General features: G+C 31.8%; 4 protein-coding genes across 19 annotated transcripts; all 4 read right to left on the bottom strand.

Moving 5' to 3' along the window:
- Window positions 1-4,929: 4,929 nt before the first annotated feature.
- Window positions 4,930-434,747, bottom strand: UBL3 (ubiquitin like 3). 2 transcript variants are annotated; one of them, XM_085960848.1, is made up of 5 exons: window positions 84,279-84,320; window positions 52,382-52,451; window positions 18,755-18,863; window positions 8,760-8,927; window positions 4,930-5,118 (listed from the first exon to the last, which is right to left on the bottom strand). In XM_085960848.1, the coding sequence occupies exons 2-5, from the start codon at window positions 52,397-52,399 to the stop codon at window positions 5,054-5,056; spliced, it is 360 nt and encodes a 119-aa protein (XP_085816974.1). In that variant the 5' UTR covers window positions 52,400-52,451; window positions 84,279-84,320; the 3' UTR covers window positions 4,930-5,053. The 2 variants fall into 2 exon arrangements, with proteins under 2 accessions (XP_085816974.1, XP_085816973.1); XM_085960847.1 differs by lacking the exons at window positions 52,382-52,451; window positions 84,279-84,320 and adding an exon at window positions 434,406-434,747.
- Window positions 434,748-450,497: 15,750 nt separating this feature from the next.
- Window positions 450,498-472,448, bottom strand: Cpsf6 (cleavage and polyadenylation specificity factor subunit 6). Of its 11 annotated transcripts, none has more exons than XM_085960852.1 (13): window positions 472,379-472,448; window positions 471,919-472,140; window positions 470,204-470,419; window positions 467,672-467,795; window positions 466,708-466,934; window positions 466,305-466,508; window positions 460,706-460,934; window positions 458,148-458,320; window positions 457,401-457,601; window positions 456,610-456,815; window positions 453,757-453,804; window positions 452,936-453,031; window positions 450,498-451,381 (listed from the first exon to the last, which is right to left on the bottom strand). In XM_085960852.1, the coding sequence occupies exons 1-13, from the start codon at window positions 472,436-472,438 to the stop codon at window positions 451,159-451,161; spliced, it is 2,229 nt and encodes a 742-aa protein (XP_085816978.1). In that variant the 5' UTR covers window positions 472,439-472,448; the 3' UTR covers window positions 450,498-451,158. The 11 variants fall into 11 exon arrangements, with proteins under 11 accessions (XP_085816978.1, XP_085816976.1, XP_085816977.1 ...); XM_085960850.1 differs by having other exon boundaries at window positions 458,148-458,335; XM_085960851.1 differs by having other exon boundaries at window positions 472,376-472,448.
- Window positions 472,449-525,795: 53,347 nt separating this feature from the next.
- LOC147077830 (synaptotagmin-10-like) lies at window positions 525,796-750,724 on the bottom strand. Its single transcript, XM_085940143.1, has 10 exons — window positions 750,641-750,724; window positions 690,533-690,656; window positions 687,393-687,537; window positions 683,084-683,227; window positions 643,044-643,169; window positions 634,479-634,633; window positions 630,005-630,173; window positions 575,944-576,064; window positions 530,537-530,708; window positions 525,796-525,997 (listed from the first exon to the last, which is right to left on the bottom strand). The coding sequence occupies exons 2-10, from the start codon at window positions 690,598-690,600 to the stop codon at window positions 525,796-525,798; spliced, it is 1,302 nt and encodes a 433-aa protein (XP_085796269.1). The 5' UTR covers window positions 690,601-690,656; window positions 750,641-750,724.
- Window positions 750,725-796,051: 45,327 nt separating this feature from the next.
- Window positions 796,052-997,734, bottom strand: LOC147077831 (uncharacterized). 5 transcript variants are annotated; one of them, XM_085960860.1, is made up of 7 exons: window positions 997,487-997,734; window positions 997,158-997,400; window positions 929,594-929,815; window positions 927,199-929,315; window positions 821,012-821,245; window positions 803,394-803,459; window positions 796,052-796,360 (listed from the first exon to the last, which is right to left on the bottom strand). In XM_085960860.1, exons 4-7 carry the CDS (start codon window positions 929,110-929,112, stop codon window positions 796,187-796,189), a joined length of 2,388 nt encoding a protein of 795 aa, XP_085816986.1. In that variant the 5' UTR covers window positions 929,113-929,315; window positions 929,594-929,815; window positions 997,158-997,400; window positions 997,487-997,734; the 3' UTR covers window positions 796,052-796,186. The 5 variants fall into 5 exon arrangements, with proteins under 5 accessions (XP_085816986.1, XP_085816989.1, XP_085816990.1 ...); XM_085960863.1 differs by lacking the exons at window positions 929,594-929,815; window positions 997,158-997,400 and having other exon boundaries at window positions 997,644-997,734; XM_085960864.1 differs by lacking the exons at window positions 929,594-929,815; window positions 997,158-997,400 and having other exon boundaries at window positions 927,199-929,318; window positions 997,644-997,734.
- Window positions 997,735-1,038,925: the final 41,191 nt, after the last annotated feature.

Here is a 1,038,925-nt window from a genome sequence, read left to right on the forward strand (position 1 = left end):
GATTATACAAGGAGAGACCACTACAAAAGATTTCTTCGGTACCAATACATAATGATCGCTGTTTCGCCGTCTGACGACATTTTTGTGTAATGAGGTTTAATTTGACGTTTTGAGAGGTTGTGCGCGTCGCTGTCTCGGGGCGGGCGCCTATGTGCCCAGCTGACTGCGCAACATGAATGCGACATTCCTAAAAGGTTTGATTTATGACTGTAGCAGACGTGACGAGTTTAGATGTCTGAGCCGGCTAAATGTATCTATGACACAGATTAACTGAAATTTTTAGTTTAATGTATTTTTATTAAATTGCTATATAAATGTTGTTCCTAGGCCTCTAATGAAGATTGATACATATATTTTGTATCGGTTGTGCTGCAATCAACAAAGGCCCTGCTTCAGTGTTTCGAGCTCAGGAAGTCAATCCAATTTTAGAAGTCAAATTCAATGACATTTAAGAATTATATTTGGGAAACATTGCTATATTGAATTACTATTGACTGTATACAAATAGACATTAATATATTTATTGTTGAATAATAATCTCTTGACTTACTATTTGATCACTCTGTTAATTAACAATTAATATGTTTGTAGGTGTAATAGCTACTCACATCAACTGTAACAAAGTAGAGAAAACAACATATATGTATATTGTATAGCCACTGAATAGAACATAATAAATATTATGTATTTATTTGAACAATATTAAAACTTTTTTTAGTGTGTTATGTCAATTAGTTTATTCATCATTTAATCCAGTAGCTAGTTAAAATTTTAATTTCGTTTAGATTTACAATCAATCAAAACCCAGTTGTGGATACACTGCATTATTTTCAGCCCATTCTCATTGTATTCGTATTTCTATAGAGATGGATGTGTATAGAGTACTATGAATTGGGAAAGTTGCAAATCTTTCTGTTGTAGCTAAAACAACCATAAATGTATTTAAAATGTTATAATTTAGTGGTACGTACTACCCATATTATGTATCATAGTTAGCAATATCAGTGGACTTTTCGATAATTTTCTATAGCAACAGTGAATAGGTTAATTAGGTAGTCAGAATATATTTAATACTGAAAAATGTAATCGCTTTGAAACTATGCTAAACAAAGTAACGCAATTTCTGTTTCCGTTGCCAATAGTGATTCAAATTCTTCAAATTCAAATTGACTATCAATTCATTATATTATAGTCAATATTGATTTACATTCAGATGGAATTAGGCTTGATATAAGTCTAGCAATACTTAGATTTCAAAAGTTGTCTGGACATTTTAAAATGCCAAATTGTATTTATAATTAAGGCTCAATAGGAATTTTTGAACGTGTGTATTAGCAAATTACATAGTCTTATATGAATAGAGAGCCGATATTGCATGTACGTAGTAAGCTTTGTTTTAGTTTTGTATTACTCTGATTGATGAACTGCTAACGCGAATGCGTCAACTGTCTTTAAAAATATAAAGATAATACTACATTATGACAGCATTTTTGTAAGGTTATGTCTGCAACATTCAATGTTTTGACGTAGGCAAAAAGCTCGGTTGTAAATAGAATATAAAGCAGCTGTCAAAATTTATGATAGATGGCATTGTTCAAGATATATTCTCTCACATTATTTGGATCAATCTGTGAAGCTTAGAACGATTACAATATTGATGATTTACGTTTCTGACATTACAATGATTTAGTAGATAATAATGAAGAGTTATTGATTTTAAATTCATATCTATATAGACAAAGCAACACTTGTACCTAATATACTACTTATTCACTGTTGGTAGAGGTTCATATAGGTTATTTTAAAATATGATGTTACAGCTAATTTTTTTACAGTAGTAAGTCGTGCTAGGTTTTTCCATATTATTAATTTTACGCACCCAATATATATATATTATATAAATATTAACTTTGCTATATTTCTCCTAACGTAGTGATATTATCTATATTATATAAAGGATTTATTTTACTAAGCGAAAATCTTGTCCGATAAACTAAATCCACTATAATTTAACACTGTTTATTTATTATTTAAATACTTTTCATCTGTTTCTTCGATCTTTTAATACAATTCCGCTATACTCTTTTTTTCATATGAGACAATATGAACATCAGCTATATGAGATATTATTATATATATATTATATTATGTAGGAGAACACTCATGTCAACTTCATAAATGTCTGTTCACACTCTTTAGCACAATATACACTTTGATAGACGAATCGTTTATGTAAATATGTGATATTCTCACTAATTGTTTATTTTCATCTTGTATTATTTCAACTAACAACACACACCAAATAATGACATTCGTAATAAACACATACATACAGAGTCTCGTCGAAATCACCAAACATATTAATTATATATAATATTTATTAGTCACGATTACTTTCTTCCATAGAATATTATCTTATTAAATATACATGTAGAACCGAAAATTATTCATGAATACAATATCTAGACATGAATATTTTTATTACAAATATTAAGAATGATGGATGACAATATTTAAAACATTTAATTGGGCATTGCACCATCTTTGTTTGGGCATTGCACCATCTTTGTTAGTTATTTTATTGAGTGACTGGTGTGTAATAGTTATTTGTTAATTTTATTATTTTCAGATAGTCATTTTTTTACCAAATCTCAATAGTCTATGAATTCTCTTAATTGAGAAAACATTTACTCGAAAGAATTTAATTTTACAACAGTATAATATTAATAATTTCACAAATTTATTTTGTCAGTCGATAACTATTTTGGTTGAAATATCATTATCAAGATTATAATATTATACTATTGTATTAATTTGATCAATATATTTTGACTTTCTAGTTGTAACATTGCAGGGTAAATTATGTTATTTGTTGAATAGAATTATTTATGCTCTTAAACAATGTTTTATTTGAATAGTATAATTCATGGTATTTATAACAAAGCAATTATTTTATAATACAAATTATACTGTAAACACAAAACGAATACTGATAATAAATACAGAAAAGATAAAAATGAATATCAATCGTTAAAGAATTTTTATAAATTAATGAAATATTAACAAGAACAACTATATTATTTTAAAATTAAAGCAACGATGAAAATAAAATTGTATTAATTGTAGGTATTTGCTTCTACATTGAAGCTCCAATCATACCATACCACTCAAATGCCTATTATGCAATATAAAATAAATTTCAGAGTCTGGCAAATTACATTATGCCCTTTTTATTTAAAGTTTAATAATATATGATTTGATTTTAGTTTGAAAGAACTGATTTTCGAAGATATAACTTATTTGAACCATAGATAGTGGTAAAGTCTTACCACTATTTTCAGTGGTTGGAAAGCCATAAAGACACAATTAAACTATTTTTATATGTATAAATCGGAAAACAGTCACATTCGCAGATAATTTATTCAAATACATACTGAAATCCTGTCACACCTAATAAGAAATATGAAAAAAAGGTGGCATTAAATCAAAAACGAAATACAATATTCATTGTGATTCGGTTATAAATGATACAGAAATAATTTAGATAGTTTATAAACAAAACTAATACATATTACAACAAAATTAATACAGTCAGTTTCAAATCTTTCATCACTAAATGAGTTACAATGATATTAGGACGATTTTTTTAAAAATATACTTATCAAAAGCATCCTACGAGTGACAATATTTCATAAACAAGCCCATTCATCAATATTGTGATTTCATCAGAATCGACACTGCGTCACCGGCCCATGTTAAAGTCTCAACATCAAAAATGACATCGGTTTAATTTCAGTAGGCGATGTTATAACTCTGATGGACCACGTCTGAAAGAACACCTGCCGAATCGATGAAACACAATCTAACAAAAAAACTAGCTTAATATGAATAATGTTATGTACACCGAATACGTGCAAGCTTCATCAAGTACACTCATGTCAGTCTAGTTGTATCTGGCAAAACGATATTAAAAATTAAACTACAGACAGAAATTTAAACTGAATTGAAACGTCTGAACAGTTTTGTTATTATATAACTTTGCCTTCTCACATTATGGCAGCTAACAGATTGAGAAAGAATTATAAAAATGTTGTTCAGCCTACATTTAAATTTAAGTCAATAGTGAATTGTTAACACGATTGAGAAGCACCAAATTAATTTTATATAAATTCCAAGATAATGAAATTTTGCAGGAAACTTTAATGTCATTAGCAAATTATTGATATAATAATATGGATACACCATTGCATACAAAATCTCAATATTAAAATGGGGGTTTTTCAGAATAGGTCGAAGACATTTAGTGAAAATTTTCAAAATCAACCTTATTGTGATGTAGGTAGAATTCATTAAAAATATATTATGTATTTTAAGACAAACAATTGGCAGTTAGCTATGTTATTATTATTATATATTATATGCCTATACTACAAATCAGGGAGATCAGTATTCAACGCTTTTATCTGTTTATGAAAGAATATTATTTAAGGACTTGGGTAAACCGAGTTTGTATGATCACACTCGTTTACAAGAAGACTTTTATCTTTCACATGGTTCACTCAGTTAATGTATCAATATTAGTATGCAATACTATTTTTAACATGAAACTGAATCACAGATACATTTTATTTAGCGATATTATGCGACGTTTTGGTAATTGTAACTTTCAGTCTGATATATCATTTGCCATTTACATTGTTGACACCTATTCCAACGGTGGTCACGTTGAATTTAAATATTGCCATTATTCGGTGCTTTCAAATAGTGTCACACAACAATTAACTCATCAATCGTTTGCCATTGACCATTTCTGACATGCTTCGAACGGAGTGTCGTTGTGATATTCTGTACGAGGGATGCATCCCCGTCAGGTACCAATTGTCTTAGCGGAGATCCATACTATCCTAGCATGAGGGATGCGACCGCGGCGGCCGCTGCAGTCGTCGGTGTCGTCATCATGTTTGCATTGTGTTGGAGATCGTTGTGAAGCGGAGCGCCGCGCCCCGTGTGGGGGGCCCGGCCTCCGCAGCGCCCGTCCTGCCTCGCAGCCACATTACAATATGCAGCACGATGCCGAACAGCAACTGCTCGACCCGCCTTTGCTCTTTTGCCGTTGATCTGGAATCATAATATTCGCCATGTTAATCTTGTGGATAGTGAAATGGGTGATGAATAATATCCCGACGGGTAACTTTACGAAGTCAGATCAAAATTGACAGGAACAATTTGTATATACATGCAATGAAATAAGAAAGTTAATTTGTTCACACATCATAGTATACATTTTCGTGACTAATTAATTAGTTTTCAACACTTTGAACTGATAATCGTTAATCATTAGGATTTAAAATAGTTTTGATAAGGTGAACACTTTTCCATTGCCTTAATAGATTGTGTGCTATCCTTTTAGGGATCAAAAAAGATAAAGAGAGAGGGAGAGAGCAGAGGCGGAAAAAATGTTGTCAATCCAAACATACAGTGAAATCAGGGAACCAGCTAAGATTTGAATCATATATTTTTTTCAAAGAACATATAGGTTTGCCAATCTAGAAAAATTTGCGCAGATAGAGTAGAGGCCGGATATTTTTAAGGAGAGGTAAACTTCTTCATTATTTTCATACGACTTTACTCGTTAGCCCGCTAAATGCTTTCAGCCTTTGGTAACATTTACGAAAACAAAACTTTAAACATAAAAAAACGAAATTTCGAATTGACTCATAATTTAAAACTCGCGTAAAAACAAAAAAAGGCGAAACCCACTAATGGCCGAAAAAACATAATATTTTAAAAAGGAAACAAAGCGAATTTAAAAAGGTGCTATGCCCATAATAAAGACGTTAAATAACTCCTGAGAAAAAGTTTTCTTCGGGCGAACAAACGGGAAAAAATAAATAAATTTCCTGTGGGCCAAAAAGTTTGAGGAGATATTTAAAAGAGAAATAACGAAAGCGCCGCAGGAATTTCTTTGTAAGTCCGCTTTACTCGCCGCCAAACTTATTATTTGGAAAATTAATGGCCTCCGAAAATTGTTATAGTAACAATGTACGTGATATTTAGTAAAATAAAAATGACAAATAGATGACGGACAATAAAAAAAACATTGACCACAAAAAAGTTGAGGGTACCATTACATATTGAGAATTACTTATAAAATGTAGGTAATACGTAATCGAGAAATGAGTTACTGCAAAAATATAAAAATAATAAGATGTGTACAGTTTACGTAAGTAGACATATTAAAAATGGTCTAATATTTTATAAAAAAAAGTAGAACAGCAAACGAATCGACACATTTAAACACATCTATAAAAATATTTTTGGGGTGAATGAAATGAGGTGAAAGGATGAATGAGGATGATTTACAGAATAATAGGTTTTTATTGAAGTTACAGAGTTATAATACAATATAAATGAAGAGCTCAGGTAAATATTATGATATTTATGTTCATGTTAAAAAAAATAAGTAACATGACTGTAGTCTTGTAGAGAATGCATCAACCATGTATTTTATCTTCATTAGAAATTTTCTAAATTACTGGATGTTGCTGTATTTGATGACAACGTAAATATAGAAGTACAGCAATAAAAATAAATATTTATGCAAGTACACATTTTGGAGAGTTGCACCGTTTATTTTTGTTCTAAATATTTGTGCGAATTGGCATTCTCTTCAAAGAATGCAATCAAAATCAACGCTGTGTATTGAGAAATTGACTGCAAACAAATTGACTGCGTATTGCGTATAACAGAAAGCATGTGGGAGTATTTTTTATTGTCAATTACACAATAATTTTAATAATAAAACGAATCGAAAAACGCTAGATTTAACGCCATATGCCAGATGGATATTTTGTATGTTAGATGAGTATTAAAAATGCTAGATCTGGCAAGATGATTGCATGTTGACGCTGGTCAATCCAACTATCTACTTCTTGAACAGGGAATGTAATAATATGATTACCAGAAAATAAAATTGAACTGAAGTTTGATTTAATTAAGTAGATACTAAAATTTGACTGTGGTCATCCAATGTACGTAGCGATTTTATTTATTATTTTATTTTATCTATTTTTAACTGTAAATATGTAAGTATTTATAATAATTGTAAATCACTTGAATGTCTTCGGGGATCACGAGCGTGACATGCAAATATCACGAACATTCGAAACTGCATCAGAGAGAACTTGTGAAAGAAAATGTATGTGAAATAGAAGTTTTCTTAATTGGGGAGAAAAAAAAGTAAAAAAGGGCAACAGGAAGGTCAGGATGGGGCCGGGCCGCAAAGTGCACAATGCTGTGAAGTTTGAAGAGTCGGGGGAGAAAAGGAAAAAATAAAAAAAATAGTACACGAAACACCGCCTGTATTTCTCTCGGGGTTTGTATTGTATGCAATCTACTTCCTGTAAGGCCCTTCTCTGGCCGAGTTTCCCGCAACGAGCAGTGTTTTGGGAGAAAATTGCTCAGTAACTTGGCAGGAATGAGGAAAAGAAGATAAAACATATTATACAAACTACTAGGTAAATTAAAACCGTACAGATAGAATTTGTTAAACCAGAAACTGGTAAATCTTATGTAATAATATAATTTTACACTTTACAAAATTTTAAGCCTGAAATACGAACGGGTCTTCTGCAAAGTTCCATTTTAAAAAAAAATTTTTATTCAATGACAGTAATAAAACAAATGAAAATAGCGTTGCTGTTATTCGCATTACGCACTAAATAATATATTGATCAAATTAAACGTGTATATTAAATGTTGTGATGATTCCGGGATGTCCATACTGGGATCCATCCGTAGAAAAAACGGTTGAATATACTTAATATACATACACATTATAATGTAAGGCTGACTTATTTGATGGTGTAATAATGTTGTGTCAATTTATTGTTTAATTAATAAATGTTAATACTGGCTTTGTCAGCTTTTTCAACAGAGACATTTCGTACAATTGAAGCGTTAGTAACAATTGAGAATGTCCAGCTTAGCGGACGAAACTGGTGCTAATCTTTATTAAGATATAACGAATGACTATTATAATATAATATATTGTTAGTCAACTGTTGAAAGTCAATTATTGGTATCATTCTTGCGACATTCTGGTGGCAACACTTTTTTTTTTGCTGTACACACCAAATACTATTAATACCTACATACTGTTGTGTTTTTACTTTTATACAAAGTGGTAATAGATTTGTAAGTATTATTTCGCAAAATACATTTTTGTTAAAAACAGAAGATATGATTATTACTAAGCGGTTATTTGTTATGTATTTTACTGTAACCGGTAGATAGGCGAGTCGTGTAAATGCCATAACTTCAGTTGAGGCATGGTCTAAAAAGATCGTGGCTAGGCGATGCGCTGTTTGTGCAAATGACGCGTGCCGAACGAAATATAATTTGTCATAAAAATCCAACATGCGTCCATTTAATGCTATGTTTATTGTTATATTACTAATAAAAATAGTATATTCATTGACATATTTTCTTTTTTAAGTACATACGTGAAGTTTATAAGTCAACTTTACACGATTTAAGAATATTTTCATCCGAAGTCATGACAAAATAAATCGACGTGCGGACACCTCGACGGTCGGTCTCCGATTGGCGACTACTAGTGACAAATTTCGTCGCACATACTGTTGAAAATTATTTGCCGTTTCACTGAAGTACGCTCTTAACTAGGCAGCACAATCATCAGCCTAATGCGTGTGATTTATAATATGTATATAGTACGGTAAGGGAAATGAAATAAATACCCTGCGAATTTGGCTCCGGCAGATTTTCGCGCGGGACGAGGTGCATGACAGCCGTGCGACCCGCTGGCAGGCCGAGCGCGCCCAGCGTCACGCTGCTGTGGAGAAACCGGCCCTGGTATATCAGCCGCAGGATCTCCGCTCTTGCCACCGCCTCCGCATCCCAGTCCGCTGAAAGGTCAATTGGAAACATTGTTAAAACACACAATAAACAAAAGAAGTCGAATTATATGTCACGAATACACAAGTTTCAAAGTCGGTTACCTCCGCCATTTTTAATATATAAAGTTGTCAAGCAAGCTTAGAAATAAAATATTTTGTTTTTTTTTTAAACATATTATTAGTAAATAATTAGAAAGAGAAAATAGCGAAATAAAATAACCTAAAAGTCATTCAAGATTATAAACAACCACGTGTAAAGTTGCTCGAAAACTACAAAAAAATGACAGCTAATGAATATAACCGACTTTAAAATCAACCTCTGGTTTAATGCTATATTACTAATAAACTAAGCTGGATTTAATATTAATAGTTTATGGATATAAATATGGTGGGAAAGTACTTTGAGAACCATAATCAAAAAAATATATCAATGCATGTAAAAATGGAGGTATCTGACATTTTCCTTTAAACTGTTTAAATGTTCAATCATAAGAAGATCTCATAAATGGGCCTCCACGAAGTTGAGGGTGTATTAACAGATTTTTGTTTTTACGAGAAATGAATGTTACCCACTTGCTCAGGTCAATACCAATACACATTGAAAAACAAAAATTCGATTTTTTTGCCGATTTTTTATAGACCGACACGTTACCGCTCGGCCATCGTGCATTGTGAAATAGATCGGTATAATCAATAAAATAAGTTATATATAATATTATCAAGTACATCTTCAGATTGACACCCACGGTGGGCTACTACTGTGCCGACTTCAAAGTCACTCATGACTCATCGCGGATTGAAATCCTGCGTCTTACAAAATTCACAAGCCGTTTATTAAATGTGTGTTATTCAATCAATTCAACTTCGAAACGAGCTTAAACAGTTTTAACGAGCAGTAAAGTAAACCAAGTCACAGAGGCTGACGCGAATAGAGACAGCTGCTCCAAATTGTATTTAATACGAAAATTATTCTAGCTTATGCAATGGTAGTGAAAGCGGTCTGCGGATAAAAAGTGAGGCCGCACGAAAGCGTGACGTATTTGATCTTGCAGATGTCGCCAGGGTGTGGGGTGAATAAAGATATTGTTTCGAGCACGTAGGTGCCTCGGAAGCGGGTCAAGTGGTATGCACTCGCGACTTGCATGTAATATCGCACGTCATTGGACGAAATCGCTCAAAGTTTTTCGATAAAGAGGTCGCTCCGAACTAACACTTATCGGAAGGGATGACAGATAACGCGCCTGTGAGGTTGAGTTTGCAAGTTCAGCGTCATATGCACTGGACACGTCTCTGGTCATATGAGACCATTTCGTCGTAACTCGCTGTTAAGAAAACTCGTGAGACGGCCCAGATCCACAAAGGATTGTAAAGCCAATTAAAATAATATAAAGATTTTGAAACAAAGTTATTTTGGGCTATAAACCCATCTTCGGGTTCCGTTCCGTAGTAAGTTCTACTCCACTGACTCACCTCGTTAAACCCGTATATCATTCTGACCATGACAGTAAGATCTTCCGACCCTCCTTTTCCCCTTCTCTGTCCGAGTCCACGCTTGCCGTCTACATCGCAAACAGCTCCGAAGATCCTTCTCAATCTCATTCTTTAAAATATATCTAGCCTCCCCATATCTTTGTTGATAAGACCCAACATTCCGATCCACAGGAAAAAATAAGGTTTGTGGAGGTTTATCAGCGCCCTAAACGCAAATCACTGGTGTGTCAATAAAAGAAAATTCTCAGTTTGTAATAAAATAATATATATAAAATAATAAGTTAATCCAATGCCCACAGTTTTTTTTTTCAATTCCTGAACAATTTGATATTTGAGGGTTACGCCAATTGGCCTGTACAGTGACGATATGTACTGATAATCTTTTTAAACGCGATATTTATTCCCATTTAAAACACATTCATATTAGAAGAAAACTATTAAAATGCGATATTCTTTGATAACTCCAAATCATTAAAAATGAATCGTATGGGTGAAGGTGATAGGTATCGATTTGTTTTCTTTGCTCCCTTTCAGCAGAGTATCTTTCCCTTACCGGGTCTTTGTCTTCGAATACCTCGTCTACTACTCCGATGGTTACCAGTGCCGTACTTTAGTCTTTGAGAAACCCCAGGATAACATTTGGCCCCACTTTGAGACTATCTATATCGCACCTGGGGAATAATAGTGGCACAACTCGAAAAACATGTTTTTGCAGGAGAGCAGTTTGAATATCTTATTTTGGTGTGTTAAATCAGTTTTTTTTTTTTTAATTTACTTTATAATATTGTTAAGTTGGCACACTTGAGTCATCTCATTTTGAATGTTATCCGTAATAACAATGATCATTGTGCCACTGTTTCTGCTTGAATTCAAGTAAAATGTTATAATATGATAATGACAAAAATGCTCTTAAGGCCACCATTATATTTTTAAGAATTATGCCGCTATTTGTGTGGATAGAAATGATTTCTTGGAACATTTCTGCATACTTAACTAAAAATGACAATTTGGACTTGTGCCACTATTATTCCCCGGGTGCGATATATTCATAAACCTTGTGAATACTCAAGATTCACCCTAAAGCATACCACATTACGACGGCTCCCGAAAGTTGACTATATGAAAAACTAAATGCGCATTGTAAAAAAAAAACATGTTTACGGAAAATAGAAAACTTTCCTTGAGCCCATTATCAAAAACCATTCAATGACGGCGTCTACTAGCACAACGGCCGATATGCTTTCACGGAAATAGGTCCCTCGCCGTTGCGCCAAAGAACGTTGTGCAAGTGAAAAATGGAGTAAGTTCGGCTTACGAGGGCCGAGGGAAAAGCCTGCGAGGCGGGGTTCTAACTAACTGAAGGCTGTGGGATTTTCTCAACCGGATATTCCATTCTCGCGGGGAAATTTTATTTCCAAGTACAAGCGGGCTGGCTGGATTAAGTTACGGAAAACGTTGGCATCCTAATTTTTGTAATGAAGGAAAAGATGACCGATTCACTCAAACGTGTGCTTGTTGCTCATACTACTACATTCACAAATACATCTGTTGTTTAATTTTTTTCGGTACGTATTATAAATTATATTAAATTACACATTCATTTCTAGTCAATATCTATTTTGGTTGTTGTGAAGACTAGAGAAATAAACGACGTGTCTCTACTTAAGTACTTTACTCACATAAAGAAACGGTATCTATCTTCATATCCACAATATTTAAGAAATACTATGTTGTGTTTTTTAAAATAGTACTAACCGGATGTATGCCACACGAGCGTTCACACGTTCTACAATTCCTTGCTCACAAAGCCGGCCATATAAAATGAGCGTATATACACGCTGTATGTTACACTTATTCGGTTCTTGCTATGTCTTGCAATCATGATGAAATACTTAAGCGATATATAAGTCTTTATGATATAAAAGCAGCTTAAGCGTCGGCCTATAGCATCGTGGGTCCCAGGTTCAAATCCTGGATCTGGCAAGTACACATATTGTTTTTCAATTTGTGTATGAGTCAGAGTATGGACCTAATAACTTGAGCAAGTGGCTAACATCCATTTCTCGTAAAAACACAATCTGTTAATACAAACCTCCACTCTGTGGAGGCAGGCCCATATGATCTTATTAGGATCGGACATGGTCGAAAAAAACTGCATTAACATTTACGGAATGTTGGAAACAGTTATGTCTTCTTCTTCTTTTCAATAACTTTGAAGTCGATTTACTCAACATGATTACCAATGCACGTGAATTCGTCCACATATGATATCATCAAGTGGCGAAGGGTGGAGGTAGGCTGTTAAGATCCGACATACATTGTGCACACTAAACCTTGTCAGCCATATGCATAATGTTTTCATTGAACTAAGACTACAATATATAGATAGTTTTAGTTAATTCTTAAAAAATAATTAAGCCCTGCGTAAACCAAGCCATAATAATTGATAATAGACAAAAAACAGTTGTCTATCTTTAAACTATCTAAAATTATCCCATTAAATCACACATAGTTTTAGATATTTAATAGATATCACGTAAGTTTAATGTATTCGTTGAAAAATGTGAATGTGAAACATTGCCCCATTATGTTCAAAACTGCACCAAATGACGTCAACGTTTTTAGGCTATGTAGGGCAGCGATGCTTTAGTGCTTCTTTCGAAGCCTTCTGCCCTCCTCGCGTTAAACCGATCGTAATAAAATAATATCCCATTAACCTGCGGAGACCTTGCCCTCGAGAAACCTATCCGACCCCTCCCTGTAGGATAATATGAATTTTAGTTGTATAATAGAAGTTAATAAGATGGTTACCCAAGCGAACACTAACAATAGCATATTTCGAAAGGTCAGTGTCTATAAATATTATTTGGTATCTGTGAATAATCGATTCCCACTTCTTGGTTCACGTAACATATTATTCTTTATTATAGGTACATTTCAATTTTACTTTGGTAAACCCAACGAACTTTCCAAATTCAAATTAAATAGATATTACCTATCGTTTTACACCTTTTGTAAAATATTTATATAACTTATATGCATTTTCCTTTTAATGAATTAAATACTTCGTTCAACCCGATTACGTCGCTCTTTCATTTTAGTATAGACCGTAATATTTTCTTGTATCTATATTCTGGATAAAAAATGTAAAAGTTACTTATATACCGACCAAAGTTCCCTCTATTTTTTCTATTGTGTATGCGGAGCATCAACGCATCTGAGCAGTGGCGTAACTAGGCTTGGTGTCACCCGGTGCGGTAAATTTACACCCCCCCCCCCCACAAACACACATACAATTTTTCATTAAAACTTATATTTTTAAGGTAAGTATTTATTAATATCAGTGATTTTATATAATAATAACACTAACAACGATAATTTTTGAAGTAAATAAAAATAGGAAATAAAAAAAAAAAGTATTCATTGATAAAATATATTAAATACTAAACTTGCTAAACGTTTTTTTATTTATATTATATCTTGTATGTTGGGTTTTTTTTGTTCAATATGAACACTTTTATGCAAAATAAACATTTGTAAAAAAATGTGATTTTTTTCTTATTAAATTTTCAGCTATGTACGTAAGAAAATTCTTTCTCCGAATTTTGACGCATTTCTATTCTACCGACTTTTTTATACAGTATATAGGTACTCAGGACCAGTTGTGTGAGGACTGTGCGGGGGATGAAAACATGTGTGCGGACACATTTTGGTAGGTGTGCGCGCGCACATGCGCACACCTTACAGGGAACATTGATTATGGATACCCACTACTTAATTATTATTTAAACTTCTTGACGTTAATGCTTCTTTATAATCGTAATATGATCTTGTGTCTGGAAATTTGTACGTTTGCAGTTAGTTATCCGTATCACAGTTCATCATGAGCTGTTATATCAAGTATTGAGATCAAAGTCGAGTCATTAAATCACTTAAAAACCCACCCTTATACAAAGGAAAGACAGAAGAAAATAGGTATGTAAGTAAATTCGAAATACAGCCATATCGTAATTTTTTTTTATATAACTATGGTAAGTGTTCGTAGGAATCAAATATTTGATAATAGTGACGAGATTTATATTAGATATTTAATACCAATCATTCATTATAGACTAATTTAATGCTTTTATTGAATCTAATTAAATTTGAACATTACTGTCTGCAATGCTCCGCGAACAACACGTATTTTTTACAACATTTTTATTAGCTTGTATTCTTGTTTGTCCGGTGGTTGTTTGTCCAGTACAAATCTTGCAATCGATTTTTAACTAACTTCCCGACTAGCTAGACATTTGAAACTTTTAGAATATATCAGAATACGATAACAATGCCTTTATTTAATACTTTTAGCCATGTTTAAGCAGAATTGAATTAATTTTCAGTTAATTCTGTTTTGTATGGAAAGTTATTTCAGAAAAATCCGTAAAAAGTAAAAGACTATTATTGGTTATTAAGGGTGGTCCTAGCAACTAAATTATTATTATATACGTGCGTTACTACGAAATCAAAATGAAATGTCAAAATGACATTTCAGTATTCTATATTTGTTGGTTTGTTTGTTTTTTATTTACTTCATATCAAGTACAAGTTTGAGCATAATAATTCAACAGAAAATTTAAAAACGTTGTATATAAAAAGTTCTTATCTTGTAATTATTTTATTTCAATGCGCCATAATAAAGTATCTCTATACGGTACGACAGCTCATGGTAAACTGTGTTAAATGTAATACGTATAAATCCCATGTAACCATATGCCCCATGCTCATACGGGAATAATGTGAACTTATTTTCAATAATACGAATGGTAATAAAATAATCGAATTTAACCGTAATTCATGTTTTACGTTCATTAATTATGTGGCAATTTTAAATGTAATATTTTGAGAGTGGGTTTGTTGCCGGAAATAACCCTGAACATTTTAATGCCAAATATTGCAGAATCAACGTAACGTTATGGTTTACCATTCGATTTCTTGCAACGATATTATTCGCAATTAACTATATCAGGCATGTCCAAGTTCAAATAGGCTGAGATCTTCTATTCAGTATAAAACTGATGGTGATCTAGCATAAACTCCGTTGTCATTGTTTAATTGAAACAAACGTATATTTGGTTGAAAACACAGATGCGATACAAATTATACAACAACACCTTCGTCGTGAAAATTATAAGTTATAATTAGCCTACTGTACGATGATAAGGGTAAACTAAGCATCATTTTAAAGCGCGGGGATTCGCATCGTATCTTTTCTCACTCCTGTATAATAATAAAATACAAATCAATTGATATGACGAGATCACGTGGGCTTCTCATGATTAATTTGAAAATGACATTCATGTAAGGGCTCAGACTAGGGATTCCAATCCCGGGATCCCGAGCTATTTTTGATACCTATGAATCCCGGGATTGATAAACATAATCTCGAAACATTCTGGATTGATTTTTTATCAATTTATATGGAAAATAAAATAAAAACGAAAATATAACAGAAAAAATACTTTTAATAACAAATAGTAAAATGTAGTTACATTAGAAATAAACTGAGTTTGAATGAAGTTTGATTTATACCCATGTGTAAATTGCCGATTCATTATATTTTTTCACATAAGTTAATACAAATGAGAAAGATTGGAAAAAACAATGCTTCGCACTATTAACAAAGTAATTCCACCATGATCTTATACGGTAGTTGAATATTTGGCTGACTAATTAGATTTATGAAGCGGAAAGGCCATAAGTACACCATGATTTGCTTTACTATTTTAAATCTCGCTAACCCATTCATTAAGTCTTTACTTTCAGAAACAGCAATCTCATATTAAATTCACATTATTATTTATATTACAATATTACAATATTATTTACTCCATTAAACTTATGTATTTCCAAGATTGGACGTATACAATATTAACAATAAATGTCTTAAATAGTATAAATTATACAAGATTTATTTTTGACCGATTTTATCAATGTTATTTGTAAATATAAAAATTTTATATTAACAATGGAAAAAATGCCAATCCCGGGATTGTCAAATTGTAATCCCGAAATCCCGGGATCAGAATTTTGGCTCGGGAATGGATTCCATAGCTCAGACACACGATACTGCGGTAAGCGTGCGTCGATGCAGGTTTTACTTGATTCCAAATGCATCCGACTATAATCTCCATGTTTAGACAAAAAAAATGGAGATTTTAATCAGATGCATTTGGAATCACGTAAGACTTGCGTCGAAGCACACTAACTGTAGTGTCGTGTGTCCGAGCACTAAGCTAGCTAAGGAAATAATAAATAAATGGTTAATGCTTCTCCTTCAATATTACATTATTATATTGCCCACTGAATGTACCTACACACTTTTTACATATTTCTTGTCTCAATTCATAATATGGTCCTATGGCGCGATCGATGCGTTGGACATGTATGGACTATATAGGTATCACTTCATTATGATCAATTGGGTTTCTAGAACATTCGACTATGCGATAATTACTAGAATGAATAAAAAACAACATATCTACTACACATACGAATATAGTATCTATAATATAAGCAAGGACGATCGTTCATTAATACAGTACTGGAAAAAGTGTTACAACCGAAATAGTAATTATCGACTAAAAAATAAATATGTTTAGGACTATTATACTATTGTATATTTTAACAACGTTGATATTATGTTTCAATATTTTCTGTTCAAAGCGCCTAGGTTGACATTAGAATTATTTCTATCCACACATAAAATGCTTGGGAACCACGGTTGCCGACGATGACAGTCTTTCCAGCGAACTTGAAATTTGCATGGGCATGGCGGGATATGCATTTGGCCAACTTAGAGTCAAGTTTGTATTCTGTGAAAACCAAACGTCGTTTGTTCAACGCGTGCGTGCTACCTATGCTTTTGTATGATTGTGAGACATGGTATCTTCACATGGTCCACCAAGGGAAGTAACATATGCGCCAATACTGGAGAATAGGGAGATGTGAGTAAGGAAGTACCCACACATAAGTATATTTATTTTATGTGAAACTGAATAATTTGTCACGTGAATAATAGCTCGACCGTTTATTACAAAATGACGTCATTCTGGTTTTTTGAAAATGCATTTTGTTACGTGGTATCGTGAAACTTTTACACTTTGCTGCCTGCAGAATATTCGGCCTCTTTATCTATTAACAAAGTTTCAATGTTTACCTACCCCAGTTTCCTCTTTTCCGCTAGGCGAACTCTTGAGAACTGTCAAAGTAGTTTTTTTATGTGTCTCTTTGGTTGTTTAAAGTGAAATAACAGCCCATTTTAAATATTTAATGCGACATTCCTTGACAGTTTTGTTTACTTGCATTTTAAACTTTTTGATAGTGTTGTATCGGTGAAACTTTGTTTTGCCTTAGTGTTTAAAATAACAGCGTACTACGTATAGTTTTTTTTTTCATCAGAAATATAGTCTAAATATATTCGAGATTTTGAACTATATTGTCGTACCAGTATATCTTGTCTGCGTGTATAACTTTATGAACTAGTCACCTGGTAAACGCCGCCACGCTACGTTTTCAATCACACATTTTTTTAAATCGATATTTTTAAAAATAAATATACAATAGGTACATTAAAACTATGAATTATTCAAAAATAGTTTCGTTTCAATAGAGAAAATTTAACCATAAAATAAGTATTTTTTTTTAATTTTTTTCTTAATTAAACACATCACACACACAGCATTTAACACAATTAAGGAATCATGGAATTTTGTGTCGCAAAAGCGTACGCGATTGTCAGACGCAGCGGTTGATAGTCTGTGTTTTTTGAAATTCTATTTTAATAAGTAATGTTTTGAATTATTTTTGTTTTCCTACTTCTATTTTGTTTGTCTTCTTCCATAAATATAAAAAAAAAACATATTTTTTTGGAATTTCTGTTTTTACACTGATTTTAGTATTTTTACAGGTTTATTTTAAATTTCCCGATATCTCGAGAATTCTCGAGAATTCTTTTCTGGAAATCCCGAATCTCGAGAATTCTAATCCAACTCTAATCCATATTGACTCCAAACCAGCCAGCCAGACCCAGGATTCGAACCTGGGACCCACGACATTATAAGCCGACGCGTGAGATGGTAATGTAATAATACAAAGGGATTATCTAACGAATTCACATTTTATAACATTTTTTAATTGTAAATTTATCTTTGACTTTCAAATATAAAATATTTTGACATACCTACTTATCTATTAATTAAAACACACTAAAATGAAAATTCTCAAAAAATGTCTCCAAAGAGAATTATTCGTCTTGATCGATCGAAATGATAAAATAAAAGTATTGAAGTCAATGTTAACTGTACCTTCTGGCCAATTGTCGTAGACGTGTAACGCGATGTCGCCAGCTGAGTCGACAGGACTAAAAATGAACTCCTTCGTTTTCCCCGAGACAAGAATTAACCGGAGGTTTATCTGAAAAAAAAGTAGAAATACACAAATTAGCAATTGAAAAAGACAACATTCAAATATTATTTATTTTGCATTTATGTAGCGAACTTTACAAATTTAAAATGTTTCAGACTTGGCTTTAATAATACCAATAAATAATTGTCAGGAATATCTATAAATATTTAAACAAGCAAAAAAACCACAATACAAAAAGTAAATACAAAAATCATAAAATGTAAAAGGAAGTAGGTAAAGATACGGAATGAGCCGAAGAAGTAAACGATATAAAAAACGCCTAACTAAACTCATTCTCACGCAAGTGGAATATATAAATTGTTTGGACACTGTCATTGCCCGCCTAATCCGCATTATCAACTGCACGTTAGTTATGCGTCGTCGGAGAACAAACAACGGATGCTGCCGATTTCTAAGGCCCCTTAGGTACGCACTGTCGGTCAGTCGCCTGCAACCAGACAGTACCACGAAGCGTAATAGAACAAATCAGCATTTAGGGGAGCGTGGGGTAATGGGAGCCTGCGGGTAATGGGAGCGACTGCAAAACAGGTACCATCTAACACTAAAATGACTCGGAAATAACCAAAACATCTTCGTCAATCGTCGGCTAAGCCCATCGATCGGTGTCGGCTGTTTAGTGGCACGTGCACGCGCGTGGCGAGTGGAAGTGTGTTTTGGTCTAGGTGCTTATATAAATTTACAATACATAAACACCAACGTAAGTACTTAAAATTTTACTTATTTCATCATATTTTGTGTTCATTGTATAGCCAGGTGCATGTATTTTTGTTTAGTAGTTTCAGAATCAAGGTTTAAAATGGTTTGGTTACGTTATTTATCAACCTTCAAAGTGGTTGACATTCGGGTAATCGGAGCCTAGGTGGCTCCCATTACCCCTATATAAATTTCACACCTCTTTTACTAGTATACAAGATTTTAATTGTTCCAGATGCCCAGAAATAGAAAGCTGACGACTTTCAAGGCTGGTTGGACGATGACTTCGTTGGAAAATGCCCTCCGAAACCAGAAAGATTATATTTGTGTTTTTTGCTTAGTTCCATAACATGACGTGTTGATTCTTTTGATATTTTTAGTACTAGAGCATATTTTTGTTGAATTACATTAGTAAATATTTAACATTTTATTGTACCTATGTCTGTTATAATGTGTATAAGTGTTTGTAAGCATATTAAAATATGAAGCACCCATTACATATTTGGTAAATTTTTGGCTCTCATTACCCTACATGTGGGGTAATTGGAGCTAAATGTGTTTTTTGTTTTTTTTTGTACCTTAGTTTTAGAATTTTTGAGTGGAAATTGCAGTACTATTATTACTATGTAACCAAAGGACTCATTTCAAGTCTTACTAATAAACGATTAGAATGTTTTGTTACTTTTTTTCAACAATTTCCTTAGTAGGCTCCAATTCCCCCTTGCTCCCCTACTCACGTGGTAACCGTATGAGGCATGCGGTAGTTATCAGACACTACCACTACCAACACTACCAATAACGTTAGAGTTCTCATTTCGCGAATAAAATGCTGACGTACTATGTCATTTTAAAGATAACTATAAATCCTTGGCAAGACATAAAACAAAATCAGTGACATTCCTAACTAAAGTGCCACCCTTAGTGCTGGAATGAAGTGGTCGGCGGGCGGCAGCGGCGTGCGCAACTCAAACGTATAACCGTGTGTGAAATGTTCCTAGACAGTGTCTTTTGTTTGGGCATATCACACGCATATACGTTTGAGTTTCACACGCCGCTGCTGCGCCGCTGCTCGTCCGTCCACTGTGGCCAAGCGCTTAAGCAAACTTAGAATATCGTCCCCTTTTAGTTTCGTGTATGGCGTGAATATGTTGATAAGTCCACAAACATCAATTCTCAGGTCAGCTATTTGTAAGGTTGGTTTTCTGTGGTAAATCAGAAATGTATTTAAATTTTGAATTGTTGAGTTTTTACTAAAATTTAAAAACATCCAAAAACATATATGAAAGCCAAACGTAAAAATAGCTGACCTGAGAATTTATGTTTTCAGATTTCTCATCATATTCACGCCATACACGGAGTTTTAGTTTAAAACTGACTGAAAATTCGTTAGGTACCTACCTACTTAGATATTTTTAGGCTACAAAAAATCTTTAAATTCACTGATTATTCACTACTGGGAATTTCCACGGAACCTACAGTGGTGGTTTTAAGTACGTAGGGATATGTGGTGCTGATAGGTGTGGAGGGCACCCATGTGAAATTTTTTCCAAACCGCCATCATGATATTATGTATTACAATACAACACTGTCAGGATTTTATGTTTCGATAATTTTTAAAACTAAGATATCGATACTTTCTAACGGAGAAACTGCGTCGTCTGTTTTATGCAAAACCTCCATTGCTCTCAAAAGTTGTGATATTTATATTTGTTCCTTCATTCGTCGCCTTTTGTAATGTGCCATCCATATGCAACGCATGGTTTGCCTACCCCTGCAACACGTCAGTGAATAACAACTAATAAATATTTATTACACTGTCGGCTAAGGCCTTGTCCACATGGCGCGTATCTCGCCACGATTCGCCGCGAGTGACAGTCGTCAAGCGCGAGTGCTTGTGGACGGCTCAATGAGGTCTCGTGTACCTAGAAAGGGCGCGAGTCACAATGCGCCATGTGGACAAGGCCTAATTACCTACTATAGCCGAACACTACAATAATTTATTCGATAAATGACGTAGTATAAGTAAATAGTTTCTTATCAGAATTGTACATTAAAAAAATAAATGTTGAAGAGCGGACATGTGTTGAAAAGCTAAACAAAGAAACTAATATAGTACATAGGTACTCCAAGCAGATAATAAAATAATGGCAAATATTTGCTGTTTTGAAGTATTTACATACATTTATATTGAAGTACCTATGACATGGCATAAGCCCTATTTCGATTTAGTCATTTAGTTTTAATCAAGTGAATCAAATAATGCGGGCACATATTTTTCACAATCAAAGAAAGTAATTGATTAAAAAATAAACACTAGAAAACACTAAAGCGAAGCAAAACCTTCTTTATCAACTTGATTACAATTCATTACGTTTATTTTGAAAGCAATTAAAGTCAATGACTTCGATGGATTAAATATAACTAAATTCCGAAATGTTAAATTAAAGCTTTTTGTGATCAATTAGAGGAAATTACCAACGCGCCCCTTTTAGAGGCAATTAAACAAATTGCCTTTAATACTACGGCTATACAAATTAATCAAAACTTATTCTAACACGAAGTGGATATTTTGTACAAAGTAAAGCATCAATATTAATAAATAATATCAATTAAGTAAGTATTTACATGGTACAATTTCATATCGACCGGTGAGAAAAGTAATAATTCCACATCGTATGTATACCAATGATTGTCGTGTGCTTAATGTATCATATTGGAAAGTGGTCATTTCGATAGGAGCCAATGAAAAGAGTTGTTGGTGAAAGCTAGAACCCAGCTTGAAAGATTGTAATACTTGCGACGAGACCCTGTCCGATCCTAATAGGATCATATGGGCCTCCACAGAGTAGAGGTTTTGTATTAACAGATTTAAGATTAGATTTAGATAATAACAGAACAGCGACAACATTTACATAGGTAAAACCACTGTAAGAATATACTAGTATCGAAGAGGTACAAAACGTCCGCAAGGTGAAGAGAAAAAAAGTACTGCGGAAGTACGTGGTAACGCAACGCACAGGACCGAGAGAAGTGGAAGCAGCTTGAAGAGGCCTTCATCCAGCAGTGGATAGATTCAGGCCGATGATGATTATGAATTAACTTTCCAGTGACTCAAAAGATATATTATAGTGTTACATTATAATACTTAGTAAATTTAGATTTGTACTATATTTATATGACATTAAAACTGATTAGCGGTTAGCACGCCCTATTCCATCGTCGTAAACAATAGTTTCATATTCATATTGTATTGCAATATAACATATATTATATACGCTGCACTTCAGTGTTAACCTCGATACGAGATTTACAAGCTTTCAGCAGAAAATGGTGTCAACCAGTCCTGCCGCATAAGCACGGTTTAACCCTTTTAAAAGAAAAAAAAATCGCACAATAAGTTCGGAAGCTCGACATTAAATCGGCTTATGTTGCACTTATGCAGAAAATAGCTTTTATATTTGATTCATTTTCACTAAAATACTGTGAATAATTGTCACCCTCGAACGGCTGCCAAGCCATCCAGATACAAGTATTACGTGGTAATATGGCTTCAGAGGTCAACATAAATAAGTATCCTCGGTTTTAAACTGTGGGAGCCTGTAATGGGTCAGAAACTTTAGATTGTAATAATATAATGAAATAATAATATTTAACATGAAAAAAAACCTCTGAAATATACAAATTAGAAAAACCATTGAAGAATTTTTGAAGAGAATGGGATTAATACAAACGTATTTTTGTTGCCGGTTGAGTTCTTTAGTTTTAACGAGTGCTACCGATTCTATCATCATGACAAGCGCATTACATAAGTTAGCTATTGCAACTTTTTAAGATTCCGTCAATAATGGCTACTAACTTTGGAAATTAATCAATGTAATATCATGACCAAAGTGGCTAATAAATGTTAGAATTACTAAAAACTATCTTAACGTCCTCGTAATAGCTAATAATTATTAATTAAATAATAATGCATTCTTCATTGAAAATATTAACTTGGACCACAGAAATAAATTTAGAAAAAAACAAGAACATAATATGTTATATTGGATTGAGTGGGGTTCGAACACACCAAAACGATAGATATTCTTGCTCTGTAATGAGCAAATACTGGCAAATACACATACTGTTTTTCAATTTCAGGGTATCGGCCTGATAGGTTGAGCAAGTGGCTGACATCCATTTCTCGTCAAAACAAAATCTGTTAATACAAACCGCCACTCTGTGGAGGCCCAAATGATCTTATTAGGATCGGACATGGTTTTCATAAAACTTAAGTCGTCGATCATAATCCTCTTCTCCACGGTGATATTCATAACGTATAATAATGCACTTCATACTGATTAATAAAACTACAGTATAATCTTGACCAGAACAGAATAACTTTGAAATGTCACTATTAACCCTACCGCACTGTTCCACATCTGAGTGACGTAGCAGCGTCTTGGGGTGCAAAGAACCCCCGCAAATCTCTATAGCGACGGCTAATGCGCTTTGCTGAGGGGTACTCTAAACCCTCAGGAGACGAGGGGTGCTGCAATGACCCGCGTTTAATGCCCTCGCTCGCTGGAGCTGCCACCAACCCTCTCTCTCTCCCGGGGGAAATTGTACGATTTTTAAGTGATCGACTGTGACAATAGAGTACGGTTAGAATATTGTTTCTGGGTGAGTAGATTTGCCAAGGAAAAGTGGGTTTTAAGCCCGTATAAATATGTTTGCACTCGTGACTGTACATATATTACATTGTAAGTAGTCCAATGATTTCAACGATTTGACTATTTAAAATAACTACTAGACTATTATTTAAAAATAAATGATAATAATTATGACATATTCGTTTGAAACACTAGTTTCTAGACACTTAACTAGCATTATTTTCTACCATATAGCTTATTTTCTTACTTTATCTGACATATTTTTGTGAATGATAGTTGGCAACTACCGACATATTTCATCCGTGTAACAGGGCTCGAAATGGATCTGAACGCACCGGAGCGCCGTTCCGGTTCGTTACATCCCCAAAATTATCGCTCCGTCTCGTGGAAATATTAATTTGACCGTCTGAGCGACATATGCCATATAATAAAAAAATCTAACACACTTATTTTTTTAAAATACATATACAATTAGATAATAATGTTAGGTAATATTTTCGTAAAATTATCAAGCGCTCCGGTTCGTAAAATTTTACATTTCGAGCGCTGCCGTGTAATAATACCTATACCTATATTTAAAAAAAGTGTTAATCGGCTTCTAATTTCAAAACGAAACTTCAATTCATAGAAAGACTCCGTATGTTCAGCTTCAAAAACAGATACTTGTGATGGGTAGAGTATAAGCTTCATAACTTTGCACTCCGGCTCTAGGATGAAAATGATAAAATATTTTTTTTACATATGTATATTAATACAAGTGAATATCATTTGATCTAATTTTATGGTATACAGGCAAAGAGGCGTATCAGTGTAGTAAAAAGTGAAAAGTTATAAAACGTTTACTCTACTCACTACTGGGTGGTATGATTTTACAAATAACGAGGGGATAAGAGAGCGGACCATGAAGTCTTCTGTCTCATCTAATGTAAAGATGCGAATTTGGGCGTGGCATTACCACGTTATCTGCATACCTCAAGAGTCTCACTTTGGACACGTGATGAATGAAGAAAATTTACATTAATTTCATTGTTTCATAAGACCAAAACATTATTGTTCCGGTGAGCGATCTTAAAGGCGGAGATCACTTAGAATACTTAGATAGATGAATGCCAACTTTCGTAGAGAAGGGACGGGACAAGTCATTTTTTTTACAACGTTTTTATTAGCTCGTATTCTTGTTTGTCCGGTGGTTGTTTGTCCAGTACAAATCTTGCAATCGATTTTTAACTAACTTCCCGACTAGCTAGACAATTGAAACTTTTAGAATATACCAGAACGCGATGTTAATGCATTATTTTAATACTTTTAACCATCTTTAAGCAGAGTTGAATCCATTTTCAGTTAATTCTGTTTTGTATGGAAAGTTATTTCAGAAAAATCCGTAAAAAGTAAAAGACTATTATTGGTTGCTAAGGGGGTGGTCCTAGCAACTAAATTATTAATATATACGTGCGTTACTATGGGAATCAAAATGACATTTCAGTATTCTATATTTGTTTGTTTGTTTTTTATTTACTTCATATCAAGTACAAGTTTGAGCATAATAATTCAACAGAAAATTTAAAAACGTTGTATATAAAAAGTTTTTTTTATCTTGTAATTATTAATAGTAGTATTGTAATAAGAAAAATACATCAAAAATCTGAATAAACAATAAAGGGCGAAAGTACAAAGTACATATATGAAATTAATACTTATTATATCAAAATGAAAAATATTGACATACAAATAATATACAATGTAAATAACCAGTTCAAATAAAACGTTTACAACATTCATCACCATTATATACAAATCTATTCGGTACTGTATTATATAAATGACTTCTGTTCTTACATCAGCGGTAGACTGTCTAAGTACACTTGGGTTATTTAATCTGAAATTTTCCAAGATGGCGATAGGGATTTTGGGTGACTATTATTATTGCAGTGGAGGGCTTAAAATGTGCGGATGTCGCACACGCGGTACCCACTCAAGAGAGGAAAAATATCTCAAACACATCGACAACGGGGATATCAAACATAAATGTACACTGCGACAACGATTCCCGACATCAGCTTCGATTTACTGAGCACATCATGACCACCGAGAAGTGGACTCACTGTAATAATGTTTTTATGAAAATTGGTTGAGGAAAGTGTTCGTAATTATGCCACAACCCATTTCCACTATCCTGTGAGCGCTAGCCTAAAATGAAACCGATTCGACCTCTTTGACTACAAAACGTGTTGATTTATTTATTATTTGCAGTGATGGCTAATTTATGATTAGGGATACATGCCATTCGTCGTGAAAAATCTTCGATCACAAATAATTAATACGAACAACGGTTCAGGTACCAATTGGATCGCAACAACGCTTATCGCGTTGTGATTGTTTTACAACATACGTTTGTATCGTTAGTGTTAACAAAAATAAGACAAACAATCTATTTTAGTCAGCTTGGTGGATACTTAAAATTACTGAAGACTATACAGTTTTCCCACCCCGCGTACCTATATCGATAAATTGTCAATGCAAACTATTCGAGATTATGTTTGGACAATATATTAGATTTGTTAAGGATTATCAAAGTTTATTCAAATAAACTCTTTTTTTATTTACTGAACACACACGCTTTGGAAACACCTCAAAACATACGTACATACCAATTAGAAAAATAGTAAAAAAATAAATATATAATTGTACAATATTAAATTTAATTGTACAAGATTTATGAAGCCATACGTCCAGATGACATATACATAGTAGTGACATATTATGGCTAACTCACTCGAAAATAATTGTTGACCATAGTTAACGACAATGCAATCAAAAAAATAACCAGTATGCCAAGATTATAAACTAGTCTATTTCGATCTGGACTGTCTAAGCAGATTCAAAATGACATGATTATGATGCAAATTATTGGAGGACCGCATCGTTGTATGTAATAACGTCAAATTCAATAATATTATAAATCAATAAATACATATTACATTAATATTTTATTTTGTGTCAAAGTCGCTCTTTTTTGGATACACGTGTTAACTTCCAAGGAACTACTTATAATCTTAATATAATAACGGATATAAAGAAAGATATTAACTTCTCTGATAGGCGATAAAGAAATCTCTGTTATTGAAGAAGCGCCGTTTCGCAGCGTGTAAAAGGAGCTGTGAGTCTTAGGCGAGTCGTAAAAATGCACTTATCTCTGTAGGATTGCACCCGGGCACCATTAAATGGGGGGAGGGGTGCCGCACCCCTCCGGCGACACCCACGCATCAGTTACGCTGGGTTGATGGCCTCCGAATAATATCGACTTGTTACATTGACTTTTCAAATGCATACGAAATCTGGTTATTTGGGTTCATCTACATTTTAGGTAGAATTATGAAGAATCTATGGAATCCGTATAAATTGCTACTAGACAATGCTGAATAAAAGTAGTAAATTGGATTAGGCGAAAGCTACTGACGGTAATCTGGACACGACATACAAATAGATAAGTATGAGATCATTTTTTGACTTCTCCATTATACATAGTGACATGATCTCCCTTCGAGGATTAGGCCGGAATCTACTAATGATACTTTAAATTTTAAGATGTAATTATGAGGTATTTTATGTTAGATTTAACAATATTTGTTGTGAGCGCCTAGATACCCGGCAGTCGAGGATCGGTCCCCTCACCGAGCGGCCGCTTCATTTTAATCCTCTAATTTATAGAATAATTATTGGAAAATGTACAATGCTGTAAAAATAGATACCTCTCCACCGCAAGTTGTCGTTATTGGATTCGCCCACCCCAGTCAAAAAAATACAGTTTCGATAATCAATGAAAATATTAATACAGACACACAATTTATTAATCACTTAAGTTTTTGTGGTGCGGTTATGTCTTAGACTTAGTGTCTTTTGCCACATTGATTCTGGCTCTTCTATCACTGATAAGCCGTTGCCATAAAAGATTAGACTTATAAGGAACAGAGTTAAAAATACGTTCCTAACGGCTGGGAAATCTCCGAATTGTGACAATTGAGTCAGAGATCAGATGTGTAGAGAATGAAATAACGATATAAGTATACCAAACTCCTAAAAGTAAAGAAACATTGAAGAAGAAGATTTATCAAAATCATAGTTTCATCAATCATAACAAATTTCCTTGGAAGACTAGTCGCAGTTAAAAAGATTTTTTAAATTTGAATAATTTAATCTAAGCATATTAGATGTTTCTGTTCTCACCCCACATTGCTAAGGGAGTACATTGTTAAGGGAGCACCCGGCCAGCCGAGCCGGTTGATAAGCAAACGGAGGGTGACTGTTTCAAAGCCCTGCGAGACATTTAATTTCTTTGATTCGGGGTTTAATGCCCTCTCAACTCAATCCGATGCAGATGCACAGATGCAGTACGAGTAATGTAGGTATTTAAAGGGTAAACAGCCAGCTAATAGTTTGTGAGTGTAACTTAAAACTTTAAGTGCGAAATGCTGGGATATATTATAATATACGAAATTGTAATACAATATTTTTTCATCATTTATGAAAAAAAAAATCCGCTTGGTTATGTAAATACCATTGCTTGCCTTCATTGATATTATGGCATTACCAAAGTAAGATTCGACATCAATAAAAAAAATCAAATTATACACATTTCTACTTTTTAGAAAAAAATATGTTTTTTTGAAACTATGAGTTACTTATTCAGAATTGTTTTTAGTAAGTTCATAAGAGAAAACTTAACAAACTAAAATTCAATGATAAACGTAACCATACGATGGGATCCTTTTATGAATTAAAAACTTAAATCCATTAGAATTTAAATTCAAATTCCATCAAGTACCTTCAGTTGAAAGTATTAATATTATTAAAAATGTTTTCATTACATTGTACGTTTATGTTTGATTTCTTTTCTTTTTAATGTCTTAAAAAGGATTTCAAGTTATACACAATTATATTTTTATAAAAATCGATGTTTTTTAAAAATAAACATAAAAAATATTAAAACTATGAATCAGTAAAAAATATGTAGGTACGAGGAAAATTGAAAATTTAATAAACTAAATTTTAAAAATACATGTTACCATAAAATATAATGTAATAATAACGTAACTGTGTACATAAATATGTAACAAATTGACATTTTTTTTACAATTATTGTAAGTTTATCTTTGACTTAAAATTTTTTTTTCTTTAATCTTTTCAGATATGTACATATTTATTAATTAATACAGTTGAAATTATCAAAAAAATGTCTCAAATTGCAAGCTTCGTATTTTTCCGCTAGGTGCCTCTGGTAGGTAGAAGCGTCCCCCTTAAATGAAAATATATTATTCATTGTTGACTATATACCATAATACTTAATATTCAAAGAAATTTGTTTAACTTACACCGAAATCAATCATAATCACGCTAATGTTATCTATGTAAATAACAATTTAAATATTAAAATTACATTTCAGCGCAGTGTAATTAATTTCATAAATGAAAAACTAATATTATATCGCACTTTTCCGACGTGGCGCAATAAACGATGCATCATGAAAACAAACTAGGCAGCTTATAATATTCTATAAATACACTTGTGTGTGTGGTTTAATTAATGCATTTTGAACAAAGATGTTAAATCTTTTCCCAAGTGGAACCTTCACAAAAATATAAACGATCTAGTTCTTTTCAAAGTTTGCGAGAAAAATAGTTGTTATATAGGTTTTTATTGCAACGATTCATACGTTTAGGCTCCATATCTATAGTAAAACGAGGTTATTTTCAATATTTGTGATTACCAAACTGTGTGCCGCGTAGCGTAACGCGTCTAAGTATTTTTCATAACTTGATTATCAAATGTACAAAAAGGTCATCATTCTCTTCTCAAGATACGACGGTAGGTAGACACTATTAACAGTGGAAGAAAATTAAACACACTTGGAAAACGATCCTGTTCACAAAGTCCCACATTTTCTAAGCAAGAGTTGTCAGTATTTTACTATGTTTTTATTAGCTCGTATTCTTGTTTGTCCAATACAAATTTTTCTTGTTTGTCCAAAATTTGTATTGGATGATTGAAGATTTTTAACTAACTTCCCGACTAGCTAGACATTTGAAACTTTTAGAATATATCAGAACACGACGACAATGCATTCTTTAAACAGAATTGAATCCATTTTCAGTTAATTCTGTTTTGTATGGAAAGTTATTTCGGAAAAAATTCGTAAAAAGTAAAACACTATTATTGGTTGCTTAGGGGGTCCTAGCAACTAAATTATTAATATATACGTGCGTTACTATGGAAATCAATATGAAATGTCAAAATGACATTTCAGTATTCTATATTTATTCAGTATTTCTATCAAATACAAAAAAAGTATTTATTAATACATAGAATTGTCAAGTTTATATGATTCAACAGAAAATTTAAAAACGTGGTATATAAAAAGTTCTTTTTATCTTGTAATTATTTGATTTCAGTTTGGAACCAATATCCTCGATATCTACCACAGGCGTTAAATTTCTGTTGCCATTTGTATTTTTGTGAATTTGAGTATCATCTCAGCGCTCGTGGAAATGAAAAATAAAAAATCGGGAACGATTACAGATGGCACATGAGTAGTTACGTGTTTGTTTATCTAATATTTATAGTCCCGTTTAGACATAATTATTTCTTAAAATCAATTATAAAATTATTATCCATATTACCCACATAAATGTATAATATATTATATGTTGATTGTTGATACAACAATTTTATTTTATTATTACCTATAACTACCAAGATACAGATAGATTTATTCATATTAATGAAGCACCCATATATTTTTTAGGGATTTTTATTTGATGTGCCACGAAACAAATTCCCCTTACCGAGTGTGCAGTCACGTAAAAAAGTTTGACAGACACTGCTTTATGGCATAGTAAATGATAATCATTTTCACAGTGTATTTCAAAGGTGAATGTTTTTATAATCCAAAGTAAACCGTTTTTATATTTTTGCTGTTTCACCTGAAAACGAATATTTCACTTCATGTTTCCACATATAGAAATATAAAACAAACAAATTCCTGTTCGGCATTGGAGTAACATAAAATATTTTAACTACGTATGTATTACCTACGCTGTTTAGAAAGACCCTCTTTGACTTTGACTCTAGAAACGAAGAAGATAAAAAAAAGGTCGATTCGGCTAGTATGTTGCAAAGAAAGTAAAATAAAATATATTAGGATTACTTACGAGCTGAGTAGAAGTACTAAGCTACAGTTTTGAGAAAACCTTTGTTTGAACATTTCAGGCAAACTCAAACAAGGCGTATCAGTATGTAGATATACATTTTAGCTACCAGCTGTACTTGTGTAGTAGTCAAAACCAAAATATATAAAAAAAGAAAAAAAAACACCATCACAGCAAAACGCTTCATTTCGATTTGGGCCCTTCTCATCGTCATCTTTTCTAACAAGTTGCTTAATAATTTGAATGAATGCTATCTCAACCATGGCCATCAGCCATTTGGCTGTTGCTTTGGATCTTCACACATTAAAAAAACACGTGAATTTTTCGCACATTATCTCAGGCTTTTGGGTTGGAGGCATGTAAGATATAATGATTTCGAAATTTTATCCGACACCCGTTTCTCATTACAATAACCATATAAAATGCGGTGAATTTTAGTAAATAGCGAATTGGTGAGGTACATTACTGACGCAGCTTATTTTCATCATACAAGAAATAATTTGGTAGGTGCCTAATAGTGTTATTGTTTTTATAAAAAAAGCAAATGAGGGATAATTTCTCATTTACCAACGTGTGTGCGATAATGTGATATTTATGACCTCTTTTCCCTCTGTCAATGATTTAAATGGGGTAGGCCGAATTGCTAATAACGAGTTAACGTAAATCCGTACCTATAATTCGTCCAGCTACAACATAGCTCTCTCATTAGAGGTTATGGTAACGGTGTACATAATATATTATAATATACTTCAGATGGCATCAGATATGGTTTAGAACTTTAGAGGATAAATATATGTGTTGCCACAGTTTGCAGAACGCAGGGCCGCATTATATTGTTATTAGTGTTTGAGTTGAAGATTATTAATACGATGGTACGCGAGTGCTCGAAAATTGCAAGAGGGAAAAAATGAATTGAAAGCTCGCAGCGACGAACGGAGGAGAGCGGGAAGGATGAGTAACTCAATAACGAAGAGACAAGAAAATATGCATGCCGGAAAGTATGTAAATCCCCTGCTTCACAAAAATAGCCACACACTGTACGAAAAAGAATGACGCTTTTATAGATATTTTCAATAATATAATATACTCACTTATAGACAATAAATAATCCTGTTTAAGATCAATACGAAATGGGAAAAGATTCGATAATGCTGAATAATATACAGGAGTGATACTTAAACAAAAGGTTAATTTCAATAAACTGCATCGGTTCGATTTGTGTCGCACAAAAGTTAGTTTTGGCACAAAAATGTTTACGAAACAAAAACGAGAGTTCAAACGTGTATGTGCATATTGAAACACTGTTCCAGAAGGTACAGAAGGCTGTACGTACTATTAAATGCATATACTATATACAGATGACATATCACATAGGTAATGTGAATGAAATAAAATAGAGAGCTTGAAAATTATACCAGGACATCAATGGACGGTTTTGAAAATTTCAGGTTCCTGGAATTATTTATAGTTGCCATTGCCACCATTGCCTCTTGTCTTTTAGTGTCAATGGAAAACTCTGACAGAACTGACTAAATACAACGAGATTTTTCATGTTATCATCCTCCTTCATGGACTATAATAATCAAACAATGGGGAATCTGTCGCAGGCGGAGTCTGTCTCGAATCTGGATGACTCGTTTGTTCGTTTTTTGGCCGTCCACGATACTCTCAGAAACCTGCTCCAGCACCACATTTTAAATAAATCTGGCCTATGTTATCCTTTTGTCTTCATATTGAAGGCATAATATAAACAAATTGAGAAAGCTAAAGATTTTACTAGACGCATTTTAGTCACTTAGGCAATGTTTTTCTTCTTCCAAATTGGTTGCAGATTCTACATTTGTTTCTCATTGCTATTATCATTTTAAAGTCGAACCGATATAAAAAATTTCGCTGACCACTTCTGTCTCTTAGCAGAAGACTGAGTTGTTGTATAGTACTATTACGACTTATGGACATCAGTTTAGTCTTGGATTTGTTTAATTTTAACCAAATCGATTCACTTTCTTTTTCAACCAAGTACCTAGTGCAAGATAGCCCTCTCTTTTGGTAATTTTACAGTGAGAAATGTGTCGTCTAGATATTTTAAATTGGTAGGTTTACTTAGTAAGAACATATACTTTCTCCCCAAGAATATCGTGCTGACATGACCAATGTCTGTAGAGCTATGTTAGGTTAGAAATGAAAGCGCTCATATTAGAGCAATAGTCTTACCTGCTAGAGCTAGATGACGTATCTGGCACTTTAGGTGTATGAAGATTGTAGATATACATGCAAATACAACATTGTATATTTATATATCGCCTACCTACTTAGTTCATGCATCGTCCAACTATTGATAGCGGAAAAGATCTTATTAATGAAATAGTGCTAATTCTACAAAGTGAAGCACTCTTGTATTTGTATTTCAGTAGATGGATTGAATAAATTGTAACATTAATCCAGAGATTTAGAAATAAATAGTATCCACGTTTTTTTATACAATATGTACCTACCCACCAACATACAATTTAATAAGTACAGATATGCGTAGGACGCGATACGAGTGGAATTAGATGGATGGGGGAAATTTGTGAATCTTTGACGAAATATATCTAATTTATGTTTTTGGGGTTTCATAAGTAAAATACATTAAGTATTGTAAGAAAAGTAAATGCCTACAGTGAACATGTAATATCATATATTATGCTACTATGTAGTGGACACGTGATTGTCATATTATATATATTTAAATAGCGCAACGTGGCACGGAAAGGTGCATGTTGGGCATAACGTAAAGATCACACAATAAACCAATGGATAAGGAAGCAGACAAAGAGTACGCGATGTGATAGAGGTCGCTAAGAAGATAAAATGGCAATGGGTTGGACATGTCACTAGGCGAGTGGGCAATCGCTGGATAAATGCCGTCATACAGTGGTACCCAAGGGGTACTAAACGCCCAGCTCTTAAAAAACTTCGGTGAATGTACGTGGCAGCAACGAACTAGGGACTGATAAGAGTGGAGAGAGCTAGGAGAGGCCTTCATGCAGCAGTGGATCGGGCCCGGCTGATGAGGATGCGTTAGAGTCTATATACTCTATATTTATATAACCTCCTCGCATGTCACGCTGCCCTGGTTTTAGGTCTCATATTATTCCATTCTTCACGCAAGATTCGCTTTAATATACATCGTCACTGTTCTGGCAGAAGACACTAATTCGAAAAAATGACATATTGGGTTAGTTATACCAAAATGTTCCTTATTTCAAACTTTACCGTCTGGAAACCCTCTTTAGGGTCTTCCCAAGTCATCCTTTTTACGATTACTTAATAAACTCACATGATAGACCATTTCAAATATTTAAACAACTTCAAAGTCAAATTAATCAAAACTAGTATTCTCCAGTTAGTGTGTTCTGCCAGAAAAGAGACGACATGACACAGGTATAAAGTATATTGACAGACATTTACAGCAGTTTGCGGGCACAATATCACCGTGTCGGTGGAATGCGGGTATCTTTGTAGAGGCTATGACTACGTAGAGTGCAGTGCCATTATTTGCAAAGTGCATAAAACACCTCGACGATGACGTAGCAAAGTGGGGTGAGCTTAGCACCGCTTTCCAAATTCAGCGGTGGAAAACTTAACGACAAAAGGTCAAGGCTTCAACGTAATGAGAACGCGGCTGGGATGGGCATGTGAGCGAATTACGTATTAGATACATAGGTACACGTTTATTTTCATATATAATTTAAAAGCAGGGACGATATGAAAAAGTTAAACGAACACTTGTACATTATTTAGTAGCTAAGTTTTACTTTGCTGTTGTTCGGAATTAGAAATCATTTTTGCGCAGTCTCATTAGATTCGTTCGGTGTAATACAATAATATATATTTTTAATACTTACGACATGGCCCCCACATCCTGTAGGATCTATGACGGGCCCCCTACCTATCGCTAAGGATTATGACAGTGTGACGCTCCACAGTAGCGTTTTCCAAATGGTGTACTAAATTAATTAATGTGTATATTTTTTGTGTTTTTTTTTATATTTTAATACAACCATTTGAATGGAATTGTCGAGTAATCGATACACAAATAGAAATTGTATCGGACAAACACATAATTTTAAATAATAACATCATTTATTGAAGGAAAATAGCGCCGCAGGCGACTTTTTTACTATTAGAGAGAATTTGTGATGTGTATTTATATCACTTATCTGGTCGGTTCGTCACGCCGGGCCTTTCCTGAGCCCGGGCACCCAGGCTAGAGCCCTGTCAGCCCCCCCTTTGTGGGGGCCATGACTTACGATATTAACGGTAAGTGACTTACAACCAGAATTCAACAAATAAAATACAAATATCTTCTATAACAGGCATGTTTAACTTCAAGTAGGCTACATCCAATATCAAAATAGGAAGCAATTTAATACACTCCCCCATTGTTATTTTCACGCTGAACAAACAAAATATTATATTTGGCTGGGGTTATTCAGGCGTTACAAATTAAACTACACTAAGTAGATATACTCAGTTTCCCATTAGTCGTGAAAATTATGAGTTTTGGTCTTCTCTTGTGCACTCATTGTCAAATTATTATATTACCATGTAAATAACTTGCTGTACGAAGATAAGGGGAAATTACGTCTTCTTTTAAAGCGCATGGATTCATATTTTCTCTTTCTCTTACTCCTGAACCAGACCGTAATACGAAATTTGTAAACTACTCGCACACAAGCTGGTTAAGGAAATAAAACTAGGAATATTAAATGTTTTCCCTTCAAGTTCTAAATGAAATCGCATTACAACTGAATATATTACTTATACTTACACATTCATCACACACTTTCTTTAGACCTATGGTTTCATCGACCGATTGATCGCGATTGATGCGTTGGACACGGCTCTATAATATATGTTTATTATTCAGGATCAATGGTGGGTCTTAATGTTACCACAGTGCATTGTATGCATACAAACTGGGGAGATGGAATGTCTTATTTATCGGATTGAATTTGAAGAAAACTTTTAAACATCCCTTGGCAGGTACATACTGCACTGACATATCGCTAATAATAAATAAAGTGGTTAAGTCATAACCAAGTTGCCTAATGTATTCTCGATTTATTATAACCAATATTACTAATATTATCCAATTGAAAAATAAAGGAAACATAAGACAGCCCAAAAACAAAATACAATAAAAATTAATAGTGAAACTTTCACAATAAAATTGCAATCAAAATTAATTACAAGAAAATTTCAGATTCAGAAAGAATTTATATTGCCGTAATATGATTTTTTTTTTAATTACTGTAATAATAATTAACTATAGTGTATTTTTTTCTCGATGTGTTTTTGAGGGGTAGATTGTACAACTTCACGTTAGTTTCGATACGATTAATTTTAATTGTTGCTTCTGAAGCAGTTAGTTTCTGGATCGAATTCTACTTTTTTTGTATTTGGTTAGAATATGTACACAACAAAAAAAAAGTTATGAAACATCTTCGGGGGGCGGCCAAGATCAACTGAAAAGTAATCATTATCCAATTGTCTCTATGTTTCGCCTGCGGTGCCAGTTAGCAATAAGTTGAATAAAATAAAACGGCACTAACACCCCACCATGACCACAACTGCACCACGCTTGTCCGCGTAGTCACCATTCACCGCCACATAGCTTGGATGACGCGGCACACTGACGCCAAATGGAGCGAAATGCTTCCGAAGGAGCCTGGAGGGTAGGGGGCAGTTGAAAACGAATGAAATAGAACAACGGGGACAGAGCGTGGGGTGCATGCGAAAGCGTTTTAAGTGGCAAAAGGGTGCAATATAAAGAGGAGATTTATATTAGTTGCATTGTTTTAAATCTGACGTTACTCAAGCTCTCCCTTTTACGAAGGTGTTAAAAGTGGTTTAAGGGTTCATATGAACAATGTGAAGGGATTTAGAGCGGAGAAAGGAAAATGTTTCTTTCCTTTGAATGAGAATAATTGCTTTTACATTTAAGCATGTTATATTACTAATTAAACATTTTGATGACTTCAATCGAAGCATCGATGACGTCATTTTTTAGAAAAACCTAATTAGTCAAAGCGTAATAAATGCCTAAATTCCTATCAAAATCTTGCGAGAAAATTTTTTAACTCGTAATATTGTAACTTGGAAACGAAACGATCGAGGAACGCTAGACTAAAATAAAGAATTCCACGAATTTTGAATTAATGGAAGAAGTAGTTACTTTAACCTTCGCGTGGTTTGAAGAAAATGATAATGGTTAGTTAGCTGTCGTCAAGCCACAAGATTATGCTATTACATCATATATTATATTAGGTATATAGAGTGAAAAAAATAATGTTTTGCCCCTAACAACTAAGTGCCCGTGACATCTTGAGAATTATTAGATAAAATTTCAGCTAAGTTTCTGTTACTTCATAAGTATCTATGTCCTATAATATAGGACCTATATCTTGTCTGAAAGGTAAAATATACCCAAAATACAATTGCCCCGAATTCGTGGTTTTAATTTAAATCAAAATAAACCCCCAGACATAAACAACTCCAAGTCAATAATATGTATTATGGAATATATACGTTACGCTACGGGATGTAAGGTTATTGAATTTCGATACACAGGATTTAGATTTACAGTGTCTATTATCCCAATAGAAATTTACATGTCCAATGTTTAAGTAAATATATAGATAACGGAAACCGGACTGCTCGAATATTGGGGCACAAAGGAAGTGCTGTTTTTTTGGTGTGGCCACACGGCTAAACGATGACCCCCGTCCAGCAAATGTTATATCCGCTAAAATTAAAATGATCAAGAAAATCTGGCGATGTGTTCATTATTACTGACATTACAGCACAAAAATCTAGCTACTGAGAAAAATTATAAGAAAATACTTGCTTGGTCCAGAATCTCCCACATGATTGTGCGACAAGCATCTCACGTCTTATGTGAGTGTCTGTCCCCACAAGTCTATTGAAAAGTACGAGATGCTCAAGTATTTGAACTGCTTAGTTATTGTAACCTAGTTTCCACGAGGACTAATTATTAAGCTAGTAGTAATATTATTACGATAGATGTCTCATTTTACAAAGAATTAACAATCGGTGTAAATAATGTAACTATGAATTCTGAAGTGCACGGCATTAACAACCAGGGTCTTTTGAAGGTTTTTCTGAGTACAGTCTTGAAGGTTACCTATGTACAGGAGGACATCGACTTTCGCACATAATTGGTTCCTGAAAAGGTGTGCGAATGTTGAATGTTCGAAAGCAGAGGGAAGGTAAAAAAAAAATTAATTGTGTGTATTTTGAAATATTTATTTATCAAGTAAATATAAGATGTTTAAGAGACATGTTTAAGTGGGGTTTGCGGGTGTTTCCCTTAAAAAGTTATCAAGAGTTAACTGTTGCCACTCTTCTTTTTCTTATTTTAAATAAAATATTTTAAATGGTAAATCATTAACTTTACAATATTGCTTAACTGCTGGCACGAAATGTAAAGTGAACCAATCTTTTAATATTAACGCAGTAAACCCAGGCTTTTTTATTTGATTACTGGAAGCAATTCTTTATCCTTCCCTTTTAATGCTCTGGAATTTTCTGGTTGATAAATTAACATTGGGATCAATTTTAAATCACCAGCCAAGTTTCCACCAAGAAGCAATGTCAATCGGTTTTTAGAAGGTTTATGCCCAGGGGCAACTGATTCTTCCTTAGATAAGAATGTACGACTAGGGATTTTTTTCCAAAATAAACCTGTGTCATCTACATTAAATATTTGGCTAGAGGAATATTCTCCATCTAATTTTGTATAATGAGGAAATAAATTCTTTTGCAGCATCCTTATCCGCATCAGCCGATTTTCCAGTGAATTTAATATAAACCAACCGTTACTTGCTTGAAAAATCGTGTTAGAATCTTCTTTTTCTAGCCTTCCAATCTTTGTACAAACTAAGAGCCTTCGCTTGAATAATTGAAATATTCAGAGGGACATCTTTTTGATGTTGGTCGTCGATCCATGATGACAAATATTTTTCCATTTCATCCATAACTATGCCGTGTCTTTTGGAAACAACCCTTAAAGATAATATATTTCCACAATTTTGAACGTATTCCTTAATTTTATTTTTATTTTTCAAAATTGAACATATCGTAGTAGACCTGTTTGTATCATACGAACGTTCGATTGAAGCAAAAGATTCACCGCAATCATAACGTCATGTAAAGTTTATAAGTCCTTTATTTCTTTTTGTTCGTATCAACACTGCAGTTTTTCCGTTTCTCACTCATGTTTATAAATTTTTAGGGTGAAATATTTCAAATGAAGAAAATTAGCAAAACGCACAACATGACACGCCCGCACGCGCTCCTGCGCATATCTATCCTAGCTAGTTCACAAGCAAAGTGACGGGTGCGAGCAGGATGCAAGTGACGCAAGAAATGCACTTGCTTGTGAGCGAGCGAGAAGGGGATATCTTAAGCCACGGCCAGCGCGTCGTTTTAAAAAAACGATTTTTTTTGAAATGTGCGAAATACCGAATTGTGCGAAAGTCGAACGTTCGTAAGTCGAGGTCCGCCTGTACTTTTAGTTCGTTACGTCACGCAATACATACCTAAGGTTGTGGAGACGTCTTAGTAGAGGGAAAACATATTTACAATAAAATAGATAATTTGTCATCGTTAAGGCGTACAAATGTCTCTTATAATACGTAATACTAAAAAATGACAATACATCATAAGCCGACAAATTGGACTGTCGCATTAAGCTGCGGTAGTATGAATAGTGTGTCATATATATTATAATAGCATATACACAGCAAATATAAAGGGTCCCATTAATTCCACAAAGTAAACACCGTTACAAGCATCTCTAATATATTATATCATGTAGATATACGTATCTACGAGTACTGTAAACTGTGTATAGGCAATGAATAGCAGAGAAAATATAAAAATAAACTTTCACAGAAATGTAAACGTTTATTTCTCAGGTTGAAAATAAACTACGATTTGCCGTAACTTCGGAGAAATTTCCGCAAATAATATATTCACAAGAATTATAAATAAAAAAAGTGCAATTACATTAACCCAACCATGATCTAGACTTGCATGATTCGATACGGATTTTTGTAGTTAATTAAAAAGGGATTTTACACAAGAGAGAACGGGATCTCAACAATTAATTTTGATTTGTACGTAACCATGACTACAAAATGTCCACGCGCATTATTAGTTATATACATAATATAATATAAGAAAATAGTGCAAATTATATTTATTTAAAATAAAGAATTTAATTAAGCTTGGCATGAATTTCATTGCATGATTTAATGAATATTTTTTGTAGTTAATTAAAAAGGGATTTTATACAATGAGATAACTTGCATTATATCTACATTGCTTAACGATGAAATCTAATATGTAGGAAATTTTAATGTTTATGTTCATTATTAAATACACATAAAATATATCAAACTATAGCAATTAATTATATTGTATATAAAACACAGAATTTACGCATAGCTACCAAAACGCAGAAAAGCTGTATAATTAGACAGAATTTTAACAATTTAAAAATACAATTGACATACACATACGGAAATTTGGAAACTCTTGATTTTTAAAGAAAATAAGACTGTTTTGAATTAGTTCGCCATAGAATGACGCATTGCTGAAATGAAAATTTCTAGTTAAGTAAGAAACCAAACCCAAAATAGTGATCAAGTCCAGAAAAGGTTTGTGAATACGATTTGTGACACATTCGAATATATTTTTTAATTATTTCTTCGTTAGATTATAAAAAAAAAAACAAATCTTTCTGCATCAAGTGTCATCATTAACTTGGGTCTACGTAGAACCCGTGTTGGCATCTATTGCTGACAAAAATATGTCGAATATGGTAAGACGTAAGATAATAAGCTAATTGACAGAAAAAAATGCTGGATTTACCCAAAATAAAAAAAAAAGTCTAGACAGTAGCATTATTATAAAAAAGTAAGTCCCTATGAAATTTGTTTTTATAAGACAAATATAAAAGGAAAGGCAAATAATAGTAATATATAGGGTAAGAGGTACAATGATGGGCCAGTTAAGCGAATGGCTTGCTTTGATTGGTCAGAACAAGCCTATTAATGCGGTTTTATTGAAATGCAATTTTTTTTCGTGTTCACAAAGCATGTATATTGATATATATGTGTACATATTTTATAATACCAAACATGGTTATTACAAAAAATATAAATGAAAAAAAAATCGCAAAAAGTACAGTGATGGGCCACGCTCAGATAGTGATCGGCCACTTTCCAGACAGTGATGGGCCACCCGTCTTTTTCTGCATAAATTAAACAACTAAGGCATAATTTTCAATAAAATAATGAATCAACGTGTCTAATCTTATGATATAATCAACAAACATACTCCTTTATCTCACCGTTGATGTAATAAAAGAGGATAGAGTGACAGAGAGTGTATTCTAAAGTCTTAGAAAATTATCGACCTATCTGTTGAATACTTCATCACCTGAGTCACTAAATAAAACATCAATCTCAATTGAGACATGGACCTGCTGAGATTTTGGAACGCAATTTGAATGGAAGCTATCTTTTTACACTGAAAAAAAGATAGCTTCCATTCAAATTGCGTTTCACAAATCTCAGCAGGTCCATGTTCTCAATGAGATTGATGTTTTATTTAGTGACTCAGGTGATGAAGTATTCAACAGATAGGTCGATAATTTTCTAAGACTTTATTCTTTTTATCTTCCTCTGCACTTTTCTTGTTTTCCATTTTTTGATCTTAAATATCTCTATATTTTTGCGAAGTGATGGCGAATGGAACTCTTTGTTAAACTTGTTTATCGTTTATTTTTGGTATCTGAGGCCATGATAATGTTTGAATTAGAACTGTAGATATATTAACCATATGTTCATTTATTTCTTCCATGCGTTCAGTATCTATTTCCATGTTGCATTCTCTGACGGCACTGACACGTTAGATACATTTAATTGGGTTATATTTTCTATGCTCTTGCTGTTGTCAGATAATGACTTAATTTGATTAAGTTTTTCCGCAATCGGTAAGTATGGTATAAAAATGTTTTATCTGTTTACCTCAGCTAGTATTTTGAATATTTTTAAGCTTTTCTTCTGTTTAATTGCCCACTACATTCGTTAAATCTTTAAGGATGAAAACAGAATTTTGCGATATTTTGCAGCTTTAACTGGAGGGAAAACAGTTATATCTATAGGCTGAAGAATCCTAGATGCATTAGGATTATAGTGCTATAAGATGTATTTCAAATAAAATTTTAGACAAAGCTCACTAACTTGGTAGATAAGATGTGACTTATGCCTTTCGATAAATAATATAGGAAACTCTATTCACAGAGTAACCAGATTCGGATAGAAAATATTTCCAATGTATTGTGTATTGTGGCACTCCGATTTTTTTTTTTGCAACTTCACATAGTGATCCCCCATTTTTATAAAAGTATGCAACAGCATCATCTATTGTTTTAACATCATATTTAAACTTAAATTATTCAGTATTTTGATATTCTGAAAGAAATGGGAAGTTAAATGTTTCTAAATACAGTGATCGGCCAGTACAAATTCAGTGATCGTCCACGTGGCCAACGACTGTCTAAAATTAAAATAACATAAAAATAAAAACGGCAGGTACCATAGTGCGTTATAAATATTGTATTTAGCATAAAAAAGTTAACTAAAAGTAAAAAACCATTTTTTCAGTCATGGGCCAGCCCGGCCCATCATACAACTGCTATATATATTTAGTGCAGTAAATGGCCACCCAGCTAGATGTGTCATTTTAATTTAAAATTGTCGTAGACTTAACATAATTATATGTTTGAATATCCAGCATAACGATTATTAAATAAAAAGTATAATTAGTAATATAGTTAAAGAGATCTTACCTTCCAAAGTATGTTATTTCCTTAACAAAAAGATAAGCAATTGTCAGACAAAATGCAAAACGTGTGACTTGGTATACAACATGGTCACTTATAGGGTCAGTCCTGCTACCTATACAGGAAATAATGTGCTAGAACCGAAGTATATGATGTTGTGAGTCACATATAGGAACCAATACCCATAACTTAGGTTTTTAAATACCTATTTTTTGTGTTTTACTGCTGAGTGGCCCATCACTGGAGGGTGGCCCACGATTGTACCTCTTACCCTACCTACATAAGATACGCAATACATAATGATATGTTACATTTATTTAATCGTTCAGATTAATATACAAAACGCCAAATGCAAAAAATATTTTTTACCGCAACCTTTTCATGATAACTTGAATGGAATGTCTTTCTAGCAAGAATTAACAGCAGTGGCGAATACTAACTGTTCAACGGAGAACAATAAAACACATTTGGAGAGTGACCAATGGGTTATACTGATTAGAGTATAACTGCGGTACACAGCAGGAAACACGCGGCATTTCCTCTATTATATGCGGCTCAACTCGATAATTTATTTCAGAATAGGTACATGGAATATGTTTAGTTTGTATATGAATTAATGATCGTCAATATTTCTGCATACAAACATTGGTTACGATTACAGACACAATAATCTAACGGTATTTAAAGGTGGCACTAGTTTTTCGCGTTGTAATTTCATTAATTACCGATGAATATGTAATAAATAAATAAACGTACGTACCCTATTTAGATTTTTTTTATATTGTACACGTCAAAGTAAATGTGAAATACTTAATATGGAATATTCGCGACTGACTACTAATTACTAAAACATTACTAATTATTATTTATTAATTTTATAGGATAATTTTAATCACGATAAATGTTATGTGTACTACCCATAGATCCGAGATTGTTTTTATAAGGATGGAAAAATTGACCAAGCGAATTGGAACGGCACCGTTCAACGACGTTCCGGGAACGATATTATTTATCGGAACCGAGCCAGAATTTTGTGGTTGGATCTTTTGAATCGGTGAAAATAGAACATATATTTCAGGTAACGATGCGAATTGCAAATTTCTAGAAATGGATTGCAGTTTAACGTGGATAAACATTGAGGTAACTGTATTTAAGCTGTGTAGATTGTATGAAAGCTAATTAGATACAGCCTTATATTAATATATTATGGCAGTGGCGAGTAGTGCCTGCTAGAGGGAGGTAGCGTACGCTGAAAAATCATACAGTCATACTTGACGGACTTGAAGTTGATTATTTACTGATATACAAATGAACTATTTTTTTTTATTCAACGACCAATTATTTATAGAACAAACTTTGAAAACACCTATGAAAATATATATAAGCACTAGATTAAATCGTCACTATTCTGGCAGAAGACACTAATTCGAAAAAATTACATAATGAGTTAGTTATAACAAAATGTTCCTTATTTCAAACTTTATCGTCTGGAAACCTTCTTAATAAATAAACAGTTTTTATTTTAAAGTCATCCTTTTTACGATTACTTAATAAACTCACATGATAGACCATTTCAAACATTTTAACAACTTCTAAGTCAAATTACTCAAAACTAGTCTAACTTCTCCAGTTAGTGTGTTCTGCCAGAACAGAGACGAAATTATGTATGAAAAAAAACACGAAAATTATAAACAAAATCACTGAGGAACCGGCAAGGCATTAATTCAGTTTCAGCTAGGCTAGGTGTATGGTTGAAAGGCAAACATGTTGCATGATGTCCACGATGTGCTTCGTTGTTTGAATCTCGCATTCGCAAAGTGAGAACTCTGTCAAGCCCCATTTGTATTCATTTGAGCCATTTGAGTACCTACACGTGAGACAATCACATTTCCAATGAAAATGTGTTAAACATTTCAAAATGATTCATTATTTTAGTGATAACTAATAAGTCACGCGAGATTTTTGATTATTTAAATAGTTTCATTTAATTATGAAAAAACATGATAAGTTGCATCTTTTTGGAAGCTTTTGCAAATGCTTACGGAACCTGTTTGGGAATCAATAGTTCAATAATCACACAGTTTAATTTAAAGTCACCATGCAAGAAAGAAATGTGGATTGGCCGAATGATATCAGTGGTGATAAAAATCTAATACTCAACATACAATTCAGTTAGTCCGTTTATGCCTTGTTAATTAATAAAATATTTATTTCAAAAATCATTAACACCACAGGAATATTGAATAAATTTCAGAGATTATATTCAGAAATAGCTGCATTCTGCAGATTTCAGTATCAGTAGGTACTTGATTCTTTTAATAATTGGACAACAATCTGAATGCATAGACAAATGTTTCAGTAGCGTGAATTTACTATGTCAGGTAGGAAGGGAGGTTATCAATAAAACATGCAACAAAATGCTCAGAAAACCGACAGATAATTACACCTGAATCCGGTGCCTATGCCAAATACAGTGGCGTCCTGAATAAATTTGCTCCATTAACAATGGAACATTCCTTCCTTTTGTGGAACAGCGGGAGTTAAAACGATAGAGCTAATTAAAAGTTTTGCGACTAAACGGAGGATTGGTTTCCCCCTCCAGTTGAACCACCCCAAAGCTCTAATTTGCAGTGGCATGAAACTAATCAATGGGATAGGGAAATTAATGAAGCCAAAACACGCGAATAAATGCTAAAATTATTTAAAACGTTTCTATAGGTATCGCACAGTTAAAATGCAGTACGGTTGAATTGGTTTGAACATAATAATTCTTATATTAAAAACTAAAACTAAACTTCTTACAAACAATAATCGAAAATTATAGTGAACTACAATTATTAGTTCGAAATAAATCTGGAGTCGATTACACCCGCTACCGCCATTGACTTTTTATAATTGAGGTGCTGGTTAGAAAGGGGGTTTACGCAAAGTTGGGGTGTTCCGATTGAAATATTTTTAGAATTCCATTTCTTACGCCCACGATGGCTGAGCGGCTAACGCGTGGGCTTATAATGTCGTGGATCCCCGGTTCGAATACTGGGTCTGGCAAAATTGTACACATATTGTTTTTCGAGTGTGTTCGGAATCAAAGTATGGATCCATTAGGTTGAACAAGTGGCTAACATCAATTTCTTGTAAAAACAAAAATCTGTTGATACAAACCTCCGTACAGGCCCATATGATCTTTTTTATGATCAGACATGATCAAAAAAATCTTATTTACCATGTCATTATCAAGCATTTCAATTTTACACCAAAATGTAGTTATTGGTCAAAATATCAAAACGGGATGTTTTCTTAACTGTAGTTAAACACTTATACCATTCTAACTAGTTCCAACATGGGAAATTTTACTTATAATTAATATCCCTATTTCGTTTGTATATATAAGCATTTTGAACTACGTATAACGTTTTCGATTTTTTTTCTGGATTTAAACATTTTTTACGGTATTTTGTATTCGGTGTGTAAAGCAACTGGTAACAAGGCGATAGGCGACTCTTTAAGTTGGTACACATGATTCGCCCGTCGTACGAGCTCGCTCTTACGAATTTTGACAGTTCGAGGGCTTATCTAATTAACACGTCTGGCGGAAGCGTTGTTATTTTTGACGTTTAATAAACCCGAAATATGTAACGCTTGGAATACAATGAATACATAATAGCATTTATTATATTTTTATAGCAAATTTTCATGATTTCGGAGTTAAGTCTAACATTGTATGTGAGAAAATGAATGACAGTGTATACCAGTTTTATAGGGAAGTCAGGGCCGTTAATTGGTAGGCGTATTGGTATTAAGTAAAAACTGGAAATTACTATGCACAGTGCGTCTCCACAGAGCAGCGAAAAAATCAAATCTCATTGCTTTTTACATTTTTTTTTATTAAATAATAGGTATATTTAATATTCAATTTAAACTATTTTTTTATTCAACGAATAATTCACAAGATATATGAATGCAACATTCTTTATTGTACATACTTTGAAAGCACATCAGAAAAATATATAAAACATCTTTAAAAACAGTAGGTACTTAGATTTTATTGATGAATTAATAGGTATATTTAATATTCAATTTAAACTTTTTTTTTATTCAACGAATAATTCACAAGATATATGAATGCAACATTCTTTATTGTACATACTTTGAAAGCACATCAGAAAAATATATAAAACATCTTTAAAAACAGTAGGTACTTAGATTTTATTGATGAATTAATAGGTATATTTAATATTAAATTTAAACTATTTTTTTATTCAACGAATAATTCACAATACATATGAATGCAATATTCTTTATTGTACATACAAAATTTGAAAGCACATCAGAAAACTGTATAAACATCTTTAAAAAAAACACTACTTAGATTTTATTCATGAATAGATTGAAATTAAAATTTCACGAATATCTTTTTAAAATCGGGGTACGAAAATAAATTTCAATATATTGTTATTTCTCTATGAGTGTGTTTATCATTCTTCACTAATAATATTATTTATAGTGTTGTAGGTTAATTTGATGGGCTTCAAAATAATTTTTTACAAGTGGTTATATATTTCTCTGATGTATTTTCAAATTATATATGAATATAAATTCTAACGGATTTAAGTTTTGTACTATTCCATTTGAGTACTCCAGTTGAATACTCAAATGGAATATTAAAAAACTTAAATCCATTAGAATTTAAATTCAAATTCCATCAAGTACCTTCGGTCGATAGTATTAATTATATATTAATATATTTAAATGATTAATTATACGTATCGTGTATTTTCTATCACATTATGAAGAGGCTTAGTATTAATCAAATATAATAAAATAATACAGACGTGTTAAAATAAAGCCGAGAAAAAATCCGACGCCACAAAAACTAACAAACAAGGGGTGGAGTTTGAGCTAAGTATGCTCGTGACATTGAACGCTTGACCTTCCAGTGATAAAAAATACAATGAAAAAAAATGTCAATATCAGCATAGCATGTACATATACTTAGGTCGCTTGCTTTTAGAAGATAAAGACAAAAGCATGTTCAAAGAACTGCGCATCTTTAATCCTTAGTGACGTCTGTAGGGATTAACCATTTTTTCTTTAGGTCTACTTATATGAAAGTAGAATTCTATTAGTCAGGCAAACCAAGATAAAAGCAAGAACACAATACCTATATACTTGGAATACGCTGCCAAAGATAAAGGTTTTGATTTGAAAAAAAAAAGCTTTTAGAAAATATTACAGAATACAATATGACGAACAAAGAACGATATTATTTATGTGTTTCAACGTAATATGTTAAAATATACATAAGTATATTTCCAAAAAGAAAGAAGCGATGTTACTACCAGTGTCAATTAAGGGATTTGTTTACTGTTTTGTGCAAAATCGTGTATATTCCAAGTATTATTTTTAATAACTTATTAATTGTATTGTCCTACGCTTATTTATACTATTTTAAATATGTATGTATTTTTTTCATGAATTAGTACGTTTTAATCGTACTTACTTGGAAGATATAAATTGTATTCAAACTAGCAGAGTGCGAGTATATAGATATATATGTAGCCTGTGATAATTTACCTATACATAAATAATTGGAAAACTATCTTTTATTAAACGAAATGGTAAAAGAAATTATACGTATTCATCAAAATGTTATGTATATGTAAAGAGTTCCTAATATTCCCTGAAAATTACTTGGTACATCTTTATAATAATAGCCATATGCAGGCGTGTCCTGAAACATGTGCGTATGCAGCTCGCCGTATTACACTTCAACGTGAAATGTTGTATCGGAAATATATGGCCGTATATTTAAAGACCGTTCAACCCCTTTGGGTCGTATAGTATGTACCGACATAAAATTCATGTCTAAATAAAACACGGTTCTTGTCGGTTTACACTTTTTACTGTTTACACAGGAAGCCAGCAGCAAACAATTTTTGAAAATAGCTCGGCTGTATTACTGGATACTATATACTGGATTATTTGTTAGGTTATGTTAGGTTTTCATTCTTGAATTTATGAAATTTGCCAAAATCAGCTATGAAAATTATTGAATTAATGTTCATACCGTATAGTATATAGTCATCTCTTTCCGATAGAGAGCTCACGGCGAACTGTCCCACGGTAAAATGTTTTACGTACAATTTACATGTAACCATATGCAGGGTGTGAGGATGAATCGGGCGATGGTGGATATAGCTAGCTGCTTGTTCGATAATAGATTGAACTGGTGTTTGCGTAGAACTTCATTTGTTAATGCGTAGGGCGAAGGGTGTAAAAGATACCATATAATACGTCCGAGACTTGGGTTACTGTTTTAAGATATGACTGCATCATTAAAAAATTTAAGACCGATTTAACGGTCCGATCATACCTAAGACAAAACTATAAAATCGTCGAAGTTTACTTCATCTTGTTAACTTGAGTTAAGTATACAACATTATATTAAACTACATGACTTCTTCTTCCGGTGGCACTACAGCTCAACTCAAGTCTTGTCCTCAGTCATTGTGTAAGCCTCTTGATCTTCCCCTCCTCGCAGTACATCGGTGGCCTTCCCTGACTGGTTTCTTTTCTCTTGGGGCTCAACGAGGTTATATTTTAGTACCTACCCGTGTCTCTGGCATGCGCTGGACATGACCTGTCCAATTTGGCCATTTTTATGAAGGTGGAATGTGTCAAATATTTGCACGAATCATCATTATATGTACCTGATTCTCCACACCAGAACCTCACTTATGGTAAAATATCTCCGCAGAATCTGACTCATCTCTGAATCGATCAGTACAGCTAAACTTCTACATTAAATTTTGTGTTCACGACATACGCAATCACTACATACATACCTGTATGACAGTTTTTGAACGTTTATTTTTTACTGTGGACACGTCATGTGACCTTTAGCCGCAAAGCCATAAAATATAGTGGGGACGGTGCTGGTGTTAGTTTTGTGACCAGCTTAACCAGCTCACCAAAATGCTACACCTACAGAGTACACTAGAAGTGTTTGATTGCAGGCATTTTATTTTATCTCCACTTTCGTTCAATCGATCTGAAATCTTAGCGATCGATTTTTAATGGTTGGATTCCAGATATTGTAAATGTAGAAAAAAACATTGCGTCGATCTACTCTCCAAGATAATTAACAGCACATATTTCAAGACGGACAATGCTATGGCGAATTCACAACCTCGCCGTGCCGACTTCTGTGAGGTTTCTGCATTTGAATGGGTAGCAGTGATAACTATAACTTGTAAGCGGCGGATGTACTCTGTTTTACTTATTTGAAATAATTTTTGATGCACCTATTTTTTAATTCTGACATGAATTTCTAAAATATAATTTTAAATGGGCTCGTTCGCATAATTCTCAAGCGACCCAGCAGCGCCGATTGCAGCAGGATTCCGTACACTCGTGGGATTAATTTAGGCCTGCTTATGGCGAAGTGACGTCAGCATGCAGCGGCCGCCAGTCCCCGAGGAGGGATGTCACGCGCCCGCACTGGCGAAAACTCCAATTGCGCAATCATGCAAATTTTATGTGGCAACACAGTTTCGGGATGGCTTTGCATCGACTCTCTTACTCTAATGCTACGCCACTGCTTCCAAACTAAGTTGTTGTATACATTGTCAGAGAAAATGTAGCCAATCGTTTTCGGAGAAGGTACACTATTTAATGATTACTACCCCAGAAGATAATAAAAGATGTGAATAAATAATGGTATTATTACATAGGAAAACTACTTTATTGGTGTCAATTGTCAATTCATGACAGAGAGACATTGTATTAATTAAAATAAACTTAAATATACCCACCCTTAAGAATGTCAATTTAATATTATAATTGGAGCCTATTTTATAATTGGTTTTTACATATAAATCTTGTTATCGATAATTAATGGATTTTTCCTATATGTACAAGACTTTTGATCAATTGAACTTGTTATGACAATAATTTAGATTTAATTACCTATTGACTCATTTTTTAGCCTCAAGTGTCTACCTATTATTTTTAGACCAGGAATTTTCTTAGAATATCGCATTTCATTACAGTTTTCACTAGATATTTTTTTATCTAATTGATATTATAAATAAATAGCTGTAAGAATTTATTTTTCATATCTGTTAATGGTATATTTAAGTAGACGAAGACGTTTCTGATCGTTTTTAAATTATGTGGAAAAAGTAATATATTTGATTACATATTTATATAATATATACTTATACAAAAGTCAATATATATTTCTTTGATTCATTGTTCTTACTTGGCCTCAACTGACATCCACATTATATTATAAACAATAAAACGTTTGTTTGTTCAAATTATCTTTCGCGTCAATTCTAATGTTGAATTTTCACGACATAAAGTTAGCATATTTTGGATTCGATTTTAATTTCTTTTGTTTGACTTTAGTTTTGACTAGCAGAATTATTTTCGTATTCACGTGTATGTCTAAATATAGATATTTTAATATCGAAGGATATAATTATTGTTGTTTTGTTGAGTAAGATAAACGTATATCGATCAATGAAGCGAAGCGTAGAACTTCAGCTATTAATTAATTAATACAAGGAAATCTAGTAAAGTTTTGAAACTACGCAGGGTTTGCGAACAGATTTGGTTGCCATAGTTACGTATTACGATTAGTATTATAGTCCAGTACTTAATAATAATGTATTTGCACTACTGAGAAACGGAACTGATGTACTTAGTTTATTTGGTATTTTATATTGATAAATTGTACAGATAGATCGATTTGTTTTTGACGATTCCGATCAATGCAGGCAAAACTTTGTCAATAAAACATTGTCGAACTGCTAATATATACATATGTAGGATGTAATGTAATGGCTTAGATACAATTGTTTTATATTGAAATCTATACAATGTTGGTTCCGTAAACTAAATAAAGCGTAAATATTCACTAGATTCAACTAAGAAGGCAACTGAAAGACGAACAAGTAACAAAAAAAATGATAAAATGAATTAAAAACAGTGTAAACAAGTCGAATTATTTAACTGAGCATTCGATTTACCGATTCCATTGTTCGCATCTTGTGTAAGAAACAGAGCGTAGACGAGTCGATAAGTTGATCACATCAGTACCTGAAACAAAACAAAAAAAAATAATTAATTAAATGTGACTGTAAGATCCAAATTTGAAAATATTAATAATAATAGTTACAAATACAAAAAAAAACTGTGTTTTCCTCAGTGGAATTTAGCAGGCAGATTATAGACAATATGTACAAAATAGAGAATACTGAGTTTAAATTCCTGTCCATGATTTACAATACATTTTTATAAAGCGTCAGTGAAAGATTATTTATGCTATTAAGTATATAGAATATTATTGAAATCCAACATATGGATCGTTGGTGTCTGGCAACCCACAGAACCATTTCAGAGTAGCCGTGGTCGAAATTGCATACATATTAAATTCAGATTTTCTTTCACTATATTTTCGTATCTAAAATGTCGCCTGCAATAACATTTCTGTTTGGCTTTGATTATCATAATAAACAATAATTAATATACTTCTTTAAATTTTGAATAAAAGGGGTTTGGATTATTTGAATTCAAAGTAGTCTTTACCACCAAAAAGATAACACATAGTTGACGGTATGTGTTCAGTGTTCACTCAAATGGTTTAAACATTGTTCGTTTCTATTATTATATTGACAAAAATACGGATTAAATTTAATTAAACATGCAATGTAAAATTAGAGTTTGTAAGATTTCACGCATCTAAAAAGCAAGTATACCACATTACAAATGTTATAGTCTATATTTAAGGGCCACTGCGCGCTATCTACGACACCTCAGGCAGATGTGACGTCACAGCACGTAGCCTCGTAGAGCTCCGTAGCGGCGTAGATGCGTAGACCCGTAGTCCCCGCAGCGCCAAAAACTCAAATGGAAAATATATCCCTTTATAACGCAGTAAAAAAAGAGTAAGGCCTGGAGGGTTGTTTTAGTGACGAATGCATGGGGGAGATATTGTGACTTTTCAAATGCTCGGCGAAGGGCATTATATTTTTATGACACTCGGCGCCTTTGTAACTTCTTTTTTAGGTAAGTTTTCGACTAGAGTCGACGGTGTCATATTATATATAAACGCAATCGGGACCGAATATGCAAGATGTCGTATTAACTATTTTATTGTAGATAGGTATAATATTTTCTTATATAAACAGGCGCCATCTTAGTTTCATACGGAACTTTTCAATACAAAAATAGGCAAATTAGACACTAGATATGCTGTATCCACGAACGTGTCAATTTATGCAATTGACCACAGACTCCATCGTTAAATTATTTAAAATTTATTTTAACCAATTATAAAATATTTTAATAACGATCAGGGTTTTGCGAAATATGAAGAAATTTGCAAATAATATGATTACGGAACGCAATGTTGCCTCACTACATTATTACTTTCGTATTCGTCATTCTATTTTGATTATCACATTACATTGTGATGTTACGTCGATTTAACGATTTAATTTAGGTTTTGAATCTCGTCCATTACATACCTACATATTTTATTAAGTTCCAACACTTTACCTATTTCAAATAATAGCAAATAATTGCATGTTAATAGGCTTTCTAAATATATTAGCAGTGAGTACCTATCTAGGGGAATGGGACGACTGGCCTCCGGACAATTGGACGCCGCACTGTCGTAGACACATGTAGACGAGGTATTTTAATCAGTTTCTATCTACTACTTAGTAGTTTGAATTCATTTTACTCTCAACATAATGTATTCTTTATCGCGGATTGAGAATTACCATGCCTAAGGCTTTATATACAATAAAAAAACTCTTTTTTCGTTGGAACTTAAACATATGCACGATTAAATCATTGTTTACGTCTGCATATTTACATTCTTACTAACTATTAAATCATAATATAATCATTGAAGTATAAATAATAATATTGGATATTTTTTTTAAAAGTACCTATACGTACCTAACGTCTATTTATTTTCGAAATCCGTGGCGTCCAGTTGTCCGGTGCCAAATCGTCCTAGACCCCCTATCTAGTGCTACGATATGTCCAAACACTTCAAATTTCGAACACTAGATTTTAAACTTGTTGTTTTGGTTAGTAATGATCTAGTCATGTTTCTTTATTTTATTATATAAACGGGAATTAACCGTATTCAGTTCAGTGTGCATTTGTCGTTGGTCAGTGTGTATCAATAGCAAAAGGTGGAGGTAGGCTGTTACGATCCGCCATGCATAGTGTACATTACACTTTGTTAGTCATATGTATTTGTTTTTGTTGGATTAAGACTGTAATTTATAGATGGTATTGGTTAGTTTTTAAAAATCAATTAAGCCCCGCCTAAAAAAATCCATAATAGTTTTGGTATATTTTACGCGATACGACAAAATTGTGCACACTTTTTCATTCGTACTAATTGTTTTCGTTGGATTAAGAATAAATAATATTACACATATCGTTAGTTCATTTTTCTAAATTCATTAAGCCCTGCCTAACCAAACTATAATAGATAAAAATATTAGTCAATCTATAAAATATTCAAAGTTATGTGTGATTTAATTGTATAATTTTATATATTTTATAGATAGACGAGTATTTTTTTTAACTACTTATTATCTATTATAGCTTGGTTTCGCAGGGTTTAATTGAAATTTAAAATCCAACCAACACCATCTGTAAATTGTAGTCTTATTTCAATGAAAACAAATACGTATGACTGACAAAGTTTAGTGTGCACCATTTATGGTGGATCTTAACAGCCTACCTCCACCCTTCGCCATTGGTGTGTATACTACCTGAAAATGCCTAAAGACGAAACCCGGATCGCCAAAAATACTCAAATGGTAAAATTATAATTTAAATTCCGTTATATATCCCGAGTCAACAGTATTAATTTTCTAAATGATATTCGATTACGAGTATTTATTCCTGTCATGAGAATTTTTTTAAATGATAAAAAAAATAAAAATTGTGCACGGTTATTTATTGATATTTATGGGGAATCAACGCCGTCACACTAGGTTGAAAAAGCCTCACGAAATGTTAGTAAGAAATAAATAAATATGCAAGTTAAAGTATCGCACCCCCGCACGTATCCCTTGCTCTTGTCTGAGGTCCCGATCATGCAAATTTAATCAAGCAGGACCACGCGTGGGGGAGGCGACCCTTGTTTTCCATTACGACTCGCTTATAGAGTATACATAGGACTGTCAGCCCCGACGGGCGGGATTGAATTTATTGAAAGGGATATATTTATACATTACGCGACTGCAAAATAGATTATCGATATTATGCGGACAATAAAACACTTACGACTACATAAAACTCAAACGTATCCTGCTGCATAAAACAATGTCGAAGACTCCATACTAAGTGAGTAATTTAACGTTTATGTTGAATTGTAAAAATATGTTACTTAAATAAAAAAATATTAATTTAATCATGATCATCGTCATCGGTGGTTTTAACAACCCCTGACGGCTGGACCTGCCAGTGAAACTGTAACCAATTAACCTGCTGTAAAGCTCTAAGTTAGGCCCGTTTCAGACGGGACACCGGTGTTGCGCTCGTATATAATAAGGAAGCCTTTGTATTCGAATAAACGGGTCTTTGTATTATGTTTATGAACGCCCCAGAGATAATGCGTGTCCGGTACACTTTTCCGTCGGTCGCTACATTCTCAAGCCGCCGATACACTTGTTTTTACGACCGCAGCCAGTTTTATGTTCTAATTTATAACGCGAAACTATGCATTGACTCATTAGTTCTGGGGCGATCCTTAACATAATACAAAGGCCTCCTATCATATATCGAGCGCGACACCGGTGTCCCGTCGGAAACGGGCCTTATGCCGTATACGCTATTCACCTCAATTTAGTATTGGACCATAATTATTATAATAATCATTAACCGGGGTCGATCCAATGCTGGATGAAAGCCACACTTAGTTCCCTCCACACTTTTCGGTTTCTAGTTTTTCGCTGCCACGTACCTACATCCACTTAAGTGTAAGTTCGTAAATCTAGCGGATTTTAGAGCGTCCCTGTGGAAGTGCTTCTTGGGAATCATGACAGTTTGGCGACGTCTATCACATCGCGTATTTCGCGTTATGCCCAACACGCACATTTCCTCGCTACTTTACATACGTGAGCACTGGTAGCACACATTAGTTGAATACTTTACGATGCAGGTAGGGTGGAGCTATTGCACCATATGAATTATTCAGTCTACAGACGTAATCAATATTTGTGTGAATTTTAGAGTTATGCCGAATAATGATAGAACAAATCTGTAGACTATATTACCTACGTTTTATAACTTTGCACTTTTTTGCACCTTTTACTACACTGATACGGCTCTTTCCCTGATTACATCGCATACAATTAAATCAAATGATATTCACTTGTATTAATATAATATGTAGTACTAAAACAAATAGATAATAAATATAAAAAATATTTTTTTAGAATATATTACATCATTTTCATTCGAAAGCCGGAGTGCAAAGTTATAAAACATAATATACTCTACCAACTGTGAATAAGTAGGTAACTACACGAGAAGGAACTTTTCAGAGGAACGATTTAAGCTTTGTTATTTTATATTTAATTATACAATAATCTGTTTTTATTTTATTTAATTATGCAAATAGACTATAACTATATAGTTTTATAATTTAGTCGTATTTTACCTATTTAGTTAAATAATTAATAACTTAATTGATTTAGACGTTATGAATTATGATAATCTAAAAACAAGACTTACCTACTTATTTCCGATTGGTACAGAAATTACCCCGCGCTACGATATAGACACATACTGCATAATATGTATTATAAATTATATACAAAATGATTGTTGTTTATGTGCGTATTCGTTAATTTAAGTATAATGGTTTACCTTCGTCCAACAGGCAGTCTATGTCACTGGCACAAAATAACTTTTAACGGTCGTAGGAAGTTGAGATTTTAGTGCGGTTTCGTTCAGATAATTAATTATCCTCTTTCGCCCGAACTGTTGAGAATTCAAACAGAGTGCTGATACAATAGAAGTTGAACTACTTAGTAATTGAATAAGAGGTAAATTACAATTTCCATGCTGTGATCTATGCGTGAAAGGAAAATAGAGATAAGTTTAAAAATTTAAAAAATATGTTTCAATATGCTAAATTAACTATGATATTGAAAGGAAAGGGGGTTTGGAGACCATCCATAGACTGAAACCGAATATTGTGGTTTTAAACTGTCTGCCATACTAAAATTATGATTTCTGTTCATGGAAATATATTGTTACATCAAGTAAATGAGTGTATGTGTATTGCAGTGGCGAAGGGTGACTTTTGGGAAGAGGTAGTCTGTGGAGATATGAGAAAAAGAGCACACTTGTCAGGAATGTCAGGTATATTTCCGAGAAATAAGAAGATAATACGATATTACTACTAATGAATAGGTACACACCAATTCAATGAAACTTCAAAAGCTCAGACGACATAAAATTGAGCGATGAGTTTAAATTACGTATTTTTCAAAACATTTATACACATAAAAATTATTAATTATTTTTTTTTATTAAAAAAAAAAACATTCATTATCAATTTATTAATACGCGATTAAACGCCATATACCGATATATTTTTGAAATTATCAAATTATTAATTATTTTGGACAAAGTGCAGTCATGACAAAAATATTATGCACGAAGGTTTTAGGCTCTGCGATAGAGCCTACCATATTTCATACAATTCGATAGACCTACTGAGGTTACGTGACGTAAGGTTCATATGAAAAAATATCAGCATTCCTTTACACTCCGACATTTATTTACGTCAAGACAGATGGCGTACAGTGGTATATATATTTTTTTAAACCTTTGCAGATTGTTTTGTAATCTGTATAATACATTCCTACATATACGACATCTGTCGTTGGAAAAATTAAATTATTTTTATAGAACATTAATTAATAAACACGTGATTACTAGTATAAATATGTCAATATGCAATTAAAAAATATTTGTCTTAAGAGGGTAGGCTTTAAATAATCGCCTAGTATGTAGTATTCGCCACCGATGTCTTGTATACTGAATAATTATAAACGGATACGGCCACAATTACATTAGTAAACTTCAGAATCCATCCAATAGGTTCATATGTATTCTTAGGATCAGGCATAGTATAATAAAAAAATGTCTCTTTTAAAATTATTGATCATATACTTTAAGGCGAATTCTTCACTGAGCCTTTTTTAAAGAGGCACCTAGCGGAAAAATACGAAGCTTGCAATTTGACACATTTTTTTGATAATTTACAATTTCAACTGTATTAATGAATAAATATGTATCTGAAAACATTAAAAATAAAAATATTTTTTATTTTAAGTCAAAGACAAACTTACAATTGTAAAAAATGTAATAAAATGTGAATTTGTTCTATCGGTCCGCACCCTATTATTACATATATTTTATGGTCATATTTATTATTAAAATTTAGTTCATTAAGTTTTCTAAGCATCACCTAAGCGATTTTTGACTAATTCATAGTTTTAATATTTTTAATATCTATTTTAAAAAACATCGATTTTTATAAAAAATATAAATGTGTATAACTTGAAATCCTTTTTATTTATATCAAATCAATTATTTTTATAAAATATTTATATTAATATAAATAAAAAGGATTTCAAGTTATACACATTTATATTTTTTATAAAAATTGATGTTTTTTAAAATAGATATAAAAAATATTAAAACTATGAATTTGTCAAAAATCGCTTAGGTGATGCTTAGAAAACTTAATAAACTAAATTTTAATAATAAATATGACCATAAAATATATGTAATAATAGGGTGCGGACCGATAGAACAAATTCACATTTTATTACATTTTTTACAATTGTAAGTTTGTCTTTGACTTAAAATAAAAAATATTTTTATTTTTAATGTTTTCAGATACATATGTATTCATTAATACAGTTGAAAGTGTAAATTATCAAAAAAATGTCTCAAATTGCAAGCTTCGTATTTTTCCGCTAGGTGCCTCTTTAAAAAAGGCTCAGTGAAGAATTCGCCTTAAGAACAATGAAAGAGGGTTGAACGATTGGCTAGCAAACAATTATCGTATAAATCACAATCAGACATGATGGCCTGTGGGTCTATTCTATGCTTATCGACCGCTAAAGTGATAAAGTGAAAAATATTATCAAACTTAGGGAAGGTTTGTATCAAAATATTAGCACTTATTGTAACAATTACACGAAGCCGGTTTTTATTGTTGCAATAAGTGCTATATTTTAACAGCACCTATCTTGCTGCTGTTAAAATATCGCACTTATTGCAACAATAAAAACCGGTTTCGTGTAATTGTTACAATAAGTGCTAATATTTTGATACAAACCTACCCTAAGTTTGATACTATTTATCAATTTAGTGTTCGATAAGTATAGAATAGACCCACTGGATGTTGAACGAGTACTAAAACAGGATTGTATGAGAATTAGAGATATTAAAAAGACTGAAACGAAAATTCCAGTTAAGTTTTTGAAAACTTATTACGTGCATGCACCATTTATAAATAATCACAATATTAAACCGCCATGACCACGAGTGAGGAAAATAAGGAATAATTGTGAAACAATTTTTGATTTATATAATACAAAACATAGTTGGAAAACCAGCGCAGTAAAAAAGCAAATTTATTGTCTGGTTACTCTGTTCACCATACTTGATTGGGTAGTTTTAATTTAATGGCGATAAACGCTTTTCGCCCCCCACAAAATTGCGGCCGCACAATGCGTCGGTCCACTGAATACCACCCTGCCATGTTAATGCGTTTACATTTCGGTAAATAGTTTACACGCCGTAAATTATTAATATGTTCGTTCAGTAGTTTATATTATATACTGTCCGATGCTGTGTGGATAACATGTAATATTATTGTTATGAAATCATTTTAAAAACAGTATTTTTTAAATATTATAAAAAGACGTATGTATGATTCCTGATTTGTTTTGTAAGTGTAGAAGAACCTGCGTTTCAATTTCAATAATGACGATTTAAAGTACGCGGATGCCAGACGACAAAATTAATTTAATACTTTCCAGTAAAAATAAAATATCAACGCCTCCTTACGAAATTTAACATGTGCGATAAGTCGTCACTAAAATTAAATAATAATCGATTTGAACTTCGATGATTTTCTATACCTACTAAAAAAAATTGTGAAAAAAACGCGTATGTTTGTGTTTTTGGAATCTGACGAATCGAGTGTCTCCTTAGCCTGTAAAAAACCCCTTCACTGAATACTAGCCATTTAGAAATAAATTGTATCATCCTAGTATTGATTTTTCTCTGATTAATTATTAGCTCTATCTATTTCAATGCAGACTGTGGACCATGCTTAAGTGATTGTATACAATTAAGGGGTAAGAGAAAGAATCATTGAATAATTAATGATCGTTAAGCTCAGTAAGATACCGGAAATAGTTTGTGTGAATATTGTACAATAATTATTATTAGGGTCATTATAAAAAAATGTCGATATCTATGTTAGCATAAAAATCTAAAAAGGCAATTGCAGCCAGACTTAAAACTGTAGGTGTACGTATTGAATCACTACTGCTCGATAACCTATTGGTGATGGAATTTTGTAATGAACACTGAGCTTTATTTGTCCGGTTCGCACATCTAAACTCGTCTCGTCTGCAACGTGTCGAATACGGCGATGTGACGCAATGGTTGTTCACAAAACACACTTATGGACCTCGCACACTGCTGGAATAAAACATTTTAGTTTGAACAGGCGTTGCTTGCAATAAATTTTATGCGACTCCGCCTGCAAGTCGAACGCCGTCTGAGTTGCAGATAACACATAATATGTACACTACGAATTGATCATTCCTGTTTAGAAGTCGAAGCTCGCCGGTCACCGCATCCCATACATATCCACGTTTCCACGTATCCACGTAGAGGTAACGACGACTGTCGATAGGCGCCTATGTGCGCGGTCTTCATATGCAACACCGGTGCGACGTTCCTACAAAGTTTGATTTATGGCTAATAAAGACGAGGCGAGATAGATTCGTTTACTTTGGTCGATCCAAAATTTATTATTCTAGTATTCGACGAATATAACACATAATATTATGTATTTTTTTTTTTTTCGACCATGTCCGATCCTAATAGGATCATATGGGCCTCCACAGAGTAGAGGTTTTGTATTAACAGATTTTTTTTACGAGAAATGGATGTCAGCCACTTGCTCAACCTATTAGGTCCATACCCTGACTCACACACATATTGAAAAACAATATGTGTACTTGCCAGACCCAGGATTCGAACCTGGGACCCACGGCATGATAGTCCAACGCTTATGCCGCGCGGCCACCGTGGGTGGTATAATTGTATAATAAATAGTATTTGTGTATCAATGATAATACATGCATTGATATGGTTTGCCTTACAGTATTTACTTCTATATGGATAAACCAAGAGAGCAAATGTGTATGACGTCATAGTGCATGCGGCAGTGTGCATTCGTTCGACAATCGCCGGTTGTCTCTACGGTCTACAGTCTACACCAGGGGGGGGCAAACTTTTTGGATGGAGGGCCAAATTCAAGAATTCAAAATGAGTGGCGGGCCGCAAGTAAAATACCATTTTTAGATATACACTATTTATTATCACGAAAAATAAACATTACAAAAAAATTAATTAGAAGAACGAAACTGTTTTTTTTTTAACATTTTTTAAATTCAGGTGTTAATTTTGTAGTTGATATTCTCAAAACTGCTTGTAAATGGGCATCGGAGATATTTGATCGTAAAGAATTTTTATTGAGGTTCATGATCGAAAATGTTTGTTCACATATATATGTTGATCCAAAAATAACGAACATTTTTCTTGCATAATCTTTAAGTTGGTCGAATTTGTCTGAATTAAGGGCCTTGTAAAATTTGGAGATTTCTTCACGACGATGCAATTCTCTTAAATCAGTGTCACACTGCAGATCAATAATCTTAAGTTGTAGCTCTGTCGGTACACCATGCCCCCCACATCTTGACGCGGGTCCCGGAGCCAGGGTCTTGGGCGAGCCCCTTACCTATCGCTATGGTTAAAGGCAGTCTGACGCTCTCCAGTATTGTTTTTCAAATGGTGTTCGAGGTCAAATAAAATTCAGTGCAATTTAGCGATTTTTTAACACAGTATTTCTCAACACGTCCCAACAACTATATGATTTAAAATGGTAATAAGTTCGAAGTAAGCTAGCGCCGCAGGCGACTTTTTTTTGCTATTAGAGCAAAATTAAGATGTGTGTTTATCTCATTTATCTGGTCGACCCGTAACGCTGGGCCCCCTAGGCTAGAGCCCTGTCAGCTCCCCCCTTGTGGGGGCCATGCGGTACACTATCAATATCTATTGAAAATGGATTGCGTACTATTGCTAAACTTGTCTCAATTTTTTGGAAGTCACCAAATCTTTGTGAAAAATCGTCATTCAGAGCTTTAATAATTTTACCATATTATTCAAATTTGTATTCTGGTATATTCAGCAACTTCAAAGTTGGAAAGTGGTCCACGTTGTTATTCGATATTTGTCGAAGGATTAACTTGAGTTTTAATTGAAATCCAATCAAACTTTTTACCATATCATGGGCATATATTTTTTTTCCTTGCAACGCGGAGTTAAAAGTATTTAAATATGTCACGATGTTCAACGTCGAAAATATTGGTTACATAGTGTGAGACGAGACGCAAGGAAGACGTACCTACTGAGATAACACATTTACGAAACAACAAATTCTTCAAATTTTAATCTATTGTCAATATTTCTTAAAAAATTATAAAAAAGTTATTCGTAATCAGAAGTACAATTAATGATGGCGGGCCGCAAAAAAATACCCGGCGGGCCACATGCGGCCCGCGGGCCACAGTTTGCCCCCCCCCCCTGGTCTACACAATAATATATTGCACATTGCATTGCACTCTCGAATTATAATGATTGCAGGTCAAACAAGCGAAAAATAGCCGCATAGTTAAAATAGTGCATGTGTGAATCAATGGCGTACGCCGAAAGACACATAAGTAATAGAAAAGAAGAGATTTAAATAAAACTGTATCTAAAAAAATACAACTTATAAGCCGGAAAATAAATCAGTACGATTCCGATGTTTGAAAAATTAATGGAGATGACGAAAAACTTTAATGATAAACCCATCATACATGCATCACCACATAGACGAGAACCTTTCTTTGCTCAAGTAAATATGGTATATGGTCGTGTTTATATTCGATTCTAAATTTATACCACGCTTGGGGGCATCTGACCGTTTCCAAATTCAAATGAATAGTCATCGCATGTATTTTTGGAAATAGGAGATGGGCGAATGAGGCAATGACAGTTTAACGCAGTATTTCCTAAGGTGGGCGATACCGCCCCCTAACGCTGGAGCGACCCAGGTAGGCGGTCGTAGCCTTGAAGCAATCGGGGGGCGTTTAATATAAATAAGGAGGCGGTGAAAGCAAAAAGAAAACCGAAAGAAGAGCTCTCCATACTGGATTCAATTAACGAATTGATGATATTCTTACAATGAACACATCTGATTGGGGTTTGGAGCCCTTTTTAAGTACACACACAGAAGTTTCTCTAAAAAAACAAGTCGCGCGACAACTCGTTAAATTTTACGATAAGCATGATAATTATCGTAAAATTTAACGAGTTGTCGCGCGACTTGTTGCCGGTGTGGACCAGGCATAAGATTACAAAAATTATCTATACTTAATTAGAAGTAACAAAAATGAAGAAATTACATTTAAATTCAAAGACTGCTACTAAAAGTTCTAGATGCAAAGCCAGATACCTACACTTTATCTTGGATTGTGGGCTATAGCTTCAGTATATATAGTGTAATTGCATTTCTTTCAGCATATTTGGTGGAACGTGGGTTCCGCATGGTCGCAAATCTATTAACTTACTAAAAAAAGAAACCAACTGCAAATTAATTTACTTAAGGCTATACTTCAGCTGGGGCACGGTCTAAAACGATCGTGACTACGCGATGCGAAGATTGTGTAAACGACGCGTGCAGAACAAAACATAATTTGTCATAAAAATTCAACATGCGTCCATTTAATGTTATGTTTATTGTTCGATTAGTAATAATAATAATATATTCATTGACATGTTTTCTTTTTCAAGTAAATGGGTAACGTTTTTAGTCATCTTTACACGATTTAAGAATTAATTCCCCCGACGCCATCACGAAACAAATTGATGTGTTCACAGCTCGACTTTCGCTCTCCGATTGGCAGCGAGTCCAAAATTTCGTCGCACCTATAGTTGAAAATTATTTGCCGTTTCACTGAAGTATGCTCTTAATATATATTACCTATATTAATATTTGTAATTAAATTAATAATGAAACAATCATAATGTAAGCAAGACTGTTCAATTCAGGAATTCAAATATTATATCGCCTGCGGCCAATTTTTCGGGAATTATTAAAATAATAATAACAAAAATATTTTGATCATTCTTTGTGATGTTTTTGGTTGTTTTTAGAAACCGTTCTAGCAAACAATATTTGTGTAAAAAAAATAACATCTTTGCATCTGTCATAATACCCACAAATAAGTCCGACCACTGTTCAATGAGTGCAGGGCCGTACTCGGTTCAAAAGAACGATTAACATTTAATGGGTCGTAAAAAACTGAGAGTAATTTTGCCAACGGAACAAACGTTTGAAGTATCCATAATTGCATAGATACAATATAGTATATAGAGCTACTGCGAAATGAAGCTGTGTGGGTATCTCAAAAGCGAAAAGATTTTGTTTATTTCTTTTGAAAAGGGCAAATACATGTGGAGCGTATAAACAGAGCTTGCGAATTCTTGGTAGGTATGTTTATATTCCACGTATTTTATTACAGCCCGGCTGAATTCTGTTGGTAATTTCAAACGTATGTAAATAGAAAAGCGCAGTAGGTTAATCCTAATGTGTGCGTTCATGGCCCATGTGCGGAGCGAAACATGATCCGTAAATATACGAAACAGATGAAGGCCTCTAAAATATGTTTCATTATAAATCTAGAGGATGTAATGTGAACTTTTAGTCTTACAGCATTTCATGACAATTATTGCTCTACGTTTTTATAGTATACCCATTAATATGTGCAGATGCGATTTGTTCCCGTGCGCAGGAAGTAATAAGGGCTAATGTTACTATTGTCTATGTTTGCTTAAGTGTTTATATCGCATCAATTATGTAAATTTGTCTGAACGCCCAGCGTTCCCCCACTATGTATAATAGTATACAGTGTAGTTGAATTAGGTATATTGGCGTATTATGAGATGGCGGCTATGTACAATATTTTATAGCTACCACCTATGTGAGCCTATTCTGACGTTTCGTTATTGTGTATATTTTTTTATTTTTGATATAAGTATTCTAAATAATTCTTGTACTGTGTAGTTGGCTGCTTACCAATATCGAATATACCTACGATAATAATTGACGACGATCTGTCCAACTTCATTCATATGCAAGCTATATTTATATCCAGAACAAGTCAAACATGTTCTGTGTTTGAAAGGTGTAACAATATAATGAAGTAGGTATGATAATACAATGTCATCTTGGCAAGTAATAGTTTATGTGAATGACAGACGCGGACGATAACAGTAAGATCATTTCTACAAATTATATGCAATGCGAAATGCTTTACAAACATTTTCGCTAACATGAAAGGGTTTATCAATATCTTTGGTGCCATTTTAGAGTGAGCCGTAAGTTGTGAAAGTAAGAGAAAACGGTGGGTAAATGACATATAATATAACACTGCATTATTTATTTTACTTGCAGAGAAATACAAAGTGTCAATCACTCTGACAACAAAAGAAACTGAGTAAACTACATCTTCGCAAACGATATAATCCTTAGCATATTCAATGTTTAATCCCTATCAATAAGTTGTTATAAATAGCACTTCAGCAAACACGAGTTAAGAAAGTAATGTTTCTTCATATAAACAAGTCAAACATGTAAAGATATTAACTATTGTCAGAATTAAAAATCCATTAATGTCATGCAGATTATATACATACATAGTAGTTGTCTCATTTGTGAATAAGAAATCAAGTGGAATTGAACAAAGGATATATTCGACTGCAGTGAGATTCACGAATAGCTGAGATATTTGTTATAATTGTTAGAGATATCCATATTGTTCAAATTGTTCTGAAAGAAAGATGAAATAAATGATGTATAAATAAAAATTGATGTGTCGTATGTTCGTTAAAAATAATTAAATAATTAATTAGTGAAATGCCAAAAGGCGCATTAGAGGTGGAGATGGATTGACAAAATGTATGGACATTAAACGTTTTGTAGTTACGTCGAATATTTTAAATTGATAGCTAGGTTAATTAGTCATCACTGCCCATTTAGAATAATAATAGCCTTAACCCCAGATTGTGATTATGAGTTAAACGGTTCAAAAGATTTTGATATAAAAATGATCATAGGTATTACTGCAATTAATAGAGTGTTTAAACACATACATAAAATATTTATATTTATAAAGCAGCATATTACGATCAGGACGGATTTGATCCGTTTAGGATATTCTCAGTGGCTTTTTAAATGAACAGGTATTAGTGTTTTGTATTGAAGCATTATTAATAGTAAAACTATATAAAACAAAACACGTCATTTTGACAAAACTGAGATTTCAAGAAATTTATTTTGCAAGGGCTTAATTGTAAATGATTTATTTTAATCTGTATTCTAGTTGTAATGAGCGGATAGCTGCTTAACGGCAATTGTGTTTAATCGGGATTAACTTACAATGCAACTTACCAGAATATGAGTGAACTTACTATACGTAGGTATATTGAGGTATTCAAAACTGATCTGACTGCAATGCCGCTAGATTAGGTTTATACTGACGTCACAGGTCACAGTGACGTGGGTAAGTGTTCCACTCCCTCCAAGGTAAAGTATCGGAGTATGTAGAAAGGGTGAAACAGCGGCGGGGATACGTCACCGGAGTACCTGTACTGCCGGGGGTGAAGTGAGGTAGCGAGAGGAAATTAGTTTGCAACTACATTATAGATAAAGTATGCAAGATTCTGAGATAAGTATCTTAAGTGGAGAGATAGATGAAAGATCATGATGGCGTATGAGCAAGTCTGCATACACGATGTTGGAAAATAGAGATAGATATTATGTACCTATACACTTACTACGCAAGTAATGAAAGTAATTTCGAGTAATTTAATTTTACCGATATGTACGAACTTATTGGATTTTACTGTGAGATTTATTTTGTAAACGAAACATTGATCGATACAAATACAACAAAAATAAACCACATTAAGAATATTCAAACTAATAACTTTACTAATAATTGATGGCCAATCATATAAGCAAGGAGTAACTTCGTCAAATCTCTCAAGGCGCCACTGTAGCAATCGAGACCTGCAGCCCTATGTTATAACTTGTGATATGAAGTCACCCGACGACATGACGTAATTGTGACGTAGCCAATACACGCTCGAGACAAGCCGCCCAACGCACACGGCTCACCATAGATATTATTATGCTGAAACACCTATTTGTGTATGGGGACAATGGATAACGCCAGTATTAGAGTAGCGTTAATTTCTCTAATGCTATTGACTCACTCCGATAGTACGTCACAATGATGTCATATGACGTCTTGTCGACCGGGCGACTTCAACTCGCAAGTTACAACATAAGACCCCTGACGTGCGTAGATTGCGTATGGTTTACTCATACTGTGTATATGGACGTTACACCAGGAGATGTCACGGAGAGTTGATGGCGTTGAGGTTTTAGAGATTTCGCTGCATACATGAATCATTAATATTGCTTGGGCTAACCGGGTGATTAATATAATGTTGAAGTCTTCCATGGAATGGAAGAAGACCGATAAGTACCTACTGTGTAGTATCAAAATTAGAAAACTACAGTAGCTCACCCACGTTACGAGACGACAAACATTCAAAATAAATTATACAACATACTGCATTCCCCAACGTGTTATCCGAGGGAAGATCGATAGTAAACGTAGCGGAGGACGAACGTCGGATTTCGCGGATTAATAACGCAACGTAGTGTGGTTTTGACAGCGCGCAGGTTAAGTCGTTTACAAAATGACACGGACATAATAATATTATGCTGACAAATAATTGACATAGTGAAAACAGTGCGCTGTTACAGAACGATATGCTAAATACATAAATACAAAAAAGTACTCCTAGTAACGTCCAATCATCAGAATTTATAAAACACGTTGTCCGATCACGCAAGTAGAATAATATATTTATATTTGAAGCAATTTGATTGATCACCGTGATCATCCTCCCAATTGGAATCACCAATGGCAGGTTAGGTTTGCCTGCATATATAGAACAAACAATTATTGATGGTCCGTATTTCTCAGATTATTATCAGGGCCACACATATCCACACTAAGAATAGTGGTAAATATCCCATTTTCCTCGATAAAAATCTGTGCGATTACTGTCCACCAAGCAGTTGCAGTGGGGAGTGTAACTGTATAACAGTTTTCCCGTGTCGTGTCAGTGTAATGTGAAAGCTGCTACACATATCCACGCGCCACTGCAACCGATTGGAAAATTATCGCACGATTTCTAATGTGAGCGATAAAATTCGCTGCATGCGAAACGGGGGTTACAGTCATTAGAACCCGTGACCTGCAGTTTCAGAAGCGGATTTTCTCCCACTCATCCGGTACCTAAATAATAACACGAATGCCGAAACAAAAGTAAAATTTGAATAAATCAATATGAAAACATCACACGGAGCGATTTACGAGTAAGTAATTCCCTGAGAACAAGGGTCGTCTGATTTCCGGGAAGAATGGGTCTGGTACCGAACAGCGGGTATAGATAGATGACGCGGGGGTAGAGATAACGCACATATCCGCAATAATAATTCGGACGGAACGAAGAATGGCAAAGGAAAGGAAAGGTTCAAACAAAATGAATTTCCTTCATCAGCGGCGGGCGAGGGGCGGGCGAAGGTCGGCGGGACGATCCGTTTGATGTCCTGTCGCACGTGGACACGTGGATAATCTGCGACCTGCTGACAGATCGTGATTCGTTTTTAGGACGGCACTGATTCATGGTTTTATCTGCCAATTTGAATGATTTAAAAAATAAAGCGACGTCCACACGGCGAACGAGACGAATCTGTCTTTTAGTTTGTTAGAAGCTTCCTTTATAAAACAAATATTTTTCTAGTTAATCCACATTCTGTTTACTCTACTCTAATGATAGTATTTTTATAAATGAAACTAATGCTAAATTAAATTAATATCTACCACCGACCGAGGAAACTCGATGGAATTTGCATATAATAGATTACAGTTTTCTATTATTCCATTTTTATCGTATTAGCGATCCGGGGTTCGCCTATTGGCATCTTCGGTCACTATGTGCACGTTAAATACACACTGACAACGAATACAATTAATTCTAACTTATATAACAAATTAATACAAAAAAAGTAGGTAGAAACTTTAAAACTTTAAAAAGGCGAAACCCGGATCGCAAAAAATTATTCAAATGGAATAGTACAAAACTTAAATACATTAGAATTTAAATTCAAATTCCATCAAGTAGGTACCGATAGTATTAATATGACATGGATTATAATTACTCACTGTTTTATATAAAATTCACATATTGAAAGATTGTGAAAAAAGAACAATATAATGTATTTTCAAGATTTTTTATTAATTTAGTAGATAAGCAATAATCAACTACCTGTATAAGTTATAATCTGTGTCACTTATATAGGTACCATATGTGAATATGAGACATTCCCAAGCATACTAATCTGCAAATACCTCACCCTATCCTCTCACCTATCCGTGCGTGCCTCATGAACCGCCAGATAGACAAGGAATTTATTTGGTAGCCCTGATGAGTTCTGATTTTTTTTTTTTTATATTTTATTCTTCACCGCTTTCAATACGAATGAAGTTAGTAGTCCTGAATGTCCATGCATGCGGAATTCGCAGACTTTTTTAAATACACAATACGCTAAATAATTAATTATATAGGACACTATCAAAATTCAAATTCACAAAGAACACACAATCACATTTAATGTTGTCTTATATTTTTCACCTTTAAGTACATAACATTTTCTTAAATCCTTCATAGCATAAATTCTGAAGAATCTTTCCGGGACTTACTACTCAATATGTGTATTAAATTTACACTTCAATCATTGATATATTGATCATACATATCTGTAATATGGATCATCAAAAATGTTTTCGAGTATGCCAACGCTCCGTCGATAATGTACGAATTTTGTCCTGATATTTATTAAATTAGATATATTATGGAATAAGTAATATAATGTTGTATTTTATTTTAATAAACACAATGCCTCTCTAACAATAAGATACTATTGACACTCTTAAGCGATCTTGTGTACTCGTGAAACAGAAGACAAACAAATAATTCCGTCCTTATGTAACTATGCGTTCCAAATATAAATAAGTTATAGGATTTGGTTATGTTAGTATACCTCGAAGTAAATTTGAACATCATTTTAAAGAGCTTACATAATTTCTGCAAGCTGCTATTTTCGGAAACCTTGAGAGTGTTAAATAACACATAGGCCTGAAATTTTGAATAGTTTAAATTGAGTGGAATTAGAAAGGGAGATACCGAGAAGACGAGAGAGAGAGAAACTGCAGTGACGTAGGTATTAATAAGTTGTTGTTGAATTTGAATTTAACAAATCCTTCCAATTCAGAGACAGTTGAAATCAAAAAAATCAATTAAAAATCAAAGCACATCTGAAAACTCTAGTGGTGTAGGACGTTTACAGAATGAAAGTTTTTACAACAAGAAAGTTCGACAAACTTATTATAAAAACTACCAGAAACTCTACGTCTAGTAGAGTTGAGCGTTTGTATAAAGCTGTCTCTCTCTGATTTTAGACTGCTAAAATCTTTAAGTAAAAATCTAAATTGTTCATTTATTTTGTGAGAGATCGAACTCATTCAATTAGGTATACATATATTATGTGAAGGGTGTTGGAGAGGTACACTATAAAGATTCCATGGGCGGTAAAAGGGAAAAGTATCTTTGTCATTAAAGAAATAAACGTGATCGGCCGGCTCTACAGAACAATAATTATGTATATTTACAGGAAGTTTTGCAGTTCTTTGGTCACATCGCCAGAATGAAAATAATAATTTGGAAAGGCTACACTACCGTCCAATTAGTGAATAATGCTACAAGACTCTCAATGCCTTCAGCTATATGCGAACGGTGGAATGCAGGGATCGCTAGAGAAACATAACTAGGATATATTAAAATGCACGATTTATTTTGACACCGAAAAATAGATGATATACGGTACGGTACGGATATAAGTTTTTTTTGTTTTCATAGTAAGTAAACATATTTTTACAAAATGTTTACAATGCGCTATGTAACAGTGGCGAAGGCTCCATAGTAGGCGAGTATTTGAAGCCTACCTTCTGAGAAAAAAAAATGAATATATCGTCAGAATAATAATTAATATTTAAAAAAATAATATAAATGAGAGCCATCTATCGTCAGAATAATGTAGAATAAATAAATAATAAGTGACAAACCAGCGCCTCTAGCGAGTATTGAATTAATATCGATTCACTCGAGAATAATTTGCGGAGCTTATTGTATGAGCTGCGTCTCAAGGGCATTGGGGCAGTCTGCTTTTATTCATACGAATCTATAGGCTTATAAGGCAAAGCTTTATCAAGGACTGTCGCTTTGGCGCTTTATTCAAATAATAATTAGGAATGCGATAATTAAAATAAAATTCTATTTGTTCAATCACGTCATATAAAGATAGAATATTTAAAAAAATAATTAATAATTTTATCTCGTGATTATAATTTATCATTTAATTCAGTCATAGAACATATAAGTAAGTATATTTTTTTTTTCGTTTAGTTGTTTGTCATATTGGGCTGTTGATAATATTTACCGATGATATATATTTTTAGGCGTATGTTACATGTAGTTATAGGAAAATACATAATTTATATTCATTGCTTAATTATATCAGTGAGTTATTGAAATTTTATCGATTTACTGTGACGTTGACATTAGTGTGTACCTTTTCATCAGTAGTAATATCGTATTATCGTCTTATTTCCTGTGAGTATACCTGACAAGTGTGCTCTTTTTCTTTGATCTCCACAGCCTACTTCTTTCCAAAAGTCACCCTCGCTACTGCTATATAATCATACGCGAATAAGAAGGTGGACAAAAGGGCCTTACTTAGTATATAAATTTCGTTATTTTCATGAGATTTTCGAAACACCACTGAGTTAGACGCCTCTTGAAAATGTTTCAACGGAAAGATCCTCCTGGAGTGTTTACGGAGGGAGACGAATCCACAAAAGGGGAATTATTATTATCAAAATTTTAATGTTATGCAGTCGAGAGTTTTCAAACAATGGGCGCCATTTTAGTAGCTAATTTTCTGTATTTTAAGACGAGTGAAAATTAAGCATTCATATTTTCCGACGAAAATATGCCGAATAATTAATTACATATTCAGTGGAACATCATCTCGTCAACAATAACAGCAGAATTCATTTGACATTTTGGTGTTCAAGCACATCAACATGTAGATTAGCAATATTCATAGCGACCATATTTCACCCTCAGAAAACGAAGCAATAATTTTGAATAATCCCTTGAATAACAAAGATAGTGTTCAATGGTTCCAACGTATTTTTGAATAATCAGCACTTTGCCGCTAAGTGCCCTATTGGCAATGTGATGTGATAATATATAAATTTTGTATATGGGTCTCTAGGCATAACCAATATTAACTCGATATTATTTCGTAGTTGTTAAAATCAAAACGGCGAAAGTAATAATAATCTAACCAGAATTATTAAATCATAGACAAGGCACGAATTGAGATTATGGTAAAATGATATGACGATAATTCTATATAGATTAGTCTTCAAAATGTAGTTATTTTAAACACGTTTTAAACTATATTTTAAATATCTCCGCATCCAATTATCAATTTTATTATTCTTCTTATATATATAATAGATAGCAGTGGCGAAGGGTTCTGGCGGTAGGCTGTTAATATCCGACATAAATAGTGCACACTAAACTTTGTCAGTCAAACGTATTTGTTTTCATTGAAATAAGACTACAATTTATAGATGGTGTTGGTTAGTTTTTAAAATTCAATCAAACCCTGCTATAATAATACAAAACCAAGCCATAATGGATATTAGTCAAATTATACTCGTCTATCTATAAAATATCCAAAATTATGCAATTAAATCATACACAAGTTTGAATATTTTATAGAGAGAATAATATTTTTTATCTTTTAAAGTTTGGTTTCGACGGGGTTTCATGAACTTAAAAAAATTAACCAACAATAAAATATTCTTTAATATTTATTCTTAATCCAACGAAAATAAATAAGTATGAATGAAAAAAATGTGCACAATTTTGTCGTATCACGCAAAAGATACCAAAACTATTACAGGGTTTAATTGATTTTTAAAAACTAACCAATACCATCTGTAAATTGTAATCTTAGTTCAATAAAAACAAATACATATGACTAACGAAGTTTAATGTTCACTATTTTTGGCGGATCTTAACAGCCTACCTCCATCCTTCGCTACTGATAGATACTGTTTAAGCGAGTGAGTCACAGATTGTAATGGTTTTTTTTCTCGATTGTAGCTTTGCCGTAGAAATTTATTTAAAAAACTAGATTAAGATCGACACGGTTGATTGCTCCGTATCAGTTGAAACGACGAATGTCGAGGGTCGAGGATGAAGAAGACCAAAAAAAATGAGAACATTAAATTGGCAAACTTTGGCCACATTATGCGCCATCCCGAGAGATATCAACTTCCGGTTATCTGGATAAAGACTGTTTTGAGGTCAGCATTCCATCCCTATTTCGAGCAGCGACAGACAGACATAAAGTTGGTGAAATCGTCACCGACGTCCCATAACGAACGTTGTTCAAAAAAGAAGGTGCTTGATTTTTAAATCACACTTATTTGAAACTTTTGTAATTTCGTAATATACGAGGGTGGGTCAATAAGTCCTTAGAAAAGCCGACAGGTGGCGCGACTAGTACTGCAAGCGGTTTGTTTTCATGCAGCGGCACTGCCGATTCAGTATGCTGCGAAGTTTCAATCAGATTGGTCGGGTTGTTGTGTGTTTCTCGTACATTTAAAAAAAAAATTTGCTTGTGGAAAATGGAGAAAATTGAGTTTAGAGTTGTTATTAAACATTTTAATATAAAAGGGTTAACAGCAAAGGAAATAAAAAATGAGTTGGATTTAGTTCACGGCATATCTGCTCCTTCACTTGCAACTATTTATAACTGGTTAAATGAATTTAAACGTGGTCGTACATCAACAAAGGATGAACCACGCTCAGGACGTCCTGTAGAGGTGACTACACCAGAAATGATCAATAAAATCCACGATATGGTGTTAAGTGACCGAAGATTAAAGTTGAGTGAGATAATTGAGGTTACAGGGATCTCAAAAGGTAGCGTCATTTCTATTTTACATGACAAATTGGGCATGAAAAATATTTCTGCAAGATGGGTGCCGCGTTTGCTCATAGTCGACAATAAACGCAGTATGGTGGTGGCCTCTAAAGCCCTGTTGTCGCTCATGCAACGCAATCCGGATGAATTTTTTCGTCGCTTTGTGACTGTAGATGAAACATGGATACACCACTATACTCCCGAGACGAAAGAACAGTCAAAGCAGTGGATTGCGAAGGCAAACCATGTCCAAAGAAGGCGAAAACCGTAAAATCAGCTGGTAAGGTTATGGCTACTGTATTTTGGGATGCACGTGAAATTATTTTCGTTGACTATTTGGAAAAAGGAAAAACAATAACAGGGGATTATTATGCATCTTTATTGGACCAGCTAAAAAACAAAGTTGAAGAAAAACGGCCTCATTTAAACAGGAAAAAAATCCTCTTTCATCAGGACAATGCCCGTGTTCACACATGTTTACGATCAATGGCTAAAATTGAAGAATTGAAGTTCGAATTGGTCGACCACCCACCGTAATCGCCAGATTTAGCCCCCCCAGTGACTTTTTCCTTTTCCCAAACTCAAAAAAATGGCTAAGTGGACAACGTTTTTTTTCAAATGAAGAAGTCATCGATCGGACAAATGCTTATTTTGAGGACCTTCCGAAAACTTATTTTTCTGACGGTTTAAAAAAAATTGAGAAACGTCTAACCAAGTGTATTGAGCTCCAAGGAAATTATGTTGAGAAATAAAAAAAAATACAAAAATAAAACCTGTTTTAATGCTTTTTTCTAAGGAATTATTGACCCACCCTCGTAGTATAAGACATTTATTAGTAGTTATTTTTGTTTTGACCACGTCCGATCCTAATAAGATCATATGTGCCTCTACGATGTAGAGGTTTGCATTAACAGATTTTGTTTTTACGAGAAATGGATGTCGGCCACTTGGTCAACCTATTAGGTCCATACTCTGATCATACACAAATTGAAAAACAATATGTGCACTTGCCAGACCCAGGATTCGAACCTGGAACCCACGACGTTATAGACCGCGCGGCCATAGTGGGTGTCAAGTTATAGAGATGATAAAATACCAGAGTCATGGATACCGAAGAAGATCCTCGAAGGAAACCCAGGGGGGAAAGGCCAGTGGGAAAGCCACGCACACGATGTGTTGATAACATTACAAAATATGCCAACCAGCTGCTAAAAATTATGAACTGGAAAAGACGTGCGGAGGACCGTTCCAGCTGGAGGACGGCGGTGGAGGAGGCCAGGGCTCGACTTGAGCTGTAGCGCCATCGAAGAAGAAAATACCAGAGGTCTCATAAGTTATACAGAAGATAAATACCAGAGGTCTCATAAGTTATACAGAAGATAAAATACCAGAGTTTTCAAAATAACTACAGATTTTCTACGTCCTATGACATACTTTTAATGATTGAATATTACCACACTGTATAAACACTCCTGAGTCCGAACTAAATAAATATTTACTTCTCGGTGCAACATCCAATGGCGGGAAGTCTCCGGTTTCCATACCTTTCCATCCTGTTATAGTCACTTTTACTCTATCAAATCATATCAGGGTCAGCCTTTAGATGTTTTCACGGAGGTAACCATACGAGTAGGATCTTTATTGTCTCTCCATATAGACGGCCTATCTCCCTACCCATCTACCAATGGTTTGCTATTCAATTATGTCCTCTGTCTGTTTTTATTCCCATTTAGGTTTATGAATTCATTATAAGTCACACATACGATAAATGTGAGATCGTACTGATGCCACTAAGGATTGTAATAATGAAACGTTAGAAATAATTCCACTACTTACTGTGGTTTCAGACAAATTGTCCCACTAAAGAGTAGTATACAAGTTTCGAAGGACCGTTGTCGTTTTAATAGATCACGTATTTAACGAAAACTACGCACAGGTGAAATGTCTAAGAAACTAATAATAGATTTTGTTGTATAAAAGAAATACAATAATAGCATGACCTTCGTGACATTATTTCTAGCGAAGAATGAAAAAAATACGACTGTTAAGGGCTAATGGATTTCCTGAAAACAGTTAATGAATTCTAACTTTTTTCTCGTGTAACTTTTCAGGAAGACGAGATATATCACTTTTATTGCCTCCGTGGAGGAAAGGAAAATCGAGAAAACATTTCCTTGTTGCGAAACAAAAACAGGACCACGGATGTTTATGAATAATTTGCGAGCAATAAAACGATAAAAATGTGAGGGAATTTTTTTCGGGAAATGTATTGCAGCTTTTATGCAAAGAGGGCGATAGGCGAAACCGCTGTTTAAAAGGTGTTTTCCTATGATATACAGATGCGAGTTTTTTTTGTACAAGGCAATAATGGTCGCTTGTAGAGATTTATACGCGACAACCCCTGGTATTTTATTTTTAATGAAAAATTGTTGCACGGTTTTACGTGAAATATGCACTACTAAACGGTGATAAATTACCGAAGCAAAAGAAAAAGACGATGATATGATTTAATTTTATGTAAGACAGTAAATTTTATAAATTAATTAATATAAAATTAAACTAGACGCCCGAAATTAATAATATTTTAAAATATGTATAACACATTATTAAATTGGTAACTATGTGTCGTTGCTGTCATTTTGTGAACACTTGACAGCAGTAACAAATGAGATTTTAGTAGGTGTGGTAGAATTGGTAGGTAACTAATTAATAAATAATAATTGTCTAGGTTGGCACCATTGTTTGTAAATGAAAAACAATGGTGCTATATTTTGAAATATTGGAATGGTAACTTAAATATGTACGATTATTTGCGTGGTTGTCTATTTAAAACAATATGGTTAATTGCAGAAAAAAAGTGTTTTTGCAAAATGTTTTTTACTCTTATAGTAGTAATGGAAAATAAATATCGAATAATGTTATGTGTGAATCTTGATATATGCATATGAATCTTCAATGTGAAACTTCATTTTTTCTGTTACACTTTATATTCGAACTCAATCTACACAGAAGAAGATTTTGTTCAATATCTTTAATTATTATAATATATTATGTACTAAGTAACATTTAAAAAAAATAGTTTTTAACCTTTGAGTTGATACAAAATGATTTAAAACTCTTGTTAAATTTGATTATATCGCATTAATTACCACCGAGCGATGCCACTGGAAAAAATACAAAGGACTAAATCGAATAGTAACAAGGTTATATTTCACAATATCGGCTATCAATATACATTACGTAGAATTACCATCCAACGCCACATTATGAAGACCAGCAGCCATATGTTCTAACTAGTGATATCTAGTCACCCGACGAACACCTATTTGTGTATGGGGACAATGAATAACGCCAGCATTTGACTAGCGTTATTTTCTCGAATGTTACTATCACTCCGGTAGTACGTCACAATGATGTCATATAACGTCATGTCGACCGGGCGACTACAAATCGTAAGTTCTAACATAAGGCCCCAGGTGATATATTATATAATATTATGTCATGGGATTTTCTATTGAAGGATTGGTTACAGTCCGTTAGCGCAACCCCTTTCAAGCAGAATAAAAAAATGGATAACACATAATAATGATATATAATTTAATGCATACCTTATAGTACATGGGTGTTAAATAATTTTTACGTAAGATATAGGTACTTTGGAGAAGAAAAATTTTCCGCGATCTACTTTTTCTGAAATTAAGGATAAATATATAAGTATAATACATAAATATATATATATATATATATATATATATATATAATATATTTTTAAACCAAAATAGAATCTTACTAAGAAAATTAAAGACAGCGTCGTACATAGGAAATTTTTATTTACATAACTGTAGTTATTTTATTTTGAATACATAAATTATATTTTGTGCTTCTGGATGCTACAGAGCTTGAATTACTTATCCTACATTGTAAGGTGTCTACAATTTTTGTATAATCGGGAGTGTAATTAAGTACTCAAACCATTTCTCAAACATGCCACCTGTTTGATGGTTTTAGAATTGAATAATTACAAATTTACATAATAGAAATACATAATAATGTATAATAAATAAACTTCCAAATTATGAAAAAATAAATTAAATATTTTTGGCGATCGATCAAAAATCATTTCGCGATCGACGGTAGATCCCTATCAACCTTATTGACACCCCTGCTATAGTAGGTAATAGAATAGAATCCGTGTAAGACCGAATTAGAATAAGAGAGAATTAGTGGAAGACCTGGCAGCGACGGTGAGATGAAACAACCAAGGGCCGGCACACATATATGTTTTTTCCAAATATTAAACGGCGATTGGAGATAACCAAATATCTGACTCCTGACCATCACACCAGTCAATTTGTGACTGGACACGGTGGGTTCGCTGGAAAACTCTTTGAGCTTGGACTTGTAAGCCGTCCGACATGTCCATGCGGAGGGGAAATTCAGGATGCCAACCACATCCTCTGGGAATGTCTTAGAATGTGCTCCGAACGGGAGGAGATGCTCAGGTCGGTCCATCGGGCCGTCCGACTTGGTTGCTACTAAGGCCAATTATCTTCCATTTAAAAATTTTGCGGCGTCTTACTGCGGGCGTGAAGATCTCTTCACATAATTTTTGCTGTCCGTATGATTAGCTTCATTATTTTGTTTTATATACACTAGAATCATTTTTATTTTCATAATTTCCCTGTGCTCTTCTCTCCTCGGCACTTTGCATTAGAAAGTAACTTTAAACTCAGTCAGAGCTCACTTTGAACGTAGCAACCTTAGTCCTGGGTATCTTCTCCTAGGACATTCCCGGCCTAAAACTTAGCTAGATGCTTCACATCGCCAATGTAGGGCGACGTGATACGCTCGATTAAGACCGGGTGTGGTGCGTGGCGGGTTTTGGTTTGGAGGGATTAACTTCAATGATTAGAATTAACGATTTAGTAACATATTACTAGCTACCCGGTACTGCTTCCTATGTTAGCAAATTTGGTGCAGTGTGAGACTTGGTATTTGGGATTGGATTTAATAGCATGTAAAGTTTAATATTATTATCATATTAATATACCACTATTACACCAATTAACTAATTGCGGCTAAAATAGCTAAAATAAATAAATATAATTTTGCTTGCCACAAATGCTACACGCATTTGTTTTGAAAGTCTTATGTTGTAGATTATTATATAGAAATGTTCTGCATATTGGAATATCCGTCGTGATAACAATATTATGTATAAATATCCCCTGAGAGTTTTAGATATATATGTGTATATAGAGCTGAGTGAAGAAAATAGATACATTATTGTAGGTAATCGTACAATACATACGTACTTACATTATAACCAGTCACCAGGGACCATAAAAATTACTTATATTGTAGATAATATGACGCGATCTTGAGAGAGGTTAATACTCATTGTGACATTAACAAAACAATTATTGTTTGTAGTTACATAGAATATTGATATATCTTCATGTAGCGGTTTTCAACAATTCTTACGCAAATAAATTGTGATATATGCAGTATAAAAAATACCATACATAAGTAATGCCTATTTGCAATAATATTTATTTTAAATATTAGTATGTGCGGTTGCTTTTACTCTGATACGTTGATAGAGAAGGACTCTTAGAAGAAGTAGTAATAATATAAGTAAAACTAAGCGCAATTTGGTATACGTCACTCACAACCAGGGTCTGAAGAAGTTCTTCCTTGGACATTCTCAGCACAACATAGAATTCCACATCTCGTTCGTTACGACACGGTATACCTACGCATGAAAGAGTAGGTGCTGGAAGGAAGGTAAGTTTTTATTAGAACTGTAAGTAAATAAACGCCCACGTTGACCGCGCGGCTTAAGCGTAGATTTACAGCGTTCGGGTATATGGGTTCCAGGTAGGAATACTGGGTTTGGCAAGTATACATGTTTTTAAATTTGTGTATGAGTCAAAAGTATGGACCTAATAGGTTGAGCAAGTGGCTAACATCCATTTCTCGTAAAAACAAATTCTGTTAATACAAACTTCACTCGTGGAAGCCCATATGATCCTCTTAGGATCGAACATAGTGAAGTAGTAGTGGTAATAGTAAGTAAATAAATGAAAAAAAAACAATAATCTACTTCAAATCCCACTAAAAAGTGTGCCGGTAATAACGCGGATGCAGAATGCAGTAAGTATAAAACTATTCATCTGTGTATTGGATAGCCTTCCCGCCGGCCTACGGAGACGTCGCCCGCTGACCTGACCCACTTTCGACGCCAGCGACGCCTTGACCCCGCATTTTACTTAGCGGCAGTTTAGTACCTGCGAGACGTATGTTAGTGCTCTGGCTTGGAAGGTATCGCCGTCCCCAGAGATGAACGAACATTCAAATGTGTAAGCTAAGTACCAATTCCAGCAGGAACGCTACAGTATTATGAAAGTGCAAAGGGAAAATAAACATAATAAGCCATACTGATATAATAATATTCCGTCTTATTTTTACACATCTCTGTGAAAAGTTAAACCATTGATCCCGGATGAATAAATGTCAATAATTTCTAATGGAATTAAGTTTTGTACTATCTATCTGGGTTTCGCCTTTCGGCGTCTTCAGGCACTGTGGGCACTCACCAATGGTAAATACACATTGACAAAGAATTCTAACTTATATAATAAATTATATTTAAAAGATATTTATTATTAGTAGGTACTTATATTATTGATATATCTCATTAGATAACTTCATATAGATAATAATAACTCCAATACGTTAACCAATGCCATTGTTTACCAGTATTGACGATTTATACGCCTATTAAATATAATATTATTAGTGATTGTGTATCTAATTAACCATTGAATTTTTATAAACACTTCCAACTATTCATATTTTTATACTTGACTTAATAGGTAGGTAATAAAGTGTTTTTACCTACTTTATTTCATTAATTTATAGTATAAATTAAAATTAACTGTATTCTTTGTCAGTGTGTATTTACCATTGGTGAGTGCGCACAGTGCCTGACCATGCCGAAAGGCGAAACCCGGGTTGCGAAAAATGACTCAAATGGAAAAGTACAAAACTTAAATCCATTAGAATTTAAATTCAAATGCCATCAAGTACCCTCGGTCGATAATATTAATATTAAATGTCAATAAGTTTAAATTGTGATATATCAATTAATCAGTAATTAATATTTTAGAGATTTAAATTACAAAATCGCATACAACATAAATCGTCACCTCAATACTACAACTAGATAACTTGATTTTCACTGTTTTTGAGATAGCTATTGAATATGATTCTACATTTCCTTCTCTACAAAATGATAAAACTAGGTAAGTCAGAATCTAAAGGGAACTGTATTAATTTTGTGTTTGAATATATAAAATTACTTTAAAACCATAAATGCATTAAATAAATGAAATAATATATCTACAATATTTTTTCATACAATTGAACATTATTTAATTTTTCCAAATTAGACAAGCACAATTTTCCATTTTTAGTTTAAATAATAATTATAGCCTAGATTTATGTTATCAAGTAAAGTTTAAATTTCATTTTCCCAAAAATGACCAACCAAGAGTTATCTAGTTGTAGTATTGAGGTGACGATATAATATGATGTATTTACAAGCTGTGTAAATCGTGAAAAACTGTGATAATAATACAAGTATTATAATTAATTATTAAAATATACTACACGTATCTACTCGTACATATTGATTGAAACAGAATTGCAAGGCACCCTGGTACCAATGCACCGGTAAAGCATGCAATTTCTCTCTTTGCTTAATAAAAAGCAGCACTTATGTTTATACTAGACATTACAATATAACATATAAACATGGATACGCGAAAATTCTAGAATAAAAAGCGACGCAATAACATAATGTAAAGCTATAAGATCGCTTCTCGTATTTACAGTAAACAGCTTATGAATCGATATTTAAAAAAAACTGTTCAAGGCTGTACAAAGTCACTTTGACAAAACTTCAAAAGTATAATATAAACGAGTGCCTAAACTGGAACGACCAAAAAACTCTGCATTACTGCCAACTTTATCAGGCATATTTTATAAACATCAAACTGTGTACGTCATTTTTTCTGGGTAGGAAACAACTCAATCGGACATTAAATCTTTCGTAGGTATATGAAATATTAAGCGCAGTACATGATTAAATTAGTAGATAATATAGTTCAATTAATAAATTACCATTTTATTCGGTTTTTAATAAGGAATGGTTGTCAACCATTCGATCAACTTATTACATACTTATTCATCAGTTACAATATGATCATCGTGACTATGTATTATGCTTGTATTTTTGATGCATGACGAACTAAATTTATTTATTTAAGTGCAAACCGGTAATTTTCATTTTGATATTTTTTTTAATTTATAGATGGTCGAGCGTTTTCCGCTGTTGGCCGGCCGTCCGTCTGAAAATAAAATTAATCCACCTTATCCACCTTGGTATTCTCAAAATTGTTCACATTTTCTACGGCCTAAGCATTTGGTAATGTGTTTGGCTGACAACCGAAAGGTTGGTGGGCTGAAAAGCTGACCGTGGTCTCTGTTGGTGATTTTTTCGATTTTATAATAGACTATGATGATCTTCGTCGCACATCAGCAGAGTTCACTTTACCGCCAAAATTACTGTAAAAAAGTTTCGCTTCAATGATATAATAATCATGTATACAATGTTATTGTGTACAATTCAACAAAATATTGAATTAAATGTGTGGCACTAAGTATGTAGATACATATCTTATTATGTGACATACCCTTAACATAGGTGCACGTCGAAGTTGATGTAACAAGCACCCACAATGTGTCTTGCGAAAGTTAAAACAGTACATAATTCTCTATTACTTGGGAAAGTTGAAACCCTTCAAGTAGCGAGCACATGACCCAGATGCGTATAATGGACATACTGCATTTTGAGATTCTCCAAATTGTTTATGATGATTATGTGTCGTATAATTTAGCGGTCGCCCGCAGCCGGCCGCGCGGGTCATTAGCGTTTTTGCCCCGGCCGGCGCGTCCTCCGACCCCGGAATTTAATGGGTTATTGGGCGAGCGCGTCCAAAACGGTTTTTCCGGGGCATTTTTTCCCCGCTAGACACGACTTTGCGAGTTTCATCCCCACGTCATTTTGATGCGAAAAAAGCGGAAAGTAATCCTGCGGTTTCACAAAGGCACGAGATCTTTTTTGCGAATGCTGCACCGTCATTGTGGTGGGTTGGACTACTTACCCTAAAAATAACGACGCTTTTAGGAAACTTTAGTGAAAATGGAAAACGGCGACAAAATTAGATATGTTAAAATCACGGTAACACTACCGTTAAGTACCGGAACGTATCCGCCATGCAATCTAATATATGTATATCAATCACTTTCTTGTCGGTGGACGTGGTGATGGTGTGGATTCAATGTTGGTACCTGGAACAAAAAGAAAACTAAATATTAGTGTTAAAATTTTGATAGAGGAATGAACAAAATTAAATAAATAAGGAAGATTAGGCGAAAGTGTTTGCTCCACAAAGAATGTCCAATGTACATGGATTTACTTGCGCCAATAGTGTGTATTTTAAACTATCGCGGTAATAACTATTTACACGTAACAGTGATGACTGTCTCGTCAATCTTATTCTTCGAGATTAAGCGAAAGTCGAAAAGCGAAGATCGTGAAAATCGGTTAACATCATAATAAGTCTGCGCGGTGTAGGTAGTTCGTTTTTTTACCGACAGGTTCGCCGCTATCGTTCTAGTGCAGAATATACAGAATTTAATAACAATTCTGGAATATTTTTGCGTGGTAAAACTGGAAGTCTGGCAATATTGTAATCTGTAATTAAGCGCATTGGAACAATATAACGACATTGTTTATAAACGCAATCTATATCTTTGATGCGCGGAAAGACTATAAAACATATCAATGGATAAGAAGGCAAATAATAGTAGGTACGTGATATGATTGGGTACGCCAAGCTGATGGGATGGCAATGGGCCGACGACATCAACGCTTGACAAATGCAACCATACCCTGGTACCCAAGAGGCATTAAACGACTAGTCATCCTAAAACCCGGTGGAATTACGAACTTAAAAATTTCGGCAGTGAAGAAAACGGGACCGATAAGAATGTAAAAAGCTATCGGAGGCATTTATCTAGCAGTAGATCGACACCATCTGATGATGACAAAAAAATTAGGGGGCTTAAAAATAAATATACCAACACAATGTTTTAATAAACCAAAGTAGGTACACTGAGTAAGCATAATATGTCATATATTAAGAATTTATAAACCTAAGCTAAACTTCAGTTAAGTGGATTAACTATATCAATACAGAAGCAAATATAATATAGCAATATGTACTCCGAATGGATGGTGGACCAATATCAGGTTAGTTCCGTACCATGGGAGAATAAACAAATGATGATACTGACTTCTTAAATAGTTATCAGAGACATGCAGATCAATACATCCAAGAATTCTTATTTTCATCAAGCGTAAGTCGGAAATAATACGTAGATAATATAGATATAGGTATATATAATTTATAATAGTAACATAATATAATAATATAAACTGGAAAGCAGCCACTATGTATATATCTGTGTATTGTCCATGCATTTTATAATATATAATAATAATATTATTACTATCGGCCGAAGGTACTTGATGGAATTTGAATTTAAATTCCAATGGATTTAATTAATTTGTTTGTTGTAATAGTTTATCTTAATTTTGTATTTTTGACCCTTGACTTGATAGGTAGGTAATGGAGTTTTTTGCTACTTTACTGTATTGATTTATTATATAAGCTAGAGTTAAGAGTGTTCGTTGTCAGTGTATGTTTGCCTTTTGTGAGTGTACACAGCGCCTGAAGATGCCGAAAGGCGAAACCCGGGTCGCAAAAAACGACTCAAATGGAATAGTACAAAACTTAAATCCATTACTATATAATAATATTTCGTGTTTATGTACATTTCTTAAGCAAATTAAATAATCAAATAATTCTCTAGAAAAAAAATCTCGACGATTTGATTTGTGGCATATTATGTAACATTGTTAATCATGTGATTTTATTCTAGTTAAATTATAAATACTAATTGCAAGCTTAATAAGGCAATATATAAAGATGTAATATGCTTGAGAATGAATACACAAATATTCACAAAGAAAATGCTTTCGTAATATTGAAAAGTTAAATGGAGCGTTTTGATACGCTATGTCTTCAAGGATGTGTTTCCTCGTCTGCATTGCAGCTTTTCTTAGCTCTCTCTTCATAATATGAAATGACTTTGAGTGGATGTTGCGTTGTTAACAAAATAACAAATTATCGTCGACTCGGAAGAGAGAGGGAGGGCACGATGGGTGAAGAGTGAAGACTATAAAGCCAGCGCAAACAATCTGTCAGACTGGAAAGCTTTTTGTTCCAACGTGAACATCTTATAAACACGACGGGAGCATGGAAAGATATTATAATTAGCATCACGTATGTTGTATAACGTACTATGTAATAGGTAGGTATATACCTACAGCATAAAAAAATACCCATTAGCATGTGTACATAGTAATTTGTCTATGTACCTATTATTTGATTTGGTTTTGTAGTTTAAAAAGCTCGTCGAGTAATAGCGCCTGTACACGTGCATGGATTCACTGGCAACAATAGTGTGTAAATTCAACTATCGCGATAATAACTATGTATACGTAAAAGTACTAACTGTCTCGCCAATCTTATTCTTCAAGCGTAAGTGAGACGCATTGTTGTCATTTTATGGTGCTATTGGACTGGTTGTGAAAATTGTAAACGTCAAAATGCTTGCAACAGTGCAGTTCGTACTTTTTCCGTTAGGTTCGCCACTATCGTTCTACTGCGCAGGCGCACATATCGCACAGTCCAATTGTCGCGTAAAAATTCTGATAGCGCATAAATTCTTGTAAAAATGTAAAAATTCAGAAGCTTCTGAACATTTTTGATTTGCATTATGCATTGATATACATAATATATATCGTGGACACGTTTTGCAGAATAGATCAACAGTAATAATAATTATTGACAAGTATTGTTATTTAGTTTCAACAGATTAATACAATATAAATGCGAAAGCAAGTAGCCATAAACCAAGATTTTGAATGCCGTTTCAGTTTATGACTTAATGAAGAAGCCATTAAACGCAAGAAATAAAAACCCTCAGGAATATCCTCGAATATCACCAATATTTAATGCGCGTTTCGTTTACGTGACAGATTTTAATGAATATTATGATACATATAGGTATAACTAATAAAAATAACATATTGAAAAAGTGTTTAAGTTAATCACATATTTGTCAACACTCGTTACATCTACACCCAGAAGGTAACCCACTTCCCTTATTTTTGTATTCGCTTTTCTACATTTAATATCAATACCCCCCCGCTTGTTCTAAATAACAATAATAACACTGCGGTGAAAACGGCGTGGTGCAACTTTCACTCTGCTAGTATGTGAGTTGCCGCAACTGAAAGTAAACAATAATGTTAATTAATTCACAAAGACGGGGGAATCAGATCCTATTGTTCTTGGCCAAGACAAACAAACAAGCTAACTATCTGCTTCTCCAATTACGGCCGTTAACACCCGCCAGACAGAGCAACTAAGTGACTGACTTAATGTTCTGACGTTTCGCGTAGCGAAAACAGACTCTCGATGAGGAATTAGCATGATGCAAGTTGTGCAAAACTTAACCGGCGAATCTTAATATTACATTGTAAAATATAATACTAATATAGTAGTTCAAGAATTTATTATATTTTTATACTCATAGAGCAATTCACTGGAATGCGACAGTACCAAACCTCGACACGGCAGCGCACCTACAATTTCAATACTTAGGTAGGTACTACGATTTTTATAATGTCAATTTTATGTGTGTAGTAACTTGAACTTACTCGTGCAGTCGTGATCTGCCTTAGATTCTGTACTATTATCATTTTTTAAACACTGGATTTTTTCATTATAATCATTAAAATTCATTAAACTACGGTAGACGGTTCAAATATACTGCGGTTCTATATCGAGAACTACACACGACACCGCGGTTGTTTTTGGAACTAAAACCATTGCTATACCTCCAGCATGCTAAAAGCGCGTTGCGTAATACAGTACATAAGCGCATACAGCGCCATGACGTAGACGTCAATATATAAAGGGCGCACAGTAGATCACTGTGGAACGCATCCACTTTCAGCAAATTTCTAGATGTTCACTGGTCGGGAGGCCCACGGCATCTCTTCCAATATTATCTCCCCCAACGAAGTCGCTGTAATCCAACAGGTATTTCCCCCATTATGGTCGCCAAGCATATTCTAAATAATCCATTGCAAGCATTCTGCCTATCTTAGTTGGAGCATTTTATGCGTATGAATGGAATATTTTATTGTAAAGAAAGTACAAACAAATTAACATATGAACACAATATGAACAAAAGATAAAATAAATTGAAGCATGCAAAACTTACTACGTATGTCTCTACTTAGTAAGAAAAGATCTGAATAACTTATCCTTACATCTTCTGTAGCCAAACCACTTAAAAGGATATGCATACTTTGAAAAACCCTGAGGAAGAAATAATTAGGTACTAGAAAAAATCTATTAAAAAAAAATTGTTTATTCAGTTAAAAGGAGAACTCAAATTCGAACACATTTTCCTGGTTATTCTATAGATGTGCATAATATGTTCATCTAATATACCTCCTTTCCGCTTATTCGTTCCCACAAAATAAATAGCAGATGAACGAATAGTTGACAATCAATCATATACTCCGTTTTAATTTACCACGGTGTCCTTATCATCATTACCCTGGATTAACTCACCACTGAATGAAGGTTTATCGAAGCTGATTCCATCCCGCTCGGTCTTGTGCGTTGCATCAGTGCCTCGCAGAACTTAAGTAATTCGTCTATCCAGTGGCCTCTAAGCCTACATTTCTAACGATTACTGCCTCTTCCAATGACTAGACTTATCAAGCCATTTTTTCTCTTGAGATATCTACCCAAAGTTACGTAGCTTACCATTGTTCGTTATATTATGAAATTAATATTTTTTTTGAACTTGTGCGATATGCCCAGCATGCAACATTCCATATCACGATGTGATAATGTGCTGAACTTATCTTCCGTGACAGTCGATGTGTCGCATGAATGTGGGATTATGGGATGTACCTACCCAGTGGTTGAATACAGCGTTTTAAGCACAATTACATATTAATCATACTGTGAAGGTAACAAATACCCTTACTAGTGATTGGTTTTTTATTTAAACATCGAAGATATTTCTGTTGACTTGACAAATGATTGATTCGTACACAATTTATAAACACCTAAAATGAAACAGTGTGCAAACAAACGTTATAATGAATGATGGGTTGGAATGGGTTAACACGTCGCGGCCCGGAAATCAGCCAAGAGTTCCGTGTAACGGTAAGCGTTAACAAAAATAAATGAAGTGGAAAGATTTTCCCAAAAAAAAATCTCAGACTTTTAACACGTGCCGCGTACGTTTTTTGACGTGCATTTTTCCTCGGGCATTCCGCATTATGTAGGCTCACCTGCCTATGTATATGCACATAGCGGAAGGTGTCTTAATGGACATGAATAAATATCCCAGGGATGGTTTTGGAATTTCATATATTATAAATATATGAGATGTAAGAATGAAAGGTCCAAACCAAGATACATAGGTTTGGTGAAAGTTTTATAATTTTGTTTCTCGATATTTAAGTAAGGTAAATGAACATTTAATTTATGTTCTGATACAAACGATTTTAGATTTTCGTTGTCCGATGTAGTTGAAAAACATTGTTCATATACAGATGCTATTGATCTGGATCTATAAATGTACTACATTACGAGAAGCTTAGATGGCAAACAATAATGGGAAGGCCGCTAAAGAAGACACAGCGATACAATCGACGTGATCTAAGCACTGCAGGCGATAGAGATCAGACATTATGCTTACTTTATGTCACCTTAATTATTATGTGGTACCTACCACTAAAAATAATATCATCGAGATGATGGAATCTATATTTAAATTTCAATCCCTTTATATTTTACATTATGACATTTTTAGGCGAATCGGGTTTCGCCTTTCGGCATCTGCGGATCACGGAATATTGAGTAGGTTAAAAGCAAAAAGGCTTCTTTCTATCACCCACACATTGAGATATGAAGATAAAAACTATTACTTTATTTGTATTGGTATGAACATTAAAGAGAGTGGCTGCTGTGCGTTTAAGAAATAAGAAATTTAAGAAAAGAGCTCTTTTTATTCTAACCTACTCATATGTAGTCGCTTAAGGCTTATATGTATCTATACTAAATTGACACAATATAAAGATCGTGAAAATGCATTATTGAATTGCCAATCGATAATTTAATTACAATAATCACAACAAATGTTAGTTGCAACACGTTTCTAATTCGACTATGAGACATTTTGGCATTGTTTTGGTAAGATAAATAAAAGTTCCGAAAATCGTTTTAAAAAGCCAGCGAAAGAACATTATATTAATGAGTTTTATTTAACCCGCTAATATTGAAGTTCAAAAACATCAGAAAACAGGCATATTAAGCGAAATTCAAGAAAAAGGCGAACCATGTGGGTCTTGAACCAACCTCACAACTTTTCACTGACTACATAATATGATGCATGCGAATTAAATCTAATATTCGGATGTATTCTAAAAGTTTGCCATAGTGAAACCACAGGTTTTAATTAGGACAATAGCTCAATACTGGGAGAACTATCACACGGACAGCGAAAGGATGTAATGTGCTAGTCCCACTTGGTCGGACTATTAGTTAATATGTGTGTTTTCCGAGGTATTTAAAAAATAATGTATTTTAAAAATTGAGAATATAACAATCCATCCCTGTATATTAAAAGGTAAAAAACAACATAGGAGTTTGAGTCATATTCTGAGATAATCGAAAAATAATGTTTAAAAAAAAATCCATGTTTTTACTTAGTGTATGTCCATGTTTTTACGTAACTCATTTTCGTCAAAATCACCACATATGAGGTATTTATTACAAAGGGACATTCTTAAATCGTGTTGCGTATTTAGTATAGAATAAAAAGAAATATCAGATAATAATATAACAAATAATAAGAATATTACTATTTTAATATAAAATTATATTTGACTAATTTTCATCAAAGCTCTCAATGTTTGATACTAATATACTCATAAAATCGCCTAAATTATACGCAAGGGTAATACAATGCATTGGAATTAATCCAAAGTTAAAATTTGACTAGATGAGTCATTAAGAAGATGTTCAATTACATCATTCAAAATAATCCCGAGGGCCTATCCAAGAAAACGAAATACGCAAAGAAGGAAGAGCAATTAAAAAAGTTTGAGATGCGCGCCGGCAAGTTTCAGAAACAGTTGAGGAACGTAACGAGCCAAGGGCTAATTGGTCATTAAGAGAGGGGGTTGCAGTCTACACCAATTTGTGGATTGCCTTGGTGGACTTGCATTTCAACCACGATGGGTTGAATTAGGAGAACTAATTGGGCTATTTTTGAGCATTTAGGGATCTAATATCACCACAACTTAACCATTTGTTGTGAAATGTTATACAAAAAGGCTTTGCAAGGATTATTAATATTATTTTATTATACAACACAGGCATTAAGCGAATGGCTAATGGCCAATCATCACGTAAACGTCATAAACGAAGTGTATCGCTGGAAGAAAAGTATTAATATAAACAATGTACTTATGAGACGCATATCAATTAATTAGAAAAATATCAATACACAGTGCATACTGTTATACCTATTATCGTGCATTATTTTCGTTTTGTACAGGTATGGACGGTAGGGTACGTGTATGCTTAGGTACAATGGTGACTGTGAGAGAGAGTTTATCGTTATGCGTGGGAAAAAGATGAATATATAAGTATATTTTATTTATTGAAGGTTAATGGTAATACTTAAGCAAATATACAATATATTTTTGGGAAACGGGATGATTTCGTGCCGCCATGTGGACGCCAGGACAAAACTTTTAACTGGACAACGGTATCTAGGTGACGCCAAAGTTAATGAAACGGCAAGTAAGAAACGGAATTTTAATATAGAGTAGGTAATGTACCGATATAATATGTAGATATATATTGTTGAGGCGTCGTAGTTTTGATTTAATGTTTTGTGAAGCGTTTGGTAATACACATATTTTAATTTTATGATGTAGAATATTATTGATAATGACTCCTATACCAGACAAGAGATACTCTCAAATTGTACAATAATTCAGTTTTTATAAAAATTAAGTTTTGATGCTCGAAATTTATGAACGAAAATCGTACATTACACATTGTACCATCAGTTTGGGCTCACTGGCACATAGCGATATACCTACAATCTTTTTATAAATTTGCTAAACGTTTATACTACTCGTATAATTATGGTAAAATTAATGTTTCATACAAATATTTTATTACAGTCTTGTCGGTGCCGTTCTTTCACACTCGAATATAGATTGCGCAATTGTATCCACAAATGGACCAGCATTCGTCAAATATTGTGCAATATGTATTTATTTATTTATAAATGATGCATGCATATTTATAAAGTTTCAGACAAAACTTCAACATAACTGACAGATTATCAACAACATCACACAATATAAAATATTGCACAGAGTGTGCAAATAAAACAATGAATAGTTAGTAACTAATTGGCAGTAATTACGGATAGGAACTAAAGAAACATGTGACAAACTGGTGAAAAAGATTAGTGGGAAGAAAAAGATCTTAGCTACACGATCTAAGAGAGTGAATAGGGAAGCAGAAAAGACGCGGACACCATCTACAATGCGATGTGAAAGATGATGTCCGACCAGATAAGGTTGGAGAGGACCGAAATGATCTATTTTACGATCACGCTTATGTATTCTGAAAGTGTCTGTGTGAAACAGCGATAATGTCCAGTTTTAATAATTTCATTGGATCCGTATATCGACGTGACCACAAACTAACGTTTACCCGAAATCAAGTCCCTTTACAAAGAAGAGGGAAAAAAGCTCTCCGCCTTTTTATGGGAGGTATCATTTCCGGCGGCCACACAAGACCTCAATAAATCTTTATTTATGAGCGTATTTGTAAGCGGGAAAGCCTTCGCCTCTACATATCTAATGGTCAGTGGAGTGACCAGCGGACGGGAGGGTCGAAAAAAAAAACAGCCACCACTTGAAGAAAAAAGCTCTAGTGGCAGGGAGTTAATATTTTATTTTGAATGCGAATGAATACTAAAGGTAACGTTTGAAAGGAAATAGTTTTTTTTGTCTTATGTAGACACATAAGATAACACCATCCCATACAATATCTCGTCACTAAAGTCGACACGTTTTCCAAAATAGTTCAAGGACATCTGACGAACCATGATTGCAGTATATAGGTAGAGATTATATTTAAGTAAATATCATTTATGTATTTTTACAACAAACATTTAACGATGATTGTAGACGCATTCGCAGAATATAACTATTGATGTATACAGTTTCAAATTGAAACTTAGTTTCACGGTCATCTGTATTTATCTGTTTACGAAGAATACAATTTGTATGGCAGTACCTACTCGGATAGACTTATGTATGGGGCATGGTGACCTTCTATGATTCACATATTTGGAGAAGTTTACTACCTACACATTACCGATTTTCTTAATATAATTTTGGTACTTTTGTTTAACCTGTGTTCCTGTATGACTGTAAGAGGTGGTATTTTACAATGACGCAAGGGTCTCGGATTTTAGGGGTACACTGGTACGACCGTGACATGTGGTCGGGGCATGTGTTTCGCATGCCGCCCGAGAGTGCGACACTTTTGTTTAACAGGGTTTTGTCTCTATATATGCTACAACAGCTATTTATGTGCTGCAAATGGTAGGAGGCGCAGGACGTGGCGTACGATCGAGGGAAATGGCACAACTTTGTACTTGCCCTATGCTCCGATGCTCGACCGCGATAGGGTAAAGTTTGGAAGGAAACTTTTGTTTATGATTTACTTTTATATACCGGTTGCAATTTTTAAATAAAGTATTCGATTATCCAAAGCTACTACAATAAAAAGAGATAAGAGGATGAAAAACATATTATAACAGAATTTGAAGTAGGGATAAGCTTGAGGCATGCTGCATGTATGACCAACTTGATATATTCAATTAATCTCACCGATCGAAATAATTTTCCTTCTCTATGTTACCGATTTTAGATCTTATTAAATATATTATACTGTATGTATAGCGGAAGAATATCGCAATTATACTTATACCAGCATTATCATTAGGAAAAAATCAGTTAACAATGTCTCAACACTCTCAACTAGTGGAAGAAACCGGTTCTGATTGTTTTTGCACTATCTCAATTAAGTGATATATATATTAAAGTTTAATTATGTTTTATGCTTGACTGAAGCTGCTACTGGCGAACAACCAAAGAAGAGAAGCAGAGAACCAAGTGGTGAATTCACGAGGCCAAAGATAAATTAAGGCAATGGGCAATGAATATAGAATAAGATGAAGAATGTATAGTTACGAAAAATTTACAGTTGACTTAAAGATGAAATATGTCATGTTTTTTCCCCGGACATATTCAAACACGGCCACTCCACTGCCTACGCCGTAGATCTAATCAACGGGTCTGCGGCGCGAAGTGAGCACCGGAAGTGTTCGCATATTTCTTCCCTCCGAATAAGCTTTCTGCGAGTGTCGCAATTTCCGACTGCGGCGCTCTCTCCTCCCGCTCTTTTTGACCGGAAACAAATCGACCGGAGCCGTTCGGGGGGATTTTTTTCTTTTAAGTTTCGTGCCTCGGAAAATTATTTCCGCTCCCACTCCGGGGGTTTGTCAATGCAAAGGGGTAGGTACTCAATGTTTGTTATATAGGTTAATGCGGTCGTACTCCCTCAGCCTACCGAATGAATATTGCTTTGCAGCTGCTTTTAGCACAACATAGTACTATTCGCAAGTTTAATAAAAACAGGAATATTTTATTTTCGTAAAACTGAGGTACAGTTTTACGTTGATCATAAGATATTTCATAGCTAACACATGCAAGTTTTTGTATTGAGAAATTAAAAAAATATGAGAACATTGGTTACAATATTAATCATCAGGATGTAGGAAACTACCGAATACTGAATATTGTCCTTAAAAAAATAGTTTAATGTAATAGGTATTATTTAGCACTGAATTTTTGCATGTATGTTAGGAATTTAATCGTTTGTAGTATGTTATTTAATATTAAATGCATAATTTGATTTGAGCTTTGATTATTTTATAAAATTTTGAAGGCATTTGTGGAATAAATAAATAAAAATGTATCCTACCATTGGATACCCAGTATTGGGCACTATTCAATATTATAAAATTTTGAAGGCATTTGTGGAATAAATAAATAAAGTATTGGGCACTATCCAATATAAGGAACTATTTTTTCCAAAAATATTTATTTATTAAAGAAAGTGCTTCATATAAACAATGAAATATAATGAATAAATGGAAAGTTTTAAACTTCCGCCTGCCACCTTTCTCATAGCAGTACTTACATGCAAGTTATGCCAGTTGCTATCAAGCATTTAAAAAAATCTTTGCTGGATGACGCCGATCCCATAATCGGTAGTCTCCTAGCTAGAGAAACGCCAAATACCTACCTAACGCGCGGCAATTTGTGCTATCATGTCATTAACGACTGCCCAATACTAGAAAAGGAGCGATTGTATCGCGGAGCATTGTGTAGATAACAGTGGCGAAGATTCCATACTGGGTGATTATTTAAACCCCACCATCGTAAGAAAAATATGTTTGAATTGCATAATATTGACATATTTATAATATAATCACTTGATTATTTTATATTCTATAAAAATAATTTAAACGGCAGACGTGGTATATGTAGGAATGTGTGTAATAAATTACAAAACAAACTGCAAAGGTTTTAAAAAAATATAACAGTGCGTCATCTGTCTTCAGGTAAATAAATGTGATGGGAATGGTGATATTTTTTCGTATGGAGGTCACGTGATCTACGCAAGTCTATCGAATTGTATGAAATGTGGCAGGTTCATATCGGAGCCTAAAACCTATACCCGTACTGTTGTTGTCATGACTGCACTTTATTCAAAACAATTAATATTAATTAGATAATTAAAAAATATATGGCATTTAATCGCACTGGTACTTATAAATAAAAAAAATATCTTATGATTTTTGATGTGTATAAATGTTTCGAAAATACGTAATTCAAACTCATCGTTCAATTTCAACAACCAACAGATAATCGCCGACGTCCATAACGGATATGGCGCAGTAAGACAAGTCAGATGGTATGTTAGAATAAATCGAGAATTTCATGGCAATTTGTAGTTATTAAAATTCGCTGTTTAAACTATTTCACGTATCATCGTAAACATTAAATTATCGCTTTGTATCGGGTCATCGCCACTGGTACGCATACTTAAGTCTTAGATTCCTCGATTAATCTAGACCTAAAGTTACTAGCCGTAATGATATAATTCTCACATAGAATAGTCCAGGATATTAAACAAAACTGTTAACGGCTCACATGCTCAGCGTAGGTCAAAATTGAGTTTTTATTGTATTTTCAAACCATGATCCTGGACATTCCTTAAACGTTGTAGATAATCTATTTATATAATTTTGAAGCATTATTATCCTTTATATTTATTTTAAACATTTGATGACTGCATTAAGTATTTTTATTACATAAAATAGTATTCTTTTAAACCTCTCGCTCTAATGTTTTAGAATATAGTCATATTTCGGTACATGAATGTGCAGTGGTGTTAAGATTTTTTACGTTTATTAATTTTTAAACGCATTTATAAAACCATTAGTATGATTTATGACGAGATAATTTTAGTAAAATATTCACGATAAAAAATTATATTGATAATCTCTGTGATCCCAAATTTGACAAGAATTGGGAATTTTATTATTCCAAAAATGATGGATGTTTATCACACTTGAATGGTCAAAGACATAGCTTATAATAAGTATCTTTAGAATTATCTTCAAATGTGTTAGTTAATCTTGCCCATTTTTGAATAATAAAATGCCCAATTCTTGTCAAATTTGGGATCACAGAGATTATCAATATAATTTTTTATCGTAAATATTTCACTGTAATAATGTCGATATAAATTATACTAATGGTTTTATAAATGCGTTTAAAAATTAATAAATGTAAAAAATCTTAACACCACTGCACATTCATGTACCGAAATATGACTATATCCTAAAACATTAGAGCGAGAGGTTTAAAAGAATACTATTTTATGTAATAAAAATACTTTATGCAGTCATCAAATGTTTAAAATAAATACAAAGGATAATAATGCTTCAAAATTATATAAATAGATTATCTACAACGTTTAAGGAATATCCAGGATCATGGTTTGAAAATGCAATAAAAACTCCATTTTGACCTACGCCGAGCATGTCCCCCCTTAATGACATTGCAACACGGTTAACCTTCGCAATAATGCAGCAATAAATCTTACAGCGTATTAGCTTTGACTTGTGACTGGTATGCGGTGCGCTTTTAGAGCCGAATGCAGCGGCAATGCATAACAATAATTGCAAATGCATGTTGTGTGAAATGATTTAGAGTGACGTTGACAAAACTGCGCAATGTGCACGAGAATGCTCGCATTTGCTTCGCCCAGTTGGGCATATTTTACAAACACGTAAAGCGTACGCAAACAAACGCAAGTGAGTGTACTACATGTCAAATATTATTAAAATATATTACTTTGAGAAGTAAGCTGACATATAAAATGCCTGCATACAAATGCAGATACGCATACACATAAAAGACGGAGAAGTAAGTGGAAATGTCAGTGAAAAACAAAATAAAGCCGCGTTGACACGATCCGAGTACATTTGGTCCGAGCGCCATCCGAGCGCACTCGTACGAGACAGCTTCATACTAATTACTCCTATCCGAACTACTCGGACCGCGTCCTACTCTTCCGAGTTAGCTCGTATAAGAGTAATTAGTATGAAGCTGTCTCGTACGAGTGCGCTCGGATGGCGCTCGATTGTACTCGGATCGTGTCAACGCGGCTTTACGCAAGGTTTCCAGACACTTTTTACGGATCGAACGTCTAGTTAATAAAAGATGAATCCTTTGATATTATATTTTTGGGAATAAAAACCAAAAATTGTTTTTTTTTTTGTTTCGTTATCAAATATTAAGAGGTTTCTTAGGCGAAATCAAATTTAATGTCATAAGTTTACGTCAAAATATTGGAGAAATAAAAGCGGGTGCCAACTTGCAAAATCTTCTTGGATACGTGTTAAAACTGTGAACTAACATGCTCCGCCCATGTTTAACCGCAATTCCATTATAAACCAACAAGCTCCTCCCATTTAGTAGACAATAGCGCCTAGAAGCGTAGCCAAGAAGATGTTGCAGAAGAGTATCTATCTATTGTGTGTTTTTCTATACTCACTCTATCGAAATAATATTTAACTATTTGTATTCCTTGGTTTTTTTTAAATTATGGTGTAATTGCGCAGTTGAAGAATGCCAAAGCGACATGTATTTATGTGCCATTTTTTTCCGTTCGTCTGATTGATAGCTTTATAGCAAAATATCAAAAACAATACTAATAAAATATCGTGTGAAAGCAGACAAAAAATGATTGCACTCGATTGTGGAATATTGTGAACATGATATTATTAATAATTGCATATTACTTATATATTACCTTCTTATCAACATTGGATTTTTACGGCAAATTGCTTAATTTACCATACAAAGAGAAGCATACGAGTAAAATAAACATATGCGGTGCTGTGTGTGTGAGACGTTGCATAGAACATTATTAAGAATTTTATAGCAAAAAATGTGGGCAATAAAATATTCCAGAGACAAAGGCATATGAGCAATAAGGTGAAAAAATACGCATACCTACAGTATGAAAATTACAGATATTCGCGAAGAAAACATAAAAACAATACTAAAACGACTGTAGGATTGGTTGAGACGACGCCAAAAATGTCTTTATAGACAATAATGAACAAATAATGCAGGGACTTTATACTGAAAACATAAAAATATTTTCATTTGTTTTTTCGTAAACAGACGCCTGAGTTACTTGTTTATTTATGCACGTGTATATTCATGAAAGCACATCTTTCGATCTGTCGATATTTGATGGTGATTCAAAGTCTCTCAAAGAGTGGAGTACCTATTTTAAATACGTATAGGTATATGTCAAACATTAAATGTTCTCAAATTATATGTACTATTTATAATGTAACCTAGTCATAATGGGTAAAAATCTCAAGATATTGAAGAAAATCTTCTTCTATATAGAACCGAAATTATTACAATAGTAACTTTAAACTAAATGACCAATCTCGACGTTGTACATTCCACTCGCGGTGGACACATTGCAAAAAGACGTAGGTCTACCAATTGTCATATAAACTGAGAAGAGAAGGTTTGTTGTTGATGTTGCATATTAGACGGCACCTATTATAACAAATTGAAACTTGTTTCAGCATTTTTGATAAAGAACCCAGATAAGTCTTAATCTAGCGGAAGAAATTTTACTTCCACATTTTAGTGGAACGTACGTTCTGTAGTTCTTTAAAAATCCAACGTAGAAAACACAAAAAATAGTGAAAAAAAAACTTTGCATGTATTAAAAAATGTAATTTATTGTCGTATCAACATATCATTTTTTGCTATCCTAAAAGTGTGCAAAATTGGATTTTTTGCATTGGGAAATTATTTCTTTAAATATATAATAAAACTTGTTTGATCATGCATAACCTTTGTCATAAAATTGTAAATGATTTCAGAAAACGTTTACAAAATATCAATAAAAAACTTCAGATATTTAGGCCGAAAAGTTTTCAAAGTCAATTTTCCAAAACTAAGCCCGGTCGCACATAGAAAATCGTCTCGACTGGGATATGGTCATAAATGAAAATCGGGCGCATTGTTTCAACTCTCTTCCGCGCGCACAGGTGATACCATGCCGGCACAGTAAAAACGCACGGATAGTTGAAACGAATACGCAAGCAGCTTCTGCATATGCCCCATGTCGAGTGAAATTTGATACACGCAACAAGTAGATTTTTTTTAACAAGAATGTCTCACCGACGATATGCGTGACGGTACAAGAAGATACATGTATTTTGTGAATGCACAAAATGACATCGATTAATTCGACCTGTTGCAGTCGAGTTTCGATGTGTGTCCGGGCTAATAAATAAGTTAATAAACAACTTAGCAATATGGTGGCGATTCGTGCCATCATTAATGCTAATTAAAATATTTTTCAGTTGATACGCATGCATTTCATTACTATGACACTTTATATAACTAAACACAGTGACATTTAACGATTCACTCGGTTGATTAAAAATAAGCACCGTTCAAAGTTGTATTATAGTAATTCTGAGAATGCTTTCAAACAAAGTCGTGAACATTTGACATTTGTCTGACTTCAATACGTCGACGTCTGAGAGAAACATGGCGGAGGTGTGAGTATCAATTTTCTTAGCATGTTGTGTCTCCTGCGATAAAATCTGTCTGTTGCATTGAAATAGGGATTTAAGCGCCTCCATAATAAGGCGGTTCTCAATTTGCGGCCGGAGCACTCTCGCGGGATCTCCGTTAGATCCTGTCTAGACTACTGAGCTTCTGTGGGCGTATTCACGATATGCTACACCCCCCCCCCCATGGCAAATACGCTGGAGCTAATTGCCATTATGCACTAGGTTCGCTTGCTTACTGATGTAGGCATGTACATGAGTAATTAATTACAGTTTCTGAAAGCATGTTTTCATAATAATTATTTTGATATTTTACATTGCCAGTAATGATCGGTTTATACGTACGTACATTAATTTTGCTTAATGCTGATTTTTGTTTCAAGAATATAGGTACCAGTGGCATGCGGTCTATATATGGTGTGGATACACCGCATGCCTTAATTATTCTAAAAATAAAGCAAGATTAAATCATTGAATGACATACTAACTGTTCGGTACTGTTTTATATGAGAGCAAACATGCTGTGGTGTGTGATTTGCTATTTGACAGTATCTCTTTCATGCTTTGCAAACAGTTCTCCATTATTTTAAGATAGCGGTGGACGTGTATATTTCACACAAATCTGTCATCGAGTATTCAGTAGAAATAGTGTAAGGTGTAAGTATTTCAAAATTGGAATATCCGGCGTGACATTTAAAAAAAAATATCATATACCTACTCGTTGTGATTTCAATATAGGCATATTCTTTTGAAGAGCATGCCTGATCTCAAAAGACACCGCACGCCTTTTATAGGTAGGTACATACCACGGTACTACTTCCATATATTTTATTCTTTATCAAAGCTGATTTTTATGTTTTGAAGATACTTTTCATTGACATAATGAAGGCTCATTTGTAAGATTGATTGTTGATTATGTCATTTAAAATAGTGTAATATCTTATTCTTTTTTACTGGTATCGAACGTCGTCGATGATTTTTACTATCTTTTCCCTGTCTGTTCCCCAGTCACAACTCTGCACAGTGATGGAGTACTGGACTAAAAACGGTCGTTGGGATTCTTGTCGCAGAACAATCTTCTACGGCGGGTTCTCGGTGTCGCTCACCGGAAATTTTCCAATTAATGGTAATATCGTCTCTGTTCTGGCAGAACACACTAACTGGAGAATACTAGTTTTGAGTAATTTGACTTTGAAGTTGTTAAAATGTTTGAAATGGTCTATCATGTGAGTTTATTAAGTAATCATAAAAAGGATGACTTTAAAATAAAGACTGTTTATTTATTAAGAAGGTTTCCAGACGGTAAAGTTTGAAATAAGGAACATTTTGATATAACTAACTCAATATGTCATTTTTTTGAATTAGTGTCTTCTGCCAGAACAGTGACGATATGCAGAAGTGTTTACCTCTCGAGATACCGATGCCAAAATATGATAACTTTATAGTTTTGACTTATGTCTTATAAATTACTAGTTGACTTAATATCAATCCTCAATAAATCACTATGAAGTACACTTGCCAGATTGAATTGGCATTCTCTACGATCGCTATGGTTAGGGAAAAAGTCTGAAGCAAAGTCCACGCACTGCACGTCTTTGGACGCACATTAAGTATAATTGTCTAAAACGCATTTTAATGGAAATACCTGGTACCTCCAATAAACAATAGAGAATAAGTGCCAAATTTTCATTTATATATTCTACCTCCTGGAAGTCGATCGCCTGACCGTAGAAGTGCGGTCTACGTAGAAACAACCGTAGCAGCGTAGCACGGTGATGCCATAATAATTTGCCATCGTCATAATTTGTATGTTGCATGTTTATGTAAAGCGATGCATACATCCAAAACGTGCTTAGAGAGAGCCAACATATGAGGCATATTTAAATTTACATATTTCCTTAAGACTTATATTTCAGTTAGTCTACTCACTACTGTTATATTCTAAGATCAAATTCAATCACGTCTAATTTCTAATAAGGACATAATACTTTCCAACAGACGTGGGTTTATATCCGAGATATTCGTGCCTCCGATATAGTTTATCGTGAATAGGCTACAATAAGCATAAGAAAATGAATCATAATTATTTATCACGAAAAATGGTTACAGTATATGACAGTATTTATTGAAAATATGGAAATCTTCTGTTCAAAAATAAATCAATTGTTATAACATAAATATTTAGAAAATTTATATGAACTCTATTTAATTATTGTTGATTGAGTTTGAAGTACCTCAGTTAAAACGTAGCCATAAAGAATAATTCGCACGACTCATATGTGGATCGACACATTAGTGCCGAAAGCAGTCAATCGAAAAGTGAAAAACGTGAGTCCCACTCAGTCCAACTGTTTTTCTAGAGGTGTTTTAATATGTACGTTTCTTGTTGTCAATTTTCAACCCTCTAAAATGTCCCTCTGAGGCGGACGAAACCGGTCCTAATCTATTGATTAAAAGTGGAATAGGTACTACAAAAAAATTGCGTTTTATTAAATAAAAACAACAATACAATGCAGTTCCACCACGAATTGACAGTAAACAAAATAAAAGAAATGTACGTTTCAGAAGTTTATCGAAACTATTAGATATACTTACTATTAATACCATCGACCGAAGGTACTTGATGGAATTTGAATTCTAATGGATTTATTAGATATACATTGTACATAACGACAATAATTAATGTGCTGTCCATGACGTGTTCAATGCTAGTAAGGATAACGTGAAAAAACAGTACCTACGTACAGACACCTACGTTTTGAGTTTTAAACCAGAATCGAACTTTATTTGATATCTTCACTGGAACCGAATATTAATAAAAAAGGAGGAGTTCAACAGCTCTGCTTGAAGCAAACGAATCGCGAAAGAAAAGATGACTTGCAGAAATGATTATCATTATTCATTAATCATTGCATCAAGAAGTTTTCTCATAAAATGGACGAAGTTTACTCATCGGAAGTCATAATAATCGTACGCTGTTAGCTGTGATGTAGTCATAATAAAACTAACGTAATGTTACGATAAGAAGATGGCGGATAATAAATATATTTATTATTTAGCATGGATGATACTGCGGAGGGTGACGTCATAAATTGCGAATAATTTGACAGCGGGTTATTGAAGTTAGGGTATTATTAATATTATTATAGCATGGTAATCCAATACATCCCCGAAAGTTTTATTGGGATTAGGACAGTTTAGATAAATGCTTAGCGAAGATACTTCGTAAGTATACACAGGGCTTCCCCTGAAACTACAACGGATTAAGCTGGGGATAGTTAACGTTATCCGTGTTGTCGCGAAACTGATATATGAAAGTAGATGTATACATTTTTGGAGAAAGTTTCGCAATAACACAATAGTGGGGGCTATTTGTTACGATCAATTTTATTATTATGATTCGGCATTTATCTCATCGGGCCTTGACAGCATTATTACAACAAGAATCAGCGAGTCATATAACTATCGCACAATCATCGCATCTATTGTCAGCATATTATACAGGTGTGACATACGTCGGGCTTGGTAATCGAAACGCCACGAAGTTGCAAAAATGAAGCGGTCAGCAGATTTCCCATTTGAAAAATACATCAACAATAACTCTCGTAATTGACTGAATATTAATGTATATACATAGCGAGTCATAGTTGATGTGTTATCTTAGTGTCAGTTAGATCTCAGTCTCAGTTTCACTCCGCAGAGAATCTCTTCTACCAAGCCTCGTACCAGCGTACTCCTTCGTCACGTCTCGCCCTAAAGGATTCTTTCATCGTGCCTGGGACTACAGCATCACTTCCACCGAGCCTCTGATCGCAAACATAACTCCTGTATCATTTACTGTTGTACCAATTGTATACCCTTAAGCAGCAATAAAATTTTGCTCTTCCATTCATCTGAGCAACCTCCAATCCGGAATATATATTTTCATATATATTCCTGACACCACAAAAGCGGTCTCGGCCTTTTACAACGAGACTGTCAAAGTAGCAATGAAAGCTCTGAAGGGCGAACACGGTTGAACGTATGAAACTTCAGTGAGATGATAGTGTCAGCGTCGATGTTAGATATGTCGGTATGCAGGATTGTTACTGTGCCCAGACAATTGACTGCACACACAAATAAATATTACTTATATAAAAATAAAAAATATTAAATAACCAGACTTATCACTTTTGAATAGGCAATCTAATGTGAAACATATATGTATCTGGTATATTATAGTGTTTAAGTCTAGCAGTTTTGATACAATTCAAGCTCCAAAATTACACCAGGTCTGAAAATAACATGTTGACTTTTTGTACCTATAACCTTGTAATATTGTAGTACATATTACGTACGGTATTCAACCGATTATAAAATTTCGTACTCCCATCCATGTGCGTTGTTTGATTTAATTATGCATTGTAAATCAATAAAATATTCCTGTAAATTGTTTATTTGTTATTTCCATTAAACTAGTATTCGCAAAATATAGTATTATGGATTATTGGAATATTAGCATTTGGTCAGCTGAATGCAGAACTATTCTAACTCACAATTTAAATATTTTGCAGAAGAGTTTTTTGAACCAGCCTACTTCAGTTATTTATTATTTGTATGGACATTTCTTTCATCAATAATCCTACTAAAATTATGATGCATCCATTTATCCACAAAGATAATAAATAATTTCAGTAAGTTGTTTCAAAAAACTGTCTCCTCAAAAATTTCAAATGTAAGTTAGAATAGTTCTGCATTCAGCTGACGATTTATTTTATGCAAACTAGGTTATTTATTTACCTTATTATTTGACAGTTTTATCAACGCTGTAAATATGATTGGGATAATTAATAAAATTATTATTTAAGTAGGTACTATGGATATGGAAAATAAAATAATATCTGTGTGTAGAATACAATGTTTCATCACGAAAAACGTTTAGAAATACGGACTGGATCGTCTCCTTTAGAATATTAAATAATTCGAGTTTGCAAGTAAATTAACGACTTACGCCTTTGCGGTAAATTTTCGTAAATTGATTGCCACAGCGGAGTACGCTTGAGTTTAGGAACTACCTACTACATACTTGATGAAAACCCGCCCTGGTTCGTTGAGCCATATATTATACTAATCTCCGATTTCATGACGCACATTTAGTCCAGAATGTCGATTTTAAAAGGCATTCATAAATCTTCTTATTATAATTCTATAATTAACCGATGTCGGTAAAACTATGATATTACACATGCAACTAAGGTGTAATAGGTGTAGTCTAGTGTCTCTTTATAAACAATCTATAATTAATAATCAGAATAAAGAGTATTAATACCAACGTCCTCGGCAGCGATCAATTGACTGCCGTTAAATGTACGATGTACGAGTACTTTCTTAAATTTTGTGTTATCGACTTACATTTATCGATATTTTTGTTCATTATTTTCGTGGTGTCACAAATATTCAGTGAAACGCTTTCCTGTTCGAGTTCGAACGTACATGGTGCGGTGCGTAAGGCGCTGGCTTCCATCCGGGAGCTCCCCGGCAGCTCCAGGTTCGACCCGTTGAGGTCAAAGAATATATACATAACCTAATATGTAAATTCCTCAAGCCTGGGAGTTTCGCCACTGTACTTGGCCTGCACGGCCTGTTGCGGTGTTTAACAAAGAAACAAATAAATAAATAAAAACATACTGTATACTGTTATAGTATACTGACGTCTGACGTCTCAGCTTCGTCTGTTAGATCTTGGTACCTAACTTGATTAAGCCACAAAAGCAAGTCATGAATATTTGCACAATTATTAGTTAATAGCGTCATAATTAGGTAAGGTGCAGGTGGCTGAATTGGTGACACATGTTGGAAATCCGGCGGATGCGGATTTGAATCTCGTCCGGTACCATATTTTTATTAAGATTGTTTCTGAGTTGCTTCCGAATTATGTAAGTTAAACAAAAATATTATAATACATAAACATAATATACAAGTATATCTTTCAAAAGAATCATAATTATAATATATAGATAGATACTTGTAATGAAAGCATGCGTCTTTTTTCTATATACACATTACGATTTTTTGGTTACACTTGTTAACCTCCACGTTTGAATATTCACGTTTCCATTATATTGTCAAATATTCTGGAACGTATACTAGTCGTCATTAGGCATAGCAACAATAGTCAAACTTCAAGATAAGAAAAATATTTCCACTGGAATACGAAGAGTAGGTATTGCGGATAAAATTGTAAATGTAATTCTGCAAAAAGTGATGTTTTTTTATGTTATGTACGCATACAACAAAAGCTCGCAAAAATGTTCTGTGAATATGCTAATTTGGATACTTATAGATTTTCAGAGTGTCAAAAAGCGAGCCCGGCCGGCGCATAAAAATAAAACAGCCAAAAGCCTTATACAATAAACCACGCGAGGCGAACAATACAGAATGAGATTAGGTTGCGCTGGACACGACCAACATTTTCGGGGGTGAGAGAGACGGGGCAGGGAAAATGTTATTATTGAAGGTCGTCTATACATACTGGGGCGCACGCCACCCCCTCAGCTGTTCGACTCATGCGATGTTAAAAAAACATTGCTTTTATTATCGCCCTTTCAACGTTATGTAACGGCCGTAAAAATGTTATGCAAGAAAGACAATTTAATAGCGTTATGATTTCTAAAGGATGGTCACCATTGTTTTCTTTAAAAAATTTGTAGAGCAATCATAATAATTATTAGATAGCCAAATTCGTATTCCATATAACTCCAATCAAGGATTATGTGGTTACTGGAAACGATTATCTATCATTGTTAACAAGGGATGAAAACTAATGCATTATTATACTGACATTTTTTCCTGATCCAACACTAAAAAAACGTGTTTGTAAGCTCTGTCGCACATAGAAACTCGTCTTGACTGCAATACGTCGAATTTGTCAATGTGATTTTGTTTCAGTAATTAATGTACTTTCGCACATAGTGTCGATGGGACATTTTTGGTAGAAAAAAAACATCTACCTGTCGCGTATAACAAATTTCACTCAACATGGGGATCAGGGAGAAAAGCAAAATGTCACTCAAAATGTCAACTGTCCTGGCATGGTCTCGTCTATGCATGCAGAAGAGTACTGTTGCAACATTTTCCGTCGCTTTTATTTATGATCATATCTCAGTCTAGACGATTTTCTATGTGCGACCGGGCTAAAGTGTAATAAAATTTAAACATGCAGATTTACTGACTATTTTCTTCGGGAGACGCGGAGTTGAATTCCTACCCCTATCCCCGGTTAAGATATTAAAAGTTGCATTGTTTCTATACACAAATAATATTGTGTTCTTTACATTAATAAACCGTCAACATGGAAGATTTTGTTATCAATTGACACACCAACCGCCCAGTTGAAATCCTAGCGCGACTGGGCTATCGATGTTATCTAATCTTAGAAAGGGTGGTGACACTATATTTATTTAGATTTAAATAAAAAAAGTGTTGATAAACACATTTAAAAAAACTATTAACTAACTAATTATTGTCACACAAAAGTAATTAAATAACATTCGGATGATGTAAACGTAAACTAATATTACAATGACTGTAAATAATAACCTTATAAGAAGTATACAGGTTTGAAAATTAATAACTATTCGCGCTATAAACGGCGAACAATCACTCTGATGTCTAACATTAATTAATGTTACTTGGTATACTTACACATTTATTTATACAGTAATTTATAGAGTTTTTCTTCCTCGACATTCATAGCTGTCTTTCCAGCCGATAAGGAGTATAATACGTATGTATGCCCATAATATTCCGAAATAGGGAATCCAATCCCGAGCCAAAATTCTGATCCCGGGATTTTGGCTCATTGGCATTTTTTCCATAGTTAATATATATTGTTTTTATTTACAAATAAAATTGATAAAATCGGTCAAAAATAAATCTAGTATAATTTTCACTATTTAAGACATTTTTATTGTTAATATTGTGTACGTTCAAAGTTTAATGTAGTAAATAATATTGTAATATACATAATAATGTGAATTTAATATGAGATTGCTGTTTCTGATAGTAAAGACATAATGAATAGGTTAGCGAGATTTAAAATAGTAAAACAAATCGTGGTATATGGCCTTTCCGCTTCATAAATCTAATTAGTCAGCCAAATATGAAACTGCCGTAAAACGTATGAGATCATGGTGGAATTACTTTGTAAAAAGTGCGAAGCATTGTTTTTTTCCAATCTTTCTCATTTTTATTAATTTATGCGAAAAAATAAAATGAATTGGCAAACTTATATTTGAGTATAAATCAAACTTCATTCAAACTCAGTTTATTTCTAATTTCGTTATTTGTTATTAAAACTATTTTTTCTGTTATATTTTCATTTTCATTTTATTTTTCATAAAAATTGATAAAAAAATCAATCCCGAAATCTTCGGGATTATGTTTATCGAAAATAGCTCGGGATCCCGGGATTGGAATCCCTATTCCGAAAGCATCAATTTGTGCGTGCTTTCTTCGAGTGTCCATGCTTCCACATATAATTTTTACGCCTTTATTATTTTAGAATAAATCTTAAATAAATAAAATCCCTAAGTATTTTAAATGCATTATAAGTAAAACATTAGTTCTTTGATTGTTTTGTAAGACAAAAAGAAGCTGTGAAATCGGCTAAGCGCTGCTGAAAGTAAATCCAATAGAAAAACCAATTTTCGTTCACCGGAGATAAGTCGATGGGGGTTTTCTTTCTTTCTATAAATTGCGTTTTATTATTTTTAGTCGACGGACAAGCGCGTCAGATAGTGGATAAGTGATTAGTATACGGGAGCGATGAATCGAATTATTTAAGAAAAAAACAATATTCGTTCTTCTGCAGATTGCATACTAACGCATATATGATATCATCAATCGTTATGTTAATAATTTAGAAAATCTGTGAGAGCCAAATAATATTAGTAAAAAAAAGTTAAAATTTTAAACGTACTATTCACAAAAGTCGCATGCTAGTGTTAATTTGTGAGTTACAGCGATTTGCAGGCTGAAAGGATTCCGTCAATTTGTAATATAGAACAAAATTAAATATATGGCGCCGAGCATATACAATCGGGCGCGCGACGCGCTCGCGCATTTCTTCAGTTTGGGCGATGAATCACCAAGGGATACAATAGAGCATACACAGCGTATGAAGAACATAACGCCTCGCGCGCCTTATATTTCAACGCACACAGGGTTCAGTGCGGCGTCTTTTGACGTCATAGCACGACAATAATATGAAAATACATTGGATGTGACCAGCGAATGGGGCGCGACGGTCTCTAATTTACTCGGCTGTTGTGAGCGTTGTCGTACAGGCGCGGCGGGCGCGAGGCGTCATCGATCGACGGGCGAAAAGCAATTATTTAATTACAGAGAAGTCATTGTTTTATTTTATTCCGTGTCATTATATTTCGCTGGTTGAACAATGTCGTCGTAAATATTTATTACAAGCCCCGAAATAATATAATATTTTTATTGCTTTGTTATGAGAGACGCTGTAAAAGTAATTGTTTTGTGCTCCATGGGCCGCTTATTACATAGGTGAAGGGTAATGCGCGGCGAGAGACGTGTGATTATGGTTATGAATAAACACTGCATACGCGGACTTCACCCGCTCGACGCGTTCTATGAGCGCTATCGCTATGAGATAAAAACTATCATGTTATTTTAGCACTAGCATTTTACTTCCAATGGTTCATTTAAAACAAATGATTTTATTTCTCAACAGATTTCAGACACTACAACAAACCACGTGGCTCATTTACAACAGTAGTGCAGTGTAATATATTTACATCAACCTATATATTTTTTTTTTTTGCCAAACAGCTGAAATGGAGATGGGCGGGGCACATTGCTCGCCGAAAGGACGGCCGCTGGACAAATGCCGTCATTCAGTGGTACCCAAGAGGCATGAAACGGCCACAGGGCCGCCCTAAAAGCAGCTGGATTGACGAACTGGTAAAGTTCAGCGGAAATACGTGGCAGCGAACGACACAGGACCGAGAGAGTTGGAGAAAGCTTGAGGAGGCCTTCATCCAGCAGTGGATTGACCCCGGCTGATGATGATGATATAAATTAATTAGCAGTGTGACATTATCGACTTATATGTAACGTATTTGTATGTTGTAGGTAGGTATATGGAAACATTGGTAGAAAGTATAAAATTTGCAAAAACTAGTGCTTCAAAATTACATTCGTATAAATGCTTTCCGTCTTTCGGCGAATCGACGTTTCTGTCAGTTTTTCTTCGTAAAAATCACGCGTAACTGAGTTTTAGACAATATCAAAATATTTGGATAGCAACATAACCGAGAAACAAAACAATACATAAAGAATTTTTACTCCCGGTTTAATTCGAAGTATTTCGCGTCTTTGAGTTAAATAGAAGTTCCTTGTTCATAATCGTAAAAGGCAGGAAAAGAAATAAGAGAGACGAAGCGATTAATAGTAAAACGATTGCGGATTAAGAGGCCAGAGCTTTGAGAGTGCTCGGCAATGCGCAAACTTCGGGAGAGGAGGAGGGGGTGGTTGCCTGCGACCAACTTTTCCATACTTACCCAAAGCAGTGAAACTTTCACAGAAATTTGAATTTATTTATATTTTACTGATGACATCGATGTTGGTCACGTACCTATAAAGCCTGATGGAAAGATATTACAGAATACTAATAAAGTACCAACATTTATCATTATGCTTCTAACATTTAATAGTTATCTAATGATAATTTAAAATGTATTATGCTAATCAGCGTGGGTCTGGCTTGCGTGTTTTTTTTATGAAACAGATAAAAAGAAAGAATGCCCACGATTAATATTATATTATTATAATATGAATACTTCCGATGAATCAAGTTTCGCTTTACGGTAGGTATAAGAAAATATTTAATTATAGGCTACTGCTGTAAAGTTTTAGTCTGCGCGCCCATAAGACGGCCGGCCGGTGGCTGAGCATAACCACACACATTCCGTGCATATTGTCTACTGTCTGGGTATGGAGAGAGGATTAAGCGGGATAAATAAGGCGTGGTAAGGTACGCATGGAGGCGAGAGAGGATCTATGGGCGTCGAGAACATTTAGTCAGTTTAGTTTAGTAGTTAGCCCACCGACCGGGCGTTGAGTTGCACCGGCCGGCCATCTAATGGGCTCGCAGGCATATACAGGACCACGAGAGGTTCCACATTCAAATTCCCAAAATACAAGTTCATCTATCATTATAATACACGTAAGTTTTAATCTGAGTCATAAGTAATAAATAATTTTGTTATTCATTGAACGATGCATGAGATTAAAGAATGTAGCATTCTTTAATATACATTAATTACAACACACAATGATTCATTCTTGAACCTTAGCAAAGGAATTAAGCCACACAAATCACAAAGAATGGGCGCAGATATTAATAAAATTATTGAAATTGTTTGACCACTCAAATGAAATAGTACAAAACATAAATCCATTAAAATTAAAATTAAAATTCCATCAAGTAGGTACCCTCGATCGATAGTATTGAAATTATTGAACCTTGGATACACAATTATTGATTATTTTAGTCGTGAAGTAGGTGATTAAATTAGCAAATCACATTATTGTCACAAATATTTTTTTTCTAATAGGTATATTATATAGAACTGAGGTATTTCTGAATTACGTTCGCGTATGTGAGATATTTGTGTGGTTGTTTCTTATGAGTAAATGGATAACATTTTTTCATCTCAGAAAAATATAAGTAAGAGGTAAGACGATGAGTTACGATTTACAAAACATCTATTAACGAAGTGGACTATAAAAGGACACAATGAATAATATATGTATTATATTTAGATTAACCGATAACCCACGATGGCCGCGTGGCTTAAACGCCTGGGAATCCTGGGTCTGGCAAGTACACGTATTGTTTTCATTTGTGTATGAGTCAGAGTATGGACCTACTAGGTTGAGCAAGTGGCTGACATTCATTTCTCGTAAAAATAAAATCTGTTAATACAAACCTTCACTATGTGGAGGCCCATATGATCCTATTAGGATAGGACATGGTCAAAAGAAGATAATTTCAAACTTTAAACTTTTAAACCATTGTCGTGATATATAAATAATGTTTACAGAAACATAATGGCACTTAATTTAAAACTGTCTAAAAGTAACTATTTGCTTGCCCGAATCCCGGAATTACGAGATCAATAAATGGAGCAGAATTCCGAAATTACACACCCTAGTGTGGATAATATATTCTTTCAGAACACTGGAAACCATGCGAAAATCGCATACATAACATGTGTTGCGTGTGGTATGAAAATAATTATTAACCCAAATAATCAATACATCATATCGATCGCAAGCGCTAACAATGTGACGATATAGAAGATAATTTGAATAAGAAAACAATAAAGGGTGAAGAGCTGTGTTCGCGAATGAGTCACGTGTTTTATAAATTGCAAGGGTTGGGGGTAGGGGCAGGGTGGTTTCGCTATGTCTAACATTTCTACGGTCAAGTACTTAGTTCACTACACTACAGGACTCCAGTCGAGTTTCGCATTACATTAATGGGCGACATCAACTATTACATACGGCCGATCCTACTAAATTAATAATTTCCGTTAATTGCTACGATCAAGGAAATCTTTTTGTATATAACTTGTTTCATGATAAGTATGTTAATGCCAGGTATTGCTGTAATGGTAATAGATTCGAAATAAAATAATTAGAAAAAAATACCAGGTGGCAGTGTCAACATTCTTGTCGGTGCGCTAAATATTATTTTTATATCATACGCAAAGTAATATAGGGTAACAACAAAGAACGCATCGATTTTAATACCAATATAGATTGGTATGTGTCTATTTCGATATATACGGTGTATTTTACGTTCGTTTCGTTGTTATTGGCTTAATGTAGTTTTTTTAATTTATAAAAATAACAAACTTTTAATACAATATAGATAATGAATGGGTTGGGTTAAGAAGCGTGTGAGCGAAACGCATGTACGTGATTGAACACATTCGCGGACACGACGTCTATAGACGTATTATTTTGTGAAATGTGATATGACGTCCATAGACGTCCTGTACTGTGGAACGGACTACGACACGACATTTATAGAAGTCGTATTTTGAATTAAACCCCTGCTACTTATGTCACGGTGCGAACATATTTACATTAAATTGTGTCGTATCTTTAAGACGTAACTCATTTCTATATAATATTATCTAAATCGGAAATTTAAAAAAATAAAATTTTATTATATGTCATATCACTAACATATATTAGCGAACATGTGTCAACAAAAGTAGTAATTAGTGCAGTGTGCATGAAAGTGATGCAACTTGGGTGTTCCTATTTATGCGATCACGCAACAAAGATGAAAACTTTTTGGCATGTAAATTTACATTAAAACATTAAAAAAAAAACAAAAGTAGTGCTTATCAATAAAAATATAGCAATTAACATCTTTTGAAAATATTATTTATGGCAAAAACCTACATACCTACATTTATTATGTTGACATTTAAAAATATGTATTGATCATAATGAATATAATATATAATATATATAATTATAATATATAATTTTAACAAAAACCCTCAAAAGTTCATCAAGTGCAAACAAGTCCGGCTGCAGGAAAAGCTTCTTCAATTTAACGCTTGTACAGTCATCAATAATTATAGAATAATTGAATATTTTTGTCACGGATGTTTTCTATTTCAAAATATTATTATGATAATTCATCGCGACAATTACTTAGGTATATAAATATATTTGATGAAGTTTGTTTTATTATTTTTTCACCTCTATTGAATTCACTCAATATATTTGCATTTTAGCAGCACATGCATTTTTTTTGACAAGGGGTACTTAGTGTAGTTACGAAAATTATAGAAGGGGTACACAGATGTCGAGAGTTTGGGAAACACTAGGTACGTCAATAGACTATATTATTTTTGATATCTAGCGGTGACATGAATGTTTCGGGGAGACAAACACGACCTAATGCAAAACCTGACAGTACTATCGCATAACGGTATGTATGTAGATAGGTAAGTATCGGTAAAGGAAACTAGGTACACATTATTTAAAAGCTATATAACATCTCACAGGTTCGCGAGCGTGGGCAGATTGTCAAATAATGGGAATTTATTTTCTAGAATACGTCACGTTTAAGCACGAAATACGTCATACTATCACAAAGTAATGAATGACGACAGACACGAATACATTGTAAACGATTACTTAGGTAATAATAAATTAGGTATATTAAAATCAACAAATAACTGTTTTGTTTATATCATTGTCAAGACTCAAGAATAAACAATTTGACTCCGTGTAAATACTTTGCATCCAGAAAGACACGATCATGGCCCCCACAATGGGGGGGGGGGGGGGGTGACTGGGCTCTAGCCTGGGGGCCCGGCGTGACGGGTCGACCGCCTAAGTGAGATAAACATACTGTAAACATGTTTTGATACCATGAATTTGTGTGATAATATCCTTTTTTACTAAATGTCTACATATTCATAATTACCTTTAGATGTTTAGTATCCATTGTATGAAAGTATCATTGATGGCATTGGGCAAAGAATCATTGAAAGCTGTATCTTTAATATCGTCATACCTGAAACAAAAAATAAATAAAAACAAATCAGTAAAATTAATAACTTTATTTGAAAACTGAAAAATCATTATTTTTCCGTAACACTATGATTGGAAACGACTATAATAATAATAATTAATTGTCAATATTGTTTTTATTATAAACATCCATTCTTACACACGTTGTGGCTATTTGTTGGTGCATTACAAAACTATGTAAATATTAAAAAATGCACATACTTTGATTAAACATAGGCTTTCGAACAAGAACTTCTTGTCCACGTGTTAAAACTGTGGACTAAAAATCCCCTCCAGTGCAACTAATCGCACTTCCATTTTCAAATGAGGAACGCCCCCAAATTTATCATTTCATCGTACACTACAGTGGTGTACGGATCTGTCAATTTACGTAATTTGAAGCTTTTTATAATAAAAATATGATAAAACAATCAGCAGTGATGTTAAACCTATTATTAGTAAAACTTTTTGTTTATTGGGAAGAAGAAAGGGAATCGCATTAAAAAAAAGAACCGATATTATTTAAATATGCCTCTAGAACGCGTTGCGATATAGAAGTCTTCTATATGCGACTAGAGCGACATCCTGTTATAACCGATTTCTTGCTGTCGAACAATAATTAAAAACACTCTGAAGGATGCATAATACGTAATTATAATTATTGTGTTTTATTTTAATTAATACAATGCATTTCCATCAAGAATTGTCAGTTAACACTATACAAGAAAAAAGGGTAGTTAAATCAGCCGTGCAAATTGGTAATACGTATAAATTTTGAGTCCACCACCACCCTGTTGTGAGCTATGTTGCAATATGACATTTTAAGTACATATATCGATAGTCGCTGGCCTCATGTCACGGGCGCCAATAAATACATATTACATGTTTGGCTAAGTGATTTTTTTTTAAATTAAGGGGGGACATGCTCAGCGTAGGTCAAAATGGAGCTTTTGTTCTATTTTCAAAGCATGATCCTGGACATACATTAAACGTTGTAGATAATCTATTTATATAATTTTGAAGCCTTATTATCCTTTATATTTATTTTAAACATTTGATGACTGCATAAATTTATTACATACAATAGTATTCTTTTAAAACTCTCGCTCTAATGTTTTAGAATGTATCATATTTCAGTACATAAATGTGCAGTGGTTTTTTACGTTTATTAATTTTTAAACGCATTTATAAAATCATCCGTATAATTTATATCGACATTATTATAGTGAAATATTAACGATAAAAAATATATTGATAATCTCTGTGATCCCAAATTTGACGAGAATTGGGCATTTTATTATTCAAAAAATGGGCAAGATTAACACATTTGAAGAGAATTCTAAAGATACTCATTATAAGCAATGTCTTTGACCATTCAAGTGTGATAAACATCCTACGATTAATGATTGCTTTATAATAATTATTGACCTAAGAATAAGGTAGTGTTTTTTTGAAATACGCCATTTCTTTTGGCATTCCCCAGTGGTTAAGCTACAACATACGGCCGTAGCCATAAATTTACAAACTATAATTGAAGTAGGGAGTAAAATGATGTTAACGCGCGTGTTTGAACATGTACCGTTTAAAAAAAATTCGGTGCGTTTAAAAATTAATAAATGTAATAACCACTGCACATTTATGTACTGAAATATGATACATTCTAAAACATTAGAGCTAGAGGTTAAAAGAATATTATTTTATGTAATAAAAATACTTTATGCAGTCATCAAGTGTTGAAAATAAATATAACGGATAATAAAGTTTCAAAATTATATAAATAGATTATCTACAACGTTTAAGGTATGTCCAGAATCATGCTTTGAAAATAGAAAAAAAGCTCCATTTTGACCCTAGCTGAGCACGTCCGCCCTTAAGTATAATATTTAAAAAATATATTTCTATTAAGTGGCACTTTAGTATATAAATCACATTGTATATCCAGTAGTATTATGTATGCAAATGTAAAATACTGATCCATTTAGATTTAGAGGTTTATTTAATGGTTTTCGTCATTAAATAAACGTGAAATTATTCAGTGTAACTTTATATGTATACCGACATAAATAATACATTTTCTAAAGCGGCTTTCGTATAATAAGGCATAACAATAGCTATTATAGTAATACAAATTCTTCATAATATACGAGTCAGTAATAGATTCAACAAGGATGGTATCCGGGAATCATTATTCGCAAATGATACAGATAATAAATACATTATTCCCTAATCCTATTGCCGGCTTAGGAATAGCAAAAACTGAGATTTCTCTCGGAGCGAAAATAGACTGCGGACTTATATATTCTATCCATTTTCCACGAAAAGATTGATGAGCCGGTTTATCTATATTTTCATGAGAGAAATGAACATTATCTCATCAGAAATTTCCCGAAATAATTTCCCACGATATGGTCGTTTAGTTTAATATAATATAAATCTAGAAGATAACAATATGGTGAGAGCATAACTTAACAAACATAATTAAATTGCCTATGGGTACAACCAATGGAGGTACCAATGTTTAATTTTAAGACGGTACTTCAGTGAAACGGCTAATAATTTTCTACTATAGATGCGACGAAATTTCGAACTGGCTAACAATCGGAGAGCGAAAGTCGAGCTGTGAACACGTCAATTTGTTTTGTGATGGCGACGGGGGAATTAATTCTTAAATCGTGTAAAGATGACTAAAAAACGTTACCCATTTACTTGAAAAAAAAAAACATGTCAATGAATATATTATTATTAGTAATAGAACAATAAACATAACATTAAATGGACGCATGACTTTTTATGACAAATTATGTTTTGTTCTGCACACGTCATTTGCAAAATCTTCGCGTCGCGTAGTCACGATAGTTTTAGACCGTGCCCCAACTGAAGTATAGCATTAAATGATAAGAGTTTTGTGCTATTTTAAAGGATTTAGCAAACTGGTATTCGCCTCTAGGCAAGTTATTATAATATGGCGACAGGGTTCGAATCGAGAGAGCTATAGCTTTATAACATCTCTTCCAGTAAATCTTATACCATTTAGATACATCGCAAAAATCTATGGCTATTTTAGATTTACATAAAAACATTTTTGGATATATTATTCAGATATTGTAATATAAACGGGTCATAATATGCATCCTACAAGATATAGTGTAACAGGGGGGGGGGGGCAAACTGCGGCCCGCCGAGTATTTTTTTGCGGCCCGATTGCGGTTTTTTTTTTTTAAATATTGACAAAATTTGTTTAGCAATATTACGCGATCCATTTTCAATAGATATTGATAGTGTACCGAGTCTACAACTTGAGATTATTGATCAACAGTGTGACACTGAATTAAGAGAATTGCATCGTCGTGAAGAAATCTCCAAATTTTACAATGCCCTTAATTCAGACAAATTCGACCAACGTAAAGATTATGCAAGAAAAATGTTCGTTATTTTTGGATCAACCTATATAATTATTATGTGAACAAACATTTTCGATCATGAACCCCAATAAAAATTCTTTACGATCAAATATCTCCGATGCCCATTACTCAAAATTAACACCTAAATTTAAAAACGTACAACAGTTTCATTCTTCTCATTATTTTTTTTGTAATGTTTATTTTTCGTGATAATAAATAGTGTATATCTAAAAATGGTATTTTACTTGCGGCCAGCCGCTCATTTTGAATTCTTCAATTTGGCCGTCCGGCCAAAAAGTTTGCTCCCCTGGTGTAAACCCTTTGGTTTCAATCGAAAATTGGTGGTATAATATAAAAACTTACTCATTTTGTGATATTACAATATCGAACAATATTATCTACATGAGTATAAAAAATATTATAACTATATGCCATAATACGAGGTATGTAATTTATTATGGGGAAGTAGGTACGACGAAAATATATGACAGCGAAAGAAGCGTGATGAACATGTAGAAGCCCTCATCCAGTATAAAATCAACCCCGGTTGAACGATGTAAATAAAAACGCTAAAATAAAATATATTAAGAGAAAAATGCCAGGAGAGTAAATAATATTGAGTATGTTATACTGTCTCGGCTTTAGTGGTGTGCGACAAGGCGCCATGGGATCGGATACTATTAAACGAAATTATCCGGGGCGTTTTTACAACCGAAGATAATAATCAGCGCGGGGGGGGGGGGGGGGGGGGGGGGGCACGGAGGGGGTGGACCTTGAGATGGGAATGGTTTCAAAACAAATAATACGATTTCTTGGCAGTCCTCCAAAAATTGCACACTCATATATTTATGAAAAAATAATAAAACTGTCCGCATTACGACGGCAATTGCAATGTTTAATTAACCAAAGAACGAAGGCACGTGTTGAAGAAAAATAAACAAAAACATTACTTTATAACGCGGTTAAATGAAAATATGAAAAATAAAAAAAAATCTATTAGGTATAAAATGGATTGATAATGGAATCTGATTTTACATGTCTGAAAATATCCAACTGCCGACCGTAACAGACCGTCAATGAAAAAAACATGTCCTATTATAAAATCATATTTTGGATTAAAAAATACTCTATTCTCTAATTATTTTAATATTTTCTGAATAAGAAAGAAAGGACCTTCAGATAGTAATATATAAAACTGTCATGAAATATACATATCAAAGCAAATGCGAAACGCAAAATGTTTACTTACCGAAAAAAATACCGTATATATTTGACTGTAACTTGTTAAATTAAATGAAAATTATGTGTTGACAAAATATTAATTTGAAACCGTGCAATAAGCATGTACCAAATATAGCTCTACTCTCAATTTTCATCTTCTCCTTATTGTGCCATCCCCTAGCGGAGGTCCGCCACCATCAAGGCGATCTTAGCTTTGTCGTCTGCTACCTGGAACAGTTCAGTGGAACTGCACTCGTACTAATCACGGAGGTTCTTAAGCGACGAATTGCAGCGCCGTCCTCTGCTACGCTTACCATTGATCTTTCCTTGAATGACAAGTTGGGGAATTTTTATAGGTAGACGTTTACAACAATACTCTTTTATGTTATTATTATATTTTATGTACTTAGGTCATTAAATTTTAATTTCTACGACGAGAAAAGACAAGGCATCATAATAACATACTTAAACGTTTTTCCTACAAAGTCTAAAGATTATCTAGGCTTTGCTCGCAAAGATACCCAATTTTCTTCATTTTCGACCTTCACACAGCACTCCGGCCCTTAACTGTGGCGTGCCCAAAACAGGTCGAACATGAAAAGTTATTGTTTATTAGGGGGTTAATGCTGAATATTGAAGGATAGTTATTTGTATCATTATGATGCCATATTATGATATATTTCTATTCCACAAAATTGTATTATTCTAAATACTTTTGTTACAAAATTTATAATAAAAGAATTTCGAATCGTGAGATATCCTTGATTATTGCACTTTTGTATTTATATTGTTTTATGATGAAATTATTCTTATATAGGACGAAGTAATGTGCCATGATTCGCTACCGTAAAGGAGCACAGTCAAAATGCAAGCGTCAAATAGGTGAGATTACCTATTTATAATTAATTTTATATAATTTAATTAATGTTCAGATATCATTATTTGGAAAAACTTTATATTGCAGTAAATGCTAAACAAATTGAGAGAAAAATAATTAAAGCGTTGTTTCATTTACATATTTTTTGAGAAAATTTTGAAACAACGAGTATTGTTGGCATAAAATAGTTTCATGAAAAATATTATTTAACGAGAAACGGTAGACAAAGAATGCGCACGGGCAACAGTTAGATTTACAAAGCAAACTACCATCCATAATGATGGATATGCTGTTTGGATAGAACAATGTAATAAGGCGCGAGCAAGTAAGTCTACGATAGACGTTCTCGTGTGTAAACAAATCGAAGAAAGAACAAACAGTTATGTAAAGAAAATGTTTGAAGAAACTCTATAGGGCCTGTTAAACACCATGGAGAGGGTTCCGCGAAAAGGAAAATTGAAAAGGAGATGAAAAAATGGCAATTGGTACCGCCTGAAGGATTTCTCGGAGCGGCGGAGTAATATTATCTGGTTTAGGAATGATCGCTGGCACAATTCGATAAGGAATAACACAATCTAAGATGGAACGGAATATATTGTATCTGTATCCAATATTCAATTACATTTTAGTTTATACCTTAAAACTTGACTAAACCTTCAATATTCGATAAAAGAGAGGACTGCAATGTTATATATATATGAATTTGGCTGGTAATAACGTGATATAATATAAATATATCAATTTCAATTTTAGAGCATCAAACTAATATTTAGAAGTGACATTATAATTTTATATTGTCAATTAGCGAGATTGGTCGCAGAACCAAATCGGAATAGAGTGCATTTGGGCGCCTGTATAGTATCTTCAAAAGTGACCTCCCATTGTGTATAAGGTGATACATCAGTGAAACGGCAAATAATTTTCAACTATAGGCGCGACGAAATTTTGGACTCGCTGCCATTCGGAGAGAGAACGTCGAGCTGGAAACACGTCAATTTGTTTCGTGATGGCGACGGGCGTATTAATTCTTAAATCGTGTAAAGATGACGATGATTACGTTAAAAATAAAACATGTCAATGAATATATTATTATTGTTACTGATAGAAGAATAGAGCGAACATTAAATGGACACGTGTTGGATTTATATGACAAATTATATTTCGTTTGACATGCGTCAATTGCACCCGCGACTCGCAATCCGCGCATCGCCTAGCGACGATCTTTTTAGACCGTGCCTCAACTGAGCTATAGCCTTAAGCGTGAACCAGTACCAGTGCTCACGTATGCATGTAAAACATTGACTCTCAGTCTCAATATAAGAGAGTTACCCAACGGCCACAGGGTCGACCTAAAACCCCCTGGATAGACGAACGCGGTGAATCGACCTCGCTGATGACGATATTATCAATGAAAACCATTTTATAGAGAATGCGTATTATAGGAAGATTAATACGGAAGGGTTAGCAATGTTAATCGATTACTACAAGTATTATATTCGGGTCCGGCAAGTGTCTTAAGACCAGAAGTGACACACGAGCTTCAAGAAAAGCGAGTATGCCTTTAAGAAAGGTAGTCGGAAAATAATCGTTTGAAGAATTATCGAAAGAAAACAAGTTATGTGTTAAAATAAATACGCCGAAAACTTTTTTTCTCGACGCGCTCTAAAATAAACTTACAGAAAACTTCATAAAGGCTCCAGACATATATTAAAGAATAGGTAATATAGAATATTATGACAATTATTGGCCCAATAATAATTGAGACAATTGACAATTCATTACAATCTTCTTCTTTGTGCGTCACCTCAATCATCAAAACGATATCTATTCTCTTATGATCGCTGAATCAACGTCATGATCGTATGAAACCATATTCTTAAATTTTTCAGCCATGTAGGAGAGCAAGGGGGAATTGGAGCCTACTAAGGAAATTGTTGAAAAAAAGTAACAAAATGTTCTAATCGTTTATTATTAAGACTTGAAATGAGTCCTTTGGTTACATAGTAATAATATTACGGCAATTTCCACTCAAAAATTCTATAACTAAGGTACAAAAAAAACGTTTTCCCAAAAAACACATTTGGCTCCAATTACCCCGCATGTAGGGTAATGAGAGCCAAAAATTTACCAAATATGTAATGGGAGCTTCATATTTCAATATGCTTACAAACACTAATACACATTATAACAGACATAGGTACAATAAAATGTTAAATATTTACTAATGTAATTCAACAAAAATATGCTCTAGTACCAAAAATATCAAAAGAATCAATACGTCATGTTATGGAACTAAGCAAAAAACACAAATATAATCTTTCTGGTTTCGGAGGGCATTTTCCAACGAAGTCACCGTCCAACCAGCCTTGAAAGTCGTCAGCTTTCTATTTCTGGGCATCTGGAACAATTAAAATCTTGTCTACTAGTAAAAAAGGTGTGACATTTATATAGGGGTAATGGGAGCCACCTAGGCTCCAATTACCCGAATGTCAACCACTTTGAAGGTTGATAAATAACGTAGCCAAACCATTTTAAAAATTGATTCTGAAACTACTAAACAAAAATACATGTATCTGGCTATACAATGGACACAAAATATGATGAAATAAGTAAAATTTTAAGTACTTACGTTGATGTTTATGTATTGTAAATTGATATAAGCACCTAGCCCAAAACACACTTCACAGCGATCGACGGGCTTAGCCGACGATTGACGAAGATGTTTTGGTTATTTCCGAGTCATTTTAGTGTTAGATGGTACCTGTTTTGCAGTCGCTCCCATTACCCGCAAGATCCCATTACCCCTTGCTCCCCTAATCATGTTCTACTCTTTTGAAGTTCTCTCCTGTTGGTTAAACCGTAGGACATGCAGCACGTGTCCATAATAATGCAGTTTTATGCGTTTTAGTCGTATGTTGTGTAATAAACAGCTTTCGTTTTTTCTTTCTCTGTAATACCAAGTCGTTTATTTAATACGCATAAAAATGATTTAAATGTATTAGATATTTATTAAGATATTAAATATAACATCATAGCATTACCCTAAATAAGAATCCTGCTCAAGAGTCTAAGCTATTTTAATACATTTTTAATATAGGCAGCCTTAGAAGACATTAAAAATAAAAACTCTTCAGACTTCAAAGTTTTTATTGCTATTGTTTGGAAGACCGTTTGATTAGTTTATTGTATACGAACAAGCTTTTAGATTTGGTTATATTCGAAGGGAAAAATGTACAAATCCGAGAAATTTATTCAAAAAACCTAAGCTAAAGTATTTGATATTAGTCAATTTTCCTCCGTTCGCAAACGCATATTTGTAAAAAATCAATTCTCATTTTCCTTCACATAATGCGAGTTATATATATTAGCATATTTTTTCGAGCAATGGTTGGTAGTCATTGGGATGTTGTTCTGAATACATATACATTGAAAAAAATACCATGTATTTTTAGCCAGCCACGGGACGGTGTTCTAACTATACAATTAAATGTTGCAATAAAATCTGTGGGCACAATGCTGATAAATGATTAATATGCTTTCATATGACCAAATATTTTTTGTATCACTATGTTAATATACAGTTTTCGTGTTCTGGAAAATTTTAAGGGCCAACGTGCATTAAATCAATGATAAATCAAGAATAAACGATTAAATCAAGAATAAACGAATGAATTGATCTTAAGAATACTATAGTAGCCTATCATAATATAACATAGAATGGCAAATACGGATCCCAAAATATTGCATTTCTAGAATTGCAAACCCCAATGTAAAGTTCACCGAATATATTTTACTAATTATAATATAAGATAAAACGTTTAATTCGCATGTTGATGAAAGAATAATTTGAAAAAGTGCTGTAATCACGGATGTCTCATGTAGCAATATATTTTATATGATCATGAATTAATGTCGATTTATAGGATGAGAAAAGACATGGCATCATAATGACGTATACATATTTCCTACAAAGTCTACAGAACAAAATAATGATATACCTCTTTTCCGAACAAAGGGAGTCAAAATAGGATAAAACTTCACAATCCTCTCTTTATCATCGATCGACACCTTTCGCCACGCCAACTCATAAGCCGTAAATTTTTGTTCACGTGCATCGATATAAAATAGTTTGAATTTACATATATGTGATAAATTTTTGGCGGTAACTATCGTCACTGTTCTGGCAGAAGACACTAATTCGAAAAAATGACATATTGAGTTAGTTATACCAAAATGTTCCTTATTTCAAACTTTACCGTCTGGAAACCCTCTTAATAAATAAACAGTCTTTATTTTAAAGTCATCCTTTTTACGATTACTTAATAAACTCACATAGGCGACTCTCGTGGTGCAGTGGGTAAGGCGCTGGCCTTCCACCCGAGAGTTCTGGGTTCGATTCCCGGTCACGACAAAAACATTTATGTGTTTTTCTCAAAGCCTGGGTGTTTGTGATTGTTCAAAACTACTAACAACCACCTTGTACGAAAAAGCAAGGACATGGTTATTAATAATTCAAAAAAAAAAAAAAACTCACATGATAGACCATTTCAAACATTTAAACAACTTCAAAGTCAAATTACTCAAAACTAATATTCTCCAATTAGTGTGTTCTGCCAGAACAGAGACGATATATAGTACTTATAGTATATAGTATAGATGAGTGAGCAACAAGCTCACTCATTTCTCATCTCTTAATTGGTATTTTTGGGCGATGTGAAAAAAATATACACCAAGGGCGGCGTGAACTGAAATACTTTGAAAACCTATGAGTTAACCCCTTCCGGTCATATTACAACATTTCGCAGAATCAGATACAAAGCAATAGTGATGATGAAACACGTGACACGGCCCCGATATCTATAACTAAGTAGATACAATGTGAAAGGCCGCAATGTCGGTTTCACCCCGCAGCGGCGAAGATTTAAAGTGCCAAGGTTTTCCCGGAGCAAGTACGTGTATGGCGGTTTGCCAAAAGCCGGCGGGGGTGGCAGGGAGCGGCGATTTTTGGGGGATGGGGGCGCGATGGAAGCTACCGCAAATCTAGGCGAAAACGCGAGGAGGCGAAAGCGATGCTAAATGAGAGTAAAACGAGGTTTTCACGAGTATCCAACGTAATGCCTACACACCTATGTCTAATATGGATAATTAAACGTATATAACAAGTCAGATATGCATACTTTTAATTTAACTGCTATGAAAATTTGTACGTGGAAAGTAAAATTCAGTTTCATCACGTATGACTTAACCGATGCAGCGGGAAAACCGTTCGTTAACGCCTCCCGCCGCGCTCCGACCGCTTTCAGAATGTCTCTTCCCGCGGTTGGTAAAGCATTCACCAAGGCAGGCTCATTATAAAACAGTGGTTTTGTTTAATGGAGCTGTTCCACGAGACCCGCAATCCAACATATAGCTTTACCAGGAAATACTCAGAGTTACATAGCTGACCTACATATTGAGATCAGATTATACCAACAAGATATATATTTCAGCAATATAAAACAAAAGATAAACTTCAAGGCAAAAATATTAATATGTTGCTAATGAGAATATTAAAGCAAATAATATTTAATCAACTTAATAGCTTTAGCAATAATTAATCCTGCTATAATGTTAACATTCATACAAAAAAACAATGAAAGAATGAATGACTGATCAATATAATATTATGACATACATATTATAAATTATTTTAATTAGAAATAACAAACTCTTATAATATATTATGTTATAGTTACATTTTTCCCAACGATCGGTGTTGTCCTAAGAACATTGTTGACTCAATTGTTAATATTTTGCGGACAAAACCAGTCGTGTTATAAAATAATATACACAAAATATGTTCAAAAGTTTGTTATTTCTAATACAATGGCTTTTCATCAGATAATGATTTGAAAGTAATCATAACCATTGTCACTTATTAGCGGAATCCATAGTCTCGAGTATTGTTATTGAATGTGTGACAGATAAAAAATACTGTTATAAGTAATTTTCACGGCAATCGAAAGTATGAAAATCGTTCACGAATACTATGCATGATTTAAATAGGTTATTTTCGATATAAGTTATATAACCCCGCATGGCATGTTATATTGGGATACATAAAACAATATAAATCTTCTATTAAAACAAACACTTTCCCGAGCCCTTCATATATATTCTAATTCTGGGCAAAGGATCCAACCAAACCAAAACAAACAAGTGGGCTGTCGAAAAAAGGGAAATAACCAAAACACGACCGCACAAAGAACATTCGATCCAGCCCGCCGCATTTTTTGTGCCCCGCAGCCAGGATAGGTAATTCTTTCTTTTACCGCAAAATCCAACAAGCGCCTATTCAGAGCATGCTGACAACTCGGAAACACAATATTCAGTGACCAGATTTAAAATGAATTAAAAAATAACTAGAAATGGAATAACAAAAAAATCAATATAGATACTGATGTAGAACAGTCATTCCTAAAATTAGGGTAATAATTGTCCCTATGGGGGGGGAGGGGGAACTAGGATTCTTAAGGAAGGTAATAGGGCGACAGATGTAGGAAAATCATAATGTATATCTGAATGACTAATTTTATGCGTTTTGAAGACAATATGATGTTTCATGCACGTAAAAATGCGTAAGTACATACATTGACAGAGTTTTTAACTGAGTCTAACCTTCAGCGTGTTTAAATGGTGAAACATGATGCATAAGAAACAACAGTCAAATTATGATTCTTCTTTGAATTTATGGGGTAGGGGCGCAAATATGTGGTCCAAAAAAAATTGGGAAACTCTGAGTAAGTCATGACATGCATTTATCAAATAATGATTGGGGAAGCCCCGAAAAAAGATTAACTGTTGACCACTTAATGACCACATTCAATTATAATGTTAATTGCTACGCGCCAGGTGCGGTTTGCGCATTGAACGACTTAATAAAATATTAAAAATAAAATAAAACTAATATTTGCAACTAATTTAAAAAAATGAGATGTTTAATAGCTAATTATTGTAAACATGGTCATTTAGTTGACCGCTCAACCATCAGTATTAAATTGCTTATTAGGGCTCAACTAAGATTATTCACTGCAAAATTCTAATATAAAATCACTGTGGCATTACTTTCACAATAATAAATGTAAAATATGTAGGTACATTATTTTGTGCCATTATAATTTAGAAGAAATAATTATTAAATTGTCCATTATTAAATCAATAAAATATTAATCGATATTTTACGCAAACATTATAATGTAATTGAGTCATTAATATAATTAAGAAGTAAACGTAAGAAAAATACTCGAGAGCCAAATTGAAATTTAAATATGCCTCTACGCTGTGAGAGACGAATCATCCGAGATTCATATTATCTATCGCCCCTTCTACCGGGATCCTCCGAAATCCCCTCCCAACCCTGAAAAGTCACCCCAATGCCTGAACGTAGCGCGACCCCTTGCCTCCCGCGCGTACATCATATCGATCGCGTGTACGGCGGATTCGTAGGCAGGCCTCTACGTCACTGGGTCACTAAAACACTGCTACGGCGCGGCTAGCTACGCGTGGATACATCGACGGTCATATTTTATATGCGTGCAGCGCATTATTCGCTTTGCGGAAATCCTATATTACGGAGCACTGTGGCATATTGGCGATATTATTTTTACTTAGTAACAAGTTTTGTAAAATGTAAACATTAAAAACGTTTATCAACGATATCTATGTTGGCTATTATTTAACATCAAGATCCAAATAATTATAATCTCTCTGGTTTGATGTCAAAATAATTTTGAATATATTAAATAACTACAGCAGGTAGGTATATAATACAGAGAGTTTCTCCATTTATCTTTCAAATATATTTATTATACAATACAAAATTACAACCTCGAAATATTTGAGAATGGCAGGAAACATTATGAAGAAAATCGAGTAGGTAACCCACAGAACAGATTAATAAATATACTTCCGATAGGCTACGTTTTGCAGTGTTTTGTATGTGTGTGTGTCCTGCGAAAATGAACCACACATTATAGACGTGCAATAGTGTGTGTTGCAACCTTCAAATACACCAATATCGAATGAGCGACAATGAATAAACCGGGAGCAGTTGTCAGACAGGATAGGCGTATTCTTTAAACGTGTTTAAGTTTATCCCATATTCTTCCACACCCGTTAGGTATTTCATTTCCCATTATTTCTGAGTTCCCTGAGGTAAACCAATGAAAACAATGTGATTATATTGAAATCTTAGAATAAATAACTCGACCATTAGAAAATAAACACATACAGCACTTTTAGACATAACATGTTCACATGTATTCAAATACATTAAAAACGTGAATATTACACACTGAAATGTATAATTAAAATTAAGTACGTATGTATAATTCGCAGAAACGCATTGCTAACAGCAATTTAAACATATTTTTTTAATTGTTGAAATATGCCTGATTAATATTTTTGGTAAGAAGCATTATAAAACTATAGAATATACACAAGTTCCTAAACTTCATTTCCTTTTGACTAATGAAATTTGAGTTGAAGTTATTAATTTTATGACGGTAGTAGATCTCCTAAAACTTGGTTTGGTAAACATTGTAAAGTAAAGCGAGATGTAATAGTGACAATAGCTAGAAGCAGGATAGGGCATTACAGTCTCAACGAATCATTGTACAAAATTAAAGTGGTAGATAGCCCTCAGTGTCAGTGTGGGCATCCCACTCAAGATCTTAACCACATTGTCTGGCAATGTGATGCCTATGACCAGGAGAGAGAGGTGATAATGAATAAATTGGGAAAATGCAGGTTATACCCTCCTTTCACGATTAATTCGTTCCTGGCAAAACCAAATATTTCAGTTATGAAAATTGTACATGAATTTCTCCAAAAATGTAACGTAAATGTCTAGTATGTAGTGTAACAAAAATGTAATTCTGTATTATTGATAATGTAAGTATTTATGTCTGTAGTTAAAAAAGTGTATGTATACTTTTGTAAACCATTGTAAAGCAGAATAGCCCCCATTCAGAGAAGAGCTCAATTGCTTCCAAAAAAAAAAAAGAATAATATATACAAACAAAAAGGAAGCATTTGCAGTGATGAACAAAAATTAAAATTATGTTAAGAGTTTAAAAATGACTATCATGAAGGAATAATATTACTACCATCTATCCGTTTGTAAATACATTACAATATTTACAATCTTTATCCTGCCCACGTGAAAGCGGTGAGCCTTTTTATTAAAACTGGATATTGTCATATTATATTATCCGTTTTTTATTTGGTTAAAAATAATTGTATAAAGGCATATTCAAGGGATGAACTAGTTACTGAGGTGATTATTTCTGCAAATAATATGAAAACGAGTCTCTTTAACGAGGTGCGCATTAGAATATTGTAAAAAGCCGTTTCTTATTACTCAAAGTCAACCTCTTTATTTTCATATACCTACTTCGCATATATATGTGGTCGTTTGCAAAGGTGATCTTGAACCTCCTACGCAACGAACTAACGTAACATCGAATCTTATAAAAAACTCATGCCTTTAAAGGCCGTTCGAAACATTAACTGAAAATCAATAGACGACGTCTAAGAATACAGATGTTAAAATGGACGTATTTTAGTACTAAGAAAGAAGCTATTTTCAAAAAGAGGATACAATATTAATATTGATTTTTGTAAAAGATACGACGTATTTATATCATAAATACTATCTTTAAATTTAGACGGTACGTAGTTAATTATACTATAATCACCATCAGAACAACCTAATACGACTCCCGACTACTCTCAAGAAATGTTTCTACATCTACTGCCTTGGCCTCAGTTATTCTGTGTATTTTTCTACACAATACAATCAACTCATTTATGGTCTTTCGACCATCATTTTCCCTTCCGGTTTATTAAAAAGGAGCTGCTGGTGATCGGGAGTATCTTAAAATGCCGTCTAGGTAACGTATAATCTTGGTTTAAATTGATAAAAAAATATATATATTTCCTCACTCATGACATTATTGTCGGTTACCAGGGAATCAAGGTAAGCAAAACTATCGCCACACTCGAAGAGGTAGTCGTTCATTCGATCAATAATTTAATAAATAAGATTAATTTGTTAAATCTGATGGTTGATTAAATATAAAAATATTTAGAAAATTAAAAATATTTGCTAAGAGGGTTTGATGGAATTTGAATTTAAATTATAATTGATTGAAATTTTTAACTATACCATTTAAGTAGTTTATTCGGCATCTTCAGGCACTATGCGCACTCATCGATGTACACTGACAACGAATACAGTTGATTCGCGCTTATATAAGAAATTAAAACAATAAAATAAGTTAAAAATCTTATTCCATAAGCAAGTTCAAGAAAGTTACAACAAAAAATCTTGAGTGATTCGAGACGTCGGTTAGTAATTAAAGTAATTAATACCTACTTTGATTTAAAATACAAAAGCCGATTGCCAATAGTAACTATATTTGGAAAGCGCTTCAGAGAGTATAGTAAGAGCCATTAGTTAAATGTTAAACTTTGTCGCAATTAGTTAGGATGCTTATAGCATTGTGATCGCAGGTTCGATTCCTGCTGGGTGTCGTATTTTTTCAAAAAAGATTTTTTCGAGAAATAGAATGGTACAAACTTAATCAATATGAAAAAATATTTAGTATATTTATATAAATAACAATGATAACAAACAATACACGGTGGTTGAGCTTTTTAAGTGGACTGTAATTATTTTTAAGGGAAGATGAGGAGGTCGAATTTAGTGGTAAGGGAGATCGAACAGAGTGGCAGACACTGACCTTTGTGATGATGTATGATGGCTCCGTGGTATGGTTTCAACTTTCGCTGGAGCGGTATAGTTATTTTGGGTCACCCTGTTCGTACACTCCCGTACTTTATGACACAGTTTATGGATGATATGTGAGGGTGTATGAATGATGATGATAGTTTATGAATGAGTCTGTATCTATTGAGTTAATCACATATGCGACGGAAAGCTATTAGAAGCCCGCACTCGTCCGCTTATTCGATGCAACTGAATGTTCTTTGTAACACCGTCTCTCATGACCCCTAATTGCTTATTGATTATCTTGTAACAATAACACTGGAGATTAGGAGGTGGGTGAAGAGATAAGGAGTAGAATGGGACTATAAATGGCCCAACCACACGGTGATAGCCGAAAATACGCGTAGGTAGGTACGCTTCAAGATTTTCGTTAAAACGTTAACAATATTTTACAATAAATTTTGACGCACAAAGATAATGGCTGCGAAAACGAGTAGAAAATAAAGAGTCGTGTGGATAAAGAATCACTCTTTTAGTTTTTTTTTCGTATGGAAAATGAGCATGAATAAATTGCGATGGAGCGGCCAATAAACTATGGCACCCGCGGGTACAGCTTAAAATAGAACAGGCTTAAACCGCAAGTACTTACTTACCCATTTTGAACAGGTATTTCGGGGAAGGTAACTTCGGCCATTACAAAACAGCAGAAAGCACAAACAAACCAAAACACGAACACAAACAATCACAGACTACCAATATAATTATTTATATCATACTGGTTATGTCATCTTTAAAATATCGCCGATAATATAGGGATTTTAATATAGGGACACTAGGTAGGTATAGTCTGAGGTGGACCTTGGTTGCCTTAAAACGATTCTTCTACAATCATTATTTCCCCTAGCGCTCGCAAGTATCCCATATGCCATAATGTCGTGGTTTTCCCGCACTCTGTTATCTTTATGGAAATGTGTTACAGACGTTATGTTTTGATAAACCTGACACCAGCACATAAAGGAATTAATGGCAATGAAATTGCTGATCAATTGGCAAAAAAATCCGTAAAATACCCATCAGAAAATATTAGAATTCCATACCAGGTTTTAAAGCCCAGTTTAAACAAACAATGAGCGAAAATAACGGTAAATACTTAGAAAATCTTGGGAAAGAAAAGGGAACACACTACTATCAAAATTATTATAGTAGATCTCCTAAAACTTGGTTTAGTAAACATTGTAAAATAAAGCGAGATGTAATAGTGACAATAGCTAGAAGCAGGACAGGGCATTACAGTCTCAACGAATCATTGTACAAAATTAAAGTGGTAGATAGCCTTCAGTGTTAGTATGGGCATCCCACTCAAGATCTTAACAACATTGTCTGGCAATGTGATGCCTATGACCAGGAGAGAGAGGTGTTAATGAATAAATTGGGAAAATGCAGGTTATACCATCCTTTCACGATTAATTCGTTCCTGGAAAAACCAAATATTTCAGTTATGAAAATTGTACATGAATTTCTCCAAAAATGTAACGTAAATGTCTAGTGTATAGTGTAACATAAATGTAATTCTGTATTATTAATAATGTAACTATTTATGTCTGTAGTTAAAAAAGTGTATGTATAATTTTGTAAACCATTCATTGTAAAGCAGAATAGCCTCATTCAGAGAAGAGCTCAATTGCTTAAAAAAAAAAGCCCACATTTATAGCGACGTTATGGTGTTAAAGATATTTCGCAAATTTCAACGCTTAAAAACATGCTTTTTTGAATTATTGAAAATTCATAAAGTTACCTACAAATCTCTAAACCATAGTATACAACCGGTCGCAATAAAATTGTGGATATATTAGTGGACTTAGGTGTTTATTCACAATTGGATTATTTAGGGTGCCATTATTAGTATTCTAAAAACGTTTGATGAAAAAACGAAATAGCATACATATTTAATATGGACGAGTATATCATACTGTAGGCAATTCCAATAAAAGAGTGCACACATAATAATATTGTGATTAACATACGATATATTATAGTGGAACCATTTAACCATGAATAATCTTTATTATCGAGTGCAGGAATTAGGCAGAGGGACAAGGTGATTATTCTTACGGTTGCTATTCAGTCAACTACATCAGTCCTATTATACCCCCTTTCTCTTGCTAGGTCCTCTCCCCAACTGAGTTTTGTTTCGTGCCAAAACTATCCGACCTCACGGGAAGTTATGTACTATTAAATTTAAAGACAACCCTTTCGACAAATATTTTTTTAACGAGGCAAAAGAACAAAATAAATAAATGAGAGTGATATCATTGTGTGCAGTTATGTTAATATCCAATTGGAAAATAAATCCAGCAAGTAGAAGGTATAATTTTTAAACGTCGTTTTTCTCCTTTAAATAAACATGTACGGACATTTGTGTTGTGATCAGGGTATGGCGATTTGCGATCTTTTGCCATTGTCTTATTTTATTTTTAATATTAATATTAGGAACAATGATTTGAGTTACCCCATATCTACCCGCCATGTCTATGTAGCCGCAATTTATGCATGGCAGCCTTCCATGACGCTATAAACTGTCAGAATGAAAAGATTATAGTGACACACTTCCTTGTCACTGATGTAGCAACCACGCACTTTGGTGCTTAACGCTTTCGCTGCTGAATAGATAATGAGATTTTAATTGGCCCCTTTAAAATGCACGTTAATTACATCGATCGGCCGCCTGGTCATTACGCACCGTGTGCGTCTTCCGCGTCCAAAGTATTAAAGAATACTCCCGTGAAACGCTCGATTAAGACCGAGTGTGGTGCGGGGCGGGTTTTGTTTGGAGTAATTAACTTGAATAGTGCTTAAAGAAAGAGTTTAGAAAATTTAAAAAAGGAATATTGACTTGCTCTGCCGTCATTTATCTTTAGTGACATGAAGTGTCCTCTGTACCCTTGTACTGAAACAAAGTGCAGTAAAGTAAGTACCTAAGTCCCATCTGTTGGCGGAATTGAAAAACACTTGATGAGAAAATACACGCAACTCGAAATTGTCAAAACTTTCGCCCGGTATGTTTGAAATACACAATATGATTCGATCGAAGCTGTTTTGTAATATACATATTTTATGATTTTTCCAAATAACTTATCATTTGAAGTATTAATGTAATTAAAATCTCGATAAAGCATCGATCGTATTTATAACCTTTAATATGGTATATTTGCAACAGAGCATACCCGTTGAACGCCTTTCTGAAAACAATACACAAGGCTCTCGTATATCACAAAGAACATGTGGGCGAAACGAAATACCTGTCTACGTAATACACCGACTACTCTCGGGTATGTTTCGCAAGGTAATGCACCTTTTAGTAGAGCTTTTCTGATAAAAACGAAACAACGGTGATTACGTTAAATTGTACTAAGAAGACTGTTTAAATAGTATACCGTACATTGAACGTCTAGCAAGCCCACATCAGAGATTGAGGACATTTCAAGAACAAATATATATTTAATAAACCATTTTATTTATTCAACGAATAAATCACAAGATTTCAGAATATACCTAACATTCTTTTATTGATACCGGTTACTAATTGAGTGAGACGTTTGTTTGAATTGAGAATATACGGGCAACTTATTGTAACAAATTTATAATACTTCAATATATACATATGATAAACTACCGTCGATAGCCGCCTTGTTAGATATAGAATAGAAACAGACACAGAGTATTGTAAAGACAACTACTTAATTTTGTTAAGCAATTAGTTAGGACACGTATAGCTTAGTAGTCAGAGCACATGCACGTGCGTGAATCGCAGGAGTTGCATGATCGAATCCTACTGGGTGTCGTATTTCTTTCAAAGAGATTTTTTAGTGGTTACCTACCTATATATTTTTCAAAAGTGTTTTCAAATTATGTATGTGGGTATGTTAAATAGATATTTGTTTATTTAATGATTATGTACTTTGTAAGTAGATATTTTTACATGTGGTTTTTGCATTAAAAATGTTTTCAACACTTAATGTTTTCAATAATTTCAAAATGTTAATAATACGAATATATTTATTTAATTAGCTAGCTTATTAATATTGGTATCTGTTTTATTAAATAATGACTATGTAGTGTTAAATAGTTTGATGTTTGATTTGTCTTCTCCCGTTGTTTCGGAATTCGGACGTACAAGACATTGATGGATACGCTCATTCGAGAGAAATGTGTTGATATATACCTAAATATTAAAAGCAATGGAATGGCACATATGACACAACCAGGAGCTCCATATCATCTAATAAGAATATCTCCAAAATCATTAAAGCAGGTCAATTCCGTTGAGCAGATTATGTAGCAAGAATTTATAGTGTCAATAGGTATGCTAGAACCGTAACCCGGGAGATGGAGATAGTTCTTGAAGAGGGGTAGGACGAGCCCTTGATTATTAGCCACTAATGATGATGATGGTAGGTATTTATTTGTACATATAATAGAGTATAAGGTTCGCTATATACTTGATTTTAGATGTTCAACTAATCAAGTCAGTCAAATATTTTAAAGTAGGTATACCAAAGCGAGTTTTTCAGTTATTTTGATAGGTAGTCAGAAAATATGACGGTTCGTTAAAGAAGCAGCTTCTGTCAGTGAAAAAAAATGAGTTTCATCCCCTACGTAATCGTCTGGTCAAGAATGACGTTACACCGACCGTAAAAACTATGAAATGCACATATCAGTGAATACGTATAACGAGAGGGCTCCATTGAACAGGGAAAATATCCTGAACGATGATAAAAATTAACGGTTCTGTGATGTAAAGTTACGTTATATGAGGTTTTAAATACTTTATATTGAAAGTAATATGCACTGCACGATGTCACGTTCCTAGAATCATCTACAAAACAAATGCCGAAGATATATTTATAATAATTACAAGATAAAAAGAACTTTTTATATACAACGTTTTTAAATGTTCTGTTGAATCATATAAACTTGACTTGACTAGCTTAAACGATCAAAAAAAATTGTACTTGATAGAAATGATACAGAAATGTCATTTTGAGATGTCATATTGATTTCCATAGTAACGCACGTATATATTAATAATTTAGTTGCTAGGACACCAGACCCCTGCCAACCAATAATGGTGTCGAAATAACTTTTCATACAAAACATAATTAACTGAAAATGAATTCAATTCCACTTAAAGATGGCTAAAGTATTAAAAAAATGCATTGGCATCGTTTTCTGATATATTCTAAAAGTTTCAGATGTCTAGCTAGTCGGGAAGTTAGTTAAAAATCGATTGCAAGATTTGTACCGGACAAATAAGAATACGAGCTAAGAAAAACGTTGTAAAATAAAGTCTAAATACGTTAAGAAGACACACCATTAAACGTACGTAGGTACTATCTTATCATAATACTAGTATAGTAACGTAATGTGACAGCACATGACGGAACGGAAGGGACAGAGAGGTTGAATTAGAAGTTTTACGCAGAATAATTAATATCCGTTCTCCTAAACAGTTAGGTCTATTCTCTAGATAAATCGCACACAGAAAAAAAGATGTGATTTTTTAAAAACACGGAAACTAAACCCGAACTCACAGCTTCAGAGAAGAGTAATGCTTTATATCGCAGGTCTTATTTCAAAAGCAGTAAGGATTCACTTGGTTGAATTTAAAAGAAGTTTACCTGTCACAAATATCTGAAACACCTACATAATATGTATATATACATAGTTTTTCAAAGCACATCAAGGATATAATTTAAAAAATTAAAAATATTTACATTAAAAAATGTGACTTGAATCCATAAATATTGCAATCTGGGAACTGTGAATAAACCATTTATTATACCATCGTGCTCAATAATTACGATATTTATTAACAATATTGGTACCCAAGTTGATTCCTAGACGGCGCGAGGACCTATTAGTTGTTTTAACGTAGCTTAAAATAAAATCATGTCTTATTTAAATGAATAAAATAATATACAAGATTAGAAATATATATCATTATTTATAATATATACATAATTTTTATTAACTCATCACAAACTTAGGTACATATTTTTAAAAAAAGATGAAAATGTGTGCGTTTTTGATGCATCATGAAAATATTGCTTTGTATATTATACATAATAGGTGGTATACAAAGCAATATAAATGCCAAATTTAACAAATTATCGCGTCGGCAATAAATAACGTTTATTTATTCAAATGTATTGTTTAATACAATATCTAGTTATAGACAAGAACATATAAAAACGTTAACATCCAAGAGAACACATCCACGCCGTTACGTAAGACGGTGAACGTAATGTTTTCTCCAATGGTAGATTGAGAAACCTCGCGAAAAATGATAATAGTGGGAATGGTTTAGATTTTGCGATGGAATTCGAGAACCAAATTAGGCACGAGGGCCACATTATGCCCGCCACTGTTTCAGATAAAGGCGAAAGAAGAAAGAAAGAACATGAAAAGGATACTGTGTTGAGAAAGCTGTAAACAAAGAAGGGGTCGATTGAAAGACTTTCGCAAAGGTCGCCCCTCTGCTCGCCCACCTTTCTGTTTGTTACCTTGGTGAAATATTTCAATTAGTGAACATTTTCGGCGATCGATTTGCGACACTTAAGATATAATTTTGAGAATAAGTGGGCGCCAAGAATGCTTAAATTTTTTTTTATATAAATACTCAAAGAATTTAGAAATGAAGTCAAAAAATATGTTTAAAAAATCGTATAAAACGACAGCAATAACGAACTGAAGAGCAATTAATATAGATAAATATATTATATTCTTTTTATTGAAGACTGTATTAGACACAACGTAGCGTCATTATTATTGAAAATACAGAAAATTGAAACAAGTTAGAAACATACTAAAAAAACAACTGTGCCAAAGAAACATTACTCACTTTCCACTATACCTACATTAAGTCATCGAACCAACTGTTTTTCAAGCGAATATTTACAACAACTACGCTATCTGAGGTTGAATATCTATTATGAAGGATGAGTCCTCGTCTGGAAAATGGGATGTGTGTACGAATACAACTAGGTCCACTTTCTGTCTCGATTTTTTAAATAATAGGTATAATATGTTTCTGAAGTTTTAATAACAAGAATGCTTATTCTTATTTAGTATTTTTTTTAAATAATAAGAATTTTAACTACATTTTGGACTACTCCGAGTGTTAGCTACACACAGTGCTAGTAATATTGCCATGATTTAAATGAAAAAGTCAGTAGCCACTTTTTGAGAGAATTTGAAGTACCTCAAATAGTTTAATTATTAGAAATTTTTCGCAAGTACCTACAGTTGAATCGGTAACTCGCCACCACCACCGTCACAGTTGGCCTCTCCGTTACTACGCCACTCATATACCAGTGGCGAAGGGTGACTTTTTGAAAGAGGTAGGCTGTGGGAGTAACCATGCTTGTCAGATATATTTGCGGGAAATAAGAAGATAACCCAATATTACTACTGATGAATAAGTACGCTAAAACTAAGAAATTTCAAAAGCTTAATTGGTTTGTTATAATTAGTTCATAAAAATAAGCAATTAGTTTGGATTACTTATGTATTTTCCTAAACATTTATAAACGTAACATACACTCAAAATATATTACCTATCATCTATGAAAATATCCGTTGTTGTATACATATTATGTTCCATAACAATTTATAATTTAACCCGTAAAACTAGACATTTTAAAATACTTCTATATTTAAAACACAGACTTAGGTAGGTACAATAGCAGATATCTAAATTGTCTAATGAGTGAAATAATAAATAAATAAAAATCACGAGATAAATTATTTTATATTTTTAACAACAATCAATACATATTTATGTGATTGAATCCCGTAGAAATTATTTTTTAAATTATCTTCTTATTAATTATTTTGAATAAATGTGCTCTCGCGACGTAAGCGCTAACGAAACAGCTTGTACATTTGTATGCGGGACGCCAGACATTTTGAAATAATGAGAAAAAAACTTCATATTGAAAAACCCGTCGATTCACGAGAAAATAATCCTATACAATATGTGAAGCGAAACGCGGTGTGTTCTATTTTTTCAAACTTTCGAGAGATGCCATAGATGGTGGTTATTGAAATATGGGAAAAGATCGTAAAATTATGACAATTATACGATAGATGTCTTTGGGCATATTGAATATATTATTATTTGTGATTATATAAATACGTTAACATGAAAATAAAAATTATTTTTCTTAAGAAGGTAGGCTTTAAATAATCGCCTAGTATGGACTCTTCGCCACTGTCATATACATACTATAGTCATACTTTCTAATGTATTTCTACGAACTGCACATGTGTAAAGTCTAGTACAGACCTACGTACAATACAAGTAACAACCATGTATAATTGCGCGATGTTTGTTCATATAAGCAGAAGGTTTGATTACGTAAAACATATTATGAAATTTCATACTGACGAAAAATCATTTAAATGCGATGGGTGTTGTTTTATATGTATATGTAGTCATTTCTAATTCTAATTCTATTTCGACCACTGCAACTTTTATGGTACCATCTTTGGAAAGTCGACGTTCTATATCTGATCAATATTTTCTTTTTAAAATTATCAATGGTTTTGTTGACTCGCCAAACCTACTCGAAAGGGTGGGTTTCCATTGTCCATCAAGATTTATGCGAAACCAAACTTTGTACCATATCAGTCGTAGCGGTTCTAATTATGCACAAAACTCTTTTATTCGGCGTTCTAGTTTAAATTATAATATGTATGTATTTCTCCACCGTTGATCCTTTTAACAATTCGCCTGTTTCATTTAAACGCGCAAACTCCAAAATTTTGTATAAATAGATATATATATATTTTTTTATGTTCCTTTTTTTTTGTATATAATTTAATTATTCATTATTCTTCCGCATTTTTCTCATGTAATTTTCTTATGTAATTTCTTTATATTTATGTTATTCTTACTCTCTATCTTGTTAGGCTTAACTATATTATAATGAAAAACCTGAGGCAGGTATCGATTTGTATTATATTTCTCTTTAAGTCTTCTGAGTCGCATTGCCTTCGGCGTCCCCCTTGAATCTCCTAGCGACCTCTAGGGGAGCAATTGCCCCACTTTGAAATCACTGGTATACAATATTCCCACATAAACATTCCACACGAAGGTAGTCTACCGAATTAACCATAAAGGAAGACAATGCTTTTTGCAATACTACAGCTAATCTATCACTCTAAAATCATGTCTTAAAAAAATAAAACATTAAGTTCAAACGTCGTAAATTTTATTCTTTTGTGGTAATAAATGTTCTACGTCATATAAAAGCTTGGCGGCGAGCTAGAGAGCACCCCGTACACGTTTGTTCGCCTTTAGCGAACCGTTCGGTAGTCACCTACTAAAAATTCTAACCAAACTTATACTGAGCCCTCAATCGACAGGGTCTATAAATATTTAATTCACTTAAATCGATAAACTTCCAAGGCAAATGGTCTACACGAAATAAATATAAATAATACATTAAGATTGCCACGACATGAATAAAACTATTGGATGGATTTTCCAAGGAACGCCAAATGAGCGAAAAACTGTTGCAAAAACATAATATAAGCTTCGTGAAACACATTTTTGTTATTGATACTAACGATCGAGGTCGCTTTATGGAAAATAATGAAACTATACATAAGAGAAATATGTTTTTTTTATTAAATTAATTTTAAGTATGGCGGAAATAACAGGTACAATAATAATAATTGAATTGATAATTATTGAACAAGAGGTGTTGCAATATTGTTAATTAGTGTGCCGTCCAAAAATGGCGTAAAACAAAGATACTTTAAAACATAAAATACAAAAATAACAATTATTAAATTATAAGGCAGGTATTATATAACCGCTTATGATGTCAAGGGTCCCGTTCGAATCCCCCAGGTCTGCCAAAATTCACATATTGTTTTTCAATGTGTTTGGATCCAGAGGATGGACCTAATAAGTTGAACAATTGGCTAACATCCAATTCTCGTAGAAAATAATATATGTTAATACAACCTCCACCCTGTGGATGCCAATATGATCTTCTTAGGATCGGACATGGTAATATAAATATATATAAGTACCTATATTACAAAAAAATGGGTATGTAACGGATAAGATAATACGTCAGATTTTTTATATATATATATATATTTTTATTTATATATATATAGTCTATAATATAGTATGTATTTACGAGTAGTTATATTGTATAAAAATCTCTATAATGCTGAAATAAGAGATGGATGTTTAAATGAGCTTTTAAATTTCGTTATAGGGGTAAGTTTTTTAAAATATGAAACATTTTGAAAGCAAAATATCAACATAAGAAAATGTCTATGTATGAGCTTAATATGCTACTTTATAATTAAATAAACCAATCTACAGTAGGCATAATATGTCAATGTGGGCGATTCGTATTTAATTGGTAATATTTGCTAGCATTTGAACAGGTACGGTAGCAACAAATACGACAGTATATCAAAATACCAGCGAAGTGCCCACGATTCAACTGTAAAAGTGTACAGCACATATTTAGAAAAATATATTAACATGATGCATATTCTGGACAGTTGCATTGAATGAGTCCTCTACTGCCTTCAACAAATTAATTATTATATTGATAAAAATAAAGTTCTGTTTGAGACTTGTTTCGAGTATTAGTAGCATGGCCCCCCACAAGGGGGGTGGCTTACAGGGCTCTAGCCTGGGAGCCCGGCGTGGTGGATCGACCAGCCAAGTGAGACATCACAAAATTGCACTAATAGTAAAAAATGACGCCTGCGGCGCTATTTCACTTCAAATATGCCAACTATTATTTGTCGGTAATAGGCAACTTCATAATTCAAGTGAAATTCAATACAAAAAATCAATATATAATACCCTAAATTTTACCTCACACTATTTGGAATACACAACTGTAGATCGTCACACTGCCTTTAACCTTAGCGATAGGTAGGGGTCCGCTGAAGATTCTAGTTTGGGGGCCAGCTTCAAGATGTGGGGGCCATGATTAGTAAGACATAATTATTAATGATGTCTACGTTGAGGATTACTTCCAGCTATTAGAATCATGATGAAATTGATGAACGGTAAGTTTTTCGGATGCACGTAAATTCGCGAAATAGAAAATACTGACAATTTTTCCATTTTACCAGATTCGCAAACTGTATAATATATTTCAAATATTTGGACAAAGCTTAATGTCTTAAAAATGGCAATACCAGTTTGAGGCAGTTTCAAGTAAACGAGAGCATTATGTAGGTACATAAATATTTCGTATTTGTAATCTGATACGATTCGCCTACACGTATTTATAACATATATATCCAAACTCGTGTACCTAAGTAAATAATGGATGAATGTCAACAATACATAATAAGTAAAACATTACGAAATTAATACTATCGACTTTTGGTGGTTAACGGATTTATTTGTATAAGTATTTATATAAGTTGTATCATCATTTTCCCTGCAAAACAGAACGTATGACACAACTTATTTTCCGACGGTATGATCCGGGGTTGCGCCTTCGATATCTCATGCAGATTGCAGACTCTACCATTCTACTTGGTTTTTCGCTTTCTTTCTTCAGTTGATTACTCCCAGCACTACTGAGTGTATTTGTAAGCTATCAAGCCATCGAAGACGTTGTTTTCTCGCACGACAGTTCATCGAAGCTTGATCATTCAAACGTTTCACGTGGCTGGTCTATCGCAGGTGGTGGGTGATGACGAATTTGACGTCAGTTATTTTATTTATATAGATATATTTAACACTACAATATGCCATGACGTCAAATGGCTTAGTGCAGTGACACAGTATTTAGTAATAGAAACAATCACAAAATTTATCCAGGCTTTGAGGAAATCACATAAATATATTGTGACTTCACCAAGAATCGAACGGCCCCCCAGGATTAAAGACCACTGCGTTATTCACTGGACTACGAGTCAAATAATAGAGATCATCATCGTAGAGGAGTGACTTAGCACCGGTTGTCATACACACCGCCGTCTACAGGCATTTTGTTGTTCACGATAGGAATAGTTATTCACCCGAGGGCAGGTTTAGGGACGTGGATGATCGAGACACTGACTGATTTTGAGGCCCCCACGATATGAAATAAAATAACCACAAATTTCAATCTCCAACATAGGTACCTAGTAAAAATAACACCGTATCTACACCTGTAGTTAATAAAAATAATAATTATTATAGATGATAGTGATGACACATATACATAATATTAATAGTGGTTTATTTTTTTCGGTACGAGTTTCTCATATCTGTTTTGAGTGGTCATGTTATATGCCCCTTTGAGTTAGTTGCAGGGATTTTGTTACGCTTTAGTTAGGTGATATTTTATAGATACTCGATTTATGAAAAATTTGAATCTTTTAAGATTCTAGTATAATTTAAGTAATAATAATTACTGAATGACTTGAACGGTTGAATTACTGAATGGTGTGAACTGTTTCGAGGCCCTCTTTCGAATATTCTGACGAATCGAGTGCGTCATTTGCGTCAAATAAAATCGCCGCTGGCTGGATTTGGTAAGTGGCATTTGTGAGGATAACTCGTAACTTTTTTGTTTAAAAGACATGTATTTAAATGTCATTATTACTTATACGTGCTTACTGTGTAATTTAACGAGTTAAAATAAATTGAAAAAAATAAATAATTTACAAAGTGAAATAATCTTATTTTTTTGTACAATATTTTTAAAAATGTTACACTATAAAACGTAAGCAGTGGTACGGTACTGATCGATGCGCCGGAAAAGTATTAGGGTCACAGGAAATCGAACGGAAGGAATGCAATATATTGGAAGACCAAATTCAAACGTAGAGCTTTCTTTGAATTCACTTTGGACATTAACCCATTTATGGTTGGAGTTAAGTGAATTGAGCCGGAACGCTTTTGTCCCATTGCACTTTATTTGGTTATAGTGATTCGAAGCGTAAATAAAGCAAGCTAAATAATCATTATACAGGGAATGCTTGTGACTAGGTATCCCATTATTTGACGACACCGAAATACCGGTTTTTAACAATCAGACAATACCGATATATTGGGTATCGAAAGTGGAAACAAAATGTATTAATTAACATAAAAGGCTTAACATGACTGTATTTTTTTTCGGGTTATGCGATGTTTGGTTTACTTCCGTGGGCCTTCATCGTCATTGGTGACGAACAATGACACATGCTATAAAATATTAATATTTTCAAGAGATTTTCACATAATATATTATTATATTTGTTGGTAGATACTTCTGTTTTTTAAATTATTTTACGAATACCGGTATTTTCATTCGGTATTACAATCTCTACTTGTGACAGTATATAATATATAGTTAAGTTGTTTCAGTCTCAAAACTAAGAGTAGATAGGTATTTAGGTCAAAATACCCGCAGTTGCTAAGCTGTAACCTGTGGTTGTGACCATCCCAAAGAGCGATGTACGCGTTGCGGGGTCTGCTTGATGAAAGACGCATCCCTGGATAGTCCTTCAGATTCAAAATATCGATATTAAAATTGAGACGTTAGCAGAATAGGTTAAATACATGAACGAAAATCTGCAATAATATATAATAAGTTCCCTTTTCAACAAATATGCGGATATGACTATATAAGGAATATGACAGAAATTCAAAGACATGACGGCAAATTTGCAATAATGTTTTTTATTGCAATTTAAGTAGAGTTTACGTAAAAAATCAATTTGTATGAACAAGCCTAGATATTTATGATCTGGTTCGTTTAGGAAGGAATCTTTTATTGTTCATGTGCTATGTATATTATGTCGATGGCTCCGTGATATGGCGAAGTTGGGATTTATGATTAGAGTTGGGTATTTCCCGAAAAATCTCAATCTCGAGATTCGGGATTTCCCGAAATGATGAAATTCTGAGTTCTCGAAGATTCGGGATTTCCAGAAAAGAATTTTCGAGAATTCTCGAGATATCGGGAAATTTAAAAAAAAACCTGTAAAAATCTTAAAATCAGTGTAAAAACAGACAAATATGTTTTTTTTATTTACATAAGAAGACAAACAAATAGAAGTAGGAAAACAAAAATAATTCAAAACATTACTTATTAAAACGTACAATCGCGAACGTTTTTGAGACAAAATTCCCTGACGTTGAAAAATTGCGCTCATTTTGAGTGTTAAATGTGTTAAATGCCCCGATCAGTCTGTGAACGTTTTATGTTTTCTGTCTACTTTTTTCATATAGAAAAAACGTTTTTCAATTAATAAATATTTGATAATAAAGAAATCCCGATTCCCGAGAAAAGATTCTCGAGATCCGGGATTGAAAATCTCGAGAATTCCCGAAACCCTACTCTATGTATGATTATGTAGCTACCAGTCGCGTGCGGTGACTTTTGCTTTTAAGTGTGTGTTGAAGAACACTTAGGTAATATTAATTTACTAAGTATTATTATTTATTTAGGATATAGAATCTGTAGAAGTAGGTGAAGTTAAGTAAAATTTACCTAAATCACAATAAATACATTCATTATTCCTGAGGATGCGGAGTATCTACAGCATCTGTGAATCTAACGCCATGGGTAGATACCATTTAGATTAACAATGCCTATAACAAATACCTATCAGTAGATAAAATTTGTACCTCAGAGCTAGTGTGTCGTGTGTACGATTTAGCGATTAAGAACAGATTTTGTACCTAATGTATCCCATATCTTTCAGAGTCAACATTTTTTTGAGTCTATTCACAACAGAAAACTAAAATTCCGAAAACCAAAAACCCATAGGCATCAAGCGACTGTAAAATCATAAATTATTTTTAGACATACAATCATGGAAACGTGTATTATTTTAAATCTCTATATCACCAAAAATTAATTACGGTTTTAGCTGGAATAAAATACGCTGATTCAAGATCGATTCTCTAGCCTACGAGGGTTTCAATATTTGGTCTTGACGATAAATTTTAAAGTTGTAATCATTAGAAATTGAATGGTATGAAGGAGAAGGAAAAACTCGAAGCAGATTGAATTTCAGCAGTAGATAGCCTAGAGACGAACTGCTGATAATGAAATCAATTATTTTATAACAATGCAGCGCCGGAGTCTATATTTACGATTATGGGCATTAGGCATCGATGGGAGGTGGGGGTCGGGGTAGTAAAGCACCATCGGTTATTGAAGAATGATGGGAAAAGTTTCAAGAGGGGCGCACAACTTTGCCAATAAGAAACAATACTCAGGATTATAAGTCCGCAGGAACTCCATCCCGGGCCGGGTTAACGGTATGAAAAATAAATTGCAAATTGCCCAAGTTTTCGAGCAGTCTTTAGATGAATTGGAGTCATCCAACGACAACAGGACGTAGTTAAGTATAATAACAATAAATAAATAATTGTTTGAAATGATCGTTTTTTTTATATATTGACGATTCACTTGGTATTTTGCTGCATACTCGAAAGGGCGGAGAGAAATGTACCATCATATTATGTAAAAAACTGTGTTGAAAAGAGAGATACAGAGTGATCATTTAAGTTGTGACCCTCCTCTGACTGAAGACGAAATGAACTATTTACTTTTTTTCAGTAAGTAGAGTGGTGGGAGGGGGGTCTTATCGTGATTCGTTCGCACACTACTAACAAACTTTAAAATGGTTAGTTAAATATTCGCAAGTCTATCTATTAATTTCAACCCTTACGCTTCATTTTACTTTCAGTTTCTGGGGTGACCAGCAGGATGCTGCGAGTGGGACGGAATTTCAGTATCAATTTTCAAACGCTGTTCCCGGTGATACAAAACAGGACGTCGATATCGGTGCAAAGAGGGCCCACGTACAGATTATCAAAAAAAAAACAACATAGAGACGGTAGGAAATTAATTAGATTATATTCCATATCTTGAACAGCAAATGTAAACATATGGAGGAATTAATATCGGAATGTCCAGAAATTCGTAAAAAATGTTAAGCCTACCATTGTCTTCCTAGTGCTTGCAGAACATAGATATTAAATTCAAACGAAGTTCAAAAACACAACTAGGTATGCGAGCTGCATATTGGGCATAACGCACAGGGATTAAAAATAGATGTGGGAGCAAAACAAAAGTGATTGAAAAATCGGCAGGTTACAAAACTCAAAGAACACAATATAATCGGCGAGAAAATCATACACAGTGGCATCGATTACGGAAAAGGGATTTTTAAGTGATTTTAGTATCAGATAAATATTTTAAAATTATAATTTCCTTTATAAGAAGCTACCTAAATACTATTATATTTAGTATATACCTATAATTATTTCTATAATAATAATAATTATCAAAACGGCTATTTTATAGATTCAAACTTCTCGAATTTAAGTTTTGCAAACGAGAGAAAGCTTTAATAAAATATACCGAAACGTCATAATACTATAACAAAATACGAGTATATGGACTACGAATGACAATAATATTATAAGGGTACAACACTTTGTATGTAACAATGTTATCTATACGCATGAAGTTAGGTATGCATTATCGCGCGTTGTTAACGAGATCTCTTCATTTTAAGGACGGAGTCTAATATCTAACAAGATTCCGACACCGGATACTGCTGTGAAGTCAGAGCCTCTCAAGATCTGCTGCTAGCTTCACTTCACTTTCCTTATCACCTTGTTTGCATCCGCCGGAAAAGCGTTACGCCCTTGTTCGCGCGATTTCCTGATACTGACTTTAAGATTTCGTATGTTTGAATAATTTGCCATCAAGGTGACATGGGAGAATTTAATAAGACGTTAAATTTCAAATGTTTTTCTAATTGTATATTGTAGTTACTTAGCTAGGCAGTTAGAATAAGGAAGAAAAGTTTCTTAATACATACGTAGTTGTCATATTATATACATCAAGATTATCAGGTACGAAATATGAAGTAAATAATAAGAAGTAATTCGTATAAGCCATAAATTGAAGAAGGGTTGACATCTTAAAGGAGAGAGCACTCACCCGGAATGTGAATGATCTGACATTGAGTCCCAAATCAGTACAAACTTTTTTCTAGGATTTTTTCTAATAATAATAATATGTTAGTATCTGAAGCTTTGCAGCATTGAGTTTTTTAATACAACAAATAATTTAACATTAAACCACGTATGATATTATAATATTCAGTATAGAATAAAAAAAATGTATGTTTACAACTAGCATTTGAATGGGGGGATAAATTTTGATTGATCAAACCAAAGGCAGGTCCATAGTTATTAAGTCGTGAAAACGTCCATTCGCTTATAATACTATAATATGTTTTCATCGAAATTTTTAAAGGTAAGCATTATCCATTCCTATTTTTATTACCTCAACCAGCTTACGTGAGAGTAGTTTTCAAGTGAACCTTGAAAAAGACCGCGTGACCTCGTCTTATCACTGATTCGTAAAAATGGCGTGCTGCAGGAGTGAGAGAAAGAGAAAGTAAAGATGTGAATTCGCGTGCTTTAAACTGATATGTAGTTTACCGTTACCTTCACGCAGTAAGCTCTTTTCGCAGTATGAGAAAAGTTTGATGTTGACTGTAATGAGTGTTCAAAAGTAGACCAAAACTTATCATTTTCACGACGAATGGGAAATTGAGTATTTCCTCTGTCATGGTGGAAGACAAGTTTTGTTGTTTAATTTGTAACGCTTTAGTGTCGTTGGTCAAATATAATACGTGTGTTCAAGTTGAAGAATGACAATCCGAGTATGGTAGATGAGTAGATAACTGCCAGTTTTGATACTGTATAATACAGTGATGGCGAACCTTTTTACGTACGCGTGCCAAAATTTCCCAAATAATATTTTTCAACTGTCTGCCGTGCAAAGCAGTTTTTTTATGGCGATTTTTTTTGTTTTCTAAAAAAATACTTTTTAGGAATTCTATTAAAAATGTTTAAAATTTACAATTGAGTTATTGATATTCTATCTTTCACCGTATTTATAGCCGAAGGCATTTCTTTTATTCATTGAATATTTTTTCCTTGTTTTCAAATTACTCAGAGAGTTCGTGGAAGCATTTAAACCACTCTTCTTTCATGTTATATTCTCCATCACTGAGCGGTTTTCCATTTTTAGAGATTATGTTAGAGGTAAAATAAAAAGCTTATTAATAAATTATTATATTTGAATGACTGGCGGTAATTAATTTCATAAGGTTTGTTGATTGTAAATTTTAATTTTTCATTCCCCGATCCTAAGGACCGACCTATGCAATCGTATATTTACATTAAACGTAATAATTATTCTTTAAAATGATTTGCCTGCAATTTTTTATACAATGCGATGTGTCATTATTTAAGCATGAATTTCGTCGTTTCCGTTTCCGCATCGATTGGTAGGTACGCATGGCTATGTTGTCATTATTTTTCAATATTATATAGGTATCAATATATATTTATTTGTAAAACTTTTTTATAAAAAAACATTTTTAAAATATGTATAAAATACTAATATTTCTTTTCTCTTCAAAATTAAATATTCACGTGCCACTGATAGCACGCGTGCCATAGGTTGGCCATCCCTGGTATAGTATATGAGAACCTACTTGAAGTTTAACATGTTATTTTGTTTACTAATTATATTATTTATAGATTTGTTTGTTCTCATGCATATTAACCTCACACATATTTTCATAAAATTATACATATAACCTGAAATAGAGCAGCCGCAGGTAAAAGTTTGATCAAGAACTAAAATACTCGTACGTTGATAAAGCGTCGGAGGGACGAGCTTAATAACTTCGAAACAGTAACAGGAAAAACGTGCACGCGAAATCAGAGTTTGTCTTTTGCAGGCACATCATATTAACTTAGTACTATACCAGCGTTGTGAAACTTTAAATCAGGTTTAAAATGCAATTTCAAACGACAAACTGAAACTTTACGCGGGAGGTAGCTTTAAAAACAGTGAACCATCATAAATGAAATATGTAGGTAGATAATATTATTTTTCTAGCTGACTTTCTGAGTTGGAAAGTATCAATTTACTATTTGACCATCTCACGTGACAATTGTACCTTTGAAGCAGACGAAACTGGTCCTAATTAATACTAAACTAAGGTGAATTAGTCCTACACAACTATGTTTTATTTTAATTAATTAATTCATTTTATTTGATCATGGTACAAATAAAGAATAATTTACTATTTTATTAGGTACATTACATCACCATGATCGATCCTAAGAGGATCACATGGACGTTAACCACTTGCTCAACCTTTTTCCATACTGGGATTTGAACCCGGGATCCATGACATTATAAGTCGACACGTTACGGCCATCCCTTCAAATTAAAAATACTTGAAATATCACCGAAGTCATAGGGGCTTAGTCACAGGCGGCTTAATCGTTGGACTATAACGCCGTGGGTCCCAGGTCCCAGGTCCCAGGTCCCAGGCAAGTAGACATATTGTTTTTCAATTTGTGTGTGAGTCAGGGTATGGACCTAATAGGTTGAGCAAGTGGCTGACAGCCATTTCTCGTAAAAAAAAATCTGTTAATACAAACCTCCACTCTGTGGAGGCCCATATGATCCTATTAGGATCGGACATGGTCGAAAAAAATATTTTTTATTATAATCAAAATGAAATAATATAACATTGTGAATTATGTTTTTTTTCGGATTTTTGCCGCTCCTTGAATCCTGCCGCTCGGGTTTTTCGCACCCCCAACACCCCCGCTTGCCCCCCCCATGGTTCTAACACGAGACATTAATGAAAGAGAACTTATAGCTAAGGTATCATAAAAACGAAGAAAAGCTTCATACTTCAATGAGAAATAAATAGCATTGCCTACTCCATTTCACACCGACGGAAAACGTAACGGGCAGCAGAGATTCTCTTGGCTACACAACCTCCGTAACAACGTCCGAGCGGTGTTGAACTGTACGATAGGTAGGTACTACCTAGGGGCACTGAAATTTGGTTGGCAACCTTCGATAGAAAAGATGAAGAGATATTTAAGAAAGAATATTCATAAAATACGGTAAGTAAGTACTTCAAAGATTTTGTAATGGGAGAATTTAATGTAGTATTAGTTTTAAAATATACATTACCTACCGTTTCTGCAAAAATCTCCATCAATATAAATAGAAAGCTGGCAGCTTACCTGTAAAAAGAAATAAAAAACAATTACAAACAAGGCAAAACACGTTGGGTGGAGTGGAGAGTTTAAAAATAAAACTAATCTTGGGGTGAAAAACATAAATAAAATGTATAAGTTTTACTGAGTTCGATTGAAGGAATAAGAGCGTACAGGGTCTAGGACGATTCGGCGGCGGGACACCTGGCGCCACGCAAACGAATGAAATCCGAAAATAAATAGACGTGAATTATAAGTACTTAATACTAGATGAGAATTTAAATATGCACACGTAAATAATGATTTAATTGTGCATAAGTTTAAGTTCCAACGAGAGAAGAGAGTTCTTTTATTTTTATATAAAGCCTCAGGCATGATAATTCTCAATCCGCAACAAAAAACATTATGTTAAAAAGTTAAACAAATTAAAACTACTAGTAGATAGAAAGTATTTAAAATTCCTCGTTTACTTTCTGTATAAAACCATAACGAACGTCTATTTATTTCATTCGACAGTACGGTGCCCAATTGTCTTGGCGCCCAGTTGTCCCATTCACTGGCGTACAGACCAAACAGTAGCGCGTTTAAGTATTTTGGTACTGCTTTCGTACTTACGTACGTCATAGTTGCTCGCCTAAGTATTACGTAAGCCTATCTTCTATAAATGAATAAAGATTAGATTTTATGTAACTCTACATTCTGATAAACTGAAGCATCCTCTAACGGCTTTGTCGACTTACTGTTTTAGGAAGTGTTACGTTTGAACGACGATAACATAGTGCAAGAAGAAGGCAGTTTTTTAAGATTTTACTTTCAAGATTTTCATTTTGAATAATTCTAAATAGGATTTGTTTAGAAAACAATAGTTGAGCCATTTCATATTAAATTACAATCACGAAGAAAAGTAAGCAGTTGCTCCAAGAATTCTTATTACATTGCTCGGTATGTCTCGGTTTCTTTTACTACTACATACTTTTAAAACAGAAGTGCTCAGAAGGAAGCTTTGGTATGATTTAATTTATAATAAAAACACAAATAAACGCCTTTGCTGACGGTATTCGTAAGACCCTAGTAAAACATGATTTCCTTATTAAAGCGAACCCATTTCCATTACAGAGGTCCATCATTGTCGAAATATTAATATAATAACAGTAATAACTCCACAATTTCTAGGAAAATCAAATTATAATGTCTGACGGGTTCTATGTACTATTTTGATTGATGATGGGTGAGTTCTGGGAATGCTATATAGAGGTTAACTATACTAGTTTATTTTACTTTGACAAAAATTACGATTTCGCACAATATAATTAGTCAATTGAAAATTAATCAATGGCGTAGTTTATCCACTCTTCGCAAAAGTATGCAAAACTTTATTATCAAGCACAATAATTAGCCCTAAACTCAGTCCAATATTTTTACATATTTAATAAATTTAATTCTTCTGATTCAGTGACCAATAAGTTATAGGATGTGTTTGAGCATAGAATCTTCCGAAAGATCTTTGATCCTATCTACAAGGATGACATCCCTGTATCCCAACATTTCTACGCCACTGACGTAAATTACAATAAAAAATCAATTCGTGGAAATTAATAGTGGATATATCCATTAGGTTCGACTAATTACGGCGAGCTCATTAATACGGCATGCAAAGGTAAATAATACATTCTCAGTAAATGTTTCCAATTGCCGAGGTGCCTGTTTAACAAGTACAATAAAACGATTCAATTCGTGGAAATCAAAAGTGGTTATATCCATTAAAGCTATGAAATGTGAACTTATGAATACATGTTAGAGCTTAAAACTAAATAAATAAAATACAACATATCATGTCGCAATTATCCACATAGCTGCCCGGCGTGGAGTAGTGTTAGAAATTAATTTTTTGCGGAGTAGAAATTTAAAGCGTATTTGGATACCGATAAACCATCCCTTGTAGAATGTATGTGTGTTAAGGTTGTTTTCATGTAGAGGTGCGTACACTCTGCGTTGAAAAAAATATGGCAATTATTCGCATTGTACGTATATAATATATATTCTAAAGACTGGTCAGTATTGGCTTCATTAAATTAGACTGGCATAAATAACTGTAAATATATATCAGCCGATAGGTTTGAGAAACGGTCGAAACCGATTCATATATTTATTCAATATATTAAAGACCAATACTTAGGTGTTAAACTTGGGCCCTGGCGGAGAAACAAAAGAACATTATCCAAGAATTTGGAAATTAAAATCTCCAAAAGTTAAAGAAAAGCAAAGTCAGCGCATGCGTGCATGCACGGTGAAATTTTCGAGAATTTGAGTCCAACATAGTCAATGTATTGAGGATCTTAAGTTCTTGTGAAGGAATCTATGTCATTAGGTCCATGGTTTCTCTCGGAGTTGGACAGACAATGTCTAGAAGGATCCAGAGAAGCTGAATGTGACCGACTGGAGAGAGACATAACTCGGGAGAGATTACTGAAGGACGGTTGTGCAGTCGCCTATGGATCTGAATGGTCTGTAGCGCCAGCTTAAGTAAGTACAGAAAATTGTCCTATGTCGTACTAATAGTTGGATTTTTATTGTAACACGGTTGCTTTATGAATTTATTCATATCTAGAGAGATTTTATAGATTATTGGTTTAAAATATAATATAAAACATCCAAACGTACTGCACAAGTTGTGTAACTTCACTGTAACTCTACCGTATGACTGTATTTGTCCAATGGTTTTCATTGGCTCTACAATCTTGTGTGGTTCTTGACCGCCTTCAGGATATCTCTTTACGCCTGTCTATTCAGAGCTTTATTCACCCAGTGTTGTGGTGGCGTCTCTATTCACAAAGTCAAGCCATCTTCCAATAGGTATATCTTTTTCCTTCCATTTAAATTTTTTTGGGGGCAGTGTCTGCTCAATCTTTACGACAAGACTCGCTCATCCTAATCGTCCCGACCGAATTACCATTTTTTTTCTTCTCCAATCATTTTTGTACTAATATTGTATTGTAATTATTATAGATCCAATATGAACACAGTATTCATTTCACCTTAATTCGAATACATACTAGCTGTGAAAGTTTATTCAAAATAAAGCATAAATTGAGTGAAAATGTCACACATTTTACTACACTTTGACACGAGCGAAATTCAATTAGGGAAACAAAAGAAATTTGTGAACACTTCGCAATGCGGGTGGATTGTGTGAACATGCCCATTGAAAATTTATCGAAAGTGGGTAGATAGATAATAAATAATAATAAACGATCCATCAAGTGTGACGTCATCCGCACAAAAGCTCCCGCTGATTATGGCAAATTTCGTGAGCGAGAAAATTGATTTAGTTCCAACAAAAGATACTTTATATAACGCGAAAAAGCTACGGCGAAATCTAGCTATAGGAACTAATTAACACGTCGATTGACAGTAAACGAATACAGGCAACGCTTTTACAATTCACATGCGTGAAATCCGGTGATAATTTCAAAAGAGTTCTTTTAAATAACATAATATTCTAATAAAAAGATAAAACACACGAATTCAACTGAGTTCTATATGAATACTTGTAAATAGGTGTGTCAAAAAGTATCAATATTTTTTTATCGATATCACGGTAAGTTAATATGATACTATATCCACACCAAAGTGGTTTTAAGGGAAGAAAAAAAACAGCCTTGATTTGAATTTCAAAGAAAAAGATCTTTCTATATGGTACCGATATCAAATATTTATATTATTTCTGTAGCTATGATATACACTCTCTACTTATGACAAATATAATATATATGACATATAGTTAGTATAGTCCAAACTCTTTGGTACTAGGTCTGATCATTTGTTAGATAGCTCTATTATTCTTATCTATAAAACTCAAAATGCACAGCGAAAAACAAACAAGAAATAAAGGTTTTAATGTAAAGATTACAAGGAAAAATGATGGTTTACAAAGTAAAATTACAAAACTTAAAAAGTCCTACTTAAGTACATACGTATACGAATTTACATGTTAAATGTTATTTTTTTTTTTTTTGGATAATGTCAGCATTTAAAAATCTAGTCCGTTTTACCATTAACATCACCCTTTCGCTTATTCGTTAGGGCGGATGCTGAGGCGGAAGGGCGTAGGGGTGGACGGAAAAGCTAATAAGGAAATTGAAAAAGTTCAACTTTAACAAATCTAATTTTAAAAAGTTCACCAGAATGGCTTTCTAGGCACGCTTCGATCTTAATTGAAAAGCGTTCAAAAGAATTTCACCACAGTTTTATTTTTCGTTTGGTGCCACATTTTCACTTCACGAATACTTATATTATTATTTGCTGTTCGTCGATTTTCACAACTAATTTCAAACACCTTCAGTAGAAAAAATAATCAAACGATATTTAAATTTCTTCTGAAAAGGGTAAGGCATGTAAGCTGAAAACCAGCGATATTAAACTATTTTGTTTACCGCCATGTGAGGTGTTCAAAATTAAACGTCTATCATCTCCCGTACCCAGATTCAATGCTTCGAAAAACATTTATTGTAGGTATATCGTATTTTTATATAGGTTATGCATGGCTTGTTCTGGTGATATATGGCATATTTTTAAAATTAAGGGTTATATATTATTTTTACTAAACAAACGTTCATAAATAATTTTGAAAAACCACAGAAATATATATATACGTACAAGAAAAAATCCATCAACATAAATTGGACCGAATCGGATTCCAACTCACATCATTCAGTGTCTTTCAGTGCTTTTATCATTTAAGTAAGCTATCTTTCCGTCAATGAGAACTGAGAGTTATTACTAATAAATATATATACTATCTTAATGTGTTCTAACACATGTTTCTAAGGGTTTCAAAAAATATGTACGTTCAATAAAAATAATCTAACATTACCAAATCTTGTGTTTATTCAGTATTGAGTAAAACTATTTAAATAAAAAACAAATGTATATTAAGTGTATTGCAGATAACATACTTATAAAAAAGTAACTGTGTTGTTTCTTTGTTCAGAGTTTTAAAATGTTGCTATACATAAAACACTCATTCTAACTCAGTTTAACTTAAACTAAATAAAAATACAATGCAAGAGTTACGATGCGTTCCCCGTGCGAGAACGGGTATAGCTACTCGTAATTAATCATGCCGACAAAGTAAGCTACTTTATGAGTAAAAACTTAATTAAAATCAAAGTTTATTTAAAAAGCACCAAGAAAGACTAAAGGTTGGATAAGCCTGGAATTATGTATAATATATACCCAACGCTTCTTAGGCTTTTCTAAGATATGTACATATTTCCAAGAAAGAATGTTACATTCTTTAATTGCCCTGGTACATTGTATGTAATACATTTACATACATAAAATAATTATAGAATTGTTTGTAAACTTTTGTACCTACACAAATGTATGTGCACAAACATCTGTAGCTCGACGCGTGTCCACATCAAACATTGCTAACAAATCAAGTGAAGTTTGGACAGTTCACAGCTAACTTCTAAGCAAATTACACGAGACAACAAGAAACTACTTCAGGTAAAACAGTAAAAATAAATGGTGCATTAGTTGTACATTTTCCCTCCGTGGGGGAATACTAAGCCACTATTTTTATAGTTTGATTATATGTGTACCGGCAGATGTATATTTTAAAGCTTGTGTACTTATATTCATTCATTCTTGAACAGAAATTCGAAATATCATACTATTTTTTCAATTACGAAGTGTTAGAATGTATCCAAAGACCTGTATGAGATTTTTATATTAGTTATATTTGTTTCTGAGATTTCCAAAATCATATTATTATATTGTGTATATATAATATAATATTTTCCGTAGTAAAGAGTAGGTATACCTCTAACTAGGTAGTAGGTATATACTTATTTTATAAAAAGCGGCATATTCAGTTAGTTAGAATCACGACCATTATTCATGCATTGTATTGCGAGACAAGATCGTGATGGTGGAAGTAGGCGGGGCCGAATCTGGAATCTCGCGAAGGGTTAACGGCCCAGATCAACTTTACTCAGTTCGCTTCGTCGATCGAATCGACAGGTCGAGACTGTAATCCGAATTAACGTTTATTGCGGGTTGTTAAAAACTCACAAGACGTACAGGCTACACAATTCAAATACTATTATTATCATCACGTTTTTTATACATACGCATGATGTATCTAACAAAATTTCAAAAGCCCAAAACTTTTACGATTATTTTAATCACGTATATTCGACTAATCACTAAAGTAACGTTTTAAATATCGAATGAATACGCATATATTTTAATCAGGAGGAAAATTTAAAATTTGGTCAAATCGACTTTTGACAAAGTGAGAAAATACAATATTTTCACTCCTTCCCGAAAGGTTTGTGTTTACTAAAAACAAACCAAGCACGTCGTCTCTTTGATCACATTCATAATGTTTGACATTTAAGAAAATGAAGTCTGATTTTGCGATGACGTGATTGGTTGAAATGGATTTGACACTATTTGAAAAGAAACCTGCTGGATTTATCAACTATTGATAATTAGTCAAATATTTAGTAGGTGTTTTAAGCGATGTAAGGTTGGATTTTGGCGACTTCTGAAAATCACATAGTGTCTAGCACTCTAGACTATAGAGAGTGAATGATATCTGCCAATTACTCCATACTCCATATTAGGAGGTAAATACCAATGACTACTTTTGATATTTACCTCCTAATAGTCATGTCAATACTATGATGGGAGTTTTTATAATCAAGTAACATCGATAACATGCCAAGCAGCTCCAACATGTTCACTGTCTCTCGATTTATTCAACAGTAGCGCAGTGGTCTTCCTATATTTCGCTTCCCATCTGAATTTTCGGTGAAGATTATTTTTGGAGCTCGCGTATTCGGCAGAGTACGGTAAAGTGGACATGATCTGTCCACTAGATCAGCAGGAAGTGTATTAGCTGGTAACCTGGTAAGCTGGTACCGGGGAAGTGGGTAAGCGGTATGGAGAAGTGCATGCTAGGCATAGCACGTAAAACAAAAATTAGAATAATCGGATAATGGAATAAACAAGTGCATGCAGCGTAATAGTTTGCGTATGAAATGGGCAAGATACATAAAACAGATGATCTAGCTACTCAGTGGTACCCAAGTTGTAGAAAACGCCCAAAAGATAAACCTAGAGGCAATTGAATCGACGAAATAGATAAGTTCTACGTTCCAGTGCAATGCCAGGTATGTCCGTAAATTTGTAGATATGCAGTTGGACGTATTATAGTTCACCGTTGAGAACAGATGTTGTATTAGAAATATATGGCCGTATAGTATCGAGATAAATTCATGTCAGTAAATTCAAAACGATATATATATGATATGGCGAAGTGTAATTAGTTTGGAGGTTCTACATTCAACAGTCAATTGATCCAGACCGATGATGATAATGAATACTTACATCAAAGTTTTTATTAATTTATTTTTGTTTTCGTATTATTAGGCAGTAGAATTTTATGAATAAAAAATCACGAGAAAATGCAATAATTAATGAAACCTTTCATGAATAAAGCTAATCTGCTCATAAAATAAATCGGATTTTTAAACGGCTAAAAGCGGTTCAAAGAAAATAAATACATTAGTAGGTACCTACTACCTACTGCTGGTTCATTTATTTGAAAATATACGTTATTTTCATCTGACTTAAATAACATAATCCACGAAAAAAAATGGAAACCTAAGTTAATTGCGATGGCGACAATTATGTGTACTCATTGTCTTGATATCGTTTTTTTATTTGAAGTTGGCGACAAAACTGTAACACATCGATCTTCCTATCTTGAACCAGTTGAATTACCATAGATATAATTCTAAAATCTATCTGCCCGATTATAAAGAAACTATTGGTTATCCGACTGAAATTATATTGAATTAATTATATGTACATCTGCCATGCATGATACGGGTGACATATAAGTTATTATGTTAATGTTTTAAAGAAGGTCATCCACAGATGCGATCTCACGGGGCGTGCCAATTTTAAGCAAATAAGCACGTACCGGCTCTTTTAATACGACTGGTCACCATGCACCTGTATTATATTATTATGTAGTTGGATAATATACATACTTGCACAACACACACGTGTAGTGGTAGAGCTTTGGAACGGAGCTTAATAAAGCTTGCAGAATACAAAGGGTTTGTATTACCAGCGCAGCTTTTCGCCAGCAGTCAAAAATCATTTGTATGGAGTATTTTAAGTACATGCATGAAGTATATTAAAAACATTTTTCATCATTCTTCTACGCTTTTTCCGTTTCTGTTGTGGAGAAATACTTATATACATAAATACAATTAAATGGTAGGTACTCTGACGATATTCTGTCAGAAGATAGTTGAATTAAAATCTTTTGTGATGTTGACTGTTAATTCTTGCTGTAAAAATATAAAATAGTGTCTATTACAGTTAGTTTAATAACGATCAGAACTGATTACATCTGCTTCAAAGGGACATATCAACTGGTACAGAATATGTATACAATAATACATATATTAATTGCACTAACATTTCAAAGCCAAGCCTATTTATTGAAGATAAAAATATGATCATTATGAACACATGAAGAGTACCTATTACGAAACAAAGTTGACTTAGTATTACAGTCATATTGAGTTTTATTTTAATTAAGTAGATGAATGTGGTACAAGTTGATATAGAATATGATAAGGAGACATTGCATACAATGGGGTACAAATGGTACAATGTTCTAAATTTTAGTAACACAAAGCATTTGCAAATATCTATGAAGACGAAAAGAATTGTGAAGGTCTTCACAAGAATTGGAGGGAGGACCTGAACACCGGATATACCTCACACAGAGAAGAGGTGGTATAATAGCGGGGCACAGTTAAAACCGTGTCAAAAAAGCTCAATTTGCAAATTAACACAATATATTATGATATGTGTGGTAATGATGGGATTGACATCCACAGAGGCGTGTTTCTATCGGCTATGCATCCCCCGAAAATGGATCAATATCGAAGGTGATGGCGATCTGATGATGGCTCAGGATAAGAAGACATACTGTAATTTGGTTGCCCACCTTCGATACAAGAGGGCAGCAAGAAAAACGGCGAACTTAGGTCAAGCAACACTTTTGTAAACATAAATATTATATCAGACCAATTTTGCACAAGGTGCACAATAAATTCGGAAAAGGGCAAATAGGTATATCTAAAAAATAAATAAACGAAAAATGAATATATACCTATATGTATATAAATAAAACAGGCACACCTTACAGAAAGAAACCAGTTGCGAGCGGGAAAATTTAAAAGTATCTTAATGTCACAGTTCTGTTCAGCCTTGGATAAGTGAGAGAGGTCGGAAAATAGCTCCGTGAGCGGAGAATGTAGGTAGTTATGACGAGAAACAAAGAAAACCAAACAAAGGACGTGAGATGGCCAAATGGCAAAATGTATATACCTACTCGTCAGCGAGTTATCACACTACGTGGCCACAATGGAACGTAAATGCGACACTAGGAACAGTCAACCATCTGAAGGAGTTAAAAATTGTTATCAATGTAGAGAAAATATGTTATCTAGACTATTTTTTAAATATGTCTACGCAAGATTCAATAATGCAATATTGTTCATTGATACAACATGGATACCTATATTATGTTCTTACAAACTCAAAATCATTCATACTTATTAGAAACACTCTATATTTACTATAGACCTAATTGCTCTACCAAACATGCTGCTCTACCAACTAAGTCAATGTTGTCCTATCTAATTACGACGAAATTAACCAGTAGATTTTACATTTTTGAATTTTTATGTAGGTATGTATTTTAAATCCTTACTCCCAAATAATTTATTAAACTATTTTTGTACTCTAAGAATGATTCATAAGTCTTGAGAATGTGACATTCTTTAATGGATGGAAATATTACTTAACTACATAACATGAAAAAATCTTTTTGTAAAAATACGACGTTACGAAATACGATCTTACGTTAACATTCTCAAATCTTGTGAATTATTCGTTGAATATAAAAAATAGTTTATTATTTATTATAAAACGCTTATATTTGGTTCGAATAAACGAGATCTATATTCATAAAACAAACCTATAGGTCAGTGTTGCCATATTTTTCTATGCTGATTATAGTATAAAGGCGTAACAATTATAGTATTTCTGAAAAATATATACTACAGGAACATTTTCCGTCTTGGATCCTTTAAAATTATAGTATTTTGGTATATTTGGCGTAAAATTATAGTATTTTACATTTTTCGCGAAATCAAAATTATAGTACTGTACTATAATTATAGTACGGTCGGCATCACTGCTATAGGTATAACACGAGGCTATCGATGTTTGTAAAATCGGTCACGTGAATCGACAGATTTATCACCGGACTTGTAATAATTATAGGTAGGTAGGTACTTCTATCGAGTGACATCGTCGGTGCGTATTTTACACAATATGTGAATACTTATAAAACATGTTTGAATGCGCAATCTATCCATTTATACATGGAAATATATTATATATTATTTGGTTATATATTTCTCCGAGAATACAGTTATGTAGGTATGTGTGCATAATATTAATATGGAAAAGAGTTATACATTTCGTCGCTAAATGATTGGTTTATTGAATATCCGTTTTTGTCAAAATCGACCTTTTAATGCAGAATGATTTTTTGTATCTAAATGGACCAGAACCATCCTTTTCGTTAAATTACTTTGTAATGAATACAGCATTCATATGCTGTAAAAACAACAACTTAAATACCTCCATGTATTTAAATATAGGATAATGACATTTGTTTTTCGTCTCCTGAACATTTGGGCTATTCGACAAACCAATCCTACAGCGACGATTTGTTACAAGTAGATAATTCTTTCCTACGAAAGGATATTCCTACTATTTCGTGGTCCGCAATGCAATAGTTCTTTATTAAGCCATCGCAAAGTGACACAATGGTATAATAAATTAATAATACAGGTGTACACGGTAGTGCTCAGTTTACGACACCTGCATTGCATTAGGTAACACAATAAAAATAGGGGAAAGACATGACGGATACCTGCAATGGGAAATTGGGTCAGATCGATTCAGTACATGTATAGGTAACTACTCTCGAAGCTTCGATGCGAGAAAAATGTGCTTATTCTTCTCACCTGATCGGTAGATAGATAGGTACTGATTGGAAATAGGTTTCATGATTTAGGGGTACGAATCCAACGCGTATGTGAACATTGAATACACGGGTAAAAGCATATAATTTAACCGATTCATAAGTATGAAAAGATTACGGAGAATTATGAAATGAACTAGAGAAAGTGTTCATACTGAATGATTGCGAACCAAAGTGATTAATTAGGTAGATAAAATAATAAAGAATTAACTACTATGATAACGGTTTACAAATTGTCTTTGTCTTAAAAACCTGTTGTAATAATTTTACGGAATATATGCACAGAACCTGTAGGTACATATATATTATTAATTGGTTGGGCCAATCATGGTCGCCCTCATCCCTATAGTTCACCCCTATCTCATATCTTCAGTTATTGTCGCAAGTCCAGCAACTCCGATACGGGTCATCAGTCGACCGTGATTGAATAACATTTAGTTACCTCAAGATAACTAACCAAACCTAACCTAAACCACTGCTGACCGGCAAGTGCCGCGCAACGGGTGACCCAACAAACAATACCACGCGAGTGATAGTGCAACTAGGGCGCGGAATCAGTCTCGACAATATAAAAGGTCAGTGTCTGGAATCTTACACTTATCACCCCCCCCCCTCAGCATTTACATCCACCATCACAATCATTCCATCAAAATCAATTACAGCCTACTATAAAAAGCGCAACCATTATTATATAAATTTATAACCAGGGATAGTGAATCCCGATTTGTGTAAGAAAAGTACGAATATTTTATAACATTTCAATAGTTTGTTTATTTTATTAATTAGGTACGATTTTCTCCGTACAATAAATACTATCAATTTATTATTAGAAGATCGTGACGCGATTCGATCGACTAGAAATCTAACGTTTATCGGACTAAACAACGACTATTCGAAAGCCTCGTAGGTAGGTACCTACATACCGATAAACATCTTATCGCCAACAAATAAACATAGTATAGATACATAAACTGTTCTAAAAACTATTCCACTGCGGATGAAAAACATGTGCAAATGCACTGACAAATAAGCAGTCTCCCATGAGAAGTAGCGACGCGTGGCCTTGTGGAATGTTATTTTGATCAAAGCGCACCGATTTTTACGACGTGGACTATCCAAATAATAATCAATTTGACAGCAATGTTTGCAGGTTTGACATTTGTTGTGCACATAAATTATTTGTATAGCGGCAAAAGTTTACAAATAATTTATTATTTAATTTTCAAATATAATTATTTTCGGAAGGTGTATCTTGGTCTGTCTTTGAAGAAACACTCCACGAGATAGGTACATGTACATAGTCAATAATATATAATCTCATTAGGCATTATATATTTTAGGGTTTCAGTATAATTTACAAATTATTGCCAATTCAACGGGTAATACATTAAAACATTTTATTCACAGTTTATATAAATATCAAAACAATATTTATATGCAAATGTTCGATGACATATTTAAATTTAACGAGTTAAATAATGATATTATAGGCCGTAGGGGATCGAAAAATTAACACTATGAAAAAATACTAAGTATTTATATTTTTGATTACAGCCTCTCCTCTATCAAGTTTGTTCTTACTCTAAAGCTTAATTAAGTATTCTGTTGAATGTTTTTGAATTTAATTAATAATATAATCCTGGCAATGTCTTCCACCATTTTTTTCTGACACAATATTTTGTTGAAAAATTACCATATTTCATTAAATCAAAATAGCAGCTTGGGTAACTTAAATTGTCAACAGAGTTGATTAAAAAAACGTTTCTTATTGGCCGGCCACATAAGAATTTTTGAGTACTTAAGTGGCACATTATTAAGAAAGGAACGGTAAATTACCATTACCACAACAGAACAGTGACAAAACAGAACAGCCAGAGGAAAAATGTTTGCCATTGTTGTCGTATCTATTTATTAATTAAATATCTATTTATAAAACTTAAGTATATAAAAGAAATATATAAAAATATTTAATATATATATAATCACTGCATGTTGGCCATTCAGCGTAGAAACCCAATTTAACTGCTTGATTTTGATAATCATGCACAACTCCACAGAATTATTAAACTCGTTATTTCGTTGTACCTAGTCACCCAAGTATTTTGAACATATTAGATTGATTAAGACGAGATATAGGTACCTAGCTTGCCGGCAAAACCGAGTTGAGTCCCGTTTAATTGAGGCTTTCCAGCGATTAGGAATGCAGAAATTATATAATTTGATTTTTTTACCTGTGTTATTGTACTTGATAAGCCGTGTTATTAAAAATCTATACCTACAACATAATATATAGTTGATACGACAATTTCAATATGAAATGTTATACTTTTCCTGAAATGTCTAAGTTCTGTTTATCGGTGTTCTGTTTTGTCACCGTTATGTTTCTTTATGTTGTTCTGTTTATTCATGGAACCGTACCTACTCCAATGTTATTTAGATATATTATCCATTCATCTTTAATATATGATTTTTAACGCATTTTAAAATATATTATAAGGTTATTTTATCTTTAGATATAAAAAAAAATCGCCGCTCAGAGTATGCGGTCTTGCAATATGCACATTGTATAACCACCGTGCGGGTAAGGGTGAATTTAATTCCCAAACCAGGGTAGCCGGTAGAGGATTTCATAAAATTGATTTTTAAACGAACCCTATTATGTATTAGGAAGCAGGCAGGCGCTCAGGGGGGCGGCACAGGGTTTAGAACCGCTCCCGAAATTTATTAAAAAATATCTTCACTATTATATTATTATACTATTGACATTTTAAATACCTGTGAAATGTTACATATTATTTAATCACAAAATATCCGTTAGAATGTAAATGATTGTTTGACTGCATCTGAAATTGGTTCAAACGATTGCGGTTTTAAACAGATGTGAGATAGAAATATGTGAAGTTGCTTCAAATGAATCCGTAATGTGAAATAACTTACAAGTATTGTAATCGTCCTCTCACTTTTTTACTTTCATATATTTTGGCTCTGTCTTTTAAGTTTCTACAACCCCTTTAAACTTACCCTTGACAATATCTTTTCAAAATGTTACTAGCTACTGGCACATCTTCTTTCATCATTATTTTGGGTGTGAGTAGAGGCAGTATAGTTCGCTCTCATATCTCCTCGTTTTTGACAACCCCACTGCAGACATAGGAGCACAGCTAGGAGTCTTCATTAAGGTGCTATGATGTAAAGGAGTACGACCAAAAATGCAAGCGTTGAACAGCGGTATTTGGTTATAATCGAGTATGTACAGCTTAACGCATCGAATTGAATATTGCTCCAGGCATTCTCGTTCGATTCGCGAGCTATTTATTTTATTATACAGCGTCACATAACGAAAAATAATAATATTTCGTATTTATTACTCGGACGCAGTGGATGGAAAAATAATGAAGAACGAAAATATTCAACGAAAGCAGAGTTTGTTTTCGTATTTTGTCCTTTAGCGCCAACCTAAATATTATTCACTGTCGATATTATGTAAATTTTCTGTACGGAAATTGTCGTTATAATTTGGAACTTTCAGCGAGTATTTAAATTTCTAATGCGACAATATGCTTTCCCTCTCGATTCGCCCAGAAGTGATATCAAATATGTCCTCTCTCGTTTTTTTAAATGGCTGCTCGGTTGTCGTTATTATGCCATAGAGAGGCAATGAAAAGCAACCCCACTGAGAATAATTAAAAATCCCTTCCATGAAAATTAAGCCTTCGGAGAATTCGAGAGGGGAGAATCGGGGGGCCGGGAGGGGGCGCAGATGAGAATGTAAATAAACCAGAGATCAGAAACCTCTCCTGTTTTTGACGTCCGTTTTTTGTTAATTTGAAGGCAGATTTTCGTGGATGAATGACAAAAAGTGGGCTATTAAATTAAGTGAATAATTCATTTCATAAGGAAAGACGGTATTAGCTAAGTCAGTCTCAATTTTTCACATATCTATGGCTTATCGATAACATGTTAGTTCATGGTGTCAAATCCACCACTCATTTCACTATTAAAATTGGGTTGAAGTCGTAAGATAGTAGTAAAGTTGGTGATATCGTACATAATATTAATAAATAATAAGATATGGTTTTGTTATAATCCGAATATGTTTGAGGTCAATCAATTCCCACATTTGCATTGCTAATTATTTAATAACGGTACCTAATACAAGTTTTCCAACGTATTATTTGCGCTTTCGTGAATACCTCAGAATAACTGGTACCTCCAAATAAGAAAGAAAAAATTCAAAGTCATTTGGTAATTTTCTGGATACCGCATTGCAATATATCTAGAAACTGCGGCCATGCGTGCAAGTAAAAGGCGAAGAGGAATTGCATGACCAAAGCTTCGACTGAAGGTATCAGCGTCTTAACTAAGGTGTAACTGTAACCAGGATTGACGCTTTGTAGATGATGAATGTTGGGCATGGAATCTATCATACGAAGAAGCCGGAACCCCCCTGGATTGTGGGCAAGGCAGTGGAAATGTTTAAAAAATCCAATTTAATTTTATTGCCTGGCATTGTCAAAAACTCAAAAGTATACATATTATCAATTCTGAGCCTTGAGGCATATTAACATACCTTTAAACGAGGATCGGTAGTCAGTCAATCGCTCAAATCGTTTGATTATAGAAACTAATTTAAAAACTTTTATGGCTTGGGTGTAAAGCGAATTAGTCGAAAACAACGTAATCAGTAGAGCATTCTTGTGAACAAACTAAAAAGAATGTAAACGCCATAATGTCGCAGATCGATAAATCGAACCGATCGATCAATAAAACCAATTGTCAACAAACAATAATAATATGTTATTAAGTGTTGCTACCTTCAAAAGTTTATTTTTTCATCCCTATTTTAAGTGGTAAATAATAAATCATTCACATGATTAAATTGTAATAAATAACATCATTTGACTAATGTGTTTATACACAAAACTTATACAATTTTATTGAATTGTCAATACCACGAATTATGAAATTAAGTGACTAGTTTTACATTGTGGCCATACGATTTTTCAGTTCATTTTACACAGCTAAATATTTTATAAAGTATATTATTCATCGTAGTCATTTAGTAAAAATACAGGTTATAAAAATAAGTATTTTCCCAGCATTAAATCGGGTTCTAACGTTCTAACTATTATACAAAATGAATCAAACACCAATTATTGAGAATCGCTTACCATTTATTGGAATTGATACGGAGAGACTCTTTTTTAATCGAATGCTTCAAATTCTTTCGAGTTAAAAGTTTAATAATGAAATTGAGACGAAATGAAGTGGTGTCAATTATAACACAGTCAAATGAACAAAATTAAAAGCCCCGAAACAAGAGGGAGATAATATACATCTACCACGATCATCATCAGTCAGGGTCGATCCACAGGTCGGTGAAGACCTCCGCTACGTCCTTCCATTGTTCTCGGTCCCTAGTTCCATTCGTTGAAATTAAATTTGTCAATTCAGCGGACTTTAGGGCAGTCCTGTGGTCATTTAGAGTCCCTGAGTACCACTGTATGACTGCGTTTCACTACAAATGCTATATTAATTCTATGGGGAGCGTTTCAACAGTTACCTTTTTATTATCTGATAACAACTAGAATCTTATTTTACAATTTCTTATACAATATTTAATTATGTCATATCATTAGAATAGTAATAAATAATATATGTTTTAGATATAATTATGCTACATGTGTTTTAATGACTGTCAAAACATTGGTTTACTAGTTCATTCGTATGGTAACGATTTTATTAAAGACATTTTCGATTTCAGCTTAGCCGTCCCTATCTCATCGCTTATATTTATGCTACATGTATTTTAATGACTGTCAAAACATTGGTTTGTTCATTCGTATGGTAACGATTTTATTAAAGACATTTTCGATTTCATCTTAGCCGTCCCTATCTCATCGCGTATGGAGACTAATAAATAATTGTCTATTTGCCACCTCCTCACCGATTGTTTTCGTTTAGGTTTAGGATATTCCCTGATTTTTGTGATCGTTCATCTCAATATCCTAAATGGTGATAGTTGAGTATATTCTTGCCTATTTATGTACACTAATTGACGGGTCTGTCTTTTTACAAGCAGAGTATTACGATGTGAATGTTTTGGTTTCGGAACAAGTATACCATGTGTCATGTTCCAAAAATTATAATGGATTCAAGATTACAAATAACAATTAATGCTATTAAGTGTTTTAGTGAATTCAAAATTTTGCTCTGGAATGTTTGCCGTTATTGCCAGACGCGGTCGATATTTGTTTGCATTGAATGAATCTGTAATGCAAAATCACTTAAGAGTCAATTTAGTTATCAGTCCTGGTATCAATTTTTCGGTTTCATTCTCATATATTTAGACTACGTCTGTATAGATAAAGTTAGCTTCAGTATATTTTCTAACAGTCTTAATTATATTGAAGTTGTGTAATTTTGATTGGCCTCCTTTGATGGGCCAGACAGACCCTTTGAAGATTCAGCAAACTCCCGAAACGTTTCATTTTGGTTTCGACTTACAACAAAGCGAAAAAAATATATGACAGGTATCACAAAAAATCCCTCGTCCAGAAACGAATTTCGAGTCTGAAGCGACTCAAAGCCGATTCAGGGATAGTAGGTGCTGCAATAATTGAAATTTGAAGAAACATTAAAGCATAAATATGCTGAAAGGTTTGAAAAATTATTATCCCCGATAGTGGAAATTTCATTTTTTTTATTTTAATGTTACATAAAAGTGGAATAATACATAAAATAATCTGTAAATAAGAAAAACGTTTAGCTTGTCCACTTCATACGCAATTTTGTTAGATGGTAATTCTTATAATATTATACTATATAGATAGGGCGATTAATAATCGTGGCAAAACAACTGAATAAAAAAGCAACAGAAGTCGATAGAGAAAGTACATTTAAAAAATTTCAGGGTTCGTAGTAATCAATTAAAAATAATAAGTTTTAAAAGTGACGCTTTCTGGCATTAGATAATAAATTGTCATATGACGTATGTCGTTTATATAAACGAAGTTTTGTGTGCAAGTGACGGATGGGATGGTCGTTTGTTTTTTTTTTAAAAATTGTATAAAATGAGTGAATATCAAAATAATGTGTTTTAAATTTGGAATGGTTACATATAAACATAATATATCGGAAAACACCTAGTATGGTTTTAATATATTACCATATGATTGTTAAGCGGGTATGGCTTGATAATTTTTTTATACATAATGTGAAAATTACTTGACCCCACAGAAACCAATGAATTAATAATAAAACTTACTTTAAAGATAATTGCATTGATAGTGTATGTAGCATGCAGTACAGTAGTATTTGAGATAATATTTGAAGTTCGTGTTGTTCTATAAATACGTTTGCATATTCATCGCTTTGAAAAAAGCCAAGACTAGATGAATACTTTCGAATATAATTTCTTAAATGGTCTGCATTTGCATAAAAAAGTCATTCGAAGACACTGGATGTTTTAATTAACGTAAAGCGGATCGCTGCAACAATGGAGAGGAAAGTCGGAGAGGGCATCTTTCATCCTTATTGCACCGGTAATTTCAGTCATCAATATTATTTATTTTTCCTGGGGAGGGTGATTACCTACTCTGCGCCTATTTTTCATTCATTACTTCGAATCAGTAGGTACATTTTTCCTGTAGCTATCTTTCGGAGGTTTAAATAAACTTCTTCTTCTATCGTCCCATCTTTCCTCTATCATCCCCAGAACAGTTCAGTTTCGATTACGGATTTTATTAAGTCACGAAATACGACATCGTTTTAGGATCTTTCCTTGGATGACAAGTTGAGAATGATGTACCTACTCTTGTCTTTTCATAATGTGGCTGAGGTACTGTAGTTTTCTGGTTTTGATACTACGCAGAATTTCTCGGTGATGATGGCAGAAATAATGACGATGATACGTCTGTGGTATATCAATTGTTAAGCAATTCAATATAGAAAAAGTATATGTGTAATTAATCTTAGCGATGAAAAGAACTGACATCTCATCAGTTATCACAGTAGTATTGTAGGATCAGATTCATTGTAATCAATAATGTATTGTCCTCATCGCATGCAAGTTAAGATGATCTTTCACAAGAGTGACCGCGCCGCACCGCCTCGTGCGATCGGAACAAGACAACGCCGAATGAGTAAAAAGAATGAAGCAACAACAAAAAACACGAGCGGTCAATCGAAAGGAAGAAAAAGAAACAGAGTGGACGTATGCGTCGGAATGCCACGACTGCGAGGGATGGGATGCATCAGTGTTGTTCAAAACGAGGTCCAAGCGGCGTGCTATTTACAATTCGGCTTAATGGTTTCGGCCGATTTTCCTTCGTACAAATTATATAGATCCGAGCCGGACGATTTTCAAAGTGACGAATGAAAAAAACGTGTATATGCATTAAATTTGTTCCAAGGTATGAGTAAGTTTTAAAATAAAATAAATACATACACAGATATATTATGCTATGATAGTAGAGAAAAATAAGCCAGGGATAGAAATTTATTTTCAGCCAATTAAACACACGCATTACTAAGAATATGTACCTAATATATTATAAAAACTATATAAGTATTACTAAATCATATAGATCATTTCTTATCACTGATATTAAGCAAGGCGTGATTAGAGCTTGTAATTTCTCGGCATTTTTCGATTCTCAAGATTCTCGAATTCAAGAATATTTCCGTGTATTGCGTGAATATGTTGATAAGTCTACAAATATCAATTCTCAGGGCAGTTATTTGTACGTTTGGCTTTCTGCGGTAAATCAGATTATATGTTTTTAAATTTTAGTAAAATGTTTGTAAATTCTCATCAAACTGACATTTAAAGACATTCCTGATTTATCACAGAAAACCAACCTTACAAATAGCTGCCCTAAAAATTGATGTTTTTAGGTTTACTAACATATTCACGCCATACAGCATACACAGGATTCGATTCTAGAGAATTCGAGATTAGTTTATTGATTTTATAAGGTTACGCAAGCAATTTTCTGCGAATTTCCTCTTGAGACCCTTTTCGCATCTGAATTTCACAAACACACTGTCCAAAACGAAAGTCTGAATGAAATCTAGATCATTTTAGGTCTTCCATCTTCGAATTATTTAACGAGTTCCGTCTAAAATCAAAATGGAGAACTTTTTATATCATTTTAGATCTTCCGGCGAAAGTTTTCATCAGCAAGTGAAAATGTTGAAATTTATGAACAAAAAATGCCGAGAAATAAGTACATACCTAGACTTATCAACTTTTAGTAATATTTATTGAGTATTCTCGAGAGGTAACTAAAACGACGGCAAATAAAATTACAAATACGACAAAATTGTAAATGCGCGTACTCGCAATATACAATAAAAACAGGTGCTTAGGGAAAGTTTAAGGTATACTGTGATAGACGATGTATATTGTGTAGATATTATGTACCTAGATATTCCGTGAAATCAGTCGGTAGATATGTGGAATGCATTCACAGTTGGCCAGACTATGAGTTAACTGACATAGGGAAAGTAATGCTAGACAATTGTACGAATAGTATAATTATTATAGGATACGTAAACAAATCATTTATTTTGTTGAGCATCAATAATAGGTGACTATTTTCACCCCTTCCTCTTTCACTTTGAGCTAAGGCTTTAGAAAATAATACAAAATTTATATGTAGGTATATTACTTGATTCTTTCACGATACCCTAACACCTTTTCGACGCACGTATTTATTTGAGAGACTCATTCGAACGCCTAGCAGTATAATCTTAAAACTTAAAACATATCACTTGAGAATGGCTTATGCAATAAGCCCGAAATGTCAAAGAAGAAATGGGAAGGAACGAGAAACGGTGACACGCCAAATATAAAGCTTATAAGTATTTTATTTCTTAGATATTTTCTGTTTGCGATCAATATAATTGGAACGTTTGGATATATTATTTACAAACTACCTACTTTTAGTGTTCATATGCATACTTATCGTATGTGCGCTTTGGTGGAGACATTTCGCCACCCTCTTTAAGTTTGTAATGAACATGTTGCCTACCAGCATCTATTCATTGTGGTTCAAACATCCAACGCACGCGTATTATGATAATATTCTCTGTGGTCTGCCTGCATTTTACCGCTCTACAGCTGCATTCTATTTTTCAAAAGATCGCTCCAAAACAAAACAATAACATCAAAAGGGAGAAAGAAAATCCGTCCCGAAAACAAAACGCATCTCGAAATAAACAAAAGAGAGCGAATGAATAAAATAAAATGAAAAAGTGGTGCGTTCCGTGAAATTAAAAAGATGTCGCAGGAGGCGGGAAAAGGACGTGACGACTGCTGCAGATGGGAGCAAAAAAGGCGCCAATTTCATTCGGAAGCGCGCGCACGCGTTTGCCTGCCAACTCGTAATTGTCGCGGGAAATTATTCCAGTGCAGCAGTGGTGAACATGACGTGATTGGTGTTATTTTGATGACGTGTTGAAGAAAATTTATGAAGGGAGAAAGGATGACTATGCAGCCGAAGATATAATTTTAACGTAGAATACGTTTATTGACAGGACCAACGTTTATTGTCCACATCTGATTTATATACGAAAAAAGGTGCACTCGCTGGTGTTCGGTACAGTGCTCAGAAAACACAATTAATGAGCCGGTTCTAGGCACTCTGCCACTCCACTACTGGCGTAGTAACATTTCGGACGCCAACTAAAATGTGCAATAAAAAGGCTTGTCCCATTATATCATCATCATCATCAGCCGGGATCGATCCACTGCTGGATGAAGACCTCACCTATCTCCCTCCACCTTTCTTGGTACCTAGTTGACATGTCCAGTCCATTACCATTTCATCTATTTTTTGTGATATTTACGCGTTATACCCGCATGCACCTTTCCATGCCACGATGCACTACTCGTATTTTTTGGATTCAAAAGTCCTAAAACACAATGGGAGGTCATTTTTGAAGATACTATTCAGGCGCCCAAATGCACTTCATCTGAGTTTATTTCTGCGAGTAATCTCGTCATACATCCATTGACATTTTTGTTGTCTAAGATAGACGTAGTTGTTGCCCAGCTCGATTTTAGTGCCATTGATGAAAATCGCTTTTGGTTCAACTATTTATAATATATATATTAAAATATTTTTAGCATTTTGTCAATACAAATAAACATTATTAAATAAATTCATTTTTCCACTTGGAACTCTCTGTGACTTATAATGAAAACTGTATATTTATTATCTGCTTAAATTGGGAGACAACGGAAAATTAAAATAAAATATTTAATTCATACAATATTTCTAAATATATGGGCGACGTTTTACTTACAGTTGATACAGATCGCTGTGTGATCCCCTTTGTATTAAATATTTTTGTATGACGTGAATTAATACCAAATATCATAAAACAATTATCATATCGAGATACTTACCACTAAGTTAACAATACGTATCTAAAGAAGGTACATATAATTATCTATATTATTATTCGTTATTATTCTAGGTTGACCGGTCTATCAAATGAGATCATAGAAACTTATGTAGGTCTATATATTCTAATAACATGAGTATGCATGAGGATGGCATTAAGAAAATAAAATAGATACCCACAGGTACATTTATATGAATGCAGTCCTTTAGTTAAAAACGCCACTGGGCGTAATTTGGCGATGCAGTTTTTGCTCCCGCATTTTCGTCGGCGGATTAATAGGCGGTACGTGCAGCCCCTAAATAAAATTGAGGCCAGCAATCAGGCTGACCGACACAACGCAGCTTGGCGCGAATCGTTTGACAGTTTTAAAGTGTTTCCCGTGTGGCAAAATCAACGCAATAAATTTAATCGAAAAATGCCATTTCGTTTGTGTTAAAAACATAAAAAATAGTACTTAGCTACTGTCACCATAGTATGAAGTGTCAATTTACAACAATTTAAGTTTTATATGAACCTAATAGTAATTATTTATCTGACTATTTCCAGCAGTAAACGTGTCTTATGCCGGGTCCACACTGGCAACATGTCGCGCGACAACCTTGTTAAATTTTACGATAATTATCATACTTATCGTAAAATTTAACGAGGTTGCCGGCGACATGTTGCCAGTGTGGACCCGGCATTAGGCTGTACCTGAGACCTGAAGTTTCGTTGTACCATCGCAATCTCAACTTCCAATCATGGATTTTTATCAAGTATACGCTGAAGCTATTGAAAATATATACTTACTTAATTATGTATTGTAAATTTTAAATACTTTGGTGTCAAAATCAGATAACATTAAGATGTAATTAATCATATTGGTACCCACTAAAAAATAGCTAATGTAATATGTTACTAAATATGCTTACCTACCCAGTAACGTCCCGTGGGGGTAGGCAGATTGAGCGTCGCTTGATATATAGAAATAGCTACCTAAGCTTAGTAATAACGGAAATATCTTTCCATTAAACATTTCAGCTTACTAGTAATATTGTCTATTATAGCAGAGAGGCATTTAAATTAGATTTGGATGATATGGTTGCTGACTTTGCAACACAAAAGGGCAGGAATGTTTTTTTTATTAAATGGTTGAGTGTTGAGACTAATGATTAATAGTATATTTATGATTAAAAGTAGGATATTAAATTAATAATACTAAGGAAAATTATTTTGTTTACATGTTGTACAATAATAGCATAGAAAGAATGGCATGAAAATAATAAATCTGTGTATCGCTAAATGGTACAAACCAAATGTGTCAGAAATATCAATCAAATAGGACCTAAGACTGGTGATTGGGGTAAATAAAATATAACAAAAAAAATATTTTGTACGTATATATTTTCCAAGTAATGTATCCATACAACACATTGCTTAGATGTTGGAGTCTTGAAATGATGCTAAAAATTGGGCGGCATTTTGGCACTGCTTAGGGGCGAGATTTTGTTTAGGGACGTCAGTGTACGTACCAAATACACGATTTTAATGTATTTATTATAGTACTACTAGCTGACCCGGCAAACGTTGTTCTGCCATATAAATTATTTCTAGTGAATATTTTGGTTGTTAAATAAAAAATAACGAATGTATCGTAAGTGTGTGGGGATGGGATCTGTGACAGAAAGATGAATAGAGCGCTGTAGACGATGACCACCGATAAAAACAAAAAAACATCAACCATTCATTTTCTCTATTCAAAATGAGTAATGATGTTCATAATGAATGAATTACCTGTGACAGGATCTCGTTGTTTAATGTTTATGCAATATCCGTTTTGTCCCTTCCAGAAAATTAGCAGATATTGGAGAGCGTCGTATGAACGGTGTGTGTCAGCGATGAACTCCAGATTATTGTTTCTTCTTCGAATCACGATTTCTCGCGTCGATGTGCGGTCGCCAACCATGATTCCAGCAATGTCGTCAACAACAGGCACATTGAATCGACGCACGTGCTCTCCAGCTGGTGTTTTATCAGTATTGATGACAATAGCGTGATTGTCACTTTGCAATTCGTGCATGTGTGCTTTGAAGAATTTCAATAATTCATTGTGCTCATTCAACAGGGCGTCCAGTTCGCCGACGATGCGCCTGGCATTAGGCGAATTAAGGCTATTGTAGCCGCAACGTGCATCCACATGATTGATGTCCTCACCGCCCATGAAGTAGATTTGTAAAAATTTATGTGGTTCGTTTGGCATTGGCAGTAATGAGCCTACTTTGTGGTATACTTGGCCTTTGATTTTGAATGTAGAATGGAATTCTTGACCATTTGCCGCAGTATTGTGAACTATTTCTGTTGCTCCGAACGAAGTCATTTGGAAGCATAAATTGAATGTGCGAATGGACTTCAGGAACAGGTTTGAATCTGGAACCGTGCCGATGAGCAAGCCGTTCAATGGTTCTGGTGGTATCTCAATTTCTGGTAGTTGCACTTTTCCTGATGCGCAACACATCCCGGCTGACTCATGTTTGAATTTGAGGGCATGACAACGGGGACATTCTTTGTCCATAGCACCGATCAGCACTTTCGGATGAGCGGAATATTCAATATCTGGCTCGTACTCGAATGCGAGACGAAGGAACGAAGCGGATGTAAATGTTCGATGTACTTGTTGGCGTTGTCGGTCATTTTCTCTGCGTGTGTTAACTACGAACCGGCGCGCTTGGCTCCGTTCCAATTGTCGTTGCTGATTTCGTTCAGCTCGTACCTCTTGTGATTGAGATGCACGCAATTGCGACATGCTTACACGCACATTTTTGTTATCTTGTTGGATTTGTTCGTCTGTTCTTTCTGCTCTACTATTTTGCATGTTTGTTGCTTTATTCGTTCGACGGCCCAAATGGCCCCCCTTGTGTCTTGCTGGCATTGTGACTTTGATACACGCACATAAAAATAGATAAATTAAAATAAATCGTACCAAATTTTGCACGCACTGCGTTGTGAATTGCCGAATGAAATGTCAAAATGACGCGACGCTTCTCTTGAATTCTTCTCGGACGTAGCGCCATCCGTCATTCAACAACATAAATAATTTCGTTCTGTTTGAAATACGAACGACGGTTAAATTTGTTCATACAAAAATAATAAAATCGCGATTAAAAAATGGGAGGGTGGGGGTAGGAGAGTGAAAATTTGGGGTTATAGGTATTTTTTATGCCAAATAATAAAAAAAAAATACAAAAAAAAAATTGTCAACAAAATAAAAGAAAATTTTTCTGGATAGAGATACCCTAATCACCTAGCGATATGAAATATACTTGTTGACCTATTCTCATACCTAACAAATATACATTAAATAATTCATAAAAATCGGTCGAGCCATTTCGGAGGAGTTCGACCACAAACATCGTGACACGAGATTTTTATATATATAGAGATAGATTTTTAAAACTTCATAGAAGCCACTTTTTTCTGATTCCCCCCAAAATTTACATTTGTGTTCAGTATTGTTTAGTAAATCATCATGGAAAGATACACACACTTGTTCAGCGTATAAAAGTTATTCAAATTAATTACAACAATAATGAATCAATTCGAGCTACGATTCGAGCATCACGTGAAATTTATGGTCAAAATAATCTACATATAGAACTTACTATTCATAATAAAATTATTGAAAAAGTCAAGTCAAATGTTTATGATGTCAAGAATCCAACCCGTCAAAAACGTAAATTTACTGCTGTAAATATTGATTTTGCGAATCAAAGTGTAGTTGAAAATCTAGAACAATCAATTACAAGTCGATTTTAAGAAGTTGGACTTTCTTATTGCATTATATGGAATAGGTATTCTTCTTAAGGCTATACTTCAGCTGAGGCATGGTCTAAAAAGGTTGTAACTAGGCGATGCGCGGATTGTGTAAATGACGCGAGCCGAACGAAATATAATTTGTCATAAAAATTCAACATGCGTCCTTTAATGTTATGTTTATTATTATATTCATAATAATAATAGTATATTAATTGATATGTTTTCTTTTTCAAGTACCTACATGCGGAACGATTTTTAGTCATCTTTACACGATTTAAGAATATATTCCTCCGACGCCATCACAAAACAAATTGACGTGCTCACGCCTCGACTGTCAGTCTCCGATTGGCGACGACTGCGAAATTTCGTTCCACCTACCGTTGAAAATTATTTGCCGTTTCACTTATATATTTTCTTAAAGATTTGCTTTTGAAATGAAAAAAAAATGTTTCAGAACCATTACATAACGTCACTGATCTGGCAGAAGACACTAATTCGAAAAAATGACATATTGAGTTAGTTATACCAAAATGTTCCTTATTTAAAACATTACCGTCTGGAAACCTTCTTAATAAATAAACAGTCTTTATTTTAAAGTCATCCTTTTTATGATTACTTAATAAACTCACATGATAGACCATTTCAAACATTTTAACAACTTCAAAGTCAAATTACTCAAAACTAGTATTCTCCAGTTAGTGTGTTCTGCCAGAACGGAGACGAAAAATCTCAGTCTCAGTTCTATAAAAATAGCATACATATTTATTATTATCTACCTACATTGTATCCAAACAATTTGACGAGGAAAAACTGCGTAACGTTATCGCATCAGCTATCAGAACTGTAGTGGTTAATACAGTGACCGATATTCTAGAGACAATAATTACTATGTAGGTCAAAACTAGGCAAAATTACTCGGCAATCTATTTATCGCTAATTGGCAAAACCGGAAACTTGTCCCAGAAAATTTATCTAAATAGTATGACATTGTACAAGTACATGATCAAGTAGTGTACAAACAATACTGCCTTATCCATAGATAGACCAGTTTTCGCAAAATAACGCACACAATAAGTTATACTAAAGTGTTATTGAGTGGTAAATAGATAATATAGACAACTGATTAGGAGTAACTTAAGGCTATACCTCAGTTGAGGCATGGTCTCAAAATATCGTGGCTAGGTGATGCGCGGATTGTGCAAATGACGCGTGCCGAACGAAATATAATTTGTCATATAAATCCAACATGCGTTCATTTAATGTTCTGTTTATTGTTCTATTAGTAACAATAATAATATATTCATTGACATGTTTTCTTTTTCAAGTAAATGGGTAACGTTTTTTAGTCATCTTTACACGATTTAAGAATTAATACCCCCCTCCAATGTTCCCTGTAAGGTGTCCGCACACATGTTTTCATCCCCCGCACAGTCCTCTCACAAAAAAGAAAATTTCCTTTGCCAGATTTTAGTTTTGCTCGAATGCACGAAATCATCACATGCACAATTCTTTGACTCATTTCTCGGAAGGCGAAGATCAAGTGGGATTAATTAATACCTTAAAAATATAACTTTTATTGAACAACTATTATATGTGTGTATATGGGGGGGGGGGGGGTGTAAGTTTACCGCACTGGGTGACACCAACCCTAGTTGCGCCACCGCTCAGATACGTCGATGATCCGCACACACAATAGAAAAATCAGAGGGAACGTTGCCCCCGTCGCCATCACGAAACAAATTGACGTGTTCACAGCTTCGCTCTCCGATTGTCAGCGAGTCCAAAATTTCGTCGCACCTATAGTTGACAATTATTTGCCGTTTCACTGAAGTACCGTCTTAATGATTATATCAAGAGGAAAGGAAAGGATTATATTAAATCAAGTAATAGGTACATTCTAGTACACAGTAGAGTAGTGGCTAGCTAACATCTTGGTTTTCGCCTCGCGGGTAACCGCGCAATTCGAATCCTGTGTCTTTGATAAATTATCATAATGTTCTTCAAAACATATGTTTGGATTTAGAGTTTAGAGTTTAGACACTATCATTATTTAGTAAACGGCTATATTATGGTATATAATTATTTTCGTAAGAAGTACGTTAAGATACAACCAAACTACACCGCGGTAAATAATTATTTACATACTTATTTTTTTAGATAAAATATTATGAATAAATGCGTGAAAAATCGGTGGAAAATACGTTTAACACATAGAGGTGTTAAATAAAAAGAGGTGCAAGGGAATCGGCTTTCTCATACAACTGAATGAAGCAGGCCAACAATAGCCGACAACTTACGAGAAATAGCGACGCGATAAAAAAAATGCAGGCCATCACGGAGGATTTACTTTGGTCATTATAACTTACCCATATAATATAATGTTAACGTGGAAATTTTGCCGCAAATTGATTACCAGCCTGCCTCACCATACTTTTTCACCATACTTGCCTGCTTCACCATACTTTCATATAACCTGCCGCCCCTAGGTTTAACCTGAGGTACCCAAAAGACACGAGACAACCCACGGGCCACCGTAAAAGCCGCTAGAAGTCAACGATTATTTATATAAATCTCTATATATATAAAAATCTCGTGTCACGATGTTTGTGGTCGAACTCCTCCGAAATGGCTCAACCGATGTTTATGATTTTTTTTATGTACATTTGTTAGGTATGAGAATAGGTCAACAAGTATATTTCATACCGCTAGGTGATTAGGGTATCTCTATCCAGAAAAATTTTCTTTTATTTTTTTGTCAATTTTTTTTTTGTATTTTTTTTTTATTATTTAGCATAAAAAAATATCTATAAACCCAAATTTTAACTCTCCTACCCTCACCCTCCGATTTTTTAATCGCGATTTTATTATTTTTTATGAACAAATTTAACCGTCGTTCGTATTTCAAACAGAACGAAATTATTTATGTTGTTGAATGACAGATGGCGCTACGTCTGAGAAGAATTCAAGAGAAGCGTCGCGTCATTTTGACATTTCATTCGGCATATCACAACGCAGTGCGTGCAAAATTTTGTACGATTTATTTTATTTTATCTCTTTTTATGTGCGTGTATTACAGTGCACAATGCCAGCAAGACGCAAGGGGGGCCATTTAGGCCGTTGAACGAATAAAGCAACAAACATGCAAAATAGTAGAGCAGAAAGAACAGACAAACAAATCCAACAAGAAAACAAAAACGTGCGTGTAAGCATGTCGCAATTGCATGCATCTCAATCATAAGAGGCACGAGCTGAACGAAATCAACAACGAAAATTGGAACGGAGCCAAGCGCTCCGGTTCGTAGTAAACACACGCAGAGCAAATGACCGACAACGCCAACAAGTACATCGAACATTTACATCCGCTTCGTTCCTTCGTCTCGCATTCGAGTACGAGCCAGATATTGAATATTCCGCTCATCCGAAAGTGCTGATTGGTGCTATGTACAAAGAATGTCCCCATTGTCATGCGCTCAAATTCAAACATGAGTCAGCCGGGATGTGTTGCGCATCAGGAAAAGTGCAACTACCAGAAGTTGAGATACCACCAGAACCATTGAACGGCTTGCTCATCGGCACGGTTCCAGATTCAAACCTGTTCCTGAAGTCTATTCGCACATTCAATTTATGCTTCCAAATGACTTCGTTCGGTGCAACAGAAATAGTTCACAATACTGCGGCAAATGGTCAACAATTCCATTCTACGTTCAAAATCAAAGGCCAGGTATACCACAAAGTAGGCTCATTGCTGCCAATGCCAAACGAACCACATAAATTTTTACAAATCTACTTCATGGGCGGTGAGGACATCAATCATGTGGATGCACGTTGCAGCTGCAATGGCCTCAATTCACCTATTTCCATGCGCATCGTCGGCGAACTGGACGCCCTGTTGAATGAGCACAATGAATTATTGAAATTCTTCAAAGGACACATGCACGAATTGCAAAGTGACAATCACGCTATCGTCATCAATCCTGATAAAACACCAGCTGGAGAGCACGTGCGTCGATTCAATGCACCTGTTGTTGACGACATTGCTGGAATCATGGTTGACGACCGCACATCGACGCGAGAAATCGTGATTCGAAGAAGAAACAATAATCTGGAGTTCATCGCTGACACACACCGTTCATACGACGCTCTCCAATATCCGCTAATTTTCTGGAAGGGACAAGACGGATATTGCATAAACATTAAACAACGAGATCCTGTCACAGGTAATTCATTCATTATGAACATCATTAGTCATTTTGAATTGAGAAAATGAATGGTTGATGTTTTTTTGTTTTTATCGGCGGTCATCGTCTACAGCGCTCTATTCCTCTTTCTGTCATAGATCCCATCCCCACACACTTACGATAAATTCGTTATTTTTTATTTAACAACCAAAATATTCACTAGAAATAATTTATATGGCAGAACAACGTTTGCCGGGTCAGCTAGTAATCTATAATATACATATTGATGATTACATGTATTTGGCTCCATTAGTAACAAATTCAAGTTTCAGAATTTATTTTAGCAATACGTACAGAACGACTTTTGTATCGAGTCTTCTACGTCACCTCGGTCGTTTCTGGAACTAAAAGCCCCCCTCATTTACTTTCACCGCAACTACATTACCCGCGCCCGTGATTCGGTGTGTGTTCGATGTCGCGTAGAGTTTTATTATTATTAAAATGCCTAAACCTTTGCGGAAGCAGACGAAGAGTAGTATTTCAAATATATAAGTATTGTGAGGAGGAGAAACAAAAAAGAAAGATTTTTATTCCTCTCAACAGTGCCAGAGTATCTGCTATGACAAATCAATACGCAAAGAGCGCGTAACGGAATAGTATCAGCCCCCAAAACCACGTGACGTAACAGTGTCAGTGCATGCCGGTGTTGCCATCTTTTTCTATGTTGATTTTGCTATGAGTATTTCTGAAAAAACTATAGTACAGAAACATTTTTCGTCTCGTATCCTTCAAAATTATAGTATTTTTGGTATATCTACCTAAAATTATAGTATTTTACATTTTTCACCGATTCAAAAGTATAGTATTGTACAATAATTATAGTACGGTTGGCAACACTGGTGCATGCAGCGATATGACGTAAATATTTGATATCTATATAAGTTGGTCTATTCAATTTATACTCGTTTAATAATTTATGGTTTTGGTCGATTAAGTGAATCTAAAAATGTGAGAAAAGTTGAAGTGATTGGCGTTATTGAAAAAATAAACAGTGTGAACTTTGCCGTGTCCGGAAACTTGTACGTATGCAGTTCGCCGTATCACAGTTCACCATGAAATGTTGTATTGGAAATATATGGCCGTATATTAAAGACCGTCCAACCTCTTATCGGTCGTATAGTACTGACATAAAATTCATGTCTAAATAAAACACGGTTCTTGTCAGTTTACACTTTACAGCAAGCCAGCAGCAAACAATTTTTTAAAATAGCCGATATAGTAGATTATTTGATAGGTTAGGTTAGGATAGGATAGGTTTGGTTTTCATTCTTGAATAATTAATGAATTTTGACAAAATCGGCTGTGAAAATTGAATTGATGTTCATATTGAATCTAATAAAATTGGAGAATCGTATACGGTCATCTCTTTCCGATAAGAAAGCTCACGGCGAATTATGCCTCGGTGAAATTTTTCACGCATAATGTATATGTGACCGAACTAATTTAATAACCTTGGTAACCTTTTCCAAGCATCACTTTCATAATATGAATACATTATAATATTTAAATTTCTTTAAGACGGTACTTCAGTGAAACGGCAAATAATTTTCAACTATAGGTGCGACGAAATTTCGGACTGGCTGGCAATCGGAGAGCGAAAGCCGAGCTGTGAACACGTTAATTTGTTTTGTGATGGCGACGGAGGAATTAATTCTTAAATCGTGTAAAGATGACTAAAAAACCTTACCCATTTACTTGAAAAAGAAAACATGTTAATGAATATAATATTATTATTAGTAATAGAACAATAAAAATATCATTAAATGGACGCATATGTTGACTTTTTATGACAAATTATGTCTTGTTCTGTACGTGTCATTTGCAAAATCTTCGCGTCGCGTAGTCACAATCGTTTTAGACCGTGCCCCAGCTGAAGTATAGCCTTAACGTCTTTGGTAGGTATAGGAGGTTACCTACCTTTAATAATAAAAGATAATAAGTAATACAGGTAAGGATATTAAGATACAACACCAGGAAATTTATCATTGGAATGAAAAAAAATCTACGATGTACAATAACTCCACGATTTGACGTCAAGGCCTCTTTCTTGTGGAGCGTGCCTGAAAAAAATCAATTTGATAGCCCGCTGAGTCGGTAAAACGTATAAAGCTAACATTTTAATAAATTACTACGCTGTAATTGGTATGGTTAAAAAATGGCTTTTGTGTTTGTTACTTAATAAAAAAACATGAGTGCATATTAACTTAGACAACAAAAACAATGTGTTATATACCTGACGATACAATATTAGCTAGGTATGGTAATAATAATAATAATAAATATATGATAGGCTGGAAAACACAGAGTACAGCATTTGGATTAGAACTTTGTCTCAAAGAATAATATGATAAGTCCATAATTAATTAGCGACGTCAGTCAAATTCGCGCTAATGTCTTTCATTGTTTTGACAATGAATTATTATTTAAGCAAAATGATATGTCACGTTCTTTGATCACGTGTACACTATAACGTTTTTATTCATTTATTATTTGATGAGGTAAAAATATAATAATTGAATTTGTGCTTATACTGTTTCATGGTTACCAAATGTAAATAAAATTCAGTACGTTGGAATTGTGATAAGTTGGTAAGAATTCAAATATATAAGATGTTTTAGTATTTATTCAGAGTTCACAGAGATTAATCAATAATAACAGAGTTACTTAAATACTTTAAACGGTACACGAAAATAGATTAGCAAATTAAGATGACTCGCTCGATCAAATAACCAGATGAACTTGGCACATAATTAGTCCGGTTCAGGTAGGTATCACATTTGACGACTAGATAACTACACTTAATACTAGAAACGAGTCTCGATAGTGTAAGGTGCTTAGTTTCAAAATAGAGGACCTGTATGATTAAAAGGGTCAGCGCAAATCAAACCAAGCTGACTGGTTGTAAGATTGTGAGTAAAATTACGGTTAGGTTTAAAAGTTTAAGGTAAAGTCCTAATCCATCTACATAACGCTTGCGACATCTAGTCAATGGGCAGCCGCCAACCACCTGTGAGCCTCTTTTCGAACTCATGCCGCTACAAATACTATTTTTAAATGTCCATTATAAATATATATTATATTATTGCTTCTCAAATTTTTTCGCCACATGGCACACTATTAAGAATATAACATATTTTTAGCATTTAGTCTGAAAAAACGCAATAATTTCGAATATATGTTTTTCATAATAGCTGTCAAAAAATTCATGTCGTCAGGTACTTATACCTATTCCTTAACAATTAATGCTATTATGGATACTAATGGTGGTTAAAAGTTTATTGGAGATTTTACATACGAAATTAAATAAAGCAAAATATTTATTAGGACCAAAGAAATTACAATGTTAAATTACAGGTAATTAAGTCTTTTAGTGCGATAGTTAACATATTTTAGTAATGCTTGGGTCGATGCTTGAAAGAGCTACTCGTGATTCTTGAACGAATAATATAAAAGATGACGTATTTGAATTCTCGCTGGTTACCATCGACAGTTGTTTGCAACAATATCTTGCGGCACATCGGTTGTATTGGGATCTAGGACATAGGTGTTAATAATTGTCTCCCCTTCCTCTTCCTTCCTCCTACCCGCTGAGTTGTGCATAGTCATATTTTTTTTATAAATAATGTCTCGGAGCGGAAATTGTGATTTATCTTTTATTTATTTTTATACGGGATAAATTGCTTTGCTTTTATGTTTTTGAATGCCGGAAATAATTCTTTGAACTTTCATCAAATGTCATCAGACTTTTTTTAACTCGGCGTTAATGCACGAAATGACTTGCCAACTAAAAGCAAATTGAATTTCCGATTCTAATATATTATAAAAAAAGAGTAACGACTATCGCAAGGAAATGTGATCTTTATGGAAGAAATCATTGATTTACATAATATTATATGATACGCTTTGATCTAATATCGTATAGAATTTAAGCGCAGGTACTCGTATCTACAGATTTTTTGACAGGCAAGAAATTCACTCTTGTGGCAGCCAACTTGGATATCACTCGCTTTTAAAAAAACTATTCGTAATTACTTTTAATATGTAACTATTTAAATATTTTGTCAGTTTATTCGAAAGACTACCAAGTCCAAAATGGTGACATGTGTACCTGGAGGTAAAACTATAACTAGCAACTTGAATTCGGTTTGTGTTTTATAATTATATTTTTGTGCCTATATTCTATTAAAGCTAGCGATGTTTCGATCCAAATTTGTTTTAATACCAATAAATTTGCAATAGGTATACTGTAAAAACTCTCAAATACATCGATTATTTAGCCATTTAACATACTTATTATATTTAGGTGTCAACATGACTGACGACATTTCGTGAACAACGAATTTGTCGTGCAACTAAATTGACAGCAGTCAAAACTAATTAACTAACTACGATTCATGTTAGTAAGGGCATAAAAAATCAAATATACTTTGGCAGGAATATCAATTATAAAAACAAATAAAAAATACACTGTCAATATCGGATAATTTAGACATGAATACTAAACTATTAAAGGCGTAAAATAACACCTGTTAAAAATTGTAACATCAAAAAAGTGAATAAACCGGGTCAGCAAAATTTTGGCGTAGGAAATAATATTAATAAACGTCAGGATGGCGTGTGTTCGCGAAAGACGCGGCGACGAAGTTTCACGAAAAGATTTCCCCAAAAGCGGACTTGACTTTGATTTACGTCGCAATAAATAAGGTCATAGTTCAAAAATTCGTGAACAGGCGCATTTTCCTTCTACTCCGCCGTTATTATGAGGAAAATAAATAGGCTTTTATGCATATGGAAATCGAATGAGGTGGATTTTATTATTATCAACTTATATACAAAAGACTCCGCAGCGGATATTATGTATAATTTGGTAAACATCAAGCGGATCTAAGTGATATTAAATTTTTTGTATGGGAAATCTTTACAAGCATAGCTGTGCCGGTGCAAAACAGGGTTCGCCACGGGTGTATGTTCTCCCCAGATACTTTCAAGCTATATTGTGAACAAATGAGAAACGTTTTTGAGAATAAGGAAAACGTCGTGGCGAAAGTAAAAAGTTCGCCAGTATCAGATACACAGACAGACAAATAGTTTATTTCAAAACCATCATGAATGCCTCTTGATCTAGCAGGCTAGCAAAGAAAGTCAATATATAGGCTTACAGAATAACATATTCAAGATGAAACTGATGTTCATAGATATAGACATAGTCTACTCACGATATGTTGTAAGCGAGGTAGATAATAATTTAGGTAGTTAAAATTTGTCGCGATTAAGTATGCCGCCTTTAGCATAGTGGTATATGTGCATGGGCGCGAAACCCGAGAGATGCAGTTTTGATTCCTGCGGAGGTGTTTTACTTTTTTCAAAAAAGATTTTTTTCTATTGGTTATAATAATTTTCTCAGAAGTGTTTTCAAAATTATGTATGTTCAATAATTATAATGTTACATTCTTAAATCTTGTGAATTATTCGTTGAATAAAAAATGGTTTATTAAGTTAGATGTAAAAAGTTAAGTTTATAGGAAAAAACAAAGACAATTGACAAACATTAGTCAATTATCTTTTTTATATGTTTACCCGGTTATTTAATAATAAGGAAATAAACTGTAGTTGGGTGAATGAGGTAAGTTTATATTACAACAATTTTTTTTTATTATTTCGGTGAAGTGAATCGAAAAAAGACGCAGTTATGTTTTTCACAAGGAAATTACGTCAAATAATTACGAAATTACTAGAATCGTGCGGCCTCTGAGCCTGTTTTTTGAAGAATCTACACTAAAAACAGTTGTTGATTTAAAAAAAAAAGTTAATAATACAATATTAAGTATTAATAAGTACAGCTTTTCCGCTTCCGTTGTCAATTTCGGAAATCCCGCGTGTAGGAAAAATATGAAAACAGATGAAGCATTGATATAACATTTATTTGAGTTGTTAACCGGTAACTATAGATAAAAAGAGAAGTATCGATGCCAAAATATCGGTCGAAATTTACCGACGGCAACGAAATATCTTACACATCCCTACGCGTAAACAACAAATAACTGTGAATGCTTTCAAATCTTTTTCTAAGCTCCTCAACAAAGCATTATTTGTCGAAATATAATCGTCAATCGAAATTAAGGCATGTGTGTCTAATTTATAATACCGGATTCATAAAACCAATGCTTAACTCGGAATGGGGTAACTGCGTATATTATTTACGCTTTCGGCAGATTTTTTCATATTTGTAATAAGAAAGCAACACGAAAAAGTATTATGGTTGTAGCGAATTTTGAAAGTAGGTAATCCTGAAAAATAATATTACATCAAGTCTAATCCTTGTTATGGCACTGCAGTTTTCTCGGCTGGCGTTGCTTTAACCTCACATATGCAAATAATTTTAATGAGAAACAATATACAAGTTTAATGAATCGTTTAAGTCCTTAAATATCAAAATAAAGGTGTCTACATAACGACCATTTTGATTTTTGTACGATTTCCTACGCAATATGTTAATAAAATACATTAATTTTAATAACCAGTCGAAATACAAACTTATAAACACTATCGACTTAATTAATTATTAATCAGATAGCATACTTATTAAGGGTATTCGCAAGGACAGTTGAATCGATATCTTAATAATAGACAGAGATACCGCGCGGAAAGATACATAAAAGTGCGTGTGTTTGAGTTAAAGTGGGTACATTTTTTCTAGGTGTTCTAATATGCGTGTTTCTGAGATTGTACAAAATCAATTGTAATTTCAAGAATAGAAATGCCAGATTTTTAAACCTTTAGTTCATTATACAGTATAATTATTCAGTTTTGAAAGATATTTACAAAGATCGACTGTAAGTACGTGATACTCATTGATTTATAATTATTCAAGGGGGGTATAAGCTAGTATAAAAAGTTATTGACTCAAGAGTATATATAGAGACTCGAGAATAAGGTAAACACGCGCGTTACCATGATCTTACTCCCTACTTCATTTATCGTTTGTCAATTTATGGCTACGGCCGTATGTTGTAGCTTAGCCATTGGGGAATGCCAATAGAAATGGCGTATTTCAAAAAAATACTACCTTATTCTTAGGTCAATAATTATTATAAAGCAAACATTATTAGTAGAATGTTTATCACATTTGAATGGTCAAAGACATAGCTTATAATCAGTATCTTTAAAAGTATCTTTAAATGTGTAAATCTTGCCCATTTTTTGAATAATAAAATGCCTGATTTTTGTCATATTTGGGATCACAGAGATTATCAATATATTTTTTTACTGTACACATTTCACTATAATAATGTCGACACAAATTTTACAAATGGTTTTATAAATGCTTTTGAAAATTAATGGTACTGTTCGGTTAAAGCGGATACAGCGGAAAACGCATTTTGAAAATAGTCGATAAACTGGATTATTTGTTAGTTTGGGTTAGTTTAGGTTAGGTTGGGTTAGGTTAGGTTAGGTTAGGTTTGGTTAGGTTAACCTAACAAATAATCCAATTTATCGGCTATTTTCAAAATGCGTTTTCCGCTGTATCCGCTTTAACCGAACAGTACCCAATTAATAAATATAAAAAAATCTTAACACCACTTCACATTGACGTACTGAAATATGACTATATTCTAAAACGTCGACACAAATTTTACAAATGGTTTTATAAATGCTATTAAAAATTAATAAATATAAAAAATCTTAACACCACTTCACATGGACGTACTGAAATATGACTATATTCTAAAACATTAGAGCGAGGGGTTTTTAAGAGAATACTATTTTATGTAATGCAGTCATCAAATATTTAAAATAAATATAAAGGATAATAAGGCTTCAAAATTATATAAATAGATTATCTACAACGTTTAAGGAATGTCCAGGAGCATGCTTTGAAAATAGCATAAAAGCTCCATTTTGACGTACGCTGAGCATGTCCCCCCTTAAGTGATCTTATTAACTACATAAGAGTATCGGACGATTGCCGGATTAATTTAAGTGTTATGGCAATAATTACCGCTAGTGGCGGTGGGTTTCCCCGAAGAGTATAGGCGAAAGAGTCGAAGAAGTCAGCGAATAATAATGGGTACATAACGTCGAGAGGCGTTTGTTTGTAATCGAATCGTGTTTTGGTAGGCTCACGAAACCGTCTAGAAGAGAAATGAGAAAAATAAACAACGCTCGCAGATCTAGAACAAAGAAAATCGTTCGCTAACCTTTTTGAATCGCTAGAGATAATGTTTCTTAAAAAAAAAAAAAAAGAATTTAATAACATAAATTAGATCTTATGACAGTCGCTTTAGGTGAAGTAGGTTAAGAACAACAACGTCGAGATTGTTTTCTTAGAAATAATTTAAGTATTAAAATGAATAAGATATTGTGACAGATAGTTTCAACAGCATTTTATGGTAATTGTTTATAAAAATAGTAGGATAAGACCCTCCATAAGCTAGTATGTATATAATTTAAAACACTTACCTATAGGTTATTTTCCGTAAAGTAGCGTTTATTTTTCCGTTATAGCTATTGATTTTTCCGTTGTGTCGGATGATAGAACACTCACCTGAAAAAAAGAGAAAATATATATTTAAAAATGGCAGTATCAAAATATGACTGTATTAGGTCGTATGGGAGGAAATGAGAACGGACGTATAGTTTTTTTAATAGACATTTCTCAATAAGAATGAATTTAATACACAGTGCTAAAGTTGGAAGAAGGTTAGCAATGATCTCCATATATGGATGTGATTGTGTTTAGCGGATGTTCGCTGCGGTAGAAATCGTGTCACCCAGAAATCAATGTTTAAGCCTGAATAAACTATCTCAATTTGGTTCTAAGCTGGTAAAACAATATTATTTATACAGGAGCTACCGGGAAAACACTCCTGACGACAATGACTAATAAATATCACGTAACTATATCCCACATGAGGAAGGTTCGATGTGGGGGTCGTACCTTTTTTTATCCGTCAGTATAAATTCGTATTTAGCAACATACTGCCGACAAAAATAATTTTGGAAGCGAATTTAATTTAAACGTTTGGCGAACGTAAAATAATTAACATGAGTACAAAAAATACGCATTGGCAATGAATCGATACAAAATGTTTACCTTTTGTTGTAAAAAATAATTTATAGATATTATAACAAAATGTGCAAAAAATATGCAAAATTGACAACATAACGCGAAGAACCAGCGACCTCTATAAATAATATTAACTTTTTCGTCAACTAAAGTCAAGCTAAAAATCTACAAAAATCAATAACGCTGGGCAGAGGAGAAATAAAAAACTAAGTATATATTTTTTTCAAGCCGTCTATTAACTGCACATCATAAAGACAGTAGTGGCAGCCGTAGCTTATAATTGGGTGATAGTGTTTGTTGTTTATCAATCATAAATTGTATGTGTATACTTGTATTTTTAACTCCACCCCGACAACACAGTTTTGTGTGTATCTCATTAATCTATATTAAAAAAGACGCAATTATTGTATATTACCGGTGAGATTTTCATCGCATACATAGATATACACATTCACACATACACTGGTACAAGATTTTTTAGCATGCAACCTTATAAACGTGAAGACACATAAAATTATTAATAAGGGTGAAACCCTTGACGTATGGATTTGTATTCTTTGCATTTGACGATAAACCTAGTGTCATATTATGCCACCCCCTGTCTTGCAGCGCCCCACAGGAAAACAATTGATTTCACTTGGGCAATCACTAGCATTAGCAAACTCTTGCACGATACGAAAATACAAAAGAAAAATGTTAAATATACGAAAATCAATCATAGGCAGTGACTTTATATTTTAGCATAAGTGTTTCACTCGCTGTGGAATCTCCAAGGTCTTGTGTCGCAATCTAATTCGAGATTGAAAGAACGATAAACAAAGACTTTGCAGGTAGTTATGTGGGACTTAAGCGAAGAAAAACGATTTCGTGGAAACCATTCGATCACCATCCATCAACTACAGGCTGACAGCGTAAACCTCTCTCTGGAAAATCTCTCCAGCAACGGGAAAAAACGGGAGCTACAATTGTATGTGATAATTACGTACATGGAATCATTCGTACTTAGACAATTGACGGCGCGGATAAATTCACAAGCTTATTAAAAATTATTACGTATTTTGAAGAAAACTTATCATCTATCTTACTTATAATCACCATGAAATAGCTACAGAATAATTGTGTATTGAACCACTTGTTTTCATCACAAATGTTTGCACGCGAATGTTTCATTTTGAAGAGAAAAGAAATTACTATTTTATAGTTACATATATTTTTATTGTTATAGAACGGTATCAAGAATACAGACTGCCACTATACCTTGGTTTCATTGATTATGAGAAGGCATTTAGCCCTTAGCAACCAAGGAATTTCCAGACGCTACATAAACATATTGAACAGTAGGTATATACAGTGATGCCACAGCATGCGTGAAACTCCACAAACGGTCGTGTAAATTCCCCATTAATAAAGGTGTCCGGCAAGGTGATACCATTTCACCTAAACTATTCACCGCTACTCTTGAGGAAATATTTAGGAAACTTGATTGGGAGGAAAAATGTGTTCCAATTAATGGGGAGCACCTCAGTCACCTGCGCTTTGCAGATGATTTTGTTATACTTTCACAAGACTCGAAAGACCTCCAAGGTAGAATGCAAGAACTCGTGGATGTCAGTCAAACGGTCAGCCTAAAGATAAATGTGTCAAAGACAAAAGTGATGAGGAACTGTTTTTCGGACCCTGCGATTATCTGTATTAATGGCACCAACTCGAGCAAGTCAGCAGCTACGTCTATCTCGGACAGCAGGTGTCCATAGACGGAAGCATGCACGATGGAATTGCTCGAAGAACAAAGCTGGGATGGAGTGCTTTCAGACGTCTGAATAGTATCTTCAAAAGTGACCTACCATTGTGTCTTAAGCGTAGGGTGTTCGACCAATGTGTGCTACCCGTGCTCACGTATGGCTGCGAGACGTGGACGCCAACACGAGAGATGTCCAAAGGCTAAGAGTCGCACAGCGAGGAATGGAGAGGTGTATGATGTTGGGCATCACGCGAAAGGACCGTAAGAGAAACGAATGGGTTAGGAAGCAGACAGAAGTACGCGATGTAATAGACGTTGCCAAACAGCTGAAATAGAGATGGGCGGGGCACATTGCTCGCCGAAAGGACGGCCGCTGGACAAATGCCGTCATCCAGTGGTACCCAAGGGGCACAAAACGGCCACAGGGTCGCCCTAAAAGCCACTGGATTGACGAACTGGTAAAGTTCGGCGGAAATACGTGGCAGCGAACGACACAGGATCGAGAGAGTTGGAAGAAGCTTGGGGAGGCCTTCATCCAGCAGTGGATTGATCCCGGCTGATGATGATGATGATATACATATTTAAAAATTGTTTTTTTTTTTTTTAAATTACAAATAAATATATATAAATACTTCACTACTTATATATAATATTAAAAAATAATGACGACATAGCCATGAGTTTCTTCGGTTTTTCATATTATGTTTACCAATCGATGCGCAAACGGAAACGTCAAAATTCACGCATAAATGACAAATCGCATTATATAAAAAATAGCAGGCCAATCCTTTTCAAGAATATACATTATGCTTAAGGGCCCACATGCGCCACGTAGGTCAAAATGGAGATTTTATGGTAGAGCATAAGCCTGGACATTCCTTAAACTTTGTAGATAATCTATTTATATAATTATGAAGCCTTATTATCCTTTATATCTATTTTATTGATGACTGCATTAAGTATTTTTATTACATAAAATATTATTCTTTTAAATCTCTCGATCTAATGTTTTAGTCAAAATATAGTCATATTACAGTACATCCATGTGCAGTGGTGTTAAGGGGGGACATGCTCAGCGTTGGTCAAAATGGAGCTTTTGTTCTATTTTCAAAGCATGATCCTGGACATACCTTAAACGATGTAGATAATCTATTTATATAAATTTGAAGCCTTATTATCCTTTATATTTATTTTAAACATTTGATGACTGCATAAAGTATTTTTAATACATAAAATAGTGTTCTTTTAAACCTCTCGCTCTAATGTTTTAGAATATAGTCATATTTCAATACATAAATGTGCAGTGGTGTTAAGATTTTTTACATTTATTAATTTTTAAACGCATTTATAAAACCATCAGTATAATTTATATCGACATAATTATAGTTAAATATTTACGATAAAAAATTATGTTGATAATCTCTGTGATCCCAAATTTGACAAGAATTGGGCATTTTATTATTCAAAAAATGGGCAAGATTAACACATTTTAAGATAATTCTAAAGATACTCATTATAAGCTATGTCTTTGACCATTCAAGTGTGATAAACATCTTACGAATACCGTTTAATTTTTTTTTATAATGAGTATCTTTAGAATTACCTTCAAATGTGTTAATCTTGCCCATTTTTTGAATAATGAAATGCCCAAATCTTGTCAAATTTGGGATCACAGAGATTATCAACATAATTTTTTATCGTAAATATTTAACTATAATTATGTCGATATAAATTATACAGATGGTTTTATAAATGCGTTTAAAAATTAATAAATGTAAAAAATCTTAACACCACTGCACATTTATGTACTGAAATATGACTATATTCTAAAACATTAGAGCGAGAGGTTTAAAAGAATACTATTTTATGTAATAAAAATACTTTATGCAGTCATCAAATGTTTAAAATACATATAACGGATAACAAAGCTTCAAAATTAAATAAATAGATTATCTACAACGTTTAAGGTATGTCCAGGATCATGCTTTGAAAATAGAAAAAAGCTCCATTTTGACCCACGCTGAGCACGCCTGCCCTTAAGATTTTTTAGATTTATTATTTTTTAAACGCATTTATAAAACCATTAGTAAAATTGTTTACTATTTAAATAATAAAAATATGTACGATAAAAAATTATATTTGTAATGTCTGTGATCTCAAATTTGACAAGAATTAGGGATTTTATTATTCAAAAAATAGACATGATTACCACATTTGAAGATAATTCTAAAGATAACGATTATAAGCTATGTCTTTGACCATTCAAATGTGATAAAACATCCAACGAATAATGATTGTTTTATATTAATTATTGACCTAAGAATAAGGTAGTATGATTTTGAAATACGCCATTTATATTGACATTTCCCAGTGGTTGTTAAGCTACAACATACGGCCGTAGCCATAAATTGACAAACAACGACAACTGAAGTAGGGAGTAACGCGCGTGTTTGAACATGTACCGAATCGAAAAAAAATCGTTTTCTTATTTCTTTAATCTAATGTAATGATGAATACTAATCTTATTCATATTGTGCTGATACAGAGAGAGTACCACAAATATATGTATTGAATGTAATTTAGCTTGTTAATAAAAAAATCTACTTAGGTACATTATCCGACTCATTTATAATTGTATTTTTTTCGACATCGATGATAGGAAATGTAGGGGGAAAAAATAACACTACCTAGTATAAAAATAAAAATGATTTGTTGAAATTCTCGCACGACCGAGAAGAGTTGACGAGTAAAAGTCGAGCCTTCGGATATTGACAATAGGTAGATTCGTGCGCGCGGAATCGATTATGGACTCACCGTGAAAATCACATATCATGTTTTGAAGAAAACGTAAGGAAGATCCAACGAGTTTTGTAACAACCAACACTTCAACGGAACCTAAAAGTAGACAAATTCGTTAACTCGATTCACAGAATAATAATGGCTAAATATTATATATTAGAAAACCTTATTATAATATATGAAAATTAATTTGAAAAATATGAAAACTTGAGATTATCGGTTCTTCTTGTCTCGGTCACAAAAAGTGAGTTAGTCGTTTCATTAAATCAGGCGTTAATTATAAAAAACCGATCAATATTTGTGCCAAGCCGTAAGTGGATGGTTTTATCGATAATTTGATCACAATCGTAAAAATTATATTTAACAGTGAAACATCTAGTAAATACGTATTTTTAAGGTTTCCCATCAGCAAACAATAATTTACTCTACTGTTGTGTGTAGAGAGAAACATTGGAAAATATGAAATAGTAAAACGTCGTACGCGTCTTATATACGTTTTTTTGACAGATGGATAAAAAAATGTTGTGGAAAATTAGGATCGAGTTGCGCAGATAAATTGATTATCTAAACGAGTAATATTTTGCTGTGCATGTTATAAAAGTGTGTGACGTTCTAAATTAGCCCCCGACAAATGTAAATCGACAGTGTGTGTGTGTGCATTTGGTGAGTGTACACGGCGCCTGAAGATGCCGAAAGGTGAAACCCGGGTCGCAAAAACGACTCGAATGGAATAGTAAAAAAATTAAATCCATTAGAATTTAAATTCAAATTCCATCAAGTACCTTCGGTCGATGGTATTAATATTATATTTAAATAATTACAAGATACAAATAACTTTTTATATACCATGTTTTTATATGCTGTTGAATCATATAAACTTGACAATTCTATGTATTAATAAATACTTTTTTAAATTTGCTTCAATCAAATCAACTTGAAAGAAAACGATCAAATGCGTAATAAAGAGAGCAATTATAAGAATTTTTCAAACATTTATTAATTGAATAACATATATGAGATTTTAAAAATTTGTACTTTCTTGATATGAAGTGAAAAACAAACAAACAAACACAAAAGAAGAAAGCGAGTTCTTTTCAATTCTTTTTTCAAAATCTTCGAACGCCGTTACGCAAAAGTGCAAGCATTGAATTCGATCGAAGCGCCACCTTGCGGATTTTTTCCAAACTAACTTTCCATACAAAACAGAATTAACTGAAAATGAATTCAATTCATTTCAACATTCGAATGCATTGCCATCGTGTTCTGATATATTCTAAAAGTTTCAAATGTCTAGCTAGTCGGGAAGTTAGTTAAAAATCGATTGCAAGATTTGTACTGGACAAACAAGAAAACGAGCCAACAAAAACGTTGTAATAATAAATCGAAGTGAGGGTGTAAAATAATCAACAAATCTGGACATAACGAGTGAAGTTCATATAATGTTCAAAATTGCTTAACATACCTCATACTTACTAGGATCATTTAAATTTAACGTACAGTATAATTCGTACACTTAGTACACTACATATACTTTGCATTATTACTGAGAATGTTGATCATTGAAATTACAGGCGTTACCAACAATCTCCTTCCACCTAGAGTGATATTGATCTTGTTGTTTCAAATATTGTTGATTCAATTGCTTTCTTGGTAGTGTCGCTCCATCTGGAACCCTTCGACGCGGCCAGATATCACTCTCTAACATCTTAATACATAACATATTTGTTTACTTTACTCCTTGGACTATCTCAATCGTTTGTTATCGATTCCGTTTCAGATGGATACATTTGACAACATGCGGAGTGAGCGAAATCGGTCCTTATAATTATTACAGGTAAAAAAATCGCCAGAAAAATGAGTAACCGATGGACAAATAGGTACTTTCATGTGGATGCCTAAAAACTACTCCACCGTACAACTGATTACCTAAGGCGGAAATACATCGCGAAGAAAACCTACAACTTAGTGGAGTTCTTAATATGAATAGGACAGAATGATGACAATATTTATCATTTTTATTAATGAAAATACGGAAGCAGTACGAAACCATTTTTCACGATTGCATTATAATATGCCATGAATGACAATGCCGCAGATTGGTACAGAAAACTCTATATTATTATTAATCAAAGTACAGTCTCTTGCTCGAGTTTATTAAGTTTCATATTATAAAATAGTATATCCTCGGGGGCCGTGAGAAATTAAGTGTATGCAAAATGAAATACCGACGTTAACTGCTTTGTATTCGAACTTTGAGTGTGCGTAGGTAATAAATCGCAAAGGGCGAGTTACACTGAGCCTACATAGAGACCGCAGGGGAGGGTGTGACGTCACTCCCGTCCATCCGCTGCGGTATGTTTACAACCCCCAAGTGGTGGATGCGACGCCTTTCAGTGTTATCAATGTTAAACGTGGGACTTTCTCAACATTTTATAAGGCTCTCCGGGAAAAGGTTAATAAAATATACCTTCTTAGACTCCATTAGGTTATCGGGTAAGTTAGCCATGTGTAGGTGTGTAAGTAACAGCAATAACAGAAAATAAAAACGAAAATACAAAGTATTTGGCGAACATTTAACCTTCAATTTTAAAGGTAAGACCAAGGTCTGAACAAAAACGATGCATGAGTGCGAGTGAGAAAGTATTCGGCAGCCTTATAATCTCTGCGACACGCGCTAGAGTAAGATAAAAGGTCTACATATGTGTGAGTTAGTTTCCAAAAGTATCGCCGGAAAATCGTGGTGAATCGCTTCACGTAGCGTCGATAACCTGCGAGCTCGTGTTGCTAAAATTGCTATTTTTGTGTTAAACATAAAGTCAGTGGTAAATATTTTTAGTTAATTAAGTAGGAAAGATGGTTCTGTGTGTTGTATTAAAATATGGTAGCCGTACTGATAAGCAAAAAGATGGTATTACGTTTCATAGGTAAGTTGATACATGTTCGTGATAATTTATTTGTATATTATTATATATTTTAATATCAGTGACCTAGTGTTTCTTTAAAATAACTTAAATTATGGATATCTTTACCTAATGGTTGCATTTTGACAGCTTAAAATACTATATAACGTAAAAAAATAAAAAATTATATTTTAATTCTGAGCGTCTAGTGCGAGAACTTTGGGCGAGCACTAGCGAAATGGTCTATGGTCTCGAACATTTGTAGACGAATGCGTTCGCTCGCCCACAAACCAAACGCACGGCACGCAGCTTCATTTAGCAATGCAACGGGTGGCGTCTAGATGTATCTATAGTCTATGGGTAAGACAAATATTTCTCCATTGAACCAATAATTAAGGCATTGGAATAGGTTAAATAAAGATAAAACCCCAGACATTTCAAATCTTATACAATACTAGCGTTTGTTCCCAGCTTCGCTTGGGGGTGTTTCTTGGTGTTTGTGATTCTTTTGTCCTGAGTATCAAAACTCCATAGATTCTGATTGTGCGCGAGTTTGTTTAGATTACATTCTTCAACCCAAAGATAACTTTTCAGCCTTGATATAGGCAGTCCAGGGCTCGAAATGGACCGGAGCGTACCGGAGCGCCGTTACGGTTAGTATAATCATCAAAATTATCGCTCCGTCTCGTTGAAAAAATAATTTTACGGTTTGAGATAGCTGAGCTATATACCTAACAAAGAATCGAACATACTTATTCTTATAAAACGCATATAAAATTAGATAACTGTTAATTTTTTCAGAAAATTAACGAGCGCTCTCCAGGCTGAAAATATTCTGAAATGCCAGTAGGTTTATAGATTATTTATATTTATTACATTGCGACTATATGAGAAGCATTTAGCAAGTAAATTATTTCTTAACGCACTGAATGATTGATTTTATTAATTATTGTTAGTCAAAGGAATCAATGGAATTATGGGAACAAACATATTCTCGACAAATACTATCAGGTAACTTTCCGTTGATTCATCCTGTTCATTCGTTGCAAATGACCCAGGTGTTGGAGAATCGGAATGTGCATGGCCATGTCATTTTTTTTTGCTGTCACAGAGATAGCAACAACCGGTCTGTAGTGATCTACTGATTCGTAGTCTGTAGGTGACATACTTATGAATTGGAGTAACTTTTGACATCTTCCACGTTTCCGGAAAGATCTCTGTCTCCATTGTGAGGTTAAATATAGGTATACGAAAGTGAGCGTTTGTTGACATAGTCAATAGGTACACTCCTTTAAAAATGGACGGACATTGTCTTTTCTTAGCTTCCTTTGTTTTGCGAATGAGGTAGATTACCGAAATTTTGGTAATATAATCACCTATAATTATTTGATTGTAAAATTGTAGATAATTATAGACGTATAATCATGATGTTAACAGTAGAGATGGTAACATTAGAGAATACATATACAGATGTTTTCAGTTTCCACGAGCCCCAAATTTAGAAGTGAGAGTTGTTCGACGAAGCACTCATCCCTTAAAGCGGGCACCGAAGTGTCTGACCTTTTCACTGCGACAGCTTTATAAGCGAAATGGCTTAACCTTACCCAAGCCTCAATCGAACTGACTTCATTGTTTGTACGCAAATTTACTTTTACTCTTAAAATCCGTGCTTTTACGACGTTTTTAAGGATCGAAATACAGTGGTCACTTAATTGCTAAGTTCAATCTTGAAGACTAAAATAACTAAGTATGTTTTGTGATTAACGATATTGATTAACATAACAAGTGACTGTTTTATATTATATACTATTGAGAATACTAAGCCAAAACAGCATCGGCGATAATTGGAGATTTATATGTGAGAAATTTGAAAATAATTGTATTGGTTTCGTCATGTACTTTTCCCAAACAAATCCTATTAAAATACTCTCTTTACTTTCATATTAAAAATAAACTCTTACTGGCGCAATTTTTTAACACAATAAAAGAAATAATTTATTAAAAGAATCTCTAGAAATAAATTAAACATAGATAATTTGAAAACATTTCATTATATACCCACTAGAAAAAATGCGCCAATATGCTTTTGCAATCAAGCTACGGGCATCCTACTTAATTACGACGAATTTAACTAGTAGTTCTCACATGAAATACTTCTTACATTTGATCAAAACAAATCTAACTAAATTGCGTTAAGAATGTTAGCTATCGGATTTTGTATATTAAATCAAGGTAGGTATCAATTAAATGACTTTTACTAACCGATTCGTTGAATAAAAGAATAATAGTTTAATAATAAATTAAGTATTAATATTTTAAAGGCTAATTGCTCTCCATTCCTCCCGATATTTCCGGTAACAATTCCCACTCCCTCCACTCAATTATTACTTGAAATTTTATCAACTACCCCCTTTCAAAATTATAGAAAATAATTATAAAATTACATAAACTCAAACGCAAATGTTGGTCCTCGTACTTGATAAAGTTCACCATTTGAGCGAAATACGTATGCTATTCTAAAAATCAGTTACGATTCAATTAATAACCGGATGTAGCTACCTACCATCAATATGAAAAAAATCGTTAATTATTCACCCGTATAAATTTCAGAGCACTTTATATTATGAAAACCGCACTCACACAGTGTACCAAAAGTTTAATAATTATTTGACGCGGTAGGTAGGTAGGTAGGTAGGTAGGTAGGTAGGCACTGTCACCAAAATTCGTAATCTATCGACTGGAAGCGTGTAAAATTCAAAACGAACGGTTTCAGTCCATTATCAAGCAATAATGGCCAGAGCCGGCGCCGGGAAATGAAATTTTCAATTATTTTCACAACCGCGCGGAGCAATTAATAATATGGTCTGACTGCGGCGAAGTTTTAATGAAGTATGCAGTAATAAGAGCAATAAAATTATGAAATTTTGTCGTTTAGTTATGAAAACCGCAGTCGCGGTTACGGACATACATTGTATTTTTGCTATCATAAGTGGGTGCAATTATAAGTGCCACATTTAGTATTATCATATCTTTACTAACTAGAAATGTAGTTTATTTTGTAGGTACATCAATGACACTAATATGGACGAAGCATCTAGAAAATAAAATGACACTCACTTTGAGACGGGTCTGCCGGATGGCGAAATTCATATTTTAATATCGGTATCCTACGCTCAAATGAACATTCTGCTTGCAAGCGGTCTGGCGACACCGCTGGGTCTGCCCATACAAAATTTCTGAATGTCAGGTTTCGACTCCACCGTTATTATTGTGTTACAAAATGCCAATGTGCCTAGTTAAAAATTGTAAAAAAATCTACTAAACACTCCAAGAAAGATGGGATATCACTTTGCATGTGTTAGTATTATTTATTATTTATAAAATGCCATTTTAAGATATTGATGAATGTTTATTCAATGCAATTGAATGACAGGAACCATTGGACAGTCAGTCGCCTGTGATTCGCTGAGCTCACTGGCGTCTAATCTCCGAGAAGTCGTAAGTAACCGAGAATCTGTTTCTAACGCAATGAGTCATGACACTAATACGCCATTACAATAAAGGTTATATTACTATAAATTCTCGAAGCTTGTATCGCATAATGGAAACGGATACGTCAATGGTCACGTGACATCTAACTATACATCTGTGAACGACTTTCATGCACAATTTCTCGTGCGCGCCGGGTATGAAGTGAGTCGTCCATTTAATATGTCATTGAGGTACATGCTTTTGATTGATTAGTATCGAAAACGTTCTACAGAACTTTTTGAAAGACTGTGATTTGTGCCATTAGGGCAAAGGGATGTCATGCGGAGAAATGAGTAGGTACCGCACGGTCGTCAGTCCGGTGTCGAACGAATGCACGGTTATGAGGATGCGATCACATGTCGCAGTGCATAGCTGCGGTAAGTGGTCAGTTACATCCTGCATTCATTTTCTGCCCGATTGACGGGTGTGATTCCGCATGATAATTCCCAAATGCCATCCAAACCGTCCCTACATTGAACATTAAGCCTGCGATTTTCGGCTATGAATCCCCAAAAAATCACCTCAAAGCGGTCTCTGCATTGAACACTAAACCTGTGACCGTTCCGAAGATGGGGTTTAACCCGAGCTAGCTATAAATAAATGAACGTTAACAACTTAACGTAAAATTAACAAAAAAAATACTGTTCGAAATCATTATAACGGAGTTCTTCCACGTAAACGCCAGTTCAATTAATAAATAAAAATTTCGTTATTTTAGACTATAGTAGGTTCGTAAGCATGCAATATCTATATTAACTCCCGGGTCTCAAAAATATGGATCCCGGTAGCGCCTTGCCAAACAACCCTACTTATCAGAAAGCAGGACAGAGGCATTTTTCACACCTACATTGATGAAGCTTTTGGCGATTGTTTTCGACATCACCCATACAGACTACAGCTCCAAACTCCGATCGAAATCAGTACATCGCAGTATGCGCGAAAATTGCCTCTGGTTTGCTTTCTGATAAGTAGAGTTTGGTTTAACAATACTCATCCCGGCAGAGTGTGATTATTTTAACAGTATTGCTATGAATATTTATTAACATATCCCTGGATTTTAATACACACATTTAAAAAAAAAACCTAACCAATCAGGTGCCCAGCTATAGGGTATTCAGAACTCATATACAAAAAAGCTCCACCGTAAAACATTCGCATTTGCTTGTGTAATAAATATTTTCAAATTTTTTACAACATAGGAACGCAATGAAAAACAAATCTATGCGCTTTACATACATCGTGATATAACACAATTAGTTATGTCTAATTGAAAGCACACGTTTATATCGAATACAATGTGTATTACAATGAGAATTGCTTATACTTTCAGACCGTTTTGTTTCAAAAGCTTCGCGAGGTTGAGCGCGCTAATTGCAAACGAGAGATTGATTCGCCAGATATAAAGGAAAGAAAAAAATGGCGGGGTCGTAAGGAAAGGAAAAAGTGAAGCGAGCATATTATCGTGCGGAGAAGGTGGGGTTGAAGAAAACGGACGCAAAGAAAAATGGGAATAGGAGAAAATGAAGATACATTGGATGGGATATAAGTCGGGAAACTCCCTTACCCCCTTCTTGATGAGCATGCGCCGCCATGCGTGATGCAAGTCTTTATGTTCAAAGGTAGTAAACAAGGCATTGGAATACATAGGATATTTAATTAATTAAAAAAGAAACTTCAGTATGACTTATTAGTATTAGACACATATAAGACATTCTGAATTCAGAGATAATACGTTAATGCTGTATATATAGGTATTTGCTAACAGTTTAAGATTAAGGTAGTGTAAAATAATGCTGTGTTAATTAATACGTGGTACATCACGGTCAGAATAATATAACTGGAGAGTGGGTATTGTTCAGATATATATAATAATATATCGCCGTTTTCTATGCGTGTAAATGTGAATGTTCATTGTACCAGAGGCACTTAGCGGAAAGTGTTTTAAATGTATGTAAAACATTTTTTTAAATAAGTCAGAGATATTTTTTTAAAAATAATCGACAGTTGTAATATATAATACTTATATTGTAAGTATTTATTTTTAAAACAAGGGTTTTTGGAAAAAAATGTGTATAATTTGATTATCGAATCTAATTTCAGTATGGTCACAAACTCACAATATTGAAAAGATCGATTGCGATTTGCATATATGATTAAAACCTTATAATAAGACCAAAGTAAGTAGATACGTAAAGTACCTACCTATCAGATACGTAGTGATAAAAATCGCTTAATATAGAATTACTCTAGGAAAACATGGCAATATCCTGAAATCCAGTTGGAACGATAATAAGCACAAGATAATAAAAAAGACATGGCCAAATAACACGAAAAATAAATGTTTGCGTCCGTAGAAAGTATGTAAAATCGATATAATACCTATATCCGAGGCGGAAGAAGCACGTCCCGAATAGTATTTTTCAAGGGTTATAATATAAGCCTGCGACGGTTGGTCAGCACAAAATTAGCAAGGAGATGGTTATCATGCGAGGTATATTTGTTTACTAAAAAGACATCGAGATAAAAAAAAACGGAGTCACATGCGGATGAAACAGTGGATTTGCTCTCTATAACAATATACCGATTAATATCATTATGTACCTATTGTCAGTTCGGGTCGATTCACTGTTTGACTAAAGCCTTCGTATTTCTCCCTCATTCTTCTCGGTCTCTAGTTCTCAACTGACATGTACATCCGTCGAACTTGGTGGGCTCGTTGATCAGCGGATTTAAGGACGGTGAATACTGGCTGGTATCGCTTATGTTTGCATTTTTTAGCAGTTGTTCACCGGTTCACTAAATTGATGGCCTTCATCCAATGACATTAATATGGACGAAGCATCTGGAAAACAAAATGACACTCACTTTTTTGGCGGGTCTCCCGAATGGCATAATCAGTTCTAACGCCATTTACAATAAAGGTGATATTGCTATAAATTCCCGATGCTTTTTGTCGGGTTTGCCGAATGGTTCGGTTCGAACGGGTTCGCTCAAATGAACATTGACACTAGAAACACTGTTCTAACGCCATTACAATAAAGGTGATATTACTATAAATTCCCGATGCGTGATATCGCATAATGGAAATTGCATGACGTGTGCGAATGTCGCTATGCGCGAATTTACTTGCTAGCTACTGGACTGAGTGCGTTGTCCATTAATAATGTCATTGCCTTCATCACATCGCGTACTCTTGACGACATTCTAACATATCAGTTTATTTTGTGGTTTTTCCGTGTTATGGCTAACAAACACCTTTCCATGGCACGTTGCGCCACTCGTAACAAGGAGAAAATACACCATACACGTTATAAGAAAAAAATGTCGTATCTTTTATTTTGTTAACTGTCAGTCGTATATGTTGTGATATCGTTTTGGGTTGATCAATGTAAGTTGTAGTTTTTAATAAACTAAACTGGCGATGGTGTATGTAGTCACACCAACAGCTAGTAAAATCATCAACAAATACTCTATTTTTTTTTTGTTTTAAGTTGAATGAGATTGGCTATGAAATATTATATTCAGTATACAATACTTTACTATGGAAAAAAAGGTTTAAAAGAACTTCCAGGTTATATACAAGCACACAATACAACTATAAATTAGATATTTTTCAGTTGAACTTTATGATGATTTTTTAGGAAGTTTGTGTATAAAATGTCTTTTCGTAAGATATAGGTACTTGGTACGATATATTATATTAGGTATAACCTTTTGTAAAACCGAGAAAAGAGATTTTAAAGAATAACTGACGTCAAATTCATAATATGAAATCAATATTAGTTAAATCTAAGGAAAATAAAATAAACACAGTAAGTGTATGCCGCCAATTTATTTACTGTGGATATATGATTGAATTATATCATACAATGAATATACTGTGTAATGCTTTTGCTTATAAGCAAAGATAATGAAAGCAATTCGTATATAATGTTGGTTATAAATTAGCTACACAGTTGAAGAAAGAAGTTAATAGAATCAGCATTCAGGTCAAGAAAAGGGTTCACCCTTATGCCAAAACGCAGTTCAAGAAAAAAAATCTGGCATATCTGAGAGCCTCCGAGCCCAGCCAAGGTAGCGATGTTAAACCTTCGCTGAACCAATATCCGGTTGCTCGGCGGGCACCAGGGGTGGCGATGATTGAGAGGCTTCCATTCCAGCGCCGCAGGGGTCGCGACTCACAGCCAATACCTTTTACCCGGCCATTGTTTCAAACAATAAAAGGGGTTAATGCGGGTTGACCCACTTCCACGCACCGACACTGCTCCAGCCAGTTTTATTAAAATACCCTCCGACAACAATAACGCTTATTCAAAATCATAACTCAAAATATAATAATTGTGATTTTAAATTTCAATTGTTTTTTTTTTCACCTCGATACAATAACAAAAGAGGGGCAATGTCAATGGAAGGTAATGGGGTCGGTTTAGAGGTAGGAATTAGAATATAAATATTAATTTTTATTATTAATGAGTACATAGGACCACCGCGATCTATTGATAATATCCTTAACTAGATATCGAATTATTCCACACCCATCTTATATGATAAGATTTCTTGTGATTTATACAATACTACGAGTTTATTTGTGATTTCGATCATTTTTTTTTTCTATTTGCATGTAGTTTAAGAACACACAGTAGTTTTTTTTTTAAATGTGTGTCAGTTTCTTCTATTAGGTATAACACAAAAACTACTGGACCAATCAATGATGATTAAACTTCCTTAGCTTATAAACTACACTATTGGTACTGCAACAATAAAGCGGTCAGATAGCAGCGCTGGACTGGTGAGGTGAGGTGTGGGTAGACGAAAGCGCGCCTAGACCCAACCGCTTTCGATCGCGCGGTAAGTCGAGTTCTTGCTTACTGACACATGTATCTAAAGGCATTGATTAGATATAATCAAAATAGCGGTGGTCGTGCCTACATCCAACCGTTGTCTATCGCATTGGCATGAAAAACAATAAGGGATAAAAAATTACATTATAATTGACCAAGTCAATTTCTGCAATCTGTACATCCTGTCTACTTTTCCCGTATTTCACGTAGACGATCGCTTGTTTTTTACAATTTTATTAAAATACTACAATCATGTAGGTGTGAATACTACCAAGAATGCCACAGTTCTCATATACACCGCGTATAAGAAGAAAATACGTGGCCAAATAATATCTTCTAGGTTTATACTACAATAATAATGTAAGCATACTTTTAAAAAAGTCAGGTAGATAAAGCCAAGGACAGTATCCATACAGCCTCACGTCGACGAGTCTCGAAAATTTCTTTTGAAGTCGCTCCACCGTAAGGTCGTACTTCAAATGATACGGGACCCAACCAATCGACCCACTGCCGGTTTCGTACTATTTTTTTTAATACAGTAGTATCTGAAAAGACCCGGAAAGTACGACAGACGAAGCCCAAGCCAATTCAGTTTATTGTGTGAGGCACTATCCATTTTTTGATATTCTATTAATGATTTTATTTTTGTTACAACATATTAACATCGTTTGAAAAACATTGCATACATTTAGATGGTTCATCTCGTTGAAAGATAAAATTCGAAACAAGATTACATAACTGTGTAATTTAACATGTATTATAAAGTTGAATTAAAGCGGATATGTGAAAATCTACTTTATTAAGATTAGTACAAATTCCATACACCTTTTTTCTATATTGCAAATACCGCCATGTTGCCCCGGAAATTTTACATAACTAATCCTCCGAATGGAGCACACTTAAACCTAGTTAACGCTTCCCAGAATCTTATGTCTTATATTAATGAAGGAATTCAGTCGAAGAGACTTTAAAATTTACCAAACGCGAGACGACGGCAGCCACTCAATTCAATGTCTGCTTCACGTTCTAATGTTTCGTGATATAATATATTTAACACGCAAAGTCAGCGCGTATTAAATTTGAATCACACGAGTTTCCTGTTTAATAGAATTTTGTAATGCCTATAATAATTGTATCCACTCTTAAAAATGCAGTCTTTCCAAAAAGGACGATTATAGTACACATTGATTGTAGGTACATGAACTAGTCAATTTAATATCGATAACAGACTTGTGTTTTGTGTCTACATTTTCCAAGTTATGGATCTATTTTATTCTGTTTATGTCTATGTAAATCCTAATAAGTCCCAAATGCGTTTTTATTCCATACCTAGTCACGAATGATATTAAAGACCTTTTATACGCAATAATTTTGACACCTTGTCGTATTGTGTCTATTACATTTGTATCGCTCTCCGAGCCTTTAATATTCGAAAATAGGATTAATTTAGCTTCACATGAACGCTTTGTTAAAAAAAAATGTTAACTACACGTATGTAGATATATACTTGAAAACCAAATCCAATAATTAATAATTTTACGTAGATTAGCTAGAAAAAGATTACAGTACGCAAATCCGCGGATGCTTATGTAACCGATTTTCAAAAAATGTGATATTATTATAGGGACGCTACAGTGAAGGGTTATTTTTGGAGTCAGATTATTTAGAATGTCGTTTTGAACATCCCAAAAGTCAGTTATTCCGTGACAAAGTTACAACTAATTTCACTGAATAGGTTAAAAACAAAAGGGGTTCTATATTTTTTTGAAATTAACAACAGTCACTCTCAGAAATTATACTAAATAACAAAGTTATTTTAATTGAAATAATAGTCAAAATATCTCAATATAATATAACTTATAATGTAAGGAAGAACCTCTCAGAACTATTTCATTATTTTTATGCGCATATCTCAGTGTGTAAGTTGTGGAAAGTAGCCTTTTTTTGCTTTTAACCTACTCAACTATCAAGAGTAATTATTAGTTATAATATGAAAATGAAGCCAATAAATGTCTCTTTTCTAATTGCGCTCCTGCAAACTTGCAAATTGTCACAAACGCCCTTTTGGCTTAGCGACGTCGATATGCCTTATCGACAAAAAAAACTGAGAGTGTGGATGAATGTTGGATGATATTTTTTCTTCTTTCATTTCTCATTTAGGGATTTTTCTAGGCATCTTATCATTGATCAGCGTTGGCAAAGAAAGTGTTAGAGAGTGCGCACATTCCTCTTCGAATTTAAGCATACAAATTGAGCCTCTGTTAAATATTTATTATGCCCGCGCCCGCCTTCACCCCACCCGGCAACTAAGCCGCGCCGCGGAGGCCTAGCGGAGGATCGTCGCAGAATTTTCCTGCATTTTCCACGAAAAAGAGATTCCCGGGCTGAAAATTATAATTAACGCGAACACCTGTCACAACAAAGGGAATTGGAGGGGGGGGGGGTTGCGTATATTTGTTTTATTTTATACGGCGATCGGTAATAATTTAATATTTCAAACACCCAAATAAGAGCTTTTCCGGATATCTTACTTAAATATAAAAATAAACAGGTAGACATCCATTCCGGGTGTTATACTCGTATTTTAGACTGGACCAAAAATATTACGATGCAAAATTTATTTAAGGTAATAAGGTTCGCTCTATGTTTAAATTTTAGCTTTATTTGTATTTGGATTGTTTTGTATTTTAAATTGGTTTATCGTAGAATTACCTCTATCATTGATAATAATTCCCCAAATATTTTTTTTAGTTGATCTTTAGTTTTCATTTCAATTTATAAATTGAATATTGGTCTAAATATTGTCATGTTGACAGAAATATAATTAGCTAAGGCACTTTTATTGACATATTAAACAAGTTGATCCAATAATTTAGATGGTTAATAATATGGTGTTCATTGAAATTATGTTTAATTTTTCTTTTTGTTATGAAGATTTATTGATTTGCATTATTGAACTCTGAATTAATATTCATTTTATGCAGATTAAGTATCTACATAATATAATTATTAAACTAATGTTTGCCTTGTCAACAAAAAATATTTTGTATCATTTGCCGATGTTCCATTGAAACGGACGAAACCGGTTATCATTATTAAACAATGTAATGGGTACGTCATATTGTATTTCATTTTAATTAATGTAATATCATTATTAGGACTACGTAGAAAGACGATATGTAACTGTTTATAAAATGTTACTTAGCCGAGAACACAGAATTGTTCAGTTATTTACCGTAAATAACATTATAAGAAAGGTTAACCGTTTATTTATACTATAATAATATAGTTTTGGTCAGTGGCGCACCCAGGGGGTGGGCCAAGGGGCCCTGGCACCCCCCAAACATGAAAATTATCAGAATGATTTTAAACATTGAAATTGAAAGCCAATAAACTATACCTTTGGGCTTAGACAAATAAAAACACGGCAAAAAATGATTTGTAATTCTCCAGCACCCCTTATAGAAAAATTTCTTAGATTTTAATTTCTAACACAACACTAATGTCAGGTTTTTTAGAAACCCAATCCTTAATGGAACTGTCAAAAAATTCTCGGTGTCCACCTGAATTCCGGAGTGGTGTAGGTCATGGCTGGGGAGGGCTTACAGGGCTCTAGCCTGGGGGCCCGAACTGTGGGGGGCCCGGCGTGTCGCAGCGCTAATATACTTCATGATCATGAACATTTTCAATTACTTATATAATTGTGCAAAATATTTTTTGATTGTTATGTGTCGATACTCGACAGCTCCATTATTAAAGTAGATGTATTAAAAACCGCCAATAATTCACTGTATAAGTACCCTTAATTTGAACTAAAACACAATTTTACGTTAATGTAGTGTGTCACACTGCCTTTAATCTTAGCGGTAGGTAGGGGGTCCGCCAATCCTAGCCTGAGTGCCCATTTCAGGATGTGGGGACCATGGTGTAGGTAATAGACAAAAGACCGATAAACGAGAAGAAGAAAAAGAACCTATGAGACAAACTTACATTCTCCTTCTTGGCCCCCCCCAATATTAAATCCTGGGTGCGCCACTGGTTTTGGTAATGGTATTACAGACGAAATAGGTAACGACTAAGAAACTTAAATTTGTGGAATATAATACCCCGTTTACACGTGCATGGATTTATTGCTGACAGTACGTATTATCGTCCAAGTTGCAAGATTGCATGCATGTATCAAAATAGTTCAGAACATTCTGAATTTTCATGCAATAATTGCACTTGCACGGCGGTGCGCATGCGCGGTAGAACTATAGTGGCGAACCTACCGGAAAAAATACGAACTACGCCGCACATAATATTTTGACGTCTACCGATTATCCACGAACTTGGCGAACCTGTCTGAATCTGTCAAAAAGCACCATACGATGACAACATAGCGTCTCGCTGCCGCTTGAAGAATGAGATTGGAGAGACATTCAGCACTTTTACGTGGAAACTGTTATTATCGCGATAGTTTAAAATACACACTATTGCTGCAAGTAAATCCATGCATGTGTACAGACGCTATACTACTATTGTCAATTATTATTATTAATTGATTTATCATTTACGAACATTAGGTACCTATAAGTTCTCATCTCATCAGGTTTGAAATTAGTCATTTATTTAATTATAAATTACACTACGCAGAATTACAATTACTGGACTCACTTGATAATAGATTGAATAGGTAATTATTTTTCTGAATTTTATCCTAAATTTAATTCGGACGAAAATGTTGTACTTATGACATTTTCGTTTATAATGTCTTCGTCAGTAATCATTTTTTTATTTAAATATTCCAATGGCAATAAAAGAAAAAAAAATAACAGTGGTAGATATTTAAAATCCATCACACTTTAATATACGGCGAAACACATTGATATAATAATCATACGTGCCGTTTACATAATCTCTTACAATGAAGATATTGATCTCTGATCTGTCTATTCGGGGTGCTGAAAAGCAATAAAAACCAAACCAATTCAATATATACGTGGTGAGAAAAACCACAATTTGTTTTTCCCTCATAGCCACCGGATAGATAGGTATAGAAAAACTACGAAGCCGGTAAGTATGCACATGTACGAACATCGTTGCGCGGAAAATAAAAAAAAATGTGCGCAACGGATTCATATTATAAAAACGACCTAACCTCTTTCCTATCCGAAGGCCAGTGGTGTGGTATGCCAGCATTCATCGGTAGGGCGTGTTATTGTTTTTTTACATGTTGAGATATTTCTACGCACGGAATTATACAATAGATTGCATGAATTAACGCCGGTTTTGTTTTCCTAGACAATAAAATATTACGCTTAATAATTCATACCGGAAATATTTTTATAATACGCAAAAAGTAATTATCGAAAAAACATATAATATATTCTTATATTACATGTAATTTAAGATTACTTTGTTAATAGTGCGAAGCATTGTTTTTTTCCAATCTTTCTCATTTTTATTAATTTATGTGAAAAAATAAAATGAATCGGCAACTTACACAAGGGTATAAATCAAACTTCATTCAAACTCAGTTTATTTGTAACGTAGTTATTTGTTATTAAAAGTATTTTTTCTGTTATATTTTCGTTTTTATTTTATTTTTCATAAAAATTGATAAAAAAATCAATCCCGGGATTCACAGGTATCGAAAATAGCTCGGGATCCCGGGATTGGAATCCCTAGTGACGACTGATGAGTGATTAGTGATTCCATTACTGTACTCAAAATGGTCGACGTATATTAATATAACATTACTACATTCACAAAAAAGTTTCATGATTTGTATTGGCAATATCAGCACATTTAACAATAATTAATGGAAATTACTTATGTTATAACTGTCATCTATAGAAATTATCGTGGGCTTTGACGTACTTGATGTGGGCGATACCTGTATGAAGTTTACAACAAATGAATCTGAAACGTACAACGTAAATGTAATCATTAGTCGCGGTTATAATATACCTTCACTCTCATATATTATTTAGGTTATATGAATGTAGATAATGTTACACTGTTACAGTCAGCATCTTTGGAACAAATAAATATTATGCGTATCGCCCTAGAATCCTACCGAACGCCAAGTTCAGATAACAACATAAACAAAATAAATGGGAAGTTATTATTATTTTGTCTTCGGTTAGTTTAAATTTTAAGATGCCACTGCCCCGCGCACAAAAATGGAGTTCGCTTCTTTATCTTAGCGCCGCAGAGTGTTTGCGTGTCGTCATCCCTTATCGCCCACCCTTGGGGCCAAAAGGGTTGCTGTATATATTGACACACCCACACGGGCCGACACTTAGTGAGATTTCACCATAGGTCTATTGCGTTCGCCCACAGCAAGTGATGGAGTATATTCAAATTGTATAACATTACTCTATGATGGGCGGCCGTAAAAGTAGACGAGTAGGTACATCAACAAAAAGTTTACATACTTTTAAGGAGAACGTTAAAATACAAAACTAAATAAATTGTACATTTGTTACCGAGGGAGAATATTATGTTACGATGTAGGTATTTGCATTTATGTAACATTAAAATTGTTTTTAAGTATTGGACTAATAATAATCATAACTGAAGTTGTAATATCTATTGTTGTCGTCATGATAATGCGTTGGTGATACGCATATAAAACGAAGAGATAATTTGACATTTGGCGGTAGATGAGATGGAGGAGAGAATGTCGTGGTTGTTTGGATGTTGTGAGGAGAGAGTTTATTTATCGTTACAAGAATAGTTCGAATTAATCAATAGATTATATTAATGAACTGAGCGACTGGAAGCGGAATGACGGTTGACTATGTCGAGTGATCGGAGTCAAGTGTGAGAGTGGTGCGTCGAGTGACGGACTCGTGACGATAGTTCACTATTTCCTTCGATCTATTTTTGTAATCTGATTCTTCAATGATGCCGATAATAATTATTATCAGATAATTGAAATTCTTGAGAATTAATCGATTATATTTTATCTGAAGTACGCCAAATACTTTGTGATGTTCCTGCGCTGGAAAATACACGTACCTATATATCTACGTATATTATACGACGGGAAAACATTGCGGAATCTTGCCTGTGTGCCGCGTACGTCACTTAGGTAAAGTATGGTTATAAAACACGAACACTAAACAAAGGAGGACTGCGAACGTTCGATTTGTGGTGTTTTACAGCAGCGGTTTCCAAAAAGGGGTAAGCGCGTACCACCTCCCCCATTTAAAACATTTATAAAAGTACATACTATATACATAAGTTTGAATGTATATGTCCAATCGCCATTTCATTAGCTCGCATACTCTTGTATGTATCCTTATACATTGATAAACCCCCTATAAGTTGCAAATTATAATTTTCGACAACTTTATTTCCACTGAAAATTATTAAAATGCTGAAACGCGGATGTTTGAAGAGACGTTTAAACTTTTTATGTGCGCTGTGATCTGTTTGCGAAAAAAAGTTTTCCATTTTCATCGATCTAAAAGTTTTCCGTAATCTGAGTTGTTGAAAGTGTTCCGCGAAATTTCATATCGATTCGCAAGGCTTGTTTGCAAATCAAACACATATCCCTGCCTTTTCCGGGCGCAGAATCTATATTATGAAACACATTATTATGTATCTACGTACGGTTCTCTTATTAAATGCGAAATAAAGCAGGTAGTCAAATTTAGAGCACCGGTAATATTATGTTTAAAAGAGTTTTTCTATAAATCGGACTGTCAAAGGAGAATAACCGATTATTAGTATGAATATTATTCTAATACACAGTCTATTAATCTACAACCTACGAATGTAAAAAAGGGAGAAATTGCGGTTTTATTTATTATCATTTCTTTCCCCACTAAACTACCACCTGATAATCACAAAAGGCAGTAAAGGAACCAATTATGTTTATAATATTTTTCGCTGTACCCTTGTTTTTACAATAAAAACAAAGTTTTGTGTTTACGAGGTAGAACTCTATAACTGGGTAGTTATATTAATTCTGTACTGATAGTTATTGCTCATACTTAGAATGCAATGTGGTAGATTGTAGAAAATAGTGATTTTTGCATATTGAAATAAATTGAAAGTAATTTGAACGAAATGTGTAATCGAAAATCTTCATTCATCGCAAACAGGTTACCGTATTTCATTTGAAGATAACTAGTAACTAGAACTGTTATCGTAGTTCGTAATTCGGTGGCCTGTTTATAGTCGGTCATTTCAATTTTCAATTTCAATTTAAATTTATTTATTTTACATATTATTTACAAATTTATTACAAATTATAAGTTTAAGACGTTCACAACATGACATTTAGAAACAAAGAAATCATATTAAAACAGTTTTATGTACAGTATAAATGTGTAAATACAAAAAATATTAAGTATATAGGTACAAGGAAGTACCGGATGAGTTAAGCAGACCCTATTTTAAGAATTTAAAAAACAACGTCCACCTAAATTCACCCTCACGTAAGTGGAATATATCAATATCCGAAGCGATTTCATTAAACATGGTTATTGCCCTCCCAATTGGCATTACTAATGGCAGGTTAGTTCTGCACCGTGGGAGAACAAACAACGGATGCCCTCGATTCCTAAGGTAATTATCAGAGACACACAAGCCAACACCACCAAGAATGGCAGAGTTCACATTTACGCCGCGTATAAGTCTGAAAAAATATGTAGCTAAATAAAGATTCCTTCTAAATTTTAAGCTACAGTATGTAAGCATCCCTAAGAGAAAATCAGTCGGATAGAGCCACGGATAATATCCATACAGCCGAAAGTAAAGGAGTCTTAAAAAATTCTTTTGGAATCTCTAGGCCGTACTTCAACTGATGCGGGGCCCAAACGACAGACCCACTCTCAAGTCTGCTTCTAACTAAGGAGTTATAGAGAATTCATAAATATCATATTCAGAAAGGTTCATCGATACGTGTCGTGTGGTCGAAAGTATTGGGTTTTATTATATTTAAATCTGACGAGTTCATCAAAACGCTTATAGATCTTATGATAGTAGCAACATCGCCATATGCCGTCCTCGCAGATGGCGCCAAAGATATTTAGCAAGATTCTACGGCCAAGCAGCTATAACTTCTGGGAATCACTGGTAGCTGACTTTTTCATACAAAGTGTTTATTATAAATAAAGTTTCATTCCAAATTAAATGCAGTATGCAGTATTTATTAGATATAATATAAAACTATACGGACCAGTTTCGTCTGTTGCAATAGGACATTTCCAACTGATCTCAAAATATCCTATTTAGGGGACAAAATGAGTCCTGATCGTTATGAAATTATATGGAATAAGTACCTAATATGTTTTTATTTTAATTGATACAGTATCTTTTCACCAAGAATTGACAGTTAACATCAAAGTGTATAAAGTATAATGTGTGAAAAAAAAACGTGTCGTGTATAAATAATTTCATGTGTGGTGAAATATGTTGACATTAGGTCGATTATTTAATATTTTACCACATTAGTAGGTAACCTTATTATTCCTATAATACTAAGTACTTGTAGACTAACGATGGATTCCAGTGGGTCTATTCTATACAAAAAGGGGCTGTCGACGGTAGTTTATCATATTTATGACGTGTTAAGGCCGTTAATTGTTACAATAAGTTGACCGTCAAAAAGTGCTCTGTTTTAACAGCCCCTCTCTTGGCTGTGTTAACTTTTAGAGCGAGATAGACAGTTTTGACAGTTTAGACGGCTAACGTATTGTAACAATTATAACCCTCAATACATAATATGATAAACTACCATCGATAGCCGCCATGTGTAAAGAATAGACCCACAGGTGGAGTATTCTGTGGAGTATTCTATAAAAGTAACTGAATGCAATTTTAGTTTGACGTAAGCGCTATTTTTTGTACGGAAGAAAGAAATAATAAACAAGGCGATCGTAGGAATTTGTATGAACATTAGTGCAGTACCTATTCCCAGAATTAATTATTTGCCATCACTTTTATACGTTTGGGTTTATTACAAGACGCTTTCGTTGACTTTGATCCATTGAATTATCTTCGCACTCATATTATTATTGTAATCTTCAAGCTGGTACTTACCGATACTGCATTATCTATTTAGTACACAAAATACACCTTGAGTATATTATACCTGAAACAAAAAGAGAAAAAAAAACAGTAAATAATGAGAATTGTAAAGAGGTAGAAAAACATGAAACGCTATTTTAAGATACTCTTTTCGCCATAAACGTCCCGGCTTCGCATTCAACGAATAAGCTGCGATATATTTATTGGTGAGCACAAGTTAACCGAAGTAATAAGTAAGGCTTATCTAAATTAGTGAGGTGGGTAACACAACACCACCGCTCGCCTAGTTATCTGGTGGTAGGTAGCGAACGGAAGAAACGGTATTAGCGCGCGGGGTATGGGTACCTATTGCGAATTCCGCCAGGAGCGTGATTGGTTGGAGGACGTCAGATATTCTATTGTTCCGCAAAGATGATCAATCAAACGAATTGCTGCTACGTCAAAAACAATACAAGTAGCAATTCGTATTAGATCCCTGTACATAATTATTAGAAATTGCGATACCGGGTAGAATTTTCAATTCCGGGGTATCAGGATTAATATCTCCGATGGCAATAATGAAATAGCGGGTATTTAACATATGAATTTGTGCTAATGAAAAAAAATCACGTTTAGTGATAAGTATGTTATTACGATCAAATCTAAATGCATAGATGTCGCTATGTATTATTAGTTAACCTAATCACTTTGGACTCACATAAAGGTTACGAAGACAACGTCGCTTTTTGCGATCGAAAGCGCTTTAAAGCTCATATTTTAACTCAACTTTATTAAATATTTTTTAATTAAAATATTATCATGGAAACTGCATGATTAATTAGGAATTTACAGTTAACATACATTTTATGTTTAACGGAGAACATCTGGTATTGATATATAATATTATCTAATAATGAGAAATGAAAGGGATAATAACATAATACTTATATCTACATCTTTCCTAAAAAGTCTACATATTGGTCAGATTTCGATCCTAAAGCCCTGGTAAAAACAACGGTATTGGAGACGATTTATATACAAATTATGAAAGAATATTGTGTATGTAGGTACCTAATTCAATACCGGAAACTTAAAAGGGTGTAAGTCCCATTTTCAAAAAAAGAAGGTAGAGGGAATTTAAAAATACACTCAAACATTCAATTCAGACATCAACCATACAATTCGTACAACCAACGCCATCTTCTGGAACTTTTAAGAATTATTTCCGGGCATCAGTGGCACTTGTACCCTTCTGCATGCTATCCATTTCCTAAATAAATCCGTTTTCATAATTTCTGGCACTTACAGCCTTTTAAGTTTCCGGTATTCACTTAATTTTATAATAAAACCCCATATTATTAATGTATACCTAACGTTACCACAAGTTTAGTGTATTTGTATAACGTCTACTGAATTATTGAAAAATCAATCTAATATACTTATTCAATACGAAAAATATATTATAATCCCTAGTAGGTATACGTATACTGTGCTACCGGCAGACAATTGCAATATTACTGTAAATATCTCGTTTTGGTGATGGTTCACGTAAAATACCTCGAAATATCAAGGCACGGGACTCGGCACCCGTATTCGTCCAAGGAGTCAAAAACAGAAGGGAATGGACCGTCACAAAACTGGAGACTGTGTCGTCGTACTACAAAACTTTCATGGCCTGATCACGTCACCAATGAGGAGGTTTTAAGACGAGACCGTAAGTACCATCTAACGTACCGGCTGCATATTTCAGGTATATTTTCTGCACTGATAAATTTAATATGCTCCAAGCCGTAATGGTGAAAAATGTGAAGGGCAAGTAAAAAGAATTTGTCTCGACCAGGTAGGTATTCAATCTAAAAAATAACGAAATGTTCGGGATTTTGGAGACATGATTATATTATTAGTACCAACATATAAATGCACTGCGAATTGATAGCCAATGTATGATCGAAATCGGTAGGTACCGCAAGGGAATGCACAAAATAGTAGTAAATGATATTTTCATCATCTAAAAACAGCTGGAAAACCCTTAAGTAATTTCGGTTAGCACCATTTCTAAGAATATTGACGACCTCATTTCAACATTATATTTACCAATACCATTCAAGTCGATAACGAAATCTTTGTAGTACATCTACGTTTTTTAAATTACATATTTGTGTTTGACATTGTACTTCAACATTATAAAACTATGTCACGTTATCAGGTATTGTAACGAATACTAATTGAAGCGTTTTCCTCTTCACAGCTAAACATATCACTTAGTCAGTGTTGGTAAAGTGACGAAAAGACATGAATGTAGATGCCGCAGATACTTGCTTCCCCCTCCAACACCCGCCGTTTTTACACACATCTTATTATATATTCGCATACAACATGTGTTGTTATAAGTTATTGTAATGGTATGGCCAAGTCTTGAGAAGTGTCAATTTTTGCAAGCTGTTCACATACGACCATCGCCCTGCAGCCCTATGTTGTAACTTGTGACATGAAGTCACCCGACGTAATTGTAATCGTAATCGTAATTGTACAATCGTAATTGTGAACGTAAATTGTGACTGTAGATTGCGAGTGTTAAAACATAGACTACTTACTGAGACATTACACAACTCTGAGATTTAAAATTTTCATGGATTTATGCCGTATTATGCAGCGTATTATTTCTAGCTAAAAATCGTCAACCTTATTCCAACTGACAGTCTTCGTCACTGATGGATAGGATTGTTGATGATTTTAAGATAGTATGCAGGCAGATTTGTTGAATTATCTTTATGAGGCATATTCTAGCTAGCATTGTACTGAAATTCGTGAAAATACATCAGGGGCCTCATGTTGTAACTTGCGAGTTGAAGTCGACCGGTGGACATGACGTCATATGACATCATTGTGACGTACTACCGGAGTGAGTCAAAGCATTCGAGAAATTAACGCTACTCAAATACTGGCGTTATCCATTGTCCCCATACACAAATAAGTGTTTCAGCATAATAATATCTATGGTGAGCCGTGTGCGTTGGGCGGCTTGCCTCGAGCGTGTATTGCCCTATGTCACAAATACGTCATGTCGTCGGGTGACTTCATGTCACAAGTTATAACATAGGGCTGCAGCACCGCGATTTCCTAACTATCGACTCGTGTGGCACCAGATGACATGACGTAATTGTGACGTCAGCCAATACACGCTCGAGGCAAGCCGCCCAGCGCACAGTGCTCACCATAGATATTAATATGATGAAACACCTATAGTATGTGTATGGTGACAATGAATAACGCCACTGTCTGAGTAGCGTTATTTTCTCGAATGCTATTATCACTCTGGTAGTACGTCACAATGATGTCATATGACGTCATGTCGACCGGGCAGCTGGCACTCGCAAGTTCTAACATAGGGGGCCTGGTCGCCAGTTTGACCAAGTAGGCCACGCGCGTGTGGTTGCTGTCTACCTGTCCGAATTGTAAATTCGCTAGACACAAGATACGATTACAAAAGGAATGTCGAATCAGTATGAATTTAAATTTCACTTCAATAACACACGCATTCAATCTTAAACATTTCTTGAAATTAAAATAAAGTACCTACCCATTCTTAATTTAAATCATTGGTTGTGTTTTTAATACATATAATCAAAAACGAATTTAGCAGCCAATTAATTACAAAGCTTTAAAAGTAATATTCGTAAATGTGACCGTGAGTAGGCGTTCAGTTATAAATAAGGAAGCAAAGAAACTTCAATATTGATACAGTTAATATAAAGCAACCCTCCTAGTTCTCCCATATTTTACCGTCGGGAGACTTAGGTGCAAAGTCGAAACGGAGCTTCCGTTCTACGTGTGTGATAAACATCCTCACTCCATAATGAGAATGTGATCGGGCCGCTTCACACGCGAGCTCCGAAATAACATTTGAATCTAAAGAATCAAATTTATCGGAAAATAACATAGATTTTTTGAAAATTAAAAAAATTACTAAATATTCCGGTATTTGGATTTTTTTTTGTTAACCATGTCCGATCCTAAGAAGCTCATATGGGCGTTCACAAAGTGGAGGTTTGTATTAACAGACTATTAGCTCCATACTCTGAGTCCAAACACACATTGAAAAACATTATATGTATTTGCCAGATCCAGGATTCGAACCTGGGACCTACAACATTATAAACCGAAGGGAAGGGGGTTGAGAAAGTAACTATTTAGGCAAAATGTATTTTCATTATATTTTAAATAGTAAGTAAGTAACTTTATTCAGTGTCAGTTGTATGTGCCGAAAGAAAAAACCCGGGTTGCAAAAACAGTTTAAATGGAAATGTTAATCAATTCGAATTTAAATTCAAATTCTATCACGTTCCTACCCTCAGTATGAATTATTTAAATGACAAATTTAATTGCTGAAAACAAAGAAATGCGATAAAAAAGTTCACTTTAAAAATTTTATGGAATGCACACAGTAAAAATTAATTTCAATAAATCAGATACAAGTCCACAGGAGTGATGATTTTATGGAATTTCTGTTCTCCGCCATTCTAAATGTGCTATTATAAGATACATAGGTACTACCATCCACAGCATAATATGGAATTCCAGTGATACTCGTAGCTGATGCTATTGAGGCTAATTAATGTCAGTCTTATAGTTTATTACCCAATAAAATAAATGCCACAATAATTTTACCATTTTGCCACGGAGTTCGATTTAACACTGCAATTAAATTAGAATGATTTTATTAGAATTCTCTACGTATTATTATTATTTATATTATTTGATGACAGTAAAAATGCAAAGGCGTATATCTAGGAAAGTATCATATAAATGTGGTTAATAATAACCTAGATCCGAGCACATATGGTTGACGATATCAGGATACAGCTCGATTTATTGATTATGAACTCAACGGAATTTAAAATGTTGGAATCTTGAGATAATATCTAATAATTCATATTGTATTTACAGGATGCAAGACATATCTTCTGGGAATGTCTAAGAATGCGCTCCTAGAGGGTGGAGATGCTCAAGTCGGTTCAATAAGCAGTGGGACCTATCGGGACGTCCGACCTGGTCGCTACAAAGGCCAGAGCTTTAAAAGAAAATCGGTGTCTTATGGCGGACGTGAATTCATGCGTGACATAGTTTTTGTATGTCCGTATCGTTTTGTTATTATATTTATTATTAAATTAATTTTCTTTTGTGTTAGTTCTCAGTAGCTTTCTCTCCCATGGCACTTTTTATTAAATAATAATTTAGTCAATTCAGTAAACTTAGTCAAAGCTCACTTAAGAGTGTGGCGACTGCAGTTTAGGTTATCTGCTCCAGGACATTTCCAAGCTTAAAAAAACTGCTGATGCTTCACATCCAAACGTAGGGCCTTGTGATACGCTCGATTAAGGCCGAGTGTGGTGCGGGACAGGTTGGTTTAGAGATGTCTTTGTTTGTGCTGTCGAATTGTGTTTTGTATATTATAATGTAAAACACACAAAAATACCAAGTATTTGTCTAATTCCGGCATTGCAATCTCTACTAGCATAGTAATAAAGACTGAAAGATATTGCGCGCATCATTTATCCAACATATCCAATCGATTACTTGACCCAAGGTATAATAATTTCTCCACCGGAAGACGCACCATATACTTAATAAAAATAAAATAAAAACAAGTCCAAGGATTTTTCAGAAAGGTTAATAGCTTTCCTCTCTCACACAACCTCCAGGTAATAAAATAAAATTATGACGCAAGTTCTCAGATCGCGGGGGCAACGGGCCTCTAACGAATTTCGAAATCTTTCATTGGCAAGTTTACGTTAATTTCGTGGATAACGTCAAATACCATTGACTCGGTTAGAGTTTAAAATAACAGTGCGTGTGAAGGCCATTGCGTCACAATACTCTGAAACATCTAAAATAATATGCTAATTAAAAAGACTGTTAACTGAATTGTAAATATTCATTTTAACCTAATAAAGCGATACAGAAATAATGTAGATATTCATCTCTGTAAGCGAGAAGAAATAGTCACAGTTTATGGTAATAATTTTCTTAATATACCTACTGAAGTTACGCAGAATTACGTTACGTAGGTTCATGATATACCTAATTAATTTATTTTCTTTCAATCAAATGTAGTTGTTAATATTAAACATACAATAATAATTATTACAAATCATTGTAAAGGATCTAGTTAAAAATATGTGTACAAACTTACACCTTTTACCAAAAAGTTATGTTATTTAATTTTAATCTCAACACGTACAAAGCAATGGAGCTAGGTGTAGCGAGTAGGGACGCGACTGGGAAGGGCAGACAGTTAATAAAAGTAATGAAATGTGGTGATGTTGTCAGCGCATACGAAGCGTCGTTTCATCGTTGCCATCGTGTTATATGAAAAATATACCGACTCGCTACAGTGACATTTCATGATAAGTGTATTACATGTATGTTTTATCACATGGTATTCGCTAAATATAAATATATCATATAGATATGGGTATTTTTATCACATTTTAAACTTTTAAAACAACTATCCTTAGTCGATAGTATTAAAATTCATTAGTTTAAAAAGCTGTAGCAAGAATGCATATTTTGTATCAACTGAAAATGCCATACCTATATTGAAGTATGGAAGCGGGTGCTATCGGTTTTAATTAAAGTGGAATAAGTGCTGTGTTTTATTATACCAAAATTTTACGTAATTAATAAATTTTATATAAAAACAGTATTATTATTAAATAAAGGTGGAATAAATTATTGACTATGTATGCCTTTGGAAACTGTGTCTGAGCAGACGCTACTTTTCCGGGACCAAAGTTAGTGAAAACTAGCAGGAGCAATGCGGCTCATCACCAGAGAGGTAGTAAGTATCCAACTAATCGGTTTGAGCGAGTCAAGTCGCAAAAGTTTAAGTCATTTATGCAGACGTGAATCGCGGTGTGTGTGTGGAACTGAAATTAGCAAACTCTCGCAAATGTGTACAACTCCAGAATGTATCTACTCGACAATAATAATTAATGCTTCAAAGTCTTGCCGAGGGTAGAAGTTCGCTAAGAAACTTCACGGTTTGTATTGAGATAATAATATGTAAGTACCTAGTAGGTACTCATAATAGCGCCTAAACTATATGAAAGCTTTTAAGGGAGCTTTGGTGTGGGTAGCTTTCAAATAAAGTTTATGCTTTGACATTTTTACTTACAATGGGAACAGATAATAATAATATAGAAATTTAAATAGTTAAGTACTTACTAATTTCGTAATTATTATGAATTAAGAAATTATTCTCCGTTTAGGGTTTGATTGGTGTACTTAAAATACTACCGTTCATATTTCATGGCAACTTACAAAGGCTCTGAGCAACCGTCCACGAACGTCAAAAATATATGCTGATGTCGGCTACTGGGTGTGATAAGGAGATAAGAGAGCAGACCATGCATCATGTAGCCGCATAAAATGCGAATATGTAACATTGGGCGTTCAAGAGAGTTTCAACTTGGCCTACAGCATCCTGGACGCCGCTAAATGAGAGGTTGCATGGCCCGCTCTCTTCGCAAAAAGTATATAACCGCACACTCAGCCGCTACATACAATGTACATAATGCAAACGGTGAAGCTACTGGATGTTAGCATGTCCTGGGAAAACAAGATACTTGTGAGCGACAGAGCTTCGCGGAAACGCCGCGTGGTGCCCGTATGCTCCAACTAAAGAGCGGACAAGGATTAAGAAGAAAGAAGATTCGTAATACTAATTAATAATTCGGTCAAATAAAAAAAGGTTAATAACGTAGGTAAGTATAAAATTTCAAATGTAAAATATTCAGTAAATGTTCCCAAATAAATAACTATGTGAAAGAGTGAAGCAAGGTATTTTTTACTTGAAAGAATCTATAAAGAATTCACTTGACTGTGGTTGGTAAAGAATGTCTGAATCACGTTGTAAACGTTATAATTATGCACATACTTAAATGTTTGAATGTAAACAAAATTCGTTGAAATTGTAATCAATTTGTATCCAATATGTAATCAGATTTCAGCTCATGCACTCTGTAATTTAAAGATGGAGCGCACAAGACACTGAACTGTGACGGGGTGTTTGTAGCCAACGCCTGTCAAAGTTTATGAGTTCTCTAGAATTAACTCCATTTTTTATTTTAATTGTCCACACGGGAAGCGAATTTAGTTTGCCTATGATGGTCTGGAAGAATGGGTAATGTCGGCAAAGCGTTTCCCATCTAGAGACAGTCTCGAGTACCGAACAAAGAAACCCAAAAACATCTGGAGTAACACCATATAGCCAGTCATTGAAGACACGGCGAAGATAAATCAGAAAACATTAATTGAATAGTTGAATGAGTTGCTAAGTTTAGAATAATTGTTAAGAAGTACTTATCTACTTAGTAGGTAACAATAATAACATTGTTTTTGATATAAAATTAAATCGACTGATGACGTCTGAAACAACTTTTGAAATAATTTAATTATATAGCAAGTATTAGCGGTCAACATAATAATTCATATAATTTAATACGACAACTTGTATACATATAAATATTTTAAATTAAATACTAAACAAAATAAACTAAGTAACCACATACAGACGACGACAACGTAGTGCAGGATCCCACAGACTTTTCGTATACATAATATGCGGAACGCATTCTGAGAATTGGAATAGGTTTTAGGGGTCACAAAGATATATAATGTCGATGTTGCCAGGCGATATTAGTGGTAAATTTTTTTATTGAGGTTTTAATTTTTTTTCTTATAATCCACCAAAAATTGTTCCGAATTCTTCAATAAAGAATTCGGAATCCAAGACCAAATCAGGGATTGATTGAAAATGCAATAATTGTACCATGCCATCGGCATGGTCGTAGAACGGTTCGTCCCATTTGAAAAAATAAAAATAGCGGGTAGTGCAATGTGTTCAAAATTATCGATTCTTAGGATCCTCCTTGGCATAAAATATTTCATTTAGTAGAATTTTAGTATAGAATCACCCATATCGGTTTCTTTACCATATATATGCATGACATTAGTTTTAGTGTTATGGTTAATCCAGAATTAGAGTAGGTTGCACATATAGGTAGGTGAATAAATGAAATAACGATAACCACTAACCACACCAAGTACACATTTATTAAAAAGCAGTTAGAATTACATTTGCATGGTTTAACTAAATAATTTGGTAGAGGTTCATTCGTCATTTGTCTTGGATACCAATTATTTTCTCGTAACTCATAGCCAAGTTGTAGGAAATCAATAGGCTCAATAGTGGATCAGATGAGCTTTTCCATAAATAAACTTGTGCTGAAGCCCTTAAACAGTTCCGCATATTATGTATACGAAAAGTCTATGGGATCCTGCACTAGTATTACTTTCAAATTATATTAGCACTGTCAATAAAAGTAATATACTTCTGTAAACGTCATAGGTATATATATATGAATGTAAATTATGATCATCTCTAGAAGGATAGAACAACTAGGAATTAATAGTCGGTATTACAAATAAACATTCAAAGTTCTGGGGGAGTGTCCCGTCTTACCAGTTCTCACTACTGTTTGATTAACTTTCTAATATAATTTGATAACCCACTCATAAATTTTGCGCGCTAAAATACCTCTCAATCGTTAATAATGTTATTCAAATTAAAAGTCGTCAGAATATACCAAATCGCAATATGTACACACATTCATTAAAATGCGTGTTTGACACCCCGGTACAATAACCGCATAAATAAACGCAGTGTTTAACAACAATCTCTAAAATGAGACAAAATTAAAAATTCAAATATGTTCAAGCTAAAATTTGTTTAATGATTTCACATAAGAGATTGTTTGTTTGTAAATGCTTCAACTCACCTACACAAGTCTCCGTTACAGGTTTTTGAAAAAAAAATCCCCGATGAAACTAGTCGACACGTCACTATAATAATATTATATTGATTGCATCAAAACAATATAAGGAATGGTCATGGCTGAAGTCCGCATATCCCGGTCGTGAGTCAAGGCTTATGAAATTCGCTGTCAAAGTGATGATGATTTTATACATAATTTCCTTGTAGTACATATTCGTTGAGTTTCTTTGGCTACTTCGTATCGCACGATTTTAACAAATATGAATGTATTTGCAATACATACCTACGTCACAAGATATTGCATTTATTTCAGCTGCGCTATAACAGGCGAGTAGGTAGGTGTGAATGTGTTGTATTTAAATACTATTTTATCAATTCAAGTGGACCATTCTAACATACCTGCAGTTTTTAATTTATCATACATAAAAAAATACATTAAAATTGTAATTAAATCATATTAAAATATATCGAGTCACAGCGAAATATTGTTGGGTGTGTTCAAGCGTTTGGTAAGTAAAAGTCGTCGATAATAATAAATATGTGCGAATAATCCGATATGAAAACCAAAATCCTATCCAAACTTCTATGATATATTTCTATTGGAATGTTCAAAATATACTTTGTATATAATATACCTATAAATAAGTATACAAATGCTTCAAGACATAAAAACTAATAGTTAATTAGATAGGACACACGTAGCTCCACTGGTAAAGCAAATTGGCTACTAATTCAGTGGATACGGGTTCGAGTCCCGTCAGCCGTATTTTATTCATAGATTTTTTTCTAGTTGGTACCTATAAGTATATCTGAGGTGTTTTAAATTAAGTGTGTTAATTATTTACGTGTCGTGGGTTCCGTATTCGAATCTCAAGTCCCGTGAAAAAAATGTTCATTTTCAACATTTCAACGTGTGTTTGGACCGAAAGTATGGGCCTAATGCACAGCAAGTAGCTAACATCCATTACTCGTAAAGACAAAAAATATATTAAGACAACCACCCACTTTGTGGAAGCCCTGTGATCTTATTAGGATCGGACATGATTTAAAAAAAGTCTAGGATCGAAGAAAAGATAGATATATAAATTTAAAAAAAAGTATACACATGGAGTCCAAGTGAAGATAATTCTTCTTCTTTCACCCTGTCATGTCCCAACATTGGGGCTTAGGGCAAGCACAAGTTGGCGCCACTTCCCTCGGTCCATCGCCAACTCCTGCGCCTCCCGCCATGTCAGACCTGCAGCACGTAGGTCGCTTTTGTAGCATCGCTGCAGGGTGCCGGCCACGGCGACGGAACCCTTGAGGCTGTGCCACAAGGGTACGAAGTGCCGCACTCTTTGGCGGCATCCGGAATACATGTCCTAGCCACGTGAATCGTCTCTTCGTGATAACTTCAATCACCGAAGGCTGTTGTGTCTGCTCACGAACTCGGGTGTTTGTAACGCGGTCGTACCAATGTACCCCTAAGATTCGGCGGAGACATCGATTTTCAAAGCTCAAAAGCCGAGACTCTTGAAGTTTAGTAAGATGCCATGTCTCACAGCCATACAGGAGCACAGGTAGCACGCACGCGTTAAACAAACGACATTTGGTCCTCACAGAATACAGCCTTGACCTCCATGCGACTCCAAGTTGGTTGAACGCAGAGCCCGCCACACCCATGCGGATTCCAAGCTCACTAGAAATACCACGATCATCGGCAACCGTGGCACCCAAGTATTTGAATCTGGACACCAGCTCGACGGGCAGACCAGAAACCCGAAGAGGAGTTTCGGCGTCGATGCATCTGCACATGGATTTGGTCTTAGCGGCATTCAGATGAAGACCCACACGCATCGAGTATATAAGATAATAGGTATAAAGTAAGTAAAAAAAAACACCACAGTGGCATTCAGACAAGTCGGTGATATTATTATAAAATTAATAAATGCTAGTCAATGGGCAGAAGTATATTCATATTATTATATACACGTTAGTAGCACTCAAGAGGTATTTTTTGCAATGTATTACCGCATTTATAATATAGGACCTTGGGGTAAAATCAAGGCTCGAGATCAATACCACTCGAGATATCACGTCATCGAATAACACAACTCAGGAAGTCCTTCTCTCGAATTCGTACAAAAGGTGAACATTCTACGAGGTGCGGTATTCAATTTTTTTTTGCAGACCAATGGGCGTTTCTGATTTTTGTGAGACAACTGTATCACGATATTGGACTGAACAAAGCGTGGAACCAAGACAATTGCAAGGTAATCATATTGTTAATCATTCAATGATATAACTAGGTGGAAGGTCAAATGATAATACTATATTATCGGCGACAAAAGTGTGGGGTGGTTACTTTCTTAGCAACACAATCATAAACTATGACAAAATACATATACCATGGCAAATACACACGTTGCAAATTTCTCCAAAATTACGAGTGAATTTTAGTTTTAGTTAAAAAACGTTTTACCGAATATATTATATTATAATATTGTCTTCGTGTCTCGACGCATCTTTCGGGTGAACACTACACAAGAAGAAGAATAGACAATTAAATAAAATATTATATACCTATTACGCCTGTTGCCATAAGAGTAATTTGTAAAACAGCTACAGCCATGGATATAATATGAAATCAAATACACTTGGCTTTATTCTCAACTTTAGAAGGAGTACGTTTAAGATTCTTGTATTAAATTTAATGTATATAAGTATTTTATATATGATAATTAAATTTGCATGATGAAAAAGATCATAACGGCACTCCACAAAGTAATGTTTACGCCTAGATCCCAAACGTAACCGGAATTCTTCATGTAAATGGTTAGACCAGGGAACTCAGAAATAATGGGAACTGAAATACCCAACGGGTAAGGCGATAGCAGGTAACCGTCTCGAGTAAGGAAGAATCCGGGTTAAACTTACACACGTGTCAAGAATACGTTGTACGTTGAATACTAAAAACTGACCTCGGTTTATGCATTTACGCTCATTTAATGTTGGTGTATTACACACACTATTGCACTTGCATAATGGGTGCTTTATTTTCGTAGGACACTCACACATTCAAAAACCCTGCTTCAAGGTGCGGCGTATTGAATATAGGCTATCGGTATTCTATTTATTATCTGTTCTGTGGGTTAGACTGTAGTTAGATTGTTCGAAAAGTCGGGATCGCAAATTATGTAAGATATTATGTCATATTGTTTAATTTCGTGTGTTAACCAGAATGACTATTATTTCCTGTGTAGATTGCTCTGTTTGAAGACGGAGCGTTAAAAATACTCTTCTATACTTAAGAAGCCTAATAGTTGGGCATGGTGCCGACCCCTGAATTGTAAAACATATATGAGCCCTACACCATTTTAATCATAATCCCTGGGTTAGTATTGGTGTATATAATCAATCACAATAATGATTAGCAAATAGAGATAGTATACTATTATCTTTCTTCTCAGCCGTTCCCTCACGACTGAGGACTATCGTGACCATTCTGAAATGCAGTATTTTTTCGATTAGAATTGGTGTCCGTATAATCCGTCAAAACGATTATCAAATAGATACACCAAATACCTATAAAAATGCAGGCATTAAATACTCGTAGTTACATATTATATTATAAATTATATGATAATATTAATAACAATAACAAATGGAGAGATTTAGTCGTGAGATAAAAAAATAAATAAAAAGAATACTATATTAATAGGATAAAGGTTTTTAACTGAAAACATTAAGATCGTTATCCTGCACGGTTCATTCGATATCCCCTTTTCTAAATCACGGCACATTCTTTCGAATCTAACACGTCCAGTGCCAACCCTACCTACCAATGAAACATAATTATAAAAAGTAACTAGAATAAAAATTTACCTTTGTGAATCGAAAGCTTTTTAATCCAGATATCTACATTGGTAAATACTAAGAGAGTACGCATTACAGAGAAAATAAATAACTAGATAACACGTACGACACCCTTGCAGTATAATAATATGAAGCCTACATTTGAAAATAGACGCAGATTGTAGGTATTTATTGTTACATCGCTCTACTGGGCTCTCCTTGGAAAGAAAGGATATAGCATACTATGGGACAGGCATACTATGTGAAGATAAAGAATAAATAATATGGATTAATGTTGAAGTAGGACACCGGGGTAGATAATGTAAAATGACTGAGCAGCAAACGTTTATTTGGACATATTAATTATCAGAAGCTACACAATTATAGCAACTAAATAATATGCCGGCAAATTATATAAATGTAATTATTACTGCGTCTGCGAATAAATGCTACTTTGGTCTGTTAAGACATTTGAAGTCCCGCTTACTATCTCGTCGAACTAAAAGCACTCTTTACAAGACACTTGTAAAGACAGTGCTCACCTACGCATCGGAAACCTGGACATTAACTCTGCGAAATGAACGAGCCCTGAACATCTTTGAAAGAAAAATTCTCCGCCGTATATATGGACCGATCAGGGATGGCACCAATTGGAGGAGAAGATATAATGCTGAGCTCTACGGACTGTACGAAGATTGCAGCGCAGTTCAATCAATTAAGATTGGGAGACTGCGATGGCTACGTCATGTGCACCGTATGAATGACAATGAACCGGCAAAGAGAGTGATGTCCAGCAATCCAATAGGACGTAGAAGAAGAGGGAGGCCAAAGATTCGCTGGTTAGATGGAGCTGCCAGTGACTGCCGTATTCTGGGGGTACCAAATTGGAAAGCGGCCACAGTGGATAGGGACAGGTGGAGGGAGCTGTTGGAGGAGGCCAGGACCCACACCGGGTTGTCGCGCCCCTGATGATGATGATGAATTATTACTGCGGTCAGGTACAATGTTATGTTTACGCCGTGGTAAACGGTGGGGTTCAGTTATTTCTCAATATTAATAGTGTAGAAATATTCACGGCTATGGTGAAAGGTCTTGGCATAATTTTTGACTCAACATTATCATTTCCCTCGTACATCCCATTTACAGTTTTACGAGCAAGTATCTAAGCTTCTATGAATTATCATGCGATAGACTAAGCAAGGGGTTACTAAACTTTTTCGGTTTACGACGTCCTCGGTCTACCAAGATTTTCACACAGCACCATAAACCAATCACTGTACACACTTTGGTGACCCATATGGTAATAAAAGGTCCATCCAAGAATCTAAATGTCCGTACACTCTACGTTTAGTTAGTGTAGTAGGATTATTGAAAATGAGCCCTAACAATTTTATTGTCGTGCGTCGAGAAAAAAAATCTTCGATGTTTTCCATGACGTATATTTCTTCAAGGTTCGCGTTTCACTCTCTTGATTCTTGAAGGTCACTTCTGCTCAGCGCTTATGCGTGCTCTCACGTGGGATGGTTCCTTTCAATCACTTGCGTGGTAGCAGCCATGACATTTTCTGGATCAAAACTGTTCTCTTGTATTAAACTTATCCGGAAAACTAGTACCTACTGTGATATCAGTCAATACACTCCCCAGAGATATATATATGTGTGAGTGATACTGTGGATTTTGTCTAAAAAAATATTTAACGCCAATCTTTTGTTTTTCTCCCTTGTAAGATTAATCTTTTGTATTTGAACATACTTTATTGTAACCCTTTTTAAGATAGAGTTTATGTTGTGAACCTGAATTAATATTTTTTGTGTACCTACACAGCATGTTTTTAAATATATTGTATACATATAATTTTGCTGATGGTGTGTAAATTGTTGGAAATAAAGATTTTTTCCGCATTTGTATATATTTTGCGAATCCATTGAAATTCTGATACTACGCAAAAAAATAAATGAAACGAACAACTTGGGCATGGGCGGGTTTGAAAAATGATAATGAAACCCAAAACGATTTCCTTGGCCACAGTTCAATGCACCGTGAATATATTCCTAGCACAAAGGGAGGGGTAAGGTGAGCGGAGAAGGGTACGTTTTTTCCATCATAATAATAATATTAAGACTCCTTAATAAAATGTTTAAGGGGGGACATGCTCGTCGAAGGTCAAAATTGAGTTTTTATTGTATATTCAAACCATGATCCTGGACACTCCTTAAACGTTGTAGATGATATATTTATATAATTTTGAAGCCTTATTATCCTTTATAGTTATTTTAAACATTTGATGACTGCATGAAGTATTTTTGTTACATAAAATAGTATTCTTTTAAACCTCTCGCTCTAATGTTTTAGAATATAGTCATATTTCGGTACATAACTGTGCAGTGGTGTTAAGATTTTTTACATTTATTAATTTTTAAACGCATTTATAAAACCATTAGCATAATTTATTACGAGATAATTTTTGTAAAATATTCACGATAAAAAATTATATTGATAATCTCTGTGATCCCAAATTTGACAAGAATTAGGCATTTTATTATTCAAAAAATCGGCAAGATTAACACATTTGAAGATAAATCTAAAGATACTTATTATAAGCTATGTCTTTGACCATTCAAGTGTGATAAACATCTTATGAATAATGATTGCTTTATAATAATTATTGACCTAAGAATAAGGTAGTGTTTTTTTTAAATACGCCATTTCTTTTGTCATTCCCCAGTGGTTAAGCTACATCATACGGCCGTAGCAATAAATTGACAAACTACAATTGAAGTAGGGAGTAAAATGATATTGACGCGCGTGTTTGAACATGTACCGTTTAAAAAAAAATAAAAAAAAATTCGGTTAGGTACATGTTCAAACACGCGCGTTAACATAATTTTACTCCCTACTTTAATTGTAGTTTGTCATTTTATGGCTACGGCCGTATGTTGTAGCTTAACCACTAGGGAATGACAAAAGAAATGGCGTATTTCAAAAAAACACTACCTTATTCTTAGGTCAATAATTATTATAAAGCAATCATTATTCATAAGATTTTTATCACACTTGAATGGTCAAAGACATAGCTTATAATAAGTATCTTTAGATTCATCTTCAAATGTGTTAATCTTGCCGATTTTTTGAATAATAAAATGCCTAATTCTTGTCAAATTTGGGATCACAGAGATTATCAAAATAATTTTTTATCGTGAATATTTTACAAAAATTATCTCGTAATAAATTATGCTAATGGTTTTATAAATGCGTTTAAAAATTAATAAATGTAAAAACTCTTAACACCACTGCACAGTTCTGTACCGAAATATGACTATATTCTAAAACATTAGAGCGAGAGGTTTAAAAGAATACTATTTTATGTAACAAAAATACTTCATGCAGTCATCAAATGTTTAAAATAACTATAAAGGATAATAAGGCTTCAAAATTATATAAATAGATTATCTACAACGTTTAAGGAGTGTCCAGGATCATGGTTTGAAAATACAATAAAAACTCAATTTTGACCTTCGACGAGCATGTCCCCCCTTAAGAAATCGTGAGTTCAATCTAATTGGAAGAAATTTCTGTTATCTTACGCATTGAATTGATATTATCATAAGTAGATAGGTACCTACTGTGCATTGGAAAGGAAATATTCATATGAATGACGACCATCGTATATATATCTGCACGTTTCAAATTAAATTATTATATTTAGTATGTTAGTAGTAGACAAAATATTACATAATATTATATTACACTAAAAGTATATGTCCGTAATACATAATTATTTGGTACTGTGTTTAGTTAACTGTCTTGAATAGAACTCAATATGTACTTAAATAAAAGCTGTGTTAAGAATGCTACATTTTAGAAGTCGTTGGAAGACAATTAAATAATTACCACCAATCAAACCAGCTCCAGTCTTAATTTAGTGTATCTTGAGGCAGACAAGGCGGTGTGAAGCATGTTATGCGGTTGTTTAGGTCTGGGAATATTGCAGGAGTATTTACGCGTCACTCAAATTTGCGTGATTGTTTTTGTTTAAAAAAGGCTCATAGGATAAAAAAACAAAGTAAAAATGAAAAGCGAGCGAGTCAACTAAGAGATGAGATCCACCATCCACCCACTCGCCATACAATGTCACATTTAAAAAAATGCAAAAATGGCTTCTTTGGATCAATTTGAATGACTTTTCCCTTTCTAATCAGGACAAATCCTGAATTGATGACGTTGAAAGACTGTGGCGCTATGAATAATATATTGGAGTCATTAGACGTTGACGATGATGGTGTTAATCAGAATTACTATAGCTTATCAATACTGCAGGGCATCATAACATTTAACCCCAAAAAATTAACCCAATTTTTTTTATAGATATCTCGTATTCCAAGAGTTAATTATCTCGAGATATCTTTCAGGTGTAAGGCGTAACGGTTTTAACGCGGGCCCCGACCGACACTGGTTAGATATTACATTGTACAACGGTGCATAGCGTTTGCAATTTGTTGAACATATTTCGCATAATCAATGACATTTGATAACTTTCAGGCGTGTAATAGGACAACTCTGATTAAGCACACAGCGCGATGATACTTGCATCGAAACGTTAGTATTATTTTTTCAAATGCCTTATCTCAAGATATAATTTTATTGGTGTCACCTATCTTACTCTAACATACAGTACAAACGCTATAATAATACAAAAATAATAATTACTATGCGATATATAACGCAGATATAATTCCAGTTATTTTTTTAGGATAAACAAACGTAAAAGTGGCATAATAAAAAAAATCAGCGACATAGAGCATGTGCAGTGGGTGTTAAGTGTTAACTTGCGATTTACAAAAACCGCCTTGTACACAGAATTGATCCGAGAGTTATTCGTGTTATTTCCAATCAAGGAAAATAATGAAAAAGCTTTATCGTGTTAACTAGTTGGAATAGCCCTGAAAGAAAATGTATATAAGAGAGTAATAAGTTAGTGGAGAGTTTTAAAAGTTCTTAATTAAAACATAATTTGGATACTTAAATGTGGTAGCAATCTGTTATGAAAAGAATATTTGACATAGAAACAGATCCACTCATCTTAGACTAGGCCAATTATGATAACAACTACCTATATACTGAATATAAACATCATTGACATAGGTAAGTACTAAACATTATATATACGCGGTTCATAAAACATTATTTTTTCTTACCGACACGAAATCATAAATGTGATGTAGAATGTATAATGTCTGACGTAGCACAACCTTCGTTTATCTAACGTTGTTCGGTTAATCTTTGATCAAGTAACTCATGCAGTGAAGCCTTATCTCTCAGGTAAGAGTAATGTATCCATATCTCCTTCATTAGTTCAACTCAACACGTACGCAGGTAAGTCGATTAGATACGCACCAACACGCATACATTGACAATACTGATGCCCCGTAATGTCGGAAACTAGATCGTTTGATATCGCTCGAGAATGGATCTACTCCGCTTCAAACGTGCATACGTAAATACATAATATATATTATATATATATATATATAAATATAGTCGCAAATACGGCCTCCTTATTAATAGGAATAAAACCAAGTTAATGGTTATTGATCGGGCCAACCTTCTACCAACACCAAGTACACTCCAAAACCTCGAAACAGTCAACGAGTTTGTATATCTTGGATCGACCATCAGTGGAAAGGGCGGATGCGAAGCGGAAATAAGAAGGCGCACACAAATTGCAAAAAGTGCGATGACACGCCTTACCACTATATGGAAGGATCGGGGAATTTCGATTGCCACAAAAATGATGCTTGTGCAAACATTAGTGTTCTCGATATTCCTATACGGAGTCGAGTCGTGGACCCTGAAGGCAAGAGAACGGAAGGCAATTGATGCCTTTGAGATGTGGTGTTGGCGCCGAATGCTTCGCATTTCTTGGAAGGAGCACAGGACGAACCAGTCAATCATCCAGGGACTGAAGATAAAGGAACGGCTCTCGGCGATATGTCTGAGAAGAATTCTGCAATTTTTTGGACATATTGTCAGGCGCGGACCGGACAACCTGGAGAGACTGGTAGTTTTGGGTAGCCTCCAGGGAAGGCGAAGCAGAGGAAGAGCGTCTGCGCGATGGAGCGACCAAGTGAAAGAGCTGACTGGGGGCACCATCCATTCTGCCCTGAGAGAAGCGGAAGATCGAGAAGGATGGAAAGTCTCGGTCGCTCAAAGGATGGCGAAATTTAAATGTGGTCACGATCCTCAGCCATGAGTGCACGACCAAGAAGTGATATATATATATATTGATATGTTTACTATTTACGTATCAAAACAATTATTATTACAATCAAAGACGTTGAAGAAAACATCTGTATATACAGAATAAATATTTCTTTACCGTTAACTGACGCATTCCCCAATTTTTTTTATTAGGTCGTATTCTTATTTGTCCGGTGGTTGTTTGTCCGGTACAAATCTTGCAATCGAATTCAACTTCCCGACTAGCTAGACATTTGAAACTTTTTGAATATATCAGAACACGATGCCAATGCATTTTTTAATACTTTTAGCCATTTTTAAGTCGAATTAAATTCATTTTCAGTTAATTCTGTTTTGTATGAAAAGTTATATCGGAAGACATCCGTAATCTAATCCACTATTATTGGTTGCTAGGTTCCTAACAACTAAATTATTAATATATACCTACGTGCGTTACTATGGAAATCAATATGAGTGTCAAAATAACATTTCACTATTATTTCTATCAAATACAATTTTAATGATCGTTTAAGCTAGTCAAGTCAAGTTTATATGTTTCAACAGAAAATTTAAAAACGTTGTGTATGAAAAGTTCTTTTTATCTTGTAATTATTGAAAATATTGTTCGGTGTGGACAGGATAACCTGGAGAAACTGATGGTTTTGGGTAGCCTTTAGGGAAAGCGAAGTAGAGGAAGAGTGTCGGCACGTTGGAGAGAGGAGAGACCAAGTGAAAGACCTCACTGGGAGCAGTCTTCACTCTGTTCTGAGAGAAGCAGTGGATCGAGAGGGGTAGAAAATCTTGGTCACTCAAAAGATGACAGAATTTCAAGGTGGTCACAATCGCCAGACATTGTATTTATTAAAATAGAATACAATATATTTTACTTAGTACTTATTCCACTTAATTTAATATTTATTATCAGAACCGGTTTTGTCCGCTTCGATTGCACATCGTCGACTGATACTAGATAATATATAAAAATAAAGCATCAATTTCTAGTCTACGTAACCACTACTCATAATAACATAGTTGTATTATAACAAGCTTGCTAAGACCAGTGATTAAATTAGCTGCATGTCATTACGGATTATTAATAACCCATTAAAAATTCACTGAAATATAACTTGGAATTTTACCTTTTCTAATAGTTCCTTTTGTACCCTCACCACGGTATTGACAAATAATTATAACCATTGAAAAAATTAAACCTCATATAACATTACATAAACACAAATGTGTGAAAAGAAAAAGTCAACAAATACCTACGCAAAACATGTGGCGTAAAACGATTATTATAATACCTAAAATATTGTGGTGTACAACAAGTGATAAACTTAAACCTTAATCACCAGCCAGGGTCGATCCACTGCTGGATAAAGGACATCAATAGCTTCTACGACTCTTCTCGGTATCTAGCTGTTCGCTGCTACGCACATTCGCTGATCTTAATACGTTCGTCGATTTAACTGGTTTTAGGGCGTCTATGTGGCCGTTAAGTGCCCCTCGGGTACCGCTGTATGACTGATTTTGTCCAGCGGTTCTCCTATCGTACAGCGGTTCCTTCGTACACTTTATTAAAAGCTCACTATCTTATCTAAATTTAACAACGTACTAGGCACATCCGACTCTTGATTGGGCTAGAATCGATCGCATAGCTTAATATTCGTAAGGATGATGTTAATGAGCTATGCTTTTTCTTCACATTATAATATAATATATAAACTTTACTATGTTGACATATTTTACTGTTGGCTCAATCTTGATGAAACCTGCAACTGCTCGAAAACATGTTAAACGAGAAGTAGATCTTAACCTAACGATCAATAATTAAATCCAGAACATAATATTGGTTGAGATCACGGTAACTATAAGTCCTAATTTGAGCACTCATAGAGCTAATGGGTTTGCAATAAAATATTACAGAACAATATAGAATTAATCTTTGGATGTTAAAGGAAATTGCCAAGTCGAATAGTATTTAATAATTGTTTATAATCTGTTTATTTTATGAAAGTAACCAAAATTCTCTTTCATCATCAAATTTCTTATTCTGTATTGCAGTGGCTATCAGCAGAAGCAATTCGTGAGCAGGTATAGGCTTTCAATTTATTTTCACGCTCAATAAATGGCCATTTAAATGAGAAAGTAAACAGACCGAACTGAACGGTAAACGTTTTTGCTCCGGTGCCATATCAGAGCCAAACAATAAATCTAATCTTAAAAGACGGCCATTTTTTTTCTCTATCCGCACCAACAATATGCCCGGCACAACCAAGAAGCAACGGTACAATATTTAATACAGGAGCTCGAGAAGTGACTGCGAGATTTAATACAAGAGATTACAATCACCGCGTCGTGTAATTTTTACGGAATAAAATGATATTATAATCTCATCCAGGTGGTTATCACGCGCGCCACAAATTAGCCCATTAAAAAAAAAAGAATATGATCCCAGTGTTCATTCGTTGGTATTGTATTTATATAAAATTGCGTGGGAATGGCTGTGTAGCATTGTGAGAATACACGTGGACTTGTTTAAACGCTAAGCATAGATTATTCTTCTACCTACAATAATTTCGTTTTTCAGATCTGTTTTGCAATGTAAAACATTCACTTATTATGAGCAGCGGCGATTTTATTTGACGCTGACGACGCAAACGATTCGTCAGAAGATCTAAGAAGGAACCATGGAACAGTTAAAACCAGTCATATATATTTTTTTAAATTATACCAAAACCTTTAATAAAAGATACGCATTCCTCATAAATTCAAAATACTACCCAAAGCGTAAAAAAGGCGCCAATATTATACGTACACTCGAAGAAATACAAAAATTAATAAAACATTAATATTATTGTGTCATCACTGTTGTCATCAATAATAATAATTTTATTTACAATATTTGATTAAGGAAATGAGATCATGATATTTCGCTAGTCGGAATTCATGGTTTTTATTTATTTTTATCGTGGGGAGAGGCTCAAAACCATGGTACCTCGGGCATCCTTGTATATAAATCAACCACTAATTACCAGACTACCTACCTCAAGCGACATTCTACAAATTCGTGTACAGGTATATCTATACATAACACGAACAGATCTTCGCACTGTTTCTCCTTGATATTTACTCATATTAAGAGAGTGTACAATATGATGGTACCTAATATTATGTCCCACAATATAACTTGAATATTTAGTTTGTATTGAAATTCGGAGTTCTTCTCAATTTTGCTTTACTTACTAAGGGTGGTAAACTGTTAGCCCGCAAACCAAATCGTCACACGATCAAACTGAAGAGTTAAGTCTCGTTGAGAGACTGTCTTTTATATTCAGCTATGGATTTGTTAGTACCGTACAACACAAGCAGTCCATGTGATACTATAATCCACTGCTTTTTGATCCATTAATTGTGCGACTAATAGCTATATTGCATGACATTTAGTGAGTTGCAATCGGGCTAATAGCTCAATTTAAACCGTCGGGGTTGAATGGAGCTCTTGGCAGTGGCCAGTGGGTAAAGCACGAACCAAATTGAGGTGCATGTCGCCTACTGTCACGCCGTCGCGGCGACAAATTTAGTCTATGGATTCGTCATTTTGCAGAATATTTTGAACGAGCATCATCTCCGTAAATTCACTGAAGAATGACACTGATGAAGAGTGCCAACTACAATGTATTAATAATTTGAATTATTATTAATTATACATATTTTTTTTCCGACCATGTCCGATTTTATTTTTTACGAGAAATGGATGTCAGCCACTTGCTCAACCTATTAGGTCCATACCCTGACTCACGCATAAATTGAAAATCAATTTGTTTACTTGCCAGACCCAGGATTCGAACCTGGGACCCACGGCGTGTTTCTAGTTTCTACGTGTGCGTACGTTAAAATGACTTCCGACATGCTATCCATAGATAATATTTTAAACAGAACTCAACCTGCAGACCATAGATAATATACAACATTCTTATAGATAATACATAGTGCCAACCGCTAAAAACAAAAAAAACGTGATTTTGACATGACAGTCGAAAAGTGTAGGCATGTAGAATATGATAAAAACGTTCATTGAGTCATACAGGTGTCGATACAGTGCAGTTTATCGTGAGATGACTTCATTATTCTGGTGATTTCGGCAGATTTTTCCAACTGACAATGTTAGTTTAAAGGTTCAAAATATGCTACGGATGGGAGCAACGGTCTATTAACATTTTTAACACCAAGTAAAACGACATTACACACTTTTTTCCCCGTAGCGGCAGCTTACTGTGATGTCACGTGATAGTCCGCGACATGCACCTCAATTTGGTTCGCGCTTAAGCGTTTCTAATTAATTTGTGGTCAGCATGTCTACATCATTACCATTTGTAACAAAGCGCTTAAAATGTTGGGCTTCGTCATGCGTACTTCCCGGGTCTTTTCAGATGTTACGGTATTAAAACTTTTATTTAATTCTTTAGTTCGAAGCAGACTTGAGAGTGGGTCTATTGTTTGGGCACCGCACCAGTTGAAGTATGGCCTAATGGTGGAGAGGGTACAGAAGAAATTCTTGAGACTCCTTTACTTGAGGTTGTATGGATACTATCCGTGGCTTTATCCAACTGACTTTCTCTTAGGCATGCTTACATACTGCAGTCTGCAATTTAGAAGAAATCTTTATTTAGCTACGTAGTTTTTTCGACTTATACAAGGTATAAATGAGAACTCTGCCATTCTGGGCAGTGTTGACCTGTGTGTCCCTGATAACTATCTTAGAAATAGAGACCACCAGTTGTTTATTCTCCCAAGGTGCAGAACCAACCTGCCACTGGTAATGCCAATTGGGAGAGTGATAACTATGTTCAACGAAATTGCTTCGGGTGTTGATATATTCCACCTACGTGAGAATGAGTTTAGGTGGATGTTGTTTTATAAAATCTTAAAATAGGGTCTGCTTAGCTCATCCGGTGTACTTCCTTGTACCTATCTAATTCATCTACTGATATATCTCTTTTTTTATGTAATACTGTTATATTTATATATCTTTGTTTCTAAATGTCATGCTGTGAACGTCTTAAACTTATAATTTGTAATGTCCACAATATGTTAAAAAAAATAAATGAATTGAATTGAATGAATTGAATCATTCTCTCTTTAATATGAGACAGAAAGTATCATACCAATACTATATAATAAACATACTAGAAAATTATAATAGAATGCCAATGTTTACTGATGAGGTTCATAGGTCGCCACTTTTGCGATCACCTGTATTTTACGAAATGGGAAAGAAATAATGAAAGTAGAGCTCTGAAGGAAGAGAAATTAGTTTTAAACCAGCAGTGAGTGAATAAGTAGGTAGCTGCGACGGCAGTAGATACCCGTTGAAGCGAAAACTCGTAAACAATGCACAATGACCGAGAATAAAATTTTCAAATAACACTTTCAATTCGTTACTCCCTCGATACCTACAAATCTGCATGTCAGGCATTGATCATTTTTTGGCACCGGCGATACGTCAAATTATTGAAATTATGTCAAGCAAAAGTAACAAAGAGTGGAATTTTTATTTCGAATTTTGGTTATGTCAAAACTAAGCCACATTCCATACACACAGTAATTGATACTTAACAAAAGATTGTCTCGATTTCGTGCCGTTACCATTACATTAAGAGCATACATAAGTGAAACGGCAAATAATTTTTTGAAAGGTTTTTAGGTGGGACCAAATTTTGCACTCATCGCCAATCGGAGACGGACAGTCGAGGTGTGAGCACGTCAATTTGTTTTGTGATGGCGTCGGAGGAGTATAGTCTTATATCGTGTAAAGGTGACTAAAAAAGGTTACGCATGTACTTTAAAAAGAAAAGATGTCAATGAATATACTATTATAATTACTAATATAACAATGAACATAACATTAAATGGACGCAAGTTGAATTTTTATGACAAATTATATTTCGTTCGGCTCGCGTCATTTGCACAATCCGCGCATCGCCTAGTCACGATCTTTTTAGACCATGCCTCAACTGAAATATATACCTATAGCCTTAACCAATTAGAAAATGTTATTGTACAAAAAATACTATCTCTAGGCGTCTAGAGCTCTTCCAAAAAATAAAACAGTTTGCTGGAATTAGGAAAGATCTTTTCTAGGAATTATTTGGTTTGTGAATAGTGATCTTAAAATCTGTACTAATTATCTGCCAGTGATTTCAAAATATTTGCCTATTGATTCGCGATTTTACTATATATGATACCTAAGATCAAAATAAAGTTAAAAAAAAAACATTTGTCAGCCTGACTGTTAGTTCCAATATGACTCAAAAACTACTTAATCAATATTGATGAAACTTACACAGAATATTACCAATTCATCACAAAATGTTATGAATTTAATCCAACGAGTGAGTAAAGCGGTGGAGTAGTGAGGTGAGGTGCGGGTCGTCTACATCCAACCATTGCCAATCACGCGGGCTTACACAAGTGTGATAATGACGTATTTATTCAATGGTACTGACTAGTTATTTTAAGAGTTTGGATATATAAGCGATGGTGCCCACAGAACGCGTCGGGCGCCGCACTCGCGCAAAATTTCTACAAGTGGCGCATAAATCAAATACGCCAGCGCCCACTGGATATGGCGACGCATTATACGCGCGCGCCGCATGAATCATCGTTTTTTCGCGAATCACCGCTTCTCGGCGATACGAATGAAAGAAAATACAATGAGTCCATTCATTGAACACAGCGAGCAAAAACATGCTGCGCGAGGCATCGTCGATCGACGGGCGGAAAGCAATTATTTAATTACAGATAAGTCATTGTTTTATTTTATTGCGTGTTCAGTTTATCGCTGGTTGAATAATGTCATCGTAAATTTTAATTACAAGACCCGAAATAATATAATATTTTTATTGCTTTGTTATGAGAGGCGCTGTAATAATATTTATTTTGTGCTGCTTGGGCCGCTTATAACATAGGTGAAGGGTAATGCGCGGGAAGAGATGTGTGATTATGGTTATGAATAAACACTGCATTCGCCGACTTCGCGCGCCCGACGCGTCTGTGGGCACCATCGCTAAGAGGCGTGCTCGCCTAAGTCCAACCGTTGTCCACACTATTCAATATAACGCGTGCCGGTGATTTCTCATTTACGTTTTGGCGTGTGACATGTAACGCATAATTTATTTTTTCACACGAAAAAAACGCACTCGATTGGATTCGAACCACCGATTGTTCGTTTATCAGCCGAACGCACTACCTTTACGCCACAGTATGATACACCAATCGTGACGATTGTACAGTATAATATTATAGTTAATAATAATTGTTCCGTTGCCTAGACAGCGAATTTATTATTGTCGGCCATTTGCAATTCCTTACGTAAACAAACTATTAAACGTCATAGTGGCAGTTGTTACTTTAAAAATAAAAACAACGATAAATAATTATATAATTTAGTAATATAAGTTAAAGTGGATAGAAATAAACCAACGGCGTTCCAATAGTGGTCCTTTTTCTTGAGTGTGTAATAATTTAACAGGATAATTAAAAGCTAATCGAAGGATCTAGGTTATCACATTTTTTCTTTTTGTTTTCTTACGCCAAAGAAGTATAACTTCTAACGCGCGTACATAAGTACACACACCGATTTTTCTATTACAAATCACACATATATTGAAATTGTATGAACTCCATAATGGAATTTTTTAGTAATATAATACATGATTGATAACTCTGGGACCGCACACAATATTAGGGAATAGGACGACTGGCCTTCGGACAATTGGACGCCGCACTGTCGTAGACACGTGTAGACGAGGTATTTTAATCAGTTTCTATATACTTCTTAGTAGTTTGAATTCATTTTACTCTTAACATAATGTATTCTTTATCGCGGATTGAGAATTACCATGCCTAAGGCTTTATATAAAATAAAAAACTCTTTTTTCGTTGGAACTTAAACATATGCACGATTAAATCATTGTTTACGTCTGCATATTTACATTCTTACTAACTATTAAATCATAATATAATCATTGAAGTATAAATAATAACATTGGATATATTTTTTTAAAGTAGCTGTAAGTACCTAACGTCTATTTATTTTCGAATTCCGTGGCGTCCAGTTGTCCGGTGCCAAATCGTCCTAGACCCCAATATTATGCATCGGGCTGCAGGGGAAGAAAATATTTTTTAAAAATACATTACACATTCAACCACCATAGCATCATTCCGGGATAATTCACACTGGGAATAAGCACACCTCGAACGTGGGTAATAAAAATAATGATCCGATCGAGAGAGGCAATAATTTATTATGCTCGCAGAAGAGAAATGCAATTCGATGTGTTATGCTTTACAAGAAAATTTCGTTTTATTCTGTGTTGCCCCGAGGCGACCCGAGACTGCGGGAATATCGTGGCAAAAAGATAAGACGAGCAAAATGCGAAATCCAAACCGCAGGAAAAAATGAAACACAGAATTCAAAACGACAGCAGAGTATGGAAATTAGATTGAGAATTGTGATAAAAATATGCATAATAAACTACTTTCTAAATAGTTTGACTTTTGAATGAGAGTATATCTCTACCTTGATAACAGAAAAAATCATTAATACAACACGAACATATTATTATAATGTATGGTTTACCGTTGTTCGCGACTTTCGAGTCGACTTCCGGTATCTTTTTGCAACACTCATTAGCCGTTACTCACCGCATTATTCAAATTGCTAAAATGCTAAAAACAATGACAAAATTCACTTGAGTATCCTAAATGAGACCCAAGTTTCAAACGATTGTGGTTTAAATGGTTGTGCAGTGAAAACATATTACAATTTTATTACAAATTGTTAAATATACATAATTACAAAACAATAACGTAAATAAAAGAGCGCTTAAACGAGAATCTAAGAACTGCTAGTTAATTTCGTCACAATTAGATGGGACACACATAGCTTAGCGGTCAGTGCACATATGCGCGAAACCCAGGTTGGGCTGGGTGTAATTTTTTAATTTTTTTTTAGCGATTATCTATTTCTCACAGGTCTCTCTCTCACGATCTTGTGAATTATTCGTTGAATAAAAAAAAAGTTTATATATTATTACATATTAGTTTAAGCCGACGATTTCAACGAAAAATGGATAAGTAACACATTCAATGACTATGAACAGAAGCAAATAGGTACATAGATACATCGAGTGAGTTGAACGGATCCACAAATCTAAACGTAACCTCATACTCATTTCAAAACCATACACACAATACATAAATGCATTATATACTTATCATATTGACAATATTGATAAGATGGCATTTTATTACAATTAATTAAGAAGATTATTTTAGTAGAAGATAACATCCTTAAGAAAATTGGGAGGTTTTTTAGATTTTATCTTCATATTACGTAATATACGCATTTGTGCTGTGCGTTAAGCCTCAATTACATTGAGCTTCTTTACGAGCTGTGTGTTGGCGAATTTATAATCTGCCTGTTAAGTCGCTCAGTGTAATCATCGAACAAGCTAACATGTTCGATGATTACACTGGGCGACTTTACAGGCAGATTATAAATTCGCCAACAAACAGCTCGTAAAGAAGCTCAATGTAATTGAGGCTTTAATGTGGTGATGGAAGCGAATGCTGACAAGCTCGTGTGTGGTCACAGGAACCAAGTGAGTTCCATCACCAGTGTACTCCAAATTCTCTTCTGAGTTTGCCTTCGCCTGGCTCTCATTTTTTTCGGTCATATAGTCCCCCGGGAGAAAGACAATTTGGAAAAGCTTGGAGTCGAAAGTAGGAAAAGGCGAGCGGGACCTGACTCAGTGACGTCCCGTGGGGGAAGGCAGATTGAGCGTCGTTTGGGGGCGGCAGTTACTCTAAGGGCGGCAAATCGAGGAGAATCATTTGGAATATATAGAAATAGCTACCTAAACTTAGTAATAACGAAAACATCATTCCATTAAAAAATCAGGTCACTGGTTTTATCGGGTTCGCTATATCTGGTTTACTTCCGTTGCCCTTCGACGTCCTTGATGACCAGAAATGACATGTGCAGATTTGCGAATAATTAGTCTAATATTTTGTCAGTAATATATCCATACAACACATCTCTTAGATATAGGACTCATGAAAGGATGATAAAAATATTGTATTTCTATTTTAAAAAACATCGATTTTATAAATATATCAATGTGTGTAATTTGAAATTCTTTTTATTTAAGTATATCAAATTTTATTTAGGTATGGTCCCAATATTGAAGCTCGCTAAATAAAAAAAGTACATTATGTAAAACTGAGAGATATTTTTATATTACATAAATTATTATATCTAATACCGATTAGGTACACATGTTTGGAAAATTATCGAGCGTTCCTGTTTGCAAAATTTTCCATTTCGACCACTGGTTCTTTGTGAAAATATAAAAACTCGTTTCATTTGACTAGGAAATGACAATTTGGCTAAAGACTGCATCAATTAATCGGGAGAAGATGCATATCTAGGCTATAGAATCTGCGTCACTGTTCTTTTACACATGGCCCTTTTCAGAGGCGCAATGACAATGGTGAAGATAGAAATAACGATTAGAAGACGGTAGATAACGAAATGATCTATCAATAATCATTGATTTTAAAATATACATTCATACGTCAGTTGAACGATTTACGATACAATATATAATTTATAAACCTTTTGAATAGGTAGATGGAAAAAATCAATAGGCATGTCCCGAATTCAAGGATAACAACACATTCCTTAGCGGGATTGTTCGCTAGAGGTAGGTAGATGCAGGTAGGTGAGGTAGCCCAGGGATATAAAATACAAACACACAGGTAGGTACAGGTAGAAGAAGGAATCAGACAGCCGGCGGGATGCGCCGTCCTATTGATCAGTCATTCAAAACCCATTCTAGACGGAGAGGATAAAAAAAAAACAATACTATATAAGAAGATTGCGACGTGGTATTGTGCAGGGAAGTAGAAAGAATGTTTATCGAATATATTTTATTGATTAGTATTGATATAATATATTATATTATGTGTGAAACAGTGGTTTGAATTCAACGTCTATAAGAAAAGGCAAAAAACAACGATAAATATAACTATGACCTTTCAGAAAAAATATAAATTTAATATTGAAATTGTCCCATCTCTATTATGTTGATAGATTTTTAATAGTACAGATTTTCAATACGCCATAATAAATCAAATTGTATACCTAATTTCTGCATTCCTAATCGCTAGAAAGCCTCAAATAAACGGGACTTAACTCGGTGTTGCCGGCAAGCTTATGATATCTCATCTTAATCAATATAATATGTTCAAAATGATTGGGTGACTAGGTACAACGAAATAATGACCTAACCTAACCTAAACAGATTCCACAAAAATTAATGTTTCATTTTTCCCCTGGCTGTCCTGTTTTGTCACTGTTCTGTTTTGTCCGGTCACACTTTTCCCTTTTAAGTATAATGCTGTGTTAGGCTTAAGTGAGTCAGGGTAACGACTAACAATCATTTTTCCTTAGAAAGTAATAATATGTTACTGTAACATTACTATGTGGAAGCTCATTTACGTTGATCAGTGCTGAAAATGGTGTAAGAATTGATATAGTATTCACTTGTAAGGTTTATGGTTTACTAATGCATAATTTTATATTACAATATTTAATTCTAAAAAATCATCAATTCAAAAAAAATCTAAACCTATCTATTATTAGAGTTTCATCAAAGATATTTCAGAACACTATGTCAAACCTATAGCATCCGCAGCGGCCGAACGGTAATGTATCGGCTTATAAAGTCGTAGGTCTCAGATTCAAATTGTGTATCTGGTAAAATCACACGTTGTTTTTCAATGTGTGTTTGGATCCAGAAAATGAAACTAATAGTCTGAACAGAAGTGGCTTTCGTAAAAAACATTGAATTCCAATATAGTTAAGTATGTATCTATTACCATAAAGCCAGTGTATTTTCCGTGAGTTTCGTTGGCATTGTCAAAGTATTTATAATAATAACGAAACTTTAATACAATACAGTGAATTTGTTAAGAAGTGTATGAGCGAAATACATATACGTAAGTGCAGCACGCATAAGAGGGATGCAACGCGGGTGTTTAATTTATACGATCGCGCAACAAAGACGCGAACATTTTCACATTCAAATAATGTATGTATATGTGTGTTGCGTTACAGACAGATACATCAATACAAATAAATATTGTACTAAATTACCGATCAATTCACAACAATTAAATCGTTATTTGAATTTATGTGTAATACAACGATTTATGGAACAATAACTTTACCACGTACTTGTAAAATGTGCATTGCAAACGCATTGTCAACTACAGACGTTATTGCACATTTTTGCAATCTTGCAATTCGCCGGTTTAGTCCATCTGATATAAAACATCAGACGTGGAAAAACAAAAAAAAAACGAAAACCGAATCGAAACGATCGAGTCCGAAATGGCCTCGAGGCGAACACAATAAAATCGCTTGGCGGAGATCAGACCACGAGAAGAGAACTTCGTTTCCATACTCGGAGATATTGTATCGATGGTTGTTATGACGAATATTAAATTAGTGCGGTTAGCTTAAACGGGAATGGAATTTATTCGATTTGATTGATGGTATGTGCTACTATTATAAAACAACAAAAAAATCATCTGATGTGTAAGTAGGTATATTTAATGAAAATACCTCGCCATCTTTTTTAGACTGTATGTACCTACCTAAACCACCCACCCAGGTCTTCAGACATTTAATTATATATGATGTTTAATTCGAAATGGAAGAACGATACATTTTTAAATCTTGTGTATTGAATAAAAAAAATAGTTTAATTAAGCATTTATCTATTACTCCTCCACATTTTTCTGTCTTACATATAAGTACGTCGTATATAATATAATTTATTTATTTTAGAAAAAGTATTTTTTTTAAATTGATTTTATAACTTATTAATACCAGTGGGTCTATTCTATACTTATCGACCGCTAAAGTGATAAAGTGATAAATATTATCAAACTTAGGGTAGGCTTGTATCAAAATATTAGCACTTGCTAGCATCTTGCTGCTGTTAAAATGTCGCACTTATTGCAACAATAAAAACAACTTCGTGTAATTGTTACAATAAGTGCTAATATTTTGATACAAACCTACCCTAAGTTTGATACTATTTATCACTTTAGTGTTCGATAAGTATAGAATAGACCAACAGGTGGCAGTGTCAACTGTCAACAATATTGGATGTGACGATATGCTAGTACCGCACTGTAAGCATCTGTCAAACTATTACCAGAGTATCCAATCATTTTCTTTCACGACCGGATTAAAATAATTACATATTATATTTAATAATGTGTGTGTATATATAATGCGTACAGGAATACCGTTGAGTAGAAAGGTGCTATGTGCCAAAAATCAAAAGTGTGGGAAATTAAGAAAAGCATTTTATTTGTTAAAAACTATTCATTTTTTTCAGTAAACTTACAACATCTCCGCAAACACCTCCGGCTCCGGCTAACAGCTCCGATATTACGCTTCATAAGATGATACAATACTTAAAAAAGCAATATAATACTAATAGATATGAAAAAAAATAATAAAAATGAAATTTAAAATGGTGTACAATACGGGACACTGCCATTTGTTGATCGATCATAAAATGTTTTCTATACTTATGAAGCCATAGCCCTTTTGCAATTTAACGCATGATAGTTACTTGGCACCCATTCCACGTAAAATATGTTTTTTTGTATTTTTGGTACTTTGCACCTTTCTACTCAACGGTATTTAGTTGTCTGCCTCGTTATATAATAATATATAAGAAGGCAGACAGGAGTACGCGAAGACAATTTCTGAACTTGTCGCTCGGCAAGTAGACAACCGCTGAACAAATGAAGATAATCCAGGGACACTAAACGACCATGAGAAAACCCGCTGGATAGAAGAACGTATAAAGCTCGGTGGATGAATGTGGCAGCGAATAACTAGGGACCAAGAGGAGTGGAAGGAACTAGGGGAGGCATACAGCCAGCAGTGGATCGATCCCGCTTGAAAATCATGACGATATAATATTATCTAAATTTTGGAATCTGCTTGTTCGGTTTACTGTGCGAATGCGTGTAGTTTTAAATACGCTTTATGTGTGGTGAATAAATACAAAGTGCTTGCAAAAAAAAACCGTCTGTCCTGGGAAAATAATAAACCGTAGAAATTGAATCAAAGCGTAGTTGGTGAATTTCCTGTGCATTGTGACAGCGTCATCACTACGCGTCGATACGGTGAATTCGGCGAAACTAAAAAATGAAAAACTACAATAAACTGCAGAAAGCGATAAATTTAGCCAATTGTCGATTGTTTGCCGAAAAGCGATCGCTCGGCACATTTTCTGCACGAGTGGATCCGTGTCTTTTATCACGGCAGCTGCGTTGATTGACACCGGATTGCAACGTTTGTTTTAGTGAAATTACGAAGAGAGATATTATATTTTTCATACTCGGACTTTTTATAATAAATTAGACATTCATTAATAGTGGATTGGTGTAGGCACTTACGTATAATAAAATTTCAGTATGCCAGAAAAAAACCAGTTGCGTACCTGAAACAAAAAGAAGAAAATAATTAAACATTTGTATCAATTCGAAATTCATATATGCAAGATATTCTATTACCAGTATTCCTGTTTGCTATTACCAAGATCATTACAGTAGAATTCCGATTATACGGAATAGTTAATCGGCGGTAGGTATAATAAAAAAATGATCATTTAAAGGAGGTTTCCTGTGCGTGGAAACCTTATATAACAATATAAATCTTCTACTACTTAACTATAATCTCTATATATATAAAAATCTCGTGTCACGATGTTTGTGGTCGAACTCCTCCGAAATGGCTCGACCGATTTTTATGATTTTTTTTATGTATATTTGTTAGGTATGAGAATAGGTCAACAAGTATATTTCATACCGCTAGGTGATTAGGGTATCTCTATCCAGAAAAATTTTCTTTAATTTTTTTGACAATTTTTTTTTTGTATTTTTTTTATTATTTGGCATAAAAAAATACCTATAACGCCAAATTTTCAGCCTCCTACCCCCATCCTCCCATTTTTTAATCGCGATTTTATTATTTTTGTATGAACAAATTTAACCGTCGTTCGTATTTCAAACAGAACGAAATTATTTATGTTGTTGAATGACAGATTGCGCTACGTCCGAGAAGAATTCAAGAGAAGCGTCGCGTCATTTTGACATTTCATTCGGCATACCACAACGCAGTGCGTGCAAAATTTTGTACGATTCATTTTATTTCTCTATTTTTATGTGCGTGTATTACAGTGCACAATGCCAGCAAGACGCAAGGAGGGCCATTTGAGCCGTCGAACGAATAAAGCAACAAACATGCGAAATAGTAGAGCAGAAAGAACAGACGAACAAATCCAACAAGATAACAAAAACGTGCGTGTAAGCATGTCGCGATTGCGTGCATCTCAATTACAAGAGGCACGAGCTGAACGAAATCAACAACGACAATTGGAACGGAGCCAAGCGCGCCGGTTCGTAGTTAACACACGCAGAGCAAATGACCGACAACGCCAACAAGTATATCGAACATTTACATCCACTTCGTTCCTTCGTCTCGCATTCGAGTACGAGCCAGATATTGAATATTCCGCTCATCCGAAAGTGTTGATTGGTGCTATGGACAAAGAATGTCCCCATTGTCATGCGCTCAAATTCAAACATGAGTCAGCCGGGATGTGTTGCGCATCAGGAAAAGTGCAACTACCAGAAATTGAGATACCACCAGAACCATTGAACGGCTTGCTCATCGGCACGGTTCCAGATTCAAACCTGTTCCTGAAGTCCATTCGCACATTCAATTCATGCTTCCAAATGTCTTCGTCCGGAGCAACAGAAATAGTTCACAATAGTGCGGCAAATGTTACGTTCAAAATCAAAATAAATGCTACGTTCAAAATCAAAGGCCAAGTATACCACAAAGTAGGCTCATTGCTGCCAATGCCAAACAAACCACATACATTTTTACAAATCTACTTCACGGGCGCGGCGGTGAGGACATCAATCATGTGGATGCACGTTGCGGCTACAATAGCCTCAATTCGCCTAATGCCAGGCGCATAGTCGGCGAACTGGACGCCCTGTTGAATGAGCACAATGAATTATTGAAATTCTTCAAAGCACACATGCACGAATTGCAAAGTGACAATCACGCTATTGTCATCAATCCTGATAAAACACCAGCTGGAGAGCACGTACGTCGATTCAATGCGACTGTTGTTGACGACATTGCTGGAATCATGGTTGGCGACCGCAGATCGACGCGAGAAATCGTGATTCGAAGAAGAAACAATAATCTGGAGTTCATCGCTGACACACACCGTTCATAGGACGCTCTCCAATATCCGCTAATTTTCTGGAAGGGACAAGACGTATATTGCATAAACATTAAACAACGAGATCCTGTCACAGGTAATTCATTCATTATGAACATCATTACTCATTTTGAATTGAGAAAATGAATGGTTGATGTTTTTTTGTTTTTATCGGCGGTCATCGTCTACAGCGCTCTATTCCTCTTTCTGTCATAGATCCCATCCCCACACACTCACGATACATTCGTTATTTTTTATTTAACAACCAAAATATTCACTAGAAATAATTTATATGGCAGAACAACGTTTGCCGGGTCAGCTAGTATTATATAATATTTGCTAAGATCAATGCTGGACAAGGCCTGAACAAAAACGAACCATAAGTAAGAGTGACAAAGCATTCGGCACGTTTATATCTCCGCAATATGCGTTAGAGTAAGATGGAATGACTACGGCTGAATTAAATATTTTTTGTCACGTCGCCGGTAAATATTGATTTGAATGACTACAGTCATTTAAAAACTGCGAGTATAGTTGATGAGTGACCGCTTGATATTTTCGAGAAGAATGTGATGCGTAGGCTATAATATGGACTAATACTAGACGACGAAGAAGAATATCGTATTCAGCATAAACTAGAGGTCTGCAACCTCTACCACGGATAATGTATCTCCGCATTCGTTACACTTGGTAGACTTCGATAGGCAGGCCATATAGCAAGAATGGGTAGTGCTCAATCGCCGAGTTGAATCCTGGATAGCAGACTGGGCATACGGTCTCCAATGTTATTGGATTCAAAATAAACAATAATTTAATTTTCATAGTTTATTTTGGCAACATTCATGAATTCAAGAACGAAAACGTAACCTAACCTAACAGATAATCCAGTATATCGACTATTTTCAAATTTTGTTTGCTGCCGGCTACCTGTTAAGTGTAAACCGACAAGAACCGTGTTTTATTTAGACATGAATTTTATGTCAGTCAGTACTATACGATCGAAAGAAGATGGACGGTCTTTAATATACGGCCATATATTTCCGATAAAACATTTCACGGTGAAGTGTGATACCGCCAACTGCATACGTACAAGTTTCCGGAGTGGACACGCCCAGAATAGGGAAAGGTGGGTGAGGTTAGGACCTGCCCGGGTTATTGGGCCACTTATGATGATCATAATGCCTGGTCCACACCGGCAACAAGTCGCGCGACAACTCGTTAAATTTTACGATAATTATCGTAATTGCTTAAGAAATTTTACGATAATTATCATGCTTATCGTAAAATTTAACGAGTTGTCGCGCGACTTGTTTTCGGTGTGGACCCGGCATAATGATCACAGCGTATTGGCTAATAGCTGTAAATGTAAGCGATGGTGCCCACAGAACGCGTCGGGCGCGCGAAGTCCGCGTATGCAGTGTTTATTCATAACCATAATCACACGTCTCTCGCCGCGCATTACCCTTCACCTATGTAGTAAGCGGCCCAAGCAGCACAAAATAAATACTATTACAGCGCCTCTCATAACAAAGCAATAAAAATATTATATTATTTCGGGGGGCTTGTAATTAAAATTTACGATGACATTATTCAACCAGCGATAAACTGAACACGCAATAAAATAAAACAATGACTTCTCTGTAATTAAATAATTGCTTTCCGCCCGTCGATCGACGATGCCTCGCGCAGCGTGTTTTTACTCGCTGTGTTCAATGAATGGACTCATTGTATTTTCTTTCATTCGTATCGCCGAGAAGCGGTGATTCGCGAAAAAACGATGATTCATGCGGCGCGCGCGTATAATGCGTTGCCATATCCAGTGGGCGCTGGCGTATTTGATTACGTTGTATTTTCAATGATTTATGCGCCACTTGTAGAAATTTTGCGCGAGTGCGGCGCCCGACGCGTTCTGTGGGCACCATCGCTAATGCTTTTTTTAAAATAAATAAATAATTATGTACCTACCTATCTAATACTACATAATAGTAAATGGATTTGTGAAAGCTTGAAAATACATACCTACTTAAAAGTATATTAATTTGTAATAAGTAGGGAACGACGATATTATAAAATAATACTCATTCTAAACATCATTTGAAATTAATGTAACATCTCAATTTCAATAATGGTGGTGATATGGTAGGTATCTATTCTTATAAAATAATGTGAAGAGAAGAGAAAATCTTGATAACGTGTTAACATTAAAGTAACGTGTCATTTAGACATTGAACACCGTACTTTGATTTGTGTACCTGCGTTACATTGTTTTGTTATATCGCATCCATCTTTAGTTCTTAATTTCACTTATCAACACAGCACTCGCAGGTGGACGTTGACTGATCGGTACCTTCATTTTTCACATGGCGGGGTGCTCGAGTGTACTTCCTCACGTGCACGCCTGTGTCTAGCCCTTACTCCGAAGTAAATAATTGACTTTAGGGAATTCTCGCTACGTCATTATTCGTAGGGAACGAACCGGACGAATTGACTATGGTATAGGTCTTGGTAGAACTGGTAGCCGTAATAAGCTTTGAAACTAAATATTGTAGCGAGCTTCAATTACATAAAACATTGGTTATAATATGCTGCATATCTACGGTATGGAAAAACGAGGCTCTTAGCCAAGACAATAAATATTTGTTATACAAACTACTAATTAAAAATAAACAACGAATACAACAAAACATGTGTTATCTAATATTCTAATGTATCTGTAACTTAATTTTTCTGTAGGTACAGTCGACTGATAAAATTTGAGAGTTGAAAGTACAGCAAAACCTCGATATAATAGAATTCGAATATAACGGATAAAATATATACACTCAAATGTGAAAATTATTAAAAACATTCTGTTAACGTTAGACATGTTTCAATCGAAGTGTCATCGCTTGTAAACAATGTCTTGCGCCTATCGCACTCGAATCCGAGTCATAATGCAATCCCTATCGTAGACTGAACGTAGCACTGACGTTTGCAACGCTGGCTGCTAAGTCAGACAGCTGCACAGCAGATTAATTTGTTTACTAGAAGTGAATGGATGCCATTCAATAAGTGTGCAATGGTTACAAGTAGATGAAGGTGACCCTGGGTATCGCATCATGACTGAAAGTAAAATAGCAGACGACGTTATGATCTTGGAAAATGAGGATGGGAGTGAAGATAGCGAGGAAGAAGAAACGACACGAAAAAAACAAAGTTATCAATGATAAGATCACATCTCAACGATCTAATAACATGTTTTTTTTAGAATTATTTCCTTGTTGTTGTCACCAATTCTTTTTAAGAACTCAAAACACATAAATATTGTGTCCTCACCGGGTCGAACCCGGAACTCTCAGGCGGAAGGCCAGAACAAACAAAAAACCAAATACATCGACATACAAAAAGACATCGAATGTTAGCCTCACTCCATAACGGATGTATCTGGATATATCATCCGAAGAAGAATAAACAGGATTTTGTTTATGTTTTAATATAACGAACTATCTGATTTAACGGACACTCCCTCACCCGCATTTGTCCGATATATCGAGGTTCTACTGTATGTAATACATCCACGGTGGCCGCGCGGCTTAAGCGTTGGACTATAACGCCGTGGGTCCCAGGTTCGAATCCTGGGTCTGGCAAGTACACATATTGTTTTTCAATTTGTGTGTCAGGGTATGGACCTAATAGGTTGAGCAAGTGGCTGACATCAATTTCACGTAAAAAACAAAATCTGTTAATACAAACCTCTACTCTGTGGAGGCCCATATTATGATCCTATTAGGATCGGACATGGTCGAAAGAAGAAACTGCATGTAATAATCGGGTAACAAACTATTTTTAGTCACTATAGTAAAAATCATGATTTTGAAAGTATGGATGTATTTTTTTCTCTTAAAATAATAAATAGGTAACCCATTACGGTATAATTTCGAATCATGCCAAATTACGTTCGGATTATTTAAACCAAATAAATATTATGTACGATGATTTTTTTGTTACGAAATACATTAAGCCTTATACAATAATGAATAAAGTGTCCATCGGTCCGTGGTCAATTCATATAACAATAATTGCCAAATACCAATTTTGTATTTAATGTGAACTATCTGGTCAATTATATAAGTAGGCATTAATGCCTGACTATAGCGATGAAGCGAAAAATCGAAGTTACGTAATAATTAAATAGGGGAGAGTAGATTATTATACTGTTTTTTATTGCAATAGTATATCGCACCCCCAGTAAAATACTGTAGTAATCCAATAAATGGCATTTTGCAGGAGAGCCATTTGAAGTTTCAAATATTCTTTGTAAATACAGGAAAAGTCTAAATGTAAAAATTATTACTCATTTTTATGGAAAAACATGATCTATTTTCAACTGTATTCATCGTTTTTCTCTAAAACATATACAAATAAAGATATTTGAATATTTCTGAGTTACGACAGTATTTTATTAGGATATTTGAAAATTTCATGGTAAAATTTGAATCAACTCAATACTTTCTATGTAAATTTCCCTACCATCACTCTAATAATTTCAACTAATTTGTTGGGCACTGTAAATAAATGTTTTCAAAATATTAAGTTATGATACAATCTTTAAAGATTTATTGAAAAAAACAAGAAAAATACAATTATTAGTTCAAAACAACAAAAAAATACGTAATTATTTTATTTAATGGGCAAATAAAAATTCTAGGTACGATTTGTAATTTTTAAACATCACTTGAAAGAGAAGCAAAAAAATCATAATATAATTTACGATGTTTAGCAGTGCAGAGAGAAAGCAAATCCTTCTTTTTAATTGTCGTTATTTTTGGCCGCTCTTGATAATATGCTTTGGATAAATTGAGACCATCCATTGGTAACGGTTTACCTATTTGCCGTTGATGAATATCAATTTCCTACATTCTTCATGATAACTGGTTTTAAAAAAAATATTGTATGGATAGTCTCTGTCTACTTTTATAACTTTAATCTTCTGCCACAAAATTTTTTCTCCATTTTCATCCGTGTTGTAATTTTTACCGATTTCATCTGCTAGTTTTTTCATGTTGTGAAAATTATTTGTCGTCATGGGTTTAACAATGTATGATTGTCCTGTTTTCTTACTTGTTTGTACAATGGTAATCATTTGGCTGGGCACAAGTATTGGTCCGCTTTTTAGAGCCCTAGTCTTCTGCTGCTCAATTGTAGAAGGGACAATAAATCGCCTTCATTTTGGATATGCCCGGTGACCAAAAACTTATGAGAGATCGTTTTATTTGTTTGTGAATTCCTGATGGCATTTAAATACATTGCAGCAATGTATTTATTTTTATTCTACCTCACTGTAAAAAATAAAATGCTCAATGTGGTGATATTTTTCACATGCAATGTAATCGAGTACACAGCTACCAATTTCATTGGATCCTCATGCAGCTTGACTCTCATCCCACATGTATCAGTTTGCAATATTTTCAGTGATATTATAGACTGTAAGATTGTACATTGCCAACTTTCGTTTATAATAGAAAGTTGACACATTTCCGCAAGGAAGCGGTAAAACAGCCTGCAAATCATATACAGCTACGTTAATGATGCTATTTTGGCCATTAGTTCGGGACTCTGCTACGTCTTTGGTCTTTTCATCCCTTGCCTCTTTTTTTCCAGGTTGATGTGTCTCATACTTTACTTGAAGTTGTTCTTTTTCTTCTGGAGAAGAATTATTGTATAGGTCGCATTCAACGCACAAATCTTTTTTAGGCTTAAAGAAGCCAATATTAAATTCGTCATTAAATATGGATGCGTATTATAATAGTGTTCTTTTCCAAATGGCATATTGCTGTCAGCTTGTTGTTTTTTGTATAACCGATACATTTCAACAATTGTTAATTTACCGTCTAAATACAATCTAGACGTCTGTGCACGCAAATAATGTTACTCGATCACTAGGAGAGACTTAATCTTATATCTTGTCTTATATCATTTTTTAAATCATCGTCAATTTTTTTGTGATTGCCATGGTGACCTCTTTGTTCTGGAATTGGCGTTCCGGAAAGGAGATCCCTTGTTTTCCACGCAATGGAGCAGTACTTTTCACTCACCCCAAATGTGTTGATAAAGTATTTTTTGCATACTTCTTGTATTTGACTTCCATTTAATTGAAGTTGATAACAAACATTGTTGCCTCTGGTGGTTCCAGTTTTTTTGTTTGAATACTTTGGAACAATAATATCCATGCAACTAGTGAGAAAATTACGCTGTATCTCAAGATCTTCCTGAAGTAACAGAGTTACAACAGTATTTTTTTGAAAAATATTGTTTTAGTTTTTTAGAAAGCTTCTTGTAAAATACTGTCGTAACTTAGTTACAACACTATTTTATTATCGATTTAACAGTTTTCGGAAAGTAATGTACTGTATTAAGTGCTTTCTCTCTGACAATATTTGAGTTTGAGATACGACAATATTTTATTAAAATAGCAAAAAAAAAATACGAATCCAACCACATCCATAACTCAAAAACGCCGATTTCAGACTTACGACAGTATCTTACTGGGGGTGCGATATGTACTATTGATAATATTAACGTAATGATTTTTATACCTCAGAGCTAGACTACCTCATTTCCAAAAAATAATACCTTCGGAAAAATGTACATAAACAAATTTTGGGTATTGTATTATGATTGACTCAAATTGTGAATTATACAATATGACAATTTAGGTACCTACTTACTATTATACTGTTCGGCAACATTGGACTTACGACACTCTGAGTCTGAGGTACACAATTTTAAAATAGGTTTTTACTATTGTCTGTCAGAATTTAATGAATACTGTTTTTTACTGTTAAGTTCCTACATTTTATTCCATTACTTTATAATACTATACTTACATATATTTTGTCTTGTTATAGCTGCAACGCACGAGAGAAACCATACATAAACGTGTAGGAGAAAGCGAGACAGAGAAAAGACGCATTAAATGGAGTAAGGTGAAAGAAAAGACATACGTAAACAAAAGTTCAAATTTGAAAAATAAACTGACAAAAAATAAAGAAGTCGTTTATTTCTTACGGGTCGTGAAAGGATACTCACGAAATAGTTTGATAGATGTTTACAGTGCAGTAGTAGCATATCGAATAGGTACCTATATACATTGCAATTAATTTGCGGCATTTCTGTTGCAGAACTAAGTCATACCTATCCAGGAACGTTGACGGGTGGTACTGCCACCGGCAATGTTTTTCTAATTATAATATACTAGTTTGGCTAGGTACCTACAAACCTAATTGGTCCTTAACTATAATTTAACATATTCGTTATCTATATATACATATATTATTGTATATATCATTACGTTGGTGTTAGGTTAGGTTAAATCTGAAGCCATCAACCTAAATGTAGTAGTTTATAAAACAGTAAGTAATATTTTAACTACATATTGCAAATAAATATAATTTAACGTAATATCATGCACTTCCACGGAGTAGAGTTTTTCTTAACGACTTCTCGGGGGAACGGTTATTGGTAACTCGTCTAAGCCATCTTTGCTCTGAATATAAAGAATATAATTATATTATTTAAGTAAATCGCAGTAGAAAAAATATATTTGTAGGTACAGCAGAAACAGCCGAAGGCAAAACTCCCTGCAGTGTAAAGTGTATTATAATATATACATGGAACAAAGATCATAGTGCCGTATCCCCAATCGTGCTATACATCCATATGTGAAAGACATGCATATTTGAAAGGTGAACACGAGATAAATTATTGCTCCCTCACAAGAGACTCCAAAAGCATTACAGCCAAGACGAATGGTCTGTCTGCGCAGACGCGGTATCATACAGACACTTCAGAGTTCAGACTATGCGGACTCGCACATAAAAAGTAAGTAATAATATCCTTGGCATAATAGACCAAAAATATTTAATAATCAAGATTAAATTAATTGCAATTTTTTTCCGAAATTCTATGAAATAGTTTACAGCTTACGAAACCATTTTGTTCCAGTATATCATCGTTGATCCGTTAAAAGTTAAAACCAATGACATTAATATGGAGGAATCATCTGGGAAAAAAAATTACACTCGCTTTATTGTCGGGTCTGCCGAATGGCATAATCTGTTCTAACGCCATTACAATAAAGGTGATATTGCTATAAATTCCTGATGCTTTTTGTTGGGTCTGCCGAATGGTTCGGTTCGAACGGGTTCGCTCAAATGAACATTGACATTAGAAACACTGCTCTAACGCCATTACAATAAAGGTCATATTGCTATAAATTCCCGATGCGTGATATCGCATAATGGAAATTGCGTGACGTCTACCTATACATGCGAATTTACTAGCTAGCTACTGTATTGAGTGCGTCGTCCGTTAATAATGTCATTGGTTAAAACCTCTGATGTGACAATGTCGTAAAATTGGTTTTTATTTAATATTTTCTGATCGTTTTTATGAGACTACATAGTTTAGTAAACCCATAATTTGTTACCCCAATTATAACCCAATGTACCTACATATATATAATAATAATAAACATTAACACAACAATATAACAAACTATAGAAACCTCCAAAACTGCCACATACTGAAAAGACCGTAATACCACCAATATACGTAGTCAGGGAACACAAAAATAATGGAAAGTGGGTCGCCTTCTGGGTGAGGCTGAAACAAGGGTTAATTTTCGAGTGTGGAGAAATAGGTATACGATAAAGAAACACATGGTAAAAATATATTACTCTCGCCTATAGTTACGTCTGTGTCATTTAAGTTTGTCACGTAAACGAAACGCGAATTCAATATTGGTAATATTTAAGTTTTACGACCTAACCGTCATTAAACCGTAAGCCGACATTAACTTTCCTTTCTCTATCATAGGAATCTGTTCAGTGTACGTTCGATTCGACAACACTCGATTATGAAGAGCAGTAAGCGCACCCTTCCTCTATAGATAAATAAAATTATTCAGAAACTTAAAACAGAGACGAAACAATGTAAGTCTTCCTTAATTTTTCAAATTTCAATTTTGTCACATCGAAGGTTTTAACAACGACGATATGTATTTTAATTGTACCTACCCGATTTTAATTATTTTTAAAAGTACTTACAATCATTAAATTTATTAAATCGAAAAGATAAATTTCAAAACGGTAGGTACGTCACTATCCAATATCCATAGAATGTGCACCACGAATTCACACCGTCTTTGAATTTCGAACGATTTCTCATACCTACCTACAGCTGACAACTAATTACGCTGGGAATAATTTACACCCTTGGATGAAAATAAATAATATTTTCTCCCTACCTAGTCTAATAAGAATTTGAAATGGAAAAAAATCATATCTTTTTTTAGGGTACAGATGCAGTGTTGATGAAAAGAGATGAAAACGAGGTTCATTTCCCTCGCGGCAGGTATTTTGATTGCGTTGCGCTGCATTCGAAGAAGGTGATGGTGTTCTGATTTGGAATGCGAACGCGACCCGCAAACATAGGCAACGATGTTATTTCTGATCATTTTTTTTTGTCAAATAGCATCATGGAAGATTAATGAGATACGCCACTGAGTGTATTATATATTTATATAGGTACATATATATACGGATTATGGAATTACTTCTTTACTTAATGTAATTTAATTTGGTATATCTGCAAGAACTAACTGTATTCTCTGTCAGTAGGCATGCATTTGCCATTGGTTAGTGTGCATAGTGCCTAAAGATGTTGAAAAGTAAAACTCGGGTAGGTAGCTAAAAAATACTTAAATTAGAATAGTATAAAATTAATGATTTAAAACAATATTTGCAAAAACGTCGTACATGAAACACCAGTCCCCCACTAATATTTTTTTGATGTCACCGAGAAAAAATCTTTGGACACAACGGGCAGTGTGAAACGAAAAAGTTTGTAAAAATTTTATAATTACCGCTATACAGGATTTAAATTTTAATATTTTCTTTATTTCACGGTCGAAATGCTACGCAATTTAAAATTATAGCTACGTATTATTATAATATATTAATAATAATTGATTTAATTTTTGTTCTATTCTATTTCAGTAGTTTTTTGCGACCCGGGTTTTACCTTACGGCATCTTCATGCACTATGCGCACTCACCAATGGTGAATGCACACTAATACGTTTATTTAACAAATCGATAGTAGATAAAGTAAATAAGCATTAACCATTAGAATTTTAAATTATTTTTATAAACCCGTAGTAGATACAATATATTATACTAACACTAACTATTAATACATTCAGTAAGCGCAATAAACTGTCATTACATACTCATAAACAATGTTACTTATTAGGTAACGTGTTGGGTTGGGAATTTAACAAAATTAGCTATTGAGAAATGTCACTAAATATACATAAATACCAACCAGTACATTCTTTTGCAGAGTGAACCTCCTTGTCACATTTTTAAGTTTCGTAAAAAACTGGTTAGGTCTTTTGCTGCATGCAACAAGGCAGCGATGGAAAACATTTATATTAAACATCAACTTACCATGCTACAAATCGTATGAAGCCACGGTGATATGGAAGACAATATCATGACCAGAAGATTTGACAATACACGTACCGACGAGTATAATATTATGCTATTACAAGTCGACAAATTAAAGAAAGATACATTAAAGATTAGCATAGTGTGGGACAGAGAGATGCATACTGGGCAAAAATATTGAACTAAATGATTGGACAAAGGAAAACGGACAAAAGGGACACTTAAAAGATTTTCTTCGAAATTCAATATTGAAATGGGCTGGACGCATAGCTCGAAAAATAGACAAATTTTGTACGAATCTAGTATTCCAGTGGTAGTCAAGAGGTAAAAAACGTTTGAAAGGTAGAGTCAGGGGTTGCTGCATCCATAAAATAGTTAAGTTCTAAGAAGACGTTTGGAATCAGCTTGGGGAATGGAGCACGACACGTAGATATATTAAATTAAAATAAATTTGCCTTTCTATCGATTATTTCAAAACCATTAAGATGTTATCAGAATGAATATTGAGAAACGGCTCGGTTTAACGTTGATTGCCACACAGGTTATACTTAATCAAATTGTAGTTTCATGATTCTGAAGGACATTAATAAGAAAGAAACGGTTATCTAAAACCTAATTTATTAAACTGAAGCACGCTTACCTAATTAACATTCACCAGATAAGTATCTACATGCAATATACCAATGGTTTAGTATTGCTGCATTATAGAACTTTCAATTGCCGAACAAAAACGGTGCCTGGCTAAAATGCCCGGCGCTTTTGAATTACGGCGTCGTTGGGCGTCGGCGGAAACGGCGCCATCAACACCACTTCCGGCAGTTACATTTTTCATCCACATCACTTCCACGCCACCCATCCATTGTTTGCGAATATTTGTTCCGAGTTATTGAACGCGACGCAGCTTCCCTTTGTACTAAAGAGATTTTTTTAATACAGCCAGCCATCTGTGCCGGAGGGAATAATAATTACGGTGAGGTAAAAGAAAAAGATTTTCTCCACTCAAACTGCATTGTGAATTTGTTAGATTAAAAATGTATACTTGGGTAAGTTAAAAAGTTTTTGTACCTATCATAAAATATTCATCATCTAATTAATCTACATCCATTTACTCAACCAATGACGAATCTGGTGAAAAATCGTATTTAGAAGAACCCAATAGTATTATTAATTAATACATATAGGTATATTAAAATATCTTTTAAAGTGGATATAAAAAAAATTACGTAAAAAAATATGACCACTGCGCTCTTCGGTACCGATTATTAAATGCAATAATTCAACGTACACTGTGGGGAAAAGGTTAATTTAATTAAATTAACAGTTGTATTCAATGTATTCAAACACTACACACTACACTAATATCATGATCTGGTTTAATTATTGCATTTAACATGTATTGATGCAGTAGTAATAAAATAACACTAATAACGAACCATTTGAGAACAATATCTCATTTACAGAATGCTGACAGCAGTTATAACAAATTAATCTTTGAAATCGATTTACTCAACTTGGTCACCGAAACACCTGCATCCGTTTAATTCTTAACAACTGAAATATTAATGTGTGTCCATTATATTTTGTTGTCGGATTCTGTCCTCATAATATTCTATCAATGTGAGCAGTACGTAGCGTTTTAGTAAAATTATTAGTTGTAGGACTTGTAGGTACCTTACCTTCTACTTCTATGTAAGAATGGAAATTTATTTTTAAGTTTAAGCTGTGGAAAATTTTAATGTGTTAGTTAGTACTTCTTCCTTCCAATGTATATTTTACATCAAACCAATTGATAAAATATTAGGGTTTTATTTTATAATGGTTGTGCGGTGAATAAATGTTCGTTATATCAATTGACATAATATATTATAAACAATCTCCATTTCAATATAAGTATTATAAATGTGTTTTAATTTTTGCATTTTTCTATGTTCCATCCCGATTTTCATGAGGCTTAAACTGAAGAGGAGGAAATAGACAATAAATAAATACTTGGCGTAAAACTCAACGAAATATGGAATTGCAGAACAAGATGGGAATCATCAAAGTCTGCGGTTATTCGATACATTCGACCACGGGTTCCCAGCCTATAGATAGATCGACAGCTACTTCAGTATATAATTTAATGCAACGATACAAATCCTCGTAGTAACAAAACAAAAACCGACCGAAACCGGTAGAAAAGATACAAATTAGTCTTAAAAACTATATTCAATACATATATACTAAACCTGCAAAGCGCGGTTATTTAAAATCACATAAGAATATCCGATTCAAAAAAGTGTAATGTCAATAAACAAATGAAAACTAGTGACTATCCGTGAAGTCCATTTTTTTTTTAATAATATGATTATTTCTAAACTGGATTTACACCTTATTAAGGTGAATGCAATTTGAGATAATTTGTTAATAACCAACAATTATAGTGTTTAAATAGTGAACCTATCTAAAATCATAAAAAAAAAAACAAAAAATCTCTCATTTGAAGTCAAAGATAAACGTACGATTTATAAAAAGTTATAAAATGTGCATTCGTTTTAAACTTTTTTAAAGGATTCCATCTCATTATTGCATAGTTGGTGATGTTTAACATTAAAATTTAGCTAAGTTTTCTCGAACACAGCAAAAATAATTTAGAATAATTTATAGTTTTAAAGCATTTTATATTTATTTAAAAATACATCCAATTTTACAAAAAATTTAAATTTGTATAATTTAACTTTTAGCGGTTACTCCTGTTACGGCTGTTCTATGCGGCAAGTGTAGCCATATTCACATGCTATTTTACCACGTTTTTGTTAGCTCGTATTCTTGTTTGTCCAGTACAAATCTCTTCTTGTTTGTCCATGATTTGTATTGGACGATTGAAGATTTTTAACTAACTTCCAAACTAGCTAGACATTTGAAACTTTTAGAATATATCAGAACACGACGACAATGCATTCTTTTAATACTTTTAGCAATTTTTAAGCAGAATTGAATTCATTTTCAGTTAATTCTGTTTTGTATGGAAAGTTATTATTGTTGGTTGCTAATGGGGTCCTAGCAACTAAATTATTAATATATATGGAAATCTATTCTATATTTATTCAGTATGTCTATCAAGTACAATAAAAAGATTTCATTAATACATAGAATTGTCAAGTTTATATGATTCAACAGAAAATTTAAAAACGTGGTATCTTAAATCTATCTAAAAAAGTTCTTTTTATCTTGTTATTATTTGAATGAGTGTTTGGACCACATATCAAATCGAGCTTCAAAATAGTGACCACACAGAAATTAGAATCGATACAAATAAAAATGATGCCTTTTTAGGCAAATGTCACGGGAGGGTCGCAGGTAACTTGAAAAAGGTTGTAAACCAGTGGTATAGACAGATATGTACTTCATTTTTTTTTCTTAAATGAGATCTGTAAGCCAGCAATCGGAAGAATTTCGTAGTACTGAAATAACTACCGGGGGTGCATATAAGCAGGAGATAAAGGTATACAACAAACACGTCATAGTCAGCCCATCGCGAGTGGCGAAAGGGAAGTAATGCGATTAGTTCTGCGTGGCGGAATCCGCTTTCGACAATGAGGCGATTAGGAGGTGGAAGAGGTGATAGCGCGTCGTCGATAATTCAACGTGTTTCGTTCCGTCAATGGTGAGGAGTACACGTGTCAACACGGAATCTGGGGATGAATCCGCGAGCGGATATGTCGACAGGATTTGTGACTGGGGCGTGGAAATTTAATTTGATTTCAAAACGAGAGTGACATTTTCCGAGCTATAAAGTAAGGATTTCTGAACATGACAATATGCACAGTAAAGAATAAGATTTCTATACATATTTATGATCAAATATAATAGAATAATTACAATTATTGAGACTAGACAATGCCCATGTGAGAAAATAAATGCGTCCAATGCTAATTAATATCTATTCTGATCAATTTTGGTATGCTATTCAATAGATACTATATAGCTACTAATAACTAGTACACATATATTATATTTTAATTAACACCATGCCTTTTTAAGAAGAATTGACAGTCAACGGTGGTAAAACACCATGCGCATACATTATTCAGCTGAGTTTCTTAACATTTTTGAGCCGCGACATGAGAAAGTCTAATAGTATGTGCTCTTATAGGCGGTACAAACGTTCGTTTATTCTTTCAGCAGCGAATTTTACAAGGCTAGATAACATTTTCACAAGTTAGCAAACAACTGCGTAGTATCTAAAGCCGCAATCAACGGAGAAAAGGCTGTGAAACTGTGCCGCACGATCACTTCAAATTTGAGGTGACAGGAAAAAACACTCGGTAATCCCCGCTAATCCGCGTACACCAAATGGCAAACGGAGCAGTTTCGCGCCAAAGGCGAATTCGGCTCGGCCGTTTGTCGTCGGATTGCTACGAAATTAGAACCCGAAAAAATGCTTTCGAGGGTCGGCAGCGTGTATTTTCGCGCCATCAGGTGGATGAATAATGAGATTAAATATATTGCGGATGGATTAACCTTTCGATGTACCTACTCTGTTTTAGAAGAATTCTTAATCCTTCTACTTTCTGGCAGGACTGCCCAAAACTGATTCCCTCCAGTTTTAGACGCCCAATAATTTAAATTCGATACTATGCATCCATCTTGTACAGGGTCAATCAAGTCTTCGTTCGACTTTCAGCTTCCCGAATGTCACTCATGCGATACATGGCCCAGTAAGCAAAGGCAGTCCAGTTTGATAAACTATAATTATGATGTGTTAAGAAAAAAATAATGGGAATCACTGGTTTAATACACAACAGTTAAATTTAGGCTAGGTACTTAAAGATTTTTTTTTGGATATCAAAGTGTTAATTTTAAAATCACGAAAGATGTGCCAACCAATGCAAGAATAAAGTGAAGCAATACACTCTACGCTAGGTTTGCTGGAAAAAATAATTGAATTGTAAAGCCATAGTAGAAATATAACATTCTTACACGAGTCAGTTGCTTAATTGGTGAAGCACTTGACCGAATTTAGAGGGATTTTAAAGATTTTTCTGATGTGTATGTATTAGTGGCGTGTGGTAACTTTTGCTTGTAGATGTGCTATTAAATAAAAATCATAATACATACCCATTATTTGCTACATGTTAATATCTACTTAGATTTTCGAACTAATTCAATCTTGGCAAATGAAGTAACATGGTGTGTGTTATTTCGATTAGATATTGAAACATTTAAGTAATATATAATTATACAATAAATACATAGTACTTTATCGATTATTTCTGGTGATACATGCTTCGCATCTACAGCATCTGTGGAAAGCACGCCACTGGTAGGTTAGATAAATATCTGGTGCTGTTCCAAATTATGGATAAGTTCATCTTCTCAATCCATGAGTGAAAATCTTCTTCCCGGTATTGAAAGAGTCTAGCAAAATCTTCATTCTAATCGTAAAAATGTGACCGAAAGTCTTACATAATTCACGCCGCATCGGGATGATCAGAGTTGTGAAAAAAATGCACTTACTCTAAGTATCTATTCTGTAGTCCAGACACATCTGACGTGATAGGGAGTAGAGTGACCAAACGTTTTACGACTGAATTACGCAAAGATTTATTCGGAGTGGGTGCGGTTCATTGGACAAATCGAGAGGTTGACACTTTTGACGCTTAAGCGGGCGTGTGAGAATCTATTATGCAGAAAAATATTTTCATGTCCGCGATGACATTCTGGAAGCATTCAACCCTTTTCAAAGCAACAACAGCAAATATCTTATTTTAATAGCAATATCAACATTCCCCAATCTGCATTCGATTGGTATCATTATCACACCCTACTTATTTTTAGACAGGTTTCATTCCATTAAAAATGTATCTCCATTTTGTCTATAGTGACCCCAATCTAGTTATGTCATGCATACACCTTTTTCGCATACTATTGTACGTTAGATTGTGAACAATAATTTCTTTATAATTAGTAATGTTTTTGTGTTTGAAGATAAGTGAGGCTAAAATATTTTATTATTAACACACACATGGACCCTCCAAACCAACCCGCCCCACACCACAATCGGTCTTATTCGAGCGTATAACGGGCCTCTACGTTTGGTGTGAAGCATCAGTAGTTGCTTACGCCTGGCAATATCTCAGGAGCAGATGCCCAAGTCTTGGTCTGAGTTCGCCACGATCTCAAGTGAGTTGACTGAGTTTACTGAAAAAGTGTCATGAGAGAGAAAGGCACGGAGACTTGAAAGAAATAAATGAATTTAATGATATATAAGATAAAAAATATCAAAGCTAAAACAATACGGACAGAGAAACTATGTGGAAGAGATCTTCACGTCCGCAATAAGAAGCCGCTTTTTTAAATGCAATATAATTATTGGTCTCTGTGGCGACCAGGTTGGACTGCCCGATGGGCTGCTGGTTGGGCCCACTAAAGCATCTCTTCCCTCTCAAAAAAAAAATTATATACATACGTAGGTAAAAATATTTATATCTAACTACCGATTTATACAAAACAGAATCATATTGCGTGCATAAATGGCAGTCCAGGTTGAGATTCTATTGAGGCATTCGTAGCACGCGGACGAGCCAGATCAGTGTTGCCATCTTTTTCTATGTTCATTATAGTACCAAATGGTAAACATTATAGTATTTCTGGAAAAATGGAGGTTCTGGAGGTACAGGAACATTTTTCGTTTCGAATCCTTCAAAATTATAGTATTTTTTGTATATTCACCTAAAATTATAGTATTTTACATTTTACGCGGATTCAAAATTATAGTATTGTACTATAATTGTAGTACGGTTGGCAACACTGAGCCAGATTTAACATTGCTTCTATATTTTCAATCTGACGGGAGATTACATTTTTTTCTATTCGTATGTATCCGTTTATGATGTAGAAATAATAAAATGGTGAGTATATTAAAATTTTATAAAATTTGACGTTGGAGCCTAGTACCTAAGGGCGGCAATTTGAGCCTGCTTATGATTGGCACTTGTAGATATCACACATCTCACTGATTTACTAAGTGTATTTTGTAATTTACCCAACTGGATCTTAAAAGGCGATCTAGGCAGGGGTTCCCCAAGATATTACGAATAGATCCAAGGGTTCCGCCAAGCAAAAAAGGTTGAAAATGACTGCATTAAATAAAAATAATATTTTCTTCAAATCGCCACAGACACCAAATGGGTTAGTATTCTACCAGTCTTACCCTCTATGTGCCCTTTCTTTTAACTTATTATTCAGGTCAGACCTGGTTTATGAACATCTCTCTTCATAAAAAAGAAAAATATCCCACATGGCAATGAATGACAAAGAAAAATGTTTCAATTTTTGGACGAAAAAGATTTCTCTTGAATTTATTGCAAAGAAATGCACAAGCTCTCACAATGCTACCTGACTTCAACATGACAAACAGAATGCAAGAAAAAGTTAATTAACATAATATTAATTTCAATAATTTATTAAGCTATAGGTACCTACATTAAAACAGAGTTTATCATGGTTGACAGAGTCGATGGAATGTCAATATTGTGACTGACTCAGTCATTTATAGGGGATTATTCAGGGATCATCATCATCATCGTCTCCACGTACTTGTAGGTATATAACTAGTTTATATAATTATTCATCTTATTGCCTGTTGGTGTGTACAAGTTAACAGTGTGTGCAAGTGCAAGTAAATAAAAAACAAAATCTAGTTTGTTTTAAATTTACACCTAGAAACTTCTTATTCTTTATCCTGTCACTCGAGTATTTTCCGCACCACGGCAACTTTAAGCAAATTTAATTGCCGAGCGAGATCGCAAAGTAACGAAAACAAACGAGTGCATTAGAACAATATGTATCTCCTCTATTTACCGATACATTTTTTAAACCATATGTACGCCTCAAGCTCGCTCTCGCTCGTGAAGTTTTGCATTTGGTTTATGATGCTTAACACAGATTCACAGAGTTCACTTCCCCCATTTGAACAGTGTTTTTCAGATTAAGTATTTGCCTTACTTGCCTTACGAGGATAAGTCGCGTTCTTAACTCAATATTCCTCTCATGTACATGCGTTTTATAAGAAGTTAAATACTAGCGTAACACATTGTTCCAACGCGCAATCTTCGTATCGAAGCAGTTAGACGTCTCCTAAATACTCAAAACTCATTCCCAACACACGCGTAGTATAAATAAAATATTATATAATTATCGTTGTAATATTTTAAACTGTGCCTCAACAAATCAGTTTGTATAAATAGTCTTCATCGTGAAGCAACTCCGACTCCGCAAAAAAACATTCCACTACCCGCGATCCACACACCCTATTTGTCCGGAGCCAGGAGGGCGGTTTGTTACTATCTTCTATAAAACAAACGAAATTGTGTTATTTATTTAATTACCCATAACTCATTTCGGAAGTTTCCGAAGTTGAGTCTTAGATTTTATCAAATATAATTTAACTAGACTACAAAGTACTGCTGTTGTAATACTATACGTTAATTTTATTAGGTATGTAGGTACTGTAAGTAGGAAATAATTGTGAGTGGCAGATTGAATCAAGAAACTTCCGTATTAATTTCGTATTTAAATGGAACCACGTGCACAAAAGAAGTACGTAGTCAGAGTGGTTCATTTTATAAACAAGTTATCGATTTTTGTCATTTTAACCAGGGTTGTCATCACTACGCATAGAATAGACTCAATAATTGTTTAAAAAAACGAGGATATTTCTTTTTGTCTGATGACGAGTGCTAAATCTGTTATGCAGAAAAAATAAATGGCGCCCAAATGATCGCACTTACGATGTTTGAATTTATCAATTTCCAATTGTCAATATGATACAAAACTGACAGCATCACATTCATATTTCGTTTCAATTATATGCATTTGTTTGTTTGGAAATTGATAATATGCCATCCAGTATAGGTTTAATCCTCTTACAATAAGGGACATTTTGAAAATGTCGTTTTATACGGACGAACCCTGTACCTATTGATCGTTTTTTTTTTCAATATTGTGGGTTATATACTAAATATTTTGATTTAGATACAAGTTTTAACAAAGTTACTTATCTAATGATTAATGTCAGCCAAATGTAAGCTGATTAATATTTAAACAATGTATTATTATTAAAATTACATTAAACTAAGGAATCCCGTGGTGTACAAGTAATTGTGACCGTCTATAAAATCGTAGATTGTGCGTTCAACACGGCGGCTGGCAAAATTGTTCTTTTATTTTCAATGTCCAGATATTTTCGAAAACTTATTTCTAACACCAATTATAGATGAATTTGTTATATAGATACATATACGAGAAAAAACTTAATCTGTGTCAGTGTGCATCTGCCATTGGTGAGTATGTATAAGAATGACGTGGAAGACGCCAAACGCCAAAACCCCAGTCGAAAAATGAATCAAATGGAAAATTACTAAAATTAAAAAAATATAATTTAATTTGAAACTCCATCAAACACCGTTGATAGAGTTAATTTTCAAGGTTTGTAACATTTGAAATTAAATTTTTAGGTACTTGGCTATTTACAAATCGATATGCAAATCTGTAGATATGAGGATTTGATAAAAAAAAATTTGTAGAAAAAAATACGACAGCCGACGGATTCGCGCTAGTGTGCTTTTCAATGAGGCTACGGAGATCCTACTTAATTACGACGATTCTAACTAGTGGGTGTTACATGAAATGCTTATCGAATATAAAGTCCCATTGGGTGTCGTATTTTTTCTACAAAAAGATTTTTTCTAGTATGTGTATGCACGAGATGTTTTTAAATTATGTATGTTATAGAATGTTACACTTTCAAATCTTGTTTCTTGTTCGTTGAATAAAAGAGATAGTTTATTAAAAATTGCGTGTTAAAATAACAACAACATACATTTTAAAAATTGCTAATGCGAATTGCCTACACATAAAAAACCAGGACAGTTCATCGGATTACCCTCAATAGCAATGGATTAATAAATACAGTAACAAAAGAACAAAACACGTATAGAGCATCAACTGGCAATATTAACTTGCCGCGGTGTGACCAGTTTAAAAAAAGTGCACCTTATTTGGCACATAACCTTCTTCACGGCGAGCACGCATACGCGAGTTGAATACCTAATTTTGTTAACCCATTGCTTTGGAAGAAGTGAGCAGTAAGTAGCAGCGAGCAAAACAGCGTATATGTGTCCGCGAGCCATGCGCAAAGTAAACTATGTGAACAAGAGAACCGTAAGTCCGCAAGTATCGGATAACGGGATGTTACGTATCGCCGCAGAACCGGGATTTATTGTAAATTTATATTTTATTACCGTGATCCAAATAGTGTTTGCGCGAGGTCGACAGTTGGGCGAAATTTAATATCTAGTGTGCCTATTGGATTACCTACACGCGACGTGTCGATGTCTTTTACAATAAAATTTCATTACTATAATTTGGTTGAGAGGAAGCTTCTCAAAACTATGTTTTAAAAGAATGATAGATAATTATATTTCCATGAATAGTCTAGTCCAGTGGTTTCTAAACTTTATGTTACTACGCCTCATGCGATGAGTGTGCTTGTTTATTAGCACAATCAATTTTAATGGTAGTCAATCCTTTCCAGATTCCTAAATTACACGGCAGTTAAGTACATAATATATCAATGATCATATAGGTATCACATCAAATTGCAACGCACAACCACATTTTTAAAATATTTAATAGTTCTGAAACAAAGCAGCAGACTTTTTTTATTATTACTAACATATTAATGTGAAAAGTGCATTAGCAAACTAACCAAGACCTCAGTAAATAGATTTTAGTTTGCTTCAATATATATCTGGCGCAGAAATCATTTAAAAGTGGAAACATGGAGAACTTATTTTTTAGTAATTTTGATTTCCAAAGCTCCGATTTTTTATGAATGCCTTCACTTTGTCTTTTTAAATCAGTGAATGCATTAGTGGTCCTTGCATTGATTTATTGACTCATTTTTTTTATTTCAAGCAAATAGACAAGTTTAACAACAAAATTATCGTTCCTAATCAAATTTGCCTCAAATTTCGACATTATGATTTGACCCTTTCATTTCATTTTTTCAACATAATTGTAATCAATTAATTATTTTCGCGCACCCTTTGCAACACTCCGCGCCTTCCAGTTTGGAAATCGCTGGTCTAGTCTTTCTCTTCTTGATCGTGACCACCTTAAAATTCACTTATCTTTTTAGCGACTAAAATTCTCACCCCTCACGGTCTTCTGCATCTATCAAAGCTTGTTGTCCCCAATAAACTCTTTTGGTCGCTCTTCCCCTGCGTCGCCTTCCCTGAAAGCTACCAAAAGCCACAAGTTTCTCCAGGTTATCCGGTCTGCGCCGAATAATATGTCCAAAAACCTGCAGAATCCGCCTCAGACATATTCTCGAAAGCCGTTCATTTATCTGGAGTAGTTAGATCATTGACTGGTTCGTCATGTGCTCTTTGATGTCGCCAAACTGCTGATATGTTGAGGCGCTTGACATGTTGATGATAACCTTTGTAAAAATGCCGTCATACAGGGATTCCCAGAAACCCGCCGGATAAATGAATTGATAAAATTATTTGAATTAATTAAAATAAAAATGCAACATGCAGTATCTACCACTTAATACATATACTTATGTAGAATTGGTACCTAATACATAATATTGCGGTTTATTTTTTATAAGAATTATTGAGAGTTAAGCCACCACTGAAGGGATAAAAGTTCTTTTGTTTTTAACTGAATATATTTCAGAGACAGCTTCATTTGAATATGGTTTGTGGTGAATAAACAATGCTGCAATAAAATATAAGCGGGAGTGTAAAACACTATCACTGAATATTACCAGGAAAAAGCCAAAAAAACGTCCTTCGTCATCAAAGTCGACATTTTTTAAATGTGAGCATATCGCGGAATGATACGGCAAGTAGAACTTCACGTGATTATGAATACATATTTTTTTAACATTCCCAATAAAATATAAGAAATATGAATGTACATAATATTATTATTATGTTTGGTTAGATTGGCCAAAAAACTGAATAGACATGCATCATAAGTCGACAACAAATAATTTTAAGGGCACCCAAGTTATTTTGCTGAACCAATCCATGACATTACATGCCTGCAGGGAGGTGCAATGCAATCACTACACTATAATTTCATAGTATGCTGCTGTAGTGTATTTGAATGTCTTTGAAGCAGCTTGTTTACCCTGCCCACTCCACATGCAATTTTGTTAGATAAGCAATATTTATTAGATCTAGGTACTAAGCTCGAAAAAAAACAACGACAATTTATCATAAATAGACGAGAGAAAATACATTTTAAAAACTCTCAGCCAACCCAAGTTGTTCCGATAGATTTAAAAAATCGTAGCAATCAATAAACATTTTTAAAGCTTGTATAAAATTTGTGCATATCAGAATAACGTGTTTCGAATTTGGGAATGGATTCAATATAAACATATGTCGGAAAATACCCCTTACGAATTAATAATATTAGATTTTTACATAGATAATATTTTGAAAATTTACAATCCCGATACAAATGATGATATGTATGTATTTATGAAATGAATTTATGAAAACAAAAATATTAAAGCGAATATCACTGTACGGTATTAGAGAATTGCTTATTTTATTAAGGCTATACCTCAGTTGAGGCATGGTCTAAAAAGATCGTGGCTAGGCGATGCGCGGATTGCGGGTCGCGGGTGCAAATGACGCATGCCGAACGAAATATAATTTGTCATATAAATCCAACATGCCCATTTAATGTTCTGTTTATTCAGACACGTTTAAAGCGTCATAGAAAGCGGCCGTGCATATCTACGGCTGTGCATATATGACGGGTGGTGGTGGGCACTATGTTCAATTAGTAACAATAATAATATATTCATTGACATATTTTTTTTCAAGTAAACGGGTAACGTTTTTAGTTATCTTTACACGATTTAAGAATTATTACCTCCGTCGCCATCACGAAACAAATTGACCTCGACGTTCGCTCTCAGACTGCCAGCGAGTCCAAAATTTCGTCGCGCCTATAGTTGAAAATTATTTGTCGTTTCACTGAAGTATCGCCTTAATAAATGAATTAATTATTAAAATAAATTATTGTTGCCTGTCCCTTCAATCTTTAAGATATTCTTATTCATTAATAATAAGGACCCACTAGGTTGCGTCGCATCCACCCCCACGGGAGGCAGCAAGGGTAGTCGAGATTGACGGGCGTCTAACTTTACGCCCCGGGGGAATGTCGGTAAAGCAGACATCTACAACAGAGTTCGCCTTGTAATATCGAAATACTAATATCGCCCGCCCGACCCTTCGCAGCGATCGGAAATGTGGACGTCTCAAATATTTCAGATGCCAACTGAAGGGGAAGGAAATAGTTCAAATTCGGTTGATTGATATATCTATTCTGATACCTAATGTGGAATTGGGAGTAGGTACAAGTGTTAGCATTGTGTTATATTTTTTATTTTTAAAACTCTCGTGATCGAAATAATATATTAAGAGTTCGGCTATTTTCCGTACCTATATTAAATTCGCGAACTTATATAGAACGAATGAGAAGATCACTTCACGTGGAAAGCGTTTTTTCATTTAAATAATGAATAATTAATATGTGGTTAGTCTTGTGGCTAGTAACTAGTCTTGATATATATGTATGATATATGAATATCTAGGTGCAATAAGAGTAAAAACGGATTGCGTAGCGCAGGTTTGAATTAGGTACCTACATACCTGTGTTATCTGTGGATAATACCACGAAATAGGTACAAACACAATGTAATGTTTACATATAATGAGGCATATCGGTACAGAATTACACATTCTCTATAACAAAATTGATGACAAAAGAGGCTACGTTCTATTATTTATCTACTAGTAACTAACATTTAGACATTTAGAGCATTAACTAATAAAGAAATTACTTGGTTTGTGAAAATTAGGAACACATTGAATTACATTGATGATTCAACTACCTACTCATGAGTCTGGTAAATGATTAACTAATCGGTAGGCAGAGACATCTAGGTATTTCATTAGTGTAGCAACACAAACCCCTCCAAACCAATCCACCCTGCAACAAACTAGGTTTTACGCCATACGTTTGGATATGAAGCATAACCAGTTGTTTATGCTTGGGAATATCTTAGGAGGAGTTACCCAAGACTGAGGTCGCTAGTGTCATATGTGATTTAACTGAGTTTGCATGACGTTAAGGTATTAGTGCCCATAGCAGAGAGAAGCACGGAGAAGAAGAAATATAAACAATAAAATATAAATCAAACTGCCAAACGATCCTAGTGAAGAGATCTTCACGTTTCTAGTATGACGCCGCATTTTGTTTACAATCAATATCCTTATTGGTATTTCTGGCGACCAGGTCGGACGACCCGATGGGTCCAAGCCTTATTGGATGGATTTGAGCAGTTCTTCCCTTTCGGTACACGTTTCAGGGCATTTCCAGAGGATGTGGTCTGTATCCTGCACTTCTCTGCCACATGGACATGTTGGCCACAAAATTAGTCCAAACATAAAAGTCGTTATTGTAATAACCAACTAGTGGAGAACATTCTCCGAAGACGCAAAGAAAGACTCACCCCGGTTTGTCAGACGATGTTTGACGAAATCGCCATAGTTCATTCGTTATAAACAGAGCTATTCGAAGCCCGAAGCCATGACGTCACGTGTGGTTTTCAACGCCTTGCACCGAAAGTCGTAAGTCCTCAGTCGAAAGCAGCATTACTTCGTGAAACATAACACGCGCAGGTTTTAATGAACGTAGGTATACCAGATATATCTTCATACAGTTCTAAAACGATGCTAGAATATTTGACAAAAGAAAATGGTACTAATACTTCATTTTATTGTGTATCAATACATTAGTTAAGTAATTTTATCTTTAATTACTTAGGAACGTGCCTCATGTAAAATTACAGAAAAAGATTACCTAAATTACGCCTATTAAATTGGTACCTAATCCCAAATCCTATCATCATCTTATGACAAGGAAAATGACTTGCGTATCATACAGGCCAGTCATTACGTATCAAAAACGCAGTTTACCTAGAAAATTTAGCGGGAGTTTTTATACTTTGCACTTTTGTGTATTTTGAGGTGCTCTTTTCGAATTTTCACTTTGGAAACTCGATTTTTTCCGCTCGTGCCGTTGTTGGTTAAATAGTCGAAAAATAAATGCTTTTAAACAATTTTCTGATAATAACTCCATTCTGGTGTACTTTATGATGAAATTAGTTATTTAGTAAAATAAACTGAATAAATTTTTCAATAATTTAGATCCCAATACTAGGGTAGCCGTTTATATTTCGGGAACAACAAACAAAACCGATTTTTTTATAAATGAAAACAATTTTATAGTTTTAATAATATCGTCCACGATAATTTATACACTTTTCCATGCGTTTGAACCAATCTGGAAAGCATTTTTGCCACTTTGCAGAAGGTAACTCCAAAACATGGTTTTTGAATGCATCAACCGCCTCTTCTGGTATAGAAAATCGTTGACCACGCAATTTATCTTTGACTATTGGGAATAAAAAGAAATCATTTGGTGCCAAATCGGGGCTGTACGGCGGATGACCCATAAATTTAATGTTTTGAGTGCTCAAATCGGCGCTTGTTTCAGCCGATGTGTGAGAGCTCGCATTGTCTTCATGAAGGATGATTTGACGCCGACGGCTACTTTTCCTTATTTCACCAAAAATTTCTGGCAAAAAAATGTTTGTGTACCATTCAGAATTGACTGTTCTACAATTCTCTAAAGGCACAGTTGCGACATGGCCCGTTTTCCGAAAAACAGGCGACCATTTGCTTCGAAGTGCTTCGAGCGCGAGCAACTTTTGTTGGTTTAATCTCATTTTGGAAGACCCATACGGTCGGTCGACTACTGTTTACTTTTGGGCTCATACGTATAGATCCAAGATTCGTCACCTGTAACAATCTTGTAAACGTTTTTTGAAGCACCTCGATCGTATTTTTTGAGCATTTCCTTGCACCAATTGACACGCGCTTTTTTTATGCGATTGTAAAAATTATGCGGGATCCAACGCGAATATAGCTCCTTTACGTATAAATGTTCATGCAAGATCATATAGATGCTAGTGTTACTAATGCTCAGGGATGCTTTAATCTCGGGGTATGTCACATGGCGATCTTGCATTATCAGTTCACGCACAGCATCGATGTTTTCTGGGAAATCAACCGATTTTGGACGATCTTCACGCGGTTCATCTGTGAGCAAACGACGGCCACGATAAAATTCATTAAACCAGTGATATACCGTAGTTTTTGATGGTGCTTTATCGTCATATATAACAATAAGTTGAGCGATGCACTGTTCCCGCGATAATCCACGTCGAAAGTTGTGAAAAATAGTCGCACGAAAATTTTCACGATTGAATTCCATTTTTTGGCCGAGATAAATTTTTCAAATGAATTTAAAAAAAAAAACAAAAAGCGTCCGTTTACTAAAACTTTTTGAGTACTTTTGCCGTTAAAAATGTCAAACTTCTAAATATAGAAGTCAAATTTCACCTAGCAACACCAGTGTTGCCAATTCCCGAAATATAAATGGCTACCTATGTATAGTATTACCCTAAGTGAGTGGTTCAGGCATAGGAGCACGACAAATATTCGGCTCCATTGTGGCTAGTAGCGAAGACTTAACATTATGGAGTCAATAAGCAGACTTCTTACCCTCTTCCGAGAGTCTCAATATGTACAGTCCAAATAAATTATATCAATTTATTATAACCTGACTAACAAAATTAATGACACGCCCAAAAAAGTAGATTCGATTTATTACTAATTTCTTGATCGCTTTACCAAACATTGGCCTGATACTGGTCTGATTTATCTTGTACTGAGATTATTCTTCGACAATTTTCTATTACCTGCCCACACACCCCCTACTCATGCACAGCGATACTAGAAATCGATTAGATTATTATTATACCGCAAACAGATTGCACGTGTAGATAGAGGAAGATAAATGGCGATGTATACAATTATTTATTATTCAACGTAAACTAGAATGTATAAAATGTACATAATGTGTAGTAAATCCCTCACGATGTTAATCTGTTATAGGCGAATATTTTGTGAATACCTAACCAATATTTGTTTATAAACAATAATTTTCCTAAGTTGTCCAAAATTCGCGAAATGATTCGTAATCCCTTGGCGACAAAAAATTATCAATGTAGAAATGTTAAATGCATTATACCCATCATATTATTATTCTTATGGTTTTCACAAAATTCAACTTAATAGCAGTTTCATAACATTATTTTCGTGCATGGAAAAATGTTCATTGGAATGCTTTCTTTTTCGAGTGAAGGGTAGAGCTTTTAGTCATGTTTTTTTTAATTTATAGCACGGAGTTAACGACATGCCTCTTAATCACATGTCCTAGCATGAGACGCATCTGGTAAAATTGAGGCAAAAGGATATTCATCCTAATTAGTCAGGGCATATCGCAATAAGTTAGACCAGCAAACAAATTCTTTGTGAAGTGAAAGAAAAATTAAATTATATACTTTAACGCAATGACATTATTAATGGACAATGCACTCAATACAGTAGCTAGCAAGTAAATTCGCGCATAGCGATTTTCCATTATGCGATATCACGCATCGGGAATTTAGGTATAGCAATATCACATTTATTGTGATGGCGTTAAACAGTGTTTCTAGTGTCAATGTTCATTTGAGTGAACCCGTTCGAACCGAACCATTCGGCAGACCCGACAAAAAGCATAGGGAATTTATACCAATATCACCTTTATTCAAGGCTCGAAATGGACCGGAACGCACCGGAGCGCCGTTCCTGTTCGTGAAATCGGTAAAATTATCGCTGTCTTGTGGAAATAATAATTTGACCGAATGAGCTAGATAAGCCATAAAATAGAAAATCTAATACACTTATTTTTATAAAAAAACATAGAATTTGATAAATATGTGAATATCTTTAGAAAACTGTCGACCGCTCCGGTTCGTAAATTTTTCCATTTCGAGCGCTGCCGGCTTTATTGTTATGGCGTTAGAACAGATTATGCCATTCGGCAGAGACCCGACAAAAAAGTGAGTGTCATTTTTTTCCCCAGATGCTTCGTCCATATTAATTAATGTCATTGCTTTAACGTTACTGCGATAACAGGTATCATAAAACGTATGTTTAGCGTTTTTATTTATGAAATAATTCGATAAATACTTCATATGTTTCTTTACTTATTCAAAACTAAACGTAAAATCGGATAATAGATAATTTGTCGAAACGAAACAGATTTTAAGTGTATCGGAGCTTATTTGCAGTGAAGATTTTTCTAAACTATGTTAGGTATATCAAATTAAAGCTTTCTAGAAAACACATTACTTACTGTAAACATATCATTCAATATTGATCACGATAACGTTATCTCCACTGCCTTTATATTATAAATCTGCACCCATCGACGACTTACCTGAAAACAAAAGAAAATTACAATTAAAAACTGGAATAAAATCATAAGAAGTAAATATTTATTTAGTACCTAATACTTACGATAGAAGATAATCTTCTGAGAAATATAAGCAACACCAAAGCCGGTTGAATTAACATGAAATTTTACACCATGGAAACTTTGTTGTTAATTAGAATTGATACGACTATTAATTACATTGTATACTATATTTTCCAAATTTCAAGTTCACAGATAACTTACTAATCTTTATGAAAACTAGCTAAGTTGTAAGTACTCAGTTTCGACTTAGTAAAACTTATATCGGCTTATTTGTCTGAGATCATAATACCATTGTTTCTTATAAACCTATTCAAGAATATATTTAAGTTTAGTTTTAAGACCAACACAAAAAATTGTTAAAAGCTTATACCTGATTTTAATTGTATCAAGATATACACCGCTGTAGCGTTATCTATATTTTGTTTTACTTAAGTATAATAAATAGCTATATCTATACTAAAAAAACCCAAAATATATTGGATATTTTTAGTGATATTATTGATGAAGTAACCCTCCCCAATCTACCCTACAGCGTCAGTTAATGCGTTCGAATTGTATAAATATTAACGATATGAAAATTGGTGTTTGCTCTGGAGGATATCGTACCCGAGGGATGATTTTTCTACCCCAACACTGTCGCTCATAAACCTAGCCAGATAGAATAGACAAACAAAGAAAAAATCTAAATGAATTCGACATCCACGTGGTACTTAAATATCTAAAGCTGTGATATTTTAATTTGTGGAATACCTACGTAAAATTTACTTTAATACATTCTAGTATAAATTCTTATAGAGCTTTCCAAACATAACATACCCACATACCTAAATATATAGAAACAATGAATTGCATAGTTTATAAAGTACTACTTTTTATTTATTGTATTTAATAGATTCTTGGGTTGCCACCGCGTGTTCTTCCTTCTGTCCTCGACGTTTCGAACTCGTTACAGAGGCTCTTCTCAAAAGATAAGTATCACGTCTTACAGATGATTAGAAGTGTATAAAAAATTCTTAATTTTACTGGTGCTTACGTGGTACAACTCTATTATAATGGTTAACTAAAATTACTAAAACCACTACATTTATACTCTTGATTTAAATTTTGTACTATTCAATTAGTCGTTTTTTTGTGGTGCGTGTGCGTTTACCATTGGTGAATGCGCATAGTGCTTGAAGATGCCGAAAGGCAAAACCCCGGTCACAAAAATTACTCAAATGGAAGTACAAGACTTAAATCCGTTAGAATTTAAATTCAAATTCCATCAAGAACTATAGTTATAGTCGACCCATCTGAAGATGGGTCTATAGGCCGAAAAGTTGTCAATGTAAATAACTAAATAAAGTAGAGTTGATAAAAACAACTTCGTTGCATGACCATTATTAATTTTTTCATTATATTGTCACGAGAAACTTAATTGATACAAATGATCTATGTAGCTAATTATAATCGTACTTCAATTAATTCATAATATAGTCACTAGTTGCAATTAAAATTTTCAATTAATATCGATTTTATTAGATACGAGGGTGGGTCAATAAGTCCTTAGAAAAGCCGACAGGTGGCGCGACTAGTACTGTAAGCGGTTTGTTTTCATGCAGCGGCACTACCGATTCAGTATGCTGCGAAGTTTCAATCAGATTGGTCGGGTTGTTGTGTGTTTCTCGTACATTTAAAAAAAAAATTTGCTTGTTTACAAAAATGGAGAAAATTGAGTTTAGAGCTGTTATTAAACATTTTAATATAAAAGGGTTAACAGCAAAGGAAATAAAAAATGAGTTGGATTTAGTTCACGGCATATCTGCTCCTTCACTTGCAACTATTTATAACTGGTTAAATGAATTTAAACGTGGTCGTACATCAACAAAGGATGAACCACGCTCAGGACGTCCTGTAGAGGTGACTACACCAGAAATGATCAATAAAATCCACGATATGGTGTTAAGTGACCGAAGATTAAAGTTGAGTGAGATGATTGAGGTTACAGGGATCTCAAAAGGTAGCGTCATTTCTATTTTACATGACAAATTGGGCATGAAAAAAATCTCTGCAAGGTGGGTGCCGCGTTTGCTCACAGTCGACAATAAACGCAATAGGGTGGTGGCCTCTAAAGCCCTGTTGTCGCTCATGCAACGCAATCCGGATGAATTTTTTCGTCGCTTTGTGACTGTAGATGAAACATGGATACACCACTATACTCCCGAGACGAAAGAACAGTCAAAGCAGTGGATTGCGAAAGGCGAACCATGTCCAAAGAAGGCGAAAACCATAAAATCAGCTGGTAAGGTTATGGCTACTGTATTTTGGGATGCACGTGGAATTATTTTCGTTGACTATTTGGAAAAAGGAAAAACAATAACAGGGGATTATTATGCATCTTTATTGGACCAGCTAAAAAACAAAATTGAAGAAAAACGGCCTCATTTAAACAGGAAAAAATCCTCTTTCATCAGGACAATGCCCGTGTTCACACATGTTTACGATCAATGGCTAAAATTGAAGAATTGAAGTTCGAATTGGTCGACCACCCACCGTATTCGCCAGATTTAGCCCCCAGTGACTTTTTCCTTTTCCCAAACTTAAAAAAATGGCTAAGTGGACAACGTTTTTTTTTTCAAATGAAGAAGTCATCGATCGGACAAATGCTTATTTTGAGGACCTTCCGAAAACTTATTTTTCTGACGGTTTAAAAAAAATTGAGAAACGTCTAACCAAGTGTATTGAGCTCCAAGGAGATTATGTTGAGAAATAAAAAAAAAATACAAAAATAAAAACTGTTTTAATGCTTTTTTCTAAGGAATTATTGACCCACCCTCGTACTTATAGAATACCTTTTTGTACGTATGAACAATAAATGAAGATTTTCACAATACTATATAATTATTATTTAACATTGAATTGCTCGATAAAAACATAACTCTCACAAGAGGCGGACAAATGCCGAGTACATAGTATTATGTATTAGGTACCTATTCGATAATCATTGGAAAAACTGTTGAGTTGTACATGTGCGTCTAATTGAGATAGTTATAAAACAAAATAAAAAAAACAAGTTGTCATAATCAGATCAAGGCACATTTGTCCATAATTGCGAGTAGCGCAACGTGGCATGGAAAGATGCATGTCATAGGGAGCGATAAGAGTGGAAGGAACCAGGTGTGGGCTTCATCCAGCAGTGGATTGACACCGGTTGATGATGATATTTAGGAATTCTTAACGGGGGACATGCTCAGCGTAGGTCAAAATGGAGCTTTTATTGCAATTTTCAAAGCATGATCCTGGACATTCCTTAAACGTTGTAGATAATCTATTTATATAACTTTGAAGCCTAATTATCCTTTATATTTATTTTAAACATTTGATGACTGCATAAAGTATTTTTATTACATAAAATAGTATTCTTTTAAACCTCTCGCTCTAATGTTTTAGAATATAGTGATATTTCAGTACATTTTTTACATTTATTAATTTTGAAACGCATTTATAAAACCATTAGTATAATTTATGTCGACATTCTTATAGTGAAATATTTACTATAAAAAATTATATTGATAATCTCTGTGATCCAAAATTTGACAAGAATTAGGCATTTTATTATTCAAAAAATGGGCAAGATTAACACAATTGAAGATAATTCTAAAGATACTAATCATAAGCTATGTCTTTGACCATTCAAGTGTGATAAACATCATGCTTTATAATAATTATTGACCTAAAAATAAGGTAGTGTTTTTTTGAAATACGCCATTTCTTTTGGCATTCCCCAGTGGTTAAGCTTCAACATACGGCCGTAGCCATAAATTGACAAACTATAATTGAAGTAGGGAGTAAAATGATATTAACGCGCGTCTTTGAACATGCACCGTTTAAAAAAAATCGGTTATAAAAGCTCCATTTTGACCTACGCTGAGCATGTCCGCCTTTCTTAAGGGTTATTAGAAAAAAGTCGTCATTCAGCTGAAATTAACTTACGTTACACATCCGATGGTCGATCAATTTATTTAAGTAGGCGCACAGTTATAGACCAAAATCAAACTGAAAAAGCCCCGAGCGAAATGTTCTTGACTTCATATTCCGGCCGGGTCAACGACTGAGCGAGATGCAAATACAGTTTGTTTGACTAATATATCAAAAAATAAATGTAGGAGTATCCGATGTATACATGAATAATCTATCTATATCGTTCGATGTTTACAAGGCGTCCCCATATCATCATAAATCCATGAGAAGAATTTTGATCGCGGAAAACAAACGGGGACAGTATCACCCACTTACATAGTTGCCTGGATTTTCAATTTACTTTTGTAGCAGATGGAATCATTCAGTTGGGCGAAAGAATACTCATTTTTTATATAAGGGCAGTTGATTCGGACTACTTGCGTGTCGCAAAGCCGAGGAAAAATAACAGGGGATTATTATGCATCTTTATTGGACCAGCTAAAAAACAAAATTGAAGAAAAACGGCCTCATTTAAACAGGAAAAAATCCTCTTTCATCAGGACAATGCCCGTGTTCACACATGTTTACGATCAATGGCTAAAATTGAAGAATTGAAGTTCGAATTGGTCGACCACCCACCGTATTCGCCAGATTTAGCCCCCAGTGACTTTTTCCTTTTCCCAAACTTAAAAAAATGGCTAAGTGGACAACGTTTTTTTTTTCAAATGAAGAAGTCATCGATCGGACAAATGCTTATTTTGAGGACCTTCCGAAAACTTATTTTTCTGACGGTTTAAAAAAAATTGAGAAACGTCTAACCAAGTGTATTGAGCTCCAAGGAGATTATGTTGAGAAATAAAAAAAAAATACAAAAATAAAAACTGTTTTAATGCTTTTTTCTAAGGAATTATTGACCCACCCTCGTACTTATAGAATACCTTTTTGTACGTATGAATAATAAATGAAGATTTTCACAATACTATATAATTATTATTTAACATTGAATTGCTCGATAAAAACATAACTCTCACAAGAGGCGGACAAATGCCGAGTACATAGTATTATGTATTAGGTACCTATTCGATAATCATTGGAAAAACTGTTGAGTTGTACATGTGCGTCTAATTGAGATAGTTATAAAACAAAATAAAAAAAACAAGTTGTCATAATCAGATCAAGGCACATTTGTCCATAATTGCGAGTAGCGCAACGTGGCATGGAAAGATGCATGTCATAGGGAGCGATAAGAGTGGAAGGAACCAGGTGTGGGCTTCATCCAGCAGTGGATTGACACCGGTTGATGATGATATTTAGGAATTCTTAACGGGGGACATGCTCAGCGTAGGTCAAAATGGAGCTTTTATTGCAATTTTCAAAGCATGATCCTGGACATTCCTTAAACGTTGTAGATAATCTATTTATATAACTTTGAAGCCTAATTATCCTTTATATTTATTTTAAACATTTGATGACTGCATAAAGTATTTTTATTACATAAAATAGTATTCTTTTAAACCTCTCGCTCTAATGTTTTAGAATATAGTGATATTTCAGTACATTTTTTACATTTATTAATTTTGAAACGCATTTATAAAACCATTAGTATAATTTATGTCGACATTCTTATAGTGAAATATTTACTATAAAAAATTATATTGATAATCTCTGTGATCCAAAATTTGACAAGAATTAGGCATTTTATTATTCAAAAAATGGGCAAGATTAACACAATTGAAGATAATTCTAAAGATACTAATCATAAGCTATGTCTTTGACCATTCAAGTGTGATAAACATCATGCTTTATAATAATTATTGACCTAAAAATAAGGTAGTGTTTTTTTGAAATACGCCATTTCTTTTGGCATTCCCCAGTGGTTAAGCTTCAACATACGGCCGTAGCCATAAATTGACAAACTATAATTGAAGTAGGGAGTAAAATGATATTAACGCGCGTCTTTGAACATGCACCGTTTAAAAAAAATCGGTTATAAAAGCTCCATTTTGACCTACGCTGAGCATGTCCGCCTTTCTTAAGGGTTATTAGAAAAAAGTCGTCATTCAGCTGAAATTAACTTACGTTACACATCCGATGGTCGATCAATTTATTTAAGTAGGCGCACAGTTATAGACCAAAATCAAACTGAAAAAGCCCCGAGCGAAATGTTCTTGACTTCATATTCCGGCCGGGTCAACGACTGAGCGAGATGCAAATACAGTTTGTTTGACTAATATATCAAAAAATAAATGTAGGAGTATCCGATGTATACATGAATAATCTATCTATATCGTTCGATGTTTACAAGGCGTCCCCATATCATCATAAATCCATGAGAAGAATTTTGATCGCGGAAAACAAACGGGGACAGTATCACCCACTTACATAGTTGCCTGGATTTTCAATTTACTTTTGTAGCAGATGGAATCATTCAGTTGGGCGAAAGAATACTCATTTTTTATATAAGGGCAGTTGATTCGGACTACTTGCGTGTCGCAAAGCCGAGGATTATACGCGACCTGAAAGTATGAACACACACTACAGCGACATGAAACCGTGGAAATAAAATTTATTCAGCATAGTCCGTGTTAAATTTTCCAGTAGACTGTCACGTGCCTGAAGAATTGTATTTGAGCACATTAAAAACATTCTCTCGCCAATACGCTACAAACATTAAAGCAGAACTTGCCCCAGTAATTTGAGCAAAAATGACGCTGTTCAGTAATGTATTTGTCGCCAGTGTGCGCGGAGTTGGCAATAGGACGACTTGCCTACTATATCCTATATCCTCTCACCACATAAAATAGGGTTGAAACTGTCTGAAGTGCCAAGAATGTGAAAGTGAGATATAACTAAAAAATAATAAAACCATAAAGATATGAAAACTTACATTTTTTATTTTTACAAAGTTACAGAAGAACATCAGTATAATAATATGATAAGTTTACATAATTCTAAAGATAAAATAAACAAAGGAAGAATAACATATTTAAACATGGACAATATTGAAACGTGCTGTGTAGAGGGGTATGTAGGGGCACATAGACCCCGCCCATATTTCAATGTATTTGTGTGACAAAAATGGTAGAGTTGGGAACTTAGACCCTTCATAATATCATTAGGCTTGGAATATAGATTGTATTGAAGTAAAAAACTTGGTATAGATTTTGTTGGCACTTACACCATATAGACTTTTAACCCTTCAATTAGTGAAAAGTAAACGATATCCACAAATTCATATAATATGATAGTGAAAAGCAGGGGATGATGACGACGAATATGTGGCATGTTGGGGATGAATAGATCGTACTTGGGCATCCCAAAAACTACTGGCAACAACAAAATGACGCGAGCACCACGCGACGGCTGCGTCTAGCTCCACACTCCAGTTTCGTAATGTCTTTGGATATAATAGTTAGGTACTTATTATTATTATAATAACACATGTTTTACGTGTTCTAGCTAGATTATGTAAGAATATTGGGGGGAAACGGTGTAACAGCAAAGCTGTGTTTCAATAGAGCAAATCAATATAAAATTAGGTCCTTGATACTAATTTACAAAACCAAATATACTGTCAGATGGGTAGGTAATTAAAAATGGGAACGTAGTCCTTAAAATAAATTTAAACCGTTAAGAATGAACCGACTTTACTTATATTTTATTTGTAAAACTCACATTTGTTCATCACATAGGTACATACGATTAGTATTTTTTACATTTTCAAATAATATAGAAAAAAATACATTAAAAATTTTGTATTCTGAACGTATACGAGGAAGAACGTAGTCGAATGACAAGGCGTAATATATATTTTAATATTTCATTTTACATCGCATGAGTTGTTATTTCTGCAAATGACAGCCATGATATAAAAAATCCAAATATAATAATATACCTATGAAACAACTTGTGTTTATCGGGTATAATACCATACTTCTAATAGAACTGTCGTAGTCGACAATGAAATGAAGTATTTTCGATCAATGGTGGAAGAAAATGAGTTAACTTTCGCTTAAGCAGGTACATACATAACTAATATGTTCCTAATCATGACCGAAGATTATTTGTACTTAGGTACATGTACGGTACATCAGAAAAATCGTTTGAACGAAAACAAGAATTACTTACTTACATAATATCGTTTCCGATGACCAACATTCATCATTTTCAGCTGGGGTCAAGCCACGTTCGCGTTCTTTCATTTATGCCCGCTCAATAAGTAGGTACGTTATTAATTAAAATAAATGACAAAATATATGTAATAATAATTATTACCAGTGGCGGGGCGGTTTGAGGACGTGTAGGCTGATTTTGAGACCTTCCACGATAAAAAAAAAACACAAATCACATCACATAACTAAAATAATAATTATTGAGGATGACAGTAATAGGAATAGCACACAATAATATTATTGGTTTATTTTTTGTGATGCTGTGGGTCACTTTGATCTGAGTTGCAGGGATTTTGTTATCCTTATGGATAATATTTTATACTCAATTTTGGCACAGTTTAATAAGTGTATGACTGATTTGAACTCTTTCTAGGTCCCCTTTTAAATCTTCTGACGAACTGACTGCGTCAAAGAAAATTGTTGTTGCTTAGTACACACAATTGAAATGAACAGGGCCGGTGCTGTCCGATTTCATGGGACATTTTCAATTGATACAAAATAATATACAATTTATTTTCACCACGAACCATTGATATTTAGATTTAGTTATAAGTGCTTTGTTAAGGTGTGGTAATTATTCTAAAAACCATACATGTGATTTTTTTCTTTTCAATAAATTCACCAATCCACGAAGTTGAAATCCTCGCCTGATAACTATCATAGGTGACAGACGGTGACAGGTCAGTGGATATATTTATCTATAATAAAACAGTTGAAAAATCATTATTCACAGTTACTGTCAAATGACGCCGCGATTCACGCAAAAAGACAGGGCACAAATCACAACAACCGATCGATATTTGACATCGAGAGAGTCTCAAGTCAGAAAACAAATTCAGCAACAAAAAAAGTGATTTAAAGTTAGACAGCAAAAGGATAAACAACCAATATAGTCGTTATTTCACATTGTCAGTTCAGCAGCGTAGTTTATTGCTTTTCATATAGAAATTCCGAAGCGGAGTTTACGAACACTTTCGCGTGCCGTCGACGGACGCGAATCCACGGAAACGACTGCGCGATTTTTCATCCCCTGCAAATTTTTCACATTTCATTGACAAATAACACGGTTTTTGTTTCATCCTGTCGGGTTTCTTTCAGCAACATATTTTTGTTTTTTATTTTTGCCATTCTGACAGCAAGATTTATTATTCAATATGTAGAATCGTAGATCAATAAAAACAGAGCTTTGCCGGATGTATAGGTACATTTAAAAAAGGTCACTGAATACAACCGATGGAAAACATTGCCATGTTATTTATATACATATAGCTGCATTCTACGAAAAATTCTGTGTGCGAAATAAATTCTTCTTAATAAGTGAAAGAAATATACAAAATCTTAATTTTCCTTGTACACACAGAATTAGGTAAATTACATATGTCGATTTCAGCTTAATATACCGTTAGTGCATTAAAATATCTAAAGAAACCATAGTGTTACCGATCAAAGTGTTTCAACTACTATATTTTCAAGCGTAGCCATATAACAGTTGTACACAACCTATCTGACAGAAGGGCCACAGTGGGTGCTTGTGTTGAAAAATAATAATATAATATATTATACTACACTAGACATACATTTTAATTACTTTGAATTTAATAGTTAGTTACATATCAAATACCGATTTCGGGCCGCGGGTTGTGCATCACTGTTATAAAATAATTAATATCATCTACGTTGGTGCATTGAAAGATGGCGGCATGTTTAGACTTATGTTGATGTTGTGCCGTTTTATCGTAAAAATAATATAAATTATGATGGATCGATGTATTCGTCTCCCAGGCAGCCGTAGCTACAGCGTACGTTTTATAACTTTACACTTTTTGCATTTTTTACTACACTGATACGCCCCTTTGCCTGATTACCTCGCATAAAATTAGATCGAATGATATTCACTTGTATTAATATGTTTAGTATTCAGAAAATAAATAGATTAAAGGTATGTATATGTAAAAAACATATTTTTAGAAAAACATATTACATCATTTTTGCCGGAGTGCAAATATATGAAGCGGCAACTCTATAAAAATGGTTTAGTTTCGGTATAAGTCAAATATGTTTTGTGATTGAAATGGTTACTGTAAGTACTAACAATATTCAACAGGAACATCAATTAATAACAACTTCGTGTTTCAGCGATTATTTTATATAAAATGTGTTGAAAAGTCTGAGGTTTTTAACAGTGTGAAGTTTTATATAGTTTGTCTATATAAAAAAAGAGTTTATTCAACGCTCTTGCTATTATCGACAGACTTAGAATAATATAATTTAAATTGGTGAACTGTCAATTTACTGTCAATAAGTAGTACCTACTTATATAAAAATATGTTTTGAAAATGTTATTATAAATATGTATTAAATGATTTGGAAATGTATCTTATATTCTTGTACAAAAACGTACCATTAAATAAATCGTGGCTACTTGTGTCAGCGAATTCTATAAAATTAAGACTTAAATAATTACTCCCTCTTGTACGAAACTAATACAATGTACAATACGGTGAATATAGGGTAAATTTATGATGTGCCGTAGACAAGTAAACCTCCCTATGTATAATACTTCTTCCACGAAGTTCCACTCGCTATCTTTCCCTGCACGATTAATTAATGTAAGGTAGGTATTGTGGAATACGCGACACAATTTCGTATGCAGCTTTTCGCCGCTTGTTGATGACAACTGACAGTTTTCTTGACTTATTTGTTATTAGCGCCTCGTCATTAAACATATTGTTATCCCCTAACACGATCTTCAATATTCTTGGACGGACACCTGGCTTCTCAAAACATGCTTTGTCTTCTAATGATTATTTCGTTTAGCGTCCAGGCTTCATCTATGTACAACAATCCCGACTAGATAAGAATAGTAAAACCATTAAATATTATTGCTTCATGGTATAAGTTAATTGTTAAAACGTTCAGATATTTTATGCAGCTATTCTAAAACAAGATAATGCTTTAATATTATTTTATATCACCTAGATTGCGAGTAATTTGATATTTATTCTCAATGCTGTGCGAGGCTTCAATGAAAAACCTTCAGTAATTAATATTGTGTAGCTACTCATCAATTTCATTATTAATATAATCAATAATAATCGAAAATTCCAATGCATTTCACGTACATACTATTAAATCATATTTAATTTAATAGTTTCATTATCAAATCTAAGGTAGATACCATTGATAAAAGACTCTAAGTACTATTAGATTATTAATTAACATTTATAACCGTAATTACTGCTTAGTAATTAATGAAAAATGCTACCGTCGTCCAGTGGTAAAATATATACATATTAACTAGCGAACTGAAACTGAATGATTTTAAATAAAGACATCATAATGTCTAAAATAGTATACATAATATTCGACATTTGTGACCAATTTTATTAGTGATATTTGTACCTATATTATAAAAAAAATCCCGGGATCAAAATTTTGGCTCGGGATTGGATTTCCTAGTTGTCAGTATTACTATTTTGCATATATATAATTATATATATATACACCGCATAAACCGGAAGATTTAATAACTTGCCTGTCCCATTTATTAGCGATTTTTTTTACCGGATGATGAATTGAATTCACTATCTTATCAGAAAAACGCAATAAGTATATACGGCCACGAAAAATAAACACAGAGGAAACTGCAATATTAATTAATGTCGTTCTCAAATAATTTTCAGTATTCAAGAGCAATCATTCATGCTAAAGACACTAGGAAAATGCAAACACTTGACTAAAATCAGAAGGCAAGCAAACATAGATAATATTCCTTTGGGCATAAGTACAGATATTCTGCGGACAAACCGAGCTTCAAGTCGCGTAACAATATAAACTGGTGCAAATGAAAATGGCTGAAATATAATAACAGCTAAATATATATAATATAGCGTAATAGCTGTATCTATGTTACAAGTCTTGTCGTGCAGCTCGCTACTAAACGTATAACCTACTTTACTCTCGACAAAAAGGAGAATGTAGTCGTGATTAGGGACTCTCAACCAACGCACAGCGACTTGGTAAAGTATATAATGTAATGATATATAGAGAAGTGATGAATATAATAAGTATGTCATATTGTCATAAATAATACACAGTACAGACTATAAAGACTAATACTAATGCTCGCCTGGTGTGTGTTTGAACCGCATGAATAATTTCTTTAAAGTGACCTTCCATTATGCCTAAAACGCAAAATTATTCTACCAGTGTTTATAATATAATAATTTAAAATATAACAGCATGGTATGGATATGTGAAAGCTGGTCATAACGAATAATGACAAAAAGTAGCAATTGGATAAGGAAATAAACAAAATGTAATAAAGTTTCCAAAATACCTTACATGAAATGGGCAGGACACATTGATTGGAGAAGAGACAATCGATGGATAAATTTAGTCATCCAAGGGTAAGAAAAGTGCGAAACTTGAAGTCGCTGGATCTACCACATAATACGTATAAACACAATGCACAACATTGAAAAGAATGGAATCAACTTCGAGAGGTCTTTATCCAGCAATGGCTAGATCCAAACCGACGATGAAAAATATATTAATCAATTCAAAACCCTTGCTTTTTTAATATTTGGTTATTTTTTCGCGATACAATCGCAGCTGGCGTTCGACATTTCATGGTTAATTTTTTTTTAATAACAATATGATTTGGATCTGATCGGCATTGCATCCCATTGACCTTTCTTAGTCTCTTCTATGCAGAGCGGAAGACAGAACAACCAAACATATTTCTTCATAAGATCTTCGTCTGTCAACTGGTCTCAGGCAACCACGGTTGCCAGCGGCCAGAAAGTGGGAGACAAAAGACGAAAGAACAATAATTAATAGGGCAATGGCGCATGAAATACTTGTTAGTACGCGACGGCTGTGCCTTTAGTTTAGATGGTCTGATCATGATAAATCCTGGGTAACCAGTGGTTGGTCACAACGATCACCCTCTTAGGTTATGGCATCTGGTATACTGTTCCTCAGAAATAGTAATTGATTGTAGATAATACTTATAATATGTACCGGCCCTATTTCTGTGATAAATCTGTCTTCATAAAAATCGATCGTTTTTTTAATGAAAAATAAGATGTGAACAAAACGAGATAACGAGGCTGGATGCTCGTGTGGTGCGGAACGGGGGTTAGCCTTTACACAGCTCCCACTCCAGTTACCGAATGAGTTGCTGTTGTTTTCTTGGTCTTCTGGCTGGCTGGTAGCCGCAACCACGTACGTATATGATGATTTCCTTTCTTCTACCCCGTATTTGCTGAAAACCTGGTTGCCGGATACCGGTTGAATGTGCGTAAACTGCCTTATATGCTCAATATGCAATCCGATATAAAGGGTTAAAGAATTTTGCAGGCACTGACACGTACCCGGGATAATCGAATTAAGTATTTAATGTTAATATTGACTTGAGTATAAGAGATTACGAATTCCGAGAATTTCTTAATGTCACAAATACTGCGAATGAATGTACTGCACTGTTTATGTTTATATTTTCTCATTCACACTGCTTACTAGATATAATATTATCATGGTCGCTATTACTGGCTACTTGTTGAACGATATTACCGATACAAAACGATAGAAACATAGAAAACAATATTATTTACAGTCTGTTGAGAGACAAAAGTGAAACTCCCCTGTTTACGAACAGAACAGTACTAGAATTGCAGGGTCACGAACCCATCTTTGTCTCTACCGGGAATCATTTATTATTTGGACCTTTTATTTGTTATTCCGGGACTTTTGTCTATGCCCGCCCTTTTTCTGTGGTTAGTAGGCATTATTTTGGTTCTCGGATGCTCCGTATTTAATCAAGTGTAAATAAACATAAAGAAAAATCACCGTTTGCCTACCTACCTCTATAGGCCTTAGAAATTCTAGAACATTAACGTAATATAATAAAATTATTTTATAAGGAAATACAAAATATGAGTGGCTCCTTCAAAAGGTTCACTCACTTAGTAATTATTCCTTAAATAAAATGTGTAAATACTGTAAATTCAAACGATTTTTAAATTCTAAGTGACAGTCACTTGGTTCTAGAGCAGGTTTCATCGGATTACGTATTTAATTGAAGAACAAATACCATGCTTTATTTTATTCAAAAAGGATAAATATGATAACAGTTTGTAATTATTTGCACTGATAATTCACTATGACAAAAAGCGATCGTTTTATTTAAGTGTAAATTATTTATCATGTCGACTAAGAAATAAACGAAATTCATTTCGTTCCAATTCGAGTACTAATAAGGTGTTGGATTGAGTTCCCAGTTGGCTAAAAAAATATAGGCTTATATTGAATGCAGCAGAAATGCACATATTAGTTGCCGTATTGTGTTGCTTTATAATAAAGAATGTATTTTTCCTAAACGAGGAAGACCACAGGAGGCGGCGTGGCGCGGTGAGGAATTCACGAGATTTACAAGGTATTGCTCATCTAACACCGCTCAACGCATTATATATGTACTAGCGAAGTGAAATGTTTGTAATCCGTTAATTATATTGGAAAGTAAATCGGTGACACATTTTTTTATGTTTCTATGTGGAAATCTACTATGAAAAATCAATCATTCTATCATTTCAAATGCGGCATTTGATTACGTTGTATTTTGGTTGAGCGGGCACGCCGCGTCAAAATCGTCACGCGCCCCGCGCCTGCTGTGGGCTTTGTGCATAATTTATTGATTAAAACACCCTGTTTTAATTTTATGCCTTTTTAAAGAACTTTTTACAAGCCAATACTGATTATATTAGGGTGTAAAAATTTAGGGCTTGTAATTAGATGTAGGTACCTATGTAGAAACATCCCAGTTAACAAGATAGTCGATTTGTCTTTCTGGGAAGCGCTCTAGTAATTTAGAGACGTCAGAGATATCAAATCATTTTTTTTAGATAAATATGTTAGGTAATAAAAGTGGATTCTGTTGCATGATCAGTAGGTAATCACTAATTTGAGAAAACATACAAATTCATGGAGCAACAACATACACGTGCAAACATAAGTAGATAGCCACGACAATTTTATTGATGATTAAGACGGCATTACTTCATTTACCAAGTCACCAACCGGAGGAAAAGGAAGATGTATTAAACCTTTACAGAAGAGTTTCCCATGACGTCTTGGCTGAGTAGGGTAGTAGTACGTACATATTGTATGAAATAAGGTAAGATTACGACCAGAAGACGAAATAAAAGGTAAAAATAGCAGACACCTACTAACTATAGTGATAAATAGTTTAGTATTATATAGGATGTCCAAACGGCGATACGGGGCAGGCAAGAATTTTATTGTACATTTATCACGTGAAAATATACATAACTATATACATGCCGACATTAAGGTGGTAATGTCCACCTAAACTCAAACCACACTTGAGTAACTGCTATTGAGACATTCTCAGCCATAAAATATACTGATACTGACACACAAAACGTAGGGTCCCGGTCCCATGTTATGCCCGAGTAAGACCCGTTGTGGTTTGGCGTTGTCATAAACTTCAATGTCCACCTAAACGAGTGAACCCAGTCGTGAACGTTATGTAATTTTGTGGATTGAGTAGGTACTATAATACATTATTGTGTTTTATTTTACATTTAAAAGGATGAAATAATTATAGTAACTTAGTTCATAACTGGTAACATGTTAAATTTCTGTACAACGTTGCGAATGGCTATTATTATCAGACTGTCAAACGAAAATACTCAAAATGAACTAATTTTCTGTAAACTTAAAAAAAATCTCCCGCGTACTCTGGTTTGGCTGAAACATTGTCGACTTTTAACCAGGTCTCACATCTAAACTCGCCTCATCTACCGCACAGCCATAAATCGAACCTTCTAGGAACGTCGCTCCGATGTTGCATATGAAGACCGCGCACATAGGCACCTAGCGACAGTCACGCCTAACCTCTCGAAACGTGGATATATTGGGATGCGGCGACCGGCGAGGTATAGGAATGACCAATTCAAAGGTGTGCGTACGAGTTCTGGCGGCTTCGACTTGTAGCCCGACGCATGCGATTTGTTTTGTTGCTAGCAGCACTAGACTAAAAAGCCGCATTCCACCAATGCGCAGAGCTCCATTTGGCAGCGTGTTTTGTGAATAACAATGACGTCACATCGACGTATTCGACACGTTGCAGACGAGACGAGTTTTGATGCGCAAGCCAGCTTAGTGGGATCTGCGATTTGTGCATCCGTAATTAAATACATTAAAAATAATAGTGTACCTAATAGCAATAGCGACTGTTCGAACTTATCGGCTCAAACGGATAACGGTCTATGTCTATACGAATGTAACCTTACGCTAAAAGGAATATTTGATTATTCCACACAAAGGACTTGACGAAAACAAAAACAGAATAGGTACAAGTTTCTCGCAAAGCGAAAAAAAAATTAAAAACAGGACCCAAAACAGCACTGAATCCTGATAAACGAAGAGCCTAAGTGCGAAATAAAGTAAAGAAACGGGCCGGTATTAGAGAGAGATGCGAAGGGAAAAAAACAAACATATTCGTACACTGGGGTGAGATAAGCCGACTTAAGCCTCCGACAAAACTGACAGTTTTACCGTCCCCCGTAAAGCAACGCCCGGAGCAACAAGGCCTGTGTGCGCGAAACGTTTTGGATGTGACACGAGCCGTCTCTGGCGAAAAAGTTTCCCCTTAACGTCGGCAAGACGTAGGAAAGTCGAGAAGGTTGATTGTTTTTTTTAACAGGGAGGAAATTAGTGTTTTGTGTTTGAATATTTATGAATCATAAAAAAATATGATGGATAAAAATTATACAACAAATTTATACTTTAGAATGCTTCGACTGTTTTCCTACGATTAAAAAGATTTATTACAAGTGAACGCGGGGGGGGGGGGAGGCACTAAATTATGCGTACCAGAGAGGGTATATATAATGTAAACACGTTGTATTTGATGTTGGAAAACTCATAGCTATCATATTATAATCTCCTCTAGTTATAACTTGAAATGTTACATCGGTACTTCAACATGATAAAAGAGATGGCCCAGTCAAGAGTCGGCTTACAGTCTCATGGCTTTCAGGATCGAATTCCGGGTCTGGCAAATTCACATGATGTTATTTCAACGTGTGTTTGAACCTATAGCATGGGCATAGGTTAAGTAAGTGGATAATAACCATTTTTCGTAAAATGACAAAAATCTGTTGATACACGCTCCACTCTGTGGAGGTCCATATGCTCCACTTCGAACATGGCAATTTACTTTTGTATGCAGGTGTCGTGAATTACATTACATCACCATGGTCCATCTTAAGAGAATCACTTGGGCTTCCACAAAGTTGTAATCAAGGCCGACTATATTATAAAGGCCGTGGCACTGAATTGCGAACTGCGACGCGAATGCTAGTTATTGATCATCTTCAAATGTAACGGCGGTAACCTGTTTGCAATAAATCAAAATTTTCAATTCTATATTATGTTGTACAAATCACTACATTTATTAAAATTTTGCAACAATTTTCTACAATAGTTTACCATATTGCATTCGATATATTATGTGCAGTGACTAAACTAGCAATACGATCGAAGTTTACAGTTTTGTGTCACAGCCTGACTGTAGTGGGCCTTGTTTTGCATCACAGTTTTTTTTTTACGAGAGATGGATGTTTGCCACTCGCTCAACCTATTAGGTCAATAAATACTCTTACTCCAAACACACATGTGAAAAATTATCTGAATCGAACCCGAGATTAAACCGAGAACCCGGCATTATAAGCCAACTCGATACCGATCAGCCATCGTGGGCGTTAATACCAAATGATAACTACTCTTTTGTGAGATTGTTTTTTGGTCAAATACTGTTTCAATTCACTCTAGCATATTTCTACGTAACGTTTGATCATCCGTCATTGAAGTATTTCCCGGTTTGGGGGTATTGCACTATCGGCCGATTAGCGTAGGAGTATCGACCTTCCGGGGTGACAGGACAGGGCGTTGTCCGGTTGATCCCAGACTTCCCCGATCCAGCTACAGCTGCCGACCGGATTAAAGTAACGTGGCTGTACCTCGATTTACGGCGAGATTCAGGCGGTGTTTCGGGACGTTATGCGCCGAACAACTTTCATGGCCAGGGGCCTTATGTTAGAGCTTACGAGTTGTAGTCGCCCGTTCGACATGACGTCATATGAGATCATTGTGACGTACTACTGGAGTGATAATAGCATTCGAGAAAATAACGCTAGTCAAATGCTGGCGTTATTCATTGTCCCCATACACAAATAGGTGTTTCAGCGTAATAATATCTATGGTGAGTAGTGTGTGTTGGGCGGCTTGCCTCGAGCGTGTATTGGCTGACGTCACAATTACGTCATGTCGTCGGGTGACTTGATATAACTAGTTAGAACACAGGGCTGCAGGAAGAGAAATGAGTGAATCCAGAAATGGGCAAACAATGTTAGGTAGATACCTAATGTACTGAAGAAGATTTTTGAGTTCAAGCGGAAATGAGATTTTTGATACTATTGCTGTAAATCTATTGATACAATAGAGCAGCGTTTTCCAAATGGGTCAACGAGGAAAAAGAAAAAGTTCGTGGAAAAAAATTATGCATTTGAATCATCCGGTTTAATAAATATTTTTGTATAAGCACTAATAATAATAATAACCATTGTTCAGTTAAGAATAAAGCCATGTTATTTATCCATGCATTATCATTTACAGGGCATCAGCACTTACTAACTTATGGAACCTACAAGACAAATAAATTTGTAGTTTTATGCTTGAAAAAAAATGTATTTTGAAATTTGAAGGTATTTGATAAGGTAACACATGCCCTACTGGGTGTGGTATAATGGTACGTTTACATTTGACACTAATACTATGTATGACACCATATTCACTTAAGTGTAAACAGTAAGTATATTTGTATCTGCCACTTATTTTGCGTGTGTCGACTCTCACCTACCACTTATTCAATCTACTTATATACGCAAATGTAAACACCGCGTATTCGACAAGTTCGAACTTGGAGCGATATATCACCGAAGTTGGACCACCGTCTACTTTTATGTCAAGTACCTGACACAATATTTGTAGTTTGACAGGTACCTAGTGAATTGCATATGTATATTTCTAAAACAACGGACAATCAATAATGATAGGTACACCATGAATGTATGCCCAACGTTTACGTTAATAAATGTACTGTAGCGATCTGTCAAAAATCATAGACAATGAGAAATAAATCGGATGTGCCGTGTTCTATGGATTTTGTTCGAAAATAAAATATCGCTTGTTCTCGGCACATACGATTAATTCTGATGCACTCTGTGAAGAAAAAATGCGCTTCAAATGGTATTACCTAATTCATTTTGGCCCACACCTGCACTCGTATTAGGTACGATAATATTATATTGAATATGCAATGACGATCAAGTGCTAGATATCGCAATGTTACTGTTAATCGTTCTTCTACGCATTTCTGAATTGTGTGTCTTGTTTTTTGGCAAAAGGTCCAATCTTGCAAACTAAAGTTCACAAATTGAGTTGGATCTTCGATTTTAAACTCTGACATTAAACGGAAGGCACCTAGTTCTTCTCGTCGCTGAATCCATTCCCGCACCCATCGAGACCATTTTTTCCTCCTTTTTGTTGCCAAAAGACTTAAAATAATAACACTCGCTGCTTTCTTTTTTAACATTCCCATATTGACAACTGACATAACGTTTTTGAGAAGTATACAAAATAAGTGTCCGAATAAATTACAATATCATATGTAAACACCGCATATATTTATTCCAATGTTGCCATTGAATAAAGTGTCGAGACTTTATTTCAACGAGAAGTATACCAGAATTTTATGTCAGATCCATGCAGGTGTAAACAGTAAATGAAATTTTATGTCCGACACATAAAATAAGTATAACGGTATAAGTGTCAGATGTAAACGTACCATTACAGGCTAAATATTTTGAGTGTGGAAAAATATGGGTTAAACCTAAAGACGTGTTAAAGAATTTGCTATTTTCAATAGTTAATAACATACATTTTAATATTATTAATACTATCGACCGAAGGTACTTGATGGAATTTGAATTCTAATGGATTTTACTTTGTCACGTCAAAGTAACGTGGTATCAATTTTTGGGTGGTATCAACAGTCGACGCGGTCTTTTTACTTGGGTTTTCTGGCATTCAGGCCATAAACTACCTTGCTTCTGAACTTTGCTCCATCGCGATGGTTTTTGCTCTGTGTTTTTGACATTAAACAAAAAAAATTTCACCTGCGGCGTTACGAAATAGTCTTTCAGGTGTTAAATGTATTGATATAAAAAATATATAAACGCAAAAGATCATGGAATGTAAATTAATGTTGAGGATTAATCCCAATAACTTTCCATACAACGCATTTTACTCGATTGAATTCTTTTAACAAATATTTCAGTAGTAGAGTACTACAGTGTACCTACTAGTGTACATACTATGAGTCAATCCTCAACCACTCAATTAAAATTTTATTATTGAAACAACTGCCATGTTTCTAATGATTATGATTATGAAAAGACATCGAATATACGATAGCACTTGCATTATTGACCAGAATTCTCTGGTGAAACGGTCTCTGTCTTATGTTCCGTTCCGGCTGGTGGCGTCGGAGCTGATGTCGCAGGCGGGGGTGGATTAGTGCAGTCGATTGCTTTTCTCCAGTGGACGTTTGACGGGACGGTTACGTATGGCGAGGAAATGGAATATCTATCGGAACGACACTAAACTCAGAATCGATTTCTCTTTGAGGTAAATACAATGTATAAGTAATATATAGTCTGAATTATAAGAATTTTTATTGAAAAGTTCCATTGGATCACGTCATATTACCTACTTGAATTAATCGAATTGTGTTGTACATTTTAAACACGTGACAGTTACAAATGATAATATAAATTAATTAAATTACTCACTTACAAGTCTATAGTTATTGCGGTTGTTGCGGACGAACACACAATATAAACAACTTGTTTACGCTCAAGCATAAAAATCATGGAATAAGTCTAGATGATCTTTCTCCCACACCTCTACCTCAAAGTCCCAATTTAAAAGAATGAACTTTGAATAACTTTACTGTCGTACAGGTTATTAAGTAGTACCTACACATTTCCATGAACTCTTCAATGTCCTAAGCCAGTGGTCGGCAAACTCATTAGTCAACAGAGCCAAATATCGACAGTACAGCAATTGAGATTTGTTTTGAGAGCCAAATTTCTTAAACTTTAACTATATATGTAGGTACACTGCTTATTAACTTAATTAACTTTAATTAAAGTTGTTAATCTTAATTAAACTATAAGTAGGTACACTGAATAAAACTTGGTATCATACGTAATAATGATCTTATTTATTGATAAAAATTAAATAGTAAATAAGATTTCTATACAATTAAATCATGACAAACACTTATCCATTTCCTTAAAAAGTTTGGGGAAGTCAGGTTTGTATGTTGTTGTTTTTAATTTTAGGCGCGATCCCAGGTTCTCATCAATAATACAGCTTCTCAATTTATTCTTGATAAGATTCATGCTTGAAAAAGATTGTTCGCATGAAAATGTAGAACTGGAAAGGGAAAGTACAGCAAACGCTAGTTTTTTCAAGTGATCATATGAGTCAGGAATACTATTCCAGGTGTTAAAAATCATCATGTCTTCCTTCTCCAGGTCTTTCAAAGCAGACTACTTGTGCTGTGAACCATGTTCATATTTGTTTTTCTCCAATATGTCCATATCAGCATAGAGACGTTCAAATTTAGAGCTCCATAATTCTTTATTTTTAAATACAGCAATAGCATTTCAAAGTTGCAAATGTCAACATAAAGGGGAGAAAAAATTAATTCTGTTACCGCAGCATTAAGAGGTTTTTTTAAAACAAAGACTGACGTCGCTTTGCTGTTTCTGAATTTCTGAAACCTGTTGAGAAAAGCTTCCCTCTTATTTAAAATTGTTGTAGTTGTAGTTGTAAATTGTTGGAAATAGCAAATGTCAATATCAGAATGATTTTCTTGGCAATGTTTCAGCAGGCTTAGTTAGCAAAGATTCTCTTTCGAGATCTTGAGGAAAAAGGGATAGTTTGTTTTCGAATGAAAAAACTTCTTCTAACATCGAAAAAAATGTGTTTCCTTCCCCCCGCAGTTTACGATTAAGCTGATTTAGATGAGACGTAACGTCTACCATGAAATAAATTTTTTGGATCAACTGATCGTCCGTTATTTCTGGATAGTGAACACCCTTCTCAAGGAGAAATAATGCTTCAATTTCTGTTAATAAGGAAGCGAAATATTTTAAAACGTTTCCGCTTGATAACCAACGTACCTTGTTATGCAGCAAAAGATCTGCGTACTCACTCTCCATTTCAACTAAAAAATCTTTAAATTGGCGATGATTAAGAGCTTTAGCTATAATGGAGTTGATAATCTTAATCACAAATTCCATAACTTTGCAAATTACTTCTGGAAATGTCTGCGCACAAAGCGCTTCTTTGCGAATGATGCAATGGTAAAAAAGTACATATTATTATCTCGTGGTTATTTTTATCTTTCAAAATAGTAACAAAACGTTTTCTTACTTTGGTCATAGTTTTCGCCCTGTCTGTTGAAATTGACATAATTTTATCGAGTGGAATATGATGTTTTTCCATGCACTCAATTACACCATTTGCAATATCCTCTCCACGTGCTTGATCTTTGAGTGGCAATAATCCTAAAAGTTCTTCTTTAAGACCAGTAGATGAAATAAATTTGAAAAAAATTTATGAAATAAAGCGTAAAAATTTGTGCTGTATCATTTATGTCACAAGACTCGTCAACTGCTGCTATTGATAAAGCTGAAACCAATTTAAGATCTTCGACTTGCTGGTTGGTTATATTCGAAGACATTTTGACTGTTCCATCTTTTACTATTTTAGTTCGTACGTGGTCATTTGTGGTAGAGCCACACTCAAGGGGCCAAAGAGCCACACATGGCTCACAAGTTTTTAAATGCATAACGTGGTTCGATATTCAATATCATTACTTTCGAATAATTCGTTATTATTTTCAACCTGTTCTAATAAATTAAACTTGAGTTCCTGATTACAAAACTATAGATATTGGGGTGATAGATTAACCGTCATGTTGTGTAATTTTTTAATCGCTTAATGCTTATTCAAGTATATATCGTTATTTTGTAAACAAAGAAAAAGAAACGAATGTGGTTGAAATATTCTAAATTCAACCTATATTGCAATAAGTGATTATAGTAATAGTGCGTCCATGTCCTTGACGTATTGTCGTTATATCACTCTACTAACGTGTTTGCAGATCGTATGTACATAATTGAGAACTGAACTCTAAATTATAATCACTTAGGTCTTAGAACAAAGCTCGAAACATAATAAGTAAAATAGAGGTAGATATAGTCACTGGGTATATTATATGAAAACTAGACGAGGGTCAGGCTGTTCTAAAGCATCTTTAAAGGTGATAAGTTATAAGCATGCGTGTATTGAATGGGAGAATCTTATCCTTTGTTATAAATATTCAATCAGTTATAAACATTTTTTGTTGTATACGTCCCAACAGACAAATTGGTTACACGGTTTTCTTACAATATTATATTCATGATCGCGGATTATATATAAACTATATTATGAAACTTGAATATTACTATTATAAAATAATCCGGAAGGTAACACAAGTAAAAAAATAATGACTGCAAAAAGCCTCCGCGGCGAAACTTTTTTTTTAGTAAGAACACGTACCGAAGTAAATTATTCAAAAACTTTTGTGAAATAGGTTTTTTCCAGATTTAACAGGGGATTTGCAAAGTTATAATGGTGTCGTTTTTACAGAATTCCGGAATGAATGACACTTTTTCTTATTTCGTTCAAATACGCATAGCCCGGCTTAAGGTCTTGGCACCATGCTAATATCGGAAGATGGCGTTTCCTGAAGCGAACACGATAAACGGTATTTATTTAAAAGCGGCGCATTAGAGGTGAGTTGGAAATACTGTCACCAGTTTGTGTACTCAAGTATCGGATGAAACTATCTATACTCAGTACGTGTGGCCCAATAAACTTGTTCCAAAAAACTTGTCACGATATCACAGCGAGTCGCTGGCTAGTTGGTAGACTTTCAATACTATTGACATTAAATGCGCGCGAGCGAGATATACCTACTTGAATACAATAATTATATTTTAATTTATTAGTCTATGCATGCGAATAACAAATAGGTGATACATTTTCTGTAGCAGCATATTCCATCAGAAATGTGGTGAGGTGATGGCAGTTTAAAATTAAAAAATCATTGTTATTCATTTTATGTTAACAAGAATATTATAACATAACATAAAAACAACTCATAAATTTAAAATGTGTTTAAAATTTTATAATAAATGGGACATTTCGAAAAGCCCAGCTGAGTCTACTTTTAGCGATTCTATTGAAGCCGATATTTCAATTACTAATATTATTATGGAGTTAAGTTTTAGTTCCAGTTGAGTATGAGACTTATGTCGCATACGCACGCCAAACGCTCTATATAGTATTCCAAATACTAGTAAGTATTTTGGAACAAGTTTTGATACTAAGTATTTTTTTATACTTAGTCTTCAAAATCGACCACCTCTCACTTTTCCCACCACTACGGCGCATACACCTTAGAATGACAATTTGAAATGTTTCAGATACAAATGAGAATGACATAAGTATTAAAATATTACAATTAGTCAAACTAATACATACTTAAAAAAAAACTAAAATAAAACGACATAAGGGATAAAATTATACATTACAATTTGAGTAAGAAACAAAAACAGTTCGTGCCTGTGCGACTAAACGGAGGTATTGAACATGTCAATAGACAAATCGAAAGATAATGCATTATTGTATTGGGATATTATTAGGACATCATTTATGCAGTTGGGCATGTAGTTACTTTTTATTATATTTGTATACCTACTGAAATTCTACCATGTACCAAAACGGCAGAGAAATGGATCAATACAATTATTGAATGATAAACCATTAGTATCGCATAATTTAGGTGTCAGTGGGCCAGCCACATCAGTAGATGATAAAAAGGATGGTTGATCAGTACGAAAGGTTCTAAAATGAAGCCATCGAAGACCCCTTACTAAAATGATGGGTGGCATTAGAAGAGTCATCGGACTGGCATGGAAGCACATGATCGCAACAAATGGATTAATATGAGAGTGCCCTACGTTCAATACTGCACGTCCGCAGGGTGAAAAAAGAAGAAGGTTAACACGTGTGGCACTAGGGTCGATAGCTAGGTGACAAGTTCCCATAGTTATGTTTTTAGGGGTTTTATAATAGTATGGAAGATAAAGGAACTATGAAAGAGGAGGTTTTTGGGTAGTTAAGCGTCTTCCATTCTTGGAACTTGGCCTGCTTAACAAGGAGGCTTACTTTAGACACTCCACACATGCTACGGCTCCGAAAACCGTACTCGATATCTTTATGTATCTCGGTTTCATAAATATCCAGCTTTCTATAATATTTTTTGAGAAGCCCAACATGGCATTGATCCATGGATATCTACATATGGGCCAGATATGGGTGTTGTAGAGCTGTATATTAGATTTATATGGGTTGATCTAAATTAGTGTAAGCCGTAGTTGGATTTGTCTGTCTCTGTAATTCTTCTACTAACTTATTGGCAGTTGTTTTGAAGAGTGAAGCGTGGTCGCCTCCATTGATCATGACCCATGAGTGACGGGTTTGATGAAGTCTCCCTCGCAGCGCAGGGATATATGTAGGTACTTCAGATCGGGATGATTAACAATCCATTATTTTTAAATCTTCAAGTTTAATTACGATAGTAAAGTAAACGAATTCAATGTACGAGGCAACTGAAAGAGACGTGTTCTCCAATTCTTCTGTCACATTGTGTGAAGAGATCCTAGCAGCCATGATACAAGAATGATCCTTGAAAGGGAGGAGGTTGCAACGGCGTGTCTTCCATATGGAGCGACAACATCAAGAAAGCGACTGAATTAACAATGACTGAAGCAATACAACCAGTCCAGGGTCGCTCTAGATGGAAGGATATTGTTGATAACACCTGTAATTTCAGTGACCACCATCCAAAGGATATGAAAAATAGAGTATATAGATTCAAGAGATACTTAAATATACGAATAACGTGAGATATTGTGCAACATAAACCGAAAATTAAAAGATCAGAAAAAGTCACGTTTCAGGCATTCGAATGCTATAATAGCCTCGGAGTTTAAGCTATTTTCGACAAGTGTCAAAGTTTTCCGACGTGGGGGTTGGAGGAGGGAATGGATGACTTGAGCGAGGTTGTGAGAGTCCCCGGGGGCGTGTCGAATGCTTACGACAGGTGATTATGAATTAATCACAAATACACGGGGTTAACAGCCAGGTCATCCCACCCCCACCCAGAATTTGAAAATTGATCACAGCCGCCATTGGCTGTGGTTATATACTATCATATATATTTATTTATATACAGATGTATATTCGTTTCTCATATTCTTCCACACCGTTTTCTAAAATGTAGTAGTAAAGGCGATTCATTCAAAATTTGTTTCAATTTTGATCGATAAACTATTCAAATTCACACACATATACGTATTTTTATCAATGTCTGTCAGTGTACTATGTATTAACTTATTTAATTAAAAAAAATCGTTTACCCAATCACATACGATACAACACTCATTTTCATTATTTGTTTTTCTAGTTATCAGTCGGTTACCTGTTAAAACATAGTATCATATTCTCCTCGGTATTCTTACACGATTTAGTTTAAAAACTATATATAATATAAGGTAGAATATAATATAAGGCAGAAAAAATGCATGATTTTCAAAAAATATAAAATATCTAGGGAAAGTACAATTTCAAAAAAAAAAATCATGGTTATGAACATTGTTTTCACAAAGATTGAAGAAAAATTTATTGTTTTGCAACTAATAAAATAAAATGATTATGCAACTAAAAATAATGCAGGTAGGTATGTACGCATTTTGGTTATCACTTAAATATATAACATTTAGGTTGTTGATAAGATAAAGGTTACTAAAGGTCAGCATATTAATTTTAAAGCAAATTGCGTGTTGCGTTTAGCTTATTTATGAGAAATTTTAAGCTGTTTGCGGTGTTGGAAAACCATACGTGATACGACAGTTAGATACATATTACAAATACTTGATCTGGCAAGAAAAACGAAGTTGGAAACATCAGCTGTTTGTTCTCCCGAGGTACAGAGCTAACGTGTTGTCGGTTAGTATGTTATAGTTAGTATACCAACTGGTAAGGCACGTGTCCGGAAACTTGTACGTACCTATACAGTTCGCCGTATCACACTTCACCGTGAAATGTTGTATCGGAAATATATGGCCGTATATTAAAGACCGTCCATCCTCTCTGGGTCGTATAGTACTGACATAAAATTCACGTCTAAATGAGACACGGTTCTTGTCGGTTTACACTTAACAGGTAGCCAGCCGGCAGCAAACAAATTTTGTAAATAGCCGATATACTGGATTATTTGTTAGGTTAGGTTTTCATTCTAGAATTCATGAATTTTGCCAAAATTAGCTATGGAAATTGAATTAATGTTCATATTGAATCTAATAACATTGGAGACCGTATAGTATACGGTCATCTCTTACCGATAAGAAAGATCACGGCGAACAGTGCCACTGTGAAATGTTTTACGTACAATTTACATGTACTTAACTGGTAAAGGTATGACTTTAGGAGCAACGAGGAGATAAGAGAACGCACCAAGCAGCCTCTCATCACGCTGAAAGTGAAGAGGCGACGTTGGACCTGGCTCGGCCACGTGCTGCGGATGCCAGAAGAGAAGTTTAACCTGGCTTGTCTGTTCTTCAAGCCGACCGGATTCCGGCGACCTGGAAGGCCGCTAAATACAATCTACAGAGTGTATACGGCGGAGCTACGGGATGCTGGTTTGACCTAGAACGAAGCAAGAAGACTGGCGAGCGACAGGGATTCTTGGAGGCGCCGCGTGGTGTTCATATGCTCCAGTTAAGGGGCGGATATGGCCAAAGAAGAAGAAGAAGAAGAACTGGTAAAGCAATAGCCGTGCTTATCAAATAGCTTGGGATATATATATATATATCTACCTTCAATTTGAATGGATGACGTTTTATAATTACTTTTAATATGTTATATTTGACTGAGTCGGTAGACTTATTGTGTTCCTATGTATGTACCTACTTTGCTTTATAGTTTTAAATAAAGAAATACATTGAATTATTCGCGTCTATAAAAGCGATATCAGTTATTCGCGCGAAATGACTACACTGCTGTACAAAGATTCGATTCCGTTAAAGGTTAAACTGATCGATTACTAAAAACAAACGCGAACATCTATCTACTTGCCTTAAGAATAGTCAATTGGTGGTTTTGAAGCATTTACCGGAATCAGTCAAAATCAATAACATTAATCCAATAATGCCTCAATCAGAAATACTCACGTATGGGAAACACCAAACGTGGATAACAAGGGATGACGAAATCTGTCAGTTCACAAAGCGAGAAACCTATACAACACGAGAGTGCGCGTTACCGAAGTATCGCATTTCATTGTTTCCCTGCAGTAGTGATTATACGGGAGCTTTGATCTGGCGGTCCTCCGTGTTGTTTGCCGAAACGCTTTGGCTCTCTCCAAACACTTCGAATATCAAACAAACAATGTAATGATATCACCAAGAGGCAAATGAGTGTTTTGAATTGTCGATGTCGTGCCTTTACAGTAATGTATAAGTTTTGTACTCATTTTTCCCGTGATGTTTATTGGTAGTATCTTGAAGCGGAATGTTCTTGTTTGATATTTAGAATACTGTGATTGAATGATTGATAATTATGTAGTACGTAAAACTCGATCAAAAGTTTGGCCAAATGGTTAACGGTGAATCCTCGTGATGATATGTTATTATAACACTTGATTGGGAAAGACAGAAGACAGCCTCAAGAAAACATTTTAGTATTGATGCAACAGATTATTTTCTTACACAATTTGATTTTTTTTGATTTGAAAAAAGCACACCTATGTCTATACTCTAGAATTCAGGGATGGGCATACATGAGGTTAACGAGAGCCACATTCTGGATTTTAATATATATAAAGAGCCACACCATAGTCACGTTCTCACGTAGTACTAAATACGAAAATTCAAATTTAATTACATTTCTACACAAATCTTAATTGCTCTATAAAGTATATAAAATACATATATTATAAGAAAATAAAAATTGTGCGTCTTTGACAGTATCATTCATAATACACGCGCATCTTGTCACTTACAACATTTAGAAAGGAAAACTTGCGAAAATACAAGTATAATGGGGAAAGAAAATACCTAAGTATATTTTTAACAATAGATATTGGTAGCCGCACTTAAGCGAACGAAGAGCCGCATTTGCCCACTTCTGCTCTAAATATTAGCTACTGGTTGCATCCTTGATCAATGTAAAGACATATTCCTATACGGGTCTATATGTATTTTAAGAATCTTCAACAATTCGAAGGAATCTGTTATCTAAGTATTATTAGTCGATTCTCAATATGTACTTAATTTAATTTCAGTCTGTCTCATAAACACTATTTACAGAATAGGTAGGTAGCTACGGAAGTTGGAAAAGGCAAAATGATTTTCATTAGCATGTAGGATCTGTTTAAGTTGAATTCTTCTGTTGAAAGCTTCTGGAGACGCACTCTTGGCGTTACCCATTCTATTGAAAATTTATCTTTAGAAACAAATTTGAGACTTTTTTGTTTTACTTTACCTTTCCGATCTACAAATGAATGTAGGTATTCCTATCAGAATCGGGCATATAAATCTTTCTTCCATATCAAACGCTGCGCTAAGTGGTATTATATTTCTGTAGTACAACATTTCAAAGAATAGCATTAAAAAATAAAGGGCAAAGTTTTTGAAGTATAGAGTAGAGATAAGGGAAGAATATGTTGTTATCGCCCGAAGAAAATGCACACCGAGGCATACGTATCTATCATTGTGGGAGTGTAACAGCGCAATAAATTAAGATTTTTAAGAAAAATCACTGAATAATATCGCCATGAGGAGAGTAGGTCTTGTTCATGAAGGTGTGGCCGTTGCCATAGCGCTTACCAGAATGTAAACCTAGTTCTAGATATTTTGCACTATATTTAATATGGCGATGGGATATTTTATAGTACCTAAGGTATAATAAAAAAAAACTATCTTTCTTTTTGTTGAAATACTGAATTGTGTACATTCCTACTCGCAAGCTAATGAATAGGGCAGTATTAAAAGCTATTCCGTTGAATTCAGAAACAATCGGCGAAGAAAGACTATTTCACGCGAAACGCTCATCTAGCCCTCCCTACCTGCGGCTAAAACATAATACAACAATAAGGGCGGAAGCACCCCCGTCCATAAATTTAGAGGTGTTTGTTCACAGTAGCAATGCAAAACAAACCAAGTTAGGCAACTGTTTACGCTGCAAAAGGGTTTGCTTTGTATATTAAATAGATGCAAGTAGGTACGTGTTCCCACCACTTGACACCTGATTTTTAATTCGTTTTAAACATGACCAAAGCGGACAAGATAGTAGACATTTTCAGACAGGTGGAAAACCATTATTGGTAGGTATTATTATTTTATGACAGATTGTCAGATAATTTAAATTTAATATTTGTCAAATGACATTTGAAATTAACATCTAATTACACTACACCAGAGAATTTGGACTATAAACTATTGTATTACAACATTTGACAGCAATTCTCGCAGCTGCCATTTTTAAATAAAGTCAAGATTGTCGCTTGCTGAGTACGTTTCACTTTGATTGATTACTTACTTAAGCAGACACAATTATTTACGATGTTATGTGATTATTCATCAATGGCGAAGGGTGGAGGTAGGCTGTTAAGATTCGACATAAATAGAGCACATTAAACTTTATCAGTCATTCGTATCTGTTTCTATTGAACTAAAATTACAATTTACAGATGGTATTGGTTAGTTTTTAAAAATCAATAATTAATCCTCACCTAAACCGAACTATAATAGTTTTGGTATATGATTCGACAAAATAGTGCACAATTTTTCATTCATACTAAGATACTTGTTTTCGTCAAATTAAGAATACATATTACACGTGTTGTTGGTTAGTTTTTTAAAATTCATTAAGACGTGTCTAAGCCAAACAATAGTAGATAATAACTATTAGTGTATCTATAAAATATCCAAAATGACATATGATTTAATGACATAATTTGAGATATTTTATAGATGGACGATTATTTTTTGACTATTATCTACCATGGGTTTGGTTTTCGCAGTGTTTAATTAAATTATAAAAAAACTCCACATGTAAAATTTGTAGACTTTGTAATTTTAGTTCAATAAAAACAAATACGTATGACTGACAAAGTTTAGTGTGCACTACTTATGTCGGATCTCAACAGCCTACCCCCACCCTGCACCACCGTTATTCATATAAATAAACTTCTTTTAGATAAGGTTTAAATCTCTCGGTGAATGGAAAAATTGCCAATAAATCTCGGTACGAGTTCTCCTCCATTTGTTTCTGGACTGAACTGAAAGGATTGCCAACGTTAATGAAGAGCCAGTCGCATACTTGAATAATTATTGATCGATACAGCGTGAGGATATTCTTCCTCATTTTGTAAAATGACTGGCGCCCAACGTGGGGCATTACATAGTATATGACTGCTGATTATTATTGAAGTCAATATAATTTAATAGCTGTTTTAAATAATCGTACGTACATAATGAAATATGAAATAATAATCACGTCAGAATTTTCTTCTTACAACCGCAAAACTCAAGTCAGTTTTATACTATACTGCGTTTCGGGGAAGTAATAATTTGACGGTCCCCAAAATCGGGGTTGTTGGCTATTACACATTCGCAAAGGGGAATTACCGACCTGCTCGAATACGCCCTGGAAAGAGTACTGAGTGACTAATGTCCTCTTTCCCCGCGACTTCATATTATATTTGCAATAGGGGTGGTATGGATGCACCAGCTAGTCGCGGGAGACTGGTGGCGCCACAGTCGCCAAATTCCTGTTAAAAATATATGCAAAGCCCCTTCACGAGTAATGGGTGTATTCATGATGGCATTAACAATATTGCGGTGTATCCGTGTGAAAGAAATGTGGCAGTCGATTGTGGAGAGAATGTAGATGTAATAGGGGAGGTATTGTTCGAGTTGTTCTACAGTTTTTTTATTGAGAAATTTATAATATTTCACAATTTTCCTTGTTTCCATGGAATTGTAATAGTTTTAGTAAAGTAAGTAATAGTACTATGTAGTTAAATTAGGTGGAAGTTAAGTACCTAGCTATTGTATAGTAATTACTAATTAGGATACTTTTTAAAAGTCAGTAAAGGATTGAAAACATTTATATACTTATTGGTAACTAAAATCGACGACAAAATTATATCTGAATAGGCCGGAATGGTGTCCTGAGATCGGGCCTCGGATTTTTTTAGTAAATCATAAAAAAAACAATACAGTATTTACATGGAAATGAATACATTGACGAATATTGAACGGCTAGGAGGACGACAGAATTAATAAATAATAATTAATTATATTGTTAATATCATAAATAATTACAAGATAAAATGAACTTTTTATATACGTTTTTAAATTTTCTATTGAATCATATAAACTTGACAATTCTATGTATTAATAATTTAGGACAAATAAGGCAATTGTCAACAAATCATTTTTTTGTTATTTTACAACAAACAAATACAGAATACTGAAATGTCATTTTGACATTTCATTTTGATTTCTATAGTAACGCACGTATATATTAATAATTTAGTTGCTAGGACCCACTTAGCAACCAATAATAGTATTTTACTTTTTACGGATTTTTCTGAAATAAATTTCCATACAAAACAGAATTAACTGAAAATGAATTCAATTCTGCTTAAAGATTGCTAAAAATATTAAAAGAATGCATTGGCATCGTGTTCTGATATATTCTAAAAGTTTCAAATGTATAGCTAGTCGGGAAATTAGTTAAAAATCTATTGCAAGATTTGTCCTGGATAAACAAGAATACGAGCTAATAAAAACGTTGTAAAAATCAAATTTGCCACGGCCTCGATGATGTGAACTGATAAGTGATAACAGTGATAACGCTTTCGTCTGACAGCCGAAATGTTGGTGGTTCGAAGCTGACAGTGGGTGTTTTTTTGTTTTTCGATTTTAGAATTACTGTGAAGGGGCTTCATTATACAATAGCCGGATTCACTCTACCGGCGAAATTAATGCATTGCACGTAAAAAAAGTTTCACTTGATATAATAAAGATGACACATAAAGTTGCCACACGTTGACACAACTATAATAACCATGCCAGTCCAGTAGAGCGATGCAGCGCCTCTACAGGGCAGGGGTGGAAATTGCATTCGTGACAAATCTACAAATTATGCCGGCAAGGAATAATAACACTACGTTGCGAGGAGGGTGGGGGGAGCTAAATTTCGACGCGAGTTTATTTCGTTAATAATGTACACGGCCGTAATATGCGACACATCCGGTGAAATATGTCTGGCGATTTGTAACGCGAAGCGATCTAGACGTAGAATAATATGTTTTCATAAATTTTCATGAAAATATTCACTGAAACAAATGGATGGCTATGGTGGAAAACCTGAGATAGATTTGTCTTAATTTTATATTTGAATATTGATGACAACGTGCCGTTTTAAAGGCATTACGGGGAAATAAATACAATTGGCACGCGTAGTAATTACCTATTATTATATCTACATATCGTTTATAATGTTTTTCAGTATTTCAACAGATGACAGCTGTATTCGTGGGCACCGCATCCTTATATAATATAAGGACGCGCCTCTTGACCCCACTGGCCACAACATGGTTCGGTGGTCTACATGAGCGATTCACATTCAAATATTAATGTCAGATTCTCATCTACAAGTAACTACCCAAACAAAAGTGAATGCGTTGTCTTAAAACATTATTTTCTTTAGAAGACATCAGGTTAATTTACATTTTAATTAATATAACTTTTAATAACATAATGTGCATTTTTATAATTGAATCTATCATATGCTACAGATATTAATTGAACGTATTGGATTTTGTAAAACAACACTTGAGATACATGACGCTAGATTATTGAAGTACGCGATGTTAATGATTGGTAACTTACTAATGTTAATATATATCGGGTTTATTATTAGTAGGTATATTGATTCTACCTTAGAAGAGAATTTATTTCGCACTACGGGGGTACAAATTTCGTGAAGGCCTCGGCCACAGCTTTGATTGATTTTGAGGGAAGATTCTAGGAGAGGTGAGGATAATTTATAAGTTATAAAAGTTTGAAACGCGTTGTTAAGTAATCTCGTTATCGTCTCACTCGTACGGGTGAGTCTACTACGTTGAGCATGCCATGTCTAAACTATGGAAGACACCCAACCACTCAAAACGCTGCTCTTAGAGAGATAAAGAGGCTCGGAGATAAGACTGAGGTGGTTGCACAGATGGGAGTAGAGAAACTGGCATGATACATGTTAGCGGCACAGGTCCAAGACATGAAGGCCAATGTACAATAGTCACTCTTATTGGAATGCATGTAAAGAGTATTATGAAATTTAATGATAATGGCAGTATAAATTACAATATGCGGAAACAGAATGGAATTACAACACATTTATCTGTTTACGAAATAATGAAAGTTGTGTGAGAAGACCCATATGTCTCTAAGCCGACCCGGCTTACGAAGTTTACAAGGGTGCTACCGAAAATCATTTTAAATCAGTCAGTTGTGTATTTATTTACCACAGATGAACGTGCATAGTAACAGTAGATGCCAAAAAAGGCGAAACCCGGGTTACTAAAACGGTTCAAATAGAATAGTACAAAACGTACATGAATTCGATTACTTAAAACGTAATTTTGTTCATAATTTCAGCATTCAGAAGGATGAATATTCTAACATCTAAATTCTACCCAGTACGCTTAAACGAATTATTGTAAACAATATTTCCGCACATAGGAATAATGGGCATCATTGTATGCTTGGTAATACCGGTACTGCAATATCTGGTCATATTCAAATTGCCGTCAGAAATGCAAAATTAGTATGAATTCGTCCGTATCAAAACATCCCTAAAATCACGCCTACTATATTTGCATGCATCACTACACCAAATCATTCGCGTACCTACTTCATTTGGCCAGTGCAAATTTTGCACAACGTCGATTCGATGCGTGGAAATCTGTTGTAGTAACTAAAACTGGTTTAGTCGAAACATTGGTGTTTGGCAGTGGTGGATAGTTCGATAATTTAACATTTACCTAAAGAATCATTTAAATACAAATAAAATAATATGCTACAAATGATGCAAGTCGATATATGTGTGCGAATATAAATTCGGCACGACGAGAGCACTCAGTGACATCTACATAATTTCAATGGCATCTATGGATTATGTCGGGTGTAATTCACGCGTTTAAAACATATTATGAAAACCATGTGGCAACGTATGGTGCGAAACTAATCTGAATGTCCGCAATCGAAAAAGCCTCGCCATATCGTGCAAAGAGAGATGGTGACTAGTACCAATACCTCCTACTGACATAGCGTATGTGGGCTTATTTACTTATATTATTATATTAACATATTATGGACTTTGAAAAATATTAATTTAAGGCGTTAACACCGAGACAGTTAGTAAGATAACAAAAAACACGACTGTATAAACAATAAAATAGTAAAAAAAAAAAAAAACAGTACATCACTAAATATATCTACGTCTATATAGGGAGCGCATTGATGGGTCGTTCAGTCCTCACTATTGGTCCTGATAAGCCTGTCACGAGGATATAATGTTGATGCAAAGGACACGACTGCGCAGGTAATTCGTAGATTTCGTATCGAGTATTCACTAATCAAACGACTATATTCAGATACATATAATTGCGAATTACGATGGTAGTTATCTTCAAATTTATTTAAATATGCAACTATCAATATTTTCAACTCACAGTTTACCATATTGCATTCGAAGTATGATCAATAACTAGCACTACCATCAAAGTTTACGGTTCCTTGTCACGGCCTGTCTATAATGGGTCTTGTTCGCCAAGGTGTGTAGTAATATAATAATTATGAATTTCAATAATTGCTTAAGTTTCGTAGATACACAAGTATATAGGGAAGCCAACACAATTTTACTGCACATGTGCATAACTAAATGTGTTATTTTCGCTACAAATCGTTTACATCAAAATAGCAGTATTCGCCACTGGAATCGGTGATAAATACTTAATTAAGGTTTGTGAATACGGATCAGGAATCAAACAAGCAAACCGTGATGCATCCGCTCTCCCCGTTCGCAGATGTCGCCCTTTGTGATTAACAATTTAGGTGTTGTATCACGAGCTCTATTTACAAAGGGAATGTATGCATTTGTACATATTCATTCAGTGGGGTAACACGGCCCAAGTTCAGCTGGCTGTAAACTTGATTGATAGCTACTGTCATATATCAAACGCGATATATGGTAATAGTAATGGAATAAGTGTGTAATAATACAATTAATATTATTAATTATTTTTACAGTAACTTGTCCGCATTTATAAAATACCTTAATCGGTTTCGTTATAGCACATTATCATTACCAATTGAAGCATTTTTTTTTATTCAAGATTAAATATGACAATTCAATAGTGTAACATTTTTTATTTGAAAATGAAAACATGTATCTCCAAGTACGATAAAATGAGTGAAATTATGAATTACTACCTTATAAATTCATATTTCACCATAACTGGAAATCGCACAGAATAAAAACCACTTAATATTATGTGGTAAGTACCTATCATATTATATTATCCTTTAATTCGCATAATCCTTCGGTGGGAAAATTGGGTACCTCACTGTTGACAGGACTCCTATGTTCCGCCCCATGGACATGTTTGCCTTGATGTTATAAATCAACGGCTCTGTGGTGCACCGAACAACCAATACGATTACCACCTACATGACAGGTTTGATTTTGGGTGCACGCCACTGTCCTCGCACACTGTACAGAAACAATTACAAAATGCCGTATAAATAATAACACCCTAATGGAAAAATACTTAGTAAGTAGATACGAACATTAAAATATTTCATTGTCAATATTGGCGATATCTAATTCAGTATTCACTCAAGGCCTAGTCATGCCTTCTATAGGGGTGGAAAAACCACACACGCAGTAGGTACTTACAGTCTAGACAAAATAAAGTAAATTACATCGCACGGACTGGGGTTCACGATGCCGGGACGTCACTTAATTTTGTGGTATCGAAATCCAGGACAATGGAAATGCTGGAGTCCCGATACTTCGGTATCAATTTTTATGTTTTTTTATACAATAGTACATATTCGTTTAACAAAGAAAAATAAGCTAATCAGTATCCGTTTCTAAAAAAAAACTAATTACATAATAATCGTACTTATTTAAATTCCTAATAATTAAATGTCTATGGCAATATTTTACGGGCAGTTATTCTAATTAATAATTTAGTCTCTAGGTAACTTTGTAACATTTAGAAGCGTTTCATCATAATACCTATCGTATAGCGCAGGGTTGGCGAACCTGTGGCACGCGTGCCACAGGTGACACGTATGAAAATTTAGCTGGCACGTGAACGATTTACAAATTCAATTTTGTTATGCATAGTATTTCCGGACTCTTAATTTATTAATGATGAATCCTGTCTATCTTAAGCTCATTTTATTTCAAAAATAAGTTGAGATTTCGTACCTAAACAATAATTATAATAATCCATACTCTGTTTCTATTCATAACAGAAATCCGAAATTATTTAAAGAATAAAGCTATTTACACTAACATTAAATTTAAATTTCATTTTTCCGTACACTTATATATTACTTTTAAGCTGGTAACACTGTCGTTGACATTGAATATCAATAGCAGTGTAGCCAACAAATTTCGTTATCATAAGATCCAGCTGGTGTTCGCCGTAGCCAAGTGTCAGTGAAGACAATTGCATGCATATTATTTAATTTAATAAATCCTATTTAACATGGCTAGTGGAAATTTAAAAAAAATATATTAGAATCAAGCAGCACACACACACACACACACACACACACACACACAGAAGTTGGTGGACTAAGGTCGTATGGCATGATTAACGAAGAAAATAAAGCAAGATGATTTTTTTTATTCTGGGACAGTTGTATGTAAGAACCTCGTGAGTAAAAAAGAAAATAAAGCAAGATGATTTTTTTTATTCTGGGACATTTGTATGTAAGAACCTCGTGAGTAAAACGTCATCAAGAGACAAACCGTAAATCACTCCTTGAGAAAATCAAATACGATTAAAAAAAATATTGATCGATTAAAAATTAAAATATTCAATCAACAAACCTAATGAAATTTAGCGGCGGTCATTCACTTATAACAGCTGCTTGTTATTTTGCCTCAAATATAATCGCTAAAAATGGAAAACTGATCTATAGTCCCGATACCCGACCATCGCTATCGTCATTTGTATATCACAACTAAGGCGATATGGATAAATAATATAACACTAAATATGGTTTGAGTATTTTGCATTAAGAGTAAGTTTTTAACCTGTGGGTATTTATGAATATAATATTGACATGTCTATACTTGAGTTGAATCTTGTGATAAAAGGATAAAACTACGAACGTGTTAAAAAATACTCATTCCTATGAAAAAAAGCTCCATATACAAGCTTATTCTCTTCGCGGATTTTTACGTTGTTCACGTGTAAATAATAAAAGTATCTTTGAAAATTTTGTACATAATGATTGTGAATACATATATCACAAATCGTAAATAAGTTAACTTAAATTGAATGTTATACAATCCTACTCATAATTGGATACTATCAGGTTCCATTGACGTTTTCGACCCTCCCTCACCCGCTGTGGACCATGCATGATCACATGCAGGAAGGAGGTACGGGACCTACGGAATGAAGTAAACTTATGCCTGTCCAATGAACTGATGCTGTAGCCTGATAATGTGAATCAATGATCATAGTCATAAAAAATAATCAATGTATGTTTTTATATCTAACGGTAAAGCGATGTTTTCAGAGAACACGTTTTGAACACAACTTTTATGCTACCTAAGAATTTAGACGGAATATATATTTTTTTGAATGTGGGTATAATTTTTCATATATATTATTTAATTGGCTTGCGATTTTCGTTTCGTAACTACCGCGAAAGGGTAAAGTTTATGCAAATACCTGTCTGCCGTGAGTATTCATTCGTGAATCGTGATTCACCCGGGCTGGGGGGAGAATTTTATCTAAGCATTCGTAACCGAGCGTGCAAACCACTCATTTATAACTGGGGAGTCCGGTAAACACACCGGTTATTAATTTTATGGATATGAAACATACGAAGCTATTAAAAATATTTACTCATAACTTGAACAGGTTTAAATGATATAGAATGAGTTGGTAGGTACTACCGTTTATAACAGATGGTGCGGAATAGGCACAGCAGCAAAGCGCTAAACCCAAATAATTATAAATTATTACTCCCGTTTATCTTTCTCCGCGTGTCTCCACAAATAGCTACATACAGACTTATTTCAATTATACTTTGGTACGATCAGTTAAACACGGTTGTATCTATACGTTTGTCGTAATATAACACCGGGTACGACATGTAGCAACGACTTGCAGGTGGGCATCCCATCAGTGACTATAGCTGTAGGTCAGGTGTTCATTCTACAATCAAACCGCCGAGTAAATGGCCATGGGGAATGTACCCGGGAAAGCGCAGGGGTCGCGACCTAAAAACTAAAGCGAGTCGCATATTATACTTCCGCGGGGCGTAACTGTCTCGTCATGCCAGCGGCCTCGAAATCTGTTTTCCTTTAAGAAGATTTCTACCTATTGGTTGACTAAATTTATCTAGCGATTGCCTTTTCTTTGAGTTTTATAGCCAGATTTATTAATAAAATTTAATAACAAAAAATATACAAGTACTAGAACCAAAAAAAAAATCGTTTTTTTTCGGATAAGTAAGTACATGTTCAAACACGCGCGTTAACCATAATCTTACTCCCTACTTTAGTTATCGTTTGTCAACTTATGGTTACGGCCGTATGTTGTAGCTTAACCACTGGGAAATGCCAATAGAAAGTGCGTATTTCAAAAAAATATTACCTGATTCTTATTTCAATAATTATTATAAAACAATCATTATTTGTAGGATGTTTTATCATATTTGAATGGTCGAAGACATGGCTTATGATCAGTATCTTTAGAATCATCTTCAAATGTGGTAATCTTACCCATTTTTTGAATAATAAAATGCCTAAATTATTTAAATAATATAAATATATAATTAATAAAATTATATAAATATAACTATAATAATGTTCCAACATAAATTTTACTAATGGTTTTATAAATGCATTTAAAAAATAATAGATCTAAAAAATCTTAACACCACTGCACATGGATGTACTGAAATATGACTACATTCTAAAACATTAGATCGAGAGGTTTAAAAGAATACTATTTTATGTAATAAAAATACTTTATGCAGTCATCAAATGTTTAAAATAAATATAAAGGCTAATAAGGCTTCAAAATGATACAAATAGATTATCTACAACGTTTAAGGAATGTTCAGGCTAATGCTTTGAAAATATCATAAAAGCTCCATTTTGACCTACGTTGGGCATGTGCCCCGTTAACTAGGAAATCGAAAGAAAGAAAGACATAATATGTAAGGAAAAAAAATAATTAATAACACACGCAAATTTGAAAGATATAAAGAAAAAAAAGTTGTTTAAGAGCCATTTTGACCCTTCTGCCAAACCAAACTTACGAGTTTTGTTCATATTATCTTTCCATGAACAGAAATTATAAGTTAGGTATGACACATGGTAAGAAACCACATAGGTACATTGGTTTCTTTCCATAAATTGTTTTAAACTTTTAAAGTATGGTAAAAGCACATGGTGGAATTCTATGGTTGCATTTTTGATACTGGTACCGTGAAATACCAATATTTTTTTTCTAATACATATGAATGTTTCTAAAGTATTCTAAATTATGTACTTATGTTTAATGAAATTTGTAAGTTTTCAAATAATGGATAATATTATACAACACACTGAGTTTACTAACCTATTAAAACATACTAAAATACGCAAATTGTTTGATACGAAGAATATGTGACTACTCAGTTTCGATTTCATTCAACTGATGATTGAATAACTATAGGGTAGTCTGCCTGCAATAAGAAAAAATTCGGCGCCGCGACGCCTGTCTACTCATACCGCCATAACGACGCCTGTTCGCCGCTGTCGAATTAATTCGCATGAATCATAGATTCAAAAATACTATAGATAGATACGAAATATTTCGACAAATAAATATTGTTTTAAATCGACTTATGGATGTAATTATTGATTGATAAGATAATGCATGGCATTATGCAGGATGTTATCTTGCAATGATTAGAAAATAAGTTGTTACTAGTTATTTAGGTTTGAACTAGATAAAGCATGCATTAGCAATTGTATGTATGTTTCTTTAAGTATTATAAAATACTTAATACCATAATGAAAAGACGGAGGGTCAGTCTCAGTGGAATTTGCTAATACAAATGGGTGCGTTCTAGTAAATGCTAATAAAAGTCTCATATACAGCTCCTAGTCCTGGCCTCCAATCCGGTGTCTCCCGGGTAATGAAGATAGTATGTAAATATGTGTACCTAGCTAATAGCGATGGAATTTCCGGATGAGTCTCCGGAGTCCAAAAACCGGACTCCTTGGATAAGGGAAGGAAAATCTTAACAGGATCCCCCAGGTTTGGGTTTGGCCGGTTTGAGCACAGGGCTAACAATCCCACTCAGTTAAAGGAAAACTATCGTTATGAACGGAGGATTTTAAAAAACATAAAAAATATTATGGGATACATATTATGAAAATGTTTTTAATTAATTCTATAAAGATATGTAAGTGGATTAGGAGGGAGGGATTGGAGATTAGTTGGTTAACGTTTTGTCGATAGCTAATTAATTTTTTTACCCAATTATCAAGAATATAATATTAATCATTGATTTGTTAAATTTATATTATAATTTCACGGTTTTTTATATTAAGTACTTACCTATTTTTATTTAACTATATTATTTATGCCAATTTTTCTTATTTCTCGATGGATGACTCGCATCTACTATCAAAGATTCTTTAAGGAATTTGGCACGCAAACTATTCTACTTGATGCTAAATCAAAGGAAAATTATGCCAGTTGAGAAAAATGCTTTATTGAAAACAATCTGTCTACCCGCATCGGGTATTGCTGATTTTGATTCGACCAAGGCCTATCAAAAACCCTGGATTTTGTTTTGAAGCGCAAGGCGGTATGAGTATTTTGTCATATTCATTGATTGGGAAACGAGAATTGTTTTCTCCAAACTGCGATGTATAGCCGCATTGTTTGTAGTGTGACGTATGATGCTGCAGAATTAAGATTTTAATATATGTACTTATCTTAACTAATATGACTGTAATCACTAGATCTGAAAGATATGCACCATTTTTATTTAACCCATGTTTTATACGTATTGATTTTATAATTTATAAAAAAAATGAATAACTCTGGCAAAACATACATGTAAAAAGTCACGTATGTAATAATTATTTAATTTGGGTAAGGCACGCGTTGATTTATTTTGAACAGCTTTTGAGTCATGTAGCAAATAGTAGGTACCTACTGAAGAACTATGAATCAGTGGATTCGTTCGGCGAGTAAATCGTCCGACTGCGGTTCGTAACCCAGTGGGCGTGAGCCTTGAAGAATGAGAATATTCCGGGAAAGTGCCGCGTTAGACAAAACACAATAATAATATTATGATGACACACCGAAGTGACTCGGTCATCTTTGTGGTGCTTTGAGAATACCGTACATAAGATCAGCATGGCGAAAACGTAAGGATACATGAGTGGGTTGATATCTACAGAATATAGGTAGGTACTCAGCCAAGTGTTTTCGAAAAACGAGGTTTGTAATTTGCGCGTATTGTGCATTTTATTGTGTGACTTCACACACGTTGATAACGCGCCAAAGCTTTCATAATTGAGTATCATTCAAGGTTACATACACCAAGGGATGAAATGTCACATGGGTATTGTCAAGTATGTTCGGAACCTTCACTCAAAAATTGCTTACCCATCAGATTTTTTTAAAAATATGTTGGGCCTAGTTTATATTCAACCCTTGCTCTCATGGAGAATAACGGCATGGTTCCTTAACCGGTATACAACAGTCCGCTAAATTGTATTTTAACAAATCATTGTGCTTTAGAGATTAGACTGATTGCAATAATTGCCAACGGCTGTAAAACGATGTATTTAAAAATACTCTTTTAAAGATATCCTTTGCTTGTGTTTAACTGTACCTAACAACACTAGATAATTAAATTTCATATATACTGAATCTACTTGCACTAGCGAACTCAGCATATGCGTAGTTAACTTTTCGACGTGCCTACAAATGGGGTGGTATTACTACCTTTGACTTAAGTGCAAGTGTGAAAATAGCTATAAAAAATAATTGAACATTATTCAAAATAGGTATACAAACTGAAATTGCAGTTATTAAGGTTGGCAAATGACACACAGAGTTTCAGTACGTTTTTACTACTACTAGGTACCTACTGAATCACATCGATCTTATGAATACAGTACTGTACGAGTCATTAATCGAGTCAGCATTTACTTGGTAGAATTCAGTATTATAAATTATAATATACATTATATTATTAAATTCTACAGATGTAGTTTTATTAAAGTCATAGTCTTGACTCTTGACAATGGTGTTACAACCGAAATAGCTATCGACTTAAAAAAAAAACATTCCGTAAAATTTAATATAAGTACATAATTTATATTATTATTTGTCGAGTCATACTTACATTATTTGTGTTTGGGTATCGGTAGGTACATTGTTTAGCACGTAGCAGGTGTCTTAATAAAAAATATACTGGACGTTACCTGAAACAAAAAAGAAATTCAATGAATTAGTTGAGAATTTTCATAATATATGTAGTATGAGTATCTAGAAAATTATATGGGAAATAAAATTGAGACGTTAAAAAATAATATTCTCAATTGACTAAATAATTGGAGGTAGGTACATAATAAAGACTGTCGTTTTTATCGCAGCGATGCCGTGGAAAATAAAACTCAGATGAAAAATGTGAATCTTACTACAAATGAATCTGCAATATAAAATTGCTTGCAGCCATAGTCTTAATATTGCTTTGCATGTGAGTACATTTTCACATATTTACGACTATTTAGGCTCCATCATCACAGAAGAAGTCTTTTTCAACATCTTTGCAGGTATACCTACCTACATTATATTGGTAAAATGACTATTCGAATTCGAATCAAATTCTAAATTCTAAATTAGGCGGTGCTATTTTGAACTCCGAATAGAACATAATACACAATACATTATATGATTAATTAATCCGACTTTCGAATAGTAACACAGATAGTGGCGCCATCGTTAACTTTACTGCAGTTTGATTACTTATCGAACATCATCCTACGGTGAGATGAGAAAGCGAACATTTGAATAAAAATCACTGGTCTCGTATTCGATTTTCAAATAAACATTAGCGCTGGGCCGGTTGCAAACGTGGATGTTACGTCATTGATCCATTCCATGTTCACATTTTAAACTTCGCGTTCGAGATTCGAAATCGGTGGAACACATAAAAGATTGGACAGCAAGTACCTAATACTCTCGGATTCACGAGGTGTGAGTAGGTAAGGGTAACGCGTTCGAAGAAAAAGTGAAAATGTATGACGGGCATTTCATATTCATTATTTTTAGTATGTGAGTACGTAGTAAAAAAAATAGAATTGTTGTGATAAAAAAATAATAGCATTACTTTACTATAATTTTAAATTACAAAAAAATATTTTTACTTCACGACAATTTCGGTTGGAACGCCATTATCAAGTGAAAGATAAAAAAATATTTGCGGAATATAATATTATCAATAGTGACATTAATTTATTGAATATTTCTAAAGACGTTGAAATTTGGTGAGACGCGTATTGCTAGACTCTCACATGACGTATAGAGCTAGTAAGAATGTTCTGTGAGTTCTGTGTAATTCAGTGGTTACTGGGTCAAGATCAAAAATAAGGATATATTTTTTTAAATTGTGTTAAGGAAAACAAACAGTTGCATTGATAAGCAGTTTGCTTTTATCTGAATAAAATGACTATTATTTTTTCATGCACAATCGCAGAATATTTCCAGATGATTGAATGAGCAACACGGAATTTAAAAAAAATGTTGCTCCTAAACGGAGTATAATAATATGGCTCTTCATACAGTGGAGGTTATATTAATATAATTTATTACAAAGAATTACTCAGCCATTCGCCCTAACCAAATCATTTGGAGCTTGCAGTTGATCAAACACATCAAAAACGCAATCCACGTCACGGGAAACGGGCGCTCCATCAACCATTGAGAGTATTATTAAACATACATTTCTAATATTAATACTTTCGACCGAAGGTACTTGATGGAATTTGAATTTATATTCTAATGGATTCAAGCTCCGTACTATTCGATTTAAGTCGTTTTTTAATGGGTTTAAGGGTTTTTACTAATTAGGTTTTTACTGACAATTCAACTATTCATAATTTGTTTGTTGTATTTTTTCTCTCTTTTTTTGTAACCTCTGACTAGATAGGTAGGTAATGGAGTTTTTACCTACTCTATTGTATTGATTTACCATATAAGGTAGAGTTAAGAGTTTTCGTTGTCAGTGTGTGTTTGCCTTTGGTGAGTGTACACGACGCCTGAAGATGCCGAAAGGCGAAACCCGGGTCGCGAGAAACGACTTAAATGGAATAGTACAGAGCTTGAATCCATTAGAATGCATATCTAAATTGAACAACATATTAAGTATATTTATATGAAAAAAATATTTATGTGGCTTGAACTCACACCCGTCACATTCCGGTTGTGTTCTGGTGTTGTTTTCAATTATGCATGTTAAATAAAAAGTGCTTCATTCTTAATAACGTGAAATATTAATTGAAGAAAAAAATTGTTTAATTAAGCTTATTATTAAAGACAATTAATTACTCTAGTTAAAAATCGCTACAGTTTCTTGGCTGGAATCATAATGCTGTTTGCGAATGTTGCAAGAAGCGCTGAGGAAATGAGAATAGAATCGACCAATCCCATTGCAGCGTTTTCCCGCCAAACGGAATAAACGTGAATGCAGCGGCGAGCGCATTTTGTTTTACGGTTTCCAAATAATGGCATGCTGTGTAATTTTATAATAATGTACTGTCTTGCAAGTAACACGACGTATTGTAAACAGATAATTTAGTACGGATTATTATTTCGCAGTTAAAAAGTAGGTAACAGAATATAAACTAAATAAATCTCAGTTTTAAATTCAAATTATAATCATTTAGATTTTAGAATCTCTTCATAATACCTATATATTGCCATTGTGTAGTTGTGGCATATTACCATATTAGATAATGGTAGATATAGAGGTAATACGTCGAACCGGAGAATCAACAATGAAAAGAAAATAATTACAAGATAAAAAGAACTTTCTATATACCTACAACGTTTTTATATTTTCTGTTGAATCATATAAACTTGACTTGACTAGTTTAAACGATCAAAAAAAATGTACTTGATATAAATAATACTGAAATGTTCATATTGATTTCCATAGTACGTATATATTAATATTAATAATTTAGTTGCTAGGACCCACTTAGCAACCAATAGTAGTTTTACTTTTTACGGATTTCTTCCGAAATAACTTTTCATACAAAACAGAATTAACTGAAAATGAAATCGATTCTACTTAAAGATGGCTAAAAGTATTTAAAAAAATGCATTGGCATCGTGTTCTGATATATTCTAAAAATTTCAAATGTCTAGCTAGTCGGGAAGTTGGTTAAAAATCGATTGTAAGATTTGTACCGGACAAACAACCACCGGACAAATAAGAATACGAGCTACGAAAGACGTTGTAAAATAGAGAACATTGTGAATTTAATATAATAATCAACAGGCGAAGTATTTTCAAGGCTGACTGATTACTGAGGAGGACGATCACTGAAATTACAAGCTTTGCCACCAATCTACTTCCATCTTGAACGAACCTGTGCTGATCTGGTTGCTTAAGTCCTGTTATTGATAGCAGGTCCGGTCTTAGCAATAATTGCGAAGACCGATCGGAATAGTTGCGTGAGGTTTATGGGGCGCTAATTATTCCCCTCCGATTAACGGTCGGTGCTTCACAGTTACTTGAAAAAACAATTACTTGAACATTTTACAGGACATTTTGATAAAACATAACATACATAAATAACAAAACTTTTTTTGCCGTTTTATCAGAAAATCATTTAAAAAAAATTCAAATTTTAAATTCTTATCTGTTTAGAATTGCAACGCAGCAGCAAAACAGCTTCTGTTATCTACATAACAATATCGTTTCGTACTAATCGCACTCCCATATCTCGTGGTGTCAATGAGCTCATTTATTGTTTGATTGTAGGCTCATATTATATGAGTATACAATCTTGTGGACATCCTTCTAGCGATTTAAGTGTCTTCAAATAGATTATTGATTTAATTTTAAAAAAAAACTTATTTCTTGCCTTCTTCAACATTTATTTTCTTGTTGCGCCCGAAATCACCTAGGGCCATACATGGCCCCAATTGGCCACGCCGACTTGACATGAACCATGGTCGACTTTGAGGCATTTGAATAGTTTGCGGCGTTGTATGGATGACGGAATAATTTCGAATCCTCCTAGGCATAAGGCATAAAGTCTACTAAAGCAGGCTTACGGGGCGCTCGCGCATTTTCTATGTGAATCATCGAAAATACAACGTAATCAAATACGCCAGCGCACACTGGATTTGACGACGCTTTGTGCCCGCCTGCCCCGTGAGTCACCGTTTTTGGCTTCTCAGCGATACGAATTAACGAAAATACAATGTAGTCCATTCATTGAACACGGCAAGCAAAATCACGCTCCCCGAAGCGTCGTCGATAAACGGGCGAGAAGCCATTATTTAAGAACAGTGAACTCTTTGTTTAGTTATTGCGCGTCCGATATTAATTACAAGCCCCGAGAAATTTAATAATATTTTTATTGCTTTGTTATGAGAGACGCTGATAATAATAATTATTTTGTGCTCCTTGAGCCCCTTATTATATAGGTGAAGGGTAATGCGCAGGTGGGAGGGGGCCTACTCAGTAGTGAGCGCACCGAACGCTTTTTTGGTGGGCTTTATGCCTTAGTATCATCACTTTAACCTCCTGACTCTATTTCGGCAGAGTTTCAGTACAGGGCTATAGAGGACACTTATTCATGTCGCTAAATTTAATATAAATGATGGCAGACCAATTAAAGATTATATTTTATTTTCTAAACTCTATCTTTGGGTGCATAGTTGCTACATCAGTCCAGTGTAGCTTTGTCTCAGGACAGGGAAGTATGGTACTATTTTTTTTTCATTCAAACACGTTTATAGTGTCATGAAAGGCAGCCGTGCATATAAATGGCGAGTGGAGATGTGATAACTAAAAATAAGAGTAGGTAATAGATATACAAAATGTGTAATATTCTAAGCTAGCGAACATAGAGGCGGCGAAGATTTATATATAATTGTAGATTTAATAAAAAAGCGAACATTATGCAAATGTATAGCTCTGTGAAACACTTTCGAAAGCTCAAGCCTCAAATCCCAAATGCAATCAATTTGAATGCACTTCGGCGCAATGCACCTGCGGAAGAAAATAAAACAATACGTAGGTAGCGTGTTTCTACATACATTATTGTCATTATTTGCAAAGTGAAGTGCAATGCGCTGAAATGTCTGCTCAATTCTCGATTCGACGAGTCGAAGTGCACGTTTCGTTATTCTGTTTATATTTTAAACGTATTCAATCATACAATGGCATTTTGTGAAAACTATACAGAATAAGAGATCCAAAATTAGTTTTACATTAATTTCTTAATTGACAATTTAATGTTGAAAACCATTGAAATGCATAGACGACACGATAATATTATGATTTGGAAGAAAAATCGGTATGCATGTGGGTACGCATTGTAAAAAAATATGTACTGGATGTATCAATAAGAATGCGTACCTGTCCAAAAGCGCAAAAAAGTAATCTTAGATATTCGTGATATTTATAACATTATGGTGTTTTAGTATTGGTAGATACAACTTTCTGCATAGTCATATATTATATATTGCTTTGTTACGAATTAATTGTACATCTACTATCCGTATACCTACTTCTTAGGACTTTCGTAAATACAATTTCATCAATATTTGTAAAATATACAAAACGTAACAATTACCAACATATATATCTATAAATCAGTAATTTTTATTCATTTCTGTTAAAAATATATTTTATTATATACTTACCAACTTTGGTGGCGAAAATAATATTAATGGTAAGAAACCCACCCCAAAAACGTAAAACCCTAATCGTTAAACGAAAGAAACCATTACATACGTAATATAGAAGAAAATTCTGATGAGAGATTTGCATTCAAAATTGAAAATGTATTTATGAATCAATGAAAATTAGTCAACTGAAAATAAGCAAATTTTCGATAAACAGAATCATGATCACTATTTCCGAGATTCGTCAATGGAGCTTTTCACTCCCGTTCGAACGATTTGTCGCGGTAGTGTCGTCATAAATACAATTAAAAAGCTCGCTGTTTCAGAATAAAACTATTTAAATTGAGCATGCCGTGTTCGTTATCGAGCCAGAGCTTCGGGTAATGGATTGCTTTCGTTTTTTCAGGCATCCGTAAACCTAGAAAATCTATCAAAGCGAAAAAGAGAGATACGGTTCGGCCATAATATTCCATCTTATACCTACATTTATTTGTAATGTAGGAAGGCGTATTAGACGGGACTCGTAATGTATAATTGATTTGAGTATTGTGGTAAATAAATACATTTTCCTTACATACTAATACTAGGTTCCAATTATTATAAAACAAACAGCAAATTTCTCCAGTAAGTTGATACTGAACTTTGAGGAAAAATATGTCACTAACTTAGGGTTAGTTTACGGTAACTTACTCGTGCCATGTGGTGGAATTTGACTGGGTCTGTAGAGCGATTTTGTCGACTAACTAACGCGATGAATAATTATTCTTTAATGTGTATACAGTCACTCTTTATTTAGTGGCTCGGTTGCCGATCAATGATTTAATAGAAGTTACACCTAGTAAGCATATATTGAATATTAAAACATATGATTGAAATCAGTAGGTACCTACCTGCCTATTAAGCGATTGGGTTCGACGGTTCAATTATACCGACTGGCGATGCGGTCAAAATATTTTTCATCTACAATGATAATTTTACGTGACTTGAATTCACGTTTTCCCGTGCATGTAGCTTCCGTATTTCCATTTTATTCAGCACATTTGATTCCCGGTTTTACGTTTTAATTTCCCATAAATTACGATAAATTTAATTCAATGGCTTGTCATAATTAAAATGAATTCCAAACGCAGGCTATATTAATATACGTAATGAATACCTATAGTGCCCGAGACCAAGGATTGTTGAAGTTAGTTTTTTTTTATACCAATTCAACTAATGTCTCAGCAAAAAAAAAATCGCCGGCTTAAAAGAAAAGAGACATTCTCGAAAATGGGCTCAATTGTATGACTTTTAATAAAACAGAAATTTATATTTTAAAAGTGTTTAATGCCCAACGCTTTCCCTTTATTTAAGTTTTTTTTGTCAGCCATTTAACAAAGGAAAATCGAGGTTTCATTATATGGAATTATTTTTTAATCAATTCACGGTAAAAGAAAAGGTTTCAAAATTGCTGTATAAAATATGCCATACATTGATATCTGGTTTCGAAACATATCCCCTCTGTATTCCGAATACATACACTCGATGCTCGAAGTTGCTTCACTTGATTAAATATAATGAAAAATGCATGGAAAAGTGATCAACCTAAAAGGTATTACACGAACGAGCGACGGCGTTAGCGTACATTATCTTTTCCAGGTCTTGTTTGTTTTTCAAATCAAATGGCTTCAATTCTAGCATAGCTTCAAAACGAATAACTTTTATTTTAATATAAATCTTTTCCTAGCATAATATACGGAATGTATCATTAATACAGAGGTCTGAGAAGTGTTTATTTTACCATTTTTACTAACACAAACTTCGTGTAATTACAACAAAATATAACTAATGTATATGTAAGACTTATATCATGTTAACAACCCCGTAACTGTAATTTCACATTAGGTTACCCAGCTCAGTAAATTGCAAATATTTCAGTTAATATGCACTTTGTCATCTTCATATTTTCGGCTACGTATTCGTATGGTATTATTTTCAAAATCCATAGTTTTATCCAGTAAATACCTGTAATAATTGATATATTATCCGTTACATTTTATTTACCTGTCATAAGTTATAAATGCACATATACAGATCGTCGCATTTTATTACGAACAAAAGAGATACCATTAAAAAGTATAAGCGAGAGAGACATACTCAATTGTAAGAAAGAGAGATGAAAATAAAACGTGAGATCAAGATAGTTTTATGACTTGTAGGCTGTAAAAATATATATAAATACTCGTATGATTGTAATTTAGTTTTTTATGACATTTTGATAATTTTATAGATAAAACAAATAGCAAATAATGATGATGAACCCTTATTAGACTTATTTATGTTGCCAAAATATGCATTTCCCTTTTAAATACAATTGTCAATCTCGTACTGTAACCTATGGAGACATCACCGAAACGGACAGAATTTACTAGCATCGTAGAGGGAAGGTTAAATAAAATGCAAAACAAAGTATAAACTATAGCCATGGAAACACTGACTAAGGTAATAGATAAACTAGGTAAACTTATTGAGTCGTTACCTGCTAAACTGGACGACCTTACGGCCATGCTATACGAGCAGGTAAAACGCTGCAGTTCACCCGCTACCGACGGCGCCAACCACATAACAGAATATTAATAAATATAATTCCGATAGTCTATACTCCAATACACTACATTTTGACTCAGGATTTTGTATATGTGAGTGTCCTATGAAAATGAACCACACATCATATACGTGAAATAGGTAGTGTGTTTTAACCTTCAAATATACCAATATTGAATGCGCGTCAAGATCTTTGGCGGCCCCCTACCTATTGCTAGAATTAAAGAGTGTAACGTTTTCCAAATGGTGTTCTACGTAAAATTAAGGATATTCAGAGTATTTTTAATGATGATGTATCGACAGAAAAATAATCAAAAAATACATTGCAAAACCAAGTATTTCAAATTTCCGAGATTCGATTTCAAAGATCCGCCACGTCGGACCCCCAGGCGAGAGCCCTGTCAACCCCTTCCTTTGTGTGGGCCATGCCGAGAGCAGTTATCATAACGAAGAACAAGTATACTCTTGGCATGGGTTTAAGTTTATCTCATATTGTTCCACACTCAAGATCGGTTGCCTGTTACTCCACACCCGTTATGTATTTCAGTTCCCTGGCGACTCCAAACAGAACAGTCGGTTTATATATTTAACCTGTATACACGAACGTTGTATGTAATATTTGAGTATGTATTTGCCTATTTGTTTTACACTAATTAATATTGTATTTGCGTTGAGAGGGTAACAACAGAAACTCATCGAGTGTTGAACTTTATATTATGTGTGATATTGAAATAAAATTATAGCAAACGTAAAATTTTGAAAACATCCCCTGAAATAGTGTGGCGAATGCTACACACGGATAATAAATAAGTTTTACCGCTAGCATGCAAAAAAGCGACATCTCGCTCGATAAAAATATGTACCGAGCGGTAGAAATTTTTGCGCTCCACCTCCGGCGAATATTTTCATCGAATTTTCCTGCAGCATTTACGTAAGCCATCTCATTGTACTATATCCACGAGAATGTGGTTGAAAACGTATCTACATAGCAAGGGCGTATCAATTTTGTATATGCATGTACGCACGCAGATGAGAGAAAACGGTAGGTAGGTGAATATAAAAATGGTTCCCAAATCGGACATATCTAAGAGAGGACGAGATTACCATGTTAACCTGCCAATTATCGTTCAGTTCTGGAAGCAATTGCCGACGACTTGTTTGCTTTGGACTATCATCGTTTTTAAAAATCACCACAGGTTTGTGCGATTATAATCCATACTTTAGAATACAGCTTTTATGTGCCAACGTTTGTGGATAGATTTTCACCATAGGGCATCATTAGAAAAAGGGAAATGGAGTAAGTCTATTCTACCATCACCACGAGAGGTGCCCTGGTTTGTAGTCTTCTTTGACGAGAAATGAGCTTAAGTTAATACTGAGGCTAAGAACAGGGCACACCATGGGCAAAAGATTTGATGTCCTCATGGGAAGAAGCGAATCGCAGCTCTGCGATGAATGTCATGTTTTAGAGGACATTGCACATATAGCTCTGCAATGCCCCAAATATGAAATTCACAGAGTACAGCTGCGAATTGCGGATATCTATGAGAATGTCGACGAATTGAAGGGTGTCCTGGCGGTGGGTAAGACGGAAGAGCTAGGCAAAATTGTAAAGTTATTTAACAGAATAGGAGTGAGGACCTGATCGACGGATCCCCTTCTAGAAGAAAAGAGGCAATATGACAGCGAGTCGCAGTCAAAGCCTCGGTAAAATCACAAAAAAAAGAGCTTGGGGTACGTCGCGAGCGATTGGCAAGTGTGTTGCAAGATATTGTTACAAACAATAATGGTTAGTCGATAGTTAGGTACTACATAATATAATCTAGAAGGGGTAATTTTTATCTCAGACTCTATCCCCAGACTCAGATATTTAAAAACATATGTTCTCAACCAAGTGCAATTATCTCATTTAAATAATATAAATATGTAGCAATCATACCACTCAGCATTAAATTAGTGACACACTTTAATACATATATTTTGTTGTCAAACAAAACAATATAGCGATAATGATTGCTAGCATTTCCTCAAACATTACTAGAGATCAGTAGGGTCTGTTATGATTTGTTAATTGCGACAATATCTCTTGTAATATATGGACTGCATTTGGATAAATTGGAAGGACAATCCATGAATCATCACTGACTCATCGAGTCCGTCAAGCGACCCACTACTATCGTCACGAGTCCTTCACTCGACGTAGTCAACCGACGTTCCACTCGAATCAAGTATCTCAGTTTATTAATAAAATCAATCTCTCGATCACATCGATCTCACCAGTACATCCGTAACCGCGATTATAATCTCACGCTGTCATCTTTATTGTCATATGTATTTAATGTAAATATTGTAAAAATAATACTTTTGTATGTTATAAGTATTATTAATTCATATTAATATATATTAATTTATTAATTTTAAAGATTCGAGTCGATCCATTGGACACATCATACATCCCTAAATCAATAATATGTGACAATAGTCACGAAGTCAGCGAGTCGATCCATTGGAGACATCATACATCCCTAAATCAATAATATGTAATAATAGTCACGAAGTCAGCATGGCTGATCAGTTACAGGGACGATTGAACTAATTTTAATAATTCCTGCATTTCTTTACTGATCGCAGAACATCTCAAATAACCAGCTCAGCATTATCAATTTAATTTACTTTACGAGTACCTTAAAACATAAAAAGGTAGTTTTCATAAGACGTCAACTTGAACTCTAAACTTCGTACAAGGCATATTATATGGGTAGTGGCACTTTACTCGGGCGCCCGACCGGCGAGCAGGTGATATTCTTTATGTATTATTTAAATTTAAAATATAGTTTTCCGCGAGGAGCAGGGCGACATTTTTATGTCCACGCCACTGAGCGACATAACGTACCTACATTATGTGCAGATGGGATTCCTCTAGTAAGCACTTGGCGACTCAGGTTGACAATATGGAAAGAATTAAAGTGAAGCTTTGGATAGGGATTACGAATTTATAGGACGCCTTCATATTATATTGATATCGTCGGCCTACTTTAAGAATATTCAATGTCTATTTCATGAAAACGTTCAGGTGAGTATAAAAAAGTGTATAGAAAACATTTTTCTTGACGATATTCAATGATTTTTTGTTGGAAAGAATGTCAATTGTATCCATTTTACATTCCCGCCGTCCAACCAAACCCTAGATCTCCGTATCCACATTATCCCCATAAACAGTCCACTCACATTTACAATCACATAATATGATGTTTAAACATAAATTATTAAACTGTCAGTTAAGTTATAAGGCCGTATGAGACATGTACGTATTTAATGCGACTCATAACGTAGAAGTTTTTGTTATATTCAACCATAGATTATTCAACAGATACCACTATACCAGTATAGTTTACTGATTGCCTTAAAACAGTCAACATAGTTTTATAAAGTCATATTTTATGAATTATTTCAAATAGTTATTTCAGTGATTTTCAGCAAAAAGCGAAATATATAAACATATTAGGCTTTCATAGGTAAAATGACGATATGAAAAAATGATAATAATTAAAGTAATCGTGAATCTATAATAATTTGACTACAGCTGTCAGACGTTTGCATCGATCATAATTCATAACATAGCGATTTTGTTTAATATACAATTCACATGAACGTAAGTGTTGATGTTTATAAAATAATGAGAAATAAGTACTACGTATTGTGTTTTATTTAAATTAAAACACTGTAGCTTGAAATTATTCGCCCACGTGAATAATCTATCATGAGACCAATTTATCGCCTGTAAATCGGGAGGGAATTAGTCATTACATCAGTTATCAGTGTTATCACTGTTATCAGTATAGTATATCCGTGGATCAGTACGCAGACGTTAATGTCAGGTTTTGTAAACTTTGACACGGGTATTTGAATCGATTGAAGATCGAAACGAAATGGACGTATTTTATATACATATTTGAATAAGACAATACCTTCTCAAATAGGTACCCTATTCGGCCATACTATATTTATTAATACATCAATATATGTATGGTATGTCTTACAATACATTTATAACCCATAAAAAATTTAAATGTGTATTCTCAGAGGGGGATTTACCGGAGAGTAGGGCTCCGCGGAGGAACCCCAAATTAAAAAAAAAACCCTTAGCAACGAAGTTTGAAAATTATGAAAATGCTTTCTTTAGAATAATATGGAACCGTTTATTGGAAATAATTAGCGCAGTGAAAGTGGATAAATTTTTATTAATGACTTTAGAATTATATTCTTTTCTCAAAACACTGTTAATTTAGAAATCTTTAACAGCATTATTTTTTAGATAATATTGATAACGACTCAACATCCAAATATGCAGTAATAGCGCCTGTACACGTGTATGGATTTACTGGCACCAATAGAGTGTAAATTAAACCATCGTCATAATAACTGTTTACACGTATAAGTGCTGACTGTGTTCTTCAAGAGTGAGACGCGATTGATTGTATGGTGATATTTCACTGGTTGCGGAAATTCGTAAACGTAAAAATTCTCCAGCAGGTTCGCCACTATTGTTATACTGCGCAGGCGCAGAATCACAGAAATTTCAACTTTTCTAATCTGAAAATTCATAAGCTGCTAAACTGTTTTGATCCATGCAAGCAATTTTGCAACTTGTACGACAATACGTGTTCACGCGTGCATTTTTTTGTTATAGCCGCGATAATAACTACTGTCAACTGTCAGCAGTAAATCCATGCACGTGTAAACGGGGTATAAAACATAAAAATATATTCAACGATACTGAAGAGTTAGGCTTGGTAAGGTAAACTATTTTAGTAGGTAAATTTATTAAGTAAGTGTATTTTGGTAAAAATTAACACATACTGACGTGATAGATTAATTATGGAAATGGAGAACAGAAAATTAATAATGATAAATGTAATACATTTTATTTCCTACGGGGCCTTCAATCGATGCTGCAAGTAGAATACTGGTTAAATCCGCCCATGTGTATTCTGATAGTGGTGGTGAAATAAGTACAATCGATGGAAAATTCAATATATACCTGTAAACAATCTGCAAGCTCGTGATGTATGTACCCGTGTGGTATTAGTGCAAAGCCCAAATAAATATTTGCTGAATATCCCTATGGGTCACGTAGCGAGGAAATGCATACAAATATTCACCGGCAGCGAACGATTCTTTGGCCAGAGCTAAAAGCCCTCCAGGAAATAATGCCGAAGTAAACACAATGAAATGTCAGAGTTTGTGGCCTGTGCCAACATCACACTGTCGATATATAAATATTAATACAAAAAAAGATGTTTTACATAGACACACAAATATCTACCCGTAGTATTGTACCTGCTAAGTATGATGTTATGATAGGTGAATCAATATCGATATTTATGTATTATTGTAAATCATCATCATCATCGAAATTGGATCCGTGAAACATGGATACAACGTGGCATGAAAAGGTGCACGTAAAATAATAAATATTAACAAAAAATATTAATAAATATATTTGTATTCAAAATTAAATTGTCTTGCTGGCAAGACAAAGGCACGTCTCATTTTCTTGATATTCCATTCGGGTGTTTTATTTTTTAGAGAAACTTGGTTTTCGCGATGACAGGCTGGTTGTGATGGAGCCTTTCCTTTCCAAGAACTTTGTAGTGATAAGATTTGACTGAAGCCTTTTTAGTTGTGTCATCCATTTACTTAGTTCTGATGTGGTCGCAGACCAACGACCACGGTTTGTTCAGGTCAAGTGTTGGGCAGAAATTCCAAATATTTCCAAAGTAACCTGGATGATTTTTGTGATTTTATTCTATGGTAGTGCATGCCACCAGCATTACCTCAAGCTTCACGGATGCTAACAAATAATTCGACTATTTTAATTGCTTTTCGTAATGAGAAGTGCCCTCATTCGATAGTGATAACACGTACCTATTGATAAAAAGCGTGATATTTTATACCTGTTTGATAGAATGAGTTTTTTTATATTAGTTTTGCGCTGTAACATTTTCATCCCGATCCACGTCATACGAGTCATCTCTCGCGTATCATCGTAACCCTAGTTACTAGTAGATGACCGCTGTTCTATCGCAATGCAATTTATGTGAATGGCAGGTAGTTAAATAGTTCCACAGAGAGTTTAATGAAAAAATGTACTGACATGTTTCCATGCTTTCTCATTGTATATTCTGTTGAAAATTACGTCGCGCAAGATTATAAAATTGGCACTAAAAGTTTAAACTCTGAAGCTGCAGGTATAGACAGTTTTTTCGCAACATATCCATTACTGGACGTCAGCGATGGGTCTGGCCACCATGTTCACGCGTTGACCTAACAGGTAGGTATAAATTGTCAAGATCATAAGCGTCTGTGAAATTATTGAGTTCGGGCGATTTTAATTTATCGATAAATTCTTATTATTCTCGTGCCGTCTCCTATTGGATTTAAGTCGCCATTAGAGCGGTATTCACTACATCGTCTGCAACCCGAAACAGTTGCAGTTGCACTCGTACCAATCATAGAAGATCTTTAGCATAAAAATGCGGCGTCGTCATCTGCTACATTTACCGATGATCTTTCATTAGCCAACGAAAATTGAACTCATAATTTGGCCGACGTACCTACTGTAGTTTTCTGGTTTTGATAAAGGAGTGCAAACGTGCAAATGAATAACTAGAATATCTATCTTTAAATTTAAATTTAGGTAATAATAATAACCAAACTAATCTTGAGCGATATAATTTTATCGCGATTGAAATGTTCGGTTGAAATGTTCGGTTGAAATATAGACATGTACTAAAATCTACATCATAATGTTTTATCGAAAGCTTTTTACAGCTTTTGGCAGTCGATGGGACATTATTTTCGCATGATCGCATGAAGAAGTATTTGGCAAATATCCATTTTTTAATTACCTAATTAGTTCCGCGCATCGATTCCACTTTCATATCAAGTACGTGGGTAGGTAGTCACGTTTATTGACATGCACAAATAGTAATTAATTAAAAAATAATATTTACCGATTCTTTTTAAATTATAGGGAAAAGAAACAGACCTACCTACAAAACTAATACGTATGTGAAACGCACTATTACTGTGCTCCCAGTAGGGGCAATCGTGGATCCAGCTAAATTTCTTGGTCCCGAAATTCCGGGATTCCATTATTTTCAATAATTTATTTTTTTAAATAAAAATGCACGTTTCTGATCAACTAAAGAAGTGTTATTTAAAGAGAGCAATTATTAGTTAAAAATATAATCTTGGAATAATATAAATTTAAGTACCTAATAGGTATATTAGACATATATATTATTTTTTATCACTATAACAGATCATGAAGCCCAATGACAGTAGTGTTGTGAAACAGTAGTATAGTAATTTAGGTGAAAAATTCACACAGGCTTTGAAAACATCACATAAATAAATATGTTGTGACCTCACCGGGAATTGAAAACGAAGCCCCCTGATGAAAATAAAGCGGACTACGAGGGCCACATCATATCATATAAGTATGTTGAAGTATTTCAAACAGATCCGAAAAATATGCATACCTACCACATATTTATAAAACGTCATACAGACGATTTCAGAAATCAAGAATGTATGTAGGTACGTAAATGTAAAATGTCTTTAGGTATGTAATTTTTGATGGTATAAATAATTTATATTATGTCGGTAGCAATGGAATCGGTTTTAGTCCGACATAACAATCTATATACCTCCTACCTAATTACAAATAATAATAGGTAATATAAAGAAAATTGTGAGAGTATATTTCTTGGATTTGGGTACATTATAATATATTATTTATTTTGTCCTAAGTGTTTATGTTTGAAAAAATACTACTAATGCGAAGGGGTTTAGCGCCTAACCACTTACATAACTTATTGTCTAAAAGATTAAGTTTAAAGTCGCTAGTACGTTAATAATTTGGGCCTAGAAAAGCGAGAATATTCAAAAAAAAACTCTATCGTTTTCAACAATAGCCCAGTGACGTATCTACACAGACGTGCCAGGAATGTATATAGGGGTAGACCTAAATTAATGGAGAATCAATAATGATTCCAAGATGGAAAATCAGTTAACCCAAAAATAAACCTATATTCAATATAAATGTATCCAGTATCATAACTATATCAAATATAATGTCCAGTATTATACATAATTATATAATATACAGTATGTAAATAGTATTATCTCTCATTTGGGAATAACCCGATATATTATTTCATTTGAAATGCTCAAAACACTATGGTAATAATATGATGATAATATGTAAACAAATACAGCGGTTAGTTTGGTCAAAACTTGACCAAAAACCTTATTTTAGTTTGATCACGGATAAGTGACATTATTTTCCCAATTGGAGGAACAATTGACGATCTAATTATCGTCATATTATCTTCAGTTATTTATTTTTAAATGTTTTCTTAATGTTAGACAAAAAAATTAACCGAGCTTTATTATTAGGGCAGTTCAGCGCTTAAAATAGTTCTCCTATAAATTCAACATTTTGCAGTTAACAGGTTTATAGGACAGAACAAAACAGAATTATAGGTAATATCAATAAATCGATGTATTAATTGAGTTTGAGGATTTACTTGATAGTTGGTACAAGTCACGGCAGCGGCAATTTTCATAGCCGATTTCGACATAATTCATGAATTCAATAATGATAACCTAACCCCACCTAACAAATAATCCAGTATATCGGCTATTTTCAAAATTTGTTTGCCGCTGGCTTTCGTTAAATGGACAAGAACCGAAATTATTTCTAATAGAGTGTTGTGTTATAATACGAATACAAAAATATAAAGATTAGCGGGTTGTATTTGGTTGTATTACAAACACATCAACCTAAATTTGTGTAATATTATATTTTTATGAGTGATTGGTTATAATTACAGGACGCCACTGAATAAGTAATACCCGCAGGAGACTATTGAAATAAAGTCTTCTCTATCTTCTTTACATAAAATAAGTCGCTGCTCAAAAATAGTGCCACATTTAAATACTTTGAAAGCTTTTCTTCCAAATCTCGAGGAAAACAGTTAAAGGAGTATAAACGACTCCTATGTTATGAGGATAATACTGTTTAACTAACGTTATCTTTGCTTTATCCTGGACAAAAAAAAGCATAAGAGAAGATTTTTTAAAGTAAATTAATTTTAATATATTTGCTGTTCAAGAAGTTCACTACGTACATATTATTGTGAAAAATATATTTCCATGATTATAATATATACACAGTAACTTCAAATATTCTAATATTTTTTTTGCGATGAAGACGATTCACTTGAATACGCATTTTTAAATTGTAGTAAATTAATATGTTATGTATATACATATATATTTCGAGTTAACACAAAATGCGAAATAAAATTGAACAGAATGGCTCGGTTAATAAAAATATAAGATATCTTGAAAAAACATATGATAGATACTAAATACTATAAAATGGTACCTATTGCTTTTTGACAGACACGATGAATGAATGTATTAAAAATTAGACGTAAATTATTTATTGCTAATTCATAACTAATTTTAATTCATGAATCAGATGATTAATTATAAAAACACATTGTACGAATGTTGAATATAAGATAAGTATTTTAATTTTCATTCACATGAATACTGTTTACATTAAAAAAGCAAGTATGTACTAGTTTATTCACGTTAAAAAAAAACAAGTTCAAAAGACTGCAAGGTCATACGAATAACATTAAGAATAACTCGAATATATTAGAATAGACACATACACCTACGTGTTAATATTTGTTTTTCGATACATTCCTTGTCATGTGGAACAAAAACACTCTTGATATATTTCGAGACAAGTTGTAGGAATTTAAGCCTTACTTAAAATATATTTATAAATTGACATATAAATCGTTCTAATAGGAAGCATCGCATTATCACTTAGGGCGAAGCATTTTCTCTTAAATGCGACTACAAACAAATCGTTCCTTTCAAAAGAGTAGAAGTGTTTTTATTTCGTCTATTGTACATTTCTTTTGTTAAAACAAAGATGTTAATAACGACAGTTTGGTGGTGCAACAACGATTATTGATTACTCGGGATTGAGAGACTATTATTGGATCTGTTCAACGGATTTCTTCACAAATTTAGCAAACTCAACAAATATTGGATTACAATTTCGTTGCTAGGTATATTTTAATTTTCGTTTTAGCGTACTTGCAATCGCAAGTGTCAATATTTCTTTAAATGGCGTTTCTTTTATGCAAGTTTCAACTACGAAAAATCTTAACTCAGCGGTTGAATTAATTAATAAAAAAATAACTAAGTACTATACCTAATATTGCAAAGGTAAAAGACACTATTGGTTATCCAAATAATTTATTCTGCAGGATCAGTTTCGTCTACTCATATAACCATTATCATATTGAGTATATACGATGTCATCAAGTTTTCGGAACCGAGAATAGTCGAATAGGACCTAGGGGAGGCCTTCATGTAGCAGTAGATCGACGCAGCCTGGTGATGATTACGAATCAATATAATGTATTTTAAATAACAACTGTGCATTATCAACACAAGTAAAGTATTGAATTTGTTTAAAACCAGTTTATGTATCGATCACTTGTTAGCATTTATGGATGTCAATAAATAATGTATAAAATAGAATGAATAGATAGATACATAGGAATGCGTCAAGTATTGCTGCCATCCGGAAAATTGCCCCCCTCCCCGAATAAAAAAATTATACTTAAGTGTAAATATGACAGTCAAAGAAAAGTTCAAACAATAATTTTATTGCCATTATAATACAAAACAAAAAGTTATGACACAATTTACATATTAAGTAAATAATTTAACATTCTGAATTAGGTAGGTATAATGTGAATCATCTGAAATCGATAGATATATCGATGGAGAAATTTGCGATTTTTATCGTCATAATGTTCATTTAATTTAATTAAATAACAAGTTTCTTTTATAACATGTGTAATAAAAAACGTTTTTGCCGCCTCCTGAATCTTACCGCCCGGGTGTCTCGCACCCCTAACACCCCTGCAGATACAGTTGATTAATAAAATGTCAAGGAAGATCGTTGACTTGCAGTTTCATTTTATTTTTGAGAAATCAATATTCAAGTCAAGAAGATTAACAATCTCAAACAGAGACGAAAACACTTAAAACGAGGGTTCAACGAATTCAAAAAGAATCAGGTCGAAGTCATTTCTACACGCAACGCTCCAAAATAACAATTACAATAATCGCTGCTTGCTGTTAAGTCGGTAAATAATTTCACGAGTAATTGCGGCAAATCTGTTCGATCAGCTGACGGTGAGCGGCCATGACAGATGACGTGCGACGTCAGTGACTTGTCAAATTAGTGTCTGCATAAATTTATATCACATTGCACTATTGTGGCAGCCGGCTGATGTGACCTTTGTGGAAACTATGGGTGGGAGCTTTATTAAACGGTATTCTTGTTGGATTTTTAAAAACCGTTTCAGTAATGGATAGCTGGACACGATCGAATCGAACCTTATCTAAACTGCCTTCTGGTGAATGATATTAACACTCCCGTAACTGGGCGTTTAACCAGCAGCGTTGCCAACATAGCGTTTTTCTAGCCAGATCTAGCATTTTTCGATAGGCATCTAGCTTGCAAAACATGCATGGCGCACTTACGGCGTTTTTATTAGCTTTTTTTAATACCTTCATCAGCTTTAAATGTGCTAAAAATAAGCAAGATATTTAATTTTTATTCAGATATTAATTAATGAATGTTGATCGGTACTAAATAATCTAGCGGTTTTTCATGTCAAATAACTTGCTTGTGTACTCCGTCTAGCATGTTTTTGTCAACGACAGTTGGCAACACTATTAACCAGCCCAATAAAGTGCAAATATTTCAGTTAATATGCACTTGATCATTATCATATTTCGGTTATTCCTAGAATCATCAATATTACATCAAATTAAAATATTATTATTGTCAAAATCGATAGCATTGTCCACTAAATACATATAATAATTGATATGTATCCGTCAGATTTCATTTACTTTTCGTAAATTATAATGCACATTACATACATATTGTATTCCATTACGAACAAAAGAGATTGATCTAAAATTATAAGCAAAAAAGAGAGACATACTCAATTGTGAGTAAGAGATATGAAAATACAGCGTGAGATCAAGATATTATTAATACTTGAAGGTTGTAAAAATGTATAGAAATACTAGTATGATTATACTTTAGTTTTGGTGACATTTTGATCATTGTATAGATAAATAATGATGAAACTTTATTAGATTTTAGGCATTACCCTTTTACATACTGTAATATTGTCAATCTCGCAATGTAACCCAAGCTGACATCACCGGAACGGACGGGATCCACTAGACTTGCAAAAGTGAGGTTAAAATTCATCGTATGTACTAGGTACGATAGCCGTTATAGCGAAATGGAAGAAAGCAAGATATTTAACTAATAACTTCGTTTTGTTCCCAATTCACATCGGCACGTTTTAACACGATTGAACTACCGCCCTTTTAGTGAATACGTATGTTATAATAGTGATAATGTTAATTGGAGTCAATGATTTGGGTGACCCCATCTCCACCCGCCAGGTATATGCACAGATAAAATTAAAAGTTAATTCTTAATAAAAAAAAGCTATGTGCATATTTAAAATGCGATGTTTGTTCTTATACAGGCAGAACGCATCATCGCTCCAAAACACGTGCTGGTTAAATATCATTTATATGCGATGTTTGTTATTTTTATGCATGCTTCCACAATACATACAATGATGTTTTTGAATTGTATTCTTTAGCCCTCTCGGTTTCTGCCTGCAAAGGGGGAAATTGCCTCACTTCGGAAGTCACAAATGACGATTCATTGTACAAAATCTCTTAGACGTTTTTTTTTAAATTTAGGACGTGGAAAATAAATCTCAGGGCACGTGTTAATATAGCTACACATGAATATGTAATGCGAAATGACTTGCAAGTAATTACATATATCACTACATAGTCTTATTTAGTAATCATACATTCCATCCATTTATCTAGGATCTATCTTTACTTCATTAAATAAATTTTCTAGGTGATTTCGGAGAGGAACGTTTATCACCAATCATATATTTCGAGAAACATTAGTGTTAAGATACATGATAATTAATTTTATCACAATTCATGGTGAGATGGCCGTATATCATTGAGATTAAAAATGACGCGTTGTTTAAGGAACATTGCAAACAGTACTATTCTAATTATATTAGATTCAATATTTATTGATACTGCATATCTGAATATATACTGACTACTTTATCATATATTTAATAGGTACAACATACTTACGAGCAACTACTTTTGAATCATTCAAAATTGATATAAATACGATATGATTGTATTTTAAATTTACTTACCACTACATATTTTATTCTGTGTTTCCCTTTTATGACGATGTAATTCAACATGAATTTGACCTGTATACTATACGACCATCTGTTTCCGACACAACATTCTACGGTAAACTATGATACGGTCAACTGCCTGTGTCCAATTTTCCCGACATGGCATTATAAAACGAGTATGTGACACAGGGACTAAACGTGGTTGTTTTACTAATAAAACTATTACACAAAAGCTAATTATGTTTTCATTACATTGTTTATGCTCGGAATGAGAAAAAGCTATTATGAGTGACAAAATTCGGGGAATACGGGAGCCATGCCCGGCTGGCGGTAGACTAAACATCTAAAGGCCCTTCAAAAAAAGCAACAAACCCATTTCGAATAAAATTATCTCTATCTGGTTATATTAACTCACTCTCGACTCGAGCAGATAGAATATGGGGGGGAAAGCAGTCAGATAGCTAAGTAATGTTGAACCACGCGTATCTTTTTTTTTCTATTTCAAAGAGTTGAGTATTATTATTCGTCAGCAAACATACGAGATAAAACGAAATATGTAGGTACTCCATTATGGCTTCTAAGAGAAAAGCCAGTCTGTGTTTGTAAACATCTACATACTGGAGATACAGAAGAGAAACTAAATAATATCAAAGCACAAAGTGTTTGTTTCGGAACAAGAGGGTGATATTAGTTAGAGTTGGACTCATGGAGTTTATGTAGATAGGATATACCTTCACCGACATGTTGAACGAAAGATACATTTTTTTTCACAATTGACATTTTAATTATTTTTACCAAATACCTTACGTTGGGAAAAGCGTGTTCTAAAATCCAAAGGTATGTGGAGTCGGGCGGGGCCAAAATATAAACCTACGAAAGTGAGTGAATAGTAGGTACCATTAACTGTAAGTCATTTCTAATTGTAAATTCATTTGTTCCATCCAGGGAACTCAGAAATAATGGGAGCTGAAATACCCAACGGGTAAGGCGATAGCAGGTAACCGTCTCGAGTAAGGAAGAATCCGGGTTAAACTTACGCACATGTCAAGAATACGTTGTACGTCTAATACTGAAAACTGCTCTCGGTTTATGCATTTACGCTCATTTAATGTTGGTGTATTACACACACTATTGCACGTGCATATTGCGTGCTTCACTTTCGTAGGACACTCACACATTCAAAAACCCTGCTTCAACGTGCGGCGTATTGAATATAGCCTATCGGTATTCTATTTATTATCTGTTCTGTGGTTCCATCCCTACATTATGCTTTGAGATTTAATTATCAGGAATAACTGGGAAATAAATGCGGTAACGTGTCGGCTTATAGGGTGGGTCTCGGATTCGAATATCGGGTTTGGCGAATTAACATGTTGTTTTTCCAGAGCATGGACCAGTCGAGCAAGTGGTTAACATCCATTTATCGCAAAAATAAAAATCTATTAATAAAATTCACACAACTTCCACCCTGTGAAGATCCATAAAGCGGTGTCTTCATTGGCAGCCTAATTAAATTTCGATTAAAATATTTTATGGTCATATAAATTATGATAATTATCGTGAAATTTAATGAGGTTGCCAGCAACTTTTTGCCAACGTGGACACGGCAAGATCGAACTTTTATTTATACAATATATTTATTTATATATTAGATAGGTATTTATTTAATCACAAAAAATCACAGGTACCTACATTATAACCAAATGTCAAAAAAGTCTCAATCATGTATTTTCAACGCCCCAACAATATTATTTTTACCTATGGCTACCGATTCAATCTTAGGTAATTAAAAATATCTTTTGAATCGCCATAAAATTTGAAAGAATGCAATAATTGACAATTTTACATTGTCGTGGTAATAAGACACATGTTTCGAGCCACAAATCCATCTTTAGAATGAAATTTCACTAACTAAAATACATAGGTACCTAAACGGTAATAATTAATGTTCGCAGAGAATAAATAACAGCACCTACATGTTCCTTCTACCAATTATAAGTTTTATACACGTATGGCAACAATATGTAGATGGTATAATGTGTTTTAAATAAAATTGTAAAAAAAAACATAGTAGTTGCAGCTTGGGAATCGAGTTGAATTCTACATTCCCGAAAGGCGGGAGGTCGGTAGTCTGAATTATTATACATATAGCGAACATGCGCTAACATCCTTTCCTGTAGCATGCATGCACCTCGTATGTGAGTTGCTCGTATAGTTGGTACCTACGAGCCATAGGACCGCATTTTGTTTACCGAGTCGGTGCATAGGGAAGAGACGCCGAAAAGTTATCTACACAGTTACTGCCAAAGCATTAAAATAAAAGATAACTATAGGTAGGTACTTACATTTTAGTAAACAATATAGAGCACATTACAAGCAATGATTTAAATGTAAATTCAGTGTCAAAGTCAGTGGTAATTAATGTCTTTAAAATATTTTTATATATAGGTATCAAGTTATTATTATGAAAAGTGTATTGTGTACAATTGTGCATAGTAATCATAGTACATATATATACTTAAAATTAAGGGCTTATACAAATGACAACGCAGACGTCGTTGAGCCAAAGCAGATTTTACTTGATTCCCTAAACCTTAATTTATCCGTAAGAGGATACCGATATGACGAGAAAAAATGATGAATTCAATATTTTCCGAGTCGTTGAGGGGGGAGAGGGGGGTTAAATATCGTTAGGAGTACATACTAGCAATGTTTCCTGTAAGGTGTGCGCGCGCACACCTACAAAAATGTGTCCGCACACATGTTTTCATCCCCCGCACAGTCTTCACACAAAAATATTGTAAAAGAAAGTTTACTTTGCCACATTTTAGTTTTGTTCGAATGCACGAAATCATCACATGTACAATTCTTTGACTCATTTCTGAGAAGGCGAAGGTCAATTGCGTATTTTAGTGTTTATCAATGACCACCTATGGGTAGTTAATATATCTTATAAACATTATTATACATTATCGTTGTTAGCGTTAATATTATATAAAATCACTGAAATATATAAATACCTCAAAAAGTTTTAATGAAAAATTGTATGTGTGTGTTTGTGGGGGGGGGGGGGTGTAAATTTACCGCATCGGGTGATGGCCCACTGCTCAGATGCGTTGATGATCCGCACACACAATAGAAAAATTAGATGGAACGTTGAGTACTAGTTGACAAAGTCCGTCTGAACCGGACGAAACCGGTACAGAATAATATTTAAAAAAGTGGAATTAGTACCTACTAAGAATTGCGCTGTATTTAATTATTAATACAATGCATTTTCACTGTGAAATGACAGTTAACACCTCATTTTTTTTAGAAATTCAAACCAATCTAAAGGAACCAATACTAACGAATGTTGGATAAGTAAGTTAACAAAGGTAACCATAAAAAAAACACCAACACCATTACCGTGAGTTTTAATAGTTTTGGCACGAAAAAGACAGTATGAGGTGCGAGTATGCTTGACATAATTACAGTCAATAATAGCACTTGTAACAATAATAACACTAGACATGTTTAATTCCTTACATAACTTGAATTCCACTAGAAGAAATAGCACCTGCGCATATTCATTGTTAAAATACTGTTCCACTAACAAACTAACAAATAATATCTTTGATTACTATACTTTGGGACGTCATCATATTAGTCGATAATCAGTAGGTACTCCCTGTATAGCGAATATTGTATAAGTAAATACTTATTTAAAGTTTATATGTTTAGGAAAAACACAGTATTGTAGAACTCAGTCTAATTTAACGCGAAAGGGTTATTAATAAAACAAAATGTCAATCTGGTTTGGAATCCGTTATCATAATAATATTATCTAGTTGAAAGTCAATAGGTATTTCTGATTTATTTTATCGGGGAGAAAATTTAGCACACCGTTGAAAAATAATCAAAACAATCTACGGAGAACGGCTTGATGTAAATCCTAAATCTATAAAAAAGTAAACAGTGAGATTATAATTTAAGTACATTATAATTTGATCTCAGTTCACGAGTTCTAAGATAGTAAACTTTGGAATGTCTAGTAATATAATATGGCAATGGTTTTTAATGAGTCGAATGCTTATTCAAATAGCATTAGAGGAAAGTATATCTTGTAAAGCTTATAGCTTCAGGATCCAAAGTTTTAAGCACCTTTGAAGGAATTAATATAAACAAAAACAAAGAATGTTTTTAAGCTCGCGAGCCGACAATTTGCCGCTAACATTCGGGAGCAGTCAGTCGCTATGCATTTTTGTGCACATTCCGTGCACTAGGAAGCGACACCGCTAAAACTTATTTGCATTCCGCCGAGGGCTTTGTTTGGTTTGCTGCAGCTTGATACAGTAAGGTTTATAGATACTTATGATTATTATAACAAGAACAAAAGTCGATAGTTCGCACGATACAAAAGGGCAGAGAGAAATATTATTTAGTCAATGAAGCACCACAAAAAAGACCTTATCATACTAGTAGAGAAGACGAACCTACGTAACTAAAAAAAATACCTGGTAATCACTAGATACCATGTAACATTCGTAGTAAACGCCCGCGATAGACAAGTGGTCCACATTTGAAGACGTGGGATTCCGCGACCGACAAATCAACACGAAGTAGGTATTCTGAATGTGCGTTTAGATCCAGAGCACAGAGCATGGGTTTAATTAGGACACATGTCTAAGACCCAATAGACAAAATATTCTCTTCGGGATACGGTCAAGATTAGAACTTGTGATCTCAATGAAAATCTCGAAAATTTGAGAAATTTTTACTACTTAAGTAGGTACTTACTAATAAATGAAAAAAAATCTTCACCGTCAATTTGAAGCATCTATTTATTATTGACATTAATAAAAAAATAATATTTATTGCGGTAAAAATAATTGACAAAATCGTATCACCATTGATTATAAACGGTTATTATATTTTTTTGTATGGCTGTATGGTGAATACATAATAGTAAGTAAGAGTACAAATAATGCTTAAGTTTCATATTAAATAGTGAATAAGTTATTTATTTATTTTCTTAAGTTTTGTTATATTTTAATAATATCTTCGAGTGATTTTATTTCCCTCGCATTTCGACATCCAATAATTGAATGGTGGATCAATGAATCATGCTCCGTTGTTTCAGTTGCCGCCATCTTTGTATGTCCATATTACGAGAAGATTTTTTGCGAGGATCGGACCAATCGAACGGACTGCAATGAGAACCGCATACAATTATGTTTATTATTAGATTTTGATAACACCGTCGAATATTATCTAGATAAAAATGAAAATAAAACTAGTACTTAGGTAATTAAATTTATACCGAGAATTACAATACATATTTGTCTTGCTCAATCTATCTGTTCGTCTGAAAGGCATGAGGGAAAACATATTATGTAAATCAGCAGAGAGAACGACACAGGGAGAAGTATTAAAAGGGGTATGATTAGAGAAAACATACACGTATACACAAATCAAATTTTTGAAAACTAAGCTGACACCCAAACAAAGGAATTGTTTATTTTAATAGGGTCGTGAAAGAAAACAAATTACAGGATACTCTCATAATAGTTTGACAGATGCTTACAGTACTCCCGTTATCAGGAAATGCCCAATTATTTTATATATATTTGCTAAGTTGTACCCAACATGACTTCTTCAAGAAATCTTTTTCAAATTTTACGATCCATCGCATAACCTTTTATGAAATTGAACTAATACCAAATAAAAAAAGTAAATTACCATATTCGCTTAACGCCGTCGCGTATATGGATCTCCATACAGCGGAATTATATTAAAGATTAACATAAGACCGCTCTACCACCTCGGCTTCCGTATATATCACACACCAATAGTAAGGGATGATAAATATATTACGAAATCAATATATAGATTTATCAAAAATTCTTTCTAATTCCTTAGTTAGAAACATGCTTGAGAGTGGGTATATTGTCTAGGTCCCATATCAGTTGAAGGGCTTATGGTGGAGAGGGTTGAAATGAATTTGACTCCTTTATTTTTACTTAACGCCGGATAATGATAAATATTAGTATGAGATTGAAATGTATCTGTCCGTTCATAGTCTCAAAAGACCGAGTGAGTGACTCCAGCACGAAGTCCGAAAGCGTATGCCTTGCGGATATCCTTCGGTGCATCTACGAAAGGATTCGCGTCTGCGAAATCGCTGCGCTGCATTTTCCATAATAGTATGAAGAAGATTTATGTGATTTTAAAAAGCTGGAGAGAGCTTTTCGAATGCAGAGACTGGGAGATTTAAAATAATGAATGCGCACATCAAACCCATATAATACGATGAAAATAATGGCAAGTTAGTCAGTTGTTCTTTGAAACGAACTGTCTGCATGTACTAGAGTAGTTGCACGATTTCAAATTGCAATACTATTTTTTTAATAGTCAAGTAATAATTACACAAAATAAAAATTCTATGGATAGGTATTAGAAAATAATTATTTGTTGATAGCCCATCTCGGACATCTCGCCATTATTAGAAACCTGCTATTGAAAAATACGTTGTTGGAACCAACTTAATATTACCTATTTTTGGCTAAATTTTATTAGGCAAAATTGAACTTTTTATTAAATATAAGTACAGCATTATTAGCCATAAAAAATAAAAAAAGATATTTTGGTTGTCATCCTCGTAGGTAGATAGCGGAAGAAAGAGAGCAAAATTTACATTGCTGTTATTTTAAATTTCGTAATAGTCGAGAACTAGTAAACTAAAAAAGAGAATAAATGTCAATAAGTAAGGATCTACTTCGTGTAGTTTTGAGTGTAGATACGTATATTTATTTCATGAAATTTATATGACTTGTGCCCAAGAGGCACGAAATATGTGAAGACGTCCTTTAGCCGCGTCGCACATTTAAACTCGTCTCGATTGCAACACGTCGAATATGTCGATGTGATTTTGTTAGTATTCACAAAACATTATCACGTGAATCACCGCATAATGCTCGACTCCGGCATTTTAGTTTGAAAACAAAACAGCTGGTGTCGCAAGCAACAAATGTCACTCGACATGGGACGCATGAATAATTCCAAAGTGTCGCATTGGCACACGTGTAGAAGTGGCATTTTCATTCGTTTCGGCCTGTCATGTGCGCCACTGTCACGGCATGGCCTCTCCCATGCGCACGGAAGCCAGTTGCAACATTGCGCCCAATTTTTATGTATGACTATATCACAGACGAGACGATCTTTATTCAATAATATGCGATAGGACTAATATTGATCATTAACTATTTCTTTTATTCAACGAATAATTCACAAGATTTAAGAATGTATCATTCTAATTATTGAACATACATAATTTTGAAAAACACTTTCTGAGAGAGTATATTATAACTAGGGATTCCAATCCCGGGATCCCAAGCTATTTTCGATACCAATGAATCCCGGGATTGATAAACATAATCCCGGGATTTCGGAATTGATTTTTTTATCATTTTTTATGGAACATAAAATAAAAGCGAAAATATAACAGAAAAAATACTTTTAATAAAAAATAACTAGGTACATTAGAAATAAACTGAGTTTGAATGAAGTTTGATTTTTATACCCATGTGTAAGTTGATTAAATTATTAAAAATGAGAAAGATTGGAAAAAAACAATGGTTCGCACTTTTAACAAACTAATTCCACCATGATCTCATACGTTTTACAGCAATTTCATATTTGGCTGGCTAATTAGATTTATGAAGCGGAAAGGCCATAAGTAGGTACGCCATGATTATTTGCTTTACTATTTTAAATTTCGCTAATCTACTAAGTCTTTACTATCAGAAACAGCAATCTCGTATTAAATTCACATTATTATTTATATATATATATTTAATATTATTTATTATTTATTCCATTAAACTTAAGTATTTGCAATACGTCTTAAATATTATAAATTATACTAGATTTTTTTTGACCGATTTTATCAATGTTATGTGTAAATATAATATTTTTGTATTAACAGTGGAAAAAAATGCCAATCCCGGGATTGTCAAATTGCTATCCCGAAATCCCGGGATCAGAATTTTGGCTCGGGATTGGATTCCCTAATTATAACCAACAGAAAAAATCTTTTTTGAAAAAAGTAAGAAGTAGCACGCCGTAGCATATTGGTAAATGCGACGGATGGGGCGTAACTCCGGGAGATACAGGGTTCGATTCCCCGTCCGGGTGGCTTACTTTTTTCAAAAAAGATTTTTTCTGTTGGTTATAATATAAAGTGTTTTTCAAAATTATGTATGTTTAATATTGATCAATTTGTATGCTTAGCGAAAATACGAAGCAATGAAGAGCCAAACACCGAGACGAATTAAAGAAACTAAGAAAGACCTTCATCAGCTCTTGATTGGTTTAGTTAATTATTACTGTAATGCTGTTCAGCTATTTATTGTGCGGGTACATAATTAACCACAGTATTAGTGTAGAAACTGAACACATTCCAATATGATGATTGAATAATACTACTTAAATGGAGAAAGTATTCTAAATATGTAATTGGTTTGGTTTGATTAAAATTAATAGTGTAAAAAAAATAGCTTCAGTTATAATTATCAAATTATTTGTTATGCTTTTACTCGACAGTTGTTTCGGCTTTTAATATTAATTTAAACCGATACGATACAGTACCAAATATCGTATCTATTTCTTTCGATATGACATTTCTAATAGTATGTCATAACATAACTTATAATATCGACGTACACGCACTGAATACTTACTTACAATGATTTGGGATGTATTATATTGTATCACGGACTACGCAAGTTTATATTTAGATGAGTAGTCAATAAGTAGACCAAAATACTCGTTAATGGGTAGGTGGTGGCTACCTAATAATATCTTCTACTACAAGTTACAGAGTGCATCGGTGCGAATTTATCAGTCCCCAGTTGCAAGCGAGGCCATACTACTGAACCCACATACATTAACATTACGCTAATAAATACTCATGTTTACCGGTTATAACTGGTCTTGCTTCATTAGTTGACCAAATCGAGAACGATTATGGTTACTAAAAAATAGATCACATCTACGTTTAATAATGCGAAACAAATTGTTGTTAATTGTAGATATTTTTCGACATTCTAGATGAGAGTTGTCGATGCATCTATATATCTATATGTTTTTTTAGTTGGGGGCACGAGTTTAGAGCAGCTGCAAAGGACACTATTTCACACTTACACTATAGATACAATTTCACACTATTATTCTTCTTCAAAATGATGTGTTACTTATTTTAGAGTAGCCGATCATCTTGGTGATCCCAGAGCATGATGCCCAGAACAGGGAACTAGTGTTTTCAGTAAAGCATTCTTTTAACCATTGGCTCATTTTCCTTTTACGTAAGTTTCCCTTTGCTCTGACAGATATATTCGAAGTATCTAAGTTGATTGTATTATAATGTTTTTTTCCTTACGTGGTGCCTACTGGGTTCCTCGCGTTTCACTCGCCTTATAACTAGGGATTCCAATCCCGGGATCCCGAGCTATTTTCGATACATAAGAATCCCGGGATTGATAAACATAATCCCGAAACTTTCGGGATTGATTGTTTTATCAATTTTTATGGAAAATAAAATAAAAACGAAAATATAACAGAAAAAATACTTTTTATAACAAATAACTACATTAGGAATAAACTGAGTTTGAATAAAGTTTGACTTATACCCATGTGTAAGTTGCCGATTCATTTTATTTTTTCACGCAAATTAATAAAAATGAGAAAGATTGGAAAAAACAATGCTTCGCACTATTAAAAAAGTAATTTCACCATGATCTCATACGTTTTACGGCAGTTTCATATTTGGCTGACTAATTAGATTTATGAAGCGGAAAGGCCATAAGTACACCATGATTTGCTTTACTATTTTAAATCTCGCTAACCCATTAATTAAGCCTTTAGTATCAGAAACAGCAATCTCATATTAAATTCACATTATTATTTACTCCATTAAAATTATGTATTTTCAAGATTGAACGTATACAATATTAACAATATATATCTTAAATAGTATAAATTATACTAGATTTATTTTTGACCGATTTTATCAATGTTATTTGTAAATATAAAATTTATATTAACAATGGAAAAAAATGCCAATCCCGAGATTGGATTCCCTACTTATAACCAAATTATACTAGGTATATTTCAACAATCTTACATCCCATTTTTCCTATAAGCCCCACTTTTGAGTGTGGGTCCAAAGATTCTTCTATCCAAGACATCTTCTTTCTTTCATTCTGGGCCAGGCACCATGTTTTACTACTATCGTCTTATTAAGGTTTTTTCATATCAAAAGATTGCTTCTTCGACCCCAGAAGTCACGCTTACAAGCAATAAATTCAGCCACACTAAACACGTGATTGAAATGTCATTAATTGTTCTCCCTTTAGACATTAAAATGGATCTTATGAAGTATTCGGGCTAGTCCAAACTTATTGATTGCATCAAATTTCTATGTCCAGACTGTCTTTGCAATGAACATCTGACCTGCAACCTGTCGTATCGATAAGTGCTATTAGATATATATAGGTGTCGATGACATTTTGGAATGTTTTTCTTTTGTTATACTTAATTGTGTGGTGCAATGATGCACATATTTTAAGCAGAAATGTTCTTTAAAAGCACTGTCGAATAAAAAGAAAACATAAATGACTAAAAGATTCCTAAGCGCTCGACCCGATCGATCGTAAATAGCGTAGTGGAGTCGGAACACAGAAGCGGTTTAGATTTAACATTGAATCGCATTTCGCTCTTTGTTTTTTTTCTTCCTTTCTTTCGGCTGCGACTGTTACGTAAACATCGTAACCGCGTTTGCTTGTGCCACTGCCGCCGGTGCAGCGGAGCGGACCTGGCCCGGTGCCAGAGCTCGTGGAAATAGACGATTCTTCGGTGCAACTTACTCAACGACTGGCTAAGCTATTCACGCTATGTCCGATCTGAGGGAATCTCAATCGGGCTGGTTTTCGCCGGTTACACGCGTTGAAAGACACCAAAATTTAACACAAAACATACAAATTGAAATAAAACAATATGCATAGGTGTGTAATAATTATTACACGTAATTCAATGAGGATCCGGACCGATTTTCAGACATTCTCAACTGATGAAAAATACATGAAGAATCTGAGGAATCTCCCACTAATTATTGTAATACGATTGAAAAAAACTAATTTCAACTAAGTAGATGTCATAATACGTTCATAAGTCCTTCAGCCGTAAGTCTTAATAATTATTAACCAATCTACTAATGTAAGTCCTGCGTTCAAAACATAGGTATTTTATATGGAAATTGTATCGACCGGTGTTTCTTAACCGGTGGACCGTGGGCCACTGGTGGTCAGCAGAAATATTCTGATGGTCCGCGAATTTTTGGCGTCCAAATGCATATGCTACAAACCTCAATACATTTTCAAAACCCGTGCACCCACCCGCAAGTGTTTCTGTTCTTAAAATATAATAATGGTTATATGTGACAAAATCAACCGCGATCAGACGTTATTATAAATTACGTTATAAATGATATTTTTTATTTCTGCGTTAACTCAAAACGTTTCTATTTTCAGTGGTCCGCAAGTGTAAGAAGGTTGAGAACACTGGTATAGACCGCATTAGCGAAACTACGCCATACGAATGTAGGGTACGCATTGGATACGGTTTAATGACTTAACTATACTTTGCATTCAAAATAAATATCTACATTTTCAGTTAAGCTATTTTTTACCAGGGATTATGGCAACATACTCGTATACATAAGTAATATATAAAACTAAGCATTATCAGGCCGTTTCGATCTTGATTACATTAATAAAAGATAGCGGCTGTCTGTCAACTGGCTGCCAATATTAAAATACATCATGATATTCATGACTGGCAAATTATTGGCATTTTTATTACTCATTTACGTAGGCTGTTCATTATAGTATCTACTTCAATAATATAAAAGAAGTCAATGAGTGCACTGAAACAAGTTTATGACTACTTGACTTAGGGTGATACATGATAATATACAGTTTCAGCTCAGAGCGATTCTAACAGTCGAAGTAACGTGGCAAGCGGGTCCACATGTGAACATAGTCTAGTAACAAATTGCTCGATTCGTAATACCGTTCAGTGACAAGTTGTTTTACCAAGGAAGGGATGAAGCCGAAAGAGATCAACGTACGCATGGTAACTACTTGTTTACGGAGTCTGCTCTGTCAAACTAAAAAGACAACTTTTCGAGTACGTAGTAGATATAACAAGAGCGGAGAGTCGATTAAAAATACCCTTATACCGAAAGAAATATCTGAAGAAATATATCGTAAAATTCTGGCCAAGTTCGAGATGTATCCAGTGAATGATAAAACATTTCAGAAGGACACTCTAGGCGCCAAAGTTTATATGAGAGCTTGGAGCTGCTGGGTGAAGATCCAGTGAATGATAAAACATTTCAGAAGGACACTCTAGGCGACAAAGTTTATATGAGAGCTTGGAGCTGCTGGGTGAAGATCCAGTATTTTAATTCATCGTGATTGGAAATGAGACATGGGTGTATTAAAGACATCCTAAATTAAATCATAAGACTTCGAATCTGCAAGCAAGGTTATGTGGTGATGATCTTAAAGGATAACGATTCACTTTTGTTCCTGCAGTTAAGCCACACAAAACAATCATAACATGAATAATCACTTAGCGGTAGTTTTATCAAGGGGAAAAATCGTGGAAAGCTGGCATTAAGCACGCTGATCCTTTTTAGGAGAACACACCGATGCACACGTCGGCAAAGGCACATACTGCCATCCGAGGATGTAGGTTTCAGCATAAATTATCAACTCGACAGTTTTGAAAAGACAGCGCTTTTTAAGCGATAAAGAACACATCGAGGCAGTAAGGGCTTATAATATTTTAGAATAGATTTTTTTAGAATAGATTTAACGTCATTGCAATAGCAGTGGACAAAGAGTTATCAGGGGAATATAATAAAATTAATAATAATATTGGTTTGATCTGCCATCGGTTTCACACTTGGGTAGTTAATATAATGAACATCCCTTGTGCCTGTATCAAGCTTTAATCTAATTCTGCACATTATACAGATATTGATCACTATAATATAACATAATAAATTATATACTTAGTTATATGTTACTTTGGGTGTCTACATACACATATCAGCTATGTAGTTATATGAAGCGCTTAGTTTCAAAAGCCCCTAAAACGATTTTAGGTAGTTCTGAGAAAAATGAGAAAAAAACATATTTATTAAATCTGTGAACTTTATGTATTTAGTTTTTAATTAGTAACATTCTAAAGAGTATTTTGGCTTTCCATTTTAGGGGTATTTGAAAAGCACAGCCAACCATTTTAGCGGGGTTTGAAATTTACCGTAATTTTTGATCATACGTATTGACGGTTTTTGGCGTTTTTTTAAGCTCAATTTTTGGCCATCATCAAGGTAACAAAAATATCCATCTAAATACATATCTAACTCAAAAAATTTCAAAAACCGTTTTAGGGGCTTTTGAAACTAGGCGCTTCATATGACTAAGAGAATGGTTAAACCAATATTTATATAAAAAAAAAACAGATTGCAATAGTACATTATATTAATGAATGATTAGATATCGAACATGTGAAAATACAGCAACTATGCTGGATTAGCCACGTACCTACGAATCTTCCGAGGACACAAAACTTGGACAGTCATCCAACGTTGGATGCTCAGTGCAAACAACTGGGAAACGGCGACACTGGATCGTCCAGGATGGAGAAAGCTTTTGGAGGAGATTCACTATGGGTTGTAGTATCAAAAATTCAATGCGAAAAAGAAATAAAGACGAAAGTAGTTTTTTAGGGGATAAATTGTTTATAACAAAATTTTCTACGTCTTAAAAGTTATGTTACAAAGATCCAATAGCGAAATTACATTTTTTTGGTAAGACGCTAGTGAAAATTATACACTTATGGGATATCAAAGAGGTTTGAAAATTTGTCTGCGATACTATACGATAGTCCACATTTAATCTTAACTTACCTGCACCGTAGCGATATACAACTTCATTGGTTGTAAACCGATCCATACGAATGGATTGACATTTGATTGGCTGCACGTCGCCAACCAATGAACGGCTCCGATTGCTTTAGTAAATGCCGAAAACTATGTACGCGTTGATATTAGGTATGCTAATTTATCTAAAATCATATCCCTCGTGGTAAACCAATTTGCACAACCAATAAAATTATTATTTCATTTGCTCTCTTGTAATATTGCAAAGTAATGGTCCCTCACGACACTTGGGCTTTCAAGCTCGATATAATATAAATGACATAAACTTTTAATCGACTTTATAGGTAAATGCATAAATTATAAACTCAATATAAGTAAGTAGGTGCGTATCTATTATAAACTCGGCAAAAATGCTAGTGAAAAGAAGCTCAATGACTTTTTGAGAGGCTACAAAGTCCCTAATACAGATAAAAATTAGGTTAATTTTATATGGACAAACTTGATAATTCGTTAGACTTTTCTTAAATATGTTTGTGTAAATACATTGCCAATGTAATCGTGTCATTTAGAATTAGGTGGCCGATACAGAAATAACCGCTGCCAAAATAATTCGCGGACGATTTCGGCTTAATTTTATATATTAAGTATTTTAAGGTATTTTAAGATTAACACAGATTCAGTAACCACCAATAACGATCACACATATTAACAACAATAAATTAGTATGCATAATGTTCGCCGCTGATAAATGTATCTATAGATATTCCAGCCGAATATAATAATTGCATTATTGTATCAATACTGATGTCCATAGAGAAGAGGGATCGAAAAACTATGCGTGTGCACTGGTCAAATGTATGCCCTTTCTTTATTAACGTGGTAATATTGTATGCAGGGACGGCTCTAGTAAAGGAGCAAAGTGTGCAGTGCACTCCCATCATAGATTAAATACAAATATATAATATAAAACCCCCATGTATTCAGAAAAATGCGATATCGAAAACTTATGCGAAATCACTCATTTTAAATTCCGCGCGTTTTCGAACAATGGTAAAGCAAGCGCTTCAACACTTCGCCTCAGTCACCCATACACACAAATGTCGAAAAAACAATGTCGATGAGACGCGACCAATACACACGTAATAGTTCCATCGATGTGACACGCCAGGAGCATAATTCGAAGTGTTCCTTGAATTTACGCACATTTTACACGCACACATTTATAGCGGACAACCACAACGACAAAAGAAATGAAGCTTGTAGAATCAAAATCACCAAAGTTATATAAGACTACATGAGTCTTCGTTGGAAACGATGTTTTTCATCTTTTTTTCATTTCAAGTACAGTGTACCGGTCGAAAGCACGCACACATAAACTAGTCATGTGGACTTTTATGCACAAACCTCACTAACCAATATGAATATTCCTACATATAACTCAGGCGACGCGTCGAGGTACAGTTGGAAGCCTAATTATTATAATGAAATGACGAACTTCATGTCGATGCATATTGTGTCAAAAATATAATCATATTCACGACTGTTAGTTTGGTTGATATAGTCTATGGGTTGATCGTTCGACAGTTGGGTTTATAATATAGATTTAATAGTATTTACAATGAGTACCGTGTATTCAGTTGCATATATTAAAGACAATCGTCACGATTTTTCTAAACGAATTGATATTAAAGTGGCAGGCCGTCCTTTGCCATCTATAAATTTAATTCAAAAGTGTACAGTGAAAACGAAGATTGTTAATCGGAAATTTAATGTGCAAATGTACTCAAAAACACAATGGCTTTGCGGATGTAATATTCTTAATACCCTATTTTGTTTTCCGTGTCTGTTGTTTGGCGGAGATGTTAACTGGACGGTCCATGGGATTCAAGACTTGGTCCACCTGTCAGTAAAAATCAAAAAACACAGTGGTTCAGAAAAACATATTTTAAATGAAATGCAACTTGCAGTCTTGGGAGAAATAGATATACGTTCACAATTGGATGCAGGGTACCGTTTATCTGTGAAACAATTTAACGAACGTGTCGACAAAAATCGTTATATTTTATCCAGATTGATTGACTGTGTGAAGTTCTGTGGTGCATTTGAATTAGCTCTTAGAGGACATGATGAATCTGCAGATTCAAATAATCCAGGTGTTTACCGAGGGCTTATTGACTTTGTCTCGGAAATTGACATAGCCATGAAACAGCATTTGGAGAGCAATAGTGTTTTTAAGGGTACATCAAAAACGATTCAAAATGACATTTTAGATTCGATTCTAGAGGTGTGCCGTAACGAAATTAAAAATGAAATATCACAAAGCAAGTTTGTAGCTATACAAGCAGATGAAACAACGGACGTATCTACTACAGAACAACTTGTTTTGGTCATAAGGTATGAACTACGCGGACAGATCCATGAACGATTCTGGAAATTTATGACGCCGAAAAACCACACTGCGGCAGGTATTGCATCTGAAATTTTGAAAGAACTAGAACTTCTCGACATTAAACAAGCACAACTAATTGGCCAGAGTTATGACGGCGCATCCGTGATGAGTGGCCGATTAGGTGGTGTACAGGCTTTGATAAAAGCTTCGTATCCACACGCACACTTCATACATTGTTATGCACATCAATTGAATTTGATAATGGAAAGAAGTGTTTCAGCTAACACCATAGTCCGAAACTTTTTTGCTAATTTACGAGCGTTTCCAATTTTTTTTTCGAGGTCTGCGAAGCGAACTGATATCTTGAAAGAAATAGTTCATAGAAAAATACCAGCAGCACCAACAACGAGGTGGAATTTTAATATAAGAACAGTTACTGTTGTCCATACTTATCGAGATCAGTTAAAAGAGTGCATGGAACACATTTTAGAATCTGAAAATTTAGACGCCGATACCATTAATCAAGCTGGAATGTTGTTACGGTATTTAAACGAAGACAATTTTAACTATTGGTTAGATTTCTTTGCGAAAATTATGCCAAACTGTGATATACTTTTTAAACAACTTCAATCGAGGTCAAAGGACGTGTTGGAGAAAAATATGGACATTGAACACTTTACGCGTGCTATACAATGTATTCGTCAAAATAATCATATGTCACAAATTCAACCATCGAAAAAACGTCGTCCCAATGATTTACCTCATTCTGTGATATGCAATGAAGTATGCGACATTATAGTGAACCAAGCGAAAGATCGTTTCGAATATAAAGGTCATTTAGTAATAGCCAAATTGTTTTTTAGTGAAAAGTTCCGGGATTATCATACAAATTTTCCAACTACAGATTTTAATACGGTAACATCATTATACGACATTATTGACAAATTTAAACTTAAAAATGAACTAATAGTCTTATACAGTAGAGAAGATTTCTACGTTACTGATGGAGCATTGTCGATACTTCAACTTTTCACTAATAATAATTTACTGGAAGTATTTAGTGAAAGTGTTACCATATTAAAAATAATTTGTACAATTCCGATGACTTCAGTGGAAAGTGAGCGTTGTTTCTCAACTTTAAAGAGAGTTAAGTCATTTTTGAGAAATACCATGTCTCAAGGCAGGCTAAATGCTCTTGCGATGCTAAGTATAGAAAAACAATTGATATCGTCAATACCGGACTTTAATATATTTTTGCACTCCCTCATATTCTTGTCACCGGCCGCCACTGATTGTATGTAGGTAGCTACGTGATAAATTCAAATTTAAAAATAAACGTGACAACTAGAATAGTCCTCCCTAGGGACACTATATCAAATGTAGGTGACTAAGTAACTGGCAACATTTGAAAATAATTAATACACCAATTTTTGGGGGTCATAATCACATGCACAAATCCTAGCACGAAAGCAGTAATAAAGCTATCCATACACGATTAGAATTACTGTCAGTATCATAAAGATTTATTGACAGTACTCGTAATACTGACGGGGTGGAATGAGAGAGTGACGAAATGAAATTACGAATATTGTGATATTTGACCATCAGTGTTGGCAGTACCATAGATAATGTAAAATAAATTGGTATCAAAGATGAATATAAATTTGTTCGTTTCTTATCCACTTCTACGATTAACTAGTATATTTAAGGCGAATACTACACCTAACAGAGGAACCTAGCGAAAAAATACGAAACTTGCAATTCGGGACACTTTTTGACAATTTACATTTTATATAATATATAAATAAAACGGATTTCAAGTTATATACATTCACATGTATTTTTTCGATGGTGGAGAATTCACTTTAAAATGATATTCAAAAATGTATATCGTTATAATCTTTTAGTTAAAATTTAATACGAACACGTTAAAAGTGGTATTTTTAAAATATAAATATCAGTAGATACCAGTGGCGAAGGTTGGAGATAGGCTGTTAAGAATAGTGCACACTTAACTGTGTCAGTCAGACGTATTTGTGTTCATTGAACTAAGACTACAACGTGTAGTACTAGTGTGTGTTGCTTTTTTAAATTTAATTAAACCTTGCCTAATCCAAGGCACACTAGATAGTCTAAAATTATTCATTTATCTGTAAAATATCTAAAATTATGTTATTAAACCATACATTATTTTAGATAGTTTATAGATAGAAGAATGTTTTTTTATTTATTGTAGTATGGTTAGGCAGGGCTTGATGAATTAAAAAAAAAAACTAACCAACACGATCTGTAATATGTATTCTTAATTCAATGAAAACAAATAAGTATGACTGAAAAAGTGTGAACTATTTTTTTCGGATCGCTCATAGTATAGTTAAACTATTATAGCTTGGTTTTGGCAGGGTTTGATTGAATTTTAAAAACTAACCAGCACCATCTGCAAATTGTATTCTTAGTGCAATGAAAATCAATAAGTACGACTGAGAAATTGTGCACTATTTATGTGGAATTTTAACAGCCTACCTCCATCATTCGCCACTGGTAGATACCGAAAGTAATAGTAATTGTATAAAATTTATGTAATTTTCAAGAATACAGCCGGTATTACTAATGTGGCATTATTGTCAGAAATATTAACCGTGTAAGGTTACCTTAAGATTTCTTTTAATTTAGAAATAAAAGTAGGTAATGTTCAAAATAATTGTCATAACCCATTAAAAACATTTAACCTTTTTACGCTAACAGCAAATGGGTGCCTATTTATAAATTAATAATAATACGAGACAGTACATTTCGATCAATCCATTTAGTTGTGGTATTGAACGTGGTTAGTTCCGGTCGATTGCACAACTAATTTTGACACGCTTCATGTATATTACATTATTATTTTCATTGTTCCTCTATCAAGGTTTTTATGCAGAATAATATGAATTGTGTTTAATACTTGTAAAATAATCTAAACCGTGAAACATATTTCCCTGTTCTTTGAACTGAATTTTCCGGAAAACGTAGCAGACTCAGAAAAGGTTGGATTTAATTTGTTACCGACATGGTCGATGGGCTTCAAACGTTGTAATATAATTTTAATTTTACCGTTTTTATGTTACTGAAGGACAGATCTGACAGCCTTAGCCGGCTCTCACATCTAAACTTGACGCACAGCCATAAATCAAACTTTCTAGGAACGTCGATCCTATGTTGCATATGAAGACAGCGCACATCTACCAAGCGACAGTCGCACTAAACCTCTCGAAATGGATAGATATTTGGATGTAGCGACCGGCGAGCCGGTATAGGAATGACCAATTCGTAGTTGTCTGTATGCGTTTTGGCGTCTTCGACTCGCAGCCCGAAACGCATGCGATTTGATGATAACAGCACTAGATGTTTTTCTCAAATTGAAAAGTCGCATTCGACCAATCTGCGGAGCTCCGTCTGGCAACGTGTTTTTTGTGAATAACGATGATGTCACATCGACGTATTTGACACGTTGCGGACCAGACGAGTTTTGATGTGCGAGCCGGCTTACAGGAACGACTGACAGAAGTAGGCAACAACTACGGCTTTACCATGGTGGCTTTTGAATGTTGGTAGGCTATGTTAGCCATAGTGCATACTATGTAAGTACTTATCATATGTCGTATGCCACAAATTTACTCTAAAAATAAAAAAAGTCGCCTGCGGTGCTATTTCATAAGTTTTAAAAATATTTGACTATGCGATGCAATTTGATGTGGTATGATGATTGATGTACCTAATTAAATGTATGTACATGTGCAGAATTAATTATTTTTTATGTGTTTATGAAAAATGATTTGATGAAAAATGGCTATTTAACCAATATCGCAAAGGGTCTCATGTTATTTAGCTACCACAAAAAGGGGTCGCGATCAGTAGAGGTACTTCATAATATGATGACAAGTGCCGACAACTACACGGTAATGTCAAAGTAGAATAATATCGTAGAATTAAGAAAATAGATGGTGTTATGTAGTTATTTATTTTTTATTTTTAATAAATCCTTAACAAAAAACCATAAGATATAAAATACCAATATTTAAATTTCAATATTTTAAAATAACTTAAATTAATTATGATTTGACGGCTTAAAAATGGTTTTTTGAAATGATTCAATATTTTCACTGGATTTTGAATACCTACTGTTCTAAACAATAGTTTTTTTTTTACATTTTATAGCATATGAAAATTTTATTGATTGGTATGTATGGTAGGTATGCATATTTTCCAATGACGTGAAGTTAGGAAATTAAAAGTATCCACACTTCTCTAGTTGACAAAAATATACATACATAACTAATATTTAAATCCCGGGATTACATTTTCAAATCCAGATTTCGGCATTTAAAAAAATACCGGGATCCCTGGGTTATATGCATTAATAGCCACTATGTCACTAGACAAAATTAATACGAAAAAAAAAATGTTTAATAAAAACACTTGGCAACATCAGCAACTTTTTTTTAAATGACACAAACTTGAAAATAGTATCTTACCTCGAAGGTGTGTCACTTTTGAAGAAGATGCTTTTATCGTACAATGTAGATTGTATGTAGTAAAGCTATTAATCACGTCGACTGAATAACAAGTATAGGATAATATATCACCAAAGCCTTAACCTTGTGAGGATACTAATATTTATTTGTAAGTCATGGCTGTTCGCAAATGTTAGGAGTAATTAATTAACGTGCTCGTACTAATATGAACAGCATTGAGGATCTCAACGGCGACAGGTGTGCAAAAATAAATGATATTATGCACACAGAGTGCTTTGACACTGTAGTATTAATAATACAGCTTTGTTTACATAAAAACCTGTCTCGAGAGGCGTAGTAAGTTGTATTTTTATAAAACCATTCAAGAAATCAAGATACCAAATAATAATTAATAAATGAACGCTGCCAGCAGAACTGGTTTTGCAAAATATAATTTACCTCAATGTTGCTATTATTGTCCGCGAACGAACTTTCCATTATTTTTTTTTGACCTCCACCTTGAGGTGGAGCAGCCTTCGCTCAGTGATTTTGTTATTCCTCACCTGAAACAAGAAAAATAAATTTTATTAGCATAAATTATAATAATGATATTAGATTCTGAATGTTGATTTTGCTACGGAGATAATTTCACCTTCAATTTTTATTTTTGGCGGATTTCCTACATCTAAGCATTTACCATAATTATTTTAAGATGCGCGTAAATCTTTACGCTTAAATTAGTTTCTGCATAATATAATCTATATACCTACGTATCTAATATTTAAAAGTCAAAAATAATGTTTCCTTTTCCTACTTAGCCCCAACTGACATCTATCTCAATATAATAATTACAAGATAAAAAGAACTTTTTATATACAACGTTTTTAAATTTTCTGTTCAATTATTATGCTCAATATGCTCAAACTTGTAATTAATATGAAGTAAATAAAAAACAAACAAATATAGAATACTGAAATATCATTTTGATTTCCATAGTAACGCATGTATATATTAATAATTCAGTTGACAGGACCACCCAATTAGCAAACAATAATAGTGGATTGGATTACGGATTTCTTCCGAAATAACTTTTCATACAAAACAGAATTAACTGAAAATGAATTCAATTCTACTTAAAGCTGGCTAAAAGTATTAAAAGATTGCATTGGCATCGTGTTCTGATATATTCTAAAAGTTTCAAATGTCTAGCTAGTCGGGAAGTTAGTTAAAAATCGATTGCAAGATTTGTACCGGACAAAGAACCACCGGACTAATAAGAATACGAGCTAAGAAAAACGTTGTAAAATACAATGTTTGTTTGTATTTTGCCTTTCATTCCAATTCCTACTTTGAATTTTCACGACAGATAAAGTTTGAATACATATTATTTAGAATTAGATTTTAATTTCTTTTGTTTGACTTGGCTGTCAGAATACAGATACATATTTTAATATTGAGGATTGCTATTATTACTGTTTTGTTATGTATGATAAACGTATATCGAATTATTTTATAATATACCTACTCCTTTCTTCATGCATCAGTACCTATTTTAAATAGGCGGGTTTTGAAGACATAATCAAAATATGTAGGTATAAAAGTTTATAAATAATTCTGCCATGAGAGATGCAGATGACAGTGCAAAGGTGCAATGGTAGGCCAAAATATTACTGTATTTCAGAATGGTCATGATCACAGAATCATTTTTTTTAACTATTATAATCTAGACATACATTATTGGTACATTGGACTCGTCTATAGTCTATGAGATACATTTTTCTTGGAAGAGATTGTAGGGCTCCAGGTAATGTCGTATACCTACTTCTATCATAGTTGCATATCTTCGCCCCAAAAGCAAAAGGGCACTTGTGCATAAATTGAGTTTAGGAGAAAAACGCATTTTAAGTGTTTTTGGAGTGAAAAAAAATCGTGGAGAGGTTATTACTTAATATTTTGAAATGAAATTTTGATCACATATGACCTAATTACTCAAGATTGAAATGCAATTTTTTTTTATATAAGTAATTTGTCAATTTTTTTGAGAGAGGTTTTCAGTCACTGGTTAACTTTTTCCTATATGCATTTATGAATAGCTTTATCTTCATCTTTTGATTTGCGAGCGTCCACTTTACGCTTATTGTGATCTTCCAAAATATTTATTTGGGCCTCTTTGTCCGCTGCCAACATGTTTTTAAATTTTTCAAAAATTTCACAAGTGCCTTTTTTGTGTACAAAGGCCCTTTCTTACTCACTTTTAAATAATGACACTTGTTACCTTTATCCTATATTATTTTTGTAAACATTGCACATAGTTCCTAAAATCGTGTACATGTTACCTTTTTCTTATACATTAAATGAAGATCAGTTTACAAACAGTTTACACAAGTAACCTTTATTTTTTTTGCTCAATTGTGAATTCATGGGGTTTGCTTCACAAATGCCGTTTTGCCCATAATGTAGAGAAAAAAATTATGAAGAAAACTGCATTCATAACTCAAAACCGTCAAAATTGCACATGTGCCCTTTTGCTTTTGGGGCGACGATCTTATCCTCCGCAAGGACCTTTCTCTCGAATATATCCAGCGCACTCATTGGCCTTGGCGAAATTCCGACACTCCAACTCATATGTCAATACTAGTCGGATCAACGACTTTTAAATGCATCCTGAAACCAGATAGGACGGTCAGAGGTCGACTGTTAGGCCCCAACTCCAGTGGTTGGACGGTGTCAACAATGATACTATCGGTTTAGGATACTGGCCCAAGAGGCAGAAAAACGGCTTCTATAGCTGGACAATACCGTAACTCTTTAGTATTATTGCTCTGACGTGTGCTCCTTGGTGAAAAGAAGTGAAAGCTATAAATCATGGATTATTTTCAATGATACAAATACAATGCAAAACATAAAGACAGAGCAGTTAAACGTATTATTCTTATGTGCATTGTAAAGTATCCCACAATCCTTATAACGTTATAACTGTAATAAAATCTTACATGTAAGTGAACAATGCAGAATGCTTGAAATTCTAGGAAGGTAAGTAGGAGTTATTCTCGTGGAAGACAGAATTTAATTCATTTTGTAGGGAACGTCTTCTGAAAGAGAATCATTTTCTTTGTTTCAAAGAGAAGCTCGAATACAAGATCTTCTTGACTGTAGTGGTGATTTTTAAATGCATGTGTGTGTGTGTGTCAGCTTTACCTGTGAAATATTTCACCTCAACCGCATTAAATGGGGAGAAAGAATTTACGGTGACAAAGTGCAGTTGGCAACGGTTCTTTAACTTTTTACATATACTAGGAAGTGTTGATTGATGTTTGCAATAAACGCACACATCGTCAGAGTTGTTGTGTAGATATTACATTTACAAGCAAAGAATAAATAAATATATAGGTAGGTAACTACTAATTTCTTTGTTAACAGGTGTGCGCATTGTAGAGATGTATAATTTAATTATTCAATTTCCAACCTAACACTAAGTACTTAAAATCGTTGGGCCACATTGTGCATATTATGTGGCTGTGGGTGACTCAAATAACGAAGTGTCTGGGCATTAGAGATGTACGCGGACAGGTGCGGGGGTCCACGGTGAATATTAAGAGGTACGGCAGTAGGCAGTGTACGAGCAGTTAGTAGTTAGCTGTTTGTGAACTTTCTCGTCTCCACAGTGAGTCGCATCCGCCCGTCGTTTGTTACGCAGCGTATCCGTATGGGTATGCCCATGCAAAGAGTACCAATGATAAATGCAGTCCTCAGCGTGTGGTTACCACACGTGGCTATGTTTAATGTCTGTTCACGGCGTTGTTGATAATTAGTAATTATTAGACACTATCCGTTTACCTAATAAACAAATTTAATACCAATCATATTTTTTATAATGAAGCTCATTCATTTTGAAAGATGTTCAACTAAAAATCTAACTGCATGCCAGTGTATGATAACTGTGACGTTTAGGTAATTCGTTAAACGTAATAACGAATACTGACATTAAATTTAGTATGAAATTCAATATAAATATTTTTGTCAAGTGGATCAAATTTATATTTTGATTGTGCATAATATAGATTTAATTGTACTACGTATGTATAATGGTAATGCTAGAGGATGACGAAAGTGGGGATGTATGAAAGTATTTTTTTTAAAACCTAATACGTTTTCCAAGCTATTCTTGAATAGTCCCGAGATGAGGGAGAGAGATGAGCCTGTCCCATTCTTAGTTTTATACATGTAGACAAGTCGTTTATTTTTTAGTCTTGATAACTACGTTACAATTGAAATAGCCATCGACTAATAAAACAACATACTTTATATTATCATTTTGTAATCAATAATCGTCTGTACATAGGTACACGAAATCTCTGAAATATAATAATACACAGGTATCTAGGTACTAACACCCTCTTTTTATGACAGCACCAACAAAACCGATTCGTCACACATTTCGATTTACGCTTACGCCGCATTCACAGGGTCCATTCAATTGCTTTGAACTGGATAGTATTTTGAAATTCAGTTCCGATCTACCTGTCAAATCAAGATTAGAGAATTATTCACTAAATATGCCAATGGGGCGGTTTGTTACTACCTATTTCATCCGCAAAGTTATTTAATATATATATTTCTTGTGAAGATCTTCCATCTAATGATTACAACGAATAGATGACTACTTTAATATAAATTTATGTATTTTCATAACAATAGAAGATAACGATAGTAGGTACCAACCATATATAAACGAGACAATAAATTTATATAAAATTTTGCACAATTTCAAAACGGAACTCAGCTATGAATGAGATAATAATTGAATAAGCAAGCGCATCGCAGGTTTTCGAATCGGGCACCGCTTCCGCGCCACCCCCGCGGGCGAAACTTTGAAAACAAGCGGCAAATAAGTGGAAGATAAGAGTTTTCTGGTGTGCACCGGAGTCTTTTGTGGGTGGGCAATTTATGAGAATTTATGCATTTGACGTCAGCATCCAACCGGAGACCGGCCAACGCTATCTGTCTGCCACTGGCCTAACTATCGCTTCTTTCCACTTTGCAAGCAATCCATTACCAGTTAAGTTGGTAAGTCTTGCAAAGTAATACGTACGAGTAGCATCTCATTTTTTTTATCTTATCTTTATTTAATTACAAAATATTAATCATAATCTTATAAAGACTTGAAGGTAATTCGTGAGCCAACTATAAGTATGAGCCACCCAACAGTCACCAATGGTCGATTGAGTTATGAGTGAAAAGTAGGAATTATTCTATTTTGCCCACGACTCTAGGGAACGATCTAAAATGACATTTCACGACCAGGTCAGGACAATCGTTTTAAGAGTCTGTCGGTGTAATTTGAGCTTTAGAATAAGGAACGATTGAGGATGTTCATTAGAATGAGGTTTGTTTGTAGACACGAACCATTGGTTCAATCTCCATTTAAGTTGGTAGATTATACGTTTTATAACTTTGCACTTTTTACTACACTAAAACATCTCTTTGCCTGATTACGTCGCATAAAATTAGATCAAATCGTCGGTCCCTATAAAAAAAGTCGGATCTGCAAAATGCTTTTTTTTCAGTACGAGCAATCAAAGATGTTTCATCAAATATCCTTTGTGACCTATTGCTTGCCATAATAAATACAAATACGGGTTATAGAAACTTTTCTAAACGTTTATAAAAACATCCGTCTGTCCGGTGAACATAGCAGCAACTGTCAGATCCGACGCATCTTGCTCACCCACGCCCAGCCAACAATGTCGGTTGGTAAGAACCGACATTGTTATTCGGACACTCTCGGTAGATCCGTCATTTTTAAGTTGAATATCTCGAAATTTTTCAAACAAACAAAAAAACTATGATTGTGGTATAAATGTTTAAAGTGTTTAAATAACTTTTACGTAATAATCCAAAAATGACAAAATTTCAGATCCGACTTTTTTAATATGGATCGACGAAATGATACTCACTTGTATCTATATAATATGTAGTACCTATCTAATAAATAAATAGATAATATATTATGTGAAAAAATATTTTTAGAATATATAACTAGAGCCGGAGTGCAAAGTTATGATGCATATACTCTACTGAAATTAAGGTTAAGAAATTTGACAGTATTACAAAAAATAATGTTTCAGAACCCATTGAATATCCACAGAAATAAACATATTGATTGCAAAAAAAACCTGAATCACACTGGCCCTTCAGATCTATACATAGAGCGCAATTTTACCAACTGGATCACGGACAGCCGTTTATTATTAATATTTCTTTGTAACTCGTTTTCAAATTAAATATGAGGGAGCCCGAGTGACCTGTTGTGTTCTAGTTGAAGAATGAGAATGAGAGTGTGGTAGATTACTGACAGTTTTGATACTGGATTGTAGATAACAGCCTACTTAAAGTTGGACAATGCCTCGTCTAAATAAATCCAGTGCTGGATGAAGATCTTTCCAAGCTGATTCAAGTACTCTCAGTACTGGGCATTACGTTGCCTATATTTCCGTAGTGGCTTAACCTTCTCTGCGATTAAGCGGGCCCTCTATTTTACCTATTAATTTGGCACCAGATTTGTGCAGCGATTGCTTATGCATGCAGAAATAGTAATAAGAAAGCTCGTCATAAATGACTAACTTCGTTCTAACTTTGAAATACAACAACATCAAAGCACATTCACGAATAAATCAGTGCTGTAAAATCACGTAGCTAGGTATAACATAATTATAGTTTATATTAACAGAATATTAAAAGATATCTTCTTATAATTTTGTATAGACTAAGCTAACTAACGTTTGTATGTAATAAATAAATGTATGAATCGATGTAACAAAAATACAGTAAATTTAAAAAAATAGTTAAGTTTAGGTGACTCCATTCTACAGAGTTGATTGTTTGCAGCAATGTCTGTTTCAACGCTAGAGGCAAATCAGTAAACATGGGCACGATAAAAGCGGCTTGCAGTTGTAGTGGTATTGTTTGCTAGTACATTTATTGAAACAGGCATTGTAGCGAACAATTCTAATACACCCGTGAATCACCAATTGTGATACTGTATTCTGATTTACATATTCCTATTGGAATTGGTTTGAAAGAGGATGAAAGCGTGAGAGATAGGGAACACGAGAGAGAGGCTGGGCACGAGAAGAACACGAGAGAGATATAGTTTTCTATATAAATCGCAAATCTTAAAATGATGAACCGGAAGAAAAATAAAACATTAAATGATTTTCCCACGTATTTAAATGTCAATTAATAATTCAAGAAAACTGATAAACAGAGCATGATTCGTCGAATGTTCAAATTGATGAAGTTGTCATTTTAACAAACACCTGGCACAAGACATACAATTATATTGATCAATATACGCCGCTAGATGCGAATACGCATTGTCAATAATATAGTATTTCAATATTTGTTCAGGCCACTAGATAACTTAAAATATTAATATGTACGCTCATAAAACACTGTAGAGTGGGTCGCTTCCTTTGAATGCTCGCCCATCATTTGATCCGATCACCGGCCGGTGCTTAATATACTCTCGAGTCAACAGTTCTTATTGTACAAGATGTTTACACGCTGCTAACATTAACTGACAATTTAATTGAAGAGTCAACTTTGAAAGTTGTCAAACGGCGTGCGACCGGTTTTAAAAACAGCTGTTCGCTTGCGGTTTTCGTCGTAAGCGTGTCTCGAGCTTCTCAATTTTGTATGACACTTCAAAATATTACTTAAATAAATCCTAAGTAGGTATTTTAACTACTAAATATGTGACTTAATTAGATATGACTCATTTTAATTGTTTGTCCAGCTTCTCGTAGCATGGTTATCTTCTACGTCGACCCTCGATGTGTCCAGTTGTCTTTCCAAAATATTGCTTTCCCTTCTGGCTGTGGCCTGCAGATCTATTTAAACTTCTTAGAGTCATATCTTACAGAGCCGATCTTTCACGTGTATTTCTGTCAGGAAATCTTCATCCTTTACCTTCTATGATGATTAGTCAATCACAAAACGACAGAATAAAATCATAATTTAAAAAATACGACATGGAATTGAGCATGGCGTATTTTGTCATACTATGTGTTGGATATCATGAAGCTTATAAAATCTAGGACATTTTTGGGCGACGATGAGCCGGGAGACCATGACTCCAACGGCAGGAAGGAGTAGAAAAGGACCTCCATACTCTCGGTCTGTCTATCTGACGTTCTTGGTCAGGGGTGAGGGGCTGACGGAGAGCAATGTTTGAGGCGGCCAGGGACTACCACGTGCTGCAGTGACAGTGCGTATGATGATGATTTGAATTAAAAAATAATTATTTAAATTCTAATGGATTCAAGCTCTGTACTATTCTGCCCTTCTTAGGAAGAAGGCAGTAACTCACCAAATTTGTGAAATTGAGTTATGAATGCCATCCGTTAGGTAATTTTGAAAGCTATATGTTCTGTTCACTTTAAAATCAGTATTATCACTAAAATACCGTTAAAATCCTTAGTGAAAAAATAGACATCTTCTAAAATAATAGATTTTTTTAGCAATAAGGCAGTAATTGCACATATTCATTGCAGTTACTGCTTGTTTATTATTAATTTGTTTGTATTTTAACTTCCTATTAATAAAAATTACAACCGTTTTTTATTAATTAACATTACTTACTAAAGTTTGAGAAAAAACACATTATGTCATTTATCTCGAAAGTGTGTGAGATTCAGTTACTGCCTTCTTCCTAAGAAGGGCAGAATTCCATTTAAGTCATTTTTTGCGACCCGTTTTTAAATTCAAATTCCATCTAGTACCTTCAGTCGATAGTATTAAAATAATTATTTATTAGAAAATAAGTTTTTTAATCATAAATAGGTTGGTATCAATTTTTTAACAATATGAAGAGAAATAGATTGTTTACCTATTCCGAGAGGCATACAAATATGTTTGATATCTCGACAGAAGTAATAATACATGAGTTGGTAGGTAGGTACTCTAATCTAATTCACAAGTTTATCTTACCTGAAAGTACTAACCTCCAACAAATTTAACTGATTATTTTTGAAATATCAGTCACATTTTTTTAAATTTAATTTAACCGCTGTAGTCTACCCACTGTTAAGATTCCGTTATTCAATTTAAACGGACCTGACATATTAAAATGTTGAGAAGCTATAAAGAATGCAATCCAACATCGGATATTGTCAAACCGCAAAGGAAGCGTATTATCCGTTTGCCAGCATTAGATACTTTTACATTTTTTTTTCATAAAAAACTTGTTTTTGTCTGTAATTAACAAAATATTATTATGGCGTTCACATCCACATGCTTATTACTTCCAAGCGAAGAACAATCTATGCTCAGATCTTAGATTTCAAGATTTAACGTAACTTAAGATTTTGTCAAAATAGTTGTTACGACTCTGCTGAGTATTTGGAGATAATTAATTACCATATTATTATGTATCCAAATAGCTACATATTATAATTTTGTTAATAATCATAGTTTTGAAATGTTAAAATAATGCAGGTATGTATAATCTATAATAAGTGAAACATTGCGGACTCAAAAGGAACCTGGTAAATGAAACTCAAATAATTCGAAAATTACGTAATTTGTGCCTCTAAATAAAATATTGATCTCACACTTTTTCTAAACCAATTTCTTTCAGTACCTACTAAATATGGGTGAGAAATATGGATCTAGGGTTCAAAAAATAAATGGGTAAGAAAGGAAGCAAATAAAAATATTGGACATAACACAAAGCGTAAAGGCCTATATAAGTGGAAGCGGGCAGGCCTCATCGGTCAAAAAAGATCATCGCTGTTCAAATAACATCATCCAATGGTACCCAAGATACATTATAGAGGGGACTGAGAGCTGAGAGCTGAGACTGAGGCTAATCAAAGTTAGCAGAACTATCAGTTAACGAAAGACTAAGAACCGTGAAGAGTGGAGTAGAGACCGCGGACATGCGAAAGTTACTGAAAATCCACCTCAAAAATAGCTCGGTTTTACGCACTTTTTTTAAAAAAATGTGACAACGAAGTGTCATTTAACTTATGTCACAGATGATTTAAAAAATCTGGCTTTATAGTGATATCTTACCTACTAATCAATGTCCTAAATTTGGGTTTGTAGCCCGAAACGGTCATCACCCACATATAAATTGTAGAAATAACAAATACTTGCTCTCTATGGCTTCCAATTAACTACCCGGTTAGCGTTTTTTTTCTTACTAACAACAAACCGATTTAAACCGCCGGGATTTTGAAAATATTTTGCATGTTTAAATATTATTGATCTGGTACACGAGTGATACACAAAAAATTGCAAGTCTACGACACAGAGTTTTCATAACAAATATTATAATATTATGAACTAGTATAACATATAGTTTAATCGACATTGGGCAAGTTCGATACACATACCGTATGTAGGTGTATTTATGTTGAGCTCATCAATCAGCTGATCGGGACATTGGGGCAAAGCCCCCGCGATATGAAGATTAATTTACTTAATTGAAAAGGCGCGACCGATGCACTCTGGCGTGAGTAACAACTCACCCCAATCAAAAACACTTTATCGTGAGAAATGATTCATATCTGCGCGCTAAAAAAGGTGAAAACAACTATACAAGGCTTTATGAGATGAATAATAGGTGAAAGTCATTACGATTACACAGTCGATCTAATGTATTCAGTGAATCACGATTAAGATGAGATGTTACTTAATTGCAAATTTAATACTTTTAGTAGAAAAATGAATAACTTAATCGTACGATTATTATTAATCAGTTTTTAATGGTATTTTAAAAAAAAAAAACTTAATTATATTTTATATGCGTTTAAATCAGGGGTTCGTAATCTTTTATATGCCTCGCATTCCCAGGAAATCTTTGATAACTGTTCGCACCCCTTATTATAAGTAATATCACATTTTAAAATGAATAAGTTTTTTTTTATTTTCCGAACAATTGATTCTACCACACCCAGTAGCTGTGGGTAGAAAAATTGAACGCAACCAAAAAAATAAGCATAACATGCACATATAAATTGAATAAGTAGAAAAACATTTAAAATTTAAACAATAAAAACAATCCCGATTGTGAACGCCAATTCAACGACTGTTCTTGTTTATAAATCTTATCATTCATTTATGTACCTACTGACTCTGTTTATTTAGAGTTTAGTCAAACACAAAAATATGACTAATAATTAATAATAATGCAGTGATATCCAAAATTTTTGCAACAGATGGTTGGCAGACCTGGCTTTAGCTATTTCAAAAAAAGTCAAAAATATCCATTATTGCGCGAGTATTTTTGTGTTAATTTAATCACCGTGACAGTTATGAGAACATTGAATGAAAATCTCTTTTGAGTTATTCCAGTTTAATCAATTTTCATTTCGGCTGATTCTCGTGATTTTAACGCTACAACCAGATCACATTCAAGTTTCTCTAAATATATTTTTTCTTCCCGCATGCCAAAGAAACGGGGACCCTGGACTTAGAAGACAAAATATCAAAGCTTATTTATTTTTCTTTCGAATCACCCCATAATAGGCTCCCTACTCGAGCAAATGCGCTTGATATTTTTTTTTCTTTATTTGGAAGCAATTGAGCTCTTCTCTGAATGGAAGGCTATTCTGCTTTACAATGGTATACAAAACTATATATACACTTTTTTAACTACAGACATAAAGTTGAAAGTTGTAAAGTAGGTAGGTATAGATGTGTTAACTAAAGTTGAGGCGAAGCAATACTCACACAGACACATTGTTTACAAACAGAACATCAACGTATACGCATGTTATCCTCTATTCGCTATAAGCGCAATAAGTAGGTGTACGCAAGACAATCGGCTATTTCTCGTAGACGTTATGCAATGTCCGTTGCCTCAGAAATGCACCAATACACATAATCTTTCGTGTCTGTATTCGCTATGGCTTGCCTCAAATCTGGCTGAGAGACCTATACACATCAGCGCGTCATAATTTTCCACAAAATTTTCCATCAATCATACTGATCGGATAGTCAAACTTGGCCATCGAGTGACGGCACTGCTGTGTCCCAATAGTTCACAATAATTTAGTGTCGTGCAAATATTTCAGCTGATTCTATAATTTTTCCATTTGTCAATCAATTACAGGTGTTTAGTACCGTTTTATACAAATGTGCCCATTCGACGTCCTTCACCAAGAACTTATCTAATCTATTTTTTTTAAATAACTAAAAAATATATCGCGAGATAACGATATTATATTCATTCTATAATTATATCGTTATTATTTTCATGACAACCGTACCTATATTATAATATGATTGTTTTGACCTGACTTGTCCTCATTTAAACATTTATAAACATCAAGTCGCCTTAATAACCACCAACACCAATGTTCAAAATGACACTTCTGCGATAATCAAGTTTAAACATTTTTAGGAATTCATTACCTTATCCTAGGATTATTATGAGCCTCACAATTTTGATTTATATAATAATATTACTTATATGGGGTCTTGTTTTCTATTATATATTGTCTTTGGCACATCGAAAAATAACGTACATTCCTACAAACTTATCTAAAGAACGGTCAAAAATGGAACTACGAACTACCATATGGACGCCACTTTGAAAACGTAATTCGAATGTCAGATTCTAGCCAGTTGCGAGTCTTGATTCGGTAGTTTTCGACAGTGGCTCCCCCATATATTCTTTAGACAAGTTTGTAGGTATGTAGTTTTTTTATACGACATTAGTGCCTTTTTGGTTAATTATTTGTATTCTGTATTTAGGTGCGCAGTTTAGTGAAAAGTAAGGTCATTATTTCGCCCATTTCTAGATTTCTAGATCCAGTAGCACTTCTGGTCTTTGACATATTAAAATTTGGTGTATTTATAGCATATCTATACACTTAAGTCAAATTAACCAAAAAGGCACGTTCGTGCCTTTGGCTCCATTAGGACGAAGGTGATCAAAACATTCTGTGTGGAATTCAAATTCAAATATATTTATTAACTTATAGTGAATTTTACAAATTACAAATTCAAGACGTTCACAAAGTGAGATTTTTAAAACAGAAAAACAAAGAAATGGTATTAAAATTTTATAAAAAAACAAAGATATAGATGCAGTACATATTATAAAAACAGTATAAAGATTAAAGAGCAAATACAAAAAATATAAAATATACAATACTATACATATATTATAAATTATAATATGGAAGTACGCCGAATGACCTAAGTAGGTAGAATAGTATTAAAATTAAAGGATCACTTGAGAACCACTTCTCATTTACAAAATGTTGAAAACAGTTATCGCATAATTTGACATTGCAGTCGGTATATTCAAGTTGGTCACAAGTCCAAAAACAAAATGATAGGTAGTATACGTAATACATATTGTAATAGTAGATAAGTACGTAGATAATTAAATTTCATCTTCAGTTTCTTAGTTCAAAATATAGAGAACGATTCAGATGGAGATTCCGTCAAGTGGACAGCACTTTTTTACTTTAATAATCGAATTACTTCGCAAAGAAACACTAATTTTTATCATTATTTTAAATCACCAAATAAAAGTTATCACATTTCATAAACTTGAAAATGCACTTCTCAAATGTGTTGATATTGACTTATAGGTAGGTACCTTCACTTAGTATCTATGCATATACTATACAGTACTTATATACTATATATATATATATATAGCATGATAGATCGTTTCCCTCTTGCTTCATATGAGCCATATCTAAGCAATATAGCGTGAAACTGACTTAAACCATAGGGCGTTCAATAAATTGTAGTACCAAAGCTTTCTTGTACATTATACGTTTGTTTGAATAATACGCTAAAGGCAGGGGATTCACCCTTGATTCTTGGGAGTCTGATCCGTGTATGTTTTGTGTACACAGCGAGCAGCAGATACGTTCGCACGGAGCGGTTTAATTGGCAATTTAGCGGTTAGGTGGCTCTCGCAGCAAGTAAATTAGTCGACTCGGCGTCTGCAATTAGCGGGTTCGCAACCGAACACCGACGTCGGATATCGTTAGCGTTAATCATTGCTTACTGCTCCAGTATCGCACCTACGCGATCTGTACACTGTTTACTTTTAAAAGTGTGCATCTTTTCCGTGTATACCGGTCAACTATGCATACACGTCTCAGACCGGGTATTTTTTTAGGGTGTGTCAGTAGTGAGTTTACATGATGCAGATCAGATGGTCGCTTCGTCAGAAACTACAGAAATTTAAAAGATATGCGTATTTGCTGTGTTTTTAACACACACTAATTGAGGTTTACGCACAAACAAATTTTACTCAAGGGGGATTCCAAACCTAACAGCGTCTCCGGGTTTTCGTATACGCTACTAGGTGTGTACATGAGAGACATAGAAGGGATGGAATTAATACCAATAATACCACTGAGCTCGACAAAACAACTCCGCTTCTAGAAGAAATACAACAATAATAGGTTAAGTAAGTAAAAAAGCTCAAAGCGTGTCAGTATTTAATGTCAATAGAAGTATGGTGATTGGTAGTATCCGGAAACGACAAAAATACTGTAAGATCCGCAGTTAACTCTTGTAGTTCACGAATCGAATCACATCGAGACCAGACTGGAAAAGACTAAAGAAGAAAAATAAAAGAAATAATTGCTGTGTCTATACAGGTTCTACAAAATGTATATTTCGTATATACGCACACATGGTGCCCTAGTTGGTAGAGTAGCCGTCTCTGAAGCCGTGCGTCGAGGGTTCGAATCCGTGAAGCGCTCTCGTTTTTAAACGAATAAAAACTCATAATAATAATCTCACATTACTAATTAATCAGCCTTACCATTTCTCATGATGAGTATTCAAACAACTTAGTAATAAATTACGTAGGCGGTTAATTCGAGTATAATAATTATTTGCATTAGGTGAAGTAGGTGAAACGGGTATGCTAAGCCGCGTGAATTGTTTAGTGATAATTAATTTCATATAAAGTACCTATTTACTAATATTTTCACGTTCTCGATTGTTTTTTTTTTATCAAATGATATACATTTTCAAGTAACAGAATATGGTAGGTTAGGTTAGGTCACGTTAGGCACGATCAGGTTAGGTTAGGTTAAGTTAGCGAGCGAACGAACGTCGTCGACGAGAGCGCCGTTTAAAGCGAGACATCCATCGACGACGAATGGTTATGGTAATAATTGGAAAATAATAAAAGTTTGCAGCCACGACGAAATCACTTTGGAACGGTGTTAGTATCATTTGAAAGTAACGATACCAACAACAAACTGAGTCACACTGCCAGAAGAATCTGACACCATTCTACCTGGTTTGTGTATACTTAGTAGAAATTAACAAAAGCCACATAAGAGCAGAAATGCCGTTTAAAGGTTGAAAATTAAGAATTTTAGGAATGATGCGATCTATGTCTGAACAATCGGTAAAATCTGTAGGAAAGTCAGATTTTGTGACATCAAGATGGTATATCTTTTTTCACCGTGGGAATCGACATTTAATTATTACATAGCATACTTTCATACCATAAAAGAGTATTGTACCGAGAATATTATAGAACAAATACATTTAATGTAATTGTTCTAAATTCAGAATAAAGCTATAGGTAGTAGTACCTATTTTGTTACATACGAGATCAGTGTTTACTTTTTGAAATGATCATTCTGCCAACAGGCGCATTATACGTTGAATTCATTTTATTAAAGTATATTCGTTAAAACTTTCTATTTGAGTATGCAATCGACTCATCATTTTAGAGAAATTATAATATTATATACCTATACATTTAATATATGTTATCATGGTTTAATATGTTATTATACCACGGTCCACTCTGATGGTAAAGATGGTAAAATAATTGGAGAAAAATATAACTAGGTGCTTATATAATTTATGATTTATAATAGGTACGTGCATTACACATTAAATAAAATCTAATTCCATTATTAAATCCTATTTTAGAATCAAAATCAAAATCTTGAAACGAAAGTGATACATAGCCGTATTGTTTACATTAAAATAAGTGGAAGTGCAGTTATCGAGGTACAGGGCTGACGCACTGACTGATTTTGAAGACTCCACGATTTAAAAAAAAATTAACAATTTCGTGACTGTGAAACCTACTAGGTATAGAAGAGAAGATGTACGTATATATTATTTGCAATTGCTCCCTTAATTTGCTGTCTCTTAGCAACGCATGATCTGCCTACTCTCACGTGACAGCGCTGATTTTAATATTGTTGAATGATAGTTGAGTGTTTGTTCTGTGAACTCCAAATCGATATAATTAAAAAAGCAAATCATCAAATTGTGATAAATAAGTACTTTTTATAGATTTTGGAAACTACAACCACTGCAGGGGAGCCAAACTTCTCGACAGAGTCGCCGTAATATTTCATCATACCTGTCTGCAAATGAATATCTGAAGTTTGGTATTTGAACAAAAAATACACTGCCTTTATTGAAATAGATATTATTGTGAAGCTTGAAGTAGACTGGCTTGGCATCCTATGAGTAGGTAATGTAACAAAGCGAACGGAGGCCGGCAGGAGAAAGTGGACAACGCTCTGTTGCGGTGAGGTTCGCTGGATTGCTTTGGTACAGGTACCAACTTACCTATGCCACGAAGCGGCTCTAGCCACGTAGGTACTAGTTTTGTACTGGTTTAATCAGTCTCTACTCACTAGTCACTACTATAACCTCTGGACGGTAAACATTGCTCTTGATTCCGCCATTACGCTGTTTACGTCTCGCTATTATTATTTTTAAAGATTAATCTTACTTCTATGAAAGGCGTTGCATTATAAGTAAAATCTACATTTAGCCCAGTCGCACATCGTCGACTGGGATTTACACATAAATGATAACTGGGCGCAATGTTTCATCTTTCTTCCGTGCGCATAAGCGATGTATTGTCGGGATAATGACGTCACGCGGTTACCCAAAACTAACGATATATTACGACATTTTGGTATAATACTTGCGCCACAATATGTCAGGTGAAATTTGTTGATAGCGACACCAGCTGTTTTTTTTTCAAACTAAATGTCGCATTCGAGCTGTCTGCAGAGGTACATTAAATTTGCACATGTTTTGTGAATACCTACAAAATCACATCGACATATTCGTCGGGATAGTTTAGATGAGCGACCCGGCTTACGTCTGATGTCAATAATTGACGATGAAAGCAAAAGAGCTTTTCCAATACCATCTACCCAATTCGCGTCGTCTTATTAATTAATTAATTATAATTAAATACAATATAATAAGTAATATGTATTTCACAGTAAATATTAATAGTGTCACCATCTGTAAACCGATGTATTGTTGTGATCGTAATTAATTGACCAAAGCAATGTCATTAGATTTTTGTTTTAAATTCGCGCCTTTCAGTGAGAAGGACGAGACGAAAACGGTCTAAACAAAAACGCAACCCCCTTTTGCTTCTTTGAGGCGCCGTGTGGTGTCCATATTATGCTATGACTGAGGAGTGGATGGATTGGACCCAATGTTTTAATTAAAAATCTATCCCATACACAATTTAGATACATTGGGTATAGGTTGTCCGTTGTAAACAATCAATGCATAATATTATCAACACATCGCTTCATTTTATTGTATAGTATTCGCTACTGATTGGTACGACTTGAAATTAAATTCGTATAACTTGTCAGTACGACATCGTACATTTATTTGTACAATCTTCGCAAAGGGAGACATGATTGAATACGGTATGATATTTAATATTATACTCATGATACAACAGCTGACGATAATGAGATTATGTGATTCGAATGAGAGAAGTGTGTGTAATAACATGAGGTTTTGATTTTGTGGAGGTCTAGCTCTCTAGCCCGTCCCAACAATGCCGACGATGATAAAGGGAACCGTCCGAAACCGGTTTATAGTCAGATTTTTGTTCAAAATAACGATATAAGAGAGATGATCGGCAATATTTACCAAGAAATTATTAACAATATTGAGATATACGTACATATTATGTAGGTAGTGATAAAGAAAATAATAATATGTTTAATACTTTACCATTTCTAAAGCCTTGTACAACAGTTAATTATTAGCGTTCAATTGGTAGATAGATACTCGTATATATTCGACCCATTCTTTCAATTCAGGGAACTCCAAAATAATGAGAACTCCATTACCTTCTGGATGTGGTTGTAACAAGATAGTATTTTAGAGTGTGGAGAAATATGTATGGGATAAATATTTTCAATATTTACGTCTGTATTATAACATGCATTAAATTTTGTCATGTAAACGCAAGGCCAATTCAATATTGGTAATATCTGAGAACATTCACGGGGTTTGTATTTCTTGCTTTATTGACTTTCCCCTCTTTATGTCATGAATCAAAACTGCCATATAAGTCTTGGTCTATTGCAAGTGGCGTTCGTTTTTTATCATATTATTATTAATCTGTTCTATGCAATGAAATTTGTTATATGGTTCAATTATTCATATATACATGATAGCAGTGGCGAAGGGTGGATGTAGGCTGTTAAAAACCGCCATAAATTGTGCACACTAAAATTTTACAGTCATACGTATTTTTTTTTCATTGAAATAAGACTACAATTTACAGACGGTGTTTGTTAGTTTTTTTAAATTCAATTAAACCCTGCGAAAGCAAGCCATAATAAATATCTAATAGTCAAAAATACTCGTCTATCTATAAAATATCTAAAATTATACAATTAAATCATAGATAACTTTAGATATTTTATAGATAGAATAATATTTTAAATCTATTATCGGTTGGTGAAGGCAGGACTTGATATGTTTAAAAAAAACTTACCATTACCATCTGTAATGGTGTATTTTTAATTCAACGAAAACAAATAAATATGAATAAAAAAGTATGCACAATTTTGTCGTATCGCCCAAAGTACTTATACCAAACTATTATGGTTTGGTTTAGTCAGGGCTTAATTGATTTTTAGAAACTAACCAACACCATCTGTAAATGGTAGTCTTAGTTCAATAAAAGCAAATACGTATGACTAACAAAGTTTAATGTGCACTAATTATAGAGGATCATAACAGCCTACCTCCACCCTTCGCTACTACATGATAGCGCTATCACTATCGGATGCGACTCGTTAGAAAAGTCCACCCGTATCTGTCGTGACTCAACACTGCTCGCTCTCAGCCTACTATCTTAGATCTCGTCGCTTCCACGGTACTGTTGGTAATGTGTTTATAGCATTAATGACAAATGTCTTGGATTTGGGATAAGTATGTGTTATAGTCTTCAAGAAAATAGCCAAAACTGAAACAGATAATTTATTAAAAGAACAAGGTCTAACAAAAGGGAAAAAGTACTTTCAAAGTTATTACAATTCTGAAACCAAACCATGGTATACCAATAAAATGCTAAATAGGGAAACAATCGTCACAATCAATCGCTGCAGAGCGGACCATTATAATCTTGCCTCATCCCTGGCTCGCTTGGGTATAATAAATGACCCTGGGTGCCGGTGCGGAAGTGAGACTGAAGATGTTAACCACGCTGTTTGGCAATGTTCTCTGTATGACACCCCGAGACAGCGGCTTCTTAAGATTTAAGTAAACAAAAGTACCAATTGCCACTGGATCTCACGATATTTTTGGCTCGGCCGAATATCAAGGCGTTCCAGTGTGTCTAAATGTTTCTGAGTGAGTGTGGCCTACAAGTTTAAACTGTTTTTGTTCTTTTTCTTTTTTTTCCTCTCCTGTAAATTTGTATTGTAATAACTGTATGAGTAATTATTGTAATAATATGTATTAATAGTGTATGTTAAAATGTAAAGCTAAATAAGACTCAATTGAGACTTCGGAGCTTAATAAAAAATATATATATATATATTATATCGAGGGCTTAGTGTCAAACAACACTATCTACAAAAGTGCAACTTTACAGGAGAGCCAAAAATCATTATTTTAGATTCTTGTAACTCAACAAGGGAAATGTTTATTTAAAACCTAATGTTAATATTTTATAATTTATTGTGTATTGTACATTTATCTTGCTTATGATGATGTTAAAATTTATAGGGATAGTTTAAAAAAAATATGAAAACAAGGGTAACTTATGTAGTTAGAGTTAAACTTTACTGACGATTTAATAAGAAATTAGAAAAGATTGACATAACGTTGTTTGACTATCATGTAGCCGTAAATGTAAAATAACGTTATCTCAAAAAAAAAAAAAAAGCACTTTTTTGTAGATAACGTTGTCTGACTTTAAGCACTCGATATACAATATAATATACACAACCATACAATTTCCCGGTTGATCACCCCACTTGAAAATAAAGTAAAACATTACGATGTCAGTACTATTAAACTATTTTTAGTCTTTCACCGCTCGTGAATCTCATTGGTAGCAGGAGTCTATCTATAATCTATGGGTAAGCTGTTGTACGGCGGTAGTAAATGTATATCCATAGGTAACTGGCACTGGTACGATGTGGCACTTTACAATCTACGATGCCACTCTGTCTATTCTCAATCTCCACGAACAAGCGGTAATGAGTGCCGATGACTTGCATCTAAATAACACAGGGCCAGGTAACTTCCACAATTTACAAAATGAGACTCATTATTACAGTAACCGGTGTATCTACATAGAACACCCAAACGAGTGAATTACTACATGCATACCCTTGGCAGAGATGCACTCAGAACACGCATTTATAATACATTAATCATGATTATCTTCAGTAACCATACATTAATTTTATCCCGTATTTCTCATTAGTGTGGCACTGGGATATTTATGTATGCCACGCTGTCCGAGGCGAATAAAGTTTTATCCCTTATCGGCCTTATCCGAATGCCATACGGACTCAACTATGTACCAGTAGCGAAGGGTGGAGGTAGGCTGTTAAGATGCACCATAAATAATGCACATGAAGCTTTGTTAGTCACACGAAATTGTTTTTATTGAACTAAGACTACAATTTACAGATGGTGTTGGTTAGTTTTTAAAAACCAATTAAACCATGTCTAACTAAACCATAAAAGTTTTTGTATATTTTGGGCGACATGACAAAATTGTGCACACTTTTTCATGCATACACACTTGTTTTCGTTCGATTAAGAATATGTACAATAATATTATATTGTTTTTTTAATTCATTAAACTTTGCCTAAACCAAACTGTAATAAATACAACATATTATTCTATCCTTAAAATATTCAAAGTTATACATATATTAGTATTTTTTTGACTATCAAATTCTAGTATGGCTTGGTTGTCGCAGGATTTAATTTAACCAATACCATACATATCAAATACCAAATAAATAGTCTTATTAGATTCAATAAAATGAGAACATTACTCTCTGTATGGGCCCCATGAACAACGCGTACCTAATTCAATCTCGATGCTATACGGTCATATCTTTCCGGTTAGACAGCTCACGGTGAAATGCGCTACGGCGAAATCTAATCTAACGTACGAGTTAAAATCCTAATAAGTATCAACTCTCGTTAGAAATTTTACAATATGAAAAAGTTACTTTATCAATTTTCTGTCGTGGAGATTGTGGTTTATTCAATTTTACAATAGCAGTTCCTAACAATTGTTCGCGGAAAGATGCTATATTATTGTTTTATTTTTATAGTTTAGATATCAGACAGGGCTTTTAACATAAGAGACACCCGTGACTCTTACATTGGTAGTTTCTGAATTTGTTTATCACTATTTATAGCACACGTATGACTTCATACTTCCAACTAGCTAGATTATTATAAACAGTTTTGATTTTATCCTCAAGATATTATTTATTGTTCCATATTTAAACATTCTCCCTATTGCACTAAATCCCGAAAGCGTGTCTCATAATCATCAGAGAGTAGATAAAATACTATTACATATTATAACAAAAAATGATTATACTGTGTGTTAGTATATCTTGCTGTATTCATTTTATAGAAATACTATTTATTCGATACAACTTCATTTTAATACACTTACATTGTTGTATTGTAATTTTACAATAATTGTATAAAATTTAACCACAACGAAACTGTAATCTATCTGTGATCTGGGTCAAACTGCCAGACAGTGAGTTAATAAATCTTTAAAGTGATTTTTTTATTATTTAAATGAAAATACCCGTTAATGTTTTCAATCTCTGATACGGCGCGTTTTAGTGCTTGCATTTTAACTTCCCGGTGAAGGTAACCTCCCGTTCATATCCTCGACGCATTCATTATGTTAGATTACAAAGATTTCTCCTCTATTCAAAACCGAGACGCAATACATTAACTCAATGTATATTAAGATAAACGATCAAAGGTATCTATGCTCTATTGTAAATTGTATTTTAGACATTATACGATATTTTAAATATATAATTATGATAAGTATGACAAAGTAGAGTCCGACGTGCAATATAAATCACAAAAGAATGAGGTAAATAATATAGAATGTCAAATCGAGGCCATTTCACAGATAATATGTAATTTACGTCCGAGGCTTTATTCAAAAAATTCACTATCACGGAGACAAATTACTGCATATGTCTAAAACAGATTTAGAATTAATTAGCCAAGTACCTAAATGTTGTAATATTCCCACAGAGTTGCGTAGTATTCTAATATCGAAATTTATCTACACAACGAGCACTTTCGATCTTTTTAACAATGCGATGCCAATCTGTAAATCTACCAAGTGCTTTTAAGGCCTATGGGTTCATTCGTAAGAATCAAATTTGACGTAAGCGCCTCAACAATTAGCCATAAGCTTCAGCGCATATCAAAGTAAAAAAACAAAAATCGCTTCGCTCGGCGTCTCCGGGAGTAGATACGAAATCAGAGGTTTTAAAAGTGTTGAATTAATAATATTTTTTTTTCTAACATATTTTATAAACATTTTTGTGGTAGGTAGAATAAATTATAATAATAAAAATAGTAGATCTCCAAATAAGAACCTCGTATTATTGATATGCTGAATTTGTGAAGTGACACCTTTTCTTGAACCTATCATATTGTAGGTTCAAATTCAGTCCAAATATTTTTCAAAAAAAAATCTAATACTTATGTATGTTTCTGAGGTGTTTCAAATTGGTATATTATTTATATATATCGGTGTGTATGAATACAAAAGTTATTCATTTTTTCATGAGCTAACATTACAAATTATAAGTTTAAAACATTCACAAGATGGCATAAAAGATGTCTGTTATTATTGCGTTTTTATTGAATTATAAAAACATGACTCATAAAAGAAAGCAATTCAATGAATATTTGTCGAGGCACAATTTTTTTTAAATTTAGTACGCAACAATCAAGATTTAAGAAACCATTATTATAATAACGTGTATTTGACGGCAGTACGTTTTGGTCGCCGCGGAGGATTTCGGAACATTAGTGTATATAAAATTAATAATTGGTTCTTTAATTAGTGTACAGGCTTAACGGTATGTAATGTATTAGATAACTATTATAAATTATTATTTTTTAATTTTTTTTTCTTCTCTATTGATAGCATCTAATATAATTATTATATTGAGGGTTTCTTATATCCATCAACCGTGTTAGTCTAGGATCAACGAGTTCAGGCAATATACAATTCATATACATCTTGTCAGTTGTGATGTAAAGAGTAATATTGTTTTTATTATTCAATGAACTAGGTTCTTACCTCAATATATTTTTTACTTGTGTTAAATAATTACTAATAAATGCCTAAGGTGATTCCATTCAATTCAACTCGGCATTAAATATATTAAATTCTAATGGATTTAAGTTTTGTACTATTTCATTTGAGTCGTTTTATGCGATCCTGGTTTCGCCTTTCGACATCGCCAGGCACTATGCGCACTCATCAAATACACACTGACAACGAAAGCAGCTAATTCTCACTTAACAATAAATTAATACAATAAAGTAAGGTAAAAACTTTATCACCTACCTATTAAGTCAAAGATCACTATGAAAAATTTAACAAACAATTAATTATGAATAGTTGAATTGTGGCAGTATGAAAAAAAAGATTTTACCACAAACCATCTGAAAAATACATATATCATAAAACATACACGTGATTTTGTGCCCCAAAAGACTTTTTTTATTATTATTTTAACGATTAATAAAATTGTGACACATGTTTCAGTGGCCATTACGATGACAGCATTCGAAAACGTATTTTACTTAAAATTTTCGGTACTGTTCGGTTGAAGCGGATACAGCGGAAAACGCATTTTGATAATGCCAATAAACATACTCCTGGATACGTACGTCCCTTTGAAAATAACAAAACATGGCCACCCAGGTACATAAAAACTGTATTAAGTACATGCAAAGTTTTTCAAATCGCTTAAAGCCTAACCAAGTAGGTACATATTTATCAAAACAGTTAAAGTCCACCTATATTTTATCTAAACTGCTCAAAACCAAAATATTTTTTTTTTATAAATGGGTCACCGAACGAATACCTTCAGTACTTCCTTGTAGCCACCGTGGTTATTAGATTCAACTACGAGTATCTTACAATATCTCACATGCTGCAACCATTTCAATTACAAGATAATAAAAAATATAATAAAACTACATTTTTTTCAGTTTGACATTCAGTGGTACTATAATTATGATATTTGATATTTTAGTCAACACAAATTATAGCACCTGGCATGCGTCCTGTGTTCGGAATAGAACAATACAAATAATTGCGACTTGCCAATTTGATTGTTACTGCAAAGAGAGTAGAGGTCATTTTTCCATGAGTCAAATAATATTGCTTCGGACTAAATTTTGGGAAAAAAAGACGTCCTTACCCGTTGAAATTCCAGATCGTACTAACGTTAGAAATAAGAAATTAGAAAAACTGTATGGATTAATCGATCAAATGGTCTCTTTTTGTTAATTTTGCAAAATAATTATATTTCTAAATTGTCTGTAAACAGGATAAATACATGAAAATGTACGGCGTGTTTTGGTAATATAGCGTCACTAATTGTACCGAATTTATGGGGTTTTATTTATTTTTTTATTATAAATTACTATTTATAGTATTACGGAAATGTTATATTATAATAAAAAAATATTTTTATTGTGCAGTATATATTATTTTGTGAGAAAAAATCATTCAAAATTGGCTGATGTATACTCAAACTAAAATGGCTTTAAAATCTTTATTTTTCTGAAATTAAAAAAAGTACGTGGGTTAATCAATGAAATGTATTGTTTTACCCATTTCTCTCATACAATATATACCTGCAAAACTATTATTAAGTTCAACATTCATTGTGGCGTGACAGTCGTTTTGACCAATTTCGAAAACAGGACTTACTATTTGTCATTTATTTTAAAAAGTAAAGCGATTCGAAAAATTTTAATGACACAGAACGTTTTAGTTGAATACGATTTATTAGATTTTAAATAAATAAAGAGTTTATTGTGTATCAATTCGTTTTAAATATGCTTATCATTTCCGCGATTCCGAGAAGACAGGAAAAAACGGGTCCAATGGCCTTCTACACAAAATACAGTTCATAATATATAATTTTGAACATGTATGTAAAATAAAACCTACGTTTTACCTATAGCGTGACAGCCCGAAGTGGAACTAGTCTATTCTGTTCTGACTTCCACACTCATTTCCCCGCTGTTGATATCCATCGTGAAGCGGGCCCCCAGGCTAGGATATTTGGCGGCGCCCCCCTACCTATCGCTAAGGATAAAGGCAATGTGAAGCTCTACAGTAGCGTTTTCCAAATGGTGACCTACGCGGTAAAATTAATGTGTATATTTAGTGTTTTATTGTATAATATTAAAATACATCCATTTGAATTATGGAGATGTCGAGTATTGATACACAATTAAAAATTGTACCATACAACCACATAATTTTAAATAATATTATTGAAGAAAAATAGCGCCGCAGGCGACTTTTTTACTATCAAAGCAAATTTGTTATGTGTGTTTATCTCACTTATCTGTCGACTCGCCTCGCCGGTCCCCTCCTGAGCCCGGGCCCCCAGGCTAGAGCCCTATCAGCCCCCCCCCCTTGTGGGGGCCATGTTGATATCACAGAAATCAGATCGAAAGTCTTTCAGTGTGCCATCTAATCATCAAAGTCTTGGACTTCCTGCGCACTGTTTTCTTTCTGGTCCACTAAATGCGAGGTTTTTCATCACCCATAAATGGTATTGTTGTTTTAATTTAATAAAACGCATTTTTTTTGTAGCACTTTTAATCAATAGATTAGGACCGGGTTCGTCCGCCTCAGAGGGACTCATAAATGGCACATGGCTGGCTCATCTCACTCATATATCTAATCATATTACAAAAAAATAATACTATCTTATCTATACAAGATCTAAGAGAGCATTTTTACCAATAATACGCTATATTTAACAGCGTGGGTATTTTTCACTTTTGACATTTCAGGAATAATTATTTTAAAGCTTTGTGAGTCGTGAAGAAGCCGAGTGAAACAAATAGGCGGGGTACGTAAGTACGAGACGATCATAATAATTACGACGATGCTGCACGAGGAAGCCTCGGCAGATGTTCGCCAACTCAATTTGATGTCGCAATTATTATTATCGTAGATGTAGGTGGTTACATACATACATTTCGGTGAGTCATGCCAACACAGCTGCAAGGCGACACGAATTGCAGTAATTTTACCAGAAGAACGACATGCACGCAGAAAACGCTTGAGCTAATGACACCGTTTTTGATTGTCCAATAATTAACCTCAGCGGTTTTTTATGGAGAACATTAAAAAACAGCAAATAACGAATAGATCATTTTTTTCATCCACGTTCACCCGATTGATGATTAGTTATCAGTTTTAACTTTAAACATTCGCAATTTAACTTTAGGCAACACCAATATCCGCCCTCCACATCTGGAGCATTCTATATTCGAGTTTTATTTCATATTTCATTCATTCATTTTTTACGGGATTTTTTTAGGAGAAATGCATGTTAACCATTAGATGCTCAGCGTGTCTCGAAACACATCATGAAAAAAAACATGTGAGTTTTTCCAGACTAGGGGTTCCAACCCGAGACCGTCGACTTAGAAGCAGATACGTTACAAGACGGCCGTTCTGGGCGTTTGTCATATTAAGAGCCATTTTTTGCAACAAACAATGAATGCCTGTTTGATGTTATAAAATATTAAATAAAAAGGATGAATCAATAAGTAAATTTATAACGGACTGAATTCCCACAGTATGTTACCTATATTGTTAAATATTATGGAAAGGAATGTTTTTATATAAATAAATAAGGGGTAAGTACTGATTAGACTAGATTACGATTTATTGTGTATTCCCACAATATTGTAGAGTGTGTAGTATCATGAATTGTAATGTTGACATCATAAAATCGATAGTCTATGATGTTGTTGTGGAACATCTGTTTTATACGGGACCTAGATATTCAAATGGAAGACGCAAGTACAATAAATGCCTATTCAATATTCAACCTAATCTATTGAGCATGTAGCTAATATAAGGAGACTTTTGATTCAAACGCCATACCGATAAGTTATGTGAAATACCCGATTTTACAATAAATTGTCAATTAAATTATTATAATTAATTGAAACCAATACTTGAAGTATTTTAATAAGATAAAATTGTTAATTAAGTACTAACTTTGGATAATCATAGCAACCTGGTTAAGCCGTGCTCCCAGGTGTAACCAGGCGTCGTTTTTTTCAGCTTAATTTTAATACATTTAGGATTATTTTCTATAGAATATGGGTTTCTTCAACATCTTTGATACATATTTATTTCCAGAGCCGATGCGTCGCGAGTCATTGAGGCCATAATTATGATGACAGTGAGGTTAGTTGGTATATATGGAAAATGTGACCTCACGTTCCACATTTGTATAAAGAACAGTACACTACTATTTTATTGTGCTTTGATTTACCGTTATCTCATTTCTACAGCAAAATAATACGATATGAATACATATTGCTATGAAAACTAAACCGAGCCGAACGCTAATTAAAACACGTAATTTGGATTTTTTACTACAGATAAGGCACGACCGGATATAGGTTAAAGTTCCACATGAGGATTCCCAGAAAAATGACAGAAACCCGCTGATAATTTGAAAGGAAGTAAACAGGCCGAATTTCTCTAACCTAACCGAAATCTATACTTTAGTAGTCTTGGATTATGCAGGGTCTAATTGAATTATAAAAACTAACAAACACTATCTTCACATTGTTACACTTAGTTTAATGAAAACAAATACGTTTAACACTGACACAGTTTAGTGTGCACTATTTATATCGGATCGTAACAGCCTACCTCCACTCTTCGCCACTTATTCGTGCGCATGATCGCCTCAAGACTGCGGAGGGTTTGTCAGTGTTAGATCACAAGAGAGCCACACGGACAAGTAATGCCGGTGATTATAATGAAATGACATTTCGGGTTGAGAAAACATATAAGAGCAGATAAGAGTGTTAAAAATGAAGTTATAGTTTTGAACTGCAATGATTTTTACGGTTAAAATCAGGGAACACAAAATTAATTTGAATCGGCTTACCCCAACGGGTGTTGTAGGTATAACAGGCTTTCGACTGATTTCGAGCGTGGAGAAGTATGGGATAAACGTAAACACATATCAAATAATATGTTATTTTAAATAGTTTTTTATCAAGCATTGTTTGTCACGTAAACGAAACGCGCATTCAATATTTGAGGACAGTCGGCGCGCTTTGTGTCGTTTGGGTTGGGTCATAAACTAATAAAGATAACAGGCTTCAAAACCATCGTCCATGGCAACTGGCTTTTACATTAATTTCTACCTTATTAACCGATTCAGTGGTTAATATACAAATGAAAAATACACATCTGTCTCGAGATTTCTTGAACTGTATCACGAAGTAAGCGCCTCATGTGATTCGTGGAAAACCGCGACTGAAGTTATCAGAATTTATATTGTGTTTGTTAGCAACCCGGGTAATCAGCATTAATCACTGTAATACTTACTGAGGTATTGAAGAAATCGCTTTTTTAATCTTGTTAATGCATACCTACCAAATAAATTGATTAGCAAAAAATTAATATACTCTCAGAAAAAATACTTACCTATATTTGAACTTTATATTATTTTATTATAGCCTCGCCTCGCCCACGAACGAAAGATACAGCGAAAACGTCTCGGAGGCTTTTATGACCGACGCCTGCCAATGGATAATGACTGCTACTGCCAACGTTGGAAGAACTATTATCGCGGGCGCCGCGTTTCGTTTTTATTGCATCGTTCAATACTGTACCGCATGAAATAACCCTGTAACACGAGGGAGCTACTTTATTATGCGTGACTTAACTAGGGGTGAGTGATGGATGAAATTGACAATATATAACAGACCACGCGCATATGACAAACAGGTCTCGACGACTGGTATGTGAGCGAGCATCATAATATCAGTATTATGACACGCTAGAATAAAGCCTGATCATGGGAAGCGACGGTGCGCGGTAAGGTAGCGGTGCTAAGCCGGTCCCGCTAGCAGTGGACTCCATAGCGAGTCAAGCAATCCATCTACTAATACAATAATTACTTCCAACCGGTGAGGTACACCTCGTTTACTTACTAAAATGGCTATAGATAGCAAACAATAAATAAGCTCTCATTAATAACCATTCTCACAGACATCTGGGCCTGCTTATATAAACACAGCAATATATAAATAGAGATAAGTAAATTCGATGGAAAAATAACTATGTACCTACCTATATCTATCTTGTACCACTACATCACGCCACGTGATCATTAAGTTTTACAGTAGTGACATAATCAGAGAAACACCCTAATATTAAAACACAAGATTTAAGAATCTTATTATATATAAGTCTTATTGAAAATACATCATTTTTAAATTCACTTATAAAAATCGCAGAAAACATATACCCACTTACCTACCTAAGTATATTAAAAATATGGTTTTGTGACGACACATTTTTTACAACTCGTCCCCCTCATAAACACAACTTCATAATGAACGTCGTCTTATATGAACGACCACCATGTGGCAACGTAAAATTGTATAGTAACCTCGCCGACAATCGAACCCAGAACCCCTGTTATGAGAAACTAGTTCCCTACGAATTGGACATAATATTGGATATTATGTGGTGTATTTATTTATGTTTTGTTAAATGTTAAAAATAAAGATACACTCATCCGCTAACTTAATACATTCTTATTTAGATGACTCCAAAAATGTATTACCTAATGCCAATGTCATTTGAAAGGATTAGTAAGAGCTCACATTTGTGAAATAGTCCTGCGGCAGAACTTACTAAAGCCTGCGGTACATAATAACGTGTTCGGATATTATCTGGCACATATAAATTAATTTAGCTCTCGAAATGTTTCTATATCTTGTCTTGTAAGAACAGTCATGCTTTACGGTTCATATTTCATGAGACTAAAAATAGGAATAAGACAATCCGAAATAATATTCTGGATAAGAACCTAGATATCGTTATTTAATACACGGGTTCCCAACGCATGGGTCGCGACTCCGGTGGGTCAAACGGTGCATTGTAGGAATAAGGAAAAGGAAGGAATGCTGGACGGAATCCTGAAGGACCGATATTTCTCAAGAATTCATGACATCCCGAAAAATCGATAAAAACAATCTCGAACTCTCGATAATCAAATACGTATTCTTGAATTCGAGAATGGTCAATTCTCGGGAATCGAAATAAACGAGAAATCACAAGCTCTAAAGTCTAAATTTAATGGTAGTGTATAATCAATAGTCGCGAGCGATTAGTCGCAATGGAACATGCATAGGACGATGATGCCGACTGCAGTAGTAATATCTCAGTGATTGCAGCGTGCGCGCAATAACGAGTCATCGATCAATCAATTGGAATGACCGACTGCGCAGAGGAGCTGCGGTTCGATTCCGGTCCGGTGCAGGCAATTAACGCGATTTATGATTCGTTTATGTCGAACGGTTACTGCGGTGGAAATTTATGACACCGGTTATTATTTCGAGTCGGTCGCATTCTGTGCGAATTATTGGTGCAGCGTAGGGTGACCAGACATCCCATATTTACGGGACACGTTCGTTTTCTAAATATTTTTTTATTTTATTATATTATTTCACGGTTCAAAACCATAATATGCGATTTCAACATTATATGTATGATCTTTTAATAAAAGTTGTCGTGGTACTTAAATGTACCGTAAACATCTGTATTTGTAACATACCTATATGGGTACACTTGTTCGCCTTTACAATACTAAACAAAGCAATATACACATTATTTAATTATTGCAAGCTATACAACTTTGGAGGTATGAATGAGGTGGTGATAGATGAAAAGTCGTTGTTGCTTGGCTGTTGAAATGAGAGTTTCTAGGTAGATACAAGAATATTATACTCAATACAATAATAATGATGATAACGTGAGATTGTGATCAAGAGATTGATTATAAGAATGCACTGAGAGACTCGATTAGAGTGGAATATCGGATGTACTATATCGAGTGTGACGATAGTAGCACGTCTCGTGACAGACTCGATGGGTTGAGTGAGGATTCATAGATTATCCTTATTTATATTAATGTAGTACATATATTACAATAGATATTGTCTTAATTACCAATCAAAACAAACAGTACTGATCTAATTATGATTGAAGAAACGCTGACAATTATTATTGTTTTAACAAAAAAATCTACAAACTAAAGTGTGTCACTGATTTAATGCTGAGTAGCATAATTGCTACACAACTAAACTACAAAGTATGTTGTTTTAAACGTTATCTTTAGCTTTCTCTGTAAAGGGATTATCAAAATTTATTGATAGATATTTTATACAATAAAATTCTACTGAACAAAACAACATAATTTACAATATACCTAACTGCATTATTTTAAAACAACACAATCACGTCTGTCAACAGTTTTCAACAACAATTTTTAAAAAGATTCCACAACTGAAAAATAAGAAATCATCATCTAAAAGTCCTATAATATGGTTCTTGTAAAACAAATTAATGAGTTGAAAAACGCACTTTTTCGTGGATCAATGGATGATTACATTATAATGCTGAAAAAATGGTTCTCACGGAAAATACAGCGTATTCGCAATTACGATATCTCGTCAACCTTGTGCGGCGGCATACATAATGCCGGGTCCACACCGGCAACAAGTCGCGCGACAACTCGTTAAATTTTACGATAATTATCATAATTGCTTAAGAAATTTTACGATAATTATCATGCTTATCGTAAAATTTAACGAGTTGTCGCGCGACTTGTTTTCGGTGTGGCCGAACTTTAATACTCGTATTATAAACAATGTGTTGACAATTTGACAGAAGTATACCTACATCTTAGCTTAGACTGTATACATACATAGTACATATTTATACCAGTGTCAACAGTAGGTAGGTATCTACATATTGTTCTCCAATTTTGGATAAATTTGCCCTACTTAGGTATAAAACGGTTGTGTTTATTCTAATCGATAAATTTACATCATGTCAGTGGCAAAAAGGCAAAATAATATGTCAAATAATATTCGATATAATATAGGTACTACCCATGTTTCCCTGTTTCATGTTACATTTCACACTAGCTAGATCACACTAGTTGTGTATTTACATAGGTAACTAATTACATCAATTAAACATAGCTAATTAATAGATTACAATTAATTCATATTCACAGCCGAAAGCGTCGACTGAATACGTAGGTCTATCTACACTCTCTACACCTACATACTTATTTTCATTATTAATGGTTTTCCCAAAACAGTGTCTGATGTGAAAACTATTTAGCATGTTATCAATTTTACATCTACGAGTAGTATAGATACCGTGAAATTTTGTACATACATAATAATAATTATATACCTAAGCATTTAGTCAAGTAATTATTTACTTACTGAAATAAAAGAGTGCGTATACAAGTACTCAAGTATAATATATTTCATACATTGATAATAAGTATAAGACAGGGAACACAGAATTAATGAGAACTGAAATACCTAACGGGTGTGGAGTAATAGGCAACTGATTTCGAATATGGAAGAATATGGGATAAACTTAAACATGTGTCAGGAATACGTTATTCTAGGCTTGTTCAATATTGGTGTATTTGAAGATTGCAACACACACTATTGTACGTCTATAATGTGTGTTTCATTTTCGTAGGACACTCACACATTCAAAACCCTGTTTCAAAATGTAGTCTATTTGGGGTATAGCCTATCGCTATTTATTAATATGTCCTGTGTTCCGCTTATACGTAGATAATAATATCTAAGTAGCAGAAGGTTTCATTTCTGATACTGTGGATTGCGAGTATGGATTTATTAGGTTGAGCGAATGATTGATAAATGATAAACTATATTTCGTAGGTATATACTTAATATACCTATCGTATATATTTCTTACCTACTTAATTTTATTGATTCGTTCATGTTGTCTTGTAAAAGCCTTAAATTAACATACTCATAATAATTATAAACAATTTAATTTTAATTTTAGATTTTTGTTTCACTATTCGTGTTTTTGACAAACTGCATTAGTTGCTAATCTCCTACTACGTCTTGTTACATTGTTATGTCGTTTTGTGGTAATAAATAGGGGCATTTTAACTTTCTCTGTGACACAGTGCAATTATTACTAGGAAAATAGAATCAAATTTCATACATCACTGATCAATACTGTGTACCCCACCCCGCTTTAAATAATACTTAACACAAATAATCCATTTAAGTAATTCGCTATCCAAAGTATTGCTGACTGTAATCCAAGATCAACAAAATCACCATGTTTCACGAGCGCAGGAAAGAGAAACGTCTATCCATTATCCGAAGGCCAAAGCGAGAAAGGACTACATTTCAAAGCGAAATTACAAAATCACGATTACTGACTAACGTAGAACAAAAGTGACCATTTTCCACGGTAAATCACGGTAAGGCTGGACGCAATTAAGTACGCCAAGATCAAATTTTATATAATTTTATGCTCAATAGTTTTCACAATATTTTTTTAGTAATGAAGGAACATTTTAGAAAGTCGAATCGAAGAGAAAATTTTACTCAAAGGCCATGTACGAGACTAAGCACCGGTATGAGAAAAACGCGCGAATTTTGTTTTCTGTTTTCGTTGAAACTGTGGCACATGATATATAGGTGGTTACTAACGAGTTTTCAGGAATTTTCGCGTGCTTAGCGCAATCGAGGAACTAAGGATTGAAATAATATAAAATCTAACCCAAGTGCGACCTAACATGCGGAATATAATATCACTACCCAAACCAACCTGGTTGAATACAGGTATTGCCTTACCAATAGGCTTCACCAAATGTGAGGTTAGCTCTGCACATCAGGATAACGAACAACTGATGCTACACATGCCATAGAAACTTATCATGGAGACAGATTCACCACCATTAAGAGCTACATAGCTCTTATTAACACTACATATGTTTAGTAGGACAAATACGTTTTCAAGAGCACCAAGAGCAAGAACATAATAATATATAGGTATAAAACCACAGTAGGTAGGTATATACCCACTAAAGCATGCCCAAGATCTATCATATTTCTGCAAAGTAATGTCGCTACTTAATAACCTATGTATTGTGAATAAAAATAGGTATTCGATAAGTACGACTAACTTTGATTCTTAATTTATAAAGGTGACGTTAGTTTTCACATATTTTTTTTATTAAGATGTTTTAATAAAATTATTATTACTACCTATATATAATATTTTCTTAGCGCCGCGGTGCCACGATGGCTGAGTTGATAAGACTACGAATCGACTACGATCGCGATTCGATTCCACCATTGGGCAAACTTTAATTATGTTTAGAAAATTTGTATTTAAATTATTTTAACGTGTGCAGGTAGGTAAATTATTGCTTAATATTGAATCTTTCACCACTGCCATTAGGACACACGATAGTAATGGAGCATTTTTATAGACATTGAATTGAACTAAGAAGATTGTAATTTAGTAGTGGAGTGACGTCGGATGTTGATTGTGATAATATAATTTGTGCTCAACGAAGAGTGGCGAAGATTTACCATGCGTACAACATTTTTTGCGGATGTCCCGCGTATCAGTGCATCACAAAACGATGTAAAAGTTCCGCAATTTCCTTTTGTTAGTCCATGGGTTTCCAACCCATAGATCGCGATCGCCAACAATTAAACAGTAATCTAAGTTTTTTTACCATAATGAAAACATCAGTACAGTGTATCAAAAATATTTAAATGTAAAAAATGAACCTTCTTATTTGGACCAAATTTAATATTAAAATTTGTTTATTTTGTTGTATAAAACGTATGTATTAATAAATAGAGACACTCGATTTAAAGTCGTCGGCCGAAATCAGAGAATTTGTCTTTTTGCACTTTAGAAGGAACGCAAACGCCAATGTGTAAGAAGTCTTCTGCTGAACGTGATGAACAGTTTCGGTCTACAATTAATAACTGTCTAACAGTCTGATGATTGCGAATTTACATGTAACCATAGACATGGTGAAAGAAATTGTAATGAGTGATAATACAGATTTAAAAAATTACTTTAACAAAATGCATTTTTATACAAATGTGGGGCGGGGTAATCGCGATTCAAAAAAGGTTAAAAACCTGCGTGTTAGTTTATTGTGAACGAGAGTAGATATAACTCTGTATCCCCCAGGTTGGATTACGAGCGAAATTCACAAAACATAGTCATAAATCCCACAGAAGTATCCGATTAATAGGGCCGGATTATCATCGGGCGAATTTATTGCTTTTCCGCGGCACAAGCGAGCGCACCGATCGATTTCGATTTCAAGCGAAACCTTTTTATTCGGAAACTTCCAACGACCGCATTATTTATTTTTTATTAGAGAAAGTTTCCATGTTAGCCTTTTTTCACATGGCTGACTTCGGTAACATTCAGGACGTAAAAGGTTTTCGGTAATGATAATTCAATATGTACGTACCTACCTACGCGGAGAGGTATGTGCATAAAATTCGGGATAAAAACCCCAAATGAAACGACCAGATTTCGTATTCGAGATCGCTTCAAGATTCGAATAAGTATCACAAGCTTCCGCACGAAAGACGACAGCAAAAATATTTTTCAAATTTTGTATAATAAAGACTTCCTTAGTCCCTACTTATTCGTAGATGACACTACGTTGATTGCTGCTGATGAAAGGGAACTCATAGGGTTACTCCAACCGGTCGAGCAAGAGAATCGCAAATGTAGCATCATTATACAATACATAATAATATTATGATCTATGAACATATGTCCATATGCTTATATTATAAGGTACTTACTACATTGTCCGCTGTCTCAACTCTACAGAGCGCTCGAGTGAAACTGTTTGATTCCTTGCCTCTTTCAAATTAAGTTGCTCCAAAACTTGCCATTCATTATAACTGTATTAATTATTGTATTATTTTCTTATATTGCCTGTGCAGTCATAATGTTTTATTTTTCATATTGTTCATATTATATTCTTATAACTCATATTATAATATATGTAGGTACCTACGCGATTTGTCACAACTGTAGATACTATGTATTGTTATGTTAATTATGCTTTCTGTGTCCGCCTATTATTGTGGCCATTAGATATAATTAGCATGTTATTTAAATGTGGTAATTAAATATTAATTAAAAGGTCCGCAGTGAATGGGTTAAGACTGCGTTAATGGTAATTGATCGAGCCAATCTCGTACTCGGGGTAAATGAGAAACAATGGATGCGTTTAATTAGGATTAAACAAACTTACAGTTGCTTTGTGGTTACTTGATAGACACCAGATTCATAAATATTGCAGGAGATTCGTTGGTTTATGACGTACAAAAGTAATTGAAAATCGATTATAAAATCGTCGATAAAGTAGACTAATAATTATTTGGATAGATACCGAATTGCCTTTTATAATTATTGCCTTAAAGAACAAAACATCGTGATGGGTATAAGGGAGCTTCACGTCATTAGAAAAGGTCACACAGAATTGCATTTACCCTCGAATTTCATCTGATCCCAAGTGTCAGTAGGGAGGTAGGGACTGACACAAAGGCCAGTAAGATGTATTCGGATTGTTCTCATAAATGCCGCGTTTTTAGGGCGATGAGAGAAAATTGAGAAAAATTGCTATTTCTTGAAAAGCGGCATTAAAAACTAAGAAGAACCATTATTGAGGCGACGATTTGTTGGAACGACCAGCGAAAGTGAATAAAAAGGAAACGTAAAAAATAACGCACTCTCTCTTTTGTCACAGCGAGAATAAATCTCCTAATAAAGCCGGTCGGAATTTCCACCAAAAAGGTCGCGAGAAAAAATTACTTCACAAATTTCTCCACGAGGCAGACAATACGATGTAACGTTGTCGGGTGCGTAATTTGAAAACGTGTGAAAAAGTTAGATACACAATCGCTGTGAAGTTTTCTCACGTTTTTGTTTTTCTTCACGTTATACCCGCGTTACTTATTTTGTTATGCAATGATTTCCTTACGTGCATAGTAAGCATTCAAATGTTTAAATTGCGAATTTGCAACTTACATGAGATATTTTGCCAATAAAATAAGATTTTGAAACAATCGGTTGCACATTAGCCACAGCTACGCTAATTGCGTTTTCTCAGCTGTGCTTGTTAACTTTTCTTTCCACGAACGAGCTGTTTCAATTTTATATCGTAATTTGTTACCTATCGTGATTTTGATATAATTAATACATATTCGCACTAGACGACTCAATAATGAGATATAAATTACAACTACGTATTTAATATTATTACCCAATATCATTAAACTATCAATGAAAGCTAAAGAAAAAAATGAGAAATATGATCTGAATACCTATATCTATACAAATTAACCATAATCAGTGACGGCACTGACTGATTTTGACGCCTCATTAAATCCTACTATATACTTACCTACCAACGTAGGTAGTAACCTTAGTAACAACATCAATATATATTATCTATTTCCTAGAATCACATCCTGTAACTAAAAATAACCATTACTTATTGACAATAACAGTGACAGTGATAACACACAATCTTTTTTTTTCTTGGTCGTTCCCTCATAGCAAAGGATCGTGACCACCTTGAAATTCCGTCATATTCTGAGCAACCAAGATATTCCACCCCTCTCGGTTCTCTGCCTCTCTCAGGGCAGAGTGAAAGTTTAAAAGACAAAGTTTAGTGTGCACTATTTATGCCAGATCTCAACGGCTTACCTCCACCCTTCGCCACTGATCATAGCAATCAATAGCCTTAATTAAACTTAGATAGGTGCCTACCTATTACCTAAGCCGTCCTAAGCGATATAGGACTGATGGGGCAGAGTCTTACCCTTAAAGAATTAATGTAGGTATGTACTTATATTATGTAAGTGCATATTATTTTATTTATTTATATCGCTGTTTTTATTACAGAGTTGTAAGTATCATTTTTTTTTACCAGTCATTTATCATTGAGTGCGCGTTGGACGAGTGTCCCCTTCTTAAATCGAGGGTTGCAGACCTCAGATCAACGTAGATGAAGATTGTTATGTCATTGTATGCAACATCCTTTATGATTATATTGTCGTCGTTCTTATAAAAGGGTCTGCATTTCGCCGAATCTTAGAGGTATGTTGGTACGACCGTATTACAAACACTAGAATTCGCGAGACCACTCGGTGATTGAAGTAATCAAGAGACGCTTTACGTGGTTGGGAGATGTGTTCCGGATGCCGCTAGAAAGTCCAGTCCGTACCTCTGTGGTACAACCTCAAAGCTTCTGTCGCCGTGGCCGACCCTCCCTCATGGAGTAGCGGAAGTGATCCACGCGATGCACGTCCCATGTAGCGGGAGGTGCGAGACGTGGCGATAAACCGAGGGAAGTGGGCGCAACCTTGTACTTGTCATATGCTATAATGCGCACGCTAGACGGCAGCGACTTGCCTGCGCGATATAGACTTCTACGGCGCTTTTCGTTTTCCGTTTTCCCGTCCATACTCACGGGCTTCCCGTTGCAAACCAGTTTGCGCATGTAAGATTGTCGTAAAGCATGAGCGTCTAGCCGGCGCTTAACACTGAGATTTGTCAGGGTTAAGTAAGTAAGTAAGTACAGATGAAACTGATTATCAACAGAAGTTTGATATCTCAAAAATGATTTGACTTGTATTGTTGTAGTACTGTATCTAAAAAAAGTGTAACTATCTATGTAACTTTTATCCAATAATATCTTAAAAGATATTTTGTGAACTGTGTTACAAAAAGTAAGATACTACGTTATAATAATGAAGCAGCGACATTCGTGTAGATTGTGAGTGAGATGAGTACGATTTTGGTATGTTGTAACCGTGTTCAACTAATCAGTCATGAATTGATTGCCTCAGAGGTTAGGGGTCAGTCAAAGCTTCGTTCGCAATGTTCATCCCATACATCATCTTCGCATTTGGAGTGTTAATAGCAGCTGGACATATTCTCTTCACATATTACTATGATGGGTGGCGGGTAGCTATGTTCTCAGTTGAGACATCCGACGGTTGAAATTGCTTCCGTAATCATGTTATTCCGCAATAAATTATTACAACTTTGTAAGATTCTCTCTCGGAATCCACCCGTTCCACTGACTGAGATTACCAGTCGCATGCTGCTTGTGGCATAATGTCTCCACTTTCACACAACTTGGTAACACTGTTCAGTTTTCTGATCAACTTTTGCAGCCATTGCCAAATTCAAATAAACATCTTGACTATCATGTCTGTGATTAATGTGGTGTAACAAGTTTCATTTGACCGATCCTGTTATGTGTCTCAATAAAATACGACAAATTATTTACATTGTAATCGATTTAGTTTTGTAGGTACTATACAATTTGAGTCATTTTCTAGCGGCCCGGGTTTCGCCTTTCCGCATCTTCAGGCACTAAGCACACTCATGACACCAAAGGAAAATGAATATTGACAACGAATACGGTTAATTCTCGCATATATAATACATATATTCAATAAAAGATGGTAAACACCTTTTACCTCCTATATAAATGACCAAGTATGTGTATAAAAACAAATTTTGAATACCTACTTGTTTGTACTTTGTGTTTGTAAAAACTCGTAAGTAAGATACATTTGTACTTACTCATACATATTTTAATTAAATTGAAATGCAAATTCCAAGACTAGCTCGGTATAAATTTTGTAGTTAATTAAGTTACGAGGGTGGGTCAATAATTCCTTAGAAAAAAGCATTAAAACAGTTTTTATTTTTGTATTTTTTTTTTTATTTCTCAACATAATCTCCTTGGAGCTCAATACACTTGGTTAGACGTTTCTCAATATTTTTTAAACCGTCAGAAAAATAAGTTTTCGAAAGGTCCTCAAAATAAGCATTTGTCCGATCGATGACTTCTTCATTTGAAAAAAAACGTTGTCCACTTAGCCATTTTTTTAAGTTTGGGAAAAGGAAAAAGTCACTGGGGGGGCTAAATCTGGCGAATACGGTGGGTGGTCGACCAATTCGAACTTCAATTCTTCAATTTTAGCCATTGATCGTAAACATGTGTGAACACGGGCATTGTCCTGATGAAAGAGGATTTTTTTCCTGTTTAAATGAGGCCGTTTTTCTTCAATTTTGTTTTTTAGCTGGTCCAATAAAGATGCATAATAATCCCCTGTTATTTTTTTTCCTTTTTCCATATAGTCAACGAAAATAATTTCACGTGCATCCCAAAATACAGTAGCCATAACCTTACCAGCTGATTTTACGGTTTTCGCCTTCTTTGGACATGGTTTGCCTTCGCAATCCACTGCTTTGACTGTTCTTTCGTCTCGGGAGTATAGTGGTGTATCCATGTTTCATCTACAGTCACAAAGCGATGAAAAAATTCATCCGGATTGCGTTGCATGAGCGACAACAGGGCTTTAGAGGCCACCACCCTATTGCGTTTATTGTCGACTGTGAGCAAACGCGGCACCCATCTTGCAGAAATATTTTTCATGCCCAATTTGTCATGTAAAATAGAAATGACGCTACCTTTTGAGATCCCTGTAACCTCAATTATCTCACTCAACTTTAATCTTCGGTCACTTAACACCATATCGTGGATTTTATTGATCATTTCTGGTGTAGTCACCTCTACAGGACGTCCTGAGCGTGGTTCATCCTTTGTTGATGTACGACCACGTTTAAATTCATTTAACCAGTTATAAATAGTTGCAAGTGAAGGAGCAGATATGCCGTGAACTAAATCCAACTCATTTTTTATTTCCTTTGCTGTTAACCCTTTTATATTAAAATGTTTAATAACAGCTCTAAACTCAATTTTCTCCATTTTCCATTTTTCCATTTTCCACAAGCAATTTTTTTTTTAAATGTACGAGAAACACACAACAACCCGACCAATCTGATTGAAACTTCACATCATACTGAATCGGTAGTGCCGCTGCATGAAAACAAACCGCTTACAGTACTAGTCGCGCCACCTGTCGGCTTTTCGAAGGACTTATTGACCCACCCTCGTACCTAATAGTTTAATAATTAGCCCATTTTCGTTAGCGTTATCCTGAAATATTCATCTTACGGTGCCATATCGACCCTTAATCGGCAGAACAACGTAAGCGACACTTTTTGGTAAATTGCGTTTTAAATTGAGAACTGTTCAATATCACCTAGCGCGTAAGTGACAAAAATATTAGAGCCCGATCTCAATCGCGTGACATTTTTTTAGGGTTTGTGCCTTTTACCGTTTTAACTTGTATCGCATTATAAAGTAGAGCCAGAGTAGAGAACGTAACCGACGTTATTTGATAGTGTAAGCTACGGTACGGTTTATTCGGTGGTCCGTCTGGTAGTGAGTTAGTTGTGCGAAAACCGATTTGGGAGCAAAGCTCGCGCCGTCCAGTAAAACTGGCTGAGATAAAATAAACCTGGTAATAGAGTTTATTAAAAAATAATTACCCGCCGTTCCATCTCACTACTGTCGGAATAGTCTACGAAGAATAGTATCTTCCTGTAGATTTTTGAAATGTTAAAAATGTATATAAAATTTATACTAAAAATTTGGATTCTTTGAATGAATCCACTAATGTCGTGATTCGGAATGTTTTCAGAAACGTATTTAATAGACAGTAAGTTCAACTTGGGTTTTCATCTACCAAAAAAGATAATAGTGTTATTTTTGCGAGAAAGTAACAAATATGTCTGGTGACGAGAGACTTCGGCTAATTGAAACGGATACTTACAAATGTCCCCTTACCGTAAAGGATAAATGCAAGAAGATGTTCGTTAATGATCTGGCCAAAAGTAAAAATCACAATGACGTTTTGTGCGCAAGATTTAACCTCGAGAAGGTGCTAAACACTCCCTAGTCGAAATACGCATACTATAATGAAAGTATCTACGAAAGTGGAATATATTATATTGTGGAGATTGCATAATGATTTTAGCTGGTACACAGACAATTATTGTATCGCGCAACATTCTTTTTTTTTTTGTTATCGCGGTGACGCTGACTTTTCTTTATAGAAGAACTATCATACCAGACATACATTATGCCGGGTCCACACTGGCAACATGTCGCGCGACAGCCTCGTTAAATTTTACGATAAGTATGATAATTATCGTAAAATTTAACGAGGTTGTCGCGCGACAAGTTGCCAGTGTGGACCCGGCATAAGATTCGAGCCATACACAGAACAGATTATTCGGATGCTTCCTGGTGCCATAGATTTGTATTCTTACGTATAATAGATATGATTAATGCGAATTTAAAAATAAATCAGAGCTAAATCAAGACGGCAAAACCTGTTTAATTCAGCATTATGATTAATTTAATAACCGACAAAAACTGATTAATTATTTACATGTATCATATCAGCAAAAAATATAAATAAAATAAACATAATTATTGTTGTGTGCAAAGCACAATATAAATGAAGTCACTTGTATTTGAACCATCTAGACCTGGAATAATTACTAACCCCGCGCCCGCTGAGCGATTTGTATTCGCCCTCCACTATTTGACGACGATAATGCGACAGAATTTTTTAAATTTTTTTTTTTACGAGTTTCATAAATACTAATATAATTATTATTATATAAGTATTTATGATTTACGATTATTGAACAGGAACTTTTTTTGTCTATTATTTATTATGTTCAATTCATGTTCAACTATAAATTTACATTGAAAACATAGGTGATGCCCGCCGCCCTACCGATATTTGAAAATGTGCTCTACGCCTAGGGTAAATAATGCTGGGAACCCTGGACTGCCTAGAACTAGATTATGGAGTAATCTAAAAACAATAGGTACTTAATGTTTTTCAACATAATTCACAGCGACAGTGAAAATTAAATATTTAGTTATCAAACAATTCTGAATAAAAACGTTATGATAATGCGATAGGAAACGATTAATCGGTCAGTAGTCGACGTACAAATGACTGGCTTTTTATAGACTGATAAATGACCATTATGATAAAAGTCATAATGAATTTATTTGTTTAAACTATGCCCATTTTCCGATAAAAAAAAATGATAAACACAAAAATAACGCCTCACGTAGGCCAAATATGATAAAATATTCTTTAAATACAATGTTAGACAGGAGATACGCATTTGCAGTCACGATTGAACTATAAACAAGTGAACACCGCGTGGTTATAAAGAAAATCATAATACTAGAACTAGGACGATGTATAGGTAATATACATTGTAAAAATCTTAAAAGGTAATATAGATAGCGTTTCAAAGATATTTTATTACAAAATGCACCATAATCTTATACTGGAGGGCCTCTTATACAAAAGGGGCAACCGCGAAAGCAATTTTATTTCAATTTAACCAAGGCATGCCGTGCAAAAATAATTTGAATGCCAGACTGATGAATCCAATCTCGTCAGTTATACGAATTATTATATTTGTATATTTTATGGAACAAATAATTAGTCTGATCTCAAATGTCAACTAAAAATAGCTATGATAATAATACTATTTCGAAACCTATGTTAAAACGCCTATATATTATAAGTATTATAACTTATAACAATGATCATCAATGATTTAACATATATTTCAATGATCTTATAGTTTATAACTAGGTGTTAGATACAACATCATTATAAATAATAATATAATCGAATAACTTCTTATTGGACACACTGTAAGGGAACCTGAAAGAAAACCTTCATTTTACGCACGATACCTGAGTTGAGTTGTTTGTGGCTGTACGCGGTGGAGTAAATGTTGTCGAATTTTGAGTGTCGTCCAGACTAGTGCCATCTTTTAAATCTCTGTGGCCTGATTGAAATTTTCTGACACACCGAAAAACAGTAGGCAGGTATATCTTAAAATAAAATTGCCAATAAAAAAAATGCACAAACAATCAAGTTAAACAATAGTAAACGAAAAATCTTATTAGGTTAGATATTGGACAAACAATTAATTTATTGAGGAATCATAGAAATATTGTCCATAGCGCAAGAACATTGAAAAGGGATCGGTAAAGTGAACAACTTTAAATAACCAATGAAACTGTGAGGTTCTATCATAATATCCCGAGGTTTTCTTCTTTGGGTATAAGGGAGAAAATATTTAATAATGTGTGCGATATACAAAAATAAAAACACCCTAATTTAAAACTGGCACTATCTCATAAAAATAGAGTTGAAAAGTTGCAAAAGCGATAAGAAATAGTTGTCAATAATTTTATTGCAGAAAATAATAGATTAATATGCAGGTAGGTACCTACTAAAATATGTTCGGTTTAAATAAACTCAATAAAATACTGGATGTCCGGAAATGTGTACGTGTACAGTGAGCTATACCACAGATCATCGTGAGTTGTTGTTTCAGAAATAGATGGCCATATAGTACTGAGATCAAATTCATGTCTAAATAAAACACTTAACAATACAATACGTAATAAAATCCATAGGAATACAAGGAAGCCGGAAGTAAAATTAGAAATAAAATCATATAGATACCTACTTGGTATATTTTTATATAAAATTCTGGTACGCGCTCGTATCAAGTCGAGCCTATTAAATTATCTAATAATGATGACAGCATCATTATCAGATAAATATCTGATACCAATCAATCTCAAATCAATGTTCTTATTAATTCTAATAAAATTGGAACATTACCGTCTGCAATGCTCTAAGAACAACACGTGATTTTTTTTTATTTCAAAGCTATATCGCCACCTCTTTCTGGTAAGATAGCTCACAGTGAATTATTGTACTACAGCGAAATGTCTATTTTCACATGTAACCAAAAAAGTGGACTTCTCTCTGGTATAGGTAAATCATTCTACAGTGGCACCATAGGCGATTCGGGCGTGTATTGAATTGCTTGCGACAATGCCTGTTTCAAGCAAACAATACCACTACAACTGCAAGGCGCATTTGCTGTACCCATGGTGCCACTGTAAAACGATTTACCTATACCACTTATATCAGGGGTGGCGAACCTTTTTACGTACGCGTGACAAAATTTCCCAAATAATATTTTTCGACTGTCTGACGTGCCAAGCAGTTTTTTATGGCGATTTTTTTTTAGTTTTCTAAAATATAGTTTTTAAGAGTTCTATTAAAAAGGTTTCAAAATTTAAATTGAGTTATTAATATTTTATCTTTCACCGTATTTCTAGCCGAAGGCATATCTTTTATTCTTTGAATATTTTTTCCCTTGTTTTCAAATTACTCAAAGATCGGTGGAAGCATTTAAACAACTCTTCTTTCATATTATATTCTCCATCACTGGGCGGTTTTCCATTTTTAGAAATTATGTTTGAGGTAAAAAAAAAATAACAAGCAGTCATTATATTTGAGTGACTGCCGATAATTGATTTCATAAGGTTTGTTGGTTGAATATTTTTATTTTTAATTCCCTGATCCTAAGGACCGACCTATGCAACCGTATATTAACATTAAACGTAATGTATATTCTTTAAAATGATGTGTATGCAATTTTTTATACAATGCGATTTGTGATTATTTTATGCATGAATTTCGTCGTTTCCGTTTCCGCATCGATTGGTACCTACAGATAATATGAAAAACCGAAGAAAATACGCATGACTATGTCGTCATTATTTTTTAATATTATATATAAGTAAGTAGATACTTACTTAGGTATAATTATAATTATTTGTAAACCTTTTTTATAAAAAAAAAAAACATTTTTAAATAATTATAAAATAGTAATATTTCTTTTGTCTTCAAAATGAAACATTCGCGTGCCATGCAAAATCATCTCGCGTGCCACTGGTGGCACTCGTGCCATAGGTTCGCCATCCCTGACTTATATAATATTATAGGTAGGTACCTAAATATGTCACAGATTGTTTGTATATATTTTATGTGTCATAAATATCGAAGACATTACTTACATAGGTACCAACTGGGGGAAAAAATCTTTAAATATTTAGAGTTAGAGAGTAAAATACTAATTCATTTAAAATTGTAATCTCATAATAATCGCAGGAAGTGAAAGTGAAAAAAGTAGAAGCACGGCATTACTTAGAATTTTGTTTGTCGCAAATTGCCGATAAATTAGCTTGTGCAATTAGAGAGTATTCCTAGAATGATGATGCTGTGAATCAATTGTTTCAATTCGCTAAACATCACGTCATTAGAAGCCATTATTTGCAAATCAATAGCAATATATAAAATTGTTATATCAATAATATGAAACCATTATTGTTATATGAAACTAATAATATGAAATGCCGAACTGGGCAGACACCTATTTTTGCTATTAACTAAATAATGTAATTAAGACATTATTAGGTAGGTACTTAAGTACTTGAATAATTATAATTAGTGTCTTTATTTTTAAGCATTACCTAATAATGAGTCGAATATATCGACACCGTATTAATAGGAATAAATCTGCGTAAACCAAGCCATGAAAGATAATAGTCAAAAAATACTTAACTATCTATAAAATATCTAAAATGATGCAATTAAATCATACAAAACTTTCAATAATTCATAGATAGAATAATATTTTTTAACTATTATAGTTTGGTTCAAGCAGAGCTAAATGAATTAAAAAAATGAGCTAACAATATTATGTGCAATATGTATTCTTAATCCAACGAAAACTAATAAGTATGAATGAAAAACTGTGCACAATTTTGTCGTATCGCCCAAGATATACCAAAACTATTATGGTTTGATTTGGGCAGGGTTTAATTGATTTTTAAAAACTAACCAATACCATCTGTAAATATTAGTCTTAGTTCAATAACAACAAATACGTATGACTAACAAAGTTTAATGTGCACTATTTATGCCGGATCGAGCCTACCTCCACCCTTCGCCACTGGTGCATACTGTAGGTAGGTAGGTATGGGATTTTTCTTTGGACGAAAAAAAATACTTTCACGAGGAAGATAGATGATATTGATCGAATTACCTACTTGAATTTTATAATATGTGCGTACACATTTTATCAACATCTAGATTCAATATCAATATACCAACTTGATTTTAGTAGAAGGAGAGGATAAGTATGAAGGTAGATACATACATAATATCGTACCTAAATATGTTTTCCCAGCTGCCTGTGATTCAACAAAATTAAAATTTTCGCCCAAATTGTTTCGGTCCTTCATTTTGATTGACGACGCCTCGGGACTAATGAAAATATCGCACGTTTGGCTTGCTCGGCGAACTAATTAAAAAAAAAAGATTACAAACAAACAAGAGCTTGCTATAAAATATACATGGAAAAAAGTAATAGACAAACAGGTATAATTTATTACCATAGCGGCGCATAACTCAGACGGGACACTGAGAAAATTAATTCCCTTGCATCGAGGGTTTTCATGCGACGTGAAAATGATTTACAAAAAAACCTACTGCGCGACGATAACGGTAGGATAAGCGTGGGGAATCACGTCTTCTCTTTCTCTCACTCTTATGTCAGGTCATGGACGCAATACGAATTAATCGCGTGGGCTTTTTCGCGATTAATTTGAACGACATTCAGGTAAGTCGGTTGAAGAAATAAAAATATATCAATGGTTAAAGTTTCCCCTTCAAACTCAATGAAATCATATTATATTACGATCTACAAGTACACACGTTTTATATTTTCACTACTCTATCAATATGGGCCTTTAGTGCGATCGACGCGTTGGACATGCCTGCTACACACAATAGTGATGAGTAGAGGTTCGTATAGAGACGTGAATACGTATCGTATAATATAAGTACACGAAAACCATAGTGCCAGTCCCGAAAGTGGTTGTGGCTTCCACTCTTCATCATTTTGTTTTGGTATTTCAAGGGCAACGCTTGCTCGCATTCAAATTATGTCAGTCCTGATCTGATCCATTCATATAGCTTGGCCTCGTCCTCTTCGACTTTGACCTGAACAAATATCATAGATATTTTCAACTTTCTATCCTCTGTGCATGGTATGTGATCAAAAACAGGATTGTCCAGCGCAGGCAAATCAGGTAGAGTGTAGACGATCAAGAATAAAAATATAAAATAAAAGTTTAATAGTAGATATATTTTAAACGTATTAGTTTAAAACACAGTAGGTATATTTGTTTATTTATAGGTAAAGGTGTTCACATCATAATATAAAGAAATAAAAGTAGGTAGATATACTTTGTTTAATTGTGAAAGTACTTATTGACGAAAAATGGGTTAATAATGCATACACCTATTATCGAAGAGGTTTTTTTTGCAAGAAATGATGGTTAGCCAATCGCTCAACCAATTAGGTCCTCTGGATTAGAACCAGTTACCCACGGTTTCCGAATTTGGTGGATTCTGAAAAAGTTTTAACTGAGTAATTATGTTTTTTTCTCTCATCGACTAAGTTGTTGCATTAATTGTCGATTCGGATAATGATAAAACCGCGTATTTAGCGAGGGTGGTTTTATTGTCTGCTCCCATCCGCCACCCCACCCCTTCTTCGGTCAAGGTTATCAGCCATCGCAGGCGAAATGCAAATGAATGTTAATTCGGGCAGTTTGTTCCAAATGTACGCCCAGGGAAATGCTTTTAAGCCGCAGTAAAAGAATAAAGAAATTAGATTTCGCAGCACATTTAAAATCTCTAAATAGTAAGTAAGTAGGTAACGGTGAAAAATATTTCAATTCATCAATTTACCCATTAGATACATTATCGAAAGTCTTTAGTTTTCTAAGGTAATAAAATGACAGTTCAAGTTTTCTCAAATTTTATTATAGGTATGTACTAGAGGTGAGTTGGAAATACTGTCACCAGTTTGTGTACTTAAGTTTCGGATGAAACTATCCATACTAAGTATTTGTGGCCCAATAAACTTGTTTCAAGAAACTTGAAACGAATTAGATGTTCGAATTCGAACGCATTCGATGATGTCATCGCAGTGACTCGCGTAATGCTGGTTGACTTTCAACGCTATTGATATTAAATGCGCGCGAGCGAGATATCATGATACACGTATGTCTAGCCGTGATATTATACTCAACTGTCATTGTTCTCCCTTTCTCCTCTGTTGTAAAGTTGGTATAGTGAAGGACAGAAATGGTCACTCGTTTTATAGTATACTATTTGAGTTCGACTTAGTTTTAGTTTTAAGAGTTTTAAGTTTCAGTTGAGTATGAGACTTTATCGAGTTCCGTAGTTCGACGCATGGTATGTGATCTCGCCGTCCGCTAGATAGTTCGTAGTCTTGCTACGTATGAAATCATCACACCTTGGCGCCGCGACTCGCGTATGTTTAGTATGCGACTGGTTTTAGTTTTAGTTTCAGTTGAGTAAGACATTTACATCGAGTTGACGTCAGCCGCAAGCCGGAATAGCGGAGTTCTGATAACGCTAACTGACTACGTGTTTATCTGGTTTTGTCACGTCGAGTTTCTCGATTTTTTAGTGTTATAATTGGAACTTATAAACATAAACTGAATTCAAATTGTATGCGTGATTGTATAAATGGATAATAATTATATTATACTTAATAAACAATTTGTGTAAAAATGGCTACTAAAAGGTTAAGTTTCGTGTGGAATCGTTCCAAAGAAATAGTTACAAATTATGCCATCTGTAATGTTTGTAAAATAAAAAATTCATACAAGGCAATGTCAAATTTGAAGAAACTTTTACAGCGCAAGCATCCAACTATTCATATTGAATTTGCCAGGCAAAATATAGCTCCACCTGTAAATGAAAATGCTTTACAGATAAATGAAACCAGTGCTTTTAATGCTCCAGTATTTTCTACTGAAACAGGAGTGACTAGTGCCATAGTTCCAACTATACCTGTCTCGAAAATGGGACTTTCCGAAAAGCGGATGTATTTTTAACGATTCTATTATAGCCGATATTTCAAATACTAGTAAGTATTTTGGAAGAAGTTTCGATACTAAGTATTTTTTAATACTGGTAGTAAGTATACTTAGTCTTCAAAATCGACCAGTTTTCCCACCTCTAGTATGTACTTGTCTCAAGTCTCAAGTCTCATCTTTTCGAGGAATTTTCTTTGTCTTGTCTCATGAAATATTATACTCATAGCTGCTTTATCGTGTAGTTTTACTTTGCGAAAACAAACCATGTGTGTATTATCTAATACGATGTACCTATATCTTTTTACTCGAGTAGGTAGGTAGGTACTTAGGTACTCTAAACATCAATTCTATATAAAATATTAGTTAATTTTTTATTGTAATATTTATTAACTGTGTTTAATAAGTACGCGGTCAAAAAAATTCGATCAAGAGTTTTTATTTTTGGTGACGCATCAGTGAAACGGCAAATAATTTTCAACTGTAGGCGCGACGAAATTTTGGACTCGCTCGCATGCAGTGAGAGAACGTCGAGCTGGAAACACGTCACTTTGCTTCGTGATGGCGACGGGCCAATTAATTCTTAAATCGTGTAAAGATGACTAAAAACGTTACCCATTTACTTTAAAAATAAAACATGTCAATGAATATATTATTATTGTTACTAACAGAACAATAAACAGAACATAAAATGGACGTATGTTGGATTTATATGACAAATAATATTTCGTTTGACAGGCGTCATTTGCGCCCGCGACCCGCAATCCGCGCATCGCCTAGCAACGATCTTTTTAGACCGTGCCTCAACTGATGTACGGCCTTTATTGCATTAGATTAGTCGCGCAATGATCCACTAGATACTAGAATCTACCTCGGCGACCAAAAGGTACGATGCACAATATAATAATATAGTTTCTTGAATCTGAACGTTCGTTTATCTAATAAGTAATTTAAAAGTTATTGCTAATATTCATTGGAGCAATAATACATCGGAATTGGAGAAAAATAATGGAATGCTTTCTTTTTCGTGTGCACGCAAAGTCCTGTTTTTGTAACATTACTATTCCATTTTATTGCAATCATACACATGGATAAAAATGGTGCATATCAACGTTTGGCATCTCCGTTCCACCAAGCATTACTGTAGAACATGGGAGGAACCATGCAATTCTATATACCTCGCAAGCAAATAATTCCAGAATATCGCAAAACTATAATAATGACGTGGACTGATCTAATTTCGAAGAGAATCAAAAAAAGCTTAATCAATAGTTAATTATTTCGAAGTATGTGTGCAGTTGATTCTCGTTCTCATTTTCCTCCATTAATCTATGAAGACTGGATAAAGAAACAAATAAATATTTTATTTAAATATTATTACATAATATTAAATACTCAATATTCACATAAATAATTAGATAATATTTATCTTTTGAACGAATCATACATACTATTTTAAGCATTCATAAAAATATGATTGTTTTGAAAAATAATTTCATGAAACCCAACATTTTTTCTGTTTCTTAATAATTGTTTGTTTCGTGTCTACTCGCCCCACTGAGTTATGTACAAGCTCCCTTCCCTTATCACGATGGGGGTGACGCTACGTATCAATATTAATAATTGGATAACTACTATGTCGCAACAAAATTTCAATATTCGCGATAGTGGTATCAAAATACTCGTATAAATGAGCTTTTGGTTTTTGTACAGAAACAATTTGAAAAAAATAATTTAGACAACTTGAGAGCCAAAAAGCCCATATGAAATTTTACAAACTTTCAAACAAAACCAGTTTTGTACAGATCCATTTCGAATTGTTTCCATTTAAAACTGGCGATTGACCATACGTTTCAATATAGAATAGATACATTCTGACATGTATCCTTTTAAAACTTGTCAGATCTTGTGTATTATAAAATATTAAAACATGATTATCTCAAAACTACGTTTTTTGAGTTGTTATTGTTTAATAATGGATCATCGAATAATAAATCCATATGTATAAAGATCGACGTATTTCGTCGTTTTGGAATTCAATTGAAAATTATAGGTATTATCCATTTAGAATCAAAAATCCAACCTGCAAAAACCTGTAAAAGATTTAATTTAGTGCCAATGTTATACAAGTTTACTATTAAATAATAATAAGAGATTGGTAATGGTCTCGCACCACCGAGTATAGTTTACGCGCCGTGCTCCTAATCGGTATGCCATGGGTTCAAGTATCGCCGACGGGGTGAAATGCACATACTTAATGTGTTTTTTTCACTTTTCAATGTGAAATTTTAACCTGAGACATCGGGTCGAGTGATCAACAGGTAATTTATATGTAAAAAAAGGCTTAAAATTATAATATATTAACAATTCTTTTTAAAGTGAAAAGGATTACATGGAAATTCACAAATCTCGTAAGTAAATGAAAATAAATTGAACAAACATGATTTAAAAAACTAAATGTTTTTGAATATCATGGAAAGATAAGGTAAACCAATCAAGAAGTTAAGAATCGCATTAGTAAGCAACCGGAGGTAATCAAAACTATTAACTGCAGAAAACTTAGTTACTTTGGGAACAGCCTGAGAAATGACATAAGTATAGGTAAGTACTTACTAAATGTCGCAACTGATAATTTTAGATAAACGGAAGATGTGCATAAGAACAAAACGATACCGTGGTAACAATTCGTCACTGGTTTCAACACAATAATAAGAATGGCTACATCAGAGGATGAAATGGCGGCGACCATGTTCTCTGGTTCTAAGAGCAGAGGAACCATAATAATCTGACAATAAACCTACGAAATCATTATCAAAATACCGTCATACGTAGAAATCTATCTGAATAATTTAATGAACGTATTTTCAGAATAAAACAGCCCAAGTAAGAACCTCATAGAATAAAGGCATTAAATTAAGCCGACTAGGAAGATGATGTTTTGCAAATAACGAGATCAAACAACCACAGGTAGGCACGGTGTACCTATAAACATAAACCGAAGTAGAGCCTATCGTGGAGTGTATTGAACTTAGATTGTATTGTATGGAACCGCAGCATCGCGCAGATATTCGATACCATTGTTTGGATGCCACAGAAATAAGTAGATAATAGGGTTTGGAATACCGGGATTATACTCGTTTGCTTGATACAATAAAACGGTATTGAAAATGGTGGGATTCCGGGATTATTAGATATTACAAATAATACACATTTTCGTCAACTAGAGAAGAATTATTTAGAAAAAGCAGTCGATTTATAGATAAAAAATGAGTGCGTGGTTAACACACGCGACAGAAATGAACATTTTTGTTTTGCTCTTCATTATCGGACACGTATGTATTTAGCTATCAGCCACAGTGAATTGCATAAGTATGTATATTTTCCTTCTTGGGTCTGGCAAATACACATATTAGTTTTCAACGTGTGTTTGGAGTATGGACCTAATAAGTTGAGCAAGTGGCTAACATCCATTTCCCGTTGAAAAAATCTGTTAATACAAACCTCCATTCTGTGGAGGTCCATGTGATCTTTTTAGGATTGGACATAGTAGTTAAAAAATATATAATATACTCTTTCATTAAATATGTAAGGGCTGCTATTTACTTGCAAAGAAAACCAAAATATTTTAAAACTAAATGAAAATATTGTTTGGTTAATTTTTTTATGTGTTTTAAATTGTAGTCGTCATTTTATTCTAAATCCAATAAATAGGTAAGTGCTTATCTTCTTTGTTTAAAAACCATTTTATTATTTTTCAAAAGATTTGAATTCTATACTTCTTTTTCATTCATCTAAAATTAAATAATACCAATTGTATATTGCTATCTGTAATCAGTGTTAATTTAATACTAACACTCGGAACACATCGATAATTTATTGGTTTGCGTCTACAGCAATAGTTTTCTTCTATATAACTACTTACTTGAGGGTAAAAAATTGACATTAGGTACTTGTATTGCCCGATGCCTGGAATGGCGCAATCGCAGCTAATCGAAAGGTCTACTTATTATAAATCGAAAATTTCAATTATTTTTGTGTAATCCCTGGATTGAAAAAATGTAATCCCGGGAACGGAATCCCTATTGTGTAGATATTTGTAGGCACGGCGAAAAACAAAACAAATTCGATGAATTATTTCCACCGGTTGTTATGTACCTACCTACCTACTAGTAAGAGAATACAGCATGATGTGTAGTAGAACTGTAGCTAACTGTTAATATTTAGCGTGATCGAGTTGAAGACAATATAGCAAATTCGGGGTCGAAGTATTTTTCGCACGCTTAAAAGCGAGTTAGAAAGTCGTAAATAATAAAATAAGTAACGTTGATTATTTGACAGGCAAACGTTTTTGTCCGTCGACTGTCAAAGAAATACACGATACTTGCCCACTCACTCCTAATCTTGATGATAATGTGATAAATCAAACGAAGGCTTATAATATGTTGGCCATAATGAATACATCTTTTCTGTGGTGATAGATAGAGCCAACGGTGCACGGCCTAAAATTTAAAGTCTCCTTGTCATTTTGCCACCCTATTTACTTGTAAACCCAACTATATTTGTGTTATCTCACCCTTCCAAGATGTTTGAATTCAGCCAATTGGTAAGTGCCTAACTTAATATGAACGGTTTAGAATGTTTAGTTAGATTGTCGGAGTCACATTCAATCATAGTTTTGCAAGACACCAGCACTAGCAACACACGGTCTCCGCTCTGATATAATTTGTGTCCTACGAATAATTACGTGTCCTATGTCCTACGTCCCCAACCTTTTTTGAGTCACGACGAAAATGTATAATGAAGAAAATACATTAAAAATAATCAAAATAAAATTTAAGTCTGAATAAGGTATCAATATTGCATAACAAGAAAATTTTTCTCTCATATGTAAATTGGAGTTATCATATATTCTTTTACGTTAATGTTTTTTTTAATGTCGAATATTAATAATTTGTTTGTTGGTTATCAAACGTTACACATTTTATACACTCTTGAAAAACATTTTAAATCTTTTCCACCGGCAAATGTATTTTGTGGACATAAAGTCGTTTATTAATTGTATATGTAAGTACTAAACTTGTATGTTGTCGTTTTCAGCCGAACTCTCCAATTATCGATCGACGGGGTTAATCTAGTACCTAACACATGAATACTTCAATATGTGGGTACGCAGAATTTACACAACATAAATAAATGTCAAAATTCCGCTAAACAAAGTGCATATCCAAGAGGATCGAGGAACGAATTGAAAATTAATTTAACAGTATTTTTTGCACCATAATTAGTCGATGTTGTGGACAACCTTCAAAGTAGATGCAATTGTGTTACAAGTGCGATCTACATAATGCAGAGACGTCACCCTGTACCCTGCACCGAAGAAAGTGGCGCGACATAGAGCTTGGCGCATGGTCGGAGACTAAAGCTTAAAAAGCTATACTTAATTGAGACAGATTCAAAATGAATGAATTGATATATTGTAATGTCGATGTCCACATACCTAACATAACAGTATCTAAGTATATTCCTCTATGCAGTTATTACATGGCTCATTGAATTCTGTGAATTTCCTAGTATACTATCTTACATGGCCGTTAGTAAATTTGAATAAAAAAAATAAACAGGCCCACAGGCGGGTAAAGTAATTATCATACTATAAGTACTTAATAATATAATTGAAATGTTTATTTCAATAGAGGAATAGAAACTCGGAGATGGGTCCGAGTAGAACCGAACATGTTTCTTCCGTTTCCCGGGCGTTTCGTCAGCTCATTTCGCATCATAAATATTACACAAAATCCGTTTGAATAAATGTGCACTACACATGCATGCATAGGCTATTATATAGATATCAAATAATATTTAAGTTGGTATATTATTATGGTAGATATTCATTAACGACGCCATAGTTATAACTAGGCCGGTATTGACTAGAGTCCACTCAGTAATGAGTAGACTCTAAAAGATCTTTCATCAATTCGCAATTCTGATATCAAGTTATTTATTCCAATGCGCATACATACGTTTAACTTATTTCTAAACAAAAATGCATACAAACTCAGAAAAGATAGATAGTGAGAGTTTATACTTTGTTTGCATACAGAAGTGACTAAGTTATAGTCAATTATGTGTTTGGAAATAGGGAGAGAAGTTTTATTCCCAAGAATTTGAATTTAGGTAAGTTTGGCTGTCACCTATATCATTTTAAAATACTATACTATTAATACGTAGGTAAAGATCTAAGTAAATATTTTATCAATAATTATTAATTGAAAGACGAAGGAATATAAAAAAAATATTGGTATCGTCACAAATAAATATGGTAAAGTGTGTTTCGTGCATAATACCCTGTTTACACGTGCATGGATTTACTGCTGACAGTACGTATTATCCCGGCCACATAGTATATAACGTATTATCGTGAAAATTGCAAGATTGCATGCATGGCTTAAAAAAGTTCAGATCCTTCTGAATTTTCACGCGGCAACCGGACGATAGTGGCGAACCTGTCGGTAAAAAACGAACCACACTGCGCAAAGAATTTTGACGTTTACAAATTTTCACAACCAGTCAAATAGCACCATATAATGACAATATCACGTCTCGCCTCTTGAAGATTGAGATTGGTGAGACAGTCATAACTTTTACGTGTAAATAGTTATTATCGAGATAGTTTAAAATACACACTATTGGTTTAAGTTTAAGTAAATACAGGCACGTGTACAGGAGCTATAATACTATTTTTTTTAATTAAATTGCATGTATTAGAAAAAAATGTGTATCTACAAAACGTGCTTTACAAATTAAGCACCAAGTATACCAATCACATCGAAACGTACTTACTAATAATTCAGCGTCCGAGGTGTTAGATAATAATGGTATCTAACCTAATATAACGTGGAGTAAGTACCTATTCTAAATCTATGTAGGTACTTACTACTCGTGGCGGTAGCAACTTATCGGTTATCTATCCAAGGCTACACTATAATGTTGGTTAGTAAGAATCGTCACGACAAAGGGAGTGAAAATTCGAGGAAATGGGGTGGAAGTATGGAGATTGTAGGTGGAGAAAAGCGGGGAGTTAAAAAACAGATTCTTATTAAATATTTATTGACGAATTTCAAAAGTATTCTTGCCCATAATGTCAATTTAAGGGCGGACGTGCTCAGCGTGGGTCAAAATGGAGCTTTTTTTCTATTTTCAAAGCATGATCCTGGACATACCTTAAACGTTGTAGATAATCTATTTGTATAATTTTGAAGCCTTATTATCCTTTATATTTATTTTAAACATTTGATGACTGCATAAAGTATTTTTATTATATAAAATAGTATTCTTTTAAACCTCTCGCTCTAATGTTTTAGAATATAGTCATATTTTGGTACACACATGTGCAGTGGTGTTAAGATTTTTTACGTTTATTAATTTTTAAACGCATTTACAAAACCATTAGTATAATTTGTGACGAGATAATTTTAGCAAAATATTTACGATAAAAAATGATATTGATAAATCTCTGTGATCGCAAATTTGACAAGAATTAGGCATTTTATTATTCAAAAAATGGGCAAGAATAACACATTTGAAGATAATTCTAAATATACTCATTATAAGCTATGTCTTTGACCATTCAAGTGTGATAAACATCCTATGAATAATGATTGCTTTATAATAATTATTGACCCAAGAATAAGGTAGTGTTTTTTTGAAATACGCCATTTCTTTTGGCATTCCCCAGTGGTTAAGCTACAACATACGGCCGTAGCCATAAATTGACAAACTATAATTGAAGTAGGGAGTAAAATGATGTTAACGCGCGTGTTTGAACATGTACCGTTAAAAAAAATATATTTTTTGTAGATTATCTACAACGTTTAAGGTATGTCCAGGATCATGCTTTGAAAATAGAACAAAAGCTCCATTTTGACCTACGCTGAGCATGTCCCCCCTTAACAAGAAAAGATACCTCAATTGTATGTTTTCACAACAACCCATAAGATAGATAATTCCAAATACCTATCAGTATTTCAATAATTTGGATTGATCAAACGAACGAGCCTTAACTTAGCAAAACTTGTACACATATCAAGACATTACTAATTTGACACGCGATAATATAGCAAATTTATATGACAGCAAGTAGTAGATATACTCGTACCTATATAGATAATTGTATGATGCACAGAAGTATCAGACCCCTTTGGTAAGTACATCAGTGGTTAGGTTACGATTTTATCGACATGTTATTTCTCACGTATAGCCAATATCATTACTTATTTTGAGTTCATCTAAGTACTTAAGTACTATCAACTAAATTCGTCTTATGTAGGTGTAGTTAGAGTTGGGTTTCGGGAATTCTCGAGAATTTTTTGAGATTTTCCATCCCGAATCTCGAGAATTGAATTTTTTAACATTTCGGGAAATCCCGGATCTCGAGAATCATTTCTCCGGATTCGGGTTTTCTTTATTATCAAATATAATAATGAAAAAAAAAAACGATTTATATGAAAAAAGTGGACAGGAAACACAACACGTTCAAAGACTGATCGGGGCATTTAACACAATTATGCCAACGTTGACTCAAAATGAGCGCAATTTTTGCAATGTCAGGGAATTTTGTGTCTCGAAAGCGTACGCGATTGTCAGATGCAGCGATTGAGTCTATGTTTTTTGAAATTCTATTTTAATAAGTAATGTTTTGAATTATTTTTGTTTTGCTACTTCTATTTTGTTTGTCTTTTTATACAAAAAAAAATCATTTTTTTGGAATTTGTTTTTACACTGATTTTAAGATTTTTACAGGTTTTTTAAAATTTCCCGATATCTCGAGAATTCTTTTCTGGAAATCCCGAATCTCGACCCAACCCACCCAACTCTAGGTGTAGTTCTACAGATCGACGCTATGACGTCCGCAATATTATAATGGTAATTTTGGTAAGGGTATGAAAATACGAGAAAACATCCACAAGAAAAAGCTGTGTAACCACAAGGAGAAAGAATTCGACATTAGGTGTCGTCCATATATGTCGTTATGTCCTTCTAAACTAAAGGGTGAATGTAAATATTTGCGACGAAGGGGTTGTGACGTGACAAACCAAAAAGTAAACCCATTTTCCTGAGGAAAACTATATTTCATGAGTACTTACTGGAATCGATCATTTTAAACGTTAAATCTATTTTTTCCGGATGGACTTCAAAAATGTGACGAATTTTAGACGGTGGGGTAAAAATTTTGGTGTCCAAGTATGGCGCTGGGGGGAGGAGGGCTTCTCAACAATAGCGAACGTCGTAGGACGCTGTGTACAGACGACCCCCTATAGGTACTAAGATAAGTATTGCAACTTATTACAAGATAAGTAGGAAGGTGCTCAAGTGCTTGTTGACTTGTTTAGATTTAGGTTCCACGTTGAAGAGTAGCAAATTGTTACACCGATCAATTGTATGAATCAATGGTCGATCCATTGGTGGATGAACGCTTCCCTCTATCTCCATCACAAAAACAGTAAAATCACATAAATGTGTTACGACGTTACCGAAATTGAACCTGGAGTCCCGAATTAGAAAGCAGTGCCTTACGCATTGGACTACGAGGACCACACTACCAGTGCTCACATATGCATGTGAAATATGGACTATCAATGTTAGGGAGATCCAAAAACTAAATAGTAGGCCAACGTGACATGGAAAGGTACATGTTAGGCATAAGGATTCTAGTAATACACACTATTCTCGCGTGGTAAGTATTATTTCAAATGGGCCAATTAATAAATTTACCTCTATCAATTTGCAGGTCAAAGATTGTGCGTGCATGGTCAAAAACACTATTGTTCTCCATTGTAAGCTAATTATTTCCCGTTACAGGTAAAAAATACTAACGTGCCAGCTAATTTTTTAGAATACAAATTCAACTGTAAATCAACAAACAAGCGTGGGAAACAATAACAGATTTAATGGCACAGTTATTCACTGGCCGGTGGAACAAACGCGAGGATAGGAACGCTCAGCGGACAAGACAAGTAAATAAAAAGATGCAAAAAGTAGTGTTCAATTATTTTAATGGCGGCAGTCGCATCTGAAGGCGAGGGACGCCAGCGGTATCGCGGCGACCGCTCTGCATACTAATCGCCGCTCGAGTTCCGGAACCGGTTCCGGAAGTTACTCCAGCGATCTTTACGGGTCATGTTATTTAATACCGACCACCTGGTTTTGGTGAACATGCATGTCACTTATTAGTCAAAATGCAGGATGGCAATCACAATATATTCTGTATGCAAAAGGAAGAAGGTGTAATGTCTAAAATCGCTACGTTTGAAGAAAGCTATAAGAAGATTGATTATTGGAGCATTTAATACTGTAACTTTAATGTTTCTGTGTGGAATTTTCTAATTCAGATGCATTGATTCGAATCGAGCATAAATACTTAAGTAATTCATTTGTCTATGTTAATGCTTATTTGCCTTTCGCTCACAGATTTATATTCTAGGAATTTTCCTTCTTTTAAGTCTCGTAAAGAACTACTCACGTCCGTCCTAACTTCAGTTGGGGCGATCAGTCATATGACCAGGTTTCCAGATCTAATAAGGCGAGCGAGCAGTGACGGTTTAATTAAAGTACGATTTTTAGTAACAAAAAAGTTTTTATGTATTTTGATAGATTTTTATCACAGATTAAAGATTTGTGAGATTGATAAGCCGCCATCAAGTGATAAAAATATTATAAAACAGGTTTTACAGCAAAGAATTTTTACAAGTAAAAACTTCACCAAAACTGGTTAAAACCAAATGCTGCCTATTAATTCAACGCTTGCGCTCTGACAGTGCTAATTCAATGGTACTAACTCAATGAGTCATGGCAACATACGAAGGCTCAGAGCAAGCGTATGTCTATACTGAGATTCGAAAACAGATGATGCGACGAATACTTGGTGTGCGATGGATGACTTTAGGAGTAATGAGGAGATAAGAGAGCGAATCATGCAGTTTCTCATCACGCTGATAGTGAAGAACCGAAGTTGGACCTGGCTTGGCTACGTACTTACTACGTACTTAGAGAATTCCCATCAGACTTGCCTGATATTCAAGTCAACCGGATTCCTGAAAGGTGCTAAATACTATCTAGTATCTACAGATTGTTTATGGCGGAGTTACGGGAAGCTGACATGTACTGGAATGACAGGGATTCTTGTAGGCGCCGTAAGTATGATGTCCATAATATTATGCTACATCTAAAGAGCGGAAATGGTTAAAGAAGAAGAAAAACCTCACATTGTTACACATCTCTAAAGCCGATTTGCTCACAGATAGGAAAAATTGAAAATATCATAAAAAAATATAAATACTTGTGTTTATGATAAGTATAACAAAAAATATTTTACCATTCCTACTTACTGTTTACTCAGGGTACTAGAGTGAGGAAGAATACGGAATAAACTTAAACACGTGTCAAGAATACGTCATACGTCGAATACTGACAACTGCTCTCCGTTTAGGCACTGACGCTTATTTGCATTGCACGTCTATAATACGTGGTTCATTTTCCTAGGACACTCACATTCAAAACCCTGCGTCAAAATGTAGTGTATTGGGATATGATATAGCCTATCGGAATTATATGTAATAATTTGTTGTGTGTGTTTACTTATTGTTTTAAAGACAAGAGCGCTCTAATCCGAGATAATAATATATTATATGAGTCAAGACGGCTTGTCGGTTTTATAACATTGTTACTAACCACCGTGTACACTACAGTATAATTTTGATCTTTCTTACGGAGCGAACGCCTCCTGCACCTGAAGAAAAACCGACACGGCGATTGAAAACGGCATGCTCAAAAAGGGGTACACCTGAGGGGTACACAGACAAATTATTGCGGTTGAAAAATACAAATTTTAAGTACCTACAGGATTTTTAATAGCAATAATTCTTTAGTATTGTATTGTAAATGCAAGAATAAGAAAAATCCACTGGTGTAACTCATGTATTGGGTTGTAAGTATGTAGTCTTATTTAAATATATAGGTACTTACTTACTTACAATAGAATTATTGAAAATTATGAGTATTATGACAATCCAGTCGGTAATATTCACTATTACTTAAACTTAAACGGTAGGTACTTAAAATGTTTTTGTGGTGAAACGAATTTCATATATTTTTTTGTAGTCATAGTGATATATACCTGTTACCTTCAACATCGCAGTGAAATAACATTTTTTGTTGTTAATGATGTTTTAGTTGTAAATTATTGGTGGAAATACCTACATTGTATTCGTAAATTAATAAAATACACTATGTAGTAGGTACCTACTAGTTTCTTTAATCACTTATTTTAATACCTTAGTTAAGTAAGTACTTAATAACATTTTAATTACGACCGATTTCGTCCGCTTCAAGGAGTCATGTCAACTGGTAAAGAGATGACCCCTACAAGGGGGGGGGGGGCTGACAGGTCCGTAGCCTGGAGGCCCGGGCTCAGGAGGGGCCCGGCGAGGCGAGTCAACCAGATAAGTGAGATAAACGCACATCACAAATTTGCTTCACTAGTAAAAAAAAGCGCTATTTTCCTTCAATAATATAACTGTTTAAAATTATGTGGTTGTACGATACAATTTGTAAGTATGTGTCAGTACTCAACATCTCCATAATTCATATGGTTGTATTAAAATATACAATAAACCCTAAATACCTACCTATACACATTAATTTTACCGCGTACACCATTTGGAAAACGCTACTGAGAGCGTCACACTGCCTTTATCCTAGCGATAGGTAGGGGGGACCGCCAAAGATCCTAGCCTGGGGGCCCGCTTCACGATGTGGGACCCATGGGTAAAGAATAATATATAAGTAAATACTTACAAAATATATTTAAGTAAACCAATAAATTTTAAAAGGAACATTTATTTTGAAGATTTTAAGTAATAATTAATTAGATAAGTACTTAAATATAATTTCTAAGAAATTCTTTGTTCAAAATTAAAAGTAGGTAAGTAATACATTTATCTAGCTTATCAGAAACTATTATTATAATCACAATAATATGTAGGTACCTACTTAAGCTGAAATGAATATTATTATTTTAATAATGAAAGTTATTACAGAAGGAATTCAATAGAATTGAATACATTAATTGGAAGGCATTCATTAATGGTTATTAACAACAGAAACCCTCAATTGTTAACCACAGATTAAATAGTTACAATGAATACCCACTTACCACTTGTCAGCTGTACTAATACCAACAATTAAAAGCCCTTCCTCTTCAAGTACCTACCTAGTAAGTATGAAAAAAATTACTTAAATGAAAATGGTTAGATACTAATAAGTATAAGAGATGCTCTGAGATTTAGTTGACAAGGCCGCACCGAGATATAAAAACCCCTGCATTAGTTTGTGTCACAAGCCTAAAAGATGTCTTGTACACAGTTATCCATTATTACTTAGAAGAAAACTTAAATAATAGTACAACGTCTTAGGACGCCGACATCGGGTTGGCGTTTTGTTTTTGTTTACAAACAGTGCATGCAATCAGATTGCAACGGCATTTAGTGTTCAATAGGTAGTTCAATTTCAACACTACAAACGTCCTGGGATCGCCATGACGTGTTGTATCAACATTACTAACAAATAACCGCCTTACTTGTTACCTACCTATATAATATTAGTCTTGATATATTTAATTTACAGTTTGTAAGTATATATTGTTATTATTTATAAAGTCTGAGCTTAATCTTTTTGAGAACCTGGGACACAAAAAACCTTACGCACTGTCGACCAGTTTCCGGCAACCACGAGGCTGAAGAAAGGAAATCAATAGATTACACACGTGTATAATGTTTGAGGCTTTCACAGTTGTTTTTTTTTTATCGTAATAGATTTTTGGGTTTCCACCGTGTGTCCTTCTTCCTTATTTCCTCGACGTTTCGGGCTCGTTGCAGAGGCCATTATCAAGAGATGATAATCATATATGAGATGAGATCATATCATATCTTGGTAATGGCCTCTGGTTCGAGCCCAAAACGTCGGGGAAAGAAGGAAGTACAAACGATGGAAACCCAAAAATCTATTACTTACAATAGATTACACACGTGGTTGCGGCAACTAGCCAAACTTTCTGCTCGCTGGCAACCATAGTTATCTGAGACCAGTAGACATCGATCGTATCACGAGGCCCTGCTGTTGATGTGAAGCATAGACAATTTTTACGACAGGAAATGTCTCAGAACCAGTTACCCATGGGCCAGAGTTAAATTAAAGTCAAATTTCTTAAAATGCAGCATGTCAATGTGGCGAAGAAACACAGGAAGCAAAAACCACATCTTCAGGGGATGCCCTGAAATGTGTACGAAAAGCGAAGAGCTTCCCAAGTCGATCCAATCTTTTACAAGTCAACAGTGGTAAAGTCACAATTCAAAACCTAACGAAATATTCTATGGATACCATCCAACTAATCCACTTGTAAATAACTAATCATATTCAAATGATATACGATTACGTACGTACCTACGCCGAGAGTGGTAGGTACATGTCGGTGGTTGAAGTAATAACATCATAAGAAAAAAACGGCAAATCCTTTTATAAAAATGATTTAATTACAATGAAATTGTTTAATCTAGCACAAGTAGGTACGTGAGCAACAATTAATATAACATACCGAATAACATGTTAAGCAATATAGGTACAATACAAGAAACACAACTGATACCTAAGTACTTAAGTTAAAAGTAATAATATCATGAGTTATATTATAATAGTTATATGACAGTGATTGGTAAATAAGGTTTGTGATAATTTTTGTTCTTGACAATTAAATTGATTGTATTGCCTCTCCACCAACACTTTGATACACAAAGTTTAAAAAAAATAGTATAATTTTGTGTTGAATGCATAGATTTTTTCAGTGACATAATTAGGTGGCTTAATAAACATGAGATTATGTAGCGACGTTAAACGCGGGGGATATTCCATTACCTAATAATTAATATAGGTGATGGATACATAATAGTTACCACCATACCAATGTTTTCCCTAATTAAGTACCTACCTACATAAATTATGATGTACCTATGTAGCATTAACCTATCAAATTCTCCTTTCTTTAGTTGACACTAATAATGATTAAACTTTCCCTTATCCACAGTCGTTAATCTTAAAAACAAAAGTGATTATTATAAGTGGGGTGCACAGATCTCACACGAGAAAATTTTCATTGATTTTGAAACACAATAAATTAATAACATTCGTAATATCTTATGACCTCTTCGTGGTATTAATGTAGGAATATAAAAAAGTAGGTCGAATTGAATTCAGAGAAACGTCAAAGAGGGTGGGGCGAAATAAGCCATGAAAACAAACCTTATCTGCAGGGATGTTTTTAGAAGCCATCGTGGAAGATGTCCAAGACGTACTCCAAGTCAGAAGACAACGGGAGGTCGATTAATCCACGTAAAATAGAAAACCTTCACAGCTGTGACAGCCAAACACTCGACACAATAACACTGTGTCTTCGTCACTTTTCCATGATAGTGGGTGCACACACAATATTTAGGAATATGGAAAAACTGACAACCACATCGTTGGGTTTTTGATTCAACACATTTTTTGATGAAATTAATAACCTACAGAAACTCTCGAATTTTCACAATCACAACACACAAACACAGCGACTGTCAGAAGCAAGCACGTAAAATGGCGAGTGAAACAACCCCCACTTTTTTCGATTTATAGTTATTATATCTGTTCAACGATGGCAGCACTCAAGTTCTAGTAAACTTTGTTTACAGCAGATGACAGCAACTGTGTTCATTCCAAATCCATAGACAATACGTTGCGTTAATGTTGCCTACTACCGTGGCTAGATGTGATTGCTAATAGTATTATTGGAACCTCTTTATTTCGTGAAATCATACCAAGATGGTCACTAATTTAGGTCGATTACGCACTAGCGTACAAATTAAAAAAAAGTAAGTAGGTATAATATGTTTTGATTACGAAATCGTATCTACATCATTAAAACCTGCATTTTGACCTACCTACGTCACAATATATAATTATTTCACAGGATAACGATAATAATGTTCGTCCAGTTGCAAATTAGTAAAGTGCCCAGGATATAGTGTCATCAGATCAGAAGTGTTTCGATACGCTATAGGTTTGAAAAAAGAAATCGTAACGACAATATATTAGTACTTATAGGTACGAAATTTGCGAGCTGTTATCATACGTCTGATTTTAAACTAAAGTTGTACATACCTACCTTTGACTTCCTTTCCTAGAGAAGACAACGTTGGGTCTTACAATAGTTATCTAGGTATACAGTTGACTTTTTATGATTTGGGTAGGTAGCTACAAATATCTTAGGATGGTCAATAATCGAAAACAAAGTATATAATTATGTTAATAGTTGTAACTAAACGTTGACAAAAAGGGCATCCTAGTGCTATAGTTTATATAATTCTTGTTAAAATCATCCAGCCATGATCAAGCTTAGGATAGAAGTTATTAGCATTTCAAAGTAGGTAGGTGGTACCTAGGTGTCGGGTTGAATTTAGTTTATTAATAATCATAAAACATGTAGTAGGTACGTACTTTTTATATTATAATAAATTATCTGGACTGGTTTCTTTCATTCAATGGAATATTGTCAACGTTGTTAACCGACAATAAAGTTCCATTGAAGCAGACGAAACCAGTTACAATAAATTTAATCATTTGTGGAATAAATACTTCATATTTTGTTTTATTTGACAAAGCTCTTACGTCAAGGATAATAATTATTCTATTAAAATTTTATCAGGTCCGGTCCATTCTACCAAAATTAAATTCTGACCTAAGTAGGTACCTAATATAATTTTCATATGGCAACTTTAATTTATAAAGGTTGTTTATGGTAGAATTCTTTACACTGGTGACACCTAACCGCTTGAACCGTCACAATATGAAACGCGGCGGAAATATTTATTTAAAAATTACTGTGACTTAGTCTATTTTCAATATTATCCAGATCATGCAATAGATTTAATCAAGAAACAGATAAAATTATATCCGGCCAGTCGGCAGATTTCATCCGCAGCTGTTAATTTCCGTACAGCTCATAGCCTGTCATTGATCAAAGATGTTGACATATAAATTCTGAAAATGCATACCTACATGAAGACAAGAAAAAATAAGATAGAATTCTTATGTTGCCCTGTACTGTAAAACCATGGTTATTCCCTTGCTTTCCCATCTATCAGTGCATTATAACATATTATATAACTTTAAACTAGTGTCACAACCTTCATTAGGTAGTTGTTTTCTGGACTTAAATCATAAGCGTGAGAAAGACTTAATTGGAGGAAAGTATTCAGAAAAAATGCTATTTATTTATTAATATCTATTTAATAGAATATAGTTACTAATATGTATAATAATCAGGTATTTTTGTGTTTGTATATAAGTAAATTTACTATCACAGAAGAAACGAAGTAGTCATTAATGTTATTCTAGCTGCAATGTAGTGTAAAATATCACAGAATTTGATAAATGTTTATGAAAATATCTAAAACTTACACAATGGATTGTAACAATAACTCTTACCGTTTTACCAACATCGAAATCTATAAATTCCTTAATAATAATTATTAGTTATAAACTAATTATTTTAAATGTCATACAATGGATATAAAATGAAATTACCAGAAAACTACCAGAATTGAAACAATGTTCGCAATCTGTATTACTGACGCTGTATGAAACATTGGTTCCGTGGCTTTCTATTACAATTCTCAATATGAGAAAATAATTTAAACTTAATAATAATGTGTATAATAAAATTCTGTAACTTCATAAAGCAATATGAATATCATGCACCGATTTGGAAGACGTGACACAAACAGAAATAGTATATTTTACAAAATGTTTTTCTAATTACATTTGGCTAAATTATTAGAATTGTTGAGGTGAAACATATTGTTTAAAAATGCATTATGTTACCGTTACAATAATTCAATAGCCATAACAAAAATTTAGCTTTAAATGACAATAATTGTATTTAAATTATTATAATAGAAACAAAATTACAACTGGGACATTGTACATAATTTACAGACAGTTCAAAGAGATATATAAAAGCATGCAACTGTCAATTTAGACAACTATTCAGAAGTGTCTCCGAGCAATTGTGGGAAATAAAGCTAAGAAATATCACAGCAGGTATAGATTTCTGGAATCTACCCACGGGTCTTGCCATAATACAATAACCAAATCAATAATACAGATTTATTTATTATGCGAGAAGTATAGTAATATAGTTTCCTGAAATTTGTCAATACAATAAACTACCATTACAAGGACAATAAAATTTCTACATAATAACATAAGTTACATCCACAAAAAAATATAATATAATGTAATTACTTACCTTCCTTGTTGGTTCCAATGTTAAAATTGGTGAATCAGCAGAAACACTTAAAAAATACTATAGTACACTTCAAATATGTTTCATCTTTAGAACAAGACAGTTCCATTTAATATTTCCACGGATGAGTTAAATAATGTTAAATATACATTAGGTATTTTTTACTACAATGAAAATCTAAATCCACAATTTCAAGTGACAAACTAAAAATAATTGATTCTTTACAACTGCTTTCTTTACACTGTATCCAACCTACTTGCTATATAATACAGATTTTATAATTCACTTTCATTATAAAAATGTTTTGAGTGAAGATTATCAAATATATTGCAGAAAACATCATAAAAGTACCATATTTTTGGTGACCCTTACAAATTTAGTCTACCATGAACATATGTATTGCTTTATTGAATTTGTAATAAAAAAATAAATTAGAATAATCATTGCGATCTAGGTATTAAGTATGTAGTAACACTATCAATATTTAGTATCAATCCGTCAGCTCAATGCATTTGACATATTTTACAGGTGTTCTTTGAAACATCCTATTTAAGTTATTCAATGCATCAATACTCCTCTTACTAAAATATGATGTATACATTTATCTATACAAATAATTGAAGTAGATTGTTTCAAAGAACACCCTTCCGAAATATTTCAAAAGTGAGTTAGAATAGTTCTGCATTCAGCTGATGAAATGTTTTGATGAATACATAAAAACTATAATACTCCAGATAGATGTCAAACAGTTCGACAAATGACCATTCTTAGAAACAGCATTACGGAATTAAAAAACTAATTATTACACTCTGCTCAGGCAGATTAAAATAAACCATAATATGAAAACAGTACAATTTAATTATAATTTACGCAGCAGAGACCTCAAAAATTTTGATATAATATGGAGGATTTTTGACCCATCATTAATTTATGCTAGTGAGAAATATTGACGTTTGTATTAGATAACCAGTGCCAGATACTTAGTAAAAGTAAATACCATTGATAACTATAAACGAACCACACAACCAGTAATGCTCAATAAATTGGACAGGAAACGAGAGTCAGAGGCGTGTCTCAACAAAGACTGCAATAAAATAGCTGACAAACATGTTAGTCCCGTATACGGGAAGAAAATTCATTTGCACATAATGGTTAGGCAGTTCCATTATAGCGTTCAATCTCTTCAGTCACATAGTAACAAAAAAAGTTGGCAAATATCATAACCATTTAGTTTCAGTTAGGACACACTGTGCTCCCTATGCTAACAGAAGTGAATAACTCATAACATAACAATAATTGTTAGTAAATCATTGCAGATATTTATTTTTAATTTGTCAAATTACAATCAGACCATTTTTATTAAATTGCATTAGTTTTTTATTTATGAATTAAATCATAAATGGTAATGCAGTTTGAAATAAACCAATGTGATGTTTCAAAAGTACATAGATCTTCTGCAGTTAAAATTGGTAATTAAATAAATAGAAACCAAATAGTTAATATTGCTATTTAACATTACTTTGGTTTATTTCAGTCTTGTTTGGTTTACGGGAAATATGCCATGCAATACACACAAGCCAATTACAGTCTGTCTTTTGGAGTAGACATACATTTATCGATATTAAAAACTACAATGTCTGCAATAAACGAAAAATTAAATTATATACAGTTTTATAATAAATAAACACAAATATAATTTAATAGTATCTTGGCAGAAGTATATTTTGATAAAATTAATAACGGAAAATGAGCATAAACAATTGAAAACAGGATAAATGTATGACACTCAGTTACCAATACACTAAAAATATAGTTACATAATATATTACATACTTAAATATCTTACCATTGCTTTATTATGTAGTTCAAATCTTTCTTATTAGTCTATAGACAGTCTTTATGTTTTCTTAAGTCTAATTATTAATATATCCTTCGCTGATGACGCTCTGCATTTGCTGTCTCGTTCACCACTTTCCTGGATCAGCAACTCTTAAATTTCTAACATATTTTTATACTATATATAGACCTTCCTACGAAGTATATTCGATAGAATCTTAATTTAGTAAAATGATGTAACAAATAAATACAGAACAAATTAGAGGGGTGAAGGAGTAGGAACAATAGTTTAGATATTGAATATGCAAATTAATAAACATTTTGCAGTTGGTAATACATATAAGATATTTGCCTATGAGAGATGGGGTAAATTTAAACATTAACGGAGTTGAAATGACAATTTTGAAATAGTGACATAATTATCGCATTGACATTTTGCATCATACAATAGAACCTTGTCAATTCAATCATCCAAAATTAGAATTTTTTCCACAAATCGTTTGGTAATGCAATTTTATTTATAGTTAAAAATTGTGATAACTTTTGTATTTTAGTCAAACATCTGGTGAAACCCAGTCATTTTATTGTAAGATTTTAAATATTTTTTATTTATTTACAACTTACAATAAAATTACAAATTGATTTATATTTCATTGGAATTTTTTTTCCCAGTATTTTAGTTCCCTCAGTTTAGAATGACAAGGTTTTTCTGTATTGTGCAATGATTTGTTAAAATATTATTTTTAGTGGTGTTAATAAAATTTAAATTGTTTACATTAAAGAAAATATATATCTAATTAAATAAAATTGACACTTCAATCCAGAAACATGTTCATTATTTAAGAATAAACAAAAAAAATATAATTGCTCGAGACTGAAACGGTGAATATATATAGTGCATACAATCAGTGACGTCCCGTGGGGGTAGGCAGATTGAGCATCGCTTGGGGGCGGCAGTCACTCGAAAGGCGGCAAATCGTGGACAATCATTTGGTATAATATACAGAAATAGGCACCTAAACTTAGCAATAACGAAAATATCTTTCCACTAAAAAAATCAGCTTAGTGGTTGGCAACAAATTGTATTAATTAACATACAAGGTTTAACAGTTGTCAGGTGTATCGTTTAAGGACCTCAGACTCTGGTGATTTGTGTAAGTGTCTAACTTAGTTATATTATATTTATGCGCTTTTTATATCTAAATTTAATTTTGTATGTTATAGTGGTATTATTTTGTTAGTAATGTATACAAACAAAACATTTTTTAAATATTGGAGTCATGAAAGTATGGTAAAAAATACTGCATAAAAATGGGGCGGAATTTTGGCGCTGCCTAGGGGCGGCGTTTTGTCTAGGGACGTCACTGCATACAATTATTAACGTCGCTAGTGATAATCGTCAAGATTTAGTTCACCCTATTTATGTACTATAATATGTTAACATAAGTTATATTGAAGGTAGCTTAATAATTTTAAATAATGATGGTTGACCATAGTTTGTTATTACATTTTAGAGATTTAAAAATTATCAGTAATGTTTTAATATTACCAATAAGTTAAATATGTGATGAAAATTTATAAGTAATGACAATTTTATACATAAATTTGCTGTCTTTTATTAGAACCAATGCAACTAATTATCAAAATAAAGGTTATAAAGTATTAGAATATGTCATTTAAAAGGTTATTAATTATTAGAATACGTATTTTAAAGCCACGTAGACAAAAAGTGCTGCCTGTATATTCATATCTTTGCAGCTGTAGTTTGGCATGTCAATGAATTACACGAAAGATGGTTTCTTCATTAGGTGCTTGTTTTAATTTCATTTATATTAAAATGCATTAATTAAGAAACTACAGTACACTCAGTAATCCGCAGCTCGATTATCCGACAACTACTATAATCCGCTGTTATTTTTACTAGTTGTAAGCACAAAATCAAGCTCTATAATTCGCTGGTATTCGATTGTCAAATTCAGTAGTCCGCCGCGTACAAGACGTATACAACGCAGATGAGACGGGTTTATTTCGGAAACTTACGTTCATCGCGAAGAAAGTAATGTACCAGGGAGGAAAGTGTCCAAGGACCGCATCACAATTATGCCGTGCTCCAATGCAATCGGGACACACAAACTGAAGCTTTTGGTCATAGGGAAAGCCAGGAATCCTAAGCCATTCAAAAATATCTGCCTCACTGAACAACTGGTTGTGTTAAGTGATTTACTTTTTTTAATATTTAATCAATAAATTTAGTTTATAAATATGTATAATTTACTAAATACTTGATTTTGATTATAAATAAAACCGTAAGTTGCTAGTACAAATTTCTAAAAAAAAACTATTTTTATGAAATACTTGTTTTAATTTTTACCAAATTTGGATGTATGCACTATAATCCGCCGCTTTCTCTAATTGGACACTTGTCTGGTTTTTGGGGTGGCGGATTACTGAGAGAGTACTGTAAATACAAAATCAATAAAAAATAAATCGAATTCTGTTCGAACAGTTCTTCCAAACATTGTCTGTTCATAATTGTGATAATGTAGACTTGTTTATTAATCTAAAATTACCACGTGAGTATGCAGAATATATTGTATTAGATCCATAGAGACAATCGATTGACGCACACTTTTCGAGCATATACGAAGATACTAGAGACCGCTTCAAATTATTAAAAAAATAATTCTACCGGTAATGTTCAACATGATACAGTGGAACCTAAACTTTACATGCACACAATTCATAATTTCCTGTTTTTTGCGTGTAATGTCTGTAGTCCTGTTTCATTTTAATTAATACTATAGATCAGTGGTCTTCAAACTGTGTTCTGTGGAACCCCGGGGTTCCACTAATCAAAAAAAAATTCGACAAATTGTGTAAAATGGAAATAAAAAGAATGGGATGGGGTTCCCCGAAAAAAACTTATAATTCTAAGGGTTCCGTGAGTCGACAAAGTTTTGAAGACCACTGCTATAGATATTCAAAAATGTTACTTATCATTCTAATTGTTTACATAATTACTATGTTTTATTCGTGCATACTAGCATTGATGACGTGCAAGACGAAACTTTAAAATCAATCCATTAGAAAACGTAAAATTGGGGTTTCATATATTAATTATTATTATTAACCCCTATTTTTAGTGAAGTCTACTTAGCGACGCTTGGTGTAATTATTTCACATAACATATTATTAGATACAAAATAGTTGTTAAGAGATATTCAGAGAGACGATAAAATACAAACATTGTATGTATACAGAATTGTTGTGTGAATGCTGATAGGAGATTGGTAATGAGGATGATGTTTATTGATACAGTGACAGGTGAATGAAAGTAGTAAAAATAATGCATATAAGAAATAATAATGATTCTATTCTAGTAGATAAATAAGTGGGGATGATCCTATTATAACGTTAAATAAACCTTCCAATACCAGGAAATATAAAATTTTAAACAAATATTCCACTGACCTGAAGATTTTTACTATAAACCCAATATGCATGTGTTTAAAAACAATTTTGTTATACCTAATGTACTGCAACCAATTTAGCAAAGCTCGCTCTGCTTGGCGCTGTTAGCAAATCACATAACTTGAATTTTTTCGATGCAGAAATTACAGTTATAGTGGCAACAAGCGTTGTTACAGTGGTCGCAGTGTAGAATGATTGATTAACTTGCATACCATCTTGGTTGGAATGAAAGGCACATTCCCCCCCCCAATCATTCATTCTATATAAATGTCTTTCCAATCTATAACACACATTTATAAGAATTATATAGAAATGAACGTAAATATCAGAAAGCAGAATATTTAATAAAAAACCATATAGTATTTAGAATACTACTACTCGTTAAAGAAACACTCAATATAATTAACTAAATCGGAGAAAGATTTTCAGTTATAATAATTTTTGGTGGCAAAACAGACCAACCCACTATCAGTAAGTTTCATAGAAAAACCTGAGTAGTCCATGAAACAACATAAAATATGTTTGTTGATAATATAAGAGTAATTTTAAAACATGTTCAAATTAGCTAATTTAATTATTAACACTTTTCCTATCTCTCCCGCCAACGTTGCATCCTATAGTAGCCAACGGTTACAAACCACATTCGTCCCACCACACCACCGTCTTTAGAAACATACAACTTACTTTGCTATACAAAAAAAAATGATTTTCAACTTTAACCTTTCCCTTACCATGGTAAAAAAATTACGTCCGTTCCCATGCCGTCCACTCAGTGTTCCGATAGAAATTTGGCATTTTAAGGCATTTTAAAAGCTAATTGATTGCTTCAAAAGGTAAAGTATGTTTTTAAATACTATTTAGCCATCGTTTAACATGTTATTCTGTGTATATCACATGCAATTATCTTATAATCGTGTATAATAATCGGACATCGATAAATGTACGTCATAACCAAACCACGGTGTGTCTCGATCTGTTTTAAATGGAACAACGAACACACGCTGGCATTTCACGGAGAGTGGGGATGGCTAATTCATCCGAAGCGGACGAGGGTGTTGTAAGGTAGACTAGCACGTGTGCAGGCGTTTGTTATTACGTTCGCCACATAAAATTATAGATACCAAGCATATTATGAAATAATATTGGCTTCGATATATGTTAATGAACACATTAAGTTTTATTGCTTACATTTTGTCCAATATATAGTGGACAAAAACATATATCTAAATATATATCAAACTCAAAATTTTATGAAAACCTTTTTAGGGGCTTCTCAAACTAGGCGCTTCACTTGAAGAGTTAAAAAATACCAACAACATGACGTGTAATAATAATATGTATTTTATATTCAACGAAAAGAAATAAGTATGAATGAAAAAGTGTGCACAAAATTGTCGGATTGCCCAAAGCGTACCGAAACTACTTATTATGGTTTTATTTTGGCTGGGTTTATCTGATTTTTTAAAACTATCCAACACCATACTATGTAAATTATTGTAGTACTCGTTCAAGAAAAACAAATAGGTACGTATGACTCAATGCACTATTTATGTCGGATCGTGACAGCCTACCTCCACACTTCACCACTAAGAAATAATAGTATAATATTATGTATATACCTACATCAGATTGAGTATGATCATATTTATTTATATAATAATATTATTTGGTAAGTACTTATGAAATTAGAATGATTCAGTAATCTTAAAATGAATTTCTTGTACCTACCTAAAATCCACCGATCTTATGGACATATTATATTATATAAGTAGTTAATAATATATAATATTATAACACAATATCATGTAAAAACAACAGGTTCACTATGATTATTTATTTACATATTAGGTATGTAAGTAGGTACCTACTTTATAATTTTATTATTGGTACTTATAAAATTAAGAGATACAAATGTAAAAAAAAAAAAGTAAATATTCATTGTACCTACTAAAAGATATTATACCGATTTTTCCGACGGGAAAGTTTGAACATAGGTAACTGCAAACACTATAAAATATTTTTTGCAACTGTGTGTCTACTTCATAAACAAAAGAAACTCCACGTGTACTACCTAGTTGCACTTGAATTGCATTTGCTGACTCATTATTATTTTCGGATGAAAACTATTATTAGTGATTTACGACGACAATACAATTTATTACGGTTCAACCATGGACCAACAAAATAATGTCTCATTTATAATCTTTTATAATTAAAAAAAAACTAATATAGGTAGGTATTAGTAATATCGTCAAAAAAAGGATATTTTAGAATATCGTATTAACTACACCGCACCGCAATTTACAAAGCTACAGTTAACGATAATAAATAAATACAAATATATTATTATTGATGCCAGTCATTAGAACATACCTACATTTTCTGTAGCTGTCTGATTTCAATGCAGGGTATTTATTTAAACGGGTTTAACATTTGGGTTTGAATACAACATTTGAATGGGTAGGTACAACAATATTATGAAATTTATCGCATTGTATTATTTTCCTAAAATTCTAAAACAGAATGAAATAATATTACCCTCGCCAATATTTAACATATTGCATTGCCTAATATGATAATAGTATAAACATGTAGAACATGTGAATACGCCACGCCACATGCTGTTCTGTTTTTATTTAGCCCGCTCGAGATTTTTTTCAATTGCTTGTGTCCCACAAACTGATGTAATCCTTACACAACCTTGCAACAAGGGTCCGTATTCTAAATCCGGGGAGAGAGATTTTATTACTTTATTATTTTATTACTAGAATTATGGTCAATGGCAATGGACCCTTTTTGTCAATTGTTTATGAAAAAACGCCACATGTAGCGAAGTTAACACGGAAAAATGAACATTAATAACATTGCGTTAAAGGTTGCTCTGGCGTTTATCGTCAGATGTATTTGAAAAATGTAAACTTCAAGGTTCGATATATTATGGGAGGCTATCACTGAATGCATTTTTCACAGAATTATGTTGAACAAAGACATACATTTCTATCTCTGACTAACAAATGACATTTTAAAATAGTGTCTCATGTTTACATTACTATTATGCGCGTTTCTCTAACGTATATCTTTCTAGATAGCCCTGTCACTGTCTTATCAAAATATTGATTAGACTTTTGAAAAATGATTAATTTTACATATAAGACATTCAATTCAACTACCTACATATTTTTATTTTTATGCCTAAATATTTTCTCTACAAATAGCTAAAAGTAGACGTTTATATACATAATAATAAGTGGGGTATCTATGATTTTAGGTCATTTCTAAACTGCGAGACCATCGTGGCAACGGGAGTGTTAAATGTGGGCCATGAATTACTTGCATTGTAATTTGGCAAGCTGGATCAATGTTTAAATTTTCAAGCTCACAATAATTGTAAATATTTCAAGTGGTGGGTGGGCAGTGAAAAGTGGGTTGTAAATACTCATAAAAATCTCTTCATGAATAGGCATAGGCATAAGTGTATTGAAACATTTGGAGGTTTGATTCATTATTATCACTGTAATAACTAAGAAGTCATAACAATAAATTATATGTGATACTAATACAGTAGAACCTCGATTAACCGGATTTATATAAATGTATAATTTTCATAGGAATATAAGGACCAACATTTGTAGGAAAATGTAATGAAAAATGTAGCAAATAAAGATTTTTGCATGAGTTTTCCATTACATAGCTTTATTGTTATCCGGACTATCTTCTTCCCCATCAGTTTATAATCGAGGTTTCTACTGTACTTATTCAACAGTGGATAAAAACTTTTTTTTAAATAGACTGATTTAAATCACGAAATCATTCAGTATAATAGTATATACTTCAACCCCAGAGTGATAAACATAGGCAGGTTGTTTTATTTGATGCATTGAAATATTTTAAATACATGCTGAAAAATTTAATGAAATTTTCTTGCAAAACTTTTCACATTAGGTAGCATTAATATAAAATAGAATTATAAGCTTTATTGTGTAGTTCAATAAAACATGAATTGAAGGGCTCAGAAATAAATAATGTTTAGGAATCATTTTGAAAAATCAATATAGAAACCTTGTTTATTTAAATTTATTTAACAAAAGTTTTTTTCTTGTAAAATTTGACATGATAAAGATGTGCGTTATGGAAAAATCACTATAAGTTACAAATTAAAGTTTAGTTTTTGGATATACAGACGATTCCGCTCAATTGGGGTTGCCGCTTCTGAACCAAATTATAAGGAAAAGAAACCAAATTAAGGAATTAACAGTAATTTATATTGCTTAATTGGGACAGTAAATTTAAGATCACAATACATATTATTGTCAGTGTTTAGTATAAAGGGTGAATCAACCATTTTGGCGAAATTGAGATTTTAATGAAAAAACAATATGTACCTAACTAGCTTTGTAAAAACAGCAAATTTGTATCTCCACAGGAAAGTACTTAAAAACGGTAATCGTAAGGGCGAATATCCACTTGGTGTTACGGATAAAAAGCGAATGTGACATATTAGGCCTTAAATATTATAATGCCTATTATAAGGACAGTATTCTTTCTAAGTTTTATTATAAACCTGTTGGACATTTATAATCATCCACGGTAATTAATAAATAAATATCAAAAGTTAAAAATCCTCCTGTAACATAGCATTTTGGTTAATTCACCCTTTTTACAAAACACCGACGATATTATGTTACATATAAATATCACACAATGTTTTCCTCCGCGCCAGTCATTAGGCCTGTACTGTACTGCATTTAATTACCGCTACACCACCTCGTGTGTGCAGCACAAGGGTAAATTTGTTTTTTTTTTTTTAAATTTATCACCATTGCCAAGATAGATTGGAGTCTATTTATTACTATATTTTAGAATTTATCATTCTCCTGGTTGTGGTATATTTTTTTTGAAAGTAACGTTCATTGTTAAATTTTTACATGGAATTCGCTTAATTGTCCTAATATGTCCCAATAAAGCGGAATCGACTGTACAAAAACATTATCCAGAAAAATAGTTTAAATTCTTGAGAAAAACATGTCATCCAATTATTTTGAAAAATCTGTAGCCTGTATATTGGATCCTTTAATATCATTTACTCCTGACACCCACAATTGGAAGAACCGACACAATATAAACACCAAGATACGTAAAAAAAGATGCATACTTAATTATTTGACAACCATCACTATATTCGTATACTTTGCTGACTAGACAGTAAATTTGTACTAATCATGTTAGTATTTTCTAAGATTTCCAATACTAAATTTACAAAAATATACTGCACTTGAGAAAGTCGATAGCACATTGATATAAATATTTAAACTTCGCATCACCACCAGACATTTTCTAAAATTTCACCCTACTAATTTATTGTATATAAATAAGACTTTCGTAAAATCACTGGACATATTATGTTTTATCCCTCAGGTACAGATATCCTTTTTGCATTAAGATTTTCGGACAAAACATTCCTAATTTATTGTACATATTGAGAAATCAGTACAATAATTAGAGACTAATGTATAGGTTAAATTTTATATAAATTATGATTATTGTATAAGTTCGTTAATACTTACACTGCAGTCTCAGATTTTTAATACTGATAAAATCACACCTAGAACTAGATTCTTATACTATATCACCTATAAAGTAGAAGAATAATATATACAATTAGATATTGTTAAACGTAGGTTGCTAAGTTCATACCATATCATTAAAACAATAGGAAAATAGTTTAATCAATACCGAAGTATTGTTGAATTTAACCCTGCTCATTCCATTACTGATAATAAATTTTGTAAAACATTATTAGGAGCCCTCTACAAATTTCATAAATAATTCAATACTGATTATCTTATATAGGTATTCGACTATTCTATGACAAATAATGTTTGTTTTAAGTTTGGAAAGTTCTGCCATTACACGTATATTCCCAATAACCTTCAATTTTACAAAATCTCAAAATTCCCACTTAATGTAGTCGTACTATAAGAAAATGTTATCTTCCGTCTAAAACGTAATCAGAGATGACAATCTTTCTGTATCATTTAACCAATGATTAAGTTGCAAATGTAAAATTGTTCATGGAAAATTCTGCCATTACAAATATATTCCCAATAACCTTCAATTTTACAATATCTCAAAATTCCCACTTAATGTAGTCGTACTATAATTAAGAAAATGTTATTTTCCGTCTATAACATAATAAGAGATGATAATCTTTCTGTATCATTTAACTATTGATTAAAATGTAAAATTGTTTAAAATATTTCCTCATTGGGATATACTGTACAAGTATTTTTAGATCAAGCTGTTTCGGATTTGCAAATTAAGCATTTAATCAATGATATCATTTGGACTGTCAATTATTTGAAATGTGATTTTTCTGTTCAGAGTCCTACTGATACATTTTTAAATAATTCATTTATAAATATACATTCCTGACCTCTAGAAAATGAGTTAAGGATTTCTCTTACATTCATTCACACACTAGTGATAATGAAAAAATCTCTTTTGCACGAAGTATAAAAACTCGTCCATGAATTAGGACTAGTTAAAAATAAAATAGAATTCATGCATTAATGTAATAATTAATCATTTACAGATGGTATACTAAACTTATGTTAAGAGCTAATATTTTTTTCATAAAAATTTCATATTAAACAATCCAAATTATTGTAAAAAAAACTTTGTAACAAATAGGTTTTATAAATTATTTTATTTCTCTACATATATTAGGTAAAAACGACTTTTATTCTATCACTGTAGAGCGAAAAGTCACTAAATAAAATAGAAGACATAATTAATTGAAAACTATTTTCAATGTCCATATATAGTGGTGTCAGAGGTAAAACTAACTAAGTGCAAATTGTTATTATTGCACTTAATGAGTTTTACCTGTGATAGGTACGGCGATAGTATAATGCATCTTATTTGTACGATACTTACAAAATAACTAATGTTGCTAGTTTTAGTGATTTTGCGCTCTACGGTGCCGGAATGCTCGATATATTAGTGCGAATAAGGTAATCACTAAAAATATAACACCTATGTAAAAAATAACAAATATTGTTTTCTTTGCTAGATGTAGGTAGGTACTCAGATAAAATTTGCAGAAATACGTTTGAATAATATATTTCCACCCATAGCAGAGTACAAAAAATTCTATATCATTATTGGGCAGGACGAGCTTCCATTTTTTTTTTTAAACTGGTGTGTAAAAAAATGACTGCTGCACAGGCACGGTGAAAATAGATGATTCATTTGTTCTGCAAGTTTATGGGTTGTATGGTAAGTATAATAAAATAGGACCTATAAATATATAGTAAGATCACATAACAGAGACAAAAATTATTTACTGCTTTTGATGAAATAAGCTATTAGGTATTTCAAAATATGATTATTTGTACATTGTTGATCTGTTAATTCTCAATAAATTGAGAAAAACACAAATGCTTTTTTTTCTATATCCAATGTTTTTACTATTGACTGTTTAGAAGCTCAAGTTGAGTTTGGAGAGAAATAAATAATTATCGAATGGAAAGCTTCAAACTGTCAATGTAAAAAGATTGAATAGTGTTAGTTAGTATTATTGTCTCTTCTTAAAGGTAACAGTTTTTTTCCCGCATAATAATATAATACGATTGTCGATAATCGGATAGGGGGGTATAAAAAAAAAAGTTTATAAAATCATACTAATAAGGTTCAAATAACAAACAATAAAACAAAAATACAATAGTAAAATACAATGAAGGTTTTTCATAAAGATATAGCTTTACTTTCTAAATACACAAGAGTAAATGAAATTACATTGGTTTTAATTAAATGAAATGTTTCGCCAATCTTCGTATTCTTCCAGTCTTCTCAGCGCTCAGCTGCAAATCCGAATCCGACATTCCCTAACACCTAATAACAATAAGCTTAATTCTAGGAGTTAATTGATTTGCAATATGCTTACTTTCATAAGTTCATACTAGGTTCTTAATACAAAGTGAAATGAAAACAAAAAGTAATGGAATTGCTGGCTCACTATAGAAGCAGCGAAAAGATTTCAAATCTCCCGACAATTTAATGTCAATCGTCAAAACTTGCAATCTAACCTAAAATTTTGGGTACGTATTTATACTATAAAAAAAAAGTATATTAAAAGATATTTTCAAATGACCTACTTAAAAGGTTAAGTTTGAAATATAAAAATACAGTTTTTCCAATATTTTCTTGGTTTTACAATGAGCAAGATTGAAAAAAAAAATAACACGTAAAACAAAATATAACCGAGGAAAGAAAAATATTGTGGGCCACACGATAAAAAAAATGAGAACACTCGATGTTTCAAAAGTGGCAATAGTCAAGGAGCGCGTGGACATCTTTGTCCTGTTAATAATAGCCAAAGCGATGGAACACACAAAAGCCAAGTTAGTGTCTGGAGCGATGTTCCCTCTCTCTCTCTCTGTCAGCGGGGACTTCCCTGTCTCTTTCCCTACCGCTGCCGCCCCCACCGGCTCTTTCGCGGTATCTTTCTTCATAATAACTTCCTGTTCCTGAAGACGCAGCGGCTCCGGAACGAGATTTGGAGACGGATTCCACGACCGGGAGGGACTCTGCCCCCGCGCCTACTTCAGTGGGAGATTTGCGAACTCTGAAATTTTTTCCATATTGATTGATGATGTTGAATGAGACAAATGCATTATGGTGTTTGGATTTCCTCAATGTGTATTTCACTGCAATATGTTGACTATTTCAAGTCAACTTAGTCAATAACTTCTACTATGTATGCATTTGGGAGAATAAAAATAAAATAATTGTCATAATATGTTGACGTTGAAAGGAAAATACATATTATTTATGTCATTGGCTAGGTGTGTAAAGTCATCAACTACAAAAGTCAAACAATACAGACGATCATATTTAAAGTGCTAATTAAACCAACACCCACGATGGTCGAGTGAGTGTCCCGGGTTGGGCATATTCACATGTTGTTTTTAATGTATTTGGACCAGAGTATGGACGTAATAGGTTGAGAAAGTGGCCAACATTCATTTGTAAAAACAAAAATCTGTTAATATGTACAACCTCCACCCTATGGAGGCCCATATATTATCTTCTTAGGATCGGACATTGTTTAAAAAAAAAAATGTACTTTTTGATTCAGTAAAAAATGTATGGACTGCTAAGAAAACAAAAATTTTATATGAAAATACGTGTAGTATTTTGGAAGCAATGAGGAGAAGACAAAATGAAGATATTGTTTGGTTAATTTTATTAGGACAACTAATTTGTATAGCTTTATCCTGAAAGTCAAACAGACCCACCGCAGATGACTGATTTGTAGTAAGCAATATTGATCTACTTTTTTAATGACACAATCGGACACAGCATTTTGATACATTAGAAGACATGAGCTGATTTTAATCAATTGAGGTAATATTTACTTATATTAATTTATGTAGTAGATAACAGAAATAAATTTTATATATTTTTTGTTCGTTTAACGGCTGTTCCGAGTGTCGCCATATTTATAAAATTTAATACAATAATTATTTTACTTCATATCATTATGAAAATGTGTAACATTCAACATTCGTCATATTGAGATGAATCTGAAACATGAGAATATTCAAACTTTAGGCATCCTGAATATATATTCTGCATCTTCATCCATTGCCCAACGACTGCGTTTCGATTTAGAAGACACATGATTTTTTGTGATTCATATTGGCCACATTATATTTGTTGACTCAAACCTACTAAAAACCGGTCACAGTCAGCAATAATCTCAAAATTTCTCAGTCAGCCAAATAATAAATACATATGTGTAAAAAATGCATGGCAAAATGGTCACGAGATAATATAACGAGGGCAAAAGTGCAGAACCTCGTATTTGAGATTGTCAGAATGATTTGGGGGTACTCAAAAATGATGTAATGCACTTTTACCCTTGAATTAAACAGTTTTAATTATCACTTACAGAGCCTATGCAAACTAATTTGTACAAGTTTTTTGATCACTTAATAAATTTCTCTATCCTAATTTATTTTGAATCGAGTTTGTGTTTTTTATTAAATGTATGCTGTAAAACTTACAAAAAAAAAAAACTACATCAAAAGAGTTTACTCAAAACTTTGGATAACTATGTAATAATAAACCAAAGAATAAAAGTAGTTAACGATTGATTAGGCAAGCAAAGGATTACCTTTCTTCGCGGCTATGAGCTCTGTAATGATCTGTTCTATCACCTCGTGAGCGAGACCTCTCCCTTTCTCTGTCTCTGTAACTTTCCCTATAATATCTGAAAAAGGAGAAAAGTTATTATCTAAATATCGCACAGAATTCTTTTTTTAGGATACAGTCAGAAAAACTTGCAACCCACAGGGATGTTACGTAAGAAAATTAAAATGTTTTTTCCACCGCATTATGCAGATATTTGTTACTGGTAATGCTTATGTATTGTTAAAGAAACCAACGGATTTTAATAAAAAAATAAATAGAATTTCAAGGATTAATTTGAAATAAAATAATTATGATTGAAGTCAAATTAAATAGATCTATTAATGCATTGCAGGAGACATTAAATTTGCCACCACAGCAGCTAGACCTCTGGCAAATACACGGCTGTAATGATCTCAACGAGACAGTATTTAGTGAAATTGTATTGGCTCTCGGGACAGCAGACAGTATACTTGTGATCGCCAATGGCCTAGGTGTAGAGTGATCATGCCCCGATATAAAACATGTGTGAATACATATTCGAATGATACGGTAGCATGAGTTTAGCAGGCGTCGAGTAAATACGAATAGATAAATGGGAAAACAGTCTGTGAATAGAAATGGACGGTTGGTTTTGGTAAGAGTGTAGTATGTATAATGAATGTGGAATGAGATGAATAAAAATGAAGCACATACACGAGATACAATATAATAAAATATTAAACAGTTCGGCGTTTAGTAAATGCATTGTGGACACATCTAAATAAAAGTAGTCGAAACATTTATTTGGTGTATGCAAATACTTACGCGTCCCTATCCCGATCTCTCTCCCTTTCCCTAGATCGTTCCCTGTATCTGAAAATTTAACAAGACAAATGGTCAGAATAGCCATTTTCAAGTCTTTTACCAACAAGGGGTCACCGTGAATTTGTTTTGAAATAGCAATTTTGTATGTTAATACATGCAATATTTAACAAGTATCCGCATTAGTAAAATTAATTATCGCCACTTTTAATTCACCATTGGATGAATACCTACATTTATTTAAACTGTGGTTAAAATATAATATTATATCGAAAGGTAATGTAGTAAACAATATAATATTTTAATAAAAGTATGATTGCTTGTAGGGGAGTCTGGTAGAGACAACAATTATTCATACAATGGTGAAAGTCAATTATTATATACCGAATTTGGACAAAATGGCTTAAAAGATAAATAAAAAAATATTTAATGATTACTTATTGTACTTTTCTTCAGTTTGTGCGATGGATTTGATGAATGATATTAAAATATATATTGAAATGATCCGTCTAATCTAAGAGCGTAATGCATAGTCAGTCATACTTAGGCACATAAGTTCAACAGTTAAATGCTTAATGCTGCCAAAATCGGCGATTTAGAGGAAGAGAGAAAAACATGTGACATGTTTATTGTTATTATTCTTATTAGAGTGTCTTAGTTGAGGCTAACTTAGTATCAATATATCTGAATTACGCTCTAAATATCATACCTCACTTACCTTTAAATAAATCTTAGTACAGCTCCGTAGGTTTTTAAAACCGATATCTTGTACAATGTAGATAGAAACGTGCATTTATTTTCATCTGGTTTGCAGCATTAAAAAACTGTTATCCTTGTCTACAATAGTGTTTCGGAAGTGTGTAAAGTTTAATGCAGAAAATGTTATTACAATTTTTTTCAGAAAAGTTAACTACAGGATCATTTGACATACTAATGGACATTGCAGAGAACAAAGTTGCATATTGAAAATCCGTTATTCATAATCTTTACAGCATTGTTGTCCTACTTTACTAATACATAGGCTTACCATACATCCCGGCCAGTTTGGCATGTTGTCCCGGTTGTTGTTCGCGTATGAACGATTGTTAATAATAAATTGTCATTGTTGTGAAAATATATAAATATTTTCATATCCCAAATCGAGTATAGGCTTAATTACATTGGCAGACACACAGATCCAACATCTAACATTCCACGCCGACCGTCGTGGCCAACGTTTTTACACTATGTATTTGCAATTACACGCAACGATTCAATCGCTTTGGTCCTTGTTTTTGATTGGTTTAGTGTTGCTATTATTAAAAATATAGGTTGACCGAAAACTATTTCTTCGTTAGATTGGTGGCAACACTGAAGAGTATTCCCGCGCAAATTAACGTCAAAACTGAGCTGTCAAACCTAGTGGGCGGTGTTCTATATCTTCGTACGTTCTCGGCAATCTTCGCTTGGATCGGGACGACGGAAAATAGAAATTATCCCATTCTACTCACGATCGCTCCCGATACTTGAAAGAGTACATAGAAAGAATACATAGAGAATAGATTTTGACAGTCGTGGCAGATGATCGTGCCAGACACAATCTGCCAATGTAATTTGAGCTTTAGTTGACAAGTGGGTCCAATTATTCAAACATTTTCAAGAGCAACACATCGATGTACCAAATCTAGTAAAATTGATTCAATACAATATTATGTTATGTCTACCAGGAAAGTTCGCAGCTTTGGACCGTGTTTTCTCAATATTTGGTTGCATGACCGAGGCCGCATGCAGGAGTCTACGGTACGGGCGCTATTGTACTGCAAATTGAACTTATTTAGCATTCATTAACTTGAACTTTATGAGACAATTTAAAAAATGATAAAGTGTTGAAAAAAGTTCATTCCAGCGAGAAGCACGACTGGTACAATAAATAAATTAATTTAAATTTCTGATGCAGCAGATCTTCTGCATTCTACTTTTGTACATACTTTTAATAATAAAACATAGTTTATGTAATGCCTACTAATATGTCACACTGTGCCTACTGTAGAGCGGCGATTGTTCTTCTATAAATGCGAAGGTTGCGAGTTCGAACCCGCGGCTGGTCAAACTGCATAGTTTTTAATGTGTATTTGATCCAGTGACAGGCCTCAATGGGTTGGGCGAATAGCTAACTATTCCTCGTTAAAAAGTTTGTTAATCCACTCTGTGAAGCATAGATATTATGTTCCACTTGGGATCTAACATGATAATTTTTACTTACAATACATTGCATAATATTGTATGTGGTCAAAAAATAATTCTAGCTACATTGCAATAGTGTGCATATTACAAACTTGTTTAGATGTCTTTGATTTATTGTCAAAATCTAAATTTAAAGCAGTATCCATTAGTAAATCAATGTGCAGGATCACTTCAGAAAATGATGGCAAGGTGATACATATGTGTAGAATTGAAAGAGTATTTGTTCCGGTTGTTTTTAATGATATGCAATGAGGGTTACTCAAGTATTCATTGGAGTGCCTGGATTTTTAAAATTAGATTACTATGTATTCCGAACTATACAAATTTGGAGTTACAGATGGAATTACTATTTGAGATTGATTAAACTCAACTATTTTCTGAATAACCTATGGGGTCCGACCCAAAATACTTTCAGCAATATAAATGTAATGAGAAACCAATCATTTCAAAAACATTTAGTCTCTGCGTGGCGAAAGCAACCGGTTTATGGTATTCAAAATTCACTAAAATTTATAGAATTAAAATATAATGGGTATAAATGACACTTCATTTTGTTGAAAAATGGATATGGTACAATGATGATGAAAGGTTCTTATAGGACTTCTCTAGCGACAGGTTTATTGGAGTTATTACCGTTCACGTTCTTCCCGCTCTCTGTCCCGGCTGCGATCACGATACCGTGATGCGGATCTCTCTCTGCGGCCGGTGCGTCGGTGAATTCTCTCGCGGGACCGGGAACGGTCCCGCCGCGATGCAGAGCCGTAGCTCTTGGTCTCTACTCCGTGAAGTGTGTCTTGTAGAGACGAAATTAGAATCTTGCAACGGTCATCATTGGATACCTTATCGGGTTAAAATAAAGTTATTACATTTCCAATCTAATGGATAAATGAAAAGACCTGTGCATGAAAATATCGAAATATACATTTGGTTTTATCATGTTGGTTTTAATGTGAGCTGAAATTACCTACATGTCATTTTTGAAATAAAATTTTCTTTGCATCTATTTGCCAGAGTATGGCATATGACGACCACACGTCCCCAAGTTGTTCACAGATTTTCTTGTTTCATCCCAGATCGTTGATGGTGGCTCCCTGAGGATTGTATTTAGTGACCATATATAGTATGCCGGAATGTGATCAGTTTGAAGAAACCAGCAATATTGTATCGTATACGGCAGCCGTGGTAGGATGGTTGAGTGACGTCAGCAAAGAGAGAAGCATTCCATTTATAGTAGAACCTCGTTAATAAGAACATCGATAATTCGAAATTCCCTTGAACAAAAAGTCTTATTTAAAAATTTCCCCCCCATACATTTCATAAATCGTAATTCGAATTTTTTTTTTTGATTTTCGGTCCTGTGGAATTCGTATTAACGAGGTTTTACTGTATTTACCTGAATCATATAAAATTGGCAAACAACATACTTTGCTCTGTTTGATGAGGGAAATGGCAGTGACGAGGGTCTCAATGGCACTCGCATACTCCCCAGCGGCCGCATCGGAGACGGCTCTGGCGATGGCGCTGCTGGACACTGTCCTGTTTCTCCCCATTACCTCTTCGAACTCTTGCTCACTCATGTGGGTAGGGGGGACTAGGGGAGCCTCGGTTCGACCATCATACGCCCCCTGGGAATTAAAATTGTTATTTTTTTTTTACATTGCTGTATATAGCCATTACATAATCTGAGATTTCTGAATTCATAAGGCAATTACCGATTTTCTGTGATCGCATTGGACTTTGAGGTAAATTGATTTTTAGGAAGGGAAAAAATTCCTGGTTCAATGCAACCACTGATGACTGCCAAAAGCATTTTATATTACAAGGAAATATCTAAATAACATTCGACTATTTGACCGTGATCGTGATGTTGCGTTGTTGATAGGGTGCAATTTGTTAGAAGATGTTAAGTTATCAAAAGTGCTGAAATGACCTTTAGTTTGTTGTAACTGGCAGTTTTAATGTAACTTCTTGAAGTTTCAGTTATTCTATGAAAAATAGAATTTATTTAATAGCCACCTCATAATATGTGTACTTATGAAGCTACCGAGCTACTGATTATCTACTTACTTACAGGGAAAAATGCATGTAGTATTAGAGTGTGACTAAGCTAAAAGTTAACTGCCTATAATTTTGGTGTACAAAAGTGGAGTAAGGATAGAAGCATGACTTACGGGTGGTCTCTGGTAAGGCTGAGGCCTGGAGTGGTACTGTTGTCCCTGTGGCGGGAGAAGTTGAGGGGCGGCAGACGGGGCCTGCGGCGGAGGGCCAGCTCCTGCGGTGGCACTGGCAAGCGGGAAGAAGGCTGGGTTCACGTGCGGAGCCGGCTGCCCCACGCCTGCTACTCCTGGAACGATGACGCCTGTTAATATATACACGATTCCTTTTTCTTAACCAGTATTTTCCAGGAGGAACTAACACGTGTTCCATTACAATGACAATACTTTTCAAATAATATATTACAAGGTGTAAAGTCGTGAATGTACTTATGTGATCATTGATAGAAATATCAATTTCAATATTGATATTTCCATGCGATGATATCAAAGGAGAGTGATTTTCCTTGCAATGATTATCGCACTCGATTTTAGATTTTATGCATTTAGGCTGAGATATTGTAATATGATGATCTCATTTAACCGAATTGAATTTGTACATTCAAAATAGCAGTGATTATACTTGTGTGATGATCACACAAAGAAAAAATGATAGTTGCCAGCCATTTTGGTCAAATGTCCTAAAAAAAAAACCTGATCAGTGCCACGGACGAGTTAACTCGCCAAAGCATGTATGTCGCGTCAGGCCACGGACGAGTTAACTCGCGAGTTCTAGTAAACATCATAATTTCTGAATAAACTATTTGTGTATGTTTTCTAAACAATATTTATCATTTTAGTGTGAAAATATTCACGATAAACATGTTGATTTGGTAAATTTTCAGAAATATTTATCATTCTGTTCTTATTTCATATTTTTTAAGGGATTTATTTTATTCCAAAAATAGCTGGCCTACAAGTGTCCACCTGGTAAAAATTGGCTGGCAGTGATAAGGTTAAGTTAATAGAAATGTCTTATTTTTTTACAGGTATAATAACTTCTTTAATTTCTTTTATTTTGTCAACTGTCAATTCATGGTGGAACTGCATTGTATTGTTGTTTTTATTTAATAAAACACAATTTTTTTGTAGTACTTATTCCACTTTTAATCAAGAGATTAGGACCGGTTTCGTCCGCCTCAGAGGGACATTTTCAAAACTGAGTTGAAAATGTCCCTCTGAGGCGGACGAAAGCGGTCCTAATCTCTTGATTAAAAGTGGAATAAGTACGTTTTATTAAAAAAAACAACCATATAATAACTTCTGAAAAAACTATTCTACATATTTTTTATTTGTATGTACACATACAACATTTTAGAATACCTTTCTTTGGAAGATAATTATGTACATACATAATAATATATATATGTACATACAAGAAAAAAATTGTACATTTTTGTTGACTTGCTAAGATTTTATGAGAATTTAAACTTCCATTTTTCTTTCTAGAGCCTTTAACTGCAGTGCAATAATCGCATAAGTAAAATCACCACTTTACTGCAATTCTGCAATCAGCTGAATTAAAAAAATGCGACAAATTAATTGGTGTTCTGAAGTTTCAGAATCATGAACCAATAATTTACTTGTTATCGGCTTAAATCAATACGGTGTAGAAATTGTGCGTATAACTTGCTGTAAAAAACAGCAGATCGACTATATTACAGTATTACCTCGTTAATACGAATTCCATGGGACCGAAAATCGAAAAAAAATCGAATTATGAAACGTAGGGGGGAAAAATATTAAAATTTAGAATTTTTTTTTTTTTTGATTTTCATTAATTTCGTTTCTGATCATAGATGTGCCTACCGAATTGGGTCATAAAATATCAGGATTATTCGTAATAATATGTAAAATAAGTAATTTTTGATTTTTTAAGAGAGGTCTGTCACAATTTTCAATGACCGGCTCATGAAATAGTGTACTTGATTACGATTTATTGAATATTTTTGTATGCCAGGGACTCTGAGTTTACAAAAGTCATAATTGTCAAAATTGGTCAAAATTTGAATTAAAGGTATGGTTTTATACGAAAATAATGTTACGGCACTTTTTTTTCGGGAAAATTTCGAATTACGGCGAATTTCGAATTATCAGTGTTCTTACTAACGAGGTTTCACTGTATTATGTATTGTCAAAAACCTTTTAATAGGTGGGTTGGCTTTTACGTAAATCCATACAATATTAATTAATTGATATTGTATGCTTGTGCAGTAGGTAACAAGGTTTTTTTATCTCGTAAATATTTTCAAAAACGGTATTGTAGTTACAGTGAAGACATTATTTTTACACTACAACACAATATCTTATTCTCAAGCTATTTCTCGAGCAAATTCTCAAAAAAAGGATTTAATGACACGTGAGTAGAGACTCACCACCATAGGATAGCTTATAAGGGGAAGCACGGCGACAGGAACAAGGGGGAGGTGCGCGCTAAATGGTGATTAATTGAAATGGGTTGCTAGACATGAATGAACCTTTTCCACCTCCCTGTATGCGGCGCCTGTATCTTATGGCAGTGAGTCCCAGTTCTGTGGTATTCCATTTTACAATAGTACAATAATAAATCAATTAAATCTGACGAATTAATTAAGTAAAATTTTGTTACCATGTTCATATTAAAATAGGAAAGCTACCTGGGGGCATGTGCTGTGGGGGCGGTCCCCTTGGGGGGCCTTGAGGCTGCAAGTGTTGCTGGGGCGGGGGAGCTCCTCCAGGGAAGTGGTGTGGCTGATGCGGTTGATGCGGCGGCTGATGGGGGGGCTGTTGCAGAGGTCCACGAACGCCTACACCCCCTCCCCAATCTCCGGGACGGCCGCCACCCGGTCGAGATTCTCCAGGACGACCCGGACCGGGGCCTTGGAACTAAAATGACAAATATGATTAGAGTGTAAATATCAAACAGCTGGCCTCCTCCCATTAACGTTTGCTGCGCTTATGGAGACGTTCTAAACCTTTTCTATGCCTGACAATATTACTATGGCAGTATCTGACAGGCCGCAGATTTTTTTATTATTACTATTTTTTAGATTATGCAAATCAATCAACAGTGGCTAGTAATTTGAGTTTAAAGTCGGACGAGATAACTCGCAAAAATTTTCATGTGGGGCCTGTCGACCACGAGTGAGAAAGCTCGCTGAAGGCATAGAACTGGTTAAAAATGAGAATCGCATATTGCCCACATCAGTATGGGCAAACACAATATAAAATCTCATTGGTTGAAAACCACAAGATACTATTGATTGCATTGTCTGTATACCGTTTAATACCAATACACCGACCAATGTATGACTCCGAACGGTTTTCGTACTGTCGGGAAATGTGAATGCATCAAATCTAATGTGAATTAAGGCCCTTCATACCTATATATCAGGGATGGCCAGTGCGTCGATCGCGATGGTATTTTTGGTTGATTGCGGACATAATAATATATTCTACTATTTCTCGTGAATTCTTCTATATTTCTTGTCAATGAATGAATGGGAAGAGGATTTTTTCACTATGGCAAAAGAAAAATATATTAAATTTGTATTATTTGTACCCTACTTCGAGTGTATCAATTCCGAAAAGAGGCAACATTGAAAGACATTTTCGAACCGTCCATGGAAACTATGATGGAAATTATCTGCCTGGTACATACTGAGCTGCATAAAAATAAAGTGAGACAATTGAAATCACAATAGTCTGGTCAAGTCTTTTCTCACCAAGTTTAATGAAAAATCCAAGACAGCTACCGTGGCTTCTTTGGTAGTAGTGGTTAATGAAACATAAGAAACCCTTTGAAGATGGTGAAATATGGAAAGAGGGTTTTATTGTAAGCCGGAGGGAGGCATTATTTAAAAATTTTGAAAATAAAACTAAAATAATGTCTTCAATCAATGACACATCATTATCAACAAATACAGTCATGCTAAAAATACAAGTGATGAGCTTAAACTTGGAAGAAATTCTACAGGAAAACATTAATAAATGTAAATTCCTATCCTTGCAATTTGACGAGTCTGTAGATTAAAAGGATATTACATAACTATGCGTTTTTATTCGATTGGTTTTTGAAGATATGTAATATGTATGCTTCAGAAGAATTATTAATAGTTTTACCACTGAAGAAACAAACCAGAAAACTATATTATTCCTATCCTATATTATTCGTACTCGATTTTCTATTCATAAACTAGTATCGGTAACGAATGATCGAGCTCCTGCTATAATAGGGAATTATGTTGGGTTTTAACTTCATGTAAAGATGATGAAGCAATACCAACTTTTCTCAGTTATTATTGCATTATACTCCAGCAGGTGTTATGTTCAAAGGAGTTCAACCTGAATCACGTGATGGAGGTTGTTTTTAAAATTGTGAATTCAATTCGTGGTAAAGTTTTAACAAAGAATGCAATTTCGATCACTATTAGAAGAATGTGGATCGGAAAATGGTGAACTTTTGTTGCATACGTGTAAGGTGGCTTAGTCAGGTTAAGTTTTTGAAAAGATTCAGAGATATGTTATCTGAAATTAAACAGTATTATAAGAAGGTAACAGAATATCATCAACTAGATGACAAAACGTGGTTACTTGATCTTGCCTTTCTCTGTGCCTGTGACATTACAGAATGATGGACATATGGATTCGTATGAAAATAAAAAATAAATTTTAACCCTCGTCCCGCTAACGGCATCTAGAAGTGCCCATAAGTTTCTACCTCCATATGTTCGTCATTCTGCGAGTAACACAGTCGAAATTTGTTTGAAAAACTAGCTGGGTTATTCCTTTACTGACATCTTTGATATTTTTCAATAAGACTTTTTAAATAATTCGAAATCAAGCAAAGACACATACCCTGTCGATATTGGAGTAAAACAGATTTCCAATGATTGGTTTCAAAATTTACCACTAGTTCTTTTGCGCAATTTGCGCCGGCGCGAATTGTGCAATATGATCTCATACATGAAATCGGCTACTGCGGTGATAATTTTCAACAGTCGATTGCTTTCGTGTTGTGATTGATACATTTCAAAGTTTTCTACGGTTTTCTATAAAATTATTATTGATGCGCCATTCTGTTATTAATTAATTATGTACGTTAATTCTTTAAATGAAAAGTGATTTTATGAATTAAATCAGTGGCTGTAAAGTGAAAACGAAATTATTAACACATAAATAATTTAAAATTCCTATAATAAATCTTTTGTACTGTATGGAAATACATACGAAAAATTGAGAACAGGTAAATAATAATCAGTAAAATATTTAAATTTAAATTAAAAACTGTAAAATAGATTATCAAAATTCACGGCCACTCATTTTTATTTCAAGGAAAGTGATGATTAAAATTCTTCTCATTTCAGTCGAATAAAGAACTAAGATTAAAATTTAATATTATTGTGTAGTGAATTAAAACTTTAAATTTCCTCAAAACTGTTAAGTTATAATAGTATATTTAGTGTTTAAATAAAAATGTCTATCCCTGACGTTGAATGTTTGGATTCGGACTATGAGATGGAAAGTGATAATGAAGAAGCTGCGCTAGTAGAACATCCCGACGATGTTGACGAGCCTTCCAATATAGGCAGTGATGAAGGAGTGGCTGAACCGTCTACCAGTGCAGCACCAGACAGTTTACTCCAATCGTGGACTGCGGGTCCTTTCATGCCGATCACATACGATTTTGATAGTTTCAACTCAGGCGTTAACCCTAGTGTACAGCTCAATGAAAATTCCACAGAAATGGAATTTTTTCGTCATTTTCTTAAAAACAATAATGAATACCATAGTTAACCATACAAATAATTACCACAACCATATGCTAAGAGATAAGACACAGGCCCACACTCCGAATGCAAGGATCCATGCCTGGTATGATACATGCCCAGAAGAGATGTATGTTTTTTATGCTGTATCAATGTTGATGACAAGAAATCGCCATCTCACAATTGAAGAACATTGGAGTGCTGATCCATTATTAAATTCTAAAATATTTGGCCAAACTATGATAAGAGATCGGTATGAGTTGATTCTACAAATGCTACATTACTCTGATACCCAAACCCCTACTGGAGATCGCCTTTATAAAGTGCGCTCACTTCTTGACCACTGCAGAAAAATATTCAAAGAAACAATGCTACCAAACGAAAATCTCTGCATCGACGAAAGTATCATTGTTTTTAAAGGGAGATTAATATTCCAACAATTCATACCGTCAAAAAGACATAGGTTGGAATCAAATTATTTGTGATTTGTGATGTGGAAACCGGTTATATTTTAGACTTTATTATTTATTGTGGTGTAGAAACCGAAATAAGTGATAGTGAACTTTTAGGAATATCTGGGGCTGTTGTCACCACTTTGATGAAGGATTATTTTGGTAAAGGGCATAAACTATTTTGTGATAATTGGTACAGCAGCCCAGAATTATTTCAGTTTCTACATAAAAAAAAGACAAATGCTTGCGGCACGGTACGTAAAACACGAAAGTCAATGCCAAAATTTGATAAACTGAAGAAAGGACAAGTAAAATCTCTTAACCGTGGCCCATTGCTCGTGTTAAAATGGCATGATAGGCGGGAAGTGCATATGATCAGTACCATGCACGATGACTCCATGGTACCGACAGATAAAATTAATAGGGCCACAGGACAACCCATTATAAAACCACAATGCGTTGTGGATTATAATAAAAATATGGGCACGGTAGACAAAGCTGACATGATGTTGAGCAGCCTCTCGTGTATGCGAAAGAGTCTTAAGTGGTATAAAAAGGTTGGATTCCACATCATAGATTTATTTTTATTAAATAGTAGCATTCTTTACAAAGTTATCACCGGTAAAAAAATTAGTTTAGCTGAATTTCAATTAAACGTAATCCGACAATTAATCGAAACATATGGCAGTGCCTCAAGACCATCGACATCACAAACTACTCGAGTAGCTAATAACCCAAAAAGAATTTTAAAAACAGAGCTCCTAAGACATTTACCCCGTAAAATTCCTCCAACAGTAAATAAAACAAAACCATATCGAAGATGTCGTGTGTGTATTGCTTCAACTACTAAAGATAAAAAAAGAAAAATGACGAACATTATGTGTGAAGCATGTGATGTCGCTTTATGCTCTGTGCCCTGTTTTTATGACTACCATGACAGAATCAATTTTTGAAATATAGTTAAGCAATAACATTAACGATTGTGTGCTTTCTGTGTAGGTGTTAAAAAACGTGTGAACATTAATCATCGGCGCAAGTGTCTACCACTTATCCGGTATCATAGAGGCCGCTTCACTCTGCGGTATGTACTCCAAGCGTGCTTTATTATGTATGACAGAATTTCTTAAAGCTCTGTTGCTTAATTTACGATCTTTTTGTTTATTTTCACATGCTGTAAAATTAAAAGGAATGTTTTATTATAGCTAGAGCCACTCAGTGGATTTTTAGGTACATTTTTAATGACGTTTCGGTATGATTTATGAATCGTAAAAATCGCAGCGCGCCCGAACAAGTACATGAGCGAAATTATGTCGATAAAGATTTCTAATATTCGATATACTTGTACAAGTAAATTGTGTAACTATTGTCGAAATAACAGTTAATGTGTACTTATTTTTTTTAGAAGTGAAATACATAATAATTATATTATACTCATCAATTCGATTTGTTCCTATCTTTATTTTTTATATTGTATAAAATATCTGTTTTCAAAATATATAAATACATATTCGAATTATAAAAATTTTGTTTTTATTGTTCTCACGTGATATAATAACAAGCGAAATCAGTCGATCCCATAAATAATTCTATCAACTACAGTAAAACCTCATTAATAAGAATACCGATAATTCGAAATTCGCCGTAATTCGAAATTTTCGCGAAAAAAAAGTCCCTTTATTTTCATAAGAAACCATACTTTTAATTCGAATTTCGTATTTCGAACTGATTTTAGAGTCCTGGCATATAAAAATATTCAATAAATCGTAATGAAGTACACTATTTCATGAGCCAGTTCATTGAAAATTGTGACAAAGTACTTATTGTGGGTGGTTTTAGAGGAAAGGGAGAGGTGTATGATACATGTCGGTGTGAATCATTCAGTGTACACTATTTTGGAATATAAATCGGTTTATTCGAAGACAACTTTTCAAAAAATGGTTTTCTATATTTGTTGGTTTATAATTTCTATTTGCATATCAAAGATTTAAGCTTCAAAGTAACATTAAATTTAGGAGAAAAATAATGAATTGACTCACTACATAAGGTGGAGGCTGTGGGTGATGATGCGGGTGGTGATCAGGCTGGTGCTGCATGGGAGGCGGGGCAGGCCCCGGAGGTCTGGCGGGTCCAGGTGGAGGTCCCGGTCGCGGTCCCTGCCCGCCACCTGGTCCTCCCCACTGTTGCGGAGCATGTTGAAAACGTGGAGCTCCTGGACCACCTTGTCCATGCATCGGAGGGCCCTGTAATACGTTTTTTGAAATTTACAAGTTTTCACTATATTGTATTTCAAAACTCAAATCGTTATGATAATGCTTTCACCTGTTGGGTGTTCATGTATTGATTAAAAACATTTTACAGGTTAATAATATTTTCAATTAGGTAGTTATTTAGTAAATATATCATTCTACAAGAACGAATGAAGTGAAGAAGTTGGTTTACCTGCATAGGCAGTCTCTGCGGTTGGTGGTGTCTGGGCGGAGGGCCTCTCATGTTCTGCTGATGAGGCGGGGGCAGCATCATTCTTTGTCCGCCACCAGGTCCCATACCTCCCCCGGGACCCATATTGTTGCCGGGGCCCATACCCCCTCCAGGACCCATGTTCCCGCCGGGCCCCATGCCTCCACCTGGACCCATTCCGCTATTGTTCGGCCCACCAAAGTAGTGGTCTGGAAAACAAACCACATTATTTAAATAATATGTCCATATACATTTAACGTTGAACCAAATTGAATGTTTTCCTCAAAATGAACATAAGAAGGCTTGCACATCAGAACTCGCCACATGCGTCTTACGACGAATTCGTCGATGTGATGTCATCATAAACCAAGAAACAAACGTTATCAAATGGAGCTTCGCAGATTGGCCGATGCAACTGCGACGCTGCTGCATGCGTCGAGTTGCGTTGACCAGAGCCTGCATGTCGACATTGGCCAATATCGACACCGCGCATGCACACAGCCGCACAATCGGCCATTTCTCTCCAGACTGTCACCGCGTTCGGAGCAGCCGCGATGCGGCGTATGTCGATATCGCTGGGCAGATGCGCAAGGTTGTATCATGGAACACCGGGTGCCCGTTCTCGGAAGTTTTGATTTATGGCGGTCAGGCACACGAGGCGAGTTGTGATTTGCGAGCCGGCTAACATTAATAATATAGATTGATAAGCTATAATCTAAATACATACTATGCAAGAGTATTCATCAGCCATTTACTTATTACTGTTTACAAAATACAAATTTGGGAATCACTGCTCTAAATAGTGGATAAGAGAATCTTTAACAACCAATTATCTATATTATGTCTCAAGGAGGCGCCATATTATGGTGACTGGTGCATATAATTATTGGAATTACATTTTGTAGATTGATAAAAATAAACATAGCTGATGATATAAAAAATTCACCTCCAGGGTGTTGATGTTGTGGTCCGGGAGGTCCACTAGGATGAGGTCCTCTCATTCCTCCTTGGCTGTTAGGACCGGGAGGAGTAGGCCTGGTCTTGGATTGGCTTTCAAATTGGTTCAATGCCTGAAATTATGTTACAATATAATTATGTCAAACTGTAAACCATTTCTTCTGTGGTCTCTTATTCAAAATATCTGACAATAAAAAAATCCAATAGAATGTAAAGTTTTGTAAACAATAAGAATGAAAAATGTCAGCAACAAATTGAACACAAACAGTAACCACCCCTAATTGGATAAAATAAAAAAAATGCCACCAATCGATTTGTGTTATTGGGCATTGCAGTGTGCGCCTGCAATTCATTTCAAAGATTACCACGCATTTCATTGAATTTTAGACGTAAAATGCGGGAAATAAAAACCTACAACCATAAATTAAATGTACTAAAATGAAATGGACCTGTAGAAACTACACACAACTTGCGGGAAAATGTGATTCTGAGCATGTAAAATCAGGGTTGAACTGTATTATAAATGTAGGGTTTAAATAAGTGTATCAGTGTTGGCTTTTGACATTTTCAACCAATCAGAATTTTTAAAAAATAGGATTGGCTGATTTATATATTGTTCATGATCGTTATTGTCGACAGTGTTTACATCGAGCCTTTTGTATCGGGCTGTCTTGCTTGCCCCCCATTCCCATTCTCTCTTGTTTTGCTCCTGAATTATTAAACCTTATTTACAATGTAGTAAATTTCTAAGTAACACTCCCCCCTACCATTAATTTTAAATACAGTTTGATGATAATCTTTCCTCCTAAATATTAAATTGACTCATTATACAAGCAGTGCCCTCTTTCAGGCTTTGCATCTAGTAATAACATTATTACAAACGTTAATAATATATTATTGAAGCCTTTGTGGCCTTGGGAATACACCTGTATAAGCCGATTGTCATTTAAAGTGTGTTAGATTTGTTGGTTTGATTACGTAAGTCACATACGGACAACTAAGTTAATGCCGGCTCCACACAATATGTTGATTTCTTCACATGTTTTGCAACTGGCCAAAAGTTAACACTAACAAAATAATTAATATAACATTAGAACCATCTTGCTTCTTACGGTGCAGCATAACCATTGGTTTTGGAGCCTGGCACCGGGCTACTATACAAGTATCATAAAATGTTCTAAATTATGGTAGAAAATAAATTTTTAATACAAATAAAAACATTTAAAAATTAATCACTCGGAACTGAACCGAAAACCGGAACCAAACCGATATACAGTCGAACTTGGTTATTACGAGGAAGATGGGACTGACTGAATTTGCTCTTTATGAGCGTTACTAGTGATACAGTAAAACCTCGTTAGTAAGAACACTGATAATTTGAAATTTGCCGTAATTTGAAATTTTTACCCGAAAAAAAAGGCGCTTGAACATTATTTTCATATAAAAAAAAAGGCCCTTGAACATTATTTTCATATAAAACCATACCTTTAATTCGAATTTCGTAATTTGAAAAATTTTTGAGTCCCTGGCATATAAAAATATTCAATAAATCGTAATAAAGTACACTATTTCATGAGCTAGTCATTGAAAATTGTGAAAACTTTTCTTAAAACATCAAAAATTACGTATTTTATGATGGTAATACAAATAATCCTGATATTTTATGACCCAATTCGGTAGGCACATCTATGATCAGAATTAATGAAAATCAATTTTTTTTTTTCAAAATTTTAATATTTTCCCCCCATACATTTCGTAATTTGTAATTCGAATTTTTTTTCGATTTTCGGTCCCATGGAATTCGTATTAATTAGGTTTTACTGTATCAGAGAATAGGTATTTTTAAATGAGCGATCACATAACACAAAGTCGCAATTCAAACAAAAATACACAATTAGAATTTTTCCCCAAAACAAGCATGGCATTCATAAACTAGAATAGTTTTTTATTGTAATGAACGCTGGTAGGTACCTACTGACTTCACAAACCTTGGATTTTTACATGCAATCTAAACCATATGCGTGGATACTTCTTCAATATTGTCAGCGAAAACACCAATTAGGTAGCTACTTAAGACACTTAGCTAGTGTCGTAAATGTAATCCGTTCCCGGCGGCATCCCGTCCGGTCGGATTTTATTGCTTAGGGTTGAAATGTTTTTAAACGATTGACACATAACAGTTTTAAGAAAATTTTTGATGATATTTTAGCTCGGTATACCCGATAAGTAGCTCGTTACAAAAGTGAATAAATGTATGGAGAAAATCATAAACTAAAATGTCAACGAACGTTTCCTCGTTACATCCGAGATCTCACTATATCCGTGATCGTAATAACCGAGTTCGACTGTATTTTTTTTTTTACTTGAGCCGGAACGAAAAAAAAAACGGTTCAAAGGCCTGTTTAAATTGCATGTAAATATGCTCGTCTTATGTCTGTCAAATCACCATACTTCGATAAGCATACGGATCAATGATGTTTCCGAAGGTGAATTAAAGCTCGTGAAAGAAAAATATATATACCTGTTTAGTTGGTAATGTGACAACTGGATTTTGTCCATGTAGTTCTGTCTTGGGCATTCGGTCCAGACACATGCGAACTGACATTTCTGACCCAAGAGATATCACGCAGAAACCTTTTGACTGGCCATTAGCACGGTTCTCGAAGAATCTTACGTCTATGAAGTCATTTACTCCGAGATTCTGTACTGCCATAGTTATATCTTCATCAGTGGTCCACTGTAAAAACAAAAATAAGAGTTATGGCACGAATTTATCTGCTGCCGCATTCCTTTCGTGGTCGCAAAGTTCACGAGGTTATCTTTAAACATAATATAACTCCTGTCTTATTGGTTCATCCCGTTTGCCCCCCCTTCCGGTATATATTATTACCCGCCCCAACTACCGAACCTTATTTTCAAAAGGGTATAGTTTTCTTTGGTCACTAATTAGCTATATTTCAAAAGCAATATTTTGACCGATAATGATACAGTACTCTACTCGTCAAAAAAATACTTGAAAGCGGGTCGTAATTCACATATTTTAATGCAAAAATTATATAGACATGCAATACAATTGTTTTTCATGAAAACTAAACATGATGACAGAAGCAAGCGCAACAATGACCAGTGACAGTAGGTGTATTTCACCATAACGATCCGACACATTAACAGTTTTGCTCGGTATACCCGAGAAGTAGCTCATTATAAAAGTGAATAATTTTTATTATGGAGAAAATCATAAACTAAAATGTTAAAGAATATATCCTAATTACATCCGAGATCTCACTATTTCTGTGATCGTAATAACCAATTCAACTGTATTAAACAGTAAATCACTTAACGCAACCACTTATTCAGTGTTGTTAGTTTTTTTCTGAATATGATTGGAAGATTATGTCATTTCGTAATTCATGCACCATGATGAATGTACCTATGTGTTGACGGTTGCATTATTTTCCACTACCCATTTAATGGTAACGCGCCAGTCCTTCCTAGCTAGTGCATCTTCTGATTTGACTGTATGAGCTGCGGTCGGTTGACAATTATTGCCTTCATTCTCAGAATCCAAGCGTCTTGGTGTATCTATGAGCTCGTCTTCAGTCGGAAGTGGCGCATACTCCTCAGAACTTTTTGCTATCTATTCTTCTAAAACATTTCACGTTAGCTCTCTGAATTTTCAGTCGCCCTCTGAATCAATTCTTCTAATGGAACTAAGTCTTCCGGTTCCCAGTTGTCATCATCTTGATTCATCGAGGGCCACAGCTTTTTTTCAGGATAAAATTATTACTCGTCCTGGTAGGTTGTTCCATGCCTCAGCTACGTTAAATACGACAACGGATAGCTGATATAGGCACATAGCGGACTACTGAATTTTACATACGAATACCGGCAAATTATAGAGCATGATTTTGTGAGTTTAACTAGTAAAAATAACGGCAGATTATAGTAGTTGTCGGATAATCGAGCGGTGGATTACTGAGAGAGTACTGTACTATGATTTTACCATAATTGGTAATGAAATATATTTTATTAGTGTTTTATATTGCATAAACTGGTGTGGTACCTATTTAAGTTCATAGTGATATCAACATAATATATGAAAATGTAAATTACTGGGTGTTTTTTTTGACTATATGGAGTACTGTATCTTTACCTCTTCGTCAGAGAATGCTGGTTTTTGGCACATTTACCCATTTTTATACAACGTTGGTAAACAAGTCAGGTTCAAAATCTTACCCATGTCAGATTTCCCACGTAAAGCTGATGCCTTCGGCCCATGTGTCCGTGGTGACCCTGATTGCTATTATTGCCGTGGTATCCTCCACCGCCATTAGTTTCTTCGGGTGGGTGATGTTGGGTCGCCGGTTGATGCGGCGCCATGTCACCATCGTCAGTTTTGCTTTGTGGGGCGGAGAGAACATCATCGTAAAGGTCTACATTTTCGCCGGCGAATTCATCCTAAAAAGCATAATTCCAATACGTCAAAACGGGTGCAACGTTGCGGAATGATTCTCACGTAAATTTACATTGCAGTCACACGACTATGCCAATTAAGGGAAGAATCGACAACCGGCCGATAAAACAGAGGATTTCGCTATTATTAAAGATCTGTTGTGGGGGCTCAGAATTAATTTTTGTATAAAAGTGGTTTAGGTGTCTTATAAACGGTATAATAGTTAAAATGTATACATACTACCTGTGAAAAATCTGTTTCATTGTCTTCGTTATAGATATCTATATCGACGCCGTCCGCCATTTTCGACAACATGTTAAGCGACAATGTTGCCAATATGTATTTAAAAAAAAATCTGTTTCAGTGTTGTTAATTAAAAAATCTATTTTTCAATATTTGTATAGATAATATTTAAAATACTTCATACTACGAAGGGTAAAAACTCTTTGGGAAAACAGGTCCATTTACCTGGATCACCCAATGTTAAAACTCCAACTGTTTTTGGGTGCATTTGTTTGTGCATCGTTAGTGCACGTTTGTGCATGATTTTTTTTCGTTTGTGCACCTATAATAACCGAAAAATTCCAATTTCAAATTGGGTGTTCCAGCTAAACGTTGGGTCACCCAATGTTAAAACTCCAACTTTTTTGAGTGCATTCGTTTGTGCATCGTTAGTGCACTTTTGTGCACGCATTTTTTTCGTTTGTGCACGCACATTAAGGGGGTTATTCGCATTTCAATTTGGGTGACCCAGCTAAATGCTGGATACTTGTGTCACTAAGCTTAGATTTTTTTTTAAAAATAAATTGTAAACTCTTGTGCGTCGATAGTAAACGTTAGTGCACGATTTTTTTTTGCCTTTTAACCTATATTGAGCGCGCTATTTGATTTTTAAGTTTGTATGCAAAACCTGACTGCGTGAGTTTAAAAAAATTTTTATTTGTGAATTCTCTTGTCGCGTAACTAGTGGAAAATTCTGCATACTTGTTAATTTTTTTTCTTATATAGTTCGTGAGATATTTGATATGAAATATTTGATGAACGTTAACTAGAACCACCCAACAATTTTTTTTAACTTTTTATTAAGTCATTAATTTGTCTATTATTGGCTTACGTTTGTGCACGTGCTTTTATTGTTTTCAAGATTACATCGTGAGAGATATTATTTTTTTTAATTTAGTAACTTGATACTTAAACCAATAAATTTGCCTTAAAATTTTTTTGTTAAATGCATACGATTATGTTTATTTATTTAAACTTTTTTCACGTTTTTTCAAATTTTTATCTCTTATATTAAGCTAGAAATTTGATTTTGAATGGCCGTCAAGTTTTAACATTTCAAAGATGTTTTTTTCACATTTTTTAAATGCATTCCTTTGAGTAATTTAATTACATGATTTTTGATGAAGTTTTTATTGTTTTTCCATTTGAATTACGCGAAAAATTCGCATTTTTCCATTTTTACTAAGTACCGCGTCAAAATATCCAGAACAAAAACAACCGCATCTGTATGAATGGTCCGGTCAAAAGAGTTTCGTAACAGCCAACACGGCCCCTACCTACCTGTTTTCCATTTATGTACTAATCCAAGATTATCAACATCTTCGTGCTTCAATTTGGAAAGGTGCGTTATTGGTGCGTTGTCAAAATATCCTTTGCGAAGCCATTCGCAACAGTCATAGCTGTCACCAAAAACTGTTTTCACCACTCCAATGTCACAATATAATAATATTATATTATTTTTCTTACAAATTATTGATGGCTTTCACTATATTATCTTTAGACCTCGTGCGTTCATAAATGTTTCGTTGTGCATTAATTTATGACGAGCAAGCTTTATATCCAACGCTAGTTACTTTAAAAATCTCTTTTTATTAATTTTAAGTACGTTTAATAATAAGACAACCAATAAACAAAATTATAAGTAGTTATTATCCACCTTATCGTTTCGAATGACAGCGAATAATTAGTAATAATTATTTAAATATTAGTATTTTGTCATATATTGTCTATTAATATATATTAACAAGTTTGTTGTCGTTGCCTATCTAACGTCACAATCATCTGTCACATGAGATGCGCCTTTCATGTTTAGGGTACTGGATATACTATTTAATACACATTTATCCATCTATTTACCACATCCATGTTTAAGCAATTATAGTGGATAATAATTATTGTTCTCCCTAGAATTTTCCCAGCACCTATTAAAAGTGCGAAGTGCGAAAACATCTTTTTGGCTACATAAGGAAGCGCTGTTGGCGACTAAATGGGAGGAGCTTGTTAGTTTATAATGGAATTGCGGTTAAAAATGGGCGGAGCATGTTAGTTCACAGTTTTAACACGTAGCCAAGAAGATGTTTTCGCACTATACATTTAAGTATTCTATGGTATTAATGTCACGATAAAGTCAATATTTTTTTCATTTCCTCATACCTATCATTTTCTACACACCCAGTGCCGAGGTCAATGTTGATGGATGAGCCATAATGCACCAGCACCTATGCCACGTACGCTCCACGAAAATAACTAGGATGCTGTCTGAACTGAGAGAATCTTACACTGTTTAACACTTTCATGAGACTCTATAGCACACCGGTGCGCCGTGAGACATTGCTAGGTGTGCTGCAGTGCATAGCTTGCAAAAAAACAAATAATTTTGTATATTATACCATAATTACTTAATAGCCAAATTTGCGTACATGGCTGGTAATATATTTTAGCACCTGCATGAACTTAATAAAACAATGCAAAGTCAGAATGAAAATAATATATTGATATGCTCTGATAAATTAGAAGGAGTTAAAACAAGGATCTCTACAAATGTACCAAAGGACCTACCAGACCACCATTAAAAACAAACAATTAATTTTGGATCTGTCTCAAAAACAATTAACTTTGCTGCAAAAGAAATTTCATCATTATATTCATACAATCAATATGACTGGATTCGAAACCCTTTCGCAACCAATGCCGAAAATTCTATAGAAGCGCGTTCTCTATAAATTTGAGAGGAATTAGTTGAATTGAGAAATGATGGGACTCTTAAAACTGAACTTTGCCGATGTTCCATTGTCTATTTTCTAGATTTCGGTTAATAAAGAATATTTTCGGATTTCCGATAACGCTATTGCAGTTCAGCTCCCATATCTACGATATATGTGTGCAAAAGTTTTTCAACTCAAGTTATAATTAAAAATTTCGAGAATATAGTCAGCGCTCGAAGTGGACTGGAACGCACCGGAGCGCAGCTCCTGTTCATGAATTCCTCGAGATTATCGCTCCGTCTCGTGGAAAAATGAAAAATTGCACTACAATTCGTGAATTATTAAAAAGTAATATAATTATGTACATATTTAAATATAATTCTTAAAGTTTATAATATGAAACTTATTGGAATCATATAAAAAAATAATGTTTATGACGTGACGTAAACCTCAATTGTCATCTACCTTGCTGCTTATGCCCAAATCTCGCATGCCACAAAACTGGCCCATTAAACCGTCTAATCTTGGTAGGAAGATAGGATTCGAATCTGTATACATCGAATTCTGGCCGATGCGCTTTACCAATTCCAATTTAGTCACCAGTGTTATATCCAATTACGGTGTAACTAACTAGCCGTAATGTGACTGAAGCTTTTTACAAATTATGCTAGTATTTTTGGCCTTTGCGGCTTGGTCAGAATAGACACCAGCTTCGAGTCCTGTTCAGCGGTTCCATTAATCGAGCAGATATGTTTCAGAGGTGTTTTAAAATTGTGTATGTTCAATAAAGAATATCACCTTCACAAATATTGTGATTTAGTGTATTCTATAAGATCCCTTTAGAGCACGGTGGACTCCTCCAAAAGTGCAATTAGTAATATTATGCTCTCTGCGAATATAATAATATTTTATAACATAATAGCTGAGCGAAGGAAAAGGTGAAAAAATTAAATTCAACATTTACCATAAAACATCAATTATTTTTATTAAAATACTTAAAACTACCTATCTATTAACAATCATCAATCCAAGAGGTACTTAACTGGGTAGTCGACAAATGTAAAGCAGGTGTAACGTGTAATTTCTTTGCTTGGTCGAAATATACTACAATAAATCATCAATGTTATAAAGGAAAAATCATGAAATTTATGATACAAAAATTAATCAATTTTCTGTGGGTAGGTAGGTACATAGGTAAGTATTGAAAGTAATAAGCTTCTGTGACCAAGCAAAACGTGGGCGGCCATTCTTCTCAGGATGAGCACCATGCTGTAGAGTAGAGAGCCGTTACACGGCCCAATTCAAAACAAAAAAGCATTGATAAGATTAAGCAAATGTGATATAGATTTTATACAGAATATTACTTAAAATATTTGCTGTATAAACGTATATTACGTTGTCAACAATTTATTGTTTTTACATTTCATTGATTGTTTGACCATTAGATGGGTGAGCAGCACACTGCATAGAAAGCCTTGGGACATAGATAGCAGTGGTGAAAGGTGGAGGTAGGCTGTTAAGAACTGCCATAAATAGTGCACATCAAACTTTGTCAGTCATGCATATTTTTTTCATTGAAATAAGACAACTTACAGATGGTGTTGGGTTAGTTTTTAAAATTCAATTAAACCCTGCGAAAGTGAGTCTTTTACAGGTTAACATCCACATAGACATTTTTTTGAATACACTTTTTTATCTCAAATTGCTCCATGAGATTTAGTCGATCACCCTTGTCATATAGAAACACATATTTCGGACCATGAATTGGATCTACAATATGGCTGCTGCTCTCTATAAAGACATGCTTAGTGAATTGTGAATCTGTTTTCCATAAATTGATGTGGTGTCTATAACTATTATTCCGCCTACCTGACCCAGATAAACTGTTTTACAAGTTTCACATTGCAGAAAATAAACACCTCTTTTCTGAAGTGTACATTTTATCTATCTAGTACATATCTAGTATCAACGATGAAACAAAGACAGATGACGAGATGATTATACATAATTATTATGTCTTTAAAAATGAAAGTTTATGTCTAGTATATTAACAAAAAATGGGATGATGTAACTGCAAATCAGACTGCTCTAATTAAATCCGAGCTTCGATGCCATCTGGGAATTGATCGGTCACTCTCTTGAGATGTGCACTAGCTATATCTCGTTAAGATTAAAAAGTAGATGCAGCGTATAGGGATCCAAGAATTTTCATTATCTCATAGTTGTTTGGTTTAGCCTTTAAGATTTTTTTGAAACATAGGGCGACCTAATGAAGGAATATTGAAAGCAATAAAACAACTTAAGATATTTATACATTGTCTTTGCATGAATTGTCTTTGCATACATATTTAAATTTGCACATTATAAAAACTTGAACATAAATTTCAGTCCTCATACTTGATAAAAAAAAAAGAATAAACTCAGCAATAAAGTTGGATTGCAAAGGATGGCAAAATTAAAAAGTGGTCATGATCCTCAGCCATGAATTAACGACCAAGAAGGATGTATGTTTCAGTAAAAAACTATGGACCGAGAATAATGGAGGAAACTAGGGGAGACCTTCATCCAACAGTGGATCGACCCCGGCTGATGATGGCTTGATAAAAAGCTTATTGAGTGAACAAAACAACTGTTGTACAGCAATTTTCATATGTGGTGAATACCAGCTCATATTCTATTACATATATACCTACAAATTTTGATTCATAGATGGCATAAGGATCTCTTGGAATTTTCGTGTTGACATACTAGTACTTTTTAATAGTTTAAATTAAATTATAGTTTCTTCAAGATGTAATACACAAGATTTAAGAATGTAACATTTTTCAATCTTTTATTACATAACTTGAAACAGCTTCAGAAACAAACCTATTTGATAAAAACGTTAGAACATGACATGGTAATCAACCCTAGATCTATCGCATACCAGCTGAGTACTTTACCAGTTAAGCTACCCAGAGATTGAGAAGATCAAAGATTTATCGAATGGGTATTTTACTGAGGCTGTTCCAAGTTAAATATTTTCAATAAAGACTGTTACATCCTTAAATCATGTGTATTATGTATTATTTAGGAATATCAACTATTGAGCTGTGGACCCAATAGGTTGAGCAAACCATTCTCTTTGCCATTTTCTTGTGAAAAATATCTGTTTTGAAACCTTTTCGTGGAGCAGCTGAGATCCACATCGGAATGTAGGGTCAGTAAAAAAATGTTTTAAACTGAACGCCTATACAAATCTATATCTAATATATAAAAAATAATATTTGTTTGTGTGTTTGTTTGTACGTATTGAATGCACTGCCATACCGTTCATCCGATTGCGATAAAACTTTGTTAACTTATTGCTTGCACTTTCGTGAAGAGTATAGGCTATATCTTATATATAAAAATGAATGTCTGTCTGTCTGTATGCCTGTTTGTCTGTCTGTCTTTCTGTCTGTCCCGTATGCGTTCCTATACCATTCATCGGATTGCGATGAAATTTTGGTAAGTGGTTGTATGTACACCCGCAAAGGTTTCTGAATTAGAAAAATCATCATCTTCTTCTTCTTCATCATTCTATTTTCTTTTATTCGTATGGTTCCTATACCATTCATCCGATTGCAACGAAACTTTCGTCAGTTATTGTACACACACCCGCAAAGGTTTCTAAATTAGAAAAATCATCTTCTTCTACTTCTTCTTCTTTTATTCGTATGGTTCCTGTACCATTCATCCGATTGCGATGAAACCTTCGTCAGTTGTTGTGGTAACGCCCGCAAAGGTTTCTCAATAAGTACAACTATCTTCTTCTTCTTCTTCATCATTCTATCTTCTTTTATTTGTATGGTCCCTATACCATTCATCCGATTGCGATGAAACTTTCGTTAGTGGTTGTGCCAACATCTGCGAAGGTTTCTGAATTAGTACAACCATCTTCTTCTTCTTCTTCACTATATCTTATGGTTCCTATACCATTCATCCGATTGCAATGAAACCTTCGTCAGTTGTTGTGGTAACATCCGCAAAGGTTTCTGAATAAGTACAACCATCTTCTTCTTCTTCTTCATTATATCTTATGGTTCCTATACTTTATACATTATTCTTTATACTTTATACATTATTCGTATGGTTCCTATACCATTCATCCGATTGCGATGAAACCTTCGTCAGTTGTTGTGGTAACACCCGCAAAGGTTTCTGAATAAGTACAACCATCTCCTTCTTCTTCTTCTTCTTCATCATTCTATCTTATTTTATTTGTATGGTCCCTATACCATTCTTTCGATTGCGATGAAACTTTCATGTGGTTGTGCCAACACCTGCAAAGGTTTTTGAATTAGTACAACCATCTTCTTCTTCTTCTTCATTATATCTTCTTTTATTCGTATGGTTCCTACACTAATCATCCGATTGCGATGAAACCTTCGTCAGTTGTTGTGGTAACACCCGCAAAGGTTTCTGAATTAATACAACCATCTTCTTCTTTTATTTTATTTTCTTCCATTCATCCGATTGCAATAAAACTTTCGTCAATAATTGTGCCAAAACCTGCAAAGGTTTCTGAATTAGAATAACCATCTCCTTCTTCTTCTATTCGCAATGAAACTTTGGTGAGTTGTCGTGCGCATGCCCACGAAGATTTCTGAATTAGAAAATCATCTTCTTCTTCTATTCGTATGCGTTCCTATAACATTCAACCGATTGCGATGAAACTTTTGTGAGTTGTTGTGCGTACACCTGCGAAGGTTTCTAAATTAGTATTATATAAAATACAACGTTTTTTGTTTGTTTGTTCCATGCAATTTTGATTTTTTTACTACATATTAATAATGTTTGCATCATAGACTATAGATACATCTAGACACCACCCGTTGCATTGCTAAATGAAGCTGCGTGCCATGCGTTTGGTTTGTGAGCGAGCGAACGCATTCGTCTACAAATGTTCGAGACCATAGACCATTTTGGTAGTGCTCGCCCAAAGTGCTCGCACTAGACGCTCAGAATTAAAATATAATTTTCTATTTTTTTACGTTATATAGTATTTTTAAGCGGTCAAAATGCAACCAATTAGGTAAAGATATCCAAATTTAAGTTATTTTAAAGAAACACTAGGTCACTTATAATATATATAATAATATACAAATAAATTATCACGAACATGTATCAACTTACCTATGAAACGTAATACCATATTCTTGCTTATCAGTACGGCTACCATATTTTAATACAACACACAGAACCATCTTTCCTACTTAATTAACAAAAAATATTTACCACTGACCAATTTAGCAACACGAGCTACGATGCTACGTGAAGCGATTCTCCACGATTTGTTGGCGATACTTTTGGAAACTAACGAAAACATATGTAGACGTTTTATCTTACTCTAGCGCGTGTCGCAGAGATTATAAGGGTGCCGAATACTTTCTCACTCGCACTCATGCATCTTTTTGTTCAAGCCTTGGTTTGCATACTTTGGATTCGATTTTAATTTAGTGGTCTTTTGTTTGACCTATACTCCTATTAGAATTATTTTCATATTGCCATATTGTATAACACAGATATTTTAATATTAAAAAAATAATTACCTCTTATTATTTTTTAAATATCTAAGATAAATATAACCACGAAGCGACCCTGTGCGAAGCCGGGTACTTCAGCTAGTATTATATCGAGGGCTTAATGTCAAACAACACTATCTACAAAAGTGCAACTTTACAGGAGAGCCAAAAATCTTTATTTTAGATTCTTGTAACTCAACAAGGGAAATGTTTATTTAAAACCTAATGTTCATATTTTATAATTTATTGTGTATTGTACATTTATCTTGCTTATGATGAGATTAAAATTTATGGGAATAGTTTTTAAAAAATATGAAAACAAGGGTAACTTATGTAGTTAACGTTAAACTTTACTGACGATTTAAGAACAAATTAGAAAAGATTGACATAACGTTGTTTGACTATCATGTAGCCGGAAATGTAAAATAATGTTATCTCAAAAAAAAAAAAAAAACACTTTTTTGTAGATAACGTTGTTTGACTTTAAACACTCGAATTATATAAATGAATGTAGTCTGTCCCGTGTGCGTTCCTATACTATTCATCCGATTGCAATGAAACTTTGGTGAGTTATTGTGCAAACGCCCGTCAAGGTTTCTGAATTAGTACAACCATCTTCTTCTTCTTCTATTCTATCTTTTTCTATTCGTATGTGTTCCTATACCAAATTTGGACAATCCTTGCTTCTCACATGGACAGCTGAATGTGCCCTACTTCCTTCTCTGCTCCATAAGATTCAATGTTGCCTTTGAAAGCTTGGTGGGAGGTGTGACTTCCGAGCTTTTTACGCCTGTTTTTTCTGCACATTGTAGAATGATATTCGTTATATCCACCGCGTTGGATAGGGAAAAGGTTTCGTTCTCATCTAAGAAAGCCGATAGTGCATTTTTGAGTTCATCTTGGAATTCAGTATTGTTCTGCAAGTATATGCGAGCATTTGACTTCTGGAGTTTGGATCTTTCTGATTTGAAGTTCAATCTTATCTTACATCTCACCATCCGGCGATTGCTGCCGGTGTTAAACCGATTGATCACCTTACAGTTTAAAAATGTATATTTTCTGTCAGTGAGGATGTAATCGATTTCGCTGGTCCTACCTGACGGGCTTCTCCATGTCCACTTACGTGTAGGTTTATGTTGGAAAAAGTAATTCATAATGTGAAGATTGTTGGTTTCAGCTAACTCCACAAGCATGTCCCCTCTACCATCCTTTGAGCCATGTCCGAAATGTCCGACCAGTACGTCATCTCTTTGGTATGATCCAATACGTGCATTGAAATCTCCCATTATGATGTTCAAGTGGCATTTACTTTTATTTTTCAAAGATTATTTATTAGATAGACAAAGATTAGTTATTTCTTTGTAAAACTCTTCCACTTTTTCATCAGGATAGCTCTGTTTCAGAGCATATGCTTGCAAAATCTGAATCCGGTACCTTGCATTGATTTTGAGTATCAGGCTTGCGACCCTGTCAGAAATGCAGTTGAATTCGACTATGCGGTCTTTCCAGGTTTTGTTGACAATAAATCCAACACCACTCGTGCGTCCTTCATCGGTTCTTTTGTAATACAGCACATGTCAGCTTTGTAAAGTGATAATACCCTCACCTTTACGTCTTACTTCGCTGAGTCCGACAACATCCCAGTGGATATTCGTGAGCTCTTCTTGTAACTCTACAAGATTTTATATTATAAAAAATTTTAATATTTACCGACATTAAATATTTTACTTTTTAATTATGTTAAATCAGGCTTTAGTATAGGTTCTATATGTTTTAAAATCTTACTTTTTCCTCCAATTAATTGATGAATATTTTTTCTCTTTAGTGTTTCCCTATATGTATTTATTGATAAATTAAAACACTGTTGAATGAAAATGCTTGATAAATTATATCAAATTACAACATGTTTCGTTATCCTGTTACTCTTGGGGGATGCTTCTACCTACCTACCAGAGGCACCTAGCGGAAAAATACGAAGCTTGCAATTTAAGACATTTTTTTGATAAACTAGTAGTTTTATTTTAGGTCGAAGATAAACTTACAATAATTGTAGAAAAATGTGAATTTGTTAGATATTTACATATATTATTACATTATATTTTATGGTCATATTTATTATTAAAATTTAGCTTATGGTTTCAATTTTTCGTAGTGTAGATTTTTGACTAATTCATCATTTTAATATTTTTATATTTATTTAAAAAAACATCGATTTTTATAAAAATATAAATGTGTATAACTTGAAATCCTTTTTATTTATATGCAATCTTATTTAGGTATGGTCCCAATATTTAAGCTCATCAAACTCATAAGCTAATCAAGTCCAACGTCGCCTCTGCACTCTCAGCGTGATGAGAGGCTGCTTGGTGCGTTCTCTTATCTCCTCGTTATTCCTAAAGTCATGCCACCGCACACCTAGTATTCGTCGCAAACATCTGTTATCGAAGCTCAGTATACAGTTGCTCTGAGCCTTCGTAAGGTGCCATAATTCGCTACCTACCCGTCAAGAAATTTCATAATTTTTGATGCATCTAGGCGTGATATGGCTCTAATAGCCCAACTTAAAATCAAGCTATACCATCAATAATAGAATCGAAATAAGATTCAATAGTAAAGATTATATAAGAGAAACTTTTTTTTATATTTCATTTGTACTAATGTAATTTTTCAATTTTACGTGATAAAAGAAGACTTGCTGTAGACAGAATGGAGAAGGAAAACATCTCAGCTACCTTTTATAGAAGATGCGAAGCTAGTGATCTCATGGGTGCCAGTGATCCCGAACCAAGTCATTTACCATCATTAAATTCTCTGCGCGTTGCAAAGAGTTTATATTTAAAACAGAAGACACTCCACGATGATCCAATAATTATTGCACTTTCCATTATGAAAAACCAATCGGCTACTAATATCATAAGAGACAGTGACGTCCCGTGGGGGTAGGCAGATTGAGCGTCGCTTGGGGGCGGCAGTTACTCGAAGGGCGGCAAATCGAGGAAAATCATTTGGAATATATAGAAATAGGTAAGTACCTTAACTTAGTAACAACGAAAATATCAGCTCACTGGTTTTGTCGGGTTCGCGATATCTAGTTTACTTCCGTTGTTCTTCGACGTCCTTGGTGACCAGAAACGACACGTGCAGATTTGCGAATAATAAAATTACTCTGATATTTGGTTAGTAATGTATCCATACAACGCATTTCTTAGATATTGGACTCATGAAAGGATGATAAAAATAATGTATGAACAAATGAGGCGGCATTTTGGCGCTGCTTAGGGGCGTCATTTTATCTAGGGACGTCACTGATAAGAGACATAGGGTATGATAGATTATTTGTCCATTATTGGAGTCCACTATAAGCAAAAGTTTACAATTAATCTTATGCGTCAAATTCTGAGACTACTTCAATTAGCATTGACGCTACTGGGGACTTAGTGAAAAAAATATCTTCATTGTGGGGAAGGCAGACCAAAAATATCTATTTGTATGAAATCATAGTACATGATCACGTGTTAGATTTACAGTATCCAATTGCACATATGCTTTCTGAACAGCATGACAACAACAGCATTTCCCAGTGGTTGAGAGATGTTGGTCAGGTGCCAAAAATTGTGATAACTGATCAGTCAATTGCATTAATGTCCGCTGTAGTGCGTGCATTTACCAGATACACGTCACTGAATGTGTATTTACAAGTATGTGCTACTATTATAGATGGTCAAGAAATTGCGTCAATAATATCGCGAGAGATGGTGCCACCGCACAGGCCTACAGAAGACGTGGGTTAATTTTAACCAAGATATTACCATTTGCCGAGTTGTTTAATGGTATTCGACAAGTGTCTTGTGAAAGTACGTCTGAAGAGTTGATTAAATTACTTTTTAAAGATTTACCTTCTTTTATTCACACTACTGTCTGTGAAAATGTATGTGTATGAAATAAAATATTGAATTTTCACGTATTGAACACTGTAATTAGTGGCGATAAAGTGGGTGATTTATAGAAATACATTGATAATACGCTTAAATCTGAGTGTGCACTTTGTGAGCTATGTGAGCTCTGTGGACAAATCAAAAAATCATCATTTAACGACTCTAAGGGCCATTTATTTATTGCACTAATATCGATTGACTTCAACCAGAATAATAGTTCAGAGATTATACCGGACATAATCAGTTTGTTTAAATGATTCCAAACAGCATAAAATTTGAAATCAACAAATATAGATTGTGGGGTGTAATAGCATCGGTGAATCTGAATTCTCGCATGTACTATAAAAACATTGGTCATTATGTTGCATATTGCAAGAGAAACAATGGGCGATGGGGATTGTTTGATGATTTGAGAGACCGTTGTATGGTAGTTAATGGGAAAAAAATAATCACGAGTCGAATATTATTTTATATTATTTAAATACTTAGATACGTACCTAATTCAATTCGAACAGTCCGATATTCTCGATCCTTATTTAGGTCTTGGAGAGGATATTGTTTCTTCACTCTAGTTATAATTATCTCGATCAAAATAAATTATGTATCAATTCAATTCAATTCAATTTCAATTCAATTTATTTATTTTTACATATTGTGGACATTACAAATTATAAGTTTAAGACGTTCAAAACATGACATAAAAAAGAGATAGATAGTATGTTATTAAACAAATATGTACATACAAAAATATTAATTATATAGGTACAAATATTTAATATAAAAAGCAAAAAATATTTACCACTGACCAATTTAGCAACACGAGCTACGATGCTACGTGAAGCGATTCTCCACGATTTGTTGGCGATACTTTTGGAAACTAACGAAAACATATGTAGACGTTTTATCTTACTCTAGCGCGTGTCGCAGAGATTATAAGGGTGCCGAATACTTTCTCACTCGCACTCATGCATCTTTTTGTTCAAGCCTTGGTTTGCATACTTTGGATTCGATTTTAATTTAGTGGTCTTTTGTTTGACCTATACTCCTATTAGAATTATTTTCATATTGCCATATTGTATAACACAGATATTTTAATATTAAAAAAATAATTACCTCTTATTATTTTTTAAATATCTAAGATAAATATAACCACGAAGCGACCCTGTGCGAAGCCGGGTACTTCAGCTAGTATTATATCGAGGGCTTAATGTCAAACAACACTATCTACAAAAGTGCAACTTTACAGGAGAGCCAAAAATCTTTATTTTAGATTCTTGTAACTCAACAAGGGAAATGTTTATTTAAAACCTAATGTTCATATTTTATAATTTATTGTGTATTGTACATTTATCTTGCTTATGATGAGATTAAAATTTATGGGAATAGTTTTTAAAAAATATGAAAACAAGGGTAACTTATGTAGTTAACGTTAAACTTTACTGACGATTTAAGAACAAATTAGAAAAGATTGACATAACGTTGTTTGACTATCATGTAGCCGGAAATGTAAAATAATGTTATCTCAAAAAAAAAAAAAAAACACTTTTTTGTAGATAACGTTGTTTGACTTTAAACACTCGAATTATATAAATGAATGTAGTCTGTCCCGTGTGCGTTCCTATACTATTCATCCGATTGCAATGAAACTTTGGTGAGTTATTGTGCAAACGCCCGTCAAGGTTTCTGAATTAGTACAACCATCTTCTTCTTCTTCTATTCTATCTTTTTCTATTCGTATGTGTTCCTATACCAAATTTGGACAATCCTTGCTTCTCACATGGACAGCTGAATGTGCCCTACTTCCTTCTCTGCTCCATAAGATTCAATGTTGCCTTTGAAAGCTTGGTGGGAGGTGTGACTTCCGAGCTTTTTACGCCTGTTTTTTCTGCACATTGTAGAATGATATTCGTTATATCCACCGCGTTGGATAGGGAAAAGGTTTCGTTCTCATCTAAGAAAGCCGATAGTGCATTTTTGAGTTCATCTTGGAATTCAGTATTGTTCTGCAAGTATATGCGAGCATTTGACTTCTGGAGTTTGGATCTTTCTGATTTGAAGTTCAATCTTATCTTACATCTCACCATCCGGCGATTGCTGCCGGTGTTAAACCGATTGATCACCTTACAGTTTAAAAATGTATATTTTCTGTCAGTGAGGATGTAATCGATTTCGCTGGTCCTACCTGACGGGCTTCTCCATGTCCACTTACGTGTAGGTTTATGTTGGAAAAAGTAATTCATAATGTGAAGATTGTTGGTTTCAGCTAACTCCACAAGCATGTCCCCTCTACCATCCTTTGAGCCATGTCCGAAATGTCCGACCAGTACGTCATCTCTTTGGTATGATCCAATACGTGCATTGAAATCTCCCATTATGATGTTCAAGTGGCATTTACTTTTATTTTTCAAAGATTATTTATTAGATAGACAAAGATTAGTTATTTCTTTGTAAAACTCTTCCACTTTTTCATCAGGATAGCTCTGTTTCAGAGCATATGCTTGCAAAATCTGAATCCGGTACCTTGCATTGATTTTGAGTATCAGGCTTGCGACCCTGTCAGAAATGCAGTTGAATTCGACTATGCGGTCTTTCCAGGTTTTGTTGACAATAAATCCAACACCACTCGTGCGTCCTTCATCGGTTCTTTTGTAATACAGCACATGTCAGCTTTGTAAAGTGATAATACCCTCACCTTTACGTCTTACTTCGCTGAGTCCGACAACATCCCAGTGGATATTCGTGAGCTCTTCTTGTAACTCTACAAGATTTTATATTATAAAAAATTTTAATATTTACCGACATTAAATATTTTACTTTTTAATTATGTTAAATCAGGCTTTAGTATAGGTTCTATATGTTTTAAAATCTTACTTTTTCCTCCAATTAATTGATGAATATTTTTTCTCTTTAGTGTTTCCCTATATGTATTTATTGATAAATTAAAACACTGTTGAATGAAAATGCTTGATAAATTATATCAAATTACAACATGTTTCGTTATCCTGTTACTCTTGGGGGATGCTTCTACCTACCTACCAGAGGCACCTAGCGGAAAAATACGAAGCTTGCAATTTAAGACATTTTTTTGATAAACTAGTAGTTTTATTTTAGGTCGAAGATAAACTTACAATAATTGTAGAAAAATGTGAATTTGTTAGATATTTACATATATTATTACATTATATTTTATGGTCATATTTATTATTAAAATTTAGCTTATGGTTTCAATTTTTCGTAGTGTAGATTTTTGACTAATTCATCATTTTAATATTTTTATATTTATTTAAAAAAACATCGATTTTTATAAAAATATAAATGTGTATAACTTGAAATCCTTTTTATTTATATGCAATCTTATTTAGGTATGGTCCCAATATTTAAGCTCATCAAACTCATAAGCTAATCAAGTCCAACGTCGCCTCTGCACTCTCAGCGTGATGAGAGGCTGCTTGGTGCGTTCTCTTATCTCCTCGTTATTCCTAAAGTCATGCCACCGCACACCTAGTATTCGTCGCAAACATCTGTTATCGAAGCTCAGTATACAGTTGCTCTGAGCCTTCGTAAGGTGCCATAATTCGCTACCTACCCGTCAAGAAATTTCATAATTTTTGATGCATCTAGGCGTGATATGGCTCTAATAGCCCAACTTAAAATCAAGCTATACCATCAATAATAGAATCGAAATAAGATTCAATAGTAAAGATTATATAAGAGAAACTTTTTTTTATATTTCATTTGTACTAATGTAATTTTTCAATTTTACGTGATAAAAGAAGACTTGCTGTAGACAGAATGGAGAAGGAAAACATCTCAGCTACCTTTTATAGAAGATGCGAAGCTAGTGATCTCATGGGTGCCAGTGATCCCGAACCAAGTCATTTACCATCATTAAATTCTCTGCGCGTTGCAAAGAGTTTATATTTAAAACAGAAGACACTCCACGATGATCCAATAATTATTGCACTTTCCATTATGAAAAACCAATCGGCTACTAATATCATAAGAGACAGTGACGTCCCGTGGGGGTAGGCAGATTGAGCGTCGCTTGGGGGCGGCAGTTACTCGAAGGGCGGCAAATCGAGGAAAATCATTTGGAATATATAGAAATAGGTAAGTACCTTAACTTAGTAACAACGAAAATATCAGCTCACTGGTTTTGTCGGGTTCGCGATATCTAGTTTACTTCCGTTGTTCTTCGACGTCCTTGGTGACCAGAAACGACACGTGCAGATTTGCGAATAATAAAATTACTCTGATATTTGGTTAGTAATGTATCCATACAACGCATTTCTTAGATATTGGACTCATGAAAGGATGATAAAAATAATGTATGAACAAATGAGGCGGCATTTTGGCGCTGCTTAGGGGCGTCATTTTATCTAGGGACGTCACTGATAAGAGACATAGGGTATGATAGATTATTTGTCCATTATTGGAGTCCACTATAAGCAAAAGTTTACAATTAATCTTATGCGTCAAATTCTGAGACTACTTCAATTAGCATTGACGCTACTGGGGACTTAGTGAAAAAAATATCTTCATTGTGGGGAAGGCAGACCAAAAATATCTATTTGTATGAAATCATAGTACATGATCACGTGTTAGATTTACAGTATCCAATTGCACATATGCTTTCTGAACAGCATGACAACAACAGCATTTCCCAGTGGTTGAGAGATGTTGGTCAGGTGCCAAAAATTGTGATAACTGATCAGTCAATTGCATTAATGTCCGCTGTAGTGCGTGCATTTACCAGATACACGTCACTGAATGTGTATTTACAAGTATGTGCTACTATTATAGATGGTCAAGAAATTGCGTCAATAATATCGCGAGAGATGGTGCCACCGCACAGGCCTACAGAAGACGTGGGTTAATTTTAACCAAGATATTACCATTTGCCGAGTTGTTTAATGGTATTCGACAAGTGTCTTGTGAAAGTACGTCTGAAGAGTTGATTAAATTACTTTTTAAAGATTTACCTTCTTTTATTCACACTACTGTCTGTGAAAATGTATGTGTATGAAATAAAATATTGAATTTTCACGTATTGAACACTGTAATTAGTGGCGATAAAGTGGGTGATTTATAGAAATACATTGATAATACGCTTAAATCTGAGTGTGCACTTTGTGAGCTATGTGAGCTCTGTGGACAAATCAAAAAATCATCATTTAACGACTCTAAGGGCCATTTATTTATTGCACTAATATCGATTGACTTCAACCAGAATAATAGTTCAGAGATTATACCGGACATAATCAGTTTGTTTAAATGATTCCAAACAGCATAAAATTTGAAATCAACAAATATAGATTGTGGGGTGTAATAGCATCGGTGAATCTGAATTCTCGCATGTACTATAAAAACATTGGTCATTATGTTGCATATTGCAAGAGAAACAATGGGCGATGGGGATTGTTTGATGATTTGAGAGACCGTTGTATGGTAGTTAATGGGAAAAAAATAATCACGAGTCGAATATTATTTTATATTATTTAAATACTTAGATACGTACCTAATTCAATTCGAACAGTCCGATATTCTCGATCCTTATTTAGGTCTTGGAGAGGATATTGTTTCTTCACTCTAGTTATAATTATCTCGATCAAAATAAATTATGTATCAATTCAATTCAATTCAATTTCAATTCAATTTATTTATTTTTACATATTGTGGACATTACAAATTATAAGTTTAAGACGTTCAAAACATGACATAAAAAAGAGATAGATAGTATGTTATTAAACAAATATGTACATACAAAAATATTAATTATATAGGTACATGGAAATACACCGGATGAGTTAAGCAGACCCTATTTTAAAAATTTATAAAATAACGTCCACCTATACTCATCCTCACGTAGGTGGAATATATCAACACCCGAAGCAATTTCGTTGAACACAGTTATCGCCCTCCCAATTGGCATTACCAGTGGCAGGTTGGTTCTGCACCTTGGGAGAATAAACAACTGATGTTCTCTATTTCTAAGATAGTTATCAGGGACACACAGGTCAACACTGCCCAGAATGGCAGAGTTCTCATTTATACCTCGTATAAGTGGAAAAAAATACATAGCTAAAGATTTCTTCTAAATTGCAAACTGCAGTATGTAAGCATGCCTAAGAGAAAGTCAGTTGGATAAAGCCACGGATAGTATCCGTACAACCTCAAATAAAGGAGTCTCAAGAATTTCTTCTGAAACCTCTCCACCATAAGGCCATACTTCAACTGATGCGGTGCCCAAACAATAGACCCACTCTCAAGTCTGCTTCGAACTAAAGAATTAAATAAAAGTTTTAATACCGTAACATCCGAAAAGACCCGGGAAGTACGCATGACGAAGCCCAACATTTTAAGCGCCTTGTTACAAATGGTAACTATATGGCTAATAAATGTCAGTTTACTCTCAAACGTAATGCCAAGATCCCTTACAGATGATATTCGTGACAGAACTCTGCCATGCATCGAGTATTGGAAAAACAACACTTTTGAGGCTCTGGTAAACGACAAAAGATTGCATTTATCAATATTGAATTCTAGTTTGTTACGCCTGCCCCAATCTAATATTTTATCTATATCAAGTTGGAGCTGACGACAATCGTCCAAGGTGACAACTTCCAAAAAGAGTTTCAAGTCATCAGCGAACAACAAAAACATAGCATTTTTTATTACCAATGCTATGTCATTTATAAAAATCGTGAACAGCAACGGCCCTAAGTTTGAGCCCTGAGGGACACCAGAAAATGTGTAAAAGGTCTGTGACTGATAAAGGCCGTACGATACGTATTGTTGACGGTTCCTAAAATAACTCCCGAATAGCTTCAAAAATCGATCAGACAATCCAATAAGTTGGAGTTTTTCCATCAGGACATCATGATCGACTTTGTCAAATGCTTTCGAGAAGTCATTGTAAGAACAGTCAACCTGGTGGCCTCTATCCAAAGCCGATGACACATAATTGGTAAATACCATCAGGTTAGTTTCCGTTGATCGGCCTGCTCTAAATCCATGCTGTTCATTTATTATAAATGACTCAATTTTTGGAGAAATCATGTTGTGCATGATCATCTCAAGAACTTTTGCTGGTGCAGAGAGAACAGCTACCGGCCTGTAATTTTCCACTGATGACTCTGTACCACTCTTATGGATTGGAGTAACCTTCGACATCTTCCACGTTTCCGGAAAGATACCTGTCTCCATTGTAAGATTATAAATATATGCAAGTGGGCCTTTGACAAAATCAACACACCCCTTTAAAAAAAATGTAGGGACGTTATCAGGTCCCAAAGAGTGAGTATTTTTTAGTTTTTTAATAAATTTTAATACATCACTCTCATCAACTGGAAAAATATCAATGGACTGGGCACCGCATGATGGCTGTCTCGACGCAGAGGCAACATCCAAATAAGGAATACTACTTGCGTAAACAGACCTGAAGTGACCAGCAAATGCTTCTGCCACTCCATGTCCGGTCACCTTTTCGCCTTTCCAACTCATCGAATCGGCATACCCGCCATCCCTTCTCAATGATTTAATATAATCCCAAAACGATTTGGGATTTTCACGAATGCAATCTTCTACCGATTCCATATATGTTCGATAGGCCATTCGAACAGCTTGCCTCACTCTCAAGCGATAAAGGCTAAACATTTCATAGTCGCATTGACCATGCTCAGCCTTCCAAGCTTTGTGATAGCAATGCTTGATCTGAATGTCCCCAATAATCTCTCGAGAAAACCACCTCGGGTATCGCCTTCCACCACGACATGGCGAAGTCCTTGAAAAACATTCATCAAACACATTATATACAGTATTATAAAAGAATTGTACCGCCTCATTTACATCACAAATCCCGAGCAACTCACTCCAATCTACTTCACTCATTAATGAGTAAAGTAGCTCGAAGTTTCCACCTTCAAACTTCCATCCCCTGCACCGATCGGTTTCATGTGAGGGTATGTCAGTTCGCAGCGGGCGAATCGACCGAAACCTGAGCACAAAAACCAAAGTAGGATGATAGTCATCCTCCCGTACAAGAGGGGACATGCATCGGGAAACTGACAAATTGATGTTGCTGAATACCCTATCCAGAAGCCCATTACTAGAGTTAGAAATATCATTGTACTGAGAAAATCCAAAAATCCAATACCGTAAAGTTCATGGATTTTCTGTGGTTAAAATTTTTTTACTTCTAATAACATAATGAGATATAAGTAAGTGTACTTATTATAATATTTTCATTAATATTTTTGAAATGTAAACATTACTTAACATGCGCTGTGTCATGTAAGTTTTCATTAAGACACATGTTTTTCCGTTGTAACAGATGCATGTTTATCAAATTAGGTTTTCACAGGTCTACCGCTTTGTACCACAAATTGATTTATTAATACTGCTTTTTTCAGATTAATTGTCGGCTATGTATGTCATTAGTTTTTTTAAGTTATGCCTAAATTTAAGTACTACATTTTAATTTCTGTGTTTTATTAAATTAAACAACAATACTATATTTTAAATATTAATTGTGTGATGATGTTAACACTGTGCTTGATTTCTTGGTAGATTTCGATGGAGGTCGTGGGTACCTACCCACCGATCGTAGGAAGGTATGGACTTATGATGCCGTGCAGGGCTAATGCTTACTCATAAATGATGACATTGTTGTATTTTATTGGCAAAATTATATCTGATGATTATGTGTTGAGGATCTCAGATTGAATTTATAATTATTACAATTGAACGTTGTCAGTTTTGTATGATTATGAAAAAAGGTATGAAACGAAAGAAATGCTTTGGAAAATGTTTATTCCGGAAGTAAAATGGAGTTTTCATTATGTTTTCTGACATGCGGCCTCTATATTCATCCCCACCTATTCCAGATAACTTAGGTTCTACTTCTTCACTACCTAATTCATTTGTATTTTAAAGTGTAATGATGTAAAATACATTCTGGTTATGTAAAAGATCAGATTTATTATGTTATATGATCACTTTTGGTTGTTGTTTGATACCACTTTAATCGGAGATGGGAGAGAAATATCTTTTAGAGTTATGACTTTTAATATTGACTTCTTTTGGTAACTACATAAAGTTTATATTACTTTTTCAATACTACTTGAAGGGTATGCAGACGGAAAGACCACTGTCCGCAAAAAAAAAAATAATGATGGCATTTAGTGGAGAACTTTGTAAGCTATTAGAGACCGTCCACATTGGCAACAAGTTGCTAGCAACCTCATTAAATTTCGATTCGACAACAAATTTTGATAATTATCATGAAATTTAATGAGGTTGCCAGTGTGGACACGGCATTTGATGGCATAATTAGAAGTAAATAATAAAAATAATTGTCCAAACACTGACCTCGGAAAGAAAACATTGATATTCAAAAGATAGATCATTATCACAAACATTTGACTAGGAAAATATTATAGTAAGTATATAATATGCAATTATTTTTTTTCAAAACTATATTTAACTAGAGTGAATTATTGTGAATGTAATTAATATTAATTTAACATGTAAGATAACTTTTAATTCAAGCTTAGCAGATAATATACATATGACCAGTTTAAGTTTTTTCACTTAATCTCAAAACTGAATTAATGTGACGATGATTATTCTTTTCGCTTACCCTTCACCTATGTGCCAACAGAAAATTGATTTAATTTTATATCGTATATTTCATGATTTTTTTAAGACGACTACCAAGTTACATAAGTACCACTGGAGTTAATAATTATTGTTAATAGATATAGGTAGGTACCTAGTTTTAAGTATTTCAATAAATATATGTTTTCAGGATGAATGTTGAATTTCAGTTTTCCCTTCTTTTCCTTTGATATTTTTAAGTCTATCTGCATCAGTTATCAAGATATACAATGATTTTATAATAAGCATAATATTATTAATTATTACACTTTTTGGCATATATCTGTGTGCAAGGAATCCACCGTGCTCTTATACAATATACTATTTCACAATATTTGTGAAGATGACATTTTTTTATTGAACATGAATAATTTTAAAACACACCAGTTGGATTAATATTGCACCGGACAGGACTTGAAGTTGTATTTTGGCCAAGCTGCGGAGGCCAATGACCAATATTAGTGAATCTTGTAAAATGCTTCAGATGAATTTTGGATAGTTAATTACACCCTAATTTTTTTTTTTTTGAAAAAAAAAAAAAATAAACACCCTAATTAGATAGGTGACTAAATTGGTAAAGCACATCAGCCGGAATCCAGTGTATACAGGTTTGAACCTGTCTGGCGTTATATTTTTTCAAGCACCAATGTCTCTGAGGTGTTTTCAAATAATGTAAGTAGGTATGTTATGGTGAGTATTGTCATGTCCTGTCACGCATTCTATTAGCATAGGTATAAATAAAATATTGTTTTACACTGGCTGGCTTGAAATACTTTTATTAATAGAATTTAAATACAATAAAAAAAACAGAATACATGTTGCAGTTTTTAAGTTCATTAGCTGAATGCAGAGCCCCAAGTCTTATGTCGGTGTTATCATATCGTAAGATACTCCAAGTTCAAACGGTGTCCTACCTAGTTATCTTCGTGGAGCGCACGTGGATTATGGCACATCCATCGACATAGGGTGTGTGGAAAATGATGTGGTGTATGAGGATATGAACAAAAAAATTACGTTATCGTGACATTAGTCTCATACAGTTGTCTTCAATCTCTTTGTACGGTTACCTATGTGCCTAGGTGCTGGGAAAATTCTAGGGAGGGTAATTATCCACTCTAGTTGCTTCAACAGGGATGTGGTAAATATATGGAAAAATCCAGTTCCACTTTTGACTACAAAAGAAAATTGAAATATTTTTATTATTTTTGGCGGTGACAACTGACAGATGATTTTGACGTTAGCTAGTATTTACATAGACAAAGACAACAGGCATTCATAGACTATATTATATTGCCGGCCGAAAACAATATTAATAAATTAATTTTATTTATACGCTGTCACGATAAAATGAATAATAAGTACTAATAATTTTGTTTATCGTTTGTCTTTATATTGAACGTAGTAAAATTGAGATTTTTAAAGTTTAACTAGCGGAATATCAGCTTGCTCGTCATAAATTAATGTACAAACGAAACATTTATGCACGCAGGAGATCTAATGGTACGTTTACATCTGACACTTATACCGTTATACTTATTTTATGTGTCTGACATAAAATTTCACTTACTGTTTACACCTGCATGGATCTGACATAAAATTCTGGTATACTTCTCGTTGAAATAAAGTCTCGACACTTTATTCAATGGCAACATTGGAATAAATATATGCGGTGTTTACATATGATATTGTAATTTATTCGGACACTTATTTTGTATACTTCTCAAAAACGTTATGTCAGTTGTCAATATGGGAATGTTAAAAAAGAAAGCAGCGAGTGTTATTATTTTAAGTCTTTTGGCAACAAAAAGGAGGAAAAAATGGTCTAGATGGGTGCGGGAATGAATTCAGCGACGAGAAGAACTAGGTGCCTTCCGTTTAATGTCAGAGTTTAAAATCGAAGATCCAACTCAATTTGTGAACTTTAGTTTGCAAGATTGGACCTTTTGCCAAAAAACAAGACACACAATTCAGAAATGCGTAGAAGAACGATTAACAGTAACATTGCGATATCTAGCACTTGATCGTCATTGCATATTCAATATAATATTATCGTACCTAATACGAGTGCAGGTGTGGGCCAAAATGAATTAGGTAATACCATTTGAAGCGCATTTTTTCTTCACAGAGTGCATCAGAATTAATCGTATGTGCCGAGAACAAGCGATATTTTATTTTCGAACAAAATCCATAGAACACGGCACATCCGATTTATTTCTCATTGTCTATGATTTTTGACAGATCGCTACAGTACATTTATTAACGTAAACGTTGGGCATACATTCATGGTGTACCTATGATTATTGATTGTCCGTTGTTTTAGAAATATACATATGCAATTCACTAGGTACCTGTCGAACTACGAATATTGTGTCAGGTACTTGACATAAAAGTAGACGGTGGTCCAACTTCGGTGATATATCGCTCCAAGTTCGAACTTGTCGAATACGCGGTGTTTACATTTGCGTATATAAGTAGATTGAATAAGTGGTAGGTGAAAGTCGACACACGCAAAATAAGTGGCAGATACAAATATACTTACTGTTTACACTTAAGTGAATATGGTGTCATACATAAATATGACGATATTAGTGTCAAATGTAAACGTACCATAACGATAAACTGAAATGTTATACTATGTGACATTGGAGTGGTGAGAATTGTTTTTCGACACAGCTTTGACTGTGTGAAAAGCTTCGCAATGGATATTTTGACGACACATTTATAAAAATACATACAGGTGCTCGCCAAATTGAAGCACGAATATGTCAGATTGGTAAACGTATGGAGAAGAGGTAGGAAGGAAGCATTACAGTCGGGTTGTCTGTGTTACGAGACTCTTTTGACAGAACCATCCATACTGATAATGTTGTTTTTTTTCGGGATATTTTGACTCAGTACTTAGTGAAAATACAAAATTGCGAATTTTTCGCGTAATTTTAATGGAAAAACAATAAAAAATACATGAAAAAACATGCAATAAAATTACTCAAATGTATGCATTTAAAAAATGTGGAAAATAAATATTTGGTGTTAAAACTTGACGGCCACTCAAAATCAAATTTTTAGCTTAATTAAAGAGATAAAAATTAAAAAAAAACGTTGAAAAGTTTAAATAAATATACATTACCGTATGCACTTAACAAAACAATTTTAAGGCAAATTTATTGGTTAAAGTATCAAGTCACTAAATTTAAAAAAATAATATCTCTCACGATATAATCTCTAAAACAATAAAAGCACGTGCACAAACGTAAGCCAATAATAGACAAATTGATGACCTAATAAAAAGTTAAAAAAGTTTGTTGGGTGGTTCTAGTTAACGTTCATCAAATATTTCATATCAAATATCTCACGCACTATATGAGAAAAAAAATTAAAAAGTATACAGAATTGCCCATTAGTTATGCAAAAAGAGAAGTCACTAAAAAAAATTTTTTTAAACCCACGCAGTCAGGTTTTGCATACAACATTGGTTGTCCCAACGTTTAGCTGGAACACCCAATTTGAAATTGGAATTTTTCGGTTATTATAGGTGCACAAACGAAAAAAAATCGTGCACAAACGTGCACTAACGATGCACAAACAAATGCACCCAAAAAAAGTTGGAGTTTTAATATTGGGTGATCCAGGTAAATGGACCTTGGGAAAACTGATATATTTTGTAATGTAGGCGCTCGATCGATGAGCCAAAAGTACCTACGCGGAAATTAAAATCGCTAGATTTGACCGCACTCTGCTGCTGAGCAACGAACTAGTAAAATAAGCCAGTTTTGAAAGTTGCGATAGATAAAATGTAATTATTTAATAATAATTATGGGTTTTCTAATGCTAATGTATTGTGATAATAATTCTGAAACATTATGTTGTTTTTGGTATTTTCGAAAGTCATTTCAACCTCTTCAAATTCACATAGGTATAATAGTAAAGAACTGAAGCCAATCTCTTTGAACTGAAGACAATTCAAATAATTACAAGATAAAAAGAACTTTTTATATACAATGTTTTTAAATTTTCTGTTGAATCATATAAACTTGATTTGACTAGCTTAAGCGATAAAAAAAATTGTATTTGATAGAAATAATACTGAAATATATACACTCATATTGATTTCCATAGTAACGCACGTATAATTAATAATTAAATTTAGTTGTTAGGACACTAGCAACCAGTAATAGTGGATTGGATTACGGATTTCTTCCGAAATAACTTTTCATACAAAACAGAATTATCTCAAAATGAATTTAATTCTATTTAAAAATGGCTAAAAGAATTTAAAAAATGCATTGGCACCGTGTTCTGATATATTCTAAACGTTTCAAATGTCTAGATAGTAGGGAAGTTAGATCGATAAAATCGATTGCAAGATTTGTACCGGACACCGGACAAATAAGAATACGACCTAATAAAAACGTTGTAAAAAATGTTCTGCCTTTTAAGAAATATTTAAAAATTCTAAAGGCCTATCTAGGTAATTAACCAGTAGACTCGCAGACCCAACCAGATCCTACGATCGTCGTGAGCAAACGTCGACTTTAAATAGCAATTACGAGGAGCCGTTCCCTGGAATCGTGAGCAGTCGTGAGTGAATTGGAACAATTTTCGCACCTATTAATTGTGAGACACGTTTCACTCACAATTCTATCGAAGATTGCCGAGAACATCTCAAAATATAATATTGAAAGGAGTTTTACCTACCGATAAAACTCTTATTATTCATGTTGACTTTGAAGTCCTTGAGATAGGGTTTGTTCTTTCTTCTTCGCGTGAGGTTATATTCTACTAATTTAGTTTCCTTTTTCTTGTCGTTGGTCATTCCTCCCTTTTTATTTACTGGTCATACCCGCGCGTCCATTTTTTTATGTAGGGAGTTTGGGACCCCTTTGTCTTCATTATGATGTGGCTCAAGGAACCAGGTAGAAGTTACCTGGACTTCAAAGTCAACATGAATAATAAGAGTTTTATTGGTAGGTAAAACTCCTTTCATTATTCGAATTTGACTTTGAAGTCCTTGAGATATCTGTTTGTTATCACCTGGTGTTGGGTATGCCAAATTCCTGTATGTGGCAATGATTCATTGACGAGGTATAGACCATCGTGACTTTCAATGTATATGGTTGAATAGAGAAGTTAATGGGTTCTTTTCCCCTTCTAATGGTGGTGTGTCCATCGTTCTCTGGTAGTTGTCGTGAAAATATGTCGACTCACTACGCCAGTTACCTCTCTTTAAGATATCATCTATTGGGTATATTTACAGTTTAAGGAAGCCACCACTGAGCGGACACTGCCTGGTGGTTCTTGTACCCCTGCTTCCAACAGTACTGACCGTATCCAATTCCCTATAACTGTCCTGGTGGCTGGTTTTGGTGGTCCTCTTGAAGATATAAATAATTCCGAAATATCCCCACCTTCCTCTCTACTTGGGTTTGACATGCAGGCGAGTTTCTGTAACCAGAATACTGGCTCGATGTTTTACCACGTGGAAGCGCTTAGCTTCCATTCCGATTGACGATGCTTGGCGGTATCAATCTGTCTTTGCGCCAAACATTGGTCATACGATTATGTGATCACCTTTATCCACTAATCCATTGTCTACTATTACTGAGTAGTGTGAGGTCATGAACCCTTCGTCCCGATGCGAGAAGCAGCCGAGTAGGTAGCTGTCCTGCGAGACGTTTCGAATAGGTTGTACTCCACCGGTGTTGTTTTCCTAAGATGATCTACCACTCGTCCTGGATCCTAAACCGGTGGTTTGACGGGTTTCGTTTTATGTACCGAAATTGTCTGTAACATAATTGTGTTGTACTACCACGTTGATGCTGATATCTACAATGATAATCGGTTTGCAAAATGTGGCTATGGCTGACTTATGCACCAGGATGGTGTTGTACGACAAACCCTCCATGTTGTGCCATTAGCCTAGGTATCTGGCCAATTCCATTGGTTGAGGGCTATTATGATCCATTAGGTTCATGTTACACCATGTCATTGTCTTCCATTTGTTCCAAGCTGGTTTGTAAGATTTTAGAGTCGAAGGCCGCCATCTGGAAGTAAGGAGTGCCCTTTCTTCCATCATTCAATTTGATGTTATTTCACCCAACCCGAAATTATCCATAGCTAAAGGGACAGGTCCTGGGTCCTTGGAGGTGGACGGTTGGTCTCCATACCTACTAGTGTCGTATGTAGGTGAGGCATTGTATAAGGAGGTACTATCGCCCTTTTTTGTAAGTCCACTCCCCAAAAGCATTGTTTCCAGCTCGGTGCCACTATCAAGTACTTCTCCTTTGCTGAGTTCAGGTGCGCTAGGACTCGTGAAAGTGAGTTTGGTGGGGTAAATATCCACGCCAGTCTGAAGTCCTATACTCGGCTGAAGGCGTCGTGAAACAGCGCGCCACTGTCTGTAACGTCTCGTGACACATACGTTGCAACGAAATGTGCTGTTTCGCTTGCGAATAAATCCACCTCGGGAACACCCCATCTTTGAAACAGGGGGGTGGTTGCGGTGTTGATGAGGTGCCATTCGGGAATGAGTTGTCTGCGGGAGAGATGATCTGCCACGCAGTTGTAATTTCTGCGGAAGTATTGTGCAGTAAACGTGATGTTGGCTCGACTGGTAAATACTAGTATCTGTCGGCATAGGTTTAGGAGGGTGACAGATTTTGTGCCGCCCTCGCTGTTGATGACGTATGCCACCACTGTTTTGTTGTCTGTCCGCAGAAGCAGATCTGATCCTATGATTGATTGTACCAGTGCTCATTCATTATAAATGACTCAATTTTTGGATACATCATGTTATGCATGATCATCTCAAGAATTTTTGCGGGTGCCGAGAGAACAGCCACCGGCCTGTTAGTAGTTCTCCACTGATGACTCGGTACCATTCTTATGGATTGGAGTAACCACTTCCACAATTCGGAAAAGATATCCGTCTCCATCACAAGATTACATATATATGAAAGCGGGCCTTTGACAAAGTCAATACACCCATTTAAAAAAAATGTTGGGAGATTATCCGGTCCTAAAGATCGAGTGTTCTTTAGTTTTTTAATGAACCTAAACACAATGGCAACATCGATCGGAAGGATATCAATAGATTGGGCACCGCGTGATGGTTTTCTTGACGTTTAGGCAACATCCAGATTCGGACTACTACCGTGATCGGACCTAAAGTGACGGGCAAATGTGACCGAGTCGTGAGGGCCGATGTTCCCTCTTTTAAAAATGGCGACCCTAGACTGACTTTTTTCTATCGAACAGTGTTGCCATCCTTCCCTTACATACTCCTTACTATTAAACTCCTTTGGCTTTCGTCTCTTTTATTCGGCAAATCACATTCTTCTCTGACATACTATTATTATAATTAGATACAATTCTTACGTGCTAAGTACATGTTGAATATTTGGACCTAGGGGCGGCAGGTTATATGAAAGTATGGTGAAGCAAGCAGGCTATATAAAAAAGTATGGTGTGGCAAGCTGGTAATCAATTTACGGCAAAATTAACGCTAACATTAATAATTATATGGGTACGTTATAATGACCAAAGTAAATCCTCCGTGATTCCCAGCATTTTTTTATCTTGTCGCTATTTCTCGTAATTTGTCGGCCATTGTTGGCCTGCTTCATTCAGTTGTATGAGAAAGCCGATTCCTTGCCCCTCCTTTATTTAATACCTCTATGATTTTGACAGTTAATCAAGGAATTTTGGACATACGTACGCCCATTGTTGACTAGAGGTCAGGTGACATGGTTACACCTAATAATTACGTAATTTAGACTATCGGGAGAAGCCCAATAATCATGGGTGCAACAGTGCCTACCTACCACAGTAAAGGGGATGTACACGTGAATGGATTTACTGGGACAATTATTATTAATAATTATGGTGTGTAAATTCAATTATCGCGATAATAACTGTTTACACGTAAAAGTGCTGACTGTCTCGCCAATCTCATACCCTGTTTATTTAGTACGTACTGTCAGCAGTAAATCCATGCATGTGTACACGGCGTATTAGGTATGACAGCTGAGTTTTGATGTAACAATGCGAGGAAAAACTGTTCACTGTAGCCACCAATCTATCGAAGAAATAGGTTTTGGTAAACTTATATTTTTAATAATAGATGATAACACTAAGTTTATTGCAAACCAATCATATAGCGCCTGTAAACGTGCATGGATTTACTTGCACCAATAGTATGCATTTTAAACTATCACTATAATAACTGTTTACATATGTAAAAGTGCTCACTGTCTTGCCAATCTCATTCTTCAAGACTACTTAAGCGAAACGCGATGTTGTCATTTTATGGTACTATTTGACAGGTCGTGAGAATTGGTTAACCTGAAATGAGATTCTGCGCAGGCGCAGATATTGCACGGTCCAATTGTCGCATGAAAATTCAGAAGCTTCTGATTTTTTTTCATACATGCATGCAATCTTGCAATTTGCACGATAATACGTGTTTACAGGTGCATTTTTTTGTTATGGCCGCGATGTACTCGGGTTGTCTGTAAAATAAGGTCTCCATTTTTTTTACAAAGAAAAACACATTTGGAATCAATAATACATTTTTGGAAAGCCTGGACTTTCTACTATTTTTCTACATACAATCCCCGTTGCGATCGATGCATTTTTGCATGCGGCGTAGCATTTTTTGTATACCCGTGTCAATCGTGTCATATAACTCTCCCGCCGCGCCGTGCAGATAGCGTATGACCTATTCTTTCAACTTTTCGTCGGTCCTGAAATTTGTCCCACCCAGGTGTGACTTTAACACAGGAAAGAGATGATAAACACTTGGTGCTATGTCCGGGGTGTAAGGGGTGTGTGACGTTATCCCATCCAAATTGGTTGATGAGGTCGGTTGTTGCACTTCAACTCGTTGGCGTTGGTGATCTTCGGTGAGCATTTTGGGGACCCACCTTGCACACATCTTGTGATAATGCAAATGTTCTTGAACAAATCTTGTCAATATTAGTGTTACTGACATCAGGGATCAATTTGTACAGCTCCCGAATCGTCATCCGTCGATCTTCAAGCATTACCCTCTTCACTTTTGCAATAGTTTCGTCGGAAACCGATGGCCGTCCGGCACGCTGTCCATCATGGACTCTGTAGGTCCGTTTTTAAACTCTCTGCACCATTTTCGCACATTACACTGTCGTCCATACATTTCACATAGGTAACTGTCAATAAATTTCTATAGGTGAAGTGTCCTTAGCACACAAAAAACGAATAACAGAACGTAAAATGGTACGTTTACATCTGTCACTTATATCGTCATACTTATGTATAGGTACATAAGTATGTACTTATACATAAGTATAAGTACGTGAATATAAGACACTATATTCACGTAGGTACTGTAATTATATTTGTATCAGCCACTTATAGGGCTTGTGTCGACACTCACCTGTCACTTATTACAGCCACTTATATGCGCAAATGTAAACACCGCGTAGGTATACGACAAGTCCTAGCTTCCAGAGATAGGTATATCACCGAAGTCGAGCTGCCGTCTACTTTTATGTCGGTGTTAGACAGCTGGTGAAGTTAATATTATTTCGGAAACAGTATAGTGCAGGATCCCATAGACTTTTCGTATACATAATATGCGGAACGCATTCTGACAATTGGAACAGGTTTTAGGGGTCACCAAGATATATAATGTCGATGTTGCCAGGCGATATTAGTGGTAATTTTTTTTTTATTGAGGTTTTAATTTTTTTTCTTATAACCCGCCAAAAAAGTTCTTCAATAAAACCAAGATCGAATCAGGGATTGATTGAAAATGCAATTATTGTACCATGCCATCGGCATGGTCGTAGAACGGTTTGTACCATTTGAAAAAATAAAAATAGCTGGTATTGCAATGTGTTAAAAATTATCGATTCTTAGGATCCTCCTTGGCTTAAATTATTTTATTTAGTAGCATTTTTGTATAGAATCACCCAGATTGCTTTTTTTACCATATTATATGCATATGACATTAGTTTTAGTATTATGGTTAATACAGAAACTCTGTAGGTTGCACACATAGGTAGGTGAATAAATGAAATAACGATAACCACTAACCACACTAAGTACACATTTATTAAAAAAATAAACAAGTCAAGTGTTCAAACTGCTTTAAGTATCATGATCACAGTTTTTACAAACACTACTTACACATTTGCACAATGATATACATGTCAAATGTAAATGACGGCGACGGCAACATCATCCTTGATATCAACGAGAAGTTAACCAGGTGGAAACAATACGTAGAAGAACTCTTCAACGATGAACGACCCACTGATCACGGGGTGAAAGTTGCCGCAACTGGACCTCCCATACTGAAAAGAGAAGTTGAAAGAGTCATTGACAACGCCAAAACCTGAAAGGCTACAGACCCTGATGAAATTCCAGCAGAAATCCTAAAGCTTTTGAGAGAAAATGGAATACAGCTCATGGTCAAACTATTTAATTCTATCTACGACCAGGGAGTCATACCATCCGATTGGCTGAAGTCCACATTTATTGCAATATCTAAAAGAACCAATGCCAAAGAATGTAGTGAACACCGAATGATCAGCTTAGGCTGCGCGCACACGGCAAAGCGAAGTTTCGGATTCATCCGCCAAACGACGTTTGCGTTTTATTTGCGAGCCGATTGCGTTTTAAATGCGTGTCAAATGCGTCAATATTTCGACAATGCTGTCCAAGAGAAAACACGGTTTTCAAGAGGATTCATAAACGCCTTTTTTTGAAACTGCACCCTGCTGCGAGAGTATTTATCTTTCATTACAGTGGCGTACAAGGGTAAATAAATCAATATAAAATCAGTACGTAATATTGCATTATACCTACATTTATTTTCCCACTATTGCTTCTTTTGGAGCTGGACTGTTTTATATCGAAAGCGTTTTGAAAATTACCTATTGTTGAGCCTATTATATACCATCATCATCAATACTATCGACCGAGGGTACTTGATGGAGTTTGAATTTAAATTCTAATTGATTTAAGTTTTGTACTATTATTATTTATTAATACAATAAAAAAAGATTATAAGTTAATACACGAAGAAAGGGTAAAAACCTTATTACCTAGATACCTACTAAGTAAAGGATTAAGTACAAAAACATAATATTTTGAATAATTTGAATATTTGCAGTATTCTAAAAACCTGTTGTAAATACTATTAATACATTCGGTAGGTAAGCAGTTTTACAAAATACTCGTATTATAAAAAGTTGTGACACAGCACAGCTATGAGAAGAAGTATTTCACGAGAAGAAAGGCTCGCCATATCTATACGGTAAACTAAACTATTATTATTTATTTTGTAGTATGTACTTATTTAATTAATTTTTTTATTAGTTGACACTGTCATCTTCTATAGATACACTAAAATGGAAACGGGTACTAATAATAATATATTGAAGTGAGAATAATGAATACCCACCTACTACTATTGATAGGTATGTGCTTGTGTACTTGTATCGGTACAAGTATATTTATATTAATTATTGTTTTTTTGTTATAATATATTAGTTGCGATTAATTGACAATAAAATTTTGATAATTTATCTATTTAGCCGCTACAGTACCATATTATTCAATTACATATTCAAAAAAAGTTGGTAGTTATGAATTCAAAACACCTTTCATAAAAAATAGATTGAAATATTAGTAGGTACACTAACACGAAATTACCTGATATAGTCTCATTACAATAGCTATCTTTTTAATATGTAGCTATTGAATTCTAAGCAATAATATTCTATTGGAAATATGAACAGATTTTAAGAGGAGATATTTCAAATGTTTATGAATAATATGTTTTAAATGTTTATTTAATAAAAGATACAATAGGTATAATAATATATTACATTGTTCTAACAAATTATATACAAAAAACCTATAAAATATTTTAATTAAATTATATCTGTTTTCCCCATTGCATTAACGCCACTGTGAAATTCTTGATGACACAAATTAAGAAAGAAGGAAGATTTTTTTAATTTTTTCGGACTAAAGTAATAAATTATGTCATACAATATGTGCCTTATTGTGTTCGCCAACTTATAGCTATTATGGATATTAGTACTTTTTGTTTTCACCGTTAGTGTTATTATGTAAGAATTTATTTATTGCACTATCCGAAGAATTAAAAAAAACCTTTTTTTGTCGCCAGTGGCGAACTAAGATAAATAAAATATAAAAATATAATATGTAAACATTACCTACATAATTATTAAGTATTTCTTTTTTACCATTTTACCTATATTTATTTTTTCCACTATTGCTTGATTTGGAATAGAATTCTGTTATATTATATCGAAAGCGTTTTTTAATTTGATGATATTTTCATAGTGTAGAAATTATTTTTAATGACTTTCATGCGGATTTTTGTTAGCTATACGCAAATGCAGACATAGTCCAAATAAGCATTAATCATTCAAGTGAATCTTTCTGGTTGCAAACAATTCATCATGACTTCGACAACAATAACAATACCGTCGAATGGGGTGGATAGAGACACTTTTTTCCCTTGACGATAATGTATCTGCATACTTATTCCAAATTATATCAACACGATTAGCTTAAAACTTGTTTTTATAGTCCTTCTACATGTTTATGGACATATTTTTCAAATATCCTTTAAGGTTATTAAAGAACAGCCAATTTTGTTCGATGTCTCTATTTAACTTGAATTGGGGTGAATAGAGACGAGAGGGGGGTGAATAGAGACTTGGAAGGTGAATAGAGACAAAATGTATAGGGAGGTAGGTAGATGTAGGTCATTTATAAACATTCATACATTTGAGATTATTAAATCGAATTATAATGTTACAAGTGCAATTTTATAAAACATAATATTTATCAATATATAAAATATATAAGCATTTGGTTTCCTTACACTAACTTTACATACATTTATGGAATTTATAAAATCAAAATATTTATTTTACAATTATTGCACTAGGTTTCTTTTTGAAAGATAATTATCAATCAATTATGAAAATATTATAAAATAGGTAGGTATCTAGTTACATAAAATTAATATTGTGAGTTTATTAGGTAGATGAGTAGGTAACTGAAAATTAAAAATGCTCAAATCTATGGAGTTTAGGTATTAAATGAAATTATTAATTTTACATGTGCACTATTTAAAAAGATATTTATCAATGAATAAAATCATTATTATTTAGTTATTAACATTAATTAGTATTATTGGAAGTTTTCCCAATATAATAGCTTGTACAGCATTCTTCAAAACCTATGGGTTGTCTTTGAGGTGTCTTTTGGTGCTTCGGGGATCTGGTTTAAAACACTTGGCATGTTTATATTGTACAGTGATCTTTCTAAAAAAAGAAAAAGAAGAAATATTATACCAAACATAGTCACTTTTCAAACTATTTAAATTTAAGTTTTCTGTATCATCACTGTCTCTATTCACCCACAGGCTGTCCTTATTCACCCCGTATTGCGTCTCTATTCACCCCTTATGGCGTCTCTATTCACCCCCTTCTCGTCTCTATTCACCCCAAAATATGTGAAAATTTCAAGTTCTGTAAAAAGAGCCCAATAATGCCGAAATTCGATGAAATACTATACAAACTTGTGTTTATAGTATAAAAAACACTTGCAGTAAATGTAAATTATTATGTTAACACAGTTATACTTACGTTTTCTGGAATAATATCAAAGTTTTTGAGCAGTCGAAAAGTAACGATTCACGGACACCGAAGTCTAACGCAGTTGTTTAAATTTTGACAGATTATAGAGTTGCTTTGGTGTTGTCATCCAAAATATGAGATTACCAGCAGTCAAAAAATATTCACATACTCATGATAAATACGTAGGATACTTATTAAAGTTGTGTTGAAATTCATACCATGTTTTTGTCTCTTTTCACCCCACAGTCTCTATTCACCCCAAACGACGGTACAGAACATGATAAAACAGAACAGCCAGGTTTTCTCCAGGTGTTCTGTTTTGTCATGTTCTGTTTTGTCACTGTCCTGTTTTGTCATGGAACCGACTGAGATTTAACATTCTTCATATTATTATATATGACAATGTGCTAGGTGCAGATTGCGTAGGCTTAAACCTTTACATTATACCCAAGTTTTTAATGAAAAATACCCACTCATCCGGTCATGAGTTTGTCATTGGTAAATAAAATTTATTAGGCCTTTCTGAACATAATTATGTGGTTAATCAGTAATATTTCTTAATACGCGCCCCCATAAATTTCAGCTTTCAAAAGTTCGGTCCTGGCCTAAATGGGAAGATTTAAAAGAACATGTGGTAGGTAGTATATTCATGGCACGTATTGTATGACATAATTAATTACTCCATTGCTTCAATGGTGTTCATGAAATGTAGAGCAACAGATATAATTTAATTAAAATATTTTATAGATTTTACTGTAGCGGGTGAATAGATAAATTATCTAAATTTTGTTATCAATTAATCGCAAATAATATATTATAACACGAAAACAATAATTAATATAAATATACATGTACCTACACAAGTACACAGGAACATACCTATCGATAGTAGTAGGAAGGTATTCATTATTCTCACTTCAATATGTTATTATTGGCACCCGTTTCCATTTTAGTGTATCTATAGAAGATAAAAGTGTCAACTAATAAAAAAAATAATTAAAGAAGTACATACTTACTACAAAATAAATAATAATGGTTTAGTTTACCTTATAGTTATGGCGAGCCTTCACGCTTAAAAACAGATTAAATTTAATAAAAATATTTTATAGATTCGATACCTACATAAAGATTCTACTACTAAAAAGGAGGCATGATTCTATTAAAGATACATACTTATTTAATATCGAATATAACCAAATGCATACCTACTTGTATTCTTCCCAAAAGAATGGTGTTATTTTAAATATGTATTTCATATAATATGAATAGGTAGGTGGGTAATTCAATACGTATCTATAGGTAATTATATAAATATTTTCGGTATAGGTATATAGGTTTTCATCAAAAATTATTTAAATTTGCACATTACGAACTATACCTTAACATTGTTTATTCGTTTTTTTTTTATTTAGTGAGTAGTTACAGTTGGTGACATCTCTCATTAGTTAATATTATTAAACTCCCAACATATTGCACAACGAGAGAACTATTGTTTACGAGAAATGACATTTTAATACGCTTACCTACCGAATGTATTAATCGTATTTACAACGGGTTTTTTTAGAAACACTGCAAATATTCAAATTATTCAAAATATTATGTTTTTATACTTCATCATTTACTTAGTAGGTATCTAGGTAATAAGGTTTTTACCCTTTCTTCGTGTATTAACTTATAATCTTTTTTTATTGTATTAATAAATAATAATAGTACAAAACTTAAATCAATTAGAATTTAAATTCAAATTCCATCAAGTACCCTCGGTTGATAGTATTGATGATGGTATACCTACTAATATTTCAATCTATTTTTTATGAAAGGTGTTTTGAATTCATAACTACCAACTTTTTTTGAATATGTAATTGAATAATATGGTACTGTAGCGGCTAAATAGATAAATTATCAAAATTTTATTGTCAATTAATCGCAACTAATATATTATAACAAAAAAACAATAATTAATATAAATATACTTGTACCGATACAAGTACACAAGCACATACCTATCAATAGTAGTAGGTGGGTATTCATTATTCTCACTTCAATATATTATTATTAGTACCCGTTTCCATTTTAGTGTATCTATAGAAGATGACAGTGTCAACTAATAAAAAAATTAATTAAATAAGTACATACTACAAAATAAATAATAATAGTTTAGTTTACCGTATAGATATGGCGAGCCTTTCTTCTCGTGAAATACTTCTTCTCATAGCTGTGCTGTGTCACAACTTTTTATAATACGAGTATTTTGTAAAACTGCTTACCTACCGAATGTATTAATAGTATTTACAACAGGTTTTTAGAATACTGCAAATATTCAAATTATTCAAAATATTATGTTTTTGTACTTAATCCTTTACTTAGTAGGTATCTAGGTAATAAGGTTTTTACCCTTTCTTCGTGTATTAACTTATAATCTTTTTTTATTGTATTAATAAATAATAATAGTACAAAACTTAAATCAATTAGAATTTAAATTCAAACTCCATCAAGTACCCTCGGTTGATAGTATTGATGATGGTATACCTACTAATATTTCAATCTATTTTTTATGAAAGGTGTTTTGAATTCATAACTACCAACTTTTTTTGAATATGTAATTGAATAATATGGTACTTTAGCGGCTAAATAGATAAATTATCAAAATTTTATTGTCAATTAATCGCAACTAATATATTATAACAAAAAAACAATAATTAATATAAATATACTTGTACCGATACAAGTACACAAGCACATACCTATCAATAGTAGTAGGTGGGTATTCATTATTCTCACTTCAATATATTATTATTAGTACCCGTTTCCATTTTAGTGTATCTATAGAAGATGACAGTGTCAACTAATAAAAAAATTAATTAAATAAGTACATACTACAAAATAAATAATAATAGTTTAGTTTACCGTATAGATATGGCGAGCCTTTCTTCTCGTGAAATACTTCTTCTCATAGCTGTGCTGTGTCACAACTTTTTATTATATTTTGTAAAACTGCTTACCTACCGAATGTATTAATAGTATTTACAACAGGTTTTTAGAATACTGCAAATATTCAAATTATTCAAAATATTATGTTTTTGTACTTAATCCTTTACTTAGTAGGTATCTAGGTAATAAGGTTTTTACCCTTTCTTCGTGTATTAACTTATAATCTTTTTTTATTGTATTAATAAATAATAATAGTACAAAACTTAAATCAATTAGAATTTAAATTCAAACTCCATCAAGTACCCTCGGTCGATAGTATTGATGATGATGGTATATAATAGGCTCAACAATAGGTAATTTTCAAAACGCTTTCGATATAAAACAGTCCAGCTCCAAAAGAAGCAATAGTGGGAAAATAAATGTAGGTATAATGCAATATTACGTACTGATTTTATATTGATTTATTTACCCTTGTACGCCACTGTAATGAAAGATAAATACTCTCGCAGCAGGGTGCAGTTTCAAAAAAAGGCGTTTATGAATCCCCTTGAAAACCGTGTTTTCTCTTGGACAGCATTGTCGAAATATTGACGCATTTGACACGCATTTAAAACGCAATCGGCTCGCAAATAAAACGCAAATAAAACGCAAACGTCGTTTGGCGGATGAATCCGAAACTTCGCTTTGCCGTGTGCGCGCAGCCTTAATGAGTCATGTATTGAAAATATTCCTACGCGTACTTCATAACCGAATGTATAAAAAAACTGGAACAACATATAAGCTCAACACAATTTGGCTTTCGCAATGGCGTAGGGACCAGAGAAGCTCTTTTTAGTATCCAAATTCTCATACAACGATACCGCGATATTAACACGAACGTTTTCTTATGTTTCATTGACTTCGAAAAAGCATTCGATAGAGTTCAACACTCAAAAATGATTGACGTGTTGAAATCCACAGGAATTGACGATAAAGACCTACTGCTTGTTGCAAACCTTTACTGGCAACAGAAAGCCACCATTAAAGTCAGCAACAAAATGACAGAAAGCATCGAAATTCAAAGAGAAGTGAGACAAGGCTGCATACTATCCCCAATGATCTTGAAAATATTATATTCTAAAAAGATTTTTGACGAAGCACTGCTGGGATCAAAAGAAGGGATCAAAGTAAATGGAGTCCTTATCAATAACTTGCGGTATGCAGATGACACAGTGCTCATCGCAGACAGTCGAGAAGGCTTACAAACTCTCATTAACAAGGTAACGGAGGCCTGTGATAAATACGGTCTCAATCTGAATTCTAACTGCCGTACATTATCATGTAGTTATAAGAAATCGGCTTTGACATGTATATCATTGTGCAAATGTGTAAGTAATGTTTGTAAAAACTGTGATCAAGATACTTAAAGCAGTTTGAACACTTGACGTGTTGCTTCTTTTTTTTTAATAAATGTGTACTTAGTGTGGTTAGTGGTTATCGTTATTTCATTTATTCACCAACCTATATGTGCAACCTACACTGTTTCTGTATTAACCATAATACTAAAACTAATGTCATATGCATATAATATGGTAAATAAAGCAATCTGGGTGATTCTATACACGAATGCTACTAAATAAAATAATTTAAGCCAAGGAGGATCCTAAGAATCGATAATTTTGTACACATTGCACTACCCGCTATTTTTATTTTTTTAAATGAGACGAACCGTTCTACGACCATGCCGATGGCATGGTACAATTATTGCATTTTCCCTGACTCGGTCTTGGTTTTATTGAAGAACTCAGAACAATTTTTGGTGGGTTATAAGAAAAAAAATTAAAACCTAAATAAAAAAAAATGACCACTAATATCGCCTGGCAACATCGACATTATATATCTTGGTGACCCTTAGAACCTATTCCAATTGTCAGAATGCGTTCCGCATTTTATGTATACGACAAGTCTATGGGATCCTGCACTAGTATGCAATAAATTATTATCCATGATGAGTGATAAAAAGACATGGTTAAAAGCAGATGTCGACGAATTAATTCATCGATATTATTTAATATTATTATTAGACTTCACGGTAAAAGTGCACTATTCGGAACGGCTCTCAAAAGTCAAGTTTGTTTTACTAAGTAACACTGCTATAAACACTAGTGGGTCTATTCTATACTTATCGAACACTAAATTGATAAATAGTATCAAACTTAGGGTAGGTTTGTATCAAAATATTAGCACTTATTGTAACAATTACACGAAGCCGGTTTTTATTGTTGCAACAAGTGCGATATTTTAACAGCAGCAAGATAGGTGCTGTTAAAATATAGCACTTATTGCAACAATAAAAACCGGCTTCGTGTAATTGTTACAATAAGTGCTAATATTTTGATACAAACCTACCCTAAGTTTGATAATATTTTTCACTTTATCACTTTAGCGGTCGATAAGCATAGAATAGACCCATAGATATGGATAAAATGACATTTTGGCTTTATAAATTTAATATACTCGTACTTACTCAACTTATAAGGAATAAGGATCAATTTCACGTAGAAATATAGATTTTTTAAGTGGACTCATCAAAATGATTGATTTTTGAGGGACGTTCCAAATAGTCCACTTTTATCGACTTCACATTTAAAGTTAATTTATGTGGGTAGGTAGGTAGGTATGTAAAACTATCGATTTAAAAAAATACACCTAATTTTTTTAAAGTTTATATTTAAGTAGTATGTACCAAGTATATTTTATAATATTTTATATTGCCAAAACACGAGCTTTCCTTGACCTTGAGAATTGACAACATATTCTCTAAATTCTTCTCGTACTTATATCTTTTGCATTTAAGGAATAATTATTACTCCGTTGCTGTTCTAGAAGTAATAGGTTATATTGTGTTGATTCCTCATTTCACCAGCTTCCTTTTTCTATTTCACCTGTTTCGATATTCTCTTTATCAAATAATCCTTCGGAAGCATACAGATTAGCAGAAGATTTCTCAGAAAATAAGAATTTAAATTTTATTATTTTATCGACACATTCTGATCTTTTGTTGTCATTTGAAGTTTTTTGTTGCCAAAAGACTTAAAATAATAACACTCGCTGCGACTTTCTTTTTTTTTGACATTCCCATAGTCACAACTGACACAACGTTTTGAAGACGTATATTATGAAATAAGTGTCCGAATAAGTTACAATGCCATATCGACCGTGTTTAGGAAAAAGGGGGTAACCCACACAGAACAAATTTTACAGGAGAGGCAAAAGACGTTTTTTGAATGATTTTGCTTCAATATTAATAAAAAAAAAATAGGCACAGACATTGGGTGCATGATGATTGATGATTTGGTGTAATATATTTTCTGTCTACTAATAATTCAAGAAGTTATTACAGAAAAATCATTAAAATTTAGAGTAAATGCTTTTTTCCTTAAATTAAAACTTAATTAAAGCTCAATTAAAACCTGAATCTAGATAATAAATCGGTATTTGCGGCTTACTTCCTTTTGACAGAACGTGTATATAGTTGTATACATTGTTAATATCTAATAAAACCACTTTTCGAAAAATCGAGGGTTACGCTGTTTTTCCTAAACACTGTCGATATATAAACACCGCATATATTTATTCCATATGTTGCCATTGAATAAAGTGTAGAGACTTTATTTCAATGAGAAGTACACGAGAATTTTATGTCAGATCCATGCAGGTGTAAACAGTAAGTGATATTTTATGTCAGACACATAAAATAAGTATAACGGTATAAGTGTCAGGTGTAAACGTACCATAAGACCCGTTTCAGACGGGACACCGGTGTCGCGCTCGATATAATATAGGAGGCCTTTGTATTCGAATAAAGGGCCTTTTGTATCATGTTTATGAACGCATAATTTCGCGTTATAAATTAGAACATAAAACTGGTTGCGGTAATAAAAACAAGTGTATCGGCGGCTTGAGAATGTAGCGGCTGACGGAAAAGTGTACCGGGCACGAGTTGACTTATTAGCTCTAGGGCGTTCATAAACATAATACAAAGGCCTCCTATATTATATCGAGCGCGACACCGGTGTCCCGTCTGAAACTGGCTTAACTCATACCTGGCGGTAGCGGCGACTGGGAGCTCCATCGCGAACGGCTACCAAACCAAGACTAAGCGTCGTAGACAGTTCGAGTTGTAGGGATTTGTAAACGGGAAACCAAGCTAAACGTCAATGTTGCCGGATCTTGCTTTAAAGCATTCCTTGTGACTCCAGCGCCTTGGAGACCTTATTTTACGGACAACCTCCTAATAAGCAAGGGTCAAAACGATCGAATCGTTGCGTGTAATTGCTTATAGCATAATGACAATAATTGTTCACGACAGTCGGCGTAGGTATATATTATCTATGGTTGGCGTGGATTGTTGAATCTGTGCATATATTCTATACACAAGACTGCTATCGGCTGCGATCGAGGGTAGTTTATCATGCTTGTATTTGAAGTATTAAAATTGTTACAACAAGTTAGCCGTCTAAACAGTCAAAACTGTCTATCTCTCTTTAAATTTAAGCCCAGCTAAGAGAGGTGTTGTTAAAATATAGCACTTATTGTAACAATTACAACTAACTTGTTGTAAAAATTATAATACTTCAATACAAAAATATGAAACAATAGCGGCCGATAGTAGTCCTGTGTATAGGATAGATGAGCAGGATGGATCTGCACATCTGCTGGTGTAATTAAGCCTTAACTGAGTTCGGGGAAAGGTGGATGGAGAGGCACAAGTACCTAGGTATTGTAGTGTCGCACCTATTTCGATTTCATTTTACGCTTGTAGAGGAAAACCGATTAAACGAATCAATTAATTCGCGATGAAAAAATCGATTTTAATGAGAATCGATGTTAGATTATCCAGTGGGTCTATTATATACTTATCGATCGCTAAAGTGATAGAGTGATAGATATTATCGAGATTAGGGTAGGTTTGTATCAAAGTATTAGCACCTATTGAAACAATTACAACCAATGTATTGTAATTGTTACAATACGTGCTAATACTTTGATACAAACCTACCCTAAGTTTGATAATATTTATCACTTTAGCGGTCCAGAAAGTACAGAATAGACCCACAGGTGCTGCTAGGCAAATATTTTCTGCGCTTCGACACATAAAAGGATTCAACTACTTGATAAATTGGGAAATGATGTACCTACAATTGAAATTAAAGACGTTTTCTTTTACATAATTTATTTCAACATAGTTATAATCACTTGTTTGCTTTGATAGTAATATAAATATTTTATGCAGAATCAATTACTATTTGTTAGGTAGGTACCTCAAAGTACAAATTTTCAAAAGTTATATGGTTGTTTATACAATCATTTCTTTACATTTTATTAATACATATTTCAATATCAACTGTAGCAGTAGGTATACGAAATGATAATTCTTTCTGATATGAAATATACACAGTCATATTATAATATTGTATGAGAAGGTGAGTACTTAGATACTACGTAGGTATATTATGTAAGTACATTGATAAACAGAGATTTATAAATTGGGGAACTAATTTTAACTTAGGTATTTAAAGGAATCTCTATACCTTAGGGACAATACAAACATACATCCCTTCTAATCAAACCGCCCTGCATCATACCCGGTCTTAATCAGGCATATAACAAGGTCTGACATTTGTATGTGAAGTATCACCATTTGTTTATAGGTACACGGGAATGTCTCAGAAGCGGTTACCTAAAACTGAGGTCTAAATGCATTAAGTGTGGTTTGAATGAGTTTACATGACTTAAGATTAATAGTACCATAGAATAGAGAAGCACGAGGAACAGATAACAATGAATAATAAAACGCTAATTTAAAACTGCCAAACAAACAATCAAAGTGTAGAGATCTTCACGTTGGTTTGCAGAATATGATATATATTAAGCACTAAACAGTGACGTCCCGTGAGAGTAGGCAGGTCATGCGTTGCACAGGGGTGACACATTATAAAGGGCGGCGAATGAAGGAACGAATACATATTTGTTTTTAATAAAGCAGAAGATGCGGTCGCTTCATCAGAAAGAATCTTAGTTAAAAAAGATCGAAGTTTAAAAATCCTGACAGTTTATTGTTGTATTGTAATATCTATTGTAATTCATATTGTAATGGCAGTTTGTCGCACAGGCAAATTTTTCACAAGGGTACATGTCAGCGCCACAGACATCCACGTACATAAAACTACCACTGTTTGAGAGTGGGAATGCTTTAGTTCTCAATATAAATTATGTGTAAGTCAATCAAAAGTATTTTCGTGTATTTGTCTGTTTATGATAGCCTAAGATAAATAATAATATATGTAAGAATGTAGGGTACATAGCGACTTTGCAGAAATTTGTAACAAAAAATTATTGGGGGAGGGGTTGATTCTACGCCTGCTTAATGGTGGCACTAGGGACGTCATTGTCCAAAGATAACAGAAGGACATACCAAATGATTAATATCAATTTATAAGTGAAAATGATTATTAGCTTCAGCTCCAAGACACCTTTTCTAAGATAGGTACCTAAGTACCAAATCAGGGTCTCTTTTTATGATAATTAATTGTATTTAGCTTTAACTTGTAAAATAAGGCGATCAAAGTTATAATAATCAAATAACTGTAGGGAGCAATGTTTCATAAAAAGTGTCCATAGGGTACCTGTGGGTTTTCCTCTATATTATTTTATTGTAGGTTTTAAGTATGTTTTAAATTTAGATGAATAATGTTATACACCAATATAAAATAACTTATATATTCCGGATGGATAACATCCTCAGCCATTATAAATTTTACTGATAAAGCCACAACATAAAATAACACATATTGTGTAAGACGGTGCTTATTACAACGTTTTGATTAGCTCGTATTCTTGTTTGTCCGGTACAGATTTTTTCTTGTGAAGTACAAATTTTTTAACTAACTTCCCGACTAGCTAGACATTTGAAACTTAGAATATATCAGAACACGACGACAATGCATTCTGTTTTGGCCATCTTTAATCAGAATTGAATTCATTTTCAGTTAATTCTGTTTTGTATGGAAAGTTATTATTGTTGGTTGCTAAGGGGCCCTAGCAACTAATTGTTAACAAACTAATTTCAGTATTCTATATTTATTCAGTATTTCTATCAAGTACAATAAAAAGTTTTTATTAATACATAGAATTGTCAAATTTATATGATTCAACAGAAAATTTGAAAACGTGGTATATAAAAAGTTCTTTTTATCTTGTAATTATTTTTCTTTTTTGTTGTGGTATTACAATCCATTGTGGTACTTGGGGCCATCTATGGAGGTTTATTTATTATAATGTAATGGCGAATAGCCATTTTCTCAACCCATTGACGTTTTACTCTGCAACCAAATCCATATACACAGAAAAAAATAACGAGCGAATTGGATAATAGCCATGGGGTTTGAGGCTGCGACTAATGGATTAAGAGGAAATCGTTAGATGCACTACACCCAGTGACGTTCCTAGATAAAATGCCGCCCCATGGCAGCACCAAAAAGCCGCCTCATTTTTATACAGTATTCTTTATCATCCTTTCATGAGTCCAATATCTAAGAAATATGTTGACATTACTAATAAAATATCAGACTAATTATTCGCGAATCTGCACGTGTTGTTTCTGGTCACCAAGTACGTCGAAGGGCAACGGAAATAAACTAGATATCGCGAACCCGATTAAAACAGTGAGCTGATTTTTTTAATTGAAATATATTTTCGTTATTACCTCGTAGCTATTTCTATATATTCCAAATAATTCTCCTCGATTTGCCACCGTTCCAGTAACTACCGCCCCCAAGCGACGCTCAATCTGCCTACCCTCACGGGACGTCACTGACTTCTCCACAGCAATGTTACCAAGGTTGAATTAGATTTCAATGGCAAGTAGGATGTTGCAGTGGTCCCACATTTTAGTGGTAAACCCAAGGTCAAATAGATGAAGCATACATGTATTATATAATACATAACCATTGAATGTATGTAATTTTGAATTTAAATGAATGGTATCTAATTATACCGCGTTCTCACGTGGCGATTTTTATTGGTCATCTTTGTATTGAATGTTGAAAAAGAAAGTGAAAGGAGTGTTTCCACTTATCAATTTAAGTTGAATCGACAGTTGCAGCAAAAATAGCGTTGAGTGAATTCGTTAGTTCGTTAACGTAATTTCCTCCGATTTTGAATTAAGATGCCATAATTAATTCATAAACTAAAACAATATGCATGACAATTAACTAATCGCATGCAAGTAAGAAACACGGTTCATGTTCCGATGACTTGACTTGAATGATGATACACTGTTGAATCAACTAAACGTAGAAAGGAGCTCGATTTCGTTCCATCTATCGGATTCAACTTAGCAATTGAATACTTTGTTGAAATATAGTTCGCACTTATCAATTGGCTTTCAACTGTCATTTAACATACTTACAGTTGAATGACAGATATTGCCACGTGAGAACGCGGCATTATAAACATATTGATATTGTATTAATAATAAATAAATGAAAATAAGTAAAAATATTTTTAAAAAAAGGATGAAAATTTGAAAATGGGTATCGACATCTAGTGTCATATATGCGTATTAATATTGGAACTGGAGATATATAAAAATGTCACAGAATACTTGAATACATGATTTAATTTAAATGGATATAATATAAAATAAAAGTTATAAGTATAATAGTTTTTTTTTTATCATAATATACCTATTTCAATGTTATGTTTGATATGATACATCAATAGATATCGAATATAAATATTAATTCCGTCGAGGATAGAATCGTTAACCAAATGTTTATAGTATTTAGTTAAAATGATAGTATTATCAATCTCGTAGGAAAGGTACAAAAATAATTTCATTGTCCTAAGAACATTGAATTGAGTGTGATTTCTAAATGGGGATAGATAACGAGGATATACTATTAAAGGCTCTTTACAATAATTTAAGTCTATACTATCTTAAGAGAGTATGGTTATTAAAGCATTTTCGTAACATTATATTTTGATAATACATATATTTCAATAATAATGAATACCTACAATACCTACTACAATTATTTTCTTATTAAAAGGAATCTGCATAATTCCAATACGCTAGACACAATATTATCTTGTAGGTAATATTATTCGAACATACAAATGAGTGCTTCTTATCATATCACATTATATTATGTTATTAATGAATAATTAGTACTATAATATAACACATCAACAAGAATGATTTAACACAAGAAGTATTGTAATATTTATGGCATGCCGAGTATAGTATAATATATTTGATACATTGCTATATCAAGTTATAAATATATCGATTTCTAGTAAATCTTTCAGTTTAGTTATATTAATATTAGGCCAGATGGTCGTAAAGTCGTAATTATTACGCTACTGCGTTGAACGAATAACTGAACATTTCGTTTCTGCGTACTGGGCAGTCGACATTACAATACAACGCCTTCGTTTTATAATAATATGCATATTGTGTAGATTGCGCGTGTTCAACGCAATAGGGAAACAGGGACCAGATTAGAAAGTAAAATATTTTTCATGTAAAACTGTACAGTATGTTGTCCCTCCTTAATAAAGCGTCTTGAATCGGTTGCAATAAATTATTTAAAATACATAATTATATTGTACTGACCATTCGATGACCCAGTATTGAACAGTAACAAGTCAGAAATTCGACATTTCACGATATTGGTATCAAGATACTCTGAAAAAATACGCTCAACAATGAGCTCTTGTCGGTTTTGTACAGAAACAATTCGAAAAAAAAAATTTAGATACCTTGAGAGCCAAAAAATCCATATGAAATTTTATAAACTTTCAAACAAAACCAGTTTGTACAGATCCATTTCGAATTGTTTCCATTCAAAACTGGCGATTGAACATACGTTTCAATTTAGAATAGCTAAATTCTGACTTGTATCCTTTTAAAACTTGTCAAATCTTGTGTATTGTAAAATATTCAAAATATTAAAAAATGATTATCTCAAAACTACGTTTTTTGAGTTGTTACTGTTTAATACTGGGTCATTGATATATTGATTTAAATATACACATTGTTTAAAACAAACAAACAAAAAAAGGAAAACAGTGGTCACAAAAGACACTTTCTTCAGAGCTTTTGGAAAATCTTTATTTGAAGTAATTTGGACGGCGTTGAGAATTTGTTACAAATCATACGATATAATACAAGATAAATGGCAACTGCTTATAAAATGATTTAGGGCCACTGTCCATGACGACCAGAGGCGACGACCGGTAGTTGAGTATACCCACATGCAGTTCGTGTAGATTGTGTACCTACTGTCTGAATCAGGGAGCTCAGAAATAATGGAAACTAAAATACCTAACGGGTAAGCAGAAGCAGGGAACCGATCTCGTGTAGGGAAGAATATGGAATAAATTTAAACACGTGTCAAGAATACGTTATACGTCGAATACTGAAAACTGCTCTCGGTTTATGCATTACGCTCATTCAATATTGGTGTATTAGACACACTATTGCACGTGCATAATGCGTGTTTCATTTTCGTAGGACACTCGCACATTCAAAACCCTGCATCAACATGTGGCGTATTGAATATACCCTATCGGCATGGTATTTATTATCTGTTATGTGGTCTGAATATTATGGTGAGTCAATGCAGGCTAAAGTAGAAATACCGCTGAAGGATAGGAAACGGAAGGGTTATATCCGTGGTAAGGTACACGCGGATGCGAGAGGTGATCACTGTGCGTCAAGAACGTTTGGTGGTTTGTCGACCGACCGGCGGTGGCTCTTAATAATGAAAAATAAGTAATATAGATGTGGTTTCAGTTTTAAATATAGCACTTTTGGATCAATTGCGTCACTACATTTAAAGAAAAACGTAGATGCTAATATTTTCATAGTTTGAAAAAAAAAACCAATGTTTGACCAGTAAACGGATGATAATTGCCGAGTCATATTAATTTCAAATGTTGGTAGTATGTATTAATTTGGTCTTTTTCAAATCCGCTTAAATGGATGTTAACACAATTAGCACTATGCAGTAATGATAATATAATATTAATCAAAGTTTTCGTGTTATGGTGTCATTCGTTGTCAACTCTTTTCACGTAAGTAGTCAAATTCTATCGATTCTCTTTAAATAATTTGTATGATTATGGAAGCGATTCTATTAAAAAATATTATGTATAAACGGTGTAAAAAATATCTTGAAGCGAAATAAAAAAATAGTATTAGATTAAAGAGAAAAAGTAAAGTTCATCTTAGTAAATATAATATACCCAATCACACACCACTGCAATTCATTATTTAATATTCAGTTTATCTTCTATTTCAATTTCTAATTTATGTTGAATTCAAATATTTTATACAATATAACCACGTCTAACGTAAATACTATGTACTTATAACCTACAATATTTTGATTCTACAAAAAAGTATTGAGAAAGGTTTAAACAAAATATTTTTTGTAGAAATGGAGTAAGTAGGTTTGAACATATGATTAAATTACCAATAACCGATAATAATAAAATATTCAAAATGATATTTCTAAAATTGATTATTTATTTTGTAACCATATTTTGAGCATTTAACATTAAGTATAGTAGGTATATAACATTCAGATAGCTGTCGTAAATAAGGTAATGAAGTATTTTTTTTATCATTAAATATTAAATATAATATACATTATAATTGATACAAATAGATAACTTTGCAACGTGCGTGGAAAAATACTGATTTTTAATTTTATTATTTCATCTTACAATAATGTATAGAGTGGTTATATAATTTTAAGGATTGATGGAATGAATAACATTTCAAAATACGTATTACATTTTTATTGTAATTATTAAAATTATAAATGTTATGGGTATCAACCCCCGCAATATTTTTTCATACATGTAGGTACAAAATTAAAATATTTAAATTTGGATATGAATAAATTTAGTAAATATTATGATGTTTTAATTCGATTTAAATATATATTTTGTTTGGAAATATGTAAGAAATTATACTTACCAATGGTTAAGATTACATTGACAATATTTCTTATTTTGTTTATAATAACACACGTATAGAAAAACACTGAAAGTTTTAATTAAAACATGTGCAGCTTATATGCTAACATAATATTTAACAATATTTTTTTATATATTATATAGTATGTTAATATAAGTCCTATAGCCTTTGTCATGTACATAGATATAACGTTGACTAACATTCTACATCCCGAAAATAGTCTTCAATCTTATTATAATACAATACAAATATATATATGTATGATATATAACATATTGTCCAATCACGAAATCTTTGCTTTCTCAATCTATATTTGAATATAAAAGCTTTGAATTTGAATATAAAATGGACTCACATTTGTAAAAAAATAGCAACTAGAAATAGCGGTATCTCGTAAAAAATACAATATAATTTTAAATTAACCACAAGTAAGCTCAGTAAAAAAGGCTCTATTATATAAAATGTGGGATAAGGAGTCTAATTTAGATATCATTATCATGTTTGATAAATGAAAGAGCATGTCAGCCGATTGAATGAAAATACAAAGTATTTTTTATAGTTACTAATCAAAATATCAATTTTCTTTCAACCCAATAAATGAATCAGTAAACAAAAAATATTAATACTTATTTTAGATTACAATAATTTATCTTGTTAATGACACAACTTATGCATGTGTTTTCACTTTAGAAACAATTTTAATTAAGATATCACTTCATTCTTTGGCGTAAATATTTTATATAGGTATTTAATTTATATTTTTACAATCTTACTAATAATGATAAATAGTTTCTACTCAATTATGATATTAAAATAATTAATAATACATGAACGTCCCATCATAATATGCAGATTTCTAAATATCATGCATACGACTATGGATGTTGAAGAGCCAGATAGATTTTTTTGTAATTATCATAGACAATATTATAATATCTCTCCAATATTCAAACAGCCAATAGACAATTTGAACTATCCGCTGTATTATTATAACAAAATATAACATATAATATATATCATATATCAATTGGATAGTCTACCATAATCAAGTATGATCTGGTAGATCTTAAAAAAAATAATCATACACTAGGTAAATACTGCAATAATATTATTAATACAAATTGACCACAATAAGTAATTATAATTGGAAGCTTTTATAAAACTTCGCATAACGTGGAATGTTTGTTGCTAGGCGACAAACCTACAAATCATTTTTATTTGTCTTCGGCTGTACCTATACGTCAAACAACCAAAACGTTTAACTAAAATACAAGATTCTGCCAGATCCATGTTTTTGAGCCTAATCGAAAATGGTTTTCATTCCATCCCATATCTTGAAGCAGTGAGTAGATTCAACATAACAGATATCCAAGTCATTCACTTCGACAATCTCTTCACCTGGAATGATAAAAAAATACAATTGAGGTAAATATGTTTTTTTCTTGTATGTTTATGAAAGAAATGAGGTGCATATCAGATAATAGTGAACCATAGATATCTGAAGAAAAATCTTTTAATAATTATGTAGACTTTATTAAAAAAACACACACACACACAATGTGTGGTAGTTATTCTATACAATGCAATAATCATCAGGATTGGTTTCGTTTGTATCAAAGGAACATTGTCAACCGACAAAACATAAAATACAAACTAACTAACAAAAATTATCTACTTTATAATATGTACAGTGATTGTATAATATGGAATTATATGAACTTATGTATCTATTAAAAAACATGTATACAATTAATTATGTAAACAGTTAATAATTATTATGTTTTCTATTGTGCCGAATAATTCAGAGAAAAATTAACAAAAATGACAGATGGCAGAAAAACAATTGAAGTCGAATGGAATATAATTATCGGCCAGTACATCGTCGAAGCGGTAATTCGAATGATTTTTTTTATAATTTGAATTTTGTTCCATTAAGATTACATTAGATAATTAATACTAATTCGAAGAAAGTTTTGACAATGATTATCAAAGACACACACTTAGTAGATACGTACGTACTTATCCTTTAGTAATTCTAAATGCTCATGGGATTTTAATATGGTTTTATTTATTAAAAAAATCATCAAGTATTTTCGTAAAAAAATAAGGCAAACAATTAAAACTCTAATTGAACGTAGTTATGCAGAATGTAGCCAGTCCACAATAATGTCGAGCTGAGATATTGGCACTTTAGCAACTACATGATATTAAAAATGTAACATTGTAAATAGTATTTTATTTCAAGAATATTTTTTTTGCGGCTTAGCTATTTTCAGCAGAACGTAGAGAAACCTTCGCGCATCTGATCCATATCATATCTCATTTTTTTATTTTTTGTGGACTAGCTACTTTCTGCATAACTATGTCCAATTGTGCCTCCAAACCTGTCAGCACCACAGAACTCCACCACAGTTTGTGGGTAGGTTTAGTGGAAATGCTCTCATTATTAGTATACGTAGAGAGTAGTTGTGTACTTATGATAATTTAAAGATTTTTGGCGTATTTGTCCGTTTAACCTAACCTAACCTGACAATTGTTCATGCAATATGAAAGTAAAAATGAAAGAGCTTTTTATGTCGGCTTAAGGGCTGCAATTCGCCTAGGTAGGCGGCTCGTGGTGCAGTGCGTGAAGCGCTGGCTCTGGGTTCGATCCCGGTGAGGACACAATACATGCACGTGATTTTCTCAAAGCCAGGGTGTTTGTTGTGATTGTTCAAAATTACTAACAACCACCTTGTACGAAAAAGCAGGGTCATGGTTATTAATAATTTAAAAAAATACCTAAGTACGTCACTGGTTGTAATAATGTTTGAAGATAGATACACATTTTTTTCAAGCCAGTGAACAAACCTAGATGATCGCTCTAAAGAATTATTCAGTTGTATTACCAGTGAAAGAGGTATTATTTACCTGCCGTTGAGACAACTCAAACTGACTGGCTGGTCAGAATGGGTAAGAGGAACACTGCCAGGAACGCTCTCGGCCAGCGGGTACCATTGGGCGACAGGCTTGCGAGGGTTGTCCAGCATCTCTAACCAGTGGTCTCGCCCCACGCCAATGTAGCCGGAGCCAATTGCTGTGCAGCCCATCAGTTCATTGGAGCCGATTCTGGAATGGTAATACATATTCAATTTTTTATTTTAACTTAATATTTTCTTGGGCGATGTTTATACTGACATGGCGTAATAACATTTTATGCTTTATTTTTAATATTAAACACATAGAAGAGGCCGAAAAATGATTATGATTATAATCCTGTACCTAACTTAGTAACCCAGTGTATTATACACCGTCTCTTCCGGCTGTAACTTACTCTTTAATCGGAAGTAGCGATGCGTCGTGGCTTGGAATGATATTTTGATTAAAGCGAGCAATTTTTTAAGATGTAAATTATCCAAACTCCATTTAATTTGATATCAAAGTTTGGAGGTTGAGTTTCAAACAAATATTTTCGCACGTAGCTTTGAGTAGCAGACAAGTGTTTAAATTATTTGCCAGTAGGTGTATGTTATTTTGAACTAAGCTTTAAAGCAGAGATTTCCAAACTGGGAGGTGGGAAAAGGTTAACAGAAATATAACCACTGGTTTACAGTTGACAACTGCATAGTTCATACAACGGCAGCTAAAATTATAGAGCCGCCGATAACAGACTTGTGTATAAAATAGATGCGTTAGATTTGATAAACTTTGTGGTAAGAAAGATGCATATCTATCACGTTAAAAAAATAATGTAAATGCAGTAAATGTTATTACTATTCTGTCAATAACGTTTTTTTTTTTAATTTTTTGTAGTCATACATTTTTTACCATTTAAAAATGTGTCGTTAATATTTTATGAAATAAAAGGGGGGCAGTCACATTTTTTTTAAAAAGGGGACGTAGTAACATAAAGATAGGAAACCATTGGCTTAGAGTGAAAGAGTATAGTGTTCATTAAACGTATACGCCACCAACAGGGAGATCGCTGAAGAGCTTTGTGTAGCAAAAACATCGAGAAAAAGTAACAAATTACTTCGCAAGCTTTAGAACGGACTAGTCTGTCCACGTTGTCGTTCCGGTGGTAGAGGTAGATACAGTACTTAATGTTTCGACGAACATAATATTGCCACGGTCAAGGTTAGTAAAATAATAAAACAATGGCTCAGTTTGTACGCGTGCAAGTTCGTTTGCTTCTTTTCAAATCTCTGGTAAATTAATATAAATTGCCAAGGCTTAAACTTTACTGTCTTGCGGCTGGATTTGACAGCCTTTGGTCTTTGATCTGTTGAAAGGTCGGGCGAGACCATGTGTGCCGGCTTAATGTGCATTACGCTATGCTCAAATAAACCCAGTCGCCAAATAATACAATTAATTATTAAATATAGTGTCTTGCAATTTTTAAAATTCTATGATCATTGTTGTACTAAACAGGGGTTATAAAATTACAGCTCGCGAGTCACATAGAACTCTTTTCTTTTTCTTTTCGAAGTTCTTTAGAAATATTGAATATACAAATTGAGTGATCCTGTTTACATAACTTGTCAAAGTATTGGCCATAATTTGATAATACCTGCTGTAATGTATATTATTTCAAGATACACATTTTGAGCTTAAAATAGCCATTTTTAGTAAGACTTCTATAATTTATGAAGAGTGTGGAGTTTATTTTTTTTCATTCCATATTGATAAGGGCAATATTAAAATGCAATATTAATTGTTGTAGGTACGTACTTAAAGAGAAAATAATTATGGATCTAAAAATTTATAAGTGATTTTACAGAATATGAATATATTGAGAATTTGATTTCACAACGCAATTGGTCTGTTAAAAACATGAGTATGTTTTTCCTTTATATCTTTTACCATTTACGCTGCTAATCAGTATATCAGTCTCTCCATGCTTTCACCCCGGCCCCATTTAAAAATACAATTATGACTCTTGAAAATAAGCTGAATCAAAATTGTCAATCCTATGTACAATAATAATGTCAACTCAACCATACCTCAGTTATCATAAACGGGAAAATACAATCAATACTTCTAATATGCACGTCTACTGATATTTAAAGAAGATAATTTTATAAGAGCCGCAAGAGAAAAAAACACGTCCATAAAAACTACTCCCAAAAGTTGTAGGTATTATTTTTCTTCTTTCTTTTGTTTGCCTACTCTTAAAGTGTATCTTAAGGAGTGCATCGCATGTGTAGGTACACTCACGGGACGTCACTGCATGAATAAACTGTTATAACTATAAATTCTTTAAACCTCGTATGTAGGAGTTTCAGTTATACACCATGTGGAACCGGAGGCTATTACGTAGATGATTCCTTGTCGGTACCACTGTAACTTTTTATTTAAAATAATTTTTTTCTTTATTTTTAACCATTTTTGTCTTACTATCGCCATATTATGATTATATATATTGCGTAATTTTCAATTTGTCATAAATTATTCTGTGGTTTATATTATTTCCATAGGTACCTACGATAAATGATATTTTGTGACTATCTTGAGATACCTATTGATTGGCTGTCAACATAATATATTTTTAATAATAAATACGAGAACGCTGGAATACTTCGAATTTATTTAAAATATGACTGAATTTTCCATCAATGCGACATCATGTGGTTCAGTTCATATGACGACGTGACGCGTGTTGCGTAATTTTTTGTAATCAAATATCTAATAGTTTTTTCTAAAAATTCCCATACCAACATTTTTCCACATTCCTTCATGTATAATAAAAATTGTAAAGTAATATTTTGTCTGACTGTAAAATAGTACATGGAATAAAATATATTTTGAAAACAAAAATGCCAGGTAACTACGGTGTTTATTTTCAACGTTTTTTTCCGAAAAAAGTGTAGCATTCGTGTTGAAAGTAAAAGAAAACCTCGCATTGTAAAGGAAACAAAATACGTCTTGTTATCGAAGTAATAATACACGCACAGAGAGCTGGATGATTTCCCCAAAGCCTTAGAAAATGGCGGCGCTAGATAATAATATATTCAAGGTAAGGTATATTATGACGGCAATGAATAAGGTCTTCATATTATAATTTTACACAACGCTTTCTAGAGGAAAGATTATAAGGTTAAATTTTCGTGGAATCATTTGCACAGAAAGCATGGAATAATTCTGAATATGATAAAGAATTAAGAGAGCGCACGACTTATCATGTTATTTATTGAGCCAGTTTTCATATGAGGTTGAATATATATTAATTTGACTAGGCTTAGGATAATTTGGTTCCACCATCTGTACGTCAGGATAACTGGACGATTGTCTTGGTTTTGCTGAAGATTAATGAAATGCCTATAGACTTAGTTACAGATTTAAATGGAAAATAACTAATATACATTTAGCATAGAGTTCCTACTAGTCCAATTATCAAACATGGGTGGAAAATGGTTTATATTTTACAGAGAATGCTAATTTTTAAGAAATAAAATCAAGCAATTTGCTCCGATCTCATTTGCATTGAGCGGCGCACGGTTTTTTTTTACTACGTTTTTATTAGCTCGTATTCTTGTTTGTCCGGTACAAATTTTTTCTTGTTTGTCTAAGATTTGTATTGGACTATTGAAGATTTTTAACTAACTTCCCAACTAGCTAGACATTTGAAACTTTTAGAATATATCAGAACACGAGACAATGCATTCTTTTAAAACTTTTAGCCATCTTTAAGCAGAATTGAATTCATTTTCAGTTAATTCTGTTTTGTATGGAAAGTTATTTTGGAAAAAATCGTAATTATTAAGCTTTGATTTCTCTGAATATGGGACCAACTAAAATGTTTGGTGCACACGTCTTTATAGCTAATTTTGAACACTATTTAATAAAGCGTACTACTATTTTTTTTACATTGCAGCTCCGACTAATAAGATTGTCAGAAATCTTAATTAACTAAATGTTAATTTAGTGGATGTTACTACCTAAATTACAACACATAAACGAATTCTAGGTTTAAGTGCTTTACATAACACTTGTTTAGCTATGAACTTTTATTTCAAATCGTAAATTTTTTGAACGAGTTGGTACTTACCTATTTTTTTTTCAAATTTCAATAATATTTACCGGGACCAAGATGGCACTCGTTCAGCTAGCAGCTATCTACTCGTCATGGCGTCCGGATAGCGAATTCATTTTGATCTACTTAATGAATATTTTATAAACGGTTCTTGAGTCACAATCATTCATAGAGATTGCTCGGCCATATGTCTTCTTCCAAGAGCCAAGCCATAAAATATATACCTACAACTATGTAAACAAATGGGGGTCCCCTGACGGTAACAATCAAATTTAAGCCACTTGCTGCGTTTGCTTAAACTGCATTCCAACGGCCATTATATGCGCACAATTCCATTATATCTCAATCGATACGCAGGTACGTTACGTTCTCATTTTGAAACAATTCATTAATTCAATAAACAAATTTTTTCAATTTCATTTGTTTTTTAATTTTTTCCAAAGCCTCCCTCGAGTCAATGTCTATGATTCGACGTCATAAATAGCGAAGCCAGCCAAATATTAATATTATAATAGCTTTGAAGTGGATTTAATTGTTTTATTTTTTAATCAATTACAGATAAACAATGAAAAAAATAAAGGCGGTATAAAAGTTGTTCATATTGAAACAGAAGCTCGTTGTAATCGAGGGCTTACCTGTCGTAGTCGATAACTTTGATCAGCAAGCTGACTTCTTCGACGTTTCCGGCAGGAACATCAAAAACTAGAGCTTCATTGTAAACTGGACAGAGGGTATTTTTCTTCACCGTCGTCTTTTTCTTTTTAATTCTCTTTCCTTGGCAGATGAGGTATACTTTCACGTAGGGATCTGGAAAGAAAAAATAAAAGCTTAGATTTTGAAACAATCATGTTATCCAACAAACATTGAGAACGAGTTTTATTTATTGTAAGAACACAGATATATGTATTTTCAGGATATCTTTGTAATTGCGTATTGAATATTATTAGTGTTGTGACCAGAGGCGGTTTGGTGGCCTGGCACGGTCCGGGAAAAGTTTTAATCGATCGACCAGAATTTAAATTAAGTACATAAATTTATTACACATAATAAACATTTAACCTTGAATAAAAAAAACATACCATGGGAGATAAATAATTCGTTAAAAAAGGAAGATTACGTTTCAAAACGGATAATATGACGCGAAGAAAAGTTGAAAGCAATAATTAATTATTGGAGTATAATTTTGAATATAATACATTTTACACTAAGTAAAATAATTATTTTGAATTGTAATTATACATATTGTATTTTTTAAATTAAAGCCTTGAAAGATAATATTGTGACAGAATGTTGGCTACAACATGTTTCATTAAAATTTTGAATTTAGAAGTACAAGAAAAATCATCTGGCACGTTCCTTCCACGTTCTTAAATTATTAGAATATTTATTGAAGTATGATAAGAAATCTTTGTGATAGGCAGGCTTTCCCATTCCGATATTACTTTCACATTTTACCATTACATTTAACTTTCCATTTCGATTCTCGACAGCAGACAGACGTTCGAGTTCGTTTTACCGAAGTCTTTGAAAATTCTTCAATATGTATGCAACGACTATCTAACTTTATTCAAATCTCAATACTGTAGTTTCCTTGCATTAAATAAGGGTTAAGAAACTTTAAGGTCAACATACGATTTCATCCTTGCCCAAGGCGTTTGAGAAGAGATATTTAATATTAGCTTTGTTCTTGAAGAAGTTATGTAAATTCGAATATACCCAATGTAGCAATATGTCCTTCGACTTTTTCCTTTCTTTTGATAATTCGTATGATTCCACCGTTTTGTTAGCTGTCGTCATGGAAATATCTTTATTTTCCATATTTACACGATATTTGCTTATATCACAAAATATTATAATAGCGTACAGAAAAGATTTTGAATTTGTTTCTGGTTGAGTAATTAAAACTATACCTGTGATGAGTTATACGCGTAAAAATTTTAGCATTTAAACCACAGATTCTCAAACTTATTTTGGCCACCGCCCACTTTGAGATTTCAAAAAAAATCTAGTGCCCCCATATTTTTAACTAAAACCCTTAACTTCAACCAAAACGCCATTTTGGTCAACTTTTGGAGATGCCAGGTTCATGAAATAAAAAACAGGAACGAGACTAGTGCATGCGCAAGTGACTCTAGTTTTTTCGTCTATACGGGTCTCCAAGCATTCAAGCCTAAAATTGCATCTCAAGAATTTCGGATATGGATGGGATCGCCGCGATCAACCAAAAATTTTCGTATGAAAAAAAATATCACAGACAATTTTATTTAGTTTACTTAACCATGGACTACGTACATGAAATATAAAGCTGCATCCACATTATTACATGCGTAAGTGACTCTAAATTAACCGTCTACACGGGACTCCAAGCATTCGAGTAGTAAATCGCATCTCGATCGTCGTGTCGTGTCTAGATTCCGTAGGATTTTTATAAATAGAATTTGTCTGCCGTCGCCCCTCTGGATTTTGTTAACGCCCCCTAATTTTCATTGAGCCTTCTACTGCCCTCCTGAAAGCCTCCAGCGCCCACAAGGGGTCGTTATAGCCCGTTTTGAGAAAGACCGATTTAAACGATTAATAATCTTTTAATTGTCATTTCAAAATTATCGGAATATTCCGAGGGTACATTTTGGGAAGCGTTTTACTATAAAAAACTAAATTCAACTTTGCAGCAATTAATTATGTCACCCATCTCATAAACTTGGAAAGGATCCAAGGTGTGCTAACACGTCATGTCCCACAACAGTCCTGGGACTGTTATAGCAATACTATGTACTCTTTTACTATTTACAATTTATTATCAATGTAGTTTTTACAAATACACTGAAAAAAGTCACATCTGTTTTCGGATTTGGTTCGCCAAAAATCTCAAATTCCAAGTTGATAGTACATTTAGGGGGGTTCGGGATGAATGTCATGAATGATAATATGTTATAAAGAATCGTACGCTTAAGGTGAACGCTCCACATACCAGAGGCACGTAACGGAATAACGCGAAGCTTGTAATTTGAGACAATTTATTTACATTTAAAGTGTTTTAATTAATCAATGCGCAGCTATCTAAAACACTGTTTTTTATTGAAACTTACAATTATTATAAAATGCGAATTCGTTAAAGGATTCCAATTAATTATTGCATTATGACCTATGGTTACGTTTATCATTAAAATTGAGTATATTAATTTTTCTCAAATCTAACGATTTTTTTTATAAAAAAAATGAAACTACGTATAACTTGAAATCATTTTTATTTATATCAAACCGAGCTTTAATAAAGTGAACATTCAAATATTAGAAATAAAATATAAATTGTTCTAAATTGCAAGCTTCGTATTCTTCCACTCTGGTAGGCGGAGCATTTTTCATTTTAGAGTACTTATATAAAAAAATACGCTAATTGAATTTTAGTGTAAACTAACAATATTTGAATTAATTTCTCATAATGAATAATACATAGGTACCATATAGGTATGTTTTAAGTCATAATTCAACTTTTTTTTAAAACACTGGTAGGTACCTACCTAATTAAAAAATTAAACGAGTATTAGATTTCAGATAGTTTCAGTCGTCATTAAAACATAAAGATTTATGTCAAGATACTGAAATTGATTAAAAATCATTTCTATTTAAAATGGAACAATTGAGAAGTTCAAGAATATAATTCACTCTAGTTATGGTATTATAAGGACATATAAATGGTCCGGAACCTAAATGAAAATTTATGGTCTTGACATAGATAACTTTATCAAGGACCTTTAGTATATCTTCGTGTAATTTAATGCAGGCCCGTATATTAAGGATGTCAGTACTCAACTGCTGACCGTTATATAGATCAAGTAGATAAGGATTAATGCCACTGAACGGGATTATATTAGATACTTTCATAATATCCTTGAAGAACATTTACTCACAATATACCTACTAAATGGGGTGAATAGAAACACTTTAGGACTATGTAACTTGTTTTTTTTTGGTTTTTTTATGAGAAGAGGTCCGATTACAGTAGTAAAACACTATAAAGCCACTTTTTATATTGATATGATCTGTACATCAATATTATGTCGACTGAATTACAGAAAGCCTTTCTGAATGGCAGGAGAGGAGCTTGTACAACGGAACGATGAGTGACAGGCATCTGGAGGAAAGATCTTATACCTCGTAATATACCCAAGTGGTAGAGATTTCAGGGTCTCAACTCCCCACAACAGATACAGTGTAGCTCGTAAGCCTAAGTCGCATACGTTGAGGACACATTATTATCTGATTAAATCCCTCTCTCAAATCACTGTACATGAGTCTTAGCGGACTATGCCATCCACCAAGTCGATGAAAATACGCTGGTGCCTCTCTAGTATTGTTGTCTTGACAAAGTGATTTTGAGTGTTGTAGGTATGATTGTGGTTTTATTTGAATATATATAATATATATGCTCAGTAGTGTACAAGTGAAAAAAATACTCATTCTTAAGGAAATCACAGGTATTGTAATGTAACCCAACCGGGAATAGAACCTGTACCTTCCGGTACATATTATAATCTTCACTATTGTCAATACCTAAGGCTGCGCGCACACGGCAAAGCGACTGCGCGCAGACGGCAAAGCGAAGTTTCGGATTCATCCGCCAAACGTCGTTTGCGTTTTGTTTCCGGGCCGATTGCGTTTCAAATGCGTCGATATTTCGACGATGCTGTCCAAGAGAAAACACAGTTTTCAAGGGGATTCATAAACGCCTTTTTTTTTGAAACTGCACCCTGCTGCGAGAGTATTTGTCTTTCATTACAGTGGCGTTTTTTTTTTAAAATTTTTATTATGTCATCATCATCATCACCAGCCTGAATCTATTCACTGCTGGATGAAGGCCTCGCTAATCTCCAAGCTGATTCCACTTCTCTCGTTCCTGTGCGTTGCGTTGCCAAGTTTTCCGCAGAACTTTATCATTTCATCGATCCAGCGGCCTCTAGGTCTACCTTGCGGATGTTTTTTACCTCTTGGATATACCACTGGATGACTAAATTTGTCCAACGATTGTCCTTTCTTCGAGCCATGTTCCAGCCTATTTCCATTTGAGGTTTTTAGCAAACTTTATCACATCATTAATCCGTGTCTGTTCCCTTATCCACTCATTCCTTTTTTTGTCCTTTTGCGTTATGCCCAGCATGCACCTTTCCATACCATATCTCTCTTTTACTTAGGCTCAATGTTTCACATGCATGTGGTTACGGGAAGTACACACTGGTTGAACACTTTGCGCTTTAGGCATTTTCGAAGAAATTATTCAGGTGGCCAAAAGCACTCCAGCCTAGCTTTACTCTGCGAACAATTTCATCAAATATACATCCATCTATAGACACTTATTGTGCCAGATAGATGTAGTTTTTCACTTGTTCGAGCTGAATGCCATTGATGAGGATTTCTTCTTGGCCCGCAAAGCAGTTTAACATGACTTTATTCTTCGATAGATTCATTTTCAAGCCTACTTTGTTGCTTACTCCAGCGAGTTACTGCATTCTGCTTTGGAGGCCTTCTGAGTCTTGCAAACTACTATTTATTGTTATCGGCAAAGCGTAGATGACTCACGTATTCTCCATTTATGGGGACCCGTGTCATTCCAGTCAAGTTGTCTAAATAAGTCTTCAAATGTAGCTGTAAATAGTTTAGGTGAGATTGTATCACCTTGTCGGACTCCTTTGCTGATAGGAAATGCGCGATGGTTTATGGAGTTGTTGTTGCGCTATTGTATATATATTATTGAAAATATTTATATAGCGCCCGGGGATTCCTCGATTTCTGAGTGCATCGAGTATTGAAAATTTCTTTATGGAATCGAACGCTTTCTCATAGTCTATAAAACCCATGGATAGCGGCAGATTGTATTCCTGTTACCGCTCTGATTTCTCTGATGACTTGGATAATATGGTCCATAGTGCTGTATCCTCCTCTAAAGCTCGTTCTCCTGGCTGGTTCTCGTCTAGTACATATTGCAGACGGTTTGAGAGAATTTTATCTTAGTGTATTATTGGATTTGCATCCTTCTGCCTCTAAGGTAGGTATGGCACTTGCATCTTTATTCTATGCATATCTTGGACTAGGACTTTCATCTCTCTGCCACTAATAGATAAAGCCTTTAGCATGACGATTCTTAAAAAGACTCATTTTCCCCAAAAACGGAGTTGCATCCGTCTGCCTCTGAGGTACAGATATTATTATTAGTACCCGTTTCCATTTTAGTGTATCTATAGAAGATAACAGTGTCAACTAATAAAAAAATTAATTAAATAAGTACATACTACAAAATAAATAATAATAGTTTAGTTTACCGTATAGATATGGCGAGCCTTTCTTCTCGTGAAATACTTCTTCTCATAGCTGTGCTGTGTCACAACTTTTTATTATATTTTGTAAAACTGCTTACCTACCGAATGTATTAATAGTATTTACAACAGGTTTTTAGAAACACTGCAAATATTCAAATTATTCAAAATATTATGTTTTTATACTTAATCCTTTACTTAGTAGGTATCTAGGTAATAAGGTTTTTACCCTTTCTTTGTGTATTAACTTATAATCTTTTTTTATTGTATTAATAAATAATAATAGTACAAAACTTAAATCAATTAGAATTTAAATTCAAACTCCATCAAGTACCCTCGGTCGATAGTATTGATGATGATGGTATATAATAGGCTCAACAATAGGTAATTTTCAAAACGCTTTCGATATAAAACAGTCCAGCTCCAAAAGAAGCAATAGTGGGAAAATAAATGTAGGTATAATGCAATATTATGTACTGATTTTATATTGATTTATTTACCCTTGTACGCCACTGTAATGAAAGATAAATACTCTCGCAGCAGGGTGTAGTTTCAAAAAAAGGCGTTTATGAATCCCCTTGAAAACTGTGTTTTCTCTTGGACAGCATCGTCGAAATATCGACGCATTTGAAACGCAATCGGCCCGGAAACAAAACGCAAACGACGTTTGGCGGATGAATCCGAAACTTCGCTTTGCCGTCTGCGCGCAGTCGCTTTGCCGTGAGCGCGCAGCCTTACACGTAAAACAACGGGGATCGTCTTTAAGCTCTATAGTTCACCAAAGTTATATTCTTGAAAAGGATTGGTAACTTGTGAGCCAATTTTTTTTTACTAACAATGGTTTAGAATTATAGATTATTTTTACACAAATGGGGTAAAACCGTGTTTATTTTGCTCATTTAAAGGTTAATCACAAGAATTAGTGTAAGATTTAATTTAATAAATAATTTGAAAATATCTCGGAAAAATATATAACTAGTAGAAAAAATCTTTTTTGAAAAACATACGAAGCCTAGCGGGATACGAATCTGCGCGATTGGGATTCGTGCCGATGTGCTCTACCAACTAAGCTATGGGCGTACTATTTAATTGCGATGAAATTTACAAGTAGTTTTCATTTATTTTTAATGATGTAGGTACGTTCAATAAAGAAAATTACATTCTTAAATTTGAATTATTCGATGAATAAAAATTTTAAATAACAAATATTCATTACACGTTCAAAGATGTTAGAATGTTAAAAATAATTACAAGATAAAAAGAACTTTTTATATACCACGTTTTTAAATTTTCTGTTGAATCATATAATACATACATACATACAATTCTATGTATTAATAAAATTGTACTTTAAATTTTTTATTGTACTTGATAGAAATACTGAATAAATATTATGGATTATTGAAATGTTATTTTGACATTTCATATTGATTTCCATAGTAACGCACGTATATATTAATAATTTAGTTGCTAGGACCCCCTTAGCAACCGACAATACAAAACAGAATTCACTGAAAATGAATTCAATTCTGCTTAAAAATGGCTAAAAGTATTAAAATAATGCATTGTCGCAGTGTTCTGATATATTCTAAAAGTTTCAAATGTCTAGCTAGTCGGGAAGTTAGTTAAAAATCTTTAATCGTTCAATACAAATCTTGGACAAACAAGAAAAAAAATGTACTGGACACACAAGAAAAAATCTGTACCGGACAAACAAGCTAATAAAAATGTGGTAAAAATATGTTCACTTGCTGCATGAAATTAGATTCCCATACTAATGAATAATCGAAATTCAACAGAAGAAGCTTTGTCAACAATAATTTCAAATTTAAATTTCAAAAAAAGAATATCACAATATTATTACGTCAAAAACATGTGGCCTAAACAAAAATCAGCTGAAGGAAATCGTTCACTTTCATTTGGTAAAGCCGTTGCTGAAGTCTGGTATAGTCTAGCGTAAGTCTAGACAATTATTCTAACCCCATTTACGATTGGTGGAATTTTCTGCAGATGATCCTAAAAGCTCATTTAAAAAGTTATTACTCCGGATTGAAAAGTTTTCACGAGAAGCCCGATATTAAAAGAATTTTTCATAAGCTCCGACCTCGAAGCTATTAAGATAGCGGGTAGTTAAGGTTAAACACGTTAAATTCGTGATGGAATAATCCATGAACGTATTATTGACATTCTGTTGATGAAATGGGATTTAAAATTGCTTCATTTAAAATATATTCTCAATACATAGATAATCAATTTTTATTTTTGACGTAAAACTTTCTTTGTAGTACGTATCTATGGGGTGTCATGACCGACGAGATCGCATCACGAAATTGGAAGTTATTTAAAATACGGATAATCTCAAAACTATTTAAGGTATTCCTATAGGTGCATTATATAGTTAACTGTTTCTTTTCAATTTTAAGGAGGCGGGAGGACTCGCAGAAATAAATCTAGCAGGTAAAATTGACTTCCGTATTTATCCCGCCTAGGTATTACTCATAGCTTCTCGTCGCTTCAATCGCCTTCGACCATAGTAAATTCCCCATACCCAGGCACTCTGATTTTTGAGTCTATAGATGAACACCTGGCCTGCAGCTATAACTACGTGTGCTCACATACGAGTTATGCCATATGCCACAAGTGGTTATCGAATGCGCCCGGTCTAACGGTCATAATTATTAGAATCGTTAGTGTCCGTTCGTGTCGATTGCTCTGTCTTGTCTTTTAGACATGCAACACCATACTGTTAAACCGACATTGGATGTCTCAGATAGTTTCAGCAATAATTATTCATGAGTTCACTGACATTGGCGTTGTGTCTCGTATAATGCTAAAATGAAAAGGTCAATCCGTTGGGTAGGCTATTCGACAATCAAATCATCCGAGTCACGATCATGAGATCTTTTCGATATTATATTCACATAAAGAAATTGTATTTTTTTGTTTCTGGGGGGGGGGGGTCCGAAATGGAAACCCCCTTTGTGTGTGTGCCTTTGGGAGATATTCTACGCAATTAAGGGTACGAATGTCGTCAGTCGCCGAATGTGAATTGACTTAAAATTAAGTAATTCTTACAGCTTTTCTTTCATATATATTTAGGCTTCGTCTCCATAGAAGATGATTTGGTACTGTTCGGTTATACGAAATACAGCGGAAAACACATTTTGAAAATAGCCGATAAACTGGATTAATTGTTAGGTTAACCTAACCTAACCTAACCTAACCCAACCTAACCTAACCTAAACTAACCCAAACTAACAAATAATCCAGTTTATCGGCTATTTTAAAAATGCTTTTTCCGCTGTATTCCGTATAACCGAACAGTACCGATGATTTTCTTCAACGTCTTTTTTCTGTATGCCTTCACTCACTGACTCGAATCCATTTTTCTCCTAAAAAATCTGTAAGGTGGTCATAATTTGTGTGTCGGATAGTAGAACCAATGAAAAAAAGAAGATTATTTTTGTTACATACGAAATATGGATAAATTTCCGAGAAATTTTGTAATATGCAGCACATATTTGTGGTGTTTAACATCAAATGTAAACATTTGCTAAATCCTACACGCGCTGTGGCTATAAAATATTTTATGGTCAGATATAATAGATGACACCAGCGATTACTGAATATTATACCTGTTTACATAATGTTAATAATCGTATTTATTTGCTGGTCTGTGGGAAAACTTGTACTATTATTAGTTTAGAAGTAAACAAATATATTATTTTGTAACAAAATGTATTATTTTTCTATCCTCGCTTGCAAATTCACTCTGCTTTCTTAATGTCAACCATTATCATCATTTCAGCAATTTGAAAAACGATCATAGTTTTGTCTTACTGTGTTCTACAAAGAAACAATATGAAGAAAATTAGGTACCTACATAAATGTACATATCTCCAGTCTGAGTCATTATATAAAGTTGCTTCAATATTTTTTCACATCCAATTCTTTCAATCAATGCATTGTAAATAAAAGTGAGGTCGTGTGGATGTGCCAACCACTAGATGATACCACACAAAACACGTCGCAGGTAACTGACCGGACGCTATTTCGACTCACAAGTTAGTACGTGTGGTCGGTTACATCTCTCATTCCACAATATGTGTCCCTGAATCCTGGAGTGATAGACGTACGGTCCCCGCACAATATATCTCTATGTCCAAACCGGCCCTGCATTTAACACCAAATCTGAGACTTTATTTGTGAACTAAGATTTAGATAGAACATAATTAATATTGGTGTAGTTACTAATGTACTATATTTAAATATTATCGTATGGATTTTTATCTTAAAATCGAAAACCTCCGCGCATATCATGCTGCCTTGACGATTGCGACGAATTTTGGTTTCATATAATTTTCCTTATGCGATTTTACGACACTGCGATGAAAATGGAGAGATATATACATTTTAAGTCTCGATATATTTTTGGAATAAAATTAATGTCCCTACTTTATCCTTTTGACGATGTATGTATACAATAGTTTATTATATGCATCAATAAAAAACTCCATACTCTAATATCATCGCAACGAGATGACGTATAGTATTTTCATATTTTCATTATATCAAAACTATTTGTATCCGTCAAAATGTCAAACTGTACCTATTTGGCATATGATTGAATACGTCCTTGCAGCTTTTAATAAAATGCATGGATGCAACTTCTTAAAATTCCACCAAGCGTGCAATTTAAAGTTGAGCAAATATATTCATCACTCTTCTTTCTCTTATCAAAGTCAACAACCCTATTATTCCAAATAGACAATGTTTGTGTAGCATATTGGTTGGCAACCTGTGGATTAAAATTATTACATAATTTTTTTCATGAATAATTCGTTAGATATTTTAATATTGTATGGGAACAATTAATATAATTTTGAAGTGAAACGTCTATATTATCGTCTATTTATGGACGATATACTAAACTAGCTGGTAGAGTGAATCCGGCTGATGATAAATGAAAATGCCGACTCGGAAAACCACAAATCTGTGCTTTACCATTAGTTATATTTCCAGGTCCAAATTCTCAAAAATACCCGTTGATTATACCTATTATTATTTAACACAAAAACGTCGAAAAATAGCACCCCCATTTGGTCTCCAACATTCTGATCTGAAATCAAATTTTCAATCAAACAAATTCCGAGGTTTAGATTGACGAAAATTATATCCTGTTTTTATATATGATTATTTTAGTTAATATATACTAATGCAATAAACAAAGAACAATCCTAATCTACAAGTATGATGTATTCTAGATCGGTTTATTATTATTTAACGTCATATCGAATGTCTTAATCTTCATTGAACTTATTCTGATGCTGTAATCGTACTTATTGATTCGGGGACAGATCGGTGACCTCACAGCGGCTGGGGAAGGCAATTGGTTCAAAATAAAATTAAGTGTACGCTTTTTCTATACAGGGTGTTTACCTGTATTGAATACCGATATTGAATGTTTCAGATGGCGATGAAAATATGTAAGTTTTTCTAAAAGAAAATTATGCATAGCAAGTAAAATCGTTGCTATTGCAAAGCATGCAAAAAGTGCGCCACGAAATACTGTCATCGCATACAGTGCCATGACGTGGATGTCAATATATAGAAGCCGAAAAGCACCGAGTAAATAAAAAAATGTAAGTATATTATTAGACTAAAGTTCAATCATTCCGTTATGGTTATATTATTTGTTTAAAAAAGAAAATGTATTTTGACTGTCATGATATTCAATAAAACGATAGTAAAATCTCAGTTAGGTACCTACCTGCATCAGTGCATTTATTATTATTTGAAGACAATATGTTTACCTAGAGTAAGTACTAAATAATATGGTATCCATTTACGTTGGAAAAAAGCCCCAGATATATTATTTTCCACTCAAAGTTCAAGTAAACATTGAAATTATGTTCCCATGTGTAAAGAAAGATGACGTTTAATATTGACACCCATATATATGGTGACATGCGACACCTCTCGAGGGAAAAACCAAATTCAGAGAAAATCTTTTGGCGTTCTCTTTTTGAATAAATATATATAAAAAAAAAATGTAACGGAATCTTAGCATCATCTCGGTTCGATAAGTAATGGATATTGTGATTTGTAAAAAAAACACAGACCTATCTATAATAAATTGACAAAAGATTTTCAGACAAATGACCATAAAGACGATTGTAAAAACACAAAATTGCATTCTTTGTTATTTATATTCATTCAATAGCAATATTGACTTTCAGATGAAAATCCTTATATAAAGCATGCGAGGGTAGGCTGATAAATTTGCAGTTTTGGAAAAAACAAACATCAGATTATGACTATCAACTACGCATTGCCGTTAGTTTACAAATTCTTTTCACGGAATCCAACAATAACAATTTCCAAACAAGTAGTTATTAGGTATTAATATTATTTTGATTGTGGCGTTCTTTTACCTAAGATTATGGCAATATTGTTGGATTATAGCCACACTTTGATTTGAAGTAGACTTTTATTTCATTCAGTATGATACTGATAAACATGCATTTATATGTAAATACACATTCATGTATAACATACATTCATATTTTATTAGTTTAACTTAAATATATTTAATGAATGATTTTAAGGTGGCATATTTCTTAGGGTTTTTTTTATTTTCCCACGGTAAGTACACAGTTCTTTGGAATTTTCTTCTTGAATTAAATAAAACTAGTAATGAAATTTACCTGCTACATATATTATTCACTTTAAATCAATATTTTTTAAAAATTATACTCGGTTTTCATATCAAATATATGTAGTTACTGTGTTTTCAATATAGGAACCAATTAATTCTTATAATCTTTTATAAAAAACAGTTAAACATTGAAAAAACCATGGTTTTATTTTATATCTCACTAGGAAATTAAAAAATATTCTATAATATTAAAATATAATTGTATCACTTTATGATTATTTTGGCAATGGGATTCATAAAAAATATTTGGTTTTCTGATACATTTTTTCTTCATGACAACCGATTTGTTAATGTTTCCAAAATACTGCTCAACGGTCAATAGTAAATTTTATAGTAGGTACGTCAATATTTTTATTAATGTTAGAATGATATAATTTAATAGAAGAAGATATTTTGTAAGATCATTTGAATGCATCCAAAATATCATCAATGACGGGGGTGCCTATTAGGATTTAAATTCAAAATACATAAACAAGGAAATCTTATAATATGTCGTCAGTTGGCGTGTAATTTGTTTGGCATCGGATTAGCCTAATAATTACATATCATGTTGAATCGAAAGCTTTATGCGCCTGAATTTATTGTGGTATGATTTAACTACCAACCCTCAATCTTGTATATAGTCAACAATAAATAATTATTGTTAGATGTCGTTACTAATTGACATTGCGGGTTCAGCAACTCAATTATATTGAATGTTTATAGAAAACATTAGTACTGCCTGACTTAACATTCACTTTAAGAGAGTCATTAATGTTGTATTCCCACCAAGAAGCTAACGAAATGTGACACTATGAATTTATTCATTATTTTATTTAATAAAGTACGATTCATTTCAATTAATTTTAACTGACTGGTTTTAAAAAGTGCATACATGTAGATTTTTTGTATTACTGAAGATGCATTAGATATAGCTACATAAAAACGGATATTTTGTACCTAAATAAGATCTGGTTTATGATGTAATAAATTAGTTAAACTTGTCAGCTTTTTGTGTAAAAATATATGATCACATAGGTACTTCTAAAATAATGGCGCTATTATTATAGCTTTCACCGAATTGGCCTTCACTTTTCTTTCGAAATTTGAATTTTATGTTTACAAAATACGCCGTCAGATATCGTATTTTTTCGTATATTTACAACTTTCCCGCCAAACTGTGTTGGCGAGCTGTCAAAAATGATAGATGTTTCAATTTATTGAGGCAAAAAGGACTTGAAACAATGCGGCCATTTTAGCGATGTGCAAACGAGTGAATTACTATGTAACTAAGATTTATTACTACTATAATAATATGTGATTTATGAAACAGTTTTTAATGGAAAACAGCAGAATGCACAGAGTAATGAGTTGATAAATGGACGACTCTGAATGTAGTTTTATTGAAAATGCTCGTATAAAGAATAGAATCCGAGAAAATGACAGTTATCTTGATTTATTGCCCAGTATTATGCATTTGGACGACTAGATTCGAGTTGTAAATAGTAAATAAAATACTGTTTTAAAATAAACAGCCAAGTAAAATAGACTGGAACTGAAAAAAAATATACGTAAGTGATGAATTGTTTCATTTATTATTTAGTAATTTTCTTATTTATTTGGAGAAACTACATATGTATACTATGTGGAATGATGAGGTATATATGTGTATGTAAGTATTGTTTAATAAAATAAACTTCACAACAGTGCAACCTTGGTATATTTATGATTTTTTGTTATTTTATTTAGTTTCAGTTACAGCTGAAGTTAACGTCTTATATTTTTTCTTCTTCTTTTTTCAGATGCAGACGCTTATGAGATAAATCTGGTAAATTAACGTACAATTAAAAAATAGTCAGTGAACATGAGGAAGAATATCGGGTAGATATATAAAAAAAATGTCAGTGTTTGCCTTGCACTTCATGGATACAGGTCACTTTTTAGAGACCAGGATAATTGTTACTTGGTGGTAAAGAAAGCCACTGGACTTGTTTAGGGTGACTAGCTACGATTGAAAATGTTGTGTCTTTCAGAAAAATCCATGACCTGGGACTCTGTTGTTTTCAATTAATAAGGAAATTAGAGTCTGTTTACATTTTTGACACAGTCAACTCTTAATGCAGCACTCGAATTCATACACATAACGGTAAGTACACTTAACCACACCATTTTTTCAGAATGGCCTCTGCGAAAGCCTGAAATATCGAATAAACAAGAATGAAGATACAATAATGGTCTTAAAACCAAATATATTAAATCTAGATGACTATGGGTTTGATTATTCTACTTAAATTAATTACGAATCAACACAATTACTATCCCTTAGTCGGATGAATTATTTTATACAATATATACTTACTCTATCTTCTTAGGTCACTGTATGTATAATAGTATTGATTTAAGATGAGACAATATTTAAAGACAATTATTAAGTCTACAAGATAGCTTAACTTATTGACTTTGATAGTATTGGAAAGTTCTGTAGAAATTGAACATCACAACATGAATATTCCGATACGTATAGGATAAATACACAAATAAATTTATTTAAAATATACTATGTTAATCTGAGTTAGTGATTATAATATTATAGTACCTTATGCGATAGGTGATTGGCAGAGTGTCTTATTCTGAAACCGTGAATCGTAGGATCTAATCATGCAACTGGCAAATTCATATGTATTTGGATCCAGAGTATGGACTTGTTGGACTAAATCAGTATTCTACAGAATGGAGCGATTCAGGGGGGTTGAATATGAATAAGTGGATGATGGAAGCACAAAAAAGACATTTAAAAAAATTGTTCATACATATTTCATCTGTTGTTTAACATACAATTAAATGCGTTGTATTTACTATATTTGCAAATGAACACACTCAATGCAAGTTATATGAATATATGTTAATGTTCGTGCCAACAGGGGTCTGAATAGGAAATATCTAATAATATCTAATATCTAATAATAAAAATCAATAGAAAGAATATAAATGCACGTTACGAATATATTGCTTACATGGCCCCCACAGGGCGGGGGTTGATATGGCTCTAGCCTGGGGGCCCGTACTAAGCAGAAGCCCGGCGTGATGGGTCGACCAGATAAGTGAAATAAACTCACATTAAAAATTCACTCCAATAGTAAAAAAAGGCTATTAATATATAAATAATATATATAAATAATATATATAAATATATATATAGAAAATATTAACGTTTTAAAATATGTGACTATGCGATATAATTTTTGATTATTGTGTGTCAATTCTATACTCGACAACTCAATAATTCAAGTAGGTGTTTTCAAAAATACAAAAATCGCTAAATAATTTCACTTAGGAAAATGCTTGTATAGTGTCACATTGCTTTTAACATTACCAATAAGTAGGAGGGCCCGCCAATGATTCCAACCTAGGGGCCCGTTTCTGGATGTGGGGGCCATGGTTGCTTATTTACAATACAAGACTTATAAATTCACGACATGTAATATATTTTAGATTGTTTCTGATTTTTTTGACACGTATTTAACAATAGTGCAAGTACAATAAGTATTTATAATTTTAATTTACATTCAATATTTTTAATCTTTTCGGGTTAAATAAGACCCGAGACACACAGCATCAGGGTAATAATAAACAGACGCTATTTTGGGGTCCCGTCTTAGGTCGTATCAGTATAATTATTACAGTTAATAGTTATGAAGTGTAATTTTGAAGTAAGACCATTGTACCCTTTTACAGCTACGCAGTTGAGAAAAACAAGACACATCCATACCAACCTTGAGATAAGGTGATAAAATAATACGAAATACATTCCATCTACAAAAGAAGATGTAGGGTTGTTATTGAGCGAAACAGAATTGTCATACCTATTCCAAACAACGCCACCGTATTCAAAAGATTATGAGGAATTCTCCAGATGAAGAATGTTTGCCATTATCAATCCAGATTTCCAACAAAGAGGTCGCATTTATTACTGTCACAATTTCTTCTCATATAATACACACTAGCTTAACCTACGTCATTTTATTACAAAATATCACGCCAACGTTTGTGGATATTCAAGTGAATTGAATAAGCTCGAGCGTATATCTCAAAAGGTGTTTGCTTGAGTGGTTTCTTAAACAAGGATTGATATTAATTTAATTATCTATATCTATTAATGAAAATATAACAATGTGTTAATTATCATACTATCATACGGCAAAACCAAAGACCATGTACAGATGTCGCGATTTGACTTGCGCGTAAAAATTTATTAAAATTATTAGCAAGTATAAGTAGGTACGTTATAAAAAATAAATAATGGTGTAATCCGCGACGTCGGTTAGTAATTAAGGACCTTAATTTAATATACCAAAACCGATAGCCAACCTTAAAACGCAATTCGATATTAATTTCATGTAACAACTACTAGTTAAAATCGTCGTAATTATCTAAGGCGGCCGTAGCTTAATGCTAAAACATACTGGCACGAATCCAGCAGATACAGGTTCAAGTCCTATCGGGCGTCGTATTTTCTTCTTCTACAAAAACGATTTTTCATTTCAAATTATGTATATTAAGTAATATTCTTTATCTATTTTTTCAAATTTATTTATATTTCATGTTAGCAAATTCAATAGCAAATTCTTTAAGTATATACATTTACTGTCTTGCTAGTTTTTATTATAATATTATCATGGTACGTATTTATAATTCAGGTAACTTATTTCCGTAATAAAATAAATAAATAAATTCACATACGTAAAAAATGAATGTTTCGAAAATATGGCTGTCAACGGCTCCATGTGATCCAGTTCTCAAATTAATATCATTTATTCATTTAATGATTCACATGCCGTCAGCAGTTTTGAATAATACTGACTCGATGAGAAAGGCAAAAAATAAGTTGGTCATAACATATTATATTCTTTTACATACAAAAACTCATACAGACAAATTAATTCTTGCAAGTGAGCACCTTTTCACCTCAGTAACATTATTAATGTTTATCATATTAAAATGATTTTCTCACCAAAAGCCTGGAATACTTGTGTAAGCATTTATTTTAACCGTGTTGGGTTAAATAAAAGGCTAGAACGATCGAAAAAATGTCTAACTCGTAATAATCACTCGAAATAGCTCACTCGATACTCACTTCGTAAACTCACTCCAAATTGTGCCATGCTAGAGAACTTAGTGCCTCAGGCAATAATACCTACCTTAAATTATACCATTCACTATATTACTGTACTTCTGTCACACTCGCAAATAAACACGCCATCTACATCATCGACAGATTTCAGTTCTTCAATCGTCCATGGTCAACATCCAGCATCTCCTACTGCCAAAGTGGTGACTCCAACTACGCCGCCAAACAAATCTATAAACTTGATCGAGTTAATGTGTGTTTTGTATACGTTGCAAAATCTCATGACCACGAATAAAATCACGAGTGGTCTTGAATAATACAATTTTCAGAAGCTGTCATGTCGATATAAGCATCGTTTTGATTAATGATACAATCGATAAACGAAGTAGGTACTAAATTGTATAACAGCTATCATAATGGTAGTGATATTTGAAGCAAATTTTTTGACGAGGATCGAGATATTAAATTTCTAAACATTTCTGAAAATTTTCTTTAAGGGTTAATTATTTTATTTGAATGCCAGGTCTACTGTAAATAAAAAGACCAAACATATTATAGCCTTTATTATTAAATATATTTAATTTAATACAATTGAACCTTTCTACACAACATGTTCATAATATTCAAAACTGTTTTGGCTTGAACAAAAATAGTACATTTCTCTTGACTAAAATTATTGTGTATATATTTTTGATATACCTATCAACATAAAGAAAACTGTTTTGCATATTGCCTGAGGTTTTCATTTTGGTGATTTCATGCAAAAATTTCTTTGTTATATTATCATAGTTAAAAATAATACTATTTCAATTAGAATTGAATAAATTTTAAATAGTGAGCGATAATACAAATGAAATAATTAAAAAAAATGTCTTAATCACTTTTTATTACTTATAGTAAAACAAAAAAGTATTGTATGTGTATTTCATATTTAATTATCTCACTAAATTTACGAGAAGAAAATAAATAAACATCAATTTTCAAAACAATAATATTATAAACATATCTACATGGTCCAAAAATAATAACGAAATAAAAATTTCATAAGCCAATTGATCATGAAATTCAGTGGGTATCTCATATCAAATATAATATTATATATTAAAATAACATGTAATTGACAATAAATGATTTACTCATCGTCATAGATGAGCGTAGTTTTTTTGATAATTTATTGTGTATGTGTAGTGTTAATTTAACATACTATAAGGTTGTCGTATTTTTTTTATTAAAGTCTGATATTGTCAACTCACGATTCAAAACCTACTGTATATAAAAATACTATGTTTTATCGTATGTGGTTTCTAACATATCGTTAGAAATTTTACCCATGCCTAATTTAAGAAAATGTGTTTAATTTATTCAATGCTAAAATGATTAAATTTATTATAGTATTGCATCATAGATTTAGAAGAAAACATTATTTATGTAGATGGACCCTAAATATGTGAAAGTGAAGCTATAAAGGTTACTAATATTAATGATTGAGTTTAAGACACGAATAAATCGACATAAATATAGGTTTTATTCAATCAGTAAAATTATTAATTGATTATATACTACCAAAATAAACCTTAAAATTTTATTCTGTTATGAATTTTAATGAACCATCGACAAATAAATGAATAATCATTTAAAAGTATAAAGAAACATCCAAGCAAAGTGTAGAGACTGTAGACAATCAAAAGTGATTTTTAGCAGCCGCCACCTTTCAGATGTGTCAATGTATAGAATACTATTTTCTGTAGTTTTTTTTCTACGCTGTGGTGAATTACTATCAAATAGTTTTAATATGAACAGTTATATAGGAATGACTCAAACGTTCCATATTTCTTCTACGAATTTTAATTTATATCGAGACCAGTCATTTGAAACTGTTAAAAATGTTTTAACCAACATCGGCAAATAAAGATCTATGGAAGAAATAAGAATATACTTATAATCCGAATTTGATTATATTTTAATTATAATTATGGCCTTCTACCAAGCATCATAGATAAATCAAATAAGGTATATTATGTGAATAATAAACAGATTCACTTAAAGAATGATTACCTTCGTTTCGATGAGGTATTTGTAGATGTTATTCAGGTATACGCTTCAACTTGAAATATAAAGCTCGTCATTCAACCCGTGGAGGATTGTCTCATATGGCTGGGATAACATTATAGAGACAGGTATGGAAAATATTGAAGTACGTGGAGCGTGAGGCGTTTTTATACACTGGCTGATTTTTATATCAAAGGGAAAATTGGTTTTTGGACGTAATAATATGAAAAATAACGTTGAGAATAATATTATGACGTCATGAATTTTGTTTTAAAAAACGCTTAAATATCATGTGTGTTATCTAGAATATGGAAAAGCGTTTCTTTATTCACGGTATTTAAAGTACTTTAAAGTCTGAGACACGATACAATTGAATCAAATTCTATAAAATATACAATTTAGTTTACACGTGCCTTGCGAGCCGGTAAGTGCGGTTTTTTGAATGATAAAAATTTTGCAGAACTATATTATTTTTTTCACTTTTAAAAAAAATATTATCGTCTTAAAATTAAGATATTTACAATTTTATATGAACCGGTAAAAGAAGATTCAATCGAAACATGGTACGCTTATTGAGTTAAAATGCAAGGTTACAATAGTTAATGCGTATGTGTTTCATTGAAAATATATATATTATATTTTAATACATTACACAAACCATGACATTCATTCGTTAGGCTATATATGTAGGTATGTATGCATCACAACGGGTAAGAATAATCATCTGGACAGTGAAAGTGGACAAAACGGACAGCGAATATTGTAAGTTTGAATCCCACAGGATCCCAACCATATCTACGGATTTTTTTTTTAAATATCTATGTTTCTGAGGTATTTCAAAATTATGTATTTTATAAAAACAGTGTTAAATTCATATTGTATTTATTAAACTCACTAAAAAGCCATAAAAAATATGTAACAAAGAATATCTCATAATAATAACATTATAATGATCAAAGAGGAAGTCCTTCGAATGTACTTAAGGTAAACTCAAACGTGAAATTATACACGAGTGTTTGTTTTGTGGTAATCTTAAAGCTTATTTCATTTGATTAGACGGTATCTGAAGTGTGCTACAAAGCATCTCTGCTTGATATCCTGTTTACCTCCCCGTGATAATGGGGGATTCCCTCTGTGAGAATTTGGTATTTTTTTTGCGCCTGACAGAAATATTTTTAAAGCTGTCTGAAAAGTAAAAAAAATGTAAAAATGCTACAGCCACCAGAGTATGTTTGGATTTTTTGACGTTTTTGTGATTCCTTATATTATTGCGTAAAACAGAATTCCCTGTCTTTAAAGGGTCATGGTCACAAACATTAAAATAATATAATAATATGTGATTTTGGCTTATTTTTAGCTTTATTGTACTGTAATAAGATAATTATCATTTTTGTTTCAAGCCTGAATATATGAGGCTCTCCAGAGTAGATGAAATGATAACTATACCTATAACACGTATTTTCATTATAAATCTTAAACCATTCATTAGCATGTTCTGAGTTTCACCGTATATTGAAATAGTAAGAAATATATTAAACTGAAAGATTTAGATTATTAAAAGCATTTGCTTACTGTATTGAAATAAAAATACAGGGTTCAAACAAAAATACATGGAACACAGAGAATGTACTACGTAGACCAGTGGTCGGCAAACCACGGCTCGCGAGCCACACGTGGCTCTTTGGACCTTTGAGTGTGGCTCTTCCACAAATGACCACGTACGGACTAATACAGTGAAAGATAAAACAGTCAAAATGTCTTCGAATATAACCAACCAGCAAATCGAAGATATTAAATTGGTTTCAGCTTTATTAATAGTAGTTGACGAGTTTTGTGACATAAATGATACAGGACAAATTTGTACTTACAATTTATTTCATCTACAGGTATAGGTAAATTATTCTACAGTGGCACCATAGGCAATTCGCGCGTGTATTGAATTGCTTGCGACAATGCCTGCTTCAATGCTAGCAAAAAATACCACTACAACTCCAAGCCGCATTTGCCGTACCCATGGTGCCACTGTAAAACGATTTACCTATATAAGATATAAAGATATAATATATCTATAATATATAAAGAAGAACTTTTAGGATTATTGCCACTGAAAGGTCAAACACGTGGAGAGGATATTGCAAATGCTGTCATTGAGTGCATGGAAAAACATCATATTCCACTCGATAAAATTGTGCCAATTTCAACAGATAGGGCGTAAAGTATGACCGGTGTAAGAAAAGGCTTTGTTACTATTTTGAAAGAAAAAAATAAGCACATTGCATCATTCGTCAAAAAGCGCTTTGTGCGCAGACATTTCCAAAAGAAATTTGCAAGGTTAGTATTCTTAATCATCGCCAATTTTTTTTTAGTTAATTTAATACGCAGATCTTCTGCTGCATAACAGGATACGTTGGTTATCAAGAGGAAACGTTTTAAAACGTTTCGCTTCCTTATTAACAGAAATTAAAGCATTTCTCTTTGAGAATAGTGTTCACTATCCAGAAATAGGTAACGGACAATCAGTTGATCCAAAAAAATATTTCATGTAAGACGTTACGTCTCATCTAAATCAGCTAAATCGTAAACTGCAGGGGAAAGGAAACACATTTTTTTGATGTTACAAGAAGTTATTTCATTCGAAAACAAATTATCTCTTTTTGCTTAAAATTTCGAAAGAGAATCTTCGATTCACTTTCAAAGCCTGCTGAAACTTCGCTACGAAAATAATTCTGATGTTGACATTTGCTATTTCAAAACAACAATTTTAAATATGAGGGAAGCTCTAGCTCAAGCGCGTCGTAGTCTTTGTTAAACAATTTTTTTTCTCCCTTTAATGTTGACATTGGCAACTTTGAAATTTTGAAATGCAATTGCTGGATTTAAAAAATGAAGAATTATGGAGTTCTAAATTTCAACGTCTCTGTGCTGATATGGACATATTGGAGAAAAACAAATATGAATATGGTTCATAGCACAAGTAGTCTACTTTAAAAGACCTGGAGAAGGAAGACATGATGATTTTTAACACGTGGAATAGTATTCCTGACTCATAACATGATCAATTAAAAAACTAGCGTTTGCTGTTCTTTCCCCTTCCGGTTCTACATAATATTCATGCGAACAATCTTTTGCAAGCATAAACCTTATCAAGTAAGAGTAAATTGAGAAGTTGTCTTATTGATGAAAACCTGGAATCGTGTCTAAAATTAAAAACAACAACATACAATCCTGACTTACCCAAACTTTTCAAGGAGATGGAAGGCAATTGTTAATTTAAAGAGAATACTTGATGTAATTTATATCTATATGGACTTTTATAAGTATAATTTATTGATATAATTTTATGGATACATTACTTACAATTTAATTTTTATCAATAAATAATATCATGATTAAGTAAGACATCAAGTCTTTTTCAGTGTACCTACCTATAGTTTAATTAAGACTTTAAACTTTAATTAAAGTCTATTAAGTTATTAATCAGTGTACCTACATCTATAGTTTAAGTTTAAGAAATTTGGCTCTTCAAAGAAATCGCAATCGTTGTACTCTTGATATTTGGCTCTCTTGACTAATGAGTTTGCCGACCACTGACGTAGACCATACCTTTAACACTTATAAAACAACGCCCACTTAAACCTATCCTCACGTTTGTGAAGCGATTTGATTAAGCATAGATATTCCCCTACTAATTATTATTACCAATGGCAGGTTAGTTATGCTCAACTTTATTTGTGGACTGAATGTCTTTTAGGTTACCGCAAGCTCATGTACACAGAATGTACTAGAATATAATATAGTTATATAACCTATTGTGGTTCTTAGGTTAAGTAAACTAAAAAAACGGAAAGCAAAAAAAAATCACGTTATCGGTGGTTTTATAGTATACAAAAAGACTTGCGAGCTCTCGGAGTAATTAACTGATGAAGGAAAACGGAATACCGAACAGAATAGAAAGATTCACTGCTGTATCTCAATATAAGAATAATAAAGCTAATGCGCGACTTGTTTTAACTTTAAAAGGTTTCAGACACAGACAGGCATAACAAATAAAAGCTCCTGTTTCTTACATTTTATGCAGGTATATGAGAACATAATTAAGCTGCATCAAATCCAGATAACAAATATTTGAAAAATATTCACCACACTTTTCCTATACGTACTATAATACACTAACCGTGACTAATTGTTCCCCGTAAAAACTATTTAAAAACATCCAATTTTGTCTGGAGAATCGGACGTCGAATAAGGTTTAAATACTTACAGGGTTCTTTACTTTAGTACCAATAAAATATGGAACATTAAGTACACCTAATTTGTTTTTGTCATAATTAAAAGAATTTATGTCTTTAGCTAATTTATTATTTTATGGAGGTTTTAATAACACAGAAATATAGACTAATTATTACTAATGTTTTTCTTTAACGGAATAAATATTAAGCATACTACATAACTTGAAAATACCTCAGATATGTACCTACTAGAATACATCACATTTGAAAAAAAATACGACACCCGACAGGATTTGAACCAGTATATTCACTGGTATCGCGCCAATATGCATTAACCAATTACGGGCATCCTACTAGTAGATCCTACATGAAATGATTATTAAATTGCGTTATTTTTGACTATCCGTTTATGAGTTATTAAATCTTAATGATTACGGGACGCACAAATTTGTATTTTTACTGATCGATTTTCAAATGCAAATAACACGTTAATTACAAAATTAATTAAAAGTGCCCATAGTCATTATCAAGGAATCATTAAATATCTTAATTACTAACCGACGCCCGGCTCTCGCCAAGTATTTAGTTATAACGTCTCGGGTTATACGGTTACAAATCCCGTAGTGTGTCGTATTTTTTTAAAATGTATTTTGTTGTAGAAGGTATTTATCTGAGACGTTTTCATGTTATATATGTTCAATGTGTAGAATATTACATTCTAAAATATTGTGAATTATTAAAAATTGATGAAAGTAAAATAAATTGAATCGTACCCTTCAAATAATTTAACATAGGTAAAATACCCTAAAAGGTCATTCAAAGATGATTGGTTTTATACCAATTTTAATAAGGTATCAGTTCCACGTTTCACCACATAATAGCCTCATAGTATGGTACAATACAAATCGGAGTCAGTCAATTCTAAAATATTGTGGATTATTAAAAATTGATGAAAGTAAAATAAATTGAATCGTACCTTTCATATAATTTAACATAGGTAAAATACCCTAAAAGGTCATTCAAGGATGATTGGTTTTATACCAATTTCAATAAGGTATCAGTTCCACGTTTCACCACGTTTCACCACATAATAGCCTCATAGTATGGTACAATACAAATCGGAGTCAGTCAATTCTAAAATATTGTGGATTATTAAAAATTGATGAAAGTAAAATAAATTGAATCGTACCTTTCAAATAATTTAACATAGGTAAAATACCCTAAAAGGTCATTCAAGGATGATTGGTTTTATACCAATTTCAATAAGGTATCAGTTCCACGTTTCACCACATAATAGCCTCATAGTATGGTACAATACAAATCGGAGTCAGTCACGAAAATAAGATTTACCGCAGTTTGATTGAATAGTGGTGAGATTGCGTGTTTCTCATATCAACCGAGGCTGGCTTGAATCCCAAGCAGTTTGCTTGTATCAATTCTATACTCGCCTTACCACATTTAAGAGCACAACTTTTGATTGAGAATATAAAACCATAGATAACATAGTAGTACTGAGAGATTTCTTCATCTTTCTTTTTCTTTTCTCCTTTTGTGAAGTATATGGACATCAAATGGCACGTCGAATAATCACTATCATTTACAAGTCTTTACAGTTAATGACAGTATCCCATGGCTTCGACGTATACGTCCGGTGAATCGTATTTTTCAGCCCGTTGGGTTGACGATAAGGTAAGCCTTTTTTTGGCTCTTTTATCTCCATGTGACCGATGGTATGATGAGACATTGCATGATCTTCCTTCTTATCTTTTCGTTACCTTTGAAATAAGCAAGAATATGTTCTGTAAGTTTACCACATGGTTATTTTAACTCTTCATAAGGTGCCGAAAATCATAACCGTCAGAATGTAAAATTTAAACAAAGTGAATTTAGTTTAATCATTGATATACTAGTATATCAATGGTTTTAATCGAGTACAGGTAAGTGAAAGCTTCTCCAACTATTTTTATTTAGATACCGAGGTATCTTAGTGAAGTACCATCTCCCATGATCTGCACTACCTTTAAGAATTTAAATTCTTGAAGCTTTAAAGCTGTCATTAGTATCAATCTTATGGTCATTGCTAATTAAAGGGATATCCAGATGAGACAGGTGCTTTTGCATTAAAAATGATAATTCAAAAGATTGCCGTTTCTTAAATCGTATGTATAGTCAATATTGAATAAATAATAATTTTGAAGTCTATGAGGGTCAGGCTTATAATGTCGTGGGTCCCGGGTTCAAATCCCTGGTCTGGAAAAAATGTCACGCGTTCTTTTTCAATCTGTATATGGACATAATAGGTTGAACAAGTTACTAGCATTCATTTCTCGTAAAAATAAAAATCTGTGAAGAAACCACTATGTGAGGCGGCCAAAATCTACATAGGATTATAATAAAGCCAATTAAAAAAATGATCACAAGTATAAAGACTTCATAAATAAATAAATTAGACCTCACCGCCTAGCACCGTCTATAAATCGTGTTAGTAACTAATTATGTAGGTAACTCGATTTAATTACAAAGCCGGCCGCTTTGACTTGGCGAAAACTGTAATACCTCAAGAGCGCGTGTATATAATAATATAAGATTTAATTCGCACGAATCTTTGTCAGGCCAGTAACTCAGGGAATAGAGTATTTACTCGAATATACAAAAATATGAGGTGTGACTCTCCCACTTGGTCTAGTCTTCTCTAGGATATTTTTTAATATGTATGTATTCTGAGGTATATATTTTTAAATTATATATTTAAACATGAATAATGTATCATGCTTAAATTTTTTGTCTATTCAATATTGAGTAAACCAATTTATTAATAACAGAGCATAAAACATTGAAAATGGACTTATTATTTCCAGCTTACTACACAAATCGACGGGTCATTTACATATGCTAAGTAACTAAGATCCATATTTTTTTAATTAATGGTTTTAATTTAATTTATAGCATATACACAGAAATTAAAACATACATACTAACGCAATGTTAAGTTATTAGAAACACACCATTGGAGCTTTTTAATGCTAGTGCATTTTCATTAGCCTGGTGGATGGTGGTACGTACCCCAGGTGATTCGTACAATACTCAGATATCAACAAGGTACTTTGAGCTGGATTTCACGCATTCACATAAAGCAGACGGATTTAGTCACATTGTCTGGATGTGATAAGGTGATCATGAATTAAGTGCGAATGAATGTGAAAACTTAAATTTACTACATTTTGATAACATTTTTTTATAATCAATACGTAGGTATTTAAAAACATTGAAAACATTTTTTATTTATTTTAAATTAAAAAAATAAACGTACCATAAAAAAAACTTAGATTTTTAGTAGTAAATCGTGTTTTCTCAATATTTTAATGTCAACAATATGTAATTTGATAAATCCTTTAAATGGTAACAAATCGTTTTTTAGTGATTTCATAGTTTTAAGAGATTGTTTTGTAAATTTAAAAATATTGAAATCGCAGTTAAATTCATATCACATAATATTGACTACATTCGTATTGCTAATCAGAACTCCGGAGTCAACATAAGAAGCAAGGCAAAAATTTTGAAGACTTTTAATTTTTTCATTGATTTATTATTACATAAAATTAATCTCACGTTTTATGATGTTCACATCACCGAACAGATACATATTGTTTTTACTTTTATACGGTTTTATGTATCCGCTCAAATGGATAGCTGGTCTAAAATTGTATTGTGGAAATATAAACTCCAGCAGTTATAATCTTTCCAAATTAATATAACACTCTTTCCAGACTACTCAGCAAAGAAATCATTACTTGAATCAAGCTGGACTGTATTGGGAATAATTTATATCCAAAACGCGTATCTATCTAAATATAGAAACGCGAGCAGGCCTACATAATAAATGAAAAGGTAACGAAATGGTGTGAACGAATAATTGAAATTGGCTGCAAATAAACCAATGAAAAAATAAAATTATTATAATAATTAAGAAATGTTTCATATATGTTTAAATTAAAAGTGATTCTTGCATAAAATTGTTTTTAAAAATTAGATTCAGTTTTGCTAACGTAGACTTAGTGACCGGACTTTTATCTTTACCTTTAATAATGACTTATCTCATTTTTCTTTATAAATATTATTCTTTTTTGTTGATAATCAATATAACGTATCATTCATTATTCAAAATTATTAGCAAGTTCAAGTAAGTTACAACAAAAAATCTTGGAGTGATCCGTAACGTAAAGTAATACTTCCGTTGATTGAAAATACAAAAGCCGATGGCCAATAGTAGCTCAATTTGGAAAGGGTTTCAGTGAATATTAAAAGCCATTAGTTAAAATTTGTCGCAATTAAGTATGGATCCTTTAGCATAGTGGTATATGTGCATGGTCACGATACCCAAGAGATGCAGGTCTAATTGGAATGTTACATTCTTAAATCTTGTGAATTATTAGTTAAATAATGATTATATTATTATTTAATACTTTGTGAGAATTTGAATATACACACGTAAATAAAGATTTAATTGTGCACGTGTTTAAGTTCCAACAAGATGACAGTTTTAATATTTTTATATAAAACCTCAGGCATAATAATTCTCAATTCCCAATAAAAAATTTTTTTGTTAAGATCAAAATGAATTAAAACTATTAAGTAATAGATTGATTGAACTGATTCAAATTCCTCGTCTACTTTCTGTATAAAATTGTAACGAACATCTTCTTCGTCTTAACGAAGTCTCATTCGAAAATGCGGCGTCCAATTGTTCTGGCGCTCAGTTGACCCATTCCCAAAAAATCATTTTGTGCGTATGGAATTTCAGTAACTAAATTATTGGTTTCAATCTCTGATAGTTTTCTTACATAACACTTAAGGTGTTTTCAAGGAGAACATGGCTATATTTATGAAATTATTACTATCTTTGGTCTGTTTCAGAGACAAAGAAAACCACAAATTATTTATTACTAGGTACGCGTAAGTTTGCTGCCAAGGTTTGTAAGTTCCAATCGCGCAGCATAGTTTTGGAAGAATGCTTCGTGTGATATTGAGAGAGATATTAATTATTGATGAAGTGATATCGGGATATCAGTATCTTAAATTCTTTTCTATATATGTTAACGAATATTCTGCACGAGTTTAGTAAAATATTATAAAAACATAAAATCAAAAAAATTGGAACAAATTTATGTTTTTTCAATCTTACATTCTTAAATCTTGTTAATTCTACTATAAAGTTGAAATATGCAATTTCCGTTAGTGGTGAGTAATTCGTTAATGTAATGGTAAATGTGTGTATTAAATCATAAGAAACCTGATAATTATGTGAGAAAATTACGTAAACGTCATATGTTCAAAGACTGCTGACTGATACGCGCTCGACAGCACGTAGGTATGATATTAGCATTCATTGTGAAAGCTGAAAATCAATGCATTGGCGTGCTGCCTACGTGATTTCATTGTATCACCATTTTAAATGAATATGTTATTAAAAAATAATTATTTTTCTCACTGTTATTTCTTGAACAATTTAAACAATTATTTTTGATTTACGTTTATTTTATTTTTTGTACTATTTTCATATTTTTTATTGACAAGGGATTGGGTTCGTCTTTACCAATTTTTACAAATAGTTTTACATTCCACTATTTATACACCCACGATGGCCGCGTGGCTTAAGCTTCGGTCTATAGCGTCGTGGGTCCCAAGTTCAAATCCCGGGTCTGGCAAGTATGGATACATATTATTTTCAATATGTGTATGAGTCAAGTCAAGGCTGTATTCTGTGAGGATTAAATGTCGTTTGTTCAACGCGTGCGTGCTACCTGTGTTCCTGCATGGGCGTGAGACAAGGCATCTTACTAAGTTTCAAAGGTCTCGGTTTTTGAGCTTTGAGAATTGATGTCTCCACCGAATCTTAGAGGTACATTGATACAACTGCGTTACAAATACCCGAGTTCATGAGCAGACACGACAGTCTTCGGTGATTGCGGTGATCACGAAGAGACATTTTATGTGGCTGAGATATGTGTTCCGGATGCCACCAAAGAGTGCGACGCTTCGTTCCCTTGTGGAACAGCCTCAAGGGTTCCGTCGTCGTGGCTGGTCCTCCCTCACCCTGCAGCAGTACTACAAAAGCTATACAGCATGCAAGATCTACGCGCTGCAGGTGTAACATGGCGGTAGGTACAAGAGTTTGCGATGGATCGAGGGAAGTGTCACGAACTTGTGCTTGCCCTATGCCTCAATGTTGGGTCGTGACAGGGTGAAAGAAGACGAAGAAGAAGTATGAGTCAGAGTATGGACCTAATAGGTTAAGAAAGTGGCTATCGTCCATTTTTCGTAAAAACAAAAATCTATAAATACATTCTGTGGAGGCTTATAACGATCTTATTAGGATCGGACATGGTCGAAAAAAAAAACAAATATTCAATACCTATGACAATATTATGTATTTTTTTGTAATTTAAAAGTTAATTCTGTATATTTAGAGTCAATGACAGAAAATAATGCTTGACGTATTCAAGATGTGGTGCTGACGACGACTGTCATGGGCGAAACAAAGACGCGGATATACTCTTCGCTATGATGTGTCAGATGAAACAGAAGAAAGTAAGTCAATGGAGTGGAGTGACAAAGTCAAGGAATTCATCGAAAAACACAATCACAAGGCTTTCAGATGAAAAGGGGGTTCTGAGAAAGCTGATCAAAATTTTCGCAGTAACTATTGGAGTGACGGAGGAAGAGATATAAATATTTATAAAATACTAGCTGAAGTACCCGGCTTCGCACAGGGTCGCTTCGTGGTTATATTTATCTTAGATATTTAAAAAATAATAAGAGGTAATTATTTTTTTAATATTAAAATATCTGTATAATACAATATATCAATATGAAAATAATTCTAATAGGAGTAAAGGTCAAACAAAAGAACACTAAATTAAAATCGAATCCAAAATACGCAAACGTTATTAATGTTATTAATATGCACTAACAAACCAAAATTGGATTAAACGAACTTTGTATTTTATATAATACTAATTTAGAAACCTTTGCAGGTGTGCGCACAACAACTTACAAAAATTTCATCGCAATCAGATGAATGGTATAAGAACGCATACGAATAGAAGAAGATAGAATAGATGAAAAAGAAGAAGAAATGGTTGCCTCAATTCAGAAACCTTGGCGGACGTGAGCACAATACTTGATCAAAATTTCATTGCAATCGGATGAATGGTATAGGAACGCATACGAATAGAAGAAGAATAAGATGGTTGTACTAATTCAAAAACCTTTGCGGGCGTGCGTACAACAACTGGTCAAAATGTCATCGCAATCGGATGAATAGTATAAGAACGCACACGAATAGAAGAAGATAGAATTGAAGAAAAAGATGAAGAAAATAGTTTTATCAATTCATTAACCTTTGCGGGCGTGAGCACAACACTTGATCAAAATTTCATTGCAATCAGATGAATGGTATAGGAACGCATACGAATAGAAGAAGATAGAATATAAGAAGAAGATGGTTGTACTAATTCAGAAACCTTCGCGGGTGTTGGCACAATTACTGACGAAAGTTTCATCGCAATCGGATGAATGATATAGGGACCATACGAATATAAGAAGAAATAATGAAGAAGAAGAAGAAGATGGTTGTACTAATTCAGAAACCTTTACGGGTGTTACCACAAAAACTGATAAAGGTTTCATCGCAATCGGATGAATGGAATAGGAACTCATACAAATAGAAGAATATAGAATAGAAAAAGAAGATGGTCGTACAAATTAAGAAACCTTTGCGGGTGTTATCACAACAACTGACGAAGGTTTCATCGCAATCGGATGAATGGTATAGGAACCATACGAATAAAAGAAGATATAATGAAGAAGACGAAGAAAATGTTTGTACAAATTCATAAACCTTTGCGGGTGTTGGCACAACCACTGACGATCGGAATCGGATGAATGATATAGGGACCATACGAATAAAAGAAGATATAATGAAGAAGAAGAAGAAGAAGAAGATGGTTGTACTAATTCAGAAACCTTTACGGGTGTTACCACAACAACTTATGAAGGTTTCATAGCAATCGGATGAATGATATAGGAACCATACGAATAAAAGAAGATAGAATGAAGAAAAAGAAGAAGATGGTTGTACTAATTCAGAAACCTTTACGGGTGTTACCACAACAACCGATGAAAGTTTCATCGCAATCGAATGAATGGTATAGGAACAATACGAATAAAAGAAGATAGAATGAAGAAGAAGAAGAAAATAATGATTTTTCTAATTTAGAAACCTTTATGGGTGTGCATACAATCACTTACCAAAATTTCATCGCAATCGGATGAATGGTATAGGAACCATACGAATTAAAGAAAATAGAATGAAGAAGAAGAAGAAGATGATGATTTTTCTAATTCAGAAACCTTCATGGGTATGCATACAACCACTTAGCAAAATTTCATCGCAATCGGATGAATGGTATAGGAACGCATACGGGACAGACACACAGACAGACAGACATACAGACAGACAGACATTCATTTTTATATATTAGTATAGCCTATACTCTTCGAGAAAGTGCAAGCAATAAGTTGACAAAGTTTTATCGCAATCGGATGAACGGTATGGCAGTGCATTCAAAACGAACAAACAAACAAACAAACCCACAAACAAATATTATTTTTTATATATTAGATGTTACGACACTGAGTTGAATGTAATGCTACGAGTACCAAAAAAGGTAAATAACCGTCGTTATGGAGACAGTGTTAGTGATGAATACTCAAACATATGAAAAGTGAGTCACCGTCTGATTATTGTGTAGAATATTATGGTACGAGTATAATACCTACGAATAGTGTATATATTAATTTATGTCATCTTTAAATAAATAATCGTAATTAAATTGGCATACATAATATTATATTATATGCATACACAGAATTTATCTACTTCATAATATACCTACAAAATCGCCAACGACGGCCTAGCGGTAATGTGTCAGTTTATAATGTCGTAAGCCACCAATTTCTAGTTTAAAAAATCTGTTAATACAATCTTCACTCCATGGATGGCCATAATATGATCCTCTTAGGATCAAACATGGTGATGTAATGCAACCTAATAATAAAAAAAGGTATGATTAAATATGTAACGATTTTCTATCAGATTTTTGTGTAGGTATGTCACATTTTTACGCACAATTTTAGCCTAATTTTCGTATGCCCAAAGAAAATAGTCACACAGTTGGGACTGCAGTAACAAAACATTCTATTGAAATTTGGAGGCGGTTTGGTACTCAAAATAAGGTATCTCCATAGAAAATATTAAAAAACTTATTTTTTTAATAACGCGATCGATCTGAAACCATCACAATAAATTCCTCATCGACGGTTTCTAAATGCAAGCATAAAAAACCTTGGATATTGTTGATTTATTTATCTAGATAATGTAATTTGAATAAATTAGTTCGCGTTGCCATTTTATGCATGTAGCGGAGCTATATTATATAAAATGGCAATACGTTACCTTAAATAAAAAATAAAATACTGTTATCACGGCAATAAATGATTAAAATAGTATGCTATGTCATGCCTCAACATATTTTTGTGACTTTGGAGATAACAAAATGACGACATCTTTATGGTTGAAGGAAAAAATAATTCAAGGCTGTTACTTTCTATACAAAAAAGTAATCTCTTATAGCACTGTTTGATGTAACAAAATGTCCAAAATGATGTAGTGGTTTTTGATCAACAATATACCTGACTATACGGGAAGGGTGAAAAATATGAAAACTCTATGCAATGCCGAAAAAATGTTTCGCATTTTCATATTCCTCTTTAAAAACCTACCACAAAGTAAGCATTTTTTTGTTATTACTTATTGTTTTTATCATCGTTCTATTAAACGAGATAATATATTATTTATATTTAAAAGACTGATTGTTGTGAAATGAGAGCGAAATCTTTAATAAATGTAATAATTTTTCCTTGATTATTTTGAAGTTTACATTTCAACAATCTGATGACATGTTGAAATTTTAACAATTATAGTGAAGTTATTGATAATAAATAACTAATAATCAAAGCCAGAGATTTACCGATATGATTAAACTCTACGGTTAAGTAGTTACAGTCATATCTTGAACAGTAGGTGCCGGTTCGAATCCAGTGTCTGAAACGTGTTCGTTCCAGACCCAATAGGTTAGGCAGAAATGACTCACAACTCAAAATAATTATTCATAATAAGAACAGTTTGTTAATATAAACTTAAGAGCGTGCATAAGTGAAACGGCAAATAATTTTCAACACTATGTGGAACGAAATTTTGGCCACGTTGCCATTCGGAGAGGATAGTCGACCTGCAGCCGTATTTTATAACTTGTGATATGAAGTCACCCGACGACATGACGTAATTGTGACGTAAGCTCAAACACGCATTGAGGCGAGCCGCCCAAGCACACCGCTCACCATAGATATTATTATGCTGAAACACCTATTTGTGTATGGGGACAATGAATAACGCCAGTATTTGAGTAGCGTCAATGTCTTGAATGCTATTATCACTCCGGTAGTACGTCACAATGATGTCATATGACGTCATGTCGACCGGACGACTTCAACTCGCAAGTTACAAAATAAGGCCCCTGTTTGCACGTCAATTTCTTTTGTGATGGAGTCGGAAGAATATATACTGAAATCGTGTAAAGATTACTAAAAAACGTTCCGCATGGACTTGAAAAAAAACAGATGTCAATGAATATACTATTATTATTACGAATATAATAATAAACATAACATAAAAAGGACGCATGTTGAACTTTTATGACAAATTATATTTCGTTCGGTTTGCGTCATTCGCGACCCGCAATCCGCGCATCGCCTAGTCACGATCTTTTTAGACCATGCCTCAGCTGAGGTATAGTCTTAACTCTAAACTCTAAAGCATAAATATACGGCTTCATTAACGATCTATAATACCTATTATATTTTTATGCTTGTATATAATAAATACTTAACAAACGTATGTAATATAAACGTATATTGTAAATTGATTATATGGCCTATGCATAGTTTTGTTTTAGGAAGTAGTAGGCACTTAATTAAAATCATTTAATAATTGAAATAGTATGGGTAGAATTTAATTTTACAATAGTATTTCATTATTTATATTGTGGTGGAATATATATATTATATATAAATATATGATCATCTATTACTCGTATCTACTTGAATGTGGAATTGATGAAATGTAAATATTTCAAAGTTGTTTCCACATTTTTGAATTTAACTTCGTAATTACAAATGAAAGAAAAAGTTAATAAATAACTCTCTTGTCAACAATTTTCATTTTATTTTAGTTGCCAACTTTAAAATTGAGCAATATAATTTGAAACGTAAGCTCATTATAAATAAACCATATCATAATAAATTATAATTATGAAAAATGTGAATTCAAATTATGTATTATGTTCTTTATAATCCCCTGGTTACAGGCAGGCTTGAGAGTGGGTTTATTATTTTGGCCTAGCATCAGTTGAAGTGCGGCCTTATGGTGGAGAAGGTACAAAAAAATTGGGACTCCTTTACTTTAGGCATGGATGGATATTATCCGTTGCTCTTTCCAACTAATTGACTCTTAGGTATGCCTACATACTCTAGTTTAAAGTTTAGAATATATCTAAATTTTGCCACCTATTTTTTTTACTTATACTGATATTCTTGATAGTATTGATTTCCCTGATTATTATTTTAGAAATCGGGAGCATCCATTGTTTGTGCTCCCAATGTGCAGAATAATAATTAACCTTCCATTAGTATTGCCAATTGGGAGAGAAATAACTGTGTTCAATCAAATCGCTTTGGATATTGATATATTCCACTTACGTGAGGGTGAGTTTTGGCGGACATTGTTTTATTAAATTTAGTTGACCGGGTGTAATTCCATGTCATTTTTTTTACCGATATTATTAAATTTTATTTTTTATTAAAATATTGTTAACAATTATTTTTATGTTATGTCATGAACGCTTTAAATTGGCAATTTGTCATAAATTTGAATTTGAATAAATTAATAATGAAATATAAAGTCATTTACATTTATAAAATTTCTTACAATACTCATTTATAGCGTTCATTTAGAATACAATACATGGCTAAACAGATACAATAGGGATTAAAAGGTTTAAGATCTTCAAAGATGCAAAAAGGACGAGTCAGTCGTTTAAATTCATTTCAAGGACCATGGGAAACAAACACCTTTGGCGACCCACTTTGTGAAGATCGCCCCTACTATCTGTCTCTTTCTGTGAAAGCCTTAAAGCGGGGCGGAAGTCAAACAGAGCCTTCCGAAAGGGGGTCGCTGACCTTAACCTCTTCAGATGAAAGTCAAATTTTACTCGTAACTGAGATCAGAAATTTAATATAAAGAGGAAAGTATTATCTTGTTTATGATTCGAAGAGAATAAATTTGAAAATTCCACGAAGATTAAAATTTAATTCCCTGCCGTTGGTTTTAACAAAATAACATTAGCATTTTTTTTGCGTAGTAATACATATATAGTCAAATGAAAAATATATCTTTATGTTGGATTAAAAAGATTATATAATATCTAATATTGATAGAAGTATTTAGTAATCATATTGTAATAGTTTGAAATAGGATTATATTATATTTTACAAAACATTATTACTAAATAAAAATACTTTATTATGTTATGTGGTTTATTATATAATATGATTTATGTTTTTATGAGAGATAAAATCCCTTTAACTCAATATCATCATATTAACAAAAATATTGGCCAACACTTGGAGATAGTAGTACATATATTCGAATTTTTACTTTTATACCATCACTCAGTATGAAACTGTAGAAGAGAATAACTTTTAATATAAAACTAGCTGAGCCAGCTGGCGGTCGCCAGTCTGTCTTGTTAGGTCTTGCAGACGGCTTGGCGGTGTTGAATATTAATATAATTGTGAAGAATGCATAGACGGTTTCTGTCAACAAAGACACAAACTGTCCGAGGTGAAAGACAAAAGAAATGGCGTATTTCAAAAAAACACTACCTTATTCTTAGGTCAATTATTATTATAAAGCAATCATTATTCATAAAATGTTTATCACACTTGAATGGACAAAGACATAGCTTATAATAAATATCTTTAGAATTATCTTCAAATGTGTTAATCTTACCGATTTTTTGAATAATAAAATGCCTAATTCTTGACAAATTTGGGATCACAGAGATTATCAATATAATTTTTTATCGTGAATATTTTACAAAAATTATCTCGTAATAAATTATACTAATAGTTTCATAAATGCGTTTAAAAATTAATAAACGTAAAAAATCTTAACACCACTGCACAGTTATGTACCGAAATATGACTATATTCTAAAACATTAGAGCGAGAGGTTTAAAAGAATACTATTTTATGTAACAAAAATACTTTATGCAGTCATCAAATGTTTAAAATAACTATAAAAGATAATAAGGCTTCAAAATTATATAAATAGATTATCTACAACGTTTAAGGAGTGTCCAGGATCATGGTTTGAAAATACAATAAAAACTCAATTTTGACCTACGACGAGCACGTGGGCCGTTAAGACGCTTTATATTCAGAATGTTATATTATTTAATTGGTGACAATAAATTAATATTGTTTAAATTTTTCTTTGCCTTTTATCATATTTCCACAAAATTTTATTTGGAAGGGTCAGCAATTTAGGGCAAGCATCTAGGTGGTTATAAACCTTTGTGCATCCCTGGAAAGAATGTCGTTAGTAACAAATCTGAAAATATTTTGTTAATATGTATTTGAAAAAAAATATCTGAGAATGATATTTGGATCCAAGAATTATTAAGGTGAAGTATGGCGCATATGTATGTCATAACCACGTAGTCTATGAGGAATAAGAACCCAACAATATCCAAATCATCACAATTTACGACATAAATGGGCTAGTCATGCCTTGAATTGCTCAGTCCGGAAAGTTTTCGATGTTAAGCCGTCTAGTCGGTCTGGGGTATTGAGAGACTGAAGTTCTGGTGGATGGATGGCATAGATTGGATGAGCTGATTAGCAGACTGTAAGACGATAACGAAAGATACATTGAAATAAGGATGCTGAATAGTTGTGGCCAGCGACCATACACCACGGCCGTTTGCACCACGAATGCTGACGATGAGGTGAAATAAATTAATTAGGAAGAATTTTGAAATTTGTATGATGAATTCAAATCCATAACATTCATACATTGAAATTAAAACTAAAATATCATTTAATTTTTTTGTAGGTAAATATTACGACGTAGATTATATTAAGCATTTAACCTTTAACATGGAACACGCTGGTGCTCAGGAATTAGGCAGGGATTATTGTTACGGTTGCTATTTTTGAATGTACTTTCATCAAGCCTATTAAGAGCTCTGCTTTTTTGCGACCCGGGTTTTGTATACACACTCCCGAATGATGCACTCTGTCATTAAATAGTACAACACTTAATCGATTAAATTCGTAATACTATTAACATCTTAAATATTCCAGCAGTCTGTATTTTCACTGGAAAATGTGTTGGTAACTATTTTTCATTTTAATTAAATACATATTTTTTTGTTATTTATATATATAAATACTACATCTGTTTATTTGACTTAATCTGACGTCCAATTAAATTTAATCATGCTGTTATTGATTAATTGAGAAGTTATGCTGTATTTAAATAATTTTTAATTTAACTAGTAAGTCTCAGTTTTCCCGAACCGACCCCCCGCCAGACCCTTACCCTTTTCTATTCACGCAAACTAACGACGCGTACTAAAGCAATATTTAAATTTTATTATCTCGAAAAGTAAATCATTATAGCGAAGAATATTGTACGGAGATCCCATATTTGGAACACTGGATCGCCACCAAATTTTATTATATTGCATTGTCACCTGTGTGTGAAAATAGGCGAAAACTGAGCGAGAAAGAAAAACTAAATTAAAGGATAATATGTATTTTAGTTTATCTTTTTATGTTATAGAGTAGATAATTAATGTTTTAATGGGTCAGAACAGAACATCAAAAGCGCTGACTTTTATAAAACGGCGAGCGAGACAGACATGTCATTAGTTGAAAGGTCGAGTAAGCATTTTCCAGATCACAAATTAAACAGATACAAAGCAATTCGTTTCGGGGAGAATTACACGGCGAATGAAAAATAATTATAAAGTGGATTGACCTTGTATACAAACATTAATTCTGTTGGCAACTGCTCTGAACCTAATCAGATCTCGTTTATATCATATGTATAGGTATATTACACACGGTGGGGTGTCGTGCAAAATAAAATACTGCCAGGTCACAGTTTTTACACATTCAAATTCCTTGCAGCTAGAGTTGGGTTTCGGGAATTTCCCGACGGGAATTCTCGAGAATTTTTCGAGATTTTCCGTCCCGAATCTCGAGAATTGAAATTTTTAATATTTCGGGAAATCCCAGATCTCGAGAATCTTTTCTCGGGATTCAGGATTTCTTCATTATCAAATATTAATTGAATTAACGATTTTCTATACGAAAAAAGTGGACAGAAAACACAAAACGTTCAAAGACTGACTGGGGTATTTAACACAATAAAGCCAACGTCGACTCAAAATTAGCGCAATTTTTGCAACATCAGGGAATTTTGTGTCTCAAAAGCGTACGCGATTGTTAGACACAGCGATTCACAGTTTGTTTTCCTACTTCTATTTTGTTTGTCTTCTTACATAATAAAAAAAAACATATTTTTTTGGAATTTGTCTGTTTTTACACTGAATTTAGGTTTTTTTTTTTTAATTTACCGATATCTCGCGAATTCTCGAGAATTCTTTTCTGGAAATCACGAATCTCGAGATTGAGATTTGTTCGGGAAATAAGCAACTCTACTTGCAGCCCATTTAAATATAATCAGTTAATCACAAACCACACACTTGTATCCTAATGTACTTATATAAATGAGTCTTCAATGCAAAATTATAACAGATAGGCATTTTAATCATTAGCCATATTCCGTCTAACATGTTTGATGAATGTATAATGAATGCATTGTAGTAATAGTATTAAGAAAATATTGAAATGTGTACTTAGGTGAATAACATAAATTATAATATGTTTCATTCTAAAAGCTTGTGAATTATTAATTAAATAAAATAAATATTAAATGATTAGCAAATGTAGCAACTAAAATTCGGAGTGACCCGGAGGTCGTTTAGTAAATAGAGAATTTAATAATTGATACCTTGATTTAAAACACAAAAATCGATATACAAAATTAACACAAATTAATAAGCATATCATGTAAGAATTATTAGATAATTTCGTCGTAATTGAGTAAGACGCCTGTAATTTAATTGGTAAAGCACATTGGAGCTAATCCAGTGGTAACAGGTGCTAATCCAGTCAGGCGTCGTATTTTAAAAAGATTTTTTCTAGTAGGTATATATCTGACGTATACATAATAAAATATATTCTTTTTTACTCGAAGAAAAGTATTAAAACATAAGCTTACGTATTACAAAATAATTAACTTTACAATGAAAAAAACTATACACTGTAGGCTGACAAAGTAAAAACACGACACAACTCTAATCTTGTTTTTGTGTTTTTTATTATTTAAGCTCATAAAAAGCTCTGTTAATCCTATCTTAGGAACGTATTTAAGCGGATACACGTTCTTTATGTTTAACGTAATCGGTATATTCATATGATATATTATTATATATCCAGCGTATATTTTGTGAGGATTTTAAAAGTTAATATAAAAAGTAACAACGAACAATGTTTTTTTAATTTTTGCTTTTTTGGGATTTTTAATGAAAAGGGAATTTAAGGGAAAATTTTATGAAATGTAACTATTTCACAGAATATATTTGTATTGTTAGTTGTTCATATAGCAGAGAAGTTCTGGATGCACACCATATCCTCTGTCAATACCCTGAAATGTGTACTGAAAAGGAAGAGCTATTCAAGCGACAAGGTGAATGATCAAAACTACAAAGAATGTTAAACACCTTTGAAGAGAGGGTACTCTGTGATATTTATGAAATTCAATGAACTAATTACAGTCCGTCAAGGTGGACAAGGATATGACCGAAAAAGTAATAAAAGGATTCATATTTAATCAAAACCATATACGAGACGTCTTAGATTAGATAGATTGTACGAGATACCGAAGGTATCTACTGGTAGGTATTTTGAAAACCAAATACTAGAATGATTATTCATTAGTATTATATCCAATATAAGATGGGTAGATCACATTGAGCGAGATTTCAAGACACTGAAGTAGATAACTGGATGGAAGTTTCTCATGATTAGGATTGCGGAGAAGGTCAAGGCCTACTCTATGCTTAAGTACAAGGAGAAGAAAGTAAGTGTTTGTGTTTAGAAAACTTATTGAATATCTAAATTTTAACAGTCGTGTAAATTTTTTATAGTCCTGTTTTATGTTTATCTGCCTTTGCGTCAAAAACACAGTTTCACCTTGAAACACAGACATAAATGTATAAAGATTTATTGTTTTATTTTATGACCAGAACCTCAAAAAGGTATGTCCTGGAGGCAAGATACCAACATATTTTGTAAAATATTAGTTTTTTTGGCGAAAATTATTAAAATATCAAAAATATATGCGCCGAAAACCGTTTTAAAAATAAAATATTATGTTTGTCATTGAATTTAATTAATTAGAACAAAATTTTCTAAAATGTTATACTATTTATTCGATTGGAAGGAAGATAATAAATACACACACGTAAGTACAATTCCTTCCGCTTAGTATAATGTAACAAACTATAAATACGATTATAATCGTTAATACATGTGCTTATGAAATCTATTGACTCTTCACGAATGTGGGTAATAAAGTTACAAAGAAAAATAGGTTGAAGTTTTTCTGAATAAAAGCTTCTTGAGCTTTGGTTTGGTCACAGTACCAATAAACTATATTAGATTCAATTAAATAGAATTTCAATTATTTTTTTTTGTATAAAAATCAATATTACTTTGATTAAAAAATACATTAAAATTAGGACATTTCAAAAAAATCCCACTGGTATACCACAAAGCATTGTTTATACTATATCTTAATTATAAAAAAAAAACCATTACTAAACAATATGATGAAAGTGTTTAACGACTGCATATTTTACAACATTTTTCAAGTTTATGGTTGAATTTTATTATATCATATAATTTGATACACCAGTGAAATTATATTATATTGCATATTTCGTAGAGTTTTAGTTAATCTATGGCAGAACCGTTTTTTGATTTAAAATACTAGGTAAATAAAACTACTTCACAGGTTTCGTCAATTTTTTCCTAACTTATTAATTAAATTAAAATCAGTCGAATGAAAGATTATGTTTTGATATTTTTTCAGTCAAGACATACTGTTTTCAAAATAAATCTAACCCACGAGAGTTTTATAAGCTTGTGTACCTATATAAGTAATATATAGCTATAAAAGTTATAATATAATTCATTTAGGTTTGTATCAGATTTAATTTTTTATAAGTAAATATTAAAATAGTATAAAAGTTAGATATACATTTTTACATAATTATATATTTTTTTAGATTAAAGCATATATTATTATATATTTATTTATTAATATAAATATACATGCATAAATAATAATCACGGGAGTTACTCTCATTATTTCTATGTACTGGCGATAACGTGTATAATTCACTATGCGCCATTTAATATAACTAAAATTTGTTACTTTTCTACGCTTGTTTTTATTAAAATATATTGAAATAATCACTGTAAAATAATTTAAAATGAAAATTAAAAAACAATGAATAATATAATCCCGAAAAAAGTGAACGGATTTAATGCATACTTCACGTCTAATGTATGTATAATTAATCATAAATGAAAGGTTAAATAATATTATATAGTACAGGGTGGATATTGATAATGCTGAAGATATAATAAAAGTGTAATTACAAGATGAATAGAGATCTATCTAATAGGGCGAAATAAGACGGATATTATTATTTCAATACAATTATTCGCACAAAACTGGAAGGTCTGAGAAGTTTCAGAATTCAGTAGAACGTTCCGTGGCGAAACAGAAGTTTATTTCTCAAGGCTGCGACTCCCCCTCTCGCACCCACCCTTAGTATGAAGGGGGTGGGAGGAGCGCAGTAAATCATGGGGTCAGTAACATTGCCACCTGTTGTCGGCGGAAGTAATGTGCCTGGGAAAGCCTTCTACGCTTTGTACCTCCCCGCGTAGCAAACACTCTAGCAATGCTACGACGCGTCTACGGATATCTACGGAAGAGAGATTGTTAACAATTCTTCATCGCAGACATAATAATTATCGTCATAATAAAAGTCTATCTTATAGTATTGTTTAACTAAATATTATATTAGTGTAATTTGATTCGTAAAACATACCAATTTTGTATTGATATTTCAAGGTGTTCAAGGTTCAAAACTATATTGAATCAAAAAATAATAATTTCATAATTCATAAATACAAAATAAGATAATCAAATTTTATTAGCATCAAACGTATATTACGATTATGTTAGTAATATCATTTACCATAATTGATCATAAAGCAGATTGCTTCCTGAATTTGAAGTACATGAAAACTTAAATAGAGGAAATAATTCGCACAAATCATAGACAAATCGATACCTTAGAGGCCAAAGCACTTACCCGGGAAGTGAAAGAAATAAGTTCAAGTCCTATTCGGTCCAAATTGTTTTCTAGATTTTTTCTAATAATATGTATGTTTCTGAGAGATTTTTATTCAAAATTTTAATATAACAATGAGTTTGTTGCAACGTAGACACATTAATAATAATATAAATGTCCAAAATTAGCTATAAGGTGTGTTACAAACATTTTACCTGGTTCTATAATCCGAAATATCAAGGAATAGCAAAAGAGATTGCAAGTAACGGTGGTTGGACATCGTTCCTTAAAACAGCGGGTCATTTGATTTTAATTCGATGAATAATATTATGTATAATGGATTTATAAAAAATATATTATAAATTATACGCTGTATGAACTGTAAAATATATTACTTTTCTCCACCCAAGTTGTTAAAAATCGGATTCCATTTTTCGAAATTACATATTTTTTATGTTATATAAGTACGTAATTTTTTCTTAGTAAAGTTTTAAGATAAAAGTGTTATCATCATAGATTGCCAAGCCAGCAGAGAGAGAAAATGATTGCTGCTATCATAATAGAAATTTTAAAAATGTAAAGTAAAATCTCTAGGTGATGTATTATTAAGTTAAGTATGATTATCTGCCAATTAATTTATGGCGCACAAATAATAGACCTAGAAATGATAAAATATAAAATATTACAATTGTTTTAAAGACGGTGATGAATCTGTTTGAAATGTCTAAGAGGACTAGTAAGAAATAATAAGTCTTCGTTTTGTAAGGCCTTGTTTTCCGGGATTGTAGGCTTTAAGAATCGTTGACGCACTGGGAGACTGTTTCAACAGTAAAATTTATTGCGTTGGGAAATAAATATCTGTCTTGTTTTGATTATTTTTTAGACGTAGAAGACATGCTCAGAATTCAATAACTTGTCACTTATAAAATAATCGGGACCAAAAACATATTTAAATGTATTGTATTGGCAATATAATGATATCTACCGTTCTTCAGTGGCGAATGGTGGAGGTAGGCTGTTAAGATATTATGTATGACTGACAAAGTTTAGTGTGCGCTATTTGTGTCAAATCAGAACAGCCTACCTCCAATCTTCGCCACTACTGTTTTTATATCTAAAAAATAAAAAATAGATCTGATGCAAAGTATGATTTTATTAAAAATACACGAAAAACAGCTCGGAAAACCATTCATCAAATAACATGAACTGTTAGCCAGTGCAAGTACGTTATAACAAAAAAGTGATCCTGACATCGATTAGTAATTAAGGTATTTAAATACTTGATTTAAAATACAAAGACTGATTCCCAATAAAATTAGTAACGTGATTTATAAAGCGCTTTAGAGAATACTGTTCAATTAGTTAAATTTGTTGCTATTATAATATAAGATATCAATAGCATGGCGGTCATGCACATGGGCACGATTATCAAGGGGCGCAGGTCCAAATCCTGCTGGGTATCACATTGTTTTCAAAAAGATTTTTTCTAGTGGTTATATATTTTGCAGAAGTGTTTTTCAATTTGTATGTATCATCAAATAACATTAAAATTTTAATTAAAGTTTTTTCATAAAAATATCAAAACAACCAGTAAAAATATTATTTAATTTTTCTTCGATGTGTATAAGTAGTATATGGTATTATATTCTTTATGGGTGGCATTGAAATGTAGATGTGAAGCTGTGATACAGCCAAGACTACTCCGCTGCCTAACTGGTAGATAAACATGGTTTGGCAATACGCGATCGGGTGAAATCTATGATTTTTTAAATAAAATACCCCACATTAAACATATAAATTGGATGAATTACCCTAAACTTTACGACAGTCATGTCGTAATAACAACGTTTCATATTAAAATATTTTTTCTAAACCAATATAACAGATTTCTACACAAATACATCTGACAAACCACCGAATGAGACAACGAGATAAAATAATAATATTACCTGATGATCCAGTTATATCCATTGCCTTTAGATTTCTCCCTTTAATAATGGTGAGGGTAAGTCGTCCAGCGGTAGGAAGGTAGCAGAGAGACAGCATTAGTTCTCCAAGTCGAATTTTCTCCTGAAAAATAATACACAAATTTCATTAAAATAATGAACTCGTTTTGGTGGATAAAATAATATTGTTGCCCAAGGAATTTGTATCGTATATTTAATTTGCTACATAATATTTCGTCAACTTAGACACAAATGCGAGTGTGATATTACGAGAGAAAACAATGTCAGAACACCGTTTAAATGTTTATGTAACAATATTACATATTATGATATTATATTTTTTACTATAATAGTCAAAAAATATAAACAATTAACCTAAAAATACATTATTATACTTTTTTTATTCAATGAATAATGGAGAAGAATTAAGAATGTAGCGTTGTAAATTATTTGTGATATGTAGTGAGGTTGTTACTTATTTATTAATTGATGTTAACGCTACTACGACGCTATGTTTTTTTAACTATCGGTATTGAATTGATGTTTTCATTTATAAAATATATTATGTCATTATGATGCCCTATCTTTTTTAAGGTTACAATAACATGAAATAGTATTACATTTTTAAACGTCGTCGTTTTAATATGGGAATAAAACCAGATTTATTTCCATAATATTATATTCTGATAATACAACGTCCACTCTGTGGATGTCAATTTTATTATGATATTATTAGAATTGAAAATGGTTTTAAAAAAATACATGTAACATTTTACGTTATGTTTCTGCCATTTATATATATTTCATAGTAGTTTAATGAATTAAAAAAATACCATCATAATGGAATAATAATAATATATAATTTTCTACAAAAATCGTACATTGCACCTGTATCAATAATTATAAAATTGTACATTTAACAACACGATTGTTTCAAAATCATGTAATAATTGGGTATAAAATACCATTATCACGTACGTTGGACTAGTTGGTATAGAAGCATTTTTTTGTAAATACATGAAGCTGTTGATCAGAAAAGTATATCATGTTTATCAGTGTGTATTATTTATTCTTTGCAAAAATCTAGTGGCTAATATCTATTCATCGTAAAAAAGTTTAACCCGCACTTTGTGGATGTCAATAATTTCGCTTTGATCCGATCATATTGATTTGACTGTTTACTTTCATATACATAATTACAAGATAAAAAAAACTTTTTATATACAATGGTTTTAAATTTTCTGTTGAATCATATAAACTTGACTTGACTAGCTTAAACGATCAAAAAAAATTGTACTTGATAGAAATAATACTGAAATTTCATTTTGACATATCATATTGATTTCCATAGTAACGTAAGTATATATTAATAATTTAGTTGCTAGGACCCCAGAATGGTGTCGAAATAACTTTTCATACAAAACAGAATTAACTGAAAATGGATTCAATTCTACTTAAAGATGGCTAAAAATATTTAAAATGCATTGGCATCGTGTTCTGATATATTCTAAAAGATTCAAATGTCTAGCTAGTCGGGAAGTTAGTTAAAAAATGATTGCAAGATTTGTACTGGACAAAGAAGAATACGAGCTAAGAAAAACGTTGTAAAAATACACTACACATTACACCCTATATTTTATTTTTCTTCTTTTTTAAAACATAATGTTCTTTTAAAGATTGTGATAAAGTAGTGAAGGTGAGACGTATAATTTTTATAGGGGTAAACAGAGACGTAAGTAATACAAGTTACTCAGAAAACACTTCAATATAAGTATGCACATCTGACTATACTATACGAGTGAATTTGAAACGTATTACTTTGAGTGGTGAAGGCAGTGGCAACGAAAAAAAACATCACAAAAATCTAATATCTCAAGTGTTTCTTCTATATAGGCGTATGGAGCAGGTGTCAATAACCAAAAGACCTTTTACTTACTATATGTGATAATATAATCGATAAATACTGAAGCAATAATGAAACAAAATGAGGTTATAGAGACATCTGGGGAAAATGTATTATTAATTAAGTAGTTGAAGTAAATCTGCTCGTGATTACTTCGGAATTTGTACTGACATTTCAGTTCCAGATCATCTTTCTCCAGTTTTCTCTATCATCTGTAAGTCTTGTGGTTGATGGTATCGAGTTTCTAGTAAATTCTTTCACTTGGTCATTTTACGTTAAAAGTGTTCACTCTCTGCTTCTTTTACCAAGCGTATTTCTCATTTTAAAATAATTACAAGATAAAAAGAACTTTTTATATACAACGTTTTTAAATTTTATGTTGAATTATTATGCTCAATACGCTCAAACTTGTACTTGATATGAAGTAAATAGAAAACAAACAAACAAATAAATATAGAATACTGAAATGTCATTTTGACATTTCATTTTGATTTCCATAGTAACGAACATATATATTAATAATTTAGTTGCTAGGACCACCTCCTTAGCAACCAATAATAGTCTTATACTTTTTACGGATTTTTCTGAAATAACTTTCCATACAAAACAGAATTAACTGAAAATGAATTAAATTCTGCTTAAAGATGGCTAAAAGTATTAAAAGAATGCATTGGCATCGTGTTCTGATATATTCTAAAAGTTTCAAATGTCTAGCAAGACGGTTGCAAGATTTGTACTGGACAAACAAGAATACGAGCTAATAAAAACGTTGTAAAATATATCATTAGCTATTTTTTTATTCAACGAATAATTCACAAATTTAAGAATGTAACATTCTAATTATAATAATTATATAATAATAATTATAATAATCATAATATTGCATTAATAATACGAAAAAAAGTTAACTGTATTTCAATCAATGAGTTTTTATAATAAATAATGTTCATAAATGAGTTTATGATGAAACTACGCCAAGTGTTGTTGTTCGGATATAAAATATATTAAGATGAAATTATGTTTCTCCATGGTAGTTATCGTCAAAGTAGTTAAGCTCTGAAGCAAACCGTTCGACAGTAAACCGGGTCAGTTCTTTGAAACTTTACTCATTTACTGCAGGTATAAACTTTTGAAGTACAAAACTTCAGATTGCTTAACTACTTAAATACGCAATCCGCTGGTTATTTATCGCAGCAGAAAAACCACTTTCACACTTTGTATCTAAAAAAAACCGACATGTCTTTTAAGCCGGCAAGCATAAAGAACTTGTAAACGTAACTGGTGAATATTTTTTCCGATGAAATGTATTTTTAAGGATTTATTAGATATTTTGTAAAAACGCAATGGGAAAACTAGTCAACGATTTGAACTAAGTAATGAATCACTATGTCATGAAATAAATAGTAAAATAATATTCAAAGAGGGTGATACGAGTAATATTGTAACACTTTTGATTAGTACCGACTTGTTTTTATTTTTGAATTTAAATCTGAATATTAATTAAGCAGTTGTTTTAACAGTAGCTATTTATTTTTTGATACATCAGCTTTGATACGAGTATAACAATATGTACTACTGACTAAAAACCTCATCTTGCAGTCTTTACTCTCGTATGTATTTTGTTTTAGTTCTTACGTCATTTTATTATACTAGTCTTAATTATCTTATAGATTAATCACCCCCCTGCTTGGGTTTTAGACCTTATAATATCTCTTGGGTATCACTAGCTGATGAAAGTTGTCCAACGACGTTTGGTTCTTCAAACATTATGCGTATCCACTTCCACTTCAAGGTTTTTACACTTCATATTAACGCTTTCGCTGCTGAAGAGATAATGAGATTTTAATTGCCCCCTTTAAAATGCACGTTAATTACATCGATCGGCCGCCTGGTCATTACGCGCCGTGTGCGTCTTCCGCGTCCAAAGTATTAAGTATATTATAGTGTTTTCAATACTTTTATTTGCATTATCCTTTATTTTTTCCTTGTTATACCAAACATCCATTTCTACACACCGTGTGGTGTCACCATTCGTTTTTTAATACAAATTTGCACTCATACGTTAGTACTGGAAGAACACATCAGTGATAATGAGGTATATTCGTTGAATAATTTACTCAGTCTTCTAAAATTATATTTATTAAATTAAATTATATATATTAATTAAATATAAATTATTGTTTGCAGGGTTAATACTACAATGGCCGAGCGACTTACGCGCTGGCTTATAATGTCGTGGGTCTCACGTTCGAATCATAAGTCTGGACAAATACACATTTTGTTTTTAAATATGTCAGATTATGGACCTAATATATTAAGCAAGTGGTTAACATATATTTCTCGTAAAAAATCTGTTAATACAAACCTCCACTCGGTGGAGGCATAGATTATCTTATTAGGATCGGTCATGGTCAAAACAAAGAAAAATTGGTTAATATATGTGATGGAATGTTAGGTACTAAATTTTAATGTAGTTTATGATGTTAACTGTAAATTATTGGTGGAACTATATTGTATGAATTAAAATCAAATACGAAATTTAGTAATAATTCTTTAATAATAAATAAGGCCGGTTCCGTCCACTTTAATGGGATACTGTTAATTGGTACAATATATACAATATAGATATAGATATTTAACAAACTTTTCAATTATCTAAATACCATTATATTATTGTTTTCTGAAAAGTTTGTTCTCAAATATCTATGTTATTGTATATTCTGTAACAATTGACAGTGTCTTTTAAGGCCGGTTCGGACCGGCCGAGTAATTTAATAGAGTGGCAAGTGATTTAGTGAATTAGTAACTGAAAAGTGTCCGAACACAGTGCATTAGTGAGTGACGTGTCAAAATGAACAGAGCAACGAGAGCGACAGATATTTTAAAACGGACACCATTCACGCGATACGAGAGTGCTGCCGTCTGTCAGATAAACTTGTAATTTCAAAAATAATTCAAATGACACTATACAAAAACGGCGTAGTTGAATTCAATCAATTTATGTCCAAGATTCCTATTGATGAATACTAATTTACATAGGATACCTACCTATTACATTTTTGTGGTTACATAAATTTTTGTATGCTTACCTATGTATTTTTGTAGTTTGTTTAGGTAATAGATAGGTACTTTATGCACACTATTAAAACCACACCAGGCATCTATCGAGTCGCCAAAGAAATGTCTTGCACATTCCCAAATGTAGAAATATTATTGAATTTTTTTAACAATCCCCTTATCTAATGCATCAGGTGAAAGATCGTTTTCTGTTTTAAAGCGTGTAAAAAATTATTTGAGAAATACTATGGGAGAAGAAAGATTAAACAGTATGGCCATTTTGTATATAGAGCAAGAAATTTTAAACCGAATTGACACTGCCAAAATAATTGACGAATTTGCAAAGCAAGACGAAAATTTATTTAAAACATGTTTTTTATTTTATTTCTATTACCTTTGTTATATTTTATGTTAATAAATTAATGATAGTTTCTACGTATAAATTTTTTTTTTCTAACTTGAATTTGGGGGCCCCGAAATTTTTATCGCTCAAGGCCTCCGCTTGACTTGATCCGCCCCTGATTTTATGCTCCATTATCCTTACTGATTATAAAAAATAAACGGAATGATAAATGAATATAAGTAACTTATAATTATTCTTATGAACACTAGGATAATGTGTACCTACCTCTTTACCTACTCTCAATAACAACAAGTTTTCTGTGAAATATTGCCAATATTTATCAAAGTATTAATCAACAGATTATCCACACTACCTACCGACATGACATAATATCCTTTATACTGAGTGTACAAAGTAAACGGAATAATAAATGAATATAATAATTATATATAATATATAATAATATAATATATATAATAATTATAAGATAATGTGTACCTTTTTACCTATCCTCAATAACAACAAGCTTTCTGTGAAATATTACCATTTATCTACCGATCTATCAACACACGTTCGCGACGGTTTGTCGCATTGAAGTATAATAATTATGAGTTATATTATTTCGAGTAGTAAGCTTCGTTTAAACGTTGTTCCATTCCTACGGCAGTCGGCAACTAATGAACTCGCCTGCGCTCGCCTGTTCAGACTTGTTTCGTGGCTTGTTTAGTATATAGTGAGAGTTGGTGGGGATCGCTACTCGGTCGAAATAATAGAATAAAATGGATCGGCTTGACTGACCATTTTACTAAACTACTCGACTAAATTTGTCTGTTCAGACACGGTTTTTTACCAAATCACTCGCTACTCGACTAAATCACTGGAGCAGTCCGAACAGGCCTTTAGAAGTAGATGAACTGGTCCTATTTTTTTATATTACACTTAAAATTAAATTAGTTTTATATTCATAAAATTTTAATTGCCTTTTTTTGTTATTCAGTTTTGCAATATTTCCATTTTTTTTTGTTTAAATATTTTATCCGACAGGAAAAATTAATATTTACATAAGTTGATATGTCTGACATACGACGGGTTAATTGATATTTTATGTAAATATTTAAATTACTTTTCTGAAATAATAAACATAGCATCTAATAATCCATTAGATGTTTCGACCCTTCGCAGACCGATTTCAGACGGATCGATTGAATGCGTGCTTACCTTAGCGTGATGTTTACTCACGCGTTAATGGAAGGATTGAAATTGTATAAGTTTTGATGTCATTCACCCATTGACTATATCACTGAGTGAATTGACTCTATGATTTCTCTAGAATCCTGTTTAATTATTTAACTTAAGCTTACATTATTATGATTTTTACCATATCCGATCCTAATAAGATCATATGGGCCTCCACAAAGTGGAGGTTTGTATTAACATTTTTTTTACGAGAAATCGATGTTAGCCACTTGCTTAACCTATTAGGTCCATACTTCGACTCAAAAATAAATTTAAAAACAATATCTGTATTTGCCAGATCCAAGATTTGAACCTGGGATCCACGACATTATAGGTCGACGCTTAAGCCGCTTGGCAATCGTGGGCGTTAAGTTATCATTACTAACTATTAACCAACGTGTTTTTTGTTACGAAAAATGATTTAGGCATATTGTAGCTACTAGCTTGTATATATTCAGAAGGTTAAATTTCTGACTTATAACACATTGTTTTATGTTTTCTCTAATGTTATTCACCGATCATAACTTTTTCTGTATTGTATTACTTAGGAAAACAAACATAATATTATTGAACACACATAATTGTTGTAACATACATATTATGTACGTTCTATAAAATAATGTTACATTAACAAATCTCGTGAATTATTCGTCGAATAAAAAGATATTATTGCTTTTGTTTTGTATTACATTGTTTACCATGCTCACTGATTTTCGATGTTCTTTACAAAAATGTCAACCGTATTTTTTTTATAAAAGAGTGTATAATATGTAGGACATTGACCAAACGCTGGTTTGCTACCATATTACTGAATAAATAAATAAATTGCTTGATAAATATAAAAAATATATATATTTATTGAATTGGAAATAAAAAATTGGTTCAAGGCTACAAAATGATTGCGAAGCAGTAATAAAAATGAAAAAATATTACGTCAAAGAGAATCCAACTACGAAACATAAGTTTAGGTTGTTTTATATTATATTTTAATAAAGATGAAAAAAAAAGTTATTATTTCATAATATCTACGCCCTTGAACGTTAACATTTTCATATATGTATGTAGAAAAGTAATATTAATGCAGTATATTAGATTTGTATGCGTTTTAATAACGCGCTAGTTAGCACATATTTGCTTTGAAAATAAATTAAATTTCAGAAGCTATTACTTAGAAATACTAGCTTGAAATATATTAAAATACGTTTGAAGTACCTAGGTACACATTTAATTAACACAAATTGTTTTAAGGTTATATTATATTCCATTGTTAAATCTATTATGAAGTTTGTTATTAATTGTTACTGTTGATATTTCTGGTTAATGTAAAAATTGATAATAATTAATAATGTCATTTATGTATCAGATAATTATTACAGTTTTATAGGCATCATATTTATGGATTTTTAGGTTTACACCGCGTGTACTTCTTCCTTCTTTCTTTGAAGTTTCGGGCTCATTGCAGAAGCCATTCTCAAGAGAAATGTTATGATGAAGTATGAATTCGAACGCCGCTCTAATAATGTCAAAAGGAATTTGATCGCGTTCAAATTCATTTGCCCTACACTACCTTACACTACACGACTTCATCATAACATATTGAGAATGGTCTCTGCAACAGTCCCGTAACGTCGAAGAACAAAGTACACGCGGTGAACACCCAAAAAGCAATAAATACGATCACAAACAACCCTGAAAGTCTCAAACATTATAGTTTTGTAAGTAAATTTTAATTAATATTTTAAACTGAAACTTCCAAATATGAGTTTGTATAGCAAGTGAAAGATTTAAATTCAGTTGGAACGAGATTATACTATTTTTAAATCATCTATGAACGATATTATATTTATTATAGGGATATTTATATTAATTAATTTTAAAGTAGGTACATAATCATCATGAAAGCCTGCCATAATTATTGGTCCCTAGTTTTTTTGTTGCCATGTACATCCACCAAAATTTATCAGTTCGTCTATCCAGTGGATTTTACGGTGTCTTTATGGTCATTTATTGTCACTTGGGTACCACTATATTCAATATTTTTTCTTCACTTACCAAGTGACATGTCCAGCCCATTGCCATTTCATCTGCTTAGCGACCTGTATCAAATCGCGTACTATTTTTTGCCTCCTTATCAATTAGTTTATTTTGTGGTTTTCCGCGTTATGTCCAATATGCAGCTTTCCATGCTACGTTGCGTTACTCGTAATTTTTGGTTAACGTAAATAATGATAATTTGAAGTCTTAAAAGTCAAATATTCAATATCATAATTATTGGTATTAATCTCCAGTATAAGTATTGGCCATTGTCAACTCTATTCAGCTCGGAGCACTGAATTGGGAATTAAAATGGTAGTGCGATTTTTGATTGGATATTTCGTTCAAATTATTAGCATTTAACATTATATAATTTAGAAAAACACTTTCTGAGAGAGTATATTATCACCAATAGAAAAAATCTTTTTTGAAAAAAGTATGCCAACCGGCCGGGAATCGAACCCTGCATCTCCACGAGTAAACGCCCCAATCGTCGCATTTATCCAATATGCTACGGTGTGACATACTAATAGCGACAAATTTTAACTATTGGTCATTTTAATACCTTCAGTTCAATAATCAAAATGATATTATATTCTTAAATCTTGTGAATTATTCGTTTGAATAAAAGAAATAGTTAATTATTACCATTTATTTCACTATGCAACAATCATCATTTTCTACAAAAATATTACCATATTGCATTTGATTTATGAACAATAACTAGTATATATTATAAGGTTAATGTTTGGAGGAAAGAAATAAAAAAAATATTTTAAGTTATATTTCATAAAAGGTTAACAGTAGAGTTGTGATGTGACTTTAAATATTAGTTAATTATTAATTTCAGTAAAAATATTGTACATACGTACTATATTAGTATTGATAAAATCTATTTGCAATAAAAAAGTATGTGATAATATATCAATTAGTAATAATTAATGATTTATTAGGGCAATAACTAGTAAAACATTCGAATTACATAACGGTATTTAATGCAGGTATTACCTGCATAATGTTTTCTAATATGGCTGATAGAGCATGGTAATGACATGTTGGTTAGCTAGTGATAATAATATTATGATTAGCGGTGGAGCCAATGTTAATCCTATTGTAAACGTTATGTCCAATATTCCTCGAATAATGGATTACAAAATGCAACATTGAAGTCAGGTGTGTGAAACTTAACAGGATATACTTTATTAAAATGTCTATGGACACTACGTTGCGCTTCTAAGTCTCTATATTGCTAATCAGTCTTCTCAGCTCAAGCCGGCATCCCGTAGTTCCACTGTATACCAACATTCAACAAAGGATTGTATTTAGTAACATTTCAGGACGCCGGAACTCACTTGGTTCTTAAGAAAAGATAGATTGAAATTTTCTTAAGACATCCGTAGAACATGGCCCAGACAGCTCCAACATCGCTTCTTCACATTTGATGTAACAATACCGTCTTCTTATCTCCCCATGTCGCTCAATAGATCATAATAAGAATTATTTTGTTTCTAAGAAAATATGTAAGCAAATATTTTTAATTCTAGAATGTTTAAAACTGAAACATAGTGGTTGAGCTTTTTAAGTGGACTGTAATTATTTTAAGGGTGATGATGGGAGGTCAGATCTAGAGGTGGAGGCGATGGAACAGAATGCCAGACACTGACCAATGTGATAATGTATGATGGCTCCGTGGTCTGGTTTCAACTTTCACACGCGCGGTATTGTTGTTTTGGATCACCCGGTTCCTTTGTGACACAGTTTTATGGATTATTTGTGAGGGTGTATGAATGATGATGATAGATTCTGAATGAGTCTGTATCTATTGAATCAATCACTTAAGCGACGGAAAGCTATTAGAAGCCCGCTCACGCCCGCTATCGAGATGCAACTCCATGTTCTTTGTAACACCGTCTCTCATGACCCGTAATTGCTTATTGATTGTCTGGTGACAATAACACTGGGGAGTAGGGGGTGGGTGAGGAGATAAGGAGTGGAATAGGAATATAAATGGCCCAACCACATAGTATATGTAATAGTTCTCAGAAAGTAAAATTATAATATATGTATTTATATAAAAAACATAATTATTTATGATATAATATAATCAACGGTTTCCGGTATATTGTATATTATTATTATTAACGTATTGATTTTTTTAAAAATATATATGTTGGAATATCGAGATAATCCGCAGACCAAATCTAATTCATCCCCGATAATCGGTGAATCGATAGCATTGAAATTGCATTTAATTAAAATACGGTTAAATAATTTGCCTATCAGTATTCGGCGTAGTAGTTTCTGTTAATGACATGTAAAATATGAATTATTTAGTAAATTACCACTTTTAAACAGAGCATATGGCCCTACATAGAGAGAGGAGGTATGTAAAAATGTTTTGTTTGAATACGTGGGATAGTATTCTCCGCCATTTTGGAATTTATATACCTACCTCAAAAATGACCCTTAGGATGTGTTTATTTATCATGCCAAAGATTATGATTTTATACAGAAGTGTACAATTTGTTGGATTTTTCTAACAATGCCGTCTGACTGTTACGTAAAAACTGTAGTATTTTATTCAAGTTAAAATTTTACTGGACATGTAGAGTGTAAAAATATGTTAAAACGTGTCTAGAATAGATAAAGAGGAAATACCATCAAAAATCCTTGTAAGAACACGGTTTCTTGGATTTTAAAGCCCTGCTTATTCAATTTGAGTGTATCTCAACCTCTCACCAATCTCATCACAGCCTGATGTAATACGTTCAACGCTATTCACGACTACGCCGTACTACGTACAATATTGTGGGACGAAAAACTGACAATATGACGTAGCTCGATTCAAATGCGATGTCAGTGTCACGTCTACGCTACCCTTGGAAAACGTGTATTTTCATTGAATAGCATTTGTGCGTCGACATAATAAAATGTAAAGAACTGATGTACAATAATTTATTGTGTACCTATATCAGATTGAATTTATTCCGCGTACCTACTTGTATTTGCACGTGGTACCAACCTGGGATCTCATACAGAATTAAAAAAAAATATTAGAATTTTTTTAAAATCATTTTTTACTGGTTTGGTACCTATTTACCAGTAGCCTGCGGTAAATTTCGAGATGAAGGATGCTCATCAAAATAATTTGTTTTATTTTAAAACCAGATTGTAATACAAGAATAATTTATTCAACATATTTTTATGGTAATCAAATCAAATCAAATTTATTTATTTTACATATAATGAACATAACAAATTATAAATTCAAAGAATTCACGACATGACATAAAATAAGTGTTAATAATTTTTAAAAATAAAAATACAGAGAAGTGTGAGTTAATAATACAATAAATAATAAAATATTAAATAAAATATGAAAATAAATAAAATAACAAAATAATAAAAAAGTGAATGGAAGCACACAGAGTGAAATTTGATAGACCCTATCTTAAAAACTTATAAAACAACGTCCACCTAAATTCACCCTCACGTAAGTGGAATATATCAATATCCGAAGCGATTTCATTAAACATGTTTATTGCCCTCCCAATTGGCATTACTAATGGTATGTTAGTTCTGCACCGTGGGAGAACAAACAACGGATGCCCTCGGTTCCTAAGGTAATTATCAGAGACATACAAGCCAACATCACCAAGAATGACAGAGTTTACATTTACGCCGCGTATAAGTCTGAAAAAATATGTAGCTAAATAAAGATCCCTTCTAAATTTTAAACTACAGTATGTAAGCATCCCTAAGAGAAAATCAGTCGGATAGAGCCACGGATAATATCCATACAGCCGAAAATAAAGGAGTCTTAAAAATTTCTTTTGGACTCTCCCCACCATAAGGCCGTATTTCAACTGATGCGGGGCCCAAACGACAGACCAACTCTCAAGCCTGCGTCTAACTAAGGAGTTATAGAGAATTTTTAGTACCGTAACATCCGAAAAGACCCGGGAAGTACGCAAGACAAAGCCCAACATCTTTAGCGCCTTTTTACAAATGGTATCGATATGACCACTAAACGTCAGTTTACTGTCAAACGTAATTCCAAGATCTCTTATAGATGCTATTCACGAGAGAACTTTGCCATGCATCGGATACTGGAAAAACAATACTCTTGAGGCTTTAGTAAACGATAAAACATTGCATTTATCAATATTGAAGTCCAGTTTGTTACGCCTGCCCCAATCTAATATATTATCTATATCAAGTTGAAGTTGACGACAATCTTCCAAGGTGACAACTTCCATGAAGAGTTTCAAGAAGTCACAGCAAACAACAAAAACATAGCATTTTTAATTACCAATGCTATATCATTTATAAAAATCGTGAAAAGCAATGGCTCCAAGTTTGAGCCCTGAGGCACATCAGAAAATGTTTCAAATGTCTGTGTGAATATTTTTGGATAATAAAAGGATGCGGCGCATTTATAGCATCTATAGACTACACGGAACTGTTACATATATAAATTGAATTTATATTGACAAAAAAAAAGTTGAAATCTTACATTATTAGTAGGACGCTTTTTTATGGTTTCGTTTATATGATTTTTCACAATTTATTGTGGTTTGTTGGGACAATGCCTACGGTATAGAAATACTATCTTGGCCATGTTTGTTCACCTATTTTTATTCCATATTTTGACCCTACCTAGGTACTACACTCATTGTTGTCATCCAAGCACTTAAATCAATTAACGAGAGACTATTCAACTGTGTTTGGCAGTTACCTGTAGACCACGAGAGCGTCATTACTTGGACTAGTTTGACCGCCATAGCGTCATCAAAACAGTAATTCAATTACAAATTACAGTTCTACCAACGTCGCGTCAATCAACGTAATTCATAAATAATCATAAACTCATTACCCACTCATCCGCCACAAATAAAATGTAACCGTAAGAATGATCGTACCAGTTATGTGAGTGCGTGAACACGGAACCAGCTTCAGCGCTCCAGTCATCTCAACATTAAAGGTTGTTAACTGGAATCAATCCCTGTGTAACTACTCTACCCCTGCATCTAAATCCCTCTTCCTACAGTGTAATAAAAATCATCACCAATGAATGCTCTATAATATTGTGGACGATACTAGCATAGGACCATGGCCCCCACAAGGGGGGGAGGCTGACACGATTCTAGCCTGAGGGCCCAGGTTCACGTGGGGCCCGGCGTGGCGAGTTAACCAGATAAGTGAGATACTCGACAACTCCATAATAATTAAAATGGATGTATGTATTAAAATATACAAAAAACACATTCATTTTACTGCGTACACCATTTGGAAAACGCTAGGTACTGTAGAGCATCACACTGCCTTTATCCTTAGAGATAGGTAAGGGGCCTGCCAAATATCCTAACCTTGAGGCCCGCTGTAGGATGTGGGGGCCATGCATAGGATGTATATATACATAAACGATATTATAATATAAAAGTGCCAGAAATATACTATGTCCCATCTAAAATAAGAATCATATACAAGCGAGTAGTCTGAACGATTGTCAAAAACTTAATTCGCCAAACTAGCCACGTACTGGTTACTTTTATTTATTAAATTGTAAACAAAGGAAAGTTTAAATATGTCGAATATCAATAAAAGTAATATTATCGAGTAGATAAGAAGCAACATTTAAATAAATTAGATCAAACGACTTTATTTTTTTCTAATTTAAACGATGACAATATAATATAAGTTAAAATGTAGATAGGCACCCAAAAACCCGTCAAAGCTGTGTTATTATTTTAATAAACATACCTGAATATGTTGATGTTGAAGAGAAATCGTTTTGATTTTGATATACTAAAAGACATTTAACGGCCCACATGCTCAGCGTAGGTCAAAATTGAGTTTTTATTGTATTTTAAAACCATGATCCTGGACATTCCTTAAACGTTGTAGATAATTTATTTATATAATTTTAAAGCCTTATTATCTTTTATATTTATTTTAAACATTTGATGACTGCATAAAGTATTTTTGTTACATCAAATAGTATTCTTTTAAACCTTTCGCTCTAATGTTTTAGAATATAGTCATATTTCAGTATATGAATGTGCAGTGGTGTTAAAATTTTTTACATTTATTAATTTTTTATCGCATTTATTAAATTATTAGTATAATTTATGATGAGATAATTTTAGTAAAATATTTACGATAAAAATATATTGATAATCTCTGTGATCCCGAATTTGTCAAGAATTAGGCATTTTATTATTAAAAAAATCGGCAAGATCAACACATTTTAAGATAATTCTAAAGATACTTATTATAAGCTATGTTTTTGACCATTTAAGTGTGATAAACATTTTACGAATATTGATTGCTTTATAATAATTATTGACTTAAGAATAAGGTAGTGTTTTTTTGAAATACGCCATTTTTTTTTGTCATTCCCCAGTGGTTAAGCTACAACATACGGCCGTAGCCATAAATTGACAAACTATAATTGAAGTACATATAAGTATAATTGAACAATACAAATAAATATAAAGGATAATACGGCTTCAAAATTATATAAATAGATTATCTACAACGTTTAAGGAATATCCAGGATCATGGTTTGGAAATGCAATAAAAGCTCCATTTTGACCTACGCCGAGCATGTCCACCCTTAATGATCTAAGAATACTAATTAAACACTATCAAAATCTTAAATATAAAATATGTTAAATCGTATAATAATAAATTGGAAATTTTTTTTTTGGTTCCTGGAAAACATAAAATTTATTGTAGTATCAACGATAATATGATATGTTAATAATACCCATATGTTGCGTAATATAAAAATTAGTAAGATAAATTTTATAATTCACGAAAAGTATTTTTGTTTATAGACAGTTTTTTGAACTCACTCTCATGAGTAACTTTATGAATGATTAAAATCAGGTACGCAGCACACAGCCTTTTCTGAAATAGCCTGACTCGTTTGCACGCTCATGTCAATGCCATACTGGGAACCTGAAAATAGACCCAAGGCTTTGGGATCCGGGAAATACTGTTAGCGGGAGAGGTGATGATGCCGGGTTTTCGAATCGCACCGACTGGAAAATCTTTGTGAAAATTCTAGCAGCGCATGACCTGGGGCTATACAAAAAAATGTTCCTTTGCAAACCGGAAAAATGCCTGTGTTGGTGTTTTATGCATGCATGTGACATAAAATATGACATTCATCGACTTTTGGAAGGTAAGTTATGTTATAATTTTATACAAAAAATAGCGAAATGATAATGTAAAATGTATTTTAATTCATTTTTTATTAAATTATTTTTTCGAAGATTTAAATATACCTACAGGCAAGGTTTATGAATTTTAGATTCTTAATATTGGAAATCCATAGTTTTTAAAACCTCAGAAACAATGTTAGAACAACAAGGGTTTCAATTTACGCCATTTTATGATCATTATCACATCGATTAAATTTAGGATTCGACTTAATTATCTAATTACTTAATTTTGAATTAAAACTATTGACAACATTGTTTAAAATTATGGCAAAATGCGACCAGATTTTAAATTTATATCAAGATATTGATATTAATAATAAATACATATTATATCTAAAACTTCTTCACTCCGAAGAGCGGAAAAATTCTGGAAAACACCTTATTACCTCTCGACTGTACATTTAGACGTATTTTTTTCAAATGTTATTAAAAAAAGTTTCTCGCTTAATACTTAAAATTAATATTTCTCGAAAATGCTCGAAATCTCAAAAAAATCATTAAAACAAACACGAATTCTCGAGAAAAAATATTCTTTTACCAAGAAATCATAGCTCTAAGTAAATTGATATAGTATTTAATTAGGATTTTGTTTAATTAATACATAACGAGTCTAAACATCGATGTTGAATCAACCCTAGAACACACAGGCATAGTATTAATCAAAACATAACGCAATTATTCCAACAAGTTTGATATTGATCAGGACCTAATATGACATTATTAACTGCTCAATTATTTAAAGACAAACTTTATTAATTGAAAACATGAACACAAATAAAATATATATTATCTGTTTACAAATAAGATAATTATTATATATATTATGTACCCAGCTTCACAAAATACATGAAGCGGATGAAACCTGTCCTGCTCATTATCAAATTAAGTAGAATATGTACTAGATAATATTATATTTTATTGTAATTAATACAATGTTTCGTTCCATAAATTTTTGACAGATTTGAATAAACCTCCTGAAACTCTATTGGGGATTATAATAATTATCAAATCAAATAGTAGTTGAGGTCAGGCATATAGTTGTGGAATAATTATATGGAGAGATTAATGCTAATTTATATACCCTATCTATTTACGCTTGCGGTTCTTGGGTCAAGGTGTTATCGTAACTGTGGTTTTTAAATATGAAACTTTATTTTAAATTAAGTTAGTTGGGTCGAGTTTTCCACATTGCCTCCAACCGGGATTACTGTCGTAAGTGCAATTATTGTTAATGGGTAACCGCCATTTATTTTGCTGTGATTGTTGCAATAGAATTTAATAAGTAATATAGATATTTCCTGTAATTAAATGTAACATTACTTTAAAAAACTGAGTATGTACGGCAAGTACATGTGACAACAAATAATTTTCAAATAACGAGTTTTCATATTTTTAGGATTTTTATTTCTATTCACTCCGTTTCATTTGCAATAGTTTTTGGATCATCATGCAGGTGGTTTTGCTATAAATATGTCAGTGAAACTTAATAGTTAACAAAAAAATATTTTTAAATGTTAAAATGTAGTTTAACTGACTTATTTTATAGTGATGGTGTGTTGTCAGAACTTTTCGATGAAGTTTGATAGTCGTTCGTTTTTAGTGATGGTTTTTGCTTTCCACATAAGCAGGAATCACATAACCATGCATATTTTCTTTATTAATAATACACATGTGTGTTAATTATACGAATGTGAAAATGTGATTTTAAAAATTACGCCTTGTCCATAATCTATTGCGTATAATATGTAACAAAACACTGATATTGTTTCAGTCACTTATAAAATAATTCTCCTTTATAAAAACGTAAGATGTTTTTAAATAGTTCGATTTCATGTTAATAACATTATTTCATCATCTCTTATACCATAAGCCGATAACATATACTTGCTCTTCAAAGCTCAACTGTCGTGCAGTAAAATGCATTATATGAAGATTTGAAAAGATCAAAACCCACGCTTTATAAGATTAGTTGATAACGACGTTTGAAAAAAGTTATATTTTATATTTATAATATTACATTATGAAACGAATGTCGGCACGAGACATTTATATAATTACTTTTTTAAAGGTCTCCGAGGTAAATCTTATGAACTGAATATCTGTCGTTGACACTCTAACTACCAAATAAAATATTTGAAATTATACTTTTTATTAAAAATGATATAACTATCGAAATGTGTTCTGTCTTCTTCCTTATTCGAAATTTTCTGCAAAATTCAATATCTGATCTGGTATCACTGGTCTACACAACTGATACAGGTTTCATCCATTTTTATTTTAAACAGCGTTTAAGCTCTCAGCTAAAAAAATCCATTTTAGCAACACTTGTAGCGGTGTTCGCATTCATACATCTTTCAGTAGACTTTGATAGATTATCTCTTGAGAATCGCATCTGAAATGAGCCCAAAACGCCAAGGAAGAAAAGGAAGAACAAACGGTGATAACTATGAATCTATTTTGATAACAAATAACTGTAGAAGTCTCAAACATTATATGATGTACCTATATGTATGTAAAATCAATTGGCACTTTTTGATATGCTAATGTTATGTTTTATTTTGTTATACTAAACTTAGACACTACGAGGATGAAAACTTGGAAAGTCTAAATGTCATCAGAATAATCGAAAGGATCTTTAGATAAAATATAGAATACAAGGATTGGTGGAAAGATATAACGCAGACAGGATTTTAATTGAGTTATGTTGTTTGAGAGTGAGGAACACGACGGCAATTAATACAGATGATAATATGAAATAAAAAAAAATACCATTATAATAAAATGCATTTTAATTTATAATATCGACGTCTGTAGAAAAGGTGTTATGCATTGGCAAAGAAATAAATAAGAAAAGAACTAGTGGTCTCGTTACTTAGCAATATTAGTGATTGCTATGTGTTTTTGCTATCTGACTATCTTTGGAAATACTTTATTCCTTTGGTGCCATTAGTCAAATTAGTGCATTACACAGATTAGTTCGAGAATTTGTTCTTTCTGGTTACAATTAACTTGTGTTTAATATACGTATGGACGTAAAGTCATAATGACAAGCTTGTATTTTCTTTATAAATTAACTATACTAACGAATAATTTGATAATCAGTTTATAAAATCCCAATATTATGTACTCAATTGAAAAAATATATTGAATTAAATAAAACAGTATGATAAAATTTTGGGTAATCTGCAATAACTGTACTAGTGTGAAGCTCAATACTTTATACACTATAAATACAAAATTGAATATTCCAATACCTGGGTTGTTCTTGTACTTATGGATATCATTTTAATCCTTTCCACGCGGACGGCACACCTGTTGTGCCCGCATTATTTGACCATTCGATATAATTAGCATGCTATTTAAATGCGGTAATTAAATGCTCCGTGGGCAACAAGTTAATATGTAAAAAACTATTTTTTTATTCACAAGATTTAAGAATGTGAAATTCTTTATATCGAACATAAATAATTTGAAAATTTCTCAGATAAAAAATACGACGCTCGACGGGACTTGAACCCAAAAAAATTGGAGGGATCCGGACGTCGGTTAATAATTGAGGCATTTAATCGATACCTTGATTTAAAACACAAAAGCCAATAGCTGTAAACATTTTTTACGTCAAAGTATAGAAAATAAATAGCCTTTATTTTATATTAATATATATCATAATAATCAAAAATATTTGCATGTTTAACAAATGTAAACTATAAAAATAATTACAAGATAAAAAGAACTTTTTATATACCACGTTTTTTAATTTTCTGTTGAATCATATAAACTTGACAATTCTATGTATTAATAAATACTTTTTTTGTACTGTTTTGATAGAAATACTGAATAAATATAGAATAAGTACTGAATTGTCATTTTGACATTTCATATTGATTTACATAGTAACGCACGTACATATTAATAATTTAGTTGCTAGGAACCCCTTAGCAATCAACAATAATAACTTTCCATAAAAACAGAATTAACTGAAAATGAATTCAATTCTGCTTAAAAATGACTAAAAGTATTAAAAGAATGCATTGTCGTCGTGTTCTGATATATTATAAAAGTTTCAAAAGTCTAGCTAGTCGGAAGTTAGTTAAAAATCTTCAATCGTCCAATACAAATTTTAGACAAACAAGAAAAAAAAAATGTACTAGACACGCAAGAAAAAATCTGTACCGGACAAACAAGAGTACGAGCTAATAACAACGTGGTAATAAACGATTATTGTACCTAATATTTATTATTACAGTCACAGTATTAAATGGCAATATTTCGCCTTTATACCTGCGGTATCATTTAATGGATATCTGAAATCCGGTCTTTGACAACTTGGGTACACTCTGGTGTTAGTAATTTTCAATCATTAGCGGCCGTCGCGTGAATCAGATTCCCAGACCGACAAGGGAATATCTATCCTTTATATTTCAAGGATTTATTGCAGGAGACCGTGACCTGTTTACAAAGCACAACTCAATGTATTTGTATTTATAGACTGCTAATAAACCTTACGGCAGGATGTATTTATACACAAACACAAAAGTGAAGAGAAGGTAAACAACGGATATTATATTCAAGGAATAAAATAACAATACAGTTGTCGGAAATAATTGTTTGACGGTTTTTTTTTATCAAAGTAAGTATGATTTAATTAAAAACAAGTAGTTTTATCATATTTTTAAAATAATGTAAGTATGTGGATATTGAAATTAGTGGCGTTTAATTTAATTATGTATTATACATCAATTTAAACATTTCAGAAACACTTCAGGTATACAAACTCGCATACATCAAATTTCGGCCAATGTTCTTTACAAATTTAGCCACTTAATTACCAAAAAAATAACTAATACTCATGCTACTGAAGCGTTTCAAATATCGTTTATATTGGCGACTGGTTTTTGTGGTTTAAATCAAGGTACCAATTACGTCTGGATTTTTCCTTTTGCGCTTGCCAATAATTCAACAAACTATTTTTTGTATTCAATGAATAATTCAGAAGATTTTTGAATGTAACATTCTTTATTGAACATACGTAATTCAGAAACACCTCTGGTGCCGGGCGGGAATTTCACCCACATACATTTCCAATATGTTTGTGTCTGAGGTGTTTTAATTATGTAAGTATGTTCAATAAAAAATAGTATATTTTTAAATCGTTTGAATTATTTATTGAATAAAAAAATAAATTATTAATTTTATTACAGTTCTTAAACATTATATTCTTTTATATTTATAATAACTGTATATATTAATTTAATTTATCTATACACATAATTTGGTCATTTTAATAATTGGGTTAGTTTTAACTTAGTATGTTTATATCTTGTAATAGTGGAATTAAAGGGCCTGAAGGGAATAAAATTGTGTCAAGCCTCATTTTAGTTCAGATTCAATTGAGTATGCCATTAATGAAAATCGGTTGTAAACTATTTGAAGAAAAAATATTTGAAATTCGGCGGTACCTATCTTTAATCTAATAGTTTTTGATAGACAGAAAACGCAAAAAAACTGGTAAATGACAGAGATTCAGGGACATCCTATTTATTTTAAAATAAATACATTGGTTTAAAATATAATCAACTGCATATTTATGACAGTATTATTGGGAGGATAATTATTATAAATTTAATTGACTAAAATAATTCCATAACCAAAGCGAAACATTTTGTATAGTTATTGAATACAAACTTAGAGAGACGCAATTCATAACGAATCAATAAATTATAAACACGGAGCCGTATTCAAATTAATATCCGTTACACATGCCGATTTCAAATCGTACTTTTAAATGCGATGAAACAATTTCAACAAAATGGCAATGTGCTGAGTGAAATTTTAACTGCGGTTTTATGAAAACCGGATGCGAATGATATCCTTTGACGAAGGCAAACACAATATCTCATCGGAATGTTATTGATTGCGAAGAGTACGCAGTTTTGGAATTCACCAGGTCAAAGTATTCAGTTATATTTGTATTTGTGCAACTCTATGTCTCGGTGTTGTAGCATTTATAACGGGTTGATTTTAGAAACATTGTATATTATAAATGTGTATTATAGTAAAGAATCAATAACTCGGAGATCTTACTGTGGTGCATATTGAGATAAACATGAATAATAAAATAATCAACTATCATTATCACCAGCTGGGGTCGATCCACTAATTAGCTCATTTCACGCATTTTAGTTGCTAATTCTTTGCTGCTACGTACATCCAGCAAACTTTGTCTAACCAACGGGTTTTTGGGCATCTTTTAAGTAATTTTGTGTCCCTTAGGTACCACTATATGAAGGCATTTATCCAGCAGTTGTCCACCCCATTTAACTCAATTGCATTTCAGTATTAATTACATAAAATATATTGCGTGTAAATTAATTTTAAATTATATTTACGTTGCAGAACTTCATTATAATGGCGTAGAATAGTGTTATCTAAGCTGTGAATTAAAAAAAGCTACACATTTGAGAGAATTCATCAAAATACGATTTATTGATAATAATTACTCATAAAAATGTAATTATTAGATGTAAGCATTGATTTTGTAATAGTCTTTTTTAATTATAAGTTCATTTTTGAAAAAAAACATTAATTTTAATATCTTTAGAGATATATTGATAATGTACATAATTAAAAATCTTTTGAAAGATATATTTGCATTATTAATTTATTATTATCACGGTTCATTTTAGGTAGAATGGCATTATAATAACGGTATATTTTCGTTGAATTACATATTTCATAATTTTGCAGCAGATGATGCTTATGAATATACTCGCATTTAAGAGTTATTAATTATTAGTGAGCGACTGATGAATGTAGAAAGCAGTAAAATGATGTATTGAATAATAATTAGGTATTTTCCATAATAATTTAGAGATCATATTAGGTGACAGTGGCGAAGACTTCATACTAAAACTAGGCGATCAGTCTCTAAGTATTAAATTTATGATATACACATAAATATTCTATCGAATTTTGGTATACTTAATTCAAAGTTTTTTTTTTATATGAAATTTGATTGTGTTTAATCTTGAGATCTTAAAACTGTCTACATCATTATAATATGAAATGGCAAACGCTTTCAAGTCAATGCCCACCTAGTTTTGCATATATCGTGTAATGGCTATGTTATTTTGCGCACAAGAAACCGGACTAACGAAGCCGTAGATTTTTAATGGAAATTCGATTCCCGGTTTGATATCACTTTTTTTTGTAAAATATATATTTTAGTACACGTTGTTTTTTTTTGGTAACACATTCTTTTATAAAAGAGTAAAATATAATACTGTTCATTCAATTATATCAGTAAAATATTGAAAATGAAACAAAATTCAAGTCCCGTAAATAAGTCTGTCGTAGGACTTTTTTCATAACCCTATTACCTAAAAGCCTACCCCATTTTGCCACCGTTATGTGATATATGAATATAATTTTAAACAATTTTATTTATATACATTAAAATATTATGATATAATATTTTTCTATGGGTCGAAATACTAGATCTTATAAAACATAAGAGAAAACTGTATTTCATTGAAAAGAAAGCGTTAATAATAAGAGTCTTCGAAATAGTGTACATCTATGTGACGAGAAATAATATACAATTATTAACCATACGAGCTTTGTAATGGTTCTTTAGTCGTATCAAAGGTCAACGTGAAGCAATATCGTTGGAAATATTTTATACTTAATTTGTGAAAAATACGCATGTTTTAATGACTTTTGTATATTTTCATAATTATTGTATGACTGCTTTGAACAATTTGAATGCCCTATTTTGTAAACGGCTCCTTTTCAAAAGACCGGAAGCAAAAATGAGTATCGGAAAACGTAGACAGCAGTTGATGGACTGTGGAGAAACAGGTAGAATATCCTCGAAAAAAGACAGTGGCATAGCTTGCAGTAGACAAAGGCGGATAAAACCCACATTAGTTTGTAGTATCAAATTAAGATGATGATATATTTTTGGATACAATCTTATTCTTCCACGGCGCTACATCCCCGGGTGGGATTTGGCCTCCTCCACAACCGCTCTCCACTCACTCCGGTCTCTCGCCATACTTCTCCAGTTACCGGGTCTTCCTTTATGAAGCCAGTCTGCTTCTACGGCGTCAGCCCATCTCCTTCTTGGACGGCCTCTGGGTCTCTTCCGTTGGGGTAGCCACTTTGTCATGATCCTTGGCGCTCTAACTTCAGGCATTCTCTCCACATGTTCCGCCCATCGTAGTCTTTGGGACTTATAGTATCTTATGATTGTTTGCTGTTCAATCAGCTCTTCCAACTCGTGGTTCATTTTTATTCTGTAGTTCCCATTTTCCAACGTGGTTCCAAAGATTTTGCGGAGTATTTTGCGCTCGAAGACAGCTAATTTGTTTTCCTCGTTTTGAGTTAAGCACCAAGTCTCACAGTCATAAGTGACCACTGGCCTTATAATTGTTTTATAAATTAGAAGTTTCCTTCTTCGGCTTAGAATTTTTGAACCCACGAGTCGCTTGCAGGCATGCCAGCATTTATTCCCGGAGATAAGGCGGATTTTTATCTCCTCTGCTGTCTTATTTTGGGTATTTAGGCTGGATCCGAGATACGTGAACTTGTCCACCCTTTCATATGCATGCTGTCCTATGTCTATATTCTGCAGTGGTACCTGATTGCGTGTGCAGACCATATACTTAGTTTTTGACTGGTTTAATTGCAGCCCAGCGTTTTCTGCTTTTATTTTCATAGTGCCACCATGATCGATCATCCTCTGATTGGATCTGCTTGTAATTACTATGTCGTCAGCATAAGCGCACATTTGCGCTGTACTGTTATCTACCCATCCTTTTATGTTGGTTTCACGAGCTATGGATTCCACCACAAGGTTTTTTTGGATACAATACAGGTGAATTTATCAATCGTTAACTTACCCTTTTATTTAAAATTTTTAACGAACCAATTGTGATATTCAATTCAAAATGATTAAAAAACAATATATGCATATATGTGAAACAAAATGTATTATATATATATGCGCGAAAAAAGCAATTGCGGAAAAAGAGCTTTGGAAAATGTGAAATTTATTGAAAAAGAATCTACTGATGATTAAAATTTGGATGCGATTGTTATTTTTACTTTTAATCCGAATGGAAGGATTGTTATTTTTGGGTGTTTGGATTTTGAGCGTAAAGTTCTCTTTCCATAAACAAACGTGCCATTGGTACGTTTGTTTATGGAACACCAGTGGCTTATAACTTAGATATTGCTTATAAACCACCTTATTATATTTAAATTTTGATTTAAAATTTATTTATTAAATACATATGATTATGTGTTGTAGTGAATATATAATATCTATATAATATTATGTATAAACAATTTACTTACGTATGTGTATAGTCTTCGATCAAAATTACACTCAAAATTAGCGTATAATAAAATATTTAATATAACATAATTATTATGCTAATCTATACAATTGTTTTAAAACCATTAAAATGGAGTTCTATTATATAAACGCCAATATAGTTCACATACCTAGAGTCAATATAGTCGTTATTACATCTTTTCACTTCTACATTAAAACATATAAAACAAATCTCGGGTACTATGTATTGTCCAGTAGCTTGACTTTGCAGATACATAAATCATCATAGTGATCTAATAGAACTGTTTTGTTCTCTTGGCTCTTTCAATTTAATATTTAATATTATTTATGATTCGACAACCGATTGTATTTGATTCGTATTTTGCCTATCCTTTATTTATATATGTATATATTTATATTGTTTTTTATAATATCGTTTTAATTTCTTATACTATTTGATTGTTTATATTATATTATACTAACATGTAAAATAGTTGTTTGATTGAATTATGGTTCCTGTGTCCGCCTGTTATCGCGACCATTATTCTGTAATTGTGCTTGTTAATATATAAAATAATATTTTAAAAATATTCAGATAATTATTAAAGAATGGTTTGACTTTGCTGAGAATTGCGTTCGCTATATGGGAGCAACTCAGCTTTGTTATTTTGTCATTTGCAAAAAAAAAAACAACAAAGGTAACGATTGCTATCAAAATTCAGTGGGACAACAGAATTCATAATTTTAATTTGTAAGTGGAAATTCCTATACGCTGCCGAATCAAGAGTGGGCACAAATTTCAAAGGAGTCAGCAGGCTGCAGTGTGGGACGAAATTGAGGGTGTAAAATTGGCACTTATAAACAAAATGGGATCTGGCGTATGATAAAATGTTCATTATTTATTAATTAAAATAAATCACAATATATTTTATGTATATTCTGGTTTATCATAATTAATATAATGTCTATCCATCAAAAATTGAAATATATATTCATTAATTATGATTTAGAGAAAATTTGATTCTGGGAGAACACGGACCCTATAATTAAAAACCCTAATAAATTAAAAAATTAATACATGTTTATTAATGATTATAGAAGATCATTAGCAGGATAAACAAAAATAATTGGAGAAATATGGGATATACTTGAACTGCGCTAAAGAATATGTTATTTACAATAATTACGTTTGTATCATAATATGCATTAAAATTTATCGCATAAACAAAACGCGCCTTAAATATTGGTAATATTTCAAAACACGCGTTTTGTGTATCTTGCGTTTTATGGCCTAACCGCCATAAATCAATAAACCGAATCCAGTTTCAAAGCCTTGTTTCATGGTAACTGGCGTTCACATTTCTATGTTATTTATCTAGTCTGTGTTCATTACCTAGTATTCTATCCTAATCATGGCCCCCTACCTATCGAAATGGTTAAAGGCAGTAAAACGCTCCACAGAATTGTTTTATAAATGTTGTTTCAGATAAAATTAAGGAAAATCGATGTATTTTTAGCGATTTTTCTGTATTATTAAATAAATAAATCCACTTGAGTTATGTAGTTGTTATATATATATATAGATACATGTTAATCAAAAATTGTATCATACAACTAGAAATTTTAAAATTTTAATACTCTCCAAGTAAAATATTGACTTTTTTTCCCCATTAGGGCAAATTTGTGATGTGTTTATCTCACTTATCAGGTCGATCCACCACGCCAAGCCCCCCAGAATCTGGGCTCCCATTCTAAAACTCTGTCAGCCCCCCCTTGGGGCTATGATCTTAATATCTGTTAATGTCAATTAGTGGGTAAACTTAATGTGAAAAATCAAACCATTAACACTTAAGTTTCTCAAATGCTAAAGGAAATTCAATAATGCCTTTTTCAGGATATTTTAATATATCAATTAAGTATATAATTTGTAAATAATAATACTCCATTTCAATTGAATATTTACAAGTGAATACGCATAGTACCTGAAGATGCTGAATGGCGAAAAAAATAACGAAATGAAATAATTGATCGTATCAATAGATTGGTTTAATATCATAAAGTACACGAGCAGTAGGTATATTCCAGGAAAAAGGCGTCGTTATTCAAAGACGTGTCCGAGTAAAAAATATATATATAATATTCGATGATGTAAGTATACGGCTAAGGTATATATTATCATAATGTTATTATGAAGTATTCATGGCATGTAAATCTATATGATATTATGTACTAATTAGTATCTGATAGATTCAATACAGTATAAAATGAGTGAAAGCTACATTTTACGTAGAAATGTATAATAAAATACTTGACGATTGAAATAAATGAATTTATAATAAAAAAAATTCATAAAAAAACTTTGATAAAAATTCCATAATTATTAAGTTTTTGATCAAAACTTTTCTATATTTATGGCAAAATTAGTACATTTAATATCGATAAATGACAGATACAGACTAAAACATAATATCCGCTACATAACAAGTTTCCAAAATATTATTAAACCGTTTAAATTTACGATTCATAATATTTCGTTTTCAAAGGACGAAGAAATACATAAGTTCAATGCGTTTATCTAAAACAAAATAAATTGCTGTAAATGATATTCATATTTATTATTAATGACTATCATTTTGTAATATTGATGTGCTTATTTCAATACACTAAAACTCTATCGCTTCAAAATACTTACGTTTAATATTTCAAATATAATTAAATTTAACATCATTTTTACATCTCGCAATAAATTATTTCAATCCTGTCTAAAAAGCAAAAGAAAAAAGCGTTTAAACCAAATATAAGTAAAGATATGTTTCTAACAAAGTATTTTAAGAATTGATAGTGAAATTATTTAACATCAGATTAAACCGACCTAAAGTTTTACGTCCGTAAAATATGATATCGCACATTTCGGAGGTGGAAAGAAACATTGATATTTGATTTTGCGAGGTGACAAAGTATGCTGTGGGTACTATAAATTGCGATTAATAACGGTTAAAATCGCATTCACTATTTTCTATTATATAGTTATGTTCCTGAGGTTGCTTCGTTATGAATGCTCAATAAATAATATTGCATTCTGAATATTGCATATTATTTCATTGTAAATCAATATTATATTATCAGGTGAAAATACTTTCAAACTAAGGTTTGGAGAGATCCTGATACCATCTAAGAATTTGGTGATTTAAAAGCTACAGATGTCCATTTATATTGCGATGGATATTCGTTCAAGTCCCATTGGATACCTACACCTTTTTCTAGTGGGCAAATTTCTGTGGTTGTATTAAATTCTGCAGATAAAAAATATTTTGTAGCTCTAAAGTGGTTTTAAAATAAACGATTATACTTATAATAAACTTAACAAAATACTAATGAGACAATATAGAAGAAACATGTAACCGAAAAAATAATAATACAGTAATTATAGTTTTTACTTACATCTATCTACAAGTGATGATAAGTAATATTTCTTTATTAATATACGTCAAACATGTGTTGTAATATTGTAGTTTTTATTATTATTTAAAAATGAATAAAAAACATTTTTGGTTGGGTAAGTTAAGTATATGACGCACTCACAATTCGCAGATGTGCCGAGAGATAGCTGTGGTAGAAAAATATTTTTTTAAAGCAGCGACAAAAAACGGCGATAAGTCAAGATGAAAGTGGATCGTTAGAAATCTGAAGATCTTTTGTTTTTCTTTAATAACCGAGCTTCTTAAGAGAAAGTTTTCGTGAGTACCTTCAAGTTTAAGTGCCTACATTTTAATAAATTATTCATCTTTAGACATTTAAAAAAAACAGGGTGTAATAAAAATAATATTTTTTTTATATAGAAGTACTTAAATTTTTATAAAATTATTATTTAAAAATAAATCATTTTGTAAAACCTCAAAAACATAAGTATTAAAACAATCTCTTAAAATAATCATCATCACACATATTTCGGACGAAGGCTCGATCCATTAAAAAACCGATCTAATTGTTCTACTTGTAGAGAATTCCTAACGCCAACGCTACGGTATTTGAGGTTTTTTTTTAAAACCATTTCGATCTTAAGATTATATCGGCTTCCACATAGTGGATTGATAGATTTTTGTTTTTTTTACGAGAAGTCGATGTTAGCTTTTTCATAATTTATTTAATCCAAACACACATTGAAAATAAACTTGTCAATAATTGGCCAGACACGGGGTTCAAACTGGGCATCCACGACAATATAAGCCGATGCAGTAGCCACTTGATCACTGTGGGCATTATTACTACGTATGATATTCAATAAAAAATGTTGCATTCTTAAATTTGGTCAATACTTTATTTATATCTAAAGCATCTAATACGACTATTATTAAAAATGAATACAAAATAATGATTCATCTCAATTTCTCAGGACAAAAAAATTGTATTGATATAATTATTTTTTCTTAGGCATAGAAAATTTTAGAATATCTACTAAGTTTTAATAAACAATTATCATATTGATATATTATGTACACGTAATTGTATATATTACTGTTATTTAAATACGGTTAAAATAATCATATAATACTCATTATTTTGCAAAGTATTCCTGCAATTATTTTAATTAGATCTTAATATAAAAAGTTACATCATTCAGTTCATAGCCTCACTGTATATAATAAAATCCGGTGTCAAGGCTATTCAAGGTGGAAGGAAAACGGCTTCCTCCTTGAAAAGATTCCCATGTCGAGTCTATTTTCAAATGCTTAGCATAATAATTGCTTTAACATTGAGACAGCTTCAGATGAAGAGATTTTAAATGGTTGCATCTGTGAAAATAATGACGGTAACCAAAACAATGAGATAAAATCTAGGTAAAAGATAATAATGCGTCATTCAAAAAATATGAAAGATGAATATATAATTATGTTATGTAAACAAAGAAGGCAAGGAAAAATTACAAGGATATTCTGACTGATCTTGACCTACTACGTCAATCGATGTTTATATTATTATATTTATCCATAAATAAATTTAATAAGGGTTATATACCTACTACGTTTAATGTATGTTATCGAAAGCTTTTAATAGCAATATACAAAACTTTATTATTATCTCTTATTTGCGTATCAATATTAAATATCATTTATAATATGAAAGGACAAAAAGAGGAATGAGTGGATAAGGAAGCAGACAAGGGTTTGCGATGAGTTTATTAAAAGCCTTAAATGGAGATAGGCTGGACACATAGCTCAAAGGAAAGGCAATCGTTGGACAAATATAGTCATCCAGTGGTATCCAAGAAATATAAAACGTCCGCAAGGTAGACCTAGAGGCCGCTGGATCGATAAAATGATAAAGTTCTGCGGAAGTACGTGGCAACGCAATGCACGGGACCGAGAGAAGTGGAAACAGCTTGAAGAGGCCTCCATCTAGCAGTGGATAGATTCAAGCTGATGATGATGGTGATAATATGAACTGATATTAATAATTATTAATGTATGAATTATTTTTTCCTCAAAGTCCATTTTATAACTTCTTCAGTCGGGTGAGTTAATTAATTTTTCTCTGTGGGGATCGTCTCATGGGTGACATTACTCATGTCGGTCAGTCTTCATAACGGCTTGTCTCCACCTAATGGATGTCATATCAAAGTATTGACACTGAAAGAAAACTATCGGTTTCTAGAGATATAAGATGGAATCATTTAACGAATTCACATTTTATAAATTAAAAAAAAAAATTAAAGTTTATGGTTGACTTTAGATAAAAACAATATATTTTTTTAATGTTTTTAGACACCTGTATGTATTAATATATATTATATATTAATATATACATAATAATACTTTAAAATGTAAATTATAAAAAAAATATCTGAAATTGCAGGCTTCGTATTTTTTCACTACGTACCTATGGTAGGCGAAGTATTCACTATACGTATTAAAAATTAAATTATTAAAATAAAACCCACTATATAGTAGGTACTCATTTCACTTACTTTAATAGTAATGAGGACCGGTTTTGTTCGCTTCAATGGAATAACTGATATTAAATAAACAATATAACAGATTTTTATACAATTTAACTAATTTTAAAGGCAAAATTATTGATTGAAGATCTCATTAATATTTAAATAATAATGTAAGAAAATCTCTGTTCAACAATAAATTAATAAATTTAACTAGATCTGTAAGACTCATCTGTATCTGTATCAGCAGATACAATATATATCAAAATATTACAGGTCTTGCTACATTATTAATTGTCCATAGTTATCTTGAATAATTATTTTTGCCTTTAAAATCAATTAAGTAGAGTTATTATCTGTAATGTTGTATATTTTGTATCAGTTGTTGAAACCCTTTCTGATTATTATTGAACTGTGTTAAATAATTATTACTACATCATATGATTGTGTTTTATTTAAATTATAACGTTGTCTTTCCACAGCTAATAATTTTAGTGTTAATTGACAGATAATACCAAAAAATAAAGCAGGTTCGTTAAATGCGCTTAATTTTCATTCTTTAAAGCTCTAAATCTAACTATAAATATTGTGATGCAACATACAATTATTAATTTAATTGAATGCAACGCAAAAATGTTATAGTACTTTTCCAAATTTTAATAAATAAATCTGGATCGGTTTCGCTCCGGTAAAATTTTTTGCGGTTTTTTTAAATAAATTAATAATACAATGCATTTCCTGCATGAATTGGCAGGTAAAAAAATAAAAAAAAAGCAACATACAATAAATGACTGATAACAATTTATAAAAATATTTTAAGTATGTAACATATTATTATTTGAAGATTTCATTAAATGATTGCATCTAATCGTTTGAAGAGAATCAGCATATTATTGATTTTTTTTAAAAGCCAATTACTATTAAATTTATTCTTCAATACCAAGGATTCATTCTCTTTATGAGTATTATTCTATCGACATGTTTAATACGTTCACAAAATCAAATATTGCAATTTTTTTCTTCTTCTTCTTTTCCATAATTTGATATAAGTAATGTTTTTACGTTATTCTATATTGTCTTCTATTTTATTTAAAATTTAACGATAAATTATATTTTGTTGCTGTTGTTGTATAAATTGTACATAACTGTGGTATTTATCAGTATTCTATTTGCCCTGTTTTACTGTTGAATTTTATATATGTTATTTTCATGCGCCGTTGATAAATAAATAAATAAAACTTTATTACTTTCTCACGTGATTTTTGAATACATTTACAAATAATTATGTTAATAGAACTAAATAAAAACAAGCTCTACGTTTATTGCAACGTTAAGATGATAAACACTCATTTCCGGAGGCATTTTGTTCAGGTGACTTTTCAGTTTTTCATTCCGGCGTAATGTCTCGACAGGGCGGGGTGGGTAATTTAAAAGCCCGACCGCATTGGAAAGTGTCTCACAAATCATTGTCAAGGAAAAAAATAAAACTTCGCGGCAAAATTTAATTTCACCCAAGTGGTGGTACTGTGGGAAATACCTATAGGGTGACAACAAATCTATTTTGTAGTCTGTGATATGTATTTTTAATATCTTTTGTGAAAGTAAATTCTGTCTCTGTTCTGTCTAGTATAAGTTTGTATGGTAAAATAGTATTGCCATTTTTTTAAAATTTTATATGGTGATTTATTACTTAAATAGAGTGAATGTCTGATCTTCAACAGAAAATGTTATACAACAGTTTCAATGTGTTGTTTTAACAAACAATTTCCATCAAGTTAAGAACCTACATGCCCTGTAAACGTCTGGAAAAACTGTAGACTTTATCGGAAACTTGAGTATTTTGTTATTAAGCACTGTCATTCATTCTTGAAACTAAAATTTTGTGAACATATCATAAAGTATATTGATTCCATAAAAGGTACTATTATAAGTCGTTTGAAATTGAAAATAATGTCATATTTTAGTACATCAAATTTTCGTAGTTATTGCACCATTTTAAATAATTCATTTGTCAATTCATAAATTAACTACATCTATTAAGTTTTTGTGATAAATAATATTATGTAATGTACACGGTAAACATATTTCTAGTGCAAGAAATGAAAATATAATTAATATTAAATTCTACAGGTTTTTAAAAGATTTATAGATAGCTATTTCGGTTGTAACTTGTAATTTTGTAAATTTTGATAACCATAAGTATTAATAATATTACAATTAATAATAAGTATACAGAGTCATAATAATATTGTTTGAACGAATAAGAAAATGTATTCTGTCTCTATATATACGTATAGTATTTAAGCAAAGGTAAATGGCTTATCTAAATAGTCTTGATAATGGTGTTACAATCGAAATAGCTATCGAAAAACCTTTTAAAAACCTGTAGAATTTAATATTAATTATATTTTTATAACTTGTAAAATGGAATTCTACCAAGTAAATGCTAACTCAATTAATATTTCTATTGGTTGAAATTGACTCGTATTTTTAGAGAAATTGTAACATTTAGTGTTCTGTATTTACATGTATTTTTATGATACATACTTAATACCTCAAGACTCAAGAACCATTCTTAAAACAAGAACTATTTAGAGTCAGTAGCCTAGATATCGTATTCATCTTTTCATATCGTGTTGAAATTATGATTAATTTTAGTTATTATCATTTGTTTAGCAAGAGCTTTACATATTACGCACTTAAGACATACTACCCGTGAGAGGACGCCCTATTGACTAAATATTCTTGAGATTCTCATATTATGTTAAAATCGTTTCTCATGTTTTCATATGGTCAAATTGCGATACTTGCATAAAGTTTCTTTAGGATTTAATACATGTTAGAAATATATATTAAATTTATTAAATATTGAAAATATTCAATCGGAAGATACCTGAAAGTTTATATTCGCTAAATATATGATCTGCTCTAAGCTTAAAGTTTCAGCTATAAACTTTAACAATAACCTAAAATAAGTTATCACTAGATGATTTCATTAATATATAGATACTGTATTAATTAATTATTATATTTATAATTATTAGTCTTATTTAACATGATATTTTTAACTGGCCACATTTGAGACAATGGAATGGTATAGTAAGCCTATTACTTTAGAAGCATAAAGTATGCTTAAATACCTATTTTATTATGTATTATTTTATATGAAAAAAACGAAGATGTTGCTTTAAAATAATAAAACTATGGTCACCATAACTGTATCAGAGTATCTCCTCTCGCCTTTGTTGCCAGACGTTGAGATAATAAGCAAATTATTTGTCGTCTGAGACACGTCCAACTCGAGTTTTCATTAAAAAATAAAGCGCAGTAAATATCACTGAGTGTACACAATATTCGCAATAAAAATATCTTAGACAGGTCAACGATAAAATTTAACTCGAAAACTTTTTCCTCGCAGAAATGTTTGGCACTTAGGCTTTTATTGCTCCGTTTCTGGTCATAATACGTACTGACTCAAAGTGACAGTATAACGGCGGGAGTTACGGTTATTATACTCCGTTAATGTGAGGCGAAAGCAAAATAATTAATGGTTACTCTCGATGGCATTTTTGGGTGAAACTAAGTCTACCTCTATTATACAGGCCGGATACGAAATTTGGCGCCAAAACTCAGTGATCCTGATCCTACTTCATATCTGTCAAAATCAAATTTACATAGTTACAAGATTATATATATATATATATTTGAATACTACAAAATTTCTAGAGGCCCAATGCCAGTAGTGTACTTTAGTGATATTAGTGAAACAATCGCAAACACACATATTGTGTCTTCATCGGGAATCGAACCCGGATGAAAGGCCTCCGCAAGAACCGCTATAAGTACTATCGACCAAGCACAGATAGTGAAATTTCATCATTCATATTCATCACTAGACATTTAAAAAGTAGTAGGTATTCTTCAAAAGTTCCAAGAATATATTATTATGTACCTATTTTTATTATGTATGACAGATTTATATAGTCTGGTTAAATATTAAATGATGCATTTTTAGTTCAAATAAAATGTATGGAATAATTATCTTCAAACAGTTTTAACAATAGAATTAATTACCTGGATTTAATTAAAAAACCAGCCCCTTCACCTCTGCAAATATTATGATATTTTAGATTCAATTTGCATTAAGGCTTTACTTCAGCTGGGGAACGGTATAAAATGATCGTGACTACGCGATGCGAAAATTACGCAAATGACGCGTGCAGAACAAAACATAATTTGTGATAAAAAGTCAACATGCGTCCATTTAATGTTATGTTTATTGTTCTATTACTAATAATAATAATACATTCATTGGCATGTTTTCTTTTTCAAGTGAATGAGTAACGTTTTTTAGTCATCTTTACACGATTTAAGAATTAATCTCTCCGTCGCCATCACAAAACAAATTGACGTGTTCACAGCTCGCCTTTCACTCTCCGATTGCCAGCCAGTACGAAATTTCGTCGCACCTAGAGTTGAAAATTATTTGCCGTTTCACTGAAGTACCGTCTTAATCATAAGTAGGCCAATAGTTCAGAGACTAGAGCAATCATCTGGATAACAAAAATATGTGAGCTTTGAGGCTCACTAGGATTTTTTCTAATATGTATTGATGAATGATGTTTTCTGAGTTTTTTTCAAATTATGTACTTTGAACTGGACCACCTAGTTTTGGTTTGGACTTTGTGTCAGCCTGTATACTAGTGAAGACTGTGGTGGGACTCAACAGTGATGTCCGCTAATTGTGACATAGGATCAAAATGATTATCTAATAAATATCCGTCCGCAATCCACCTTCTAAATTGGTAGATAGGAGAGTAATTAAGAACTATTATACCCTAAGGCAACTTTATTGCTTAGGGCTTATTTTTTTAGAAAATTTGAACTTCATTAAATGCCGCATGTCAGATATCTTAATAGTTTTAAATAACCAAAAGCAAGCAGTATTCTCATATAAAGCACTAAATTTTGTTTAATTTAAACAATCTGTTTTGTTTATTGAAAGCACTGACTTTTTTTTTTGAATTATTAATAACCGTGTTCATGCTTTTTCATATAAGGTGGTTGTTAGTAATTTTGAACAATCACAAACACACAGGCTTTGAGAAAAACACATAAATGTTTTGTCATGACCGGGAATCGAACCGAGAACTCTCGGGTGGAAGGCCAGCGCCTTACCCACTGCACTACGAGAGCCGACAGCTTTGATCATCTAGTGATATCGCGACGTGACATTTGTTCCTCATAGTTGATCTGAAAATAAATTCCATGTAAACTGGTTAATTATATTATTTGATTAATTATTTGTTTAATTAAATAAAACACAATTTTATAGTACTTATTCCACTTTTTTAATTAAATTTTGGACTTCATTGTTGATATTGTCCCTTTGAGGAGGACGAAACCGGTCCAAAATTTAATTAAAAAAGTGGAATAAGTACTATAAAATTGTGTTTATTTAATTAAAAAAATAATTAATCAAATAATACAATGCAGTTCCACCATGAATCGACAGTTAACACTATGAAAGAAATTTAGCTGGTTAAGAAAATAAAAAGAAGCATAGTCAATGCTTTCATTTGAAATTATCAATGAATTTATATTATATAAAAACTAAATGTATACGTTTTTTGCATTTTGCAAGACTCAATTTGTATGGTGCGATTGACCAAAATTTATCTTGAAACCGATGCATTGGACATTACTGAAATATATATAGGTAGAATTTATATTTTAAGTCCATACGAATATAGAACTGTTATAATATAATATACCTATATTTAAAATATGTCTTTTTTTAATATAACATATTATTATAAAAATAAAAATAGTAATTAAATCGAATACAGCAAATATGTACTCCTGGTAAAATGCTTCCGATAGATTTTAAATGTATTTCATTTAACAGTAAATGACTGTTCTTAATGAAGAGTCTCCGTAGAATTTATATTATATTCACAGTTTTATTTACAATAAATGGTTGTTAGTTTTCCGCACAACCCATTACGTTATTGGTCTGGGATAAACACATATTAGAAAACTATAGATTTTACAATCGCACTTATGATTTCATAGATGGGTGGTTTATTAAATAGTCAATCGTGGGGTGTCTCAATGAGATGATTTACTAGAGTTCATGATACATAGAACGATAGAGAGTTGAATGAAATTCTTTTGGCTATTCGATCTCTGTGAGTGACTCAATGTCCAAGGTATTCTGATGTGCCTGCCTCAGGATAGGGCGGTGCTCTGCAATTTAGTTGCACCAGCAAAATATGATCAAATGAAGACAATTTAAAATAGATAGATGAAAATCAATTTATTCTTATTGACCATGTCCGATCCTAATAGAATCAGGTGGATCTCCATAGAGTGGAGGTTTGTATTAACAGATTTTTGTTTTTACGAGAAATTGATGATATCCACTTGCTCAATCTATCAGGTCTATAATTTGATTCTAAAGACAAAATGGAAAACAAAATGTGTATTTTCCAGACTCAGAATTGGAATCTGGGACTCATACATGATAAGCCGATACGTTAGCTGCTCGGTCATCGTGGGCGTAAAATAAATTATTAAAGAAAAATCTTAACATATTTTAGTATTTATTGGGTATACTTTAGTTCGATAAGTAATGCAAATATTTAAAAAAAAGTCTCATTATTGTAATGTAAAAGTACCTACATATATTCGTATATTCTAAAAAAATCCACAATATACGAAAAATAATACCAAGCCCAATTAAACAAAAAAAAAAACGAAAACATTTATTTTGTTGTTTGTGTAACGACATTATAATCCCAATTTTGTTTGATCATTGAAAAAAGGAACATAGTGGATATCAAAATATTTTATAAAAAAAATGTGAACGAACACAAAAGAATATTAATTTTTAGATTTCCCATTCTACACGTGCATGCTAATGGTAGAGATGGAAAAATTACATTGTGCCTCAAACATCTTTGTTTAAAATGAAAATATTTACTGATCATTAAGTCAAAATATCACATGCGATAATATTAAAGTATTTAACTTTTAGACTGAAAAAGTTAAAAATAAAAAAATTAATATTTAAAAAATATATTAGAATTCAAAAGTCAGTTAAAAACTAAATTTCTGAGAAATATAGAAAACAAAGTTAGTAACCATTGTTAATACTTTGATTCAGATTTACGAAAGATAGTCACAAATATTAACAATGATGTGTTTTGACATCACCGGAAATCGAACGCAGAGCCCTCCCGTAGAAGAAGTCAATACCTATCGCACTAGAAAGACCACATGTCTATAAAATAAGAAAAATGATAGCCTGTAAAATTACCAAATTACAATTGAGTGGCAAGGGTTGGAATTTTTAACGGAAAAATTGTGAAAAAAGTGTAGAGCAATAAAATTATAATTAAAAAAAATGTTAAATAATGTGTCAGTTCTGGTAAAAAGAAGTGTTTTTTAAACATTATTTTCATATTTTATTATAAAAACTATATTGCATACACGGTGAAATATCTGAGTAATAGAAAATAAAGAAATCTTTTCTTTAAATGTAGATATAAATACTTGCGCAATAATAATAATTATATATATTGCAAGCCACCACACAATCGCAAGTAAAAATAATACAACTAGGTATTAATATAAATTCATTCATAGTAATGCGACCCTTTGCGACCTTTCTTTTGCAAACACGGAAAGTCAATATACACACAAGCTTAAAAGTTACTTTGGACTATAAAACTTATTTCCGGCTATTCCCTTTATTTTATTTATATTTATCCATGAAAGTAGCTGATATAATTATAACGTAAGCGACTAAAGAAACTTTATTATCAACATTGGACATTATAAATTAATTTATAAACAGCTTTTAGAACGCTGTAACTGTAGATATTTTTAGTCTTCAATCATTAGTAGGTATGTAACGTGTTTTTTTATTATTTAAGTATATAATTATAACGGATTATTATTGTATTTATGTATGTGAATTTATTTTATATTTTTATATAAACAATTTATGTAATAAGTTATGCAAGTTCATAAAATTACATGAAAAATAGAAGGACATTTTTACATACATTTTATGAGGTAAAACATAACAATATAAATAAGGTATGGTAGTATAAACCGGTGGTTTGAAAACTTTATGTTACTACGTCCCCTTTAAAAAAATCTAATCCTGGCGCCCCTCTTAAATTTATAAAATAATATAGACACATTTTTAAATGGTAAAAAATGTAGTAATACAAAGAATAAAATAACGTAATTATTGACAAAGTAATAACAAGGTTTGATTATATTCATTTTTAAATTAGTTTGTTTTTAGTGCGATAGATGTGCTGATTTTTTATGAATATGTACTTGCAAATTGCAAACCTGTAGCTACATTTCTGTTAAGCTTTTTGTGCCTCCCTTTGCACTAGTCCGGACCTCCCAGTTTGGAAATCACTGGTATATACTATAACATATTATAACATTTATTATTTACACAATATCACCAGTTAATCGAATGAGTTCTAAATAATTCAAGTTTAATATTTTCCATCGTTTAATAATATATTCAAAATGCTCACCAATATGATTGGTACGAGGAACTTAGAAGAATTTTAAGGACGTAATATATTTCTTGGATCACATTTTGAAGTATGGAAATTTTTCGTTCATGCGCCAAATGGAAAACTTTTCTTTTATTGGGCGCTATCGAAACTTTTCTCAAAATATATGTAAATACGAAGGCAGTCCATAAGACAGAAGGCAGACATAATAATTGACATTATTACTGAAATTTCACATTTCACAATGGTATTAGCCGCAAGCTATCTGATGTTCTATGCTGATTCCAGCCATAAAGTTTCCTAAAAGTTGTGACTTGCCGATTTAAATAACGTAGATTTTAACATTTAGGGTCATGATTCACTGTGCAATAAATTATAACTAATTTTTAGTTTTATCGCAGTACTTTCATTACGCAAATAAATATAATAGTCCTCTTATAATATTTAATATCTTTTTTATAAAAAATATCAAAAATATTCTTTAAATCCTTTTAAAAATCGAGCTTCAATATTAGGACCATACCTAAATAAGATTTCATATAGTTTAAATTATTGTAAATTATCAAAAACGTGTCTCAAATTGCATGCTTCGTATATTCCACTAGGTGCCTCTCTCTGCTAGGTAGAGGTATCGCCTTAACGAGGATTGTTAGAAATAATTTCAACGTTTTTGAATTTTCTGTTGAACCATATAAACTTGACTTGACTAGCTTAAACGATAAAAAAAAATTGTACTTGACATGTCATATTGATTTCCATAGTAACGCACGTATATATTAATAATTTAGTTGCTAGGACCCCAGACCCCTAACAACCAATAATGGTGTCGAAATAACTTTTCATACAAAACAGAAGTAAGTGAAAATGAATTCATTTCTGCTTAAAGATGGCTAAAAGTATTAAAAGAATGCATCGGCATCGTGTTCTGATAATATATTCTAAAAGTTTCAAATGTCTAGATAGTCGGGAAGTTAGTTAAAAATCGATTGCAAGATTTGTACCGGACAAAGAACCACTTGAAAAATAAGGATACGAGCTAAGAAAAACGTTATAAAATATTAGGTTAGCTTACTGGCCCTGTACGCTAAATCAAAGCACATAATATTATATAACTTACAGAAATGACAGAAGAAATTTGACTCCGTCACGGGATTTAAACAAACGATTAAAGAAGCGAGTGGTCTAATCTGTTCTCCACTGTAGTACATACATAGATACACGATAGGTTTTTATTGTAAGAAACAACATATTATTAAAATCTCACTATCATCACCCAGAGTTGATTCGATACTAATGAAAAGCCTTCCATTGGTAAGTACACTCTTTCCGGTTCTTAGTCCTACTGTTGAGTACAATTATTGTATAGATGAAGTAGTTCAGTGGTTGTTTACTCGCCGAACTACGTACCCAGAATATCGTAATTGATTTGTTTAGTGCCTTCTGTTATCATACTACACAAGCATAGTTAGCACGTTAAAACGCAACGTACGACGTCGAGAAAAAGCTTGTAAAGGCCTTTATCTAGCAATGAATTGCTTCAGGCTGATGATGATATTAGTATAGTCTATTAAATTGTAAAAATACTGTTTAATTATCTCATTAAACATTCTGTAGAATTAAATTAAAATATACTTACACAAGTACCTTTAATAATAACAGTATACTCATATTATGTTGTTCTAGTTTTTTGCTTATGTAAACATAATATTGAACGTTTTTAGTGATTTTATGGAACTTAATACTTAATATTATTTTTCTCTCAAGTTTGTACTTATAAATTATTTGGAAAAAAAATCTTTCACACACTATTATTTTAATGGGTAAAATGATATCTCTGTAGGACAATTTAATACGGCGTAATATGTATTGTAGACAGACATTCTGTATAATTTTGATAGACTTTGTTGAAGAATAATATTGTCATTTCATAATAATGTTGCCAATGTTAAAGTAATATTTTTAAATTAACTATTTCTTTTATTCAAACGAATAATTCACAAGATTTAAGAATATATCATTCTGATTATTGAACATTATATAATTTAGAAAAACGCTAACTGAGAGAGTATATCACAACCAATAGAAAAAACTTTTTTGAAAAAAGTAAGCCAACCGGTCGGGAATCGAACCGGCATCTCCAACGGGTAAACGCCCCAAACTCGTCGCATTCAACCATTATGCTACGGTAAGACATACTAATAACGACAAATATTTTAGCTATTGGCTATTAAATACCTACCACTCAGCGCTCTTCGAAATCATGCTATTTCGGCAATCGATTGTCGTTTATTAAATCAAAGTAGGTAGCTATTTTACTATTACTAAGATTACTAACCGACGTCTAGGAATTTCTCCAATATTTTTTTAAGTAACTTCTTGTACTTGCTAATAATTTTTAATTAACTATTTCTTTTATTCAAACGAATAATTCACAAGATTTAAGAATATATCATTCTGATTATTGAACATTATATAATTTAGAAAAACGCTAACTAATGTTAATATTGGAGATATTGTTAAAATTATTTATGGTTTATTTTTTGAAGGCCTAAAACCAATGACATTATTAATCGACAACGCACTCAGAACAGTAGCCAGCAAGTAAATTCGCATATAGCGACATTCGCACATGTATAAGATATACGAGACGTAACAAAATTTCGCAATATCCATTATGCGATATCACGCATCGGGAATTTATAGCAATATCACCTTTATTGTAATGGCATTAGAACAGTGTTTCTAGTGTCAATGTTCATTTGAGCGAACGATATTGATATTAAAACATGAATTATGCCATTCGGCAGACCCGATAAAAGACATCGGGAATTTATAGCAATATCACCTTTATTGTAATGGCGTTAGAATAGATTATGTCATTCGGCAGACCCGACAAAAAAGTAAGTGTCATTTTTTTTTTCCAGATGCTTCGTCCATATTGAAAGTCATTGCCTAAAACTAACCTATTGGTAATTCCAATTGAAAGAGCAATAACCATGTTCAACTAAATTGGTTTAGAGATTGATATAATGTCACTTAAGAGAGGGTAAGCTTAATAGGACATTGTTTTACAAGATATTGCATATACATTTGGATAATAGATATTTATATATTTTTGTTTCATCTATATCAGGCCTGGGAAAACTTTTTGGATGAAGGGTCACATTAAGGCTATACCTCACTTGAGGCATGGTCTAAAAATATCGTGCCTAGGCGATGCGCGGATTGAGCAAATGATGCGTGCCAAACGAAATATAATTTGTCATATAAATCCAACATGCATCCATTTAATGTTCTGTTTATTGTTCTATTAGTAACAATAATAATATATTGATTGACATGTTTTCTTTTTCAAGTAAATGGGTATGGTTTTTAGTCATCTTTACACGATTTAAGAATTAATACCCCCGTCGCCATCACGAAACAAATTGACGTGTTCGCACCTCGACGTTCGCTCTCCGATTGCCAGCGAGTCCAAAATTTCGTCGCACCGATAGTTGAACATTATTTTCCGTTTCACTGAAGTATCATCTTAAGAATATAAAATGAATGGCGGGCCGCAAGTAAAATACAATTTTTAGATATACATTATTTATTATCATAAAAAATGAATTTAAATATAAAAAATAAATGATTCTATTATAGCCAACAATTTAATGAGAATGATGAAACTGTTTTATATTTGTCAACATTTTTCAAATTACAGGTGTTAATTTTGTAGTTGAGATTTTAAAAACTGCTTGCAATAAATGTTTGTTCATTCTATGTAGGTTGATCCAAAACTAGCCAACATTTTTCGAAAAGTATGGAAAGTGAATTTTTCATTCCATTTAAAAAATGAACCGCATTAAAAATATGGTTACCATATGACACCGATAGCACTAACCCGGTAAATATAATAATATACGTACTATCACATGATATTGTATAATAGTACGTATCAAAGACTAGATTTTCTCGACTAGCCTGTTTCCAGAAAGTCACGTTGGTTTCGATCGTAATGCAATTTGAAAAGGTGTCTATATGGAGTGTTTGAGATGCCTAACGATTTCAGCACTGATTGCAATGTATCCACTCATCTACTTTGATAAAAAGAAATTGAAAAGTCAGCATAAATACGATTTTAATGAAAGTAGATACTGTGATGAAATTAAAAAGGTCGTAGATGAGATGAGAAATCGTTATATTGAAGAAGAAAGTTTTTATCACTATATCTATTGTTGCTATTCTTAATATTTATAGCCTAAATAAATAATTGGTTGACTTAAACAGGCCTAATTTAATTTAATTTAATTTATTAAAAATTCCCGACCTTTCAGGACGTAATTTCAGAATATACCGATAGAGGCGTTAGCCGCACGGTCACTAGATTGGTAGTACAAATTACCCGCAGTAGTGTCTTTTTTTTTTTTTTTTTTTTTAATTGCAGTTGAAAAAGACCAGGCGAGCGTTTACGCCATTTTTATTACCAAACCATAACATAAACTCACGTTCAAACAACATGTAATCGAATAATATTATATTGTAACCGGACCTCAATGTCCGTGTCGTCCATTCAATAGCAATATAAGTTGTAACTGTATGTAATATTATACCTTATACCCAAATGTAAGTTACTTGTCTTGAAAAACAAAAGTATCTCCACGTGCTAAATGCAGTGTTAAAATACGTCAAACCAAAGCTCTTTCCAAGGAATCTCACTCAGGCATTTGCTGTTATATATTATATATAGTATAGAATGATAAAAAACTTTCTTTTATATATATATAGTTTTTTTAAGTGACTAACATCCATATCTCGTAAAAATAAAAATCTGTTAAGAAACCTCTTCGTAAGGCGGCCTAGATCCATATAGGATTGTAGAGCCAATAATAATAATAATTTAGTTATATGAGGTGGAATAGTGGACAGAAAGCCTCTCTTCAAAATCTGTAGATTAGAATCCCATAGCCTCATAAAATCTACAAGATAGTTACAATTGTTTTGATATTATAAATTATGAAGCCAATGAGTTGAACGAATGTCTAATCACCATTTATCTTTAAAAACATGTGTTGAAATAGTCTTTACTCTGTAGAATGGAGTGCAAGACTATCATATTTTAAAATAAAGAGATAAAAAGCTTCATAGTTTTTGGTAAAAATAATTGAGTAACGTTTAGTACAAACATTATTTTCTTAAAATAATATTAAATGTTTGCATTATTTTTATTAATGTCTTTTCTTCCTGTAAAAGTAGAACATTATTCACAATATGATAATAGTCTTGGTTTTTATTCTTTTTTTGTTCTATTTACAATTTTATTCAAATGTTTAATTTATAATTAACTATTTCTTTTATTCAACGAATAATTCACAAGATTTAAGAATATATCATTCTGATTATTGAACATATATAATTTAGAAAAACACTTTCTGAGAGCATATATTATAACCATTGAAGTTAATCCCTCCAAACCAAAACCCGCCACGCACCACACCCGGTCTTAATCGGGCGTATCACATGGCCCTAAATTGGCGATGTGAAGCATCTAGTTAAGTTTTAGGCCGGGAATGCCCTAGGAGGCGATACCCAGGACTAAGGTTGCTACGCTCAGAGTGAGCTTTGACTGAGTTTAAAGTTACTTTCTAATGCAAAGTGCCGGGGAGAGAAGAGCACAGGGAAATTATGAAAATAAAAATGATTCTAGTGTATATAAAACAAAATAATGAAGCTAATCATACGGACAGCAAAAATTATGTGAAGAGATCTTCACGCCCGCAGTAAGATGCCGCAAATTTTTTAAATGCAAGATAATTGGCTCTTAGTAGCAACCAAGTCGGACGGCCCGATGGGCCCAACAGCTGGTTGGACCGACCTGAGCATCTCCTCCCGTTCGGAGCACATTCTAAGACATTCCCAGAGGATGTGATTGGCATCCTGAATCTCCCCTTCGCATGGACATGTCGGACGGCTTACAAATTGACTGGTGTGATGGTCAGGAGTCAGATATTTGGTTATCTCCAATCGCCATTTAATATTTGGAAAAAACATATATGTGTGCCGGCCCTTGGTTGATTCATCCCACCGTCGCTGCCAGGTCTTCCACGCCGCGTCAAGCGTCATGAGACGTATTGTCCGCTTCAACGAGGTTACTTTTTCAGCAACAAGCCGAGGAGGCGGGGCTAGGTGAAAGTCACCAACAACGGCCTCCTCGCCTTTGAAGAGCATCGTTGACGCGCCGCTGACCTGTATGTGCAGATCTAGTGGGAGAATGCCGGCCAGGACCGTGAGCGCGGCTGTAGAAGTTGTTCGGTAGGCCTTTTTTTATTTTTTATGACACTCTTGTTATCTATCACTTATACATACACATTTGTCATAAGTGTCATAAATACGTACTATACATACACACTAATGTGTGAAATATCATAAGAGATTATACATGTTATGAATTCAAGAGGATACGATACTGTTTGATAGTTAATTAGCGCGAAAAAGAGTAAATATTATGGATTTATAATAATTTCTTCTCATTCCATTGTCATTTTTAACAATTGATTTTCATATATCAACTATAATAATATGTAAATTAACTACAATTATTCAATTTATATTCAAAACAAATTCATGTAAATGCTCGGTAAAAAGATACTAGCTTTATGTAAAATGAAGTGTACCATTTTTCATTTTAAATTTGAATAATGTATTACGACAAAGAGAAAAAATATGTAAAATACTATAGTTTATTGATTTAAAATCCTCGATAAAACTGAATAGTCTGATGTGATGGTATTCATTTCATTAAAGCCCTTGCTAAAGGGTACTTACTTAACGTTCAAAAATTCTCGCACAAAGTGGCTTTAAATTCAAGTCAAATTACAATAGAACATTGAATAAATAATGAAGGTTTTATGGGCTCTTCAGAATTATAATGCCTTTCCAGTTTTGTCAAGTAGGCTGTACCTAACTAAGGACGATTAAGCTTAAAATTTAAATTGAGGTTATGGGTACCTTTGCAAAATTGTTACCTTTTTTGTTATATATAATAGGAAATCTAGCATGAATTTTATTGGGCGTAAAAAGGAATAAAATGATCACTAAATTCTTCGTAATATATTCGTAATGTAAGTGAAAGAGTTTGAGCGTACAGTAAAATAAATTGTCACTTATTCAGTCACCATAAGAAAAGCATAATATGGGTAAAGCGCAATGGTTTTTGTTACTTCTTAATCCTTTCTTATCACTTTCTGTCTTAAACTGTCTTATAGTAATATAATCAGAGTTGCAAATGACGCAAAATTAGATATACGCAGTTGTTTTTTAACAGTAAGTGTTTAATGTTAAAAATGTCCCTTTTGGTTTTAATTTAAATTGTAAGTTAGGTTCAAGATTTTTGAATCATAATTTGTTACAATAAGTATAAATTTACTTAAGTACAATTTCTTGCAAGCCAAGCAGTGATAGGTACTTTGAAATGGGACCAGCCCTTCAACGGGGGTGGTTTTAACTTCACTTTTGAGTATTTATCTACATATTTTATATAATAATTATTATTGTAAATTTTCAGAGTATTACTATATTCGCCGGTCACACTCAGAGTTGTTTATTTGTGACTGGAACACACCCAAATCATAGGTTATCCACCATGCCATAATAGTTCCTGGCACCGGATATAAAGGTGCGAATTTATAATTTATAATATTCACTGCTTGCAAAATAATTAAATTTTAATTCAATATTACATAGTGTTGTTCAGTATCATTCTGTGGAGGCAGGCAGGTTATGTGCTGCATAGAGGCAGTACATTAGAAAAGATACCGAATGTAGTTACGAATACAAATATTACAACTTTTGAAAGCAGTGCCGGTTTTCCATGAACTAACCGACGCTGTCGCTTTATTAGAAAGTATCGATATCTTAGTATAAAAAATAGTTGAAACATCAAAAACTAACTGTTATATTGTAATAGCTACCTATTGTAATGCATACTGTAATGGTAGTTTATCGCATAGATAACATTTTCACAAAAGTGCCTTTAAATTTGTTAGAGCCACAGACCTCCACGTAGGTACATAGATCCACCACTGTTTGAGAGTAGGTTTCATGAAAATGCTCTAATGTTGTGGTGACAATTTAAAGTTTTTGGTGCATTAGTCTGTTTAAGATAACCTGACCTAACGAGTTTGCAGACAATTTGAAACAAATAATGAAAAGGGATGGTATTCTAAGTCTACGTAAGGGTGGAACTTTGCTTAGGGATGTTACTGGTCTTATATAGATAGAAAATAAACATGATATGAGTACAACCGTTAAAAAATGTTCGGTATATTTGATTGCGTAGTTCAACATAGCATTATTTTTATTATAATGGATATGTACAAAATGAGGTAAGTACTAAAATTGACGTTTATATTATTATGAAGATGTTTATTGGAGAATTTGTTTCATATTATCTTGAGTTGTTCTTGCCAAACGTAAAGCATTTTTAGTTGTATTCCCTTGAGCGTGTAATAATTTTTACTTTTACGGGGTTTTAGGGGCTGAGTTACAAGTCAATACGTATAAAGTGTCATAAAATATTTATAAGCTTGAAAATTATGGAGTCAGTGGCATATTATATTATTATTTATGACCTGAAATATGTAGGTATGTAACTAAGATTAATAAATTTCTGCATTAAGCCAAAAATTAGGTATACAGCAAATGTCAATTGATGGTGGTATGTACGACGAGAATGCTTGCAGAACTAAACTGTAATATAGTGAATTTGGGCGCATGAATAGTATCTTACACATATTGTAAAATTTTATTTGTTGTTCATTGTTTATTAAATACTGAAAATACACAAGATTTATAGAAAAATCCTTGAAGAAATCTTTGACCGTGTAGTATTATAGCACATACTTCAATCGTCAATAGTCACTGAGATATTGATACACTGATTTAAAATACAAAAGCTGATCGCCAATAGTAACTCAATTTGGGAAGCGCTTCAGAGAGTACTCAGAGCCATTAGTTAAAATTTGTCGCAATGAAGTATGGCGCCTTTAGCATAGTGGTCTTTGTGCATGGGCGCGAGACCCGAGAGATACAGGTTCGATTCCTGCGGAGTGTCTTACTTTTTTCAAAAAAAGATTTTTTCTATTGGTTATAATATATTTTCTCAGAAGTGTTTTCAAAATCATGTGTGTTCAATAATTATAATGTTACATTCTTAAATATTGTGAATTATTCATTGAATAAAAAATAGTTTATAATAGCAATGTAATCATATATTAATTTGTATGTTTCAGTAATAAAATTATGTGTAAATATATAATATGTGTGCGGTTATAAAATAAATATAGTTAAATACTATCAAAAGTTTTATTAAGGTAGGCCCTGTGAAAATTCAATACATCTAGATCTCAGCGGGATCCTTTTTGGGTTACATATCATCCACTTGTAAAATTGGGTAGCATGTGGTCTTTTTCAGCTTGCCTGTGCGCGATGATACGCAATTAGTCTGATGGTTTCATGTCATACACTTTCCATATAATATGGTGTATATGCTTGTAATATATATATATATATATACACCCGTTAACAAAAGAGTAGTGATATTTAAGTAGAATTAGTTAACCATTATCTGATTAACAATGCTAGTTAATTTTCTTCACTATTCATCTTTGATAATATTATAAAACCATTGTTATAATATAATAATTGAAAACAGACATCAATTATTATTATAAATGCTCACTTGATAGAGAAAACAAGTATGACAAAAAAATAATTACTGCTGAATATTATCATGCGTCAATTATATTACTAACAAATGCTTTGTCCATCTACGACCTACGTAAACAAGTGAGAATCTTTTTCTATCTGCGAATCCTCTGTTAGCCTCTACCTTTTCCTGCATTATGAATTCATTGTAGTAAATCGTATTTTCTTACGTATGCAGCTTTTTTCATGTGTCGATAGCTATACATTGTTTTGGATTATTTGCTTAAAATTTCAATGATAACATGCTCAGTTTAGTAAATTAATCATCATTGTATAATATCTATATATAGTATAATATGAGTGGTTCACAAGCATAGTGAACCAAGTCCATTTTGGCTATTTTTGAGTAAGCTAGGTTCAAACATAATTTTTTAGTATTTCTTATTCTGTAAGGGAATTTTTCTTACACAATGACTTAAATGTACTATAAATAACACTTCAGAATTGCATTCACACCGTTACATATTGAGAAATACTCAAATATTATATTTAAACCTAGCTTACCCAAAAATAACCAGAATGGACTTGGTTCACTATGCTTGTGAACCACTCGTATCCAGGTTTTAGTGCGCTGACTGAGTTTTATTGAAAATAAAGCAAAATTACTAAAGTAAATAAATACTTGTTTTATATTAATTTGACAACAAATTCTATATAAATGATAATTGCGTAACTGTGGGGTGTTTAGTATAATATGTAAATGTAATTAGTATATTTTATATAGTAAAATTTAGTATATGTAGTACCCTAGGTGGTTTAATATAAAAGTGAAATACGAGATATATTAAAATTGCTACGGTTGGCGGGACGGAAACAAAAGACAGGCGAAAGTTGACTGCAATATCACAAATGAAGTCTCTTAGCTTTTAAACGCTTATTTAATAAGAAATGATAAACTTCATGACGAAAGAAAGAGAATCGTTTATATTTTATAATATAACGGCACGTGACGTCTTTTATAATAAACTGTACGTGCTTAACTATTAAGACGTTTTTAATTATTAATAATTCCTCATTAAAAATAAAATTATCAATTTAAAATTTTGTTGGGATGATTGTCCACTCAAAAAATAAAACTATGAAATAATTTATTAATACATCTATTATAAAAAAATACGTAATGATACATATTTATATAACCAAATGTTAAATTTAAACACTTATCCCATTAGGGCATTAGGGTTTGCAAACCTATTCTAACATATCACTTAACATTAAAAAAGAGCTAATTATCACATCTTTATTCTGGCGGTTAATTATGTATTGTTGTTTAATTTAATAAAACGCATTTTTTTGTAGTACTTATTCCACTTTTAATCAATAAATTAGGACCGGTTTCGTCCGCCTCAGAAGGACATTTTCAACTCAACTCAAGTGAAATAAGTACTACAAAAAAAATGCGTTTTATTAAATTAAACAACAATACAATGCAGTTCCACAATGAATTGACAGTTAACAAAATAAAAGAGGTTAATTATGTAAAAAAGTTAGCCGTCTGAACTGTCAAAAGGTGATATCTTTTAACAGCCTCTCTCTTTGCCATGCTAACTTTTAGAACGAAACAGAGTATGTCAATTTTACATAATATTGAGAATTGAGACGCCAGATCTGACTATTTTCCTGCCATCGCAATGACATGACTAATACAATTGTAGGTTATGTTGATATGTCTGACGTGTCTATACAAAATTCTTGTGTTCGGCTCACTATCGAGTGGATGGCGCTGGTTTGGCTTTATCTGCTTGGGTTTGGCAGTACGAACATATCCAAATTTGACATGTCTACCAACCTAAATTTTTGCTGTATTATGAATTAGAGATGGCCGCCGCTAAACGTTTTGTGTAAAGAATACCTTCCGTGTTAATTTGGAAGAATGAAAATAACGGAAACGTGCTAAAGTGATAACCGTTAAGAATAGACCTGCTGGCGACACTAACAGTGGCGAAATGGACTTAAGTCAAAGCTTCTTTTCAATTTTACTATTGCTAACATTAATTGGGAGGGCAATAATTATTTTCAACAAAATCGCTTTGGATACTAATTTATAAAATTCGCATGCGTGTGAAGTTTGTTCAGCTGGACATTGTTTAATAAATTATTCTTAAAATAGGATCTCATTTGGTATGCTATTATAGTTTCTTATGATTAGTGTTTTTTCTTTTATTATTATCTTCTTTTTTTATTTAAATATTTTGAATATCGTTACAATCCTAGATGGCCGCTAAATACAATGTACCTACAGAGTGTATTCGGTGGAATTACAGAATACTGGCATGGCCTGGAGACTGTTGAGCGACGGGGATTATGGTGTCAATGAAGTAAATACTAATTATTCTTTTTGTTTTTTTTTCATGTGATATTATGGACGTCTTGAAAATTTAACGTGAATTTGAATTATTATATTTTGATCATCAAGGGTCTCGTATTCAAATTCCGGGTCTGGAAAAATTCACACATTATTTTTCAATGTGTGTTTGAATCGAGAGAATGGTCCTAATATTTATCCTTACCCATGTCCTTGATTTTTTGTACAAGGTGGTTGTTAGTAATTTTGAACAACCAGGCTTTGAGAAAATTACATAAATATATTGTGTCTTCAACGGGATTGAACCCAGGGTTCCCGGAAGGAAAGCCAGCGCATTACGTACTGCACCACGAGAGCCGTCGATCCTAATAGGTCGAACACGTGGTTAATATCCATTCCTCGTAAAACAATGTTACAAAACCTTCTCGTGAGACGGACAAGATCCACACCAGATAGTATGAGTCGATCCAATTTATATTATAAACATCACGTATTCAATATAACGAAAATCGTAAAATTAACGTGTATTTTATTCACGCTGGTGTAAAGCCAAATATTATGACAAGCATATTTATTATAATATTAAAAAAACATGTAATATAATGTTTCTGAAATTTTACGCATATTAAATATTATAATAATTATAATTTATACAGTTTCCATCATTTAAAGATAAATGTATACTTACGTCAAACGTTTGCAGTAGTGTGTAAGCTACATAAAGCTTTTTATAACGCGTAAACCAGAAAAGCCTAATGGGAGGCAATTAAGTTTTTATCGCGGGTTTAGGCCGTTATTGTATTTTTTATAGATACAGTATTATTATCTATTTACGGAAATATTTTTTTTTAATCTAAATAAGAGTTTTGAAAATACAATTGAATCTATTTTGAGAAAGACCAAACATAACACGTTTTTACTCTTTGTATTATCTGGGGTTTTATTTATAGCACTTAAACGATTTAAATGTCAGTCACGCATAAGCTATCCTTGTTTATTTGTAGCCATCCGTAAAAGTGACTTGTTAAATTCTCGCCAAGACTACATTAATTTAACTAAACTACTATAATTTAATGTTATCACTCTATTTTTACACTGTGTACTATGTAAATACTGTTTTTAGCTTTTATAAAATACTTATACTAGTATATTTATTAAATATAATACTAATTTATTAATATTAATATATACATGGTACTGTTGTTTGTGTGAATATATTTGGTTTGGCAAAAATAAAAATACTTCCCCATTAAAAAAATCGTTGAATATATTATAATGTTAACATGAATCAACTTTTCAGTACGTAATGCAAATGACAGCAATACTGGATTAACTTTTCATTGAGTATTTAGTAGAAATACTGTATTATTGGAATATCCAGCGTGGCAATAAATTTACGGTAACCGAACAAAACAGAAAATGACAAAACAGAACATGACAAAACTGAAAAGTGACAAAACAGAACAGCCAGGGAAAAAATGAAACATTAATTTTTGTGGACTCTATTTAGGTTAGGTTAGGTCATTATTTCGTTGTACCTAGTCACCCAATCATTTTGAACATATTATATTGATTAAGATGTGAGATATCCTAAGCTTGCCGGCTACACCAAGTTAAATCCCGTTTATTTGAGGCTTTCTAGCGATTAGGAATGCAAAAATTAGGTATATAATTTGATTTATTATCGCGTATTGAAAATTTGTGCTATTAAAAATCTATCAACATAATAGAGATAGAACAATTTCAATATTAAATTTATATTTTTCCTGAAAGGTCATAGTTATATTAATCGTTGTTCTGTTTTGTCACTGTTCTATTTTGTGATGGCACCAAATGTACATGTCAAAATACTCCTTACTATTTTAATATCCATGTAATTTTAAGCTATTGTAAATTTGTCTAAATTCTTAGACACTCCGTAATATATTGAACATACATAATATGAAAACATCTGAGATATAGATATATCTTCTACGAAAAATCACATTTGAAAAAAATACGTTGCCCGACGGGATTTGAGTCCGTATATCCACTAGTATCGTGCCAATATACTTTAAACAATTAAGCTGCGGGCCTCCTACCTAATTTCGATAATTTATCTGAGGTATTGTCAAGTTATGTAAATTGAATTAAATATATGGAATGTTACATTCTCAAATCTTGTGAATTATTTTTTGAATAAAAGAAATGGTTTCTTAGACAAATCGGGTTATCCAGCGGTGACCAAATATGTAGAAACTTATATGTAGACCGTTGGATATATTTTATTTCTGCGGAAGTATATAACATCATAACGCACATGACCAAGAAGAATGGAATTAACTTATAGAGGTCTTCATCTGCAAGTAAATTGTACAGTGAGAGCATTATGGAATTAACTCACCTGGGGCGCGCACAAGACGTTCATGGTGTATTCAATTTCCTGCTGCAGATCTGCGCTCTCAAGAAGTCCTCGGAGAGATACGTGTCCGATCAGGTCATGTCTGCTGAAACGGTCGAAGTCGTACACTGAAAACTGTAGTTGTCTCTCGCGAAGTTCCTCGTAAAGCACGCTGGAAAAGGTAAGAAAGTTGACACGTTAGTTAGATAAATAAAAATATATGCTTCTGAATATTGGATACATTTTTAACATTAATTTCTTAATTAATCGAACTGCCGTTTACGTGGTGGGACTCTATTATAATATAATAGTTCTGAAACAAAGTTATTTTTATAAATTCTATTTAATTGCGTCATTTATGTTGACGAATGTGTCAGGCTATAAAGCTATCTACGGAACGGTCAACCATAGTCGGTTACTAGTCGTAGGTAGAAGATACAATAAATATACAACAAACAGATCCAAATTACTATGCTGGCATATAGCTCTGAGTATTTGATACTCGCAAATATGATAAAAACTATATATATATTCAAAAGGAATACACTGCGAATATTTTCAGAGCCATATAAGAAAATGTCATCTGGCGAATGAGGTAGAGATCGGAGCTCTGTCAGAGGAGCCAAGAATATTTATTTAAAGTGAAACACTTAGTGTGGAGTAATGTTGCACGGTTGAAAGAAATGGAGGCTTCAAAAATTCGAATAACAAAAAAAGAACAAAAACTAGAAAAAATATTACGTTCAAAATATTTTGTAGAGATGCCAGTACAATGTGCTTTCAAAACTGAAGAACAATATTTTAGGAAATATATATTAGAAATGGCTAAGGTCCTTAAAATACTGTATAGGTAATGAAAAGGTCTACTATAATCAAGTCGTGACACGAAACTGTACATTTTGATTGTAGTGCTAGTTATTGTTCATAGTTTGAGTGCAATATGGGAAATAGTTTGTAAAAAATGATGATTGTTTTATTGTTTCTATGTTAATTGGTTTGAAAGAAATATATAATTAAAATTATTTATGTACTGTGAAAAAATTATCTTATTGTATTCGAATAAACAAAAAAAATATGCAACGATAGCAATACTGAAAATAAAATTGTCATTATGATAATATATTTTATATAGTGAAAAATTATATTAATTTTAGTTGTATCGGTATAGTTACTGTTGTAAAATAATTTAAATCATATGTTCCATTAAAAAGGACTAGGTCAAGCGGATTAAAAAAAAAATAACATTTTACACAATTCACGTGTTAACTAACTAAATAAAAATACACACTGTCAAAAATGTTTTATTTCCTGTCGGAATTATAGCGCCATTCGTCGGAAGTAATCAGTTTGCGTGAAATAAACTCTGAAATCATTTTCAATTAGTCGCCATTAAAAAGCTCTCGGTGGCATCCGGCTGTAAACAAAATGGCAGCATTGTATTGCCATTATTATCATTTGAAAGTTACTAATAAATCGGGCGTGACGGAGAGAAAAGGCAGGTACTAACCGGATGGCAAATTGGGGATGTCCCGTTAATAGTGTGTACATACATTTTGAACGGTATATTAAGACACAAGGCCGGAAGGAAAAATATATAAAAAACGACAATGGTTCGAATAAGTTGATCGTACTACAGTCATTAATCATCATCATCAGCCTGAATCGATCCACTGCTGGACGAAGGCCTCTCCAAGCTGATTCCACTTCTCTCGGTTTATCTTGCGGACGTTTTGTACCTCTTGGGTATCACTGGATGACTAGATTTTTCCAATGATTGTAATTGATTGCAACGATTATAATAAAAATTCAATAAAATTGTTTTTAAAAATCACATTTTATAATATGGGATCTAAGAAATCAGAAAGTTGGAAGTGTTTATGCAAACAGATATTTTTGCTCATCGAATCGATAGTATAGATTGATTTCAGAAGTTAAACCAAGAAAAAGATACATTTTAAATATAATACAATGATAAACACGGAACGCCACAAATACGTTATCGTCATATATATGGGCGTTTATTTGCCCATTACCTCAGTGATAGAGATGTGATTTTTTGAGATTCGAGAATTATGTAAATCAAGATTTTTTTATTTTATAGAGAATTCGAGTTTGGTTTATTGAGAAATCAACATTATAATCAAACTATTAATCTATTTTTGCTTTAGGCTTTTCTGGCAACATATATTTTCACCACTCAGAATTAAAGTTGAAAGCTTTTTTAAAATCAGATAGCTATCGACAGCTCTCTCTTACCATTTTAACTTTCACTAGTAACAATTTCTCGAATTCTCGAGAATCTCATCGATGGTTTTTCGAGAAACGTTCATTAATTTGTAATTTTCCAGTTTTATAAAAATAATATCTACATATTTAAAAAATACGTCATATAACTTGAGTTATGCTAGAAAATATACAAAATGATAATGCAAATTATATTAAATTCCACAGGTTTTTTTAGGTCGATGTTTATTTCTGTTATGACGCCATTATCAAGACTATAAAAATAAATGAATAGTCTATGCTTAGTATACAACTCGTAGAATGAAACGTAACAATCTCTCTCCCTTACCTGGGAAAAACCGAAAGAGAAACCATATTAATTAACATGATTTTTATTTAGCAGGTGTTTTATTTTTGAAAGATGTAATTAGGTACTTTAAGTTGAAAAAAAAACAATTATTTTCGACGTAAAGAGTAACCCTAACAGACTATACACGTTAATATGCTATAAAAATAAACGACACTCAATAAAGCAAAATTAACAACACGAAAAATGTCATGTAAAATAAATAAATATTGGTGTAAATTTTCTGCGTCATAAATATGTGGTTATATTGATAGTGAAGTTTCATCGATTTATTAATGGTAGTTCAGACAAATGCATATACACGAGGGAGTAATGAATCTATTGTAAAGTTTCCTACTGTCAAAGTGCTAGACAAAACATTTATTTTAGATGATTGGGGCAATTGGATGGCTTCTAGAATGAATGTTACAACGGGGTTGGAACATTCGTAGAATAATCCAATCAAAAAAATAAAAATTAATAAGTTATTAAAGTATTACTAAGAATTTTTTGCTTACATTATTAGGCGCGTACTGACTGAGGCGAGCAGCCTCGAGCATATGATTCGCAAAAATCGCTGCGCAAGACAGCTCGGAAAAAATTAACGTCACGCGAGGCAGCCGCGCGTAGCACCTTTGAGCATCGATAAACCGACAACGATTGGATTGGTCGTGGCGACGCTCGGGCGAGACGTGCGTTTGCCTCGGTCGAGTACTGACTGACTGAACATTTTGCCTCGCGAGGCTTTTACGTATATTATCTTTGGCAAAGCTGCCTCGCGACCATGAGAGGCTGCTCGTTCAGTCAGTACACCTATTGGCTGTCAATATCTACTACTATGATTAAGCACTTATAAAGGTTTTTATTCTCTATCGCAATATCGTTCAATATATTATTATAATATATATAGTTACATACTTAAACATAAGTAGTTTAATTTTGTAACCTAAAGCATCTGATGGATATTAAATTTACTATCTTACTGTTGAGTATCTTACGTATTTGTGTTTTATTTTGTATTGTAAATATCTTGACCTTATAATGTGCAATGTTAACTCTCGTAAATAAATTATATTGAATCTTAACATTAAATAGTTTCATATAGTGATCTGATGAACATTGAATGCTTGTAATGTTATTCTTTTCCTCTCTTATATTTTCACATTCTGATTTGACTTTCAAAAATGACAATTAAGAATAGCTCTTGTACCTAATAAATCTGCTAAGATAACATCCAAACTGTAGTCAAACTATGGAAAAAATTACTTAATTAGAATATCGAAAAAGAGCCACATAACCTTTTTACAACCAATGATTATATTACGGCGTAACCTCTGGGCAGATTTCGTAATTGAGTGATATGTAAGTTGTAGAAAGTTGTAGATTCCGACATGGGGCAATAAATTGACAAGATAGCAAAGTTCTGTGGAAATATAATATGGCAACGTAATACACGATTGCGATGAATGGAATCAACTTGGAAAAGTCTTCATACAGCAATGAATTGATTTAAGATGATGTTTTTGATGATAAAATACACTATTATATGAGTGGTTTACAAGTATAGTGAACCAAGTCCATTCTGATTAGTTTTGAGTAAGCTAGGTTCAAACATAATTTTTGAGTATTTATTATTCTGTAAGGGTATCCACATTATGTAAAGAAACTGAAAAATATTAATAAAATATATTAATTTACTACGTTGTCAAAAGACCATTATAGTCGGAAAGAGAATATTGTCCGCAGATACCCTACATTTTCAGACGCGACATGTTGATAATATAAATTTACATTGGGCAGTGAATCGTTTATATAGACTGAAAATTATAATATGTATCTATCTAACCTCTTTGTTTCGGCAAATGAAAAAAGACTGAAAGAAAAGTACAAAAATAAGTCGATACTTACCTAAAAATGAATGTCTCGTTGAACACGGGGTTGAGATTTTTCCTGTGTACTTTAGTCTGGAATTTCTTTTTTCGATCAGGAAGTAAGAAAACCTTGATGTAAGGGTCGCTGCTTCCTGTCACGTCTTTGATGGGAAGGTCGCGAGCTTCCAGAACCTGTCCAAAATTTAAAAAAATGTTTTTATGAAATTTTATATTTTACACAAAACAAAAAAAAAAACTCTAATACATCCAGGACGCAATATTATGTCTTCATTTTTATTATAAATAGGCATCTTATATTAATAAGGATAGTCATTAGTTCACACTATGCGAAGATAGACATATTATTATCTTATGAGCGAATTATAAACCGATTTGTTAAATATTTAGTTTTACAGTGTCTTACGAAAGTCAAGAGAGTGAAAAGCAAGCAAGTCTTATAGAAAGGCAGTCGGAATAATCTTTTAATGAATTATCAAAAGGAAAACAGTTATAAGTTACTTTTTAACACGATAATCAAAAAATGACTATTATTAGAGATATCACGAAATAATATAATATTGAAATACAACCTTGTGTTAAATATGTTATACATATTATAAATTTAATATATTCTAATGAATATAATATAAATATTGTATAAATACGTAAGTATGTTAAAAATGTGTTTTTGTAAACCTGAAATTTTCTAATATAACCTTTACAACCACAAAACTTTCATAACATGTAGCAAATTGTGTTACATGCATAAAAATGTGCATGATTTTTTTTATAGCAACAAATTTAAAAAATACAAGTTCTACCCAGACTGAAATATAATGTTATTAAGCGCATTAAATTAGGTAAAGACTTTGTAAAGTATTAAGACATCATGTTTGTCTGAGCACACTTTGGCTAAGATATTTAAGATATTTAACCGCACGGTGAGGACAAGTCTGGAATATGTTATTATTTTGTTGTCCAAAAATTCCTAACGAGATTGAACGAAGGCCTTACTCACTTATCGATTTCGCATTTGTTCGTGATGGCCTATAAAAACAGTCTTTCGATATTGGTAAGACGAGAGAATGATGAAAATTGGTAGTGTCAATTATTTTTTCATATACGCATGTATTGAATAATGAATACACTCGTATATTTCAGTGCAATACTGTAACGTTGTGATACTGATCTATCATTTCTTTATTTCTTATTTTATTATAAGTAATCATGTAGAAATACCATCCAAGGATGTACGAAAAACTATCTAATTTATTGTTAATTATCTAAAACTTTATGTTGGCCTCATGTAAATCAATATAAAAATATTACCAAAAGTCCACTTATAATATAAAATTGCTACCGAATCTTATCACCATTTTTTGCCATTGCTAAAGAAAATATCTTGCATAATATGTAATGGTATTTTCACAATATTGATAATTAATGAACTCATACAATTATCAGAATATCTTGTAAAACCTTTCATGCTCTGCCAAATGTTCTCCATTATCTTAAAGACGCACAACAATATAATATGCACATATTATATTTTAATTAAACAATATTGCCATTGTTTTCCACATTAAATTTTTTGAAAAATGTACGATTTATTTAAAATCATAAGAAGTATTTTCAGATGAGTGTACATGTTACGTACTATTTTTTTTTTATCACAACAGATATTTTGAAATAAACTATTGATGACAGAAAATTTTCAAAACAAAATAAATGTAGCGTTTAGTGTTACTACATACTAGCGAAGAATGGTCAAGGTAAATAATTGTTATATATACAAAATTACCTTATACGCGTTTGTTATTAATGGCGGTATATGATAGTACTGGTCTAGTAATATGTACATTCACTACCATATAACAAGTCTTATACCGAACTACATTTGCTTACTTAGGATTAGGGAGTAAGCAGTTCTACCAGCTAGAACGTAATTAAGGTAATAATCTACATAAAATATATTTACTGATCATAATGATAAATAGTCATTAAAAATATATTTATTTCAATGTGATATTTCAACAGAAATTATAATCTAGCAGAAACACTATATCTGCCGATTTTTTTGCAAGTTGTACATAATAAAATATTATAATACATACTCATTTGAGAACTTTAGAGCGCTATAGAGCATTAGAGAGAAAAATGAGTAAATTGAAACCTAACACGGTTATATCAATGTTAATTTATAATAATATAGAATAGCAGATACAAAAAGTAGAATAAGTATATTTATAAATTGATAACGAATAAAAATATATGGTTCTCATAACAAGGTTAACATAACAACACTTCGTTTAGATTTATACAAATTAATAATTGACAATGTTTTAATTTTATATCGAAAATTTTCTACACGATAACTAGATGCATCTGACATTTAAAACAAGTGATGTAAACCGAAGAAAGAGTATTAAATATATATAAAAATATAGAAAAATAATTTATACTACTGCTGTGTACATAGTTTTGAATATTACCGTGTAATAGTTAGAAAATATGAAGTATCAAAATATTGTGAGCTACATTGAAAGATTTTTAACAGTAAGCTATAAAGCTGCGGAAAAGAATGAAGCTTTATGAAAAAGTAACTTTTTGGATGACGTCGATTTATGTAAAGCTAAGAAAAGCTTTTCCTGACGTGAATAAATCGAACTGAACGTATAGGCAATCAACAACTGTGGTGGTGATGCATAAAATGTATGCGTTATTTAAAATGTAGTAATAATATTATTTTGAGCAATATATATAATTATAATTCCTACATGTTTTGATGTATGAATAATAGAATGCGTTTAATGTTACCTTATCTTATCCAGTTTATTATTATATTGATAACCCTTTTCAGAAGGCAACCAAGATCTATATCGGAGTGTAGATTTAAAGTTAATGATAAGATAACTAATAATGAGTAAATAGAACGTTGAAAAGCTTGGATATTTTTTTACGAGGATTTATTGTCAGAAATCCGCTCAATCTAAATATATGACATATTAGTTGAAAGAAAAATCCAGCCAATGGATATTCAACTCGTGACCTACAAAACAAGATCGTGGTATGATCAATTTCATACGATAATAAGCGGAGTATTATATACATATTTGTATAAAGTTCATAAATTGGTAACAGTAATAAAATTTTCTGTTAAATCAATAACGTCAAAATGTTACAATTACATTTTCAAGAAATTTCCACAGATAACGTACGACTATTTCAAATTATATAAATACTCTCAATAATAAGTTGCATGACAGTTAAGCTATAAGTATGTTTCATATTATTCTAAAATCTACGAAATTCATTTTCATGTTTACATTAATTAAGAATATTTACTAATAATTGGTAGAAATCGTCTTATATTTAGAAACCGAGATAAGAAAAATCGAAACATTGTGTAATTAAAGTTAAGGTAATTTTTATAACAGGCTTTTAAATTTTCTAGCAATATACACGCAATTTTCTAACTGGATATGTTTTTACCGGAAGTGACAAAATATTAATGACAAAAGCTCAAATAAGGTTTTACCTGAAAGGCTTTGCGGCGTGTTAAAGTAATCATATATGTTAATTGTGCGGTCAAAGGCAAACAAACTCTAATGCTATGATTGCTGACGAACAAAATGTATTTCTAGAAAAGAAATTACTACTGAAACCCTGAAATAAAGCTTTGAAAGCCGTTATAATTTATATTATATGTTAATAGGTATGTTGTAATGTCGAGAAAGAAAAATATCAAAGAAATGATTATTAGTCAACATTAGAAAGCTATGTTGAAAAGTATGTACTTTCATGGGAAATATCCGGAAAACAACGCACTGATAGAAGAAAAACTTTCAGATACTGATCTGATTTCCTCTTACCATCACTATTGAGGATATCAGCAGACATGAAAACGATTGCCAAGACCACCAGCTACTTCCGGTGATGGATTTATAACTTAATACCTAACTATTATATTTTGTGTACATATATATTTTTCTGCGTTTAATTACTATAAATATCTGGTCGTTTATAATAGCTTGAGTGGACATATTATGAATACATTTTAAGTTGGCTAGAAGTATCTAGAATATTGAAATTATGATTAGTTGATTAACCATAATTATAAATATTTTCTTTTAATAAGCTTTCAAATAGACAGTCTGGTCAAGTTAGAGAAATATGAATAAGCATCGAGATAAATTGAATATAATCTCATAACTAATAATTTTTTGGGTTGTCACCAGAGCGTTGGAGCAGTAGCACGGAGCACTAGAGCAATGGGCTTTTGTCCGGAGTAGGAGCAGAGCCGGAGCACCGAAAATTTGTAGTGCTCCACTGCTCCGGATATTTTTTTTATTACATTTTCGTCCTAAAATCAAATGAAAATAGTAAATTTTGACATTTTGCAACACTGAAATTATTTGAAATATGGCAACACTGCCGAGTGATAAATACCTTCACTTTTTTGACAGAAGAGGTAAATGATGAGAAACGATTTGCAGTCGAGGATTTTTTTTAATAGAATTAATAATGAAAATGTCGATTATTTTAAAACTACTTATTTTATTAACATTTATATACCATAAAAACTTTTTACCCGGAGTGGAGCAGACCCTAGAGTGAAGCCGGAGCAAGCATTAAGTTCCGGAGTGGAACTGGATCGGAGCAACTAAAAAAAAGGGTCCGCTCCAACGCTCTGGTTGTCACCATATGATATTCCTGCTTTTTTCCTTGAAGTTTCGGGCTTTTTCAGAGGCTATTCTCAATAGAAAATGTATTTAAGTGTATAGTTGAGATAATGTAATGTTCTCTGCAATAAACGAAGGAAGAAACACACGCTAAAAAACGTCGGATATATATTAAAACCCGAATAATTTTAACTTTTATAAAAAAAATATTCCTTGGTGACATTCTTCATCTGTTCGTGCCATGTTCTAATAAAAGGCACCATCAAGGCCATATTTGCTTAATAATCTTCTACCCGGAATAGTTTGGTAGAGCTGCAGTCGTACCACTAACAGAAGAACATGAAATGCGGTGTCATACTCTGTTACGTTTTCCATTGATTTTCTTATATGAAGAGTTGGAAAATGGTGTTCTTTCGTCCTCTCGCAATATGGACGAGGTACTGTAGTTTTCTATTTTTTACAAGTATATTAAACAAAACTTTTCAGTACTTTCCCATTCGATTGAGAACGTCAACAGTTGTTAATCGGTTAGCCTAAGGAATTTATGTGTCACACCTCAAAAGCCTCAACTCTCTGTGACATCTGGTTTATCGTCCATATCTCCATACCGTTGAAAAAGATCGAGAGAAAATAACAGTGAACTATGATTACAGTAACTTACGTTGATTATATAGCTTGAAAATGAGGTTTTTTTTAAAGTACACTATAAGTATGTAACAATATCAGATCAAGCTCGTTTGTTAATTAAATACAGATAGATTATAATTATCCTAGTGATGTTGATATATTGTATAATATACCATATGGAATTCATACTAAATAATAGTTACGTTGGAAGGTAAAATTAATATTATTTACATAGAAATCCTTCTATTGAAATACGTAGTAATTTAGTTCACGGAAAGTTCCAGAGCATTTTGAAAGCTCTGAGTATATTTTGTATATATTATGTAGCTATGGAGTTATTCTGAGAAATGATATTTTAAATATTTGAATGCCATATTTTTTTCACTACTCAGAACTCAATTTCCAATCAGATTTATATGGACGTCGAACATTTATTTGAAAAGTCTTTTAATATTACTCTTAACATCTGTAAAATATTCATTATACTTTAGGGAGTTAATTTATAAGGTTGAAAAAAATGAGAAATGTATTTTTGTTATTTTTATTTTTAATATACATACGATTAGTTATATTATTAAACACTGTTAAATCAATAATTAATTTTAGTTATTATTACTTTCTCAACTCTTTTAAGCCACCGCAGTAGCCATCAGTGAATATTCATTCAATTCATTTTCTTATGCCATCTCCTGTTAAGTAGATCTGCACTGGTAGCAATAATGAAGATTCATTAGTCAAGATATGCGGCATATTCTACTGGCTCGGATGCGGGCGAGACGCTGTAGTTGTCTATGTTTCATGCTACGCAGAAGTTTCCGATCAATTTTCATTCGCTCCAAAACATCACCATTAGTCACTCTGTCAGTCAAAGGGATTTAAGGAATACTCCTTTATTACCATATAAAGAACATCTCAACTCTTCCTGATATCGTATATTATTCGGTATAAATACACTATTATTATTTTCTCAACTATATATTTATAAAGAAACTTATACTATACTCAATATATTATATTTTTAAGCACATGGCTTGAATATGATTGTAAAACTTGGTATGCACATATTATTAACAACGTCGTTACTAACGGTAACCGTATTAAAATAATGATTTAAAAAAAAGAATATTAGCTTATATTATGATAAATAGACAAGATATGCATACAAATATATTATCATGTTGAATAATTTTGATTTTACATGAAAAACTCTTTAATGAGGGTACGATCATTATTAATTGTATATTACTATAATTATTTAACCATTATTTATGAAATATTCATAGATTTTATTAGCTTGTTTCATATAATATGATAATTTAAATATATCTAGAGGCTCACATATTGTGATTGATTCCACGATCTTTTTAGATAAAGGGCAATCAATCAAGATTTGTTCAAAGGTATCCGTTTAACTTGAAAACATAATTAATTTGGGATACCTATTCGATTGTTTTATCCAATATTCATTTAAGCTGTCACAGTTTCCTGTTGAAATCGTACAAATATTATTGGTACAAATATTTTTCAATTTATATATTTTATTTGTTTTTACAGTTACCTAATAATACTATTACCTAACAACCTGCCCTAAGTAAGCTACCCGTGAGAATTTATTAAACTATGTTTTTCACATTAAATTGTCTGAGGTAAATAAAATATATTATTTATATTTGAAAGAAATTGCTAAAACACAGTTATTGCCCTTCCGTTTTGTGTCACTATTGGTAGATAAATTATACAAATTGTAATAGCAAACAATCAATGTTCACAATATCTTCACTTGTTTTTATGACAAAAATGGCAGTTTCTGTTCCGTATCTATAATTTCGAAAATTTATTTGGATGTTTGTATGTACCGTCGCATCGGGTTTTCTGTATGCAAATCTACACGCGCAGTCAGATTTCGACTTTGGAGGGTAGACGGAGGCCAACGAGCCGGAGTACGTGGTTGGGGTCTCAAATTTCAGATTTAACCCGTTGCACCCCAGGGACAAACGTTTTTTGTGGGAAAAGGCCGCCGCGTACAGGTCCTTGAAACGCAGAAGTTATTGCTGCAACCCCCATTGTTTATTAAAAATGTCGCAAGGATGTGTAAATTTAAAAATATTGGCGTTTATTTCAGCTCGATCGGAGGTCAAATGGCAAAGTTTGATGCAAATATTTGTGTTATTAGAATCACTAATCGGTAGGGAGCCAACCGAGCCAGCGCGGCGTGGGCGACGCAGTGTTGCTAAATTTTCTAATGAATTTAACCCAAAAAGATTCACTCTATGTGCAATTTTTAGCTCTGACAGATTGCATATAGATACTCTGATGGTTTGCGTAAATATTTCCATAGCGTTCCCGTGTTTTATAAAATTCAATCCTTTGCACTCTACGTATTGAATTTTGAATTTTAAAATATTAAACCATTCTACTCCCGGGCAGCGCCGGGTGATACGTAGTGCTAGTATTTTATATACATAAGAGTGAAATTAAATGGATATTATTTTGTGATTTCTTAAGATTGCGTCTGTTTATTTCTTTTAGTGATTCATCACTTTACCACCATATTTATTATTTTTTTAACCAAAATGTATTTTAGATATCTTGAATTTATAATTAACATACCTACACGTGTACACGATGACTAATACTATATAATATTATGTAAGATACAAAAATAGTTGTTTATATTTAGTTTTACTTCATAATAATTATGCTATTGTAATAATATATTTTACCTGATATAAGATAGCAGGTCTAATATAACCATTATCATGCTATCGTACCTACTCTATATTAATCAAAGATAATAAATATATAAGTTAAAAGTAAAAAAAAAATGGTATCAGTGCAAAGTCATCTCAATAAATATTTAAAGCTATCTCATTCGCAACCATTGATAGTTAGTATAATCATCAGTATTCGCTACAGGTCACACCTTCAACCCAAGTGTTCACCTCTCGTATCACAGTGGCGAGTATTTAGACAGGGTTGGTGTTTATGTACTTCAATAAAAGTAACGAGGCCCGGAAGATAATATGTATGTGGAGAGATATTGGAGGTCAGTAAAATCGACAAGCTGTAGATTTAATGACTTCCACTGCGAGTTGCAGTGTGAGACGTATGTAATAAAAGTGATTGTGTCTGCGCCTGCATTAATAACTGGTTCCAGATTAGTCGTTATTCTTCCAAATATTCATTTACAACTTTGGAAAATGATACGTTTTAGCATATTATTTGAAATTATATTACCGTCTATGGTAATCAATACGGCATATAGTGAAAATAATTAAAATATATAATCATACCTTGACGATGAGCCCTTCAATTTCCTGGTCATATCTCAGGGCAAAATGAAGCTTTCCACAAAACTCGAGGTCGGCTGAACTATCTGTAGACGATTGTCTGGCAAGCTCATTTTTGTAAAGCTCCGGCTGAGAAAAAAACAGAAAAAAACAACATATGAAAGCAAAAACGGATATCAACACAGAAATAAAAGTTATGTATATTGACACAACAATAATTTATTTTAATTTAAATATACTATTCGAAGAAAGTAGGTTATACATTTTTTTCTAAACTAAACCTAGCGGAACCTAACGATTATAAGTATAAGTTTCTCGTAAAAAGAAGTTAGATAAAATGAAGAAAACAGAGGATAATTTATAACTTAATCTTACTCAGTGGTACTGTAATGATACGGGATCTATAGCTATATAAAGTATCAAGAATGGTTTATATTGAAAACCGGATAAAGAAATCTTTTGTGTCTGATTTTACAACCTACAATTCTTCTCACGGGGTTAACCGCGAATACGAAATTTTCTAAAAAAAACTACTCATTTATTTATCATGAAGACTATTTTCTAAGAAAAATGATACTTAAATCTTATTAAAAATTAATTTTCCAAAATATATTCATTTAATTTATATGCCATCAGTTATAATACAAGTTTTTAAAGCAGTGCCGGAAAAATCTGCGGAAACTTGATTGCAACAAAGAAATATAACCTGTCAATTTCCTCGTTTATACCAAAGCAAGCGAAAGATCAGAGGGTTATATAACAAAAATTTCTCGTGCGTAAACAAACTTTTCCCCGAACCTTTTCAATATGACATGTAGTAAAGTTTTCATAGCGCCGCAGTGGTATAATATATATCTAGAAAAAATCTCGCAATAATATTACGTTTACCGAGAAATTAATATTATTCTCATGAAAAATCAACGCCACTATTTATTTATTCTTTCAGGGAAAGTGAACATTGTTTATTTAATTTGGAGATGGAATATTTTTATTAACCAATATTATATATTTTGAAAATGTTTCACAAATAAATCAAATTATTCTTCCAAAAAAGGAAAATGGAAGTCTATTCTACTATCACCACAGTTGTTGCCCTGGTTTGTAGAGTCTCCTTTGAAAAGGAACGAGCTTAAGCTAATACTGAGGCTAAGAACAGGGCACATAATGGGTAAGAGATTTGATTTCTTCATGAGAAGAAGCGATTTGCAGCTCCGCGATGAATATGATGTTTTAGAGGATATTGTATAATATATAGTATATACTATATAGTGTATATAGTATTGTATAATATATAGTAGTAAAATGCCCTAAATATGAACGTCACAGAGTACAGCTGCGAATTGCGGATATATGAGAATTTTGACGAATTGAAAGGTGCCCTGGCAGTGGGGATAAGACGGAAGAGCTTAGCAAAATTGTAAAGTTCTTTAACAGAATAGGAGTTCGGACCTGATCGGCGGATCCCCTTCTAGAAGAGAAAAGGCGATATGACAGCGAGTCGCAGTCAAAGCCTCGGTAAAATCACAAATAGATTAAATTATCGTGTTCTAATACAGATTTTTGCTAATTTGAATAATATATAACATAATAAATGACTATGTACTAGAAATGTAATAATTTCAAATAATTTCAGTAAAGTAAAATAGTTGCAAAATTCCTGACTGATAACCTACCTACTGGATATTATATTTAATAAAAAATATTCACCGGTATACTATACACAAGTACTTTAAGTCTACCAAGATAGCTGGGGCATGTACATAGGCTGGATGAGTCACGAATGACAAAGAAATTTACATTTACAAAACCAGAAGATAAACGAAAACATATTCAACCTGTACAAGATAGAAGGATAGTGTCGAGTTGTATTTAAAGACCTTGGGAATCTTTTCTAGACAGACCTGGATCCCAAGATCCCTGCAGCTTAGATCCACATACGGTTGTAGTGCCAGAAAGAAAAAAAATGTTAATAATGTTACCATAATGAAATTGCATCGATAAAATCTGTAAATCAATGCATTATTATGATTGTGATAATAAATACGCGTCGTCCTTGAACGACCAGCGTTGTCTCAGTTGAACCTTTTCAGATTAGTCTTCGCTTAGCAACGATTTCATCCATGTAAATGTAAAGTATACCCCCAGCATTTTTCATTATTTTGTAAGCTACGAGGGATATCCAGTCACCCTAATAGCTAACATTTTGTAATAAAATATGTGTTTTCATATTAATTTTCTGGATCATGAAAGCATACAAATAATTTCTGTGATAAAATTTATAATCCTACCCTTTGAAGGAAATCCCAATACTAAGCCTTCTGCTTTCCATTCGAAAGTAACCATAAGGTTTGAGATGTCAATACATATCTACGTATATTTATATAAACATGAAAATATTTAATAAAGGGCCGGCCATAAATGACATCATTCAATTTTCTGTATATTAGCCCCCGCTTCCCCATTATCACAATCGGTTACAAAATCTTTAACGTCACATTGTTAAACCCCCTTTTCGTTAAAATAATCCGTTAAAAATGATTGATTGTAGTATAATGTGGTCACGGAATATTTTATTCTCAGAAAAAAATTAGTTTATATCTTATTGAGTTTGTGATGTCACATTTTAAAAAACCTTCAATTCCCTACATTAAAAACATCATAATTATATTCGACACTACCCTTATATAAGTGCGTGACGTCATATATGGACAAGTTATTATACCGAAATTGTCACCCTGTTATATCCCAAACGAGCTCGACGACAAAATATGATTTTGTGATTTTTTTCATGTTCATTATTGACCGATCAGTGATTGCTAAACGAGCCGTATATTTCACACTAGTTTGATAATTGTGTATGATATAATGCAGTGATTTAATAACATTGTTTGAAGAGAAAATATGCATTGACCTTCTTGATTAAAAAAGAGCAGTAGTGTACTGAGACGCTCACTCAATAAACTATTGAGTAACTGATTACTTGTCAATAATGTTAAGATTCCTTGAACCATTATAATATTGAAGCATCAGGTTACGAAAACATTTCTCCTTACTTATATTCCGTATGTAAAAATATAGATTCGTAATAAAAAGACGCAAATTTTTCACTGTTACTTTTTGTTTATTGTCAGGGAGAGTTGAGTATTTTTTATGAGCTAAGTCTGGGAAACTCTGACGGTTATGTTTTTGAGATGTGGTGTAAAAAGTGCGTATTAGAGATTCCAAAACAAACAAATGAACAAATATCGACATTTTGGATGAAATACAAGTGAGGAACCGGTTTTGTAAAATATGTTCCTACTTTTTTAGTTCAGTTATAACAATAAAGCCTCATTATTCGTGAAACAATCGAAGGTCGACGCAAAAAGAAGATCATCTATTCGATGGTCACTGTAGAAATTTTAATAATATTAGTGATGTAAATATCGGAATTCAGTGAGATATGGCTTGAAAAAATATAACGAGGATATCTAAAAGTAATCTCGATTTAAAAAAAATGAAAAATACTAAATCGTTGACTTGATCATAAATTACTATTCAGAGCAGGGAACTCAGAAATAATGGGAACTGAAATACCCAACGGGTAAGGCGATAGCAGGTAACCGTATCGAGTAAGGAAGAATCCGGGTTAAACTTACACACGTGTCAAGAATACGTTGTACGTCTAATACTGAAAACTGCTCTCGGTTTATGCATTTAAGCTCATTTAATGTTGGTGTATTACACACACTATTGCACGTGCATAATGCGTGCTTCATTTTCGTAGGACGCTCACACATTCAAAAACCCTGCTTCAACGTGCGGCCTATTGGATATAGCCAATCGGTATTCTATTTATTATCTGTTCTGTGATTCAGAGTCTCGAAATGTAGGTATATGTATTCTACCGTGTTATAAATATATGGTTTTATGTGAGTGAAAAATTTTATGATGTTGCCCACAGCCTGCCGCTATACCATTGGATGAATGAGTAAAGGTTGGTCGTAAGACATTTATTTAATTGTTGTTTTTATTTAATAAAACGCATTTTTTTTGTAGTACTTATTCCACTTTTAATCAATAGATTAGGACCAGTTTCGTCCGCCTCAGAGGGAAATTTTTAACTAAACTGTCCCTCTGAGGTGGACGAAACCGGTTCAAATCTATTGATTAAAAGTGGAATAAGTACTACAAAAAAAAATGCGTTTTATTAAATAAAAACAACAATACAATGCAGTTCCACCATAAATTGACAGTTAACAAAATAAAATACATTTACTTAACTTCTACAAAAGGAATGGATATGTATAAGCAATGATATAGTATATCACCTGTACATGAAACATAACGTAATGTGACTTTTTAACCAGATGGAATAGAGAAGTATAAATTAAATAGTTAGATGAATATTACGATACTGAACAAATTATTTTGTGTCAGTAAAATTACATTATTATTGAAATCGCTCGTTTATAAAGACAAATAGACGGTACAATATGCCATGTCATAGCAGAAAGTTGTAGGTTTCATGTACAATTTAAAAATCGCGTATTCACGGCTAAGATTGTTCTACCAATAACAGATATTCCTGAATTTTATCATGATCAATCCTTAAGTAGGCAATGTGTTTTAAACTGTGTATTTTTATTTAAATTTTATTACAGTTGTCAAAGTTACTACGCTGAAGATATTGAAGTATCTCAAAATAATAATTAATGAAACAAAATAACTGTTTTAAATTTACTGCTCGATAATAAATTATCTTGTGGTTCACCGCGCGATATCTTTAAATGTCTCCAAACGTATGACTCCATAAATCACCGTTTGTTTATTTGAACAGAGTGACTTTCTGCGTGAAGAAAGATTCGCGCCATATATCGTCTTTGTTTTGAAAATAAATCGATCCTGTTCACACTGTACCTAACCATTCAAAGTGGAGTGAAAAATGATTTTCCATACATCACCAAATTGCTTTTAGGTCAAGGGAAACTCCCCATTGTTGGGTCCGCGTAGATAATAGTTTGTGCACTTACACATAACAGCCATTAGAAAATATGTACACTTCAATATCTTGTCCATCTCTGATAATTGAAAAAGAAAAGTTAATATATCCCTAAAATAATAATAACAAAAAAAAATGTACATTAATGCATTTTGTTTATCGTATTAACAGTTATTTAATAAATACGTGAATTAATTTGTAATTTATTTATTTTGACAAATTAAATACAGGTACTCATGAATTTTTAAATAAACATAACAATAATTTCAATTAATAACATATGCAAGAACGTCAAAGATATCTGTCACAATTAAGTAAGTAATGCCATTTGCTCATAAAACAGATTGCCTTGTGATTAGTATAGTTGAGTACTTTAATTAAAATGTAGTTAAAAGAAATAATTCTCATAAATCACAGAATGATCAAAGGCAAAAGCACTCGTCCGGAAAATGAAAGATGTGTCCTACTCGATCTCAATTTTTCTAATATTTTGTGAGGTTTTTCAAAATTTTGTTTTTTTCTATAATACAAAATCTTTACTGAAAAAAAATAGTTTATTTTAACTATGTGCAGGAAGTAAAATAATGTAAGGTATACCTACAATACTGCTTATGTAAACTATGTTAAAGTAAATAACAAAGGGCTGCTGAAAAATGAAACATGTTTTATGTTATTAATTGTGTAGACTCACGACTCCTATCATAACAAATGATGCTGAGTTTCAATTTGTCTTGGAATATTTCAAATGTTTTTATTTCCATGAGCGACGACTATACGTTAGATTGTTGTCGTTACACATGTCGCCATCTAATGTTTGTCTGTTCAGAGAATCCATAAAACACTTTAAACTTTCCACGTTAAGATGACAGGATCTAAGGTTTCTATTTATTGAAAAGTATAATAAAAAGATAGAAATAAAGTTGAAGTCTTTCTGAATGATGCTTTTAAGATGGAGTTTACTTTATGATGTAGCTCGATTAGATATGTACAAAGTGAATCGATATTGTTTATATGAATTTTTTAGCAAAATGCTAACGTCGTATATAAGATTTATAATAAAAACATGAATAATAACAGTGGCGAAGACTCTATACTAGGCGATTATTTCAAGCCTACCTTCTTAAGAAAAATATTTTTAAATTTTATATTGACATATTAAATATTATAATAATATATTCAATATGCCCAACGACATCTATCGTATAATTGTCATAATAATTTTACGATCTTTTCCACTATTTCAATAAGCACCATTTATGGCATGTCTCGAAGGTTTAAAAAAATAAGCGACATCTCGTTTTGCTTTACTTATTGTATGGATTACGTTCGCGTGAATCGAAAACTTTTTTTATATGAAGTTTGTTTTTCATAATTTCAAGACGTCTGCGGCGGCCCATATAAATTGGTAAGCTATTTAAGGAGCGCTTACGCTTACATATTACGTAAGTTCACATTTATTGAAAATAATTTATAAGATAATTTAAAAAAATAATTTCTAGGGATTCAATCACATATAAATATTGATTGTTGTTAAAAATAATAAATAATTTATCTCGTAATTTTTATTTGTCAGTTAGTTTATTCATAGACTAAGACAATTTATTCAGCCAGTTATATAAGTTGAAATCTGATATTGTATCTAAGTCTGTGTTTTAAATATAGAAGTATTTTAAAATGTCTAGTTTGCAGGTTAAATTATAAATTGTTATCGGACAGATTCACAACAACGGATATTTTCAATATATTTTGAGCGTATCTTGCGTTTATATTTAAGAAAATACATAATTCAAATTCCATCAGTGAGTTTTTGAAATTTCATCGGTTTTTGTGTACCTACCTATTCATCAGTAGTTATGTCGGATTATCTTCTTATTTCCCGTAAATACATCTAACAAGTGTGCTTTCTCCACAGCCTACCTGTTTCCAAAATTCACCCTTCGCCACTGAATAATAATAAGTGAGGATTTTATTGTGTGACATTTTTATAAGATTATTAAAATAAAGTAAAACAATCCTATCTAGTGTTGATCAATATATTTCTGTTAACTATCTAATTCTGCAAATTCGGGAACATTAGCTGTTATTTGCTATCCCAAGGTAGAGAGTTAACTATTGTTACAGCAAAAAACTTTATGATCCTTAAATATTTTGTAAAACATACGCAAATATTGTTGATATTTTAATTATACTATTATTGATTATTTTAAACTTTTACTTCAATTTATACACTCGCGATATCTACAGGTTAAATCTTGCACATTATTAAGAAATTTTGTACTTAATGTTAACAATTGGCTCTTCTATGAAAGTGGAAAATTACATTTGATCCTTTCGATACTACAAAAAATGTGTATTACATAAAGTAATTAAGCACCCAAATTATTATATTATTTCATAGATTTATTCGATGATAATATAAAAATTCACCACTATGTGGTTTGGACGCAAATCTGAATCTAATTGTCCAGAAAAAAAGCCGGCTATTACCAAAATGATTCCGATAGTATTGAATACCATGAAGAAAACTAACTAACTTGTAACTCGCATTTTCCGTGCGTTCCGAATATATCCGTAGATATAAATTATTCTTAAGATTTTATTTAAATAATCAGTCAAAATTCAAACAACTTTGTGAATAAATAAAAATCGTGAATTACTTCGGTGAAAAAATCCAGAGCTTAATTTTGTGAAAAGTTTTTATCGAAAGCACGTGTCTTAGAAAAATTAAGAGAAAACCTTTTATAAAAAAATATGTTTGTATTTTAGATTCCTTCTGGCTCAGTGTATGTATATGATGATGTACGTTTATAAAATACGTCGAATAAATTATGTTATAATTCCTTACAATAATTACATAATATATAAGTATCTTCTTATAATTTTCGTAATTAAATCTCTGTTTAAATATTAAGTTTGCAAATGAAAAGCTTTATAAAAGAGCAGTCTAAATAAATTTAATATTTTATTATTTCATGATAAAATAATAAATACTATAAATATATACCTTTTAAATACTGCTTCATTTTGAAATCTCTTTGGAATATTTTACTGTTAAGTTAGTTATTTTTTAAATTGAAGTGAATGTTCTAACAATATATAATAAAAAAAATGGTAGAATGAAAACCTTGTTTGAAAATCTTAGTCGTTAGAAAATAGTCTATTTAAAATAGCCTAATAACATGTATCAGATTTTCAATAAAAAAAAAATATCATTTGCTGGATGAAAAAAGTTATATGTAGGTATTTAAAAATTAAGGATACCCAATATATCACAAGTATTATGCATATTTAATTTAAAAACTATTAAACTTGAACATAACAATAGCTTCCTAGTTTCAGTTGAATTTAGATAAATTCAATTAACAATGTGCAACATATAATATAATATACCTTCTAAAGTATCATGTCAACACTGTTTCTGATGACTGTTGCATAAATTTGTTATAATTTTTATATGTTCGCTAATGTCAGAGTAGTTGGCAGGTAATTTTGGAGTTATGTAAGTACATGAACAATGTTCCCCGGAATCTATTTTGAATATCTAGGAATAGAAATCACTTAACTGTTATGTCATGTAGTTTGGTTTAAAATAGAGTATTTAAAGACAATGTAGGTAACATAATATGTACAAATACAAATTATATTTTATTCACATTAATTATCACTGTTAAAATATGGTAAATATTGGCTTATACAAATTATCACACATTACATTGTTTCAAAGGACAATAAATATAAATATAATTTATATTAATATTTTCTAGTTAAATGTTTAGTTTTATATTATGTAGGATTGTATATCAATAGTGATATTTATAACCATTATAAAGCTTTATTTTCACATAACTTACTATAAGTACTCAGAAGTGATATTTCATTTACTTCTAGAATCATAAGTGTTTTAGACTTCCTACATAATAATATGGCCTCCGTCTAACAATCATCGGGGAACACTTGTATTTTAATAATGTTATGAGTGTTTCGGTAGGTCAAGAGAGATGTTTCGAGAGAAAGACTTGACCATAATATGAGCTTTTAATAATAACATAAGAAAAATATGAAAATCTTACATATATTTTAATAATTTAAATATATGATAATAATGTATTTTTTTTCCTAAATTCTTAATTATTAGTGCAGGATTCACGCAAAGTTTGTTTCTCTCAGATTCTTAAATCTAGGTATAGAAAACAATTTCTTTTTAAAAACAAAGTAAAATATGGATGTTTACAGTATGGAAGTAGTATATTAACACATTGTTTTGAAATAATTGGTTATTTTATTATTATTTAGTCAATTAGGTACATATTTTTTTCATACAAATTTTAATATTCATTATAAATCGAGTATCATAATATAAACCTTGTATCGATTTTCAAACCCCATTGTTCACAAAGTCTAATTAATAAATCAGACCTGATCTTATATAATAAATAGAATTTTAGAATTTATTTCTGATAACCGAACAGTACCGAATTACTTATTTAATTTTACTTTTCAAAAAAAAAACATCACGTAAAATGCGCATGGGTCTCATGCGCAGTTCGAATTAAAAAAATATATTGTGAAGTAAATTACAGATAAACAACATAAGTGAATATAGCGTTGCTGTCATTCGCATTATGTGGTGAAAAAAAGTTATTAATATAATTTTTTCATTAAAGTAATGGGGAACATTTTTAAAAGCATATAAAAGGCTTTAGAAGATATTCAGGCTATTTGATCGATTTCGCTGATTATTAATTCTAAAAATAATACTTCTACATACATAAGATATTTTCTTAAGTTAAGACATTTTTTGTAGAAAAAATGACGATGGGATTAGGTAGAGTTCCTCAATTATAGATGCCAGTATAACGTTCCTAATAAGAATTGAAATAATCAAATTATTCTACGTTCTTAAATGGGCTTTCTGGTATGGTATAACTTGTGTTTGTACTATATTATTTTTTGTTTATGTATTGATCAATTTTTAGTTATAAGTGACTTTTTCAGTTAGCTGTAATAGTTATCATGCTTACTATTTTATATGAAAAAAAAGATTATTTCAGTATTATATATATTGTATTACCTACTAAATAAATACGGGGCGGTCAACAGCCCCAGGCTTTGAGTTACAAAAATATCGCACATGACTTCATTTAAGGATTTGAATTTGAACTCTAATTGACGAAAGTTTTGTACCATAAGAATCAATTTTAGTAATCCATCTTTGAGTATCTTCAGGCTCAAAATTTATCTGCCTATACTCATGGTTAATAATTATTAACGTAAAAGAAAATCTTGTAAAAGAACTGATTTCTATAATTATTACGTAATCATTAAGTATGGTGATTTCTGACTTTAAAAATGACGATTGTACCTACTACAGTTGGCATAAACAAAGTCAAAGCTTTGATTTATAAAAATGCAACTTAAAAAATGCACACTTATTTTATACACATTTACGAACATGTTAAAATTATTACTAAATTATTTAACTGGAATGTCATAAGTCATTTATTATGGTTGTAATTTAGTTTTACTTAATTACAATGTGTCGTGTTTTGTCTGATGGTGATTAAGCGAAATAGCTAGCAGTTGGCGACTCTCTTGTTTCCAGTCACGTCGCCACATTACTTGCGACCGGACAGTCACGTCCAAATACGATTACATCCTATTAGGCTTTTGCGGATACAGGTTACCAGAGGCAATCAAAATTAATGACTGCAAATTGAAATTAAGGAACGAAAAAATATTGTTTGTGTCTAATTTTTAAGTTTATATCTCATTAAGTATAGTACTCGTAGTTTAATAATTACACCGAATCAATAGATATTTAGGCATAACAAGATTGGAATATTCCGTAGTTTGTGGAGAGTGAAAACTAATGTTGCCAATTAACCTATAGCTTACGGGCCGCACAAAATTGTGTTTTTGCTAATTACTTTTCAAATGCAAATTAACACGTTAATTACAAAATTTATTAAAAGGGCCCGTAAGCATTGTGTTAGGATAAATGAAATATTAATATTACCACTATTACAAAAATTTCTACTTAACATAATTTAAAAAAAATATAGAACTATCGAGACTTGAGCCCACATCCACAGAGTTCACGCGAATGTGTTTATGTACTATGGATTATTATTGTGCATCCTATATAACTACGACGAAATCAACAAGCAGTTTATACACTTTGAAGCGCAACACAAGTTGCGTCAATTTTTGGGAGTAAATTTTTGTGTTTTTAAATCAAAGTATCAATTACCCTAATTACTAACCGGTGTCAGGGCATCTCCAAATTTTAGTTATAATCAAATAATTGGAACTGAAATACCTAAGGGATGTGGATAAGCAGGCAACCGATCTCGAGTGTGGAAGAATATGAAATAAACTTAAACGCGTGTCAAGAATATGTCAAACGTCAAATACTGACTATTGCTCTCGGTTTATGTATTGACGCTCATTTAATATTGGTGTATTGAATGTTTGCAATATACACTATTGTACGTCTATAATGCGTGGTTCATTTTCGTAAGACACTCATATTAAAAACCCTGCATCAAAATATACTGTATTGGGATATAGCCTATCGGAATTATTGATATTAATATGTTCTGTGGTTATAGCGTATTTGCATTTGGTAATAATTTATTTAACTATTATTTTATTCAATGAATAATTCACAATATTTTTTCTAGTAAGTAAATATCTTAGGTAAATATAGGTGAATCAATCTACAGTGGCACCATAGGCGATTCGTGCGTGTATTGAATTGCTTGCAACAATGCCTGTTTCAACGCTAGCAAACAATACCACTACAACTGCAAGCCGAATTTGCCGTATCCATGGTGCCACTGTAAAACGATTTACCTATACCTCTAGTGATCTCAAATAATCTAGTTTAAAATAAGAATGTTACATTTATAAATATTGTAAACTATTCGTTGAATAAAAGATATATTTTATTAGGCGTTATAACTAATATTTGGAGAAATCCTGACACCGGTTGGTTATTAAGGTAGTGACAAATTTTTGCATATTATATAAAAAGAAAAATAGTTGAACTGAATTGATCAGGGGCTCATTTGTATGGCTTATATTATTACTCCTGAAATACATTGACCAAATACACAAAAGTTAAATACGAGGAATAAACCTTATATTTGAACGGTTGCGTATACATGAGTTTAATTTAATATACTGTTACATTCCCAAATGATCCCTCATTTGGGGATGTCTCTGTAAATCTGGAGAGGCCCAAATCGATATCAAACCAACAAATAGTGGGTTGATTACGAAAATAAATATTAATAAACCGGCAACGTTGTATATGGTTGCCAGCAAAATTTCATATTGGGGAGCTCCGCATTGTGTTGGTTCGCAGGCGGCCGTTGTTTTTGTTTTGTTTGGGCGCGGCAGAACGTGGCCGGCGATCAGACAGAAAACACTGTTCGCTCGCGCTACGTACATTTCGTCCTCCGTAAAATAAATTATATAAAATGTAGTAATCTAGTATTTATTAACATCAAATCAACTCGTCGTTTCCATCATAATTCCGGTGTGTTAATTGTCCACCTTCAAGTCTTAAAATCCAGACAAAAAACTATACTAAAAATAAAAGTGACAGCTTGCTATTCACTTTCGAAAATGGAGGGATGTGATAATACTTAATGTAAAAAATATAATACTTTGAAATGAAATTTTTGGTTGGTAAAGAAAATTCTGTTAATTATTAGCATTACGATCTTAGGTGTTAATTCCAAATATGATTTATTAACATTTTTTAAATTGTTGGCATGACAAATTTCCATTCTTTGGATCCAAAAAATATAATATATAGATTTGAGATTCGGACCAGTGTCCATTAGCTCACTGTGTGCACTGTGTAGTATGTAAGATATATAATTTTTAGAAGGACGCTTCATACAAGAAAAAAGTATTTCAAAATATGACATACACGAAAATTTCTATGGAAAAATATAGAATATGTTAAGATATCTCGTTAAAAATGTCCCTTCTCGGAAGCAGACAAGACTGCCGGAAATTTAATAATAAAAGACTCTTGACATACCAACTTTCTTCGTACATATTTTAAATAATTAATATTGCGTTTATGTATTTACATTATTTGTTATTTTTATAACATGCTCGTTCTTGATACTTGCAGCGATTAATTAATTACTTACAAAGATTATATTTTAACCAAAGCTAATTAGGAGCATTTGAAGACTAAAATGTCCAAAAATAAAAATAATAATCAATACTTATAATATTCCTTATTATGGATGCGAAGAATTTCTTAATAAGAAGAAGAAGAGTCATTGTAAGTCATGAAACATTTTCATAAAAAATAGCTTTTCTTATAGATTTTGCATAAAAATATGCTTTTGTTCACCCTATTAACAAAATATTTAGGTATGAGGATTATAGTGTGACAAATTTAATTTATAAATGATCTAAAATATATCAATACAGATGATTATAGCCATCATTTTTTTATGAAAAAATATAAGACATAATTATTTGGTTGGGCCAATTATGGTCGCTTTCTTCTCTCCTACCTCAAATTCAAAGGCTAGGCGACCAGCAGTTACGGGTCATGAGTCGACCGTGGTTAAATAACATTCAATTATCTTAATTCATCTCAAGACAACGGACGCGTGTAGGTTTGTTATAGCTTTAACGTCGTTTACCGAGTAATTCCAAGTATATAGACTGATTTAAAAAGTTAAGTACACACCACGAGCGTGTCCAGTATAACCGCCGTGGAAACCATAATTCTATCCGAATCTCTGTGCAAACTCCGTTTATCAAACCACCTGTATCCGTGTTACCGGCACAAGGTGTCTCCTCATGTATCATTCATAAAAAGTGTAACGTGCAAGTGCCTACTAGAACTTTAAGGTATGCCCCAGAGACCAGCTTAAGCCAGGTAGCAGAGCATCATAAAAGATTAATGTCTGGCATCCTACGTATAATCACCCGCAGTATCCACATCCACATCTACCATCCCCATCATTCCACCATTCAATTACAGTCCACTATGAAAAGCGCAACCATTATTAATTGATTAATTATTGGGATGATAATTATTATTTGATAAAAATCTGGTAGAAAACGGGTTTTATAGAATGTGTCTACCACATATTTTTTTCTTAGTCATTCAATGAATCCAAAAACAATTGTTTTATTTTGCATTCCAAATAAATTATCTAATCTCAATATGTACCATAACTATTACCTAAATAATTATTCGATTAAATTTATATCTTTAAAAGGCTAGACGCCGATAAATTTACCTTCGTAATTGAATGACATTGAGTTTGTTAAATTAATAGTGTTTCTTTTGTATTTGCCTAGCAGCTCCATCAACTAACAGACGGAGTGCTTTCCCAAAGAATTTATCTGATCATTTAAAAAGTTATAAACAACATAACGATGATTTAGTATAAGAAATATTATTCAACGTAAATAAAAAAATGCAATTTTACATAGAAAATTGTATGTCATTATTAAAATTCATTTCAGAACATATTTTTTATATTGAAGAATTCCATTTAATATTTCATTTCAATTATTACAATAAACACACCCTTACCGTGAATTTAAATAAAGGTGACCCGACCCTACTTTAAAAAAAGCTTCTTACATATATTATTATAGTTTGAAAGAATTTTTATAATTTATTGTGTCAATTCCCATATTTTTCGGGCTTAAATGATTGTTTTTTATATCTAGTTTATCAAAACGATAGTGCTTTATTATACTGAAAAAATATTTTTCATTAATTTACATTGTAAATACTTTTTAGTTGCTTTAGAATCCAGTCGGTATCGTACTTATCAGTGTCAGTTTTACCGTTTTGTTTTGGGATATATTGTATTTCCTACCCTTGTAAGCTTTTAAAGTCTCCTGTAATATTGTGCCACGCTAGCCGAGTGGTAACTTGTCGATTTATAGATTCGTAGGTCTCGGGTTCGAATCCCATGTCTGGAAAAATCACATGTTGTTTTTTTTTTATTATTTTAATGTTTAGACTTAAGTGAGCAAGTGACTAACATCAAATTCTCGAAAAATAATCTGTTATAAATGCTTTTCATGAGGTGGCTACATCGGGTTATAAATGCAATGAAAAAAATATATGTTAGGTGTACGGGCGTTATAATTAAACATTTAGATTAGTTACAACGTGAGCTATAGATCATGTTCGGAGTATCATTATTTATATTAGCTTAAATTACACAATTGCTAGCTTTTATTTAAACACACTTTGAAAAACTGATATCATATAAACGGCCAGAACCGACATTCTAACCTGAGACCCACGACTTGAGAAATAAAAATGCATTTACCTTTCATTTGTATTCCAAAGTGCAAGTTTCTCACAAGAAAAAAAAATGATTATCCTTGTATATTTTGAAATTATAATATATAATTAATTAAATAATATTATTATGTGACTAATTTTAATCATTTTTAATTCATTATAAAATGTGTTTTCTAGACTTAACGTTCGTATTTACAAAAAAAAGTTGGCTTCTTATTTTCATTTGAGAGATTATTATTTCGTAACATTTAAAAATACTCGAAGCAAAAAAAGTAGGGGCTAAAGCACTTTTATCTAAAATGAGAAATGAAAAGTTTAATTCTCTGTTCGCCGGACGTAATTTTCATAACTGTGAACTTTTCACCGGGCGAAAGGACTCGCTGCCCGAAATCGTTTATATCAAAACTTAAAAAAAAGAACTTTTTTTATTTCGAAAGCTGCGAAACTCAGTTAAGCGCAAAAGTTTAAGAGCATTTTGTTATATTTATATTGCTCCTTTTATATGAAAAAATAAGTGGCTAGAAGCTAGATTATTAATTTACACATCTGAGACAAGACTTTTTGTAACAATTAAATGTCAGTTAAGTTGGAATACACTTGGTAAAATTTAATTTTGCCATAATTCATTGTACTAAAAATATTATCATATTTACAATAACTTTCTAAATCGACATATTATTGTTATTATTATATGTTTCTAATGACATCATATTGTGTTTGATAGAAGTTATTGGACAATATTATCAATAAGATATAACAACACTAAAATTATAGCACATTACAATTTGAAGCAAATGAGAAAGTATTGTTTCACACAATTTTACACTGTGTATCATAAATAATATGATACGGGTAGCATTGATGAACAATACACGAGAAAGCAAGATGTGTACATAATATAAAGTTCTAAAAGAGCCTTTAGAATGTTATATTTAAAGATACTTGCATATCTAAATATATTTTTAATATTTTGTTGAAATATTTATACATGGCACATGAATTGTAAACAAATAATTATATAATAATATTAAGTTTCCTCAATATGTATTTATCTCACTTTGTATTCAAAATAGTCTTGTGATGGTAAATAGTACCCCTAAAGTCGGCGAGACGGCTGAGGGAAAACAGATCTTGATAGCTAGCGTAACTAGTTAGTGTATTTCGGCAGCCATGTTATTATATTGTACTTTGTTAAACAAGCTAATTTAACTGACAGATAATATAGATCTTTAACCATACAGTCTCCGGCTTACTTAGGTAGCGAACCACTGAAACGTATTTATTTTATAATGCTTAAGTCTCTCTATAAAGCTGGTATTTTAAAACATGCTTTTATTTATTATTCTTAGTTTTAATGAGATATCCACTTCTGTATATATAAAGAAAATCAAGATTGAAATAATACGTAAATGTTCACTTTAAATAAATTAAAACATAGTTAAGCCAATGGTATTTGATAACATATATTATAATATTCCTACGTAACGTTAATTGTGAACTTCTTCAATTAATCAAAATAAATGATTATAATATATTTAAGCCATGGTAAACAACCTGTGGCCCACAGTCCGTATGCTGTCACTTACATAAACAAATAGATAACTGATATCTATAATTGATATACTCATATTGAATGTTTAAAAAATTAAGAGTATTTTTTAAATATCAAACTAATGCGAAGTCGATTGCCTTCTGAGTAAGACTGAAACGAGTTTTAATTTTTGAGTATAGAAAAATATGGGATTAATTTAAAACACGTGGAATATTATGGGATTAATTTAATACACAAGGAATATTTTTTTTATGATTTTACAGAAGCTTTGACTGCGACTCGCTGTCATATCGCCTCTTCTCTTCTAGAAGGTGATCTGCTAATCAGGTCCTCACACCAATTCTGTTAAAGAACTTTACAATTTTGCCGAGCTTTTCCGTCTTACCCATAGACACCTTTAAATTCATCGACATTCTCAAATATATCCGAAATTCGCAGCTGTATTGTTCATATTTAGGGCATTGTATTGATCAACATTATATTCCTCGCAGAGCTGCGAATTGCTTCTTCCCATGAGGACATCACATCTTTTACCAATTGTTTTTAGCCTCGGTATCAGCTTAAGCTTAGCAGACTACAAACCAGGGCACCAACCGCGGGGATGGTAGAAGCATTCAATATTGGTAATATTTGAAAATATTCCGGAGTAAATTTAGCTTTGAATCCTTGGTATACATCGTCTGAATTTATATTTTTAATTATTATATTATTAATTATAATTAATCTGTTCCGAAGTTTTACTTTCAACTTCGTAAATAATTCATAAATGCGAGAAAAAAAATGTATATTTTGAGTAGATGTGCAGCAAGTTAGTGACTTAAGTATTTAATTTAAATTTAAAATATTGTCTAGACCCAAGAGAAAATATATTATTATTTATTATCCGCGACACTTGTAGCTTGTGTAGCCACAAACAAAAAAAAAAGAATGAATTGGCCGAACCTACTGATAAAAATTTCGTGCATCACTGTACGAATGCCTCAACAAGTTATCGAAGAGGCGTCGTAAAAGCTCTTGAGTGTGTAGAAACAGCGCGAAAGAGCTTTTTATTAAACGAACAATAGACACGATATAATATTTTATGCTAAACATGCTTTCGAGAGCATCAAATTTCGGCATACAATTTTACAGCGTATTTATTATTTATACGACACAAACAAAAAAGTCGACAGTAAAGCACAAGAAAATAAGAAAAATATTAAAGTCAGTCGCGTAAAAAGAGCACATTTTATTGCACATATATATATATATACATATATATATATACATAATATACAGGAACGGCAACAGATTGGTATTAACTAAAATATTTGTTTTCCTGTATTTTATAAGAACATACGAAAAAGCAGTAACATTTTCACGTTTGCTGGCGGCTACTTAATCATTTATCCGGTGAATTCAATTGGCCTGAAGATTAATCCTAGTTTCAGACTGCAAAACAGAAATCTTTCTTTTCTGTCATTGAGAATCGTGATAGTATAAATTCAGCTGTCGTCTAAGACCTAAGTTAAATCTTCACTACTTCTTTCTGGTCAGAGTGAAGTCTAGCCTCAGTAACCTATATTTATTTGGAAAGTTTAGGTTGGGTGTATAATTTAAAATTAAACATTTTTTTATTCAACGAATAATTTATAATATTTGTAAATATAATAATTATCATTGAACATACATAATACGGAAACACCTCAGAAGCGACACCGGTTGACAATGTTGATGAAATTTGATAAAAACTTCATTATAGATAGATATAAGTTAATTTCGTCGTAATTAGGTATTTTGAGAGTGGCTTAATTGGTAAATCACATTGACCGGTATTTGATAGATATGGGATCGACGTGTTTAATTTATTTTACTTTTCAAAATTTACTCATATATTGTTACATTAAATAAGTACCCATATTATTATAATATTACATTATAATATGTTAACATTATAAACATATTATTTTGTGATGTGACGAATAATTCATGCTATTATTTTGTAATATACTTTTAAAATTCTTCAGTATAAGTTTTTGGTGGCGCTTTTCAGTGGACTGTAATAGGACGGGTATGATTCGAATGCTGGGAGGGGGAGTTATACCTAGGATTCTAGGTACTGACCTTTAGTGATGATGAAGTTGGCTCCGTGATCTAGTTCTCACTCACAATCACTACCAATCTCACGTGATAACTGTTTGTTGAGTCACCCTGTGCGCGGTGATTGACGCTCAAAACCAGCATAGGTAATGAAGTACATATTATTACTATTTTACAGGTTAAAGGTATTTACACTAACACGGTTGAAGAATAATTGACTGTTAATAGTATGCCTGTCGTGCAAAGATAATGGTCTTAGGTGGGTAAGACATTTATATGTGATTTGCGTTACCATGGTTGGCACAACCAGTAGTATATGACATATCTTGTGAAATTTCTATTAAATATAATTTTATCAATACTAAAAAGTGTAGAAATCCTATAAGTATAGTACCTAGTTCAAAGTACTACTATTACTATATACTATATATACTACTATTTGATATTATAAGTGCAAATTTGTCTTTTAATATGAGTTTGTTTTATTATTTCAAAGCTTATCACAATATTGACATATTAAATGTTACCCATTAGTCACAACAAAGCGTTGAAACAATTATTTATTTATCAAAGATCTGAGAATTGATCTCTTTAAGCGACCCAATTCTGACGAATTTAAATATTTTTGTAAATTGAAATCTAATACTGCGTAGTTGTTGTTGTTATTCGCCAAAGGAATATAATATATTATTGAATAATTTAGAATTCTAAGAAAATGCAGACACATTACAATAATTAATATAATATGTTCATTAGTAATTTGTGTATACATTAGAAAATATTAATAGGAAAACGATGAAATTATTATGAAAAAGGATTGTGAAGTTAGCATAATAAGCAATCTGGTAAGATTGAGATTGAAATTTGAGAAATCGTAGAGTTGAAATAATTACAAGATAAAAAGAACTTTTTATATACAACGTTTTTAAATTTTCTGTTGAATCATATAAGCTTGACTTGCTAGCTTAAATGATCAAAAAATGTGTACTTGATAGAAATAATACTGAAATATCATTTTGATTTCCATAGTAACGCACGTATATATTACTGGCGTATGCATATAACAGCTAACTGCATTCAAGATATTTAATGCAAATTTGCATGCATAAACCTAAATAGAGTCGATTGCATAGTGACGTCACGTCTCTGACGTAATACGCGTCATGCCGAGACTAATGTTACCAATTTTTAAATTTTGATTGCCCGATAATTAATTTAAAATATTGAAATTGTGAATTGGTGTAAAAATGTGCAAACGGTACCATATAAATTTATTAATTATAAATGAATAATTATCATGTACTTTAAATAATTTATTAGTTATGACATCATATTTATTTTATACTTCTAACAATATAAATATTTATTTAGGAATCGAGTAGCCACACTTTTGTCTCGCAGCTAACTTCATTTATGTTATGAGATGACGTGTATTGACTGCGAGAATTCCGTCCTAATGTATCATACGGAAATGAAACGGGATCTAATTGATATCATTTATACCAATTAGCCTATGACAGTCTTACCAGTGTGTTTGAGATTTTAATCTTGTTTATTACAGTTTAGGTGATATTTTGAAACAATGCAGACTGCTTCCAATTGCATATATAATATCTTAAATAAAGCAGTAACTAGTAGGCTAATATTATTATGTAGTACCTATTTTATCGTAATGTACACGTAAATCCATCTTATCCATGAAAAATACTGCGTTTTTTATGACGTCTTTAGTAAGTAATTAAACCACGGGAGCATTGTATCTAGCTAGACTATGGATTAAAATTCATGATGTGTTTTTTTAAACGGCACAATTACTGTTTAAAGTTCAGAAATGCTCTACCAAATCTACAAAATTCATGGGTTCTCAATTATAATTATATATATTATAGTATAATGACGATTCTAACCAACAAAAAAACTAGTAATGAATTCATTTTTGCCGATTCTACGTATGTGTGTATATAAGTATGCTCCTGTCATGTGTCAGGCTGACAGGAGGTGGACGGTCATCATGTTTCATTTTCGTGCGTATTCCTGTACGTATCTCATTTTTTATAGTTTTTTTATTCGGCCAATAAACCACTAACTGCGTTGAGTGTGCTTCAAAACTGTATGAATACGGCTGTTAGTTGCTAAGAACATCCGCTTAGCAACCAATAATGGTGTCAAAATAACTTTTCATACAAAACAGAATTAACTGAAAATGAATTCAATTCTACTTAAAGATGGCTAAAAGTATTAAAAAATGCATTGGCATCATGTAAAAGTTTCAAATATCTAGCTAGTGGGGAAGTTAGTTAAACATCGATTGCAAGATTTGTACCGGACAAATAAGAATACGAGCTAATAAAAACGTTGTAATATAATATGTAGTTTTCACAAAAACAGTATGCGTAAAATAATATAATATGTTTAGTTTGATACTCGTATTATAAATATGTTGGTTTGCGTCATTATTTTGTTACGTTAACCAACTGGTGGTTAGGAGACTGACTATCATGCGCATTCCATGCAGCGAGGTTTTTGTAAGCACTGACGTGTTTGAAGCTTGGCAAGCACTCCAAAAATATATCTTTATTTACGTAAATTAATATTTTCCACACGAATTATTCATATTATATGGGATCATAAAATTGATATTGCCAAAAATATCATATTTTCGAGTGATATCTCAAGGTTATGATTTTTTGTGATAGATTCTGCCAATAAAAAAGATTTTATACCTACGTAAAATTAATGACGTTAGGAACCTTCCCATTAATGATGATTTCTATTTTATTCTATAAAACAAATATCTATATTTTAATTGCATACGGAATCGATTACTTGATCTATAGGTATGCATATTTAATATTGAAATATGATATTTATATCGGATATTAAAATTAAGCTTCTACAATATAATAAATAGTAAATATTAAATCTCGAACAATATTCCATCGTTAATAATTATTAATGACAGAGATTTATAAGGAGCTATATACATTAAAATTAATATTAATCACACGTACATTACATTTCAAAAATATATTTGCTATTTTCATTAAACTAATCCGCCCGGTCTGGGATATTTTTTGGAAAAATGGTCTTTGAAAATGGAAAAATTAACGACTACATAATACAAATACTTCTATCGCCGTGAAATATGATAAGAAATTATAATATTATTCTACATAAATTATGACATCGGCACATTTTATTTAGAGTCAATATAAAATAAGTAATTTATAGTTTGCTGCATTTAACTAAAATGATAATTATCTTTAGCAAAGCATCATCTATTTTTGGGGGTTTTCAAATATTTAATATTGAAAATATAATTTTTTGTTGCTTATAAACTTGTTCACAGTTACACTAAAGTTAATAATATTTTATTGAATATTTGCAATAAAGCGTTATTATATTTTTTAAATAAATTTAAAAAAAAATATTATTAAATATATATAAAAATGAGCATCAAAAGTGAAATAGCGCACACCTATCAAAAGCCGTAAATCTTTCAATATAATCATTAAATTAGGTAGATACATTATTAAATACTTACAAATAATACTAGGTGGTAGCACCACCTGTCAATATTTTCATACGTCTTTTCCCTGTATTCCTCTTACGCGTATGTTCTGTATTTATTGTTCTGATGTTTCAGACATAATGATTTTGTCTATGAACGTCTTTTGGCTTTCATCCACAATGTTTCTATTTTTTGATTAATTGTATATTATGTTGGCTATGGTTATAGTAGGTTATAATACCATGTTTATATTTTTTGATTAATTGTATATTATGTTGGCTATGGTTATAGTAGGTTATAATACCGTATTCCTATTATAAGTACCTACCGTTAAATCTCTAATACGACATACTAACGCACTGTTAGCATCTGTCAAACTGTTATAAAAGTATCGTTTGTTTTCTTTCATGACCTGGTTAAAATAAACGATTCCTCCAATTTTTCAAATTTAGAATTTTTATTTATACATGTATGTTTAATATTATATCTCTTTCCTGTCGCGCTCTCTTTGATACATTATCATATATTTTTCTCTCAGGCATTGCAGATAATTAAAGACAAATATAATATCTCAGGTAATGCAGATATTATATAAATAATTGTTGAAATTTACTTTTATATTATTGGTTGGTAAATCATTACGAATAAAAAGAACGATTACATTAAATTGCAAAACTATTTAAAAATAACAACGACAAATTTATTTACATATGACTCACTTTAAAGCTTTTTATGAGTGTTAGGATCGCAATACAAGTTGTCATTATATGATGAACAATCATTAGTTAGAACATTTAGATAGGTAACATTTTTTATCAATACACAAAACCACCTTGAATGCGTAAGTAAGTATACAGATTATTTTTATTATATGCTTACCATTTCAACTAAACTAAATAAGCTGTGGAATTATCATATAATATCGTTACGCAGAAAGTTCATATAAATACATCTTTTAATAGTTCAAACTCTTTAAGATTAACTAAGTTAGTTTATGAACACAAACAATATCAATATTGTACAATAAGAGGAATAGGGTCGAGTTTAATTAAAAGACTTTGAGCGTCCAAAACTGGGACGAAGCGGTTTTTGATAGACATAATTTGCACCGTGAGTGTAAAACCAAGGGATCTGCAAATTTTTCGATTTCGATATTAAATGCAAAACAACTTCAAAAGTCGTGAATTTGATAATGTAAAAGTGAAGTAACTGAAAGAACATGCAATATAATGTAGATGTAAACCAAATATTATGTTTTTTTTAGAAACTCTATTGTTCCTAACAACACAAAGACTTCAAACCCTAATATATCCAAAATATGTCTTTTGCAGATGCCTTGGTTTTACTCTCTTGGTGCGATGGGTGCAGAATTTTATGCAAAATTATAACAATTTTTTTTTATTAATTAAATGTTGTAATTGTGGTAACCCTTATTGCGAAATAGTCTATTTGAAACATTAGGCCAACTTTTAGTCAAATTAATATATTACAAAGGTCTGGGTGCTGTTAACATGAGCAATTCTTGCTTTTGGAAAAGTTATTCACCTGGCGGTGGAAGATCAAAAGACTCGATTGAGACTCATTCATGTGTTTATAATGTTAGCAGCGAACTGAATTGGAGCTTTGGGCGCTAGAAGCTTTTGGCGGTTTCGATTTTATGCGTTTTTTTATGTAATATAAACATAAAACGCCATAGACTTTTTTAATTTGTTTTTCAAAGCTTTTATACCAATTATAACACTCGAATAGGTGTATATTTGTATATTTAAGATATATAGAGTTTTTGAAAGAAATATTTCACTTGATTGATCACTGCTATAAAAATGTATTATAGTCGTTGATCATGTGCATACATTTTTACACCTTTCAAATGTGTTATTTTTAACTAATCCATTATAATAATACGTCAATGATTCCATGTTATTGTTGTACTTGTCATTTATAGGTCATTATCGAATTTTAATAAAATATTTTTTTTTCTTTCATATTCGTAAAATCACCAGGCAATACATTACATTATGCCAGCGTTTCCCAACCTTTTTTTGGCTCGCGTACCACTTGGTAGTACATCACGCTTAATTGTACTACTTCGTAAAATGATTGTATTTCGAGAAATTTATTATTCTATTTGCATTATAAATTTTAAAGGGTGACTATATTTCCCAGAACTCCATTTATTTAAGTTTAAAAAAAATACCAAAGGTTTTATTTTTTCTGATAAAAATGAGACATTTGAACTTTACATAATATCACAATGTTTTTTTTTAATAAAAGGTGCCGAAGCTCATTTCTTGTCGAAATTCAAAACCAGGACATTTGAAGAAGTTTTTTTTTAATTAATTTTTGTTAAAAAAAAATTTACATAGAATTAAAATAAATTATTTGTATAAAAAAATGAAATGCGCCGCAGGCAATTTTTTCCAAAAATTACCGATATTAATAGAAAATATATGTATATAAAATTAATTAAACACGATAAATGTAAAAATTCTTCTGATGAAAACGAGACAATTCACACTTTCATTTTTACAAATTTACAGCTTTTTTATTAGAAATTTTTGATTTAAATATAATAATATAATGAAATTGTATTTAAAAATATTTTTATTACAAAAATTTTCAATTTAATATCGAAAATAATAGTTATAAAATTGTTGCTTAAGATTATGATACATTTTTATCAAGTTATAAGTTTAATTTTTAAACAAATTTTACAAAAATATAAGCACAATAATATTACCTATAAGCAAAATAAATTTAATGAGATCCTTGTGCTTGTTTCGAAGAATATAATTTTTTGAAATTTGGTTCAAAAGATGTGAGATATACCCTTAAATCTACACCTGTGTCCAATTTGTTTCGATACTATTTTTTTAAAATAACATATGAAGAAAAAGCTCTTTCTACTAATTCCGTACTAGTGACGGTAATAAGAATTTGAGAGCTTTTTCAGAAAGTTCTGACATGTCCGCCATTACTGATTATTTTTCGCGTACCATCAACTATCCACTCGCGTACCACCGGTGGTACGCGTACCACAGGTTGGGAACCGCTGCATTATGCTATTAAAATTTATTATATACTCAAAACTTATTCATCGAAGCGAACTCATATTTACTTATTAAAGATATTAATTATCGTATTTGTCGTTTGATTAAAGCGTTTTTATACACTTTTTTGATTTTTTTGGAAAAACACATTGGGATTGAACACAAGTACCTATGCAAGTATAGTACTTAATGGTAATTTTTTTCGACCATGTCCGATCCCAATAGGATCATATAGCAGAGGTTTGTATTAGCAGATTTTTTTTACGAGAAGTGGATGTCCAGCCACTTGCTCAACCTATTAGGTCCATACTCTGATTCATACACAAATAGAAAAACAAATACTTGCCAGACCCAGGATTCAAACTTAGGATTTAATAAATATTAGCCCTAAATAAATAACTATCTCTTTTATACGAGTACTATAACGTTTAACATCCATGAAAATCCATGATGTTTGTTCCACGCCATTTTTAGTTCATAATCCCTGTTGTCAAAGTTCCTGTGATTTTTTTCGGTTTCCTTTACTAAGAGTGAAAAATATTCCTTAGTCTGGTTTGTATATTTAAACATATTGCCTCTTGAAAACGACCTTTGTAATGAGTTTGAAATGTAGAACAAAGAAGGAAGAAGAATACACTATTACAACTGAAAAATCTAATACGATAACCAACTTTCGTTAACATACGTTCAGGAAATTTTGGAATCAACAACAAGGATATTCTAACATATTATTATCACTTAACATCCAAAGAAGAGCTATATATTGTGATAAATATATCATAGTAATCACTTTATGTATTCTGGCAGATAATTATTATAATAAGCAAACCGTTTAAACTGTCAAAAAGTGCTATCTTTTAACAGCCCCTCTCTTGGCTGTATTACATTTTGGAGCACGATAGAGTACGTCATTTTTATATATTGAGAATTGAGATGCAAGATCCGACTGTTTTAAAAAATAATAACATCACAGCCGCCACCTTAATTTATAGTCCTCCGCAAGCTGTAAAATATCGAGTGGCTAGTAGCAGCTAGTAGTAACATAATATTTGTTTTACTAAATGCTGCAATCGTCATGACGAGAATCGTTTCAATACAAAATTTTAGGGTTCGAGCATATCCGTCAGCACGAAGATACCCAAATTTAACCAATATGTCTACCAACCTAAATTTTCACCGTTTTACGAATTTACCAATAATTATTATAGATAACCGCTGACAGCTGTCGATAACCGCCTTATGTATATAATGCATTCCATTTTAATTTGGACCAATGAAAATAACGGAAATGTGCTAAAGTGCTAACTGTTAAGAATAGCCGCGCAGGTAACATTTTAATAAAATTGATTTGTGTCAATTTCAACTTGTAGCTAGGTATTGGACATATTATAACGGCTTAATGTGATATAAAAAACATCACAAAGTTAGTTAAAAACGAATTGTTAATTTATTTAGAAAAGTACTAGCTTTCCACTCATTTTCAGTACATTTATAAAATTATGTAAATTTAAAACTGATTAAAATCGCGATAAATAATATTATATACTGTGAAATAGTTGGTCAATTTTTGCTGATAGTTTTTAAATACAAACATGAAATAATATATTTACCGTTAATGCAAATTAAAATTTTACCTTAATATCTATTAAGACAGGCGGTTAATAAATAATAACACTAGTGTAGTGGACTTCTAAATATAAACCTTGGGGTATTGATTAGTACCCGGGTATCATTTATTATTAATGACTTTTGTCAGCGATTATACTGTGCATACATTTACTTGTAGCAACTACAGAGAATGATTATTATTCAATATGTTTTGACAAGACTATTTTTGATATCACCAGTGTGCTTACCGCCCACGAAATTTTAGCTTTTCAGTAGGCGGAAAAAGGGGCTCACCGCCGCTCTGATAGGATTGATAGAAAACTCATTTTTCCAAATAATAAAATAATTATTATTCACACTCAAATACATTTGGGATGAAAATCGTATTTATATCCAAAGTTATTGAAGGTAATTATAACATAATGTTATGACACGTAATGTTAATTGATTATTTTATTTTTAGACTTATTTTAAAGATAATATACTGTGTACATTAACAATAATTTTATGGCAAAATTTAACAAGATCAAATAAAATTGTATAATTGATATATATTTAAAATAAAACATTGCGAGTTAACGACTACCTCTAAATTATAATCTCACAATGCATAACATACGGTGTAGAGGTTTTATAAACCTAACATGTTCTTGTCGATGCTCATTTCTAGAGCATAGACAATAGCGAAACGGAAATGACACAGTTGTCATGAACGCTTCCAAAATGTAGTCGATACGAGTAGCTCGTTCGTTCTCCTTTTTAATACCTATTCCAAAAGTATTATAAACCTTTACTCAAAACTTAATTTAACATACTGTCTTTTTATATATACAACTAATATTATATTGGTACCATAATATAAACCTAATAAATACCAACTCGTGTTATCCTTCAATGCTGCCCATCACATGTCACATACATAAGAAGCCTTTTGATATAAAATAATAACGGTGATAGTTGAATGAAGCAATTAACAACTACACCTCTTATAACATCTAAAAAGTAATTGCTCTTTTAAAGCATTTCTTTTTCATGTGTTAATTTACGATCAGTCAATACGGGAAAGTATCAATTTTCATGTTCCCGCCAATATCACTAATAAGTCTGTAGTCTCCCATGGTGGATGTGATGTTTCATCATGATGTATACCGTAGGTACGATTAACCTATTTGATAGCACCATAAATGTTGATTTATTTGTTTATCACTTTACAATATTTGTGGACGTATAAGTTAAATTTATAATTGATTTTATTATTTTTATTTTTATATTTACATAAAAAATTACTGTATCTTCTTCTATTGTGTTTTATATGACTTTATGGTTTATGGTCTGGAGGTGTAATTGGATCATGTTTTTTTGAAAACGAAAATGGAAATGCAGTCAATGTCAATGAAAAACGTTACAGAAACATGATTACTGATTTTTTTGGCATGAATTAAATGATTTTGATCTGGAAAATTTGTAGTTCCAATAAAATAAACTACTTAATACAGCACGTGATACAATCAACTTATTGAGATTTAAATTAAGAATATATATCTTTTCTTTGATAAAACTTGTATTAGTGACATTAATAGTAATAACATAACCTTTAAGTTGCAATACTTAAATTTGAAAAATCCACTGACTATATTAAAAGTAATCTTTGGGATTATTGTTGACTAGAAATATCAAAAAAAATATTATATCACACTTCAAACCGTCTTTTCTTTGGAAACACTTAAGATTAATTTATTAATAGAACAGTTAACCGTTCTAAAGAAAAACGTTTTTGTATCTAATTTTACTTAATCATTCTAATAATATTTATATTTATAATCCACATAGCGTCGTCAGTGTTCTAAGAATAAAGTACAATTAAATAAACAACTGTCTTAATTTTAATAGCCAAAAAATTTGAGCTTAATTTTAGAAAGAATTAAAAAAAGTACAGGTTTATTTTTATCTTAATTCCACAAAGTAAACAGCGGAAATCTTGTAATAACAATAATTGTAACAATTTTAATCTTTCACTCGTTTGAAATACGTATATACTATATATATAATGTGATTATCTGACAAAAAAAAAACGGCAGTTTATAATTTGTTGACATGTCAAGAAAAAGTTATAATATTTAGCTTATGATAAAATAATATACTAATGCATTCTAAAATGTTGTATGAATATATGTAAGTAACAAGAAATGAAATTGAGAATAGTTTTTCATAAAAAAATATGCCAATTGAAAGAAATAATACAAATTCAACATTAAACAAAAATAGAAACATGCGTTTTTGTTTCTATTGTTTTCAAAGCCTTCATATTATATTTTCTTATATTAGGACAAAGTGTAAAATTTAAAAAAAATCCAGATGCAAGTCTATGAATTCGTAATGAAAATGTATATATATGTCAATGGAAATTTAATGGAAGTTTTTATTAATTGTGACAAATTTTAAACGCTGTATTTTGTTGATAAAAATAATTTCTTATAATTGCGAAGTGGAAATAAAATATTTTTTATCGAAAATATTTTCCTAATGGTCGAAGTAAACAATCTTTTGTGATGAAATTGTATTCAGAGGGGAACATTTTATGATGGGTGCGATTATCTGAAGATCGAAAGAAACAGGATGTATTTGATAAATAATATTCAGAGAATATATATATTTTGTTGACACAATGATTTTTTGTATCACAAAGTGAAATTGAATACATATTTCATTGTGAATAAGAAAGATGAATTTTTCAACGAAGAATATTGGCCTTAGTAGTTTAAAATAAATAATATAAAATTATTATTATAATTTTATAAATCCCATGTAATCAAAATTTTGTAAATCAAATCGATCGCTAAAAGTAAATATTAATTAAAATAATTCTTCATTTAAAATATTCTTCAAAATTAATAAAATATGTATCCTTAAATAAGGTTTAATGAACATGTAGAAATGGTAGATAACTGTTTACATATTCAAGTGAAAAATAAAAGTAGATTGAAAATATAAAATATAGAATATCGTTAAGTGTAATAAAATGAACAAATAATGGAGTCTAAAATAAACATTAACTGTTTGTGTAAAACAACTGAAATGGCAACCAGAAAAACAATATGAAATTAACCCTTTCGCCGAGTTTACGTAACGTTTACAATTATACATTTTGAATTTTGATAAAATTATTTCATAAATAATATAATTATTTAATGTTTCCACACCCTTCATAAAAATACACTTGACTAATTTAAAGCTCTGGGTGAAACTATTTTCTATTAATTGAATTGGTGTTTACGAGGTATAAATTAATTTTAGTGCTGTGGTGGTGAAGTCGTTTCTCTTCTGGCGATGATTATAATATCTGTTTTCACTATGTCTTTGATGTAGTGTAAGCCTATAGAAAAAGTAGTAATGTGGTTATATTCCTAACAGATCTAATAAGAACTATTGCGAATATTTGTCATCATTATTATACGTATAAGAGTAATACGTAATTGTTGACTAAATCCTAAATACAATTTTATTATAATAGTGTATTTTGTTTTTGTAGAATTCATACTAGTGAAATAAATTAGTATGTACTTTTTATATGGTACTAATTGATTTTTCTTTTGTCATTTGTACAATTATTAGTTATTTTAATATTGTTACACTATATCGCCAAAAAATAAATAGCATTATGTTCGCTTAGTGTAAAATATCTTGTACATTCTCTGATTTTATGTTTTAATATTAATACTACTCACATATTTTATTATAATCTCTATTATAGTAATTATTAATGCTTAATACTCGTACTAAAACGAGTAAAGTAAATATGCAAAGCAATAATTCAGAAAAATAGTAGATTGTAATAAAAAGGAAATTTTATCATTTTTTTGATAATAGTTTAACTCAAATTCCTATAGATGAAATTTTCATGGATTAGAAAAACATCTTGTAATTTGAAATCAAAATAAAATTGTATAAATAAATAAATAGGAAGAAACATTATATTTAGCATTTATTAAGCATACATCTATTTTCTATAAAAAATAATGTTTAACCAGTTACCACATGACTTTTTACTATTAATTGTGAATATTTTACAATGTGGAAAATACAAGTGGGTATATTACAAAAAAAACTTTAAACTGCTATGTAGGTGGTATAAGTTGAAGTGAAGAATGATATAATATTAAAAAACATAAAGCCTTAAATCCAAGTACAAAATTTGATTTAAAAAAATATATTATATGCATACTATCCGATGGGACTAAAATTTTAGTTTATAGTTCAACTCAACTGTTATAGTAGTGTGTATAATGTTTATTAAATACAATAATAATGTTCACCCTTTAGTCAGAAACAAAGACAAATGAAGATTTTTATATGATATACTTTGTAAAAATAGAAAAAAGTTTATATCATAATTTGGCATGTATATTCTTCATCCTACAAAATATGGTGTAATTTACGTAAAATGAGCTAAAGGAACTGTATCCAATATACAATCTTGCGAGGCTTATTTGAGCTCTTACAAAGAAATATAAAAAAATACAGAAATGAAATATGTTATTCTTAGAAGATAGATGAGCTACTCACAGCGATGAAAGTGATAATATCAGTTTTATTAAACTACCTTCAGAATAAAACTACACATTTATTTAACCTCTGTATGTAACTATAAACATCATAATAATATAATTAACTATTCTGATAAAAAAAATATAAGTAATAATGAATAAGCTTATGTAATATTACACCATCTACAAATAATTTGGCTTAAAATGCTACAGGTGATACATTATATAATATAATATTGTACTATCAACACAAAAAACTTAATTATTAAAGTTTAGATGACAGACCATCGATATAACGATTGATTTACCATATAGGATAGGCCTTCAGTTAAATTCATACATATTTGATGCATAAACATTTTCTGACAGTTTGACAAGTATTCTAAGTCATTCATTCGTCATCGTATTGATATTAAATGGTATGGAGCCAATGATATATCGACTGATTAGTTTAGAGTAGTTTTCAATCAATGAGATTTTATATCGGGTTTGCCCAAACTGATGGTGGGGAATGTACGATTCTCGTTTGCGAGAACGTCTCTATTAGCGCAGCAAAAAAACAGACGTCATTGGACAGAACTTATTTATACTTTATAGCCATGTTTCGAATCACACATCTAGAAAATTTATTTGTTATTTTTTACCCGTATTTGATTCAAATAACGACCTAATAGATTGAATGACTGGCTAACAATCAATCAATTAACTCTTAACTAAACTTCTACGCAATAAAGTCAGTAAATGTGGTATTATATATTAATTTTAAAATTAAATACCTACAAAAACTTATTTATTATTATCAACCATTTTCTTTGTGTTAGTTTCAACGAGTTAAAATATAAAGTAATAATTATTATAAATGGTTATAAAATACGTGAAAATAAATATGCGTGAAATAATATATTGCTTAACTTTTGGTTACTATGAAGCCAATTTAACCGGAGTTAACTTACAGGGTTTCGTTTTTAAATAAGTTAATATTACAGGCACCTATTCGAAATTATTACATCGTGAATTTTGTTAACGCTATTTTTAGCACAAAGCGTTGCTAAGCAACCACCATGTTGCTATACGCCCCCGGTATCCTTAACAGGTTCTAGGAAAACACAAATTATTTATACTATTTTATGTTGCTTGGAAACACTACGTTTCATATAAAGATTCCAGTAGTAGCTGAATAACTCATAAAATATTAGGTTAAAAAATGAACTTTTAGCAGAAATGCAAGCAAGTATAGGCTTTTCTGCAATATTGATCATGTAAAATCAATTGAGGAATATGCATTATATGTTCACAGAAAAAGTAAATTTAATCCGTTCATACCTTAATTTATCAAGTCATATATTAATAATTTATTATTACCATGGTATAATTAATTGAAAGTAAGATTATAAAAAGTCACTTGTAAATTATTGATGATGAAAAAAAATGACGCGTGGTAGGTAGAAAAAATAATAATGAGTTTAGACATAAAACAATAAAATAAATTCTCATGTTATTTTAACTTCACATTAATTGTCATATTATATGACAATTATTTATCATGCTCATCAGCTGGGGTCAATCCACTGCTGAATAAAGGCCTCCCCGTAGCTCTACTCATTCTTCTCGGACATAGTTCTTCGCTGTCACGTAATCTACCAAACTGTATGGGTTTTCCTATCCAGCGGGTTTTAATACCATTTGGGTACCACTGTTTGACAGCATTTTTCAAACGACTGTCCACTCGTTGAGCGACATATTCACCTCATTGTCATTTTATCTGCTTAGCGACCTCAATAAAATTGCGCACTTATGTCTGGTTCTTTATCCATTGATTTATTTTGTGATATTTTTGTGTTTTGTCCTGGCCTACATGCACTTTCCATGGCACATTAGGGTACTTGTAATTTTTGGATTTCTCTTACATTAAAAACATGTTTCACATGCACACGTGAGCGTTCCCAGCTCGCATTAGTTGGACCCTTTACACTTACGATGAAATGGGAGGTTATTTTTGAAGATACTATTCAGGCGCCCAAATGCACTGTATGCCAATTGGTTTTGCGTGCATTTTGTCGTTAGTACCACCGTCAATTGACATTTGTTGACTACAATAGACGTGGTTGTTAACCTGTTGAATTTTAATTCCATTGTTAAGGATTATTTTTGGTTTAGCAAAGTCTATCATAAAATATACATATAAAATGTCTTTTGCGATATTCAAATATCTTTTGATAAACGGCTACAAATTTTGAAAAAATATTGAATCATATCCTGATTTTTAAAATCTTTAATATTTAAATTGATTGAAAATTTGGTGTAAGTAATTACTAGTCTGAAATGGATATGCAATATAATATGAAAGAAAATTTAAAAATGACTAAAATCATTAGGCGAAATGGCGCCTACACTCTGTGATTCGGTTCTCGAGAGATAGTTTTGATATCATTAATGTTGTTTTAACCTTGCAGGGATTTTTTCGCTAAAATTCGTAACTATTTTTGGAATAGGGGTTGCCTAAAATGTAAGAGAATATTCAATAGAGTGTATTTGTTTCAACAATCCCGATGTAGGAATTTTTGATTATTTTCTTCTTACCTTGTTTTGATAACATTACTCATAACTGTACATTTTTATGCTAATGTGTAGAAATATAGATTAACAATAAGATTTTATTATACAGAAATATCTTGATTTTAGGTTTTCCAAGAGACTGAAAAATATGTGAATACATAATATATAGAATGAAAATGTGAATTGGGGTTAATACAAGGGCGCTTACGTGTTCTTTCATCTTTTCTATTAAACTGTTAATGGTTATATTCGCAGTGATATCATTTGAATTTATGTTAACAATAAAAAAACTTAAAAAAAATGACAATGTTTTAGACAATAAAACCGACAAATATCAGCAACAAGCGACCGTATATTTTGAGCTTACATGCACAATGGACACGCGCTAATTTTCCAAAATAAAATATCGCACACTAATTGCGTCGATCTTGGCTTGGACACTGAAGACAATATGTTTATAAATATAACGCACACTTAAATCTGCAACTTAATAGTCACGATTGCTATGCATTTGAACTTACAACTGAATGTGTTAAAATATATTGACTTTTCAATTTAAATAATTTGTATTCCAAATCAGAGTTAGTTTTATTTTGGTTTAAAATTTACGTCGTTTTAACAGTTTTAACAAACCTTATAAATATTTCAGACGTAAATTGCTAGAAACCGGATATTAAATGTACTAAAATAAAACAGACAATACTACAGAAAAAAATTTGGCACAATTTATTTTATATATTTGAAGAAAAATAATTTTATTATAAAGTTAAAATATTTTATTTTTGATTCAAAATTATTTGATTTACATATTAAGTACCACATATCATTGAAGCAATTTATTCGAATAGCAAAAAATAAATCACATTATAATATTGAAATATCCAGTTAAACAAAAATAATGTGGAAATTCAATTAATATTATAGAAAACATTATAAAAAGAGGTTTTAATAATAATTTATTTCGATTATTTTTAAACGTAGTCTTGCAAAATGTTATTATTATATCTTTTTCACCGGTACTCCTTGAAAATCTTGAAACCATCATATTATGCTTTTTTATCGGGATGGGTTGCATTTGAAGGGAAAAAATGATAGCAGCAAAAGTTATAGGCATGTCAAATAAGTGATCTGGGAAAAAAATTCCCGCTTACAAACAATAACAATTCAGAGTTATAAACAAATTAGAAAATTAAATAACAATTGAAAGTGACGAAACCAGTCTTGAAATAAATTAAAAATTGTGTGAAAATAAAAATTAAATAGTTTACGTGTTTGTTAATTTGTAATAAAGAAATCATACTAACCGGAGAAAACTTATTGTAACATTAATATGTTATAAACATTATACCGGTAATATTATAATGGTTACATTTTTGGAGGGTCGCGGTTCCACCACAGTAAAAGAAATGACCCGAGTGAAGGTTAGGCCAGATAATTAAAAGTCATAATACATTGCAGTTAAAGTGGTGGGCACGGTTTTTCAATTAAAGTGTGTATATGGGATTTCTTCCCATGCGCAGGAGCAGAAAGTATCTAGTCGGAGCTAACTTGTTTAATGCCTCTAGTAGGTATGGTTGATAATATTAATAGTATACGCAACAATAGAAAAATAAAATAATCAATAAAATCCACCATTAAGTAATAATTAATAAGTAATTACTAAAATTTCTAAAAGCTGTTTCAGAGGTGACCTACTAATATTTCAAAAGGTCACATTATCTTGTACGTATTTAAAAAAACATCTGGTTAATTTTTTTTTTTTTTTTTTTTTAAATATATTTTTAAATCATTAATCTTCGTGAACTGATTTAGATTTGTCGCGAAATATGACAGGCGGTTGACGTCATTAGCGCCTGTGATAAAGCTCAGCAAGGCTAATCAATAATGGCCGAACAGCGTGTAACGAAGCAGAACTTTTTAATTGAATTAGATATTATATCTTCAGAAGAGAGTCTACCGATAGCTTATTGAATATATCCTAAAGGGATTCAACTTAGTCGTGCCGTAAGTGGATTTAGTATAATTCCCTGATAGGCTTTCTATATAATGCATTAGTAATTGGTTTGAGATTGATTATCTAGAAAATGTAACATCAAATTCATCTAATTTGTGGATGATGTAAGTTTTATATTGGATTTTTTTTATAATATAGTACAATACCAATTCTATGGATTAATTTGTACCAAGTTGAATGTTTGATTAAAGTAGTTCTTTCAAATTCATATGCTAAAATGGGTTAATTTACATGATTTTAATTATATATTTTTGATTAAACAAATACATAATATTATTACCAATATTAATAGTTTAATATTGATAAAAATATTGCTTAAATATTGGATTTGGTCATAATATATTCGTAAAATATGCTGGATTCCTACCAAGCCGCTCTAAATTATCTTGGTAACATTGACACCTGGTATATTTATTTATCAAATGGTATCACTGTTTTCATTATCCATCTTACACTGACATTAGACATGGATTATTTTATAAACGACATCTGCTAAGATAACTATTTCTTGAGTTGAAAGAGTACCTTTAGTTTTATTGTCTGGCAAAATGGTACCTTTGATTCTTTTGGATGTTATTTCCATGGATTACCCAAAGTGAGGGTAGTTTTTTTTTTGTTTTTAATTTAAGGTGATAAACTTTCTATATACTACCACCATACATTAATGGACATTCTTAATCTAGACAAAAATCTACTTGTCATGTGAGTTTCCAATTTAAATGTTACAATCTCACTGATCTGAAAGTGTACACAATTTTCCTCATGATAAATCAAAGCTTACACAGATTTGTTTCAGTATTATCATTATTTTTTTTCTCATTATGAGATAGATAGATAAAATTAATGATAGTAACTCGTATAATGACTATTAGTTTCTTTTAGTTTTTGGTCTGAAAACGACTCAAATAGTAAAAACTGACGCAGTTTTGAAAAACTAAATTATTTTTAACAAAATTATATTCAAAATATTATTTCACTGTAAACGTTTTCATAAGTAGATTAGTGAGAATTCATAATTTATTTTGTTGTATTTTCTTAAACTGTACGAATATGAAAAAAATCTGAAAATATTATGGTTGAATACAATTTAAAAAAAAAAGAAAATTTGCGTGATCGTAAAAATCATGAAACATTATGACATGTCACATGAAAGTCAATTTCAAATTTTAATACTTAAAACAATTTATTATTTTACAAAGAAATATATTTCTAAAAAGAGGAAATATATTTTATTAGATATATAGAGTAGTTGGGTATCCTAAAAATACATCTATTAACCATATGTTTACATGGCTTGTGTACATTTCAGATTGTATGAAGTTTAGAGAATATTCAAAAGCTAACTTGATATCCCAGAGGTTTAGAAACTAACGACGCTACTTTATTTGTTGACGGAGTTTTGTTGTACTCCACGAGGAAATATTATTATTTTATGTAATCGAAAAGACAAAACGTGATTTTAATCACCCACGGTAGACGAGTGGTATAATTTTTGCTTCTGGTATGGGAAAATTATTTGTCTATCAAATTCACGTGTTATTTTTTAATATGTGTCAGAGCATTGATATATTTCGTTAAAAAATGACTAACTATTTTTTTGAAAAAAAATCTTTAACGAAATGAAGATGATACTACTGATAATTATTTAGATTGTATTATCTTAAAGCTGAGGTTTTATTTTATTCATATAGGCTTTTCCGATATTCAAATGACCTAGTGGTTACTCGTAAAACTAATAATATAAAAATACATAATTTTGAAAAACACTTTGCGAGAGTATATTATAACCAATAGAAAAAATCTTTTTTGAAAAAAGTAAGCCACCTCGACGGGGAATCAAACCCTGTATCTCCCGAGTTTACGCTCCATCCGTCACATTTACCAATATGCTACGGCGTGACATTCTAATTGCGACAAATTTCAACTATTGGTCAATTTTAATACCTACTCATCAGCGCTCTTCCAAATCAAGCTACTTTGGCAATCGATTTTTGTTTCTTAAATCAAAGTAGGTATCTATTACTTCGATTACTAACCGACGTCGTGGATTTCTCCAATATTTTTTATGATGTAACTTACTTGCACTTGCTAATAATTTATAATTAACTATTTCTTTTATTCAACGAATAATTCACAAGATTTAAAGAATGTAACATTCAAACACGTGCGTCAATATCATTTTACTCCCTACTTCAATTATAGTTTGTCAATTTATAGCTACGGCCATATGTTGTAGCTTAACCACTGGGAAATGACAAAAGAAATGGGGTATTTAAAAAAAAACTACCTTATTCTTAGGTCAATAATTATTATAAAGCAATCATTATTCATAAGAGGTTTATCACACTTGAATGGTCAAAAACATAGCTTATAATAAGTATCTTTAGAATAATCTTCAAATGTGTTCATTTTGCCGATTTTTTGAATAATAAAATGCCTAATTCTTGTCAAATTTGGGATCACAGAGATTATCAATATAACTTTTTATCGTAAATATTTTACTAAAATATCTCGTCATAAATTATACTAATGGTTTGATAAATGCGTTTAAAAATTAATAAATGTAAAAAATCTTAACACCACTGCACATTCATGTACCGAAATATGACTTTATTCTAAAACATTAGAGCGAGAGGTTTAAAAGAATACTATTTTATGTAACAAAAGTACTTTATGCAGTCATCAAATGTTTAAAATAAATATAAAGGATAATAAGGCTTTAAAAATATATAAATAAATTATCTAGAACGTTTAAGGAGTGTCCAGGATCATGGTTTGAAAATACAATAAAAACTCAATTTTGACCTACGACGAGCATGTGGCCGTTAATACTACCTCCCCGACGTGATATTTTTATGATCCAACTTGGTAAAAAAAGTAAAAATCGACATATGAATCTTGAACATTTAAGTGTATGCCATTCGCGATCAAGGCTTTGGAAAGTTTTTCCTTTTACGCTCATAACACAGTTTTGAAGAGAACTTATCGGTTGTTATGCAACATTATAATACTTTAAAAAGTACGGAGACATGGTGGTTAGTAAAGGAAATAGAAGTGATTACTTTAATATTGTTTGATCCAAAAATTTGAAAATATATGACAAAAATTAATGGCAACAAGATAAATTACCATTTACGCTTGAATATAAAGCCAATCTCTGCAGTATGGTGGTATTTTGAAATAATTTTAAATTTATTAGTTAATAGCTTTCTCCTTAACATATTGAATTACTTAATTAATTGCCAAAATTATTTACTTAGTAATATTAATGTTGTGTAATTGAATTGTAGCTAGGAAAATTAATCGTTCTTACAACTCTAATGAGTAAGTCTTGTAAAGCGTAATGCATTTTCAATGTATGTCTGCCTAAAATATTATATAAACTATTCTTTAAAAAAAATATTCTTAATAAACTAGTTTAAAAAAAACTCACTGTTACATTGAAATTCGCCGCAATTTTTAAAGGTATTCTTAAAATATATCTGACAATATTAAATAATGGATTGGATACTGGATACTCTATTTAATTATTTAAAGTGTGACAAATTCCAGCTGTGATGTAAGTCAATAAACAATTAAGTTGAAAACTTTTTGAACGTGTCAACGAATTAAATAACAATTTCTGTGATTTATCATCATTTTAATTGGCTATAACTATAAACATAATTGAAATATTAAATTAAATTGAGGATTGCTAAATCATATAAATAAATATATTGAAACCATCACGTGTTTTTAAAAAAGGGTTATAAACGAAAGACGAAATAAAATTATTTCAATTTTGAAGTAGGATAATAATTTATTATTGACTAGGAACAAATTAAGTTTTTTCTAACCTTGATAAGACCAATTGAAGAGTCCTGTCGTTCTAAGCTGCAGATGCTGAACTGGATCGAGGGAACGTCCAGTCGGTGAGAGAGCTGACGCTGGAAAGTCTGATGGCGTGTTGGAACTATAGGAAGAGTTGTTTGCCGAAGTACCTGCTAAAAAAAAACATTATTTTATTAATATGTATACTTTAAATATCAGACAATATAAGAAATGACACGGTATTAGAGAGAGACATAAACTTGTTATAGCTGTCACATAAATGCAGAAAATTGAAGAATTTTGGACAAGTGATACGTGATAAAAAAAATATGAAGGATACGTCCACAAAGATAACGAGATCGCATTCAAATACATACGACCTCATTGTTCCGATCTACGTTCTCAAAAGTGAAGATCGATTTAATGATTTTCAACATTTATATTGGACACAAATCTTAAAAAAATATTGATAATAATAAATATATTTTGTTTATTTGTCTTATACGGAGGCAGGTGCGGGTTGTGGTAATGGACAGAGAGAAGTGGGGCGACTTTGTGTTTATCCGCTCCAATGCTGAAGCGTGACGAATTAAAATAAGTAATACTTGAATAAAATTTATTATTACTTATGTATTTTTAACTGTCTATATAAAGCTGTTTTATTATTATATAATAAAAAAGAGCATTTTTTTATTTATTAGCCTACTAATATCTAAAATAAAAACAAAGCCTTGGGACATAGGTTAAAACTTGCAGCTACTTAAAAAATACATGTCTTTTTCAAAATATATTTGATTCAATGCATGGAAAAACTAAATAATTAGGCGATTGGTATTCTTCATAAAAAAATCTGTTATAACATGCACATTGTAAAAGCTCATAATATTATGCTTTGTTTAAACACAAACGAAGTAATTTACTTTTTTACGTTAACTTATCAATTGTTTTATTTTAGTGTTAAATGTAATAAACTATCTTAAATTGGTCAATTTATCAAACTTGGTATGACATAATAAAAGATAATACGAAAAAACTATCATATTTTTTAATAGTGTTGATTTTAATCCGCTTTGCAATTCAATGTCAATCTTGGTCACCAACTGAAAAAGTTCCATAACATTTTACGATCAATTAAGTTAACCATTTGCCACGCCTATTACTTCCACGATTCGAATCCGAATACACAATGAAAAACAACATATATATTTGTCAGACATATGATTCAAACCCGTGATCTATGATTTCATAGATGGATACATTACGTCTCATCCATAATTGATTATTAAGCTCATAATCATAGAGAAGGAACCTCAGAGTTCAGACCGAAAGCTTTTTTTCTGTTCGACTGTTTACTTTAAAATTGTATGTAAAAGCTTGACATTATAATGTAGTTGAAGGTTAAGGGATCACGAATCATTATAGTTCGTGTGTCTCCGGAAATATAAAGGAAGTCCCCGAAGATTCACGAACGAAGTCTCGCGTTACTGAAACCAGAGAGGGCAGTTTATCATCGTGGCATACTTAACTGAAAATAAAGCTTGCTCCTTGATTTACAAAGCTTAAAAATGAGGTGTGCAATTAGGCTGAGCTTGAATTTCTTCGTAATACTTATTAATTAATACTAAAATGCCAAAATAAAAGCTGTATTCTTGTTGTAAACAAGAAGATTTATTATTTCCTATGAACTGCTACAAAATAAAAATAATTATTTTTAAGCTTTATTTACCATTCCTCGATTTATAGACAATTGTTTGACATAGCAAAAAGCGTTTGTAAGTTTTGGTAAATAAAACTACATCTTAGCTTTGTGATTTATTATTTAAAAAAAAATTTGGATTCAAAAAATGAGTATTTTTTTTATCTAGAATAAAAATATGCGCATATTAAGAAAAATTTAAGAATAAAATCATTATTATAAAATTAAAATTACGACATAAAAATAATGTATTAATTGAACTGGCGTTTATCATAAAGTATATGTTAGGTCAGGTTAAGCAGACGATGGCTGAGCGCCTTATGTGTATTACTGTAGAATCTATCTCTTTTATCATGTACCTAATATTGTTTTAATAATATTTCGTTGTTTTTAAATGTCATGTTGTGAACGTCTTAAACTTATAATTTGTAATGTCCACAATATGTAAAATAAATGAATTGAATTGAATTGAATAATATCGCAAGTCCCAGGTTCAATACTATTTTTCATCAACTACATGCCCACATGATATTATTAGTTTCGAAGATTGTCAAAAGAAATAATATGTTAGTTAAAATTTCATATTATTATCAGGATTTATAAAAATTGTGAAATATTTTACATTTCGTAATATGTATTTACAATGGAATTTATCGTATAAAATATTATTAATAATATCCCTACATTTCACTGAGTTTTACGTGATTTTTTTTAATGAAATACCTGTAAATTAAAATATAAACAAGTGCTATTTTATTTCAAAAATTTAAATAGTAGAGTGAACGTTATTTATGAATTATTTTGAATGATATTATAAAAGTAAATCAAATTACTTTTACGGTTATATAATGTTTGAGACTTTCACAGTTGTTAGTTATCTTATTTGAACTGTAGAATCTCTTGAGAATGGTCAAAACGTCGAAAAAAGAAAAAGAAAGAATACGGGGTGAAAACCCAAAAATCTATTACGATACTTTTAAGGTTGATGGAATAATCAAAATGGTGTATTGTAACATTTAATTGACTAGTGGATTTAATACCTAAAAACTTGTAGTTTTTTTTTTCCTTTGTTCAAAACAAAGTATTGTCTTTATAATGACGTATATATTTAAATAAATTTTCCATCGGCATTCAATGGATTACATGTTGTAAACGTAAAAAAATATCGTGATTACGGTGGAATAATAATTTTATTGATAATTAATGCAAACACACTTTAGAAGGACTTAAAAAGATGATTAAAAAGATCTACAGAGAAAGTTTCCAGAATCTCTAATTACTCTTCAGTCCATATTTTCTGCGTTTTTCAAAGGAAAAATATTTTAAAAGAGATTTTGCAACGCACCTAATATTTTATCAATCTTTTATGTCAAAAGGATATCTTCAATGTTAATTAAGTGATTTTAATATGACTAAGTATTTGAAAAATACGAGTATCTTGAATACTTTACATAACTATGAGAATTTTTAATAGCATTTTTTGCAATTTTTTGGTCAATTAATATATTATTTTATTTCTACAGATGTTTGGCAATGTCCGCTTGATGATAGTCAAAGACAAACGCTCATTGACAATGTATGTAGTAAAAGTTCATTATCAATTAATCTTTGGATGTTTTTAGCTCAGTCAAACATCAAAGTATAATTGTGTATATTTCTGAGAGGACGTAACCTGCTAATATAAATATTATAATACGACATGGTTGAAGCTAACATGTAGTATAATGCACCTACCCATTATTAATACTTTGTATTTTATATTTTTTTATGTCATTAATCTTACGTGCATGTAAAAACAGTGTATATAATATAACCTTTGTAGCTTTAAAAAAGATATATTTTATATTATTTGGCTTAAAAAACCACAAAATAATTTATTACAGATTTAAAATTCTTTGACTTTTTAAATATTGAAATCTGATAAATATAAATTAATAGTATAATAGTTAATTTAAGGCAATTGAATATAAAAAGCATAAACGTAATTACTATTAATATAAATGTTATATTAAGTAGGTAACAAGAATTTTATTTTACTACACTGAGAAAATCTGTGAGAATTTTTAAATATAACACAGCTTATTAATTAGGACTTTCTCGGTTGTTTGTTGTTCTATTTAGTTTTTTATTGTCAAAATGTTTTGTTCTTTCTAACATGTTTTGGAATCATAGCAAAAGCCATTTTCAAGCCATAATATATTGAGGTATACTACTAAATTTCATTGCTACTCTAGAGTTATTAAAAAGAGATCCATTTAGAAAGTTTTGAAGTACTTATAAAGAAGGTGAAAGTTTACTATGTCAGTTACAACCAGAGATTGGATATTGAATTTTGCTGAAAAATTAGACGTAGGTACTTTAAATAGCGCTAACATTCATACACTGAATAATACACAACATATTAATATGATTATTTTTGATTGATACTTTATATTATTAATGTGTAGATTGTACTAGAAACGTAAAATAAAATTGTCTTTACCATTTATATAATATAGTTGATATCCCTTCTTTAGATTTCTTATAAAAATCGATGAAAAACAATTTTATAATAACGTAGTATTGTAGATATTTTGTATGTAAATAGGGCAAACTAATAAAACCCCAACCTTTTATTAGTATAAAAAATTGACATTTACCTTTTTGGTACTATTTTCTTTATGTTCCTGCACATATTCTTGCTTGAGAGGTTCAGTTTGAAGATCGGGTAAGGAATGGCTGATTCTTATAGCAGCTTGGCGAGACAGTGAGTCACATTGACTCTCTTCAGATGATCGGCGTGAACTGTAAATATACGAAAATGTCAAAAACACGCAATAAAATATTTTTTGTCAAATAGATTATTATTACTCAAATAAAAAAATATAAATTTAAGAGGTTAGAATATAATATAGATTGGCCTAATAGTTGATACCTACTTTGGTTATTTTATGATAATGATAGAGGTGTTAATACGGTTTCTTTAGTGGTTATGGTACTTATTATGGTTATTTTGGTACTTATATTTTTTTCAAAATGGCTACTGTAGTGGGAGAGAGAGAAGTTTCTGCCTCTTTATGTATGTTGAGTATTTAAACAGAAACAAATTGCTTATTTCTGTAGTTTTGTAAAATACAATTATTATATCAAGTAAATCGATAACTTCGTTCTATTTAAAATGTGAAGGTGCTAAGTGAATGATGTCATTCAATGATAAATGATGTATTCTTTATAATTCAGTAAACAATTAATAGATATTTTTTTAAAGTGTCATAAAATCGAGTAACCCTTCCCGTAACTAATTATTAATTCAATTATATATGGAAAGTATAAATTATGGATTTTATCTTTATTGAACTTGTCTAAATTCAATTAGACTAAATAAAGAAAATCACATTTTCTATACAAAATCAGGGTTGAAGGTGAACACAAAAATCATAATAAAGTAAAATGGTATCAGACTCTTATGGCAGTGTAAGCGACTCATTCAGGTATTAGTATTGTTACTTTCAAATGACACTATCACAGTTCTAAAGTGATTTTGTCGTGGCACACAAAGTGTGGTAATTAGATACTATATCAAGAAACTATAAAATATCGTCCTTATGTCATCAATCTTATGTAAGCATAATATAATTATCATAAAATTTACGGATGCCAAAGGCAAAAATCTGACTGAATAACGTACAGTCACATTTGGTAGTGTATAATGTTGACAAAATTTTTAAATTAAAATAATACTCTATTCGGTACAATGGGGCGTGGTTGAATAAGTAAAGGTATACCTTTTCATGAATTATTTGAATGCTAATGTAATGCTACTTAGGCAAAAAAAATGGTAAAAAAATATATGAAGTCTTAATAGAATAATAAATATAAAGCTATCTTAGATGCTTTCTATGGGTTCTTTAAACCTTGGGTTAGCCAATAAATGAAAAAGTTAGGCTAACATACTCTCGCATCATAAAATTTATTCATATGAAGACTGGCTGATGTTTTATGAGGGTACATTTTATTAGGCCTTTGTCTTAAAATATGGATGTCTCAAACGTGCAGAACATAATTAAGTATGCAGTTCTGCGTAACAAAAAATGTAACACATGAAACGTTTATGCACGTGAAAATATGAAATTCAAATTATATTTTTAAGTACCTACCTACCTATAAATAGAGTTTATATATTTTAAAATGAGAAGAAAATAAAAAAAAATATTTCATATTACATTTATTACAGTAATAAAAATAAAAATGGGAATAAGAACTCATAATATATCATAATACAACATATGTATTTATGTTTTGTTTACGCGAAAAAGAAAATAATTCAGTTTTCCGACTGATAGAAAAACTATTTGCTCGAAATAATCTAAAAGAAAAGAGCCCACTGTTAGAATTAAGTTATATAGCATTTGATTAAACTTATTTTATTTTTCTTTTTATTAACAGTTTTAGCGAATTGAAGTTGACAGCTAGGTATTTTGTGAAATTAAAAGTATAGTATTTATGACTGTACTGAAAAAATAATAGCACAGGTGACTATAATATGCGAGCATAGATTCGCGTATTCAAATAATTATTATTTAACAACTGCGATATTAAAGAAAATTAATAGTTATTCTCATATTACAGAACAATTATGGTGTATATTGCCAATTTTTTTTATAACAGATAACTTTTATTACTACAGATTGGAGTGTTTCCTTAAGATTTTTTTAATAATTTGATTTTACAGTCAATTAGATATGTTATTGAAGAAAAACTTTCTTATTATTCATTTCTATATAATTGAGAAACCATACAAAATGTAAGAAAGGCTAAATCTTGGATTTAAAATATACTTAACTTAGTTTTTTATTCCCAGTAAATTTTTTGTGAACTTTTTACAATGTTCTGAAAACTAAAAGTTTCTAAATTGCCAAAATACTCGTATTTTGTGAAAAACGAGGTATGCATCAATGTAATGATATGATATCTACTCAACATATGACATAATAAAAACCTATGTTTAGTTAATGCACGAGAAAATAATTTTTAATAATTATTTTCTCGTATATTATAATTATCGCAAAAAATAAAATTAATATCGAGGTGTGAACCCACTGTACAATTTTATTTCATAAAAAATGATCAGAATTTAGTTAAAAATATAATTACAGAACATTGAATTCTACAAGTTTGTTTGGAAGTCGCTTTTTGTCTAATTAAGATTATAGTCTGAATAATCATAACCAGATAATTACATAGCCAAATACATAATTTCACGATAGATTTACATGTTTATTAAAAAAACTATTATCTACCAAGTGTGTGAAAAATTGCAAAAAAAGATAGTATGTAACTATATACCTAATTTGGACATTATAGAATAAATTTTCATATAAACATAGTTTCTATATAAGTAACAGAAGATAATCTTTTTTAAAATGAGTAGATAGTATGCAAGAGATAATACTTGCTATCTTCTTTTGTTTTTTATAAATATTGTGTAAACTGAGTCGATTTCAGAATAATGCGTTTTGAATTTGGAATGGTTACATTTAACATGTCAGAAAATATCCCTTACACATTCCTTAACTATTGGTGAGTGCTGTTTTAGTACCCACCTACTTATGGACATTTTTTATATTCTAGTGGATTTATGTTTTGTAATTTCCATCTTAAATACATTAGAATTTAAATTCAAATTCCATCAAGTACCTTCGGTCGATGGTATTAATATTTTTTTATATATATACGAATGAGTGCGTTAAAAAATTAAAGGAAATGTGTCAGTTAAGATTAAAATAATAGTGAAACTTACCGTCCTCGAATCCACCTCCAGGTATTGGTGCAATGGTAACTAACAGCAGCCAGCAAGACCAAAGCCATCGCCACGAGGGACACTCCACCAGCAGCTTGGTACACTACCCAGCCGTACCAAGCGCCTGTAACAAAATACATTCCTTATATTATATTTGCAAATAATATTTAAAATAGGTATTTTAAAGCATTCTATTAAATCAATATATTATTATGGTCGCTTTTATCCCTCCTACCTCAAACCCCCAGTTATCGTCGAAAATCCAGGCGACCAGTAGTTACCGGTCATTAATCAACCGAATAACATTCTGTTATCCCAAAACAACGTGCTAATGTAGGCTTGTTACAGCTAGACTGTCGTTTAACGAGTTATTCCAAGCGTATACAAACTGATTCAAATATCATCGTGGAAACCATAATTCTGTTCGAGTCTCTGTGTAAACTCCATTAATCAAACCACCTGTGACCATGTTAACGCCACAGGGTGTCTTCTAATTTATCATATTATTCATCAAAAGTGTATAATGCGAGTGCCTACTAGGACGTGAGAGCATGCACCAGAGACCATCTTCAGACAGACCGCTGAACATCGATAAAGTTAGGGCCTGGACTAAGTCCCATGTAACCGCCCCCAGAATCCACATATTACACCATCACAATCATTTCACCAATCAATTACAGTCTCACTATTAAAAACCGTAACGATATTGTTTTTTTTATTATAGGTGTCCTATTATTGCGATCTCACAAGATGGCTTAATACTGCTATTTTTCGATGACGCGTGAGCAATAGTTTTATCGGTATTTGACTATTCGATAGATTGAATCAGGAAAGTGTAATCATCTAAAATCTACTTGAAATATATATGCAATAAAGGAAGAACTGTATGTTTTGTTAAAATTTAATTATCGTCTGAAGCAAACAGGCATCGAAACATAGCAATGTATAATTGTGACATATCATTGTATTAATGTTATCTGATTTTTTTTCGAATATCCGAAGGGATCCCAGGGTACAGAGATGCACTCTTTGAATACTTCTGACCTAATAAGCCTCCGTATTGATCCGTGAACTACATGAATGTGATTGATTTACAAAGATTGTTTTTATTGGAAATAGCTGAAAGGTCTAAAATGTTCTGTTATTAAAGTTATGCGTCAACAGCTGATATTTATTTTAACCTTAATTCTAATTATATAATTAAAAATAATAATTATGTGATTATATATTGTACAATAAATACAATGAAGGAAACTGATAATAATTCGTATCGAATTAATTAAACCTTCACCGATCAATTTAATAATTGACGTCAACACAGTTTATCCATTGAATAACTTGATAATTAAATTTAGATTCATTACGTTACGGTATAGTTTAAATTGACGTCAGGTAGTTATGGCATTCTGACGTTAATTAAGTTTGTTTCCAGGAACTTAATATCATTATTTGTTGTCATATAGAGGATAATAAATAAAATAAATAACATCTGTGATGCGTAATCAATAATCAGTGTCGAAATGTTAATAATAATAAGTTTTCATTCGACTGATGTCATATTATAGAGACTACATAAATGAAAAATCTCTAAGATAACAGCATATTATGTAGTAATTCATAGATATTCCTGATTAAGATATATTAAATGAAATTTTGAATGTAATTTTATTGTAAAATAATGTAACATCAATTATACGTATATTAGTGTCATCTAGATGAGAAATTTTCTTTTGTAATTGCAGCAGCCCTATGTTGTAACTTGTGACATGAAGTCATCCAACGAAATGACGTAATTGTGACGTATGCTCAATACACGCATCAAAGCAAGCTGCCCAATGCACATGGCTCATCATAGATATTATTATGCTGAGACACCTATTTGTGTATGGGGACAATGAATAACGCCAGTATTAGACTAGTGTTAATTTCTCGAAGACTATTGACTCACTCCGGTAGTACATCACAATGATATCATATGATGTCATGTCGCCGGGAAACTTCAACCCACAAGTTACAACATAAGGCCCCAGGTGACAGTACGTACAATAATTGGTTTTTGTGTATGGTGGAGCCAGGGAACGCAAACTTTACCATAGGGGTATTGTAGTAACAAGGTATTGTTGTATTAATTGTGAAGAAATATGAAATAAAAATAAGTTATTTTTATTAATTACATCTATATCATAATATAAATTAAAGTTTGTCATGTAAACGAAACGCGCATTCAATATTGGCAATATTTTAGGATACTTGCGCTGAGTACGGTTTAAAAACTAAATGACAAAATGGCTCAAAATCAATGGCGACTGGCTTTTACATTTATATCTTATTAATTTGTTCTGGGGGCGGTGGGTTGTGGCATTTATATTAAATTATTACAATTTTGTTTGCGAATAGAAATTTGCCACAGTTTATACTACTAAGTGCTGACGGAGACATATGTGTTATATAAATCGGACAAATTTGATTAATCCTTACAATCTGAAATGAGCACTATGCAGATTTCACTAACCGGTTCTCATTAACGACTAACCAAAAGCTCTGCTGATAGCTAGAAATATCCCCTAATAACATCGTCCCTGAAAGTTTACATCGTAATGCCTGAACAGGGTCAAATGTGTGAGCTGAAGAATCCCAGAAGGGCAGTGAAAGATTGGATTCATTATAGAAATGACCATAATATTATACTAATGTAAAATAAAGCAGTTAGCTTATTTATCACTATTAAAATAATTGTTTTTTTTTAATATTAATACGGTTTTATGGACCGTATTTCAATGTATTTTATCATCTATTTCACTGTTTTATTATCATTTTTGTTAAAAAAAACACGTAAAAGAAATGAGTTCAAGAAAAATTAAGCATATGAAAAACTAAGTAATATTTTAATCCCACGAATTTTACTATTTATTCACTAATTTTGGTATGGTCACAATATTGAAAAACGATTTGATATAAATAAAAATGATTTCAAGTTATACACATTATAATTTTTGATAATTTTTTTTTAAATTAACATAAAAAAACTATAAATGAACAACAAATAAATGAAAACTTTATAAACATGACCATTAAATAATAATACGATAGGTTTCTTTAAAAAATTCATCACAGAACAAATTAGTAAATATAATTCCCAATACACTACATTTTAACGCATGGTTGAGTGTGTGAATGTGTGAGAAAATGGACACATTAATGACGTGTAATAGTGTTTGTTGCAACCATCAAATATACCATTATTGAATGAGCGTCAGTGTATAAACCGAGATTAGTTGTCAGAACGAAGGACAAGCGTATTCATGACATGTGTTTAAGTTTATCCCATATTATTCTACATTGGAGATTGGATGCCTGTTACTTCACACCCGTTAGGTATTTCAGTTCCCATAATTCTGTGTTCCCTGAAATTCATATTTTACAACGTTTTTAAAAAAATATAAAATTGCAAGTTTATATTTGACGTTAAAGATTTTTTCTTTTTTTTAACGTTTTTAGATATGTATTTAATAATTAAAACATTTTTAAATATAAATAATCAAAAAAAATCTCAAATTGCAAGCTTCATATTTTCCACTAGGCATTCATTCACATTTTAAAAACTTCCTGTTATGCGAAAAACGTTATTTTTAATCGATGTATTTGTTTTTATTTTTCTGATGATTTTGTTTACTAAAACAAAATCGTTGAAGTATAAAAAAGTCTCTACAGGAAATGTACATAACTTAAATAAAAAAAAAAACTGTTGAAGCCTGGAACGGTCTGAAATAGATACATCATTTATATTTTTTGCAATACAAAAAAACATGTTTGAAAAACCTTAATTGGTATCTTGTGTTCAACGCTGAAAGAACCAAAGAAAATATACTAAGGAAAGAAATATTAAAGAAACGGATATTTCAGTATATTATTTTGTCTGCGTTTTTCATTAGCTTTTTTAGCCACTTGGGTAATATTTCATCGTACTTGCCATGCTTAGAGATTGTTATACCAAAGAGATAATTTAGAATTTTGAAACTCAAAGTGCATACTGTACATATCTTTATGATTGGGGTACTTTATAAACTAGAACATTGTTTTTTTGAAATTAACATTTTTTTATTCAAACGTATAGCATATTATTATTAAGTTTAAAAATGTAATTTTTTATTGACTATAAATAAATGATTCCGCATCAAAATGTTTTAAGAAATTTAATTTTAACCATTAACCATCTTATTCCAGTTACTTCCATAAATTTTGTCATTACAATAAAAAAAAATGTAAGTGCAAGTACGTTAAACCTAAAATTTGGAGAGATTCTGACGCCGCCTTGGAAATAAATTAGCGTAGATATACTATCATAATATGGTCATGTGTTCAAATTTAGAACTAAGCTTATCACAGTATAAAAAGTATTGAATGATATATCAAATGTCAGCATGTGGTGCCCTTGCTCAGTATAAGTTTATACTGGTGGATCTATACCTATTGTTAATCTCTCTTCATAGTCAATACTTCATATCTCCATAAGAGCATGGAGACATAAGTCTTAGGTAACCGCTCCTGAGACATTCTAAGTCATAAAATATTACTGATGCTTTATATCACAACGTACAGGGCAAGTATGGTTTGGTGGAGTGTTTTAGTGAAATCCCTATTCTTAATACTTAGATTTAAAATAACAAAATATGGTCACCAATAAAACAAACTTTTGTTTTATATTGTTTGAATATTATTATTTCATCGTAAAGAGTATTGACTTCGGTAGCTAAATGGTAAACCACTGATGCTTTATTGAGGTTTTGTAGGAAAATGTTTTAAATTAGGTATATAGAATGTAAGATATTGGTTGGGCCATTTGACGTTTTTAGACATTAAGAATATAAACGATGTAGGTAGACATATATTTGAATATACCGATAGACGACACATTATCACCCCATTTACTACCCTTCTACCTTGAAAATAAAAGTTTCTTTTTTGAATTGCTACCCAAATATTATAGTATGTAGTTTTGATCTCTCTCCAGTGTGATTTATTATATTTTTTCAATTATTGACTTTGCTATCCAAAATTTTACTTTGCCGCATGTCATACATATATGAAAATACAGTCTTAAAACTCAAAATAAATATATCCTGGAATAAGATATGGCAAATAGTAATATATACCTACAGAAATATACATATTTCAAATAATTTTAAATATTTATTTTAAATATTTTTTATGATAGGATAATATTTTTTTTTTTAGAATAATTAATTATCATGTCCTTGCTTTTTCGTACAAGGTGGTTGTTAGTAATTTTGAACAATCACAAACACCCAGGCTTTGACAAAAACACATAAATGTTTTTGTCGTGACCGGGAAACGAACCCAGAACTCTCGGGTGGAAGGCCAGCGCCTTATCCACTGCATCACGAGAGCCGCCGATGGAATAATATTAGTTTTATAAGTTGATTTACGCCTTTATAACAAATTTTATTTAATAATCTATCATCATCATCATAAGCTGGGTGAAGGCTTCACTTAGCATATTCCACTTATCTCGGTCACTAATTATTTACTGCTACGTACATCAGTCGTTTACTACCACTTAGCTATGACTATCTGACGACATTTTTCCAATAGTTGTTCACTCGCCGACTGACATTCCAGCCCATTGTCATATTGTCATCTGCCTAGCGATTACTATCAAATTTAATACTCTTGTCCGATTTCTCATCCATTGGTTTATTTTGTGATCTTTCCGCGCTATTCCCAACATGCTCTTTTCATGCCACGTTGTGTTACTCATTATTTTTAGATGTCTCTTATTTCAAGGGTCTTTGTTTCAAACGCATATTTGATTACAGTTAGTGAGTACACATTCGTTGGAAACTTTACGGTTAAGACACAATGAGAGGTCACCTTTGAAAATATTAAGCACCTAAACGATCTCATCATTAATATTGTATAAAATGACGTAAGTATATCTTTATTGCAATTTATACTTAATTTATATGAACTAGCTATGCGTAAATGTTTTAATTTAATTAATTAAGATGTATAGCATATTTTTGCGCAGTATACGATCAAAGAATTATAAGTATTCTATATATAAAATACATGTAATATTATTTGAACCTAAAAACATTTTCTTTGTTCTCAGTATTTTTCTGTCTTAGGCCAAATTGGAGCTTATCCATGTTCAGTAATAACACGTGGAAACCGAAACACGTGGAATTTTTTTGTCGTAAGATTGAAACCTGATTTTGATTCGAAAATTTTACGTAATATATGAAAACAAAAGCTTCGCATTTCATTTCGAGCAAGAGTATTTTTATATATATTTTAATTTGTATATGTATATTATTAAGTATTATATTTTATATTTAAATTCTCTGAAAGTTACTGATACCATGTGAAATGGAAAAATATCTTGACGTGTGATATATTATAATATATTTAGATTATTGTGATAAATATTTAACAACGATGTCGACCTTTTTGAATCTAAGGTCTACTTTTCCCATCTCAAACATGTCACAAAAGAACTAAAATATTGACATATTATACTAGGACTAGATCAATTGAAATTGAAAATAACGTTTCAGCAAAAACTGCATTTTAATAGATTTTTACTGATAACTTTTATTTTAAATATGTATATACTTTATTAATCTGTGGATACTTTTTTAAAGCAAAAATAAACTTACAATTATTAAAAAAAAATAATTTTAAGTGTGCGTTTTTTGGAAGTATTTTTTTTTGTTAAATATATCGGATTTTATAAATATTTCGATCATTAAAATATTTTTTTCAGTTCTTTAGAGCGTGACATAATAATTGTTTTTAACACATTTTGATGTCCTACTAGAGGCAACTAGCAGAAAAATACGAAGTTTACAATTTGGGACATTTTTTTGATAATTTACAATTTCAACTATATTCTAAATACATATGTATCAGAAAACAATAAAAAAAAATATTTATCTTTTTAATGTTTTCAGATACAATTGTATTTTTTTATAAAATGTAAATTTGTCAAAAGGTCCCATCTTAGTATAACATATATTTTATGGTCATATTTATTATTAGAATTTAGTTTTCTATGCTGTACCTAAAAGATTTTTGATTTATCATAGTTTTAATATTTATTTAAAAAAATCAATTTTTATAAAAATATAAATGTGTACAACTTGAAATGCTTTTTATTTATATCAAATTGAGCTTCAATATTGGATCCATAACTAAATAAGATTTCATATAATTAAAAAGGATTTCAAGTTATACACATTTATATTTTTAAGAATCATAATGTCCTATAATGTCCTATGTTCAATTTATAAGAGAATCCGATTTTAAGTTACCGATCCAAATTAAAAACAAATAAACCATTTTTTTTCAACGAATATTTTACAAGATTTTAGTTATTGAGCTCACATACATTGGAAATACCTCAGAAACACACCAATTAAAAAACAACACCGGACAGGATTCGGACATAAAATACATTTTTTAAGATTTTTTCTATGTATAAGTGTAAACATATAAACACCTCAGATTTAAGAAATTATTTCAATCATTTAGACTGGCTATTGAGCAGAGTTTACCACTTTTTTATCCTACTAGTTTTTTAAAATTACAATTTCATCAAAAAGTCATGAATTGAAAATTATTTAAGAAAAAACTATAACAATTATGTTTGTTTATATACATGCCATAGATAAACACAAAAAGTTATAACATGTTTATTCTCATACAATCTTATACATGGCAAAAATACTAATGTTTAAAAACACGACTACATAAATTTAATGTTTTTTCTAATTGCAAGATATTTAAAAAAAACTTCAGTAATCCCGGAATTAAAAATTCTGTCTAGGATTGAAATCCCAATTTATGATATATTTGTATTCTTACTTGTAATACGTTCCACAAATAAAGTTTCTAATGAATAATATAAAAAAAAACAATTAATAAAGTTCGATTGCCCGTACTATACCTACGTGTAAAAGTCATGATAATAATTAATATCCAAGGCGTGAATCGGAAGAATACTTTTGTTAAGTCTAGGTACTTCCTCGAAAAAAGAGGTCAGGAAGCGATTATTCGTAGAAACGCGGAAATGATTCGAAAGAAGCATTGTGTCCTAAATCCTCGACGTGACACTGACAAATTCTCTTAGGATCTTTTCTATGAAGTGGAATCCCCTTTACTGTTTGCGTCTGGCTGAGGGGGTTTTTATTAGTGCGAAAGTGACACAAAAAAAGCTTCTTCCTTATCGTGGATACACAGTTAAGGTGGGTATAATACTTAGAAAGGTAACATACTTTTACAGTAATTAGGTAACCCTTATGATAAAGTTTTTTTTTTTTAAATTAATAAATGACTATTTATTTTTTCTACTCTCTTATAAATACTAAAAGAAAAATAATCACATCAAATATCCATTTTATGAAGGTGGAAAAAATAATGATTTATTTTCCAACTAATACAACCTTTCGATTATGTTGCCAGTGCCAGAGATTTAATAATAACTATCTGTTTGTATTTATGTATTAAAGTGACTGACAGGACCTAACTCATGTTTTCAGATCCCAAATTAATATAGATTCTTTAAAAAAAAAAAATAATAAAGTAAATACTTGTCTAAGTTAGACTACACTTGAAGTTTATTTAACAGTTGGTTTAATAATCAATTTTAAGTAATATATTACATATTATTAAATTATTTATTTATTTATTCAAATACATATCATGAGATGGTGCTAAACCAGTAAAACTATTCAAATTAAAAAAAAATCAAAGTCGGTGACATCCATATTTCGTAATTTTGAAATAATGGAAGATGAAAAAAATGCCAAACACAATATTTAGGCTTTCAAATAGAATATTTTATTTTCCCACATGTATAAGAAAACAATAAGAAAATGATAAAAGTGAAATAAAATATTATAAGATTCATTAAAATGAATAAAAAAATCATACTTAAAGTTAGTATAAAAAATAATATAAGTAAACGAATTTGAAATTTTTTGGTTTAACGAGCAGAGTTGAATTTGATATAGGTATTTCATTATATTTTATGAATTTATATATGATAGAAAAGTACTTACAAAGTCATTATCAAGAAGTATCACTATAATAAAAGTAAAAATTGAGGTTATAAAATTACTGAAACTAATGACTAAATGAAATAAGAAAGAATCTGATTTTGACACATTTATAACTTATAATATTTAAAGTAAACTGAACATACTAGGTATCATGTTTCTCTGAAAATGCCGTATCTAAATAATAAAAAATAAATAAAAATACTTAGCCATGTTATGTAGGTATTATTTTTAATACTATAAAAGGCCATGTGGCTCAATAACAATAGTGCAGTAAAACAGTATTGCAGTAATAGAAGTAAAAAAATACGTAAACAACCAGGTTTTAATAAAATTAAATAAATGGTTTATGACCTCAACTTACGCACTTGTTTACGAGGGCCACCAAACTGCACCCTTTTTAGCATTACTGTCTATTATGTAATAATATAATCCAGTGTTTTACTACGCTGCCCGTTTTATCAAATAATAAATAATATGAAATCCATTTAAATGTATTTCAATATTTAAAGATTGGATTAGATTAGTCCAGAGGAAGAAGAAGAAATAAATACAATTCGTGATACTCTTGTTGCTAATAGTATACAATACAAAATTTATATAAAAAGACGAAGTCCAAATAACAATGAAGTGAGAAATTAAATAAACTTACGTTAGGGATAGATAAATCACTTGTTGTTACACAGTAAATGTACAAAATTAAATATTAATCAACTTAATAATGACGTAGCCTGCCAAGTGTGAAAATAAAGGAAATTATAATCAGGATATTTCACTTCACGTACACCCGAAAGGCCATTATCCTTTCTCGTCGAGATCCGCATCAATCAAATTTGACACCGAGCCGTCTCAGAATTCTACCGCAGCTTCTGAAACGGAAACCTTTGACTGAGTTTAAGATTAGTGGCAAACGAGATTGTTACGGGTAGGTTAACTTTACTCACATTCTATATATTTTGCTTTGATACAGAAAAAATAATTGTTTTAGAATGACACCTAGACAGAGATCCAATTAGAGAAACAATCTCATTTATAGTTATTAAAGGTACTACGAGTGGTATCACAAAAAGTAGAGTTGCTTAATTGCATTATAATATCCTCTAATTATGTTGTTTATTTCCATTGGCATTTCCCAGTGGCTAAGCTACAATATATGGCCATGGCCATAAATTGACAAACGATAAATGAAGTAGGAAATAAGATCATGGTAACGCGCGTGTTTGAACATGTACCGTTTTTAATTTTTTTTCCGGTTAGGTACATGTTCAAACACGTTTGTTAACATGATCTTACTCCCTACTTCATTTATCGTTTGTCAATTTATGTGCTACGGCCGTATATTGTAGCTTAACCACTGGGAAATGCCAATAGAAATGGCGTATTTCAAAAAAATACTACCTTATTTTTAGGTCAATAATTATTATAAAGCAAACATTATTCATAGAATGTTTATCACATTTAAATGGTCAAAAACAAAGGTTATACTCAGTATCTTTAGAATTATCTTTAAATGTGTAAATCTGAATGAATAATATAATGCCTAATTCTTGTCAAATTTGGGATCACAAAGATTATCAATATAATTTTTTATCGTAATTATTTCACTATAATAATGTCGACATAAATTTTACTAATGGTTTTATTAATGCTTTCAAAAATTAATAAATATAAAAAATCTTAACACCGCTGCACATAGATGTACTGAAATATGACTATATTCTAAAACATTAGAGCGAGAGGTTTAAAAGAATACTATTTTATGTAATACAAATACTTTATGCAGTCATCAACTGTTTAAAATAAATATGAAGGATAATAAGGCTTCAAAATTATATAAATAGATTATCTACAACATTTAAGGAATGTCCAGGGTTATGCTCTGAAAATAGCATAAAATCCTTATTTTGACGTACGCTGAGCATGTGGGCCGTTAAACTATCGGCTGAAATACTATCCACGAAGAAGTGTCATTTATAATTGTTTCAATATTACTTGTAATAATATTTTACATACCTATATACTAGCACTAACTCTTTTTTTAATTTACGACTGAATATAATAATGAATTTTCAAATAATAAAATGAATCGACAAGATATCAGAATAAAGCGTTCTATATTGAACACAAGTACATAATTTAGAACAACTTTTTTTTTAAAGTTTTTGGTAGGTGTAAAGTTATTTATTAAATTGTGTTTATTTGTGAGATTTAATTAGTGTAGGTACTGAAATTCAATTGAATTTAAAATTAAATTCAAACCTATTAACTGTTTTATAACACTTCCGGACTATGCTTTGTCTGTTTGATTAACTAATTATGTATTCAAGAGTTTGAGGCAAAACTTTAGGCCCGCTGCTAAAATTAATATGTGTTGTCGTGAGGTTATTCGTAATTGTTAAAACCAACCCTGCAGAAAATCTTCCTTTCTCTAAGAGAATAAATATTATAAAGTAAAAAATTATTTATTAATAATAATAATATTAATAATAAATTATATTAAATGTGCTGCAAGTCATTTCATATAACATGTTAATTTATAGTTAAAATCATACTATATTTTAATATTTTTGAAATTATACATCTTTTGGCGCGTTTGAGAAATCAGATTAGAGTGTATTTTTGGCGTGTGATATGTAACACACAATTTATTTCTTCACACGAAAAAAACGCACTCGATTGGATTCGAACCACCGATTGTTCGGTTATCAGCCGAACGCACTACCTTTATGTCACAGTATGATACTGCAATCGTGACGATTATAGAGTATACTATTATATTTTAGAATTGTTCCGTTGCCTAGGCTGCGAATTTATTATTGTTGGCCATTTGAAATTCCTTACGTAAACAAACGATTGAAAGTCAGATGCCAGTTGGTACTTTAAAAATAAAAACAACGAGAAACCATTATATGATTTAGTAACATCAGTTAAAGTGTGTAGAAATAAACCAACGGCGTTCCAATAAGCGGTACATTTTCATGAGTGTGTAATTTAACAAGAAAATTAAAAGCTAGTCACAGAATCTAGTTTATCACAAGTTTTGTTTTTGTTTTGTTACGCCAAAGAAGTATAACTTCTAACGCGCGTACATAAATACACACACAGAGTTTTTGCAATAATTTCACTTTTATTTACATGAAAAAATCTCACAGATAATCGAAAATTATTATGCCTATCAGTAGACAAAAATCGTCAAAATATGCCACCATTTTCTATTTTTATTAGCACTCATTATTAATTGTAAAAGAAAATAATTGTTTTTTATTTAGTTATTAATAATTAATTCAATGCACTATTTATATCGCACACTATATGACTTGTTATTATTATTATTTTTAAATTATATTATTTCAAAATGATAGTTTTTGCTTGAAATGCGTATTTTGTCAAATGTCATTTTCAGTTCTCTTTTGTCTGCCAGCAATAATAAAGTTTAAAATATGACTGTATATATTTACAAGTAATTGTATGTACCAGGAAACTCAGAAATAATGGGAACTGAAATACATAACGGGTAAGGCGAAGCAGGTAACCGACTCGAGTAAGGAAGAATCCGGGGTAAACACGGTAAACCGGGGTAAACACACATGTCAAGAATACGTTTTACCTCGAATACTGAAAACTGCTCTCGGTTTATGCATTTACGCTCATTTAATGTTGGTGTATTACATACACTATTGCACGTGCATAATGCGTGCTTCATTTTTCGTAGGACACTCACACATTCAAAATACTGCATCAACATGTGGCGTATTGAATATAGCCTATTGATATTCTATTTATTATCTATTTTGTGGTATGTACACTATATTAATACAGTTGATATACTTCGGAGCAGAGCAATACTTAGGGTAGCTTCAACTCTTAAAGAACTACTTATATGTACCTATATGTGAAAACAATAAATTAAAATGTTTGTTTGGTGGAATAGTACCTTTTAACCCCTGAATAATGCCTTCAAATATGAAATTACATTTTTTGTCATTTACCTGTCAATGCGTATTACTTGTAATTTAATATGCATACGGAAAATGGAGCTTCAGTAAACCTGTTATGAAATAGATGTCGATAAATGGGTGAAGCCTGCATCGAGTTTTCCGCTCGAAGCCGAACATGAAAAGCCGTCAATAAACTGATAATAATAACCACCACGGTAGGGCAAACTCGAGGCAATATAGTGAAATGGTGATTTTCTAGTGATCAAGTCTGCAAGTGTGGCGAATTGTAAAGTATGGAGCACATGGAGAGAATTTACAGTCAAACGAGATTTTCAAGCTAGGTAAAAATATGTTACCTTTGCTAACTTTAAGAAAGATATATTGTAACTATTGAAGACTCGATATGACGAAAAAGTAAAAAGTAAGACATATACAAAACTGTTGAATAAGCTACTGAAATAAGGTATGTTGTGTATTATGATACTTAGTACATTTTGCTTATAAGAAAAAAGATAGTCATTTAGTGATACCTATGATATGGAAATCATCAAAAAGAGGTAAGAAGTGTTGGATAGACGAGGCAGTTAAGTTTTGTGAAATTATGTGACCAATGACCAATAAGAGTAATATATTAGGTTTGGATAAATCTCTTTCCAGTAGTGAAGTGATCTAAGCAGATAAAATGATACTTTGGGATTTTTATTGCCACGAAATTTTATAGGTAAAAACAAAAGAGTGAGAAAACAACATTTTTACAACGTTTTTATTAGCTCGCATTTTTATTTGTCCGGTGATTGTTTATCCAGTACAAATCTTGCAATCGATTTTTAACTAATTTCCCGACTAGCTAGATAATTGAAACTTTTAGAATTTATCAGAACACGATGCCAATGCTTTCTTTTAATACTTTTAGCCATCTTTAAGTAGAATTGAATTCATTTTCAGTTAATTCTGTTTTGTATGGAAAGTTATTTCAGAAAAATCCGTAAAAGTAAAAAACTATTATTGCTTGCTAAAGGAGTGGTCCTAGCAACTAAATTATTAATATATACGTACGTTACAAAGAAAATTAAAATGACATTTCAGTATTCTATATTTGTTTGCTTGTTTGTTTTATATATACTTCATATCAGGTACACGTTTGTACATATTGAGCATAATAATTGAACAGAAAATTTTAAAAACATTGTATATAAAAAGTTCTTTTTATCTTGTAATTATTTATAATATCATAGTGTTACCATGAAATGTGTAACGTAAGTCATAAATTAGGTTATATTTTAAAATGTCTGAAAATGGTAAGTATAAAAATGTGTAATAATATTATAATATTACTAATGTACGAATAAATATTGTAGGTACCTAATGATTTTTTTTTAATATACTGAAATGTATAAATAAAAAAAACATGACAGGCATTTGGAACACACTTACCATCAATTGAACGAATATTTTATTTTACTAAAAAAGTGTGTTTAATTTAACAAAAACAGCACGTGTTTGAAAAAATATAAAAGCCTACAGCGATTCACTCAAAAAATGTCGGCATAACTACATAAAATATTCAACAGGTAGATTATCGCATTTACATTATAAAAAGCTAAATGATCACAATATATTAGAATAGAGTTGGTTGTTATTTTAGGGAACATGTTCTTAAAATACGAGTTTAGCATCTGTAGTAAATATTTTTTTGTTTAAGTCTTAAAAAATACGCGTGTATATAATAGGAAACCTTATTTTTTATAACTATACATATATAATTATATATATATATATATATATATAAATATATAATTTTCTGTTTAGTATTTTACGTAGGATTTGGTATTGGTTACAATTTATTAAGGTTACTAGCTCTATACTAGAATCTTTTCATTGAAAGAAAAGTATTAATTCCCATTTTTTTTTTAAATAATGTAGTTCAATTAAAATTCATTGACGCATATCGACTTTAGAAAGAGAGTTTTTAATGAAAAAGGATGGAACCCTCAGGTTTTTCAAAATTTCTTTTATTGCGTAATAATTTTGTACACTACTAAACACAATGTTGTGTCCAAAAGATATAAGCTTCAAAAGCTGATTTATTATATAAATTTAGCTAGATTTTTTAAGAAAAGGGAGGAAGTGACGTGGGAAAAACGACTTTTTGTAATCTTTTTGTTGATTTTGTTAATTAACTCAATATCAGATTAGGAATATAATAACCAAATTATTAATTATCATGCACTAGAAGGTTATGTCTATTTTGTATATTAACTTTGACCGAAAACCAAAGCAAAAACGTTTTTGTTTGGATTACGCCCTTTTTTCCAAAATCGAGATGTTTCAAAAATAAATATATTTTATTATTCCTAGTATGATATATAAATACTTGAAATTATGTTGGTTAACATTTTTTTACAATTTAGTTTAGAGTTTAATATACTTAATAACATTTTTGTTCTCTAAACTGAAAAGTTACCTACCGAAATTAATAACGGATTTAACGATATAACGGATATTTTTTGAAGCGCGTTTAGTATTGATATACTTACGCCACACAGAGAAAAATAATATATTTGAAAATAATAGTACATAAATTATTTTTTTTTTGTTCATATCTAGTTTTACTTTAATTTTCTTTGACTTTAAGAAGTCAACGAGATATAGTTTTATGTTCATATCATTTCATTGGTTTCTCACAGAGAAATATTATAATTAATAAATACCTCATGTTCTCATATAATAGTTACAAAAACTTATCAAAGATGCGAGATAGAGAAATGCAACGGCATAAATCACACAAGTCAACATTGTTGTGACATTCTCAAATTGTATATTCTACGTGTGACTTCCAAGGAGATATAAAAAGTTTTACGTTCTCACGTGGAAATTAACTGTTTACAGTAGGTATGTTTCAACATTGTTGATCAAATTTCAAAATGAATTGAATGAAATTCAGGTCATTTCTACTTTTAATCGTTCAATATTCGAGTCAATATGTTGCTTATTTAAGCAATCAAGGTGATATTAATTCGTATTGGCACAATAAACTTATTTGTTTCACTTAACGCCATCTTGATTGCGACTATTGATTCAACTTAAATCGATACGTGGCTAAATCGGTTTTAACGACGGTTGAACGACAAAAATTACCACAATTACCTTAATGTTAATAAAAGGCATCAAATAAATGTAAATTTACTCAAATACCTATCCTATAATATGGTAAATAAATTTACACTGTCTAGATTTATGTTGTTCCATTAGTTAGCGGTATTTATTTTGAGTTCACTGAATGGAAAAATTGGTAGCGGTTTTCGAATTTTAAATTAACTCTATATTTGAAATAATACTCTTCTTAACTATTGCGGATGCTATGAAGTACAGCCTTCTCGTACTTTATCCAGTCTTGGACCATTTTTGTCGACATCATGAATATTTTTAGTATGTAATACGAAAATATATTTTTCACAACAATTTTTTTCGACAATAACAAATACGGTACTCGTAGTTAAGATTAAAATAATGTTTTTAAGTGAATACATTTAAATTATATTATAACACAATCGATCAATACAAACAAATACAAACATCAATTTTAATACTTGCTATAACACTCCGTTTGCATGTGCATGGATTTATAGGTAACAGTACGTATTATCGTATTATCGCAGTCATAACAAGAAAACGCACGTGTATACACGTATTATCGTGCAAGTTGCAAGATTGCATGCATGCATCAAAAAAGTCCAGAAGCTTCAGAATTTTCACACGATAGATATCAGCGTCTGTGCACAGTGGCAAACCTGTCGGAAAAAACCAAACTACACCGCACATAGCACTTTTGACGTTGAATATTTTTTACAACCAGTCAAATAGCACCATAAAATGACAACTCCTTTACGCTTGAAGAATAAGATTGGCGAGACAGTCAGCACTATTACGTAGTAACAGCTATTATCGCAATAGTTGAATTTACACACTATTGGTGCCAGTAAATCCATGCACGTGTACAGGCGCTTTAATTTAAGTTGTTTCGTGTCTTTTAATTGAAATAATTAAATTCAGATACTTATATAATTTTATCGCCCATATGATCCCAAAACAAGACTTGTTTGTGTCTCATACAATTATTTCTGCTGTTAATAAAAATCTATATTTCACAAAAGAGAATGAAATATATAAATTTCATTAGCGCGTAGCATTGATGTATTAATGGTGCGAATAAAACGTATCCTTACGTTTCAGTTGTAATATTATATTTTATATGGAATGTATTTCTGCGAATTTATTTATGGATAACATATTATTGCAAGTGATTTTATTTGAGAAAATCAAATCATACAGTGAAAGAAATATTACCGTTTTTGTATTAATAACCATGTTCTTGCTTTTTCGTACAAGGTGGTTGTTAGTAATTTTGAACAATCACAAACACCCAGGCTTTGAGAAAAACACATAAATGTTTTTGTCATGACCGAGAATCGAACCCAAAACTCTCGGGTGGAAGGCCAGCGCCTTACCCACTGCACCACGAGAGCTGCCAATATTATAATATTATATTCACTATAGGCTCATAAATACTTGTCTAACATCGTTTTATGATACAGAAATATTCGTATAACTACTCGTATATAATAAATAACCAAAACTTGTCTATAGATTAAAAAAAAATTATAACTGTGGAAAGAAAAAAACTACTATTTTTATTTGATCATGTCTGATCATGATGGAATATAATATTAATGCTACCCGTTGCGTTATATTTAAAATAATATTAAAATGTATTTCCACCATAAATTGACAATTAAAACAATAAAAGAAATCAATTTTATCGCATTTAAAAAAATCTCGTCACTTAGGTTTTGTATAATATCCATCTCCGATGTCCGCATTATTTTAGATTAATTTTGTATACTTATTGTTTATTAACTCGACTCATTATTTTTTTTAGTTCACCGCTCCTCTCTCCCTAGGGTATTTATTAGAAAGTTTCTATGAAGTCAGTCAACACTAGAGTGTGTGGTCAGTCTTGGGTATCTGCACCTGAGACAAGGCATAAAAACCACTGATGATTCACTTAAATCGTAAGATCTCGTGATATATTCGACCAAGAACGAGGCGGGTTTATTAGGATGGGCATATATTTGAGTTGTTCGCAGAAAAAGAAGATTTATGATTTAAGTACCGTTTTAAAAAAAAATTGGTTAGGTACATGTTCAAACACGCGCGTTAACATCATTTTACTCCCTACTTCAATTATAGTTTGTCAATTTATGGCTACGGCCGTATGTTGTAGCTTAACCACCGGGGAATGCCAAAAGAAATGGCGTATTTCAAAAAAACACTACCTTATTCTTAGGTCAATAATTATTATAAAGCAATCATTATTCGTAGGACGTTTATCACACTTGAATGGTCAACAACATAGTTTATAATGAGTATCTTTAGAATTATCTTCAAATGTGTTAATCTTGCTCATTTTTTGAATAATAAAATGCCTAATTCTTGTCAAATTTGGGATCACAGAGATTATCAATATAATTTTTTATCGTAAATATTTCACTATAATAATGTCAATATAAATAATACTGATGGTTTTATAAATGCGTTTAAAAATTAATAAACGTAAAAAATTTTAACACCACTGCACATTTATGTACTGAAATATGACTATATTCTAAATCATTAGAGCGAGAGGTACAAAGGAATATTATTTTATGTAATAAAAATACTTCATGCAGTCATCAAATGTTTAAAATAAATCGTCACTGTTCTGGCAGAAGACACAAATTCGAAAAAATTACATATTGAGTTAGTTATATCAAAATGTTCTTTATTTCAAACTTTACCGTCTGGAAACCTTTTTAATAAATAAACAGTCTTTATTTTAAAGTCATCCATTTTACGATTACTTAATAAACTCACATGATAGACCATTTCAAACATTTTAACAATTTCAAAGTCAAATTACTCAGAACTAGAATTCTCCAGTTAGTGCGTTCTGCCAGAACAGAGACGAAATATAAAGGATAAAAAGGCTTCAAAATTATATAAATAGATTATCTACAACGTTTAAGGTATGTCCAGAATCATGCTTTGAAAATAGAAAAAAAGCTACATTTTGACCCACGCTGAGCACGCCCGCCCTTAATAAAAATAGGTAAAACGTAATACCCATAAAATGGTGTAATAAGAGCGAGTTTTTTTGTATATATTTCATAATATAGTAACTTTAATTAGTTACTCTAAAGTAGTAATTTGAATCTAACCTTTGAAATGTAATGCAAATTAAAGGAAAGCACATTGAGAGGTATTTAATTAATTAAAAGTTAACAAAAGAATTTATTCCAAGAACAATTCTTTTGATGCTATATATTTGGTAGTAGATAACATCAGCTGAATTTCATTGTAATGAAATGATTCCATATATATTTTAAATATTATAAAATATTAACATACATACTAAAAAAAATGTTAATTATTAGAGTTAGTAAGCTTTAAATTTCAAAGCGCTTGCGATGCAGTAGTGAAAGGTACATTTAATCCATAAATACATCTTACAAATCTTGCGACCGGATCATCATTTTATACCTTGTCTTTTTTAATCATATTAGGCTTCACGATAGCATAATGATAATAATTACAAGATAAAAAGATTTTTTTATATACCACGTTTTTAAATTTTCTGTTGAATCATATAAACTTGACAACTCTATGTATTAATAATTTAGGACAAATAAGGCAATTGTCAACAAATCATTTTTTTGCTATTTTGCTATTTTGCAACAAACAAATATATTATAATACTGAAATGTCATTTTAATTTCCATAGTAACGCACGTATATATTAATAATTTAGTTGCTAGGACCACTCCCTTAGCAACCAATAATAGTGGATTGGAATACGGATTTCTTCCGAAATAACTTTTCATACAAAACAGAATTAACTGAAAATGGATTCCATTCTACTTTAAGATGGCTAAAAGTATTAAAAAAATGCATTGGCACCGTGTTCTGATATATTCTAAAAGTTTCAAATGTCTAGCTAGTCGGGAAGTTAGTTAAAAACCGATTGCAAGATTTGTACTGGATAAACAATTACCGGACAAACAAGAATACGAGCTAATAAAAACGTGGTAATAAAATGGGTAGTGAGCATTCCTAGTAAACAAAAGAATGTGACGAAGAAACCTCTACAATCTACCTACATAGACGTATATTTTCCAAATCTAACAATCATGTTAGTAATGCAATTTAATGAAACAAAATAAAAATGCAGCTACCTTGTATTATTAGTCTCTAAATGTATGTAAAGTCAGTACATACTCTAATATCCCGTAAGCTCAAATTTTTTGTAAGTTATCTAAATAATATTGTAATTTATTTTCAACTACATTAAATGAACAATTCAATAAAAGTCTTCAGATCAATTTATTCCATTCTTATCTACTGATGTTTATAATAAGAGCATTTTTGTTAATGCCGCAGATGAACAGAATTTCTTGTTCTTAAAAATCTACTCCAAATATATTATTTTTTCTTTCATTATTTGAGGATAAGACCTCTGACCTGCATATTTTTAGCACTCGTTACTGTGTAGAGTACATAAAAAAACGTAACCGAAGCTTATGTACGGTGGTAGATTGAGATATGTGATGAGTGGGTGAGAAATCATTTTAAATACACAAACCTTAACACAATCGTTGCAGACCTTTTAATTACTTTTTATTTGCCGTATTTAAATAACATGCTAATTCAATCGATCGGCCGCTTAACGGAGACAAGGCAGCCGTGTCATCTGCGTCGAATGAGATAATTATTAAAATATATATTGATTTAAAATATACATTCTGAAAAGATAACTTCGCCATTTCAATCTGGATTCACCAATTAAAAACGTAATGCGTCAAATTTTTCTCTGTGATCAATTATTGGTGATAATGATCTATCAATGATCTAGAGCATTGAAAAAAACTATGAATGGTATATCACTGATTTCCATGATTTTTAATATTGTTGTGGAAGCTAAAGTTAATTAAATGAGTATACAGTTGAGCTAGATCAGATAGGTTCCCAAATATTCTGACTGGGACATAGAGGCAAACTTCAAAAGAGATGTATTTGATGTATAAAGATGATCGGAGTATGGTAGAATGGCCTGAAAATCAAGTGCAAGCCGAGGAGAGAAAATCCTTTTCTGGGAAAAGGAAAAAATATAAAATTATGTATTATTTTGTTTTTTATTCAAAAAATTATAAAAAATATATTTAGTACAAAAATATAATATGTGGCAACGCGTAGTTAAAATCAATGCAATTTATACATTCCTTTTATAATAATTTTATGGGTAATTTTACTTATTAAGCTTTCCTGAATAACAATTTAATGATGTATCTGAAATTGAATAAAATATTCCTTTCGATAATGTTAAGCAAAATAATTTGAATTGTAGACATAAAAGTCTTCGTCGTCAGTTACGGCAATTATGGCAAGGTTCATTTGGGCTGCTTTAAAAATATTTCTAAGAGCCATTATATGAAACTCGTGGTAGGCCTTGGGAATTTTAATTGATCAAATATTGTTTCCTGACATATTTGAGTGAATTATTGGGAATATTAAATTATATCTGCGAAATAATATCGTGATTGTTGATTTTCGTAAAAATTGTATACATTAATAATATTATTACATGACATGTTATTGGATATATTTAATGTTTAGCAAATTAATGAGAAAAATTTTATATAATGTTTATAATCACAGAAAAAAGCTTCACGATGAAAATATTTTATTAATTTGGAAGGGTTTATGTTATATATTTTTAACATTATTATAAATTTCATGCCATCGACATCATTTAAGAGTTATCGTATTATTTTTCAAAATTATAATTTTATATATCTTGTATATTATAATTATCTAATATTACACTAGTATTTCAAAATATGTCAAATGACGTATCAACCAAGTTTATTAAAATCCTAAATCCCTACAAGTAATATTTTGTAAAGTGATTGAGTTATTTTGATGGTTTTATAGATTTTTACTATGTGCTAATTCGAGCAAATAATAAACTATGCAAACAAGTGGTTTGAATTTTACACGGTTCTACAATTTTTTGAGTATAAACAGCATTTTTCTACCGGACAAACGTAGCTGTAGGTTTACTACCGCTGTTATTTATATTTATGCTAGGTAGACGTTATATGAAAATAAATAATAACAAAATATTTGTTAAATATGAATTTAATTTAAGTATTGCTGATTGATGATGATTATTTCATTGGTGCTTATTATGTGATAGTTAGTTCATTTTGTTTCATTTTGTTTCATTTTGTTCATTTTGTTCATTTTTTCTATTTTAATTTTTAAATTAAATATTTTGTAATGATTATTATATAACATATTATTATTATATTTACGTATATTAATTTTCCACAATTTTCTAATAAACCATGACCAGTTGACTTTAAAACATTGTCAATCATTATACTGGTCAATTAATAATACCATAACGACGAAATCGAACTTAATTTATTTAAAAAATATATGGAAAGTACGGGGGTGGGTCAATAAGTCCTTAGAAAAGCCGACAGGTGGCGCGACTAGTACTGCAAGCGGTTTGTTTTCATGCAGCGGCACTACCGATTCAGTATGCTGCGAAGTTTCAATCAGATTGGTCGGGTTGTTGTGTGTTTCTCGTACATTTAAAAAAAAAATTTGCTTGTGGAAAATGGAAAAATGGAAAATTGAGAAAATTGAGTTTAGAGTTGTTATTAAACATTTTAATATAAAAGGGTTAACAGCAAAGGAAATAAAAAATGAGTTGGATTTAGTTCACGGCATATCTGCTCCTTCACTTGCAACTATTTATAACTGGTTAAATGAATTTAAACGTGGTCGTACATCAACAAAGGATGAACCACGCTCAGGACGTCCTGTAGAGGTGACTACACCAGAAATGATCAATAAAATCCACGATATGGTGTTAAGTGACCGAAGATTAAAGTTGAGTGAGATAATTGAGGTTACAGGGATCTCAAAAGGTAGCGTCATTTCTATTTTACATGACAAATTGGGCATGAAAAATATTTCTGCAAGATGGGTGCCGCGTTTGCTCACAGTCGACAATAAACGCAGTAGGGTGGTGGCCTCTAAAGCCCTGTTGTCGCTCATGCAACGCAATCCGGATGAATTTTTTCGTCGCTTTGTGACTGTAGATGAAACATGGATACACCACTATACTCCCGAGACGAAAGAACAGTCAAAGCAGTGGATTGCAAAGGCAAACCATGTCCAAAGAAGGCGAAAACCGTAAAATCAGCTGGTAAGGTTATGGCTACTGTATTTTGGGATGCACGTGAAATTATTTTCGTTGACTATTTGGAAAAAGGAAAAACAATAACAGGGGATTATTATGCATCTTTATTGGACCAGCTAAAAAACAAAATTGAAGAAAAATGGCCTCATTTAAACAGGAAAAAAATCCTCTTTCATCAGGACAATGCCCGTGTTCACACATGTTTACGATCAATGGCTAAAATTGAAGAATTGAAGTTCGAATTGGTCGACCACCCACCGTATTCGCCAGATTTAGCCCCCAGTGACTTTTTCCTTTTCCCAAACTTAAAAAAATGGCTAAGTGGACAACGTTTTTTTCAAATGAAGAAGTCATCGATCGGACAAATGCTTATTTTGAGGACCTTCCGAAAACTTATTTTTCTGACGGTTTAAAAAAAATTGAGAAACGTCTAACCAAGTGTATTGAGCTCCAAGGAAATTATGTTGAGAAATAAAAAAAAAATACAAAAATAAAACCTGTTTTAATGCTTTTTTCTAAAGAATTATTGACCCACCCTCGTACTATAAGTAAATAAAGAATAATAACACATGCAATACTGATAGTTGTGTTAATATTTTTTACCATCTGTATCAAAATTACAAGATAACATCATACATATGATGTTAAAGATAGTTTGTAGAAATAATAATCGAATGGCAGTCCTGTAATTTATGAGTTTTAAAAGTGTGAGTCCCTTGTAAAGATTCCGTGTCTGGAAAATTCAATATTAATTTTCAATATATGTTTGGAGTCAAAAGTGTATACCTTATAGGTTGAGCAAGTCGGTAACCTACTAACATCAATTTATCATAAAAAAAATCTTTTAACACACCTTTCATTCTGTAGAGGCCCATTTAGGATCCTCTTAGAAATAGACATCGTAATGTAACATCTATCAATTTTTTTTAGAAAAATTAAAGCTATATTATACTAAGTATACATAATTTACATAAACGTAATAATATAACACATAAAATAATAATATAACTTTTGTGATATAAAATATATATATACCAAAAAGTTAAAATCATTTCTCTTTAACGAATATGGTAAAGGTGACAAAACATTTTCAGTCGATCGTTCTTATATATTACAGGTAAATTCTTATCGCTAACCATGTCAGAGCAATGTCTCTTTAGGGAAAAAATGCCTCAATAATACTCTATTATAGATAGGTGCCCAAATTCATACGGAACTTCTTTTTGAAAACCAAAAAAGTATAAAAACCCTTTTATAGTATATGTATACACGTATCTATTCTGTTATATTTTTTGTTATTCTAATATTTGAGAAAGTTAAACTAACCTTCCAGGAAGGTTCATTGATTTATTTTGAATCCAAATAAATGATCGACAGGACTATACATGGTGTATTAATATTTTCATATATTATAATTCATGGAAAAATATTATTAAGCATTGAACTATGAAAACAGATTGAAAATGTAGATTATATAATAAATAATTTTGGAAAAAAGTTATTCGACAGGGTGCTGATTTTATTATTATAATATTAAAAAAGGTTAATTGATTTACCTACATGGCAAAATTACATTTTACAAAATTAGTATAACAATTTAATATTAAATTAATTTTCACAAATTTATTTCTTAGCTCATACAAGTTATCACACTATTATAGAGATTAATTCCAAAGTTTTATTTTTATGCACTTATTACAATATAATACTGTGAGAAGAAAAACTAAAAATTAGAAAATATTAAAAAAAACACACGTTTTTTCATATATGAAAATAGCACTATTAAATGATGTAGAAACTATTGTGTCGTCGGATATATATTGTATGAAACACTACATATGGCTTTGATAGCAAGTCGGTGAACTTAACGATATAGATTGGTTGCCGAAATAATGGACATATAGATTTTGATCTAAAGGTTTTGATGTTTCTTAAGGTTATAACAGTAGTCATAAAATAATCCGGCGTCGCTAACATCTGGCTGTAAAACTACACAATATTATAATAATATATTATATCATGAGTTGTTTTTTACAAAATTAAAACGGATTGTGGTTTTTCCATTATTATTTTGGTGCTGAGATAAGTATGAATTGGTATTTATTAATTTTTCAATGCTAGCATTTTTAAACCATACTTTAACATTATAGTAATAAAAATACAATTACAATCAGACGCGTAAAAATGTGTGATGTTTTGTTAAACCCACTGTCGAATTCGACACACACTTGGACAGACGCCTCGCACAGCAACCTTTTAAATGTAAGTTATGGAAATAGTCCCGACACGTAGAATACATTTTGTATTAACAATTTAATTTATGAATAAATATAATTTACTAAATTGGTGTATAAATAGTTAAATATCGTGTGTATAAAAAACCCACGAGCACTGCTTTCATTTCTTCAGTATTTCGCACCAAATTTTTGATATATTGGTAAAAGGTCAGTCACCATCCGCATGTGCTAACAAGTAGCCAATCCAAAAATATTACTTCCCGAGGCTGATCAACCATATTAAAGTGATTTTATATAAGTTAGTATTAAAATAAATATGTTTTTTTGAAAACCAAGGGCCCATTTTCAATTACCTATCCTTCAAATCATAACTACATCCAGTTTCCTACCATTTCCTATAAAGTACCATAAACTTTAGTATTACAATAGGTTCATAAAGTAGAATTAATATATAATGAAATACCGTAGTTTTATAATGAATAAGATTTTAAACTCGTCAGTATCATATGAAATACTGAATAAATCTTTTCAATAACTTATTCATCTAAAATATCATTTATCAAAAAATAATATGAAAATTAAATGTTTTTGAGAAACATATTTGAACTTGGTATTTTATTGGTATTACGACTACACCACAATCTTATTTATAACATAAATTTTCTAATATGAATATTTCTGAGATTTTTTAAATATTGCTTTTTCCGTATATTATTCTGTATTGAGTAAAATTTTATTAATTAATTATTTTTAATATTAAATTCGGAAAAATGTCGTAATGTAATAATATTAAATTAAAGGCATTTAAAGTTAACATAAAAAAACTTGGCTTCATTGAAAAAGAAAATCATTTTACCTGTCCCTGTTAATTTTGGAAGAAAGTTCATTACATAGCCTTGCCATAATAAGAAATATGTCATAATAAGAAATATATTATATGTCATATAAAAAACGCAAGGTACGTCTAGAATTAATTAATTAAAACAATACCATAACCGTTAAAGTGAAGAAGGCATAGAAATTTAAAATGACTGAAACGAAAGAGAGAAATCATAATCAACACTGAAATAATAAAATTTTTGTTGAAATTAAAAATAATAAATATTGTGATGCATAATATTTAGGTACCTATTTGTTTCTGATCTTCGGCACACCAGTAATTCAGCCGTATATCGTGTGGTTAACCTATTTGGTGGTAATATAATTATAGTTTTATATATTATTTTTCTTGAAGTATTTAATTCTACATTTTTTAATAAATAACTCAAGTTATTGATTATTTTTAATTTAATTTTCTTTAATAAAAAGGCTTTATCTGTGCCATTAAAATATTATTTTATGGTATTTTGTTGTCATGGTATTTCGTATTATCTACTTTATTACTATTTTTAATTACATTTTTTAATTATATATTTTAATAAAATATATTATGGCAAATAGGACAATAACTGTAATGTCATAATACTGTTTATTTAAATAAATAATTATATATTATGTACATAAACCTTTCATTTAGAACAGTATATAAAAATATAAAAATAATGACACAAATACATAAAAATTTATACCGAAATATTTTATTTAATAAATATAAGAAATATTTCCATGTTAAATACAGATCTATGGAGAGGAAGGAAATATCTTCAGTGATTTGCTTAGTTAACTTCTATAATTATTACAAAGAGAATATTTTATATAAAAATCTGTATATTATTATTAATAAAAAAACTGAGAATCGAACCAAAATTCCGTGTATGAAAAGAATAGTACTATATTCGTCGTACGCTGAGTGACAAATTATTAAAAAACAGTTGTTACTGTGACCTCGTGTATGTAATAAATTATATAAATAGGTACTCTACAAAATAAACAATATAATATTAGTACGTCTTGTTGATCTGCCCTACACAATTGTTTCTCGATGTAAAGTTGAAGAATAATGAATTAACTTCATTTATTAAATATAAAATGTTTGAAAAACTACGATCGATAGCTAATATTCAAAATATAAATATTAACTTATTCATTATAAGAAAAATGTATAATAATAAAAAGATTTAAAAAAAACATAGATCATCGATTTTTCAATATTTATACTTAAAACAATCTTCAAAATATTCCCAGACAATTTAAAAATTCCACGAAATTAATTATATGGAAAACACTACATTATAATAAATACATGGTCTAATTTTACTAGATTTTTTTTAACTACTTAAAAAGTTACGTTGCTTGCAAAATTTATTCTCACCTTAGCCCTAATATTCTAATAATCAAAATTGCTATCACACCACTTCAGTTCACATAATATCATGTTGACAAATATAACCGTGATATCATGCTTATAAATACACTACTGACATGCTTTAATTAATATTAGATTATTAATATGGATACTTTGTTTGATTGAGCATCTTATAAAAAAAGTGTTTTAATTTTATTTATAAAATCATAGAATACTTAATTTGTATAATATAAATATTTAAATATAGTAAAAAATACACATGCTAAATGAAAATAATTTTGTGAAATTACATTTACAATATTAATTAAAATACTGCTTTCTTTAAATAAAATTGCTGATTATAACTTTATAATAGGCTCGATGACAAATAATGTTTTAATTACTGAGCTTTTGATATTGTAAGCCTGTCATTTATACCAGGTAATGTCCAAAGCAGAATATCAATATTTCACAAAATATTAACGATATTGTTGAATCTTTTAAGATATGCCAGTTTGACGAGATAATGCCGTTAGAAATTTTATTTGATGAACATTTATTCATTATGTATCTTACGAAAATTCCCCATCGAATTCCTATTGTACAGTATTTATCTATACATTTTGAAAATTCTGAATAGAGAAACTTCTTTATATTGCTCAGACACTAGAAAGAAGTAGTTCAGTAAAATTCTGTGAAGTGTGTTTTTGTTTATGTGTAAACAAAGATTATAGATTTTATCTTAGTTAAATTGATTGTATTTCTTGTGTTCAATTACTTACTGTTTTTAAGATGTTTTTATGAATAATAAAAAAAACAATTTGTAACATTGAAATAATAATATATTTTTGATTTATTTTATTGTTTTATTAATTTTTGTGTAAATGATTATACTATATTATTTTTCTGGCTTAGTTACTTCAGTTGAACGACAAAATTTTGCACTTGTTTTTGTATTCAAATAAATTCGGTTGTTTTGTTGGTCTTGTACAAGTATAAATGACCTGTTGAGCAATTCACTGTGTTAAAATGCAAAGAGATTTTTGCAAAGATAAAATAATGCTTTTCAAATTTCATTAGCAGAAGATAATGAGAGTTCTTTCAATTAGAATTTTATTTAAATGAGTTTTTTAGCCATCTCCTTTATTACTCTGTCTAGCGATTTGAATGAACTGATGATAGTTTAATGTGTAGTAAACAAATCGACATAATCAGCTTGAATCTATCTACTGATTCTTTCCAGCTATGTGTCATGGGTTGCTACTTCCATATAACTTAATAATTCTAATGATTCAGCATTCTCAGGGTATCTATATGCTGATATTTTATCGTATTTACTTTCTAAGTGTTTTTTACCTTTTGGATATAAACAACATATTTTTATATCGATTATCGCTTCATCAAGATTAGTGAATCAAATGATTTTTATTAAATATTTTCAGAAAATTCTATTAAATAGCATACAAGGGTATGCTATCTTATTGAATTGATTTTTTATTCTTAAGTTTTTAATTATAGCTTGCATTTATTCATAAAAATCTGTATTTCTGGACTACTAGATATGTGATTTAGGAAGTACATCTGGTTAAAGCTTTCCGATTTAGATACGGTGGGGGGTATTTTTTTAAAGATATTATTCAGGTGGCCAAAAACACTCTAAGCTACCGTTTCATGGATTATACATTCATCTATATACACTTGTTGTCGCAGATGTAGTTTTTCCTCTGTTCAAGCTGAGTGCCATTAATGGAGAACTCTCTGGAGCAATTAGCCCGGGCCGTATATATAAAATCGTCTCGGTGTGATTTTATTGCCATTTACAAAAAAACATGTAACCTAATTTACATCTACACACAGCCCGAATGCGACATTTTAGTTTGAAAAATAGCTGGTATCGTAAGCAAAAAATGTCAGTCGACACGTTGCATATCTTTGGTGTTGCAGTTACGCACGCGTAAACGCTACCAGTCAGCCATTTTTAATTAAACTGTCAAACTAGTCTGTCAGCATATCTCTTATTTTATACTGTCGCATATGTGGCTATGTGCGCGGGGGAGAGTTGCAACATTCCTTAGATGTTTGATTTATGGTTGTGTTGCAGCGAGACGATTTTTAGTGTGCGAATCGCCTAAACGGTATCGTCTTTTATTGTTTATTTTTAAGCCTAGTTGATGAAATAGCAATGGGCTGGATATGTTACTTGACGAGTGGATAGCCGTTGGAAAAATGCATTTAAACTCGTTCAGTGCCAACACCGCGACTGGCGCGTTTGGAGCAGTTGGCCATTATATGCAATCAACGTGTTATTTAAATGTGGTAATTAAAAGTTCAGCAGTGATATCTGGTGAATCGACGAATGTTGAGTTTGTTAGATTACGTGGCAGCAAAAAACTTGAAACCGAAAAACGTGGAAAGATCTAGATACATAGACAATTAATTTGAGAGCGTGACATCATTTTGTCGAAAAAATGATTTCGGAAAAATCTATTTATAAAATGAATTGGACCAAATGGGGTGTTTTGATAGAATGTTTGATTTTTTGATGAAGATATTTTCACTATCTCAAGAAAAGGTTGAGAAAAAGTTGGTAACTTTATAATTTAAGTCAAAGCAATATTTGTAACATTATTTATAACTAGCAGCGTCATTAGCCAACCAAATTACTGTTAAATTATTGTTAATAATTATATTTCGTATGTATTTATTATATTATAATGTGTGTAGTTATAAATATGGACAAAATAGTGGGAAACCACTTATGCCAATAGACAAGAAAGTACTATGGTAAAATAAAGGCGAAATAGCTGAGATTCCTCTAAGTCTAGACTCTAGAATAATAAATCTTGAGGAACTATCCCATATGGTGTAGGACAAAAATACTTTGAACTAAGTAATTGCTAACGTCATCTTATATTAGTAACAAATACTATAATTGTTTTTTCACTGCTTTTGCTTTTGTATGTTTATATTATGTTCTCTTTTAATAGTTGTATCCCTTTTACTACTTTTCTTTTTTTCCTTTCTTCTTTATAATACTGTTTCATGTCATGTTGTGAACGTCTTAAACTTATAATATGTCATATTCACAATATGTTAAAAAATAAATAAATAAAATAAAAAATGAAGCAAGTGTACAAATTTATTTAAATAAAATAACATTTTTTAAAAGACGTATCTAATAAGATAAAAATTAGTAAGGGAGAAGTAGGAAAGAAAATAATGCTGTATTGCACCCATAAACGTATGCATAGCCAGCCAGGGGTCACGAAGTAAGCAGGCAGTAGAAAATAATGCTCAACAGGCAGTAAATTGACTCTTAAATGTGAACCTTTATCTTTAATATGACCTTCCACGGTTATCTTGCATAATTTAAACGTCATATTGCTTCGGTAATGTGACAGTAAAATTGACATAAAAGCCCACGTCGTAAAGATAATCTTTTACTTCTTATGCAATAAATGCTAAGAATTATTTAACTGCAAAAATACTATTAAACTTATATAATGTTGCATTTCTATTTTCTATTAAGAAAAGCTGTAACTATTAAAATACTGGCTTTAAAATGAATATATGAGAAGATTGTCATTCTGAAATATAAAGTTATATAATAATATATTTTTCACAATAAATTATTGTGCCTTCGATGGCCAAGTGGAACGTATCGTGGATCTTGGGTTTGAATACCGGGTCATAAAAATTCACATTTTGTTTATTAGTGAATATTTGGGACTAATATATATATATATATTGGTACGAGTATTGACCTAATAGGTTAAGAAAGTGGCTGATAATCAACCTTCACTCTGTGAAGCCTTCAAGATTGAACATGATAATTTATTAAACTATATTATCTTTTTCTTCTCGTGTCATCTCCTATCGGAAATCAAATAAAATCAAGTCGATCTAAACTATATTGACTACAAATAACTACATGGAACAGTTCTATAGAGCTACACGTCTTATAATAATCACGGAGGATCTTCAGCCAGTCGCCAATCGAGCCAAGTATTTCCGCAAATTCAAATTCAAATTTATTTATTTTACATAATATAATGAACATGACAAATTATAAATTCAAAGCGTTCACGACATGACATCAACTAAGTGTTAACAAATTTCAAATAAAAATACTGGGTAATGTGAGAAAATAATACAATAATAAAATTAGAAAATTAAAAGTACATGGAAGCACACAGAGTGAACTAGGTTAATAGACCCTATCTTGAGAACTTATTAAAATAACGTCCATCTAAAATCACTCTCAAGTAAGTGGAATATATCAATATTCGAAGCGATTCAATTAAACATAGTTATTGCCCTCCCAATTGGAATTACTAATGGAAGGTTAATTCTGCACCTTGGTCGAACAAACAATTATCAGTGTAATTATAAGAGATGCAGTATTTTAATGATTGTATGTCCTTTTAAAAACTTGAATGGATATTTTTTAAGATTTCGTGCATTTGGTAATTTTCAAATATTTATAATGTAAAAAGTCGACAGTAAGAACAAACAAGTCAGTTATTCCTGGTCTGTTACACCACTTGGAGGTAAATGTACTATGTAAATGTGGTGCAGATCTTACGCTATGGTGTAAGAAACATGGTCCGAGGAAAATTTTATAACGTCATGCTAATATTATGCTTCAATGATGGAGCTTGATAAGGTGCAGTAAATAAGTAATTCATGAAGCCCGAATCAGTTAAATAACATTTTAAAAATAATAAAGCTAATATAAAGTAAACTTGTTCAATAGGTAAAATATTATTTTACGTAGGTATCTATAATGCATGTATTATATATTTAAAAAAATGTATTCATTTATAATGTCTTGGCAGACACAATAATATAATAAGTATAATATATAACATAATAGGTACATCAAGAAAAAGAAAGTCATAGTTACCAACACAAAATCACGAGAAGTAGTTATCATCAAAGAGGTACCGGTATAACTTTAATCTGTACCTAAGAGCTTTAATCAACTTAATAGTGGGTAAAAAACATACAGGACGCATGTCTTAAAGAAATGATCAGTAGTTTGGATTTCTCCGTATTCTAAAAGATGACCACATTCATAATGATATATTATATTGTAACTAGTCAGAAAAGAACATTTTCTACGCGGTTATCTTAATCTGTGTTGCAACACGCTTCACATAGACACAAGTTGATGATAATTATTTTGTGTTCATCAGCTTTAGCGGTTCGCGTTTATATATCCACATTGTTTCATATTTAGAATTTTCGAATTGATAAATTTTTTACATTGATATAACATCTAAATGCTGTAAGATTTGTTGTGAGAATTGACGTTGTAAAGCTAAACCTTATATGTCTAAATTCAATAAGTATATCTGCCGTAATGTTATTTGCCATAGTATTATAAAAAAATTAGGATAGGTTAGTAAAGATCAAGTGAATGCCACATTTCTGAGTGTAAGAACCTCCGTGATTGGTACGAGTGCATCTCTACCAAATTATTATCAATAGCAGATGATAAAGAAAATATCTACTTCCGATAGATAGTGATATGAGAAAAATAAGTGATATATTAATTTTGTAGATAGTACGATTTTAATATATTCACTATAACAATAGGTTAATAATATTTCAAAAATGAAACACAATTGATAGATTTTTCTTATAAACAATATTATAAAGAATTGTAATAATAAAACTCCATTATCAATCCTTGAGGAAATATAATATTATTAAGTATTCTTTTTGTACTTCTACTGAGGTCCTTGTGTTTTATCTTCGTAAATAAAGCTCTCCACAAAACGAGGTAAATGGAATATATATATATTCACCGCAAAAAATTATGAATATAAAAACAGTACGCTTATTAAGCAGTATCTCAAAGTAATTTACATTTCGGCGGGAGCTTCTAAAAAGCATAATAATAATCTGTTGCCCAATGGGCGTGTCCTTGACACCGGATACGGAAACCTTGACACTTCCTCCTTATGGAATCGCTCTCTACGTGAAATCCTCGCATATGTGTAGGGTAGGGTTGAACATAAACGTATTACGTGTTTTAATGCCGTATTTTGATGGTTCTTTTAAGATTAATTCTTAACAGGTATGTAATTAAAATCATGTTATAAATATGGATAAAAAATATTAATATAATTTTTTAAAAAATCTCCTGTTTAGAGTTAATACAATGGAGCTGTATTTTATTGAAAATGTTGTCGGCATTTTTTGCGTTAAATAAATTAATTTCCTTTTTTAAGGTGACGCATCAGTGAAACGCCAAATAATTTTTAACTGTAGGCGCGACGAAATTTCGGACTCACTCGCATACAGTGAGAGAATGTCGAGCCAGAAACACGTCACTCTGCTGCGTGATGGCGACGGGCCAATTAATTCTAAAATCGTGTAAAGATGACTAAAAACGTTACCCATTTACTTTAAAAAGAAAACATATCAATGAATATATTATTATTGTTACTAATGAAACAATAAACAGAACATAAAATGGACGTATGTTGGATTTATATGACAAATAGTATTTCGTTTGACAGGCGTCATTTGCACCCGCGACCCGCAATCCGCGCATCGCCTAGCAACGATCTTTTTAGACCGTGCCTCAACTAATGCACGGTCTTAAATAAAATGCTGAAACTAAACATTAAATTTAGATTGCGCATATTGTCAGCTATAATATCATATTTGTCATATTATTATAATGATTTAAATTAGACAGTTGGTAGCCATTTATTTTACGAATTTTAACTGTTCATCTAGAAAGTAAAATATTAGTCTAAAACATACTCGATCTAAGTATTCTTTCTATGGTTTTACTCAATTTATGCATTTTAAATAAAAAAATGTCGCATTATAAATCTTGTATACTAAATTGACTTATAATACTATATTCACTCTTAAATATTTACATTATTTATGAGTAATTAGCTGAGCCAGCTGGCTCTCGCCAGTCTGTCTCGCTAGGTTTTGCAGACGGCTTGGCGGTGTTGGATTTTAATATAATTGTGAAGTATGCATAGATGGCGCCATAGTTTTCACTTCGGGATGGGTTTTTTATTCACGTCAGACAGTTTGACATTTCGCTGATAGTAGTAGAATGAGGTTGCGGAATCCTTCATCCAGCAGTGGATTGATCCTAGTTGATGATGATGATGATAACGATATGAGTATGTAGACAAATATAATATCACCAATTTTGATAAATACAGCAATTCAAATGACAGATATGAGTAGAATATGGGTAGGGAGGCCTTTATCCAGCAGTGGATTGGATCAGGTCGATGGTGACGATAACGATATTAATATGTAGATAAATATAATATCACCGATTTTGATAAATACAGCAATTCAAATGACAGAAAGGAATAGAATCAGGCTAGGGAACTCTTCATCCAGCAGTGAATTGATCCTAGTTGATGATGATGATGATAACGATATGAATATGTAGATAAATATAATTTCACCGATTTTGATAAATACAGCAATTCAAAAGACAGAAATGAGTAGAATCAGGCTAGGGAGGCCTTTATCCAGCAGTGGATTGGTTCAGGTCGATGACGATAATGACAATATGAATATGCAGATAAATATGATATCACCGATTTTGATAAATACAGCAATTAAAATGCAGAAAGGAATAGAATCAGGCTAGGGAGGCCTTAATCCAGCAGTGGATTGGTTCAGGTCGATGTCGATAAGGATGATATAAATAGGTATAGTATCCCAAATTCGTTTAACTGCTAGTAGTAGAATCAGGTTGCGGAACCCTTCATCCAGCAGTGGATTGATCCTAGTTGATGATGATGATGATGATAACGATACGAATATGTAGATAAATATAATATCTCCGATTTTGATAAATACAGCAATTCAAATGACAGAAAGGAATAGAATCAGGCTAGGGAGGCTTTTATCCAGCAGTGGATTGATTCTGGTTGATAATGATTTAAATAATATGTATAATACCAATTATTGTTGAATACCTTTTAAATATTTTTGGGTTGTATGAGCTAATTGAATGTATATAAGTTTCATTGGTTTAAAAAATTATCATTTAACAGCCATAAAAAAATGTTACGTTATCAAATTTTGAAATAATATTCTATGGTATCCAGTGTTGCCATATCTACTGAAATTTCAATAGATCAACTGATATTTTTTTTCGAAATTCAAGAAATCTACTGATATTTGTGTTTCTCCATAATTGTAAATTAACTGATGATTCTTTTAATAATAAACTTGTAATGATTTATGCATAACCTTTTTTGATGTTATACACTTCTAATTTGACATAAAAAGCATTGTAACTCTACCCAAGAGCGCCATTTTACCCATTAATATCATCATTGCTTACAATAAATTAGTATAATTAGTTATTGTTATTCTTATTAGTTTTAAATCATATCTAATAAACCACATTTTTCAAAATCTACTGATATTTTATGAAATCTACTGATTTTTTTGTCAAAATCTACGAAATTTTAAATTTTGACTTGGCAACACTGGGTTGATCGCATAGTCAGTGTTGCCGTGTCTATCTACTGAATTTTTAAATTTTGACTTAGCAACACTGCAACCCAGTGTTGCCAATTCAAAATTTAAAATTTCGTAGATTTTTACAAAAAATTCAGTAGATTTCATAAAATAGCAGTAGATTTTGAAAATGTGGTTTATTAGATATGATTTAAAACTAATAAGAATAACAATAACTAATAATATTAATTTACTGCAAACAATGATGATATTAATGGGTAAAATGGCGCTCTTGGGTAGAGTTACAATGCTTTTTATGTCAATTTAGAAGTGTATAACATCAAAAAAGGTCATGCGTAAATCATTTCAAGTTTATTATTAAAAGAATCATCAGTTAATTTACAATTATGGAGAAACACAAATATCAGTAGATTTCTTGAATTTCGAAAAAAAATAAAAAATTCAGTATATTGGCAACACTGCTGGGTTGATCGCATAGTCAGTGTTGCCATGTCTATCTACTGAATTTTTAAATTTTGACTTGGCAACACTGGGTTGATCACATAGTCAGTGTTGCCATATCTACTGGAATTTCATTAGATCTACTGAAATTTTTGTCAGGAAAAGAAGAAATTATGATATTTGTGATGAACAAAAGTCACTTTTTACATGATTTTTTAAAAGACACTTGTAAGATTGTGTCAATATGCACGCGTTCACCAAACACAATTGTTGAATTTTATACATTTTTGTCAATCTACTGATATTTTGAGGAAAAAATCAAAAAATCTACTGAACTTTGAAAATTTTAGTTGGCAACACTGGTTGATACCTTTTAAATATTTTTGGGTTATATATTGAGCTAATTAAATGTATATAAGTTTGATTGGTTCAAAAAAATCATTCAACTGCCGTACAAAAAAAAGTGACATTAAATTTGGAAATATTATTCCTTGGTTACGATAAAACGCCGATATTTCGTGCGCCCGCGTTTCAATGAAAGTCGTATAAATGTTATTGTTTATTTGAATAATTATAGTTATCTACGGGTACTTGTTATAAATGTGAGTTTTTATATAGTGCTGTGCATTTTTAAATCATTATAAGACGTAAATAGTATCACCTGTCGTTTTTTACATGAACAACAAATGACGGATGGTACCTAGTTTTTAAAAGTGATTTTTTTGTGACTGTGTTAAGTTTTACAAAATTGTGCTCACTTCAAATTGTAGTTACTCAAATGCATCTGATAAGTAAATATGTGGTGAGTCAATTGAAATACCGTAATTTAGTATACATAGCGTGATAAATACGCGCAGTGTCAAAAGACTTCCTTTCCGTCAGAGGTGTAGAAACTTAACTTAAACAAAGAACTTAATTTATAAAAATTTAAATAAATCAGTTCTAATATGTTTATCTGTTAATCTTATTATGATTAGTTTGTGAAAATTGATTGTATATATCGGTTAAAACGCATTTTAAATTTAAAGCGGCCATCTTTGGTTAGTCGGTTTGAGTGTTGCAAACATTGTGAAAAAATAAATTCCCGACATAATCAGTTGTCAATAAAGTGGCGTGTCGCTGGAAAATGTATCGGGAAATGAATAAAAATCACCGACTTCGGGTGGAATTTCGTCAAACGGCTGTCAACTATGGTTTATCGATATTTCACGATCCGAGAGCCGATTTTTCAATTAAACCTATTGGACATGACGAATAAGGCACACAATCGCTCGCAAAAACGGGCAAAGCTGTAGGATAATAATATATAGGAGATGATTGTTAGTCTTTCAATATGTTCATGTAATTCATTCCATATATTTAACTATACATATTTATTTAAAAATAAACAAGTAAACTTGCCAAGAGAGAGATTAACAAAAAATTGTGCACGCACAGTTCTACTTCATGATTTATTTCCGTTTTTGTTAATATCAATATAATGTATATATATCGTTTATACCCATATTCATGTTTAAAAATACTTGTATTAGCATACTCATATGCCACATGATCTTTTCACCCCTATAACTGCACGTTTATTATACCACCTCGACCTATGAAAGTCATTATCTTTAATAGCCTACATATTTGTTATTAAACTGCGATAAATAAATGCTTAAATAAGAATTTTAGGTGCAGCACATATGAATATTCATAGCGTAAACGTGTGTGTTATGACATACTCTTTATAGATGTTTGATTATTATTTATTATACAGCCTCTCAAAGCTAAATTAATAACACGTACCTATTATTAGGTTATATCGAATAATAAAATCATGTCTATTTTTAAATATTTACTAATGCTACAAAATAAATATTATTAAAACAAATATATAATCTCTATATATATAAAATTCTCGTGTTTGTGGTCGCACTCCTCCGAAATGGCTCGACCGATTTTTATGAATTTTTTTATGTATATTTTTTAGGTATGAGAATAGGTCAACAAGTATATTTTATACCGCTAGGTGATTAAGCTATCTCTATCTAGAAAAAAATTTCTATTATTTTTTTGAAAATTTATTTTTGTATTTTTTTTATTATTTTGCGTTAAAAAATACCTATAATCCCAAATTTTCATCTTCCTACCCCCACCCTTTTATTTTTTAATCGCGATTTTATTATTTTTGTATGAACAAATTTAACCGTCGTTCGTATTTCATACATAATGAAATTATTTACGTTGTTGAATGACAGATGGCGCTACGTCCGAGAAGAATTCAAGAGAAGCGTCACGTCATTTTGACATTTCATTGGGCATTTATCACAACGCAGTGCGTGCAAAATTTTGTATGATTTATTTTAATTTATCTATTTTTGTGTGCGTGTATTACAGTGCACAATGCCAGCAAGACGCAAGGGGGGCCATTTGGGCCGTCGAACGAATAAAGCAACACACATGCGAAATAATAGAGCAGAAAGAACAGACGAACAAATCCAACAAGATAACAAAAACGTGCGTGTGAGCATGTCGCAATTGCGCGCATCTCAATCACAAGAGGCACAAGCTGAACGAAATCAACAACGACAATTGTAACGAAGCCAAGCGCGTCGGTTTGTAGTTAACACACGCAGAGCAAATGATCGACAACGCCAACAAGTACATCGAGCATTTACATCCGCTTCGTTCCTTCGTCTCGCATTCGAGTACGAGCCAGATATTGAATATTCCGCTCATCTGAAAGTGCTGATTAGTGCTATGGACAAAGAATGTCTCAATTGTCATGCGCTCAAATTCAAACATGAGTCAGCCGGCATGTGTTGCACATCAGGAAAAGTGCAACTACCAGAAATTGAGATACCACCAGAACCATTGAACGGCTTGCTCATCGGCACGGTTCCAGATTCAAACCTGTTCCTGAAGTCCATTCGCACATTCAATTCATGTTTCCAAATGACTTCGTTCGGAGTAACAGAAATAGTTCATAATACTCCGGCAAATGGTCAACAATTCCATTCTACGTTCAAAATCAAAGGTCAGGTATACCACAAAGTAGGCTCATTGCTGCCAATGCCAAACGAACCACATATTTTTTTACAAATCTACTTCATGGACGGTGAGGACATCAATCGTGTGGATGCACGTTGCGGCTACAATAACCTCAATTCGCCTAATGCTAGGCGCATCGTCGTAACGCCCTATTGAATGAGCACAATGAATTATTGAAATTCTTCAAAGCACACATGCACGAATTGCAAAGTGGCAATCACGCTATTGTCATCAATCCTGATAAAAAACCAGATGGAGAGCACGTGCGTCGATTCAATGCGCCTCTTGTAATATTATAATATAGTGAACAATTATTGAAACTGTTTATTCTCAATCGTTCTGCCATGGTTCAGAAACATAATTCTCTGAAATACAGACATAATGACGTCTGGTTCAATCGAAACACTTTACCTATCTATCATATATTATATATATATTCTTTTTAACACTACAACACGTTTTAATAAAAAATTGTTTTATTCAATAAATAATTCACAAGATTTGAGAATGTAACATTCCATAAATATTGAAAATATTATATAACTTTAAAACATCTCAGATATATGCCTGCTAGAAAAAACCACATTTGAATACGACGCCCGACGGCATTTGAACCCGTATTTCCGTATCGCGGAAATATGCTTTAACCAATTAAACTACAAGCCTCCTACTTAATTACAATGCGTAATTGGTTAAATCATATTAGCGTGATACCAGTGGATATACGGGTTCAAATCCAGTCAGGCGTCGTATTTTTTCAAATATGATGTTTTCTAGTAGATACATATCTGAGGTGTTTCAAGTTGTGTATGATCATTATAACAAGTGAAAGGACCTAATGGCAGTAGTAACTTCTTAGTCGTACACTCATGGCTGAGGATCGTGACCACTTTTAAATTTTGTCATCCTTTGAGCGACCAAGACTTTCCACCCTTCTCGATTTTCCGCTTCTCGCAAGGCAGAATGAATGGTGCGCTCAGTCAGCTCTTTAACTTGGTCGCTCTGGCACGCTGACGCTCTTTCTCTGTTTTGCCTTCCTTAGAGGCCACCCAAAGCCACCAGTTTATTCAAGATATCCGGTCCGCACCGGACAATGTGTCCAAAAGAATAAAAGAATTCGTCTCAGGCATATTGTTGAGAGCCGTTCCTTTATCTGCAGTCTCTGGATGATTGACTGGTTTGTCCTGTGCTCCGTCCAAGAAATGCGAAGCATTCGGTGCCAACAACACATCTCAGAAGCATCAATTGCCTTCCGTTCCCATGCCTTCAGGTTCTTTAGTGATAAAAGCAAAACAATCACAAAAACCCAGGCATTAAAAGTATCAGAAATTTTTATTGTGACCTCACCGGGAATGGAAACTGGAGCCACTACATGAATATGAGGGACGAATCATTATATTTCCAGTTAGCTATTCTACTCAATCCCTCCAATACGTGGAAAATCTTCTTTACGTAATTCTTATTATTATTCAGTAATATTATTCGAATTATAAAATATTTATATTTTACAGAAATATATTCTATAATAATATTCCAGAATTTTAATATTTTTTTCTTCCCTAGCTTATGTTTATAAAAATGTTATTAAAAGCCAAATCAAATCATTTTTTTTCTCATTATTTTACTAAAGTAATAATTTAAGATTTACTTTAGAGAAATTTGTTCATAATGTACGTATTACTATTAGAATTCGCGAGGTTGGAAACTTGGTATTGATTCTAAGATGTTTATGTTAATAACGATTTCAACTTTAAACCTGTTAGAAATAATGTTGGCTTAGAACTCTCACTGGGTAAGTTTTATTAAATGTCTCATTTTAAGTAATAATTAATTTAAGGCTGTTGGAAATAATTAATGCATAACATAAAGTCAAATGTGTTGGCATGTTTAACAATTGTTCTGAACGGTTTTATTTAAAATTTGAAATTATTAAAACAATGTACTTAAATAAAAAAACGTTTACGCAGTAAAAGTAATTTATAATTTCCTATTTTATATTATCTAAATCTAAGATACACCTATTGCCGTATCATACTCTTGCCTAGACGTTACGATTTGGCGCCGGGACAACTGGGCGCCACGCAATAGAATGAAATTTGAATTTAAATAGACATTCGTGAATTATATGTACTTTAAAAATATATAGTTAATATTATTATTTATATTTAAATTATTATATAATTATTTAATACTTGGTGAGAATTTAAATATGCATACGTAAGTAATGATTTGATTGTACATTTATGTTTAAGTTCCAACGAGAAGAGGGTCATTTTATTTTTGTATAAAGCCTCTAGCATGATAATTCTCAATCCGCTATAAAAAAAACATAATGTTAAGAGCAGAATAAATTAAATCTATTAAGTAGTAGGTAGAGACTGATTAAAATTCCTCGTCTATTTTCTATATAACATCGTGATGAACTTCTATTTATTTCATTGGGTAGTGCGGCGCCCAAATGTCCTGCCGTCCAGTTGTCCCATTACCCTAACACTTGCCCTCGCTCGGATAGTCTCGGCAAGATAAGATATGCAATATTTTTTTTTCTGAATAATTGATTAAAAAAACATTAATTATTCTAAAAAATAGAAATGTGGAACATTTGAAATTATTTTGTTTATAACGAATTGACATTCGATATAGAAAAAATAACACTCAACATATTATATAATTAAACTTTTATAATTTGACTACAATACTGCATTAAGAGAGGTTTTATATATCAAAATGAAAAATATTTTTAAAGCAATATAATTACTAGCATTACTAAAAAAATGTTTCAATAGCATACAAAATGCTAGAGATTAAAACATCTATAAAAATATTCGTATTGAAATATTTTATTGTAATTTATATTCAATTCGTTCCATGCAAAACAATTAATGCTGAAGAATTTATTCGTTTATTTAATTTGTTACGTAAATGAACTGGTAATTAATACAAATATGCAAAACAATTAGAAACAGTTTAATTAGCATAGTGTATACGGAAACGTCTACGCCACAATCTCTACGACAAACCAAGTTCTACCACTATACAAAATACAATGGTAGAGATGTTACCACAGAATGAGTAAAAACAATTTATTATGCTTAGGAGTTCTTTAAATTTTCTCTTAATGATCACATGAAAATAAAATAAATGGCATATTGAAATATGTATTCAATATTTTGATTTGGATATAATTATATTTTATAAAAATAGTATTATCAAAAATGACTAAAACGATAATAAATCTGGTAATTAAATAACATTGTAATTAATTTAGAAAAATATTTTATTGTCATTATATTTCAATTAAATAATTAACTGTATTTAATTAAATTTATGAAGTGGTATTTACTATATTCAATTCTATTGTATGAAATAATTTATATTATATAAAAAAATAGTTATTTAGTCGAAAGCTATTTTATAGAATTAATAATTATAAGTGATATTATACTATTTATATAATTTACAAAACATATTCGTTAAAGGCAAAACCTTACACTCTCAACTGTATTTTTTACTGATAAAAAAAATATTTTAAGGAGAAAATTACTTAAAAGAAGACTATTTTTCTTTTTATCTCAAAACCATTGTTTTGTAGTTTCGCCTTTGTCACCTTAAGCCCCCAAAATGAACGTATATAAACACATAAAAGTTGCTTTCTTATTATGGATTTTTTTAGGGTAAACATCCCAATTTAACTCATCACGTACTGTATTATAATATAATTATATAAATAGGATATTGGTTATGATGGTAAGTAAAAGCGGCATAGGAATACGTATTAACACGGTATTTAAGAGTGAAATAAAGTAAAAATGACGATTATATAGAACTTAATAATAATATATAAAATACAAAAAATGGATTGATAACCATTTTTTAAATAAAAATTAGGGTATCAGAATAGGGAAAAGAAAGACAAATATTAACAATCGTGCCCTGAATCCCGTGATTGAAAATTAACAAATTAAGTACTTAGTTCATCTAGTAAGTGGAGTTTAATCCACAATTATTAGACTAACGTTTTGTGGCCAGGTGGTGAAAATTGTAGTATTTCTAAGAAAACAAAAAATATATTCCATATTTAATGTTATAATAGGAAGAAAAAATATCAATCGACAACAAATCTTTAATATTAATAATTCGCTTTTCACATGGTGTGGCAATTATTTTGTAATTTATTTCTCCTTGCGAAAGTTAAAATGGCCGGAAAATGTTTGTGATTCAAATGAACTATGACATATCACTCGCTCGGATTTTCCGCACAAAATTTTTATCTCAGCCATTAAAGCGAGTGAAATGTTTTGCCTGCGTGTATAAGTGAATGAGAAATCCCGTTACAGAATTTCTTGGGAATATTTCATTATTTTACGGCAGTTTAATGACGAGCTAATGAGAGTTAACAAAAATTAAGAAAATTTGCTTTGACGTTCACGTAAGAGAAAAATTAATTTTGCAAAAATAAAATGTTTTTACAAAACGATGTAATTAATAGGTCCTATTTAATATTTTTTTAAAAGAAATTTAGTAAGCTAGTCTAGTATTTTATTATAAATATTTTTACATTATATAAAAGGTAAAATTATTGCAATAAATGGACCGGGGTTTGAATGCCCATATGTAGTTGTGAAATTAAATCAATATTTTTTCGACCAGTGTGTGTTTACTTTGTTAGATACGTGTATTCAGAAATCTTTCGTCTGTTATTTTTTTAAATTGATAATTATTGAAAATCTTTGAGAATAGCTAATAATAATTAGATACTCGTGAAAAAATCTTCGTATTCTACTCGTAGAAATCCATATTATACTTCATATTACAGAAAAGATGTATTGACTTTTGAGATTATATAATGCGTATATATAATTAAACGCATCCAAAACTTGACGGAAACAGTTATAGAATATGGAAATAAATATAATAGGGAGCTAATACCGTAGCGCTAAGAAGAAAAATCAGAAAAAGCCATAACGAATTGCTAATAACCAATATATACTTATAAAAAAGTCTATTAAGGAATTTTCATATTCTATAAATTAATATAACACCATGCATATAAAGGAATTTGTAATAATTGATTGGATTAACTATAATTTAAGTTACTTACGCAAATAGTTGAAAAAATATGATATCATCATTGCATAATAAGCTTATACTAACGTGATTAGCTCAATATTTATGGGGAGTGAAAGATTTTGTTTAATTCTCATAAATATTTTAAATTTACAAACATGGTATTCACAACTACAAAATATACAACATAAAGTACACTTTTGCAATATTAAACTACTATTGTTATAGTCGAATTCTGGTTATTTTCGCTTTAGAGTTTGAATTTCATAATTCCGGATCCCGGAAAATATTATCTCCAAATTTCCGGAATTGAAATCCCTAAGATATGTGACTTAGCATGAATGTATGTCTAACCTACATCAGTCAAATAAGATTATTATATAACTGAAATATTGAATCTGTAAATGAGTTTGGAAGTATGCAAAAAAATATAACGCCGGGGATTTGAACATCATATTATTATGACTGAGAGGTTGAGTAGAGATTTTGTAATATAATAAAGTAATTTCTTTTTACTGATGTTTGACTGTATTTTAATAATAAAATAGCAATGGGTAATCCATGACTCAGGGATAAAATAAAAGAAATAATAAATTTAATATCTAAATATTTAGCTTTAACTACTTATATAAGTACCTTCATAATATATGGCGATGGTAGACAAATATTTGGTACAAAAAGAAAAATCCATTACCTTCATCAAAACCACAAAAATAAAATCACAGAACTAGTCATATAACAAGTTAGAGTCAAAATGGTCCCATGGTCTGGTGGGGTGGTGGTGAATCCATGCAACGGCCTCAGTTTTGCCTCATCACACTCTAGCAGCGTGGTGACTCTTTCATGTCCTACCTATGCATCACATAAGCACATTTATAATGTCCACACAGAATAATTTTTCACGTATATTGTGTGGGTATATTATTATTATTCTGATATAGATTACCATTATAATATATAAAATAAAATATGTAAGAATATTTCCCTTTCTTTTAATTGTTTTCATACTAAAATTGTATAGACCTACTTCTTTGTGCGCAAAAAAATGGAGATACGATAAGACTTAAATAATTACAAGATAAAAAGAACTTTTTATATACTACGTTCTTAAATTTTCTGTTGAATCATATAAACTTGACAATTCTATGTATTAACAAAAACTTTTTATTGTACTTGATAGAAATACTGAATAAATATTATAGAATACAGAAATGTCATTTTGACATTTCTTATTGATTTCCATAGTAATGCACGTATATATATATAATTATTTAGTTGCTAGGACCCACTTACCAACCAATAATAGTGAGTAGTAAATATTACTTTGAACGAATTTTTTCCGAAACATACAAAACAGAATTAAATGAAAATAAATTCAATTCTGCTTAAAGATGACCAAAAGTATTAAAAGAATGCATTGTCGTCGTGTTTTGATATATTCTAAAAGTTTCAAATGTCAAGCTAGTGGAGAAGTTAGTTAAAAATCTTGGACAAACAAGAAAAAATTTGTACTGCACAAGAATAAATCTGTACCGGACAAATAAGAATACGAGCTAATAAAAACGTGGTAAAATAGTTTAAGATGCATAACTGGCCATAAGGTATTGAGTGAGTAAAGAAACGATATGAATAGATGCATTTACTTAGTAATTTTTATACATACATACAAATTTACATAGTACATATTGTCCAAAACACAATAATCCATTAGTTCTCCTGCGCATATATTCTTTACTATTATAACTATTCTTGGCTGTGTTAACTTTTAGAGCAAGATAGACAGTTTTGACATTATAAACGGTTAACATGATAAACTACCCTCGATAGGTACCTATAGCCGCTTTGTGTATAGAATAGATACGCTGAAAAGTAGTGATGATAGAATTATGTCCCATTTCATTTTGCACAAAGAGAATGGAATGATTTGGTGCCACCATCTGAGTTAATATATACAAGAAAAAAATGGGCTTTTGATTCAGTATTACAAGTTCACTATGAAGAAATTAAAATAATATTGATTATTTTGTTTGTACAAAATAATGGTAAGACTGATATTATGCATCGATTGAAAACTGTGAATGTTTAAAATACGAAAAGAAACTTATTTTCATTTGAGAAGCCATAGTTGCGTCTTTATATTGTTATCTTTTGACCTGTAGACGATACAGCATTAAGCTAGTTTTTCGAAGTCAGCAACCACGATATAAGATACGAGTAGCTACACACAAAACTACTACGATACATATGTGGTATCGTATTTGGCTCAATGTGTTGCATGTCACTGTTGTATGTAGCATTTTCCAGGCTTAAGGCGAAGTCTTCACTGAGCCTTTTTTAAAGAGGCACCTAGCGGAAAAATACGAAGCTTGCAATTTGAGACATTTTTTTGATAATTTACAATTTCAACTGTATTAATGAATAAATATGTATCTGAAAACATTAAAAATAAAAATATTTTTTATTTTAAGTCAAAGACAAACTTACAATTGTAAAAAATGTAATAAAATGTGAATTTGTTCTATCGATCCGCACCCTATTATTACATGTATTTTATGGTCATATTTATTATTAAAATTTAGTTTATTAAGTTTTCTAAGCATCACTTAAGCGATTTTTGTCAAATTCATAGTTTTAATATTTTTTATATCTATTTTAAAAAACATCGATTTTTATAAAAAATATAAATGTGTATAACTTGAAATCCTTTTTATTTATATTAATATAAATATTTTATTTATTTGTCAATATTTCTGACGGTTTTAACACTATTAAGTTAAAATAATATAACAATAAGACAGTATTGACTAAATAATTCGATTTTTAGAATTTATTGTAATAAATGTCTACTATCCTTTTTGTGGTGTAGTACAGTTTATTAAAGAAATACAACGAGAGAAAAATATTTTAATAGTAATCTAAATTTTTAACAAAATAAATAAGAAAATAAAGAGGTTGGGTGTTTTTGTTATCTTAATTAAAAGAAAAATAAACGAAATGTTAAGACAATAGACAGGGATTAATAAAAAGAGTCTATTTTATTGTAAATAGGATTCTACTTAACCAGTTTGTATTAAACAAAACACTTTAATTAATTATAGCCATTGTCAAAGAATAAAAGCCTTATTTATCTTCTAATTTGTAAATCTACTAATTATATAGTATTTTTTATTGTATTGAAATTCATCGTCATAAAAAGTAATGTTCAATAAATCTATATAAACCTGCATTTTCATAACCTAAAGACCGTTATTCTAACTATAATAAAACCGTGTTTTCACACGTTTTCCTGTTGTCACACGTTTTCCTGTTTACTTTTTATATTATACTATCAGAGTATTTAAATGTACACTGTGATGCTATAATCTGAGGTAGTTTTATGCGAGGCAGTGTTGTGAATTTTAATGTCATTCGAATTGACACCTAAACTTCCGGCTCGTCAGACGTCGGATGTGGCGCGTCGCGATGCCTGTTTATGTCATGCCTACTTCCACCGGATACTTTCATGTTGAACAATTTTAAAATTAATCGTAGTTAACACTCGAATGAATATAGTCATTATCTGAATAAATGAATTTTCGCTTCAAAAAGTTTAATAACGAGAATGCCAATCTTTGATTCATCAATGACTATACTTTGTGATGTGAATCTAGACTACAACTCGAAAAAATATTTTAACATATTTTTTAATGAGAAATCTTTGCTACTTATTAGATTTGTACCTACTCTGGGTCTAAAAATACATTGAAAAACAGTATGTTAATTTTTCCAATACGGCTTTCAAATCCGTAACCCACGGCGGATATTGTGACATCTGGACATCGTGGACTCAATAAATTTTATTTTAGAAAATAGGTACCATTTTGTGATATAGTTCCTATAATTTTATTATTATTATATGATATAAAAATATCTTGTAGAATATACGGCCAATGGGTAAATAACGTCAAGAGAGATGACGAGAGATTGTCTGCCTGATTTGAGAAAGAGCTCGGGATAGCAATCCTCGAGAATGATTATGCAGTCGGCTATAAACGTGAATCGTCTTTAGCGTGACAGCTTAAGTCAATATATTAAATAAATCCATAATGTAAAATCATAAAAACAATTTCGGTATTTTATGGCTTGAAAGAATGATCCATATCCAAAGATTTGTGCAGAAATAAAAATGAATATTGAAAAATAACTACAAGCTAATCAACTAAAAAAGGTAAATGCACTCTAAATTAGGGTTATTGTCCCAATACGCCACTTAGTAGTAATCAGAAAAAATTCAGATCTAGGGATCATCCCCTGAGTCTTATATTGATTATTGTAGAGATTGTGATACACAACACATAAGTAAATTGTTACATTGCATAACTGTTGTAGGTACTTATATTCGTAAATGATGTAGTTTATAATAAAATTGTTACCATAGCAACGTCTAGAAATATTTCAATGTATGTAAAGTACGAGTATGTTAAAAAAATATTTGGATTTTGTTCGTTTGAATACAGTACTTCTGCACTTGGACAACGATCAAAATTTGAGTAAATATTTAATTTTGAATTCGGATATTGAAAGAATGATAGAAAAAATAAGAATTTTCCGTCAATATTTTTCTTATCATAATAAATAAGACTATTTTATATTTTGTTTGTTTTCATATTATTATGGTTTCAAGTGAAAAACAATTTCTAATACCATTAAAGTAATAAACTAACCGCGAATATTCTACACTGAGATTTCGACAATATTTTATCATCGTTTTGTGCTTGATATAATAATAAAGAAAGATGTTTTATATTAATTGTTAGTCTATTTTTCGAACAAAAAACTGTTTGGTTAACAGATTGTAAAATATATTTTGTAATTCGTTTTTATATTACAATTGAGATCTATTATAATATAATTCGTTAAAATTTAAAATTCATGAAATATGATCGTGAAAATAGGTACTGGCATATAAATCTGTTGTGACGGATGTGATTATGAAATGATATTTAATGTGACTGAGATATGTAGGTATTTAGAATACCGTTTGATAGCATGATATTGGCCTTATGGAACTTTTTGATGCCGTCAATTTATTGAAGTAATGATAAAAGAGAAATTTGCGTTGCAAGTTTGACGTAACACGAAGCAAAAAGTTTGCTGCTAGGCTGAAAGAAATGGTATGGCTGTTTTTGTCTTCTGCTCCGATGTTGAAACGTGACGGAGTGAAGTAATAATTATTATGAAAATAAAATTAATCAAAGCAATTAAAATTTAATAAATAAAATTGTTAGTAGTATATGTCACGTTAATTGAAGTATCAATTAACAAAAGTGAAATTATTCAAGTGAATCATTTAGAATTTTAGATTGGTAAGGTCAATCGCTATTGTGTAGCATATGGTTTTCTATACTCTGAAAATAGATAGAGTTTTTATGAAGGTCTTTTATCTACATTATAAACACACATATAAAACGTACATAATACACTTTTTTTTCATCCAAATAATGGAATTTAAAACCAATACTCACTAAAATGAGAAGCAGATCACCTTAGACTATGACCAATAATCGATGGTATTGAAAACCAAAATATAATTTATTTAGCCAACATATTTCGATGCATCAACATATCTACAATATTCACCATTTTTTTTTCTATTTAAATAGAAAAATATTTCAGACGCACAATAAGAATGTAACGTATGGCCATATATTTAAAAGAAACTTTATGGATTTTCCACAGTTCTGAGGATTTAGGAAAGTCAACAAAACACAACAGTTACTGTGATATATACCCATCTTTAAGTGTAGAGATGAAATAAAAAAGATTTTTTCGTGAAAACTTGAACAATAAAATAAGTCTAATCTTTTACCGAAATTCCAACTTTTCCAAGAAAATGCTTTTTTGCTAGTTGTATTAAACAATTCTAAGATAAAGAATATTTTTTTATATTTTGATTTAAGCTAAAGTGTTTAGAAAATAATAAACAGAAAAATCTTGAAACACATAAAAACGAACGACTCTATTGGTATTCAAAATGCTCTCAGTTCCCAACTACCTGAATAATAAATGAACCCGCATTTCAAAAATGTAATATGGTCTGACCATGACCTATTTAACAAAATACATTAAACCTTTTTAACGCACAAACTTGTCAATAGCCCTAAAATCACACCTCACCTGAAAAATATTGAAACGTAATACAAATTCCCACAAGCAAATTTAATTATTAACAATGATAATATAATTTATATACTGTCTATCTATACCAATAAAAAATATGGTGTACTTACAGGTATTGAATATTAAATTATATAATTATTTAATGAGTATTACACACATAAAAAGTATTTGATTAGATACTGCGATTTTAAAATAATAATTAAGCAATGAGAGACTTTAATAAAATATGGAAACATTGTACCATATTATCATGAGTGACGAGGCCTTTTCCACCTTTCTCTATACTATACAGTCCTATAGAGTCTATAGTATTGAAATTTGAATGATAAAATTTAAAAAAATGACGTAAACTTTGATATTTGGTTTTTGGTAGTTAAGGATTCGTAATCCAATGTGTAAGGCACTGGCTTCTTATCCGGGTCTTCTGTTTCGATTCCCGGTAATATCACAAACTATTAATGTGATTTTATCCTCAAAACCTTAATTCATGTGATCTTTTCATCTCTACTACTACACTACTGTCATTGAGCCTCATGGTATGTTGTAGTATTAAAAATAACATAATATATTCCATTAATGATAAAGACGAAGAATATGTCCTTTCCGAGTAAGTGAAAAATCTCCTTGTCATACGTCTCCTAAAAGTTTTGTAGTTTTCTGGTTACATCACCAAACCGGAAAACAATAATTATTTTAAAAGCTTAAAGAATAAATACCGAGGGTCAGTATTGCTTAATCATTGTTTCTGCCAAGTGAAGGATGCTACGAGCTTCTTATGGCTCTTTCTATACAAAAGAGGAATTGCTGGAGAGCAATAGAAGATTTCAAAGGAGTCACAATATTTGATAAAAAATAAATATGTCTTTATTATATTATATTATATTCTGCTACGGTTCCAAAAGCACTTTAAAATCTTTGTAGAAATATTGTTAAACCAGCAAAAGTAGTCGTATCACTTTGACATAACATGGCTTCCTGTGTGGGTTGCTTGTTCAGTTTTCATATTTTCTTAGCAAAATAAAATTGTATTGCAACTGAGCACGTCATTGCATTTTCAACGAAAATAAGTAAGACCAGGAGTGGAAAAGCTTTTATAACGTTATAAATAAAAACACTATAAAGTCGGAGCATTTTTAAAGACACTGAGAAGCTTGCCTGTGTATAGTTTTAGGTAGTGCAGAATAGCTAGGTTTATGCTATTAATAATAAAATACAGTGACTACTATATTAGAGAGAAAAATATTAAATATTACTACTTTCCCGTCTCTGAAGCCATGAGTATGGATTCAATACCCACGTCTAGAAAAATTACATATTAATTACATATTATATAAGTTCTAATGATATTTATTGTAACTAACTGCTTTAAAATATTTTGATAACTTTGTGATATGATTCCTTGGTCATATTATGTATTTAAAACTACTTGAAAAATGAAGACATATTTTCTATTATAAAATAAATTACGAATGCTTTTAAAGAGAGAATTGAAAAAACGATAATATTGTATTATTATTATAAGATATCTGATTTATTTTTTAATGTGCTTAATTATGAAAAGAAAAAGGTATAAAACATTTTATAGAACTCAATTTTTTAAATAAAAAATTACAGAATTTACGAAGGTCGAATGTCTTGTGAAATACGTCCACGTGCTGAAAACTGTTACTTACATTATATTGTTATGTTTGCACGTCAAGATTTAACACAAAAATGCTATTCTCAAATTAAAAACACTCCAATATTTTATAAACGTAATGGGAAAGTAGTTAAATTGTTATTGATGAATGTCTTATATAATTCTATCGGAGTATATTTTTATAACCCAGGTTTTGTCTATGGGCATCTTCAGGCTCTATTTATTTTGACATATGCGCATCTATTCTATCGGCCGCTATCAGCGGTTATGGAGGATAGTTTTTCATATTTTTGTATTGAGGTATTATACGTTATAAGGAGCCCTGTGTAAAGAAAAGATGCGATGGTGTGCACTAAACTGGCGAAGATGATATTTTTAAGTGTTTATATTCCCTGAAAATGCATATTTACACTATTAATAATTTTAATAAAACATATTTTTTTTGTAATGAATACACCTTTTTTACACTACAAACTACTATAATTGTGATCTAAACTAAATGTCTGCTATGCAATTCAAAATAAAGAACAATCGATACCTTGGTTTGTATAATATACTTGTCACATGTTATTATAATATATTGTGTCACTTGTATACATAAATTATTTTTACATATTAAAATTTCCCGTGTATTTATTTAATATTTTTGAGGGAATACAATTTATCTTGAAGTAATGTGAATTTATAATGATTGTTGTAAGAAAAATATTATTCATATAAAAGTATGAAAATTTATATGAAGTAATAATTTCTACGACCTTTAGAAACATAATCAAGAAAGCCTTTTCGCAATGTTCTTCATTATTTTTAATTCTGCTATTTTCACAAAGAGGCGATGCGATTATTAAAAACGTTTTTGCAAAAAACTTTTGCCTTGGGTCAGCAGCCACAATGAATTATTAAAAAAATATCTATAAACGAAATAAAAATATCAATGACTAAAATAATACTGACATTTATGCATGCTTAATTAAACAATACAATTTTATTGAAATATTATTGATATGTAATGACTGAAATAGACAATACTTTGATACGTTAAGGCTATACTTCAGCTGAAAAAAAGATCGTGACTAGGCGATGCGCGGATTGTGCAAATAGCGCGAGCCGAACGAAATATAATTTGTCATAAAAATTCAACATGCGTCCTTTTAATGTTATGTTTATTATTATATTCGTAATATTATTAGTATATTCATTGACATGTTTTCTTTTTCGAGTACATGCGGATCGTTTTTTAGTCATCTTTACACGATTTAAGAATATATTCCTCCGACGCCATCTCAAAACAAATTAACGTGCGAACAAGTCGACTATCGCTCTCTGACTGGCAATGCAGCCGAAATTACGTCCCGCATACTGTTGAAAATTATTTGCCATTTCACTTATGTACGCTCTTAATAACATACCTAGTTTCTTTACAAAAATTAAGATTCAGTGTAAGTATTATTACATATTGGAATGCCATTTGATAAAGAGCCAAAACTGTGACGTCTCCGGGTAATGCAGAAAGTGTCTGTTTTAAGGTAAGGATAAACTGTGGAGACATTAAAAGAGAAACCTGGGATAAGGTAAATTGTTACAGAAAACCACCTGAACAATATTATGGTGACGTATGTTCAAACATCTTATATGGAGACCAAATTATTACTGATTACGACAGCAAATACAAAAAAAATTAAGTATTAAGAAAGCAGACAAGAAAAGTCGATATGATATAAGCCACCAAGCTAATAAAACGACGATATATCGGACATCCTACTCAACAATTGGAAAATAGTTGGATAAATGCTTTATAATATATAGGTACAGTGGAATTAAATGATAACTGAGCTGCTTTATTACTTGACAGACTGATGAACCAAGTTTGAAAAAATTATGATATATGGCAGCAAAGAATTATAGATTAAATGAAGGATAAGATGCTAAGAGATACCTTCATTTAAAAGAAGACTGATCGAAGCAGTTGGTGTACAAGTGCATGTTGATGAAAATATATTATTAACAATTTAAGCTGATGTAATCGGTCTATTAGGTATATTATTTGGTTACGATATTCATTGAAGTCTAAAAACTTTGCATAGTTAATTGTTCTATCAGAGCATCGGATATAAAGAGCATAGGGTTAATAAATAAATTTGTTGTATAACCTATAGAATCTGACACAAGGGTTGTAGAGGATATATACAGAGAAAGCTGATTCGCCAGAATTTTAATATGATCATGATTATTATTGGAGTTGTTCGATATAGGCAGTATGGCTGCAAGTTGGTGACAAAATTTGTGATAGGTATATAGGTATTTTGCAGCCGTATTGACTGCAAATTGCAATCCGTGTATTATTGCCTTTATCGCAGTAAGCTTCACTGATGATGTCATTATAAATGAGGCTCACGATTGCAAAGGCCATGTTATTTGAGGTTTCATCTCACGTACGAATTCAATAAACTACAACTTTTTCAAAGCCGTATGCGGAGAAAATATTGAAATATAATTTTTCCGTGTACCAAATTGACCAAAAGAAAGACTTTTCAGTGTCTTTTATTATTGCGGAACGAGAATATTAAAAGAAACGTAATACCTACAAAGAGATTTCCCAGAAATTCTCAATGTTTGCTCACTTGAAAAAAAAATGTTTAACTTTAATTACAAAAGACTTACAAAATAATTACAGTTGTTCTCTGCAAAAAAATAAATAAATTCCACTAAATAGGTAAGTTTGCCTCACGAAATTTAATTCTGATGATAAAGATAAGTATATTATGGTCAAAGAGCTTATGGATATAGAGTTTATAGAATAGTCTTTTGAAGAACATTTCAAAATTTTGGAGAGATAAAAAAATTAAAAACAGTATATAGGTACGTTTAAAATTTTGGTATTAAAAAATAAAATATATTGAATATAACACTAGTAATGGAACTAGAAAAAATTACAATAACAATAATTATTTGATATTAAAATAAAACATGAAACTTTTGGATTTTATTAAACCTTTAGAATATCGACTGTAGAAAGGTAAAAGGAATTAACCCTCAGTTTTTTCATATTTGCTTTTATCAGATAATAAAGTTCTAAACTACTAAATATACGTTATGTTCAAAGAATGTAAACGGAAAATGTAAAATTATTTAGATACCTACCTAAAAGGTAAGTGATAAAGTTTTTAGCTATTTTATTATATTAATTTATGATATAAGTTAGAATTAACTGTATTCATTTTCAGTATGTATTTTACCTTTTGGTGAGTGCAGATAGTGCCTGAAGATGCCGAAAAGCGAAAACCTTGTCGCAAAAACGAGTTACATGGAATAGTAAAAAACTTAAATCCATTGGAATTTAAAGTCAAATTCCATCAAATACCCTCGGTCGATAGTATTCATGTTATATCTATTTATGTTGACTTTGACCAAAAATCGTAACAAAAATGGTTTTGTGCCTTTTGTAAAATTTTAAATTTAATAAATTAGAAATGGATGTCCACTACTTGCTTAACCTATTAGGTACATACTCTGACTCATACATAAATTGAAAAACAATATGAGTACTTGCCAGACTTAAGATTCGAACCTGGAACACACAACGATATAGGCCGACGTTTAAGCCGCTCGGCCATCGTGGGAATTTTCTACACATTTCATATTATTCATTTCAATTTACTTATGAAGAATACAAACATGATTTATGGTAAATATTTTTTAACAAGTAAATTAACTTTAGTTTATAACATTTTGAGGCCATGTTTTGCTGTTATATATCGTTAAACAGATTGTTGATTATATTATGTTTGCACAAAAAAAGATTTAAATTATTCCAAAACTAAATTGCAGACTATTAATGTTCATTGAATCATTTTCGATGTGGATTTAATACAATCGGAATAATAATATTTTACGGTACCTACAGAGAGATAGTTTGAAGTTTAATAAGACATGTCAACGTTTGAATTATCTAATAGTATTGTAGAGTAGGCATCAAGCTAAAAAATGTATGGGATATTGAAACTATAAAGGCAATCCTTCAAAAAAGTCAAAATATTATATTTTATAACACGCTTTGAGTGTAAGTTATACATAATATTTGCATTATTTCATTTTTCAACTTTATTAAAAAAATACTTAAATTATGTAAGAAATAAAAATTTGTGATACTTTAAAGGTATATTAATAATTAATGTAATAATATATTAAAATATGTGCTTAAAATTCCAGACTATCAATACATTGCTGTAAAATACTACTTAAATATATGATTCACGCTTGAATTAATCAAAGCAAGTAATCAAAATAAAAATGCTAATAAATATTCGTTCTTAAAAAACTGTGGAAGATGAATTTAATAAGAGTTTAAATTTCATTATATTAACATTATTCATGAAAATATTATACTTGATTATTTAATCTCAATAATATTATTAAATAAAGTGAAAACGTAATGGGTAATTGTATACATTTGAAATTTGAAGATTTGTGAAATATTATTTCTCGCGAAACGAGATATCAATAAGGTTTCCATTAATGTCAGACTGTCTTCAATACGGTTTTTATTAATTTAAAAAAAAAATGAGAAAATGTTCGAGGATAATATGTCATATTTTACTTTGAATGTAAACATATAAATACACAGTGGATATTTTTTGGTAAATAACATTATATAAAATAAAAAAAATAACTTCATAGGAAAAGTCATCATATAGTAAAATAATAATATATTACGTTATTGATTCAGAATTTATGTATATTATACATTTTTTGAACAATTAAAATATTAGAGATTTAAAAATTATGAAAACAATATATTCCATTACTTTTGTTTTATATTATTAATATCAGATTTTGTATTGGGTTAATTAAGTGATTTGTGTTTTTCAGGAAAATTATATATTATGTAGTACCTAACGAATGTCAAGTATATCCGATTGTATCAGTGCACTTTATATTATCAAACAAAGGATAAAAATATATAAATGATTTTTCTTACAAGAGAGTCTAAGTTAAAAAGTTGAATACCTACTTACTTAATTTTTATATGATTAAAAAATATTAGATTTCCGTAACACATTTACCATTGCCCTGAATCTTTTTTATATTTTTGCTAAGGTACTTATCGTAAAATAGTTAAAACTTAAGTTTTACTAATAATTCTTTCTATCAATGTGATGACTCAGCCTTAATATACTATAATGATTAAGGGTTTTTGTATAAAAATATAATTCATATATACCTACTCCCTACTCTTAATCTTATAATATAATAATTACAAGATGAAAAGAACTTTTGATATACCACGTTTTTAAATTTTCTGTTGAATCATATAAACTTGACAATTCTATGTATTAACGAATACTTGTTTTTGTACTTGATAGAAATAGGTACTGAATAAATATTAGAGAATACTGAAATATCATTTTGACATTTCATATTGATTTCCATAGTAACGCACGTATATATTAATAATTTAGTTACTAGGACCATACCCTTTAGCAACCAATAATAGCATTTTACTTTTTACGGACTTCTTCCGAAATAACTTTTCATACAAAGCAGAATTAACTTAAAATGAATTCAATTCTACTTGAAGATGGCTAAAAGTATTAAAAGAATGCACTGGCACCTAAAAGTTTCAAATGTATAGCTAGTCGGGAAGTTGGGTAAAAATCTATTGCAAGATTTGTACTGGATAAACAATCACCGGACGAATAAGAATACGAGCTAAGAAAAACGTGGTAAAAATGTTTGAATCTACATATTAAAATAATAAGCCGTAGCATAAATTACAAGAGATTATAATAAACCAAGATTTTTTTGATATATAAAGATAGTTTAAAATAAAATAAAAAATATGTGCATGATTAAATAATTGTAAATATAGATGAAAAAAGCTAAATTATTTACTCATAAAATATAAAACTTATTACTAATATCAGTTATGATCATATTTCATCCAAATAATATATGACGCTGATAAGTCAAGGCAATGTAATAAATTATGGATAACGCAATTGTTTTCCGTTACAAATTGAATGTCGGCTTCATTTTCAATGTTAAGTGCGCAGTATCGACGTGCGCTTTCCTGAATGAAGTGACCGCAAAAGCTCGGGCAACCTTGCACCTGAGTTCGCTGCGATCGATTGCGCTGCCTCCTCGCTCAGTATGCTCGCCTGGTAGGACCATATGCTAAAAGCTCGCACCGAGATGAACTTTTCAAGTTATTTTATGCATTTATTTACATTAAATAAAATTATATAATATTCAGATATTTTAACTCTCAAAATATTACCAGATATTTATTGTAGACAAATTGTGATAAAATCTGGCATTTTCAAATAATATTTTTAAATTTTAAATTAGGGTACTCTTCGGTTTTCAGGAATACAGCGGAAAACACATTTTGAAAATAGCCGATAAACTGGATTATTTATTAGGTTAACCTAACCAAACCTAACCTAACCTAACCTAACCCAACCTAACCTAACCTAAACTAACCCAAACTAACAAATAATCAAGTATATCGGATATTTTCAAAATGTGTTTTGCACTGTATTCCTGATAACCGAACAGTACCTAAATTAGTTTTCTTCTAGTTAAAATAATTAAGTAAATAAATTTAACTGATTTACATATTGTAAAAATATATGTACTGTAATAGAGTAGTGGTGAAGCGTTCATTTACAAAACAATGGCAGCAGGTTAGAATATGTGTTTCATCCTAAATGATAGATCGATGGATTAAGCAAATGATTAAAAATGAAAATTGTAATTTACCTTTTAAGACATACATACGACGATATTAAATATAAATTAATAAATATGACAATAAAATTGCATTTTCTTGTTAGAAACAGTTGGATTTAAATGCATACAAAGAGCATTCACAGACCTTTTCATTATATATAGTAAATTTTTTGAACATTTATAAGAAAAAATGTTATTTAATACCTAATAATTATTATAAACGTATAAATCACTTAAAAAGTATTAGCAGTCATATCAGACAGTGTGAAAAGAAAATGCAAATTTTACGATATCAATTTTCATATTTATACAAGAAGTAATTACTCAATTAATATTCTTATGAAAAACGTAATACGATATTATTTTAAAGCTATAAAAGTCGTAAAAAAACTCTGAAAGCACAAAGCAAAATATTTTTATACCACGTTCATTGTTTGCTAATAATGGTTAATTAAAAATAATATCAACGTTAATTTGTTTACAATGTGATTTTATGTCACTATGTAAATATGCCATATTTAATGATAGACATACAGTGAAAAATATTTGCTAACATTACATACAGAAAAGTTTAGTCATGGTTTTGTATTTTTTTTAATTGTATTTAGTTGCAAATATGTATTTTACAAAGTTAACTATATAATTTGATGAGTCTGTTAAATTTGACGTTTTCTACTGTTGTAAAGGAAAATTTCTGTATAGAAACAGTGTTATCGTGTATACAAATAAAGTAGTTATAAACTATGTAGTTTGTCTACATACCGTCTGTGTTGAATTCTTCGCCGAGCAACAGGTCAGTGGAAGGCTCGCCCAAAGCGCCCGTGGAGTTGTCGAAGCCCACCCCGTAATCCGTGAAAAACCCACCGCGATCACTTGCCGAAAACGAGTCAACGGTCGTGTCACCACCTAGAGCCGCCACAACTTTGAACACTTCGCCGCCCGTTACGTTGTGAGGCAACGCTAAATCGTACTGACGGAGCACGCCCATCACGAAAGACTGCCTTAACCCGAATGAGCGTCGGCCGTAGAGCTTCTAGCCGTCGTAGCCTGGCTGGTCTGGGCGGAGGACGCCGCGTAGATACTATGCTACGATCGAGGTACTACGGGATAATAAGGAGCTACGCTGTGTGAGTTATATTATTATTATTGCTCTGTCTTTTTGGCGTGCGATGTATATTCACGGTCGCAACGGCGAATTAATTAGCGACGGTTGGAACTTTGGGTGATCTAAATTTCTATGGTACATCATGTTACTGTTCTTTGTACTTATTTAATTAAAATAAAAATGAGTATGTACATATTTCAAAATACGAACTTCTAAAAATAATTAGATATAATATGTAGTGATATATTGTTTATTATTGATTTCATCTGTATCGTATAAAAATTTCATGATTCGTATACAATGATACCATTATTTATAATAAAATGTCAAACCAGATTTCCACGGGTATAGTATATTCAATTATATAATTAATTACTATGATAGAATATAACGACATAAACTTTGATAAAAAAACTACTTTCTTAAATAATAAATAATCTTTTAAACATTTCTGATAACGTTCTTGATAATGTTTATAAATACTATAGGATAATAAACTAATATATATTTTTTACCTACATATAATCGATAGTAATAAATCAAAAACCATTATTTTTAAAATACATTAGGAGGGATAATTAGAGTCATCTTATTCTAGGAAAAACTCGTAGTATAAATAATATAAGTGGGGGTTGAAAAATATTTTTATGGCATTATCGCAGAGCCCTAATAAGGTCATTCTTGTAACTGAGTTAGGGTATATTGATACAATATAAAATATATTGATTATAATATTTTCAGAAAAAATACCAAACCACCGATTATAAGTAAATCATAGAATAACGAGAATTTGTCTGATTGTGTATACATTTTAAAAGCTTTATAAACGATATTTATTAAGTGATGACTGTTTTATAATCGGAAAAATAAAGCTCACTGGTTTACAGCAATTAAGGGTAAATGAAAAGAAATCAATAATATAATATTTTTTTATAAATTGCATTTTAATATTAATATTATTATAAGTACAATTATTTGTTGTACCTTAAAGCTTTGAATATATTCACAAAAGAATAAAATATACATAGGAATCATTATAGTAATAGTCATTATGTTGAATACCTTAGGAACGAATCTATTAAAAAAATAATTTTGATATCTATATTATTAAATATTGTGTATTTGAATAAAAGATAAGTTTAATTCAAAAAGAATAAGTCAGTAAACATTACTTTTCAATTACATCTTATAATCCATTGAGCTGCATGATAAGTATAATATTTAAATAAGTTATAATCAAAATTTATCATAAATATAAATTTTATAACAGTTTTATATTGGTTTCTTGATCATTATTTCATATTAAGATATCTGGCAATAGGGTAGACATCATTTCAAAGTGATGTCACCACGCCAATACGATTCGATTTCAAGTGCCAAGCGGTGACATATTATGCAACTTTACTGTGAAACAGTATGACCGGTAGAAAAAAATATATTGTGCTCTAGTGCGCTGTGCATAATTTTGAAAATAATTATCGAGTACCTACCTATATTAAAACATTTTTAATATAATTTTTGCTCCCGGTAAAATGTAAAAAATATCGAATAAAAGCCGATTCTTAAAAAAAGGATATGTTTGATTGTATTTGGATTGAAAGCTCTCGCAAAAGTAGATATATTAAAGCAAAAACAAGTAACAATTAGAATGGTTAAGAAACATATTAGAAACATACCCATTAAAAGAAGAAAACAGCTATTATGCTTTACGAATATATCCACTTGCACCCTACCTAATTACGACGCAATTAATTAATAGTCATGCAAATGAAGCGCTCCTCAAATTTTGCTTGATTGATTGCTCCTCAAATTGGTAATTGACTTTTGTGGATTAAATAACGGTATACTTTTCCTCGCCAACATAGGGAAATTTGCATTTACTCATAATTTAATAAACTATCTTTTTATTCGACGAATAATTCAAAAAAAAAAAAATTCATAGAGCATAAGAAAAAATCTCGAACCGATTGTTATTCTACGAACCACACTTTGTTCGATAGGTCAGTGGTAAAAAGCGGAAAAGATTTTTATGTTATGACTTAATGAAAAATATTTATTTAATATTAATTCATGCAATTTCTAGGATTTTCTATTCGCTTAATTTTTTGAACCAAAGCATTGATATAATCTAAATATTTCCGGAAATCAGATTGTACAATATATTTGTTTGCTAAGTGAAAAATTATTGCTTGATTAAATCGATAACGGTGGTAAGTAAGCGTTATTTTCTAGTGATATAAATTGTATAAGATTCGTAAGAAAATTGGATATTGGCCACAAAAAATGTTACATATAAAGAAAAATGTAGGAAAAAATCACAGACAAACAAAAATCATTCACTTTTACCGGTAAGTAGGTACTTCCTATATATTACATAATATTTTCTTTATAATAATATTGTACCTTTGTTTCGTTAAATTTTTGAAAGCCATTATTTTGGTATATTTTTATGTGTATTATTTAGATTTTATTTATGACGTTCGTATAAAAATTGGATTCAGTAGGAATAATGTTTGCATACGTATTCATTTTGTTGAAATCATGTTCTACGTTTAGTCTTCTAATTTTTTTTTGTTATAATAAAAGTAAAAGTAATAAAAAACAATTAATATTCACGATAATTGGTAATAATTTTCAGTTAATGCATTTTGACAGCTCTTTTGCAACATAATTATATCATCTAACAATATAATACAACACGATAATATCTTTTGAAAACAATATAAAATTAATTCATTACTATTATGAATAGATGGGAACAAGTATTTTTGAAAAAATTAAACATCTTTTCTTCAATCAAAACATAGCTCAAGCTAGACACTTGATGGAGTGTAATCAGATGAAATATGGACATTTAAGGAACAAATAATAAGAATATTGAAGACTTTCAAGATGTGGCTGTATCGGTATACCATGGAGATATCCAGGACTGAATTTATTACCAATAAGGAGGCTTAAAGAAGAGTGTATAAGATAAGAAAACTTATAGCTACTATCAAAGTTGTATACTTTGGCCATACGATTTAGTTAATTTATAATACAGAGCACAGTGAAGGATAGAAAAAGCGTTAATAGGAAAAAAAATTTTTGGCTACGCAATCTCCAAAATTTGGTCAATATTCACGGCGTTGGGAGCTGATATGACTGGTATAAGATAATAATGGTACCCTCGATAGAAAACGATACCAAAAGAAAAAAAGTGGTACATATTTGAATTTTTTTCGAAATTGCAAAATACGGTCGCCAATATTAACGGTAATTGAAATAACACTTCATTTATGAGTATTATTAGACATTTTTGGCTTGATTAATAACTATATTCGTAACTTTATTCCTAAATGTGATAGTTGCGTGGCACGTTCCATTCAGTTCAAATTGTTTACATATTTTTTTTCTAATAAGTTCTCACGTTGTCCTTGATTATGTATTAAATTTATTTTTGCACTGTGATAACTATTTTTTTCCAAGCGTTCATCACAGAATAAATTTGGCTTTTGCAAACTGCAAAATATTATGATACTCGTAGTTTTATTGGTAAAAAAACAATGCCAAAAGTCTCATTAAATACAGATATGTTTTGTATTGTATTATTTATAGGTACATAACTGAACCTCGAAATGCTATTTAAAACTGAGGTTTTTTCATCAGCTGAGAGTAAAATAAAACGAAACTGGTCCTAATCATGGAATTATATGACATGGATATTACCTACACACTACTGTGTTTTATTTTAATTAAAACATACAGATTGATAGAAAAATAAACATGTGATATTAATTTCATTCAATACTTACACTTGTACACAAGTAACAAGACAGTATTAATTATTATCATAACGTGTTTGTTGAATGGAGAAAAAATCAATATAAAATTGCGCGTTTGAAATAATATTGTGTTGGACGGAATATTTTCCATTCATTGTAATATGATGTCAAAACAAATACCATTTTTCATCAGTGAAATATGATATCAAAATACAAACAATACTTTATGCACATTTCAGGTAAACAAATACGTATTATCTTAAATACCTACAGATATTGGAAAATGCATCTTGAATATTAAGTAATGTCGTATTTGTGAATATTCTCCGCGAGTATTGGAAAAGTTTCATGGCGAAATGAAAGAAAGCTCTGGTGTACTTAAAAATCTAATGTCAGGGTGAAATGGATTGCTTGTTTCAAAATGTCTCCTTTGTCAAAGTTTTATTGCCAGCTGCAAACAATGCCTTTTATTTAATACTTCGATAAGAATTACTTTATAGTAGGTACTTACGTCAGTAATATCAACATTATTATTACTAGACGATTTTTAGAGAAAAATAAAATTAAAAAAATAAACTGTACTGCACCATTGTAACCTAGAGACTGTTTCTATTTCTACATTCCAGCCACTGTAGTCTAGATCTCCAAAACTCTTTAGCTTTTTTAGAAGTGGTTATTCGATACTCTTTGGTGGTTGGATACCTTGTGATACGAGTTGCCCAAGGAGTCACTTACTTTTATGTGTAAAAAGATCACCTGACAATGATTCTAATTCGTGGTTGTTCCTTCGTCACCATGTATCATATTCATCTTAAACGTTTCCGAAGATATTTAAAAAATATTCCTTTCATGAAAATGGTACCTAATTTATATTCAGTTGACATATAAATCTATCGTACTTAAATGGATTTTGTAAAAAATGTAAAACATTATAAACCATTTTCTTCTTCGTTATGGATTCATTTATAATTCACAAACCGATGGTAATAATTTTGATAATACCTACTACTTACATTAGTGCAAGCAATTCTGAAATCTTTAAAAAACTCTAAATATAAATAAATGATCTTTTTGATGACCCTGCTCTATACTTTTTATCTAACTGAAATTTATTATTACATTATAAATATTTGTTTTGATTTATTTATGTCATTCTGTCTGTAACATATAAGTCGTCTATATCTGATGCATGTACATTTTCACACAAAATTTTGCGTCTTTGTTGCACAATCTCATAAATAAAACATCTTCATTGCATCCCTCCCATGCGTGCTGCACTTACTGCGCTCACACGATTAAATCCATTGACTCATGAAACTCACCTAAAATACAGCGGATTTATCGAAAAACATGCCTACTAATCTATATTAGTATTCAAATCGACACGCGTTATTTGGCTTTGAATATTATTGTTACCATACATTGCTTTGTTTTTGATATTATTGTTAGTTAGATAGTATTACTTTCAGTATTTCTAGTGTCATAATAATATATTATTCAATCAATGAATTTACTTTTAAAATAAAATAATGCAAGCCATCGTGTCTTGTAATATTTATGTTCTCTAGAGTTCTTTTGACTATGAATGGAGATCATCAGTCCAGAAACAGAAGAATACATTAGACATCAGTAAATAATTGATAATACTGTAAGTGTTGTTTGTGAGAGTACTTAAAGTGAAAAGTAGTTACATATAAATCGATCTAGTATAAATGGAATCATTTTTCAGGACATAATTGATTTCCCACAATCAAAATTGAAATGGAATTCAAATTCTATATAATACCTACGTGCTTCTTTTGAAGGGTTTTCAGAATACTTATAATCGCAAATAGTTACCTAATTTTATTACCATTATCTTATAATTGAATAATGAAAATGGAATTATTATAAATGAATAATGTACATAACACAATTTACATGGAAGTCACAAAAGCATTTTTGTGACAGCATAAAAATGCTCAAACAATTTTGTATTTACAAAATTCTTTGAATTTATGTAGTGGTATGTATGAATCACCGCAAAAAGTCTTTGTGTGATTCAAACTTCAATTCGTCGTTCAATAAATTATTAACAAGCAAACAAGACACTGTTTGCGACTTAATGCTCTTTTCCCAAGGTAATCCTTGACCGAGAATGTCAATCAATTATTCATAATATAAACTAACTTTGATTCCTTTGTTGACACAAAGAGATTTTATCCAAGTTATCTATTATTTTCATCAATTTTAAAGACGGCATTAAAGAGTCTTTTTATGAGTTATTAATGAGAATCTACGTTTAATAGTATAGTAGGAAAAACAGTGTCGATCTTAGGCCCGTTTCAGACGAGACACCGGTGTCGCGCTTGATATAATATATGAAGTCTTTGAATAAGGGGCCTTTGTATTATGTTTATGAACGCCCCAGAGCTAATGAGTCAACGCATAATTTTGCGTTATAAATCAGAACATATAACTGGCTGCGATAATAGAAACGAGTGTATCGGCGGCTTGAGAATGTAGCGGTCGACGGAAAAGTGCACCAGACATATATTGACTCATTCGCTCTGGGGCGTTCATAAATATAATACAAAGGCCCCTTTATTCAAATACAAAGACCTCCTATATTATATTGAGCGGGGCACCGGTGTCCCGTCTGAAACGGGCCTTAGTATACACCAATAATAAACTTAATTGGTTAATTTTTGGATAGCTGCCTATATTATGTACTTTTTTACATAACTGATAATAAGAAAAGACTGTTAAATATATGTAAAAAAGAAATAAAATAACCGACGACTGCATAATAAAATGATACATTATTTAGTATATAGTATTTAGACAATATTACAGTATTATCTAATTGACTTGTGTTCGATACTATCATGGAATATAATGCTATGGAAGGTATTTTTTTTCTCTCCAAAAGGTACATGTAGGTACTATTGTGACAAAAATATACAAGTATGTTATAGAAATAAGATAGTTTATACTAATTAGGTAAAATAATTTATTTTTTATAGATTTTAGCAGCCCTGCGCGTTTATTCTATACACAAGATTGTTATCAGCCCCTATCGACGGTAGTTTATATTATTTTATTTTACAACGTTTTTCTTAGCTCGTATTCTTATTTCTCCGGTGAATCTTTGTCCGGTACAAATCTTGCTATCGATTTTTAACTAACTTCCCGACTAGCTAGACATTTGAAACTTTTAGAATATATTAGAACACGATGCCAATGCATTTTTTAATACTTTTAGCCATCTTTAAGTAGAATTGCATTCATTTTCAGTTAATTCTGTTTTGTATGAAAAGTTATTTCGACACCATTATTGGTTACTATCTGGGGTCCTAGCAACTAAATTATTAATATATACGTGCATTACTATGGAAATCAATATGAAATGTCAAAATGGCATTTCAGTATTATTTTTATCAAGTAAAATTTTTTTGATCGTTTAAACTAGTCAAGTCAAGTTTATATGATTCAACAGATAATTTAAAAACGCTGTATATAAAAAGTTATTTTTATCTTGTAATTATTTACAATTGTTACAAAAGATGCGGTATTTTACCAGCATCTCTCTTGGCTGTGCTAACTTTTAGAGCGAGATATACAGTTTTGACAGTTTAGACGGCTTACTTATTGTAACAATTATCATACCTCCAATACATAAATATGATAAAGTATTGTACATAAAATAGATGCACTAGCAGTGTTACATAAATAATGTGATTATTTTTATTATAAATTATTCACACCCAATCTCATTATTAAAAATATCCATTATCGTGGCTGATCTTTTGTCGATCGTTCCATTTAAGCTGTCATCACTGAATATGTCCATTCTACTGGGATCCATTGGTTTATACAGTCAGTAATAAATGTTAGCAAGGACGATTAAATTCTATTGTCACCTGTGTTGCCCAATTCGATAAAATAATCTCTTACCTCTTGTTTATGTATCGTAAACCATAGACCAAGCTGAGAAAGTTTAACAAAATGGTATAAAATGCTGGAAATAATAAAAATTAATTTATATATCCATAACAACTAAAGCATTAAATGACAAATAATAAAAAATCACATTAAAATGTAATTACCACTTTAAAAGGTCTGCTACCACATTTTTAAAATTAAGTCTGCTTAGAAACGTATTTATGTAATAGGTCACAAGATATTTATGTAACTTCTGTAACTTCGTCACAGAATAACTATTGTTAACGCACCTTTGAGATAACAAAGACACCTTTCATATAATACCATAACAGCACCACATTGTTCCTAACGTTTTTTTTGTTTAAGTATCCTTGTTATTATGAAAGGATTTGTGGTTCCATTGGATAATTATGTAAATTTCATAAAAAATGAGTTAAGTAATAAATACTTTGCTAATTTTTGTGACATCACATTTTTTATACAATCTACCCAAGTTTTTTGTCACATATTATATCAGACCCTTCCCCCTATGCAGGCTTCTCTACATATCAATTTTACTTGTTTGGCATTTGGTTTATTGTTAACCAAAGTAGGTAAATATGGTGAAATAGTGATCATGATATAATGAATAAATACTCTTAACACTGGGTATGTACTTATAGCAATGACATTAATATGGACGAATCATCTGGAAAAGAAAATGACACTCACTTTATTGTCGGGTCTGCCGAATGGCATAATCTGTTCTAACGCCATTACAATAAAGGTGATATTGCTATAAATTCCTGATGCTTTTTGTTGGGTCTGCCAAATGGTTTGGTTCGAACGGGTTCGCTCAAATGAACATTGACATTAGAAACACTGCTCTAACGCCATTACAATAAAGGTCATATTGCTATAAATTCCCGATGCGTGATATCGCATAATGGAAAGTGCGTGACGTCTACCTATACATGCGAATTTACTTGCTAGCTACTGTATTGAGTGTGTCGTCCATTAATAATGTCATTGACTTATAGTGATAATAAAGACGTTGAAAATAGCCAGAATTGTTGAAACCTTTTAAAACCAAAAAAATTGTCTACTGCAAAATAAGAAAAAATACCAGTTGCTTAGCTGTAAAATTTCAGATGTGCCAAACTGTTGAAAAAACCCAAATAAATAATGTATATCCATTACAAAGAGTTCGTTTTGATAATAATTAGTGTGAACATGAACGATTCAACAATATTTTAATACACATATTATGGTATTTATATTGTTGTATAGTTCTTCAATTAATACTATTGTGTATTTGGCGCAACCTTGATTGCGTTACGCTATAATGACGAGATAGCCACTATTTATTTTGTTGGTGTATTATTACAAAAAAATCCACGTGGATGGTTTATAAAGTTAAAAAGAACATACAATTTAGTATGGAAGAAACAATTATTATTAAAAGCGTAAACGGCGGCCCTAAAATAATTCAATTCTGTGTCCGAAGAAAAATGGCGGATGGGTCAGCATTTTGATTTTTTGGCAGAAAGAGGTAAAAAATAAGGGTCTCGATTTGGGTTAAGGGCGGAAAAAATATGCAGGCAGTCGACATTTTCTATGTGCGACCCAAGAGAATTTCTCTTAACTCAATGTGTAAATGCTTTAATAAGTATACATTGTATACTAATCGATACTTCCGACGAACAAGGAATAAAAAAACGATTTAATATGGCTAATCTTCATTTCGTGCTGAAATATAAATACATATGTGTAATGCATATGTACGTATATCGAATGTATATAATATTATAATTAGTATATATACGATAGTATTATGATACTCCAAGTATTTAAAGTATGATTTAGTGATATTATAGAAATTAAAAAAAACGAAGATTTTGCTGATAGGTAGTGAATATGTATTTTATTTTATTTTATTTTATTTATTAAGGAAAACAAACAGTTACATATTGATTACAGAAATTTATAATATAATAATAAAAAGTTAATGCAACCAGCAAAGTTTCCATATATACATTATAATATAGTTAAGCCTAACAAGATAGAGAGAAAAATAACATAAATATAAAGAAATTACATGAGAAGATTACATAAGAAAAAATGAGAAAAATGAGGAAGAATAATGAATAATTAAATAATATTCAAAAGATAAAAAAGAAAAATAAAAAAGTAACATAAAAAATAAAAGAATTAATATATATGTATAAGTAAATACATTATATATCTATTTATACAAAATTTTTGAGATAGCATGTTTAAATGAAACAGGTGAATTATTAAAAGGGTCAACGGTGGAGAAATATATATTATAATTTAAACAAGAGCGCCGAATAAACGAAATATAACGAATAAAAAAATAAAAATAAAACGAATAAACGAATACACGAAAAAATCAAATACGAGTAATATGGCAAAAAGTCGTCAGTACATACTATTGAAATATAATATGACAAAATAAATTTGATCGTGGAAAAATATTATTTTATTCGCGTAGACGACAACATACAAATAATATCCACATGAATAAAACCATTGTCACAATATCACATTGTCAAAAAATAGTTATCACTAGAGCGATACCGGTAGAGCTTCAGTCCATTTCATATCAGCGTATTTTCATACGTTTGGTAGATTATAAAAAGTCCCCCAGAATCAGCGTTGCCAGACGTCACAATTTTTGCGGGGCAACTAAATTTACGATTATTCAACAAATAAAAATAAGACGTTTAGGTGAAGACAAAAGAACGCGGTGAATGGGTGATGCACAAAATATTTTCAAGCTTATTTAGCATTTAGCGTTACTGATACTAAAAAATTGTCTGAGAAGCGCGAGGTTCATAAACCTCCAGCTAAGGATTGCAATCCCGGGAAAAAATAATCTCGGGATTATTGGATTAATATTTTTTCCACGATTACAGGATTTTAAGAAATACAAATTTTTATTAGTTGAAAAAGCCTCAATAATATACCTATTAGAAACATTCGAGATTTTGTGCATATATATTTTAATTACCGAACGTGTGCTCTAGCCATTAAGCTACCAATGTAATTTACAAGTGTCATTAAAAAAAGGTAATTTTTAATAAAGGATGTTTCCTTATTAAACCTTATATTATGTGCTGCACTTATTGTGCCTTATTGATGGTACTTTATGATGAACGGTACAAACTCGACACGATTTTGATTTAAAGGGTAGGTACTTAATCGATAATAGGTAGTTAAATGGTGGAATCCAACTAAACCGACTTATTTCGATACTAATTTAAACATTTGTCAAAGCACATTTATATGATAACTATACGTGTTAAGAAATTGATTTATATCTTGTTAAAAGCAGCTCAATAACACACGATATTTTGCCAGAAATAACAAAAATAGTAGGTGTAGTTAAAATTTTACTCGAAAGCTCGCAAGCTCGGCTGATTGTCGAAGGACAATACAGTACTAATCACTTCTCAGGAACTGAAATGCGAAAGCGCCTACGTTGACCGCTGTCACTGAAGGGCAGCGTGTCATATAAAAACATTTAATTTTGTAAATAAAACACGATTTCAATAATACATCAGTTTACACGTATTCCCGGTATACGTTATTATTACGATGTTAACAGTATAATAACAGTATAATAATACAAATAAATTTTTACTTTATTATATCTATACTCCGCCTATAGTAATAGAGAACGACTCTACTTACGCCATGGCCGGTTCCAAGCCTGGATAAAGGAGGAGGGTTCGTCGTAGGGCTAATCACCCAACACGGTAAAAAAAACCCTAATTTCGAACACCAAAACAACTGCCTTGGACCCCGGACTCCCCATAAACCAACGACCTAAGCAAAGAATTAAGGACAAACGATTATATATACAATGTGGCACATGGAACGTACGCACTATGTTGCAGCCGGGCAAGATGGAGGAGGTTGCAATTGAATTGCATAAGTATAAAATGACTTTATTATATTTAAAAAAGAAATTGGATATTATTTTCCCTCTTACACTGGAAACTCATGTCTTCGTTCTGAGTTATATATCAGATTTTATATTCAGTAACTTTTAAGTTATGTTATTATTTTCAGCATGTGTGATTAGAGTTTTTTTGAATCCTGGCACCTCGGAATCAAAATATTGCAAAATATCCCGAGATTGAAAACCTTATTTCTAGTGGATAAAATAAAACAAAAAAACTGTTGATATTTAAAGTTAGGGGAAATTAATAATTTATTATTATAAAATTATTTTAAAACAATATTATTGTAGTATATACATCTGTTTATGCTGAATAACGTTACGTGGAACGAGACGTGGAACCTCAACACGAGAGATGTCCAAAGGCTAAGAGTCACACAGCGAGGCATGGAGAGGTGCATGTTGGGCATCACGCGAAAGGACCGTAAGAGGAACGAATGGGTTAGGAAGCAGACAAGAGTACGCGATGTAATAGACGTTGCCAAACAGCTGAAATGGAGATGGGCGGGGCACATTGCTCGCCGAAAGGACGGCCGCTGGACAAATGCTGTCATCCAGTGGTACCCAAGGGGTACGAAACGGCCACAGGGTCGCCCTAAAAGCCGCTGGATTGACGAACTGGTAAAATTCGGCGGAAATACGTGGCAGCGAACGACACAGGACCGAGAGAGTTGGAGAAAGCTTGGGGAGGCCTTCATCCAGCAGTGGATTGACCCCGGCTGATGATAATGATGATGCTGAATAAAATAACATTTTGTGTAAATTCATGCGAGCTTCCATATACTCGTAATATAAATTTTAAGATCCTGCAATAAAAACATAAGATGAAATAAAATCATATACTCTAATGGAAGACCGTTCATTGCCTTGCCTCTGCGAATATTTACGAGAGATTTCCAGTTTCAGACTAACCATGCGTTAATTCTGAATTAACTTGAAGATTTGATTTATGGCGTGTGAATAGAAAGTTACGCCGACATATGGTGCTATTAATACTTCAATCCACTCTTGTCTCTTTTGACATTAATGCTTTAAATGCCACTTCACGGTATCAATACATATATATTAAAATAAAGTTTGGAATATTTTTATTACAGAAATTGTCTCTTTAAATTATAATTATTAATTATGAATATTGAAATTTGTACTCTTGTCAAATTTATTGTTTCAATTTAATTGAACTTATCTTATTTTAAACGGTAAATTTATAATTCTGTAGTAAGATGGCAATACCCAATATGTCCGTTTTTTTTGGCAAATTGAGTTATGTATACCACCAGACTCGTCTAGGTGAGATCTACAAGCTGACAAAATATGGTATGTCATGACGTGACTTATTTTGGCTTCCTACAATTTTACACTTTTATCCCAGATAAAAAGGCAATTTATGACATGTATGATAATATATCATATTTAGTCACCGTTTTTGTAATTCTCAATTTGGCAGAATAAGATATGTTTCTAAGCCTGTACTCACTACCTTGTAAAACTACCCACAACGGAAGAGGCTCCAGAGTTTAACGAGTTGGAAGATTTAGATTCAACCAGTGGTGATGTTTAATGTACAACAATTGTAAACTTTTTGTTTTTCGCGTTATACAATGTTTTTTTTTTATTACAATACAATTATATATTTGTCAGAACATGCAGTCTTCTTTCTTTTAAAAAAACTTAAAAAAACAACTTAAAAATACAATAAACAACTATGTAATTTGATTAATTGCCATAACATAATAATATCATGTTTTGTCACCTGGATTAGATGGTAAAATATGATATGTCATGAAAACCTGAAGATATTTGGAAAATTTCAGCATTTTACATTATAAGCATAATTAAAAAAATATCCCTCTGTAAACAACTATTTTATACACATTTAACAATAAAGTATGGCTTTGAAAATTAAAACTATGATTTTTCTGAGTCCGTGAAAATTTAAAATTGCTCTCTTGAACAATTTAGAAAAGGGACCTATTGGGGATTGCCATCATACAGAATTGGTAAACTGTGATATGTATTATGTACATATAAATGCTAAGCGGACTTAGACATGTATGGGGGGCATAGTTATCACGAAAGCTTTTTTATTTTACAAATACTCTATCCATTTAATATAATATAAATAAATATCGCTAAAATAATAATTAACGTAATGAGAATCAAAATCATATCCATATATTATAGAATATCCAATAAAAGGTCTCGTTAATATGAATATAGCCATATCTACTACTAATATGCCCTGTCAAAATCCGGCATTAGTGTATAGGGAAATCATAACATCCTTCAGTCTAACGTAATATATCGCGCTTTCCGTCATATTGTGATACTTGTAGCATGTAGATACCTTTTGTAGCACCGTTACAGGTGACACAGAATCGAGCAAAGCGTCTCTTTGTGACTCAGTCAACTACCGAAGACTGACGTGTCAAAACTCACAAACTCGAGTGTTTACAAAGCGGTTGTATAAGTAAATCACAAATATTAGGCGAATATATTGATTTTGAAAGCATAGAAGTTTGAACATATAGATCCTGGTAATGTATCACGCCTCACAGTCACGGTAAAAAAGGCATTATTTGGTCCTCGTAAAATATGGGGTTGATCTCCACGCAACTTTAAGTTAGCGAAATGCAACCCCCGCCAAGCCAATGCAGATTCACAGAAGAGATTATCATCAGAATATCGTAGTGCATTTTCTATAATACGGATTAGGTCTTCGTCACATCTACACGGTCCAAATTTGCGGCGTGTGTGATCACGGTGACCTTTAATCATTATAAATATATAAATTAGTTTTTTATGTTTAAAAAACCTTAATTCTAAAAGTTTGTTTGGGATAATGATATGAATGATTGTTTAATTGAAATTGGACATTATTTAAAGATGAATAAAAATAACTTTCTTTTGTATTTAGAACAGCATATGAGAAATAGAGATTTCAATAATATTATGATACAATGTTTAGTTCGAATAAATGAAAATTGTTGAAAGCGATAAAGTATTAAAAAAAAAATGTTATTTTTCCGCGTGTCTGGCACGTGTGTCTACATAAGGGAAGGATAAGGGAGAAGGTACCTGTCAGAAGCAAAAGGTTGCCATGCGGTATCGCAGTAATAACTAATATTTTCAACAGTATGACTAATTGGACAATGTATGATGTAATAACGTATTACATAGACTTTATTAGATAGGTAAGCTTTTTCGTTAGGGAAATTTTATATTTTAATGTAATGAAGTTGATTGTCTTGTTTTAACTACACAATAGGATTATTTTATTATCTACATTAAAGCAGTAACAAAGACCCGTTATATATAAATGCTTACCTATATAATACTGCGCTCGTAAAATGAAAAGCTTTACCTCACATTTTTGCTAAAATAGAGGTAAAGTTGGGAGGTTGTTTGTTTTCTATAGATTTACAATACTGCTTACCAAAAATACCGAATATATTATTACGCATGCCTTAACACAAAAAATAATTCCGTAAAATAGCTGATGCTGGTATTAAATTATGCGAATTCAATACCAATACAATTAAAGTACCTATTTTATTTTAATTAGTTGGTTGGGTAATCTATTTTATAAACATAAAATACAACGTATTTTTTTGTATTTATTTGTTTATTCCTTCTAATTTTGAATTATTATTACATATTAAATTACAGTTTGTATGTTTTTGATTCCATTTTGTTTTGATGTGTTTTGTTTGATTTTTACTGCTGTCAGAGTTATATGTTAAAACATGTAAATAACTACTTATTTTATTGTATTAAGTTAAATAAATATATTATATCAATCATAAAAGCAACCTTGTGCAGAGATCGGTACTTTAGCTTGTTAATTATAATCTTATCACTTTATCTCGTTATTTATTTCCTCCTTATAAGAGAACAAAATAATAGACATTTTTAGTTTTAATTTTATAATTTCCTAATCATCTTATATGGCATGGCATATACATTTTCATGACTATATTGGATTCATTTTATAATAAACATGTATGTTAGAATATATTTCCAAATAAAGAATAAATTCTCAAATTCATGTTTTATTGGCTCTACATATAATCCGATTAAGTTGGCTAATATCTTAAGAGGGTAACAAGAAATTATTATTAATCACTCACCCATCCCATTAAATCTATCATGTGGATTTAAAAACATACATTGAAAAATAACACTTAAATTTGAACCAGTGGCCAACGACTTTAGAAGCGAATTATCTAATAGCCGTGATTTACCATCGGACATCTTTCGGCAAATGGAAACACAAAATTAACTACAAGTTAACATGTAAAATCATAGTAAACCCTCATTTTTTTAGTAATAGATATACCTTTATCAAATTTTATAGATATTTAATATATTTTTATCCATTAAAAATAAATGCATTATTGATATTATTAATCAATAAATTTCACTAGTTTTAATAATTGTGATTTAAGATAACAATGATTTCACTCAATTAACATGATTCGCATACAATGACTGAATTAGTCACATATAAATATTATATTGATTTTCTAAAAATCTTTACTTTTCTGTCCATATACTTATTCGTATTATTTTAATTAAATATATCTATATGTATCACAATCTCATTCTAGCTTCATATCATAATAATATGTACCTACAATATATTATGTTTAGTAGCAAGTCGTGTAATGCACTGTAAACCATACTATAATATAGTACAATATCGCATATATGGTATATAATATTATTTCAAAGTCTAAAGAGCATAAAACATGTATTTTTGAGTAAAGACGTGCAAGGTATCGTATTAAGTATAATTTGAATAAAGAAAGTTGAATATATTCGTGCTTTGTTTGATTTTATGACTGTAATGTTTAAAAGAGAATTTTCAAGTAACTTATCAGACATTAATTTGGTTTCTAATGAAATATATAAATTTGAAAGTTTGTTTATTAATTGTTCAACAACAATGTTACAGAATGTGGTTTTAAATGTTTAATATTATAGTAAGCTCTTCCATTTGACTGGCACCGCTGTAAATTGAAAATTTATTATGTATGATTATTTTTTACATTTTATTTTAATATTCTTTTTCTAAAATAATATTTTTTAGTTATAAATTCGTTTATAAAAATATCGTACTGAGATAACATAACATAATTACGTTAGTCATCTGAGTTATAGTATAGTATGTAATAATCTTAAATAAAATACATCAGTGATGAACAACCTTATAATTAGTAGGCTAATTAAAATTACTTTAATTACATACAATTACGTGGCTCAGGTTTATTCTGAGCCACACATATTACAAGTGTTGCGGTTACATATTCTCTCATTTCTCATTTTACACCCACATTTATCATTATATGAGTCGAATACTACAAAAACAGCACTGTTAATCGACAACATATGTTATTTATTGGAAATGAGAACTTTTGCAGTACAATATACATTAAAATAATAATTATATGATAAAAAAAATTCATCATGATTCAATAAAATCTAACCTATGTAATTAATAGATATGCTCAAATATTCATGCATATTTTACTAACCATGTCCGATTCTAAGAACATCATAATATAGGCCTACACAGAGTAGAGGTTTGTATTAACGTTTTGACGAGAAATGGATGTAGGCTACTTACACACATTGAAAAACAATTTGTGTATTTGCCAAATCCAGGATTCAAATCTGGGACCCACGATCTACGAACCACCGGATCGATGTGTTTGCCGCTTGGCTATCATGAGCGACATTTAGTCGCTGCCTGAACTATAATTATTAAAGTATAATATTAGTTAACCAATTACTATTTGGTTATTAGTGTAGGGGAAAGGTGTACAAGATGGCATAGTGGGGCAAAACAAACTATCGCTCTACTGCTGAAATGGTGCAGTCGAACATGATTAAACTTGTTCAGAAACAATACATGACACGTCCTTCAAATAAACAGCTATATTTAGTTCACTTAAAACAGTCATAAAAGGAGGTCATGCGGTGGAAAGATTTTTGAAGCATACTAATATTTTTGTTATATTACACATATTTTATATATCAAATATAAATATAAAAAAGTAGCTAACGTAGCGGTTATTAGTGTTCATGTTTGATATGAATTTATTACAATTACTAAAGTGTTAAGTGCCTTTTTTAATGAATTTCTAAAATCCGCTGATTGAGGGTAAAATAGCATACACTATGGTAGGGTAAATCGGCATAGTGTGTCATTCACAGAAAAATGTTTCTGAAAAACATAAACAAAGTGTCACATAAAGATTGGTGGTCGATTCGGATACTGAAGACATTCTACTTGAAGACATTTTACTGTCAAAAGAAGACAATTGTGCCTATATTTATTGGTACACAAGATCTAAATATGGAGAAACTTAGCTAAGATGCATGAAATGTGAAAATGGGCTCATGCTGATTGTGCTGGTTTAGATAAAAAAAGCAAAAATATATTCCTGCGAAGTTTGTTCTCCGTAAAACATGTCATTTTTATTTGAAATTATACTTATATTCTATTTTTTGATAAATATTTATGTTGTATGTATGCCATTTTGTTCAACAGGGGATTAAAATGGTTTTACAATGGTTTCACTTATGTAACATTTTGTTAATATAAATATGCCAATATATTAAAAAATAGTGTTACCTTACAGTCATGCTCCATTTTTATAATAAATTATATGTTTTGATATTATTTTTCTCAATAAACACAACCCCATGCCATTATGTACACCCTTCCCCATCACAATTTAAATGTATATATCAATCGAATATGTTGAATCATCTTCCAGATGAAGGTTTCTATGGTGTTTCTTAGAAAAAATCATCAATTTTAATCTGACGGAAATGAAATTTTTGTATGACAGTAAAAACCATCAAGTAAACTGATTCTGAGTGTCTGTATAAAATTAGTACTCCTAGGGGTCGTTTTTTGATCACTGCCACCCAGTCTCTTTGATATCAACTTTATTTAATAATTATTCTTGTTAAATGATATGATTTAACTCGAACATAATATTTTGTTCTATATATATATATATACATTTCCTTTGTGTTCTATTTACGATCGTAATATAATACATAACGCATATCAACGCTGTATTTATTTTCTTCTCTTGAAATTTGAGGTTTGAACTTTATTAAACACGTGTAAAGACGGATGACTATAATAAGAATCAGCGTTACCAAGAACACTTCTCTTGCCAGATATAGGTTGTATCTTAGTTCAGCTATCAGTTTGAAAAATAATAATTTGGCCAATGATTTTAAATATAGTGTTTTTCGATACTACGTACAACGAACTTTTATTTTTTTAGAAAAAGCTAAACAACGTCGAAACATTCTGGATAAAGTCTGTTAAAAGTCTTTCAGTTCTAAAGACGCGCTAGGCGCGTAACCATTAGTTTTCCATTAGATTAGCATGATATTTAAATGTGGTAACTAATCAGTAATTATATGGTCAGCATCGAATGTGTTTTAAATTAGCAGTGATTTATACATTGATCGTGTATTATATATATCTCTTTGGATAAATAGTTCAATTTTGATAATTTCGAGTTCTTTCATTTGGTCAATCGTAACTAATGAAATGATGGTAGTTTTTTGTTAGTTTTTCGTAAAGTACAATCCCAATTTACTTACAGGACTAAATTAAAGTTTCTTATTTTTCAATAAAAGTATCAGTTTGACGTTTATTGTCAATTAAGTCTGTAAAATTTGAAAATCACATTTTCCAATTTAAGAATATTTTCATTCTTAGAAAATGCATTCATACGTTTTCTTTCGATAATTCTGTGACTGATTTTGCCATAATCCAGTCAGCAATAATAATTCAAGTAAATGTAGTTTTACTGGTGTATGATAATTTATAATATACGTAATGTTTACATTAAAAAGTGTATAAATCTCAATATATGGCATCGTCAAATAAACTGATCCCAGACCTTAAGAAATTTACTATTGCGCAAGCAACATATAACATAGTACTTAATTTCAAACCTAGAATCATTTTTTATACATATTCTATATGTTTGTATCTTCTTCAATTGTCATTTTGCTTTAGTTCCAATAAAAGTAGTCGTTCTTCACCATTTATGTTAGCGCACAGGTCAAAAGCTCACCTGCAGCTAGACGGCAATTGCACCTCTCAATTAGCGACTGCGGTTGCTTTGAATTCCCAAGTGTACATTTTCAATTGGACACCAGAGTTCGGTATTCAATCGACATTAATTCATGAGGTGGAATTTTGATTGCTTCGAAGATACTAGGTATATAATTGAAATATTTTGTGCGAAATAATTGTAAAAAAAATGTTCTTTATACATACTCGTATTATAATAATATGTAGAGAGACTTCAATAAAGCACGGCAATTCAGTATTATACAGTCGAAATCGGTATTTACAATCACGGATCTCAGATGTCATGAGGAAATATTCGTTAAAATTTTAGTTTATAATTTTCTCCATATATTTATTCACTTTTATAACGAGCTACTTATCGGGTATACCGAGCATAAATAATGTCAATTTTTTTAAAACTGTTAATGAGTTGATCGTTTAAAAACAACATTTTCGACTTTAAGCAATAAAATCCGACCGGACAGGATGCCGCCGGGATCGGATTACGTTTATAACACTAGTTAAGTGTCTAAGTAACTAATTGATGTTTTCGTCGACAACATTGAAAAAGTATCCACACATATGATTGAAATTGCATGTTAAAAATCTATGCTTTGTGAAGTCGGTAGGTGCATACTGGCGCCGGCGGCTCAGCACTTATTTACAATAAACATTTTCGTTTGTAGTTTATGAATGCCATGGTTGTTTCGGGAATTTTTTCGATGGTTTTTAGATTTTTTTAAAGTTCTATGCTTAAATAGAACGTGACGCGAAATGTAATACCTATAACGATATAACGAGTAATGCTTAAACAAGCAAATTTAGTCGGTCCCATCTTCCGCGTAATAACCAATTGCGACTCTACTATGTTACTATTACTACTGCGTTATAATGTTGAATATGCACGAGATGTTTTCAAATTATGTATGTTAAATATAGAATGTTACATTCTCAAATCTTGTGTCTTATTTGTTGAATAAAAGAAATAGTTTATTAAATTATTTACAAGTCTAAGTACGTTATAAAAACTAAATAATGGAGTGAACCGCGACGTCGGTTAATAATAAGGAATTAATTGATACTTATCTTATTTTAATATACTTAAACCGATAGCCAACATTATAACGCAATTTGGTAAGCATTTTATGTAGAAACTACCAGTTTTAATCATCGTAATTTAGTAAGATGCGCGTAGCGTAATTACTAATTAGAAAAGCATACTGGCGCAAATCCATCAGATACAGGTAGGTACAAGTCCCATCGGGTGTCATATATTTTTTAACAAAATGATTATTTCTAGTGTGTATATGCATGAGATGTTTTCAAATTATGTATTTACAATAGCTATTTTTTTAAATTCATAAGTAGCTAGCGTAAGTATCTCTCTATTTATGTATGTATGTTTAATTTTTTCTGAAGAAAATTTACTAATAAAATCAACCAAAATAAGTTAAAAAAAAATTACCCAAATCTCTCTATTTTGTAATTTAGTGTCCGCCAGGTATCTGACTTTCTTGCTGACACTGTCCAACCACCGAAATTTTGGTTTAACACTCTAACTATTTATTAAACATATTTTTGTAATATAGAATCAGATTAACGACCATATACCTACAACTAGAATAATCTAATGTTGATATATGTCATACTATTTTATTGATTACATTTTTCACTATTTTATAATAATATTATAATATAATTCTACATTTTTTCAAAAAAATCAAAAAAACACAGATTTTTAACTCAGTTTCAATTAAAAATATTTTAAATTCGATGACAGGTAAATAAAGCAAATAAAAATAGCAATACTGTCATTTGCATTAGGCACTGAAAGAATTGTTATTACCTATATTATACCTCCGTGCATATTTAAATATATTGTAGTAGTTTTGTAAAATACTGGGAAACATTTATTTTTGCAAAGCACAAAAAATAGATATTGGTAGAAAACTCTGGCCATTTGGATGACTTATTCATTTATCAATTACTGTGGAAATAATAGTTTTTATATGCAAAACGGGTTCCTTCGTAGTAGTAAAAAAATGATCATGAGATTAGGTATTAACTTTTTTAATGGGATTTAGGGTAATCTTTTTTGTTAAAATACATGGCTGAGGATTGTGACGACTTACATCACAAGGCAGAACAAAAGCTACTCTCAGTAAATTCACTTGGTTTATGACGTTTTTTCTCTGCTTCACTCTTTATTAATGCTATTCCAAACCAACAGTCTCTCCAAAATCTCCAATCAATAAAACAAAATGTTCATAAGATTGCAGAGTGCACTTATGTATATTGCATATCAATAATTTTGCAATCATTATATTATAATCCAAAACAATAATCTTTATACGAGCGATAAACGTTAATATGTTTTATTTATCGTGTGTTTTTACATATCAATGGATCGTTTGAAGAGTAATGGAGAGATAGAGCAGATGACGGTACTCATCCGGTGACATGTCTCTTACGCACAATTTGACGCAAACAATAAAGCCAACGAGGGAATAACATTCCCAGTGGCTATCAAAATATTTTACCCGCAATAAATTTTAACGAAGTATACTGATATTGAAGTCTCATTATTCCAATAAACGTTGTTAATTACTAGCGTCATACCTAGTTTACACAGGGCCTTTTCTATTAAATTTTTATATTATTTACACTATATTTTTTTAGACAAGACAATTAAAGTAAGATTGACAAAGTACGTTACAAAATTAATTAGGCAATATTTATTTTATTCACAATATAAACTTTAAATTATTGATATATTTGATATAGTTATATCAACTTGACGATTGCTATTTGGTGATCAGTATGCATTTTATATGGAAGGAGGTAATATAAATTATCTGACAAAACATACGTAAATATTATGTAGTTACCTGTATTACAACAGAACAACGTGAAATTTGTAAAGGTATCTAACTACTTGGATAATTAGCAATACCTACTTAATATCGTGGGGTGGCTAGTAAAAGTCTGTAAGTCGATTTTTTTGATATTAAGACATATTTAGACTACGGATTATGTGTCTATATAATTATAAATATCTGAGCTGGAAAACAAATTCAAGATCAATAGAATATGCACAAAAAGCACAAAGAAATTTGCATCATGCCTGATTTTAGCGAGCATGTCAAAAATTCAAAATGCAATTATTGCTCCATAAGATGATTTCGAGACTTACAAACTTTTTTTTATAATTATTAGTACTACATATACAATTTACATAATGTTAATATGTGTCTACATTAAATTATTATCCTAATATGAATATCACAACAATTTGATATGCCCACCAACATTATTTATATGAACCTGGCGGTCTCAATTCGATATTTGAAAATCACGATATTGTGGCAAATTTTTGTTTTATTTATCAATGCGAATTTTTTATTTTATATAACATTTTTACATAAATATCGTGAAAAATTATGACGTTAAAATTGACTTGCTAAAGCAAAATGTCATAAGAGCTATTTTAGCGAAGATAAGTATCGATACCACAGTTCAATAGGGGAACAACTCACAATTTAAAGGTTTTGAGTTAAGGATGCCATTCGATGTAGAAAAATCTTTTCTTTATAATTCAGCAAAAAAAATAGTCATAAATGTCTTCAATGTGTCATAAAATCGAATAACCCTTTCTGAGATTAATTAGTAATTCCGTTATATAATCAAATTCATTGGTGAATTCGTTATTAAAATGTATAATTTCATTGTGCATTGATGAATTCCACTAAATTAAATATAAAAAAACATACACTTTCAACGAAATCAAGGCTTTAAAATTAAAATGAGAATTACTGCAAAAAATTCAAACGCCATTATCTTGGAACAAGGTTTTATGAGTTTTTGGTTTTATTTTAAGCATCCCGACACAGGTATAATATTTTGATAGGGCATTTTTGAAAAATATATCAGATTCTACGAAATCAATACCATTATACTTAATTTTTCTCTCCTGTAAAGTTAAAAAACAGTTCCTTATAATGCAAAATGCGAAAACGTAATTTTTAAATAACTATTATTATTTACGGAAATTTTATTAAAAAGGTACTTGAAAATCAGAAATGTTTAGAACAAGATGGTAACCCCGGGCGGGAAGCTCACATTGACTGTTCACGTGATCGGAAACGTGTTGTCTCGTTCTACAGTCTTACATCTTTCCCTTTCTAAAAGTTTCCGATCCTCTTCCAACACTCTGCGTGCGATAATGCCTGCGACCACCACCATTATAATATTATTATCAACCCTATGATGCTAGATGGTTACATCAGACTCCGTCATATTGCATACAAATAATCATATTGAAATATGCAGACTACGTCATATTCAATAGAAAGAATATTGTTTCGAATGTTACCTTATATTGATTTAACTTTCATTTTGTTTATCAACTAGCGATAACTCACACCTTCTTCTGTATGATATACTTAGCAACCTATTGATTACAAAATTAAGAAATATAATGATTAGATTAGAATAGACAACAGTTTACCTATACCTCACCACACTACTCCACCGCTGCTATCGGAGAACTGAACAACTTCTTGATGAATTATTGCAGGTGTGTTATTCGACCACTATTGGATTTATGCGTGTACCCCTCTATCTATACCCCACCTTCCTATTCCACCGCTAATGTATGACCACTTTATCTAATATTTTATATCGTAATTTCAGAACCTCTTCAATAAAACTCTACTAAGCTGTTTAATATTTGTAAATTATCTAGTTTTGAGCGAGCAAAAGAAAACGGATAGACAAACGGATAGTCCAATTTCAATAAGTATATGTTTTATAAAAAAAAAATCAATGAATAATTCACAAGATTTAAGAATGTATTAACATTATTTATTGAACATACATATTATGGAAAGATCCCAGAAACATAGTCTTGTAAAAAATATAGTGCTGGGCGGAACTCGAACTCGCATCCATCGGATTTCGGCCAATGTGATTTATCAATTTAGCCACCAGCGGCCTATATAATTACGATAAAATGAACTCATCATGCAACTGAAGTGATTCCCAAATTTCCTTAATATTCTCTTAGAGCTTTTGTGGCTTGAATCATGGTTGGTACTAATAATAAGTATATATTAACCTTGATTTATAGCTTGCTATTGATATATATATAAAAGAGAGATCCAGAAACGTGGTATGGAGAGGTGCATGCTGGGCATAACGCGAAAGGAAAAAAAGAAGAATGAGTGGATAAGGAAGCAGACAAGGGTTTGCGATGTAAAAGAGTTTATTAAAAGCCTTAAATGGAGATGGGCTGGACACATAGCTCGAAGAAAAGACAATCGTTGGACAAATCTAGTCATCCAGTGGTATCCAAGAAGTACAAAACGTCCGCAAGGTAGACCTAGAGGCCGCTGGATCGATGAAATGATAAAGTTCTGCGGAAGTACGTGGCAACGAAATGCACAGGACTAAGAGAAGTGGAAGCAGCTTGAAGAGGCCTTCATCCAGTAGTGGTTAGATTCAAGCTGATGATGATGATGATGATGATAGCCGGTGACACGGTGATATCATTCTAAATTTTAATTTTAATGCAGATACTTACACTTAATTTAACACATAACTATTCATATTCAATAAAAATATTCAATGATAATAAATATTCATAATTACATTGAATACTTATTTAGTAAAATAAATTGTTAATACAAAAACAAACGTAGGTAGATGAAAAACATCATGAAAAAATAATAAAATAAAATGATATCCTACATAGCTATAATACCTTATATTAAATAACATACCTATGTACATTATAACAATGAACAACTTCAAGATAGACCTTTCCGGGTACCTATATTATCATAATACTCAATATGTATATATTATTTACACTTTTATTGTGTCCCATAATATTAGTTGAGATAATACCTATCTGGCTACCTACATAAAATCTAGATTTATTTTCAACAAAAGGACCCGCTTATTCAAAATAAGTAAATAGACTTATTTTTTTGAGTAAGTAAGTGCGCATGGGATATTATGAATTGCTAAGAAGGTGGGATTTCGGGAAATTCCATTGTCATTCGAAAAATATTTATCGGTGGTCACTGTGCTACAATACCTCCCAGCAATAATAAGGATTATCATTCAGTTAGTTGTAGAGTAATAAACAAATTTTGTAGGTAGGCTATATTTTATTTTTCCCATGCCGCGCTGCGAAATGATTGCGTGTCTTTTTGATTAATTCTATTTTTTGTTCGTACAAAATATACTTACTAAGATATTGACCGGTTAACTGTGTAAATTTATTCGGTTTTCTGTTAAATTAGAAATTAAGGTTACCCGGTTAACCGGGCTCGAATTAGGCCGGATTGGATGCTTCAATCAATGCACTCGAAGAAGAAAATGTTAATTTGAAAATCTTAGGAATTCTGTGATTGGTTGACGTAAACATTACATTATTCTCATTTTTGAGCTAGCGTTGCAAAAATATTTATCAATATTTTAAGAATTGGAAAAAAAATTGTATTTTACATCTAATAAAATAAATCATAAAATTTAACATAATTGCTGGTAAGAAATTTACTCATTTTGTCTGTAAAATTTTGTTTATTTATAAGGTATGTAGAAATGAGCAACATGTTAATTTTCGTGGAAATCTGGTTAATAATATGAAAAAAATTAAGGTAGGTTTACAAGTTTTTAGAACGGTCGATTTAACGCTATACGCCAAATGAGATTCTTAGTTGTAGTTTAGTTAGATAGGTTTACAAAAATGCTAGATCTGGCAAGATACCAGTGGCGAAGGGTGGAGGTAGGCTGTTAAGATTCGCTATAAATAGTGCACACTAAACTTTGTCAGTCATATGTATTTGTTTTTATTGAACTAAGACTACAATTTACAGATGGTGTTAGTTATATTTTAAAAATCAATTAAGCCCTGCCTAAACGAAACCATAATAGTTTTGGTCTAATTTGGGCGATACGACAAAATTGTGGATACTTTTTCATTCATAGTTATTTGTTTTCGTTAGACTAAAAATACATATTACACATATTATTGGTTCATTTTTTTTATTTCATTAAGCCCTGCCTAAACCAAACCATAATAAATAAAAAATATTATTCTATCTATAAAATATTCAAAGTTATGTATGATTTAACTGCATAATTTTAAATATTTTATAGATATACATGTATTTTTTGACTTATTATCTATTATGGCTTGGTTTCTCAGAGTTTAATTGAATTTTAAAAACTATCCAACACTTTCTGTAAATTGTAGTCTTATTTCAAGGAAAACAAATATTTATGTCTGAAAAAGTTGAATGTGCACTATTTATGGCGGATCTTAACAGCCTACCTCCACCCTTCGCCACTGCAAGATACACGCTTAGTTGGTAACGCTGCTTACATTTTATACGTCGAATCCAGAAAATAGTCCAGGGGGTCATTTAGTTTCAAAACGTTATTAACAAAAAAATATATTTCAGTTGAAAATGTAATAACTTTTAGTGGGTCTTGATAATTATTAAAATATGTAGAATAAATAGTACATATTGTACTATATTTTAATTATTACTATGTTTTCCCACTAAGAATTGATAAATAAAAGTAAGAAATTTTAAATAATGTCGACATTGTGTCTAATTATCATAAGCATTTTTATTAAGAGATACATTTAAAACATATGCGTTTATATTATTTATTAGTAATCGCAAAATCAAGAAAACTGCGCCGCATGCGAAATTTTTGGCGTTTGCTAGAATTTGCTGAAGGTCACCCTTACAAATATGGCTAACTGAGATGTGTAAATTACACATCATGATATATTAAGCTACCGGAAGCTCACGAATAACGCGATGGCATATTAACCACTATACTAGATATTATTATCAATTCTGTATTGTATGACAATGGCTTATAATATATTTGACTAATTTTAAGAATATATTTTGTCACGTTTTTCTTAGCTTGTATTCTTGTTTTTCCGATGGTTGTTTATCCAGTACAAATCTTGCAATCGATTTTTAACTAACTTTCCGACTAGCTAGATATTTGAAACTTTTAGAATATATCAGAACACGATGCATTCTTTTAATATTTTTAGCCATCTTTAAGTAGAATTGAATTCATTTTCAGTTAATTCTATTTTGTATGAAAATTTATTTCGGAAGAAATCCGTAATCCAATCCACTATTATTGGTTGCTAAGGGGGTGGTCCTAGCAACTAAATTATTAATACATAGAATCAATGGTCAAGTTTATAATATGATTCAATAGAAAATTTAAAAACGTCGTATATAAAAAGTTCTTTTTATCTTGTAATTTATTTATTTCTTTCGACATTTTAATCCAATACAGCCTTTTCTAGATTAGTTACGTATTACTTATATGGAGAAATTTAAATACTACGATATAAATATTATTATTATTAAAATAGACGGAAATAGGTACTTTTCGCAAGCGGATCACAAAAAAATTCTCATGAATCACCTTACTTGTATTCCGCTCCATTTTTTCCTTTGAACAGTATGCAGGTAGATTCAGCAGGTGGGTGATTAAGCTTTGAACAATGTAGCGCAAAACCGACGTCCTCCGGGTAGGTTTCAGATTACCAGTATAATCTTCACCCTCAATAGACATCGATCTGTATGCTTCGAGGCTTTGTGAAAAGAGTTCAAACAATCTTTGAGGAGTCCTTGTTGCGGTTGTAAGACTTTGAAAGTATTATAATAAATCGCTAAACTTTAGCTATTCACGGAGACTTAGGGCAGAAGATAATATTATAAGTAATTGTCATTTCATCATCATCATCAATCGGTACCGATCCACTGCTATATGAAGATTTTTCCTAGCTGCGTCCACTCTACACTCGGTCTATAGGTCTTCGCTGGCACGTACATCCACAGAAAGTCTCCCTGTGGACGTTTAGACCGACTATATGACGGCATTTGTCCAACGGTTGTCCACTCGCCGAGTGACATGTCCACCCATTGCCATTTCATCACTGCTTAGCGACATGACATAAAATAAGTGTTAGTAATTTTTCAGATAAAAATACAGAGCAATGCGAGTTGATAATACAATAAGTAATAAAATAAGAAATAAAATAAAATAACAAAAATACAAGTAGATGGAAGCACACTATCTTAAAAACATATAAAACAACGTCCACCCAAATTCACTCTCACGTAAGTGGAATATATCAATATCCAAAGCGATTTCATTAAAAATGGGTATTGCCCTCCCAATTGGCATTACTAATGGCAGGTTAGTTATATACCTTGGCATAACAAACAATGGATGCAGTCGATTCTTAAGATATCAGAGAAACACAAGCCAACACCACCAAGAATGTCAGAGTGTCCATTTACACCGCGTATAAGTCGGAAAAAATATGTAGCTAAATAAAGATCCCTTCTAAATTTTAGGCTACAGTATCTAAGCATACCTAAGAGAAAGTCAGTCGGATAGAGCCACGGATAATAAATAGCCATACAGCGGAGTCTCAAAAATTTGTCTGATTCCTTATGCATTTGTTAATTTTGCGTTCTTTCGGCGTTATGCCCAACTTGCACCTTTCCAAGCCACGTTGGGCTACTCATAATTTTTGAATATTTCTTATATTAAGCGGCCATGTTTTACACGCATACATGAGCGTTGATAGCACACACTGGTTGCACTCTTTACGCTTAAGACATAATCATAGGTTACTTTACTATTCAAACGCCCAAATGCACTCTATGCCAGTTTGGTTCTGCAAGAAATTTCGTCATATATTTTATTTTGTTATCCGAGATAGATTTAGTTGGTGATCTGCTCGATTTGAGCGCCATTGATGAGAATCACTTTTGATTTGCAATTGGTATTTATATCAAATAAATTAAATAATTATAATATACTTGAGTTGTATCTGCGGGCATGACCACCAAGATGTTGAACACATTCTCTGGGATTGTCCGCTTATGAAACTCGAACGAGCAGAGCTATTTACCAGGGTCCGTCCTCACACGGGCCCAATTGGTCATGGAGATCTGATAGCAACCGAGGCCAACTTTGCAGCATTCGAGAAATTTGCAGCATCTTATGGGGAGCGGGATAGTCCCAACTCATCTGTAGACTCGTCCATTTCAATTCCTGACACTCAGTATGTGACACTCAGTCAGTCCAAAAATCAAAAATAAAATCTTTCTTGACTTTCTTCTTTAAGCACTACGGTGCATGGTTGGAGCATCAGTCCCGTACGGCTCCGTCTCGGGACGGAATGAGCACTTAAAATCACTTCTTTCAGACACATTTAAAGCGTCGTGGAAAGCGGCCGTGCATATCCACGGCTGTGCATATATAACGAGTGGTGGTGGGAACTTTAACGTATACTTAGCACATTTCCTAATTAAAAAGAGTAATGTCAGGCTATTATAAAAAATATGTTCTTAATTAGAGGTTCTGTGTCTTTTCTGGGTAGTTAGTAAAATTAGATGCATTAGATTAGATTTCATGACAAAATGACTAACTTGCAACAGTCTAGGAATCATACATATTTAAAAAATCTTGGACCGAGCGGGATTCGAACGTACCCCTGTCGAGTGCTATTATATTCTTTAAATAAGTATAATAAGAATAAAACTAGTGAGAATCTACCCCCCTGGCCACCTTCGGCTCCAAACTTTAGCCATCTCTTTAAGTGAAGGTTTTAAATCGATAGGATCATTAACAGGAAAGTTAGTTTTTTAATAACGTTATATGGAGAATCCATGTAAGTACTGGGTCGCCCACAAATTTTAACAGTTTGTATCGTCACTGTATTAAAACCGGTTCATTGATTTTTAAGTCAACACGAGAGGTATGTAGAATAAAATTGTGCCCAGAAACATGGTAAGAAACTTGACTTTAATTGATATTTTAATATTTTAAAGTAGACAAATAATATGATGTGTGAAATCCTTTAAAAATTGGCTGTATATATTTTTAGTGAATATTATTATATACCTACATTATTATTAATAATAAATATAGTAATGATTGCCTAAACAATACATTTAAATATAATACATACATGTCAGGATTTTTGTAATACAAAATTATTTTAACGCAAATAAATAAATTTTACAAACTTCAGCAGAATACATTTAAAAAAAAATTTTTCAACCGAGTAGGATTCGAACACACACATATCGCATTCTAGGTAATTAATTTATTTATCCTTTGAGCAATAAGTAATTTTAATAAGGCTTAAGAATGCTACATTTGGTTCTGTGTAAAATCTTCATGAATAAAAATAATTAAATTAAAAATATACTTAATATATACGTTACCTATCTTAATATTACGAATAAGGATGGAAGGAAAATACCCACCACAGAAAATAAAATACGAAATATCAAAAGCATCCTGAAAATGTATGTAAACAAGTAATCAGCAACATTTTAATAACACGTCCAAGCAATAAAATATGAATCCGAGCTTTTAACTAGAAGGAAAAACTCTCCCTAATGAAAAGTTATCGAAAGCCCTTCCCTGAAATGCTACAGTAATGAGTCCCATTTATCCCTTTCTATTGCACGGCGCATCAACACGGTTATCTCTTTCATTCTTCCTCTGGTTGAGAGGCAGCTACCCTCGCCCCTCTTGCGCTTATTGCCCCGCTGGAAATCGCCTAACGGTGGTGACGTCACGCGTGACCCGGCCCGTGTTGCGTTGCCCCTGAAACAAGGCGCAGATTGGCTGCGAGAGTATGCGTGACGTCTGGGTGTGTGCGCTTTGCGTCTGCGTGTATCTGTTGCTTGTGTGTGGGTCTGACACTTTCAAGGTGAACTATGTGAAAAGCCCGCGTGTAAAATTTTACTCTTTGGATACTTCTTAACGCATCGTTGGAGAAATTTCATATACTTAAGTGCAAAAAAAATAAGCTCAGCTTGATATTTTCACACACTGTCAGTTTGACCACGAGAAACAAATTAATATAAAGTTAAATAGATCTTATATTTTATTCTATATTACCCATATTTAAGAAAACAACAGTCAAGTAGATTGATTGGGAAATAGTTTTCCTTAAATATGTGAAAATTGTCATCAACATTTCTACCAACTACTACGTATTCAACACAGAGTGATAGTTCGTGTGTTGTTTCCAGGCACGCACACAGAACAATAGCAAAGGGGGAGGGAGGGGGGGAGGAATCCAGTTTGAAAAAAATATTTATTATAGTTTTGATTGATTGGGGATAGGGAAGGTGCCACACTTATCGCTTCTAGCTTCTCCACAGCATTTATGAATGTATTCTCCATACTCAAATACTCCGCACTTGAGTTTTTTTAATAATTGAAAGTAGTTATCGAATGCACGTGTCCTAACGGTTATAATTAATACGATCATTACAGTCCATTTATATTATACACCGTGACTTGTCGTTTGAATATGCAACGTCAGAATATTAAATCAAACGGATGCACCAGATGGTTGCACCAATTTATGAGTGAATTCAGCAAATATATAAGTAAAAAGTCTAATTATTATCTGTGAATAAAAGATAACTAACAAGTCTATTTTTGTAATTGAATAAACGATCATGTAATAAAAACTTCGAACCTTTAAGAAAAGCAAAGAAAAATATTATCAATTTTTTAATTAAGTATATGTACACATAATAAACACCAAGTATTTGATTACAATTGAATCATCACCCTATTCCAATCTACTGCTAGAAGGCGTCCTCAAGCTTTCTTCATCTTGGTTCTTTGTTTTTTAGTGCAACGTAATTACGTCAAACTATGGATATATTTTGTTTATAATTATTATTATAATAATGTTAAACTTATTTATTTTGTATTAGTTTCAAAAATTTGTTCATTAATAGTAGGATATACAATACTTACATAATGAAATTATTGTTTACGTTATAATAGATTCAGTGTATATCCATGGATAGGTTTAATGATTATACATTGCATTTTAGACAGTGAGTTTTACCTATACACTTACTATTCTTGCGGAAACTTCCCAATAACTATGCATGTAACAATTTGATTAAATTCCTTGACGTCTCTAAGTTATTTTTTTGATTTTTTTTATCTGACGAATAAAAATATAAAAGATTTAAGAATGCAACATTCTTTACTGAACGTTCTTAATTTAGGACAACTTCAGAAATATGCTTTTTAGAAAATATAGTGGGAAGATTTTTTATAGTTAATTATATTAACGTCATATTTTCTTATAACGTTACTATCAGAGCACAGTAAAAAAAGTAATAACTCATTATAATTAATCAACAAAGATTCTGTTTATTATTAAAATGGCTTTCTCCGTCAGTTTTCCATATCCTTGAAAGGATTGAATGGAAATGTTTGTGCGCGTACCGAGCGTTTTAAAGTGTAAGTGCGCTTTAATGGTCGTCGGTATTGACGCAGGTAGCTGTGTATGTGTGTATTGACTATGGAAAAAAGTTGGAAATTTTATGCAACGTAGCATCATAACAATTTGTTGCATGTCTATTTACTTTTTCATAATAATGAGCTGATAATCTGAAGTTTTTCTGAATGTGACTATGTTTACCTAGTATATCATGTAGATACATAATATATATTTAAAATAAATATTCTCGGCTGAGGGTACTTGAATTAAAACTTTAATTGAACTGAGAGTTATGTTATATCAGTAAAATCGTTTTAGTGACTCGGGGATTACCTTTTGTTCAGGTACTATGTACACTTACCGATGGCAAATATGTAATTGATAGATGATACAGTTATCTTCAAAATTATAATTAGGTAACAGTTTAACAATAACGGCGTCGACTTATGATATCGTGAGTCTCAGGTTAGAGTCCTGGGGTATGGCAATACATAATATATATTGTTTTTCAATGTGTGTTTGGAGTCAGAGTATCGATTTAATAAGTTGAGCAAGTGGCTAATATCGATTTCTCGTAAAAAAATCTCTTAATACAAACTTTCATTCTGTGGAGACTCATAATAAGATCTAGGATCGGACATTAGTCAAAAACGTCTTACGTCACTTCTTTTCTTAAAAACCATTTATAATCTGTTTCTTCTTCCTGGAGATACAATCCTATGTGGGTCATAGCCTCATCCAGTACTTGACTCCATTCAGGTTTGTCCAAAGTCATTTCTCCCCAGCTTAGGACACTCAATGTATTTAAATCCAACTCAAGACCGCTCCCCATCTTGTAGGAGCTCGGTCAAGTCTTCGTTTGGCCTCCAGCTTCCCGAATGTTCGTGCTTCGTGCATGACTCCATAATTGTATCATCGTTTCCACCGCAACTGTGTGTTGTTGATGGATCCAAAAATACCACGCAGTACGCTCCGCTTAAATGAGCCCAACACTCTTATCATGCTTTTGGTCATGCACAAAGTCTCGAGCCAAATGTGACAACTGGTCTTATTAGTATTATAGTATATTCTAGATGTGAACTGTACTTCATGTCAGACTAATTAAGCTTAATATTATTATAAAGGCAAGGAGATGGATTAAAGAATGTCTAGTGACATACGCATTTAATTTTTTGTCTTATAGTATGTATTTGAATTTTTTGTTTGTTATTTGACGAATTTTAAAATGATGTATTGTACTTGTGTAAATACACTATTGATGGTAGATCATAATGTCTAATTCTTTATAATTTTCACTACCTATATCTAATATTATTTCTCCAGAATAAATTTAATATTCTATACTTTTAAGCAATGTAATATTATGCACAATACACAACTACAAAACACCTACAATACTAAACAAATAAATAATATTAATGCAAACTTATCATGTAGCATAGCATACTAAGTTAGTTCACCCGTATTATTTACCCATACCCGCCCTCTCCGCAATTATAAACCCTAACCTTATTACGGGAGAAGTACGAAGGTTGCATTAAGGGGTTGCCATTGAAACGTAAACATTTTCGAGACACTTTATGTGGTGAGAGATAGTCCTCGCTGAATAATGAAATGCGGTCTTCCTACCTGTTGGGTGGTGTGTTGCGTCAGACAATATTATACAACCTTAACACTTGTCATATATTATTTTTCTCGTCGTATATTCAAATATATGTAACTATTTGGATTCAATGCCCGTAGAGTAGTATTAAATTAATTTAAAATATTACATATATATTTACAATATAATACCACTGGGGAATGCCAAAAGAAATGGCGTATTTCAAAAAAACACTACCTTATTCTTAGGTCAATAATTATTATAAAGCAATCATTATTCGTAGGATGTTAATCACACTTGAATGGTCAATAACATAGCTTATAATTAGTATCTTTAGAATTATCTTCAAATGTGTTAATCTTGCCCATTTTTTTAATAATAAAATGCCCAATTCTTGTCAAATTTGGGATCACAGAGATTATCAATATAATTTTTTATCGTAAATATGTCACTATAATAATGTCGATATAAATTATACTGATGGTTTTATAAATGCGTTTAAAAATTAATAAATGTAAAAAATCTTAACACCACTGCTCATTTATGTACTGAAATATGACTATATTCTCAAAAAATAGAGCAAGAGGTTTAAAAGAATACTATTTCATGTAATAAAAATACTTTATGCAGTCATCAAATGTTTAAAATAAATATTAAGGATAATAAGGCTTCAAAATTATATAAATAGATTATCTACAACGTTTAAGGTATGTCCAGGATCATGCTTTGAAAATAGAACAAAAGCTCCATTTTGACCTACGCTGAGCATGTCCCCCCATGTCTTTTCCTACCAGAGGCACCTAGCGGAAAAAATACGAAGCTTGCAATTTGAGACATTTTTTTTGATAATTTACAATTTCAACTGTGTTATTTAATAAATTTAATATGTATCTGAAAACATTAAAAAGAAAAATATTTTTTATTTTAGGTCAAAGATAAACTTACAAATATAAAAAATGTAATAAAATGTGAATTTGTTGAATTGGACCCCATCTTATTATTACATATTTATTATTAAAATTTAGTTTATTAAGTTTTATAAACATTGCAAAAGAGGTTTTTGACTAATTCATAGTTTTAATATTTTTTATATATATTTTAAAATACGTCGATTTTTATAAAAAATTAAATGTGTATAATTTGAAATCCTTTTAAATTATATTTTCATATATTATAGGGCGTTTTTAAAAAAGATGAAATAAACACATTTTTTTAATAAAAATAAACTTTCGATTCAAAATAAAACAAATAATTACGAGATAAAAAGAATTTTTTATATACAACGTTTTTAATTTTCTGTTGAATTATTATGCTCAATATGCTCAAACTTGTACATGAAGTAAATAAAAAAACAAACACACAAAGAAATATAGAATACTGAAATGTCATTTTGACATTTCATTTTGATTTCCATAGTAACGCACGTATATAATAATAATTTGGTTGCTAGGACCACCCCCTTAGCAACCAATAATAGTTTTTTTACTTTTTACGGATTTTTCTGAAATAAATTTCCATACAAAACAGAATTAACTGAAAATGAATTCAATTCTGCTAAAAGATGGCTAAAAGTATTAAAAGAATACATTAGCATCGTGTTCTGATATATTCTAAAAGTTTCAAATGTCTAGCTAGTCGGGAAGTTAGTTAACAATCGATTGCAAGATTTGTACTGGACAAACAACCACCAGACAAACAAGAATACGAGCTAATAGAAACGTTGTAAAATTCTTAAATAAAAATAATGTTATTTATCATTTAAATGTATTTTGATGAATTCCATAGAATGTGTTTATAGAGTTGAATTTTGATTAGTTTAGTATTTTTACGTCAGTTTAAAATCGATTTTTGTTGAATATACGAACATTTTAAACTAGAAACCTTTTTTTATTTATATCTAGTCACAATCGTCATTAGGTTCATTATTATAAAAAAATAACATAACAATTCTTGCTATTCGATTGTATTGATCTTAACCCCTATGCAAAATTCAGGCAACTAAACCTACCTACCCTTCTCTCTTTGCGATTTAGAATAGAAGATACTATATTGTTTGCCCGTATAATTTGTATGATCAATTTATTATTAGTTTGAAGTTAAACATGTAGAATGATTGCATAACTGTATCCGAAAATTTGTACGTAAACAGTTACCGCAGGCCACTTATTCGTGCGTCGCAATACGTGAAACATGAGTTCGTATAACATTTTTAATCAAATGACGAGTTCTTCGTTGAACATTTCACCGTGGAGTATATTTGTATGTATGTTACAACATGTGGCAAATTTTATGAGATGTCGTTACTAGGTTAGGTTAGGTTGGGTAAGGTTAGTATTGATCTAATTGGAACAGTACTATTTGCAAACTATCGCCGCATTTTGTAAGATACGTACAAATGTATTCCACGGTGAAATGTTCAACGAAGAACTCGTCATTTGATAAAATGTTATACGAACTCATGTTTCACGCACTGCGGCACACGAATAAGTGTCCCACGATGAACTGCATACGTTCAACTTACATGTATCCTTCCATAACATTACATGGTCTTTTTGGATCCTAATCCTATTTGTTTTTACGAGAGATATTAGCAACTTGTTTAACCTATTAAATCGACACTCTGCGTCCACACTGATAATAAAAAAAACTTGTGAATTTTCCAGACTCAGGATTCGAGCCCAGGATCTACGAAATTGTATGCCGCTACATTACCACTCGGCCATCTTGGGCATGTAGCATACTTCAATGACTTCGAATTGTTGTGCATTTTATTTTTAATCAATCTTATAATCCTTTGTAAACGATATTACTGTAAAGAGGATTTTCATTCATCAAAACCAAAATATCAAATGGAGATTTAGGACCTTATATTTAGCTTTACCACAATATATTATTTTTTTAAAATCATTAACATTATCATCGGTATTACAACTCTAAGTCGCTTTTGGCCACCACCAGAAAATGTATTTACTCCTCTCCGTCTGCCACAAGCTCCTTTCAATGCTTTAGCCACAGGTTTGCTGATATAGATATATAGATAGATCTTCCGACCCTTCAGCCTCTATCCTGGTTTATCCAAAGCCGCTTCTCTTCAGATTTGGACAACCAAAGATTATAAATCCGATTTGATAGTATCCCTCCATTTTGAAAAAAAATCGAGTAGGTCTTTGTAAGCATTATACTGTAGTTCGTTGTGTTAATCACATTTTAATTCGGCACTACGTACAACTGTTAATTTAAGTTTTTATATAATGGATATTAAATTTAGAATAATCGTTCTAATACTCAATGTCTTTATATTTGATTGTATACTATTAGTAATAACAGTAATAATTCGTTTCGTGTTCGTTGCAATCCGTCTGTTTTATTCTTGTTGTTGTTGATTTTGGTTGCTATGGTTTTATACTCTTATATTTTCCGCCTGTCGCCGGTGTTGCCATCTCTGCTATTATAGATACATATTTTATTGGCAAACACAGAACTGTTTTTTATGGTTGTTTATTATTTCACTAGTGAGACTCGACTATACATTAAAATCTATATATTATTATAAGTATTGTAATCTTTTAATATATACTATTAAGATAAATCAGTTTGTCAGTTTATATTGACAAATGTGTTGTGACAGTTAGTTTTCTTTTATGTCAATAGATGTTATCATAATAGCTTACGAAATGTCAGTCGTTTTGTCACTTGTAGCTTATTCATCCTATGTATATAGCGGAACCATCTAAGGCAGTAAAATTTGGTAAACTATACGATATGTGGACTCTCGTAAAAATCGCAGGGCCTAGTTATTGTATATCCGGTCTCTAGCCTGACTGTGACATGAATATATCTGAAGATACCAGGTACCTAGCTTAAATGTTTTGGAACATAGGACATTGGTATAATAAAATGATATGTTTTACGTAGCCAATGACATTAATATGGACGAATCATCTGGGAATAAAAATGACACTCACTTTTTTGTCGGGTCTGCCAAATGGCATAATTTGTTCTAACGCCATTACAATAAAGGTGATATTGCTATAAATTCCCGATGCTTTTAGTCGGGTCTGCCGAACGGTTTGATTCGAATGGGTTCGCTCGAATGAACATTGATACTAGAAACACTATTCTAACGCCATTACAATAAAGGTGATATTGCTATAAATTCCCGATGCGTGATATTGCATAATGGAAATTGCGTGACGTATACCTATACATGTGCAAATGTCGCTGTGCGTGAGTTTAATTGCTAGCTACTGTATTGAGTGCGTTGTCCATTAATAATGTCATTGTACGTAGCATATAAAACTTTTCTGTATAGATTATTATTCATTGTTAGATAATCCCAGACAGATGAAGTTGTTGATAATCTCAAAATTTTACTATATTAATATATATAACTATATTTTGATATATTTAACATTACTATAATTAATTTAAATTATGCAGTTAATAATTTGACTCTCAATGAAAATTTATTAAAAAAAAATATTTTGATGCCAGTTTCAGTGCAAAAATATATAACATATTTTCACGTTGATTATAACGTAGATAAAGCGAATAAAAGAAATACAAAAATATAAATATATATATATATATACGCATATAGAAAATTTGTTCGTCCTCAGTTTGTGGTTGAACGTCGGATGTCAATGTCGAGGTTAGAGTGTATAATCGTGTCCTGTTAAACCTTTGTCATTTTGGTAATTAAATTTTAATTGTGAATCTTTAATCAGTAGAGGTGTTTACGTAACGTTTGATACAGTTTGTATATTATTTTTTGGTGTTTTTTAAAATATAAAACAATGTTATTTATTAAATTATTTTATCATATAATATTGAAATGAATTGAAAATTTAATACTTCGCCTTTATTTTTCGATGCCCAGGACACATTGTTTTTTTTTTATAATCGTATAGATAAACATAATACAAACATACGCCGTAAGTCAGAGATTCAAATTTTGATTGTTGTTTACTAAATCCAATTTAACTGGCTGTATAAAATTCACATGTTGGTTTTTCAATCTTTATGTCATTATCAAACTGCAGCTTGTATTGAAAAGTGATGTCATATAATATGTGCATTAAATTAATATAAAAATACAAATCTTAAATTTAACAGATGCTTTATGGTGACTATCGTACCTTTAACCATCTCACCCGAGGAGGTTCGATTCTCCACATGGAAACCAAATTTAAATAATTTTACCTACCGTAAATTCTATAGATTTAAGTTTTGTACTACTTCATTTGATACTACGTCTTTGTTTGCGATCCAGGATTCGGCTATTGACATTTTCATGTACTATGCACACTCGCCAATGCACAACAACGAAATACAAAAACGATTTAAATGGAATAGTAGACATCTTAAATCCAATATAATTTAAATTTAAATTCCATTAAAACCTTAATTTTGATAAGTGTGTCAATTTAATTGTTTATCTAAAATGTTAAATATACTATAATTTGAGTTATTAGAAGCAAAGTTGTTTTTTTGGAAAACAGTAAAGTTTTAATAATGTATATAGTAATCAGTTGCCATCAAATATATACGATAGTAAAGTAATATTTCTCTAATAATTCTTTCTTAGGATATTTAAGCTTGTTAACCATTTGTTAACTCACCGATATTATCATTTTATCAAACGATTATTGAATTATCTAGATTGCTTTTTTTGTCTAACCTATGAACTTTGAAATTTATGTTTATATTTAAAAAAAAAATCTAAAGTTATATTTCTTTTTTAGAGTGAAGAAATAAATTGAGAGAATATTATAAGAATAAAAAAATAAAAACTATACGGAACATCCATACATTTACTAACAAGCGTAAATATGATTTTTTAGAGACGTTTTTCATTATATTTTGTCAGAGATTATGAATATGTAGTTTACATTAGAGGTTTAATAATGTGCGTTTATTTAACTAATCAAAAACTTTTCAAAACAAATAATAAATGCAGAAAGACAGGTCAAATAATGTAGGAATTGAAAAGCAGATGTAATCTTCAAAAGCTTTCGTGAAATGTCTTTACGTCATGACTTGTAAACAAACATCATTCATTTATTTTTAAATTGTGAAAGCAGATTAAAAAGCTAACATCTCATATTAGCAATGAATAGGAATAAAAGATAGTAATTTAGTAAACTAACATCCATTTAAATTTAGGCGATAGCTTTAATAATTAAACTACCACAGTAAGTGCTAATCAGGTTAATATTTTTAATACCCAAAAAACTAAAGTAACTAGTCTTAATTTTGTAAATTTATGTCATTTTAAATCAACTTTAACAAAAATGTACTAATGTTTTGCTCGTAAGCATGCTTGCAAATTCTCTATTCCTTATAATTATTCTGGAAACGTCATTTTTTAATTACTGAAGACAGACTTTCAGTTTAAATTACGAATATTTTAGCTTTGGAGCATTATGTGATGTAAATATTAGTTTATTACGAGATGTGACTACTGTTAATTTCAGAAGGCACCTAAAACATGCATTTTTTTAATTTACCTATTCCAAAAATATGTTTTGAAGAAGTCGATTGTGACTTGTTTTCTTATAATCAGATTACCTGAACTTTTATTCTACTAGCGTTGATATTTTTTCAACAAATTATCATGAAACACTGGTATTATCATAAAAAATATTTGGTTTTTTGCGTTATTTGTGTTTATTTCATATCTAAAAAATACAAGATATTCAAAATTTGGCTATCAATGTAATATGTAAGATCGACTAAAAATTCCCCTCTGGCTTCAAATGATAAAAAAACTATCAATATTTTCCTTGTATCTTAGTAATAGTCATTTTGATTTCAAGTAAGTATAAATAAATACTTTAATTGAATTGAAAATATAACTATTTACTTACAAAAGAAATCATGAATATCAAAGTCATGTCATTTTAATCATATGAAGTTCCTTTTGAGCTATCTTGTAAAAGTAATTCTAAATACATATTAGTATGTATATCTGCATATAAATATATTAATTTTATAGTAAAGCAATTATATTTAATGTGGTAGGTACTTAATGTTTTTGGTACCGTGTAAATACGTATATTACTATTATCAATTTAAGCTTAATCATGGATGTTAAAAATAAAATATCGTGATACGTAGGCCTTCGACTTACGGTTAAAAGAATTTTCTGAAAAATAATTAATAATTCTCATTAAGTACGGAGTAAAAGAATTTTATTTTATTATTTGGCAAATATTTATTTCAAAATTATATAAGAATACATGACATTAAAGACTACTGAAAGAATTCAACATTTATTATGGACCAAATGCTGTTTATATAAATTTGTATACATACTTATTTCACAAACTTTATTTTCACGAGAAATTCAAGCTTATATCGACTGTACAGGTTGAAGAGGTTTTAAGTACACTAAATTCTTATTTATTAGTAAGTACTAATTAGTAAATTCATATTTTATTCACTATTATGAAATACGTGTTAGTACAAGTTAAAAATATAATAATTCAATAACTTTTACGCGTGTTCGTAAACAATATTTAGTAGGTTCTTTATTTACTGTAATAATGTTAACCATACATTTTATAATATATTAATTAAAGGTGTTTTATTTTTACATAACTATTTGTGTACGCATGATATTTTGTTAAGGGACTTCAAAAAAATATTTAGAAACGATTGTTTATTTCAATGCAAATATCAAGAAAAGCTAAGCTTTTCTTCTTTACTTCTAAAAATAAGAAGGGAAGAGAAATGCATTTTGATGAACAATTAAACCTTGACATAGCTCTTCTTATGATTGATTAATTACAATCAGAATGGAGGCATACATACATAAAATGCACCTTATTTTTGCCCATATATATTTAAATTTATGTTGATAATAATTGTTTTAGCTTGAAAAATTGTAATGTTTATTTTAAAGACAGTAAATTAAGGTCAAACTGTATATATATTAATTATGTAAATAAAAAGTGAGAATATTAACATTATACAAAGAATGGTAGTTTACAACAGAAATATTAAACCAATTTAGAGTGTGGACTTGATTAATAAGTAATTAATTATGCATACTAATTAAAATAATAGATACATCAACTGATAGTAGAATGCATACAGATACAACCCTCAGTAAATATTAGTATTTATATAAACAAATATATGGGTTGGTATACACTATAAAATTAAAATGCAGACATTGCCTATAGGGTCTGGGTAAAGTAAAAGAATATAAAATACTTCGTTTTACATAATAATTATTAAATACTTCGCTGTTTTGCTGTATAAAATATTCAAAACTTAAGTGATTTCGATGTTTTATTAGAATTCTAAAAATTAAAAAACTCCTAGAATATATTTACATGTATTACAGCTATTTCTTTCAAGCAATTAGTCAAAGTCTCATAAATTAATATGTTAATTTTTGTTATGTTAGTCATTCAATTTTCAATATAAACATTTATAATTTGCTACTGTTTATACGACAATTATTGTTCATAATATAAGTGGGTACCTATTTTTAATAAAAAAAAATACTCTTATTTACTTTCCATTGTGTGTTACAAATATAAAAGATAACGATTTATTTAAAAACAATAAACAATTTTTGAAACCCATCGGTACAATAATTAACAGATACACGATTATCTTATTTAGGTCATTGACAGATACACTCCATTATTTTTAAATGACAGATGACAATGAAATTAATTTTTTTTTGTGTATATTGTAATAAGTACAAAAAATATTTCTATATCTAAAAAGTTCTAAGTAGAATTTAAAAGTTTATTATTATATATTTATATACATACTGCATTGGTGTTTTATAATAAAAATACTTAAATATAATATATATGTATTTATTTATGCGTCTTTATTAATTAAAATATACATTTTCAATAGTAGGCTACGCATAAAAGAAAATCGTCAGATGTCATACATTTTTGTCAGCAGTAACAAAATTTTATATATATACGCTGTCTTAATTAACCTATAGATACTGAATATAGATACTTCAATGTTTTTAGAGTAAATTTGTATTTAATTTAGCTTGTAAGTTTTATTTTTTATTGAAAATCTCCCAAAGTTGCTTCGTCCACATCACTATCAATTATAATCACATAATATAAATTTAATTATTTACAAAAAAAATAATAAGTGGCACATTAATATTAAATTAATATAATAATTATCTCTGTATGCATTATAATTCAAAGGAAAATATGCATATAGTTAATAGTTATTTTTGTAGAGTAACGAAATATACATTTAAACTAACAAAATAAAAATAAAAAAGCATGGAAATACATGTTTGCATATTTTATTCGTAAAGTAAAAAATATTGTTTGATGAATCTACTTTATTAAATAAATGTTTATCCACTATTTTTTCTTCTATTTAACACCGAAAGTCAATTAATTTATTGAATATGTTTTTTTTTAAATATTATACAGTATAACAAATAATTAATGTACAGTTATAAAAGAAAGAAATATATTATACACACTTAATAAATATTATAAAGGTTTGCCGATATATTATGTTCGTTGTATAGATTCAAGCATAGAACCCCCATGTCATACGCAGTTAATATGGTAATAATAGTCATGCGATTTTGTGTTGTGCAATAATATACGCTGGGTATGACACGGGGATAATTTTATATTTTTTTAACGAATAAAACAGTTATTTTAAGAGTTTTAACAATTCCTCACCTCGACTATGACGAAAGTATGATTTTATTAGTTTTTAGTTCGGAGATAGAAGATTTTTTCAAATTATTGCAATGCTGGTACATACGGCCAATTAGAATTCTACCGACTGGTATTTCAATAAAATATGGCAATTACTACTGTAGACATGTCAAAACTACACACATCTGTGATTAAAAATAGGAATATATTATTATATATTTAGAACGTTGAAAACGGGGTAGCAAAATAACTAAATAAAAATGATTAATTGAAAATATTAGAAACTTCATTCAAGGTAATCATAGAACATAATAATGGTATATATTAATGGGGTAGCAAAACATTTAAATAAAATTTATTGTCGGGGTAAAAACAGTTATAATTATTCACAAGAAAAAGGTAATAATAAAGAAAATTTAAATATCACGTCCATCGATAAAATTACCCGAACGTGATATATTTGTATAAAATACAAAATTGTATTAAATTCAAATGCATTGATTTATGTAGGTACTTATAAACTTACTAAATATAGTGCCGTGGTCAATTTGACGCCAATAAAGCGCCGTTACATTTGTTACATAATACTATAATTATAGTATTCTAATAAAATAATAGAATAATTACTTAGACATGAAGAATAATATGGCCGCCACTATGTGGGGGTATGTTAAAGAATTTATAATTATTTTGATAAGGGTCTATACGTTCTAACGTATGCGAAGGGAAAAAAATCTTATACTAAATTGGAGGTAAGCATACAAAAATATTTTTTTTAATGAAATATTATTTACATTATATTACATTTTCCTAAGACGATTTTCAACAAGCTTCGCACTTGACCAGTCCGACCTCATCGCAGTTCATACATTTAAGGGCCACGAATTCAGCGGTGAAGTGATTTCTGTGGACACTCTTCTTGGATCCAGAGCAGACCTGGCAGGGCAGAAGTCTGTAGCCACCGCACATCTGACAGGTGGTGCATGCGTCTGCGCTCTGGAAAATTATGAATAAAATGATTAAAGACTAGTGATTATGTTTCTTTCATTATTTCGAGAGCTAGGGTACATTGGTAAATTGTTAGGGTACATTAATAAAAAATAAAAAATCCGAACGTAATAAAACAATTTGGTATATGTATGCTGTTATATGTAAATATTAATGTTACTAGACCAACATTTTTTATATCATAGCTAGAGTAAAATCCCGTATTCGCTATTTTTTTTAATCCCAAAATTTCGAGATCTATTTTCTTATGATTGAAAAAATACTCAAAAAATTTCATTAACCTCTTTAAATGTTTTCATATAAATAAGGGTTGAAATTATTCATAGTATTTGTTAAGATTGTGTAGTCAAAGTTAAAACTTTACGTAAAATTGGTTGTATAATGCACTATATATAAATATAATATGTATATTATATAATATCGGTATCAATTATTATAATATGAAAAAACAAAATTTTACCGTCACATCTAATCTCAAGTTTTAAAATATCTACACCAGTAATCCTGAGAAAATTCTAGTCATAAATATTGATTCTAATAATTGAACATACATAACTTGAAAATATCTCAGATGTATTATATATAATATATAGGTACCACAAAAAATCACTTTTGAAAAAAATACGACACCAATTTATAGAATGTTACATTCTCAAATCTTGTGAACTATTCATTAAATAAAAAATGGTTTATTAGATTCTAATAAATAATGTATAATGGGGTGTTTTAACAAGTATATTGTTAATTATAGCAAGCACAATTTGATGCAATTAGTATTTTTTCAATAACTATATACATATATTTTAATTATATATTTTTATTTTTTCAAACACAGATTAAATAGTTTTTTTTTCGACCGTGTTCGATCCTAATAGGATCATATGGGCCTCCACAGAGTAGAGGTTTGTATTAACAGATTTTGTTTTTTACGAGGAATGGATGTCAGCCACTAGCTTAACCTATTAGGTCCATACCCTGACTCACACACAAATTGAAAAAAAATATATCGTGTACTTGCCAAACCTAGGATTAGAACCTGGGACCCACGGCGTCATATTCCAACGATTAAGCCGCGCGGCCACCGTAACGGCCATACAAATTATTTAAAAATATATATATTGAGATATATTACACATAATATTTTATAACGTGGCTGGATGATGTGAAAATGAATGCTTACTTTTTTTTAAACTTTAAACATTCCTATAAGAAGTTAGACAATAGTGTATGATATTTTTAAAATATTCTGTATTATAATGAATTTAATTAAAACTACATATTCATTGAATTATTTTCATTCATGATAGATTGATTACGTGCACGATATTGATGAATGAATTACTTGGTTCACATTAAAAGAAAGTATCCCGCTCTACATTTTGTCGACTCTGCACAGTACACGTGCAAGTAAAGTAAGCTACACTCAATAATATATAAAAAAAAATAACTGACGGAGTTGTGGCAAGTTTATTACAGAGGTGTCTTTAAAACCAGTTTCTTTATTTACTGCTTCTGAGACGTGCGTCTTTCGTTTCGCATTGCAGTCGCTACCGTAACAATTGCACTGTTTTACCGGACAACGACAATTTCAGTTGTCGCATTGTGTGAGACGTAAATAAGTAATTTGTCATTTAATGAGTAACATTTTAGATTGTTTTCTATTTTACACATATTTATCTAGGTCTTTAAGTCAAAGGAGTCAACGGAACATTTAGTTGAAAACGAGTAATGTATAGAGTTATTTTATTACGAAGCTACACATATTTTTGTGTAATTAATTATCAACATAAAAACACACAACAAAATTAATAAAATAAGTACTACTTAAAATTACTTCATATAAAGTTGGAAGTTGTTACGTGTAGTTACCTACGTTCTTCGGCCAAAAAAACATCGGATACTACTTGAAAAATTGTATTAAAAATTGTATTGTTGTAAATTAGTATGTAATCTATTAAGGTAATAATTGGTTATATAAAACAGAACACATTACTCTAAAAAGATTGACAATAACTATTCAATCTTAACTATTATGCATATAATCTGATTGGTCCACTACTAAATATAGATATTTAAACTTGGTAAAAGTGTATACATATTTTACATGATATCGTCAGCTGGAGTCGGTTCACTGTTTGATGAAGGATTTTATTGGCTTTAACTCTCTTCAGTCCTTAGTTCTTCACTATCATGTAAATCCACCAAATTTTATAAGTACGTCTAATTGGCGGGATTTAGGACATCCTTGTGGTCGTTTAGTGCCCCTTATCTTTTGGTTTATTTTGTGGTCTCTTTGTTTTATGCCCAACAAGCACCTCTTTTGAAACTTTTGAAATTTTTGGATATATCGTAAATTGAGGAGAACATGTTTTATATGTATACGTAAGCAATGGTGACACATATTGGTTGAACACTTTACACTTAAAACCCGGTGGAAGTTCACCTTTGAAGATACGTTTTAGGTGACTAAATGCGCTTCATTCCCATTTTCATACATTTGTATATGCAATTATGTCTCGTACTTATGCATAAAATAATAAAATACGCATTATTACTAGCAACAAGCTCCACGTATATAATAATATATAGTATGAAGTATAAAATCTACAAATATTATGGCGCTGTTGTCAAGTATACTATACAAAACTAATCAATCAAAATATTGCAAAACGAAACTCCTGTTTTGGTTGCGAAATTTGTCAATTAGAATTTAAAATAAATTTTAATCAAATACAATTCCCTATGTCAATCAATTATATTAATTGACAATTCATCAGTAAAAAGTAATAATAACATATGGGTGAGTAGCCATATAATTGTATTAAATACTAGTGATCATTTACGACTTTGTATACGTGAAAAAGGAAGAGAAAAATTAATCAGATGTACAAATTAAAAATAGCCAAATTGGTAGTATTAATTATAATTGTTTGTTTTTTAAACCGACACCTTTTTTCATATTGGTACACAGTTTGTAGCATTTATACTAACGCCCATTTTAATCTGCACCTTATAGCGCCTGGATTTACTGGTACTAATAATAAATTAAACTATCGCGATAATAACTGTTTACACGTAAAAGTGCTGACTATTTCATTATTTCAGCGTAAGCGAGACGCGTTGTTATTATTGTTTAGTGATATTTGATGGGTTGTAAAAATTGATAAACGTCAACATGTTCAAAGCGGTGTAGTTCGTATTTTTACCAAAATTTCTACCAAAATAGTTTTACTGTAAAGTCGCAGAACTATCTGAACTATCAGAACTATCTACTGAACTATCGCGTAAAAATTCAGAAGCCGCTAAACTTTTTTGATCCATGCATGTAATTAATTTGCAAGATAATACGTGCTTACAAATTGTGTATTTTCTTGCCGCAATAATACATACTGTCAGCAGTTAATCCATGCAGGTGTAATGAAATATAATCTTATATTGTTGTAAGTGTGTTCTTGTTAAGAAATTTATTTTGAGATATCGAAAGTTTAATAAAATATATTTACCAAAAATTATATCGCACCCGAAGAATAATACTAGCACAATTCAAAAAACCTGTTTTTGTAGGAGAGCAGATTGAATATTTTATTGAATTCATGTAAAATATTATATTATGATAATGATAAAAATGCTTTTAAGGCCACCATTATATTTTTAAGAATTATGCCGCTATTTGTGCGAATAGAAATGATATCTTTGAACATTTCTGCATACTTAACTCAAAAATAACAAATTTGGACTTGTGCCACTATTATTCTCCGGGTGCGATATCTAGTATATAAGCTGTAAGTAAAATTAATATAAATTGTTTTCAATAGTTTTTGAGTTATAACCAAAACAAACAGACAATCATTTTTATATGATTATATCTAGTTTTAAAATACAATACAAATGAATAAATAATTGTACATAAAAATTGTTCATTTGTTGTGAAATATAACAGAAATCACACATAGGCATTGGATGAAAAAAGAGAAAATCTCTCCTAAGGTGTAATTGTTTCATTTCCTTCTATTTTAATCGGCGGAAATAACTTGTCGCAATATGAGTATAAAATACTACAGTATACAGTGACTATGGGCATCACAGTGCAAAGCAACCAGACACTGACAGAGACGTTAACAAAGTAGGACGTCCTCTGAAGATCAACAGCCTTCGTAAGTGTGACTCAGCTTCCGCCGATCGACCCTGTTTCCGTAACCGGGTTGCATCATTTGGCGAACGCATTCTCGATGCAAATCATTAGACACTGTAATATTCAATAGAAACCTGGTAGAATCTTGTAGGAATATATCGATTAATCTTTGTCAGTGATTACTATGCATAACCGTAATGATGTAACTGGTTTATATAGTGCATAGAATTTTAGGTCAGATGTTATTAAATATGATGAATAAATTACAAGAGAAACGCATTATATTATAAATAATTATATATAATGTTACTTAAATTTCTAAATGATGCATATTTATACCATTCCGGATAAATTGATTTTGTCAAGTCACATTTTGCATTTTGGCATCTTCTGGGTCGGATTCATTTTGAACACTACAATTACTATTTAAATTTAAATTATTTTTTCATCAGACTAATCTTATGTCGATAATATTAAATAATGATATTTAAATATGTATGCTTTTTGTGGTAGAATTTAAAAGCATATAAGTAAAATATAACGATCTAATATTAAATTGCGAATTATTAATATATAATACATAACGTGTGGTTATTTTATAATTTAACTTGTAATACTTACATGTAATAAAATGGCTTTTTAATTCATAAAAGTAGGGAATAATAAATAAACAAGGTGTGATTAGGAGACATCATTTTAAATGTTCTATATTTGTTCTAATTTGTAAAAGTTAATTTTGAAATCATAATAAATAAATAATGTTACCTTTTTCTACAAATAGTGCAAATTGATCCCTTCTTCCATCTTTAAGAAATACAAATACAATGCAAAGAATCTGCAACGACTTTAAATTGTTTGAAATTATTCTACCATTAATCGTCACTAAATTTATGTGATAACAACTTGCACTGTACTGTACCTATTGCAATAAAATTGGCGCATAGATTTTGGACTTTGTTACCGTATCTTGGCATAACTGTTTATTGAATCAAGCACAATGCCTCACTGTCAAACTATGCATAGTTGTTCTAATCGTTTATTTATATAAACAAGTTATCTTTGCCAATAACAAACAATACAATTAAAAACAACTAAAAATTAATTATCGTTAATTCTGAAGGCTTATTCACCAAAAATATAGTTCAAGGTGATTGACGTCCGAATTATATACATTTTGATAAAAAAAACTTTACACTGTTCATTCTAGATAATTAATATACTTATTTGTTATTGGAAAGTTGTATGAATATGTTAACGTAATTCTTCACATTTATTCAATTACTGATTGTGTACATTATAGTATTAGGTAAATTAATGTGGTGGATTCAATTGAAGCTTGTGAGTAAATTACTGTCTATAATGGCACTGTATCTAATATATTTAATAATTATTGGTTGCAATCTGTTATCGAAATAATATATACTTATCAGACTATTAGTTAGATAGAAAGATACGACGATTTAACGTGTTGTAAATTACATTATAATTAACAGGTATATTTGGGTCAAATATGTATCGATACTTACTAACCTGAATTTACAGTATATTACTGTTTATCGGCTAAATAATAGTTGAAAAAAAAACGGTAAAAATCGGAAACTAAGAAGAAAACTAAATCTGTCAATTTTGTTATCAAATGTGGAATAACAAAGGTGTTGAAATTGTGTTCTTGGGTCGGATTTTTGTGTTCTATAAAATTCATAAAAGAAATTCTATAGAATCTATAAAATTCAAAGCACCTGTTATTTTTAAATTTATATATATTTTATATAGGTACAGCGTATAATACTCAAAATTTTATTTGAATGGTTAAGAATTAATATATTTACATACTGGAGCGACGTAGGGATTTCTATTATATAGCAAAAATCTTAAAAATAGTGTCTTTTGCCATGACAAAAAAGTAATATATTATGTTTGCTTATTCGTATAATATGTGAGTCTCCATCATAGGTAGCAGGTCATATTAATAGAATTTAGGAGGAATACTAGTAAGTCATGCGCTCAATGTATTGAAATCTTTTACAATGAAAAAAGCACAATGAAAAAATAATTCGTCAATTTGCCATCCACAGGTATTGAACTCGTAATACCAAAGAGCTTAATACCAATACCAAACGACAGTCACGCCCCATTATGTCGAAAAAATGTGACTAGTCTCAGGAATTAAAATTGAGAATTGAGATTGCAAAGAGTGCCATTCTCAAAATGAGACACGGTTTGAGTCTGCGAATGATTTATTGTCATGTTATCCTAATTATTATTTACTATGGTATGGAAGTATCAACGCTAAATCATATGTCACGGAAAGTTGAGATTTTCGAAATGTGGCTAAATAAACGCACTTTAATATTCTTTGGACTGACCGGCTGACAGAATGTTGACGTTCTCAATCGAATAAAAAAGGGGCGAGAGGTTCTGCGTAGTTTCAAAACCAGAAAACTACATTACCTCGGCCATTTATTATGAGAGGACAAAAATACAGCATTCCTCATTTTATCAGAGGACGATGTTGTATTTTTTAGCTTAAGAACCTCCGTGATTGTTTCGATTAAAGCTCCATTGAACTAATCCGGGAAACAGATTATATAGCAAAAATCGTCCTGATGGTGGCCAACGTTTACTAGAGGATGGCACGGTAAGAAGAAGTTTGTGAGAGAAGATGAAAAAAAAACAATTGAATGATTGAATGAATATTGACAAAGCTGACCTTTTATCTAATGGTTCAAATTTTTAATTCTGTTAAACGTGTAGGTACTTTATGAGATACAATCAAAAATATAATGTAAAATTTGCGATTTACAATAGCATTCATTGAATTTTTATTTTTATTGAAAGAACAAATACATGATAAAACATTTCTTTAGGTAAGTTATTTTTTGTACACACCTTGTATGGTTTCAACATCCTCCTGAGCTCTCCTGCCTCGTTTAATATTTCCACAGTCTCAGCTCCCTGAAAAATATAAATACAACTTATAGGAAATACTATGATAGACAAAAAGTAATATAGCATCGCTAAGAATACATAATATGGAAAATCTATGCATTTTATTTCATTTTATGGATGACTACCTACCATTGAAAAATCAATATAATTATTAATTTTACATTATAAGAAGAAAAAAAGAAGGCAATTAAGATATGATATGTATTTCAAAGCTTTGAATTACTTAGGAAATAAGTAAGATTCATTAAAACTTTTAAAAATCTACCATAAAGACAGACGTGATAATTTATTTCTGAAGGGTTCGTCGAGCGTTTTTTAATGAGAGAAGTGAGTAAAAGAAACTTGTTTTCTGAGATAGGTACTGAATGCAATTAGCAAAGTTTTTAATGAAAACAGAGTAAAACAATTTGAGACAATAGAATCAGAGGCACTGCCGAGAAGACATAGCGACTTAATTCGTCACAGTAAGTTTTAAAAATATTTTTTAAAAAATATTCAAGCATAAAGAAATTATATAATATTGAAGATTTAAAAGCATGCTAAGTACGCAGTAAACACTAAAAAAATAAAAACTGAGACATTAAAAAAATACAAAATATATGCTGTTAATAAATATGTTAGGGTTTTTCTCTGAGAGATTCAAATTATTTGCATATTTTTTCGTGTTAAAATTGATTGGAGTTCAATATTAGTGTCGTTAAGCTAGTTAGTTATTAAAGTTAAGAATTATTAGCTTTAATGAGTTAACGCAAACTTTTCTTCGTGTCAATAAATATTTAATTTTCATTAAAAAGTTCTGGATTCCTTAAGTGCGCATAAATCTTATCACTTTCAGTATTTTTTGTATTTATCTAGTGTATCCATATGTTAGAATTGCTTAGAAATTAGTACCTACCTATTTCATTATCAATAAATTTGCAAAGAAATATAAATCTTATACTTTTATGAAATAAGAAAATTGATTCTGTTATTTCGGTTATCGCAATTATCCATCATATCGTATCGTAACAGCGCTATTAAAAGGCTTGAAACCCTTAAAAAAGAAATATAATATTTATTTTTTGCTGTGTTTTATTATAAGAAAAGCTCTTTCTGGCTTTACGTTGAAATTAAAATCAAATACAATCAAACATAAGAACGATTTTCTATGAAGCCAATAATAATAAAACGGTCTTTCAATAAAATAAGATTGTTTGTATTTTCCACACGTGTTGTTCAGAATTATGTGGTATAGAACAATTTTATATAAAAAAATAGACTTGATAAAAATTGCTTAAATAATTTATCATTATTATTATTATAGGATATTTTAAAATGTAATAAAAAATAGTACATCCGCATAAAATATTAATGATCTATTCGATAAACATAATCCGATATAAAGAGGTTGTGAAACAAATAATATGGAAGGGAAATAAAGACAAAGAAAATTAATATAAAAAATTACAACTCCTACATACTAAATATTCAAACAATTTGCTTACGATACATTAAATCACCATGTTTAATCCTAAGCGGGTCAGATAGGCCTCCACAAAGTGTAGGTAGTAAACACATATTTTTATTTTTAAGAGAAATGGATGTTAGCTACTTGTTAAATCTATTAGATCCATTGGGTTCAAATATACATTGAAAAACAACATATAAATTTTTCAAACCCGGTATTTGATCCCTGAACCTACGGAATTATAAACCTAACACGTAACCGCTCGGTCAGTGTGGTCACCTCAAATTTAGTGTTGTAATTTTTTTGTAATGTGAATTTTATGTTGTAAATAATGGATGTTCACGTATGCATGTATGTTTGTACACCTTGTCTGATTTTGTTCGAAGATTTATTTTTAATTATTTTAATAAAAAGGGTATTCAACCTTTATTGAGTCGCATCCCTCTTACTTCTGGTAACTTACAACTCCCACACATTTTACGTACGAATTACAAAATATTATATTTTCTCTCACTTTTTATTTATGTTAAAAGTAAATTCGCAATCATTATATTTTTAGATTGTTTAATTCCGCCTTCTGAGATCGTAGTAAAATTATATAGCCGTGAGATTTTGAAAAACTGTTGAGGTATATAAACCTATCTACCCGGTGAGTACCTCATACGTCATTTAATATAACTAATTAAATGTTTTTTACAAAACTTTTTTAAATATTATATAAATAAAATATGATATTTTAAGTTTACTGTTTAGTAATTGCCGCTTCATGGATTGGGAACCCGTGCTTATTATATCATATATTATATATTTTTAATACTTTGACAGTGTTATTAAAAGTGTATTAAAAATTAAATATGAAAATCTATGTTTCGTAGTCTGCTTCTAGTACGTGATATTTTTATTTTAGAAGTGATTGTGAAGAATTTATTGAAACTATAAAATCGTCACGTTGTTTTAAGTAAGCATTGGAGTAAGTTTTTTTTTGTAAAAGAGCACTCTTGTAAAATAAGATTTGAAGAAATCACGTTTCTTGCAAATACTTTATAAAACCTTAAAAAAGTTCCAACCATAATCAAGTATATCTACACAATCAATTTTTTATTGAGTTACTATATTAAACTAAAGATGATATGATATTATCACTACTTATAATATGATTTATTTAAAAAATATATTGAAAAATACAGTTATTAGTAAGTAGTGTAGGACGGATAATATTATGTCATGTTTTGAAGATTTTATAACTATTTATTTGAAATAATATTATATAAGTATAGAGGAACAAGAAGAAAAAATGTTTAGTTCAACACAATACTGATAAAAATATTTAAATATCAACTATTATTATTTTAACTATTTTTTATTCAATAAATATTACATAAAATTTAAAAATTTAGCAGTCGTTACTATTTATATATTAACGGCCCACATGCTCAGCGTACGTAAAAATGGATCTTTTTTTCTATTTTCAAAGCATGATCCTGGACATTCCTTAAACATTGTAGATAATCTTTTTACATAATTTTGAAGCCTTATTATATTTTATATTTATTTTAAATATTTGATGACTGCATAAAGTATTTTTATAACATAAAATAGTATTCTTTTAAACCTCTCGCTCTAATGTTTTAGAATATAGTCATATGTCAGTACGTCCATGTGAAGTGGTGTTAAGATTAAAAATTAATAAACATAAAAAATTTTAACACCACTTCACACGGAGCTACTGAAATATGACTATTTCTAAAACATTAGAGCAAGAGGTTTAAAAGAATACTATTTTATGTAATAAAAATACTTTATGCAGTCAATAAATGCTTAAAATAAATATAAAAGATAAAAAGGCTTCAAAATTATGTAAATAGATTATTTACAACGTTTAAGGTATCCAGGATCATGCTTTGAAAATAGCACAAAAGCTCCATTTTGACGTACGCTGAGCATGTCTCCCCTTAATATTCAAATATAAAAGATTAATTTAAAAAAAAGCAAGGTTATGAACGCTAAAACTAAAAATTTGGAAAAATCTTAACTAATTTAGGAATCATGATAAATATTCTTACCTTAATTTGAAATCACGAATGATCATCGCAAAATTTAAGATAATACCTCGAGATGCATTGTTAAATCAATATAGTACAGATGATCTAGAATCCTAATAATACAGGTTTGTATCCTGCTTCGTTCATTAATTTTTTTTTTAATATGTAAGATTATGAAGTGTTTTAAATTATCTACATTATATTATAATTTTAGAGACAAAATAAAGGTTTGATTGTAATACATACTACGTTATTATTCTTCAGAATAGTTGTGCACATATCTGACGTGTTTGCTAATACCAGAGTACATTGTTTATCTAAAAGTTTTCAATGTTATCTGACGATGTACACGTTAGTTTTTCACTATGGCAACATAGCCATTTTAAAGGGTGTATTCCCACCGGTTTATTTTGTAAAGTAAAAGCCCTTGAAATATTTTGAAAAATGTCCAAGTTGATACATATTAAAGTCAACGAAGGTAAATGATGAAATTTACGCTAAAACAGTAGGTAGTACAGTGTTGCTTAGGGGCGGCAAGTGAAAAAACAAATGCGAAAACCAATATTTCAACTTTAGAGAGCAGTGACGGTTTTTCATGGAGCAGAAGATGCGGTCAATTCGATACAGTGCTGACATATTAGTTTAAAAATAAAAGAAACAGTTCAAATTCTGTACTTATTCCACAAATATGTGTTGTATATGAAAAACTCAGCGCAGTTGAAGGCTTTCTTAAAATATTTGTCAAAAATTGATTTGTATGGCAATATAAATACACTTATAAATAAAGAGTGTACCAATATAATGATATCTATGCAAGCTATAAATTTTAAATGCTTCATTATTTAAAAAAAAAAACAGGTCACGTTAAACATTCTTTTCCCGCAAGCTTTTGCGAATTCTCGTGGAACCCCTGATACAGCTAGCGGAACCCCGGTTTAGAATTACCACCTTAGCATAATAGCGTTATGTGCATATATTCAGTTTATTGTTAAGAATGTATTACGGGCACGTGTTTATTTTCTGTATAATATTATAATAATACTACCTACCTAAAAATGAAAAATATATTAGTTGAAATTAGATAACAGCCAAAAACTTTCGTTTAATATTAATTGGCAGAATAACCAAATAAAAAGTTGCTATAAAGCATAAAGCTCACTATTTTATAAAATAGAGCAATTAAATATTTATGGCTAACACAATGTAAGCTTTAGCAAGTACATTAAGAATACGTATGATACAAGTTAATACATGTTAATACAACCACCACTCTATGGATACCAGTATGATCTTCTTAGGATCAGACATTTAAATTTAATTAATTAATTAAATATATACATATGTGCATATTAGAAATAACAGTCACCAAAGTTGTATTAATTGTATATTGCATGGTTATTCTGTGTAAAATTGGAAAAAATATTCTTTATTTTCTTATAATGTACCTAAATATTTTTCAGAAATAAATAAAAAATATATCATCTTAATATTGATCATACATTCACATGTCATCTCCATAATTTTATAAGCTAAAGTAATCACTGATTTTCAGTTTAATAATTTTCTTTTCTCAGCAAACGTCAATTTTCCCTAAGGATAAAAACATATATCAATACAAGAAGCACTAAAAATTTCTTTGCATTGTCTTATGATTATTTGTTTAAATAAAAAAAACATTTGCAAAATTCAATGATTCAAACAAAAAAAAAATCAACACAATTCATTTGTGGACAAAGCTTACTGGATTTATGATACTTCCAAAACTATATTTTACGTTTCTTTTTATTATTTTCGTATACTGTCTTTGTTTCGTTTATTTGTTGTAAGGCAACCCATCTTTAGGTTTTGTCATTTTCTTTATAATTCAGTGACTGCCAATAAGCGTTATCAACAAATCCCCGAAAAGGATTTTTTCCATGTGAATTTCAGCTATTGAATTATTAGAAAAAAACGAAAAAAAATATTACAAATAGTAATGCTTGCATTTCATAATACGTATTTTTTATATGAATTTGAATAATGGAGTAAAACAGCATGGAAACTACTTAATAGATTTTTTGAGCGGGACTTGAACCCAAAACCATTGAATTATGGGCGATATACTTTATTTAATTAAACTATTGATGTGATCATTAATCAGACTAAAACTTCACATGCACAAATATGCGTATAAGTAATTCATTAGTAGTGACTATATTTTGTTATTTCGAATTACGCTTTGACAGTTTTATGATCTTTCGAAATAATCAATACACAATATTTTAGAATGTAGCATTATTAATTAAATAAACATAATTTTTAATACCTCAGAAATAGGTTTTTGAAAAAAATACTCTGAAATAATATTATTTAAAATAAAAATATTTGCATAACCTGGGACGCAACATTTTAATCAGGTACGCGATGTTTTTTGCCGTCCTCTTAAGTTTGAAAAAATACGAAGCCGATTTTACAAAGCAGAACGACGATTATATTTAATGTTAAAAAATAATTAAATGATGTAATAGTCTCAATAAGAACTCAAAAATACCTTAGAGTATTAAACCATTTACATACGTTGTGTAGGGAAGAGAATATTCTTTGGACAATCTCTCTATCTTTCCATGGAGCTGGAGTAAATCATACTTTTTATTGCGGAAAATATAACTGAAGTATGTAACTTTTCTGTATATTGTTACTACACTTTTGTTTAAAATGTGATCAGGTGCTTAGTATCACTACTGCTTTTAGTTTGCAGCATTTGAAACTTTTAAGAGTCATTTTCTTGTCGATTTATTACTCTTGTTAATTGAATTATTCTGAGTGAACGACCTGTCTCTAACCAAGAATATCTCTGAAAGCCAAATGCAGCTGTTGTTAAAGGAAATAAAATAATAGCTTGCGAACGTAGTGGAAACTCTTTGATTTCTGACATTTGCTATTATTTTTGCTCAGTTTAGAAATACTATACGTATTGCGTCAAATAACAAAGGATAAAGGGTTATAAAAGTAATAATTTAAAAATTATTTTTCAACATAATTTATATAAAATATATAATTTATGAGATATATGAGTACTTACAAATAATGTGGTCAATAATTGAATTCAAAATTTTAAGAACTTATTCATCAAAAAATTAATCAAGTATTAATTGTAAATGGGCAGGATAGGCTGAAAAAATATAACAATGACGGTTTATGTGATTTTAAATCTGTCTTTAAATATTCAGTATAAATGATGTACGTATTGCAAAATTGAAATAATGGCGTGATGTTTTTTTTTACGTATGAGCATTATAAAATGCTTCATTATAAACGAACTATTTTCTTTACTGTGCCCTATCCTAAGGATATCATAATATGGGCCTCCACAAAGTGAAAGTTTGTACTAATACATTTAACGTTAAAGACGCACCCAGCGCGTAACGAGTAAGGTGGCTATTTAAATGTGGTAATTAAAAAGTAATTATCTAGTCATCAGTCAATGTCAACGAGAAATGGATGTTAGCCACTTGTTCAACTTATTAGTTTTATAATCTGATTATAAACACACATTGGAAACAATATGTGTATTCGTCAGAACCAAGATTCTAACTTGGGATCCACGACATTATAAGCCAACGCGTTAGGCGCTAAATCCGCAGATATAATATATACCAAAGTACCTTTAAGAGCGGCCAATCACTCGCCTTACATCCCTTAATATTATGATATTAATCCAAATTAAATAAAATTTTAATATATGTGCACTTTGAATTCTTGTTCAGTTATATTTTTTGTAATTGTCAAAAACTCAAAAACAGATGATTTTAATCGTCTTCCAAAATAAACAGTGAGATATCAATATTAATTGAAAGCTACTGTTCGATGAACCTTTTTGTTTCAGCAAAAACATATCGAGACTTTGTTTTCAACTATATTAGTAAAATAAATGTAGAAAATAAAGTAGATCTAGATTCTAGCTAGACGACAAGCAGTTGCAACGATATTCCATTTGAAATCGCAGAAATAATTAAATTCTATGTGGTAGATTTTAAGATATGCGTAACTGAGAAGCATTGTTGAGAAATCTTTTGTTAAAAAATAAACGTTTCTTGCAGTAGGTACTTAATAATATTTTTGAAAAATAATGTACATAAAAGTATTTTTAACTAAAGATTTTTGTTCTTATATATTTTATAGAAAACGTTGCTTGCCGAAAAAGTGAGGAAATACAAATTATAAAATAATTTATTATTTAGTCAATTATGAAATAAACGTCTAATGATTTACATACAATTCTAAATAAATATTGAGTAGGTAGATCGAAAGTAAAAGAAAATATTGTTTAAACTAAATCTAAACACAGTTTTGAGGGATTTTTAGGTATAAGTTTTCTTATATTATAATAATAAATTGTGCCAAGTCTAGCTACTTTGATCATTATTTATTTTAAAATAATAAATTTATTAAGTATTACAAATATGGAGAAATTAATTAATACCTACTTAATGAAAAATGTAATTTTAATTTATTTATAATTAAATGATAGATTTTTTTAGACCCGATTCTATGGATTCGATAGATCAAATTACTTATTATTATTGTATATAATTACGTGTTTACTTAAAATTATACAAAAACTATGGTATTTCGATAGATTTCGGAATTTATCTTGATGGCTTCAGTACAAAACCTGGGTTGGAGTGCAAAAATAAAAATTATTTTAAAGATATCAGTTCTTCTTTATATTCTATGTCACATAAAATGCAAAACAGTCGCAAATTCAAGATGACATAAAAAAGTTGTAAAACATAACAGGAAGACCTGATAATTTTAACGATAGCGTTAAATTCAAAAGATATTTTATTACATATAAAATGAATAAAACATGAAAATGTTTATTTTCCTTTCCATTTATCGGCGAAGGTGGAAATTGCTTTTGGTTTATCAGCAAAATAGCGCTTTTAATCGGACACAGCACACGTGTATTTGGTCTGGAGCAAAAGTGGCGCGACATTTCTCCTATCGGTCGAGTGTGAGAGAAATCGATACAACCAGGAGAGCTTTTACAAAAGCATTGCTCGTGGGTACGTTTGTATAGTGAATACTTGTTGCTCATAGTGCAGTAAAATTTGCTACGCCACAGAGAAAGAACTTTACTGTAAAATATATTACAAAAGAATAATAAAGTTATAGATTTTAAAATCTATATACTTGATCAGGAAATAATCATATAGGTATGCACATGGTTATTCTGAAGCATCATATACAAATAATTATTAATCACGTGTTTTACATGTTTTCCATTTTCAAAAAAATACGTATAACGAACATTTTTCTAAAAAAAATATATCAGGTCAGGGATTGGTGAATTTTTTTCGGTATTCTAACCCAAAATATCTATATATATTAAATCATATAATTTTGACCAGATTTAAGAGTAAGAAAAATAACTGATTGTTTTTAAGTCGGCTCACATATCAAAAGTCGTCCATATTCAGTGTTAATTTGTGACCAATTTACAACAATTTTAGGTACGGTAGTTAATGGAAAATATATATTGTGTAAGTACTGCATTTTTTTGTTAATTATTAATAGCATCTATGCTTTTGAAGTTTTAAAAACTACATAAAAAAGAAAATTTAGACACTTAGTATACATGATAAGAAACAAAAAAAACTAAATGCTACAATTGATCATTTAATGAAGAATAGAAAAGCGTCAAAGTATCGGTAAAAGAAGTACTTTGTAGTTGATTTTGCAACAATTCAGAATAGCACCATCAACAAATGAAGTAACGATCTTGGTGATCAACACCCAATAAAATTACACGTATAGAGAGAAGAGATGAGTTTAATAAAAAATATTTTGAATACAATAATTATTTAGTCAATAGTTTAAATGATTCGTCATAAATGGATTAACGAAATTAAGAAATAAATTCTTTTTTATAGTCACCAATATAATATAGTTTTTGTCCTTTAAGTGTGGAAGATTTTTCATGCATCTGATATAATATCATGGCATATTATAATAATAGCATATTTGAAAAAAGGTTCTATATAGTTGTCTTTTCAATGGGTCTATCCACGACGATAATATTAAAAATATAAGAGAGAAAAAAGGGTATATTCAAAATGTTCCTTTAGGATTAGTTTCGTTATGGTAATGTAATGCTGTCAACGCTTGGTATACAAATATGTGAACATCATTCAAACCTTTTTATGCATCACTAAATATGAATATAAATCTAGTTTATTTAAAGGATATATATAAAAAATCTCAATATGAATAAAAATAAATAAAAATAAATTGCGAATTTATATTATATTTTTATCCACTCTTTGTCAGAGCCCTTAACCACGCTTCCACACTAAATGCAAAACACCAACATGAACTAATGAAAATTATCCATTATCCCAAAAACTAGATCGACGGTACCATTATATATTTTCATTTTTATATGGGACTGTAGTGGATAATGTCCTCGGGACTTGTCATTATTATTTCGAAAACGTAAGAATTAGTCATTTAACTATCGCATAAATTGTCCCATATACAGTCAGCATATTCTGCACGCGTGACTTTCTTTGATGAGATTCGACTGCTTCGGGCTTGATCACCGAAACGCTCGAAGTTGCAATAATGCAGATTTCCCAATTGTAAACTACATCAACAATGACTCTCGCAATTTACCGAATATTGTAGAATACAGGATTTTAATAGAATTTATTGTTACCACTTCAACACTCCCTGTGTATATAGGAAGTTGGCAAAAATTGAGCACGTGAGAAAAACGTTATTCATTTCAGTTTCATAAGTTATTAAAAAAATATTAGTGAACACTTGATTTAATCGAGTTGCTCATTTATTTTTTATAGTACATTCACTTCTTGGTATTTTTTGAACCATAGATTTCATAAGATTGTTAAATTATCTAATATTAAGATATCGTCATAATTAATTTAAACCATTTTTATAATGTTATCAGTCATTTAGGATATTTTAATTTTATAATTTTTACCTCACTAGGCTGCTGGTACTAAAAAGCTTCATTTAACTAACATATTTGAAAAATGCACAAATCCCCGGTGAAATTGGATGAGTGTTGCAACAGGTTGAACGGAGCTTTTATCGATTTTCGCAAAAGCTTTTCCTACTCAGGGTTCTAAAGCTTAGCATGCAAAGCTTCTTGAAAATTACTGATTATTTGCTCAAGCACTGACATTCCCATTTTGAAATTAGTGCAATATTTAATTATTAGAAACCGATTCGATAATCCCTGATCGTGATTAGTTTATGTCGTAAACTAAAAAGGTGAATTCATTGTAACTGTATAATATGCTAACTAACATCACCATGTTCGATTCTGAGAGGATCATATTGGCCTCCGCAGAGTGGTGGTTGTATTAACAGATTTTGAGATTCCAAATACAAATTGAAAAACAATATGTTTATTTGCAATATGGATTAAAACCTGGGACGACATCATAAGCCGACGCTTATATTCTACAATAATTTATAACACATGACGTTTAGAATAATATTATCAATATTTTGCGGTATGTCTTTTAGCATTTATTTTGTAGTGGAATAAAAATATATATTGTTTTAAAAGTAACTATAGGTGGCGTTCTATACATTGATACTGTGGATGCGGAACATACCTAAAGCTATTCGTAGAACTAGTATATTTTTATACATTATGTATTTATTGTGAATTTTAGTAGTAAGAAAGAAAAACATATTATTTAAAAACATAAACCTTGTTTCAAGAGATTTAATCAGTTACAAACCCCTTAGTGACCCAAGTAGACAATAATATGGTAGGTAATTTGTATGTATTTTTTTTGACAGCAGCCCACAGCATGCCGCACGCTACTTTTAAATACATAATACATGTAAAGATAAATCAAACTGACATAATAAATAAAATTATTCAGAATGTAGTATTACTTGCTAAGTAAACACATATTTACAACCAGAATCCAAAAAAAATGTCATACACAATTTTAAGCAACTCAGCAAAGCTATTCTATCGGATATCGACGGTAGTTTATCTTATTTATGTATTAAGACGATACTTCAGTGAAACCGCAAATAATTTTCAACTATAGGCGCGACGAAATTTTGAACTCGCTGGCAGTCGGAGAGCGAACGTCGAGGTGTGAATACGTCAATTTGTTTTGTGATGGCGACGGGGGTATTAATTCTTAAATCGTGTTAAGATGACTAAAAACGTTACCCATTTACTTGAAAAAGAAAACATGTCAATGAATATATTATTATTATTAGTAATAAAACAATAAACATAACATTAAATGGACGTAGGTTGACTCATTATGACAAATTATGTTTTGTTATGCACGCATCATTTGCACAATCTTCGCGTCGCGTAGTCACGATCATTTTAGACGGTGTCTCAGCTGAAGTATAGCCTCAATACAATATGATTGAAGCTTATCAAAAAATATGACAGGCACCTGAATATTTTTGAAATAAAGATGTTAAAAAAGTTTTCCGATTCGTATCAGAATTCTCTTTTAATGTCTCCACAGTTTATCCATATCCTAAAACAGACACTTTCTGCATTATCCGTTACAGTCTTGGCTCTATATCAAATGGCGTTCCAATATGTAAGAATACTTACACTGAAGCTTAATTTTTGTAAAGAGACTAGGTATGTTATTAAGAGCGTACATAAGTGAAACGGCAAATGATTTTCAATAGTATGCGGGGCTTAATTTTGGCTGCGTTGCCAGTCAGAGAGCGATTGTCGACCTGTTCGCACGTCAATTTGTTTGTGATGGCGTCGGAGGAATATATTCTTAAATCGTGTAAAGATGACTAAAAAACGTTCCGCATGTACTCGAAAAAGAAAACATGTCAATGAATATATTATTATTGTTACTAATAGAACAATAAACAAAATATTAAATGGACGCATGTTGGATTTATATGACAAATTATATTTCGTTCGGCAGGCGTCGTTGCATAATCTTCGCGTCGCATAGTCACGATCGTTTTAGACCGTGCCCCAGCTGAGGTATAGCCTTAAAGTATTGTAATTGTTACAATAAGTTAACTGTCTAATTTGTCAAAAAATGCTATGTTGGTCCTCTCTTGGCTGTATTAACTTTTAGAACGAGATATAGAGTTTTGACAGTTTAGACGGTCAAATTATGTAACAATTAACCACCTCTATACATAAATATTATGATAAAGTGATAATATTTATCACTTTAGCCTTCGATAGCCGTCTTGTGTATAGGACAGACTCACAGAAACAATTAATAAAAATATTTGCACTGAATGGGACATAAGTCTAAAACCATCGCAGTTTATTACCTACGTTTTTACCATTTAAGCTATTAAAACACTCATTAATCATGCTTTCATTTATTATTAAAACATTTCGGTGTCATTTTGGTATATTATTATTTTGACACAAAACAAGTCTTATGTAAAAAAATAAAAGTGAATACCTATGATAAATATAAAATCCACATAGCGTATTGATATTCAATAGAAACGTTAAACATATTAGCATACCCTTAGGCTGCTGAATAGTAGGTACTTTCTGAAGATAATATTTGCAAAGCGTGCGAAAATGATATTTACGCAAATAAATAGGTACAAGTATTATATAAACATATTTGAAAGAAACATAGAGCGGCCATAGAATATATTGTATATTTGTCAGACCAAACATATTATGTATCTTAAAGCCAATGTATCTTAAGTTTGATTTTTGCCGAAACTTAATTGATTATGAATTTCGTAGGTACCTAAATTATCATATTATTCAGAGCCAATTTAAGACGAATGATACGCGTACTACTTTTTGGCAGAATGTGAAGATATACTTTAGAAATCTGACATAAATAGTACACACTAAACTCTGTTTAGTCTTAGATCCCTATGCACAATCGTCTGTCATAATTACAACAAAATTACAACAAAACACTATCCAGAAAGCCTTTCATAGTTATGATCGAGTTGTCTATGGTCCACCAAATCTGCAATAGCTTTGTTCTGTTTTTCTATTGAAAATATTACCATATATAAAAATTCTCTTTTTCATAATTTAGGTAAATTATTTTGTAATTGTTAAACGATGACAAAAATATGAAAAATATACAAAATAAATTCAATAACTATAAATACACAATTAATATTTAATAAAAATGATTAAATGTCTCCGCAATTAGTGAATAATATAAGTTATTTTTTGACCATGTTTTTCCTGATACGGTAACACTTGCCGTTGAAATGTCAGATTTTGTCATTTACAATTATTACAAATATATGCCATGATGTGAATAATTATATAGAGTGATTAAAACTAATATTACCATGTTGGTGTGTAGGTAACTAAGTACTTATATATTTCAACTACCTATCTATTGGTTTAATATTACACAAATATAAAATCTGAATAAGAAAAGTTAATTCATAATTCATTGACACTGACATTTCAATTCGATAATCGGTTTACTAAATTAAGACATGTACAGAATCAAGAAAGTAAAGGAAAATATGTCGTATTAAATGTCACGGATATTTAATAGTTGTTCAATACCCATATTGAGATCAATTGTTAAATGAATTTGAGTGTATTGGCCGTTTTAAAGACACATCAATTTATTTTGACAGCAGCTGTCAGTGGTAAATGGCAATACAGTAGGGGGGCAAGGGGGCGAGTTCATAACAAAAGTAGTCTATGGTTAAGGATTCCTTATCTCTATAATATATAGTTAACAGATGGATTTCGGCTACTTACAATTTTTACTATTATTTTATGGTAAGTACGAATTGAGCATCGCGCTCTTAGTCTTCCTTACCGTAATAGAGAACATTTTTCACCTAATATCTATTACAATTTGGTCTACGCAGGGCTTAATTGAATTTTTAAAACTAACCAATATCGTCTACAATTTATATCATTAGGTCAATAAAAATAAATTTGTTGATTATTTACATTTTACAGAATTTTAATTAATCAATTTATGTATTCAAAAACTAGTTTTCAATAAAAATGATTTGTACAGTCAAAGATATATTAGAGATAATTATAAACGACATAAAAATGGGTATTCGTTTAAGGATCCCATCTTATTATTAACTGTTTAACATTAACATATAGTGTATTAATGTTTTATCGAATGCAATGAAAATATTTTACATTTATTATATTTTGAATGCATTTTTTGAATGAATTTCAAAATATTAATTTAAATAAAAAGCAAAAATGTGTATGACTTGTAATCAATTTTATTTATAACGAATCTAATTTTGGTATGGCCACATCATATTCAACCTCAATTTGAAGTCTTTTCATAAGTTAAAAGCAAAATTTCTAAAACCATATAGTCGTAAATACTATCCTGTTATCGTGGGTCTCTGGTTTAAATCCGGGGTCATTCAAATGTATATTTGAATGCATAATACGGACCTCATTGATTGACTAAGTGGCTTATATCTATTTCTAGAATATATTATATTATATTGAAATGGAAAAAAAATGATTTATCGTACATTAGATTACCTAGGTATTTATTTTTTATAAATTCTATACATGCCGTATGTGCATTTATATACAACATATTATTTAATAACGTTGTATTTAACACACATAAATGCAGTACGTGTTTTGGCTAAATATTATTATATTATCACCAATAATTGTTTTGTGTCAAATGTCTATTTCCTCTTTATTACCCTCACGAGCGTACAACAATTATCATAAGAATCCTCGCGCAAGTACAGTGTAAATAATTACAAGATAAAAAGAACTTTTATATACCACGTTTTAAAATTTTCTGTTGAATCATATAAACTTGACAATTCTATGTATTAACAAATACTTTTTTCTGTACTTGATAGAAATACTAAATAAATATAGAATACTGAAATGTTATTTTGACATTTCATATTGATTTTGATAGTAACGTACGTATATATTAATAATTTAGTTGCTAGAACCCCCTTAGCAACCAAAAATCGTGTTTTACTTTTTACGATTTTTTTTCCGAAGTAACTTTCCATACAAAATAGAATTAACTGAAAATGAATTCAATTCTGCTTAAAGATAGCTAAAAGAATCAAAAGAATGATTGTCGTCGTGTTCTGATATATTCTAAAAGATTCAAATGTCTAGTTAGTCGGGAAGTTAGTTAAAAATCTTGGACAAACAAGAAAAAAATTGTACTGGACAAACAAGAATACGAGCTAATAAAAACGTGGTAAAATACTATTCTATCAACAGTCAACGTGACAGGTACCTGAGTCAAGCAGTCAACGCGAAAGTTATCAATAGAGAGATTCAAAATTTAGTCCGTCTTTGACGACATGTAGTGTAAGTGTTTTTAAAGTCCGCCAATAAACCGGTGACTTTTATATACCACGTTCCGACCTACCTACCCACCTATCAAATTTTCAACCACCAATATGCATAGTATGTATTAAGTACGATTGTTTTATTATTAAGTTTAAGGGAACTCTGTGGTGTTATGACATATGGGTTCGGTATTATGATACCGCTTTATTGAAATATACACAATGGTCAACGGTGCGGAAAGCGAAAAGCTCTCTGTGACTTACACTGGGAATAGGGAATACGACGCATAAAATATTCCAGTTTTGTGGTCGATACTGTTCAATATACAGAACGGAAAGTATTGTGAATTTATCGGGTGATTTATATTTTATCTCAAAAACGCTAGCGATAATCTTAAGCAATATTTACAATTGTTACAAAAACATTTATATATTTAATATAGATACATTCTTTAGCGATTAAGTGAGAAAATATTGTAATACAAAGTATCATAGAATATGATTAATGTGTTTCCTTTATTGTTAACAAGAGTTATACTGCCCTTCTAAGGAAGAAGGCAGTAACTGACTCTCACATACCTTCGAGATAAATGACATAATGTGTTTTTTTTTCAAACTTTAGTACTGTGAATTAATATGAAATGGTGATAGTTTTTATTAGTAGGATGTTAAAATACAAACAAAATAATAATAAACAAGCAGTAACTGTAATGAATAGGTGCAATTACTGCCTTTTTGATTAAAACAATTGTATTATTTTAGAAGATATCTATTTTTTCACTAAGGATTCAAACGGTATTTTAGTGATAATACTGATTTTAAAGTGAACAGAATACATAGCTTTCAAAATTACCTAACGGATGGCATTCATAGCTCAATTTCACAAATTTTGCGAGTTACTGCCTTCTTCCTTCGAAGGGCAGTATATTATACTGATACCGTATGGTATTTGAATCCGCAAGTAAAAAAAAAATGGGTGCCGCCTAGGAATTAAGGTACATAAATACATATTATTATTTATACCTTGATTTTAAATTAAAAAGATTGTAGTAAATATTGATGAATTATAATATATTATATAATACGTCAGACAAATAGTTATTAATTCATTTCGGCGTGCTTAGGTTAGATTGGTTAATTTTCTAACTAAAGTTATTCCGAAGTTTTATTTATTTTACATAAATTGTCAGATAAAATTATATTATTTTTCATTATCTAATTCAATTTAAAATATAATTGGGAACAAATAGTTTTTAATATTTTTTTAATTATAAAGCTCTAACTTCCCTTTTATTAAACTTTCAGATGGTTGACACATTATATAATATTATTAGTTATCTTCATGAAGGTATTACAATGACACTGTCTTGAATATATACGCAGTTCGTATAATATAACTCGCAACTTTGTAACCTCTATTCATCTCTAAGCTCTAAGTACAAGATCAAATAGTTAACAAGAAGTCTTGTTGAGACAATATTGTTCCTCGAGGAAGACCAACTCAACCCAATAACAAAAGGTTTCACGCTAATTATGGACTCCATGTTTATAAAAAAAATATGTGAAAACGTTTGTTTAAATATCTTTGTATTTGAGTAAAGATTTGAGAATAAAGTCAACAAAATCGGTATGAGTTTATTTAATTAATATATTTTAACTAATTAATATAGTAAATAGCATATCTATATGAAATGATTTGAAGTTCTGATAATATATATAATAATATCATGTTTAATAAAGTTTGAAACAATGAATTTGAAATAGCTTACCCCGATATACTGCCCATCAACAAACAGCTGTGGCACGATGACATCTGACGTATGCATTCTATCCTTGATTTCCTCCTGGTATTCCATGCTCATGAAGACGTCTCTTTCTTCAAATTTGACCAGCAGGTTACGCAGTATCTTCTTTACCAGGACACACTTCTGGTACGTATCTCTGACTATGCCCATAGACGTGGTGTAAAAGACAATTTTGCCGGCATCTTTTTCTTTGTAGCTCTGTAAAAGAATAAAAAATAGAACTTGAAAGTTGTCATTTCAAAAATTGAATCCAACTAATAGTATACTTTAATAAAATTTTACTTTTTTAATACTGAGTTTTATGATAGTTATGTTAGTATTATACATATATATATATCTAAATAATTACAAGATAAAAAGAACTCTTTATATACAACATTTTGAAATTTTCGCTTGAATCATATTAACTTGACTTGACTAGCTTAAACGATCAAAAAAATGTGTAATTGATAGAAATAATACTGAAATGTCATTTTGACATTCATATTGATTTCCAAAGTAACGCACGTATATATTAATAATTTAGTTGCTAGGCCATCCGCTTAGCAATCAATAATGGTGTCGAAATAACTTTTCATCCAAAACAGAATTAACTGAAAATGAATTCAATTCTACTTAAAGATGGCTAAAAGTATTAAAAAATCCATTGGCATCGTGTTCTGATATATTCAAAAAGTTTCAAATATCTAGTTAGTCGGAAAGTTAGCTAAAAATCGATTTCAAGATTTGTACCGGACAAATAAAAATACGAGCTAAGAAAAAACGTTGTAATAAAAAATAGGTAAAAATAGGTAAAATAATCGGTAAAGATTAAAACCTATTAGTGAAGTAAAAAAATAAGAATCTAACAATAATTAATACTGGGGTAAATATTTAAAAAAATAAATTCTATTCATCTAACTAATTACAAATAAAAAATAAAATAAAAGTTATCGTTTATCAATATTTTTATAATAATAGTACAGATTTTTGAAAATTGCTTATTAAAAATAAAATAATTCCTTTGTCAAATAAAAAAAAATACCTGCATACATACAGTTTCCAAAAAACTATTTCGCTTTGTCATAAAATAATGTTGTTCAACGTGATTTTTGTTCAATAAGTCTGACGTGAAAGGGTGGGTATTAATTAAAATGTGGTCTCTGTCAAATTTTATACAAAAATGAAATGGCGTTAAATTGCACAGTGAGGCATTAAGTATGAATTCAAAAGCGAGAGTGATAATTTCGTATTCTAAATAGTCACTTATTGCGGCTTAAAGTAGGTAACCAATAATTAAGTTTATTATATTTTTAAATAATTCATTAAAAAATATCTGTATTTCACAATTAGATGAAATGCATTGTTATGCAAGAAATACCTGTCTTAATATAAATCAATGTGTATTAGAAAAATATAGTAGTTTGGCATTATCTCATACACGTGTTATTGACACATAATATATACCTATATAAGTTAACCTGTGTGTCCCTGATAACTATCTTAGAAATAGAGCCCATCAGTTGTTTATTCTCCCAAGGTGCAGAACCAACCTGCCACTGGTAATGCCAATTGGGAGGGCGATAAATATATTCAACGAAATTTCTTCGGGTGTTGATATATTCCACCTACGTGAGAATGAGTTTAGGTGGACGTTGTTTTATAAATTCTTAAAATAGGGTCTGCTTAACTCATCTGGTGTACTTCCGTGTACCTATCTAATTTATCTACTGATCTATCTCTTTTTTTATGTAATACGGTTTTATATTTCTTTGTTTCTAAATGTCATGGTGTGAACGTCTTAAACTTATAATTTGTAATGTCCACAATATGTTAAAAAATAAATAAATTGAAATTGAAAGTACGTATTAATTGAAAGAACATATTTTTAATGGTAACGCTTTTAGTATTAAATAATCCCATCCCAGTATCACGTATTTGAGCTATGATGGGTTTGCCTTTTGAAATTATTTTTACAATGAGGTCAAAAAAGATTGATTGGTTTCCATTATACATATTTCATTACAGCAAAACATAATTGTCATATTACCGAACAAAGCTCAAATATTGTATTTATCTAGCCATCGCCACTTGCTAATCAATTGCACTATACAAAAGTTAGTTTTGCAGGTAACAAAAGACATTTCATGACGTGCATTGAATTGAAAGCTCTCGCGTGTAAAAGCTGGCGCGCTTCCGTCATATTCTGCGGTATGTTCGTTGCAGTGAGCTTTTTGTGTCGATCGGCAGCTGTATTATTATTTATTTATACAATGATATTACTATATGTTGCTTTGTGTACTAAACTAGTTACATAAACCAGAATAAAAATATAATAATTATAATGACGGTATTGATATTTTAAGAAGGTGTCTAGCTAATTGTGCTAACTGGAATTAAAACGTAAAATTATACAATGCCAATTGAAAATAAAGCTTTGTTTTATTAATATTAAATTAAAGAGCCTGGTATATTACCACACCATTATCTAACCTACGAAGATAAATGATTTGGCTCTTCTTAAGTATTTAATTCATAGAAATAAACCAACTCTTTTAAATGTGTCGCTACATTTCAAAATCAGCCAAGTCCACCTTTGGGTATTTTTGATTTTTTTGTGAATTGCTGAAGAACTACTGCTTTCTAACATTTTTGCATTATCAAAATGTGTAATTTATTCATTTTAAATATTCTATACTCGTAATAATATAAACTTTCACCCTTATGACTGTATTTGAGAAAACAAAAAGCTGTTCTTCTCCTATTCATCTATCATGGACTTGGCTGATTTTGAAATCTAGCCACACAAATATTGTCACTCCATTCAGGAATAACACTTAGCGATGGTGCCCATAGAACGCGTCGAGCGGGCGAAGTCAGCGTATGAAGTGTTTATTCATAACCATAATCACACGTCTCTCGCCGCGCATTACCCTTCACCTATGTAATAAGCGGCCCAAGCACCACAAAATAATTATTATTACAGCGCCTCTCATAACAAAGCAATAAAAATATTATATTATTTCGGGGCTTGCAATTAATATTTACGATGACATTATTTAACCAGCGAAATATAATGACACGGAATAAAATAAAACAATGGGTTCTCTGTTATTAAATAATTGCTTTTCGCCCGTCGATCGACGACGCCTCGAGCAGCGTAATTTTGGTAGCCGTGTTCAATGAATGGACTTCTTTGTATTTTCATTAAATCGTATCGCCGAGAAGCGAAAAACGGTGACTCATGCGGCAGGCGGGGAGCAAGGCATCGTCAAGTCCAGTGGGCGCTAGCGTATTTGATTACGTTGTATTTTTGATGATTTACGCGCCACTTGTAGAAATTTTGCGCGAGCGCCGCACTCGCTGCGTCAATGGGCTTTATGCCTTAGAAACAGTATCAACTTTGCAAGCAGGCTGTAGGATGAAAATAATGTAATATATTCTGAAAATATTATTTTATATATATTTATTTATTACTACATAATAACATGTGAATATGTGTAGTATATAAAGAAGTGAATATCATTTGATCAAATTTTATGCGAGATAATCAGACAAAGAAGCGTATCACTGCAACGCAAAGTTATAAAACTAATTAACTTTAATTTAAATCAGGTTATTAATTAATATTATATACAAATCACGTCACGATTATGACATAAAATAAAAATAAAAGCAATACATAGTAAAATTCAATAATAAGCACGATTTAAATGTAAGCGGTCATGTGTTCAGTTCAAACGATAGATTATACTGTAGCTCGTCTATCTTATCTACGTAATTTAGTTGACGTTCATAAAGAACAATATATTTGTATACATAACAGTAGTATTATTATGCTATTAGTACTGCACTAACGCATACAGGCTTAAATTAGTAGTGATGAGGCTTTTTTGTTACATTCAGCTCCTACTATTTCCGTCCGTAAAGCGCATGGAACAATACTGACTTGCAAGCATACATCGTGGGTTCATTTGCAATCCGTATAGGTATACTGGCAAAAATTAATTTTCATGTTCCCACCAATATCACTCGTAACTCTACGGTCTTCATGATACCCCGGCGCAGGACGGATGTGATGTTTCATGATGCTGTGTATCGTGCGATTAACTTATTTGATGGCACCATAAAGGTTGATTTATTTTTTATTAACTATATCATGTTTGTGGACATGTTAAATAGATTACATTTATAATTTGTATTTATCATTTTACTTTAATATCTAATAAATAAGCACAAACTTTCTTATTTATATTGGTTGTTATTTGTAATTAAGTCATTTTTTATAATTTGTATTTATTATGTATTATGGCGTATTGGCCAATCGCTGTAATGCCACAACTTCTACTCTTTTCTAAATAAATAAATCTTTTTCATAAAAGGTATCTTTTCAACACAAAATGTACCATGCATCGATATATCTCTCATTTATGCCGATTTATTATTTAACAAAACTCAGCCTTTTTGCATGATGATACTTTGTTTAATGCTATTTATTTGTGTGAGTATTAATTTAAAGTTCTATTCGATATTATTGACCTTTTTATTCTATAGAATAAATCACGTTTGTGTACGAGATCTATCAAACAGTTGTCGAGTTGAGATTAAGTATTTATCACGTATTTTCTGTGTCTCGGAGTATTATTATAGCTAGATATGTAAATATTTAAATACGTGTCGTTAATTTTAATCTAACGGCATTATGCCATATTGAACAGAAATACAAGGATAGTTAAAAGGAGTTTATATGCACCATACACCATAAAAACCCACATAAATAATAATATCCAGCAATAGCGTACGGCCTATTAATGTTATAAATAGAAAATCACCAGAAATATTTAATCAATTACTAGGTTGGAAATATTATTATCATGTATTTATTACACAACTAACTACACGCTAAAGTTTATTTAACTATACTTCTTCTATATACGAGGGTGGGTCAATAAGTCCTTAGAAAAGCCGACAGGTGGCGCGACTAGTACTGCAAGCGGTTTGTTTTCATGCAGCGGCACTACCGATTCAGTATGCTGCGAAGTTTCAATCAGATTGGTCGGGTTGTTGTGTGTTTCTCGTACATTTAAAAAAAAAATTTGCTTGTGGAAAATGGAAAAATGGAAAATGGAGAAAATTGAGTTTAGAGCTGTTATTAAACATTTTAATATAAAAGGGTTAACAGCAAACGAAATAAAAAATGAGTTGGATTTAGTTCACGGCATATCTGCTCCTTCACTTGCAACTATTTATAACTGGTTAAATGAATTTAAACGTGGTCGTACATCAACAAAGGATGAACCACGCTCAGGACGTCCTGTAGAGGTGACTACACCAGAAATGATCAATAAAATCCACGATATGGTGTTAAGTGACCGAAGATTAAAGTTGAGTGAGATAATTGAGGTTACAGGGATCTCAAAAGGTAGCGTCTTTTCTATTTTACATGACAAATTGGGCATGAAAAATATTTCTGCAAGATGGGTGCCGCGTTTGCTCACAGTCGACAATAAACGCAATAGGGTGGTGGCCTCTAAAGCCCTGTTGTCGCTCATGCAACGCAATCCGGATGAATTTTTTCGTCGCTTTGTGACTGTAGATGAAACATGGATACACCACTATACTCCCGAGACGAAAGAACAGTCAAAGCAGTGGATTGCGAAGGCAAACCATGTCCAAAGAAGGCGAAAACCGTAAAATCAGCTGGTAAGGTTATGGCTATTGTATTTTGGGATGCACGTGGAATTATTTTCGTTGACTATTTGGAAAAAGGAAAAACAATAACAGGGGATTATTATGCATCTTTATTGGATCAGCTAAAAAACAAAATTGAAGAAAAACGGCCTCATTTAAACAGGAAAAAAATCCTCTTTCATCAGGACAATGCCCGTGTTCACACATGTTTACGATCAATGGCTAAAATTGAAGAATTGAAGTTCGAATTGGTCGACCACCCACCGTATTCGCCAGATTTAGCCCCCAGTGACTTTTTCCTTTTCCCAAACTTAATGGCTAAGTGGACAACGTTTTTTTTCAAATGAAGAAGTCATCGATCGGACAAATGCTTATTTTGAGGACCTTCCGAAAACTTATTTTTCTGACGGTTTAAAAAAAATTGAGAAACGTCTAACCAAGTGTATTGAGCTCCAAGGAGATTATGTTGAGAAATAAAAAAAAAATACAAAAATAAAAACTGTTTCAATGCTTTTTTCTAAGGAATTATTGACCCACCCTCGTATTATATCGTCTCTGTTCTGGCAGAACACACTAATTGGAGAATACTAGTTTTGAGTAATTTGACTTTGAAGTTGTTAAAATGTTTGAAATGGTCTATCATGTGAGTTTATTAAGTAATCGTAAAAAGGATGACTTCAAAATAAAGACTTTTTATTTATTAAGAAGGTTTCCAGACGGTAAAGTTTGAAATAAGGAACATTTTGGTATAACTAACTCAATATGTCATTTGAATTAGTGTCTTCTGCCAGAACAGTGACGATATATTCCTGGAGACTTTCATGGTTTGCTACTATTGTTGCTCGTATCCGAAAATTTGTACGTAAACAGTTCACCACAGGACACTTATTTGTATGCCGTAGTACTTGAAACATGAGTTCGTGTAACATTTTATCAAATGACGAGTTCTTCGTTGAAAATTTCACCGTGGAGTATATTTGTACGTATGCTACCATGTGGCGCTAATTTGCTGTTCCAATTAGATTTAATACGAATTTTATGAGATGTCTTTACTAGGTTAGGTTAGGTTAGGGTTAATCTAATTGGAACAGTACTATTTGCAAACGATCGCCTCATTGTGTAAGATACGTACAAATGTATTCCACGGTGAAATGTTCAACGAAGAACTCGTCATTTTATAAAATGTTATACGAACTCATGTTTCACGTACTGCGGCGCACGAATAAGTGTCTACGATGAACTGCATACGTACAATTTACATGTAACCATTATATATTATGAATATTACGAAAATATATTTAGTATATGGAAAAGTCACCATTTCGTAACACCGCACACTATCCTACGCGATAATATTCAATTAGGTACGAGACTCTATGTAGGTAATATGCAGCAAATAGTGGGTACATATTTATATATTAGAAGATATCTATATTATATATTAGAATTTTGTCATTAACAGCAAACCAATCGAACGTATGACTCATTATAAATATTTAGGTACATGGGTCAATGAGAAATGGGACCAGTCTCAGGAAATAAAAACTAGAATTGAGATCGCAAGGAGCGCTTATCTCAAAATGAGACGCCTTCTTAGCAATCGAGATCTTAACCTAGGTCTGAGACTGCGTATGGTACGTATGTGCTCTCAATTCTTTTCTATGGTATGGAAGTATGGACGCTAAACCAAGAGATGTGACTTGAAGCTTTCGAGATGTGGCTGTATAGACGCATCCTCAAAATTCCTTGGACTGACCGGGTGACAAATGTTGAAGTTCTCAATCGAATGAAGAAGGACCGAGAAGTTCTACGTAGTATCAAAACCAGGAAACTACAGTACCTCGGCAACATTATGAGAGGACAAAAATATAGCATTCCCCAACTTGTCATTCAAGGAAAGATCAATGGCAGCAGAGGACGGCGCCGCATTTCGTGGCTTAAGAACCTCCGTGATTGGTGCGAGTGCAGCTCCACTGAACTGTTCCGGGTAGCAGACCACAAAGATAAGATTGCCTTGATGGTGGCCGACCTCCGCTAGGGGATGGCACGATAAGAAGAAGAAGACGATATCAATATTTGGCCACGTAGTTTTTTCGACTTGTACGTGGTGTAAATGACAACTTTTTAAACTTGAGCCATTATTGGTAGTATTGAATTGTGTGTCCCTGATAACTTTCTTAGAAATCGAGAGCATACGTTGTTTGTTCTCCCGAGGAGCAGAACTAACCGGCCATTGGTGATGCCACTTGGAAGAGCAATACCTCTGTTCAACCAAATCGCTTCGAATATTGATAAAATATTCCACCTACGTGAAGATGAATATAGGTGGACGTTGTTTTATAAATTCTTAATATAGGGTCCACTTAGCTCATTCGGTGTGCTTCCATGATTTATAGTTTTTTTTTTTTTTTTTTTTATAATTCTGTACTTTACTTTTCATACTGTTTTGTGATACTGCATAATATATTAATTTCTTTCTTCTTTACACTGTTTCTTTGTTATTAAATGTCATGTTGTGAATGTCTTATATTTATAATTTGTAATGTTCACGGTATCTATGTAAAAGTAAAAGTTACCGAATGCCCATGATCTCTAAGATTACCACGCGCGTTATATTATCGACTGTGTTTAGGAAAAAGGGCGTAACCCTCGATTTTTCGAAAAGTGCTTTTATTAGATATTAACAATGTATACAACTATATTATACACGTTCTGTAAAAAGGAAGTAAGCGGCAAATGAAAAATTATTATCTAAATTCATGTTTAAATTGAGCTTTAATTAAGTTTTAATTTAAGGAAAAAAGCATTAACCCTCAATTTTAATGATTTTTCTGTAATAACTTCTTTAATTATTGTTAGATGCACCCAATGTATGTGCATATTTTTTTTTAATATTGAACCAATATCATTAAAAAACCGTTTTTTGCCCCTCCTGTAAAATTTGTTCTGTGAGGGTTACGCCCTTTTTCCTAAGCACGGTCGTTATGTTATATAAGTTATTACAAGCCGATTGACCTAAGCAAACTATTGTGCGGGAATTAATTCTTTCAATGTTAATATTGACTATAAGTATATATTATTTATATCCTGTAGTAACATAGAAATGCGTAACATTTACGGTACCCACTAATAAAGATATTGGGTATATTTTAACAGCTTTAAACTTTGAAAAATATAGACAAGGTCCCTAATGTATCTATATCATTTTTAAAACATAACAGAAAGTGTATGTACAATCTCAATTTACATTTTACTTCCAAAACATGATCACGCATTTACTTTTACCTTTATAAAGGTCGCTTTATGAATAAAATTAAAATTCACCGGTAAATAGGTTTTATAATACGTGCTAAGATTAAACCTCAATATTCGATAATGAATAATTAATAATGCCTTGCAATATCATATCTACAAAGTAAAACAAAATGAAATTTCGCCCGTATAAATGTTATTATGATAGGATTACTGCTATTTTATGCTTTCATTATAATTATGTATTAAATTCAACGTTAATTAAAAATGACAGATTTTTCGATTTTAAAAATGATTTTTTATTATCATTTTGATTACTATATAATAATATACTTAGGTATAAATCTGTTGTATCCATGTTTAGTTTATGAATTTTATTTTAAATAAATAATCGGTTTCATATTTTATCATAATAAACAGTGGTTGGGCCAATTATAGTCGTTTTTCCCACCTACCTCAAATTCCCAGATATTATCACAAGACCGGGCGACCAGCAGTCACAAGTCATGAGTTGACCGTGATTACGTTACATGCTGTTACTTCAAAACAGCGGATGCGCTAGGTTTTTTAAAGCTAAGCCGTCGTTAACCACACAGTGATACATCCAAAACGCATCTGTTTGACCTTCGTTGCACTAAATCTGATACGGTTTGAGCGAACGTCGCGTCTATCATCTATCCTGAACTTGTCAAAATCATTTATCCCAAAATCAAAATGAAACCGTGAGGATGACATTCCGAACCGCCCGTTTATGAGTGCGTGAGTGTATGTCCAGTGCATGCCTGAGTCATAGATACCGAAGAAGATCCTCGAAGGAAATCCAGGGGAAAAAGGCAAATGGGAAAGCCACGCACGCGATGGGGTGATAACATTACAAAAAATCCCAACCAGCTGCTAAAAATCAGGAACTGGAAAATACGTGAGGAGGACCGTTCCGGCTGGAGGACGGTGGTGGAGGAGGCCAGGGCTAGACTTGAGCTGTAGCGCCATCGAAGAAGAAAAGTATATGACACCAAACCAGCTCCAGTGCGAGAGCCCTCTCAACATCAAAGGTCAGTGCCTGTTTTATTTTATTAAATACTTTTTTAATTTTTAATTTTTTTAATTTATTAATTACATTCAGACCAAATGAGTTTCCACAACATGAAGGTAATTTATTAACAGAGGTTCTTAAGAGATTTTATAATTCACGTAACGAGTAGCTGCTAATAATAATATTATGTCAAAGAAGTTGCTAAGTTACGTTCAAAATAGCACACATTTGTAGATAAATAGCTACCTACTCAAAGATATTAAAAGATGTTTGATACGATGTTTTTTTAAGCTTACTGAAAGTTGAAAAAAAATATCCGTGCAGATTTATTATCTTTGTGATACGATTTAATAGAGATTTATGAAATATATTTTTCAAGTAGTCAAGAGCTTTACTTTCATCACAACTAATGCTTGTTTTTCAATTGGCAAGGTATTTCGCAGAATGAAAGACTCAACGCGATAAACTTAAAGCTCCAACGTTTTCTATACAGCGTCCCTCGCCAAGCGGAGCTTTTCTAATAAAGACACAACAGGTGGAACTTTAAAGCTCTATGCCGTTCGTGTCCGAATTAATTATTGTATTCCAACTCAAGCCATACGGTGAATTTAAGATAATCAGATAAACGTAATGGAATACAATGCATAAACTATCATGCTATATTATTTAATGTGATATATTATTAGATAACTTTATTCTATTCGTTGAATGATATTTTCGTGTTGTACTTATATTGTTAAGGCGTATTTTATTATGTATTTTCAACGATTTTCTAGTGAATGCGGAAGTTATGAAATGTGTAGTTTTTAATATATCCATATAATCTGTCAATTAATATAATATAATTGTTGCTATCTTTGAAAAGTATAATTATTATCAATTAACATGATATTATCAAATCTTCATTATTTGCTTATCCTCTCCTTATCGGCAGTTGTGAGATAATTGTTGGTATTTCGTTTCTTGATTCTTTCATTCAACGGGTATTAATTTTTAACATACAACAATAGTATGTATTATATTGCAGGCAACTGAAACATAACTTTTTGAAACTATATACGTGCCTATACATATTGTAAGAAGATCACAATATGGGCCTCCACAGAGTGGAGGTTTTGTGTTAATAGATTTTTGTTTTTAGGAAAAATGACGTATGTAAGCTGCTTGCAGTACCTAATCTGACTCCAAACACACATTGAAAGATAATACGTATTTGTTAGACCCATGATTCAAATTTGTGATTCATGAAATTAGAAGCCACGTTACTATATACTATGTCTGTAACCAAAACGTACAGTCGTAAAATGCACAATGTACTAAAATTATTTCTTCCACCATAACCATCTATGTAGCGGTTAAATTTAGAATTTTCGCTGTATTTATCATTATTTTTATACTGGTATGAATATTTATTTTTCTATGTGAGACATATATAGCTTTTAAGTACTTATTATAGTGTGAAAATAATTGATGCGGATTGAGGTTAGATGATTTTTCTCCTCCAAAAATTAAAAAATAAACAGATTTAAAAAAAGTTTTTACATAATATTTATAGAAATATATCTATATTTTGAATAACCGATATTTTGATTTATTTACAGCGTGTTTGTTGAGAACACAAGAGTCTCAAAAACCGGTATTTTTGTGATTAATCCAAGTTTCGTCTACTGGCATTACATTTTACCTTACACAACAGTTGCAACGATTTGGTATTCGATTATCAGTACAATATAATAATATATTAAATAACAATTTTCTTCATAGTTTTCAAAGGTTTCAAATTTTCTGGTTATATTATGGTAGTCTTATGTTTCTACTGCACTATGTGCCTACATGTTTCAAAACCATAACTTTTTAAATTTAATGATTATTATCTTCTTTCTATGCTTATAATGTAAGTTTCCATACAATAAAACGTCTAGCAAGATAACATAAATTGTTACTAATGTATATTATTTAATTTCACAGATCCTTGGTATTCTCAAAAATGATAAAATAGAGAGATAGAATATAGAAAATTTTGACTCTAAATACTAACTATTCGAAGATAATAAGAAATTTTAGAGAAACTTCGGTTTGTATTCAAAAGATTATTTGAATCTAAAGTAAAATCTAAAAAATAGCCAATGTAATGATATTACGATTAAAATCCAGCCGACGAATTCGTTGAAAGGTGTTTTCTTTCCACAACAAAATAATAGGGGGTGATATTGGGTGGTAGATTTTTAAACAAGGTAGAAAAGGGTATTGCTAGCTTAGAATTAACTAGAGAAAAGTGTTACGACATAGTCACCAGCGAAGAATTGAATATATTGCAATAGTTATTATTTTTACAATATTTATTATTATTTTTTTTAAATGTAATTAATGTATTAAAAAAGTACGGCAACTCGGAATTGATTCACAGTAAAATGAATTTTTGCCTATTCTCGTTTCACATATAATTGTATTTAGTTTTTTACAACTAAGTATATATTTTTTTTCTACCTAAATCAATTTTCAGTACCTTATAGGTAGGTAGAAATATATGGTTGCAATTGTCCAGTCGATATAGTATACCCCTCAGGAAAAGTATTATTTTTCCCAAGCGGTATACGGTGTCCATTTTTGTTGAAGAGCTTGATACAAATATATAAGCATGTATGCTACTTATTCGTAAATTGCTCTATACCCAACATATATCTAGCTACATTTCTATGAATCTTCGTATATATTATACATTGAGAGTTCGTGTTTTGCTTCACATATAAGAACTTGTAGAATACATTGAATATATTGAATATATTGTTATGTTAACTAATAATAGTTAACATAACAACACTCTTGCGTGGTATATACAAATGTTAAAACTCCGCTGAATTGGCAATGTACATATGCAAAATGAGCTACCGTCGAGGAAGCCTATGGACATAGTCCTACGAGGGCAAAATTTGACTGACGTCCGACATCAAAATGGCTGAACTGCTCTGAGATGCTCGAATAACGTAATTGGAAAGCGAGGCAATTTCTGGAGGAGGCCAAATCTACTCTAGGGTTTTAGAGCTAAAAATAATTAATGAAACTCTTGATTTACATTAATTAGGTAAGTTTTTAGATGTGTTTATCATAGTATTAGTAAACAATAAAAATAAGTACTTACAGTCAGAAAGAATTTCGATTACAGACCTTTCATTTCAGATTACCAATAGTTATAAATTATAGTTAATATTATTGATTGATTTTTATGTACGACTGTGATGATATTGGATTACTTTCTGTCACTTGGCGAGTGGACAACCGCTGGATAAATGCCGCCATGGTACCCAAGGGACATTAAACGACTACATGCCTTAAACCCGCTAGATAGACGAATTCGTAAAGTTTGGTAGATGTAGGTACATGGCAGCTACGAACTAGGGACCGAGAAGAGTCGAAAGATCTAGGGGAGGTTATCATCTAAGAATGAATCGACCCCGGCCGATGATCATGTAATTTATAAAAATATATTTTGTTAAATCTTGCTTTTTAATAATTATTAGTTTATTAGTTTAATGTCATGGGTAAAGTTCGTCAAAACAAAATGGCTAGATTTATAAACACCATTTATTTTGATATCGCGTGTAGATAGAAAATTTTTCTGACAATGAATGGATAGACAAAAATATTTTATTTACTGACATCTGCCGTTATACAAGTAACCGTTTTAGATGTCTAAAACCTTACGAGAGTAAATTCTTTTCAAAGGTAGGAACCTATACAATAATAAAAAAGTGGTGTGTGTCTGAGCTAAATGCAATAGAGAAAGTTGAATTGGACACTCGCCGCCAGATTGCATTATTTAAAATAATGTTATTATTACCATAATAATAATATGAAAAATGCAATTATATATAGGTAAGTACTATAAATAATTTACTTACTCTTTTTGCAACTTGAAAAACAGGATAATGCGCGTCTATATTATAATATTGTAATCATTCGAATCGTTCCTTTATGATTAGAGTTATTATTTTTTTTTTGATTCATATTGTGACCATTCTACTTAAATATTTAATAATTATTTATTTTAAATATAGCTGATACTGAACATATATTATTTTGAAAAAAAACACTTTCTGATAGAGTATATAATAACCAATACAAAAAAGATTTTTTCTCAGAATGATATATTCTTAAATCTTGTGAATTATTCGTTGAATAAAAGAAATAGTTAATTATAGCTGATACTGTTAATTATTTCGTTTACAGAAGAAACAATGTACGGGGTTGAGAAAATCAAAAGAAAATGTTTACGTACTCGTATGATCAACGTATTTGCGGAAAATAAACATTGTAAGTATTTAGATAAATTAACATATTGTTATTAAAATCTATTTTTATTTATTTATGTTTAAGAAATACAATTTTATTAGATACACATGAAATAAACATGACCTAAAACAGAATTATTTTGTGAATTATTTATATTTTGTGAAAAATAACTTAAAAGATTTTTTGAGTATCATACAAATTTTAATGCGCACTTACTAATTCAAAATTTTCTTGAAAAGAACGTAAGACAAGCATAAATTTAGAAGTATACAATAAGGAAAGATAACTCGCTACATAATAATATATCGTCATCTCAATTCTACAACCAGGTAACTCTGAATTGGTCATTGTTGGGAAAATGAAATTTTAACTTTATTTGTTTAACACAAATCTAGGCTATAATTATTATTTAAAATAAAAATGGAAAATTGTGCTTGTCTAATTGGGAACGATTAAATAATGTTCAATTGTATGAAAAGTATTGTAGATATATTATTTTATTTATTTAAGGCTATACTTCAGCTGGGGCACGGTCTAAAACGATCGTGACTGCGCGACGCGAAGATTGTGCAAATGACGCGTGCAGAACAAAACATAATTTATCATAAAAAGTTAACATGCGTCCATTTAATGTTATGTTTATTGTTCTATTACTGGTAATAATAATAATATCATTGGCATGTTTTCTTTTCCAAGTAAATGGGTAACGTTTTTTAGTAATGTTTACATGATTTAAGAATTGATACCCCCGTCACCATCACAAAACAAATTGACGTGTTCACAGCTCGACTTTTGCTCTCCGATTGCCAGCCAGTCCGAAATTTCGTCGCACCTATAGTTGAAAATTATTTGCCGTTACACTGAAGTACCGTCTTAATGCATTTATGGTTTCAAAGTTATCTAATAATTTCAGACACAAAATTAATATAGTTACCATTAACTTCTGACTTACCTATTTTTATCATTTTGTAGATTAGGGAATGTAGAATCATATTAAATAGCTATCTAAAAAACAATGAAAATCAAGTTATCTTGCTGTAGTATAGAAGTGACGATGTTAATATTTTGGTAAATTATAATACGTGATACTCAGCTGTCAGACTGGGTAATAATATATTGCTAAGAAAGCATTCATCTTTGATATTGAAATGTATCTAGAAAATAGCAAGTCTGCTAGAACCGTAAAAATAAATCCTATAAAAATACACCTTGCAAGTTGCAAAGTGGGTAAGGTGACCAAACGTATAAACGAATCATACATATAAATTATAAATCATTATACGCTTAACAATATTTTTTATAATAATTTGGTAAGTCGACAATGAGATATTTACAATATACAATGTAGAAAAAAAACAATTTTAAAAAACCTCAGAAATATACATTAAAAGAAAAGAAGATGAAATCCTGCCAGAGTGCCAAGGATTTTTTTATATACTATACCTACAGGCAATCTGTGCTGCTGACAGGAATGAAGCCGAGTCATAGAGATAGCTGAAGCCTAATGGTCCCGGATTATTTTCTTCAATTATGACGAAGAGGAAGAAAAATATTTACTTTGATATTTCGAAATGTAAATAGAAAATATATTTATTGTATGATATGATGCAAATTTTATTTGCATAATATACTACCAAATTTAATATTTATTTTTGAATGAATGCCAATGGAATAAGTACTAATATAAATTTAATGTGTGAAATACATAACTACTATTTTTATGTCCTAAAATAAGGATGACCAATTCATTTTTACTAAATTTATAATTTACGTGGGCCTCAAAAATATGGTCGCATTAATTTTGTATTCGCTCATGACCCGCATTAATATGAGTGGTGTTGTGAAATGTTTTGTGTTTTATACTTAGCGAAAGTGAAAATAATGAAAAATTGATAGCCCGCTAAGAAAAAAATACAACAATACCACGCATTGATGGCTCATAATAATTAATAGATTCTTCTTAAACAAAAGAAAACTGATGCAATAATGACCATCTTGAACAGGTGGTTCATTGATTGCATGAATACATAAATCATGCATGGATAATAATGTTATAAGTCGATAGGTGTATCCGATTTATGCAATCAGTTGAACATGTTTTTATGTAAATATGAAAAAAAATAGACGAAATTATCAGGTGGCCGTGGTGGTATCAGCGCATCTATTCTACACAAAACTGCTATATGCCACTATCGGCAGCTATCGAGGATAGTTTTCATTTTTTGTATCGAAGTATTAGCACTTATTGTAACAATTACAATAAGTTAGCCGTTTAAAGCAGGGGTAGTCAACCTGGTACCTATCGCCCACTAGTGGGCGTTCCAGCTTTCATGGTGGGCGGTAGGGGTTTTAAAAACATTTTCATTATATTTAAATAAAATTGCCCGTGACAATTTAAATTTCAGAAAATATACTATTTGGACTATCAATGCGTTTATTGTATCATACCTACAACATTATCCAATGAGGCAATGAAGCCAAGTTGATTGTGAGAACATCTTTCTACAAAGCATCCGAATGATAAGGACAAACCCATTGAATATTTTCAGGAAGTAAGTATATAAAAAATTTCATTTATAAATCACCATACTGTGGAACCGGTAGGCGGTTAGAAAGTTTTACTACTAACAAAGATACAAAAGTGGGCGGTATGTATAAAAAGGTTGATTACCCTTGGTCTAAACAGTCAAAACTGTCTATCTTGCTCTAAAATTTAATACAGCCAAGATATGTGCTGTTAAAACATAGCATTTATTGTAACAATTACAACCAACTTATTGTAATTGTTGCATCACGTGATAATACTTCGATATAAAAAATGAAAAACTATGCTCGATAGCTGCCGATAGCAGCCTATAGCAGTCTCGTGTATAGAATAGATGCGCTGGTGGGAATTTGCCGTTTATAAGTACATACCTACATAAATAAATAAATAAATAAGCAAGGCAATATAGGGTAAAAATATTCATAACTAATGAACGCGTCGATTTTAATACGAATCAGCGTTGCTAGAGTTGCATTTTAATAAATCGGGATTTTTGCCATGTGAAATAAAATCGCGAATTAGGAGTAAAAACTGGGGCAATCTTAAAATACATATTTAAATATTTCTAATGGTTATTTCTATAATATCAATCATAAATAACATTAACAAGCTATAGAACTTTTATTTTGTTAACTGTCAATTTATGGTGGAACTGCATTGTACGAGTATTGTTGTTTTTATTTAATAAAACGCAATTTTTTTTATAGTACTTATTCCACTTTAATTAATATTATAAGTTAATATTAACAAAGCTATAGAACCTTTTAAATATCAAAATACTAATATTAAACCATATTTTTCCTGATATTTGCTTATTTGTACTAGGATGAGGATTTTATTTCGCGAAGAGTCATGTTGAATTGAACAAGTAATTCCGATTTTATCAACTCGATAGAACATCTGTTTCTTGCATCTTATGATTTTCAATTTATCTGAGAAAATAAATATTCAGAATAGCAATTAGAGATGTTGGCATGCTCTGAAATGACTCTCCACAATATGTTCGAGACGCATTTTGTTGTTTATTGGACGTTCGGCGCGGACCGAGTAACAAGGAGAGATTGGTGGTTTTGAGTAGCATTCAAGAAAAGCAAAACAGAGGAAGAGCATTATAAGTTATAACTAAAATTTTGAGTGATATAAGCATCGGTTAGTAATTAGGGTAGTTAATTGATACCTTAATTCTAAACACAAAAATCGATAGTCAAAAATTAACGCAATTTGATAAGCTATCCATGTAAAAACTACTAGTTAATTTCATCGTAATTTTTTAATTAGTAAAAAACATTAGCATGAATCTAGTGAATACATATTCAAGTCTCGTCAGGCATAGTATTAAAAAAAAAGATTTTTTCTGGTACTTGGTGTTTTTGATGTGTTTTTAAATTAAGTATGTATTTTCAAAATATATATTATATTTTAGGTATTTCCACACGAAAAATATCCAGATTCAATTATTTCTATTAAAACTATTCGATTATGGTAGTTATTAAAATTATATGACCATTTAATTTTCTCTACAATCTTGGGTGGATCTTGGCCGCCTTTGTTTTACGTGAAATGATGTTAGCCACTTGCTCAACATATTCGATTTACGCGCTGGGTCCAAATATAAATTTAAAAATAACATACGATTTTGCCAGATCTAACTAAGAGATTCGGACCCAAGATGCACGACTTTACAGATATGTTATTCGTGTTTGAAAAATTTGATATATATTCATCAGTATGTCGCAAAAATGTGTATATAATCTGAATCGTATGCCGTGATGCAAAAGAGGTTTGAAACAATTAACTTACAGTAGGTAGTAAATGTTATTAAATAGAAAAACACTTTGGCGTCTTGTAATAATAAGTAGCAAACCGCATACATTGCGAGTTTTGATATGAAAAAAAACAAGGTGTCATGAAAAAGTCAATTCGGAATGAATGTGAAAATGTCACAACTGCTGCGGCCGATTAAGTTGAAATAAATTCACGCGATTACACCATGACAGTAATTTATGTTTCTTTTGACATATTATGAAAAAAAACGCATGGGAAATATACATATCACTTTAAGCGTAAACAAACCACTGCGTGCGATTATTGTATGTAGTAATTTTATTTTATTTCATACATAACGACTTGGACAATTGAATAACAAAATTTGTATTCTGTTGAGAGTTTTGGTACAGAATAAATTAATAAAATAAAATGTAATATATTATAATACCCATATAAATCAAGATTTATTTCACAAATTGTTGGATATTCTCAATTGATACGCACCCTCCAGAAAAGATGGGCGGACTACGTCAATGGGGATGCAGAAAGGTTTAATATGGCAAACTAGAGAGAGAGATAGTTAAGAATAGTGATTCCTAAAGAAGTATTATACTATTGGCCACTTGGTACTAGAGTAAGTAAATAAGTTATATTAACGATTTAATGATTTGCATTATTGATTCGTCATAAATATCAATTAAATTTTCTAGATACTACTTAACAATCGTATGATTGTTATTAAATTTGGCACCGTTTAATTAAAACTTTTATTTTCCACCACATATTGGCACTTGACACCACTGTGATAACTAAATAACGATATTATAATATTTAGGGGTCGAGTAATAGAGTACAAGGTTAATGAAGGGGTTTCCATATTAATATAGACATATTTATGGTTCCAACCATTTAGAAGTTACAACATTTGGTTATGTGTATTTATTTTTATTAATATTTTTATAGAAATGTGCATAATTTCAAATTTATTTGTAACCATCCATTAATAATAATTTAATTTACAGAATCTCGAAAACATTTGTGTATAATTTATAATCGCATATTATTTACTTTTATAATTAAAATGGATATTTTCAATCCTCAGCTTTTCAATTATGTATTGAATTTAAATTACATAACATGTATTCGAAAAAATATTTATTGTGTTGCCTTAAGTACTTATATTATTTAATTCTTATCTCCATACTGGATATTAAAAAACATGTACACAAAAAGATAAGAAACTAGCCAAAGACATTATGAATAGCCAATGGCCAAAATTATAGTGGTTTGCAAAATATTTTTTGTTGCCATAAAAATTATCCACACTAATCATGTATTTCTTGACCCACTAAGTATACATTTTAATTTACTTATTGCGTGGAATTGTAGCCAACATGTGGATATTATTATGAATACATAATGGATTTCAAGAATGATAATAAATTAATATACTAGTTACTTAAATGTCATATGATAATATTGTTTGTATTTTCTATATAATACTGGGTATATTATATTATAATGTACAAAACATGTTTATTTAATTACGTATCGAAGAGTACATCTCTATAGTGATATAAAACATGCAGATATATAAACTTTAATTGATGTTTTTCTGAAGCTTTTCGAAGTGGACAAGTTTAGTATGTTTGAAAATTTTGGTCAAAACCTACAGAAGTGAAAAAAATGGTCGATTGCTAAAGTATGTTGTCACGGTACTTGACAAAATAAACCTCGAGTTGAGTAAGAAATAAATAATAATTACATACTTAAAAAATAGTCGAATAAACATGACAGAGAAAGCTGGTTGTTATCAACAGACCTACAAGGATAAAATAATTTAAACGAAAGTTTAATGTTGACAATAAATGCATGAGTGGCATTGCCCTATTTAGATTTGGTAGACCTCGTCGGAATTACGTCAACTAAAAAAAACATAGGTAATGACTTGTATTTGATAACATTATACATTACATTAAGTTACATAGACAATAAAAATAATATACAGCTTCAGTATTTTATCACAAATTTATTATCTTTAACTCAAGATCTTAAAATACTGCATTAAAACACGGATTTAAAAATCGTTCATTTAACATAACTTCACAAAATCATATAAATATACAGTTTAGAAAGAGTTTAGAAAAATCTTCGTCCGAATAAAAATATTATTGCCATCATAAAAAATGCTTCTAGCACAATAAAAATTAGTATAATTATAAATCTTATAATATTTATAAAGATTACAATTAATATATTATAAAAATCTCTTTTAAAACATTCAAATAACATACATTACCTATTAAGTTAGATCATTCAAGACTATTACGTATTGTAACATTATTTTGTAACAACGTTTTATTCCTAAAATAATTTCCGATGTAAAATTTGACTATTGTTTCTAATTTCTGACGTCACGCTTAGATAACTGTCCTATCTGAGAGAAAGAGTTAATTAACGTCAATTTGAAGAAATTTGTAACGCTACCTGTGAGTGTTAAAAGTCTTTTGTACAAACTGATAAATAAGTATTACGGGACATTTCTCAAATGTATAACACTTTTTTCAACAAAATTTCTGCAATTTGACCTACCTACGTGTATTGTTTCCATAATTTCAATAATAGTAGTGCAGTATATTATGTCGATTTGATGTAGAAAACAATGTTTTTTAAAATAAAAATATAGATAATTCATGTTAAAAAAAATATTATAATATCTCTAGCACAGGCTGTAAGAAATGAATTGATAGATACATTGTGGCCAAGAAAAGATAATTGCTGAAAAAATAGATAAAAAAACGGCCCAAATGGCAACGAACTAGTAAAGTTCTCCGGAAGTATACAAGTAGTTATGCAATGTATAGGACCAAGAGAAATGGAATATGCCTTATTTAACCCTTAAATGCATACTACGTATAGTACAGACTTTAGTTTAGGTTTTCTGAGCAAAACAGAAATCGATTTTACTAAAAATTTTATATTCAATGATAAAATAGGAATCATTATTTTAATTTTGTCCATATATGTCATTGTGATTTGTGGTTGTTGGATATAATTAATTGTAATCAAACGATGCGGCCGTAGACGATATTATATTATGTATGGGCCAGAATTTGGCAGTTTTCCAAATTCAGTTTTAACCACAAAAACATTAGATTTTGATCGGGAAAAAATATTACTGGAATAAGGTAAATCGATTGATTATTTATGATACTACAATTGTTAAAAAATTTCAACATAAAAAAATTAATCCAGCATTTTTATAGTACAAAGTGTTTTTTGATGAAAATATATATAAAAAAAAACTATGAAATATTTTATGAGTTTGTATTTTTTATTAAAAAAAATAGAAAATCATGCATTCAGGGGTGTTAGTGAATTGGTCTAGCTTGATGATAATAATATGACAGGTGACATTGTAGAGAGACGTAATTAAGAATTGATATAAGAGACATGTTACCAACAGACAAAGTACAAAATGTTTTGACTTACTTACATAAAATCCGATAAAATAATAACAGTTCCATTAAAACCGCGATTTGTTAAAAAAAAATCATTGAATAGAATAAGAAAAGATATCTTCTTAAATGGTGTCTCCAATATACGTTTGATTTCTTAAATAAATTGGAAACTAAAAGTTGCAATGTCATTTAACTTCACGTTTGAAATGTTACAATCTTCTTTTTGCACTATCTGTTAAACTATTTTTTATTATTATTTCATAATTGAACCTGACGTTATTTTTTAGCAAATTCATGTCTAAATCTGACATAGGTTAACTGTGTAGTATTAACAAACTGTTAGTTTTTTTGTTACTTTTATATTGTTTAGTATTATATTACATCATGTTTTTTTTAAACAATGCATTTATGCATTGCAGATTGACGCCACATATTTTGAAATATATAAATAATTTAAGTAGGAATAATTAGTAATTTGTTGTAAAATAATATTTATATAACTGCATAATTAGAATTGGCGATAAATTGAGTAGAGAAAATGGATATTTAACCAAATTATATTTACTTATTATCTAATGCCAAAATGTTCTCAGCATTATAAAAAAAAACAAAGTCATAAATTACAATCATCAGAGATTATCTATGTATTTCTTGTTACAATATTAAAATCACATATATCGGGGAGGCTGTGTAATAATATGAAAATATTACAACGTAATATCATAACACTGCGTACATTGAGTAACGATCTGTATTTTTTTGGTTGAGTTATTAATATCAAGGCATTCCAGGTTGCGATATTAACGCGTTGAAATATTTTTCACATTGCAAAATGTGTAAGTCCATTATGCAAAATGGACCGATAGCTGCGCTGTGGTGGGCTTGTATATTTTGCACTCGTTTTTCTAAGCACATATAAATATTGTATTTAATTCAGATGCCTGTAATAACGCCTACTAGATTTATAAAATATAAGTGTAAAATATTGTATAAAATAATAAATGCTCCCATTAGATATACTAAAGTCATTGATTGAAAATAGAATTATTGTTATAATTAATGTCCATTCGTATCATCCGCGCTGTTTAGACATGCCACGTCATAATATTAAAGTACACATTGGATACCTCGGATGTTTGTATCAATTCATTAGGTCCTCTGACACAGTCCATGCATATTGTAGAATGACAAAATGAGAGAAGCTAACCAGTTGAAAAGATTGTTTGACAGTTAAATCATCTCATTCACGAGTTCTTGACGAAAGAGTAGAAGAAGTAATAATTCAAATCACCGCAGTCATCTAAATAATTTAACCGGAACCGAAACCCCCTCCCTCCTGCTAATCTATAAGTATAACTTAGAACCAAGTCTTGTAAATACCATCGTCATAACTCTACAAAGTAATGGCTTTATTCTTTATTTGAAATAGATGTTTACGAAAATACTTCAAATTTCAGTACCCTGTTGACATTGGGAATGATTGCCAATATGTAGTGTCTTTCGCTGGTTTAAATAAACTCATTTTTAAAGCCTGGATGATCTTCGTTTTCCAGTTTTGGCACAAGCATATCAATTTTTTTTCTTATCTGATACCTTGTGTGTCTTTTTTCAACCTCGACATTACCTTGTTGTTTGTAATATTGTCGCTACGCAAATACATATACAAAAATAACTTAGTTCAATTAGTTCAATATTCAAAATAAAACAATACAGTTTTTACCTTGTCTGTTGATTACGGGTAAGTATACATATTTTGAAATATTTCCAGTGTTAACCATTGTGGGCAATTTTCATTCCCGTGATTTTTTTCACATTTCAGAAAATTCGAAGAATTTCACAGCAATTCCAATTTCACACTCATTTATGATTTATTTACGCGATTTGAATACTGGAGATAATTGAACGCCTTTTTTTGAGATATGGGAACGTAATTACGAATGTTTTTAGCTACCTTTATCACAAAGATAAATGGTCTTTTATTATTTACAATAACGCAATGTAAACACAGTTGCTTAACAAACATTTTTGAAGATTTTTTTTCATTGATCATTGTTAAGAAAATTGACAAAGCATTTGCATATTATCTTAAGAGGCTTGAAATTATAAAATGATTTATGAGGCTTATAAAATTTAATCTGGTAAGGAAGAATGATTCTTCTATGGTAAATTGTATGAATAATTATATTTTTTTGAATTAAAATTTATGTATTATTTATGTGTATATAAGTATATCGACTGTAGGGCGTAACCCACACAGAAAATTTTTTACAGGAGAGGCAAAAAACGTTTTTTGAATGATTTTGGTTCAATATTAATAAAAAAAATAGTCACAGACATTGGGTGCATGATGATTGATTATTTAGTGTAATATATTATTGTTCTACTAATAATTAAAGAAGTTATTACAGAAAAATCGTTAAAATTGAGAGAAAATGCTTTTTACCTTAAATTAAAACTTAATTAAAACTGAATTAAAACCTAAATTTAGATAATACATCGGAATTTGTGGCTTACTTCCTTTTTACAGAACGTGTATTTAGTTGTACACATTGTTAATATCTAATTAAAGCACTTTTCGAAAAATCGAGGGTTTCGCCCTTTTTCCTAAACAAAGTCGATATAGATTTTAAGCTAAATACCTACTAAAAATATAAAATTGCAGCAATCATGCTACCTGCATTAAATTAGTGACACACTTTAATAATTATGTGGGTTTTTTTTATTAAAACAAAACAATAGCAATAATAATTGTCAGGGTTTTTTCAATCATAACTAGACCAGTAGTATTTGTTTTGATTGAGAATTACGACAATATCTATAGTAATATATGTACTACATTAATATAAATCTATGAACTAATACTCCAGTCATCGAGTCCGTCACGAGTCGTAGGTGCTGCTATTGTCATTCGATATAGTAAATCCGTTATTCCACTCGAATCAAGTCTCAGTGCATTCTTATAATAATTAATCTCTTGATCATGTCGATCTCATCAATACATCATTACCTCGCGTTTATAATCTCATCATCCCTATTACCGTATTCAGTGTATTCTTGTATCAACCAATAAACTCTCATCTCGACAACTAAGCAAGGACGACTTTTCATCTACTACCACTCACCAGACCTCCAAATATTAATATGCATATCAACTTAAAAAAATATATAATACATCAATATTTATTTTATTTGACGAATAATTCACCAGATTTATTAATCTAATAAATTTGTGAGAAATATATAACCACCAGGCGCGTGGGTACGAATTCTGCTGGGTGTCGTATTTTTTTTGAATTTTTTTTTCTTGTCGTTATATATTTCTCACATGTATTTTCAAATTTTGTATATTATAATATATCATTAAAATAGCAAAACACTGATGTCACTGAAAGAAATCTATAATAATAGTTTTAAGGTGTTATAAAAAACTTATTTTTTAAGCAAAACTTACCATATCTAAGGTTGAAATTACATATTATCTAGATTAAATTATACTTGATGACTCAATTTACCTCACGGAAATGTCTTCAAAGCGAGCGTAAAAATCGGATTTCTTTTAGAAAAAATATTTTACAGGTAGCATCATTACACCGCAGTCAGTCATCGAGATGAAAAAATCTCTTACCGAGAAGTCGAACTGAAATTGCTCAATAAACACTGACGATTTTATTTTACAAGAGGTCAATGATTTGTATGTGAAGTAGGAGTAAGTGAGTTCATGACATTTAATATTATTTAATAATATGTTTTCCGAAGTGAGTATTAATCTATTAAAATATTAATATAAGGTGTTTGAAATAGTATTATATGAAAATTATGATATTATATTTGTTTTTGATTTATCTGTCTGTCTATATGTAACGCATAAGCTATCTCTCTTTGATGGACCTAAATTTGCATGCGAAAAAGTTTGCGTTTTTGTTACGCGATCGCATAGATAGAACATCCTATTGCAATCCTCCCATGCGGATTGGACTTAATCGATTAGTTGCATATGCTTTTCACTCATACGTTTTTTAACCATTCAATGTATTGTATTAAAGGATGAAACTCACGTGTAATACACCGGGTTTATCAACATAGATATCTACCAATCTAATATTGCTTTTATATATATTCTTTAGCTATACATATTGTTACCTTATATTGCTTAGATTATGATATAATATAACAAAGCGTTATTGAGTTCATCGATAATAAATAGTGTTGAAAAGTGACGCTGTCACCTGCTATTTTTTCTAGTTTTATAATATTTAGCAAATAATCTATCCTAATGGGACTTTTTTACAACTAAGTAAAATAAATTTATGAAAAATTTAATATAATGACTTAGCACATATTAAAATCTGCTTATTCATATCTAAAGATGACATGGAATAGGTGTGCAATATTTCAACATGAGCGATAAACAACTTCAAGATTCCTTGAAGCAGGCCCTCATCTAGTACTCGCCTGATATCAAACACACAGTGAATGAAATGCAGACTCAGGCGTTACACTAACGAAGGAGGTAATCAAGTATTATGAAATAGATGATTATTAATGAACCTTTCAAGTTTTGTGGAAGCAAATATTATTTGTATCATAATCCCAACCAGATATATACTATGTTTATGAAAATTACAAATGACAATGGGAGAGTGTTATATGTCGTATCAAGTTTTGATCACAGCCTACTTGAAGTAAGATATTCTTGATTTATATTATATATATTAAAAACATTTAAAAACAAAAACTATCCATCGCTTTGCTTATCTCAAGAGAAAGATTTTTAGTCATTTGCACACTTTTTTTCATTTTGTGCGATGGTGCTTGATACACATAAGTTCTTTTTATTTCTGACACTTATGTATAAATATATTTTCACAACATGAAAATAAGTAATGATTTTTTAAGAAGGATATATTATTATTGTAACTAATACCGTAAATCCTTGTAACTATGCCCCTCCAATACACAAATTGATTTGAACTCTCGATTTTTGGATTATAAAAGTATCGTACTAACCTTTGTTACATATTAAGTGATACGACCGTGCAAACCACATTTAAATAACTAATAATATTTCCCGGTTATACTTCATGTCGAAACAGACATTGTGTGAAGTCATAATACCTATTTCTAATAATTAACTGTGGTTTTAGCGAGAGTGATATTAGTAATCTTGGATGTAAATCATGACGTAATAAGATGTTTTCTGTGCCACTTTCATAATTTTTAATCCATCATAAAAGTTTTAGAGACGGAAAAAGTAAAAATTGTTGACAGAAAGTAGAAATTGCATGACGTATTGGAAATGAATTGTCATGATGAATTATCTCAGTATTTGCCATGGCAAGTTCGGCGTTTGGTCATGCATCCAAGAATTTACAATATTGCGGATGCACTGACTCTCTCTCTAGAATATTTGCCACGGAATATTCATATCCCGGAAATGTATCATGTAGAATCATAATTAATAAATGTTTTTACTGATTATCATCGATGATCAATACATGATTCATAGAAATTATTAGTCATTTTATCATAATTAAATAATGATAAATTTGTGGCTAATGAATTTTCAATAAAATCAAGTAACGATATTTTTTTAAAGTCTAGAAACAAGATTTAAGGATGGAATACTTTTATTTAAATATTTATAATTTGGGATCACAGCAAAATCTTTCATGTTTGATATTATTGTCGAGTTTTCTCAACATTTTAAAAAATTAACAATAATCAATAATTGACCCTTTTAAAATATCCAACAGATATCTAAAAATATCAAAATACCTGAAAGCGTGTAAAAATAAATAACATAAAATTATTTTTATTATTTAATGCACTGCATGTTTTTTCTATCGCAACTAAGTAAATAGTCCCCCAGATCTCCGAATCAATGACTACTTCTTTGAATGAATCGATAGTTACCTCTATACTCTAGTTACCTGGGAGCCTACAAGAGTAAGAAAATAACAATATATAGGGTTATAGCAGAAAACCAATGCTAGTTTAGTCTTCAAAATCAACTGAAATCTTGCATTCTCTCCCTCGTACAAAAATTCAGATACAAAACGCTGATTCGATCAATAAAAACCTACGGGTCGGCGTGTTGGACTCTCACTCTGCGCTCAATATATTCAAAAGGAAGGTATATAGACGTAGGGTATTTAGACAAATACTGGAAAGAGAATAATTGTTTATTCTGCATAAAATAGACCTCTACAATCTCTTTCAAGAAGAACATTTTTCCGCATTCGTTAAACTTGACAGGCTCTGATGGGCCATGTAGAAAAAATGGACAATGCTCAACTGCCATGGGAAATTTTGGATACCAGACCAAACGGTCGAAGATCAATTGGCAGGCCCAGACTCCAGTGGTTTTTTTTATCGACCATGTCCGACCCTAATAGGATCATATGGGCCTCCGCAGGGTAGAGGTTTGTATTAACAGATTTTGTTTTTGTTCAACCTATTAGGTCCATACCCTGACTCATACACAAATTGAAAAACAATATGTGTACTTGCCAGACCCAGGTTTCGAACCTGAGACCCACGGCGTGATAGTCCAACGCTTAAGCCGCGCGGCCACCGTGGGTGCCAGTAGGTGGCCAATATAAAAAATATGATAGTGAGATCGGTGCAGATACCTGGAGAAGATTGAATCATGATAGGGGGAGATGGAGGTAGTTCTTGAAAAAAGCTAGGACCCGTCTTGGGTTTTTGGGCTACTTATGATAATGATAATAATGTTCCGGTAATATGTATCAAGTTGCCATAAAAGTCTCAAGTATAAATCTACGTTTGTAGAGAGAATGAGCTATGTAATTTCATAAAATGAGAGTAAATGTGATAAAAACCAAGTAATATGTACATAAATATTATAAAATTATTGTGAATTATTAAGCAGATACTAAATATCTTGATAAAACATAGGTATGTTTTGCAATATCACTTAAATTATCAAATGAAAGATTTTTTATATAATTATTTAGAAATAAGAATAAAAAATGAATGTTAATGATATTTTGTCAAATGAGATATTGACAGATTTGAATACATATTTTTAGACGCGACACTAATTTTCTCTTTACATTTAAAAATTCCATTGTGAATAAACAGTAGGTATGTGCATTCAAAAGATTTACTAAAAAAAATAACTACACCATTTTGCAATCTCAAGTGAACTGTTTACTAAAGAAAAATGCATAATGCAAAACGTTCGCTGTTTTTTGTTGACGATTGCTTCACATTTTTAGATATTTCAATTGCCATGACGATGCACATGTCGACATATAGAGATTAATGTCAATTGGACATATTTATGAATATATCACAAAGAGTTCAGATTTCACTTAGGTGTATACATTTTATAAATTCATTTTAATATAATATAATATGGTGTACGAAGTCTAAAACTGAACGTTAAATGAATGAAACATTACAAGACTGGATACTTCCAATCCTGCACAGTAAGATTTTTTTGGTATTTCGACATCAGTCAATAAGATATGTACTATTTTTATATAAATAATTAAATGCATACCACATAGGGGAAGGGGTAAATCTTGTACATTTGGAAAAAGTCGCTAACAATTGCAATACGCAACCTAAAATTCCCTCCAAAATTATGCATGCTATTATAGTTTGTAATATAGTGTGATTTTATATTAATTTTCAGTTTTATTGCCTTCTTTAACCTGTTTTTAATAAGCATGTCCACAGGTACAATCAACGTCTAAAGGTACATTTACTCATGTCAAAAGGTACATGCATAAATTGTACCTATGGACGAAAGCCTTCTTTTTAAGAAAATTGATGTTTCTGAAGAGTAGGGTAATGTTTTAAATATTAAAAAATTTCGAACTTTATAAACGATTGACTGATAAACAAAAATATAAAAACATTTTTCTTTTATCATGTTTCGTTGTTGAGAATTTTTTTTGAATGATTGAAGAAAAATACAAAATGTTCAAAGGTACACAACTTGCCCCTATTATTGAAATCGTCGTCATTTAAAATCCAGAGTAAAAATACAATTTGGCACATTAGATTATCCGTGGTTATAAAAAATAACATTTATAGTAAAATATATTTGTTACTATTTGAGTTTGCAACTGCCTCGTAATTTTTGATGAATTGCAGCATTTTGTATTCTATATTTGCCATGATTTATGTATTTTATATGGTTTATCTACGGTGGTGGATATAAGATGAGAATTAATATATAAGGCAATATAATGATATAATATAGATCAAAAACAAAGAATTTGAAAATACCATCTGAATTTTCTTTCTTTATACGATACTTGGACCCATTTGTAATAAGAATTTGAGCGGTGCATTTGTTTATAAATGCATATTATTACAAATTGTTTGGATATAAAACTGATGATCAGAATATCAATACTTACTATATTTCAATATTAATATAATGTATTAATAATAATAAATAATATTAAGTTAAATATAAATGAAACATGTAAATGAATTGGCGTGAACAAAGACTGAACTAAAGACAATGCCAAGTTTTTTTATCTTCATTAATTTAAAAAAATAGGCGATTCTAGCACGCATGGTGTTTTTTTTAATACTATTGGTAATATAAAATATTCTCACCTTTTTGTACAACTGACGAATAACATACATGGATTGTGAATAGACCAAGGCCGCTCAGTTTTAAATCCGTAAGAGAATTACATAAAAAGTGTCAGAAAAAACATCGTGTCATTTTGTTAATCTTGACTTTAGTGTAGATTAATTGATTATTATCAACTTAATGATATGTCAGTTGATGATTCCATTGTTTACAAATATATCTGTGTACAAAAGAAAAAGGGAGATCATTCTTTTTTCTAAAATTTTAAACGTGACACGTATATCCCAAATCACCATGAAACATACATACATAATATATGCATAAAAGAGAAAATGGACGAGCCAACTTAATGCCGCTTTGTTAGTAAATTTCAATTGAAAAAAATAACGTTATTTTTATTACACTACATCAATGATTTAAGTACTTATTAAATAAATAAATAAATTTCATTTATATAGGTATCTCTGTGAAAAGAATAGCCTAAAAATCCGCCCTAAATTGACAAACTAAGCGACAACAATACATGGTAGCGAATAACTAAAGACCGAGAAGAGTTTATGCATCTAGATTAAGCATTATATATTAAAATCAATCTTCTCCGATTGATGATAATAAATTATTATATTTTGAAAGTGGGGGTGTCATAATAATATATTTCTATTATATTAATATAATAAATGTCGACAGTTAGTGGAACCATAATGTCGTGTTCTCATACGGCGAGTTTTGTCTTGTTGAATGTTGAACAAGATATCAAAAGGAATGTTTCCACGTATCGATTTTAGTTAAACCAATAGTCGTTATCAAGATGGCGTCGTCTGGTTTTGTTTTTGTAATACTTTAAGTGACAAACTAAAGAAAATATTGAACGCCTCAGATACCCACTATAGAAATAAATATATTACGCCGACGGGACTTGAATTCATATACATGGCCTAATAATTGGTAAACCACACTGGCGTGAATTCATCAGAGACGAGCTTAAGTTTTTTTCTAGTGTGTATATTTATGAGATGTTTTCAAATGATTGAAAAGAAATTGGTTTCTTAAGACATGCCCAACGTAGGTTAAAATGGAGTTTTTATGGTATTTTCAGATCATAAGCCTGGACATTCCTTAAGGGTGGACGTGCTCAGCGTGGGTCAAAATGAAGTTTTTTTCTATTTTCAAAGCATGATCCTGGACATACCTTAAACGTTGTAGATAATATATTTATATAATTTTAAAGCCTTATTATCCTTTATATTTATTTTAAACATTTTATGACTGCATAAAGTATTTTTATTACATAAAATAGTATTATTTTAAACCTCTCGATCTAATGTTTTAGAATATAGTCATATTTCAGTACATCCATGTAAAGTGGTGTTAAGATTTTTTAGATTTATTAATTTTAAAACGCATTTATAAAACCATTAGTAAAATTTATGTTGACATAATTATTGTGAAATATTTACGATAAAAAATTATATTTATAATCTCTGTGATCCAAAATTTCGACAAGAATTAGACATTTTATTATTCAAAAAATTGGCAAGATTAACACATTTGAAGATGATTCTAAAGATACTGATTTTAAGCTATGTCTTTGATCATTCAAATGTGATAAAATATTCGGTCAATAATAATTATTATAAAACAATCATTATTCGTAGAATTGTCTGTAAGTCGAACAAGTTTGATGTGCCAGAGTGAATAAATTCTTATTACGTTGGTTACTTGCCTAGGCAACCAGTTGAGTCAAGAGTTGAACGGCTAAAAATAGAAAGAATCTCAAATTTAATTTATAATTAAAGTTGATTTACACTGTTAACTTCTAGTTCCTACTAATGATTGGCGTTCAACTATGTTTTGAATGTGCAAAAATTGTATTTTTAGAATGAGGCATAATAGCAGAATTAGTATAGAAAGAGTTTTATAAAACACCGTTGTATTTCTTTTGTTTTCAATAAATTACCAAAGAATTTTAGAAATACCTTGAGAGAAATGATTGTTAATTATCCGTGGTGAACGAATGCATAACCAAAGTTTGATTTCATCATCATGTAACATAATTTGAGACCTGAATATAATCGCATCCGTAACTAAATTGAACGCTAAAATAACGTGCGTGTCTAGCATGGTGATTAATCGAAAGATTGATTAGAATACAGAACACGAAAGAATGTTAACTAAAAAATCACTGCAAAAAACCATTTTTTTAGAACTAGTCTGATCATTTTTTAAGTATGCAGCTAATAAACGTTGTATTGTACTTTGGTTTGTTAATGTTAGTGACTGAAAATATTTAAATGGTGACTAATGAACCAAATTTTTAAATGCCATATATCAGCGTAATAAAATAAAACAATCGATATATTCGAGAATTTTCAACACGCCTCGGCAATCAAATGTTAAAGAATAAATTGATTCGACCTCTAACTTCATCACGATTTATAAAACCAAGTCATGAAGCAGTGATGGTAAACTAAAATAACCATTTATTATAAATCACATTACTGAATGTCTCTCAAATTGTAATTATATTGTTTATATGGACATAACAGTTGTTATTTTATCTATCGACACCTTGTATTACAATAGAGTCATTATGTAGGTAATATTATTATTAATTACCTGAACTTACCTATACGTAGTAGAACTTAATTATATCGCTTTTGAAATTCATTTATTGTTATAGATACTATATTATATAATGTTGTCAATTATTTGGGTCCAAATCACTGGAAATATGACCCAGTGGTGGTGAGGGTTCAAAAGATTTTTTGATTGAAGATGTATGAAAAGCTTTATTCGAGGTATTTTTACATACTGTAGTCTAAAAGTTAGAAGTGATCTTTAATTGACTATTTCTCTTACGTATAAACTGTTCATATAGAAAAAAATACGATTATTAATGGTATTGAACCATGTATTCTATCCGATAAATCGGAATTAAACGTTTTTTGTTACCCCACAGTGCAAACGTAACCTATCATTGGCAATGCGCATTGGGAGAGTAATAAATGTATTCAACCAAATCGCTTGCGTAAGGGTCAATTTAGTTCAGATCATAGTTGTCCATTTTTTAGGTCACCGCCAATTTTTCGAAAAAAAATCAGAGCATGCATTTTGGTTAATTTGGCATAATCAACTCATATTGCAGTATTGAAGACTTAGATATCTCCCCTTTAATGAGTAATCGGCTAATAACGTAAATATATAAGTATCATAATTAAATTTAATTCTATTTTACAACGTTTTTATTAGCTCGTACTCTTGTTTGTCCGGTGCTTGTTTGTCCAGTACAAATCTTGCAATCGATTTTTAACTAACTTCCCGACTAACTAAACATTTGAATCTTTTAGAATATTGTCAGAATACGATGCCAATGCAGTCTTTTAATTCTTTTAGCCATCTTTAAGCAGAATTGAATTCATTTTCAGTTAATTCTGTTTTGTATGGAAAGTTATTTCAGACAAATCCGTAAAAAGTAAAAGACTATTATCGGTTGCTAAGGAGGTGGTCCTAGCAACTTAATTATTAATATATACGTGCGGTACTATGAAAATCAAAATGAAATGTCAAAATGACATTTCAGTATTCTATATTTCTTTGATATTTGTTTTTATTTACTTCATATCAAGTACAAGTTTGAGCATATTGAGCATAATAATTAAACAGAAAATTTAAAAACGTTGTATATAAAAAGTTCTTTTTATCTTATAATTATTTAGCTTATTTCGATTGTACATGGTATTGTCTTTTCAGCAAGAACTGGTAATTATCAGTCACTAAAATATTGATTAATTAATGAATTAATGTTTTGTCGATATCTTTCATTTGGGAAATTACTCGTAATTTAAATTTATTTGGTGCAAAAATAAATCATGTCTTAAATCTACAGATTATAGATATTATCTACTTCATCTAAATATGCTAGTGCACACTGTTATAATATATCTTTAATATTATATGGGTATTCTTTCTCTACTGTACTTTAGTAAAGTATATATTCTTTGTGCTAAATTGAGTTATTTATTCTGAAGTAATTCCAAGTAGGAATTTCAATATCAACGTAATAAACGTTATTACAAAGTTAACTATTTTAGAATGAGATATTGATTTTATTAAATTTTAAATACATTTTTTATTGTAGGAGAATGGTATCATTTTGTTATATTTATCTGTAAGTAGGCACAATTGTGGTAATGTTGTATTTTGAAATAATGTAAAAAGCGATTTTAAAACGTGAATAAAAATATATTTATGTACTTAACTATTTTAGCCACGTATAAGTAGGTATCGTCTTCGAAAATATTTAGACGGTCTATGTAACAGCAATCTTACCTGAAAAAAATAGAAAACATAAAATTAGTTTAAGTTAATAGGTAAAAATAATACATAAAGCTGATTTCACGTTTTAAATTGATTTTTCAAAAAAATATTGAATTTCATTAATGTTAATAAGACTGACGATTTAACACAAATAATGATGAATTAAAATTTTAATGCTTTATGGTGTATTTGCAAAGTAATATCTTATAATGACCATATAGTATTAATTTTAAGAAATATAATTTATATACCTATTCTCTTATATCATATTATATTTTATATGTTGCTATTTAAATAACTTACGACGTTTTCACTTATTAAATAAATATTTATTGGTTTAAACTTTCGTTTTTCGCACGTGATTATTATTAAATTACCAACAAACAATAAGGTGTCGACTGTTGATAGACTTTCAAATATGCATGCGGTTTTCTACTAAATCGATTAGCAGCATTACAAACACATTTAACAGTGGTTAATTCACTAATCACCGTTTAAATGCTGTAAGTAGAATTCAGATACATGTAAATACAATTAGGTACACTAGATCTATATTTATTTTTGCGGTTATACGCAAATATAAATCGTTGTAAAAAACCAAATTTTACAGCTGTATTGATACTTTTTTTAACGGAAGGAAATTGTAAACAAGCATTGTTTCTTTTTGTTATTTTGAACTACCACCACATTCAATTTTATCAGGTTTTATTTAAGCTGATTTATCTCGTAAGACATTTCCTCTGTTAGCGGATCGTTATACAAAACAGGCGGAACTAATAAGCGAATGAAAAAGACCTTCAATTGTTTGATTTTTTACTGTGTTGCGTAATATGGTGAACATTTTTGGGCCATTTAAAGTGTGCTAGGAGCATCTTTGTTTTTTATTTCTAACATAACGCAAAATATAATTGATGCACGGGAATCCGTAATTAGAATTTAGCAGATATACAAGAATTGCATATAAATCGAAGGCCTTGTAAACAATGGTTTGTAATTTTGGTATTTCAATATGCGTAAGTAATAATTATCTTAGAAGATAACACATTAATAAATTCAGTACCTACTTAGTATTTTGTATTATAAAAAGATAACTTGTTGTACTTTAATGTTACGTTATAATATGTTATAATAACTAACCCAAAATCAATCAAAATGTAATAGTAGAATATTTGCATTTAAGTTCTGAAATATACCTAGTATTAAAAAAACTGACACGTTACGAAGTAATTTTATTCAAATTATTTTTTTTAATAGAATGGAAAATTTTATGGCCTATTTTAATTAATATTGTTAATATATTATCTTGACATTAAAAATTATCGATCGACCTATTGAAATGTCTTACAAAAAAAGAATTGATTTATTGTTTTAAAGAAACAGCATCTATTGGAGTATTAAACGTAGAAATAAAGATGAAAAATTATAATTGGTTGTTTAACAGAAATTGTGTAAATAAGAGTAATTGTATCGTAGCGACAAGAAAATTAATATAATTAAAGAAAGTCGGAAGGAAAACCGAATATCTTCTTCATTTCAATTCAATTTCTGTTGAGACATTTCCGCGGTACTTTTGTCAGAATGCGACAGCCGCCGTTTAAAAGAAAACTATGTCGGATTCGAAGTGAAAGTCTGTCAAATTGACGGCCTTAATAGGCATTTTATCGATTTTGAAGTATTGCTCGCCGACAGTGAACAGTGTCAATCAATTTACGCAGTGAATTGGTAATTATTCATGCATAGCTAACATTATTTGATTTATAAACAACTCAAGACACTTAATAAATCTCACTGTAAATAAACAGCAGATAATCTGAAGTCTGTCAATGGCTATTATAGGTGATTTATTAATTTCATCACTTATGCAGTTAATAAAGATGTGCGACATTTAAAATAAATAACATTTTTTATATCATTAAAACGTGTTTATTTCTCTCAGTAAAATAAAACGATTTTAATGTCAAATTTTGCAACAACTATTACAATATATTAATTTTGACATTTATAATATTAAATAAATGTAGCATGATATCAGCATTTTATTTTAAAACATACAAGTAGCAATAAAATCCATATAGAAAGTCATACATAATTGTATATTTACTAGTCTCTCTCATTACAATTGATTTTACAAAGTTTTGTAGGAATACAATAATAAAATTAGCTTTATGGTGATAATCAATTTGGAATAGCTAACTCGTCACCATGAATATAGCCTTGTCAAGGTAATAAATATTTACTAAAAATGATTAGACCGAAACTATCTTCTGCCTATCTTCTCCCAATTAACTTTATATCGGAATACCCACTCTGCCAGTGAGCCATTTTCAAGATGGTTACACCGGTGTTTGACATTAAAAGGAGACAAAGATTTGATATTATCGTCAACAGGAAATAAATGCTCGCAGTGAACTTGGTCCTCGTCGGGCGGGTAGTTTTAATTCTCTATTACTAAGAAAAAATATTTTAAATTGTATGTTCTCTGCCTTGATTTTTAAAATATAAGACGTTCTTTATTCATTTTTTAATTATTGGATTCGTAACCCTAAGTAATCAATACGAAAAAATGAAAATAAATGAATATTTAAATTGATAATTAAGGTATTGTAAATATTTGTAATTTGCAAATAAATATATACATGAGGTAATTATTGAGTTATTTGGAATTTTTAATTTGATAAATAATGAATTAAATTTATAAAAAATAATTACAAGATAAAAAGAACTTTTTAAATACAACGTTTTTAAATTTTCTGTTAAATTATTATACTCAATAATATGCTCAAACTTGTACTTGATATGAAGTAAATAAAAAACAAACAAACAAACAAATATATAATACTGAAATGTCATTTTGATTTCCATAGTAACGCACGTATATATTAATAATTTAGTTGCTATGACCACCCACTTAGCAACCAATAGTAGTGGATTGGATTACGGATTTCTTCCGAAATAACTTTTCATACAAAACAGAATTAACTGAAAATGAATTCAATTCTTCTTAAAGATTGCTAAAAGTATTAAAAGAATGCATTGGCATTGTGTTCTGACATATTCTAAAAGTTTCGAATGTCTAGGTAGTCGGGAAGCTAGTTAAAAATCGATTGCAATATTTGTACTGGACAAACAACCACCGAACAAATAAGAATACGAGCTAATAAAAACGTTGTAATAACAATGTATAAGTTATTATATATATGTAGGTACTAAGTCTATATATTGTATTACTCAGTCAAACACGAAAGAAATATTTAAATTTCACACAAAATGAAAGCAGTTAATAAGTTTTATACTTATCATAATTTTAATATGAATGGAAATTTTATTATTAAGTTGGCATTAACTTCATGCAGACTTTGTAATATGTCTGAATATATCTATTTTTATAATGTCCTTTGCTTTTATAACAATTTTTCATGCACCCAGATTTTTAGAATTAGGTACATAAGTGCTCAGGTGGTTACTATATAAGTATAAAATCATTTTGTAATACTCATTCCATCAGTAACTACCAAAGATAAAAACTGTGGTGTTTTTAATAACGTCATAATTTAATATAAATACTATTTTACTTTTTAGAAGGGATCATCCGAAGTATCATCCACATACAATACGGATAGAAAAAATGGGCAGAATTAAAAAATTAATAAAAAATAAATACTTTAAGTTTAGTATACCTGTTGGAAGTTATTTTTTTTTGAAAAGTTTCTTTTAAGATATCAAGAATCAGGATGCAACTTTATTAACTACTATTAGTTAGATTAACATAAAAAAATTCTTGGACTATAAACTATGAAGGTTACCTCAATTCGTTAATTAGTTTATAGTTATAACCAAAGTTTAGTTATAACTGAACAAATGGATAGATAGACATTTTAAATTTATTAAAGATTTAGTCTACACTGATTTAATAAGCAAATAAAAGTTCTCACAGATGACAATGAAGTTTTACGATGTACCTAATCATATTTTACATTACAAATGTAAATCTGTCTTAATATTTTTTTTAATTTATAATGATATTGTTATAATCATAACTATTGATTGAATGAAAAAATATAGTTTTTTTGTTATTGAAAGTTAGTATTTTGAAAACTTTAGTTTGTCAAAAATTGTAACACTTTTGTTGACTTCTGTACTTAACCAACGGTTTTAAAATCTAAGAAAAAAATAATTGAACATAATACGGCAGTATAACCTAAATAAAATGATGAATACCTAAGTAATACTCAAAAAGGCCATAGACAACTACTGCATAATAAAATAACTTTTAGATTGTGTTCCCATTTTTCCTATTGAAGTAAAGTGTAACGCAATTTATGTAGGAGAGTAAAAATAATGGAAGAAGTGAACCGTGTGTAAGTCGGAAAACTTGACTGATGGAGAAAAGCGGCCAATACCCAACGGAAGCCAATCACCGTATCAATTCAAGCGAGCGATTGACTGACGGACGACTTTACTGACATATGATCTGTGATTGACGATCACTGCATGGCTTTTTACGGGCGATTTACGATTAGAAAGAAGATGTTTCAATTTACATAAAATGTGAAAATGTCAGCAGAAAATAATTACCATTTATGGGACGAGTAACGCTGTTTTTTTGCATGGAAATATATATAATATTGATAACATTAGTATTAGTTAAACAATTTAAATAAGTAGGATCAAAGATAAGTAACAAAATACTTTATACACATTCTCTTGGTATAAATGAAAAATTTTCTTATAATTTTAACTGTTAATTACTATAATGCATTAATTATTAAAATATAGATTATCCATAGACTGAAACCGTATGCAGCTTAGAACCTTGTACCATAATAAACATATGATCTGTTCATAAAAATATATTTTTACTAGGTTTGTAAGTGTAAGTATATTGTATAAACGGATAAGATCAGATAGTTATAATATCTTCTTCTTTCTCGGCACTACATCCCGGGGCAGGATTTGGCCTCCTCTACAATTGTCCTCCACACGCTCCTTTCCCTGGCTGCTCCTCTCCAGTCTCCAGCCCTCCCCATCTTTCTCCAGTCCTCTTCGATACAGTCAGCCCACCTCTTCTTTGGTCTGCCCCTAGACCGTTTCCACTGTGGGATTCACTAGGTCATGATTTTTAGCGTTCTGTGCTCAGGCATTCTCTCAACATGTCCAGCCCACCTTAGTCTTTGGGATCGACAGAATTTCACCACCGTTTCATGTTTTATAGTTATAATATACTTTGTGAAAATATATTTCGATGAACAGATATCATCAGTTTAGTATGGTACACGGTACTAAACCGCATACGGTTTCAGTCTATGGATGGCCCATCAGTTAGGCTTTTTCATAATTTTTATTTTTGTTGTCGAATAATTATTCATTTTACGTATTGGTTGCTAAAATTATCGGTAATTATTAAACCTATCGATAAATATATTATTTAAGAGTTAAAATCTATTAAATATATAAGCGTCGGCCTAAAGCGTCGTGGATCCCTTTTTCGAATCCTGGGTCTGGCAAGTATACATGTTTTTCAATTTGTGAATGAGTCAGAGTATGGACCTAATACGTTGAGCAAGTGGCTGACATCCATTTCTCGTAAAAACAAAATCTGTTAAACAAAAACCTCCATACTGTGGATACCCATAAATGATCTTATTATGATCGGACAAGGTCTAAAAAGAAAAAAAATATATAAAATATTGATAAGAATACAGCATGAATTTTATTAAAATATGTAATTGTGAAAAACTCCAAAAAATATAGCGTTTATAAATAACCTATTGTAAAGATATATTATTTTTCTATAGTAATAAATACATTTGTCCTCATGGTCGTTATAACGAGGAAATAAGGAGGAGATACAATGTGGTTACAACTCAAAAAACTAATATGATAACAATAACCGTTAAAGTTTCAACGTTATAATTATTATGTCTGCTCTAAAATTATACTGTAATCGAGTCATATAATTTCAAATATATTCAACCCTTTAACCAAAAATATAATAAATGAATTCATTTTAATATATTTAATTTAGGTATTATATTATTGGTCAATGTGAATAATTTTATAAGTGAGTAGTATATACATTTAATTAATAGTCTGATACAAAAATAACAATTAAATTTTCAAAAGGTTTAAGTTGTTAACTGTTGAATTTTTAAAGATTTAGTTAAGTAATATAATTAAAAGTATAGGTACTGTGTTAGGTTAGGTGTAGCTAAGTATTAGGTTAGATAGTATCAAAAGTTGCGGCCTCTTTTATAATCGATTCTGTTATAAAGTTTAGAGTGTAACGGATCTTTGGACAGGTGACGCTACTCGACCGAAGTTACAAAGTCAAATGAGTTACAATAGTGCCATGAATAGGTAAAATTTGAAGTCACTCTAAAATTAATAGTACGTTGATTTTATTTAACTATTTTTTTCTAATTTCTAAATATACACAAGATTTAACAGTGTTAGATCGATTTTATTATAGAATATATACAATTTTGAAAAACCTAAGTAACACATTCATTTGAAGAAATTCTACAAAAAAATTGGATCAAGTGACACTCAAAATCACGCCTTTCATGTTTCGGATGAGAACTTTTACAATTTAAAACATAACTTTTTTATTATATATAATTTGTTCCCACGATATGGACTAATTAACTAAAGTAATAGGGCATTAAGAATATTGTCAATAATACTCATGTCAAGACAATTTATGTTAACATTTAATGTCGCAACAATTTTAATATTCACCCATAAAATGGATATAGTTTAAAGTCTTCTAACGGAGTTCAATGTGTTTATACATTGCTAATTTTACAGGATTTTTTTTTAGAATTATTAATAACCATATCCTTGTTTTTCCTTACAAAGTGGTTGTTAGTAATTTTCAACAATCACAAACACCCAGGGTTTGAGAAAATCACATACATATTGTGTCTTCACTGGAAATCGAACCCAGAACTCTCAAGTGGAAGGTGGAAGCGCCTTACGCATGGCACCACGAAGCCACCAGGTTTGTTATGGAAATCAATATCTTCGCTGAACCTGAGTGATGTGATGTGATTACGAAGAGGAGTTTCAAGTAGTGTACTTCGGATGTTGGACGATAGTATGATACTCCATGCCCATGTGTCACAGTCACAATATTTACGTAAATTATATATATTTTTAAGTATTTTTATCTAATTTAGTATATTATAATATGTTTGTCTTGATTTATCTGCCTGTAACGTATTGCAGCACAGCAAATACTCTCTCTCTCTGCCTCGTTTGTCAATTTTTTATAAACACAAAAAACTATTTTAAAATATAATTAAAAATAAAAATTAAAAATATAAAATATAACGAAATTTACGTAAAATACATCGGCTTTATCGAATTTTATGCGTTCTATAGCTGTTAATGTTATTGTTACTCAATATTGTTTTGCTTACGATATTATAAAAAAATAGTATTGTTATTATCTAAATATTATTATTGATCGTATCGACTGGAATGTTGACAGGTGGAACTACCACCCAATATTTTTTCTAGTAACAAGTGTTGAACATAAAAATTAAAATTTTCTATAAGAAACATAAAAATGTATTACATACTATTGAAGAAACTATAATTACTTAACCAAAGTGCTATTTTAAACTGTTAATGACAATATCCTACATTTAAATGAATGAACCCACTATATTATATTAAATTTTGTTTTATTTCAATTAAAATAATACAATTTTTCAACATCAAAAATTAATTGACGATGTCATATATTAGTTAAAATCTAATTCTATATTGAAATTATGTTAGTAGTTCCTATCAGTTAAACTACGTCTGTGGATATATTCTATATACGAGGCGGCTATCGACGGTGGTTTATCAAATCTGTGTATTAAGGAGGTTAAATGTTATAATAAGTTAACCATCTAAACTGTCTGTGACAAAGAAAAAAAAACGATCGGTTCACGTAGAATTCACATTGATTTAATTAATTTAACAGAAATGTATCGTTTATATTACGTAAATAATATATAGTAACTTACTTTAATGTAGCCTCGAGATGTGACCATAATCGACACGAAAGCATTACCAACACATAGTATTTTGATTATGCAAATAAGATTAATAATTGAAGTATATACAGCAACTTTCTTGCGTCAATACCTTGTAGGTATACAGTCAATTTCACAAACTGTGAATGTAGACCACGTAATGTAATATTTAATGCATAAATGTAACTACAAGGGCTACCTGAAACTGTTCCATATTGACGCAAGTGTGGTATGGTGTAAGACTTTCTATTTGATAGTGAAAAATAAAGTTAGCACTTAAACTGATCTATATAATATATAATATTCACGTAATAAATGTCTAAATCTCCCATAAAATATCATGTCATCAATAGAGATATAAATAAAAATATTATACTTAACTCGTATGTAATAATATTTGTAACTTTTAATTTAAATGAACGAGGAATAATAAACCGGGATGTACGACAACAAAAATAAAAAATTCCGCGAATTTTAAAATAACGGAAGAAGCACAGTTACTACTACTCCTGTCGGGCTGAGCTTTGTTTTAAATATAAAGTTAGTCGAGAAGTAGTCCATGTAACCACTGCGCTGCTTAGGTACGTTCCTCTACATTTTTTACGCCAAAATAGACGTAGGTACCTAGTTTTGGCAATAACGTGTAATCTAAACGTAAAGCCTTTAACTAATATTAACCAGTGCGAAAAGAAATAAAACAGTGTTCCATCCTTAATAATGACAATTAATTATTGCTAATATCATTCACTTATGTTTTTGTTACTTTAATCAATATCTATTACCCCATATCTCGTGTAAAACATAATATATATATAAAATATTCAATTGGGCTGAATCCGTGGTTTTAATTAAAGTTGAAACAAACCCTCCGACATAAAACGATTCATTTCAATCTGTAGGTAGGTACCTGTTTAAATTAATTAGGAACTAAATTTTCAATGCGTAATATGAATGACAATGACACTGAATTCATTTGTTATTTTTTAATCTCTCATTGAGAATTCGGTTGAAATAATGTAGATATTTCAAAATTGTAATTTATGATATAACAAAAATTATTACAGGCTTCTAAATATATAATATCCGTTTAAATGTTACTATTATTATTAATAGAACTGGCATTTACAATGGTTTTGATGCAAAGTTATTTGTGTTAATTATATTTTAATTGAATAATTTACGGTGACAGTTGTTTGGGCTATAAATAAGCTCACTTAAATAAAAAGTACTAATTATAAATTTAATAATATAATATATATATTGCTCTATCATGCTCTCGCTCAATCACAAACTCGAGAGTGGTAACAAGCTATTCGAATCTTTATTTCAGTAGTTATAGTCGACCGTTCTGAACATGGGCGTATATCCCTATACAGCTGTATGACTGAATTAAAAGAGAATTATCAAAAATATTATTATAATTTAAAATTATATGTAAGAAATACTATTTTACCTACGTTTAATATTATAATTTTACAGATTGGTTGTTGAATAGATATCAGTCAGATTTTAAATTATTGAAAGTAATCTTTATAATTGGATAATGCTTGGTAGATTTCTCAACATAATTATCGATTTGTAAACTTATTAATTAGGTTTAACTTAATAATTACAATATAATTATATTATGTACATAATATAAGACGTAATCAAATTAACTTTGTAACTGATTTAAATATTATAATATTAATATTAAACTGTGAATGCAAATTTAAAGAATGAAAATAATTCATTTCATTTGAATTCTACTATGCGAGATAAATAACCGGTTGTTAAAAAGTAAGTACCTAATAGGACGCGAGAAATTCCATACAAAAAGTAGATTGGATTTTATTTTGCTATAATTATTGCATCTTATTATTATAAGCCGAGATACTTTACTTATTATAATAATGCTCATATGAATATATAATGGAAGGTTTAAATTGAAGTATTATTAAGAGTTAGGCAAGCCATATTATATTAGATATTTGGTAAGAAGAACAAAAAATGTGATTGGCAATATGGTTACTGAATGAAACAGATTACATTGTTAAATAATTATACAAACTACATTTTTAAGAAGCCAAGTATAGGCGTGTGTCATAATTGTTTGCAATATTATCAATATAAATCAGTTTTTATTAAAACCGTTAAATGTATTTCATTCATCGTTTTGGTGTGGTGGCATATTACTCTTTCGATATAAATGTCAAATCTAGTTGACCTTTCATTTAAAAAAAATATATAATATATTACGCAATGTTTTCTTATTTCCATATCTAAATAATTAAAAGCCAATAGTTTACAAAAATCAGTCTAAATAGTTCTAATAGTTAGGTAAATACGTTATCATGAGTAGCAAAAAATGTATTTAATTGTAACCCATTGGTAATTAATTATAAGTAATTATAAAATATTTTCATTACTAAATAGTTTAATATCGTGAGTCCCAAGTTTGAATCCTGAGTCTGGGAACTACACGAATTGTTTTTTTTTTAATTATTATTTGGAGTTACAGTATACCTAATTGGTAGTGCAATTGACTAACATCCATTTCTCGTAAACACAAAAATCTGTTAATACAAACTTTCACTCTGTGAAGGCCCATAATAGATATGATCTTATTAGAATAAGACATGGTTTGGTTTAAGATAATTTTAGACTGTACTATTTTTTACAAGCGTAATAAAAGATGTATGTATATAGAAGCAAACTAAATTTAGTATCTGCATTTTTGAAATCCGTCCACTATTTTCTTATACAGTTTTTAAAGTATTTTCATAATATTCTTTTAGGAGGTTATATTGATGGATATATGATTAAGGTTACACATTTTCATTTACCACTCCTTATAAATCACATTGGTCTATCATTAGAAATTGAAAATAATACCAAAGGTGCGACATTGACGTCAGTCAATCATAACCAATATTTCACTTAGCATAATTTTGCATTTTACAAAATTGAAGTCCTTGACCTGTTATTCCGATGGTAGGATGTTAATTATTATCAACATCATTACCCACACATATTCTTAGCTGTTGGGTTCAGAAGAATTTTACCGCTATGAACTGTTGAAGGTGTGCTTAGAGCAAGGTCGATATCGACCAATGCAGTTATGTAGTCATGTTTATACTATCCCCGAGAGGTGACGCACAATAGTTTGAAATACTCAGATAGTTAATTAAATGTTTATTTATGACAAAAAACAGGTGTAGTTCCTGAGTTTCTTAACTACCTTTAAAGGAATATCGTATTTTTATGATACATTGATTGACTCCGTAACATATTGTAATCAGTAGCAAAAAGTACCTTTTGGAAGAAAATAACAGATCGAAATAGTGTAAACTTAGATACGGGACCTAAGTAGATATTTACATAATAAAAATAATAACACAAAATCGATGACATTTTTAATACAATTTCGAGACAATATAAAATGGCTGATTAATTTATATATAATTAACTAGCTGACCCGGCAAACGTTGTTCTGCCATATAAATTATTTCTAGTGAATATTTTGGTTGTTAAATAAAAAATAACGAATGTATCGTAAGTGTGTGGGGATGGGATCTATGACAGAAAGAGGAATGGAGCGCTGTACACGATGACCGCCGATAAAAAAAAAACACCAACCATTCATTTTCTCAATTCAAAATGAGTAATGATGTTCATAATGAATGAATTACCTGTAATAGGATCTCATTGTTTAATGTTTATGCAATAACCGTCTTGTCCCTTCCAGAAAATTAGCGGATATTGGAGAGCGTCGTATGAACGGTGTGTGTCAGCGATGAACTCCAGATTATTGTTTCTTCTTCGAATCACGATTTCTCGCGTCGATGTGCGGTCGCCAACCATGATTCCAGCAATGTCGTCAACAACAGGCGCATTGAATCGACGCACGTCCTCTCCAGCTGATGTTTTATCAGGATTGATGACAATAGCGTGATTGTCACTTTGCAATTCGTGCATGTGTGCTTTAAAGAATTTCAATAATTCATTGTGCTCATTCAATAGAGCGTCCAGTTTTCCGACGATGCGCCTGGCATTAGGCAAATTGAGGTTATTGTAGCCGCAACTTGCATCCACACGATTGATGTCTTCACCGCCCATGAAGCAGATTTGTAAAAATTTATGTGGTTCGTTTGGCATTGGCAGCAATGAGCCTACTTTGTGGTATACTTGGCCTTTGGTTTTGAACGTAGAATGGAATTGTTGACCATTTGCCGCAGTATTGTGAACTATTTCTGTTGCTCCGAACAAAGTCATTTGGAAGTATAATTTGAATGTGCGAATGGACTTCAGGAACAGGTTTGAATCTGGAACCGTGCCGATGAGCAAGCCGTTCAATGGTTCTGGTGGTATCTAAATTTCTGGTAGTTGCACTTTTCCTGATGCGCAACACATCCCGGCTGACTCATGTTTGAATTTGAGCGCATGACAATGGGGATATTCTTTGTCCATAGCACCAATCAGCACTTTCGGATGAGCGGAAAATTCAATATCTGGCTCGTACTCGAATGCGAGACGAAGGAACGAAGCGGATGTAAATGCTCGATGTACTTGTTGCTCTGCGTGTGTTAACTACAAACCGGCGCGCTTGGCTCCGTTCCAATTGTCATTGTTGATTTTGTTCAGCTTGTGCCTCTTGTGATTGAGATGCACGCAATTGTGACATGCTCACACGCACGTTTTTGTTATCTTGTTGGATTTGTTTGTCTGTTCTTTCTGCTCTACTATTTTGCACGTTTGTTGCTTTATTCGTTCGACGGCCCAAATGGCCCCCCTTGTGTCTTGCTGGCATTATGCACTGTAATACACGCACACAAAAATAGATAAATTAAAATAAATCGTACAAAATTTTGCACGCAATGCGTTGTGATATGCCGAATGAAATGTCAAAATGACGTGACGCTTCTCTTGAATTCTTCTCGGACGTAGAGCCATCTGTCAACAACATAAATAATTTCGTTCTGTTTGAAATACGAACGACGGTTAAATTTGTTCATACAAAAATAATAAAATCGCGATTAAAAAATGGGAGGGTGGAGGTAGGAGAGTTAAAATTTGGCGTTATAAGTATTTTTTGATGCAAAATAATAAAAAAAATACAAAAAAAAAATTGTCAAAAAAATAAAAGAAAATTTTTCTGGATAGAGATACCCTAATCACCTAGCGGTATGAAATATACTTGTTGACCTATTCTCATACCTTACTAATATACATAAAAAAATATATAAAAATCGGTTAAGCCATTTCGGAGGAGGACCACAAACATGGTGACACGAGATTTTTATATATATAGAGATTACTACAAATACTAAATAATATTCTCTCCAAAAATACATAATTAATTGATTAGGTGAGTCAACTTGTAAAAAAAGACAATAGTCTCTGATTGAAAAGGGATGCATAAATAGTGCTTAGTATTTCTTTTTAATTATTATTGCTTCGCGTAGTACTTACGAACTGTTAAATATGCCATAGAGTAGTCAATTATCTTCTTAATAAAACAGAGTAAAGCGTTTTACATAAAACATTAGTCAATAATTAAATCCCAATAGTTCAATCGACAGAAAAAAAGAAATCTGAATAATATCATTATTGGTTGCGGTAATTTAAAATAGAACCAGAATAGATTTTATTCGATCGAAAGGTAAAACAACATGTATGTAATTGGGTCAGGTAATACTAGGTGGAAAGTATGGAATTATCTACGGAATATTACACCGAAAATGCATTACAAGAAGACGCTTATCATTATTTACGTTGATGGTACAATAATTATAACAAATCTCATACTCTGATTAAAGCATACGTGAAGTGAAAATATATCGAAAGCATAGTAGTCAATCTTCTACATTTAGAACAATATTGTATATTAAACAAAATAATATTTTTCCTTTTTACAACGTTTTTATTAGCTCGTATTCTTATTTGTCCGGTACAAATCTTGCAATCGATTTTTAACTAACTTTTTGACCAGCTAGACATTTGAAACTTTTAGAATATATCAGAACACGATGCCAATGCATTTTTAAAATACTTTAAGCCATCTTTAAGTAGAATTGAATTCATTTTTAGTTAATTCTGTTTCGTATGAAAAGTTATTTCAACACCATTATTGGTTGCTAGGGGTCTGGGGTCCTAGCAACTAAATTATTAACATATACGTGCATTACTATGGAAATCAATATGATATGTCAAGTACAATTTTTTTTGATCGTTTAAGCTAGTCAAGTCAAGTTTATATGGTTCAACAGAATTTAAAAACGATGTATATAAAAAGTTCTTTTTATCTTGTAATTTTTTTTTTTTTTTCGTGTATTTAATATTTTTCTACCAATCTTAGTATTTCTATGATACCTAAGTATTTTTTTGTTTATCCTTTTGTTCCATTCTTAGCTTGCATAGTTTATACATACCACACTGAGAGTAACAATCAAACTCACACTCAAAGGTTACCAAGTTAAATAAAATCTCATCACGAGTAGGTAACGTGGTGAGATGTGTTGCGGGTAGAGGGGCGCGCGCCTACACCCAATCACTGTTGATGTCGTGTGTGATACTGACGTACGTGTCTAAATGTACAGATTAGATTAGTTGTTTATAGAAATGAAACAGTTAATAGGAGTTCACGCAGATCTCCAATCGTTGTCTATCTCAATGATTTAAAAAAAAAACCGAATGAGTCTATTTATTTATTCTGTGAATCCGTCTTCTTTTTATTCTGTATTTAACGCAAACGAAACTGCAAGCTATCACTAGTGTTTTATAAAATATATTTAAGAACATTTAAGACAGATTTAAATTGTTTATACCTAAGTATAAAATATTATACATTGGGTTGAATAAAATAAAGTCAATCACATCTCTCGAATCTGTGTTGCATAAAGCTACTTGCAGCTAAACGACAGTGCATTCATTATACAAGTATGTATGTATGCTAATAAGCACAGAGTACAAAGTGTGGTCAAACTACGACATATTTGTATTACGTGAGACAGAATTAACAATTAGATGATTACTATAACAAGCAATGTGTATTGGAGAGACATACACAATACAAATTGTAGAACGAAAACTAAATTTAAAATATTACGAGAGGCGGTATTATGCGTTGAAATGATTTCTATGTTAAAAAAAAAACATTTTTCAGTAAAAATAGAGCCAAGTGTGAAGCAAAAAAGTCTCTTGTGTACTAATTTGTATATAAATTTATTATAAACGAGTATCTGAAGCATTCATTGTTTATTGTAATGGCATACACGACGGACTAAAACTTGCTTCAGTAGTTTTAATAAATGAAAATAGAAGGCAAATAGATCTTCTTGCAGAAGAAAGGTTTCTTCACCGTGTTTATTTTAATGCTATTTTAATGTATAATAATGTCAGCTATGAAAGCAATATTTTGATGAATGAATGAATTTCAGTAAACATAATATATTATTGCAAAAAGGGTATTAAAAATATAAATTTATGGTTTAGAACTTCACAGTTTATTGGTTATCATAAATGCAATAATAACGATTTAAATTATGCAAATATATTGAATTTATGCGATATTAACTAGGCAATAATTATTATAATAGATAACTTTGAGGCATATCTACAGTGAATATTAATATTATACCGTAATATGAAATAACCAGTCGGATATTTGCAAGATTGCAAGATCACAATATGAGTGTTGTTGGAAAATTATCGTAAAAAATTTATGATATAATTATTATAGTTAATACTAGTAGAAATAACAACTCTAAATAATAATGAGAATTTTTAAATACGCATAAGTTTGTGTACACTCTCCAATACACTAAAAGTGTGTGAGGGAAGGCAAAGTAGCCGTATTTTATTAGCAAGTTTGTTGACAAACGTTTTGAACGTACGAGTTTTTATACAGTGAAAATACGATATTTGGCAGTGCTGTTTTATTTCATTAGGTCATCTTTTCCCCGTGGAACGATCAAATCAACAACTAACACTCGAGTAAAGACACATCTACATGCTGCGACTTGTCGTTAAATCTGTGGACGGCATCCTTATTTTATTGTGGCGCTATTTAATTGAATGTATTTGAGGCTATGCACCACTTTAACATAAAAAGTGAAAATTCATTATTCATTACCTATGGATAACATTATTTTAATATTAAATGAATTTTAAAATATTTCATTAATAGTAAATAACGGGAATCGGACGACTGGCCTCCGGACAATTGGACGCCGCACTGTCGTATACACGTATACAGAACGTAGACGAGGTATTTTAATCAGTTTATATCTACTACTTAGTAGTTTGAATTCATTTTACTCTTAACATAATGTATTCTTTATCGCGGATTGAAAATTACCATGCCTAAGGCTTTATATAAAATAAAAAAATCTTTTTTCGTTTGAACTTAAACATATGCACGATTAAATCATTGTTTACGTCTGCATATTTACATTCTCCCCAACTATTAAATATTAATATAATCATTTATATATAAATAATAATATTGAATATTTTTTTTAACTACCTATAAGTACCTAATGTCTATTTGTTATTCCGTGGCGTCCAGTTGTCCGGTGCTAAATCGTTCTAGACCCGTAAATAACACACACATACGCAATGTTCACATATAACCATGAGAGTACTACTACGTTCAACCGTGTGGACAGAGATTAAGAAAACTATTGACATAGCAATAGGCTTTTTATAATACTATCGATAGACAAGTCATGTGTCATGAAGTTGAAGGTACCCAAAAAATGAAATAATTAAGGTTCGTCGAAAAATCGAGTTAACGCAATGCCATGAACGACAATAGAGAAATCTTCACAAAGCAGTGGATTGCCAACTGCTATTGGTTGCTGATGATGAATTAAATAAGACCTTTGAATAAAATACTTACAAAAATTAAAATGATATCGCTTTTTATTGTAAGTTATTATTTAATTTTGAAAATTCACAGTAAGATTAAAACATATGATAACCACAATATAATCAGATGGAAATCTTTAACCACTTTTGTGTACAATTTCCATATACGATAACCTTACTACGTGAGACATTCTCACACTTTCTTCTTTCTTCTAACTTACTTATCATATTTTACAAACAATCTATTCAACCTTTGTTCGTCTTTCTACTTTGATTGATGCTATCTTCATAGAGAAGCTAATTAATGTCATTTTCAACTGCAATTTTTCTCGCCCTGTCAGTTTTAATAATCTAAAAAATTGTTTCGTTTGAAGTAATACTGAATGGTTTTCTTAAAAGTATTAAAACAATACAAGGGAATTTAATACATTATTTTAAAGCAGGCACCAATTTATTTAATATTAAATTATATAATATATGTCTTGATTGATCTGTAACGCAGCGCAGCACACACACAGACACACACGCACACAATCTCTCTTTGTATGCCAAAGGCGCGCACAGCTAACAATAAACTGTCTCTATATGAGTTTCCGTCTTTGTTGCGCGATTGCACAAAGAGAACACCACGTTACTTAATCGCTTAGTCACGTATATACATTTTGCACGCATTATTTGTAATCCATTTACTGGGTTGCATTAAAATTGACGCGTTTTTTAGCTATGAATATTGTTATTCTATATTGTTTCACTTATGATGTAAAAAATATATTATTGTCAACTAAATAGTATTATTGAGCACATAGACATGAATTTTGACAAGTGGCACTGCCATCTGGTAAGTTTTTCTTGTAATCTATTTTTTTTCCTTTTTATTTTGTTAACTGTTAATTCATGGTAGAACTGTTGCATTGTATTGTTGTTTAATTTAATAAAATGCATTTTTTTTTGTAGTTTTTATCTGAACTCTGTCATAATTATTAGATTCCAGAGCAGAATTTCCCAAACCTTTTCAGAGTACCGGCCTCTTTTAAAGCATGTTTATTAATTAGTCTCTACACTAGCTAGTTGCTACACTGAAAATTACATTTTATAAAAAAATACTTCATCACGATGTTTTTTTAATATTTCAATTTCTCAAATAGGCTTAAGAATTAACAATTAACTTAAAAAGTCTGTTACTATATCCGTATCGTGTTTTCATACATCTCATATGAAGTAGATATTAAACGATTTACACTCTAAAATCAAACAAAAATATATACGTAAGTACTTAAATATCAAATAAAAAATATTTTTATCAGAAAGAGTATCACAAAATCATTTAGCTTCAAAACATTAAAAAACGGTTTGTTGGTTAGCCTACCGGTTCTAACCTTTAATAAATTATTTGAATAAATACTATGGAAATATAAATTAGTATGTACTATTTAAAAATATTATTAAAGCGTTCCACGAAGAATAAATTATAAGACTTCGACATTAAAGTCAATGTTACCATAGTAGTATAATTGCCTTTTATTCGTTTATAAATCTAATCAAATAGTCGTTTTGAGATTTGTTAATGGAATGAAAACATATAAAAATGTGTTAGTACAGTATAACATAAATGGCCATTTGCCAAGAATCGAACTAACATTGCCAATTAAATGTCTGATAATAATTAAATCCGATGGTTCCGCCTCTTTTTTGTAACTGTACATTCAGCATGTACTAGCATGAGGTCAAATAATATAACTGTTTACACATAAGAGTGACTAGTGCCAACATTTTCTGAAATAATCATAAGTCATTTAATTCAACTCACGGTTAATTTCAATGCCTGAAGGATTCGATGGTCACGGTCAAGTGTAATCACCGAGTATGAAATCTATGTAAGTTATGTAAAAAACCTTGTTAGTATGGCCATATTATATGATGCAATAATTATGTGGTTATTATGCACTTTGTAATGAGTCGTAAGAATTCACGGATCAGTTGGTAGGGAGTGTTATCATTATAAAAATACCCATCTATATTATAATATTTCTGGATCGAGAATGCTTATGACGTTAAACTATATAAGATTTATTCAAAATAAGTGGAAAAGGTAAAAAAAATGATAACACTATTAAATATTGTACGCAGAAATTTTAATTAGGTAAAAATTAAAATATACAAGTTACTATTTCTGCTTCAAGCTAAGACAGGCATATTCTGCCCTTCTAAGGAAGAAAGCAGTAACTGACTCTCACACACCTTTGAGATAAATGACATAATGTGTTTTTTTCTCAAACTTTAGTACTGTGAATTAATAAAAAAACGGTTGTAATTTTTATTAGTAGGAAGTTAAAATACAAACAAATTAATAATTAACAAGCAGTAACTGCAATGAATATGTGTAATTACTGCTTTTTTGCTAAAAATAATGTAATATTTTAGAAGATGTCTATTTTTTAACTGAGGATTTTAACGTTATTTTAGTGATAATACTGATTTTAAAGTGAACATAATATAGTATAGCTTTCAAAATTACCTAACGGATGGCATTCATAACTCAATTTCACAAATTTTGCGAGTTACTGCTTTCTTCCTAAGAAGGGCAGTATTGTAGAAATCCACAGAGGACGTATTTTAAAATCATAGTACAAGAATTACTCGTTAACTATAAATAATACTTAATCCGTACACTCCATTTATACTAAATACACTCATGACTAAGAAAACTAGATGTAAATTGAAACATACTGATGGATCGCTAAATCCAAACAACGACCTATCATGGAAGCCAAAGACAATATATAATTTTGAAACTACCTGCTCATAATAGAACATCATTTATTAATCCAGGCAGATGAAATGGATTTGTCAGAATAAAATACAATATTTTATTAAAATAATATTAAATTTGATCATTCATATTTTAATAAAAATGCCGATATGAGACAATGTCTTATTGCAAAAAATCGTTATAATAATAATATACGGTAGTCAAAATCCCACTTGAAAAATGAAGAATGAGTGTCATTCAGATGAGTTTTTGACACAGTGTATTACTATAGACAGAAGAGTAACACGGGTTCTATCTGATGCGAAGTGTTTATTTGACACTTCAGGCGTATACTATTTGAAATTGTTTGTATATATTTTTTTAAATTGAATTTTATCTGACTCGTTTTCATTTTATTTATTATAGGGCTGCCAAAAATCTCATCGGATCATCAAACTCAGTGAATTGTGCGGTAATATACGTCAGTGAAAACTAAGGACCTAGAATAGTGGAAGAAGCTAAAAGAGGCATTCACCCAGCAATGGATCGACCCCCCACTGATGATATCTTTTTATTCATTTTAAATAATATAAATGACATAAATTAAAATTCTTGACTCTTAAATACATTTAGTAGTTATGCTGTCACTGTTTTTATTATTGTTTTGCGACTATTGTGACTGCTCTTGCGACAACTGAATTAAAATAATATGGAATATAGCATCGGATAATTTTAAAGTTCACTATAAAACTGGATTATTTGACGACATGTCAATAAAATAAAGATATGTAAAAACTAACACTTTCATAACTATTATATGATATTAAAAAATCTGATCGGTAAAATTCTTATTGGATGTAGTAAGTGAAAATAAACATGAGAAAAATTAAATTTTCGTACTGCCCATTTATTTATATGTTCATGTAATCAAACTATGTATTAGTTAGTATTTAATTCATGAGTAAAGTTATTAGTTGTTTTACCATATCAATAAACAATTAATCTACGAATAAACAAATTTCTAATATATTCATATTCCACTCACAGTAAATGGATCGATCAAAGATTATAAAAGATATGCATGCACCGATAGACACAATAAAACTTTTCAAAATTTACATAATATTATATAACAGAAAAAAAATAATATATTAATATTTAATCTGCTACTAAGAGACTAATTTTACATAAATATATTATTTTATATAAAAACGTGTTATATTCGAATTAATAATCAAATTTAAATGTAGTCTGGGAAAACACATTTAGAATAATGTTTTTATTAATATCATGATACCATTTTGATGTAAATGACGATATTTAACATTGATAATATTATGTATGTTTTAATTTATTATATTATAATAAATTATTACACTAAATGCTTAAAAATGGTTATATATTGCTTGAGACTTTCACAGTTGTTTGTTATCGTAATAGATTTTTAGGTTGTCACTGCGTATTCTTAATATTTTTTTCCTCGACTTTTTGGGTTTATTGCAGAAACCGTTGTCGAGAAAATTCAAGCCCTGCCGATAAAATCTGTGACAATACAAATATTTATTACGATCACAATAATATAGATTTTACTGCTTTTTTCGTTTTTATACAAAATATTACGTAAAGTGTAACTAAGAAACGATTAAAAACATACGCTAAACAGTATAATTTTAAAAAGTCTAGAAACCAACATTCGGTAACTCAACATTTTATAGCATATAATATTATCATCAAAGGAAAGTTGTTTAACAATATTTTTTTTAGAAAATTTTCATACAATTAAAAATGTATGTAGGTACCTACAAAATAATAATATGTAAATAGTAATTGCTTTTTTAGACCACTAAATTGATTTTATCGTACAAATATAACATATAAATAGTGAGAATGTAGATTTTTAAGCTACATAATAATATAGTCTAGTAAAGTAGTTTTTAGCTGTCAAAATGATAAATTTAACACTGTACTGCCAGATTCGTTTTTTTTAAAGAATATTAACTAAGTGGTATAAGTATTAATGATATGTTAAAATGTATGCATGCCAACATACGATACAAGTTAATGCCACATGTGACAGGTTTCACTTTCAAATCAGTTTGCCCACATGCATATCATATCAGTAACTTGCGATTATTACTTATATCGAATATCAATGAATTTATTATGTGGGCTCAACTGTAACCAACGCTAACACAAGTCTATATTTACCTATTGATATTACTATAGGTATACATTATAATTATGTTCCAATTTAATAGATAATATTATTACTAGTTTCATTTGAATAATAATAATAAGCATCGCCAATGATTTTAAGGGGGGTCATGCTCAGCGTAGGTGAAAATGGAGCTTTTTTTCTATTTTCAAAGCATGATCCTGGATATACCCTAAACATTGTAGATAATCTATTTATATAATTTTGAAACCTTATTATCCTTTATATTTATTTTAAACATTTAATGACTGCATAAAGTATTTTTATTACATAAAATAGTATTCTTTTAAACCTCTTGCTCTAATGTTTTAGAATATAATCATGTTTCAGTACATAAATGTGCAGTGGTATTAAGATTTTTTAGATTTATTAATTTTTAAACGCATTTATAAAACCATCAGTATAATTTATATTGAAATTATTATAGTTAAATATTTACGATAAAAAAATATATTGATAATCTCTGTGATCTCAAATTTGACAAGAATTGGGCATTTTATTATTCAGAAAATGGGCAAAATTAACACATCTTTTGGCATTCCCCAGTGGTTAAGCTACAACATACGGCCGTAGACATAAATTGACAAACTATAATTGAAATAGGGAGTAAAATGATGTTAACGCGCGTGTTTGAACAAAACACTTTAAAAAAAATGTTTTCGGTTAGATACCTACATGTTCAAACGCGCGCGTTAACATCATTTTACTTAAGTTAATAGTAAGTAGTATTTTATAAAGAAATCAGTTTTACGATCCGGGTTTCACTTTTGTTATCATTGTGTTCTTTAAGCCAGTGTTTTCTAACCACCTATGGACCAGTGAAAATAGAAAAAATATTTCGCGAACCACCTTGCTCAACCTATTAAATTACTACATAGGTACAATATGTAAATATTCCAAACCTGGTATTCCAATCTGAGACCCACGACTTCATAAACAGATACATCTCGTCCATCGCGGGCGTTTATAATATTTATTAATTAATCATTATTTATATTTTTATTTTAAAACTGAACCATGTTACTGTGGGAGTCATATGTCCTTTCGAGGAATCTGAAGTCCTTGACTCTGTCTGATTATTATTCAAGGCTGGCATAGTTTAAAAAATCACCTTTCTATTTGACAAATAATATTATAACAATCTAATTCAGAAAAACACATTCACCTACGCGGGACGTCAAAAAAATAATCGAAACATACAATATTAACTGTCACCAGCAGCCGGTATCAGGAAACATTGTAAAACATCGATATAATAGAATAATAATATATTAATATGGTTTTGTTGTACTTACATAAATAATGCATATTATTTAAATTATTCAGATTGCATTGATTAAAATACATTTTGATTGGTTAGATAAATACCAGGACAAAAATTATATGATTACATCTATATGCATATGAATAATGTAAAGTAGTGATTCCCAACATGTTTTTATTTCACGGCACGTTATCCGAATTAGAAAGTTTTCATTACAATATTCAAATTGCACACTTTATGGGGCCGAAAAGATCATGTAGCATATGAAAAAGCTCTAGATTGGTCACGTGATATACCAGCCAGGTGGATTATGTACGCAACCCTCAAGAGCAAAAGATGACCTGGGCGGCCCAAGTTGAGGTGGATAGACAGCGCTACAGGAGATTTACGAAGCTCGGTCAAACTAACTGAAGAATGTCAGAATTGGATGGTCCAAGAAGTTTTTGAAGGAGGAAGACCCGCCAAGGGTTGTAGTACGATACATGATTCAAATTGCACATTAAAAAATCCGTTCTACCTACATCACACCCTTTTAAATTCTTTAATTTGTAATGGATTTAAGTTTTTGAGTAATTTTTTTGCGACCCGGGTTTCGCCTTTCTGCATCTTCAGGCACTGTGTACATTCACTAAAAGGCAAATAAACACTGACAACGAATACTTTTAACTCTAACTTATATAATAAATCAATACAATAAAGAAAGTAAAAACTTGTCACCTACCTATCTATTAAGTCAAGGGTCACAATAAAAATATAACAAACAAATTATGAATAGTTAAAGTTATAAAAAAACCCCTTACCTTATCAATAATAATAGAATCGATAAGAATATTATAATATATCGTCAAAACCTAATAATATTTTTTTTTCATCTTTAGTAATTATAAACAATAAGATACTACACTCAAGAGGTGTAAAATCGCTCATTCTGGAAACAATGGTAACTAAAATGGAGTTAACTACTGAGATATATCTATAATATCAGTCTTTAACAGTTATTAGTAAAACGATTAATATTCAATTTAATATTACTGATGAATGATACAAAACATACTTATGATTATATAATGCATTGAATATATTGAATTACATAATAGCTGATAATAACATTATAATACATTTAAACATTGTAAGAAATTTTGACTATGTAAGTTAATAATCCAATTTAATAATTGGCATGCATGTTCACAATTTTTGCATGTGGGTAAAAAATAATCATTGATATTGCATTATGTCGTTTCACTCAAAAAGTCAAATTGCATAAACATGACTGTAATGAAATGAAGATTGCTGATTTACATAAAATCGTATTTATTGAAGCGTTTTTAAATCCCATCATGCAAGTGAATGCATTATTACTAGATAAGTATACAGCGCCATGTCAAATCGTAGCGATGCGTGCGCATTCTTGCGGCCATTTTAAGTACATTTGACTGGCGTAACGCATGCCTATGTATTTTTATAATTATTGTGACTCGCGTATAGGTACGTCTATTTTGAATGAAGATACCATACAATACAAAACTAATAATTGAAACAAGTTTAGAAAGTATTGCTAATTTTATTAATTGCAGGGATCAGAGCAACAGAACAACGCAAATAAGTAATAAGGAAATAATATAAAGTTACAAAATACTTACATTCATGTAAATTACGAGTAATTTAACTTTCAATATAAAAAATGCATTGCAAATGAGGTTATGTTTAAACAATAGTATCGATTTGAATGTGCATGAAAATTTCCTTAAAAGTAGTAAGTTAGTTTCATGTATTAAATTTGAGATATTTTTATATTTTCACATAAAACTCATCCGATATTTAGAATTTTAAAATAAACCCAATCTATTCTATCTAATTTAAGGAATAATGCAGTTAATTATATTGAATCATTACCACTATTTTTAGTCACAAAATATTCACAGTAACTACCTACAAAATGAACAACTTACAAAATGAACAACTTAGATATTATTAAGTTATCTTCATATTTATTCTATACACATGACTGCTGTCGGTAGTTATCGAGGGTAGATTATCATATGTTTGTATTGGGGTAGTAAAAGTATTGTTACAATAAGTGAGCCGTCTAAAAAGTCAAAACTGTCTATCTCACTCTAAAATTTAGCACAGCCAAAAGAGGTGCTGTTAAAATATTGCACTCATTGTAACAATTACAACTGCTACTGATAACAGTCTTCTGTATATTATAATGAATGCGCTGGTCTTTCAATAATTTCAATGATTATAATAATATTATTATGCTTTATAAAAAAAAATGTCAATATACCATACGCATAATGGAGTAGATTAATGTATTGTTCTTAATCTCTACATAAAAAATAGCAGATTCTTTTGTATTAAAATTATATAAGTAGATGATAGATAAATAATTAATCACAGGGAAGCAAATAATTTTAAAAGCGAAAATCGATTTCTTTTTATTAGTTTTAGAAATTTCAACTTAGTTTTCTAAGAAAGAAAAGTGAATGATTGATAACGAATATTTAAATAGACGAGAATTTATTCATTTAATTCAAAAATGACCGTATTATTTTGTAGATATTTAAATTACTAAACGATTTGCTCAGGTTATTATCCAAATGATTAATATAAACAAGCAATCTTGGATGACTTTCGTTTATTATCTGTAAAATAATATAATTATTATTGTCCGCTCTGATTTAGGATGAATGGTTACTGCACGAAATTCGCGAAATGGTTCACTTAATTGACCACGAATGAATGGATGGCAGGTGGAGCGGGGTGAAAGTAAAATAATGATTCTATTAAAAAGTTGTTTTGAACTGTCTTACAGAACATCCATTTTACGTGTTGATTTTAAACAAAATAACAAAATTATCATATACATAATTCAATTTTACATTGTTCAATAATTGTATCTAAAATTAAACAGTTACAAATTAATTATATATTAACAATACAGCAGCTATGTAAAAAAAGAACCACACTGTTTTTAATTATTAATAATTGCAAAAAAGCGACAACGAACATGAACTTAATAGTTATTAACTATCCAATTGAACATGTGAATTAATTCATAACTAGGGAAATAGAATGACAAATACGATCATACTAAAAAAAAAAAGAAATTATTATCTAGATAGAAATAAGTAAGACAAATCCTTACTAATAAAGACGTCAATTTGAACATTAGTTTGCTATTATATCTTCTCAATTATTTTATATGTCATCATCATCATCAGACGGGGTCAATCCACTGCTGGATAAAGGTCTCCCCAAGCGTCTTCCAACTCTATCGGTCCTGTGTCGTTTGCTTCCATGTATTTTCGCCGAACTTTATCAGTTAATCAATCCAGCGGCTTTTAGGGCGACCCTGTGGCCGTTTCGTGCCCCTTGGGTACCATTGGATGACGGAATTTGTCCAGCGGCCATCCTTTCGGCGAGCATTGTGCCCCGCCTATCTCCATTTCAGCTGTTTGGCAACGTCTATTACATCGCGTACTCCTGTCTGCTTCTTGACCTATTCGTTTCTCTTACGGTCCTTTCGCGTGATGCCCAACATACACCTCTCCATGCCTCGCTGTGCGACTCTAAGCCTTTGGAAATCTCTCGTGTTAAGGGTCCACGTCTCGCAGCCATACGTGAGCACGGGCAGCACACATTGGTTGAACACTCTACGCTTGAGACACAATGGTAGGTCATTCTTGAAGATACTATTCAGATGTCCGAAACCACTCCATCCCAGCTTTGTTCTGCGAGCAATTTCATCGTGCATGCTTCCATCTATGGGCACCTGCTGTCCGAAATAGACGTAGCTGCTGACTTGCTCGAGTAAGATGCCATTAATACAGATAATCGCAGGGTCCGAAAAGTAGTTCCTCATCATTTTTGTCTTTGAGACATTTATCTTTAGGCCGACCGTTTGACTGACATCTGCGAGTTCTTACATTCTACCTTGTAGGTCCTTTGGGTCTTGTGAGAATTTTATTATGATGTATTTATTTTATGATGATGATGATATTTATTTTATATGTGATGGAAGCTAAACCATAATACAACAAGAAAATCCGAAGCCTTCAAGATATGGTTGTATTAACAAATTTAAAAAAAAAGTGGACTGACATGGTAAAATAAATGAAATAATGTTGGCATTATCAAACGAATGGGAAAATACAGCAAAGTTTTGCGTAGTATCACAGTTAAAAACACATTATTTCGGCTATACTAATATGAAATGACTAAAATACAGAATTTCTTAGCTCATTATGATGCATATATCGATATACATATTAGAGGATGACGTCGCATTTCGTGGCTTAAGAACTTACTTACTTCCGTGGTTGATATGAGTACAGCTATACTGAATTATTCGAAGTTGTATAATATAACAAAGCAAATATCGCCACTATAGTAGCCAATAGCCAATATAGGATGGCCCGGAAAGAAGAGGACGTAAGTAATAGGTGAATTATAATAGAGTAGTAGTGCTATTTATTGATTGCGGATCTTTTGTATCTTTAAAATGTGTCATCAGTAACCAGTTCAAGTAGGAAATCCATTGAAAATATTACATATCAATAAAATATAAGAAATAAAACATATTATAATATATACAAAGTAGATGTATATTACACCGTTTTGATTAGCTCGTATTCTTGTTTGTCCAGTACAAATCTTGCATTCGATTTTTAACTAACTTCCCGACTAGCTAGACATTTGAAACTTTTCGAATATATCAGAACACGATGACAATGCATTCTTTTAATACTTTTAGCCATCTTTAAGCAGAATTGAATTCATTTTCAGTTAATTCTGTTTTATTTCAGAAAAAATCGTAAAAAGTAAAAGACTATTATTGGTGCTAAGGGGGTGGTCCTAGCAACTAAATTATTAATATATACGTGCGTTACTATGGAAATCAAAATGAAATATCAAAATGACATTTCAGTATTCTATATTTGTTTGTTTTTTCTTTATTTCATATCAAGTACAAGTTTGAGCATATTGAGTATAATAATTCAACAGAAAATTTAAAAAAGTTGCATATAAAAAATTCTTTTTATCTTTTAATTGTTTTTAAAATTATTTTCATGACCTTGAATGACTCCATTGCTAGTTAATCGATCGAATGGATCATTGATGACATGTTTTAAAGAATGACGGTATTTTGTTCCACTTATATTATTTCAATGTGGAAAGATCATACAAATATATACGAAAAAGTATATAAACTATTGTTAATTATAAAAACACTTGAAGCAAAAAGATTGTCTAAAGTCTACCAGTAATGTTGCGATGTATACAATTAAATAGGTTAAAAGCAAACGAAAAAATCTTCACTTTTTTAAATCTACAAGTCACTTGATACCTGTAATATGCAATTTAAACCAAATAACATTATTATTATCATTTTAAATAATGGTTTAAATATATTCTTAATCTATTAAAACTTATTATAATAATATTGTACTTATCTAAAAAGTGTGAAATTATTTTATGCTCATATACATATCTCAATTTATTTGTGATACAGTGTGGTTCTTTTGTTTCTAAGCTACTTAATTTATAATTTATTAGGTAATACAATTATCCACATACCCATAATATCTTTTATAACCTTCCAATAAATCTTTTTCATGCTTTTTAAAATATGTCCTATTATTTTACCAACACAATATATGATAATATGGCCTTATAATTTTTTAATCAATTATTTTTTTCAATGCGTAATACGAATGGCAGCAATGCTATTTTTGTGTGTTTTGTTCATTTTTTTGTATACGATTTCAAAATAAAGTTTTAAGAAAACCACAGAATAGAAGACTCTTGCGCATTTCAGATGTATTTTTTTTAACCTTAAATATATATAAGAACATAATATTATACATACTAGATGAGTTAAAATATATGTGTTCACTGCACTTTTAGTAAAATCGCATAATTGATGTACATCGTGGTTATTTCTCATCAGCTGATATTTCTCATCAGCTGATATTTCTCAGTCTTAGTTAGACTAACTAAGTATAACTAAGAATACTAAGTATTAAATTATACATTATCATATGAGCATGTTTTGTTACCTATTTTAAATGATGCAATTTTGCTCATCAATGTTTTTATCTAACCTTGAATAGCGTTATTATAAAACACTGTTTTGTATTAATCGATTATTTTTTTATTTATCACATTAAAGCAAACAATATCGCAGTTATAAAAATAATATAGTGGAAGTACCGACATAAAAACAAAACAAAACAAACAAACAAAAATATGTTTATGTTGAAATATCAAATATTTTTTGAAAGGTAATATCAATTATAGATAATAATAATATATTGAATATTTTTGTGTCAATAAAACAATAAAATTACTTTTATTGTATTTACTTTTGGCATATAAAATATGACGTTTGGCCTTTTAAAATATAATACTTTTATTTGGGGAGCTTGAAATATTATACGCAAGGTCATGAATACATAATTGAGATAGGTAACGATAATTATAAATTATGGCTAGGTAGTTATTGAGATGTTTAAAAGATATCAATACGGTAAATCCCAAAAATGTTAAAAAATAACCTTTTTTTATAGAGATGGAGCACATATGAAAATTATGGTAAACAATTAATATTAAAACCGCTAATTTGCATACAAACTATGAAAAGATAAAGAGAATGTTTTTTTGTATACAAAAATGGTATTTAATAACATGTTAAATATAAATCGGGTTCACTGGTTTTCCCAAGTCAACTTCAGTAAATGGTTCGATGTCTAAGACATTGGCGATGTGATAAGAATTGCCCAGGATAGAAACGCGTACTCCGTTGTTGATCCCATAGATATTTCTAAGTAATTTTTCACGTTAACAATTGTGTACATACAGTTATCTGTCCTAATATATATTTTTACCCATATATTAATTTATTTCATAATGTCTCACAAACACAATAAAATAGGTTTAAAGTTACGGCTATGATTTCATTCAACCAGTAAATAAAGTACTTATGTATGACGCCGGTCTAAATTGTAGGTTAGTTAAATAACTGGGAGCTCATAACTGTCGTGATAAGCAAGAATAAAGAAACAGGGGGGCGTTCCTTTACGTGCAGCAAATATAGAAATTATATTTAGTACTGGCGTATTACAATAATGCTGAATAGAAAAATAGGAAAAAACCACAACTTTCTTTTTGAAATGACAGTAATTTGACTGTTACAGAAATGTCAAAGAAGCAGTTTAATATTGTTTTGTAAAGTGTGCGATTCGAAATGATGAAAAAATGAACGCTAACCATAACACGATTAGGATAATTATTATTCTCGTTTATTGCTTAGCTGGCTGGATAATAAAATAATATCTTTATTACCGACAATGCAAGGTTTATTTATTTCAATACAACAGAACTTTAAAAACTATTTTTTGAATGAATTACATTTAATGATGTACTTTTTGTTGTTGTTCATTTTTATAGAAATACATTTTCTCAGAGAAAGTTAGTAATAAAATAAATACAATAAAAATATATGCACGTAAAATAATTTGTATTATTGTAATCATATAAATTTAAATTATTTCCATATTACGCCCCTTCGTGTCTACATTTATTTTACGATCATGCAATATTAGAAAATATTTCATAAACTTCTTTATCGATAATACTTGGAAACACCTGAAAAAAATATTCGAAGAAATCTTGCAAATACCAACCTTAAAAAAACGCCGTTTTCAAATGTACTTACAGTAAATATTTATATTCTCACTAATATCACACGTATGTAATTCAGCAGTCATATCAAGACAGACCTGGCATTGCATTATGCAGTCTATCTATAGCTTACAAATTATTTAATTGTATTACATATTAAGTTTCTAGATTTTAACGACCGTTTTTGTATTATCTGTTATATTTCTTTCTAGTTGTTCTAGTAGTTCTTTCTATTTTCTATTACTAATATTATATTTTCATGTACTTACTGTTTATTGTATTATACGTACAATATAATATATCTACTATATATTTCTTTATAGTACATTGTATACTATGTGATACCATGGATTACTGAATAATATAAATGATATATACATTAAAATAGGTGTTTACAATATAACAATGAATATCATATAAATCTATTCAAAATATAATAACAGTAAAGATTAATTAAAAATAACTTTAAACATATAAGTATATTATGAGATTCAGTTAAGATAGGTACCTCAATTTTTTTTTTGACTTGTCAACTTTCTTGACAGAAATAATATAATAATATAAAATTATATTATTATTATTCAATATGATATGGATATTCGACCAATGTGTGCTACCCGTGCTCACGTATCGCTGCGAGACGTGGACCCTCAACACGAGAGATGTCCAAAGGCTAAGAGTCGCACAGCGAGGCATGTTGGGCATCACGCGAAAGGACCGTAAGAGAAACGAATGGGTTAAGAAGCAGACAGGAGTACGTGATGTAATAGACGTTGCCAAACAGCTGAAATGGAGATGGGCGGGGCACATTGCTCGCGGAAAGGACGGATGCTGGACAAATGCTGTCATCCAGTGGTACCCAAGGGACACGAAACGGCCACAGGGTTGCCCTAAAAGCCACTGGATTAACGAACTGGTAAAGTTCGGCGGAAATACGTGGCAGCGAACGACACATGGCCGAGAGAGCTGGAAGAAGCTTGGGGACGCCTTCATCCAGTAATGGATTGACCCCGGCTGATGATGATGATATTGTATCAAGGATCAGCAACGTGGCATCTGTGGATGGATTTTTATGCCTTCTCACCTTCGTCCAAAATATCGCAGATGAAGAAATAAAGAAGTAATTTAATATAGCTGATTTTCTTTAAATTTATTTAATAAGCCTCTTAAATTATAATATACAAATCATACTTTGTCATAAAAAATTACATGTGGCACAATTTTGTTACGTAGCTATTTCCATTTAAAATGTTCCTTCTGAAATACAACGTATTTATATTTTTAAGATTTTAATCGATCAAAAAAGTATCTTTTTAATTTTTTATAACGCCTTCTATGGAGAAAATGTTGCTAACATCTACATTAGATAATAAACTAATTAATTTAAAGCGTAAATTCCACAATACGTACTTATAATAATGCAAGCCACTAATCAGGTTTAAAAAATCTTTTGATAACTAGAATGCGTAATGTCAAATTTTAGTGGGTACAATGATTTGTAATATCACCGTTTTCATTGTATGTGAAACCGACATATTATTAAGTACAATATAATCTTGTTATGTATTTTTTCAGTTAATGTATACCCCGCGGAACCAAGTTACAGTTAGAATACGCTTTGCAGGCTTTATACGGCGAGCAGTGCGACGTGTGACTCAAGATTATTAATGTATACTTTTATGTAATAAAAAATAATTTAGATCACATATCGTAGGTATTATCACCTACGAAAAAAGCGGCGGGCGATTTTATAATATGTGTGCCAATTGGGTTTCGTTAACCTGCGAGTTGCTCAAAGCTGTTCTCACAAGATAACAGTTGACGAGAGGTGATTAAAAAATAAATAAATAAGCATCTAGTACATATTTGAAAGAAAAATATATTTAAGCCCTATACTATAATAAATATTCTCACAATTAATACAAGTAATCGGTTGGTACATTTATAATTTCAAAATAAACTAATAAGTTAATTAATATAAATATACATATAAAATAATTACAAGGTAAAAAGAACTTTTTATACACAACGTTTTTAAATTCTGTTGAACCATATAAACTTGACTTGGCTAGCTTAAACGATCAAAAAAATTTGTACTTGACATATTGTCATATTGATTTCCAGAGTAACGTACGTATATGTTAATACTTTAGTTGCTAGGACCCCAGACTCCTAGCAACCAATAATGGTGTCGAAATAACTTTTCATACATAACAGAATTAACGATGAAAATGAATTCAATTCTACTTAAAGATGGCTAAAAGTATTAAAAAATGCATTGGCATCGTGTTCTGATATATTCTAAAAGTTTCAAATGGCTAGCTAGTTGGAAAGTTAGTTAAAAATCGATTGCAAGATTTGTACCGGACAAAGAACCACCGGACAAGTAAGAATACGAACTAAAAAAAACGTTGTATAATATAAGATAATGATAAATATAAATCATAAATACGTTATAAATGTAGATGAAAGTGTTTATTTTAAAGCATTAGTGTCGACTAATATAAGACGTTTTCAGTTTACGTCACTAACAACCATATTAGGTACGTGTTTTTAAGAACGTAGTATTTAGACCCCATGATGGAGTAGGCACGGGAACCTACATTTATAAATAACGTATACTAACTCTATTTGCAGATGTGTATTGATCGTGGTCTTTTCTTGTACTGGAAATATTTACAAAAAAAACACTCAACAATGTAAGTGTAAATATATAATATAGAACCCCATAAACGAATGTTAATATAAGATAGTAAACACGAAATTATGCGATATTGTTCTTCAGAAACTTTTTTTAATTTTGATGTTTTTAATTTGTTGAATAAATCATTCGGTGCTCACTAGTGGTCGATTTTACCTGAAACATTGAGCCCAAAAGAAAGTAATTATTTCCTGATAGCGTAATGTCCGTTACTAATAACGTTGGGTACTTAATTTGTAGTATTAGATCGTTATGCCCATACTAAGCAGATATGTCGGATAAATATGTTTGCAGTGATATTCAAACCGAACGAACAATTCCAATGAACCACACTAATTTTGCTATACTCCTTTGAAATAATAATAATATGTCCAATATTTTAAAATCATTCTTAATCAGTCAAATATTAAATTGTTTATTTATGAAATTTCAACGTTCATTTATATTATTACAACGTTTTTATTAGCTCGTATTTTTGTTTGTCCAGTGAAAATCTTGCAATCGATTTTTAACTAACTTCCCGACAAGCTATAAATATATTTGAAACTTTCAGAATATATCAGAACACGATGCCAATGCATTCTTATAATACTTTTAGCCTTTTTTAAGCAGACTTGGATTCATTTTCAGTTAATTCTGTTTTGTATGGAAAGTTATTTCAGAAAAATCCGTAAAAAGTAAAAGACTATTATTGGTTGCTAAGGGGGTGGTCCTAGCAACTAAATTATTAATATATACGTGCGTTACAATGGAAATCAAAATGACATTTCAGTATTCTATATTTAATTGATTGTTTTTTATTTACTTCATATCAATTACAAGTTTGAGCATAATAATTAAACAGAAAATTTAAAAACGTTGTATATAAAAAGTTCTTTTTATCTTGTAATTATTTTAATATCTTTTTAAGAATAGTGTTGATAGTGAGAAGACATGTCTGCTCTCCGTAATTGAAGTACCTAATCACAAAGAGACGTTTAACGTGGTTGGTACATGAGTGTGACACTCCGTTCCTTTGTGGCATAACCTAGGGTTCCGACGCCGTGGCCGACCCTCTCTAATCCTGGAGCGGTGCTACAAGTCTCGCATGGCGCGTGATATTGCGATGGAAAGTGACATGACTTTGTGCTTGCCCTATGCTCCCGTGACTATTGCTAAACAGGGTGAAGTAAATGGTGATAGCTTTAATAAATTATAGTCTAGCTAAACGAAATATTGAACGACGCGAAATTAAAACAATTTAGCACGTGATGTTAAAGAGTGATTTTAAGTATTATAGTGTGACGTAAAGGATAAACTCTGTTAAGGTGGAGTTGCTGAGTAAAAAAATGTACTGGAATTTATTAGATTTCATCGAATTCGTCAGTATTACAGAGTAATCACGGTTATTAGTTATGATGGTGATGACGGAGAAAATAGAAATTTAAACGGAAGTAACAAATTATTTATTACTAAGTGAACGTAAAATATATTTAAAAGAACTAGTAATTCACCATGGGCAAAAAATTTGATGTCCTCATGGGAAGAAGCGAATCGCAGCTCTGCGATGAATGTCATGTTTTAGAGGACATTGTACATATAGCACTGCAATGCCCCAAATATGAAATTCACAGAGTACAGCTGCGAATTGCAGATATCTATGAGAATGTCGACGAATTGAAGGGTGTCCTGGCGGTGGGTAAGACGGAAGAGCTAAGCAAAATTGTAAAGTTATTTAATAGAATTGGAGTGAGGACCTAATTAACGGATCCCCTTCTAGAAGAGAAGAGGCGATATGACAGCGAGTCGCAGTCAAAGCCTCGGTAAAATCACAAAAAAAAAAACTAGTAATTTACAGCTACATATTAAGACGTGTACTTGTCAAGAATTTTTAATAATCTAATATATGAAATATATCTACTAAAGATAGTAAAATAATAATATAGCCATATGTAAATATGAATTGCGTTGATTTAAAAATTAAAAAAAAACTGTTTTATAAGTAAATATAAAATATTTAGAATTAAACTGACTAAAAAAATAAAAGTTTAAAATTTCCTGCATATTAATTGGTATGGAACCGTGTGCTAAGTAATTTGTATGACGTAATGTTTCCTCGTTTCGGTTTGAGCTAGCCCAGAAAGCTAATGTGAAAATAAGTAAAGGCTATGAATTGATCGAGACTGTATGTATAGAGTACCTGTGTATGGGTGTCATATTGATTTTTTTTTGTAAAATAATTATTTACAGTGATACAAAACAAATATTGAGCTTGCGTGCAGTTTTATTATACAGGTAATAAATCTTATAGGCAATAATTTATTATGTCGTATATATTATGTATAAGTAAGAAACTCACTTTGACTCTGACAATTTAGATTCATCACCTGAGCATAGCGTATAGTAATAGAGGCATATGATGAGGTAGACTGGTTGAATGGAACGTTGCCAAAAGACGGACCAATTAACAAGAACCACATGATTTAAATTACCAAGATCGATGCGTACTGCTGACTGTTAACAAAAGTGGAGTTTACTGTGGAAAAAAATAGCCAGGTAGATTCTAGACGAATAAAAAATAGTTACATACTATCAAACACTATTAACGTACATAGTGAATTATTATTTTTCTTTCAGAGCGGAAAATGATAATAATATGGGTCTTTAAAAAGTAAAGTTTAGAATAGTACAATCTAGTTGCTGTGTATAAAATTCACATGTGTTTTTTTTACCAGATTTGAGATTAGAAACTACACCAAGGGCTTCAAAAACAGTTGGGTCAAATACTATTAAATATGCCAGGGGTGGGGAACTTTTATATGCTTAGGTGACAAAAAACTTTAAAAATAAATTGTATTTATGAGTAGCTTTCCAAGGGGTTTTATTAAATTTGGAACAACTTTAGCATCGAACAAGCGTTTTTTTGATTGAAGCATAGTGTTCTCCAACCTTTTGACTTCTTTGTGCTACATTGACTAAAGAGAAAGGAGGATTTAAAAAAAATCAACACTTCCAAAGAATCCAAAGGAGTCCTTCACATTTACTAGATGCTACGAATTATCAGTGTCCTTTAAAATTTCGGGACGTTATACGTCGTCCCGGTTGACTTTCAACAATTATTCACTTTTACGTACTATAAGTTCACCATCGCTGGAATATTCGATTATATTTATTTTTTAAATTATAGTCATGAGTAAAGAAAGATACTTATACAAGTAAGAATATAACAGTACCTACTAAAATAAACTATAATAATCAGTGGTTAAATGTAGCATAGAAAGGTGCATGCTGGAATACCGTGGATAGATTACATTAAAAAGTTAAATGATATTTACCATAGGTTTTAAAGTTAATAAAATGGAAATAGGTTACATATTATGGTTAACGTGTGTGGATAATACCTGAATAAATGCAGTCATACAGGTCTAAACGACTCTTGTGGTATATTAAAACCTGCTGTCTTGACGATCTAATACTAATACATTCGGTGGATCGGTGGATGTAAGTAGCAGCGAATAATAAAAGATTGTGAAGAATAAAACGTGTTAACGGAGGCTGTCATTTAGTAGTGGATTCAATCTCGATACTTATTATTAGTGACAGGTGTTTGCTTACTATTAGCACTATTTTGTAAATTAAATCAACATCGTGACTTTAGTGATAGTAAATAAAATAAGCAGGCATTATAATTGAATAAATTCGTGAACGTTTATTGATATACTTAGACATTTAGAAAGCTCATTAGACTTCATTTTATATGACTATCTCCTCTAATTATTAAAAAAAACAGTAACTCACTCTCAGATCCGAAAAATGTTTCGAAAAAAAAATCTCGATATAATATGCAAAATTGATAATTCGTCTAATAACAGTCAGCATGTACATTATGTTAAAATCTATAACAACTGTCTATGAATATTATTAAATGTCTAATCATTATTTCATATGAACGACATACATTAGTCTGGCCCGAATTACATTATTGAAATAGACACATGTTTGTTGAAACTAAAAATGTTGATAAAAACTTTCTCAACCATCGGAGCTTAAATATTAAAGTAAAAAGTAAAGGCTAACTAAATTTACTGTAAGCTATTTTGAATTCACTCGTAAACAGTTCATTTAATGCAAAAAACATAATAATGAAGAATTCAAAATTAAAAATTCTCAGTATATATATCTACTATATCTACTTACTATTGTTTTTTTTTTTTTTAAATATAATTTTTACACATTAATACTGTAATTAGCATAGAAAAAGATGGAAGCACTGCTTCATACTCTTATTTTATCGCCTGTATCTGTCAAAAAATGAAGCATTTAAACACACAATTTTACTAACCATTTCTTTTATTCAACGAATAAATAAATCACAGGATTTGAGAATGTCGTTATAACTAATATTTAGCCGGGCGTCGGTTAGTAATTAAGGCAATTAATGATTCCTTAAAACACAAAAATCGATAGTGGAAAATATAACGTAATTTAATAAGCATTTTATCTAGGTCATTTCGTAATTGAGTAGGAGGCCCGTAGCTTAATTGGTTGAAGCATATTGGTGCGATACCACTTGATTTTTTTCTAGTAGGTTATCTGAATTGTTTTCAAGTTATGTATGTTCAACACAGTTTTATATTTTACTCAATCACTCCTCAATTCCATATTATAGTTAGGTATACATGTGCAATTTTATTGTTGGCGAAATAAAATTTAAAACTTGAATTTATTACCAATGGATGGATTATTTACGACATAATATAAGACTATTTCGACACGGCTTGTGTGAAACGACAGATCTAACCAATTAATTTACAGTCAGATGGAAGATGTACAGGTGTTACCAAACATTAACTGCCAAAATATAAAGACCAATAGTCCAATTAACAAAAATATGAACTTTAATTCACAATCAATATTTGGTTTTCATTAGTTTACATTATTATTTTGATAAGTGTTATCCTGGAATCATAATTGTAGCTCTTTATAAAATGAATATAAATATTTATTAGCATAGAAACTACATACTTAGTTCCAATATAATTAATGCAAATTATATGAAAAATTATTTATTTTACTATTATTATCTAAGGATCTACTTTATTTTATACTTAAATATTAGTTTAGCTTTTTAGTAAAATATATTATATTTATTTTTGTAAAAACCAAATTTGGTAACATATAATTCAAAATAAAAATAAGTAGATAATAACATAATGCGGTTTTATGCACTTTTCGTGTTTTGTCAAATATAAAAAAACATGCAAAGAAGTTGTTGATAATATTTTTTTAATAAATATCATATGACAGCACAACGTCAATGTCTTGAAAAAATTATGAAAAAAGTAAACCTTCAAGTATTCGACTAAATGTCAAATATATATTTTTTTATAAAAAAGTGAGCTAGCTATGCGGAATAAAATTTTGCGCGGGCGGTTAAAGGTGTGTCAATATTAAAAATACAATTTTATTCAAAGTTGAATCATAATGATGACTATGTTTTTTAATATGCATCAAAATTTCCCAAGTACAAGTCACTGGCTTCTTACACCAGGTGTTCCGGATTCGATTCATAACTAGGTTATAATACATTAATATAGCAATAGTATTAATCCAATTTAAATTTTACAAATCCACATACGAAAATGAAATTATAAAATTATAAGAATTACGCATGAGAAAAATGAATTATAAATACAGTTATTTTTATACTATTGCTTTGTAGGCTTCGTTGCGTGAGCCATGTAGTAAGAATAAACAGTACACAACCACTGAGGGAAATCCTGGATAATAGATTGGATAGTCGAAGATCGATTAGTTAAACCCAGATTAGTTAGACGATGTCAACAAAAATGCTTTTAGGACACTGAAAAAGGAAAAGAGAGGATGGGTGAAGTACTTGGATAAGGTTAGGACCCAGCCTGGGTTATTGGATCACATATGATGAGACTAAACGTATGAAGAAAAAATATCTTAACAGACAAAACGATCATAGTTAGAGAATGGCCAGTGTGTTATTATATACCTACCTGCAGTACCGTAATTTTAAGTATTATGCGGATATTCTAAAAATTAAAAATATGCTCAGTATAATATTTTAAATATAAAATTGTAGTGGAACTGATTATATTATGTCTCAATAGAGCGGCGTTTATAACATAAGTGAATACAAATATTATTAGTTCTGAAGGTTACTTAGCATTTATTTAAAGGTATGGTACGTTGTAATTTAAATACTTCTTTCCAGAGCAGAGATACCCGGACACCACGCGATAGATAGATGGATACTACGTGGCGCTTTCAAGAAACCAAGGAATGGAGAAGACTACTAGATAGTCAAATCATCTGTATCACGATCTTCGGTTATAAGGTCCAGATAAAAAAGAAAACTATTGTTTTTACAATAAAATGTAATAGTTCATAAAATTTACTGTATTCGTAGATATTATACTACACAGTTAAATTATTGCCAAATTAATATAATTGGATACAGCATGTATTTTTAATGATTTACCTGATACAACACGTGTTTCTGCAATCTTCTCAGGAACTGGTTGGAAAAACATATATTCGTGTTCGAAAGTAATGTTTCAAGAGGACCGTAAAGTGATGATGTTAATAATTTAATACACATGTTTGTAAAATAATGATATTTTCTCATTTATCATAAGGTAATACATAAGAAAATGTAAACATAATTTCGATATAATTACTTGACGATTATGATATTTCAAAAAATGATGTTGCTTGATGTGAATATTGAACTATATATTATGTATTATATTACTAGTTGCTAGGAACAACCCCTTACGGGAGAAAATATAGTGTAGTATGAGATTTGCTATTTTCTAATAAAAAATAATATACGTATACTTAATGGAAATTTAATAAAGTTTGGTTTTAATATTACATAATATAGATAAATAATAATTAGGTATCTCTTAAAAATATTATTATGTTAATGGGTAAGTTAATAATATTTAACACGTGCACAGCTCAGATGGCAGTTATTAGATCTTTACCGAACAAAAAATTGAATATAAATGTATCATTATTGTAGACATGGAGAAAGACATTTTTTAAAAATTCTCGGTGTACCGAAGTTTTAAAATTTGTAGCAATCAATAAAAAAAATACGTTTTAAAAATGACACTGTCTGATATTATTTGTATGCAAGTGACAGATGATGAGATAGGTATTGGTTTATTTTTGTACTTTTTAAATCTTGTATAAAATAAGTGAATATCAGAATAATGCATTTTGAATTTAGAATGGTTACAAATATCAATAAGTATATATCGAAAAATACCCATGAAGAATTTTATATATTAGATAGAAATAGTGAGACTAATTAGCGCTCTCATGGTTAGGTGTACCTAAATATCGCGTGTGTTTGTGCATTATTATTATATAAGTAACGTTAAGCTATTTTACGGCTCACTAATATTATTACCGTTTGTTAGTTTAGTAGATAGTTCATAACCTCGTACACAGTCAATAAAATAAAGATGATATTTGTGTGAAAAGACACACTTAGGTACTCACATATATCCATGATTTAGACCGTTCAGGATTTTTCCGTTGTAATATTATTGTAAATTGTAACAAACATTTTACCTAGCTCAATTAAATTGCACCCTACATCTACTTTAGTTTATTGCCAACAATTGAGTGCAGATCGATACCTGGTAATCTGGTACCTAGCACGATTTTATAAAATTGTTTGCAAAATAATCATTGTAAAATTTATTAACATATAAGTACTATATTTTTTTAATAATGAATTCACTCACCCTTAGTCGTAACATTGTAAATCTATCTGGTTTTTATTTATTTAAATAGTCAGCAAATGATAAAAAAGTTATTTTATTGTAATTTTTCCTGACAGCTATCCATGATGATATTAACTTTCTTTGAAGTAGAATATTAAATGGTAAGACAGTCGTTTTTATTTTATTTAACACTATAATTAATGATAATAACCTGGCAAAACGTTACAGAGTCGTGCATGTTCCCTTAAAGTATTGCTATATTAATATACGTCACGAATTGCTATGGTAACCCAAAAAAAACAGGTGTTCTCTCAAAACAAGTGAAAGCAAGTATGGCGGTAAATAGTATTTATCTTGAGATTTTTGCGTGCAATGCGTTTTCGGCGGTCGATTGTTGGCTAAACGCCGCCAATGAGAATGGGCGGGGACCACAATGAATGATGACTTTGCGATCTCACTTTAAAAGTAATCGGTAATGGAAAATCGTAAAAAATAACGCAGCGGTCAGCTATACAAATTATAGTTGTGGGTATATCGAGGTTAAAAATTGAAATTCGAATTATGGGTAGGTATGATAATTTATTTTATTGAAGTCAAAATTAATTATTCGTATAATTTTTCATGAGATTCTACACTTACACAGTAAATATGATCGGCGCATCTATTATATACATAATGTTGCTATCGGCCACTATCGGCGGCTATCAAGAGTAGTTTATCAAATTTATGTATTGAGGTATTCAGATTGTTACAATAAGTTAGTTGTAATTGTTATAATAGGTGCCATATTTTAATAGCACCTATATTGACTGTATTTACTTTTAGAGCAAGATAGACAGTTTTGAAAGTTTAGACTGCTAACTTATCACTGCAACTGCCGATACCAGCTTTCTGTATAGAATAGACGCGCAGGAGTATTGTTTTACATTTGAGTTTATATACGAGTTTTATATATAATTCGTATGCTTATGTTAGAGAAATACCACGTTTCAAAGCTACATACGTAGACGATCAGGATACAGGATTAACATATTATTATATATTTGATACTGCATGAATAATATAATACAAACATTGGTATCGAAAAAGACAAAATTTAACAAAATATATTTTAAAGATATGAATCAAATACGTTATGCTCAACACAAAATGGTATTTTGAATAAAAGTACAATTTGAATAATAGAAATCGCAGTCAAAATAAAATATGTCTTACAAGATAAGTCATCGTGAAATTTCACCGATTTTATTAAGATTCTTATCTTTTTATTACGATTAAAAAATTGGCGTCATGCATGAGTATTGAAATATTGTTATTAATTATTTTAATTTTATTTATCTATTTATTTAGGTGAATAAAAGTTAATATCTAGATGATTGATATAATTTAAATACATACATATATATTAGGAATTTTATTAATATTGGTAAGATATATAAAATACTTATACCCACTTATAGGGTAACGCTTGTGACGTCTACAATAGCCGAGCAGTTAAATATCAGGCCGTCGTGGATCTCGGGTTTGACTACTGGATCTGGAAAACTTACATGTTGTGTGTTTAGACTATGTATATAAAGTATATAGATCTGATAGGTTGAGCAAGTGGCTAACATATATTTCTCGTAAAAAAAACTATTTATGATCTTCTTAGGATCGGATATAGTTTTAAAAAACAATTTAACTTTTAACAAGTGCAAACGCGATTTCTTTTTAAAGGAATTACGCAAGGTCAATTTGATTATTATTACGATTTTCCTTTTCGGCTTTACTATTGCATTGCTTTCTCTACGACTATGATTTATTTTCTATCAAAATTATCAAATTTCATCTTCAGTACATAATGTTTTTTAAACTAAACTAAACTTTTGTAGTAAATTACTTGCTATTTATTATATATTATAATCCAGAAATTATAATTATCTAGTAGTGTTATCCGGTTTAATTTCTCATATATAATAGAATAACTGAACATGAAATAGTAATTTTGTAACACCAAAATAAATTACCAATAAGTTATTAAGAATTATTTCAATTCCAATATATTTTTCAAATATAATTTTAAAAAAGGAAAAGAAAGTGTATTAAATTAATTAAAATTGTGAATCTTCCATCATTTTATAATGAATAAAATAATCTATACTACTCTTTATTTGTGATTAAAAACAAACTATTATTTTGTATCAATGATTGCGATGTTTGATTCTGGTTAGTTTAATAATAAGATCACGTCTAAATTGTATGAATAAAGTGCAATTTCACAATCATTTCTATTCAGTATCATCTTTATTATATTTCTATTGTGTTTGTGGTAAAAGGTAGCACAGACATCTCGTATCTCGACAACAATTATGGGAAACATATGAGGAAATTATTTCAGATGATTTGCAGTTCGAGATTGCAAAGACACTCATACAATTAGTCGCCAATAATAATTCATGACAATCTTTTATAATAATATGGAGTTTTATTTTAATTTATAGTTTTAACAATTCAACTTTTAATATACAATAAATACTTTTTTATTTGATATTTCAAAACTATTTATCAAACCATAAGCAAATTGTAATTATACGTATTTATAAATTAGTAGTAATTTATAAAACGTTGTATATTTTGAAAACTAACATAATATAACAAATAAATGCGAGCAAAAGTGGGTTAGATTATTTTTAAAAAATATGATAAAAATATATTGCAGCTTAGATTGTGAGGATACGTCCATCGTGTGCCAAATACATTGATTTATAAATTAGCTCGAGACTGTCTGGGACCAATAAAAATGAAGGAAAAGAATTTAAGATGCCTTGTGTTGGAAATTGATTTAGGGTGTCAAATAATTTGAAGAAGAAATAGATCATGCTAATATTGTGACTTTTTTAAAAATTATGGTGGAGTTTTTTTTTTTTTTTTTTTACAAATTAATAATAGTCTCTCCTTCACCCAGTAGGCAACTTTAGAATCTTCTTTAAAGCCAACAATCTAACATGGCATTGTTTGAGTTATATACATATCTACTTAATTTTGTTGTTTGAATATAATGATATCAAGTAAGGCAGCGACCACTAATATTTAAAAATAAATAATATTATTTTTTAATTACATTGAATTGTGTAACTATTTAGTCGATCAAATGAAGTCTATCATAAGCTGATATTCCTTTACAGATATCGTTGTTCATAATTTATAATATTATTACGAGAATGAGATAGTTTCGATAAAGTTATTATCTTATATGGGAAATGTACAATTATAATACGATTGGTGTTAATGTCATATAGTTTTTTTTAGACCTTGTTAATTATTTGGGTAATTATCATGTCTCTCCATTTCCCAGTTGACGACAGTTATGACAGATTTCCAGTATCCGTATCGACATTGTCTGTCGGAAGATGAATGATATAGCATTATAACTCAGATGTATGGGAAATATAAAAACAAAAACATATTAACGGCAGAGGAAATGAGTTTCAACAATGATAAAATATGTTTGCTGTTAATAACGTTCAAGTATACTAATTGCTTACCTACCTATTATACAGACTCAATTATATCGACTGTATTAAATAAAAAAAATATGACAGCCACACTAAGAATATTTTAAAAAGTTACGGAAAAGTTTTTTAATGCTTTTATTAACAATATTTCTTAATAAATAAGCAAATAGATAACTTTGTAAAAGCAATACTTAGATGACAAAAAAACCTATTGTCGCACATTCGTGAAAATGGGTACTAAATTATTAATATTTTGATTCTTTGTGATCAAAATCAAAACATTAATGATACGAGTACTATTTCATTAGGTTACTTTTGTAGAACAATGCGTAAAGCATTGGTTTATCATGCCGGAGATTTCGAGTTCCTCGTTCGATTCTTAGTGAGTTCATAATAGGTATATCTTTGTGATTTTTTAAAGCCTGAGTATATATGTGAGTATTTTATTGCTATCACTGTACTGTAATTGGCTCTCGTAATCTGTTGGTGTGAAAAAAAGGAATTATGAAAAAGTATACAAGTATGAATGAATCGGTTTCAAAAAAAATTATCTATTATCACTTATAATTATATTTTTGCGCATATAATTAAGATTGCCGATATATCAACGCCTTTTATAATAGTATTTTAAGGTAAGTATATTATATTATACAACAATGGTATTTTAGTAAATAAAGATAAAGTTGTGTTTAATATATATTCTCGAATACAATGTACATATTATATGCAAAACATGACATGTATTTGGTAGTGGTGTTATAAATTTTATTTAAGTGCTCTTAACAGGTTAAAAATATATTATGTATATTTATTTCTTATTTACCATTAATACTGTGTAAAAACTTTCAACAATAGAAGGAAACAAAAAAAATATCTTGTATAAATAGTAACGATTTTTAATCGCGTATTGTTGTGTACGTAGGGGTAATTGAGATGCCACTTTTTTCGCACATATTTAAACAACTTTAACGAGATAAACACTGCACTTTACGGTCGTTTATTTTGATCTATGTGAACTGATCCTTACAATTTTATTATGGGAGATAGAAAAACATTGCTTATTGTTTTTAACAGACTTATTTTGCGTATTTGGTACTAAAATAAAATTCATATAAAATTCAAATTTGTATTTTAATTTAATTAAATATTCATTAATATACGGTCGGTACAGTTGGTTAAAATAAAATACCATTGGTATAAAAATTTAATATTTTATTAAATGCTATCTTATTTTCCGGTTGGTTTATTTTATTGCCATTTAAATATTTTTGCAAGTAACTAGGTAGTTGGATTACAAGTTAAAGTAAACACATAAACCACGACCTGTTTTACTTTTGAAATTATGTTTACGCATATTTCATGAAAAAGATATAACAATTGAAGCGATTCTTATATTGTATTGATGTATTATTAGATATTAAAGATTATCCATATGAGTTTTCTTTTAACTATTTTTTTCACATTTTATGTAGGTATGTGGTAGTCTCATAAATTAAAATGAATTACCTTACATATATTGTTGTCTTGAATTATCTGTAACACATGAGAGAGAACGGATGTAAATATGTAAGAGAGAGCAAGATAGGGAGGACAGAAAATACACGTATAAATGCAAATTTTAAATTTGAAAACTATCGTTTATTTTAAACGGATCGCAAAAGAAAACAAATGATACTCTGATAATAGTTTGATAGATGCTTACAATGCGGCAATATCATATCGAGAAATTAGTATGTCAACCAATTTAATGGTTATTAAAATAAGGATAGGGTGCTTTAACATACTGTCTGAAACACCAGAACAAAGACAGTAAGCCAGAACATGTACGTAAATGTATGAGAGAAAAGGAGAGAGAAATAAGACATAAAAGAATCTTAACAGGAGTTACTGCAACATTGTAATATTTGCTAGTTATAAAAATAATCAACCTATCCCTCTTGACAAGCATTAAGAAGACACTTTTTTATTATTACTTTTATGTTTGGCATACTATTATAATTCGAGAACCGAAAGGGGGTAAGCGATTATCTTAATATTATATAAGTTTAAATATAATTTATAATCATAAATATATTAGTTTTTTTATATTATTTTTTACTGACTGAAATGTCAAAAACCTGTGACGGAATAACTACTGCTGATGCATTTTTGGGACGCTAAAAAGACATTAACCCGATAAATAACGAATTTTTGCCTCAATACTTTTTACGCCTTTAGCAGCAATAATATATTAAATTTGGAACCACGTTATATTAGATGAATGATTAACCCCAATACATATTATAATTTTAAAAACTACATTTCTCTATAGCTATTATATATAAAAAAAAATGTTAGTTCATAAGGTTCTGATAAAAAAATAAGAATTGCTCATTTTATTGACCATAATGTAGATAAAAAGTAATCGTCGCAGAATAGAAATCGATACAAGTGGCATGAAAGAAAAAAGCTAGCGGAAATAACAAAATCATATCGTGAAATCAAAGTAATAAGTTTAATGTTTATTATTGAACTAATCGTAGTTAAAATGTATGGTTTTTTTTTAAATGTTATAGAGGATATTAAATGAATGTGATTTTTTTAAACAATATTTTATAACGGATGAGTTCCAGAAATTTTAACTTAGGTATATATTTTTTTAACAGATGCAGGATATTGAGTTTAAAAAAATAAATGTTGAAATAAAGGTTTCTTCCAATTTTATTATTGAGTTTGAGAATTATAAACTGATATGTGCAGTAAATGGTCTACAAAACTATATTTGTATTGAAAACTTTACTAACTTTTAAACTTTGGCGTATATTTTGATAAGTAGTATATACATGTAGTTGATATGTTATCTTCTTCATATTTTAAACAAAATGACTAAAAACTTAACTTAAAATTTATTATACTCGTACTATAAATATTTATAGTTGTAGGTAGTAATGTAAAAAAAACTGAAACTTCTTTGTCAGCGTCACTTTAATTCAGTAAAGATGAGACGGTTTGTTTAAATGCCAATAAACGCATTACAGATACAATTATGCACTTTTGAAATGCACCGATAAAAACGGCTGAAGAAACTAAAAGTAAGCACATTATTACAAAATACTTGCAATTTTAAATTTCATGCTTTTTGCATGGTTAAAATTCAACACTTAGAGTAAAGCTCGTTATATATTTAATATGATTATGTATCAGTTTGTTTAATACCCAATATTACCTCAGCTTATTAAATAAAGAGAAAGAGAGATTACCGGCGGATGGTACCTTATTGCTGGAAGGATATATAATATAGATTTTTATGAAGTAAAATGACTGCGCAGTCTGCATTTATTAAAATTACAAAACTTGTAAAGCTAAACGAAGAGAGACGAAATATATCTCGATGAAAATTAATACAACAACTTCAAACTAAAAATAAAATAGACTGTGGGTCATTAGAGAGTTAGAGGTAGGTTATTATAGTGAAAACTGATAACGCGACAATTTTTATTTATTTACTTCATGTTACTAAATGACATTATTTTTGCTTTCGTAATTATAGTTTAAGAATTATAAAAAATAAACAGTGTTTTTAAAAGTTTCTTTGTTAATATTCTGTATATTTAATACAATATGGTTATATTTTATTAAACATATTTTGAGTTTTAGTTAGTATGTAGTACCTATTCAGGCCCTCAGGTAATAGATAAGTCCCAATTAAACAAAAATCTATTGTTTTATTTTCATTGGCGTCGCAGTGTTAACAAAAAAGGAAGTTATCTGGTTGGCTATAAAATTGTTTGACGCTCTAATTTAAAAAGCACCGATTAAAAAACACTTAAAATATATACTGCGAGAGGTTTATAAAAAACAATCTCTTTTATAACAACCGGACATTGTCATAACCAATCAGCTTCCGGAAATTATTTGCATGCGCAATCTTAGATGCAAAAAGCATAGCGAATTTGATTTACTACCTTTCTGGATAACAAGCAATATTGATTATATAAAGAATACAATTTTCATAAAAATACATCGTTGATATAATCGTTTAAAATTTTGAAATTTTTATTATACTAAATACTATTCTGTGATTATTTTGTTATCTTTCAAATAACAATAAATATGTAGTTAACTTAAAACAGTCAATATATAGGTAGGTGCTTGATTATTAATCATGTTTTAAATATTTAACTTGACTTAATCAAAAATGTTCTTAAATATTTCAATTAAAATGTTAGCTATTCCTAGAATAATAATAATAAAGGTAAGTATTCATTTACTTATGTTACCAAAACCGACATACCCATTTTAAAATATTGCACTATAAGGAAATTAGTACGGTATGGAATGTAACTGCACATGACAGAACGGAATATATGAAAACAGCAAGAGAAAGGTTATTTCATTATTTGTCTATATTTCAGTCAGCAAAGAGACAATAGCGTTAAAGATGATAATACTTTTCATATATTATTTGAATATATTTCATAGGAATCAAAACTAAATTTACTACAATTTGTTAAATTCACTTTTTTGAACACGGCCCTAACTGTTTTTGTATATTGCATACAAATCGAGATTAGTAAACCAAAAAGATGTAACAGATAATTTTCAATATTAATTACATTAGAAATATTTAAAATATGATTTATATTTGTTTTATTATATTATATTTTTCTCAATTTAGCATACCTATCGGACAATTATTATAACTTGATCACGGAATGTTGTTTGTTAAATAATTTATTCCAATAAATAGGTAGGTAATAATTTTTTTTCGATATATCCCTTACGCTTTTTTTGCTTGGTTCTAAAAATAACAAATAAGCCGTCTTCCTAATAACTATACTTTGCGAAAGTCTTATAAATCAAACCACAGTTAAAAGTATTGGAACACTATTTTATGATGATATTGAGTAGTTGAGTATAATACGCTTGATAACTTTTCACTTTTTACTAACCTGATACGCATCTTTACCGGATTATTTCGCGTAAAATTAAAGCAAATGCTATTCACTTGTATTAATATAATATGTAGTATTAAATACATAAATAAATAGATACTTTTAATAAAATATTTTTAGAATATATTACATCATTATCATCCTAGATTCGGACTGCAAAGTTATGAAGTAGGAACTCTATTATGCATAAAGAATTTTGTGTCTATTGGCAGAAAATTATTGATGATACCCATAACTATGATATAAAAATAATTAAAAAATCTCTCTAAATTGCGTTTACATCAGTTTTATTAAAAAATTATCCGTCTTCACTGAATCTTATGAATTTTTTGGCGTGTGAAACTTGACGCAAAATACTCCGATAATTACTGAATGCTACCGAAGCAGTTTGTTATGTAAGCGTGAAATTAAAAATTTAATCCGCAAGTTGCGGCTCTTTGTTGACGGCAATTTACAGTTATCATGATGATAACTTGTGATAACCATAACTTGAGGATTATTTTTATCCTATACATTTATTTTGTACCATCATTACTTAGGTTTTTTTATCTGACAGCATAAATAATATATGTATAATATATGTAGTCAGACAAGTATTTTAAAGTTACATATATCTTTACCTAATTATGTTTTTTTTTCAAGACGGAGTGTACCTATACAAGATTTTAGAATATGCCAGCCATCTTGCTGTTAATTTTTAGCAACTTATAATGGAATTTTAAATATTTCAGATAGCGTTGTGATTATATTGTAATATTGATGTCGTAAGTCGATGCCCGTGGTAAGTAGCTTTGTCCAGGAAGTAACATACGTATGCTCAAATCCCATTAACCCTTAAATGCATGATTTTTCCGATTTTGATTAAAAAAATATATTCATATGTAGTTGATTGTCTATAGCATGGGAAAAATAATAAAAAAAAATAAAAATTATTTTTTGGACAAATTTTAATATAAAACCCATTTGTATTCATATGAATACACCATGCATTTAGCTCATAAAAGTGAAAGTTTACAATATGAAATAAAAAAATTAAAGACTTAATTAAAACCTTATAATTATAAATCAAATTCTTATAATTTCTAACAAAACAATATATAATACATTATGGAATAATTTAAAACAATTTTTTGCTTGATTAAAGCATAATACGATTCCACATTTCTCACAATATACTCTAGATTGTCCTATATAATAGTTATCAAAATATACGATATGATGAATGTTTTTTGAAGCATTTCTTAATAATCTGACGACAGTATTCCCACTTGCTCCCAGGCCTGGTTCAGACTGAAGTCTGTTTTTTGCCTCATTTTCTTGTCCAGAGTATATCTCAAATTGGTAGGCAAAGCCTGACACATCACATAGCACAAACAACTTGAAGCCCCATTTATTTGGCTTTTTTGGCATGTACTGCTTCATGTAATGCCCAATTTTTTACGAACACATTAGTTCATCTACACACAACCTCTGCTCCATAGGAATTTAACAGAACATTTGATTTAATTTACCATAAATAGGCCTAATTAATTTATGTAGCCTATCGTGGTTAGAGTCAGTTCTGGGAAGAAGCATTGCATTTTGGTTCAGCAGAAAGTAACGAATCTTTTCAAATTTATTTATAGATTTATAGATTTTATTGGTTAAAACGGATATACATCTGACCAATATCAACGAGTGCCAGGATATCGAAAGACAGACACGAAAATAATTATACCTATATACTGCCTTATGTCAATACAAGAAACTCCCATGGGCTTACTTGGGTGTTTTTCAATGGAAAACAAATTCGTTTGAGCAACTATTTCTTCAACTATATCATCGGTAAAAAAATAATTGAAGAATTGTTAAGGTGTTTTGAGCTCTAATGTTTCTTGAAGAAGTGATGTTCTGCCTAAAAAAGATAAGCAGGTTTCATCCAGCGTTATATTTTTCCTTTTCCATAATAGTTTCAGGGTATTAGTTTTTGAAGGTGGAAGTCTTGAAATTGAAGGTATTGGTTGGTCATAGGACTCATCCATTTGCAATGGTGGGTCGTCATTTGGATCATAAGTGGAAACTTCCGCTTCGTCATCTTGCATCCTCCATCTATCTCTGGTCGAAATTCTGGATCCCCAATACTGTCATCGTCACTGAAGTCCATTCTATCCTCTATCCTCACTGTCAGATAAGTTGTTAGCATACTCTTCAAGTTCCTTGTCAGTTAAATAGTGTCGGCGAGCCATGGTTGATCTAAAAAGGCCAAAATATGTTTACAAAAATTAGCTTCCTATGTGGTAAATATTACCCGTTAATGCATGGTGTATTCGAATGAATACAGACGTAAATATCACATTATTCTAGAAATATACAAAAAAATCTAAAATATTTTATAAAACTTTGCTTGACTGACCTTTATTCAGTATAAAATGATTTTTTATAGGACTGGAAGATCTATTATTTCATAGATATAGCACTGCAAACATGGAAAAACGTCACGATCCGTAGAAATGTCAGATTAATGTGGTTAAAGCGTAATAAAAAATAAATTTGTGTCATCTGGTTGTCAAACGTGAAACTAAATGGAAGCATAGACTTTGATAATGATTAAAAGTATTACGTCAACACTAAATCTTGGTAGATTTAGACAATAGATGTCATATTATGCTGTGTATTCATATGAATACACCATGCATTTAAGGGTTAAGTTTAAAATTTTTCTATATTTCTCATGTAGTAGTATTAGAAGAACATAACAAGTAGTTTATGAAAATATTTATTTTAATTATGATGGTTTTTATGAATGAAAAAATAAGATGGAAATATATGGAAAAACAGCAAATATGCGCATATTTAAATTCTTTTATAATCTTTATACTGATATAATAATATATCAGATGACATATTATGACAGATATCAGTTTGTTTTGTGTATTCATTTATTTTTTGTTATTAAAGTCTACAAACAAATTTACTGACATATTCGATAACGTTCTAATATTTCTAATAACAATTTCAGAAAGTAGTATTAGTAGGATTTTTTATTATTAGATTTGATTTTATATTTAATTATTTACAAATTTCGTTAGAGGTACTTGAATTACACAATAATATTTTACATGTAAATGAAAAATAAAAATATAATGTATAAAACCATTGAAATTTGCACGAAAGCCACTAAAAAATATCCAGGAACCGCTTAATTCCAAAATTATCAAAAAAATAAATTTTATAAAATTATTGTCTGATTGGATTGATTTTCAATTTAGATATATTATATTTTATGATACTGAAGACTAAGTCGAAGCTAAAGTTGTTATTTAATAATTGAAAACCGATGATATACCAATATAACATTTAATTTATCTATTTTGGAATTAATATTCCTTGGAAATATTTTAAAGCGGTTCAATATCTTAATAATGAATGTTTGAATTCGTCATACTAAATTTCATGCTTTTATAAAAAAAAGTGTACAATTCGTCAAATTTTTCAAGCTATGCCGCCTATATAGTATAGAGAGAGATAAAGTAATCCCGATGCTAAGGTAGAGATAATTGGATATTTCTGGAGGTGGCCAAGACCCACATTGAGTTTAAATGCCGATGGTGATGATGACGATGAATGTATATAGAAGTTAGTAATAACTATGTGCCCCCAAAAAAACCCCGTTGTAATAGTGAACCTATCATGCCGAGAGCAAAATACTTTCAAGTAGTGTTTATAATTAAAATTATATCACAATTAAATGAAAAGAAAACACGTAATTCTGTAATTAACTACCGTAGAGTGTTGAACTTAAATTTTATAAATTATTTCTTGTGATTATTTTTTGCTGTAGAAAATAAGAAGGTATAATTAATGATCAGTAAATCCATAAACGTATCTAAAGTTAATTATATTAAACGTATACTATTAAAAATAATATTTTATAGCGTGATTAGTAAAACCCTTTTGTTATCATAGGCACGTAACGCATTACATAATATATAACAATTGTTTATTTTTTAAATTGTGTTATAGAAATTTACTATAATATTTACATTATTGATTAGAATATGAGTTGTCTTTTATTATGTTATTTTACATAGGAGAATTTTGTAGCTATTATTCATCCAGGAATATATATCCATGCATAACTTATTTGAAAACATCTCATACATACACCTACAAACATTCATGGGATGTTTTCAAATTATGTGTGTTCAATATAATATTATAGAATGTTAAATTCTCAAATATTTTGAATTATTCGTTGGATAAAATAAATAGTTTATTAAATAACATATCTATCACAATATTTATTATTTAGTTATCTAATATAATTGTATTATTTGTTATAGTTAGAAATGAATATTAGAAAAAAAGTATTATATTATAATATTATGTATGTTTGTTAAAATTTAAAAAAAATCTTGTATATTCTTTAAATTATATAATGTATTATTTATTATAAATATATCAGTAATAATTACTGAAATTAAATGTTAAAATACATTATTTAATCAATGGATTATTTTGTTTTTTAGTTTAAGAATACGAGCTTAATTTGATTATGAATGGTAGATGCTATTAAAATCGATTAATTAATTAATTATTAATTCAAGAAAATTGCAAACGTGTTTAATTTAAACATGTATTATTGATATATGGATACTTGCATTTGATTTTAATAATGGTATAATAATACAAATGATTAAAATATAATGGTTTAGAAATAATGTAATTTTATTTCAAAGAATGAATAAGATCAGGATTTAGTAAAAAATATTTATAACAACAGTATTTTGAATAATAATGTATATACTTTTAAAATGTATCGCTTAATTGTGAACGTGTAAGAGTGACCGCATAGTTTTCGATTGCAAAATTGTAAATAAATAATTTGTATAGATCATATTGCAAGGATTTTATATACCTACTGCTACGATTTTTTCTAGCGGTAATTAAAAACAGCATTTTTTCAAAGCAATTACTTGTATCATGAGTATCTAAGTATTACTGAGAACTGGAAAAGCAAAAAATGTCACAGTTTAAAATATTAAAGGTTGTTGTCGGTAAAACATCAATAGAATCTAAAATGTACTATATGCGTATTATCACAGGCTTTTAATCACTACATTATATTATTTTTTTAGTTTTTGAAAAGACAATTATTGTTTTGATAATAAATTCAAAACGTATTTCTCTATTATTTGGTCGATTTATGATAGTACCAAACTGATTTCATTCATACAAGAAATATCTTCAAAGCGAGAAAAAGAACTGTGAATGTATAATTTGTAAAACTAAGCATTAATTAATATTAATACTATGAATATTTTAATATATTGAATGGACAAAACGAAAAATAGTGATATTATCGTTATTAAATAGACGTTGCCAAACAGCTGAAATGGAGATGGGCGGGGCACATTGCTCGCCGAAAAGACGGCCGCTGGACAAATGCCAACATCTAGTGGTACCCAAGGGACACGAAACGGCCACAGAGTTGCCCTAAAAGCCGCTGAATTGACTAACTGGTAAAGTTCGGCGGAGAAACGTAGCAGCGAACGACATAGGACCGAGAGAGTTGGAAGAAACTTGGGGAGGCTTTCATCCAGCAGTGGATTGACCCCGGTTGATGATGATGATGATATAGAGATGAGAGAGAAATGTGATTAAAATGAGTTTTTATTAACAAAAAAATAATTAAAAATAAGCCATGTCTAAATTGACAAACTAGATTAATCTTATATTCTTTTTAGATAAACGTTAAATATTAATGTTTATCACGTATCATTTGAAGCAAAATGCTTGTTGCAAAATCTAAACTGTGTATTATATTGTTTGAAATTTTATATGAACAAAAAAGTAGATTGAATAAAACTATTTCTATGTATTATCGTTGCAAATGAAAATAGATTAAATGCATTTTCTATTTTGTATTAAGACTAGGTTACTTTAAACTGTATGGCATAGATTTGTCATGAACGATTACCTGCAAAACGTTGTACAGTGTGTGGTGAAGCTATGTATTTACTTCATATAAGATATTATACACCGGTTATTAGGTACCTATATTAAAGTTTATGTATCTATATCAAAGTGTATCACTTTGGAATCTATATCGGACATAAGTATATCACTATTTCTTCTTCAACATGAAATAAATGGTTCTCCACGCAAAACATGGTAAAGACATTATGAACTTTATGATAACGTATTGAAAACTTTTGGAAAAGCCTATTTAGGTAATGTACTGGGTCGAAATTATATAATAAAAGCTTCTTTGTGACAAGAAATAATTGATAGATATTTGATAAACTTATTGGGTTCTCGCCTTGGTTAAAGACAGACCGAATATATTTTTTAAATATAAAATAATGTTTTTATGTCGTAAGATGTAAAGTATTTTATTTATGTTAGCAATACTGCGTGTAGTTTTTGTTATCTATATTTTTTAATAATATGTTACTTGTTTAAATTTATTTAATTTCATTTTATAATCCATGTTACATAATAATTAATATGAAATCATATATTATAAAGTACACAATCCATATCGTCACCTCAATACTACAACTATATAACTTGATTTTAACTTACTGTTTTTAAGATAGCTATTGAATATTATTCTACATTTCCTTCTATACAAAATGATAAAACTAGGTAAGTCATAAGTTAATGGTAACTATATTAATTTTATTTTTGAAAATATCAGATAACTTTAAAAACATAAATGCATTAATTAAACAAAATAATATATCTACAATATCTTTTCATACAATTTAATATTATTTCATTTTATTGTTCTCAGTTAGACAAGCACAATTTTTAATTTATATTTTAAATATTAATTATAGTCTAGATAATTCTTATGGTTTAAAAATGAACCTCAAGAAAACAAAACTATTACTAGTATCAAAAACAGTGACACCAGACACCAACACAAATTTTGTCATTAACAGCAAACCAATCGAACGTGTGACCCATTATAAATATTTAGGTACATGGGTCAATGAGAAATGGGACCAGTCTCAGGAAATAAAAACTAGAATTGAGATCGCAAGGAGCGCTTTTCTCAAAATGAGACGCCTCCTTAGCAATCGAGATCTTAACCTAGGTCTGAGACTGCGTATGGTACGTTGTTATGTGCTCTCAATTCTTTTCTATGGTATGGAAGTATGGACGCTAAACCAAGAGATGTCACGGAGACTTGAAGCTTTCGAGATGTGGCTGTACAGACGCATCCTCAAAATTCTTTGGACTGACCGGGTGACAAATGTTGAAGTTCTCAATCGAATGGGGAAGGACCGAAAAGTTCTACGTAGTATCAAAACCAGGAAACTACAATACCTCAGCCACATTATGAGGGGACAAAAATACAGCATTCCCCAACTTGTCATTCAAGGAAAGATCAATGGGAAGCGTAGCAGAGGACGGCGCCGCATTTCGTGGCTTACGAACCTCCGTGATTGGTACGAGTGCAGCTCCACCGAATTGTTCCGGATAGCAGACGACAAATATAAAATTGCCTTGATGGTGGCCGACCTCCGCTAGGGGATGGCATAATAAGAAGAAGAATAGTCTAGATAATATATGTATGTTAATCAAGTAAAGTTTAAATTTCATTTTCCCAACAATGACTAAAGCAGAGTTATCTAGTTGTAGTATTGAGGTGTTATATATAATAATTTAATAATCATCACAGTAATTCACGTCCAAAATAATTATAAAATATACCAAAAGTTAAACAAAATAAATATTTGAGTTATTTGCATTCGAGTAGGTTACATGTAATTTTTATACTTTGACTTACAATGAAAAAATATGCCGAAAGCTGCTATGATTAAAGTTATTAATTACAATAGCTATAGAATCTCTAAATTGTATTTAATTTTTTTTTATATAATTATCAAGTTGTATTCTGTATATCAACTAATATTAAAAAAAATCTCTGTATATTTGCCATTAGTGAGTATGCACAGTGTCAAAAGGCTAACTTTAAAAAAATAATATGATAGAAATGGACTGTGTATTACTAAAAAGTTGTTTTTACTATGAATAATTATTGTTTGCTTAAAATGACGTAATATATTATTATTATTAAATTCTACGTCAAAATTTTTACTAATTTAATTCATCATACATAAGTAAGGTATATTATTTTTAGCACTTTACCCTACTGAAAGACGTTGATTTTGTAATTATTAATAATAAACTATTATCTTTTTACTAATAATTGCTATTTAACTCTATTAAAGTGATACGCAATAATAACTCAAGATTTGTTAAATATATGTAATTAATACCTAAGTCTTATGTTAAAATTACATCATTGATAGATTATCTTAGCTTGATACGGGGTGCGTGAAATGTAAAAGCTGTATTGGCACCGATTTGCGGCTAGTGCTCCAGATTGAATACGAGACATCGCAATTGCTTTAACGAAGCGTCTTTTTTAGCGACAACTTTACTGACCATTTGTGCGACTTGTCATTTTGTCGATGGTAGTTGCACGGATGTAGAACAGGCTTCATAAAATACGTAAGAATATTATTCACTCATAAGACTCAATTACGTCTAATGCTATGTAACTTTAAACTCGTAATCTTTGACAATAAACTCTTCAATATGCATCATGAGATTTACGCGAAGATGTTAGTTGTTTTTTGGTGAGGTAGTATTGTAAAATTATCTTAATAAAATATTACAGTTCTTCAAAAACATACATATTTGGTAATGGTTGATATTAAAATATTACTAAGAACATACAAAATATTACTAAGAAAATACATTTTATTACAACGTTTTTATTAGGTCGTATTCTTATTTTTCCGGTAGTTTTTTTATCCAGTACAAATCTTGCAATCAATTTTTAACTAACTTCTCGACTAGCTAGACATTTAAAACTTTTAGAATATATTGGAACACGATGCCAATGCATTTTTTTTAAATATTTTTAGCCATCTTCAAGTAGAATTGAATTCATTTTCATTTAATTCTGTTTTGTATTAAAAGTTATTTCGGAAGAAATCCGTAATACAATCCACTATTATTGGTTGCTCGGAGTCTGGGGTCTTAGCAACTAAATTATTAATATATACATGCGTTACTATGGAAATCAATATTAAATGCCAAAATAACATTTCAGTATTATTTCTATCATATACAAATTTTTTTGAACGTTTAAACTAGTCAAGTTAAGTTTATGTGCTTAGTGAAGTAATTTACTCGTCACTATTTTCAATCCTACAGGATAATATTATGAGACTGAATAGAGTGGAGGTTGTATTACCAAGTTTTTGTTTTATTCCAGAAATGGATGTTAGCAACTTACTCAACCTATTAAGTCAATACGCAGGATTCAAACACACATTGAAAACAATATGTGAATTTTCCTGACCCGTTATTCAAACCCAGGAACCACAACATTGTAAACTGCCGCATTACCGCTCGACAATCGTAGACATTAGATAGCAATTTAACTGAGGAAAAATATTTATTTGTGTAGTATTGTTAATCGTATCACAACAAAAATAAACAATAAACTGAAGAGTTCATCATAATTCACACTATCATTTTATTCTTATATAATATACGAGTATATATTAGTTATAGGTAAAAAGTCGTAGTAAATAATATTAAGAAACAGCAAACAATTCCTACAAGTTTATAGGTAATAATTTTATTATCCAATTAAAGGACTAAACTGGTCATGAAGTAAACAAAATTGTTATAAAAATAAAATAAAATAACACACATGAATAAGTATGTGTTATGTTTACAACATATTCTTCATCAATTCTTACTACTACGAATTTAATGTAAAATATATAATAATACTATTATAAAACGCTAAAAAAACTGTATATAAAGTCAAATGAAATTTCAATACTAGGGCATAATAAATAAGAGTCTATGATAAATTTTGTTCGATTGATAATAAATAGATTAGTAGGTCTTCATAAATTGTAAAACATAGCGTTTATTATGTTGCTCTTAGACTTTTCTCATGATTGCACTCATTTCTAATCACTAATACATGCTGAACAATACATACTCTCTTCGTCAAGACTCTTGTTTTTACAAAGAAATCTGACACTTTGATTATAAGTAACCCATTTGATTTCAGTGTTAAAATTAATCAACCGTTTATAACGTGGATATACAGTAAAATAAAGTAGTTCTACCACAATATTAACATATTATATTATACTTATTTAAATGACGTTGCTATTATCATGAAAATACTTCACCATTCGTAACAAATTTTTAATTCTTTCTTTTGATTTTTTTAATGTCGCATTTATAAGCAAGTATATTTGGCGATTACCTCAATTATATGTAAGGTACCTATTATACAGATCCGGAATATTTTTTGTATAATAAAACTTGATATGAAAAGCGTGTATTCAAAGATCACTTCTTTTAATGGAATAACTTGATATGTAAATGAGAGATTAATTAATTTTCTATGTATGAGGTAAATTTTCTTTAGATATTTTTGTGTTTAGTCATTTTGTACATAACATAGTTTTATTATAAATGGTGCGTAAGTGATTATTGATTTAGATAAATTAAAAATATATAATAAATTATTTTACTCGTGTTTTCTGGAAGAAAAAGACAGTGAAAGTTAGACTTCTTATCTATATTTATTCAATTATTTTTAAGTCAAATAATGATAATAATATGACAGATGGACAATAAAAAATGATATAAGCGTTGCTTTCATTTACATTACGTAGTGAAAAAATAATTTTTATATTTCGTTGTAGTTCCTTAAATTAATCAAGAACATTTTTCACAGTAAAAAAAATATTTATTTAAAGCTATTAAAATTTTAATTCTTACCATTTCAATAATTATAAAAATTAACTATTATTTGTGGTTGGCAGTGGTAAAAATGACGATAGAATTAGTTAGAAAAATTATAGGGAAATATTTTTCTGTTATTTTATTTGAGCCATATTCCTAAATTATAAATACCAGTATGAGCGTCCAACTAATTAACAAGAATTCAGATGTAGTACATTATTGAATGGGCTTTTTTTATCTAATGATATAATAATTTGACATATTTACAATGAAATGTGACCTATTATAAATATTTAGGTACATGGGTCAATGAGAAATGGGATCAGTCTCAGGAAATAAAAACTAAAATTGAGATCGCAAGGAGCGCCTTTCTCAAAATGAGACGCCTCCTTAGCAATCGAAATCTTAACCTAGGTCTGAGACTGCGTATGGTACGATGTTATGTGCTTTCAATTCTTTTCTATGGTATGGAAGTATGGACGCTAAACCGAGAGATGTCACGGAGACTTGAAGCTTTCGAGATGTGGCTGTATAGACGCATCCTTAAAATTTCTTGGACTGACCGGGTGACAAATGTTGAAGTTCTCAATCGAATGGGGAAGGACCGAAAAGTTATACGTAGTATCAAAACCAAGAAACTACAATACCTCGGCCACATTATGAGATGACAAAAATACAGCATTCCCCAACTTGTCATTCAAGGAAAGATCAATGGAAAGCGTAGCAGAGGACGGCGCCGCATTTTATGGCTTAAGAACTTCCGTGATTAGTACGAGTGCAGCTCCACCGAACTGTTCCGGGTAGCAGACGACAAAGATAAGATTGCCTTGATGGTGGCCGACCTCCGCTAGGGGATGGCACTTTACTTTGGTTAGAGTTAAGCTTCTAATACATTATAATATGAATACTATCGACCGAGGGTACTTGAAGGAATTTGTACGTATATTGAACGTATTATTAGTGATTAGTTGTCTAATGATCTATTATGTAGCGTTTCGACGATTTATAGCCTATTGAATGTATAATTAGTGATTAGGTATCTAATGATCTATTAGCTAGGATTTTTTACAAACATTTCAACTATTAATAATTTGACATATGTATATACACACCTATACATACATTTTCATAGATACATAGTATACATGGGGGTGAGTGTACACGGCGCCTGAAGATGCCGAAAGGCAAAACCCGGGTCGCAAAAAACGACCTTAATAGAAATAGTATAAAACTTGAATCCATTAGAATTTAAATTCAAATTCCATCAAGTACCTTCGGTCGATTGAATTAATATTATTCATAATTTGTTTGTTATATTATTTTAATGTGATTATTGGCTCAATAGTAGGTGATAAAGTGTTTACCTACTGTATTGTATTAAATATTCGTTATCAGTATGTATTTTACATTGGTGAGTGGACATAGTACCCGAAGATGCTGAAAAGCGAAACACCTTTCATAAAAACGAGTCAAATGGAATATTACAAAACTAAAAAATTCATTAGAATTGTAATACATTAATTGCCTTAAGCACAAAAACAACAATATTAATGTTCATTTTTAATGATTTATTCTTATTTAAAGTATCTTCTTTGATCAAAGCATATTGAAATAATTTATAAAATGGTTGTGATATATTCTTACAGTTTATAATTATATCCTTTCTCTAGGTCTATGTTAAAAAATGCAGTTATTATAAGACGTAGAATTTAAACCAGCACCCACGGCTGCAAAAACGGGTACTTTGTATTTACAGCACAGTGGAACATATTATTATCATTGTATTTAGTTGTAATATATTTCTGTGATTTTAGAAATGTTCCTGTCCTCAACCCATCGCTTATAAATTAAAACCCGCTCACATATAGGTAATCATATTACTGTAAATTATATAAGTAATAATCATATATTATGATAGTGTACAGTCAAAACATGATTGTGTCATCTCTACCAACATACTTTTAGACGTGAATAATATAAATATATTATAATAACATATATATTATGAATATTATGTGTTGTTAGTCGATGGTCAAAATATATATTTTTTATAGGTATATTACGGAGAAATAGGTCCAACACAATAATTTGTTACTTGAATATTTGCTATTCTCAAGCAAGGATGATAATCAAAATATGGTAATATGAAAGCCAAACCGGTAAGCGCCAAAGCAAGATAGTGTTGGAATTGGATTTTCAGGTGAATTAACGGTTAGCAGAACTGCATAAAGCCTCAACAGGTTATAACAATAAATAAATAAATACATTTAATACTGCAAATAACTCGCGGCTATTAAACAATATTATATTATTTATTGTTGTTTTCAATCATAAATAATACTGTTTTATATAAAATAAAATTCAGATTTTACGATTTATCAATATTTTAACTATCATCGCCATAATCATCAAATTAGATTTACTTCCCGATAAAAGCGGTATAATGGAAATATTTGTGTTCTCCATGATTTGGTACAGTATTAAGAGCTGAAAGGTCTGAAAAACGGAGGGTAATTAATATCTTTAAATATGATATTGGAGCCACATGCTATGTATTTCTTAGAGAGAGTGACAATAAATTATCCAAGACTCCAGATAAAAAAACGGCTCTCGTAAATATTCCTGATATTGTCGAGAGCCTCAAAATACTGTCAAAAGCGTCGTCTAATTGGAGCGACCAAGTGACACCGCAGCCTTACTCTACCTTAAGGGAAGTAAAGATTCTTGCTTAAAATCTAAGCGATCTATGATGACAATATTTTAGGGTGGATAATATTAGGTGCCTATAGAGACTATTGTAACATTTTTGAGCTTGCGAATTTGTCATTGATATTTAATCTATGGTGCAAGATCTGCATAGATGATATCAAATATATTAGTTAAAAACAAATATGTGGATCTCCTTCAATATGCAATAAAAAACGTGTTTTTTTTTACTTTTCCAATTACATTTGTGTTAGATAAAACTATATCATATGGGTATTGCGACAACTTAAAATTCCAGCCGTCATATGTTTCAAACAATTGACCATGAATATGATTAATAAGTATTCACCTGTCTGATATACAGAATGTTTTAAAATAATTCACACGTGAATTTTATTAATAATATTAATACTAAAGTTATTGATTGACCTGACATTTACATGTAGTTCCGTTACCACCATGCGTGATCGTGGCTCGTATTGATTGTAGAATTTTGCTGTAGGAATGTTGACAGCTATTTCTACGCAGTAATTTTTCATCTCATGTTTTTGTATCGGATACAAAATTATAGCGCGGATACTAATAATGTAAGTGAAAAAACAAGAAGTAAGTATTTGGTCGTTTGTAAATTTGTGTAAAAAGGATAAATGTTGCTGAGAAATATATAAAAATAAGTGATTTATTAAATAAATTAAAAATTAATAAAATAAAATAAAAATTAAAAGTATTTTCAAATTATGTAAATTCAATAAAAAGAATGTGACATTCTTAATTCATATGAATTATTCATTTGAATAAAAAAAATAGTTTAGGAACAATGTTAATTTTCAAATACAGTTGAAACATTAATCTGTCCCTATAAATTCATAATAAAAACTATAATGATAAATTACATAAAAATTACCGTAAATACATGTCACAAGTTTGGGGTGACCGAATAGAACTAAAAAAATAGTAAAGCCGAGCGGCAAACATATCGGTTTATAATGCCATGGGTCCCAGGGTCGAATTCTGGGCTTGGAAAATATACAAATTGTTTTTAATGTGTGTTTGGAGTCAGAGTATGGACCTAACAGGTTAAGCAAGTGGCTGACATCCATTTCTCGTAAAAATAAAAAAAAATCTATTTATGTAAACTTCCACTCTGTAGAGGCCCATATGATTTTCTTAGAATTGAATGTGGAAAATTCAAAATAAATAAATACTAACACAGACTATGATACGCCATTACAGTAATAGAACACAGTAGACTACAACCAAACTTTGAAAAACTCACATAAAATATATCGTGACCTCACCGGGAATAGAACCTGGAGGTTTCGAATGAAAAGCTAGTGAATTACAAATTGATTCATTGGGAGCTACAATTTGTAAACAGTATACCCATATTAAAACCAGAAAACTTTCATTTATCGTAATTTTTCTAAAGATCACAATTATAAATCTAGTTTTATACATATAATTAAACGTTTATAATATTGAATATTTAAGAAGCATGTAGACATGATATTATATTATAAAACCATGTCTTTCATAGGATAATACATTTTCGATTCATATATTGTAGTGTTGCGTTTAAACTTTAAATGTTAATAGGAAACGCTATAAATACTAGTAATCAATACACGAAAAATATATGTTAATAACATTTTCAATGCTGAACTACGTCTAACTGTATTTTTCCCACCGTTGATTTTTTATATTACCTACAGATCAATTTGGTACATATATGGAAGAAAATTAAAAAATGATGCTAAGCTATTAAATATATAAAAACTGAAAACTGTTAATGATGTTGATTAATGATGGTGGACAGAAATTCAGTGAAAATTATTATCAACAAGGTTTTAATACTATGTAAAAGAAACAGTTTTAGTGATACAGGGTGCATTTTGGGATCTTAACGAATTAAAAAAGCATGAAAATACCGAAAATCAAAGCCTATGTCGCAAAATCATTTTTAATAAATTATAATTTTTATCACTGTTTTCATTTTCTTATTATTTAGGTTATTTATATTTTTAAATATTTATAATTTCTGTCGAGCAATTGAATTTTTTGAACCATCCTATTACTAACTATAAATAATAATATAACTATAAAAAATACTATAGTGTTATATACACTTGCCTTCAATTGGCCTTGCTATTTCATTTATAGGTTTTTTGAATACATTTTTAGCCGTAGGGCATAAAATAATATTAAAAATTGCAGTAATAAAACCAGTTTTAAACGACTTTTTAAATACAGCTTTGCAGTTATCTCCGTGAAAAAAATGACCGATTTAATTGCGGCGAATAAAATAAACACAACATTAATAACTCTTCTGTATGTTAAAAATGGAGCTTGAATTATTTTAGAATGTTGCAATTATTTAGGTATTGATACGTACTTACATGGTAAATAGCATTTCGTGAAATTTTATTTGCAATCAAATTATTATATTTATTTATCTGCTGTAACTTACGGTTATATAAACCCTAGAGAGTTACCAAGTGAGATTTTAATTCGTGAAGTTACTTTATATAAAACCATAAAGAAAATTATGCATGATCTGAAACTATTTTGCGCAGAGATTTTACCGAAATAAAAACACATACATACAAAAATGATAAACAAGAAGATGTTTAAATTTTGCACTAATTTTATAGTTTTTTTAATATGGCCATTAATAGCTTATTTTATAGCTTAAATATACATAATTTGAAAACATATCATGCATATTTATACGCACTAGGAAAAATCATTTTGTAGAAAGAAAAATACGACATCCGACTATATCTGCATGTAAATGTATACACATTCATGTAACAACTACTAGTTTAAATCAACGTAATTAAATAAAATGCCTGTAATTTAATTGAAAAAAGTATACTGCCGGGAATCTAGTAGACACAAGTTCAAGTCCCGTCAAGTGTCGTATTTTTTTTTCTACAAAATGATTTTTTATAGTGTGTGCATGAAATGTTCTCAAATTACGTATACCTATTCAATATAGAATGTTAAATTTTCAAATCTTGTGTCTTATTCGTTGAATAAAAAAAAAATAGTATATTAAAAGTTTATAACTTGTTTAGACATAAAATAATTGTTACTTTATTTTTAAAATGTTACTTATCTCGCATTTAAAATGAAATGATATTATAATATTTATTAAATTGGAACACTCAGAACTTATTAATATTTCGGTGGGAATTTACTAATACGTACTAAATAATAAGTAAGCAACCTTGTACTAGATGTACGATTCCTACACAGAAATGAGTGAATTTGCAGCCTTCGTGATCTTTTATTTTCAAAGGTTACGCTGATATTTGAAATTTCGTAATCAATAATTCGTAAAGATATTCTTTAAGATTCTTTTTGATGCGCCTACATTATTATTTCCTGAGTGTTATTGGAAAATTAAGATGCGTTCATTCATAGTAGCATATTCGCGTAGTAAAATATAATGGGTAATTACTATGGTTGCCATATTATTAAAATATATTAAAAGTTAAGTATATATAACTACACAAAAGGATATAAATATGACGTGTATTGTTGTTTTAAATTCTTAAACGTTTTTTTTAGCATGGCTTACCATAGTATATAATTATTTTAATTACTGAGAAATTATAAACATGTAAATATCTCAACTGTTGATCCATTTAATAATTAACCTGCTTCATTTAAACGCGCTATCTCCAAAATTTTGTATAATTGACTCTAATCATTCAAACATTCAAATGTGTACCTTTTATTTTTCCTAATTATTCTCTTTTTCTGTTCTATCTTACATTACTCATATGCAAAATTTCAATAATTCTTAATTCTTAATACGCATATTATATTAATATTCGTTTATAATTATTAAATCGTCACTGTTATGGCAGAATACACTTATTTGAAAAAATGACATATTGAGTTAGTTATACCAAAATGTTCCTTATTTCAAACTTTACCGTCTGGAAACCTTCTTAATAAATAAATAGTCTTTATTTTAAAGTCATACTTTTTACGATTACTTAATAAACTCACATGATAGACCATTTCAAACATTTTAACAACTTCAAAGTCAAATTACTCAAAACAAGTATTCTCCAGTTAGTGTGTTCTGCCAGAACAGAGACGAAATATTCTTCCTAATATACTTTTTTTATGTAATTTCTTTCTATTTTATGTTCGATCTTGTTAGACTTTATTGTTTTATAATGTATATATGGAAACTTTACTGATTGCGATACCTTTTTACAAATTTATTTTCCAATGTAACTGTTTGTTTTCCTTTAATAAACAAAGTAAAAAACATATTTATTAAAAATAATACATAAATCGAGAGAAAAGTATGAACGTTCTAAAAGAAAATGTATTTATTAGAAAAAACAGCCTTTTGATGCCTGGTTATTAAAAACCAAACCCTACATATTTAAAATACACGTAGGTATATATAAAATTTGAATATAATTATATGGTAATTAGGTATCAATTTATTATAGTAATGTATGTACTGGTATTCTAATATCTAGCTTTAACAAAAATATGAAATCAAATTTAAATGATATTCGTTGTCAATCTTCATATTTGCTTCCTGTTTCCAATACATGTTATACATATTTCAGTGGTTTACTCTGTACATTTGTTTTTAATAGTAATCGAAAAAAATAATTAAGTGTATAACATATTATTATTTTAAATAAAGAATTCTTTAGTTCATTATATAATGAAAAATCAATGAGATGCCGGATTTCATGACTTAGGAATTTCTGTGTTTTAACTATTCCACGTAGAAGACAATAACGTGATGACGTCCTGATTATAGCCGACCTTCGGACCAAAGGATGACTAATGAATAAGAAGAAATGTATTTATGACAGATTTTTTGTAGGTATTTAAAATAATGCGCTTATTTGATTAATTTATCCAAAACAGTTTACTTGACATTCGCTGGTGATAATAATATAATATAGACATGTGGGTGCTGAATAAATTTACGTACATTTGAATTTCATAAATGATAATAATTATTGTCTCATTGACCATGGAAAGACGATTAAATTTTGTTTTTAAATGTTTAAGTGTTGCTCGCACGCAATTATTTAATTCACCTAGTTTACCAGCTGTTTAAACATCATAGGCGTTGTGTATTAAATTAAATTATCACGCTTCAAACATACTCGATCTCAAAAACGTAGCGTATTGAACATGCCGTCAATGAGTAGCATATATTTAAGAAAAAATAATGGTTTTATGTTCTAAACCTACTTTTAAAACAGGGCAATGACAAGGCAGTTACTAAATACAAATATTCAAAGTAGGTTTATGAATAATTAATATATTAACTATATTGTTTAAAATAATATTAATACAAAATCGCATGAAGTTTATATGCCTACTAACATATTAAAACTAGACCATTAAAATAATATTATGTGGAATTTGTGATCTTGTCCCAAAATTGAAAGCAATGTAATTTATATTGAATTAAATAATATTACATATTATACTTAATATAAAATTCTAAATTATATAACATTGTTAATAAATGTCATCTCAGTATCTATCAGTACGTTATGTTTATATTTATATAAAATGTATTAACGTACTTATTGATAAGTGAAAGATAAGTAACTTATATTATTATAAGTTTTAAATATATATATATTAATATTTGGATTTTATCTAAGTATCCACCTAATAATATTATTATATATAAGTAAAATGGACTAAAATACATACTGTGTTTCTCTGATTTAATAAACATTAGAATCAGCTGTTCGCTTAAAAGGATATTGTTAAACGGTTGATGTAATGTATGAAAGAAAACATCACAAAATAATTTTTTTCAATATTATTTATTATACAAGATGTCAGTGTGTTCATAATTTAGCCTGCCTTAAGTAAATTAATTCAATTTGCATTACCAAATTCAAATAATTCAACAAAATTAAACATTGTGATATTAATTTACAATGATTATCTAAGATTGTATAATTATATAAAAATATATTATAATCAGTATTTCGTTCAACCAGTAAATTTAACTAAGATTATATTCCTACTTCACGTCGTTGCATTGAAATATACTAGAACACATGATACCAAAATATACTTTGCAAAGATTTGTATTATACGTGAAACACTTTACGTATTAAATACTATTTTTATTTGGTACCTAAATCGTAATACAGAATTATCATGAATTACCAAAGATTGCAAAAGTTTTAATTCCCATTTGTATTGCAAGATAATAAGTAAATAATATTATGTTAATATTACACGAAATACGAATAATTAATTTAATTTATTACATACTTTTTCATACTTACAAATTGCCTACTTCATTTTGAGGAATTTCGCTTCGGTTGTAATTACTGCATTAGATAATAATAAAATTATTAACACATTATTTCTACAATATCGCAAAGTATATTTTGAATAATTATTGCAAAAAGAATTTACTAGGAAACAAGATCGTAAATAAAAGTAAAAGGAGGAATTGACATACAAACAACACCATTGACTTAATTAAATAAACCTACGCAATATACTTTGGTGTTATATATTTTTAATTGTATACAATAAGTCTGTACCAATAGTTATAATATACAATTGGTATGAAATTTGCAATGATATTTTGGCTTGGAATACAGCAACATACTTTGTAACTCTACTTAATTATTTTTCATATTTATAAGATTCATTTGAAATTGACAGATTTAAAAAAAAAATGGAACAAAGTAATGACTGTTAATAACTGTATTAACTGTGAATATTACTAGCAATTCTAAAGTATTTTAACATCGTTGACGCAATGCTGACATATTTAATACCATTATAATCTATATAAGTATATATGAAATGTTTTAAATTGACTTTCCAATGTGGCTTAAACTGAAAATGTGGAACTGATGTGCACTTATCTTACATCATAATATATTATGTATGGAAAGCATAGAATAGTGAGTTTTAAAGAGACATGTTTGCTGGTAATACTCTGTAATGACAAAAATGGAATATTTGTATAAGAGAATAAACAAAAGTACGCGATGTTATAAAGTTTGCTAAAAACAATAAATATAAATGATTTGGTCATTATATAGTAAAACATCCGAAAGGTAGATAGACATAGAGGCCGGTCGATCAACGGGTTAATTAAATTCTGTATACATAAAAATAATAAATAAAAATAGTCTAGAGAGATTTATTCAACAATGGATTAATCTACACCAGTGTTTACCAAATGAAGCATCTTTATCACTATAAGAAATAAACGCAAGAATTTTTAATGCGAGAGATAAAATATTTACATTGTCTCTTAAATTGCAAATTTGGATCTCAGCTGTTATGTAGGGAAAAAAATAAATAGTAAAACAATTCCGCTAAATTATTAAAGAGGTTAAGTTACGTTATATAAACTACAAGGGTTCCATAACTGACGGTGATCTTAGCTGATGAATCTTAAGTGATGATACAGTAAATAATTAATTCAATATGAAATAATGGAATTCATTTTTATTGAAAATGGAGCGTTAAGGTGATTTTTAATCATAGACATTGACATTTAGCTTCATTGATATTTGATACTCGGTCTCAAGTTGTTAAACGAATATTATTATTATGACATTTTAAATGGTCCTAATTGCTTTCACGAGTTTATTTTATTACATAGTGTAAATCAGTACATATACAAATATATTATTTATTCTACTAATAATTTATGTAAAAAGTGAAAAGAAAAAATTATAATTATGTCATTATAAAGTAATATTATTAATTGTGGTGATGTAAAATTACTGTATTTGCCATGCACTTAGGTAGAACAAATATTATAGGTACTCAAAACTAAATACTAACGGATTCTTAGTAGTTAATCTAACAATGATAACTGTAGATACTCTCATATGTACTGAATTATTTACCTGTACATATAAAAATATGTATTTTGTACAGTTTTATTCAAAATATTTTAATATCGTTTAGTTACCGTATCTTTCGAGCTCTGATTTCATTGCACGAAAAAAATCACACGGCAAGATAGTTATTAAAGTCGACCGTTAAAACCAAATTATATAAACGAACGGTAAAGCCACAAACCTTTGCCGATGTGTTTTGCATCTGAAGGAAGGTGGCGATGCCAGCTCGCACCCTGTTCTTGACTCCCCGTATCGTTCCCTTGGCACTCCTTATCGCCGCTGGACCGTCTTCATTCTTGTAATCCTTATATCCAGCGAAGTACTCCATGGACTCCTCGTCCATGTATTCACTATCACTAGAACTTGAACACACGCTCTTTCCATTGACACTTACACCGTTTTTCTTCTTGATCTTTTTGTCATTGTCACTGATTTCATTATCAAAAACATTTTCATTTAAATGAAAATTGTAGTATTTATCGGTATCATACAAAAAGTTTCCACTGTACAACTGATCTTGCTTTTGTTTTTCCTGTTCCAATTTTCTATCAACATACGTACTTTCGTTTACAATCGGAATAACTTTTGTATACGCCGGGATAGTGTCAACGATTTTTGGAAAAGCCGGGGTGGTGTCGATAATAATAGGCGTAGACGACACTTCATTTGGTCTAGGTTTTCTATTGCCTGTATTAATTTGCGACACTAACTTGAATGAAGTCAGTTTTTCTTCAGGTTTAATGGCAATCTCTTTTTTGATGACGGGTAATAAGTCAACCCGTTTCTCAATCTCAGCCCACGAGGTTTTTACTTGTTCCGGTGGTACAACTGAACTTAGTTTCGCTGATCTGTCACGAATATCTTGGAGTAATCCTTGCGGTAGGAATCCGCTGGATGTTTTTGGATTATTTAGGAAGGTCGGCATTTTGGGAGCACACGGCATACCGTCCACAACAACTGGAGGTTTTACAGCCGAAGAAAGTGAACTTGAAGTTTTAAGGATTTCCGATTTGAACGTTACCGCGGCGGTGTCCTCGTGTAAACTGGCTGAGCTTAATTCACTGCTGTTTAAGGAGTCACACGAGATATTGCTCTCGCTGTCTTCCGAATCCACCTCCGCACCACTGCTGGTAACGCTCGGCGCTCTGTCGTGGGTGGTAGCTCCTATTACGGTGACGCTAACTCGCTTGTGACCGGTGCCATTTGATTTTGATAATTTCTTTTTAGGCAACGGGGGTGGCGTACCATCCAGATCACTGCATGTACCAGAATCCAGAGTATCACTTGGGGAGCATTGCCCGCTCGACATTAAATTAGTTGGCGAGCATGGGAAGGGGTTGCAGAAAAAGTATGGACTACCCATATCTCCGTTCGAAGTAGGCTTGATGAGTCCTTCAGTTTTCTGTACCATACTGTCTTTTTCGTTCGTAGTATTTTTTGACTCAGTAGAACCGACACTTATCCTTACGCAGCCGTTCAAAGGAGTAGTAGTCGTTTCCTTATTATTAATAGTATAAGAACTTTCTTCGATGACTCTATTATTTCTTTCGCCGTTTTCACAAATATTTACAATAAATTTTCCGATTGTATTAATTGGACTCGTTTGATTTAAAGACACTTTGGTGTTTCCTTTAAATGTTGTAACCCCATCCATAGATCCGTTGTTAACAATTAAGGGTTGCGAGTTAGATAGTGTCGTATTGTTGTTGTTTTGCTGTTGGTTGTTATCGGTCGGATTGATCCTGATTGTGACAACGTGCCCGTTTCGCGGTGGCTGGTGTACTGAGGCGGGTGCGTTGTTGTAGTGATCCGCATTCGCCGCTAGGAATACCGTTGACTGCGTCGAGCGAGATGAGACCCCAATGAGAGAAGAAGATGCCAATGCACTCTGACTAGAACTAGCCGGCGTGCTAGACTGTGCCGTCCCGGAGTCAGGGCGCGCACTATCCACTACTGAATACCGCATCGCGTCGGATTCAAAACTACCGGTCTCGGACGAGCTCATTTGATGAGAAATAGTCGTGCGTTGTTTGGTTTTCGGGGGTAACGCTGGAGGGATTGTTACACTCTGTAAAATCATCGTTTCACTCTCCATTTTTAAATAATGATATTTTTTTATACTAATGACACTCTTAAGCAACGTGAAAATAGTTTGTTGTCTGAACCAACATAATTTCGAATTATTTTTGTAAATATTTCAAAATATTTAATTTCAATACTTTAATTAGAACTACTATATTTTACTAATTGACTATTTTGACATACCAAAAATTATACGAAAATAGTTATTACAGGATTCTGCTGAGCATAAAAAATAATAATTATTTATCAACACTAATAGAAAATGCGAAGCTTTTGTAACACAATTCTTATACTAAAATTAAATAATTAACTTTTATTTTAGATTGAAATGGTCCAATGATTACTGGTAACCCTGACTTTAAAGTTGTAACATTCGTTACTCATCTGTCATTCGCATATGGCTGATGGTACACAAGTTAGCGTGTATTGTAACACTTAAAATTGATCATATAAAGAAATCTATATTGTGTTTTATTCTTCTCAACAGCTACTACTTTTATAATAATTTCGTATATGTGCAGGAGTTTTCACTTTGATTTTAATCGCGCGATAAACAATTTCGGTTCCCGCGCAAGGTTTTTCTTTTGTCTTTCGCATACGAAAACTTGTTTTCATTGCCAGCTGAGTGTGAAAATTTTCTCCGCGCTTGATTCAATTTGTTTATAACAAACAGTATTAATTAGCTATAAACAATGGCCGGTTGTCTTTCCAAGTATCTGAAAATAAAAGAAAAATTGCAATTAGGAATCATGAATATGCATAATACAGCATAATAAATCATTTAGTCGATATAACCAGAAGGAGACTGATGATATGTAAACCAAAAACAAAAAACTGTCATCACTTATAGATATAATCAATAATGACTACAATAATTGCTAAATAGATATTTATTTAGTATAATTAGAGTTTAAAATAAGAATTCAAATAATATGAATTACCTACCCTATTACTATTATATAATTAGGTATTTTTTATTAATTTAATTTAATAAAACGCAATTTTTTCCCCCACTTTTATTAATTCTATCTGGACCAGTTTCGTCCACCTCAGAGGGACATTTTCAACTAAATAATCTTTACACAACAGACATTTATAAAAACAAATTCAAAAGGTGACACAAATAATCAACCAATACGTAATATTAGTGGATGGATAATTCAATGTATTGGTTGATTATTTGAGTCTTTTATGTTCTGATAAATGCCTGTTGTATACAGATTATTTTGTTGAAAATATCCATCTGAAGTGGATGAAACCGGTCCAGATATAATTAATAAAAGTGAAAAAAGTATTATAAAATTTTGCGTTTTATTAAATTAAATTAATAAAATAATGCATTTCCCACACTGAATTGACAGTTAACACAATAAAAAGAATTAGGATGTATTTTTTATTTTATGAAAGTTTTTCTTATACATGTCCGATTCTAAGACGATCATATTTAGGGCTTCCACAGTGTGGAGGTTGTTTTAACATTTATGTTTACTAGAAATTGATGTTAGCCACTCAAATTATTAAGTCTATACTTTGGGAACAAACACACATTGAAAAACCATGTATAAAGTTTGCGAGACCCGGGATTTGAACTGGGACATGTATAATACACAATATTTAACAATTTTGCAATCTTTATTTAACAAGCCTAGTTTGAAACAAACTCAGAAATACTAATTCCATTGTTAGTATGATTGGTAAAGCTCACCGTCTAGATTGCAATGGATATCAGTTATTACTATAATTACAAAATATGAAGATTATTAACCTGATAAATGTTGTTATAAAATGTTATTATAAATATTTAATATTTTATTGTTTAATAAATAATATAATATATAACAAATAAAATAATAACAGAAAAAAATTAACGAGTAAATTTAATTTATAGGTTTTTTGATATAACAATAAATTAATAAGTTCCAATAAAATCAATAGTTTATATTGTAACCCAAAATAATTATGAAGGGAGTGGGTGATAATGAAAATATAAAAAAATTAATGTAGGGACAATTAAAATAATGACAATATATAATTACCATATTGAAACGCATTCATTATCTATATACGATTCAATGTATTCAATAAAACTTGCAAGTTTTAAGGCCAAAGTCTTTAGAGAGTGTAGTTATAATTTTATATTGTTTAAAATTTCTTAAAACTTTTGATTAATCGATCGATATTGTTCCAATTTAATTCGGAAATAAATGTCCCATGCGAATCATTTACCAGTAATTGATCTAAAGTAACATTTATTTATCGAATAATATGTGCAATTATTTCTCAATTAAAACACAGTTAGCCCGAAAAGATGTTGCAAGTGCCACATGTATTATAGAATATATAAAGTAAATCAGGTTGTAGAAAGCTCGTACTCGATTAAGATTTTTTCCGCTTATAAAAAAAAAACTTATAAGACGGTTATCGGTCGTTAGCGGTAATTTAAAACGGACGTAATGCAGTTGCTTGATAATTCAAACTAATGTCAAAATATGTATTGATTTTTATGTTTTAAAGCTATGATTGACAATTATTATATTATAAAACTAGCAAAATGAAAAAAAAAGTAGATGATAATATTATTGAATATATTATATTTTATCACTATTAAAATTTTGCAAAGTTATTATGACAACATATTATTATTAAAGTATTAATAAAATAAAATGTAACATATTTATACTAGGTACTAGTTCCACTTATTTTAATATTCAGGTAAAGATTAGTTAATAATGTCCCTTTGAAGCGGGCAAGACCGGTATAACTATTATTTTCAAAAAAATGGAACCAACGCATACCTATTACTATTGTGTTTTATTTTATTATCATAATGTGTTTTCACCCATATTTGACAGTTAACACAATATATTTAAATTAAATTTTATCGACGTAAAGCAATGACATTAATATGGATGAAGCATCTGGAAAAAAATGACACTCACTTTTTTGTCGGGTCTGCCGAATGGCATAATCTGTTCTAACGCCATTACAATAAAAGTGATATTGCTATAAATTCCCGATGCTTTTTGTCAGGTCTGCCGAATGTTTCGGTTCGAACGGGTTTGCTCAAATGAACACTGACACTAGAAACACTGTTCTAACGCCATTATAATAAAGGTCATATTGTTATAAATTCCCGATGCGTGATATCGCATAATGAAAATTGTGTGACGTCTACCTATACATGTGCGAATGTCGCTATGCACGAATTTACTTGCTAGCTAGTATTGAGTGCGTTGTCCATTAATAATGTCATTGACGTAAAGTGATCATTACAAGAATATAACCTCAACCTGGCGTGCCTGTTCTTAAATACTATATATACAGTGTAAATATACGGCAGAGCTACGGGATGCTGGTATGACCTGGAACGATGCAAGAAGACTGGCTAGAAACAAGGATTCTTGGAGGCGCCGCGTGGTGTTCATATGCTCTAACTAAGGGGCGGGGTATGGCCGAAGATATAAATATAATGTTTGGCTCAGTAGATTATATATATTGTTATACTATATTGTCAAAATTAGTTTTTTTAAATTAGAATAATTATACATTTTACAAACAAAAATCATTAGATAAAGTAAAACTCAACTTATTTATTTATTTATATTTTTTTACTATTCTACAACCATTTTTTTGAAACATGATTTTGCAATAATTTTAATGACGCTGATAACATTTTATTTCGACATTTGCATTTTTTATAAATATTTACAAGAATACATTATTTGCAAAAAGAAAATAAGTACTAAAATTGCAATTCTTAAATATGTGCTTGACAGTTTTTTACGATTATCTCAAAATGACAAAATATGGAGGTAACCATTTTTGAAATTAAAAGCGTCAAAATAATATAACTCATATTATGTTACAAAATAATATTTAAAATTAGTACCTATAAACCGACCTATCTATTTTAATATTGTATAGTATAAAATATTTTTTTTACTGAACTGTTGTACATTTTTTATTATATTAACATTTTAAATAAATCCACATCTAATAAGCTAAGATTACTGAAAATATTAGTTGAGGTAAATTTCTATCGAAAAGTTATTGGAGATAATTAGGTAAACAATAGAAAAATCACATCACGCTTACGATTATGACAATAAACAGCCACAATCTCGCCTTGTCACGAGTCACTATGACACCGAAGAGATAGAATAGGGTGCCCAAATGATTTTAATAAATAATTCATGACGAGATTAATTTTATTATGTTATTCCTTTACAATGAACGTTCATAAAACCGTTTTTTCAATTACATAAATTAAGTTACAATAAACTACTGTAGTAATATTTTGATTTATGAAATATATAGAAAAACCTTGAGGTATATTTAAAATAAAATAATATATCTACCGATTCATTTTATGGAGTTTTACGTAATTTTCTACATAACTGTCTGAGTATATGAATAATAACAAAATGTATCTATTAAACGTGTACGTAATATAAATACATGTTATATAATTTATTATTTCATCCTCGAATGTTTTAATATGCATACCGACATGTTGAAATTTGTTATTACAACTTTTACAGATGCTCTAAAAGGCTTGCAGGGTCTTACGAGTCGATTGCAGTCCATTAAATTTAGTAATGTGATCCAGCTCCAAAAACACTTTATTCTGAAAATTGTGAAGTAGTCAACGGGATTTTGCACAAAATTTTGAATATTGGGTGGTTGACAATTTATACTGAAGAATTTTTCTCTAGAATTTTTTTTTTGATTTCTTTGCACGAAACATAATTTTATTTAGAAAGAGCTAAAAAAACTGACGTGTGCGATCCAATAGAATTTTCTTTATTCAATGTAGTCTCAAAAAGTAAACCGTTTGAATATCCATGCTCTCAACTGTTTGTATTATGTATATAGACCATAATTTAATAATCTTTAATGTAATATATTCTTGAACTTCCACTGCGTGTAATTCTTCCTTCTTTCGTCGACGTTTTGGGCTCGTTGCAGAGGCCATTATCAAGAGAGAGAGATAGAAGGAAAAAGTAGACGCGGTGAAAACCCATGCATCTATTACGTTAAGAAACAACCGTGAAAGTCTCAAAAATTTAATAATCTTTCTCAATAGATTGATGTTACTGATGTAATATTCATAATATTAACAATTTTGATACGTTTAGTTTAACTTTTTTATACGTAGTTGTTATTTATGTTTTGATTGATTGTACGCCAAATTTATTTATACAACTGTATATAAAACTTTATAGTATGCATACATCACTGAACCTATTTTGTTGTTAGGTAAAGAGTCCTAATTTGAGTAAAAAAATTTTTTATAAAAAAATACCATGCCTAGCGAGTGAAAAGGAAAAGGCTAATTTTTGATTGTTGTTCCACGAAAGTTGTAATAAAAATATAATAATATAAAACGATTGTAAAATAAAGCATGGATACCCTGAAGGTAGGTTAACACTTAAATATCATTAGGCATGCTAAAGCGTTCGTGTGGTGATGTTTCGCAGACCATGTTAGAATAAAGACTCAATCATTAGCAATGTCAAACACAAAGTCGAGACTAGAAAACGGGGCGATAAAAGGTGAAAACGTGCTTATTGATATCCGTATAATTTGAAATAAACCAAAATTGACAATATAGTACCAGTAGCTTCAAATGTTTATGGAAATAATATAAGTAATAAATAATTTTAATATTATATTGAATGAATGTAATTAAATCTCATTTAGATGTCGCCGAATGTTTTGTATTTCTTGGACAGAGCACAGGATAAGCCATCCAATCATCCAATGACTTAAGATAAAGAAACAACGATAATATGATTACAAAATAAAAATGTTATATTTTCAATTAAAAATCGTCTTTGATTTAAATACAATGTTTTAAAATGAAAATTACTTACTCAAATTTCAGATAAAAATATTCAATACAAAGTATGCATAATTATTATTTTCCTCCATACAACCTACGCTTCCATATACGGGTCACATAACTAACTATCACTTGTATCAACATAGAATGCTCATTATTGAAAAGTAAAATGATCCATACCTACAGTTATAAGATGTCAGTAGCTGTCTCGACTAGAAAACAGGTCGATAACAGGTGAAAACTTGCTGATTGACTGATAGAAGCGTGATCTATTTGATGTTTGCGAATTCATAACAAATACAGGGATATTGAATTTAATTATTTTTTCGGTAATTATTATGAAATCTAAAAACCACAATCAAATTAAATAACATTTTTTTTTTAAATGCATTCATTGTTAAGTAATTTTATATTCATCATCATCATCTTAGGAAAAAATACTTTGGGTTTTAAGTAGTAATAATCTTAATTAAATTTTAACATGTATGAACCCTACCAAAACCATTAGGTACATATTTAATACCTATCAATATGGGTAATTAAAAACGGTAATATTGAGTATATTTTCATACATACGGTTAACTGACCTGATAAGTAAATATCGTAAATGTCGAGTTGCAAAGAACTATATACTAATGACATTACTTTAAGAATAATAAACAAAAATGTAAGTACATGAGCATAATTAAAAAAGTAAACGGTGTTTATTGGTTTCACCATGATTTTTTCACTAATCACTCGAACAAAAAATAGCTGAATCTTTTACTGAATTACTTATAGTCCGCTGAAGATAACATTTTAACCAGTTAAACCCGACATATAACTAATTTTTGGCCTAGGCCGGTATTAGACTTTAAAAGATCAATGAAAAATATATTTTATGAAGAATAGAGTACAAGTGTAAAATGTGTATTTTATTAAAGATTATAGCACGATATTACCTTTTTATCAATGGTTAGACTGAGATAAAGAGTATTTTTGGTCACCGTTTGACTAGTTGTTTCAAAATATAAGACGGAAAAAAAATAACCGATACAATTATTGATTGTAAAATGTGAAAACTATGAAATAGATACTATACAATACTCTCCAGCTTGATTACAAAAATAGAAATTAAACACGTCAAACATTCAAACGTATAAGAAAACATACATTCGTTGACCATTTTTAAACTTATATAAAACATTTTACGCAATGTAGAGGTGTATTCTGTTGTGTGTGTTGTGTGTACGAGAATGCTTTTAAAATAAATTTTATAAAACAATATTTTATAAAAGATGTTTGTAAAATATCTTTTATATTTTAATTTCACCCTTAGTCACCTCGATATTTTGAAAAACCACGTAGAATTTTGTATATTCATACAATATTATTATATTTATTTATTTTCTGATAAAAAAATATATGTACGCTCTACTGATTTAGAGTTTAAATAATATTATCATCAATTTAAAAGTCATAAATACTTAAGGATTTATGAAATTTTTAAATTGAGCCTTATGCGTTGTCATACTACATAAATACACGGTGTCACGCATTATTTGGAATGGGAATATTAATATTATGGAATGTTTTTATGTGATTAATTGTTAGAACCTAATAATAAAAATGATTTTATACACGGATATAATATTATAGGTAGGTATTGGTTACAGTTTTGAGTTTTATAAAAGCTAATACTGAAATAAACACATTCCTTCGAAGAATTAATGAAAAATAATTTATTCCATTGGCACAGTTTCTTTAATAGTATAATTAAGATAATCTCAAAAGGTATTCTTATAACCGCACACATTTCGTGCTCAAATAAAGTTGTGCATGTAAGCCATTTAATATTGACTTTAATAATGGGTTTTGTAAATTCACGGTCAAGGAACTTGCGGTTTTTCACGGTCCGTCGCCAATACCCACTCTTAACACTCGAGATATAACAAAATATATGTGATTCTTTAATTTGTTTTATTTTTGTTTATCTGATCTTGAAAATGTATTGTTGTAATCAGGTGTATTAAAATAAAACCATTCTATATCATCTTTAATAAACCACTTCTTTTGTTCAACGAATAATTCATAATATTTTGACAATGTAACATTCCCCACTAGAAAAAATCATATTTGAAAAAGCATCGAATTTTTTTCAAATAAGATTTTTTATAGTGGGTATATTATATCTGAGGTGTTTTCAAGTTATGTATGTTCAATATATCATCTTTGATTAAAATATTACCATTTTATATATTGCAGAGTTACTGATAAATAATTACAAGATAAAAATAACTTTTTATAAACAACGTTTTTAAATTTTCTGTTGAATCATATAAACTTGACTTGACTTGACTAGCTTAAACGATATACGTATAAATGTATTTGATAGGAATAATACTGAAATGTCATTTTGGCACTCATATTGATTTCCATAGTAACGCAACGCATATATTAATAATTTCCTAGCAACCGATAATAGTGGATTGGATTACGGATTTCTTCCGAAATAACTTTTCATACAAAACAGAATAAGCTGAAAATGAATTTTATTCTACTTAAAGATGGCTAAAAGTATTAAAAAAATGCATTGGCATCGTGTTCTGATATATTATACAAGTTTAAAATGTTTAGCTATTCGGGAAGTTAATTAAAAATCGATTGCAAGATTTGTACCGGACACACAACCACCGGACAAATAAGAATACGACCTAATACGTTGAAAAATATGTAAATCTCAAAAAATTGCGTGATGTATTAAAATCAATCTTACCCTAAATATAATTAAAAAAAATGTATTTTAATAGACTTCAATAGATATAATTATTATATCTACAACTGTCAAAATAATTAACTCAAAAATCTTCTTTCAAAATTATTAATTAAAATTAATAAACATGGCATACTCGAACACAAAATAGTTTTAAAATAAAAATAATGGATTTTCATAGTGATGAGATAATGAGATAAATAATATGCTATTAATTTGTAAACGATTTAATTCTATACTAAATGTCTGCATCCAAAATAAATAACTCTTGTTTTTTTTTACAAAATCAGATGCAATTAATTTGTCAGCTTCTGGTAAGAAAGTACTGTGCAAAAATATTTTATTCGAGAATAATGACATACAAACAACTCCCGTCATCTCCGTATTATCTTATCATAAGATTAACGTTTCTTGCCGCCTTTGTTGAATTACTAAGTAGAGCGAAAGTGTTAAAATGACCAAAACAATGTCTTAAAAGTAATAAATGACTTTAAATTAACATACGGACAACACTGATCTTCAATTTGGATATCCTAAAAGTTTTCGGGGTGCGGTAGCTGATTATGACAAATATAATAATGTACATCGAAAGTTTTCATGAATATCATCATATTAGAACAAAAAAAATATATGTATTACTAACTACACTGTAGTAATATATTTCACCAATATTTTTTTTTAAATTTCATTTCTGAACATACAAGTCAGCCAGCTAAAAGGACAGAAGCCTAGTAAGTTCTTTATGACTTTTAGGTAAGCAGCAAGTGACCTAATCATCACTTCTGCCAGCTTTGTCTTGAACCTAAAGTCCTCGTTAGCTGAAGTGCAATGTGACCTCCTCAGAATTTTGGCACGTTACCTTGTACCAACATAAATATAAAATAAAATCAGCTAAATATAAAATCACCTAAATTGCAGCAAACACTTTGTTATAAGACCGTCAAAAGCTAGTGTCAGCCTAATCCTCGAAGACTGGTAAATTTGGTAGGTATGTGAAATGAGTAGGATTAAAATTGTTTATCTTCTTACAGGAGTTTATTTAAAACAAAAATAAGACGTACCTACTTTGAAACACTGAACAGAAAACTTTCGGTATTTGAGACGTATTAAAAGAATGCTAAATGACAGGACACTAAAGATTCTACCAGTTAAGTACCTTATTAACTGTATGAAATAGATAATGGCAATGCTAGGAAACTGGAGAAGATTGGCGATGGATAAAAGATAATGGAGGAAAAATCCACCGAAGAATGTGACACCAAAAATGAACATGAAAACGCCATGAGACAAAGTACATATATACAATAATACTTGATACGATAATTGTTGTCTATAGTACCTAAGTATTGCCACTTTTATTTATTATCGACACTGCCAATTAATAATCACACTGAGAGTTAAGAAAATTATTAGGCAATTATTTGACTACATTTATTATGTGTTATTTTATTAGCAATCATCCAATTTCAAAAGTCTGTCGAGGTATTTGCAATCACGTTGTTATCCGTTATGGATTCCAGTAAAGTTATTCCCTATCGTTTACAAATAAATTAAACACGGTGTCTTTAAGTTAAAAAAAATAATTCATTTTTATACTTGATTTAAGTGTAGGTATCAAAACACAGGAAAAGCTTTCAGTGTGTGATATAAAAATATTCTGCTGTGTTATGTTTTCTTTGTATGGTCGGTTTATTCTTGGCCGTGAAAAGTGATTACTGATTATGCAAAGTTCCTACCATTAACCTTTACCATTCTTAGGTCGGGCGAAGCTGTATGGTTTAACATGTAATCGGTAAATTTTAAACTTTCCCTATTTTAGTAATTGGAGAGTGTATTTTTTATTACTATAATAGTCAACAATACTATTAGATTAACATAGCAAACGTCAATACCAAAATACATTAACAAAGTGGATACGTTGGTGTATCATTATTAATTATTAGAATATTATTTTACTTTCCGGGTAGTGTCTCTAAAAATTAAGCTGTTGATTTTATTGAAATTTAAGACGATACATCAGTGAAACGGCAAATTATATTCAACTATAGGCGCGACGAAATTTTGGACTCGCTGGCATTCGGAGAGTGAACGTCGAGGTGTGAATACGTCAATGTGTTTTGTGATGGCGACGGGGGTATTAATTCTTAAATCGTGAAAAGATAACTAAAAACGTTACCCATTTACTTGAAAAAGAAAATATGTCAATGAATATATTATTATTATTGTTATAGAACAATAAATAGAACATTAAATGGACGCATGTTGGATTTATATGACAAATTATATTTCGTTCGGCATGCGTCATTTGGATCCGAGACCCGCCTAGCCATGATCTTTTTAGACCATGCCTCAACTGAGGTATAGCCTTAATATTTATATTCTTTTTAGTAATTCTAATTGTGTCAAGAAAATATACAAATTTACTACAAATTTTATATTTTAATTAAAGGAAATAATATTATCAACATGATTTATACTTAGCGTTATGGCACCTCATCTAAATTTTAGTGTTTTTTAAGAATGTAACTTTACAAAATTCTAAAGCTATCCTTTCAAATCTTGTATGTGCAGCATTGTTGAGATTTTGTAAATGTTGGTAGGTAATATATATTTTTATATCTTTCAATCGATCGATATTTACATCAGAATTTTATATCTTTGTCTATTCATGTTTTAAGTAACATTTTATGTTGTAATACTATTGTAAAATAATACATTTCATGTTCTCTTGCTCGAGTCTTGCGAATAAATTTCAAGGGTAAAATAAAATGCACAATATTTCTTAATATTATATTTTTATTTATCTGACAGGTGACAAAACATGTTGTCTAATCCGAGCGCATTATTCTTAGGAATGTCAAAGTAATAGTTCGGTAATGGGTACAATGAAGGCCGAATGACATTTCCGGATCAGTATAATAAATATGACATGTTATTTTACACAACTAACAATATATTTTACTGTAACATGATTGTAAAAATGTCGATCGATATTTTATATTATCAAACGATATGATTATTGCGTATAAAGTTTGACAGATATTTATTTATCAATTATAATATGTATTCACTGGATAATGCCATAGATTTAAAAAATAATAATATTGACAAATCTGTAAATAGCTAAAATGCTAAGATGACGAAGTGCATATTAACTAAAATATTTTCAATGAAATAGGCTAGGTAACCCTATGTAATAATACAGCAATGGGTGAGTGAGCAAAATACTAAAGAAAATGATTATTTGAATGTAATAAATAAGGTACCGCTCAGTTATTGTTAAAAAATTTCGAACCTCTTGTTAATTTAATTTTATTGGACCTTGCTCAATAAATTTTGTTGCGTAATTTGTGGGTACACATACTTGCCTATTCAAAAGTCGTCAAAAAAATGCGCCACCTAACAAAAGATAAATAAGCACAAGTGTTACCAACTGTGCAAATTAAATATTGCCACACCAACCAAATCAATCTTTTTTAATGAGTGATCAATAAATATTGAATAAGAAAATAAACGTGATGCTAAAATAGGCAGTAGCGTTATTAAGTTACCTATTACAATATGTGGTCATATTTGTATTTTATTTATATTAAATATTTTGAGTACATAGTGGTATAATGCACACTATGAATAAATTGTTTTATAATTAATACAACATTAAAAATGTACTTCTAATTCTTCGAAATACGTTTTTATATATATTATATTTTATCAATTGAACTGGCGTTTATTTGGTAAAATTCCATTACAATGATTTTGAATCGAAGTTAAAGTTAATAAGAGTTAACAAAAATAACTTATAACATAACCAACACTTTGTTAATTCATATTTCACTATAAATATTATAAATACTGTTAATAATACATAATTTTGAAATACCTCAGATTGAAAAAAATAAGGTCAAGCCGAGTCCAACCTCACATAATTTTACTGTCTGGTTGATTTTTTCTAATTTTTATGTTTTTTGATGTATTTTAAAATGAAATATTTTCAATATGTGAGATGAATGACGTTGCATTTCCTAACTTTAAAGCGACATCCTGTAACCATTGAATACCCGATATGATGAAAATATGGACTAATTTTCCTAGCTCATAATTCTAATTTTACACCAATGACCTACCTCCTAGGCACTCTGTGTACCTATGTGAAACTCTGCCATTTATAGTAGTATTGACTTGTGTGACCCTGATAATTATTTATCTTAAAAATCGTGAGCATTTGTTGTTTATTCTCCCAAGGTGCAAAACTAACCTGCCATTGGTAATGAAAATTGGGAGGGCAATAACTGTATTAAATCGAAACCCTTTGGATATTAATATTTTCCAATTAAGAGGCGGTGAGTTTAGATTACGTTTTATAAATTTTAAGAAAGGCTCTGTTTATATTTAGATCGTCCGGTGTGCTTCCATATAGGTACTTATTTAATTTAGTTTTTACTCACATCACTCTGTATTTTTATTGAAATATTGTTATGACTTATTTTTCTGTCATATCGTGAACGCTTCAAATTTGTAATTCAACATGTTCATTAAAATAATGTAAAATAAATAAGATTATTTAAATTTAAAAAAATCAAATCACTATGTAATTGTTAATTATTAACATAATAAAATGTATGTCCTTATAATGTAAGCATGCGGAATTCAATAGGTAAAGTATAATTAACTAATTATTCTTATTATATGTATATATAATAAAAAAATAAGTAGTAATTATTTATACTTATGTTCATGTATTCGAATTAAAGATTTTATAATTACGCCACTGCTATAATAATTATATCGGAGTGTCTTATTTATTATAAATAAAAGACAAATTCAGGTCGCCCATAGACAGAATGAAAGCAAGTATTTGTATAAAACACAGTCATCATTAATAATTTATTTTTATTGTTTATTTTTGTAAAGAAAATATTATTATTATAACGATTTCGTGTATTAATTCTTTTTACAAATCAATACATATAAAATATGAGAAAAAAAAACTTATCTATGAAAGTGAAATTTTACTAAATTTTCTGATTGATTGATCTATAGCATGTATATAGTAATATCACTCTATCGAACCACGAGTGAAACTAATTAATTAACCTACTTTACTATTCTATATTATTTATATAAATAATTTATCCAATAGTCATGTATAAACACTGCCCATTAATAATAAGAACAATATGCTAAGCTCAGTGTCATTATAGATTATGTTTCATATATGTCAGTAATATATTATAATTTCAGTAAATAAGTAGATATGCCAAAAGTATATTGTACAATAATAATATAGATACTTTTATCCATAAGTTAACATACTAGTTTTTATGAATATAATCTGTTCAGATAATAAAAGTATTTTTTTTTTGATAGAAGCTAGATTAGCACGAAAGTTTCTAAATTGTAAAGTAACGTAATATGTATACTAGTCTACCATCTAGTGTAAAATTCCCGTCAAATGAACTATATTTATGTGTTTCTAAGACTGTTTTTCAAATTATGTATTACTAATGAATAATGCAACATTCATTCAGAAACTTTAGGTACAAGGACAAGGACGTAAAACAAAAATTGCGGCGAGTCACTTTTAAATCAAGTTAGGTTAGGTTGATTTAAATTACAAACCATTAATGATGGAGTTTGAAAATACCTCAGATAGCTAAGTTGTAATATTTATAAGATTGGTACGTAGGTTAACAATTTAGTCGTTAAAGCCCTCCCCAGTCAAGAAAAAGACGTTTAGTTTTTTTTTCAACTGGTATATTGCTGTTATAAATAGATAGGATAGAATAGGATAGGAAGGATAATTTTAGTAAAATGATGCTATAAAATCTTTTAAATTTAACAGTATAAAATAAATAAAATAAAAAGCCTTTTTATTTCTTACAAACAAAAGTAAATAACAGTTAAATGACTATATCTAATGAATATATATATAACCTATGAATGTATCTATTATGTATATATATATGGTTATATTATCTACTTATTTTCTAGTTTACATAATATTAAATATTATTATTTTTTATATTTTTTGTATACTACATATGTATCAGGTTTTTTTTTGTATATTGGATAATGTTTATAAATTGAACAATGGTATGTAATTAGTTTGTTTGGTTTGTAAGAACCCCTCTTCGGGTGAAGACCTCCTCCAAAGTGTTAATCTCTGGCCTCTCTGGTTTCTTTCTCCATACCCATTTGATTTCGTAGCTACGTATTTGTCTTGTCTGGGTAAAACAGTAAAATACTTAAACTCTTATGTGTTTTGATTGGGGAGGTATTCAATTAACTTTTTATCTGCAATTTTTATATATTATAAATTATTGCTGCTCAACGATTATATTTGACTGAAGTATAGCACTACTGACTGATGAGATACTATCTAGGGAAGAATTGTATCTACCAGTCAATGGCGGGTTAATAAAAATACAGTACATATTGTCAAATTGCTAGCGATAACCTGCGATTTACTCCATGTACGGAAACAAAATGGAAATACTTAAATAAACTAGACCTAAAAATTACTTATCAGCATTTTTATCCAACACACTTTACCTATTATTACATATTATTAGTAAAACAAGTAATTTGAACTAATGTTAACAATGCTGTATTTGTACAGTTGCTTTGGTTTCTTATATTTTTTCTGTTTCATTACCTATAGATATGATTATGTTATTTGTATATACCTGTGATTGCTAAGTTCTAAATCTGTGTTCAATCACGCGCACCGATCCAAAAAGACTTTCGCTGGGTAGACGAAATTTTGACATTTTTTGTGACAAAGAGCTATGCCAGTTTTTAAAAGTCGAGTCACTTTTACTTCAAGACAGCGATTCCAACAGTTTTGTATATTGTGTGGTTACTACACAAAAGTAAACTATTGTTTATATAAATTATATTTACACAAAAAAATATGAATACTATGATTATAAAAAGGTAACGTTTGTATAAGTACTCGCTATGTTCATATTTTATATTTAATTTTTAATTATAATATAGACAAAAATATTCATTTAAACTAAAATAATGATAAGTTACATAATTTATTGGCCCACAGTCTTACTGGCGTATGCATAGAACAGCAAACTACATTCAAGCTATTTAATGCAAATTTGCATGCATAAAACTAAACAGACTCTGTTGAATAGTGACGTCACATCTCTGACGTAATACGCGTCATGCCGAAAATATTGTTACCAATTTTTAAATTTTGATTCCCCGATAATTAATTTAAAATATTGAAATTGTGAATTGGTGTAAAAATGTGCAAACGGTACCATATAAATTTAATAATTATCATGTACTTTAAATAATTTATTAGTTATGACATCATATTTATTTTATAATTCTAACAATATAAATATTTATTTAGGAATCGAGTGGCCACACTTTTGTCTTGCAGCTAACTTCATTTATGTTATGAGATGACATTTATTGACTGCGAGAATCCGTCCTAATGTACCCATACAGAAAGTGAAAAAGGATCTTATTATTATCATATACCAATCAGCCTATGACAGTCTTACCAGTGTGTTTGAGATTTTAATATTATTTATTACAGTTTAGTTGATATTTTGAAACAATGCAGACTGCTTCCAATTGCATATATAATATCTTAAATAAAGCAGTAACTACCTATTAGGCTCATATTATTATGTAGTACCTATGTTATCGTAATGTTACGTAAAACCATTTTATCCATGGGAAATACTGCATTTTTTATGACGTCTTTAGTGAGTAATCAAACCACGGGAGCATTGTATCTAGACTATGGATTAAAATTCATGATGCGTTTTTTAAACGGCACAATTACTGTTTAAAGTTCGCAAATGCTCTACCGAATCTACAAAATTGATGGGTTCTCAATTATAATTATATGTATTACATATATTGTAGTATAATGACAATTCTAACCAAGAAAAACTTGTAATGAATTCATTTTTGCCGACTCTTTACATACCTATGTATATAAGTATGCTCCGTCATGTGTCAAACTAACAGGAGGCTGGAGGTGGACGGCCGCCATGTTTCATTTCCGTGCGCATCTCATTTTGTATACCTTTCTTATTTGGCCGATAAACCACTGACTGCGTTGAGCGCGCTTCAAAACTGTATGAATACGGCTGATACGGTGTAAACCAAATGTATGGATTAAAATTCTGCATCTGACAAAAATACTTATGGTTTTTTCAATCTGTATTCGATCCAGAGGAAGTACTCGGTACTCAAACGGGTTAGGTGAATGGCTGACAACCATTATTCGTTAAAAGTATGTTAGCATTATGACCTTCACTATGTTGGTAGGTATCCATATGCTTTGTCTTCGAGCAATAGTGATTGGTAAATTTGAAATTAAAAATATTTTTATCACATTTAATAATATATCTTCACTGTGATATGTTAAGTTAGAATATAACCAGTATGCAGGTAGCTTTAATCTGTATTACTCAGATATTTACTGACAATATTACCCACAATACTATTATTGTACCTACTTTTATCATTTATTAAATTTGTTCGCATAGTGTTTATACGCGTATAGACAATAAATTTGTATAAATAATATTAACAGAATTAGCATATTAGACTTAGAATTTTATTTCATTAATCGCAATAGCTGCTTAGTATGTACTCACTAAAATATATAGATATAAAAATAATAATGACACCTTTTTATAATATTTATTGAACATGTTGAAGAGCACTGAAATACAGGTTTACCAAAGGTTGAATTTATGTCACGAGCCAATGGTCGATAATGATTTCCTGTATTAAAAATCGAAATGAATAATATTTTTAACACAAAAGACAGCGACGATTTAATTTACGGATACAGGAAAGAATTTCTAGGAATCACCTGCTTTAAAATTCAAGAAGAATTGGTTGATTTACTGTGTCAAATCGTTGATAAAGATATATATCGTCGTTTTCAGTGCAAAACTGTATGTCTGCAAAAATCAAGTTTTCAGGGGAGCATAAAAACAGTTTAAATAATTACAAGATAAAAAGAACTTTTTATATACAACGATTTTAAATTTTCTGATGAATCATATAAACTTGACTTGACTAGCTTAAACGATCAAAAAAAATTGTACTTGATAGAAATAATACTGAAATGTCATATTGATTTATATAGTAACGCACGTATATATTAATAATATAGTTGCTAGGACTCCAGAACTAAGAAAATGTATGATGATTGAATCAATTCAAAAAAGGTTTTCATAATTTCAACAAAAATGCAATTTTTGTAAATTTTGTTATTTTGCATGTGTGTAAAGGCGATTTTTGCAGTTTTAATTATACAAAAATGTCAAAAATCCATATTTTGCAAATATAAATACAATTTTGCAATGGGAACGACGATAATTGGTTGTATAGAAGAAGTCGCAACATGAAAAGATGTGCATTATAAATATGTCATAGCGTGATGACTAAAGTTAAACAATATTTTTATTAACAGCAAAATACGTCATGTACAATTTATTTTATGACAAGAATTGTTTTGATATACTATATATAATCGATGAAAATGCAGATATTGAGATATTTCCATTAAAAAAATAAACACGGACCTAGTTATTACAAGAATAACCTAAACCTCTTCGACTTTCTGTACCATATTCATTCAACTATTGACCACCCTTTTCTTGTTAATAGCTATTCCAAAGAGATGTCCAGTAATCCAATAGGACGTAGAAGAAGAGGGAGGCCAAAGATTCGCTGGTTAGATGGAGCAGCCAGTGACTGCCGTATTCTAGGGGTACAACATTGGAAAGTGGCCACACTGGATAGGGACAGGTGGAGGGAGCTGTTGGAGGAGGCAAGGACCCACACCGGGTTGTCGCGCCCCTGATGATGATGATGATGATGAGCTATTCCAAAGAGCGATAAAGTGCTAAGTTTATAATATTAAGCCGAAACGTTCTTCATCTAGCAAGGAATTCCAGCGGAAATCTTCTAACGGATGACATTGTGTAGAAGTTGATACCTCTCCAAACATTGCATAATATTTGTGTTTAAGTTTTAACTGCGTTGATTATTTATTTTGCATTTTCGTCATCATAATTTGTAATTATGTCCTTCAACTGATACAAAACATGTGTTTATGTGTATGTCCACGCCTCCACTTTGTATAGTAGGAGGACAAAGCATTTTACAATTATCGTTTTGATTCTCAAGTATAGGTCATGGCTACATAGTGTTTTCTTCAGCGGTATAAAAGCTACCCTGGCCTTCTTGGATCGGCATTTCACTTTAATGAAATGGTCTCAGTTATTATCCAAAGTCCAACTTAGTTTAGGCAATATTGAATAGTAATTATCTAAGCATTAAGCTATACGATGATTAATTAATGAAAATTGTATTGAATTACATACTGATAATACTTAAGGTAAGTTGTAAATATTATTTTCACGTTTTTCAATAAACTGTTGTCTCTAAAAGTGTTTAATATCAAAACGTGACATGAAAAACAAAAAGTGAATTTGTTGCGAAAAAAAATACTTAGTTTATAATATTTTGATTTCACAAGCAATACATAGGTCGTCGGCTTCGTTTTTGCTCTTTCATAGAATAAATTGTATCATTTTTTATTAGCTTAAGACTTATTGCCAGGTTTTTATAGGTTCTGCAATTCAGTAATGGATCTTAGCCGTCTCCTGAGAAGGTTCCTAAACAGACTTTTTACAAGAAGATCGCCATGCATGGGAATTGATTCCGCAACTAACAGCTTCATAAACTAATTTCTCATGAAATCAAGTGTATTTTATATAAAATTACTATTTTTTTAATTTAAACCAGTATTAAGAAAATATATGTATTTTTAAGGATATGCGTTTAATGCCAGTTAGAAATAGATATTATTTTATGTAGATTTTGGACATACATTATTATTGATAGTTACGTTATTAAAATATTTTTAACCAACCGCAAAGCAGTCTGATATAAGTGACAGAAGTAAAAAAAATATCTCCATGGAGAGCAACTTTCGATTCAACCTGCGTAGCACATGGCCGCGCACGTCTTGTCCTAAATACTGCGGTCCACTGGGCATTGTAAATACTGAGTTGACTGTTTTTGAATCAATGCCTCAGGTTATTGTCTCGTATTTTGGCGGTCTTTTCTTGATACGTGTATATTATAAGGTGACAGTCATAAACTACATTCGCGATCTCATCTGATAATATAATATATTTTACGGTTGATTTTCGTTTAAGTTTGCAAGAAGTCCCGTATGCACAAAAAATTCAAATTTGGTATACTTATACGTGGAATGGTACAATACTTCGAATATGGCATATCCCTATAATGCTCGTCAAACATACACACTTTTTTTGAGCAATGGAACAACTGGACGCCAGGACAATTGAACACCGCACTGTGGTAGACATGTATACAAAACGTAAACAAGGGATTTTAATCAGTTTCTATCGATTACTTAGTAGTTTTAATTCATTTTACTCTTAAAATATTGATTTTTTTTATTGCGGATTGAGAATTACCATGCCTAAGGCTTTATATAAAATAAAAAACTCTTTTTTCGTTGAAACTTAAACATAGTATGCAAGATTAAATCATTATTTACGTGTGCATATTTAAATTCTCATCAACTATTAAATCAGAATATAATAATTTAAATATAAATAATAATATTTTAAAGTACCTAACCTAAAGTCTATTTAATTTCGAATTGCGTGGCGTTTAGTTATCCCGGCGCCAAATCGTCCTAGACCTATCTATACCATAATGACGCTATCGATTTTTAAACCTTTTAATACGTTATATACAGTTTCAAGATAAAAAAAAAACATGAGTGTCGTCGATCTACTTTCCAAAATAATGGAACATAAACCTTACATTGGAGCGAGTTGCAGTTTTTGTGTGTGTAACGAAGGGGGGTAGAGCTCTGTGTAAACGGTGGGTCGGAGGTAGAAGGTGGCTCTTATAGTCAGTGCTTAGTTCGCCGAATATGGCCAGGGGGAGGTTCTTTAGTATAATATTAATATAAATAAAATAGTTAGCGATTTCTGTTAATGTAGTTATAATGCTTTATTACTATATTAATCAGAACAAAAATTATTATATGTGATCAGAAAATTACAATATGTTACAATAATATAATATATTTGTTATAATTGTATGAAGAATAATAAGATTCCCAAAATGTATAATATATTATATACTTATATATTGATTATTTATTCATCACCGGACTTGAATTCCGTTAATGTTATTTCCTAATATGGAAACGCGACTTCCGTTTTCAACATGTGCCCACACACAAGCTTCTGAGAAAGAGTCCGCGAAAAAAGGCAGAAGTTACTGTGCTCATTTTATCACCCTGGCTACTACAAGAGAGAAATTTCTTCATTGTTTAAAATACAAGGTCAATAAATAAAAATATTTAAAAAGTATATTTAATTTATTTACTGACAGCCTGTCACATATTATTTCACTTGCGTTTGATATCTTGCCTTTTTTAGTATTTGACAAAGCTACAGAAAAATCACATAAATAGTGAACTACGTTAAAATGGTGTTTTCTTTTTCGGAAAATTTTCTGAGAGTATGTGACATTACTTTATGTAGTTTTTAAGGAACTTATAATATTTCTTAATAGTATTGTCTTTCATAGAAAGTATACTACTAATATTGTTGACCGGTAGAAATACTTATGAATATAGCTAAAAAAATATTTGAATATTCTCAATCATTCGATTTGAACTTACTTGATTTTTGTCATTGGTATATTCAATCATAATCTACAACTCACTGGTGACAAATATACAACTGAAAAGCAAATAAATAATTTGCCACTGGTGAGTAAATATAGTGCCTGAAGATGCACAAAGACTAAGCCTAGGTCAATAATTACAATACCTACAATTCTCAAAACGAAGTAATTTCAAATTTAAAAACAGTCGAACGATGTTAGTGGTTTATTTCACATATTCAAATAAATTATATTTATTGGACTCACCTGTATTAATAAGGTACCTACTTAAAATATTATCAATGATATTTTATAATTATATCTGTTTTTTTTACTAGGTCCAATCCTGAGAAGATCATAATTATGGGCCTCCACAGAGTAGAGATTTTTATTACTTAAGAGCATACTTCAGTAAAACGGCAAATAATTTTCAGCAATAAGTGGGACGTAATTTTGCATGCGTTACCAGTCGGAGAATGATAGTCGACCTGTGAGCACGTCAATTTGTTTTGTGATGGCGTCGGAGGCATTAATTCTTAAATCGTGTAAAGATGACTAAAAAACGTTACGTATTTACTCGAAAAACAAAACATGTCAATGAATATATTATTATTATTACTTAAATAACAATAAACATAACATTAAATGGACGCATGTTGAATTTTTATGACAAAATATTTTTTATTTGTCACGTGTAGTCTCGATCGTTTTAGAGCATGCCTCAGCTGAAGATAGCCTTAATGGATTTTTATTTTAACGAAAAATTGATGTTAGCCACTTGCAGAACTTACTAGGTTCATACTCCAACATATATTGAAAAACAATATGTGTATTTTCCAGATTCAAACCTGGTACCTACGACATTACAAATCGACGCGTAATATATCAGCGAATTTTAAACAATGTAAAGTTAGTTAGGAATGAATTTTTGTCACTATTCAATAATATAGGCGACCTTCATACTCCAATACGTAAAACGATGGTATTTCATCCGGTGACTCCAAGTTCACAAGTGAGGTCACAATAATATATTTATGTGCCTTCTCAAAGCCTGAGTGTTTTTGTTTGTTTTTCTTCTATTACTAACTACACAACAGTTTAACTAAACTACTATCACTGTCTACTACCTTAAATAATATGTACTTATATAGGTACAACAATCTATTTTAAAGTTTATTTATTTAACCAATTTAAATTGTGATTTTATTAATTAATATTTACCAATTGTTTATAAATAGCGATTAAATACACACCCTTCTCCATTGTATGTCCTGAAATTATACGTATGTAGTTTGCCGTATTACACTTCACCGTGAAATGTTGTATTGGAAATATATGGCCGTATATTAAAGACTGTCCAACCTCTTTGGGTAGTATAGTACTGATATAAAATTTATATCCAAATAAAACACGGTTCTTGTCGGTTTACATTTTACAGGAAGCCAGCAGCAAACAAATTTTGAAAATAGCCGATAGGTATTGAATATTGGATTATTTGTTAGGTTAGGTTAGATTTTCATTCTTCAATTCATGAATTTTGCCAAAATCAGCTATGAAAATTGAATTATTGTTCATATTGAATGTAATAAAATTGGAGACGGTTTAGTACATAGTCATCTCTTTCCGATAGAAAGCTTACGGCGAACTGTGCCACATTGAAATGCATTACGTACAATTTACATGTAACCTCATCATTGATCTATTTCTAATTGATAATCACACAATACAGCAATGATGTGTGAATTATTTGCCATACTACTATTTGACGAATAAAAATTAAACAACAACAAAAAACCACACGAACCTGTTATAATAAAATTGTGAAAAATGGCAATGAGTAAGTACCTACTTGTTACTACAAATATTAAAAAAGCTAACTACATAATATGATTATTATATTATTATAAACCCCACGAAATCATTAGTAGAATAAAAAAAAACGTTGCAAAAATATTATGAAATTAGAGTAAGTTCAAAATTAATAACAAACAAAAAGTAAAATTTGGGGTCATGTTTCAAAATAGATATGAAAAAAATAAATACTTTTTATTATTTCATAATTCTCAGTTGCATTAAATTGCGGGTAAGCATTTTAATATGAAATAAATGGAACACGTTACAAACACAAATTAAAATAATAACACATAAAGTGCAAAGAAAAAAAAATCAATTGTTTTTAAGAAAAATACTGACAACAAATTAAACACCGTGACTTATTGTAATATGTAGGTACATGATATTTTTAAAATATAATAGTGCCTGTACACGTGCATGTATTTCTTGCACAAAATAGTGAATATTTTAAACTATTGCGATAATAACAGCTGTTTACACATAACAGTGGTGACTGTCTCGCCAATCTTATTCTTCAAGATTTGTCATTTTATGGTACTATTTGACAGGTCATGAAAATTGGTTAATCCTCAAAATGAGTCTCTGCATGGTGTAGTTTATTTTTTACCGGCAGGTTTGCCACTATCGTTCTACTGCGCAGGCGCATATATATCGCACAGTCCAATTGTCGCAATCCATGCATGCAATCTTACAATTTGCACGATAATAGGTGTTTTCGCGTGCATTTTTTGTTATGGCCGCGATAATACGTACTGCCAGCAGTAAATCCGTGCAGGTGTAGACGGGGTATAAAAGAAAATATTATTTGGTTGTTTTTTAAATTCATATTATGAATAATATACAAAGAGAACACATTGAAATTAGAAAATAGTCGAAATATATATATAACTTTGTAGTGTATTAAAAATACGAAACTACTATGTATATAAATATTGATTATTACCAATTATTAATATTAGCAATATGATGATATTTGTTATATTAATTCCATAAATAATTAGTAGTTTAAATATCAGAAATTTTTAATATCAGTTCTCTTAACCTGAACGCTGCTTACTTTCTTATAGTTCGATCTTTATTGAAAAATATTAGCTACGCCAATTTCATATAAATAGAAATAAAATATTATATACAGCATATACATAGTGCCGTACAGACAAAAATATACTACGATACGGGCTTTAATCAGGTGTAAATTACAAAGTTACCTTGAAATAAATGGACATATGCTACCTGTATATTTTTTATTTTGATGTAAAAACGACACTAAAACAAGTTGTCTACAAAAGTCATAATTATTTGTAATTACAGCTTCGTTTCGTCGAATATCAAGTTTATGTATATATAAATAAAAAATTTGTATGTATATGTATGTAGTTACTATAATATTAATATAAGTATAGTCATTTTTTGTTCGTTAGGTTATTTTTATGATGGTACGTTCGAGATATGGCTGTATCGTGGTACTATGAAGATTTCCTGAGCAAACTGCAATGGTACCAATTATTATAAGGTTTTAAGACAAGCCAATATGCCATGAAAATTGTATGCTTTACGGTAGATAATTATGCAGGAAAATATGGAGAGCGTAGGCAGCTGTATATTCTTTTGATTACGCAACCTCCATCCGTATCCAGAAATTTGTACGTAAACAGTTCACCGCAGGACACTTATTCGTGCGCCGCAGAACGTGAAACATGAGTTCAAGTATCATTTAATCATATGACGAGTTCTTCGTTGAACATTTCACCGTGGAGTATATTTGTACGTATGCTACAACATGTGGCAAATTTTATGAGATGTCTTTACTTGGTTAGGTTAGGTTAGGGTTAATCTAATTGGAACAGTACTATTTGTAAACTATCGCCGCATTTTGTAAGATACGTACAAATGTATTCCGCGGTGAAATGGTCAACGAAGAACTCGTCAATTGATAAAATGTTATACGAACTCATGTTTTACGTACTGCAGCGCACGAATAAGTGTCCCATGATGAACTGCATACGTACTACTTACATGTAAACACCTCCAACAAGTGGCATTATGTTTAAGACGTTAGTTATCTAATATGACTGGCCCAGAACAGAGAAATGTATTGCAATGTTGATAGAAGATGCCGGCAAAAGAAAAAGAACGTTATTTTTTATTAAAAATAAAAATATATTTTTACTACAATACTCGTATAATGTCTAGGTCCTACCAACAGTTGAATCCCTCTAAATGACTGACTTATTCGGTTATGCAGTACGTGTAAAAAATGTGAGTACTTGGAGCCTAAAAGTAAATTACCATATTCATTCCTTAACAGAGCAATTAAGCATGCATAAATGGACGTTTTATAAAGATCAAACACACATTTCAAACAACATGCATTTTTGGTAGTACCGGAATCGAATTTATGCCTAAAAGCTTCATAGATGGGCACTCTACTAACTAGATTACCATAAGTTAAAAATAAAAAGGTACTCATAAACGATCATGTCAATAGATATTTGAGTCTGTCAGGTTTCACTTATTCAAATTTAACTATTTCTTAAAGGATTAATAAATATTATGAATGTGGTTGAAAAATTAACTCTAAATACAACGCAATAATGTTCTTCATCGAAGATCGTATGAAAAGATTTTTTTTTCTATAGGCTTCATGCCTAAACATAATTATTATAAAAGTGAAGCAAAAAAAAACGACATTTTATTACAAACTCTGAAACTGAGAATGAACTTTAGAATGTTGTTGTATTAAAAATGGCACTTACGGAAAACGGAATTTCGCTTCAGAGACTTTGATAGAGAAACCATAGAAGGCTCCATCTTTCTTATGCATTTTTTCATGTGTTCTTAAAAAATGTCAACTTCACATTGCAATTTCGTTTGTGAGGGTGTATCTTGGTAAGTATATAAATGCAATTTTGTTTGTCAACATTTAATAGAAGCTATATCGTTGAAAATTTCTGTGGTTCTATAATCATCAGAATGATTTTTTTTTAAATTAAACTTTTTAAAGAGATAGTAATTACGAAACATCTTTTACCCAAAGTTTTGCAATCAATCAGAATATGTAGTCTAATAATTATTGAAATAAAGTGAAATAATAATTTCCTGTTGTGAATAATATAGAATTAAAACATTATCAAGTAAAAAGTAATTACGTCTGAATAGTAGACCGCCGACGACGCGGTTCGTCTGGTCATTAGCGAAAACAGCCAGTTTGCGCTTTGACTGTGGCACGCCTGCCGACTTTTTGCCACTAGCTATAACGCTAATGCAGCCATATTGAACCATTCTTCATGAAAAAAAAAATTGACTTTTATAAAATCACGTTTGGTTGAAGATTATTCTTTAGATGAAACCGGTCAATAATGTTATTTAAAAGTTTGTTTCTAATAATATGTTTAACTGACAGAGTAGTGGATTGAAGAATGACGCTCAACTATATAATTTGTTTATGTCCACAATATTGCTCTTGTTCTGTACCAATAACTAAATACGTTAAATATTTAGTATTCCTTAGTATACTAATATTTATTTTCAGGGAGTAGCGTAGGGCAGAAGTGATTGGGGATATATTTGTTCTGTAGTTTTTTCCTTCATTCAATGACTCAGCTGTAAAATCAGTTAAACACCGCTATACACAAAGCATGTATAACTACATACTCTATCGTAATTTAAAGATTTTTTGATTGATTGTAGAAACCCACGGCTTGGCTTGGGCTGAATTCATGTATTATGTTTTTTAAACCCACGGTATGCATAATAGTATATATTATTAAATTAAGGTTAAGTATAGTGAAGACATCGTGTTTGTTTTTAAATAAAAATTAGTGTTATAAAGATAATAATAGATGGATAAAATATGGTTTAACAAAATGTTACGTAACTACTGTCACCACAGGTTCAGTTAGACTTGTAAACTGATGCATTATTATGGTAGGGATAATTTATTAACCTAAACATGCCGGGAAAAAATATAAATTGTACTCGCTAATAATACAAAAATCATGTACCTACCTATAGTTAATTTTACGTATACATTATGGTCGTAAACTTTTATTCAAATAACAACTGGCAGAATAATTGTATTAATACCTGATGACTTTTACTTCACGAAGCATGTGACGTTTATTAATTGTAGACAGCAATACTTTAATTAAATTAGTATCAAATATCTATACTTATGTGTACCTACCTATTTTTGAACCATTCAAAATAAACCATAATATGGATCTTTTAAATATGAAAGGTTTTTTTAGACACGTTACTAGGTTTTCAATAACAATTATTAGCCTTTTTTATTATTCACATAATATTATGCTTATAGATCAAATTAAGTTTTTTAAATACCTGACTTATTATGATGACTACTAGTTAAATATTAATTTCTTTTTTTCTGTTAAACTTTGTTAAGCATTCCACTCTACAATGTATTCTTTTTATAATAGTTTATTTTATATTTTTACACGTGCGCACGTTCTGCAATGGTGTAAGATAGCTGTGATTAGCAGTCTCTTCTTGCGAAGAAATGCAATGAAGCGGACCTCACGGCAAGACTTATCGAGTTGGAGTAACGAGCAACAAACAAGTACAATCTCTGGCCATTCGCTTTCCAATAAAGTCACCGTTCGGTTTTCACAACACATCATTCAACGGTCGTTTTAATTAACTGCGACATTTTAACGATCAAGTCATTTTGAAAAAGATGCGTTGAAACAAGTATAATTTTAGTACTGTGGATCCTTCTTTTAGATAGATACTCGAGTGAAGATTATTTTTTAATTTAAATATTACTATCTACTATTACGTGCTGACTCTGCTATTCCGATACGGAGCCGCACGGGACTGATGTAACAACCATGCACCGTGGTGATTAGAGAAAGAATTTAGAGAAAAAAGAAAAGGGTTGGGCCAATGACATTAATATGGACGAAGCATCTGGAAAAAATGACACTCACTTTTTTTGTCGGGTCTGCCGAATGGCATAATCTGTTCTAACGCCATTACAATAAAGGTGATATTGCTATAAATTCCCGAAACTTTTTGCCAGGTCTGCCGAATGGTTTGGTTCGAACAGGTTCGCTCAAATGAACATTGATACTAGAAACACTGTTCTAACGCCGTTACAATAAAGGTGATATTGCTATAAATTCCCGATGCATGATATCGCATAATGGATATTGCATGACGTCTACCTATGCACGTGCAAATGTCACTATGGGCGAATTTATTTGCTAGCTACTGTACTGAGTGCATCGTCTATTAATAATGTCATTGGGTTGGGCTGGCTCAGTTAGTTTTGGTGATATTAACTGTTCTCGGTATAATGAATATCAAAATTTTAATGCGATGATGATTATATGGAGGAATTAGGATCAACCAGGTTATCCTGCTCTTTATATGACGCTGATTTTTTTTAAATGTCTCAAAGTGAACCTCGGTTGATATCAAATCTGCGTGGCCAATTGGGTCCGTGTGTGGATGGACCCAGTATGATATATATTATAAGGAACTGTAATTTTATCATGTTATGTACGTTGCCTATATGCATATTTCTCATACCTACCTATATTTTTACACTACATCTATCTAAGCTGAGATATAAAGAAAATTACGAAAAATCATATTCAAAGCTTACAATATAGTCTAGTTTCGGTGATTAATGACTCCCTGAAAATATACGAAATTCGTTAGAGCCGTGTATTTATTAGGATACTCGTATAAGTTAGATAAAAAAAGTGGTTTGTAGACTTTAAAGAAAAGTTTTTTTCACAATGCAGTACATTTTTTTTTATTAAATACTGATTGCTATGAATATTATCATTTTTGTAATTGTCTCAGAAGCATACGACTAGGAAAATATCAGTTACATAGTTTCTTTAAATAATTTGCAAGTAAGTAACTTGAATTGATAACTTAATGGATAAAGCACTTAACTGGTAAGCAATGGTTGTGTGTTCGAAATCTATTTTAAATTTTTCGCAATATTTATATATGTTACATCGAATGCGTGAAATTGCGTATTACATGAAATCGGCAAAATTTTGCCTATTTCACGAAAAATGCAAGCCTGTTGCCTTATTCATGAATTAGGCAAATTATCTGCCGAGTTCGTGAATACGGCAGGGTATGGAATTCTTAAACTGTCAACATGATAGTAGAAAAAGTAAGGTTAGTTAATAACTGTCAATAAACTATCAAATTTAATCATACCATCACAAACAAACAATCGAGCATTGCACGACTGATACCCAAACAAGAAATACAAGCAAAAATTCTTCTGTTATCATAATATTATAGTTCTAGATTTTTTTTGGGCATAGTAAATCGAAATGAACGTCATTGCAGTTATTGATTGGTATATTTTTATATAATCAATGACATTTGACACATTTGGTTAAATTTGACTAGTTGCAAAAAACACCACCGGAGCGCCACTATCTAATTTGCCCAATGCATAAACTAAGCAGGAACATTAATGCCGAATTCACGCACTCGGCAGATATTTTGCCTAATTCATGAATAAGGCAACGGAATTGCATTTTCCATGAAATTGGCAAAATTTTGCCGATTTCATGTAATACGCAATTTCACACATTCGGCGTAACATATATACGTAACAAAATAAAAATTCAATAAAATCTATCCGTTGATTACATAATTTGATGTTATTCATTTGATCGTAATGTTTAATTTATTTGAAGAGTAAAAATAATTTTATTACTGTACAAATAGATATCGGTTTTTTATATTGAATTTTAATTTCATACATAATAATAATATTGTGTGTCATTAATATTTTATAAGAAATAAATGTTAATTAAGTATTTTGTAGGAAGGGATAAGCGGATGAAGTAGATTTATACAACGTAACCGTCTAAAATTAATGTGTCAGTGTTTCTAATCATTTGAGATTAAAACCCACAATCTTTGACTCGTTAGTATTAAGCCTTACCATAATTACGTCAGTATAGCCTTGACTAGGTAAAATATCTTTTTATTGTTGACAGAAAATGATAATTTACCATTTTTATCTTTAGTAGACCATAATATAATAGTTAGGTATCTACTCCATCGAGGATATAAATTAATATATTATTATAATATAAGGTTACAGTCACAAGGAGAATAAAACTACACTCGCGAACTTAGAAAGATTAAGAAAAATGATAATCATAACAGTATAAAAGTGAAAAATGTAAGCATTATGTAACAGACCACAAATTATTTCATTCCATAAGAATTCCAAAGTTATTTTGTAATTATCGTGCCGTGCATTTTTTTCATTGAAATCATTGAGAAAATGTTTTATAATTTCAACGGTTTCTTTATATTTTATGAAACCTAACGCTAATTTACAAATATATTTTAAATTCAATTGAGAAAATTTTTATATACGAGGGTGGGTCAATAATTCCTTAGAAAAAAGCATTATAACAGTTTTTATTTTTGTATTTTTTTTTATTTCTCAACATAATCTCCTTGGAGCTCAATACACTTGGTTAGACGTTTCTCAATTTTTTTTAAACCGTCAGAAAAATAAGTTTTCGGAAGGTCCTCAAAATAAGCATTTGTGCGATCGATGACTTCTTCATTTGAAAAAAAACGTTGTCCACTTAGCCATTTTTTTAAGTTTGGGAAAAGGAAAACGTCACTGGGGGCTAAATCTGGCGAATACGGTGGGTGGTCGACCAATTCGAACTTCAATTCTTCAATTTTAGCCATTGATCGTAAACATGTGTGAACACGGGCATTGTCCTGATGAAAGAGGATTTTTTCCTGTTTAAATGAGGCCGTTTTTCTTCAATTTTGTTTTTTAGCTGGTCCAATAAAGATGCATAATAATCCCCTGTTATTGTTTTTCCTTTTTCCAAATAGTCAACGAAAATAATTCCACGTGCATCCCAAAATACAGTAGCCATAACCTTACCAGCTGATTTTACGGTTTTCGCCTTCTTTGGACATGGTTCGCCTTTTGCAATCCACTGCTTTGACTGTTCTTTCGTCTCGGGAGTATAGTGGTGTATCCATGTTTCATCTACAGTCACAAAGCGACGAAAAAATTCATCCGGATTGCGTTGCATGAGCGACAACAGGGCTTTAGAGGCCACCACCCTATTGCGTTTATTGTCGACTGTGAGCAAACGCGGCACCCATCTTGCAGAAATTTTTTTCATGCCCAATTTGTCATGTAAAATAGAAATGACGCTACCTTGTGAGATCCCTGTAACCTCAATTATCTCACTCAACTTTAATCTTCGGTCACTTAACACCATATAGTGGATTTTATTGATCATTTCTGGTGTAGTCACCTCTACAGGACGTCCTGAGCGTGGTTCATCCTTTGTTGATGTACGACCACGTTTAAATTCATTTAACCAGTTATAAATAGTTGCAAGTGAAGGAGCAGATATGCCGTGAACTAAATCCAACTCATTTTTTATTTCCTTTGCTGTTAACCCTTTTATATTAAAATGTTTAATAACAGCTCTAAACTCAATTTTCTCCATTTTCCATTTTTCCATTTTCCACAAGCATTTTTTTTTTTAAATGTACGAGAAACACACAACAACCCGACCAATCTGATTGAAACTTCGCAGCATACTGAATCGGTAGTGCCGCTGCATGAAAACAAACCGCTTACAGTACTAGTCGCGCCACCTGTCGGCTTTTCTAAGGACTTATTGACCCACTCTCGTACTTACGTATTTTGTTATAAATTCTATGTAACACGTGACAATAAGCAAACAAAGTTAGAAGACTCTATGCGTGTTTAACAAGCATTCCAGGACACAGAATATCGTAAACGACCAGCCCACCTCGGAATATTATAATATAGTAATAATTAATTGTATAAATACATTATTTGAAAATACTTCTGAGAAATATATTATAATCAATAGGAAAATTTTTTTATTAAAAAATACAACCCCCAGCAAGCTTCGAACCTGCGTTTCTCAGAATTCGCGTCCACGTGCATTGACTACTATGCTATTGGAATCTTATCTAATTACGACGAATTTGAACTAATGGTTCTTACAATAATGCGTTATTATATTGTATGTTCAATAAAAAGAATGTTGCATTCTTAAATCTTATGAATTATTCATCTATTTAAATAAATTACTGTATGTAGCTGATATAAAAATATTGTATAGTATAGTAATTGTGAACATAACGTTAAAAACAGCGGAACTTGTAAATATTCCTATACATTTGAGTAATAATAATTTTGTTAATGCGGAGTGGACATATAAATATGTCGTTACCTCAATACTACAACTAGTTAACTCTGATTTTGTCATTGTTGGGAAAATGAAATTAAAACTTTACTCGATTCATATAAATCTAGGCTACAATTATTATTTAAAATAAAAATGGAAAATTGTGCTTATCTTATTTGGAAACAACTTAATAATGTAATTTTTATTATATGAAAAAATATTGTAGATTTATTATTTAATTCATTTAATGCATTTATCGTTTTAAAGTTATTTAATATTTTCAAACACAAAATTACTAATACAGTTTTCATTAGCTTTTGTCTTACCTATTTGTATAATTTTGTAGAGAAAGAAATTTAGAATCATATAGAATAATATGGATCTTTTAAATATGAAAGGTTTTTTTAGACACGTTACTAGGTTTTCAATAACAATTATTAGCCTTTTTTATTATTCACATAATATTATGCTTATAGATCAAATTAAGTTTTTTAAATACCTGACTTATTATGATGACTACTAGTTAAATATTAATTTCTTTTTTTCTGTTAAACTTTGTTAAGCATTCCACTCTACAATGTATTCTTTTTATAATAGTTTATTTTATATTTTTACACGTGCGCACGTTCTGCAATGGTGTAAGATAGCTGTGATTAGCAGTCTCTTCTTGCGAAGAAATGCAATGAAGCGGACCTCACGGCAAGACTTATCGAGTTGGAGTAACGAGCAACAAACAAGTACAATCTCTGGCCATTCGCTTTCCAATAAAGTCACCGTTCGGTTTTCACAACACATCATTCAACGGTCGTTTTAATTAACTGCGACATTTTAACGATCAAGTCATTTTGAAAAAGATGCGTTGAAACAAGTATAATTTTAGTACTGTGGATCCTTCTTTTAGATAGATACTCGAGTGAAGATTATTTTTTAATTTAAATATTACTATCTACTATTACGTGCTGACTCTGCTATTCCGATACGGAGCCGCACGGGACTGATGTAACAACCATGCACCGTGGTGATTAGAGAAAGAATTTAGAGAAAAAAGAAAAGGGTTGGGCCAATGACATTAATATGGACGAAGCATCTGGAAAAAATGACACTCACTTTTTTTGTCGGGTCTGCCGAATGGCATAATCTGTTCTAACGCCATTACAATAAAGGTGATATTGCTATAAATTCCCGAAACTTTTTGCCAGGTCTGCCGAATGGTTTGGTTCGAACAGGTTCGCTCAAATGAACATTGATACTAGAAACACTGTTCTAACGCCGTTACAATAAAGGTGATATTGCTATAAATTCCCGATGCATGATATCGCATAATGGATATTGCATGACGTCTACCTATGCACGTGCAAATGTCACTATGGGCGAATTTATTTGCTAGCTACTGTACTGAGTGCATCGTCTATTAATAATGTCATTGGGTTGGGCTGGCTCAGTTAGTTTTGGTGATATTAACTGTTCTCGGTATAATGAATATCAAAATTTTAATGCGATGATGATTATATGGAGGAATTAGGATCAACCAGGTTATCCTGCTCTTTATATGACGCTGATTTTTTTTAAATGTCTCAAAGTGAACCTCGGTTGATATCAAATCTGCGTGGCCAATTGGGTCCGTGTGTGGATGGACCCAGTATGATATATATTATAAGGAACTGTAATTTTATCATGTTATGTACGTTGCCTATATGCATATTTCTCATACCTACCTATATTTTTACACTACATCTATCTAAGCTGAGATATAAAGAAAATTACGAAAAATCATATTCAAAGCTTACAATATAGTCTAGTTTCGGTGATTAATGACTCCCTGAAAATATACGAAATTCGTTAGAGCCGTGTATTTATTAGGATACTCGTATAAGTTAGATAAAAAAAGTGGTTTGTAGACTTTAAAGAAAAGTTTTTTTCACAATGCAGTACATTTTTTTTTATTAAATACTGATTGCTATGAATATTATCATTTTTGTAATTGTCTCAGAAGCATACGACTAGGAAAATATCAGTTACATAGTTTCTTTAAATAATTTGCAAGTAAGTAACTTGAATTGATAACTTAATGGATAAAGCACTTAACTGGTAAGCAATGGTTGTGTGTTCGAAATCTATTTTAAATTTTTCGCAATATTTATATATGTTACATCGAATGCGTGAAATTGCGTATTACATGAAATCGGCAAAATTTTGCCTATTTCACGAAAAATGCAAGCCTGTTGCCTTATTCATGAATTAGGCAAATTATCTGCCGAGTTCGTGAATACGGCAGGGTATGGAATTCTTAAACTGTCAACATGATAGTAGAAAAAGTAAGGTTAGTTAATAACTGTCAATAAACTATCAAATTTAATCATACCATCACAAACAAACAATCGAGCATTGCACGACTGATACCCAAACAAGAAATACAAGCAAAAATTCTTCTGTTATCATAATATTATAGTTCTAGATTTTTTTTGGGCATAGTAAATCGAAATGAACGTCATTGCAGTTATTGATTGGTATATTTTTATATAATCAATGACATTTGACACATTTGGTTAAATTTGACTAGTTGCAAAAAACACCACCGGAGCGCCACTATCTAATTTGCCCAATGCATAAACTAAGCAGGAACATTAATGCCGAATTCACGCACTCGGCAGATATTTTGCCTAATTCATGAATAAGGCAACGGAATTGCATTTTCCATGAAATTGGCAAAATTTTGCCGATTTCATGTAATACGCAATTTCACACATTCGGCGTAACATATATACGTAACAAAATAAAAATTCAATAAAATCTATCCGTTGATTACATAATTTGATGTTATTCATTTGATCGTAATGTTTAATTTATTTGAAGAGTAAAAATAATTTTATTACTGTACAAATAGATATCGGTTTTTTATATTGAATTTTAATTTCATACATAATAATAATATTGTGTGTCATTAATATTTTATAAGAAATAAATGTTAATTAAGTATTTTGTAGGAAGGGATAAGCGGATGAAGTAGATTTATACAACGTAACCGTCTAAAATTAATGTGTCAGTGTTTCTAATCATTTGAGATTAAAACCCACAATCTTTGACTCGTTAGTATTAAGCCTTACCATAATTACGTCAGTATAGCCTTGACTAGGTAAAATATCTTTTTATTGTTGACAGAAAATGATAATTTACCATTTTTATCTTTAGTAGACCATAATATAATAGTTAGGTATCTACTCCATCGAGGATATAAATTAATATATTATTATAATATAAGGTTACAGTCACAAGGAGAATAAAACTACACTCGCGAACTTAGAAAGATTAAGAAAAATGATAATCATAACAGTATAAAAGTGAAAAATGTAAGCATTATGTAACAGACCACAAATTATTTCATTCCATAAGAATTCCAAAGTTATTTTGTAATTATCGTGCCGTGCATTTTTTTCATTGAAATCATTGAGAAAATGTTTTATAATTTCAACGGTTTCTTTATATTTTATGAAACCTAACGCTAATTTACAAATATATTTTAAATTCAATTGAGAAAATTTTTATATACGAGGGTGGGTCAATAATTCCTTAGAAAAAAGCATTATAACAGTTTTTATTTTTGTATTTTTTTTTATTTCTCAACATAATCTCCTTGGAGCTCAATACACTTGGTTAGACGTTTCTCAATTTTTTTTAAACCGTCAGAAAAATAAGTTTTCGGAAGGTCCTCAAAATAAGCATTTGTGCGATCGATGACTTCTTCATTTGAAAAAAAACGTTGTCCACTTAGCCATTTTTTTAAGTTTGGGAAAAGGAAAACGTCACTGGGGGCTAAATCTGGCGAATACGGTGGGTGGTCGACCAATTCGAACTTCAATTCTTCAATTTTAGCCATTGATCGTAAACATGTGTGAACACGGGCATTGTCCTGATGAAAGAGGATTTTTTCCTGTTTAAATGAGGCCGTTTTTCTTCAATTTTGTTTTTTAGCTGGTCCAATAAAGATGCATAATAATCCCCTGTTATTGTTTTTCCTTTTTCCAAATAGTCAACGAAAATAATTCCACGTGCATCCCAAAATACAGTAGCCATAACCTTACCAGCTGATTTTACGGTTTTCGCCTTCTTTGGACATGGTTCGCCTTTTGCAATCCACTGCTTTGACTGTTCTTTCGTCTCGGGAGTATAGTGGTGTATCCATGTTTCATCTACAGTCACAAAGCGACGAAAAAATTCATCCGGATTGCGTTGCATGAGCGACAACAGGGCTTTAGAGGCCACCACCCTATTGCGTTTATTGTCGACTGTGAGCAAACGCGGCACCCATCTTGCAGAAATTTTTTTCATGCCCAATTTGTCATGTAAAATAGAAATGACGCTACCTTGTGAGATCCCTGTAACCTCAATTATCTCACTCAACTTTAATCTTCGGTCACTTAACACCATATAGTGGATTTTATTGATCATTTCTGGTGTAGTCACCTCTACAGGACGTCCTGAGCGTGGTTCATCCTTTGTTGATGTACGACCACGTTTAAATTCATTTAACCAGTTATAAATAGTTGCAAGTGAAGGAGCAGATATGCCGTGAACTAAATCCAACTCATTTTTTATTTCCTTTGCTGTTAACCCTTTTATATTAAAATGTTTAATAACAGCTCTAAACTCAATTTTCTCCATTTTCCATTTTTCCATTTTCCACAAGCATTTTTTTTTTTAAATGTACGAGAAACACACAACAACCCGACCAATCTGATTGAAACTTCGCAGCATACTGAATCGGTAGTGCCGCTGCATGAAAACAAACCGCTTACAGTACTAGTCGCGCCACCTGTCGGCTTTTCTAAGGACTTATTGACCCACTCTCGTACTTACGTATTTTGTTATAAATTCTATGTAACACGTGACAATAAGCAAACAAAGTTAGAAGACTCTATGCGTGTTTAACAAGCATTCCAGGACACAGAATATCGTAAACGACCAGCCCACCTCGGAATATTATAATATAGTAATAATTAATTGTATAAATACATTATTTGAAAATACTTCTGAGAAATATATTATAATCAATAGGAAAATTTTTTTATTAAAAAATACAACCCCCAGCAAGCTTCGAACCTGCGTTTCTCAGAATTCGCGTCCACGTGCATTGACTACTATGCTATTGGAATCTTATCTAATTACGACGAATTTGAACTAATGGTTCTTACAATAATGCGTTATTATATTGTATGTTCAATAAAAAGAATGTTGCATTCTTAAATCTTATGAATTATTCATCTATTTAAATAAATTACTGTATGTAGCTGATATAAAAATATTGTATAGTATAGTAATTGTGAACATAACGTTAAAAACAGCGGAACTTGTAAATATTCCTATACATTTGAGTAATAATAATTTTGTTAATGCGGAGTGGACATATAAATATGTCGTTACCTCAATACTACAACTAGTTAACTCTGATTTTGTCATTGTTGGGAAAATGAAATTAAAACTTTACTCGATTCATATAAATCTAGGCTACAATTATTATTTAAAATAAAAATGGAAAATTGTGCTTATCTTATTTGGAAACAACTTAATAATGTAATTTTTATTATATGAAAAAATATTGTAGATTTATTATTTAATTCATTTAATGCATTTATCGTTTTAAAGTTATTTAATATTTTCAAACACAAAATTACTAATACAGTTTTCATTAGCTTTTGTCTTACCTATTTGTATAATTTTGTAGAGAAAGAAATTTAGAATCATATTCAATAGATAGCTATCTCAAAAACAGTAAAAAGCAAGTTATCTAGTTGCAGTATTGAGGTGACAATGTGTATTTAGTTTATTTTATTGAATAAATGAGGAACAAAAGTGATCCACTAGTCATTAAATTTCTGCCACCAGAATAGTTCGACATAATATACTTACTGAATAAATGGTTGAGGGAGCTGAGGAGTGCGGATATCTTACTTTTTGTAGAGAATTTAAAAAACTTAAGTAAATAATACAGTTAAAAACAACCGGAGGTTCATAGTGCAATATGTATTTAACAACAGCCCGTGTATGCCGCAAAAAATCCCCAAAAAATTGAATAATTCAGGATAAGTAATAATATTATGTTGTAGTATGTATATATTTGAATGTATTAAAACATGATAAAGATGAGACAAACCTATGTATACATTATATTATCACACATAATGTTTTGATGTAGATAAATACCTACATCAGTTTATTTATTATCAACATGATATCCGTAATTAACGTATAACGATTTTTCCCTGTTAAAAACTTAATGATGATTTACAAAATGGGAGAATAAAAACAGCTTTAGAGATACATTATACGTTCATGTTTTTAATGTTGTATCCATTTATTGTTGAGACTAATATATTATTAATGTTGGTAATTTTAACTATCTTTGGACACTATAAAATAAAAATAATACTCATATAAATAACGTTTTTTTAATACATACTTATTTATGACTGCAACTGCACAATATACCTACCATATTGTATTAATCTGACATGTATACTATATATATGATGTATTCTACAATTGGTTAGAATGGGAAAAGATCGACATTGGAGAATTATGTATTTGATAAGTAGAATATAGTAGGTACCTGTATCGTATTTCATACAATGTAATAAATTGCAATGGATATAAATATAATAATTGCAATCGGATATTATGAATATTAATTTAAAAGTAGTTTCTAGACGCGTATATGTGTAATTATAGTATTAAAACGTAGTGTATTAAAGTGAATGCAGTTATTAACTTGATTTTCTACAGAATTATAATAATATTCTAACAAATATATTGAACCATTAGCTTTCATGTATCTTAAACATTATATTATTAATTATTATGAAGTATTTTTGTTTCAAAAACCAGTCTCAAACTTGAGATTAATATCATTTTTATGATAATTATGTTTATTTAGTATATAAACAGTAAATAATTATAATCTGTGCCTGAAGATGCTGACAAGTTCTGTTTTTGAAAAAATCTGTTTTTGACAGAGAGTCATGACATTCTTGTTATACTAGTCTAACTTATCGTACATATTATGTCCATTGAATTTAACAGCAATATTTAGTAAAAGTATAAATAACCATATAAGGAAAAGGACAAAAGTTATCAATTAGAATTTAAATTACTGTATTGTCAAGCACCTTCAGTTGGTATTATCAATGTATTGATATCTTGTTCCATCACTTTATTGATGTTTTGAGTGTAAGCGCAAAAATGCCTGGCCAATGTCTTACCAGGGACGTGACTAGCAAAAATTAGACGTGAAAAAGTCCGTTTTAATTGCGTATCCACCGAATGAGCTTCCTGGTTTTAGACTTCTATAAACATATGGCCAATGTCTAAACCAAATCCAGTGTATTCAAAATAAAAGCACAAAAAAAATCACAGACACGCCTCAAAATATAATTTGAAAACAAAATGGTGCCGGACAGGACTTAAACCCAATTTATAGGATCCTGGCCAATGCGCCTAACGAATTTAATCACCATTACAATTGAAAAATTATTCAAATATAACATAAATTGGTGATCTGCTTTTGTGGTTTGAATCAAAGTACCAAAAATAAATAGTTGCCATGATTGCTAACTGACGTCAGGGTCTTTCAAAATGTAAGTCTTAACAAAAATTACTTACATTTGCTAATAATTTAATAAACTACTATTTTTATTCAATAAGTAATTCAGAAGATTTAAAATGTAACGTTCTTTATTGAACATGATAATATATAATTCGAGAACATGCTTTGCCTACTAGAGAAAAAAATAGCACTTTTAGAGTAATTTATATCCTAATTGTGTAATATAGAATTAAGCTTATTTATTTTCAGATGACGGTATAGTAACATTAAAATGATATTTTAACGTAAAAAATAATATCTCCTTTTGCAATCGCAGTTATCGCTTGCATGGTAGTAGTGTATTAATTTCAAAGTATGCCGTATTATTACGTAGAGCTCAGCAATACTAACTAGCCAATTGGTTAATACGTTATTTACAGGTGAATACAATGATCATTGGTACTGTTGCCATGATGTAGAGTCAATAATTTGCAGTTGTGCGACTCTACACGCTCACTGCGATATACACGTATAGAAGAATGTTAAGAGTTTTCTTTTTTAGCAAAAAGTGCATAAAGCATTCTGCATCGCAGGCATCTCTCCGCTAGTCTGAGATAAGGCTTAGGCTTAGATACATCTTTTAATGAAAGGTGATCGATAGGTCTGAAAATAATAATACAAGGTCACATCATATTTATAAAATTATTTATCGGGTATAAATACAAATACTATTCTATGTTGATATAGTACGAGTATGTATATTATCTTAGATAAAATGTGAAACTGAAAAAAAAAATGTTTATATATTATTACGTTACATATAGCTGCAAAAATATTTAAAAATACAGATTCACTCTAAAAGTAAACTAAATATTATTTTATTATATCTATAGATGTACTGAAATCAAAACACCATGTGTCAGTAATATAAGTATTCTAGAAAATAGTTGAGTAACCAAGTAATTTTCTTCTCACTGAAATGCGTGAAATAATTATTAATACTGACACAGTAAAAATTATTTTTCTCCCTCGTTACTGATTTAACTATCGTATTGTGATGGATGGCTGTTTTTTTTCTTTTGTTTCCATACAAAATATAGGATTTTTCATGAAACACTTTTACGAATATATTTTTATGTATATTAATCATTTGTGTACTGATATTGCACGCACGACGTAAAAAAGGAAAATTATTTTTTAAATTTATTTTTGGGAAATGTTATTTAAGTATATATATATATATATATATATATATATATATATATATATAAAAAATGTGAAAATTTATACATTGTTCATTTTTAAATTTTTGACATGGTATGACAGTAATAAATTCTAAAAGTTAGGTAACGATATTATTTTTATTTAGTTTTCCGAAACGATTATCTCAACTTTTGTATGCAGAAGTATATTTTTATTCACACTAGGAAGTACTTGAAAACTAATATTATCAATATAATATATTTTAATAACATTTGAAAATATGACAAAACAATAAATACACATATTATCTAGTTATACATATATCTATGTTTGTATCATTCAAATAGTTAAATAAGTAAAAAAAATAATAATGCGATTGCTTACTTTAAATATTTAATAATTTTAAGCTTTAATTTAAGGTACCTAGTAACATTTTAAGAAACGTTGACTCTTTTTATTTCATGAAAATATCTTGTATTGGATTATAATCCTATATTAATGGCAATTTAAATGCTAAGCTATACATCCAGAACACGTTTGGTAATTTGTCTGTCTCTGAAGTTAAATTAGGCAAGTTGTGAGTTGTAATCATTGAATTTGAAATATCATAATAATATGTTATATTTTTTATTAAGCATATTATACTTATATTATTTAAATATATGTATAAAATCAGCGTCCTGACAACATATTCTAATATAATATATTAATCAGAAGTAGGCATAAAATATCATTATACAGAGTTACTTAGAGCAGTTTTATTCTTAGTTATTATTAATATTATTATCTGACAAGTTTCCCTCTTGCTTAGCGTAAAAACGGTATCACCAAGAAAATTAAACTATGTGTCATGTTAGCCAATATAATACTTAATGCTACCACAGGCTTTATATGTCTGTGATGCGTAGGCCGCCCATACAAAATAGCGCGTTTTCACGCTCAACATTAAACTCGGCTTACTTAGTCACGGTCGATTGTTTTCTATAATCTAAAGCAATGATACTCAACCTTTTTTTTCTTCGGGCCAAATACATATTATATTTGTAAAGTAACGCGGGCCGCATCACTACTGGTGTGACGAAAAAAATCATGAAACCCCCCCTTTTTTACAAAACATTTTTGAGATTTTAAAAATTATGCGTGTTTTTTAAATTAATCGTGTGCAATAGCAACACTCTTATACCAGATTTGATGTGGACCATAATGACAATATGATCACAATCCTCTTCGAGTGTCACTATTTGTGCGTCAAAGTCAAAACGAATCTCAAGATATACGAAATTCCTGATAATAAATGTGTTTCGGGCCGCACATTAAAGCTTAAAGAGCCGCATGGGGCCCGCGGGCCGCAGGTTGAGTATCGCTGATCTAAAGTATTGAAACACAGATTTTTTTGGAATCATGATTAATTAATATTAAGCCATGACAGATTACATAAAATATCGGCATTCAACGATTTAAATAAAAGCTTTGTTAAACGCATAAAAAAATAACGGCCTACCGGGTACTGCCTTACGGCAGATAAAATATTAATAATACTATAATTTCAAGATATATTATAAGAATGATCAAATGTCAGTTATACAAGATGCTCATCAGATTCTCTCTAGCCTAGTTTAAGACATTGAGAATTGATAAAAATAAAAGAGAAATTTTGATATACATATTAGAGAGGAATAATTTGTGAAGAACCTTTGTAACTATATAAATAGGATTTTACAATTGAATGCAACTCAAATTATTTTTTAAATTTAGAATTCTACCCCAGACTAAGCGAATTATGTTTCAAGTATATAAGAAAAGCAGCTGTCAAAAGTCTTAATAAACAAATTTAATACGAAATAATTACAAGATAAAAATAACTTTTCATATCCCACGTTTTTAAATTTTCTATTGAATCATGTAAACTTGAAATTTCTATGTATTGATAATTTAGGACAAATAAGGCAATTGTAAACAAATCATTTTTTTGCTATTTTGTAACAACCAAACAAATATAGAATACTGAAATGTTATTTGATTTCCATAGTAACTCACGTATATATTATTAATTTAGTTACTAAGACCACCCCCCTTAGCAACCAATAATAGTGGATTGGATTACGGATTTCTTCCGAAATAACTTTTCATACAAAACAGAATTAACTGAAAATGAATTCAATTCTACTTAAAGAAGGCTAAAAGTATTAAAAAAATGCATTGGCATCGTGTTCTGATATATTCTAAAAGTTTAAAATGTCTAGCTAATCGGGAAGTTAAACAAGGTTAAAAATCGATTGCAGGATTTGTACTGGATAAGCAACCACATGACAAAAAGAATACGAGCTAAGAAAATCGTGGTAAAAAATGAAGACCTAAATATTTGAGATGGCGTGACTTCATTTATATTATATGTATGCTACCACTAAGGGTGTTCAAACTGGTGAACCAGATTACAAGACAGAAAAGTATGGAGGCTCTCAAGATCCACAAAGGATTATGGAGTCAATGATGAATGATCTTATTTGTATCGCAGTAGGATATTAACGAATGAAAACATTATCGTATGCGACAACAACAAACAAAATTAATTAACTAAAACGTAATGAAGTCATATTTGCCTGATTTATAAAATATATTAAATGGTTATTTTACGTTTTTATACCTAATCGATTAGTTAATCATAATCAAAAGCTTGTGTTTTTGTGACAATATAATCTCATACAGTTAAACACCGAAAAGAACACAATATATTGTATATTATGGCATAATAGTTTACAAACTTACCTGTGACATTGAGATTAAAAAAAATGTAGCTACCTAGATAGTATACAAAGTGTCCAGAAAAAACAAAATATTTGAAAATAATACACATATTGATTATTATAGGTACTTTAGATTTATTATCAGGGAACAACCAAATAAAAATATTTTTACAGCTTAGAAGGTTTTCTATTTGAAACTTAGTTAATATTACGAGCCATTTGTATTGGCTAGCTGGTTTGTTGCGAAAACCTGTTTTCGTGGGCAGACTGCTTTTTGTGAAAAAGGTATGTATTAAAAAGATCGAAAGACTTCAGTGACGTCAGTCGTTTGACACTATGACGACCTTTGATTAACTATTAAAACTCACCCTTATAATTATAACAAGTACTGTACCTAATTAAATTATTTAAAAATAATACAATATATTATATTGCGATGTGATTCCAATCTCATTTTTAATTGGTAATTTATTATACTCTTTTTAAATTATATATTATTTTCTGTCAATCAAATTTGGATATTTAGGTTCAATGTGAATGACATTAAAAAACTTACTATTTAAAATAAATATGTTTCAGTAAATTTGACCATATTAATTACAGTTATCTATCGAAAAATTATATGAGTAGAATTTGCCTACTTACGATAAGTTTATGTTATAATATCTATAATGCTGATATTCGAAAACTATTTAAAAAAAAGTTTTTCTTAAAAATAGATGCATTAAATATGTATTTATAATATTAGTATATAATATTAGTAAGTATTTGTATTAATAAACAATATATAACATAATATATACATTTATGAACCTACTATAATACATTGCTTCAAAATTACAAGACATGGTCGTTAATATTGACGGAATTTTAAAAACTCGAGCACATAGTTTGAAATTTAAGCGTAGGTATCTCTAATTATATAAGAAATTAAAAAAAATGTTCCAGATTTTCCATAATTTTAGTTTATCAATGCATCCATAGTCCGATGCGTAGAGCGCTGGCATTTCATCTGGGGATTCTAGGTTTGATTTGCAGTGAAGTCACAATATATTTACGTGATTTTCTCATTCTAAAAGCCTGGATGTGTGTGATTTTTTCACTTCTATTACTACCTACACTAATGTTATTAGGCCTCATGACCTGTTGTTGAGCTAAGAAAAAAAAGACCTACTTTCATTATTAATATGATTGATCCAGATTCTAGGTTATATTTTATAAATACTGTTTGTACTTAATAGGATATTATTAAGTATATCCCAAAAACTTTATTGTGCACCTACATAACTATTTATAAATAATACAAAACGTATTTATTTTCAAAATTTGTGCAAAGTTATTCATTTGAAATGGTTCTTGCATTTTAAGTCATTCGCCAAGGATGAACATAAAAATAAAATTTGCTTTTCCTATATTTTTTTCACTGAAGTCTCAAAAACTACTATGCAATTTTATTCAAAAGCATTTAGTTATAAATACAAGTAAACTTTAGTGGTCAGAAAGACTCTGCGGCGGGGTCCAATGAGTAAAAATGGTCGAGATGCGAGCTTCAAGGCTAAACGGGTAGGTACTTATGACACGTTGCCACACATTTGCAATTATAATTCTGCAAAAACCACTTTGATTAGCTTGGTTTATTACAGTTGGTAAACTTGCAGCAATTTTTGAAAGGCAAACATTTAATGTCAAACCAATCAGAATTAGCAATGTCATTACGTATAATTATTGTCCGTAGGTATCTGATAAAAACGGAAATCGTTATCTAACATTGTTCTATATTTAAAAAAATATCTTTCATACTTTTAATGATCAAAAATTTGTCTAGAAATGTTAAAAGTGGTTACTTAGATATCATTTCAATATAACAAAATTCTTCTTTAACAATTATAACAAACTAAGCATAATATAATATTAATACTTTCGACTGAAGGTACTTGATTGAATTTGAATTTAAATTCTAATGTATTTAAGTTGTGTACTATTTATGTTAGTATTTTTTTGCAACCTGGGTTTTACCTTTCGGCATCTTCAGGCACTTACTCTCTAAAGTGTAAATACACACTGACAACGAATATAATTAAGTCTAACTTATATAACAAATAAATATCATAAAATAGGTAAAAACTTTATCACACACCTATTAAGTCAACAAATTATGAATAGTTGAAGTTTTTGTAAAAAACCCCTATCACTAATAATAGAATCAATAGAGTTTACATCCTCAAATCCTAATAATAAATCATTAAATAATAATCAATATAAACGAAATTCAAGAGGTCTAAAAAAGTCAATACTAGGGATTTAATGAAGTTAACTAATGAGATATATATTTACATTTTGGTGTGCACATAGTGCCTGAAGATGCCGAAAAGTGAAACTCGGGTCGCAAAAACGACTCAAATTGAATAGTACAAAACTTAAATTCATTAAAATTTAAGCATAATATATTATTAAGTATATTTTATTCTCTTGGCATTTTCGCGTAAATAATACAATATCCTTCAGCTAATCTAATATTTTACAAATCCATATGCATAAGCCAATATCACACATTCTACTAATTAGACATCGTAATATATTTTCCATGATCTTTTGGTGTGAAAAACAGGCTTTAGCTACTACCGGTTTGCTGAATCATCACCACAGTAATTAGCGTTGTCAAATGGCATTATAAAATATAATAATTACCATATATTATTCACTCTCTGTTTATAAATAACCGGATCTTTGAACTTTCTTTGTGATATATACATAATCCAGAGGCGCATCCTTATAAGTAATGTGTGCGGCAGAGTGACCGCACACAAGTGTATTCTTCGAAGTTGTCTATCTGTACCAGTCGTCCATTGATTTAGTTAGTAGTTTTTATCTAAAAGTATGTATACAAATCGACTGCTTAATCTGCAAACCAGCTAACTGCACTTTTGATTTAAAATGAAATTTTGATGGCATTTTGTTATAAAATATACTGTTTTCTTTGCTCACACAAAATTTCAAACTCCTAAACCTATAATTAAATGTGTTATCGTTCTTCACACAAAACAGCCAACTGCAGGTGCCAAATTTACAATATCAAAAATGGAACATGCCCGCTCGTTATATATTTTTTCTATATATAAAAGGGAAGCTAAAATAGTGTATTAATTCATAGTGTAGCTTATTTGTAAAAATAATAATTACAAGAGTATTTTTGAAATTGTTAAATTCCGCTCGATAGTTAATTTATTAAGTTTTTTCTCCTTCCTGAACAATTTGCGTAAATAGAGTTAGCCGGTTTGCAGATTAAGCCATCGAAATAGTATTTTGTTTTCAAGACAAAATTTTCCCTTTATTCTAATTACGCTGAAACCTATTCGTTTTTATGTAATTTGCTATATTATGGTTATTTTGGTGTTATTAATTTTGTGAAACAATATTAGGCATTATGTGACATTTCTTAAAAAAATACTGTTTGGTGAGGAAATAAATATTTTAGAAGAATTTCACGGAAAAAAAGTGATTTATATATTATTATAAAAAGAAAGTGATGGAACATATCACTGATAAATAAAATATTAGTAGACTATTTCTAACTTAGAGCGGTATATTTTTTTCCACTTATACAGCTGTACTCCCAGCAGTGGTCCTGGCATAACTTAATTTAAATAATATATTATATTTTATTGTTAAAGACACATAAAATAGGTATACCATTAGATATTTAACTTAAATTATTCTTGATAATATTTTGACAAAATAATATCAAAGCATTTTTATTTGTTACGAGTACCTATATTTTTTCTCATACTTAATCATAAATGGTCTCAAATTACGACCAAAGCTGAAGAAAAGATTGGGGCAGACTCACCTGTAATCAGTCACGCAACAGTGATCAAGCGTTAGGGTTGGAAATAAAGGGAGTCATTACCGAGACAGGTGGGTAACGAAAGAAGTTCTTTGTCTTCAAGGTTCAACTTTAGTAATTCTACTCTTTTGTAAATTATGTTACCTGAATTATTTATGGGACTCGTAATATTAAAGTGAGCTTTGTTGAATCACTCATTTGACTAACACCAATTGTTTATAAATAATATTATATAAGATTGCGATCGATAATAATATAATGTAATTTTATTATTTAAAAAAAGTTCATAATTTAAATAAAAATTTAAATCAAATTAAAATAAATATTATTCAAATTAAAGTTTTTTCTAAAAATATAAATTTATACATTTTTATAAATAAGATAACTTTTCATAATAAAACATACCTACATATTTTATAATATGCTGACTAAAGGTGTCCAAAGGCTATTCAAATATCATTAGACATTGACAATTTATTTTAAAAAATAAGCAAATTCAATGATTTTGAGTAAGGCTTTAAAAATTAAACAATGTCAGTAATTTTTAAAAAAAAATGTCTTTTTTTTAAAGGTACATTGAAGGAATGCAGCGCCTTTGCTGATGAAATAAAAAATATTATTTAATATTATGCAAATCAAAATATAAGGAATTCCAAGTATGCGCAATTCATCAAATTTCTATTATACACAAGTCATAATATTCGCCACGAGTGATGAAATGTGCAGTAAAGATGACAATAAAAATATAGTATTGGGTTTTAAATTAATTTGTTTTGTATTGATATTTTATTATTGTGATAAAGAAATTTTCATATGAGAAAATCAATTCTTAGGATTATAATACACATCTACTATTATGTTTCATATAGTTGGCATAAATCATAAATGTACATAATATACTAGTTCAGAATTTAAATCAACACCATATTTTAATAAGGAAACACCTCAAAATTTCAAGGTTTTAGTTAATAATGCTATTCGATGTAGAAAAGTCTTCTCTTTATAATTCAGCCAAAAAAAAGAGTCATAAACTTCTTCATTGTGTTATAAAATCAAATAACCTTTTCTGACACTAATTATTAGTTCAATTATAAACTGTTTTATTAAACTGTCAAATTTTATGGTGCATTGCTGAATTCCGCTAAACTAAATTTAAAAAAAAAACATACATTTTCCTCAAAATTAAGGCTTTAAAATTAAAATGAAAATTTATGTAAAATTTCAAATGCCATAATCTTGGAACACGGTTTTTTGAGTTGTTTCTTTTATAAAATATGATATCGAAATCTAGGTATGTATCTATGCAATTTATTTTCATTGTCGTTTTATATGTTTGTCGTGTATTTATAGCATTTCATCAATGTGTATACATGTAATAATTTTATCCAGTACACTGATTTTCTTGGAATTTAAACTGCGTACATCGTAATTACGGGCAATAACATAGGATATAAGCTACAATTCGAACATTCCATCATATATACATTATAATCACAAGTCGAATGTGTACCGCTAAATTTATTCGATAACCTGGAAGTAAGAAGATGTTTAACTGGTTTTTGATTACGTCGTAATATTTAAGGTATGTAGAAACCTTCAGGCAGTATAGAATTTTTAATGATATTGCATTTGACATAATAAAAGCCAGTCTATTACTCTGTCTAGCGTACAAAGTGATTTTTGATGGTATCATTCATAAAATGTGTATGAAAGTGTACGAGCGACATCAAATTCTACCGAGAATTAAAGGTTAATTTAGTGTATGAGTAATACGGCTATTACAAATAGTTACTATTAACGGAAATAAGAAACTCCTAAAAGAGTGATAAGATGTTTAATAAATAGTAATAGCTCACTAAGTGAATCGATATGTTATTAAAGACGCAATAATGTAGGCTATAAACTCATTACAAAATAATCATTAAACCGTAGTTTTATGTATTAATATATTATTTTTAATGACAGATTGGTATTTTAAAATAATAAAATTGCATAATAAGTGTGTTGTGTAAATAAAACGATGGAAAATGAAAAATAATTAAAGGCATTTTATATAATCTGAAATACATTAGAAACATATCTCAATGTCTCAATGATGAAGAGCACACTGGTCAGAACTCGATAAATGCCGGTTTGAGTCTCGATTGGTATCCATATGTTTTCAAAACTATTTTTTATGTATGCTTCAAAATATTATGTATTCGATAACTAATAATATATTATTAAATCTCAAAAAAAAATCTAACACAAAAATGTTAAGTCAAATTTTATTAAAGGTGACTATTTTTTTTTTTGGCAATTTTGAGTCGAATTATTAATGTATTACAATTTACTAAGTTTTTAATACAAAGTCGCCAAGGATTATAATAAATTATGTGGTTTCAAGTCCTCTTCAGTTTTAGTTAGTATGTCTCTGAGGTTCTTTAAAATAATGAATGAAATTATTTAAGTAATCATAAATGAACCTGTTAAGTCATATTTAATAAATATGAATTTGTATTCATTCATTTGGATATTATTCAATTGTCATATAATAATATTTAGCGTAAAATGTGGTTTGAAAGAAATACAGTGATACTATAAAATGAAGTGTTAATTATAACAGATTCTCCATTTATAAATTGTACTAGAAAATGTATTTTAAAGTCTATATTTTATAAATTATGTAATACGTCTCATATAAGAGATGTTCGTATTTCTATAATACTTTGAAACCATTATCATAAGACTATTTTTTGTATTTATAAAGCATCAATCAAATCAATAGCTATGATGAGAACAATTGAATGTGCAGAATTCAATCAATCACTAGTCAGTAAAACGTATGACAGTGAAAAATTAGCTATGTTTCTTACAAGTGCTATTTTATTCTAAAATTCTTCAATCTATTAATTGATTAACAGTTATTAGTAAATAATTATTTTGTTAATAATGTGGTGTAATGCATCAGCCGTTTATTGCGACCAGAATATCGTGACCGCTTTGCTACCAATTCCACCGGTATTCACAGTTAGGTGAACATATAATTCCAACGCTTCGAATTTAAATAAATTAAACTGCACACAGCGCAGGTGTATGAAGATCTGTGTATATCAACGCACGCGGCATGTTTAGCGTCCAGTTTATCCCGTACTAAACATGTAGATTCTTTCTGAGGTTTCCAAATAGATTTCTATGCATACCGATAAACTTCTTGATTTTTAGGTGTTCATTGAAATGCAGATTTTATGCATTCATAATAATATATACTTACTTTTATATAATATGTACATATATAATTTAGAAAAACACTTTCTGAGAGAGTATATTATAACCAATAGAAAAAATCTTTTTTGAAAAAAGTAAGCCACCCCGGCCGGGAATCGAACCCTGCATCTCCACGGGTTTACGCCCTATTCCGTCGCATTTAACCTATATGCTACGGTGTGACATACTAATTGCGACAAATTTTAACTATTGGTCACTTTTAATACCTACTCATCAGCGCTCTTCCAAATCAAGCTACTTTGGCAATCGATTTTTGTTTCTTAAATCAAAGTAGGTAACTATTTACTATTACTTTGATTACTAATCGACGTCGTGGAATATTTTTTAGATGTAACTACTTGCACTTACTAATAATTTATAATTAACTATTTCTTTAATTCAATGAAAAATTCACAAGATTTAAGAATATAATCATTCTGATTATTGAACATATATAATTTAGAAAAAACCCGTGGAGATGCAGGGTTCGATTCCCGGCCGGGGTGGCTTACTTTTTTCAAAAAAGATTTTTTCTATTGGTTATAATATTATACTCTCTCAGATAGTGTTATCCTAAATTATATATGTTCAATAATCAGAATGATATATTCTTAAATCTTGTGAATTATTCATTGAATAAAAGAAATATTAAATTTTATATATGTGTATGTGTACATATTATATACATTTGATTTATATTATTTTTAACTCTACAACAGGCCATATGGCGCAATTAATGGTTTAATTAGTATAGTATAACAGTGTACAAAATGAGCTACTAAAATTGTAGCAATCACATAAACACTCAGGCTTTGAGAACATTGGGATGAGATATACACCACGAGTAGGGAATCCAATCCCGAGCCAAAATTCTGATCCCGGGATTTCGGGATTACAATTTGAAAATCCTGGGATCCCGGGACTGGTCCCGGGATTGTCATTTTTTTCCATTGTTAATATAAAATTTTTATATTTACAAATAACATTGATAAAATCGATCAAAAATAAATCTAGTATAATTTATACTATTTAAGACTTTTATTGTTAATATTGTATACGTTCAATCTTGGAAATACACAAGTTTAATGGAGTAAATAATATTGTGATATAAATAATAATGTGAATTTAATATGAGATTGCTGTTTCTGATAGTAAAGACATAATGAATGGATTAGCGAGATTTAAAATAGTAAAGCATATTATAATCATGGCGTACTTATGGCCTTTCCGCATCATAAATCTAATTAGACAGCCAAATATGAAACTGCCGTAAAACGTATGATATCATAGTAGAATTACTTTGTTAAAAGTGCTAAGCATTGTTTTTTTCCCAATCTTTCTCATTTATAATAATTCATGTGAACAAAATAAAATGAATCGGCAACCTACACATGGATATAAATCAAACTTCATTCAAACTCAGTTTATTTCTAACGAAGTTATTTTTTATTAAAAGTATTTTTTCTGTTTTATTTTCGCTCTTATTTTATTTTCCATAAAAATTGATAAAAAAATCAATCCCAAAATCCCGGGATTATGTTTATCAATCCCGGGATTCATAGGTATCGAAAATAGCTCGGGATCCCTAACCACGAGGGAACAGATACTAATATTTATAATTTTGAAACACATCTGAAATATGTATACTAGAAAAAAATCTTGAATAAAAATATGACACCGATAGGACTCAATTCTGCATCTATCAGATTCTGTGCTATATTAACAAATTAACAATAGTAACTTGCTGTCGCTAAGTGGGACGAAACTTCAGGCATAATGTTAGCATGACACACGACTTGTCAATGATTCTACTGACAAATATAATTATTAATCACATAAAGAAATTTGTAAAGCCTTCAGGCCTTTTAGAGGTAGTAAACTTCAGGTTGTAATGCAGATAAATAATTAATAATCTTAAAGCTAAAAATACGTTATTAACGATAGTGTACTTCTATGAACCCTACAAAATTGTCTTTTCCGGGTGTCAGGTATCTTAAACAACTATGACCAAATACTCCTTCCTGTAGAAGGCATAAACCAAAACATTGACATCGTATATGGTCAGGTGGTTCAATAAATATATTAATTATAATTATTATTAAGTACTTATTTTATTATTTCATACAAGATACTTGAGTAAATAATTTGTTTCTCGGATTTTTATATTGTATTTTAAAATAAATAATAAACGATTGTAAAACAGAATAATTTATTTAAAAAAATAATTAGATATATTTTAAACATAGACCCATTACAAATACGTCATCGTTAGATATAATGAATTTAATTCACGGACTGCGACAATTTCGACTTTTAATATTATGAGGTTATGGTATTTAATCAATTTCTGAATTCATCAATGCATTTACATATAGGTGCTTATCAGCAAAGCAAGCATTATGAATATATTAGTCAAGGCTTAAATCCAACGTAATAAAAATTCTATATAGGTGTCCATGTTTAGAGCACCTTTAAATTTTAATTAAGTATATTGTTACAGCATTAGCATCTTTTTTTTACCGAATTTCAGTTTCTGTGTACACGTAACAGTTTAAATTGAAGCATCTATAAATTTAAAAAAAAAAAATTATACAATAATTTATTAAAGTATCCAAAACATGTTGCCAAGTAAATATATTGCATAATAACAGTGGATTTATTTCCTGATATACATATATATTAGAGATTTGCTTATTAGTTTGATCAGCATTATAAATTTAATATGGTTTTAACTTTTTGTCCTATATAGAAAAACAAATTACCAGGTACCAGGTAGTTAAATAAGTATGATGATTTATAAAAATATACATATATATTTAGTATCGCAGGATTGAATTTGAAAATCATGGAATATACCAGTGGCGAAGAGTTCATACTTAATGATTATTTAAAGCCTACCTTCCTAAGAAAAATATTTTTTAATTACACATTGACATAATTAAATAATAACTTGATTATTTTATATTCTATAAAAATAATTTAATTTGCCAATGACATATATCATATATGTAGGAATGTATTATAAATATATACAGCAAGATAAAAAAAAATATGTCTGTCTTTAACTATTGTATTGGATTATTCAGCGAGGAATGCTGATTTTTTTGTATGGACTTTACCTCAAGTGACCTCAGCCCATCTACGGCAATGTGTGCAATACGGTAGGCTCCAAAGGCGAAACCAAATACGTTCGCGCATAATATAATTGTCTATGAGTATTGCTTTATCCAAAATAATCAATAAGATAATTCAAAAAAATGTATTTTTTGATGTTTGTAAATGTTTAAGAAAATGCATACCTTATTTAATCTCATCGCTTAATTTTATATCGTCAGTGAGCTATAGAAATTTCATCGAATTAGTATGTCGTTGTCACCTTCAGTAGTATTATTTTCTTATTTCCCGTAAGTATACCTGACAAGTGTGCTCGTTTTTTTTGATCTCCACAGTCTACTTCTTTCCAAAGGTCACCCTTCGCTACTGGAATATACACATAATATGTATTTTTCTTTAACTTTACGCAACAGATTCTCAGTTTATCTTCATTAATATTACTTATATACGTTAAAAAAGCTTGCTTAAATAAAATCATTATACTCACAACAGTCATTACTAACAATATAAACGTCTGAAATATGAAAGATTTTTTAAAAAGGTATTCTTGATAGATTGTATTTGAAATGTAGATGCAGGTGGTATGTATATGTACTATTTGTAAATAAATAAGTACATTATATAATTTTATTGATTGAACATCCCCGGATCGTCTTTTCACCTGGCGTCATCAAAAATTACACACCTATATTTTTTTCAAGAACTAAAAAACTGACCGGTGTCAGGTGGTGTTTGAGGGGTCTGCTCACATTTGTTTTTTCTACCTCCATTGTTTTTGTAATAGGTACGTAATTTATTTATTTGCTAGCTTAACACTATTACGTGATCACAAATTCCAATCAACAAAAACAATGCAATCATGATACAGTCATCGACAATAACTTTAATTATTTTTTGTTTATTTATTTTTTATAACACGAACATACTTTAGCTGGCATTAGGAATGTCAAAAAGTATTGATTCTATTTTAATAATACATTAAGGCGATACTTCAGTGAAACGGCAAATAATTTTTAACTATAGGTGCGACGAAATTTTGGACTCGCTGGCACTCGGAGACCGAACGTCGAGGTGTGAATATGTCAATTTGTTTCGTGATGGCGACGGGGGTATTAATTCTTAAATCGTGTAAAGATGACTAAAAAAGATACCCATTTACTTTAAAATGAAAACATGTCAATGAATATATTATTATTGTTACTAATAGAACATACGTTAAAGTGCCCACCACCACCCGTCATATATGCACAGCCGTGGATATGCACGGCCGCTTTCTATGACGTTTTAATAAACAGAACATTAAATGGACGCATTTTGGATTTATATGACAAATTATATTTCGTTGGGCATGCGTCATTTGCACCCGCGACCCGCAATCCGCGCATCGCCTAGCCACGATCTTTTTAGACCATGCCTCAACTGAGGTATAGCCTTAATACTTCGATACGGTCACGATAATTTTTTCGAAACCGATATTTTTCATATTTTACCTATAATGCTTCTTCTTCTTCAGCCATATCTGCCCATTAGTTGGAATATATGGACACCACGCGGTGCCTCTAATAATTTCTGTCGCTAACTAGTCTTATTGCATCATTCCAAATTATACCAGCATCACGTAGCTTCCTGTATACACTCTATGGATAGTATTTAGCAGCATTCCAAAACGCCGGAATCCAGTTGACTTGAAGAACAGGCAAGTTAGGTTGAGGTTCTCTTCTGACATTTGCAGCACGTGGCCAAGCCAGGTCCAGCGTCACCTCTTCACTCTCAGCGTGATGAGAGTCTGCTTGATGCGTTCTCTTATCTCTTCATTACTCCTGAAGTCATACAATCCAACTGCACACCCAGTATCCGTCGCAAAAATCTGTTCTCGATGCTCAGTATAAAGTTGCTCTCAGAATGCAAGCGTCGAATAGGTGGCATTTGGACTCACGGTTGTACTCGGTCAAAACCAAATACCGATAATACCAGTATCGAAAATAAATTTTGATACGATACATATCTATCTACTTAGTACTATTCATTTATATCTTACAATACACTTAATGTTATCTAGATTGAGCGATTCTTTTCAAACTGCGATATGTACCTACAAGGATATTAAATTTATCATGCAAGTACTTATTTTAGTTATATGGCTAGGCTATGTACATATGATGGACGAGTCATATATAATAAACAAACTGAAATTTGGGAAACCGGAAAGCAAATGATGACCTGGTCGACTACGTACAATATTGAAAGATAGTGTCGAGTTCCATTTCTTGGTCATACAAAACTTGAGAGAACATACAAGTTTTTGGTTTTAATGAATTGGGAACCCAAGTTCTTAACTACGTTTTCTCTTATATTATATAAAATTATTGAATTGTTTTTTTTTCGTTTATTTAAAGATTATGTTAAAACAATCTAATAATTTTATATAATATAATATAAAATTTAGTTTAAAACTTCTTATTTTACTAAAATCAAAAACACTGTACTTTTACATTATCAGGGCAGTATACACCTAGAATGAGGTAGACACTAGACGAGCACGGGACTGACAGGATTGTATTACCAGGATTTTTTTTTTTAATTTCAAATGTTTCCTTATACCTATTTTATATATGATTATTGATTCATACTCATACATTCACCTAGGTCTCTATATTGGACATATTATTTACTATTAATTGCTAAATTTGTAACATATTGTGATGGACTTAAAAACTTTTTATAACAAAAAAGTATGTTATAAAATGTAGTCAAATACACGTGTACATTTAAATATTTAAACCATAAATATTCTTTAAAAAAATTAGACCTACCTTAACCTTTACTATTATACCAAAGTAAATAATAAGGCGCTATGTTTATAGTCCAAACGTACTTCATTCTTATTATGGATAAGTAAACCGGTAGCCATATTAAATAGGATATTTGTGACAAAATATAGTCAAAGAGGTAAGTAGGTTAAATAACTGGACTCGACACGACAATTAAACAATTTTAAAATTAATAACTGACACTTTGCTATATTTACAGTAAACAATGGTAAATAAAAGATTTATCTAAACTCTAAAACCAATAAGACATTGAAACACATAAAAAGTTTTGTTGATACATCGTACATTTAATATAACTAATTATTGTTTATAGTTAATCATTAAAAGTTTATTATAGTCAGTACATACTAGGGAATCCAATCCCGAGCCAAAATTCTGATCCCGGGATTTTGGGACTACAATTTGACAATCCCGAGATCCCGGAATTGGTATTTTTTTCCATTGTTAATATAAATTTTTTATATTTACAAATAAAATTGGTAAAAAATAAATATAGTATAATTTACACTATTTCAGACTTATTGTATACGTTCAATCTTGGAAATACATAAGTTTAATGGAGTAATTAATATTGTAATATAAATAATAATGTGCATTTAATATAAGTTTGCTGTTTCTGATAGTAAAAACTTAATGAATGGGTTAGCGAGATTTTAAATAGTAAAGGAAATCATGGTGTACTTGTGGCCTTTCTGCTTCATAAATCTAATTGGTCAGCCAAATATGAAACTGCCGTAAAACGTATGAGATTATGGTGGAATTACTTTGTTAATAGTGCTAAGCATTGTTTTTTTCCAATATTTCTTATTTTTATTAATGTATGTGAAAAAATAAAATGAATTGGCAACTTACACATGGGTATAAATCAAACTTCATTCAAACTCAGTTTATTTCTAATGTATTTATATTTGTTATTAAAAGTATTTTTTACTGTTATATTTTCGTTTTTATTTTATTTTCCCTAAAAAATGATAAAAAAATCAATCTCATAAGTTTTGGGAATATGTTTATCAATTCCGGGATTCATAGGTATCGAAAATAACTCTGGATCCCGGGATCCCGGCATTGGAATCCCTAGTACATACATACACAAAACAATTTGTTTCCACTTTCTAAGTTACGAAACGGAAGTATCAAATCGATTATCAACATAATAATCTTAATGACCGTAGTTGAGTACCTAATTTTATAACAGTTTTATTGTTTTCAAATCGGTATGACATTAGATTTGTGTCATGTTCGATGTCATCGCACTACTCAGTAATATAATTTCTCTTCGCGGCTAATGTAAGGTGACATGGTTAATTTCGAATTTTATTCAATTGCAAATAACGAGCCATTTGACATCAACTATGTTTTATTAATCAAACTTTGTATTTTTATAATACGTAATTTATTATAATATTTAAAATGAATAGTTAAACTGAATATTAAAATAAGTTAAATTGTGATTAATATCTGTATGGTTACGTCTTGTTCTTTGCACAAAATAAATCTTCTTCTCCGTCACTTAGCTGGAGCATAATATGTGCACCACATTGTGTGCCTCCAAGAATCCTTGTCGCTAGTCAGTTTTTTTGCGTCGTTCTAGTTATACTAGCATCCCATAGCTCCGTCGTATACACTATATAGATAGTATTTAGCGATATATCATGTCGCCGGTATCTGGTTGGTAAGCCAGGTTGAGGTTCTTTTCTGGCATTCGTAGCACGTGGCCGAGCCAGGTCCAACGTCGCCTCTTCAGTATTATTGCTAGAACGCAGTAGTCGGGCGGGTGGCAGCGCGGCAGCGGCGTACGCAACTCAAACCTATAACCGTGTGTGAAATGGTCATAGACAGTGTCTTTTGTTTGGGCATATTACACACGGTTATACGTTTGAGGTGTACACGCCGCTGCCGCGTTTTTATCTCTTCGTCACACCCAATGTTCAAACATCTATTCTCCAAGCTCAGTATACGGTTGCTCTGAATTTAATTTGAAACAGCATTAGAAATAATATGCTTATTCATGACAGAATATGACGTCTTGAACTTGAATCCATCAAAATCCAGATGACTATTTTACCAAATAAGCCACCAGTATTATTCAGTCTTGGATAATCAAATCTTTAATAAGAAACATGACAAATTATATGAACGCCACATTAAGGGGGGACATGCTCGTCATAGGTCAAAATTGAGTTTTTTTTGTATTTTTAAACCATGATCCTGGACATTCCTTAAACGTTGTAGATAATCTATTTATATAATTTTGAAGCCTTATTATACTTTATATTTATTTTAAATATTTGATGACTGCATAAAGTATTTTTATTACATAAAATAGTATTCTTTTAAACCTCTCGCTCTAATGTTTTAGAATATAGTCATATTTCGGTACATGAATGTGCAGTGGTGTTAAGATTTTTAATATTTATTAATTTTTAAACGCATTTATAAAACCATTAGTATAATTAATGACGAGAGAATTTTAGTAAAATATTTACGATAAAAAATTATATTGATAATCTCTGTGATCCCAAATTTTACAAGAATTAGGCATTTTATTATTCAAAAGATCGGCAAGATTAACACATTTGAAGATAATTCTACAGATACTAATCATAAGCTATGTCTTTGACCATTCAAGTGTGTTAAACATCCTACGAACATTGATTGCTTTATAATAATTATTGACCTAAGAATAAGGTAGTGTTTTTTTGAAATACGCCATTTCTTTTGTCATCCCCCAGTGGTTAAGCTACAACATACGGCCGTAGCCGTAAATTGACAAACTATAATTGAAGTAGGAAGTAAAATTATGTTAACGCGCGTGTTTGAACATTGAACAACAGTCATCAAATGTTTAAAATAACCATAAAGGATAATAAGGCTTCAAAATTATATAAATAGATTATCTACAACGTTTAAGGAGTGTCCAGGATCATGGTTTGAAAATTCAATAAAAACTCAATTTTGACCTACGACGAGCATGATCATCATCATCAGCCGGGGTCAATCCACTGCTGGATGAAGGCCTCCCCAAGCTTTCTCCAACTCTCTCGGTCCTGTGTCGTTCGCTGCCACGTATTTCCGCCTAACTTTAATAATATATTGTTAATGCCGAGCCAGATTAGAGTTGCCAGATCCGAGATTAGCACTTGGGATTCACGACATTATAAGCAGACACCTTGCTAGCTGCCAATCGCCTATCGTGAACGCGTATAATATAAAAGAATATTATTAGGTTTAAATATCATTTTAAAATGCATATTATTATAGCAGTTTGGACTATTGAAGATAAGTTTTATTACGCATCGTAAAAATGAATTGACATCACCTAAGTTGTATACCAATACACTTTATCATCTGTAATTGTTATAGTAAGTGTTTGAAAGTAATTAATGTAGGAGAAACTTAGCAGTTACGATGATTGGAAATCAGAAAAATGCTATTAGGAAGTATTTATTGACTCTGCGGTCACTTTATTAAACAAACACTAAAATAGAAAGGGGCATAAACCTTTTGCCTCGGGAATAAATTTAAAATGCAATGTGAAATTTTATAAGTTGTCTATTTGCTCCTAGTAATGAGATGAGCAATCAAACTGTCTACCTTTTGCTCATTTACAGGTAATCAAACCACATTGTGTAGATTGAAAGTCACAGTAAATGCATTTTTATTGTATTTCTATTGCATGCAATTGTATCAATATGAGATAAGTCTTTTGTTGTTTGAAATCACTGATTTTGTAACTATTCAATTCATATAATATTATATTCTTGATTATTTATGTAGAATAATTATTCAACCACAGTTAAAATTATTATGTATGAGTTTTGGTTTAAGATTTATAATAACCTTTATTTGGTTATGTATTTTATCTGACGTTTGTGGGAAAAAAATTAAAACTCTACCACTGTCAGTACCGATGATCCATTATCCACTATAATAACATAAAAAATTAGGAGTAGGTGTTAGTTATTTAATAAACTATCCTTTTTATTCAACGAATAATTCACAACATTTAAGAATCAAAACTTTTGGTACAGTTCGGTTATGAGGAATACAGCGGCAAACACATTTTAAAAATAGCCGATATACTGGATTATTTGTTAATTTAACCTAACCTAACCTAACCTAACCCAACCTAACCTCACCCAAACTAACAAATAGGCCAGTATATCGGGTATTTTCAAAATGTGTTTTCCGCTGTATTCCTCATAACCGAACTGTATCAAACTTTTTTATTGAATATACCTACATAATTAAGAAATACCTCAGACACATGCCAATGTGTTTTAACTAAAACCATTTGGTAAAGCACATTGGTCGGAGTCCAATAAATGTAGATTTGACTCCTGTCCGGCGCCATATTTTTTCAAGATTTTTTTACAATAATGTGTTTTTAAATTAAACAAGGCTACTTCTTGTTAATTATTGTTTGAATAAAAAAGTAGTTTAATTAAATTATTTAAAGTGAAAGAAGGTTAAAGATAAATTTTAGAAATATTGGTGGCTTCGGCTACGAATTTTGAGTGCCTACATTGATTCATACTCAAAATAAAGCCGGCAGTTAAATATTAAACATGAATATAAATTAATTTTGTCGTTATTAGGTAAGGCGCAGAATCTGATGGATGCAGGTTTGAGACCTATCGGTGTCATATTTTTATTCAAGATTTTTCTAATACACATATTTCTCATGTGTGTTCAAAATTATAAATATTAGTTATTTGTTTTCTCGTGGTATATATCTAATCTATCATTGGTGATGACAAAGATTTAAGAGGGAAATATAAGAGTCAACTGAATTGTTTCATATGTCGATATATTCTACTCATATGGTGTATGTAATCTAAGAGGCCATTCATGGACTGAAACCGTATGCGATTTAGATCCGTGTGCCATACAAAACTTATGATTTTTGTTCATGAAAATATATTTTCACAAAATTTGTAAGTGTAACTGTGTGGTATAAACGGATACGATCAGATACTTATAATATACTTTGTGAAAATATATTTCCATGAACAGAAAAGATAAGATTAGTATGGTACGCTGTTCGAAACCGCATACGGTTTCAGTCCATGGATGGCCTATAAATTGAGTTTGTATGTTCATTTACCCAGTAGACTCTTCACCATTCTCTTCTAACTTCTTACTTTATTTTATATTATGTTTCTTTCGCTACTTTCATAACATGTTCTTGTATTTTATAGCTTAATATCAGGTTGTGGACATATTGTATTCATAATCTTTCTTTAATGACGACAATGTGTTTAAAATAAATACATTTAAATTTCATCCGACGATAGAGTAACTACGAGTATAACTATATAATATTATAAATATTGTAAACTATCAGTTTAGTTTTTATAATTATTATTAAAATCATTTTACAATTAATATTGTTACAACAAGGATGTGCTGTACATATTAATATATTATTATAGTATTTTTATGTATGCTACTAAAGCTCACATATGCATAATAATACTAAACATGAACCATTGATAAAAAGAAATGAAACACTACGTGTAGGTACCTCAACGTTGCATAGAAAAATACGTGTTAGGCATAACGTGGAAAGACCAAAAAATAAGCCAATGGAATAGGATGCAGATAGAAGTCTTAATATAATGATGACATTGCAATTAGCTGTGAGTATACAGCCACTGAAAAAATCAAGATATAAAGTGATACCCAAGAGGAAATAGAAGGCCATATGGAAGACGCCCTAAAATGAGCTGGATCGACGAACTCATTAGGTATGGTGGACGTACATTCTTTAGTAGGTACATAACAATAAAGATAATATTGTAATTCATGAAGAATGAACCTAATAAGATGACATAATTTATAAAATTATAAATAATAATAAATACTTACTGAAATATACTGAATTATGGCGCCAAAATCGCCTAAATTTTGACTTAGATACAACTTCAATGGCTGCAGATCACTACATACTAACAAACCATTACCTAATTGTATGAATACTGCGTTATACCAATAGTTCAATTAAATGAATGGCCCCGATTGTCTTAAAAGATGTAAAAAAAAATGCGAAGTGTCAACTTATGCAAAATTAGATACCTACATAAAATCTTATTCTTTACGGTAAATAATTAATGGTTTTGAACTTCTTAAAAACTAATATGTACCTAATAAAAAACACGAAGAGTGGAATACATTTTATTTAATACGACAATCAAGAAAATATATAATATTTTAATGACCAAACGACATTATTTTATCGATGCTGAGTTATGTTAAATATTGAAATATAGCAAAATATATTCAAATTTTATAAGTCGTCATTATGAGACTTCCTAACGGATATTTCAATCCACGATATAAAAATAACTTAAGGAAGTTCAAAACCGGAAGGTGGCCATTTGTAGAAGCAAAATGATTAGAATTTGAAATAAGTTGAAAGTCGGCTTGGTTGGTGAACGATTCAAAAGAAGAAATATTCATAATTTGAAAACTCTACTAAGAAATACTTAACCACTAGAAAAAGGATTCGCGCCCATGTACTTTGACCACTAAGCTATACGTATCCTCTCTAATTGCGACGAAGTTAACTAGTAATTTTTACAATACTGTGAAGCGCTTTCTAAATTGCGTTACTTTTGGCAAACGGCTTTTATATTCAAAATCAAAGTATTGATATTATCTCAATTACTAACCGGTATCAGGATCTCTCTAAATTTTAGTTATAACGTACTTGAACTTGCTAATAATTTAATAAACTATTTTTTTATACAACGAATAATTCATAAGATTTACATAAGTTAATAGGTACCTATCTGTCTTACATTCTTAATTCATTGAATAGAAAAATAGTTTATTGCATGTATATGTATTGAAATGTGAATCCATGTCAGTATTTTAATTATGTATTACATATAACTAATTTAAAATATTCACAAATACGTTTATTAAAAGAAATCATGTAGATAGGTAGCTAATTTATTTTCTTTTAATCAAAACACTGTCAAAGAAAACTTTCAATTAAAGCGATGTGTTAGTTTGATTTTAATTTATTTTCCATCAGAGCATTTCTAATGCATAATGGCATAGTGGGATATATTTCAGTATATAAAAATAACTTGTACCGGATATGTCAAATAATTAATGCACTTAGCCATGACGTGAGCAAAAAATATCCTATTGGCCGACATTTAGTAATCAAATAAAACGCGCTATATTGTGTTACTTGGTGATTATTGTAATAGAATTAATAACGCAAGATACTTATATTATATGCAACATTATATTCTAAATTTTCTTTAAGTAAATAATATTATGTTCATATTTCCGTGTTCACTTGCTAAAGCGTGAATATTATCGTACGTCTAGTGTGAATTACAAAAGGAGAGCTGTGAAAGTTATATTACTGTTAACAAGCTTGTAGAATATAAGACTTATTATTAAGTAATTATCACGAGATGTTTGCGGCTCATTTATTTTGACGTCCTGTTACGTAAACGAAACAACTTTTTGTTCCAAGAACACATTATTTTAATTATTATTAAATATATATAATGATTAATTAATATGTTCTTTTGCATTCAAGACAAAATATAGCTTTCTTTATTTAAAATATTTGTTTCAAGTTATGGTAGCTTGGTATTTAGTGTCGTTGTCATTAAATCATATAATATATACGATATATTAAGATGTATAATAATACTTTGTTTGTTGTACCATTATTAATGTTTATTAGACCATTTAAAACTAAATGTTATGTAGGTATGGCAATTAGGTAGTAATATTACTTAGTAATGGTTCTACAATCCGATAGATCTTGGCCTTTATACTTTTCTACTAAAAATTTTTGTTAGATATTCACTAGTTACTAGTAACTAGACTAACAATTAGTATACCAACATACCCTGAAAAAATAACATGTGAATTTGTTAGAAAAAGGATTCAACACTGTTTATTATTATGATAGTGTCCTCAGACGTGGTTGCTACTAGTCCATATTAGGGGTTTAATATTATATTTGAATAACCTGTCTCTTAATATAATTTACTTCATTATTGACTAAAATTACTCAACTATCTCTTTCCACTATTACCAACTGCTTGAATAATATATCTCTTTAAAAAATACCTATTATCGACTGAGGGTACTTGAAGGAATTTGAATTTAAATTCTAATTGAGCATACTGAATGTATTAATGGTGAATATTTGTTGTGTTTACGGTGGGTTTTTACAAGCGCTTCAAGTATTCAAATTTTCTTTTTGTGTTTAATCCTTCACTTGGTTAATAAACTTTTTATATTATTTTGTTGTATGAGCGAGAATTGAGAAAGATGCTGAAGGGAAACCTGGATTGACGACGATTGAAAACGACTTAAATGGAATAATACAAACATTTTCTTACTGTTATTTTGTTTTATTCTTTCACTGTTTACTTATTCATTAATTTTCCATGTAATTCTCTATTTAATATTTTAATTAACTCGTACCTAACTTTCTTTTATGGTGTTAGATGTCAATTCTTGAAGGAAATGCATTGTATTCATTTAGTAAACATAATATCGGGGGTATACTGACAGAAAGCATTAAGTCAATAAAGCAAGTTCTGAGGTAATCGCAAAAAGGACTTTAATTTTTTTTTCAAAGCGTTCTCCTACGTAGATTTTTTTTATGATTTAAAAACATTTTTTCTACATTATAAAGACTAACCTTTATGGCAAACACAATATACGACATGTTACAAGTCCTGTATTTTGTATACGCAGAACGCATTAGGTCATTATCATGCTTTCTATAAGAATAAAAAAATAACAATATGATTTAATAATGTTTCTATTTTCTCACCATTATATCCTATGCTTTTGTGCGTTTTACCAGGACGTAGAGCGTAAAATTGTATACATTTTGGCATTTAAAACAGAAAAACAGCAAAAACTGAGTTAATGCGTTCTGTCAGTATAACCGCGATATTATGTATTACTAGTTTGTTTTACTTATTTTAATATTTGCCACAATAGTCAAGAAGTAGTGAAAATTTTGACAATGCCCCTTAGAATGGACAAGATTAGTCCTAATTAATTTTAAAGTAAGTGAAAGTAGTACAAAATATTGTGTTTTATTTTAATTAAAAAATGTTGAGAATAAATTATTGGTTTTATCCATAGTGACTATCAAGCCCTTTTTAGACGTTATCGTCCACTGTTTGTTAATCGGTTTAATAGAAACGTTATAATTCGTAAACACTAATTTTAAACAATGCCCAATTATGTTGTAGTTTTCGCGTAGATTTTTTTTATAATAATCATAATGATGAGGTAGCTTTTTATATAACAAACAAGTCTGAGTTGCATAGAAAACTCCCACACAAATTAAAATAATGAAATTGCAAATAATAAACCACATTAGGTACATATTTAATAATGTAGTGAAGAAAAAATACTGCAAGCCATTCGTTTAACCGTTAGCATAAGAAATAAAAACGGTTAAAATAATTATTTATATAATATTATAAATCTATATGCAATTATTATGGTAGTTGTAAGATGATAATAAACATCTTAATTGCTTGCTAATAATGTGCTATTTTGGGTAGGCGTTCCTTATACATTATATATTAAATTTGGTTGTTGAATTAAATAGATTGTAATAATAAAATTGTAAGTGTTACAAGATATCTGCATATCTATGAAGGTAATTGAATTCTTTTTTCAGCTGGTTTTGTCCTTGTCACTTCTACACGCATTATATTGTGTAGTATATTATTTAATGATAAATTATTGGTATACGCCTAGGTCACATATTTCAGTAGTTATAAATGAACATATACCAAAATAATATAGTTATTTGATTGAATGATATAATAAATGTTAAAATTGCTTGGTTTAAAAATATTTATTGATCAATTATCGATTCCTATTTTAAATTTGGGATACATCATTAATCATAATATTTATATATTTGATATGATGTTAAGGTTAATACAGCGACAACCAAAATCCAGATATATAAAATCCTAACAAACATTTAGAGGCATTTGAATAGTTCTACTATTTATATTTTAACTGTAAATGATAGTACAATAATTGAGTGTGTTAAAATTAAAAGAACTACCCTCTATCACTTACACATATGTGATATGCGCATATGAGATATGCGCATAATCAGTTTTGAGAGATTTTTAGCTGAGTATATGAACAGAGTAGGTATACTGAGATACTTTGACAATTGATTAAATTAAAAATAATATTGTTATTAGTCTGATTTAAACATTTCAGAGAGTGACTGTTGTGTATTTCAAAAACTTAGGGAAACTCTTTCGCGTTTAACATAAGTACCCAATAATTATAAATTTCAGTAGTTAGTTAATACGTCTATGATAGCCGAGCAATAATGTATGAGATTATAATGTTGGGGGTTCCATATTCAAATCACGGGTCTGGAAAATTCACATATTATTTTTGAATGTATGTTTGGACCCACAGCATGGTTCTAATACGTCGAGCAAATAGCTGACATCCATTTATTAAAAAAAATGTTAATACTACCTCAAATATGAAGGTCCATAAATGACCCTCTGGTAAAAGAAAACTACATACCTAAACTAAGGTAACAGATTTTTTAATCTTACTTAAATGTCACTAAGTACATATTACACCCTCGGTGGCCGCGCGGCTTAAGCGTTGGACTATCACGCCGTGGGTCGCAGGTTCGAATCATGAGTCTAGCAAGTACACATATTGTTTTTCAATTTGTGTCTGTCAGGGTATGGACCTAATAGGTTGAGCAAGTGGCTGACATCCATTTCTCGTAAAAAACTAAATCTGTTAATACAAACCTCTACTTTGTGGAGGCCCATATGATCCTATTAGGATCGGACATGGTCGAAAGAAGTACATACTAATAATTTTACTATAATCATCCTAACATTCTTAAATGTGTTGTATTAGTAATTTGAATAAAACATAATTTATAAGTATAAGTATAAAAATCCAAGTGTTACATTATTTTATGATTAGTAAAATATAAATCTACAGTTGATGTATATTTTTATAATAAGATATGTCGTAACAAAAGTAATGTTATAACAGATTTTCATATATTTTACTAAGGTTATTCTACGTTGTATTATAGGAGTTATAATTACCTTATATCGTGCACTTTTAATCCAATTTGTAATCCGTTTTGCTTTGATTTCAATCAGAAACCAGTCACAGGTGAAAAGAAATCCAATAGAAAAAAATTCGTTTCACATATACACGGTACTAATATATTTCACTCGGCACGTTGCAGATTTTCTATATAGTACATCATCGAACTGTTATTAATATTGTACATATAGATATAAATTTTCACTCAGTTTTCCCACTTGTGGCGTGACCTTGAGGCTCTTAAAGAATTCAGTTTATTTACTAACTGTTAATAACAATTTGAAAATATTAAAAATGCAAAGCTACGAAGCTGACCTTAAAATACCTGTTTTTCTCCGTGAGTTGTCATTAAAAGTAAAGAAATTCTAGTTTTTGTTAAGCCATATTATCCCCTGATCACTTGTGAATACGATCCATTTTCGTATAAACTTATCGCGAGCGGCCGTTTAGAAATTCAAATTCGCGCCGAAGGAATTTGATACCTATCAACAGGTGTGTTAAGGCTGAGAATTCAGTGGCAGGTTTTCGATCCGACCGGGTATAACCATTCGCGTTGGCAGTTGAACGTGTACTGACGTCGCAAGTTTCTTTCCACCTCGAGTTTGTATTTGGCTCTCAAAAGAAAAAGTGTTCTCAACTTAAATTGTTTTAAACGAAAGGTTCATTTGTCTACCGGCATTATTTATTTGAATGTGTTTTTTTTCCTATAAGCAACTGAGGTTATTCAAGAAGATGCTCAATAATCCGCGTAATCTATGACCGTAATAATAGTCTGTGGTATATCGGCTTATTACACAACAGAGAGTTAATTTATTGAAATGTCCAATAATATTGATGTTATAGACTCTAGAGAAGACGTATCTACTTAATGAGCATTATATTATAATATAAAATAATATAGATAACATATAAATAGTAAAACCAATAATCTTACATATTATAATCAAAGATTTTATAGCTATCTCCATTCTAAATCACTACCAGTGTATCAATATTGGAAAAAACAAAAATAAAAAGAAACTATTTTTCCTTTGAGACTATTTTTCTCCATGGAAAAGACATCAACGATTGGTCATTTTTAAACCGATGCAAGCAAAATAATAAAAAAAATATTAATTATATACTCATACACGTGTGAGATATTATTCTAATAATATAATAATTACATATTTTTTCTATCCAGGACCGGTTTTTTCTGTGATTCCCCACCAGGGTTCTGCAAACTTCCACGAAAATTCTCAAAGCAAAAATTCAACATACTTACATTATAATATTATGATAATTGGTGTGTATCCATTTTTACAAAACCATACGCTTACGGTATGCGGATGACATTAACTTGTGGCTTAAAAAAGATGTCATTGAGGAACGCGTAATATTAATACCATAGGTCAATACTAATTCCAATATCGTCACTGTTCTGGCAGAAGACACTAATTCGAAAAAATGACATATTGAGTTAGTTATACCAAAATGTTCCTTATTTCAAACTTTACCGTCTAGAAACCTTCTTAATAAATAAACGATTTTTATTTTAAAGTCATCCTTTTTACGATTACTTAATAAACTCAAATGATGGACCATTTCAAACATTTTAACAACTTCAAAGTCAAATTACTCAAAACTTAGTATTCTCCAGTTAGTGTGTTCTGCCAGAACAGAGACGATATGAGAAATTAAAATGAGAATAAAGTGCAAAACGTGCTATAGGTTCTGGTCTATATACTATATAGGTATCTTAAATCCTCCAGATTATCAAGGAATATGATACATATTTTTACATGGTGCTTTGATTTTTATTTTAAAATAAATGTAGTAGCTTTTTTCTTCCCTAAATAAGAGGTGGCTCTACGACTCGTGGGTGGTCTCTGCCACAGTCATTTGAATTGAATATAACAGTGTAGGTATAATTAATAATAATAAATAAACATCGTATATTATCAACTAAATTTATTATTATTACAGTGAGTAAAGATAATCAACTTGCAAACAACCCGATACCTCAATGATTCAGTAGCTCAGAGCTCTAGAATAACCCCGTACGATGTATGTAAATGTAATTATATTAAAGTGTATTAAATTGACAGGTCTAATAAAAGTTCCTAATGTTTTTCCCTCCACTCAAACCCCATAATGAAAAACTCCTGAGAATTCTATCATTCAGAATCCAGCAAGAAGATGTGACATTATATTATAGAACATCCTTGAGAGCAGTATTTTACTCTTTTGCTACGATTCGGAGACAAAGATGCTAACTGTCAGTGATTCCTTGAAACTTTGGATATTTAAAAGTAGAACCTTATGAAAATTCATTAGCCTCATGCAAGGACGACATATTCTGGTAACATCATCACTATGGGGTCTCTGCTTTTTAATTAGGCACTGGGCGGAGTGGAGGAGTCTATCCTACCAATATACTGTATTTTTGTACTAGAGTAAAAGAATAATGATTTACTTAATGTATTTGCTAAACTTATTTCATAGCTTATTTTTCAAATTAAATCAACCATTAGATATAATTAAAGAAATGCTTTTCCTAGTTTGGAATATGTCAGAAACATACAAAAACATTTTTTTATACAAATATTTACACCAAATGGGACATGAACCCATAACCAAACGCCGGAAATGCTATAGTCAATTCAAGTCACAGTCAATGCAAATATTAAAAAAAAAAGTTTTCTTTGCAAAGTGTTATGAAAACATTATTAATTGTATTTGTTTAATACAAAACATGCGATATATCTAGAAATATCAATTTCTTTTAATAAAAGACGTGTTTTTGCAAATGTGAAGAAATCTAAGAAAATCTGCTAGACAATCAATAAAAGTGATGTTTATGCGAAAGGTAAAAATCTCCTAGCTCAATAGTGTATGCGATGTATGAATATACCTACACACATAAATAAAAATATATGATGTCAGATTCATTCTGGGAATCCCATCAAAGATGTTTAAGAATTCTGAGAATATTAATACCCTTCTGCATTGGCTTGTGCTTTTTAGATATTTTTTACCTCAAAACAAAAAGAATCACAAGGAAAACATACATATACAATACATAGTAAAAAGGGTATTTTTTGAATATCTAACTATTATTTTATGTACTTTCCTATTTAAATATAATATTATATTATTTACAGTAATATTGTTAACTTTTGAATTCACTAGAATTTATTAGAATTGCCTAAATTATAAAAGTGAGGGTTATCAAATAAAATATACAATATATACTGATCCTTTCTCTCAATAACTTGATTGTATCACGAGCTTGTTGGAACTACATTTCGTCCAGATCAAAATAATCTAATTCATTCCAGAAAAAATCAGCAGGTAATTATGTTTCTGTAGCGTTCTCCATTGGCAGTAGCTGGACTACCATTTTCATTTTCAAAAAAATAGGTCCAATTACACCTCCAAATCATAAACCACACCAAACTGTTAAATTTTTAGATGTTAATGTGTTTTAATTATAAATAATTATTAATTTTTATTTTTTGTGATTTAAAATTAAGGTTCATTGTTAATCTACGACAACTGAAACTTTCTGACGATGGATTCGTATCCCGAAACAGCGGTGAACATAACTCAACTATTATATTATAATCAACAACAACTTTACTTTAAAACCTTTATAATGGAGTTCCACTTCATATACACCAATTCATTTTTTTTTTTTTATAAATATTAAGTATTTTATATTTTTAATAAAAGACAAAATCAATTACTGAACAATTTTGTTTATTAAAAGTAAAATAAGTTGGTGTTGATTACATTTAAAAGGAATAACAGTCGGTATTAAATTTAAAAATAATATATAAACAGGTAGGTGTGTACCTACTTACTTATCTATTAAATACATCTTAATAATACAGTACAAACATGACTTACAAAAATATAGTGTGACTTCTTTTAACAACACCGATAGGCATAATTACAATATTTTCATTTACAATTTGTTTAAAAAAAAAATATCATATGTTCCAAAATACATCGCAACATCTACTTTATTCTTTTAATATCCACGGCACTTTTGTTATTTACTCCTTTATCCAATTTTTATGCTGGTTTACTTGACACGTAGGGTATTGTTGGAATCTCTGGTATACTTAAGATAACTGTGTTACCTGCAATGTCCGAATCAGCGTATATTATATTACCAATATTCTTTGTCATTGATGGATTTTCATTGGCAACCTTTTCTAGTTTATGCAGGAAGATACTGTTTGTCATAGCTTCTTCTGGGATGTTAAAGGTAGATGAACTATTTTCCACTGAACTTTCTTTAGGTAAATCTTGGACTGGTTTATAAGGATTTTGGAAATTAGTGTTTTTAAAAGAATCTGCCTCGTTTATATTATAAAAAAATGCACAAAGCAAAAATAGTGACACACTTAAAACACTCTGCATTTTAACAACGCGTCTATACTTGACAGATGATATTTTTAAGTACATAGACTTTCATTTTTTGTATGAAATATATAGAATAAAATAATATGACTCATCATAATTTATAATTATTATTGTTATAAATATTTGAAATGGTTTTTTGATAATTCGGGTTATCTTTTCAGATGAATGATTTTTTTTCGTAAACAAACCGTATTATTTATGCTTTAATGTAACTGCACATAAAATTATTTAAGAAATTTCATAATTGTATGTAATTAATACATTATATTTTATTTTAAATTTAGAAAAAATTATACCTAACCCAAAGATAATGTGGGATTTCTCTGAACGTAGATAATATTTTTATCTTGTATTCGGACGATACAGTTTTATTTCGAAGAAAACAAATAATATTTATTTTTGGACAATAAATTATTGAGAAAAAATGAATCAAATATTTTTAATTGAATTACAAATTTAAATTATGTTTTTGTAATCACACCTTTCAAATAAAATAGAGGACGTAAACAACGCGAATATATTATTATATATGAAACTCAATTATATTACCATGAAATCAATAAATCACCCTACATTATATAACAATACAACCCAGGTTCATATTTTTTAATAATATTATATCCTGTATACAGATTGAGAGAGTTGTAAGTTATTATAAGAACCCAGACCCACTATAATATTATGTTGTCACACTCTTTTTGACGATGATGATGGTTTTGGTCGGATAAATTTAAATATAATATTAATTATCTTCAAGACTATTCAAACACTATTTTAAACAGGATGTAATCTCTATTTAAAATTATTTGAAAGAAAAACAATAAATATTCTATTCCTGATTAAAAAAAATACTGCCTGATAATAACAGTTAGTAGATGATACTTACGTATTTTTTTTTGTCATAAATAGTTGATTCTCACTACGTAGATTGTAAATATTATAACGTTTACCAAATCATCAGTGACCATTTTAACATGACCTGCCTTTTCCCCAAGACAACTCTAAGGCCACATTGACAATTTTTAGAAGACGGGCTAGCCGGGAAAAAGCCCCGTAATTTCAGTAAGTATGTATAAAAAAAATACAAAAATAAAAATTATTATATATTTTTTATGAATTGTATTATTGATGTCTTTATTAAAACGAACATATTTATAAAATAATACTCGAATTAAAAGATATTTATGATAGAGTTAAGATTTGAATGCATTTAAAGTCCATTAAAAACGAGCTCTAATTTTTCTTTTTAATATTTTCCGTCAAAACTGATTTATTATTTTTATGATGTTGTTGTGATTGCGTAAGGCAAAAAATGGTAATTTATTATCCGGTGATTCTCCTTGTGACCAGTGGGTCTCCAGAATAGCATTTTTTGGTTGTACGCAATGGTTTACTTTCTATAAAAGGAAGACAGTTTAGGTGTAAATGGGTGAAACGTCTAACTAAATATTTCTTGATTTATTTATTCTATTTCTCAAATTCACTTCACGGATGTTACCTGCATCGTACATATTATGTGGAATTTTTAATTTGTGTTAAATTATTTATAAGTCTAAATGATTTTCATTTATAAAATTTCGTATAATCAATATTGTGTTTAGTGTTACCTATATGAGATTGCTATTTCTGATAGTAAATACGTAATGAACCCCCTTATCGAGATTTAAAATAAGTAAATCATGGTTTATGACATTTTTGCTTCATAAATCTAATTAGTCAGCCAAATATGAAACTATCGTAAAACGTATGAGATCATGGTGGAATCACTTTGTTAAAAGTGCAAAGGATTGTTTTTCCCAATCGTTCTCATTTTTATTAATTTATGTGATAAAATAAAATATATTGGCAACACATGGGTAATAAATCAAGCTTTATTCAAACTCAGTTTATTTCTAATGTAGTTATATGTTATTAAAGTATTTTTTCTATTATATTTTAGTTTTTATTTTATTTTCCATAAAAAAATCAATCCCAAAAGTTTCGGAATTATGAGTTTACCAATCCCGGGATTCATAGGTATCGAAGATAGTTCGGGATCCTGGGATTGGAATCAATAGTGCTGGAATTAGCTGGAAAGTCATAGGTATTCTTATATGCGCCACACAGCTGCGTCTATTTGCTCTACCTAACCTAATAAGTAGACATCGGCCAAGAAAAATAATAAAATATATAAATAAGCTTTGCTAGTAGCTCATCTGTGATATTTATAATAGTTAATTTATTGTAGAATATAATTGATGGAAAATCTATATTGTTACTTGTATAACTACGAGTATTATACTCTCGTTGAGACATTTTTATCGTATTGATTTATTATATTATTTTTAGCTGTCGCAAGTCATTGAATATTTCGTTACGTATTAAACAAAATATCGCGGTACATGTACTGAAGTGTTACAAAAATGTTGTGAAAGCATTTTCACATGTCGCTACGCTAAAAATGTTACACATAGAGCGAAATGAATAGGTATACTAAAAGTAGATTAAAACAAATTGAAAATGGCATTACGTGACACCATCTAAATAACATGGTTTAGTAATTTCGTCAATGTTTTCTGACTATGTAAACAACCTGGCCTATTATACCTACTATTTAACAACTTAAAAAGAGAAAAAAACACGTAATAATTATAAAAAATGGTGGCGCTTCTAGCAGTGGGCTGTAATTTTTGAAGGTGGTGGTGGAGCCGGTTCGGTGTTCACGCACTTACACACTAGTAAACAAACGATACAATTTGATATGTGATATATGAGGTTGATGAATGATTATGATAGGTTGTATGATTGATGGACGCAACGTTCACTCAAACCGTAACAGACTTAGTGCAACGAAGGTCGAACAGATATGCTTTGAGTCACTCGGTAGTTAACGCGTTGCGGCAATACGCGTCCGTTCGTTGTCTTGAGGCAACTCACGCATGACGGCTGTCTTGAAGTAACTGAATGTTATTTGCAATCACGGTCAATTCTTGACCCGTAACTGCCGGTCACTTGGTCTTGTGACAATAATAAATAAGGGTATGAGATAAAGTGGGGAAATAAGGAATGGCGGCCACCATATTTGGCCCAACCATATTTATTTACTTATAATAATATTGTCCTGGACATCATATCAATAACTCGACAGGATCTTTATTACCTTAAGTAAGATAGAAATTGTTTAGTGTCAATCTCAATGAGTATTTTTAAGATGAAAGCCTTTGTAAGTGGTTAAGATGGTTTTTTATTTCAGTAAAAGATGATTACGCACTTTCAAAGTTGTTTTTCTTCATTTTATTGTATACGTGGGCTGTCATTTGTTATTTTGTCACATCCAAATATGGAAAAGAGAATGTGAAAAAGTATGCGATCGATGATTATTTCTCAAACCTGAAGTGATTTCTTTTGTTGTGAGAAAGGAGTAGACAAGACGTGACTAAATATTATATTTAATTAGGAGAAAGATCAATAAACCAAACGCAAATTTCTTAATTAATCTTTTTTGCAAATATATTATCAAATATAATACATTATGAAAAGTCGTCTATTATTATATAAATTTAAAAAGCATCAGAAATATATCGACCATTTTTTATTTATTTTTATAACTGTTCACGATTCTATCACTCACCTATAGCTTGCCAGGCAAGAAATATTACCACTAAACCAAGTACTGATCTTGCAACTATCAAATAACTATACTACTAATTAAATGTAATCAGATAATTATAATTTATGAATTCTACAATCATATTGTTAAATAAACCTAGTGCTTACCTGTACTCTCTATAAGTATATAATATAAAAAGATAAGTTGAGATCTGCAACGTTTTTGTGTTACATTTTTAAGCTAAATTAATGCTTAAAACTTAGACAATGTACCTATTATTTTATGGGATCTTGATACGATTTAAAAAAAATGTCATTGACTTTACCGATAGATTCTTTAAATATGGTTTCCTGATATAAATATAAAATCATTGATATTATTTTAGAGATAATGTGATTTAAAGATTGCATTATTACGTGTTGTTGTTTTGCACATACAGTGACGTAGGAGATGGTAGTTTATCAGGGGAAACTGGGCTTACGGGTGAAGTGGAGCCCCACTTATAGGAAATACCTTCAAAACTTACTTTATATAAAGATAAAAATAGTTAAAATCTATTAGAAATCTTTGGCCGTTGATATATATTGTCGTTTATCGTATATTGATTATATATGATTAAAATACATTTTAAATGTATGGTAAAGCACAAAAAATCTCGTAAAGACGTCATACAATTAATGGAAACTATACTTTGTTTAATGCATTTAGAATTTATCAAAAATGTCACAATCGCATATCATCTTCCATAGTATAAAGTATAAGCTACGGTCTTTATAATTTTTATTTTGCGTATACGCATCATAAACTTACTCATTTAAGCAGTAAATTTTGTAGAAAAAAGTTTTTACGGGAGTAAGGGGGAATCACTGTGCGTCAAAAACGTCTGATGGTTAGCCCAACAACGAGCCGTAACGTCAAGTAGCCCCGACTGGCACAGCCTCTTAAGAAAAGATATTATATACCAGGCGTCTCCAGTGCGTCGATGGCTATCGTAGGATTAATTTTGGTCGTTTGCACCATAGACTTGAGTCAGAAAAATGAGTTTCATTGAAGTTTTAGTGGGGAAGCATTAACATTAACCATTATTATTTTTATTTCCTTATCCAGATTAATTGAAAATCGTGTTCAAATTGACCACGAGGAAACCCGTATAACCTCTTTGATTGACAATGGAAGTGTGTAGTAGATCACTCCGAGTTTTGATACTGAATATTAGACCACAGCCTACTTGAAGTTTTACATGACTAATGTTATATATACATAGAGTCCCAGAAAGTTAATAAGAATAGGCTAAGTAAAAAAACCCAACGTCCACGATGGCCGAGCGGTTATACGCTAGGCTTATACTGTCGTGGGTCCCGGGTTCGAATCCCGTGTCTGGAAAATTAACAACCTATTTTTAGACGTGTGTATGGTTTAGCAAGTGGCTCTCGTTAAAACAAAAAATCTGTTAATACAATCTCCACTCTGTTGAGGCCCATATTATGATCTTCTTAGGATTGAACATGGTAAAAATGAATAATAGATACCTATAAAATTGTATAAGTAACCGATAGGTATAATGATTTTTGAAAGTTGTACGCCAAAAAGAGTTTTTTTTTCAAAGATGTTGTCACCTGACATTTAAAAATCTATTCTCGTAAATAAATGACCACCTGTAATAAAAAGTGCTATTAACATAAAATGGCCAATTCAACCACGCATTGTTTCTCTTACCTTTCGACGCTATATATGCCACCATTACATAAGATAGTATTGAATGGAATCAGAGTTACATGCTTATTATTAGTTTATTGCACAAAGCGCGTGAACTCTGAACCTGCGTTGTTATTAACTCGCAAGATGATGTCATCTCTAGAAAACAGTGATTGTTTACCTGAGTTGCGCGAGCTCGTATTCTGGATTGTGGGATAATTTTCATTATGAAAAAAGTAGAACTATTTGTATGTTAATAATTATCAATTCTTGGTGTGTTGGTATGCAACTTTGTGTAATATTTTTGTACACAAAAATTATAATTATTCAAAAAGCAATCCACAAATACCTCAAAAATTGTATTCATACAACGGAAAAATTTGCTAACCCCCTCAACATTAAGATTTATTTTCATTTGATACAAGAAGTGTTATATTTGTTGTCATTTTTTTAATTTTAAATTTATATCGAAGGTATACTGACAGAAAGCATTAAGTCATTAAAACAAGTTCTGAGATAAACGCAAAAAGGACTTGAATTTTTTTTTCATAGCGTTCTCCCACGTAGATTTTTTTATGGTTTAAAAACATTTTTTCTACATTATAAAGACTAACCTTTATGACAAACACAATATACGACATGTTGCAAGTCCTGTATTTTGTATACGCAGAACGCATTAGGTCATTATCATGCTTTATATCAGAATAAAATAATAATAATATGATTTGTTTCTATTTTCTCACCATTATATCCTATGCCTTTGTGCGTTTTACCAGGACGTATAGTGTAAAATTGTATACATTTTGGCATTTAAAACAGAAAAACAGCAAAAACTGAGTTAATGCAATCTGTCAGTATACCCTCGATATTTTAAGCAATAATAAAATAGATGGTTTTTACACAGGAAAAAATCTTTTGAATTTAAGAAGAATATTGTAATAATTATTATTTTTTTAAATATATAATGTAAGTGCTTACTTCACATATTTTAATAATGCTCAGGACCGGTTTCGTATGATTTAATATGATTGAGGTATTTAATTCAGAATCTTCTATTGAATAGAGAAATCTATACGTTATAGATTATTATAATTATAGAAATTATTTAATTATTAATTATTAATAGAAGTAGAAGAATATAGTATGCAAAGGTGCATGTTGGACAATGATTAAACAGAAAGTCACCATTCGGTATATTAACACAAAATTATTACAAAATAAAAATAGGTACACAGTGTTTGTTTATAATCAGTACATAATATAGGTAGTATTTTTAAGCCTTGTCGAACAAAGTAGCTGCTGTCTATCGGGTAAGGGTTTTTTTTATATTTTATAACGTAGGTATACCTACTTTTATATAGAATGACCCAACAAAAAAAGGGTTCCGAACCACTGCTCTAAGATTGTTAGTCTCGCATCTCCGAACTGGTTTTCTATTGTTGATCCTTTGTGAATCTCATGGATATGTCCGTGTAAGAAAGGCTTTTTTGTTCACGACGCTAAGCGTAGGAATTTATTATCAGCTTATTCTCATCTGCAATAAATATTATTTTAGCATTTTTTGGCGCCTGTATAGATTTGAGGATAGTAGCAATATGCATAAAATACATTTATGTATTTAGTTTCCTTGAGGAGGCTTATAGTTTAGTGGAAAGGCTAAAAAACCGTAGCACGACATGAGTGACTTTTCGACACTCTTGTAGAGTAGGTCAATTGGCATCCTTTCCATCTAAACATATCTGGTGTAATCCGTCGCTATGATATATCTTACTGTTAATCCATTAATCTCTTCTTCTAAAGTGTTTGAAACAAGGTTTACTAAACGAAAATGAACTATAAGTGCAAGTGAGAAAGCATTCGGGATGCGTTAGAGCATGGTTTCCTAAACTATGGGTCGCGACCCACCAGTGGGTCACGAGCGAAAATTGAGTGGGCCCTCGCCACTGTATACATGAATTTAAAAAAATAGAAAGTGATAAATTTGATATTTCATTCAGCTATTTATAATTCTTAAAAATTGAAATAAACTTAAGTTACGGAAAATGTTGTGATAAAATAATGATAATTTGAATTGACAATGCACTACAGATGGTTTGATTCGTTGCGTTGGATTTGTAACCCATTTTAAGACGACTTACTTACTAGTATGTCAACAAAAGCAAGTGAAGAACTCATTGATTTATCAGAAGATACGTCACTGAAAAATTCAATCGTAAACAGTTAACGAAATTCTGGCTCTCAGTTGCTGATAATTATTCTTGCCTGTTCGATGAAGCTATGAAAATCTTCCTCCTCTTTACTACCTCATATCTATGTGAGGTCGGATTTTCGGCTATGGTTAACATTTAAACTAAATACCGAAATAAATTGGATATATCAAACTCACTGCGATTAAAAGTAACTAAAGTTGAAATTGATGCTAAAACTGTAATGAAGAAAAATAAGAAACAAATACATCCTTCCCATTGAAATAACTTTGTTAAAAAAACCTTGCAGGTGTAGGTATTTAAGTAATTTTTTTTTTTTATTTAAGTTGTGTTTCTTATTTCAACAGTCTTTCATTCATATTGGTAACACTTATAATTTTTTTTTATTTATTTAAATTAGAACAAATATGACAGCATTAGGTAGTTCCACGACTCGCCACTAGGGAATCTGAGCATTACCAATATTTATACCCTCTTTTCTCTAAGACAGTGTCATGTTATTTTAACACGACACACTAAGCCAAGCGAAGTTTTTACGCTGGCAACACCGAGAAGCAGGAGCGAGCAAGATGGCGGCTGGGACGGAAGTTTGTTATTGTTTTGTGGGTGACAAGCGAATTTGTGCGGAAATGGACAATCAATAATCAATTAAGACGAAGAGAGGCGGGGGCTTACGTTAGTGACCACGGTGGAGGACGGACGTCATGGGGGACCGTTGGAATGACGGTCCGCCACAAGAAGAAATGGCGTTCGCGTAACTAAATAGGAGAGATTCTATCGACATTAGCCATCGGACAATAGTAACCTGTATCGTTCCATGTTTTGTCCTATTATTTATTAGTCCTATCGCAAGATTGCCAGATTTTTTTTGATTCTAGCCAGTAAGTTTGATCCGTTGCGTAGAGTTCTTTTTCTAACCTGTAAAATCCAATGTCAAATTCTGGCGATAATATAACTTCTTTAATTGAATTTAACCCTTACTTTTATTTCGCTCCTAGTATCCAAATTCCTTCCTCATTAGATCTAGTAGCTGGCGCCTAGTACATCATCTATTAAATTATGTTCCGTCATGTGGGAGTAGGTATCGGAGGGGAGAGGCTTTAAGACAGCCGTATGACACTCAAAAAACCTACGGCCCGGGGGTTTGAGTCCTTCTATCACCTGCTAGTCGGCACCTATACTTATTTCTTAGCTTTTCACTGACTATTAAACCTCGTACATAAAGTTATGTGACATTTGGCGCCCCACGTTGGGCGGGGCGCCAATATCATATAATGATTTATGTGGGGATAAGGAATAGGTATGGATGGGGATATACGATAGGGATATACGATAGGGATAGGATGGGGATGTGGGGAATAGGTGGGAATTGTGACAATTGATCAGATTGTGACGTAAGGAAGAGAGGAGTGGTTATGGGATATGGAACGGGATAGGTTGGGGACGAGCATGAGACTCGGGGAAATAGGAGGAAGCAGGGTCGTGGATGGTTTGACAATTACCTCTAAGACCTCAGTTACCTGTCCGGTTACTTCGCTCATTCGTGTGATGTTCCTAGATTAATAAAAAGGCATAATAAATGGAATAAATTTAAATATCTCGGATTTGAGCGCCACTCTATGATGATGCATAGAGACAATAGTGATAAGGAAAATTAAATGAAAAGCAAGTAGAGAAATTTCAACAATTGTATATTAATAAATAAAATAACTTGCGGGCTACAGTGTATAGAGAAGTATAATTACTCAAGTGAATCACGAGCACCTAATGCGATATAATATTTAAACAAATTAGAACAAAAACCCAAAAGCTAATTCGGTCGGTGGACCGTAACATAAAAGAACAATAAATACCAATTACACAAAAGGCTCTTCAGCCTTTTTGCTGCCCTCGATTCCTTCCAGGACGGAATCGAGGAGTGCGTCTTCAAACGTGTGGGGACCGTGGAGTTCCTCCGATCTCCTGGCGTGGGGGGGACTTCCTTCGGATGGCCATCGTCCTCGTCTCCAAAACGTCAGGAAATCGAAAGCCCTGTGCCCTGGGTCCGAGGCTCGGAACTGGCCAAGACGTCTGCTTCCTTCGAAAGGTCAAGACTGAGAGATCGACTCCTGCTTCGCCTTCGTGTAAAAAGCCCGCTATCTCGTATAGCGCCGGAAATAGTGTCACGAACTCCGTACAAACTATCCCGTGCGCAGGCGTGATCCGGTCGTACTTTTGCGTAGTGTTGCCCTCGTAAAGACTTCCTTGGCTTAGTGTGTTATGTTATAAAATAACATGACAACAGCTAAGAGGTGGGTCCCAAGATTGGAAATTTTTGTAAGATGGGTCGGGGCCCAGTCAACTTTGGAAACCACTGCGTTAGAGTAAGATAAAATTTCTACGAGAAACACGACTTTATTTTGCCGTACAATACCCACTCTCTTTATGTTATTATTCTGAGGTTTGAGCTATGTGTATGTGATCCTCAGATATCGAGCAAAAAAAGAAAAGAAACATTTTACTCAAAATAATCATATTGAAATTATTTTAATTTGCATATTATAAATGCATACTCTAAATTATTTAGGTAAATAGGTAAGCATAATATGAAAAAATAGCATGTTTATAACATAAATATAGTATTGATTAGTCTTTTTTCAAGCATAGGTACTGTCTCAGTATGAATGGTTGTGCTATCATTAACTAGATACCTGTAACATATCAATAGGTACGTATTATTTATAATACAACGGGGCATATATTATTTCTATCTTGATAAATTAATGAACAACGTCTCACAAAGATCTGCATTTAAATACCAGATAAACAGGAAAACGTCTGACAAAATTAACTGCGAAGAATATTATTATTATAATCCATCGAGTGCCGATGGAAGATTTGCCAGTCTCACAGGTGATCGCGCCGTGCAGGTATGTTTTAATATTGTTATTTCATTTCTCTGACGCCTTGCCGCCAATCCGGTTTTGGCTTTAACAAACCGTGCATATGTAATATTCGCAACGAAATTTTATATGCATCGCCACAATTCGTTTCCAGAACATTGATTAAAATCACTAAGAGAAGAAAATGAATATCACAAATCCTTATAATCTATTAACCACCCGTTAATTCGCTTAATACCGGGTGTAGAAAAAAATGGAAACGTCACTGCGTACTAGGCGGTGTGCATAAAAATGCTGACTCCTTTGGGCTGTCAGTGTTTCATTACTAGCATTTGCCGCGGAAATTAAGAATCTTTTAAATTTCAAGAGAGAATTCGTACGTTTACAAAAAAATCTACATTATGAAATGAATAGTTCTTTCGCATAGAGTGAATTGTAAACTGGAATTACTCGTCCACACGAAAAAAAATGCTTACCGCATCCAGGGAGATTTGAACGCACAATATCTTACTGAGATGAATTTTTTACCACTAGTAATTTTGTGTTTATTTTATTATGTTGTTATCTATAATAAGTGCTGCCATTTTTTTCTTTGCTGACTATAATACTACAAAAGTGTAATAAATATAGTACCTATTTCTGAAAAGTACATAAACATTTTTCGTTTTGATTTCTTTAAAATAGTACATAATATTATATGGTGGCCAAAGAGATAAAAATATTATTCTATCTTTAAAATATCTAAAACTATGTATGGTTTATTGGCATGATTTTAAATATTTTATATATATACAACTTTTTTTTGACTATTATCTAATAATGTCTTGGTCGACGCACGTTTAAATTAATTTTAACAACTAACCAGTATTGTAGTCTTACTCGTAGGGCAATGAAAAAAATATCTATGACGGACACAGTTTAATTTGTACTATTTATGTCGGCCTATCTCCACCCTTTGCCAGTCGTATAGGTATAATAATAATATCCTCTGTTGACGAATTGTTTGTGAGTTCAGTTAGAACACATGCGACTGAGCATATAATTTTTCCACGATAGCCCCAGAGAAAAGGATGGACGCTGATGGTTACCTACCTACCTGAGTGTGATCAGACAACTACCTTTATACAAGTAATAAGGTGCCATTAACACTGAAATTTATTAACCGTATTAATCACCAACATGAATGTCTTAGATTTAGTTGATATGGCTTGATAAGCAATAACTGTGTTCAACTCGCTTCAGATATCAATATATTTTACTCGTATGATGGTCAGCTTAGATCGAAGTTGTTGTATAAAGTCATAAAAAATAGTATACTTACTTCGTTCGGTCTACTTTTAAGGAATGTTATGTAATATTCTTCTAATTATCTTATTGTTTGAGTTAACCCTTATTTGCATGATGGTGTTGCCTTTCAGTAACAAACTGTGTTATTGTGCGTATTTTTTGTTTGAATGAAATTTTATTTAAAAATATACAGTTCTCTGCAACAAAGTGAACTGAAAAAAATATTTATAGTTTTTATTTACAGATGTCGCTGTTCATTTATGTAATTGATTAAAGCAAGGGTTTCCAACTGGTCCACCGCGAAGCAAAAATTAATCGATTCCAATAATGTCAACTATTTCAGTACATATTAATAAATATATTTGAATTAATGAAAAACTGAATAAAGATTTTTTTATTCTTTCTTGCTTGCTCTAAAAATATGAAAATAATAAAATTATTTTGTTTTTGAAGATATTGAATGATATTTTGCATTTTAAAATTAATATTTTTAATTTTGAAGAAATAAAAAAATCTTATAAGATTCTTATTGGAAGTCGATCTCCATGAAAATTAAGATAAAAAGTAGCTCCCAACCTCATAAAGATTGGGTGTTCCTTGGATTAAAGTAATATATACCTACATTAAAGTGTTGCCATCATCCATTTTGTGGTAATATTGTTAATACTGTCACCAATTTTTCTTATGAAACGTTTTGAACGTCTTAAATTTATAAGCTCACTGTATATAAAATAAATAAATTTCAATTTTAATTTGAAAGCGAGAAAAGCTAAATGATTTTTAGTCTTCTTCTTTCTTTCGACTATGTCCGATCCTAATAGGATCATATGGGCCTCCACAGAGTGGAGGTTTGTATTGACAGATTTTGTTTGTACGAAAAATGGATGTCAGCCACTTGCTCAACCTATTAGGTCCATACTCTGACTCATACACAAATTGAAAAAACAATATGTATACTTGCTAGATTCAGGATTTGAACTTGAGATCCACAACGCAATAGGACAACGCTTCAGCCGCGCGGCCATCGTGGGCATATAATGATTTAGTAGGACAATGATATTCTTATATAATATTTTGTAATTAATAAATTATATTCTATTCAATTAATGATACACAAGAATATAGCATGCATTATTGAACAAAATACAATTTGAAATACTATAAATAATGTTTTTAAATAATATTTGTAGGTACCAACTGAGCAAAACTTGAACCTGCAATGCACTGATAGTGAATTAATAGACGGGTATAATATTAATCACGACGAAAATTTTCAACAATATGCAATAAATGTGTTACAATTTTTTAAGGTAATGATTATTAATTTATATACCTAATATATTCTTAGATATTATGGTTTTACCTTTAGAGGAGTAGGTAGTCGTTAAAGTCATCGTCCCTGTGAATGTGGGTGCATGTTTGAATTCCGCGCTTGACAATCATTTCATTTTATTTTTCAATATATGCTCCACAGAAACAATCAATGTATTTAGAAAATTGCTAGCTATGAAACATCCCAAATAAAAAGATGGTTTATATAATCTCTACTTCGTGGAGAATACCAGTTATAGCAATAAACTGAAATTATGTATTTTTAAATTCGAATTTTAATTATATTTTTTTTAAAATTCAAAAAAATTAATATGTTTAGGTAATCTTTTTGCGGTTTCCAGTTATCAGAAAAGTTATTCGGAGCTGTAAATATATACATAGTTTGTTTAATACGTGAATATTTTTATATTAGAATGGCTATGATCATGTGTATTCGAATTAATTTTGATAATTATTATGAGTGTACTTAATACCGATTTCATATCCTGATTATAAAACAGATATTTTTATTAGTTAATTAAAATAATTATAAATATAATTAAATCTCATTGTTGTGATGTTAATGAAGATAGACCATAATGATACAATGAATATAAAATACAATTGTTATTTTATTATAAAACCGTTGTATGAAATAATTGATTCCCACCGATGTTAAAAAATACTGAAGAAATAATTAAAAATGTCAAAAATTTCGTTATGTTTATTTTGCTAGTCAGTATCACAAAGCAGCGTATTCTTATTTATGGTTTTAGACGATTTGAAACAATAAAATTCTAAAATATAAAATATGTTCTTTTAAATACTTATAATAATATTATAATTCAAATATATTGATGATTTTTAAAGGAAACTCTTTTGTATTAATACATATGTAAATTAATTTGCTATGCTAATTTTTCTGTAATTTAGTCATCACATACTGAAAATAATACCCGGTACATGTGCATGGATTTACTGCTGACAGTATGTATTTTCTCAACCATAGCAAAAACAAACTTGTGTAAATACGTATTATCGTGTAAATTGCAAGATTGCATGCATGAACAAAAAAATTCAGGAGCTTCTGAATTTTCACACGGCTATTAGATCGTGCAATATCGGCGCCTGCGCAGTAGAACCGAAGTAGTAGCAAACCTGCTGACCTGTCAAATAGTACCATATAATGACAATATCGCGTCTCGCTTACACTTGAAGAATGGTATTAGCGAGACAGTCAGCACTTTTTCGTATAAACCGTTATTATCGCAATAGTTTAAAATACACGTCATTAGTGCAAGTAAATCCATGCAGTGTACAGGTACTATAATTGCAGGTTTTTGCACAACAACAAACAAATTTTACTTATGTTAAGGGGGGACATGCTCGTCGAAGGTCAAAATTGAGTTTTTATTGTATTTTCAAACCATGATCATGGACACTCCTTAAACGTTGTAGATGATCTATTTATATAATTTTGAAGCCTTATTATCCTTTATAGTTATTTAAAACATTTGATGACTGCATGAAGTATTTTTGGTACATAAAATAGTATTCTTTTAAACCTCTCGCTCTAATGTTTTAGAATATAGTCATATTTCGGTACATAACTGTGCAGTGGTGTTAAATTTTTTTACATTTATTAATTTTTAAACGCATTTATAAAACCATTAGCATAATTTATTACGAGATAATTTTTGTAAAATATTCACGATAAACAATTATATTGATAATCTCTGTGATCCCAAATTTGACAAGAATTAGGCATTTTATTATTCAAAAAATCGGCAAGATTAACACATTTCAAGATAATTCTAAAGATATTTATTATAAGCTATGTCTTTGACCATTCAAGTGTGATAAACATCTTATGAATAATGATTGCTTTATAATAATATTGACCTAAGAATAAGGTAGTGTTTTTTTGAAATACGCCATTTCTTTTGTCATTCCCCAGTGGTTAAGCTACAACATGCGGCCGTAGCCATAAATTGACAAACTATAATTGAAGTAGGGAGTAAAATGATATTAACGCGCGTGTTTGAACATGTACCGTTTAAAAAAAATAAAAAAAAAATTCCGTTAGGTACATGTTCAAACACGCGCGTTAACATAATTTTACTCCCTACTTTAATTTTAGTTTGTCATTTTATGGCTACGGCCGTATGTTGTAGCTTAACCACTAGGGAATGACAAAAGAAATGGCGTTTTTCAAAAAAACACTACCTTATTCTTAGGTCAATAATTATTATAAAGCAATCATTATTCATAAGATTTTTATCACACTTGAATGGTCAAAGACATAGCTTATAATAAATATCTTTAGAATCATCTTTAAATGTGTTAATCTTGCCGATTTTTTGAATAATAAAATGCCTAATTCTTGTCAACTTTGGGATCACAGAGATTATCAAAATAATTTTGTATCGTGAATATTTTACAAAAATTGTCTCGTAATAAATTATACTAATGGTTTTATAAATGCGTTTAAAAATTAATAAATGTAAAAAATCTTAACACCACTGCACAGTTATGTACCGAAATATGACTATATTCTAAAACATTAGAGCGAGAGGTTTAAAAGAATACTATTTTATGTAACAAAAATACTTCATGCAGTCATCAAATGTTTAAAATAAATATAAAGGATAATAAGGCTTCAAAATTATATAAATAGATTATCTACAACGTTTAAGGAGTGTCCAGGATCATGGTTTGAAAATACAATAAAAACTCAATTTTGACCTTCGACGAGCATGTTCCCCCTTAAGGTTATAAATGTATACCAAGCTTTTATGTTTTATTAAATCAGTTTTAAAACTTTAATGCACCTACATAACAGTAAAAATATTTTTTTGAATCATCAGAATTTTATTATTGTTCCCACCGTAGCATATAAAAATTTGGCGAAGAGAAATCAATCTCCTACGCATGTCAAAAGTATGCGAAATATCTATGTCGACATGATCCGTGTATTTATTCTCCGAATTAGCATCTCAGAATGAGTTTCCTATACCGTAACCACCATTGCCTAAATCAAGACAAAATTTCTAATAATATTTGAAAATATTATCATTATTTAAACATTCAGCACAAAAATGATAGATAGGTACCTTTTCTACCAAATAATTTTGTAGTCAAAAAAATATTCTAACTGTATCCATCACATTCTTACTAATATAGATTTTTTATAGACTCCATAGTTTGGTACTAATAATAAATGAATAAAAAATGAAGAAAAAAAATGTTAGTGACAAGACAATAATTATTATTACCTCGTGTTCAAATATCCTCGGACATTAATCCCCCATCAATAAAAAAAAAATTAACTCTCCCCATTTGAAATATCAGTAGTTTGAATTTATACATAGTACAAAAGATTTATTAAGTTAATAAGTAGCATTGGTGAACTTTTGTATCTTATACTGAGTATAATTTAAAATAATAATATTATACTAAGTTTATGTCTTCTCTTTAGTCCTTTTTTAGGTCTACTTAGATACTATAAAGTCAGAAGAGTTGGCTACGTACTTTTTCCGGCCTATATTACGGGGTTTCAATACGGCCTCTTGGTAGTTTTGACCAGTGTGTCCATGATAACCATTTTAAAAATAGGGAACATCACTTGCTTTTTCTCTAAAGATGCAGAATTAATCTGCTATTGGTAATGCCGATTGGGCGGACAATAACTATGTTTAACTTAATCGCTTCGAATATCGAAATATACCTCCTGTCAGTATGAGTTTAGGTGGTCGTAGTTTTATATATATTTTTTAATTAGAGTCTATTGCTCTTTTGCTGTACATGCATGTATATATTTTATAGAAGGTATTTATCGTTTGAATGTTGCTCCAGCCATTCCCATTCGGATAGCGAGCTCTTTCTGCAAAATGCCATCTCCCGTGATGTGTACCCCCAGGTACTTGAAGCTGTCGACGCTCTCGATGTTTTGTCCGTCGCTAATCAGAAAGAAATCTGGATCAGGACAGGTGCTATTACACAAGACATTGGTTTTCTTCGCGTTGATTTTCAAACCAACGCGAGAGGAGTTGTTATGCAACCTATCGATTGTCTCTTGAATGCCCTTGATTGAGTTGTCGAATAGGACAGCGTCATCGGCGTATTCTAGGTCGCATAGCTTCGATGCGGAATGTCTGGGACTCACGATTGTACTCGGTCAAAACCAAATGCCGCTTATTCGACGCTTGCATTCTGACGGTGCTGCTTTACGGTAGCGAATCATGGCACCTTACGAAGGCTCAGAGCAACCGTATACTGAGCTTCGAAAACAGATGTTTGCGACGAATACTGGGTGTGCGGTGGTATGACTTTAGGAGCAACGAGGAGATAAGAGAACGCACCAAGCAGCCTCTCATCATGCTGAAAGTGAAGAGGCGACGTTGGACCTGGCTCGGCCACGTGCTGCGGATGCCAGAAGAGAACCTGGCTTGCCTGTTCTTCGAGCCGACCGGATTCCGGCGTCCTGGAAGGCCGCTAAATACAATCTACAGAATGTATACGGTGGAGCTACGGGATGCTGGTTTGACTTGGAACGAAGCAAGAAGACTGGCAAGTGACAGGGATTCTTGGAGGCGCCGCGTGGTGTCCATATACTCCAGTTAAAGGGCGGATATGTCAAAAGAAAGAAGAAAGAATTTATCGTTTATACCGTTATTATTTTTTTTCTCTTTTCATGTCATGTTGTAAACGTCTTGAATTTGTTCACTATATGTAAATAAATGAATTTGAATTTGCATTTTAACAAATATAAAAGGTAGTCCTCCATGGCCCCACATCCTGAAGCGGCCCCCCCCAAACTATCGCTAAAGCTAAAGGCAGTGTAATGTTCTATAGTAGTGTTTCCTAAATGATATTCCGTGCTCCAGGAACTCCAGGGTTTCGCGTAAAATAAAGGGTATTCCGTGTATTTTTTTTAGCGATTTTTTGTATTTTAAATTAATCAGCTTGAATTGTCGGTACTCAACATCATAATTATTATGAAACACTGAGTGCGATCCTCTTTTGTGATAGCCAAGTTACATCTGACCCTTTACCATGTTGAATAGATAGTCATTTTCATTAGTCAGGAAACACTAAAAATAATTATAAAATAAAATTCTAACTGTTTTATAGCGCCGTGGGCGACTTTTTTACTATTAGAGCTTATAAATTAACGGTGTGTTCATCTCATTTAACTAGTTGATCTGCCACGTCAGGCCCTTCCTGAGCCCGGGCCCCCAGGCTAGAGCCCTGTCAGCCCCCTCCTTTGTGGGAGCCATGTAATCCTCAATAACCAAGATCATCTTGGATATCAAGCCAGGGGGCTGAGGTTGATTGGCAGACCCAATCTTCAATAGTTTAGCGGTGTCGATAAGAAAGCTAGAATGGTCGGTGCATATACTTGTAGTATATACCGGCTCTAACATCTAAACTCGCCTTGTCTGCCGCACAGAATTAAATCAAACCTTCTGGGAACGTTGTTCCTATGTTGCATATGAAGACCGCGCACATCTACTTAGCGAAACGTATATATATTTGGATGCGGTGATCGGTGAGCCGGTATAGAAATGATCAATACGTAGGTGTGCATATTTATTATGAATTTTTTTGACTCGCAGCCCGAGATACAATATGCAATTTATTGATAGCAGCACTAGATGTTTTTTTCAAACTAAAAAGTCGCATTCGACCAATCTGCGGAGCTCCATATTTGGCATCTTGTGTTTTGTGAATAACGAGACGTCACATCGACGTATTTGACACGTTGCATACGAGACGAGTTTTGATGTGTGATCCGGCTAAAATATAAATACTTCTTGGTAGATGCTAGGAGTAGTTTTATGACCTACAGTCTTTCTATATTCAGTTTCTGGTTTCTGACTTTTGCTAGGCTTGACTTAAAATTTCAATGAATTTGATGAAACTTTTTGATGAACATAAATGAAGTATAAATTTGATGAATATTTCATCCAACCTGGTTGGTGTAATCAATCTGTACCAAATCAGCTGTGAAACAACACACTATTATAATATACTTATACAGGTATTCATAGTGGTCCATTTATTTGGTATACAAAACAGCTGGAATTTTGCCTTTGTCATCCGCCCAGTCGATTATTGTAGGAGGGGTTCCCGGTGCAACTCTCAGTATGATTACACGGTTGAATAGTAATAACTCGTAACATGATGAGGGTCAGTGAACCCCAAAAAACACTCTCACGTTTCGCCTGCAGACTTTAGCGGCCTCGTTTATATGCGTTTTGATAAAGTACCTACCGTGCGCTTAAAAAAAAGTGTATTATATTTTTCGAGAGATTATTCAAATCAAATGAATTTTTATTTTGTATCTATTGTAACTATTCAACTGTATTATAATAATATCAACAATACAATAATATAAATTAATATTGATGAAAACTCATTTTGTCCACTTAATAGGACATTTTTTTACAATTGCTCCGAATACTAAGAATCATAATAAGCGAACGAAACAGGTCCTGCTTATTATTAAATACTGTAGTTATATGTATAATATTATAGTAGTACATCTATGCGATGCAGGTCTCGCATGGCTTAAAGCGCGAGGGTTGGCGATGGGCCGAGGGAAGTTGTGCACACTTGTGCTTGCCATTTACTCCAATGCTGAGAAGTGACAGAGTGTAAAAAGAAAGAGAAGAAATAGTACATAAAATATTAAAATTTCTCAAAACACTACTAATCTGAATGTCCTTAATGCCTGTAATTTTATTTTAATGCGGTATTTATATTCTACTTGATCTACTTGTGAGTTATGACATTTGAGTCATTTTTTGCGACACGAGTTTTGCTTTTCTATCCATATAAACAAGACATAATTCTATTCGTTGTGCGATAAATATACTACACTTAATAGTTTTTACGCATAAAAATATACACAATAAATCGTATATAAATGTAATAAAAATGTAGAAAGTCGACTTTCTATATCTGATCAATATTTTCTTTTTAAAATTATCAATGGTTTTGTTGACTCGCCAAACCTACTCGAAAGGGTGGGTTTCCATTGTCCATCAAGATTTACGCGAAACCAAACTTTGTACCATATCAGTCGTAGCGGTTCTAATTATGCACAAAACTCCTTTATTCGGCGCTCTTGTTTAAATTATAATATGTATTTCTCCACCGTTGATCCTTTTAATAATTCACCTGTTTCATTAAAACATGCTATCTCCAACATTTTGTATAAATAGATATATAATGTATTTACTTATACATATATATATATTCTTTTATTTTTTATGTTACTTTTTTATTTTTCTTTTTTATCTTTTGTATATTATTTAATTATTCATTATTCTTCCTCATTTTTCTCATGTAATCTTCTTATGTAATTTCTTTATATTTATGTTATTTTACTCTCTATCTTGTTAGGCTTAACTATATTATAATGTTTATATGGAAACTATGCTGGTTGCAATAACTTTTTATTATTATATTTTAAATTTCTGTAATCAATATGTAACTGTTTGTTTTCCTTAAAAAAATATATATATATTCAAAACGACATAATGTTTTCATCGTGTGCATATGTTGAGAGAACCGGCTTAATTGGTTGGATGCATTGCTTACAATATTTAATCATTAAAAATATATTGTATTAAGACTTAAGATAATCTCATGATAATATGTTTATCTAGAAATAGAATACTAATTGTACATAATGAATGAATGGAGGGGGTATTGAAAATTCTTAAAATCACCTTCGTGATTGGTACGAGTGCAGCTCCACTGAACTATTTCGGGTAGCAGATGGCAAAGCTAAGATCGCCTTGATGGTGGCTGATCTCCGCTAGGGGATAGCACAATAAGAAGAAAAAAAATATTGCTATCACTGTAATAATTTGCATTTTACAATTATTGCGATATTTAGAATTGTATATATTTTTTTTGTACAGTATAAAGACGATTGTAATTTAAATCTAGAAATAAAAGTTAGGTAAAGATAACGCTTACGGAAGCCACGTGGCTTAAGGGGGAAACGCATGCCAGCAGAGAACCTAACGGAAATATACGAAGCTTGCAATTTGAGATTTTTTTTTGATAATTTACAATTTCAACTGTATTATTTAATAAATATGTATCCGAAAACAATAAAAAGATTTTTTATTTTTTTTAAACCTAAAGTTAAACTTACAATTGTAAAAAAATATAATAAAATGTGAATTCGTTGCAGGGTCAAATCTTATTATTGCATTATATTTTATGGCCATAATTATCATTAAAATTTATTTTATACGGTTTAAGATTTTATATGGTGTAGATTTTTGACTAATTCATCATTTTAATATTTTTTATATATATTTTAAAAACATCGATTTTTATAAAAATATAAATGTGTATAACTTGAAATCTTTTTTATTTATATCAACTCGAGCTTCAATATTGTGACCATGCCTAAAATAAAATTTGATATAAATAAAAAAGATTTCAAGTTATACACATTTATATATTTTTTAAAATCGATGTTTTTTAAAATATATATAAAAAATATTAAAACGATGAATTAGTCAAAAATCTACACCACATAAAATCTAAAACTTAATAAACTAAATTTTAATAATAAATATGGCCATAAAATATGATGTAATAATAAGATTTGACCCTGCAACGAATTCACATTTTATTACATTTTTTTACAATTGCCAGTTTATCTTTAAATAAAAAAAAAAAATTTTTTTTAGTGTTTTCAGATACATATTTATTAATTACTACAGTTGAAATTGTAAATTATCAAAAAAAATCTCAAATTGCAAGCTTCGTATTTTTCCGTTAGGTACCTCTTTTCGCCTCTGATAGTATAAGCATCCCCCTTAAGCGTTGGACTATCACGCCGTGGGTTTCAGGTTCGAATCCTGGGTCTGGCAAGTACACATAATTGTATTTCGATTTTTGTGTGTGAGTCAGGGTATGGACCTAATAGGTTGAGCAAGTGGGTGACATCCATTTCTCGTAAAAAACAAAATCTGTTAATACAAACCTCTACTCTGTGGAGGCCCATATGATCCTATTTGGATCGGAGATGGTCGGTAAAAAAAATAAGTATCAGATATCTTATGTTTCTTTTGGTATCGTCTTTTAGCAAAATTGTATGAGTAAATTGTCGTAGGTATTTTTTTCTAGTCAAATCAGATCACCTATATCTTGGTCATTGAACACCCTATATTTTATAATCATTTAAAAGTTAACATGTATATATTTTTTCAATAATTCATGTTGAATATATCTAAATACTTTCATCTCATAAATCATCCGATTATAATTATTACATATTCAAACTATTGATTAAGATACATGTGCCTAACGACAATGCAATTTCACAGTCAATTCATGAGTATTTAGTGTTATTATTGACGAATAAAAGATTTAGTTATAAGTAAATACTATTACAGAAACTTAATATCTCATTAGTAGCTAGGATAGTAAATGTAAATATTATGAAGTTTGACTAATATAACATAACTACGATTTAATAAGAGTTGCCATTCACTTTTAGTTGTTAAGAAATCGTTATGTGAAATTTTTATTTGGGTTAGATTAATATTTCAATAATTAATAATATAAGGCAGCCTTCTCCGTTATGAGTTAATAAACGCAATTTCAAAGCGTCAATCAAGTATTCACCAATTTAGATGATTAACGAAGAATAATAATTTTTTTTTAAGTGTGTTGTTAATATAATTATATAACCATTGTATGATGATAATATGAATGCAACGTTTATTTTTGTAAGAATGATTTGCGATCTGGAAAATTTATTCGTCCCAGGAAATATGCACTTGTGTGTTGCATTTTTGCAAGCAATACATGGATATATTAAAATAACAAGCAGAGAGCAATGAACTCACAATGCATATAATACCAGAAATGAAGTTTTTTTTATGGTTTTTCCAACTTTTTCTTAGCTCGTATTCTTATTTGTCCGGTGGTTCTTTGTCCGGTACAAATCTTGCAATAAATTTATAACTAACTTCCCGACTATCTAGACATTTGAAACTTGTAGAATATATCAGAACATGATGCCAATGCATTTTTTAATACTTTTAGCCATCTTTAAGTAGAATTGAATTCATTTTCAGTTAATTCTGTTTTGTATGAAAAGTTATTTCGACACCATTATTGGCTCTCGGGGTCTGGGGTCCTAGCAACTAAATTATTAATATATATGTGCGTTACTATGGAAATCAATATGATATGTCAAAATGACATTTCAGTATTATTTATATCAAGTACAAATTTTTTGATCGTTTATGCTAGTCAAGTCAAGTTTATATGATTCAACAGAAAATTTAAAAACGTTGTATATAAAAAGTTATTATTCTTTATGTATATGCCAATCGATTGCTGAAAGCTATATCTACATACTGAATTACTCATATAAAAAAAAATGTAGTCCCTCATTTAAAAGAAAAATACCAATGTCAAATGTATTAAAAAATATCCATCAATTTCAAAGCTGGTAGGTATAACTAAAATAACAAACTAGTAGAATCGTCTCTCGTAGTGTAGTGCGTAAGGCGCTGGCCTTCTATTTGAGAGATCTGAGTTCGATCCCGGCGAGGACACAATATTTATACGATTTTCTCAAAACCTGGATGTTTGCGATTGTTAAAAATTACTAATAACTAGGGAATCCAATCCCGAGCCGAAATTCTGATCCCGGGATTTCGGGATTACAACTTGACAATCCCGGGATTGACATTTTTTTCCATTTTTAATACAAAACTTTTATATTTACAAATAACATTGATAAAATCGGTCAAAAATAAATCTAGTATAATTTATAGGTACTATTTAAGACATTTATTGTTGATATTGTATACGTTCAATCTTGGAAATACATAAGTTTACTAGAGTGAATAATATTGCAATATAAATAATAATGTGAATTTAATATGAGATTGCTGTTTCTGATAGTAAAAACTTTATGAATAGGTTAGCGAGATTCAAAATAGTAAAACAAATCATGGTGTACTTATGGCCTTTCCGCTTCATAAATCTAATTAGTCAGCCAAATATGAAACTGCCGAAAAACGTAAGAGATCATGGTGGAATTACTTCGTTAATAGTGCAAAGCATTGTTTTTTTCCAATCTTTCTCATTTTTATTAATTTATGTGAAACAATAAAATGAATCGGCAACTTAAACATGGGTATAAATCAAACTTCATTCAAACTCTGTATATTTCTAATGTAATTATTTGCTATTAAAAGTATTTTTTCTGGTATATTTTAGTTTTCATTTTATTTTCCATAAAAATTTATAAAAAAATCAGTACCGAAAGTTTCGGGATTATGTTTATCAATCCCGGGATTCATAGGTATCGAAAATAGCTTGGAATTCCACTAATAACCACCTTGTATGAAAAAGCAGGGACATCGTTATTATCTAATGATTAATAAAAAAAAAACCAACTGGTAGGTATAATTAAAATAACCCACTGTAATGTTACCATTATAATCTACTATAAACAGCAGAAAAATCAAAATACACATAAAATAGTTAACGATTCGGTGTGTATGAAATAAACATTAAAGTTCAATTATCTCGAAACCAGAATGTTTAACTTATCCTTCTGATACTTTCGGGCAGAATATTTCAAATTAAGATATTACCTATATTATAATATAAAATAAAAATATTATAAGAAGGTACCTAATAATATGTAAATTATATATCGTCAGTGATAGTCTAGTGCTAGAGTATCATCGTCTTAATTCGTGGGTCACGGATTCAAATCCCAAGACAGGTAAATTCACGTTTCAACATGTGGTTGAATCCTGAGGATCTACATAATATATTGAGCACAGTGTCTAACAACTGTTTCATGTAGAAATCTGTTAAAAACAGGATAACATCAGGCATGCTATTATGACGTTATCAATATCGGGTTTTTACTGCTTACGTTATTAGTTTAATTATTAATTTATTTGAAGTATACATATTATTATGTTCTTTTTAACACTACAACAAGCCATAAGGCCCAATGATAGTGACAGTGGTGTAGTAGTAGAAGTGATACCACATAAGCACCAAGGTTTTGAGAAAATCCCATACATATATTGTGACGTCACCGGGAATCGAACCCAGAGCCCAGTGCTTTTGGCACTGGACCCCGAGAGCTGACTTGTTGGGGTCGATTGTAGACATACACAGCGTACCTAATATTACGTATGCAAATTTTATATTTCCTTAATAAGTATATTTAAAATAAAATATTATTATATCTTTACATTCGAGTTATTTATACACATCGCTACAATACTACAAAGAAAAAAATAATCCATTACGTTAATACAAAAATTCATTATTAATATGACTTTTTTGTCGTGTTAAAAATAAATGATGTTGATAGTAATATAGTAAACTTTTAACGAAATTGTATCAAAAACGCAAGTAACTTACAGATAGCATATTGGTAATATTTTTTTCAAATTTCTTACAGAATATTTAATAATTTTTCCGATCATATCCGATCCTAATAAGATGATATGCAGTGCAGGCCTCCACGTAGTGAAGGTTTTTGAAGAACAGATTTTGTTTATTTACAAATCGAAAAAACAATATGTATACTTTCCAGACCCAGGATTCAAACCTGGGTCCCACGACACCATAGGCCGTCGTGAAAATACCCAATGCAATACTGAGAATATTATCATTACTATAATATCATTTGTGCCCTTCACCCTTTTATATAAAATAGTATTTGAAATACTTTAGAGAGCTATTAATTACATAAAAAATTTTTAATCATAAAAATAATCACAAGAAGCTTAAAGTTTTAACGAACAACTTTAATTGTATGATTGTGTTTTTGTTTTGTTTTGAATTTTTTAGATGAATACGTATTGATTTATTTATATAAATATTTTAAAACGTAAATCTTTCACTATATATTATCATTATTATCAAACTAATAGTACTTCAGTTCACCTTAATAAGCTAACACGTAACATTGTTCAGATACGTACCTATGTAATGAGAAATATGATTTTTTTTTATAATTGTTGTTAATGTTATAACGTGCTTACCCATGCCGCTATACATATTTTTTTTCGTAGAATTCAAAGCAAACAATGTCTTTAAAGAAAGTCATTTCGGGTGAAAGATCAATTTTGAAGTGAGTTAATTTTCCATTATAACGAAACTTTGTTTTAACGGCGTGGGTAAAGTTAAATGTTAACTTTCGTTTTTTAACCGAAATATCATAATGTGAAATAATAATTTTACTTCATTTTAACCACATGAGTTGTTTTTAATATTCAACAGCTAATTATTTTAATAAGCACGCTACATTAAATGCCATAGGTTATATTGGAAAAAAATAAAAACCAACATTTTAAATTGGAATTGTTGTAAATAAAAAGAATATAGGTATAATGAATTAACCCAAAGGCACGATATTATCGTCACACGGTTCATGGAATAATAATTACCTTAACAATATGTAAGTATATTTAAAATATATGTACTTTTAAGATGCTATTTTATTAATTAAAGATTAGAATATTAAATTATTGTTAGGTACTGTCAAAAATTTGCCTACTAAGACTCCTTCTCAGTTGCCGCTTAATTATTTAGTATTGTGGTCTTTATGGCTAGTTATTATTCAGTTTCTACTTCACTTGTTTATAGACTGAACTAAGAATTATGAATTATAGATTACCAATAAAGATCATGTCGCGATTTCATTGCATAAGCGTGCAGGACTTTTTATTTTTTTCTTTTTCCAGTCGCTACAAGCTGTCAACTCCTTCTGAGTTATATGGTAAAAGATTTGAAGAGTTTTTTTTAGATAGCTGGTAGTTAGTATTTTATTCTAAGGGTAGATTTTCCGATACGCGTTGTATGTCATTATACCTAGAATATGCACACGTATTGTGCAAAGTTTGGTATTTTTATAATAGGTATATCTTTTATACACCGGTAATATGAAGTATACACGTAACAGATCGAAAAAGGATTGATGATTAGACACGTATACATAAAGCGGTAAATCAATTCTTCCAAAGAAATATTTCATCTCAATTATTTGAAAAATGAATCTTAAATATTATAATGAGTATTTTATCTGAGAAAGTGTTAATTAGGAGATTTTATTACACAACGTCAAGTAATTTATTATGGCAAATATGATATAAAATTTAAGTCACTGTATTTATTTCAATAAAGTTATTTCTCTGAATTACGAAAATTACCCAATTGTATGTAATGATTTTAAAATGGCAGCCTTTTTTTGCGTAAAATGAAATGAGCAATGGTTGGTAAGAATATTATTCATAGTGGTGATATTATAAATGCATTTTTCTCACGATGATTTAATTCAGAAAAAGCATAGTATTTGAATTTAATGTGAATATAAAACAACATAATAATATAACGATTACAACTAGATCCTACACATTGTTATTTTTTTTACTCTAACACTGCAAGACCTTAAGCCACGTCGCGGTTTTAGTGAATATTTCTAATAGATTTTGAATCTAAATTTCAGTAGAAGGGAATCAATTACAGAAATACCCCGTATTTATAAAAAAAAATGTACATAAATATAGTATGTTAATTTGGATTACGTTGTCAAAATTAACAGTAGTTTTTTTTACTTTTTGTTTCCATTTAGATATTATTAAATATACTTTAAGTTATAAAATATTGTTTTAATATCATGTAAGTAGTTTATAAATAGTAGTAATTTTCAAAAAAGATATTTTCTATTTGTTATATATTTCTCATGTGTTTTCAAATTATGTATGTCCAATTTACATTCTTAAATCTTGTGAATTATTCGTTGAATAAAAATTTCAGTTGTAAAAACAATTTGTATGTTTTCTTACTCTTAATAATTTATTAATAAATATGATAATAATAAATACCTACACCATGTACCTACATTATAAAATATATATAATAAAAACAATGTATATGTAATGGTAAATTATGATGTTAACTTGTATTATAATATTATTAAGTTAAAATATTTTATTCTAAATACACAATCATGAGATGTAATGTTTTATTTATAAATAACGAAGTCAGATTACTAATAGGAAAGAAATTTCACAACGAATTAAAGCCAACCATAAAGCAGCTTCTTAACTAAAATTAAATTTTCTTTCATTGTCTGAGATAAACAAATACTTTCACTCTGATTATCAAATTGGAGTGTGAATATTTTAAGATATTATTATTTGTGTTAAGAATACATTTGGAAATTGTATCAACGTGAAAACATGCAATACAATAATTATCTTCATTTTTAAATGTCAGAAAAAACTAAACATTAACAAGTGTTTGATTACCGTTCTTATGACCACTAACTTTTTTTATTCAATTTAATATAGTAGCACACATAACAAAACATTGTTAAATATTTGAAGTGTTGATTACGAGTTCAAACTTTAGACTTTTTATTGATGTTGAAATAATATGACATTTTTTCTTATATTTCATTGGTAATGTATATAACATAAAAGTATTTTTTGTCTATTAGGTGCGACCATTGAATGTAGGTAGATATTTCAATCTTATGAAACTATCTTTATGTTGTGTACTGTAAAACTGTGTACAATTTATAATCCTTTTTATTTACATCTAATCAAATTTTGGTTTTGAAACCCAAAGCTCGGTTCGCTATAAGTACAAATTATTTCAGATATATAGATTTTATTTTTCTATAAGTATATATATTTTTAAATTTTGAAATACTTATACATATAAATTATTAAAAATTACACTGTAATAACAATAATATCCATCGTATAATTTGTTATAATATGAAGAATTGTGCAAAATTTTGTTTTTTTAGATGTTTTATTGTTTTTTAGATACATTATGATTATAAAAAAAACTTTAAAATATAATTTATCAGTCAAATGTATTAAATTTTAGCTTTCATTTATTCTGTTGCTAGAGGCATTACGCTCAGCCTTACATTAAAATCTTTTTTATTTGTAAATATCGAACTTTGTTGTGTTCACAATATTCCGTTTATAATAATGAACGGTATTTATATTTAAGATTCACTATGTGAAACCTCTGCAAGGACTGTGTATAGAGATTAAGCCGTCTGTAAAATCTGTTATATAAAAAATATTAATTTTACTAAAAATAAACATAACTGTCACATTTTTGTAAGGAGGTATAGCTTATTTTAAAACTTTTAATATTTTTCAGGATTTTGTAGTTTAAAAACTGTTACAGCAGAAACTGCTTAATGATAAGGCACCTAATATTCTGGACATGTGGTCATGTAATGAAAGGAATATAAAAGGAGGCTAATAATAGGAAAGAATGAACGTATGAAGGAGGACTGGAAACTGGAAAGGACTGGCGAGGTATATGAGTCAGTTAAGCTTGCGCTTGGGGAGAAGGCCAAATCCCACCATGGGATGTAGCGCCGAGGAAGAAGAAGAAATTTAAATAATATTTGTATTCTTATAATATATATTAGACACAATTAGTAAATGATAATTTATTTAGAATATCCACAAGATATTAACTTGTTAATACATTGGACGCTAAAGACGCACCTAGCGTGTAGCAGCCAAGTGACCATTCGATATAATTAGCATGCTATTTAAATGTGGTAATTAAAAAGTAATTATCTAGTCACCAGTCAATTAAAATATGACATGTTTTACTTACCGATATTTGTATTGTAGCCAAACAGATTCCCAACGTGCTTATAGACATTTGAAAAAATAAACTTGGGGTGTATGCAGAATTTACCAATTGATAAGACCTGCAAAATAAATACAATCAACAAAAGATAACATCATGAAAACACTTCCTTTTAAACTATTTAAGCTCTTTTAAAAAGAAAAAATACTAACCTTCTAATAATATTAATATGTTTTCGAAGTAACAAAGCTAAATGATTTTTAATTACAGAATTTTCAGTGTCATAGCCAATTTTTTACTCATTTATTTGTTGAATATTATATACTTCCAAAAGTGCGTTTAAAAATGGACAAGAACATATATATATATAAACTGTTGAAAAATGATGAAGTTAACATTATATTTTACAGAAAAATAATATATTAATGGTAATATTTTATCATTGAAAATACATATGTTTACAACAGGACAGACTAGTACAAGTACAGATAAAGCAAGAATACTTAAAAATGATAAGTACAAAAATATTTCCTGACAGACGTAATGGTTTTCTCATTATATTATTTATAATTACATTTTCTTATATATAATCATCTATTTATTAATGACAGTGACAATTCGAGATATTCAATCATTTGTATATTTATTTTTAAATATTTTTCCTTAAAGGTCATAGTTATATTTAATTTATCGCTGTTCTGTTTTGTCACTGTTCTCTTTTTTCATGTTCAGTTATATCACCTTTCTGCTATGTTCTTTTTATTCATGGAACCATAAAATACACACTTAGTTAATAAAACCTTCATCTACTTTGCCAATATTAACGTTATTAAAGAAACGTTTCAGACGCATTAATATTGGTGAATTTATTCGTAATATGATAGAGTGCAGGTAAATAAATTGATAAAATACAATGGCTGAAATCCAATGAATTCCGCCCGGCACTACATTTATTTTAAGATTTTTTCTAATCGATATGTTTCTGAGGTATTTTCAAAATATTTACACTGCCTTCATTATCCGTATGTTCAAGAATAATAAAACTAAAATTAGGAGTAATCTTGGTATTATCTTTATATTATCAAAGTTATTACCTTGGTTAAGAGCACTCGACCTTCGAAAAAAATGCGTATTTTTCCAAGGATTTTCAAATGCATGCTACCAATTTCAAATTCGTACACAAAAACAATGCAACAACTACCTATGTAATCAAATGATAAAGATTATTTTGCGACTCAGATAGGTATGCAAAATCTTGAATGTATCTATCTATAGACATAGATAATAATAAAATTAAATATGCGCAATAGATAATATGTCGATTGTTAAATTTAAAAAAAATAACCGGTTTTCCGATTGGTTAACGATTTTTTTCGTGACTGGGACCCGTGTCCAGCTCGTGAGAGTTCCTGTTCACCTTCTGAAAGGTCCCAACTAAATGACCTTGCAACTTTTTTGACCTCTGTACATTATTCTTCGGTCACACAGTGATGTGGCATGGAAGATTCTGAGACAATAATTAGAGAATTATTAATTCTTTTATTATTTGTTATGTACTCGGAGTATTTCGTTCTTACAAAAAAAAATACTATAATTTTATTAAAGTTATGGTTAACAATATGAAGTAGTAATAACTAAAAAAAAAATATAACCAAAGACAAAGTTCTACACGTCCATGGACGGTTTGTGGATTATTTCCTACAATTAATATGTAAACATTTTCATTCTTTCAAAAAAACTACTCAACACAATATTATTATTATGTCACAAATCGCTAATCGTTATTTCGCCGTATATCGGCTGTTAATGGATAGCGAAAAACATTTTCAGAAATGGCGAGCGTGGAAAAATATGCGCATATTATAACTAGTAACATGACAATGTGACAGTAGGTACAAACAACAACCAAAAAGCTTTACTTTTTTTATTAATTATTAATTATTAATTATTTTACATTATATTGACTGGTTTATAATTACTCCATTTATATTATGAGTTTTGTATATTTTACCATTGTATGACAATTAAACAATACTTTAACATCAATTGAGAAATTTCAATTTAAAAGAATGGCAACAATATCGATCTTGAAATGTCTTCTAGTATCCTCCAGGTGTCTGCATCGGCCGATCAAGCTTCCTTGTTGATACTGTCCAACCTACGACCGTTCGCCTCATTATCCAGATACACCTACATACCCCGTCACTTACTAATACGGAAGACAACATACTTGGAGAGAATCATGTTACATTCATTTTGTATTAGGTATAACATTTCATAGCAAATCTGGAACGGGTTGCTTTGGAGATGTACTTTATTGTACGTGATTGTTTATGTAAATTTATAGATACACTATAAAAATTAACATCAAATTTTAATAAGTGTATAACTTATTACAAATGAATTAATAATCATTAGTCTTATCTTCTTTTTTGAGCATCTTTTTCATATGGGTTAGATATTTATCGAAAGTTTTATTTAGTATCTTTGACTAATGTAATGATTTATTATGTGTATTCTATATGGAATGTAATTTTATAAAGGTTAAGGTAAGATATTATGAAAATTACATAATAATGTTTGACTTAATCATATAATTACTTGAGACTTTTCGATTTTATATCCGGCTAAACCATCTTCGCATATTTTAAGGTCAAATAATAATATTAAGTCAGCCAATTTGGTACTTAGTAACAGAATGCAATCAATTTTGATATTATAAATAAAGTCCATTTATCACAATATCGTTTTAAGGTATCAGCTATATGAATTATTATTTTATTATTGTAAATTAAATAACCTTTACCCTATATTACTGGTGAATGGGAGATAAATGGCTCCAAAGTGTTAAATAACTACATTTATTATCCTTAACGCCAGCTATAAATCCTGTTAGAAATATCATTACTTAAATTAAAACTACAAAGTTTATGACCATTTATTTACTTCCGCTCGGGTCAAAAAAAACTAGATTTTTTTTTATAGGAGATATTTTATGTTTTTGAGGTTTTTGAAAATTATGTTGGAAAATTTATAGAGCGATTGAATAAGATGAAGTGATACAAGAAGTGATCATAAAAGATTTAGGTCTCTATAACATTAATATGTGTGTTGCATTGCCAAGCAGTTCTCCAGAATTCGTAAAGCTTAATATTTTTTTTTATATTGAATACCTACTAACTGAATATACACAAAACAATATAATAATTTTAGATTATGAGTACCAATTAATTACATAGATGATTTTCTTTGTAGTAGCGGAATTTTAATCACATACAAGATTACGCAATTATTGTTATTGGGTGCCGGTGCGGAAGTGAGACTGAAGATGTTAACCACGTTGTTTGGCAATGTTCTCTATATGATACCCAGAGACAGCGGCTTCTTAAAGATTTAAGTAAACAAAAGTACCACTGGATCTCACGATATTTTTGGCTCGGCCGAATATCAAGGCGTTCCAGTGTGTCCAAATGTTTCTGAGTGAGTGTGGCCTACAAGTTTAAACTGTGTTTGTTCTTTTTCTTTTTTTTCCTCTCCTGTAAATTTGTATTGTAATAACTGTATGAGTAATTATTGTAATAATATGTATTAATAGTGTATGTTAAAAAGTAAAGCTAAATAAGACTCAATTGAGACTTCGGAGTTTAATAATAATAAAAAAATAAATTGTTATGAGTCATAGACAAAGCAGTAGACGGTGGAAGATGTGAGCTTGAATCCCACTTGGTCCAGTTTTGTCTTTTGTGTGTTTCTAATGTTTTAAGGAATTTATAGTTTTTTTAATTTTCATACGCTTTGGAGGGTATCATATTTAAAAAAAATGAGATTAAAAAAAATATAAAAACGTGACTAATATTATTAGTTTTGTTAACCAGTATATAGAAAAAAAATCAACATTCCAATCTTAACTCCTTTTTGACAAAAATTTGATTTAACTGTTTATTGCTTTATGAAAGCAGTATTTAGTTATTAATTGATTCAACGGATAAATACTTTGCATTTAGATAATATATTATTAGTAAATAAAAAAGTATTTATGAAAATTCTTGTAACATAATTTGAGTAGCATATAATTTTTAAATGTTAATAATACATGCAAATCTTCGAACTATTATTTTAGTTTTGCTATAATACATAGCTGTATGATCATTACTCGGTATATTAGCATTTGGTTATAGCATATTCAGTACAATCGAAAGTCACATTCTTATTTTATGCAAGATAATTATGTAAAAAGGATTTGAGGTCATAATTTGACCTATGACTATAAACCTGATTTTGGACTGGATTCTTTACAAGAAATATTTTGAATATGCTTGTGATACTAAACTTACGTCCTCAATATTACAAAAAAAATAACTTAGGTAAGTATATTATTTTATTGCGCTGTTCCTGTTATCATGATACCGGTTTTAATGTCATTGTCAATTTATTACGGATACGTTGAATATTTAACATTTTTAAATTATCTCATGTTATGTATATTATAATATAATGTTGACACCAATAATTTTGCAATATACCGAAACAATATTTTAATTATTCCTCATAACATTACATTGTAGCTATTGTGACTAGTAATTTGTTTTAAACAATAAGTTCCAATAACTACAGGGATTCATATTATGAATTATATTGTATTATATTACAATAATTTGATTGCGTACCTAATCAAGACATTGTATGCATGGTTACATTATTATTAGTAGTCATTGAAAATAATACTATTCTTTTTATTAGCGCATTGAAAGATATCGTCAATAAACAAGGTGGCGTGCCGTTTTGACATTTGATTACAAAGTATGTATGATATAAAAAGAGCCATCAAAAAAGTATGTTTCGATATTGGCTGCGCTTTTTTATGTACTGTAATTTGGGATTTGGATGCTGGGGGAGGGCGGTTTTTAAACGGTAGTTGATTCAGGCACTAACCTTGATGTTGTTCGGCTCTCTGGCCGGAGCAGGTCCCAAGTACTAGTATGCAAATGATTATGTTTATCACTCGCACGGCACACTGGGTCTTTGGGGTTAATGATGACACTCGAAAGGAAACTCGTCTGATGATTCACCCTGTATTATGGTTGTTAAATCACGGCTTACCAGGTATTTTAGTTCACGGAGTTCGTAATGAGACTCGAATTGAATTATTGCTTGGACGACGGTCACACTCACAGAACAAATAATAAATAGAATACCGATAGGCTATATTCAATACGCCGCATCTTGATGCAGAGTTTTGAATGTGTGAGTGTCCTACGAAAATAAAGCACGCATTATGCACGTGCAATAGTGTGTGTAATATACCAACATTAAATGAGCGTAAATGCATAAACCGAGAGCAGTTTTCAGTATTCGACGTAAAACGTATTCTTGACACGTGTGTAAGTTTAATCCAGATTATTCCTTACTCGAGTCGGTTACCTGCTATTGCTTTACGCGTTATGTATTTTAGTTCCCATTATTTCTGAGTTCCCTGATCATACTATAGCAAGTTGACACAGTCGTGGTCTACGTATAACTCACTTTATCAATCACGCACCCTTAATTGCGTTAAGGGTTTGGACTTGCGACAATAATTTGGATTAGAGGTAGAAGGGAAATATTGGATGATGGCGACCATTATTGGCCCAACCAGATACTTTTTGACCGATACACGATATAACGGCTCTAGATTTAGTACTGTTATTAATGATTTTATGATAAACTCATTTAATAACAATTTGTTGTATAACATAATTGTTTACACTGTTAATGTTAAGGAAATGCGTTTTTATCTCATTATAATCCTAGAAAATAAATTAAAAATAATTGTTGCGTGATGTTTACTTAAATTTTATGGGAATTGACTTGCAACTAATTTAAATATGTATTAGCAGTAGCCATATTTTTAGATTCAGTTATACGTAGAAAAGTCATATCGAAAGGAAAGTAACGTTTTGACGTCCCTACTATATAATATTATTTAGGCTCCATTTAAGTATATCATAGAAAAAGATTTTCTCCAAAGTCAAAAATAATATTAATAATATTGGTAGGCATACTATTTAAACGTATAAATTGGTAAGTATTAATTTTTAATGACCACTATATTAATGAATACAATATAACAAGTGATAAGTATACCAATCTAAAATTCTTCTATTGGTTGAGGAGTGTATAATGTCTAGGTAAGTATATAATGCAAACAACCAATAATCGTAATATTATTCTTATTATGATAAAATTTAATATAAATCATGGAATATATTGTAATATATAATAGTAACCAGTTGCATATTTATAATATAATATGCAATGTGCAGAGGATCATCGATCTTATTTTATATTGTTTTTGGACCTTGAAGGGTCGTACACCTCCACCTACATTCAAAATAACCCATGTTCTGCATACACCATAACAACTCCAAGACCTCGTTTTATTGTAAAACTTAAACACTAGATAAGTATAACAAAAATACATATAGGTATATCTACAACATTCTTTCTAAATTTGTAGCAACGTGAATATAATATGACGATGAGACCTTAGTGAGAATAAAATATTATAAATTGACCAAAACTCTTTAAAATTTCATCATTATCATTACCAGCCATCAGCCTGGGTCGATCCACTGTGGGATAAAGACTTCCCCTAGCTTCCTTCACTCTTCTTGTTCTTTAGTTCTTCGCTGCTACGCACATACCACTACCCTTTAAAATTTAGGTAGGTAAATATATTAATACCTGAAACTAATATATTTATTAAAAAAAAAACAAAATGATAAATACGCTGGACGAAGGGCTACCCTTAAGTAGACTTAGAATAGTGCCCCTTTTTCATTTTTAGTATTGAATTGTATGAAAATTTGTTAGGTACCTGCCTAGCTATTTTTTTTTCCGGCAATCTTAAACAGGCTAGTGCAGCAAAAGTGGTTTGAAAAAACTACATAATCCCTGATCTTTTTAACTACGTAAAGGTCTGAGGCGGTGATAGGGTTGTAGACCATCTTGTGAAAATTTTTCCCGTGTGATAGGTATACCGACATTGAGTATTACAATACAAACATAGGATAGGTCACCAGGATTTTTTATGATTCCATTATTATTTTATTTACGATATCGGCACTTTCTAACGAAAGCGACCGCATCGTCTGTTTCATAAAAAACCGCCACTGCTCTCAAAAGTAATAATATTCGTATTTCTTTGCCGCCCCTAAACAACGCATGCCCTGCCTACTCATACGAGACGTTACCGTTAGATTATGTATAAAAATGTACATGTATATATCTATAGGCACACGTTTCTCATTTGTTGTACTACAATGATAATAATAATATTTCTGTAGTAAAAAAGTCAACTGCGGCAAAATTTGATTTCATGTTCATTCATCTTTATTAATTATTAAGAGCTATTTTAGCTTTATCTGAGAAAGAATAAAACAATATTTTAAAAATTAAATGACAGATCAAAAAAGGTTGAGAAACCCTGCTTCAGAATGATTTTTTTATAATTTTAAACTCGTTTAAACGTTTGTTTTGTTATAATATGACATTATTGATAGGTAAGAAATACTTTTAGATGTTTCATTTAGTCATTGTACTAATTGATTATTATCTAAGATTTAATTTTCATTTGAACTATATTCGAATTTTCGTGGCCTATAGGTTATAATTATTAAGATCGTTTGTGTCGTCCGTGCTGTCTTATCTTTTAGATATGCCGCGTCAGAATATTTATCTTCAGA

The sequence above is a fragment of the Rhyacophila brunnea genome, unplaced genomic scaffold, assembly GCF_057557595.1.
Source record: "Rhyacophila brunnea isolate RB1 unplaced genomic scaffold, BYU_Rbru_1.0 scaffold_12, whole genome shotgun sequence".
Lineage (NCBI taxonomy): Eukaryota > Metazoa > Arthropoda > Insecta > Trichoptera > Rhyacophilidae > Rhyacophila > Rhyacophila brunnea.

Coding starts and splice junctions, on each gene's coding strand:
- UBL3 (XM_085960847.1), bottom strand. CDS start 434,435: ATGGCTTCTAAAAACATCCCTGCAGATAAG. Junction 18,864..434,405: donor AAAACATCCCTGCAGATAAG/GTTTGTTTTCAT, acceptor CTTTTTTTTCAG/ATAAACCTCCGGTTAATTCT. Junction 5,119..8,759: donor GCCGGAGCCAAATTCGCAGG/GTATTTATTTCA, acceptor TTATGATTCCAG/ATCAACGGCAAAAGAGCAAA.
- LOC147077830 (XM_085940143.1), bottom strand. CDS start 690,600: ATGGCTTTGGTCTTGCTGGCTGCTGTTAGTTACCATTGCACCAATACC. Junction 683,228..687,392: donor AAGAAAATAGTACCAAAAAG/GTAAATGTCAAT, acceptor TTTTTTTAGCAG/GTACTTCGGCAAACAACTCT. Junction 634,634..643,043: donor TTGAAGGGCTCATCGTCAAG/GTATGATTATAT, acceptor AATTTTGGACAG/GTTCTGGAAGCTCGCGACCT.
- LOC147077831 (XM_085960863.1), bottom strand. CDS start 929,112: ATGGAGAGTGAAACGATGATTTTACAGAGTGTAACAATCCCTCCAGCG. Junction 803,460..821,011: donor TTGATGGGCAGTATATCGGG/GTAAGCTATTTC, acceptor TATATTTTTCAG/GGAGCTGAGACTGTGGAAAT. Junction 796,361..803,393: donor GGATGTTGAAACCATACAAG/GTGTGTACAAAA, acceptor ATAATTTTCCAG/AGCGCAGACGCATGCACCAC.
- Cpsf6 (XM_085960849.1), bottom strand. CDS start 472,438: ATGGCGGACGGCGTCGATATAGATATCTATAACGAAGACAATGAAACA. Junction 466,935..467,671: donor ACAACATCAACACCCTGGAG/GTGAATTTTTTA, acceptor TTTGTTTTCCAG/ACCACTACTTTGGTGGGCCG. Junction 451,382..452,935: donor GCTCATAGCCGCGAAGAAAG/GTAATCCTTTGC, acceptor AAAAAATTTCAG/AGTTCGCAAATCTCCCACTG.